General features: G+C 45.2%; 5 protein-coding genes, 1 long non-coding RNA gene and 1 pseudogene across 13 annotated transcripts; 5 read left to right on the forward strand and 2 right to left on the reverse strand.

The window, feature by feature from the left end:
- Nucleotides 1–58,393: 58,393 nt before the first annotated feature.
- LOC118912343 (toll-like receptor 12) lies at nt 58,394–58,984 on the forward strand. Its single transcript, XM_057499445.1, is given in 4 exon segments — nt 58,394–58,581; nt 58,583–58,606; nt 58,608–58,781; nt 58,783–58,984. Coding segments are annotated over 4 exon segments (588 nt in total).
- Nucleotides 58,985–58,986: 2 nt separating this feature from the next.
- On the forward strand, nt 58,987–61,331 carry LOC130678876 (toll-like receptor 12; annotated as a pseudogene).
- Nucleotides 61,332–64,250: 2,919 nt separating this feature from the next.
- On the forward strand, nt 64,251–84,871 carry ZSCAN20 (zinc finger and SCAN domain containing 20). 5 transcript variants are annotated; one of them, XM_036885248.2, is made up of 8 exons: nt 64,251–64,343; nt 70,238–70,763; nt 75,106–75,292; nt 75,716–75,792; nt 76,084–76,168; nt 77,665–78,351; nt 79,470–79,898; nt 80,500–84,870. In XM_036885248.2, exons 2-8 carry the CDS (start codon nt 70,347–70,349, stop codon nt 81,759–81,761), a joined length of 3,144 nt encoding a protein of 1,047 aa, XP_036741143.2. In that variant the 5' UTR covers nt 64,251–64,343; nt 70,238–70,346; the 3' UTR covers nt 81,762–84,870. The 5 variants fall into 5 exon arrangements, with proteins under 5 accessions (XP_036741143.2, XP_036741145.2, XP_057355959.1 ...); XM_036885250.2 differs by having other exon boundaries at nt 79,473–79,898; XM_036885249.2 differs by having other exon boundaries at nt 64,252–64,339.
- Nucleotides 84,872–98,676: 13,805 nt separating this feature from the next.
- Nucleotides 98,677–697,582, reverse strand: CSMD2 (CUB and Sushi multiple domains 2). Of its 4 annotated transcripts, none has more exons than XM_057499977.1 (71): nt 697,260–697,582; nt 626,556–626,772; nt 580,475–580,587; nt 481,121–481,315; nt 469,081–469,288; nt 402,478–402,590; nt 389,298–389,375; nt 384,086–384,173; nt 383,266–383,390; nt 374,205–374,326; nt 357,804–357,907; nt 354,591–354,703; nt 338,357–338,539; nt 312,977–313,303; nt 308,837–309,031; nt 296,724–296,862; nt 295,585–295,772; nt 294,655–294,843; nt 294,348–294,464; nt 286,174–286,389; nt 284,595–284,783; nt 278,951–279,120; nt 268,714–268,870; nt 266,735–266,926; nt 261,533–261,659; nt 240,582–240,784; nt 235,778–235,969; nt 230,771–230,909; nt 226,920–227,107; nt 219,393–219,587; nt 218,362–218,478; nt 215,477–215,590; nt 208,545–208,640; nt 207,138–207,341; nt 206,656–206,780; nt 205,630–205,726; nt 204,295–204,399; nt 200,023–200,141; nt 199,447–199,516; nt 197,386–197,502; nt 194,493–194,702; nt 189,370–189,558; nt 185,981–186,158; nt 184,479–184,624; nt 180,871–180,951; nt 180,282–180,395; nt 174,325–174,513; nt 171,833–171,979; nt 169,402–169,590; nt 164,744–164,929; nt 163,587–163,781; nt 161,767–161,940; nt 160,373–160,546; nt 156,356–156,529; nt 153,421–153,609; nt 140,235–140,408; nt 137,726–137,908; nt 129,970–130,146; nt 128,684–128,863; nt 128,103–128,276; nt 123,210–123,383; nt 122,815–122,888; nt 119,695–119,806; nt 118,964–119,143; nt 110,697–110,759; nt 109,322–109,483; nt 107,921–108,033; nt 106,037–106,124; nt 104,420–104,558; nt 104,005–104,221; nt 98,677–101,045 (listed from the first exon to the last, which is right to left on the reverse strand). In XM_057499977.1, the coding sequence occupies exons 1-70, from the start codon at nt 697,435–697,437 to the stop codon at nt 104,062–104,064; spliced, it is 10,812 nt and encodes a 3,603-aa protein (XP_057355960.1). In that variant the 5' UTR covers nt 697,438–697,582; the 3' UTR covers nt 98,677–101,045; nt 104,005–104,061. The 4 variants fall into 4 exon arrangements, with proteins under 4 accessions (XP_057355960.1, XP_036741114.2, XP_057355961.1 ...); XM_036885219.2 differs by having other exon boundaries at nt 110,697–110,762; XM_057499978.1 differs by lacking the exons at nt 338,357–338,539; nt 354,591–354,703; nt 357,804–357,907; ... (1 more) ...; nt 383,266–383,390; nt 384,086–384,173 and having other exon boundaries at nt 110,697–110,762.
- HMGB4 (high mobility group box 4) lies at nt 421,893–422,420 on the forward strand. Its single transcript, XM_036885179.2, has one exon. The coding sequence runs from the start codon at nt 421,893–421,895 to the stop codon at nt 422,418–422,420; it is 528 nt and encodes a 175-aa protein (XP_036741074.2).
- An 11,695-nt stretch (nt 697,583–709,277) lies between the features above and the next one.
- Nucleotides 709,278–743,647, forward strand: C4H1orf94 (chromosome 4 C1orf94 homolog). Its single transcript, XM_057499446.1, has 8 exons — nt 709,278–709,899; nt 710,346–710,673; nt 727,944–728,623; nt 731,541–731,801; nt 732,853–733,031; nt 737,376–737,453; nt 741,002–741,198; nt 743,267–743,647. Exons 1-8 carry the CDS (start codon nt 709,278–709,280, stop codon nt 743,340–743,342), a joined length of 2,421 nt encoding a protein of 806 aa, XP_057355429.1. The 3' UTR covers nt 743,343–743,647.
- A 199,113-nt stretch (nt 743,648–942,760) lies between these two features.
- Nucleotides 942,761–944,998, reverse strand: LOC118912338 (uncharacterized). Its single transcript, XR_005024771.2, has 3 exons — nt 944,231–944,998; nt 943,050–943,230; nt 942,761–942,831 (listed from the first exon to the last, which is right to left on the reverse strand). It is a non-coding gene; the product is annotated as an uncharacterized LOC118912338 (long non-coding RNA).
- Between the last annotated feature and the right edge of the window lie 208,435 nt (nt 944,999–1,153,433).

The following is a 1,153,433-nucleotide window of genomic DNA, read 5'->3' on the forward strand; positions in this document are numbered from 1 at the left end:
CTTTTATCTTTAGGAAGATCGTCAGAATTGCGAACACCGTTAGACCTTGTTAATAGTAACTACAACCTCAAACAAAAAGGTTTGTCTTTGAGCAAGAGGTGCTATGGTGTTGGGGGTGTAACTGTCTTTTTCAGTTAAATTGGCCTATATGGATAATAATATACTGTCCTCAGTATTGTTGTTTTGATCCACTGTATGTAAGTTAGGAATTTTGAATTATTTTTCTAATGAAAGACACTGTGATTATCTACCCAACTCTTGCAGTGCCTCTTGTGGTCCAGAGCACGAGTGTAAGATAAATGACCCAAAGCTGTATTTTATAGTTTATTGTCAACTGAATTATGGTGCTACTGAGGGTAATGAAGTATGGCATCAAGAGTGGGAACATGCAGTAGTGGAAAAACTTGAACAGGTCATTTGTATCTCTGGATCTCAGCTTTTTCATAGAATACCTAATATGTAATACCTAAAAACCATATTTATAGGGTTATTGTGAAGATTAAATGAGATGCCTGGCACATATAAGATGGTAAATAAATATGTGAGCATGTATACTTGCACATGTACTGTTTCTCTCACACATAAGAAATGTTACTAGTTGAAGCTGCATTACTGCCCGCCATAATCTGGCATAAAGATAGATTGTAATTGGCCTCAGTTGTTTTCCAGTGTGGCCAGAGAGATCACGAAGAAAAATATTAATTCTGGGGTCAGTCAGTAGTTGCTGGAAGATTCCACATTTTAAATACTATTAGCATTTTCTTTGTCTGGCTTTCTTACTGTAGTTCTGATCTTTATCTCAATGATCCTGAGTGTTTTACTCCTTGTTTGAATATTAGGATGAGACCTCAAACTAAACATTCAAACACCAAAAACCACTGACAAAGAAAGAATTTTAAAGAATAGTAGGGCAGTTAAAAGGCTTATAGCCAAAACTCAGAAACTGGTCACAGTTCTGTACAACCATGGAACCTCAGTAAATCACAGTCTAGGCAGCCTTAGCCTATTCTGAAATCCTTTTTGACCCCCTGCCAGTCTAGTAACTGAATTATCTCAAAATCTCCTAAATCCTATTTTGATTTATCAATGTATGACTTTGATACTTTTTAAATATTCAAGAGCCATAATGGAAGTGAGAGTTTCTTTAAAGAAAGTACATACTACCAATATGTAAGGTCCCTAGAGAAGATGTTAGAAACTTTCACTTACAAGTTGGAGAAACAGGGACCAGATTTACCCTCCTGCCTTAAACAACTAAATACATACAGCAAGTACATAAGAAAAAATACATAAAGCAATGCTTTTCAGAAGTTAATTGTCAGACAATGCAGGCCCATGATCTCTGAGAAGAGAGAAACAAGGTAAGCCCTATAATTGTACCAGTTTACTGCCTGGGGACAGTTCCCGGGGTGCAGTGCAGGGATGGGGAACCCAAACAGATCTCAGTCGTCTCTCACTCAGGAGACTGAGATTAGAGATCCAGGAGGGCAAAGTGACTAGAATTTGTGAGACAGAAAACTAGAGAGAAGGGTGCTGCCCAGAGGAAGGGTAAAGCAGGGGAGATGAAGCACACAGTCCACAGTTCAATCTACAGACAGGCCTCCTTAGAGTCTGGCTGAGTACAGATTTGCACATGCATAAAAGGGAACTACCCAAGACTACTGTAAAGGAATAAGCAGAACAATTCTCCGAGTTCACACAGGGCTGGTAATAGTTTGTGTTTACACCAGTCAGAGTAGAAAGATTTTGTAATACACAAGGAATTAGATAAAATCCACAGAAGGGTATGGCCATAGTAGTGTGGGCTAAATGAGTTCTAGAACAAAGGCTGCTTTAGGGTCCCTATAACAAAGAAACTTAAAAGCAACCCTGAAAGTCTCAAAGTAATTTCAGCTAATTTTACTACATTCCAAAGCAAAATATAGCAACAAAGAATATAAAATTAACAATGGCCAGTATCTCCCCACCCCCCCAAAAAATTATCAGGCATGCAAAGAAACTTGTTAACCAGGAGAAAAATATGAATAAAAACGTCCCCAGAAATGATAGGGAATGAAAGAACTAGCAAAGATATTAAAACACCTTCAACAAATGTATTACATGTATTCAAGAAGCAGAGGAAAACATAAACTTGAGGACAAAAGAAAGGAGATGTAAAAAACCCCTTAAACATCTAAAGATTAAAATATTTAAAATCTGAAATTAAAAATAACACTGAATTAGATTGACAATAGATTAGGAAATTTAGAAAAAGATCAATGAAGTTGAAGACACACAAATAGAAACTATCCAAAATGAAGCACAGAGGGAGAAGACAGAATAAAAATGAACAGAGCATGAATGACCTGGGGGACAATATCAAGCAACCTGACATTCATGAATTTGGAGTTCTTTAAGGAAAAGAGGAAAGGGACAGAAAAATACATTTGAAGAAATAATGGCTAAAACTTTTCCAAATTTGATGAAAACTATATACTCACACAACCAAGTTTCCCAGATCAGAGCAGACTAAATATAAAGAAAATAATCCCAAGGAACATGATAATCAAATTGTTGAAATGATAAAAAGAAAACCTTAAAAGCAGCCAGAGAAAAAAAGGACACATTTCAAGGGACCAAATATAAGAATTGCAGCAGATTTCCTATCATAAATTATTCAAGCCAGTAGGCAATGGATAGACATCCTTAAAGTACTAGAAGAAAAAAAAAATCTGTTAACCTAGAATTCTTTAAACAGTAAAAGTACCTCTCAAAAAGAGGGTAAAACAGAACTTTTCAAAACCGAAAAATATTGTAAGAATTAATTTAAGCATACCTGCAAAACCAAAAAATGTTAAAGGAAGTTCTTTGGGCCAAAAGGAAATTCATAAAAGATGGAAATGCAAAAGAATAAAAAGTGTCCAAACAGAAAATAAGTGGGTAAATATAAAAGTCAGGTTTTCTTATTTTAAATTATCACTTTAAAAGATAGTTGACTCTTTAAAACAAAAATAATATCATATTAAATAAAATATATGGTAATAGAATAAATGACAGGAGGGGAGAAATGAAGTGTACAGTTTTAAAGTTCTTATACTATTCACAAAGTGATACAATATTTGAATATAAACAAGAATAAATTAAAGATGTATATTATAAACATGAAAGCAGCTACTAAAAAAAGCTAGAACAAAGACATGTAGGCACTAAGCCAATAATGAACATAAAATGAAGTCATAAATAAACTCAAAGAATCCAAAATTGGCAAAAAAAAAAAAAAAAAGGAACATGAAGCAGTTGGAAAAAATAGAAAATAGCAAGATGATCCATTTAAACTCAACTGTATCAATAATTACAATAAATTGTTTAAACATCCCAATTAAAAGGTAGCAATTTTTATATTGGATTAAAATGCAAGACCCAACTATATACTTTCTATAAGAAACACACTTTAAAAATAAAGGTATACATAAGTTAAAAGTAAAGATGGAAAAGATACACTATACAAACAACAACTATAAGAAAGTTGTAGTGATTTTATCAATACTGAGCAAAGTAGAATTCTAAAAAAGGAATATTACCAGAGAAAAAGAAGACCATTTCATAGTGATAAAGGGGTCAGTTCATCAAGAGGACATACAATCCTAAATGTGTATGATTCTAGTCTCAGAGTTTCAAAACACACAAGCAAAATGGATAGAACTAAAAACAGGAAAAAACAAATTTACAATTAGAGTTAGAAATTTCAATTATTCTCTCTTAGTAATTGATATAAGAAACAGACAGAAATGACCATAGGTATCTGCACTCAGACCCTGCATATTTACCCTGCACTACACATTAGTGAAGAACTTCATTTCTGGAATGAGACAAGCCTGAGTTTGAGATCTAGCTTTATTATGTATTGGTATAACCTTATTAAATCATTTCACCCTGTTGAGCCTGTTTCTTCATCTGTAACATGACAGTAATAAGAGTACTTACCTCACAGAGTTGCTGTGAGGTTTAAATAAGAACTCACATCATGTTCTAAAATTGAAATTAGCTTATATAAATGATGAGTAAATTGTAATCACAATTTATTAGGTAATAAATACAATTTCCAGTAAAACCCTATCTTCTATTACAGTGGAAATATCAACTCATCAATTTCTCTATTTTCTGGGGTGGAGGAGATTTTCCTTTGAGGACTGTGACCTCATGGATAAAATGAATAGTATCACCACTAGAAAAAGCAAAGAAAATAATGCAGTCTGCAATTCTGGTATGCATGTCCTTGGGGAAACAAGAAAAGAAGAATGAAGAAAGTAAAGACTTTGTAAGCTAGTAAAGCTTACAAAAGCTAGCAGAAGTCTAAAAAAAGAGATGTAATGGAGTCATTCTCTATAGGGATTCACTAAATGATTATAACTTTGCCCTTTGGAGAGTAAAGTTGAGAGGAAAGCATTTTAACAGGGACAGTAAAATCATGAAGAATGCAAACAAGGTAAACACAAACTAGCTCATTTTTACATCCCGGAACGCCAGTACTGGGACTGAATGAAGCAGAAGATAGACAAGGAAAGCTGAAAACTCAAGGAAATAAAACACTGCAATTCCAAGATACGGAGAGTGTGTTGTTTTAGTATTTTCAGCAGTTAGCCTACTCCCCAGCACGCTATCAATTTAAATCTGGGTTGAATGAACAAATACACATATTTGATAGAAAAAACACTGGCAGTAGCTGAGAAGTCCAACTACAGCCACACTTCTACCAGCATGATTCTGGCTCCGGTCTCACTCCTGTCCAAACCACCCTTCCTTCACATTGCTGATTTGCTCCCCCTAATAGGCAGTTCTGCTGGTGTGGCTTCTGAGGTGCTTCAACAGCTCTCCATGGCTCCACCCTACAATCCAAATTCCTTAGCTTGGCAAAAAGAGCTTGTGTGCTTGATCCTGGCCTGCTTTTCAGCCTTGTTTCTGCCCCTACCCTACTTACATGTTATGCTCCAGTAATGGATGATTTAGCATTCTCCACATAGTCTGCACCCTCCCACACACAGACACCTCACCTCTGCACATAATGCTTTTCTGTGTGAGGTGCCCTGCCTGCCTCAGTCATCATCTCAAATGTCACTCTTTCCAGAAGGTGACATTTCTAAGCAGAATTAAGTGATCCCTCCTCTAAGCTTTCAAAACATCTTGTCCACACTTCTATTATGGCACTAAGTACAATACCATAATTAATGTTTCTATGTCCGCCTTCTTTTATAAGCTTCTGGAGTGCCAGTTTTGGGTTCTATTCATCTTTGCATCCCTAGCTACTAGCATGGGGGTGCAGAAGCTTTAAAAATGTTTGTTGAATAAATGAACAGATCTGAAAGACCAACAATAGAAATAAGGCTTAAATACTTGGGTGAATGAGACACAGCAGGATACTGAAAGACTGTTAGGGATGGCCCATCCCTATAATTAGATTTTGTCATGGATGGCAGCTAGAGTACTCCCCTCAGATTGCTCCTTGTTATCAGGATCAGAGACAGAATTTTGGGCTGGATATTGCAGGTCTGACCCAGTATGATGTTCCCTACCATATATTATTCCCTTTTTTTGCCTTTGAGAAAGCAATTTCATTCTCACATGCTTTAGTGTTACCATCTTTTGTGAAGTAACCCCTATTTTAAGATGCTCCAAAAGCCAAGTTCCTCTTTTTAACTCTATTTCTCATTTTCTCTCTGTCTTACTAATTAGAATGGAAAACTTCAGTGCTAAATTAAGGATGAAAATAATCTGAGCCCAAACTTAATGTGCAACTTTAGGGAAGTTATTATGCCTCTGTATATCTCAACAGTCTCTTCCTTCGAATGGGGGTTAACCCAACTCTCTAGGAGGTCACAGGAAACAATGAAAGGTAAACTTACGTAGTGTTTACTATGCACCTCACAGGTAATAATTTGCTTATTTCTATAATTCTCTGAGGTAGCTCATATTATCATCCTTACTGTGCATAAGACTAGAGGCACAGAGAGGGTGAAGACCTCAAGGCTGTGAAGGTCAATGAGTGGTTGAGCCAGGGCTGGAACCCAGCCTGGCTCTATTGTCCATGCTTTTAACCGATACCCTGTACTGCCTGTCTGCAAGCCAGTGAGAGGCACCACGCACAGGACAAAACTCCAGTACACTCAAGTATAAAAGGAGACACTGAACGGGAGGCCTCATATATGGGACAGTGTCAGATATTTCTATCCAAATGCATTTCATGGCCAAGAACTTTAGACCTCAAACTATCCACCATTTATAGGTAAAATATAAAGGGTCTCATGATTTTAGCCATTGGATTTGTCCTTCAATGTCAAACACTGTCACTGGACAAACACCCACCCTGGTGTGTGGCTTTATGCATCAGTAAGTTAGGTTTTCTTTAGGAGCGGTGGCCTAAGAATAGAAGTATAGCAGAAGACACACTTGTGTTATGCTTTTTCTACAGAAACAGAATTTTATTTTTTAAAAAAGCATTAAATATTTCTGTCCATATCACTCTCTACTCAGAAAATTTAGACAAACCTCAAGGAACATCCATGAGGTGTTATATAGTACCTTCAAATTGTTATCAATCTCTACAATCATATTTCCTTCTGGGCACTGGGCCATTTAGAAAGTGCTTAATAAATATGTGTTGAATAAATGAGTAATATTTCAGAGATGGATGCAGAGAAGCTCCACATTTCCAGATGTTTCCTCAGAAGAAATGGGTGCCTTATAATAGTCATATCTGACTTGGAGAACTCTACTACTCAGTCCCACTTCAAGAGGGAGACTTTTCTCCTTAAGTCTCTAGAAAAAACTAAGGCCACTTTTATCTGTACTCACAGTTTCTACATTGTTTTCTTTCCCTACCAGAAAGGGAACAGAGAAAGATCAAGTTACATTGCTTTCTTGGGCCCATATAAATTCCAGTGAGGTTCTCTCTTCTGTCAGGAAAAGTTTCCCTGGCAACCATATTTACACATTCACTTAATTCCCTTCCCTCCTTTGATTTGCTAGTTGGTACAAAAATTAATTTGCATTGGGTTTCTGAAGTTTGCAAGTTAATCAATTTAACAGATTCCCAAAATTTTAGAACTTGGTTTCTGGCCAAAACTTGCTTCTTAAGGGGGTTGTCCCCTTTTGAAATCTGAATGTAATTCCCTTCAGTTCAAATATTTTTAAACACAATTAATATGAACGCAGGATGCTTCTGGCTGTAGGTAGAGGACATAATCTCCTAAGAGTATCTGGCCAATAATTTTAGTTAGGAAGATCAAGAGAGGAAGAGGTATCTTAGTTTTGAGTAAGCAAGGGGTCAAATTCCCAAAGATCAGCTATGATAAGGAGCTGGAAGAGAAGAGTTAAGGACCAAGGCAAAAAAGTCTGGGCCACATGAAATGATGAATTCAGGCCTAAGATTCCAGATGATCAGAGCTCAGGACCTGGATAACAGGAATGGGACATAAGTATCAAGGATGGAGTGTCACTAATTCACTCACCAAGTATTTATTAAGCATCTAGTAGTGCTTGATCCTGGTAATATAGCAGTGTATAAGGCACACCCAGATTCTGTCTTCATAAAGTTTATAGTCAAATATTTAAATAGTGAACCAATGTTGGCTTTGTTATTGAACCAAGTATCTTTGGGCTAGGGGCTCATTAAATGATTTCCTACAAGGGCTAGAATTGTTTTCAGCGTACGGATGGAGCAGTGACTTATAGATAGAAACAAGTTTAAAAAGTCATCCCTGTAATGGGTGAGTTGGCAAGTCAAGAAGTCTTTGACATATACAATAGTTTTTCTTTACATTTTCAATAACAATGATATATGAGCCTCTAGACAGGGAGATGAGGAAGGGTATATTTATCATAGAGTACAAAGCTAGATACTTTGCAGTATGTTTTCTAAAGAAATAGCACAAAAAGTATATAAAGATACAAGCTATTCTTAAGCATATTCAACAACCATTTATTGAGCATCTACTATGTTCAAGGAATGGTTTTAGGAACTGAAGCTATGAATACAAAAATGACATAGTCCCTGGCAATTAAAACAATGTGGTAAATGCTATAATGAGATGCTAAAGTACAAAGAAAGATCGGAAAGGAAGGACACTAACTCATTAAAAGCAAGTTGGGAAATGCTTCTGAGATGTAATGCTTGAACTGAATCTTCAAAGATAGGGAAGTTCGTTGTTTTAAGCTGATACATTTGGGGGTAGGTAGAGCATTCCTGAGGGCATCTGGCCAATAGATAACTATTACAGTGCCTTATGAAGATCATACTACCAGCACAAATAGGGGAACATGGAGAACACCTGGGCATCTATGTTTTATTTCATAACATATATCATGGGCTATACTCTAAATACCTTCAAATTTTTAATCTCAGATATTCTTAGGCTCACCTGGTCCATATTTGGAGTAGGAAGTGAGAACAAGCACTCCGAGTGGGAATGACATAGATAATGAGAGGAAGCAACACAATCTTAGTCTTGTCTGATATCCCCCATGAAGGAATCTAGGTTGGCTGGTGAAAGAATGTGACCAAGTGGTCAGCTAGTATCAGCTGGTGTCAGGACTGGGTAGCTACCTGGTCAAATGATTACTCACTCAGAGAGACCTGGAGTAGAGGAGCAAGAAGATAAGATAATTTGTTTCTGAGAGACCAATAACCATGAAAACCAGAAAAACTTAATTTGTGGTCAGTTCCTAGTAGTGAATGTAAAGCTAAAAATGAGACAATATCACAAATTAAGTTTATCTGGTTTTCATGATTCATGTGGGTAAAATGAATGAATAGAGCAGGCAAGAAAGGCAAGAGTAGATGGAACATGAGCATTCAAGACTAATGTGCCACACAGGTGGGGCCACATGGTTCAAAGCTATAAGATACTCTGGGTTCAGGGCTGAAGGGGTGGCATCAGCCTGGCTAAAAAGGCATCAGATTAGGGCAGACAAGTTGTGTTATACTTGTTCAACCCCAATTTCTGTTTCAGTAGGTTGAAAACTGGTCTCCTTGGCTTCCTACAAGCAAATGGGAACATGTGACTACAAAAGGAATATAAATGAACTCGTTTCTTATTTGGATTGGGAATAAAACAGCATCAGGACTGTAACTCTCCCTGATCATACTCTCCAGATATGATGGATGACTTGCCAGAAGTCATTCTGGGTAAACAATTTCTTGCCTATTTATTCTCTATTCTCTTCATATTGACTATCTCCTTGAACTTCAAAATATCCCCCTTTTGCCCTTTCTACCAAGAGTCCAAGATGAGAAGACCACAGGAAAAGGTGATCACGCCCCATGACATAGCAAGGATTTTAGGCTATGCAACCAAAACAAAAAATGCTTTCTCATCTTCAAGAGGTAGTATTCAGGCAGACTGGCCCCATAATTTGTGGTGCCAGTGCAAAATAAAAATGCAGGTCTCTTGTTAAAAACTTAAGAATTTCAAGACGGCAACAGAGAGCATTATACAAGCATGGAGCCCTTCTAAACATAGGACCCTGGGAGAGTGCATATAGGCCACACATCCATGAAGCTGGCCCTGCCTTCAAGGATAGTATAGCACGGTCCTTTAGAAGAGTTTCAGTCAGAGCTGGGTCCCAATCCCATCTTTGCCACTCATTAATTATTTGATCTTAGAAAATTTACTTAGCCTCTCCATGCTTCCAAGAGGTTGTATGTTTGTAATCCAGTATTGTGAGGATTAAATGGGATAATGAATAGAATGTATATAAAGTGCTAAGCACACAGTAAGCACTCAATAAATTGTAGCTGTACTATTATTGTTCATGAAATGTACAGGTTATTATCAAAGCAATAAGTTTAAGAAATGAACTGCTGAACTGCTATTAAGGATATGAAAGGATGAGAATGACATTTTAGGACAACTAAAATACTGAAGCAGGTAGGGAAGATCAAATCTCTTGCTTGACTCTTCTGCCTTCTCTAACCACTTTCCTATTTCTCATCTCCCTTGTATTGACAAACATACAAAGGATGATCTACCTACAAAGGATGTCACCATTTCTTACCTGCATCTCATGCCACAATTCTCTTTAATCTGGTGTTTAATATCCCCATGGACATTCCCTACTGAACTGAAGCTATTATTTGAAAAGTTACTAATGACCCCATTTACTAAATATAATGGACAATTCCCACTTTTTTGTTAGAATCTCATACTGCTGACCAACTCTTGCAACTGGAAACCCTCTCTTCCCTTGAATTCCATGATACTACACCCTCAAGGTTAACAGCATGTCTAATCAGTCCTGTATCTATCAGGTACACAAATGGCTGTGAAGAGAATGCATTTGTTAGATGAATAAAGTAGATGTTCTTTTTTTGCTTTTCTGATATTCCTTATTTTCTACCATACTGACCCCATTTCCTCTTCCTATCTCTCTAAAGGTTGGCAATCCCCAAGTTTCAGCCCTTGGTCGTGTATACTTCTATTTCTATGCTGTTACCACTGGTGAACTAAGCCAATCATGCAGGTCCAATTATCACCTTCTCTTTGTAAGACTCCTTGACATCTCTTTTGAACATTAGCCCCCATGTCCAAATACTTATGGGACAGTCCACTTCTAAGTTCCAGTATCACCTCAAGATATCTAACACCTAGCTTTTCCTCTCTCCCCTAGACCAGCTTCATTTCTGTCTGTGTTATTGCTATTAATCTTGTCACCTATGTTCAAGGTTATATTTGATTTTTCCTATTTCTCGGACTCTTTATCCACTCAGCCACAAAGTCCTGGTCCCATTTCCTTACTTATTAAGCCCATCTCTTTTCATTTTCACTGCCATCACCCTAATTCAATTCCTTATCCCCTCACACCTAGACTACTTAAATAACTTACTAACTGGCTGTACAATTCCCTTTCTATCTCTACTAAAGTTTATTCTCCACATTGTTGCTGAGAATCTCCTTAAAATACGACTTTCATGACCCACACTTCCCTAACCAAACATCTCCAGAGCTTCCATCATACAGGATAAAGTCCTAACTCCTTAGTTTAGCATTCAATGCCTGTTAAAATCTGATTTCAGCCAACCTTTCCAATTTTACAACTTCTCTATTTAAACTTTCTGATCGTGCCAATTAGTCAATCTCACTGACTGACCCCAGAAAGCGCTCTTCCATATTCTGGTACTATGTTTTATAAACATTATTTTTCCTGTCTGGAAATCCCTTTCACTTTCCTTCAGTCTTTATAACAAAATACATCATGTTTCTGAAAAAAGTCTTCCTTGATAATCATAGTCCATAATGATATTTCTCTTTTTTCAACTCCTATAATACGACATTTTAGCACTTTGGAAATTGGCTTAATTACTGCTTCACATTTAATCCTCACAACTATATGAGGTAGGTGGCATTATGACAGATGAAGAAATGAAGTCAAATAACTTGCATAAGTCACACAGCTAGTTTACTGGTGGGACTGGGATCCATATCTTTGTTTAGCTGAGAATAATCCCCAGATGACACCACCTCTCTCATTTTCCAATCTCTTCCAAAGCATAAATATAGCACAGTATTTGCACACAAGCAGGTGCTCAGCAAACATGCTGATTGAGAAGATTGCTTAAACAGCACCCATGATGCTCTAGCACTTACAGAATTGTTGATCTTAGTGCACATTAGGCGTATCACCCAAGTGTCACCTTCTTTACATGGCTTGATCTATAATATAGTTCAAGACAGGGGATTTGCCAAAAAAATTCACCAAGTCCATTCTAAAAATAAATTTTGGTTTAAGCAAAGCCAAAGGGCCTTTATCTGATTCCAATATTAAGTGAGTTTGAGGAATGTGATCCACTTTACCACCTCTGGGCCCTTTCTTGCTCTATTTCCACATGATCAAGAAGTAAAAATAAGCTGGCTAGTTGATGGCTTATGAGGTAAAATGGACTATTCATAGTTTTAGAGGTGGATGCTAAGGCAGAACAGGATTTTCTCTGCTCTGGTAGCTAAGAACTCAGTAAAAGAAGCCAAGTAAAAATGAATCATGGGTGGAAACTGGGATCAGAAGAGAAGAGTAAGGAAGGAGAGAGTATAGAAAGAAGAAACTGTTGGAAATAGTCTGGCGAGATGATGCTGTCCTTTCCTGCACAGCTGCTGATAGCTGTCAGATTCAACCCTGTTCTACATGGCTGGCACCACCTAACAGTGGGCTCTATCATTTCTGCATGATTCATGGTCTCAGTCCTGGACTGCTTGTCCCACTTCACAGTCCAGATCCTCTCTCGCTCTAGGTCCTTCTAGCTTCCGATCTTACCACTCATTTCCCCAGGTCTCACAAATTTGACCTCACACATTTGACATTCGGCATTGCTTCCCTGGTTATGACCCCCATTTTCCTCTTATTGTATAGTTTTGATTTGCCCTCTCAGGATGATACCTCTAGTGCCACACATCATGCCCCGTTTTCAGGCCCTCTCTCTTGGCGCTACTGCAAACTATTCCTTTCCCACCTCTGTATCTTGGACCCTTACTTGGCAAGATATGAGTGACGAGGACAAGGAGTGAGGCTCAGAAAAAGTGATGAGGGGGAAAAGTAGGAGAGAAGAAAAGAAGAAAAATATCATTGGAAAAATGTGGTGGGAATTAGAAATACAGGTTACTTTTGAAATTGCACCATGGGTGCAACATCAAGCCACTGCCCAGAGATACCATATACTTTGACTGTGATCATTGTTCCCTCTGCTTTGGCTGCCCCTCCTGTCCTTCCCAATCTTCTCTGCAAGGTAGATGCCTCATCAGCCTTCAAGACCTAGCTTAAACATGTTCTCTGGAAAGCCTTCCCTCTCTCAGACAGCTAATTGTTCCCTCTGTGCTGCCACAGCTCTTCATGTACACATCTATTATGCTATTATCACTTTTACTGGCAATTTTATTTGTGTCTCCCACTACTTCTTTGAGGATGCGGACTAATTATCTTATCCATCTCTGCATCCCCAAGACACAGCAGAGTGCCTGGCATACGGCAAGTGTTTGCTGTTGTGTGATAAAAGACATCAAGAGCAACACGAAAGTGCAATTTGCACTCCACTTGCAAAACTTGGTTCCTGGTGCTTTTCATGTTGTAACTACGTTTGTCCTTGATTTAGAAGAAACTACTTAAGACTTAAGAAGGAAATTCTATTGATATCACTGGCACATTAGCCAGTTTTTCCCTGGTAGAAAAAAATTTCCCCCACACTTCCATGAAGCTTAATATCAAGCTTCCAGGGCAAGCTGAACATTAGTGGCACGTGGCCCATCCTACCACTTTTGTTGTAGTGAAAGCTAAATTACACGGTGAGCCTAAAGCTGCCACCAATCCTGGTGAATTGGGGGTGGAGGTGGGGGTGAGATAATTAAAAGAACACACTTCTGTAGCAGACCTAGGTGGAGGGTGAGGGAAGATGAATTTTAACCTTGCCTTTTAATAAATTTGTTAGAAAGTCACGCAAAATAGCCGCTTCCTCCGGACATGACAGACCCCATCCCGGTGTCCAGCAGTGACCTTTTCCCATGAGTGTCAGGTCTTCACCCAGCCCAAAAGACACGGGGCCAGTACCTTTCTTGGGCATCCCTCCTTCTCCAACCTGGCAGATCTCGGGGCCTGCCTTTCCCTTAGGGATTGTCTTTTCCTCCCAGCACCCACAACCCCGTTGCCTCGGTTGTCCCCCCAGCACCAATTTTGCCTTCTTTCCACAGGGGGACCCCAGCTTGACTCCGGGTCAACAGTGCCGGCGGCTGGGCTGTCCGGCAGCGGCTGAGGACGGGGCGCCGGGGTCAGGCCCGACCCCCAGGTCTCCCCGCACTCCGCGGAGCAGACGCAGGCCGCGCAAGGCCACTGGCGGTTGCGGCGCGGGCCTCTGCGCGGGAGGGGTTCGGCCCCCCGGGAAACCGCGCAAGTGCCGCTACTTCAGCCGGGTCCCCTCAGCCTTCCGCAAGCGTCGGCCCCGGAGCTGCCCCGCAGCCCTCGCCGCGGCTGGGTCCCGGCTGGCAGCGGCCCGTCGGTCCGCCGGCTGGGGCTGCCCAGTGGCCGCGCGGGCCCTACGCCGCGGATCCCGGGTCAGGCCGCCTGCCTGCCCGTGCCCACGGCAGTGCCCGCGCGCGCAGCCCGGCCCGGCCGCCGCGCCCCGGCCCGACCGTGACAGCTGGGTGACCAAAGGGTTAAGCCGGCAGCGCGGCCGCCCGCGTCCCCCGCGCGCAGCCGGTCCGCCGCGATCCGGCCTCAGCGCGCACGCGCCCGCCCGTTACCTGCGGTCGCGTTCGCGCTCCTCCTCCACCTGGCCGCTCTCTCCCGGGGGCCGCCCCTCAGCCCGCCCCCTCGGCTCGGCGCCGCGCACCCTGCTGGCTACTCGGACACGGCCCGGGGAGGAGGGGCGTGGGGGCGATTACCATATATTAGCATACCAGTGAGCATCACGTGGCACCTCCAGCCAATGGCCACTCTTGAAAGGCGGGGATTGGGTTGAACACGCCTAGGTGCTGCTCCGGGCCTGAACCGGTGGCCATGGCAACACAGGGAGGGCGGGGGACTGGGGAGGCAGGGGAGCCCAGTGGCCCCCCGGGGACATCTCCCCTACCTGAGCTCGATGCGGAAACCCTGCTCACTTTTCCCACGCCGTCGCCGTGTAAGGACAGGGGCTGAATTCGGCTCCTCTCAGAAGAATTTAGATTCCGCAAACATTTACTGAGCGCTTACCACACGCCTAACACTTTTCTGCAGAATAGGATTCTCGGGGTAACCCTGTGATGTCAGTAGTGTTAACCCCATTTGATAAAAGGGAAAGCGCAGCTCGGAGAGGTTAGGTTACTCACTCAAAGTCACACAGCCACACTAAATGGCAAAAGTAGAAATCTAAGCCCTTTTCTGAGTTCAGGCCCAGGACTCACCTCCCACACCCCCAGAGTTATTTTCTGCAGCAGGGGTCTCCCAGCACCTCCACACGATGCCAGGTACAGTACACCAAGCAGCTGAGAATCCTCATACAAACTTTGTACAGTGCTTTAGGGTTTGTTTACAATGACTTTGAGGTTAGTCGTTAGAACAGTTATGCCCATGCTGAAGATGAGGAGAAATTAGGCTCTGAGCGGTGATGTGACCTGTGTTTAGGTGTAACAACTATTTAGAGCTAGTGCTTAATTACTATGATTTATACTCATGTGCTCTATTTTCTAAACTTAACCTTCTCAATACTGGGTATTGCTATGACCATTTTACAGATCAAGAAACCGAGGCTTTGGAAAGTTAAATAAATTGCCTAAGGTCACAAAGCTAGTAAGTAGGAGATTTAGGGTTCAAATCTAGGTTTATATGGCTCCAAAGCTAGTCTCATGGAGTCTCATTGTACCAGGTTCATTTAATTTAGGCTTGGATTTTAGAACCCCTTATCTAATCAGAACTCCCCTCTCCTTTTAAGATATGACTATTTTTCTCTCTTAATTCAGCAAAGTATCACAAAAGTTAAATAGTAAGAGAATAGAGTTACCCCTGCAGATGGGTTAGGACACTTAATAATTCTCTGCCTCTTCATTTTTACCCTTATGGATTTGGCAGTTTACCTAAAGGCAGAGTAATTTAAAAGCATAAGCATCCATATATTGACTCCTGCTTCTTCCCTTAGTTTAGCTCAGTAGTTCTCTAATTATTGGACAAGGCCATGTCTGAAACCAAATATACTAAACTTTATAGGCATTTTAGGGGATTATCAAGGTAATTTTGAATATGTGTATTCCTTTTACCGGACTGACTTAAAAACCCAATATGCTCCTAAACTGTGACTAGTGTTCAAAAGAGCTAACTGGAGGCAGACCTACTTGGATTAAAATCCTGACTTGGCTACTCACTAATGTATGAGTTTGAGCAAGTTATTTAACCTCTGGGCCTCAATTTCCTCATGTGTATAATAGGATAGGAATGGTGTGACAATTAAATGAATTAACATATAAAAACATTCAGCACAAGCCCTGGCTCAGAGGTAAAACATCCAAAATGGCTAACCTGTTACTGACCCAGAAGCCTTCAAAGGAACAGATAATCCACATGCACAGAGTCTCTCAAGGTTTCCTAGCTGGCTTCGGAATTCTGAAGCTGCCGCCAACCTTCATGGCATATTAAACAGCCTGTTGTGCGGGTGAAGGCTTGTTATCTCTCCAATGACATCCTCTCTTCTTAGGATCATAAATAATTCCTGGACTCAAAGGAGCTGGTTTGTCCTGCACATATCCTAGCACCAAATTACCAGAGTGGCTCCATGTAGTGGGGGATCTTGACAAACAGTGGAGCCATAAGTCAGGCTCCTTGAAACACTTTTATGAGCACCGTAATGAGGGAGATGAGCTGTCATCAGGAACTCGTTCCGCCATTCCTGGCCACAGGAAATGAGTTCTTTGTGCTCAAAGGGTTTCCAAAGCTGAGGCGCAATGAGTTTTCAGGAAGTGGGCCAGTGATGAGAAGCTGTTGGCTCAGAGAATCCCAGGGCTAAACAGCCCCCATCCTGCCATTCACCTTATAGGGTCAAATTACTCATGGTCTTATTGCAGCAATAGCACCAAAGGGTGGCTTGTGTGGGGGGTGTAAATCTGCCTCCCCCATACAACCTTGAAGAGCCAACCCACCACCACCCCAAAAGATAATGCAGTATATAGAACAATGGTGAAGAGCATGGTCTTTGGAGCCAAAGAAGCAAGTGTGAGTCCTGCTTTACTATCTGTGAGGCTTTGGGCAAGTTGCTTAACCTCTCTGTGTCTCAATTTCCACATCTGCAAAATGGGAATAATACAGTGCCCACCTTATAGGCTCCTATGAGGGTAAATGAGTTACTAACATAAAGTGCTTAGAGCACCCTTATAGTAAGCACTAGAGATGTATTTGCTAACAAAATAAACATATAAGTCCAATGCAAATAACGTAGTTTCTATAGAGGCAACCACAGCCTTCAGCCAAGTACCCTAGGCTCTCTCCCAACCAAATGCTGACCCTCACTCTCCCTGACTGGCAATTAAATGTTGCCCAAGAATTGGAAGAATGTGTACTTGGGAGCTCTAGTTTAGATCCTGACTGCCACATCCTTGGGTGTGTGAACTTAGCCAAATTACTTTACATCCTCAAACCACAGTTACTTTATTTGTAAAATGAGACTGACTTCCTCCTGGAGTTGTTCTAAGCATTCAATCAGAGAGTGTGTGGCAAGAGGTGATGAGGGCCTGGACTAGACAGAGATCCTGCTTGGTCATATGATCATAATCACCTTGCTCTTTTACTGAGCTCTTTCTCATGAACATCTTTGCTCTCTGATAATGAAAATGACCAACATTTATTGAGCACTTACTCTGGCCCTGTGCTATATACACCATCTCATTTAATACTTACAATAAGATAAAGGCCCAGAGGGGTTAATAACTTGTCCTAGATCACAGTGGAAGTTAGTGGCAGAGCCAAGATTCAAGCCAGGACTGTCTGATTCCCAAGTCCATGCTAATAACCCATATGCCACAGGCCTTCAACTCCAGCTTGGCTTGTAGAACTCAGGAAATGTGTGTTACATTTCTTTAGCCTTCCTCCCATCTATACACATGATGCTCTCCCCAGCACCCTGCACTGCCCAGCACAGTAAGTGCTCCACGTATATTTACTGAATGAGTGAAAGTCAAAGACTGTGACATCCTCTTACAGTGATGTAAACCTTTTTTTTTCACCTTGGGCTGTCACCAGTGGGGAAGAAAAGCAGCTGGTAAACCTCTCCCCAACGCCCTAGTATCTTCTTCCAGCGAAATAATCATGTGGAAGGCCTTCTTCTTCCTCCCATGGGGGAGTCAGGCTTCTTGGTTTCAGAGATTCACAACAGGCAGAGTGATGATTCATCTTCAATGAACATTTGGAGATGTCAAGGCCACTGGAGCTTTTAGGGCTGTTATCATGCAACAGAGGGGTGATTTCTAAATAATGGCCTTGGATCTAAATAATAAAATATATTAATTTCCTAAGGCTGCCATAACAAAACACCACAAACACAGTGACTTTAAAAAAACCACAAAAATTATTCTCTCACATTCAGGAGGCCAGAAGTTCAAAATCAAGGTGTCAGCAGGGTTGGTTCCTTCTTAGGGGCCCAGAGGAAGAATCTATTCAATGCCTCTCTCCTAGCTTCTGGTGAATCCCAGCAATCCTTGGCATTCCTTGGCTTGTGGATGCATCACTCCAATTGCTGCCTGTATTATCACATGGCATTTTCCCTGTGTTCTGTGTCCAAATTTCCCTCTTCTTTTAAGGGCATCAGTCCTGTTGGAGTAGGGCTCTCCCGAATCCAATATGACCTCACCTTAACTTGGTTACATCTACAAAGACCCTATTTCCATATGTGGTCAGATTCACAAGTACCAGGGGTTAAGATTTGAACATATCTTTTCTGGGGGATACAAGTCAATCTACAACAGAATGTTTGGGGTAGAAGGGAGTGCACAGGAGATGGAAAATTAAGGAAGGGGATGAAGAGTAAGGAGAGGTGGTCCATTAGGTTCAGATCATACTTGCATAATGGAGTGTGACCCAGGTTTCCTCAACAGTGGGACTAAACGTTTTCTTCTTGGTCAATCCCATTCTTTCTAAAAAATATGTCTCCAGCTCACAGATTCATGCAGTCAGAGCTGGAAGGGACTTCAGAAGTTCATTCATTCATTTAACAAACATTTATCAAATACTCTTTGAGGAGCAAGATAGTCAGAGAGAAAATGGTCTGAGGACATGGAGGCCCAGAGAGGGAATGTGAATTGTTGGAGATTATACATCAGAGTATATAGCCAGGGACAGAATGGGGTATCCCAAGCACCAATCCTGAACCCTTTTGGAGCCTGTCAGGAAGGCTACCCACCCCCTGGACAGGAGCCTCTGGTGCACAGACAGATCTAGGTGTTTTAAAGGTGTTTGTGTTCTGAGATTCACTACCAGCTCCCCCAAGCTTCCATAGTCCAGACCGGTATTTGAGGAACTTTGGAACCTTGGAAAAAGCTAGAACCATCTCCTCTCTGACAGTGTAGTCCTGCAGCCTTTCTCCTCTTTGGTCCATTTCTTTGGCTAATCTTTGAAGCATCATCTTCTCTGGATGCCACAGCAGAACTGGGCACAAGGGAACTCCTTGGGACAGAGACTAGATCTTGTTCATTTCTTCTGCCCTCAGTGCTGAGAATCACCTCTCAATAACCATTCATTTAATGAATGAAAGAACATTGCTCCAGTTAGGACCAAGGGCTATTTATTTCTCATTGTTTTGACATCCACGCTCAGTGATGGTTACAGAGTGGTTTAAGATACCTCAGCTCCACTCTAAAAGTCACAATTCTTTTGACATGGATATTCCATATGTCATTGCATCGTTAGAAGGATGGTGTCTTGCTCCCATTTTGCTCCTATTATTCTAATAGCAATACTGTTCTGTCTGGAGCTGTCATCATGTGAGATATCATCCTGGAGCAGTGAGGCTGAAAACTGGGGCAGCCTGGGGTCAGAGATGGGGTCAACGCAGCAGGAGTTGTCAGATCAGAGCAGGGGTGAGGAGGAGGTCAGATGAGAGATCAAAGTCCAGGAACTAGGCAGGTACACAGTCCCGGCTCTCCCGAGGACGAGGACGGTGGCCTGCGACTGGAGCCCCTCGGAAAATGTCTCATAGGCAGCTCCCCTGAGCTGGCCTTCTGCCTACAGGTCCCCTGAGGGTTTTTTTGTAATTGATCTGGGTTACAGTCCCCTCCTCACAAAGGGGATACAATCAGTCAACATTATTTGGCAGGCTTTATGTTCATATGATCAGATAAACTTTAAAATCCTGGTAGCAGCCTTATTTGTTCTAATTACATGGCCCCAGGCTCACTGCTAATTTTCAGATTCACAGTTTTAGGGCTAATTCTGGTTGTGTGTCAGAATCATCTGTGAAACTTGCTCAAATACAGATTCCTGGGTCCCATCCTTGGAGATTCTAATTCTCTAAGGTCTGGTGTGAGTTGCTGACATCACATGAGGCTGTTTGGGGCAGTGGTTGAGTGTGGAGGTTCTGGAGCCAGGTTGCTTAGATTTGCAATGGTTCTGTCACTAACCCAGCGAACTTGGGTGAATTTCCTAGCCTTTTTGTGCCTCAGTATCTTACCTATAAAAGGGAATAATATTCAGCTCATTGATTTGCTCAATAAATGTTGCTCAGTATTGATATCTTTCTTTTTATACCAAGCTCTGCAAGTGATTTAGAAGCACAGTCCTTCCTCCCTTCCTCTCTTTCTTCCTTCCTTCCATCAATAAATAATTACCAACTGTGCCTACCTGCCAGGATCCATGCTAGACACATACAATCCTTTCCAGTTTATAGTCTAGCAGAGAAGCCAGGATTGGCAAGCACTGTTGTATTCACTGCCTTCAGATTTGAGCCCTCATTGGTGTCTGAGGCTCTGGCTTTACCTTTGGTGACCCTTGGGATAATGACCTTCATTTCATAACCCTCAAATGGAGCAAAATGGAAAGAACATAGGAGTCATTTGGACTTGGTTGCCATTTTTAGCTGAGTAACATTAGGTAAATCACATGAAGAAAGTACCTTCTGTCTACTGTTTGCCCAGTATCCCTGTTCTATGAATGGTTCTGCCCCTCTTGTATCCACAGGCCCTGAAGGACAGCCAAACATACCTCCGATTCTGCTCCTCACCCCAGGCTACAGGTACTAGTCAAGGCAGGCTGAGCCAATCACACCCCATCTCCAGAACCCTGGACTGGAGCTGAAGCCTTGTTGCCTGCCTCCAGTGCTTTCTTGAGTTGAGGTGCACACTTCCACCATGCATACCAGGTAAAAGAGCCAGTTGGTCTGCTCTGGGGAAGAAAACCAAAGCCAACCCTTGGATTTCTCAGGGCGCTGAGATTCCTGATGGCCTCCCTATCACCATCCCCAGCTTTGCTTTCTGTGACACATCCTCTATCCTTATAGTAAATTCCCCTTTGGGTTGAAGTCAGATGTAGGGCATCTCTTGTTTTTCCCTGGTGCCTGGAAGGCAGGCTGAACTCCTAACAGCTAGTTCTTGCATGCTCAAGGAGTCTATTTCCTAATGGTTGCTCAAGGGAGAAGCAAATTCAAGGGTCCTGATTAGGAGTCTTGAGATAAAAATTCCCTAGCCCAGGTCTGGAGTCTCTGCCCCTACTTTGAATCAGCTTTAGGGTCACAGAATTTTAGGAGCCCAGAGCCCAGGTCTTGAACACTAGTGGGAGCTTGGCCAGGCTTTTCATGGCAGGGATCTCTATTCCTGAATTAAGGAGGAATCTCTGGGAGAGCAACAGTCTCTCCTGCCATCTGGTCCTGTTCTGTTCTTTTACATTTGCAATTTCTCAGACACCAAAATCCTTTCCAAATTGAGCTGGATTTCCTGCACACCTGCAACAGGTTATTGGGACTTGTCTATCTTGGGAATGGAGCAGGAAGGTGAAGTGCAGCCGTTTCAGTCCTAGTACTTTCTAAGCTTCTGGTGTTTTCTTTTCTTAGGCTGGCCTCTCCTAGCATGTTATGGAATTGATTGATGCCATGTCCCCCAGCACCCCTTTTAATCAGCTAGGCATCAGTTCCTCCATTTTACAGACAGGGTTGACATTTAGCTGGTTTGCACCACTACAGCCTCAAATGTTGTTAATTAAGATAATTTTTTTTTTTTTTATTGATTGTTGCTCCAAGTCCCCTATGTGCCCTTCCAGCTCTCCTTCACCTCAGTTTCTCCCCTGGGGTCCTCTAGATCTCTGTACTCTGCAGCAACTAACAGGTTAATACCTGGCACAGCAGGGGCCTCCAGTATAGTCACTGCTTTAGAACATTGGCCTGAACACTTGGCATGTTTCCTGATTTGTTCCTGTCCCTCCTCATTAGTTAGATATTTTAATACCTTCCTGTTCACAGTTAAGGTTTAGAGATGTCAACTAAGTTAATTCATTTCTTTATTAATTAATTTATTTAACACATTCTTATTGAATGGCAGCTTTGGGCCAGGCCTGGGCTCAGTGCTGAGGATATACTGCTGAACAAAACAAACATGGGACATTCAGGGTAGTACAGGGACAGATGAAAAATTAGGAGGTAAGTAGATAAATATATAATAAAAACCTGAATAGTGCTACAAATAGGAAGACCAGGCTGTGAGAGAGACTCATGCAGAGAGCCAGTTTTAGGTGGGAGGGCTCTGAAGGACATAAGGCATTAATCAGACAAAGAGAGGGAAGAACTATTCAGGCACAGTGTTTCTGAAGAACATGGTGTAAGGTGAACTTGCCCCAAGTTGTTGAAGGACAGGGCTGGGGTCTGGGTTCTTTCTTTCCCCCTGGATTGTCCTGCTGGAAAGGTGCTCAGCCAGCTTCTTGCCTAGATCCTTGCGTGTGCACCTCAGGTCTTCTGCAAATCGCTGCCCTTGTGATACGGAGCACAGCCAGGCCTCAGTCAGAGGCCTCCTGCCACCTCAGCAAGTACATCTTTCACCACCTGGGCCATAAATAGCAAAAGGGAGATCAGAGATGTAGAAATGGACAATGGTGTTGGATGCACCGCATTATGAATGTATTTGATACACTTTATGGTACACTTATAAATGGCCAAGATGGTGAAGTTTATGTTATGTATATTTTATCACAGTAAAAAAAATTTTTTAAAGGAGTATTAGAGAAACTGCATAAGGAGAGTGTCCCACAAGCTGAACTCTGGGAAAGAGTTTTTACTCACCTGCACCCTGTGTCTGCCTCGGGTGCCAGTTGTGCCCACAGCCCCTCTGAAGGGAGCTTTGTGCCTGATCCCCAACCAGCTCCTCCACCCCGGACCCAGCTGAGCAGCCCCAGTGTAGGCACTCAGCCTCAGGGCAGACAACCCAGAGCATTTCTCGTGGAACAGAAGGTGAGGAAGCTGCTGAGGAGTGAGAGGAGAAGGCAGTAGGGACACCAGGAAAATGCGGCCCAACCATCGGACACTGCTAATAGCTTCCCAGTATCCATTACCCTTTGCACTGGCAAATATTAAACAACTGGCTCTCCAGCTGGTCAGGATGTGTGTGTGGGAGAAGTCTCGATTTGTAGTGCTTGCCAACTTCTGTGGTGTAAATGTTCCCATTGAGGCTGATTTCAAGTCATGTCAATGAACACAGACTTGGGGAAGAATACGTGTACTCAGCTCTCATGAGCCTATTGAGCCAGCTCCAGAACGCCACTGAATTGATTATCTTCCTTCTTTCACTAATTGGAAACCCCCTTTGTGTTACATGGTCACCTGGCTAGAAACTACTTTATCAGCTTCCTTGTATTAGCCAAGGCAATATAAACAAGATCTGGCCAATACACTGTGGGCAGAAGTGATGTGAGCCACTTTTCCGTACGTCCTTAAAAGGAGCACTGGTTGTCCCTCCTCTCTGTCTTTCCTCCTTCCTGCAGGCTGCAGTGTGGACATGGTGCAGAGAAGGATAACACGGAAGACAGCAGGGGCAGCAAGATGGAAGGAACCTGGACCTTTGGGCGATCTCATGGAGCTGAGCGGTCTAACATCCCTGGATCGGCCACTTACTTCTGTACTGTTTTATGAGAAAAGTAAATGTGTATCTCATTTAACATTTTATTTTGGATTCTCTTTATTATGGCAGCATACTCTGACCATTAACTAATACTTGGCTGTAGGATAGGACTTGATGCATCTTGTGGCTATCTTTACTATATACCCCATCCTGCTTTTTGAGAGGTCCCAAATGAGTCTGTCCATATTATAAGCAAAAAGTTATTAGTCAGCATTTGCTAGGCTATGCAGTAGAAACTACCCCGCAATCTCAGTGGTTGAATCAATGAAGGTTTATTTCTCACTTACGTTATGTGACTGCTGCATGTCATTTGAGGTTCTGTTCTTGTGTCTTCACATTCCATGTCTCAGGCTGTAGGAGTGGCTCGTGTATTAGTCTAGAGACAGAAGGAAAAATGCTATGGTTGAACCTTGCTATGGCTCTTAAAGCTTCTGTTGGGATGTGGCACATGACACTTCTATTCATGTTTCAGTGGCTGAAGGAAGCCAATTACCTAGACTGACACGAGGGGGGCAGTGAGGTATACTACCCCCACAGAGAGGCACTGAAGCCTCATTGCAATAGGCAGAGATGGGTACTTCTTTTACGGAGAGCCCAGTAGTTGGAAATAATAATACAACCTACCAGAATACCATAAAGTGAAAAACATGCACTATGTGAAGATAGGTGTCATTATCACTGCCACTCTGCAGATGAGGAAACTGAGGCTTAAGGAGGATAAGGGCCACACAGTCATACAATCTCACACTGCTCTTAGAACTGGAAGCTTATGAGACGCTCATCTCAGTTTTTTGCTATGGATCACGTTGTTGTTAATAAAACCTTGTGATAGTCTAGAGTACCCTCTGCCTTCCATAGTCTACTTTTGGAAGCCAAGCTTGGGGGAGTTTGCAAAGAGCTCAGTTAAGCTCAGCATGTAGAAAGAGAGGGAAGAGCTGCAAACTATAAATTTAGGAGGTTTGGGGGCTAGTCCAGGAGCTCTGCCATTAAATAACTGTTTCACTAAGTTATTTAACTTCTCTTGGGTCTCAGTCATCTGTACATGGAAGAGATCAGAGTTTTCAGTTAATAAGGTTAATCAGCTTCTAAGATGCTAATATCTAATTTCACTATTTCCAGTGGAATTTTAGAGGTCCCTCTTAAGAAGCCCTGTTCTTTAAAAACCACTTTGAAATATTCATCTGTGTTCACTCATTCTTTCACTCGTCCATCCACCCATCCATCCATCCATCCATCCATCCACTCATTCACTCATAAGGTTTATGGCATGTCCTCTGTTTCAAACTCTGTTCTAGGCACTGGGGATTCAGAGATGAATCAGACCCAGTCTTATGTCTGTAGGAGTTCACAGTCTATTGCAGGAAACAGAGATATAGATAATGGTAAGACCTGTGGTAAGCTGTCCTAATTACAAAACAGCGTAGTCACAGCTGTAAAGGAGGTGTACAAAGATGTGCACCAGGCCACGAAGGAAGCTGCTGCCTCAGCCAGCTGGAAGGAGCCAGCAGGGAAGTGAACATGATGAGTTAAGACAGGGCCTATGTGCCCAGCAAGCCACTGGATGTCTGGGTCTGAGGCTGGGGGTAACTGTAGGTTCAGGAGGTAGATTGGGAGTCATTTGCAAGTAGATAGTCACTGAAGCCATGGGAGTATAAGAGATTGTATTTCCCTTCAATACACTGTCCCTGAACTCCCAGAGGCCTGACCGCACAGGGTGGCCACACACACCAACCTTTCCCAGGAAGAGTCCTGCAGGGGACTGACCTAAGCTGGGCGCAGCAGTGTATAAGTCGGCCCCTGATAGGAACAAATGTGCAGCACCAATTCTGTTTTACAGCCTTGTCTGATGCTGGGACACGTAGAGAGGGCACCAGGTCATCCTCGGTGCAGCAGGAACATAAATCAGGCAGCACCCTGCTTCCTGAGGCCCCAGCCAAGGAAGACAGGGCCTGCCCAGCTCTAACTGGGATCAATTAGAGGCCATTCCTCTGCCTGCCTGAGCTTACTTCCACAAACTTGTGCAGGCCTGGCCCCAGGAAGCCCTGCAGAGAAGCAGCTCTTAGGTTGTGTCTGTGACAAGATGCAGAGCTTTGAACTGGACAGGGCAAAGGAGAGAGAGCTATTTGCCTAAGTGAAGAAGGCAATGGTGATGATAATGAACCAATATCTACTTTCATTGAATGTACTAGGCGAGGCCTATGCCAAGCACTTCACAAGCACCCTTTCCTTTTAACTTCACAATAACCTCTGAGTAGATTCTATTGCTGACCTCATTTTACAAATGAGGAAACTGAGGCTCAGTCTCAAGGCCACCCACTTAGGAAGTGGTAGAGCCCTGAATTCAAAGCCAAGTCTGTCTACCTCCTGAAGCTGAGCTCTAAAGCATGGCAAAGAAATGACAGCTGGCCTAAACAACCTGTCCTTTGGAGTCAAATAGGCTTAGATTAAAATTTTGGCTTTGTCCCTTATGAACTGTGTGATCTGAGGCAAGCTACTGAACTTCCGAAGACCTCAGTTTCCTCATTTGTAAGATGGGGCAAACAGAACCTACCCTGCAGCATTTTAGGAAGATTAAGAATAATGTATGTAAAATATATATAAATGCTCAGTAGGTGGTAGTGTTGTTATTAATTTTATCACTGCCATTCTCATCCTTGCCTCTTACCTTTGCTTACCACATGCAGGTAGATAGAAGAGTGTGTGCAAAGACCTGCAGGCATGCAAGAGGCTTACACATTTGGAGACCTGAGAATGATTTGAGATGGCTGAGAATGAAGGGAAGGGAAAAGTAATAGTATCGCAAAACATAGACAGAAGCTGGATCATGCAAGGTTGCCCTGTAAACCATAAAAAGGATTTCAAGCTTTGTTCTAAGGTCAGTTAGAAGCCACTGAAGAATCATAAGCAGGTAGAGTGGTGACATAGTTGATTTTGCTTCTCTGAGAGACACTTTAGGCAGCCCATCTTGTTTTCATAGTACTCCCATGCATACAACAGTTCCTGGGACACAGTGGGTATTCAAACAATATTTGTTGAACATTTGCCCAAAGTTACTGCTTTATCCAAGCCTGCTTGGTGTGCACTCTTGTCAGCCCAGGGAAAGATGGTGTCTATTAGGGATAATTATAGATGCTGTTATGGAAAGCCAAGAGCAGAGCCTGAAACTGGGAGATAATCCTGGATCCAGGTGGCTGCAGGTCCTCAGCAGTCACAACGCACAGGTCAGTTGTGCAATCATTGGTACAGTCTGCTTCCATCTCACATACCTGCTTCTCTACTACCTGCTGCTCACTCTCATTCTTAGTTTTGGCTTCCTGAGCACATCGGCTTGCGCATGGTCCACTGTGGCCTTGTTGGTTCCCTCTACGCTGTGAACTTTCCATCTTAGAGCCTTTTGATAAGTGGCTCATTATTTGTTTCTTAGTTCAAAATCTAAGAAAGAGAATCTGATTGGCCTAAGCTCTTTGCAGCATGAGTCTGAATGAGGATGGCATGAATACTTGAATCAAAAAGGATCCTGTGAGATAAAAAGAGGGGAGATAGTTGTTGGGAAGGCAATCAATATTGAGCACTACATCACAAAAATAATTACTTAATTATAAGCTGTGATAAGTGCTTTGAAGGAAAAGTACAGGGTGCTAGAAAAGAGTGTATCAGGATGATGATCTAAATTAGGTTGGGGGTGGGTTAGATTTTAAAAGGCCTATGGATTGATTGCTCTTGAGTCAATGCTCTGGTACTTGAGTATAGGCTAAGTGCTCTAACACATAGCCCCCAAAATACTGTAACTTAAATGAGACCTAAGTTTATTTTTCTCACAAGAAAAGTCCAGATATGAGTAGTCCATGGCTGACAGGGCCAGCTCTGTTCCAAAGAGTCATCTGGGACCCAGGTTGGTGGGTTGATGCATAAAACAAAGCTTCCTTAAAACAAAGCTTCCATTTCTGGGTCCACAATGTCAAGGGTAAGACCAAGAATTTATCACATCACTTATGCTTACATCCTATTGGCAAGAACTCATCATGCCATTCTTAGCTGCAGGGGAGGCTGGGGAACGTAGAGCCCAGCAGGGTAGCCATGTTCTCTGTTACAACTCTGAGCGTGTTAAAAAAAAAAAAAAAGAGGGAAAGGAGCCAACTGAGGGAAATTTAAAGGCTCTGCTGCAGGTACCCTGCCCTTTTGGGAGGAGATGGGAAAACAGTTGATACATGCAAACTGGGTAATTTGAGAAAAGTTTAATGAAGGGTCTTTACAAACATTTGAGCAGAGTTTAGGGAAACCACAAGAGGTAGTACAGAACCCAGGGCTGGGGACAGCAGAGCTGGTACTATTCCTATGGCCTGAAAGTCTGAGAGCAAAGAGCAGTTGCCTCAACCCAGAGGGGTCTGAACCTGACAGGAGCTGAAACTTCAGAGAGGGATGAAGCAGTCCAGGGCCGGAGTCAGGGGCAGGAGTCAGAAGGAAGCACGGCCTGCCTTCACTTCATCTGCTCTCCAGCCTCCTGGCAGACCTCCCATTGGCTGAATGGGATTATCCCTGGATATACACACATGCTCCATGGCCTCCCTCTCCTTGCCTGGATATCTCAGTTCTCTCTGTGATACTGAAAGGAGAGCCAGGGGCCTTACCCTGAGGGTGAGAGAGACTCCAAGAAGGGGAAATATTCCCATCCGATGTACAAAAGGGCCGAAGAGTAAGCTCTTAAGAACTTGACAAGGTCCATGAATGGAGTTCAGGTATGAACAAGTATGTTTGGCAAACTGGGACAGAAAGGGGGAGTGCCAGGGGGTAAATTACAGGAAAAGACTGCATCCTTCAGATAGAATCCATTCAACTAGATACTCAGTGTGGTCAGCAGAATAATGGCTCCCTGGAGATGTTCACATCTTTATCCCTGAAACCTGTGAATATATTACCTTCCTTATATAGCAAGAGGGACTTTGCAGATGTGATTAAGGCTTTTGAGATGGGGGAGACTGTTCTGGATTATCCAGGTGGGCCCATTGTAATCACAGGGGTCCTTGTGAGAAGGGGCAGGAGGGTCAGAGTCAGAGGAGGCATGTTGATGGAAGCTGAGGTTGGATAATGTGGGGCTGTAAGCTGAGGACTGCGGGTGGCCTCTAGGAGCTGGAAAAGGCATAGAAATGGATTTTCCAAGGGCCCCGGAAGGGTCTGCTGACCCATTTCAGACTTCTGATCTCTAACACTGTAAGATAAAAAGTTCATGTTGTTTTAAACCACTAAGATTGTGGGAACTTATAAAGTAGCAATAGGAAGTTAATACTCCAAGTTACTGTCATAGTCCCTTAAACACAGAGGTACTCGGTAAACAGTCGCTGAATGAATGAAGGAACCTGAAATGAAGAATGAGACTCAGCTCAGGGTCTGAGTGATAGAGATGGGTCCAGCTCTGGGTCCAGGGTCTGCATGTAGCTAGAGATATTAACAAAAACAAAACCAAACCCAACAATCTCTCTAAATAATGTGGCACCTGAGGAGCTAGAGCAGACCTGCTATGATTCCCCTCTCAGGGCAGAACACAGTATAGGGAAATCAGTTTCTCTTCCTGTTAGGAGTAAAAAGACAAGGCCCAGTAGGGGGACACAGGCACTGACAGGCAGTCCAGCAGAGTATTTAGAGGCAGTCGGAGGAAAACCTTGCAAGTGGTATCCAGGGGTGATGGCCAGGGCAGAGTGGAGGAGACAGCGTGAGCAGCGGCCTTGACCGCTGCAGAAGCATGCATGAAACAACTCTGGGACTCCCGAAGACTCTATGGGCAAAGTCACCCTGTGATGATTCTGAGCACTGCAGTTGCCCGAGTTAAGGATGGTGCAGTACTGAGCTAGTGAAATGTGAATCTCAGTAATATGATTACTGCAGAAGGCCTGTGGCCTGCAGGGTAGTGAGGCCCAAGGGTTTTAAGTCATCCCTGTAACAGAGGGAAGGAGCCATTCTCCCCTGTTCTGGGTCCTGTACTTACACATCATCTAGGGGGCTCAGAGAGCTGCTGGGCCTGGGGGGCCACATGGAGGTACACGCACCAGATCAAAATATAAGAAAATGTAGACAAACAATGCAATTGTAGTATCTGTTTATGCACCCAACAAATGGCAGCCTACTGTGCAGACCATGCCCAGTCATCAGGCAGGGGGTCAATGGCATTGTCCAGGCCCCCTGGCAGCATGGCTGTAGGTATGGCAGACAACAGCTGTGTCTGGATGGATCAGTGTGTAAATCAGGCTCAGAAGAATGGGTGAGCTCAGCAGGGGCATGTGAAGAAGGGCAAGGGTCAGCAAAATGGCAGGGCTGCTATGGAAGTGGACTCATTATTGAGCATAAGTGAGGTGTGCCTGGGAGCCAATAGAGTTTGGTGGAGACATTTTACAGGGAGCTGGAGACCATCTGATTACTCAAAATCATTGTCACAAACTCACACAGATTATCCCAACTCCTTCTCCTCTCTCCTCCCTCTAGGCTGGCAGCTGAGGTTCCCTGCAGCTGGTAGTGGCATCCTTACATCTGCTCTCCTATCCTCTAGGACTTTACTGATGAGAAGCACTGGGTCCTGTGTATTTCTGGGAGGTGGCCCTCAGACCTCAACAGGCAAGTGGGAAGAAGCTCTTCCCCAAGGGAGGTTTGGATCCTGCCTTGAATAAGATTGGATGAAGTCAGCCCTGAGTAGAGGGAAGGAAGCACCTTGGAGTCAAGGTTCCTGGGGCCCTGGGAGGAAAAGGTTGTTCAGACAGAGGAACAGCCTGAGGAAAAGCACGAACATCATTGCATATAGCATGTTCTGGGAGTGCTATGGGGCAGTAGTCAAGGAGGTCCCTGATAGAAGAGGGGGCACAAGAGGAGGCTGGGCCAGACTGGTTGTGAGGCATCCCACATTGTGCTCCCTGCTGCTGGAGGGAGTCAGAGCCTGGCCTGAGATGACACCTAGCGTAGAAGGACTTGTAACTGGAGTCAGGAGGTGAGTAGCTCAGGATGTCTACTGACTAATAACCCAATTTTGTACATGGTGTTACAGCACATGGAGGGCTTTCACCATCTCCTGTGGTGTAGCTCTCTGCTGCTGTGCAACATACCAACCCAAAGCACCAGCATTCATTTTGCTCCCAGACCCATCATTTGGGCAGGGCTTGGCAGGAACAGCTTGTCTCTGCTCTACACGGTGTCAGCTAGGACACCAGAATCATCTGAAGGCTCCGTCTCTCACATGTCTGCAGTGGGGCTGGGATGTCAGTGGAGGCTGTGAGTTGGAGCACCTACATGGCCTCTCCCTGTGGCCTGGGTTTTTTCACAGCATAGTGGCTGTATTCCAAGAGGGAGTGTCCCCAGAGTGAGCACCAAGGCAGAAGCTTTTCTAACGTAACCTTGGAACTCATATTGCATCACTTCTGCATTTGACTTGTTAGCAGCTGGGCACTAATGTCTGCTCATGTGCAAAGGGAGAGGAATTAGGCTCTGCCTTAGATTCAGAGTAGTGTCAAAAAATGTTTTTAAAGACCTGAGAAGTTGGCCTGATTAGGTCTACATCCCAGAGAAGCTGGACTTGCCAAGATCACGCAGCCACCAAGAGACAGAAGCAGGTTTAACCATCTCACACACACACACACACACACACACACACACACACACACACACACTGAGTACCTCCTGTACCTAGTACTTTGCATCACTTGACATCACCACTGGAATACAGAATAGCCATTTTAAATGAATGTTTCAAAAGTCAAACTCCTAATTTTCCTAAACCTGTTCTACAGTCCTGGTGTCATCCTTGACATCCCTTTCTCTTAAATCCCACCTCAAAACCATCAGCCAATGCTGTAAGTTCTGCCTTCAAAATACATCCCAAATCTAACCATGTCTTTTCCTCTTCCAAATCTACTGTCACGGTCCAAGCCAACATGATCTTGCACCTGAATCTTTGCAATAGCTCCTTGTTTGTCTCCATGTTTCTGTGCTCACATACCTACTGCCACCCTGAGCCATTCTGCTCTCATTATAGTAGCCTGATTCTTTTATAGCATAAATCAGATTGTATCACTCCTCTTCTGAAAACCCTCTAATGACCTTGCATCTCACTCAGAGTAGCCAAAGTCCTTACAATGACCTCATCTCCTGCAGCTCTTCTGGCTCCTCAGCCATCCTGGCCTCTGGGCTTTTCTTTGAACAGGCCAGGCATATTCCCACCTCAGGGCCTTTGAACTTGCTCTTTTTTCTGCCTTGAGTGTTCTTCTCAGAGAGCATCATGGCTTGCTCTCGCATTTTTCAGGCTTAAATGTCATCTCATTAGAGAGGCATTCTTGGACCACACTATTTACAATTGCAATTGCATTCCCAGCCCTGGTTCTCTCCAATCCCCTTCACTGCTTTATTTTTCCCCACAGAGCTTGTTATTATAATACATATTATATATTTACTTTTAAAATATTATTTTTTCTTTCTCATTAGAAGTAAGCTCCACAGATCAGAGATTTTATATGTTTGGTTCACTGCTTTCTTCCCTAGCACTTAGAATACTGCCTGGTACCTAGTAGGCTATCACCTGTTAGGTGAATAAGTGAAAGCTACCATTATGATCCTGTCAACTTCTCCTTATCTTTTTAAGGGTCATGATTTGTATGTTTCATTGCTCTAGTAATATAGCTTTTATTATTTCAATATGATCCTCTTTAATCTCACTTAATGTTTTGGTCTTAAATGCTGTTTCTTCTTCTTTTTCCTCCTCCTTTTCTTCCTCCATCTTCCCAAGTTATGACCTTGTTTTAATTGTTGGAAGGACTTCAAAGTGTTTTGTTTTGTCTTGTTCAAAGTCATGTTATCTGCTAAGAAAATAGGATGGGAGAATAGAATCTCCAATGGCCTAAAAGAATTGTTTAATCTTGCGTAAAAGCTTCCTAAAGTGGTGACCCATATGCAAAGCCATTTGTTTTATAGCAATAACTCATGATTAGTAAAAATATATACACACACACATATACCTCTAAGGCAGACTAAAGCTTACCAGGCAAAGGGAACAGCTATGGCAAAGGCCCTTGGTTGGAGGTGGGCCTGGCCCTTCGGATGAACAGAGAGAAGGTCAGACAGAGAGAGCTCTTGGATGGTATTCAGTGATGGCAGAGAGGTAGGCAGGGACTAGCTCTGGGAGGGCATTATAGATCAGAGTGAGAAATCAAGTTTTTATTATAAATGTGATGGGAAGCCACTGAAGGGCTTGAGCAGGAGAGTGATAGGATCTGGATTATGCTTTTAAAAGCTCGCTCTGGATTCTGTGTAGAAAATGGATCACAGAGGGCAGGAGTGAAAGCAGAGACAAGTCAGGTACCATTGCTGTCATCAGGGCAAGAGATGAAAAGAAGTGGGCAGATCCAGGATGGGTTCTGTTGCAGCATCAACAGGGCCAGCTGCTGTGGGAGAGCAAAGAGGAGAATGTGGAATGACTGGTTTGTGGGCTGTGCAACTAAATGGATAGTGTCATGCTATGTACTACAAGAGAACACTTGCTTTTCTTGCCAGGACTGGAGAGAAACCCACTCATCCCTGAGCAGGGCATCCCAGCAAGCTCCCAACAGAGACAGGAAACCATATGGAGAGGGATTTCGCAGAAGTCCCCAAGGAAGGAAGATGTGGGCTTCTCTTCCCTCAGAGCTCTCACAGTGATCCCTGGTGGGAGGGGGGAACATAAAAACCAACAGGGGGTGTGACCTTGAGCAGATGTGGGTGGTGGGAGTGGGCGGGAGGAGGTCAACAGGACTAGAGCAGTGTGGGCTGGGGCTTCTGGACCCCCTCCAAAGCTGGCCTTTGGCTTTAGTGCAGCTGGTGTTTCCTTGGGATGGGGTGGCCGTCCACAGCCATGAGGACATAACAGCAGAGGTGGCTGTTGTTCAGCAGGAGAGAATGTAAAGTTGAAGTAGAGATGAGAGGGAGAGAGAAGCTACTAGAAGGCCTCTGAATACTCCACTCCCTGGCTTTGGTCTTTCCTTAGGCCCAGCTGACTTAGGGTTCCGTGAGATACCCACATATACTTCCAGCAAACTGTGCCTGGGTAGTCTGAGCTGACTTCTGTTCCTGAACACATAAAGAACCTCAGCTGAGACCACAGAGTAGACCAGGACACTCTTGGCCAGCCTCTCTCACCGTTGCTGCTGTAGGGCCACAGATCTTCCCCAAAGTTCTGCCCAGATCCCTCCGGACGGCTTCCCATTTGTTCTGTGTATCAGTGAAAACATCTCCTCATTCTATAGCCTTTGTTTAGGCTTCCCTGTTCCTGTGATGTTTGAAATAACAGGAAACAAGGGCATCCTTTGCCTAGGGCTGCCTGAGAATCACACCTAAAAACACTAAAGCCACAAAGGCAGTAACAATGAAGGAACTCACAGTCAAACCCCAGTGGTCCCCAGAAACCCAAAAGGGGAAGTAGGAACCAGGACATTCTCCACTTTTACAGAGGAAGAAACTATCTACCCCATGGACCCTAGACTCCTGGACTTCCTTGGGACACAGTTCTTCACCTGGAGAATGTGGGGGGACAGCACACAAAAACTGGGTCACTAGGATGAAAAGAGAGCAGGGTATCTCTCTTGTATACTCTCATAGTATCTGACACACAGTTATCAACAGATGTTCGCTATTTTTATCATTGGAAGGAATTCTAGGAGGACAACAAAAGGGATATTATGGGGAATAAAACATTCCTGCGCCGGCATTGTTTAAAGTGCTTCCCAGGATGCCTGGCATATAAGAAGGTGTAAGAAATGGTGGTTAGGTGAAAAAGGTTTAATGTTGGGACAAGAACTGAAGTGAACTGGGGCGAGCAAAAGCTATTTGGTTTGGTGGTGCTGGAACTAGCAAATGTTTCTTTTTTTTATTTAGAATTCTAGTAATGTCATCTGCATGTGCTTCTGCAATGAAATGCTGAATTTGTTATGATTATAAATTATATTTGCTGACCGGTTAACAACTCACAGAGAAGGCAGCCACTTGGGTTTGTCAGAAATCTATCCTCTAGGAAGGGAGGAAAAGGAGGTGGTGGAGACAGGGCATCGATAGAAAGGGTAGGGAGAAGAGAACTGCTGAGCATGGAGGCAGAGGAGATGAGTGAATGGAGAGAGAAAGGAGAAAGGTACATTGGAAAGTGGAGAAAAGGCATCCTCTCTCCCCTCTTCTCCCCGTTCTCCCCTCCCCTCCCCTCCTCTCCTTTCCTTTCTATGTCCAGAGCTGGTTTCTCAGTTCTCTTTCTTCCCAGAGCAATTCTTTGGGCCGCCCTGGCCAGATCACCACCCCGTGAGAATTGGTCTGATTTCAGCCTCCTTCCATAAACTCCTAACAACACATCCCAAGAAGGCTCTGGTGAGACCGCTGTCTTCTGGATGGGTGTGAGGCACAGCGGGCCAGGAAGATGGCAGGAGGGGTCTTTTGGGCTCTAAGAGCTCACTTCATGGTCCATGGCCTGGAGTGGAGGCAGCTTCTTGTCACAACACTCCGTCCTCTCCCCCTCCCGCTAGCCTGGCCCTGACCCTCAGTTCTGATCCCAGCACTGCCACTTGCCTTCTGCTTAGCCCTGCAAAATCACTTTTTTCTCTCTGGGTCCGTTTCCCCAACTGCAAAGGAAGGTGTTGGACGAGGGGAACTAGAGGGCCTTTCTAGCTCAGGCAGTCTGTCAGTCTCTGAGATTTCTGGCCCGCTGGCGTAAGGAGAGACAGGAGCAGGAATCCCAGAGTTTCCCATCAATCACTGGCCCCCTTACCTTGGGGAATTGGAATAAACCAAGTTAATCTCCTGGTTACCGCAACAATGGGAAACTAAGGTCATCCCATTCTATTACACCCTTCCTTTCTACCTGACTGTTAATCCTACTCTTCCCACTTTCAAATTAGTGAAAGCCAGATGAGCAATCACCAAAAAGGTAAAGTCTATAGTTTTGAATTCTTCATCTAAATGCTCTGGATTATGTCTTAGGGAGTGACACAGTTGGACTTGGACCCAGGCGTCATGCTGTTATAATGATTTATTATGTATCTCTCTCCACTAGAACAAGAGCCCTGCAGGGCAGAGGCCATGTCACATTTAGTTGTGAGAGTAAATGAGAGAGTCAGGGGCTCCTTTTCCATCCCTGACCTGCGAACCAATTGAGAAATATGCCAAAGAATAAACTCTAACCTTTACTATTATAAAGCTGATATTGGAGACTTTGGCTTGGAGCTGCGGATCGGCTTTCTAATAGGACACCCTAAACTTTTTGTCCATCCAGCTATAGACAGTACAGGGAATAGGCCGAGCCCCCATGAGAGATCTGCTCTTACAACTTGGTGCATGAAGCAGATTAAAATGTACACCCCCAAAGGGAAAGGCAGGAGGAAGACACAGAGTCTGGCTCTCAAGCCTCTGAAGAGTCCATGAGTTACTCATCCTTCTTGTAAGTTCCTTGTCTGCTTTAATCAGCCACAGCCAGTTCTGTTGCACACAGTTAAACTCTGACAGATGCAGAAGTGGGTACAAAGAATGGTTGCTGACAACAGACCTTCAGAAAACAGGAGGAATCTGAGGATTGGACCTGTTGGGACCAAGAGGAGTGACAATCCGCTTTAAGCAATGGACTCTGGCAGATCAGACACGCAATGGTGAAACAGTCAATTAAATGAAAACTTGTAGTCACCTGGAATGGAGTGCCCATTGAAAGCAAGGCAGTAAGAAGCTGAGTGGTCATGCTGTAGAACAGTGTGAAGGGCACAGAGACTCTAAGCTCACGTCCTAATTACTCGAAGATCCACCTAAAAGCTAAGGACCTTTTATGACTGGGATCGAAGAACCTCAAATTTCTTGCAGAGGCAGGAACAAGGGAAAGAGGAAGGATTACTAGAGCCCAGGAAGCCGGAAATTGAGGCTGGAGATATGGCAGGCCTGCCTTGCAAGAGTTGGAACGGTGCAAGAATTACAGCTGCTGTTGAAGGTACTGCCAAAGTAGAGGAGGAGCAGAAAATATATCCTGGCTTCTTCCTTCCTCCTGATCTGATCTCTTACACACACAGAAAGCAGAAAATATAACTTGCAGGTATAGGCTCACCTGTGATATGGAGCAGAGGAGGAGAAGGAAAGATCCAAGAAGCAGGCCTGGAACTGGTACACACGGAAAGCCATCTTCTCCATAGTCTAGAAATGTGTAACTAGCATCAGATCCCAGTATGCCTAGAAGGCAATGACAAAATCAAACCCAAAAGGCAAGGAGAATAAGGGTAAAGTTTTACTATCATATTGGCAAAGTCTAAAGAGAACATGTGAAAATAAACCCTTGGTGCTAGACCAAGCAGGGAACATAATTTTAGATTTTAGATTATACTGAATGTATTGATGTAAGTGCATATACTAGAGATCTTTATTTTGATAGGCTAGTTTGAGTAGCCAGAAGTATTCTAATTGTTTGTTTGTTTGGTTGATTGAATCTTGGATTAAACGGTGGTCTACTAAAAAAGTTTAAGATGTCATAAATTCCTTGATGTAAAGTGGAAGATGGGAGATTAGAATATTGAGTTCATATCCATGTGCAACATGTTCCCCACTCATTAACTATATTTCTAGAATAGGCCCAGAAGATAATCCCTTTTTGAAAGCACTGATGAGTGCATTAGTAAGGGGACTACTGCCATCTTTGAAAAACACGGTCATGACTGTTCTCTGTAAGGCTGGGGATAGTCATAGGAAGCTGCAGCTCAAAATGGGCTCCCTGATTTCAGTAGGGCTACTAGGATCCTACAGTGGCAGACTCCAAGTAATACCACTTAACCACTGAGGCAAGGTGGGCATGGTTACCAAATAGGCATAGGAAGGGAATTAGATGCTAGATGAATACCAAGTGCCCAATACTGTCTACTCTTTGCCTGCACATTATGCCATATGCCCTTTTTCCAATACTTATGCTTCAGAGTAAAGCTTCCATCAACTATAATACAATCAGTTATCTTTTGAAAAACTGATAATGTATTCCTTCATCCCAAAGGAGTTAACCTAAATTTCACCAGTAATTATATCCAGCTGCAAGTCTATGATCTGTGGGATATGGTTAGTCAAATGATAACTTTCTTGTCTCAAAATTCTATAATCTCAGCAATAAATTATAAAATTAACTACCACCAACACACTAGTAAATAATAATGAGGGAAAGAAGAGAAAAATTAGTTTAAAATAGTTAAATTATTGCATTTCATTGACTCTAAGAATCAGTTGTAAAACAAACCATTGTTTTATGTACCATTAAGGAAAATGATTCAATTACTTACACAATGCTTTCTCATCACTTGTAACTTAGAGCTATTTTATACTTATTTATATATAGACAGACTTTTATTTTATGTAACTTCTATACATATAAAAATTCAATTTTAAGAAAACCTTCATATTTTAGTCCTGCTCTGAATTCCTCCATTATTTTCCAACAAAGACTATTTGCACACTTGTTTCTTTTCATGCTTTTTTGTACATACAATAACTTTTCATTTCAATGTTGAATTAAAGTACAACTTTTTAAAGACATTTTAAAGGACAACTAAAGTAAAATGGGTAGTATCAATGATATACATAACTCAATTAAAGTGGTAATAATATGAACAGCTATGACCAAATATGCTTACACACAGGCAATAGTAACTATACCATGAATGTTGCCTGGTTACCAGCAATAGCAAGGTGTTATTAATTGAAGGGTGCTGCCCTACCTTATTTCAAATATTTTCAAATTCCATTTTTCAAATTTGAAAAAATGAACATTACATAATTGATGAACTACAATAGCTAATATAAGATACACATGACACAAGGAAGAAAATACAGATTTGTGTCACAATTCTTTTATCTGATGGTATATTTTACTTCTGTTCTCCAATAATCTGTTTATACTCCATTGGGCTTAATCTAGCACCTCAACTGTTGTTGTTTGTTCAATTGCTCTTTATATCTAGCAGGCCAACCAGAATTTTCATTCTTGAGGGATCTGAGTCACCGATAGTTCTACCAACGTAAGATTACTGTCATGGTAATTCTTATCTTTTTTCCTGTTTATGTAATGGGTCATTTTCTTCTAGCTACTCTTAAGATGTTCTCTTTATCTTCAACTTTTTGATTATGACATTCCTTATTGGAGCTTTCTTTTTTGTGTTCATCCTCCTTAGGGTTTCTTGAAACTCTTGACTCTGTGGGTTTATAGTTTTCATTAAATTTGGAAAAAATTAGGCTATTATTTCTTCAGGCTCCCCTCTCTTTTTTTCCCTTGGGACACCAATTACACATATATTGGGCTGCTTGCTTTTATCCTACAGGTCACTGAAGTTTTGTTCATTTTTTCCTGACTATCATTCTGTACTTCATTTGGGACTGTTTCTACTTCTACGTTTTCAAGTTCACTGATTATTTTCTTCTGTAGTGTGTAATATGCTATTAATCATATTCAGTGAACTTTTCATTTCAGATATTGATTTTTGCAGTTTTACAACTTCAATTTAGTTTTTTTAAAATATTCCTTTTCTGAGGGCGGAGCCAACATGGCGGCATGAGTAGGACAGTGGGAATCTTCTCCCAGAAACATATATATTTTTGAAAATACAACAAATTCAACTAATCCTAAAAGAGAGACCAGAAGATACAGGACAACAGCCAGACTACATCCACACGTGCGAGAGCCCAGCGCCTGGTGAAAGGGGTAAGATACAACCCCTGGCCCGGGGGGACCCGAGCACACCTCCCCCCAGCTCCTGGCAGGAGGGAGAGGGAGCCCAGGACTGCTAAGCACCCAGCCCCAGCCACCCGCACCAGAGCGCAGACACAGTGCATGCGTGGAGGGCTGGAAACTAGGGAAATAAGGCAGCAAGACCTCTGAGTGGGTTCCGAAGCTGATGCCCCTGTGACAAAGAAAAGCGAATGCTTTTTGAAAGTCTTAAAGGGACAGGGACTTAACAGCTAGATGGAAACAACACAGGTCACAGCCCAGTGGCTGGAAATTACAGGGAAAACCGGGTGCACTAACCCCCTGGGCAACAGCTCTGAGACCCCTCATGGAAGTAAACAGCCAAACAGCACCCCCGTCCATTACCCCTCCGGGCACTGCGAAAGCAGAGAAACAGCCTAAGGCAAACCATGCCCACAGAAAGGGAGATCCCTCCATATCGGCCAGGCAAGACACAAAGACCCAGCCTACACGCAATTACCCAACACAAGCCACTAGGGGGTCGCAGTTGTCCCAGTAAAGAAAGGCCAGTACCAAGTGAAACGTTTGGCCCTCCCAGCTGACAGTCAATAGCACCTGTCAACATGAAAAGGCAAAAAAATATGATCCAGACAAGACTAACCCAGACAGCTTCGGAATCTGCTACATCTTCCCCTGAGAAGGAACCTGGGGAGATAGATTTAACCAGTCTACCTGAAAAAGAATTCAAAACAAAAGTCATAACCATGCTGATGGACTTGCAGAGAAATATGCAAGAACTAAGGAAGGAGAATACAGAAATAAAACAAGCTCTGGAAGGACTTCAAAACAGAATGGACAAGATGCAAGAGACCATTAATGGACTAGAAAACAGAGAACAGGAACGCAGAGAAGCTGATGCAGAGAGAGATAAAAGGACCTCCAGAAATGAAAGAATTTTAAGAGAGCTGAGAGACCAATTGAAACAGAACAATATCCGCATTATAGGGGTGCCAGAAGAAGAAGAGAGAGAAAAAGGGATAGAAAGTGTCTTTGAAGAAATAATTGCCGAAAACTTCCCCAAATTAGGGGAAGAAATGGCCTCTCAGACCACAGAGGTACACAGAACTCCCATGACAAGGGATCCAAGGAGGGCAACACCAAGACACATAATAATTAAAATGGCAAAGATCAAAGACAAGGACAAAGTATTAAAGGCAGCCAGAGAGAAAAAAAAGGTTACCTACAAAGGAAAACCCATCAGGCTATCATCAGACTTCTCAACAGAAACCCTACAGGCCAGAAGAGAATGGCATGATATACTTAATGCAATGAAACAGAAGGGCCTCGAACCAAGACTACTGTATCCAGCACGAATATCATTTAAATATGATGGAGGGATTAAACAATTCCCAGACAAGCAAAAGTTGAGGAAATTTGCCTCCCACAGATCACCTCTACAGGGCATCCTACAGGGACTGCTCTAGATGGTAGCACTCCTAAAAAGAGCACAGAACAAAACACGCAACATATGAAGAAGGGAGGAGGAGGAATAAGAAGGGAGAGAAATAAAGAATCATCAGACCGCGTTTATAATAGCTCAACAAGCGAGTTAAGTTAGACAGTAAGATAGTAAAGAAGCTAACCCTGAACCTTTGGTAACCACAAACTTAAAGCCTGCAATGGCAATAAGTTCATACCTTTCAATAATCACCCTAAATGTAAATGGACAGAATGCACCAATCAAAAGACACAGAGTAATAAATGGATAAAAAAGCAAGATCCATCCATATGCTGCTTATAAGAGACTCACCTCAAACCCAAAGACATGCACAGACTTAAAGTCAAGGGATGGAAAAAGATATTTCATGCAAAAAACAGAGAGAAGAAAGCAGGTGTTGCAATTCTGGTATCAGACAAAACAGACTTCAAAATAAAGAAAGTAACAAAAGACAAAGAAGGACATTACGTAATGATAAAGGGCCCAGTCCAACAAGAGGATATAACCATTATAAATATATATGCACCCAATACAGGAGCACCAACATACCTGAAACAAATACTAACAGAACTAAAGGAGGAAATAGAATGCAATGCATTCATTCTAGGAGAATTCAACACACCACTCACTCCAAAGGACAGATCCACCAGACAGAAAATAAGTAAGGACACAGAGGCACTGAACAACACACTAGAACAGATGGACATAATAGACATCTACAGAACTCTACATCCAAAAGCAACAGGATACACATTCTTCTCAAGTGCACATGGAACATTCTCCAGAATAGACCACATACTAGGCCACAAAAAGAGCCTCAGTAAATTCCAAAAGATTGAAATCCTACCAACCAACTTTTCAGAACACAAAGGCATAAAACTAGAAATAAACTGTACAAAGAAAGCAAAAAGGCTCACAAACACATGGAGGCTTAACAACACACTCCTAAATAATCAATGGATCAATGACCAAATCAAAATGGAGATCCAGCAATATATGGAAACAAATGACAACAACAACACTAAGCCCCAACTTCTGTGGGACGCAGCAAAAGCAGTCTTAAGAGGAAAGTATATAGCAATCCAAGCATATTTTAAAAAGGAAGAACAATCCCAAATGAAAGGTCTAATGTCACAATTATCGAAATTGGAAAAAGAAGAACAAATGAGGCCTAAGGTGAGCAGAAGGAGGGACATAATAAAGATCAGAGAAGAAATAAATAAAATTGAGAAGAATAAAACAATAGGAAAAATCAATGAAACCAAGAGCTGGTTCTTCAAGAAAATAAACAAAATAGACAAGCCTCTAGCCAGACTTATTAAGAGGAAAAGAGAGTCAACACAAATCAACAGTATCAGAAATGAGAAAGGAAAAATCACGACGGATCCCACAGAAATACAAAGAATTATTAGAGAATACTATGAAAACCTATATGCTAACTAGCTGGGAAACCTAGGAGAAATGGACAACTTCCTAGAAAAATACAACCTTCCAAGACTGACCAAGGAAGAAACAGAAAATCTAAAAAGACCAATTACCAGCAACGAAATTGAAGCGGTAATCAAAAAACTACCAAAGAACAAAACCCCCGGGCCAGATGGATTTAACTCGGAATTTTATCAGACATACAGGGAAGACATAATACCCATTCTCCTTAAAGTTTTCCAAAAAATAGAAGAGGAGGGGATACTCCCAAATTCATTCTATGAAGCTAACATCACCCTAATACCAAAACCAGGCAAAGACCCCACCAAAAAAGAAAACTACAGACCAATATCCCTAATGAACGTAGATGCAGAAATACTCAACAAAATATTAGCAAACCGAATTCAAAAATACATCAAAAGGATCATACGCCATGATCAAGTGGGATTCATTCCAGGGATGCAAGGATGGTACAACATTCGAAAGTCCATCAACATCATCCACCACATCAACAAAAAGAAAGACAAAAACTACATGATCATCTCCATAGATACTGAAAAAGCATTTGACAAAGCAGAACATCCATTCATGATAAAAACTCTCAGCAAAATGGGTATAGAGGGCAAGTACCTCAACATAATAAAGGCCATATACGATAAACCCACAGCCAACATTATACTGAACAAACAGCGAGAAGCTGAAAGCTTTTCCTCTAAGATCGGGAACAAGACAGGGATGCCCACTCTCCCTACTGTTATTTAACATAGTACTGGAGGCCCTAGCCACGGCAATCAGACAAAACAAAGAAATACAAGGAATGCAGATTGGTAATGAAGAAGTTAAACTGTCACTATTTGCAGATGACATGATACTGTACATAAAAAACCCTAAAGACTCCACCCCAAAACTACTACAACTGATATCGGAATACAGCAAAGTTGCAGGATACAAAATCAACACACAGAAATCTGTGGCTTTCCTATACACTAACAATGAACCAATAGAAAGAGAAATCAGGAAAACAACTCCATTCACAATTGCATCAAAAAGAATAAAATACCTAGGAATAAACCTAACCAAAGAAGTGAAAGACCTATACGCTGAAAACTACAGGTCACTCTGAAGAGAAATTAAAGGGGACACTAACAGATGGAAACGCATCCCATGCTCATGGCTAGGAAGAATTAATACCATCAAAATGGTCATCCTGCCCAAAGCAATATACAGATTTGATGCAATCCCTATGAAACTACCAGCAACATTCTTCAATGAACTGGAACAAATAATTCAAAAATTCATATGGAAACCCCAAAGACCCCAAATAGCCAAAGCAATCCTGAGAAAGAAGAATAAAGTAGGGGGGATCTCACTCCCCAACTTCAAGCTCTACTATAAAGCCATAGTAATCAAGACAGTTTGGTACTGGCACAAGAACAGAGCCACAGACCAATGGAACAGACTAGAGAATCCAGACATTAACCCAGACATATATGGTCAATTAATATTTGATAAAGGAGCCATGGACATACAATGGGGAAACGGCAGTCTCTTCAACAGATGGTGCTGGCAAAACTGGACAGCTACATGTAGGAGAATGAAACTGGACCATTGTCTAACCCCATATACAAAAGTAAACTCAAAATGGATCAAAGACCTGAATGTAAGTCATGAAACCATTAAACTCTTGGAAAAAAACATAGGCAAAAACCTCTTAGACATAAACATGAGTGACCTCTTCTTGAACATATCTCCCCGGGCAAGGAAAACAACAGCAAAAATGAACAAGTGGGACTATATTAAGCTGAAAAGCTTCTGTACACCAAAAGACACCATCAATAGAACAAAAAGGAACCCTACAGTATGGGAGAATATATTTGAAAATGACAGATCCGTTAAAGGCTTGATGTCCAGAATATATAAAGAGCTCACACGCCTCAACAAACAAAAAACAAATAACCCAATTAAAAAATGGGCAGAGGAACTGAACAGACAGTTCTCCAAAAAAGAAATACAGATGGCCAACAGACACATGAAAAGATGCTCCACAGCACTAGTCATCAGAGAAATGCAAATTAAAACCACAATGAGGTATCACCTCACACCAGTAAGGATGGCTGCCATCCAAAAGACAAACAACAACAAATGTTAGCGAGGCTGTGGAGAAAGGGGAACCCTCCTACACTGCTGGTGGGAATGTAAATTAGTTCAACCATTGTGGAAAGCAGTATGGAGGTACATCAAAATGCTCAAAACAGACTTACCATTTGACCCAGGAATTGCACTCCTAGGAATTTACCCTAAGAATGCAGCAATCAAGTTTGAGAAAGACCAATGCACCCTATGTTTATTGCAGCACTATTTACAATAGCCAAGAATTGGAAGCAACCTAAATGTCCATCGATAGATGAATGGATAAAGAAGATGTGGTACATATACACAATGGAATACTACTCAGCCATAAGAAAAGGGCAAATCCTACCATTTGCAGTAACATGGATGGAGCTGGAGGGTATTACGCTCAGTGAAACAAGCCAAGCAGAGAAAGAGAAATACCAAATGATTTCACTCATCTGTGGAGTATAAGAACAAAGGAAAAACTGAAGGAACAAAACAGCAGCAGAATCACAGAACTCAAGAATGGACTAACAGGTACCAAAGGGAAAGGGACAGGGGAGGGTGGGTGGGTAGGGAGGGATAAGGGCGGGGAGAAGAAGGGGGGTATTAAGATTAGCATGCATGGGGGGGTGGGAGAAAGGGGAGGGCTGTACAACACAGAGAAGACAAGTAGTGATTCTATAACATTTTGCTATGTTGATGGACAGTGACTGTAAAGCAGTTTATAGGGGGGACCTGGTATAGGGGAGAGCCTAGTATACATAATATTCATCATGTAAGTGTAGATTAATGATAACAACAACAACAACAAACAAAAGCAGTTCCTGTGTGGTGACCTCCAATGAGTTCTACACAATGGTATAAAGGGCATATAAAAGTGTAGGCAAAGGGTCTGTTTGTGTTTATACAGAGAATCAAAGCCTAATTTGGCTACCCCGAAAATGAACTAAGATACGATATGAAAAAGAACTTCCAACATCAGCACTCTCTGGAAGACTCATGCCAGAAGATGATCATCAAAAAACCCCAACAAAGATCCACGCACTGCTACAGGTGTAGATACACTCATCCCACTAGTTCCTGGACTTGCCATGAGAATGAAGAAGGAGATATCTAAGCTGGCCTGTGCATACAGTAAAACAACAAATTTGACTGGATCTATACTGTTGGAACTCAACCAAGAATTAGGAGAAGTGTAAATTGTAGCACTCCAAAATCTTACAACTACAGACTATTTACTGTTAAAAGAACATATGGGATGTGAACAGTCCCTAGGAATGGGTTGTTTTAATTTGCCTGATTTCTCTCAGACTGTTCAAGTTCAGTTGGACAATATCCACCATATCATAGATAAGTTTTCACAAATGCCTAAGGTGCCTAACTGGTTTTCTTGGTTTCACTGGAGATGGCTGGTAATTACAGGTATGCTTTGGTTATGTAACTCTACTCCTATTATGCTAATGTGTGTGCACAATTTAACTAGTAGTTTAAAACCTATACATGCTGAAGTTACTCTACAAGAAGATATGTCAAAGAAATAATCAATCTTCCCATGTTTTCTTCCGCCTGCTACTTCTATAGCTTTTCTTCTTCCTTCCTAATTACAATCCTTAAATAGAATTCGTGCCTCATATCAAATTTACTGAGTATCATAATTCTTCCAAGTGGTAAAGATACCTCAAGACAAATGCTGGGCATAGAAGTCACAGGGCATAAATCTGCAAAGAAGTAAAAAGCTAACCTTTTCAAACAATAAGGCTTCTCTCTCACTTACCAACTTTACATTTCCCTGTATGGCCCCGGAAGATGACTGGTTAGCCAGAGACGGGTAAGATTCCTCAAGGAAGGAACAACCTAAGACAGGCACAGTTGCAGGGGGGCCATCAGGTGAGAAATTGGGGATCAACAGAGGTGAGGCTTAGAACCTCACCCCCCCTGTTTTGAGAGAAATCTTCTGCAACCGTGGATGTTTTATTGCCCTTGTCTAGTTTGGATTAACACATAGTCTACAGGCACACACCTGATCATCTACATTTGCTCTCTTACAACACTAAACTCTGTTTTCTACCTTTATCTTGTATCTACCTACCACTTCAGCATTTTATTAAAAATAATAATAATAAAGAGAGAAATGTGGTATCCACATATAAATCAAGTATAAAAATCAAATGAATATTCATATTTGAACTGACTGTTTATAATTCATAATGCATGAGCAAAACCGAAAGTTTCTGTGATGACTGTGAAGTACTGTTCACCATGTAACTTATTCACTATGTAAGAATTTGTTCTCCATGTAAGAACTTGTTCATTATGCCTCAGAAGATTGGAGACTGACGAAAATTAGGCTTGGGGTGGATTGATGATTGTGCATTGAGCATTGACTCCCCTATACAGAATTTTATTGTTGTTAACAACCATTTGATCAATAAATATGAGAGATGCCCTCACACACACAAAAATAGTACACACTTCCAATTGTAAAATAAATAAGTAACCTGGATGTAATGCATAGCATAAGGAATATAGTCAAAATATTGTAACAACTTGGTATGGTGATAGCTGGTACCTAGAATTATCATGTATATAAATGTTGAATCACTGTGTTGTATACCTGAAACTAATGTAATACTGTGTGTCAACTACCCTTCAATAAAAAATAATTATCTACAAAAAACACACAAATGCTCCTTTTCTTTCCTTATTTCATTCATGCTGTGCTTTAAATCTGTGACCTTAATGAGTGTTTTTTCTTAAACATGAAATAAGTTTATTATTTTAAAAAGATCCACTTATGACTCTGTCCCAGATACAAAACAGACTGTCAGATTCACGAGCCCTAATTTATTAGGTATTCAGTCAGCAACCAAAAGCAGCGAAACCAACCATCTCCATTGCCTTTGCCATCATGGTGAGAGCAATGTTCAACACATAGATGTTCAATAAAATACCAGGTTAACTAATAGTGGTTCATAAGACTAACAGGATTTTAAGGCTTTTTTTTTTGAGAGGGCATCTCTCATATTTATTGATCAAATGGTTGTTAACAACAATAAAATTCTGTATAGGGAACTCAATGCACAATCATTAATCAACCCCAAGCCTAATTCTCAACAGTCTCCAATCTTCTGAAGCATAACGAACAAGTTCTTACATGGTGAACAAGTTCTTACATAGTGAATAAGTTCTTACATGGTGAACAGTGCAAGGGCAGTCATCACAGAAACTTTTGATTTTGATCACGCACTATGAACTATAAACAATCAGGTCAAATATGAATATTTGTTTGATTTTTATACTTGATTTATATGTGAATCCCACATTTCTCCCTTATTATTATTATTATTTTTAATAAAATGCTGAAGTGGTAGGTAGATGCAAGATAAAGGTAGAAAACAGAGTTTAGTGCTGTAAGAGGGCAAATGTGGATGATCAGGTATGTGCCTATAGACTAAGTATTAATCCAAGCTAGACAAGGGCAACAAAACATCCACGGTTGCAGAAGATTTCTCTTAGAACGGGGGGTGTGAGGTTCTAAGCCTCTCCTCTGTTGATCCCCAATTTCTCACCCGATGGCCCCCCTGCGACTATCCCTGTCTTAGGTTGTTCCTCCCTTGAGGAATCTTACCCGTCTCTGGCTAACCAGTCATCTTTCCAGGCCATACAGGGAAATGTAAAGTTGGTAAGTGAGAGAGAAGCCTTATTGTTTGAAAAGGTTAGCTTTTTACTTCTTTGCAGATTTATGCCCTGTGACTTCTATGCCCAGCATTTGTCTTGAGGTATCTTTACCACTTGGAAGAATTATGATACTCAGTAAATTCGATATGAGGCATGAATTCTATTTAAGGGTTGTAATTAGGAAGGAAGAAGAAAAGCTATAGAAGTAGCAGATGGAAGAAAACATGGGAAGATTGATTATTTCCTTGACATATCTTCTGTAGAGTAACATAAGCATGTATAGGTTTTAAACTACTAATTAAATTGCGTACACACATTAACATAATAGTAATACAGCTACATAACCAAAGCAGACCTACAATTGCCAGCCATCTCCAGTGAAACCAAAAAAACCAGTTAGGCACTCTAGGCATTTGTGAAAACTTATCAAAGATATGATGAATATTGTCTAACTGAATTTGAATAGTTTGAGAAAAATCAGACAAATTAAAACAACACATTCCTGGGAACTGTTCACATCCCTATGTTCTTTTAACAGTAGATAGTCTATAGTCACAAGATTTTGGAGTGCTGCAACTTGCACTTCTCCTAATTCTTGGTTGAGTTCCGTCAGTATAGATCCAGTCAAATTTGTTGTTTTACTGTATGCACAGGCCAGCTTAGATATCTCCTTCTTCATTCCAATGGCAAGTCCAGGAACCGGTGGGATGAATGCAGCTACAACTGTAACAGCGACAGGATCTTTGTTGAAGTTTTTTGATGATCATCTTCTGGCATGACTCTTCCAGAGAATGTTGATGTTGGAAGTTCTTCTTCATTTCATATCTTAATTCGTTTTCTGGGTAGCCAAATTAGGCTTTGATCCTCTGTATAAACACAAACATCCCTTTGCCCACACTTTGATATGCCCTTTATACCATTGTGAAGAACTTATTGGAGATCACCACACAGGAACTGCTTTTTTTATTTAAGAGAAAGGAATATTATCAGAAAAATGTATTTCCATAGCTGATCATCTGACACCCTTTAAATGATCAAAATTAAGGGTATTTAAAGCATGCATTAATTGTTGATTTACAGTTAGTTTTATCCTATCAGGGAGTAATCCCCCTTTTCTTCCTTTTTTTTGTTATCATTAATCTACAATTACATGAAGAATATTATGTTTACTAGGCTCTCCCCTACACCAAGTCCCCCCCACAAACCCCATTGCAGTCATTGTCCATCAGCATAGCAAAATGTTGTAGAATCACTACTTGTCTTCTCTGTGTTGCACAGCCCTCCCCTTTCTCCCACGCCCTCATTATGCATGCTAATCATAATACCCCCTTTTTTCTTCCCCTCCTTATCCCTCCCTACCCACTCATCCTCCCCAGTCCCTTTCCCTTTGGTACCTGTTAGTCCATTGTTGGGTTCTGTGTTTCTGCTGCTGCTTTGTTCCTTCAAGTTTTTCCTTTGTTCTTATACTCCACATATGAGTGAAATCATTTGATACTTGTCTTTCTCCACCTGGCTTATTTCACTGAGCATAATACCATCTTTCTCCATCCAGGTTGTTGCAAATGGTAGGATTTGTTTTCTTCTTATGGCTGAATAATATTCCATTGTGTATATGTACCACATTTTCTTTATCCATTCATCTACTGATGGACACTTAGGTTGCTTCCAATTCTTGCTATTGTAAATAGTGCTGTGATAAACATAGGGGTGCATCTGTCTTTTTCAAACTGGAGTGCTGCATTCTTAGGGTAAATTCCTAGGAGTGCAATTCCTGGGTCAAATGGTAAGTCTGTTTTGAGCATTTTGATGTACCTCCATACTGCTTTCCACAATGGTTGAACTAATTTACATTCCCACCAGCAGTGTAGGAGGGTTCCCCTTTCTCCACAGCCTCGCCAACATTTGTTGTTGTTTGTCTTTTGGATGGCAGCCATCCTTACTGGTGTGAGGTGATACCTCATTGTGGTTTTAATTTGCATTTCTCTGATGACTAGTGCTGTGGAGCATCTTTTCATGTGTCTGTTGGCCATCTGTATTTCTTTTTTGGAGAACTGTCTGTTCAGTTCCTCTGCCCATTTTTTAGTTGGATTATTTGTTTTCTGTTTGTTGAGGTGGGTGAGCTCTTTATATATTTTGGATGTCAAGCCTTTATCTGATCTGTCATTTACTAATATATTCTCCCATACTGTAGGCTACCTTTTTGTTCTATTGATGGTGTCTTTTGGTGTACAGAAGCTTTTCAGCTTAATATAGTCCCACTTGTTCATTTTTGTTTGTTTGTTCCCACTTGTTTGTTTTCCTTGCCCAGGGAGATATTTTCAAGAAGTGGTCTCTCATGTTTATGTCTAAGAGGTTTTTGCCTATGTTTTTTTCTAAGAGTTTTATGGTTTCATGACTTACATTCAGGTCTTTGATCCATTTTGAATTTACTTTTGTGTATGGGGTTAGACAATGGTTCAGTTTCATTCTCCTACATGTAGCTGTCCAGTTTTGCCAGCACCATCTGCTGAAGAGACTGTCATTTTCCCATTGTATGTCCATGGCTCCTTTATCAAATATTAATTGACCATATATGTTTGGGTTAATGTCTGGATTCTCTAGTCTGTTCCATTGGTCTGTGGCTCTGTTCTTGTGTCAGTACCAAATTGTCTTGATTACTATGGCTTTGTAATAGAGCTTGAAGTTAGGGAGTGAGATCCCCCCTACTTTATTCTTCTTTCTCAGGATTGCTTTGGCTATTTGGGGTCTTTGGGGTTTCCATATGAATTTTTGAACTATTTGTTCCAGTTCGTTGAAGAATGTTGCTGGTAGTTTCATAGGGATTGCATCAAATCTGTACATTGCTTTGGGCAGGACGGTCATTTTGATGATATTAATCCTTCCTAGCCACGAACATGGGATGAGTTTCCATCTGTTAGTGTCCCCTTTAATTTCTTTTAAGAGTGACTTGTAGTTTTCAGCATATAGGTCTTTCAGTTCTTTAGATAGGTTTATTCCTAGGTATTTTATTCTTTTTGATGCAATTGTGAATGGAGTTGTTTTCCTGATTTCTCTTTCTATTGGTTCATTGTTAGTATATAGGAAAGCCACAGATTTCTGTGTGTTAATTTTGTACCCTGCAACTTTGCTGTATTCCGATATCAGTTCTAGTAGTTTTGGAGTGGAGTCTTTGGGGTTTTTTATGTACAATATCATATCATCTGCAAATAGTGACAGTTTAACCTCTTCTTTACCAATCTGGATTCTTTGTATTTCTTTGTTTTGTCTGATTGCCGTGGCTAGGACCTCCAGTACTATGTTAAATAACAGTAGGGAGAGTGGGCATCCCTGTCTTGTTCCCGATCTTAGAGGAAAAGCTTTCAGCTTCTTGCTGTTCAGTATAATGTTGGCTGTGGGTTTATCGTATATGGCCTTTATTATGTTGAGGTACTTGCCCTCTATACCCATTCTGCTGAGAGTTTTTATCATGAATGGATCTTGAATTTTGTCAAATGCTTTTTCAGCATCTATGGAGATGATCATGTGGTTTTTGTCTTTATTTTTGTTGATGTGGTGGATGATGTTGATGGATTTTTGAATGTTTTACCATCCTTGCATCCCTGGGATGAATCCCACTTGGTCATGGTGTATGATCCTTTTGATATATTTTTGAATTCGGTTTGCTAATATTTTATTGAGTATTTTTGCATCTACGTTCATCAGGGATATTGGTCTGTAATTTTCTTTTTTGGTGGGGTCTTTGCCTGGTTTTGGTATTAGGGTGATTTTGGCTTCATAGAATGAGTTTGGGAGTATCCCCTCCTCTTCTATTTTTTGGAAAACTTTAAGGAGAATGGGTATTATGTCTTCTCTGTGTGTGTGATAAAATTCCAAGGTAAATCCATCTGGCCCGGGGGTTTTGTTCTTTGGTAGTTTTTTGATTACCGCTTCAATTTCTTTGCTCGTAATTGGTGTGTTTAACTTTTGTGTTTCTTCCTTGGTCAGTCTTGGAAGGTTGTATTTTTCTAGGAAGTTGTCCATTTCTTCTAGGTTTTCCAGCTTGTTGGCATATAGGTTTTCATAGTAGTCTTTAATAATTCTTTGTATTTCTGTGGAGTCTGTCGTGATTTTTCTGTTCTCATTTCTGATTCTGTTGATTTGTGTTGATTCTCTTTTTCTCTTAATGTTTGGCTAGAGGCTTATCTATTTTGTTTATTTTCTCAAAGATCCAGCTCTTGGTTTCATTGATTTTTGCTATTGTTTTATTCTTCTCAATTTTATTTATTTCTTCTCTGATCTTTATTATGTCCCTCCTTCTGCTGAGTTTAGGCCTCATTTGTTCTTCTTTTTCCAGTTTCGATAATTGTGATGTTAGACTATTCATTTGGGATTGTTCTTCCTTCTTCAAGTGTGCCTGGATCGCTATATACTTTCCTCTTAAGACTGCTTTCGCTGCGTCCCACAGAAGTTGGGGCTTTGTGTTGTTGTTGTCATTTGTTTCCATATATTCCTTGATCTCTATTTTAATTTGTTCGTTGATCCATTGATTATTTAGGAGCATGTTGTTAAGCCTCCATGTGTTTGTGAGCCTTTTTGTTTTCTTTGTAGAATTTATTTCTAGTTTTATACCTTTGTGGTCTGAAAAGTTGGTTGGTAGAATTTCAATATTTTGGAATTTACTGAGGCTCTTTTTGTGGGCTAGTATGTGATCTATTCTGGAGAATGTTCCATGTGCACTTGAGAAGAATGTATATCCTGTTGCTTTTGGATGTAGAGTTCTATAGATGTCTATTAGGTCCATCTGTTCTAGTGTGTTGTTCAGTGCCTCCGTGTCCTTACTTATTTTCTGCCCGGTGGATCTATCCTTTGGGGTGAGTGGCGTGTTGAAGTCTTCTAAAATGAATGCATTGCACTCTATTTCCCCCTTTAGTTCTGTTAGTATTTGTTTCACATATGCTGGTGCTCCTGTGTTGGGTGCATATATATTTATAATGGTTATATCCTCTTGTTGGACTGAGCCCTTTATCATTATGTAGTGTCCTTCTTTATCTCTTGTTACTTTCTTTGTTTTGAAGTCTATTTTGTCTGTTATTAGTACTGCAACCCCTGCTTTCTTCTCTCTGTTGTTTGCCTGAAATATGTTTTTCCATCCCTTGACTTTTAGTCTGTGCATGTCTTTGGGTTTGAGGTGAGTGTCTTGTAAGCAGCATATAGATGGGTCTTGCTTTTTTATCCATTCTATTACTCTGTGTCTTTTGATTGGTGCATTCAGTCCATTTACATTTAGGGTGACTATTGAAAGATATGTACTTATTGCCATTGCAGGTTTTAAATTCATGGTTACCAAAGGTTCAAGGTTAGCCTCTTTAGTATCTTACTGCCCAACTTAGCTCGCTTATTGAGCTGTTATATACACTGTCTGGAGATTCTTTTCTTCTCTCCCTTCTTTTTCCTCCTCCTCCGTTCTTCATATGTTGGGAGTTTTGTTCTGTGCTCATTTTAGGAGTGCTCCCATCTAGAGCAGTCCCTTTAAGATGCCCTGTAGAGGTGGTTTGTGGGAGGCAAATTCCCTCAACTTTTGCTTGTCTGGGAATTGTTTAATCCCTCCATCATATTTAAATGATAATCGTGCTGGATACAGTATCCTTGGTTCAAGGCCCTTCTGTTTCATTGCATTAAATATATCATGCCATTCTCTTCTGGCCTGTAAGGTTTCTGTCGAGAAGTCTGATGATAGCCTGATGGGTTTTCCTTTATAGGTGACCTTTTTCTCTCTAGCTGCCTTTAAAACTCTTTCCTTGTCTTTGTTCTTTGCCATTTGATTATTATGTGTCTTGGTGGTGTCCTCCTTGGGTCCTTTCTGTTGGGAGTTCTGTGTATTTCCGTGGTCTGTTCGATTATATCCTCCCCCAGTTTGGGGAAGTTTTCAGCAATTATTTCTTCAAAGATACTTTCTATCCCTTTTTCTCTCTCTTCTTCTTCTGGTACCCCTATAATATGGATATTGTTCCTTTTGGATTGGTCACACAGTTCTCTTAATATTGTTTCATTCCTGGAGATCCTTTTATCTCTGTCTATGTCAGCTTCTATGCGTTCCTGTTCTCTGGTTTTTATTCTATTAATGGCCTCTTGCATCTTATCCATTGTGCTTAGAAATCCTTCCAGAGTCTGTTTCACTTCTGTAATCTCCTTCCTGGCATCTGTGATCTCCCTCCAGACTTCATCCCTTAGCTCTTGCATATTTTTCTGCATCTCCGTCAGCATGTTTATGATTTTTATTTTGAATTATTTTTCAGGAAGACTGGTTAGGTCTGTCTCCTTCTCTGGTGTTGTCTCTGTGATCTTGGTTTGCCTGTAATTTTGCCTTTTCATGGTGATAGAAATAGTTTGCAGAGCTGGGACGAGTGATGGCTGGAAGAACTTCCCTTCTTGTTGGTTTGTGGCCCTCCTCTCCTGGGAGAACAGCGACCTCTAGTGGCTTGTGCTGCGCAGCTGCGCGCAGACAGGGTTTCTGCTTCCTGCCCGGCTGCTATGGAGTTAATCTCCGCTGTTGCTGTGGGCGTGACCTGGCTCGGGCTGCTCCTCCAAAATGGTGGAGTCGCGTTGGAGCAGGAGCTGCTGGGAGGCTATTTATCTCCGTGAGGGGCGTCTGTGCTCCCTGCTGCCCAGGGAGTTAGAGTGCCCAGAGATCCCCATATTCCCTGCCTCTGGACGAAGTGTCCTGGCATGCTTCTGTCTGGTTTTGGGGTCACTGTCCCTTTAAGACTTCCAAAAAGCACTCGCCAAAAAAAAAAAAAAAAAATTAAATAAATAATTAAAAAAAAAAAAGCCACTCACTTTTCTTGGTCCTAGGGCGCTGGCCTCAGGGACCCACTCACTGGTCTTGCTGCCCTATTTCCCTAGTATCCAGGGCCCCGTGCACGCACTGTGTGTCTGCGCTCTGGTGTGGATGGCTGGGGCTGGGTGTTTAGCATTCCTGGGCTCCCTCTCCCTCCCGGCTCCGATTCCTCTCTTCCCACCGCGAGCTGGGGGGAGGGGCGCTCGGGTCCCACCAGGCCGGGGCTTGTATCTTACCCCCTTTGCGAGGCACTGGGTTCTCGCAGGTGTGGATGTGGTCTGGATATTGTCCTGTGTCCTCTGGTCTTTATTCTAGGAAGAATTGTCTTTGTTATATTTTCATAAATACATGTGGTTTTGGGAGGAGATTTCCGCTGCTCTACTCACACTGCCATCTTGCTCCTAGGTCCTTAATGAGTGTTTTTATAATTACTTGTTTAACATCTCTGCTAATTCCATCATATTCATCATTTCTGGGCATATTGCTATTGATTTTTCTCTTCTAGGTATCTTCCTGCTTATTCACATATTTGTAATTTTGTTTTTATTAGATACTGGACATTGTGAATGTTACATTGTTGATGAGCTGGATTTTGTTTTTTTCCTTGAAAGAATGTTGAAGTTTGTTTGGGCAAGTAGTGGGTCACTTAGATAATTTCAAGACTTGCTTTTAAACCTATGTTCTGGGCTAGTTTAGCCTTATTGCTGAGGTGTGACCTGACGGGGTGCTCTACTGTCTACCCTGTGTCTTGAACAGGGTCCCTTGTATCTGGCTTGTCAGAATTTAAACATCTCCCAACTCTGTAAGAACTCTGGAAATTTTCATCTTACAGCTCTCCAATGGTTATTCTTTGCCCAACCCTGTGGAATTTCATCCTAAACATATTCAACTTAGTGCTCATCTAAAGACCCAAGGGGACCCCATCAGATTTCTGCAGTTCTTTCTCTGTGTAGCTCTCTTGTCTCCTATAGTCTGTCTCATAAACTGCAGTTGTCCTGACGTGTTTTCTCAGCTTACAAATACTGCTGTGCTTTCCTTGGGTTCGCCCCCCTCCCTATGCCACGGCTCAGTAAGTGCCTACTGGGAGAAAGGGCAACTGCAGAGTTTGCCTTCTTTGTTTCCCTTCTCTCAGGGATCAGCATCCTATACTGCCAGTTTGCCTAATGTCTGAAAAGAGTTGTTCCATGTATAGTCAGCCCGGTTCATGGTAGAGAGCAAGTCTGGTGGAAGTGAAGTTTTTAGAAAACTATTCCTTTTCTAATTTTTGGAGGTTATTGCCTCACTCACTGATTTTCAGCTTTTGCTGTTTGTTTTCTGACAAAAACATTTAAGGTTGTACATTTCTCCATAAATATTGCCTTAGCTTTATTCTACAAGTTTTGATATGTAATATTTTGTTATTGTTCAATTAAGATATTTGCTAATTTTCATTATGGTTCCTTCTTTGGTACATGGGTTATTGCAAGTAATATTTATGTTCCACAACTATGAATTTTTTAATGTATGTACTGCAAATAACTTCTCTTGGTTTATGGCTTATTTATTTTCTTAGTCATATCTTTTAATGAAAAGAATTTCTTAGCTTTAGTGAAATCTAAATTAAGAAAATACTTTATGTCTAGTTCTTTTTGTGACCTATTTAGGAAAAATTTGCTTATCCCAAGACCATGAAGATAGTCTCCTGTTTTCTTCTGAAAGATTTATTGTTTTACTTTTCACATTTAGGCCTGTGATGCAACTTGAGTTATTTTTTGTGAAGATACATGGAATGGTGTCTTTTTATAAATCAGCTGACTACATATGGTTAGACCTGCTTATGGACTCTATTCTGTTCCATCTATTTTTCCTTGTGCCTTATTATTAGTTTAAATCTTATTTTTACAAAGTACATTTTTGATTGTCTGTTGGTGGTCATGCTGCATTCCTTTGTCCCTCTGTATCTCCTTGCCCTTTTCCATCTCACTCTTTGTCGGGGAAGCTGACCTGAGGAGATTACATTAATGCCCCACCCCGTTCCAGTTTTCCAGGGTCAATGGAGTGTCCTGCTAAGAGTTCGGTGGAAGGGAGGAATGAAATAAGGGAAGTATACACCTGATTTTCTTCCTGTGACATCCCCTTAGGTTGATTTGTGACTTGACCAAATGTCATTGCTTTCCGCAAGGCAGCTGACCCTAGAGAACTCTCTCTCCTTCAGGTTCTGGTAACTTCTCCTGGTCCTTATCCCTTCAGTTCTAGGCGCAGTGACAGCTCCTATGCTTGCTGGCCCCAGTTCCTGTACTAACCCTTGTGGCACCCCTAAGTCCTGCTAGCGCTTCCGTGATTAGTCTCTTTGCATACAGTCCTCTTAGAAAAATCCTAATTTGTTTCCTGTTGGGACTCTTATTAATGTATCAGTATATTAGAATGTTTTTTGAAAAGTATCTAGTATCTAGCATCTTAACTAAGCACCCATCAGTTTTAGTAGTTTGTTTCTAGAAATTCTTGGAAATCCTGTGTAGACACTCATAGCATCTTATAAATCATGACCCTTTTGTTTCTTAAAATACTTATGATTTTATAATTTTAATTTCTGTTCTTTTTCTTTCTTATTCTCCTAAGACCTCCCTTTTAATGTTAAACAGAAGTAATTATAGTTGTCTCATTCCTGCCTTTAAAGCGAACATGATGGATGTTCAGTACTAAGAAGTATATTTCTTGTAGATTGGGGTAGATAGCCTTTTATAAGTTGAGGGATTTTTCTTGTTCATTATTTTTAAAAATCATGATCAGATAACTGAGTAGTTCACTGCATTGTTTGAGGTAATCATAACTTCTTCCTTTTTCACTTTCTGCTTCCCTGGGGTACTGGCTCCATCCTTGTAGTTCACATCAAGGTCAAGGCCAAACAGACTGTTCTTCCTAGCCTCAGCCTGCATGGACAGGAATGGAGCCCTGTAGTCCTCTTGGGTAAAACTTAGGTGCTTTGGAATCTTCCATGTGGAGCATTACAAAATGCCCATGAAAGCATCATTTCAATGTATTGTTTTGCTTATAAAACATCTGCTTTTTAAAAGTCCTGATTTACTCAAGACACCCTTTCTATTAAAGAGAGGAAGAGTAAAGGGAGTGTTGAGGAGAAAAACCCCATTCTGACACCCATATGTAATGTGCAGCAATTCTAGGAAGTGGTTATTAGTACGCTTAGTTCAAAGATGAGGAAACTGAAAGCCAGGGAGGGGAAGTGCCTTGACCAGGACAACAGCAGAGTGGGTTCCAGGACCTCTGGTCCCAAATCTTGTGCTCAGAAACACTGTTTGCTTGCTCCCAACAGAGAAGTGAGACTTGCATCCCATGGCCTTTTGCCTTTCCCTGATTTTGGATCCTCAGCTCAAAGCATCTCCCACCTGGTCCCACCCTCCTAGCAGTGCTACAGTTTGGAAGTATTGTGGACTTCCCATTTCTGCCTCCAGAGCCTCCTAGGTAGGGGGTTACTGGGGGTTGTGTAGCCTGCCAGTACTGTGAGTATTGTGTATCGATGTGTGCAGGGGGAGGAGTGGGTCTGGGTTCCTTTCTGGAAAAGGGAGGGGAGCAGGAAGTGGGGTTCTGATTCTGCTTTTCTGTAGGCCAGGCTGGGTGCTGAGATGAGTGGGCACTTGTTCCTGTCCCTTCCTCTGACCACAGGCTGGACCACTTCCAACTGTCTAGTGACTGAAGGCTCCTGGCTGCCTATGGTCTTCTGCTTCTTCCTGATCCCCCTGGACTCCAGCCTGCCCCTCCTTGCAGCCTGTTCCTCAGTGACCGACCGGGCACCAGTCTTGGAGGTTGTGCCACACTGTGGAGGGGCTCTGTCTTGCGGCTCCATTTCATTTTGCCCCTGGATGCCTTCTCCCACCTACCTGGGCTCAAGATCCTGGGGCTGAACCTGCATGACAGCCAGCTCCTGCCAGGAGTTCTCTGGGGCTTGGGGCAGCTGCAGCAGCTCCTTTTCATTGGCCACCACGTGGATTACCACTTCTTACCCCCTGATGCTTGACAACTGGAGCTCCCTCTGGTACCTTGTTTCCTCGGGCCCTTGCCTGGATGGGAACTTGGATGTCTGGTTGCCTCCTAGTCTATGGTGGTTGGTTATCAAGTATAGTTGCCTTCAGAATGTGGGGGGACTGGCTGACATCTTCCCAGACCTCATGTTTGGACCCTGGACATGTTGGACCTGTCACTCAACAACTGGCTGAAGATGGCCGGTTCAGAGTCTCAAGCTGGGGGCTCTGTGTCTGGACCACACAAAGGTGGAGGCAGTTGCAGTGGTGGACTGGGGCTGCAGACTGGATTTTGTTAGTGACAAACACTGACATGGCTGAGCTGCCTGCCAGGGCAGTTGCCCACTTTGTTCTGTAGGAGTTGACTTCAGGGTCTACTTTGACAGGACACATAGCTCTGGAGGCTCTGGCTTCCTGCCACAGGAGCTCAGGTTTGCTGGCTGCCATGCCCAGGCTTCAGAGACTGTCCTGAGTGACAACCAACTGCATAGTGCCATGAGACAGGGGCTATGTCAGGACTCTGGATGCTGGGTCTGCCCAACAGTGGACTACATACCCTGCACCCAGCCACCTTCTCTGTCTGCCCCACCTCCGGGAGCTGCTACCTCAGGGAAACCAGCTGGTTTGTCTGGAGGGCCAGGTATTAGGGCTTTAGGAGGCTGGAGTTGTTGGACTTGAGCAGGAATCACTGGTAGCCTTGGACGATGGCTGCTCTGCCCGCAGTGACCACCCTACAAACATGGTGCTGAGCCCAGCCTGGGACTTCTGGCCCTGAGAGTCTGTACAACCTGAGACTGCAGTTCCCCTCTGGCCCTTCTGGGGTAGCTTGTCCTAGCCCCTGAGGCTGACTAGCTTGGAGCTTCATGCAATCTCAGGCAGGAAGTGTTGGAAGCTGGCTTCTACTGTATTTCCAGTCTTGCAGACCCAGACTCTGAAAGGCTGAGCACCACAGCTGGGGACCCAGACTGTCACCAAGATCTTCCCTGCCCTTTGCTAGCTATTGGCGATAGCTTGGAGGCCCTGTGCTCCCAGGGCATCTCGAAGTCTTTCCCCCGGTGGCTCCCCAGGCTCCAGTATCTGAGGGAATGGGGGAAGGGTGGATGGGCACAGCCCCAGGCCTTGCTGCATCACAGGGCTGCCCAGCCTATGGGAGCTGAACCTGCAGACACTGAAGTCCCACGTTTGGCCCTGCCCAGTGTGGCTTGATTTGCCAGTGGGTGAGCTGCCCTGGGCTTTAGGGGCTGCCTCTGGTCAAAATAGGATTGGAGAGACAGTCTGCTGCTGCTTTGCAGGGCCTGGGCAGTCTCCAGGTCTTAGTGCTAGACTGGATGGCAGCCTCCAGGAGCACAGTTCCCTGATGTCCAGTCCCTGTGTATTCTGGAGGCATCCTTGGCTTGCCAGTGTGCCAATGCCTGGGTGGGGCCCTGTCTAGAGTGGTCCCCCAGAACATACATGCAAGCACTATTCCCCCAGTTGTGCCAGCCAGAAGTTAGGAGCCACCCCAAGAATCCCCTTTTCCCATTTCTCTGGAGCCACTGTCCCAAGACTTTGGGGTTGGAACTCTTTGGGCAGCTCTGCCTTGTTGCTTCTGCTGATCTGGCCCCTCCTACAGGAAGCCAAGAACTCCTGGATCCTTTATCTTGAGCCTCGTTCAGGGCTTGGCTTCAGGGTCTGAGGGGTCAAAGGGTGAGGGCAAGAGGTTCCTGTATGACACGTTTGTATCCCACTGCAGGCAAGACTAGGGCTGGGTGGTGTGGGTGCAGCTTGCTGTCTCCCTGAGCAGGATTTTAAGACAGGCAAAGATATGGCTGAGAATGTGACAGAAAGCATGGCAAGCGGCTGGGACATGCTCGCGTGCTGAGTCACCAGGCCCTGCACACCTCACGTTGCTGCCGGGAGCCCCCACTGGCCACCATCATCCTGCTGGCTGTCCCTCAACCACCAGTGCTGCTGCTGGTCTTCCTGGAGCCTGTCTTCAGCCACCAGCTCCCCTGCTACCTTAGACTGGCCTGGCTGGAAGAGACTGCTGCATGTGGCCCAAGAAAAATGAAAGAAAAGATAACTGCTGGGCTTGGCTGGGGAGCAGCTGGGGGCCTGTGTGTTGGAGGGTGGGATAGGAAAAGCAAGCCAGCCTGGCAAGGAGACAGTGGGTGTCAGGGGGTACATGAGACTCAGCTTCTGGTGGAAGGTGGGGGTCCTGCACATGTAGGGAGGATCAACTGGTGGCTTTGGGAACACAGGCTTTGGGAAGCCCCTGGAGGCTGAATGTGAAAATTTGTGGCTGGCAGGTGGCCATGTGTTATGTGATGCAATCTCAAGATCTTCAGATCCTCAGAAGATTTACTAAACCCACGAAATTCTTGGCTTCATTGGACTTTTGGTTTTTTGATGGAAATGCACATGAGGCAGAAGGTCAAGTGCCTGGGTTACGGAAACTGTAGCCCAGAGGAAATAAACTTGGGAATTCATGGAGTGTATGGGGGAGAAAGGAGGGAATGAACATCCCAAACTGTGGAATGGAGTGCAGGCCAAGTTCAACCAGATCTTCCAAGGGCAGAGGGACCCCTTTTGCCATCTGGGTTATAGAGGAGTTGGCAGCTGAGGACCAAGAAGCTGCGATGCTGCCCAGGGGGCAGCAGACTGATTGCCTGTCCCCTCAATAAAAACACGAGGCATGGTCCTATCCATCATCGCTGAGCCTCGTAGCATCACTGGGAGGAGGAACCTACCCTTCACTCTGCTCCAGCCATGCTAAACTATGTGTAGCTCTCGGAACACCATATGCTTTTGCCTCTGGGCCTTAGCACGTGCTGTTCCTTCACTCAGGGACAAACCTTCCCCCAGTTTCTTTCCTCTGGGGAAATACTACATATTCTTTAAGATTCAGCTCAGCCATCTCTTTCTGCAGCACTTCCCAGCAAGGGTGAGCTGTTGCCTCTGTGCTTCTAGCATTTCCTGTACTTTCCTTTACCAAAGCATTGGTGACTCTGTACTGGCCTCACAGCTCTGGGAGCCCCTGCAGCAGAGGTCTCCATAGAGGGGTATACAAGATGACCCACTAGGGTTTAAGAAAAAAAAAAATGTTAAAACTTCTTTTGCTATTTTAAAAAATCTCACTTTATTCTGAAGCTAGACTGTCTGCTTTTTAGCCACATAGCTTCGTTATGTTACTTAACCTCTGTACCTGTTTCCTCTTCTGCAATATGGGATACTATTAGACCCTCCCTCAGAAGGGTTTCATGAAGATTAAATGAGTTAATAAGTGTAAAGAACTCAGAGCAGGATCTAATAATGCATTATAAATGTTCAGTACAAGTTAGCTTTTCATTAATTATACATGTACTACGTGCATATCATAAGTAAATACGTGCATATCATAAGTAAATACACATATATTGGGAATATGTGTTCAAAATTTTTTACTAATAGGAAACTCAATTGGGAAAGTTTGCAGGTCAGGCCCTGGGGACAAGATTCAGGTTTGATTCATCTCTGTATCCTTAGAGCATAGTGTTGGACCGGTGCAGAGAGGGTCTTAATAGACAACTGTGGATGGCAAAAATCTTGGTAGATATTGAAGCAGAGAACAGGGGTCTGGTTCAGGCTCTGTTACTTATTTCTATATGACACTCACTTACCTTCTTGGAGCCTTCATTCTCCTCTTCTGTAGAATGCCAGGCTTTAGTAAGACAAAGGCTAATTCCAGGCTGGTTTTGGGGGCGAGGAGCGCCCTCTTGTGTCCTTATGGTGTTCTGGTCTCTGTGATCCTCACCATTCCTCCTCTACAGGACAGATGATCCTGAAATGGACGTTCTTACCTTACTCTGCAAAGCTGCTTTTCCAGCGTCAGATCCTGACACTCTCTCCAATGTCTCCAGCCCTCCCAGCACCACACACTGTCACACTCTCTCCCCACTCAACCTCCCCATCCCAGTTTTCCTTACGCAGTGTGGGGCTCAGAAGAAATCTTTGGAGTCACATGCCCAGTAGTTCAAGTTCTGGCACTTATTAGCTATGTGATCTTGAGCAGGCCACTTCATCTTCTAAACCCTGTCTTCCCCAATGAAAACTGGGGGTAGTAATACCAACCTCATAGGCCTGTTGTAAGACAGGTGTGCATTTAATAAGGTTGCTATTATCTTCACCTAGTAAAATCCCACGAGTTGTTACTATAGATAAGCTGGAACATGTTTCACAGAGAGGACTTTGAACTAGGTCTATTAAAACTAAGATATAGAATTCCCCTACTTTTAACAAGAGCCAACATGGATTGAGCACTTGCCATATGCCAGGTACTGTCAATTTCCCCAAAGTCTCATAACCATTAGTAAAAATAGTAATAGCTAATGATTACTAAACTCCTCTGTCATACCTGGGCCAAGCTCTTTACATACTCTTCCCCATTTATCCCTCTCACAAACCTTATCAGATAGATGCCATTATTGTAATTCCCGTTTCACAGAGGAGGAAACTGAGGCATAAAGAGGTTAGTAATTTGCCCAAGGTTTCACAACCAGTGAGGGCAAGGCCTACATTCTGCATTTTAATGTAAGAAGTTTCAGACACAGGCAGCTTAACTCCAGAGACCACCCTTAACCTGCATTATCTCATTTAATCTTCACAACACCTTTCAATGTAGGTTCTATTATCTTACCTGCATTTTACAGATTAAAAAAAAACAAAGACAAAAGAGATGCAGTAATTCATTGTTCAAGGCCACACAGCTAGGAGGTAGGTGGGGTGGGATTTGGATCTTTGACTGACTACAAAACCCACATTCTATACCCCTCAGTGGCATAAAGCAACTGCATTTATATTAACATTATTCTGATTATTATTATTCTAATAATGGTTAATGTTCTCCAACACCCACAAAGTGCCAAGCTCTGTATTAACAGATTTACATAACAATAGCTAATATTTGTTGTGTGTTATTAGGACCAGGCCCTGAGCTAATCGTCTTCGGTGTATTATCTTATTTAAGCCCACAAAAACCCTGAGACACAGATGCTATTATTACCCTAACTTTGCAGGGACAGAAAGAGAGGTTCACAATTGATCCAAAGGTATGCAGCTTAAACTGGAAAGCGAACCTACAATCGTCCACCTCTTTCCTGTGCAACCATCTGGTCACCTCTAGCTACCCCCTCTTCTTTTTTTTTTTTTCCCCCTTCTTATTTCTTACTATTTCTGCTTGGATCTCGCTCGGGCAGATGGCCCTGCCTTCTCACTAGCTCCGCCCGTTCGGCTTTAGTGCCAGCTTATTAGGTGGTGCCGCTATTCCGGAGCCTGTGGGAAGGAGCGGGCCCCGCCGGAACCTGTTCCGATTTGTTCCAGTGCCGGCGCCGGGAGAAGATGATCCATCTATTGGCTGACGACATCGGAAAGGCCCCAAACGATAGGGCCTCCCTCCGGCGCTCGCGCCACCCCTTCTGGGAGTTGTAGTCCCAGACGCTCCATTGCCGGGGTGGCGCCGGTTGGACTCCGCGTCCCAGCATTCCCTGCGCGAACCCTGGAGCACTTCCGCCCTGGTGTGAAGTGGGTGTCTCGGTGGGTGAGTCCGGGTGGCGGGTCGCGGGCAGCTGATCCTCAGGCTGTGGGCTGGAGACTTAGGAGGTGGTGGTGTCTCAGTGGGCCGGGGAAGGGGAGAGGGGAGATAGAAGCTTTTATGTGGGTGTGGGGGTGAGGGGCGGTCAGAGGATGAAGCGTCCGGAGATGGGAAGGGTCATAGAGGGGTCGGGGATAAGGAGGGAGAAAGAAGGCCCTGGGGGGTGAGGGTCTTAGAAAGGTCTGTAGGTGAGGAGACCGAGAGAGGTTCTGTAGCTGGGAGAGTCATGGAAGGGTCTGGAGATCACAGAGGAAAGGATAAAGGGTTCTGGGGCCCTGGCAAGAAGTGGGGGTAAGAGGGCCTGAGCTTGAAGCCTGACCTTAAAAATTAGTGTTCCAGACTCTACGTGCCCACCTAGAACAAACATAGCTAATGCGATACCCTGTTCGTGTTTCTGTCATGGCTGTGACCCAGGAACCCAGTGGGTGGGACTGGACATGTATTCCGCCCCAGACCTGCACCTCTTTCCTTACACCCATGGATTTGAATGGCACTGTCATCCACTTTACCCGTGCGCCCTCAGAGCCCTCTTGCATTCTACCACATCCATTTCCTTAATGTGTCTTGAATCTGCACCTTCCTTGTCAGGATTTTTGCCGAATCCTCCACCTTTTCACCTCCCCAGCCTGAGCAAACACTTTGTAGCTAGTGTGATCTATTTAACCCACAAATCTGATTATGCTTTATGCTTAAAAACCTTCATTGCTCCCCAGCATCTATAGAATTAAATCCAAACACCTTAGTCTGATATTCAAGACTTCATAAACGACCTTTGCAACCTAATCTTTATGCACCCTATACTCCAGGGCTGTCAAGATTTTCCCCATTCCTTGGGGAGTCTGTTTGGTTTTCCAATATTATACATGCTCTTCTCTGCTTGGAACCACTCCTCCCCCCTCAAGAGAACCATTTTTTCTTTGAAAACTAACTCAAATGTTACTTTGTTTAGTCCCCCCCACCCCTGCCAACAGACCTCTTTTACTGCATTTACCACGTTTGACCATAATTATCTGTGACTTTTTTGGTTCTTTTGGTCGCTTCTGGTAGACTGTGAGTGTTTCCAGGACAGAAATAGTTTGAGTCACCAGATCAGATTAGTTAAGTACTTGCTGTAAATCGAGCAAATCAGTAATACTTGATGAACGTGTGAATAAAGACCATCCAGAATGAGCTTTGCTACATTAGGTTTGAAGACTGCTATTGCAAGGACCATGAGCTTTAGTCTTCTGCTTGTTAGGACTTCTTTGCTAGAAGTTGATTGCCTATGGTAGTTTAAGCCAGGGATGGCAATACATGGAATGTGTGCTGCCACTTCACCTTCTTGTGTCTGGCAGTTCCAGCCAGTTGGTCACAGCACGTATTCACATAGGTTTCAGAGTCCTTAGCACAGTCACCTGAAGCTGGTGCTTTAAATGAAACGTATTTACAGTCCCTGGCGTAAGCGTTTTAGTATGAGGTCTGGTTGCTTTAAGCAATAATGGACCAATAGCCAAGTGAGCTGATGGGAACTTTGGGAACTCCCAGTTTCTTTCTTTGTGGAGGTCACAGACCAGCTTGGCCTTTCCCATGGGCCTAGGGCAGACCTTCTCTTCCTATTCCACCGTGTGGGCCCCTCACGTCCACATCTGCACTGGCTATCCCAGAAGCCAGCATGCCCCTCAGGTTCCCTGTGTTTGTAGAGGGATCCTGATTTGACAGCAGTCAACACCTGTCCCTCATTGCTTAGAGAAATCTGTACCCTCTTCAGGTCTCCCTGGATATTGGAAGAGACCTCTGAGATCATATAGCTGAAAAGTAGCAAAGTGACAGCTGACGCTGAATGAAGCCTACTGTCGTGCTCTATTTAATCCTCATGGAGTCTAAAACAATTTTGATTTGGTTGTCAACATTTCAAATCCAGAATTTTAGCTTCTCTTGGAAAAATCAGAAGGTTTGGGAACACTGGCCCTGTGTGCCCTCTGGTGCCCTGCAGTTAGCCACAGTGCCCTCTCCATGCATTTACCCACTTACATTGCCTGGCCCCTGTAGCCACTTAAATTTGTAGCTACTAATTCTAGCCTCACTGTCCCTTTGCTCTACTCCCTACATACTAACTTGGGAGCAGCTGCCGAACAGAGTCAGGCTATAAGCTGCAGGTAGATGCAGAGGCCACATGACCTGTCTAAAGTCACCCAATTGATAAATGGCAGGAGTGGAACTAGAACCCTGACGTACTTCCTCCTGCCTTAATGTTCTGTCCACTGTTTATCTTAGAAGTTTGGATGACTGGCAGACATAGAGGAGGCTGTATGGTGCGGTTAAGAAAAATGACTGGAAAAACCGAATCTGGGCTTAGATCCCAACTCTGCTCTTGCTAGTTGTGTAACCTTAAGGGAATCTTCTTCATAGTAGTTCAGTTCCCTATATATAAATTGAAGATATGGTAGAATCATACCTTACAGGATAACTATATTCTAAAGTCAGCAGTGAGATGAAAATCACATTTAGCCAAATATCTGGTCAGCTTGAAACCCTTTGGCAAGGAGCCATTTAAAAACCAACACGCTATCTTGAAATAAGCTAAATAGTGCAGCTGGGTTTTCTTGGTTGAATGTTAGATGGAAGAGTTAGCTTGTGTTTAGGGACCACATTGTATGAAAGATACTCTGCCCACACTCAGTGGCAAGAGGCTTGAGTGGGGCCCAGCGGTCATGGGTATCCTCACCACATGCTCACTCTGGAATAGACACAGTGAATGGAACTGGTTGCACGATTTAAATTATGTCCTTTCTTTCTCTTTCTGGTGTTTGCATGTACTTTAATATGTGTAAGTTACAGATCAGTGTAATGCCACTCAACATAGTACTTCACTTACTTGCCTAGAGGGTTCAGTGAGATTATGAATGTAAAGCACTTTGCGCTGGGCCACTGTATGGGCGCTCAGTAAATGGGTACTCTTTGGGGTTGCTGATCTTTGTGAGGCCCTGATATTCCTGATAGTCTCAGTGCTGAGGAATACCCACGTCTATTTCCCCGTCAGCTCTCTGTGAAATAAATCACTGTTGGCTGACTGTGTTGACCTCTGTCTGGATGGGCTGCTATTCATATGTACCTAAGAGAGTAGCAGAAAAGTCGTTCAGACTTTTATTTCAAACTAACCTTTGGGACATTGACGACTTCCCAGAAGAAAATACCTATTACCTGAGACTCTGGGCTTTGGAACTGGTGGGAATACTACTACCTGCCTATTTTGTAGTGTCTCTCCATACAGGAGCAAAAACTTCTTTGCTTGGTTCTTGACTCTCATTTGACTCTAGCTTTCATGAAGGTAGAGACTTTCTGTCCTAGTTACTATTGGCTCTCTAGCCCCCAGTAAAGTGCAGTGTACATAGTGGGACTATAGGTGACTGGTGAATTAGTCCTTGGGTGAGAGTGAACATAAATATGTTTGAACTAGTGTATAATTAAGGCTGTGGTTAAAAAAGAAATTTCATAAGAGCTTAATTCTTTAGCTTCTTATAAAGGCTTCCATAGCCTATTAGGCTTTTGATGTATCAGTTTTACCATTTTAATAAAGGGCAACAAAACTTTGAATATTCCTGCTATTTATCAGACACTGGTTGAAAACTGTGGATACAGAAATGAGTAAGACATAGTACTGGCCCTAGTAGTACAACCTAAAAGGGACTGTCAGATGTAGGAATCGGTGACTACAATAGCATAGGATAACACCCATTTTAGACGTATGTGCCAACAGCTTTGAGAACACAAGATTGAGGAAGCGGTTCTTGGAGAGTAGGGATGGGGGCAGACATGACAAGGGCATGTCAAGGGACTCTAACAGCTGAGGTGACGTGAGCTGGTAGGTGAAGGACAAGCAAGAAGTTGCCAAATGGTTGTGAGTTGTGTTCTTAGCCTTCCCCTAAGTATGTTGAGGACGTGCTTATGTTTTTTTAGGACATAAACATGTTATGTCTTGAGGATAGCCTTTATTTTTCATCACCCTTGCCTTTTTTCCTGACAGTTTGTCAGATGGCTTCAAATCAAAATACTTCCCTCCCTCCATGCTCAGTTCAGCTGTGTGTTTCCCACTGGGAAGCAGCTAATAGCCTCCTTTGAGCAGGCATTTTTTAAGTCATCTAGGTTTGTTGGGAATGAGACGAAGAGCTCATTTTTCTAGCTATTCCAGAATGAGTGTGGTCAACTTTCATCTTGTAAAAGAGACAACCCCATATGTTCCCTCAACAGGCATTTGCTGAGTTCCTCTCGTGTGTAGTGCACCATGTTTCTTGTAGGGGTCGGAGAGAGAAGGGGTATGAAGAAAAAGAGTAGGCTGTGTTCCTTGCCCTCAGTGAGGCTGTAATCTCTGGGGACACACAACCCTTTAATGCACTGTAGAAAGTGGCAGGTGTCACAGAGATAGAAATGAAGAGGAGAAAATAATTCCTGCTGGCATGAACAAGAAGGCCTTTTATTCCTTTTTTTCCTAGTGTGCTCAGGAAGGGATTAATTATAATCCGTGCTTCATGACACATCACCATCATTAGTAGACCATTATTTCACTGTTTATTGAATACTTCCTCTGTGTGCTGAGCTAGGTCCCTTAGTAAGCTTATGATCTAGTGGGGAAGATAATTGCAATAAAGTCTGATCCAAGTTTTGGTAGAGGAAAACATGAGGTAGCATGAAATCTTGTGGCTGAGGGCCGAGTCTTGTGTCGGCACTGGGAGGGCCTTTTGGAAAAAGTACGATTTAAGTTGAGACCAGCTAGGTGAAGAAAGGGAGGAGACTGTTGCCAAGGAGACCCCAGCACGGAGGGTTCAGAGGGCAGCACAATGTAGGGGCTGCAGGCTGTGCAGCTGAAATGTCCTGACCAGTGGGAGCTTGCTAAAGGGATGAGGTGGAGACTTGGGCAAAGTTTGCACTTTATCCTGAGAGAAATGGGAGGTCCCCAAAGTGTGCTTAGCAGGGAAGTGACATGACCAGAGTTTGATCTAGTCTGGTTGTTGTGCAAAGAATGGACCAGGGGTTGGGGTGAAGGGAGTGGAGGCAGGGACATGAGTTAGGGGGCTGATCAAGTGAAAAGCATGATGATTCTTGGGACCAGGGTGGTAGCACTGGGGATGTAGATGCTCAGAAGGCCAACTGGAGACAGCTTGGTGATGAATTAATTTGTGGGGGATCCTGGAGGAAGATGATGACCAGATTTCTGGCTTGGGTGACTTGATGGAAGTCGTGCCTTTGCTGAATGGAGAGCTCCAGAAGAGGGACAGGTTTGAAGCAGAAAATGATAAATTCAGTTTCTGGCCCATTGAGTTTGAGGTGCCTTATAGACAATGAAGTGGACATGTTCTGTAGATGGTTGGATTTGGGGGTCTGGAGGCAGGACCTGCCTGGAGTTTTGGGAGTCATCAGTTTAGAGACGGTGAAAATGCCAAATGGGTGGGATGAAGCATGGTGGAGTATAGCGTGAGATGGGTTTTGCAAGGAGAGCACCCTTAGAGGAAAGCTTAAGGCTCAGGAAGAACGGCCTTATGGAGGGGGTGACATTTGAAACCCCACTTAAGGGAAGGTAAGACTTTGGACACAGGTAGAAGGGGAGAGGCTATGCTGTGACCAGTTCATGGAAGCCCTGATGCCAGACTAAGGCGTTTAGGCATGTCGCAGAGGATTAAATACTGTGCTGTCTTCCTCTGAGGTGTGCTGGCTGCTGGTTTTGGTGCCAGATTGTGGTCTAACTTTCTGCATATGGGAAAGGGGTGTCTTTTAGCACCCCACCTCATGCAAAAGCATGAGGGAATGGGGGAAGTGAGGCTCCTGAGTCCTCTCGCTCACACTGTCCTTTGTGTTTCTGCCTTCAGAGCCTTGGGGAGCATTTCTTCTCCCAGAGCCCCTTGAAGGACTCACCGTAGATGCAGGAAGACGCTGGCTGAAGATGGCCCAGCTCAAGTGAGGTCTCCAGGATAGACCATGGCTGTCGCCCGGGAATCCCAGGCCCTGGCCTCTCCCCAACCAGGGCCTGAAGAGCTCCTGGTTGTGAAACTGGAGGAGGGCTCATGGAGATCAGAGTTCAAACCCTGGGAGAAGGGCAATGACCCTGTGCCTGGCCCTGAGGCCTTTCGTCAACGCTTCAGGCAGTTCCAGTACAGGGATGCAGCTGGGCCCCATGAGGCCTTCAGCCAGCTCTGGGCGCTCTGCTGTCGCTGGCTGAGGCCAGAGGCCCACCTCAAAGAGCAGATCCTGGAGCTGCTGGTGCTGGAGCAGTTCCTGGCTATCTTACCCAGGGAGGCCCAGGCCTGGGTGCAGGCACGCCACCCTGAAAGCGGCGAGGAGGCAGTGGCCCTGGTGGAGGATTGGCACCAAGAGGCCAGGCCTGCAGGGCAACCGGTGAGGCAAATCGCCTGTTCTCCAAGGAGTGGGTCAGGCAAGGCAGTGGGACTGTGACTGGGTTCATAATTGCTAAGATAATAGTAATAATAATTATTATTATTGAGCAACTGATATTCATTGAACATTACAACATACCAGGCACTTTCTAAGTGCTTTCCATGTATTTACTCATTTAATCCTGTCAATAATTTAATAATAGGTACTGTTAGTCTAATTTTACCAGTGAGGATACTGAGCAGAGAATAGATAGTTAATTGGCTCCAGATCCCATAGCTACTAGATGGTAGAGATAGGATTTGAATTCAGTTGGTCTGATTCTAAAGCCAGCTTTATAGCCCCTGGTGTGAACTGTCTCCCAATACTTTATTCACAGGATGGTTGATTAGTATTGTGTTTCATGCTTTAAATCTTTTTGCATATATGATCTTTTCGGATGCTTACAGCAGTAATGTAGGTAGACAGAAATAGCATTATTGTCCTCATTTTATACATTAAACTAAGGCCTAAAAAGTCAGGTGGCTCACAAAGCTGTCAGTATGAACCAGATCCTTAGGTTCCAAGTTGTTCTTTCCACTGCACGACAGATGCTTCATCTACAAACCATGGGAATTAATATACCTCTGAATTATGAGGCTCAAATGAGATATTAATTGACATGTACTGAGTATTCACTGTGTGTCAGACACTGTTCTAAGCTTTCTATATGTATTGCTTGTATAACAATACAGCAATCCAATAAGGTAGGTACTTCATTTTTGAAATGGGTAAACAGACTCTGAGAGGTAAGTAACTTGTCCAAATTTATATAACTAAGTGGTAGAGCTGAGATAAGGGAAGTGAATGGATTTTGGATTTAACATTCACAGTTTCAACAATTTGCAAGAGACTCTGAAGACCCAGTGATGTAATTTATAGTTTTGCTATGACACAAATTTTGAACCCTGCTTTGGAGCTGGCTTATGTAGAACAAAGCCTTTAGCTGGCTGTGGGTTGAGCCAGTCATGTCAACAACAACCTATTGCTTCCACTTGGTATATAGTCAGTAATTCTTGGGATATTAAACTTAATCACATTTTGTTGGGGGAAATGATAGGTTTGAGAGCACATCCCTTGCAAATGGCAGGGGTTTTCTGTAGTGAAACGTAAAGCTCTATATAGATGTGAGATTAGGTGGAGAAAGATTGAAGGTCTGTGGCTTTGGTTTTTGGATTCCTTTACAATCCATGTGAAAGCATAATATTTAAAGTTACAGAACTAAGTATGAGAGAGTGTACTTTATTTTGATATACCACTCCACCTTCCCATATTATTTCTTTCAAAGAAACCAGCTGTTCATCTTAGATTTGGCAGTGAAGAAAAATGGAAGTCTTAGAACTTCAGAGCTAGAAGATTAAGAACTTAAGACCCAGAGATGAGAACTGATGTAAATCGAGGTCTTTGTGATTCTTCATCTGTAAAATGAGAGGGTTGGACTAGACTAAAAGTTCTCAAATTATACCGCTTTGAGCAAAGCTTGAATTGCTCCCAAAACAGAAAAAAATAAGGTAATAGAATCTTCTCTATTATGTATTTTTTTCCCTGTGACTTTTATTTTTATTTTTAACTTTTCTTCCTGCTCTGGAGTGCTCACAAATGCCAAAACAAATGGATAAGGAGCAAGGGAGCTTGTTTTTTTTCCCAGAATCACATGTTGTAGTATGTGATCTTACATTGCAAGGCACACACCTTAGTTATATCTCTGTAATTGAAACTTTTCCATGTCTTAATAATGGAATGAAATATATTGCCTATGTTCCTCAGAGAGACCCACCACCTGAAAAAGGCTGATGGGTACTAGGCTAAATGGCCTCTAAGATGGTTTCCTTAGAGAGATCTTTTGTCTTTGCTAGTTCATGATTTTTAGCTTGCCCATTCAGTCAGCACTGTCTTGTAGAACCCTTCTCCCCATTAGGTGCATAGACATTTAAAAAAAAAAACGATCTTATTTTTTAAAGCAGTATTAGGTTCATAGCAAAACTGAGCAGAAAGCACAGAGAATTCTCATCTATTCTGTGCTCCCCTACCCCCAGCCTCTCCCACTATCAACATCCCTCACCAGAGTGGTACATTTGTTAAAGCCAATGAACCTACATTGATACATCATTGTCACCCAGAGTTCATAGTTAGCATTAGGATTCAGTCTTGGTCTTATATATTGTGAATTTTGACAAATGTATAATGGCATGAATCCATCATTATAGTGTCATACAAAACAGTTTCACTGCTCTAACAATCCCCTGTGCTCTGCATATTTATCCCTCCCTGCCCCTAGCTCCTGGCAGCCACTGATCTTTTTACTGTCTTCATAGCTTTGTCTTTCCTAGAATGTCATATAGTTGGAATCATATAGGATGTAGCCTTTTGAGATGGCTTCTTTCACTTACTTCATTTAAAATTCCTACATGTCTTTTCATGGCTTGCTTGCTCATTCTTTCCATTGTGTAGATGTACCACAGTTTATTCACCTACTGGAGGACATCTTGGATGCTTCCTGATCTTGTCAATTAATGAATAAAGCTGCTGTAAACACCCATGTGCAGGCTTTTGTGTGATGCACAGGTATTTTTGATGGATTCTTTATTCATCCCTACTCCAGCCCATACCCCAGTGGTATTCTACTACTGATTTTCTCTCCTTCATTGTCACTTGAATCTACTTCTTCCTGTCCACAATTACCATCCAGGGATTCAAAATCTTTGCTTAGGTGTGGCAGTAGTTGGAGGGGCTAGGTCTGGGAGCAGGGATTGGTATGGAGTCTAGTCACACAGTTTCTTTGTAGATTGTAAGATTATAACTGTAGCAAAGTGATTTTTTTTTTTTAACTATGTAAGAATGTTGATAAGCTGATGTTTTCTTTCTGTGAACTGTACAGGACCTTAGTGGCTCTCCTCATTTGGAATGGCTTTTTATGTTCATGACCTATTCCTATCTATCTTCTCAATGGTAAACATCCCTTTCTGTGAGCGTGGATTTGAGTTTTCAGATCAGCCAAAGATTTTTAGAGTTAAGTTTGGCAAACACAAGAACCTGATGAAGATGGATGTCACTATTTTGAGTCATAAAATAAGGTTCAGAGCAATGTATATAGTTGCTGCTTTTTGTGTAAAAATGGGGAAGAAATAATATGTATTTACAGTTGCTTGTATATAAAGAAGTTCTTGAATGATACAAAAGAACAGTGGTTTCCTGTTAACCATGTGGGGAGAAACTGGGCAGATGAGATGGGGGATGGGCAGGGATGGGATATGTTCACTGAATATATCCTTAGGTGTATATTGCAGCTGGTTATTATGTACCCACTTCAAAAATGAAGTACCTACCAAAAATATTATACATATACATCCTATACGTATAATATTTTGTATATAGAAAATATTTTTGAACCATATGAGTATTGAAAATAGTTATTGAAAAAAACTGAAATAAATTTTTTTAAGTTAAGTGTTTTCTATAAGGCAGAGATTGTTACATTGTTGGGGTTTTAGGGCCAGGAAATAACACCTTGGCCTCTACCTCTGAATTTGGAACCACTGAGAGAGAGAAAAAATTAGCCTTATGATTGATGATACTGAATTGGGTAATGTCCAGGCTTTTAACTGATTATTCCCTTTTTTTTTATATGTATTCTCTGTGTCTTGAGTACTTTTTTGCCTGAACTTCTACATTGACATTAAATTCGCCACTCTGTTTTCCTTTTGAACCTTTTGTCTTATCTTTGCTTTTCCTTCTGTTCTAAGAGTAGCTGTGCCTTTCTGAAGTAGCACATACTTACATGCCATTTAAAAAATCCATCTGTGATTCTTTTTCTTTTTTCCTACATAGTTATTTTTTAATTTTCTTTGCCTTTCAGCAGGAATACTTAGAGCTATTACAGTTAGAGTTATAGTTCTGTTTTATGCTTCCCTTTGCCTTTTAATGTGCACTTGGCTAACTTTGATCTTTTTTTTGATAACTTAAAAATTAACCTATTTTTTGATGTTGAGAGATTTTTTTTGATGACATGTAAGTTTTACATAATGTATCTCTTTATGATTCAAAAATTTTTTGAACACTGACAGCCTCATTGAGACACTTTGGATAGCCTCTGCGTTGAGCAAGACAGTAGCCCTTTGGCAGTATAAATGCTGGTCCGTTTACTGAAGTCAGTCTGATGCTTTGTTCTTATACTTCGAGTCATCTTTTGGTCTTAAAAAGAGCCCATTAACCTCTGGACCTAAGCTGTACTCAAGACAATATTTCCTGCCCTAGCTAATTGGTCTCACTGAGCCGACAGTTGGGAATTTTGACTATCTATATGTAGGAGCTGGAATTGTGTGCAGAAGAGACCAAGTCCTTAAAAGCAGTGCAGGAATCTCGAAGTTGTCAGCTGCAGCCAGCACGTCACTGGCCTGAGGGACCGTCCCGGAGGCAGTGGGTGAGGAATCCGTGCCTTGACCTTCCCAAGCATCTGGACACCACGATGGCACCACAGGCCTTGAAAGAGAGTGGTGAGTGGCAAGGATCAAGGAAGAGGGGCAAGGGGTGTGGGGATAAGAACGAGGGCACCGGGAGGAGGGATGTGCGGAAATCAAGGCAAAGGATCGAGCAGTGTGATGGGCACACGGAGGTAAGGCAAGTAAGCAGAGTAAAGGCGGAGCTGCCAGCAGAGTCAGTGTGCCCCACTTGGGCCGAGTGTGCAGCAGGCTCAGGCTGGGGCCGGGGCGACGTGGTGCTCACAGGAGTCCGAGGCTGCCATCTCTCACGTAGCGTTGTTCAAGGTGGCTAGATGCCCTGGAAAGGACGTAAAAGGGGAGGTTGGCTCTGGCTGCTGGGACAGTCTGTTTGATCCAAGCATGGCTTTTGGGCCCAAGACAGGGGGTGAGGTTTTGGGAGCCAGAGCTTGGGTTTCAGAGGCTTTTTCTTCTCCCCAGCTGTCCTCACTCCCCGAGCCCCTACTGTCCCAAAGATGGGGAGCATTGGAGATTGGGAGGTGACAGCTGAGTCCCAGGTGAGCTGCTGTTTGTTCTTCCTCTCCTAGCATTCCTTCTCCTGGGCTTTTGTTCTTGCGCTCTTCTCCTCTCCCTGGGGCCTGCCCCCAGCACAAGGGCATAAGGCGCAGGGTGGTAGCCTCTGCCCCTCGCCCTGAGCTGCTGGGCCTCTCCTTGGCCATGCTGCTGCTTGGCTGCTAGCCTCACCCATGGTCTCCCTGTGTTGTTACCTTTCCTGGGGGCTGGGAGGGTTCTCAGGCTGTTTTCGAGGATCAGTGACATTTGAGGTCCTTCTCTTGTACATCACACAGGAAGCCCTGGGCCCTGGCAGACACGCTGAGAAGGAGGTCTGCAAGGACCCCCCCGGAGGCAACTGGGGGAGTGGCGTGTCCCTGGGTAAGGAAACAGTGCCCTCTGAAGAAGATATTGTTGGGTTTCTGGCACACTCAGTCCCCAAGGAGCATTTCATTGCTCCCTTAAGACTCGTGGCTCTGTGAAGTCTATAGAATTTCAGACATAGGAAGACATGCCCTTTATGGCCAACACTGTGGCGGCAGGGACGGAGTGTGGGGAGTGGAGTCTGCCTGGATAGAGGCTGGCAGGCTGGGCTTCCGAGAGCCTGTGCTCTCGGGGCTCATTACCTTCATTCCCTCAGTGTGTTCCCACCGTTCTGCGGCTGGGCCCAGCCTGCTGTCTCAGAAATTCAGTCTTTTCAGCATCAAGCAGGGTCTCTGTCTCAGTGGCAGCCTCAAGTGCACTAAGTCCATGGGGCTGGTACACTAAACTACAATGAGGAATAAATATAACAGGGCTTGTAACCCTTGAAGTCCACAGACGAGCACACACCCTCTCTCTGTAGGCACATCTCCATGGAAAGCCAAATACAAGTGAGCCATTTCTTTCTGGAGCTTGGGGTCAGTGTGAGGGGAATTAGACATGAGAGTGGAATAGAGTAGAGGAGGAAATGATCGGTCTGACTCATGTCAGGTAGGATACTAGAAGCTTGTAGGCATCTTGCTTGACAGTATAGCCCCTTTTTTACACATGGTATTTGGGGAAAACGGTTCAAAGGAACAAACTGGGAAATGCTGGACTCGATAATCCTTACGCTTCTTTTAGCTCTGAACTTTTTCATCTAATTTTCTTTAAACATTTAATTAAAGGCTTCCTATTTTGCTAGGGCTGGGAGCTGTTGGGACAGCAGTCCTTTAATCATAGCTAATAAGTGTTTTAAAAATTCAGGAAGTTAATTTTCTCACATTATTGGCAGTCCGTGGAGGGCCTGCTTCACCCATAGTACCAAGTGGCTCAGCAATGTCACAGTGGACCTGCTTCGTTCTCTATGTTCTGCCACCCTCAGTGTCTAGTTATTGCAGCTATTTTGTATCATGGTCAAAAGACAGATGCCAATGGCAGTTGAGAGTGCAGGTTTCCCAGCAAGAGAGACTTACACACCACATGCAGACAGACACACTCATACACATGCACACACAGACTGAATGAGAGCAAGAGAGGGAGGGAGAAAGGGCGGGTGGGAGAGAGGGGAAAAATGGGGAGAAACTCTCCATCCATTAAATTCATTCCAATTGTGCCAGTTTAGGCCATGTGCCCATCTGTGCCCAACAATAGTCACTTTTTTCTATGATATATTTCCTAACAACAAAAAAGCAAAAGAACAAACAGGTCAACTGTTAGCAAACTAACATTCTGGTGAAGTGACACTGTTACTTCTAATTGCCTCTCCTTATCCCTACAGAGCTTTTGAGGCATTAGCATGGGTATTTCTCCGTAGTCTCTTGCAGGGAAATGGTACATTTCAGGGATATTTTGGATAAACACTGTTCAACATTAATCATTTCTACTCAGTCATTTCTCTTCTTCCTTTTATAAAGGAGTTCCTGTTTCAAAACCAAACATCAACTACCAGCAAGAGCAAGAGCCAGAATTTTGGAGGCCAGGCCTTGTAAATCCTGGAAAAAGGAACACTGCAGATTACAGCCTGGATAATGAGCAAAAAAAACCAATACAGGCATTGGCCTGGAGGGACTCCAGGGCCTGGGAGGAGCAATACCAGTGGGATGTGGAGGACATGAAGGTGTCAGGTGTGCACTGGGGCTATGAGGAGACCAAGACTTTCCTGGCAATTCTGAGTGAGTCTCCTTTCTCTGAAAAGCTCCGGACTTGTCACCAGAACCGCCAGGTATATCGGGCCATTGCAGAGCGACTGAGGGCACGGGGCTTCCTGCGAACGCTGGAGCAATGTCGCTATAGGGTCAAAAACCTCCTACGGAATTACCGGAAAGCTAAGAGCAGCCACCCACCAGGGACGTGCCCCTTCTATGAGGAGCTGGAGGCTCTGGTGAGGGCTCGGACGGCCATCAGAGCCACAGATGGCCCAGGAGAGCCTGTGGTACTCCCCAGGCTGGGGGATAGTGACACAGAGATTGATGAGCAAGAAGAAGGGGGCTGGGCACCTGAAGAAACAGCAGAAGACTGTAATGGTCATGACCTGGCTGCTGATGAGTCTGTCCAGGTGCCCAGGATTCCAGGGGTCCCTGCTCTGTTCCAGAGTCGCATTGGTAAGAACATGTGGGTTTAATCGGATCCAGATTCCATCCCTTCTACCAGCCCAACTTCTGCTCCCGCAGTTCAGGGCATAGACTGCAAGTCTGCATTAATGTTACTTGAGTAAAGTGCTAAGTTCCTTAGGTCGTCCTCGAACTTTTGCTATGATCTTCTATGATCAGTTTCCCTGTACAGGTTTTCCTAGTTACAAAAGCAAACTTAAAACCTTAAGGGACCTTAAAGGGGTAATTCAGTGTTTCCTAAAGTGTGTCCCTGGAGTATGGAGGTGGTCGTAGGTGCTACATGAATGAACTTTTAATTTTAATGCATATAAGCACATCAGCCTGTCACTTCACAGATAGTATTTAGGTAAAGAAAGACACAGAGTGAACTTTTTAACAGATAAGAGCAGAAATCTTGACAGTATATAGTTGAGCAATTCATTTTGGGAAATAACCCAGTTATTGTAAAAGTGGGCATTGAAGCCCAGAAGATGAAGTGTCTTACCTAAAGATACATAGTGAACACAGTGAGGTAGGGGCAGAGTCAGGACTGGAGCCCAGAGCTCGTTCCTCCAGTTCTATGTGGTTTTCTCTCCACATGCTGCCTCCCTGGGTTTCATCATTTATCTGCAGAAGAACTGAGAATAGAAAACCACCCTTTCATTCCTCCACAAAAGAGGAAAGGGTACCCTTAGTTGGACTATACTGCAAGATTATATGAAGTCCATTTATGTCTTTATGAATTCTTAGTTCCCATGTCTGTTAAAAGGAAAGTTCACAAAGTAAATGGAGGATTTGTAATGAATAGATAAAGAGAGAGTCTCTTGGCTCCCCATTACGGGCCTTTCCCTGAGCTGGTCAGCTGAAACCAGAGGAGTGAGATCACCTGGTATAACATGGCTATCTAAGTCCTCCCCTTTAGCAAAGACCCTTAAGAATGAGTTTCTTAGACAGGGATGAGGGGCAGGAAGCTCTGGCATGGCCCTGAGAAGCAAGGGTATATTCTCTGCTGGTGCTGCAGGGCCCCCGGACAGTTCCTGAGGTGCTTAGCAGGGCAGGTTACCCTGGTCTGTGATAACTTAGACAAGTTTCTTTACATCTCACAATTCTGAACTCTTCACTCCTGACAGCAGGTGTGCACTGGGGCTATGAGGAGACCAAGGCCTTCCTGACCATTCTCAGTGAGTCCCCATTCTCTGAAAAGCTTCGCACTTGTCACCAGAACAGCCAGGTGTACCGAGCCATTGCAGAGCGGCTGTGTGCACAGGGCTTTCTGCGGACACTGGAGCAGTGTCGCTACAGATTCAAAAATCTCCTTCGAAGCTACCGGAAAGCCAAGAGCAGCCACCCACCAGGGACGTGCCCCTTCTATGAGGAGCTGGATTCACTGATGAGGGCTCGGACTGCAGTCAGAGCCATGGGGACCTTCCGGAAGGCAGTGGGTCTCCCTAGGTGTGGGCAGAGCAGTACCGAGGCTGATGACCAGGAGGCCTGGGATGAAATGGCAGATGAAGATGCCATCAAGCCTCCAACCCCATGTCCTAAAATCCCAGACACTGGTAAGCCTGGAGTAATTGGATGTCCATAAAATCCACAAGCCTGCAGACAGATCGAGGGAACCAGGCCCATTATCTTTAATTTCTGAACTTATAGAATGGAATTGAATGGGAAAAGGATTTGTGTTTTGCTCATATTATCCAGTCTCTTGTTTAGTGGAATCCCTCAAATGAGATAAGCAGCTAGTTCCAGATTTTACTGGGATTCATCTGGGCAGTTCTAGAGTTTATTCAATCTCATATGACACAGGATATACTGAGTGCATTAGGAGAAGGAGGTCTTCGTTATTAGTAGTCGGGATAGGGGAATTGGCCAGGTAGAATGACTGGCTAGCTGCTTGGCCTGGGCCTCAGAGCTCCCCTGGTGTGGTCACAGGCTCTTGTTCCAGACTCTGTTCTTAGCTTTGCAGGTCAGAAATTCATGTATGTACCAAAACTTGATTTCATGTACTCAATTTCATGTACTCGCGTTTATGAGTCGCAGTATGTCAGATATAAGATACAAGATGCAAATTTACGTTAGCCAAATTCATAAGACATAAGGTAGGTATACAGATGCTAACTAATGAGTGGACAAAAACTTCATTTCTGTCAATTGTTTCAGGGTTTGAGATGAGGCATGGGAATGAAGACCAGACATCAGAGCAGGAGGACATTTTTGAGGATTTGCCTGGAGCCTTATCAAAATGTACTACAAAGGGAGTTTGTCACCCTCATGACTGGGGGGAAGAGAGTGAAAGTGAAAATGAAAGTGAAGGTGCAGGGCAATGGGGAAATCCCCCACAGGAACAGTGGGAAGAATGTTCTTCTGAAGAGGACTTGGAAAAACTTATTGACCATCAAGGCCTGTACCTTGCAGGGGAGCCCTATAAGTGTGACCAGTGTGATAAAAGCTTTAGTAGGAGCTCCCACTTCGTCGCCCACCAGCGGATCCACACAGGCGAGAAGCCCTACAAATGCCCTGAATGTGGGAAAAGCTTTAGTGACCGCTCCAACCTCAACACCCATCAGAGAATCCACACTGGAGAGAAGCCCTACAAATGCCCTGAATGTGGGAAAAGCTTTAGCGACCACTCCAATCTCGTCACCCACCAGAGAATCCACACGGGGGAAAAGCCCTATAAATGTGGGGAATGTTGGAAAAGCTTCAACCAGAGCTCAAACCTCCTGAAACATCAGAGAATTCACTTGGGTGGAAATCCTGACCGCTGTAGCGGTTTTCCTGGGGAAAACTTTGGGCAAAAACCATCCTTTTGTGCTCACTGGAGAGACTCTACAGAGGAGACAGCTGAACCTCAGAGTGCCAGGAAGAACTTGAATTTTGGACTGCACAGCGCCAACTCAGGGGAGAAACTTTATCAGTGTTCTGAATGTGGAAGAACCTTCTCTAAGAGCTCTGCCCTCATTAGTCACCAAAGAATCCATACAGGAGAGAAACCGTATGAATGCGCCGAATGTGGGAAAAGCTTCAGTAAGAGCTCCACACTGGCTAACCACCAGCGAACCCACACAGGGGAGAAGCCCTATAAATGTGCGGATTGTGGGAAGTGCTTCAGCGAGCGCTCTAAGCTCATCACACACCAGAGAGTGCACACGGGAGAGAAGCCCTACAAATGCCTTGGATGTGGAAAATTCTTCCGTGACCGTTCTAACCTCATTACTCACCAGAGGATTCACACGGGGGAGAAGCCTTACAAATGCAGAGAGTGTGGGAAATGCTTTAACCAGAGCTCCAGTCTTATTATTCACCAGAGAATCCACACCGGGGAGAAACCCTACAAGTGCACAGAGTGTGGCAAAGACTTCAACAACAGCTCCCACTTCAGTGCCCACAGGAGAACCCACGCAGGAAGGAAGGCACTGTAGGAGACACCTCCCCCGCAGCAAGGAGATAAATGTATATTTAAACCTCCCAAGATCCTAAGACGTATGCTAGAAACTTGCCCAGTTTTTAAGCTTGGTATATACCCAGGGAAGTTACTTTGGTATGATCCAGGTAATTTGGAAGTAAACTACAAATGCCAGGGATCCACTTAGAATTAGAAGCCACTTTTCTTAAGTGTAATTTGTCTTTTTTCTGTGAACTGCTCCCAGCCCAACCCTCAGGCTGTCCTTACCTTTGCTGTCATGTAAGAGCTTTGTCGGTGTCTGAGCCAAACTGGTAATTTAGGGGGTTAGCAGCCAATCAGTGGTCCTGAGCAGTGACCCTAAACCTCGCTGTGCCTTCACGCCCTCCGTGGTACACCTGCCCCGTTGGCATACATCAGCAACCTCATACAGGGCAGTTTTCAGTCGGGGAAGATGCTTGTGGGAGAAGTTGGGACTCTGGTAAGAGAGGGGCGTGACTGAGGATCTGTGGCCAAGAGTAGGCCACCATGACCTCAGCTAAGTGCAGTAAGCACAGTGACATCATTACTAAGTCATTATTAACAACAGCAAAAAACAAGCCAGTATTTCCTGAACATCTAATCTCGGCAGGCTCTGTGCCAAGCACTGTATCACATCATCTCACTTAACCCTCACAAGAGTCTCAGGAGGTCGGTACTAATATTGTCCCAATTTCCCAGGGGAGAAAACTGAGGGTTGGGAAAGTTAAGCGTTTGGGTCACACATGGCAAGGTGGCAGAGGCAGGATTCAACCAGATCTGTCTGTCTCCTGAGCCTGGGGTACTCTTGCCACTAAACGGAATCCCCTTTCACATTCGGGCAGGTAGCTCAGGTGCCAGGACCTCAGAGCACTTTGTGGACCTGTTAAAAGCCCTTCTGAATTCTTCCTGTTAAAATTCCTTTATGAATTCTCTTAACAAGTAAGGAAACCATATTTAATCCCTAAAGATTAAAGGATTTGGGATGTTCAGAATTAGTAATATGCTTTGAGCAAGCATGAGCTATTATTAACACGTGTTGTGAATTTCCATCTTTAATATGGGTGGGAGATAGGAAATATAGGTGGGTTGAGATTGGGAAAAATATGTAGCCAAAGTGACGTTTCTATCAATGAGATACTGCTTTGGCTAAGGAAATGGGGCTTAGGAATTTCCCTTTGCTCAGGGAGTCAGTCCTGCTTCGTGTTTGACAGTAAGGCTGAACCATAGGTTAAACCTTACAGAAACCTGGGTCTGCTTTTTTGTGGCCCTGGCTCTTCCCCTCTTGACATGGCAGAAGCTTTGTTCCTGATTCCCGTGCCAGGACTGAGGCGGAAGGGAGGTGGAAGGAGGTGGCGTGGTTTCCTCCTGAGAGGGCTTTGAACACTCTTGACTACTCCAGGGCCAAGGCACAGTTTTGCCCGTCCCGTCCCGGGCCTAGCCAGCGCTTTCTAAATGTTGGTGTTAAGACTCCTCCTCCCCCCCAATACACGAACTGAACTAAAAGGTTCATAGGATGATTTCCTAGCTTGCAGCACTTTGGCCTCCAGAGTTTCTCCTTAGGAGAACTTAAAAATGTTCACCAAGACTTTGGTTTCCAAAGGATTTTAAAGGAAATTCCTTCCCTGACATCTGCCTGTGACACTGGGATGCCATGCAAACCCTTGTCATTTGGTGGACTGAGGAAGTACCTGTCAGATAGTGGATGTGGTGGAGCCATGAAGAATGGAACTTCACTCACACGGGAGGGAGGAGTGCAGGGATTTGCACTCCCACAGAATGAGAGCACGCCTTAGCCCCTCCCTCTGCTCCCCGGGTGCCAGCTCACCTGGGATCAGTGCCTGTCACCTCTTTCCCAGTTTCTCTCTCCTGGCTCACGTGATCTCCCCTGGACTGGAACCAGCAGATGTCAGTAACTGCAATACTAAGATGAAATGTAAGGTGGTGTGTGAGCTGAGAGGAAGGATCCTGAAGGAGGGAAAGGGGTGTTTCCAGGGAAAGGCACAGAGCTGTGACATAGCATGGATTCAGGGTGCGGTGGCGAGTGCTGGGAACTGAGCTTGGGGGGAGAGTAGGGCAGGGTCATGGAGGAGTTTGTGTCTGAGTGGAGCCTGGAGAGCAGGCTGAGGGGGACATGGTCAGATGTGCATTGTTGAAGTCTAATGGAACTTGGATATGCTGCAGTTAGGCCAATCTGTTTTTTGGGACATTGCTGCAGTTTTCCAGTTAAAAGTGAGGGTCGAAATTTGCACAGTGGTGACATTGAGGAGGAGGGGCTGGCCTTGAGAGGTTTCAGAGGCAGAATTGAAGACAGCAGAGGAAAGCTAGAATACTCTGGGTGACAGGTAGAGCATGTCATCATTTGGAATCAGGAACACACGGAGGAGGTACAGGTAGCACGGGGGCACAAGGTTATGCTGAGTTTGGGACACTTTGAAGTTGAAGTGTATCGGGGACATCCAAGTGGCAATATGCAGCAGGCATTTGGCTACCTGGGCCTGAAGTAGGAGAGAGATTAGGACCCGAGAGTCATCTGTATGCCTGGGAGTTAGCCTCATGAGAAAGGGGGTACGTTCAAGTGGTAGACACACTGGGCCTTGGACAGAACTTGAGAAGCACCAAGCGTAGAGGAAGGTGCTCCTCAAGGGAGATCTAGACCACTGCCCACTCTTGCCACCTCCCACACACCTGCCACCTCTGGGACACTGCCTCCAATGCTGCCGACACCTGAATTATCAGGGTAGTTCTGCGTCTTCTAGAATCTTCACTGGTGGAAGCCAAGCAGGGCTTTGTGAAGACAGCCCTCTCCCCTTCGAGTGTCACCTGTTCCCCTGCTCTTGGAGTGTGCTAGTGTCTCAGGTTTCCAGTAAACAGATTTGATGTTTGTTGTCCGTCTCTCCTTTCTCATAACACTTGCCTGTATGTTCAGCCAGCAAAACAAGGGCAGCGCGGCCAGGAGAGAAAAGCAGCCTAGGTGTTACTTGAGTCTTCCTTTGGAAGCAGTTCTCTTGAAAGAACTGGTTTCTGTGTTTGGGTCCTGGCCCATCACTTCGCCAGGGAGCCCAAACGTGCTCCTGCAGGTCTTTGCTGCTGCAATAAACTGACATCCGGTTTTGCACATCCCAAGACTTTTTAATGTGACTCTGCTCTTGGGGAGTAGATTGACTTTGCAAAATGGGCCTCAGCCTGCGTGGCCACAGGTCAGCCCCTGGGTATGGGGAACCAAAGTGGTGAATGTTATCCGGGGGTTCCGTGAGCCCATCCCTTTACTTACTGGCTCCTCTGTGGTGACTGAAAGGCATGGGAAGGACTCACTGCAGACTCCTCGGGAGGCAGCAGAGCCAAAGGGAGAGGCGGGGCTGAGGCTGCTCTTAGGCCCCTGTTTTTTCCTTAGGCCTTGGCCCCCACAGCTGATCTCAGGTGGTAACCGCCTCAGCCTTGGTGTCCCCCCAGCCCCCTGCCCAGAGGCGGGTAAGGCAGCTGGGGACCTCCCATGCTGAAAAATGCAGCGTCAGGACCTCTGGGCACCCTGGGTTCTCCCTGCTTCATCCTGTCTGGAGCCCTGGTGGGACATCACTCTCTGCCTTCAGGCTGCAGAAGACTGTATTTACTCACTTGGTGGAGAAGAGTAACCCCCTTGGGGACGGGGGTGCAGACGTTTTAAAGTACTGAATGCAGTGATGCCAGAGTGGGTGTGGGGTCACAGATGGACTCACGTACCCCAGGCCGTCCTGGGCCTATACTCCATGTCTGTCCTGGGCCTGCTTTCTCCTGCTCCCTTCACTCTGTTGCCTTTGCATTTTTTCAGTAGTGTAGATGCTACTGTCCAGATCGGATCATCTCCTGCCCTGGGCTCTCCCCTGTTGCCTGCTGGCCAGCACTCCTGGGCCCATCCAGGCCCTTATGTCTGCTTGCAGCCATCTTTAGCCTCTTGGCCCACCTGTTAAGCACGTGCATTTAAACATACATGCTCAGTGGCTCACAAACAAGCTTCCTCCACACATCATCAGTGTGAGCACATTCACATATGCATTCAGACTTACCACAGACTCAGTGCCCCAGATATATTTGCCCTTCCAGGGGCATTTTCCAGTTGGACTGCAGGTACCCAGCTGCCTGGGAAGTCTTTCTGAATGGAGTGGTATCCACAGTCAGAACTATGTGAAACATCCCCTTACCTCAGTTTTGATCCTACCCTCCTTTTGGATGTGGCTGAGCCCCCTCCTCTTAGCAAATACCAATCTAATGCCCCTGCCACAGTCTGTTGGTGCTACTCCTAGGGGGAGGGCAGGCGAGGCTTTGCTGTGAGGGGCGGGGTGGGGTTGTCTTCCACAGCTCCTGGCTGTATCTCTTCCCACTCCCATCATCAGGATGATGCATATTTTCACCATTTTCCTCTCACTCTGATTCTAGGCAAATCTGGAATTAACCTTCAAATGTCTATTTTAAGGGGGTTAAGACACTGTCCACCCTCACCTTACTCCCGCCACCCCATGCTGAGCTGAATGGATGATCTCATTTCCCTTGGGTGCATCTCACCCAATGCCCTAGAAGGAGCCTGCACCCCAATGAGCCAGTCCTGGACTGCTCCTGGGAAGAGGCAGAGAGTTTAGGAGGCCCCTCTTCTCAGTGTGTAGCCAGCTCTCCCACTTCTCAAGGCTGACAGCGTTTTGTTCTAGGAGCCACTTGGTTAAGTCAAGAGCATCAGAACAGTGGAGAGCAGAATCCAATTAAACAATTTGCCTAAACACACTGTACAAGTAGAAGAGGGATCCACACAGATGTCAATTTTCTAGTCAGGGCGTGGTTAGTGATTCTCTTTGTATGTGAAGAGGATTCTGATCCTCTCTGCCACTACATAATGCTTTTTCTAAAGTCACATTTCCCCTCCACATTGTCATTAAAGGAAAATACCTCTAACTGCTTCACCTAGAGGTTGAGAGCCATGGGAGGGAAGAGTAAGTAAAGTTTATCTCTAAGGCTGCCCCTGGCTCAGCATAGGTTCACCGGAGGCCCAGCGGGAGAGGAGCCCTGGCAGGGGCCACAGAGCCGTTGTCACTGAAATCTGAGTCACTTCAGTGCCAGGTGACAAATGTGACACAGAGGGGAAAGGACTTCTCTCTCCTTCCACAGAGAACACAGCTTGTGGAGTTCAGTACTTTGGGGAATACATAGACCACAGAGTAGCTTCTGCATATTCAGAAGCAGCAGAGACCAGAAGAGGTGGGTCAGTGGGGTGTCCTGGAGGTGAGAAGCTTCTCTGAAATCCTCACTGTGGACTTGACCTGCGGGGCAGGGCAGGAGAGCGCCTCTACAGGCAGCCTCTGGTAAGCACAGGGCTTGTTCGTGACCACATATAGGGTCTCCAATCCAACCCCACTCCTGAAGCTTTCCAGAAATAGGAGGAGGAGGTGAAGCTAGCCGGGCTGGAGGTCAGGCTAAACGCATCTGCGTGTCCTGGGGAAACACAAAACAGGGACCTTCCTTGAGCAACTAATTTCTAAGGAAAACTAGTGATTGATTTTCATTCATTCTTAGTGACCATGTAATTAAAGTGGATTACATTTTGGCCACGAGGAGGCTCAGAGGCTTAAGGCCCAATTCTAGAGAAGAAACAGGCTCTTTTCATTTGCAGTTTGTGTCTCAATTCCCGGTTTCGTATTTATTTGGCTTTATTTTCATTCCTGTATCCTTTATTATTTTCATTTTCTTGTGATACTATGCACAACTCTTACAGTTAGTGAAATCTTATTCTGGGATAAAGTGACCTGATAAACGAATAAACTGTACTGATTAAACTACCAAAAAAATGGGGAGGGGAACTTGTTCTGGATTCTTCTGGGATCTTCCTGGTTTCACCAAAAGCCTGGAGGAAAGGAGGGGAAATGAGGGAGACCCAGTGGGGCTGCCAAGGAGGATGGAGGCCTAAGATCTCACACCCCCTGTACTGAGCTGCCATCTTTCCCTCACTGTTTCCTATGGGTCTTCAGACCTCAGAGGATGTACAAACCTGTAAGTCATTGCCTTTTGCCCACAACAGGTGGTTTCGTGGTCTGCCCGCCTTCTCCACATGCCTACTTTGCTATGTCCCCCGGGATCTCTGTGCTGGGAAATCTGAGGTATCTGGGACCCAATAACACAAGGACAGTTAACGGATGAAAAGAAAGGAAGGCCTTCCCGAAGGCTGAACTTGACTTGACTCTTCTGTACTTAACAAGCAGGGGAGAGCTGGAGGCTCTTCCTGGGGAGTCTTTCCCCTCCTTCCTCTGCCCTTTTCCTTCTAGTCCCTTCTGGTAATACCGAGAAGACTTTATAGTAAAGTCAAAGTGGAAGTTTCCTCATAAACTTTTACTTTTCATCCTTGTGAATGGGGTGTAAATGACTCTTTGCCTTTCAGACACTGTTATCCTTGAATTCTGATTGTGAATTGGTAGAGAGGGAGAAAGAGTGGGATTTCAGAGTTTGACATGGTTTTGATCAGAATCTACTAGAAACTTTCTTCCTGTAGGAGTCAGAATCGCAGTGCAGGTTGTAATAGTGGTTGCAATGCACGAGTGTTCTGCACACCTCGGGACAAAGATGAGATCTGGGAGAAAATGAGTCCTGGTCTCTCTGGAGGAGCAGTTCTGGCTTGTTGACATGTTTTCATGTGACTTCTTTCTAGCAGCTGCTCCAACAGTGGCCAGATCCACAAGGTTGGCCTTCCAGGGGGACAGGACAGGGGCACAGACAACTTGTTGCCATGCTCTTGCTATTAGCAGGGCCCAGAGGTCAGTTACAAATGTTGGGGTCCACTAAGTCTGACCAGCCAACCCACATAGGAACAAGAACTCGATTATCTAGAGAGCCAGGGAGCTGGCCAAGACCAGTATGACTGCGAATGTAATACAGGAGAAAAACTACCTGAGGGAGATGCCTTCTGGATTGGGGTTCGCTCTCCATTGGCTCCCGTCAACAGGCTGCTGGGTGCTCATGTCGCCAGAAGTTCTGAGCTGAACCAGGAATCTGCCGAGGCACCTAGTCCCCAGGTTGGCAGTAGGAATCACGAGGTGAGATCAGGGCATCCTTGGGGTCAAAGTCTGAAGCGAAGGCATAAGGACCTGAAAGCAACAGGGTCAGGTGACTTGGGGAAGGAGCTGGGTCAGGGCAGGGTCAACAGAAGGACTGAGAAGAGAGGAGCAAGTCGGAAAAGATGTGGGGGTGGGGGCAGAGCAGAGAAGAAAAGGGAAGAGAAACAGCAAAGGGACAGGCAGGGGGAAAGCCACCAAGATTGGGAGACAGCAAGGGTAGGAGGTAGAAATAGGGGTCAGCTGTGCTGGGTGTCCAGTGAGTGAGACAAGCCGGCAGCTGAGAGAGGTGAGGGTTGGGGCGGCAGGCCTCCCTCGCCTGCCGATTTTATTGCTCGCCCCCTCCGAATGCCCTGGGCTGCTGCTGCTTTGGTGAGTCAGCCTCTCCAGGCTCTTGCCCTCCTTTCCAAACCTGTCCATTGCCCTTTAAAAGTCCTGCTCCTCACTGACCAGCCCTAGGGCCTCCACCCTCACCTAACCCTTGCTGCGCCCCCCAGCCTGCCTCTCGCCAGAGGCCCCTGCCCCCAGCAGCCCTCTCAGACCCAGGCTGCTCACCTGCTCTCCGCCCAAATTCCTCTTGGTGGGAGGCAGGCTTGCTGGCTTCACTCTTTGCTGCTCCTTGCTGCCAGATCATTACTTCTTTTTGAATAAGGGAATTCATGTGCCCAATAATTGATGGCTAATAGCTATAAAAGCTCACATTTATTAACGACAGGCACCCTGCCAAAGCTGTGGATGACCTAACTTCAGCCTCTCCGCAGCTGTGTGGGGGCAGTGTCATCATCCCTGTTTGGGGCCACAGAGGCTGGAGTGCATACCTCGCTTTAGGTCACCCAGCTGGTTCAGTGGGAAGGTCCAATTCCGATTCGTAGTCTCACTCCGGAGCCTGCACGCTTGGCCGTGCTCCACGTGAGGTCCTGGAATGCTCCTACCATTCCCCTGTATCACTGGTGGGGGGGTCAGCCCCCACCTCCCGGACAAGCTCCTGCATTCGTCAAAGACTTTTGCCCCTGGCTGGCAGCTTTCCTCAGCCCCCCAGTTCTTGCCATCCCCCTCGGTGACTCAGACACCCACAGGAGGCCCATCTGGTCTGACTTCATGGGCCTCTGCCATGCCTGCCCAGCCACATTTTGTCCTTGAACCCACGCTTCTGACATCATTACCCCCCTAATCCAGCATTAATCTCTCGAGTTTTATATTTGCATGGCTGGTCACTTGGCGGCTGCTCTGGGACTCAGCGGGTCCATACTAGTCCCCCCTAAACTTGCTCCCCAGACTCCACAAGTCCAGAAAAGAGTATATGCATCCAGTTGTTCAAGCCAGACATCTGAGTCACCTTTGAATCTTCTCTCCCCTTTGCATCTACATCCAATCACAACTCATGTGGAGTAAATCTCCAAGAGATAGCATGACTCCACCGACGGCTCTCCATTCCCACTGCTATTGCCTTCATTCTGATTACCATCGCCCCCACCTGGTCAACTATTGCTGCCTCCTGATGATATTCCTACTTCTGCTTTTGGTCCTCTTTACTCCAAGCTCCAAAAGTTGCACGTTATTTTCTTACAATGTAAATCAGGTCTCATCACTCAGCTTCCCATTACAGGTGCAGGATTTTGCACTTGCTTTCTGTAACACACCGTTCCCGGCTTTACCTTCAGCCACTTTGGCCTCCTTTCAGTTTCTCCAAGTGAGCCCTTCCCCACCTTTGCACATGCGGTTACCATTTCATGGGTTCCTCTTCACTACATTCATCACCTGGCTAACTCCCCTGCATTTTGCAGGTCACAGATTAAAAGTCAAAACTCCTACCCCGTTTTTCCTCATGACACTCATCCCAGACTGTTTTTACATGTTCATTTCTCAGTGTCTATAGTGGACACTGCTGATTGCCTCTCTGCTTCTTAAGAACACTGCAGTTTTTGGTTAGGTAACTAGTTCCTTCCATGAAGCCCACATGCCTCAGGGTTTCCCCTACCCCACCTCCTGATTCCAGACATGGACCTGCTTTGTCCAAAGGTAATCCCATTCTCCTTGGCCTTTTCTCCATCTAGCAACGCAATCAGCTACTCAGTGATGACATTCCCATGATTGCAGGGATTGGACGATTTATGCCAATGAAATGAAATAGCAGGTTGCAGGGTGGGACTAGAAAATTAGTTTCTGAACTTCACTACCTTGAGAGAAGCCTGCTGGGAGCCACAGCCACCACCAAGCACAGCCCAGGGAATCCCAGAGAAATGGAGCGGGAGCTACTGGCAAAGCCAAAGCCCACCCAGCTGCCAAACTTTGTAATGGGAGCCAAGGTATTTTCTGGTTAAGTAAGTTTGAACTGGGGTTTCTCTTCCTTGCAGCCGAGAGAAGTACACCTAAGGAGCTTATGCCTCTAGTCCCCTCTTTCCTCATCCATCACCTCCTTCCCGTCTTCATATGCCTTCCTACCCAGCTTAGATGTCGTCGTTTAGAATTCCAGTCATTCTTACCAATATGATTGCATTCTTACTGCTCCTTCCTTACATCTCCCTGGCACAGTCCCAATCATTTAAGAACCTAGTAATGTAGTCTTTCTATTATCCGCATTCATGCTGTTGACTATGGTTGGAAGAAGAAAATTACAGAAGATTGGTACCTTGATAAATTCATGGTCAGTTAGCTCCTAAACAATGTCTAACAATCACCCTATGAGGTTGTTCATGGTAGCAATGTGATGACAAAACGTTTTATAATCAAAACGTCCAGTAATAGGGAATGTGATACAAATTATATACCAGCAGGCAGCAGAAAACTAAGCAGCCATTTAAAATGTGAAACAAAATACATAGACACAATTGCATGTAAAAATGCAGTTTTCACTCCAAGAGTAATATTACCAATGTGGATATGGGCCCCCAAACACTCTAAAACAATCTATAGCAAAGTGTTACCATGGTAACCTCAGGGTGCTGAAATTACAGATTTTGATGGTGTTGTTTTGTGATTATTTTAATATACTGCTCAGTATTAATTTATCATAAAATTTAACATTACTTACATTTGTATGAAATAAAAGCAAGAACCAGAAGTGACCTAGAGTCCTTGTCAGGCTTCTTCCCCCTCCTCCTTCTTCTTAAGGCCCAAATTGTCCCATATTCGTTCAGTGGGAGCCTTCTGAAGTTGGCTCTTGGGTTCCCTTGACATGACACGAATAGTCTTTGGCCGCTCCCTTGTTTTCTGGGATGACAAGATTTTCCATGTTCATCTTGTATATTTCCTGTCTCAGACCCAGAATTAGCTATTTCTACAAAGAGCTCTGGTTCTTTTAAATGGAAAATAATATCTAGAGACCCCAATCTGGAGATTAAGCATGTTCATAGCCACTGTACTGTTCACTGTTTCTAGGCTTTTTCAGTAGACAGAGCTAGGAAATATGTACAGACACACATATAGGTACACATATTTTAACAATAAAATATATCAGATCACAGTGATATTTCCTATTTAAAATCAAGACTACTGGGTTTTACTTAACTTTATCCATCTAACATATAAATCTTCTTTCTCCCCTGAAAAAAATCCTAGTTCCCAACTGCAGCAACAAAATCATTCATTTGCATTTTCCCACAATACACAAAACACTATTAAAAATATAATTTCTGAAAATAGTTCTTTTTTTTGGGCAGTTCTTTTTGTGGTTAGTTCTATTCTGCTAGGGATATATGGTTAAATTATTGTATTTTAAATATCATTTGAAATAGTTCCTCTCTTGATTTTTCAGACTGCATAAGATGTATTTATTTTATTTTGCTTTCAATTTATAAATTTAATCCCCTCCTTTATTATACAAGGAGTACCAAAATACACACTCTTCTGCACTTAGCCCTTTTCACGTAGTATTACATCTTGAGGACCATTCCATATTGATTTTTGGAAATCTTCCTCATTATTTAACAGCTGTGTCAGACTTTATCACATGGATGCATCCTGGTTTATGCAAGTCTCCTATCGATACACAGTGAGGTTGTTGCTAGTCTTGCTTTTATAAACGATGCAAATGTTTCTCCATACCTGAGGAAGCATTTCTTCAGAGAATTGCTGACAAGTGGGGTTGCTGGATCAAAGGATAGTTAATTATGAAATTTCGTTACATATTGTCAAGTTCTCTCTTTCATAAGAGTTGAACCAGCAGCACGACAGTGTCAGTTCCCCTGCATTTTCGTCAACAATATGTTTTCTAGCTTTTGGAGTTTCTGCCAATCTAAGGTGAGAAATGGCATCTTCAAAGAGTGAAGCTGAGCGCCTTTGCATATATGAGTCTTTGCATAGCCTTCTTTTCATAGTTGTTGACTATTTGCTTGTTGTACTTTTATTTTCTCAGTTTTTAATAGTTCTTTACATATGAAGGATGTTTAGATGAACGTATTGTGTGTGCTTCAACAGGAAGTGTATCCTCTAATACTGGATTGCGTAGTTTGACACATATTCAAAAATCTCCCTTATGATTATTGTGTTTAGGTCTTCTACAACCTTACCTTTTTTTGTTACCTTGGTCTATCTTGGCCTGACAGAGGTCAGTTAAAGTGTCTATCATTGGTGTGTTTCTATTTCTCTTTGCACCTCCTAGCTTCTGCTTTATGAAAGTGGCTTCTGCTTATTTAGTGGCTAGTTAATATCTGTAAAATATTCCTGGGTTCTTGAATATTTAATACTGTGCTTCATATTCTCAATGCTTAAAAACTATTGCATATATAATGCTTGGCTTGTACTTTCTTCCCTTCAATTTGTTGAAAATATTGCTCCACTCTTGTTTTGCTTGGTGTGTTGCTGTTAAGAAATCTGATGACAACCTGATTTTCTTCCCTTGCAACTGATTTATGTTTTTATCCTGGAGACCCAGAGAATGTTTTTTCTTTAAAGTATGATTTTACTGGGATATGTTTTAGAGTTGGCCATTCCAGACAATTTTTCCAGAAACATTGATGGACCTTTCAATGTATAATTTTTCTTTTAGTTCTAGTTCATGACTATAATTTTAAATATTAATTCTGTTCCATTTATTTTGGTTTCTTTTTTTAGGGAGTCCTATTGCACATAAATTATCTTTGCTAGTCTTCTGTATCACACTTTCTCATCCTTTTTACCTCTTCATTGGATTTTTGTTTTCTTAGATGTCTTAATTTTCTTCCTATATGCCCTTTGTTTATATTTTCTCTGTTGTCCCTTGGACACTTTGAAATTTGGTCTTAATTTCTAAGATATATTTGTCTTTTTTTGTAAGCTCTTATTTCACTTCTTCCTCTTGTGTGTTCAGTTGCATTCCATGTTTTTGAACTTCTGATTTCTGTTGTTCTTTAATATTTGCAATTGCTTATTTAACTGTATTTAGTTAATGTTGGAATGATTTTTTTAAAAAAAGTATTCCTCTCCTTTTATTTTTGGGGGGAGTAGTTGCATTAGCTAAATGTTTTACTACTTATTTTCTGTTTTATCCTTTGCCCCAGTTTTATTCAGATAAAATTGTTATTATAACATGTATTAGTTTAAGGTGTACAACATAATAACTTGATACATGTATATATTGTGAAGTGATTACCACAATAAGTTTAGGTGACATCTATCACCTAACATAGTTACACAATTTTTTTCTTGGGATGAGAACCTTTAAGATCTATTCTCTTATGAACTTTCAAATATATAATACAGTATTGTTAACTATAGTCACCGTGCTTTACATTACATCTCTAGAACTTGTAACTGTAAGTTTGTACCTTTTAACCATCTTCACCCATCAGTGAACACTTAGGTTGTTTCCATGTCTTGGTTATTGTAAATCATGCTGCAGTGAACATGGTAGTACAGATATCTCCTCAAGATAGTAATTTTGTTTCCTTTGGGTAAATATCCGAGAAGTGCAATTGCTAGATCATATGGTAGTTTTAATTTTTTTGAGGAACCGCCATACTGTTTTCCATAGTGGCTACACCTGTTTATATTCCAATGGTGCACAAGGGTTCCCTTTTCTCTACATCCTTACCAGAACTTGTTCTCTCTCATCTTTTTGATAGTAGCCATTTTAACAGGTGTGAGGTGATAGTTCATTGTGATTTTGACTTGCATTTCCCTGACTGTTAGTGATTTGAGCACCTTTTCATGTATCTATTGGCCATTTGTATATCTTTGGAAAAATGTCTATTCAGTTCCCCTGAAAAAGTATTTAATGAATATTTTTTTTTGTCCATTGAGTTCTTTATACATGTTGTAGTTTAACCTTTATCAGGTATATGATTTGCAAATATTTTCTCCCATTACATAGGTTGCTTTTCATTTTGTTGACAGTTTCCTTTGTTATTCAGAAGCTTTTCAGTTTGATTAGTCTCACTTGCTTATTTTTGCCTTTGCTTTTGGTGTTAAATCCAAAAAAATCATTTCTAGGACTAATGTCAAGAAGTTTACCCCTGCATTTTCTCCTAGGAGACTTACAGTCTCAGGTCTTATGTTCAAATCCTTTATCAACTTTGAATTGGTTTTTGTGTATGGTATAAGAAGGGGTTCAGTTTTAATTTTTTGCATATGGATACCCAGTTTTCCCAGCAGCATTTATTGAAGAGACTATCCTCTATCCTGTCCCCATTGTACATTCTTGACTCCTTTGTGAAAATTGGCCATATATGCACAGCTTTATTTCTGAGTCCTCTATATTTCATTGATTTACATGTATCTTTTTATGTCAATACCATAGTGTTTTCATTACTATAGCTTCATAATACAGCTTGAAACCAGGAAGTGTGATGTCTCCAGCTTTGTTCTTCCTCAAGATTGCCTTGGCTATTTAAAGTCTTTTTGTGGTTCCATATGAATTTTGGGATTGTTTTTTCTATTTCTGTGAAAAAAATGCCATTGGAATTTTGAAGGAGGTTGCATTGAATCTGTAGATTGATCTGGGTGGTATGGACATTTAAAGAAGATTAATTCTTCCAATCCATGAACATAGAATATCTTTCCATTTATTTGTGTCTTCTTCAATTTATTTCATCAGTGTACAGTGTAGGTTGTATTTATCCTAAGCATTTTGTTCCTTTTGATGCTGTTATTAATGGGATCATTTTCTTAATTTCTCTGGTAGTTCATTGTTTGTATATAGAAATGGGACTGATGTTTCGTATATTGATTTTGTATTCTACAACTTTACTGAATTATTAGTCTTAATAATTTTTTGGTGGCGTCTTTAGGGTTTTTCTCTATCATGTTATCTACAGATAGATACAGTTTTGCTGCTTCTTTTCTGTTTTGGATGCCTTTTATTTCATCTTCTTGTCTAATTGCTCTGGCTAAGAAATACAGTACCTTGTTGCATTATGTTTTATTCTCATAGAAACTTTGTAGATACATGAGTGCCATGATAAAATAAATGCATAGGACTCCCCTAGACCAGCAATAAGAGCTAATTCTTTTGGAGTGAGGGATGGAGTGATTTTGGTTGCCTATTTGATTTCTTAGTTCAAAGGTACTTTATTCTTTTGGTATAGGTTGATCTTACTGGGTTAGTGGAGCTGGTCTCACAAGCTTTGCAATTTGGGTCTTCCCCTTTAATTGATGCCCTTAGGCTTACGCAACTCTGTTCCCAGCATGATGTTTGTAAGTTGGAAGTGTTTCCCCACTCAAGGGGTTTCCAGTAATTGTCTGCAACTTTCTTGTAAATGTTTGTATGCTGGGGGAGCTTATTTTCTGAACTGAGACTTAGTATTTACTACCTTGCTTTCCCAGCTCCTAATCCAGCAGGAGCCTGTGTTCTACAGCAGTCTCATTCCTAATCCTGAATCCCAGCCAAGCTACCTGAGGTCCCTTATGGGAAGGCTGGGCCTACCAATTGGTTCCCTGTGACCAGGAGATAAATACCTTTGTCCCAGACAAAAATGCCTTTTTTTTTTATACTGGGGAAGTTTGTATAAATCAGGTTATTGAGGTGATTGAGGGACAACAGTAAACAAGGTGCGGTACAAAAGTGAAAGGTAGTGAGAGTTGGAAACCTGAAGATAGTCTGGATGAATTTTCCACATAAAATGATAACTCATATATATGTGAGTGTATACATATACACATTATATATGTATAATATAGTGTAGGTATATATATATACACACATACACATATACATGTATATCTATACACACACACACACACACACACACACGTATGATGTATTTAGAGAAGGAGACGCCAAGTTCTAGTTCTTGCTAGTCTTTCCTTTCCTTCCTTACCTCTCCTTTAGTGGCTCCCTTACCTGGATGATCCTCCTTGATTTGGCCTTTCTCTACTATAGATTTCCTGCTGCCTAAGCCACCGGCCCTGTAGCCTGTAATCCTTAGTGCCTGACCTCAATCCAGGTCAAACCCCATATCCAAAGGGGAACAGCTTCTCTGTCCTCAGGTTCCTGTCCTGAGCTGACCTATGCTCCACAATAATTAAAAAATATATTATTTAAAAATATTTTTGAAATATTGTTTTAAAAATAAAGAATCTAAATTGTGGAATACACATAATATGAAATTTACCATCTTAGTCATTTTAAAGAATAGTTCCATAGTGTTAAATATTGTGCAACAATTTTGTGCACAAAATTTGTATCTTATTGTGCAACCAATCTCCAGAAATTTTTCATCTTGTAAAACAACTGAAACACTGTATCCATTAAACAAAAATTCCTCCTTCTCCCTCCTTCTAGCCCTTAGCAACCACCGAGTTATTTTCTCTTTCTATAAGTCTATTTTAGATACATTATATAAGTGGAATCATACAGTATTTGTCTTGTAACTGGCTTATTTCACTTGCTATAAAGTTCTCAAGGTTCATTCATGTTGAAGCTATCAGAACTTCTTCCTTTTTAAGGCGAATAATATTCCATTGTGTGTGTGTGTGCTGATTTTGTTTATTCAATGGTCAGTTGACATTTGGGTTGCTCCCACCCCTAGGCTATTACAAATAATGCTGCTATGAAAATGGATGTACATACATCTCTTCATGACCCTACAATCAGTTCTTTTGGATATATGCTGAGAAGAAGAATTACTTTATCAAACATTAATTTTATTTAAAATTTTTTGAGGAAACCCCATACTGTTTCCCACAGTGGCTGTACCATTTTGCATTGCCATCAACACCGCAAAAAGATTCCAATTTCTCTACATCCTCACCAATACTTGTTTTCTGTGTTTTTGATAGTAGCTATTCCTGATGGGTGTGAGGTGGTATTTCTGTTTTTGATTTGCATTTCCCTAATGACTGCTGAAGTTTTTGCATCTTTTCATGTGCTTGTTGGACATTTGTTTGTATATCTTCTTTGGAGAAATGTCTGTTCAAGTTATTGGCTCATTTTAAAATCAGATTATTTTGTTTCTAAGTTGTAGGAATCCTTTATATATTTTGGATATTAATCCTTTATCAGAGGTGTGATTTGCCAATGTTTTTTCCCATTCCATGGTTTGATCATGTCCTTTGATACAGGTTTTAATTTTGATGAAGTCTAATTTACCTATTTTTTCTTTTGTTGCTTATACTTTTGGTGTCATATCCAAGACATCATTGCGAAGTCTAATGTCATGAAGCTTTCCCTCTATGCCTTTTTACAGGAATTTTACAGTTTTAGGCCTTGTGTTTAGGTATTTGATCCATGTTGAGTTAATTTTTGTATGTGGTTTATCCACTATCATTTTTTGCTTGAAATTTTCAAAATGTAGCAGAGGTAACACAAAACAATTTAAGAACAAGATTTCCATATTTCCACTCTAGGCTTTTAGCCTAATATATGTCTTTCATTTCCTTCTGCAACACTTGCCCCCTACCAAGAAAAAGTCCATAAAAATGTGAGAAAACCAATGCAAAAATTTATATTTTATTTGAATTCAAAAAATTTAAAATTGCTTTCAAATTCAGGAAAGTACCATAATGCAGGACCCCAGGGGGAAGCCTCATATACAGAGACAGATAAATTAAATGTATATACTGCAGACAAGCCAAGATTTGTGTAGATTACATATTTACAGCACTTGATGTTTTCTGAAAACCATATTTATACATTTTATTACATTTACAAAAAGGCTTCCACTACCATTTACCTACAATAATGAAAAAAAAGTTTACACCTTTTTTCCTTTCTTTTTTGGTACTGTACAAACTTTGTATAATAAAAATATATCTCTGTACAAAAGATTTTTTGTTTTTGTTTTTGTTTTACTTTTTTTTTTTTTTTCCTCACGGGATGGCGGTGGGTATGTGATGTGGATGGCAGGTGAAGGGCCTAGCCTGCCTGGCCCCTTCCACGCCTCTGGCGGCGGAGAGAAAATGCCAGCACCCCACCAGCATGTGATCCTTGGGCATCTCCTGGGACTTCACAGGGGACGTGGGTGAGGGCAGAGGCAGGGTGGAGGAGGAGTCCACCGGTTAGTCTGAGAGGAGTGTAAGAATGGAGAAGGGAGTGGCCAAGAACTTCCTGCATTTGTTTCCAGGGAAATAAAGAGAGGAGCGTGCGATTGTGTTTGTCTGGGTCCTCTCCTGCCAAGCTCAGGGATGCTGTAACCCGACGCCTTTCACTTTAGCCCACCTTAACATGAGTCAGATCGCGTCATCGTCCCAACCCAGAATTTGCTTAAGAACCAGGTGTCCCTGCCATTCCAATCCCCCACATTTCTATTTGTTTGTTCAATATGTGATATGAACATCTGAGGTCAGCATGTCACACATGCAACAGGTGCTGAAGCCCATGGGGACCTTCCCAACGACTGAGAAAGTGGCTCTAAATGCCAGTGTGATCCTAAACTCATTAGCTTCCCAACAATACTTACATGTAAGTCATTAATGACCCAAGCACAATGAGACTCAAAATTAATAAAATCTACTTGGAAGGAGCTGGAGAGAATGTGATTTTCATCACTCCATTCTTTTGATCCAGGAGCTCCCAGATCCTTTGTCTGCTATGGTGAGGGGCTGCTGGGAGCTAGAGGCCAACACCAGAGCGCCAGAGGTCCTTGGTCCTTGGCCTGATGCTGCCCAGGTGGAGAGAACAGAATGAACCCAGTAAGGACACACAGGTGTCCTGCCTGACCCAGCAGCTCTGCACAGTTCCTCTGTAGAGGTTTACCTACCCCTTCCCATCTTTGGTGCCCCTTTAGGCCTGGGTTTCTGGCAGCTGGTGTAGCGGACTTGGGAGTCAGACCCATCTGAGTTAGCATGCTGACTCCACAGTTACTGTGTGGCTTACATCTCTTCCTTTTCCGGGCTTCCGTTTTCTCATTTATAAAATGGGAATAATAATTCCTATGTTTTGGATTGTTGTAAGGTCTAGAAATGACGCGCCTAAAGTATCAGGCACAGAGAGGCTCCATACACGGCAGCCATTCTTTTTTGTACACTGGTGTGGACTTGCTCTCCTGTCTCCTCCACCACCTGCCCACTGCCTGCAGACCTGTCGTCCCTGTCTAGGCCAGAGTTTTGTTTCTGTTCTCTTTGTCAGTTGACAGCCAAACTTGACCCTGGGCTCATGGCCAGATTCTTGTTTGCCCCCCCTGACGTGCCCTTCTTTTCCAAGGCTGCTGGGACCCAGAATGACTTTTTAATTCACTGGGTTCAGAATGCAATACAATTCTTGTTGGAAAAAATAAACTGATTTCCAAACTATTTCTTAAGATGTTTTCCTGCCCTTGGGGTAATCCTTACTGTCAGTCTGCAGATGTGACTGTCCATTTGCAGACATCTGGTCTCTGCATACTGATCACCAGGCATACATCCTGCTAACACATTCACCAGGTCCTCACACATGGGGCAGGACAAGGTGTGTTGGTTTCAATGCTGACCATGCATCCTCCTCTTCACATCTTCTTTGCGTTTGTGGGAAGCAGGGCATGGGGCATCTTTCACACACATTTCTCTTAATTAAGCTTCTGTAGCCTCTTCCATAGGAGTCAAATGACGGACAGGTGTATGTGTTTGCATGTGCTCAGCCCACACACATGTGCTCATCCACACGATGCTTTGTTTTAAATCCATAAGCTTCCTTCCTCTGTCTGCAACTCCTCTTCCTCTGCTGCCCAAAGGCAGGACACAGTGGGAGTCCTCTTCAGTGTGGTGGGTGCAGATGGTGGCAGGGTGAAGGCCCAAGTCCCAGCAGTAGCAGACACAGGCGGAGAGACAGACGAAGATGGGCACTGGGCGCTGTGCGCAGGGGAGCTCACTTCCTGTCCCCTGGAGAACTGGCACAAACAGAGGACACCCAAGTTTGTAAAACACGAGAGGTGGGGGCAGGGGTGGGGAGTGGAACAGAGGAAGGCAAGAGAAAAGAGGCAAAGCAAAGAAGGAATAAAGGGGAAAAAGTAAAGAAGATCAGTTGCCTTGACCTTATATCTGATTTTTAATCTTCCCAAACAAGGGTGGGTGTAGGTAGGAAATACACAAAGAAGAACATATATTTCCTAATGTCATCTTTTTTGCTGGCATTACACACTTATCCATTAGGCACAGGAGACCAGGGCTGAGGGGCCACCATAGTTTTAGAGGCCCAGGAAAATGCTTTAATTTTCTTTCAAAATCAGAAGGGAAAATTGAATATAAAAATAATAGACATGTAATAATGAGTTTAGCCTGAATTATATCCATCTTTATAACAACACAAGTATCATGTTTAACTTTTTTTTTTATGGAGGAAGGGGTCCATGAGAGTCATAACACAGCCTTGCCTGCTTACCCCTGACTCACTGACCCCATAGGCCTCAACGACTTCCCTGTGTGGGGTTCTTGTTTAAATTTCAGCTGTTCTTGTTAGGCATCATTTGAATTTATCACCTAATGACTCACTTTAAATGTATGTTCTGGGTGATTTTTTAAATAAACCGTGTAAGCCAAGGAACCCTTTCTCAGTGCTCCAGCTCTGGGCAGGGCAAAGTGGGCAGAGGGGCCCCACAGGAGAGCTGTGGGCTGGGTGGAATGTTCCAAGGCTCTGGATGTTGGGGCGAGGAGTGGGAGGGGGGGCAACGCTGAGGGCTGCCTAGACTTGGAACTGTCAACCTCAGAGGTCCCAGAGGTGAAATAATGTGCACGTAGCAGAGCCAGGACACACAGCAGGGGTGGGGGCGGGGGCATGGAGGCCATGGGTCATTGTTTCCTTCTTATACTGTTCAATAATTCAGCAACCCAAAGTTCAGAGTCATTAATGATCACCCATAAGGCCTGATTTAGGTCATCAGAGGGATTTTACTTCTCTTTTGCTTTTTGTTTGTGAGTTGAGTAGGAAAAATGTAGGAAAAAGTAAAGTTGGAGCATAAAGATGAAACCTCAGAACTAATTTTGGCTTGTTAAAATGATCCCACTGGAATAACTGCTTTTTCTTTATATGTTTGTTTTGGAAAACATAAAAGGATGTGGAAAAACTCAACACATGAATTATTTGTATTCACTTGTTGCCTTATCATATTTTGAAAATAATTTTTATCTCTTTATGTTTCAATTATCTTAATACCTACAATTTTAAGCTCAGACTTAAGCAAGAGAAATGATCTAGAGGGTAAAAATTGAACTCAGGGGAGGGGTGACCAGGGTGCAGCATAGCAGGCGGTCGAAAATCAGGGACTTGTGGGCCACACGGCTGACTGGCTGAGTGATTTTGGACTCAAGCTGAAGCTGTGACAGTCTTCCTGGAGTTGTTGTGAGGGTGAAACGAAGTAACGCGAGTCAGGGACCAGGCAGTCCATGCTCGGCTACTCTCACTCTTTTAATCCCCTTGGTACTTATTGTTTCAGCCATTCCCATCAGCCCAACCCTGGCAGCCTCACTTACAGGAGCCTGTTTCCTCGATGACCTGTCAACGTGTCTGGCCAGATATACCCATCGCGTGCACTGCCATAAATAGGAGCTCAGGAAGGGAGAGCTGGCAGAAGCCTTAGGGTTTGGTTGCCGACCCACTAGGCTGGCTTTCCCTTGTCCTGTTGGAATCCCCATCTCTCTGGGCTCTGAGACCCTTCTCCCCAGAGACTTTCAGCCCCTCTAAGGCTGGAGGAGGTACCTGAAACGGGGCACCTGACTTCCCCAGAACATGGGATCTCACAGGGGCTGCAGCTTGAACATCCTATTGGGGCAATTCCCACAGGGTCCCTGCTCCCAGAGGAAGTGGGTATCAGCAAGGAGGGACACAATGCCTTCTCCACCTAACCAGCTCAAGGAGTGGCAATGCCTTCTAGATCTGTCAGCTCCTCCCTGGCGGGCCTGTCATATGCATGCGTGTGTGTGGGTGAGAGCGTCTTGGTGTCCATCCATGAGCCTCAGTGTGTGCATCTGCCCTTGGGTCCTCTCTTGTCCAGTGGCAGGCATTGTGTCAGCCCATTTATCATGCCTTAGGTGATGGTTAACTTTATATGTCAACTTGCCTACGCTCTGGCCAAACCAGTCTAGATGTTGCTGTGAATGGTTTTTTTTTTAGATGTGTTACTACTGAAATCAGTAGACTCTGAATAAAGCACATTCCCCACAGATGCGGTGGGCCTCACCCAATCAGTTGAAGGCCTTAAGGGAAAGACTGAGGTTCCTTGAAGAAGGAAATCTGCCCCCAGACTGCCTTTGGAGTTGAGAGTGCATCAACTCCTGGTGAACTCTCCAGCCTCAAGGCTTCCCCTGTGGACTTCAGACTTGCTAGCCCCACAATGGTGTGAGCCAATTCCCTAAAATAAATCTCTCCCTTTCTGTGTATTTATACAATCTATACACACACACACACACACACACACACACATACACACACACATACACACACACATATCTCTATAAGTATCTATTAGACATATATACATGGCTCTATATATAGATATGTCTATATAGAGGTGTCAATATATATGTTAGTATATATGTATATACACACATATATGTGTATGTGCATTTTATGAACGTATTGTGTATACATACATATGCCTTTGGAAAGCCCTGACCAATACACACTACTCGGATATTTTGCTGGGCCCAGGGGCTAAGAGCAGTCTGGAGGGGGCCTCCTGGGATTGGATTCCCACCCTGCTACTTATTAGCTGCGTGATCTCGGTCACGTTAATTCCTTTTCTGCACCTCAGTGGCCTGGGGCAATGCCCTGCCCACACCTGGCACACGTAGCCCTCTGCAGTCTTCCTGACTGGGCGTGTGAGCCTCGTGCGCCCGCGCCCACCCACTCACCGGCTGCGGGGCGGGGCTCTCGGTGGCGGCGGCGGCGGGGGCAGCCAGGACTGGGGGCTATACCGCTGTACACACCGTGCTGACCGTGAACTCCGCCTCGGTGGCCATGATGTCTGTGGGCTGGATGTTGCGGTCGTACATTGGGTTCTCAAAGGTGGCCCGGACATTTGTGTTCTCGTGGCCAGCATAGCCATTGAACGGAACTTTGGGTCTTCTCCTGGGATGGGGGAGAGAGAGAGTGACCACGACGTAAAAAGAGCGAGCCCCCGGGGTATGAGGGGGAGGGAGGCTCTACCTTCCTTCCAGGTTACAGCTCTCGCGGGCCAAGAGGGCTCTGGGTGGGTCGGGCTCAGGGATGGGGCCCGTCACTGGTCTGGTCACCCCCGGGGCCCTGCGCCTCCTCGCTTCGCCGTACCTGTGCTTGTAGAGATAGAGCACGAAGCCTGCAATGATGAGGGCGATGAAAGGCACCAGGATTGCGGCTGCGACTGAGCTGCTGTTGGAAGCAAAGTGGCGGCCGATGGACTCGGGGTCTGACTCCAGCAGCCTGAGGTCTGCAAAGTCCCAGAGCACAAACCTCAGGTCTCTGCGCCGTCTGAGGGGACGGCCCCCAGCGGACGCCGGCGGGGTCGCGGCTGCGGGTACCTGCCGCAGCCCAGCCGTGAGAGGCTCGGGTGCCCAGAGCCCACCCCCTCGGCCCACACTCGGACATTCCCCTGGAGAGGGCTCCCCGCGTGCTCGTCGGATGGTGGCCGAGGGCAGGGTTCCGAGCCGGGGCAGCCAGTCTGCGGGACAACCTGAATCCGTGCTCTGGAGTGAACTCTCACACGGATGCAGCCCTTGAGAAGTTTTGAAACTTCTTTGGCCACAGAAGCCTTTTATCAGACGACGCCTTACAAGGAAGCCAACACATAGAACAGGCGGAGGTGGAGCTGCTCTGTGGGCCTGGGGGAGGGACTGCTGGAGCTTCTGCCTCAGAGGGTTCCCCCCCCCCACATGACCGGGAGAGCCCAGAACAGGGAGGCACTGCTGCCCCCAGGAAGGGCTCCCCCTGACCAGGGGGCCGAGGCTCCGCGGGGGACAGGTCAGCCTCAGATCGGAGTCAGCGGGGAAGCCAGAGCAAGAACTCCGGTTTCCTGAGGCATCTCTAGTGAGTAAGGCTGAGGGGCCAGGGGAACTGTCTTCAAGTATTTGAAGGGCTGCTGTATGGGAGAGAGAGGTCTGACTCCATGCAGCTCAAGGGTAGAGCTAAGGGCTGAGGGAGGAGCAGGGTGGAGTGCGACGGTCAGGCGGTCAGGCCAGCAGATTCCTGCTTAAGACCAGAACTGAGAGAAAACACAGTGGATGGCCTTGGCAGGCCCAGGCCCTTGGGAGTGGGGGGCCAGTCTCCGGGGTACACAGCTGGCTCTGGAGCACCCATGTCTGCTTCCTGTCTCGCTTCCACGGTTTCCAGAAATCAGGGCCCCTTCCCCCATCAGAATTTGAGGCTCAGCACCCAGAGGTTCTGGGTCAAGGTCAGTTTTGGAAGAGAGAACATGAGACCCTGATGGCGTGCAGTGCACAGGGTAAAATGCCAGGGAAGAATGGGGGAAACCTCCTCCATGCTGTTTTCTCATCTGTAAAATGAGGACCGCAATACCAATCTTCTGGGACTATGCGGGGTGGAAATGACAACATGAGCTGCCGTGTCCCGAGAGCCCCACGTCTGACAGGACTGTCTGGGTAAAGCCCACGGGCTGGCCCGCCCCATGGTGTTGGGGAGGGGCTATAGCTGAGACCTAGTGTCCCTGAAGTTGGGGCTCTCAACTCAAGGGCTGAGCATGAAACTGGCGAAGGGTGAGAGTATCATGTATGCGTGCTTGTTTCTGGGGAGATATTCTGTAGCTTTTATCAGAATCTCAAAGGCATCCTTGATTAAACAATGGTTGAGAACCCTGGTCTTTGACTGTAGAACTCCACCAACCCTCTGCCCAAGGTGCAAGTTCCCCCTGCCCCCAAGAGCTCACACTGCCAGGAGACATATACTAGTTACCAAGTCTTTGAAAGCCGAACTGCCCAAAGCCTTGGCCCTTGACTGAGCCTTGGTAGATGAAGGTGCCTCCCGAGGACTCTGAAGAGACCTGGATGGTGGAGAGCAGAGAGAGTGAGATGGGAGGGCTGAGAAGGAGCCAGAACTCGTACTGGCCAGGCCAGGGACTTGCTCTCACAGGAACATGCCATCAGGCAATCTGATGTCACCCACCCACCCATCACCCAGGCAGAGGCAGAGCGAGACTGATGTGCGGGGGGTGTGGCCAGGGCACCCACTGCTTGTGGGAGGTAGGGAGACACTGTATTTTCTAGTGGTTGAAACAATCTATGCCTCAGTTTCTCATTTGTAATGGAATACTAGCACCATAGAGTGGCTGTTAGGATTATATGAGTTAATATAGATAAAGCACTTAGAAACTTAATAGGCCCTAGATAGATGTTAGCTATTATTACTGTGATGAAAAAATGACTTTTGGAGCCCCATGGAACAAACCAAACCATGACTAAAATGTACCTAGAGGATTTAACATACTTTGGAGAGCTCATCACAGCTCCGATAGCTATTAATTTTTTGTGGGGCGTATAGTTGGAAACATCAGTCCTACTGGCTCTCTCTGCCACTGTGCCCCCACAATGCACATGTGACAGGCGCAGTCACTGAAATGTGCAGCCCGTGGACTGCTCAGCCAAGGGTGTGCTTTGAGGAAGCTTTTGCTACTGGTGGACCTTCCAACTCATGCTCCCTCCCCGGGGTGGAGCCCTCTGTACCCCAAACATGCCGTGGATGGGCACAGTAGTGCCTGATGGTTGGCTATTGTCCTAGGCAGTCCTCCAGCTGTGCCTGGTCCTCTAGGACTCCATGCTCCTCTAGCCTCTGTCCTGTTCTCCGAGTGCCATCTCCTAACTTTGACCCTGTTCTCTCATCTCTGACAACCCTCCTTGGATGGTCGAGTCTGTTGTTCTTGCATAGCTTTGGACTCCTACCACCAAAGCCAGATGGCACTTGGATACCCAAGAAGGTCCACAGGATAGTCTCAAGAATACCAAAGAACTAAGTGTATGTGCCAGCCCATGGGGCAGCCATTTGCCTCTCCTTATATGTTTACAAAGCACGTCACTAAAGCCATAGTCTCCCAGCTGTCCTGTCTATGAGGGCTCACCCTGCCTCCTCACTCTCTACTACTCTGGCCATGAAGACTTCTCCCTTCTGTTTCTAGCTTCCACAATTTAAGACAGGGAAGCCAAGGATGTGAGAGGCGATACTATGCCCCACTCCCCATCCTGTGAAATTGGAAAGTATGGGCATCACTGTGGATGTTCCATGGAAGAGGAGCATCACTGTGGGCCTGGCTTCCACCTCAAGAATGCCCTAGAATGCAGTAAGTCTTTCCCACAAGGGAACGCAAGAAAGTCATATCCCTTCCACCATATCTTGGTTTCTCAAGCTGTCCTAAATCCCCCACAACCCACATCTTCAAATGTGAGCAGATGCTTGAGGCAGGCACCTGGGACTCACTACCTTCTCCCAGCCTCACCACCATGCCAGTACCTTCAGCTTGCATGAACTCACTCCGATACCGCTGGCCTCCAGTTCCTCGCGTTTGGCTCTAACGTCTGATCCCACTGCATCCATACCACTCCGATGTGCTGACCCTCTGAACTCTCAGCCTACTGGCCCCTTTCACCTTTTCTTGTGTCCACTTCACTAGCAGGTGAGGGCTCTCTTGCTCCTAGTCCTTGTCCCACAGAAAACCTCCCCTTTCCACGTTGGTCCTAGGAGTTTCCACTCTCTCTTCCCTCTTCCTCCCCGTCAGCGATCTAGGATTTGGGAATGGGGCAAGGGCACGGGGCGGTCAAAGACTGTGGGAGACTCTGCTGAACTTACATGCCCATCTAAGGCCCAGTGATCATCTTTGAACTTATTCACAAAGATTTCCACAGGCCCTGTGATCTGGTAAACCTGCAGTAGGAGATGGAAATCTTCTTTCTTGTAAATTCCTGGAAAAAGAATGTCCAGAGGGTACACCTGAAAGATCTGGGAAAATTTCAAAACCCAAATTTGTGGGTATGTGGGTGTCAGTAGCTGAGTGGAATTTCAGGTACAGATGTTGATAACAATTTTCCAGGTGTAACTGTCAGTAGGTAAACATATGTTACCCATGAGTTTGTGCAGACTGAATGAAAGTAAATGCAGGAAGGTGAATATGTGTGTTAATAAACAACAAGCCTGTGATTGTGACCCTGTTTGCACTTGCATGTTTGAGACTAAATTTAGTGACTGTGTTTTTGTACATGTTAATATGTCAGTAAATGCAAGGGTACGCTTACAATTCACAGGGTGCAGGAACGCATGAGGTGTGTATATGGGAGTATGTGAATGTCTCCATGGCTGTGTCTTAGACCCTTCAGTTGTGTTTGGGTATGCATGCGTGGGCTGTGTATTAATGTGTACACTCAGTCACTCCTGCGCATTCATTTATCTATCCATCTCATCAATAAACACTTGTTTTTCAAGACAGTAAGTTTTTCTGATAATTGAAAGATTGAAAATCAGGGAAATTTTAGAAAATGTAGAGATGCTGGAAGAATAAAAACCATTCCTGATCTTGCTACTAATAAATAGTCATTGTTAACATTTTGGTATTTCCAGTTTTTATGTAATACAAATGGCCCTGTAATGTGAACACCTTTAATTTATTTTCTACAGCTATTTCTTATGATAAAAGTTCTTAGAAGTATAATTAGTGGACCAATAATTTTCAAAGATCTTCATACAAATTGCCAAACTGTTTTCTAGGACTGCATTATTTTATGCTTTGACTGTATCAGTGCCTGCACTGGACCATAACCAGTACTGAAGTTTATCACTTAAAAAAAAAATCTTAGTGGGATACATGGAAAATTATACTTTGTGTCTACTTTTCATTTTGTAGAACATTGGTTAAAAATACTTTTTTTCTCTCATTTATTGACTATATTTTGGCTTCTGGGAATTCTCTGCCTCTGCTTTTAGTTCAGTTTTAGGGATGTCAGTCTCTTCTATTTATAAGAGTTCTTTGAGTGTTCAAGTTATTAATGTTTGTCCTCTAACCATTCTCTTTAGCTTCTGGTGATTTTATCATGCAAACAAAGATGAATAGACGTGTTCTCGCTGCCCTGCCCACCAGACAAGCCCAAGCCCGGCATGTGTGTACAATGTAGTGACAGTAGACTCTTTTTTGATCAGGGTGTGTGCCCATCCACCCCTACTACCCCCAGTCTCTCGTGGAGGTGGCCTGCTCCTCACCAGCCAAGTGCAGCTCCACACCGCTGTGGTCAATCATGGTGGCGTTGACTTTGCTGTTGACAACCTGGAAGCCAGTTACTCTGAGCATGGCTGGCTGCTTCTTCCCCTGGTATTCATAGGCCCCTTTCCATAGGGAATTCTTGGCAAAAACATCCCCAGGAACTAGAGGAATTGAGAACAGATGTGAGACAGACTTAAGTGTGTATTGGTAAGATTGAGGCCACTTGATGACTTGATCCCAGTTCACTCACACCTAATGCAGGGAGGGTGGCACTAATGCAGGCACTGGCCCTCTGTGTTCCCCTGTGTCTCAGAGTGTGCACGGGTGGAGGGAGAGAGAGAGAGGATGAATAAGGGAAAGGGAGAGAACAAGAAAGGGAGAAAGAGAGTGAACCAGAAAGAACAGACAAAAGGAGAAAGAAGAAAAGGAAAGATGGAGAAAAGGAAAAAGAGAGGAGAGAGTCAGCACGTCAGTACCGTGTGGTGGCCAGGAACGAGGGCTAATGAATAATGAATCAGGCCGATCTGGAGTCTCATCCTGGCTGCCACTTATCGGTGGTTGGGGCACGTGCAAGAGCCTCTGCTTGCTCACCTGGAGGTTACACCTGTGCTGCTGTAAATGGGGCCATCCACTTGCCTAATCAGAGTCACTGTAAGGGTTAAATGATCTCATGGTGCAAATTGTATGTCACAGGATGTTGGGCACATAAAAGCACCTAAAGAATGACAGCTCCTGAAAGTGTATTTAGCCTTATACAAATTCTCTATGGCAAGTATTATGATCCCCTATTTTACCAGAAGGTAAACTGAAGCCCATGGGGTTAAAGCTTATTTGCCCAAGGACACAGGTGGTCAGTGGCCAAAATGGAAATTGAACTGAGTATGATGCCAAATGAAGTCTTCTTTCTTGTATAACACACAGGCTAATGTATAAGTTTCAAAAAAGGATATGATGATCTATCATAATTTTGCATTGGTCAGGCCACGCCTGTAGGTCTGTGTCCAGTTCTGGACATCACACTTTGAGAGACACCTGTCTTAAAAATGTAACCATTTCCAGGAAACCTTCTAGGTCGGACCTGGGTCTATGTGTCTGTATGCCCACACACTGGCCATCCGGTGCCAGGAGGGGCTGTGGGCATCAGTGGCTCCAGATGTGTTTCTGGCTCTGTCTTCTGGATGTTGTTTCCCTTCCCTCAGGCTTACTTCCTCCTGAAGCCTGCCCGGGGTTGAGAAGTGGGTGGGGAAATCTATGTGGCTCTACAGACAGTCTCCATGCCCTTCCCTTGAGTACGCAGAAACCCATGTACTTCTGGGTAACCAGGTGAAGGAGGCCACACCAGTTTCTTCAGACAAGGATCTGGAGCACACATACCAGAGGCCTGGGTGAGCGGTGGCTCCCGGGCAGTGCTGATGGGTCTCCCGCTGGGCCGGACCTCTGCTGGGGAAAGAGAATGGAAGAAAACAGGTTCAACCTCTGGTCTACTCTCTATTGCAAGAATAACGGCCACCTCTCTGACATTACGTCGATGGGTTCTTTGAGATCTTGCTTCGGACTTATCCTCTTAGTCCAGGAGGTGGATTGTTTTGATGATCTGGTGATGCGATCTATGGACACCTCTCAGAATGATAAAATATGAGGAATTTAAAAAAAATCAATTTTATCAATTACAGCCATTGACATATTAAACAAAGAATTAGGATATAGTTATATATATGATTCTCTATTACTGCACTAAATAACAGGGTTTAGCAGTGGGTCCAGTAACTACCATAATCTTGGAGTCTTCAGGAACATAAATAATATTTCATGATATTGTTAAAAATTGTAACATAACAGGAAAATCTCTGCAGCTTCTATTGGTGACAAAGTCTGTTGCCACTATGGATTTTTGTCTACATTCTAAATTAAAGGAAACGCTACATTTCACTAAGAGGTAAAGGAATATAAAGATGTCTTTTTTCCCATCCTAGTATACAGACCTCCTGAATGTACCTATTGAGGACCCTGGGTTGAGAAGCCCTGTCCTGGACTCTGCTTTCTTCCCAGATGCCTGGCACGAAGCAAGACTATCCACCAATCAAAACTGAACGCCCTCAGCCCTGGTGGGTTTTCAGGGGACTGCTTCCTGCCCTTAGAGTGATGATAGTAAGACCGAGAAGCTCTCACAGGCAGAGGCAAAGACAAAAAGCTTTGGGCCTGAGCCAGCCAGCCTAGGTTGAGGTCCCAGCAAGTGCTACCTAATGACTATGGGACCTGGGCTAATCACCTCACCTCTCTGAGTTTTTGTCTCCTCCCATTTGAAACACGGGGAAGTTCTAGTACATACTTCACAGGTCTATGCTGAATAAGCAAGTTTATGAACATGAAAGTCACAGTCAATAAATGTTAATGTATTTCCTTCTTTTGCAGAGAAACAACATAAATATCTGGCTTGTTCATGTTCTTTTATTTATTCCTCTCAAAACTGTGAGGTAGATCATTGTCTCCATTTTACAGAAGAGGAACTTGTTCAGCAATGAAGAGGCCTGCTTAAGACCATATAGTAAGGAGTTGAGATTCAACTGCATCTAAAACATTTCATATTTTTAAATATGAGTATATAATACCATCCAAAAGAATAAAATGCTTAAGAACAAATGTAACCAATGAAGTGTAACATTTGTACACTTAAAAAACATAAACCATCATTGAAAGAAATTAAAGATTTAAGTAAGTAGAAAGACATCCCATATTCATAGATTGAAAGACTTAATATTGTTCACGGGGCAATACTGTCCAAAGTGACCTACAGATTCTAACAATCTCTATCAAAATCCCAGCCATCTGTTTTTTGCAGAAATTGACAGTGCAATCCTAAAATTCACATAGAAACAAAAGGGACCCAGCATAGCCAAAACAATCCTGAAAAAGAACAAAATAGAGAACTTATACTTCCCAATTTCAAAACTTACTACAAAACTATAGTAATAAGGACTGTGTGGTAATGGCACAGGGCAGTGACATATCAGCGGATAAAAATGAGGATCCAGATACAAGCTCACACATTTATGGTCAATGATCTTTGACAAGGGTGCCAAGACAATTCAGTGAGGAAAGAATAGCTAGTCTTTTCAGCAAATGGTGCTGGGATGATTGGATATCCACATGCAAAAGCATGAATTTGGACCCCAAACTAACATCATAAAGGAAAAAAAAGTCTCTCAAAATGAATCCAAAACCTAAATGTAAGAGCTAAAACTATAAAAGTTTTGGAAGAAAGCATAAGAATAAATCTTCATGACTGTGGATTAGGCAATGGTTTCTTAAATATGATAGCAAAATCACAAGCAAGCAAAATAGACAAAGTGGAGCTCATCAAACCCAAAAACTTTTGTACTTATAAGAACACCAAAAAGAAAGTGAAAAGGTCCAAACTCATCAAATCGTATACATTAGATATGTGCAGTTTCTGTATATCGATTGTATCTCTACAAGGGTGTAAAAAAAACCACATCTGAAGAAAAAAAGAAAAAAGTTTAACAGGACTAAAATGGAGCTTAAAATGTGACAGACTAATTTATTCTAGATCATGAGTGGCATAAAAGAGCTAGTACTGTAAATTTTTTAGAAAAGTAAAAAACAACCCACAAAATGGGAGAGAAGAGAATATTTACAAATCATGTATCTGATAAGGGTCTTATATTCTAGATGTATCAAGAATTCTTCTTGTAGACACTCTGGATAACCAAGATGGTGACACAGGTTTCTGAGCTTCCCTCATCCCACAGACACACTGAAACTACAGCTACACACACATCAGTTCCCTCTGAGAAAATCCAGAACTAGCTGAATGACTCCTACAGAAAGGCTAAGACACTCTTGCCATAAACCCCACCCCGGCACAGCACCCTGCAGTCAAGAGGGAACACTAACTCCCAGCTCCTCCCTGAAGAGTGAAGGGTTTGTACCACGCACCTAGCACCCTGCCTGAAGGCTGCTGTCCGATGGATGGATGCCATCATCTTGCTCTGAAGGCCAACGGGCTTGTATGCATGAGTCCCAGAGGATAGCAAACAAAGAAGCAGTTTTTAAATTGGTGTAGTAGTAACACCTGTGGCTATACATCTGGGCTCAGGCCAGAGGCAACAGCAAAAATGCTCATCTCCCAGTTTGTTTGAATGCTTTGGGAGTTCATAATTTTCTGTGTTTGTTTCAAAAATAAAGTTCAAAAGCATACTTTTCCAACTGCTGCCTGAGGGACCAGCTTCGAATCAGCCTGCATTTAGGGGCTGACTATGATCCTTCCTGTTGGGACACTGATGGGTCTTGGTACACCCTCAACTACTGAGAGCCACTAAGAACAAAGACTGTGGTTTGGACAATCACAAAATTTGAGGGGCAACCAGGAGTGGGCTGGGCTGATTGATCTATTGACATGAGATCAATTTGTCAAGATTGGGAGAGGTGTCTGTTTTATCTGTGGAGCAGAAATCTATACAGAGAGTCAAGGAAAAGGAAGAAATAGGCAAATTTTCCAAACTGAGGAATAAGATAAATCTCTTGAAACTGGTCTTAATGAAATGAAGGTAAGTGATTTACCTAACAATGAGTTCAAAATAATGGTCATAGAGATGCTCACTGAGGTCAGGAGAGCAAAGCACAAAGTGAGAATTTCAACAGAGATGGAAGAAAAAAGTACCAAATAGGAATCATAGAGCTGAAGACTATAATAGCTGAACTGAAAAACTCAATAGAAGGGTTCAATAGCAGGAGTTCACCTGGAAGAAAGATCTAATATAAAAACATATGAAAGTATACAACTTACTGGTAAAGATAAATATATGGTTAAATTCAGAATACTCTAATACTATAAGAGTGTGGGTAAATCACTTATAAGTCTAGTAACAAGGTTAAAAGACAAAAGTGTTAAAAATAACTGTAATTGACGCAACTTGCTAATGGATACACTATATTAAAAGACAGATGTGACATCAAAAACATAAAGATGTGGTGGGGGAATGTAAAAATGTAGACCTTTTAATGCATTCAAAGTTAAGTTGTTACCTGCTTAAAAAAGACTGTTATGTTTTATTTAAACCTCATGGTAAAACAAAGCAAAACCTATAGTAGATACACAAAAGATACAGAGAAAAGAATCGAAACATACCACTACAGAAAATCATCAAATTCTGAAAGAAAAGAGGAAGAGAGGAAGAGAGGAACTACAAAACAGCCAGAAAAAAATTAATTAAATGCCAATACTAAGTCCATATCTATCAATAATTACTTTAAATATATATGAATTAAGTACTCCATTCAAAAGAATGAATTACAAAGAAACAGACCCAAATATATGCTGCCTACAAGAGAATGTATTTCAGTTTTAAAGACACATAGACTGAAACTGAAAGGCTAGAAAAGATCTTCCATGCAAATGGAACTGAAAGAAAGCAGGGTAGCTATATTTATATCAGACAAAATAGACTGTAAACCAAAACCATAACAAGAGACAAATGATGTCATTACATAATGCTAAAGGGATCAATTCATCAAGAGAATATAACAACTACAAATATTTATGCACCCAATATCAGAGCACCTAAATATATAAAGCAAATACTAACAGATCTGATGGGAGACATTGACAGCAATACAATAATGATAGGGGATGTTAAAACCCACTTTCAACAATGGATAGATTATCCAGACAGAAAGTCAGTAAGGAAACAATGGACTTAAACTACACATTAGACTACTTGGACATAACACATGGAACATTCCATCCAATATCAGGAGAATGTTCATACTTCTCAAGTGCATATGGAACATTCTCTACAATAGATCATATGTTAGACCACAAAAAAAGTTTTAATAAATTTAGGAAGACTGAAATTGTATTAAGCATCTTGATGGTATGAAACTAGAAACCAATTACAAGAAGGAAACCAGAAAATCCATAAATATGTAGAGTTTAAACAACATGCTCCTGAGCAACCAAAGGGTGAAAGAAGAAATCAAAGGGAAAGGGAAAAATACATCGAGACAAATGACAATAGAAACGTAACATAACCAAAACTTATGTGATACAGCAAAAGCAGTTCTAAGAGGGAAATTTATAGCAATAAACATCTACATTAAGAAACAAGAAACATCTCAAATAAACAACCTACCTTTATGCCTCAAAGACTAGAAGAAAAAGTATAAACTAGACCAAAGGGGGAGGGATAGACTCTTTAATAAGTGGTGTTGGAAAACCTGGATATCCACATGCAAAAGAAGGAAACTGGACCCCTTGTGCCACATACAAAATCAAATAAAAATGCATTAGACTTGAAGGAAAGATCTGAAACCACAGAACTCCTAAGGGAAAACATGGGGTAAACTTCTTAATGTTGGTCTTGGCAATGATTTTTAAAATTTAATACCAAAAGCAAAGGCAAACAAAAGCAAAAATAAACAAGTGGGACTAATCAAACTGAAAAGCCTTTGCTCAGCTAAGGAAACCATCAACCAAGTGAAAAGGCAACCTATGGAATAGGAGAAAATATTTGTAAACTGCATATTTAATAAGGGCTTAGTGTCCAAGATATGTAAGGAACTCATACAACTCAATAGCAAAAAACCAAATAACCCAACTAAAAAATGTGCGAAGAATGTGATTAGACATTTTTGAAAGAAGACATGCAAATGGGCAACAGGTATGTGAAAAGGTACTCAACATCTCTAATAGTCAGGGAAATGCAAACCAAAGCCACAATGAGCTAGCACCTCACACCTGTTAGGCTGAATATCATGAAAGAGAAAAGAGATAATAAATGCTGGCAAAGATGTGGAGAGAAGGGGGCCGTTGTACACAGCTGGTGGGAATGTAAATTGGTGCTGTCACTATGGAAAACAGTATGGACGTTCCTCAAGAAATTAAAAATAGAACTACCATGTGATCTAGCAATCCCACTTCTGGGTATGTATCCAAAGGAAACAAAATTATCTATTGTAGGTGCTTCATAGCAGTGGAACCACACCATAGGTGTCCTTTTGTTTCTGGATTATTTCATTTAGCATAACGTTTGCAAGGCTCATCCATGTTGTGGGCTGTATGGGAATTTCCTTCCTTCTTAGGTGTGAATAATATTCTATCAGTGGATAAATTACACTTTGTTTATCCATTTATCCACTGATGAACATTTGGGTTGTTTCCACTTTGGGCTGTTGTAAGTAATGCTGCTATGAACATAAATGTACTTGTTATTGTATGGATATATGTTTTGTTTGGACATATCTTGAGGAGATATCTGTACGACCACACGGTACCATTTATATGTGGAATTGAAACATAAGAAAGTCAAACTCATGAAAACAGTAGAATGGTAGTTGCCAGGGGCTGGGGGTAGGGGGAAGGATAGTGAGAGGCTGGTAAAAGGATACAAACTTTCATTTATAAGATGTATAACATGGCAACTCTAGTAGATAATACTGCATTGTGTAACTGAAATGTGCTGGAGGGAAGAACTTACGGGTTCTCACACACTCACACAAAAGTAAATATGTGAGGTGATGGCTGTGTGAACTTGATGGTGAGAATCTTCACATTGTGTACACATATCGAATTATCATGGACACTTTAAGTATATAACAATTTTGTCAATTATGCCTCGATAAAACTGGAAAAGAAATTAAAAGGATTAAAAAAGGATTTTTACAACTCAACAATAAGGAGACAAACAGTCCAATTTAAAAAATGAGTGAAAGATTTGAACAGACACGTCTCCAAAGAATATATACACATAAAAAGATACTGAACATCATTAGTTATTAGGGAAATGTAAATGAAAACCACCGTGAGATACTGCTTTACACCCACTTAGGGTAGTTACAATAAAAAAGATAGACAATAACAAGGATTGGGGAGGACATAGAGAAATTGGAAACTTGCTGCATTGCTGGTGGGAATGTAAAGTGGTACAGGCACTTTGTGAAACGGTTAGTTCCTTAAAATGCTGAACATACAGTTATAATTCTACTCCTAGATATATACCCAAGAGAATTGAAAACATACATCTGTACAAAAACAGGTACATTTATGTTCATAGCAGCATTACTTACAACAGCCCAAAGTGGAAACAACCCAAATGTTCATCAGTGGATAAATGGATAAACAAAGTGTAATTTTATCCACTGATAGAATATTATTCACACCTAAGAAGGAAGGAAATTCCCATACAGGCCACAACATGGATGAGCCTTGCAAACATTATGCTAAATGAAATAATCCAGATACAAAAGGGCACATACCATGTGGTTCCACTGATAGGAAGTACCTACAATAGGCAAAGTGTAATAGAGGTTATTAGGCGCTGGAGGGCAAGGGGAATGGGAGTTACTGTTTAATGGTTCCAGAGTTTCTGTTTGGGACAATGAAAAAGTCCAAGAAATGGAGAGTGGTGATGGTTGCACAATATTGTGGATGAACTTAATGCCAGTGAATTGTATACTTAAAAATGATTAACAATGGTAAATTTTAAATTATGTATATTTTATCACAATAAAACTTAAATAAAGGTAACTTTAAATAAAACACCCTTGTATCACTACCATATGCAGAAAACAAATACTACTTTCAATAAGTAAAAGACATTTACAATTCAAACAATGAAAATACAACACTGTTATTAAATTCTAGCTCTGATAAATGCTCTGAACCTGAAGTCTTCTCAGAGGTGCAGGACAGCCAAGTACTTTAAAGCATGATTTTTAGTTAGACTTTCAAGGTTTCCCTTTATGAGCTGGTGACCTTGGGCATGTTGCTTAACCTCTCTGTGCCTCAGTGTTCTCCCTTATTAAGTAGGGATATGAATAACACCTGCCTCATAAGATGACTGCAAAGATTAAATGAGATAGTATTCACAAAGTACACAGAACAATGCCTGGCATATGGCGAGATCAGCTCCTGGAAGACAGAGTTTAACGCCATTTCAGCACCAAACTGATCCTTGCTGGACTCTTCACTTGACTGAACTCAGATCACCTTCTCCAGAAAGCCATCCTTGACTCCTCCCCTTTTCCCCTCAGGATGAATTAGTGCCTTTCCTCCTCATCCCCTCTGCATTCAGCGAGGCTCTACGCTCCCGAAGAGCGTATCTGGGATATCTGTTAAGGTCTGTCCTCTGCAGAACGGAACGTGAGCTCCGCTAGGGCAGGGTTTATCTTTCCCCTTCCCTCCCCCAGGAGCAGCACAGGCGTGCACAGCGATTATGCTCAATAAACAGAGAATGAATGACTTACAATGAGGGGGCGGGAGGTCTGGGGCATCTTGGTAACCCCAATGGATCTGTGGCTGGGTGGGTGGGTGCTGTTTTGTCAAGGTTATAACCGTGTTATTCCAGTTTGGTGGAGCAAAAAACTTTATCTGATGATTAGGTATAATCCTGAGAGTGTTTAAGCATAGGCAGAAAGTAGCAAAATAAAGTGGGATGGTTGCACTATGCATCAATTTAGACTGCTCTAGTTTTGTCTCCTAGAGACTCACCATCTCAGAAAACCAGAAGCAGGGTTCAGCTCCTGGAAATCACATTCTTCCTTCTCTTTCACCTTCTTTCACTCGAGCTCAGCTGCCCCCTTTGGCCTCCCACCCCGGAGAGGTCGCCGAGGGGCACACTCACCCAGGCAGATGGGCGGTTTGCCCGTCCAGCTGCCATCAGCTTTGCAGGTGCGGTGCTCGGAGCCACCCTTGAGGGAGAAGCCCTCCTGGCAGGAATAGATGAGTGTGTAGCCCATGGAGGGGAGGTCCAGGGCCCCGACGTTGGCATGGGTGGGTGTCTCTGGCTGCTTGCAGTGGTGGGCTGCAGGAGAGGAAAGACACTGCTGGACCTGGGGAGATCAGGGTCTTCAGGAGGCCCTTTGACGTCATCCTCATTCTTAGATGGACCATCCCCCTCCTTTCCCTTCTGGGCCCCTTTCATGCCCAGCAGCCCCTCCCCAAGCCTCTTCCACACCCCAGCCTTGATGTCTATATGAATGGCCAAGATGGAGATCATGTGGATATTGGCTTAATTAAACCCAGGGGAACCTAAGCCTGCAGCACTTCTCCTGAGAGAAGTGGAGTTAATTATGGTCAAAAGCCTGACATCTTTCCTCTGGAGGGCTGGCCTTGTCATTGTCTGCTGCCACTGGAAAGTTCTTTCATCTTTGCTAAGGCATAGGAATTGCCTTATCAGACAGGCTTCTGTGTGGAACTGTGTTCTGTGAGCTTTAGGATTACAAAGAGACCAGTGCTGGTCCCAGTGAGAGCGTGTAATCTCCCTGCCATTCAGAGCATGCAAGCGCCCAGCTGGGGGACACCATGTGCGGCCAACAGGAGCTGCGTTGGGATGCGGGCGGAGTGTGCACTCACGGACACAGTCGGGCGGGGTTCCGCTCCAGGTCAGGTTGGGCAAGCAGGTCCGGGTGGTGGGGCCCTGCAGCAGGTAACCTTTGTGACAACGGAAGAGCACTGTGCTTCCGACCTGTGGTGAGGACGGCAGGTCCTGTGATCGCCTTCCACCCGGCAATGCTTCCTAGCCGGTCACTTGCCTACTCAGTTTTCCATGCATGACCCACCACCTAACCATGCCATTGCCCCTGCCTGGCAACTCTTCTTCTGCTTCTCTGCCTGGTTAGATCTTACCGGTCATTAGAGGCAGCTTATATTATGCCTCTTCCACAAAGCCTCCCCCAGTCCCGAGAGCCAGACTGATGTTCTTACTGGACATGTCACACTCTGCTGTGGTGGACAGACAGACTGACTGGAATCAGAAGACCCTGACTGGAGCTTCTGTGTGGATTCACTGAATGACGGGCTGTGTGAAATTCTCCACACTTTTGCCTTCCTGTGTAGGTAGTGGGGATGGCCAGCCCTGCCCCAGTTACACTGGAATGTTGTGACACTCAAATGCAATGGTGGACTTGAAAGCATTTTAAAAAATATTTTTTATTTATCTATTTATTTATCTATCTATATCTATCTATCTATCTATCTATCTATCTATCTATCTATCTATCTATCTATCTATCTATTTATATTTTGGTGTTGTTAATGCACAATTACTTGAACAACATTATGGTTACTAGACTCCCCCTATTACGAAAGCATTTTATAAAATGTGAAGAATGGTGCAAAATAGAATTATTACTTGTCTCTTCTATGAATCTATAAATTCTTAAGGACAAGGGACTTGTCTTCCTTGCAGACATGTTCCCTATGGAGTCTGACACTGAGCTACAAATAGCTGTCGAGCAGAATTGCCACTCACCCTCCAACTCTCCCTCTGCTCCGCTGTTTTCCCCACCCTCAACCTCCACTAGTCCTCACTGAGCAACTGCACAGCCCTGCAGCCCCCAGATCCGTCTCTCCCTCTCCAATCCATGCAGCACAATGCTGCCAGACCAGCTTCCTAAACTGCATCTCAGATCACACTATTTCCCGGCACAAAACACTCACGTGTCTCTAGTAGCAGCAGGGGCAAATTCAAACACTAAGTTAAACTTAGTTTCCAATCCCTTCCTCTGTGCCCAGTCTGTTTGTGTTGTGTATTTCATCATTTCACTCAGCAAATGGCACCTTTATCCACCCAGTTGTGCAGATCAAAAACCTCAGGTCACCCTGATTTCCACCGACCCCTCAGTCGAATCCATCAAGTCCACTTGGTTCTACCTCCAAAGTACATCCTGACACTTTGACTTCTCACTGGGTCCACTGTCACTACTGCACCTTCTCCTGAGCCACTGCAATATGTCTGACTTGCCTTCCATTCTCTACCCCAACTATTCATTCTCTCCTCAGCATTCTGAGCAACAGTTTGAGTGACGGATCAGATTGAGTCACCCTCAAATAGTTCCCGTGACATTTAGAATAAAACCCAAAATGCTTATCGTGGCCTCCAGGCCCTTCATGATCCAGCCTATCCCTTTCTGTTTTTAAAAATCATGTGATATTTGATGCATACAAGAGAATATAAGGAGATATATAGAAATGAATTGTAATAAAAATAGAGTGGATGCTTTAAGTTTAACATCTAGAACCCTGTGACATGTAGTCGTAACTGCAAGAGTGCTCCTTGCCTGCCCTCAGGGGTGACCACTATATTGGGTTTTGTGTTTTTCATTCCCTTGCTTTGTTAAAAAAATAATTCTATCATGTGTGCCTACATATATCTCTAAACAATAGAACTTTTTCTTGGTTTTAGATAGAAATAGCATCACACCACCACCATCATTTAATACAATGTTTCTATGGTGGCTGTAGTTTGTCCATTTTCACTGCTGTGCAACATGCCATCCATGTAACTAACTATACCATGATTTTTCTTGTTTCTTGGAAACATGTGCAAGAGTGTCATTGGCGTTTTCTTTCTAGGAATGGGACTTCTGGGTCATGAAATGTGTGAATGCTTAACTTTACCAGACAGTGCCGGTTGTTCTCAGCTCTTTGGCTTCACCTCCCTCTCCTGTCTCACGATGCTCTGGACCTGCTTGCTGGTCTGCTTTCTGGTCCTTTATCTAACCTGCTAAGCACTTCCCACCTCATGGCTCCTTTGCACTGGCTGCTCCTCTGCCAGGAATGCCCACGCCACTCTGCACAGGGTGGGACCCTCTCATCACAGAGGCCACAGATCAAGTTTAGGAAGGCTCTTCCCTCACTCTTCCTAGAACAGCAACCCAGCCCGCATGCCTTGTATCACACCACGCGAAGTGCCTCTTGTTCTCAGAGGTCATCTTGTTTATTTATTGCCCCCAGCTGTGGGACTCCCTTGCAGTGAGCACCTAGCCTGTCTTGTTCCCACTGTATTCCTGGCACCTAGAATGGTTCCTGGCAGTAAAGAATGAACTGAGATTGAGTTGATAAATCACATCCTCAGCTAGATCCCAACCTGCCACTTCCTCTGGGCACATCTTGGGCTCCAGTTAGTTTTCCCACCTTGAACACACCCTGTACTTTCCTGCTTCCTGTTCTCTGGTCAGTGTCCCATCCCAGGTGGTCCAAATCTCCTTCTCCTGAGGCCCATTTTGAGATGTGTCCACAGAGCCTGTATCCTACCAGGACGGGTCCACTGGGCAGGGGCCTGCCTCCAGTTTGGCACTTGCTGGTTTCCACCACCTGTCTGAGCTGTGTGTCTGTGGGTAGCGTATGGGCGTCTTGAGAATGGAAAGTTGTCTGTCTCAATCATTTCTGTCCTTCCACAAACACCCTGCAACACCTACATGGGGCTGCTGGGAAGTGTTTGTGTCACTACATAAGAACATGATGTTTTTCCACATCGGATTCTTGGATTTGGGTAAACACCTTCCCATTTCAGAAAGATGCTCCTGGGCAGCACAGTTCAAAGGGGCAGAGCACTTCCTTTCTCTAGCTTCCAGTGTCTGCCCCACCGCCCCCCTCCTAGTGCTGTTCCAGGTAGGTCCTTAAGCTCTCCAGGGCTAACAGCAACAGGCAGGGCCTGGAGGCAGGAAGGCCCAATCTCGGCTGCCTCATTACCTGGTATCCCTGGGAATTGTTCTGTACCCCAAACTGCGGCACGCCGGGGTCTGCACACGTTGTCAGCGTGGGGTCTGGATTAAACACAAAGATACAGACCACATGGTCACTGAAGCTGCCACTGCCTGTATTCACTCTGAGAAGCAGATGTTGGAGAGAAATAGAGCCACCCAAATCCCCTGCCTTTTGACATCCCCACCTGAGTCATGCACTGGCTGACTACACAATTCCCTGCAGCGCTTTAACTCTGCCTGTTTCACATCTTACCCTCTGAAGCTCAGAGGAGGACTTGTTCCCCTTTGCAGATGAGACCCCTGAGGACAGGGAAGGAAACTCATCATCTCGGGCCCAAAAGAAAATGCCTGCCAGCTGGCATTTACCAGATCACCTCTCACCTATGCAGCTGGGCTGGGTGCCGCTCCATGTCCCATCTGACTGGCAAAACCTCCGTGGAGAGCCCACCAGCATGAGAGGGGGCTGGCAGGAGAAGGAGACAGATGACCTGTAGGAGAAGCCCCGGTCCTCTCTCCTGCCCCGGGGTGGGATGCCGGGATCTCCGCAGAACACAGCTGGGAAGATGAAGGGAGAGAAGCAGGTCCACATTACTTTCTAGAACCTCGTCTGCTACCCCACACCAGCCTTTGTCCTGCTTTCCAACCAGTTCCACTTGACCTCTGGAAACTGGGACAGTCCTGGATAAATGATACGCCTGTACTACACCCAAATGAGTCTTCAGACACTTAGTTAATGTGGTCTGCTGAATGAAAGGTCCCCATGTCAATCATATTCGGCTTTGGAGTTCCATTTATTAGAGCACTCTAAAATGAAAAATTAAAAGTTTTTCCCTATTCTTTTTTCTCATTTTAAAAGTTCTAGAGGTAGAATAACATGAGCTATAAATTTGAGTCAGCATTTTAGAGACGATTGTTTGGAGAAATGAGTGTTTTCAGACTATACTTTGCCTCCAGTTCACTGTGTCAGCTCCCTTCTCTGAGCCTCATTCTCCCCATTAGCCACATGAGAAGGGGTCTCTCCTGCCCATCTCCCAGGATTTCTTGTTGTAAGAATCAGATGTGATCATGTGTGTGGATCTCCCTTAAGGAGGGAGAACAAAGCACTGAAATGAAAAATATCTGCATGACTGTGCTGGGATGGATGAGCTGACAGGCTGTGACCTACCAGTGAATGAGTTCACATGCAGGCAATCAGCAAAACTAAAGGCCCAGGGGGACCCCTTTTCCTCATTCCTGTTTTGCTTTAAATTAAATTCACTTCCTTTTCCATTAACTTTCAAATAGCATTTATTAAACATTTTCCAGCTCCTGATTTTCTCCTGTTTCTGGCACCAAATAAGTCAGCAGACATGAGCCCTGCCTTCTGAGATCTCAGAATCTAAGTCAGACAACACAGGCAGGTGTAAAAGATGGAAGATACAGATAAACAACAGGGTCTAAACATCAGTAAAATTCATTGAAAGTACACAAGTTCATTAGGTACCCAGAAGAAGTTGTGGAAGTTACATATTTAGTAAGAGCAGGAGCTGGAGGAGAAGTCAATGAAGCTAATCTACGGAAGATAGGAGGCTGTCCAGCCAAACGGGAGGGGGTGTGGGAGGAGCTGGGAGGGGGCCTGGGGAAGCACATAGGAGGTGGGTGAGCTGTCACTGAAAATGAGCTTGATCCTGATCTGCTATAATGTGAGGACAAAAATCCCTGACCACACTGTTCAGGGAGTTTCATAAGAGGAGGAAGGGGTGCTATGAGGATGTCTGTAGTAATACAATAAGAAAATGACTCGTCTGGAAGAAGGTCTGCAGAGGAAGAGACCCTGTCTGGAGGAAGGATGGAGTTCCGAGAACTGCTGAAGGACCAAACGTAGAGTATGGAGAGTGATAATTCCACCGAAGAATCTGCTTAGAGCAGATCTCAGTGGCCAGCCATTCAGCCACTTATATATTTTGTGCAGCATAGTGGTTAGAAATAAACACATTGACTTCTTTACAGCAACCTAAAAAATAATTGACTATCAAAGGCAAAGTTCCCCCCAAAATCACGTCAAGCACGAAGAACATTCTTTATGCTGTGATGAAGGTGGTGTGAGAGTGTGTGTGTACATAGAGTCATGAGGTTCATAAGCATATGCAAAATAAAGTGGGTAGACCTGTAGCCTATGTCCTGGAAGCTGGGGGTCTAGACTAACCAATCAGAAATCAGTTAAAGGCTGAGCTGATCAGAAGTTACCATATCCAGGAAAAAGCATCTCGGCATGTGATGCCAATCTGAATAATGACGTATCTTTTTCAACTCCTAAGACTGGTTAATAGTAAAAAATTTATTGGCAAAATCCATTGTTAATGAGGTTATGAGTCAACAAATAGTCTCATAACTGGCTGGTAGGAGAGTAAATTGGGAAACTTTGTCCCAGACAGTTTGGCAAAATGTGTCAAGTTAGGCTGCATGTCCACTGGCCCAGCATTGTCACCCCTAGGACTTTACCACAGGGTAAAGACATGTTATTTTCAGGAACACTTACTGCAAAATTACTTCCATCATGAGCAAATGGGAGAAACCTAAATTCATCATCAGTAGATGTTGAAACAAGTTGTGGTATCCACAATAAGGAAATTCTTTAAAACATTAAAAATGAAGATGTGCAGATCAATATGTATCAAGAGAGAAAGGTGGTCATGGCCTGTCAATGAATACAAGTTATGAACTAGTATGTACAGCATGACTCAATGCCATTTACAGAAAACCGCATGATTATTGCTACATATGCAAAATGCATGGTGACTGATGGGACGCACAATCAAAAGCTTAACTGTAGCTATCTTGGGGAAGTGAGAGTTCAGGAGATTGTTACATTTTCCTTTGTGTTTTCAGATGTGGTGCAAATTTTTGAACAGAATTCAATGACCAAAATTCATTGTTAAAAAGCAATTCATAAACATCAAAAAACTTCAAAAAAGATCCTGGCACTGCTGCAGTTGTAGCTGCATTCCTCCCACCGGTTCCTGGACTTGCCATTGGAATGAAGAAGGAGATATCTAAGCTGGCCTGTGCATACAGTAAAACAACAAATTTGACTGGATCTATACTGTCAGAACTCAACCAAGAATTAGGAGAAGTGCAAGTTTCAGTGGTCCAAAATCGTGCGACTATAGACTATCTACTGTTAAAAGAACATATGGGATGTGAACAGTTCCCAGGAATGTGTTGTTTTAATTTGTCTGTTTTTTCTCAAACTATTCAAATTCAGTTAGATAATATCCATCATATCATTGATAAGTTTTCACAAATGCCTAGGGCACCTAACCGGTTTTCTTGGTTTCACTGGTTATGGCTGGTAATTGTAGGTCTGCTTTTGTTATGTAGCTGTATTCCTATTATGTTAATGTATGTGCGCAATTTAATTAGTAGTTTAAAACCTATACATGCTTATGTTACTCTACAGAAGATATGTCAAAGAAATAATCGATCTCCCCATGTTTTCTTCCGCATGCTACTTCTATAGCTTTTCTTCTTCCTTCCTAATTACAACCCTTTAGTAGAATTAGTGCCTCATATAGAAAATTACCGAGTATCATAATTCTTCCAAGTGGTAAAGATACCTCAAGACAAATGCTGGGCATAGAAGCCACAGGGCATAAATCTGCAAAGAAGTAAAAAGCTAACCTTTTCAAACAATAAGGCTTCCCTCTCACTTACCAACTTCACATTTCCCTGTATGGCCCCGGAAGATGACTGGTTAGCCAGAGACGGGTAAGATTCCTCAAGGGAGGAACAACCTAAGACAGGCACAGTCGCAGGGGGGCCATCAGGAGAGAAATTGGGGACCAACAGAGGGGAGGCTTAGAACCTCACCCCCCCTGTTTTGAGAGAAATCTTCTGCATCCGTGGATGTTTTGTTGCCCTTGTCTAGCTTAGAATAATACTTAGTCTATAGGCACAGACCTGAGCATCTACATTTGCCCTCTTACAGCACTGAATTAAGTTTTCTACCTTTATCTTGCATCTACCTACCACTTCAGCATTTTATTTAAAAAAATAATAATAATAATAAGGGAGAAATGTGGGATTCACATATAAATCATGTATAAAAATCAAACGAATAATCACATCTGACTTGACTGTTTATAGTTCATGATGCGTGATCAAAAACAAAAGTTTCTGTGATATGACTGCCCTTGCACTGTTCACCATGTAAGAACTTATTCACTATGTAAGAATTTGTTCACCATGTAAGAACTTGTTTGTTATGCTTCAGAAGATTGGAGACTGTTGAGATATAGGCTTGGGGTTGATTAATGACTGTGCATTGAGTCCCCTATACAGAATTTTATTGTTGTTAACAACCATTTGATCAATAAATATGAGAGATGCCCTCTCAAAAAAAAATAAAAATAAAAAAATAAAATAAAATAAAATAAAATAAAATAAAATAAAATAAAAAAGCAATTCAGTTATTTCTCACAAATAAAAGCAAGTTTCGGAGTCCAGACTCAGCCCTGAGACCTGCTACCTTCCTACCATTTCCCTGGGGACATGTGAAAGTCTGAGGGCTTAACCATGCATCAATGCTGCCTTTTCTGCATTTAATTCTAAGTCGCTGGCTCTAGTCTCTGCTGAAATTTCCCAAACTGAAGCAAATTTTCAGGGGCACCTAAATAATCATGAGTATATTGATGGTTTTCTGCAGAATTAGATAAGTGCCAAGTAGAAAGAAAAAAAAATAGGTCCTACTGTTTGTCCAAAGCATGGGCATCAAGAAAACCTCCCACAGCCCAGTTACGGGGTATGGCAAGAATGAGCAACTTAGAACTTGCTTCTCTGGGAGCCTTGGAGTGGGTCTGGAGCTCTTTGGGACACACCTGGGCCAGGGGGATAAGAAATACTCTTTTACCAGAAAGTCTCAAGTGCCCTGGGAGTCTTTTCTGTGTAGGGCATTTTCTATGAAAACAGGCATATTTCTAGCATGGCACCCCTCCCAGATCTTTGGATACTATGCCATCCAGTTAACAATCTTCCAGGTTCAGAAATACCTCTCTTATCTCTGGCTTGATTTCTTTCTGCTGTGACTCTACACAGTGGCTGTAGCCAGGGCTCCAGGAGAATATTCTCATTTTTTCCCCTTTAAACTTCCTTCCTTCTTGAATAGTGTCTGTCACAGTTCCTTCCTGATTTGGGGAAGGGGACTTACCTATCTTAGGTCTCCCAGCAGCAGGGCTGAAGAGGGAGGGGATGGAGCCAGCAGACCGGATGCACCCAAGGCCCTGGTGAGCAACTTACGGAAACACTGAGGCAGCTCTCCTGTCCAGGATCCGTTCCCCTCACAGGTGAGCACCGCAGGCAAGGACAGCTGGTACCCCTCCAGGCAGGCGTACGTCACACTTGAGCCCCACGTGAAGTCAGAGCCCACCACTTTCCCGTTGGGGATGAGCTGAGGCGGCTTGCATGTGATAGCTGGGGGGAGACCAAGGCTGAGCTCTGGTGCTGTCCTGAGAAACCAGGCGTCAGTCACCAGCTACCCTGTGCCTGCAGGAGTCGGGGCTACGCAGAAAGAATCGGGAATGACCCCTGTGAGTTTGGAGCTCTGGTCCTTTTGCCTTTTATGAAGGCTCCTCTCAAGAGTGATGACCTACTCCTCTCTCCATGGGGTCCACCCCTCAATGTTCTAAGCCCAGGCCTTACCTTGGTTCCTTTCAATCCCTCCTTCAGGAGTTCAAGGACCAGTCCTCATCTCACTCCCGATAAGACGTTATATAAGGGCTCTGCTTTGTCAGCCCCCTCCCTTCTCAATGTTCAAGGCCCATGGCTCACTTTTCTGTCTCCTTTGCCCCTCTGCTCACATGTGCAGCCCTCAGACACACCTTTGCAGACTGGTTTGGTGCCATTCCACGTCCGGTCTTTGGTGCAGCTCAGCACAGACACCCTGTGCGACTCCATCATGTAGCCAGGGACGCACTGGTATGTCACAGTTTTGTTGTATCTGAAGTCATTGCCCAGCCGGAGGCCGTTGGCTGGAATCCCAGGGTCGCCACAGTTTATGACTAGGATAAGAGAGACAGCATGCTTTACTCCTAGGCCAGAACCCTGGTCTCCCCAGCACTCTAATACCATCCTTGTCACTCCCGGCATACGTCCCAGAAGGAAAAGTGCCAGATCAGGGACACTCTGTCTCCCACAGGCTCCCACTGGGCACTGCCCATTCCAAAGTGCTTTCAGCCAAGTCTCCCTGCAAGGGTCCTCCAGTGTCCCCACCGTCCTTGTCCACACCATCCTTGTGCACCCCAGCTGCTTGGGCTATGAAGACCATCCTTCTTATTCAAAGCCCACTCCTCTGAGAGGAAGTACCCGGAGGGCTCAGTTCCTAAGCCTCGCAGGCCACTGCAGGCCCAGCGGTCTAGAGGCAGGGTCCTGTGACCTACGCAATGGCCATACCTATGCTGTGATATCAAGTGGGGGTAGGGCTCTGACCTCAGAACAGAGTGTACTTGACATGGAATTTCAGCTGGAGCCTGAATTCACAGACAGGACTTGGAAAGGACTTGAAGAAGCAGAATGTTGTCAGATTCCCTTATCCTATCACTTCCCTCTATCTGGGCCCCAGTGTGACTCACTTTCTAAGGAAAAGGGTCTGGGGCCGCCTTGAGAGGAAGAAGAAAGGGGAGCTGTGGGGCTACACCATGTTTGGGAGCCAGGGCAGGGTGGGGATGGGCCCCTGGTGAGAGGAATTAACAAAGGTGGGGGATGGTGGCAGCTTTGAAGTGGGGAGAGTCAGGCTGCATGCCAGGGGTCTCCCTGAAAGAGGAAAAAAGGCCCGCAGGACTGGCTAGAGCCTGAGAAATAGCAAATATATCTTTTCTCAGCCTCCCTGAGCCTCAGTCGCCTCATATGTAAAGTGGGCTAAGAGAAGCTATTCCATGGGCCTGTGCTGAGAATCAAATCATATAATGCCTATAAAATAAAGCACTTAGCTCAGAGGCTGTCACACAGCACATGCTCAATGAACAGATGCTATTTGTATGATTCCTATTCAAGGGCAAGTCCCACTACTCCAGCCGGCCCTCACAGTCTCCCACAGAGAGCCTTTGGTTGGAGAAGCTGGATCGCCTTGGCCACCAGCTGCCATGGCTCTGAGGGCCTGCTCTCTCACCTATGCACTCCGGGTCACCGCCTGTCCAGGTGCCATTGACTGAGCAGTGCCGGCTGAGCAGGCCTGTGGCATAGTAGCCTTCCCGACACTCATAGACGATGGAGCTGGAGAAAACCAGGCCATCACTGAACATGACTCGGGCATTGCTTGGAGTCCCCGGGTTCCCACAGGAGATCACTAGGAAGCAAAAGAGGGCATTATTCACCAGGACAAGGGCAGGCATCCCCCAGGTCCTGAGAACTGCCCAGTGTGGGAACCATGTGCTAATGAGGGCCCTGTGGATTGAAGTACCTCTCCCTTTGCTGTCATGTCTGACTGTCTCAACCTCAGAAGGCAAAGAAAACACCTGCATGAATTTTTTCTAATATCTAAAAAAATAAATGTTATATCTGTTTCATGATCACACCTAAAATTTTAAGCAATTCCTTAATATCAGCAAATACCCAATCAGTGCTTAATTTTCCTCAATTGTCTCTCTCTCTTTTTTTTTTTTACAGTTGATTTGTTTGAATCATGATCCAAATATGACATTTGGTTGGCATGTCTCTAAGACTGAATCTAGATATTCCCACTCCCTCTCCTAGAATTTATCTGTTACAAAAACCAGGGCATACCATTATAAATATATATGCACCCAACACAGGAGCACCAGCATATGTGAAACAAATACTAACAGAACTAAAGGAGGAAATAGAATGCAATGCATTCATTTTAGGAGACTTCAACACACCACTCACTCCAAAGGACAGATCCACCAGACAGAAAATAAGTAAGGACACAGAGGCACTGAACAACACACTAGAACAGATGGACATAATAGACATCTATAGAACTCTACATCCAAAAGCAGCAGAATACACATTCTTCTCAAGTGCACATGGAACATTTTCAAGAATAGATCATATACTAGGCCACAAAAAGAGCTTCAGTAAATTAAAAAAGATTGAAATTCTACCAACCAACTTTTCAGACCACAAAGGAATAAAACTAGAACTAAATTGTACAAAGAATGCAAAAAGGCCCACAAACACATGGAGGCTTAACAACATGCTTCTAAATAATCAATGGATCAATGACCAAATTAAAATAGAGATCAAGCAATATATGGAAACAAATGACAACAACAATACAAAGCTCCAACTTCTGTGGGACGCAGCAAAAGCAGTCTTAAAGGGAAAGTATATAGCAATCCAGGCATATTTAAAGAAGGAAGAACAATCCCAAACGAATAGTCTAATGTCACAATTATCGAAATTGGAAAAAGAAGAACAAATGAGGCCTAAATTCAGCAGAAGGAGGACATCATAAAGATCAGAGAAGAAATAAATAAAATTGAGAAGAATAAAACAATAGAAAAAATCAATGAAACCAAGAGCTGGTTCTTTGAGAAAATAAGCAAAATAGATAAGCCTCCAGCCAGACTTATTAAGAGAAAAAGAGAATCAACACACATCAACAGAATCAGAAACGAGAAAGGAAAAATCACGACAGACTCCACAGAAATACAAAGAATTATTAGAGACTACTATGAAAACCTATATGCTAACAAGCTGGAAAACCTAGGAGAAATGGACAACTTCCTAGAAAAATACAACCTTCCAAAACTGACCCAGAAAGAAACAGAAAATCTAAACAGACCAATTACCAGCAACGAAATTGAAGCGGTAATCAAAAGATCTTCTCTGATCTTTATGATGTCCTCCTTCTGCTGAATTTAGGCCTCATTTGTTCTTCTTTTTCCAATTTCGATAATTGTGACATTAGACTATTCGTTTGGGATTGTTCTTCCTTCTTTAAACAAAATCCCCAGGCCAGATGGATTTACCTCGGAATTTTATCAGACATACAGAGAAGACATAATACCCATTCTCCTTAAAGTTTTCCAAAAAATAGAAGAGGAGGGAATACTCCCAAACTCATTCTATGAAGCCAGCATCACCCTAATACCAAAACCAGGCAAAGACCCCACCAAAAAAGAAAATTACAGACCAATATCCCTGATGAACGTAGGTGCAAAAATACAGAACAAAATATTAGCAAACCGAATTCAAAAATACATCAAAAGGATCATACACCATGACCAAGTGGGATTCATCTCAGGGATGCAAGGATGGTACAACATTCTAAAATCCATTAACATCATCCACCACATCAACAAAAAGAAGGACAAAAACCACATACATGATCATCTCCATAGTTGCTGAAAATGCGTTCGGCAAAATTCAACATCCATTCATGATAAAAACTCTCAACAAAATGGGTATAGAGGGCAAGTACCTCAACATAATAAAGGCCTATATATGATAAACCCACAGCCAACATCATACTGAACAGCGAGAAGCTGAAAGCTTTTCCTCTGAGATCGGGAACAAGACAGGGATGCCCACTCTCCCCACCATTATTCAACATAGTACTGGAGGTCCAAGCCACGGCAATTAGACAAAACAAAGAAATACAAGGAATCCAGATTGCCAAAGACAAAGTCAAACAGTCACTATTTGCAGATGACATGATACTGTACATAAAAAACCCTAAATACTCCACTCCAAAATTACTAGAACTAATATCAGAATTCAGCAAAGTTTCAGGATACAAAATTAATACACAGAAATCTGTGGCTTTCCTATACACTAACAATGAACTAATAGAAAGAGAAATCAGGAAAACAATTCCATTCACAATTGCATCAAAAAGAATAAAATACCTAGGAATAAACCTAACCGAGGAAGTGAAAGACCTATACCCTGAAAACTATAAGACACTCTAAAGAGAAATTAAAGAGGACACTAGCAAATGGAAACTCACCCCATGCTCTTGACTAGGAAGAATTAATGTCGTCAAAATGGCCATCCTGCCCAAATCAATATACAGATTTGATGCAATCCCTATCAAATTGCCAACAACATTCTTCAATGAACTGGAACAAATAGTCCAAAAATTCATATGGAAACACCAAAGACCCCAAATAGCCAAAGCAATCCTGAGAAGGAAGAATAAAGTGGGAGGGATCTCGCTTCCCAACTTCAAGCTCTACTACAAAGCCACAGTAATCAAGACAATTTGGTACTGGCACAAGAACAGAACCACAGACCAGTGGAACAGAATAGAGACTCCAGACATTAACCCAAACATATATGGTCAATTATATATGATAAAGGAGCCATGGACATACAATGGGGAAATGACAGTCTCTTCAACAGATGGTGCTGGCAAAACTGGACAGCTACATGTAAGAGAATGAAACTGGATCACTGTCTAACCCCATACACAAAAGTAAATTCAAAATGGATCAAAGACCTGAATGTAAGTCATGAAACCATAAAACTCCTAGAAAAAAAACATAGGCAAAAATCTCTTGGACATAAACATGAGTGACTTCTTCATGAACATATCTCCCCAGGCAAGGGAAATAAAGGCAAAAATGAACAAGTGGGACTATATTAAGCTGAAAAGCTTCTGTACAGCAAAGGACACCATCAACAGAACAAAAAGGTACCCTACAGTATGGGAGAATATATTCCTAAATGACAGATCCAATAAAGGGTTGACATCCAAAATATGTAAAGAGCTCACACACCACAACAAACAAAAAGCAAATAATCCAATTAAAAAATGGGCAGAGGAACTGAACAGACAGTTCTCCAAAGAAGAAATTTAGATGGCCAACAGACACATGAAAAGATGCTCCACATCGCTAGTCATCAGAGAAATGCAAATTAAAACCATAATGAGATATCACTTCACACCAGTAAGGATTGCTACCATCCAAAAGACAAACAACAACAAATGTGGGTGAGGTTGCGGAGAAAGGGGAACCCTCCTACACTGCTGGTGGGAATGTAAATTAGTTCAACCATTGTGGAAAGCAGTATGGAGATTCCTGAAAAAGCTCAAAATAGACATACCATTTGACCCAGGAATTCCACTTCTAGGAATTTACCCTAAGAATGCAGCAGCCCAGTTTCAAAAAGACAGATGCACCCCTATGTTTATTGCAGCACTATTTACAACAGCCAAGAAATGGAAGCAACCTAAGTGTCCATCAGTAGATGAGTGGATAAAGAAGATGTGGTACATACACACAATAGAATATTATTCAGCCATAAGAAGAAAACAAATCCTACCATTTGCAACAACCTGGATGGAGCTAGAGGGTATTATGCTCAGTGAAATAAGCCAGGCAGAGAAAGACAAGTATCAAATGATTTCACTCATATGTGGAGTATAAGAACAAAGAAAAACTGAAGGAACAAAACAGCAGCAGAATCACAGAACCCAAGAATGGAGTAACAGTTACCAAAGGGAAAGGGACTGAGGAGGATGGGTGGGAAGGGAGGGAAAAGGGTGGGGAAAAAGAAAGGGGGCATTACGATTAGCATGTATAGGGTGGGGGGGGCATGGGAAGGGCTGTGCCACACAGTGAAGACAAGTAGTGATTCTACAGCATCTTACTACACTGATGGACAGTGACTGTAATGGGGTGTGTGTGGGGGACTTGGTGAAGGGGGGAGCCTAGTAAACATAATGTTCTTCATGTAATTGTAGATTAATGATAACAACAACAACAAAAAAAACCCAGGGCATTTATCTGGTAGAATTTTCCACTTTCTGGATTTTGCTAACTGCACCAATGAGGTATTGTTCAACATGTTCCTCTGTCCCTGGTAGGTGCTGTAATCAAGTCCTGCTGCTTGGCAAGGGCATTTCATAGGCGGTTTTGTGTCTTTCTTATTGCACCACAACGAGAAGCACAGCATGTCCATTTGTTCCTTGATGGTGATGTCAAGGCTGATCAATAGGTTGAGGTTTGCCCACCTAATCTGGCACCATAAAGTTCCCATTGATATTTTACTTAATGTTTTAGCAGCACTTGATGATTGTTGACTAGATTTGTTATTTTATTTGGGGACTGAAAATGGTGGTATTCTAATTCTATAGTTCTTTCTGCATTAGCTCAAGTTCTTTAATAGAGAACTTGCCATCATCAAATACTTCCTTATCCTGAAATACAATTCATAAAGGAAGGCTGGATAATGCTTGATTTTTTTATTTATCAGATGTCAGGGTAATGAGCTTATTTCCTAGGAAGCTCCAAAGGTGACTGACAATCATTTGAACTCATGAATTTAATCTTATTTACTATGTTGCCATCCCTTGCCACTCTTATTCTTATTGATGCTCAAATTATCCCATCTCTGGCTAGTGGGAATCTCTTCAAATTGGCTTCTAAGTTCCTTTGATGTGACCCTGCTTGTCTTTTGCAGGTTTCTTGCTGAAGTGATGAGATGTTCCATATTCACCTTGTATATTTCCCAAGTATTTCCTGGAATCAACCATTTCTCTAAATAGCTCTGGTTCCTTTCAATGGAGAATGGATTTAGAAAACACAGTCTGGGTATTAAGGGCACTCATTGTTACTGAGTTGGTCACTGATTCTAGACTTTTAGAGTGGATAGAGCTAGAAAAACAACTTTTTAAATTTCGAAAATGAGTTTATACTGGCATTATCAGTCCAAAATTAAGGAGTAAGAGTTTTTCCTTAACTTCCTTATTTTTATATTACATCTCTTATGCATTGAAAATCTTGGTTCTTAATGACAAGTAATTTAAATTTGTTTTATCCACACATACTACGGTATTACATATGTAAGAGTTTCAGAATAGCAATACCAGTATTATTTTAATAATATGATTGCTGAAAACAGTTTAAGATCTCTTTGCAGTTTGCTTTGTCCTCAGGATATATACCATAGTCCAATTCTATTTTTCAAATCAGTGGAAATAATTCTCTGGGTTACTAAATCACCACTCAATACACAGGTGCATTTGTTTTCATTCTGGATTTGATATTTAGAAAATGCTTGTTTCTTGTCTTTGATTTAATTTTATTTTGTTAAGTATGTAAACATCTACGTGGTCCCAAAGACAAATCTACAAAATGGTTCCTACACAAGCAGTATAACAGAGAGGCTCTCACAGCCAGTGATTCAACAGGTGTCTGTGCTGCCTACGTGCCATGCCCGATGCCTTCGAGGAGCTCAGTCTGTCTTAAGAACCTCCCTACAACCTGCTGAATTAAAATAGGAAGAATAAGTGTCATCCTTGAAGGAAAAAAAAGCACTAAGAAGGGAGCAGTTTATGGGACTGAAGATAGGAATTTGAGGAGAGCTTTGAAGGATAAATGGGAGTTTGCCAAGGGAAGTCACAAATTGCTGTGTGCATGTTACATACACACTCATTCAACAAACATTCCCTTCCATGTCCAAACTCCCAGCTGCTCACATTCTACTCCCTGAACACTCCTGCCGTGGGGACTGACTCCATTCTGAGACCTGAGTGGCATGAAAGGGGACCCAGTTGCAAGGGGACCCCGTCGCAGTGGCTGTTTGAGAATATACTAAATTCTCCCCTTGCCAATGCACTGTCTACCACAAAACTCTTACCACGCCTGCAAAATCCCATAGAAACTAACGTTGCAAATAGTAAAAGAAAGGCAGAACTTTAGGCAGACAAGTGAGAGGGCTCTGCCTCATTGGTATAATTTTCTGGCAGGAGTCCCTTGATCATGGGCCAGAACATCTCTTTTTCTCTGCAGAACTACTCCACAACCGCAATTTCAAGCAGCCACTCTCTACCCACCGCCTCTTATCTCTTTGGCTCACTCCCTCTGGGATTCATTCTCTGCTGATTTTTTTGGCCTGTTGGGACCTATAATCCATTGACCATACCACTTCTTCACTGCCTCTTACCCCACTCTGCCCCCTCCTCACCTAGCTTAGATGACAAGATCCATCATAATCAACACTTTGCATGTACCCTCATCTCCCTCGCCGCTTTCTGCCCATGTCTCAGTTGCTTGATAAAACCTCAGCCGTACACCTAATGCTTCACCCTCCCTGTACCTGCAACCACATAGCAGTATATGTTGAACAAAAAACACAGACCAATGCCGACTTCTCTCACTGTAAAGTAAGGGCCTCTTTCCTTCAGCTAGCCCTTGGTGCTGCCTGGCAATTACCATTTCCCCGTTCCACTCCCACGCCTCCCTACTAGATGATTATCTCATCGCCCCTTCCTCTTCCAGCACCTTCTCTGCTGGCCAAGCTTACTCTCAGCTGTTAAACTGCCTCTCACCTAGGAGAGTGCTACGCAGGCTGTATTTTAGAGAGAGAGAGAGACAGAGAGGTTTGGAGCAGCCACAAGAAGCTGGACTCTGTGGAGAGATGTTTTACTTTTTTTTTCAGAAATTTAGGGGTATATGGAGAAATGGAATTTCCCCACAGGAGTGACCTCAGGAAGCATCCTTAAGGGCTTACACCACTTTTAAGAGATTGTGAAGAAACTGGATTTGCATTTCTTTTGGCACTTTGGAAGCTGTTTAACACAGTCTCTTCACTTAAACTGTAAGCCCCGAGAGGACAAGGTGGGTCTGTCTTGATCACTGTCAGGCTCCCAGCACATACTACAGTATTTGGCGCATTATTGTCAAAACTATATGGGAAATAGATGAATAAACAGGCTAAGTTTCATCTCCTCTGGTCTCTTCTCTTCTTGGGTAAGGGTGGGGAATATGTTTGTCTTTGGATTACTAATAAGAATGAATGAGATCTATTAATGATACCCTCCACCTGGCTGAGGGTTCAAAGGGACCAGGGGTTTTCTCTGTGAGTGTGAGGGCAGGTGCTTGGGAGCAGGAAACAGGGAAGAGCACGTGGGGGCAGGCAAAGGGGAAAAGCAGAATGGTCACATACATTACCTCCACACTCAGGCTGCATGCCGCTCCACGAGCCGTTGGCTTGGCAGGTTCGCTCAGACGATCCCCGGAGTGTGTGGCCAGCTTCGCAGCTGAAGCGCATCAGACTACCTGGGGCAAAGCTGTCCCCCAGACGGATACCGTGGGCTGGGATCCCAGGATCACCACAAATTCCCATGCTGGTTCCTGTGGACCAGAGCCACACAAACTCTGTTGTTTTAACATGGAGCAAAAAAAGGAAGTGGGGGCCTGGGAGAGAGAATATTGGGCCATTGCTAAGAGGAGGCATGAGCGCCACAAATGAGAGGGGTGAAAGCTGACTGTGTGTCTAGCCCAAGTTATCTGGATGGGCTCCTGCCTCACTAGCCTGTGGTCAGAGAATACAAGGGTCTGAGGTCATGGGTGACTCTCTGGAACTACACAGCAAGGGAAGGGAGAAGGCAGAGGCCAAGTTCTGTGGTGGAATCATGCCTTCCATCTTTGGCCTTGCCTGTGTGGAATGTCAGAAGTCCAAGCTGGCCACATCCCCTCCTTCCTCCTTTTACCTCCTCTCCACCAATATTTCGCTGATTCTGCAACCTCTCCCTTCCTAGTTTCACTGTCTTAGCTCAGATGCTCAACCTGCTCTTGCCTGAACTATTGCAAGAGCCTCCTAACCAATGCCCCTTCCTCTTCAACTCTCCTTCTAATCCACCTTCCTCTTTACCCTCAAATCTTAACCATGGACAACCACCAAGCATCTGATCTTGTTTCCTTCCCACTGAAACATCTCCATTGGCTTCCCACTGCCAACGGGGTGAAGTCCAAACTCCTTAGCATAGATTCCTCTCACCTGCCTAGCTTGAATCTTGATCCTGGGCCTTTCATTGAGGAGCCCCTATTTGCAAATTCTGCAATACAGGCGAGCTCTTGATGAAATGTCTTAGACTCTTTCATTTTGTTCTTCCTTTATCCCCTGACTCCTGCTACATTTCTGCATTTATCTGTGTTCTGATATTTTATGAAGCCACCCAAGAGGGTGCTAAGGACCCAAGAGGTGGAGTAGGGTAGAGAACAGTGCCTGTGGGAGCCAGCACATCTCATCATATGGAGATGTATAGAAACACCATTCGATCAGATGAGGCCATGGTGAGCACAAGGAGGGAAGAGGACAATTAAGGAACAAATGGCAACTGCATGAGAAGAGAGTTTCCAACCGATGTGGAAGGTTTCCTCATAAAGCCACATGTGTGGGCATCAGATGATAACCTCTGAGGAACCAGATTTAGTTTACTGGAGTAAATAAGTGTTTAAGTGATGTGTACTCCACCATTCACCATTTCATTTATGTCTTTTCCTTTCAATCTTGGCATTATTTCCATGTCTAGTCTAGCCTCAGACTATGAGAATACTATATAACCCCATGTTCGCCATTCTGCTCCCCACCTTGGAAGGGGGATTCATTCAACCTTCAGCTCAAACATCACACTTGGCTAGGTTTCCTTGTCTTTTGGGGTTTTCCAGGATGTAGCCTATGCAATAGGCAGTACTGGCCCCCCTTGAAGGCTTCCCTGATGGTGAGTGCTTTAACTTCCACACCAGCTAGCTGACAGCTGGGCCAGCACTATCATATAATAGGTCTGAGGGCGGAGCTCTCCAGTCTTGGGGCTTATCTGACAGAATGGCCCTAACTGTAGTGTTTGGGCTCTGTTTCAACGGTGTAAGGGAGTCTGGGACAGAATATTGTACCATGGGGTCAGGTGGCAGCTACTGACTCTTTACTGAAGAGGAGTATCAGCAAAGTGATGGCATGGCAGAGGTGGGCAATGAACATCCCAAAGTATGTCTCAAATGCTAGAAATCTCTGCATGTCCTAATGGCCCAGGGACTTGATTTTGTTATGCATCATCTAGGTGCGCTGACTATACAGATAAGGCTCAGAATCTGACCCTGGAACTCCCAAATGCCTATTCTTTAGGACTGACATAAGTTGCTGTTGCAGCAGACTCAGAGATTAACAGTGAAACAAATTATTAATAGAAGTCTGGGAATGGTGTGTTAGGGCTGTAGTGAAGAACTCTACCCCACTAGGCAGCCACAGGAAAAGCTGGGGAGGCAGTGATAAGAAAGAAAGGGAAGGGGTTGGGGCCTACGAGGCCCAAGTGGGAAGGGAAAAACACAGGAGTAGGTCTGGACTGGGCCCAACACTAGGGAGGCTTGGGCTGTTCTCAGGAACTCCTGGAAACAAGTGTCTGAACAGGACTCTCACCATAGGGTGACCCCACAAACTTGTATCCTCCCTCGTTCACACCCCCTTGGCTGTAAGGGCTTGGCCAGAGCTGACCAAAGGGATGAAGCTGGGCTCAGACCATCAGAGGCTGAGGTCCATTTGGGTCCACAGCTGTGCTCTCTCAGGGAGGGGAGGAGGGTTCCTTCCTGTCCATCTGTCACACTCACACCTTGGGAGCTCGCCCACCTCCCATCAGCCAAGTGTTCCTCTGGGCCCGACTCCCCCACATTAAGCCCCATATACCTGAGCAGTGGGGAAGGGAGCCAGTCCAGTGTCCGTCCAGCCCACACATGCGGGTGGCATTTCCCACCAGAGTCCGCTTGCCGGTGCAGCTATAGCGCACGACTGCGCCCACGGTGTAGCTGTCCCCGGACGTCTGGGAATGGGGCGGGGAGCCCGGATGGCCGCAGGACAGCACTGTGGGGAGGAGCAGACATCTCAGCACCTCTGGCAGGGGTGGGGCATTGTCATGGGGCACACCAGGCTTTTTGCAGTGAAAGGTAGAGAATGAAATATTATTCAGCCATAAAAAGGAATCAAATCTTGCCATTTGTGACAACACAGATGGATCTTGAGGGCATTACGGTAAGTAAATAAGTTAGATGCAGAAATACAAATAATGTATGATCTCACTTATATATACATGGAATCTAAAAAAAAAAAAGAAAGAAAAAAACCAAGCTCTTAGATACAGAGAACGGATTGGGGGTTGGGGGTGAGGCAAATGGGTGAAGGGAGTCAAAAAGTACAAATTTCTAGTTATAAAATAAGTCATGTGCATGTAATGTACAGCATGGAGACTATAGTTAATAATACTGTATTGTATGTTTCAAAGTCACTAAGAGAGTAAGTCTGAAAAGTTCTCATCAGAAGAAAAAAAATCCTGTAACTACATATGATGATAGAAATTGTGATAACCAGTTTGCAATATATACAATATTGAATCATTACATTGTACACCTGAAACTAATATAACATTGTATGTCAATTATGCCTAAAAACAAGATCAGAACAAAATTGAGATGTACTGGCCAGGGCGGGGCAATGCCATCAATGTCACAGGTTTGCCTTCCCACTGATCTTGCCACCAGTTGATTCCAGGTTCTTTCATTTACTCAACATATATTTACTGAGTGCCTATTATGTACTAGGCACTCTTTTATGTGTTTGGGAGAATGAAGCCCATGCTTTCATGGGGCTTATAGTTTAGTGGAGAGAGACTATAAATATAAAAATACATAGGTAATTCTAGGGTGTTACTGAAAAATACATCTCCATCAGGAAAAAGGCATTTAGGGGAGGGATGAGGGTGCTATTTTTGAGTAGGGTGGTTGGGGAAATGTCTCTGAGGAGGTGACACCTGAGCAGTGATTTGAATGACGTGAAGAGTCCAGCTATGCAAGATCTGGGGAAAGAGTTTTTGAGGGAAGGAACATCAGGAGTAAAGGCCGAGAAGCTACAATGAGCTTGGCGTGTTTGAGGAACAGCAAGAAAGCCAGGACTGCTGGAACAGAATGAGCCAAGAAAGAATGGAGAAGGGATGGGTGGAGAGGTTGCCAGCAGCCAGATCACAGCACAGAATCTGGATTTTATTATAAGCATGATGGGACATCACTGGAGTGCTATGATCTGATTAACATTTTAACAGGATGATTCTAGCTACCGTGTGGAGGCCATTTCAGAGTTGGGTGAGAAAGAGGGAGATGTTGCAGGAGCTCAAGAAGAGAAGATAATGACTTAGAAAGACTCAACCTTGGGGTTTGGCAGGAGATCCTTGTAGTCATTGCTTGTACCCAAAAAAGGGCACAGGGCATGGTGACCAAAGGGAAAAATTATGAGTTGAGCCAACGTTGTCCCCAGTGTTGGCATTTTGATCGCAGGGATGGCACGAATGGGTCTTGGGTACCTCCACTTCTTATTGTGGTCTTAACATGTGTCAAACACTGTCCAAAGTGCTTGTGGTAGATTATCCACAGAGACTACTGCTAACAATGCTTCCATCAAGGCATGGAGCCTGTTTCTCTTCCTCTTGAATCTAGGCTGGCCCTACAACTTGCTTTGACCACTGGCATGTGGTGGAAATGACACTGGGCTGGTTGTGGACCAAGAAGCCCAGCAGTTTCTGCATTTATTTGCTTGGAATACTATTGCTACCACGTAAGCAAGTCAAGCCTAGACTACTGAATGATAAGAAAGCACGTGGAGACAGGGAGTATGTGGAGAACAATCATGATGCCCCAGGCAGCAGTCAGGACCATGTTTCCTGACGTGTGAGTGAGGCCATCCTGGATTTTTTTCCTAGTCTGGTCAATCCACAACAGCCACAGCACATGAAGCAGAGACACACTGTCCATTAAACCTTGCCTGAATTGCCTATCATAAGCAATTAAATGGTTGTTCCATTAAGCCATTATATATAAGTCACATTTGGGGTGACACATTACATAATAGATAATTGAGGCAAAATGGATATGTTTTTGGAGGTCTTGAGGGTAGGGGCTGTATATTGTATGTGTGAGGGATATAAACTGTGGTGGCAGAAAGCTGACTGATACACAGTCTGCAAAGATGGCCACCAACACTTTTTTTCCATCCCTCTACACATATCCCACCCCTGCTACTCCACTCTACTATTTCCCCTCCCCTTGAATCTGGGCTGGCCTTGTGAAATGTTCTGATCAACAGAATGTGGTAGAATGAGGTTTTGGGAATTCTGAGCTTTGGTTTTAAGAAAACTTTTGTTCTATGAACATTGCCTCCAAGTAAAGAAGACTAAGCCATCCTGCTAGAGAAATGAGCACAGAGAGAGACGCCACATGCCCGAGGACAGCCAGCACCAAGGCCCCACGTATGTGGGTGTGGCCCTCTTGGGTTCTCCGGCCCTAAAGGAACCACCTGGGGCATGGACAAGCCATCCCTGCTGGGGACTTTGTTCATTGTATGCGTCAGCTTGACTGGGCCACATGACGCTCAGATACTTGGTCAAACATTATTCTGTGAGGGCATTTCTGAATGAGATGAATATTTCACAATTAACATGAACATTTCTGAAAAAGGCATGTTGCCCTCTCTGGTGTGGGTGGGCCTCATCCAATCTCTTGAAGGCCTCAACAGAACACGAAGGCAGAGTAAGAACAGTTTTCTCTCTCTGTCCAAACGTCTGAGCGGGGACCTCAGTCTTCTCCTGTCTTTGGACTCAGAGTTGGACTGGCATTTACACGATTGACTCTTCTCCTTCCCAGGCTTTCAAACTCTGACTGGATTATACCATTGGCCCTTGTGGGTTTCCAGCTTGCTGACTGAAGATCTTGGGACTTCTTAGCTTCCATAACTGTGTGAAGCAATTCCTTATTATATATAGATATGGATATAAAATAGAGATAGAAATAAAAAAATATTTCTCCCCTCTGGGTTATTGGTTCTATTTCTCTGGAGAACCCAAACAAATATACCCGCTAAGCCCTGAATTCCTGAACTTTAGAACTGTGAGAAAAAACCAAAGCAGGGGTCATTTTAAGCCACTAAGTTTTGAGATGGTTTGAGAAAGGATAAAGCGAGTTTCAAGGATTATACTATTTATTCCTTAAGACATCCCTATGAGGTAACCACCACTTCTGTCTCCATTTACTAAGGAGGAAAATTAGGCATGGTGAAGAAAAGTAACTTATTCCAGGTCATAGACCTATTCAGTGGTAGAATTAGTTGTGGAAACCAGTCTGGCTGATTTCAGAGGTTACACTCTTAAGCACTATGACTGATTTTTTTCTGCAATACTGTTCTAATACTATCAAATAATTCTCTCGTTCTGAAAAATTTTTGGGCTTAGAAACTGTCCAATTTTAACTCTGTAATGACTTTTCAAGTAAACTCATCTGTAATGGACATATAACCTACATAGAGAAAAACATGGCAATTGTAGTGTAGAGCTTAATGAACTGCCACAGAGTGAATACGCTCATGTAACCACCGTCTGGATCAAGAAACAGTACGTCACCAGCTCCTTAGAAGCCCTTTGCGTCCTCTCCCTATCACTACCCCTTGCCCCTCCCAAAGTAAACCACTATCTTGATTTCATACACCATTAACTAGTTTGCCTGCTTTTGAATTTTACATACAAGGAATCATATAGTACATGTTCTTTTGTATTTGGCTTTTTTTGCTGCACGTTATGTCTGTGATGGTCACATATGCTGCGGGAAGCAGTCACTTGTTTGCCATTACTGGAATACACCAGCAGGTGGCGAACGTTTATGTAAGGGGCCAGATAGAAAATATTTTAGGTTTTGAGGGCTATATACAGTCTCTGTTGTATATTCTTCTTTGTTCCTTATGGGTTTTTTTTGGATGGGGAACAATACTTTAAAAATATATTTAAAAGACATTCTTAGTTCAAGGGCCATAGGCTGGATTTGGCCTATGAGTCAAAGTTGGCTGACCCCTGCTATATAATAATTATTTGCATTAGTTATCTATTGCTGTACAACACATTGTCCCAAAAGCTTAGACAGCAATAAACATTTATTAATGCTCATGGTTTCTGTGGGCCAGGAATTTAGGAGTGGCTTAGCTGGGTGGTTCTGGCTCACAATTCCTCACAAGGCTGCCAAACAGGATGATGGCTATGACTGTAATCGTCTGAAAGCTTGACTTTTTCCCATAGTGACTGACCAAGAGAGCAAGGTGGAGGTGGCAATGTCTTTTATGACCTATGCCACACACCACCAACGTCACAGACCAACCCTGGCATAATGTAGCAGGATACTATATGAAAGCATGAACGGCAGGAGGTGGGGACCACTGGGGCCATCTTCAAGGTTGACTGACACACCACTGTGTGAATAGACCACATTTTATTCCTCCATTTCCTGTTGATGGATGTTTGGATTGCTTCTAGTTGGGAGCTTTTATGAATAATACTGGTAAGGACATTTTTACGATTATTGGTGTACCTATATACACATACATGTTGGCTACCCTAATGATTTCTGTGATAACAGTTGGTTGTTCTTTCTGATGTTCTTATTTGATTTCAAAATATTTTCCTTTGGGGAACTTGAGGCTAGTGTTAAATTGTGGTAATATCTAATAATCTCTGAAAAAATATATGCAATGACTGACATTATTTTTTTCTTGTTACTAGCTTGATCTAGGCTTCTCGGGTATCCATAAAATTAGTGAACAGAATATACTCTATTTTATTCCCTTCCTGTGATTTGTTATATTAAAGAAGGAAGAAGTCAACAATAATAATATTTGTGACAAAAGACAAAACAATGAAAATATTATTTGGCTGCTATGGAGAAGGAAAAACAAGAAAAAGACATGATAACAATAAAGAGAAACACATTCAATGTATACTTGCATAAAAATCAAGGAGGTGAAGAACAAAGAGAACGTGAAGGGCTGTTGCTGAATTTCTCAATTGTCGATATAAAAGAATTTTAAAGTGTTTTTAATGTTTATGCCCATGTCCAAATGGGATCTCCAGATTCTGCAGTGGCTCTCTAACTTCTAACTGTAAATTAAGTTTAAATGTGTACATAAAAATAGGCAGGATAGATATTTAACACAGCTTATAATAGTAGACTTTCTTGTATTACACAAAATACACATATAACAGGAAAAGAGCATAAAATTGTAATCAAGCAAAAACAATAATACAAATCAGCAGTTCATGTTTGGGTGGACTATGCTGAGTCCCACAGTAAAAGGAAAAGGACCCCTACAGTGGTTCATAGGCCCCAAATATGCAAGTTGTATTAATGGCCAGCCAGCTTCCAGAGTTTCCGCTGTTCTGGAAAGTTCTTTATCAGGTAAATGGCATATAATAAAGACCCGGATCATGCATTTCCTGTGGTCCTTGCATATCCATACCAATTAAAGCATTTTGCATTCACCTGGAACAAACAGCTGACCTTCACCGACTTGGTTGACTAGGGGATATATAAATTATTTTACAATTTTCTGCAAGCCTATTCCTAGGGCTTGGCTCTTCCAGAAGTAGAAGTGCAGTTAGCCCCAAAGCAATGTCATAATAATTATGAAACATCAGTGAAAAGGGCTTCACTGGGTGTTACTGGGATCTACAGCCCTATAGCCAGTGAAAGTTCCTCGAGGTCTGGTGTTTTCAAAATATTCTCACCAAATCTACACACAAACCTCTATATTTTTCCAGTTAACGACTGAATAGACTAACTGGGTTCTGATGACAATATGTCCTCTTTCTGAGAATCTTGCTGAGGCACATTTTCAGACTATAATAAACATTTTTGTCTTTGAATGGGGCCTGCCCTAGGAAAATCAGCTTTTAAAAGAAGAATGGGTCTGCTTCTTGGTTTCTGTCCCTAGTAACAATAAATGATATGATGTGGTGGCCTCAGCAATTAGTGAAGGTAGAGTTTAGCACTTATAAATCCCAGTGAAAAAAGAGGTGACAGTTGGCTTTTTGGAGTAAAAAATACCAGCAACTGTTGAGCATTAGTCATTTTTTGGAGAAATAATGGCTAGTCTGTTTTTAGACTTTGGCTTCTACCAGACAGAGAACCTGATTTATGGTTCCCCCAGATTTAGGTCAGTCAAATGAGAGTTCACAATGTAAACATCATAAAACACATGAGAAACAAGTCACCATGAATGAGAATCAGCAGAAACAACAATAGCAGGATTAGACTTATAAAGACAATAATATTGGAAGTGTCAGACAGAGAATGCATAGTAAGTATGTTTAATATATTAAAGATATAAAAAATAATGATTTTACAGAGGAATAATATGCTATGGAACTAAATAAGTAAATTTGAAAAACAAGCAAATAGAACTTCTCAAATGCTAAACAAATAATTGGAAATAGAAACTCAGTGAACATTTAAACCTTAGCTTAGACATAGCTAAAATGATAATTAATGAATGCTAAGAGGGACAAACTACCTATGAGCAGTTTTTAAAGAACAGTTTTGTCTATGTAGCAAAATGGTGAGAAGATTTATAGGTAGAGGTGAAAAGCCTACCGAGCCTGGTGGTAGCTGGTTATCCAGAAGAGAATTTTAGTTCATTTTAAATTTACCTAAAAAAGTAATCATCATAATGTAAATTGTTAATGTTTAACAGACCTGGGGAAATTTGTCAGAGGTGGAAAATATGGAAGAGAGTTTCAGGTCCATAAAGAATAGCCAAGAAGGTCTAAAGTTGGAGTCTCAGAAATAGTGAAGAGAGAGAATGGGTGGGGGAGACAATATTTATGGAGATAATAGCTGAGAATTTCCCAGATGTAAAAAAATCCAGGAAGCCTAATGAAGCCTAAGAAGGATAAATGAAATATCTAAATACAGTGCAGCAAGGTTCAGAATGCCAACAAGAAAGAGGATCTTCAAGTCTATGAGGTAAAAATAAATAAATAAATAAATAAATAAATAAATAAAATAGACTACCTAAAAGGTAGAATAAATAGACTGCAAGCAGACTTCTCATTAATAATGATGCCAGCAGATAGTGCCAAGGGAAAATGTGTTAGCCTAGACTTCTGCTCCAGTGAAATTATCACTTAACAACCAGGGAAAATGTGGAATGCCAGAGACAGAAACAGACTTTTCAAAGGAGTCGAAGACTGGCAGCTTGCTTCTAATATCTTCTTTACCAAAAGAGGTCAGAAGATATTAGAAAGATTTCTTCAATGGGCTGAAAGAAAATAACTGCCAATGCTGATATTTAAACCTACCAAAAGTATTTTTCAAAAATGAGAGACAAATAAAGATATTATAGATAAACAAAAACTGAGAGTGTCTGTCATTGGCTGATCTTCATTAGAGAAAATCTAAAGGATGTCCTTCAAATAACAGGAAATTGATTCCATAAGGAAGGTCAAGATATAGGAAAGAATGAAGAGGAAAAAAAGTGGCAAACATGTGGATAAATCTAAGTGAACAATAACTGCATTGAAGAACAACAACTTTAATACATTGTGGGTTTAAAAAGCAAGGCAAAATTGAGATATAAGAAAAGAATAATGTAGAAGTCAGGAAGAAAGCAAATGGAGTTAAAGTGTTCTAATATTCTTCTATATAGGAAGAATAGAAAGACATTGATTAATTTTAGACTCTGATAAGTATTCCTATTGTAATTTCTAATGTACTCATTAAAAAGTAGAGTGTATAATTTCCTTAGTAGTGGAGACAAAAAAAAATTGAATTATAAAATTCAATCCAATAAAGAAAAAAAAAACCTAATGGGTAGAACAACCAGAAAACACAAAATAAGTAGATTTAAAACCTAAATGGGAGGCAGTGCATAGAGGCAGAGTACCAGGCCCAGGCCAGCTGGAAAAAGTAAAATTGCCTTAATCAGTTAAGTAACATTGTAACCAGGACAAGAGACAGACCTACTGAGTGTAAACGAACCTACCTCGGTAAAGAATGCTGAGATCCAGATCAACACAGTCACTTGAATAACCCTATTCTTAAGATAAAACTTCTAAGAAATTGTTGATTACCTGTATGCATCATGCATTACACTGACGCCTATCCAAAGGCTCTATAAATCCCCAAACCCTAAACCCTTAGGTAAGCCTCATTTCTGAGGTTATCCACACTCTTATCTGAGTGTGTACAGTCCCTTCAAATTGAAAAAAATTTTTTTTTAATTTGATATATTTAAAGTGATGAAAGAAAAATACTTTCAGCCAAGAATTCTATATCCAGAAAAACTATCCTTCAAACATGAAAGAGCAATTAAGACATTCCAAAGATAAACAAAAACTGAGAGGATATATTACTAGCAAACCTAGAAAGAAACCAAATTATAAGTCTTTTAGATTGAACAAAAGGACTTGAAGTCACATGAAGAAATAAAGAGCACTGGTAAAAGTGAAGTGTATTTTTTGTTTGTACCTTTTCTCCCTCCTATCTGAGAATCTGCATAAAGTGATAATTAGAAATCTGTGTTGATGGGTATACAGTTTTTAAAGATGTAATTTGTAAATCAACAAGAGCACAAAGTAAAAGGGAAGTAATGGAGGTATATAGGAGCAAAGGTTTTACATACAATTGAAATGAAGCTGGTGTTAATCCAAAGTGCATTGTTATAAATTAAGATGTTAGCTGTAATTCCTAGAGTAACCACTAAGAAAATAACTTAATGTAAATTGTTAAACAAATAATTGGAAATAAACACCAGGAAATAAACAACAAAGAAATTAAAATAGTACACTAGAAAAGATCTATTTAACACAAGAGTCGACAGTAACAGAAGAACAGAGGACATAAAAAGGACATAAGATAATTGAAAGGAAATAGCAAGTAATTGAAAAAGAAAAGCAAGGCGGATGTAAAACCTTCTCTATGATTAATTGTGTATTAGGCACATAAAAGGCAGATATTAGTAAAATGGATAAAAACATGATCCAACTATATGTTGTTTAAAAGAGACATACTTTAGATTCAAAGACATGGATGGACTGAGAATAAAATAAGAAAGAAGATATATCAGACATAAATTAGCCAAAAAATTGATGGAGTGGCTGTCCTAATATCAGTTAAAATAGACTTTAAGACAAAAAGTTGCTACTAGACACAAGAAGGATATTTTATAATGATAAAGGGATTAATTTGTCAAGAGGATATAACAATTATAAACATATATACATCAAGGAAGAGAACTCCCAAACATGAAACAAAAATTAGAACTGAAGGGAGAAATAGACAAATCAACAATTATAGTATGAGATTCAACATCCCACTTTAAATTATGGATAGAACAATGAGAAGATCAGCAAGGAAATTTTAGACTTTGGCTTGTAAATTTTTTATTTCTAAAAAGGAAATAAGTGAACGATACATTAAACCAACTAGACCTAACAATCATCTACAGAACACTCCACTTAGTAAGATCTCAAACTAACAACCTAACCTTCCACTTTACTAAACTAGAAAAACAAGAGGAAACCAAGCCCAAAGCAAACAGAAGAAAGGAAATAATAAAGATTAGACTACAGATAAATGAAACAGAGAAACAAAAGAGAAAATAAGCAAAACCAAAAGTTGGTTCTTTGAAAAGAGCAACAAAATTGACAAATGTGTAACTAGTCTGATGAGAGAGAGAGAGAGAGAGAGAGAGAGATGGGTATGAGTTCAATTACTAAATTCAGGAATGAAAGCCAGGACATAGGAGAATGTTATGAACATGAATGGTGTTTGCCAACAAATTGGATAACCTACATGAAACTGACAAATTCCTAGAAACAAACTACCAAAACTGACTCAAGAAGAAATGGAATATCTGAGTAGGATTATAATAAATAAATACAATCAGTCAATAGTTAAAAACTATTAATAAAGAAAAATTCAATGTCCAGATGACTTCACTGCTGAATTCTACAAGACTTTTAAAGAAGAAATAACACTAACTTTTCTCAAGCTATTCCTAAAAATAAAAGAGGGACACTTCCCAAGTCATTCCATGAAGCCAGTATTACCCTGAGGCCAAAGACACAAGGAAAGAAAACTATAGGCCAATAACCCACCCCCCACTTATGAGCACAGCTGCAAAAATCCTCAACAGAATACTAGCAAACAAAGTACAGCAGCATATTAAAAGGATTATACTGTGACCAAGTGTGATTTGTTCCTGGAACACAAGAGTGGTTCAACATATGAAAATCAATCAATGTAATACACCATATTAATAGAGTGAGAGAAAAAAAACATATAGTCATCTCAATGGATGCAAAACAGCATCTGACAAAATCCAACATCCTCTCATAGTAAAAATGTTCAATAAACTAGAAATAGAATTTAATCAATCTGATAAAAGGAATCTACAAAAACTCCACAGCTAACATCATACTTAATAGTGAGAAATTGTAAGCCTTACTCCAAAGACTGGAAACCAGACAAAAATGTATGTTCTGCCACTTCTATTCAACATTGTACTAGAAGTTCTAACTGGGGCAATTCAGTAAGAGAAAAAAATAAAAGGCACCCAGATTGGAAAGAAAGAAGTAAAACTATGTCTATTTACAGATGCCATAATCTTAGATTATTAAATGACATTGGATTAGGTAATGGTTTCTTAAATTTTCCACTAAAAGCACGAGCAACAAAAGAAAACATAGATAAACAGTATTTCATTAAAATTAAAAACTTTCATGCATGAAAGGACATTATCCAGAAGTGAGAAGATAATCTACAGAACGGGAGAAAACATTTGTACGGGTGTAGTATCCAGAATATATAAAGAATTATTAAAATTTAAAAATACAAAGACAAACAACCCAATTAAAAACTAGGTAAAGAACTTGAATAGACATTTCTCTAAAGAAGAAGTACAAATGACCAATAAGTACAAAAGAAGATGCTCAATATCATTAGCCATTAGGGAGATGAAATGCAAATAAAAATCATAGATACTACTTCACACCTACTAGAATGGCTATAGTGAAACAGATGGGCAATAACAAGTGTAGATTAGCATGTGGAGAAATTGGAACCCTTGTATGTGGCTGGTGGCCTTACTTCAGAAAACAGTTAACCTTAAGAAGTTAAACCCAGAGTTACCATATGACCCAGCGGTTCCATTCCTAGATATATGCTCCAAAGAACTGACAACATATGCCCACACAAAAACTTGTACATAAATGTTCACAGCAGCATTATTCGTAATGGCCAAAAAGTGGAAACAACTCAAATGTCCATCAACTGATGAATGGATAAACAAAATGTGGTATGTCTATATAATGGAATAATATTTGGCCATAAAAAGGAATGAAGTAATGATACATGCGACGCTGTGGATGAACTTTGAAAACCTTATGAAAGTGGAAGAAGCCAGGCACAAAAGACCACAGTGGGGAATGGGGAGTGCTGAAGGGCTGCCTTTCGGGGTATGAAAGTGATCTAGAATTAGATAGTGGTAATAGTTGTACAACTTTGTGAATATATTAAAATCACTGAATTATGTACTTTGAAAGAGTGAATTTTATAGTATGTGAACTGTATTTCAGTTAAAAAAAAAAAGAAAGAAAAATGCCCATATGGTAATTCCTCCCATTGAAAGGAAATCTTGTCAGACAGATTTTTAAAAATATCACAATTATATGCTTTTTACATACAGAGCAGTTAAAAGTCAAATGATAAAGAATACATCGTACAAATACTAAACAAAGGAAGCTAGTTATAAATCATGTCAATATAATGCCATTTTAATTACTTCAGTATCAATATTAACATCAGATAAAATAAGCTTTGGGGCAAAACATTAATATAGACAGGGTCATTTTGTTATGATAAAAGCTTTGTTTTACCAGAAGATACAACTTGCAGCCATGATGTGCTCGCAATCTCCGCTGGCACCACTTAGAACCCCAAACAAGTTGTCAGCCATAAATGGGCTGGATGGCCAGGCTGGGATGCTCAAGCAGGGGAACTATGGGCAGGGAGCAGCTATACCAGTCTCTTATCAAATCTAGAGGCACAAGGGCATAAGGAGATGGGAGGTATCTAGTCTCAGGGTTGCGGGGAGGCTACAAAATATGTTTGACCCCCTAAGGGTGAATGGGTGGGCTGCTGAATGGTCACAGCTCAATACTCACTCATCGTCCTGGACTGCATCTTCACCTCTCTGACTAGGAAGATGGGGAGAGAGCCATTGGGAACAAGGGGAGAGAGCAAGAGACCAGGGCACTGACTTTCTTATAAGGATGTGCGGAGCTAACAACCGGCTGTCAGGATTCTGAGCACCTCCCTTGCCCCCTTTCTTTGTACACTGTCCCCATATTTTTTCCCTAATAGTAATGAAGGCAGTTACTGGTGACTGAATAGCTATTATATATACTATATAAGGTACTTTTTATGGATTTTCTAATTTAATCCTCCAATAACCCTATGGAATAGGTATCACCATCATTTTTCAAGATGAAGAAATGGAGGCTCTGAGGGGTTAATGGACTTCTCTCAAACCACAAAGCTTGTTTGGTGGCAAAGCTAGAATTCAAATCCAGCCCCACTGCCTCTAAAGACTATGGCATTTCTGCCGCAGTCCTTCAAAAGGGGTTCATGTGCTGTCTTTCTGGAAAAGCTAGAAGGGGTCAAGTGGGAGACAGTGTCCTACTACAGCCAGTTCTGAATGAAGGGAACCCAGAAGGCTGAAGAGGTTGGTGACAGTACAAGAGAGGAAAGGGAACAGGTTTCTAGCCAGGAAGAGAGACCGCACAAATTGGTAGGGTAGCTCACCCGGCAGGGGCCCAAAAGGGTTCTGACACCTAAGGAGCAGCCAGAGTCACCATCAGCGTAATGTCACTCACACACACACACACACACACACACACACACACACACACACACACACACACACACACACACAGAGGAGGACTGTTCATTGACATGGACACCACCCATTGGTCTACCCAGGTGATCATTTTGAGTAGATGACATCTACTTACAGAGACACTGGGGGCGGGGACGGTCCCATGTGCCATCTCCCTGGCAGCTGAGCACCGGGGAGCCCAGGAGGTAGAAGCCGTGGTTGCACTGGTAAGACACAGTGGTGCCGTAGTTGAACCTGTGTGGGCTGTCCGTGTGGACTTGACGAATGCTATTTTCTTGGTGTCCAGGATCTGTACAGTTGATAACTATAATGGAATGGGACAATTAGATGCAGAAATCTGTATGCAAGGATTTTCTAAAGTTTTTAAATAAGCTTTCTTAAGTCCAAGCAGGCATGTATTCCCAGGACAGCAAAATTTCCAGACCAAAACAGGCAACACGAAGTGGATGCTGTCTGGGAGGGTGAGTTGGTCCTGAGGCTGCTGTATGTTTTCCCCACTTTGACCACTTGGTTAGGGGACTTATTCTTCCATGTCCAGCCAGACCACCTCTTTGGAGAAGCCTTCCCACCTCCTCCCAGGCTGGCGAAGCTCTCCCTTCTCAATGCTCCCTTGCACAAACTTTGATTGCTGACTTTCTGAGCTTACATTGTGATGTGTTGGACTACACGAGTCCCTTGAGGGCACAAACACCATGTCTCTGTGTGTCCGATGTGAGGCACCATGTGTCTCCCCCAGCAAAGCCCGTCAAGTGTGAAACTGATGCATCTGAGCTGACCTGAGCAGGGGTTGGGCCCTTTTGGGAACTGTTGTAATCACTTTTATGAGTATTTCAGGGAGAGATTAATATCCTGGGGGATAAATTATAGTTTTAAATGCTTAAGGGTTTCTGAAACAACTCAAAATCGGGCTGATATTTTAGGATAATGACGGTATCGCTCACAACTCACAACGTGTGCTTTTGCTTTCAAAACACTTCTCGTCCATTCTTACCTAGTCTGGTATGCATCAGGTGGGCACAGCCAGTATACTTGATCTTTGGTGAGCTTTTAAGGTATATGGTGTCTTTAAAGTTGATGATCCTCTCAGACTCAGAGAGGCTGGAGTCGTAAAACAAGTAGCATTTATTCATTCACAATATTTATTGGGATATACTGAGTGCCAAGCATTGTACTGGGCAGTAAAGATAACACAGAACTGACAGGCAAGAGCAGGGTTTCTCGCCCTCGGCCCTGCAGACACTGGCTGCTAACTCCTTGTTATGGGGATGGTCCTGTGCACTGTAGGGTATGTGGCAGTGTTCCTGCCCTCTACCCACTAGATGCTAATAGAAACCCTCCAGCTGTGACAAGGAAAAACATCTCCAGACATCTGCCCCCTCTTGGGGAAGGGGTGAGGGTAAAGTCATCTTCAGTTGAGAACTGCCAGTCTAGAGAAAAAAGGATACATCAGGGAATTATCTTGCTTGATAAGTGCTCTGGTAGGGGCAGCAGAGAATGCTCTAGAGCACGAGGCAGAGCATCTAGCCTCGTGCAGGGGGGTGGAGCAGGAAAGGCTTCCCAGACGTGACATTCAAGCTGGCTCTTGATTTTGGTTAAAAGTCACCCAAAGAGGGGGGGATTGAGGGGGTCACAGAGGAATGCATTTGAGGACACCACGGGAGAGCCCTGGAGTGCGTGGGCACAGGGCACGTGTGCGGAAATGGAAGAGGTTCAGTGTGGCTGGAGCCTGTGCTGACGGGAGGCTGGGCAGAGGAAGTGGAGAATGAGGCTGGCCAGGTCCCTTGGGCCCTGTAAACTGGCAAAGGGGAGCACAGTTCTGCCAAGGGCACTGGGAAGTCTGGGTTTTATACAGGGAGTGACTTGATCAGATTTGTACTTTAGACAGGTTGCTCTGCCAGGGCAGAGAATGGGCCAGTGGGGAGCGGGACATAGTGCAATGAGGCCATGACTTCTAAGGACCTTACTGCAGCCCTTTGATTTTAAGATACTCCTTGAGCACGTTTTCCTGGGAAGGGGCTGAGCTGAGGTTACAGGAGAATTTGCGTCCTGTGTTGAGGAGGTGGAGCTCATTTCTTGAGGAGAAGGGCACACGGGTTAGCAACACCCCAGAACAAGCAGCAGCTCTCAGTTTTTTCCTGCCTGAACAGAGGATCGAAGGAAAGCACAGCACAAGGTCATGGCAATTTTCCCTGTGTTTCCTGGAACCTTCTGTCACTCAAAATGTCATCTTGAAATGTTAAGAGAGGGAGGTCATTTTAAGGTTAGCTGTGAATGTATCTTGATTTATTTTTAAAAAATCAATTGAAAAATGTGGTCCTTTAATATGTTATAAATGACACGTGACACATTGCACAGCCAATCACAGTGCACCCCAAACAGTGCCATGAGGAGCCTCCGGCCCAGGAAGTGTCTGCTCTCGTGGCTCTGAGAACACCGTCAGCCTCTAGATCTGGGCTGGGCTCACTCCTGTTCAGCCCGCTTTGCTTCTCCACTCAAATGCCATTGAACCTGCCAGGCCACTCTTGGTAAGAGGCAGTGAGCTCCATTTGCCCTTTACTGCTGTCAACAGCCTTTCAAAGCTTTAGAAGCTATTTCCTGAGTGGCCCAGATGGGGCCAGAATATCCTGTACTCAGAAGCTGCCTCTTGCATCCTTGGTTTCTTCTCTTCCTTCTGCTAAAATCCCAACTGCTGCACACATTGCTGTTCATTTTTCATACTAACCCTGCTGCTTTTTCCTTTCATCAAGAATGGGGTTCTCTATGATAATGATGAATGATTTGTTCTGTGAAATGCAAATAAGATTGTTTTACATTTCTATTCTGAAAGACAAGATTCGTTTGCTTTCTTTATATAACCAGTGATGAAATTTTACACGGCCGTATCTGGGGTTGAGACATCCCTGTTTATGACCATTCTCTACCCTGAGTCTTCCCTATTTAAGTCAAACTAATGTCAGGACCAAATTTGCTGGTTTCTGCTCATGGATTACAGAACCACAGAGGGCAGAGGTGCTGGGGGTGGGGGCAGCGGGAGAAGAAGGTTGACTCACTTCTGCAGGTGGGCAGCACGTTGCTCCACTGCCCACTGGCCAGGCACTGGGACCTAGCAGCCCCTTCAGCCACATACCCAGGGTTGCAAACAAACTTGACCACATCATTAAGGTTAAACTGGGTGCCCTGAGTAAGGCCGTTGACTGGGTTGCCTGGGTGTCCACAGGTAATCGCTGTAACCAAAACAGAAGATAGGTAAGCCCTCCTGTTATCCCACACCCCAAAAGTTCATCCTCTTCCCACCTGGCATTTCTCATGAGTAAAGTTCAGCCTTAAGTCTAACTAGTTAATCTTCTGTTGCAAAACCTTTATTTCCTAAAATCATTGTGGGGACATGCTTTCTTCCTTAAAGGCATGTCTGTAGCTTGGACACCTTGAGAGCCCATTCTGTGAGTGCCCCTAGGGCGTTAGGCCTGGGTTGTGGTTCCCTGTCATCAGTCCTGCCTCCTTCCTCTGCCTCTATCCCCAGGGCTCCCCACCCCACTCTTCCCTGCCAGATACACTGACAGGCATCCCTCAGCCGATTCAGACCCAGCCGAGTTCCTGCACCGATCTCGACAGAGCCAGAAGCAATTCTAACCAAGCCTGAATGGAGGGATGGTCATCCTGCCACACCAGTGGCCCAGGCACACCGTGGGGACCCAGAGGTGCTAGGAGAGCACAGCCCCTGCCCCACTCCCTCCGTGTGAGGGGACTTCACTTGGGTAATTCCTGGCCTTGCTTGTGCTCTTTCACTGCCTCCACCCCAGGTGATGTGCGGTGGCCAATCTGTGCCATTTGGGAAGAATGAGCCCCTGGGCCTGGCTCAGCTTTGCGTCCTTCCTCTTGGGGCCTGGATGCCTGCAGGGAGCAAGTTCTCCCGCCTTCTTCAGAGGCAGGCTCTCCCCAGCAATGCAGGAATGTCTGCCCCAGGACAGTGGTGTCACTGACTGATGAAAATTCACCCCACTTGGGGTTAATTTAACAGATGCCATTTGGTTCACACACTAGGCTATGGTTTCCAACTTAGCCTTCATTAATAATAATGGTGATGTTGTGGTGTCTACCTGTGACTCTTGTTTTATCTTATAATCTGTTTACTCATGGCAGGGGAGAGGAGGAGGACCTGGTCTCAGAGGGCTCAGGCTCACCCCTCTGTCCCAGCTGCCCCTTTCCCCTCAGGGTGGTGTTCACTCCACTCAGTGGCATTGATCTCTGAGGTTTCTCGAACATACCATGCAGGTTCCTGTCCGAGGGCCTTTGCATTTGCTCTCCTCTCTGCCAGAACATCCCTTGGCTCCAGCCCCTATCCTCAGGTCTCCCCTCACATGTCACCATGACAGTGTAACACTCACAACCTGACAGACGACCCCCAGCGTGGCTCAGCCCTTGCCCTGCTCTGCTTTTCTCCACACCAGTTGGCACACTCTACGTGTATGTCTTCATTTGTTCATTGCTCTTCTCCCTCCACATAAACGTGGGCTCTACTGGGGCTGGAACTTTGGTTCCTTGTTATATCCTTGGGTTCTGTACTGTGCCTGACATAGACAGGAAGAACCTGATAAATTCTTGCTGAGGAAATGACTGAGTGAGGGCATGAATGGACGGATGCTCAGGCTTCTGCTGTGCTTCTTGGTCCTTAGCGGCTCCAGGGTCCTTGGCCCTGGTTGAACTCCCACTTGATGCTTTTTCCAGGCCTCTTCCTTGGCTCTGGATTTCAGTTGTGAGATGCTGAAGAACCATGAGGGATGCTCTCTTCACCCAGTGCTTGGATCCATGAAAACCCCACCTCAAAACCCAAATGGGTGGATGCAGGTTGGGGAGCAAGAGCAGGCAGGACCTAGTTTCTGCTGTGGCTGACTCTTGTATCTTTCTGGGTCAGTTCTCTTTAGTAAATCTCAACAGTAGTATCCCCACTCTAGTGGAGAGGGCTGGGCAGAGCGGGAGACATGCTGTTAGTGGACTATAGGGGTTTAAGACAGCCTGGTGTGGTGGGATGAGAATGGTCTATGGAGGCCAGCAAACCCATTTACAACCCTGCTCTGTCCATTCCTGACTTTGGAGCGGAATGCCATCTGAGCCAGGTCTTAAGGGTAAGTAGAACTTCACCAGGTCCCTGAGGTGGTGGGAGAGTGGAGACAAGCTTTATAAGATCCCTGAACACACTGAAATTATGTGCAAAATATTGGGTGCGTGCATTAGATTGGGTGAGGATCCACTGCTCTCACCAGATTCACAGAGCTTTGTGACTCCCTTCCCTAAAGGTTAAAAAATGACTCTTAGGAAGTGAGAAGAATATTAGGGCAAAGCCTTTGGGGGTACCAAAATAAAAAGGAGAAGCCAAATGAGGAAGAATTAAAATCAAAACCCTGCCTTACAAAAATTAAGAAAAGTGCACTTTACATAAAGGCACAACACTACATGAAGGTTCACTTTAGGGAACTTTAAAAAGTGAAAAATTTTCCAAATTACTTCCAAGAAATGGAGAATAATAATTGTGTTTATCCCCCCCCCAAAAAAAAGGAAAAGAGAAGAAAAGAAAAAGAACAAACAAACTAGAAGTCCCAGGCCTGTAGCATAGCTAGAAGCCAGAGAACACTATAAACTTTAAATTACATGCTAAGCCCAGGTAGAACTATTTCTCATGCTTCTGTTGCAAGCCTTTGTGGAGAGCAAGACTACATAGAAAGGAGAAGGGAGGAGCAGGAGGAGTCCCGGTATTGGGCTGAAGTCACTGCTAGAAAGGGAAAAGTCATCTTAGATGGGGACATATTGAGAAAAGACCCTGGTATGTCAGTGCACTGACTGCGGGAAAGGGGCATAAGTATACAAACTTTCCTAAATACAAAAAGAAATAAGAAAAGGAAAAGCAAAAACATCATTCAGAGAAAGAAATGCCATAGTATGGTATTTTATACATAGTAATTACATAATGATAGAATTAAGACCAAACATATGTCACAACAATATATGTGAATGAGTTTAACTAACCTATTAAAAGGAAAATATTTTCAAACTCACGGCAAGGCCCAACTCTACCCTATATACAAGAGACACACCTCATTTAACTGCTGCAGAAGGACTACAATAAAGGGAAGGTTAAAAGTATACCAGGGAAATGGAAAAAGATGAAAGTAGGGGTTGTAAGCCTAATATCAGGTACAGTATAATTCAAACTAAAAAATATTAAGAGTAACAAAAAGACATTTTTAAGGGCTAAATTCACAATTTGAAATATAGATATAATAGTTATGAGTATGTATGAGCCAAAGAACACAGCAACTACCTTTATGTAGCAGAAACGACAGGAAATGCAAGCAAAAATAGAAGCACACTAAGAATAGAAAGCTACAGGAAAACATAACATAATCAATAAGGCATATTTTATGATTATAGGTAGAATTTTATACCCTAATACCTTTTCTTCTCAAATGCACAGAGGCCATTCATTACAATAGATCAAATATTAGGCCACAGAGAAAACATCAGTAAATTCTATGAAGTAGAAATACATACAATGCAATACTATAGAAATGAATTAAAAAATCAAAAATAAAAAGGCCCTTCTACCTGGACATTAAAAAAATCCAAATGTCTTCTATTAAAAAACTTCTAGATGAAAGGGGAAATTAATACCAAAATTATGGAATTTCTAATAAATAATAAAACATTAATTATTACAACCTATGTGGTCTGATTAGAGTAGTAATCAGAAGAAATTTCATAATCTTAAACACATATCAATAATCACTAAAAATGAAAGAATGAAAATAAATGAATAAAATCTCCAACTTAAAAGCCAGAAAATAAACAAAAAGTTAACCAAAAGCAATCACAAGGAGGGCAACAGTAAAGGTGGACAATAATTAGTGATAATTATTGATGCAGAAAACTAAAAACAATAGAGTGATGACTGCAGCTTTGACAAAAATTAACAAAATATACGAAAACCTCCAGCTAACCTAATCAAGAGAACAAGGGAGAACGTCCATGTTGAATCTGAGACCGTGACTAGGGAGAGTGGGTAACATACTTACGCACACAGAACGGGGTCTTGCCCGACCAGTGATGATCCTGCTGGCAGATGCGCACAGACATGCCAAGCAGGCGGAAGCCGGCGTTGCACTGGTACACCACACTGCCCCGGTAGTTGTAGTTTTCCCCGTTGATGTGTCCGTTGACAATGGGCTCAGGGGTCCCACAGTGTCCAGCTTTGGTGGGAACAGGGAAAGAGCATAAATGGAAGAGGAACTTATAAAAAAGGAGGGGGGGCTTGGTTAGGGTTGGGGAGACAGGGATGGTGAGGAAAAGGACCAAGTACCCAACCACCCACTGTTTTTCCTACCTCCCCCTAAGATTAGCTGTCCACGAGTGGCTTAGGAATCTAATTTCAAATAGGAACAGTAATCTCAAATCCCAAGGCTGTCTCCTAAGTGGCCATCTATCTCCAAGCTTCAGGCTCTGTGTCTGTACGCCAGTTAGGAAGCATCACTGTTACTTCCCTGACTCTGGGATTATTCCCTCCCTTTTCCTCATCAACCAGTATTTACTGAGGGAGCTATTGTATGCTCAGTCTGCATTAAGGCAGACAAAGCCGAGTTGTGTTGAAAATAACTATGTAAAAACAGGTGGCTTGGCTAAACCCACCTTTCCTTCTCCTTGAATGGCAGGGAAGACAGTGTAAAACTAGGTGAGTTATTTTTATTAAATGAAGTTTGGGTGGAGTGTATTCTTAGCATTTCCACTAGCATCCTTGGGCTGTGTAGAAATAACTCATGACTGTGTCCCTAGAGGTCTGAGTTAGTGGGAGGGCAAAACTGTTCATTCTGGAATAGACCATCCGTCTATGCTGTTAGGTCTGGGAGCTTCTTTTGGATTTGAAGGGTCTAAGAAAGGAGGAAAGTGAGAACCTTAGAACCCAAGGTTTAGGTAGTAAATGGATTAGTCATAGGGGAAATGATAACTTTGTTCTCTGTAAGCCAGGTTATTCTTATGCTTAGGTCATTTGCTTATTTTATACATATAATATGTATTATATATATATAACAAATACACGTAAAACTTGCCAATATATAAAAGGTATTTTAGGTGTGTTACAGGAATATATTCCTGTAAGTTGCCCCCAAGGTGAAGACTGGGGCTTACCTGTTACACAAGGACCAATAAGAGGGGGGTTTATGTTTTTGATCAGAATGAGAAGCCCTCAAATGTTTGTCTCATTGGACTTGAATTTCTTCTCATTCTTCAGGGTGCCCCAAGGGAAGCTAGTTCAGTTTTAGTCATGGAGATGTCTAATAGCTGGTGTTGGGATTAAGCATTTTATAACAGTAAGTAAAATGATTCTGTTCAAAGACTGGGATCCAGCTTCGGAAATATCTAGCCTGTCCTGAGGAGGTAAAAGGGGCAGGATAGGTCTGGAAAGGTCACTTACCAAGGCAGCGGACTTCAGTGCCACTCCAGAGCCCATTGGCCATACACTCCCGCACCCTGGAGCCCACCAGTGTGTAGCCGGAATTGCAGGAGAAGATGGCCGTTGCCGCGTAGATGGACAATGTTCCGATGCGGTGCCCGTTGGGCGGGATGGGGAGCTCGCCACAGGAGATGACTAAATAAAGATCATAAAGTGTTCAGTAAGCTAGCCCAAAGTGGAGGGTCATGGCTGCTTCTGGGTAGTAAGAATAATGACAAAGATAAGATTTGTTTAACTTTACTGACTTTCAAGATCAGAATATGGGTTTTGACAGAGACTGTCATGATGTCACACTTGGGCAGTGATCCTGAACTGGAGGTATTGCCAGAGGCACCTGAGGAGCTTATAAAATGCCCAGGCTTCACTCCAGACCCACGATTCACAATTGGTAGAAATAGGGCCCAGGCATGTGCATTTAAAAACAATTCTTCAGGTGGTTCAGATATGCACCCTGGTTAGGAACCACTAACTGCAGTGTAGTGATGGTGATGCTGTGGTGTGCTCCTAGGTGTCCTAGCAGACGCTGCAACTGCTTCCTATCCTTTCTCCTGAGCCCAGCAGCAGTTTCACACTCCTTCTCAACAGAGCAGGTAGCGGCTGGCTGGCATATGAGATGAGGCCGAATGGCCAAGACCACACTGACATGTGAGTACCTTCGTTGTATTGAAGTTACATGCCCATGACTTCCACTCTGCCATATACACGGTTACGTTCCACTGTGAGTCTGCACTTTCATGAATAAAGACAACAGGGTCTTGGGTCATAGGTGTAGAGAAGAAGCCCCTGCTTCTCCTACCCAGGCTCAGACTTCCCACTGCTCAGTGACAAGCTATTTCCTACCACCCTTTTACAAACACATACTTCCTCTATCACATCTTTATTGATTAAGTAAATAATATGAGTATATCCCTATTGTAGAGGATGCTGGGATGAGCCACTCGGACCCCCATTTAGGATGGAAGGACGTTTCTCCCCAGCTGTTAGCTAACAACCCTCAGGGCTGGCCCTTGAAGACGGCCTTGGTTGAAGAGTTCTTCCATCTAAAATCATGCTCTTTCCTGGGGAAGCCTGGACCCAATATTTTTTGATCAAAGGCTCCTTACCCCAACCTGTAGCAGTTCTAGAGGGTCATACCAGCTTCTGAACCCCCCATGGGGTCAGCTGAGGCCTTCACTGATGCTGCATCAGAGCTCAGCCACTCCGTCTCCCCAGTCCTGCTGCCTTCCCTTCCCTTCCCCAGTGGGGGTGATCTCAAGAATACTCTCCAATAAACCTCAGAGTTGCTTCCTAGAGACCCTGGCTTTTAAAACATCTTGAAGAACCAGAGAAAATTAACAATAAAGGGAGAGGCAGACACACTTAGGTGGCCTGCTCTTGTGCTGTACCCATTCCTCCTATACGCACTCCCATTAGAGGCCATTCCACACCCCATGACCACTGCTTCTTATCTGTCTGCCCCTCCAGGGGACCATAAGCTTCTTGTGGGCAGGAACCACAAACTTGTATCTTAATACCTCTACAGTACCTGGCATGAATGTTGAATAAATGAATCAGTGGATGCTTGCATGGACAAAGGCAGCTTGTTAATAAGATGACAAGATTGTGAGAAGTGCTTCCTTAAAGGAGTAGGCATCTTCCCAGATCCTGATTCTAGGTGAGTGTTCAAAAAGAGGCACACCGCAGTCCCTGGCTATACCCTTCCTCTTCCCCTCCCTATGTACAGGATAGTTGGGGTTGGAGGCACTGTGCCAGATGTGCCCACCTTCTGCTCCTACACTTACTTTGGCAGGTGGGCATAGAGTTCCCAAGACTCCATTTGCCACTGGCCTGACAGCGGATGACTCTTTGGCCAGTGTAGTAGTAGCCAGGGTCACAGATGAGCATCAGCTGGGCCTGGAACTGGTACTGTGTTTCAAAGATGAGCCTCCATCGGCCATGCTCCACACTGACGCTGCTGACATCAGGGCAAGTCACAGCTGGACAGACAAGGAGCAGAAAGGAGGACTGATTATGGAAGTCACTGGCAGGAGTCCAGAGCTGGGGACTGGGAGACTGTAATGCAATAATGATGAATCCAAGAATCTTCAGTCCCCAGACTGATTTGGCAAATAAATGAAGTGGGCTGGGTGGCAAATGTGGCAAACTGGGGTGGGCAGACCTTACCTTCCACACCCACAAAAAAGGGACGTGGTACTCAGTCAATGCTGATCGTTGGATGTGAGGCTGTGAGTTCTATTTGGTCATATCTTCATTTTTCAAGGGAAACTAGCTATGGGGATGTTTACGTAAATGTTAAAATGCTGGGAAACAATTAAAGATTTTTATAAAGCACACCATAGGTCGAAGAAACATAATGAAGGAGAAATACAAGATGATCTTCACACAAGGGGGGATTTCCCTAGTAGGGTGGGCATAGAAGAAAGGAGTAGCAAATATTTTGAATATATTCTATTATAGATGTAAACTTCTAGTTACTTCTCATTAAAAAAAAAGAAAAGAAAAGAAAAGAAAAACACAAGATCCTGTATGTTTGGACTGGATATGGCTCATTAGGTTGCCAGCTTGCGACTTTGGACTTAAAGTTGAACTGTACCTCTGCCATTTTAGAGTTTTGTGATCAAAAGACACACATGTAGATGCTCTGATAGTTTTTCCTTCTAAAAGGAAGTGAATCAGGTAATTCCTAAGTTTTATGATGGTTTATGGGACCATCTCAGGGTGCAGTGGTCTAGCAATGCTTTGAGAGTAATTTCAAATAGGAACCCAAGCTGGTGGATGATTCCACCCAACCATTTCTGCTCCTTAAACCCTCAATCTCCATGTATGTGTTTTTTTTTTTTTTCCTCATTACTGGGTTTTTAGCTCATTCCTTGTAGGAATCTTTTCAGCTCCTTACCCAGCCCCTCCTCATACCCTTCTCCACTGCCCAGGGACTCACGGACACACTGTGGGGGGACGTTGTGGTTGCTCCATAGGCCTGTTTCCAGACACTCTGCTGTGGCCTCGGCACCAGCCCGTAGGTGGTAGCCTTCGCTGCAGCTGTACATAGCCTTGGTCCCCACTGTGTACTCTTTTCCAAACACCATTCCATTCTCGGGAGCCTCCGGAAGCCCACAGGAAAGAGCTAGCAAAGGGGAATAAAAGTCATGAGCTTACTTAATTCCAGATGATGTTCTGAGAATGCTCTTTTACATTTCCTCTCCCCCAAGGCCCTAGTAACATTATAGTAAAGACTAGCAAAAGGAAAACACCTCATAACAAAAAAGAAAATTTGAGGATCACCAGCAGAGGAGATTTCAAAAAAAACTTTGGAAGATGCAAGTGTGTTAATAGATTCAGTAGAGCAGGGAAAGCTGCAGACCAGAATACATGGAGGTAGCTATAGGGTGAGAACAGTTCTCCTTTTTTCCTTTCCCTTAAATATAGTGTAGAGGCCTTCAGGTATCTACTCTCCAAACAAAATAGAGAGGGTTTTCTTTTCCACTTGAGGAAACAAAGAAAAATAACTCCCTTGAGAGAATTTGGGCTGCTGAGGTATGAGTCAGCATCCCAGAGTACATTTCTTTCAGTTCTAAGATTTAAGGGCCCTCAGCCTAAAGACTGACACTCTCCGTGCTCATCTCTGCCACATATTCAATTGAGCTTCTTTTTCATGGGAGAGACCTAGTGGGCAAAGATATCTGTATATAATAACAACAAAGGTAACCCACATCTGCTACCTGGAAGAAAATTGATCTACCCTTTAACATATGAACAATGAAGGATCACTATACACATGAAGAAAACCAGAGGCATGAAAGACAAACACAAAGAAAAGATTAAAAACAGAAAAAAAATAGAAAAACAGAAAAAAGGTCTCCTCTAGGACAGAGCTAACTCAGGAAATAGAAGATACATAATCTTTAAACTTGTAATCAGCAGTATCCTGAGAAAGTCAAGGTACATATTGTATTCATAAAATGAGAAGAGTCTGCTTTGGAAAAGAAAAAGAACAAAGAAGAGCTCTTTTAAATAAAAAATATGATTGCCAAAATAAGCAATAGAAACAGCTGGCGATTAAAAGTAAAGGGAATTTCCCAGAATACAGACCAAAAAGATTGTATGACAGCAAAAGACTGAAAACACAGGAGGTCAACATCCAGTAGGTCCGATATTCAACTGGTCAGAGTCCCAGAAAGAGAGATGAAAGTGGAGGAATGGAATTATCACAGATAAAAATTTCCCAGAGCTGAAGAGAGGCACAAGTCTTCATATTGAATGGGAGCCAAAGGGTGTAAAGGGGATGATTCTTAAACACATCACTACGGAATTTCAGAAGACCAAAGACACAGTAGATCCTACAAGTTTTTAGAGGAAAAAAAAAATACGACATCTCTGTGAAGGAATGAGAATAAGACTGATATCAGACTTCCCATCAGTAACAATGGATGTTTGAAGATAATGGAACAATACCTTTAACTTTCTAAAGGAAGGGATTTGTTACCTACAATTTTATACCTAGTCAATCTACCAGGCATGTGTGAGGGCAAAAATAAAGATATTTAAAGACATTTAAAGAGTCAGATAATTTACCTCTCATGAACCCTTTTGAGGAATTTACTTGAGGCTATATTCCATTAAAAAGAGTATGGACACCAAGAAAGGGCAAGATATGTGATATAAAAAATGGTAACACTAACTCAGGAATACAGAGAGAAGGAAATCTCCAGGTGACAGCTCATGAGAAGAAGATATGCAGCAACATGGCCAGGGTCACTATTTTACAAGGAGTAGGGACTACACTATGCTTACTGGAGGAATACATGTTACTTAGGTAAGAGGAGCTTGTGTGGTCTTTGAAATAAATTAGTATTTGTAAGCCACGCTTGTCCTTTGATAGTTCAGGAGCTATTACAGATGAAGAGAGATTGATTAGAGTACCCATGATTATCCCTCATCTACTCCCACCTTTGTAACTAGTCTAGCGCTCAGACCTCCCTCACTCAAAGCCAGAATAAGCTCAAGCAGAGAAAAGTCCCATCCATGTTGGCTAACAATGATGCTGAATGCTACTGGCATGTATAGAAGAGGCATAGGGCTCGGGCTCCCTTAAGATATGGGGAAGGATGGACTATCCAGATGGGGAGGGGCTGGATACCAAGATGCAAGAAGGATTCAGATACTGGATATGGGACAAAAAGAGGAAGATTAGAAACACAGGGAATGAGGAAATAAGGAGCATTTGAATATGATACTCTTTTAATGCCTAAACAGTAAGACTTTAAGCAACTTTGTTGGTACTAGATTAGCCAAATTGTCATATGTGATCAACTAACTGCCCTACTTCTTTGAACCCTTTAGGATGAAATACTTAGATCCCCACTGACATTTTGCATAAGGAGTCAATCTGGAGACAGAGCTGAAGGAAGTGGGCAGCAGCCACTTCTCTCTGACCCTGTTCTGGCTCTTGTGGATAACTAACAAGACAGAAGATAAATTAGAGACCAGAAGCCTGTCTGCTGATCTCTATGCCAAAACAGAATCCTCCAAACCCTGAGGTAAGAGGGGTTCTTCCTACAGCTAGAAGAGCAGATGAAGAATCACTAGGTATTTGAAGCTGTGGCAGAATCAGACCTTTGAGGGAGGGAATATGTAGTGAGGAAATGGGCTGGGGAAGGAGGAGGAGGCGTTAGGAGTCATAGAATCTCTAATGACATACGGCCGTTGGAGAAGCTATGCTTTTGAAGCAGCAATAGGGGATTGGACAAATGCCAGGCCTTTCCTGGCCTTGGGTTATGTGGGAAATGGGGGTTAACACCCTTTACTTGAAAGGGCCACAGGATCTGCGCTCTTAGAGGAGAAACAGTCTCCTTGGAGGGAGGAAGTGAAGAGAGCCTCTGGCTTAATGACCAAGGGGGCATGCCTGTTGGCCATGGAACCAGGATTCCAGAGAGCTCAGAGGGAATGGCTGAGAGGAAGGATGTCAGTGGGAAGCTTGCGGTGGGGATGGGGAGAAACAGAGAACAGAGTAGTAAGGGGATGAGTGGGCAGAGGCCTAGTGGGGCTTATTTTGGAAAGTGACAGAAGAAAACAGAGATGTGGGGGGCCTGCCAGCTTCCACCTGGAGCTCTGGAAAAGAGACCTGCCTGTGCTGATACAGTCAAGAGACATGGAAACCAAAGCCAAATGATCTTTGCCATTCGTGGACAGTCAGTCATCTGGGACCTTTGCTTAGGGCATCAGGTATCATATTAAGGACACGTTTCTGTTCTTTGAGAATGCTCAGGCGCAGGCAAGAAGGTTCTGAGGGTCAGAGATGACAGATGTCATTAAGAAAGTACATCACCACACTGGGAGCCAAAGAACAAGGAATCAAACACCAATGTGATTTCCTTTTTATGTCTATATAATTGGCAAAGTTTTTCTTATCTCGTATGACTGAAGTACCTGATGTTGAGAATGTGGGAGAAAGGGCAACATTCACGTGCCGCTGGGGGAAGCGATAGCGAAGACAAGCTTTCCTGAGGCCAGTAAATACCCAAAGCTGTAGATTTTGCACGGGCTATGATTCAACCATCTCATTTCTGGGAATTTACTTCAAGAAATAAACTCGGGTGTTCATAATGATCTAACTTTAAGGATTTTAATAGCAGCACTGTTTATACTAGCAAAAAATATGGAGATTCAAATGACCCACAAGAGGACTATATTTGAATAAATAACAGTTTGTCTATAATACTATGCAACCATCAAAAACAATGAAGAGGATGAGCATTTAGCTGCATGATAGATGTTAAGAAATATTAAGTGCTTTGTGCACTGATGATGACATTTTTGTAAACAATATATAAAAGACCAAAGGAAATGTGCTGAAATGTTAACAGTGCTGATCTTGGTTGATGGGATTATAGGTTATTTAAAATGTTTTCTTTTGCATACCTATAGGTTTTTTCTTTTTCAGATTTTTAGTCTGAATGCATATCACTTTAAGGGAAAAAAAGCCCCATAAATTATGGGAGGCAGTGCATACAAATTGCCTGGTACACATCACAGGCTTGATTGTTGATAACTGAGTATTGTGATGGTGGCTGTTCTCTGCTTCCTTCTTCCCCTGTCCTCCTCTGACCTAGCACTTCAGCCAGCCCAGATAGCTCTGCATAGCTTGTGATCTCTCTCAAGTTTGCGGTTTTGCAAATGCTCTTGCCGTTGTCTAGAATGTTTCCCTTGCCAATGCCTGGCCTCCCACCCTACTCACTCGATGATCCTGTGCCCAAGTATCCCCTCTTCTGGGAGCCCTTCTGGCTGTCCAAAAGGAGGACTACTTACCTCTGGGCTCCCACAGCACTGTCTATATTCCTGAGAGAGCACTTCTTTCCTCTGCCATTTTGCATTTATGTGGCTACAAAATCCATCTCCCTCATTGCTCTGAGAACACTAGGACTGTGTTTTATAGATCCCTAGGGCTCAAGAAAGTGTGGATCTTCAATATAAGTTTGCTGAAAGAATGAACTAGCTATCAATGAGGAAACCCACTTTGAAAGTGGTTGGTCCTGGTACAAGCCCAAGATGTGAACAGGATCAGAACCCCCTGTTACCCCCGTTTCCTGTGCTTCTCACCTTGACAGAGAGGGATGGCCTCACTCCACAGGAAGTAGCCCTGGGGGTGCCGGGTACAAATGGCCATGCTGTGTCCCACCAACCGGTATCCGGCATTGCAGCCAAAGTGGATGGAGCCTCCAGGCTGGGTGCTGGTCTGGCCCAGAAGGAAACCATGCAGTGGAGCCCTGGGCAGGCTGCAGTAGGGAGCTGAAAAACAAGACCATGTTCAGGAGACCATGCACAAGTAGACAGACAGACATGCTCTTCCTGCACGTCCCACCCCCTCTTTTCTCCCCCATTTCCTTGTCTTCGCCACTCCCAGGTCCACTGCTATTTAGGAAGGCCTGAGGGGTGATATTGAAAATTGGCTACCCAGTTTAGAGAAGCCAAAGAAAAGAAGAAGGCAACACAGGAAGCACTGGGTCCTCTTTGCAGCCTGCAGGCAGCACTGGTTGTAGCTAAGGTCAGCCTCTCAAATCCCATCAGATCCCAAATAAATGTAGAAAACAGAATCCAGTGGGGTTGGTTCCAGAAAGGTGTGATCACAGTGGGTGGACTCAGGGGCCAGTTAGGCCTCTGCTCAAGTCCTGTTTTCTGACATTTCTAAGTCTGTGAGTTGGGACAATCCCAAAGCTCTTTGAGATTGGCTTTCCTCACCTGTGCCAGGGATCCTCCGGGGAAGTTCTGTGAGACTGGGAAAGGTATGGGCGGAGGGACATTCAGAACATGGCCCTTTGCTCGGAGTCCCTGGCTGGGGCTTCCGGGCAGGCGAGCGAGACTGCAGGACGGAGGGCCCAGGGCCCCAGAGCACCTCCCTGCAGTGCCTGCCTCTCACCTCTTATTCGTTGATCACATTCCTCTGCTGCGAAATGAGTGTTTTAAACTCCTCCCTCCCAAGCCAGGCATGTACTCCTGCCTTGCCACCTGTGTTCTGTGTACATCGAATCTGCATGTCTTCCTCAGTCAAGAATCTCAGATATAAAATATGCTTAGTCGCAGAGATAGGTGCATGTGCGAATTACACGCCTACTGTATTTTAATTAAGCCCTAATTGTTTCATTGTGTAATTAATTCACTTTCTATGTGGCATATATATTATAATTACAACCGACTCAGTACCTCCAAACATATGATTAGTGATTAAAAACATCAAGGAAAGGGCAACTTCTTAATGGCTTTTAGTTCCTAGTTGAGCAACTATCCTTGCAAAATGCCTCTGCACTGCTGTGCTTCCGGAATGCAGCCTTATCTCCCCAAGAGGTGCCTTAAATTTCTTTTTCGTCATGAAGAAGCTGCGGCCTGCGGAGGGGAAGTGACTTGTCTAATAATCACTCAGCTAGTTAGTGGCAGAGCTGATGAGTGACCCTGGGGGTGGTGAAGCCACCTTCTCTGTTGTGTGCGCGGGGGAAAGGAATTTAGGGTCAGCTTAGCAGAGAAAATGGATTGTGAGATAGTAAAGATCCTTCTCCACAGGCTCTCAGCTTCATCTGGATTTCTCTCCCTGAAGCCTTACCCGAGTTCTTTATGACTTCAAGGGGCCTGCTAAGCTCAGGCTGGCCTTGCAAGTAGGTGGCGCACGAGAAGAGATGGACCGGGACAAGGAGGAACTCAGGCAGGCTGTAACTGACATTGCCTCTAACTAGTACTTGTTAAAAACCTGCCCAGCATTTGTTGGAACTCAGGCCAACTGCAGCTGGGGGGAGAGTGCTGGAGGGAAACTGGCGCATGGCGCAAAGTCCCCATGGTCTTAAGTGATTCGCTCCAAGCTTGCAGAGCCCAGCCGGGAGCTCACGGGACCTACTCTGTCCCTTCAAAATGGGCATCAGGCAGCTTATCAAATTGTCTTTCCAACTGTAGCCAGTAATACACCCCCACGACGGGAGGTCAGATAAACTTGACTTTCTCCATCTCATTACATTTCCAGGGATGTTCCTATGCCCCTGGTAGACCATCGCCCTGGTCAGCTGGCTGGCTGGCTTGGCCCTTGGTCTGAGTCTGCCTGTGACAAATGGCTTGCAGAGCAGAAGAGAGGCTCTTGGATGTAAACGGCCTATCCTTTGCTGCCTGTTAACATTTGCCATCTGGAGACCCACATCTTAGGGTTTTTCAGTTTTAAGGAATTTTCATTTATGTGTGAAGGATAGTCTCACCTACAGGCATTATCAGATCACATATAATAAACTTATTCAAGAGACACAGGCTAGCAGTATATGCAGAAGAGAGGAAAGAGGTTAAAAGTGGGGAAAGGAGGAGAAGAGGGGGAGGTAGGAAAACGCCGAGGAGCCTTGTGCAGCTACGGGTGAGAGAGGTTTAGAGAGGAGGAAGCCTGTCAGTCCCGTGCCCGAGGAGGAACCCCTCCAACGATGAGGCTGTGGCCCATGGCTTCTCTGATTCCCTTAAGGGACTCAAGGGCGGAGGCCCTTGTCATGAGGCCTTTTGTTTTACTCACCTGAATATCGAATCTTAAAACCCTTCCGATTGTAGGCATGGTCAGACGACCAGCGCAGGTACACAGAGTTGCTTGAGCTGGTGACAATCAGGGGAGCCGAGTAATTCCCACTGAGGGCTTTCAGCAGAGGGCTCTGCCCTGAGGGACCTGGGGGCAAGAGTACAGGACACGGCGTTACAAACTGTCACAGATCAAAGATTCTCGATCTGATACCTTTAATGTGACCACCTCCTACCTTCCCCTCCTCACGGAGGATGCGAAGGCTCAGAACAGCCGGGTACCTTGTTCCTGGCCAGCGTGTGCTCATTCATCCTTCCCCTCCCCTCTCTGCAGCCACGGGCACATAGATTAGGTCTACTGTATCAGACCGGAACAAATCAGATCACGAGTACATAACTAAAAGGGTGAGTACAGTTAACCAAGTCAACCTTCAGGAGCTGGCAGCTGCGATGAAATCTATTTGCCATCTTGGGACTTGCCCAAGGTCAAGCAGCTGGTTAATGGAAGAAACTGGGTTTCAAAGGCTTCCCAGGATTCTCCTGGAAAGGCCCTCCTTTTCTTTTTTTCCTCCCTTCAATGCTTGTGAATACCTCCTGAGGGAGCTGGTTCAAGAAGGCAGGATATAAAGCTGGGTAATTCATAACACAGGATTTATTGCCCTGGAAGTAGCCAAATGATAGTTCTAACATGCTGCTGAGACAGCTCTGGGAAGCTTGGCAATAGTAATGGACCATATTAAGCAAAATAGAGCTGTCAAAACTGCCGTGACAAGATATGATGGCAGGGGGTAAAAGGGCCAGAGGAGTGGCGTGTCAGAGTAGGTCTACTGTATCAGACCAGAACACCCATTAGCTGGCCATGTTCCTCAGGAGGACCAGGGAATACACCAGTTCCTAAAGCAGTAAAATGTACTGGTGAGGCATCAGGGACAACCTCAGTAATGGCTGTCCTCAGCAGGCTGAAACTGATGGCAGGAGATGCTGTCACAGAACCGGGCTTCTGTATTGAAGGGGATGAGAAGATTCTAGAATACGGAGGCCTGGTGGGAGCACTTCACAATCAGAAGTGAGGTTAGTATAATCACTAACAAGGGAGGCAAGGTAGGAACGGCAGGTGGGAGATCCTAAGCTGCAGGATCTAAGGAGATGGCTCCCAGGATCCAGCATTCCAAAGGCAAGACAGATGGGCAGCCAAGAAACAGGAATAGATGAACAAATCAGATCACGAGTACATAACTAAAAGGGTGAGTACAGTTAACCACAGGGGAAAGCTACAATCCCTGACCCAATTTGGAGACTGAGCCAGGTTTCATTTCTTCCTCTAGAATATTTGGCTGAAGAAGAGGCTGGATCCCCATGAGAAAGGGGCCTACAAAGCGACACCAATTGTGTATAGTAGTGATCCCTCCATCCATCCCCCAAAAGACCTGCCACTAGTTCCTCAGGTAACTGAATATTGGAGAAAAAGGAATGTCCAGGTATTTTGAATGTTTTTTGGACATGGAGTGTGAATTGATGCTGATACCTGGGGACTATCTGAAATTTTTGTGTATTGAAAATTTCAATAGCAAAATTGAAAGCATTATCGTGGCTCCTCTGTTTGAGTAGCAGCGTCTTGAGAGTTGGGATTAGAATAAATGGAGTCCTGGCCCTGGTCCATCTCTCATACAAACTGAACCAAGTAGGAGCCTTAGTCGCAATAGCTGTGCCAGATGTAGTAATCTTCATTAGAGCAGATTAACAGAGCCTTGGTTCTATGGGATGCAGTGATGATGTAGCCATGTGTTCTTTTCCACATCCGTCAGAAAGGAGGATTGAAGCACCTTGCATTCACATGAGACAGGCAACAGTATACATGCATGGCCTTGCCCCAGAGTTATGTTAATTCTCCTGCTCTTTATCACAGTATTGTATGAGGAGATGTGGACCATCTGGACATCCTGCAGAATGTAACATACTGGTTCTCTCTATTGATGACATTGTATTAATGGGATCTGATAAGACAGAAGAGACATCTGGTGTAGATAGATGCCTTTGCAAGATATACGTGCTCCAAAGGGTAGGAGATAAAGCCTACAAAGAGTCAGGTGAAATTTGTAGGGTCCAGCGCTTTGGGACATGATGAAACATTTCCTTCAAATTGAAGAGCAAGTTATTGTACCACCAAGAAAGAAGCACAATGTTTGGCAGACTCCTCTGGGTTTTGGAGGCAGCATGCTCTTCCCTTGGGAATCCTGCTATGACCCATGTATTGGTTGACATTCAGGGTGCTAGCTTTGATTACGGCTAGAGTAAGAAAGTAATACAGCAGCCCTGCCCCTTGGGCTATGTAACCCATCAACTTCCATGGTACTGGGGTTTCTGTGATAGAGAAAGATCTTGTTGTTTGAAGCCTCTGGAAAGCTCTGATAAGGAGGCCAAGGTGTAAACTCCTAGGGTTCTAAAGCAAGTCCATGCCATCTGCAGCAGGGAAATATACAACACTGGACTTACCATCAAAGATCTCAAACTCATCATACTGCTTCTCACTGAGAAAGTACTCCACGGTGAGGCTGATGTTATATTCAGGTTCTACTCTCACCAGCCAGGAGCAGGTCTGGAACTGGGGATAGCTTCCAGGGTAGCTTTGACTCAGGATCACACCTGTGGAGTCTGTTAGAAGCTCATTCGTTGGGCAGTGCACTTGGAGAGAGAAAGAGAAATACTAGGTACGTGGGATGGAGGTGGCACTAGGGCCAACACATTTCCTTGGTGCAAAAGACAACCAGTGGAAAAATAGTATATTTGAGCATATTCAGAAAAGACCCCAACATTTATCATTATATTGCCCCATGGCATGAGGTGACCTCAGATTGTGTCAGCGTTACTATATTGCTGGGACTCAGGCCTGTCCAGTGTGTTGTAATCACTTAGCTCTGATATGGGCTTTGGGATAGGTGGGAATATGTACATACAGACAACAGTAAGGCATCCTCAAATCCAAGAGTTAATTCATTAAATAGGTTTGTTTTGTACAAAGAAAGTATAGAGTAGAGGAAAGAACATGAGATTCTGAGTCAAACACACCTAGATTTAGAGCCTACTTATGTCACTTACTACCTGTGTGGTCTGGAAGATATTATTTCCTCTCTGTGCAATGGCTTCTCCATCTCTTTTTTGTGGATATGGGTTTTCATTCCCTTGGATGAGTAACTAGGAATAAAAGTGCTGAGTAAAAGGGTAGGTGTATGTTTAACTTTGAAAGAAACTGCCTATCAGTTTTCCAAAATGACTGTACAATCTTACATTTTAACCAGCATACATGAGAGTTTCAGTTGCTTCACATCCTTGTCAATACTTAGCATTTTCAGTCTTAAATTTTAGCCATTCTAGTGGGTGCATAGTAGTATTTCATTATGTCTTTAATTTGCATTTTCTTGATGACTAATGATGTTGAGCACCTTTTCATATACTTACTGGTTATTCATATATCTTTTTTGGTAGAGTGTCTATTCAAGTCTCTTGTCTACATTTTTATCAGATTGTCTTATTGTGAGTTGTAAAAATTCTTTACATAGTCTAGACACAAGTTTAAAAAAATATATATGTATAGTGAGTATCTTCTCATTCTGTATTTGCCTTTACTTTCTCACATTGTTTTGTCAGTTTTTCCTTCATGTCTTTTGAAGCTCTCTTATCATCTGCATATACATTTACATATACTTTTTAATGGAATTAACACTTTTGTCAGTTATAAAATATCTCTATTTCTGGTAATACTCCTTGTTGACAATATTACCCCAAATTTCTTTATGTTCTTCTATTTACCGTTTTGCAAAGAATATCTTTTTCTCTCCTTTTACTTGCAATCTATCTGGTATTTATATTTAAAGGGTATCTTTTGTAGAAAATAAGTGATAACTGTTTAAATCCTCTACATTTTGACACGGTTTTTATGCAGCAAAACCTCACTAATTGATAGACCCATGTTATTTTAATGTTATAGTAACTCCTTGTTTTTGGTCTGTCACTGAAAGAGGTGTTAAAATCTCCAACTGTAATTGTGAATTTGTCCTTTTCTCCCTGTAATTCTGTCATTTTTTTCCCTTTATGTATTTCAGTACTATGTTATTAGGTACAAAGAAGTTTTTGACTATTCTATATGTTTGATAGATTTTCTTTCTTGGTATAAAATTTCTGTCTTTATTCCCTTTAATACTTTCTGTCTCAATATTATTTTTGCTATACCCAATCTTGGGGATTTTAGTATTTGCTTACTATTTTTTCAAAGTTTTGTTTCATACCAAGGATGAGTGACATCTTTCTACTGTGACTTTAGGGAGGCAGAAGATGAAGACATTCAAGTCTAAGTTTATGGAAAGCTTATAACTAGACTTTAATCTGAAAGTCTCTATCCCTTAATTAGCAGTTTTATTTAATTATATTTACTATGGTTACAAATACATTTGCACTTAGTTTTGCTACCTTATTTCTGTTTTTCTCCTTTAATGTTTTCTACTGTAGTAATTTTCTTTATTCTCTTTAGTCTTAGTTATGTATTTAGAGTTTACACATACTATGGCTATCCATAATTTAAATAAACTATCTCCAAAATTAGTATTATATCTAAATTTATATATTTTAAATAATGTACAGGGTTAATCAACATCTATGCTTCTCCTTAACAGGAAAGAGTCCTCAGGTCACTTTTCTTTCTTCTAAGTAGGTTTTCCAATGTCATTTATTTGTCCAGTTGTCTTTATATTTTTTACTTTCTATGATCAGTATTGTTTAGATTTACTACACGCTTACTGCTTTCTTGACTGATTACTTTTTTTGCATCTGAACCACTCTATTCATATTCATTTTTTTTCTTGATGAATGTGGCAGATATTTCCAGGCTTTACCAATATCAGATTGTCTTTTATTTCCTGATCATATGAAGAAGCTTCACTTTCCATCCATGTGTCTATTTCTGGCCAATGAAGTATGAGTAGAATAACATGTTTCACTTTGGGGCTGAGGAAGTGAAAAGCCCTTATGTGGATATGCTTTCTTTCTCTTACCCTACTGCCGTGTAGGATCAAGGGGGAGGCCTAGTTTTCAGAGAGGAACATAAGACTCAAGCACCCTGGATCATTAAAGTCACAGGCTCTGTTGAGTCACTGGACTATAGCAAATTTTGCCTGAAGAAGAAATAACACATTGTTGTATTAACCACTGAGATGTGGGAGCTGCTTGTTATTGTAACATATGCCTGTCCTATTCTGACTAATGTACTGAAACATAACCGCTAGTTATGCTTTGAGTAAGTCAGTAATTTTACCTAGTTTTTGTGCATCTGAAGATTTCAGTAATTCATTTTCACAATTATATGATAATCTGGCTGTGTTTAGAATTTCAGTTTACAATTATTTTTCCTCCTGCATTTTATTTTTTGGCTGATGCAAATTATGCTGAGTCTGATTTGTCCTTTCTTTATAATGGCTATAACATTTTTTACGTTGATGTTCTATAGTTACACTGTGATATTTTTAGATTTGAATTTCACCAAATTTTCTATATTGCCATTGTAAAAGACATGCTTATGGGACAATAGAAAATGTTTGGTTCTTGCCATAGGAGATTAGAACTTCATTGGACAGGGAATTAGCTGAGGTAGAAAGGAACAGAATAAAGCCAAAAGGTAAAATGAAGTTATATTGAAGAGACTATGAATGGAAAAACATTCTATGTTCCTGGACTAGAAGACTTACTATTACTAAGTTGGCAATACCACCCAGACTGATGTATGGATTCAACTTAACCTTTATAAAAATTCTAGCTGGCTTCTTTACAGATATTGATTGATCCAAAAATTCATATGGAAATTCAATAGATCTAGGATATCCAAAATAATCTTGAGAAAGAAGAACACAGATAGAGGACTCACACTTCCTGATTTTAAAACATACTACAAAGCTATAGTAATCAAGACAGTGTGGTACTAGCATAAGGATAGACTTATAGATCAAAAGAATAGAATTGAGGACCAAGAATCAAACTCCCAAATTTATAGTCAATTGATTTTTGATAGGGTGCCCCCCCCCAAGACAATTCACTGGGGAAAGAATAGTCTTTCAAATAAATGGTGCCAGGACAACTGGATAGCCACATACAATAGAATGAAGTCGGACCCCTACCTCATATCATGTATAAAAACTAAATCAAAACAGATGAAAGACCTAAATATAAGAGTTAAAACTACAAAGTCTTAGAAGAAAACAAAGATGTAAATCTTCTTAACCTTGGATCAGGCAATGGTTTCTTAGATACAACAGCAAAAGCACAAACAAACAAATGAAAAAAATATAAATTGGGTATCATCAAAATCAACTATTTTTTTTGTTTTAAAGAACACCATCAAGAAAATGAAAAGACAACCCACAGAGTGGGAAATTTTTTTTTCAAATCACATACATGATAAGGGACTTGTATCTAGAATACATAAAGAATTACAACTCAACAATAAGAAGAAAAATAACCTAGTTAAAATGGACAAAGGGTCTGAATAGACATATCTTTAAAGAAGATACACAAATGGACAATAAGCACATGAAAAAATGCTCAACATCATCGGCTATCAGGAAAATACGAATCGAAACCACAGTGGGGAGCCTTTTACATCCACTAGGATAGTTTTAATTAAAAAGACATAATTATAATAGAGGATATAGAGAATTTGGAACTGATGGTGGGCATGGAAAATGATTCAGCCACTGAGAGAAATAGTCTGGAAGTTCCTCAAAAGTTTAAACATAATGTTACCACATGACCCAGCAATTCTACTCCTAGATACATACCTAGAGAAATGAAAACATGTTTACACAAAAACTTGTACATGAATGTTCACGACAGCATTATTCATAATATCCAGAAGTAGAAACAACTTAAATATCATCAACTGATAAGTGGATAAACAAAATGTGGTATCTATACAATGTAACATTCTTTGGGAATAAAAAGGAATGAACTGTGTCCTATATTTGAAACCAACATAAGATTGTATGTCAACTATACTTCAAAAAAATATAAAGGGAATGAAGTACAGATACATGCTACAGTGTGGATGAACCTTGAAAACATTATGTTAAGTGAAAGAAGTCAGTCATAAAAGACCGCACATTGTAGGATTCCATTTATATGAAATATCCAGAATAGGCAAATTCATGGAGACACAAACTAGATTGTTGGTTGCCAGACCTGAGGAGGCTGGAAGGAAATTGGAACTGACTGTTGATGGGTACAGGGTTTCTTTTTGGGGTGATGAAAATGCTCTAAAACTGGTGTGGTAATGGTTGCATAATTGAATATACTACGAGCCTTTGAAGCATACACTTCAGGTGGGTTAGTTGCATGGCATATTGGGATAATTAATATATGAACGGTCACATCTTGAGAAGCCAAGTTCAACACTGAGTCCCAGAGGGAAGCATGAGGCTGAGGATGGGGAGTAAAGCTAAGAAGATTGGAGCCATGGAGACACAGAAACAGTCAGAGATGAGAAAGTAAGGCTGGAGCAAGTCATGGAAGTCCTGGAGCAGGATGAAGGCAAAAGTTCACTTTTACTGGGGGCTGGGTGTTTTGTATGTGGGTGGGTCAGCTCAAGTGAAATAATACCAAATTTCTCAATATATTGGGGGCAGCCTAATACTGGAGTTTGTGACCTCTCCCTTTCTCACTAATACTGCATATTGCAAATTCTCCCTACTCTTGCTTTCCAAAAGGTGAAGAAGTTGACCTGCTTATCCCTAGACCAAATATTTGTTGGCTATAGTACTAGAAGCTGTAGTAGTACTAGTAACAATAACAAGAGCCCACACCGAGCAGTTACTACGTGCCAGGCATAGTTCTAATGTGCTTTACATTATGAACCCATTTAATTCCTCATGATAAGGGCATGGCATCAGTGATATCAGTATCTTTCTTTTACAAATCAGAAAACCAAGGCACGGGACAGTTAGAATCTTGCCCTAGGTCAGATGCTGCATGAGTGGAGTGTGGTATTTCGGTTCTAGCTGGGATAACATGGTAAAGTGAATTCATCTTCTCTCAAGGCTTTGCACTGGGATGAAGACAAATGTGGCCTCCTGGTTACCTATTTCACATGCAGGAGCCTGAGCGCTTCTGCATGCCAGTGGGGCAAGCCCCACCCTGGGGCCCAGAACATCCTCCTCCCAGGATCAATATGTCATTTCCAGAGAATGCCAGTTAGAAAAAAGGAAGACAGAAATAAATGTGGTCATTATGGCCAATCTGTAGCCCCAGACCTAATGTCAGAGAATCTATCTAGAGCAAGCACTCATTCATCCAGACATTCATTAAGTGACCTTTTACTTTAAGGGCAGGGAATGGAGATACAAAAAGGAGTAAAACAGGGCTATGTTTTGGAGGAACTCTAGACCCATAAAGGCATGGCTCGGTGCTATTACCTTCACATATTGGGGGTGGCCCTTCAAACTGCAGGTAAGTTCCAAGTTTGCAAGTCAGGATTTCATTCCCCACCAAGGTAAAGCCAGGAAGGCACCTATAGCGCACGATGTCACCTGTCAGAGAGAGATCAATATGGGGATTCCCTGGAGAAGTCTGGGCAAGGCTGACTGGCCCCCCTTCCAGGCAGATAATCAGCAGTAGGTTGCATTCAGTTCAGGCTTAATTAACTAGTTCCACTCCAATCAAATGACCCGGACAGCTGTTGCCCCTTCTCAGAGCTCAACCTTGCTGAGCCTAGGAATGTTTCCACATTCCAGGAACTTTTTATACTGTCTTGCATGGATTTACTTCTCAAAAACAAACTGACTTGAGTCACAGAAGAAAACTGCCTTCCCAGCTCCTCTGCTTAGGTATGGCTAAAAGGAAAAAGATTGTATTTTGGGTGCAAATTCAGCTGACGGAATATCAACCCTCTTGTACCCGGCCTACTGTTTCTCTCCCTTGCAGGAAGAAAGGAGCCTCGTTGGCCAGCCCCGCCTCTACCCAGCTCCTCGCCAGCCCAGTTCTGGCTGCTTTGGGAGGGGGTACCTATGTTGAACTCTTCATTTTCTGTGACGACTTCGGCATTGGGGAGGATGGTGGGAGGAGGGCATTTGCTGAGTGGATAAGCTAAAAAGAAAAAAGCAGACGAGTGGTGTAAGAACATTATTCTCAGAGCATGTAGTCATTCATTTGCTCAATGCCTCCCTTTCTCATTCTTCATTCACTCACACAGCAGATATTAATGAATATTTATCTATATACAGGATAAGTTTAACCAAGCACTATTTTGCTTAACTACTGTCATTCTTTTTTTTTTTGATGCAAATACCAGCACCATATATTAGGACCAATCATAAAGGAGAGGGATCGAAGAAGCCAGTGACAGTCACTAGCACTGAAGCGAAGCGGAGAGAAGTATTTATTGAGTACCTTCTATATGTTAGGCACTTTCACACGCTGTCACCTTTAACTGTCACAAGAGCTGCTCACCCTGAGAGCTGTTCTTACTCTACTTATGAGGAAGCTGGGATTCAGTAGGGCTCAGTTACTTCTTCAAGATCATAGGGGAGGTAAGGGGCCCAGGCAGGATTTGAATCCAGGCCTGTCTGCTCTCAAGTCCTGTTTTCCTTCCATTCCTCAACATCTCAATACTGTGTGTGGCTTATCTGAGGGCCCACTGAGGTCAGCTTCTTTCCCTCTGACCTTTGGCCAAACACTTCTGGCTTCAGTGGATTTTCTACACTGGAAACCATCCTCAGGGCAGACACTGGACTATATGTGGATGGTATTACTGAGGCCAAGTTCACTGTGGGCTTCTAGGGTGGCTTTTATTCATTATCTATGAATTAATATAGTTAAGTGCTACTTAAGTGTTAGCTGCTGTGGCCATGGCTGCTGCTGCAATTATTGTCATTTTCAAAGTTACCACAACCCCTGCTATATTTTTTTGAAATAGCTTTCTTCTTTTTAAAAAAAATTATAAATCTAATACATCGTCATTAGAGAAAAATGAGATTTTATATGAAAACAGTAAGAGAAAAGTTAAATTCATCCATTACCCTCCCAGAGATAACCACTGTTTACCCTTTACTGAAGTTCTTAGAGCATATATGTTCTACACATATAAATATTTATCTTTTACAAAGTTTGCATATATAACAAAATCATGTTATATATGCTGTGTTGATCCCTGTGCACTTAATAACATACTACAAGAATTTTCCCATGTAATTAAATTTCTTCAAAAATGATTGAAATGACAATATAGGATTTAATTATATGACTTATAAGAACTGATTTAACAGATACTCTGTTATTAACCATTTAGGTTTCCAAAGTTTTGCAGTTTAAAATAAAACTGTGACAAACATTCTTTTATATGTGCATCTTTTAGGCAGTTTTTTTTTTCCTTTTTTTAAACTCGGAATGATGAAAGCGTATGGACTTTTTAAAGTACAGGCATCTCTTCCTGAATGTCAGTAATCCATTCCTGGAAATCAGATGTTCGGTGTAACAATGCTAACTAGGTGTGTATTCCCCATTACTTTAAATGGGAACAAATTACAATGTGTCAACCCCAGCCCCAAAAAGTATTTAAGACAATAAAATATTATATATTCATGCAAGAAACCATTGTGCTAGAAGTTAAATACATGAAACACGACTTCTTGATCACCCAACAATTAGCATGGATCTGTGTATTATCCCACACATACTTGCACACCTTCGTGCACCATGCAAACTTTCTCAGCTTAAGACATTGTCAAATCCTAGGCAAAACAGAGCAAAATACAGGAGACATGGGAATGTGTTTGGGGCAGCACTAGGAGGTACAGCATGGTTCATAATGAACGTCACACTGTGATCCCTCGTAGAACCAGCAAAACACGTGACACACATTGTTATAATGAATACAGCATTAAAAAACCTACAGAAAGTTTTCTATGGGCTTGTGCCCATCTCTGGAATAATTCTCCATGTTTACAGTTTGCAGAGCATTGCACATATTTGAACTGGAAATCAGGAAAGCTTGGCTTTCTGCCTGGCTCCACCTCCTCCTTGTATTATATTTTGATGTAACAGTCTTTTATTTCTATAGATGTGTTGACTGAAAAATGTACTGAGAGATACTGAAACTTTAGAAGTGTGGTCACTGAAACCAAGAGGCACTCTTGGGGTAACCAAGCAGGTCTAACCTTGATTTAAAATCAACCAGGGAGGACCATGCCTGATGTATCTGAGGCATAGGGTTTCCATGTATTATTTGATTTGGCTCTGTGAGGTTAGGTAGTGATATTATCCCCACTTTGTGGATAATGAAATTGAGGTGTGGAAATGACAGACATGACAGACCCAACATCACACAGCTTGTATGTGGCAGAGATTTGAACCCGAGTCTGTGTTGACTCTGAAGTCCACAGTCTCTCACTCTATAGGCAAGTCACATAGAGTCATAATGCCATAGCCTTAAAGCCTGGGTCCATTAGTGGGGTGGGAGGTATGCCCAATAAGAAGAGCCTGGGTATGGAGGCAGACTGACAGGTGGGGTCTCATCTCTACATCATGCTCCCTGGGAATGGAGGCCAGAGCTGCTTATGCTCTTAGTATTGATGTTTCTCTTTGTCTCTGTTTGTCTGTCACTACCTCTTTCAAGGGTATAAGTCTGAATGTCTTCAAGTTTCTATATGATGTAATAACAGTGCGCAGTCCCACAGAGCACACAATGTAGAACCAAAAGAAATGGATTCTGTTCCCAGTTCTGTTCAAGCAGTTTTGGGCAAGTCTTCCTTGGCTCTCATTTTCTCATCTCTAAAGGGAGGTAAAAATATTTGCCTTACTACATCAATAATTCTTAGAAGTCATAAACCCTAAGCCCCTAATTCTATAGGTGAAGAAACTGAGGTCTCAAGTGGGGTGACCTCCACAAGGTCACACACTTGGCCCGAGGTGCAGCCAGGCATAAAGCCAAGCTTTCCTGATTTCCAGTGCAAATATATACAATGCTCTGCAAACTATAAACATGGAGAATTATTCCAGAGATGGGCACAAGCCCACAGAAAACTTTCTGTAAGTTTTTCTATGTTGTATTCATTATAACAAGCATGAGGAAATACCCAGGTCCATCAATGGACACATAGAAGAAAACAGGCTGGTAAGGATCAACGCACCCTGAATCTTTCATGCTCCTCTGGTCTGAATTCTCTGTGACTTGTTCATGCACAGCACTTCCCATGAGGTCAGTAGAGGTCTTGGATTCCTTTGGATTGGAACAACCCTCTAGAAAGTGCTAAGGGGCAAGCTGGGGCACAGGCAAATGGATAACCCAGCCAGTTGATGTGAGCGAGTGGGATGAGAAGCCTCAACCTGCTGCCTCTAAGCTTGGGCTTGGCCCCAAGGGTTGGCGTCATGTGCCTCCCTGCCCTAGTAATAATGTTCAGGAGAAGGAAAACCAGCATTTATGGAACCCTGTGCGGGTGATTTCATGTAGGCTGACACATTTAATTCTTATAACTGTGTCCTCAGTTGAGGACACTGAGGCTGAGAAGCTCTATAACTTATTAAGAGTCACACGATGGGAATTGTGAGCCAGGGGTCAAGCTCAGCTCTGACTTGAGAGCCTGTTTCTTCCTGGCAGCCCAGGCCTCCATACTGACCGGAGAAGGCTATGGCAAAGATCCCAGCTGTGGCCACATCACGATGGAACTTGAGCAGGACCTGGTTGGACGAGCTGTGCAGTGTTTTCCTGGCTAAGTTTCGGGTGAAGACGCCAAGCTGTGGAGCTGTCTGCTGTGGCCCATCCCTGCAGGTAGGAAAGAAGGTCCTGGCATGCCAGTTACCTTGGCTGCCTGCTTCACCCGGTGCTACCAGCGGCCTTAAGAGACCCTGAGTGGGTGGCTGTGACCCTTCTTGCACCCAGTGCTGCCTTTTTTCAATGCCCTACACACCTCTCTCCAATCTCTCCCAACTCAGTCACCCAACAAAGGTGAGAGTCAGTGAAGCCCGCAGTGATTCCTCATTCACCTGATTGTTACCAGCCCAGTTTCCTTAATGGGCTCCTGGGGTACAGTCTCACCCACAGGAGGAGCCACTGAGCAGGCCTGTGGTTACGGCAGGCGCTGGCAGTCTGAGGCAGCGATAGGGCAGGGCTAAGGGAGAGGTGCGGGAAGCCCGTGCTGCCCTCCACCAGCCCCTTTACCTTGCTCCCCGAGGCAGGAGCCATGCCATGTTGCCTTTCTAGATACAGGATTTCTTCCCTGAAAATTATCTAGTCCCTCCCGTCTGTTCTTGGACATTGCCTGCGGATTGAGCTCGAAATCAATTCAGAACTGTCTCGTTACAGTTATCCAGCCCTGGGAATTTTGGGAAGAATTTTATTTCTGCTGATTCCCAGAATGGAGTAATCTCCAAAGGAATTTTTAAATGATGTCTTTGTCCAATGATCCAGTGGTCTGGAAAGAAATGTCTAGGAAACTACACTTATTAACTAATATACTGTATTCCCATTTTAAAATTAAATCAAGGTACTCTAACATTATTACTTAGAGCTGAGCTGTTAATTTGGTAACCACCGGCTACAGGTAGCTATTTACATTTAAACTAATTAAATTAAATAAAGTTTCAAATGCAGGTCTTCAGTCACTCTCATTACATTTGAGTACGCAACAGCCACCTGCAGCCAGTGGCTACCTTGTTGGACGGATCAGACACAGAACACTTCCATCCCTGCAGAAAGTTCTGTCGGATAGCACAGGTTCAGCATGAGATGACTGGGGTGACTTCATACAGCTCTACCCCAAAGCTCTTTCTTTAGTCTGTGTAGCTTATCTTGGGTAAATGCAGAATATTGGTTTGGACTTGAAATACTGAGCAAAGTCTGTGTATCTATGCTTGCTTACTCCCATTCACTCACCCACTGATACTCTGACCCTCAGCAGACTCCAGGGAAGGAGCCCCTGCCCTCCCACCTCTCCCTTCAAGGAGTCATGAGGGCTAATTGAAGCTAAGCCCTTATTCACTATGCTTATTTGAAAGCCAGGAGGCTGACAACCATTTAAACCCATTCGGCTTGTTTTTCTGAACAAATAGGTGGGGAATTCAGTTCAGAGCCCAGCTAACGCCCCTTTCTAATTGGCGGTCGACACAGCAGCTGGCCTACCAGACAGTGATGACGTCTCCGGAGGGCTCCGTCTGCAGCAGGCTGAGGTTGAGGCGGACGCCGTGACCAATGGGCACAGCGATCAGCCAGACACAGTCCTGGGAGCCGGAGTATGGAGTGGGGAAGCCAGGCGAGTATACAGTGCCGTTGGAGGAGGTGATGTTCCCACCGCAGGGGACTGCCAGGGAGGGGACACAAACAGATCAGTGCTGGAGATCACCCCCCAGCTGAGAATTCAGATGCCTTCCCACTGTGGTCCCAACTCCCAGCACAGATCACCCTGCTCAAGGAGTCAGGCGGGATGGGGGAGGAGACGGCTGAGGATGACCGTGCCTGGCTTTCCCCACCAGCCCCAACGCACTGCTCCCCAGCTGGCCCACGGTCTTCCATGCAGGGGCCTCTGTGGGCCCGCCTCAGCCCCCAGCTCCCTCTTTCCCTTTCTCGTGGATGACACCTGCCCACAAGCAAGGACACACTAAAGTTGCTCCTTCTCCCTTCCTAGGAATGGGCAGCTGTTAGAGTCAGGGCTGCAGTACTTTTGCTGCTAAGACCTAAGAAGCTATGAAGGTGTTTCTTTTTTTTTTCTGGGATTCTTAGAGTGGTACTTTTGGTTTTGACTTACGAGTTGAGGAAAACTGTGGTGAGGCTAAGGTGGGGTTTGAATCATGGCTATCCCACTTACTGACCAGGTAACCTTAGACAGTAGCTTAGTCTCTCTTTCTTCACCTGTAAAATGGGACTAAGTACCCCCATCACAGGATGGTGGTGGTTAGGTGAACTATGTAGGTGAGATGTTCAGCTTAGTTACATAGCTCACAGAAAAGGCATTTGCCGCGTAGGTATGGTCCTCTCTCCTTATCGTTCTGTCCCCCAAAAGTGATACCAATGTTAGACTCACTCTGGTCTAGGCGTTAGGTAGGTGGGTAAACAAGCCTTGACATTTCCATAGTGCTCACATTTAGTCACCAAGAAGAAAGAAAAAGGGATTCTAGGGATAACAAACAAAAAACCAAAACAAGTAAACAACAAAACCCTGGTCTAGACTACTGAGTGTATTTGGCTGGCATGGGCCATCAAGCAGACATCTGAATGGGGGCTGACCAGGCTGAGGAGAAAGAATCCTAATGCCTCCAAGCAGAGGACAGGGGTCCTGTGAATGCATATGCATCTCAGAAGCCTATGCAAGGACATCCCATCCTACATGTGGCTTGGGGAGACAACGGGGAGCAAAGCTATCATGGTGCATGGTTCTGTTCCAGGCACTTGCAACCCACTGGGCTACAGCTGGTATACTGGCTTCTACAGCCCTGGGTGGAGCAGCCATTAACGGGTCAACATGGAATGCTGCGGGAACACAGGACTCAGCTCTATTGGGTAGGGGAGGATTCCTGGTAGAATTCATATTTAGACCCAGACCTGATAGATGACAAGGGCTAAGCAGGCAAGGCAGAGAGGAGAGCAATGTTCTGTGAAGCAGGGGCAGCATGTGCTAAGAACCAGAGGCAAGAGAAGATGGCATGTTGGGAAACTGCAAGTATTTCAGCTTAGCTGGAGCATCGAATCTGAGTAGAGAATATTGGGAGGTAAGCAGCGACTAGGCCCAAGGTTTGGGATTTACCCCAAGGGAGAAGGGGAAGCCTTACTGGCTTCTGAGCAGGGGAGCATCTGGAGTGTACTGACTCTTTTGAAGGCATGCTCTTGCTACATTATGAAAAATGGATTGAGGAGTATAAGACTTAAGGTGGGGAGACCAGCCAGGAGCCTCGTCTAAGTGGTGGCCTGGATTAAGGTAGAGGCAGTGGACAGAGAGTGTGGAGGCATCAGTATATAGAATGAGGAGGACTTGGGGAATATGTCAGATAATGAAGACAGTGCCCAAATTAAGGACTGAGTAACTGGGTGACTAGAGGTGCCCTTCATTAGATGAGGATTTCAATTTAATGGCAGAAAGATGGTGAGTTAAGGTTCTAATATGTCAGGATTTAGATGCCTCTGGATAAGTCCAGATACTTAGTAAGGAATCAGATACATAAGCACAGATCTTGGGAATGCAAAGTTGCAGATAAAGATGGCCTTGGAGACATGGAAACAGATGATGGAAAGAAGAGAAGAGAGCCTTAGGAAGAAACTTCAAAGAGCAACACTTAATTGGCAGACAAAGAAAAAGATGATCCAACAGGTGGCACAGGCAGAAAGGTAACTGGAAAGAAAGAGACTATGGAGTCAAGGAAACCAAGGGAAGAACTTTCTGTGCGAAAGCACTGTTCTTTCCTCTCTCCTCTGATGCTGTAAGAAATCAAACAAGGAATAGAAAGGAATAGAAAGGAAAGGCTCACACAGCATGTGATCAAACAACAGCCCTAGAATGGTGGACTGGCTATGTACAGAGACAGTTCTGAAAATCCGGAAAACTAACTGGGGGTTTAATAGTTTTAGAAATTACCATCCTGTATTCCAATTCCAGAACAGCTCAGTTCTACAAACAAGATCTGTTTCTATGCAGAGTTCATACTGGGAGCTCACCATCTGTGAGCCAGTTTCTGTGCTGGGCATGTCACACGAGCCATCTCCAAGCTCTCCCAGCTTTCAAAAAGTGGACTGAGAAGTGCCATTGTACTTAGGAGGAAACTGAGGCTCAGAGAGGTTGAGGTGGTTCAGGGTTGGAGCCCAGGGTGACCTACCCCCAGAGCCGGGGTTCTTTCTCTGAAACTATACCATTTCCCTGCCAAACCTTCCCCTTTCAAGACAAATCCCAGCTTCTGCATAAAAATGCTGGGCTCCAAGAGGGAAAAGGGAAGGAAAGTAGAACTGAGGTGCGCAGACGGACACGGCAAGAGCACAGCCTCTCCTCTTCGTCCAGCCTGGTTCTGGTTAATGAAGACCCTGGAAAATGCCGCTCTAGCTCCGTTCCCTACTGTTATCAACAGATCTCTCTGGCCCATGTAGGAGAAAGAGGATAAAGGGGTGGGGGCAGGTGAAGAAGGGAACCATGCATTTCCCAGGAAGTGGCCTTGGTCCCCTCTCCCCGTGGGCAGGTGCCATGGTTAGCTCTCCCTCCCCTGCTGCGTACCACTGGCTCCTGCACCCTCACACGGGCCTCCCTTCGGGCGGGACACCTAGCTCAGCAGGTTGGATCTCCCCAAGGGCTGAGTATGCATTCCCTTCGCTGTGGCCCGCATCCCCTCTTGGTCCTTCCTAGCACTGGCCGAGAGCTCTGTCCCCAGGACCCTTCCCTGGATAGGCTGTGCCCCTTCCATAGGAAAACAGGATGGACAAGGATTGCCTGGGCCTCCGAGCATGGGCGACTCCAAGGAGCAGGCAGGCAAGCGTGGGAGTGCTCTGGATTAGTTCCCCTGGGAAGACTCGTCAAGGATGAGGGAGGGACATACCTTCACACCTGGGCAGGGGGTGGTCCCAGTTCCGGTTTGTGCCGTGTTGACATGTGAGGACGGGGTGGCCCATCAGTTGATATCCTGGGAGGCACTCGAAGGTCACTGACTGTCCGACGTTGTAGCCAGCTCCCCTCACCATGCCATTGGCAAAGGGCTCTGGGTCTGGGCACTCTTGAAGTTCATAGGCTGGAAAAGATCATGAGAGAAGCTTCCTTTATTCTCTCTGGGCATTTTCTCCCCAGCCAGAAAATAGACGTGGCACAGCTAGCATAGTGGTGAAGCACCAACACGCGGACTCAGATGGACCTCTGTCATTTACCAGTTGTTGGTTTGGGGCAGGTAACTGAACTTCTCTGTGCCACAGTTTCCTTATTTAGAAATTGGTTATTGGGAGGATTAAGTAGGAGAACATACACATAGCTCTTTGCACAGTACTGGCACTTGGTGAGAGCTCAATAAATATTATTATTATTGTTTCCATGGGAAGAGGAGGCTCCAGGAAGACAGGGCTAGGTTGAACCATTGTTCCTTGAGCATCTCTGGAGCTGGCATTGGCTTCAGTTCTTTCACGTTTTTTACCTCATTTAACCATGACGATGACCAAGATCATAAACACAGGAAGCCATCAGGTGAGAACTTGAGTGGGGTCTTTCTGACTCAGAAATTAGAACCTATCAGGAAGGAAGAACTTTGGTGGGTGGAGGCCAAACCTGTGGCAAGGAGAGAAACTTTTCAGAGGGAACAGCTGGATCAAAAGGAATGTCTGCCTGTCATACAAGGAAGTCCCTACGAAGAGCAAGAACGCTGCTGACCCGGAAGGACATGCCTCGGTGGAAGGAGCCGAGGCCCAGCCGGGGGGAGATGCTGCTGAGGGATGTGCACAGCCGGTGGTTAATCTGATCCACCGGACGGAGGACAGCCTTTGTGGCCGTGATCGGGCCCACCCTACACAGGAAATCAGCCGTGGGAGTAGCCTGAGGGTGCCTACGGCGGGAATTCTCAGTGGAAGTGACTGAGGCCAATGAGTGCAGCATGGAAGCCCCTGTGGTGCTGGGCCTCTTGACGGTCTAGGTGTCCTGGGCTGTCTGGGCCTCCTGGTAAGCTAGGCATCCTTGACTGTGGAACTGGGAACTGAGGAGGGCTTGGGGGCTGGTCAGGTGTCCGTCAGGCTGGCCCCTTTCCCCTGCTGATGTCTAGCTAACTGCCTACTCTCACATTCCCCCCTCAAGGACTCAGGACTCTGCAGTCTTTTAGGAGAAAGGCGAGGAGTCACTTCCGGACCTGATTCCTGCTGAGAAGGGGCGATGCTGTCTTGAGAGTCTGGAGCCCGTGCTGTCTGCCAGGAGTGCGAGGAGGGAGGCGCAGCTCCTGGCTTCAAAGAAAAAATAATGGCCAACCTCACCCTAACAGCGGGGCTGCTTCAGTTTCCAGACAGCCTGCTCTCCAATCTTGAGTGTACTTTCTGCTTTCACCCAATAAATTCCTTGCTGCTTTTTCTTGCTGTCTGGTTTCTTGACTGAATTCTTTCCTTTGAGAAGACAAGAATCGGGGAAACAACACGTTTCTCCGGTAACAGAAGTGCTTGCATTCATCACACATATTAATAGCAATGATCACGAAGCTGGCATTTTCTAAGCACTCCCTCTGTGATGGTGGCTGCTTTGGGGATTTTTATTCAGTGTCTTACTGGGGGTTCTCAGTGGGAAGAACTGGGCAGTTTTCACTGGTAAATCATCAGGATAATCTGTCTATCAGAAGATGGAGCACCTGGAGTGGGCGTGGTAGGCTGGCCAGCCCAAGGCGCCATGTGGCCCTGCCAGCGGCCGGGGGCCTGGGTCATCTGGCAAGCGAAAGCCTTAGTAGAAGCGGGAGCTTGTTGCCAAGTGAGGTGACTGGATGGACGGGTTGGGCCTTTAAAGAGAAGCCTCAGAGGCAACAGGGGGTCTCAGCGATGATGAGGAACCTGAAGGGAGTGGCCACGTGGTGGAAGCCGGGAGCAGCCTCGAGGAGAGAGGCCGGTCTGTCTGACAGGAATGCTCCATGTGGGAGCTGCGTTCTGCAGAAAGGGAGACACTTAAGTGAGAGTCCCTGGACTGCTTTCAAACTGAGGAGAATCTCAGGGCCTGTTCCACCTGAAGAAATGTCAAAGAGAGAGATTGGGCCTATAAGACAGAAATGAAGTGTAAGAGGCGGAAGGGTCCTCAGGGAGCGCAGCCGGGTCTGTCCCAAAGAGAGACGCTACAGCGGGAAGGGACAGAATTTCAGAAGAAGTGTCATAACTGAAATAATGATGATGGTGCCTCACAGTCAGAAGTTACACGTCTTCTCATTTTCTACATTCTTTTTAAACATGATCTCCTGAGAAGTTTTAATGAAACAAGTAAAATCTGTCAGACTGGGAGGCTTCAGCAGGAGTAGCTTATGTGTTACTAAAGAATTTATGGGAATAGTTCCAGAGAAAGGAAAGGAAAACCATAGCCTACGAAGTTCAGCATGTCCAATCAGAAGATTTTTGAGAAAAAGCCAGGAGTTGGATTTTCTCCAAAGGAATCTGAGGGACCGCAGAGAGTGAGGACAGGTGGCTCTTTTGGAAGCAGGTCTTTTCATAAAGGAAAAACCTGGGGTGGGTGGTCAGAGCATGTTTACAAGGTACAATTCCATGGGCTAAGGTATAGGTGAAAAATGTGGGCCTGCCAGGCAGGGAGAATTATTTGGGCCTGTCACGAATTGGGAGTCCTCAGAGGTGAAGGCTTGGAGAGTGTGGGAGGGGCTGGGCCTGAGACCAGGGCTCCGGGGGTGGGGTGGGCAGGTCTCTTCTGTGGGATCTGAGGGATACAGAGGGACAGCACCTGCCAGGACAAGTGGGCTGTCACACAGGGAACTCAGGGAGAGTGTCTGGTCCCATCACATGGCACATGGACTCGGCAGGCAGAGCCCGTCACAGGGGTGGGGGCACGGAGTGCGGGAGGCCCCCGGTCACAGTGTGGGGTCACTGGTTCACACATTACCCGCGAGGAGAAGCCTCAGGAGGAGCACCTGGGCCTGTGTGGGACTGTTCTGAGCTGACTTGTGTCCTCCCCAGTTCAGGCTGCAGTCCTAGCCCCCAACACCTCAGAATGGGACCTTATTTGGAGAGAGGGCCTTGACCTATCTACCTAATAGGTCATTAGGGTGGGCCCTGGTCCAGTATGTCTGGTGTCCTTACAGAAAGGGGAAATTTGGAGACAAGCCAGGGAATTCCAGGCAGCCAGCAGACTGCTGGAAGCAAGAACAGTACGGGATATACTCCCGCTCTGCCCTCAGAAGGAACCAATCCTGCTGACACCTTGACTTCCAGCCCCCGGAACCATGAGAGAACAAATGTCTGCCATTTAAGCCCCTGATCTGCGCTACTTTGTTACAGCAGCCTTACACACTGAGACACAGGGCAAGCTGACAGGCATGTGTCTGTCCAGAGGGCGACAACACTGACCACATACTTGGGCCTGAGTCTCCCTGTGCCAGACCCTGGCTGTCCGACTCATCATGACCCGTTTGACAGCCCGGCACTGCGTAATGAGGCTGTGTGCACTTAACGGGCACAGGCACCCTTAGTTAAGGTTGGCCTCTGTGACGCACAGCATCACTGCGTGTGGCAGCCCCATTACTACCAAGGAAGCCAGCCCTCTCTGGGGAGGAGGCTCAGCTGCTCCTCCTGGCGCTTCCCAGAGGGTGATGAGCCCACCACACTCACTGTAGTTCCTCTGAGGGGGCGGCGCCTGTACAGCTGGCCCACGTGTGCCTATCTGGTGGAACACCCCTTAAGGCTTCCCCTAAATGACAAGTCCAAATCCTCAGCCAGTATTCATCTCTGACAAGGGATGAAAAAGCCAAATATCAAAACATGTGAACAGAACATTCTGTTTATGTAGAAAACACAACCAGAAAAATTCATAGGACATTACCTATTTTTCACAGGTATATATAATATATGTATGTTAACCCAAGGAAAAAGATCTGGAAAGACCACATCAAAACAACAGTGGTTATTTCTGGGCAATAATCCTGGATTTGGAGGCTGTAGACAGAGAGCTTGGACTTGCCTCTAATGCTTCCATTTCTCCCTTCCTATCCTCCCTCCACCCGACCCTTTCTCTCTTGTTCTTTAAGAAGGTGAGTGCGTTTGTGAATTATTTGTGTAATTAAAAATTAACTTTAAAAAGGCAAATTGTGAAACAGTATCATATGATCAAATTTTAGTTAAAAATATAATATAGTTACAGCAATACATGTACAGAAAAAATGGTGAAATCAAACTGTTAAAAGTTGATATCTGCGCAAAGTGGGGTTGGAGATGGCATTTTGGAAGAATTTTGACTTTCTGTCATGCACTCAGAAAACCATCTGTAATTTTTAATTTTCTTCTAAACATGTATTAGCATTGGAAAAAATCTAAAAATGTGAAAAAAAAATTCACTGGAAGAATGTGGGAAAAGAGGTTAGAATAGATGGTTCAGTCAGTCACATGAGGGAAGCACCTGAGGGAGAAGTCAGGCCATCCAGGGCTGCCATGTACGGCTGCGCAGGTTGGGCATGGTCTGCAGAGCCACAGTAAGGCCCTCACACAGGGGAAGCCTGCATCAGAGCAGAAGAGGCTTGTTCCAGTGCCAGTGTGCCAGGAGGAGTGGGCACTGTCATGTAGTAAGGCTCAGTGGCCATTCCTGAATCCTCCATCATGTCATAGCTTTGACAAGTGTACCTGGGCCTGACATACAGGCAAGGAGCCAGAGAGAGTAAGCAAGCCTGTCAAGGCTGAGGGGAAGTCGCTGGCCGGACACTCAGGGATGCCTGAGAGGAAACTAATGGGTCGCTTCTTCAGGGGAAGCTGCTGGGCCTGGACAGAGGCAGAGCATCTGGGGATGCTGTTGGGTAGGCACCCTCGAAAAGGCTTGTCAGGTGGGGTTAGATGGCCTTGGTGGGGCCAGAAAGACGTGACTGAAAGGCAGCCCCCGTGGACAGGCCTGCCCTCCACTCCTCAGCCCTTCCTCTGTTCTTTCTTTCCCGAGGGGGAAGGCCGGGAAGATGGGGGTTGTGGGTAGATGGGATGGACAGAGGAGCAAACGGGGACTTCTTGTCCTTACCCTGATACTCCAGCTTGAATCCTGGCCGGTTCTGGGAGTGGTCACTGTGGAAATACACGGTGGTCTCGTGGGACGTGGAGAGCAGGGAGCTTGGAAGCTCACTTCCGCTGAATCTGCCCATGATGCGGCTGGTCTCATAGGGGCCATTCCGGATTTCTATGAAGTCGTGGTTGGGCTCGGTGGAGAAGTTCAGGAACTGGATGTGAGCTCCTGGGAGCAAGACAGAGGCAGACAGTGCTGGAAGCAATACAGTCCTGCTTCAAATGTGCTGCCTCATGAAAATACTCCTTGCCAGAGCGCGTGTCCTGGCTACTGACTCAGTTAGGATTCCCAGAACACACTCTGGGAGTTACTGGTCCAGTCCAGTCTCTTGTCTTCAGGCAGGACCAAACTTAAAAGTATATTATTCATTGAAAATGAAACGTATCAGTCATTTCTGAGCTCCGTCCAGACCAGAGTCCCTTTTAGTTTATTGAAAACAAAGTTCAGGGTTAACACCTGATTTAATTTGTGATTCATAGGCATGATATCAGTATAAAGAATAGTTTTGCTAAAATATACTTGTTACTTAAAAATAACTACACCCAATCAAAGGACATGAACTTCAATACTGGTATTTTCTAAAATACTCATGATAATTAAAAAATTAGTAGAGTACATTGTCCTATCTCTTATTTTAAGAAGCCAAGTGAAGTTTATATTTTGGGATCTTTTGGATTAATCAAAATCTCCTAACAACCCAACAAGCTAAATGGATCTAATTAAGCCCTTAGCTTACTTATATTATATTAATATAAGTATGTTAATATTATATTAACTTATATTAAAGTTTTTTGGAGAATGGAGGTGAGAATATGAATATTTGTTTATTGGTAAGATTTCTCCAAATTAGATTACTATTAAAAATGATATTGAAGAAATACATTTACTGAGCATAGGAAACTGCCCACAATGTTAATTGTGAGTCTGATTGCAAAGTGGTATGTAGTGTTTAACTCTAATGTTTGTATTAAAAACTAGAAGAATAGTCATTGATTCACTAACAATATTTATTGGGTATTTGCCTTGCATCAGGGCTTTGCTAGGCATTGCATAGGGATGAACAAGATTTACAAGCTCCTTGTCTTCATGGGGCTTACATGTTAACGGTGAAGACTAAGCTGTTAGTGATTACCTCTGCATGGCAGGATTATAGATGATTTTTAATTTTTATAATGTGCTCATCTGTACTTTCTACTTTGCTTAGAATGAGCACATAAGTGTGATTTTTTTTGCATCTGATTATTTAAATGAAATAAAAATTTGGTATATAATGTTGAAGGCCCTTCGTGTCCCCTGCTGTCCCCCACTCCTCTCCTTCTCTCAACAGAGGCAGTTATTGTCATGAATTTGGAGGATATCCTTCCTGTTCACATTTTTAGATTCTGAAGTACATATCTGGTATATTTGTTTTACACATTTATGTAAATGTTATTGTACTGTACATACAGCTTTGTAAACTTATTTTTTATTCAATATTATGTTTTTCAAGGTATACCTTTGTTGATAGTTCATTTGTACTACCTTTATACATAGTTCATTGGTTTAACTACCTATTAATTCCATTTTATTAATTATCCAACCGCATTATTCACTACCCTATTAATGAACATGTAGATTGCTTACAAATTAAGAATAATTTTGCTATAAGCACTTTTGTACCTATTATCTGTGGAACCTATGGTTTCCATTCCACCCCATCTGCCTCATCTCAATAGCTGCATGTCTATCAGTGGGATTCCAGGATTTTGGAATTGAACTGCCTTCAAAGAACTGGGTGTGACTACTGCCATCTAGTGGCAGCAGCTTGTAAAAACAGTAGTCTTTTATACACTGAAGGAACCACATTAGGGACCCTGCTGGAGTCCAACATTCACTTGAAAGCAAGGGATCCTGGTCTTCTGAGATTGGACCCTGCAGGAGGCTTATTCCTCAGAAGCTGAATAAGCACCCAGGACTTAGAGAGCTTTAGTGGCTGAACATCAGGACTTACAGAGAACAATGCTGTACATGCCATTTAATGGATGCTGCCCTCCCTCTGTCCCCATGTCATCTGAGGTTCTTGAGGTCCATGCCTGGATGCAGGGCTAGAGGGTCTCCTTGCTCCTCTTCCCTCAATGTCTCTAAAAATGGAGTTTCCCAAGGCTGCCAAAGGCCTGTTCAGGAGTGATCCCCTCTGGACGCTTGGTTCCTGGGGGAAGGGGAGTGACTCGGGCAAAGGACCCATCAGTTCCATGTCAACACAAATCCTTTACTCTTTAACAGACCTATTTGGGGTGAAGCTGTATTCTCAGAGCGCAATACACGAACTGTCAGCAATTAAATGTTGTACCCGGATCAATGTCCTCCACACCCCACCAACCCCCTTACCTGGTATACTCCATCTCCCCAAAAAGACCTCCCAATCTCTAAGGCAAGCCAGAATGTGAATATGAAGAATGTAAACTCAATTTCATAGTGACCTTGGCTCAATTTAATTAGGATGAGAAACTAGATACTAGAGTTAAAAGCACAACTTGAGCTCCAGCCTCTGTAAAATTATTATTTTTTTCCCCCTTTTTAAATCATCCCTGAGTAATTTCTCATTCCACGGTCCTGGATTTTAATTCACAACTCAAATAATGACGACGACGATGATGATGATGATGATGATGGCAGTCTGTAAGATTTTTTTCCTTATATTTTATGTCCCCTAAGTGTTCAACTCTACTATTCTTAATTGATCCTCATGATTGGAGGTCAGCAGATAAGGATATAGAGAAGTGGGAGAGCTAAACTGCCTTGGCCAAGGTTATGCTGAGTGATCACAGCAGACAGTTACTTTAAGTCCAGGGGCCTGTGTGTGAAGACTTACCAAAGCCTACAGGCAGTGCTATTTTCCAGGAGCAGTCCATGTTGCTGGGGTAGTTGCCTGGGAAGCCGGGGCTCAGGATTACCCCTTCCATCTCTTCCACCACTCCCCCACACTGCGCTGTCACAGTGAGACCAGACAAAGGGTTAGATAGCATGGAGGAGTTTATAGGGCATGCCAACATTTAGATGCTCCTTTAGAGCAGCCATATTTAACCATTCATAAACCAAGTCATAAAACCCTTAAGAATCCAAAGGAACCCATAGTTCGTCTCCCTAAATGTACACACTGGCAAAAGAGAGGACGTATGTGAATTCAGGAAGGGCTGCCCAGCATTCTAGGACTGCCTCACAGTCTATAAACCCAAGTTATGGACTCTTGACCTTCGTATTTCCTTTGCAGGTCAGTTCTCTTAACGAGGTCATGCAGCGAAAGTGGTCTGCATACTCCAAGAGAAGTATGACATTCTTACATTACCCCCCACCCCCAAATCTCCTCCTCCTCACTGTTTAATCAACTCTTCCAAGACTGAAGGAAAAGGATGAAGGGAGGGGGCTCGCATGCATTGAGCCCCCATTCCAGGCTCCTTACAAATGTATATTCCATGGGGTTGGGTGGTCAGCAGATGAGCCCCACTAGGAGCCCACCCTCAGACCGCAGACATGCGCTTTTAGCCAAAGCGACAGTGAATCTACGGGAAGCCAGCCCTGAGAGGCTGGGTCATCTAACACTCCAATTGAGGTGACTTCAGAGACATCTGAGGATGCGGGGCTGAGGCACGACCGCAGCCTGGTCAGTTGATATCAACTCTTTTCTTTCACATCTTATTAGGAAGAGGTTGATGGGCGCAGGAAGGGGTTAGTTGCTTATGGAAGCCCAGAGAAAGAAGCAGAGGGGAGGCATCTGCAGTGTTTGGGCAAATGCTGTCCAGGAGGTGGCGCTCTAGCATTGACTGCCTGGGCCACCATCCCAATGCTTGCACTTCCTGTGTGACTTCAGGCAAGCCCTAAACCCCTCCAAAACTCAGTTTTCCTACCTGTAAAATGGAGCTAACAACAGCGCCTATGTCACAGGGTTGTTACGACTTTACAACAGAAAGGACTGCACTTCTCCTGGAACACAGGCTGGTGCACATAGTAAATGCTCAATAGCTCCCCAATTAACAGTAGCTGCTGCTAATGGAGTGGTTTCCTAGGCAAGGACTCTGCCATAGGTTAGTGGGGCAAGTGTTTGGTCTGACCAGTCACATTTCTGACTGCTTGGCCCTGTACCCTGGTGAGATCACAGAAGGGAAATGCCCTTGTGCCCAACTGATACTCCCCTTTCTTCCTATAGGTCAGCTCCCAAGGTCAGCCTTGACTAGCAGTTTACAATTGGCTGGGCATCAGAGAAACTGAGATTCCCATCCTGACTCTGACACTTTCTTTTTGATCCTAAATGCCTAAGTTTGCCTATTTGCAAAAATGAGGATAATGACACCCTCCATGAAGAGCTGCTGTGAGGAGACACAGAGCATCAGGACTTGCACATTGTAGATGCTCAGTAAACATTAGTTTTCCCCTCCCCCAACTTGCCTAGGTACTTCTGAGGGTAGAGACCCTGTCTTTCCTTGTGTACACTGATTTTGGCATCATTGGCCCAGCCCAGGGTAAGACACTGAACCAAACTAAGTCCTAGCTTCACAAGTAACCCTCAGCATTTCCCTCTTAGCAGAAGACACATTTTATGTGTCTGTCTCATGAAAAGTCACTGGGGAAAGCCCAAAGGGTCCAGAGGTTCCATCTGGGGTTTGGTCGATCACCTAGAATCAGAATGGTTGCCATAATGTTTTCAAATAGGCAAGCCCCTGCAATTTTTTGTGTGGTGGGTGAAGGTTTCCAAAAGCCACAGCAACCTTGAGTGAGACTGAAAGCTTGGAAATCAGTCTAAAACTACTGCTTTTGGACAGCCCCAGAATACCACACTGTCTTTTGATTTGCACTTGATCCTGATGCTGCGTCACTGAGCTCAAATCTCTGGTACAAAATGGGTTTGAATGAACTGAAAAAGTTGGGGCTCCCTTACCGATGCAGAGTGGAGGAGGGTAGTTCCAGCGCCGCACGGTTCCGGGCATGCAGGAGATGTGGGCATGGCCCTGGAGGAGTTAGGAACAGAGGCTCTAGCTGCCCCCATGGGCATAACTGTTTGCACCACTCAGAACAGGGGGAGCTCGTTCAGGGGCCTTGTGATACGCAAAGATACACAGACCCACTGTGGGATAGGAGGAGGCAGAGGGAGAGCGATCCTGGGGAGGGATGCTTATTAACAGCCATTACTAAAGAATTCTCATTACTAAAGGTTCATTGTGAGACTCCTTTAATTACTAGATTCCCTCATGGCCTTCGAAGGAAAATTAAATTTTCCTAAAGTCTAATCAAACCAAAACTTTGTAGGAACACATTCGAGGCTGACTTGTGCCAAATCGCTAAAGTCAGCAAAGTTTGTCTTCTGCATGAACAGCTCCTGGAGGGGATAATGGTCTCCAGGGGAACTGAGGAGCTTCTCCCTGCTCTTTGGCAACTGTAGCTCTGCTGGTGCAAGGCTGGCCAAACACATCCCAGGACACACCTGTCTCCTGTCCTGGGTGTCAAAGGGAGGTACCTGGAGGGCATATCCTGGCTCACACTGGAAAGAGACCACATCATTCACCAAGTAGCGCTCGCCGGTCTTCACCCCATTGCTGGGCACAGCAGGTTCTGGACAACTGCTCAGGCCCACGGCTGGACAAGACAGAAGGTGGAAAAGAGAATGGGCAAGCCCAGTGGGTCAGTGCGGTAGGAGGAGAGGGTGATGTCAGCAGCAGCGAGAAGGGTGCCTCCGATTTGTGCTTTCCCTGCTCTAGGCCGGTGCTCCCAGCCCTGCTGCTCACAGCACACAGAGGAAATCAGAATATTTATATGGCCCAGAGGTTCAACAGATCAAAGCTCCTTGGGCAGGTGGGTGTCGTGCAGGAACTCTGGCTGCCTGCCTGCCCCCGGGGCTCTGCAGAGGGACTGTGGAGAAGGGGCGCTGCTCCAGCCTGTCCTGGCCCCCAGACCCCTCGGCACCAGCTCCTTCCACATCACTCTCACCTCTGACTCCAAGACTCCCAACTTCCCTCCATTTTTGTGCCCTAAGAAGACAACTCCTGCAGCTAAGAAACTGGAAGAGAAGTGAAGGGAAGACAAGGAAGGAAGGAGAGAAGTCAGGAGAGACGGCCTTTCAGGGCTGCTCAGGGCTCAGAAAGTCCTGCTCCGGGGAGAAAAGTTCACCAGTGGCTGAGACTCTCAGCTGCCTCATTGTTGCCGTTGTGTTTTTACTCAGGCCAGCTCCTTCCTGGGAGCACTGGGGGCTCCTCACACCTGGTCTCCATGCTCGGCTCTGGCCCTCACTCATCGCTGGACCCCTAACAGCCCCCCTCTCCTTCCCGCACCCTAAGCCATGAGCCACGGCTGTTCTGGTCTGTCCTGCACTCACAGGCAATTTGTATTTCTTAATACCTCTCCCTGAATCATGGACTTCCTTGCTCAGCAGTTTGAAGTGGGTCCCCGTTATGTATTGCTTGGAATCACATCTTCTCATCCTGACATTCCAGGACCTTCATGATCTAAGCCTGATCTCTTTTCAAGATCACTTCTATAGGCTCTCAAAAGCCACTTCACTCTCTCTTCTTGACTTTCCAAATTCTGTCTGGGTTCATTCAGTTCTTATTACACGCCCAGCATTGTGAGAGTGCTTTGCCAGGACACCTGTCTTCCTCTTCCCCTTCCTCCCTGCCTCCTCCTCGACCCCCTACCATCATCACTGGAGTAGCACTCACGGAGCACTTCCCCTGAGCAAGGCTGGGGCAGGTGTATCACATCATCTCATCCCCTTGAAGCAGGTTTCCACATTCCATTCCACAGGTGAGGATGCAGGCTGGAGATGTGCCCTTAGTGAGCCACAGAGCTGGGATTCAAACCAAGCCCGGTCTGACTCCAGGTCTGCCCAAGTGGAGGCCACACCTTGAGGCCACATGAGCTCATGCTGGGCCCTGGCCTTTCTCTCCCCACTTGCCCCCTGAAATCATCCTCATCCTGCTTTAAATTCCTTCCTGGATGACACTCACGGCAAGCAGGAGTGTAGCATCTCCTGATGGGTGGGCTTCATGCCTCTCCTGTGCCCTGCAGGAGCCTGTCTGCAGGTGCAGGAACTTAAGATGCACCAAATAAATCCCCGCATATTAACGGGTGGGACTGGGAATGCATGTCTCCAGGGACCAGGGCTCACAGGCTTGTGGTTGGGTCTGACCCTGGGCACCTGCGTGGCCCAGAGAATTTGGGAGAAGGCAACTTCAGCCTTCCTGTTTAATTCCTGGCAGATACGTGCTGGTAGACAGCCCTCCCGGTGAACCCTAGATCCCTTGGGAGATGCAGGCTTCCTGGGGAAGCCACAGGCTACAGGAAAGAAAATGTTTTTCAAATTGTTACAAATCTCAGAAAAATTTTCCAATATATTTACTGAACAAAAACTCCATGTATAAGTGGACCTGTACAGTTAAAATCATGTTCAAGGGTCAACTGTACTTCTTCCTGGCTGTCATCTTGTAGCTTTCTCCCGGCTCCTCCCGCACTCCAGGTAGAATGCAATCCAATATTTAGTGGGGTGATCGCTACTTAGTGACCGGAGACTCACTTACTGGAATGGCAGTGATAGACAGAAGGAGGAGGAGGGGCAGAGAGAAAAAGAGAGGAAACAACAACGAAAGAATGTGGTAGGAGAAAAAAAATGGAGTGGGGAGAAAAGCAAGGCCCACGAGTGAAAAAAGGAGGGAGATAGAGAAAAGTCCATTCTAATTTCTTTTACTCTGCACAGTTTGATTTTATTTAAGCCATGCTGACAACAAAGGGAGAATTATTTTTTTAGCATAGGCAATTTATTGCTTTTGAAAGCATAGGGTTCCATTTCCATTTCAATTAAATAAACATTAAATATGAGTCATAGCAGTAGATACGGCTTTTCAGCACCCTTCAAAACCATTTGCCTCTAAAACAAGTTAGTTCTCCCCTTTTGTACTCTCTTTGTATATTACCAAAAATTAACAGGATGGTAGATTAACAGAACAAAAATGTAACCACAGGGTCCTGGCTTGTAGTAGCCTCCAAATACTAGTGGGGAACCCGTTTTCCCCTGGCTTTCCCACCATTGAAGGGACAGTGCAGGATAAACATCAGCGACTGAGAAAACTGCCAGTCCCCTTGAAAACACACACACACACACAAATTGAGAAGAAGTGAATTTTTCCTGGGAATGAGGCAGTGGAATGACAAAGAGATTTAGGAAGGAAGTATATCTTTGGAAAAAGAAAGAAGAAAGAGAAGAAGATTCTAGGAAACATGTAGGGACTCAAAATATTGGAAAAGGAAACAAAATTGTATAGAATAGAGAAGAGAGGGTAAAGGGAAAATGTGAATTGTTCCAGAAACCCAGGATACTTGATTCTACTTGGTGAGTGAGGTCTTAGGGTTCTGCAGGGAGGCAGGTCTCAGAGGTGCTGTCCCCTCTCTACCCCTCAGGGTCTTTGCTTAAAGCTGCCCCGGGTGCATGCTCCAGCTCTGCCAGGCAGTGAGCGCTCTGGGATGTGGCCAACCCTCTCCCAACCCCCTGGATAAAGCTCACTGGTTTTGGAGACCATCTGGGTCTATCTGTGTACCCTATCAGACCTATAGCACCAGCTGGGGCCCCCATCTGCATAGGCCCATGTTGCCAAAGGTGGTCAAGCCAACCATACCTTCCCACATTTCTTACCCCTCATCCCAAACCTAGTCTGGGCATCCCTTGCTGGAAGGCCTCTCCTGGCCAGGTTTAGCTCCCTCCTTGGGTACTTCCTATAGTAGTATAGTACAGGAAGGCCCTATGGTATAGGTGACACAAAAATGACTGTTGCCATGTCCGTCTCTCTAGAGTTTGTGCTTTTGAGGACAAGGACCACGTCTTACTCATCTTTGTTCTGCGGGCACTGAGCACATGGATTGCCACACTGTAGGCACTCAATATTTCTTCATGACATTGACCTCTCCAAGTGCCCCAGGGCCATTCTTTCCCTTGAACCACTGTTCTACAATCTGGAAACATCCATGAGAGCACCTGTAATGCTGTAATGCACTTTCTGGCCATGCATCTGCCTCTCTCCAATGGAGGGCACTTATCCAGCTTGACCTTACCCAGTCCTAGTAAGATACAGCATAGCACCTGGCACATTGTAAACGCTCAGTAACTCTTTGCTGGATGAAGGTAAAACAAATACCTCTGCCTACCTATTCTTTCCTGTACCCAGTGGGGAAGGGGAATGGGCAGGGCTCCCAGGATGAAAGCAGTCTCCCCAGCAACTTCTTTGTTGCCCCACAAGGCTTTGTCTTTTAAGAGTTTTCAGTGGTGACCACTTAGGAGCACCAGAAGTCAGGTTATAAGGTTATGAGCAGGGAGGGGGTGAGTGATCGGCTGGAAGAGGAATTCCGACAAGGAGAAGAACTTCAAAGACATTGCAAGAACCAGGGGCTGGAGAGGTCAGTTTTTAGGATTGAAGAAAGACAGCATCTCCATTTTCTTACAGCGCAAATTATATACTGGGCCTGCATCAGTGACCGGGTCCCCTTCCCACTCCTGGAGTGAACAGAGGAAGCACACAGGCTTCAGAGCACAGGCACGTGGGTGAGAACCTGGCTCCACCACTTACTGGCTGTGCAGTCTTGAGGAGGCTTCAGACCTTTTCTGAGCTTCAGCATCCTCATCTAGGTCTGCGGTAAGGCTCAGGCAGGATGGAGAACGCACAGCCTCTGTATGACCCTGCTCATTGTGGGTACTTGGTGCCTGCCAGTCCCCACCCTAAACCCAGCTAAGACTCTGGATTCTTACTTTTGTACTCCAAGTGGAAGCCGGCTGCCGACACGCTGATGTCTGAGTAGAAGTGAAGGTAGAGCTGGTTGGAGGTGCTGTTTAGAAGGGCAGGCACAGTTGTTCCTAGGGCAGGGGAACAGGGGCCATTCAGGCTCAGCCTTACTCGGGTCCCTGAGCTCCTCCCCATTTCTCTTGCCTTTGCTACCTGCTGACATTCTGCTTCCAGGGTCCCCAAGTGCCCTCAGTGATCAAACTCGCTAAATGACAAATTAGCACCCCTCCAGAGTGCTGGGTCTCCAATGGCCGAGGGGGAAGGAAGGCCTCAAACAGCTTCCTGTAAAATGCACAGTGGCAGAGCCATATGACAGCAGCAGGGGGCGTTCCATGGGTGGCCTATGACTTTGTCCCCCCTCCTGCCATCTTCGATATGACTCTGACACGTATGATCCTCTGGGAAATGCAGGCAGTGTGGACAGTTTATATGGGGCACACGACTCTTTTTATATCTTGGCAATATGGAGTTCTAGGGCCTAAAGGACCCAGATAATTGCCCTGGCCACTGGGCAAAAACATATACCACACTCAGGTATCTACCAGCAGAATGGAAAATGGTGCACTTACTCGGGAAAACAGTTTGTCAGTTCCTCAAGGAAGTTAAATATAGAGTTATGACATGACCCAGAAATTGAAAACATTTTCCCATAGAAACCTGTATGTGACTGTTTATGGCAGCATTATTCACAATTAGCCAACAAGTAGAAATGAATGCCCATCAACTGGTGCATGGCCAAATGAAATGTGGCCCATCCATATGATGAGGTGCTAATGCAGCTTACAACATGGTGGGCTTTGAAAACATGCTGAGGGGAAGAAGCCAGACACAGGTCACATATTGTTAAGATTCCATTTATATGAAATGCGCAGAACAAACAAATCGATAAACATGCAGAGGAGCTTAGGGATTGCCAGAGATGGAGATGGGGTGATGGGGAGTGCATGCAAAACAAACCTGGCTTCTTTTTGGGGTGATGAAAAAGTTCTGGGATTAGACAGAGGTGATGGTTGCAGATCCTTATGAATATACTAAAAACCACTGAACTGTACATTTTTTTCACTTTAGCATTATTACTGAGATATAACATGTAACATTATATTACTTTTATGTGTACAACATAATGATTTGATATTTATATATTATAACATGAGCACCAAAATTAGTCTAGTTAACATCCAAGAATTGTACACTTTAAGGTGGTGAATTTTGCGGCAAGTGAATTATATCTGAATAATAATTGTAATAGCGAAGTCCACCATGGCCCTCCGAGTCGCGGTCCCTGGAGGCCCCTACCTCACCTGAGAAACTCCCCAGCATGGTTACGGTGTTGTCGGCACCGTCAAACACTTCCAGGGAGTCCCAGTTCTGCTCCGTGACAAAGCTGATGACTTGGATCTGGGAAGGCAGGGGGACTGAGCTGTTGGTCAGGCAGCCCGCGCCTCTCCCTCCCTCTCTTCCGCACCCTCTTCCCTTCACAGAGTTGATTCAGTGATTGAGTGCCTAGGCTGGGCCCGGCATTGTGTCAGGCTACAAGTAAGGTGGAGTCCCTAACCCTGAGGGGCTCACTGTCCAGCGGGGAGACAGATGTGAAACGAATGATTATACGATAGTGGGGTACTTTATAAGGCAGAGGATGGGAGTGAGGAAATTCCAGGAAGTGGGAATATTCCCATCAGACTTCCTCCTCATCTCTCAAACATTCCCTCGGGTTTCCCCCCTTTCCTGTCTCGATTACTGCAGAAGTCCTGCAGCAATGAGCTGGTTACCCATCTGCCCAGACATGTGCATCTCTGCTTGTGGCTCTGGTGGCCTTGCAGGCCCCAGACCCTCCTCCACGCACAGTTCTGGGGCCTCCTCTCCGGAGCTCTTACCACTGGGTACCTGTTACGGCCCCGATTCTGCTCCTATGGCTCCAGCTGCACATGTGCTACCATCGGTGGGTGCTTGGTGCCTCTCCATGCTTTTTCTGTGCTTGTGGGTTCCCCCCTTCCCCTCGCCTGCATGCTCCCTCTCCCCTCCCCCTCAATCTTAAGAAAAGAACCCTTCAAGCCATTTGAAAAACATCTCCCATGAATCTTCCCCAGCGTTTGCATCCCAGCTCCAGGCCCACTTCCTCTTTCGGGCCCCACTGATGGCCCCAGCCTGCCCGCCCCTCCTGCTTCCTAATTACCCAGCTCTCTCCTCACGCCTCCTGAAGCTCCTGGGCCTTGAGCTCTTGTGTTGTTCTGCTGTGGGCCTCACTCCACTCTTGGTTCAAGAGGGACGGCAGGGCTGCTATGTCTCCTCCCGACCACCTGCCTGACCCGGCGGCTGCCCGCCCATACCTGGATGCCAGCGCCTTCGGGGACCATGATCTTCCACACGCAGTTGAGGCTGTTGAGGTAGGGCTCCGGGAAGCCGGGGGACAGGATGGTGCCCCTGCGCTCCGTGAGGTTGCCTCCACATGGCACTGGGCAGGAGGCAGCTCTGGTCAGAGGCTCCTCCCACTTGTCTTTGTGGGACCCATGGGAGCCTCCCAAACAGACTCCTCCTGGGGCCCCCGGCCTCAGTGCGACTCCTCCCCCCAGGCGGCTTCTCCCACAACACCTCCCCAGCCACCTCTCCTTCAGCGACCTGGACCTGTGCCCCTTTCTTCATGGGCATCCCTCCCCCAGCAGCCCCAACTCCTTGCTGTCCCACACCCAACCCAAAGGACTAGTGATGTGGTCTGAATGGGGCCCCCTACTGAGGCTGTGCTGGCAGGCAGAGCAGCTGGTGGGTGTCGCTGGCCACCGCTGCCCCAGGTCCTGCTTGTCCAGGTACTCACCTACGCATGCTGGTGCTGAGACATTCCACTGGGCCAAGGCCCCAGGAACGGGGAGGCACTGGATTTCTGGGGACCCCTGCAGGGCATAGCCGGAGTTGCAATCGAAGCGGACGATGGCCCCGACAGAGAAGTCACTGCCCAGCCTCTTGCCGTAGCGGGGTTCCGGCACAGAGCTGCACTGCGTGGCGCTGGTTCGGGGCACCGCTGCAGGGGACAAGGGCACTGAGGGGCAGGCCTCACCCCTCGAGAAGCTGGCCCAGGGATGGTCAGACAACAGGACTGGAACTGAGACTGTGGATGGGACCCTGAGAGGCTCTGGGCACTTGCCCTTAGGGCAGGCTTAGGGCTTTCTAGGATGTCTATTTTACTGAAATATAGTTGGGTGCACAATGTTGCAACATAGCTTCTGGAAACCACTAGAGGCAGTGTGAGCCCCCTGTGTGTTCTGTGCCTTTCCAGGGATGCTCCTTGTCTATCAGGGTCCTGTGTACCCTAACAGAGAGACAGCCCTTCCTCTGCCCCTTATCCTGCCTCTGGCCTCTTGCCCTGTGTGCTTTAAGACCCTTCTCAGAGCTCTGCTCTCATGACCTGAATCTCCCCTCCCCCTCCACAATGGCAGAAAGGCCCCATTAACCCAGGCGCCAGAGATTTGTTCCCACAGGAGGATTAGCCCTGCAAGCCCAGTGTGGCTCAGCCTGGGCAGTGGGATGAATACAACCAGGCTTAGAGGGGCCCTGGGGAGGTGGGCATTCTCCTGCACCAGGAGAGGCTGGGGCCTGCAGGGGAAAGCCAGGTGCTCCAAGACTTGCCTTTCAGGGCCAGGAAGGCAGGGGACAGACATGGATTACTTTCTTAGTGCCAGCTCCTCGTGAACTCTCTTTTAATCCCATCAGTGAGATACCACGATCATCCTCACTTTATAGGCGAGCCAGCTGGGGCTCTAAGTGGTGGAGTAGCTGTGCCCACTTTCTGCCAGAAAGTGGCAGAGCTGGGATTCAAATCCGTATCCATCTATCTCACCCCCAAGCCTGTCTTTTCCCCACACCTTTACTGTGTCTTGCAGATGAAACCAAGTTCCATGGGCAGGAGCCTGGGTAGGAGGCCGGATGGTCTTCCCCATGTCATAGGGGCTGGGCTAGGCAAAGGAGGGTGGGGGTGGGATTGGGGTCCCGTGTCTGATTCCTCCCCTCATTCAACATGGAGTTTGGTCCAAAAATTGTCTTTTGCTTAAATGAATGTATAAATCCAACTGAATTTCAAGGAGCTGCCCCCACAAACCAGTAACTGCCCCCAAACATCCTGAGAATGAGGCTCTGACCGAGGGTCAAAGGTCCCCGTCCCTTCGGTTACCGAGTCCCTGAAGAAGCAGGACTGCTGTGGCACCTCCCGCATCCATGTCGTGCATACCTTGGTAGACAAAGTGGAAGCCTTTGGCTGGTGTTTGGCCTTTGGCACTGAACTTAATGAGAACTTGATTGGAGGTGGCCAAGGGCAGTGATTCTCCTGCGAGATAAGGAGCCAGAGGGGGAGGAAGACAGTGAAGCCAGCAGCTGGGCTGGGCAGACAAAATCCTGGCCAGGCAGGGGGGCTGCCCAAACCCCATGCGGCAGTTCCTTCCACATCCTAGGTCTTCCTGATATAAAACCCCACATATTTACTGCACTTAAGAGTTCAAGGTTTTACCGACTGCTTTTGCATCCATAGTCTTACCTTAACCCAGGGTCACTGCAAGGTTTGTATAAGCATTCAATACACTCAGTTAATAGATCAAGAAAGAGAGGTTCAGAAAGATTAAAGGACCTGCCCTGAAAGAAGAAACCTTCTAAAGTTGTGTTGACCCACAGGGATGGGGAAGATGGTCATTGCCAAACTGACTGGTGGTTTACTTGGAAAACTCACATTAATCTGACAAAAAAATGGCAGCAGCTTCTGGGAAGGAGGGTGATGTGGACATGTGAGAGTAACTGGCCTTTCCCAGATCCCCCGTCAGATGTCGGTAACCAGAGCAATCGTACAATTTATTATTCACACTAGGATACTTTTGAGAGTCAAAGGGCATGTTATTAATAATTACACTGGGACAACCAAAGAGAGCTGGGACCGTCCCAAGCAAAGCAAGACATATTGTCACTAGGTAACATACAAATTGGGAAAATCTTGGCACAGGATGCCCAGGGGGCCCAAGCGTATCTTTCTTTCAGAAGATACAGGTGTCTCTTCTGCTCAGTGTGGTGCAGATGGATCCAGGTAAAGACGGTGCCGCCTGGACCTGCAGCCATGAGGCACAGTCCTGCTCATCATCCTGTGGAAACTGAGGGCACAGAGGGTGGTGGGCAGTGGCCTAGCTACAGCACCTGAGAATGGCAGGTGACCCCGCCATCAGAAAGGAAGCAGGGGCTACAGAGAACCAGGCCACCTTTCCACTGCAGTGAGGGCTGGAGCTGGAAACAGCCAAGGAGCCACTGGGAGGCACATCTGGGATCCTCCAGTGCTTCCAAAAAGCTGTGTGATGCTACTGGCCATGCAGAGTGGAGAGTTTCTGCTCTGCACACTTAGAGTCACATACAACCCAGATGGTGGAGCCTGGCTAGGAGTCATTGCCCTGGCTGACTGCTGGCTGCCACAGCAAAAAGAAATTTGCGAAGGAAAAGCCTCTCTCTTTACCACTGCCACCTCTGGCTCCTCTTTTCAATGGGTGTGAGTAGAACAAAACTCAACTTTTGCATCCTCCCATCATCTGCTCTGATATATGTAGGTCAGGACCCTTGTAATCTCTCACAGACCCATTTCAACTTTCAGTCCTGGACATACACAGACCTCCCTCTCCACGGACAAACACATAGTAAAATCACTGGACAAAAGAAAAGATTCCTAAGTTTTAAAGGAGGTGACACACTGAGAAATCAAAGCAAATATTTTTCTGTGAATTACAAAGAATAGGCAAAAATCTCAGAAGATTTTCAACTGTGGTTGATATAAGATGACATCTACACTGCACCTGTGAAATCAGAGGCAGAGGAGCCAAAGGAAGGATCTGAGACCAATAAAGGCTTCAAAGGGATGAGTACATGGCAGCTGGATTCTGCAGGAACTGGACAGAGAAGTGGAGATTAAATTTGGGGAATTCTTTCAGAATCCATAGAAAATGATGAAAATAATGTGAAAAATATCAAGTGACATGGAAGATAGATGGGAAAAAACCCAGTATGCACAGATCAAGAATTCTAGAAAGAAAAGATGAGAGAAATTGAAGGGGAAGAAACAATTTAAGAATGAAGTTAACTTTCCTAAGCGTAAGAAAGGCCCGAGGTTCAGACTGAAATTGTTTGCAAAGCACCAGATCCAATTAATGAAAAGAGGTTTCCATTTCAATGCATCCTTTTAATTTTAAAAAATATGAAAGACTTTTTTTTTTTGAAAGACTTTTAAAGAGAACCTGCAAGGACCAAGAATCAGGTTGGACTCCACTGTCTGTAATATTAACTGGTGGAAACGAGTAGGACAACTGCTGCAGCTTTGAAAGAAGGTGTGGCCCATAATTCGATTTGCAATCAAGATGTCATTTACATGATATGTCATAGAAAAGGCATTCTCATACATGCAAGGTGACATTGAGCACTGCACTTATGAGCCCTACTAATAATAAATGAACAAGATGAACTAATAATCAGGAAATCAAAAGCTACGAGAGATAATGACAACTAGGAAAACATAGTTAAGCCCAAACGATTATTGTTAATGAGGTAGCAAAGCTAAATGCAAAGGTAAAAACTGCTCTTGGGGAGGAAGCCTATACTTTAAAAATAATTCATCACAACCTTAATATAAAAGTCCAAACAGATTTTTAAAAAAATATTGGAAATTAGAGATGGTTCAGATATGAACGGGAAAGCAAGGATGCAAAATCCAGACAAAACAAGCAAAACCCAGATGATGGATGTTAGACCCAATATTTCACTTATAAAATAAGTAAGTAAACTTCCTTTTAAGAGAAAAAAGATTAAAAGAAAAGGAGGAAAGACGTATCAGGCAAACAGGTGCAGGAAGAGTTAGAGACACAAGAAGATAACCACATGTCACAGTTGTGGTGGGGGGTGTTTGAGCACAATGTTCTCAGTTGATATATCAAAGACAGGACAAAATGAAGGTTGTTGAGTAGTGGTTCTCGGGCTTTTTTTTTTTTTCCCTCCACACACCTCAGGGACAGGGGCATACTTCACTCCCACCAACACGAGGGGCTCACCATCAGAGTTCCTCCAAATGAGGAATAAGAGACAATCTGAGAGTATTGATAGTGATACCTATGGGTCCTCTGTATGTATGTGTCTGTCTGTCTGTCTATCTATCTTTCTATTCCTATTCTTTCTATTTCCATTGGTCCTGTACATGTATATCTACACCTATATCTATATCTACCTTTACATCCACAGGCTCTAAATATATACCTCTTTCTCTACCTGTACCTATACTTCTGTATCTATAGCTAAATTTTCTCTCTCTCTCTCTCTCTCTCTCTCTCTCTCATCTCCTGTCTATCTAGATCAAGAGATTTTAATAAAGAGTCCTACCTCAATAGACCCTGACTTACACTCCAAGTTGGGTGTACATGTGTGGGGTGGTAATATCGAAAAATCATTTCATTGAGAAACACTGATGTAATGGATTTGAATTAAAAAAATTAAGAATTAAGACTGATCTACTGGCCGGCTATTATAGAGCTCACTGAATACTAGCAATAACTCTGGGAGGTAGAACTTTTTTATTCACTGCCATTTACAGAGGAGGAAATGGAAGCTCAGAATGGTCAAGTGTGCCCACAGGCACCTATGGTAAACCTGTGGGAGAGCTAACATTTGAGACCAGGCTTGTGGATGCAGGGCCTGAGCTTGCCCTTCACTCTCTACAACTGCTTGACCCTACAGAGTGAACACACAGACTTCTTCTCAGATACTTAGAAAATGTTTAAAAAATGTCCTTGGCTTATGGAATCAACCTAAGTGTCCATCAGTATATGAATGGATAAAGAAGATGTGGTACCTATACACAATGGAATATTATTCAGACATAAAAAGAAAACAAATCCTGCCATTTGTAACAGCATGGATGGAGCTAGAGGGTATTATGCTCAGTGAATTAAGCCAGGTGGAGAAAGATAAGAACCAAATGATTTTTCACTCATCTGTGGAGTATAACAGTAAAGCAAAACTGAAGGAACAAAACAGCAGCTTGACTCACAGTCTCCAAGAAGGGACTAGTGGTTACCAAAGGGAATGGGTGGGGAGGGATGGAGAAAGAGATTAAGGGGCATTATAGTTAACACTCACAATATAGGTAGGTCATGGGGAAGGAAGTATAGCAGGGAGAAGACAAGTAATGTCTCTATAGCATCTTACTATGCTGATGTACAGTGACTGCAATGGGCTGTGGGGGGTCTTGATAACATGGGTGAATGTTGCAACCACAATGTTGCTCATGTAAAACCTTCATAAGATTGTATATCAATAATACCTTAGTTAAAAAAATGTCCTTGGCTACTGAGAGGACTTCATTTAATACCCAAAACAGAAATGTACAGGCAATATTCTCAACCATATGGAAATAAAATTACAAACTAATATAAATGTTTAAATGTAACAAGAATAAGCTCCAGGTTCTTGGGGGAAAAGAGACATTCTTAAGCAACTCTTGAACAAAAAGAATAAAACACGATCACAGATTATTTAGAAAGTAATGAGGATGAAAATAGTATATATCAAAATTTATGGCATGAAGTCAGACCTATGTGTAGAGGTGAATATATGGCTGTAAACAGGCTCTTGGTAACACAGAGAAAATAATGAACAAAACTCTTCAATTCAAGAAGGTAGCACAAGAAGAAAACAATAATCTGAATAAAATAAGGAGAGACATTATGAAATACATGCAGAGGCTAATTAATTAAAAAATAACAAACTCCACAGAAGAATTGATAAGTAGAAGCAATAAAAACAAAACGAGCAACACAAAACCTGTGGTCCAGCTGAGAAAAAAAACTGGAACTGTGAACGCAGTATTCAGCATTGTAAATGTGGGTGATATAAGCACTGATGCAGAGGAGATTAAATGTCATCATCATATATTATATAAGCTAGGTTGCCAAATTTAAAATAATTACAAAATGGATTTTTCACTAAAACATAAAATATCAACATTGATAATTAAGGTAATATACCTGAATAGATCAGTAACCACGGAAGAAAATAAAGGAAAAAATACTGAAAGGGGAGAGGTAAAATAATGAGACAAATGTATTTGTAGATGATATTGCTTCTGGCCTAAAGGATGCAGGAGAATCAGTGGGAGGTATTAGCATTGTTGTGGATGGTTCAACGACTTTGCACAATGAATAGACCAAAAATACCAGTCTTCTAATATACTGGCAAAGACCAGACAGAAAACAATGGAAGGAGGGAAGAAGACTCATCTACAGTAGCAACGAAAACAACGATAAAAATCACCATGAAATATTTAGGAATAAAGTTGAGAAAAAATGATTCTGTTTAAATGAAAATTATAGCACCCTCCTGAAGGTTACAAAAGATAATGTAAGTGGAGAGATATACCATGTTCCTGGACGGGAGGAAGAATTACTATTGTAAGATGTGACTTCTCCTCCAGTTAATTATAAGCTAATGGGAATTCCAAAGAAAATTCCAGTGCATTTTTTTTTAACTTGACAACTTATTTCTAAAAGCTCTTTAGAATAAAGACTAAGCAAGGATAGCCAAGAAAAAATTCAGAACGACCCAAATGATTATGAGGACTTATAGTACCACCTACACGTTTAAAATTATTATAATATTAAACATTATCATAGCTACACTAATTAAAGCTTTTTGATACTGACATAAGAATAAACAGATACTTAGAAGAAATGGATAAAGAGTTTAGAAAGGTATGCTTAACTTCATAAAAATGTAATATATGTAAATCTGGCATTTTGAAAATTCTGTTAGGACAACTGATTAGCTAAATTTGAAAGAATATGGTTAGATTCCCTATCTCAAATAAAAAATCAAAATAAATTCCAAAGGTATTAAAGCAAAATGATGAAACTAAAAAGAAGTAAAAGAAAACACAGAGGAATATTTATTTAATCAGCATAAAAGTAAAGGAGAAACTACAAAAGAAAACACTGATAGATTTGATATCATGGGAAATTTGAATTTTCTGACATTAAAGCACATATTTCTGACATTAAATAGCAAATGACAAACAGTAGGGGAAGGCTTTTACAGCATATAATATAGACAAGAGGTTTTTATGGCATATAATATATACAGCTTATAATGATATGGAGCTCTACTAAACAAATAAAGTAAATTCTAATAGAAAAATCACCATGAGTTCACAATTCACAAATAAAAAATGCATGGGCTGATAATTACATTATAAAGAGGTTAACCTAGCTAGTAATTAAAGAAAGGCAAATTAAGAAAGGAGGTACCATTTTCACTTTTCAAACTGATGTTTCTGCTTTCTTAATTACCTAGTTTTTGTGAGAATAAAACATACCATCTTTTTTAATTGTTGGAAAGCTTTCTAGAGGGATATTTGAAAATCTGTATAAAAAGCCTTAAATATCATACATCGCCTTTAACTTAGTATCTCTAATTCCAGATATTCTAAGGCAATAGATACATATATAAAGACATATATGTAATACATTGATTTCGTAAGACTGAAAAATCAGCAATCTAAATGTCCAATAATATGGAATTTGTTACATACATTTTAAATAACTACATGATAGACTATTTTGCAGCATTTAAAAATCCTATTATTAGAAGAAAATGACAGTAATGAACATTTCAATAAAAATATGCATATTTGTATATTATTTTATTGAATATAAAATATGTAAAAAGATTAAGTCTCAGTTGATATGAAGAGTGGAAGGAAATATACTCCATCTTTTCAGTGGTTCTGTCTGTCTGGTTTTTGTTTTAATTCTCTGTATGATTATTTCATCTTGCCTCTAAGTTCCCTACAATGAAAATCCATTATCTTTATAATTAGAAAGACACGTTGAGTCTAAATATGAAACAACGGGAGTGCTACCAAGAGGGACACTTGGGGGTGGTATGGACACAGCTTGGGGTGAGGGCAGCTAATGAAAAGGCCTACTATGGGCGCTTCGGGGCTGACCCAGGTGCTGTAGGGTCAGCGCCAGTGCATGGCAAACACAAGCTGTGTGCTTCTGCTAGTGGCTGTGCTGAGCCAACAGGTCCTCTTCCCTTTCAGCTGAGCTGTGATGCCCCCAGCCCACCACCTCCCCAACCTGTCTGCACCCCAGGTACCTGTGTGGGAGCCCGAGAGGGAGCTGAGGAGCCGAGAGTGCTGGTTATGGCCATCGTGCACCTCCACCACATCGTTGAGGGCCGTGTGGAAGAAGGCGAACTGTCCAAACACGACTGTGGAGACACGGGTGTGGAGGTCTCAGCGTGGAAGGCTGGGCGGACATGCTGGGGGTAAGGACTGGTGGAATGGGGACCCTAGGCTGGAGCAGGGAAGCCTCAGAGGAAGGCGTTGGCTCCTGGAGCTAACTGCTCGCTGAGCCTTTCTACCGGCTGATTAGCGCATTGGCCAGATACCAGGCACAGGGACGCAGGGAAGTGAGAAGGGAGGGCTGGCATTAGACACTGAAGACTCCACGCAATGGTCAGGCTGGCGGAGACGGCACTAAGCTAACCCTAATCCTTGGCTAGATAGCAGAGGTAGCAGCTATGCAAGGATACAAAAGGGCTTTTGGTAATATCCCCCATTTTCCATGTGCTCTCAGGACCTTGTATTTTTCTTTAGTTTTTCCTCAAAGGTCCAGCTGGCCAGGGCAGCCCCCAGATACAGTTAAGAGGAATGAGGGTGAGCAGCAGCCTGCTCCCAGGGAATGAGCAACTGTATATTGAGTGGGTAAACCTATCGACCTCATTTCCCTCTGGCAAAGCCTAGGGAAGAAGCAAAGTGACATTTATTAAGCACAAGCTGTGTGCCAGGTACCATGCTTGCCACTGACATCATCTTTGACTGTGATTGGTCCATATACCCAATCTTACAGACAAAGAAACTGAAGCTCAGAAGTGAAAGAGAGTTCTCCAAGGCCACTCAGGTCACTCAAGGATGGGGAATGAAAAGCTGGTGGTCTTGATGAGTCCCTTATCAGATAAGGTCTAAGGGCCCCTCCAACTGATGGCTATTCAGGCCACCAGCTATGAATCACAGCTGTCCCCTCTGCCCGTCAATGCCCGAGGGGCTGGGACCCGCCCCCGCCCCACAGCAGGCTCAGCTCCTGTTCAGCTATCTGCTAGACCTCAGTTCCTTGTGCCTGTGCTGTTCCCAGATGGCCAGGTGCAGCTGAGGGCACGAACCAGGACAGACCCTTCTCTACTTTGGCTCAAGCATTGATCATATAGGAAATTGGATGTATGTGTGTGTGGGGGGGATCAGGCCATTGAGTTGAATGCTGGGAAAAAAATTGTTTGCAATGGTAAGTATACTAGTGAATGGAGTAAGAGACTTTTTAGCTCTCAGTTCATGGACAAAGGAGCAGGAGGGAGAGCACATGTCAGAACCCTAACAATGGGCATTGAGTTAGGACTGGTGGCAGGGGTATCTCCATGCTCTCCTCTACAGGGGTGTATGCGACAGGCACGTTTCCTGCTTTCACAAGGTATGCATTCTACTGAAAAGAGACTGTCAAGGAAAGGAAAAAACCACACTCAGGTAAATACATAAAGAAGATAATTTCAGACTACGTTAAGTTCTAGGGATAATGGGAAAAAGCTATAAGGTGAGGTAGGCCACATTAGATGGGGGATCAAAGAAAGATCTATGAGAAGAGGACTTTCGAGCTGAGACCTGGGCTGGGGGGTAAGTATTCCAGACCCAGAGGCAAAAACCTGCCCCTGATCCCTGGGCCCAGCATCAACGGCGAAGAGAAGATGCTGGGGACAGATGACCACCCTCCGGGAACCAGCTCTCCTCACGCAGGTTTTGGTTCAGAGAAACTGACCAGCCTTGGGGTTGGCTGAGCTCTTTATTCCTGTAGGAACTCAAGCGCAAACACATATGCCCATTTATCAAGGACTCTGCTGTGAGCTGCACGTCAAAACCTCCTGCCACATAAGTATGTTGAGGAGTGTGTGCACACACATGTGTGTGTGCAGGGGCTGGGGCAGGAGAGGAGCATGATGGCTGGAGTTGTGGATGAAGATGAGACTGGGAGTTTAGAGGGCAGGGACACTCATCCTGTGGCCCTAGAAGGCAGCAGAGGGCACGGTCCCTGATAGGTGCTCAGTAAATGTCTGGTGACTGTCATCAGGCCTAGCAGTGTCCTCCTTCCACCCTGTCTCCTGGAACGAAGCAACAGCTCTCTGTAGGCTGCCCAGTTTCTCTCCTAAATGGTCAGGATATGCTGATACCCTTTGACGCTCTGAACACCGACACTATTTAGAAATAGTTGTTACTTCTACAAAGAGGAGATCTAGGAAGATAGCAGTCAGGCTGGTCCCTTGATTGCCCAGCTATCACCCTCAGGAAACTCCTGAGTCCTCCAGAGATGGCAGAACGTTTAAAGGTCTCCACTGCCCAACAGGTGACAAGCCTGGCTCCTTTTACCTTGGTCTCTTGGAATCTGGAAGTTTCTCTGCCTTCTCAGGGCACTGGCTGCTTCTCATTTCTTTCCTCCTTGTCTACCAATGGCTGCCGGACCAGGCTCCTGGTCTCCGGTGGAACAGTGGCAGGCTGTGGCTCCCAGCCCCCTCCCCTGTAGGGTCAAGCTCGGGTCCATCCTGCTCCTTCCCTTCTTCCTGCCTCTTGGCCACCCTTCCCCGGTTCCTGACTGGCCTGGATCTGTCTCTACTCAGCCTTGGGCTGTGCTGGGGAGGCCCTGGTGCTGCCTCTCTTTCCCCTGTCCTGGGTGGTTCCTCCCCAAGTCCACCCCTGGGTCCAGCGGCCCCTCTAGTGCCCTTCCTCCCCACGTGTCAGGGTCGTACCCTACAGTCTGCTTCACGGCACCACACTCGGCTGTCCTACGAGGAGACTGTTTTGTCTGTTCCCACTGTGGAGTGGGTACAGTTCTGAGTTGCACTGGAATACAGTGGGGAAGGGCCTGAGGAGCTGAAAGGAGTCAGAAAATCTATAAACAAACAAATATGCAAAAATGCAAAACTAAAACCAAAACCCATACCATAGTCCTTGGGTACGGTGACAAAATACAGGCAGGTCTGTCCACTGGTGTAATTCTGGGGGTAGTTGGGGGACAAGACCACTCCATCTGAACCCACATACTGTCCCCCACAGGGGGCTGAAAAAGAAACCAGAGAGAGGGACGGGTGACCTTGCGGACCTCTCACCAGCTGCCCATGTTCCGGTATCCTCAAGCCTAGCTTTAGCTTCTGGCCCTGGTGGGGCTGCCTTGAGATGTGCAGCCACTAACGTGGAGAAGGGGGGCTCTGAGGTCGTTGCGTGCCCTGCCCAAGAACGCCCATCCCTGGCCTGAATGTGGTCTGAAACCCACCTGATGCTATCAAGGGGGTCCCATGTCAGTCCCTGCCCTCTAACTAGTAACAGAGTCATCAGTCCCTGGAGGCAGGGCTTGGGGGGCACTTCAGGAACCGCTTCTAGAAATGACCTGCATCCCCATGGCTGATGCACCTGGCACTCAGCATCTGCATGAGCTACTAGTCGTGCTACAGTGGCTGGCCCATGAGGCCCAGCCACCTTCTGTTCCCATCCATGGAGTCCAACCGCGAGGGGTGGATCCCAGAGCCAGCCTCTCTCATCTGGACAAAGGGGCCAACTTGTTTTTCAAGTGAGGTGGCTGTCATGCTTTTAAAGTTCTGACACTCTGTCCTATCCCATTGTCAGGACGTCATGGCTGAGCCAGATGCCCCCAGAGTTTTACACATCTGACCTCTCGGTGATTTTCTATAGGCCCAGGAACAAGTCTGGGGTCACTTTTAAACTCCATTCTCCCTGGTGTGAGCTGCTGGTGTGTCTGGGGACCACTGTTGAGGACACCTGTCGAGTGTGGGTGGGGACATGGTGTGGTCTGAGAGACGACACACTGCCAGGGGCCATTAGCCCTGGTGACCACCAGGCATTCTCATTCACAGTGAACCCAAGGGCTACCCTGTGCCATTCCCTCAGCTAACAGCCCCTTCGGGGTCTGGCCTGCCTTCCGCTCCCATCTGCCCCCCCACCCCCGGGTTCTCCCACCTGTGCACACCGGCCGGGCATTGTTCCATACGGGCTTCCCATCAGGCCCCAGGATGCAGCTGAGGGTCGAGGAGCCCTCCACCTCATAGCCCCCATGGCAGTAGTAGGTGATGGAGGAGCCCAGCTTCAGGTCAGACCCCACACGAGTGCCATTCTTGATGGAACCAGGGTCGAAACATGACTCCCGTGGGTTTTCTAGAAAAAAGAAAAATAAGCACACACACATGCACACAGAGCTCGTTAGGGGCCTGGTTCCAGGGCACAGCACCCATGAGGAGGCACAGGGAGTTGGGATTGCTGGTTCCATTCCCTTCAGGTCTGGAAACTTCTTTAAATTTGGTTAGAAACCCAGGGCTGGAAGTCATGGTGGAGACTGACATTTCCCCTCCTCTCCCTCCATTCTTGCCCTGACCCTCAAAGGAGGGAGTTGAGCCTAAATATTTGAGGCCCTCTCTTTCCCTTGACTCACTCCTCTCCAGGGAACCATGCGCTGTTCTGACTGGTGGGAGCCACCGGTCCCTGGATCGCGTCTCAGTGTGGACAGGGTCACCGTGCTTAATGTCAGTGCTCGGGCGCGGCCCACCCCTTTGCTCATCTTTGACTGCCTGCACTGGGCCTGGTGGGCCTTGTGGGCTTTCTGTCTGTGTGGCAAGCAGGGCGTGCTTTCAGAGACTGCTTTCTCTTCTCTTCCTCTGGCCTAAGGCCATGCTCCTGGCTGGGCAGGTGAGCTGGCATCGGCTTCTCATGCTGTCCTGTCCATACCTTGCTGGCATTTCTGAGTCCATGGGCACCAATACTTGGGTTTGGGAAGAAAGTAGGGAACCCCACTTCAACCTCTGGGGTAAGCCTAGGTCTCCAATATGGTTTTCCAGGCCTTTGCACTGGAGTATTGGGTGCTTGTTCATTTATTAAAAGGGCAGTTCTTTTCCATTTGATGATTGACGCTTGTCTGTCTTCCCAATCAGGCATCCATGGATGTGCCTAACAGGTATGCGCTCCGTCCCTCTGCCCCAGACGAGAGTGAACCTGGTGCTGCTAAGCATCTGAGGTACTAGCTGGGGCCCTGAATCTCCAGGGAAGGCACCCCACACCTCCCTCTCCACTGGCTGGGAATCCTGAGCAGCTCTTGGGAGCCAGCGTTCATTCCCATTCACGGCTGCTTTTCCTCATTCTCATGTTCAGAGACCACTGATGGTCACGAGGCCTGTCATCAAGGCTGGGCAGTCAGCACACAGTTGAGGCTGGTCAGTATCAGGGAAAAGCCACCGAACATCAGGGTTCCCCAGAATCCTGGAGGCTGTGCTGTAGGGAGGCAGAGGCTCGAGACAGGGGCTCACAAGAAGGAGCTGACAGCCCTCACAGAAGGACTCAGAGAGTCAAAGAGCAGATAAGGAGGGAAGAGTTGGAGCAGAAGGGACCAGAGTTCAGAGATGCAGGGCTCAGGAAGAATCTTGTCAAGGGTCCCTGTCACCTGAATATCTTTTAGACTATCCTTAAGGGTGTCGCCCAGCTGCCAATCAGCCCACTGACTGATGGGATGGGGCTCTGAGAGTCTATAATCCCATCAATCCAGCCACTCTTGCATTTGAGCCCTTATGAAGGTCGTGTTCTTTATCTTTGCCCATAGCCAGCATCCCAGATAAACTAGTGCGTTTAAACTCAAGTGGGAACCAGAAAATGTTCTCTCATTTAGCAGAGGATCCCTCAGTGGTTTCCTGTGTGTTCTGTGATATGTTACCTTGACCCCCTTCACCAAATCTCTCCTCTCCCCAAGCCCAGTGGCTCTGGTCAGAACACAACTGGTCACTGGGGGACCCATATGTGAATTGCAGAGATATAGGGAGCTTTCACTGTGTCTTATATTTCATCTGTCCTTTTTATAAATTCAAAGTGGGTCAAATGTTTTTTGAGTTCATAGAAATTTAATAACTTAGAACCAAGTTGACATAGCTTATCAGAGGCAGAATTAGCTATAGCACCCAATATCCATTCCCCACCTTCATCCTTAAACAAAGGAACCCAGATTTTATTCAGAGTATCAAGGCACCAGCTCAAATCTACACCTTCCAGTCTCCTGGGTGGCTGATTTGGACAAAGAGATGCAAACACAGGCCAGGCAATAGCCTCCCATCTTACTCAGAGTAAAAAGCCAAAATCCTCATCGGCCTATAAGGCCCTGTGCATTCTGTCTCCAACCCTCCCCTCTAAAACGTCAACTCCTATTGTCCCTTTGCTAACTTTGCTCTAACCACATTGGTCTCTGTGCACAGAATGTTCCTCCACCTGCATGGCTCCCTCTCTCGACTATTTCAGGACTTAACTCAATGTCTTCTTCTCAGTGATACTTTCCTGGCTAGCTATTTAAAATTGCTATATTCCTCTCCCTAACACTCCTGGTCACCTTTCTCTGCTTTATTTTTCTGTGCTGGGAGCAATATTATCTCATGCACTATTTATTTATCTTACTTTTTTCTTCCTCCTTCCACTAGAATTTAAGTTCTATAAGGGCAGCTTTCCAGTTTTGTTCACTGTTGAAGTCCACTGCCTGGCACATGGCAGGCACTCAATAAATATTTCTCAATATTCTGCTTAAGGGAAGGTGACTCAGCTTAGAGAATGGTCATTGGTCTTTGATTCTTTCCTCTTTCCCACAGTTGGAAACTCAGACATGATGGCTGGAACTCCAGTTGCCATCTTGGATTCTGAGATAACCTTGAGGATGAGAGCCACATACTAGCAGGTGGAGCAGAAGGATAAAGGGAGCCTGGGTGGAGCCACCTCATCAGCCCTGCAGGGCAATGTTCAGATTTCTTTACATGAAGGAGGATCAACTTCTACCTCATATAAACAAGTGCGTTTTTGGGTAACTGCTGCGTTCAGCTGGGTATGTCTGCACAGAACTTTATGCTATGTCTGAAAGTCCTTTCTTTCTTCCTCTGTATGGCAGTTTTCAATGCTATTCTTTCTTGAACAAGCTTCCTGAACTTTGCTTTCCTTTTGGCAGAATTTGTTTTTATTTTCTTAATTATGGCACATATAGCATCGTCTTGGAAGGTTGGGTAAGTGTATTTCTTTCCCGTGGGTTCTGAACTCCTAGAGGACAGGCACAGTCACCTATTCTTCTCATAACCCTGGCAACTAGCACAGAACTTGGCACAAGGACTGGCTCTATTTGGCACATAATAGAGGCTTAATAAATAGATGCTGATTGGATTGGCTGAACACCTCAGGACTTGGAAAACCAACAACCACATCAATGATTCCAACTACAGATTCTACAGTTACTCACATGTCGAGGGGAGAACAGCACATCATTCCAAGCACGATCACATTAATAACAATGACAAGGGGAATGATAATGATGATAGCCCCTTTCATAGGAATGTCAATTTCTAGTTTTCCAAGCACTTTTCCAATCTGTTATCTCATTTGTGTTTCCCAATAGTCTGTGCAGCAGGTAGGGCCAGGTGCATTCCTGTTCAGGTTATAGATGCGAATGTGGGGATCAGAGAGGCTGAATGAGTTCCCCAAGCCATTCCATGATTAGCAGGTAGAATTAAGACCAGAATCAGTTCTTCAGCTGGCCAAACAAGAACTCTGCTGTGAATGATAAAACTAAATGACTAAAACACCATTGTGATAATAACGAGTAAAATCCAAGCTCTCCAACACTAGGAAAATTAAGAGAACCAGTTTCTATTTGTTCTAACAGATAAGGGCCATTTCCAAACACTGTAACAGTAAAAAAAAACTGAAAACAACAACTTAAACACCCAATCAAGAAGGAGCTGGTTGAGGGATTGGATGAGAGCCACATACTGAAATAAAAGCAGCCTATGAAAAGAACAGCAGAAGTCACTGAATACTGACATGGACAGATGCCCAAGATCTGCTGGATATGGGCAGGGCTCCTGGTCTGTCTGCCTTTGGTCAGAGGAAGGGTTGACCTCAGCTGTTTTCACCGGGCTCAGCCCAGCTGAGTCCAGCAACACTTTTCCTGTGGCTCCCTTCACCTCCCAGAGCAGGACCCTTGAAGCCACAGCTCCCAGGAGACCCAGATCCTCCGCATTAGAAGAGCCCTGGCTCTCTAAAAGACAAGAAACTGCCTGTGGACAGAAGATGGCTCCTCGATGGATGAGGCCAAGTCTTCTTCCCTGAGGATCCAGACCTACTGTAATGGGCTCTTCTATGGTATTTTATGGACTTAACAGAACAGAGAGTGTCTAACTTCTTTGCCATGGACTGAAGAAGTATATAGGGCACACATACACACATATCACAAAAATTCATGTGATACATATTCCAAATGTACACATACATGTGTGCAAAACATCACACTCACTACTTTATTTTCAGGCAATGAAAAGAACATCTTACTGCACTAGTCACATGAAGAAGGGTCCTTCTCCCTTCCAAACATGGGAAGAGCAGATAAAATGTCCCTTACATAGGAAAAAAGACAATGGGATGGACCAGGTGGATCAAAGTATGTGCCAGACACCTACTGTCACTGGGGTCTGTCTGCTAGTAGGTGTCATGCCTATTTACCAATGTCTGCAACTCTTTCATGTAGCACCATTGTTCCTCTAGGTGATACTAAGAGAAGTTAAGCAACTTGTTTAAGGCCACGTGGTTAAGAAATGATGGAGGTCACCCCTACAGAGAGATTAAGCATGGGGAGAAATCATCACAGCCATGGAATCTGGTGTAGAGTAGATCCATTCCAGGAATCCAGGATCCTGGGATAGGGAGAAGAACACTAGGTAAGGCAGGGGTCTCTGGGTCCCACATATAGGCTACCTGTCCAGAGGCCTGTGGACATAGGAGGGTGACTAATATCAGTGGTGCAATACGAGGAGAAAGGAAGGCACTCCCACCCCAAACAGACACACTTATCTTGGTACTTGTACCACAGGTCCTAACAAGGTGGCGGAGCGTGCATGGGTGGACGGTGCCTCCCCTCTCTGCTCTCCCCAGGGACTGTCCTCCTTCAGCCACTTGTCTGACTCAGATGGCAGCTTGGGAGGCCCTCTTCTCTGGGCTGTGTTTTGGACACAAAGGCCTCTCTAGATGAAGCTTTGGGCCCATAGCTGTTAGTGGGAAGGACCTCTTTTGGAAAGTGGACCTGGACGTGTGGGTCAAGCACCTGAATTCAGTGGAGAAGACCAGCGAGGGGGTGGGTACAGCCAAACTGGTCATGAGCAAGGTGACTGCGGAAGAAGCTGAGGGAATTTCTACCCAGTAGTTTTCTGGGTCCAGGGATAATGAAATGAAGTCATCGTGCAAGGAGGCAGAAAGTGGTAACATTTGGGGTGAAATTTTGGTACCCTCACCGAGAAGACCCCAGGGGGGACAAGTCAGAGGTGGCTTAGATGGTTTCTAAGGCTCAGCTCTGGTTAAAGGACATCACCTGTGCTGGCTCCAAGTGCCATATTTGTGTGACTTTTCTGGCTGCACGCAGCCACTTGAGCATGGGTTTAACAAGGGTGCAGTTCTGTGAGGTTTATGCAAGAGAAGGACCAGGCAGCGGGAAAGTTGAGGGTATGATGAGAGTGTGATTAGAGAGATAAATAATAAGAAACATGATGATGGGGACACGGCGGTGGGGATGGCACTCATGGAGTGACGGGGGTCCTGGGCTGAGTCTAAGTCATGCCTTCTGTTAGAAACCCACAGTCTGTGGCCATGCTTGTTTTGATACCAGCATGTGCAGAAAGGTGTGGGTAGAGGAGGTTTCTCTAATGGCAGGCGTCTGAAGGAAGAAAGAATGACAAAATATCCATCTCTCAGGCTAGCCCCATGAGGAAAGAAGACTACAAGCAAGATGTTCTCTATTTTGGGCACCAAGTATCTTCTAGAACTCTATTGAGAAATAGCGGACAATCAGTAGCTACAAGGATCTGGATGACTTGATGGATGTAAAGTGCTGAGGACAGTGCCAGCAAGCTGGTAGACACGAAGGCACCTGTTCTGATGATTAATATTATTTGTGAGCTCATGTGAGGTATTCCCAGAAGTTGCCAGAAATATTTAATTAAGGGTCACTTTAAAGGTTGCTAAAGTCCCACATTATCCAAGCGGGGGACATGAGCCAGAAACTTTTTAATTTTAACTGGTCATATGACCCCATTTGTGCACACAGGCTGATGAGGCCCGGGGTGAACTTGGGTTACAGTAACAATAACAAAATTGATCATCTCTAGAGTATCTGTAGAGTATTTAGTACATGTTGGGCATTATACATATAATGTGTGTGCATAAAATATCTTTTAATTTTAACCTTCTGCAACATAATTACTATTATCACCGTTTATAGATGGAGAAATGGGTTCCAAGAGATAATAACTTGCCAAGCTCACAAATCAAGCACGGAATGGAGCTAGGATTGGGTAATGGTGTCTGCAATAACCAGGGAAGAAGAAAAGGTCAAAAGGAGGATAACAGAGAAGAGAAGGGCAGTGCCTGGAACCCCTCTTCCTCTGCCTCCTCCCACTATTTGACCATTGTGGAATGCTTGATAGGTGCCAGGCACGGCCCAGGGGCTTTGATGCATGGACTCACTGATCTTCACAACATTTCTAGGAGGCAGGGATTATTCTGCCATTTTACAGATGAAGAAATGGAGGGTTTGAGAGGTTTAATGACTTGCCCAAGGCCACGCAACTGCTGAGGAGTGCACGTGAGCTCTGAGCCAGTGACTCTGACAGCCTATGCTCCTGAGCACGCAGGGACCAAGGCCTGTTTCTGGAAGTAGATTTTTATTGGAACACAGCCTCGCCCATTCTTTCAGGTTTTGCCCTTGGCTACTTTAGTGCTAGCAGCATCCAGTAGCTGTGACAGAGACCATACGGCTCACTAGCCTAAAATAGTCTCTCATGTTCGGGTCTTTAAGAAAAACTTGGCCGACCCCTGCACTGTTCGGCTTGCCTTAATTAATTCAATAGTGCAGTGTCCATGAGAGAATGAGAGAGCTGGAAGGCTATGAAAATGTGATCAGGAAGTATCAGAAAGTGTCCAGGCAATGACATGGAGCCAGAGCATGATGGCTAAGGAACGTCCTTGGAACAGAGGTCAGGCACTGACGCTGGAGGCTGGTTGGGCTGTCCACATGGGCACGGGGTTTATCCAGGACCGTGGGAGGTTCTGGGCAGAGAGGAAGGTCGAGTCTTGTGTGCGAACCCTTGGGGACTGAGCAGGCAGAGATGAGCTGAAAGGCATGGGCTGACCTTATGAGTGTGAAGAGCCAGCAGTGAGTGTCAGAGGGAAAGGAGAGAAAAGGAGCAATGCTTTGGAGACAGAAGTGAGGCTCAAGGAGAAGGCTGGGACACATGGGTGGGGGAGGCTGAGACCCCGGGAAGGCTGGTGCTCTGTGCATGGCAGCAGTGTTAGGGGAAGAAGTGTTAGGGGCAGCAGTGTTAGGGGTGGTGGCGGTTCCCTGTGATCAGCCCAGTGCTTTCCTTGCTAGGCTTCCCTCCACCCAGGCTGGCTGGCCCTGGCCTCCCTAGTCTCTGCCACCAGGACCCTTACCTGTGTAGTCTATGACGAAGCCAGCATTGCTCACAGATGCGTCGCTGCGGAAGGCAAGGAACAGGCTATTGCTGCTGCTCTCGATGCGGCCTGGGAGCTGGGAGCCGTAGAAGCTTCCTATGAGAGGGCTGAGAGAGTCCCGTCCGTCGTAGATATGGAGGAAGTCATAGCCAGGCTCCAAGTTAAAGCTGGGGAACAAAAACATCCCACCCCCACCCCACTAAGGTCAAATAAAGGCTTGTCCCAGGCCTTAAGCCTCCCAGACAGCAAGCCCTCTATCCCACTGGCATCGCAGCCCCGAGAGTTCCTGGTGGGGAGGGAGAGGATGGAGCCCTGATAACCTCCCAGTCAGGCACAAAGATGCATAAGGCAGGCTCGGGGGCATGGGAGGCAGATTCCAGGATGAGAATCCAGAAAGTTGGACCTGAAAACACCCTCCTTTTTTCCAAAATCTAATACCCTCTTTTTTCCTAAAAATTTTTTAGTTGAAATACATTTGACATATAACATTGAGTAAATTTTAGGTGAACAACATGTTGGTTGGATACATGTATATATTGAAGTGACAATTAGCACCTTTATCACATGATCACATTATTATCATTTCTTTTTAGTGGCTGGAATAATTCATATCTGGTCTCTTAGCAAGTTTGATGATTATAATATAATGTTTTGTCTATATTCACTAGCCTGTGCACAGAAGGGACAACGAGTTGCCAACTCTACATGCTGAAAGGTCAGCCAGAGCAGAGCTAGACCCTGGCTCTTACCTGCTTCCAGCAGGCCTATACTCTTGCCATTGTGCACCTCCTTCTCCCGGAGGGACAGAGCCACCCGAGGAGCCATTCCCAGGCAGGAGGTCCTTCCCATGAAGGTCCCAGCCCCACACCTTTGTTCCTGAGCCAATTCTCAGCTTGCCTCAAGATGCACTACCACCCTGCTCCTGGCAACCCGGAGGGGAGCTCTTCCTTAGCTATCCCAACCCTAGTGGGGGAAAAAATCCATTTAAAAAAATGTCTTAGTTTAGCTAATTGAATATTGCAGCTCTTGAATGTAATTTATCCCACTGGAATGGCGAGGGTAAGGAAGATGGAAATATCAGGGACTGGCAAGAATGGGGCGCTGCTGGCGCTCTCACACCCTGCTGACAGGAGTACAAGTTGGTTCAGCTGCTTTGGAGAGCTGTTTCGCAAAAGCTACTCAGTCTGAACACATGAGTGCTCTGTGATGCAGCAATCCCACTCTTAGGCATATGTCCAACAAAGGCAATATGTACTCATCAGGTGGGCAAAGATGAAAACAACAGAATAAAAGTAAATGAGTTTGCAGAGAACAGATTTCTAATGCAAACTTGTTCCTAGCCCAGCCATGGGCTGGGATAGTCAGACTGCACTTGGCTGCACTGAGAATGAAATGGCAGTTCTACCCTTCAGTTAAGACACATGGTGGTGAGAGGGCACCATGACGTCTCTAGGACAAAGGAGGTAGAAGGGGAGAGAGATGGGATGGGGGTCTGGGGCTAGAGCCAGATGTGCCCTGGCTTCCTGCCTGGCACCCTCTCACACTGGTGTCAGCTCAGGGCACCCCACCACTGCTGGGTGGTATGGTCTTTTCACCCCCGTCATTCAGCTTCCACCCATCTAGTCTTTCAAAAGTCACAAATTTCTACTCCATCACCTCCTAACCGCCATCTATCTGTCCCTGTTTTCTTTCAATCATCACATTTTATCTGAGCATCCTCAATACGCCAGGCACTGAGTGAGGTGCCAGGTCACGGGTGCATGTCAGAGCTGACTCCTCCTCCAGGACGGTGACGGGGCTGGGGGAAGTGATGGCTGTGAAGACAAAGCAGAGCATGAAGTCTGTGCGGGCATATGGGATTGCAGCACACAGTTCCTCGGGGAAGAGGAAACGAAGCTTTCATGGAGGCCAAGCTGGAGCTGAGTCCTGGGAGATGAAAAGATCTCCAGTGGTAGGACCAGGAGGGGAAAGGAAGTCACTGTGAAGGGAGAGGCAGAGGCGAAGTCAAAGGGCAAGACAGAGTCTGGGAGACCCTCCACCACTGGTGGAGTTCAGATTCATGGGGGGGACTGATTGGGGGGATGGGCAGGGGCCAGACCCCTTGTCTTAGTTTAGCTAATTGAATATTGCAGCTCTTGAACGTAATTTATCCCACTGGAATGGCAAGGGTAAGGAAGTTCAGACTTTAATTTATAGGGAAAAGGGAGCCATTATAGCATTTCTTCCCTCTGTACTTTTTATTTTTTTTGCAGATGCCTTTATGTTTTATTTTTTAAAATATTTTGTACTGTATTACAATTGAATGATGTTATTATAATTATATAATTACATGTATTATACAATATGTTATAAATATGACACATAATATATATTACATGTTGTTATATAAGCATAATAATTAAAATTTTACTGTATTATATTAATTTCAGGTATACAACATGAAATAAAGGATCTGTTTGTTTTTAAATTGAGGTATGACTTAGACACCATGAAACGATCGGCTCTTAAGTGTACCCAGAACATTTCCACCGTTCCAAACATCTTCCCAGGTGCCTCTTCCCAGTCAATCTTCACCATCCCCAGAGGCCACCACAGAATGAATTTTTATCACCATAGACTAGTTTTGCTGATCCTAAAATTTCTTTGAGATGGAAAATGAGGTGGCTGTATTTTAGCATTTTTGCACGACAAGACCCCTCTTACAGCTAGCTAAAGAAATTGGCATGGCCAGCAATACGGAGTAAGAGGAACCAGTTAAGAGACAATGGCAGTAATTTAGATGGGAAATATTAAGGGCATCAACCAAGAGAGCAGCTGGGAGCAAAGAGAAGAAGAAATGTGAGGAGCTGTAAGGCGGTAGAGGCTCCAGGCCTTGGTCACTAAAGGCAGAAGCAGTGAAGATGGACAATGGTGGCCCTTCCCCGTGGTGGCACTCCTGCAGGCACCATGCAGAGACATCCAACAGCTGGACATGGGAGCTGAGGCTCCAAAGAGAGTCTGGGTGGGTGGCTCTGGTTTACAGGAGGGGAGTGCAGCCATCGGAGTGGATGAGCCTGTCCAGGAAGGGAGGATGAGAAGAGAAAAGGCCTGTGGGAGAGCCGGGCAAAGGAAGCAAGCATGAAAGGGAAATTGTAAAGAAGGAGAAAAACCAGAGGGCAGTACCTTCACCCCAGCCAAAAAGAAAAGGCAGGGTAAGGATGGAGGGAGCGATCGAGAAGTGCAGGAGGATGAAACACGGCAAGTTCCGTGCTGGTGTCTAATCAGAGGAGTCGTTAGTGGAATCATAGAGGCGGAAACCAGATTCAGTGGTTTGTGAGTGAACAGGAGGAAGGATACAAAAGCAGAGAGAATTCTTTTAAAGGGCTCGCCTCTAACAGGAATAAAGGAGATAGTGCAGGAGGCAGATCGGGGAGGACCCGAAGATATTCTGAGCCTGTTCTGTGCCAGGGAGCAGCTGGAAGGAGCCAGGCGAGAGCAGAGGAGGGAAGGACGACGGGGCAGGGGAGACGGGGGGCAGAAAGGCCTTACTTTCTGAATCTCAACACCTTCAGACATAAAAAGGAAACAATAACAGCGACTTCAGAAATTATCAATAGGATTAAATGAGGTAGTATGTGTGAACTCACTGGGCACAGTGCTGGGCACAGAGCATATATTCAATAAATGCTAGTTTCTCTCCTTTTTGAACTCCTTCGCCTCCCAGGGGATGGAGAGCTTTGCTCACAGCAGACCTGTGTGCACGCACCTGGAGATCTAGGGCTGGGACCTGACTCAGCTGTTCCGAGCCCTTCACCTCCCACCTGGGGGCGGGGGGAAGGGTACGTACGTACATGTTAAATACCAGGGCGATGACGTAGTCTGGCGAGACGGTCACTTTCCAGTCACACTCCTTGCCTGGTGGGTAGGGTTCTGGGTAGTTTGGCGACAGGATGACTCCTGAGGGTCCCGTCAGGTCTCCCCCACAGGGAGCTGAAGAGGCAGGAAAACAAGGGTTAGACTGTGCCCTTTGCCGGGTCACGTGTTAATGGGTAGTGGTAAGGCACAGTGGAGGACTGCATCTGACAGATCTAGGTTAAAATCTGGCTCTAGCAGCCAAGGGAGGGTGGAACGTAATGGGTGTAGTTGTATCTTGAAGTAATGGAAATATTCTGAAACAAGATAAAGGTGGTATTTGTATAACATTGTGAATGTATTAAATGCCACTGAATCATTCATTTAAAAATGGTTAATTTTATGCTTTGTGAATTTCACCCCAATAAATTATTGAAAAACAAAAATATTTACTGGAGGGCTCTGGGCGAGCAGCCAAAAAGTATTTACCTGGCTTTGCCACTTCCTGGCTGTGTGGCCTTTGGGAATTTACCTAACCTCTCTGGACCACACTAGCTCCTTCCTCTAGTGCAAAAAGAGATTATCTTCCTCAGCGGGTGACTGTAAAGAATTTGGAGATGCCTGTTAAAGCATTTGTCGTGCAGCAAATAGTAACATATGGAGCCATCATTTGCCTTTTAGACATGAAATGCATGGTCTCCTTCCACCCCTGTCTCACAACCAGTTTCCAGGAGAGCTCTGCGGGTATTTACCACCGAGTTCCAGTGCACTCAGTGTCAGGAGGGGTAGAAAACATAATCAGGTTCACCTGCCAAGCATGGCTGGCTTCCTACACTGCCAATGCTCTTGGCACCGGCTTGGGGCTGCAGATACCTTCCAATTTTCCAAAAGGCCTTGTTCAAGAGAGCATGTGTACATCAATTCTGTGGAGATATTACAAATCCCCGGTTAGCTCATGGTGGTCTCCTCCCTGGAGATGACAGGCCTCTCAAGTGGGCGCAGAGGAGGAATATGGCCGCCCAGAGCCCCCTGGGTCATTTCCCAGATCCTGAATCAGGTTTTTCCCTAAATGACTGGGTTATGGCCCTGTAGGAGGGTTTGACAAAGTGGAGGCTGGGAAGTATAAAAGATGGCCGAGACTGTAAATATGGCTTGGTCTGAAAACCACTAGGACACCACTGGAGGCTGGCAGTGCAGGAGGCAAACAGTGAACCCACAGGAGCATGGAGAGCCATTCGAGAAGAGGCCAGGAAACCGAGGCAGGACATGGAGCGGGGAACTGCGGGTGATTCCAAGACTGAACTTGAGAGCAGCTGCTTGGTCACAGAACTGAGCTTTATTGCCTCCTGCTGTAGCTTTTACTAAGGCGAGGCTTACAGGGCTGGATCAATCCCCAGTGGGGTCGCTTTAAACAATGGTAGGTCTTCAGGCCAGGCCATAAAAACCCTGAACATAAAATCTGAGTGGGCAAGAGTGGTGGGCTTTTTCCCATGGAAAATATATCTCAAGGACAAAGTTGAGTACTGGAAACACTCCAGTGGCCCCTATTAAATGTCAGACATGACATGGAGCACTTTAGATACATTATCTCATTTAAACTGAGGCTCAGAGAGGTTGAGTAACTTGCCCAGGGTCACTTGGGGACTCCAGCTCATGTCTGTCTGGCTCCAGAGCCCATCAGTTCCCCATTCTGTGCTGCCTCGGGGAGATGGTGCAGAAGGGGAGGGTTCCTCTCGCGTGCAGCAGGGGCAGGCCCAGCTGAACCGGTTTATGTGAGCGGCCAGAGCTCCTTGAATCAGTGTGTCTCCCTCACTTCCCCACTGAACCGTCTAGAGAAGGGGGTTAGATGGACAGGACAGACTGGCGGCCCATATGATCAGGATAAAACCTTGCATTTAACAAAGCAAGACCACACTGTCCAGTCCACAGAGAGTGGCCCTACCCCGGCTGGCCTAAAACACCGTCTGAGGCAGTCAGTGGAGCAGAGAAAGCCTGGGTCGTATCAGGAGTCCCAGCTCCCTGGGGGACCTCCCCAGGGTGAGGGCTACCAGACTCCAGATTCCCGTGCAGCTCAGGGGTTTCTTCCCATAAGTTTCCCACCCATGGGGTGGGTCTGAATGTTTCTGAAACTGCCCCATTATTTTCCATCAACCTCTGAGGTACTCGCAGTTTGTCTGGGTGCTAGGCCTCTGCCCTGGCAAGTCCCCTCCCAGATGGTTCCCTGGCACCTGCTTCCTGCTTGAGACCTGAGTATGGGCTTCACCACCCTCTGACAGCTGGGCCTCAAGGCCCTGGCTGGACTCCTGGGCTGCTTCACCAAGAGGGTGCTCCTGCTGCCTGGGGCTGGTTGAGGGGTACAAAGGGGAAGGAAGTCCCTTTTCCCTGACTAGGCCCAGGCACCAGCCAGCAGGACAGCCGAACTGCAGGAGACCAAAAGATACCTTGGCAACATCCCATGTTTCACAAGTACTCAGCTGGGACTAGAAAGCCGAGCTGGAACCAGAACCAGGTCTCATTTCCAATCCAGGGCTCTCGTCTCACACCCACGCTCATGCCCCGTCCACTCCCTGCTATGAGGTAGCGACAGAAGGCAGGCCCTGCCTTGTAGGCCCAGGCTTGAGCTTACAAATGACAGGGGCCCAGATGGGAGTGCAAACAGACTGCCGATCATCCCAGATGGCCAAGAAGTGTACTGAGGGATGAGAGTTGTAAAAACGGCCATGGATTTTGAAGTCACATAGCCCTGGGTTCAAATTCTGACTATGCCACTTACTAGCTGTGAGTTTAAGCAAGCTATTATCTCTCTGAGCCTCCATTTCTCATCTGTAAAATAAAAAATAATTATGATGACATAATGGTTTCTAACATACACCATGTTTACAGTATATGAGGTAGGGGCTGTTATTTTCCCTATTTAACAGCAAAGGAAAGTGAGGCACAGGGAGACTAAGTAGTTTGTCTAAGGCCACACAGCTCGTGGTGAACCAGACTCCAACCCAGGTAAGCTGGAATCCAGAACCTGAGCTCTAAACTCAGCACATGGTGATTCTATTTGCAATAAAAATGTAGCTAAAACATCCAGCCCTGTGCCTATCATGGGAATAACATTGAATAAAAACTTCTCCTTTGTTTGCTTCCTCCCTATAATGAAGGGATATCAAGGCCAGCCAGACCAGCCATGGCAGACTGCCAAGGGAGCTGGAAATTAGGGGATTGTTACTGGGATTTCTAGACTGTTTGAGAGAAGAAGCAAAGACATTCATTTTGTTGCCTGAGGAACATATCCCCAAGCCGAACGTAGAATGGGTAAGGAAAGCTGAATTAACCTCTTTGCCCTGCTTGTGGCCACAGACGGAACAGCTCAACGCAGGGCGGCCGCCCTCCCACCTGCAGCCGTGTTGTCCCGGGACCTGCCTGCCTGTGAGGTGAGTCTAGGGAAGCACTGCCGCATGGATGCTGAATTTGGAAGGGGCCTCAGACGTCATCTGATTCCCTCCCGGGCCTCAGAACTCCCTGGGCTGGATGGAATTCTGGTTCGGGAAAGGGAAGTGAGTCCAAATACTTGAAAGAAGGTAGACAGTGAAGGGGAGGAAGGGAAAGGAGGACGGAAATGAGGATTTCTTGAGATTTGGGTTAAGTTGTGTCCTCACCTCATAAAGCCGTGATGGATGTATATTTACTCTTACTTTACAGCATAGGAAACTGGGCCTCAGAGAGATGAAGCGATTTCTCAAGGCCATTGAACTAGGAAATGGCAGAGCCCGGAACTAAACCTGCATGTGTTTACTTCAATATCCCAGACTCCTTCTATGTACTGCACCATATAGTTGAGAGCTGAGCTGGTTCTGGAACCCACATCTCAACTTCCTGTCTGCTGTACACTCACCAAGCTTCTTCACACATACCCAGGTGACAGAATTTAGTGTCTCACTTTCAATGCCAGGCCTCAGGTGCCTGGACAGAGCCTCCTATTGGGCCTGCGAGGAAAGAGACACAGGGCATCACCAGCACAGAGGTTGCTGGGCTATGTCTCACGCAGACCCCTGCACCCATCTCTAGCATGGGAGTCAGGAGGCAGGAAAAAGGAAGGCTTTTCATTCAGATCAAAGTGGATGTGAATGTTGGCTCTGCCATATCCCTAGCTCTGTGATTTGGGCCAAGATATCCAAATCCGGTTAAGTTTCAGTTTACTCAACTGTAATGAGGGAATGGTGCCCATTTCAGGGAGCTGTAGGGAGAGTTAAATGAGATTGTATAAGAAAATGCCCAGTGTGGGGCTGGCATGCAGTAAGGACTCAACAACGACTGCATTTCTTCTAATATCCATCGCGGACGTGGGAGATAAATGTATTCGGGATTGTGCCTGAGAAGAAGAGCCACGCAGAAGTGAGCACCTGGCACGTTTGTTTCTGCTTCTCTTTCTTTCCAATCCTCTCTCCCTTCAAGTTCCTTCCTCCCAGTTTCAAGTAGCTAGGGAGCAGGATCATTCACCATCCAGCCCTTATAAACTACATGACCGCAGGCAAGTCTCAGAGCTTCCATGTCTTCATCTGTCAAATGGGGAGATTTTTAATACTAAGGACAGACGTAGAGAACCAACACCCAGGTGACCTCCTCCTTGAGAGGAGGAGGAGCAAATTCCCCTTCTGCTCACAGAAGGCTCATTGCAGAACTAGCTGACCTTTAACACACAAGGTGACGCATCACCCTCATACTGGGCGGGGAGAAAAGGGACAGATGCGCCTCACTTGGAAATCTTTGGGATCATTTTGGAGGGTGTAGAATCTATAGTATGTTGAGTGTGAGCCTGAGTGTGTGAATGTGAGTGAGTGTGTGTGTGTGTGCATATGTATATAGAGCAGGGTAAACTTTGGGTTTTCTGCAGCTTTCAGCTGCTTCAATTCTCCTGGCCAGGCTCTAGATGCACCTGCCGCTTATGTCGGGGCATCTGGAGCACACAAGTGGCAGGACGAGAGGGCAGGGTTCACTCTGCCGCTGCTTTGTACCAATGCATGTGGGTGGGCTGGGCTGCCAGAAGAATCTGTTCTCGATCTTCACACAGCTGATCTCTGCGCTTCCCTGCAGCGCATAGCCGGGGTCACACTGGAACACTGTGGAGTCTCCAGCTTCCCGACTGTCGCCACTCCGGCTCCCATTCTGTGGAACCCCAGGGTCGTTGCAGGATGTTGCTGTGGACACTGGGACAAGAAAACAGAAGAGAAAGTGGGGTTGCCTAGGTGTCTGCTGGACAAGGAGGCTCCCAGCCCATCGCCCTAAGTAACATCACCACGTTATCACAGTGCCACTATCTCTGTCACCTCACCCCAGGACCATCATCTGCAGCGTCAGAGCCACCATTCCCATTCTCACCCCCATTACTGTCACTACCTCCACCACCGCTTGTGAGCACCACCTGTCCTACCACCTTTGTCATCCACCTGCCATGAGATGATATGTGTGACTGACTGCTATGACGGCAGCACTGTACTCAGTTTGATTTAACAACACAAGCCTTGTTATGTAGATAAGCTTTGCAATTTAATGTTTATAGCTGGTGGCAAAGCAGAATTCAAAATAAACATAGGTAGCTGATGTGTATTAAAAATTGGAAAAAACTCAGAAATTTGGGAGATGTTCATAGTCTAATACTTAACTTACTGCAATACAGAGCAGATGTCTTAAAAGGGAACATGAAATTAATGATGGAAGGAAGGAATAAGTGAATGGAAGAATGAATGAGTGAAGGAATGAACAAATGCAGCATGAGAACATGCACTAAAGGAAGTGGTGTTAGAGGAAGTGCAGGGAAAGGATTTGGAGGCAGCTGGGTTGTTACAGGTATCAAAAATGTTCGTTTGCTGGGAGGGTCAGTTTTTCTCAAAAATTTTGGAAGAAACAACTTTTATATAAAACCAAATGAATTTGTTATGGAGTAGAGTGCAAAATTCCATTACATTTTAAGCAGAAACATGAAGCCACAAAGAGATTTTATGTTTCCAACATCCTCTAGACCTCTTGGAGATACGCATTCACTCTCTTCTGCTATTAAGAGGATTTCAGTAGAAAAGTTTAAGCAGCCCAGCCTTGAGCAACTGTACACACTAATATCACTAATTCTAAGTTGTAGAATTGTGTGGATGAGTCTAAAGTTATTGTATCTAATACGTTAAACCCAGTAACACCTAAGACAGTATATGACAAACTAGGGTCCACAGCCAAATCTGTCTCTGTGCCTTTCTTGTAAATAAAGTTTTATTGGAATACAGTCATGCTCATTTGTTTGCATATGTTATCCTATACTCCAGCCACATTTGTAAAATCTTCTAACACAGCAAGCTCAGTTCCCTTCTCCTTCCCCCCAGGGCCTTTGCACCTGCTGGTCCTTCTGCCTGGAATGATCTTGCTGCAGATCCTCCTACACCAGCTCCATCCTGTTAGTCAGCTCTCAGCACCAATACCACCTTCTCAGACAGGTCTCTTTGATTACTTTTCCTGGGTTCATTTCTTGACCCTCTTCCATCAATTTTTGTCACATTATTAATCTGCTTTGTTCTTTTCATAACACAATCTGTAAGAATCTTGTTAATTCATTTTTTGCCTCTTTATTGTGCATCTCTATGGGAACACAGACCTTGGCTGTTTTGCTTCCAACTGTATCCCCAGGGCCTAGAACAGTACCCAGCACACAGCAGTGCTCAGTAAATATTTGTTGAATGAATAAATACATGAGCAAATCATCACCATCTGACACTTACTGGATTTATTTATAAAGTCAAATAAGAATCAATCTTCTTCCTTCCCAATTAAAAACAGACTTAGCTTTCATCTCTAGCTTTACAGTGCACTGTACACATGTAAATGATTCCCTGGAAGAAAAACAGCTCACTGTTCTGACTATACTCAGAAAGGTTATTTATATGGGAGGCAATAGAGTGCAATGATTAAGGGCCTAGGATTGGGAGTCAGACATGGGGGTTTTGATCCAGGCTCGGTTACTTACTACCTGGATGGCTTCGTATGAGCTACTGCTCTGGGCCTCAGAGCGCATATCAGCAACATGGCTTAATAGTGGTGCCTCCTGTGGAAACTGCAAGAGTGTAGCATGGAGCTGGCTCAAAGGATGGCAGCGGTTGTGCTTCCCTCTCACCTTTTTTGGTTCCTACTTCCTCTCTTTAATGCTCCTGAATTTGAGCCGCAAAGCCCTAGGGGAACGGCTGGATCCACGTACAGACAGGATGTTAGATGTTACACAGTCATGTTTACTTAATAAAGCCAAGCCTGCACTAATCGTCCCTGGCATTTCTGTACAATCCCCTGTCAAACACACACTATAAAGTGTACATAGGGTGAGCCATTCTCTCTTCCCTAGAGTAGTGCTGGTATTTGCTAACCGATGACAGCAACAGGGAAGGTGACCTTTCTCGAACCTCGGTTATACTCAGAGCATCGGTCCAGGCTGTCACAGCTTTCCAGGACCCCAAGCTGGGTAGCTTTGACCAGTCCTCTGTCCGTGGGTCTAACAATTTTCAGGGTGGTTTGACCAAGGAAACCCTTGTGTTAGAGAAAACTACCCATTCATTTGCTAATGTCTTTGTGTGACTCTGTTCACTAAGCAGAGTGAGCATCTGCTGCATGCATACATTGTAGAGGGGTCTTGTTGGAACAATGTGGCCCTGACCTCAAAGAGCTTTCTGTGGGATGGAAGTAGGTGGCTAGCTCCAAGACAAGGCCGAGTGTCTGGAACTGACAATGTGCTGAAGAAATAGAAGCAAAGTGCTGGGGTGCTGTAAGCTACAGTAATTTATCCTGAATGGAGAGATTAGGAAGACGTGGCATCTGAGATGAACCTTGAAGGATGAATTGCACTCCTATGAGCTGGGCAATGCATGAGAAAGCAGCTGAAGCTGCTGGGCAAAGGCACGGCTCACGAGAGCGCCCAGGGACTCTGTCCTACGTGGCCACACTGAGGACGTGGTGGAGGTCACATAATGCAAATACGTGGGGGAATCTGTCAGTACAATTATGGGCCTTTTTTTAAAGCCCTACCCATCTGTTTGGGCACAGTCAGAGAAAATACATGTCTAATTTAATTATTCACAACACTCCTTTCCCCAGAGAGTGGACTGAGCTGTCTCTAGCATTCTACTCTCCTTACTGCTAGGAGATCTTTCACTGCTTATCCTAGCAAGCAATCTCCAAAGTTTATTCTGCGAAATGCTAGCCTCTGGAGAAGGCCTAAAAAAGTCACCCACAGTCACATATGTTTGGGAATTGTGCCCTACTAGATACCTTCTGAATTTATCCACATTAGCATACCAAAAGTTCTCAGAGGCCCCAAGCTACAGATTACCTCTTTCAGTCTGCCTCAACCTAAGCCCTGTCCCAACATTAGTTGGTCACGCAAACTTCTTTTTTCCTGCAAAACCAATTAATAGTCCATGGACCTCTAGATGTTGGGAAATACTTATCTACAATGACTCCCTTGTTGCCCCATGGTGGGACCCTAATCAGAGTTCAATGTTACTCAGTGGCCCCCCAGGGACTCTCCACGGGTGAATGGGTGCCAGGATTTCATGCAAGAAGACCCCCAGCAAACCCTGCAAGGAGCTATTCCTCACTAGGCTGGACGTCTGCATGAGTGTTAATTGGGGAAATTAAGGAGTATAAAGCAACAGGGTTCTGGAACCTATCCTTGGCCCCACACACTGCTAAACACTCATCTGCATGGAGATGAGGGATGCATGAAAGAGCTAGAAGTAGGGTTTGTAACCCCAGTACAGCCTAAATGATGCCGGAGACACACCATCACCCTTAGCTGAAACACCGACAGGCCGGGAGTGGCAAAGCCACAGTACAGGTGTCACGTAGGCTTGCTCCGGTGTCGCCATGGAAACCCCCCCATCTCTGACACAGTGGAGTAAGGAGATGGTAATGAGGACAGCTGCTGTTTAATCAGCACCGGCAAAGCTGAGGCAGAGTCACTTGTGCAGGGAGATGAGTGACGGAAGAGGTGTCACAGGGAGAGGCAGGACCACTATATAAATCAGCGAATGCTGGGACTGCATGTTTGAGCACTGCCTGTTTGGTGGCTCTTTGTCGTACTCCTCCCCAACTGGCTATGCAGCACATAATTAATTGAATTTAGGTTACTCATGTTTGGCTTCCAGTCTTTCCCAAGACCCACACTAAACTAAACACCAGAGTGTGTGACACATCAGATCTACTCTTCCATAACGGTGCCCAAACCGTCCACTTGTGCCGTCCCTGTATCCTGCTGTGCTCCACGCGTTTCAGCCACAAAGGACAACCCTCCACTTCTGGAACCTGTTATCCTGCCTCTGCACTTTTCACATGCTCATAACACCCAGGGTATCCTTTTCCTCTTTTTCATTTAACAGGGTCCACAAATGCTCCCAAGTCCAATTCCATGGCCACTCCACCTCCACATCTTAATTACTTCCTCCTCAAAACTCTCCTTTCTTCTGTAACTTCCATTCATGCCTGGCCATTACCTTTTCTGGAACATCTTCCCTGATGCTCCAAGTTGACCACTATAGTTTATACTTCTCCCTCCAGATAATTATCAACTTGTTAAGTGTCTATTAACCTGCCTGTCTTCCCCCGCAGAGGGAGTTCAGCACAGATATTTGAACACGTGCTAACTGTGTACCAGGCACATAGTGGATACTCAGTAAATATTTTTACATGAGTGGAGAGATAGAGAAAGCAGGGACTTGAGGGAGACGGAGGAGCAGTTGGTGCCATGAGGCACGGCAAACGGCAAGGAGGCCTCAGAAGGCGAGCACAGACCTGAGAACTGAATGGCAAACCCCTGTTTGCTGGTGAAGAAGTCGGTGCTGAACTGCAGGACGACCGAACTGAAGGTGCTGTGCAGGTCCTTGGGCAGGGTTGGGCCGCTGAGCTCCTTCAGCAGAACCCCACTCTCCACGGGCCCGTCCCAGATGCGCAGCACATCATGTACCTCCTCCGTGTCAAACACCAGGAAGTGGAGCCTGGGCGGAGAAAAGAGGCAGGCAGTCACACTGGGCTCAGCCCCTTCTTTCCCGGGGCTGCCGGTCAGGGAAGCTCATTAACCCAAGAAAGCCTTGCAGGAAGGAGAAAAAGAAGTGTGGAATCTCCTAGACTTTGATCCAGCCTGTCCCCTCCCATTGTGGGTTACTAGCAATGGGGGCAAAGGTGAGGGGGGTGTTGATTTTGTGCATCTTACTTATTATCATGAGCTTCATGTTGCCACTGTCAACCTCCACCCACCTCCTCAACCCTTCACGGGCCATCTCCAGACCTCACTCCTGAGTCCATTTCCACATCATTCTAGATTGTGAGGATATTGCTGAGAAGGCTGGGTCTCAGTGCGACAAAGGATACAGGTAGAAAACAATAGTCAAAATCCCCAAATCCACAAACCGATTCTAAAATTTATATGGAGAGGCAAAATGCCCAGAATAGCTACACGATAGTGAAGAAGATCCAAGCTGGAAGACTGATTCTACGCAATGTGAAGACTCACTATACAGCTACGGTAATCAGGACAGTGGAGTACTGGTGAAATGAGAGTCACACGGTTCAACGGAACAGAATAGAAAGCCCAGAAATGTGAGTATAAATAGCCAACTGACCTTTGACAAAGGAGCAAAGACAGTACAATAGGCAAAGATAGTCTTTTCAACAAATGGTGCTGGACCAATCGGACATTCACATACAAATAACGAATCTAGAGGTAGACATTAAATCCTTCATAAAAATTAACTCAAAATGGATCACAGACCTAAATGTAAACAGAAAAGTGTAAAATTCCCAGAAGATAACTTAGGAGGAAACCTACATGACCTTGGGTGTGATGATGACTTATATATAATATCAAAGCCATGACCCATGAAAAAAACAACTGATAAGCTGGACTTCATTAAAAGCAAAAATTTCTGTTCTGCAAAAGAATGTCAAGAGGATGAGCAGACAAATCACAGACTGAGAGAAACTGTTTTCAAAAGACACATCTGATAAAGGACTGTTATTAAAAAATATAGCAAGAACTCTTAAAACTCAATAATAAGAAAACAGCCTGATTTAAAAATGGGCTAAAGACCTTGCAAGGTGCCTCACCAAAGAAAATATACAGATGGAAAATAAGCATATGAAAAGATGTGCCACATCATATTTCATCAGGGAAATGCAAATGAAAACATCAAGGAGATACTGCTACATGTCTATCACATGGCCAAAATCCAGAACACTGACAACAGCAAACTGAGGAGATGGAGTAACAGGAACTCTCAGACATTGCTAGTGGGAATGCAAAATGGTGCAGCCACTTTGGAAGATAGCTTGCCAGTATCTTACAAAACCAAACATATGCCTACCATATGATTCAGCAGTCATGCTCCTTGGTATTTATTTACCCAAAGGAGTTGAAAACTTACATCCACACAAAAACCTGCATGCAGATGTTTGTAACAGCTTTCATTATAATTGCCAAAACTCGGAAGCAGCTGAGACATCCTTCAGGAAGTGAATGGATGAATAAACTGTGGTACATCCAGACAATGGAATATTTTCCGTGTTGAAAAGAAATGAGCTAATAAGCCAAGAAAAGACATGGAGGAATCCTAAATCCATATTAGTAAGTGAGAGAAGCATTTTGAAAAGGCTACGTACTATATGATTCCAGCTATATTCTGGAAACGGCAAAGCTATGGTGACAGTAAACAGGTCAGTGGGTGCCAGTAGGTGGATGGGTGGGAGGGATGAATAGGTGAAGCACAATGAATTTTTAAGGCTGTGGAAATACTCTTATGAAACTATAAAGGTGGATACATCTTATTATACATTTGTCCAAAATTATAAAATGTGTAACATTAAGGGTGAATTCTAACATAAACTTTGGGTGATAATGAGGCATCAATGTAGGTTTATCAATTTTAGAAAATGTACCACTCTGGTATAGTGGATGTGTGGGGCAGGGGACAAATGGAATATCTCCGTACCTTTGTGTCATTTTGTTGTGAACCTAAATCTGCTCTGAAAAACTAAGTCTTCAAGAAAGTCTTAAAGACTAAAAACTAAGTCTTAAAGAAAGGGGTGGGGTAGAAAGTTCAGGGGTTGTTTGGAGTCTCTGAGAAGCTGGCCAGCTGTGGTGAGGGCAGGGCTGAGCCTACATCCCAGTCTCCTAGGGCAGAATGCCGGATATTGGTTCCATACAGGCGAGGCTGAGACAATCCCTGCAAGCCTGCAGGGGCCGTGGGGAGTCTCCTTGTGTGGGGTGAATTCCCAAAGACCCCTGACTATCTCTCCCATTGGTAATGGTCTCACATTTCCCACGTACACTTGCCACAACTAAGAAACACTCCTTGGTGCATTACTATGAACTCAACTCCAGACTTTATGGCGTTCACCAGTTTTTCCACTGATGTCCTTTTTCCATTCCAGGATCCAATCCATTTATCACTATCTCCTTTTAAAAATATCTTTTTAAATTATAAAAAGAAGACATGCTCAAGGCAGAAAAAGGCACACAATATACAGATGTACTGAATTTTTAAAAAGTCTCTCTCACACAGACCAATCTGTTCTCCAGAGCTCTTCATTTGGTAATAGTTTTGGTACATATCCTTCCAGACTTGTTTTCAAAGTGCACGCATACAATTTTTTACCCCCAGTGGGACTGTGTTTTACAGTCTTATGTAACTTTCTTCACATAATACCAGATTATGGAGATATATATACTTAATTTTTTTTCCTATAGAAATGAACATTGTTGTATTTCACATTAGACCACAAGGAATACTCCCATCCTTATGGAGCTTTGCAAATTTCTGTTACTTTTTCAGTTGACTTATAGGGATAGGTTTTTGGAAGGATGGGTATATATTTTTAAAAATTTTGATAAGGGCTGCTAAATTATTCCCTTTAATTAGCAATTGTATCAATTTACATTACTACCAGAGAGTATTAATGTGACTCTTCTCTCTAAACTTCATCAACATAAGATATTACAATGTTGTAAATATAATCCATATTAAAATACTTGCCCATCTGCTAAGCCAAAATGAAATCTCACTGGTGTTTTAAGTTTTGATAATTTAGTAAGGTTGCATATGCTTGCATATATTTATTGGCCATTTTATATCTTTACATCCTTTGTATTGAGGTAGTTTTTAAAAATTCCGTTTACACATTAAAATTTTTATTGTTTTTACGTATTTTGATTCCTCTTCTATACCTTTGTTGCTACTATTCTCTGCTAGCATCTGATGTCTCTTTTCCCTTTATATTTTGTTTATGGTATCTATTTTGGTATAGTCAAATTTGTTAATCTCCTTTAAAAGATGTTGGATGTCATGTTATGCTTTTGCAAACCCTCTTTTTCCCAAAATGATTAAAAGGAAAACTTTCATATTTTCCCAGAACTTGTTCTTTTTTTTTTTTTTTGAGGTTTATAGGTTCATTATTTTTCTAATTGGCACTCGATTGTCCTACCACTTATCTAAAGTAGCTTCTTCCATATTTTGACTATCGAAAAGCTGTTTACTCCCTCCCTGGCATTTATTACAATCTGTACTTCGTTCATTCATTTACTACTTGTCTCCCCTAATGGAAGATAGTTCTCATGAGTGTGTGCCCAGGTCTTGTTCACTGCTGCAGCCTAGCAACCAGGATGCGCTCGACACTTTGGATGGTGCTCGTGGTGCCTGGGGCATGAAGACCCCTGACGTGAGGAATCCAGGCTCTCCCCACGGGCTTGAAATGCCGCCTGGTCATGGCTCTGATTCTAGACTCTCTCCCCGGGTCTGGGCTGCCTCTTTTCCCTATACTGGATTCTACTAGTAGCTATGCTACTCAGCTTTGGTTTTCATATTCTCACACTTTGATATTCTCACAGGGCAAATTCCCCTTCAGAGTTTTCCCCTAAAATTCAGCTAATTTCCCAAACTTAGCCTTTCAGATGACTTTACAGTTATCAAATTCCAAAAAATCCTATTGATATGGTGATTAGAATTGCCCATGTTTATTGATTAATTTGGGCAAGTTGGTATCTTTATGTTGCTTATTTGATCCAGCCAAGAACACTGTCGATATCTTATTGAGGGCTTACTTCATCTACTTTGGTAAAATCTTCTGGCTTTCTTCTTTGCATACTTATTAAATTCATGTTTTATTTTATTTTGCTCTGTTATGAATAAGATTTAATTTGACACATTTATTGCTGGATGTATGTATGTTTCTTATTTTCAGTAACTAGTTAGTTCTGATAAGATTCAAGTGACTTAGATTTCCTAGGCAGAGCCTTTTATATATATGGGTGGCAATTCCACCAGAAGCTATGTGGGTTTTTCTCAATGGCTGTGTTGACGCCCCCTGGCAGGCCTCCCCTCTGAGGCTTCTGACAGAGTGAAGCCAGATGGGCTTCTCTTCAAGGCATTCAGCAGGGAACAGACGGGCAGACTTGGGTCCCACACACGGTTGGAAAGGAGGAGGAGCCCCCCAGGACGCAGAGCAAACACGCATACTCACTGCTGTACCAAGCTGCCCCCTCTGCCTCTGCTTTCCCTGTCACCTCATGCTTGTGACCCACAGCCAGCCACGGCAGCAGACCACGAAATCAGCTGTGCGGTGCTCTGGACTTGTTCTCAGACAAGAGAAGGTTCTCATGGGCTGCACTTGTCAGGAAGGAAGGAACAAATGAGACTTGAAGTCTGGGTGGCATGAAAGGGAGTGTGTTCCCTTTGGATTAATAACATGAAGCAAGACGTGGAAGCAGAGGGGAGAGGCTAAGGGGCCTGGGAAGAAAGGTGTCACCCCGGTGGGGTTCAGGTGGTGTGAAGATGCTGCATGAAATAGTGCTGGACTGAGAGGGAAGATAATGGGGCCTCAGAATTAGCCAGGGGAGTTTGGTTTTATCCTCTTTTAGTTAGAGACTGATTGAAGTCCCTGAAGGTGAGTAATTGGATGAATGAGTGAACTGAAGAACAAATGAATGAAACCCCAGGAGGACCAGTCTGTTAGGAAGTTGTGAAGAGAGAGTAAGGAGACAAAGTGGAAATGAAAGAAAATGTTATAGAACCACCACTACTGTGTACAAAGCACTTCCCCATTACTCCATTCAGTCCTCACAGACATCCTTATTTTGTAGGTAGCAACATTTTCACCTTTATAAATTAGCATACCGAGGTTCAGAGAGGTTGAATGATTTGCCCAAGGTCAAGGGCTGGCTAGAGAGCAGGCCGGAATTACATTATATAATTATCACCCAGATCAGACTTTAACGCTCCCTCTCTCCCCTGATAAGCTGCCCACACCTCCAGAAGGAAGAGGCTGTGGCCCACAGCCAGGCATGTGCTGCAGAGGCCCTTTCAGTGATCAGCCATTAACATGTGAAAAGGACACAAGGTTCTAGGGCAGATACTCAAGGCTGTGAATTAAAAATGCCAGTTTGTTGCATTCAGCTTAGTTGATCTGATAATCAGACCAAGTCAAAGGTTTGGCATTAATGAAGTGAAGAGAAGTGGCAGGAGGGAGGTTGAGGTCCTTTGCCTGCAGAAACAATGTGACCTGGCAGTTGGCAGGCCCGAAGCTGAAGCCCCAGGCCTCTTCAATGCATTCATTTATTTAAACACCTCCTCTGTGCTGGGTGCTGGGAGATAATGGTGAAGATGACAGACAGGGTGTCATTTTCCAGTTGTGTCTGGAGATGGGCAATACTCTGCATACACAAATCCATTAAAAGATTATCAGCTATGGCAAATGTAGTGGAGGAGACAGCAGAGTGCCGAGGTGGAGTAACCACTTTAGACAGAGTGGCTGGGGAAGCCCTCTCTACGAAGGTGACATTTAAGCAAGAAGAGAGGCTCACAGGGAGCTGGCTAGGTGAGGAGCAGGGGAGACGAAGAGGTAGGGAGAGCTTTCTCTGTATAAAGGGCAGGATGTGCAAAAGCCCCAAGAAGGAACTGGACCGGATCATCTAAGCAATGCAAAGCCACTCTGGTCATCTCTGGGCCCAGCGTGGCCAGGCCAAGTGGGGGCCCTGTGGGCTGGGGAAAAGTTTGGATTTCATTCTATGGGCTAAGAGGTCATTGAAGGATTTTAAGTGGAGGCCTGACAGGATCTGATTTACATTTGAAGATCACTCCTGCTGCCAGATGAGAATATTGACAAGACTAAGTGGATGCAGGGAAGTTGGCGAGGGGGCAGTGGCTGTGGCAGTCTAGCAACCCTTTTGTTATACATCTTTGCTGATGACCAGGGAAGACTTGCTTTACCAAACTGACCACATTTATTATGGCTCTTACTGAAGACTTTCCTCATCTTATAGAAACCAAAGCCTGTAAAATGTCAGTTAGAAGTTCTGATCCATAGGGATAATTAGGGGTAAAACAGACTTTGGGGTTTGCCTGAGCAACTTTGCTGCAGGTGAACATCCAGTCTTCTTTTGGCTATTGAAATACTGAAAACAGCGTGCGGACCCTGCTCCCACCATGCCCCCTGAAGGGGTGGCACTGAGGGGAAGGAAAGAGGGGAAAGGTCCCCCTTCATAAGGATGCCTTGCTTATATGTGTGCTTTTGTGTTTGGGCCACAGACACCACACAGGCTGGGGCAGCAGTGGGCTGTGTGCCGAGTTCTGTGTTGAGAGCTGTGTAAAAGTGGACGCCGTGTCTTTTTCCTGGAGGCTACTGCTGCTGATTGAAGGAGAGATACGCTGTAAACATATTATGTTTAATAGGTGCTAAAGAGTGGGATAAAGAAAGTGCTGTTGAAATACCCAGAGGACGAAGAGAGCTAAACATCTGCAAATAATCTACGCACCAAGTGCTTTATGTATATTGTCTAATATCCTTATAACCCCCCTGCAGTTTAGAGTCTATTTTCACCATCTTGCAGAAGGGGGAACTGAAATCCCCAGGGCTTAATATAGGCAAGGGTTGGGGGGTGGTCATTGAACAGCTAGTAAGGGTTGCAGCCAGTGTCCACAACACTTCTGTCTCATACCAATGGCCTTTCACAGTGTCTTTTTCTACTTGAGAGAGGCAAGGAAAACTTCAAGGAGGAGGTGTCTTTGGAGCAGTTTTGAGGAAAGAAAAGCACGAGTAAATTTAGAGTGAGGAAGACTGCAAGACAGAACTGCACATACAGAGGCACGAGAGTGTAACTGGCCCTCCTGGATCAGTCCACCCTCCCCACCAGGGCCAGGTGAGCTTTCTGAACCACACACCTGTTCTTTCCCTACAGAATAGTCAGGCTTCCTGAGGTGCACCAAATCCTTCATGAGCCCCACCTGCCATCCCCCATGCCTCTCACCCTTCATGCTTTTCCTTCTTATTTTCTTGCTTTAGGGACTTCTCTCTGCCTGGAAGATTCCTACACCCACACACACCCTCCCACCTCCTGCAGTGGGTTGAACTGTCTCCACCAAAAAGGTATGCTCAAGTTCTAACCCCCTGATACTGTGACTGTGACCTTAATTGGAAAGAGGGTCTCTGCAGATGTGACCGAGTCAGGACGAGGTCCCGCGGGATTAGGGCAGGCCCTCAAGCCAGTGACCAACGTCTTTATAAGAGAAAGGAGAGGGATATTTGGACACAGAGGAGACCGTATAACGATCATATGAAGTTGGAGGCAGAAATTAGAGTGGAATGTCTATGAGCCAAGGGATGCCAAGGGTTGATGGCAAGTACCAGAAGCTGAGAGAGAGACATAAACAGATTGTTCCCTAGAGACTTTAGAGGGAACGTGGCCCTATGGGCACCTTGATTTTGGACTTTTAGGCTCTAGAACTGTGAGAAAAATAATTTCTGTTGTTTTAAGTCATTGCATTTATGACAGCAGCTCTAGTAAATGAATACATCGCCTGACTAATGTGTGCTGGTAGATACCCCACATCCAGTGGGGAGCTTCTCCACACATCCCTGTGGCCCTGATCTGATGAGATGCCCCTGCTGCATGCTCCTGCTTAGTCAGAGCCACCCACTGACTTGCCTGTCTTACTAAGTTTCTTAACTGCTGTGTTTGTGTCTCATTCATCTCTACATCTTTGGTACCCAGCACAAGCCCTACCCACATTAAGCTCTTGATTTGGGTGAACTGATGGATGAATGAATGACTGGCTCACCCATAGTTCAGCCAAACTCTCCCACTGTCTTTAACAGTACTGTGCCACTCGGCAGGAAGCAACTTAAATCCTGTGTGCTAAGGAAGATAGTTCCTATTTTGCTGGAAGTCCCGACATCTCTTTTTCATGCCCATGCCCAGTTCCTTGGATCTTACAACTGTATCTTGGTGCTTTATCACTACCAAAGAGATAGGACCTTGCCATGCAGACCCTGGGCCAGAGCTAGTTGCATAGTCTAAACCCAGAAGACATAGGTAGGCTGCACCTCAGTCTCAGTCTCTGTAAGCTCCGCTCTGTGGGTTCTCTGAGCCTATATAGATACTAATATGCACACATTCACTCAAGAGCTAGCAGATACTAGGGGCAGATCGCATGCCAGGCACTGGTGATACAGACAGGAATATGGCATATTTCTGCTCCTAAATGTGGTGTGGTAAGTCCTGTGGTAAAATATGTACAGAAAAGGACCCTACCTTGGGTTGAGAGGGTGAGGCAAGGCCCCCGAAGGAGGAACAACTATTCTGTTTCTTCAGAGAGGAAGAGGATAGGTTCAGATGAAGGGGGTGGTGAGCAGTGTGGGAGAAGGGAATGCCAGGCAAAGACGAGAGGCCACACGGGCACGGACGGGACAGAGCGCCAGGCACCCCCAGGAAAGGACAAGGTCTTCAGGAAGACAAGAGCAGCGAGTGAAGGTGGGAGAGGGCGAGGCCTGAAGCCATGGGCGTGGACAAGCCCCACAGATGAGCATGCAGTGTGAGAAGCACACAGAGAAGGCAGTTCTGGAGAACACTGGCATTAAGGATCAGCAGGGGAAGGGCAGCTCACGGAGACTAAGAATGAGGAGTCGAGAGGTAGGAGGAAGACCAGAAGAAGGCGCAGCCCTAGAAGGCAGGAGCGGACAGTCTCGGGGCATGGCGGTGATGCGCAAGCTTTAGAGAAGGTAAGGCAGGCGTGGCCCCTGGTTCCTGTGGTGCTGGGGCGGGGCTGGGGGCAGGGAGGGGGCAGCTCTGTTCTCCCCAGAGGCTTGGGTTGGCCCCAGTGTCCTAGGCCTGGTGTCTGGTTTGCCTGGGTGCCACCTGGGCACTCAAGAGGACCAACAGGTGTGCCAGCTCTGCTGAGCAGTCCCCTGGCCTCTGGGGGCTCTCCTGAACCTCTGCTTGCTCTCCCTCCAGCTGGGTCTTCATTTCATAGCTGGCTGCTGCCTGCTTCAACTGCAGGGTGCCCTGGATTGTGGGGCTGTCTCTTTTCGGGGGCTCTGCATACCTTTCCATCACAGTGTTTCCTCGGATCCCCCTTCCATCACAGTCTCCCACTGGCAGGCCCCCAGAGGAGGGCGCTCCTACACCTCTTCCCACCAGCCCACCACTGAGGCTCCCCAAGGGCTTTGCTGGTAAGTCCGGTAAGTTTCACAGCACTCAGCCTCAAGGACAGGAAGAGATATTCTACCAGCGTCTACAGCTAAAAAAGCTAGGATAGCATCAGATTCTCACTGCAGAAGCCTACCCCTCTCAATGCTGTCCACAGGCAAAACTTGCTTCTGGGATTTCCATTGCATGTTAGGAAGAAATGCAAAGAAGAGGAAAAAAACCTCCATAGCATCTTGACATGTTGATTTCACTTGCTTTCCGACTGGGCCCCAGAATATGAAAGGGCTTTGGGTACGCGCAAGCAACTGTCACCACTGCAGGAACACAATGGACGCTGTACTCATACAGGGCATTACGGGGGATCTTTATACATTGGGGAGTGCGGTGGGGGAATGGCATGCAAACGAACAGCTGCTGCAGGGAGAAGGGGGTCAGAAATCGCTCCTGTCCCCAAATGAGAATGCCACTTAAATTATCCTCACTGACACTAGAAATGACAATAAGAAAATAGCACTTGTTTTATAAAATGCCCCCCTCTGAGCCACGGAGCTGCAAACCAACAATTAAACCATGATCATAACAGCAGACAATAATAATTAAAGTGTCGTGCTATCCAAAGAGCACAAACTGAGCAGACAGACCAAAGCCCAAAGCAAGCATTGGTGTCTAGAGCAAAATTAGAGGCTCTTCTTTCCTGGGACCAGCTAGTATTCAATAGAAAGAAAAAGATTCTTTTGTTATTTCCATAAGTGAAAGAAGAAACCTGGGTTCAGGTCACTGAGGAAGCTGTGATGACTGGTGTTCTAGGCGGTAGGGGCACAAATGCGGGACCTGGGCTATTCCCTTGCATTGCACTCTTTCTTGCTGAGTGACCTTGGACCAGTTGCTCTTTTGTCATCACTGCTCTGTAAATAAAGGCTCCTTGACTGCCAATCATTAGCCAGAACCTGCCCTGGAGGTGTCAGGGACCCTGGGAGGGGCAGATATATCTTTATTCTTCTCCAAAGAAATGTTTTCCATAAAATGAAAGGCTCATGCCTCCTGAAGAGGCTATACAACGAAGTGTTAGGAACAGTGGCTGTGGAATCAAAGACCTGGGTTCAAATACCAGTTCTGTGACAGCTAACCAGGTGAGCTTGTGGAGGGTCAGTTTACTCTTCTATGAAAAGGCAGTGACATCATCTATCCAGCAGTGTTGCTAAGAGGATTGTCATAAATGAAATCACACATAAAGCACTGAGGACTGAGCCTGACACATAGATTTAAATCAATAAATGGTAACATCACCTAAAACAAACTCCATTTTGTTCTACAATTTTTCTTATTTGACTAAGAGAGATGTGTTAAGTCTCCCACAATACTAAATTTCTCCTTGTATTTCTGACAGATTTTGCTCTATGTTTTCTTGTTCAGGTTATATGGTGCTTAAAGATGCATGACAGCGTTACCGTGGACTCTGCATTCTATCACATGAAATAATTTCTTCTGTCCCTGGTGGCTGTTGGCATTCCTCATTCTAACCTCTGTGTCTGTCTATAAGATCTCCCTCTTAAAAGGATACATGTGGCTGCATTTAGAGCCCACCCAGATAATTCAGGATAATCTCATTTCAAAGATCCTTTTCCCAAGTAAGGTAACATGTACAGGCTCCAGTCACTAGAACCCGATCTATATCTTTGGGGGCCATCATTGCAATGTCATTGCAAGTTCATCACAAAGTCTGAGTAGCAATTTTCTGGAGCTTTTGTGCATATTATAGCCTAGCTGAATCAATGATTTTTGGGTCTCATAACACCACTGGCTTAGGCCTTTGCTTGTACAGAGAAGAAATTTTAGGAGGCTTGGACTAGTTGTGGTGGTAGTTTTTCATAAAGGACTGTTTTATTTGAAGAAGGCTGATCTTATGCTTACCTGTGAGTGTGTTTTGCCAAAAGCTTTTAGGGATTTTTTATCATCCTTGGAACTGTTTCATTTCTCATCAAGTTGCATCAAATTCATTTTGCCTGGAACTTAATGAGTCCTTTGAATTCACGAAAGACCAAGGATGTTTTAGCTCTGGTCCATCCTTCTACCTCTCTCCTCAGAGGAGTTTGCTAACATTTTGCATTTACTGTACCTTGTTTCTTTACTTGTTTTTCTTCTTCATTTATTCTGTCTGGATTGGTACTCTGTCTTCTACATTTGGCAACTTTTCTTTCATTACTTCCATACCTTCATGCTTTTTGCAGTCTCAGAGAGATTCTCCAGCCTGTCTCCTATTTTAAAGCTAGTATTTCTTACAAGGCAAATGTTGTTACTGTGCATTTTAATTGCTATTGTGTATTTGGTTTCTTTTCCATCTTTACTGACGTCTGTCACTGTCTTTCTATCTCAGGAGCTCCCCATCCCCATTCCATCATCCATTATCTACTTATCATCCCTATTCCTCATGTTTAAATGAGAATATTATCTATATATCCATTTAAATTTTCTTCTGTCTACTGTGGTCAAAACTTTTCAGAAAATATGTTTCTATTTCTTTAGGGAAAAAGGTTATCTTTTTTTAGGGATGGTATGTTTTAAGTGACAGTAAAATAAACACAAGTTTATTTTACTTATTTTTTGATTATTTGTTTACTTATTTTTTGATTATTTGATTACTTATTTTTTGGAAGGGAAAGATCTATACTAGTGTGTCTCTACCAACAAGTGTAACCAACCAACAGGGTCTGCATTTCTTCGGCCGAACTGTTTATTCCCCTCCTAAGAGATGTTGGAATTCATTTCTGGCATTGTAAACTGGCAGTCAAGTTGAGGTATTCCCACCAATTCGAGTGTTCAGTGTAGCTCAGCTGGATTATTATTCTTGGATAATTTGAAGTAATTTGTGTTTCTTTTTCTAGAAGTGATCCAAGAAATACTAAATTGCTAGAGAGCACTGCCACTCTTAGAGCTATTTACACCTACCAGGTTATCCAGGTTATCCACGTCTCCTTCAAAAAGAAGTTTTGAGCTCCTTTTGACTGTTCCCCGATTTGCTGAAACCTTAAATCTGACGAAGGAATGCCCCACTGTGTATTGCTCATATGTTCAGTTCCTTGAGGAGGTCAGCTTTTGCAGAGCAGATACATGGACGTTCTCTGTTTAAGGTTTAACTCACTGTCACTGCTCAAAAATAAACCTTCTGGAAGCTGCCTACCCTGTGGCCACAACTTCTGGCAAGAGCCTTGAACAGAAGCTTTGCTTCTGGTGCCTTCTGCCTCCTCTGGGCCAGCTGCCCACTTGCTGGTAAAAGGCAAGCAACACTGACCACAGTGGGGGAACTGCTGCCCTATGTCTGAAATGAAACTGCAGCGGGGGAATCGGCTCCAGACAGAGCCAGATGTTTTGTCCAGTCCAGCATCCTCCTAGGAAAACAAGCATCACTGGGCAGGGGTTCTGGTTAATCAGAACTGTGGTCCCCTCTCTTGGTAATCCTACTGCGTTCTGACCAACAGCCAAGAATGGAGTTTCCAGGTTGGCCTCTGCATTAATCAGTGAGAAACATCTCTATGGTTAAAAATTAAACTAGGATTATTAGTCAAATGTGAGCTTCATGACTAAATGAGCATTAGGAACAGAAATCAAAGCTTCCAGGAATAGTAAGTTCCATCCTCCTTAGGCCCCAGACCTCTTCAGGGAAAGCACATCTGCAAAGGGCTTAAAGGGCTGCCTCTTCTCCCTCCTCCTTTCCCTTCTGTGCAGCCAGCCACGCACAGCTCTGAACCTAGACAAATTTGTACTCAAGAAACAAAACTTAGTTCTTCTGAATATAACCAGACTCCTCAGTTACACTAGGCTCCTCACTAGTTTACCAGACAGTTTGTCCCCTGCATCGCCACCACTGATCTTCCTGAAGTGGAGATATCATCATGTCACACCAGACAACAGGCTCTTCCAGAGGCGGATGTGTACATTCACCCCTTTCTCTCTTTCAGCTCTTTAAGATGGAGGTCCTTACCTCCACCCTGCATGGTGAACTACTACTGTTCTTTAAAGTACAACTAGAATAGTACTTCTCTGCAACACCCTGCCCCCAACTGCCACCTGGAATTATGAATTGTCCTTGCAAATGCTTTTCTATTGTGTTGTGTATATTCTTCTACCATAGCATTTACCACACTGTGTTAGAACCTGTAGCAGACACTGTAGGTTGGCCTATTGGCACTCCCTTTCTGAAACTCTCATCTGTGTCTACAATTACAACTGCAAAAGCAAAACAAAATTGATTTCCCCTGAGCCAGGCATGACAAATTCCAACTAATGAAATACAGGGAGTTGTCTGTAAGGATGGTGTTTCCTCCTGAATAAATGCAAACCATCACTAGGGGAAAGCTCTGTGCCCTCTCCTCTTCCCTCTTCTTTTAGGCTGGAACACAGATGCAATGTCTGGAGCTGTAGCAGCTTAATAGGTAACCATGAGGATGAACGCCTGAGAATGGCAGAGCAAGGAGAAAGGTAATAGCATCCTGAGCCATTGCACCAGGTCTAGATGGGGCCTTCAGAGGCTTGTTCCAGGAGAAAAGTGAACCTCCCTCTGCTGAAGCCAGCTTTAGTCTGTTTTTCTACTTCTATTCTTGATAAAGTATCTATCTAAACTTTACATAGAAGGGAAAAGACTATCTTATTTATATTTATACACTCATTGCCTGGCAGAATGCTTGGAACTGAGTAAAGGCTCCAAGTTTTTCTAACAGAAGTGTCTTCAAAATATTCGAATGGCTCATCATTATACTGAGAATAATATCATCCTGGCACCCAGGGTCCCGCAGAGACCGCTCTTTACCCACACAACCCTATCTCCCTCTGCCCAGCCTTCAGTCTCCAGCCCACCAACCGAATGCTCTTTCAAGGACAGACCCTCTATTTCCCCACATTCATGCCTTCATCTCCTTCCCTCCTCTCGATAGGACTGTTCACCTCTGCACCTCCAGGCAGAACTTCTCTCTCTCTTCTCCACTACTGAATTTGGCTGGCACTTACTTCTAGTAGCTACCTTGTCTTGGAGGTACCTGTTTGGGTCTATTTCCCCATTAGAACGTAAGCTGCTGGAGGAGAAAGACTGGCTTTTGTCAGGCCTGTGTGCTCCCCCCTGCAAAGCATCACACAGTGCCTGGCACAAAGTGTTCAGTTAACGTTGTGTTAAATGGAACTAAACTAGGGTCGACATGACAGACTGGGAAGAGAAAGAGACTGGGGCTAGACAAAAACAGGCTTGAAACTCACATCACTGGTAACTGTGAGACATTCATCCTGTCTGGGCCTCGATGATCTCATCTATAAAACAGGGGCAATAATAACAGGTCCAGAACTTGCCATGCTGGAGGTGTTTGATAATGTTCAGTAGAGGGGTGGGACCAAAAGCAAAAGGCTTTGCCTCCTTTCATTCTCCAATTTTTGTCTGAGCTGGTCTTCTGATTATAGAAAGGAAAATTCTGGCCCAACATTGGAAACGGAGAAGAGATCCACCCCTATGGGATGGAACTTCCACGTTCTATGTACTGACAACACAGGAAAGAGTGACATGGAGGGTAGAGCCCACTGTCCACTCTCCTGCTGTTAGCTGCCATTCCTAGAAGGAGTTAACTGGCCAGCCTGTCTCATCATTGGCATCTAGGGAGAAACACTTGCCAAATGCTGCAGGTGGCCCCTGTGTTCAGGCACGATCTGACTGCCAGCCCATCTTGTCACGCACAGCTAGGAGGGCCCCATTCTCCTGTTTGGACCTTACCCTGGGCTGAGCCTGATCACTGATCCCGGCAGCCACCCCCCATCCCTCTTGGGCACTCCTAGAAAGGGGCTATCCTTGCCACGTTTGCTGGGGTGAGGCTGACCACAGATCCCTCTGGTCATCTCCAGTGCTTGGCTGGGGCTGGGACAGGGTGAGGAGAGGTGTCGGCAAGCCTTCCATGTCTGTGCTATTTGGAACAGTCTCACAGACTGGCCTATGAGCCACTTCACATTCTCCCCCACCTGGCACACCCCAGGGAAAGCCTGTTCCTACACACAGATGGCATCCACCACCTGTGACTCTAAAGGGTGATCTACAATCTGCTATGTTTAGGGGAAGCTCCATCTGGGTAAAAGGAACAACCACCTACCTACCTCCTGGAGGGGGTTCTCATTACTTGGGAATTATGTGCTAGGCACTCTTCTAAGTGTTTAGATGTGTTAATTCACTTAATCATCATAGCAGCCTTAGGTGATGAGTACTGTTTAAAATTCTACCATTTTACCCTCCTACATTGCTGGTGGGAATGTAAATTAGTTCAACCATTGTGGAAAGCAGTATGGAGATTCCTCAAAAAACTAAAAATAGAAATACCATTTGACCTAGGAATTCTACTCCTAGGAATTTACCCTAAGAAAACAGGATCACAGATTCAAAAAGACAAATGCACCCCTATGTTTATCGCAGCACTATTTACAATAGCCAAGAAATGGAAGCAACCTAAGTGTCCATCAGTAGATGAATGGATAAAGAAGAGGTGGTACATATACACAATGGAATATTATTCAGCTGTAAGAAAAAAACAAATCCTATCATTTGCAACAACATGGATGGAGCTAGAGGGTATTATGTTCCGAGAAATAAGCCAGGTGGAGAAAGACAAGTACCAAATGATTTCACTCATCTGTGGAGTATAACAACAAAGCAAAAACTGAAGGAACAAAACAGCAGCAGAATCACAGAACCCAAGAATGGACTAACAGTTAACAATGGGAAAGGGACTGGGGAGAGTGGGTGGGAAGGGAGGGATAAAGGGATTAAGGGGTATTATGATAAGTGCACATAATATAGGGGGAGCGTGGGGAAGGCAGTGTAGCACAGAGAAGACAAGTAGTGACTCTATAGCATCTTACTACGCTGATGGACAGGGACTGTAATGCGGTATGTAGTGGGGACTTGATAATAGTGGGGAATGTAGTAACCACAATGTTGCTCATGTGAAACCTGAGCACATGATTGTATATCAATGATAGTTTAATAATAATAACAAATTCTACCATTTTACAGATAAGAGAACTGAGGTACAGAGTCCTTGCTTAAAAGAACTTCCCAAGTTACAGAGCTAGTAAGAGAGGCAGGCAGACTGGTGCCAGAGCCCAGCTCTTAGCTACAACTTGATACTGAATGAAAAACAGAACTCCTGGGACATAAAGAGAATTAGTTCTTCAAAGGAATCCAGCTGAACAATCAGAGACCAAATGGCCCAACTGCAAAATGCAGTTTATGGGTTGGGGGAGGGGACTGACTAGAGATGTTGTGAAACAAAACATAAATAGTATTCTCAGGGAGATACAAGATGACAATACATCCATATAAACAAAAGAAGCCTTGTTAAAAGGGATCTGAAAGCAAAAAAATGCAGTTTCCTTGAAATAAACATGAAAACACCAACATTTCCAAAATAAAGGGGGATAAGTAACAAGATCAAAACTGTTGGAGACAGAATTACTGAAAAAACAGTGTCAATGGCAGAATAAAAATAAGAGAGAGAACTTTCAAATCACCAGAGGAAAAACAGAGCTAGTTAAATCAGATCAGCTAACAACGGGAAGTTAAAAACAAAGTGATAAAGAAGCGTGATACATTTCGTTTGAAAGAAAGCATAATACATTTGATGCAAAAGAAATATGTGAAACCCTACTCTTCTCACTTTCTCCAAATATACATAAAACATAAATAAGACAAAAATACTAAAAATAAAAAAGGTACAATGTAGTAAAAATAAAAATAATAAAAAAGATCACATGAAACATGTAGCCACTTATAACTTTTTAAAATTCTTAAATATCCAGGTTAAAAAGAAATCTAAGCTGAAATTATAGACTATTTAGAAAGCAAGCTGGTTGAACAGGCTGCATGAAAAAAAATTAACTCCCCAGAAGAAAAATATATGAAGAACTTGAAGGAACTAAGACAGTTAACTACCATTTTGTCCATCAAACTAGTGAACACTGACAGGGTTGGCAACATCTAGTGAAGCGTGTGGGGAAGCAGGCCTGCAGTGGATGAATGAATTGCTGGACTATCTAGAGAGAACTCGAGGTCATGTATCAAAATCTGCCTCCTAAGAATATATCCTAAGGAAATAATCGGACAACTGTTCAAAGATTCATGAATGAGGATGTTTACTGGAGTGAAAACCTGAAAACATTCACTTCATTAATAGGAGGGTAGTTAAATAAATGATGGTTGTGCACACAATAGAATTCTCGGTAGCCATCAGACAGGATGAGGCCGATCTATATATATTGACATAATAAGATGATGATATATGATTAAATGGTAAATCAAAATGCAAGTTACTGAGCCATGCAGAGAGATTACCTTGTTTGAGAAACTATATTTATTGCTTCTGCTTCTGTATATATTGACATAACAAAATAGCAAAAAGAATTAAGTAGAACAAACAGAAATCAACGGTTATCTTATGTGGGGTGTGTAGAGGAGAACAGAGCCAAATTATGGGGAGTGTTGATCTTTACTTTGTACATTTCTTTATTGGTTGCATATTGAATTTTAAAAAAAAGAGCATCTATCTTTTTATATAGAAACATTCAATGAAGATATTCTCATTTAAAAAATAATAACTAAACCTTTCTCTGAACAAGGGCTCCAACCCAAAAGGGGCTTTTCATGCTTGTCTTAATTCAATGTAATTATGGATCCCCTTAACTTTGCAGCTGGTTACCCAAATGGGGGTGTTGGGAGTGGGCAGTGAGGCATCACCTCACTGTGTGGGCATGCACATCTCCCCTTTGCAGGAATGCCTGGGTCTCATTCTTCTATGCAGTGCCAGCACCTCACACAGACGTTGCCATGTCTTAAACAGACAGGCAGTTGTTACACGAAGGAATGAAGGAATGAATGAGTGATGTTCCAAGGTAAGAAAGTGGGAAAACTGTCTCTTGATTTGCATACATGGGCACTAAAGTAAAAGAGTCATTATGCTCTTGATTTCACTCATTGTTCATGTAATATTTACTTAGGGACTATCATGGATCTGCTAGTCGTATAACTCCTGTTATTCTTGAGCCCTGCTTCATTCACTCATTCATTCATTCATCCATCACTTGATACTTGTTGAGCCCCTGCCAGGTGCTGGAGGGAGCAGCATGCTGACAGCCAGGAGCCCAGCAGAGACGTGTCAGGCAGAGACCACAGCTCAAGCGGGGAAGGTGAGGCAGGAGCATAAATAGAAGAGGAAAGCGGTCAGTGTCATAAAGGAAATACAGGCCACAGGCGATGGGAGTTCAGAAGAGGGAAAAATGACTCCTAGAAGGCCCCCAGGAGAGGGGATTGGGGACGGCCTCCTGGGTGGACTGACACATGCATTTAAGTTTGAGGGATGGGGAATTTTAGGCACAAGCCTTTGGAGGGAGCGTGGCATTCCAGGGAGGGCAAAGTGGAAACAAGGCACTGCAGGCAGGGAGCATGTGTTCAGGGGCCACCAGTAATTTAGCTTTGCTGGAATGTCATGGAAAAGAAGTGGGGAAAACACGGTAGGGGTGGTATGTTGAGGTCATGATGGCCTTGAAAACCAGGGTAAGATACTTAGCTTCTGTGAGCATGGTGCCACGGAAGGTTTCTGATCAGCGGGTGAGTGGATTAGGTGTGCTTCCTTTCAGGTCATTCCAGCAGAAGTGTGCAGGACGAATGTACATATTGAACTTGTCTTCCTAACAGTGCAAAAACCCTCAGAGCTCTGCTGACCTCATTTTGCAAAGGGCTTAGCTCAAAAACTTGCACCTAGCAAACACTTCATCTATTTCTTTAATTTCAGTTGAACCAAGTCTAAGGATGTGTGGACATCGGTGGATATATGAATGGGTATCTGTGTCTTTGCAGCAACACGCCATTCAGCCAGTTCCCCTTCACAGAAAACTCTCCAGGGCCGGGATCTCTTCCTAGCAACACTTCTGCTATTTGCCTTGGCTCCCACTGGCCCAAATCCTCACCACCGCACTCCTGGGTCATGGCTACAGACTCCTGCCTGGTTTTCTCCCCATGAGCTCTCTCCATTGTAAATAACCCTGCTGGGACAGTCCTGCTCAAGAACCTTCCATGGCTCCCTCTTGTTCAGCAGCATTTTAAGATCCTCCATGAGGGCCACACTCTAACCCTCTCTACCCACCATCCCTTGTCCGCAGGCATCCCCCATACCAGCCAGGCTGTTCCCTCTCCTGCCTCCTTGTTTGGCCCTCCTTCTATATCTTCTTTCATCCTGCCACCCAACCTGCTCTTTTCCTCACAGCTCATCTGAACCACAGCCCGAGGCCCAGCTTCTCCAGCAGCATGACATAGTAGTAGATTCAGAAAGACCTGGGCTCACATCCCGGCTTTCTGATTCACTGTGCGAACTTGAGGCACACTAGGTGCTCCCTTAGAATCTCAGTTTTCTCATCTGTAAAATGGATGAGTAATAATGTCTACTTTTTATTCGGGCTTACTATTCATATTGTGAAGAGTTAATGAGACAATATAGGTGCCAGGCCCTGTGCTCGATAAATGATGCTCCTTTCTTGCCTGACTCCTTGGAACTCCAATAAGTAGTTTCTGTTAGTCACGTGCTTGTATGGAAAGGAAGTTCTGTTTTGAGGGAGTATGTATGAAGTACCTGAACTGGTTTTTGTAATTATTCCCTCCACAACCCTAAAGCACAAGCATTTTTGTCCTTGTTTCATAGATGAGGAAACTCAGACCACAGAAGGGAAGCAATGGGGTCACACAGCTCTAAGCTGATGCTCACTACTGTGAAGGCTGTAACCACAGAGCCATTATTAAATATTTACTACGTTTCAAGTTCTATGCTGAGCACACTCCATGCAAGGTCTCATTGAAGTGCTTCATCCTGAAAGGCCAGTATTATAACTCAAATGCTACAGAAAGAGATAGACTCAGAGAGCATAGGGACTTATCCAGTCCTGCAAACAGCAAATGGGCCAGGATTCAAACTGGGGTCTGCATTACTTAAAGCCTATACTCTCAGTTAGTCTATTGTGACTGGGCCACGCAGGCCACAGAGTTGTCTGAACTTGCACTGAGGCCCCGTCAGGCTGAGACTGGCCTTCCCAGGTTTTTCATGGGCTCTACCTCAAGTATGGGGTCACAGCAAACACCGCTGAAAACCAGGGCTTCTAGGTGTGGTGGGCAGGGCCCGCCACTAGCTGAGTGGCCTGGTGATGACACGGGCGATGACCCCCCTGCACAACTGGCGGCTGTTAAACTGTCGGTCCTGACACTTACCCAATGGTGCAGCCGGCATCAGCCTCGATGGTCCAGATGCAGTTGAGGTTGTGTTCATAGGGGGCTGGATACCCGGGCGACAGCACCTGCCCCGACACCTCTCCTTCCACTGTCCCTCCACACTCAGCTGGAAGAAATCCCAAAAGAGTGAGCTTCGTGGGTGGCTTGTATTGCCAGTGCCTCGGGGGCTCCCCTTGTCTGTGTGCTTGAGCCCCTCCTGCTCCTTCCAGGTGACTGAGCGCAGCAAAGAGGAAGTAAACTGGATGAGACTTGTATCTTGAATCTGCAAAGAATTCCTACAACTCAACAATGAAAATAAACAACCCAATTAAAAAACGGGTAAGGCATCTGAATAGACATTTCTCCAAAGAAGGTGTACAAAGGGCCAATGAATGAGCACATGAAAAGTTGTTCACCCTCATTAGTCATTCGGGAAATGCAAACAAGAGCCACAAAGAGATACTACCTTACACCCGCGAGGATAGCTATATTCAAAAAGTCGGGCACTGGAAGTGTAGGTGAGGATGTGGAGAAACTGGAACCCTCGTACGATGCTGGTAGGGATGTAAAATGGTGCAGCGGCTCTGGAACACAGTTTTTAGTTCCTTGAAATGTTAAGCATAGTTACCATATGACCCTGGCAATTCCACTAGTAGGTATACACCCAAGAGAAATGAGAACATAACATTCACACAAAAACCTGTAAACAAACGATCACAGCAGCATTATTCATAATAGTCAGAAAAGGGAAACAACCCAAATGTCCCTCAACTGACGAGTGGACAACTAATGTGGCATATCCACATGATGGACTATTAGCTGATCACAAAAAGAAGAAGGAGGTATTGACATGAGACACAGGAACAAACTTTGAAAACATTATGCTAAGTTAAAGAAGCCAGACACAAAAGTCACTACTGTATGTTTCAATTTATATAAAATGTCTAGGACAGAAAGATCTGCACAGACAGGAAGTACATCAGTGGTTGCTAGGGCCTGGGGGAAGGGGCAGTGGGGAGTGACTGCTAATGGGTGCACGGTTCCTTCTGTGAGGGACAGTGTGTTTGAAAATTAGATGGTGGAGATGGTTGCACAACCCTGGGAATACACTAAAAAGCACTGAATTGTGCACTTTAAATGGGTGAACTAGAAGGTATGGGAGTTACACCTTGGCAAGGTTATTTCTAAAGGTCCCCAGGTGTAGGGCTGATGGCTACTCTGTGACCCAAATCCCTGAAGCCCCCAGGAAGTGTGCAGACATTTGAGCCTGTTCACTAATAGCACCACGGCCTGTGTTGGGTGCCAGGAGCACAGACGCAAGTAAGACACTGGGCCTTCCTCCAGAGAGTTTATTTCTAGAGGAGAAGACCGCCACAGTGTGAGCTGTGCGCCCTGAAAGAGGCATGGTCGTGACAAGCGGCAGCGCAGACCAGGAGTGACCTGCTGCCCCGGCAGTGGGCAGGGGATGCGGCGGTGGGGGCCCTGGCTTCAGGTGGAACTTGAAGGAGGTGTAGGAGTTGACCAGGTTGGTTGGGTGGCAGGAGTAGGAGTGGAGGGTGGACAGCAGGAAGAGGGTATTGTAGATAGAGAAGAGTATAAGCCAGCTTCCTGGAGGTGTGAAACAGCACGGCGGGCTGGTGATAAGGCAGAGATGGGGAGTTGGGGGGACAGGGCTGGAAAGCTGCATGGTGGACAGCGAGGGGCTGTGAATATGAGGCTGCCACACATTTGCTCTGTTATGGGGAAGAACTGTACTGTTTGCTTACACATTTGACTAAACTGGTCACTTTACACACTGGTGAGCTTCACACATTAGGAAGAGCACTCTGGTAGCAGTTTGAAGGACACAGAGGGGTGGAACTGGAGGCAGGGGCCCAGTGAAGAGGTCCACGTTCCCCATCAGAGCGGTCACCTAGGTCAGAGGCTGGCGACCCTCCTGGCTGTTTCCTTCCTCCCAGACTTCTGACCTTCCCCTGAGACCCAGTCCTTGAACCTCTGTGACACTTTACACATCTGACCCCACGCTGCTCCCATCGCTGGAGCCTTGGCTGAGGCCCTACCCATCTCTGGGCACCCTCAGCAGGGCCCCCAGAAGGGTCTTTCTCAAAGGAAAACTGACTATGTCTTTGATTGCTTTAAACTCTCCTTCCTGGAATGATGTTCAAAACTCTCAGGGGAGTTCCCTGAATTCCCCCAACCCCACCCCAGCACCCTTGGTCCAGCTGAGCCCAGTGAACTCTTTAAGTCCAGGAACACCAGGCCTCTGCAGGCCTCCTCTCGGACTGACAACCCAACACACATCCCCCCATGAAACCTTCCGTGACGCCCTCCCCTCCCTGAGTGCAGTTGGCACTGCCTGCCTTTGCGTCTCCACAGTAACGTGGATGGATTTCTGTCATAGCATGTGTCACATGTTAATGCAGCATAGACCTTGTCTTACCGCTCATACTTGCACACCAAGTGCCGAGAGTAGTGTTTGACACATTATAGATTCTTTAATACATGTTTATTGAATGAATAGGTAGATGGATGACCAAATGAATGAAGGAAGCTTGCTGTTCCCAGGCAAATGACTGTAGAGGTCTGAACTGAGGGACCATGCGTGAAAATGAAGAGGAGGAGATTTACTGTAAGGTTTTTCAGGAAAGGAAATGAGCGATTAAGCAAGATCCTAGAAAAAGACGAAGATGGAGTCAAGGTCACAAATGGAAGATTGACCCTCACCTGTTGCTACAACAGACCCATGAAGCATCCTATGGCTCCATGGCTTCACACAGGACACTAAGGGCAGGGCTCCAGGAGAGGCCCTCTGCTGACAAGCCTGCTCGCAAGACCAGGTCCTTTGCCCCAGCCCCCCTCTGAGTCCTCCCTGTCACTGCTGTTGGGGTGGGAAGTGCCAGGCTGCTTGGAAGATGCAGGGCTGGGTGGGTGTGGACAGGAGAGTGAGGCTGTCCCCAGGTTGCAGGGACGAAGCCTGTCTGGCCCCACAAATGGCAGAGGTGGCTGGAATGGTGGCAGGACATTACCACGTCTTGGCTAGAGCCTCCTTCCACGTTCCAGATGGAGAAGGCCCTCCTGCTTTTCCAGAAAGTGTGTGTTTGGAAGCAGCAGCCCTGGGAACACTTCCTCGTGGACACAACTGCTCCTTTCCTCGTGGGGCACTTTATCTGGGGACTGGCAGCTAGGCAGGGAGGGCCATGTGGCCAAAACGCAACAGCTTCACCAACAAGACCATAAGACTACTCTTCCTGAGCTTCCTTCTTGCCATCCTCGAGCCTGGGCTGCTTTCTTTGGGCTGTAGTGTCCACTCATCAATGAGGAAAACATTTGGATGGTTTTGGCTACGGTAGTCATTTCTGGTAGAGTGTGACTAGGCTGCCACAAGTCATTTCTGGTAGAGTGTGACATATGTAAAGATAAATATAACAGTGCGTAATCCTGAATACCCAGCCTTGTTCCCCTAAGTGGAGCCTGAGGGAGTCTTGGTGAGGAAGGCCTCCGAAATTCAAACTATAAACAGCCTTAGTAGCACCACTGGGCAGATCCTCTAATTTCAGTCTGACTGGCATGTTTGATACTCATTGTAAGGTTCTTACAGCGAATCCTTTCCCCAAAGCAAATGACTGTCTTGGTATGTGAATCAGCATCTCGCCTCCACATTCTACTTGCTCTGGCTTGCCTGTGGCTTTATACTGTTGTCTGTCTAAGCGTGTGTCTCCCTCACTGGCCTGTGATCTGCTCTTCTGTGTGTTCCTAGTGCCCAGCACAGGGGCTGGCACATGAACGAAAGAAGGGGATAAAAACAGGAATGAAAGGAGGAAGGAATGGGGCATGTTTTCAGACTGGGTCAATCTTAGGTGCAAAGGGGGAGGAAGACACTCGAGGCTGCTTGGAGGCCACTGTCCTGGTCTACTTGCAGGCTTCAAATCCTTGCCTTTAGACCCTCTGTTGTATAATGGTGTTGAAGATCCTTTTAAAATGAAATTGTCTAGGGGAAAAAATATTGGCCACTAACACTTGCCGCCATACTGGTTCACACCTTGAGCCCTCACACATGCTCAGGCTGGCAGTCCACTCCCCCTACCCACCATTAGTGAATTCTTGCCCATCCTTCAGGTCTGTACAAAATGTTCTTGTACCCCCCCAACACTGCACATAACCCTTTCAATAGAGTTTATCTTGTATTACAGCAATCTGTTTATGTGTCCATTCTCCATGCCAGGGTATGGGCTCCCCAGGGGCAGGGAAAAATGTTTTCTTCTTTCTTTTTTTATTTCTCTGCCTTCCCACCTACCCAAACATATATCTGTGCCAATTTTGGCATGTGGCACTGGGTGGGCACTTCAGTGTTTTCCCAGTGGATGTTTTGTTTTTATAAGATCAGCCAGTGCTAAACAGACATGTTGAAGTTGTGGACATGGGGACAGAGATGGAGAGAGGGCAAGGTCTGGTGTTGTGGAAGCCAGATGAATCAGTGTCGTGGGATCCCGATCAGCGTGCAGGTAACATGTGCAGTGAGGTGGGTGGAGAGAGATGAGAAGGCCAGACAGACAGAATGGCAGGTTTTACTTATCTTACACTTCTGCTTTGGGCCAGACTTGTCTTGTCCTGTGACACATGGATAAAGCTTCCAGAGAGCCTCTGCTCACCTTCTGGAAGCACCACAGGCCCAAGAAGATGCTAGTTCATCATTCTGTTCTTCCTTCAGAATGAGATGATGCTAGCTCTTACTTTCCTCTTTCTTTTAATAGTCCCCCAGGAAGGGGAGCATGAGGCCCATTTGCTTAGAGGGAAACTGAGGCCCAGAGTGAGTTGGAGGCTTGTATGAGTCTTGGTGTTGCAGGAACTTGAGGAACTAAGGCGAAGCTCTCCCTCGGCCTGTCTAATAGACTCTCCAGCTCTTCTCTGTCACCAGCATTGTAACACTGAGGGCATGACTTGGCTCTGGTCCTACTTGCTAAATACGTGACAATGACAAGCGGCGTGCCTGAGTGCGCTGCTGTAAGGGTGAAATGAGGTGCGGAAGCGAGGGAACAGAGAGGGGTGGGGCAGGGTGAGTGAGGACGCTCACGGACAGGAGGTTTCAGTCTGCACGGATGCCCCACAGACCTGGGGCACAGGGTCCAACGGGAGGCCCCTAGTGAGACCAGAGCTGGGAGTCTGGGGCTACGGGAGTCATCTCAAGAGCAAGAAGCCTCCTACCGACACAAGTAGGGAGAGGCCGGTCCCAGGTTCTACGCTCTCCACTCAGACACAGAAGCTCCTCACTGCCCCGCAGGCTGTATCCAGGGTCACAGCTGAAGGACACAGAGCTCCCTGCAAAATGGCCCCCATCATGAACCTTGTAGCCAAACTGGGGGGTTCCTGGGTCCTCACATTTGATGAGTTCAAAACCTGGTGAAGAGAGAAGAGATCAGGTGAGCAAGACCTATCATGGCAGAAGCCACACACCCTCTCCTCCCAGTTTGGAGCCCCTGACCTCAAAGAAGCCATCTGGCGTGTGCCTCCAGATTCCGGTGGACTCACTGCTGGGGGTGCTCTCACACTGCTGTGCTCCAGTGAGGCTGTATTATGGGGCATTCGTTCCCCTGTTGCAATATGTAAATACTTCCAGTTATTTCTCCCAGGACAGCTTTTAATAGTTTTCAGGCAGAGGGTCTGTAGTGCCTGTTTCTTTTGCTGGACCCCATAGCATTTCACTAGCAGGGGCTGCTCTTTCCATTTAGCTCACCAAGATATTCTGATTGGATAGCGTAATATGGAAAAGTCACTTTAAATGTATGTGTCAAAGCTCAAGTATGTCCTGCTTAAATACACTCTAGTGAAAAGGGCTGGAGAGGGAAAGCTTACGCACAGTGTTTATACAGAGCTGCTACTGTCCAGTGCTTCACACATGCTCCCTCTTGCTTGCTATGCAGAGGAGTCTTACAGGGAAGTGTCGTTACCTGCATTTTGCAACTGAGAGCATTGACTTGGGAAGGTTAAAAAAGCTGTTCCAGAGACATAGTCTCAGATGACAGAAATGGAATTTGAATGTGACTCTCCCTAATCCTCTTTCGTAGACCCCTGTGCCAGACTGCCAGACATGGCTGGGAGCCCAGGCAAGAGGAATCTTGAGTAGACCTCTTGGATTTGTTTTTTTTTCTAAGAGCTTTACTGAGACATAATTCACATAGTAAACATTTACCCATCTAAAGTGCACAATTCAGTGTCTTCTAGTATATTCACAGGTGTGTGACTATCATCATGATCAACTTCAGAATATTTTCATCAATCACAAGGAAGCCCTACACACATTTCCCCCCAACTCTCTTAGACCTAGGAAGCCATGGATTTTCTTTCTGTCTCTATGGATTTGCCTACTCTGGACAGTTCATATAAGTGGATCATACTTTACATGGCCTTTGGGACTGGTTTCTTACTTGGCATAATGTTTTCAAGGTTCATCCCTGGTATAGCGTGTACCAGAACGTCATCCTTGTTTATGGCCAAATGATATTTCATTATATAGGTGGATACATCGCATTTTGTTTATCCATTTCAGTTGATGGAGACTCACTGGATTTTAAAATAACCTATAAAAGCACGTTTCTTTTTATCTACTGGCCAAGCAGAAGCTCAAATAAATGAGTGAAATGGCTGTGAAGCCAAAGTAAGGAGATGTAATCCCAAGTTCTCCAGGGCTTTGTACAAATCTGGGTGCTTTTTGTTTTCAAAATCCCAGGAGTAAAGGAAAAAGTTAAAAGTGTGAAGAAAGGGAAAGAATCAAGTCTCAACTTTCTAAGGAGTAACAAAGAACATAATTATATATTACTGTTTACATATTTCACATCAGGGTGTAGCTGAACATTATTTTATAAATGTTATAGGGTTATATAGGCTATCTTTGATTGCTTTAATTAAGGGGCTCAGTGTTTCTTACTTTTAAAGTATTAGTGAGTACAAAGGCATGCTGTGACTCTCAGCTCAGTTAACCACAAGTTAAACTGTGGAGCTGTCAAATGGCAGCTTATCCAAATCACAGGCCTGCCGTCTTAGAGGAAGCCACCAGCTAAGTGTGAGCTGGCTGGAGAAAACCAAACCTACTAAATGATGGCCGATATCCCAGAGCCCAGCTTTCCTGTTTGTGGAACCAGAGAAAGCCTGACTTTGTTGTCCACTCAGATGCAAGAAGCACTTACTGGAAAACTGTAGCTCAAAGCCCTTGCTGGTGTTTTCTGCATCAGTGATGAAATCAAGCCACAGACTGCTGGACGTGCTGTTCAAAGTCACCCCCACCATCTCAGAGCGGCTGAACATCCCCAGCAAACGGGCCGAGTTGTTGTTACCGTCATAGACCTGGACACAGGAGACACCAACCCAATGGCATCAGCATGGCCCTATTTCAAACTACAGCTTCTCATCCCGTAGCCCACATCCCCAGAGTCCAGCACCACTATCAGGAGTTCGAGGGGCAGTGCACATCAGCAGATGCAAGGAAGGCGGCATCGGTCCCTCTTGGCTCCCCTTGTAGCCCAACGTGATGAATCCCATCTTAGAAACTTGTTGCCATTCTAACCTTTCCAGTGGAGATCTGCTCCTGTTCCTCCAACACACATATGGCACCAGTTTACTCTTCTGCAGCCTGGGGAGGCCAGGTTGGGGCCGCCTGACCGCCTAAGCCATCTGTTTTTGCAGACAGGCATGCTGAAAGCGCCTGATATCTCAGTATCACTCAACACACAGTCCTGTACTTCCCAGGAGATGAGACAACCGTGCTCCTGCCTGGCCCCAGCTGACGGTGGCAGTAGCTTCAGTCTTTACTTTGCTGGACATGCCGCCAGGATCCAGGCAGGATGGACTTAAAATGGCCGGCCTGTCATGTGCCTTTCCTTTCCAAGATCAGTCTCTGCCCCTTCCCTCCTAAAACGAAAGCTCTGGGAGGGCTTGCTGGTCTTGCCAGGGGCGGAATCGTGCAGGCATCTGGTCTCCCTGGCTCCCATCTGTCCCCCTGAACTTCTGAGCATCAGCGAAGACAACAATCATCAGAATAATGAACTGGCTCCGCAGGTTCCGAGGTTGCTGCTCCTTTCCAGATAATTGTGCAAATCACAACAGAAGTGGTGATTGAGTGGAGGACCCCCCTGGTGCTTTGGTAAATATCAAAGACGGGATCTATGGGTGGGTGATGAATGTTTGTGCCTGGCACAGGATGTGGGGCCAGCTGCCAGCAAATTGGAACAATATTTCCATTCTACTATTTATGAAGCAAAGCCTTCTAAAAGAAGCCATCCTTCAAGCTAACAGTGCTATATATTACAGAGATTTGTTGAGGCCCCCGGGAGCCTCAGGACTGTTTCCAGATCCTTTGCGCAATTGCTTTATATCACTGATAGACTGAAGAACTCTGGAATTGTGACGGATGTGGAGATGATACCAGTTCAAAGAGTTTAGCCCACTGCTACAACCAACTTGTAAAAATATTTTTACCATGAAAACATATGTTGGAATTAACTGATCAAGGCATTAATCATCAATATTTGCTAACACCACAGTAAGAAGGCCAAACAGGTATCCTGTGCTTCTTGATGAAAGATATACCATGACCTACAGATCAAGCCACTGGATCCAATTTCTAATTTACAGAAAACACAAAGGACAGAGGAATATATTAAATGATACTCTGGGAATATGGTCACAAAATGCAGAATGTGAAAAATTCTACTGGACAAATGACCTGATTTCCTCAACAAATAAATTACATGAGAGGAAGAAAAAAGAAATACAGGCAGAAATCTATAGATTAAAAAAACACATGAGGCAGCTAATCCAATGTGTGGACCTTATTTGGAAACTGATTCAAAGAAGCTATAAATTGTAAAAAATATTATGACACTTATGAGATAATTGCAAACTTGAATACTCACTGGATATGGGATGGTATTAAGAAATTGTTGTTAATTAATAAAAGTATAATAGGAACAGGAATTTTTTCCTTAATTTCAAAGTATAGCTCAACCTAATTCATTAACAACAATGTTCTTATGTGTCATTATGATAAAATATTCATTGCAGAAAACTTATAAAACAGAAAAGTAAAGAAGAAATAAAAACTTTCAGCACTCATAACGTTTTGGTAATTATCTTTTCAGGCTTTGTTCTATGCATACTTTCCTTATACATATCTATCTCTTTATTTTATAAAAAACATAACAAGATCAAACTATAGATACTATATGGTAACCTGGTTGCTCACTTAATATAATGTGCATATGCTTCAAATCATTAAATATTTCTCCCCAACAGTATTGAAATAGCTGCAATTTCCATCATAAAATTAACTCAATATGTAATTATTTACACATAATTGTCCAGAATGTGGACAGTAATTGTCCCTGACACATAAGAGACATTCAAAAATGTAATAAATGTACGATAAATCAATCAATGTTTTCTTCTAGTACTTTTGTCCTTAAATAAACCTGAAAGTCTGTTAGCATATGAAATAAGATTCTACCTTTTCTCTTTGGCTGATTATACATTTAATTAAACCCTGTGTGTAAATATTCCATCTACCATCAATTTTAAATCCACCTTTATCAAGTATATAGTTAGGTAAATTTGGTTTTATCAGTCAACTTTCTGTTCTATCACTTTCATCTATTTGCCTGTTCTTCTGCCTGACCCACACTGTTTTAGTTACTATAGCTTTATAATATATTTAAACATTTAGTAGGGCAAGCCCTCCCTTACTTATCCTCTTTCATTTAAAATATTTATCCTCCCATGTTTATTCTTGTAGATAAACTCAAGAAGAATGTTCTCAAATTAAAAAAAAGAACTACTTTTTCCCCTCAAAAGCCAAAACAAATTGTGAGATTCTGACTGATTAATATTAAATGTATGGATTGATAAGAGAAAACATGCATCTATATGATGTTATATCTTCCTATCCATATACACGGCATCTGGTTTCATCTAATCAAGTTGTCTTTTATGTCTCAGCAAAATTCTATACTTATTCCTGGGTATTTTTATATATTTTTTTATTACTACTGAGCTTCTGTATACATTTATTTCCTATTGTCTATGAGAAAATTGCCTTGATGGTAATCATTAAATACAGGTGATGGATTTCTTCCTGAGAATTCCTAGAAAATCTCTGCACAACCGTTACTCTAAACTTCCTTTTTTGCTCTATTAGATGATTTTATTTTTTTGGCTTTGTTGAGGTATAATTGACAAATAAAAATTGCACATCATTAAGGTGTGCAGCTTAGTGTTTTGATATACATATATCATTACATCTAATATGGCAGTTCAGCAAGGTGGCTGGCTTAAGAATAAATATACTAAATGGAAAGTTCTGTACAGTTGTAAACAATGTGAACATTTCTATGAGCACTGCTGCACGTCTGCTTGCACACGTGCTTGAGTTTCTCCATGGCGTATGTCTAGAATGGAAAAGCTGGCTGCAGGAAAGGCATATTTTTGACTTTTTTAGATACTGCCAGATTGCTCTCCGAAGAGTAGTATCAATTTAATCTGTCCCTAACAATGTATGATGGTTTTCATTGCTTAATGTTTTCACCAACACTTGGTATTTTCAAGCATTCTATTTTTTTCCAATTTGATGAGTGCAGAATGGTATCTTGTTTTAATTTGTCTGTCCCTGATATCACTGAGATTGAGCATCTTATTGCATAGTTATCAATTCCACTTTCCTCTCCTTTGAATTGTTTGTTTATATTCTTTGTTCATCCACGAACATGAAAACTCCCTGTACTTATTTTAGTTTTATGTCTTTCAAAATCAAGTTTTATAATTTATAATGCCTCCATTCCATTTTTTAATTGGGTGATCATGTTTTCATCTCTATTCAATCTTTCCTCATCTCAGATTGCTGTATTTTCATTACTGCCTATTTTTGTGTCATAAATATAGTATTCTCTCAAATCCTGTTAGGAATACAAATTAGGAGCTTTTAAAGTATTCTTTTTTTCTTTGTTGCTCACAGAGGGGCAATTAGCTCTGACTCCTCAGACAGGTCCCTTTCTTCTGATCTACTGAATATTTACACATATCCAGTTAGTACCCTGGTTGGCACACCATTACAGAGGGAGAATAAAAATGGAGACTGGAAATACCCAGCAGTCTCTAAGGGGCAGTAGAAGAGTTAAGCCAGAAAAGGCCACAGCAGGAGTTTCTCTGGTTCCTGGTGTAAAGTATATGTGTGTGTGTGTGTGTGTGTGTGTGTGTGTGTGTGTGTGTGTGAGAGAGAGAGAGAGAGTGTGTAACTGTGTGTGCACATGTGTGTGTGTGAGATAGATCATGGCAGCCGCTTCTCTAATGAGCCTGACCGCTCTTGTTAGGCACCAGTTAAGCGTGGCATTGCCCTGCTTAACTGGCTTGCCAACAAAAGCATATTTTTTCACCTTATTACTAGATATATTATATATTTTTTTCTATTATGAGAGATCTTTTTCTCTTGATGTTTTAATTGATTATAGGAACCCAAGCAGTTTTGCTGAATTGTCTTATTGGTTCTGATAGTTGATCAGCTGGTTCTTTAGTAGCTTCTACTTAAAAGAAACAGTTTTATATATTCCTTTCTAATTTTTATAGTTTCTTTGCTCTTTTTTTGATATAATTATAATGGCTTACATCTGTACTACAATGTTGAATAACTGTTGGTGACAATAGAACTACTGGTCTTGTTCCTGACTTTACTGGGAATCTTGAGGAAGTTTTGTCATTAATAATAATGTTATTTTAGATTTTTTTGAGAAAGAAGAAAGAATAATGTTTGCTGTAAGTATTGGTAGAAACTGTTTTACCAGGTTAAGAAAGTTATATTCATAGTTTTATAAGGTATTTTTGAAAATCATCAATGAGTTGAATTTTATCACATGAAGTTTGGGGCATTTTGGCAGGATCATATATATTTCTCTTCTAATCTGTTTATAGAATATTAGGTTGAACCACATGAATTGCCAGTATTCGGTTGGTTTTGACCTACAAAAATGGCAATTTTGTATGGTTTACCCAGTAAATAGCACTGTGAGCTCTTTTTTATTGACACATCCTCACATTCCTGGAATCAATGCCACTTGGTCATTTGTGTTTTAATACACAGTTCGACTAAATATGATATTGTATTTGAGATTTTTAGATCTATGATCATCAGTGAGACTGGCTTAATAGTTTCTGTTTCTATACTATCCTTGTTCAGTCTGATATCAATATTTCTACTTGCATCATTTAAATAAAATGAATTGAGAGATGAATGCTCATTTTTTCTTTTTTCTGAGGTTTGATTACTGCAATGATTAGTTGTTCTTTTAAGTTTTGTTAGCTTACCTGTAAACAGTCTAGGCCTGGGGACTTTGAGAGATGATATAGAGGAATTGTAATTTTTAAAAAAGGCTATTGGCTTATTCAGATTTTTATTTTCTTTTGATGTTAGTACATTTTATCTATAAAATTTCCATTTCATCTAAGCTTTCAGATTTCTTGGCTTATAGTTGTTCCTAAATATTTTCTCACTATTTTTATAATGTCTACCTTATCTGTGACTATGTTCCCTTCTTTGAGCCTAAAATAATATATTTGTGGCTTTTTTATTCCTTGATCTGTTGGCAAGGTTTGTCTATTTAATTACTTATTTTTAAAAAAACTGGTTAGTTTTGGTGATAATTGCTACTGTTTTTTAGTTTTCTTTTCTCAGTCATTTTTGCCTTCCTCTTTTAAATGATCTTTCTCCTACTTTCTGTGGATTTATTCTGTTCTGTTATTCAAGCTGCCTAAATCCTTATTCATTTTTAACCCAGGTGATATGTCAAAGACTAACAGAGGTTATTAAAATCTCCCACAATTGCTGTAACCTTACTAATTTTTTTTTACATTTTGACAGTTTTTATTTAATTTATTCATGCTATGTTATTTGGCACATAAAGTTTTATTGTGGGTTGATTGCACTTTTTATCAATGTAAAAGAACCTTTTTAATTTCATTTTGAGATGTGGGAGAAGTTCTCAAATTTATATTATAACAAACTGATTTCATTTTTCTGTGGTTTACCATCTTCTGTTCATTGCCTCCATTCCATTTTTTAATTGGGTGATCATGTTTTCATCTCTATTCAATCTTTCCTCATCTCAGATTGCTGTATTTTCATTACTGCCTATTTTTGTGTCATAAATATAGTATTCTCTCAAATCCTGTTAGGAATACAAATTAGGAGCTTTTAAAGTATTCTTTTTTTCTTTGTTGCTCACAGAGGGGCAATTAGCTCTGACTCCTCAGACAGGTCCCTTTCTTCTGATCTACTGAATATTTACACATATCCAGTTAGTACCCTGGTTGGCACACCATTACAGAGGGAGAATAAAAATGGAGACTGGAAATACCCAGCAGTCTCTAAGGGGCAGTAGAAGAGTTAAGCCAGAAAAGGCCACAGCAGGAGTTTCTCTGGTTCCTGGTGTAAAGTATATGTGTGTGTGTGTGTGTGTGTGTGTGTGTGTGTGTGTGTGTGAGAGAGAGAGAGAGAGAGTGTGTAACTGTGTGTGCACATGTGTGTGTGTGAGATAGATCATGGCAGCCGCTTCTCTAATGAGCCTGACCGCTCTTGTTAGGCACCAGTTAAGCGTGGCATTGCCCTGCTTAACTGGCTTGCCAACAAAAGCCAAAGGAAATCCAGAATGTCACGTGGAGACGGAATCGTGGCTGTGTGTGGTCTCCCAAACCTAGGGTACCTCCAGAGGGGCGAGTGCAATTGCTGTCTGGTCCCTGCCATGGTCCCATGGCATGTCCTTGGCTCCAGGCACTGATGTTCTGAGCTAAGTGGTCTTAGATGCCTTTTCCTTAAGCCTCCTAGCAGTTAATCCCCAGGCAAATTCACTTCACTTATGTGGATTACAGGTTGACCAGGCCTTTTCTCAGTCTGGACCCTTTTTTGGGTATTCCATTTGGCAAAAATTCCTTTAAGTTGTATGTGAAAAGCACCCTTGCCTAATTTCCAGAGCTGGGACCACATTTCTTTTTTTTTTTTCCGAACTCTCTATATAGTGCAATAATAGCTTATTGCCTAAAAGTGTAACATTCCTCTGTTTTTATGTACCTTTAGTCATTTACATTTAAACTGCATTTAAATCCTAATTCTAAGACCCCTTTTGTCTTGCTGATATCAGAGGCCAAAATCAAAGGAATCAGGAGGACACTGGGGCCCAAATGACCTCAGCTAGAGTTGAGGAAAGCTGGACAGTGCACAGCCTTAAGAAGGCTGTTGTCATCCCTGAAAAAACAGGCTGTTTTGAGATATACTTTAGAATTTTCAGATTTTTGAAAGGAGTGTGAGCAGTTCTGTGCATGTGACCTGCTGGGCCGAGCAGAAGGGGCTGCTTGGTTGCTGGAGGTCACACAGAACACAGCTGGTACCCAAGCTTCCTTGCTAGGGAGGTCTGGATTCAGAGTAGCACCTAAGACACGGTCCCCAGGTGCGCACACCCAACTGCACTGTAGCCCTTATTCATTTCAGTGGGAACTGGTAGAGGGTATAGCTGTTTACATGTGTCTCATTTACCACCTGAACTGGAAGTTGTCTTTCCACACTATTGCATTTAAAGGTCCTTCCTGCCGGAGGTCAAAATTTTGGTGGGGGCCAAAATGAAGGGGATCAGGTAGTTCTGGGAGAGAAACCGGAGCATGAATAGAAGGGACGTTTAAGAAATTTTCAGTTACTAAAGGTAAGGAACAGATCAAGGGGTCATAAATGCAAGAAACAGTCATATCATGGGTCAGAAATACAAGGCTTTATAGAAGGTTTGGAGGGTTGGCCTGATGCATGAAATATTGTATCTTGGGTGATAGATGATGTGTGGAGGAGGGGTCTCCTTTGTCGGTTCATGTGTGCAGTGGGGCTTCTTTGGAGGGCCAGGCAAGTCCTTAAGATTAGGAATACGCTAGTGTCCTGGCGGGTGGGCAAATTACACCAGGCTAAAGGCAAGGTTTCCTTGGACGTGACCCTGGTGCTTTGGCCCCCCTGCACACATCCTTGTCGAGGCAGCCCAGGACGCCAGGTCTGAACAGCAGGGCTTCCACTGCTGACAGGGGTTGCAATTCTAAATCTTACTTGGGAAACTATAGCTGTGAGTTTCTTTTAGTTCTAAAACAGTTCTGTTTGTGTGCAGATTCTTCCCCAGGAGGGCAAGGGGCCTTGAGGACAAGAGTTAAAACAGGAAGGGGTTAAGCAAAACCCCATGATCTCCCTGGGTGCCTTCTCCCCTCCCCCCGTCCTCATTCTATAGAAGTTCTGGGGGAACAGGGTCTTGAGAATGGCCTTTCGCCCTGGTCAGAGTGACCGCCTGACCTTCTGAGGAGGACACCCAAGAGGCTTAGCCTCTTTGGAGGAAGAGGCTTTTTGGCAGGAAGGTCGTGCCCAGTATTAGAAGGCTGGGGGACAGGGCCAGCTGGGCAGGAGGCTGCATGAAATCTGAAGTCTGGGAAGGTCCCCTCAGGAACAGGGGAATTCATTCATCTCTCCCTACAGCCCTGAAGGACTACCTGGGGTCCTGCGCGCTGCACGAGCCCTCCCCGACCTCTGACCTGGTTTTTATGCCCCATGTCCCCCTTTCTTATCATGAGTGCTTCAGAAAGTTTCCTCTGCCGCTTAAGCTGCTCACCTGAGCCTGAGGCAGAACTCGGACAGTGCAGTTGGGTGTGCACACCTGGGGACCGTGTCTTAGGTGCTACTCTGAATCTAGACCACCCTAGCAAGGAAGCTCAGGCAAAGCCATGCTCCACAGGACCTCCAGCAACTGAGGCACCCCTTCTGCTGGGCCTAGCAGGCCACATGCACAGAATTGCAAATGCACAGGCCACTGCTCATACTCTCTTCAAAATCTAAAAAATTATAAGGGATGCCTCAAAAACGTCTTTTTCGGCAGGGCTGAAAACAGCTTTCAGCGAGAAGGGGTCTGCATTTCGTCACTGAAGCGGGAAGTCACCTGGCCCTGCTGCCCCTGGTTGTAGCCTCTCAGGCTCTGTTGTTGATGATGAACAAGTGGATGGAGGGAGGTGAGGTCAAGGGGGATTCCCGAGGATGCAGCCCCTGGAAATTACAAAGTCTGTCTATCTAACATCATCTTACAGGGAGATGTACACTGTTTTTCTGTGTGTGGAGAACTCAGACATTGAGAAGTAGAGCTTAAGAAGCCAATGATAGGGCTCCAATCCCCACGGGGCCACTTTGCACATTTTGTTCTATTTCAGGCATACCCAGTCCCTACTGGTCATCTCATGTGTACATGCTCGCAGGTTCAAGAATACCTAAGTAAGATGGAACAATGCCATTCAAACGTACACAAGATGTGTGCAACCCCCCTGCCCCCCACCGGGTGGGTCGAGAGCATCACCTCTGCATGAAAAGCATTCATCATATCTAGAGAGTCGTAAGGAATGGGAATTATTTAATGGGTTTCCATTTGGATTTTCCAAAGTGACTTCTGATTATTTCTAATGTTAAAACTTCTCTGGCTATGGGGATTAAAATGACTAAACCTATATTAGAATAAGCTAAAAAAGTTTCCTGACTAGGATGAAAATGGGCACACTCTGTGTGAAATTTTCCTCATAACCCATTTTAATAAGGCAGCCCTTTGATTAATTCCCCAGAGTCAACTCTTTGATTACACACGTTATTGGAGATACACATTTAATCACATACACCCAATAAAATATAAACCATCTGTATGCTCAGTGTCTTAACAATTCCCTCTTTATAATCCAACTCCTATTTTGTCTTCTCTTACCCATGTCTTGAATCTACTTTCTTTAACCATTGCCACATAGAGCCCATCACCAGGGCACACTGAAGCTACTGAAATAGCCGACTAGTCTTCTGAAACATATGCTCAAAACACAAAATGCATACACAAAAATTATACTGAATCATGTATGCACAAACAAAGATCCCCCAGACCAAACAGGCACAGATGTACACACATCTGGAAGCATATGTTTAAAGCACATTTCTATATCCACAAACACATATGTACACACATGCACACATACATACACACATTCAATGAGCTCCTCATTATCCAGGTTGATGGTCAGCATCCAGAATGAAACTGATTCAGAAAACATGACCCAATGCCCACACTAATTGAATTTGTTATTATTATTATTATTCAGTCAACCCATGCTCTATCACATACGTATTTGTGAGCAGTCAGCTCTGAAGTAAATTCTAAAGCCACCTTCTTAGACATTCACATACCTTTCTTTTAGGTTGTCATTTCCTCCCAGATGAGTGAGAACCTTAGCTTGGGACTCAAGAGGGAAGAAGAAAGTCTGCGTCGTTCCCAGAGATAAATGAGTGAATGCTGAGCACACTTTTGCATAGTGCCACTTACAGACTCTATGAAATCTATGCTTTACCTTGAGGACATCTCCTGCAGACAGCTCAAATGTCTTGGCTTTAAGCTGAATTCCCTTCCCTGGCTGGGTCTGGATGGAGTAGATGCATTCGTGGTGGTTGTTGTAGTTTGCAGGGAAGTTGGGGGACAGTAAGGTGCCCTGAGTGCCTGTGACTGAATTCCCACACTCAGCTGGAAAGAGAATCACAATAATCACAAATTAACCCCTATTGGCTACGCCCAGAAAACAGCTTGCAGTGCTGGAGAATCTCAGAAAGATGACAAGTCATCTCTCTACCTGCCCAGATGCCTGTTTATGTGTCCATTTGTCTGCCTGTCTATAGGACTGCTTATCAAGTTTTTAAAAATGCCTGCCCACCTGTAGTTCTTCCTGGTTTATTTCCCTTGTTCTGTTTGTCTCTCTCTCCTCTGCAGAAATAGAAACTAACCCACCAGGCACCTTTTACATTACAGAGTTAGAAGCAGCCCCTCCCGACACCTGTTCACACAGTATCATAGCAACAGAAATGACCGAGGAGGATGTCGGGAGGATGCAGGCAGCCAAGGGAGGAGAGATGAAGCCTTTCAGCATCAGATAGAAACTAAGAGGGGACAAGATCGAATAATAATTGCTAGCATCTTCAGGGCTTTTTCAGTCATTAGTCACAACAACCAATCCTGTAAGGTAGGCACAATTATCACCCCTGTTTTAAACATAAAGAACCTGGTAGATCAAGTCTCTCAATTCATGAAGAGGAGGGGGCTGGAGAAAGTTTTAGCAGAGACCCATTGAAACCCTGTTACATTCTACACCTAATGAATCACACCTTTCCCTCAAAATCCGTTTCTCCTCCTCCAGAATTAGACATCCTGCCCCATTGTTTCCATACCTTTATTAATAGCAGTTGTCTCATTTTACTTTGTTAACATTCTCTGTCTTCCACTGTGGATCCTTTAGAGCTCGGCCATATTTCTTTACCTCCAACACCTGCTCAGGGCCTGTGCAAGGCAGGCTCAGCTGATGAAGGGGGAGGCAGCTCAGAGGCAGAGCATGCACTGCAGAACCTTGCACTTGGCTTTCTAGGTCTTTAATAATTGTGAAGCCTCTCCCTTGCTCCCCTATATTGGAGCATCTACCATATTGTACCCTGATTGTTACCTGCGTGCACCCCCACCCAAACTGTGAGTTCCTTGAGGGCTAGGGTCATGCTTAATGAATCTATGCATTTCCAATGCCCAGCTTGCCTGTAAAATAAATATTTGCTAAATGAATGAATGAATTTGGATACCAACCTTAGAAGATGTACAGTTCTAAAAATAATTAGGTTCTGGAAGGATGTAAATACAAGACCAGATGGCAGGCCCATTATTTGTCTGGACATATGGGGAGTCTGGAAAATGTCTTGAATATCTGAGGTTGATGGTAGCAAGTCTGCTTTCTCCAAACCATACCCCAGGGTCCCTATCCTAGGCTTAGTCTTTGGTTGGAAGGACCCTGAGGTCAACCCATGGGCCACATATTTAAAGTGATTTGCCCAAGGCCTGGAGTGTACTAGGCCAGGGCAGTGTAGATGGAGCATGTGAAACAGGAGAACTCAGAGCTGAGTCTTTCATGGGCTTAGTTACACCCTTGTGTCCTCCTGTCCCGAAGGCTGCACCCTAGAGCTGGATGACAGAGACCATGTCCCACCACCAAGTCCTTACTTCTTCAACAGGCCCTACTCCCTGCGCTCTTTCCAGTTCAGGGCCAGCTTCAGTCTCCTAGGGTCTTATGTAAGCCATTACTATGGGCTGAATGCTGGTGGCCCCACCCCACATTCATATATTGAACCTCTAATTCCTGAAGTGAACCGTCGGTATTTGGAGATGGGGACTTTGGGAGGTAATTAGGTTTAGATGAGGTAATGAGGGTAGAGGGCTCGTGGTGGAACTAGTGCCTTTTTTAACAGAAGAATTGACTAGAGCCCTCTCTCTCTCTTTCTGCCAGATGAAGGTACAGCAAGAAGGCTGCCAGGTGTGATCCAGAAAGACCGCCTTCAACAGACACGGAGTCTGCCAGCACCCTGATCTGGGGCTTCCCAGTGGAACTGTGAGAAATAAATGGTTATTGTTTAAGCCATCCAGTCTATGGTATTTTCTTATAGCAGTCTGATCTGACCAAGACACCCACCATTGGTCCTGGAGGAGAAATCTAGCCTTGCAGTACTTTAAACTCAGCGTGTTTGCAAAGTGTCCAAATATGCACAATGAAAATGCTGAGCTGGGGCATAAAGGGAGAGCGGTGGACAGCGGTGGATAGCTGCTGATGGTGTAGACAGATATGTTTCTACAGTGTGTACTTTCTGGGTGCCCTCAGATGAGGGTAGGGGTTTGGGGGTGTTGCTGAAGGCTATGCACATTTAGTCATTTGTTACTCAGGCGCATCACTTGGGGAGCACTCTGGAGCAGCTCTCCATTATCTCTGTAGTTACACCCTATCACCCTTCAACTAGGGAGAGACATGGTGCATAATGGGCATGGACTTTGGAGTCTGACAGACAGGTTATAGCAACACTCTGAACCTTAGTCTCTTCATCTAGATGGTAGCACCCTTATAAAACTATAGAGAGTAAATGCATGAGATTGGATGATAAAATAAGAGAGTGGTTAGTGCATAGCTGGCCCTCAACAAATGTTATTCCTCCTCTCTTTCTCCATCTGCCTTAGAGGAATCTATCTGCTTACCTGCTTTCATTCGGAGCCTTAGGCTGCCTGTGCTCTGGGACTGGCAGAAAGCCCAAGAATCTTCTTGAGAAGCATGTGTTAGCTGCCCAATGTTCACAGCACCCTCACCTTTTCTGATGTCTCTTGCCCCTGCCTAGTTCCTAAAAGTTGGCTTCCTTTAAACATGGGCTTTGGCATGTAATTGTACCCACTTCTGGACCCCAACTTCCTGCACAACAGCTATGTGATCATTTCTGCCAAGCATGACCCTCTCCTCTTTCCTACATGCCTGACATCTTTTTGAAGAGGGAAACAGGACCGATAGTTTCAGATGGGGCCAGTCCTAGGCCAGGTCCTGACTCCCTGCCAGGGCCTTTGTCTTGGGTACCAGGAAGGGTACTGGAGGGTAGTGGGACATGGCACTGCTTCTGGGAGAGTTTCCAAAGAAATAGGGGCAGTGAGCAGATGCACTGAAAAGCTAAACACAAGCATAAACTGAAACAAATAAATGTTCCAGAGAGACAGTCATATTCACAGGGAAGTGCTGCCTCTGAGTCAGGCAGCCTCTGTGGCTCCTGTTGTCCCTGTCAGAAGAAGTCTGATTAAGGGCAGTGGCTGTGTCTTATCCATCAGTTTGGGGCACCCAAGGCAGAGGGTTAGGGCTTCTCCATCACAATGGGGCTCCCAAGGACAGAGCCATGTCTCCTGCTATAGACTGGGTGTTCTGAGGTTAGTGCTTTCCCTTCCACATCAAGTTCAGGGGCCCCTGAGGTCAGGGGCTGTGTCACCCCATCACACCATGAGTTAAAGCCCAGGGCTATTCATCTCTGTCTCAGCTGGGAATGTTCCTGGTGACGCTGTGTAGGTTAAGTCATCCAATCTACAGCTACAGTGCAGGTGGCAACTGGGAGCATCCCTCTGGGGGTGCAGTCTCACGACACCCCCAGCCTGAGGCTCTGTTGCAGGGCTGGTGGTAATTAGAGGTGATTATAATTGCTCTGCATTATTAATAACATGAAAGAGAAGACAAATGTAGTAATGAAAATATTGTGAGGTGTCATGAACAAACAATAATTGCAATAGTAAGTTAAAGAATGAGTTTATATAATGAGGTCAGTGAGGCAAGAGCTTAGGAGTGTGTGCATCCATGGTCCTGGATAATCCCATTTAGGAAAAATTTCCCCCAGAACCACTTAGCTGAGGACGTTTTCCCAGACAGGAAATGAACCCTCTCCAGAGAGGTATGTACATGTCTGAATGAGTGCCTGATGGGTAGATAATCTGGGGGATGGTTACAGGAGAAAGGATAAACTTTGGAATTACGTAACTGGTCAAAAATGGAATTCTGCATCTATTTGTCTTAATGCTTCCCCTCGGAGAATGTGAAAGGTTATTGGTTATCAATAAATAGTAAACCGAGAATGATATATAGCAGCCCACTGGTTTATGTCATCTCATCTGGAATAAACCCTGTGGGTTGTGCGTTGTTATCTCTGGAATCATATCGAGGAAGCTGGGGCCGAGGGAGTTGGTGGCCTGCTTAAGATCTAACAGCTCGTGAGTGGCAGAGCAGCGAGCGGACCTCAGGCTCGTGTGACTGTGCAGCCTGAACCCAGGCCATTTGCCAGCCTGGTTGCAACTGTCCTCTGCAGAGCTGACCTCACGGGCCCTTAAGATGCAGGCCCCTGTTTCAATCAGGGCTGGTTTACCGAAAGCTCTTTGGTATACTGAGGTTTTATACAATATTTCACATTAAGCATGAATTCCATGGCTGACAGAGAACATGGTAAGTCCTCTGTTAACCCAGCCTGTGTTCCTTTCAGCCCCATGTATGAGTATTGAGCAAGCAGAGCCATCAACCTTGTAAGTGGAGGACAGCCAGCAACTGTCCCCACAGCTGGGATGTCCCCCTGCTTTTCCCCACCCTCTGGGCCTGGAGCCCTGAACAAGTATTTGGGCTCTGGCAAGAAGGTGGAGGGCTCAGAGGGTCCTCTTCCAGCTCGGACAGCTACTTGTCTAACCTCATCATCTGCTGTCCTTTCTGGCGCTTACTCCAGACTGGCCTCTGAACTGTTGCTCAAACATTGAGCATCCTTGTGGCTTGGGATCCTGGTACTCTGTTGTTTTTCCTTCAGATATCTGATGATTAGCTCCTTGAATTCCTTCAGGTCTCTGCCAAAATGTCAACTCATCAGAGAAGCCTGTCCTGACCACTCCTGATAAAAGAGCAGCCCTAACTACACTGAATCAGCTTTTCTCTATAACCCCCAACACTGCTTGATACACTACACATCTGTGTGTTCACAGACCATTCCCTCCCACCCCAGGAGTGAACCCCAGGAGTGGAGAGACTTTCTCTATTCTCTTCAGCTTTGCACCCCAGGTGCCTGGGAGTGTGCCTGACATGCAATGGGTGCTCTGTAAATGAGTCTGACTCTTGCTTCCCTCTCTCCTCCCCAGCTGAATGAAGTCTCGCCAGGGATTCTCAAAAGCTAGTACCTCCCATGGGACTAGTAAAAACATCCATCTACACCATCAAATTGGGACTCTCCATGGGCAAAGGTCATACTTCCTTCCTATAGGTCCACCCAGTTTCCCACCAGATTTCTCTGCAAGAGGCATCTGTAAGCCATGGGAATGTGTGTTGGGGTGTTGGGGTGTTGGGGAAAGAGTATGGAAGTTAATTTCATTTGCACCTACTATGGACCCTGTTTGCAAAGGTCAGTTTAGTTACAGAACAGCCCTTGAAGCAGGCACTGCCATCCCTATTTTACAAGTAAGGAGGCTGGAGCAGAAGGTTAGGCCACCCACCCAAGGTTCCATTGAGGTAAGTGGGTGCTAAGGCTGTCCTCAAACCCAGACCTGTTGGCTTCCTGGCCAATGTGTTCCACTACCTCACATCAATTCACTAAAGTTTGGCCCCCCCCATTAGTGAAGCAAAATGAAAGCACGTGACCACCTACCAACACACCTTGGCAGAGGCGAACTCCACAGGCGCCGTCTGCCCCCCAGGCACGTGATGCGGGCCGTGCCCTCCAGACGGTACCCGGGGAAGCAGGAGAAGGTCAAGGTGTCGCCTACACCAAACTGCAAGCCCTTCCGAATGCTGTAGGCTGGGACCTCAGGCTCCTCGCAGGGTTCCAAGTCATATTCTGGAAAGGCAGCAGGAGAACTGGGGTCAGAGAGAGAAGATGGGGACACACAGATAACAACCACAGGGAGAAAGGGCCAGAGAGGAAGACAGACAGAGGTACAGGTATGCACACACTGGCCCCCAGAAGCTGAAGAGGAGACAAGAGAAAGTCTGGGAGGAGCAGGGGCAGAGGCAGACAGTGGGCGGTGAGGTGAGGGATGGGCAGAGCTGCGTGCCAGGCGCTCTGAACGTCTCACCACTCTGAGCAGTGGGAGGGGGCACAGTACTTCTGGAAACATGCTTCTGGGAATATTTATGAGGTTCCTCACAACCTGACCCTTCCCTCCTCTGTCCGTTCATTTCCACGTTAACCCCAAGCCTCAGGCCTCTCCCTCTCCTGCCTCTTTCTCCCTAGGCACTGAACTGGATACATGCAACCAGCCTGGTTCTAGAGGGTCAGCCGAGGGCGACTTACACCGAGAAGAATCCAAATGCTTCACTGGAAGTTATGTTTGGGTAATGCTGGCCTTTGAGGCAGATGCAAGCAGGAAGGGGTGCCATTTATGTGCCAGGGATATGCTATGGCATAGGACTGACTATGTCTTTCTGTCTGCCAGGGTTCTGTGTGGTAAGGAGGAAGGTCTCTTTGAGATGGAATGAGGCACAGCAGTTGGATATGCCCCACAGGCCAGGCCCGCCCAGGCAGAAGGCAGGGAGCTCCTGCTGGAGGGACAGCATGGGGCTGAGCTGGGCCGTGTGCCAGTTCCTAGAGGCCAGATACCTCTCGCCCATCCTGGGAGTGGCATCTCTGCTCATGGCTAAGGTGGGGGCTTCTGAGAAGCAATGGGACAAAAGCAGTTGGGGGGACTTGTGCTAGAAGAGTGGAGGGTCCTCTTTTCTCCCTGAATGACAGATTAAAGAGCTTTCTTCCCAGGATTCTTAAGCACAGAGAGAACTATCTATCACTACTGAATTTGCATTCATGAAGAAGCCCCCAAAGGAGGCTCAAACACTCCAATATGTTGATTTCACACCCTTCTTCTTCTTCTCTTTGAATTGCTGGGGCTGTGAAATAGTGGAAGTGAAATTGCGAGAAGTATCTGGAATTACCAGTGCAGAAAGGGACTTCTTTGAGGGCCTCAAGTTCAACCAGTTGGGTAGGTCATGTTCACAGTGAACCCTAAACACCGTCTGAGAAGGAGAGTCCCCAGTAAGCCTTCCTTCCAAACCCACTAGTAGGCAGTGCACTCATGTGTCTCACCCAACTGCCTTTTGCTGCAGCAGTGAGGCCATCTTCCCAGACACTGGGAGGGGGTCAGTATCCAGCTGCTAGGAAGACCAGAGGCTGGGGGCAAAGGGAGAGACAGTCTCTGTGGTCTCTTCCCCCAAGGGGCCCCCACGGGCTTTACCTGAGAAGGTAATGTTGAATCCTTCATAGGACATGGAGAAATCAGAAATGAAGCGGACCTGGGCGGTGAAGTTGCCATAGAGACCAGCGCTGATGGGGGCTGGCAACCGCGAGCCAGTCAGCTGCCTCAGCGGCTGGGTGAAGCTGCCGTTCTCGGTGATGAGGAGGTAGTCGTGGCCACTCTCCAGATGGAAAGTGTGGAACGTGAAGAACACACCTGCCAAGAGACTGGAAAGGTCAGGTGACTGCAGCGAGATGGCCGGAGCAGCCCAGCTACAAGATGGGGTGTGTACAAGCATTTCCAATTTGTAAACTTCTGTCAGTGTGTGGGAGTGCAAGCACGCATTGTTAAATATACACAGACAGACCTGAATGGATTGGACCACACCACTGCCCACAGGTCCAGTCAGGGAGAAGGACACCACTTCATGGTTGCCAAAATTTGGAAGGGGGATTTATGGCTAGGTTGGTGAGAATGCTTCACAGCCATCCATTCAATCATTCATTCAACAAGTATTTGTGTATTTGATGAGTGCTTCCTGTGCTGGGACCCAGGGCCAGATAGGTGCAAGGGGACAGACAGACATTGAACAAACAGTGGCAGTGCATACAGAGGGATGATGCTGTAATGGATGCAGACCAGAGGGCACTGGGGCAGGTGGGAAGCAGTCTGCAGCAGGAGGAGGGGAGTGGGGCCTCACTGAGTGCACATTCGATTTGAGTCTTTAAAGGATGCATAGGAATTAACCTGGTAAGAAAGGAAAGGGTATTCCAGGCTGGGGAACAGCACATGTAAAGGGACAGAGCCACTGTGGATTCCAGAGCTCAGTGAGCCACACCGTGTGGCTGGACATACTCAGCAGGAAAAGTCTAGAACAGAGACAGGGGCTAGGCTGGAACAGAGGCAGAGCTAGGCTGCAACAGACCGGGTGGATATTTTTCTAGAGGTAATGAGAAGTCATCCTATCCACAGTGAATCAGATTTCAGACGTAGCAAGTTACTGACGGCTGTGAGGAGGACAAAGTGGGGGAGAGGAGGCAGAGGGAACAGCTAGAATGATGGTGGTGGCCACGTGCTGGGAGAGACAGGATGGAGGCTGCAGAGGGGACAAAAGCAGGAAATAGGCATGGGACCTCTGGGAAGGAGAGCAGGCAGGAACAGAGGCAACAGATGCAGAGAAGGAATGAAAGTACAACTGGGAATGCCTTGACCCGAAGGACAGTGGTGTCATTTGCTACCTGGGTAGAGCTATGCAATAAACCACTACATGATGTCACTTCCGAAGTGACATAAAGAGCTGGCAGTAAGAGTGGCCAGGTGATGAGGGAGGCTCTGATGAAGCCATTAATAACACTCAAGGCCGCTCTTGGCTTTGTCCGCATGGCAGGTGTGTGTGGGTGGGTGATTGTGTGAGTGCATGCCCACCCATAAGTGAGTGTGCCCATGGGAACGTATGCCCCGGATGTGTTGGATAGGCACTGGGGTGCTGGACCCACTTGCTGTTCACAGCCTATGGACACAGCTGCACGGGCACTTCGGGCAGCTTGTAGAAACACAGAGTCGCAGCCTCTCCTTTGAATCAGAACCTGCGTGCTAACAAGATCCCCAAGAGATCTGGAGACACATAAAAGTTTGAGAAATACTTCTCTAGATAATTACTGACAAGTTTTTGATAAATGATGGCTGGATCAAGCTCTTAATGCTAAAGCATTTTAGATGTTTTCATATTTTTGCTTCTCTGATGATAGAAGTTAGAGATCCTGAAGTATTTAGGGTTCTATTGGTGGGGGTTTAGGGAAACAAAATCTGGTGACGTGGCAAGACCAGGGATGCAGCTTGTAAATGCCCTGTGCCCAGGCAACCGAGCTGAATCTATTTACCTATTTGCCAAAAGAAACAGATCTTAAATGCCTACTAAGTGCCAGTCCTGTGCTAAGAAAGACTTTCAGTTTGGTGGAGGAGGCAGACACATTGATACTGAGAATTTTGATGGGGGGTGGTGCACGGAGGAAGAGTGGGCAACTATGTCTGGAAGCCTGGAAAGACTTCACAGCGGTCACAGTCTTTGACAAGGGCGTGTGAGCCTGCTCGGACACTCCCAGGTGTGTGTGACCACATGTATCTGAAAGTCCCCACACACACCCACATGTGCAAATGAGGAAACAGTTCTCAGTCTACAGAGCTTGGGAAAGGCTCAGTGGCATTTATTTCCTCCTTCCTGGCTGGAACACGGAGATGCGTGGAGAGCGGGCCAGACACAGCAACAGGTGGAAATGAAACAGATTAAGCACGACGCCTTGCACTCTGTCCTTCTAGTGTGCAAATATAGCTCCTCCAAAGGAGTAAACATTTGGCTGTGACTCTAAGAATGAGTAAACAACTGAGATGAAACCCTTGGGTTTCCCAGCTGTGCTGATTGCTGGGGGCTCTTTTGGCCATTGTGAGAAAATAAAGACATTGTCAAGGAAATAGAGAGGCCCCACCTTGGAGTCTGAATCCAGATGTGGTGTGACAGATGCACATGCAAATGAATACTTCACTGGAGCGAACCATGCAGAGTCATATGAAGGACATGGATACCAAAGGAGAGCAAAGACACAGGGCCGTTGGAAAGACATGGGCTTTGGAGGGAGACAGATTGGGCTCAAAAGCCCATCTAGCAGTGGAAAGGTCTGGGTCAAAGTTGCTCAGCTGTAAGATGTGGGTGATGATACCTCCCTCACAAGTGACATTTAATCCTCGGAGTGAGGAACAATGGGGACAGCATATGCAGAGCCCACAGTACAGTGCCTGGCATGTAGTAGGTATTCAGTCTGCTCAGCTCATCTAATTCCCAGACAGCCTTATAGGTTAAAAGATGTCAGTTCTGGGGTCTCAGCAAGGCACATTCTCTGGGATCCTGAATTAGCTGTTCCCTTGGGTTGGGTATGTGGCAAGTTGAACAATTCTAAATTTCACGGAGTTGTAAGTTTCCCAGTAGTCCTTCTGCCTGTTAGGGAGCAATCAGAGTCAGCAGCCTAACAGGTCTTTTAACCTGGGATATCCTTCCAAGCAGTGCTCTCTCAAGAAGGGTCTGGGTTCAGTTTAATTCAATCCTAAATATTTCTTGAGTTCCTCCTGTGCCAGGCATAGAGCCAGAACTAGGAAACTGCAGGAAGCAAGGCAGACAAGTCTCTCCAAGAGTTTAGAGTCTCGGGGGAGACAGATGATGAAGTTGCAAGTTCTGTACAGTGGGGTAAAGTCTGGATTAGGAAGGCACAGGATCACATGGGAGCCCATGGAGGGCAGCCCAACCCAGACCCAGGGCTGGGGAGAAGGAATCAGGAAGGCTCATTAGAGGAAGTGAGTTCAGAAGGATGAAGGGCTGGCCATGCAAAGAGAATGGTGGAGACGGTGCCAGGAGAGGACGCGTTCCAGATAGGAGAAAACTGTACTAATGTACAAAGCACTAGAAGACAAAGAAATCCTGGGAGGCTTTAGGTACTGGAAGAAGTTCAGTGTCGCTAGAACTTAAGTGTTTAGAGGACTTAGAAGGAAGCTGAGAAAGGTTAAGTGAGGCCTGTAGTGCCATGCTAGTTCTTTTACAATTTGAGGCTTTATGCTAAAGACAGAGCCTTTGGTTCTAAGGAAGAAGTGACCTGGTCATATACTAGTGATCCCCTGTGATTCTCTGTCTGGAACGTATTTCATTCTGGCTAACTCCTTTTCATCCCTGAAGTCTCAACTCCAGGACATAGGACACCCTTGGGCTGTTCTCCAGATGTTTCCCGATCCCTATCTGCTCTATCCCAGCACTGGCCATGGTAGTTTAAGCTATTTCTACCACCAAACTATAAACTTCTTGAAAGCAGGTAATGCCAGAGGACTTCTTACACCAGTATTTTCCCAGCACCCAGATAAGCACAAGTATCAAATGAGCATTTGTTAAGTATTTGTTGAACTGTATTGACTTCTAGGAAAGACATACATAGAAAGGCATGGAGAAACATATGCCCCTATAATTAGACATCCTGACACAGAGAAAATTAAGATTCTAGGTGGCCGTTCCTCTAGGGATTATGAGGGGATGCCTTTCTTTTGCTCTCCTAGCTTCTGGCTCCTGCAGTGGTCCACTCCAGGCCAGGCTTGGTGGAAACAGCTCTGTGGATTAACAAAGACACTGCTCCAATCCCTCCTTGACTCAGGAACAATATTGTGGGGAGAAGGGGACAATCCCAGCTTTGCCCTGACTGCCTAGAGTCCTGTCTTCCCCAAGAAGTTCCATGCTATCCTAATCCCGGCTAGGTCAAGCCTATTAAGGCCAAAAGCAAAAGCACTTAAGTACATGTGGGGGCTATAAATGACTTTTCTTTCAAATTTTCCTTTTTTTAATTCAAATATTATACCTTACATGTTATATATGTTTATTGCTCAAAATTAGAAAACAGTGAAAAGATGAAAATTAGAGACAACTAATACTAACATCTTGGGGTATATCTTTTCAGACTGTTTTCTATGCAGATATCCTTGTTTATTTTTATTAAGGTATCATTGATATATAATCTTATGAAGGTTTCACATGAGCAACATTGTGGCTACCACATTCACCCATATTATCAAGTTCCCCCACATACCCCATTGCAGTCACTGTCCATCAACGTAGTAAGATGCTATAGAGTCACTACTTGTCTTCTCTGTGCTATACTGCCTTCCCTGTGAACCCCCTACATTATGTGTGTTGATCATAATACCCCTTAATCCCCATCTTCCTCCCTCCCCACCCCCTTTCCCTTTGATAACTGCTAGTCCATCCTGGGAGTCTGTGATTCTGCTGCTGTTTTGTTTCTTCAGTTTTGCTTTGTTGTTATACTCCACAAATGAGTGAAATCATTTGGTACTTGTCTTTCTCTGCCTGGCTTAATTCACTGAGCATAATACCCTCTAGCTCCATCCCTGTTGTTGCAAATGGTAGGATTTGTTTTCTTCTTATGGCTGAATAATATTCCGTTGTGTATATGTACCACATGTTCTTTATCCATTCATCTACTGATGGACACTTAGGTTGCTTCCATTTCTTGGCTATTGTAAATAGTGCTGCGATAAACATAGGAGTGCATATGTCTTTTTCAAACTGGGCTGCTGCATTTTTGGGGTAAATTCCTAGGAGTGGAACTCCTGGGTCAAATGGTATTTCTATTTTGAATTTTTTGAGAAACCTCCGTACTGCTTTCCACAATGGTTGAACTGGTTTACATTCCCACCAGCAGTGTAGGAGGGTTCCCCTTTCTCCACATTCTTGCCAGCATTTGTTGTTGTTTGTCTTTTGGATGTTGGCCATCCTTACTGGTGTGAGGTGATATCTCATTGTGGTTTTAATTTGCATTTCTCTGATAACTAGCGATGTGGAGCATCTTTTCATGTGCCTGTTGGCCATCTGAATTTCTTCTTTGGATTGTTTATTTATTTATTTCTTTTTTCTTTTTCTTTTTTTTTTTTTTTGAGAGGGCATCTCTCATATTTATTGATCATATGGTTGTTAACAACAATAAAATTCTGTATAGGGGACTCAATGCACAATCATTAATCAACCCCAAGCCTAATTCTCAACAGTCTCCAATCTTCTGAAGCATAACGAACAAGTTTTTATGTGGTGAACAAATTCTTACATAGTGAATAAGTTCTTACATGGTGAACAGTGCAAGGGCAGTCATCACAGAAACTTTTGGTTTTGATCACGCATTATGAACTATAAACAATCAGGTCAATTATGATTATTTGTTTGATTTTTATACTTGATTTATATGTGAATCCCACATTTCTCCCTTATTATTATTATTATTTTTATTTTTAATAAAATGCTGAAGTGGAAGGTAGATGCAAGATAAAGGTAGAAAACATAGTTTAGTGCTATAAGAGGGCAAATGTAGATGATCAGGTGTGTGCCTATAGACTAAGTATTAATCCAAGCTAGACAAGGGCAACAAAGGATTGTTTATTTTTTATAAACTAAATATATTCTTTAGGCAAACTTCTTTTTTATTACCAATGTGTTGTAATCACCTTTGTAGGTCCTTAAATATTCTTTTATATTATTCTTTTTAGTAGCTTATAGTATTTCATTAGATGGCTGTACCTTGTGTTTATTTAACACTTCCTTATTGATGGACATTTGAATAGTTACTAATTTTTCAATTAATAAATACTTAGGAGACATCTTTATAGCTAAGTATCAATGTACTTATCATTGAGCACTCAAAGTACTCAATTTTACTTATCATCTTCAGATAAATTCCAAGAGGTGGAATTCCTAGGTCCAAAGGCACAAACATTTTTAAGGCTTTTGATTCATGTCTCTGACTCACTTTCTGAAAAGTTTTGATAATTTCACACTATGTCAGCATTAAAGAAGAGTACTTATGTCTCTACACTGTTTCCCATACTCTTACGATTTTTCTTGTTGATAAGGGGAATGGCATTTTATTACTAGTTGAATTCACATTTCTTTTATTATTAGTGAGGGCCATGTCTTCCCATTTGCATTTCCCCTATTATGAAGCATTGATAGATTTGTTCATTTTACAAGCCTGTAGAGCAGGCACTTTCTTAAAAGATTTTTAAGAGCAATTCATGCATCAGGTTGGTAATCATTTGTTGATTATATGTTGCAAATATTTTTGCCCATTTACTACCTGGATTTTTTTATTGCTCTTTTTTACATAAATGTATTCAAAGTTTTATTTAATCAAATCTAACAGTCTTTGCCTTTATGGATTCTGCTTTTAGTGTTACTCTTTAAAGTACCTCCTCACCTGAGGTTAGATTTTCATGTTCTTCTAGTACTGGAATTTCTATGGTGAAATATAAGAGGTATGATTTGTTTTTTTTATTTTTTTACCCCAAATGTTAAATCCACTGTTTAAAAACCATTTATTAAATAATACATCCTCTCTTGAATGGATTGGAAATGACACTCTAATTATATACTACAGACTTTCTCTCTCTCTCTCTCACACACACACACAGAGTAGAGTGCACAAACTCACACACACACACACACACACACACACACACACACACACACACAGGAATCTATTTCTGGATCCTTATTCTACCCCACTGACTTGTATGCCCACTCTCATACTCATACTGCATTGTTAAAATTATTTTAGCCAATAACAGTATCTTAAGATCTGGAAGGGTTAATTACTCTTTCTTTTAAGATTTTTTCTTGTCTTTCTACATGTTATTCTTCTAGATCAGGGGTTCTTATTTAAGGGCATGCTTCAGAATTACTAGTGGAGAGTTCGGAAAACACAGATGCCTGGTTTCCACTTCCCGCATAGAAAATCAAACCCTCTAGGGTGCAGTCTGTGCATTATTGTATTTGCCAAGGTGCAGAGGGGTTAAAGAACCATTAACTCCAGATGAACTTGAGAATAAGCTTCTGAGGGTAAAGGCCATATCTGCCTGGTCACTACTTATTCCCAGCTCCAGTGTCTGTCACGCAGGTGGCATTTAATCAATATTTGTTGAATGGAGAGAGCATGTTAACTAATGTTTATTTGCAACCAGCAGCCTTACTTTGAACTTGGACTTCCAAAGATTATTTATGTTAGGGAAGTTGAGGCAACAGTTCAGCCTGATGAGGAATATGAATACATGTCATTTGAGAAACAGCTGAGTTATACAAAAACAGGTTTGCTGTGTCCAATATCTCTGTGGTGGGTGTGAGAAGAGGGACATGTATCCTATGTGCCTCCAGAACACAGTAGAAGGAAAAGTTTCAGGGACACCTAATAGGCTATTAGAAGGGGTCAGATTTATCAAAAATGATAACAGGTGCCCACTTCTTGAATGGACTGGCCACTGCACACCACTGGAGGGCGTTTAGATAGAAGGTGTGTTTCCATCTTGTGGGGAGTGACTTAGAGAAGATTCCTGCATTAAGTAGGATGTGAGAACTGGTAATCTCTAAGACGTCTTATGGAGTGGAGATGTTAGACTGTTACAAAAAAAAAAAATTACTGAATGAGTCCTGTGATTCAAAGAGGTGGAACGGTCCTTGGAGTTTTCTTGTTGGTGAGAAAAATTCAGATTAAGCCATCTAGAGAGAGTGCCATGGAGGTCAGCTTGACCTGGGCAACTTGGGGCCAACCGTGTCCCAGGCCAGGACCTGTATGGGCCTAAACACTCACCCTTGCCATGCGATGTTTCGATAATCCAGGTACAGTTCAAATTGTTGGGGTAGAAGTCAGGGAACCCTGGTGACAAGATGGTCCCGCCAGAGCCCTGAATGAAGCCGCCACAGAGCGCTGCAAGAGCGAAGAGGGCGGTGAGCACCTGAGCGGCCCGGGAACTCCCCCAGCCCCGGTCCCTCGGGAGCATGTCCCCGTCTCCTCTCAGCCCCCAACCCCGACTGACAGGGGCAGTCAGCAACCCTTCCAGCTCTGGGTTCTTCCTGGAAAGAAGTCCACTCCTTTAGAGGAAGGCGGTGTGTCTTACCTTCACAGCTGGGCAGTGCCCGGCTCCACTGGAAGTTGGGCTCACACTCCAGGGGCTCCCCGTCACTCAGCGTGTAGCCTGAGTCGCAGCTGAAGCCCACCAGAGCTCCCACATAGAAGTCGTTGCCGTGGCGCTGCCCATTTACGGGGATCCCTGGGTCCAGACAGTGGTCTGACTGCAGCGTTATAGCTGGAAAAGATCCCACAGCTGGAACAGACAGCTCCCTAGCGCCACAGCGGGAGCGCGGCTGCCTCACAAGGGGACAGGCAGAGAGCTCTGATTCACTGAGGGCTGATGCCATCACTTCTCACTCATCAGATGTGGCTGTCACGCTTCTGAGGGCATTTGGAGGCCTATTTGTCACTGAAAACCAGTTGGGTCAATTGTTCATTCATTCATTCATTTAATAAGTGTAAGTCGAGTGTCTATGATGGCTCAGACTATGCTAAGCTCAGCGATACAACATGAGAAAGTAACCCTGCCTTCATGGTACCCACAGCCGTACCTTCCTATAATGGTCTACAAAGAGCCAAAGGGATACCAATCTCTCAATCAAGGCACAGGTGATAGACGCCGAAGGTGATAAGTGAAGGCGAAAGTGAGTAGGAGACACCACCGACTTCAGCCTCATCGCCTGTCAAACACTCGGCACCCAGCATGGCAGCCCCTGAATCCTCTGCCCAGGAACAGGTCTGCAGTGAGCACATGAGGACCTGGTGTGCTGGTCACCAGCTCCCGGTCTCCTAAAAGGGCACCTCTAAGTTCCTGGGAGCTCTGAGGGATGCTAAGAGCAAGGGGTGACTTGCTAACTGAGCCTAACTGAGAAAGCCATGAGGATGCGCCTCCGCGGGGGCCTGCTCTGGAGCCGAGCCTGGGGGCATCTCACCCAGCAGGGCCGACCCTGCTGTCTGCCTCCCTGCCAAGACTCACTCTCATAGCGGAGCTGGAAGCCGATGTCCGAGTGGCTCTTGTCGGTCGAGAAGAGGAGGTAGAGGTAGTTGCTGGTGCTGATGAGAAACTGAGGGACCTGGGTCCCATGGTAAACCCCAATCAAGGGCGCCGAGTATGTTCGTCCATCCCGCACTTCCAGAGTATCATAGTTGACCTCGGTTTTAAATCTGCCAAAGATGGGAATGCGGACTTCTTGAGAAACCTGTCTCATTAATTGGGCCCTGCCTGACCCAGGGCTTCAGGACAACCAGAGTTGGGCAGGCTGGGAGATTTTAATATAATTTGCACACACTCACCGGTGATGAGGAAGTACCCTTTCTACTGCATCTAGCCTGTCCTCTTCCTCCTTCCACAGTCGCATGCAGCTCTCTCAGGCCTCTCTGTGGCCGTGACCCATCTTCAGACCTAGAGGCTTAATAACTAGCCTCACAGGGTCCTGATTTCTAGGTCAGGAATCACTAAACTACAGACCAGTGCCAAATCTGGTCTATAGCCTGTCTGTATGGCCTAAGAGCTAAGAATGGTTTTTACATTTTAAAGGGGTATTTTTTATTTTAAAGCAAAGAATATGCAACAGATATTTGCAAGTGGCCTGCAAAACCTCAAAACATTTACTATCTGGCCCTTCACAGAAAAGTTTGTGGACTATGATTCTAGGTTATGAATGCTTTGTTTACAAGTGTGTGCTTATATTTGGGTGGTGATTTTTCTCTACCTAATGAGCATAACCAGGGTGGGAGTTAGAAGTGGGGCATATGAGCGGGCTGGGTCAGAGGTGGAAGGCCGCCACCCCATATTAGCAATTTCAGGGCTATGCTCCTCAAATGCTAATGCCTGCTTCAGCATCTCATGGTGTCCATCTGCCCGCCGTCCCTCTTCCAGGGTGTGGGGAGAGAAGGGCTCTGACATCCCAAGTATTGTCCCAGCCTTCTCCTCCTCCTCCAGTCTGAGTCCCCTAAACAGCACAGACCCCACTATGGGCAAGGCCAGTACGGTCTGTCCCCACACAGGACCATTTGCTCCAGCGTGCTCTGAACTTGCTGGCATCTCAACATCAGTGCTAACCCACACTTCCCCAAGCCCCCTCCTCCCTGCCCCGAGGCTGTGGTCATAACCACCTGTCGAAGGTGATTTTGATGGGGTAGCCTGGCTGGGCTTCAATCACCCAGGCACAGCTCAGGGCATCCTTGTAGAAGCCAGGCCAGCCCGGAGACAGGATGGTGCCACTGGGTGAAGTCAGATGACCACCGCAGGGAGCTGGGGAGACAGAAGGGAGAGAAGCAGCTTCTTGGGGGACAAATGAACGAACAAAGAACCTCTCTATCAAATGTGTCCACCAACAAGTATTGTTTTTATTTTTAGAGAAAATTATATAAACTATGAACAGAGAGTTCGTTGTGACCTTTATGGATATGTCCAGCTATATCATTTGAAGTTTTATTAAGGCCAGAGGGGAGAAGTGAAGAGAATCCTTTCATCAAAGTCCTTTGCCATTCTAGAATATCTGAAGTACAGTGAATATTTGAGTCTCACTGGTTTTTCCTCTGCTCCTCACTGGTCAGGCCTGCTGCAGGGGCACAGACTGGGCCTGCCTCCTCACACCTGGCACTGGAGAATGGGCACAGCCTGAGCTCACCTCGGGGGTACTGGCATGACTTGCCCCACCATGAGCCCTGTGAGGGCAGGGACCATATGATGTCTTACACAACTTGGAATCCCCTGCATCCATCTAGGAAGTCAGCATGGTTTTCCCTCTGTGCCAACAATCACGATTATTGCTTGAATGAATAAATGGGTGGACGGAAGGATGAATGAATGCAGTCCATGGCCAGGTGAGTCCATAAGACACTGGGTGGCCTGGATGTATCCCAGACCTCGCAAAGCTTGGTACCTCAGGCCCCAGGTCTCTGCCCATCCTTCCCATCCCCTAGCTTCCCATTGTCACCTGCACCTTTCCCATCACTCCTGCCTCCTCCTGCAGCCAGACCCTTGGCCCTGTGGGGGTCATTGGAGCTACAGCCAGTCCACCTCCTTCAGGGCACAAGGGTTTCGTTGTCCACCCTTTTTGAAGTTATGCCAGGTCATGTGACTGTTTTGACCAACCAAATATCAGCAAAAGTGATACCTTTCACATCCATGCAGAAACTTTAAGAGCCAGTGCATAATTTGCAAAGTTTCCTGCCTGGTGATCATGGAAGCAAGTGTCAAGATGGAATCCACCAGCCTTGGGCTTTAAGTGACGCTGAAGAGCAGAGCTCCTGACAACCCCCTAAACATGCAACTTGAGTAGTCTGTGTGACACATACACTCCTGTTTCAAAGCCACTGAGATTTTGGGGTTGTTTGTCAATACGGGCTAACCTAGGCCCCCCTAATACACCTCCCTACCCAAGATTGATAATGAGGACATCGATAACAACCTCCCTGCCATTGTCAAGCATTCTTAGTACAAAGTTCTATTAGAAAGTTCAATTAACAAAAACAATCACAAAATAATAATTGTAGAAACCCCCAACATGCCCTTTTTTGGTCATTAGGTAACAGCATCATTTAAGTAACAGTCATAAGTGATAATAAGTATGACAATGTCTTAAGGAAATGCATCAACACACAGGTGCAATCAATCTGTGGATAGTATAAGTTAACCAAATATTTGCTTTTTAAATATTTACTGTGTTTCCCCAGAATGATGAAGGAGATAATAGAAGAGTAGTGTCTGGACCTTGCTCACAAGTTGCTTTCAGCCTAATTGAGAAGTAAGATTTAAGTACTTTAAAATTAATTCCTATGGTACTGTATTTGACTGTAAACACAGTTAGTGTTGGGATAACAGCAAAATCCCAGCGGATGGAGTCAGATGAAACTGATCAATGTGAACTAGACCTTGTAAGGGGCACAATGACTAGTCCAACTGACATGGACACAGTTGAAAGAGGAGAAAGTTGAAGTAGGTTTAAATTGTTGCTCTTCTTACTGTTTTTATGTTTTTCGTCAGAGAAAGGAAACAAAATGGCGACAACCAAAGGCAGGATTTGGGTCCCCCCCTGGAGATTTCAGGCTAGGCTTTTGTTGATACATGTGCACCAAATGGCAGTAGATGAGCCAGGCAAGTGTGACTGTGACCTCTGTCTTTCTGGAAAGTAAGTGAGCGCATTGCAGTCCAGCATCCAAAGAGGCTGGACCTATGCAGAACTGGAGCCAAGAACAAGTCCCTATTTCTGTTATTTATTAAGAGGATCAGGCTTTGATAACATGTATGTCCATGGGAGATTCAAGAAAGTCATGAGATTACAGAAAATCATCTTTTTTTAGCTGAAATAGACATTGATGGTCACTTAGTCTTATCCTTTTTATAACAGTAAAAGTATGGGAAAACTAATTTTTTTAAGAAGGAAAGCATCATAAGTTAGTAATAAATAAAGCTTCACTTGAAAAAAAAAGGAACTCGAAATGATAACTTACAACGCTAACTGCTTTAATGTATTACCTCCTTCAAAGGCATACAACAATTATGAAGTGATTATCCCCATTTTACTAGAGGAGAAAACTAAGGCTACATAGGCTAACAAGCTAGATTGAGAGCTAATGAAGTTAGAGCTGAATTTTAACCTCAAGTCTGCTCTTTCCAAATCCCCCTGTAGCTCATGACAGCACTACCCCCATGCTGGCAGTAATGAGCTCACCGGTACTGAGAGCATACTACGTGTCAGAGATTAATGTGGATTATCCTGTGGCAACTGCAACACTCAAAGGCAGATACTATTATTATCCTCATTTTATAGGCAAGGGTTATCTCCCCATTTCTAGTAAGTTGAGGCTTGGAGAAACTAAGTACATAGCACCTATATTAAACACCGAGAGAGCAAACTGCATTCGGGCGCTGGTACTTCCTGGGTAACCCCTGTTTTAGAAATCCATCCATCCATCTCACTGAAACTATGCTTATGCTTTCCTCTGTTCTCCAATGGACACATGAGGCCTTGGAGGTGGGGAGGGGAGTGCCTACTGCTCTGTCCCTGGGTCCCCGTGCAGGTCCTGAGCCTCAGTAGAAATAGGGACTTGTTCTTGGCTGCAGTTCTGCACAGGTCCAGCCTCTTTGGATGCTGGACTGCGATCTGCTCGCTTACTTTCCGGGAAGACCGAGGTCACAGTCACACTTGCCTGGCTCATCTACTGCCATTTGGTGCATAAGTATCAACAAAAGCCTAGCCTGAAATCTCCAGAGGGGGACCCAAATCCTGCCTTTGGTTGTCGCCATTTTGTTTCCTTTCTCTGACGAATGGCATTACTGCCTTGGCTGGTCCGCCTTTTCTCCTGCCCTCTTCATGCCGCCCTGCCCTTGCTCTCCAGCTCATCTTCATATTCCAGGGCGGCAGCTGAGGCAGGGAGGAGGGGGGACTCCTAAGTGCAATGTCTCCTTAACATTTGAAAAGATGCTCACTCTCACTCTTACTAAGAAAATACATATTAAAACTACAACAAGAAATAATTTCTCATCCCATCAGATAGGCAAAACCCAAAGTCTGATGACATATGAGGTTGAGGGGAACCCAGGATTCTAGTACCTTGCTGCCAGAAATGCAAAATGGCACAAGGAAGGGAAATCTGATAATGCCCAGCAAAACTCACATGCATTTTCTCTCTGGCCTAGCAATTCTATTTCTAGATCTCCATTCCAAAGATATAGTGGCAAAAATATGAAAAAAAATGTATATAAACATGGCTAGACAAGGCACTGTTTGTAACAGAATGGAAACAGCCCAAATGATCAGCAATGGGGAGCTGACTGAATGAACTGGGGCAACCAACGAAATGGACTATTTGTGCAGCTATAAAATAAGAATGTAGAATATTCTATTATATTCTATAATGCCATGCAGTGATCTCTGGAATATATACGTATATTCTTTGCAGCCCCCACTGGGTAAATTTATTATGCAGCCCAAAATACATTATTAAGTGAATAAAAGCAAGGTAGAGAGGTAAAAATATGGGTATAATATGATTCCATTAATCTACAGGTGGGAGTAAGTAGACACATACAGATTAAAGAAGACTTGTTTATGAACAATCTACCAGCCAATCTAATGTATGAACCTAACTAGGATTCATTTTTCAAATGTGTGTGTGTGTGTGTGTGTGTGTGTGTGTGTGAGACACATGCACATACCTACTCATATTCACAATCCATGAAAGGGGGAGCTAAAAGCTCAAGATTACCTATGCAAAGAAGGAAAGAACAGGGTAGGGAGGACAGGGATAGAAGCTAGACTTTCTCAGAATATACCTTCTTTTAAAGATTTAACTGTGCAACTATGTATATATTTTATACAATTAAAAAGAAAGATTTAATTTGATAAGCAATGTCTCAAACCTCAAAAGCAGAATGAGATAAATGAAGACAATATTCTATCAGTTGGTGGCATAATCACATACAAAGAAACTGAAGAGATTTTGAAACACAGCAATTTGAGAGTCTATCCCAAGGAGGATATGGGGACAAGAAGAATCAAAAGAAAAAAAAAAAGTGAACTATTTTCAGGGATCATATTGCTGTTGGTAATTTGGGCATTACATTTCAGAGGTGTTTGGGTATCGTGGTATGGGATGGTAGTTCACACTGGGGTTGAGAAATGGGATTTTCAGGAAGAGTGAAGGGCAATACAGATACAACATCAAGGAAGTTAAGTAAAAGCAAAAATGTGTTGTTACATTTGAAATGAAATGAACCCATTGTATTGCATTTTATCTTTAAAAAACAGTTTTTTAGCTCTGGGCATGGAAAAGACTTATAAACAAGGACCTACTTGACACTAATCAGCTCCCCCAGGGCCCAGTTTCAAAATACCATTTTTCACTAAAAAAAGGAACCAGGGCTCCTTGAAGAAACAGCTGATTCCAGATTGGGGACAAAATAATGTAAAACGAGGTTGGACCAATTTCCAAAGGCTCCCACTGGTGTATGAGACCATCTGCACATTGGTTAGAGGGGTAAGTTCAGTGGATTTAAATACACAAAATATGTTTAAATCCATTGGACTGTAATGGTATTCAAAAACGTTCAACTTTGAAAGATGTTAGGGAATCATTTCATTAACATAAAAACTAGTAAATAAAGGAAAATGAGTATTTCTCCTGCCCTTTCATTATGAGCTGTACCACCGGGTAACCAAATAGTTGATGGGAACAAGTTTTCTTTAAGATTTCAGCTTATAAAAGAAGAAATGGTAGCATGGAATGTCCCCAAAAGACACACCAGATACTATGTGCCTCTGATGGAGGCACAGAGCCCTGCCTATAAAATATTCTGGCCAAAAGTGGAACGTAAATCTGATTATGTCTTACTCCCAATGACAAGAAACATAAGAGATAGAACTGTGTTAAATAACTCCACAGGGATGCAATCACCAAAATTCAGAATGCAGGAGACTCATCAGGATAAATGGAGCGGCTCCTCCAATAAAAAACTGTGAGGAGTGGGAATCGGTAGACACACTCAGGTTAAAGAAGACTAGGGACCTACCAGCCAATCTAATGTATGAATCTAATCAGGATTCTGAGTTTTAAAAAAATACGATAAAAGAAAATGTTAGATAATCATTGAATTTTGATTGTGTTAAGTAATCACTTTTTTAAAGATAATAGTATGTGGTTATGTTTTAAAGAGTTCTTTTTACCTGTTGGAGATACATACTAAAGTGTTGTGGTTGAAATGTTTTGCCTGAAATTTTCTTCACAATAATCCCAGAGTGGAGTGGAGTTGGGGGGAGTGCATGGGGGTATAAATGAAACAAAATAGGCCATGAGTTTATAATCGCTGAAGCTGGGTGGTGGGCACATGGGGGTTCATTGTACTATTCTCTTCTGTTTGAAATGTTCCATTGAAATGTTGGGGTGGAAAAAGGAAACCCACATATACACACACATGCTCACATATGCAAGGAGAAGAAAGAAAACGAGGGGCCGGTTCTGCCTTGAATAGGGAGAAAACTTGGCAATATGCAAAAGAGGGCCCCTGTGTCTAACCCAGTGCCTGGCACACAGTAGGTGCTCAATAAATATTTTGTTGAAGGAATGAAATACTGGTTGAAAGGTACAGATATTTGATGTTACGACTGACTTGTGCCCCCCATATTCATAGGTTGAAGTCTTGACTCCAGTGTGACTGTATTTGGACATAAGGCCTTTACACGTAATTAAGGTTAAATAAGATCATAAGGGGGGGGCCCTAATCCATCAGGACTGGTGTCCTTATAAGAAGAGGAAAAGGCATCAGGAATGCATGTGCCGAGTTAAAAGGACACAGCAAGGAGGCAGCCATCTGACAGCCAAGAAAAAACAGGCTTCCAGAGCAACCCAACCCGCGGGCACCCTGAACTTGGAATTCCAACATTCAGAACTGTGAGAAAACAAATTTCTGTTGTATAAGCGACCTAGTCTGTGGTGTGTTTGTTATGGCAGCGAGAGATGACTGATGCACCAGGCTTCTGCTGAGGGGCTGGTGTTCCCTGTGAGGGATGACCTGTCCCTCCTGACCTCTGATGCTGAAGGTATACGAGGCGGGGAGCAACTGGGAATGGTGCTGGACAGGATGATCACAGAAGTACTCACTGAGCCCTGAGGAGAGGCCAGATGCTGATTTATATGTGCTTTCTCTTTTCCTGCACATTCACCTTCATAACAACCTATGAGATAGGTAATGGCATTAGCCTCATTTCATAGTTGAGGAAGCAGGTACAGAGAGGTTAGGTAACTGGTCCAGAAACACACAGCGAGGAAGTGGCAGAGCCAGATTCAAAACCGTGGGGTCTGACTCCAGAGCCTCCATTTCTAACCACTCTAGGTGGACATAGGAATGCCCACCCTGATGGCTGCCCTCAAAGGGGTTTTAGTTGACTCGGTGTCCGGTGGGAATGACTTTCCTCTGGCCTTTTGCTCCACCACTTTGTCGGAGGATGAAAGGAGCATAAGCTTTGGCATCAGACACACTTTACTTGGTGATTAGAAGTGATGGTTCTGGTATCAGAATACTTGGATTTGAATCCTGACTCTCTTTTCACTTAGCTGTGTGATCTTGGGCCAGTTACTTAGCTACTCTGTGTGTCAGTTTCCTCATCTGTGAAATGAGGACAATAGCAGTACCTACCTCACAGGGCTGTCATGAGGATTCCATAGGACAATGTATATGAAGCACGTGGCCTAGTATTTAGCACATAGTAAGTGCTCAAAGATTAGTAGCTGGGTGACCTTGGGCAAGCCAATTCACCTCTCTGGCTCCCAGATTTCTCATGCATGGGCCATAATAGTATCTTTCTCACAAGGGTGACCAGGATATTAAATGAACTAATGTTAGAAACTCAGTAACTACTCATACTTCTCCCTTAAAGGACTGAATGAGCTACACTATCACTTAGATTCCTCTTGTGGGAATGGGAAGAACTGACCTTTTTTTATAGTACTTCTAAATTTTCTGGTTTCAAAAGTAGCATATTTGGTATACAGAAGAGAACACTAATATGTATGTGTTTACACCAAACTGTTAAACCATTTTTCCCCAGGGAGTGGGATCAGGAAATTAGTATTTTTACTTTGAACTTTACTACACTTGTGCACTGTTTAATTTTTTTGGCAACCACTGAGTATTAATTTAAAAATGAAAATACATACTCACTGGAGATAATTTATCGCTGTGTTTCCCTGTGTATTTCTTGGAAGCACTGTATTTTGTTAAATCCAGTGTGAGAGTCTTTGTCTTTTAATAGGGGGTTTAATCTCCTTTCTTGTCATAACTGATATGTCTGTCTTACGGCTGTCATTTTATTTCATGCTGTCAATTGCTGATGCTTCCATGAGGGGGTCCTGTCTTTTTTGTCTTTTGTGATAGGTGATGTTTCCATCTGTTTTAGTTTTCTACTGGGATATGGAAAGTACAAAACCTGCTTTTTGTCCCACTTATGGAAGCTTTAAGTCTTTCATAAACTTATTTGAAATTATATTCTCTCTAGAGATACAGCCCAATCAAAATGTAGTAACAGTGTAGCCAAGGTGGGTTTGAATTCTGGCTTCATCACTTATAAGCTCAGATGTTCCTGGGCAAGTGGCCCAGTGGGAACAGTAAACCACACCTCCTCCCTTGACTGTGCATGGCTGAATGGAGTGACCCTTGTAAAACCCTTTTCATTGTGGGGTATGATTCCTCGGTTCTGCCTTAAAAGAGGCCAGAGAGATGAATACGGGGAGACTCCCATGTAGGTGCCTCCACTATCTGGAAGACTTTTAGGAAATTCCTGATTTTAAACACATGGGTCCCTATATCCTCTGCTCTCCAGATAAGGGGTCAGCAGACTACGGCCTGAGAGACAAACCCAGCCCATTTGTTTATATTGTTTATATGCTGCTTCTCATAGTTGAGTAGAGACCTTATGGCCCACAAAAGCAAAAACACTTCCTAGCTGGCCCTTTAAGAAAAAGTTTGCCAACTTCTGCTTTAGATGAGCCAGATGATCATCCTTGTTTCTAAATTTAGGAGAAGCCATTTTCTCCCTTGTCCCATTATAGCCTCTCGAAAGCAAAGTGGCTCTTAGCATTTATTAAAAGATTTTTTAAAAGACCATTAGCTTTTGCATTTAATTGTCCACAAGGTGGGGATACTTAATCAAAAACAAAACTAGAAAAAAATGGAAAAGATGAAGATGTTGATTACAAAGCGGGGTTCTCCCAAGGCGGGGATACAAGGAGGGAAAGGGGCCACGGAGGGGCCAGATGCCCAGGGGCTTCTGTAAAACCTGCCCTATGGTTTTAAGTCTGGGATTAGCCACTCTAGGCAGGGTCCCTCACCCCTCTGACACACTGCTGCCCAGGTGCCCAAAAACCAGGTTGGCAGCAAATGCGCACCACTCTGAGAAAACTGAGCAGGCTGTCCCTGTGCCAGTTCAGGGTCTCTCCAGCATGCTGCCCCCTAGTTCTTGTTGCTCACTGGCCCCAGCCTCAGCATTTTGCCCTCCAGTGACAAAATGAATGAGACTGTTTTAATTGCAAAATTGGGACTTCGCCCATGAAATAATGAATAGTGTTAAGGTCCATTACCAAAGGTTGAATTCTCTCATGCATTCATACGTGGTCTAGAGCATTTCACTGCTCTGGCAGAACAATGGTCTAGGAGTACCCAACTCAGGAGAGGAGACGTGGATTCTGCAGTTACCACGTCCTGATGCCATTGGGACTACACCCCTGCAGGCTCAGGGGCACTGGGGGCCTGCACTCCTCCCCAGAACTGAGGAGAATCTTGGTTGGGGGTGGCGGACTAAGGCCCATGGGACTGGTAAGAAAAATGGAACAGTGGTGATACCACATGTCCAGTAGAGCGGGCCAGTGGTGGCTCCTGAAGAACAGAAGGAAGTAGGAGAACAGAGATCAGGTGAGCAAGAGACAGCAGGGAAGACGTCCTGGGTGAGACGGACCGACATGAGGAACATCACAGGAGCCAGAGGAGAGGGTCAGCGAGAGCGGGGGGCCAGCCTGAAGGCCACTCGCCAACTGTCCTCTAGGCACTGGGCATCTGCTTCACCCCAAAACAGCTCCATCGGACACACACAATTCTCCCCAGGTTGCTGCTGAGGGATTTTCCTAACCTACCAGTTCCCCAGCTGGGAGTGGGTGAAACTGAGTCTCACATTATTTCTCCAACTCTACAGCTTACACTATTGCCACAAGTGCTCACTCCGCTGGGGAGGAGCGGCAGATGAGGTGGTGTCTCACCATGGGACTTTGGAAGGCACAAAGTGGTCAGTTCCTGCCGGGTTTGGGCCAGGCACCCAGGAGGGCGGAAGCACATCCCTGGGAACCCTCCCGCACTGGTGATGGTGGGAATGTCGACTGGTACAGCCACTGGGGAAAGCAGTAGGGGTTTCACAAAAAACTAAAAATAGAAATACCATACGACCCTCTAACTCCACTTCAAGGAATTTACCCAAAAAAACAAAATCTCTGATTCAAAAAGATAGATGCAGCCCTATGTTTATTGCCACATTGTTTACAACAGCCAAGATATGGAGGCAACCAAAGCATCCATCAATAGATGTAGATAAAGAAGGTGTGGTACATACATACAATGGACTACTATTCAGCCACAAAAAAGGAAGGAATCCTGCCATTGCGACAAAATGGATAGAATAAAGAATATTATGTTAGGTAAAATAAACTCAGTGGAGAAAGACAAATTCACTTATTTGTGGAATCTAAAAATAAAACAAAATAAACAAAATAGCAGTAGACTCATAGGCACTGAGAAGTGACTGGAAGTTACCATGGGGGAGGGATAGGAGGTGGGGAAGGAGAGTGAGGGGGATAAAGAGGCACAAAATCTCATAATATAAGTTGGTCATGGGGATGGTAGGACAGCATGGAGAATACAGCCAGTGGCTCTGTAACATCTTCCTGTGTTGACAGATAGTAACTGCACTAGTTGGGGTGAGGATTTAATAATATGGGTAACTGTTGAAGCGCTGGGTTGGATACTTAAAACCAATATAAGATTCTCTGTCAACTACATTTCAATAAAAATAAAAGAAACACCCTTTGGTCCCCCTAAGTGAAGCAATACTCATCTGACTGGGCTGATGAAGAAATGGTTCATAAAAGGGGCACCACCCACACTCACTGAGTGCTGCCTCTTTGCCAGGCAGCCCCCTCCCCCTCCCCAAGAGCGGTGATGGCATGACAACCCCGTGAGGAGGCTCCTGTCATGAGCCACGCTTCACGGATGGGGCAGCTGAGGCACAGAGAGGTCAAGTCACTTCCTGAGGGTGGTTCAGCTGGTTAAGTTTCAGGGTGGAGACAAAAAGCAGTCTGGTGAGAGTTGGGGCTCTGAAGGCTGTTCGGGAGGCTATGACCTAGTGAAAGGTCATGCCTTCACTCGCTCAGTGACCCACCAAGCAGTACTGACTGAGCACCCAAGCGCCAAACAGCATGCGAGCTGTGAGGCTCTGAGGCCAAGAAAGACTCCCTCACCTCACAGAGCTTACAAAGAACCCTTTTCAGTGCTCGCTTCATGCCAGGAACTGCCCTTAACGTAGGCATCCCAGTATTATCCCGACTCCCTTTTTGCCAGTTGGAAAAAAACAGGTTCAGAGGGAAAAGGTGACTTGTCAAGATTGCCACCAAGGCCCCTCTGACTCGAAAGCCTGCCATGACCCCTGACCCTCTGCCACGTGCATTACGCTCCCAGCGGCCTCTCCTCTCCCCCCATCCAGCCTTCAGCTCTGGGGCAGGGCTTGCTCTACGGCACCTCCCCGCTTTGTTATCCTGTTCTTCCCACTTGCTGGTCAGGGTGCTTGGATTTGGGTTTGGGGACTGGGTATATAGAGGGGTCTCTTTAGGCCTCCTCCCTGTGTCTACATGGGAAATGAGAAGAATAACCTTTCTGGCTCCCAAAGGAGAGAGACCCGCAGCCCCCGCCTTCGTGGGCCCCGCCACTGTTGCCTCCCAGGGCTTGTGGGATACCATCGTCCCTCCTTCACGCTTGTTTAGTGAGGGTTGATTCTGTGCCAGGCACTGTGCTGGGCAGGACATGGTTCCTGCCCTCAAGAAGCTTAATCTGTGTTTTAAATGCCTACAGTTTGGGGGAAGAGTTGGCTAGTTGGGGTAGTGAGTCAAAACCCATCCTGCGTGGCAAGGCAGGGCTGAGGACACGCCATAGTAACCCTTGTGCTTGCTTCATGCTGATTTCTTCTGGCTGGTCTGCCCTTCGTCTCCTGCAGATTGACCACAAGCGTGTTAGGGCAGCACTTAACAGGGGCATGGAGGCCAAGCCGAGAGAGATCCCCGGGGACTGGGGAAATCAGCACATGGAGAAGGGAAGAGTGGCAGGCAGCTTGAAGGATATGATACCTCACGGCACTGCCGGCCGCTTCCGGCTGATGGGCCCCCAGGTGTGAGGGGCAGTGGGACTTCTCACGGCTGTAGCACTGGGGGGTCCCAGTTGCAAGGAGAGGTGTTTTTGATGCCTGCCAGTCTAGAACCAGCGTTTCTCAGTTTCACTTCTGGCTGCCATTCAAATACTATGCAACGTGGTCCCCTGCCATTCTGGCGGGTGGGGGTGAGAGGGTGGCCCCAGTCCCAGGAGAAGAGGAAGGGTGACACTAAAGTGGATCGCCATGGTCTGGGCCACCCTGTCCCTCTCCTCAGCCTCTCCAGCTGACAGCCACGGCCCCCAGCCCGAGGCGGGAACGTACCTTCACACCGCAGCACGGCGCTGTTCCAGACCACGCTGCCCTCCTTCAGGATGCAGGTGATCGTCTCTGAGCCCTGAGTCCCGAGGAAGCCTTCATCACAGAGGAAGGAGATAGAGCTTCCCAGCTGGAGGCTGTCACCAAACCGTTTGCCATTTACTGGAACCCCAGGATCCGGGCACTCGTTGTGTCGGAAGGCTGCATGGATGGGGGTCAAGGACGTGATTAGGCAGAGCTGGGGGACCCCCAGGGGGACCCCCAAAGAAAAGAAGATGCATTATGATGGTCAGTCCCAGACCTCCACCTCTTCCCCAGAACCCACTCTGCTGGCGGGAGAGCTAGATGCCCTCGAGCCAGGGACCAATGTGCCACGCTGGGCATAAGGCAGCACCTCATCCAATTTCATTCTCCTGAACATTTATAGATGAGGCAGCGGGATTAGATTTAGGTGAACTCATTTACTAAGCTCATATAATGATTCTGAGAAGTGGATATTATTGCCCCAGTGTACAAATGAGGAAACTGAGGCTCAACATGGCTAAGGAGAAGATTTGCCTTCTCAATGTCAAATCCATGCCATGCTTCCCTAATTTCAGATGGTGATGGGTCATTATGTTGCAGATGAGCTGGACTGGAAATCCTGTGACACTAATAGACATTAACCATCACCAGGCAGGTGCCCTGGAATCAACCCTGCCTGAAGCCCTTTCCTTCATTTCCTTGCCTGTTGTCAGACTGCCCCTCTCTCTGCTCAGGCAACTGGTGATGCAGTCAGGGCGGAGGGGGAAGAGTCAGTGCCCTTGCAGGTTTAGTTGAGCTCTTGTTAGTTATATGGTTCTGGGCAACTTATGTAATCTTCCTGAGCCTCCGTTTCCTGACCTATAAAATGGAGCTCATACTTCACTGGCAGGGTCATTCTAGGATATAAATAAAATGGAAGTTGATATGAATATGAAACTGGAGCATGTGTGGTACAGCACCTGACAGATGGTAAGTGCTCCGAAGTATGAGTTCCCTTCCCATTTCCCGCTCCCACTCCGTCTCCCCCAAGCATGTTCCCAGCCTTCCTCCATCGGGGGCCACAGTTCCTGCTCCTGAGTCTTGGAAGCCACACTCTATCTGCATCCCTGCTATTCCAAGGATGGTGGCTTTCCAGCAGAGACTAGGCTCCACAGCTGCAGAGGCATGTGCCACTTTAAAGAACTCAGTTTACAAGCATGTGAAATTCCCTAGTGATTGAAGCACTTGCATGATCAGAAACAGAAGTGGCCCCAGAGGCTGCTGGATCTTGCTGGAGGCAAGAAGCCTGCAGACTGGTGATCCTTCCTACTGGAGGTGAGCTGTGGGAGCATGCGACATGGAGGTGATGGTGATGACCCTTGCAGAGCCACGACGGAGTCCCCAACACCCAACCCCCTGAAATGCAAAGCCTAAGTTAGCGCACGCATCAGGTTCCCAACCATTCCTCTGTATGCACTCTGACTGTGAGGTTGCCCTGACATTCAGAAATATGGGGTGGGAAAAAAGTGGTGCTTAAGGCCCAGAAATCCAGGCATTTGTCTGATGTTTTTCACACAGACACACACACACACACACACACACACACACACACACACACACATACAACACACATGCAGGGGACAGGAAGCTATTCCCAATGTTTGGAGGTAAAAGCTCTAAGTCAAGCATTTAAGTACGTCCAGCTCTGCCTGTGTACCTTTGCAAACCTCAGTTCCCTGGTGGGTGAGAAGGGGTAGAGCTCAGCTAATGAAGTCGTCATTGCAGAGCCAGTGTGAAGACCACAGATGCTCACTCAGTAAACAGTAGCTACTATCATCATCGTCCAAAATGTGCCCTTTAGAAGGATTAGGCTTACTCTGAGGAGCTGCAGGGTGGACACAGGATCGCTGATAATCTTGTTGCAGGGACAGAGATTATTCCAAGTTATATGAAGGTAAGCCCTGGGTGCTCCCTCACTATGGAGAGAGCTACCTGGGAGGTGAGCTGGGTGACCTGGGCAAATTCAAGCTCAGTGGATGAACACTAGTTGGGACGTGGCTGAGAAACTTAATGTCCTGCAGGACCGACTAGGGTCATTCCAAAACACTTGTCCGTGGACTATTGTTTCGAATCAATATGCTATATCAGAGTCACCTCAGAAGCCTGTATAAAAGGTAGATCATGGGGCTTATCCCCTCAGAGATTCTGGTTTTGCAGGCCTAAGATGGAGCCCAGATTTTAAAAAATTATTTCTACTTATTCATCCAACTATCTGTATAAATGCATAGAACAATAATAGATGTCTGTAGCAGTGTTCACTGAATATTGGCCAGAATCATTTCTGAGTAGGGAGCTTGGGGTGGCAGTTAGAATTTCTTCTTTGACCTGCCCCCCTCTATTTTTTGAGTGTTTACAATGGCAGAGAGACCTTGGAGAGGAATGCTAGATAAGAACTTGAGCCTCCGGTCAAGGCTGCAGCCTTTCCGTTTCCTCCTAAGGGCCCAGCATCTGCTCCTTTCCTGGGAAGTGGGGACTTACTAGGATTGGTTCTCTTAGGAGATTGTGAGTATCTGTTTTTGCCCCAGGTCCTCCAACAGGGTCCATGTCTACTTTGAACCTGCAGAGTTCTCAGCCCTCACCATCCTGCATACCTGAGTTTCCCTGGGATACCTCCTACCCTTCTTCCCACTCCCACCATTGGGAAGAAAGGGCACTTAGTCATTCGTGGATCCTTCTATTCAGTAAACATTTACTGTTACTTATCATGCTCCAGACTCTGTGCTGAGGAGAGATTATAGAAAGGTAAGTAATACATAACCCCACCTCTCCAGAGCTCACGAACTCATGGAAAATAGAGGTGAGGATAAAAGAAGCTGGAAGTTAAAAGATAAAAGAAGTGCTGCAGCGCCAGTTGGGGAAGATTAGGGAAGACAGAACTGGTCTCTACTTTCTCCTCCTCACTGATGATGGGAACAGGATCTCCCTAAGACGGTCGACTGTGTCTAGCAAGTCTGGCATCCTAAAGAAGGTGCTGAGGGGAACATCAGGGAAGGGCTTTAGCTTGGGTGGTTCCCTGGAATGTGGGGTCCCCAGAGGCCCACCATTGGAACCTATTATCTTCCGCTCAATTAGACCCCAGGGATGGTTGGGATGAAGAAGCAAGACGTCTATGCCAAGGGTGGAGGTAGGGGCTGGGAGGAGATCAGTTTTGTCAGAAAGTAGCAGAGGGACTCGCTCTATGTGTGTGTGTGTCTGCATGGGGCAGAGCTTGAACTGGGGCCTTGCATTTCACCAGCAGCCTCTGGGAAAGGATCTGGCTAATTGCTCGGGCACACCAAGCTCCAGCCCCACTTGACTATGAGCCGTGGGCCAAGCTGACTGGGTCTGTAGCTTATGATGACCCGATAAGAGCTTCCTGCTCCCCTGGCAGCTTGTTGTTTCCAGTCTCCAAGCCTCTGCCCCCACCCCGACGTCTACTATAACCCATGAGGCGCAGCAATGAAGATAATCACCTCTGAGCTTCAGGTTGCTTCTTAGAGAAGGTGCCCAGGGCTGAAACTGGAGATAATCTTTGGACTATGGCCCTGATGATGAGAATATGCCTCCAAGAGTATGAATATGCCCCATGCTCTACTAAGCCTCAGAGCCAAACAGAAACACTGCTCCAGACCTCTGTTTCTGATTTGATTATGGAAATGGAAACTGGGCCAAGGTGAGCAGGCCCCCCAGGAAGACCTGAAGTCAAGGGGGGTAGGTATTTAAGGACTTGGGGTAGCACATCAGAGAGGGGTCAGTAGCTAATGAGAAGATGACAGAGGTTTGCTCTCCCTTGGGCCCTTCCTGGTTCTAGCTGGACCTTCTAGGAGTGGTGGTGGGAGAGGGAGAAATGAGGTCCCAGACTCCTCTTACATTACATGTCACACCTAGAGGTAATACATGCTCCAAAGAGAGTGACTCTACCCAAAAGAGCATCCTGCCCAGCAGCCAGAGCCAACTGCTTTTCCTGGTCATGCTGGAGCCTCTTGCAGCCCTGCAGTGCTCCGGAACTGCCCCACCCACATCAGCACTCTTCACACGAGCACCCTCGACCATCCTGACAGGCTAATACATAGATGGATGCTCAGTTGGGATGGGGAGACTCACTGGTGAAGGTGATGTTGAAGCCCCTCTTCCCTGTGGAGTGGTCAGTCTGGAACTCAAGACGGGCCACATGGCCGCTGCTTGTGATGGATGAGGGGAGCTGGTTTCCTGAGAAGGTGCCCAGGACCGGGGCCTCAGCAGTGGCCCCGTCCTTGATGACCAGGAAGTCAAACTGTGGCTCCACGTCGATGTCATTGAAGGCCAGGTGGATGCGGCTCTCAGGCCGGGCCAGGATGAGCCAGACACAGTGGAGGTGGTTGCCATAGTCCTCTGGGTAGTTAGGTGACAGGACGACCCCAGAGGGGCTGGTGAAGTTGAAGAAACAGGAAACTGCAAGAGATGAGCAGGGCAGGTCAGTAAGCAATCGCCAGCATTCTGCCTGGGCCACAGATGGCTGGCGGGGGAGCATTTTCTTAGTCTAAAGAGCAATAGAAAGAAAGGGTGGCACAGGGTTGGGCTGGACTGGCTGGGCTCTGAGCTCCAGGTGGGAGATAGACTGGGCTCCACGTGGGCAGGGCATGGGGCGTTCCCTCTGGCACAGTGCAGACGTGGCAGACATGGTCTTCCCTTGGCCCCTGCCCCCTTCAGTGTGTACCCCTGGCAGTGTCTGTATGCTCCTGGTCCCTTGTGTTGTGGAAAAACCGTCATTCAAGCTTGAATGTAGTCACAGTGCCTGGCTTCTCTGAGCTGGTGGTGACCCCTGGGTACAACCAGGGTGAAGATATTCCAAGTCTATTACTTTCCTTTAAATATTTTTGGTGGGGAAATGAGAGGTGTGCCTGGGGGATTCTGGCAACCTCAGAGCTATAAAACTATGCTGAGAAGATGCTGGGTAAGCACTATCCTTCAGAGACGAAGTTCTAGAAGGAACAGGAGGAGAGAGCTCACAGTCCCTCATCTCGGTGCCCTGCCCACTTCCTGGTCTCTCTCCTCCTTTAGCTTAAGGATCCACAGGATCTGCTCTTCTGAAAACTTTTCTTTTAAACCCTTTTCATGCCAGGAGACCCTGGAACAAGATGGAGGCAAGGGAAGTGCTATAAGTAGAAAAACAAGCACACACTAAAGCAAAATTAAAAAGAAAAAAAAAAAACAGAATGAAAAAAACTGCAACAGACATGCCAAAGGGCAAATATCAATATTGAATTGGAGCTTTTATAATTGTATAAGTACATCACCAAGACAAGCAAAATGTATGTTCAGAGGGTTTATATGAGAGAAAATAGAATTAGTATGAAAAGACAGTCCGTTTCACTAGCAAAAAAAAAAAATAACAACAAAAAACAAACAATCCAATATTGTTGAGTCTTCATGGAAACACATATGTATTTACTGCCAGTTGCAGTTGATATAATCCTTTCGGAAGGGAGTCTATGAATTCTTATCAACAGGCTCAAAACTATTCAAATATTATGACTCAGTAATCTCTAAAATTTAATTCAAAAGAAAAAGAGCCACATGGACAAAGATGTTTATAGTGACATAATTGTATTACAGGGCAAATGTGAACAACCCGAATGTCAGCCCAATAATGTGAGGTAAATTATAGCTTTTAATGTGATGCAGTCTGAACGCAATCATTAAAGTGATAAGTATGACCCTGTAGAAAGAAGAATGGTAAACATCACTGTATGTAAAACAGTAGATCATAAAATTATATGTATACTTTTGATTATAGCTATTAAACACTTATTTATATATGGATGAAGACCGGACATGAGTCCCCAAATAAAAATTGTATTGGAATAATAGGTTTTTGGGTGATATTTTTAAAAATGAAAATGCTATTTAATTTTTCTGACTGCAAAAATGATAGAGGCTCATTCTAAAATGTTTTAATGATAAAGGTATAAGGAAGGAAAAAATAATATGGACAAACATTTAAATCCCCTTGTAACACTTATATGGATGTTTAGTGTTAATATTGAAGTTTAAGTAAGTATAATATTTGACTTATGATAATGAAGATAAGGTGAAAAATAATAAGAAAAACATGTTTGCAAAAGAAAAAAAAATGACAAAGCAAAGGAATTGGTGACTCCTTATACTGAGTTCTTCCTTCTTCTCCCTGACTCTACCCATCTTCCCCTTTTCTGCATTATTTTCCAACTTGCTACTCAAAGCCCTCCCATTAAATTCAGCAAAGTGAACCTGCTCCCTAAGACACACTCAGTGTTATCTCTGTAATCTCTGTATTTTATAAGTATAGACAGAGTCTGACAAGGAGTGAGAAGCATCTGAGAAAGCTTTTAGGCAACACAAGACAAAGTTAATAGTCATTATTATTATATATGAGTAGGGGTTTACTAAGTGCAGGCACTGTTCTAAACCCTTTCATCAATTACTCAATTTAGTTGTCACAATAACAATCTGGGGTAGGTACTGTTATTAACCCATTTAAAGATGAAGACACTGAGTCAAACAGAGGTTAAGTAACCTGCCAGGGCCACATGCAGCCAGTAAATGGTAATAGCAAATTCAAATCCACACAAGTCCATGCAAATTCAAATGCATCTGACTCTAGGGCCCAAACACTTAGCCACTTCTCCACACCATCTCCCAGTGTAAGAACAGTACTGCCCACTGGCCCAAAGTCTAATGGTGGAGTCCTTGGGGGTGTTCTTAGATTCTGCCGTAGATCCATCTGTTGACCCTAACCATTAATACATCAGCACAGAACTGGGGGAATATGGGACGGACATGGATGCCCACACACAGCTAGTCATCTCCAGCTTTATGGGAGTCCAGCGAGGAGCCTAATGCAAACGATGAGAAAACCTAACCCAACAAGGCCAACTACCTTGAGGTCAGGGGAAGTCATGGCCTGCCCACCAGCAGAACAACACCATGGACGACTGAAGACAAAGAAAAGCACTACAATTCACAGGGAAGATCGTCAGGGGCACTGTAAGCATGTGAACAAATGCATTTGCTACAGAGAAGAATTTAATTAATATCACCCCAGTCCCTGCCCCGACTCCGTCACTCTACCACTTTCCTCTTTTTTCTTTATTCCCTTTTCCCTCGGTTGCCATGCTGTGAAACCCCAGGGCACCATTTTGGGCAGCTATACACAACAACTCTCCCTGTCACTCTCTGAAATTATCTTGTTCACTTGTCTGTCTATGGTCTGTCCCTCTCGCTCCCCAGCTCCATGACAGCACAAGTCTTGTCTGATTCCTCTGAATCTCTGATCGGTCCCACAATGCCTGACACATTGTAGGTGCTCAATCAATATTTGCCGAATGAATCAATGAGTACTTAATGGTTGATATCATCTGAAAAGATGGAGTCATGAATATGTGTGCCTCACATTCCTTTCCTCTTCTAAGCCCCAACCAACAGAATTGACTAAAGTCTGTAAAAACAGGTGGATACCTGTGTCAGCTCTGGAAACTAGAGAAAAATACTGTGCTGTGATCTTCAATGCATTTCTCTTAGACAGTACAGATCTGTCCTAAATAAATGAGAGTAGAGTATGACCCAGCCAAGTTGTTACAGCAAAGACAACAGAAACTGCTCCCAGTATCTCAGACCTCAAAAAATATTTTGTTCACATAGCACTCATAAAAAACACTTCTTGAATATGTTTTCTACCCAATCAAAAGATGAATCAAAGTGAAGACTCCAAGAATGGAAAAGTTCTGGTTAATAAAATTTTGTTCAAAAAGATTGGCAATAAACAAATAAACCATATAGTAACAAATTGAAATAATTGTTATAAATATTGTGAAAACAGGATGCAAATGTAACAGATATTCTCTGTAAGAGAAGATAAAAGACATCAGTCCTGCCCAAGCCCCAGGGTAAACTATGGCAGAGTATACTGATATGAAGAGCAAAGTTGGAACAAAGAGATATGCTAATTTCCTCATCTTGCAAGAAATTCTGTTATATAGTTTTTGTGGTTAATTAGAGAAATATAGGTTAAAGCATGTTTTTAAAGATGTTGAGTGTAATTAGTAATAAAGTAACTTATCTTCAGAATTACCAAAGGGGAAAAAGCAAAGCAGTTAATTTAGAAAAAAAAAACAGGTATTCAACGGAAACAAGGAAGCATAAAGAGGGGAAAGGTAAAGTAAAATGCTAAAAGAAGACCAAACATCATTTATGATAATATATGTATACAGGTTAATCAAGCCTAGTAAAATAAACTCTCTTTTTGGGACAAGACACACAGCTTAAACAAAGTGACTCAGAATTGTTAAAAATAAGGGAATGGGACAAGATAGCTCAGACTTCACGCTAGAACAGTGTTAACATTTACAGATGCCCAGGCCCCAAAGATTTCTATTTATTTGGCAGAGTGGGCCCAGGGCATCACAGGTTCCAGAAGCTCCCCAGGAGATCCTAATGTGCAACCAGGATTTGGGAAGTCCTGAGGCAGGCAAAAGCAAACCACAAAAAAACGAGTTTTAATATTAATATCAGACCCATGGATGGAAAAAATATCACACCAGACTCTTAGATCATCTTGTTTCAGGCCAGGAGTCCTCAGGACAGCTACCAACACACATTTCATCAGGCACGTGGGAACAGGTGGAGGTGACAAAGTGACACTAACAAAAACGTGGCCAAAGCTTGGTCTTCCATCCCTCTCCGATTTGTTACAACAAGGGCAGGAGGGAACGTGCACTGCCCTACAAAGGTCTAATCTTTCTGTCTCTGGAAAATTAGAATGCTTCTGTTGGAGAACAGAGTTTGCTTCTCAGTGACCCAAATGAGGAAAACAAAGTGTTGTAATTGGATTTCATCAGCATCCACCACCCAGGTTAACAGAGGGAGATGAGGTGCCTTTCCCCTTTGGAAGGAGTTTCCGGTTGTGCTCATGGATCTTGACCTTCAATAAAATTTTAAATCAGAGGGTTCTCACATGGCTCAGACTTTTGAAAAATAATGAAGGTGGAACATTCACTAACAGCTACATAATTATTGTGCATAATGTTGAATTATTACTTAATATGATCTTCAGGAGAAAACAAAAAGGGGCTTGTTGAAAAACCCTCTTTTACTGGCTCTTCTTTTGGTGTTGTCATTGCTAGGTACCCTGCTTTCAAAATGATAATTCAATTACCAGAGGGCTGACAAAGCAAAACAAAATCTAAAGATGATATTTAAAAAATGGATGATGTGCATATTCCAAAATGAAGACATTTATGCCCCAAAGCAGTGAAACAGACAAATAAGCTATTTTTAAAAATACAGGAGTTGGAGAAAAATAGTAATCTGAAGTCAAGAGTAAAGATGAAGAGGACCTATAAAATACTATGAGTCTGTATATATTACATAAAACTGTAATCTTCAAACAAGAAACACCACCTTCTTTACAAGTGCCCATGGAATATTACAGAAACAGACTAATATTAGGCTAAAACAAAGTTCCATACATTCCTCCACAAAGCAAAACTGTAACACATTTTCTATTCACAGTGCAAATAAACTAGAAATCAGTAACAAAAATAAAGCAAAATCCCAAATCACTTGAAAATTCATAAAACCCTTTCTTAAGTAAGTTCTTGAGTTCAAATAAGAAACAAAAGCTATCAATGCAGAGTACTTAAATAATGATGCTGATACTAGGCCAAAGCTGTGTTCCAGAGAAAATTCATAGCCTTATTCATTATTAAATAATACATAAATAAGTGAAATGAGAGTTTAAACTCAAAGAGTTACAAAGAAAAACTAAACAAGATTAAAGAGAGAAGGGAGAATAAACTTAGTAAAGACAAAAGCAGAAAAAATAATTGAAGAGACCAATAAAAAATTCTTATTGGTCTGCTCAAGAAATAAAAAGAGAGAAGATACATATACATAGAGATAGGATAATAAAATAGATAAGCCAAAGTCAAAAGAATAATATGTATAATGTTCCAACAGATTTGAAATGTTGACAAAATGGAGAATTTCCCAGGAAATTTTGAATTATCAAAATTGTGTGAAGGGAAAAAACCTGAGAAAAATGGAAGACACGTAAGGAGCAGGCAGCTTCATGGCCAGAGCTTTAAAATTTTAAACAACCTATAATAGCCATGCTGTTTAAGTTAATCTTGATACAAATACTCCCCCAAAATAGTATGTATACACTTATATACACCTATCTATGCACACAATGATACACCCACAGTGTTAAAAAAAATGCTATATGCAGAGTGCTAGCAAATGAAGTTCAGCCCTAAAACAATGAACAAGCATGACCTCCACATTGAAAACAACACTATTTTTTAAATGGGCAGAAAAGAAAAGTTAAAAATGAAAGACAAACTATTTTCTGGATGAAGAGTTCATATTGTTAAGATGACAGTTATTCTCTCATCTGTATAAATTTAACATTCTTCCAGGCAAGACCCACACTGATTTTTTTAAAAATTAAAACAATTGTAAGATCCATCTGATGGGATAAACATAGTAAAAGCAGCCCAGTTCTCCTTAGAAGGACAAGGATAATAGTGTATGGGATGCTAATTGGTATTCCCAGAGAATCACGTCTTAACTCATTAAACCTTCACAGCAACGTGCTGAGGTGGATACTATTATTGTTCCCATTTTACAGAGGCAGAAGCTGAGTCCAAGTGTTCAAGTAACTTGCCCACAGTCACACAGCATGTTAATGATGGGCTGGGATATGAACCCAGTCAAGCCAGTCCCAAACCTCAAGCTCTCAACCATGACACCTACTTTCTCCCAGTGGAAGGGGGCCTTGCCAGCTCAGATATTAAGATAATATTATAAAGCCACAATAGTAAAATCTGTACTATATTAGCTTCAAATGAGAGATCAATGGAACCAAACAGAAGGTTCAGAAACAGACACAGACAAAAATTCAGTATATGATTGGGCTTTCAAAATAGCAGGGTAAAGGTTGATTTATCAATAAATGGTGCTTGGATAAACAGCTAAGTTGTAGAAAAATTAGATTCACACATCACTGAATGCACCATAAAAGTACTAGAAGAAAATATAAGGAATATCTGCATAATCTCAGAGGTGGGGAAGGACTTTCTTAGTATCACCCCAAGGTTAGCACTCATAAGGGAAATGATATTTTTAACTACAGAAAGGAAAAACTTCTGGATTTCAAACATCACTATAAATAAAAGCTAAATAGTAAGGAACAAATATTAGAAAGGAAGGATTGGCAAGTTATTACAGTTAAATATTTACTATGTTTAATATATAAAGAACTAACAATTCAATAAAAAGATAAACACTTAGAATAGAAATATGGGACAAAGAAATTAAGAGGTAACTAACAAAATAATAAAATTGGTCAATGCATTGATGCTGGAAAATGTACAATATGAACAGAAAACAAAAACTTCAAACAACATGGCTACCAAGTCAGCAAAGAAAAAGCCAGCATGGAACTTTGTGAGAGAATGGAGAGAAGCCAGAGGGCAGACGGAGACGAGGCAGCTGAAAGGTAGAAGGAAAAACAGGAGAGTACCTTCCAGAAGGGAAGGTTTATCTGTTCTGAAATAACGCTGAGCATCTGGTTCAGATAAGGGCAGGTTTCAGCAATAAATAAGAGGCTGATTGGTGATGTCAGTGAGAGCAGTTTCCAGGTATGGTGGACACAGAGGTCAGAATGGATGGAGTGACAAGGGACTAAGAGGTGAGGAATGGACACAGCAAGGGAAGACACCCTGGTAAAGAAGTCTGGTTATAAAGGACAGTGTTAGGGAACAGGAAAGAAGGTGGGTGATGTGAAGAAAGGTCTTTACTTTTAAGATAAGAGAGATCTGAGACAACTTAAATTTTGATGGGAAGGACTTGGTAGAAAGTGACTGGCTGAAGAGACAGTGAAGGAGGATGAATTATATGAGGCATAAGGTTCCTGAGGAGGTGGGAGGCGAGGGAGAATCTATAGCAAAATTTCTGAAATGGTGGATTGCAGCCCATTAGTGACTGGTCATGAACGTGGAAGGTCACGAGTCGGATGCTGAAAGAAAAAAAAAGAAAAGGAAGGGAATGGAAAATATCTGAGTGCATTATAGGGAGTAAAGGTAAGTACTGTTTGCGAATGGTGTTTCAATTACATGCAAGTATGTAGGCCGGCATGTACTGCACTGCATTTTTGCTGTGAATTTAAAGGTGTTTGAAGGTCCCTGATCTAATGCTTTAATGGGAGGTATAATCTACAGGGGGATTGGTTTTTGATGGGAGGGAGGAGCAACCATCTCCATTATAAAAGGTGGAAAGGCCAGAGCAAGGATGGGGATGGGTATATCTACAGGCTGGGTGTCTTCGGGGTTTGGAAGCTGAGGACGTTGCCTGTGAGGGGGAGGCAAGATCTTTCTCTGCTGCAGGGCGAGGAGAGGGGCTGCTCATGGGTTGCAGTGTGTGGAGAAAGCTTGGGACAGCCTCCAGGCACTAGGAGAGAACAGAATGACTTGAGAAACACAGACGGATTGCTAGGGACTGCTGGAGGCTTGACTGTGATTGGTGACCGTGGATTTGTAGCAGCACTAGTTTTGCTAGGTTGGGTGATTTTCTCCAGTGGTGCTCACCCAAGCAGGAGAGGCCCCATCAGCTTGTTCGTGCTTCGTTGTGAGTCTTTGGACCAGTAAACTGAGGCAGCTCTGCGGATTCATGCTCTAGCTGAGCTGGAAGCAGCTTTACAAACCCACCCTTGAATTTCTTTTGCCTCTTTCTGTTCAGAAGTTCAGTGTATGCTAATTTTCACCTCAGTTATCTGAGTTACCATGACATCACCTTTGGCACTGGAGCTTGGTGAAAGTTATCATTTAGCTTCACTAGGCCCGAGGAGGCTGAGGCTCCCAAGGTCACATTCAGGAGGAATGAAATGGTCATTCGGCAGGGCTCATCTTCATCATAAACAGGATTAAGTTCAGGCTTGGTTCTCCTTGACAAGATTCTGAAGATGCCATCTAGGAACCCATACGTGTTCCAAAAGGAGCACCAGGGATAAAGGGACAATGCCGGCCATTATTTCCTGTGTGCACCGTGTGTCCTCCTAGATTCATACTTGATATAATCCAATCCAAAAGCCATGAATTGTACTCAAGGTTTTGCATTTTTTTCCAAGGACTTTTTTTTGTTTGGTGTGTATGTATCCAATCTCCACCTCCCAGGCAGGCATGATTTGGACACTGGTGTCCTGAGTTAGATTAGCAGGACATTCAACAGAGCTGAGCTGCCTCTCATTCCTGAAACATTTCCGAAATTCTCTCTTCCATCACAACCACTCCCAGGGTTTCCACCTCTAGCTCTGACCTCGCCTTTGCAGTCATTTTAAAGCTCTCCTCTTCTACCTGACTTCCACATTTTAGAACAGGATAGGATCTATTTCAAGGTCATCTTCTCACCTTTAACAATCTCTCTTAAGGCACCCCACCCCAAACATGGCTCTTAAATATTTACCTCCAGGACAGAGTTCTCTTTTGGGCTCCAGACCTGTACATCCAATGGTCTTTGACATCCAATGGTCTCTGAAATGAAGCAGCTGCCATGTGCCAAACACTGCACTAGGTACAGGTTGGCCACCAAGACAGGTAAGCAGGCCCTTAGCTCTCACAAAGCTTATGTTCTAACAGGAGACAAAGAACATTAAGACTGGGCCAAGGGAAAAAGAGTGAATGGAGGGGTGGTGGAGGTTTAGTTTCAACAAGGTCAAAGATGGCCTGTTTGAGCAGGTAACCTCTGAGATGTGGCCTGATGATAAGGAGCCAGCCATCTAAAGGGAAGATTACTCTAGGTGGGGAGAATTGTAGGTGCAAAGGCCCTGAGGTAGAAGTGAGGTGGGGGTATGTAAAGGAAAGAAGGGAGGCCAATGCGGCAGAAACAAGGTGAACCATGGAGCTAGGAACATGAGATGAGTGGAGAGGGTGGCCGAGGTCTTTTAGACCATGAGAAGGAGTCTGGGTTTTATCACAGCAAATTAAACTAAATATGTCCAACCTCAATTCCTAGTCCTCTTTCTCAAATCTGGTTCTCCTAGATTCTATAGATCTCTATTGTTCCCTGGCATCAACAAATGATCCTGTGCTGCCATCAGTCAGTTATGTACTTTTCCTTGGCTCTCTTCTCTCTTCCAACCATTCTTCCTTTCTGCTTTTGCCTCCCAAATAAATACTAGTAGCCCAGACCCTCCTGCACACTCCAGACTTGGTATGTGACCGTCTGATGCACACCTTTACTGGAGATTCCATTGCACCTGGATTGCATGTCCAAAATTGAACTCGTTATTTTCCTAAGCCTCCTTCATTCCTTATCTGCATGAATGACAGCACCCAGATGCCTATGCAAAATATCACAACTCCTTCTCCCTCACTCCCAGATCCCATCAGTAACTAACTTCTGTTGCTTCTATCTCTTCAGTATCTCTTGTACTTGTCACGTTCTCATCAAGGCCCTATGAAGGTCCTCTTCCTACTGCAGTAGTCAAACTGGTGTCCTAGCTTGAAATCTCACTCCTTTCAAGTCCATCCTCCACATGCTCCAGAGTGAATTTTGTAAATCACAAAGTCTCATGATGTGACATCCTTTCTTGGAACTCTTTAAAAACTTCCTATTGCATTGAGGATAAAATATAAGCTGCTCAAATGGCACAGAAGACCCTCAAAGATGTAAGGCTCTTGACAAACTCTTTAACCTTTATTTTTCTACCCTACCCCCCACTACACCTTATATTCCAGCCATATTAGACTCATTCTAGCCATATTAGATTCCTAGAGCCCTACAAATGTGCAAGGTGAGTCCTACAAATATGCAATGCAAACCCCATGTTTGGCCCAGACTCCTCTTTCTAGAATGTTCTCTCCTATTTACCTGGAAAACTCTGTTGAGCATCATTTCTGTTGAGTGGTGTGGGTCCCTCCCACCTTCCATTTATCCTTCCTTGCTGTAGTCCTAAAGTCTCTAATACCAGGCGCATTCCAATCAGAGCCTCTTGTGGTCTAAATATATGCATCCTTCAAAATTCACACGTTGAAATCCTAATCCCCAAAGGTGATGGTATTAGTAGGTGGGGACTTTTGGAGGTACTTGAGTTATGAAGTTGGAGCCCTTGTGATTGGAATTAAGTGTCTTATAAAAGAGGCTCCAGAGAGATCCCTAGTCCCTTTCTGCCACATGAGGATACAAGAAGTCTGTGACCCAGAAGAGGGTCCTCAGCTGGCTGTGCTGGCACCTTGATCTCAGACTTCCAGCCTCTGGAATGTGAGCAATAAGTTTCCACTGTTTATAACTATTTCTACCTATTTTGTTATAGCAGCCAGAATGGACTAAGGCAGAGCCTAAGCACCTTGGCTACAACTCCACCAACCTAAGGGCCATATAATGAAACCTCAAGTGTCTTCCAAAACAGAGCCTGTCCTACCCCAACTATGTTGGCTTTGTCTATATAATAACACCAGTATTAATATGATTAATAACTATAACAAAAATAGGAAACCAGTGCTAAGAATTTGCCATATGATTAGCAATGGAGATACAACAGTGAACAAGACATTTACAGTTCTGCCCTCAGGGAGTTTACAGTCTAGTGAGGGTACCAGGCAATCAACAATGAAAATAAGCACAGCTTACTGTGGTAGGTTGTATTATTTGTTCACAGTCATTTGTTCTCTCCCTGTTCTTGATATGCTGCCTGTAGACAGAGCCCTCTTGCGTATCCCATTGATTTTGGACTTGACCTTGTGACTATCTTTACCTGCGGAATATGAGCGGACATGACACAGGCAGTAGCTTTCAGTGGCTTGGGTGGTTTCTCATTCAATCCCTTCAAGGTTTTGCCTTCCGTCGTGAGAACAGAATGCCCTACATACTGGTCCCTCAGCCTGGGTCCCAGAATGAGACGCTCTGTAGAAGCTAGCTGAGCCCTGTAGAGCTGTAACTGACCTACATCCCTCATGGGATATGGATGAGAAATAAATGTGTGTTGATGGAATCCACTGAGATTTTTGAACTGTTGACACTACATCAAAAGTTGACTAATACACTTATGAAAAGGGATATGAAGAAATCAGAAAGTGAAGGATTGAGCTTATGGATAAGGTGGTTAGGAAAGGCCCCTCTGGGGAGGTGACAAACAAGGAGCAATGAGAAGGATCCAGCTTCCTGAGGAATATCCAACACGGTGAACTGCAAGTGCAAAGGCACTGAGGTAGGAAAGAGTTCAAAGCGTCTTGGGATCTGGAAGAGGACCAGTGAGTCTGGTGTCTATGGAATGAGAGAAGAAGTAGGAAGGGGTCAGGTACCTAGAGCCTCATAGACTTTTGGCTCAGCATACAAGACTTTTGGCCTTAGCAACCAAAGCATTCAGCTGAGGACCAATCCCCTTCTTGGCATAAAGTCTGTTGGGTCATGGCTACAGTGGTCACATAATATATTGCCCAAACTGGGACACTTTTGAGAATGAAAGATGGTAATATTTAATTATCTTAGGACAAAAGATGTAAACTGGGACTGTCCCAAGCAAATATGAATGCGTGGTCACCCCAGTCATGATCCTCGTATTTCCCTTTATCCTAAGGGAGTAGCTTCTAACTCAAGCTCCTCATGTACAACCCAATCCCTTTCTGGAACTGTACTCTTGACCTGAAGATCTCTGGTGGGTGTCTGATAAATGCTAAGTTCTTGCGTCCCAGGACTGGACCCTGCTCCCTGTACCCACTTAGAGGTTGGCTCGGCTCTTATCAGCACAATGCCACTCCTGTCCAACCTCTGGGAATTACTGACTGCCTGGAATTACCATGAAGTCATGATTGATTTTGCCAGACCTCTGGAATGATGCCCACCCAGACCATTTCTGTTGCTTGCCCTAGCCTTTACCTTTAGGCCCTCTTGAGATGCTCAGAATCCTTGCCAAGGCCAGGTTCTGAACTGGGATCTGTGTCCTCCTGAGCTACTGGCTGAGGCTGTCCTGTCACTGGCTCCCAGGACAATCTGGTTCCTTATGGAACAAAGCAAGAAAAGACCCGCTGTGCACTCCTGGGAAGAAACTGAGTTCACATTCCTAGGGCTCAGCTTTTGCCTGAAAACAGACTATAAATTCTTTGGAAAATATACCAAGCCACCTCCTAAAGTGGGAAGAAATGTGATTCCTGAAAAATTTGGATTTGCCTGTTGTTTTTCACTTCCTAGCAGTGCACCTATGTTTGGGTGTGGGGTGTACTGTACTTCATGGAATTTGTTTCCATATGTATAAAAATTGGACTAATAACTTCTAAATCACAGTTTTGTTGTGAAGATTCATTGTGATGAAGCTTCTGAAGGCTCTGAGTGCAGCACCATACTTAGGTACAAGGGAGGTATAAATCAATTTTTGTTGAATTTGAGACAAGAGGCATTTCTTTGCTGTTGATGGCTGAGTCTTCACACATGATTCAGGCTCTGTGTATCTTTGAGTCTCAACCAGCCTACTAAGGCTGCAAGAAAGGTCTCTCCCCCCTCTTCCCCAAGCATAGCCTATTCTTGACCAAGGAGACTCCACATCAAAAGGTTTGCTCTCTGATTCTCCATTCCTCTTCTCTTCAATGAATGAGTAGGTAACTCCAAGTCCAGAAGATTCTGACAAAATTCATCTGCATGAAAGACTTGCTTGCTAACTGTGACTTGGTCTCACCTTCTGTGGGAAGACCAGCTTATGAAAGGAGACATATTCTATACACTACAAGGAAGTTCCTGGTGCTGAAGAGTTCTCTGCTTGAGTGTTGGATATTCTGTCACTCTTGAGCTTTTTCTGGAATTCTGAGGAGCTGTGCCATGTAGGGTGAGTAATGGGTGCCCTGGTGACCTCACTTTTCTTGAGCACCAAGCAACGTCTCCTCAAAAGTGCCTCTCACTGTGACGCCCCACAGCTGCCCATGCCCAGCACCCAGGATCCCTCTCCTTGCCACAGGAGCAGGTCTAAGTCAGCTGTTGAGGTTAGCTTTGGCTGTTCTTATTAACTGGTTAGCCAGACACAGGTATCAGCTGAGGAGAAAGGCAGGTTGGTGTAATGTAGCCCCAGAGCCCAAGCCTCTCCATTAGCTCAGGGGAATTCAAGAAAGGGTGTAGACCGCATCTTCCAAGAGCCCAGATGGAGCTCCAGGACTGCAGGTCCAGGCCATGGGGTCTTGAAGGCCCTCACAGCCTGTTCTCCTCACCTGGGCCCCTGAACTCTGTCCGAGAGGCCTCACCATCTTTTCTGTTTCAGCAGAGCATTTTCGCTTGGGAGTCGAGAACCAGCCACGGTCCTGGCCATCCCAAGCCATACCTCGGACCACGAGCCACTGAAGTCTGAAGAAGAACACTTAGTGGCTGCTCACCAGGATCACAAGGAAACAGGTTTGGATTTTCCTCTAGGGGAATCCATGATAGGCCAGGGGAGTGTACAGTCCTCAAAGAGTTACCTACAAGCTCACAGGGGAGTGTTACCTGACTCCCAGACCAGGATGGGAGTCCATCGGGTAGCCTCGGGCAGCAGCCCCATTCCTGAGTCCATCTCTCCTAGAAAGCCACGCCCTGGAAAAACTGAGCGGTGCCTCCCCAGGAACCGCAGACCCAAGGACACCTGCAGCACCCAGGGCTCATGGCGATGTACAGAAGACCAAGTGAGATGACAAATTTACAGAATGGGTGAGGGTACCCATAGAGCTTTAAGCCCAGCTCCTGAGCCAGCCACTGGGAAAACAGAGCCTGAGAGGTGAAACTCTGTGCCCCCCGCTGGCTCTCTGAGTGAGCCATGGCGGAGCACAGCGGAGAAGCCACCACCTACGGTAAGGCCACAGGGACACATTTGGCATACACATCACTTGAAAATTTTACAGAGAGAAAAGAAACTGTTAGCTCTTATCCCAAAGCTGAAGTGAGAATGGCAGACAGATGCCATCCCCACAAGCACGGGTCACAGCCCAGGACTGGCATTCTGAAGCTTGGTCAGTATTTCCAACCCTCACCCAGGACTCTTAGCCACAGGAGTATAGCATTTGGACTGGGCCCTGTGTTTGCAGTTTGGTCCTGGACAGACTCCTGGTTGACCTGGGCTGAAATTCTGCCTGTGCTATGATCCACCGAGAATTCTTCTGGGAGTCTTTCCGTTGGGATAGAGTTTCCTTCCTCTGCATTCTGGTAGCACTTTGTGGCCACATCTGTTATTGCAATAATTCAAAGACCGTTTTATAATAAAAGCACATGCTTATCACACTCACTAAACTATGAGCCCTTGGAGGGCATCAGCCATGTTAGAATCATCCTTGTTACTCTCCCAGTGCCCAGAGCAGAGGGGCTCCCCTCCACATTTGCTGCATAATAATGAAATGAAAGGCAGGCAATGGCAACATCAAGTTGTAATGTCACAGTGCTGGACCGTGCATCCCATTCCTCGCTGGGATATCAACATGGAAGTCAACATTCCTGGACCACAGGACACTACCACCATCATAATGACAGAGTTATAACAGACTCATGGCAGGAGCATACATGCCACCACCTACATCATAGCCCCATGCCTCAAGAGGCTGCCATCTGGTCAGGGGGCCAAACCCTTCAGGAATGACCTAAAACTTCCCTGCAAACAACTGGCAGTAGGTATTTCACGTTAGTGGTTCATAGATATGGCCTAGCATTTAGATCTCCTATGAAAAATTCAGAACTGCAATTCCTGGGTCCCATCCCAGACCTGCTGAATCAGAATTTCTGGGGATGAAGCCAGGATTCTGTATTTTAAAAGCCTTTGGGTGAGTCTAATGATGCGCTGGGTTATGGTCCATCTTAGACTAGGTAGGGCCACCAAAGACACCTTAGTCCCCCATAAAATACCTGCCCATTTTAAAATTAAAGGCAAGAAGCAATGTTTATGAACACACTGGTCTGGCAGAAAAAGTACTGACTCTTCTTTCTTGGACATGCTGGCAGCCTGCTTTGCAAACCACCCCTCCATCCAGTCTTTGCCTGATCAGACCCTGCTTAGATAGGCTGAAGCCTTTATTCCATGGGCTCAGTTCTCGCAGCCAGATCCTGAGCCAGGCCAACAGAGCCTGAGAGTCGTGAGAAGGGCCATCCCCTTAAGCCAGCGTGGTAAGGCCAGTGTGCGGGTCCAGAGCGTCAGCTCTGGTGGACTGTGAGGAGCCCAGCACACCCATAGACCCGTGGAGTTTCAGGCCCCTCCTGTCCTGCCACCCCTGCCCCACATGTGTGCCCCAGCCCAGGGACTGGGTTGCTTGGTCCTTAGTTCTCTCTCCTGTCCCTGCTGCGAGTCAAACCCTTTCAGAAACAGCAGACTCTTGCTAGCACCGAGATGCCCCACAGGGGCAGACTCGATTCCCCCGGGTGAAGACCTGATTTCCCCAGAAGCTGCCATCCCCATGAAGGATCTGCCTATTTAAGGATAAAAGTAACAAGTGATGTCTGACCCACACTGGCCTGGTAGGATAAGTGTTGACTCTACTTCCTAGGACATACTGATTGGAAAGGCTAGCAGCCACGTTTGTGAGCCATCCCTCCATCCAGGGGCAGTTCTCCCAGCCCCAGCCTCCCTCAACTCCGGCTACCCTTCCCAGACTGCCCCTGTGGTACCGGCATGCTTCACAGCCATGACTACAGTGTCTGTCCCCCAGTGCAGGAGCAGACACTGGACCTCCCCACCTCCTGCCACTGTCAGGACTTTTCTGTTCAAGGAAATGGCCCCTTTGGCTCCCTGGGGGTCCTTCTGCAGAGCATCAGGTGCCCCCTGGCTGTGCACATCACTAGCACAGTGAGATCACAGGTCTTCAGTGCCCAGGTGCTTAAGGACTAGGTAACAAAGGAAGGGGGCTCTGGAACTGCACATGCTGGTTTTTAATTTCCAGGAATTGTCCTGACATACAAATTTGGACCAAAGCAATCCCCAGGTTCCTTGCTTCCCTCCTGGGGCCACCTCTGGGTTAGTGGGACCTTTAAAGATGCCTAGAGAAATGAGAATGTTACATCAGCAGAAGATGCTCACACAGCCCTCATTATGGCCCTTGCCCCCAGTCATGAGCTGTGCCCAGGAATATTATCCCCCTTACCGAGGCTGATGCTTTCAACCCTCAGCTGATCCCAATTTTGGCTCCAAACATTTGAAAAAAGAAATTTCCAAGGACTCCAGCTATTGCAAACATATTTTCTGGGCCAAAGGAAAGTTGTGCTGGTCCTGGATAATCTGGGAATATGTATTTAAAGGCAATGCCAGGGTTTGGCCACGGAGAGGAGGGAAAACAAGACCAGCTTCACCTGTGCACAGGGCACTGAGGGTGAGGTGGGAGGGGAGTGAAAGAGTACCTGCCTATTTAAAAATAAAGTGGCAAGTGATGTACGTGACCTATATGAAGACAGCCACAAAGCTGTTATATTTAGAAAAATGGAAGCAGATGAACAAAAAGAAGGATATGCCACGTTTCTGGATAGGAAGGCTGTATGTTATAAAAATGCCTGTATTTCTCAAGTTAATTTATGGTTTAATAGGAATACACATACAAAATCCCCACAGGATTTTTTTTTTAGCTCTGATAAGATGATTCTAAAATTAATCTGGAACAACAAACAGATGAGAATAACAATGAATGCTTCTGAAAGAAAAAATAATTAAAGGAGGAAGGAGTAGTTTCCAGCTCTGCCAGATATTAGAACATATTATAAAACAACAATTAAGATTATTCAATACCGGTGCTAAGATAGAAAGAGAGAGGCAGAACAAAGCGGTGACTCAAGAAATAGACTTAACTCCGTTTGAGGATTCAGTATGATAAAGCAGTTCATTTCCCTCAAATCAAAAGGGAAATGAATTACTTAATAAGTTATGTTGGAAAACTGCATAATAGTTTGGACACTATTATATAGTCATCCAAATAAACTCCAGATGGATTAACAATTGCTATTTTAAAAAAACTAAATTACTGATAACCCAAAAAAGAACAAACTGTTTCTCAGATCTGTGACAGAATGATAACTTTGTCAGCTTTGAAAAGAAATCACAAATATTGAGAGATTTGTCTATATAAAAATGTAAAACAACTGTAGAAGGCAAAATAACAAAAAATAAAAAGGGGAGGGGGGAAATGAGATTGGGAAAAAACGTGTATCAAATACCACAGAGTTTTTGCCCAAAATACAGAAAGAGCGCCTTGAAATTGGAAAGGAAAATACCATACAATGCTCTTGTAGCCACGCATCAGTACAGACCATTATAACACAGGGATTGCAAATAGCAAACGCTCCTCGTCCTTGCTAGACAGGCTGGACCTAAGCCTCTGGAGAAAAAGCCAGCCGGAGTCTCTGTCCAGGGTCCTGTGATGTAAGTCCTGACACCGCTTGCATACCTCCTGCCCCTCCAGGTCCATGCCTCTGGCCCATGGGTACTCAGCAGTCTCTCTCTAGACCCTAGGACCATGGACCCACCTCCCTTCTTTCACTCACATACATTCAGCAACAGCCAGCCCCTTTAGGAACCATTGCAAAGGAAGGACCAGAGTGGCAGTGCATGCGCGTATGCATGTGCGTGTGTACGTGTTTGTCAGTGTATCCACCGAGCATCCCCCTTTTGCACAGACCCAAAGCCCATGGTTTCTCTAGAACCCAGTGTGCTACTCTCCCCTTGTCCAACGCAGGCCGACCCTGTGCTCCCATCTTTCCGGCCCAGCTCTTCTAACTGATGATATAAGCTATGGTCTATGAGAAAAAGGGTTCTGGTCCCCCTGTTTGGCACTCACTATAATACCTGCCCCCTTCAAGGAATATACATCACACAGAAGAACAAATCTGCACCGGGTAGATCTGAATCGCATCTGTATCACCAACGCTTTCTGTTAAAACACTAAATTTTGAACCACAAGAGCCTACTCTAATTTACATAATTATGTCTATTTTCACATTAGAGTGAGCTCTTTGAGGTCAAGGACTAGGCCCAACTCATCTCTGTATTCGCAGTACTTACAACATTTGCCACTTCACAGAAGTCGACAAGGGTGTGCTGTAGGGACATATTCAACTTCTACCTATTAAATTAGCAATTTTTAAAAGGCCACACAAATACTTGAGGTTTAGTGATGCCGATAAAGGTTATAAGTGATGTATGTGACCTACATGAAGAAAACCACAAAATTGTTATATTTAGAAAAGTAAAAGGAGGTGAGCAGGGAAGGCTGCATGTTATGTGAACCTTATTCTTTACCATAAAGCTTTTGTTTTTCACATTATGAACTGACACAGCAGTTTGGGGAAGCAATGTAAGTGCATGTATCAAGAATTATAAAAATGTTCATGCCCTGGCCCATAAACCTCACTCCTGGAAAGTTATCCTAAGGAAATAATTTAAGAGAAGAAAAAAAAAAGTCATATGTATGAGGATGTTAATTACAGCATTGTATTAAATAACTGAAGATAACTGGCTAACTCATGGCCTATTCACTCTACAGAACGTTCCATAGATATTAAGAATTTTAACTATGAAAGACACATAGCAACATGGCAAGATGTGCAACATAATATGAACTTTAAGACACAGTGTGCAAGATGGTATGTTCACTTTGATTAAAGCCACAGGAAATATGTGTGTATATGGGTAAGAATCAGAAAAGAATGGCCAAAGTCGAAATTCATTTTGGTTGAAGGAGGTGAAATTAAGAGCACTTTATTTACTTAAGATTTTAAATTTAATTAAGATTTCACAATACTAGAATCCACGAAAATCCTGTGTTGCGTACTAACCCTCAAGCTCCAGATACTTCTTGAAAGAGTTATAGCACATTATATAGGATTTGGCACTAAGAGGTCACCCCTTCAACCTGAGCAAGATCATCACCAGAGGTCCTCTAGTTTAGAATTTGACCCAAAAAAGCCATACCCTCTCATGCAGCTGACTCTGTACATAGTAGGTGCTCAATAAATCAAAGCTGGATGGATAAACCGATACACAGAATGAGCAAAGTAAAGATCAGGTAAAGGCTTTGACCCTGGCATATTGCATACTGGCATAGTTCCAATAAGGGTCAACGATCCACCTTTCATGAATTTAATGCTTCTCAATCTCTGCTACTTCATGGGAGTAACTCAGCCAACAGTTTGCTTCTGCACTTTGGCCTAGTAATTTTGTCCAAGGCGTCTTTATCCTTCCAGCTGCTGTTTCCTGTCCTCCACCCACTAGATGCCAGTAGCACACACATGCCTCTCCCACTGCCAGTTGGGACAACCAAAAATGTCTCCAGACAGATGACCACCTGGATTCTGGAAATCCGGTGAAATGGAGACAGCAAAGGATTTGCAGTAGGAACCCACTCTGTCAATTAACACTTCAGATTCCAGCTCTTCCCTTAATGGTTCTATAACCTCTGAACTTAGTTACCTTGACTCCTTGAACTTTATTTTCTTTGATAAAATGAGAGAATAAATACCCCATAAAGTTGTAGAAAAGATTCCTATCTTCCCAGTGACATAAAGCATTGAATATCAGCGCTCTCCCTTGCTCCGTGCCTTCTCACTGTCCTGTTGCTGCAGACTTTAAGCACAGCCTCACTTAAAATGCAAATGCACAGATTTCTCCATATTTAGAATTTGACAAGATCAGGTTATCCTAGACTGGTGGTTCCTAGTCTTGGGTGGTTTGTCTACCAAGGGACGTTGGGCAATGTCTGGAGACATTTTTGGTTGTCACAACTGGCAGCAGGAGAGGCATGTGTGTGATACTGGCATCTAGTGGGTAGAGGACAGGGAATATTCTACAATGCACAGGACAGCCCCTGACAAAAGACTAATGTGGTCCAAGCTGTCAGTAGTCTGAGGTTGAGAATCCTGGTGATCCTATGAACCAATCCACTTCTTTGTCCAGAAACATGTGCATATGTATGTGTGTCCAGAGTGAGGTAGGTGGAGGTTTTGGGGAGGAGCTTGGGGGGAAGGGACAGGAGGGTGCTAGGAGAGGATCATTTCCCACAGCATCTCATGTGGCAGACCCTCCTTTATCTCCCAACGCTTCAAGGCCCAGCCCAAGCCCTGCATCCTTGGGGACATTTTCCTTGAGTTCCCAAGGACCCACTTCTCCCTCCCCTGGTCTCAGGGTTTGGCTGCTGATTTGTAACTTGCACTGTATACATCCCCGCAGGCCCTGCCTTCATATTTCACACATATGCCATATACATCAGGAACTGAACAATTAGGACTCACACCTTCTTCTGGGGGTTCACAAAGTGGGGCAGGGAAGCTTGCATTTGTGCCTTCCTGGCTTATCTCTGGAGAAGGCTGTTTTGAAATTTCTTTTGAAATGGGCTGCTAATGGACTGATAATTGGTTTCCAGGCTTCCTTATGAAGTGTGAAGTGTTCTGCTAGCCTGTCAACAAAGTATCAAGTATTGTGCAAACCACCACTGGAGTTATTTGTATCTTCTTTCCCTTTGTATCTCTAGTTGTGGATGAATAACTGGACATGGTCAGTCCTGTGGGAAAAGCGCTCTATTCTTTTGCAAGGAAGGAGGTGAAACAAGCAGAGCTTCTGGGAAGGTGAAGAATATTGCCTCCTGGCTGGACCTTTCTAACCAGGATACCAGATTGAGCACACTTCCTAAAGGCAGGGACTGAAGAGCTCTGAACCCAGGGCATGGTGCTTGGCACAGGGAAGACTTTAGAATGGATGGAAAGTGGCACTCCTTGTAAATGATTTTGAGCAGTGATCCCTGGAGATGTGAATTGAACCAAGGAGGGGCAGAGAGTAACAGGACAGAAGCTGGCTCCATCTTTCCTTTCAAAATGCTTTTCCCTGCGAGAAACAGCATCTTTAAAACCTAGATGTAAAAAGAGCATCTATTGAGCTTCTACCACTGTAAGGGCAGCTCAAAAGCCAACGAAATGATTCTGAAGTCCCTGCTTGCTACAGAAAATGTTTTGAAACATGAAGGAGTGTGTTTGTATAGTCTCGGCAGGGCAATTCCTCCATAAAGGGTTGTTTGAAGAAATTGTTTCAAGAAAAGAACAATGCGCCACTTTGCTCTTCTTTGGACAATTGTTCAGAGGAATTTGAGCCACCAAAATATTTCCCTTTTAAATCCTAAGAAGGAAAGAACAGTATTGTTTGCTAAATATTATATGAATATGTATGTGACTAATGTGTGATAAAATTTACACTGAGGCTGATTGTAGCCAGAGGAGCTTTTTCTATGTACATTTGTGACCACTTTATAAAACACAGAGATTGACTGTACTATTTTTACATTTTTATAGATGTTGCCCCCTTTTTTAATGATCACACACTATGATGTATCTGCTCTGGGGTCAGAAGCAAAACAGCAAAGTTTAATATTATTCTTCCATGAAAGTATGACCTGCTCTGAAAATGATCCGCTTTAAGGAAATGGGTTCTAAGCACTCATTGTGGAAAAGGTGAGGGAGTTCATGTCACAGTTGTTGTGTTCTGCAAATATGATCATAGAGCCTTGAATTTTGGGAGCCAGAATGGACTGCCACCCTACTGGATAGATTAGCAAACCAAAACCCAGAGACAAGAGGCCCTGGCCACAGTCAGGAAGCTGAGCTAGGACTAAGAAGCGAATCTCCAGATTTTGAATCCAAAGCTATTTCAGTGCGCCAGGACCTTCTTACTACCATTCTTACCCCGCCCCTCCCCGCTCCCCCCACCACCATTAGGCTGTGAGCTCCCCGAGGGCAAAGCCCGGAACCTATGGAAGCAGAGTTTAGGGGCCAGGTACTCAGCAGAGAGCTGACAGGGGGCTGTCCCTGGCCTTCCTGAAATAACAATGGGAGGAATTTAGCAAAGGAATTGCATATTGCTAGGTGTGCAAATGCATGGCTTTTTTTGCCAGCTGGCTCTCTCTGGGCTTCTCCACCGAATCCAGTATTCCTGAGACTCAGGCTGTGTTCTGTCACACCCAATGACCAGAAAAACCAGAGTTTGGTGGGAGTTGTCTTGGAGATGCCATTCTCTGTATCTCTGAATCATCCAGAAGAAATGCCATGCTGGCCCCCTGGAGCGCCTGCCTCACAGTTTTCTCATCAGTGGGCCATGGGCCTCGGGCTCCACTTCCTTATTGTAAGCCACAGAGAGAACCACTCCATACCTGCCGGATCAGCTCTGCCCTTGTCTCTTCTCAACTCCTGTAAGCAGCGCCCAGCTCACTGGAGGCTGCCAGCCTCGCTCCTAGAAACAAAGGGCCTACTGAGCAGTATTTCATGGCCCTCTGCCTTTACTGAAGGTTCTAGGAGGATTTCCTAAAACACCCTTAAGAACCAAAAGGGTCAAGTTCTTCGAGGTGTAGGGGCTAGGGCAGGCTGCCCCCAAATGTGCCATTCTGGCATGCGGATTGTTTCGAGCTGAAATCGAGCCAGAGGCCTAGGAAGAAACTTTGACCTTCATCCTAACTGTCTAAAAGGAATTTAGATAGAGGACCTGCACTCCAGGAAGAGGACTCACAACATAGATAACTACATCATAATATGTACTAGGAGTAGTAGCCAGGGAGGAATTTAGCAAAGTCTTAAAATTCCTCTCTGTGTGCCATTGCTCTGAAAGACCCAGCAAAGATTTGTTTACCAAACATTGACTCTTTCATAGTTCTGTGAATTATTTTCCTTCCCTTTGATGTCTCAGCCCCTTACCCTTTTCTCCTTAATTCAGGATGACATACATTTTGCCTGTCTCTGGAATGTCATGTCCATGTCAACGTACCATACTTACGAAATTAACTTTGATTTTCTCCTACTAATCTGTCTCATGTCAATTTAATTCTTAGACCAGCTACAAGAACCTTGAAGAGCAGAGGAAACTTTTGCTCCCCAACGAGGACTCACTGACAATCCCCCAGGTAGCATCCTGCTGCCAGCATCTCTCGGGTGGGAGGGCAGAGAACGTCACACTGTTCTATGTAGCTGGCTGGCTCTGCTACCCACTTCATTCCAACTAGCTCTCTGCCCCAGAGGCCTGACCCTCTTCCCGTTCTCCCTGCCTTCTTCCATCTAGATGAATTTCAGAGATGAAGTACCCATGGTACCTGGGCTTTGACAGTCTGTACCTCTGCCCTCGGAGGCCCTGCCTCTGATCTGCCCTGAAGAGCTCGACTGCATCTACCCACTCGAGCCTGGGTTTGGCCTCTACAACTGTCAGTCTCTTTATTCCTGCTTGCCCTGAGCTGCTGCCTACCAATCTTCCCTGCCTCTCCAGGTTCCACTGGCTCTCAGTGTTAGCTCTACAAGGCTAACACTGTCAGGCACTGTATTCTAACCATACCGGCCGCAGAGATGCCAGAGGAAATTTTCCTCTACTCTTCATGCAATTTAATTTTTTTCAAAAGGGTGATTTGTTTAATGTGTACCTAAGAGTGATTTGATCTTCAAACTTCTGTAAGAATTTTTTCATAAACTTACAAGTGATCAGAAGCGTTTTGCCAACCAAAGTGATTTTTTTGTTGTTGTTTGAAAAGTATGATCACCGTGATACAGCCAAACTCACCAACTCATATGCCAAACTCTCAGTCATCACTGATATTCCCTGATAGTCTCCCAGGCCATTCTCTCCCCCCAGCCCCAAGGGCCCACCATCTCTAGAAAGCAGCACTCAGAGGCCTTTAGAAGCCCATTGGGGTAGAAGGAAGGATCAGAGGGTCAGGCAGTCCACCCTTCCCCGAGAGAAGCAGATTGAAAGAGATGAAGGAGGTGTGGTGGCGAAGGTTAGGAAGAAAAGAGATAACAGCAGAGAAGCTGGATCTTTGATTTCTCAATGGAGACCAAGCCTCCCCCTGTGCTACACACAGCCCCCTCACACTTGCCAGTCCCGATGGGACCCAAAGTATTATTTGCACTGGAAAGTATGGTCATACCATCCCAGAGGAAGTAAAAAGGCCTTCCTTGTCATCACATACAACAGAGCCCTCAAATCCAACCCCTTCTTCTGAAAAGATCAACAATCCAAAGACAGCTTGATCTCCATCCCTCCCTAAATCCAATTCAAGACAAAGCAATTTGAGGAAACTTCTTAGATCCTGGCAAGGCCATGGTTTCCCACAGCACCCAGAGGCTGGTACAGGGTCTACAGTCTTATCAATTTGCCAGTCCCTTCCACCCTGGCTTGATGTGTATGGGGTCACTGGTGACAACAAGGGTGAAGAGGAAATGTCTGGGCCTGAGCCTGGTGGGCCAAGCCCCAGTGGCCTCGCCCTTGCTCTCCAAGGTCACCATGGAAGGTAAGACGGTATTGAAGAGGGCCCCCCACATGTCGAGAGCAATCGTTCTCAGTGCGATAGTCTATGTTACTGCCGGAAATGAGGACTGGGCCTGCAATGCTACAAGGAATAGAAGAAACCAACCAGAGTGAAGCTATTGTTATGACCTGTGGGGTTCCCAAGATGGGGCCCCTGGATCAGCTAGGAAGAGGGTCCCCTGCCTCATGGCAAATACGCTAAAGTGGCCTCCTCCCCGCTCACTTACACACGCAGCCTGGCTTCTTAGCCGACCACTGGTTATTCTTTTGGCACGTGATTGCCTTCTGCCCCACCAGTTCAAAGGCAGGCTGGCACTCAAACTTGAGTGTATCACCATGGTGGAACCGGGAGCCTTCCCTCCAGCCATAGGCAGGTATGCCCGGATCCCCGCAGCTGCCCTGCTCGATCTCTGAAAGACAGAAGAGAAGAGAACCGACAAAAGGTGACTTCGTACCTCTTTCAGAGCTGGAGGCCCATATCACATGCTCTGCTGTCCTTGCCACAAGTCAGTGCTCAGAGCGACACAGGTAGGGCCTTCCGCGAGAAATCCTGCAGTGTCCTGTTTAAACTGCATTCTAGGATGCTCGCCAGCAAACGCCTGAGATTCTGTCTCCACATAAGTTCTCTAGGTGCTCAGATATTTGCATTCAGGGAAGGTGGGTTTTTCTTGGTGAAATCCCTGTCCCAGGAGCAGACAAACCCCAAAGTTTGGAGACTTTGTTACTGAACCTGACTGTACATTCCCTGCTGATGTCAGCTGATAGATGCTAAGCGTAGTCCCGCTCCTTAGCAGCAAAGGCAAGCCCGACACGAGAAGGCAGCTGCTTTGCTGTCTGCCTTTCCCCAGAAAGGGCCTGAAAGTCAATTTAAGTGCCTGCCGAATAGGGAAGCACATGCACAGAGAGTTTTTAATTTGATTTCAAATGGTAGCAGGTAAAACGAAACAAATGACTCATTAAGTGTGCCTTTAAAGTTCCTTTGGTTCAACCCTGCTGAGTCATTCATGGGGTAGGTTCCCTGAGACAGACGGCTTGGGGGCCTGGACTCTGGCACAGCGGGCTGACTGTCTCTCAGCAGTCAGTTGGGACCCAGATGCTTCAGGAAGGAGTCCATCCTGGCCAACAGCCCCGTGTGCTGTGAGGGGAAGGGCAGGGGCGAGGGGAGGCGGGGGAGCTCTGTTCCAGGGCGGAAGGCCTCCTGCTGGGAAGACTGAGAATAATAAATGGAGTGACAGTGATGGCGGGACAGTGAGCAGGACAGTAGGGTCCTGTGACTTGGAAAAAAGGGGTCCAGAGTGATTAGGGAAGTGTTCTGGACACCTTCACAGACTGTCAGGCCAAAGGGACTCTGCCTTTGCTGCAGACACCATTATGGGCTGCCAGGAGGCACTCTCCCCAGACCTGCTGCTACCCTAACAGGGATAACTCAGCACGGCTTTCTTACCCCAGCTGTCGAGCTTCTGTGGGCTGAGCAGGCTAGCCCCCCGCACTGCCTTACAGGGGGGCTCTTGGCCATCTCACCTTCACAGTACTCCAGCAACCAGGGCCTTCAGCCTTCTGTGGAGAGCTGGTAGAACAAGGCATTCTTTGGCTGGGATTTTGGGTGTGTGTGTGTGAGACTTCAGTCAAACCTGCAAGGTCCTCAAGTGTGGGGGAAAGGCGGGGGTCTGCATGACCATGCACCAGGTCTGAGGACCCAGCAGGTCAGCTTACCCGCCTCTCATCTCTCTTTGGCCTCACCCTCCACACACACAGCTGAGAGCACAACTAACTCATCCTCTGAAGCTGGCTGTTCTCATGCCAGGGTTGCGGGAGGGGATGCACTGTGGCATTTCTGGGAAGGTGACCCCTATGCTCCAGGGTATCTGGGGGAAAGGAGGGACTCCCGTGACAAGTCAGTCTGGAGAAGCAAGCAGCGAGGCCCTCCTTCAAGGTGTCCCCAGATATGCTCTCTGGGATGCAAGGCCCTGGCAAGCATCGCCACTGCAGGCATTCGGAGACTTGAGGAAAGTTACCCAGCATTTGAAGACAGAGCTGATCCTACTACCCAGGGCAAGACCCAGATTTAAGGCTTCCTATTGAAGATCACCATGCTGTAGAAGATATATTGGGGTACAGCTGCCTATATTCCGGCCCACAGCAGCTAGTCTGAGGGTGAAATCAGCTCAAGAGAATGAGTGTCTCTAGTGGGAAGAAGGAATCAAGCCAGACTTCCCCATTGTGTAAGCATGGCCCTTCCTACATGCCTGCACCCATCCAGTTTCGCCTGACGTCAGTGTGATCAGAACATACAATGAGCACCTACTGTGTGCCAGTGCCTGCACTGGACACTTGAGGTCTGGGTCAGGGCTCTGTTCTTAAGGACTGAACAGTCTCATCATGATACAGGTATTTCTCACACAGGGTGATTTGTGCTAATAGAAGCCTCTTGAAGGAGCACCTAACACAAGCTTGGAGGGGGCCGTTGGAAAAAGGGTACAGGGGATGAGGCAGACACTTTTGGCAGAAAATTTTAGGGGACACCAGACACTCAGCCACCAAGACAAATAATATCTAAGTGCAATATCTTTTTAGAAATCAAAATTAATGCATATAAATCAAACCTAAAATGAAGGAAAAACACCAGAATATAAAGCAAAGACCAGATCTGACCCAGCATTTGCACATCTTGTCTCATTTGTCTCACTCTAGTCCTGGCCATCAGAGCCTGTCATTGTCATTTAAAATGTTGACTTTTTTATCATAGGTATTTTGAATTAATCTTGATTTAAAAAATGCATTAAAATAGCATATATCTTAATTATTAAATATTTTGACACCTCTCTTAAAACTGATACCTAAGGTAAGTACCTCTCTCTCCTCAGCCCAGTCCCAGACTTGGCATCAGAAAAGGCTTCCTGGAGGAGGTGATGTCTAAGCTGAGGCCTTAAGGAGCCAACAGGTGAAAGGAGTAAGTGGGATTCACTGCAGCATTATTTACAGCAGCCAAGACATAGAAGCAACATAAGTGTATGTTGATAGATACATGAATTAGAGACAATGTGGTTTACATATACAATGGAATATTATTTGGCCATCAAAAAGTCAGAAATCCTGCCATTTGTGGCAACATGGATGAACCGTGAAGGCATTACGTTAAGTAAATAAGTCACACTGAGAAAGACAAATGCCATATGATCTCACTTGTATGTGGAATCTACAGAAACAGAACAGAGAAAGTGGAGGAAATGGTGACATTTCAGTCAAAGGGTATGAAGTTCCAGTTATTATATGAGTAAGTCCTGGGGATGTAATGAACAGCATGGTGACTATAGTTAGCAATACTGTATTGTATATTTGAAAGGTGCTAAGAGAGCAGATCTTAGAAGTTCTCAACATACACATACAAACTGTAAGGAGAGGTGATGGGTGTGTCAACTAACCTTATGGTAGCAATCATTTCACAGTATATACAGATATCAAATCATCATGATGTCTTACACACTGTTATATGTCAATTACATTTCAATAAAGCTGGAAAAAAAGAGAAAGGAATAAGTGGGAGGAAGGGAGAGGAAGGGCCCTCTAGGTGGGGAAGATCCCATGCAAAGTTTCAGAGGAAAGACTATTTGTAGGACTGCAATGAGAGCAATGATCAAACTAAATGCTATTATTATAACAAACTATTTGTTATATAACTAATAACTCCAGTGCTGACTATGTGCTGGCAGCTACTGTGAGTACTTCATATACACCGACTCATTTTATCCTTATAGTAACCCAGTGAGCCAGGTATGACTATTAAAGTGAAGGAAACTGAGGCACAGAGAGATCATGCAACTATCCAAGGCCACAGGGCTAGGAAATGATGGATCTGAGATCCAGCCTTGGGTTGCATGGTCCCAGGGCTCTTACCTCCATGCCACATTGCTTTTCTACACATGCAAGTACTTTCTACAAGGTGATTGAGAGATGAGGCTAGAAACGGTATATGGGGCCATTCCATGGAAAGACACATGTACACTGCTAGCAAGATTTTAGCATTTCATATTGTGCATTTTAGAACATCATCCTGACTGCTGCCTGGAGAAGGATCTGGGGACAGCAGTTCTGGAGGCAGGGAGATGATTCGTGCATTCAGCAAACATCTGAATGTGAGTCACTGTCATGGGCACTGGGGTGCGATATAGAACAAAGCAGACACAAGCTCTGCCTCCATGGAGCTTCCACTCTGGTGGGAGGCTCACAGTAATCTGGGGTACGTTTTGATGGCATCCTGGACTAGGCGCAGGCAGAGGGGATTGAGAGAGGCAGAAAGACTGGGGAGGTCTAAAGAAGGAAGGAGCCACAGGCCATACTGAGAGTGAGGCTATAGGGCATAAAGGAAGGGGCGGGATCTACAATGGCTGCAGGGTTTGGCCTGGGCACCTCAGTGTGCTTTTACTGACACAAGGGAGCAGGGCAGATCTGGAGGGTCATCAGTAGGGCAGGCTGAGTTTGGAGGTGGCTGCGGCACCTTCAAATGAACATAGCTAGCAGAAAGTGGCTCCATGGGTCTTAAGGTCAGGAGAAAGTCTGGTCTAGAAATACAGAATTTGGGATTCAGCTCATCAATGGTAAAAGAAGCCTTAAGAAGGATGAGACTACCCAAGGAGAGTGAGAAGAGATGTTTGTCACTCCCGGACAAAACAATTAGGAACACCGTGGGGACCAGCACAGTGCTAGACCAAAATCCTGGGAGAGTGGGGTCATGGAAGTTTAGAGAAGGATGCATTTCAAGAGGGATATCAACAGCATCAAAAGTGTAGACAGGACTGAAAAGCAGGTTAGTAAAAGGAGGCCACTGTGTGTGGAATACACTGAGCGCCGTGATGGGTCAACAGCCAATGGGAGGAGAGGGAGATGATACAGGAAGAGTAGGGCTGTTCAAGGAGGCTTTCTTGGAAGTGAAGGAACAGAAGTTAGGGGGTAGCTCATGAGAACCATGGCCTTGATGGGGGCAGCCTGAACATATTTTTAAGGTCAGAGAAATTTGAGTATATTTAAATGCTAGGGGAGGAGGGAGGGAGAGATTGAATGGTGAACTGGAGAAATGGAGAAGAGAGAGATGTGGGATGAAAGCAGGAGCGAGAGAAGGCAGGAGGCGTGGGAGGCGGAGCGCCCTGGGGGACTAGCCTCAGAGACCAGAAGCTCTCCTCCCCTGGTCACAGGCAGGAAGAGAGAGGAGGTGATCCCAGTGAGCTTCCAGGTAGCATGGCAAAGGCTGAAGGAGCTCCTGCAATGACACAGGCTCCATTTTCCAAGGCTAGGAGGAGGTCATGGTCTTCGCTGAAGGTGAGGGACCAGTCACGGGCTAGAGGATTAGACACTGACAAGAATGTCTGAGGAGAGGAAGGAGAGGAAATCATGGCTAGACGTGTTGCCGTGCACCTGTGGGGTCCACAGAGGGTGGAGACGACTCATTTACAGGGGGCACCGCACAACAGGGCTGTGGGACTTGTTGCAGATGCCCTCTGTAACTTGGTTCATGCAGAAGTGGAGAAAGGGGCAGCAGGGTTGATTGAGGGGTGGGGCTGAGTTTGGAGAAATAGAAAGACAGTGGGGCAGAGGGAATAGTTAAATGGATGGCAAAAGTGTCCTCTTAGAGGCTTAGGCTAAAGGAGGAAAGAGCAGGAGGGCATGATGGAGGAATCGAGAGGTCAGGGGACGGATGATGAGTAGGAGAACTGGGAGCAGGGACTGGAAGAGCTCAGGGCACACAGGGCCCAGAGCAGGATGCGTGAAGGTAAGATGTCAGAGGTGCTGGAGAACAAGGTCAGCTGGAGCCAGCGTGGGGTGTGCTGTGAGGAAGGGAGGCAGGGCGATGGCAGGACTGGGAGCAGAGAGGAAGAGACGGATGCCATTGGTGGGGTGCGGTGGGGAAGTGGCAGAGGTGCACATAGCCCAAGGCCACAGGAGAAGGGGTTGGCACACAGTGGAATGGCACTGGAGAACGGGCACATGAGACCACCTCTCAAATGTGAAGTTCATGGGGACATGAGCTGCTAGCACTGGACTGGGCTACAAGGTAGTGGTGACCTCAAGGGGAAGTCAGGTTCAAGTGCACTTGACAAAGGGGTCCGAGGCGCTGGGAAGGGGATATGTAGAACACAGAACAAGAAGGGGTGGAGGGGAAAGGAAGAACAGTGCAGGGTGGTCTGAGGGTTCAGAAGCTTCCAGGAAGGCAGGGGGCGCCAGTAGCTGGCTCTGTCCCTTGGAAACCCTTGTGCTGCTCTGGGACTTCCCTCCAAGCCCAGTGCCAACCCCTGCTGGGGACACAGGGACCAGGGTGCCCTGCCTTCCTGCAGGGGGATCCCTGTGCTCCACTGCCCTGCCTGGAAGGCGCTTGACCTTGCCTCTACTGGCTGGGTGCTGACCAAGTCTGATGTCAGGGCCCAGAACTGTAAACTGATAAACCAAACTTTGACATGGGGAAAATCATGCATGCAATTTTCTGTTACCTGGCTTAATATAATTCCATTTATAAGGGTTTATCTCTCTCTTCTTTTGCCTGCCAAAAGCAAGTGGTTTAATATGAGAATGAGGGCTTCAAAGACGCCCCAGAACCATCCTGACTGCCGGGCCCTGCTGCTCAGTGTGCTTGCTTGACCCTGTCTTCTACGATCAGCCTCACCAACTTCTCCCAAGGTTTTCCAGTTTCTGATACCAAACTGGAATCCTCTTTTATGACAATGTCCACACAGAAGGAACTGCATCCTGCGTCTCTACATGTTTGCTGTCTGATGTGTGCTGAGAGGGGCAGTGCCTCTTAGAAGAACAGGGAGAGTCCAAGTGGGGCTGCAACCCGCTGTGTTTCCAGATGGGGGGGACTTCATCGGTTCCCTCCTTCAGTCCCTGTCCCCTCAGCCTGGGCTGCAGCTCCCTCTCCTCCTGCATCTCACACGGCCATGCCCTCACACTGCAGACTGTGGCTTAAGGGGTCACCGCCTCCAGGATGTTTTCCTTGACTGTGCATCTTAGATTTTTCTTGTGGCACTCTATTCTTGTCCTTCTTGGCACTCATTGCCCTTTGTAAGTATTCATCTATTCTATTCATTTTATTTAGTTACTGTTTTCCAGACACTGGGGGTAGAACAGTGGGAAAAAGGGGCAAAAATTTCTGCCTTCATGGGCTGCCTGTCTGTTGGGCATCAGGGACAGACGGATTCAGTGACTCAGCCCCCCTGCTCTGCACTGGCTGCCAGTTGGCCCTCCTTTTCTGTCTCCCCACACACCAGAATGTAAGCCCTAAGAAGGCAGGCATAGGCCATGCACAGTTGTTCACTGCCCAGCACCAGCACAGTGGTGGGAACACAGAGAGCACCCTGTCCGAGGCATGAATTCAGCTAAAATTTATTACGTGGAAACTGTGCCAAATGCCATGCTCAGCACTGAAGATACAGAGCTGCCCGGCCCGTGGCCCCTGCCCTTAGAAAGCTCATAGTTGAGTGGGTATAGAAATAATTACAACATAGATGATGGGGATGAGTGGAGAGCAGGTGCCTGAGCACACACCCTCTGCGAGAGCAGAGGCAGCAGTCAGCTTCAGGCTGGGAAGCTGGAGAGGCTTTGTGGAGGCTGCCCACGCCAGACCCCTGGGCATCATCCTGGATTCCGCCTTCCCCTCCTCGCCTGCAGCCCTCATTAACACCCCCGTGTTGACTCCTCCTCCCAAATGTCCCAGCACCCTCTGCTCCCCATCCCTTCTCTCACTGCCCTGGTCCACCCTTCGAGATCTCTCACCTGGGTGGTGGGGCATGAGGCAAGGGCAGGTCCCCTGCCTCTTCCTTCTGTACTCTGCAAGGCAGGGCAAGATCGCTCAGAAATAAAATCCAGTCCTTACCGTGCCCTGCTCATCAATTCTTTCACGGCTTCCTAAAATCCACAGATTAAAATCCTAACTCCTTGGCATGGCGGGATCTTTACCAACTCCGACTCCCACCCCTGCCCCGCCCCAGCCCACCACCAACCTTGTGATTTACATATCACAAAACTGGGTGGCCTGTGGGGGTGCAGAACGGTGTGAAAGCCTGTTGTCAGAAAGTCCTAGATCTAAATACTGGCTCTGAAAATAAGTCACAGACCTTGGGCGCACTTCTTTCTCACTCTGAGCCCTTGTTTTGTCATCTGTAAAGTGGAAATGGTAATAATAATAATAATATCCACAGTCCAAGGTTGTTTTGAGGATTTAGTGAGTTTCTGTAACAGACAATTGCCCAAGTGTCTGGCACGTGGCACAGGACCAGTAACCATGCGTTTCCTCACTGTCGTTCACTGTCCTGCTGGCAGCACGCAGCTGGCTCTCACAGGGCTCTAGCTTGGCACCTGCCGTCCTTCTGTCCTGATTGAACACCCACTGCTTGTCTGCCAAACAAATCAGCATCTTTAAGTGTCAGCTCAAGTGCATCCCAATCTGGGATCTTCCCTCGAATTGCCCAGGCAGACTGGGGCTCTTTCTCTCTTACTTTCAGCCCCTTTGGGCAATTTTCTGTTACGGCTGCAGTGCTGCAGTTTGGAGGCATCCTGTTACATGGGAAGTTTCTTGAGGACCAACACAGTGTTCTTGAAACATCTATATTCCCAGCTTCTAGTAGAGTGCAAGGCACAGAGGAGATACTCAGCAACTGCTCGAGGAAAGATGAGGGGCCAGTGGAGGGAAGGATGGAAGGGAAGATACAGGAAAGGAGAAACGGAGGAAGATGTACCGTCTGAGGAGCAGCTGGAAGTTCAACGAGGCAGGAAGTGGTGGTAAAGGGAGATGAGGGCTGAGAGATGGTCTGAGGGATGCCATGGAGAGCCTGGTTCAATGGCTGAGAAGTAGGGACATCTTTGGTGCTTAGAACCACCCCTGGGCTTTCCTTATAACCATTTCCCACTCCATTTTTCTGCTTCTGATGATGGGAGAAGCACGGGAGCTCTTAAGAGACATGGTGCATCTCTATGTCTGTCTCGGGGTTTTTGTGCCTCTCCCTCTGCACATGGTTTTCGCAAATGGGCTGTAGGTGCGGGAGGATGAAATGGGTGGCCTTCCTCCTTTTCCATGTCCTTCCCGTGCAGCACCATCACAGGGCTGTCACAGTCTGAGGGGGGCAGTGGGGAAACGGGAGTGAACACGGACATGCAGAACCCCTAGGTTGCCCCTGTGCTGTCTGTGTGAGCCCCAAACTGGAGCTTGCCATTTACAAAAGCCCATGTATTTACAGTGTATCTCACTGACAAATTACATCCTCCTGCCGAAAACATTTTTGTTCAGTACCGTGATGCCAGTTAATTGCAGGCTGATGCTGTGTTAGCAGCCTGCCAGATTTTAATGGTGCAGCATCCTCTGCTATTTGCCACCCCTGCCCCCAAGGGCCAGGACAGACTTAGGCATAGCGTCCTGCGCTTTCCCAGAGGGGGCAATGCTGCCTGTATCTAGGTACTCTCTAGCTCTCGGTGCCTGAGAAGGCTTTAAGGGTGCCATGGAAACTCAGTGAGTATCTTAGGAACATGCCTGGTATTATTTCTGGCTGAGGTTGGACAGTTTGGGCCCCTCAGCATATGAGGATAACACAAGAAGCAGACTTTAGCTGAAAATGGCCACGTGCTCAATATTCTGACAGGAGGGAAGGCACAGTCTGGAAAGGCAAGGGGTCAATGATGCTGGTTTTCTGCCCTTGGCCTTCTTTCTAGTCCAGCTCCAACACCGCTGCGTCCAGAAGGCTCACCTGTGTCCACCACCAGTTACATACTAGAGAAGCGGATGGAAGCTCTGCCAGCAGAGGGCTAGTCTTGGTCACCTTCCCCCGAACCTGCTCTCAGACTTTCTTTCTGTGCATGTGTTAGCTGCAACCATGTGCACATGTCAGCTTCTCCAGGTCAACCTGTTCTTTCTGTCAGGGATGTCTCACCAACTTCTTTTCATCCTTCATGCAAGTCTCAGTTTCAGACACTGACTCCTCCAGGAAGCCTGCCCTGATGCCCTCAAACAAGGTTAGTTGCTTCTCTTTAGTATTTCCCCATCTTTCTGCACTTTCTCAACTCTACAGTGATGACAGACTGTGACTTAGGACAAGGCAGAGACTGTCTTTTATCCTTGTAGCCCCAGTGTCCTGAACAGTATCTGCAACATGCAACTGGGATTTCAAGTATTGAATACACAGATGACTCCATTTCCAACATACATCCTCTGGACTGCTGGGCATCCCTTCTGCATAATCTCTACTTCCCTGCTCCTCCATACTTTCAGAGTCAGGGTCCCAGGTCCTTCCTCCTCTGGGCCAGCCTCCCAGATTTAGCATCAGGCTGCCAGATTCCAGGCTCTGAGTCAGGAAGCCAGGAGACTCCCAGATTGATACGAAAACTTGTTAGCAAGTTGTGTGTAATTTTATAATGTTTCTGGTAAGTGCTAATTGCCTGTTCCTTAAATATTTCTTATTCTACTGGGAAGCAAAGCAATTGGATCCGTGAATGCACTTCCTGCAGCTGGCTGTCCCCACGGAGGGGCCTGAGTTTCCAGGCTGCACAGCACTCAGATACTGATGGAGCCTGAGCCCCCTTCCCCACCCTGACCTGGGATTGTGACAAGCAGAACTGGAAGAGTTTCTGGAAAATAAATACCCCGATAGTCTCACCCAGGGGCTCACACTTTTTTAATGAGGGGGGAGGGGTGATACTGTGGTGCCATCTGCCTGCCCCAAGGAAGCTTCTCTCTCCCTGAACTGGGACAGAGGGGGCACTGATGATGGTGGGGCCAGGGATGCCAGGGAGGTCTCTGAGCTAACTGCCTCATGCCATCTGTGGGACATCGCATCCCAAGTGACCCTCCCATCACAGAGCCAAAAGGTCTATCCCGTACAGAATTCCCCGGGAGCCAGATAAAAGGAGGATAGGATGGGGATGGAGGTAATTCTGAAGCTTTGGGCCATTGGTGCAGGTGAGGAGGTGAGCTGCTTGCCTGAGGAAGCAGGTTGGGGTGCAGGCTTGTCCTGAGTGTTCACTAAATGCCAGGCCCTATGGTGGGGCTCTGCTACACTGAGTCCTCACAAGACCTCCGTGAGACAAACATTCATCAGTCCCTCTTCACAAATGAAAAAACACAGCTCAGAGATGTGGAGGGACAGGCTGAAGATCACATACAGGGTCCCTGGCAGAACTCGATTATAAATTGGGTTTGTTTGACCCCAAAGCCCATGGGGACAATGAGGCTTGCATGGGCTCTTGGCATCTGAGCATATGGAAGCAGTGCAATGGGCCCAGAGGGACCTGGGAGGTTGCTGAGGAGGGATGCTTGGCCATGCTGACATAAAAAGCCATTACAAGTTAATTCTGTAAGTTTTCCTAAGCACATATCATGTGCCAGGCACTGGGCAAGGCCCTGTAGGACCGGAGAGAGTCATACACTGAAATTCTGCCTAGAATGTTCCTAGGATTTGGTCTGGGAAGTTCTTAAATGGAGAGCTTTGGATGCCATGTGGATGACTGTGCTTTATCCTAAAAGCACTGAGAAGCTGACATGAAAGTTTTTACATAGGAGAGCACTGTGCCAGATTTGGATTCTGAGAAGATCACTGCCGAGTGGCAGATGGGTGGGATGCCGGGTAGCAGGACTGTGAAGGCCATGAGGGCCTCAGGCCTGGCAACAGCAGAGGAGCTGGGTGCCGCAGTGGGGAACCATCGGAACCTGGGCACCAAGTCGGAGGTGGGAGAGGGAGAAAGAGGAGGTGGAGATGAAGTTGAGTGATGGTGCAGCTGGTGGTGCTGCTCAGCAAGATGGGGACAGAGGAGCAGGAGTGTGGGGGTGCGGGTAGGGATGGTGAACTTGGTTTTGGATGGTGTTAATGGACTGAATGTTTGTGTTTTGCCCAAATTCATATGCTGGAGTCCTAACCTCCAGTGTGCTATATTTGGAGGTGGGGCCTCTAAGGAAGGAATAAAGGTTAAGCAAGGTCACAGGGGTGGGGCCCTGATCTAACAGGATCAGTGTCCTTCTGAGAAGTGACACTGGGGAGCTCATACTCTCTCTCTCTCTCTCTCTCCATGTGCACATGCCAAGGAAAAGCCATGTGTGGACAGAGTGAGAAGGCAGCTTCTGAAGCCAGCCCAGATGTGAAACTGAATCATGGACTTTTAGCCTTCAGAATTGTGAGAAAATAAATTTCTGTTTAAGCCCCCCATCTATGACATTTTCTTATGAACAGACTAACACAGGTGGGTTGGGTTTGAGAAGGGTGATGGGGAAGCTGTATGTGTCACAGGGAAACTGATATGCAAGTGGGGGACAGGTTTGGAAGTCAGTGTTTTGGCTGAGGTTGAAGCCAAGGGAGTAAATGCAGTGAATTGTGGAAAGTTCCAGAAAAAGAGGATGCAAAGCTGAGGACAGACCCTGAGAAGTGCCTGTCCTGCAGGAGTGTGACGGAGCAGCCAGAGAGGTGGAGGGGAACCAGGAGGCTGCCGGGCAGACAAGCCCAGAGTACAGGATGGGGAGGGACACAGGGGCCCCCTGGAAAGCCAGGGGGCTGAACCCACCCACCGTTGTTACTCCTCACCATGAAAATGTGAGACGGATGGGTTTCACCCCTCAAATAAAAGGTCAAGGGTAGAAGGGACAAGAAGGGTCAGGCGGGCACCCCCTGACACGGAATGGGTTCTTCTCCCCATTGGAAAAAGTCAAACTCTTCATGGACCTTGCTCTCATGCCTGCGCTGCCTTCTGCCACTTCTGCCTCCACGCTGTGCACCTGGCCACAGTGAACCATCTCTTTTCTCAGCCAGGCTGGAGCGGGAGGGCCCTCCGTGGGGAGTGCGGGTGGGAGGCGGGGACCCAGAACCAGGCCTATCTGAGCAAGCAGAGGCCACCTGGAGGACAAGCGAGGAGCCACGTGTTCCCAGCAGGAGAGGACACGCCGGGAGCGGAAAGCAGCGTGAATCAGGAAGGTGTGGTGGAGAGGAACTCCACTGGCCCCCGGGGGGAGGCACCCTTCTGTGCCAGGCATGCTGCGGGAGCTATCTGTGATCTCAGTCCACTTTCTTAACAATGCTAAAAGGTCATCATCATTATCCCCATTTTATGAGAGGGGAAACCGAGGCTCAGAGAGACCATATGACTTTCCCAAGGTCACACAGCTGGGACCAGGCCAGAATTCACCAGGTCTGTCTGATTCCAGAGTCTGTTCTATCTTCACAGAACCTGCTGCCTCTGTGAAAAGACCCTGTGTAGGTGCCGTGGGTTAGTGGTATATGTAAATGCCTGGACTCTCTTCCAAATTTGTCATGAGCCAAGGAGAAGTCCTGTTGACCAGGAGTCACACAGTATGTGTTTTTAGCCCATGTCTGTGTTGCTCACTATTGTAATTCCAGCACCTGCATAGGACCGTAGGACACATAGGAGGAACTTAGTCAACGCTGGCTGGGTGAAAGAACAATGAACTAATAGACAAAAACCCCAACCTCTAGTAACAAGGAAGTTGAGCTCATGATATCTGGCCATTTAGTTGGGGCAAAGCTTTGGTTTCTATGAAGATTTTATAAGGAATTGAAATTCTGTCACTTTGGTAGGCTCCTGGTGTAGGGTGGGAAGTCATGGGCTTTGAGGCCAGAGAGACATGGGGTCACATCTCGGCTCCCCCAGGTCCCAGACTTCTGTGTGACCTGGGCAGGTTCCTCATCTACAAAAGAGCAGCCATCAGGTGGCTGTTACAATGAACGAGATGAAGCAGTGTTTTGCAAACTAGTGTTCAGCTACAAATTCCCTCTTAAAAGAAGGCTTACAAGCAAAAGAAGAGAAGAAAGGAGAAGAAATGGAGGCAGGGACAGAGGTCTCCCTGCTAGGCATCTCCTTCCCCATCAGCTGGTCCTTGAGGGCACCCCAAGTGTTTGCATGGCACTGTTTGAAAACCCCAAGAAAATTAACATAAAGCTTCTAGCATATAACACGCTGTCAGCAAATATTAATGCCCCTTTCTTTTCCAGTGAAATCACACCGAACAAGTCTAATTCCTCTTTCCCACATGACAACCCTTCAAATATTTAGACACAGCTCTCAGGTCTCTCCTGAGTCCATTTTTCCCCCGGATAAACATTCAGGGGGTTGTTAACCTTTCTCACAGGGCTTGACTTAAGGCTTCTCCTTATCCATCTCAAGCTGGGGTCCCCACATCCAAGCTCCATTCTCTGATGCCTGATCAGAACAGAATAAGGCACACCAAACTCGCTGGGATTAATTCTAGTCACTAATATTTTTGAACCTTAACACAGGACTTGATATTTATCCCCACTTCACCTTCTCCGGTAAGGAAGCCCACGGCTCTACTCCATCGAGGCCTTTGTGTACACTCCTTGCTGACTGGTATACTGCCATCGCTTTCAAGCTCATGCTGTTTGTGCCTTATCCAAGCCATTGATAAGATTAAGGGCATGTGGATGACACAGGATCATCTTCCGCACTTCTGGAAATGTTCACGGCTGAACATCCATAGAATTTCAGAAATGGGAGAAACCTTTGAAATGCCGAGTCCAGATCCATTCCCGTTTTCAAAGTCATGAGTGTCAGAGCTTGGACCTGAGTTGGGTCTCCTGGTTTCCCATCTGGCGCTCCTTCCACCGTCCCACAGCCCTTGTGTGTGTGTAATGTTGTGTACCAGAAGAGCCCATTTAACTACCTGTGTTCTCACTCATACACTTACTCACTAATTGCTTTGCAATTTGCAACACTTCTTAGTTTCACATTCTTTATCTAAACTGAATCTTTACAGTATCCTGTGACCTAGGGCGTATTATTATCTCCATTTCACAGATGCTGACCCAGAGCCTGAGAGAGAATCCCTGACCTGCCATGGAGCTAGAGAGTGACCGACCCAGGATTTGAACTCAGCACTTGTCACCCCATGGGTGTTCTGGGTCTGCTGTGCCATCTCACCTAGACAGGTGCTTCCTATTCCTAGTGCAACTGTCATCCTTGCCCCATGGGGCCTCGTGGTATGAAGTGTTAGGGTAGGAAATGTGGGCTAGCCTCCTGCTATGGGTTAAATTATGTTCCCCCAAAAGATGCGCTCAGTCCTAACTCCTGGTGCCTGTGAATGTGACCTATTTTGCAGAAGTAATCAAGTTAAGATGAGGTCCTACTGGAGTGGGTGGACCCTTACTCCAATAGGATTGGTGTCCTCGCAAGAATGGGAAAGAGACACACAGGGGTGCGTGTGACCACAGAGGCAGGCACTGCAGTGGTGCAGGTACAAGCAAAGAGCGCCAGGGCTGGCAGCCCCCGCCGGAAGCTAGGGACGAGCGAGGAGGGCTTTCACCATCCTGGAGTGACCATGGCCCTCCTGATCCCTGAGTGTGGACTTCTAGAACTATGAGAATAAATTTCTGTTGTCTGAAGCTATCCAATTTCTTGTTCTTTGTCAGGGCAGCCCTAGAAACTAACACCCTTACTGGGTACCCAGTCTGGAGACAGACTATAGGTGCTGGCACAGGAAGACGCCCTGGGCTCACTGAGCAGAATAAGGTCCTTTGGAGTTGCTCCCCCTGAACTGTCCCATATAGAATGATCAGGTCTCTGAACGGGGGTGGGGAAAGGCATACCTTCTCCCCTCATCCCCCTGTGGGTGTCTATTAGCCACCTAATCCTTTCAAAGACAAAGGGCTCACTTTCTTGATAGAGCCTTTCCTGGTGCTGCAGAAAAGATGACTGACCTCCTGTGTGCTCCCCCAGCTGTCTGTCACAGCTCACTTGGTTTCTCTGGCTCACTACTAGAGATCTATCCCCCTGTAGCAAGGGCGTAGATCTCATGCCTCTGTTCCCCTATGCTCGGCTGGGGTCTGCTACCTGACAGGGCCTTACCAAATACTGGGGGTATGGTTTCTGCTCCCTTTTATTGTGGGGATTAGCAGAAACAGTCACTGGCCAACAGGAAGTGTGGAAGTGCACAGAAGGGTGGTGGTGGCACATCTTGTGGGCCCCGGGGTTTGCCGCTCCCTGAAGGCCTGTTCCCACCAAGAGAAGAAGGTCCCCCTCACCTGCATCCTCCTCTGGCCACCAATGGCCCTGTCTGTCTCTGGCCCTGTACACATTGTCACTCATTACTATGACACCCAAATAGGATAGCTAGGGAAGCTACTGTCTCCAGCCTAAAGATAAAAAAATAAGTGACACTCAGAAAGCTTATGGGGTCTTTTAAAGGTTTACACAGGCAGGTATGAATTGAGGATGGAACTGACGTAGGCACCTGGTGCTGTGTGCTCAGCATTTGAAGTGATTGATCCCAGATAATCCTCAGAACAACCCAGGAGACCCACTGGACAAATGAGGACTTCCCTGGGGCTCAGAGAAGTCAAATAATGTGGCTCCCAAGAGGACGCTGGTAAAGGGGGGAACCCAGATTTGAACCCAGGGCTTGCTGACTTCAAACCTAGACCCCAGTGCCCGGCTCCAGGGCAAGTTCATCAGCTCCCCAAGAGCAGTTACCTTCGTAAGAAGCCTTGAATCCCAGGGAGCTGCCACTGCTGTCGGTCTGGAAGAGGAGCCACATTTGATGGTTTGTGCTGACAATGAGATCTGGAACCGATGTTCCTGTCAGGCTGTCAGGAGAGAGAGGTTTAGTGGCATATACACTATCCCCACACCTTAACAGAATGACATCTAAGGGCGCATCTAGGAGCCAAGCTCGGTCAGGCAAATTCTGGGCCCCGCCGTGTTTCTGCCATCGGAGCACAGCAGCGTGGGCTCCACGTGTGAGGACACTCAGCACCTCTCCCCTGCAGCCGCAGGCAGGGCTGGAATCTCAACCGCAATTCCCTGGTCCAGAACCTAGGCTCACAAGATCTGTGTCCTTGTCTGCTTGGGGGACATGGATAGATGGAGCCAGATCTAAGCCAGGGGTGTCTACACTCCTGCAACCTTTGAGCTCTTGTGTGAACCGTGTGGCAGCCAAGACACAGACAGAAACCCATTTCCCCAGTCAGAACCCAGCCATTCCTTCTAATGAGATCTCGGTCCCTTTAGTATGAGAAGCGACGCTTAAAGCACAGCAGTCACTCCAGGGCCACGTTCTTTCGGAAGCATGGGGAGGTTTCTGATTCAACTCACATTTCCCAGGCACCGACCCAAGTCACACAGGTTTCCATCCATTCTCTCATTTACTGCCCCTGTCACCCAGTGAGGTCGGGGTTATGTTACCCCCACTGTACAGAGGAGAAGACAAAGGTGCAAATGGGCAATGGCTTTCTCCAGGTCAGCCTGTCAGAGAGTGGCAGGGCCAGTCTACTGCACAGACTCGGGTTTTCAGAGGAAACCTGCTTCCTCTTTCTGTTGAAACCAGATAAATCACCAGCACAGATGGGGTATGAGGGTGTCTGGACTAATGGGCCTTAACCTTTGCTCCACCCTGGGGTCTCAAAGCTTGGGGGCTGTGGAGTTGGCTGCAGAGAGACGCTCAGCACACCCTGAGGGCTGGCGGGGGTGTGGGAGAGCTGGGCTAAGCCACCTGGGATTCAGCAGCCTGGCCCACGTGAGCTCCCTGGGCTAGGGGCCCTGACATTCTGCATTGAGTAAGGCCAGGCTTGTGAGTCTGGTGTATAGGGTCGGTCTGACCCAGTTATGACAACAAAGGAGCCCAGCAATTCTGCACGTGTTTCCCAGTTTCGAGACTGACCTGGGCCCAGAGATCTGAGGGTGGTGGGACAGCCTCTGGGCCACAAGAGAACATGCTGGGCGCTCGAATTAGACTGGTCCAGAGACCTGGGTAGAAACCCTGGATCTGCCATTCATTAGCTGTGGTACCTTGGTAAGTGGTTGAGCCTCTCTGGGCTTTTTTATTCCATGTGAAATGAGGGGATTGGGTTATTTGGTCCCCAAGAGTCTTCTCAGCTCTGCTGTTCTAAGTCCTATGACAAAGCACACTGGAGCTGTGGGGGGAGTCGGAGCGGGGATCCTGGCCTCTTGGGTACTCTGAGCTGATGCACCACACAGGCCAGCAAACTAGGACAGGTGAGTGCTGGGGATGTGCCAAGAGGAGGGGACAGTGGTGTGATGGCTAATTTGATGTGTCAACTTGACTGGGCCCAGATATTTAGCTAAACATTATTCTGGGTGTTTCTGTGAGGGGTTTTTTGGATGAGGTTAACATTTAAATTGGTAGACAGAGTAAAACAGATTGCTGTTCCCAATATGGGTGGGCCTCACCCAATCAGTCGAAGGCCTGACTAGAACAAAGAGGCTGACCCTCTAAAAGAGAATTCTTCCTGCCTGCCTGCCTTCCAGCTGGGGCATTTTTTTTTTCCTGCCTTGGATTTGAACTCAAACATCAATTCTTCCTGAGTTTTCAGCCTGCTTTGCCTTTGTACTAGAACTACATCAGATCCCCTGCGTCTCCAGCTTGCTGGCTGACCCTGCAGACCTTGGGACTTGTCAGTCTCCATTACCATGTGAGCCAATTCCTTGTCAAATCCCTTTCTCTCTCTATACGTCCTGTTGGTTCTCTGGAGAGCCCTGAGTCATACAGGGAAGCAGGCAGGGAGTAAGATGACCTTCAGGTCCACATTCCATTGCTTTTGCCTGAGAGATCCCAAGTCCCAGCCATGTCACCTGACCTAGTAGGTAACATCATGAACTGTTTAATGGTCCTGATAGCATATTCTCCAGGTAGTTAGAGGGAAGGTGAGGGAAGCAACCAGAACAGACCAGCTCCTGGACAAGCCAGCTATTACTGAATGGCCATTTCTCATCCAGCATTAAACCCAGAGGTAACAGCCTAGAGCCAGCCTGATGGAGGGGGTGTGGCATGAGATGCAGTCCTTCACTGGAATCAAAAGACATGGACTCAAGTTGTTGGTTCTGCCATCAACCCAACCATCTTTGCAAAATTTGGGCCTCAGTTTTCCTACCTGTTAAAGGGGGATAATAACATATATCTCACAGGGCTGCTGTGGGAATTAAAAGAGATAACTGATATGGACACTTCAAAATGTGGGCACATAGTAGGTGTCTGATGGGGAGAATCCCTCCTCCACTTCTTGGCAGAAGAGATGGACAAATTTAGGCCTGCCTGTCTCTCTGAAGCTGAGTCACATGCCCTGAGCAGGAGCATTTTCTTGCTTTCATATCAGGCTAATAGTGGTGGGCAAAGGTGGACCTAAATGGCTCCCAAGAGCGAAGCCCAATTGAATGCTAGGGCAGCCTGGTTATTATTGTCTCTCTCGACTAGACCATGTTATACCAGCCTCTCTTGGCTCAGAAAATGTGGAGCACTATGTGCTCCTAATTCGCTGAAGCCATCCATTTCCCAGAGAGTCCTGAGCATGCAGAGAGGTTAGCAAAACACTTCCACCGTCTCTGTCTGAAGTCAGACAGCTACAGACATATGTGGCCTTGAAGAAAAACTAGTGGGTGGTGGGTCTGTATAAAAGCAGACAGCCAAGTGGAATAGTTTAGTTACACACACAAAACCACTATTTTCCCCACTCCCTGAGCGACTGCTCATTCTGTGCACCTTTCCTGCGAATTCCTAGTGGGAATCTGGCCCAGCGGTGTTCCCATCATTGCTGAAGGAGAGCTGTAGGACACCTGTCCTTGTCAGGGTGAGGTCTGGGGAACCAGGCAGGACGTGGCAAGCCCATCCCACCACCCCAGCCAAGGTACATGTGTTCCCACCCTCCTGACCATACACTCCGCTTCACTTACATGTAGAGAACTGTTTTCTGGTCCCCGTCCTGCCCACCGTCCCCGACAGTCAGGGTGTCATAGCCCCTCTCCAAGTCAAACTCCTCGAAGGCAAGCTTGATCACCTAGGGAGGGAGCACGGGATTAGGGAGCAGGCAGGGGCTGCTGGGAGAGACTCTCGCAGCCTTGTGGAGAGTAAGAAGCTTCCTCATTATGTCCTGATGCCCAGAGTTGCTGTGATACCACCCTACACAAACCCTTAATCCAAAGTGAGCATTTCCATGCCATCTCTTGGAGGGTGAACTACTTTTCTCCAGGCTATACAGTCTCTGGGGTCCCCTGATGTTTCCAAGATGTTCATGGCACAGCTGGCCGAGTCTGGGGGCTGTTATGGCAACACCAGGCACATCTGGCTGACTGTGAGATGATTAAATTCTCTTCATGCTTTAATGCCCAAAAATTCCCATGGGCTTGGTGGCAATTTTTCAGGCCACATATGGAATCTCAGCTATTTTGCCCCCAGGGACCTGTGGAAGTTTCTCTGAGCCTCTCCTCTGCCTATTTTTCTCCATTCTCTTTATTTGTTTGTTTGTTTGTGGAATAAATGAGTGTTCCAGGAAGGAGATTTCAATAAGATTCTTCTCCAACTTGTTTTAGTCCTGCCTTCCAGAAATATTTACTAAGCACTCACCATATGCTGGGCTAGGAGGTGGGGTTTCAACAGTGAGCCTGGTGGTCTCTGCCATCAGTAAACTGATAACCACACCACCAGGTGATGGCTGCCACAGAGGCCTGTGGGGGCACAGAGGGGCCTGTGGCTCACTGTGCCTGCATGGGGGAAGGCTGGGGGTGACTCCTGGTGGTGCTGTCTGAGAATCCCAAAGGCAATGGAAGGCCATCCTTTGGGGTTCTGGGAGAAGGAGGGGGACACCCTCAGGAGCCAGGTACACAAGGCCTGAGCTGTGGCAGAAATGGAACATTCCAGAACAAGTGTTTGGTATCTGTCAAAGGCAGGCCCACGAACGAGCACACATACTAGCTGCCTCCCTCTGGGAGACAATGTGGTTGGGCCTTCAGTGCAAAGTGATGACTCAAGAAGGTCCAGAACTCGACGAGTTTGCCTGGAGCTAGGTCCAAAGGGTCTCATAACTTCCCCTGCCCCAAAGAATTGGGTTTTATCCTGATGGAGGAGCAATAGAGGAGTTTTAAACAGTGGGGGACAGCGACATGTAGGTGTTTGAGAAAATCATCAGACCGGCTGCTTGTGCAGAAACTGACCGTGGAGTTGCAGGGCCAGAGGTGGGAGGCCAGTTTCAGGCCTTTGTGGGAATCCAGCTGGGTGCTGGAGGAGGGCTTGGGCAGCAAAGAGAGCTGGTTCTAGCAATATCCGGGCCCTTGTGAGTGGATGGATGTGGGGCTGGAGGGACAGAGAGGGATCCAGGATGAGCTGCAGGTTTTTAGCCTGGGAACTGAGCAGGTGGGTGGTGGTGCCGCTCATGAGGACCGGACACACAGTGGCACCACTACTCCTGTCTAATCTGGGTCTCTTTTCATTGGTTTCAAGATGATGACGATCTTAATTTTCTTAGTGGGGAAACTGAAGGTGCTCCTTTGTTTGTGAGTCTATGACCCCAGGAGTAGAGAACACCAGGGATAATTTTTCCCAGGTGTGCAGGCGTCCTCTGTCTCTACCCAGCACCCACATTCTGCTCAGGTGCCCACAGAGCCTCACCCCATGGTGCCTTCGGGCACATCAGAAGCCAACTGCTGCTGCCCTTATTCATGAGCCCGGGTGCCATTTATGCCAGGCCCCTCCGCACCAGGCATGGGATTCACAGAGAGGGGTGTCTCTGTATAAGAGCATCTGTGAGCATGACAGATGGGACAGAGGACCAGGTGAGAGCCTCCGGCTGGGAGAAAGGCTGGAGGAGGCTTCCTGGAGGGCACACAGCCAGGCAGAGCCTGGGAGATGACCTGGAGTTCAAGAGATGGATGGGGGAAGGAAAGCAGCCTGTGTAGAGGAATGAGCAGGTGAGTGGGCAAAGGCATGGAATGTGTGATTTTTCCAGAGACTCCTAGCTGAGCCGGAGTTGTTTCCCTGAGAGGGAAGCAGAGCCTAGGAAGCGAGAGGAGGAGGAGGAACCCCAGTAGGAAGGGCGGTCTGTCATGCCAAGGGTTTGGGCTCTGTCCTAAAGACAAGGGGGAGTTATGGGAAAGTGGTAAGCAAAGGTATAGTGTGCGATTTCTGTTTTAGAAGCAACAGCATGCAGGTACCGTGGAAAGCCCGGAGACCAACCTCTGGGCTGTGGCGACAGTGCAGGTGCGGAGGATGCAGCCTGCAGCTGCCAGTGGTTGTGTACGTTAGAGCAGAGGGACAGAATGTAACTGCCAAGAGCAAACGGGGCTGCCTTAGGCCCTCTGGTTCTCCCACGGAGCAGGCAAGCTGGCCTCCCGTGTTCCCTAAGGGCCAATGGCATCACCATGGGCTCGTCACTGTGGGATCACCACCGCGGAACCTCCTTCCTGTCGCTTACCCTTGCCAGTCCTGCCCCACAGAATCATGTCATCATTTCTTAGTCAGACACACAAGGAGGGACGCTAGGCATCTGTTCCCTGCTGCCCTCCCCACCGCCCAGCCTGTGTGGCTGCCTGAGCTCCCGGGCATCCCCTCAGGTCAGCAACTCCACGACTGCAGCTTGCACAGAGGCCTCCCTGCCCCTGCCCCCCAGCAATGTCTCCTCACCTTCGAGCCTCCTTTCCAAGTGCTTCCTGGTGACCCCTCCTCTCACCTCTGGGCTGGCAGTTACCTGCTATACTTGTGACTCATCTGTTTACCTGCTCCTTCACTACCCCATGAACTTCTGGAGGCCAGGGGCCAGGTCTCCCTGCCTCTGTACAGCCAGTGCCAGTCAGTGTGCCGGGCCCATGCCAGGGGCTGACAGTGTGGAGTGGGAGGGTCGAACCACTCCTGATTCTCCAGCACAGGCTGATGGCTAGGCTCGGGCCCCTCCCAGGAGTTATCATCTAGAACAGAGGTCAGCAAGCTGTTCCTGAAAAGGGCGAGTCTTTTCTCCTGTGCATATCATGTAATGTCTGTTCCAAGGACCCACCTCTGCTGCAGCAGCATGAACACAGCCACAGACAATATGCACATGATGGGCATGGCTATGTTCCAATAAAGCTATTTACAAAAACAAGCAACAAACTGGATTTGGCCCATAGGGGACAGTTTGCCAACCCCTGGTCTAGGAGATTCTTTGAGATACTCCATCAGTTTTGGAATATCCTCTCTTGTGAGATTTCTTCACTCCAAGAGCTGACACCTATAATGTGCTCGACTCTGTTTGGAGCACTTTACACATCAACTCCATTGGCTACTATGAATACCTCCATTTTGCAAATGGGAAAGCCCAGGCACAGAGACGTTAGGCAACTTGCTTAGTATCACACAGCTAAGTGGTAGGACTGGAACTCATCAGGCAGCCAGAGGCCAGCCTCTTTGCTGCCTTTCTTCAGGGGTCCCAGCGAGATCTCAGGTCTACAAGGTAAGGACCATAACTTATTCTCTCAAACTTTCCCTGAGCTCTTTTCTGGATCCCGGCAGCTCAGCAAGCACTCACTGCACATAAAATACTGCAAGGCAGGTAGTGTCCTTTGTAAGAAGAGCCAGTCCTCGTAGGGAGTAAGGGTCCTGGCTGCACATTCTTGCCACTATCACACCTTCCACCAGCCCTGGGGCAGAGGACACTGGCTCACTAAGCCACCTCCATAAAAGGGAGCATATGATTACTGTGTCTGTAATGGGAAAAAATTGCTTTGAAGGCCAGAACTCAGAGCCATAAAACGATTCACATCACTGGTTAGAGCAGCCATTGATGTGAATTGCATTTGAGAGCATCTGACCCTAGTGTAGGAGCTAATCATACAAGTAGACTGTACAACATACACTACATGCCAGTCTTGGGATGGGCCTCCAATGCACGATGTGCTGATGGTTTCCTTTTATTTCTTCTCTCTTTGGCCTTTGTTTAAAGATGGGATCCTACAATGACTCATTAACTAACAGGTGGATCGATCAAGCTCACAAAGTATCTTTCTAAGGCAGACAAGTGGCGGCACACGGAATAGGTGTGATCAAAGAGGCACATCTGTATAGAGCTCAGATACCCAATTTACACCCGTTAGATAAATGACAAATCAACCCATCATCCAAGACATAATTACTGAGCACCTGCCATGTGCCAAGCACTGAGCTAGCTGCCTCCCTGAAGTCACCTCACTTGCCTGACAATTTAGAGCAGAATCTAAACACTAAGGGCACAGTGCAGAGGGTATGTGCTGGGGGCTCATAAGGGGAGGGACGGAAGGTGGTCAGGCCAAGGAGGAGGCGGATGTGGGGAGCCCTGCAGGATGCAGAAGGGTGTGGGCTCTGTCCAGGAAGTGCTGTGAGCAGGGAAGAGGGGAACTAAGAGCAAGGAGGGCAGTGAGGCAGGGGAGGGCGGCCAGGGAAGAGCTGGCTGAGTCTGCAGCTGGCTTTTGCCTGGCAGGCCAGAGCAAGCAGTCTGGGTTTACTGGTGTCGATGAGAGGAAACTAGAATTCAGCATGAAGGGAGGGCTGGAGTCAGAGAGACCCACTAGGAGGCCTGTATAAGTCCAGAAGTGGGAGGGGGCTGTAGGGGCAGCTTGAGTCTGTGTTTATTGCAGAGGGTGGGAGTCGGGAGGGAGTCCTGGCGACCACAGTCCTTAGCACCCAGTTGTCATTCCTGAGAATCGTGGAGGATGGGAGTGGACGGAGGACGCCCCATCTCCGGGTCCTGGAGGACATTCCTTGCTTCCTAAGTATTGCCCAGGACAAGCTGCCCTGCCAGCCTGGGCCCAATATTTTGGTGAGGCTGCAGAGGACCTGATAGCTCAGGGGCATTTTTGGTAGCCGGAGTCCCAGGAGATGTAGATGGGACTGTTCTGTCCAATGACTGCATTTCTGTACCGGCCTCCAAGCCAGTTCCCTGCTCTCCTGCCCATTGTTCCCTCGGTACCAAAAGCCCTGTGCCCATGATCCTTCAGAGCACGGGCTGGATGGCTGTGGCCCGTTTGAGTTAGGAAGTCTTCTTATATTTTTAAAGTGTTAAAAAAAAAAAAGCACTACAAAGAAGATTGTGCAACCAAACCCTCACATGGGCCTCAAAGCCTAAAATATTAATTTTCTTGCTCTTTACCAAAAAAGTTTGCTGACCTCTGGCCTAGAGCAATGATTTTCAAACTGGGTTTCCAGGCATCCCAGGGTTCCATAAAGGTACTTCAGGGGGCCACCGACAAAGGTGGAGGAGCCAGAATGGGCAGGATCCTGCTCCAAACAAAGCAGTTCTTTTGATCTGGGTCATGTTTGGAGATTCTGTGACACACATAGGTAGTGCTTTACTCAATTACTCCCTCTATCTGCCTGATTTTGTCAAAAACAGAACCCTGATTTTGTTTGGAGTGTGGCAAAGTACCTAACTAACCTCAGTGCTAAGGATAGCTAAGTGACAGGAATCTGGGCAATGAGACACGAGCTGAGGAGACCTTAGGAAATTTTCCTGCCTTTCTTCTTGCTTTCCTGGAATACAGATGTAAGGACCAAGGTAAAGCAGCCTTCTTGTCATGAGGATGAGAGGCACTCAAAGAAAGGAAGAATGAAAACTAGAAGATATGGAGACACTGAGGGAAACACTAAACAAGCTCTGGACTCTCTACCTCTGGACCTTCAGTCTATGGGGAAATAAAACCTGTGTTTTGTTTAAGATTCTGTGGAGGAGTTTTCTCCAACTCACAGCCAATTGCAACGTAATGGCTACAGATTTTGAAGAGCAGCTCTCATCAGCACAGAAAAGTTTGACAACTCTTGACACTCAAGGATAAAGTTCAGCATCTTGACATGAAAACCTGAGGCTGCCTATGGCCTGCCCGGCCCCTTCCCAGCTAGTCTGACTCCCTCTACAATGCTCTGCTCCAGCCCGACTTCCCCTATTCCTCCTCACAGCACCTCTCTGAGCTCCTGAGGGCTGACCTTGGCCCACCAGCTTGAGTTTACTAATGTTGCGGTCAGTTTGACTATTAGCTCCATGAAGGGAAGGGAATTTCCTTTGCTGGACTATGGCCTGCACAGGGATTCCTGCCCAGGTCTTGCTGAGGGCCTAGAGCAGGCCTGGAGAACTGGCTCGTGCCGTGGAGAGAAGGGGAGGCTGGTGGGCAGGCTGCTCTCAACCCTCAGGAGTTCCAGCAGAGAAGGAGGTGGATTTGGAAAGAAAGCCCAGGGGCAGAGAGTGAGAACTTTTGGAGGTTCTAGAACTGTGGTCACTACCTTGGTTTAATTTAGGTGACTCTGAGAGTGGGAAACTCTTTCATCTATTCACTGACTCTTTCCCTCATCGATTCATGGGCTCATTTATTCACTTACTCATTCAACAGTTAATATGCACTTCTAACTGTTGGCTTTGGAGAGGCAACGGCCAGCAAGATAAACATGGCCACCGCCTTGAGAGACGGCTCAGTCTAGAGAAGACACCTAAGTAATTGGAAAACACGATACAGCATGATGAGTGTTGAAGTTAGGGAAGCATGGGATGCGGTAAATGTGAGGGGCATAAAATCCTGGCTGGAGGAGGGGGCCGGGCTTGTCTTTAAGAATAGAGGAGGGTGTGTGGAGACACCAAGGCCACAGCTGGCTCCAGGGGAAGAGGAATACCTGGATATGCTATGAAGTGAAGACAACTGTAGAAAGGAAGAGGATAAGGTCAGGACTTGGAGAAGAGCCGCCCAGTCAGGAGGAATGGCACCGCGGAGGCACTCTGATTGCCAGCCAGCATGTCGCACAGGGCCCAGCACAAAGAGGACTTGAGTAAATGTTTGCTGAGTGAATGAGTGAGTGAGTGAACAAATGGGCCCATAAATGTGCTCCTGACATTTGCACTAGTAAGTGATCACTTGCCCAGAGAGTTCTTTCTCAATTCTTTAGGTCTACAAAGGGAAGACTGACACTCAAAACCCCCAAGGAGTGAAAAATCAAAACGCTGTTATCTTTGGCTTTGAAGTTCTGGAAATGAGCTCCCTGGCCCCTCTCCCCTCCATGCCCCTCCTTCTCCTTTGCCTCCTCATCCCCTCCCCTCCCATCTTTCTCTCTCTCCTGCCTTGCATGTACTTCTTTTCCAGCAAAGCTGGATTAACATTCCAGATCAAAGGTAGCGAGGTTCTCATGCAAATTGGATCCTGTGTTTTGAGTTCGTATTGAGAATCGGTAATAAAAAAGCAGATGTGTGCAGGTAGGGAGCACTGACGCAGGTCTGGATTTCAGTCCTGACTGCAGAAATGTCACCAGCCATGTCTTCCAGGAGGCTGAGCTGAGAGGTCCTAATGGGAGGAGGCCCTGGGCCCCAACAGGGGCGGGGCTACACCTGAGGAGCTACCAGACACAGAGAGAGGCCTCCTCTGTCCATTTTAACTATTCAAACACCTGCTGAGCAACAGCTCCTTGCCCAGCACTGTTCTAACTACTGAAGAAATAAACAAAATGCCATCCCTGCTTTCAGGTGCTGATGAGCTATAGGGGACAAAGAGTGTAAACACAGTGCAACATGATAAGCATGCAAACAAAGGGTGCTGAGCAAGTGCTGTAGGAACCCTGAAGGACTAAGACTTGGTGGAGTTAGGAAGGCTTCCTGGAAGAGGAGGTATTTAGACTGTGTCTCAAAGGGGGATGGGAATTTGCCACACTGGGATGGATATGCCTGGATGGAGGTCTTAAAGGGTCAGGTGTCTAGGAATGAGGAGTTTGGTGTGGCTGAAGCCTGGGCTGCCTGAGGAGAGGGGCTAAGTGGGCCCTGTGTGCTTCTCTGGGAGGGAGGAGCTTGTTATTTATCACATAAGTGTGGCTGGTCAGAACCACCAAGAGTGCCCTTTAAGAATATAGGTGCCAGACACCCATCCCAGACCCACTGAATCAGATCTTTGGGGAAAGAGCTTTGGAATTTCTGTCTATAAAGTCTTTCCACTATGTTGTATACTTGGAACCAATATAATATTGTGTATCAACTATACTTCAATAAAAAAAATAGTAGTTTCTCCAGGTATTTCTGTTGATTAACCAAATTTGGGAAATATTATTGTGGGCAGAAAGACTATAAGGACTAAGATAGCCCAAATGGCCAAGGTGGGCTCAAATTTCTCCATGACATCCCAATCAAAGGAGAATGGGGTGCTGCATACGGAGTAGGCCAGCATCACTTGCTTTGAGTCTTCTTTTCTGTTTTCACTGAATCTTCCAAGCTTCTAAAAGATGGTCTGGGGTGTTTTTAATGGTTTTATTCTTAGTTTATTGAGTAGAAACATAGCCTTCACCTGCCTCCCCAGTAAGACGGCAAGTTCTTATGCCCCCAGTGTAGAGCTGCACAGGCTATGGGTGTTCAGTCAGTGCTGGTTCTGGTGTTCTTGGCCATTCCCACACCAGAGCCTTTTGTTTCTCTCTCTGGACCTCCTGATTGCCCATGGGGGGCCTTAGTCACTGGAATATTCCCTGCTGTCTTTCAAGCTCAGCCAGCAGAAATCCTACAAGGGGGATGGAATTTCAAGAAAGATTCTCATGTCCACACACATACAGGTGCCTGGATGCATAACTGTTCCATATTACGAGGACACCACGGGACGTGTGCTCTGTTCACTCCTGCAGGCAAACCTCTCAGCCCCTTCTAACAGCATTTTTCTTCACCTGCTCCTTGCAAAGGGAATCCTTCCATTCTCAGTCCCATTTGTCTCTCATTTCAGAATCTCTCCTCACGTCCATGCTTTTCTCCTATATCCTCACTCCCTCTTTGCTTGCTCTGCTTACCAACATACTCAAGTTTCCAATATCCTAAACAAACAACATCCTAGGCAGCCCCAAATTTTCTACCCTGCCTCCTTCACATGCCCCTTTCTCCATGAGTTCACCGTGAAGCTTGTCAAAAGGTCTGTCTATACTTCTGACCTCAAGAAGTCCCTCTCACCCATTCACTCCCCATCCCACAGCTGTTTCTGTCCTCAAAGCTCCACTGAAAGGGCTTTTTCCACAGCCAGAGCCAACGGTCTCTTCAGTCCTTCTCCAACAAGCTATTCTCATCATTGCCACAGGCAGATACATGCTGGCTGGAAATGCTTCCTGCTTTTGCAGTGTGAATCTCCTCCTACCTCTTAGACTGCTCTTTCTCTATTTGTTTCACTGGATCTCTTTCACCTAAAAGGATGGTGTTCCATGATCCACTGTGAATCTTCTTATTCTCTTTGCTCTTTCCAAGAAGTGTAATCTATTCCTTAGGCTCCTGTGCTTACCTATGTGCTTACTGAATGACACCGAAATTTCTCTCTTGGACCAGGTATATCCAGTTTCCAGCCAATATATCAAAATGTCATTGGATGAAAACATGGGAACTTCAAATGTACCATCTTTCTCTCACGACCTCTGCAAAGCATGTTCCTCCTCTTGTTTTTACTTTTAAAGTTTTCCATCGGGCCAAATCAGAAAGAAAGCATTGATTCATCATCCATTTGTTTACTGAATAAATGTTTACTGAGTGCCTACTGTATGCCAAGCAATTTGTTGTCACTTGGGATACAACATTGAATAAGACTCCTCCTTCTCCCTCCATCCTCACATCCAATCAGCTATCCCGTTCCATCCCATTCCCTGTATTTCCTTTAAAACTGTCTCCCCCTCCATGTTTCTAAAGGCTTGGTGGATGTCCTCATTTTTCTTAACCTGGGTAACTGCCTCAGCATCCAAACTGGTCACCCTCCCTGCAGTGTCCTTCTCTAATCCTCTCTACTGTTGCCAAACTGCTCTTCCAAAAACTCAGAACGTTCTACTATTTCTCTGGTTCAGAAGGAACAGTGACAGTCATCGTTCTCAAGGCTGATCCCAGTGCTGTCAACGCCACTCCCTCCCATCCAGTCTGAGATCTTGTTCTGTTTAGTAGCACAGCACAGCTACTTAAGTGTATGGGCAATGGAGCCAGAAAGACTGGGTTTCAATCCTTACTGTTTATGTGCTGTGGCTAAATTTTCTAACCTTCAACCTATCCATGATTCAGTTTCTTCATTTGTAAAAAGGGTAAATTAAAACCTAGTTAATTGTGCTACCAGAGAATGAAATAAAATTGTGTATATAGAAGGCTTAGCTCAGTGCTTGCACATGATAGGCATACAATAAGAGAGAGCTATTATTGGCACATGACAGCATGCAATAAGAGATACATTAAGAGACAGTCTATCACTTCTACCCTTAAAAAATCTGTTTCAGGATAAACAGCTTCTCTTCCAAGGATGGAGGTTCATCGTGATCTGGACCCTGTGACGGATCCATCCTCAGCTAGATCCAGGCATGTTGAATGACTTTCAGTTCTAAGAGGCTTTTCCAAACCTCAGTGCCTTTGCACATGTGTCTGCTCTGACATATTGATTTCCAAGCCTACTCATCCTTCAAGACCTTGCTCAAGTTCCTTGTGAAAAATAGCCTGACCTTCCAATCAATGGCTCCTTCCTTGATTTTCCCCTAGCTCTTTGGACATACCTCCAGTAGCACTTACCTGTACTTGAGTTTTTTGTTTACATGCATATCTTCTCTCCTATGTGCATGCTTCTCAAAGGGCAGGGATCGTATCTACAGCCAATGAATGAATGAAAGCTCATCTCAAAAAACACAGTGTAAACTTAGAGCAGCTGTGCATTTTGCTGAAGGAGATGTCTCCAAAAGTGACTGGACAGGCAGTCCTAGATGCACCTGTACCTGTCCTGTAGGCCAGCGAACAGGGTCAGGAACCCACTATCCATTTTTCCTGTCATCTGCAGGAAGGCAGCTCTAATTCTTTGGTCTCAGACTTTGAATTTCCAAACTTATACCCACCTTTCTTCATTGCAGGCTCCCTGGCTCTCCACCCATGTGGCGACAGGAAGGGACTCCCTTCAGCCTTCCTGGGCTCCCCCAGCACCACCTGAAGCCCACTAAGGGCTGATGGAAATGCTAGAAACACCCTTCTGCACAGCTTGACAGTGAGGGATTTCTTCAGAGGGGCTGGCTTCAGGAAATCTGGCTTGTGTGACCTCCTACAGGAAATGCTGGGGGGTGACAAATAAGGGGCCATGGACCTCCACACACAGGCCAAAGCTAGGCCTTCTCAGGGTGCATCAGATTTTTCTTAGAAAATTCTCAGCACTTACCTACACTTCCCCTTGCACCTTCAGGTTCAAAGATAAGCATCTTTAACAATGCCCAAGAAAGAGCCCTCTTGTCCACAACTTAATAACTTCACGGTAGTAAGTTCTTCTGGTCTAGCCTCCACCTTCACCCCATGTGGCTGAAGCATCCTTCCCCATTGACTAGATTCATCATCAGACAGTTTGATAAAATGTGAATCTGTCAAATGCCTTGCAGAGGAAATCTGTTTCCAGTGTTCCCAGCATTGTGGCCCTAGGCGCCTTGACAAAACAATTTTTTAAATGTTGAGTAAAATTTAAATAGAAAAAAAGCTCTTTAAAACTGAATATGTGTTATGAACTGAATTATATCCCCCTAACATTCATATATTGACACCCTAGCCACAGTGTGATGGTATTTGGAGATGAGGCAATTTAGGGAGGTAATTAAGGTTGAATGAGGTTATAAGGGAGGCCCTAATCCAATGGGATAGAAGTCCTTATAAAAGGAGGAGGAGGAGTCCCCAGAGAACCTCTCTCTGCGTGGGCACAGAGGCAAGGCCGCGTGAGGGCACAGTGAGACGGCGGCTGTCCGCAAGCTGGGAGGAGAATCCGCACCTGAAAGTCCTCAGCAAGTTTGCTCACACCTTGATCATGGACTTTTAGATTTTAGGATGGTGAGAAAATATGTCTCCTGTTAAAACCACCCAATCGGTTATGTTTTGTAATGGTAGTCTGAGCAGATTAATATAGTAAGAATGCTCAGGATCCCAAACCCAGCAAATGCAGGGAACCAAAATGGGACTCAGAGCATGAGGCTGGCTTTGGCATTTTTAAATACTGGTGAACTAGAGCTTTGGTTTGTGGAGCCGAATACGAAACTTGTAGAGAAGAGGGAATAGGAAACGAAGGTGAGGGCCCATCAGGCTGTGGGACTAACATGACACCCATGAATAAAGCTGGGCTAGTTAAAGCTGTGCCCTTAGTGTGAGGGTGAACTAGAAATGAATGAGCCTATCTTTGTTCTTGTATGCCACTGCTACCCTCTGGGTAGATCTGGGGGCTGATGGTTTATCTCAGACTTTGACACTGAGTGGACATCAAACAAGAAATGTCCCCTGAGACCCCATCACAGGTCCACCTTGCAGCCTTCAGATTAACTGGGTGGTTTGAAATCTTTATAACTGAGAGTTTAGTCTGAGGAGAGTTTCAGCTGGTAATACCCCCAGGTACTGGGCAAAAGCAAACATACACTCTCTCTGGAAGAAACCACCTTCTACCCAGATCTCAAAGAATTCCCACAAAGTTTATGATTCTAACCACATTTTGTCAAAAATGACAAAACAGAAGGAAACAACGGTCCTGGGGGCAAGAAGTGAAAAACAACAGACAACAGAATCGAACTTGCAAAGTTTTTAGCTACTGGGATCAATAGACGCAGAATATCAAATAAATATGTTCAATATAGTTAAAGAATTGAAGAAGGATCTAAATGTATGAGTAAGGAGCAAAAGGCTATAAAATATGACCAAGAATATTTGAAAAAGAACCAAATAGGACTTCATAAAATGAAAATGATAGTTGGAATTAAAATAAATCTTCAGTGAATGAATTTAACAGAGATTAGACATAGCTGAACAGAGAATTAGTGAAAACAATGTGATAGAAAATACGATAGAAGTTAAGAAACACAGAAGATAGAGTGAGAGGGATTAACATGTTTGTCAGACTTCCAGAAGCAGTAATGAGAGAGAATAAAGGAGAGGCAATAGTTGAAAAGATAATGGCTAAAAATTTTCCTAAATTGATGAAAGATGTATTCCACAGAGTCTAGAAACTTAATGAAATAAAGCAAGATAAATACCAAAATACCCATTAAGTAGAGACATGATAGTAAAACTGCAGAACACTAAAGGAAGACTGTAAAAGTTGCCAGAAGAATGTCATAGGAAGGAATGACAATAAACTTACAGCAACAGTGGAAGCTAGAAGACATTGGAATATTTCCATGCACAGAGGGAACATAATTATTTTATACACAATAGAATAAATGCAATCAACCAAAAATCAAATATCTAGTGAATACCAGTGTTCTTTCAAGAACAAAGGCAGAACAGACATTTTAAGACAAACAAGAACTAAGTAAGTTTGTCAGCAGCAGGGAAATAAATTCTAAAGCATGTACATTGGACAGTAAGAAAGTAACTCCAAAGAGGAAGATTGATATGCAAGAAGGAATAGTGAACAAATAGTGGCAAATAGGTGAGTATGTCTAAACGGACAATGGCTTTAGTAAATAGTAACAAGAATGACTTATGAACAAAAGTAAGACAACTTGAAAATACACTCGGTGGAGTGTGGACTGGGAGGGAGTAATTCAAGTCACAGTATACCAAGGCTTCCAATTTTTTAGGAAGAACATTGTATTACTACTTACATTAGACTTCACTAAATATGCATATTTGTATTTCTAGGATAAACTTAAAAGAGTGGAAATGACTGTATAATTTAAGTGGTCTAACTTCCATTTTATAATAGTCAGCATGGATTTTTAAAAATCCAGCTATACACAAGATATAAATCATAAGGGAGTAGAATGGTTGAAAGAGAAAAGACTCATTAAAAAAAAAAGCAAAAGAAAGCTGATGTAATAGCTGAGGAAAAAAAGCTACACAGCTGACATAATTGTTTTTTAGAAAATTCAATTCACCAGCAAAATAGGTAATTCTCGACTTGCATATTCTAATAACATAGTCTCAAAATTTATAAAGCAAAACTCAACAGAACTTCAAGGAATAATAGGTAAATCCACTATCATAGTGGAAGATTTTAATATGACTTCTGCATTTGGCTGATCAAGACAAAATCAATGAAGATATAAAAGATAAAAGCACAATCAACAAACATGATATAATGGACATATTAGAGCACAAAAACTGCAAAATACATAATTTGTTTTTTCAAGCACACACAAAGTACATATGAAAAATGACCATTTCTGTCCAAAAAGCACAAGTCAAAAAATTTCAAATGATTCAAATATAGACAATGTTCTATGACCATAAGCTTTAGAATTAGTAACAAAAGGACAGGTCAAAAAGTCTTCATCAGGAAATTAAGAAATATTTCTAAATAACTTATGGTTGAAAGATGAAAGAATAATGCCAACCAAAAAAATATTCAGAATGAAACTATAACAGAAATCCTACAGATAAAAACATGTGGGAATGTGGTTGAAATAGTCCTTAGAGCAAAATTTATAGCCTTAGATGATTAAATGAGATTGAAAAATAATGAGTTAAGCATCAAAATTAAGATGGTAGAAACATAATAAACCCAAATATAATAGAAGGAAGGAAATATAATAAAGATGATAGCAGAAATGGATGAAATAGAACATAAGTGTGTCAAAAGAAGTATTAAACAAACAAAAATTGGTTATTTGCGAAGAATAACAAAATGTGAAACCTCTGGCAATACTGATTTTTAAAAAAGACACAGAATTAGAAATGATTAGGGAATTAAATATGTAATAGATAGTATGTACAACTTCACAGTCAATAAATTAAAAAATTTACTAAAATGGACTCAAGAGAAAAAACAGGTAATCTCAGTAATCTCTTAGTCACTAAAGTATTAAATCTATAGTTTAGAATCTTCCAGAGAAGGAACAGCAGACCCAGGAAGTTTTGCTGAAAGTTTCACCAAACTTTCAAGGCAAAGGTTATTCCAGTCTTCCATAATGACCCATAGGACAGAAAGAGAAGAAACATTCTCCAAATCATTTTATGAGGCTTTCAATACTTTGACAAAAAATCTGGTTTAAGGGTAATATGGAAAAAAAGGCCAATCTCACTAACAAAATAGAAGCACATTACTAAACAAAATTGTAGCAAATTAAATATAGGCATGTATAAAAAGGAATGCAAGGTCAGCTTAATAGAAAAATCAACAAATGTAATTTCATTACACGAAGAAAATAAAGGAACAAATCATATGATTATATCAATAGATATACAAAGGTGCTTGATTAAACTCAACGCTCATTTACAGAAAAGCTCTTAGTAAACTAGGATTAGAAAGGACTATAATTAAAAAACAACAACGTAATGATGAAGTAAAAACATTCTGTTTAACATCAAAGAATGACAAGTGTGCCCACCATCACCACAATGACATGAGGTTATTCTCAAGGTTCTATCAGAACACTGGGGCAAGAAAAAGAATGAAAAAAAGGTATAAAGATTGGAAAGGAAGAAACTAAACCAACATTCTTTGCAGGTGATGACTGTCTCATGTAGAAAACCCCAAATAACTCACAGATAAGTTATTGTAAGAGAGTTGCTATACACAAAGATCAAAGAATAAAATTAACTGCATTTCTAAACATTGGCAAGAAAGAGGTACAAAGGAAATTTTCAGAGATATGACTTAAAACAGCAACAATATATAAGATATCTAAGAGTAAATAAATTAAGAAATGTACAAGATCTGTAATGTAAAAAAATTACATGAGTTTACTGAAAGCTATTAAAAAAAGCCTTAAGTAAACAGATATACCATCATCATGGACTGGATATCAGTTCTCCAACTGATCTGTATTTTTAGCATAATTAAAATTAAGATTCCAATAGGCTATTTAGTGGATCTTTGCAAGACACTTGTAAAATTTATGAGAGAACAAAGGGCATTTCACAGGAAAAAAAATTTTAATGTGAAATAAAAATATGAAAAGATGTATATAGCAGTGCACAACTGCACACAACATAGATAAATCTGAGGGACATAATTCTGAATGAAGTCAATAAGAATATATACAACATGATTACCTTTCTATGAAGTTCAAATGCTGGCTACTAAACAATGTATTTCTAAGGATACACATTTATGTATATAAAGAAAAGCAGAGGAATAATAAGCACACAATCAAGGAATGGTTACCCGAGGCTTAGGGAATGACATGGAATTGGTAACTGACTTTTTTTCCCCCTGAACCTGGGAGATGGCTACACAGGTGTTAGTTGTATTGATGTTCTTTATACCTTACTTATATTTTACAAACACACTTTTTATCTACTCAATATTTAATAAAAACAATTTTAAAGAATTGTCTGCAGAGAATCTACCATCACCATGTTCTGGGGTTTGAAACTCACTGCAGAGCAAGTGCCCTAAACCCAGCCCTGCCCGCAGTGCACTCCCCTTCTTCCCCGAGCGCCTTACCTTGGCGGGATTGAGTGCCGTGATGATCCACACACAGTGTGCATTGCTGTCATACTGGATGGGGAAATTGGGGGAGGTGATGATGCCCGAGGGGCCACGAAGGTGGGCATCACACATGCGGGCTGCAGAGGGGAGATGAAAGATAAGCCTTTTAGTTCAGACAAGAACCGGTTCCCATCCCCACCTCCCACTCCCAGCCCAGCAGAGACTGAAGACTGTACAGACCCACCCCAGACACAACCTTTTGCTCCCCATAGTTCTCAAGAGGCTCAAAGAGAAGCTACAGTTCCTGGAGCCCTGGAGTAGAGGTGAGCCCCACATGCCCTGGCCTGTTCTTCTGTAGGTGATGGTGAACTTCCACAGTCAAGCTCCCTACCCTGACTCCCTGGGGGTAGCTCATCTCCACCAAGAGGCTGTAGGCTAGTCTACTCATGTTGACCTAGAGTTAGGGGCACCCCAAGCACCTGTGGTCCTGCTAAGCTGCCCATTCCTTGTTCTGCTGACCATACGTATTTCCCCATTTACTCTAAGGCCTCCTGAAGTAGAATCTCAGGATGTCCTTGTCAAGGCCACCCCCTCAGGACCCAGAATGTCTGTACCCAAGGACTCAGCCCACTGCCAGGCACGGAGAGTGATTTCAGTGCCAATCAAGTACTTCCCAATTCCTTCCCCTCACTGAGCACACGCCTGAAACAGGCTTTGACTGGAAGCATAAAGATTCAAGGTGAATTAGAAGAAGTGCTCTACTCAAGTAGATATAAAGTGTTATCAATCACAGCTTAATCTAATTAAGCTCTTTAAAATAGCTTCTAAACTAATTAGATTAAGTAGTGATTGATAACAGTTAAGGTACTACATTGTGCCTAGGTGTTTGCCTTCTTTAAAAACGTGTTCTTTAGTTCTAGCCATGTCATCCTTCAACGTTAGTGCTCAGCTACTTTAATAAAGAGCTCTATGAGCCTGTTCTATTGCTGCCCACATGGCAGTTTATCCTAATTGTAGGCAAAGTGCCTAACAGTAAAAAAATAGTGAGCAAACTCAACAAGCCTAAGTATATAAAATGAAAGTGGTGTCAAACCTAGTTTCCTCTGATGGGGCAAAATACCCTACAAGCTCCTGTGTGTGTGTGAATGGGGCCATGATAAACCTTTCCCGGGAGCCCCTCACAGGAGGGTCTGGGAAGCAGTTACACAGCCCCTGGATGTAATTAATCTCTGCTCATTTCATGCGTTCATTCCCGCACTCACTCATTCCAACATTTATTGGGTGCATATTATGGGGCAGGCAGAGTGTGCATGGGAGAGAAACTTGTCTAAGACAGAAAGTTTCCTTTCTGAAGGGCCACCAGCAAGTGGTGGAAACGAGTGTGAAAACAGTCACCAATCAAGGACAGCAAGTGTTGTCAGAGAGGCTTATTTGTGAAAAGCCGTTGGGTCAGAATTGCTGCTTCTTCTCTACCAGCTCATCACCTTCAGTGAGGAAAGGTCTTCTGGTGGTTTGCCCCAGTCCTGCACCTGAAGGATCTTCTCCCTCATCCTGAGCTCAAATGTCAATGGAGTCATTTGAACAAAGCCTATGGGGAACTCTCTCCTACATTCCCCTCACATGCACCTGAATTGCTTCTGTAATTCTGTGCAGAGAAACACTTAGAGTCACAGATTGAACTTGACACAGCTGGGCCTGAAGGCAGGCCACCATGGTGAGAGAGCAGAGGCTGTGGGGTTTACCAGCTTAGCTTTCTGGGTTTTAAATCTGTTTGCTGGTTGTTTAAGCCTGGGTAAGTTAGAAAACCTCTCTGACTAGACTTCTGTAAAGCGGGGCTAGTGATATCTCCTCATTGAGGCACGGTAAGGATGAAATTACATGAGATAATGTGTGGGAAGGCTCACCCAGGACCTGGGACATCGGCAGTATTCAACAAAAAGTAGCTGGGACTGTCAGACTCCCAGTGCTGTGTTCATGCCATTTCTTTATGCCCAAGGAGGTTTCTACCAAAGCCTAAGACCTCTTTTTCTACCTTTTCTGAAGTCTCTTTAATAAATGGGATTTTTTTCTCTTGATCACACTTGAGACTGACATTACTTAACAAATTAGAATAAGGTCATCAAAACTAAAACCATGATCCCAGCCCACCTTTGCAGGGAGGACTTGTGGATTCGAACCCTAGCCCTGAAGGGAATCTTTACAAATGTTCACCAAGCACCATCTTATACCTCTTCTGGAAAGTCAGGTTTTGCTGCCTTAAAAGCCCTCAGCTTCAGACTCAATTTATCCTGCACTTGTTTACAAAAATTAGATAGTTTTTGTAGTCTGTTGAGACATGCGGAAGGTAATTAGAGAGAACAGGTCAAAAAGGCATTTACCACTTAAAGGGCTTAGAGGAGCTTAATTAAAATATTACAATCTGCAGACAGTTAGCAAAGAGCACCTTAAAATAGATTCAGAATGGAGCATAAGCTACTTTTTCCTGGGCTGTCTGGGTAGGGTCAGGTGGTGTGTGGACAGATAGACTTCCCCTGAGCAGCCAGCCCCTAGGATCCCACCAACAGATGGAGAACTCATCACTGCAACCCACACAGGCTGGCAAAATGGTAGGTGTGCAGACAACATCTGAATAAATTAATAAGCAATGTTTCTGTTTCTCTATTTGCTTTTTCCCATCAAAGGCTCTGCTGGAGAGATTTTTTTTTTTTTTTCAGGAGAGATTTCTCCAGGACCTTCCATGCCTGAAATCTGCAGCCCCTCCCACTCTTCCTTTGGATGTCACTAAGTCATATAATGGGGGACAGTGACCCAGGGGACTTTGGGAGACACCACCAGGACCCACAGCCAGTTCTGGCACTGAAACATCTTGGCACCAAAAAGGGAGCTGCTCTAGATGCAAGTGCCTCTGACCTTCTATCATCTCCTCAAATCTTATTCCCACCCAGTTCCATGCTGCCCTCTCCTGCTCCTCCTACAACTGACCTCCCTCCTCACCCCTTCCACAGTCCTCTGGAGCCACTAATTCTTTGCCCAACAAACCCTAACTTGTAGCTGGAACATCTTTCAGAACTTCGAGCTCCACCTCCTGCCTTGACTGAAGCCTGTCTCCCCCTTCCCAGGCCACTGCTTCCCCTACAGCCTTCCGGGGTGCAGAACTTTCTCCCACCCGCCAGTTTCCTTCCACAGATGTTGGCTGGACCCCCAGAGGAACTCTTCTTTGGCCTGCCTCAAGATCTCACTCCCCTGACACCAATGGATGTCACTCCGTTTTCTCTCTACCTGCCAGCTTGCTGTCTTCTCTTTTGTCCTTCCCCACCTTGGCTCCCATGGTCTACCATTATGATGATTTTCCTGCAAATCCACCCAAGCCTCTTGCTCCCTTTTCCTCAAAGCAGTTGCCTGGAAGACATCAACTGTGGATGAACCCCTCAACCTACATCCTCCAGACCTGTGCCCATACAGTCGGACTTTACTAAAGAAAAATCACATGAGTAGGAAGACTGACAACGATAAATCCATTATTATCCACCTCAAAAAATCCTAGATTTCATTCAGTGACTCTGCCATTTAGCTCTATCTCGTAAGCTCACTCTCCCACTCTGTTCAAAGACCCCTTCATGACTCCTGGATGCCCTTCAGACCTCTCACCCTTCCCCTCACTTCCCCTTACTCCCAGATGATGGCCTTGCTTCACTTTGTTGATAGAACAGAGGACATCTGGAAGGCACACCCTCTGTCCCATCCCCCAAATCTGTAATCCTGTCTGCTTATGTGCTCATCTTCTTTTCCCTTCATTTCCAACAAAGGGTGGCCCCTTCCCCTTTTGGAGGTCAGCCCCTACTCGTGAAATCTGGTGCCCCTGCCCAAGGTCAACCATGTCCATGCACACACCCAGGACCTGCTCTTCTGGGACCTGGGAGAGTTCATCTGTGAGATCTTAAAGTTCATCATTCCATTCTCTCCCCTGCTGCCCATGTGCCCAGCAGAGTGACCTTGGGCTTGATGGACTGGCTGTCCTAAATCACAGGTCCCTCCAGCCCTCTGGCTCCCTCATTTCTTTCCATCTATTGATTCCCTCCTGACCCTCTTTCACTACCCAGTCTGGATCCCCATTACCATTGCCAAGACCATTACCAACAGCCCCTCAGCACTCTCATATCTGCCTTTGATCAATTCTATCATCTACCCTCTCTATTCCTAATCCTGGACACAAAGAACCCCAGAGCCACTGCAGATTCACAGTTCCTGTTGTGATAAAATGCAGTCTTCTGCATTGTCTTTGTCCAGTTCCTTGACAACTCCTTACAGAGGCAACTTCAGACAGTCACCACTCAGTTGAACCACTTAACTCCACCGTTACTTCCTGGTTTCTGTTGCACTTGACCTCTTTGGGGGATCAGGTCCCCCTGACCTTCTCTCTGTGTGAGACTCACATTCACTTGCTTCCACCGTGCTTCCTGGCTCTTCTCCTACCTCTCTGACTAACTCCTCCTCAGCTGCCTTCTCATCCATTAAGTCCTTAGAAGTTGTTTTAATCTGGGCAAAGAGAACATAGTTCTTTGCACACTTCCTGCAAACTTTCTCTGAATTTATAATTAAATCAAAATAAAAGTTACCAAAATGTTGGGGAGAGGGAGTTGTCCTATGTGGTTCCATGCAGGACACTGACTCCAAAGGACGTCCAGGCACAATTTTCAAGTAGAAGTAGGATGCAGGCTTAAGAGTGAGGGTTTGAATCCCAGCTCTGATTAGCTTTGTGCCCTTGGGCAAGTTGGCTGACCACTCTAAGCTTGAGCTCGACATAAAATATGAATATTGCCACTCTTCTCATAAAGAAATTGTGAAAAAAGCCTACTGCAGTGCTTTATACCATATAAATAGCTTAATAAATGGGAGCTTTATCATTAATACATAGATACAGGTAAGGGACTCAGGAGCAATGGGGCATGTATTCTAGCACAGGCAATGCGTGGCCTAGAGACAAAGACGACAGAGGAAAGAAGAGGAGGGTAGGGGCAGAGGTGGAGGAGGGGTAAGGAAGGGGATGGGGAGAGGAAGAGCCAGGGGAGGGAGGGGAGAGGGATAGAAACAGAAGGAGGAACAGAATTAGTGTTTAAGACGTAGGCCCTGGCAGCTGATCCAGTGAAGGCCACCAAGAAGGAAGACAGCTACCTGTCATTTTCATGGCACTTTATTCAGCTGGTTTGTGCCATATTTCCAACATTTCACTCCCATTTTATGAGAAGGAGGGGGAAGATTCAGAGCATTCCAATAATTTGCCCTGTGCCATATGGTATGTTAACAGTAAGGCTGGAACTTCAACGAGGTCTCTGAGTCCTGAGTCGGTGTTCTATCCACCAAAAAGGCTTTTATTCTAAACAAATAAATATGCATAAACATGTAGGTGTACATGTATATAGTTATAGAGCAAAAAGTGGATTTCTCCATTAAGGAAGAAGAAAATGTATGGTTGTCTTATTGATTATCTACTATGTGACTCAGTAAGTATATCTCATCTTGGGCTTGGGACTCAGTTCCTATCCTCTGCCAACACCAATTTGCCGTCATAAGAAACCGGGTCTCCTGGTCTCCATGCTGTCAATTTCTCCTCTTCACTCTATCAGTGGTTTACAAACAGCGTATCTCAGAGCCTCAGGGGTTCCTTGGAGGTGACTTAGGGCTGCTGAGAGTGGTGAGGCAGGGGACAACCCCAAGTCCCCTGCTTCAATGAGAGATACTCCGCTTGTATCTGTTTTATTTACTGGGCTTCTTTAAAAGCTCATTTAAAAATATTGGGCTCCAAGTGTAAAGTAAGTCTGACAAGCCCTATGTTAACTACTCTGCCTCTATCTGGGGCATATTTCATGTTGCCCACCATCCCCTTTGTAGGATCAAAATTTTCTAGGAGTCAGATTAGAAGCTTATTTCTTTGGTGGGAGGGAAAAGAAAAGAAAGGCCTGTGAATATATAATTTCTAATTTCAAAATGCAGGCTTGGTCTCATATTGTTCATTCACCTCAATCAATGATTCATTCAGGCCATCCTCAAACATTTGTTGAGAACCTATTATTTGCCAGGCCCCATGTTTTAGTAGAATTAATTGTGTGGAAAATGAATATTTAAAATCAAATCATATTTTAAATACATTAGAGGAAAGATAATACCACAATGTATGGCAGTGAATCCAATTTAGAATGTGATCTTTTAGTAACCTGCTTATTAATGGAGCTATCCTGGAATTCAAGGAGTTTTATCCCTTTTTATTCTTTAAGTGGGGTTCACTTAATCTCTCCTAAAAAAAATCACAATTAAAACAGTAATGCCGAGTAATGAAAAACAAGAGATTTTAAGAGAAACTTTCAAAATTGCTGTAATAAAAGGACTCTTGAATCTAATATCTACCCCAGCCCTTAGCCTTCAGGGAAGCTCAGAACTGGTCATCCAAGGGCAAACCCAGGAGCCTTTGTTTTCCCTTTTCCTCCCTCACAGTGACCTATGGGACAGAAGAAATAAAGCAGAGAGTGGCAGGAAGGTTAACCTGTGCTGAGAATCCCCTCTCTACCACAGCGGGTGTCGGTCACATTCTATACAATGGCTTCCTTAAATTCCATGGTCACCAGACAGAGGAGGTTTTGTTTTCCTGGTTCACAAATGAGGACCCTGTGGCTAAAAAAAGATGAAGAAGCCCACCCAGGGCCAGCAAGCTAAACAGGTGGCAGAGTTGTGATCTGGATTAAAAGTCTGTGTTCTCCCAAGCCACGTGATTGCCAAGTGACTGGACAAGATGGAGAGGGAACAGGCTTGTAAAGGACCTGTGGCCAGCAGGGGCTGAGGGTGCGCTCCCAGGTTGGGGAGCTGCATCCACACAGTATTCAGCAGTTTAAACTAAATGTGCACATGCAAGCCGCACGGGCACACTGGGATCGTGTCTAAGTGAGCACCTTCAAGTCGGCTGCTTCATCCAGTCCTCACAGTAAATTTGTGAAGTCATGTTCTCTAAGCATTGCCTTTTAGCAGGAAAAAAGATTCAGAAAGGTGAAGAAACTGCCCTAAGGAATCAGCTAAAAAGTGGTGATGGTTGGGTTTGAATGCAGTTCGGCCTGTTTTTTTGTGATTTCCCCACTTGTCACAGTGGCACAGTGCGGAATAGGATGGGTGTGAAAAAGCTTGGCCCAATGCTTAGTTACCAGTGTAGCAGAGAATTCAGAGTCCAGTGGGTCACCTCACTGGAGGTGGCTTGGATGGGGCACGTGACATTGTGTAGAAAAAAAGATGAACAGATCCCTCGACCGTGAAGTTCCTTCTGAAACACCAGCCCTTCCTGCCTGGGCCACATTCACGGCAACCACCGCCATCACTCAGGGAGCACTCCTGCTCCATGAAAAGGCCTTGGGGAGGGATCCAGTCCCACTGCCACCTGAGTCATCATTATTCTGGCTCCTCACAAGGAATTCTGAAATCACAGATTGGCAAAGGACCTTGGTCTGCATACTTGATAACTCTATGCCTCTCTATACAGCTGGGTTCTTGGAGTATGGTGCTATTCAATTATTCATTTGTTCACCCATTCAACACATGTTATTGATCAACTACTATGTGCCAGGCCCTGTCTAGGCTGTGAACAAACTGAAGTCTTGCCCTATGGAGCTTATAGTCTAGCATGAGGATATCATTTTCTTGTGTAGGACCTCCCAATTTATAAAATGTTTCCATATGCACAAAATTTGATCTTCACATTAACACAAGATGGGTAAGACAGGTACCATTATCCACATGTATAGGTAACAAGCCCAGGGGAAAATAGGTGATTTATCAAATGGTCCATGGTCAGCTGGTGGTAAAGCTGAGAGTTATACCCAAGGATTCTTCTTCTGTTTGATTAAAAAAAAAAACATGTGCTAAGTGGAATCTTTGAAATAATATAGCTGAAATCAGTGGGATGCAATGTACATTATTAATTGTGGATCATGGTCCCACCTCCAAGTTAAGTGAGAATGAATAAACCTGAGGCTTATTTGAAAGGTATTTTCAGGACCCTCTTCCAGGTTACTTACCAACACATTAAGAAAAGGGAGTTGGTCTCAACTCTAACTTTGTCCCTTCCTCAATGTAGTCATGATCTAAGTTCTTTCTCATGGACCCCTTAACACTGCATGAATTTCACCTTGATGCACACGTTTGGAAAGAGGCAAAGAATCTCCTTCTTAAACTGGCAAGATCCAGAATGGAACTTTGTAGTGGGCAACATACCTTATCTTCCAAAGGGACACTAAAAAGAGCAACTGTTGGCTTTGTTTACCAACTCCGCGTGACTGCTTACCCCTGCACCAAGAACTAAGTCCTGGTCATAGGCATTAACAGTGGAAGAAGAGAGATGCACACAGACTGTAGGAAATTAAACGCCATCTAAGGGTGCCCTGGAGGATGAGGCCAGGGGCTTCTCTACTGTCAAAGCAGCTGCTGTCCTGTCCCAGTGAAGGCACACTCAGGTCTGTGATCTTAGTTGGGGGATGGGCATTAGGCCACCACAGCCTCGGTCCATGTGATCCTGAGGAATGGGGGTGGCAGGGCCCCGGAGAACAAGACAACGAGGGGTGGGGTTAAAAGAGCCCCAGAGAAGCCTTTTGATATCCTGGGAGTGACAGGTCTGTTTATTGCCGAGTATGTGGACAGGAAAAAGGACATTGAGATAGAGGGTTACGGATATATATGTGTTAATGGAGGAAATCAAGGTGACATTATACAGGATGACTTCCCTGCCTATCTAGGTGCAGTTTAGGTATCTGATGCAATGACCTAACAGCCTGCTTCACATGTGCCTCCCCCATTAGACTGTAAGGTCCATGCAAGGCAGGCGCCATGTCTCTCTTCCTCACCTCTGTACCTCCTGATCCTGGTAAGGGCCTTGATATAGAGAAGGAGCTAAATAAATATAAGTAAATTAGTAAATAAATGCACAACCTAAGGCCTGGGGGACAGTGAGAGTGAGGTGAGCCTCAGGGGCCAGGAGCTGGGCTCTGTCCTCCATGCCCAGTCCAGCTTTCTGGCCAGCCTCCCTTTCCCGGGACACCCTCACCTCGGCACACTGGCCTGTGGTCGCTCCAGGCCGCAAACATGTCGCTCACTTTCATACAGGTGATCCGCTTGGACCCTTGCAGGTCATAGCCCTCGTTGCAGGTGAACTGGACGCTGGATCCTAACCTGGGAGACAAGGTGTGTCCGTGAGCTCAATCCCTGGGCCTGCCAGGCCCACCCAGAGCCCTTCCTGCTTCCATAAAGAAGAACCACACCAAACTTCATTTCTCCTCTGGACCTTAATTTTTCCTCCACTGTTTTATCACTTCAAATCTCCACTGGAAGGAACACTGCTCTTCATCTTCTTTTTTGGACCATTTAATGATTTTAGGATTGAGTTAAAAGGTGACTTTGTGAGCAAAACAGCAATCCTCTGAGATAAGTAGAAATTAGGACAGCTAAGAGCGGGTGGATGATACCCATAAACTTTAATGAAAATGGAGGATTATGGGAAGATGTCTTGCAAGTTAGAAACTTTGCAAAATGCCTATCTTGGGGCCATAGGTCTCCTAGATTATCAGAGGCATAAACTGCTGCTGGCATATCATGACCGATGAGGGTGGTCCTTTGTTCCCCAGGTATGGACATGCTGGGTAACATTGGCAGTCTCCAGCCCAGCCCTCTCCCTTAAGGCTTGGGCACTATTCCCAGGGCTGGACCAGAAAAGAATGTCAAAGGCCATAGCTCTTCTCCTGACAGTGTCTGCTCCTGCATCCACACTGTCTTCTGCATTCTGCCCCTAGGAAGGCCAGCTCCTGTCTTCCCCCCAACCAGGCCATCCCACCCTTCTTGTAACCAGAAAGTTCCCAAACAGATCTTACCTGAAATCCGAGCCTAGTCTTTTGCCCCTTTCAGGTATGCCAGGGTCTGGACACATATTATGCCCTTGGGACACACCAACCTGAGTTACTACAAGGCAAAAAACAGCACATACAGAGATGGATAATCACAGGAAGGCACTAGGCAGGGCAGTGGTCCAGGGTGGGAGGCGGATACAGAGAAAGAAAGAGGCCCTGCTCTGTTGGGGTTGTGTGGGGTGGCTGGGATCTACTGGGCGAGGGTTTCCCAAGTATACACAGTGGGGAGCTGCTTTTGACAAATTCCTTTGCAAGCAAAGTCCATGTGGAATTCATCAAGAGCATGTGGCCTCAGAGGCAGGCACCCCAAACCAACGGCCACCTTGTTCCCTTGTCCCACACCAGCAGCCAGATGGGGATGGTCCACAGGCCCAAGTGACCTCCCTACCCTGCACTTCAAATCCAGGGGTGGCCACTCTAGATGAGATGAGGACCCCCCAACCTTACCCCCAAATGGAGAAATGACTCAAAGGAAGTTAAATAAAAGGTGGATGCATGATCAGAAACGGTAAAGAATGTAAGAGAAAGCTGTGGTTTGAAGTTCAAAGCAGGGACTTGAGCTCAAACACAGACATTACTGCTGAGAAACCTCTTCCCAGCAGACACTCCTCAAACTGGAGTGAGCAGCAGTCAGAGCGCCCCACCCACACCACGGCCCAAGGCACCCAGCAGAGATGGTGCCCGCAGAGGTTCTGGCAGCGGCCTGGTGCTCCCACACCTGCCAACAGCAGAGTCCTGTTCACAAAAACCCCATGCACAGTCATCTCAGCTATAGGAGAAGCTTGGTCAGGGGGCGGCGGATCCACTTCTGCCTCCAGTGGAGCGGGGGACACCCTTTGGCCCCTACCTCATTGTTCTTGAGATGCTTGTACTCCTGAGGCCAGAGCCCCTCACACCTCTGTATTCCTGGCTTTGGGGATAACCAGGAGCTGGGGCCAGGCAGACAGCTGGCCCAAGGAGTTGCATTCAAGGCCTCACCAACCCCATGATCCCAATAGCACCCTCAAGACAAGAGATGATAGGGAGTCTGCAGCAGTGTTCCCTGAGTTGGCCCATTGCCCTCCCACCCACTCACTGTCCCACAACCTGAGCAATGTGCATCAACACTCGCTCACTCAATCCGTTCATTCATTGCTGCATATGAGTACACAACAAGCATTAATTGAGCACCTACTGTGTACAAGATCCTATTTTGAATACCATGGTAGATGCCAATGTCAGATGTCAGATATAACCACTGTCCTCAAGAAGCACCCAATCGAGTGAAGACATGGAATATGGAAATAAACTGCAGAACCACAATGGGGTAGTAATAAAGATGTAGCTACAGGGAAATTCAGGGAGAGGACCTGCCTCATACTGCTCAGAAGCATGGAAGGCTGCCTGGAGAAGGTGGCGTTTAGTATGGCCCCTCTGAGATAGTAGGATTTGGACACATGGTGACAGAGGAATGGCAGTTCAGGCAGAGAAACGGGCACTGGGAATGAAGTGGAAACATGGAAACAAAACAGGGGGTTGCCCAGGGTGGCCCAAATGGGAGGAAGGGTGAGGGGTGACATGGAAGAGTGGAAGGTGAGTTTCAGAGGTCAGACTTCAAGGGCTTTGAGTCTGATCCTGAAGACGATGGGGAGCCGCTGCGGAGTCCTGAGTGGGGAAGGGCACGGTAGGAACTGGACTGCTCATGGGGAGGCTTGTTGCAGGGAGACAAGTTAGGAAGTTCTGTGATGGCCCAGGTCAAGAACAGAGCCTGGTAGTGGGAATGGATGCGGCAAAGAAGGAATGACCAGGGCTCATGGAAGACAAGGGTGTGCAGAAAGGGAGCAGGGCATTTCCTGGGCTGGGGACCTGTGAGGAGTTCTATTTTAGACTCACTTGAGTCTGATGCTCCAGTTCTAGTTAGAAGCTGGGTGTAGACCCTGTTCAAGCCTCCAGGTACCCCAAGTGTGGCTGGCCAAGGGAACCCGGGGATTTGGACAGTCTGCACAGTCAAACCAGACACCTGGTATCCTCTTGGTTAAGTAGCAATAAGTTGAAGGTCTCTTGGATATTTGAGGGTAGCCCTCCCTTCTCCAACATTCCACAGTGCCAGGGTAAAGACAGTCACTCCCACTGGACCCTTGTCCCCTTTCCCATCCCCTTCTTTGTGAAGCTTCCGCTTCCAATGCTTTCCTATCCTAAACTTAGCAACGTCACCATTCCCACCAGTCCAGGACCCTCCAGGCTAGGATAATAAGATGGGGTGTCATCTCCACAAGCAGAGCAAACTTCTGCCTGCTGGGGCCTCAGTATTTTGCAAACAACAGGAAGGAAGGAGATAACAGGGGCCTCTAGGATTCCCAGGGGACTGGGAAGGGGAGAGGAGGCTCTGTGCTAAGATGAGGATGTCAGTTCTGAGCCGTACTTGTGGTCCCTCTGTTGGTACGCCAGCCTCACCGTGATCCATCTGATCCTTACTGAGAACTTCTCAGCTAAGCACCCACCTTCCTTAGGACTTGCTAATCAACCCTGCCCACCAACCATAGCCACCCTGAAGCCCCTGCCGACCACCGCAAGGAGAGCCCCATGGCCCCTGGCAACACATTAACAACGTACAGCAGTTTCCAGCCCCCATTCAGTACTGTCACCACCTAGTAGGCCGACAGTGGGGAAGGCTGAGGATGAGGCTGTGGCCGGACCAGAGAGGAGAGATCGTGGCGAAGCCTGCGCCCCACCCCCACCCGAGCACAGCCCCACACGAGAAGCAAACCCCGCTGCCTCTCCTTTGATCAGCCAGCCCAAAACGAGTGGCCACTCCTCAGGAAGCTGCGAGCCCAGCAGGAAGCCACTCACACCCCACGGTGTCTTCCTGGGAGGTCGGAGCAGGTGACCAGAGTCGCATGTGGACTTCAAGCCTCCCCAGGAAACAAGCAAACTTAAGTCCCAGTCAAGAGTTCACTGTTTGAATTATGGAGACAAGAGGTTTCCCCCTCTTTCCGTAATTCCAGCTTCCCCTGCCTATTCAAAACCAGCTGCTTGCGTTTGTAGCATGCATTTCCTGTTGGCCACAGAGGGAAGGAAGAGGAGGGAAGGTGAGCCTTACCCACACCCTGAGAGGGCCCCTGTGGGGAGGAAGAGGCCGCTCCAGGCTAGAATGGCGATGCCTGCTAAACAAAGTGAAGGGAGGCATGGGTGTGCAGGTGGTCAGAACCAATGGCCAGGGGTGCATGGTACCCATGGGCTGTCTGGTGAAGGCAATAAGTAGGGTCCGAGATGTGTAAACGTGGCCCGCTCCTTCCCTGAAGTTCAAGACATCTGTCCACACGGAATCTGGCCAGAACACAAAGGGCCAGACACCGGCGGACATTTAATTACCTGCCTCCATGGCAGCTTGAGCCACACACTCATCCATCTCTGAAAAACATCTCAGAACAGAGACCAGTACCTTGTAGAGAGATGTATATTTTTCTCAAAGAGTTTTTGCATTATTTCATTAGAATACGGTTCTCATCTTTCTGAGGGAGTTTTAGGCACCTGTGAGCAGCTAATGGAACCATAGACTCTTTCCCCACCAAAATGCACCTACAACATCACATGTTTTTTTAGCAAGTTCATGAATCTCCTGAAGCCCTGGGTCATGAAGGCCAATCTTAGATCAAATAATACCCTTGGGAAGAAGGGACAGTAAGGTTTTGCATCCCCTTTCTACAGATGTGGAAGCTGAGACTTGAGTGCCGGGGGTAATGCAGTTACCTGAGGACACACTGCAATAAAAACTGGCTCTTCCACATCTGGACCATTTCTTTAAAGTTTGTCTGTGGCTTCCGGGAAAACTGAAATTAAAATCACCCCTGCCGCCATTCATCTGGTCTCCTCTGGCTACAGAAAGAATGAGCCCATGAGGACCAGAGTCACGGCCCGAGCCCTTCGGCAGACGCCTGGCCTCACCCTCAGCCACCCTTGCTCCCGGCGCCCCTGGCCAAGCACAGAGGCAGGGCCTCCCGCCTGCCCTCTGCCATGCACACCCTCGGGGTAGGACCTCCAGAGACTGGGGATCCCCACAGATGGGGAGTGAATTGGAGGACTTGTAGGACCAGAGGAAATCCCAGCCGAAGGCTTGAAATGCCCCTCCCCTGCCCCTCCCGGCCACACAGCAGAGCTCCGGAACCGGACAGCTGCTGTCACCATTCTCAGGAAGGACCGAGCCCTTCAGGAGAAGTAAGCACGTGGGGGTGAGATGGAAGGAGAGGGTCAGGAGGGCAGAGAACAGAGTGAGACTGAGGGGAAAGCAGAGAGGGTGGGGGAGAAGGAGGGAGAGGAAAGGGGAGGGAGAGAAGGACGTGGGAAGCAGGAGGACAAGTTGGGGGAGACCAGAAGGCCAGTCACCTGGGAGACGGAGGAGGGCCCCTTACATTCACCTCCAGAATGAAAACAGGGGAGCTGGAAAAATCTCCTGTGCTTTCAAGTCCAGCCTCCTGGGGTGGCCCAGAACCTTTCTGAATCCCGTCCTGTGGTAGCCAAAAGCCCCTCAGCAGAGGCTCCAATCAAGTGGTTCTGGGCAATATTCCAGCCCATTCCCCAGCATTGGTGTCCCCCTCTTTTAATCTTTCAAACACCAATAGCAGGACCATGTTCCCATAGACATAATCTTCCCCGCGCCCAAGCAGAGAACTCCCAGCACCGCCCCACTGGCTCAGGAGGCAGGACCCCCACCCTCCAGGCAGCCCTTTCCCCAGCCCAGTCCAGGAACCCTGGTGGAGGTTACTAGGCATTTCCATCTCTCCCTCTCCCAGGCTTGTCTTGGGAGCTGGAACTGAGGCCCTGCAGCCTCTAAGTCTCAGCTGGAGGTTACTGACTCCTAGAAGAGGAGCCAGAAAAAAGAACTATCTTAGCAGGTGGAAGTGATTCAAAAGAAAAAATAAAGAGAGAAATGTAGCAGTAATGACTCCCTGGACTGCAGTTAGAATGGGGAGTGAGGGAGAAAGGAGGACATTGGGAAATGGGAGGAGGACGGGGAGAGGAAAAAGGACAAGTCCCCGGGCTGCTCACTGGCCACCAGGTCAGTGTGTCCATGTGCAGAACCCGGGGAGGGAAGTGGGATTGAAGGGAAATCATTCCAGCGTCATCTGGCTTCCCTGTGGTCACAGTGCTGGCGGGTCTGAGCTCGAGTGAGAGGCCCGGCCGGCGGGCGGACACTTACACACAGATGTCTTCTGGCTGTTATCTTTGCTGGGCATCAGCTTCACGCCTCGAGACTTCAACTCCATTTGCTTCTTAACTAGAGAGGAGGTAAGAGGGAAATGGTTTAAGTTGTGATCTGTGACCAGGGATGGGGATCCCTCTAGAATGACCTCTCCCTGTAGAATGATCCCCTCTTCTACTTGGGACATTCCATGGTGGGTCAAAGCCAGATGCCCCCCTGCGCAAGGATATACCAAGGGTAGCATTCAAGTTCAACAGGGTCTCAGACCTGGAGAAAGAGCTGCTATCAAGGCTGGCCCCCTTGGGGAGGCAGAGAAGGTGATCTGGGAAACTGGGCAATCAGCCACATGTGAAGCCCTGCAGCCCACCTTCTGCAGTCCTGCTCCCCTATAGATCCAGCCCTGCCCAATTTCTGAGCCAGCCCTGGCCAGGATTGTTAGAGTGGATTACATATGGCCCCCAACTGACACCCTCCCTGTATCCACAGCCTTTGTAATGTGACCTTGTAGTTCTTCCCATTAAGGAGGTTGAGTTTCTTCAGCCCTTGACTCTGGATTTGGCCATTGGAAGTTTGGATGCCTCGATGTGTCCAAAGGCTCAAAAAGTTCCTGCCAGATTAGGCTTGCCCTCCTGCAGCTCTGCCATCACCAGGAGAAGATATGGCTGGTCCCGGGAGGATGAGGAGCATGTGGAGCAGAGCCAGTCCGTCTAGCCAGGCCCAGATTACACCACCTGACCTACTGTGGGCAGGAGAAGCTGAGTCCTGGAGGTCATGAGATGGTGCCTGGTTCAGGCAGCAGCTTGAGAGACTGACTGAGGTTGGGTCTCATCACTAAGCCCAGTCCACAACTCACAAGGACTTTGCCAAATTGTGCACAAAGGGCACTAGAGCCAGAACTCCACAACTCCAAAGGTCATTCCTGTGTCTGACTACCTCAGTTCCCCATGGAGTTCCGCTGGCCGCCGAGGGCTTCATCCTGTCTCCGGTCATGTGGCTTGGTGCATCTGTCCAGTCCTAGCCCCCCATGCCCTCTCGCAGCTGGCCCCTGCCAGGTGACTCAGCCCTGCTCAGACTGGTACCTAACTGGGACAGGTACTTCCCACGGGCCAGGCCCTGAGCTCAGTGCCTTACAAGTTCTTACCTATACCAGCATCTTTGACCCCTCTCTTTCCCTCACTCCCACATGGAATCCATCAGCAGATCCTTCCAAATATATCCCAATTGCAATGTCCACATCCATCACCTGGTCTACACCTCTGATCCTTCTCACCTTGTTGCCATGACCTCCCATCTCCCACCCTTGCCCCCTCTCGTCTGTTCTCAACACAAGAGCCAGAGGGATCCTTCTAAAGCATGAGTCAGACCATGTTAGGTCCCTGCTCCCAACTCTTCCATGGTAACCTATCTGTCCTGGAGTAAAAGCCAGAGTGTTCACAATGGCCTGTGCAGACCAATCTGCCCTCCGACCTCTCTACCCCCATCTCTGACCTCCACCGCTCTTCTCCAGCCAAAGAGGCCTCCCTGATGTCCCTACAATACGCAAGGCATGTTCCTGCTTCAGCCTGCCAGTTTCCTACAATGTTCTTCCCCCAGATATCTTCATGATTTACTCCCTTTATCCTCAAAACATTTGTGCAAGCACTGTATCCTCCATTTAAAACCACATTGCCCACCCCAGCTCTCACTACTCCCTTCCCTACTTTGTCTCCCTAACTCTCTAACATGCTATATATTTACTTAGTGATTTTTGTCACCTGCATTGTCCTGTAAGCTCCATGAAGGCAGGGATTTTGTCTGTTTTGTTCATTACTGTATCTTCAATGCCTAGAATAATGCCTGGCACATAGTGGGCCCTCAATCATCATTTCATTTAATCCTTATAGGTTCAATGACCTCTACTGGTCATTATGATACCTCCTTGATACATAATAAAATCAGGGGTCAAAGTAGTTTAAGTGATTTCCTGGGAGTCACAAAGCAGGAAGAGCTGTGCTCTGGAATGAACCTCAGCCATCTTTTCTTGTGACCTGCCCACAAAGCAATCCCAGTGGCACTGTTAACCTCCTCCAGCATCTGTCCACCGCCTCCTGCCCCCAACTCATGCTCACTCTGCCTTCGAGGTAACATGCTAATCCCAAGGCTAAAGCCCATGTAATCAGGTGTGCAAGGGGGTCTCCCAGGGCCCCCCAACCCTCCACTCTGTCTACACCAAAAAGCTTCCCCAACGGTTTGTCTCCCAGCAAGCTGCTGTCTAAGCTAAATGCCTGATAAAATCCAGTTACTACCACAGAGTCACTGCTTCTCAACGTGCATTCAAACCCTTTTTATAAATGTGCATTACTCTCCATGTGTATCCAGCAGGAAAATTCCCAATGAACACTAATGCGGACCTATTATTAAACAGAGGGTATTCGTATGGAGACACGCATTATTCAAGCCTAGCTTATGCACTGCAGCAGATGAAGAGATTCCTCTGATTCAGTCATCCCTAAGAGAACAGGACTGGTGAGAACAGTTCGAGCTCTTCTCCCTCAGGCCCCGCCTTCAGGGCAGGGGTTGGGGAGAGGGGTCTCTGTGACCCAGTATGGCCCATTTGAGGTCAGGTCTGTGGAGCTGGCTCAGGGCCTCTTTCCGAGGACATGAGTTGGAGTCCTCCTGATCCCCCTGCTGTAGGTTGGAGCATCCACTGGAGGGAGGAGGACCCAGAAGAATGTGCATGGATGCCCTCATAGGGCAAATGCTGCCTGGCTATCCTCGTAGCTGCTGCAGAGGGACTGGGAGATGCAGGCAGACTTAAGCGGGGGGCTAAGTGGGCCCTTCTGCCTCTCTTCTCAAGGCTACATTACAAAGAGGCCCCTGTTCCTCTCCACTCTTAAGGCCCCAGAAGGAACCCTTCCAATTTCTGTGTCCCCCCTTCTCTACTCAGTCCTCCCCAACAAGGACTGTCGAACCTGGCAGATCAGTGCTTAATATTCGTTGAGCCACTTTTAGTTGTGGAGGATGCCATCATGCCTCCTAAGTGGAAAGAAACTTCTGTTCTTCTTCTTTTCCCTCCTGTTATCCACCACAGGATGGAGCTGAACGAGAAGGAACCTGAAAAGCTCTGGGAGCGCCTTATAAACTTTGTGGCCATTCACTCCCCTGAGCTGGATCTGAGAGGCTGTGTCACCCATGGGGTCTGTGGGCACTACATGTCAACCTGGGCCACATGTTGCATGTTGCAGCTCCACGGGCCGGGGTTCTGCCTACCCACAACACAATCTCTAAAAGATCGTGTCTGGGCCGGGCTCTGAGGAGGTGGAGCCTACAGTGGGCCCACACCATGGCCAGAGCTGATCCTGGGCTGGCGGGTAAGGCCCTGGCAAAATCCATATCATCAGGGATATCAGCATCAAGAAACCAGCTCCATATGCTCAGTGTCGTGCAGTCTGGGGCCTCAGTTTTTGAGCAATCCCAGGGAAGTGGTCATGCCCTCAATTATATATGGCTAAATTATCTTCTAAACAGTTTGACCAAGTCGGTGGAGAGTGATCATGGAAAATGGAACCATGGGAAATCAGCCACAAAATGAGCTCGCTGAAGAACTAGCTTGACAAACCAGGGCAGATTGGGTGTGCAAGGCCAGAGGACAACGGCCCTTCTCCCTCTAGATCTCCGCAGCGCACTACTGACAGACCCAATCCGAAATGAAGGACTGACTAGCAAGGACCTAGACAATTTCTGGGATGTATTCATTCAGGTTGCTTATACATTCATCCATTCATTTGTGGAACGCCTACTAGCACAATGCCAATGGTACTATACTTAAGCACTGCCTCTAAAGAGGATTCTGCAACCACTGATATGGTGGAGATAAAATGGAGCCTGGGGCTGGCTCCAGGGTTCTGGCTACACGTGGGTGCACATACACATGCACATAAATCCATACATACATGCACATCTGTGTTTACAACAAGCAGACCCACAACACATGTGTGCACTTGTGTACATATGACTACAAATACTCACAAAATAGAATTTACACTTATACGTGCTTTTGTACTACACATGAACAAAGTCGGGACTCCCATGAGAAGAGTGCTGGCTTTAACTGGTTGATGGAAATCTTACTAGGTACATTCATCTCCTCCGAATGATAATGACTACAGGAGACTGCCAGGCTGCTCCATTCATCCTTTATATTCTGGTTAATTACAAGACATTTCCCCGCTGTTGTAAAGGTTAGCGGGACACATGGTACACATTTAGCTAGAAGAATCTGGCAATACAAATGCCTCTCTAGTCTGCAGCATGAGTTATCGGGCTGAGCTAGCAGGAGACAAGGACCTATTAGTGGAGGAGACGCAGGCCTGAACCTGTCTCCAAGGCTCTGGGGATCACGAAGTAGACGGAACCTACAGCTGCTTCTCATCCCAATGAATCTAGACTTCCATCCACAGTCACAAACCCCTGCACTAACTTTGATCACGCCCTTTTCCCCACCACGTGGCTGTCCTGCTGGTTGGACCATCCCTTCATCTTCCTGCATACCCATTCCTTCACCAAATCTAGTTCATTCAACCTTAAAAGATTTTTCCAGTATGTACCTTTCTGTCAATGCTCTAAGCCACTCCTGCTCTAAACTCAATCCTTTTTTGCTTGGATTTTGCTCACTGATTCACTCTAGCCCATCTTAAAAACTGTAGGGAAATCTGATCTTCCCTTTGAAAACTTGTTAGGTGTGCATCGGGCCGTCTGCCCCCTGCCTTGTTACTGAAGGCCTGCCTCCTGTCTGGCCACCAGCCCTGTAGAAATGCTTCCATTACTCACAGTCCTTTGCTAGACAAAGCAGTGTCTAGCACACTTTTAGCAGATGCTGAAGCCCTTACTATGTAGAACTGTGGGAAGAACAGTGATAATGGAACAGCTGGGGAAGCCTCAGAGTAACAAAAGATGAGGTGTCTGTTGCCAGGTTGATTTACTTAAAGGATAAATTTCAAACTACTGCAGCAGACTCGATCAGGATGCTGCCAGCACACAAATAAGGAGGCTGGCATGGAACCAGCAATGCTACTGTACTGGCATGCTTGGTGGCCATGAAAGGCTTTGAGATCAGCAAAGGTGTTGAGTGGAAATCAGGAAAGGTGAGTTGTAGCATGTGGCTGCTGCAACTGCTGAGCTCAGAAAGCAGCCTAAACCTGGGATAACTCTGAAGGGACTGCTCAGTTTGCCACAATTTCTGCAAATATAGACCAAGAAATCAGCAGGACCATTTGTGATATAACTGCAAAGGTTCAAAGGGTATCCTCACAATGTAGGACAGCAAAACACTGAATGACGAATTAGGAATCGAAGGCATGTAATTCGACTAAGATTACACAGCAGCTCCCTACTTGAGTAATATGTCAGAATTTCAGAAATGGGAATTCCAGGATACCGATGATACCCAGTGTCCAGTGATTTGTACCCACTTTTGAGATCATCAATGCCCAATGAGTCTTTGGTTATAATTGATAAAGATGATCTCAGGACATTCGTTTAGAGGAGGGTAAGAGTTGACTTTCAGGTTACAGCTGTCCAAGATATTGTGTCATCGAAAGAACCAGCAACTATTGATGACACAGTGTTTGAAAAAGAGAGCTGGACTCTGAATCTTTAACATTTCTCTTCATGACTTAGGAAAAGTTGGAGAAGCTATTCTGACCAAAGACGATTCCACATTCTTGCAAGGAAAAGGTTGACAAGACTCAAGTTGAGAAACATATCCAAGAAATCTTTGAGCAGTTAGAGTGTTACTTACTAGTGACCATGAAAAAGAAAAATGAAATGAACATCTGGAGGTGGAGCAGCTGGGCTGAAGCCTGCTGGGACATGTGACATGGGAGAGAATGAGAAGAAATAGTCACAGACTCACTGAAGGTGATAAGGGGCTGTTGTTGAAAAAGACATCAACTGGGTGATTTGCTTTGGTGCATTCCAGGCATGGATTCACCGCTCCAGCTAATGAAGAGCCAATAATTGGTATAGAAAAAATTAAAAGAACACTCAAAATTCTGGCAATGATTATATTGCTCAGAATGCAGGTGTTGAAGGAGTACTGAAAGTTGAGAAGATTATGCCAAGTTCCTCAGAAGCTGGTTATGCACCATGCTGGGTAATTTTTTGAATATGGCAGAAAAAGGAATCATCAACCCAACTGAGGTAGTAAGAAGCACCTGTTTGTATGCTACTGGTGCGGCTTCTCTGTTAACTACCGCAAAACTTGACATGGTGGAATTCCTAAAGGATTCCACCATGGAATTCCTAAACTTCTCAGTCACAAGCATGGAAGATGGGAGGCAGTGTGGAGGGTGGAATGTCCTAATTTCTAGAAGAGTGCTTTGCTGTTATTAATGAACTATGCAGTAATCTTCACAAATACTTTCTAAGAAGTCTGCTGGAGAGAATGACTAGAAGAAAGACTTGAAGGGAATTGCTATGGCCATCAGTTACTGGTTTTGGTTGCTTTTTCAAGGCTGTTTTCTCTAGCTGAGATGCCCTTTCTCTTCTTCTCTGTTTGGCAGCTTCTTGTGGGTCGTCTCACTTCAAGATAACTCATTTCTGTGGCTGTGTCTACATCTCAGAGAGAAGCCCCAACTTCATTCAGACCTCTGTTGAAACCCTCTTTATGTCATGTCTTGTTCTCCTATTTGCCCCAGGAGTTGCTTTTCTGTCCTGTGACTGACACAGAGCCAAGCACACAGAAGGTTCCCAGAAACAGTCTGATGAGTGAGTGGATGAGTGGCCAACTTTTAGAAGAATATAGGCTTTGAATTCATTTCCTGGAGAAAGGAATGGGTTACACCTGAAACCTGGTGAGGTAGGGGTGCCGTATTTTGTGTTCATGCTCACTTTTCAGCTTAGGCTCACTTTTGGTTGAGCTCAGAAGCTTGGCCTTGTGGGCCCCTGGCCTAGGCTCCTGAGCCTGGGAACAACGACCTGTGATTTGTGCAGAGGTTTCTGGAAGCCCAGAAACTGCCAAGGAGGCTGGCAAGGGTTTGGCAGCTCAGTAGGCCAACACACATAGGACAAAAGAGTCAGACCTTGGGCCACGGGATGCCTGAGGCACTTTCACTCTGGTCTGAGATTCAGTCACAAGCAAGAAGGCAACACGTTTGTGTGAAAAAGCTTCAGCTTGTTACCATAAAAAACTTCAATCATCTCACTAAATCAAAATTGTTTTCCAATGGAAAAGTTTATTCTGCCAACAACTGAGGCTCTGTGCAGGACTTCTAGAAGGCACAGGAACCAGTGGCTTTTACTATGGAAAATTTTCCACGTCAACCACATCAACCGGGGTTGACGTGACAAGATAGGCAGAGAGAGGCACAGCAGGGTCAGGCTAGGATTCAGCTGAAGGGAAGGACAGGCACTTGGTGATGGTCATGAGGTCAGAGCGGCAGGCAAAGAGCACACTGTGAGGAGGGGCCAGAGACACACATCTCTCACTGCACAAGGGTTTCCCCATTTAACAGGGACTCAAGGTGACTGGTGGGGCGTGGCGCCATTTCTTGGGCACCTGTCACAAGCCAGCTATTTTATTGGGACCTTCTTTAATTTCTGGTAGCTCTGTGGGGTTATTATTCCCCCTCTACATAACTCAAGGTGGGCAATAGTGAGGGGTGCTGCCCTCCCTGCCAGGGAAGCCCCACACCAGTTGTGATCACCAGCCACTGGGGGCATCTGAGAAAGGCTCTCCTCACTGTCATTCCTGGTAGGCTTGAAAACGAAAACAAGAAAGCAATGAACACTCTGAGAAGGACTGGAAATATTCCTCACCTGGAGGTAGAAGCCCTGATTACCTAACCTCCAAGGTCTTCCAGGACTGAAGGTAACCTTAAGGAACTTCAAGTCCCGTGGTTGCCAAACACTTCAAGTGCAGGGATCCATCATCATATTTGCTCTTTGGTGAATTCCTGCTGCAGAACTGGGATCAAAGAGGAACCGCCCTGGTTCAAGTCAGGGGGAATCCTGGAGTCCCACACTTAGCCCCTATCGAAGCAGCTGCCAGGAGAACCCTTGGCCTCCAAGGAGCCCACTTTGAGCTCCACTCTTTTGGTCCCTCCTCTCCTGTTATACACGGGGAGGTCTCCTGCCCTAAGAGGGGATCAGTGACCTCAGCCTCTACTTTGCCTTGAATCTTTCACATCTCTATGGTCCAGACCCTTCTCTGAGCTACAGTCAGACAGACTAGTCAACTACCTACCAGATAGTTCCCCAGCCCCTGCCACCCCAATCCTGCCCCTGAACCAGTGTGTCCCAAGCAAAATCCATCCCCCATCTGCTTCTGCTCAAGACCTTCTTGGTGAAAGGTATCTTTTTCTTCACCCACTTATTCAAGCTAGAAATCCAAGATTCATCCCCGCCTCCTTCACTTCCTGTCCCCCTTCCCTCCTCACTCTCAAATCTAACTAGTCACGAGTCCAGTGCGGTTTACGTGGAAAGATCCTCTCTGGTCTGTCTCCTCCTCTCCATCTTCACTGCTTCTGCTTAAACTCTGGATCCTTGTCATCTTCTAATGCTCAAAGACTCTTAACTGTCCCCCTATTTTCACTCCAGAGCAAAGATCTTCCTAAAATGGAAATGTGATCACATGTCCCCTCTTGTTTAAAACTTCTGATTACCTCTCATCACCCATGGGATCAAGCCCGGCTTTACGGCAGCTTTTCACGACAGGACCCCTACCTCAGTTCCTGGCTTCAGCACTCGCTGCCCCTCACTGCTTACCTTAGCCTTCACCCCAGGGTGGCAAATGTGTTCTGTCAAAGGCCTGGGAGTATATGGCATTAGGCTGTGGGCCATCTGTCTCAGTTACAAACTGCCTAACTCTGCCCTGGGAGCACTAAAGCAGCCATAGACAATTTGTACGTGAATGAGCATAGCTGTGTTCCAATAAACCTTTATTCAGGGATGCTGAAAGCGGAATTTCATACAGTTTTCATGTGTCATGAAACAGTCTTCTTTCGATTATTTTTCTTCAACCGTGTGAAATGTAAAACCCATCCTTAGCTTGAGGGCCATATCCGGCCTGTGGGCTGGAGTTTGCCCATTTCTGCTCCAGATACACACAGATATTTGTGGTTCCTCAGAATTAGCACTTTCAGGTTTTCCTGCCTTTATTCTACCTGGAATGTTTTTTATCATGTCTGGCATCTTTTTGATACCCATGCTGAAGTCATCGCCACTTATTTTTTTTGGGTGGGGGAAGCTTCCTTAAGTGCCTCCAGCAAAATTAATTGCTCTTTTATCTCTAGTCCTAGGACCCTTCATCAGGCCTCAACTGTAACTCTTTCTTATCTTGGTATACACAAATTATAGATTTATATCTGTCCTTCTCTTTAGAGCAGAGACCAGACTGGTCCTGTTCCTCTTCCTGTGCTGTCACATGGGAGTGTCGCACAGAAAATGCTTGTTGAACAAAACACAACTGCTCACTTTCCAACAGCCAGGGACAGGCAGGGTCACACTAGAATTGAGATCCTCGGATCCCCTATGGTGTCAGTTAAAACTGTGTCCAGCTGTGAATACCCGTAAATTTGGACTGGACTGAGACAGGAGTGCAATGTACCATGTATAGATAGTTTATTTAATTTATTTTTTGTTTTTCTGGGGAAAAGTGTCCATCAATACATTTAGGAGTTGGTAATTATTAGCTCTGAAGTGCCATCAATCACTTGAGACTCTAATACTATCAAGCTGAGTGCGGGTGAAACTGATCCTGTGCTGTTTCCCCAGGTCCATTCTTCAAACTTCTCTGCCCTGCTCTGTGTCCTGGGGACTGAAGCCTGGGGACTGCTGGAGCGAGGGAGCCCACTGGCAAAGCCACAGCCGGCCTCGGTTCCCGTGGTCCCAGCTCCTTTAGGGTTGGCAGACGGCGGCACAGCAGACACAAGGGAGGGAGGAGAGAAGATCAGGGCACCAAGTCCTGGACCCCTCCCCTTGCACTGGTGACTGATTCTGGGGGCTCCCTCCTCCTTCACTGGTGGCTGCGGCCAGGGGCTCCCCCTGCACTGTGGGTTGGCAGTGGTGAGGCTCCTCAGTTCTGCCAGGTGGCGCCTCTTCAATGGCCCCAGCTCAGTGCCCCTTGAGCCCTTTCCCTATGGGTGGCGAAGGCCTCCCTCCCGGGGAAGTCTCTCGGGGCCTCATTATCCCTGTGGGTTCCCTTAATCGCATTCTCACCTAAACCCTCTTCAGTTAAAGCCATGCTGTACACCTTCTGTTGCCTGCTAGTGCTGTGGCTGAAACCTACCTCTGCCTTGCTTTTTGGACTGTATTTGCAAGCAGCAAAACTGAAATTGTTTTAGTTATTGCAAAGTTTTCATTCCTCCAGAGGCAGTGGTTCTCAATCAGGGATGATTTTGCACACAGAGGACATATGGCAACATGTGAAGACTTTTTTTATCATGGCTATGTGTGTGTGTAGGGGTGCTAGTGGCATCTAGTATGTAGAGGCCAGGGATGCTGTTAAACATCCCTGGATGCACAGCACAGTCCCCTACAACAGAGATTATCCATGTCGCAATCACAATAGTGCTGAGGAGGAGGTTGCCAAACCTTGCTTTATAGAGTCACCAGTTGAGTTACTAAATGATGACCATATACCCTTATTCTGTGTACCCTCATTCTGGAAAGCACTAGAAAAAGAAGGTCCCAGGGGAGAATCACTTATTAACACAATCAGCACATACCACAGCATAGATCTAGATTAACACTGCTGGGGTTCAAACATGCTATGGATGAGACCTTGAGCCAGTTACATACCCCCTCCACAACTCACTCTTCCTCTGTAAAATGGGGCTAATGGTGGTACCTGCTTCACACAGTGCTGTGGGACTGAATATGTAATGAATGCTGAGTGCCTGGAACCCAGAAAGCCCTCCACAAACACTGGCACACAAGAATGGGCAAACCCTGTTCCTGGCTGTGTTAAGGAAGAAAGAGAGAGACTAAGATAAGGCCTGCTTTTGCGACATTCATAACTGAAAGGGTTTTTCAGACTGTGGGCTGTTCCCTGCTACAGACTTGTGAAATTAATTTAGAGGGTGCAACTTACATTAGAAATTGGAAAAGGAATTTTCAGGGTGCATCGCACTTAGTAAGGGTAAATACCAGTTGGTGACATTTTCCTTTTCATTCTACAGATAGATGTGTGTACTGGATTGTGACTGAAAATGTACTTTTTTACAGTGGGAGGAGATTAACAGAATAAAGTTTAAAAGCTCCAGTCAAATAGGAAAGGGCCTAACAGAAGGCCCTGTGATTTGGCAGAAATCTCACATGGGCCTGAGAATGAATTCAAGCTTCAGCACTTACAGGCTGGCAATAGGTGGTGTTGGCCTAGTGCTACAACCTCTCTGAGCCTCAGCTTCCTCATTGGAAAAATGGAAATTAAAAATTAAAATTGGAAATGGAAAAAAATTAAAATAAAAAATAGAAATGAAAATTGCACACCTACTGTGTGTTGAGCCCACTGCATTGTGAGGAGAACTAAATGGGACTATGCACATACTGTGCCTAGTCCAAGGACTGGCACACAGTAGGTGTGTAATCAATGTGTGCTCCCAGCTTTCTAGAGACTGCCCGGCCTAGGCTCTCATTGCCTGCTGTCTGGCATCAAACCTTATGATTATGACAAATGGGACCTCAGTAACTTGCAATATTGGAAACACCCGGCACCTATTTAATCAGATGAAATGATAATATTCATCTCTGCTTTTCTATTTTGTAAACACAATGGCAAGATCGAGACAGGTGCTTCACTCCCACAAAGGCCCAGCCTCAGCTGTGGAAAAAACATTTCCAGGAAAGCTCTTGGAGCCAGGCTTTGTGAGGCTCGGTAGGCCATGCTGGCTTCCTGTTTATTTTTTAAACATTTCAAAGGTGTCCTGGTACCCAAGCCTAAGGAAATAAGGCCATTTATAAAAGGTTCAGATTTTAAAGGTAATGATTCTGCTTTCAAAGCAGCTGTTATTCCAGTTTCCAGCCAGAAAGCCTGGCCCCAGGGGCCTGGTGGTGGGGGCGCCTCTCTGCCCGTGTGACCTCTGGGGGGCCTGGGAGGGATAGCTGCCCAGCTCTCCCCCACCCCGGATCAGTACTCACAGCACTCTCTCAGCAGCGAGGCAGTGGTTTACAGTTCTCGTCTGCTCTTTTCATCAGGGCCTCCAGTGGTATTGTTCTATACATGCCAACGTGCCTCTCCACTTGCAACAGAAGCACATGCCTCCTTTATCCCCCAGGGCCTCGTACAGGATGAGGTGTGCAATACAAGTTCACTCTCAAATCCATTAGAACCAACATCAACTTATAATTGGTGGTAGTTAAGCCTTAATGAACAAGTTATGAAGCTAACCCTTGGCGTTTATAAATTTTGTGTACTTCGAATAAACTCAAGGTTGAAAAGGAGTGTTGCCATCTGCCCCCATATATCCACTGGATTTTTGGATCTCCTCCAGTTGTGGGGAGCACCCTGCTTTGGGGTTAGGAGATTCTTCATGACTGGAACAGAAATCTTACCTGCAATTTCCATCTACCAAACTTGGTCTGAACTCCCATTAGCCAGCTCTTCACAGATTTAAGCATCTAAGCGCCCTACAGTTACCTCACCTGTGTTGGTAATACACTTGTGTTCTACATAAAATGAGAGTTCACATGTGGCCTGTCTCCCACTTTATACCAGGGTAGGCTAAACTCTGGTGGTTAAGAGGCTGGGCTCTGGACTCAGAAGGCCGGGGTTCAAATGGCCTTGGGAAACTGGCTCACTCTCTCTAGGCCTCAGCTTCCTTGTCTGTAAAATGGGGATGGTGACAGTATTTACTTCACAGAATAAGAATGAGAATTAAATGAGATGATGCTTATCAAGGGCCTAGCCCAGTGCCTGGCCCATAGAAGGCACTCGGTATTAACTATTATGATTAGTCTGGCCAAAGAAGGGCAGGGCAGCTTGGGTTGTACAGTTCAAGACGTTTCACTCTCTTGGGCACCTGACCACAGTGGCAGATGCAGAGAGCGGCAGATATGCAGACCTCTGGGGCTGCAAATACAGGACAATGGAGGCAAGTGCGCTGTGCAGCCACACCTGACGCAGTTCGGGGACAGGACGAGCCCCCGTGTCATCTCTGCTGCCTGCTGAGGATGCATGGCACTCCCAGGCCCTGCCTACCTTGGTACTGGGCGCTGAAGCCACGCTGCCGGTGGTTGCCATCCGACGTGAAGTGCAGCCGCAGCCAGTTCTTGCTGCTGATGACAGGGGCTGGGAGGCTGGCCCCAGTGAACCTGTGGGGACAGGAAGAGGCTGGGGTCAGGCACAACAGCTGGTTGTGACAGGGCACGAACATCCAGGGGTCTCCCCACTTCCTGTGCATGGTAGGGCCTCAGCCCAGGCCTGGAGCAAGAAGGGAGGGCTGTGCTGCCCTGGCTGCCCTCCAGTAACCTGGGGGCTGAGCAGCTCAGGGTGGCTGCTCCATGGACTCTGCCCACCACTGGGGTTCCCTGAGAGGCTGAGAGGAGTCAGGTCCTTGAAGCCCAGAGCGGAGGCCCATCCACCCAATAGAGATCTACCCGCTCCCCCAGAGGTCTGCATCCCTTCCAACAAGGAGAGAGGCCCAGCCCCTCAGCAGAGACCCACCCACCCCTGCAGAGATGCAGATCCCCTGCAAAGGCCCAGCCCCTGTGGAGGACCAGCCCCCGGCTCTTCAGCAGAGGCTCAGCACCCCCACTCCAGGCAGCGCTTCACCTACCCCTACAAGCCTCAGGCCCTGCAAGGAGTCAGAAGAAAGGGCTTGGGCAGCCACTTCAGGCAGTGTGGCCCTTCGCAGGGGCGAGAGCCCATTTTGGGGTCATGAACTAGGCCCTGGTTTTCTCTGGCTCCTCCCTCTGTCCTTGCTGCCTCTGTAAGAGGCCTCCCTATCCCTGATAGCTCTCCCCTCCTCTCTGACATTAGCCTGATCTGGGTTCCGGTGAGTGCGGCTCAGTGTGAGGGGCACCAGAGCATCCCCTGCTGTCACTGGTCACTGCCCAGCCTCCTGACCAACTGCCTTCCTGAGCCAACTTCCAGGTCAATGTCAATCAGATCTTTCCTCCTAGGGTTACTTAGAGATAAGAGCCTTCAGTGGCTCCCCAGTACCTACACAAGACTGACTTTCCAAACTTCCCACCCAGTCCCCTGTTCGAACGGGCCTCTGCTCAGCGCTGGCCCTCTCCACCATGCACAGGCCCGGGCGCCCCTTGTCCCTCTGCCCATCGGCCTGCATCGCAGGAATGCCCTCCATCTCTCTGCCCCGCTGCCTCCCTGCTGGCCCGATGCCTGTGTCTTCCCTCTCTTCCTCCCAGCAGTGAATCAGGTACTAAACCTCCCCATGCTTCCTGTGGCGCCATCACTCTTCACTCCTGTCTGCTTCTGCCCCCACAGGGACACCCCACTGCATCTCCTAAGCAGTCCACACGCTCACCTTTTCTGTGCCTTTGCCTTCTCTGCCTGGAATGTACCCACATGCCCCTCTCTCCTGCCCATGTCACCCCCCAACCCCCCACCTGAGCTGACTTTGGGAGGCCCTCGAACAGCACATCCCCAGTGGGATTCTTGCCTACTCTCCTCGGTTTTGAAGCCACCCTGATTTGGGTTCAGATCCAGACTTTGTCACTTACTACTAGTGTGACCTAGGGCCATTTACATAACTTTCCTGAAAACGACAATAAAAATACCAGCCTGAGGAGTTTGTGGAAAAAGATGACAGCCTTTCTGTGTGAAGAACTCAGCCCCACATCTGACACAGACAAGCTCAATAAATAAAAACTTCCTTTCCTCCCCTCTATGGTGCTACCACATTTTATTCAAATTGTAATTCGGTTATCTAGGTGTGTGTTTCCCTAAGAGAACACCTCAAAGAGGGCAGTGTAGCCTGGTGGGGAAGGAACATGGCCTCCAGAAGGACCCCCTGTGTTATCTTATGAAAATTACTTAAGTTCTCTATAACTTTATCTGTAACATGAGGGTGATAACCCCTCCTTCAAAGGGTTGCAAGGATTACATGAGATAATACACCAAAAAGACCGTAACAAGGTACCTGGCAAATAGAGAGCTCTTGGTAAACGGCAGCTGCTATTTTATTCTTCAGCATTTTTATTCATCTTTGTACCAAGCACCTAACATGGTGCTTGGTACAAAGTAGACGTGTCAGGATTCCAGCAGAAAACAGGTGGCACGGTCATGAGAATAATTCCAGTTTAATGAATGGACTCTTTACAAAGGAGAAACCCCAGGGATGGGGCAGTATTCTGGTAGAGGAGGTAGGGTTCATTACCACTCGCAAGCCTGGGAGGAAATGGCCATCCCTGAAAGAGAGGGCTGCACGGAAAGGGCCACCATACAGGACCCGGATCTTCAATGGGACTACAGCCAGCTTGTGCAAATTCTACCAGAAGGGAGCAAAGGACACTCTCCTCCCCCGTCCTCCAATCTCCTGCTGATGCATCTGTTCATCAGGCCAGAGGGTAAGGGAGCACACCGATGCAGCCCCACAGGTAAGACTTCCTAGGCATGGAAACAGGTTGGAGAAGAGGGGAAAGCATCTGGGGGGATAAATGGGAGCGATCCAGTCCCATGGGCCTCCATCACTATGCATTAAACAAAAGAACTAACCAATGAACTCCACGCCCTGCAAAACTGAGTTTTTACTATAATGAAAATGCTGACACACACCAAACTCCAGGATTATAACCCATACTGCTCTGGTAAGAGCTATTATAGAAACCAATTACTGTATTTCACCAGATCCCATTTAAAATAGTTTATTACAGGCTGAGTCATTTAAGTTTTCAAAGGAGCCACCAACAGTATTGTGAGCTTTTTTTTCCCCCAGGCCAAATTCAATTCTATCTCAGTGACAAAGCTTAGAAGTTATTTACATAAGGGAGGCAGAAATAGGGAGAATTCACCTGAATAATTCAGAACCAAAGGCTGTTTATTGCAGAATGGAATGAGGGGAGGGTGCTGGGGTCCCAAGAGCAGGAGGAGAGGAATGATCAAGATTGTAACTGGAAACCAGTGAGCCTTCTCCAGCCCTGGCATCTGCTTTAATCCCCAATTGCACAGCCTGGAGAAGCCCTAAGGGACACCTCCCACCTCCCATTTCTCCCTCACCTTTACCCACTCCTAGGAGATAGATCCCGTCTGTTCATTTCCAAGGCTTAAGCTTTCTGGGTCCCGTGCTGCCCAAGTATCTGCCTGCTCTGCTTCTGCCTCCTTGGACATTTGGAAGTTTTCTGGGCATCTATCAAAGGATTGGGGGCTTACATGATGGAATCATGACATCAAACTCTGCCACTGAGACGATGTCATGCCTCAAATCTCTCTAATGAAAGACAAGTTACTGACACGTGGAACAACACGGTTGACTCTTAAAAGGTTTATGCTGAGTAATAAAGAGTATACATTGTGTGATTCTGTTTATATGAGACAAAGCAGATTAGTGGGCCAGAGCTGGGGCCGAGGTCCCAGGGGCAACTGCCTGTTGGGGAACACAAGGCCACCTTCCGGCTGATGGAAATGTTCTCAACCTGGAATGAGGTGGCTGTGGTATGGGATGTGCATTTGTCAAAGCTCCGAGAATTGAACATTTAAAATTGGTTATTTTATTTTATGTAAATTATACCTTAATAAAGTTAATTAAAAACAAATCTTTAGTGGTTCCAGTTCTTAGAGTAAAATATTTTACTAGGGTCTGTACGCCTCAAAAAAGCCAGTGTGCTTACACCTCTTCTGTCTCCTCCTTTCCTTATCTCTTTATTCTTTGAGCTCCAGCCACAAGAATCTCCTTGCTATTCAAAACTGGCCAGGCAGGAGCATGGGTGTGTGTGTGCACACAACACACACACACACACACACACACACACACACACACACACACACACACACACACACACACACACACACACACAGTATTCTCCAGCCAAACAGAAGACCTTACATGTACTGGACACACACTGCTTTTTTGTGCATCTCTGCCTTTACCCTTGCTGCTTCTTATGCCTTTTCTTATTGTACCACCTGGCTGCACAGAGAGGTTAAGAAACTTGTTCAAGGCCACACAGCTATTAAATGACAGCAGTGGGATTCAAACCCAAACCATTCCATTCAGAGCCTATGTCCTCAGCCACTGGCTTTATACCGACACATACAGGCAAGCATGAAGGCAGGCAGTGGAGCAGTTCAGACTGAATTCCATTCTGTTCCTTTTCTTCTCCTCTCTCCTCCCCCCAGGATCCTCTTTAATTTTGCTCCCTCTTAGAATCATAATTAAAGAAGAGAAACACAAAGAGAGATTCTCCCCTTCAAACCTTTCTGTCCACATTAACTTCACTATGGGGGGCCTGGGGAATTCCAAGTTCACCCAGGAAATTGCTAGTGCAGTACAACATAAAATGTATTTAAGCAATTACACTCAATTTTTTTCTTTTTGGTAAATTGACTTCCATTAAATGGGGCTTCATTAATGGAATCTGGCTTGGGGAGAATAAAAAAAAACCACTCTCTTTAATGCATTAGTTGATTATGGGAAAAGTGGCTTTGAGCATCCCCCAATCATCAGAGCAGGCTTCGTGGAAAGCATTCTTCTTGAGAAGCTTCTTGAACCATCATGATGCTGGGGTGCTGAGAGACACCCCGCACAAGGTGACAACAGCGACCCTCTGCAAGGAATTGCTGCCTAAATGTAAACTGAAGGGAAGGAGCATTGGATCTTGGTTTAAATCTCAGCATTCCTGAAAACTGACATCCTCAGGAGAACATTCATTCATTTACTCCCCAAGCACATGCCGTGTAGGACGCACTGTGCTTGAAGCGGGTGCCACTTCTGTTGTTCCCTGGATTTGGGGAGTCTCTGTGAAGACTGAAGCCTACAAGAAGTAACTGCAGTGTTGCCCTCTCCGTGCAGCCTTGATCCTCCATCAGCTGCATCTGGCGTCTGTGCTACCAGAGCACCTCCTGTGGGCTTTATCTCTTACCTAACGTGGCTCATGTCTGGATCTGACTCAGGGCTGAAGAATCTCTGCATCCCAGGGCGAACCATAAGCCATCCCTCCATCCTCAAGGCTGGCAGGGGAGAATGTGTGATACACGAGGTGCTTGCTACCCTATTCCTACTCCCCCATCCCCTCTTGCCTTTCCACCTGCCAGTCTGCTCTCCTCCCTGTGGCGTGGAAAGGACACCATGAAGAAACCTGGGAAACCTTCTGGAAATGCCTTGGGGGTTGGCAAACGATGCCAAGGCAAAGGTGACCTCCATTCCTGCTTCCCCTGACCAGGCTACCTCTCATCCCTGAAGCAAGCCTTTGTTGACGCAGCCCTGACACCCAGTCTCGTCACAAATGATTTCCCTACCAGTTTTCCTTTAGCCAAATACCTAGGACTCTTGCTATGTCAAGATGTCAAGATAAACCCTTTACCCAAGACATCCTTGATGTTACACGGTTTCCAGGAACTGGGTAAATGCCTGGGAAGAACATGTCTCTTTTGGATATGGGCTGCTGGAATCTGCCAGGCTCTAGACTTATCCTTGGGAAGAAGCCCCTTGGCCTCTTAAAGTTCTGGTTCCCAGCAGTGCCTGCCCATCCCCATTGTTCATGCAGCGAGAAGCCTGAGCCGCCCTAGAAAGATTCAACTCTCAACTACCTACCTACATGCTGTTTTGAGGTTGTTTGCTATGCTCTGAACAAAGCAAAGCATCCCCCAATCATCCTGCTCCTAATGTTCTCTCTCCCCCCTAATCCACACCATCCTTCCATGCACACAAAATCCTTAACTCCTCCCATTCCTTCCCTCCTGTGGCCAAGTCTTCTCTGCCTCAATCTCATCCTTCCTCACCTGGACTAGAGAGACAGCCTCCAGATCTGCCCTCTATCTCCAGCGCATCTGCCATACTCTGTAGGGAGATTTGATGCAGTCCCTGCCTTGCTGGAAACTTAGCAGCAAAGGTCTACTGGTTCCAGGATAAAATCTAAACTTTTTAATGCCTCCCCACTCCAAAGGCACCCACTTGGAGCTCTGGCTACTATCTAGTCTCCATGCCTTTGCGTATGTTATTCCCTACCTGGAATGCCCTTTCCCATTGCTCTGACCACCCGGGAACATATCACCAATCCCAAGTGTCTCCTCTCCTCTCCCTGCCTTCACGGGAGAAGCAGTTCTCTCCACCGTGTTCCTGACCATCTCCCCACCTAGAAGGGGTGCTCCGTAAGAGCAGGGACAGGATTTTCTCTGTCTCAGTATGTCCAGCAATACAGCACAGGCCCTGGCACACAGAATAAATCAATTCCATAGAACAGGGATTGGCAAACTATAGCTTGTTGTCTGTTTTTGTAAATAAAGTTTTATTGGCTCGCAATCTATCCTCATTTGTTTACACATATTGTCTGCTTTCATACTTCAATGGCAGAAATGAACAGTTGTGACAGAAACTGTAACATGAGAGGTCAAATATATTTATCTTGCCCTTTGCAGAGCTTACTGACACCTACCACAGATGCCTTGCAGATGATTCAGCTGGTTGGTAAAAAATGACATCTAATGGACAGTGACTGTAATGGGGTGTGTGTGGGGGACTTGATAATGGGGGGAGTTCAGTAACCATAATATTGTTCAAGTAATTGTACATTAATGATATCAAAATAAAACAAATTAAAAAAAATGACATCTAAGTAGGAAATAACAAAAGAACACATATACAGCTTAAACATTTCATATAATGTAGAATAGTTAGATGTACGATTATTTGCCAATTTATTTAGTGCAGGACTGAGGTCTTTCCTCCGAGTTGTCTATCTTTCATAAATTATACCCTTACTGCATCATTCACCATGTCCGATTTTGCTCCACCTCATCCAGTCAACAACTGTTGGGCTGAAGAATCTCTGCATCCCAGGGCGAACCATAAGCCATCCCTCCATCCTCAAGGCTGGCAGGGGAGAATGTGTGATACACGAGGTGCTTGCTACCCTATTCTTACTCCCCCAACTCCTCTTGCCTTTCCACCTGCCAGTCTGCTCTCCTCCCTGTGGCGTGGAAAGGACACCATGAAGAAACCTGGGAAACCTTCTGGAAATGCCTTGGGGGTTGGCAAACGATGCCAAGGCAAAGGTGACCTCCACTCCTGCTTCCCCTGACCAGGCTACCTCTCATCCCTGAAGCAAGCCTTTGTTGACGCAGCCTTGACACCCAGTCTCGTCACAAATGATTTCCCTACCAGTTTTCCTTTAGCCAAATACCTAGGACTCTTGCTATGTCAAGATGTCAAGATAAACCCTTTACCCAAGACATCCTTGATGTTACACGGTTTCCAGGAACTGGGTAAATGCCTGGGAAGAACTTCCAACTGTTTACTGAGTTAGACACTGAGCCAGGCACCGGGGTGCAAGCATGAGCAGGACAGAGCTGGTCCCTGCCCCATGGGACTGACTCAGTGGGTACAGGTGTTTTGCTCACTCATACCTAATATTTAGGAAGAAATTCTTTTTAGTGATTCCCCTTCATGGAGTCATTCCAAAGCATTCAATTTAGTTTCCATAGATGCAACTCTATTTCCTTTCACACTCATATTTCATCAGTTTATGTGATGTTTAATTTAAATCACATAATTACAATAACAAGTGTGACTGGCACCGAGAGAACTGGCAACAAATCCATCTGATTCTCAGAAAGTGCAAGACTCAGCTGGTGGGAGCACAAGGCACAGAGACTCTGGGGGCTGAGGGGTGTGGGGGATGGCCTGCAGGTGGCCAGCGCTGAGAGTGCCCAGGGTATCGGGCAGGAAGATCTGTCAAGGCCACGGGGGTGTGGCTACTCCAGGGTGCTGCCTTGGTGGAGATGGTAAAGAGCACTTTCATCATACATGCTTTGTGAATGAATGAATGCATGCATGCATTAATGAATGAATAAATGAATGAATGAACGAATATCAGTCTCTTGCTTTCAATAGTGGGGCATCTTTCCTAATTACATTCCCTTTGCAATCAGGAGAGTGGGAACCAGCTAAAATTAAAATCTCCTTTGAGAAGGACCTCACAGGGCTTCCAGGTCCAGTGCCCAGCTATGTGTGAATCCTACTACAGCATCCCTAACAAGATCAGTCAGGATGTGTTTTGAATGTTTCCAAAGATCAAGAACTCACCTGCTGGCCAAATTCTCCCCTCCTCTTCAATCTCCCCACCATCTCTATAGCCACTTCCTGCTCATCCTTCAGATGGTGTGTTGCAGCCACTGCTCCAGGTAGCCAGGTGGGCTTCTCCGGTACCTCGTGACACCTGCACTTTCTCTATCACAGGGTTCATCTCACCAAAGTCCTTCAGGGGTCTGCCTCATGCACCAGATCGTGAGCTCCCTGAACATATGAGCTGTTTCTTTCCTGTTCAGTTCTTTCCTCAGCACCTTGCAGAGTGCCTGACACATGCAAAGGACTCAGTAAACTTGACTTGCTGGGAGAAGGAATGCTTGAATGAATGAACAGATGAATGAGAGCCTGCTGGTGAAAGCAGAGGGCATGTGTGGGAAAATCGAGGAAAAGGCAGGGAGCAGGCAAGTAGGGAGACAGCAGGGAGGGCCTTCAGGGCCGCCCTGGGTATCATCTTGGCTTCCCATGAAGACATGCTAGTTCTCCCCCTCGGGCCCTCGGGCCTTGCCGTGCTCCCCATTCACTTGGCAGCTGCCGGGACCTTTATGGGCACTCTTCTCACCCTGAGGTATCCCCAACACAGCAACAGTGGAGTATGGTAATCAATGTGGGCAAATGTTCCTTCCTCCCCAGAAGCAACTCAGGAAACTCAACCAGTATCGGGGCTCTTCCCGCTTGGCTAATGGTTAGCACCAGGGAACCCAAGGGAACACACGAGGCACATCCCGTGAACGCTTTTCCTCCCGATGCACTGCTCTCTGGACCGTATGTGTCCGAGTCTAGGAGTGCTGGGGGATTGGGCTCCTGGCTGTGTTTGCCATGGAGATGAGGCACCATCACGATGTCCTGGGGCTTGCGTAGTGGGGGTGGCACACGGAGAAGGTCTGGGAGTGGTTTGGGGTATCAGTTCTCCCCACACCTAGCTCAGCTGCTCACTGCTGGGTGAGGCATTTCCAGGGCCCATGATGCTCAAGAGAATGGAATGGGGCTGGGATGGACGTGGAACTGGTGCCAGGTGCTGAGCTCTGGGCAAGGGGGTGAGATGGATACCGGCAACCTTCCGGGAGATGCCAATTCTCCTTTTCTGTCTCCAGGTCCCAGTCAGACAGCTGACACTTTTCTGAGTGCTAGAAGCCTTTCAAGATCAGTCTCAACGCACAGCTTCAGAAACAGTCCCCCACCTGACCTCAGGCCACAGCTGTTGGGACCCAGGTGGCCAAGTGACCTAAGCGGGGCCAATCAGCTGAAGGCACTGTGTACTCACTCAGAGGAACAGAAGCCCCCACAGCCTGCCTTTCCCTCAGGGAGAGTGGGAAAGGGGTGTCCCAGCATGGTTTCTCCCCGCTCTGTTGCTACCCCCACAACCCCATCACCTTACGTGTTCTGTCCTGCACCTTGTATGTTGCCCTCCTGCGGGTCCTGCTCCCATCAGACCAGGACAGAACCTAAGAACAGCCTCGGCCCTGACCAGCTGTGGGCCCTCAGCTGCCCATTCCCGCCCCCAGCCCCAGTCTCTGTTAGGTTTGAGCTGAGATCCAGCCTGGAGACCTGAGGGTCCCCAAGGATGCTACCTAAGTCCTAAGATGTTAAAGCCTACCACCATCAGGCTCGGCCCAGGAACAGGGTGAAGGCCTTAGGAGCCTGGGGACCAAGGCATGCTCACACTCTACGTGGGCCCGGCCCCTTCCTGGTTCAGGTCTCTGCCCTGGTGGAGATGCCACCTGCCTGGTTCCCCTACATAGAGACAATAGGTTTAAGAAGATTAAAAGGTAAGGGCCAGACCTCTGGAATCAGACAAGCCCATATTTGAATCTAGGCTCCACTGTTTGTTAGCTGTGTAAATGTGGGCATGTGCTGTCACTTCTCTGAGCCTCGATTTTCTCATCTGTGCAATGGGATACCTGTGAACAGCCATGCTTGTGTATATAACGTGTTCATGACTATGCCTGACACACAGTAGGTGCTTCACAAATGTGAACTATTTTCCTCCCTTGCTTAGCTCTGAGCAGAGAGGGGATGGGATCTTATCAGTGCCTTGAACCCCACCCTCCAGAGTGCACAGGGATTACACATGCCCCAGTGGCCTGGCCTCGGTTTCCCTGGGGAGGTAACTGGGGACAAAACAGTGCAGGGAGGGAAGGACAGGGCACTCTGTGGCAGCCTGCGTATCTGGTACACCTGGCAGCCACCCTCCCTCTCTCCCTCGGTGGCCCTGGCCCCTGGTGACCCAGCCTTGCCCATCTTCCGCCTGGCACTGGCAGACACGACTCGGGGAAGGGCCTGCTCCTCCAGGGGAGGGGGCGATGTATGCCTCGCAGAGGCCTCGGGGGTTGCTTGGCTAATACTTCTCATCCAGAGGAAATGTTTGCAGACGGCTTATTGGGGAGCCTCCTCCCACACTGGCCTTGCCTGCCACTCGACTGCCACTCTGAGCTGGAGCCTCTCTGATGCCCCCACCCGCTCCAGGAGGCAGCTAGCCAGCCCTGCCTGGGAGCTCAGCAGCTCTGAAGCTCTGGCTGAGGGAGTGAGCCTCCCAGTAGGCCAGAGAATGGATGGGCTAAAACATCTCAGGGGTGCTAAGGTCAGGGGGTCAGATGCAGCTGGATTCTGATTCTGCCTCCACATCCACTGGCTGTGTGACCTTGGAGAGGTTGCTTTACCTCTCTGAAACTTTTTCGTCCCAGTGTGTATCTCAGTGCAATGTGACAGTTAAAGGTGATACAGTGATGCCCATCAACTCCAGCTAAGGCTGCAAGACACGGTGGCAACTAACCTTGGTCGTGTCTTATCTCTGCAGCAAGGCAGCCTCATGGGCTCAGGGACTCACAGTTGTGAACAGAAAGCAGTTTGGGGTAGAAATTAAGCACATGGGCTCTGGGAGGTGCCTAGGTTCAAGTCTCAATGCTAAACTTACCAGCTGTCTAACATTGGGCAAGTAACTGACCTGCTTGGTGCCTCAGTTTCCCCATTTATTTAATAAGAATAACAGCAGCACCCACCTTGTAGGGCTGTTATTGGGTATAAGGTTCTCAGTACAGTGCTTGGCATATAGCACGTGCTTAAAAAGCATTTGCTATAATTATCGAGGGCCCATGATGTACTGATGCTGTGCATATATATCTGAATAGCGAGCCAGAGGTCCAGTCATAAGTGGAGCCAGACCAAGTAAAGCAGGAGGAAGGAGGCAGGAAGGAGAGAACTGAAAAACAGGACAGGAGAGTTCCTGCCTTCTCACATCGCTCACCCCCATCACATCTGGGTTAATGCCTTACACTTTTGATGTCTAGTGGCAGAAATTCAAGTTAATCAGCCTGGAATAGAGAAGAAATTACTGGCTGCTCTAGCCAAACCCTAGCTGGCCCTGAGGATGACTAGACCCAGGAACTCAAATGACACAAGGCTCCTCTCTCTCTGCCCCATCTCTGTCATGTTCTGTGGCGGCTGACTTCATTCTATTGCAAATAGAAGGCTGCTTGAGGCTGGAACCATGGCCACCCTTAGGAGCTCTGATTCATCCTCTCACTTTCATCTGCAGACAGAAGACAGATTAGAGAAGGCTCAGCAGAGCGCTCTCATTAGCCCAGCTGCGGATGTGCCCACTCCTGGGGCCAAGGGCATAGGTCCTCCTAGAACCCTGTGACTGGTTGGAGGGACAGTTCTCCAAAAGAAGGGAGGGGTGGGAGCCAGGCAGACAAAATGAAAGATGTTCACTGTGGTTGAAAGAGGCTAGGAGTTGGACGGGAAGATCAGGGCCCACTTTTCCTACTCTGTGCTGTTAAGGGGCCCATGAGGGGTATCCACAGATCACCATGGCGATTATCTCCCGAAAGTTGGTCTTATTCTACATCTTGTCATCTCCCCCTTTGCTGCATCCTGCCAGCGGTAAGCTAGCATGCCTCACCTCCACTATGCGAATCCCATTCTTGTCCCTGATCCTCTGCCCCATTTCCCATCCACCTGTCCACCACTGGGCTGGGTGCTGGCACCTCACTTCACTTCAGCCAGCCTCTTCCCTCGGGAGTGATGAGGCTCCATGTGTTCTGTAAATGCTGGTGTGGTTCTGTGGGCCTCCAGGTCAGTCTACCTGTGGGACTCTGGGCATCCTATAAACTGGGGATAACTTGATAGATCCACCTGGAATGAGGATCAATCCAGATGAGAAAAATCTCCCCTAAATCCCTTAAGTGTTAAGATGTAGACACCGTATATTCCTTCCACCTGCCAACCTCCTGCAACACCTGACGTTGTTCCTCTCCAGTGTCGTCCTCTCCGTGGCCCCAGCCAAGGGAGTTCCAAGTGTACCTGTAGAGGCTTAACCCACAGACTCAGAGTCAGACCGACCTGAGTTTGAACCCCTGGCTCTGCCATTTGCTGTTGTATGGTCCTGGACAAATTAATCTCTTTCTCTAGGCTTCTGAAGATGATACACCTAAAGCATTATCATCGCTTTTATTACAATACCATGGTCACATATGATTAACAGTTCTTGGCATGAGGTCAGTGTCCAAGAGCCGCTGTCTGGTTGCTTATGACGCTGCCTTCCCCCATCAGCCTGGCTTCCAGGAGATTTCAGATGCCTCTACCCCACCTTCCTTCCTAAGGCAAATCCATTCCATCCTTCAAATACTGCTTATCAGCAGCCATCAAAGAAATAGTTAAATGCACCAGCAAATCACAGGTATTTATTGAGGGAGGGGGTCTGTGTGTGTGTGTGTGTGTGTGTGTGTTAGTTAAATGAGTGAATGAGCTGAAAGATTATGTGTGAATTAATTAGTAAGCAAACGAGTGAATTAGTGACCTAATGAGTCAGGGAGTGAGTGAAGAAGGCTGTATAAAATTGAGTCGATCATGCACCATGCTCCCTTAACTAATCCAATAAGCATCGGTGTAGATTATTCATCTTTATTAAGACATGCAGGAGTTAAGAATAGCACAGGAACATTATAGACCACCAGCTGGATGAGAAAGATACTATGTTCATATCCTAGTGCTGCTTTAAAAATTACTACAAATTTAATGGCTTGAAACAACACAGATCTATTATCTTTCAATGCTGGAGGTCAGAAGTCCAAAATGAGTATCATGGGGCCAAGGTGTCTGCAGAGCTGTGCTCCCTCTGGAGCTGTATACATTTGCTTGCCTTTTCCTGCTTCTAGTGGCCACCTTGTTTCTTGGCTTGTGGTCTCTTTCCCGATCGTCAGAGCCAGCAGCATAGCACCCTCAAATCTCTGACTCTGACCCTTAGCATCAGCCATCCCATGTCTGTCTCTAACTCTGACACTCCTGCCTTCCTCTTGTCCTCTTATGAGGACCCCTGTGATTACACCAGGCTTGCCTGGGTAACCCAGGATAATCTCATCTCAAAATCCTCAACATAATCACATTTGCAAAGTCTCTTTTGCCACCTAAGATGACATATTCCCAGGCTTTGAGTTAGGATGAGGACATCTTGTGGAGCCACTATTCTATCTACCACAGAGAGCCTGCTCCGAGGGCAGGTGCAGCCACTGGTGCCCACCCCACAGGAGCAGGGGCAGGAGCAGCATGGGGAAAGCATCCGAGCAGCCATCAAATGCCCATGCTAAGCGCTTTTGCTCTTCTTCTTGTTAAGAAGCCCTGGGATTTTTAAAAGCTGCTCAGGTGGTTCCAACCTGCCCCCAAACCCGAGGAACATGATAAACAGAAGATATGCCAAGAGCATATGCTGCTGCCCTGGAGGGTAAGTCTGCCCTTGACTCCTGGAGAAGGGTCAAGAGCACTGTGTCTCAACCCTGGATGCACTTTACTGTCAGCTGGGAGATTTTTTTTCTTTTTTTTTTGAAATCTGTCAAACTTTTTTATTGTGGCAATATACATACATAACATAAATTTGGCATTTTAAGCATTTTTAAGTGCATAGGTCAGTGGCTTTAAGTATATTCACATTTTTGTGCAACCATCCCCACCATTCATTCCCAGAACTTTTTCATTTTCCCACACTAAAACTCCATACTCATTAAATAATAACTCCCTACTGCCCCTTCTTCCTAGCTCCTGGTAATTACCATTCTGCTTCCTATCTCTGAATTTGACTATTCAAGGTCCCTCATATTAGTAAAACTATACATTTTTTTGTATCATTAATCTACAATTACATGAGCGACATTATGGTTACTAGACTCCCCCCATCATTAAGTCCCCACCACAAACCCCATTACAGTCACTCTTCATCAGTGTAGTAAGATGCTATAGAATCACTACTTGTCTTCTCTGTGTTGTACAGCCCTCCCCGTGCCCTCCACTTCCTACATTATGTCTGCTAATCGTAATGCCCTCTTTCCCCCCCTTGTCCCTCCCTTCCCACCCATCCTCCCCAATGCCTTTCCCTTTGGTAACTGTTAGTCCATTCTTGGGTTCTGTGAGTCTGCTGCTGTTTTGCTACTTCATTTTTTTTCTTTGTTCTTATACTCCACAGATGAGTGAAATCATTTGATACTTGTCTTTTTCCACCTGGCTTATTTCACTGAGCATAATACCCTCTAGCTCCATCCATGTTGTTGCAAATGGTAGGATTTGTTTTCTTCTTATGGCTGAATAATATTTCATTGTGTATATGTACCACATCTTCTTTATCCATTCATCTGCTGATGAACACTTAGGTTGCTTCTATTTCTTGGCTATTGTAAATAGTGCTGTGATAAACATAGGGGTGCATATGTCTTTTTCAAACTGGGCTGCATTCTTAGGGTAAATTCCTAGGAGTGGAATTCCTAGGTCAAATGGTATTTCTATTTTTAGTTTTTTGAGGAACCTCCATACTACTTTCCACAGTGGTTGAACTAATTTATGTTCCCACCAGCAGTGCAGGAGGGTTCCCCTTTCTCCACATCCTCGCCAACATTTGTTGTTGCTTGTCTTTTGGATGGTGACGATCCTTACTGGTGTGAGGTGATATCTCAGTGTGGTTTTAATTTGCATTTCTCTGATGATTAGTGATGTGGAGCATCTTTTCATTTGCCTGTTGGCCATCTGAATTTCTTCTTTGGAGAAGTGTCTGTTCAGTTCCTCTGCCTATTTTTTAAACTGGATTATTTGCTTTTTGTTTGTTGAGGTGTGTGAGCTCTTTATATAGTTTGGATGTCAATCTTTTATTGGACCTGTCATTTATGAATATATTCTCCCAAACAGTAGGATGTGTTTTTGTTCTATTGATGATGTCCTTTGCTGTACAGAAGCTTTTCAGCTTGATATAGTCCCACTTGTTCATCTTTGCTTTTGTTTCCCTTGCCCAGGGGGATATGTTCATGAAGAAGTTGCTCATGTTTATGTCCAAGAGATTTTTGCCTATCTTTTTTTCTAAGAGTGTTATGGTTTCATGACTTACATTCAGGTCTTTGATCCATTTCGAGTTTACTTTTGTGTATGGAGTTAGACAATAATCCAGTTTCATTCTCTTACATGTAGCTGTCTAGTTTTGCCAACACCAGCTGTTGAAGAGGCTGTCATTTCCCCATTGTATATCCATGGCTCCTTTATCGTATATTAATTGACCATATATGTTTGGATTAATGTCTGGACTCTCTATTCTGTTCCACTGGTCTGTGGCTCTGTTTTTGTGCCAGTACCAAATTGTCTTGATTACTGTGGCTTTGTAATAGAGTTTGAAGTTGGGAAGCAAGATACCCCCTGCTTTATTCTTCCTTCTCAGGATTGCTTTGGCTATTTGGGGTCTTTTGTGGTTCCATATGAATTTTAGAACTATTTGTTCCAGTTCGTTGAAGAATGCTGTTGGTATTTTGATAGGGATTGCATTGAATCTGTAGATTGTTTTAGGCAGGATGGCCATTTTGACGATATTAATTCTTCCTAGCCAAGAGCAAATGGGATGAATTTCCATTTGTTAGTGTCCTCTTTAATTTCTCTTAAGAGTGTCTTGTAATTTTCAGGGTATACGTCTTTCACTTCCTTGGTTAGGTTTATTCCTAGGTATTTTATTCTTTTTGAGGCAATTGTGAATGGAATTGTTTTCCTGATTTCTCTTTCTGCTAGCTCATCACTAGTGTATAGGAAAGCAACAGATTTCTGTGTATTAATTTTGTATCCTGCAACTTTGTTGTATTCCAATATTAGTTCTAGTAGTTTTGGCGTTGAGTCTTTAGGGTTTTTTATGTACAATATCATGTCATCTGCAAATAGTGACAGTTTGACTTCTTCTTTACAAATCTGGATTCCTTGTATTTCTTTGTTTTGTCTGATTGCCATGGCTAGGACCTCCGGTACTATGTTGAATAACAGTTGGGAGAGTGGGCATCCCTGTCTTGTTTCCAATCTTAGGTGAAAAGCTTTCAGCTTCTCGCTGTTAAGTATGATGTTGGCTGTGGGTTTGCCATATTTGGCCTTTATTATGTTGAGGTACTTGCCCTCTATACCAATTCTGTTGAGAGTTTTTATCACGGATGGATGTTGAATTTTGTCAAATGCTTTTTCAGCATCTATGGAGATGATGTGGTTTTTGTCCTTCTTTTTGTTGATGTGGTGGATGATGTTGATGGATTTTCGAATGTTGTACCACCCTTGCATGTGAAGTTTTACTGGGGCACAACCACACTTGTCTAATTACACATCGTCTGTGGCTGCTTTTGAGCTGCCATGGCAGAGCTGAGTATTTGCAGCAGAAACCATGTGGCCCATAAAGCCAAAATATTTACTCTCTGGCCCTCCAGACCAGTGCCCCTGCTTAGAGGTGATCTCATAATAAAGGGTTACTAGCTGTCTCTACCTCGGCCATGGGGCATTGTCCTGCCACTGTCCTGGCAGGCACACTTGCCCCTGCAAACCACTGGAAGCTCTGTGGAGCCCTGATATCCTTCTACCTTTCACTGATGCCCATACTTGTACATTTAACCCACCTTCATGGCTGATCATGATGGAGGGCTTGAAACATGGCACATCAATCAGGGTCCCAGCAGGAAACATATGGCCATTCAAATTAGAATAATTCAAGGAGTGTTTAATAAAGAGGCTATTTACAGAGGGAAGCGCAAGGTATAGGAAAGCCCCAAGGGACAGCAGAGTCCTCAGAGGCTAGTAAAAGCAGAGCCCTTACCACTCTTGGCAGGAGGGGACAAGGAGAGGGAGCAATTCCTGAACCTAGAAGGAGAGTTGTTTAGAGAGGATACTTTAAGAAGAGCTGAGACCTTCGGTCCAGGGATGGAGAGCCAGCTCCAGGTGACTCTGCGGAAGGGAGCCAGGAGAATAAATGCCTGACTTCATTTTCCTCTCTCCCTCATCTCCTGCTGGGGTCCCCATTGGTCAAACTGAAATGGAAGCCAGTGGCCATGCGATGCATTGATGTGGTCCATATGGGTCAGCTTCCAAGGTCAGAGAGCAAGGTTAGAAAGGAGATCTGGAAGGCAAACCTCAGATACCAGCACACACAGCACTGACTTAGAAAGCCAGGTGTACCTACCCTTTCTCAGCTCCCCCAAAGAATGCCCTCACTTCCTCCCTTCAAGTTGGGAATGTTGGCCCAAACACCAAAGTGTTGCCACAGCATCTCCCTTTTACTACCTTCCCTTCCTACATCTGCTACGTTCCAGATGGTTATCGTGGGGTTAATCTTCCTGGATCTTATCATCATAAGAGAGGCAGAAGGTCATGAACAGAGGCATAGATAAGATTCTCCAGCAGAATCGGATTAATATCAATAGCCATTAGCCAAGATCTTCCTCACAACCACCCCTTCCATCTCTGGCAGGAGTTATGTCTCATACAACTCTGTAACCCAGCTCAAATCCAACAAGCAGGTGGGCCAACTTCTGACCCCTGGGGAGAAAGAACCAGCGAAAACTGTTACTTAGGCTAGAAATATTCTCAAAGTAATGTATTCCCACTGGCCAGACCCGTCTGCCCCCACCACTAGCCCTGAATTCCTCAGCTGGAATCTGCTATCTTATAGGCCCCCAAAATCCAGCCCCAAAACTACAGCATGTCATCTAGTGGGTCGAGAAATCATGGAACTCATAAGCTAACAGGAATGCAGGGGCTAGCTTAGGTAGCCCTGCCACTTTATTGGAGAACAGAAGCTAGAATTCAGGATTGGGGACTCTAATCAATTTCCATCTTTCATAGAAGAAGGAAGCTGAAGTCAGTCTTGGAGCCCTAATAATGGACATGGGGTTGCCTTATGGACCCAAGTTTCCCTGTCAGGCTCAGTTGCTGAGGCCACATGCTGGGACCCTTGGCCCCTCAGGCAGCAGCTCTGTGGGGGCAGGCAGACTTGAGTCAGGCAAATGGGTCCGAATCCAGACTCCCACTTGTTAGTGGCTGTTTTACCTCCAACAGGTTAATTTTTATGTTAACAAGGCTCAGTTTCCTGGTCCTATAAATTTGGCACTATCACTAGACTGCTGAGCTATATTAACTCCAATACCACACAGACAAGACCTTGCTGTGTCCACAGGTCAACAGATGACACTTTCATTGTTTTTTATTTCCCTCCAGTTGGAAGACTGGTAGGAGATTTGTAACTGCCTTTACAAAAAAGGAGAAGCCACCTAGTCTGAGTGTAGTTGTTAGAACTCTGTGCTCTAACCCCAAGACACAGGGGCCCCTAAAATGACGGCAGGGAGGCCTCCTGATAGGCTATGGATTCAATCTCATTTGTCATGGACTCAGTGTAATTAGTAAAATCTCAAGGTTCTCATTTTTCCCCACACTCCTAAATTTCTTCAGAGAAATGAAGAGTTCAGACTTGTAGCCCAAGTGTTCTGGTTTTAAATTAGACAACTTTGTCTTGACAGGAAACGAGTCAGAGCCGTCATCCCAATTATTTTTGGAGTTACTACTAGACTCTTTGTATGGTATGAACTGCCCCCGTTCAAGGCAAACAGAAAGACTTCACATTTTATCATGACAACTCTGGAGCCATCCACCTCCTTGTGTTTGTTATTTCTAGCCTGTCTTTGGAAGATAGGAGGTGGCATCTTGACAATCTATAGTGAGGAAGGCAGACCCTGTGCCTTCACTACATCTGAGTGACTGAAACTTCCCCAAACTGAGCAAAACCCATTGCCTCCAGGAAGCCAATGAGGAATATTCCAGGGGAAGTAGCAGCTCCAGAGCCTTCTCTGGATGAACTGCCATCTTTCATGAGAAGCAGAAATGGACCATCGAGTGGCTGACCAGTAAGGGTACCTGTATGCAAATGCCACAGGCACTGGCTAGGAGTGGTAAGCTTGTGAGTGATGTCACAATGCCCTCTTCTGACCTAGTAATGCCACCACCCCTGAAAAGTCCCACCCCTGACGGCAGCTCTCACAGACAGAAAGATTCACTGCAAGTAGAGGACCTTCTACGTTGCTCCTGGAGCGTGGAGACAGAAGTCTCTGCTGTCCAAGTTACTGAATCCAGAAAAAAAAATAACCTTATGAACATGGGAAAAGAAGTTCAGCAGAGGCCCAAGGTAAATGTCTCTTCTTACATCCACTTTTTGCTGAATTACAGAAACAAGTTCAAGGAGCAGCAGCCAAACACCTCCCTTAGCTTTAAAGAATTCTCTAGAAACTGTTCGGAAAAATGGAGGTCCATCTCAAAGCACGAAAAGGCCCAATATGAAGCCCTAGCTGAGCTCGACAAAGCCCGATACCAGGAAGAGATGATGAATTACAGGGGCAAGAAGAAACAGAGAAAGCGGGACCCCAGGGCCCCTAGGCGGCCTCCATCATCCTTCCTGATCTTCTGCCAAGACCACTATGCCCAGCTGAAGAGGGAGAATCCAGACTGGTCGGTGGTGGAGGTGACAAAGGCCTCAGCGAAGATGTGGTCTATGAAGACAGAGGTCGACAAGCAGCCATACCAACAAAGAGCAGCTTTCCTGAGAGCTACGTACCAAGAGGAACTGGAAGTCTACCGTGAACAACAGAAAGCCAGGAAGAACCTCCACGGGTTGGCTGAGAACTAGCTCAGAGCAAAAACTGACTCCAACAAAGCAGATGGGTCCAATTAGAAATAAAATGCCATCTGACTGTATTGCCCGTCCCTGGTCTTGTGTGCGGTGTCAGAGCAGCCGGTGCTGGGGCTTTGGGGGAGTGGGGTGGCCAAGCTGAGATTGGAGTTTGGGAACTGATCCTGGGGAGGCGCTCCTGGGGAGGCACTGGCTTTGAAGGAAGAGGCAACAGTGTCCAAAGGGTGGTCACTGCCTCTGGGGCTTGGCTTGGGCAGGTGGGGAGAGAGTCTCTGGGTGGAGAGAAGCTAGAAGTCATGGAGGTAGGAGCATCCTGGTTCCCAGGGGTTACCCAAAGTGGAGAATCCTACTCAGAATCAAGTGCACCCACACCCTTCTCACCAGAAGGGCCAGAAGATTTGGATTTCAGGGAAGACTCCTGATTCAGGCCCCAGCAGAGGTTGTGAAACTGAAGTTCTGGGGCGCCTTTGGGGATTCTGTTGAGCCAGTAATTCCAGAACTGGTCTCCAGCAAGCCTTCGATACCACTCATGGGCCAGGATGAGAACTCCAGTGGTAGCCTCTGCTCTAGTCAGGATGAAGCTCAGGGCTGATTTTACACAGACAGGCATCTCACTCTGCCCCAAGTCCTATAGCTCGTAGAGAACCCCGTCATCATTTTGGGGGGCATCTACGAAACCATTTTTCTATGGTTATGACCATAACACACACAGAATGGACATTTGTTATCTGAATGACCACCAACACCCGTTCCTCCCCCAGACACCCATTCCTTTTCCTCTTGCTCATGGTACCCCAGCTCCATGCTGACCGAGGCTTGATCAGATGGAATCCTCCTGCCACAGCGACTGGGTCAGTGATGGGCATGTGTCCCAAGATGGTTCAATCAGAGGGGATCTCAGGACTCAGCAAGGAGTCTAGGGGAGGATGCAGCCCTGTGGCTGTTGCCAGCGACTTCCTCATTCTCAGGCCAAAATGTTAGTCCCTTTGGCATCAGAGCTAAGTCTGGGACTTTTTATTGAAGATGAGCCTGCACATTTCATTTTTTCTCTACAACAGTTTGAGTTAGGTTTTCTGCCACTTAAAATGAGTCAAAACTGGTAATTTGACGCAAATGGGATTGTTCTGTGTCTGTACTATATTTCTCAGGCCACAATATACTGTGGGTAATGTTTCATACCAATCAATGTAGATTGCTATGGACTATTTTGAAATGACTCTTGACTTCTTGACATCAAAGAGACTTGGCCAAAATGCAAAACTGCTTTTTTTGTCACCACGTTACGGATGGAACAGACTTTCCCTGATTGCACCTCTAATCCCTGTTCCACAATGGACTACACTTGGTACTCCGCTGCTGTTTAAACTTTTACTTTCAAAACAAAAGTAAAAATACACATATTTTTGGAAAGTCTTTTAGAACTGGGTGAGCCTTTAGGGAGTGGGAGGTAATATTGGGGAATGATTTAGAAATCCAGGGTCTGGTTCCAGACAGGTCATTTATGGAGGACTCCCACATGCCAGACCCTGTGCTAGGAACCAGGAGGCACACCATGGCCTCCTGTTAGGTTCCAGCCCGCCAAGAACTTTCCTTCTGATGACAGAGATGTGGCCATAAACCACAGCACTATAAGGCATGATGGCAGTGAAGCTATACCAAGCACTTGGGCAAGAGTGGGTGCCACCCACCAAGGAGACCGCTGAAGTCTTCACAGAGGAAGCAGCTTTATACTACTTGGCAACCTGTACTCACGTTGGCAAGATTCCCATTCCCCATTCCCTGTTCCTCTCAGCTGCTGTTCTAACTCGGCTCTGCTTCCCCTCCAGCCCAACCTCCACCCTCTCCGGAGACACCCTCAGTTTCTCTTGCACTGAGAAAATAGTGATCATCAGACGTAAGCGTTCTCAGTGTCTTTCCTTCTCAGCATGTAATGCCCACCCATCCCTTCCTCTTGGTCTCATGTCCCATGGAGAGCTACAACCCCCTTGCTGGGCTCAGGCCCTTGTTTCTCACTATAAAGGTGCTGGCCCTTCAACTCTGAGTTTGCACAGGTGAGCTTGCTGTCCTGATGTGAAGAGCTCTGATCTTAACATTGGCAGGACCTTGGGCCAGTTCTTATTCATCTGAGTCCCAGGTTTCTCATCTGTGTGGTGGGGATGATGCCTGCCTTACAGGTTGTTCAGGGATTAAATGATGTAACATATGCAAAAGTATTTGGCACAGTCCTTAACACACAATGGGTCCTGTGCTGGACACCCTCTAGGGGGGCTGCCCATGGCTCCTCCTTCCTTGCTGTTCACACCCTTGTACGATCCTCTCTCATTAAAGGTTGTCACAACCTTGCTTCTTACCAATAAGAAGCCTTCTTTATAACCAATAAAATAAGGCAAAGAAGACAGGATGTGACTTCTGTGAGTACGCAGTGATACATACAACTCCATCTTGCTGGCTGATTTGCTCTAAAGATTCTCCTTGCTGGCCTGATGAAGTAAGTGGCCAAGTGGGGAAGCGCACGTGGCGAGGAACCGTAAGAAATCTCTAGAAGCTGAAGGTGGCCTCAGAACAGCAGCCAGCAAAAAGCTCAAGTCCTTTGTCCTATGCCCACAAGGAGCAGAGCGCTACAGCAACCACGTGAGTGGGAAAGGGGATTCTTCCCCAGTTGAGCCCCCAGGTGAGAAGTCAGCCCTGCCTCATACCTTGATTCCACGAGACCTCAAGCGCTGGATCTAGCTAAGCTGTTGATCGATTCCTAACCCACAGAAACTGTGAGATAATGAATATGTGTTGTTTTAAGCCAACAAACTTGTGGTAATATGTTAAACAGCAACAGATAACTCATACAGTACTTAATAAATGCCAGCTTTCCTATAATTCTAGGAGACTGTCTAACCTTATTTCTGCCTCCAGCCTCTACCCTACCTGTTTGAGTTTCTTTGTTACCAACCTCTTGCAGGCAGAGGAGGCGTCCCCAGTGCTAACCAATCCAGACTTGTACAACTCTGTAGTGGTTCCGGGGGGCTGTCTTGTTTCCAACGTGATCTGTGGGGTCTTGTTGAGCAGCAGCTGTGGATTATACCACATTCCTCTCTGGGAAGAGGGCCACCACACAGCCAGGCCCCAGCCCTCATGCCACCTCTTTCTGGTTTCCTGTGTGATTAATGATGTGAATGTGGGTGGCCAAGGCAGAGTTTTGACAACAGTTTGCAGCGCCCCTGCTGAAAACTCACACTATTAACATTCCTCTATGAAAAAGACGACAGGAGGGTGTGAATCTGCTGGCTTCTAATGACTGTAATGTAATAACAGTGAAGGGGGAGGGAGGGAAGGATGACAAGAAAGAGAGCCTGAGCCTAAGATAATAGGACAAGAGGAAAAGCAGGCAGGAAATCTGGTGTGGTGTCAGCATCCCAGATCCACCTGGCTGGGCTCAGGTGCCCCTGCCCTTGGGAAAAGGCAGGCACAGGCTTTGAGCACAGCTCCATCTTGATTGAATTACTCTACTCTGATCCTTTTCTCCTAGAGCCTTTTCCTGTGTTTGTTTGTTCATTCATTTATTCATGTATTCAACAAATATTTATGTAAATCTTACGCCTGCAATATACCAGGAACTGTTCTGGTGCTAGGGATACAGCAAGGTCCCTGATCTCTTATATTCCAGAGAGGGAGGGACCATTTTTTGATAATAGTGTCACATGCTCCAAAGAAAATAAAGATAATGAAATAAACAGTGACAAGTGGGGTTGAGGGCACTTTAAATGATGGTCAGAGAAGATGGCATTTGAGTTGAGGCTTAAAGTGCAAGAAGGAGCCAGACATCCTGCGGTCTGACTGATGGAAAAATTCTTCAAGTAGCAGGACAGCAAGTACAAAGGTCCTGAGATAGGAACAAGCTTGACATATTAGAGGGACAGAAGGGAGCCAGAGTGACTAGAGGTGTGAGTGAGTGGATGAGATGTGGCTGGAGAGGGGCAGGTCTTGGCAAGGAGTATATTTTGAAATCTAAGAGCAATGGGGAGCCACAGACGGTATTCCGCAGGGGGAGCCATGTGTTTCCGTTTTGACTTTGGGTTTTTTGGTCATTCTAGAATCTTCAGAGACTATCAAGTGCCAACGAGGGGATGCTAGCCCTTCCAAGGTCTGCAAGAGAAAAAGGCCAGTCTAGCAAATCCTTAAACCCATGACGGTTTTCCCGTTTGGAGGAGAGAGAGTCAGAAACCTCTACTCGGTACTCCTTGGAGCCGCTTGTAAGCTAAAAATCAAATGTGGAAGCTGTGAAACCTCCCCACTGAGGTTCATTTTCCCATGGATAGAGGGAAGGGTGAATATGGGTGGCAGAATGTTCCAGCTAACGCTTCTTCCTAGTTCTCCTATTTGCATGTAGAAAAGCTTCCACTAGACCAGTGGTTCTCAACTCTGAGCCTGAATCATAATCACCTCCAAGCTTACTAAAACAGCCCTAGAGTTTGATTCAATTTCTCTGGGAGTTGGACCTAAGATTTACATTTCTAGAAGTTCCCAAGTGAAACTGATGCTTCTGGTCCCAGGGCCACTGAGAAATTCTTTTTCCTCATGCAGCCCCAACAGTCACTCCCAAGAGGTGGAGAGACTATCTGCCGAGTGAGTTTGAGAGGAGTTGATGACCATGCCCTTCTCTCTTCCCACCACCCCTTGGCAGCACTGTGTGTTCGGGTCTGCTGTCTAATCAGTTTACTGCTAATAAAGTTGACAGGTTGATCCTCATATATCTTTTCCCTGCACCTGGCAATTGATTCTGAACCTAACTGAAGAATAAGTATATTTATTTATTGGATTTCCCTTAAATCCCAACAGAGAAGTTGATCCCAGTTATGAAACAATTGATTAGCATCTGGAACACATGGCTGCCCTGGGATCTGTAGTTGATTTCAGCCTCCACTAAAGCATCAATTGTTTTAGAACAAAAATGGTCCAGTTTCTGGGCCTTTGAGACTGAGGATCAGGTCCATGAACAGGGTGGCATCATCAGGGGTAAGTCACATAGGCACTGACACCTTTTTGTCTTGTCATGCATCTCTACTCACACAGCCACAAATGATTCTTGCCCCACAGGCTTGCTGGAGAATAAACAGAATGTCTGGATACCATCATAAATGAAGTCTGGTGTAAGAAGTCCCTATGAAGGCAGGTGCCTGCCTTGGTCTCTAAAGGATGATGTAAAGGAGCAAGAACAACTTACAAAAAGGCAGTTGGAGCAGGAGAAATAGCTTGGCCAAAAGCCCAAAGGGGGCCATGTGGCCCTCCAGGCAGGCCTTGACCTCTGGGTTGGATTAGCAGTGACCCCACGAGCTCTCTCTCTGTGGCCACCCCCTTGTAAGTTTTCTTGCAGCAGCTCTCCCTACCCTTTGCTCCCTTCCCAATCCTTTCTCTGCTCTGGATAACTGAGCGATGTTTCAGGGGCTGCCCACCACCTAGGGGAATCTGACACGGCATGATCAAGCCGTTGTTGCCTTGCCAGTCGCACTGCCACCCACACTCAGCTTCTGACACAGCTCCCACGATCCCCACCTCCTGATATTCCCACCCTGTGTAATTCCTCCTCCTTTTGAGGGTGGGCTGAACCTAGTAACTTAGTTCTAATGAATAGAATCAGGCAAACATGATCAGATGTCACTTCTTCAGAAGTAACTAGGCTATAAAGGACTGTCTCTCCTGTCTCCTCCTTGCTGTTCAAAGCAAACTGGCATGCCGAGAGCTGCCCTGCAGAGAGGCTCATGTGGCAAGGCACTGAGGGTAGCTTTTGTCCAACACCCAGACAGGAACTGTGGCCCCCTGGCAAACAAGGAATTGAAAACTGTCAACAACACAAAGAAGCTTGGCAGTAGATCACCCTCTGCTCCAGCGGACACCCTTAGTGCAGCCTTGTGACAGGCCCCGCTAAGCCATACCTGATTCCTGACTCACAGAAACTAAGATAACAGATGTTGTTTCATGCCACTAAGGTTTTAGTTAATTTTTTACAAACCAAAATACAGATTTTGGTATCCAGAGAGGGACAGTGTCATGGAAAATATCTAAAAATGTGAGATTGCTTTGAAACCAGACAGTGGGTAGAGACTGGGAATATTTTGAGGAGCTTGTTAAAGAAATCTGGACTATGAGGATACTGCCAGTGTAGGCTCAAAAGGCAGTGAGGACACATTACTGGAAACTAGAGGAAGGGGGCCTTTGTTATGTAATAGCAGAAAGCTTAGCAACACTGTTGTCTGCAGTTATGAGGAAAGCAGAACATGTACTAATAAACTTAGTGATCTGGCTAAGATGATGTTCAAGCAAAGTACTAAAGGTATTGTCTGGTTTCTTCTTGCTGCTTATGTGAAAAGAGAGGCTTAAACTGAGAGAAAGATTGTTAAAAAGGGGCCGGACTTGATAGTTTTGAAATTTCTCAGATTCCCAAGACAGCAAAAGGTATTAAAATTAAGAAATGGCTTTTGAGCACCACTAGGAGAAGGTGGTTTGGAAATAAAGCTGAGGGTGTGACTCTGCAGCCTTTGGTTAAGATGTCAGGAAGATCAAAGGGTCAGAGTATTTTTTCAGTCACACAAAAGCCCTTTAAAGAGACTGGGGTGGGTCTCAGATCCTTTAGATCAAACAATAAGGCCTCTGGATAGCATAACAGCATTGTCTCTTGGCCATCTTAACAGAAGCCCAAAGTAGAGAAGGGTTTAGTTCAAAGAGTTTTGTGGGTGTGGCTTTTGTATTAAGAGTGAATTTCAGTGAGATTTATAGAAGACCCACAAAGTTTTTGAGAAAATTATTATCAGAAGAAACTGTTGGTTTTGGACTGAAAAAGACAGAGGAAGTACAAAATAAAAGGAAGTCACTGGACTCCCAAAATTTTCAGCAGGAAGCAGCGTGAGGAAAAGGCAGCTTCCAACATGCATTTTCTTTCATGAAAAAAGAATGACTCAGAGGGAGGAGCCAAGAGCTCAGACAGTGGACGAAGAGTCATGGTGAATTATTCTCAGATTTTGAAACTGAACAAGAAATGTCCAGTATTTTCCTGAATGGACTTCAGAATTGTTTGGCCCACCAACAACTTTAGGCCTCACATGTCTCCCTTTTTTGAGTAGGAATGTCTACAGCCATTACTCTACGCCTGTCCCACCACTGTATGTTGGGCATGTGGTGGCAGATAACTTGTCTGTCTAGCTTTGCAGATCCAGAGTAACAGTGTCCTAGAGCCCATACTCAAGGCACTACAACCAAGAGCCTCATCCACACCTGAACTGACTTCGATGATGAGATTCTGGACTTGGACCTGATGCTGTTGGGGGATGAGACTCCTGGGGACCTTGGGAAGGGGTAACTGTATTTTGCATGCGGAAGGGATGTGAATCACTGGGGCAAGAGGGCATCCTGTGGTTGGCAGCCTCAAAAATGACTAAAAATTATCTCCATCCCCTGGCATTCATACCTTTGTACAACCCCCTCCCCTTGTGTGCAGACTGGACCTAATAACTTGCTTCTAACAAACAAGACAGCAAAAATGATGGGGTGTCACTTGTGAGGTCAGGTTATAAAAGACTATGACTCCTGTCTTATTCTCTCTGTGACTTGCTCTATGCAGCCATGTTGAACACTGTGCTATGGAAAGGAACTGAGGCAGTCTCCGGTCAACAGCACTTAAATCAATTCCTCAAACCACCACAGGTTTGAGCTTGGAGGAGATCCTTTTCCCCGGCGGAGCTTTGAGATGACTGCAGCCCTGGCAGACACCTTGACTGCAGCCTGAGAAACCCTAAGCCAGAGAGCCCAGCTAAGACACCCAGCTTCCTAACACATGGAGATAATAAATAAATATGCTTCAAGCCATAAGTTTTGGGGCAATTTGTATATACGTACATAGCAATAGATATTTAATATATTCACCAGAAGGCCCTGTTCTGCAATGTTACCCCCAGAAACACAATACTCTCACACTCTCCTCAGTGCCTTTGTACATGCTATTCCAGGCTGGAATCATCCTTGATTATATTTTAGGTCTGATAAACTTCCACCTGTTAGACAAGATTCAGGTCAGGTGTCCCTTTCTCCAGGAAGTCCTCTTTGACCCTCCCACCCTCCCCTGTTCTCCAGTAATGCATCACCACCCCATGGCAAAACATATTCTAGCCATTGTTTGTTTTCCTGACTTGAGGAGGCAAGGGACTGACCTTTTTTATCCTGGTACCCTTAAAATCTAACACAATGCCTGACACACAGTATAATAACAACAGTAAACTTTTACGGAATGCATCTGCTGTACCAAGTACTGTTTGAGGCAATTTACATGCCATTATCTTATTTAATAATCAAGCCAGTCAGGCAGGAACTTCACACACACCCCTTCTGCAGAGGAGGAACTGAGACTCTGGGCTAGATGCTCAGTGCATGCTTGCCGGATAATGAACAACCAAATCCTGACAGGCACCCTATTCCTCCTGTCCTATGCCTGGCAGCGATCAGTCCCTCTTCTCTCAGGAACTCTGCAAACAGCAGAGCCGGACCAGGAGGCCTCCTGAATGCGCAGACACACACTTTGTACTTGACTGGTTACATAATTTGGTATTTCCAGGGTAATACCTGCATCTATCCCTTGGCACCTCCAAGGAAGGGCTTGGCTGGCATCCAGGGAATTTATTGGGCACGAGAAACCACACCTCCAGCTCTCTGCTCACAGCTGTGCCTCTGGCCTGCAGGCAGAAAAAGCATTTTTCTCCCCTCACACCCTGTCATTATAAACCATGTTCATTCCTCGATACTCATGTTGGAATGAACAGATGTGGCTCTGTATTTTTAATGCATTATCTGCAATTAGCAGCAGTGGGCATGGGAGAACTCGGCTGTCCCTGGGGCTGACCCTCGCGGATGCAGCTGTGAGTACATTTGTGCTGAAGAATCTGGCCAGGCTCCTCTGGCCCATGCAGCTCTAGCAAGTGGGTGAGGGGACTTCCATTTGCAGAGTATCTACTCTGCCAGGAAGCAGAAAGGGGGCTGAGGAAGCCTGATCATTACTCCATTGCCAACCTGGCCCCCTTCCACTCCTCTATGCTGTCTAAACATGCTGAGGGGATGTCCTCCAAGGGAGTCCCAAAGGGTGGACATCAGTCCCAAATGTCATGGGTGATAAAGGTTTTCATAGGCCTGGGGTCCACAGGTATGGAGCAAAGGTCGGTGAAATGCAAAAAGGGCATGCTGCAGTGCCCAGGGCAAACCTAACAGGGTATCTGCGTGGACTTCAGAAAACAGGGGCCTGGTTAGTGAGAGTTTATGGATGTACACCAGCTCTGTCCAAAGGAGGATGACATTTTTGGTAATAGAGTGCTTATAACCAGTGTGCGCTGGGCACTTTCTATGTACCAGGCCCTATTTATAAGTGCTCTCTAGGCAGCATCACATTTAATTCTGAAGTCAGTGTCAGTGACCACCCACCCCCTATGCCCAGACCAAAGACCACCAGGAATCTGCCTGCAGCTGAACAAAGGTGGGATTATTGGCTCATAGCAATGAGGGAGAATGCCTACCACTGGGAACTGTGGGGCATCTCAGCAAGAGGGTGTTGGAAAGAACATACTGTAGGATCCGGGCTTGTGTTAGGAGACTTGGGGGAGGGTTTAAGCAAGTGGAGCCTTGCTCTGGATGCTGTCAGGAAGCAGGTATAATTCTATGATTGGGTACTTAATAAATTTTATCCAGCAGGTGGGAGGAATAAAGCAAGACTAAATATAACTGATAAAGAAGTGGCTGTCGCTTGCGTCAGCCAAGATGTGGAGGGAGGGAGCGTTTGGTCATTTTTGTGTTTTGGTCAAGTTTTTGTGTATCCAAGCTCAGGTGGGACTATGACATGGGCTTATGTTGGTCTTAATCCATCACAGTCATGGAGTGGCCTAGTCTGGTGTTGATGTTTATGTTCAGCAGGAGAACACCAAGGTCTAGGTGGGACTGCTGGGCCAGGTCCCAGCAATGTGGTAGCCTAACTGGTGTGCCAGGTCAGTCCCCAGCCCCTGGGAGCTGCTGCTTCCTTGCAGCAGGCGCGATGACTGTGCCAGCTTACAGAGAGAAGAAATCAGGACGGGACGCAGAGAGCCGTCACCGTCAGGAAGTGGTGCTGTGATTCCAGGGTCACCGGGACTCGTGTGGGCACCAGGGAACACGGCCAATGGGACCGCAGGGGATGAGGTGTGATTACAGCAAGTCAGGCTGACCATTCAGGGGACTGGCCACAAGGGGGAGACAGAAAAAACATACAGGATTTGGGGTCAGAGAGCCCCACTTGAGAAATCTGTCCCTAACTCTAACTAGCTATGTGGCTCTGGGCAGTTTATTGAACATCAGAGATATTCTGCTTCCCAGGGTTATTGTGAGGATAAAATGAAAAGACACAGTATCAAGCACCTATGTGACACCTGGGAACAACAGATCCACTCTGAGCAGGTACTACATGACAGGTACCGTTCTAACTATCCCACAGGTATTGAGTTGCTTGATATGGCAACCCCATGAGGCAGATTCTATTATAATTTCTGGCTTCCAGGTGAGAAGATGGAGATACAGGGTGGTCAAGCAACTTCTCTGAGGTCACACAGCTATGAAGCAGCAGAACCCAGGCATTCTGGCTCCAGCACAGTCACCCTGACACCTCTCATGATAGCTGTTGGATCGCTACCCCTTCCCTTCCCTTGCTACAGGGCTTCAAGACTCTAGTCATATTTTGATAGCGATTAAAACCCTGGAACTCCCCAAATACCAGACTTTTGCTTGTGGAAGATTCTGAGCTGCTTGCTCTGGTCTGCCTTGCAGAGCTCTCATTCCCTTTTAGAAGGTCAAACCATGCTCGGCATGACAGCTAATGTAGATTCAGGTCACCATGGTCAACAGATCAAAACAAACAGAGTATTGCCTTCTTGGTATTTCCGTGGCTTTCTGTACCTACTGAAGACTGGAAAAAACACTGGGAAATGTGTAAGAGCTAAGGGGGTCGGGGAATGAGCCAACACTGTGGCAAAAGACCTCCTGAGGCAAGACTGATGTGTGGGCAGAAGGCAAAAGGCTGCCGGAGAGGAAATGAGCCAGACATGGCTGGTCTCCTTTGATCTCGTAACAGCAGAAAGCTGTTTAGAGTGGCCACAGCACCACGGTCCAAGGCTGATTCTGAGTGGCCGAGACCTAACCTGCTGAGTGGGTTTATAAGTTGTGTCACCGGTTCTGGGAGACTGGGAGGCAGGGACTTTTGGGCCTAGTGACTCCAGTAGCTGAGGCCCTTCAGGCCACTGACCCCCCATCCAGGCTGTGTCCCACCACCACTTGGGGGAGATGAAGTCTTAGGATGCACACCAACATTCTCTCTGCTGTTTCATACGACCCCGGATCACTGCCATCAACCTTCTTGAGGCTCATCTGTTCTTCATTATATCTCTAAATCCCCAAGCATTACAACTCTGAGAAAGTGGGAAGTTTAGCTGCTTAGAGGATTCCTAATAATCACAGTAATCCCCAGTATTTACAGAGCTTCCTTTGACAGACTGTGAAAGCCAGACAGACAACACTGCAGTTGAGAGGACGCCCTGAAATTGTTCTTAAGTTCTCTTCACAGAACGCCAGGCCCTCAGTCTGTCTTATTTTGTTCAGCCCAAGGAGTTAGAGTACTTTTCTCCATTACCTCCTGGGGGAGACCAAAGAGAAGGTGGAAAGGTTAAACCAGTGTAGAAGATACGCCCTGGGTGCCTTCCCAGCCCATGCCCTCTTCTCAGGACTTGCTCCTCTGACCCTTCAGCTCAGGGACACCTCAGGCAACTATGCTTGTGCCAGCTGAGCCCCTTCTAGTTATCAGCTGATTGGACAAGGAGTTGCCATCTGACTAATGAGCTGAGCCAACCGGATTCTGTCTCTTAATAATTTGAATTAAGAGATGCAGAAACTGAGAGTCGATCAGTTGGGTCCACAGAGCTAGAAGGCCGGGAGACTCAGGGAGGGCAGTGACCACCTGGGGACAGGTGTACTGACTAACAAGTAGAGAGAAGGGGGAAAGACCAGGCGGGACCCAAGAGAGTTGCTCTCTAACACTGTCTGTCCCATGTATTTGCTCAATAAGCCTTTGGATCCCTAAGCCAGGATCCTCCCATGAGGCCATTACTGCATGAAGGCGAGGCACTGGGAATCATCTGAAACTCCTGCTTTGTTTTCTTTGACACAACATGCTTCCCGTCAGCTTGTGGAAGACAAGGCCAGGCCCCATGGGCTCCATGTACACGAGATGGGAGAACTACAGTTGCCCTCTAATGGGACAGACCAGCCCATGGTCCCTTCCCAAACACCTGCTGACATTTATCAGAGGCCAACATAGGCTTCCCCAGAACTGCCGGGGTGTGGGGCACAGTTGCCCCTGACCTCTCCCAATTGAAGAAGAAGGACTGAGAAAAGTCCCTGCAGAGGAGCCATTGTTAAGATGTAGTACAGCCATCTGACCCTGCCCCCCCATTGTTGTGACAGTGCAGTAGGCGTGGAAGGCAGCAGACACAGAGGTCCTGGGAGCACAATTCGATGAACAGCCCTGACTGATCCATTTACCTGCCTGATGGCTGGCCAGACTCTCTACACTTAAAAGACACCCATGGAAGGTCAGAGGTGGAAGGGCACCTTAGGGAAGCCCCGGGATAGCCCCAGATTGTCACAAATGGGACAAGCCAGTTTTAAAGACACTACTGAGATGGGATCTTTCCAATTTCAATCAAGGGAGTCCAAATAGCTCTCACTGTTTACTGGGCAGCTTTGGGGGAAAAGATGGGTATTGTAGTACTTTGTAGCCCTATATTTCCCACAGGGAGGAAAGCAAAGAGAATATATACTTATATGCAGTCTGCAGGACTGAATTGTAAGCTCTTGGACTCAAAGAAAAAGTACATCCTTACCACGGAGGTAGCAATGTGTTGTCACTAATTCAGAAGCCCCATTACCCCGGCTCCATGGGACGCAGACCAGTACTATCACAGATTTCTCCCAGCTGGAGGTTCCAAATGCAGAGAGCGAGACAGTGGCTTCTGTCTTGCCAGCTTTTGTCCAGCCATTGTTTAGCCACATGTTCAGGTTCCACCTGCTCTATCTTGGTGCCAGTGAGTCTACAGCAAGTCATTCATCATGAGCCCCTTTCCCCTCTTGTCAGGTAGATTCTGGAAATAATCTGTTATGCCCTGACCCCACCCAAGGCACCATGTGCCCTGTGGGATCTAGTCCCGGAAGCCCCTGCAGCCTGTGTAGTTAACCACCCCGGCTAATGACGGCCCATCTGCCTGACTGCTCGGCTCCAGTCTCTGTTCTTGCTCCCTTGTGAGCAGGGAGTCTGGTGAACCTCTGGATGGCTGGGGTTTGGCCCCATTTTCCTGAGGGTTGGGATTCATCCTATCTTCATCAGCTTGCAGGAGTCTCTGACCTAAGAGTCACACAAGCACCCAGATCATGTACCTCCCCTTGAAATTTACCTTTTCAAAAATGCCAGCCCAGATGAGGGTAGAACTGGCCTTATGTCCTTAGTTCAACAACTAAGGAACAAAGCAAACAGTTGGTCTGCCTTTCAAATCTGCTCTAACCAGCATTATCATAATGCTGAGCATGGATTCAGAGAAAAAGGAACTGGCCCTGAATTTCTGTCCACACTGACTAACTGTATGAACTTGGCCAAGGTAAATAACTACATGTTTCTGAGCCTCATTTTCTTCACCTGTGAAACGGGGATATGAAAACCTATGCCACATGACTGGTGCAGAATAAATGAGAACATAAATGAGATAATGGATATAAACAATTTAGCATAATGTACCACACATAATACTAACATGTATGTAGCATTTATTGAGAGTTTACAATATGTCAAATTCTGTGCAAAGTGCTTTGCAAGCATTACCTTAGTTAATTTGCACAGTAATCTTACAAAATCCTATTATCCCAAATTTTAAATGAGAAATCTGAGGCTTGAAAGGCTAAGTAAATTGCTCAAGGTCAAGAACTGGTCAGTGTTTGAGCAAGCACTGATTGCGATCCCAAGGATTATGATTTATCTCAGTCAATGTCTTATTACAATGCCTAGTATATATTAAGCCATCAAAAAAATGTGTTGAATTAATGAATGGTTCCCAAGTCAGCGCTCCTTTGCATAACGAGGTTGAGAGCTCAGCCTTATCAATGTATTGTTTTTCTCTTTCATTCTCTCTCTCTCTTTTCCTTTCTCTTTTTGGCAGTGGGAGACACTAAGCTGTTCATCTGTGTTTTTATTTCTGCCAGAATCTGTGCTGTAGTATGGCTATTACTGGATATTTTAATACATTCAAACCTTCTATCTGAAAGGATACATCACTTCCATACCACCTACTCTTTAATCAGAGTACGCACAGATTCAGCACGTTGGACAGATCTAGGATTTTTGAGCTAATGTGTAGTCAGTATTGGATTTGCATTTTAAAGCTATTTACATTAAATGTGTGACCCACATATGATAAAATATTGCATTCCCCCTTCTAGCTCCGTGGTTTGGCTCTTTCTTCCTTCTCATAGTCTATGAGATGAGAAAAGATTGCCATAAAGATTTTATGAGTCCAAGACAAACATTACTCAAACAGGATTTATTTCAAAGGCGTCTTTCTGAAGCTGTGGCATGTTCTTTAAATGGGAAGTGGAGCTCATATTGGTGGAATGTTTATACTTAAATGAAGTCCAAATTTTACAGAAGATCCTCTTAATGCCTACCATGTGAGAAATGTCTTCAATTTGGTTCAGATGAGCAGATAATTTATAGAGTATTAACATAGTCTCTGGGCTTTTACTTGAAGCCAGTGGTAAGAGACAAGAATATGATCTTTTCTCCCCATTTGCACTAAGACAAGGAGAAAAGTAATTACTGGATTGGCACTTTCACACATTCATATTCTGAAACAAAAACAAAATGACACCCAGCATGTGTCAGACACCGCACTGAACGTTGTAAGGAAAAGAAGCCACATTTCCTGCCCTCAAGGACCTACTGACTAGTGGGGCAAAGTACACATACCACCATGCAGCATACTATGCAGTGTGACAAGGACTATGATAGAAATAGGTACAAGAGCTTGCCAGCTGGACACCTGTTCCAGGATTATGTGGGATGTCTATTGTCCTGTATCTATCTGACAGACACCTATTCATTCTTCAAGAACTCGATCAAATGTCCGCTCTTCTGTGAATCCTTTCCTTTCCTGACTCTTTTAAGACAGTTGGTCTTCCCTCCCTGGGGTTCTCAAAAGATTTTGAAGAAAGGGAAAGTGGGGATGACAGGCACTAAATAAGTAATGAGTAAGTGTATTTTAAAACTTCTACAGGGGCAATGAGCAAGAAATAATTAATTACCCAGGAAAGGGTGAAGATATTTGAACTGGTTCTTGAAAAATGTGTTTATAGAATGTAATTTATATACTTATTCATGCATTTATAGTATGTATTTGTAGAATGGCAGGAAACTTGGAGTGGCTAAAGCAAGGCACATGGGCATGGTGTGGGGAGCTCATAATGACAGGGAGAGTAGCAGAAGATGAAGTTGGGGTCAGATTATGGACATCTTCTGTTAAGCAGTTTGTTCTTCAACCTGTAGGTGGTGGGAGCTATCAAAATGTATTTCACTGATTTTTCTGCACCTAGAAGTAATATAGGCTTGTTGAACAACTTTAAGAAAATATAAAAGAAAGAGAAAATACACTAACACCTCATTCTGAGCTCATGGGGTTGCTTGTCTTTTTAAAAAATTACTGTTCTATATGGGTGTAAAAAATTTAGTTCATACTATATGTTCAGTTTTGCATCTTGATTCTTTGCACTTAATACCACATATTAGGCATTTTCTAATTTCTCTGAGTATTCTTTGAAATTAACTGTTACCTGTGTTATCAGCCACATGCACCACAGTTTATTGAAATATTAACGTTGGACATACAGTCTTTCCTTTCTCCTCTATAATAAATAACACTGTAATAGACATCCTCATTTATATCATTTTACACTAGCCTCTCACTGTTTCCTTGGAACAAATTCCTAAAAGCGGTATGCACCTTTTACATTTGAATTACTACTGTCAAACTATTTTCTGCAGAGATTATGCCAATTTATGATCCCACCAACAGAGCAAGAGGCTCAAAGATGTTAAATGACCTAACATTAAACCGCTTGTGAGTGGAAGGCTGAGAAAGAAATGTGGGTACCAGTATCCACAGGACTATGGCAGAACATTAGTGAGGAGGTGGGAAATGGGGTGGCCAGAGGTAATTGAGTCTGGAGGACTGAAAGTGACTCGGGTGAAGAAAGGTAGTCTAATGAGACAGCATCAAAAGACAGGCTATTCAACGGACAATGCTAGTAATCCCATACTCTCTTTAAAGCTGCTTATGTCATGACTGTTCTCACTTGAGAGTGTGCAGACTGAAACGTATCTACCTTTCTCTTGAGTGTTATCCCTTTGCAGATCTAGACCTTAAGCATTAGCAGAAATAGCACATGTGAAAACTTGCCTGATCCTCTGAAGTTTGATTCAAGGAGGATGCCTTGCTAATGCCCTGGTTTTACAGAACAAATCAACACCAGGCATGTGCTTCAATCAGCCATAGAGAAATCAGAGGCACCATCTCTCTGGGGCCACAACCTGTTTTCTCAGTTGTGGCATCATTAAGAAATGACTCAATGAGGGATAAAAGGTTCAGGATCCATAGCTCTCTTAATCCTCATTCCTTGAACTACTAGCTGACTTCCCCTCTCACCCCCTCCCTTCAGGGCCACAAATGCAATGATGTTAAGTCTCGGGCAAACATGAGGACCAGGCTCAGGGCCATCTCACTGAGATACCCAATTTTAGACGTCACAGGCTTGAAAGGGATTCAGAGTCACACTCCAGCCCACTCCACAATCCCCTCTACAACACCTCCAGCTAGTGTTTGTCCAGCACCTACTTAACACTTCAGTGGGTGTCCCTAGGAAGTGATTCTATTCTAACTATTGGATTTTGTGCTGAGTCAAAGTTTGGCTCTTGCCATTACCTATTGTTTTAGTTTCTGCCAACTATCTAAACTTTCTTCCATGTGATGGATATTTAACTGTCTGAAAACAGGTGCCATTTTCCTCTCAGCAGCTGATGTGTTAGAGTATAAATGTCTTAGGCTTTGGAGTCAGACAGCCCTGGGGGTGCAGTTCTGACTCTGCTAATACTGTGTGTCTTTGGGCAAGTCACTAAACATCTCTGAGTCTGAAATTACTTCCAGGACCACACATAATGATGCATTTACCTCCCTGGGGAGTAGTAAGGACTAAATGAGATGTCAACAGTAGGGCCAAAGGTGTGGTGGTTAAACGTAGGGCCCCCTCACAAGTGTCTTTCTCAAAGTGCTCCTGATGTGTTGTGTCATGATGGCCTAGGGAGGCTATTTAAAATGTAGATGACTGAGTCACAGCCCTGATCTATTGAGTCACGTTCTGTGGAAGTGGGATCTGGAAACTTCTATTTGTTTAGTTCAGAGCAGTATCCGTAGTGCCAGGAAGCTGGGAGGCCTCAACTCACTGGGGCCTCAACTCCACTCCAAAGCTTCTTGGGGATCCACAGTCAAGGACCCATGTGATCCTGGGTGAGACACCCTAAAGAGGACTCACACCTCTGACCCAGGAAACAAAGCCCCATTTTCAGGGTGTCCCACTTCTTTGCTCACTCTCAGAGCCCTTCCCTCTGCATTATGGGATTTGGAATGCAGATGTGAGAAGGGACTGGGAAAGATGCTGCCATGTAGATCAGGGCTTAAACTATTTCTATAATCTTCTTACAGCCAGAAGGAGAGGAGCAATTCTTGGGAGAGGGAGAAGCAGGGCAGGATAGGGGCTCATGGGCCAGCCATGCGGATTAATATTCAGGGCACACTCCAGGCCAAGCAGGGAGCTAGAGGGCCACTGTGGCCACAGCAGACACACTGAGGGCAATACAATGCACAGGCCTTTCCCCAACACACTGGATGCTAGTGCGACCACCCCAGACCACCGCCTGTGGAGCTGGGCCCTCAGGAGTCCTCACACTGCAACAGCTTCTTTGCCCTGGCATGCTCTTGTCTGTTCTCCAATCTCTTTTCGGCTGTCTCTCATGTCTAAGTTGTCTCCTTGCACCCAGTTTTGTGCTGATGGCCCCAAAAGTCTATTTAGAACCCACATCCCTCCCCTAAACCCCAGATCCTTGCATCCATCTATGTTAGATGTTCCACGGGCATCTGAAACTTATCATGCTGTCACTCCCTTCTCCACCTCCTACCATCTATCAGCCACTCAAGCCAAGGGCTGGGGGCCATTTTTCTCCTCTTCCTCCTTTGCTCAAGGTCACTGGATCACTAACCAAGTGATGCAGTGCTTTTGTCGTTCCAGTCTCTTAAATCCACCTCTCCACTCCGTCTCCACTGTTTCCGTCTGTGTTAATTGAGGCCTCACCATTTCTCACCTGAGCTACTATAACCATGAGCAGCTCGTGTCTGTGCCTGCGTCCATCCTTCCATCCTGCCCTCCAGCAGCAGCCAGAGTGGTCTTTCAAAAATGTAAAGCTGATCATGTCACTTTCCTGCTATAAACCTTCTAGTGACTCCCTGTTGCCCCCAGAATGAAATACAAATAATCTGGACTCCATCTACCTCTTTAGGCTCACCATCTCTCGATTTTCCACATCTTCCAGCTGCTTTTCCAGTCATGAAACCTGGGAAGTCCTCCTTCCAGGGCCCCTGGGCTGACATGAAGTCTGCCTGAAGACCATGCTTTTGATTACCTGCCTCTGCCCTTTCTTTACTGCCCCTGTCCTCAATGCACCTCACTACCCAGGTCAATGCCGAAGACATAGCGAGAAAAGGACGATGGTAATTATTGTCAAAACCTGCGATATCTTATTATATGTTGTGCATGGTAAGAGCTTTACATTCAATTTCTCATTTTAATCCCACAATATCCACATGGGACAGAGCAGACAAGAGGCTCACAGAGGTGACCCAACTTGCCCGAGCTCATGAAGCAGTATGAGAGGTACAGATGATTCTTAAGCCCAGACTGTCTGACTTCTGAGACCTATCAGGAAGCAACATCAAAGTACACACACAACTCAGATCTATTTCCAATGCTCTATGCAGGAAAAAGCTACGCTGCCCAAACAGAAACTCCTTAAGATACATTATCCTCAAATACCTACGTGCTTAACTTGGTTTATGGAGGAGGCAATGTTATCTACCACAAGATGCTTAGGACAACGATGAACTTAAATCCCAGCCACCACTGGAGAATATCTACTTCTGAGTTCAGTTTGGCTCAGTTTGATCCAATTCAATTCAGTGAAGTCATCAAGTGCCCACACTGCACCCTGTAGGCTGGCTATGGAAGGTCCAGAGAGAAAGGCAGAGACCCCTCTTGGGAAATCATAGCTAACCCAGACATAGGATTCCATGAGGAGGGAGGAACTGGGGTGCTGGCAGCAGGGCTTCAAGGCAGGAATCTTGTGGTCAGCCCTGGAGTACTTGGGAGGGAGAGAATTTGCCAAATTCTTGTGCCAGTCCCTGGTCAGTGGTAAATGTTGTAATTTTGCTAATTAGAATTGTGAATTCTATGCCCATATTGTTTACAAGGTGTGTGTATAGTGAATATACCACCAGGTGAGTCTTTTAGGAATTCTCAGGTGTAATGCATATGGAAGAAATTGGGACTGATGAGGGGTTGAGGGCACAGGTCCAGTAACAGAGCCACTTTGACAGCCTATGTTAACTTTCTGAGCCTCAGCTTCCTCATCTATAAAAGGGGAAAGAAAGTAATACCTGCCTCATATGGTTACTGAAAGGGCTAAGACAGATTATGAATATAAAGTGCTTAGTGCAGCAAGAAGTGCCTTAAAGGGTGCAGAGCGTAGCCAATACGATTCTTACTCTGCACTGGTTGGCCTGAAACAAATCATAATCATAACTCCAGTGCCTGGCCTGCTGCCTGATAATTAATAAGTGTCTCTTGAATAAACAAACCTTGAGTGGAATGAACAATTCAGAAGTGATGGCCAGCTGGAGAGCCCTGGATGCTAAGCTAAGAGTCTGAACTATCCTCTATGTGACAGCGACCACTGCAGGTTTTTAGCAGGAAGCAGCAAGGCCAGCTATGGGCTCTTAGAAGGATCACGCTGGCCAGAATAGCGGATGGATGGAAAGAAAAATGCTGGGAGGCTGTGTTCCAGGTGTGAGGGCACCTGAACAATGCCAAGGGTACCAGTGTTGGAGAGAAAGGGACAAATTGGAAAGATATTTAGGAGATAGAACTGGCAGGACTTGGCAACCAAGAGATGTGAGCAGGTGACAACTGCCCCTGCTCTGTGCAATGTCCATGTAAGAGAGAAGCCAGTTAGTGAGTCAGGGGGGAAGCAGTGGCCTCTCTGAAAGCCTTGGCCACTGGTTCCAGTGGGAATGCTGGCCTCACTGCCCTTTCATGTCCACACAGTGGGGCACAGCGGGCAACCCACAGGAAATTCGTCTATGTACCAGGCCTTCTATGTACTTGGCCAGCAGCCAGCAGTGGGGAAGGGTCTCTGCTTTTGGCAGACAGGTAAGGAGCCCACAGAAGTCATTCCTCATTGCAGCACATTTTTCAGGGGAGTCTCCAAGCCGGTTAGAAAAGAAAAACCTCTGAAAATAGTCCAAATAAAGGCAAGATGACTCTCATTTGCTTATAGCTACTTTGTGCCAATTGCCACCACCTATTTGTTCTCATTCAGCCTTCAGCATGACTGCAGAAAGAATTAGCTGCATATTTTATACAGATAGGGAAGCTGAGGCTCAGAGAACTTTTTTCTTTTTTCAACATGACCCAGTTTGTCAGTGGAGGAACCAGGATTCAAACCCAACTATCTGACTGACTCCAAAGTCCATTCTCTTTCCTCCATGACGTATTTCATAATATTTAATTTTAAAAGTACTGTTTCTTTAGACATTCACATACTGCCAGTGGCAGTGTAAAATGATCGAATGCTTTGAGAAAGCAATTTGGCACTAAGAATCAAGACTCTTAAAAAATACTCATTCTGGGAATCGCTCCTGAAGAAATAATCATAAATTCAAGAAAAAAAAGCTTTACACACAACAATGTTCTTCACAGCAATATTTATAACACGAACAACTAGAGATGATCTAAATGTCCATAGAAAGAACAATGGTTAAATAAATTGTGATATTTTGGGGCCCAGGATCTAATATCAATGGAAAATGCCAATGTTATAGTGCAAAATAATCAGATATAAAATTATACATAGCATCATCTAGTGATGTTATAACAGAGCTGCTTGAGGTTCCATTTTGGGGCACTTCCCTTTCCAATTTCCATTCTAAGTCACTCCAGATTTAAGAAAAAAAATAACGCTTTTTAATATGGACAGTACATGATTTCTCAGTCTTATATAGAGTGAGAATAAAAACACCTTTAGGAATATTCTATTTTTTATTGATCTGTAATACAGAATTTAGCAAAAACAATGCTTGCCTGCAAGTCTCTCCTCTGCAGAAATCATAGGACTGCCAAACTTATCACTTCTCTTTAATTCAGTTCCAGAGGCACTAGCCATGTAAGAAGCCAAAAGGAAAAAAAAAAAAAAAGCAGCATATGTATTGTAAAGGAAAAAATAAAATTGCATTACCTGCAGTTAATGCAATTGCCTAGCCTAAAATATCTAACATAATCAACTTTAAAACTATTAGAGCTAATATGAGAGTTCAATAATATGGTCAGTTACAAAAGAAATGTACAAAAATCAATAGCTTTCTTATTTACCAGCAATAAACAATTAGAAAATGCAATAGAAAAATGATACTATTCACAATAACAATAAAAACTATGAAACTGCCTAGGAATAAACGTAACAAGAAATTTACTAGGCCTAAATGATGAAAACTATAAAGTTTTATTAAGGACCATAAACAAAGATCTGAGAAATGAGAGGCACACCATGGTCCTGTATAGGAAGATGCACTATTATAAAAATGTCAGTTCTCTCCAAATTAACCTACAAATTCAGTGAAACCCTAACCAAAATCACAACGGAATTCCTTGAGGAAATCTGAAAACCCTACTCTAAAATTTATCTGGGAAAGTAAATGCACAAGAATTGCCAATAAATGTTTTAAAAATAATAATGAGGGAGGACTAAAAGCTATGGTAATTGAAACTATATGATTATGGAACAGAAGTAACAACAAATAAATGGATTGAAGAAAATATCCAGACATAGACCAACGAATAGATGTGAACTTAGTTTATCATAAAGGGGCTATTATTTCAAATCAGAGTACAGGTTTGGGGATAATTCTATTTTCTTTTGGAACCAAAAGTTAGATATGTATCTCATAGCTGGCACAAAATAAAATTCAGACAAATTAAAGAGCTAACCAAAATATGAAACTCTGAGAGTTCTAGAAGAAATGGAGAAGACTACTTTTGTAATCTCCAAGGGGGGAGGTTTTCCTAGCCAAGACACTAAACTCAGGGGTCACAGAGGAAAATATCAACTGATTTGATCACCTAAAAATGTAAAATGTCTTCTGTGAGGAAGACTAAGACAAGGGTAAAAGACGAGTTACTGATTGATGGAACAGTTTTACATTTAGGACAGACCAATGAACACTGAATGTTTATGTTGAAACCTAACCCTCAATGTGATGGTATGTGGAGGTGGGGCCTTTGAGAGGCGGTCAGGTCACAAGAGTGGAGTCCTCATGAATGCGACTAGTTGTAAAGGAAGCCCCAGAGAGCTCCCTTCTGCCCCATGGAAACACAGGAAAAAGACTGCCACCAGGAAGCAGGCCCTCACCCAATACTGAGTCTGCTGGCACCTTGACCTTGGACTTCTCAGCTTCCAGTATGGTGAGAAATAAATTTCTGTTGTTTATAAGCCACCCCATCTGTGATATTTTTGTTACAACAGCCTGAAGACACAGTCACAGTATTGATATTTGAAATACACAAAGAGCTCCTAAAAAATCAATAGGAAAAACCATATACAACCCAGTAGAAAAATGGGTAAAGGATATAAATAGGTAATTCAGAATATAAAATAAAAGTGACCATAAACACATGAAATGATTATCAACTTGGAGGAATGGAAACCAAAAGAAGAAAGAGGTGCTATTTTTCACCCATCAAGATGGATTAAAAACAGTGAAACTTTAATTTGGGAGGGATGTAGGAAAAGAGCCAGTCTCATACATGGCTGATGGAAACATGAAATTGGCACAGACTTTTCGGAGTAACTTGGGCAGAACCTAAATTTAAAAAAAGATAACACTTTGACCCAGAAATTCCCCTTTAAGGAAGCTATCTTCTAAGTGCTCCAGCGTGGCACTAAGATATATGCAGGCAGGTAACTGTTAACTGCACCATTGTTTGAAATAGTGAAAAAGGAAACATTAGGCAATTGTTTAAAAAAATCATGAGGCAGATATAGGTACAGACATGGAAAAATATCTGATATATACACGTAAGAGAATAAAAACAAGCTGTAGAACAATACGTTGATGTTTAACCCATACTATGTGTGTGTGCATGTGCGTGCATGTGCATGGAAACACATAGGGACAGGTCTACAAAACCATATACTGGCTTGTTAATAATGTTTGCCTCAGGGGAGAAAAGTGGAACTTGGGTAGGGCCTTGACAAACAGAAAACTTTTATATTTTGTTCTGAACTCTTGGGTATGTTTTGCTTTTCATAACGAAAAAGGATATATATGTATATATAAACTCCAAGAACACAGCTCTTTAAATTAAAAACAAAACAAAGCTATGCCCAGAAAAAATGGAAAGTGATACATCAAAATGTTCATGCATAAGTTTATTTATGTAGTCTTTCTTTTTTTTCTAAATTTTCTTTAATGACCATGTGTTTTACTTAAAATGGAAATAAAAAATGAATACCCCTATTCTTTTAAAATTGTTTACTTTTTGCAGGAAACCAATTCAGTGAAATAACTGTCCTTTCCCTTTTTGCCCCTGAAGCCGGTATTCAGGTATTAGGAAGCAGAAAGCAGGGGCTCGGAATCACTGGGCCCAGAGTGCAGACTTGAGAGCATTTGTAGGAGGTGGATGACCAAACGCAGAGGGGCGCAAGAGCACATGGGTCTGGTTATGTTACCTCCTTATAAGTGATGAAGGGCATGTTCCTAGGATAGTACTAGGGGTGCAGTAAGTTGGTGATGCTTTATTGTCATTAAAATGGATCCTCACACTATCCACCCAGCCACGCCCCACCTCAATAGAAACATCTGTGTCACATCCCTGCCTGGTACAACCTGGATGGCTGAGGGAGGAAGGGGCAGAAATAAAGTAGAGAGAGGAAATTATTTACAAGGAAGGAAGAGGGGAAAATAGCACTTACGAGCAACTAGTATGTTTCACATGTCTTCTGAGTGCCATTTTTTGGCACTATAATACCCACTTTGCAGATGGGAACACGAAGTGATTAGTCACTTGCCCAAGGCTGCCCAGGGGGACTCAATTTATCTCACTCCAATTCATCACCCTGTGCTCTCCTTCCTGGCCTGCCAGCCAGAGGTGGGGAGAGGAAAAAGGCTGTGGGAGTGAAGCCCGAAGGAGCTTTCTCCCACATACTTCAGAAAAGAAGAGTAAATGGGTCATGGATGGATTTGAACTCTCGGCCCTTTTCCTTTTCCCTAGGATAAGTTCTGAAACCTCTGCTGGTGGCTCCAGGAGGTGATGCCATGAATGCTGGGGTGTGTCTAAATAAAGCCCCCAAGTGGGTGTTGGCTGCTCAATTACGCATGAGTTCTGTGACTTCACCCCTGGTGCCTACAACTTGTGGGATAAGCACGACTATGTCCAAGGCACAGCCAAAAAAGAACAAAACTTTCCAAAAATATTTGAATGTTGACAGTACTTTCTTGCATTACAGTGAATAATTGGCTTGTGTAACTGTGTGGGAGAGAGAGAGAGAGAGAGAGAGAGAGAGAGAGAGAGAGAGAGAGAGAGTGTGTGTGTGTGTGTGTGACCTACATCCACAGACCTTACCATTCGGTGACTGTAAAATAGGTTTCAAGTCTGATTTTCCAAATCTCAGTGGCTACTTGTCAAACTAGCAGGCAGCCTAGCCTTTTCCCAGGCCCCTTGGGGGTGGTTGGTCCTGGTCCCTGAAGGGTCCTCCCACTTGCTGGCTGCAGCCTGCTGGAAGGTCAGGAGATCCAAGCACACCCTGATATCCTAGTCCATCGCTCCTCCAGTCCTGGGAGGTCTCCAGGCTCTTGTCTGATGAGGCGGTGAGCGAAGAGGTTTAGTGTCACAGCAGTGGGGCTACTTGGGCAATGGAGTCGCACTGTCCTCCGCACCTGCTCTCCAGAGCCACTCTCTCCTATGCAGGTCTCTGTGGACTTTCCAACTCTCAATGACTTCTCAAGGCTTATGGGAAGGTGCTCCTTCCCCAGGGTCACACACAGTGATCTGGGTCCCACCACAAAGCTGCCCAGGCCCCAGGCGTTACAGCTCTATGTGCTCACCCCCACACTGCCCTTTCACACATTTAAACCTGTAGCAGGTGGTGCTAGTGCCTGGCCTGTAATCCTGGACCATTCAGAGTGACTCAGCTGAGTGCCCACTGCCAGCATTTGTACCCCTGTGCCTGAGCGCATAATTTCCCCTTGGAAGGCCCCTTTGCCCAGGTGCGCAGCAGGCTGGAAGGGCCAGGCACTGCTAACCCTCCAGCAGCAGCCCTCATTCAATGGCTTTTGGGAATTGGTGTATCAATACCCCAGCTCCCTTGTTCCATGGGTGGGATAACTCTAAGACCTGGGTTCTGGAGATCTGAGTTTCCCTGTGGGATTATGCCCCAGCCCCCACTGTGGTAGCTGGGGTGATCAGGTACCCTTTACTGATTACTGTCCCTTCCCTGTATCATGGCCCCCTTCTCTACTGGTGTTACCTCATCTCTCAGTAAACTACTAGCCCTTGAACCCTTGTCTCAGGTCCATTTTTCAGAAAACCTAAACCAGGACAATACCCTAGTACTGGGTGGTAAGAATCCCAGCATGAGACCCGTGATGTGCTAAGCAGCAGCTCTTCTCTGCTAGGATCATCTTGTTGGGATGTCCAGGTCACTGACTGGGTCCCCATTTCCAGCAGGGCAGGTCTCATCTTGGGACTCCCATTTTCTCCAGGATCCCAAGAACCCTTTTTTCCAAGAGACTCCAGGGACTTTTGTAGAGAAGAGGTGCTACCTTCCCCCCCAAACCACATCCAACCTTAGCATCTTTGAGCTTCCATTTCTACATCAGAATATGGGAACAAAAAACATGCCTGCCTGCCTCAGTGGCTCTGAGAAGAGTAACAACAGCTACATTATCGAGTGTTGCCTACATGCTAGACAGGTTGCTTAGTCCTAGTATGATATTCACAACGGCCCTAAGCAGTACAAATTATTATTCCTGAGAACCCTATTTCAAAGTTAAATTAACAGAGGCTCAGACAGGTGAAATACCTTGCCCAAATCCTGGAGCTGAGGCTTGAACCCAGGTCTGACTCTGTAGAGCCTTCTAGGCAAACAGCCTCTCATGGAGTCAGTGGCCACAGTGCCCAGCAGGAGATCCTGTGGGGTGTGTGGGTGTGTATATGGGTTTGTGGGTCAGGGTTGGGGAGGCTGAGAGAGACAGGGGTGGCTCTACTGGGGGGTATGAGGCAGTAGTCTGAGTCCAAGGAAGCATGGACCCAAACTCCCCCAGTTTGGGCCCCCAGCAGAATCTGGTGGGGGATGCAGTGGGGATGTATGGTGGGCAAGGGGAATGGTAGGCACCTACATAGGACAAGACGTGATCAGCCGCTGGGCTGGGCTTGGCTAGGCTGTGGAAGGCAGCTTGAGGCTGCTGGTTGAGGGCTCCCTCTGGAGAGGTGTGGGAACGTGGCCCAAGGATCAGGTTTGCAGCCTTGGGCTGAAAGGTGGCCAGGCACACCGGCTGTCCCTCCAGAGAGGCTCGGAAGCGGGTGCGGCATCTCCACCCGGCTCCCAGACACGGGGTGTGGGCTACTCTCGCCCCTGCTAGTTTGTGGGGGTGTAAATGTTGTACAAATTGGCCTCCTGGGCTTTCTGGGTTTTGAGCTGGTGCAGCCGAAGAAGCTGCAGCGTTTGGCATCCCAGTGCCTGACCCTGAGCAGCCAATATCCTCTCAGCTGAGGGGCCTGCTGGCACCTTGTCCCAGTCCCTAATGAGCTCCTTGGACCAACCCTAACATGGCACCAGCAGCATCTCCCAGACTCCCCAGAAGTCCAGAGGCTGGGAGCTATGCAGGCCCCCCAAGACCAAGCTGGGTTTTCTCTTGTTAAGTCACAGGATAAAGCATTTTACATATTAATCAGGTTAGGAATCTGAGAGCACATATCAGGGGATTGAAATATGTAGATTTTGATGATGAGTTCACGCTCATCAGAAAACCAATGAATCATCCTAACTTCATTATCAGGAATTATTTGATGGGGGATTTGGCAGGGGGCGGGGTCGGGGGAGAGGACGGGGGAGCCAAGGGGGAGAGGCTTTCTTGGTTCTCAGCCCAGACTGTGCTCTCTTCCAGCATCACATTTTTGCAGCAGGACAATTTGTTTCCATCATGTGGGGCCTAAGCATGGCCATGCCCAGGTGGCCTCAGTGAGGCTCAAGGACATTGCCAGTGCAGCCAGACCCCAGGGTCCCTGGTAAACCGCACAGACAGACATGAAGGGCTGAGAACACAGCTACCTTCACAGTGGGTCTAAGATGATCCAGCACAGGCACTCCTGTGACACTAACTCCCTGGGTGACCTTAGGCAAGCCTGTGCCTGTTTCCCCACCTGGAGAATGAGAATGATGGCTGTTAAGCAACAGAGTTCCCTGGGATGGCACCACGGAGAAGGGTTCGAGCCTCTAAATTCCAGGCTCCTTATGTGCTAGGTACTCTTAAGTGTGGGGATCCAGCTGAGAAAAAGAGACATAAATGAACATTCTAAGGAGTGGAAAGAGGCACTTGTATTTTAAATACATGGTTAAAGGAGTCCTTGCTGACTGTGCAACCTTAGAGGTGACACTTGGAAGAGGTGAGGGAGTGAGTTATGTGGATACCTGGAAGGAGGCGTATTTCAGGTGGAGGGACAGCAAATGCAAAGGCCCTGAGGTAGAAAGAGCATGCTTGCTGTCTAAGGAACAGCAAGGAGGCCAGTGTGCTTGCAGAAGTGATGAGAACAAGGAGGAGGTATGGCTAAGGAAATAATAGGGGAGGGAGTGGGGACAGAGGCTGCAGGGGCTTTAAAAGAGGGTGTTGAAGCCAAAACCGTATTAAGGAAAGGGGAGAAGAGGATCCTGAAGATGAAGTGGCTCCTCTATCAAGTAAACTGAGGCACTAAGGCACAAGTAGTAGGGGAGTCAGGACAGGCAGATGGGAGAGAAACATGGTGTGAAGAAGGTTCGTATGAATACAGATCTCTCAGAGAACATGCTACGAAGTCACAGGACACTGCTGGGACCCTCTCATGTGAGGTCTGGCAAATGCTGGCCCAGTACTGGGCAGCCTGGAAACGTCAGTGGTGGTGGCAGTAGGTCTGAATTGGACCTGGAGAGCCTGTCCACTCGGGCTCTGTCCCACGCTTGCTGAGTGTTCTAGGACTCAGGGTCCTTATCTGTGGAACGAGGCACAGGGCAACCACACCCTTTCTACAGAACTTCGCAGTCACTCTCTCCAACAATGCAACTAAACATCTGCTGGATTGACACTGGGCGTGTTCACGTTCATGTGGACTTTGGGCATTGGGGTCCAGGCCACTGAGGTGGAGACATGACCCCTCCGCCTTCTTGTACTGCTTCCTTGGGAGCCAGGGAGGACACAGCACGTCAGCAGCGGAGCTTAACTAGGAGTTCAGAGCTGGGATTCCCAGTCCCAGCTGTACCTTAGCTCACCCGGGGAACTTAATACCCAGGCCCCAGCGAGGACAAAATGAGTTCAGTTCTCTTAGGGTGGGAAGCAGGGGTCCTCTCCAGGAACCCTCCCTGGGCTTCTCTGAGGGAAATATGAAATTCATTCAATCCTCCCAGAGCCTCAGAGAAGGATTTCCTTCCCACTGCGCAGATGAGGAAACCAAGGCTCAGTCAGGGAGGGTAACTGGCCGGGGCCTCAAGGCTCGTACCTTGGTTTAAAGCTATCACAGTCAGGAGCCCGGGCTCCTTGCCACTTTCTTATATTGCACCAATTTCCTCTTCATCCTCCCCACTGACCCTGGGAGGTAGAGTTAGAAAGGAGGAAAAGTGAGGCTCAGAGAGGGTAAGTGTCTTGTCCGAGGTCACATGGACAGTGCACGGCAGGGCCGAGATTTTCTGCCAGCCCATGGAATCCGGTTGCTAAAAAGTGCTCTTTCTCTATCCTAACCAAACATCCCATTCCCCAAATATCCATCTGGGCCTGTGGTTCTTGCTAAAGAAATATAACAGACACATTACCAGGCTATGAAGAGATAAAGCATTGCACATTCAATGAGAAAATCTATTTTCACGTCCTGATGAAGACATGACTGACACTGAAAGAGTGGATTGTTTTAGAGGAAAACATGGCCTCTGGTTTGCTCTTTTCTTTAAAACTCAGAATTATAGCTTCAGAGAAACAGGAGCAGCTGACTCTCACAGATAAAAATGCCCTTTTGCCTAATGGGATCTTTAATAAGGAATCCTAATTAATTCCCCTGAATAGAGAACTTTTACACTGGTGTTATCTCAGCCCTGCGCTGATGGGCCTGGTTATTTCCAGATACAGAATAATGAATCTTTTTCAGCCAGGCTAGGAGTCGCCAGAGACTTGTCAACTTCCCTGTGAAGGTAATTACCTGCCAAGGTACCAGGGAAGGTGGAGCTGGGGAGGGTAACTACAAGCAGAGGGATGGGGGTGGATTTTAAGGAGAGCTTAGGAGGGCATCCTTGGGGAAGGGTTGGGAGAAGATTGGTCATTGTGCAGAAACTACTGTTCAAAGGATGGAGGCCACTTTAGCATCCAAGATGTCATCCCCAGCTCAGAGCAAGGCCTAGGGGACACTTGCTTCTATGTGAAAAACGTCCCTTGATGGATCTTGACAGATTCTGATAACTGTGATTGCTGAATGGGCACCCAACTGAAGTCAGGAACAGACCTGCCTGTGTCTCTTCTTGGTTGGGGCAAAGGCTGGGCTGTCACTGCCCAGGGACCTTCATGGCATTCATAAGGACAACACTAAATGAAAAGGGTTATCTGGACAACTCAGGCCACAGACCAGCAACAAGAAGGATGTGGCTGAATGACATGGGCCATTTGTCTGCAGTGACGGGGCTCTCCAGCGGGGAAGGCTGCCGGCAGTCTGTCCCTTGCTAACGGGCATCTTCTAGGGAGCTGGCAGCATGTGGCAGATGAGGCCTTGGCTACCCGGGAAGCCTGCCCACAGCCCCAACCAGGCCCAGCCTGAAGGACAAAAGCAGCATGAGGTGGAAAGAGCAGGAACTGAGGCTGTAGGCCTGGCGGCACCCTTCCAGGACACCCCAAGTCTGAAATTCCTGCCCCCACCCAGGAAGGGAGAAGGGGCAAGAGGCCGAAAGACAAAGGGCTTGGCTTCAATTAGCAACTTCCTAGCTCTGTGACCTTGGTCACCTCACTGAGCCTGTTTCTTACAGTTACTTGAAGACACAAAGGAAATAATCAGTGTAAATGTCTAGCATGTAGTTGGCACTTAAAGGGTACTTGTCTTTTCTTCCTCAAACCCTTCCGGTTCCAGAAAAATTACCTTACGTGGTGGATCCCGCTGGAGGAGAATCTGTGGTATTATGTTTATACGGGAAAAATTAGGAAGCCTGTGCACTAAGCTGCATGTTCCCAGCAGTTTGGGGGGTAAGGGGGAATGGGGAGGTCCCACCACCTGCCTTATCAAGCTGGGGCAGCTGAAGTCCAGAAAGCTGAGCACCCCGTTTAGAGAGCTGAGTCAAAGCCATATTGTTCATCCGTACCTTTCCCTGTGTGCCCTTGAGGAGACTGCCAAAAGGCCCTGGCATTTTGAGAGCTGCCTGGCCCGGAGGGCCATGACAGCCCCCTGCTGTGGCCTCCCCAACTGATCAGCCGTGGAGGCCGAGACCCACAGCACCTGGAGCCTCTGAAGGGGGTGGTGTGCAGCCGTCTGCACAGAGCACATGCTGGGAGGCTCCTGCAATCGATGGGGCGGGAGGGACAGGGTGGACAGGGACCTTTTGGCAGCTGGGGAGGGCCTTCCAGGTGCTTCGGCCGAGCAAGGTCAGAGGAAGGACACAGCAGGATTTAAAAGCTGGGAAGCTGGGCCTGTCCAAAGTCATTCACACCAAATGTTCCTGTAACTCTCTAGGGCCCCAAGAAGGTAAGTTAACTGAGGTCACACCATTAGTTGGCAGCAGAGTCAGTACTTGAACTCAACAATGACTCCCATAGTCCTATTCTTTCCTTTACTCCACACTGTCTTCCTTCAGGTTCAGGGGTGAGCAGCGAGTCCTGAGGATCTTTCCCAGAATGCTGGAGGGGAGACCCGGACATGTGGTCCTCTCCACAAGGTCTGCAGAAGTGGGCTCAGCAATCAGAGATGGAGGTAGAGCAGGCTAAGCCCTTGGCACCTCCCCAATGAGACCAAGGACATGTGGAGCCATGTGCCACAGAGAAGGGCTATGGGCATCCAAGTAGGAGGATCAAGCCTAGTAGGCACCCAGCCCAGGGCTGGGGGTGGTCAGCAACCAGCTGGAGAGTTAGCAGCCCATGGCCCTCCAGGTGTTCCTGCCACAAACTTTCCCCAAGGAGTGTCACATCTCCTTCACAGGGCTGGCATAAGGAGTGCCACAAAGGAGAACTGCACAGAAACCACATTACCCCAACCCCCAACCTGAGAAGCAGCCTGCAAGTTTCAGGGGCTTGTCTTCTGGTGGTGGTGAGATGTGGCTGCGAGGAAGGAGCTGAGACTCTAAAATCTCAGAGGCTTTATTTATTCAAGAAATTGTCTGCAAATCTTTAAGTCTGCCTGTTGCCAGGACTTTGGCTGAGCACTGAGGATGCCGAGCTGATGGGATAAATTCATGCTCTCCAAGAGTTCATGTTGGGAGTAGGATGCTAGAGGAGCCAAGTGGCTTGGACCAGTGCAGCAGAAGCTCAGGGTGGGCGTGGAAAGCAGAGATGCCATTGTATTGCAAGGTTTCAGAAAGAAGACAGCCTTTGCATGGGCCTACACCAGATAGACAGGAGGTAAGTCAGACTTCAAAGCCAGAGGATTGACTCATAATCACAGAGCTTATCACAGAACCTGGTGCAGAGTAGGCAGGGCAAAAATATTTGTTAAATAAATTAATAGAGTCCATTTATTTGTTTAGGAGTCAGTGTGCTTCATTTTATGTAATAGATGGGCTTGCCCAGATCTGTACATAAACTGTAACCAAACACAGAAGTCAGATATAACCCTGGAATTCCCATGCCAAGAAATTCAATAACGGATCCATTCATAATAAGACGGATCATCTCATAATGGGCAAAAACCTACCCCATCCACAGAAGACTTCTGTTTAGGCCCAGTGGGGCTCCCTAAATTCAATCTGCTTTAGAACACCTGGGAGAATGATTGTTAAGTACTGAATTTGGGCTCAATCCTCAGACATTTCAGATTTAGTATGTAGGGTGAGATCCAGGAATCTGCATTCTACAACACCTTCTGGGCAAGTCTTTCAAAACAGGGACTGGGCAGCTCAAAATTTGAGCAGCAAGGGTTGAGTTCTAGAGGCCATTTTTTAAGGTGGGGATACAAATGAGATGATAAAAATGAAATTGGGGCTCCTGGAAGCTGCTGCCTCTGGCCCCTCTTCTCCATCACCCTGCCTGTCACAAGACACGCACATGTCCCTTCATTTCTAGAGAAGACAATCAACTCCTGAAAAGCTTGCTTTCTCTTTCATTCTTTGATGCCCTTCATAATCTTGCCCCAAAGCCTACCACACTCCCTCAGTTCAAGGCTCTCCACTTCCGTGCACACTGGGATCCCCTGGGAGCTTTAAACATACTGATGCCAGGGCCCCACGGGTGGGCATTCTGACTTAGTTGGTCTGGGGTGTTGACTTGCCATCCCCACTGCTCCTAACGGATGTCAGGGTTGCACTAACTGCCCTAAATCCTGCATCCCTGCACCTCTCCTCTGGCCCAGAGAGCAGTGTCAACAGACCCCTCTTCTGCTTTCTCTGAGCCCTATCTTCATCATATGAGGAAGCCAAATGGCTCTCATCAGCCACATTTCCACTGACCAGAAGAGGACTCGGCAGCAGAAAGGTGCAACCACATGCAGGCCAGCCTTTGAGGATGCAGGCTGCAGACTGAGGATTAAAAGGGGGTCCTGGAGGTCAGTGAGCTCACTCCTGGCAGTGGGAAGTCTGTTCGTCACCCTCTGATTGCCTTTTCTCCTATCTCCCTGGAAGCAAAGAGCACTAGAAGGACCCCTGGGTGGCGGGGGTGGGGGTGCAGGTTGCCAGCAAGTTGATTCCAGCTGGATGCTGGGGCAGACAAAGTGAGCAGAGCCCCTCAAATTTCACCTCCTTCCGGCCAGGCCCTGCGTGTTGCTGCTCAGAGCAGGTGAAGGAGGTAAGGCTGAAACCCACTGGGCGGCAGAGACTTGACACCAGGTGCCAGACAGGCATTTGCTTAACAAACTGGCTAATTTTAACCTCTGTCTCCCAGACCCAAACTCTTCTGAAGGGAAAAGAACAAGAAAGAGAGTGATATTTAACACATTTCTATTTCTGTGCTACACAGTCTCTCTCTGAGGTTGCAAGTTGGAGCCTAATTGATTTCTTCACCAAAAGGGAAAAAATAAGACCAAGAAGGAAAAACAAACAGCCGAGAAACCTTACCTCCCTCACATTGCAATCAAACCTCTCCAGTTCTGTTGACTGCTGAGCCTTTTATTTTTTAAGACTGGCCAAGTGACTTGCATAATTTAAGATCCTTTCTAGCACTGATCAGCCTGCTCTGGCCAAGCAGTTTGCTGATTAATTATTAATCAGACTGAGTTTAGGATGAGTAATCAGCAAGAGTCAGGGCTAATTTGCAAATGTCCCCCAGGAAGGTTATTACTTAAAATACTTGGTGGAGAGGCTGCATGTTAACCTTTGCAATTAGCCACAGGACATTGTTACTGGTGAGGCAGAAGCAGGTCTCTCCTCTAAACAAGCCAACCTTGGACACTTACCAAGTGCCAAGCCCTGCATTAGGGGCTTTTCACAATTCTGCAGGCAGTGGTAGGGGAGGGGAAAGACACAGAAAGAAGACAAACACATAGTACATAAATAAGCAAGAATCAGTATTGGCGAATGTCTCAAATAAAATAATAAAATTAAAATGTTGGAATGGCAAGTGAGGGATTACTTTAGACTGCCCGGACAGGGAAGGCTTTTCCAAGGAAGGGCAATTTACATTGAACTGCATTTTTAAAAAAGCCAGTGTGTGTTTGTTTTTTTCCTTAACTTTGAAGGAAGAGGATCTTAAGTCCTGGAAACAGCTAATGCTGAGATCCTCAGAGGAAACCTGCTTAGCGCATCAAGGGACAGGAGGAAGGCGAGTGTATCTGGACTGCAGTAAGTGGACTGGAGTGACAGGAGGGAAGTCAGAGAGGTGGGCAGTGACCTGACAGCGCAGAGCCTTGTGGGATTTTATCCTAAGTGTGATGGGAAGCCATTGGCAAGCCTTAAGTAGGGGAGACATGATCTGATGTGTAAACATCAGTCAGTTGTTCTATGGGGAATGAATTACAGAAGGGGTGCAAGCAGGGAGACAAGGCCATTGCGTAACCAGACCTACAAAGGGAATGGAATAAAGGGAAAAAAATAGTAAGTACTATGAAGCAGATGAACCTTGAAAACATTACACTAAGTAAAATAAGTCAAACACGAAAGAACAAATTCTACAGGATTCCACTTACAGGAGGTACCTAGAGTAGTCAGATTCATAGAGACAGATAGTGGGATAGAGGCCACCACAGGACAGAAGGGCAGGGGAGTTGGTGTTTAATGTACACAGTTTCATTTTGGGAAGGTGAAAAAAAGTCCTAGAGATGGCCTTAATGCCACTGAATTGTACACTTAAAAATGGTTAAAATGGTAATTTTATGTGATGTATATTTTACCACAATTTTAAAAGGTCTTTTTGGAAGTGTTTGAGATTCTTGTTCATATATACGGAGCTCAGAAAGTCCCTCAGGGCTGGACATTTAAATTGAGAGCCACTGGCATATAAATGATATTGAAAACTGGCCTGATTTGTTACCTGGGAAAGGGTAAATGGAAAAGAGGCCTCCCAGGGCCCCCCTGGGTAGTCCTCATACCCAGGCTGGGCAGAGTAGATGAGTGAAGGAGATGGCAAAGGAGACTGAGAAGGATGGCTACAGGTAGCTGGCTCTGTGGTTTCATATCAGCCAACAGGAGGAAATAGTTCAAGAAAGACAGAGGTCACACACAGCCACGAGGCCAAGTCAGATCACTATGGAGAAACAGCACTGGATTTGGTACCTAGGGGTCACTGGCAATCTTACCAAGGTCAGTGTTAGTGGTGGGTGGGGCAGATAATGAGGAAGGGAACCTGTCTCTAACTGGGGGTAGCTGAGTGCGGCTGAGTAATGGGGGAGTTCGCCCTGTGCTGTTTCTGTTTTGATTTCAGATGGTAGGTAGTAGTCTCTATGCTGTTATTAATGTTCAAGAGAGAAGAAAAAGATAGTAATGAATTCAAGAAAAAGGAGATGAACCTAGTGGGGAAACCTTTGGGGAAGATGAGATCTGGAGCATAAAGGGAGGAGCTGGCTTTTGGCAGGAGCCAGGACATCTTGTCTACTAAAACATGAGATGTGGCAGGGGTATTGGTCACCAGCAATTGCATCTGCTCATAGTGTTTCTGGGCTCCCTTACAGCTAGGCTGGACCACGTGACTATTTCTGGCCAATGAAATGTGAACTGGCAGTGATGAGTATCATATCTGGGCTGAGACAGTGAAAAGCCCCCTCTAGGTTTCCCAGTCTATTTCCCTGCCACGGCACTGGAGAAAGCCACGTATCCCAGGTGGTGCAGCTACAAGAGGGTGGAATCTCCTTGAGCCTGGATACCCACCTGCGTGACCATGTGGAGCACAGCCACTCCTGTTGACCCATGACAGATGGGAGCATGAGCAAGAAATACCTTTTTGGAGTTATACCAGAGTTTTAGGGTTAGTGAAGGTCAAACAAGAAGTGGCAAGGGATGAGGCTGGGGTGGAAGGCCAGGGCTGGATCAAGAAGAGCCTTGTCTACCCTATCAGGGGCTGGAATTTTATTCTGTAGACAATGGAAGATGACTGACAGTTTTTGCCTGGGGCTCAGCATGTCAGATCTGCATTTTAATTAAACAGTCTGTTAGCAGTGGGGAGGATGAATTGGAGAATGCGGAGAAGCTGGGACATCAGTAAGCAGGCTATTATAACCCACAAAGAAAAAGAGGTAATGGGCTGAACTGGAGGAGTGGTGGTAAGATGGAAAGTTATGTGATAGAGGCACATTGAGAGGACTTAGCGATTAACCGAATGTGGCAGTTGGGAGAAAAGAACTAAATAAGGGTGATTCCCAGATTTTTGGGTAACTAGGTAAAAACTATGGCACTATCAACAAAGAAAGGACAACTATTTTGGTAGTCAGTTATGAGTGCAACTGGGACATGCTGGACTGGAGATTTTAGGGGGCAGATCAAGGTGCAGATGTAGTTGGCTCTACAGTTCGATGCTCAGTGGGGAGGCCAGGCTAGGGAGCCAGATTTGGGAGATACGAACAAGCAGGTGGTATCTGAAATCACGAGAGCAGATGAGATTCCCAGGGAGAAGTGGAATGCGCAGAGCAAAGGCAAGAGCAGAATCGTGGAGACCGCAAGGAAAACAGAGAAGGAATAGTCAGGGAGGTCTGAGAAGAATCAGAGTAGCATGAAGGCAAAGAGAAAGAAAAGAGAGTTCCAGAAGAAGAAAGCAACAGTGTAAAGGGCTGCAGACGTGCCCAGTAAGGTGAGACCTGCAGACAGTCTTTTGGATTCGGCATTGGAAGTGGCAGTGTTTGGGGCTGGACGATGCTTCTCTGATGATGTCTTAATGTAAACAATTTCAGGGGAAGGCTGGGGTAAGACCCATGGGTGAAGGAGGTAAGGAATCAATGGGGATACAAGATATAGAAACGTAAAGGCAGCCAGTGTAGACCACTCTTCCAAGAACTTGGATGAGAAGTTCCCAGGATGTTCCATCTCCATCCCACAGATGGAGTTCTAGTCCTCCATGAAACCTATCCACTCTGTTCAGACTGACCCTGTCCTCCCCCTTCCCTAATGGCAACATCTGTTGAGTTCAACAGAGGTCATTTGCCATTTCGTGAGATTGTCAGATATTAGCTTTTCATATGAATCTTGCTTCCATGGTGAGTCCATGGGTGTCACACACCAGCCACCAGAGAAGGAGAAGCTGGGATTAAAAGGAGTATAGGCTTGCCTTGCTTAGAACCAAAGACTTAGGTCAGTCTCAGGATGCCAGAAGAGACTGCAGGGGCAAAAGATAGGCAAAACCAGGGTGAAACATGGGACATGTGAGTAGAACAAACACTGGTGAGCAAGCATGAAAATGGAGACCAGGACTGGGGCCTTAAACATTCTGAGTGAACTGACATCATTCTGGAAGGCACGTCTTGCCAGAATAAGGGTCCCAGGAAGGGCCCAGAACAGCTCCTTCCATCTGTCTTAGCAACACCATTAGGCATCTGGCAGCTCCTCAAGAGAGGTCGAGGAGAGCATCTTGCTGTCTGGTGCCTTTCCCAGTCCTGGCACAGGCCCCCATGCAGGAGATGTACTTAGTACAAACCTGTTGTATGCAGTTAGACCCAAGGGGGTGCAAGCCAGCTGTGCGACCTCAGCTTCCCACGCACAGAACTTGCCCAAATTGCAAGCTTGAGCAGAGCTGCTGTGCTAACGAGGACCACCCTGGCCCACTTTCTGCTCCTCCCAGCTGTGGCTTTTGTTCTCTTCCTGAGAGCAAGTTCTCACTGATGGAAGCAAGGAAATCACACTGATACTCCACGGAGAGTACAGGAGCCCTGGCCCTCGCTGGGCAGACATGTTCTGCCAGCGGCCTGCTAGGACACTAATCCTTTTCTACTGCCTGGCTGCGGAGCTCATAATGCTATTTCCAATGCCAAGAGATACGGGAGATGAGATTTTAAAGGGCTGGTTATTTATGGCCTAGCTCCTGATGGATACAACAGATGCAATTTCATGGGCTCCATCAGAAGGGAACAGCTTCTTGGGGTGGCTTAAAGCATTTGTGAAGTGGCAGGGATGGAGAGGCAAGCAAGGGCGTCACAAACCTATGAGAAGGCAGGAGGCTCTGCATATCAGCTGGCCCGGGCCCAGCCCCTTACCAGCTCACAGTGCCCGTGGGTCCAGCAGCCTCAGTCATGCACTGTCACAGCTGCTTCCTGAACATCTCTCCAGCTTGAGACCTTGACCCTGTCTTGCTTCTGACATTTAAACAGGATAAAGCCCCAGAGGACAGACATTAGGCCTATGCTATTTTCACATATGAAGTTCAAGGGCAAAACAGAGCATCGTGAATGGGACTTGACAGGTGTGGTTCCCTTTTCCTGGACTGATGATCCTCAAGTTCATTCCATGGTGCTTCCTTCTCAATAGGTCTCAGCTTAAATCCTACCCCCTCAGAGAGGCCTCCCTGGCCCCTTTATTTCAATAGAGTCTCCACTGTCATTATTCCCCTATTGTTCATTTCCTTCATGGCACTCATCACAAGTATATTTTACATTGTTTTGTGATTATTTTATTAGTGTTGATCTTCTCAAGTAGATCAGAAGTCCCACAAAGGTAGAGGCTTTATCTGTCTCGTCCACCATTGCATTCCTAGTGCCAAACCCAGTGTCAGACAATAGAAGGGCCTAACTCATTTGTTTGAATGAATGAATGATGATGGAAAGATGCTGATAAGGAAGACGGAGGTGATAAGGCTGAGTGTGATGATGAAGGAGACACCGCTAATCAAGATGGTGCTGGTGCTGACCCTGCAGGGTGTCGACCTGAACACTAAACCATTCAGGCAGAGCTACTGACTTCCTCTGACCATCCCCACTTGTCTTAGCCCAAAGACTGTGTGTCAACAACCAAGGACGCCTGTGTCCCTGTATCCAGGGACATCCCTCATCTCCTTCCCTTCTGTGGCTTTGACTTCCCTCTCTGTGGCCCTGTGTGCTAGGGAGGCCAGCACACATCACCAACCCTCACTCCGCCCCAGCCTGTTCCTTCTGCTCTTCCTCTGTTTGGTAAAGGATCTTACCCAAGTCATGGAGCCAGGAACGTGGGAATCACCCCAGACTCCTCTCCTGCCTTCATTCTACTCTTCTCACGAACCCCTGAAAGCAGCTGTTTCTGCACCCGAGAGATTTTTTGACGTGACCCCCTCCTCTCCATCCCTTCCCAGCTGCCACAATTCAAGGTGGGATTACCTCTTGCCTGAGTGGTCACAAAAACAGTTTCATACTGGTTTGTGAGCCTTCCAGTTGGACCCAATTAAAATTCAGATTGTGTTCCTTCTCTGCTTAAAACATTTCAATAGCTTTTCCAAGTCCATGAAATCCTCTGCTAGCTTGCAAGCATGGGACAAGGTTCCCAATGACTCTGACCTCATGCCCTATGTGTGCTCTCTTGCACACTGCCCGCCACATGCAATGCCTCAGGTACACCGGGGCTCTTTCCCATTCCGTGCCAGTGGTAAACTCTCCCTTTCTCTTCATTTCAACTCAAAAGTCACCTGCTCTGGGACTTGTTTATCTGGGTCTTCTCAGCAGCCCCTCCATCATTACAAGAAGACTGACCACTTTTTGGGAGAACATCCCTTATCTTTGTCTACCTAGTGACCCTGTTTTCCAGGTCAGATAGTCATGTAATCTGGGCCTGGCCATTGAGGACACCCTCTGGCTACACTGGTGTTGAGGGCTGGGCACAAGACTCAGTCTGGTCAAGGTTCATGTGATGGCTTTGTGGGAACCGTTAGGAAAGAGACACTTCCTTTCTGCTGGGATTGCTAAACCAGTGGGATGAAGGGAGCTGGTAGTGGTTACCTTTGCTACCTTATGGGGAAAGCATGCCTGAGGGTGAAGCCAACACACAGGAGAACAAAGCCATGGGAGGGAGAGAAACTGATTCTGGATGACATTATTTGCACCTTGATCCAGCAGTGCCTGAAGCTCACCCATGGACTTTTCAGTTACTGAAGCCGACCCATTACCTTTTCAGTGGAAACCTGAAGGTAGGTTTCCATTTCTTAAACCAAAAGAATCCTAGCTATTACATTTCTCTTTTCATTCCCTATAGGAACTTCTTTATACTTCTTAGAAAAGTGCCTACCACATGATATTGTAAAACATTTAATAATATTTTGCCTTTTTGCCCTGATGCAAGCTCCAGGGTCCAGCATGGTGCACAGCTACTACCTAAACATTTATGGAGGCCATAAACAATAACTCCTTGGGAATGGGATTGTATCTTTGTCTCCCTAGCCCCTAGGACAGCCTCATTCATAGAAGGCTCTGCATAATGATTACTGAAAATAAATAGTGGAAAAGTAACAAAGAATGTAAATAATCTAAAGCAACGGTTTGATAAAGTATATGTGAATGAATAAACAAGTAAATAGTTATTATTAACAAATCCCCATTGGCATGCTGTTCTCATTCTAATTATATCTGAATCTAATGACTCCTGAATGAAATATCTAGCTAAAAGTCGCTAAGATCAAATGGTTCTAGTTGGCTCAAATTCTGTGTGTAAATGCTTAATAATTAAAACAAAGTCTTTCAGGAGGAGAAAGTGTGTTGCTAGCAAAATTTTCCAAGTGAATGTTCATAGAGTAGATGGCGGTTTTTGTATCCCCACCCATAAAAACTAAAGCCAACAAGTGAAGCAAACAAAGTAAGAAAAACCCTCAAAGCTGGATCCAGAGAGTATGCGGAACCTGCTTTCCAGGGGCATTCTCTTTCCCAAAACAGGCAAATTCTATCGGGTGCCCGGTGGGCAGGGCCTGAGAAATCCAGACGGGAGGGCAGACTTTGTTCTATTCTTCTCCAGGTGCAGGGAGCCACCGAGGCTCAGAAGTGGAGCAGAGCCCCAGTGTGGTGGCCTGGCGGGGAGAATCCCCGGGCACTCCCTGCAGCCCTCCCTGGCCCCTCATCTCCCACAGCCAAAACGGCTCCCACCCTTCAGGGCCTGTCTCAGCTGCAGCCCCTGCCTTGAGGCCTTGGCCTCCTGCCCACGATACAATCCTCCTCTGCCGCTGGGGACAGGCTTTCCTTCCTTTTCCCACTTTAAAGGTTTGGCAGAGGCAAGTTTGTGACACAGAGGTCCATGCTGTGGGGACATAAAGAATGGGCAAGCAGATCCCGAACGATCAGAGAGAAACCAAAAGCGAAAATGGAAGTATTTGGAAGGGGGCAAGGAAGAGAGGCCAGGAATCACCAGCAGAGACCGGTCCATCGCAGTGACACCCGAGAAGATGGGGTGGTTCTAGGGTCGGCATGGAAATCCCACATGTAGGCAGCAGCTCTGAACTCCCTCTACCATATATATTCCCCAAAACACAGCCCTGTGTCTGGCACTTCTGCTGACCCCCAGGGAAGGGGTGGCTTCAACAGTCCTCCCAGCTACAGGAAGAGGTGGTTTGAGAGCAGGTTGTGGCTGGAGAGAAGCAGAGAAACAAAAAGCAAAGGAGAGGGGAAGGCCCCAGAACTCTGCAGCTTCGTGGATTGGAGGCAGGGGCAGGGTCCCAGGCAGAGGTGCCCCCCCCCGTCTCATACAGTGGCCCTCTGAATGTCTGTCCGCACTCTGCTCCTTCTCCCCGGCTCTGCAGGCCCCTCAGGGCCGGGTCGTGCCTGACGCCCCATGGAGAGCCCTAGCCCTGTCCAGAGCAGGCATCCGCGGCTGAATCAGTCAAATCCGCTTCTGCTTTTCCAACAAAGCAGCTGCCTGGCCCGTTGGGGACTGGTGCAGACAGAGGAGAGGTGGTGCTGCCCCCAGTGTGCCCACACAGCGCCGTGCTGGGGAGAGAGTCTCAACACAATCACCGGCCGCCCCCTGACCTCTGCGAGGGCATCGTCCAGTCAGAACCGGCCCAGCTTTCCTGGGTTTCCAGGCAATCCCCCTGGATGCAGATCAGCCGGAATGACCAGGTTGTGCCTTTCTGCCTGTGAGATGCCACCAGGCTGGGCAGGCTGGGAAGACAGCCTCAGGGGGGTCACCAAGAATGGAGCTGAGGAGGCTCAGCTGCTGGAGATGCTGCATCTTCCCCTCTTCCCCTCAGAGTGAGCCCCTGACTTGAGTCCCTGTCCCTATGAGCCAGGCAGCAGTTTACACATTCTGCCCTTTCAACATGCTTAGTGGGTTGTTTGATGAACCCCACTTTTCAGATGTGGAAACTGAAGCTTAGAGGGGTTAGTAAATACCCCACGATGACACGACTATTAACAGGTGGATCTGGGTTTAAGCCCAGGCCCGTCTGAACCCCAGTTTTGCTCTCTCCCCAGTTAGATGCCATGATACACCGATCAATCCCCTATTCTCGGAGGGCCCTCTGGCCTCCTCTCTTTGCTTGTAGCCCAGAGGAAGAACCTGGAGAGACTCAAATGGAGTGTCAGGGGTGAGGCAGACGCAGGAGAAGAGAGAGTCTTCATCTAGTAGCTTCTCGGTGGCCTTTAAGTCCCTGATTTTCTTCACAATGGAGAGGTTGGCTCTGTAATGGGCTCACAATCATGTCTACTCATTACAACATGATCCTGAAATGCTCCAGGGACGCAGAACCCTGAGTTTAGAGGATCTCCCTATTCTAGCTATCTGAAAAGTCCAGGGACCTTATGGGGACTTTAGCAAAAGTGAGAGTGTTTCCCTAGAATCTGTGTGACAGGATGAACCCATGAAGTTCATGGTTAGCTGACTGGGTCACAGCAGAACAAAGACCGCCACCCCTAAGAAGAATCCATGACAGGAAACCTGCCCCCCAAATAAAGTTCAGTGAACTGGAGATAGAAGTACATGTGTAAGGGGGGCTGACTTGGTGACGTGTGTACAACAGTGCCTTGGAGAGGTGTGTGTCGGGGTGCTTGGGCTGTGTCGGTGCATGTGTCTATGTATGTGTGTGTAGTGTGGGGGGTTAATACCAGACATACTGTCTGGATTGTAATTCTCCATCAAATCCAGTTTTTGCTTACGGTCAATCATGCACACACACAAAAGCAATTAACTTTAGAGAGAGTAAGTCTAAAATACTTGGGAATCTCTCAGCATGTCAGAGTTACAGGGTTCAGTGCTCACCATAGTAACAACCTTTTCCTGTTCAAAACGTGTACTTTCAGATTCCCATGGAATCTAGCAAATCACAGACCAGCAAAACGGGAAGTAACAGCCCACTGATTGATGTATACACCATGGGATGCTAAGGGTATGCGCACACACCACTATTTATGAGCTCCTCCCAAACTCATCTTTCATTATGTCAGTGCAAGGTTGCCAATTGATTATATCCTGCCACATTTTTGGCTTTGAATTGTCTTTTGTTTCATGAAATAATGGTCTGAGGAGTTGGCAGGTTTCTTCCTAAAATCCTTACTTGGCAAGATAAAAATTAGCAAGCCCATGTTTCTCTAATTGTTTGAGGATTTTACTAGTCTGCGAAACCCAAACAACTGAACCCCTAATTAAAACTCTCCTGTTTGTATCCTACATGGGGGAGGAGAAGAGTGCAGAAACCGAGTCAGGAACGTTCCAGTGGGAATCTGCTATCTGGTAAAGGAGGCAGTGGTTTTTTTCTCCATCTTCTCAACACGTAAAGGGCTGCCCAGTTGTTCAAATTCATCTTTTCCAACAGGCTGTTCAGTCTTTCTTGGCCTTGACGCGGAGCTCTAGAGAACATCCTGAAGCCTTAACGCACGGTGCTGAAAGCAGCCTCCCCATAAATGAGCAGGAACCCGGGGATCCATAAAGGAGAGGGCAGGGGAGAGAGGAAGCTCTTCGCAGATACGCCCTGAGCCTCCAAGTTTGTTTATGCATAATTGCTATGCAAGTATAAATTAGAACAACAAATGTGCCCTGCCTGGCAATGGTGACACCAGCCCTGTAAATAATTATAATTTAATCTAATAGCAAAGAATTCTGAATGACTCCCCTAACGATTTCCTCTGCTTAATTCCTTCCCCACTGAGTGACTTAATAGGAAAAGGGATACTCCTTCAGACTTGTTTCACTCCAGAAGTTTGGACAACGTGTAGAGGCACACCTGGGCGGGGGCGGAAGCTGTGGGAGACCATCTGGCCCGTGGATAAACAAGTGAGCGGCAGAGGCCTTGGGACTGGAAGAGAGGGTCCTGGCGAGGGTATTCATCTTGGTATCTGTTTACAGAAGTGAAAACTTGAGAACAACCTAACAAGATTTCTGAGGAGTGACTTATGTCAGTCTTACGGGGGGAAGGAATGCCACAACAATCCTTCACAAGGATAGCAGGACACAGTGCGCTGTCATGGCTCAGAAGATGGGCTTGAATCCCAGCTCTGCTCCTTACTGGCTGTGTGACTTCAAGAAAGTGACATAACCTCTCTGGGACTCAATTTCCTCATCTATAAAAGGAGGAAAATTATGTAACCTACTTCATCAAGTTTTTATAAAGATGAAATTACAGCTCCAAGAGCCCAGAACCAGTCCCACCACATACTGGTAATAAATTCTCAATAAATGATACCGTCATCATGCTCATGATATTTTGGAGGCATCTATGAGAAGGGGGAAAATTCCGTGATATGGTGCTAAGTTAAAAACATGTAACTACAGATATATTTTAAGATCCTAATTTTGTTATACTAAAGTATACATAAATTGCTAGTTAGTTTGAGCTAGGCAAAGCATAAAGACCAAGGGGGAATACATCAAAATTTTAATACATTTTGTATTAAAATTGAAATAATAAATCAATTTTATTCATTTCTCTATACCTTTGAATATTTTCCATGTTTTCTAAGGAGCATATGTATTACATTTACAATCAGAAAAAACAGTTTTACGAAAAGAAGAAAAAGGGACAGAGGCTGGGCAGGTCACTGGGATTCCGGTTCAGGGAAGTCAACTAGACCTTTACGCCAGCTCCTAGCTCCAAATGTCCAGCTGTGGCCCTTAGACTAGTTTACAGAATATTAAGCTCCACTCAGCAGTTTAAGTCTCTGGCCCATGTGTGCTTCTCTCAAGACTCCATACAGGGTAGTAAATGTCTCAGCCAAGTTCAGAAGCTTATGACACCAAGATTTTCTGACTCCAAGGTCAGCTTGCCTTCTACTGCGCCAGGAAATTTGAGTTCTCTGGGCTACAATGGTCCCCAAATCTCAGGGTCCATATTTGGCACCCATTCCCCTTTTATCCCTCTCAAATAGTCACACTTGGCTCCTACCATGGGTTTGTCCAATTTTCTCACTCTCAGAGGCCTATGTCTTATCAACTGGTGTTTCTATCACATAGTACAAAGCCTGGTATGAAAGAGGTATTCCATAACTGCGCCCCTGCCTCCTGTCTTCTTCCTCTCCCTCTTTCCCTCCCCTGTCCCTCCTGCGGACTGCCATGTCTCTTTCCCTGGCACCATCCTTCCCTGACTCCTGTAGCTACCACCTTTCTGCTTCATTCAGAGTCCTCAGTGACACCATCTCTGCCTGCATCCCCTAGCACTGGGCAGCAATAGGGGCTGCCAAGATGCCCCATCTCATCTGAAGCACATTCAGACACATCCTTTTCTCACCTCCTGACGTGATGACCCGGGTGCCCCCCAATGCCCCTTCCTGACAACACAGCCACAGGGAGAATATGAAAGGCCCTCCAAATGCCACACCAGCATTCACAAGGCTTGTCACCCAGACAGGAAGCTGGACCCTTCCTTAGGCCACCCTCATCCTGGCTTGTCCCGTGGGTCTAAGTCTGGGAGATGATGAGTGCCTAAGGCTGGTGAATCATTCTCTCCTCTTGAACCCGACAACATTGAGAGTCTCCGTAGTGGGTGGAGCACCCCGCAGAAAAGCAGGCACTTTTTAGTAAAGCCAGATGACAGGGAGAGGGTTAGGCCTTCCCTTCAGAAACTGAGACATTGTGCTTTCCCATCTCAGGGCCCTGGGAGTGGGAAAGCAATCACCACTTAAGGTTCTATTCCTTTGGTCAGATGCTACAGATATGTCTTCCACAAATTAGGCAATATTTCAAATGATTTCACAAAGACCCTGTCCGCATCCTGCGACCAGAGCATTTTTAGTCCTAATGCAAGGTACTCAACCAAAGCCCATCATGAAATTCTTCAGCAAGGATGTAGTTCAAATCAGATACCAAATCACCATAAAAATTTACCCCAGCTCTAACAATATGCAGTGATTTCTCATTACAATGGGAAGAAAAGCCTGGAACAGCAGGTGTAGGAAGTAGCAAAGCCTTTCCTCTGCAGGTCCTCGTGCTGAGACTGTGTCCCTGTGAGCCACATTTGCAGGGGACAGGGCTGGGTGTGCTTACCAGAGGGAGGAGCCTTCGGTCCCAGTGACTTCCAGAAAGTCGTAACCGTCCTCCAGCTGGAAGTCAATAAAGACCAGCGCGATGGTGTCTCCCAGTTCAGCCAGGATGGTCCACGTGCAGTCGGCATTGTTATGGTACTCGGAGGGGAAGTGGGGACTGGAGATGATGCCGCTCTGGCCCCGCAGGGTCCCGCCACAGGCATCGTCCGCTGCGGGCACAGAGACAAGAGGCTCCCGTCAGTTGGTCTGGTTCCCGAGCCTGGGCATTCATTGTGGGTGTCACCCAGGAGAGGCAGAGGCCCAGAACACGATGCACAGACAGGATGGGCCCAGATCCTAGTCTGAACTGGCCTACTACTAATGATGCCCAACACTTCCCTAGCACTCACCCTGTGCCAGGCCCAGTTCTGAGAAATTTAGATGTTCTCATTGACCAGATGAGGGAACCAAGGCACAGGGAGGTTAAGTACCTTGCCTGAGGTCACACAGTGGGGATTTGAACTCTGCCCTTCAGAGCACATTCTTAACTACTACTGCATCATGACTGGGAAGGAAGAAGAAATCAGCTGTCACATGTATTTCCATGGTCACGACTGTGGCGAATAGGATATTTCTTCGCAACAGGTTTTAGTAAACTTCAGACGTGATAAAACAGAACAACACTCACCACAAGTCCCTGGGGCAAAACTCAAAAGGTGCTGTAGTCCCCGCCCAGCCTGGAGGGTCCTCTGCAATCTTTCCTCCTGCCCCTTGTGCCCAGGCCAGCTCGGCTCTGGAACCGTGTCTGTTCAGACCTCCTGCCTTTTGCTCACATTGTCCCCTCTGCCAAATGCCCTTTGTCCAGAGAAACTCTTTCGTATGCTGAGACCCACTCCAGTGCCACCTCTTGGGAAAGTGTCATCTGCCTAGGCTTTTAGGAACTGCTCTCTCCTGTGTGCTCCACAGCAGGGTGTCTGACGTCAGGCACGGTCCTCTGTACTGTATGGATGACCTGTTTATATATGTCTGTCTTCCACTCCAGGCTGAATTCTGCCAGGAGTCCCCAAGGGCCAGGGTCACATTTTGCTCAACTCTGCCACACAACGTGGCAGAGTGTTGCCACTTTACCCCAAGTTCCAGCTGAGACTTGATATTCAGAAAAAATGCTTTGAGGAACATGCTGTGACATAGGATAGTTAACTGCACTGGCTTTGAATTCCTGCAGACCTGAGTTTGAATCCTTCCCCTGCTGCTTACTAGCCAGATGACTTAGGAGAGTTATCCAGACTTTTTAAGCTTGCCCTCTTGGGTCCTGTATGCAAGTAACTGATTACTGTGCACTTGGCATACGCTATACTGTGGATGCAGACTGAACTGTAAAGAAAAGAAAAATGCATTATCAGGGTTCAAATGAGTATCAGAGGCAGGATGGCAAGAACAATAAGAGTCATATTTATTGAGCACTTTCACTATGCCAGGTACTATTTTAACCACTATACATATTTCATTTAAACCTCACTATGACCCTATGAAGTATCATTTCCATTTTACAGGTAAGATAACCAAGACACAAAGAGATTCACTTATTTACCAAAGTGACACAGCTCATCATGACTAAAGGAGCTGAAAGTCTCAGTCCTTGAGTGTGACTCCAAGGACTGCACTCCCAGGAGTACGATTCACACGGTGAAGACATAGATAAAGCAGCAAATTACTTTCTTTGAGTGAGTCATTCTGGGAAGGCTTAATAGACAAGGTACCATCAGAGCTGGGTTTTGAAGGATAAACAGGAGTTCACTAGTTAGAGAAGAAAGGGAAGGGTGTTTAAGAGAAGAGAGAGCCAAATGTTATTAGTACAAAAGCACAAGACATGTCTGAAATAAGTAGCTCTAAATGGTTTATCATGGAGTAAACAGAGAAAAATGGTGGGTGATGGTCCTGGAAATGTAGAAGTCACCACATGACAGAGAACACAGGACCAGAAAGATCTGGAAGCAGCAGACTATATTGGAAAGAAAGTAGATTTTAGGGTCAGGAAAGTCTGGATTTGAATTTATGCTCCACAACTTTCCAGTGATGTGTCCTCAGTTGATTTTTTTCTTTAAACTTCCTTTTGCCTCTCAGTACAATGGTTTGTTGTGAGAACTGAATGGGAGAATCAGTATGACAGCACCTAGCACTAGGCAGTGATTGGCATGTGACAGATGCCTGCCAAATGCTACATTTTCCTTTTCCTTCCACTTCATTTGAGGATCAAAGGTGAGAAAGAAATACGGTTAAATATACACTTTAGAAAGATAATGGTGGCTGTGGCATAGAGGAGGTCTGAGCTGGGGGAGCAGGCAGGATGCTTTCGGTAGGACACAGACAGTCATGAGGCCAGGTGAGACCTAAGCTAAGACCATGGGAAGAGCACTGATTTAAGTGATACTTAGGAAGGAGAACCTACAGGACTTAGCAGTTGGGAGGGATGAATTCCAGGTTTCCAGTGTGAGCAGCTGGATGGATGAAAGGTGCCATTTCCCAGGAGCAGGGCTTCTGGTGGTGTGGAAGGCAACCACCATGAGTTCAATTTTGGACACAGGGCTGAAGGTTGTTGGGTGGGATGCCCATGTGGAGAGACTGAGCTGACAGTTGAGTATCAGAAGCAGAATGGAGATGAAAGTGAGCTTACTCAGTGGCTCTGAATGATTCTTACTAATGTCACTCTACAGGATCAGGGCCTCTTTCAAGAGAATGAGCCCATTTCTAAGAACCAACTCTCCAATATGTATGAGAGATCAGAGGGGTCAGAACAGGGGGAGCAAGGAAGAGAGTGGCAGGGGACAAGGCCCCATGGGAGACCTTGAGAGGCCAAGATGAGCAGCCTGTGGAGGGGTCTGAGCAGAGGACGACATGATCTGATTTGTGTACTCACAGGATCCCTCAAGCTGCCACATAGACGACAGACTAGAGAGCAAGAGGGCGGAAGCAGGGGGCTTGTAGAGGCTACCGCCACAGTCCAGCTGAGAGATGGCGGTGGCCTGGACTGGGTGGTACCAGTGGGATGTCTTCAGAGCCTGGCTTGGTTTGAACCCTGAGCTTGCAGGTCACACTTCAACTGAGAGTGGACTGCCTGGCAGGCCTCAGGAGAGAGGGTGTCCTGGGCAGAGGAAATGGCAAGACACAGCAGCCCAAGTGGTGAGTGGCACGTTAGGGACGTCCTGGTCAGGACTGTCTGAAGGCAAAGGGAAAGGCAGACACGGCAGACCTGGGTCTGGCAGGAAGGCAAGGGCTGCAAGCGAAGGGCCTTGGTGCCGAGTGAGGAGCTGCGGTTCCATTCTCTTCGCCCACCCACCCCCTTTCTCCTTTGCCCCCCACAGTGTAGGTGCCCAGGCCTAGGAAGGAGGGGGAGGGGAAGGGAAGGACGTAGGCTTGCCTTGCCTAGCTCTAGATCCAGTTTGCCAGTGCTGTTTGTTTATATATTGTATTAAGTTGCACAGCATTTCCACCCTGGGCATCTCTCTGGCAGGAGGCTGTGAAGTCTGACATCTGAGGCAGAGTTTGTCTTCCTCTGATATAAACAACTTCACTGTGACTCTTACCCAGGAGATGAGCTGCAGGAGCTAGTCAGCAAGCCCCTGTCAACGGCGTTCCCAGCAAGCACTGGCCCTGCCCGTCCCCAACAGCCCTGCACTGGCCCTCCTGCACGAGGTGCAACTGTCTACACTCACAGCCTCAATGGCTTCATCTTGGTTGCCCTGGAGGTTAGGAAGATCACGGTGAAAGGGACACAGCCTGGTCCTTGAAGGTGGAATAGGAGTGTGCTGGAGGGAAAAAAAGAAGGGGTTTCCAGTAGAGAAAAGAGGGCAGTTAAAGGCATGGACGCCTGCTGGGCACGCTGTGCTTGGCGAAGCCCAGCTCCACCACCAGGGAAGAGCACGAGGCATGAGGTGCGCTGTCAGGGCTGACAGGGGAAGGGAAGTAGCGAGGAGCTCAGAAAGGCCTTTATGGTCTTGCTGATTTTCAGATTCTCCCCTGTAGTTGTTGGGAGCCACTGTAGGGTTTCTGGCACAGTGTAAAAGCCCAGACCTGTTTCAGAAAGATGACTCTGGTCCCTGTGCGATGGATGGATGCTGTGGTCTGGGGGCTGGCGAGGGTGATGGGGGAGACCAGCAAAGAAGAGAGTGGAGAGGTTGTTCCAATCCTCAAGGCCTGCGCTAGAGGCAGTGGCAGCGAGAGGGCAGAGAAGGGACAGAAGAGATTCAAGAGTCAGGCTGGGGGACAGGTAAGAGGATGTGGCCTCCACCCGGGGGTGCCCAGGAAGGAGAAGAGGAGGGAGAGGACACGGCAGTCTCTAGCAGGGCCAGCTATAGTGCTCTCTGAGTAACAGGGACTGATCAGAGGCTGCTTTGTGGAACAGTGATGGCCGTGCCCCTGCCCTCCCCACCACCATGCTGAGCGTGAGTTCCTGAGGGATACATGGGCTGTGATACCCATCGTCAACCAGGAGTCTGGAGCCTGCAAGGCTCAAGAGGAAACTGGGTCCACAAGAGTGGGGAAGGCAGGACAGAGGTGACATTTCATGTGCAGCAGGCAGGAGAACAGGCACCTGAAAGGGGGCTAAGAGAACATGAGGGGAGGGCTGCTCCTCAGGTGGAAAAGGCAGGGGCACAGGGCCTCTGAGCCGGTGGGGTGTCAAGTCTCTAACCAGGCCCTCGGTGTACATGGAGGCTCATGTAATCAGGCCTGTGCAGCTAGATGGACAGCACAGCAGCAGGGAGTGCTGGGGGTGGGGCAGGAGATCTCGGGGGAAAGATAATGACTCCATGGCCTTTTGCCTAGGTCTGGTCTTAGAAACCCCACTGATGTCCCGTGTTGTTCTTGACCTCATCGACCACCACCGTCCTCATGCTCTGTCCCGCACACCTGGCCTTCTTCTGGATTCCTGTCTTGGAGAGCATCAGCGCTACTCACCCAGGGCCACATGCCAGAGGCTGGGGGACATCCTCAACCCCTTCCGTGCCCCATACCTGACCAGTGACCAAATCCTGTGCATCTCTCTGGGTGTCTCTTGACTCGGTCTCCTGTCTTCACTGTGTCTGCTCTACTCGAGGCCACGCTGGGGTCCAAGTCAACCCCTGCCAGGAAGCCTCTTGCTCCAGTGTGGTCACTCTTCACATAGAAGCCTGAGTGGCCAGGGACAGCACAGACCTGATGACACTATTCTGAGAGAACCTTCGGGAACTTCCACTGTCACTCAGGACAAAGCAGACTATCCTGTGGCTTACATGGACCTCACGAGTCCTTGCCTCTTACCAGTTTTTCCCCACCTACTTCCCATAACCACATTGGCTCCCTCCATCTCTTCTGATGCACCCAGCATCTCCCTGTTTGAGGACCTTTAAAAAGTGCTATTTTCTCTTTCTGTAAACTTCTTCCTTGCCTCACTGGGCCTGGCTGACCCCTCCTCAGCCTTTGTGTCCCAGTCTAAGCGTCACTTCTTCAAGGATCTTTCCAGAAACAAAATACCCCTTCCCCCCATCATATGCTTTTGGAGCACCACTTTGTTCCAAAATTAATTATTTCCCAAATTTAATCAATTACATCATTTTTTAATGTCTACATAGAAAACTCCATGTCTGTTCTGTCCCCAGCATCTACTACTCTTCCTGGTGTATATCAGGTACTCAATAAACATCTATTGAACAAAAAATGAAACAGGGAACCAAAGTTCAGAGAGGTTAAGCAACTTTCCTAAGGCCACGCAGTAGGCGGCTGAGTCAGGATTCCAGTTGAATCTCTCTGGTTTCGGGACTGTGGCCTCCTCCACTAATCACACATCCCTGACTGATAGCAGTTTGTAAGCCATGCTGAGATCATCAAAATTCCCAGTTTTAGTTAGTGACTTCTAAACTGTGCTGGAATGAACACTCAGGACCCTGTGGCCAGAGCTGCCAATCTCTGAAGATGGCACCTTTGCCATTCGAGTCATCCCCCCAAGGGTTTCTCTGACACTCTTGTTCCTGAACCATCCTGCGTTGATTGAAGATGCCGTAAAAGTTGTTTGGAGATTTTCTCACACTTTAAATAAGGCGTCATATTTCATGGTTACAACTTCAGAGTCATAAAATATAACCTTCAGCTGACACCACACTCCTAAAATATTAATTTGCACTTTCTATTTCTCTGGCAATGGGCACTGTGCACCACCATTAAGTCATGTATATTCTAAGGTGCGGGTGTGCTAGGCTGATAGTTGCCTTTCCAAGTTTATTACTTTATTTATGATCGGTTTTAAGTTCCACTGAAATTCCTTCAATTAGCTGTAATTTTGAAGAACGACCCCTGAGCCTCCATTGATGTCTGTGAACTCTCCAGTGGCTCACAAATTTCAGGTAGGGAAGGAGGATCTGCATCACTACCACCACCCTGCCCCACCCACCTTGGGCCAACCCCAGGGCACAATCCTGGATGCCTGGGAGTGTTGGGGTCCTTGGCATCGGGTGTGTGCCTGTATCCTCCCTCCCCAGGGCTACTCAGCTTCTGAGGAAGGGAAAATCCCAATAGGCCCTGGGGGAGAAGCCACCATCTGACAAGTGCTGAGAGACAGGGCGTGAGGACCCCAAAGCCACCGGGCTCCTCCAGTCCTGGTACCGTGTGGCTCAATGCCTGTGGCTGGGGCTCCAGGAATCCACTCAACCTCATCAGTCCCCTCTTCTCGGGGCTCAGGATTCTGCCCCTTTATCTTTGGCTTTATGAAGGGGCATCCCTTCTTAAATTTTCTGAAAAATTGCCAACTGCCTGAGAGCACTGCTGTTCCCACCAGCCCAGGCTCCTTCTGTAGGCACTGCTGCCTCAGGTGTCCTTCTGAGCTGATGACCATAGTCGGGCATTCCATTATACCATTTTTCTTCATTGAGCTTTCATTACAGGCCAGGCATTGTGCTAAATGCTTCACCAGCATTTTCTCGTTTAATCCTCAAACTGCTCAAAGGGATGGGTATTATGCAAAACACATTTTACAGATGAGGAAACTAAGGCTCAGTTTTTAAAATTTGCCCATGGTCACGTGGCTGGTGCATAGTTAGGCAATAAAAAGCTGTTGAGTTCCGACTGAATGAACGAGTAAGCAACCAACACTTTCAGGTGGCTACTTGCATCTCTCCTTTAAAACTCAGAGAGATTTGGCAGCATGCCCATGGCCCACAGCTCTGCACTAGCATGGCTAAGGTTGAACTTAAGGCCTGTCTGACTATGCTTTTTCTATGACCAATACACTGTTTCTGTCTCATATTCTGAAGGCTCCTCCGCTGGGGCCAGGACATTTGGAATGCCGTTTGGCACTTGCAGTCCAAGCTTCTGCAGGCCCAATGCCCATTTCCCCATGTTAGGAGGCAGCCTGCAGTGTTTGAACCTCAGAGGCCAAGCATTTCTTGCTTAGGCTGCTTTCTTTCCACCACCTACCTCTCAGCCCCCAGCACATCTGAATCAGGGTCAATGCCCCTCACAAGTCAGAGGCCAGTTGCTGAAATCCACATGGTCTTCTGTCTTGTGGATCAAAGAGGATACACAAAGTTCAGAGCCTCCCAAGGGCCACTGCCTTTGCAAAGGTGACCAGAGTGACACAAGTGAAAGGAGGCCACAGGTCCTGCTTCCTTCTCTCTGCTGGCTGAACCAAGCCTCAATAGGCCAGGAGCCTTGGGACTGACCTCCTTGGAGGTCAGCCTCACACCTGCTCTGGCCCCAGATCCCAGCTGGTCTCTGTTCCTCCTTAGTCTGGGCTGTGTCCCCACACCAAGCCCACCACCCTTCAGCCAGGCACATAGCTTTTCCTGTTTAAGGCAGAAACACCAGCCTACAACCTGCTCTGGGCTGCCTTGGACTCAAAGAGCTTGTGTCATTCAGAGATGCTGGCCAGCTTGGGTAACCCAGGCCAGTAACTTCCCTTCTAGCTTATATGCCTGTGTGATCCTGATGGAGAATTAGACCCATCCAGCTATCTGTTCATTCAGCAAACAGTTACGGACCACTGCCCAGTGGATGAGGTTTATCCACTCACAGATGCCAGCCCTTGAGAGTTCTACAAGAGAGGAAGAAAGGCCAGAGGCTCCAATCCTTCCTGCCTATGAGCCCGTTAACTCTGGCACGGTGCAGCTCCTGGCATGGTGCGGCACACGGCAAGCACAATTCTGCCCCTTTTAGCTTGGCCTCCTAAGGAAGAGCAGTTCGGAAACTCAGAAAATCATCGACATTGTTGAGGATGCTTCTCAGTCTGTTCTCATGGCTCGAGGTGAATGGGAAAAGAGGAACGGACCTGAAGCTCCAGGAATGGGGAGGCCCTGAGTGGGACGAGCCATTCTCTTCTCTCCTAACCTCACAGCAGGCCCCTCAGGCACCACGGAGTCTTCTGGCCTTGATGCCCTTCTGAAAGCACGATTTGACATCCTCAGCTGGCTTCCCTGGTGCACTCCGGAAGGGAGCATTCTCTGGGGTGGCTAAATTGGAAGCTATTTAGAGAGGACTTAGAAAGGTTGGCCTGGGACTCTTTCCGAGAGGGCTTGGGCTCCATGCGAAGGAATGTGAACCGGACCCTGTCAGTATTGATGAGAGCGCTGAGACCATCACCAGCCTGGGGACTCCTAAATAGCAGCAGAGGCACGAAGGGGAGGCCAGTGCAGAGGGAGATTCACCAGGACAGAGACTGATAATGCACAGAGCAAGGGGGTGAGGAGTGGGAGATGCCACTGGGGTGTCTGGCCTGGCCACCTTGGGTGGTGACGCTCTTCACTGAGCAGAGGAAGGCAGCAAAAAGAAAATAAAAAGAGTTGGAGTTTGGATGTGCTCTGTTAGAAGCACACCCAGGGAGCAGTTCAGTAAAGTTTAATGTCTACACAGTCCTGAAGCTTGGGACGGAGGGCAGGGCTGGAGGCAGAGACAGAAGAGTCACCACCAAGCAACAAGGAGAAGCCATGTAGTGATGAGAAATTCCAGGAGATGCAAGATGTTTCCACAGAAGAGGTCACACTGGGCCCCCCAGCATGTATAGGGAAGGAGCAGGAAAACCATCATCTGAGAGGCCTCAAGAGAATCAGGGAAGACCTGGGACAGCTCATGTTCCAAAGACACCCCATGCCCATGGATTACTGCTGTAATGTGACTGCTAGGAGAGCACCTCCACCCCAGACCCCCAGCTCACAGAAAGGCCTGCTCTCACTATTCCCTATGCCCGGACGTGCAGGCACCGGACCACAGGGCTGTGATCCCACCCGGCAAAGAAGATTCCATGAGGCAGCCCCCTCACTGACCTTTGACTAGTGGGTTAACAAAAGAGATTATTGCTACAACCAGCCCCAGAGTTTCTTCCAGGCGAAAGCTCCTTTTGTTCAGGAAAATACCACCCTAAACCTAAGTAGCTCAGGTGGGTCGGGAGACATTAGCCTGTAAGACGATGGCAAAGTAGGGGGGCAGTTGGGCTCTTGTGCCTAGGGAGTCAATACAAGCCCCAAAATGGGGCCACGGTTGCGAGGCAGCCAAGTGGAGGAGGCTGAAGAAAGAAGAGAGTTGCACACATCCCGAGGGAAGCTGGAGCCTGCCAGGACAGAAGCCAGGGAGAAACTCTGAGGGAGAAGAGGCCAAGACTCTGAGGCTCATGGTGCTCAGTTTCCCTTTAAGCCACTTACAACGCTGAGATGCCAGCTCTCTGCACCACCTCAGACCTTCCCTAAAGGCCCTGCCACATGCAGATACCTTTGTTAGTGGTTCAGTTTCTGTTTTTGCTTTTGTTTGTGGTATGAAGCAGGATCAAGGAAAATGGACCAAGTTCCTGGTTGGCAACACAGAACCTGGGAAAGTGAGGCATGGCAGTGAGTTCAAGGCTCAGAGAAGCTAAAAGTAGCAAAGGTTTTGGCAGATACCGGGAGGGATAGAGGATTTCCACCACAGGAGGATGGGACACTGATGTGCATTATACTTCACAGGACAAGGTGACAACCCCTCTGCCTCTGATATGTGGGCTACATTTGTTTTCAGTTTCCATGTTTTTTTTTAAGAGTATGATATTTATAGCACTGTAAGAAGAAAGAGAACTGAGGTTTTTGCTTCACAACCTAAATTCTTGATTTCACTTACTATCATGGTTCATGTGCTATTACCATGTCACAACTCTGACACCCCCTCCTTGGAAGGTCAGAGTATTAAACTGTGACATCTTCTGGGCAGGCAGTGAGTAGGGAAGCTATAAGGCAAGTGGATACATCAGCTTCGGCCATGGTTAGTCTGCTCAGGGCCACCATACACCTGTGTGTAGGGCCCAAGGTCTCGCCTGAATGGTCATTCCTGATGCCAATCACCATGCCCCAAGTTAGAAACTGGGCCTGTGAGGAGGGACTTAGGAAGGCAAGAAAGGACTCTCGTTCCCTTGGGCTCCACAAGAAGGACCAGAATGGCTGACGCCAGTACCATTAGCTGAGGAGGAATAAACAGATAGGGAGTCAAGTGGCAACTGAGATGAACTGATTGAGGCTCACCTGTTGGGAAGGAATTCACAGCTGTACCTGGACTCAAGCAGAGATGGTGCTGTGGTCAGTGAATGATGTCTGCCACGAGAGAGGGAAGAAGGGGAAGGGATATATGCGCCAAGCAGTTTCCATCCCTGGTGGAAACAGCACAAAGGGTGTGCACATATGGTGGGAGACGGGAGCTGCTTCTCCCTGGACTAGTCTTTTGATAGTAATTATGGAAAATCTTGAACCCAAGGAGAGCTATTTTCTTGATTCCTTGAAATGATCCTCCTAAATCTATACCTGGGTGTTCTGGGATCCACAGAATTTAAAGATGAGAGATTCAAGAAGACAGTGGCCTAGAGTGCAAGAGGCTGTTGAGAAGTCAAGGAACATGAGGGCCAAAACAATTCCCACCTGACTTGGCGACATGATGCAGAATATTGAGGGTAAAGACTGGCCTGCAGAGGAGTAAATGGGAGATGAGGTGGAGCTTTCAAGATGCTGGCATTGCTAGTGGCGTGGGGGAGACTCTACAGTGCCATGTCACAGCTTTTAAGAGGTGGTTAAAGATGACCTACATGCATTATCATCTCAATTACATACATATTCATAATACATACATATGTGCAAGAAGACGGGAAGGAAATACATGAAAATCATGGCTAAAAGAGATAAACCTGGAGCTCTCTTGTCCCCTCCTGGTATGAGCCAGGAGCTCTTTCCTCTCACTTTATTTCTAAATAAAAGCCTGAACCTTGCTCTCCTAAAAAAAAAAAAAAAAGAGAGATAAACCTTATGTCTTTCTTTTCTGTATTTCCTAAGATCATTTAAAAGTGATCATGTGTTATTTTTATTATCAGGTAAGAGGCATGGGAAGTTATTTTAGAAATAAGCTTGGTTATTATGCGTGAAGGGGGCAGTAAGAATTATGATGGAAAGAGGTTCCCAACTGTGCTGGGTTGCCTGGGCCTGAGGGCGGTGTTTCCAGGATACAGAACTTTCAGAACTAAAAACGAGAAAGCCCTGGGGAGACCAGGACAAGATGGCCACCCTAGCTGGGAGGCTACCCGATTAAACATTGAAGGGAGGTGGGGTTTTTTTGGCTGGGGGGCTGCTTTTGGGGTAAAGACGTTTTGAGTATATTTGGAGGCTGAGAAGAAGATACCATTAAATAGAGAGAGAGGTGGAATTTATAGGAAAGGAAGAGACTAATTGCCAGAGTCAGTGTTAAGGCAGCTGGGAGGGAGAGCTATGCTCAAGAGGAGAGAGAATCTCCAACGGGAAGAGACAAGTGCTACATCTAAGACAGGAGGGCAGGAGGCCAGGGCAGCCTGGCTAAAATTAAGTTTATTGATTTAGAGGAAGGAGATTGAGGGAGTGCATACCTGAGGGCTAGGAGGACAGGTGGGGCTGAGAAGGCCCTGGGGACCTGGAGGACCCTCAGGCGTCCCTCAGTGGGTCCCCCATGCCCTGCTGGAGTGGGTGATGTAGCTTCCCTACTGGAGACTGGGTCCCGCGGGAAGCTCCAACATCCCCGCCCAGTTACTGCCCCTGCCCCCACCCTCTCTGACCACCTACCTCTACAGGAGGGCAGGGGGAAGTCCCACGTGGCACTGTTCTCCGAGCCAGAGTGGCAGGTGAGCACGGCGTGGCCCTCCAGGAAGAAGCCGGGGTTGCAGCTGTAGCGGACCTTGTCGCCAAGGTTGAAGGTTGAGCCCTGCTGGACGCCGTTGGGCAGCCGCCCCGGGTTTCCACATGTGTGACTGGGGAGAACTGTGAGGGGAGAGAGAGACACAGCCCGTGAGCGGGGTTCCAGCCCTGACAGCCTGTTTGGAGCAGCACCTCCTAGCAAGTCACCTCCCTGGGTCTCACTTCCTCTACAGGTAGGCTTGACCTCCTCAAGACTGCCTAGTCCCTGAATACTCACAGATGTCACACGTTAAGGAGGCGCCACACCTGCAGTTGATAACTGGCAGCCAGGTGTGTTGCCTTTTCTCTTGAGTAATGCTGGGTTGGATCCATCCATCCCTTCACTCGGGATGCCCTGGGAAGTCACTTTAATCTCTCGGGTTTGGTTGCCCTGATTTCAGACTCCACACTCGTTCTCCTAGACACCAGGGAAGGGACACAGAGCACGGCCAGGAGTAGGTGCTCATCAAACCCAGTGTCCTTTCTTTCACTGTCTCTGTCCCGGCAGCCAGAGGGGTACTTTGGCCCAGCAGGGTTGGGGGGTTGAAGGGGTTGCTAGTGCTGGAACAGGTGTTGAGATGTGAAGACAGAACCTGAGCTCTAATCCGACTGACCTGTTGGATTTCCCAAAGGGGAAAACGGGGAGATGACAAACAGGATGTATAGCATGCAACCCAAGGCAAACCGGTCGTGGCCACCTGGGAGAGTGTTCTCGGTGAGGGTGTGAGAGCGTCATGACCTGCCAATTAGGAGGGAAGACGGCATAGCTCCTTGGTGCCTGAGTCACTTGTTCAACCTGGCCCAGCTTCCCCTCCTCTCTGCCTTTTTCCCTAGAGTTGGGATTGCCTGTTTACTGAAGGTCACACCTCCCACCATTCCAGGATATCCCCATCAGGTGGGCACAAGGGGGTCACAGCCAGGTCCAGACTGCTGTCCAAACATGTGACCAATAATTCACCCAGTGAAGATTCACTGAGGCTGCCCCTGAGAGGCCAAAAAATGGTGGTAGTGGTAGAGAGTACAGATGGGTTGACAGTTTACTATGTTGGGGACCTTGAGCAAGTCTCTTAACCTCTCTGTGCCTTAGTTTCCCCATTTGTAAGACAGGGATTACTACAGGACTTTCCTCCTTCTTGGCATATGTGTGAGTGTTAAATGAGTCAAGGTATGTAAAGGGCTGAGGACAAAGCCTGGCATACAGTGAGTACAACACAAGTGAATCTAAGCTCCCAGTCCAGTGGGAGATGTATACAATTAAAGGTGTGCTAAGTGCTCTGATGGAATAGGGACCAGACAAGGGACCAAACCCAGCCTGGGATGGCCAGAGACAGCTTCCTGGAAAGATGATGTCTATGCTGAACTCTGTGAGATTAATAAGGATTAGCTAGGCAAAAAAGCATGTGCAAAGGCCCTGAGGCCACAGATAACCTTTTTGCTCAGGGAGCCTGGAGTAAGACAGTAGGGGTGGCAATGTGGAGGAATAAAGTAGAGATAGCTAGCCTGGATTCTGGAGAGTTCCCTAGGCTGTGGCAAGTGCCTTTCTCCTGACAATGTTACTGTTTTCCAGGACCCTCTCCACCAGCCCTGATGATCTCAGATGCCTCAGAAAGAAGGCTTTCCCTTCCCCTCTCCTCTTCCCCTTCCTAGAGAGACAACATGGTGTAGTGGGAAACAGCAGACTTTAGAACAAGCCTGATCTGAATCTGAAACCAGAAACTATTTTGTCTTACTCTGTGGCCTTGAGTCATGTGACCTCTCTAAGTCTTAATTTCCTCAACTGAGAAAGGTGGACAATGCTATTTAGTGGTGGAAGGGGTTACTGATAATCGTGCATGGCTGCCACAGTGCCCAACACATAGTAGATGCTTAAAAATTGGCAGATGTTATCCTTCCATTGGCCATAGGGACATGAGGGCAGGGGCCTGGTCTAGTCCATGGGTGGATCCTGGGAGCCCAACACCATGCCTGGCACTTGTAGGGCCCTGTTTGTGCATTTGTTGATTAGTTGTTTGGGGGAGTTACTCATTCACATATTAATTCTTTCATGCAATGAAAATTTTATTGTCGGCCTACTGTGCTCAGTGCTGTGAATTCAGAAGTGAACTAGACAAAGCAGGTCCCTGCTCTCAAGGGGCTCATGTTTTAGTGAGAGAGTTCTTTCAAGGACTGAGGAGCTCCATGCTCATTGTCTTCCTCTGGCAAGTGAGATGACGCAGATGAAAGGCTTTACCTCCATCACCCTACCTATTAGCCCAGTTTAGCATTTCTTTCCCATGATCCTGCTGCTGGTTTCCTTGGCATTTCCCATGGTCCCACCTGCTGGTTTCCTTGGCATTTCCCACAACTCTACACTGCTGATTTTTTTGGCATTCCCCAAGATTCCACACTGCTGTTCTCCTTGGCATTTCCCATGATCCCACACTGCTGCCTCCTGGCATTTCCCATGAACCCACACTGCTAGCCTCCTTGGCATTTCCTTCCCACACTGCTAGCCTCCTTGGCATTTCCCTCCCACACTGATGGCCTCCTTGGCGTTTCCCATGATCCCACACTGCTGCCTCCTGGCATTTCCCATGATCCCGCACTGCTAGCTTCCTTGGCATTTCCCTCCCACACTACTGGCCTCCTTTGTGTTTCCCATGATCCCACACTGCTGCCTCCTTGGCGTTTCCCATGATCCCACACTGCTAGCCTCCTTGGCATTTCCTTCCCACACTGCTGCCTCCTTGGCGTTTCCCATGATCCCACACTGCTGCCTCCTGGCATTTCCCATGATCCCACACTGCTAGCCTCCTTGGCATTTCCTTCCCACACTGCTGGCCTCCTTGGCGTTTCCCGTGATCCTGCTGCTGGCTTGCAGGGGAGGCAGTGCTGTGATGTGAGCATGTTTTGAGCTCCAGCACTTACAAAGGAGTGGGAGGAGGTGGGTCAGGTAAACATTTGGAGGAGCAAGCAAGCTAAGGTGAGGGGAGGGAGCCAACCAGGGCAAATGGGCTGAAAACTGGTGTAACGTTTCATTTTCCGCAACTAGATGCAAAGACCCGATTTAATTAAATTACTAATGTCAAATTTTTAATGAACCTGCTTCTGCTTTGGGCTTTCTTCCTTTGAAATTAATGACTGGAATGTTACATAAATAAAAGTCTATTCTTTTTAAAAAGTCACTCTCAAACGCTCAGTGCTCTTTACTTCATGAGCTGTTCATAATCAGACCACTCTGACCTGGCACCTCCACTGGGACTTGGGTGTGATGAATGGGGGCTCATTCCCAACCCCACCTTCTTTTTTATCTTGAACTCTACTCCTGAGAGGCCACAGGGTGAACAGAGAGTAGGCAGGTACAGAGCTCAGAAAGGTGGGAATTCAGAACCCAGCTCAACCAACCTCTAGCTGAGCGATCTTAAGCCATAAACGTTTCCTCTTTTGTGCTTGAGTTCTTGGTCTGAAAATGAAGATACTTTTTCTTCCTACAATGGCATTATATGGCTTTCCTAAGGCTTCTGTAACCAAGTACCACAAACTGGGTGGCTTAAAACAACAGATACTTACTGTCTCACAGTTTTGGAGGCTAGAATTCTACAGTCAAAGTGTTGGCTGAGCCATGATCTCTGGGAGACTTGTAGGGGATCCCTTCCTTGTCTCTTCCTATCTTCTGGAGGTTTTCTAGCAGTCTTTGGTGTTCTTTAGCTTGAAGATGCATCACTCTCATCTTTCACCTTCACATGGCATTCTCCCTCTGTGTCCAAATCTCACCTTTTTTATAAGGACACCCACCATATTGGATTAGGACACACCCTAATGGCCTCATCTTAGTTTTATCATCTGCATAGATCCTATTTCTAAATAAGGTCCCAATGCACAGGTTCTGGGGCAGTGAGGACTTCAACATACCTTTTTTGAAAGGTAATTCAACCCATAACAGGGCTGTTGTGAAGATTAAATAAAGTAAGATTCATAATACCCACTGAGTTCCTGGCATGTTTCAGGCCCTGGGCTACAGGTTTATTTTACTTAATTCTCACAATAATCCTGTCCTGGGGGAACTCTATTATCCCTCATTTTGCAGAAGAAAAAACTGAGGCAGAGAGTTTAAGTAACTTCCCCAAGGCCATACAGCTAGAAAAGGGCAGAACTAGATTGTAAATCTGGGTCTTTCTGGCTCCATCATTCAACACTCTTAATTGGAATGAGATACAGTTTCTGACAGAGACAACACCCAGCACATGGTGGGTGGTTAGTAAACAAGAGTTCCCTTCCCCCGTTCGTCATTCCAGACACTGTGACAACATGGAGGGTGGTCACTTGACTGTCCGATATAGTAGTCCGATTTTTCTTCCAGTCTAATTTGCCAATCCTGTGTTTTTTCGTAATGTCAAGGGCAACATTTAAAAAAATGTGGTCTTTTGTAATGTGTCTGATACGCAACTTACTGGACAGACTGAGTAGATGGGAGATAAGCCACAAAGCAAGACTTTCTAAGATGCAGCGTTCTTTGATTTTTTGATTTTGCCCGTGTGGTTTTTGGCATGGATATTGTATCTGTTCATGCTCTTCTGTCCATAAAACTTCCCTTTGATTGCTTACAAAATGAAAAGTGGGATATTTACATCCAACGCAGCCCGGAACAATATTATTAAAGCTCTGCCTGACATTGAACGATTCCATTGTAGATTAGCTGTGGGGAATTTTGTCCCTTCTACAAAGCCTGGCTCTTGCCAATCAACATAATATTCTCAGTGATTGTATGACAATGAATCTCCTCTGTGGCTGAAGTGCAGCAAAAGCTACATCATGCTGTCTTTCATTTTTAATTTGAGACATTCCCGTATTATAACGAAGAGTCATTTATGCTCTCTGGACAAGCACCCTCCGTATGTTTTGATTTCTCATCTTCCATTGAGTAACTTGTTTCATCATCTCCTTGGCCATGTGGTTGATACAAAATGGCAGGGTGGCTAGGAAAAAGGATTCAGGGAGAAGGATTTTATTTACCCAATCCTCAACTAGAAAAGTAGAGATGGTATTGTGTGTCTCTGTGGAGTGTGTGTGTGATTGAGGGGTAGTGGGCACCGGGAGGGGAGGAAGGAATAAACACCACTATTTTCTGAGTCCTTCTCTGGAGTGCTAGGCAGTTCTCCATCACACATTATCTTAGTTAATCTTTATAACTCCCTTACTGTTATCTGTTTGGCATTGTAAATATAATTTATTGCATACTTACTATGTGCCATCCTCAGCATCAAGTGCTTTGTATATATTTCCATACCCAAAGAACTGTTTACATTTGCTGTCTCTGCTTCCTCTCCTTCTGATACATTCATTTGCTTACTTTTTGTCTCACCCTTCTCCAGAAAGACATTTTTTGTTCTATTTTGTTCATTTCTGCGTCCCAATTCCTACAACAGTGCCTAATGTACAATAATACCTTGATAAAAGGTTACTGAATGATTTAATGATCTTATTTAATCCTGCCAACAACCCATGGAGAGAAGTGCTATTGTTAGCCCTTGTCGAGATGAGCGTGATTGCCAGAGAGGTTGGGCCTGGCTTTCCACAGCAGTGCCTGGCTGCTCTGACCATCCCACATACAGTCCACGGCCACGGTGTACTTTGAAACATCCTCATGGTGGACTCACACTCATATCCTTGGGGGATGACTTGGGGTGGCAACCAGGCAAGTCAACCCCTAGACCTGTCAGTGAAAGGCAGGAGCTCAGGCCCTCAGATGGGGTGTGCCACCAATGAGTCCACAGGGTCCTTCCTGCCAGACCTCTCGCTGCCCAGTGCTGGGGCATAAGCTCTCCACTAGGAGCCTGTTCTCATGACTCATGTCTGCAATATTGCAACCTTCAGTATTAGGCTCACATGGGGAGTTTTATAAAGATACTAATGCCTGTATCCTGTCCCCAAATGTGTTCTGAACCAGAATTTCAGAGGCAGAACCTGGGCTCCTCTACACTGCAAAGCAGAGCTGAAAGTAAGAACCACTCACAATAACCTAGGTATGTAGATTATTCCATTAGTCCAGCTTCTTTCTAAGCTGTAAACTGTTCAATCTACAGGGCCTTTCTTATTGCTGGGTCTTAACTTCTGGGATCAGCAAGCCTGGCCTCTCCCCTGGACTTTGCTGCTGGCTCGCCCCCACCCCCACCCGTAAGTCACACCTGTCCTCTCTTCCCTTCATCTCAGGGTCCTCATCATCTCCCTCATGGACTTCTGCACCCAACTCTGATTTGTTGCCACTGGTCTTGACCCCTCTGGTGAGGACCAGAATACAGTCCCCATGGAGCTTTCTAGAATGGAAAATTCACCATGGCCCTGCCCTGTCCCCTCATCAGACCTCATCAGATGCACACAGGCCAAAAGTGGGTTCTTTACCACCAAAGTGCATGGGCATATGCAGGCTCTCTGGTCTTTTGTGTGATTAATGCAAGACAAAATAATAATTTGTAAAATTAATAAAAATAAATAAAAGGAAAGAAAAAGAAAGCCTTGAGAACCTTCCTTCTGCTGTCAGGATAAATCAAGTCTTAGGCTCGTGCAGCACTGGCCTTCTGTGCTCTGACCTCTGCTGATGTTTTCTGCCTTATCTCCTGCTCCCCCAATTTTGTCTCTTTCCAGCATTGCTATTCTACACCACAGGTTCCCCAAGCACACCTTGCTGTTCTCTCAAAATCTCCATCCTGCAAACTCCTGTTCATCTGTCAAGGCCACACTTGAATGTCACGTTCTCTGTGAAGCCCTCCTTGATACCCTTAGTGTTTTGTGTCAACTGTAAAATCCCAGGAGACCATATCCTGATAGAATGTAAATTTAGGCATAATGCCATTAGCAATTGGCTCCCAGAATCTTGGAACTCACATCCCATTAAGTACTCAGTTTCATTCAGGTCATTTTGTTAATTCTGTAATCTCACAATCCCTTATTTGACATGATTGGATTTTTTTGTACCCCACTTATGGAATTATGTTGGGGTTTTACTTGCATTTCAATTCCTGCCCTTGCCATACAACATTGCAATTCATTTGTTCATTAATTTATAACACCCTGGCTTCCAAGCAGGAGCTAAGCCTGCTTCTAATTGTTTGTTTAGGTTTCTATTTTCATCTCTGGACACCCCTATGGGGCAGGAATGACATTGTGTTCTTTATTTATCTAGTGTTTCATTTCATGCCTGGCAGGAAGAGAGTGTCCTGTTGAATGTGCTGAATGAATTTTATATGTGTATGTATATAAAATTTATATGGTGCATATAAAAATATGCATTATTTATTAATCATAAATATACACATAAAGCAATAAACAAAGGCAGGCGTGGCAAACTTCTAGAAAAGACCAGATGATAAATATCTTTGTCTCAATGATTAAACTTCTTCACCGTAGCACAAGAGCAGCCACAGACAATACATATTCCAATAAAACTTTACTTAGAGAATAGGCAGCCGGCCCATGGGCCATAGCTTGGCAACCTTGAACTGGTATTTATTGTTATGCACTTAGATCAGGTGGATGACTCAGATCTCAGGAACCTTCAGTCTCCCCATAACAGAGAAAACTGGGAAGAGACCCATTTTGCTGGTGTCAAGGATGGGAAGGGCTGCACAGGTGGGAGTCCTGGACAGAAGGTGACTGGCAGGATGGGGGTCAGGGCAAAGATAGGTAGTTGGCACCTGAGGACTGAGACCGAAGTCAAATTTCTTTTTCTCTCCAGTTTGGCCCTGGGGATAGAGGGCATTGTTCTGGCTGCCGGGGAGGGCATGTCTGGGTTTAGTTCCTGCTCTTTCCATCAAAATAGGATTTATTTTAGTTCTCATAGTTTTACTCTTTAGGTTGGTATTTATGAACCCCATTTTACCAAAAAGAGCTGAATTTTGAGAGCTTAAGGGTCACACAGCTAGTTGAAATAACAGTAAGAGTCACCTTTTGGGTGTTTACTATGAGCTGGGCATTCCACTTAGCACCTTGTCTGGTGTCTTCCATTTCAGCTTACCCTGACAGAGGTACTACGACTATCCCCTTTTTGCGGGCAGGGGAATGAGGAAGAGTGTGGCTAACCAGGACCCAGTGTCATATTACTGGTTGGGATCAGGGCTGGGTGGAAACTCAAGTCAGTCATTCGACTGCAATGCCGTGTCCTTTATCAGACTGTAACCTTGACCTCCACTTGACTCCCTCTCCTGGGGCCTGGATGCCCCAGGATACCCCACAGCCATCTTTCTTCCTAAGGCAAGAGATAGTTAACTTGCATCCCGAGGAATCAATGCAATATTCCCAAGTCGGGACCCCCTGGCTTCTAAGAAGAGATAGACAGAGGAGCCTGGAGAGGAACAACAGAGGCTTCCAGCCACCCTCATCTCCCTGTTTCTCATTCTGCAAAGATGGTGGATACAGTGACTACAAAAGGCCTTGATTAAAAGCTGCATCTGAGTCCCCATAGGATCTCTGTGAATCCTCCTCTCTCTTTTTTCATCATCAGCACCATGGCTTGCTGACCACTTCCGGGGACTAACTTTACACTCCTGTCTCATTTAATCCTCATAGCACTGTGAGGTGGGTATTATCCCCATTTTACAGGTGAGGAAACCGAGGCTCAGAGGAGGTGAGTAACTTGCTCACATTCATGCAATGAGGAACTGGGGGAGCTGGGATGTCCACCCAGTCAGCCTGACTTCTGCTCCTTCCTTTTTAGCTACTGTGTAAGGGTGACGTGGGGGAAGGGCTGCTGAGGCACAAGGCTACCAGCTGCCTGAGAAGTCAGCATCAAGAGAAGTCACCTGTCCCTTTTCCCACAGGTACCTGGTGAGAATTCTGCACCAGGAGAATCAGGAGCAGAGGGAAAGGCCCTGCCTCTTGTCCATTCGCTTTAAGCCCAAAGTCCAAAGGCTTCGTGGAGGCCCTGGTGCCAGGTGGTGTAGAGACGATCTGTCCAGACCCTCCAGGGTCAGGAGGCAGGGGGCAGACCTTCCTTGAGAGGAAGGACCCCACAATCTCTTCCATGAAACACAGGCACACCAGTGTAATTGCACACCCAATTATACAAATGCATCCATTCAAACACTCTCCTTTACATATGCACATACACACACCCACACACTCTTATACATTCTTGCACATACACATGCATATATAAAAAGACAAATCTAGAATGCATTGTATGTAACTCTTGCATTCACACATATGACAATAGACACAACACATTCTTCCATGCACACAAATAAATAACCTAATGTTTATGTATCAAAATAGCAATCCACTTCCACAGAGCCTGTTCGGGGTTAATAACCCTTACTCACAGACGTCTCCTTCATAGGACCCGAGCACTTCTTGGAAGCCGGTGTCACCATTTCCCCCACACCCAGGGCCTGCCTTGCACCTGTGTTTAAGCTCTTGTCATCCAGGCACAGACTGGAAGGCAGGGCGGGGGTGGGGATGCACATCTAACCATGGAGAGGCTTCAAGCAGCTGTTGGCCCAGCCCATGATCTGTGAGGGAGACAGAGAGGCTACTGGGTGATGGGGGCACAGAACATCAAGGCTCAGAGAACCGCTGTGGTCCCAGCGACCTGGATTTGAGTCCTGGCTGTGCCCCTCTGAGCTGTGGGCTGGCAGTTATTATATAGCAGGGCACACTGGTTATGAGAGTGGATGCTGGAGACAGATGGCCCGGGTTCCCGTCCCAACTCTGTCACTTAGTGAGCAAGTTACTTCGCCTCCCTGCACTTCAGTTTCCCTACCAATAAAACGGGGGTAATAACCACATCCAGCTCAAGGAGCTGTTGAGATAAAGCAGGCAAGTACTTATCTCAGTGTCTGGCACATAGTAAATGTTCAATAAACTTGGCATGTGATTACATATAAGTCTCTGGAGCTCCTGGGGAGAAGATGCCAGGCAGTGTGGATGAGGCCAGAGCTGAAACAAAGAGAACAAGCTGGGGAAAGTAGCTGGAGAAAGCAGATGGGCCCTGGGAGCTGGAACACGGGAAGCTGCCCCTGGCTCTGCCAGGCAGGTGGCATCACTTGGACCCACACTGCCTTTCCCAAGCCAAGCAGGGCCCTGCTTCCAGGCTGAAAGGCCTCCCCTAGATCCTCATAAGAAATCTGTGGATGGCCCCACCCAGCCCCAAAGCAGCTAGGGTAATGCAGACGACACTGAGGCCCAGGAGGGACTGACTGGCCCAGGACCCTGCCTCCTCTGCCCCTCTAGGCAGCTGCTCTGTGCTGCCCCGTGGTGACAGGAAGGAATAATTCAGGGAAGTTTCCTAGGAGAGGCATTTGGTCTTGGCAGGGAAGGGAGGGCATTTCAGGTAGAGGTGCTGGCATGTGGCCAGGAGCACACAGCCCCTGGCCTGTTGCACGTTCCTGTTTTCCAGACACCTGCCCTTGTGATTCCTAAACCTGTCTGCCATCAGAGTCCCAGGCTAGACCTCCCTACTCTAAGTCCAGACCCCAGGGGTTACTGCCTTCAGGCTTCTCCATGTGGAAGTCCTGCCGAGGCCTTGGGCCACACGTGCGTGGTCCAGCTGAGCTCCTGCCCTTGCCCCAGACCCGCCAGTCGCCTGGGCTCCTGCTGTCTGGGACTGGTCCATGGCCTTTCTAGCCACCCCAGCCAAAACCTCATCCACTCCCACTCCGTCTCTTGAGTCAGCTTCCTTTTATCGCCCTCACCCCCACTGCTCATGCCCCAGTCCCACCCCTGCCCACCTTCTTCTCAGGGAATTAGAGGGGTCCCTCCTCACTGTTCTGTCTTTAGACTTGCCCCAGTCCAACCCCCTCTCTAAACAGCTATACGACCATGTTGCTTTCCTCTTAAAGTCCCATGGTGGGTTCTTCTTGGACGGTCACTCAGGCCCTCTGAGTGCTGGCATCCCCCATGTCCCCCCAGCAGCCCTCACGGTTTTCCCTCACACCCAGAGTTCCAGCAACACTGAATGCCTTGTATTCCCTCCAATGCAGTGTGTGTGTGTGCATCTGTGTGTGTGCAGTGTGGTGTTAACATGCAAGTGGATATAGAGATACGAAATTTGTGTATATACATAATGTGTAGTATGTGCCGGAACATGGGAGTGTGCCCTATGTGTGTTTATGTGGGATGGGGACTGAGGGGCACAGAGTTGGGAAGACAGTGCTTGGCACACTTGTGCAAGAGCTGGTGTTCGCAGCAAAGCCAGGCTGTAGACAGCCCCAGCAGGGCTGCAGGGGAGGGGTTACCAGGCCCCACCCTCCCCACATGAAATCAAGGGAGCTGCACCCATCTCCAGCCCTGGCCCTCCGCCAGCCTGGGTGCAGCAGGGGTGAATGGAGACGAAGCCAGGCCCCCGGGTGGCTTCTCTCCCTCTCATGCAGAGAAGGGTGGGGGCAAGAGGCCCCAGAGAGCCTGTACCTCCCTCTATGTCTTCAAAGAGCCGCTGTGACCCAGTCATTTTATCACTGGGATTGCTCCCCAAAGACAGACAAGCTCTCAGTTCTGGCCCCTGACTGCTTGCAGCCCAGAGACACAGACAGCTCCACGCAGAAACTCAGGAGTGTTTCTAGACCACTGAGGACTCCTCTCTCTCCTGCCCCTTGTCCTGCATCTGAACTTGCCCCTCAGTGGTTCCTGCCTGCTGTGGGCTGGGTCTCTGGCCTCCCTCATTTCTCTAGGCCAGTCTGTTAGCAGCATCCCCGGGCTGGAGGAGGGCTCTGGAAGCAGGCCTACTCCCCTCTTCCCACCCTTGAGCAAAGTGCCAATGATCTGTCTAGACACTAGGGCCCCTGTCACTCCACACCCATCTGCTCAGGACGCCCGCAGGCGTGCAGGAGCTGCACATCCGTTCGTTCCCTCTTCCCGTCAATGTTCTCAGGCACCAGTGGTGTTCTGGGCTCCCCGCTGAGCACCCTCCCTGCCCTCACTAAGCTTATGCTCCAGAGATGCTGTGCTTTTATTTAAGAAACTACCACAACCCGTTCCAGACTGCTGCCCCCACAAGGAGGTGAGGTGATGGCATTTGAGGGCCCTCTGTGGTAGGCCTTAGGCCGAGCACCTTTTATTCCTGATTGCCAAGGAAAAAGAATCATCCCAGCCCTTCTCCCGACCCACCAGCCTCCACTGCAGGTCTCCGGCCCCTCTCTCCCTTGCCCAGTCCTCCAGCACTACTTCCACACTCACCAGTCCAGTCACCATCCTGACGCTTCCTGTGGCTACTTGAGGCCAGCAGAACCAGCCGCCCGCTTCTTAGCAAGGCTTTCAGGGCCCTTCACAGCCTACACACGGCCACTTGCTGTAATTTCCACCACTACCCACCCTCAACCACATGCACCCTTGCCCCTCTGGACTGGTCTCCTCTCCTTCCCCGCCCTCTGCACGAGGGCCTTGATGCCCCTGGACCTGTGTCTTTCCCGTCCCCTCCTCTGAAACATTCTCCTGTCCTTCCTCATCTGGCAGCATCACACTCAACCTTCTAAGACTCGGTTTGAATGTCACTCCTTCGCAGATGTCACTGCTGGGGAGCAGTCCCCTCCTCCTCTGTGGGTCGAGCAGTCCTGTGTGCTTTGCACCTCCCTCCATGAAGACACTCAGCTTAAGAGGCTTGTTGGGAGGCCTCGGCAGCAAAGGCGCAGAGAACAAAGAGAGCAGAGCCCCAGGAAACTTGCACAAATAGGAGTGGGTGGGCCAACAGGCCATGGGTGTCCAGAAGGACCTTGAGAGTGCCAGTGGCCAGCAGTGTGTGAAGTGCCACTGAGAAGGGGGATGGAGAGAGCCGCTGAATTTGGCGGTCCGGTCATAGAGCCGGTGGCACCGAACAGGGTACAAGGAATGGAGCACAGAGTTAGAGGTCTGCACGAGGATGATGGGAGCAGGAGCCGACCATCACACTCTCTTTCGCCCCTGGGCCTCTGCGTAGCCTTCCCTGGCCTGGAAGTGCTCTGGCTCCTGCTCTTTGCATGGCTCATTCGTGCTCATCTGTCAGATTCAACTCAAACGTCCCCTCCTTAAAGAAACCTACCCTGTGCTTTTCTGACCCCAACTATTCTCCTTCTCACCAGCCTTTATGTCATGTTCGGGGCATTGACTGCAACATGTGTCCATTTTACGTGTTCTTGATTGTTGTTGCCGTCTCCTCCCCCTACCAGTATGTCAGCCCCATGAAGACACTTCACCTGGCATTTTCCACTTTTGCATCCCTGCTCACAGCCCAGTGACCAGCTCAAAAACGATTGTGGAATGAATGACTACAGGAATAAATGGGTGAGCCACCGGGTGGGTAGATGGCAACCTTGATGTACTTAGTTTTCTGTGAGATTGCCTGCTGAATACTTATCATGAACCCCTCTTTATTGATCTCACTTCAGTGGGGTTCTGTTCCTTAGACATTTCCCGAGGCAGCAGACATCAGAAAATGTTTGTCAGATTGGCTGTATGTGGCAAAAATAAAAAGCTAGCTCTCCACCAAACTTTGGTCTTCCCTTTGGTCACATGGCTAGATGACATTTCCCAGATTTCCTTGCAGTTGGGTTCCTTCCAGGAGAATGTGGGCAAAAGTGATCTACGCCGTTTCCAGGCTTTGCCCATAAAATCCTCCATGCAGCCTCCCCCATGTTCTTCCATGTTGCCTGGATATAATTGGCCAGGCCCGAGGAGATGGCGGGTCTCCACAATGGAAGCCAGCTTCATCCCTTAATCTAATTAATTAAATTAAATTAATTTCCACGTGGACGAGATCTACCCCATCAAACCGAACACCTGCTCAGGGCTGATATATGAGCAGGAAATGAATTTCTATTTGCCAAGCCACAGAAATTTTGGAGTCTGAGTTTGCATGGCCTCGCCTACCATTCTCAGTGCTCTGAACTGGTTATCCTCACTGCCAGGACGAGCTTCTTTCATTTGACCCTGAGTCCTGGCTGGGTCTGTCTCTCCTGCAGCATGACGTGTGCTGGCTTGCCACATTTTCAACTGTCCCAGGAGCTTGCCCCTCTCTGAACTTTCAGTATAATACAACCTCTGCTGCTCACAAGACTTAGAGCCTTGAGCTCTTTCTGGGACCCATGGGCTTAGCAACCAAGTGCATCTTCATCATTTGGGGTCAGGGACCTTTTGAGAAATGATAAAACGCACAGACCTTCTTTCCAGGAAGACAGGATTCACAGATTCCCCAAGGTCAGACATGGATTCCTACTGCTTTTGCCCAGCACAGCAGATCTGTCAGCCCTGTCCCAAACAAGATCAAATGTCCAGGCTGAATAAGGGACTTGCCTGTTAAAGCCAACTCTGCTCCCCAGGGGAGAAGCACTGATTTCATCAACTCAGGACCCAGCTATGGCCATGTCCAAAATTTATCAGACCAGTCCCCATTTGCTGGGCACTGCAGGTAGGTCAGGCCCTAGGTCAGGTGCCTTTAATGCATGGAAGCAGAATAAGGCATTAGAGATGGGTGCCACCCAGCACTCAGAATCCCCGCATCACACTTACAGGTGAGGGATCTCCGGCAAGACCTTCAGTCTTGCCATTCAGGCAATGAGAGTCAGTTTTCTCAGCTTGAAAGCTGGCTACTCTATAGAAAAAGTTACATTAAAGGTACAGCTGCTTCTTAGGGTAGTTATGAGGGCCAAGGTGGATAATCTGTGCCAAACACTAGCATGATGCCTGACTTGGAACAAGGGCTAGTTTATCTCCTGCATCCATGCTCCTTAGCTGGGAAGTATGTGAAGACACTAAGACCACGGACATGAAATAACTTGCCTGAGGTCACAAACGTGGTAAGTGACACAGCCAGGATTCAAACTGCTACACTTGACTGCCTTTCTTAGGTGATTGACACAGGATAGCTGTGGAAACCTGCAGGGCCTGGGGTGAGATCTGGCAAGTGAGGGACATGTGGGGCTACTCTGCTGGGTGGCAGTACTGTGGGGGACACTGACTTAACCTGACCACCTGAATACCCTGATGATACACAATCATGGTCAAGCCACGGGTAGAGGAGAAGAGAGCATATTCACAGCTGTTTTATTCACATTGGCCAAAAGGTGGACACAACTCAAGTATCCATGCACAGATGAATGGATAAATAAAATGCTGCCTATGCATATAATGGGACACTGCTCAGCCTTAAAAAGGGAAGAAATTCTGACATATGCTACAACACGGATGCACCTTGAGGACATTCTGCTAAGTAAAAGAAGCCAGACAAAAAGACAAACATGGTATGATTCCACTTACAGGAGCAAATTCATGGAGACAGAAAGCAGAGCGGTGGCTACCTGGTGCTGGGGGAGGGAGGAATGGGAGTTAGTAATCTAATGGGTACAGAGTTTTGGTTGGGGAAGATGGAAAAGTTCTGGAAATGGATGGTGTCACTGTTTGCACAACAAGGTGAATGTACTTCGTACCAGTGAACTGTACACTTGAAAATGGTTAAGATGGTAAACTTTGTCGTATCTATTGCACCATGATTAAAAGTAATAATTAAAATCTAAAGAAGGAGGAGGCAAAGGTGCCCACCTACCCCCCAGGTGCCCTGCCCGCCTCACCGGCTGCCCCAGGAAGCAGAGAGGAAGCTCCCAAGTGGAACTGGTCGGCCGAGCTGCTCTACCCACATCTCCACCCGCCTCCCTCCTGCCTCATTTCCAATTCCAGAATTATTTATCATCAAGGAGCTGCCGGAGATGGAATGTGAATTAGGAGCTCAGCTGGATTTTGTTTTATCTAGTTTCCCCCCGGTGAGGTGGAGTGGGGGGTGGGGGCGGGGCGGGAGTGCGGTGAGCCTTGCTGTGACTTGTCACCAAGCAAAGGCAGTGTCAGCTTCCACACAGGAGGCTGAGTGTGCAGCGTCCGAGGGCCTGTGCAGAAGATGCTCATTCCAGGAAATAATCACTCTGTGTCCCTTCAAGTTGGCCCAAAAAATAAAACGCTGAGAAGCAGCACGGTTATACCTTCGTAATTAGTCTCCTCATTTAACCTGGGCCATTACTAGAAAGGCATCTGGAGCGAGCAGGCCGAGCTGTGAATTTTCGCTTTCGCTTCCTGGAGGGCCCTGGGTGAGTCTCTTAACGGCATTTAGCCTCAGTCTTCTCATCTGTAGAATGGGGATAATGAAGGTACCTACACTGTAGAGTGATGGTCAGGACTGGTAAAACGTTACGTGTAAAGGGCCCGGCACACATATGTCCACGTGTGGAGCTGCTGCTTCCATCATTTAGTTCTCATCTGCATCACCATCATCACCATCATTTCTAAAGGGCTGCTTTGTATATATCAACACTATTATTACACAAATTTAAGTACTGGGATTAGGCCTGCTTTCTGTAATCCCCTCTCCATTCACACGTCCCACAGCAGGTATCATATCAGCCACAGCTGGGGCTGGTGTCCTCCCCCGGTGCCTGTGCCAATGTAAGGCAGGGCTGGTCCTCCCCTCAGTCTAGGACCCGGGGTGAGCTCACATGCAGCCAGAGGTCCCGTGTTCCTGGAGGCAGGTGCCACACAAGTTAAATACACCAGTTCTGAAGTTTGCTGAGCCCAGTTCAAAACCTGGTGTGACCTCTTAGCAACTGTGTGATTGTGGGTCTGTTTGTTTTTTCTTTAGTGTGAAAAAATGCACATAAAATGTACCACTTTAACCATTTTTAAGTGTGCAATTCAGTGGCATTTAAGTACATTCCCATTTTGTGCCATCCTCACCACCTTCCATCCACAGAATTCTTTTCATCTTGCAAAACTGAAACTTCATTACCGTTAACCACTAACTCCCATGATCCCTCCCCTGGCCTGGAAAGCCCCATCCTCTCTGTCTCTATGGATTTGACTGCTTATTATCACTTAGCACAACGTCTTCAAGGTTCACCGGTATTGTAGCATACATCAGGCCACTGTGGGCCTGTTTTTTTAACTTAGGAAATGCAGATAACCATACACTTTAGAGTTATTATGAGGATGGAATCTCTATCTGTCCTGTTGCTCAGACCAAGAACGTAGGACAATTCCAGAATCCTCTGCCCAACCACTAGATCCAAACTACCAGCCAACTGTGCTAGCCACACCTGAGTCCACCTACTTCTCTTCTGCTGCAGTGCAGCCTCTGAGACCCAGGCCATCAGCGTCCTTCCCCTGGTCCCTGCAAGGGCCTACCGACTGGACTCCCCCATTCCACTCTTCACACAGCAGCCAAGTGATCCTTAAGAACACAAGTTAGAGCATGTATGTCCCCTGCTTTAAACACTTCAAAGGCTTCTCATGACTCTTTGCAAAAAATCCATATTCCTTGCCTGGACATATGAAGTCTACCTGGCCACCTGGGCTTGGACCCTCTATGCCTCATTTACCATGCTTACTCATCTACTTTCTGTCTGTTTCTCCAACTCCCCAAGCCAGTTCCTACCTCAGGGCCTTTGTGTTAGCTCTCTCTATTCCTGGCACAGCTTTTTATTCAGATATCTGTTTAACTATCTGTTGAACTACAGCCTCCTCAGAGAGGCTGCCTCTCACCCCACAAATCAAACAAGTCCTTCCCTCTCTATGACACTGTTCTATTTCCATTGTTTGCATGGCACTTACCACAGTTGGATGTATTTCCCCTTTCATTGTCTGTTCCCTTCACCGCAACTAGAATTTAAGCTCCATACAATCAGGAATCCTGTCTAATTGCTTCACTGGGATATACCCAGAACTTGGTACAGATTCACTGCTCAATAAATATGTATTGAGTGAATTGTCAAATGAACAATTAGATATAATGTATATGATGCACTTCATGTGGGGCCTGGTAAGAGGTCACACTAGATGGCAGTCATTCTGATCATCAGTGTCGTCATTATCCCTGGACCTCCTGCTTTATTGAGCTGCAGCCCAGGCCTAGTTTTAAGATTTGGGACAAGATCATTGAGCATCCAGGACTTTCTGTGTCATCATAGGACGTGGAACTCATCAAAGGGGCTTAAGAGAGAGAGTTTGGGGCCTTCCCAGGTCTGCTGTCCAGACTTGACTTCCATGATTTCTATATTGTCCTTGCTCTCTCCCAGGTTAGGCAAAGGTACCAAGACTGCTGCTACAAGATGGCCCCTCGAGACCATGGCAGGGCCAGGGCCAGGAGTGTAGGCCTGGTGGGAGGACAGGGGCAGTAACTAGGAGACAGTTCCCCCGAGCCCACAGCAACTGAAGACTGAGGGCCCTGCAACCATGTGAACCTGAACCCAGATCTGAGCTCCCTGCAGCAGGGACACTGACCAGGTTCTGATACTGCCAGTGAGCATATTCCTGTATCCATGGACCTTTCAGACCTCCTGCCATGTGTCCACCACTAGACCCATTAACTCAGCCACGGCGTAGGCTTGTGCTGGTGCAGCCGCTATGTGCCTGCAGACACCACCCTGAAAAAATAATCAGACAGCTCTTTAAGGGATGCTTCATGCAGGGTTTCCATGGTGACGCTTTATGAAACAGCAACGGGAACTTTGGTGGGCTCCCCTCCCCTCCTCCTTTCCTGGCTGTCACAGGGACCCTTGATTTGTCCAAGCACCAGCTCCTTCTACCTGTGGGACTTCGGGCTTATTACGTACCCCCTCTCTGTGCCTCATTTTGCTCATTTGTAAGATGGGGCCAATAACAGTATCCATCTCATAGGATTATTCTGGGAATAAAATGAGTTGGTGTGGGTAAAGCACTTTTTACGCAGCTGGTGTGGTAAGCAGAATTCTAAGATGGCCCCAGAAGTCCCACCTCTTGGTCCCACCCCTAACCCCCTACTCCCTGGGTGTGGGTGGGGCCCTTGAATATGATGAGATGTCACTCCCATGTCTAGATAAAGATACATAGCAAAGGTGAAGGGATTCTTTTCTCCATGTAACTAAAGCCTAAATCAGTTGACTATGACTTAGACAAGAAGGGAACTATCCCGAGCGGGCTTCACCAAATCACCTGAGCCCGAGACTGTGGTGGTCAGGGACCTGAAGCAGGAGAAATTCTTCTGCTAACTTTGAAGAAGCAAGTCATCAGGCTCCATAGCTGCGAGGAAATGAATTCTTCCAAGAGTCACCTGAGCTTAAGGGAGGACTCCGAGCCTCTGATAAGAACCCTGCTTTAGCTGACACTTTGATTATAGCTTTGTGAGACCCTGAATAGAGAAGCAGACTTCCGACCCAAGGAAACTGTGTGATAGTAAATGCGTTTTAAGCCGTTGTGTTTGTTCAATTTGTTACACAGTGATGGGAAACTGATACAGCTAGAGTTTAGTAGATGTTTGCTATTGCTGGCGTGACACCTCCCTGCCCATGTGGCTACCACCACCCTCCCTGTGCTGTGTTGTAACTGCCCCTTACGTGTGCCTCCCTGGCTGCCCTGTGACCTTCTGACTCAAGCGTGCAAAGCAAGCCTGTGTTCCATTTTTAGGTGGCCCAGGCTGCAACATAAGCTCAGACAACATACAATTCCCTCAGTGTCACAATGAAATGATGCCTTTGGAAATAGCATCCTGTTGTTCTGGACGAGGAAAAAACAAGTATCTGCTCTGAAAGCTGTTGAAGCTTTTCTTTGTTTTCCCTGAGCTTAGACAGAAAATGCAAAAGAGAAGGCATGTGGTGCCACCGTGCCACCGCTGGCTTAATGGCCTGTGTGAACGAACACCACATCGACACTCCATGAAGGCAGGACTCAGCACCTGACCCTCACTCACTGTCCAGCCCAGTGCCAGGCCCAGAGGAGGCACTCAGAGATATCTGTGAAACCTTCCACTGCCATCAAATGTAGAATAAAACCCAAACCCCTCACCACAGCCTCAGAAGTGGCCAGGCATGTTGCAGCCCTGCCTCCCTCTCTATTTCTCAATGACCAATTCAGTCCCAGTTTGCCTGGGATGTTTCCAGGGTTAGGATGGAAAGTTCCAGGTCCTGGGAAACCCTCAGTCAGGGCACAGAGCATGGTTGGTCTCCTGTCCCCTCTCTCCCGGTGTCCCTGACTCCTGCCCCATGGGTCTTCGGGCAGCTCCTCAGATGTGCCAAGCTCAGAGCCATCAAAGCAGACCTCGTTCGCACCCCTCAGGCGTCTGCTCAAATGTCAGCTCCTCAAAGAAGCCCTCGTGGATGGCTCTGTCCAAAATAATTCAACTCACCACTCTCTTCCTCTGGCCCTGCTTTTATTCCTCACACCACTTACCCCGATCTGAGATTAGATTATGTATGTACTTGCAGACTTGTCTCCACACTAGAAGTCAACCTCTCCAGAAAGGCAGTGACTTGTCTTGCTGCTGGATCCTAGCGCCGAGGACACATGTCAAATGAATGAATGGAGCTTTACCTTCTACCTTGACTTTCAGCCTATTGACAAATCCTAGTCCCCACATGACAGCAGCCCTCTCTCTGGATCTCGAGAGCTGGGGCTGCCCTGCTCCAGCCCACTTCTGGCGTCCCAGATGCTCTCAGCACCGTGCTGTCCTGTCCGCCTTCCTCCACATGAAGCTGTGCCCCGCCCCCCACCCCCTCCTCTCCTTAGGTCAGCCTCCCAGGGATCCCCAGAGGATGAGCCCCCCTACCCCAGGATGGGTCTCAACCTCACATCTACCTCCTCTGTATTGAAACTGTCTTTCATTTGTCAGGTTTGAGAAATCTCACATCTGTTCTGCCTCTGGCATACCTCACTCAATTATTCAACACACAAAATCCATGGGAGCCAGATTCACTCACACATCATCAGACCACTGACTTGGAACCCTGGTGCTCTCTGGCAGCCATTTCTTCCTAATTATTTATTCATTTATTTTATGACTCTATGGAGCAGCTTGTGCCAGGCAGGCATGGCGACAGGGACACAGATCAGACCCACCCTTCAGGGGTTCATGGACTTGTGGGGGAGCAGATGGGTAAGCAAATAATTCCAGGAAGACGAGGGGCTGCTGGAGCAGAAGCCTGCGCCAGGCGCTGTGGGAGCCGGGGGGTCACGATCACTTCCCGTGGAAACAGACTCTCTCTTGCCAACCTTTCTGAGAATCAGATGCTTCTTCCCCCAGCTAACAGGATGTCTCTCTGGAGGATGAGATTTGCAGTTCTTTCTCCATATTTTGCAGATGTCTACATGTATGACATGTTTAGGAGCACCCACTGTATGGGGACTAGTATGGTTTGAAAGTGACTCTGAAACTAGTAAGGTCCTGGGAGGCCATGCTCCGGAGTTTTTCTCATCCCTATGTTGGCCTTGGCAACCCTGAGTCAGAATTTCTCACCCTGACTCCTGTCCTTCTCTCCCAGATTCCAAGGCAGCACTGGACCTGGAATGAAATCAGTCCACCAGTGTGACAGAGGGCATCAGTCCCTACTCTGCCAACCCCTCACCAGCTGGCTGGAGTCCTAATATCAAAGGACAGAGCACCCCTCAGTGGGTGCAGTGTCTCCCTGCTTGGTCTCAACCCACTGTGTTAGGGCCCCTGCAGGTATTTTGGGGGAAATTTGGGGTCTGTAGCTATGTTGCTGGCACCCTCATTGGGATCTGCAGTCTGTCCACTTCCCCCATCTCAAGCCCAGCCTGCTCCCAAACCCCATCCTTCCCCCTAGCCTGCCACCAATGTCCCATCATGCTATGGAGGGCTGAGGGCTGTGCTCACTGGGAGAGGGGTCTCCTGGCCCAGCACACCTTGTCCCATTTGGAAGGCAGTGGACATCAGTATTTCAGTGACAGCTGGGAGAGGGTGGCAATGTCATGTAGTGGGTCCAAGCCCTGCTATGGAGTCAAGTGACCTGGACTCCTACTTCAACTGTGTGACTTGGAGAAATACATGCACTTCTCTGATCCTTCTGTGCCTTATCTGCATAATGGGAGCTATGAAGACTCAGAGTATTGAGAGGATTCAGTGAGAATGATCATGCAAGAAATCTATCACAGGTCCAGGTGCAGATTCAGTGCTCAGTAATTGGTATGACAGCTCTTTCGGCTGGCACAGAAATCACTCTGTCAAATTCACAGGGTTAGAGAGAGAACGTGCAGGCTCCTCTGTTGAGGAGTTCTGCCTGCAGGGCCCAGCGGCTCACTCTTACCACTGACATGCGTCCCTTCTTTACAGCCTCATCCCCTCTTTTAATGAAGGTGAGTGCATGTACCTGCAAGCAGTCCCCGGGAGGAGGACATGCCCTCTATGTGGGCCTCATGGCTCTTTGCAGGGCTTGCTCTGTCACCCAGGAAGGGTTGGGGGGTGAGTGTCACACAAAGATTTACTTTAGAAAACACTTCTGTTCTGCAAATGCCCCTGCTCTGTGGGGACTGGCCACCTCCAAGCCATCAGCCTGGGTTCTCGGAGGGGATTTTAAGCAGGATTCAGTTGACAAACATCTGATTTACAAACAACCCCATAGGAATCGATTTCTTACCACTTCTCAGCTCAAATGCTCCAGCAGCTTCCCCTCCCACCAGAGCAAACACCAGCCTTCAGGGTCTCACATAAACTCTTCTTTCTCTGCCCTATCCTCTCCCACTTTTCCTCTGCTCACTCCTGCCCCAGGGCCCTTGCACTTACAGTTCCCTCTGCTCCAAATGATCCTCCCTCCAAAGATCAGCAAAGTTCACTCCCTCACCTCAGTCAGGTGTTCCCTAAATGCCGGCCTCTCAGCGGACCTTCCCTGACCATTCTGTTTAGAATCTCAAGCCCCACCTCTCTTGTCTCCATTCCCTGCTTTTCATTTTTCCTGAATAGCATTTATAAGCATCTAACATGTTCCATAGTAATCAATCATGTTGTTTATATTCTCTAGAATGTAAGCTCCTCTGTGGGAAAGGGGTTTCTGTCTGCTTCGTCCCCTATCTTTAGAGCTCAGAGCAATGCTGGGCACATAGTTGGCCCCTCAGTAAATATCTGCTGAATAAGTGAATGAAGGAATGGGGAGCAAGTGCCACCTGCCTGAGAGCATGGATTCCTCTGTCAAAGGGCTGAGAGCCTAAATCCCATGCTCTTCTGCCTTCCTCCTAGTGGCTCCCAGGGTGGTCTCTTAAATGCAACCCTGACCCTATCACCTCCGTGAAGACCCTTATGGAGCCCCTCACCTAATAGCCTGCACAGAACCCAACCCTTCCCAGGATGGGGAGAGCCACATCTGAGGAAGGGTAGTGTCATTACTTGATGGACTTTCTCCCTCATCCTCAAGGGCACCCTCAAGATAAAGGCCCAACTCCTTGGCAGGGCCAGTGGCCTGCCTCTGCCATCTGGGCCTCTCCAGGCGTACGTGGGTGCACATGCTGCCTTACATGCTGGAGCTGCAGGCAGCGGACCAGCCTGACCTTCCTGCTCACAGACTGTTCTCTCCATCCTCTGCACCTTTGACCTTGGTGCTGCCCATTCTGCCTGGACCACCTTCTCTGGCCAACTCTACCCATTCTGTTCAGCCTTCAGAACACTGTCACTTGTGCATGACTCAGTTGTCACCTGGCTGAGACATTTTCCCCAATTGCCCAGGCTGGTTCCACGGCCCTGCTCTGAGCACACCTCTCCCAGAACACCTACCACCTCTTTATGCACCCATCTTCCCGCTGCATTGGTGCCTCTGTCCCTAGGCAGCCCATCAGAATCTCTGGAGAGCTTTAAAATGACTCACGTCTGAGTCCTACTTCCAAAGACTGATTTATCTGTTCTGAGGTAAGGTCTGAGCATGTTTTTTTTTTTTATGTGTGTGTGTGTGTGTTTTTTTTTTTTTAACAGCTTTGTTGAGGTATGCATTGACACACAATAACCTGCGCATATTTATAAAGTACACACTTTGGTCAACTGTAACCTGTGTATACGCCTGTTAAGTCATCACCACCATCAAAATAGTGAAGGTTACGGATGACCCTTGATAACTGGTTTCCTGGTGACCCACTGTAGTCTCTCTCCACACCCACTTCCATCTCCCATAACCCCCCAAGCAACCATTGATCTGCTTCCTTTCATTTGAAATCAGTTTACAATTTCTAGAATTTTATATAAATGGAACCTCACAGCATGCACTCTTTTTTTGTCCTTTTTTTCACTCAAAACAATTCATTTGAGATTCATAGTGAATGTTCCCTGAGGGCTTTGTATCTCTGAGTTATGTATCTCTGAGTAGTTCATTGTTTATTGCTGAATGGTATTCCATGGGGTGGCTATACCGTTTGTTTATCCATTCATCTGTTGACGGACATTTGTATTATTTTCAGGTTTCAGTTCTTACAAATAAAGCTGCTAAACATTTGGGCACAAGCCTTTGTGTGGGTATATGCTTTTGTTTTTCTTGGGGTATCAGCTGGGGGTGGAATGGCTGGGTCATATGGTAGACATACGTTTAACTTTCTAAGAAACTGCCAAACTCTATTTCCACAGTAGTTGTACCATTTAGTATTCTCACCAGCAGTGTATGAGAGTCTCAGGGAGCTCGGGGATTTTTAAAAATCTCCCTAAATGGTTCCAACGTGCAGTTGGGGTTTGGAACAACCCCAGATCAAAAAGATCTTTGAAGTTGAAGTGGTGCCAAGCTGTGACTGAGAAGGCTCTGGAGCAAGGCTGCCTGGGTTCAAATCCCAGCTTGGCCACTTACTAGGCATGGCACTTACCCTCTCTATGCCCCAATTTGTTCATTTTAAAATGGGGGTGATAATAACAGCACATGCCTCATAGGGTTATTGTGAAGATGTACATATAATGTGCTTAAATTAGACCCTGGGCCATGGTCAGCCCCTCATAAACATTTGCAATTATGTTTTAATCTCTGTACTTCTAGTGCTTAGTAAAGTCTGCCTGGCACATGATGGGCCCTTTGGAAATGATTGCTGGAAGGGCAAATAAGCAACTGGAGTGAGGCGATGACAAAGGTTCTAGAATACTCCTCAGATTTCAGGTTCCTGATGACTTTTGAGATAATTCTAGGATGCATCCCTCCCACTCTCATCAAGATTTCTGCCTTTCTGTTTGTATTCCTGATGACTGGGACCCAAAACCTCCACTCTTTTCTGGTCCTATGCAGGAGGACTGATGCAGGACCTGCTCCCCTCAAAAGACAGCCCCTCCTCCCAGACTCCCCGAGGCCACCGAGGCGGAGCAGGGGCTCCCTGGCCTCCAGGTACGGTGCACTGCGAGTTTAGGTTTCAGCCCCAGGTGTATCTGGGCTTACATCCTTGTTCTGCCCCTAACCAGCTGGGTGATCATGGACAGGTCATTGGATCTCTGTGATCAACTGCTTCATTTACGAAAAGGAATCATAACACCTCTCCCAGGTGCAGGATTGTGCAGGATCAAATGGGTGTAAGGCACTTAGCACTGTGACAAATGGCACATGGAAAGCCCTCAGGAGACATTCACTGTTATTCTTTACACCTCCGAGAGACAGAGGCAGAGGGCCACCTGGTCCCCACGCTGGCACTGCCTTTGTCCCTCTTGGTCACCTCTACCCAGCAGGCCTCCCGTTGGTAAACTTCTTGGAGCTTGAATTGAAGTCACCTAGGATGGAGTTAGAATTCTTCCCATCACTCAGCCTCTTCCCCTTGACCATGGAGCTAAGAACTCCCTATGTACCACTTCCCCCCAGAGGCCTCTTGGGACAAGGCCTGAGAAAAAGCTCTGGCTTACGGTGCTGTGTCCAGCCTGATTTGTGAGGCCTCATCAGAGCCTGTCATCCCTGGCTTTATCGCCGTCTGGCTTTGAAATCATACCAGAGGACAAACACCTCCCATGCTTAGTGTCGTAAACACACACAATCCTCAGAAGTCAGACTAGGGTTCTTGTTGAAGGGTCCTCTTGGGAGCAGGTAACCCTCTCCTGGTTTTCAACCTGCCCAAGGACAGGGGGTAAGGGTGATGGAAAGGGATGCCCACACCTATGTCGATGCTGGGTGCCATCAGAAAGTGCTGGGTAACTGTGGTCCTTGCCCAATGTGGCTGCACAGGCCATATGGCTACACAGCTGGCTCTGAATGCAGGCAGCCACACAAAGGCCCATCCTCTCCACAAACCATGGGACAACAGAATGAAGGCTGGGCTGAGGAAGACAAGTTCAGTCCTCGCCCTCAGGAGCTTGCAGTCTATGAGAGATGCAGACAGAAGAGAAGTCAGCAGGTAGATACAAGGCAGGGCGACAGGTCCAATGACTGCGGCGTGCCAGGGAGTGGCATGAACGTCAAGCAGACGGCTATCCTTCTGTGCAGAATTAAGAGAGAGGTCAGGGATGACTTCCAGGCAGAAATGATACAAGATCTGAATGTTTTAGGATTGAAAACATACAAGCTGCCTGAACTGCCTGGGCCATGGAGTTGGGCCTTGGACCTCTGGTCTTGATCCCAATTCCAGCCAGACTACTAGCAGTGAAGTCTTCAGACTGTAATTCTAGGCCAACCTTGGTCCCACCTGCACAAGCCAAACAGCAGCTGGGGAAGCCTTCTGCACATTAGGCTGCAAATCCTTGGAGGTCCAGTCCACATAAAGTGACCCTTTGGCCCAGGCCATAATTCCTAACTGTGCTGAGGCTTGGACTTGAATCTCATGTCCTGGGAGGCTGGCATGTGAAGGAGCTGCTAGTGAAGAAACGTAGCCGAGCACTTGACTGCTCTGGTGCTACGGGTTCTGTGCGTGGGCTTCTGCAGCGACTCCTGCGAAGTGATGAAAATCTTCATTTTATTGTGAAAAATCACTTCCCAAAATAGAGCCAACTGCCCTGGGTGGTAATGGAAGTGAAAAGCAAGTGAGGGAGTCTAGGGAAGTAATGGTTTTTAGCTAGAAAATAGAAGCTGTGGGTGAATTAAGAAGTGGATGTTGAATTTGATGGTGGCTCTGATTTGCGAGTGTTTGAAAACAAGAAAAAGATGATTTATAAAATCATTTCAGCAAGTGCTTCAGCCAGGGCAAAAATTGCTCACTGAGTGGGAATGAATACTTTGGTGACAGCTTAAAAGGCTGCTGAGAGAGTTGTGAGAATTTGCCCAGAGAATCCATGACTTTCCGTAGAAATGCTCAAGGAATACAGCCGGGAGCTCCGCACACATTTCCATGAAGTGCCAGGTGGTGGAGGGGACCGAGAGGTTCCAGACTGACCTTTAAGCACATGGAGAGGTTTAAACATTTTGCAAAGTGTTCTCACTTGCCACGGGAGATGTTCATAGGGGAGCGGCATTAGCATTCATTGTGAGCCCATCTCAGGTTAGCAGCTTTACTTAAATTCCACATGGATGTTAGTAGAGTAATAATATGAGGCAATGTAGAGGGGAATTTATTTTAGTAGAGAACTGATTTTAAGATTTTATAAACGGCTTTGGTCTTATATTTGCGGAGTCATTTAAGGTCAAAGAGGTCACCAAAACACTTTTTTCTCAAGTACACACTTTACTGGCTTTTTAATAGGGGAAATAGTCTGCAAAGATATTTGAAGATTTGGGAATGTCGAGTTCTCAAAATATACCCTAGTTAAATTTCAAGGCTGTGCACACACAAGCATACACACTCACCCAAGTGTGAGTGTACACAGGTGTACTCCTGCTTACTCACCCAGCACACCTGACTCTCAGGTGCCCTCAGGCCTGAATGTGCACATCCTACCTACACCCTATCTCTACCCACTTCTTTCTCTTTCTGTAGTGATTCTGCCTCCTCCTCTCTCTACTTCCCAGGTCAAATTCTAGCTAAAGGCCCATAAAAGTCACTCAACAGGGTGTTTCCCAAGGAAACTCAAGTAGAATATCCCAACTAGTAACTCAAATAGAGGGATCCCAAGGAAAAGGCCTAAATCCTGTTGTGTCCTCCCTCTGGCCCCCACCAGATGTCAGCCAGGAAGTCAGGGCTTCCATGTTGGGAAGAAACGCCCTGTAGGACCTGCACAATGAGATCAAGGCTGATTGGTTTGGACTAACCCAGGGCAGATGCCTCATTTGGGGTAATGGGGTCTCTCAGGTCACACTTTCTGCTTCACTACTGTTGTACTTTCAGAGCTCTGATCTGTGAAGAAGGATCCTGGGGAAGCAGGATAAACCTTGAGATACAGGAAGAAGGGCTGGTTTGAAGAGCTCCATCCTCTAGAATAACAGAAACTCAGAAGGACCTCAAGCCTTCCTTGGACAGTTTCCCACGAAGATGTCGGAAACCACAGGTGAAGACCATTCCTGTTGGAGCAGTCTTAGATGCTAAAAAAGTATGGGAACCACCCACAACCATTATCTTTTCAATGCCTGGCTAATTGTCATAAGCAAGGTAAATTTAATTGGATGTGTTCTTTGTGCACTGATGCTGATTCGGCATCTAGATGCTCTCCAGCTATTACATTTTGACAATCTTTGCTAAACTTTTCCCCAGGTTGACACACAAAAAATCAGAGCAGTTGCAACTGAGAGAGGTCGAGTTGCTCTGCATTCTCTCTTCCTTCTGTGGCCAGCATAAAAGACTGTGGAAGAAAGGACTAGATGGGGAACTGGAAAACTTAGGTTCAAGGTCCAGCCATGCAACACCTCAGCAAGGTCACTAGACCTCTCAAAGTTTTATCTTCCTCATTTCTAAAACAGATACTATGATCCCTACCCCAAAAGTTGAATGGATGTTTTTAAGATCCAGTGGATGAGTGGCCATGAAAGTATTCAGGAATCTACACATTCCAATACATGGGTGAAGGGTGGGCCTGACACTTCTTCCTGCTCAACATAACTGTAAATTCCTTTTATGTTTGTTGAGGACAGGTCCTTACCTCTCTTCTATAAAGGAGAGGATATTTCTGGCTTCTTCCCCTACCTCTTTGTTGCTCTTCATGAAGTGAAAAGTAGCACAAGTCATTACTGAGAACTTCGTATCCACTGGGCCATATTTTAAACAGTAAAGGGGCCAACTTTGGCATTTTGCTCCAATTCAATCTGCCTTCTGGGGGGAAGCACACAGTTCTCTCCTTCTGGCCAACCTTTTCTATGTGTGGTCAGGTGGGAAAATCTGTTCAGCCTTGCCCCATGGGCCTTGATGCCTTCTCTTGGGAGGAGGATGGGCAGCCTCACCTTATTCTCCAGTCTACTCCTATCAAAGTCCCACTCTTTGGGGAGCTTGCCCAGCAATGAATGAACTGATTCCTTGATGCCAAGTAGGTGAGTTATCTTTGCGTCTCTTCTTTCTTTGACTTAGAACTCAAATGGGAGAAGGAGTCTCTTAAGTCACTTGAACTCTTGTTATTCATCTTTATGGTGTTTTCACAAATCCCAGGTGGACGGACTCCAAGGTGAGCCCCCCAAAATTCCACTCTTTCTGATAGTCATACTTTTGTGTAATACCATACCCTTAGGTAGGGGTGGGACATGTGAATTTCTCCTACCAACAGAATATGACAAAGGTATTGAAATGTCACTCTCAAGATCATGCCACATTGTGTAAGACTCCATCTTAGTAGCCTGGGAATAGAGACTCCCCTTGCAGGCTTCACGCACTAAGAGGCCATGTTGGAGAAGCCCATGTGACCAGGACCTAGAAGTAGCCTCTAGGACCCATGGGCTTCCTCCAGAACCTGAGGAACCTGAGTGTGGCATCCAGTTGGCATCCAGCAGAAAGCTGGGGGACCTCAGTCATACAACTACAAGGAAACAAAGATTTCTTTGAAATCTTAGAAGGCATACTCCTCTTCAGTCAAACCTCCAAATGAGAACATGGCCCATTCAGCACTGGACTGCAGCCTGTGAGGCCCTGAGCAGAGGACCCAGTTAGCCCAAGCCCAGACTCCTGATCCATAAGACAGTTGTGCTAATATTATTAACTGTGAGGTAATAAATGTATATTGTCCTAGGCTGTTACTTGTGATGATTTATAATTGTGATAATCTCTACCTCCTCTGATACTTGACCACCCTGAGGCTACTTTCTTAGGCCTCTGTTAACCCTCACTCTTCTTGGGTTCATGTCCCTTCCGGCATGTTCTGGACACAGCCTGTCTGTTTCTTAGCTCCCTGGAGAAGGCCCTGTAATGCACTCCCATCATCATTCATTCAGAGGTGATAACTGAAACTGCGGGAGTCAGTGAGTTCACAGAAGGAAGAGCACGGTGCGAGAAGAACAGAACAGGGACCACAACCTGGGGAAGGCTCACATTTAGAAGACGCCCGCCCAAAGGAAATGTGCTGGATGGGTAAAATATGTGCCCAATTTCAGAGACTTCGTATGAAAGGAAGAATGTAAAATATCTCAATATACTTCATAATGACCACATGTTTGAATAATAATATTTTGGATGTGCTGGGTTAAATAAAATATATTATTAGATTTAATTCACCTGTTTCTTTTTACCCTTTTATGGTTACAAGATATTTAAAATTACATATATGGCTCACTTTCAGGGTTTACATTATGTTTTTATTAGAGCTATGGAAGGAAGGAAAGAAGGGAGGGGGGAAGGAAGGGAGGGAGGGAGGGAGGGATTGATTTTGGAATTACTAATTGAGCATTTACTGGTGCCAAGCACTATTCTAACTGATTTATGACACTATACCCTCTGATCCTCATTATAACCCTGTAAATTAGGTATTATTATTTCCATTTTCTAAATAAGAACATTGACATTCTGAGAGGTTAAGTAACTTTCCCAAGATTGCACTACAAATTCATAAAAAGGCAGAAATTCAAAGCCAGGTCCTTAGACTCAAAAATCCTGTGCTGGTAACTACTGTGCTCGACTGGCTTCTTGGGTGAATGAACAAGTGAATGAATGAAGAGTGAATGAGTGTGTATATTTCTAAGGGCAATAAAACGTGGAATGATTTCAGCTCTTGCCTCCAGGCTCTCTAGGAAAAGGCAAGCCGGGCTGTGGAGACAGCATCCCAGTGCTCCCTCCCTCCTACCTCCCTGGGTGAGACTGACACACACGGGTCCTCGGGAATCCCTGTGTCTACAGGCATTGATCCCTTCATCGTTCCAGATCTCTCCCTGGTCTCTGCTCCCATCAAGACAACATCCAGCAGCATCCAAGACGGAGCTAGGCCTGGCACTTGGGAGGAGACAGTTCCATAGAAGCTCTTTTCATACACTCCCACTCCTTGCCCTGCCTGGCAGGCAAGAGCAGGTGTCCACTTGGCAGAACAGCCCTGCCTGCCAGCCCACGGCCTCCCCAGGAAGGAGGTTTCCCCTCGGGCTCTCCTGTGCGCGCAGGCAGTCAGCTTACCTGCACAGAGCCGGACCCATGGGAGGACAGACCCACATGCCTAGGAGACTCGCCAGATCACTTAAATGCTAAGTGGCAAACTGAATTCTAATCCCGATCTGTTTAGCTCCAAAGGCATGTTCTTTCTTCCATAATTGCCTTTCACTTGAACCAACCATCTGCATCATTGCTTGCTTCTCTGAGCCTCAGTTTCCTTATCAATAAAATCAGGATGGTAATAATGGGGCTGGAGGGAGGACTGACTGAGATAATGTGGGTAAGGAGCTAAGCACAGCGCCTGGCATAGCATAAACACCTTGTAAATAAATGCAATTATCACTATCAGAATCATTCCTGCGGCCCTTGTGGTGTCTGTTTGGAAGGCACCGGCAGTTAAGAGGATCTCCTTCAATGCTGCTGGCATGGCCAGAGACACCTTCAAAGACAGAATGGCTTGAGATTAACATGCAGTGGATGAGCATCGGAGTTTGTCCTCCCCGGAGGCCCCACCAGGGCCCCACTGGCAGCGACCTCCCAAGTCCCCAGGGTCCTTGTGCGTGGGTGAGTCAGCACAGGTGGTCTCATGGACATGGATGCTCATGACCAATTTTCCTCCAGCTGACACAGCTCACAGCTGGGAAGGGCCACAGGGCCCCTGGAAGCAGCACCCTGATCTCCACCACTTCAGCTCTTGTATGATGCCAGGCATATCCTGGTGTCCCTTCTGCTGTGTGTATGGGCAAGAGCAGAGCCACCAACGTCCGAGCAACAACTGGAGATGCATCATGTGAAATGCGCCGAGCTGCGCTTTCCCCAGAGCTCAGTGTGAGGAGGCTGACTGCTCCTTCGCCTTTCCAGAAGCTTTGAGAGGGCCAGCAGGATGGAAGGGCCTCTACTCTGGGAGATGGGCGAGGGAGAGCCCAACTCTGACGGGCCTCGCCTTCCCACTCGGCCCCTCTGAGGGACCCGGGAGCCCTTGAGGTTGGTGGTAAGACCTGTTCCCGGAGGACTTCCAAAAAGGCAGAGCCTACTAATCACAGAGATGCCAAGGACCTTTTTCCAGAGGATTTGGGTGGGTGAGAGAGAGGCCGCCAACTGATGGAGTTGCAGCCTGATGCTTCTTCCAGCCTGGGAGGCAAATACTGATACTCTGTGTACTTGTCACGACACTCCCTAGGGAAGCCGGTCTGTATAGGACCGCATGCTGCCTAGGAGTAAAAACGTGTCAAGTTCCTGATGGCCATTCTTCTGGCTTGGTGACCCCTGATGGTTGCCCCCACCAGGGCCAGGGAAAAGGGAAATGCATGGGGCGTAGGTGACTGCAGAAAGGGACTCCCTGGGGACTTCTGGACAGCAGACGGGGCAGTGACAACTAACGGGACTTGAGATAAAGGGGGGAGTGTGCTTAAGCCCTCACTGTCCCCCAGGCCAAGCCAGGTCCCCATTACACCTCCCATAGCACAGTGTTGCTTTGTGGCACACAGTCACCTTAGCTCATAAGAATATGTTTGGTGATTGTTTGATTTGCAGTTTTATATTTTATCACACTGCAGTAGGCTGAACAAAGGCCCCCACCCCTACCCACAGATGCCTCTGCCCTAATTTCCAGGACCTGTGAAATGTTACCTGGCAGGGCAAAAGGAGCTTTAGATGGGATCATATTCAGGATCTTGAGCGGGGAGGGAATCTTGATTATCCAGGTGGACCCAATAAAAATCACAAAATGCAATGAGGCAGGAGGACGAGCAGAAGATACAACCATGGAAGTGAGACGCTGGAGTGATGTGGTGAGGGGGCCACAAAGCAAGCAACGTGAGCGGCCTGGAGGGGCTGAGAAAGTAAAGGAAACAGATTCTCCCCTCGCAGCTCCAGAAGAAGCCGGCACCGGCAACACTCTAACTGCAGCCCCGTGAGACTGATTCTGGGCTTCTGACCTCCAGAACTGTAGGGGAATAAATTTGTGTTGTTTCAAGCTACTCAATTTGTAGTAATTTGTCACAGTGGCAGTAGGAAGCCAATACACACACCATGTCCACTGATGTCTCGCGAAGGACCAGCACAAGGCTGCAGCTGGAAGACGAGCCCCACAGCTAGAAAATTAAGAGTCTCCATTCAGGCTTCTCCCTCACAGACTGAGAGAAAACTGAGATTCAGAGAGGGTAAGCTAGCCACCTGAGGTTGCACAGCTGTGAGCAATCTTGGCCTCTGACCTCAAGTCCCAGACCCCAGCCACTCATCTTGATCCAGAGCCTGTCTACCCCTAGCTCCCTCCTCAGTCAGATGCCAGGCCCTGCCCAGCCAGAATCTAGCCACACTGGGCCCCACCCCGGCCACACTATCTTCAGATGCTCTGGGCCTATTTCCTGGTGCTGTAGCATGACCCCAATCTTTATAGTCAAGGGTACCAGTGTGTCTCTGCAGAGGAAGAACTCTCAATGTCAGGCAGTAAGCAGACCCAGAAGAGGAAGTGGTCTTCCCACTTGGGAGGGTAGCTGAAGGGGCTTCCTGGCAAAGGAGGTGAGGTTGTGGGGAAGGGATGGGGAGAAGGGAGGTCAGTGAGGAGGCTGAAGGTGTGCCTCATTATTCAGTCATTCACTCTGTCCATAAAGTATCCCAGGTTCTGCAGGTCTGGACAGGATCCTGGGTTGAATGAGACAAGGCTCCTGCCCCTAGGGGCTCCCGGGTCAGTTAAGGAGGCAGCCAGTGTGAGAAATGGAGTGAGGAAGTGTGGTGCACAGGGCTGCCTGGAGACCTTCTCCTCTCCCCTCAGCCACAGCCCTTCCCTGCCTGCCTGTTGCATTCAGGAAGTTATGTTCAGGGCTCAAGGGGGCCTCGAGGAATGGCCATGCACCTGGCTGGGGACACAGGACTCCCCCATGGGCAGGAGCAGGATGCAGATGCTCCAGAAAGATGTATCCAGCAGATGATCCCCATTAGTTCGGGGAGGGAGAAGTGATCAGGACAGACCCAAAGGAAAAAGCTGGGTCTTTTATAAGAAAAACTAGAAAAGCTCAGAATAGCAAGGAGGGATGGCTCAGAAATATGGGCCGCTGTGGTTATAGCTTGGACCTGCCCCTTGCTTGTGCACGTGGCCACCCTGGCTGCTTCCCCTCCTCTGCCCCTGCCCCTGCAAGGAGCTGTGGAGCTGACAGCCCTGAGCAATGGTGGGGATGCAGCAAACACGCATCATTCATTTGCCTACCTTAAGGGTGGCTTGTAAGTCTTTCTTTGTGTGTGTTTTCATCAAGAAGTAATTTTTACAACGACAAAAAATGTCCAATAACATTTCTCTCCCTTGGCAAACATCCCCGTATATCAAAGACTCAAATATACAACGCAGAGGTTTGCAAGGACAGGTGTTGGTGATAGCTTTACAGCAGCCCATGAGAGCCACCTGAGGTCACATGTGCTCACACAAATCTCACGGGGCTCCAAAAACTGATAACTCAACATGAAGAAGGGAATCTTCCTGCAGTTTGTTCATTCCACCTTCCTTCTGGGCCAGGCACTGAGCCAGGCACTAGGGACACAGACATGAACAAGTCAGGCTGCTTGTCTCTGAGCAGCTACTTTTAACTGTGTGTTATTCCAAGTGCTTTGTAAGTTGTAACTCAGTTAAGCATAGCAAAAGCCTCAGAAGATACTCTGACTCTCTGCTTTGTATAGATGAGAAAACTGAGACCCAGGGAAGTTTAAGTAACTTGCTCAAGGCTGGTAAGTGGCAGGACCACTTGCTTGCACATTTCCGCCTTGGGACTGTGAGTGTCCTATGGCCAGGGCTGAGCACTGCTCATCTCAGCACAAGGCTCAGTACAAAGCAGCCCCCAGGAAACACCGGTGAATGTGTGAGCATCAGCTTGAGAGCCAGAAGGGCCCAAAAGCCCATCACAGAAGCCAAAGCCTGCACTGCACAGTGAAGCCACCAAGTCCAAGAGAGAGGAAGGAGCAGCTCTAGGGGGCAGCCTTCTGGCCCCTTCCACATGGCACACTTGGATATTTGTACACTTTTTATCTGTGAGTGATCCTAATAAGCCTAATAAAGGAAGAAGGCACTCCATAGACGGAGCAGCCATCGTGATTCAGACACGATGCCACATGCTTGATGTGTTCATCTAGCTCACCTCTCAAGGGAGGAGGTGGCTGCATCTACCCAACCTAGGAGACTCAAGCCAGGTGCTTTCCATTGCATGGGGCTCCACACTGCCATTCAGGAGCCTAGCACTGGGCTAGGTGCAGGAAGGAAGGAGGGAGAGGTGACTGTGTCTCTCCAGAGTCCATCCTCATCAGCAGAGGGCCTGGTTTCCGGAGGCTTCAGCTCACACCCAGACCTGTTCTGCAAGGTGCAGTAGGTCCAGGAGCAGCCTTCACATGGACTGGAATCGACTTCCTGACTATACCAAGGGCTCCTGATGTGTTTAGGGTCGTGCACCCTACAACACTACTATCTACCCCTCTCTGTGATCCTTGTTAAGCTTTATTCTTCATGGCAAACAGAACTATCAAACACAGTATTGATGTGTTTGCTCATGCATTCACCCTCTGTCTCCTGGATTAGAGGGTAAATAGACTTCGTTTTGTTCACTGCTAGATCCCTAGTGTCTAGAACAGAACCAGGTACATAGTAATTGCTCAACAAATTTTTAAAAAATGAATGAATGACCCTGTTGAGAATTTGATAACCTTCAAAATATCTTTGGATCCTTCTAAGTACACACACGCACACACACACACACACACACACACACACATGGCTACATAAATATCTGTGGTCCATGAGTTAGGGAATTCTACACAATGTCTGGTCAACCAGCTCCCTTCCCTGATAAATGCCTGTCAGCCAAAATCAGGTTTGCTCTAAGCAGAGACAGTGCCACACAGGTTCTACTTCTAAAGAGCCACCTGTGGGTCTCCCCTCCCCAGGGGGCCAAGGACATTTTGAAGCCATCTGGATTTCCTCTCAATGCTCCCCTAAAACTCCCATGGATGCTTTCTCCGTGCCTGGCCACAGCCCTGCCTGGGGGATGCTGAAGTGAATCCGAGCTCTGCTTCCCACCTGACAGGAAGGAAGCCGGCTGGTGGAACCGATTCATTCCCCAGTCCCTCTGCCGCTGCCTCTAAGCATGGCTAATGAGTATGCTTGACCTCACACGCTCACCCCAGCAGCTCCACAAATGTCACTCAAGATCCCTCTTGACATCCCAATGCAGAGGGCACAGTATTCTAAATTAAAAGTTATATCCTCACACGTTTCATTTCTCTACTCTTTCAAAAGCAACTTGCTGATAATTTCGAGCTCTCTGATGCTGAGTCACAGGAGCAGGGCCGCCTTCTTACCAGAGTAGAATGTACCGACTTGACTTTCGGGGGAAGTTCAGGATGTGGGGGCCCAGGGTTTCCATCAGCCCTGGTGAGGCCCAGGACAAAAGCAGGTCCGTGTGGCCGAGGGCTGGGACTGGGGCGTGGAGACATGCACAGGGGCAGGGGGCATGAGAGGACCGGGGACACGGTGACAGATCCAAATGGAGGGGCTGATGAAAGGGGGGCCTCAGGAACCCCCAGGGGATCCCCAGCATACGGTATGGCCTTACCCCTGTGATAGTCTCTGGGGACATGGCCTGGGGGCTCATTTCTACTCTGGCTGCAACACCACCATGTCAGCTCTGCCTGAGCTGGACACTCGCCCTGCCTGCCTGGGGCACTGTCTGACCCAGGGGTTGGAGGAGTCCACCTACTCCAGGCTTGGAGAAAGGCTGCATCAGGCATTCTGACCCAAGGCAGAGGGAAGAAGTGTCGCTGCTGGGGCGTGATGTGGGTGGTCCAGGAGGGTCTCCTTGCTCCCAAATCTCCCTCCCACTGCCCCACCATCAAGCCTGAAGTTTCATCACTACAGGCCCTGTCCTTTGATGAGGCCTGTGGCTCTGCTATAATGTGACATTCAGCAGCTGTGAACTGCTCTGACCCTCATTTACAAGATGGGGACACTAGTATCAACCTCCTTAGACTGACTTAAAAATCAGATGAAGTAATCCATGTCAAGTTCCTAGCACAGTTCTTGGCATATAAAATGTGTTCAGTTGACATTGGCTGTTATATTAACCCCTCCCTTTACCTTCTTCAAGTGCCGCTGAGTTGAGAGCATTTCCAGCAAAGAGTTGGCAGGTGATGGGACAGCAGGGAGAGGGCAAGGAAACAGAAGAGAATTCAGCTCATAGCCCTAGCCATTACTCGAGAGGAGAGGTAGGGAGGAAGGGAGGTAGGCAAGGAGGTGGGTTCTGAGTTAGACGTAAAGGAGTCAGAAGTTAGAAGGAATGGAGGAAGGGAAGAGGCAAGACGCAGCCCAGGCCAGGCGCTGTCCAGGGTGCTGGGAAAAGGCCCGGCAGCAATGAGCCTGCCCTAGAAGTCCCAGTCTGGTAAGAGGCGGGTGGGGAGTGGGCAGCCTAGCAAACAGGCCTATTTAGTGTGTGCTGGTGAGCGATGGCGGGGGAAACAAGAGACCCAAGCCAGGAGTGCTCAGACAGCCTCATTCATCACCCAGTTTCATCATATCTCTCAGGATCCCTTCATCAGACGACTGCTCCGGAGTCTCCCCTACTCAGCCCTCAGCAGCACGCTGTAGTCCTCAGGCCAAACCCTCACCATGACCCCCATACACACCCTGACCAAGTCCTTGTCAACCCGTCGGCCTCCTCTCCTGCTCCCCCTGGGCCCACAGGACCACTGAGCGGCCGGACTCCCATTCACCCACTTCCCAGCCTCCAGGCCCGCGCTCCTCCTGCCTCTTGTGCCTCTTACACTCCTCCCCAACTCAACCCTCTACACAGCTGACCCTACAGAGGAAGAACTCAAGAAATAGAACCTATTACTGTGGTGCTGAAGTCTCAACTAAGACATTCTTCCTCTCAGACTGGGGTTTGGGGCTTGTCCTTCTGTTGTCTCTTTTGCTGTGCCCCACCCCCAGAATCCTGATCTCCTGCCATTTATCACCAGACAGGTAACTTTCTGGTCCATCTTCCCAGCCATGTCTACTGATCACTGTACCCACTGTATCTAGCTCGATGCCTAGTGGTGCACAGTGGGGGCTCAAGAAAAGTCTGTTCATAATGAGCACTGGCGAGGCTCTGGGGCAAGTGAAGTGGATATGGGTCCTGCAGTCCAGTGGGAAGACAGACTTTAATCAAATAAAAATACTAATTAATCATTACAAGTAATGATAAAGCTGATGGAGAACAGATTCTGGGAACCATGAGAATGAGCAGCAGGGAGACTGTGTGTAGTTTTGGGAGTCTCTTGAGGATATCCCTGAGAATGTGACTTTTGGGCTCCCTGCAGGATGAGAAGAGGTTAAAGAGTAGGGAGCAGCAGAGGAACAGCATTCCAGGAGGAGGGAACAGCACTGCTGAGGCCCTGAGGAAGCACAGTGCAGTCCAGTAACTCGAGGAAGGCCGGTATGGCTGGACTCAGACAGCAGAGAGCTGTGGCTGCACGGACCCAGCCTGCAGGACCTTGTTGACCACGTCTAGCTTTTGGTCTTGAGGCTGAGTCCCAGCTCCATGGACCTGCCCTGGAGGCATGCTGGGGCCTTCACGGGAGCTACGGCTGCCTTCAGGGATGACCTGAGTAGGCATTCATGCTGGGGTTTGGGTGATTTAGAATGGGGAGGTTGCCAGATGGGAAGCCGGCCCAGCTAGCACCTCAGAGCTGGAGAGCAGCCCCTAGGGAAGAGGCTGGTGAGAGCTTACAGGATGTTAGGACCCAGGCAAGTAGGCAGAAGTTTGAAGGAGACCATCAGCCCCGGCCAGAAACCAGGAGATGAGTCAATTAGCCCAGAAACGAAGACTGAGATCACATGCATGGTCATGGGACAGGGAAAGGTGTGGCCTGGCTTCCCTGCCACACACAGACCAGCTTTATTCACACAGCATCCATCTGAGAGCAACCCGGCCAGTCCATGATCTGGTGGATTTGAGACTGCTTAGCCAGACAGGGATGTACTGAGCAGGGCTTTCCAGGCCCAGAGAGGAGGGACTGGGGACTGAGCCACATCAGGAATTGCAAGCCCAGCCACCCGGATGGGGACTGGCAAAGCTTGTCCTACTGACCAGGGCTCAGTTGAGATCCTGTACTGTCCTAACCAAGATGGCTTTCATTTCTCTCTTTTTTGAGCTTTATACTATTTCTTTGTTGTTGCCTAGGACATAAAAAGATATCAACATTAAATTAGGAAACACTAAAGCAGCTTCCACAGACCACTAAAACAGTCAACAGAAGAATGCAAGGTGCCAGCATGGGGCAGGCACAATGCCCAATGTGGGCAGGGCAGGCGCTGCATGGGGCATCCGGAGCTCATTCCGGGCCAGCCTTGTCCTAAGTAATTCAAGTGTGTTTGTTTGTTCATCCTCCCAACAGCTCTCATTATTCCCATTTTGTGGATGAGGAGCTTGAGAAAGAGTACGGTTGAGGGACTTCCCCAAGGTCACCCACCTACTGAGGAAGGACACGGGGTTAAAACAAGGAAGTCTGAGTCCAGAGCCTGTGCTCTTGACCACATTATATGCAGCATTTCCGAGTGTCTTCAAGTTGCTAAGAGGGGGAGCCACATTTGGCCTCCCAGAAGCACTCAGGTCTGATGGGACCAGATTTTAACACCTGACATATGAGTAGTTCTTTCATTTATCCCCAAAATATTTATTTAGCATCCAGTGTAGGAATTAATTTGGAGAAGAATTGGGGAAGAGCGCTCTAGGTGGAGGGAACAGCATATGCAAAGGCCAAGAGAGGGCAGCATGTCCAGGGAACTGAAGAAACTCAGGTGGCTAGAGTGCCACAAGGATGCTTGAGAACCAGCCCCGCCCTGGCACAGTCCCTTCCATCTCTCCTCTCCAGCTGCATCCTCTGTGTGTATCACCACTAATCAGAGTTAGCATCTACCACATGCTTAGGACATGCCAGGCACTGGACTAAGCTCTTAGCAGGATGAGCTCATTAAATCCTCTCAACAACCCTAAGATGGCTAGTGCTATCTCTATTTAACAGAAAAGGGAACCGAAGCACAGAGATAAGTAAGTTTCCCAAAGCCATGAAGCCACTAAGTAGTGGAATCAGGGCCAACAGCAGTCATCTCCACCTCCCATCTTCAATGTCTGCACCATTGTTGCAGGTACATGACTTTTCTAGAAGCTCCTAGACTTCATCCCCCTATTTCCATTGCCCTATGCACCTGTCTGCAACTCTCCTATCTGTCCTGCTGATTTGCTCTGCTGCTTCTCAGTTCTGCTGAGGTTCCCCGTGCCCACCTCATGTCCTGTCCTATGCAGGTGAGATGCCCAGGTTGGTTGTGCCCCGCTGGCCCCCTTACAGCTCCTTGGGTTCCCTTCTTTGCTGTCAGATGCAGGGTGGAGGAGGGATGGCTGTTGGTACAGAGTACCAGCAGGCCTGCTTTGTTTTTTTCCTAACAGGTTTCTATGGCATTCTTGAGTTAATGGGACAGAGATAAAGGAGGCATTTCGGCTACCATCCAATGCAGCTGTCAAGCCAGGCCAGGGACCCGCTGCGAAGTAACCCCGCCCCTTCCCCCACCGTGAGTACCAGTATCCAAGGCACCGGCAGGATCCGTGCTACCTGAGCCTCATTTCCAGCCCAGCCGGCAGAGACTGGGAATGCCAATCCATCTGAGAGAGAAAGCTACTGGTAATGAGAGACTCCTCTGGCTGCGTGTGGAGCTTTAAGCTAGCAGAGCCTAAGAGTACTTAAGCAGGAGAAAGACGAAGAGGACAGAAGCCATTTCGTTGGCTTCTCTGAAACAGCCCATGTGTGTACATTTGTGGGCCTGAGTGTCTGATGATGGGTGTGTCTGAGTGTCAGACTATGATGCAGGGGTCAGAGCAAGAGCTCTGGAGCCCACTTGCCCTGGTCCAAAACCCAGCTCTGTCACTTACTAGGCTGTGTGACCTTGGCCAAGTTTCTTAACCGACCTGAGCTTTAGTTTAGAGCATCTAGCCAGTGCTTTAAAGATTGACTCTTATGGTTTAGGGTCTCTGAGTGGTTTTATGTGCCTGTGTGAGTCTGGGTTCTGTGCCTGCTTTATGGATCTGCAACTCAATGGGTGGAACATGTGACCCTGAGCCAGGGAAGAGCTTTTAGTCTGGACCCTTTCCTGGCCAAGGCAGTGGCCGGTGGTGGTCAGACCCCTTCACGCTGGTCTGGGGGTTGATATTCTTAGGAAAGCCCACTGGTTCTAGAATGAAAACATAAGGCACTCCCTGAGAAAGGGGTCCCAGACTCAGACTGTCACACCTGGCACAGTCCCCAGGAATCACCCGGCAGTGCTCTCTCAGAAGGGGGGAGTGGGGGCCGAGAGCTGGCAGTGCCTCCCTTGCTGTGTTGGAAGCAGCATGCAGGGTGGGTGGCTGTCAGAGAGGAGCACAGCTGGGCCTCTTTTGTTCTCTCCTCACAGATGTCCTTGAAGGCTGATTCCCGCAGTGAAGCAGTGGCTGAGCCATGTTGGTAATGAGGCCTTCTGACTCCTTGGGGAACCACACAGTGGGCTACTCAGACACATCCCAGCACCAGCTAGAGGGGGACAACTTATCCCAGGGCCAGGTAAACAGTGGGCACTCAATAAATGATTATTTATTTTCTGTGCCCTGCATTCAAGAAACTCTTCACCCGCTCTCAGCCACTGTTTCAGTTCTCCCATCCATCCTTGCACCATCTCACATTTATGAGCACCTACTGTGTGCCAGGCCCGGGGCTAGGGGCCAAGCATACAGAGTGAGTGTAGTCATGGCCTCTGCTCTCTAGAAGCTTCCGGCATAGTAGAGGAAGATGGACATCAATCAGAAAACCATCCAAGTATCTGCAAATAGAAGAGCAATTGTTATTCTTATTGAGAAAGAAGAACTGGAGGAAGATGAAGAAATGGAATCCAATCCAGTCCTTCTGAGAAAGTGATACTGGAACTCAGATCTCAAGGATGGTGTGGGGCTTCCAGGAGAAGTGATTAGCATGTGCAAAGACCAAGTGGACAGAGGAAGCACGACGCATTTGGGGAACAGAGGGAAGGCGGCATGCCTGGGGCACAGAAGTGGAAAGAAGTCATCCAGGTGATCCAACACAGCCAGTGGGCCAGATCTATTTGTGGGCTGACTAGGGATACCCCTGGGGTCTCCCTGGCACACTGTGTGTTACAAGGGGGCATTGTGCAGGGGCCAGGGTCTGCACTGACCACAGGTCTGGGGCTGGTTTGGAAAGCAGGTTGTCCTGCGTGCATGTGTTCCTGTCCACATGCTGTTCTGCTCCCCAGTGATTTGCAGCCTCCACTCCAGGTGTTTGCAGCCCTTACTCCCAGTTGTTTGCAGTTCAGCACTCCAGCTATTTGCAGTCACTACCCACTATTTGCACACCTTGTCCTCAGGAGTGTATAATCACCATCCCAGCTGTTTGCACTGTCATCCCCTTCAGATATTTGTAGTCTCCACCCCAGCTGTTCAGTCACCTTCTCAGCTGTTGGCAGCTCCCACTCCCAGCTCTTCATAATCCCTCTCCAGCTGTTGTCATCACCACCCCAGTTATTTGCCATTTCCGTTCCCCTTTGGGCATCAGGTAAGGCTTGCTCAAGATTAATTCTAACAACAGCAATTACTATTAGCTAATAAGTGAGGGTCCATTCTATACCAGGGACTGGACCACATGCTTTTATATACAGTTTCTGATTAGATCTTACAGAAACCCCTTCATTTGTTCACCAAATTACTCCTAGCACACCTACTATGTTTGGGCACTGCCAGTGCGAGATACACAGTAAAGACCAGAACTAGACATGCCAGCACTCCCTGGAGCCTTTAGTGTCATTAGGAGACCAGTGTTAATAAAGTAACAACCCCAGTAAGTGTTTGGTTGTAAAGTGACAGTTCCACGAAGAAAGCAAAGGTATTAGAGCTGGACAGGTGATCAGAGGAGGTCCCCTGGAGTGATGAATCCTGAGCTGAGAGCTGAAGAATAGGCACAGTTAGATTTGGCCGGAGTAGGGCTGGGGGTGGGGCTGGGGGTGAGGGATAAGAGCCTCCAGGCAGATGTGACATATGCGCAGATGCTCAGGGGGAGGTCTGACAAATGGCCTGGTGGCAGGAGCACAGACAGTGAGGGTAGCACACGAGCCAATGGGAGCCAGGCTGGGATGACTCGGTCAGAGAGGCTGCAAGTCCATTGGCTTCAGAGAAGAATATTAGAGGGGGACAGTTCAGACTACTACAGTGGTCCAAGTGAGAGACAGGGGGACCCTGGACTAGGACGTGACACGGGACTGGAGAGAATGGACTGCTGTGAGAGACATTAGGAGGCAGACAGAAAGACAGAGAAGGCAGAGGCCAAGACAGCTCCCAGGTTTCTGATCTGGGCTACTTGGAGGTTCCAGGCTCTGAGCTGGGAGCACCAGAAGAGGACCAGTGCCTCAGCAGGGGGGAAGCAGAAGGCCTGGGAAATGAGGAGATGGATGACACTGAGGTCTCTGCAACAGGCCGTGCAGCGGCACAGGGCCTAAGCCTGGGGCTCCGAGTCAGATGCTGCATTCAAATCCTAGCCCTCCTCCTAGAATTCTAGCTTTTTCTCCCTTCAGTCATTTAGCTAGTCTGTGCCTCAGCCTCCGCATCGGTAACATACAGGGGGAGGGGAGAGATGCTCCTGAAGCTTATGGTCTGTGAGTACTTTAAATTAGTTGACTGCAGTTTATACCCCAGACTCTAGCTTAGTATATGGCACATGGTAGGAACTTACTGAATTCGTGTTCATCACTGAGTGAATGATGGACCAGTGAGGTGGCTTTGGGGATGAGTTGCAGGAGATCGGCCACAGGTGGATGAAAGGGGGTCCCCAGCAGAGGGAGCTGCAGGTGCGCAGGCAGAAAGGTCAGGCGGAAAGGGGGCACTCAGAGCACTGGACGCAATGCAGCACTGGCCTGCCTTAGAGCATAAGGCACATGGAAGGACAAAGACTGAGGCTGAAAGGCAGGCAGGGTATAGGTCACAGGGCCCTCTTAGTCCTGCTGAGGCATCTGGACCAGACCCTGAGGGTCCGGGGGAGCCACAGGACCCAGAGCCAGGAATGGCAGAGGCGGCCCTACAACGGATGAAATAAAGCAGGGACACTGGATGCAGGGGGCCTGTGGGAACATTCCAGCAACAATCCACGTGGGCATGGTCTTTGGTCTTTTATACATATACATAAAATTACATGTTTATATGTATTATATGTATTTATTTAAACATTTATTTTATACACACCCTCACACACAATGACTGTTTGGAGCACCGAGCAGGGGCCAAGTGGGTATTCAGGGCCTCACCCTCCAGGATGTGCAGAATCCAGCCGGTCTGATCACCTGGGTTCCCTGTCCCTGTCACCTCTCTTGCACCATATCTTCCTTGGCAGCACTTTTCCCTGTGGGAAGGTCTGGCAGGCAGGAAGCAGAGAGAAGAGCTGGCTTCAGCTCCTTGGTGAGTGGTTATATGGGAAGCAATACAGACGAGTCTGCAGATCTTGTCTGGGACACAGCTGCCTCCTCCTGGGGACACACCTGGTCCCTAGAGTGTCCACTGTCTTAGTCCTTCTCTCCCTGCACCAGCAGGATGTCTCCACGGTCAAGGCCAAAGGGAAAACTTGTGAAGCTTGGGTCACAAGACTCCCCCACCCCCACCCTTAGGAGATACAAGAGTCTCAGCCTCCTCGGCTGAGCATGTGGAGGCTGGTGCCCATCTCACTGGGGTCAGGGCCTCGGGTGGAGAGTCTCTGGAAAGGAGAGAAGGTTTCACAGGAAAGTCTGTTTCTATGCAGCATTCACCAGCCTGCCTCCTGGATGCTGCTGGCACAGCATGAACGTTACCACCTCTGAGGGAAGATGAAAGACTTTGCACCATCATCAGGGTGCTACAAAACACACAGATTGTTGCTGGCCTTCCCGAAGTCCTGATTCAACCTCATCTCATGGAGAAGGCCAGGGAGGCTGCCTTTGACAAGCTCCCCAGAGACTGACTAAGGCAATGCTCCACAAACAGCAGAGGAATTACCTGTGGATCTGACAAAGCACAGGCTGTGATTTGCTCTGATCCACTTGGTCTGGGATGTGGCCTGAGATTCTCCATTTCAACTAGCTCCCAGTCAATGCCCGTGCTCCTGTCCCTGAGCCATGCTCCAAGCAGCAGAGGACTACAGGCTGAAGCTTCTGATTTCCAAACGTTTTTTTTTTTTAAGGAAACAAACCCCTCTCAAAAGAAATCTTGCACAGAACCCCAGGGTAGGAAACAGATGACATTAATATAAAAGTAGCGTGCACATACAAATGTGTAATAATGCCTGCTTATTATGAAACCTGTCAATGAAAACAGAAGCTTTGATGGAGACAGGAGTTCGATGTTAAAGATTTCCATAGCTATCTCAGACGGACCTCGGCGTCCATCATGTGCAAACCAAATGTGTGCTGCAGCCTCAGTGCCACAGCGTCCAGGCTGCACCTGCGGGGGACAGAGGACGGCTTCCCCTCTCTTGGTGAGGAGACCCAATGCTCCAGACTTCACCTTCTCTCCCTTCTCCAGCCACAGGCCCCTCCCTGCCAAGTAGCTGCTGCTAAATATAGCCTGAGGCCAGGCTTTCCAGGGGAGGTGCTGGTGAAAAGGAAGCTGTGAGGGACAGTCGCTAGCCCGTGCTGGAGTCCACCCTGCCAGGCCTGCTCGTTAGTGGTTCAGCAGCCGGGGAGGACAGGAGGGACTGCAGAGGGCCAGGCCCCACGGCTGCCCAGGCTCCTCTGGAGGAAGGCAGGACCCAGCATCGTCAGAACTTCGCAGGGACAGGGGAGTGATTCACCTGTAGGGAAGGCATGTGGGCTGGCAGGAGGGGGCATGGGAGAAAGATCAGGCCACCGGAGCTGGAAGGACCCTGGTGGGAACCTGGGCGGTAACACTCCCTCACTGTGTAGCTCTGAGTGAGCTGTTTGGCCTCTCTGGGCCTCAGATAAAAAAAGGTCATGCTGTCCATTTGTGGGGTTTCAGTGGGATACTGTTTGTCAAAGGCCCGGCTCCCCAGTAGACCTTGCGCCCTGTTTTTCCCCAGCTGAAGGTCAAGGTTCTCAGGGCAGGGCACTGCCTAGCTTAGTCCTGCTGGTACAAGCCTGTACTCCCTTTCCAGCACCCAGCCTATCCAGCCTCTCTAATGCCCCACCCTTAGGGAGGACAAGGGGCCTCAGCGCACCCGGAGACTGCCAGGTCACAGCCATCAGTGCTCTTGCAGAAGGACCAGATGGAAGCAATCACCCTCTTACCTGAGACCTGTGTCCCTGATCCACCCCCTGATTATCACTTAAGAGAGAGATGGAGAGCATGAGGTGGCACCTCATTCACCTTGGCACCACCCACAGCTGGGGAGTCTGGCACCAGCCAGGATTTCTAGAGTGACAGAAGCCAGTTCCTTCCCTCTTTCTATACAAATGCCCACTAATCCCTCCTCCTAGAGAGCTTCACACGACTAAATTCCTGGGCTGCAAGCTCATACCACTGCAGTAATACAGTCCTCCCTCTCTTCTCCCGGTCCACGTCCTTCCTTGTCTCCCACACGCTGCAGAAGTCTGCCCTCCCTGGGGAGGCAGGGACAAAGGAAGGAAAGTAAACATGTAATTCCCTTGGTACCACACAGAGTTCTTGCAACCCTGGAAGAGATGTACCAATGTCATATTCATTTTACAGTTGAGGAAACCGAGGCTTGCGGATTCAGGGCATCTTGATACACCAGGCAAGTAGAGCCAGGCTTAGAGCCCAGGACTGCTCCCTCTCAGTGCCCTCCCTTGGCTGGCTGTCTTCCTGCATCCCCACCGGCCATGACTCAGTCCCCCCCTGACCCCAACCCTGGCTCCCATCAGCACTGCCAGCCTCTATCTGTGCTTTATTTACTAATAGCCTCAAGTCTCTCCAAATCTGCTCTGCTGGCATCAACCTCAGGCCACCACACTCTTTTAGCCAGGGCTCCTGACTAGCTCTCTTTTCCAAATGGGGCATCTGGAGCATAAAGCAGGCACCCCGTGCCCACCAGCAGATAATGGACTTCCATCAGCACTGACTCAAAGTCTCCTCTCTCCCTCTGCCCTGAGACTGAGGTAGGGGACATACAGCACCTGACTCAGACACGGCACAGTAGGTACAAGAAGAACATCATGCCACGAAATACCAAAGGTTGTCCAGGGCAGTGTGCATGAAATTCCCAAGTGAACAGGCCAGGCCATCAGAGCCGAGGGCTCCCGGGCAGTGGGGTGATCAGGAATGGCTTCCTGGGAGAGGTGGGAGGATCCGGGTCCTGAAGACCAGGGGGCAGGAGGTGGTCAGAAGGGCAGGTCCTACTCATGCATAAGGCCTGCAGGCTGGTCTGCGGGATCTTCTGGCTCCAGGCGGGGGTGGGAAGAAGCTAGTGATGGCTGATGGCACAGCAGTGATGAGAGCTCAGCCAAGTGTCAGAAATCCTCTGCCCAGAAATCCTCTTCCCGGCTAAGCAGATCAAGAAGCCAACGAATGCTCAGGCCTTTTGCCTCCATGGGAGACAGCCCTGCAGAGTAGGCTCTGGGGACACGCAGGCCTGGCTTCAGTTGTGGTTCTTCCATTAGGACTCCATGACCCTGGGCACGGACATGTCAGCCTCTCAAGTCCCCTATCTGTAAAATGGGTTGTGCTAATCCTGAATTTACCAATGTGCTGTAAGAATGAAGGGACATTATAATTAACTAACATTTACTGGCCACAAAATAAAACATGATTCTAAGTGCTCTAACATGTTCTAAATAATTTAATCCTCATAAACACCCATCCCAAGGTTAATTTATTATTATCACCACTTTGTAGACAAAGAAGCAGAGAAATAATGAGGTGAAGTGACTGCCTAGTTAAGTGAGAACACTGAGACTTGAACCCGGAGAGTTGAGCCCAATGTCAGAACGATGATACTATAAATTTAGCAAGGTGCTGGGCACAGATGCACACAGTATTTGTTTAGATACCTCCTGGGAATACCTCATCTACCTCTGGCCTCAACCCTGATCTCTCTGTGGATGACTCCGAAGGCATGACCTCCAGCCTAGATCTCCCTCATGGGCTTCAGACCTGCAAGTGCAATTAAGTCCTAGACAGTTCTACCCAGCACACCTCACTCCCAACATGCCCCCAAATGAAATCACCATCATCCCACATACCTACCCAAAACGATTCCAAACTGCTGCCCCTCCTATCTCCCCTAAGACAATGGCATCACCAGTCCCTTTGTTCAAGACAGAAACCTGGAGTCACCTGAGAGTCTTTCTAAGTCTCCCGCTTCCGATCTCCACGGCTTTAATAATCTTACCTGCAGCATGTCCTGCCTGGCCTATTGCTACACCTCACAGGCTCAGTCCTACTTGTCTCCCATCTTCTTCCAGCCCCCTGAAGAGCAAAAGCCAGTAGCTTCACAACAGCAAGAGCAGTCCCTGCCTCAGCCACTCCATGGAGCTCCCCTGCCTGCAGAGAACAGACGGAGTATACTCGGTGCATTTAAATCTCCTCTTGGACTGACTCCCATGGAAGCAGTAACTCAGGCCTATTCCCCAACCCTCTCCCCTTTATTTGTTCACCCCTGTCTCCCCCAGGATACCACAGCACCCAGCACACTCAGTGTGCTTAATATATAGCCTTTGATTGAAGAAATGAATGAAGGAGTGAAGTCTGCCAAGGTCATTCCCAGCAGACTTGCAGGAAAACCACAACTGTAAGATGCAGCCCTGCGGGTGGCAGCTGGGGCAGCCAGGGAGAGGCCGGACGTGACATGTCACAGGACTCGGGATGCTGCAGAGGGACTCTGCCACCACAACGGACCCTAAGGGGGTTTCTGAGAAGCTGAGCTGGCAAGGGGGATGTTTGGGATGAGGCTTTTCCATTACAACACATGACGCATAGCAGGAACTCAACAAAGATTTGTTGCTGGTGAGAAAAAAAGGGAGAAAAAAAACAAAAGGTCTGAGAAGGGTCAATCACACAGCATCTTAATCAAAATATGATTTAATATTTCTCAACCAATGGTTCTGGAACAACTGCATATTCATATGGGAAAAAATGAAGCTTGACTCTCTGTCCCCCACCCTCTGTGTGTGTGTATATATATATATATATATAAATGCAAACATACTTGACTATGTCTGTCTATGTTTGACTACATATAGACAAATCTTATAACTCATTTATAAGAAGACAAACAATTCAATAACTCAATTTAAAAATGATCCTAGTCCCTTGTATAGACAATATCCAAATGGTCAATAAACACATGAAAAGATGCTTATCATCATTGGCCATGAGGGAAATGCAGAACAACAGCAAGGAGATACTACATGATACACTTAACTAGAATGGTCAAAAATTCAGGACTGAGGATACCAGGTTTTAGCAAAGGTATATCGACCATACCTTGCTGATGGGAATGTAAAATGGTACAGCCACTTTGGAAACAGTCGAGCAACATTTTATGAAGTTAGTCATACTCCTAGCACATGATCTAGCAATTTCATTCCTAGGTATCGACCCAAGAAAAATGAAAGCATATGTCCACACACAGACTTATATATGAATGTTCATTCATGGCAACTTATTTACAATGGCCCCAAACTTGAAACAACCAAATTTCCATCAGCAGGTGAATGCATAAATGAATTATGGTACAGTAATACAACAGAATATTATTCAGCAGTAAAAACAAATGAGCTATTGATACACAGAACAACATGAATGAATCTCAAAATCATTACACTGAGAGAAACCAGACATAGAAGAGCATATGCTGTGTGATTATAAAGCATGATTCTACTATATGAGACTCTAGGAAAGAGAAGTCTAATCTGAAGTGACAGAAGGCAGATCATTTAGCTGGTTGGGGGAGGAGAGGAATGACTAAGAAGGGATACAAAGAAACTTTCTGGGGTGTTGGAAATGCTGACATCTTGATACATATAACTTGATTGTCAAGTTAGATAGGTGCACACATTTGTCAAAACTGCCAACTGAATGCTAAAGATTGGTGTGTTTTATCCTATGTTAATTACATCTCAATAAAGGTGATTAAAAAAATTTTAGAATAGGTATCAAAAAAAAATAATGTGACACACGTAGAGAGCAGAGGCCCAAAGATGCATACATGGGCTGTGAACTCACTCCTGGAAATAGAGTTAGAGCCAATTAAATAGTTATTAATTTGAATTAATGTGGATTCACTCCATTTAAGGTGATGAGAATCTTGCAGAAAACACACTTTACTCTTTGTCCACGGGTCCCCTTACCCTGTGCTTGTCCATATGGAAAGCACACGGTATAACAGGCGTATCTCCTCACTGCTGTTGCTGGTCCTGGATCTTCTTTTCCCAGCATGGTGAGGAGCCACAAAGGGGAGAGTTGGCCTCCCCAAATTCAGGGTCCACAGGAAAAATGATGGGCTCTTCTCTCAGAAACCGCTTGATCCAGATCCCAGCTCTGCCAAGCCACCTGACCTCTTCGTACCTTCCATTTCTAAATCTAAAAATCTAAGACACTGGGTGTCACTCTTTGGTTGAGGCTAGAGGGTGGGGAGCGGATCCTGAGCCCACCCAGCTGGCCCAACCTTTCCCACCTCCTCCAGGTTGCCAGACAGAACACATGACCTCAGTTAAGAGTGATTTTAGGAGATTGGATTGAAGATGGCTGCGTGAGAGGAGAGACAGAGGCTTTCTCCTAAAACTGGATACAATTAGAAAATTTAATTGGCGCAACTAATCCTGAGAGAGCAACAGGAAAGAGGATGGAGTCAGACTGCACACACCTGGAGAAAAGAGCAGACCTCAGCGAACGGGGGTAACGTCCCAGAGCTGTGGCTCCACGGGACCCGAGCCCCTCCCCCACCCCAGCTCACCGGCGGGAGGAAGACAAACGGAGCAGGGAGGGAGGGGAAGGCTTGGGACTGCTGAATACCTAGCTCTGGAGATCTGCACTGGGAGCACAAACCTACATTTCATGGTGCTTTCATGAGACTCGCATGACTACTGGGTTGGAAAGTTAATACAGGCAGAGTTCCTGGGGAGACTGGGATTCCAGCTGCTTGTAGAAAGCAGGGATCCATATCCGGCTGCTCTGTGACAAAAACTTATACCTGTGTGACCGGCCCACTGGCTCAGGCAGTGGAGACAGGCACAGGAGCCGGGAGGCGGGGAACAGCTCTTTCCTCCCCCCAGGCACCAGTACTGCTCCCCTGCGACCCCCGACATTGCTTCAGGGGCTGAGCAGCTCCAGAGACTACAGCTTCTGGACACTAGAGGGCGCCATATACAAACATGAAAAGCCAAAGGAACCTTGTCCAGAGTAAAATTATTAATACAACTCCTGAGAAAGATTTAAATGATATGGACCTTGTGACTCTTCCTTAAAGGGAGTTCAAAATAAAAATCATCAACATTCTAATGGAGGTAGGGAAAGACATCCAAGAACTCAGGAATGAATTCAGGTCAGAGATCCAATCGTTGAAGAGCACGATGGAGGGTATTAAAAGCAGGTTGGATACAGTGAAGGAGACAATAAATGAAATAGAAACTAGAGAAGATGAATACAAAGAAGCTGAGGCACAGAGAGAAAAAAGGATCTCTAAGAATGAAAGAATATTGAGAGAACTGTGTGACCAATCCAAACAGAACAATATTCACATTATAGGGTTGCCAGAGGAAGCAGGGAGAGAGAAAGGGATAGAAAGTGTCTTTGAGGAGGTAGTTGCTGAAAACTTCCCCAATCTGGGGAAGGAGATAGTCTCTCGGGCCATGGAGATCCACAGATCCCCCAACACAAGGGACCTAAGGAAGACAACACCAAGACACATAGTAATTAAAACGGGAAAGATCAAGGATAAGGACAGACAGTTAAAAGCATCCAGAGAGAGAAATAAGATCACATACAAAGGAAAGCCCATTAGGCTAACATCAGACTTCTCAGCAGAAACCTTATAGGCCAGAAGGGAGTGGCATGATGTATTTAATGCCATGAAGCAGAACAGCCTGGAACCAAGATTACTTTATCTGGCAAGATTATCATTTAAATTTGAAGGAGGGATTAAACAACTTCCAGATAAGCAAAAGCTGAGAGAATTTACCTCCCACAAACTATCTCTACAGTCTATTTTGGAGGGACTCCTATAGATGGAAGGGTTCCTAAGGTTGAATAGCTGTCACCAGAGGTAATAACTACAGGAAAGAAAGTAGAACAGCTAATTACAAAGCAAACGCAAAATTAAATTAACTATCCTCAAAGTCAATCAAGGGATAGACAAAAAGTACAGAATTTGATACCTAATATCTAAAGAATGAAGGAGGAAGAAAAAGGAGGAGAAATAGAAAGGAATCTTTAGATTGTGTTTGTAACAGCATACTAAGTGAGTTAAGTTAGACCCTTAGATAGTAAGGAAAGCAACCTGGAACCTTTGGTAACCATGAATCTAAAGCCTGAAATGGCAATAAGTACATACCTATCGATAATCACCCTAAATGTAAATGGACTGAATGCACCAATCAAAAGACATAGAGTCACTGAATGGATAAAAAAACAAGACCCATCTATATGCTGCTTACAAGAGACTCACCTCAAACCCAAAGACATGCACAGACTAAAAGTCAAGGGATGGAAAAAGATATTTCATGCAAACAATAGGGAGAAAAAAGCAGGTGTTGCAGTACTAGTATCAGACAAAACAGATTTCAAAACAAAGAAAGTAACAAGAGATAAAGAAGGACATTACATAATGATAAAGGGTTTAGTCCAACAAGAGGATATGACCATTATAAATATATATGCACCCAACACAGGAGTACCAGCATATGTGAAACAAATACTAACAGAACTAAAGGAGGAAATAGAATGCAATGCATTCATTTTAGGAGACTTCAACACACCATTCACTCCAAAGGACAAATCCACCAGACAGAAAATAAGTAAGGACACTATCTGTGTTGTGAACAACACAATAGAACAGATGGACCTAATAGACATCTATAGAACTCTACACCCAAAAGCAACAGGATACACATTCTTCTCAAGTGCACATGGAACATTCTCCAGAATTGACCGCATACTAGGCCACAAAAAGAGCCTCAGTAAATTAAAAAACATTGAAATTCTACCAACCAACTTTTCAGACCACAAAGGTATAAAACTAGAAATAAATTGTACAAAGAAAGCAAAAAGGCTCACAAACACATGGAGGCTTAACAACACGCTTCTAAATAGTCAATGGATCAACGACCAAATTAAAATGGAGATCCAGCAATATATGGAAATAAATGACAACAACAACACAAAGCCCCAACTTCTGTGGGATGCAGCGAAAGCAGTCTTAAGAGGAAAATACATAGCAATCCAGGCATATTTAAAGAAGGAAGAACAAACCCAAATGAAAAGTCTAATGTCACAATTATCAAAATTGGAAAAAGAAGGACAAATGAGGCCTCAAGTCAGCAGGAGGAGGGACATAATAAAGATCAGAGAAGAAATAAATAAAATTGAGAAGAATAAAACAATAGAAAAAATGAATGAAACCAAGAGCTGGTTCTTTGAGAAAACAAACAAAATAGATAAGCCTCTGGTCAGACTTATTAAGAGAAAAAGAGAATCAACACACATCAACAGAATCAGAAATGAGAAAGGAAACATCACGACGGACCCAACAGAAATACAAAGAATTATTAGAGAATACTATGAAAACCTATGTGCTAAGAAGCTGGAAAACCTAGAAGAAATGGACAACTTCCTAGAAAAATACAACCTTCCAAGATTGACCAAGGAAGAAACACAAAATCTAAACAAACCAATTACCAGCAAAAAAATTGAAGCGGTAATCAAAAAACTACCCAAGAAGTAAACCCCCGGGCCAGATGGATTTACCTCGGAATTTTATCAGACATATAGAGAAGATATAATTCCCATTCTCCTTAAAGTTTTCCAAAAAATAGAAGAGGAGGGGATACTCCCAAACTCATTCTATGAAGCCAACATCACCCTAATACCAAAACCAGGCAAAGACCCCACCAAAAAAGAAAATTACAGACCAATATCCCTGATGAACATAGATGCAAAAATACTCAACAAAATATTAGCAAACCGAATTCAAAAATATATCAAAAGGATCATACACCATGACCGAGTGGGATTCATACCAGGGATGCAAGGATGGCACAGCATCCGAAAATCCGTCAACATCATCCACCACATAAACAAAAAGGACAAAAACCACATGATCATCTCCAGAGATGCTGAAAAAGCATTCGACAAAATTCAACATCCATTCATGATAAAAACTCTCAGCAAAATGGGTATAGACGGCAAGTACCTCAACATAATAAAGGCCATATATGATAAACCCACAGCCAACATCATACTGAATAGTGAAAAGCTGAAAGCTTTTCTTCTGAGATTGGGAACAAGACAGGGATGCCCACTCTCCCCACTGTTATTCAACATACTACTGGAGGTCCTAGCCACAGCAACTAGACAAAACAAAGAAATACAAGGAATCCAGATTGGTAAAGAAGAAGTCAAACTGTCACTATTTGCAGATGACAAGATATTGTACATAAAAAATCCTAAAAACTCTACTCCAAAACTACTAGAACTGATATCGGAATACAGCAAAGTTGCAGGATACAAAATTAACACACAGAAATCTGTGGCTTTCCTATACACTAACAATGAACTAACAGAAAGAGAAATCAGGGAAACAATTCCATTCACAATTGCATCAAAAAGAATAAAATACTTAGGAATAAACCTAACCAAGGAAGTGAAAGACCTATACCCTGAAAACTATAAGACACTCTTAAGAGAAATTAATGAGGACACTAACAAATGGAAACTCATCCCATGCTCTTGGCTAGGAAGAATTAATATTGTCAAAATGGCCATCCTTCCCAAAGCAATATACAGATTTAATGCAATCCCTATCAAATTACGAACAACTTTCTTCAACAAACTGGAAGAAATAGTTCAAAAATACATATGGAAACACCAAAGACCCCAAATAGCCTAAGCAATCCTGAGAAGGAAGAATAAAGCAGGGGGTATCTTGCTCCCCAACTTCAAGCTGTACTACAAAGCCACAGTAATCAAGACAGTTTGGTACTGGCACAAGAACAGAGCCACAGACCAGTGGAACAGAATAGAGACCCCAGATATTAACCCAAACATTTATGGTCAATTAATACATGGATTAATATGGATTAATATGGTCAATTAATACATGGTAATTAATACAATTAATACAATTAATAAAGGAGCCATGGACATACAATGTGGAAATGACAGTCTCTTCAACAGATGGTGCTGGCAAAACTGGACAGCTACATGTAAGAGAATGAAACTGGATCATTGTCTAACCCCATACACAAAAGTAAATTCGAAATGGATCAAAGACCTGAATGTAAATCATGAAATCATAAAACTCTTAGAAAAAAACATAGGCAAAAATCTCTTGGACATAAACATGAGTGACTTCTTCATGAACATATCTCCCCGGGCAAGGGAAACAAAAGCAAAAATGAACAAGTGGGACTATATTAAGCTGAAAAGCTTCTGTACAGCAAAGGGCACCATCAATAGAACAAAAAGGTACCCTACAGTATGGGAGAATATATTCATAAATGACAGATCCAATAAAGGGTTGACATCCAGAATATATAAAGAGCTCATGCACCTCAACAAACAAAAAGCAAATAATCCAATTAAAAAATGGGCAGAGGAGCTGAACAGACAGTTCCCCAAAGAAGAAATTCATATGGCCAACAGACACATGAAAAGATGCTCCACATCACTTGTCATCAGAGAAATCCAAATTAAAACCACAATGAGATATCACCTCACACCAGTAAGGATCGCCACCATCCAAAAGACAAACAACAACAAATGTTGGCGAGGCTGTGGAGAAAGGGGAACCCTCCTACACTGTTGGTGTGAATGCAAATTAGTTCAACCATTGTGGAAAGCAGTATGGAGGTTCCTCAAAAAGCTCAAAATAGAAATACCATTTGACCCAGGAATTCCACTTCTAGGAATTTACCCTAAGAATGCAGCACTCCAGTTTGAAAAAGACAGGTGCACCCCTATGTTTATCACAGCACTATTTACAATAGCCAAGATATGGAAGCAACCTAATGTCCATCAGTAGATGAATGGATAAAGAAGATGTGGTACATATACACAATGGAATATTACTCAGCCATAAGACAAAAACAGATCCTACCATTTGTAACAACATGGATGGAGCTAGAAGGTATTATGCTCAGTGAAATTAGCCAGGCAGAAAAAGACAAGTATCAAATGATAATCAATGATTATCAAATGTGGAGTATAAGAACAAAGAAAAACTGAAGGAACAAAACAGCAGAAGAATCACAGAACCCAAGAATGGACTAATGGTTACCAAAGGGAAAGGGACTGGGGAGGATGGGTGGGAAGGCAGGAAAAAAGAAAGGGGGCCTTATGATTAACATGTATAATGTGGGGGGGGGCATAGGGAGGGCTGTACAACACAGAGAAGACAAGTAGTGAGTCCACAGCATCTTACTATGCTGATGGACAGTGACTGTAATGGGGTTTGAGTGGTGGGGACTTGGTGAAGGGGGGTGTCTAGTAACCATAATGTTCTAAAGAGTGATTTTAGATAAACACTGAATCATTGTGAGTATAGGTAAATATTGCATGGGGCATACTTATACTAAAATATGAATTTGTTGTTTATCTGACATTCAAGCTGAACTGGGTATCCTATCATTTTTACCTGTGGAGTTCAGCAACCTTATTCCAGATGGCCCCAGTACCCTGCCCTAGGACCTTTAGGGCTCCAGTGAACACAGTTCAAAACCTTGTTGCCAGCAGCAGGTACTCAGCCAGCATGAGCTGTGGGCTGGAAGTCTTAAAATTCTTCCACTGGAATAAAGAAGGGAGATGGAGGAGGGGGCAGAACTGGGCAAGAGCTGCCACCCTGGGCCTCCCTGCCTCATCCAGCCCTGCAGCTTGATAAAACATTGGCTCACTCCTCAGTGTGCATTCAATTTTACAACACCCCCAACTCCCAGCGCCCCACCACTGAGTGGGAGGCCAGTGGAGGGAGGACACAGCCTTGCTGTTCTGCAGAGGAACCCTTGGTCTTGTGGAACTAGCACTGGGAGTCAGAAAACAGCTCTGGACAAGTCATTTAAAAAAACTTTTGGACTCATCTTTCATCATCTGTAAAATGGGCCTCGGAACAAAGCTAAAATACAAGTTACGGAAAAGTAGGAGACAAAGGTCACAGTGTGTGTAATGGACAAAACAGTGATGGCCCAGAATATATTAAGAACTCCAAGTCAGTAGGAAAAAGGCAAATGAGCCAACAGGTAGAAAAAAAAAAATAGGCAGTTGATATGAACAGGTAAGGCACTGGAGAAAAAATGCAAATGGAGGATAAGTGCCTGAAAGGAGGCATTTCATTAATAATCAGGAAAATGCAAATCCAAACAATGAGATAACATTCCTCGACAATTAGATTGGCAGAAATGAAAAATACTGATAAAATCTAGTGCTGGGAGAGGGTCGGGAAATCAGCTGAGGCTGTTGGTAATTTAAATGAGTATGGCATGAGTACAGCTGTGGGGAAGGACAATTAACATTATAGAAATTATAGCCTGCGTACTCTTTGACCTGGCAGACCCACTTCTAGCTTTCCATTCGATAGCCTTTCTTAACTTTTACTCACAAACATGGATGGACAGTGGCTCTCACTGCAACATTGCTGCTTTTAACAGAGATCATTTGAAGCCACTTCAACGTCCATCAATAAATTGGATAACTCGTGACACAGAAATCCTTAGAGCTACTGAAAAGAATGGGTATGGTTATAGAAAGAGCTCTCAAAACACATGACATTTTTAAAAAACAAAGTTTCGGAATAGTACCTTTTGAATTCTCATTTGTATAAAAAAGTACACCTACATCTCTGTATGTGTATGTGTATATATATGTATGTGTGTGTGTGTGTGTGTGTGTCTGTTTATGTATGTATCTCTATTATAGGTACAAAGGTATAAATGTATATAGAAAAGATCTAAAAGATTACACACCAGACTGTGAACCCTGAGTATCTCTGAAAGGCAGATGTGGGGAGAGGGCTGGTAAAGGGGGACACTGTTTTTACTTTGGAAACTTCTGCTCTGTTTGAAAAATCTACAGTAAAATATAATATTCACATATTTACTTTTATCATTGAAAAGCCTGGTTTGCAGGATTGTGATGGCATCACTGGGCTCCCTCCCTCACTTCTCCTCTCTCCGGCTCAGAGTCCCATAAGGTCCCTGACATCTGCTTGCCCCCTCTCTCAGAAGGCCTCCCTCCTTCTGTCCCTGGTGAACCTCTGGGCTCGGCTCTCCAGTCCCTGGGGTCACGGCCTCCCCCTCTGTGCCTCTGGGCCCTTGTCCAGCAGTAAGCCACTCCGCTGGCCCCCTCAGGCCCTGCCCACCCCCTCCCCCACTCGGCCCTCCACCACAGCCTCTAGCTGCCACCTCGGCTCCTCTTGAGAGAGGACTTCATCCTTTGCCTACGGCTCTCCTGACTCATAATCCGTGTTACCCAGTTCTTATCAGCATTTACAAAATTAAAGAACCACCGTCTGCACGTTCCCCTAAACTGCCTTCTGTCCTGAACCCCTCGGCCATATCTGATACCACTCTTGTTGGCAATGGCCTCCTCCCTCCTCCCCAACCCCTTACATCCAAATTCTATCCATTCTTCCAGGAGCAGCTCAAAGGCTATGCCCTTCAGGAATCCCAACCTCTTCTCCTGATAAGTCCCAGGTCCTCATGATGAGCTTATAGCCACCTTTCCAGGGTTAACAGAATAAGGAATATGTTCGGTTAAGAAGGCTATTGCCAATGGATGGAGGCAAATCCCTGACTCCAGGATTAGTGAAGGGAGATGCTGGAGGGCAGTACATCAGTGAAGGGCTCCTTAGAGGAATCTGGGGGAGAGAGAAAGACAGCAATAGAGGCAGAGACAGTGGGGGTGGATGAAAAATGCAGGTTAGATCCCAGGGACTTTGAGGAGGCAGAATAAATAGGATGTAGTGACCAACGGGATACACGAGGTGCGCCCTGGGCTAAGGGGGTCAGGCTGATGAGCAGGAGGGAGAGGAAATGTGATGGCGGGGCAGGGTTCACCAAGCTGGAATGCCTGTCCTGCTCCCCAGGGAACCCCTTCTCCCTGCGGCTCCAGGCTCAGTGATTGCCTCACCTCCCTCAAGGCCAGTTCTCCAGATTCTGCTTCCAGCACTGTGGGCTGTGCCTCAGTGACCCTTTCCACAATTGTGAAAACATGTGTTTATGCATTCCTTGCTTAATGTCTTCTTTCAGATCCATGAAGGGAAGGGTTGCACCTGTCTTTGTTTTTCATTTTATATCCAGAGCCCAACCCAGTACCCAACACATGACAGATATTGCATATTCCTCAAAAGAAAGAATTTAGTTAGTTGTAAGTTAAAACTCCTTAGTTAGGTTTAAACCCTGCAGCCACTTCCCCAAAGCCACTTGCACTTGGTGCATCCAGGAATCTCACCTCATTGGCCGGATACATCAACCAGCTGGTGTACGCAGTTAAGGACTGTTCCCATGAGCGCCCATTGGTCCCAGACATGAGGGATGCTGGGTAAATGTGTTTCTTGATGATGATGAGAAAAGAAATGTTCTCTAAGACTCTAGGTTCTCACCATGGGTCCAGGTAGACTTTGCAAAAGTTCGTGCCTGTACCATCCATGCTATTGATTTCTCACAGAACTGCCCCAAGACGTATACACAGGAGGGGCCTTTGGCTCAACCACTGTTGGAATCACCCATTTCAAACCCCCAATTGCAGGGCTGCTATATGGTCACCTTCAGAGGTTGCCGAATGGCTGAGCAAGCAGGGCTGGCACATCAGGGCTGTGGTCTGTGACATCAGCCCTAGTCCCTTTGGACACCGCTTCTTTACCAGCCTGGCAATCCAGCACCAAAGCCACTGCTTGAATTTCATGAAACAGAGAGACATGGCGGTGGTGTCACCAGGACCTGGATTATTTTCTAACGATTATACTCAGTTCCCAGCAATCATAGGACTGTGAGAGTTTGTTGTGTCTCTGTGCTCTTTTCACCTGGGAAATAAACTGACTGCAAATAGGAAAAGCGATGCTTTAAAAATTCTAAGTCCGGTTGTGCTATCATCCAGTAACCCGGAGCAGCGGTTCATTTAGACTTTGATGCACACCCAAGAGTTCTTCCCAGGTGTGACCCCAACTCCCAGTAACTGTGCACGTGGCGCTGATGCCTGCATACTGAGGTCAGCTGGGGTGATATGCATGGGGAAAAACACAACTGACAAAGTAAAGACAAGCAGCCAACTGTAAGAAAATACGCAGAACAAGCAAAGAATGAGAGCCCGAGTATTATTAAGAGCTCCTGCAAATTGTTGAAAAAAGGAAAAGAAAGCCAAAATACCCAACAAAAAGGCAAAAGGAAAGCACAGAAAATTCACAGCAAAGGAAACACAAATGGCCAATAAACATGGAAAGATGCTCAAAATCACTGTTTGTCAAAGCACTAGGCAGTGACCACAGGCTCTGGCTATTTCGCCCCTCTTCTCTCCTGCCCCCACATTCAGGACACACACTGCCTGCTAAAACAGAAGTCAGCGCAGAGAGATGAAAGAGTGTAGAAGGATAATGAGAAGCCGCACTCTGTCCAGCTTTGAGTTCCTCTCTCCTAGCTTGTGGCTTTCCCACAGAAATCTCTGCCCAGCCCACAGATCCTGGCAAGGTATGTGGATTCTGTGCATATCAGCTGTCAGGGCACAGCATGCAGCGAGCAAAGAGAATGTCTTGGCAGCAGGTCCTGATTGTCTGGGGGCAACTGAGAACCAGGCAGACAAGAGGGCTGAGCCAAGTCCCCCCAAGAAGGGAGATGGGAGAGCTTGCAAAGACTGGGAGGAACAGAGTGTCTACCCTGCGGGCTGCCTAGGGCCGGCAGCTGGAGTTTCCTAAGGGTGCCATCTCCGGGTGGGATGGGTTTGTGCGTCTCTCCTGGAGGATCAAATTAGAGAAATCATGGGTGGATTTTATGGATCAGCTTAGAGAAAACTGGAACTGATTCCTTGAATCAGGAAAGAAAAGAGAAAGGGAGGGAGGGAGGAGGGAAGGAGGGAGGAAGGGAGGGAAGGAGGAAAGGAGGGAAGAAAGGATGGACAGAAGGAAATCATAGCTAGTATCTATTGCAACTGGCATGGTGTTTTGCATGCATTACCTCATTTGATCCACAGACCACCCCTTGGAGGAGCCATCATGAACACCTGCAGCAATGGAAGTTCAGAGAGCTCAAGGTCTGAATTTCCCAGGGTCATGCAGCAGGTCAGTAACAGCACTAGTTCATCAGACTCTGGGTTTTGTGCTCTGAACAGTAAGATCACACTGCATCTCTCTGAAGGCTGGCCTGCGTGCAGGGCTCAGCTCCCAACAACAGGGAGGCAGTGAAGAAACTGGAGTTGGATTGGAAGCTGCCTGAGCAGGCTGGGCCCAACAGAAGGACCTGGACGGCTGGTGAGGCAGGGACTGCTTGATGGGTTTGAACCCGGCTGGATGGCTGGGTGAGAAAACCAGGTCATGACCCATCACCCAAAGATATTTCCAGTCCAAGTGCAGTTCCTGTGAGTCCCTCTGAGTGCCTGTGTGTCCTTAGTAACAGAATTATTATTCTCCTCTTTCTGCGTCTGGTCTGATTAATTTAATTTGCACATGTGAACGAGAAGCTGCTCTGATCCATTTAATATGTTGGGCCCGCATCCCAGCCCATTTGCATGGTGGGTCTGGCCAACAGAGGCATCTCCTCTTCCCTGCCTGCCTCCCTTCCCTCATCCCGCCCTCCCACCAGGCAAATTCTTGCTGAGCAGGCAAATGGTGATCCGTGCTGTTGCTTTTAAGTCTTAAAACCCATTAGGAGTGTATTAGCAGACATGCTGAGAGCTCATTTGAGTAATAAAAATCTTTTTTTGTGCAGCTAATAAAACAGAAGAAAGAAAAGAGATTGAAAGAGACTTGGACAGGAGAAGGGAGGCTGTCTTCCAGCCACTGGTAGGTAAGAATGCTAGGATCTGTCTGCACAATGATTGGAACTGGGCACCTTCACTTTATTGATGCTATTGGTAATGGGAGAAAAACAGAGTGAAAACTTAATGAACCCCTTTTCTAGCAGCCTCCATCAGCAGGCTGCAGTCTGGGAAGGCTGGATGGGCACATTGTCTGCCCTTGAGGTGCAGCCCTGAGACCCCCAGTGGCTGGTCTTTACAGTATGACCTCTTATGGCTGCAAGCCCAGAGGACAGTCGCCTTGTTCAGGTATTCCTCTGTGTGCAAGACTGCATTCGTCTTGATGATGCTCTCACGCCAGGCTGCCTGGACTGTAGCCTGCAGAACTGGAAGACTTGCAGCCTGGCAGCTCTCAGATGCAGCTCTCTGCTTTTCCCTATAATGGCCTCAGCTAGTCCAGGTGAAAGAGCTCAGTCCTACATCTGGCACCCAAAGGACCAGCTGTATAACCAGCACCCAGTGAAATGCAGGACCCCTTTGTTCAAACATGGTTAAGAATTTAAAGAGGGCAACAGTTGAGTATCAAACCAAGCTCAGACCCTTCCAAGTGCAAGGCATTGGGCAATGGACAGGTTTGCATGCCTATGAAGCAAGCTCTGGATACATGTTACATACTCAATTATCTGCCATTTGTGAGTGAATATCCCCAAAGAGTCGATCCTCAATTTAAGAAAATCCAAATATCTGGGTCACATTAACAGCCTAGATTCTTGGAGTCTGCCTTTCAAGAGGACATTGAAGAAGAGGCCTTGGATGGCACTCCCAGGCATGTCTCAGCCTCCCTGACACCTTCCTGATTAGAGCTGGCCCCACATGCTCCAGTTTCCCCTAATGGCCCATTAAGGCCTCATAAGCCAAGACTTATCTAGGTCCTTTTGTGTGAATCCAGGAGGAAAGCCGCCCAGAAATCCTCTTATAGTTAATCCCTCTGAGAACAGGGGCTACATATACAAGACTATAGAGCTAGAGGAGAGGCAGTAAAAATCAAGAGGACAGGCAGAGGTAATGGTCTTTGCTGGGATGAACAGAGATGCAGGCTGCAGCAGGCAAGACAACTGTGAAATGGTTTCCAGGTCTACTAGTAAGTAGATTCTTAACCTTGGGCAAACCCCTTGCCCTCTCTGAGGCTTTCCCCTAGTTCCTTTAAATGAGGGTGAGGGTAACTAGACAAACACCCAAGGATATTAATCACAGAATTGTTTATATTTTTTAAAAAAAGGAAACATAAGTATCCTTCAACAGATTTAGTGAATGAAATGCTGCTAACTGGTACAGTGGCACCCTATGCAATGATGCCATGGAAGACTTCTTTTTAAAGATGTCAAATGAAGGCATTTATACTTTTTATTTCTCTTGAAATCCACTAACAAAAACAGCATGAACAAAAATATAGGCGAGTAAAAGCTGCATCTTCAGTGAAACAAGGAAATGGTCCAAACCACAAGCCATTAAGTATATTCACTAAATACTGCAGAATTCGGATGTAAACAAGGAATAATAAGGAAAGCATCCTCAGACCTTCAGAAAAAAGCAGGCTTTCCTGAAACAAAGTATCTCAGCACCCAGAAGGCTTCAGTGAATTTTGATGAGAGTGCCAGGATGTTGGAATGTGAGCCAATCATGGGAGAACTGGGAGAGTCCTGCAGATACCCTACCAGCATGAGAGGCAGGAAAGGAGGTGAGGAGGCCGAAGGAAAGGCCATGCTGCCTTTCACCTGAACGATCTATGGCTGCTGCCTCTGTCCTAGGGAAGCTGCAGAGTAAGGCATGGACGAGTGAGACGTCCATCTCCAAGCCACCATACAGAGACCTAATGGCACAGAGTAAACAGAAATACTAGATTACCAAGAAGATATCTGAGCTACAAAATCTGACCAGCAATGAGAACTGCTCAGTTCAAAATCTCTCATTGCCCACACCCCAGAGCTCTGCACACTCTTCTTTAGCAAATATTTTGTCTGATTTGAAAAACAGAGGTAATTAGTAGGGAACTAGCCAGAGAAATACAAGCAGAACAAGGAGAAATCACAAGTTAAGAAAGGAAGAAATTAATAAAGTGAAAGGCTATGGAAAACATATATCTCAGAAGGAAATATCAAAGGAGACCATGAGTTTAGAAAAACATGGTTCTCTAGTTTCAAAGAAATTACAGATTTAAAACAAAAAAAAGGAATTCAAGGAAGAGTTTCAAGGATCTAAAAGGAAAACTGTAAGATAAACAAAATACATGAAAGGTAAGTTTGCAGAGAAGGAGAAAGAAAAAGAAAGAGCACACTGAAAGCAATTGAGAAGAGGAAGGAGGAGGAGGAGAAATAAATTATGTCTGAAAACCCAAATCAGGAACTTGGCAGACAGGTTTGAGAAAAATAACTAAAGAAATGAAAAACATCAAATCTATAAACATGATTATAGAGAAGAACATAGATATGGGATACTGACAAGAGACCCAATATATCCATAGAGAAAAAATATACAAAGATACAATCAATGAAAATGCCCTGAAATAGAGAAAGCGGAATGCAAAGATCAAAAAGATACATGATGTCTCCAAAACTTTTCTATATAGCAATTACCTCTAAGACAGTCTGGTGAAGTTACTAGATTTCAAGGAAAAAGGATGAATCATAAGGGCATCTAGGCAGGAAAACCCAGGGAAACAATAGAGAAATAAGTCTGGTTAGCCTTGGGTCAATCTAATCGAACTCCAAGAAGAATTACAGCTTAAGAATTGCATACCCAGTGAAGCTGTCTTTTAAGTATTTAAAGAACAGACAGACACACTTGAGCATGTAGGAATTTAGAGAACACAACAGCCATGAGCCCTTCCTGCAAACGTATATGACAGTGAGATTGAGCAAACCAAGAGATCAATCAAAATGAAGAACTCTGAAATATAAAATACATGGTAAGAAGATTGGTAGTGAGTGTTAAACCCTTTTATACATATGGAGCCTTGATAACACAACTGTGAGAGTAACTGCACAGAATAGAATATAAATGTAATAGACCTTGCCAGGTACAAAAATAAAAAATATTTCAACTAGGAAAAAGGGGTTGAAAAAATGAGAATATATATATAAATGTACTAACCTCCTCATCTTTCAAGGCAGGGTGTTAATAAATTTTGCAAAGACAGTAATAATAAAAATTAATAATAATGACTGCAACTTCTCTGTGTGTTCTTTAATCTTTGTTCTTAGCTTTAGAGAAATAGTTTAGGAACTAATGTCTATTTATCTGAAGTTTAACAATTCCCCCCATTTTTAATTTTTTTCTATCTGCTGAGTGCAAGTAAAATTTTCCAAAAGTAAAAATAAAATGGTGAGTATGCAGCAATCCATTTTCTTCTAAAATTCTTTCTTGCCAGAAGTCTCATTAGCTTATCATCTCCCTAGGTAGCAAGGTCTGGAGTGATGGTCTCAAAATGTTAACAATGATTTACTTTTGTATTGGTGGAATCTTTTGAGATTACAAAATGTTTTGTACTTATGATCCTACTATGTTTCTTTAATGTTTATAACAGACATGAATCATTTAAAAAGAATAAAATCATGATTCCTTTTTACATGCTGATAGGGTGACTCCATACCAGGTCCCATCTTATGATAATAGTCTGAAATCAGACTATCTGGATTCTATGCTCCCCCAGTCTATTAAGTCTCTCAGTGCCTCGGTTTCCTCACCTGTAAAATGGGGACAGTAAGAGTTAATAGCACCTATGCCAGAGAATAGTTTGGAGGAGTGAGACAATGATCATAAAGTGCCAGGCAATGTAAGTACTTAATAAATGGTATATTCAGAATGCACACAAAATCTTACTGCCTACTAATAAGAAGTGATTTGTATGTTCCTTTCGATTCTCTGCATAAATTTTAAATGTCCCCATGTTCTTTGGGGAACAGTGGCTGATTGCTGTCTTTAGGTCTTCAACTGTCACTAAGCAGAGCTGTTATTAAACAAATAATTAGCAAAGGACCTACTCTCATGCATGGGGGCTCTGTGGCCACTCTGAATTTTTATATGAGTATTGCCACATAAATATGTTCTTGCTATCTCTGTTAACTGAAAATATAAACTTGTAAAAATGTTTATAAGTAGTTCTAAAACAGTATGCCACTCAGTGGCAATGGGTAATTGGCCACCATTTTGTAAAATGGGTCCTGGGTCAGCAGTGGGCAACAGTGAGGCAGCTGAGGGAAGGGGTGGCTGAGGAGGGAGTGGAAGGGAAGCGGGGGTGGAAGGGAAGGGGGGGTGGAAGGGAAGGAGGGGGCGGGCCAGCCTTCCCCGGCCAACAGAAGGGGATTCATGTAAACATCACCTCTGGGTCTTTGCCCTGAGCCTGTAAAGGCGGAAGGTTGGGGGTGAGGCCTGAGTGAGTCCCAAGGGGATTCTGCCTCTTCACACCAACTCCTCCTCCTTTCTCCGTCTCCCATTCCTTCCACACACACACACCCCACACACAACCATGACTGGGTACTTAGGGATACAAGGGGAATTATCCTAAAAGCAGCATTGAGATCTGTGGGAATTACTTCTCCTTCCCCTTGAGGTCTTAACAGAAGAATTGGATTTAATCTCTGAGAACAAGTGCTCTTGTTTCCTAGTGGAAAAATAGAAGCTTTTGATTTCCATGAGATAAGATCCCTCTGTGGTAACATAGTTCTGTGCCTTTCTGTCATTGCTTTTTACAAGGTGACTAATAAGTAATCCCCATTACACAAACACAGCCTGCATCTATCATGCCTAGACTGCAGGCACTGAGGGATGATCCCTAATGGGTAATAATAAAAGCTACCATTTATTGATTGGGCGCCGGGTGCCAGGCATTGGGCTAAGCATCACATGCATTATTTTCACAGAGGATGCAGTCTCTCCTCTGCCTCTTCCTTCCTGTCCATAGGCTCAAAGTCTGCCCTAAGGCTCTCCAGCTATTTTGCTCCTTCTCTGCAGACACTCATGTCCCCCCTGTGGAAATGTGCCCAGAGGCTGCCCCACCGTGGGAGGGACACTGCTGTACTGCCCAGGCACTAGGACAGTGCCACCCTCTGCCTCTTCCTCTCTTTGTCCTCTGTCACCCTGATGGACTATTCCAGACTGGCCTTTCCTCCAACAGAAATAGTAAGAGTCAAGTTCTCGAATTGAAATTTGGGTGGAAGAACTCTGGTTCTAGGCCCTTCATGCGGACCCAAGATTAGACAGCTGTAGCTTTTATCTGCCCAGCATTTCTCTCTTCCCATTGGAGCACTGCCCTGCTTCCATCCTATTTGGTTCTGTACAGACTGTCAGTCACACCACAATGCCCTACCTGTCTTCCAGCTCATCAGTGTGGCACCTCATCTCCAGCCCACTGTGATTTCTCTTGGGGGTGGTGCATGACCCAAGCATGGCCAATAACATTTTTCCCATATGGATTCCATATGGATGTTGGGAAAAATAGCATCTCTCTCTTTCTCTAGGATCATAAAGGTCAAAGACCCCTGAAACCATTTTGTTGCCGTATAAAAGTGATAAAGCAGGGAGGGGCGGAAGATGGCGGCGTGAGTAGAGCAGCGGAAATCTCCTCCCAAAACAACATATATCTATGAAAATATAACAAAGACAACCCTTCCTAGAATAAAGACCAGAGGACACAGGACAATATCCAGACCACATCCACACCTGAGAGAACCCAGCGCCTCGCGAAGGGGGTAAGATACAAGCCCCGGCCCCGCGGGAGCCGAGCGCCCCTCCCCCCAGCTCCCGGCGGGAGAGGAGCGGGCAGAGCGGGAGGGAGACGGAGCCCAGGGCTGCCGAACACCCAGCCCCAGCCATCCGGGCCAGAGTGCAGGGCCCTCGATACTGGGAAAACAGGGCAGCAAGAACAGTGAGCAGGCACTGGAGGCTGGGCGACAGAGGACATAAGAAAAGCGCGCGACCATTTTTTTTTTTTTTTTTTTTTTTTTTTGCTTTTTTGCTGCTTTGTTTTGGCGAGCGCTTTTTGGAAGTCTTAAAGGGACAGGGACACCAATATTAGGGAAACAGGGCAGAAAGACCGGTGAGCAGAGGCCTGAGGCTGGCACCGGAGAATAAAGAAAAACGAATGACCACCCTTTTTTTTTAATTAAAAAAATTTTTTTTCTTGTTTTTTTTTTGTGGTCGTTGTTTTGTTTTGGCGGGTGCTTTTTGGAAGTCTTAAAGGGGCAGGGCGGGCCACTTAATCCAGAGGTAGGGAATCCGGGATCTCTGGGCACCCTAACCCCTGGGCTGCAGGGAGCAGGGAGGCCCCTTACGGAGATAAATAGCCTCCCAGCAGCTCCTGCTCCAACGCGACTCCACCATTTTGGAGTAGCTGCCCGAGCCAGGCCACGCCCACAGCAACAGCGGAGATTAACTCCATAGCAGCTGGGCAGGAAGCAGAAACCCTGTCTGCGCGCAGCTGCGCAGCACAAGCCACTAGAGGCCGCTGTTCTCCCAGGAGAGGAGGGCCACAAACCAACAAGAAAGGAAGTCCTTCCAGCCGTCACTCGTCCCAGTTCTGCAGACTATTCCTATCACCATGAAAAGGCAAAGCTACAGGCAGACAAAGATCACAGAGACAACACCAGAAAAGGAGACAGACCTAACCAGTCTTCCTGACAAAGAATTCAAAATAAGAATCATAAACATGCTGACAGAGATGCAGAGAAACACGCAAGAAAAATGGGATGAAGTCCGGAAAGAGATCACAGATGCCAGAAAGGAGATCGCAGAAATGAAACAAACTCTGGAAGGGTTTATAAGCAGAATGGATAGAATGCAAGAGGCCATTGATGGAATTGAAATCAGAGAACAGGAACGCATAGAAGCTGACATAGAGAGAGACAAAAGGATCTCCAGGAATGAAACAATATTAAGAGAACTGTGTGACCAATCTAAAAGGAGCAATATCCGTATTATAGGGGTCCCAGAAGAAGAAGAGAGAGGCAAAGAGATGGAAAGTATCTTAGAAGAAATAATTGCTGAAAACTTCCCCACACTGGGGGAGGAAGTAATCAAACAGACCACGGAAATACACAGAACCCCCAACAGAAAGGATCCAAGAAGGGCAACACCAAGACACATAATAATTAAAATGGCAAAGATCAAGGACAAGGAAAGAGTGTTAAAGGCAGCTAGAGAGAAAAAGGTCACCTATAAAGGGAAACCCATCAGGCTAACGTCAGATTTCTCAACAGAAACCCTACAGGCCAGAAGAGAATGGCATGATATATTTAATACAATGAAACAGAAGGGCCTTGAACCAAGGATACTGTATCCAGCACGACTATCATTCAAATATGACGGTGGGATTAAACAATTCCCAGACAAACAAAAGCTGAGGGAATTTGCTTTCCACAAACCACCTCTACAGAACATCTTACAGGGACTGCTCTAGATGGGAGCACTCCTAGAAAGAGCACAGCACAAAACACCCAACATATGAAGAATCGAGGAGGAGGAACAAGAAGGGAGAGAAGAAAAGAATCTCCAGACAGTGTATATAACAGCTCAATAAGCGAGCTAAGTTAGGCAGTAAGATACTAAAGAGGCTAACCTTGAACCTTTGGTAACCACGAATTTAAAGCCTGCAATGGCAATAAGTACATATCTTTCAATAGTCACCCTAAATGTTAATGGGTTGAATGCACCAATCAAAAGACACAGAGTAACAGAATGGATAAAAAAGCAAGACCCATCTATATGCTGCTTACAAGAAACTCACCTCAAACCCAAAGACATGTACAGACTAAAAGTCAAGGGATGGAAAAACATATTTCAAGCAAACAACAGTGAGAAGAAAGCAGGGGTTGCAGTACTAATATCAGACAAAATAGACTTCAAAACAAAGAAAGTAACAAGAGATAAAGAAGGACACTACATAATGATAAAGGGCTCAGTCAAACAAGAGGATATAACCATTCTAAATATATATGCACCCAACACAGGAGCACCAGCATATGTGAAACAAATATTAACAGAACTAAAGGGGGATATAGACTGCAATGCATTCATTCTAGGAGACTTCAACACACCACTCACCCCAAAGGATAGATCCACTGGGCAGAAAATAAGTAAGGACACGGAAGCACTGAACAACACAGTAGAGCAGATGGACCTAATAGACATCTATAGAACTCTACATCCAAAAGCAGCGGGATATACATTCTTCTCAAGTGCACATGGAACATTCTCCAGAATAGACCACATACTAGGCCACAAAAAGAGCCTCAGAAAATTCCAAAAGATTGAAATCCTACCAACCAACTTTTCAGACCACAAAGGCATAAAACTAGAAATAAACTGTACAAAGAAAGCAAAGAGGCTCACGAACACATGGAGACTTAACAACACGCTCCTAAATAATCAATGGATCAATGACCAAATCAAAATGGAGATCCAGCAATATATGGAAACAAATGACAACAACAACACTAAGCCCCAACTTCTGTGGGACACAGCAAAAGCAGTCTTAAGAGGAAAGTATATAGCAATCCAAGCATATTTAAAAAAGGAAGAGCAATCCCAAATGAATGGTCTAATGTCACAATTATCGAAATTGGAAAAAGAAGAACAGATGAGGCCTAAGGTCAGCAGAAGGAGGGACATAATAAAGATCAGAGAAGAAATAAATAAAATTGAGAAGAATAAAACAATAGCAAAAATCAATGAAACCAAGAGCTGGTTCTTCGAGAAAATAAACAAAATAGATAAGCCTCTAGCCAGACTTATTAAGAAGAAAAGAGAGTCAACACAAATCAACAGTATCAGAAACGAGAAAGGAAAAATCACGACGGACCCCACGGAAATGCAAAGAATTATTGGAGAATACTATGAAAACCTATATGCTAACAAGCTGGGAAACCTAGGAGAAATGGACAACTTCCTAGAAAAATATAACCTTCCAAGATTGACCCAGGAAGAAACAGAAAATCTAAACAGACCAATTACCAGCAACGAAATTGAAGAGGTAATCAAAAAACTACCAAAGAACAAAACCCCCGGGCCAGATGGATTTACCTCGGAATTTTATCAGACATACAGGGAAGACATAATACCCATTCTCCTTAAAGTTTTCCAAAAAATAGAGGAGGAGGGGATACTCCCAAACTCATTCTATGAAGCTAACATCACCCTAATACCAAAACCAGGCAAAGACCCCACCAAAAAAGAAAACTACAGACCAATATCCCTGATGAACGTAGATGCAAAAATACTCAACAAAATATTAGCAAACCGAATTCAAAAATACATCAAAAGGATCATACACCATGACCAAGTGGGATTCATTCCAGGGATGCAAGGATGGTACAACATTCGAAAGTCCATCAACATCATCCACCACATCAACAAAAAGAAAGACAAAAACCACATGATCATCTCCATAGATGCTGAAAAAGCATTTGACAAAGTTCAACATCCATTCATGTTAAAAACTCTCAGCAAAATGGGAATAGAGGGCAAGTACCTCAACATAATAAAGGCCATCTATGATAAACCCACAGCCAACATTATATTGAACAGCGAGAAGCTGAAAGCATTTCCTCTGAGATCGGGAACTAGACAGGGATGCCCACTCTCTCCACTGTTATTTAACATAGTACTGGAGGTCCTAGCCACGGCAATCAGACAAAATAAAGAAATACAAGGAATCCAGATTGGTAAAGAAGAAGTTAAACTGTCACTATTTGCAGATGACATGATACTGTACATAAAAAACCCTAAAGACTCCACCCCAAAACTACTAGAACTGATATCGGAATACAGCAAAGTTGCAGGATACAAAATCAACACACAGAAATCTGTGGCTTTCCTATATACTAACAATGAACCAACAGAGAGAGAAATCAGGAAAACAACTCCATTCACAATTGCATCAAAAAAAATAAAATACCTAGGAATAAACCTAACCAAAGAAGTGAAAGACTTATACTCTGAAAACTACAAGTCACTCTTAAGAGAAATTAAAGGGGACACTAACAGATGGAAACTCATCCCATGCTCATGGCTAGGAAGAATTAATATCGTTAAAATGGCCATCCTGCCCAAAGCAATATACAGATTTGATGCAATCCCTATGAAACTACCAGCAACATTCTTCAATGAACTGGAACAAATAATTCAAAAATTCATATGGAAACACCAAAGACCCCGAATAGCCAAAGCAATCCTGAGAAAGAAGAATAAAGTAGGGGGGATCTCACTCCCCAACTTCAAGCTCTACTATAAAGCCATAGTAATCAAGACAATTTGGTACTGGCACAAGAGCAGAGCCACAGACCAATGGAACAGACTAGAGAATCCAGACATTAACCCAGACATATATGGTCAATTAATATTTGATAAAGGAGCCATGGACATACAATGGCCAAATGACAGTCTCTTCAACAGGTGGTGCTGGCAAAACTGGACAGCTACATGTAGGAGAATGAAACTGGACCATTGTCTAACCCCATATACAAAAGTAAACTCAAAATGGATCAAAGACCTGAATGTAAGCCATGAAACCATTAAACTCTTGGAAGAAAACATAGGCGAAAACCTCTTAGACATAAACATGAGTGACCTCTTCTTGAACATATCTCCCCGGGCAAGGAAAACAACAGCAAAAATGAGTAAGTGGGACTATATTAAGCTGAAAAGCTTCTGTACAGCAAAAGACACCATCAATAGAACAAGAAGGATCCCTACAGTATGGGAGAATATATTTGAAAATGACACATCCGATAAAGGCTTGACGTCCAGAATATATAAGGAGCTCTCACGCCTCAACAAACAAAAAACAAATAACCCAATTAAAAAATGGGCAGAGGAACTGAACAGACAGTTCTCCAAAAAAGAAATACAGATGGCCAACAGACACATGAAAAGATGCTCCACATCACTAATTATCAGAGAAATGCAAATTAAAACTACAATGAGGTATCACCTCACACCAGTAAGGATGGCTGCCATCCAAAAGACAAACAACAACAAATGTTGGCGAGGCTGTGGAGAAAGGGGAACCCTCCTACACTGCTGGTGGGAATGTAAGTTAGTTCAACCATTGTGGAAAGCAGTATGGAGGTACATCAAAATGCTCAAAACAGACTTACCATTTGACCCAGGAATTGCACTCCTAGGAATTTACCCTAAGAATGCAGCAATCAAGTTTGAGAAAGACAGATGCACCCCTATGTTTATTGCAGCACTATTTACAATAGCCAAGAATTGGAAGCAACCTAAATGTCCATCAATAGATGAATGGATAAAGAAGATGTGGTACATATACACAATGGAATACTACTCAGCTATAAGAAAAGGGCAAATCCAATCATTTGCAGCAACATGGATGGAGCTGGAGGGTATTATGCTCAGTGAAACAAGCCAAGCGGAGAAAGAGAAATACCAAATGATTTCACTTATCTGTGGAATATAAGAACAAAGGAAAAACTGAAGGAACAAAACAGCAGCAGAATCACAGAACTCAAGAATGGACTAACAGGTACCAAAGGGAAAGGGACTGGGGAGGATGGGTGGGTAGGGAGGGATAAGGGGGGGAGAAGTAGGGGGGTATTAAGATTAGCATGCATGGTGGGGTAGGAGAAAAGGGAGGGCTGTACAACACAGAGAAGGCAAGTAGTGATTCTACAACATTTTGCTATGCTGATGGACAGTGACTGTAAAGGGGTTTATAGGGGAGACCTGGTATAGGGGAGAGCCTAGTAAACATAATATTCGTCATGTAAGTGTAGATTAGTGATAGCAAAAAAAAAAAAAAAAAAAAAAAAAAAAGGGCAGTTCCTGTGTGGTAACCTCCAACGAGTTCTACACAAGGGTATAAAGGGCATATAAAAGTGTAGGCAAAGGGTCTGTTTGTGTTTATACAGAGGATCAAAGCCTAATTGGGCTACCCCGAAAATGAACTAAGATACGATATGAAAAAGAACTTCCAACATCTGCACCCTCTGGAAGACTCATGCCAGAAGATGATCATCAAAAAACCCCAACAAAGATCCACGCACTGCTACAGCTGTAGATGCACTCATCCCACCAGTTCCTGGACCTGCCATGGGAATGAGGAAGGAGATATCTAAGCTGGCCTGTGCATACAGTAAAACAACAAAATTGGACTGGATCTATACTGTTGGAACTCAACCAAGAATTTGGAGAAGTGCAAATTGTAGCGCTCCAAAGTCTTACAACTACAAACTATTTATTGTTAAAAGAACATATGGCATGTGAACAGTCCCCAGGAATGGGTTGTTTTAATTTGTCTGATTTCTCTCAGACTGTTCAAGTTCATTTGGACAATATCCACCATATCATAGATAAGTTTTCACAAATGCCTAAGGTGCCTAACTGGTTTTCTTGGTTACACTGCAGATGGCTGGTAATTACAGATATGCTTTGGTTATGTAACTATACTCCTATTATGTTAATGTGTGTGTGCAATTTAAGTAGTAGCTTAAAACCTATACATGCTGAAGTTACTCTACAAGAAGATATATCAAAGAAATAATCAATCTTCCCATGTTTTCTTCCGCCTGCTACTTCTATAGCTTTTCTTCTTCCTTCCTAATTACAACCCTTAAATAGAATTCGTGCCTCATATCAAATTTACCGAGTATCATAATTCTTCCAAGTGGTAAAGATACCTCAAGACAAATGCTGGGCATAGAAGCCACAGGGCATAAATATGCAAAGAAGTAAAAAGCTAACCTTTTCAAACAATAAGGCTTCTCTCTCACTTACCAACTTCACATTTCCCTGTATGGCCCCGGAAGATGACTGGTTAGCCAGAGACGGGTAAGATTCCTCAAGGGAGGAACAACCTAAGACAGGCACAGTCGCAGGGGGGCCATCAGGTGAGAAATTGGGGATCAACAGAGGTGAGGCTTAGAACCTCACCCCCCCGTTCTGAGAGAAATCTTCTGCATACGTGGATGTTTTATTGCCCTGGTCTAGCTTGGATTAACACATAGTCTACAGGCACACACCTGATCATCTACATGTGCTCTCTTACAACACTAAACTATGTTTTCTACCTTTATCTTGTATCTACCTACCACTTCAGCATTTTATTAAAAATAATAATAATAAAGAGAGAAATGTGGTATCCACATATAAATCAAGTATAAAAACCAAATGAGTATTCATATTTAAACTGACTGTTTATAGTTCATAATGCATGAGCAAAACCGAAAGTTTCTGTGATGACTGCCCTTGTACTGTTCACTATGTAACTTATTCATTATGTAAGAATTTGTTCTACATGTAAAAACTTGTTTGTTATGCCTCAGAAGATTGGAGACTGACAAAAATTAGGCTTGGGGTGGAATAATGATTGTGCATTGAGCATTGACTCCCCTATACAGAATTTTATTGTCGTTAACAACCATTTGATCAATAAATATGAGAGATGCCCTCACAAAAAAAAAAAAAAAAAAAAGGACAGACTTCCAATGGTAAAATAAATTAGTAACCGGGATGTAATGTATAGCATAAGGAATATAGTCAAGATATTGTAACAGCCTGGTAGGGTGATAGCTGGAACCTAGAATTATGTATATAAATGTTCTACCACTGTGTTGTACACTTGAAACTCATGTAATGTAATACTGTGTGTCAACTACCCTTCAATAAAAAATAATTATTAAAAAAAAAAAAAAAAAAAAAAAAAAAAAAAGTGATAAAGCAGAGCAGAAAGATGAAGAAAGGACCAGTTATACTCCATCCAGCTGTTCCTGAAGCATCCACCCTTTGGGCTTCCCTGGAACCTAAGCCAATAAATGCCCTTTTGTGTTCAAGTTTCTTTGAGTTTACTTTCTCTCACGAACCACCAAAAGAATAATGGAAGTAGGCCAGTTAAAGACATTTTCATTGGAATCCAGCCGGCTCAAAAGAGCATTTGGAGCCACAGCTTTATCGAGTGTTCAAGGGTTCCTTTGCCAGCCTCATTCTTTGTATATATACTGTATTTCCTTGATTCAAGCATGCCATCAGTAATGACATGTGCTGTCAATGTAATTAGAGTTCTTTTTGGAAAAAGAAAAAGGAAAATGAAGCATGGACTGCGTTTAGTAATTGTTTTAGACTTTGTCTTGGTTTCAGAAGGTTTAAACTATCGGGTAGGAAGGCAGGGATTACACCTTAGAATCAAGGAGACATGGAGCTTCCTAGGGGGCTTTTCAGGAAGGGATGGTCTGAGGAAGGGTCATATTCCTGTGGCCTTGGCAATCCCCATCGTGATTCCATTCAATTCTATTATTTCCAACTCTCTTCCACACCCGGGTGCTTGATGTCGTTCTGAAAGAGGGTTCCCTTTCTGGCTCTGGACTCTCGGGTCCTCACTCTCCCTCCCTCTTCCCCCAGAAAATACTTCGGCCTCAGTCCTTGCTGGGCTGGTGGCCCAGGTCCTGCTGCTATTGGTCATTTGCCAATTACCACTGAAGAGAGTGCACGTGAAAGGCTGCAGCAGGCACACAATCTCCTACCACTTTCTGTCAACGGCTCTTCCTACTGACATGGGCAACTCATGAGCTGAGTCCCCATTTAGGGAAAATGATCTCTCAGTAGGGAAGCTAATCAGATCTGAGATTGAGAAATCTCCCTAGAGAAACACAACAAGCCCAGACAGAAGCACTTTCAGGTAGGGATGCCCTCTCTGCCTTGGCCAAGAGGCAGAGGGAGGGCGGGGGTCGACTGCCTAGACAGTGTGGAATCGTGTGCTCATTTCTGGCTTGGGCATTTTATGGGGCCACCTCTGAGGATAGACATCCACACAGGGGAGGATTTCACAAGGAAAGAAAAGGAGGCTTCTAAATACTCCTAAAAACTCATTTGCCAGGAATCCCCCTACTTCTGCTATATATGGCTGACCTATGACATGTTCATGTTTATGATGAGCCCTGTAGGCTCTGTCTTGCCCAGACCCTGATTTGGTCCTGAATAGGGTAGGGAGGTCATTAGAATGCAGAGTCCAAGTTAGCTATGTGGCCTCACATCCAGTATCGCTGAGCCAAGGGAAGCCCATTGAGCTGTAGTCTCCCTTGTGCTCACCAGGTTGGCCTGATGTATATGACTGGACTCCTGCCTCAGTTTCCTTGACTGGTGTTATAGTTTCCTTAAGACTGGAAACTTATCTAAATCTGTTCACCAAGGCTTGGGGCCCTGATGCTCTGCTATTTCTTCCATGCATGCCTCCTGCTCCTCCGGCACCTCAGATTCACATTCCAATGGGGTGTATGCAGCCCCTCCCCATGGACAAGCATAAATTGGGCACGTCATCATGCTGCTGTCCTTTCTGCCATCTGGCAATACCTTCTGTGATGCCTGAGATCAGGAATGACAAAAAGAGCAAACATGCCACCACCCTTCCCACTCGCTCCCATGCAGACCTCACTAACTGATCTCTGCATGCTTCTCAGTGAATCCAGATGTGGCCTCAACAGATGGTCCTTGGTGGCCACAACCAATGGACTGATGCTAGCATTCAAGATGAGACCAATATGCCCTGTTTGCTAGATCCCTGTCTTTTAGCCTCTAACCCATCTTGGTTTATCGTGAACCACTAAGCCCATCTTGATTCCCAGCCAAATCAGACCCCTTTGGGGCAGAACTCCCAGGCCTCACCGGATTCCCTTGGCCACTAACTTGGAGGCTGATATCATGCCCCCCCAGGAGAATACTGCACAGTACGCCTGGAGAATGCTATGGTCTCTGGACCCTACTCACAGCTGCTCTTAGTATTCCAAGAGCTTCTACCAGGTCAACTGCTCACATCCCACCCACTCCAACCCAATTCTCATTATCTGACTCCAGTTCACCATCCTACACTGCTTCCAGAGGAAATTTTTCTAAAATGCAAATAACAGAGGAAGACAGGTGAGCAACCCAGGCTTCCAGAGTCTCTGAAAGAAACTGTCCCAGGGCTTATCCTTCACCTCCTTGCTTGTCATTGCTGGCTTACGGGCTTGTCAGTCTTACTTGGTTGTGAGCTCCTACAGGGCACCAAGGGACCTGGCCCTGTTTGGCTTCACTTTTGTTCATCTTCTGCAGCACGATGCAAGACAGGATAAATAAGTGAATGTGCCACAGTTCATTCTTGGGAACCAACACAGGAAATTTATGCTCTCCACCTCTTCTTCTCCCATGGCCCTCCAGCCATGTCCAGGGTGGAGACATGACCACTCCTAGGAACAGGGCACTGGCCAAGGTTTAGGAGAGCAGAACCCCCCAAGGAGGAACAAGGAAGCACTGATCAGGAGAAGGGTGGGCACCTCCAGGCAGCCAGCTGACCAGATGGTCTCAAGCATAGACACTCTGAAAGCTGCCAGCTCATCGCCTCCAGAAGGTCCTCATCTAGTCCAGGAAGGGGCAGACCCCGTGAACAACAGAGCATTCTGAGTATGGGTGGAGCCGAAAAGAGAGACTCTGAGCCCAGAACACATCCCAGATGATGTGCAGGGGACTGGCTTCCTCCACCTGAAATGCTCTCCCTCTCTTTTCAGGACTCAGACACCCCTGAGCATCGTTACCCCATCAGGCCTGACCTCGGGCTCCTGGCAGTGCCCCACTCTGGGGCAAGCACACAGAGGCACTCAGTCCTCAGTGGATGACGGGCGGGCCTGGGCAGTAGCTGTGGAACATGAAGCTCTTGAGAAACAGGATTTCTACTGCAATTCCTGTAGCTGCTGGGATACAGGCAAACCCTCAGGACTGGCCTCCTCTGACCCCTCTTGGTGAACCATCTGTCATCTGTCAAACTGGTGAACCATTGTTTAAAAATGTTAATATTTAGCACTGAGGAGAGTATGAGGAAATGGGTATACATTACTGGCAAGAATATAAATCTTTCTGGAAAGCAATTTTAAAGTACCTACCAAAAGTCTTTGAAATGGTTATGCCCTTTTGGATTTATTCTAAGGAAATAATCAGATGCATCCAATGATTTATGTATAGGAATTTTTCATTGCAGCATTATCTATCATAGGGGAAAGTGAAAATCATTTAAATTTTAAACACAGAAAATTGGTTAAATAATTATAGCAATATAAATATTATACATATTAAAATTCCAATTTTATGCACACATATACCAACATATGCTTGGGAGGATGAACACCAACATATTAATTGTGGTCATGTCTAGAAGGTAAGGTCTCAGTCAATCACAATTTTTGTCTCTGTGCTTTTGGGCACTTCCCCCTTTTTCCTCCATGAATGTGTAATATTTTTATAATCTGTATGAGCAAGACGTGTGGTCTTGAAAAAAAAGTCAAACGTTTCTAAGTCGGGCTGTCAAACTGCAGTTTCAGTATAAGTTGTTTGACTCTGAAAAAGCCTAGAGATCTCACTTAAACCAACAAATGATTACGCTTTATAAAGCACGCAAAACCAAATCAGGATTCTGAAATGCGCTGCCAGTTCTCTGCTTCCATCCGTCAGGGGCTCTAACTCCAACTGGGCACAGGTGAGACATGAAAACTGCAGGTGTGCTCAGCATGCTCCATTTTACTACCATCTTCCCATGTTTCCCCATTTAACCTTCCTAAGTCCCGTGTGAAGCAAGCAGGGCAGACAACATCACCAGTCCATTTTTATAGAGGAGGAAATGCACGTTGCAAAAGGTAAAATGTCCCATTCAAACTTGTCCCTCTAGTGAGAAGCCAGGCCGGGACTCTAATGCAGGCTTCCCGACCACAGCTCCCTCTTCTCCTTCCGCTGTGCCGCGCTGCTCTGCTGGTCATCTGGAGCACTGGGGATGGGTGGAAGTTGCTGTGAGTCGGGACGGAGCAGTGCCAGGCCCAGTACTAGGAAAATAACCTAGAAGAAGTCCATCCGAACACAGTCCCTGGTGGTCTGCCACAGGGCTCTATTACGGTCCCGTTTTGTTCAACTAAGCAGAACAACAGGTTTCGGTACCAAAACTCTTTCTCAGCCAACCACATAGGACTATCCTTTGCTCTCCTTTCCATCCCTTGCTCTCCTTTCCAGCAAGCTCCTTAGCAGTTTTTAAACCAGCCTTGTCTCTCCTTCACTAAAAACAAACCCAGAACCTCACTTGGCCCCACATCTCTCTTTATCATTCAAACATCTCTAAAGAAGGGTCTAGGTACTCATCTCTCCTTTCTCATCTCCTGTTCACGCCCAGCTGCACTGGGGGGTGAGGGGGCCCTCCGTGGCTAATTCCACTCACCCTGGGGCAGAATCCAGCAGACGCTGAGCAGCCTTGGTCTTCCTGGACACTCGGCTGCATTGACCGCTGCCACTCCCCCTTCTCCTGGAGGCTCTGACGGTTTGGAATGTGTACACTTTACTCCCAGTTCCCCCAGGGCCTCAGGGAAGGTCTGTCATGGAGGCCTCTTCCTCTGCCTACCCTGGGTGACTCCCAGGGACGCAGCCTCACTGAATTCCCCACCATGACTGCCTCTCCCTGGCTGACACACGCCTTCTGATGGTGCTATCACACTGTGATGGTTCATGTTATGTGCCAACTTGACAGGCCATGGAGTGCCCAGATTGAATGTTATTTCTGGGTTTGTCCCTGTGGGTATTTCTGGATGAGGTCAGCATTTATTTGACTTGGTGGACTCAGGAAAGCAGATGGCCCTTGCCAGCGTGGGTGGGCATCACCCAGTCCATTGAGAGCCTGCATAGAATTAAAAGGTGGAGGGAAGAATTTGCCCCTTTTTTCCTGCCTTGCCACTTGAGCTGGCACACCTCATCTCATCTCCTCCTGCCCTCAGACTGGGATTCACACCATCAGCACCCCTGGTTGTCAGGCCTTGGGCCTCAGACAGAATCACACCACTGGCTCCCCCGCGTCTCCAGGGTGCCGATGGCAGACGGTGGGATTTCTCAGGCCCCATAATTACGTGACCAATTTCCTCATAGTAAATATTCATCTATCTCCTGTTGGTTCTGTGACTCTCGGGAACCCTGACTAATAAAAATATTTAAGCTACAAACCGCTCAATTTTTCCCTAAAGTCTTTCCTAAAACTGCTTGACCTCCTGGGACATTTTGGCCACTCCTTTTCTTTCACTGCCTCCCCTACCGCCAAGTTTAATAAAAGATTAAGTCCTGCTGACCTCACTGCTCTGCAACTCAGCCAAGCCTCCGGTCACCGTCACCATGCCCACTGCTGTCGTCCCAGCTCAGGCATCATAATCCTGCACCTGGACCTGTGCACTGTTCTCCTCGGTGGGCCCCTGCGATCCATCCTCTCCTCAGCCACCAGAGCGGTCTTTTGAAATGCCACTTCCTTGCTTCTGGGAGCCCTTCAGCGGCTCCCCATTGTCCACAGACAACATTCAGATCCTTAACACTCATGCAAGCCTCTATGCTCTAGATCCTGACTACTTTTACAGTGTCATTTTATCCCTTTACCTACTAATTAATTATTAATACTGAACCACACCAAGTCTTTACATACCCCATGCTGGCCTTTGCCCCCAGCCTTGGCTCAAGCTGCCCCTTCTGCCTGGAATGCCTTCCTCTCCACTTCCTCATTCTTCCCTGGGCTCACTGGCCTTCCTCCCTCAAGCCCCAGCCATGGTGGCACCACCTCCAGGAAGCAGAGCCCAGGCAGGGAGTTACAGTTCACAGCACCCTACCATGCTGGATTATAATGATGATATATCTCATCTGCTAAGCATTTATAATGGGCTAAAAGTTTACCTGCATTCTCCTATCTTACCCTCTCTATGGCTCTATAAGGTAAGGCCTATTGTTATCCCCATCCTGTAAATGAGGAAAGTGAAGCTTAGGGAGGTTCAATGACTTCCCCAAGGTCACAAAGGTCATCACCAATGAGCTAGAGCTGAATATGGCTGACAATTGCCAGAGCCTGCCACCTCTCGATGATCTGTTTATAAGTCTCCCTCTGCAAAAGGCCTGGGAGTGTCCTTCTCATCCTTCAGGTCTCTGCTTCCTCCAGACCACCTTCTCTAACATGCCCACCTTAAGTCTTGTTCAGATACCAGCCTCTGCACTCCTGCCAGCCCCATCACAGCCCTGGTCACCATGCCGTGACTACTGGCATGTTACCCAGCTGTGCTGGGAGCTCCACGAGGGCTCAGGCAAAGGCTGCTTTTGATTGCTGGGGATTCCCCACTGCCTCACACTATGCCAGTAATTCCCGATCTAAGTACTACATGCTTCACTTCTTTTCCCACTGGAGGCTCAGCCCTCATCCAATAACTCTGTCTAATAACTTCTAGATGTAGAGGTGGACAAACGTCAAAACTGTCAAAAGTCCAGAAATCAGCTTGGGAAACTGGGCAATAAAAGTCCCAATTTCCACTTGCTCTGGGGTGAAGTTTTTAACTGCTTTTATCAAGATGGGAAATGAAAACAAAGAGCATCTACGAGCATCTTCTCATGGGAGTCCATCTTTGGTCCACCCTAGATCTCTGGGCTTCTCCATCAGTTTTGTTTGTCATTTCCAGCAGTGAGTGAAATGTTTATAAACATGTTCTGAATGACTAAATGAGTTGAATGAAAAGGAATCATCTGGATGTCTGGGGACCCAAGTGTTAGAACCAGCTATTGACAGTAAGACTACAGAAAACAGCACTGCCTGGCTGGGGGCAGTGTTCTCATCAGAAAAACTGAGAATGTAGGCTGAATGGTTCCAAGTTTTCTTTCAGTTGTAAAGCAATCAGGGCCTATGTCATCTGGCCCTGTGGCCTCTCTGATTCCACCTCCCCTTCATCTCACCCCCACTCATCCCCTCCAGCCACCCTTGACTCTTTGTTGGTCCCTGAACATGTCAAGCCCACCTCAAGGCCTTTGCACTAGCTATTCCTACTGCCTGCAGCACTCTTCCCCCAGACATCCTCCTGACTCACTCTTTCCCCTCTTTCAGGCCTTCACATAAACAGCATCTTCTTAAGGAGGCTTCCCTTGTTACCCAATCTAAAATTGCACCCTCCCCACCCTGGACCTGTCCAATCCCCTTTCCCTGCTTCTTAGTTTGCTTTGTAGTCACAATCGTCTATATATACTATATATTTTACTCATATGTTTTGTCTATTGTCTGCTCCATGGACTACAGTGCAGGCTCCATAAGGGTATTTATTCTGTTCACTGCTTTAAGCCTGAAATTTCAAATTGTTCCTGGCACATGGTAGGTGTTCAATAAGTATTTGTTGAATGAATGAATGAATGAATGATTCTCCATCAAAGACACACGGTCCCCAAAAGGAAGCTAGTGAAATACAGCAGACCCTTGAACAAATGGGTTTGAACTGCAGGGGTCCACTTATATATGGAATTTTTTTCAATAAATATATTGAAAAATGTTTTAGACATTTTTGACAATTTAAAAAACATTTTCTTTCATCTAGCCTGCTTTATTGTAAGAATATAGTATGTAATACATATATCATACAAAATATATGTTAATCAACTATTTATGTTATCGGGAAGGCTTGGAGCCAAAGCCCGTGGAGCTATCCTTGATTTCTAACACCCCACTTCCAATCTGTCAGTCAACAGGAGGCTGTCAGAAGTTTTGGGGGAGGAAAAAAGTTATACACAGATTTTGGAATGCACAGTGGGGGGTCTGCACCCCTAATGCCTGCTTTGTTCCAAGGGTCAGCTGTATTGCCAGATCCTAAGCTCTTCCTAATTATAGCTGTCAGGGCTTGGGGACAAAGGTGACACATCTGCATCTCCCCAAGTGTGCCTGCACTGCACGGTAACCAGGAGCAGCCGTTGCTTTCCTGGGGCCCCCACCTGTGACCTGTTCCCAAGGCTTCCCGTATACCAATCATCAGCCTTTAGAAAGAAGCCCAACTCCAAGCTGAAGCCACAGTTTTGCTAATTGTTCCCCGCATGCTAACACCAGCAAGGCAGCAAAGTGTTCACGGACATCTCCAAAGGGACAGCTATGGAACTGAGCTCAGAGTGGCATTCCCAAGGACGTTGCTTTGAAAGCAGACGTCTCCAATTTCCTTTCAAGTATTATCACTCACTGTCATGCCCATTATGGATTTTTCAATCCATAGTTCCCTGGGCTGGAGGTGCCTGCCAGGCACACATGTGCTTCTGCTCCCCATGCGGCAGGCGCTTTGTCTGTGCTGCGCCCCAGCTCCCCAGCCCCCACCTGTGCACAGGCACTGTCCTGCTCCTCAGATGTGCGCCTTCTCAGCAACACAGGCTTCTCTTGTTTCTCTCTGGACCTGGGGAAGAACCCATAAATTCTCCCCGCCTCCTGAGAGCCTGCATCCCTCTGCTCAGCCAGCTCTTCCCAAGCTCCTGCTGGGTCCTGGGCACCTTCAGGAGGGTAGGAAGGGAGCCAGTAAGCCCCTGGGCAGAGACCAGCTCTCCTTTGCCATGGCCTGCACTGTCCTTGCAGGCTGGCCTGCCTTCTCCTTGACCTCTGGAAGGAACTGAAGGGATGGTCACTGCATGGATTTGAGAACAGACACAACTGGTTCCTAGGGGCACCCCTGGGAAAAAGGGGCAACAGGCCCTCTCTAAGTGCTTCAGACAAAAGCAGTTTTTGGGAGTAAAGAGAATCCCTCTTTTCTATCTCTATGCCCCTCCAAGTTACCCCCACCTAACCTCATGGCTTTAAGCACTGTCTGCATTCTGAGCAGGCTCCCACATATCTGCGGACAGACTCTCTCCATCCAACTGAGCGCCGGATCTCCGTACCCCCAAGCCCGCTCTCCCCAAGGGCTTCCCTGTTTCGGTTAACAGCAGCTCCGGGCTGCCAATTGCTCTAATCAAAACCCTTGGAACTATCCTTGATTTCTAACACCCCACTTCCAATCTACTGGCCAATTCTCTTAGCTCCACCTGCAAAATCTATCTGCACTAGACCCACTTCTCAGCCCCTCCACTGCCACCACACTTGTCTGAGCTCCACTGCCTCTCACCTGCAATGCTGCTGTAGGCTTTTGCCAGTCTCCCTGCTCCACCCCTGCCCCACTCTAATGTAAGCAGCTGTTTACAGGGGGGTCCAATCAGGCCATCCATCCTCTGCTCAGACCCCACTAATGGGCTCCAATGCGTTCAGAGTAAAAACCGCATCCCTCCCACAGTGTGCTTGACCTGGTCCCTCCTTCCCTCTCTGACTTTATCACCTCCTTTCAGTCTCCCCCCACTCACTCTATTCCGACCGCACTGGCTCATCTCTCTTCTTCCAATGTCCAGGCAAATCTCACCCTGTGGGGCTGGAGGTGCTGCTGACTCAGAGCCTAGAAAATCGCCAGTAGGTGGCGGTGTGGAACTCTAAGTCCATCCAGGGAGCCCTTTTCCTTGAGCCTAAGTGACCACTGTGCCCCAAGCCCTCATCTCTCAACCCCTGCATCACCAAACGCTGCACCAGGGCTGCTGGATTCCTCATGCGTCTCCCCCACTAGATCACGACTGGCCACGGTCAGGGACTGGGTCTTACCCATCTGTGTTTTCCGTGGCCCTGTTCAAAGGTAGGTATTCAAAGAACGTTCATGGCTGGGTGGATGAATGAACAAAATGTTAGGTTTTCATAACAGTTACAGTGCTTGGGATATTGGATAGCAAGAAACAACGGAATAAACCCCGTGTCCACGAAGCCCTCACCAGAAGCCAGCCAGGGCACATACTTCCTCTCAGCTGTTCTCCAAGACACAGGAGAGAGAACATTCTCCCATCCTGTGAGATGGAGCTGCTAAAACCACAGCGTTCCAGACATTTCCCAAGAAAGGAAGGGAAGCTTCCCACATCTTAGCCTTCATTTGAGATAGACACGGGAGCTTCAGAAGAGCCCCATGTGGTGCCAGAGCAAGAAGGAATCTTGGAGGATGCAGCAAACTCAACCGCCCTGGGCATGGCTACAGATGAGCAGAGCTGTTGCCTCATGTGGTCACGATCAGCTCCACTTTACAGCTGAGAAAACTGAGGCACAGAGATACCATAGCACATTTTTCAGATAACACAGTGAGTGGCAGATTAACCCAAGAATGACTGGATCTAAAATGCAAGCTCATTGTACTGTCCTGGCTGCTTCTTGCTTTCCCCCCGCCTTCAGAAAAGGGTGGGAGACTAGCTAGGTGACGGGCCTAAGGGGACACTGAGGGCCCTGGGTCTAGGCTTCCCTATGCCTGAGGAAGGCTAACAGCCCAGGTCAGGCTACCAGGCTTTCTCAGGCCCTCCGCAGCTTGCTGGGTCACTGAAGCCTGCAGAGATTCTAGAGCATGCTGGAATGCAGGCCACGTGGAGAGCTGCGGGGTGGGGGACTTGCCATGTGACTGTCTTCCTGCAGCCCCAGCGTTAGTGGGGCTTGATTGGCAGGGCCAAGGCCAATATCAGAGATTAGAAAACAGTTTGGAATCAAAGTCAATTGAATTAATGGACCGGGAGTTGCTTTAAAGTAGTCGGTTACAGAATCACAGAGCTTTGAATTAGTGACTCTTAGATCTGTTATGAATTTTAGAAGGCATCTAGGGAAACCCCTAACCGGCTTGACCCATCTTCTCACCAAAGAAACCCTCAGCAGGAGAAGAATGTGTGTGTGTTCACCTGGTGTGTGAGCTCAAGCTAGTGTGGCCAGCCACCAGCAGGATGTCTCTGAAGTACCCTGCTTTGTCCTTTCAAAAAACGTCCATTTGCATACGACTCATCTCTCTCTCTCTCTCTCCCCTCCCCCTCCACCGCCCATTGTGTATGTGGGCATGTTTGTGTTTGTGTATATATTTGTGTGTGTGTGTGTGTGTGTATAATACCGCTTTAATACTGCTACGCCTGATGAGACTGGAAGAAGATGCCTCATGTTCAGCCTATAGATTTGGGCACCTCAAAATACACCATGTATCCCCCAGGGCTATAATCAGGCTATTTCACTGATTTTTTTTTTCATATTTAACATTTAAACAGCTCAGAAATTGGGATGAGTTCTACAATCAAGAGTGTGTCATAGCTTAATTGGCAGTGTTTTTTCTTTCTTAGTGGTGCATAAAATAATGGTGCATCTTACAATCGATGGAATGTTAAATTGATGAAATCCAGTACATACACCAATTTGAGAAGTATGCTAATGGGATCTCTGGCAGGGCTTGATCAATCAAACCCTTGCTTAAGTATCTCTAGAGATGGGGATCTCATTACCTTGATAATTAAAGCTACATAGCATTTCTTCTTGATTCTTGGCTGAAATTCACTTTTCTCTAACATATTATACATTGGACATTAGTTTGCTGTCTGGAGCAATCCAGAATAAGCATTTATTTGTCTTCTATGTGACAAATCCTCATTACTTCCAGTTTTTTTTAGCTCTTCTTTGCAAGACTATTATTTTTCTCATTCATTCCTTCCAAACAACTACTCTGTGCTGGAGATACAGTCCATGACCCTCAAAAACACCTCACTACTTATCATTGCTTTTTAATGTGGGTTTTCTTCCTCTGAATATACCTGCCTCCCAAGATCTGGAGTCTATATGTTCATTAATAGAGCCATTATATTCACAAACAACTAAACTTCTATGTAGTTTTCACATAAGCTTGGACTTCACTGCTGTTGATTTTAGTTTACTCTTTGACTCTGGATTTTCTCCTATCAGCTCTTTATCACACAGTCAACACTAGAGTAGCCATAAAGAGCAACATTTTAAGGAAATCAACCACAATCTCACTGTCCTCCCATATCAATTATTTCCTTTTTTATTTCCATCCAGTTCCTGTCCATAAAGACCTACTTTTCATGGTTGTAATAAATACAGGGAAATAATTTTGCATTCTGCTTTTTTCACTGAAAATATCATAAACATCTTTCTATACTACTAAATAATGCTATTATAATTTTAAATGGCTGCATAAATCCATTAGGTAGATATCCCATAATTTTCCCTATTGTTGGACATGTTTATAGTTTACAATTTTTCGTCATTATAAATAATGCTGAAATCAACACTTTCATGCATATAACTTTCTTCTTCTGTTGAATTATTTCTGTAGGATATATTCCCAGGAGGCAAATTACTAGGTCAAATGACATGAGCATTTTATGATTCTTGATACATGTTGTCAGATTGGATTCCCAAAGGACTAATTTACATCGCCACCAGCAATGTATGAGTGTGCCCATTTCTCTAAAACTGCCCCAGCATGACTGCATCCTCTTAAGACTCTCCCAGCTACTTTACTAGGGATAAAGTATCCTTTGGTTGTTTTAATCACATTAGTCTAATTACTTAGCAAGACCAAGTAGCTTTCCCATGTATTCACTTGATGACTCTATTTCCTCTGGTGTGAACTCCAGATATCTTTCTTACCACTTTGTATGGGCTTGTTGTGTAGTATGGAGATTAACCCTTTCCTACTATGCTTGGCATATCATTCAATAGTCATTTTTCTTTCCCTTTTGGATGGTTTTTATTATATAGGATTTTTACATATCCTATTATATATCCTATTTTAAATATCCTATTATATAGGATAGTTAGACTGAATGTCTTTTCCTTTTGTCAGACCCTTTAAAGTCCATAACTTGGCACAGCTCTCTATTGTAGTGGAATTTTTACTTTGATGTAATAGTCCCACCTGTGTGAAATATTTTTATTCTCTTTTGCAGGCTCAAGTTAAAATGCCTGGGTTTGAACCCACATTCTACCTCTTAGTAGCTGTGTGACCTCAAGGAAGTTACCTAACCTCTCTGTGCCTCATTGGTAAAATGAAGATAATAATAGTGCTACCTCATGGGATTGTTGTAAGGATTGAATGTTAAAATGTAAGGCATTTAGAAGAGTATCTGGTACCTGGTAAGAGCTGGAGCAATGTTAGCTTTCATTATCATCCTTACAATCATCATTGCCCAGTGTATTTGCTCTTCCTCCCTGCTCTGAATCCTCTACAGAATTTCCAAGTATGATTTCTAGGGCTTCATCCACCTTACTTATAACTGGAGACCCCAGCACTTGAACATTCATGTATGGGACTCTTAAGGTGAGCTTGTTCAATCAGTTAGTCACATTAGGAATGTCTGTCTGTAGAACAGATGCAAATATCATAAATATTTTTGTTTAAGCCACTGTGAAAGGCTTAAACAGTGTTCCATGTGTGGGGCATTCCTTCTGCTCCAGCAGCTTAGCTACCCACCCACAGGGAAGGCCAGTGTGGTGTGAGCCCCAAGCTAGGGCTTCCCTTGTGATGGCACCCTTCCCCATATAGAAGAAGGGCCAGGCACACTGTGTGCTGGACAATGGTCCCCACCTACGACTGGCCCCCTGGCCTTCACATTGCCTTCTGCCCTCCACATCACCGAGATAAGGCACAAATCTTCTCTATCACTTCCCTGCCAAAGACCCTTCAGTGATTGCCTCTCTCTGCAGACAAAGCCCAAGCTCCTTCCCATGATCTCCCAAGCCCCCGACCCTCATCCAGCTCAGCACCTTCTCCTTCCCCTCCTCATCTTACACCCCCACCCTGCAGGGTTTCTTGCAGGTGTTCAAATACACATGCTTTCTCTTTCTTCTGGCCTTTAATTTCATTCATTCATTTACCAAATATTTACTGAGCACCTAACATGTGTCAGGACCTGTTGTAGGAGGTGAGGATTCAGCAGAGAACAACAATAATAATGAAAAAAAGACATAGGCCCTCAGCCCAGGACACTTACATTCTGCTAGGGGAGACAGACAATAAGCAAATACACGAATCATCTGCCATACATCAGGGAGTGGCAGGAGTGATGTGGTGGGAGGGACTGGGTTCCGTAGTGTGGTCAGGAAAGGCCTCTCTGATACGGGATGTCTGAGCAGAAACCTGAATGAGATGAGACGGGGTCCCCAGGACAGGGCAGTAGAAGCAAAGGGAACACAATGTACAGGGGCCCTGAGGCTGACACAGGCTTGGCTTGCACATTCCTCTGTCCCCTCAACGTCACAGGACTACTCCCAGCAATTTAATTCATTACCAAGCCCCATCTGTGTGAATCCCAAAATACGGCTGGATAAAGGTCTTAAGAGAGCGGCAAGAAACAAAGAGCTGGAAGGAAATGTTGACAGGCAGGGAAGCAAAGCCATCACCCCTAAAAAAGAGTCCCAGGCAGCAGCAGTCTCCTCATCAAGGCCAGGTCTGGGGAGCACAGGCCCTGGGAGATGTGTAGGGTCATGTGCTGGCCCATCTGACTCCGGGTACCTCTGCTCTCCTGTGGGGTCAGGAGAGGTGGGAAGGGTGGGCTCAGAGAACTGTGTGGGACTGACTTTGGGAGGCAGCACAGAGTGGAGAGAGATGCGCTTTGGAACCAAACAGATTTTCAAACTATGTGTGACTCTTACATGCTATATAACCTCAGGCAAGGTAACTACCCTCTCTGGGCCTCGACTTCCTTATCTGTAAAATGGGGACCTAAGGCCTTGCTTGCAAGGCGGGGATGTGTCAGTGTCTGCAAAGCTCCCCTCACATTGCTGGGCATGTCCAAGGTGCTCAACAAGTGATGATTCTTTTATTTACTTCATCTCAGAGGCCCTGGGCTTATGGACCCTGCAGCTTGGACAGATGCAGGACCGTGAAACAACTCCTATCAATGGGATAGAAAGGGGAAGGAGAGAGATGTAATCTGTCCACCTCCAAATCTCCAAATCAGAAGCTCCCACCTAATGCAGTAAGTGCTTTTCTCTCCTGCTGTTAAAATGAAATGTCAATGGGTTCAACCCTCAATTATCCACACTAATGAGGGGAAGGGCTGAAACACTGGCTAATCACCACCTCCCCCACCCCTCCCAATCCCTCTTCCATGGGAAGAGATGGAATTGGAATATTCAATCTGATGCTGCTATTTGGAAATGTTATCTCCTGGCTCAGCTCAGGGGTTGGGAGATCACCCCTTTAGGAAGAGACAGTAGAAAGGCATGTGTCCCCTGAACCTCCAGAGCGGGGATCACTGGAGGAAGCTCTGACGGGGTCCCCTGACCTGGATCCACAGTGGGAGAGAGATGTGTGTGTCCAGCCCTGGTTGCTGCCAGGCTGGCTCTCCCACCTCCCACCCAAATGGTCCACTCAGGTCCTCCCTGAATGTCCACCACATTCAGATCCCCTCCCGGTGGTGTTCTCAGCACCTTGGGAGCCATACGGGAGGGGCTGGCAGTGGCCTTGAGCCAGCCACATTTGGGTTCTAGGGGCTCCCCTGCCTTGGGCACAGACACAGGAGGGAGGGCCAAGACTGGGCATCCTGCTGTCTCCCACTCAAAGGGCATTTATCAGCTGAAGACCTGTGCTAATAGGTGTTAAATAGAGTTCAATGCAGAAAATTGGGAAGTAATGAGACTTGGAGCCAAGAGAACAAATGAAGAGGTGATCACATGGCTGACAAGAACCACCACCTGAATGCTAAGAAGGAGAAGCTCTGGCGTCAGAGAGCCCCGGGTCGGAGAAGAGGTCAGAATAACGAGGCCACCCCCAAATGAGGCTCCGGGGTGGTCAAAAGCAATTAAGCAGTTACCATATTTCATCAGTCCCAGGGTACATGCTTTCCCATATTTTACTATCACTGAAATTGGAATGTGTCTTATAATCAATGGCATGTCATACTTTAATTGGCAGCATTTTTTCTTTCTTAATGGTATATCAGGGAAAGCTGCATCTTACAACTGAGGGCATCTTAGGTTTGATGGAATAAGGTCTACCATGTTCAAGCACCTTGAGCAATTCTCTCTCCTTGTCTGTTTGGGTGAGATGATCACTCATACTCCCACTGATTTGAGCTGAGCATCATTTCCTAAGCATCCACCACATGTCAGACACTGGGCAAGGTACAACTGTGGCAGTGAGCACAATAGGCCTTATGCCTGCTTTTTGAGTGTTTATTCCATGCAAGGCTCTGTTAGGAAGTCCTGACATGTGTGGCTTCATTGTTCCCTATGACAGGGGAGGTCAGAAGAGGTTAAGTGACCTGCTCAAAGTCCCACAATGGCTACAAACTGGCTGAGTAGGGAGTCAATTCTTCCGCCAGACCCTGAGCTTGTAATCTCGTTGCTCTATTGCATGTTTCAGATGTCTGGAATCACACATGGGAAGCAAAGAAGGCAAATGTGGAATAGGAAATGCACAAGTGATGCACAGGATGGGAAGAGACCTGCATGGAGCTGAGAAAGAATGTAAAGGGGGCACTGTGCACCAGGGGCAGCCTCTGGAGTTAGTTTAAGCAGAGACTGGAAGGACAAAAAGAGAAAAGAGAGGAGTGGCGGAGTCATGGAAGGAAGGTTCAGGAGAGGGGACTCAGTGTGTCTGAGGAATGAGTCAGGAGACAGTATAGTGCGCAGACCGGACCAAGGTCAGTGTGGCTGGAGGAGGAAATGGGGTGGGGGTGCTGATGCTCAGGGCTCTGATGGCCAGGTAAGGAGTTTGTACTCCATCCTGGAAGCAATTAGAGGGTTTTAAATGAAAGCTCACTGAGATCCTTGCATCTAAGCATCTAATGATTCTCTGAATCTTTTGTTGGGACAATGAGTGACTGTGGACTCCTAAGAGGAAGCAGCCTCTGAAGTGAGGCGCATGTGCAGTAGTTCGGGTTGAGCACTGCATAAGGATGCCCAGGCAGAGGGGGTGAAGAGAATTAAAACCCAGACTACACACTAGCCACTAAGCCATAAGCTCACAGGCTGGTGATCCCTGAAGGTGGCTGCTTCTGCTAATTTGCACAAAAGCCCTACCTGGCCTAGCAGGGATCCAGGTTAGGAGAGGCAAGCACTAGTCATTACTGTAGTGTCCCTACTGTGAACCAAGCCCTGGACTAAAGTGTCATGGTGACAGAAGAAACACAAAATAGGTGATACTCCTTGCTCTTGGAGAGCTACAAGGTTTGACCAAAGATTCTGTCATGGGAAAGATATTTTTTCACTCCCACAAAACACACCAGGCCCGATTAAAACAGTTTCCTTTTACTGGGTGCCTATCATGTACCAAATCTCATGCCAGGTGTTTTTTATACCTTTACACTAACGCTCACTCTCCCTGAAGGGAAGAGAAGATTATCCCATTTTCCATAGGAGGGCGTTAACCTCGTGCCTTGACCAAGGTCACACAGTGGGGACATGGCAGCATTCAAACTTGACCTCCAGCGACCCAGCCAGGCAGGAGAGTGCTGGAGGAATTAGTATTTACGTAATAGAGACTAAGCCGGCATTTGCCATGCACTATATCTTTTAGTGCTCACTGCAACTTATTGAGGTGGACATTACAGTTTCTTTTTTTGCAAAAATAAATCAGCTCAGGAAGACTGAGAGGCTTGCTAAGTTCTAATAGCTAGCCAGGGTTGGAACCCACCTCTTTCTGACCTGTGTTCCTCTGCTCTCATTCACCCCTTCCAACAATTTTAGTTCTCAAGAGCTCCTTGCAAGTAGAGGCCACTCCTTATTCATTCATATTCCTCTACCTTGGACCCTGGCATAGAGCAGGTGTGCAGTAAATACCTGTTAAATGAATGAATAAACAGAGACAGAGAAGTCAAGTGGATGTACCCCTTACCTGCAGGCAACCCGGCCACCTGCAAATGCCCCTTCCCCTTCACCACCATGTCTTCTGACGTCCTGACATGAGGACGGTCAGGGCACTAGAGGTTTTTGGTATGATATCATCTTTAAGTTATGTTAATATTCTTCCCCAAAGGGGGAAAATATTCCTGCACATGATGAACTGTTTGTGGGATTACTGAGGATGTGATATGAAATTCATCCTGATTCCCCACTCATTGAGAAGTGCTACCCAATTTGTCTCAAATGTCACATCTCTATGTATTAATTTGCTACTCCACAGTGCTGATTAAAAGGAATGTTCTCCAACTCCCAAGACAGAGCCATCAGAAATGGAGCAAGTTCACTCAGGAGGCACATACCATCCCTCCTGGGCAGAGGAATGGACATTCATCCCTTCCCACCCTAGAGGGGGCCTCGCCAGGCCTGCTGTTCTGGCCCAGAGTGGCCTGAATGGTGTAAACTGCATATTCAGTGTATATATATATATATATATATATATATATATATATACACATCAGGGAGAGACACACCAGGAGTAAATTGGGAAAGAAGGAAGCTTCTACACACTCAAAGAGAGACAGAAGGACACACAGTGAGTGTTAGAGTCAGAGACAGACACCAAAAGCAAGATAAACACCTGAATTCCAGAGGGATTTAAAGTGAAATATAGAAATAATACTCTAAAAGGATGAAATGAACATTTATCTGATCTTGGCATGAAAAGGTCCTTTCCAAGCATGACACCAAAGGTGGATCATAAGAGAAAAATATTTTAAAGTGAGTGGCATAAAAATGAAAACCACTGCACATCAAAAGGAATCCATGTTAACATCCTTAATATGCAAAGACTGCTTGCAAGAAAAGACAAATACTAACACCCCTAAAAAAAACTGGGCAGAGACAAGGACAGGCAACTTGCAAAATGATCTACAAGAGGCCAGCAGGTGAAGACAGGTGCTTGACCTTCCCTATCATCAAAGAGGTGTAAATTTTCACACATAAGATTGCATTTTTTACCCATTTTAATCAATGAAACTGATTTGAAACTCACCAACAGGCAAGGTGGGTAAAGTGTGGGGAAGAAGGATGGGCCCTCCTAAGCACTGTCCGTGCAGGTATGCCTCAGTACCTTTGTGAAGACATGTGGAATTACGCATTAAAATGTAAAAGCTACTCAGTCTTTGACTTAGCAACTGCACTTCCAAGAATTTGTTCCACGATGATAATTGGATGAGGGTTTACATTGTACTACAAGGCTGTTTGGCACATCAGTGTCCACAGACGATGACTGGGTAAGTAACTTGGGTACATGCAAACCACAACGGCTCCCTCACTGATGTTCATTAGGATGGACAAGCAAAGCAGGGCTCCTTCTCTTAACACAGGAAAATGCCATCCTCATTAACAGGATTACAGAAATGCACATATGGCACGACCCTCCCACCCTGGGCATGCGATCTGCACCTGCATGCATGTGCACGCGTGCGTGTGCAGAGAGCAATGGCAGAGGACGGGCAGATCCGCAAGTCAGGAGTGAGGCCCCAGGGGGATTCAGTGCTGAGAAGGCCATTGCCAGACCTAGCAAACAGATATACAGGCTGCTGCATTAAATTAGAACCACAAGTGAACAATGGGTAATTTCTTAGTATAAGTATAGCCCATGAAATTTTGAGGATATACTTTTACTTTAAAAATTATTCAAATGTTCAAAATTGAATAATTTAAAATTCAGATTAACTGGGCACCCTGTATTTTATGTGGCAGCCCTGGCTGAGAAGCTCTGGACACCTCTTGTCACCTCCCTGGGAGGGCGCACACCAGCCTGCGGGGGCGATGAAGCCTGTATCCTCCCCTGTGTCTGACTTAGCTCCAGTTTACCTGCCCGTGCAATGGAGCCATTTATCTCTGCCTTACTCTCAGGGTTTTGCAGAGAGTGCAGTGCAGAAGAGCACAGTCTTTAGTGACAGAAAACCCACAATAAAACTCCTGGCCATCAAGTAGCCTAAAGCTGGATACAAAATTCCCAAGTCCCGGCTGGTACGACGTCTGTAAGATGGAGATAGTAACATCTGTCCACAGGCTGTCGCGGGGATTAAATGAACTAACGTATGTAAAGAACCTGGCATACAGTCAGTGCTTCATGCAGGTTGATCCTGTCCCTTCCGTCCTTGGCCTCAGCCCAGCTCTTGCCCCCAGGGATTATAACTCAGGCACCGCCTGTCATCTCAGGGCTTGACGCTGATCAGCCTTTGTGATCTTTGCCTTGATGCAGCAGCAACTGTGAGCTCACACTCTTGACCTGACTTCACCTTTCTCCAAAATCCCTAGATTTTGGTTCAGATTTTGGTTCAGCGGCTCAATTCCTTATCTACACTCTTCACCCTCCCGATGAGGGTGGAGGATCAAACTCGCTTTGATAGCAGACTTTCAGGGGTGTCAGCCAAGGGGAGCAACCCAGAGCAGGCCCTGCTGTCATTTTGAAATGGGGAGGGCAGCATCCTGAACAGAGAAGCAGGGAGGCAGCCCAGGCTGGCAGTGGGCCTTGTCCTCCGGAGCCCGTCTGCTTGCTGTCCAGCACAAATGACTAAGGCAGACCCTGCAATGGGGCGGTGTGGGGGGCGGGGGCGGACTCTCCCTGAGAGCCAAATTTTCACAGTCTTTTTAACGAATGATCTCCCTCTTCCCACCAATGAGGCCTGGAGAGTTTAAATAAATCTGCCCAAGGTCAGTTAGTCAGTGATAGGCCTAAGAAGCTCAGTAAATCCCCAAACACAGAGTCATCTGGTGTTTTCTGATAAGTCCAGCGATTGGTCCCAGGCTACCACTGTGGATGTGTGTGTCCCATGGTTTGTCCCCAGCAGCGGGGGAACTGGTTCCTCCCTACGGGTTCCTCCCACCTTCCCGCCTTGTCCCTCTGCTGTGTGTTCAAAAGTCAGTGCGACTCACACTTTTCCAGATGCACAGAGTGCCCCTAGTCTGGTCCTAAGTCAGACCAGCGATGTTTGGTGATTGCTCCAGCCTTGGCTTCTCTGTGCCTGACTCCCTTGTCCATACTTACATCTGTGGGCCACTCTGCCAGCAGCCACACAGGCTGCAGAGCTGACAGAAAGCCTCGAGGTGACTGCACAGGACTGACTTACAGCCACCTGTTAGCACTGGTCCAGGGTTTGCCGAGGCTGTCTTCTTAACACAATGACCTAGAGACCTGACCCATTATGTGGCTGAGGTGGGACGGGCCCTTCCTTCTGCCCTGTGGTCCTGCTGCAGAATACTGAGCATTCTTATATCTGGGCTGCCTCCAGTGTGGCCAGGTGGAAGGAGGGACCCATTGGCCTCTACTCTATTCTGATATTTTGTAACCTCTTCTGAACCACAGACTCTTTGTGAACCGGATGGAAGCCCTGTACTGAATCAAGTATGGCCCTGTCCAGCAGAATTTTCTGCAACAACTGAAATGTTCACTATCTGTGCTGTCCAATACAGTAGTCACGTATGGCTACTAATCGCTTGATCTGAGACTAGTGCAACTGAGAAACTGAATTTTAAATTTTGTTTAATTTTCATTCATTTAAATATAAATATTCATATGTGGTTAACGGCTACTGTATTGAATAACACAGCTCCACTGTAGGGCTCAGCAAACTTTTTCTATAAGGGGCCAGAGTGTAAATATTTTAGATTTTGCAGACCATAGGATCTCTGTGGTAATAATTCAACCCCAAAGTTGTAATGCAGGCAAAAATTCATAGACAATTTATCAACAAATGAACGTGAGTGAATTCTACATTTACAACTTCATTTACAAAAAAGCAAGCCAAGGGCTGGATTTAGCCAGGGGGGGCATCATTTATTGATCCCTATTCTAGATTCCTCCTAAGAAAAAAAGAATATATATATATATCCATATATTCAAAATTCTGCCTCTGATTTCAAGAGGTTTGCAGACCTTTGACATCCAACTGTAGTCCCTGCCCATGAACTCCAGGCCAGAAACTCGGACTGAAAGGACTCTGTGAATGCACCGTCAGATCTGCACTGCTTAGTGGAGGAGTGCTTGGCGTCGTTCCCCAGAGAGGATGGTGTGATCATGGATCAATAGGACACTTTTCTCCTAAAACCCCATGAAAGTCCAGGCCTCAGACAAATATCTACAAGGATTGCTTAATGAGGCTGCCACAAGGGCCTGGCCACGGCCCCTGTGTGTCAGCGCCTCCAGGATCTCTGCAGGTGCCAACCCTAGTGTCACTGACTCCCTCCTCCCACCGTCCCCAAACACAGCCACTCTCCCCAAGGTCAACATGCTGTAGGAGAACATGGCCAGAGAGACGCGGACGAGGCCTCGCTTAGCGAGGAGGTGGTAGCTCCAGGTTGGAGAGAACTGGTTCGGTTTCAGGGCTGAATGTTCAGGGTGAACACAAGCCAGGCTGACCAAGATCACAGATGTGGTACTGGGGGACCTGAGCAATTTTTGGGTGGGCTATCTTAGGAGAGATATCTCACGTCAGAGACAGGGCTTTGTCAGGAGCCCTCAGTTAAAGCAATTTGGAGCTCACAGTTAAAGGCATATGGAACTTGCTCTGCAGCCGTCTCAGAAACCTTTAGTTAAAAATGACTGAGACCGTCTCAGGAGCCCTCAATTACTCAAGCCCAGGGTGGAGGTAGGACTTGCCCTCTTTCCATGGTGTATTCATAGCCAAGATAAAGGTGGTATCCATTTCTATATTGCTATAGCTTCATTCAAGAAGGCATCACTTTTTCCTTAAGTTCTCAGAGGTAGAAGAAAAAAAAGCTGACTGGCACGCTTTACTACGGTGTTATGCCAGTGCTGTTATTATCATTAACAGTCTTAAAATATGCCTATTAACAATCTCAACACAAAATAGCAGTGCGGGTCTTAGCCAAGAGCATAATTACCTATTAATGAGATGTAAATTTCCCAGGGAAATGACAGAGATCTTAAAGTACCACCTTCTGAACTAACATTATAAAGTTAATAATAACAGTAGTGTATAATCTAAAGATATCAGTGTTAACCTGAATGCTAACACCATATTTAAACAGGCTGAGAAAAGTGGAAATTATTTGCATAACTCAAACCAAAAAATCCTACTCTGGGCTATTAAGGAAAAAGTGCTTGTTGTTCTCTGAATGATATAAAACCGACTCTCTGCAGTCACTATATTGAGCAGAAATTATTTTCAGATACTAATTTTATTTCTTTCACTTAGGGTTCATATCTCTCTTATTTCCAAAAAACCACACTGAGGTACCTTATACAATGAAGCCCAACAGAAAACAGAATTAAAAAGATAAAAACACAACAAAACCTATTTAGGGGCACAGACAAGTAGATGTTCCCAGGCCCTCAGGAGAAGCTACTGCAGCTGAGCTCCAATTACAATTCTCAGTGTCCTGGAAAAGCAGCCTGGACAGTTGAAGTAACTGAGTTTCTGGTTAGTAACCAGCCTTGTTACGACAGGTGCAAGCTCTGAATCTAAAACAGCCCTTCCCTGCAGCTATTACAACCTCCCTTGTCAGGCCCCGGTGGCCGTGGCCGAGAGGGGTGGCACCTACCTTCATAGCTGGCATGGAAGCCCTGAGCACTGACCGCATAGTCACTGATGAGGCGCAGAGAGAGGGTGGTGGCTGCGCTGACGATGGTGGCTGGTAGCTGAAAGCCTGTGAGCCTGAAAGACAAAGAAGCATGATTTAGGGAGAATGGCGCCCTTGGGGACTGCACATCCATAAGCATTTATTGAGCCCCTGCTGAATGCACAATAGGGGGCTACTCCCCCAAAGCCATGCGCTGTCCCTGACCTGGAGGCCTGCCTTACTTTGCGTCTCTTCTCTTTTCCCTCCTTGGGCACCTCTCTAGTCTCTCCGCTTTCTGGCTGAGAGCCTTTGAGGCTCTGGATAGACTTTACCACCAATTTACAACTAATAATTGCCAATAGATAATATTTATTCACATACTGTGGAAAACATATCTAACCCTATGTAGCAGAATGTGGATGCTTCTTACCATAGACTTGATTCTTTAAAAGGAGTAAGTCTATTGCTTTCATGAAAAATGATAAGTGCTTATTATTTTTAAAAAGATGAAACCAAAAAATAGCAACCCAATGCAATCTAGAAATAATCATTCTTGACAGCTGACATAGAAAGAGACAGAAGGATCAATAGATGGGATCATCTTCAATGAAATAATTTTATGCAAATGGGATCATACTGTACATGATTTTAAAATTAAAATGCTCAAATCTTTTTTCCTGCAAGTTAAGTGAAGAAAAAGAAACCAGGGTGAAATGGAAGGAATTGTTGAAGCTGAGATAATATGTTTTTAATACAAGAGAGTCATTTTTAAAAGATTCTTCTAATGTTCAAAAGAGAAAATAATGAAGCTTTCATTGAACACTTGGGAATGTATTTTAGGAAAGAAGTTGTCCACTGCTGGGCACCCATACATGGTGGCCCCCACAGGTGACCTGACTGTGCACACAGTCTCCTGTCCCCCTTTGTCCTTTATCCCCTATCTGAGGCTCACCCTGCCTCCCCTCCACCCTCACCAGGGCTCTAGGAGGGATTTCAGGTTTACATTTACCCCCATATCTCTCCTGAGGGGTCTGCCCCTGGGAAAGTTCACTCTGGATTTGATGAGACTGAGTAACAACAGCAGAACATTAGGGGTAAAAGGGTTTATACCAAACTCTGTTCTCACGGTGGAAGGTTGAGTGCTGGAGTCACGTCTGCCTCTGGAGCATTCTCAATCCATCTCTGTCTCCTCTGGGCAGAGCTCTTTATATAGAGACACTGACAGTGATAATGGCTCATTGCCAATGGGTGTGTAAGCATTAGCCTTGCAGTAGGCCAATCACATCACCAAGTGATTTATGGTCAGGTGAGGATCCTGGCCATAGGAACTTCCATTTTCCATACACCCCATTATAAAGTAGTCTGGGATACTGTGGTGCTCCTGGATCCCTTGCTATACCCTGCACTGCTGTATCACATCTGGATGCTCAGATGTCCCCTGCAGAGCATGGGCATTGAGTTCAGACAAATTAAATCAGCTATTTGTTAATGCCCACCATGAAAAGCCCTGTGCTAGATGAAGCCCTTGTGCTTCCCACCATCCTACTCTTATAGGATTTGTGTTAACTCAGGATAAACTCAGACCAAAAAAAGTGATCAAACCTAGAAATGGATGACCATGTACGTTTCAAGGTCATCTTCTCTTCAGGTATAAAAACTCCCAGCAAAGGATCCCTACGTGACCCCATATTCTCTCCCTGTCCCTGCCCTGTCTCTCTGTCTCCCTCTCCCTCATTTTCTCACATGGGTCAAAAACTTGTATATAAAATAATGAAACTTGTATATAAAATACATATTAGAAGGAAGCACATAACTTTTTGTTTATCATATTAACTCGGGAAGGCCTCTCTAAATGTGATGTGATCAGAGGATTCCCTTGGCTTCTACCTGCCCATCTTCTTGCAGGCAGCTGCCACTGCATGGGGTTCTGACAGGTGCCCCACCTGGTCACCAGCCACAACTGGGCACATGGCCAATCACGGCATTTCCCTCATCTTTATGGGCTGGTCCGAGGCATGGGGATGAGGGAAGAGCACCCAGAACGCAGGCGGCAGGTTCACTCTGAGTCCTTCCACAGGATACGATATACAGATTCTGAGTCTATTATTTTTGGATTTCTAAAGCATTAGAATGCCAGCTTGGGACTGCCAACAGCCTTTTTTTTACCATTACACAGGGCCTATCTGCTTTGGAGAAAATGATATTCCACATAGATATAGACAAAACTGAAGAGTGAGAAGAGAAGAGAGATGGAGCCCCAATAATATGTTGTTGAGATCCTTGATCCACCAGGTGGAGAAATCTATTTCTGCAGGGCCGGGTTACAGGAACCAACGTTCTCCTTTGCTTCCTTCCCTGCCATTCTACCTTCCTGCCTTCCCTCCCTCCCTCCCTCATTCCTTCTTTCCTTTCTTGTTTTTTTTTCTTTGCTCAAGCTAGTTTGATTTGGATTCTCTCTCTTGAAATTGATTGAGTACCGATACATACAGCATGAAACCCCAGAGACCTTAAAGGAAAATACTGCTTGATTTAATTTTGTGAAAATAAAAGCATGTATGCACAGCAAAAGATACTGTAAAAAAAGAAAAAAGGGGGCGAGAGAGAAATGCAAACTGGGAAGCTTATGCATAATATGTATGACTCGGAGAGAGTATTTATAATCTATAAAGAACACATACAAATCAATATGTAAAGATAGACAGGAAAAGAGAAAAAAGGGCAAAGGACACAAACAAAAGGATGTTCCATGTAATTAATACCAAAAATACAAAACTACATTCACAAGACTCATTTTTCACCTATTGGCAAATATCCAGAGTTGGCAAAAGTTGAGGAACACAGATCCTGTAGTCATCAAAAGGAAAACAAGGAAATACTACAAGTCACACAAACACATATTTAACAAACTAGATGAAATGGACCTGCTCCTTGACAAGCACAAACTACCATAACCTTCACAATGTGAAGGAGATCATTTGAATAGCCTTACAGCTATGAAGGAAACTGAATTTGTAATTTAAAAAATCCCCAAAAAAGAAATAGACAGATCCAGATGGTTTCACTAGAGAATTCTACTAAACATATACAGAAAAATTAACACCAACTCTACACAATCTCTTCCAGAACAGAGAAGAAGAAGGAACACTCCCAAACTCATTTTGTGAGATCACTATTACCCTGATACCAAAGCAAAAGACAGTACAAACACAGAAAACTAAATACCAATATCCCACATGAATATAAACATAGAAATCCTTAACAAAATATTAGCAAAGAGAATTCAGCAACACATAAAAATAATTATACACGATAACCAACTGGGGTTTGTTCCAAGGATACAAGGCTGCTTCGATAATTGAAAATCAGTCCATGCAATTCATCATATTAATGGGCCAATATTAGACATGATCATATAAATTGATGTCAAAAAAGCACTTGATAAAATTCAACACTCATTAGTGATTAGAAAAGAAAACTTTCAGAAGACTAAGAACAAAAGGTGACTTCCTCAACTTGATGAACAGCAGCAACAAAAATCCCACCGCTAACATCACTTAATGGTAAAAGACTGAGTGTTTTTCCCTTAAGGTTGACAGTGAGACAAGGATCTAACGATCCAATTAGAAAACCAGCAAAAGACACAAGGAGACATTTTACTAAAGAAGATATAAGGACGGCAAATAAGTGGATGAGAAAACGTTCAAAGTCATTAGCCATTAGGGAAATGCAAAAACCATGATGAGATATTGGTACATATCACTAAAAACACTGGCAACAGCAAATGCCAGCAGTGTAGGGCAACTGGATTTCTCATCCAATGCATACATATGTAAAACAGGACAGACACTCCAGAAAACCATTAGGTGGTTTCTTTAAAACAAAAGTCTACATGTACACTAATCATACAACCCATCGATCACACTCCTGGGCATTTATCCCTGAGAAATGAAAAGTGGTGACCACACAAAAACCTGTACATGATTGTTCATAGCAGGGTTGGGTTTTTCTTTTTTGGGCAGGGTGTTGGGGGTTAATAGCAAAACCTAGAGATGCCCAAAATGTCCTACAACAGGTGAATGAGCAAACTTCAGTACCACACCATGGAAAACTACTCAGTAATAAAAAGGAACATGTAACAACTTTGATGGATCTCAGAGGTATCATCCGAAAGAAAACAAAGACGACATACCAGATGATTCCATTTATATGGCCTTCTTGAAGTGACAACATTAAAGAAATGGAAACAACCCCCCCAGTTTAGGGGTTGCAGGGTTTAGGGATGCAAGAAAGGGGAGTGGGTGTGACTACAGAGGACCAGCATGAGATCTTTGTGGCAATGAAACAGTTCTGGATCTTGATTGCAGTGGTGACATGAATGCACACATGTAATAAAATGATATAGAAGTATGCACACATACTGCACCGAGGTCGACGTCCTGGTTCTGATACTGCACTATAGTTACATTACATGTACCCAAAGCAGGGAACAGGGAAGGGTACCTGAGAGCTGTATTATCCCTGCAACTTCCTATGAACTTAAATTATTTCAAAATGAAAAGTTTTTAAAAACTATACATGTGGCTCACACTCACACTCTGCTTCTATTGGACAGCACCTCAGTCCTCCGTGAGATTTGACCTAACCTCGGTCCACCCGGATTGAGCCTTGAGCTCCTCCTTGGCCCTTTCAGGCCCCTCCCTTCAGTTGCCTCCTGTTCATTCCAACCCTTACAGTGCTCACAGACACACGCACCCCCTGCGGCACTGGCTGGGCCCTTGCTGGAAATGGACTGATCACCGGAACCATAACCCCGGTGCCAAGGCCACCACTCGCCTGTCCCTTGGCTTCCTGCTGACTTGCCCATGCACTGGAAAGCCTTCCTCCACCCCAGATATTCACGTGTGTTGATGACAGATGGCAGCCCCCGAAGGACCCTGGTATTTATTAAAATACCGAATTGTCCCCAGTGGGGCCAGACCTATCTGGATCTGATCTCCAGGCCCCATCTCAGCTGGCCCTGATTGTCTCTACCTCCAAATGGGCCCAATTCACAGCAGCCGCAATGTGCCCCTCACCCATGTCCGCCAGAATTATGCCCTTGAGTGCCCTTCCCAGCCACTTACTCTGAGGAGAGCCTTTTTCTTCAATGGCCTACAACTCCATGGGGGAATCTCACACCTCACCAAGGCTTCTCCCATGAAGTTGTCTCTGGGAATGGCATTCTTCCCACTGAGTGGAACTGGATTTTATTCCCCTAGTTAGTTCCATGACATTTTTGAGCTTCCATTAAAGATTCCCAGACCCTAGTTTCTTGGTAGTATATTGACGCAAGCTATGTGAATTGCTAATGTACACTGTCAACAAACAATTACAGTTTTATCACTGGTAATATATGGAATTGCAGCATACTAGGCATTTTTTCGAATCATATTTACCACTGCTCGGCTATTTCCCTGGCTCGGTAGATAAATCCTAGCCTGGTGCTAAAGCTGGAGGGGTGTGGAAGTTTGAATCTCCCCATCTGGACACTTGAGCCATCATTCCCTGGCCCCAGTTCTCCCTCACCCACTCCTTACCCCTGAATCAGTTTCAGACAAGCCGATGGCCTCATAGGAGGAGCTATCGTGCTGTATGTTGGAAAGAGCAAATAAAACTTGCTCATCTTTTATCTGTTAAGTATATAAATACCATACTGAAAGAAGTGAGGTATCCTTCAATAGTGGATCCAGAGTTACTGAAATGGGGTAAAATGATGGGAAGAAAGTTGCGAGCCCTCTGCCCCCACTGTTGTGGGTTATCTGCCCGTTGACTCTGTGCAGAGAACAGCTTTTGTGAACTGGAAGCATGGCCATCGATATAAGCTACTAATGCATAACTCATCTTCTGCTTTATCAATGCTTATTGTCTTTCCCACTTCCTGGAGAACATTCTTTTTGCTTCTCTTTCCCTGCCCAGAGTAATCCAAGGTGTTGGAAATTGGTGATGTCCATGACCCCAAACTTCTCACTCTCTCAGTTCAGAATCCATCAATGGCTTCCCACTGTTCTTAGGATCAAGGCCAGAATGCCTAGTGAGTTCACAAAGCCTGTATGACTCGGCCCCTGCCAGATTCTCCACCCTGTATCCTGCCTGGCTGTGGGGGCTGCTCCAGTGTTCTTGGTCAAGGGCAGGGGCATAGGCAATATGCGGTGCATTTCCTGTGGAGAATTTGTAAACAATAATAAAACGGACTTGAAAAGTCCACTTATTGTCACCATGCATCTGCACTCCAGTGTCAGTGATAAAATACTGTTCCCCGCCTTTCTCCCCGCCCTCCCCTTCACACTGCTGGCTGGCTTCACTTCCTTTAATTTGTCACAGCCCCCGCCCCCGTCCTCAGGGTCTACGCACACACTGTTTCCTTTTCTGAACACTTTCTCACATGCCTCCACCTGTTTGTCTAGTTAACTCCCTGTCATCGTTCAAATCTCACTGCAAATGTCTCAACATTATTTTCAAAAGGACGTGTTCTTGGCCTCCCAGACTAGTCTATCTATTTTGCATTCTTGGAAGTCCCTGTGGAAGTCACTGGGCCTTTTCATCATGAATCTCTGGCTTTCCGTGCAGACCCGTGGTAGAGTGGCACCTCCCCATCCTTGCTGAGGTCAGCCGGGCTGTGGCACTGATGCCAGGGAAATGCAGGCAGCAGCCGAGTGCGCTCTTCCAGGAGGACGGAGCTGCAGGAGCTGTGGCCCTTCTGCTGAATTCCCCTTCCCTTCCCGCTGCCTCAGCCATCCTGGGTCTCTGTCAGCTGGGGTCTCTGAATGACTCCACCCAGCACAGAGGCCCTGCAAACCATTTTGGAACATCAAGTACGGCAAGAAATAAACTTCTGGCAAGCTAAAGTAATCGAGTTTTGAGGGTCGTTGGTTACCATGGTATTGTAGAATGTAGATTTTATTCTTATTCGGGTAGGGTAAGGCCAACCTATCAGGAGTCAATTGCCATGGAAAAGACAGTTCCAATTCCCAAGACTAGAGGGCATGCCATGCCACACGGGGCCACACAGGGAAGCACCAGGGTGGTCAGGAGGTGGGAGGAGCAGGAAGAAAACAGGGGTAAGAATCTTCACTGGGGTTTTAGGGGTTGGGGAAACAATGGGTGAGGCAGGGTAAGCAGGCTCTGCAAATTAATGACTGGCTGGTTGGACTAACTTCAGGGGGCTCCAGGGTGTAGGGACTGGCCTCGGTTATCTGACACTCTGCCCTGGTTTGATTAAGGCAGGGGATGGAGGCCCACTAGATAACACTTCCTCAAAGGAGGTAGGCGGGCTCTGGATTGGCTTGCCTATGAAAGGCTCCCTCCCAGAGGAAGAGTTTGCCCTCTCTCTGGGAATTAGCCCACCCTGGGAGGGGCTGTCTCCTCGTAGGCCAGGTCACTAGCTGTCAAAGCATCAGAAAAGACAGAAGATAAAAACATGATTAATATACACAGCACAACATGATCCATCCTGACTAATGTCCCTTTTTCTCTTCCTTTTCTAGCATTCATCACAGGTCCTAATTAGAGGTCCTTGGGGTCAATATTTTTATTATTTTGTGATTATTTTATGATGGTCTCCCTGACTAGACTGCAGGCTCCACAAAAGCAGTGGCTGTGTTTGTTTTGCTCATCCTTGTCCAATCCCTTGCTTATTATTTTGGAATGAATGAAGAGCTGATCATCTGGCATTTCCAGGGGCAGCCACACAGTGTCACAGTACATACATCCTGATGCTGGCAGTATGGACAACAGAAGGGAGAGACATGTAGACATACTCTTAACACTTACCAACTCTGGCAAGTTCCCTACATACCCAGAATAGGAAGTGAGATACAAGGAAAAAGCAGACTGTTTTGGACACCTCCTTTCCCTCCCAATCGCTGCAGGAAGAAGAGGGCCTTTTTAAGGGGCTATCAGGAGGAGGAAATGCTTGGATGGTAGAGGACAAGCAATGCGCCTGGGTTGGAAGGTGAGGTGGCCCACCTCCTTGGTGGAGGCTGGGAGGGTAGCCGGACCCACCTGGCAAGGCGGGACTATACACCCAAAGGCTCCCACCCCAAGCACAAGGGCTTGCGCTCTCCTACCCATGCCTCTTGCCACTCATCCAACTGAGCTGGTGCTGCCCACCTTCCAGTAACACTGAGGCTTGGAGCACATGGGCAGGTGCCAGTGTGCACTGAAGGCCAGGGGGTCCTCCTGAAATGCTGGGGTCTGGACAAGGCCTTGTTTGGGGGAACCCCAACAATGGTGAAATGGAATTTATTCATGAATGGGGGGGGCCTAGGTCACATTTTTTTAAATGCAGCGGGATGACAATTTTTCCACGCAAGTGAAGTGTTTGTAAAGCCCTGCCTGTAAAAATAAAAGCTTGTTTTCTTACTCCAGGAGATAATACCTCTGTTTGAGAACTCCAGGGCTCTAGGTTGACTGACTACCAACTTTCTGGGCTAGGGCAGCTTGGTTTTGAGGCACCAGGCTTGGGGTAAAGAGATCTCCAAGGAACCTCGTTGGGTGGGGGACAGTTGAAGACAGTGGGCATGTAAAACAAAAGGGAACTGCTCAAAATGAGAACTCTCTTCAAATCCCTGAAGGGTCACACCTGACACGTCAGTGTCCTCGTGAAACGCTTAGCAATGAACAGGGACCACAGGGTGGGGGCTCCGAGGAGTCAGACCTGGGTCCACGTACAGAAGAACTTTGGCAGTCACACCTGCTTGGGGAGGAAATGGGCCACTTCTCAAGTTCAGTCAAATTTTAATTATTTATTGAGTGCCCATGGGTCTCAGAGGCAGGTAGGAACAAACCAGGTTTTCCTCATCTGAGCCTTGGGCCAAGTTCCCTAGGACATGGCTTTGCTTCCACCAGTCAGAGGACCAACAGAAAAGACCAGAATGAAACTCTTTATCTCAACCAACTCCAGTCTGGAACCTTGGAGTCCGTTAGCTCATTGGAGTGACCCCATTACTAAGTGTGTGTAAATCTTGATTCCTGCTGGGTAGAGAAACACAGGAGGGAGAGACTGAATATTAAGGCTTCATCCAAATGTCCTCCAAGCACATGGGGACCTTTTGAGGATGGGGACTAAACACAGTAAATATTGCTGTGGTTGGTGCTCTAGGCCTCAAGGGAAACCAGAGATCTGGTCAGCTCCAAAGGCATGACTGGGAATGATGGAGACATAATGCCCCTTCAATGTGGGTGATGTGGCTCAAGTGCCCCTGCACTACTCTGCCTGCCTTTCTTTCTGTCTCAGGTTGCATCTTTCTTCCCTTTGCTCTCTCCTTCAGCCACACTGGCCTTTACACTTCCCTTGAATCTCTAGTGTTTCTTTCTACCCCAGGGCCTTTGCATGTGCTACTCCTAGGGCTGTATGCACTGCTCTCCCCCTTAGCCACCCAGGCTGCCCCCACCTTACCTACCATCCCCACTAGCTTCTCAGGTCTCAATTTGAATGTTATTTCCTCTGGAAAAGGCTTTAGGCATCCCTGATAAACATTCTCAGAGAACAGAGTACTTCTCCTTCATAATATTCATTCCAACTATAATGAACTGATTTTCTTATTGAATTACTTGTGGGTTATCTGTCTTTCCTTCTTGAAGGTAAGTCCCTTGAAGGCAAGACTATGTTAAAATTTTTCTCTTCATCACTAGTACATAGCACACATATCAGGTGCAATATTGTTACAGACTGAATGTGTCCCCCCAAAATTCATATGTTGAAACCCAACTCACCCCATGTGGTGTGAAGGTATTGTGAGGTAAGGCCTTTGGGAAGCAATTAGGATTCAGTGGGGTTGTGAGGGTGGAGCCCTCTTGAACGGGATTCCTACCCTTGTCAGAGTGACAAGAAAGCCTGCTTCCTCTCCCTGCCCCCACCACTGAGGATGCGGTAAGAAGCTGACAGTCTGTGGCTCAGAAGACCACTCTCATCGTATCCTCACTAGGCTGGCATCCTGATCTTGGACTTCCGTTATCCACAACTATGGGACATAAATCTCTGTTATGATAAGCTACCCAGTCTATGGAACTTCCGTTACAGCAACCTGAGCTAAGATAAATATAGAATGAAGGAATGAATATTCAGCTAACAGACTGGACAGAAAAGGCCTACTGTCCTTGGAGAAGGCCAGCTTACAAGGTCGGCCCCTGGCGGGCATCTGGGAATGTGGTTTCGGGAGGGTCCCTACCATTCCCAGAATTGATAAGAGTCACCTGAACTATCTGTACGAACATTTTGGTTTTACACCGAACACCTGCTTTCTCTCTAGGAGTCTGGAATGTTGGTACATGGCAGGCAGAGGGAGCCTATGCAATCTGCCTCCAGGAAAAACTGGGCACTGAGTCTCCAATGAGCTTCCCTGGGGTGGCAGCATTTCACATGTGTGGTCACAGTTCATCGCTAGGGGCATTAAGCATATTCCGTGTGACTCCACCAGGAGGGAACTTCAGGAAGTCTATGCCTGGTTTATCCCAGACTTTAACACATCATGGCGTGGCTTTGCTGTTTTGCTCTGTTATGCCATACTAAGTCACAGCCGTGAGTGCAACTATACACTGGATCCTTGAGTCCTCCTAGCAAATCATTGAAACTGAGAGTGACAAATGAACACAACATGATTCTTCTGGAAAGTACAAATATTAGATTTTTCTCCAAAGGATACTCTTCAGTGTTCATAATTGGGAAATGCTGGGTTAAACTAAAGGAAGCAAGGACTTTTCAGAAAATAAAACAAACAACAAAGGGCTTGCAGGGGCTTATAATAAGCTAACAGCAAACTTCCAAGGCAGGAAAAGATTACGTAACAACTCTCAACCCATTTGATTGTAGACCCTTCTATTCTTAGAGCAGCACTATGGGGTGGGGTTCTGTGCAAGCCTCTCTGGGAAATGATATGCCCAGGAAGGCAGGGCAGGAGGCTCAGGCTGTTGCTACAATGGCCAGGAGGCTACTGATGCTCCTGGTCTCAGAAGCCCTGATACCTATAGTGATCAAAAGACTGAAGAGATGGTTCTTGGGCTGCCCCAACTGGAGATTGTTGTAAAAAATCCCATTTCTGAGGGTGATCCACGCATGTCTCATCCTTGCAATCTTAAAGAGCCCAACTAATATAGAATTATCCAGGAATAAACAGTAATATAGCAAATTGGGCCTTTATTGAATGGCTCTAATTTAAGGCTCTTAGCACATCAAACAGTGATATAAAAAAAGACATGTCAATTGACCTTGGGAATAAAAGAGTAAATGTAAGCAACATTTGTCACACTGACAGGCTTGGCAAATAGTGTTTTGATTTGCCGGCAGCCCTACTCCAGACAGCAGCCACTAGTTAGATACATAAACCATTAAGCTAAAAACAGAACTATCATTACAGGCATCATCTAGTAATTTGCAGGTAATTGATGGACATTAGTCATAATCACACACAATACACAGACACACACATACACCCCTACAGACACATGTTCTCTCTGGTAATTTCCATTTGTATTTCATCAAGAGCTTGTAAAACTGAGAACCTTGGGAAAACTGGGATTTCTGTGGTTTAAGTATATATGTCGTAAACCCTTTTTTTCTTCAGAGCATCCTGTGGGCTGGGGTTCTATGGAACCTTCTCTGGGAAATGAAATGCCCAGAGCAGCCAGATCACGGAGCTCATTGGTCATGAACCACAGACACTCCTTGTCTCAGAAGCCCTGAAACCAATAGTAACTAAAAATCTATAGCCATGGTTCTTGTGCTGCCCCAAGATCTGGGGATCCTTGTAATAAAACCCCATTTCTGAGGATGACCTGGTATTGGCCAGATATCTGCTGAAAAACCCCAGCGTCAGTCCAAGTGAAGCCCAGCTTAACTCTAATAAAATGTTCTAGTCATCCAGAAAACATCCACTGGCTGTACACACCTCTGCATTCAGCTGCATGTGGATATTTATTTTCTGGAGGCCAGTTTCCCTCTCCTATGTATGGTTGGGTGGGAGCAATGCTAGGCCTCCAAATCGCGATACACACTTTCTAGGATGCGCACAGGCTTTAGAAGCAAAGTCTGGAGTCATAACAGGCCCACCTGCTGAGGTCTAAAAATAGGGAAGCAGCGCCTGTATGTTCAGAATGCAAATCCTCTAAACACATTCACTCTGTCAACACCCAGGAGTATTTGCCATAGAACCGCAGCTTCTACTGCTGCAGCAAGGAGTCCTGGATATTCTCTTCATGTGCTACTGTGCCTGCAGTTCCCAAAACACGTTCCATGGAATACTATCCAGTGTTATGTTAATAGATTTGCCTGAGAAAACCCACAAATAATTTTTGGGAAATGTCACATACAAAGTAGCACTGTAGTTCCCAAACTGTGTGCCAGGGTACCCTAGGGTGCTACAGGGAATTCACAAGAGCATGCAAGAACACTTAAAATTTTCAGTATCTGTTGGACATGCAAAGTATTAGCCTGAGATAATAACAGCTTCACTGTGAAGCTATGTTCCACTAGATGACTTCCTAGCTTTGCAAAGCTGGATATTGGCATTTGGTGTGATATAAAGTAGGCACTGTGGGAAAATCAGTTTGGGGCAGGATATAAGGGTGGTGGTATTCAATTGCATTCCAAGGTTTCAGAAGCTGTGCACAGCCCAAGCACCCACATTATGTGAGTAAGAAACTGAGGTTTTTTTAAGGATGAAATAGAAAAATGACTTTTTTCTTTCCATTGATACTCATTTTTCCCCGCAAATAGCTATAAAGTTGTTAGGGTGTAAATAACCTATTCAGTTATTCAGACCTAACTACTTAATAAATGGAAATGCTAGGTTTTTCTTTACCCAGGGAGCACCATGGAAAAATTACTGAAGCACCTAACAGCACCTCAAACTAAGAAAGGTTGGAAACCTGTGCATTAGTGTATTAAAGGCTCTGAGAAGTCCTGCAGCAAGAAAAATACACACACACACAGTTGAAGCCAGCATGCTCCACACTTCCAGGTTCAGCACACCCATGAACAGCCTTCTTTCTGACATGAGCTGAAGAAGAGGAGGAAACCAGCGAGACACATGTTGGGGAAGAGATGGAATAACTGGGGAAAGTGCAAGGGACAGCAAGTGTCAAGGTAAAATCTAGGTGGATGTTCCCTAGGATTTGCTCTATGATCTGATAGGTTCAAAGAGGATGATTTATTCCTATTATTAACATTTAAAAATGATTTCTCATCAGCCATTCAACAAATATTAATTATGTGTCCTATTAAACATTATGTACTATGGTTGGTTCTGAAGATAAAAATTTTAAAGATATGGATCTGGCCTTCAGGGAGTTCTCCCTCAAAGGGAGGCATTTATATTACTTAACCTGGAATTTCAGCCGCTTCTCATCACTTTCATTACTACCACCCTGCAGGCCACCTCCATCTCTTGCCTCAGTTATTGTATAACCTCCTAACTGGTCTCCCTTCTTACGTGTGCGCCCCATACAGACCATTCGCAATACAGCAGCTGGCACCATCATTTTAAGTCAGATCATGTCCTTTTCCTGCTTAGAACCCTTCAAAAAGTCCCACTTGATTTGGGAAAAAGCCAAAGTCTCCATAATGACCTAAAGACCCTGAGCAATTCTCTGCCATCACTACCCACTCCCACTCCAGTTACATCTCCCTTTATCACCAACTAGCCTTCCCCTGCTCACTCATTCCACCCATAATGACCTCTGCTGGGCCTTGACCTCACACCTGCTAAGTTTCTGCCTCAGGGCCTTTGCACTTGCTGTTGCTGTCCCTTTCCCCAGTTATCCCATCTCTTCCCCAACATGTGCCTGGCTGGTTGCCTCATCTTCTTCAGGTTTTTGCTCACATTATCGCCTTTACGCCAAGGCTTCCTATGACTGCTCTACAGTTGCAATCCCCCCAAACCCCACTTCTTGGCTCCTCATGTCTCTGTCCTGCATTTTCTCTATAACACTATGGGCATCTGGCATACTTCATGTTTAATTAATCCTTATTTATTAAACCCTCCTTTCCCCACATAGCATATGGATTCTATGAGGGCAAGGGATTTTTATCCATTTGGTTCCCTGGTCTATGCCAAGCATTAGAGAATGGTGCCAGGCAAACAGCAGGAGTTAATAACTAATTTTATCACTGCTAAAGACACAGTGAAAAATACAACAGTTAAGTGCAGTGATAGAGATGTGCCCAGGGAATTCGACATCACCATCGGGAGCTGATCTAAAAGGATAAACTGTTAGCCAACCACCCAAAGGGCAGGGAAGGTAGAGGGAGGTCAGGGAGGTCATTTCAAGCAAAGGGGATGGCATGAGCGGAGGAAAGACAAAATTCAACTCTACGTGTAATTTATGAAATTATTCTCCAACCAATGACAGGAAAACAAATGGATACAACCAGCTGTTCATCCTCCAGGTGTTTGCCATGACTGCTTAATTACCAGTCTCCCCAAGAGAGGGGATTTTTCTGGAGGCTGCTCAGCCTTCTGGCAGATGCAGACTTTATTTCCACAGGATCCTGGAAAACCCTGACCCAGCTTGGTCTTCCATGACAGAGGCTGAAGCCTTCAGCTCTGAAGGTCAAGGGCAGGGTTGGGAGGATGTGGAGAGGGGGCTTTGAGGAAGAGGGGCCATCATGCTCTGGAAGACTGCTGCCTCTGCATCCACCTCCCCTAAATCGGGCTCAACGACATGCCTTCTTTGGGAATGGGAGAAACTCTCCTTTCACCAAGGTTGCCCTAAGTCTGGATTTCCTCAAAGGGCTTCATGGAGCAGCTGGGGCCTGCCTAGGCCCTCAGATGGCACCATTTTAGGATTGGCACTACCTGGAAGAGCTTTGCGTTTTCTGTTCTTCACGTACCAGGGGGACACAAACAGCAGTTGTCCCAATGTCAGTGAGTGGTGTCATCCCCTGGAGATGTTCCATTCTGAAGACACACCCAACTAGCCTGACAGCTTCAGAGGCACCCTGGGAAGGGAGCAGGTGCAGCCTCGGAGAGCTCCAGGAGGTTCGAGATGCTGGAAATGGGTGGGAAGGTGCAAGAGGGCTGGAGGCTGTATGGAGAGAATGGGGTAGCCCACTCCACCTGCTCCTGTACCATGACGCTCTTCCTGTTGGCCACTAGAGCCTGTCCTAAGCATGCTACCTGGGCCAACAAGACTGGGTCCCCATGTCAGAGATGGCACTTTGCAGCGTGTCACTGGCAGCACCTGTGCCAGGGGAATGACAATCATGGTCACTGCCAGCTGCCACACACCCAGCTCTGGCAGGTTTGGGCATGAAGCAGAGGAGCCCAGGCACTATCCTTGTGGACTGGATAGAAATGCTTCCTGGACCCTGTTGGAGGGCAGGACCAGGCACAGAATACAGAGGATGCCATGTCCACTGTCTTCCCGTGCTCCAGTGAACGCCAGTGAAGAGAAGCCTCCAGAACCAAGGCCTCAGGGAGGAACTGCGCAGATTCCCTTCTGAGAAAGGAGAGTGCAGGGGGGCCTCTGCTCAGGTCGGGTTTCCAGGGCCAGGATGGGCTGTGGGAACAGGTCAAGCTGGGCCCACAGCTATGTAGTATGAAGCAAGGCAAGGCCACAGGTGACTAGTGATGGTTGTGCGAACAGCAGAGGATTGACTGACCTGAATCATCACATCCAAACAAGAGATATGTGCAGTCGATAGGCAAGAGCCCTTCCCCCGGCTCTCACCTGGAGACCCGAGAGAGGGAGCCAAAGGGCAAGGAGACAGTGCGGTCACTTGGGGCTTTCTGCAAGGGACTGGGGGACTCTCTTGGCCTTTATTTCCCAGGGTCTGTCAGAATCTCTAACTCTGGTCTGGCTTCCAGATTTTTCTGGGCCACCATGATGCAGAGCTCTGAGGGGGTGCTATTCCTATGATAGTTGACAGCACTGGATTCAAAACATTACCTTATCCCTGAGTTCTGTCCCTCTGCCTGAAGCCTCAGAATTACACACCACTCAGCCTGAATTTGGAACTGGGTTTTAGCCCCTCAGGTGACATCTTTCCAGTCATCTTAGGTGCCACACTCTGCCAAGCAGGGACTGATATGGCACAATCCCGTAATCACCAAGAGCCTGCCCACATCTGTGGAGAGTGAAGTGACACAAAGGAAGACACAGAAGCCTGTAGACAGGGGCAGCATTTAAGGGACTGACATCTGAAAGCATTGAGGGTCCCACGTTCAGAGAGGTCCCACCGACCACACCTCCTAATGTTATGCTGTCATAGTCCATCGGTCACTCAGCTTTATTCCCCTCATAGAGCTAAATGGCTTAGGTAGATGTATTTATTTGTTAATTACTTAATTTCCTCTGCTTGGATATAAGCTCCATGTAGAGCAAGGACTTTATCTGTCTTGGATACCTTCATGCTTTCAGTGCCTAGCACAGGGCCTGGCATACAATAGGTACTCAACAAATAGGTATGAAATGGAATGAATGAGTGAGGAATTGGTGGTGTCAGAGAAGCTAGAAAAAAGAAGTATTTCACAAAGAATAAAGTCAACAGCAGCAAATGCTTCCAAGGGGAAAGGTAAAGAAAGTTAAGAGGGCCAGTGGCTTTTTCCAGAGCAGTACTGGTAGAGTGCTAAGACTGAAACTGGGTGACAGAGGGCTCATAGGAAGGGAGAAGGTGGAGACACTGAGCCTAGACAGCTCTCTCAAGAAGTGGCTTTGAAAGGAAGGGGGGCAATAGAAACCTACTTTAAAATAAAAGCCATTTTTGCCTCTATTCAGAAAATGCTCCTTTCTACCTTTCTCTCCTGCCTGTCCCTTCCTGTGGCTTCTCTCAGGGCACACACCATTAATCATCCCTCATTACTTTATTTTTTAATAGAATAAGCAAGTTCATGGGCATTTGTTTCAGTCTGATATTCATTCTCTTGGCAGGATAATAATTGATACTGTAAGTGACCTCATTAATCAACATGGACAATTAGAACAATGTAAGTGGAAGACAATTTGCCAGGTTGCCTGTGTAGGACAGGCTGAAAGGTCCCCACTGTCTCTAGGTCAGAATGAGACACTTCCATGGGTGACTGGCTCCTCATTAGTCCACCTTCTTGGTCGCTCCAAGCAAAGTAGAGACAAGAAATCTCCAAGGAAGGTTAAAATTTAGTGGCACACATGGGGTCAAGATGGGTCCATTTTCATTGCTGGGCTCTGCCATCCTTGAAGCCCTCTTCCTGTCTTTCCTCCTTGGGGAAAACAGGTCTGCCTGCTCTAGAGATTTCCAAAAAGGCAAGTAAAAATGCAACTTGAGTAGATGAACTTTGTAAAATGTAGTAAGAAAGCATGCCATTTTAGGGCAACACCTCTGGTGAATCATTGATCAAGTAGAATGCTTTCTGTAAGGTGAATTATCACCACCTTCATTCCCTTTCAAAATGAGGTACCAGGTGGGAAAACCATGCAAATTGACAGGTATGGAATATCCGGGTTTCAACACAGCATTTATAAACACACAAGAAGAGGAAAGATGGGCTAGACATTATCACACTAAGAAATTCTTAAGTGACTTAATGACCATGTAAGACATCAACCAGAAATAGGGCTTTGTGACAGGTCCCTGTCCTCAGTCCTGCCCTGTCCACCATAATTGTTAAGTAAATTCTTTATTTTGGAATAATCTGAGATTTATAGAAAAGTTGCAAAGAAAGTACAGAGAGTTCCTATATGTGTTTCATGTAAATTCTCCAAATATTAACATCTTCCCTAACCATGGTAAATGGTCAAAGCAAAGAGCTGAACATTGGCATTTCACTATTAACTGAACTACCAGCCTTTATTTGGATTTCACCAGTTTTTCCACAAATGCCCTTTTTCTGTTCCAAGATCCAATCCAGGATATATTTAGCACCACAGTTGCTAATATTCTTTAATGGAACACAGATGGCACACTGGTCAATTTATGACCGAGACCCCAAATCCACAAGGTTCCCTCAGGTTTAATCTAGTGGACTTATCCTGAGGACAGATAAGAGTAAACTTTCGTCCTTGGGTTCCAGACCCAAACTGTCAGAGTAGTTGCCAAACATTCCTGGAGCTCGAGGCTGACTCTGATTGTGTGATCTGATGCCAAGAAAGCTTAGGAGACCTTGCAAACCTTCCCAGGACTGGAGTGTCCATAGGGAGAGGGCAATGATTCTGGTCTATCCATGTGGGTTTATTTACCCGCTTTTATTATTCTAAATAATTTTTAAAAATAAGAATCTTTCAGAAACACAAGAAAAGCTAGGGAAGAATATAAAGGGCACCCATGCAATAAACACCTGCTAAAGAAATGAAACACTCAAACACAGCCAGGAGCAATGATGGGGAGAAATAACCACCCTTGGCACAGTGACAAGTCCTTCACAATCTGGTCTCCACCTCTTCTCCCATCAGTCACTGCCTGCTCCCACCCCAAACAACAATAACAATAAACAATCAAAAAGTCAACTCCCTCTCCTAGATCCCTCAACCTCATCTTTCCAGCCAGGCAGGATGTCTGGCGATTCCCTGAATATAGCCGTGGCATAAACACTTTAGCCCCTGTGCATCCACTGTTCGCCCTGTCTAGACTCTTCCTGCCCCACTGCCATCTTGAAATTCCAGTTTCTTCTTTAAAACTTCGTTCATGCGGCAGTTCCTTTGTAGTGCCTTCCCGGATTCCTCCTGGTGCTCTGCCTCTAACCCCTCCTTGCTCTAGACACATCTCCCAAACTGCACTGACTTGTGCATTTCCTTTTTTTTTCTTTTCTGCCTGGACACCACAAGCTCTCCAAAGTTAGGGCCCGTATCTGGTTCAACTCTGGATCCCAAGGTCTAAGCATAGGGACTGGAATGAAGTGGGGTTTGGCGGGGGGGTGGGGGTGGGGGGTCTTTGAAAGGCCTACAGCCAAGTGTGTTGGTTGAGAAAACAGCTCTAAAACTAGAGGTGCTCGGGTTTGCGTCCTGGCTCTGATGCTTACTAGCTGTGTAACCTTAATCAGGTATTTTAATGTCTCTGTGCCTCATTTTTCCCTTTGTCAAATGGGGGGTTAATAATGGTATCTCCCTCGTGGAGTGTGGACATGATTCGAGTTAATATAGGTAAAGTGTTTAGAAGGGTGCTCGGCACATAGCAAGTGCTCAATAGCTATTATTGTTTTTATCAAAGTGTATAGCACCTGTTGTCTACAGTCACCTGGGTTGGATTTCTACAAAAACAGGACCTGTGTTAAAGAAGGATTTGAGTATAAGTGAGTTTACTTACAAATTGACGTCAGAAAGCAGTGTGGGAGAGGGGAAGTGAGACAGGAAAGTGGAGGCAACCCCTCATGGGGTCCTCGTCACATAAGGTGCCACAGTGAGTGCATGGAGTTAAGTCCCACTGTGGGGATGCTGGGAGTAGGTATAGACATGCAACGCAGTTATCCTCTTGAAGGGAGATGAGGCTACAGTATTTATCTACCAGCTGTCTTGTTTTGTAGATCGTTGGTTGCTCCTAGGAACATCTGCTTCAGCCAGTGGGCTACAGTTATTAGAGCGTCTACAGGTGTGCCTCTGCCAGCTCTCCCCCACTCCATGATCTGGGTGGAGAATGTGGGGCAAATGCACAGCATGACGTCTGGCTGTGCCTCAGGATTCCTGGCTCCCTGCTCTCAGCAAGTCCCTTCAGTGCTGTTGGCCTCCTGACCCAGCTCTCTCCGTGACTCCATCCTGATCCCAGCGCTGAAAACTGATTGGGGTAACCGGCCGGAGAGCCACACCACCCTCAGCCCCAGGCTGGCGGCTGGCAGGAAGCTTCCCTTCCCCCTCTCCTAGACCCCCTCAACCCCAAGCCTCCCCTGCAGTTCCATTCTGACATTTTTTCTGCAGTCTTAGTAGCCGGAGGCTCCTGGCAGGAGCGATGCCCTGGCACACTGGCAGGACCATGGCAACACGGAGGGCCCGTGGCAGTGACTTGTGGCCGGGTCCCGCCCCCTCCCAGCGGGCAGCTCAGAGGCTGGGCCAGGGAGAGGTGGGCGGGGAGAGGATCCGGCTGCCGCTGCCGCCCTCCGCCCCCTTCGCCGCCTCCTGTGGCTGCGGCTTCTCATTACTCGCTTCCACAACCCCCTCGCCTGTTTGTCCCTGGTGCCTGGTAATTAGGCTGTGTTTATTAAACCATGGGCTCTGGCTCTGCTCACCCGGACTCTGCTTACCGTAGATTTTCCTGCGAGGACTGCAGAGATCATAAAAACAACAACCCACCTTGTCTCTCTGGCTTATTTACTAACATGGCCATAAATAATCAGGGCGATTTACATATTACTACTTGGCTTTTTATAGCACCACACATCTGAGCGCTGGCAAGCAAGGTGGGGGCTGGGGCAAGGAGGCCAGTCGTGCTCTAGGCTGGCAGCGGCATTGGCCAGTGGGGTTTCTGACCCTCCTTTAACCTGAAGTATGGCAGGTTTGGCCTCTCCTGGCCTGAAAGCGGAGAGAAAACCAGTGTGGGGAGTGAGATGGGGTAGGAGCGACAACCAGACAGCTGCCTGGCCCGGGGCAGAGGTGATGACTCCAAGATGTCTCTTTGCAAAGGATGGCCTTCGTGCTGGAGAACAGAGAGACCCCCCTTCCCTAGGGCTCTGCATCCCAGAGAAGCTGGTCCCTGCAGACCACTCACACATGGGCTCTCCATTTAATCCCTCTCTCTGATCATTTCTTTACCTGCGAAAGGGAGAGAAGGTGAGTACCTACCTCAGAAGACCCTTGTGATGAGCCAGGGAATTAATACAGGGAATTTGCTAAGCATGATGCTGGCTTCAATACAAGCAGCTGGTATGACGAGGATGATATAAAAACAAATCCTCTGCCTTCCTGCAGCTATCCAACAACATGGTGATGAAAAGTAAACCAAGAGTCATTCCAAGGAAAGAGAAGGAATGAGCTGTGAGGCCACAGTTTGCAAGGCTGTGGGATCCGAATGGAACTATGTGAAGGACCCACAACAGCAGAGGGCCCCTGTACCCCCCGAGGCCAATGGGACAGGGAGCAGGCAGGGTTAGACCTAGAGCTGCCACCTAGGCCTGCTGTACGGGCACCGGCAGGTATCAGGGTGTCAGCCATGGGGTCCCACACACGCCCACAGGGCCACCCCGCCCTGGTTCCCAGTGTGCACACCCGGCCTGTACCCTGCTCAGCCTGCCTCACTGAGCTCCAGCCAGTCCCCTCCCCAGCAAGACTGGACTCTGCCTGCTGCCTGCACCTCAGCCCAAATTACTTTCTTACTCCACCCCTGCCAGGCATGAAGCATTTTTACAAGCTGGAAGAGTCCTGGATGCTGCATTCTTAGATCCCAATTTGCTTTCAGCCTTGGCGAGGACCCAGCCTGAACCAGCTTTCGAACCTCTGCCTCTTGGGCATTTGCCAGTGAATGTCCAGGGCAATGAAACCCAGCCCTGGCCCTCCTGCTTCCACCCCATCCCGTAGTAGTCAAGGTCCCTGCAAATCTGGTGACTGGGCCCCTTGCTATGTGCCATGGGACAGAAGTATGAAGGGTCGTGGCAAGAGAAAAAGGGGATGAGCAGTGACCACAGTAACGAGCCTGACTGGAACCTGCCTGCGTCATGAGGGCTCGAGTACTCAGCGACACAAAAGTCACTGCTACACTTGAAAAAGGATGAGCCATGAACGGCACCAGGAGTCCAGGTGCTTCCCAGGGGCTGCGATGGGTCCGCTAGCACTCCTTCTAGTGCCTTGAGAAGGCCACCCACCTTCTCAGCTCAGGGCCTTTGGCCAGGTGTGCCTCTGCCAGGTACCTACTGCCCCCATTCGGCCCTCCCCATCCTTCAGGTCCTGGGGGTCCTTCTGTGAACACTCATGCCAGCATCCTGGTGTCTCTCTTCCAGTACCCCATTTATTCCCGGCAGAAGTCTTATTGAAAGCTGTTATCAATTTGTTTGTTGTTTGTTTCTTTGTTTACTTGTCCATCTCTCCTACTAGAGGCTAAATTTGGGAGAGATGGGAATTTGTACACTTTATTCCCCCACTGTTTGCCCAATGCCTGGTTCACTCCTGCAGAGTGACCACACAGCTGGCCAAGTGTAATTAACACACTATCCGGTGACCCTCAGTGCCTGCTCCCTGCAGGTGCACAGGGACAACTTGGGGAACACATGAGTGAATGAGCAAGGCAGGCAGCAGGAGCCGCTGTTGTGGTGAGTGCTGCCATCCCTGCCCCAGGGGGTGCCTCCTGCTGTCCTAAGCCCCTTGCTACAGATCCTGAGTTCTGAATTCTCATCAACCACCATCCTTGGGACTCTTACGTGGCTGGTCCCATGTCATGTGTCAAATGCCCACCCCTCCATCCCCACCATGCTGGACCACTGAGTCCTATGCCCAGAGCCACCTCTGGACTGCCAGAAGCCACGTTTGACACCTTGAATTTCACCACATCTGTGAGACAGAAGAGAGGGAAAGAAGAAAGGCAGGAAAGCAAAGGGTGCCAGGAGCTGCCAAGACCAGGACAGGAAGGCCCACCAGACACGACGCCTCAGAGGGCAAGGAGCGGGAGGCTAGGGAAAGGCTCCTGGGTCAGGTGTGTGAGCGTCCTAAAAGAGGATTTTCAGGAAGGCAGGCGGGGATAGGAGGGGGAGGGCACTGCTTGGAAATCAGACTTCAAAGGATGACAGGGGTATCAACAAAGAGAGCAGAAATGGGGAGCTGTTTGGAAGTGGAGGGAGGAGTGTCTGCAGTTGGGCGAGAAGGGCACGTAGGTGTAGCAGGCTAACTTTTTAATTTGCTTTTGAAGAATTATTAAAGTAACCAAGTCCATGTGCAGGCTGAAGTGAGGGGGTAGGAAGAGGGCGAAGACACGGGAGGGGTGCAAAGAATCCCTGGGGAGCAATCTAAGTAGGGATGAACCTGAGCGCCAGGGAGAAGGGTGGCCTGAAAGGAAGGAGCACAGCTGGAAACCTGGCAGGTCTCTAATGCAGAAGAAGCCTCTATGAAGACCTCAATAAAATGAAAAGTGAGTCCTTCTCCTGAGTGTAGGACCAGCCACATAATGTGTGGTTCCCCATGCAAAATGACAATACAGGACCCTCGTTAAAAAATTATTAGGAATTTCTCAAGACAGAGACAGCAGAATCAACTGTGGGCCCTTTGCAAGCACAGGTCACACACCCACAAAGCTGGCCCTGGCTGTGCATGAAGATGAGAAGGATGAATGGTGTCAGGAGATCAAAGAAGGTTTGGAGAGGCCAGCAAAGGTGTGTGGTCCCGGAGGCAGGAGGGAGGGAACCAGAGGGCTCTGGACCACAAGGAGGACCAAGGATAGCCTGTGGAAGACTGGAAGTGGAGCTGCCCAGCACAAGTGTGCAGCTCCAAGGCCCCCGAAGGCAGGTGGGGGGAGTTATCCAGGAACTGCCCTGATCAAGGCTTTCTATGGCTCTCCAGTGCCTGCAGGAAAACCCAATTCCTCCATGAGCTGGTTAAACCAACCGCCTTTCCAACCAACATTTGTCTCACATAAGCTCCAAACCTCACTTCTCAAGATCCCCCCCAAACATGCCTGGGATGGCCCCTCCTCCCAGCCACTGCTCACCTGCACCCCTCCTGTGGACACTCAGTGGGGTGAGGGGGTGCTCCTGGCCTCATCCCTGCTGCCCCTGTGATACCGAGCACCATGCAGGCTCATGCAGGTGTTTCATGACTGGCAGAATGAGCGGTAGGGGGACCCCAGAAAGGCTGGATTCCTCCCATTGGTCTAGGACAAATTAAATGGGGTAAAGCAGTTATACAACAGGATGTTCTGTATTCAGTTTTGTTCACCTCAGTGTGTAAGTGTGCAGGGGGTGGGGTCATCAGTGGTTCTTTGTGGTGCCAACATTGCAGCTGAGTTTTTAAAAAATTCTCCTTTAGAACTGCCTGTATTTCCCAAGTTTTCTATAATTAGAATTAAAATGTATTTATACAGTGAAAGCATTCGTATCAAAGGAAGGGAAGGAGAAGGGATAAGAGGCTGAGGAGGGAGGCTCTGGGGGAGGAGAGGCGGGGGACCAGCCTGGAGAGAGTTCTGAAAGGGGGTGCCTCTCCCCTGCTCCCCAGGGCAACCCTCCCCCAGGCAGCCTGGAATTTCTTCTCATAGGAAGCCAGGCTGCTCAGCTCCTGGGCAGTGAATGTACGGTTTGTGCAAGTCATGGGGCTCCCTGTTTCTATTTTTTTCCCCTCTCTTCCAGTTTGTATCTTGTAAGACTTAAATTTTAAACTCTCCTGATGCCGTATTTTTTATCTTTCCAGTTGATTCTTTGTGGAAATAGAGTAACAGAAGTGACACGTATCATGTTAATTGCACAGGACATAATGACCGTGAAGGCTAGGAGAGCAGTCACTCTCCAGTCCCCATCCCAGCCAGGCCTCACCTTCATGTCCCCCACCGACCCCCATCCCTGCTCCCGCCAGGAAGCTGAGATGTGCAAAGGCTCCACCCACCTGTAACCCGAGTGGCCAGAAAAGCCAGCTTTTTGCTGCAACTGGAGGCACCTAATCGCACAAGGGACCTCAACCTGTACGTACGGGGAGACTCTGGGATGGAGGAAAACTCACGTTTCCTGAGCCTACAGCATGGTCTCGGCCAGGGGAAATTCTGCCCCACTCCAGGGGCCTTTAGCAATGTCTGAAGGAGTGCTACTTGCAGGCAGGGTGGCTGCTAAATATCCTTCAGTGTGGAGGACGGCTCCCTACAGCAAAGAATTCCCCAGATGCCAGCGGAGCCACGATGGAGAAAGCCTGCCGGGCTCTGTGCAGGCTGCTCCCGTGCTCGCTGTCATCAGGGCAGCAAAGCTGCCTGCACCTGTGACCCGTGCTGGGCTTACCCGGCACCATCGAGGCTCTCGCTGCGGAAGATGGCACCCTGGCTTCTCCTCGGCACTGAGGGCCACTGCTCAAGGCTTCTGCGCCACCTCACTGTTAAAAGGCCTCACCAGCCCAAGTGCCCGAAGGCAATCCCTAGAACTGCCACTTGTGGGTCACTTAACCTACCCGGCCCTCAGCTTTCTTTTCTGTAAAATGGGGACACCTTTTTCATGGGGTTGTTTTAAGACCTGAAAGAGTCCATACCTGCAGAGCACTTAAGGCAGTGCCTAGCACATACTAAGTGATCAATAAATAGGAGCTGTTAATACCACCGAGCTGAGTGAAATGGATTACTGGGCTCCAAAACTTACCAAAACCATGAGGCAGCCGCTCCCCACTACACACGAAGACACTCTCTTTGGCTCTGGCCCCCACGGCCTGTCTGAGACTTTGCAGCCTGGTACTATTACTGCCATCCATGTGCAGAGCCGCAGAGGTCAGAAGTATTATCTCTATTCTCCCAATGAGGAGATTGTTGGTTTAGCTGGGAAAAGGGAACTTCTTCATGCCTCTGCGTATCTGGGCATGTGATCTGGGTATGGGATCCCCACGGCCAGACATCAGGAGGAGACAAGACCCCTGGTGGGGAATTTGCTGGGCTCCAGTCGGGAGTCATGCAAGACAGATGTAGCTCTTAGGACCCTCAAATCCTGCCCTTGCAAAATCGGAAATCACCAGAGCATCTTCTAGCTTTGATAGCCTTTGACTTTATCAGGACACAGGAGGGGCACTAGCTCAGGACAAGACCCAGGAAGCACCAACCAGGCCCTCTGAGACTCACCAGGGGCATTTTGAGGCAGCAACATTTAGAATTATTTGACCAAAAATAAACCATAAGTTTTCAGCTATTTATATTACCAAGTAATACATGTCACTGGCATCTATCCAGGGTGTTCCTGGCACACAGGTCTGGTAACAAAAATAGTGGCCTGTACATTCTGACACTGTCACTTTAATGTGTCTGTGTTACAATGGCCAAGCCAGGAGGTCCTGCTGGGGCCATGTTTCAGGATATACATCTGAGCTGGCCCTGCTGCAGACAGGGGATGCGGAGGACCAGGAAGGTGACAGAGAGGGAAGAGGGAGGGGCTGGCAGGGGCAGACCAGGAGCATGACAAGAGAAAATGAGGACCCATCCTACAGGGTGGGGCAGCCCCCGCAAGGGAGGACAGCCAAAGGCGGCTTCCAAGCCTCTGCCTCTGGATCTGGCTCCCTGTGGCCTGTCCTGCAGGAGGGTCCCAGCCCCACCCTTGCTTCTGTTGGTCTTTAAGACCTTATTCTCCGGCTCCACAGCTGAGCCCCTGGAGAAAGCAAAGCAGCCAAGCTGGCTGCAGAAACCAAGGCCCACACCAGACTCTACAAGAGGGTGCTCCTGAAACCCACCCCTGTCCCATGGGTCTCCCTCTCTCCCTCCCTTCCTCTCGGCGTTCTCTTTCCTCTGAGTGTGTCTTCTGGGCTTCCTGGACACATCTTCCTCCTCTCTCCCATGCCCAAGTCTGCCTTGGGGACCCCCAATCCTTTCTTCTGTCCCTCTGTCTTCCTGCTTTTAAAGGTGGGGTGGACTCTGCTGGGTGTGCACAGAACCTATGATGCCAAACAGCAGGCTCCATCAGGACTGGGTGGGGTCAAAATCTCCAAGAAACACCCATGAGAAGCCATCCCCAGCACCTCTCTTTCTCTCCTTTGGGTCAAGGTCAACCTAGATACAAGAGCACCACCCGGCCCTCAGCAGGGTGGCTGCAGAGCATACAGGGTATAGGCTTTGGAGTCGGCAGACCTGGGTTTACATCCATCTCTACTTTAAATCATTGAGCCTGGTATGGTGACTTGACCACTCTAAACCTCAGTTGTCTTATCTGCATAATGGGGCTGACAAATTCCTCCAGGACTGTGGTAAGGAGTAAACGAGATCATAAACAGAAAGCCTTTAGCACTGTGCCCAGGACATAGTAAATGCTCAGCAAAGTGTAAATTTCTGTTATTACTAAGCCATCCACATGCACAAACTCCAAAGCAGAAGTTCTGAACCTGGGGCTCCAAGATGGTCCCACAGGGTTTATTCATCCATTTGTGGAAATTAAATGCACATTGTTAAGTGAGGGTGTGTGTATTTGGCAGGGAGCAAGTAGTCCGTGGCTGTCGTCAGAAGTTCAGAGGGGTCCATAGTTCCCACCCTGCCAAAGTTAGGAAGTTGGGACAAAATTGCATAGTGGTGAAGACTGTGAGCTCTGAAGTCTGACCACTTGGGTCCAAATCCTGGCTCTGCCACTTACTAGCTATGTGAGCCTGGCAAATAACTTCACATCAGTCTCTATCCATAATATGGGGGTAATAATACCTACAATCAGGGGGCCGTTTAGAATACGAATTGAGATGTTGCATAGCAAACTTAGAAGAATGCCAGGCACATATATATGATGTGTGTGTATTTTATACAAAATCACACATACACATATATATTATATATAAGTAATTTTATATATACATAATTGTATGTGTCATTTTTTATTGTCAGGAATCACTCTCCCAAAGCCTGCTTTTGAGTCAGTCCTCCCTCCCCCTGCTCGTCCCCTCCTGCTTGCCTCTGTCTGCCTTAGAACGGCCTCTCCCACAGCATTCCCTGCTCCGCTGGCATCGTGAAACACCCTCTTAGAGGATGGAAGGTAGGGGGAAGAATCAAAGTTTGGGCTTCAGCAGTCAGCCTGGTGAAGTAGGGAAGCTAGAGGCTCAAGGCCTGAGAGACGGCGAGGCCCTGGGGACCTTGTCTGCCTTGGGACTCAGGGGCAGAGTCTAGCTGCTGGGAGAAGATGGCTAGTGAAGAGTCCAGTGGAATCTAGGAGCAGGGCTTGGTGCACGCTGAGACCCAGCAGGGCGTGGATGGGGCCGGGCACACTGCAGCTCCGCAGGCCCCTGAGTGTCCAGGGCCCAGGATGCAAAGCCCTGAGTCACCCTCTGGTAGGGCTGGGTGGGGCAGGGTGGGCTTGGGGCTGGGAGGAGCACTATTTGCAGCTGAGCAGCAATGGGGATGGGGAGAGTGATACTGAATAATCAACCAGAAACATCATGAATTCCTGGAAATGAGAGGGAAGTGACTCTGCTCTGCAGGGCCCAGCAATCGATGGTATTGACAGGCCCATCAAGTCAATGCAGATTCATGGGGAAGATTGTGCTGCAACGAAGGCACATCAAAGGATGAATAGGCTCACAGTGGGCAGCCAGAGGAGGCTGGCACGAGGGGGTGGACTCCAGAAATGACCCTGCTCCCTCACACGGTTTCTTTCAATGACTCACAGCCCTGGGTAGTGATTAGAGGGACAAATATTCAGAAATATATGTTTACTCAAATTTTATGCTTGATCAGAATGAACCACACATCATTAGCCATAAAAGTAGGATTAAGACAACAGACTATTATTTGCAAATGATCCACAGTCATTGATCAACAGTCATTATATGTGCACAGATATAAACATACGTGGAGGATGTAAATCTGAGCAATGAATGCCTAGTTGTATTGCTGCTAAAGCACAGTTCTTAAATCCTGTCTGGATTCACATACGCCTGGGTTTTCACTCTTACTTGGTCCCTCGCTGTTTAACAGACTCTACAAAGGATGAACTATGGACTTGTATGTAGCAACCAATGTCCTGCCATTCTAGGGAGCCAAGGCCCCAGGAGCTGCATGCAAGGGCTTCAGAGATCGTCTTGAGTAGGGCATGAAGCCACTGTACCAGTACCACCTGGAAGCCCACTGGGAGTCACACTCCTGGGCCCCACCCTCGACCTGCACAATTGGAACTGGTGCTTTCACAAACTCCCCAGGTGACTGCATGCCCAGGAGTGTTTGGAAGGGCCCATCCAGGCCACTGTCAGTCTTTTAAAATCATGGGACCCCTTGTGATCCACCTAAAATGATCACTTCCTTCTCTAATGAGGTTTAAAATTTCAAAATAAAGTGTACACGAACACATCCAAGCCATGGTCATTCTGAAGACACTTTTTAAATGGCATGTGTACCATCCCTCAGGCTCCTACCTAGAATATTTGATGGGACAGCACTGCCCCCACTCCAGGGGTCAGGGTTGGGGGGAAGAATCACTGACCTGTAGAGCGACGGCCCCACTGGGCAGGTGGGTGTCTGTGGCCCAGAGGGGGCAGCCCTAGAAGCCTCAACCTCTGTACAAAACCTTCCAGGGGCAGGAAGTCTGGAACCTCCTGAGGCAGGGATCCCCCAGCTCTAGACACACATATGTGTTAGAAATGACTTGAGGTTGGCTTCCCTGCCACTTCCATTTCACAGCCTGAGGCCACCATCTGATGTCAGCTCTTAAGTCCTTTCCCCAGGCCTTTGACAGCAGCCATCATTTCCCCTAAGAGTCTTCTTTCTCCAAGTAAACACCCTGAAGTCCACCGGCTTCCATCTTGCAACATGTACTAAATCCCTCCTTATCCTGGTCATTCTCCTTTGGAAGAACTTCAGTTTGTCAATGTCCCTCTGTGGGTATGGGTGGGGAGTAATATATTTAAGCTGTTTCCTTTTCTTTTACATTTAACTTTGTATTAACTAAAAATGCATTTTGTAAAAATATTACAAGGAGATGACAAAAATATTTTTAAATAAAGAGATTAAAAAAATGTCTAATCAAGCAATTCTTATATCTATATTATCAAACACACTGCTGTATTTCCCTCCAGTCTTTCTCACCTGAGTGTATGTTCCTACACAGTGACTTACATAATGCACAGGCAATCTTATAGCCTGCTTTGTTTTAATTCATTTTTCCATGCTGCAACATTCTTAATGATCATCCTTGGCAAAAAGTGTATAGTTGAGATTCAGTCTCCTGGGGTTGTTTGACCCATTCAGAAGAAACAGGTTCTCCTACCAAAATTTTTTCAAACGGCAGACCCCACCACACTGTTCTTACTACACCAATGGGAACCAAGGCCCTTCAGGGTTTCATGAATGGAGCCACCTCTTCCACCCTGTACCGGTGTTACCTGCTTCTGGAGGGGACCTGGCAGGCTATTCATTCATTCACTCATTCACTAGACAAATACATGTTGAGACCTGCTACATACCAAGCAGTACACCCGGCTATTTTATAATGGTAAACACGATGGCCTCAGAGCCATGGCCTCAGGAGCTCATGGAGTTTTCATGGTGATGGTGACGTCAACAAGGCAATGGAGCAGAGGGAGGGGAAAGAATAGAGACATTCAGTGGGAACTCATCCCAGGATGGACACTTAATATACACACATCAGCTCACTGGACCCTCTCAACATCTCTCCCTCTTTGCAGAGGAAAAAGATATTTTCCCAAGGTCACAGAGCTAGTAATGCCCAAGGTCACAGACCAAGGCAGGATTCAAACCCAGAACTGCCTGACTTCAAAACTCCTGAGTTTCCTGAACTCACACTGCACTTGTGTGTGAGAGGCTTTCCCTCCTGACCCTCCATGGGCTCTAGCGATTTTTGAAGTCCAGTAATGTGCTTCAATTATTTCACAACAGAAAGACAAAAATAACAGAATACCACCTGGCATTGGGGTGTGACTATATTTGAAGAAAGGAGGGAAGAGGGAAACTTCCTACAGAAGCACATCAGCCAGGAGAACCATTTAGACAAAAGTGTAATTTAGATACTTTCTTTTTCATTTGATCAGCTAACAAACATGCAATTTAAAACTTTTAAGAATCCACTCTGACAGCCAAATATCCAGGGGTTGACTAGGTCTGCTTCTGATCGCCACCAGACTTTGAAAACTCCACCTCCCCCTTCATGAGTACTCTAGGCAATCAGCGCCAACTGATCCATCAAACAAAGAAAATTGCAGGTTTGAAGCTTTAATTAAATCTATCCAGCACTATCTAATTAAAGAAAATCTTTACTCTTCTACATACTCCAAAATAGAAGGAACCCACTCCTTCGGGGTTCTACAAATAATTTGCCATGTCAAGGTCTTCACCTAGCTTACGCCGGAGGAAGCGCACAGCAGAGAGAGGACGGTTATTCCATTCTTCTCTCTTTTTGCCCAAGTTCAGATAAATTTCAAAAAGGTTGACCCTTGAACAACATGGGGATTAGGGGCACTGACCACCCCCTGCATGATGTCAAAAATCCCATGTTTAATTTTTGATTCCCCAAAATCTAACTACTACTAGCCTACTGTTGACCTGAAGCCTTTCTGATAACATAAACGGTTGATGAGCACATATTTTGTATGTTGTATACACTACACACTGTATTCTTACAACATAAGCTAGAGAAAAGAAAATGTTTTTTCAAATTGTTGCAAATCTCCAAAAATTTTCCAAAAGCATCCATATATAAGTGGACCTGTGCACAGTTCACACTCATGTTGTTCAAGGGTCAGGTGTCTTGGTGGGGGTGCTGTGGGGGAGGAACCATACCTCTGGTGGGTGCCCTCTCAGCCATGCCCTAGAGGATCCATGGCTCCTCGCTGAGGCCGCCTTTCTCCTGGCTTCCACTGGATCTGCAGGGCCAGGGGGGGCAGAGCTGGAATAAAAGTCCTGACAACATAGCTGCCTTTTATTAGCATTGTGTGTATCCACCATTCTGAACCTCAGCTTTCTCCTTGGCAAAATGGCACAAAAAAGACACTTAATGGATTTTTGAGAGAAGAAAATGATACAATGTGTCTGGAAAGCTTTACCCATCAAATAGAACTGGAAGGAGAATTACTGAGCACTTGAAGGGTGGAGGCTTGCAATTGGTAGAAGTTTCCAAACCTGCCTCAGTCGGCAAGAGCTCTCCTGTCCTTCTTCCCCCACCTACAAGGGCTTTGATGGCTTTCTTGTTTTCTGGGTTTATCCATAGACAGTGATGAGTTTCTGTTACAACTGATTCAGAGCTAGACTATCAGAGCGGGAATGTGCCACCTTCCCCCTTTGCTTTGTAGGGTTTATACAAGTTCAAGATCCGCCTTGTCTGATGTGTGACTGCAGGATTTTGGAGAAGACAGAGGTTGGATGGCCTCTACTGATTGGCCAGAGCATCACAAAAGCCTCCAGAACCCTAGTTGAGAGCTCTTAGGGATAAAATCACCAAAATTGGGAAGGTGGAGCCAAAGATACAGGCTTCCTTCCTTAAGAAGGCTGCCAGCGCTTATTAGGGGATGAAAGAGGCATGGGTGATGGGGGCGGAATGAATCAGGAGGGGTGGTGATTGAATGAATCTTGCCGGGTACAGAGGAGCTCACCCACAGAAACCTGTGAAAACATTTTCTCCTTGGGGCAGGATTGAAGACACTGCGTTGCCAGCCTCCAAGAAACTCAGGGGCATCGTGAGGTCAGAAATCACTTCTATAACATCACCAGCCAGACTAGTCTACGTGTCTCCACTGCCTCCATCACACTGCCCTGGGTCCCTGAGTCAGCTGTGGCTCCTGGGGACAGGTGGCATAACACGTGCCTGAGTGTCTATCATGTCACCTGAAATTGACACCTATGAATATATATTTCCCTCTCACTGAAATTCCCCTAATAAAACCTGCTGGGACCTGAGAAAGGCACCACACGTAAGACACACAACCCATCATGACAGGTGCCCCCAGAGCCACCCGAATTTAGGTGGAGACACCAAACTCACTGTCTCAGGTTTTTTTTTTTGCTATCATTAATATACAATCACATGAGCAACGCTGTGGTTACTAGATTCCCCCATTATCAAGTCCCCACCACATACCCCATTACAGTCACTGTCCATCAGCATAGTAAGATGCTACAGAGTCACTACTTGTCTTCTCTGTGCTATACTGCCTTCCCTGTGTCCCCCTCCATGTTATGTGTGCTAATTGTAATGTCCCTTTTCCCCCTTATCCCTCCCTTCCCACCCATCCTCCCCAGTCCCTTTCCTTTTGGCAACTGTTATTCTATTCTTGGGTTCTGTGATTCTGCTGCTGTTTTGTTCCTTCAGTTTTTGCTTTGTTGTTATACTCCACAAATGAGTGAAATCATTTGGTACTTGTCTTTCTCCACCTGACTTATTTTACTGAGCATAATACCCTCTAGCTCCATCCATGTTGTTGCAAAGGTAGGATTTGTTCTTTTTTATGGCTGAATAATATTCCATTGTGTATATGTACCACCTCTTCTTTATCCATTCATCTACTGATGGACACTTAGGTTGCTTCCATTTCTTGGTTATTGTAAATAGTGCTGCAATAAACATAGGGGTGCATATGTCTTTCTGAAACTGCGATCCTGCATTCTGAGGGTAAATTCCTAGGAGTGGAATTCCTGGGTCAAATGGTATTTCTATTTTTAGTTTTTTGAGGAACCTCCATACTGCTTTCCACAATGGTTGAACTAGTTTACATTCCCACCAGCAGGTTCCCCTTTCTCTGCATCCTCACCAGTATTTGTTGTTCCTAGTCTTTCTCAGGTTTTTTCTCAACAGTGACCCTCCTAGTGACAGTGTCCTTGCCCACCCTATTAAAATCTCACCTCTTACATACACTTCACAGCTCTTGCCTGAGGTACATTTTCTTCACAGGCTTCTCTAAGTAACTTACAACAGGAATGGGATCTGTAAGACTCAAAGCAAAAAGGAAGTGAACATAATTGCTATACTCTAGTTGAAAAAGCTGTTTCCCACGGCAGTGTGGGCTAACAATTCTGGTACCACTACGCATGTATTCTGGGACTGAACAGTGAGGTAAACGGATAGCAGATGGCAGGAGCCAGGTTTCTCACTGTTGGGGTGGGAGGTTCCAGATAAGCGAGAAGAGGCCACAGTGATATATGTGCTAATGGATTACAGGTGGAGACTTCCATACGCACTCATGTTTAGTAGATACAGATGGATTCGTGAAATAATATTTATAGATGTGTGTATATACATGGGTTAGCATACACACATATATTTCCTGGCTCTGTGAGCTCAGAAGGCCTAGAAGCAATGATATTCCAATAGGAATGAGTACACACAGCACCTGATCTTGGTTTCTAATATAATTTCCAATTAAAGAAACTAAAATGCATTTCTCCAAGGAGCTTTGGTGAAACAATAGCTACAACAACATGAATAACAAAAACTGACAGTGACAGGGCCATGTCAAAGGGAACAGGAGGAGCCGGCCAAACGGGTTCCCAAGGGCCAAAGCTGGAACCACCTGAGCAACATAATAAATGAGCTAGCTTTGGATTATAACCCAAAGCATAAAATAAATATCCATGAGTATGAATCCATACTCATATGAATAATCAATATATGGAGAAGAATAGACAGACCTCTCTTGCAGATAAATTTAAAATAATTTATGTAGACACTCTACCCTCAAGATAAAGCACAACTCTCCACTCTGTAGGTGTGGCTGCACACAGTGACTTCCTTCCAAAGAGGACAGTATGGAGGAGGGAGTGACTTTATAGTGAAGAAGCTTGACATATATAATAACCTCAGCCACATGATCAATGATCAAGGTCAACATCTTCGGGGATAAGTCCTGTTGATAGTATACCTCCTTGATGGGATGCAAGGAATGTGGCCTTTCTTCCAAAAACACATTATTCCAGTCTAACGATGAGAAAACATCAGAGAAATCCCAACTGAAGGACATTCTACACGATACCTGACCAGTGCTCCTCAAAACTGTCCAACACCAGACACAAGGGAGGTCTGAGAAACTGTCACAGCCACAAGGAGCCGTAGGAGATGTAAGGATGAAACCTAACGGGGTGTCCTGGATGGGATCCCAGACAAGAAAGAGGACAGTAGGCAAAAACTAAGGAAATCTGAACAAAATACAGACTTTAGTTAATATAATAAATCAGTATTGGTTCATTAATTGTGATGAATTTGTACTATATAAATGTTAATATGTTAATAATAAGGGGCTCTGGGTGAGAGGTATATAGGAACTCTGAAACATCTTCACAGCTTTTTTTGTGGATCTATAGCTATTTCTAATTATTTTAATTAAAGGATTATTCTTTAAAAGTGTACAAAGTAGACTTCTCTACCTCTGGTATTAAGGACAGACTGAAGGTGACAGAAGCAATAACAGCAGGGAGACCAGGTAGGAGGCCATTAGAATAACCAAGGCAACAGGTGTTGGTGGCAGTGGACTTCGTTGGAAGAAGGGAGCTTTGGATGGGACAATCATGACAAGATGAACATTAATGGAGTGCTGACCACATGATCAACATCTTCTACATACTTCAAGCCTTATAGGGTTGCTGGATCTTCCCAGCTTCCCTACAAGATAAGTACAGCTATAATCCCAACTTTGTGGATGTAGACACTGAGGCTCAGGAGAAGTGACTTCCTCAAACTTGCACAGCCAGTAAGCGTCAGAGCAAGGACTTGAACTAAGACAGGCCGGCTCCAGAGTCCCTCTCCAAACCACCACACCATACTGTGTGCTCAGCTGGGGCCGCAGATCGGACAGGGGTAGACAACAACCAGAACATTTTGGTGCCAAGAAGAATCTACCAGAAGTCAGGAAAAGAAAAAATGACTTAAAAAATAATCACACTTTTTAGTCAATGGCCTAATATTTAGACCGTCCAGGAGTTCCATTTCCCCAAAAGCAAACAAGACCGCATCAATTCTGGAAGGCTAACGAACTCTGCTATCTAGAGTCCTCATCTACCTCTAGATTTGAAAATAAATTCCTAAATGCCAAGACTCAGAGCTTGCATAAGCTAAGGAAACACTAGCTACAGTGACAGATCAACCGTGGACTCCCAGAGGCCTAAGTTTGTATACAAGTTTATTTCTCACTTATGTGAACATCAGCCAATCAGCAGCAGTTGGGGGAGGGGATGGGTTCTACTTCATACAGACACCCAGGCATCCAGGCTTCTTACAACTCCTGTCTTCCGGAAGAGAGAAAGAGCAGAAGACCATAGAGGAGCTTTTCTGGGCCAGGCTTGGGAGGGCTGCACATTACTTCTGTCAACTCTCTACTGATCACTAAGCCACATGGCTATCTAAACGCAAGGGAGGCTGGGAAACAACGTCCTTGGCTGGGCAGCTCCTCCCCCAGGAGAGGAGTAAAAATGATGGTAGAGAGTTAGCCTCCTCTGCCACATTGCTTAACAGACCATTGGAACCTGATGCCAAAGACAAATGGTGGAATTCGTGAAGGAGCCGAGAGCTTTATCTGAGTAACGCAGAAATCTTCTGAGAAGACGAGGAGTATTTTATACCCCTTCTACATACATCACTGGCATCAGTCAATCACACAGTTTCTGAGCTAGAAGAAGCTCTGAAGTTCTTCCGGATTTAGGTACTCAATTTATAAGTCAGGAAAATGCATTTGGCCCTGAGAAGGGACAAGGCTTGGCGAAGATCCCACGTGAACCAGCGACCAAGCTGGGAGGGAACCAGATCTCCTTGCCCCGCCTGGCTCTGGGCACCATATCTTGGGGCAGCTCAGACCCCCCTCAAGGAAGCAATTAGCCCACCTTTGTTCACTTAAAAGTTGAGAATTGGTTTCCTTTTATGTTTATTTTAATTCCAAGGGAGCAAGGAACTCAATGCTTGGATAGCATTTACTGGGGTATCATTTCTCCTGGCAAACTGAGCACAGGCTAGAATTACACGTACAAACACACCTCTGTGCGGACGACGTCATCCCTGAACTACCAGGATTACATGCACAGCAATTGCTGTTGCCCCAAAGGTTCAGGGAATGAGAGTTGAGGGTAAAGCAGGGGACAGTTTCCTATCTTAGTACCACCACTGTCAGCCACTATTTGCAAGAAAGAAAGGAGCAGATGAGGGGCAAGGGGTGGCCAACTCCATTCTGGGGCAATGTTGCATCTTTGACCAACACCTGGTGACACTGGAGGCAGGACCAACCATGCGGAGGCGTGCAGGCAGCACAGCCTTTTGGCCTAAGACTTGGGCTCCACAGAGCCTTAAATTTTGGCTGCTATTAAATAGCAGGCTTGGCAAAGGAGCTTTGCCACAAAAATGACTTTGACCTTGAACCACAGAGTCCTACTGTGAATGGAGAGACGGCTCAGGACCCCGACATTGCTGCCCACCTGGCTTTGTGTTATCGCCTGCTGCCAAGCCCTGCTCCCATCACGTGCACCCAAACCCGCCCTTTGGCATTAGGTAATGGAGCACATGGCTGCCCCATAGGTCACTGCACTTGGTTTCCTGAGCACCAAGCCAAGCAGACCCTGCTTCCTGCCCTTCTGTAACCCTCTTCAGCCCTGAAGTGGAGTGCGGACCTGTGTGAACTCGGGTGTCAAGCAGCTCTGCGAGTCTGAATACAGCTGCCCCAAGGCATAGAGCCTCTCTGAGACTCAGTTTCCTTAGCAATAAAAATGGAGGTAGCAATTCTTACCTTTAGGTAAACTGTGAAGGTAAAATGAGATACAGTACAGGAAGCACGTGACACACACAGGTAAATGTTTATCCCAAACCCCCTGGCTCTCCTCTAAGTCCATCTAAGTCAGCACAGACCATAGTTCAAGGGGATAAGGAGAATGGTTCTGCCAAAGTCTTGCCGTGTTTCTTGGCCCAGATGCTCTGAGCCCACAGTGGGGGTCAAAGATCTCACTAGGGACCTCAGGGGTTGACCCAGAGACTGCCTGGTAAATAAATGATGGTTAATTCATTGATTCATGAATAAAGATGACAGCAGTAACCCAGAGAGCCAGGCTGTGCCCTGTCCCAGGCAGCCCTGTCTAGCAACATCCAGCAGGCTTTGGCCTCTACACACTTCAGCTGACTCCTTATTAATCATAGATAACTTTCCTGATTAAACACAAAGCTCCTGACAACAGGTTTGCCTCCGGTTGGCGAATTTGCCAACATTTAGGGTGAATCAAACATATTTACTTTTCAGATGTTAGGGGTTTGATAAAATCCATAATGCCTTTGGCCTCAAGCCCTCTTCCTATTAATTATTAAACCCTTGTGTGTTTCGAGGGTAATTGAATCCATGTTTCTAATTAGTTTACACTTAATTCATCAGAACAATTTTTAAAGGGCTGATGGATGTCCCAATAAGCCTCATGGGCAGTTTAATGAATCTTTATTTAAAAAGAAATTGGACACATACCAAACTGTTAACAGCGGTCACCTCCGGGGAGCGGGACTGGGATGAAGGCTTGGGGAAGGAGGCACTTGCATTTTTTTAACTCCGTACACTGCTGCACTGCTCGACTTTATCAAGTAGTGAGTTCCTATACCTTCACTATTTTAAAGAGATTTCTTAAAAAGGAAAATGGAATGAATTTTTAAAAAGGAAAGAGAATGAATACAATGAATAAAAAGCAGCAAGAAGGCATCTTGGTGTTAGGAGAAAAGCCCTGCTTCTGGGCCTGGAGACCCATGGTCCCTCCTCCTCTGGCCACTTAGCAGGTTAGGGACCTTAGAAGCTAGCTTAGCCTCTGCAAAGAGGTAACACTGCCCATTTTATGGGGGTGTTGTCGGATTATCAGATAACACATGTAATGACTGTTTAATGCTTCTCGGTGCATCCGCACTTCCATTAGGATGTGTGACAAGCTCCCTGGCACGGCAGACAGGGCTGCTGGTGATCAAGTCCAGCCACACCCTTGGCTCCGCACCCATGGTGAAGCCCCTGCCATTCTGCACCTCACCTTTCTCTTGATTTTGCCTGGACCTGTGCAAATACTGTTCTCTTAGCTTGAACCCTCTCCCCATCCCCACACCCGATGTTCTACCAGGGATCCCTTCCTCCAGACAGCATTCATCCATTTGCCCCATAAATATCTGCTGAGTGCCTTCTATGGGCCAGCTATGGAGATAGAGTGAAGAGTAAAACAGAAGCAGTCTCTAAAGTCAAGGAGCTTACAGACTTCGGAGAGATGGGTGTAAATCAAACAATCACACACACGCACACATAAAACCATGAACAACGGATGTGTGGTGATCTGAGGGGCGCACCACGGAGGGTTTGACCAAGTTAAGAAGTGGGGGTGTGTCAGGGGAATCCCAGGGTGAGGAAGTGACAAGTGAGTTGAGATAGGAAGAATGAGTAAGTGATAACTGAGCCAAGAGGCAGATGCCAGAGGGCATCTGAGACCCACAGACCAGCACCTACCAGGGTCTCCCTCCAGAAGGGTCAGCTTCCCCACATAGTGCGCAGCATCCTACACTGTCTTTGCCCTCTTATTTATCTGTCTCCCTAAAAAGACTACAAGTTCCCTGCAAGCAGAGGCTGCCTAGTTAACTATTGTATCCCCAACACTTGGCGCTCCTGACAGACATTCTATAAATGTTGAATAAATGACAATGAACAAATGAATGTGTCTAGCACAGCGGCTGGCCCATAATACATGTTCAGTGTCATCATTTCTTCTTTTCCCTTTCCAGCATCTGCCCTCTATTTCAGTCCTAAACAAAGAATTCTCCCTCATCCCCATGGGTCCTACTAGCCACCTCCTGCCCCCAAGTGCACATTCTCAAGGTGCTCTGATGAGATGACCCTCCAAAGATAACATCCTATTGACGTGCAAGGCACACTTTATAAGGAAGCCACAGAGAGGTCCTTTAGGGACCTCTGCTGTGATACATATTCATAAGAAGATAGTAAATCCGGCAAATTTGTGTATTTTTTACAACTTCCAAACAGGTGTCTAATGCCAGTTGAGTGAAATCTGCAAACAACTCCAAACGACTAAAACTGCATCCCCCTCAGGCTGATGACAGCATGCTGTCTTGCCAGTAATTGAGGGAACAAGTCATAGTGTTTCCCATAACTTGAACCCAAAAGTCTAAATTAGGGGATGCTTAGCTGTGCTTAACTGGTGCAGTCATCGCCAGTGCCCTATAAACCCTGCAATTCACAGTGATGCCATTTATTAGCAGCGTCTCCATAGATCACGTTTGTCCATGTTCCATTAGAAAACTTCATTCCACATTAAACTGCAAGGCAATAGGATGTTTGCCAGCACCTAAAGGCCATCTAACTGCAAAAGCAGAGATGTGGGGATCGTTTCGGTAATTCATCCAGGCGGAGCTGACACCGCATTATCTGGAAGGCTCTTTGTTCTTTTCTTGCTAATTTCCAAACTCCTACAGGCTCCCGAGCCTTCAAGACCAGTTCGTACTCTCATTTCCCACCCTGATCCATTATAAGAAGAATCTGATCAGCTTCTATTGTAAATTTAATTTGAAGCAGCCAGACGCTGCCTTCTGGCACCCTGGGATGGTGCTGCTTGTGAATAGCTCTAGATGAAATGTGAGATGCTTTCAAGAAGATGGCTATGCACTCCTGGTAGAGGAAGGGAGTCTTTGGGAGATGAATAGCATCTGCATTTGGAACAAGCTGTGCGCAGTGTGCCTCGTGGCACCTCGTCATTAATGATGCCAGGTGCAACTGCCAGTACAGCGCATCCCTGAGAGTTTCCATTTTGAAGAACAGGAAACTGAGGCTCAGATGGGCTGACTCACTTGCCCAAGGTCACTGATACAGAAAATGGATTAGAACCCAGCTGTGTCTGATGCTAAAGGCTTAACTCCTCAATCACCTATCTCAGGATTTCTCGGCCTCAGCACTGCTGGCACTGGTGGTGGGCGCTGTCCTATGCATGACTGCTAAATGCCGTAGCACCCCCCCACCCAGTTGTGACACCCAAAGATGTCTCCAGACATTGCCAAATGCTCCTCCCAGGGGGAAAAATCACCTTCAGCAAAGAACCACTGCTCTGCCTTGTGACTCAGACATTTATTGGGTCTTTTGTGTGTCTTTTTGCTTAATTATGTTTTCTAATGTTTTTCTACAACTGCACAAGTATTCCTTCTGTTTATGTCTCATCACAATTCAAAGCAATTTACACACATCATTTAATTTAATCCTCACCAACTAACCTTTTGGTAGATATTAATATGCCCACTTCACAGATAAGGATGCTTAGCCTAAGAGTCAAACGAACTTCCCAATGCCAAGCAGGGAGGGAGGAGCTAGAACTCAAACTCCTGTCATCCACAAGCAAAATGTACATTTCACTGCATGGCTCTGCTACAGCAAAACATGGGAGAAGGCGGAGCTCCCAGCCTCATGGAGCTTAGAATCAATCCAGGAGGAAGCTCGTTGCTCACAGCACAACCCATGAGCAAGCAGCAGGAGAAAGGCTGAGTTTTTAGGAGGTTGGGGATAGGGATGGGAGACTTGTTAGCCTTTTGCTTGAATGCATCCATACATAAAATGCACAAGATCAGTGTTGGAAGTAAGGGAAGAAAAGAGAAATGCATTAATAATGCACAGAATTGCAAAACTTAGACCTATCAAGTTTTAGGCAATAAATACAGAAAGCCCCAAGACATGCAAGCAGAGAGAAACCTGGGACAGGCTCCCTGGCAGTTCTGCCCCACTGTTGGGCTACCATGAGATCCCCAGTGCCACCCACAGTGAATGCCTCCCCACGAGCCCAATCCCTTCTTCAGTGTCTCCCCACCTGCAGTCCCTTGATCTAAAAGGTCTAATGAGTGGGCCACAGATGAAGTGGCAGGACAGGCACCAAAGCCTTCTAGAATAGTCCAAGTCCCTAGGTCCTAGGAAGACAAGGGCAGTGAAGGAGGCAAATAATATTTATAGAGCACTAATGGATCTGCAGCAGGTGGCTCACGTACAACCCTGTAAGTTGGGTCCATGTCACTTGCATTTTATAGATGAGCTCAGAGAAGCCAGACCTTGCACAGGTCACAGCATTAAGAAATGTAGAACCTAGCTGGGTATAAATCCACTGCACCATACTATCTCACAGGATAACACTGAGAGGAGATAACCTACCTGTTCTGCCAGACCAAGAATAATGTCAACACAACAAATTCCCTGGGATGCTGTGAGAACATATTTTACTGGAGTTTGACTGGAATTCACCACATGGTGATATGGCATGCTTTCTGCTTCCTAAGCCAGAAGCTGTAGAGTCATCTCCATCCCTTCCTTTTTCATATTGCCACATCATAGTCCCTATAAATCCATCCTTAACTTCAGGGACAAGATTTTCTATAATATCATACAAACCAACATCATATTCTTTCTTCATTGTTCTAGTTCAGGCTACCACTGCCTCTTGCTTGGACTGGCAGTCGCTGGTCTGGGCCCCACCCCAGTGCATATTCCACACTGCAGCCAGATCATGCCAGAATCCATCTACCAAACACCTACAGCTAATATCCTACTTAATAGAGAAAGACTGAATGTTTTAAAATCAGGAATGAGACAAAGATGTCCACTCTCACCACTTCTGTTCAGTGCTGTACTGGAGATTCCATCCAGTGCAATAAGTCATAAAAAAGAAATAAAAGACATCTAGATTGGAAAGGAAAACTAAACATTTTTTTCACAGATATTAAAAACCTATTACAACAATTAATAACGAGTTCAACAAGGTCATGGACACAAGATCAACAGAAAAAAACTGTATTTCTATTCTCAATGAATAATGCAAAACTAATATACAAAATAATTCTATTCACAATAGCTTCAGAAAGAATAAAAATCTTCAGAGAAATTTCAAGGTCAAGATAGAAAGCCAAGACAGCATGTTAAATTCCCCTTTAACCTTACCCTCTAAATTCTCATGGAAATAACCTAAAGTGTATAAAAGCAGTGAATATATATGTCCTTTGTGGAAACTAGGGAAAAAAAAAAGACACCTTCAAGCTTCAAACACTAAGAGATTTCTGTAAGATGCAGTGCCAGTAAGACCTGATTAAGAAAAAGACTTGTAGAGAAGAGTTTGACAAAGAAATACAGCTTAAAATGTGTTCTGAAGAAGTAACATTAACCACTAGCACAATAACAATTACAGAAAAGGCCAAGAAAACTTGCACTTGAAGATACAGAAAATAAAATAATAGTATAGAAACTTAAAAACAAAAAGCATCAAATATTATAGTACAGCAAACATATCAGTTATCACCAAAAAACTTGAGGGGATAAGCTTCCCTGTTAAAGATCAAAGACTCTCAGTAAAGGTTTTAAAATAAAAATCCAGCTATATGCTGTGTAAGAGATACACCTAAAACAATGACATAGAAATATTAAAAACTGAGTAATTGGCAAAATGGACCCAATAAACACAAACCTAAGAGAAAATGAAGTGGCTATATTAGTATCAAAGCAGAATTTAAGATAAAAAAAGACATTTAGGGATAAAGGTAACTTTTATACTAAAAAAATATAAAATTCCCTCTGATGAGCTAATATTTAACAATACATGCTGAAAAGTACAGCATCAAAATATATAAAGCAAAAACTTACAAATAAAAGGAGAAATGGACAAGAACAATAGTGAAAATGTGAAAACAACTCATTGCTTATCCTTGATAAACATCACTTAGACAATAAATAAGAAATCAGGAAAACTGAATAATATTAATACCATGAATTTTTCAGCCTTCAACCACTGAATATATGTTCTTTTCAAATATTTATAGAACATTTACCAAAAAATGATCTTATACTGTGGGGAAAAAGCCAACAAATTCTCCAAAGCAGAAATCATAATCCAATCATAATACAACACAACTAGATAATAATTTTTTAAGTATAAAAACTATTACTGGAAAATTTGAGGGAAAAAAAAATCCTAGAGTCAAGAAAGGAACAAAACTGCAATTAGAGACTATTTCTAAAATAATGACTATCCATCAAAATCTATGGGATGTGGTGAAAGTTGTACTCAGGGGAAAATGCCTCTTAACGTCTTTATTATCCAAACAAGAAATAATGAAACTAATTCAATTCATGAAATCAGCAGAAGAGCAACATCAGCCTAAGGTAAGTGAGAGGAAAGAATGAATAAAGATAAAAGCAGAAATCAATAAATTAGGTAATAGGGAAAGAATAAAATTAATAGCCCTAGAGTTGAAACTTTAAAAAGACCAATAAAATAGGCAAACTCTGGCAAGACTAATTGAGTAAAAAGAAAGAAAATACAAATGCACAGGAACAGATGTGAGAAAAGGGAGGCAAGCCCAGATACTTTGGAGACGGAATGCTGCATGGGAAAACGGTGTGCAATTTCAGGCTGATACCTTGACACCTAGGAAATCATCCATAAAATGATTGATTTCCTAGACAAACATACATACCGAAACGGATTCATGAAAACAAAAACACCTGAGTAGACTAATAACTAGGCAAGAACATGAAAAAATTCACAAGGACCCAAGGGTCCCCAACAAACCCCAGTTGCTATCTTCCCTATGCCCCCAAAGGAGTGCATTCCAAAGCCTTCAAGGAGCTGTTTGGGCTGCCCTCCGGGGTCATTTCCCCTCTGGTGTCCTCCAGGGCGCAGGATCCTCTGGTCCCAGGGGTGCTAAGAGGCAGAGCACTCTCTCCAGCCCTTCCCCCTCTGCGGAGCCTGCGTGCTCTTGGCTATTCCTGAAATGGACTGAAATGAGCAGATCAGGAAGATAACAGGGAGGAGGAACCTGAGCAGGGATGCAGGGATGACCTAGTGAAGGCAGACGCTGGGGGCCTCCTCCTCACACATGGCTGGGTGGCCGTGGGGGCTATGCCATGGCCGGGAGCACACCCAGTCAGGGCAGGCCCTCCCTACCTGGACCTCCTCCCTCAGTCATGGAAATCCCTTCCTTCCAGGCCAGAGCAATCCCCACTCCTGGTGGGTTTTTTGCACTTCACTCTCAGAGCCGCAAATGCCCATGTCAGAAAACAGAGCTTTGACCACATACATGTGCACCCTGCCCCGAGAGCAAGCAGTGCTGGAAAAACTCCATGGGCTTAGCAGGAGAGTTTGCCTCTAGCCGTCCACACCCCAGCCAAGCACCCTACCAGCCTGTCTTTCTTTTTGTCTTTCAACATCCATTAAACATTCATCAAAAGTCTACACACATGTGCATGGATGGTGTCACCTCACCTCAACATCTGATGGTGAGGACTTGTGACCTCTTCTAGTCTCATGATTTGAAGTGCCACTGAATCCCAGTCTCCTGATTTTCTCTCTCTTGCTCCGATGTCCTTAAACTCCAAACTCACATATTCACAGCCCATGCCTGTCTGCCCCAGTAGCTGGTATCTTCCATGAAGGCAGTGGCATTCTTTTGCTCACGGTTGTATCCCAGCACCCAAGCCAGTGTCCAGAACATATTAGGTGCTCATGAAATACTTGGGGGATGAATAAGTGAAGTGAACTCCAGTCCTTTCACCCAGTTTTAGGAAAAGAACACCAACTGTGTTCTTTTATTCAATGTCAAGGTAGGGTTAAGCACCGTCGTGTCTATAGGAGAAACTACCAGCTCAGGAGGTCCCAGATGCGCCCACCCCTGCCACAGGCTTGGCAGACTCACCTCAGCACTGCCCTGAGAGGGCAGAGAGGGGGAGAGAAGAGGGCTGGCGCTGTCCTGTAAATGTCGTCTGTGACCCAAGCCCAGGAGCTTGCAAGCCAAGGGCTCAGGGGCATCTTACAGGAAGTCTTGAGGGTTAAGCACCTGGCAAGGGACCACACCACACATTGTCCGCCACTGATTAGCACCCTCGGCTCTCCAAGTCCTAGCTGGTCAGCCAGTAAGTCTTTGGCTCCTTGGAGAGCCCAAAACCTGGCTGGCAGGACCAGGACAAGGCTTGTGATCAAGTAAGGCACCCAGCCACTGGGTCAGCAAAACCTGGAGAGCTATGATGCTGGGGCCTTGGCCTGTGCCCAGACAAGCCTGCCCTTTCTGCAGAAGGGGTAGCCTCCCTCCCTGTCTCCCTCCTCCCTGTGAGCACTCCCCTCCTTTCCACAGCCTTCTTTTCCCTCAGCTGGGATGGGGTTTGAGAGAACAGGAATTCCCCCAAATTCCACCCCTTGCCAAGGCCACATGAACACTAGGAAAATTCCAACAAAGTACTGATGGATAGAAGACATGGTTGCTATTGGCCTTAAGTCATACCTGCTGAGTTGAAACATACTTTCTCCAAGGGGAGAAAGAGATAATCCTATGTGTGCTCAGAATATACATACATATGCATGCAAAATAGGTTTCAGTAGAAAGACTTCGATTTCTCTTTAACATTTCTGTGTCTTCTATCAGGTCTTCCCAAACGTCCCACTCATCAGTCCTGCCCATTGGGCATGTCTAAGCAGGAGAAAGGGATTGGGAAATGTAAAGAGAGCACAGAAGTTGAGGGCAGGCCTCAGGAAAACAGAGGTCCTTGTTGGTTAGCAAGCCTGCCTCAGGGCCCAGCTGTTGGCTGTGGGGAGAAGGGGAGGTGGTACCTGGTTCGCAGGTGCTCTGGCCGGGGTGGGCCATCAAACACCGACAGGACGTCAAAGTCCTCCTCCAGAGCAAAGGACTGGAACACAAGCTGGATCCTGTGCTGGTCCTCCGCGGTGATGGTCCACGTGCAGTCGGCGTAATTGGGGTAGCCATAAGGAAATCCTGGGCTCTCGACTGTCCCATTGGGACCCTGCAGTTGGAATGTGCAGTTCTGGCCTAGGAGAGAGAAAGGGGTGGTTCAGTACAACGGGAAGAATGATCACAAGCTTCCAGGGAGATGGGCGTGTTGTGTCCGAGAACCATTACCCCTCTCTTCAATTGCTTCTTCAGGGCCAGTGGGAGGAAAGACGGGTGACCGACACTGAGTGCGAGCTCACTAGTGCCGTGTGCCATCCTGGTGATAAAATGTGTGATGTTATACTGAAGCCTTGCAACAACTTGTGAGATAGGAGACCAAGGCTCAGAGGGTTTGAACCAAGCGGCAACCAGACCAGGTGGGACTTGGGCTTCCCCTTTACAACATTAAATGCCGGAACGACAATTTCTAACTTGCTCCATTTTCCACAGCCTCCTTACTCTGCAGGCCCCTCCGCTCAGCCACTACCTCCCCTCCCACTCTCCACAGAAACCAGAGCCACCAGGAGGAATCCCCTTGTCTTCCCAGTCCAGACCAGTCTAGCTGACCCCATGTTGCCTTCCTTCTTCCAACAGAGAAGCCACCAGTCCTTCTATCTAAATATATTCCTCCCGTGTGCCCTCTGGATCCCATTCCTCTCTAATCTTCAAGAACCTTCTGTTTCTCTCTTATACTCGTTACATACGTTCAATCGTTTCCTTTCCACAGGAACCTTCCCATTTGACATGTGCTCAAGACTTTATCATTAAGAAAACAATTCCTACTCCACTCCTCATCTCCCTGCAGCCCCGTCTCCCTCTTTCCCTTTGCAGCCAAATTTCTAGAAAACACAATCTGTCTATACTTTCTGTCTCCATTTCCTGACTTCCCACTCACTCTCCCGCCCTGTCGCTTCTGCCTTCTGGCCCTGTTGATCCAATCCACCCAAACAGGTCTGCTGAGGTCACTGATGGTCCTGTGGGCATTCCTCCAGTCTTCACTCTAACAGACCTCTCTCTCAGCTGCCTCTAACGGCGTTGCCCACACACACTCTCCCTCTGGAAACACTCCTCCCAGGCATGAGCTTTGCAGACTTCACTGAGTGCAGGGATTGCCTGGGGATCTGGATGAAAGGTTTATGCTGATGTCCTGCTGGACAGCATCTATGGGGAGCTGGAGAGCTGCTTACCTAGCTCTGCACGCTACCTGCTGACGCAATGGAGCTGCTGCTCGGGGACCACGCTTGCAGTGGGTGGTATCAAGCTCTCTCCCACACCACTTCTTTCCACCCACTGCTCCTTCTCTGGCTCCTTTCCAGGCTCAGTGTTGGAGCCTCTCCTCCTCTCTGTCTAGTCTAGAGGACCTTCCTGCTTACACACCGATGACTCACAACTTCACATACCAGGCCAGACCTCCCTCGGAGCTCCAGACCCAATGTCTCCTAAGGGATGCTTAGGTTTTTAATGTCCCCCATCCTCTCCTGACACCTTCTTCTCCTTCACAACCCTTGTCTGTCTCCACTTGCTCCGACCCCACACCAATCTCTCCCCTGGACTGCCATAGAAACCTCCTGACTGGTCAACCATGTTTACTCTTGTCCTTGCTAACGCTGTTAAGTAGGGGCATCTTTTCAAAACAGAAATCTAGTTGGGTCACCTCTGCTTCTCCCCACCTATACCAAGCCTTCCGTGGCCACTCATTGCTCTCCCATAAGGAAAAATCACTTGTAGACCTATGAGGGTCTCTGCATGGTCTGGCCCTTAGTGACCCCCTTAGCCTCAAGTCCACTAGCTTTCCAGTCAAATCCCAGCCTTCTCAGTCCTTTGTACTGGACACAGTCTCTTACTGCACTGCCGCCAGACCTTTGCATATACTGTGTTCACCTCCTAGAATACTATTCTCTCCCATATTGGCATATTTATCTTTCAGATCTCAGTCAAGTGTCTCTCCCTGACTAGATCAAACCCCCTATTGGTGTCCTCTCATGACATCATAACCTCTCCTTGGTAGCACTTACCAAAAAAGCACATTTCCATGCTTCCATGTGATTATTTCATATGTATCTGTCTTCTTGCAGGCTGTAAGCTCCATGAGAAGACAGGCCATATGTGAATTTTCCCATCTCTGAATCTACACCCCAAGTTCAGCACCAGGCACGTGATAAATTTCTCAGTGATTTAATATAGTGCTTGTATTTAGTGAGTGTTTGGTTACACTCTTGTAAGAACTTTACATACATTGACTTGTTTAATCCTCACAACATCCCTTAAGATGGAAACTATCAATATCATGTCCATTTCACAAATGAAGAACTAAGGCAAAGAGATACTCAGGAATAGAGCCCAAGTCACACCATTATTCAGAGACGGGATACACATATAAGCAGTCCACCTCAGATCCACCTTCTGAACTAGGATGCAGAAAAATTGACTCAACACTAATTATTTTGCAAGCCCACTTTAGGAATTAACTGATAAAGGACAGCTAGTCTCTAAAATTACTTTAATATTGAGAAATCTCTTAACACAGAGTGTCCCACAAAAGGAGGAAAAAAATTAAGTTCTGAATAAATACTAAGTGGACATTTAATGAAGTTAGACATGTAATCCTGATTAAAAGCTACATTTGGAACTGGGAAAAGAATATTTCCTTGCCATGACAGAGCACCCATTTTAGAACAATGACCTACATCATGCTTGTGAAACACCACGATTAATATCGGGAATGAGACAGAAACGATACTATCACCTCTGAGATTTCATGACTTATTGGAGGAGCTAACTCATGCAAAACAAGAAAAATAAATGAGAAAAGAGCCAGCAAAAATATGGTTTGCAGATGATATTTTAATATACCCAGAAACCCCAGAAGAATCAATTACAAAGCTTTTTGAGCTAATCAGAAATTTCAGTAAAGTAGCCAAATGCAAAATATATGAAATCAACATCTCCATATGCCAGGGACAGATAAAAATATAAAGAGAAAAGGTCTTATGTATGATAACCACAAAACGCATATAAAAAATAGAAATAAATTTAGTATGCAATGTGCAGGCACTGTATAAAAATAACTTTTAGAGAGGAATAAAACAATTTGAATAATTGGAGAGACATAAAGTAATCTTGAGAGGAAAAACTAACTACTGAAAGGTTAATTTAGAATATTAACCTTTTGAAAAGTTATTGAAAGTTAATTTATAAGCTTAATGCAATTCTGACTAAAAGCCCAGTGACCTGTTTTAAATTTAGGAAAATAATACCTAAGTTTAACTGGAAAAATAGGCAGTCACAGACAATGAATATTTTTGGAAAAGGCATCAATGTAGAACTGTCATTCTACAAGACACTAAACAGAATCATCAAATGAGATATATGAAAACAGGATGGAGGTGATCCAGGAGTGGACAGGCAGAACATGAAACTGTATTGCAGGAATATCCTTGACACATGTAAGAAGTGAAATATGTGTAAGACAGCAGTAAAAAAAATCAATGAGAAAAGAAAAATATTTTTGCACAGTGAACTAATTAACTGTTTGGGATAAGAAGTTATCTCCTCAACTCACACCATACACTCAAATTAATTCCTGATAGAATAAAGAGTTTGAATTAAGAAAAAAGCCAAAGAAGAATTAGAAGAAAATATAGGCAAATAATTATCTGATTTTCTGAACACAAAAGCTGTGGACATACTACAAGATTTTAGTTACAATGATACAAAAAGTATGTATCTGACAAAAATAGAAAGAAAAAGGCATACAAAAATGTTAGGTAGAAAAGTAATGTAGCTATTACTAATCAACTATTCAAGAACAAAAAAGCACTATAATTGCAAAATTAGAAGGGTATTGAACGAGTTAGTTCTCAAAAGATGACATCTGTCCCAGAAACCAGAAAAACATTCAACTACAATAATAATGAAGTAAAGCTTCTATCTCTGTAACTTTCAAAGAAGCCTGCCAGTTCACTTCCCTAAACCTCCCCTTACTGGCACAACTACCAGATCTACATGGGCTCATATCACCTGCCTGGTGATGTCATTTTAACATGCTTTTTCATTCATTCATCTCTCTAGGTTAGACTGTGTGATGGGTCATGCAGCCTGGATCACAGACAACACATGAACAAATGCACCCAACTGGCATTTGTTTATACTAAAGGGGTGACACTCAGAGTGAGTCCAGAGTGCTGACCCCACAGGGGCCATACCTAAGGGCCACCCCAACTTGTTCACATTCTGGACAACCACTGACACCAACATTTACCACCATGCCTTGCATCCCAGACTGCTCCTCAGCTCAGACCTGCACAGTTTCTGGCTCAGAATCTGGGTATGAACCGTATCTCCTGCTGTGAAGGAAGAAGTGAAGAGAGGTCAGAATAGAGCCCCTGGGAACTCTTGCCATGTATGGGGACAGGAAAAGGAACAGAGTAGGGAACAGGGAGGCAGGAGGAATGGTGGGAGGAGAAACAGAGGGCAGTTCCGTACAGGAGAAGGTGACTCAATGTGTTGAGCACCACAAAGAGGCTATATGAGGGTCTTGGATGAGGTCACTTGGCTGATCTAGATGGTCCCTTTGGAAGTAAGAATGCTGAAGAGTGGGAACTTTGTCCTAGTTCCTGCTGCATCCCCAGTGCCTAAAATTCAATAAATGTGTTCAAAATGGATACTTGAATTTCAGCAAAGGCAAGTGGTGGGTGGCAAGGTAGACAGAGGCCAGGTTGTAATAACTAAAGACAAGACCGACTGGGAGAAGGTGGAGGCCATTAGATTTCACAAGTTTTGTTCAAATTTTGTAGAAGATTTGGAAAATATAGGCAAGAATAAAAAAAAAGAGGCACATTATAATCTCAACTTCCTTCCAGAGGCAACTGCCGTTTATATTTTCACTTTTCTATATTTTTCCATGTACATTTCACATTACTGAGATAAAACTGTATATATAATAACATCATTTGCTCTTTTTTCAGTAAATTATTCTTTGGTCTTAAATTACAAAAGGTAATGTGCACCTGTAATATTTATAGATATGCATGTATGCAACACAGAGATATATAAAGAAAAACTGACCTCCAGTCTTTCTCCCTTGCAGCCAATCCGAAGTTACCAAAGTTAATAGGCAGGTATGTGTCCCTCTCCAATCCTGTCCTCTTCATGCAAACAAATGGACATGTTCCAGTAGAACTTTTATTTTGTTTTAAAAATGAGATTGTAGCTTAGCTCATTTCTCTGCAACTGCTTTCTCACTTAACAATACATCAGGGACACCTTCTAGGTCAGTAGATACACATCTAACTTATTTTTTATATAAATGTATAATATTCCAAGGCCTGCATGTATCTCAATTTGTTCAACCACTCCCCTGCTGATGGTCATTCAGGTCATTTCTCGGTTTTCTTTTGCAACAATTCAGTAAACATTGTAACATGAGCTTTTCCCCAAGATACTGAATCTGTTCATAAATGGCATTTTAAATGGATACCCAACATTCCAGTAGATGGTTATACTAGCATTTACTCAACCATTCTCCTATTGTCAACCATTTAAATTGTCTCTGGATTTCTTTTTTTCTGTTATAAATAAGACCTGAACTCTTAGTAAGGTCTGGTGTCAGAATGCTGGTCAGTGCAGTGGAAAATGCTTTTCCATGGCCAGAGTCCCAGAATGAATGCTCACTTATATGGTGAATGTGACCAGCTTTGGTTTCTGGGGTGGATATTGTCCATATGAGGCTGGCTGACCTCTGTGGCAGGCACTGTTGGAGATGGTTAGATAGGGCTATAAGCCTAACTCCTTTGGAAGTCTCCTTGAAATCAAATGTTTATTAGTGAATTGAGAAAGTCATAACCCAGAGTGGTCACTCCAGATTGAAATGCTAATAGAGTGGGAGTCCATGCCAAAGAGCTAAATGCCCTTTCAGGCCTATGAAATGCTGAATTTCTTCCAAGAAAAGGGCTACCTGTTCTTCAGTTCCAGTGCCCAGCTTGCTGCCCTGTAGACAGGAATGCTGCTATGGACTTTCATGCAAGGTGTGCATTGCTTTCTCAGGATGGGCTGCCTTCTCTCACCCATGCCTCTCCCTAGTCAACGCAGCTACCAAACCTGGTCAAAACCAGTCCTCAAGAACTAGATCTCAGCTTGTTGTTCATGCCTTTATTTTTGGGTGATTTCCCTACGATAGACTTCCAAAAGTGCATGTTACTGGGTCAAAGGGTATGAACATTACTGAGGCCCTGGCTCTGGATTGCCCCAGTTCTTTTGAGAAAATGGCCACCAATTACATTTTCAACAGGAATGCCTGTCTCAAGGCATCTTCACCAACAGTGTGTATTATATTACTGAGAAGCTTTTGACTACCTGATAGGTGCAAAAAATGTTATCTTGTTTAATTTAGCATCTATTTGTGACTCAGACTCAACATTTTTTCAGCTTTTCCTAGTAATTTTAATCCCTCCCTTCAGGAACTATCTGATGAAATCTTTAGCTCATTTTCCATCATTGTGTTTCTTTATTTTTTCTTAGTGATGTACACATTTATATCCTCTATGCATCATATGCACTAAATATATGTTTATGGTAGTTTAGGCCTTCTAATTTTATTTCTGATATACATAGGTTTCTAAATTTCATGTACTTACATCTTCTATAAGGTCTTACTACTTTTCTTATTAATTCATACTAACTCTTTATAGAATCAGGATTTTCCTCTTCTGTCATATTTGTTGCTAATGTTGTTTTCTATCTGGCTGTGTGCTTTTCTTTACCTGTCTTTTTCTCGGTAATATTAGAAAGATTTCTCTCTGCTAAAGACAGGGTGGCTTCTCATCTCATTCAACATAAAAGCCAAAGTCTTTGCCATGCCTCAAAAGCCCTACCTGAGTGGACACCGGCCACCTCTTGACCTCTACTGTCTCTCCTCCGCTCTTGCCTCATCAGCCATGCTGCCTCCTGGCTGTTCCCTAATCCCATCCCTCACCTACCTTGGGATTCTTATATTTGCTCAACCTTTAGCCCAGAAACCTCCCTCCCCAATAGCTGTGTGACCCACTCCACACCCCCTCCTCCCAGTCTGGAGTCAAATTATCACTTCCGCAGGAACCACGTAAATGAAATCCAAGCCTTCCTGCTCTCAAAACAGGTGCTCCAGTTTCCTGCCTTATTTTTTTCCACAGCACTTAGCACCCTCTGACACATATGTCTCTGTTTGGTGACTTTGTGCCCTCTGCCCTTAGAATGCAATCTCCACAAAAGCAGGGGTGCTCTTCTGTCCTCTGCTCTCTCTCCAGCCCCCAGACCAGTATCTGGCACCTGGCAGATGCTCACAGAAGGCTTGTTGGTTAAATGAATGTAATTCTTGAATATTAATTGCCCACCCAGCTCTCTGTGCTTGGAATGCTGCTCTAGGTCCCTCCCACTGCCGATTCCAGGTGCTTTAAGACTCATTGCCTTCCCCAGGGAGCCTCCTTGGAACCCACAAGACAATGGCAGGTACTCTACTTTGCTCGCTCATCATTCTCTGTGAATATCATTGCCTTCACCAATGGTGATATAAGGATGTGTTTATATGGCTTCTCCATCAGGAGACCCATTTAGGGTCTCCTGCACCTAGCTCAGTACTTGCCCATAATAGACACTCCGTACATATTTTGGGGCTGGATGGATGAGTGAAAGTTTGGGTTTCAGAGGTAAAAAATCCTTGCATTCAAATTTCAGTATTAACACTTAATACTTTTTGGGCACTTTATGTAAACTCTCTGCACCTTAGTTTCAACATCCTTAAAATTAACACCCACTTCCAGGATGGTTATATATATTCATAATACCTGCAAAATTGCTAAATGTCAGCCAGTACCTGATAAACTGTAAGTAATCAATAAATACCAGCTAGTCTTTCAGTAAAATTTGTACTTTTCTTTTATATAGGTCCCCATCACATCTTTTTTTTTTATTAAGGTATCATTGATATACACTCTCATGAAGGTTTCACATGAAAAATATTGTGGTTACTACATTCACCCTTATTATCAAGTCCCCCCATACCCCATTGCAGTCACTGTCCATCAGTGTACTAAGATGCCACAGTCACTACTTGTCTTCTCTGTGCTACATTGTCTTTCCCGTGACTCCCCCCAACACCATGTGTAATAATCATAATACCCCTCAGTCCCCTTCTCCCTCCCTCCCCACCCGCCATCTACCACCCCTCCTCTCTGGTAACTGCTAGTTGCTTCTTGGAGTCTGTGAATCTGCTGCTGATTTGTTCCTTCAGTTTTGCTTCATTGTTATACTCCACAAATGACGGAAATCATTTGGTACTTTTCTTTCTCCACCAGGTTTATTTCACTGAGTGTAATACCCTCTAGCTCCATCCATGTTATTGCAAACGGTAGGATTTGTTTTCTTCTCATGGCTGAATAGTGTTTCATTGTGTATATGAACCACCTCTTCTTTATCCACTCATCTACTGATGGACACTTAGGTTACTTCTGTATCTTTGCTATTGTAAATAGTGCTGTGATAAAACATAGGGGTGCATAGATTTTTTGGAATCTGAGAAGTTGTTTTCTTTGGGTAAATTCCTAGGAGTGAAATTTCCAGGTGAAATGGTATTTCTTTTTTTAGTTTTATGAGGAACCTCCATATTGCTTTCCGCAATGGTTTAACTAGCTTACATTCCCACCAGCAGTGTAGGAGGGTTCCCCTTTCTCCACATCCTCGCCAGCATTTGTTGTTCCTAGTTTTTTCTATGTTGGCCATCTTGTATGACGTGATATCTCATTGTGGTTTTAAATCGTATTTGCCTGATAATTAGCGATTTGGACCATCTTTTCACATGCCTATTGGACATCTGAATTTCTTCTTTGGAGAATTGTCTGTTCATATCCTCTGCCCAATTTTTAATAGGGGTATTTGCTTTTTGGGTGTTGAGGTGTGTGAGTTATTTATATATTTTGGATGTTAGCCCCTTGTTGGATATGTTGTTTACAAATATATTCTACCATACTGTAAGATGTCTTTTTGTTCTGCTGATGGTGTCCTAGGCTGTACAGAAGCTTTTTCACTTGATGTAGTCCAATTTGTTCATTTTTGCTTTTTTTTCCCTTGTCCAAGGAGATGCGTTCAGGAAAAAGTTGCTCATGTTTACATTCAAGAGATTTTTGCCTATGTTTTCTTCTAAGAGTTTTATGGTTTCATGACTTACATTCAGGTCTTTGATCCATTTCAAGTTTCCTTTGCGTATGGAGTTAGACAATAATCCAGTTTCATTCTCTTCCATGTAGCTGTCCAGTTTTGCCAACACCAGTTGTTGAAGAGGCTGTCATTTTCCCATTGTACATCATGGCACCTTTATCATATATTAATTGACCATATATGCTTGGGTTTATCTTTGGGATCTCTATTCTGTTCCATTGATTTATGAGTCTGTTCTTGTGCCAGTACCAAATTGTCTTGATTACTGTGGCTTTATAGTAGAGCTTGAAGTCAGGGAGCAAAATACCCCCAGCTTTATTCTTCCTTCTCAGGATTGCTTTGTCTATTCAGGGTCTTTTGTGGTTCCATATGAATTTTAGAACTATTTGCTCTAGTTTGTTGAAGAATGCTGTTGGTATTTTGATAGAGATTGCAATGCATCAGTAGATTGCTTTAGGCAGGAAGGCCATTTTGACAATATTAATTCTTCCTATCCATGAGCATGGAATGTATTTCCATTTATTGGTATCTTCTTTAATTTCTCTCATGAGTGTCTTGTAGTTTTCAGAGTATAGGTCTTTCACTTCCTTGGTTAGGTTTTTCCTAGGTATTTTATTCTTTTTGATGCAATTGTGAATGGAATTGTTTTCCTGATTTCTCTTTCTGCTTGTTCATCATTAGTATATAGGAATGCAACAGACTTCTGTGTATTCATTTTGTATCTTGCAACTTTGCTGAATTCAGTTATTAGTTCTAATAGTTTTGGAGTAGATTCTTTAGGGTTTTTTATGCACAATATCATGTCATCTGCAAACAGAGACAATTTAACTTCTCCCTAACCAATCTGGATGCCATTTATTTCTTTGTATTGTCTGATTGCTGTGGCTAGGACCTCTAGAACTATGTGGAATAAAAGTGGGGAAAGTGGGCATCCTTGTCTTATTCCTGATCTTAAGGGAAAGGTTTTCAGCTTCTCACTGTTAAGTATGATGTTGGCCATAGGTTTGTCATATATGGTCTTTATTATGTTGAGGTACTTGTCCTCTGTACCCATTTTGTTGAAAGTTTTTATCATGAATGGATGTTGAATTTTGTCAAATGTTTTTTCAGCATCTATGGAAATGATCATATAGTTTTTGTCCTTTTTGTTGATGTGGTGGATGATGCTGATGAATTTTTTAATATTGTACCATCCTTGCATCTCTGGAATAAATCCTACTTGATCATGATGGATGATGTTTTTGATGTATTTTTTAATTCAATTTGCTAATATTTGTTGAGTATTTTTGCATCTATGTTCATCAGGGATATTGGTCTGTAATTTTCTTTTTTTGGGGTGTCTTTGTCTGGTTTTGGTATTAGAGTGATGCTGGCCTCATAGAATGAGTTTGGAAGTACTCCATCCTCTTACACTTTTTGGAAAACTAAGGACGATGGGTATTAGGTCTTCACTAAATGTTTGATAAAATTCAGCGGTGAAGCCATCTGATCCAAGGGTTTTGTTCTTAGGTAGTTTTTTTTACTACCAATTCAATTTTGTTGCTGGTAATTGGTCTGTTTAGATTTTCTGTTTCTTCCTTGGTCAGCCTTGGAAGGTTGTATTTTTCTAGAAAGTTGTCCATTTCTTCTAGGTTATCCAGTTTGTTAGCTTATAATTTTTCATGGTATTCCCTAATAATTCTTTGCATTTCTGCCATATCCATAGTGATTTTTCCTGTATCATTTCTAATTCTTTTTATGTTTGTAGACTCTGGGGTTTTTATGAGTCTGGCTAGGGGTTTATCTATTTTGTTTATTTTATTGAAGAACCAGCTCCTGATTTCATTGATTCTTTTTATTGTTTTATTCTTCTTAATGTTATTTATTTCTGCTCTAATCTTTATTATGTCCCTCCTTCTACTGACTTTGGACCTCATTTGTTCTTCTTTTTCTTGTTTCATTAATTGTGACTTTAGACTGCTTAAATGGGATTGTTCTTCTTTCATGAGGTAAGCCTGTATTGTAGTATACTCCCCTCTGAGCATGGCCTTTGCCGTGTCCCACAGATTTTGCAGTGTTGAGTTACTCTTGTCATTTGTCTCCATATATTGCTTGATCTCTGTTTTCATTTGGTCACAGATCCATTGATTATTTAGGAGCATGTTATTAAGCCTCCATGTGTTTGTGGGCTTTTTTGTTTTTTCTGTATAATTTATGTCTAGTTTCATACCTTTGTGGTCTGAGAGCTGGTTGGTACAATTGCAATCTTTTTTAATTTACTGAGGCTCTTTTTGTGGCCTAGAATATGATCTATTCTTGAAAATGTTCCATGTGCACTTGAGAAGAATGTGTATTCTGCTGCTTTGGGGTGTAGAGTTCTGTAGATGTCTGTTAGGTCCATCTGTTCTAATGTGTTGTTCAGTGCCTCTGTCTCCTAACTTATTTTCTGTCTGGTTGATCTGTCCTTTTGAGTGAGTGGTGTGTTGAAGTCTCCTAAAATGAATGCATTGCATTCTATTTCCCTCTTTAATTATGTTGGTATTTGTTTCACATATGTAGGTGCTCCTGTGTTGGGTGCACAGATATTTATAATGGTTATATCCTCTTGTTGGACTGACCCCTTTATCATTATGTAATGTCCTTATTTGTTACTTGTGACTTTCTTTGTTTTGAATTCCATTTTGTCAGATACAAGTACTGCAACTCCTGCTTTTTACTCTCTATTAGTTGCATATCTTTTTCCATCCCCTCCCTTTTAGTCTGTTTATATCTTTGGGTTTGAAGTGAGTCTCTTGTAGGCAGCATATAGCGGGTCTTATTTTTTATCCATTCAGTGACTCTATGTCTTTTGATTGTTGCATTCAGACCATTTACATTTAGGGTGATTATCGATTCGTGGTTACCAAAGGTTCAAGGGTACCTTCCTTACTATCTGACAGTCTGATTTAACTCATTTACTATGCTATTAAAAATACAATCTGAAGGCTTTTTTAATCCTCCTTTTTCTTCCTCCTCCATTCTTCATACATAAGGTATCATATTCTGTACTCTTTGTCTATCCCTTGACTAACTTTGGGGGTAGTTGATTGGATTTTGCATCTACTTAGTGATTAATTGGTCTACTTTCTTTACTGTGGTTTTATTTCCTCTGGTGACAGCTATTTAGCCTTAGGAACATTTCCATCTAGAGCAGTCCCTCCAAAATACACTATAGAGATAGTTTGTGGGAAGTAAATTCTCTTACCTTTTGCTTATCTGGAAATTGTTTAATCCCTCCTTCAAATTTAAATGATAATCCTCTGCTGGTGGGACTGTAAGCTAGTTCAACCATTGTGGAAAGCAATATGGAGGTTCCTCAAAAAAATTAAAATTAAAATACCATTTGACCTGGGTATCCCACTCCTTGGAATTTACCCAAAGAATACAACTTCTCAGACTCAAAAAGACACATGCACCCCTCTGTTTATTGCAGCACTATTTACAATAAGATATGGAAGGAATCTAAGTGTCCATCAGTAGACAAATGGATAAAGAAGAGGTGGTACATATATACAATGGAATACTACTCAGCCATGAGAAAGAAACAAATCCTACCACTTGCAACAACATGGATGGAGCTGGAGGATATTATAGTCAGTGAAATATACCAGGTGGAGAAAGACAAGTGCCAAATGATTTCCCTCATTTGTGGAGTATAGCAATGAAGCAAAACTGAAGGAACAAAATAGCAGCAGACTCACAGACTCCAATAAGGGTCTAGCGGTTACCAAAGGGGAGGGGCATGGGAGGGCGGGTTGGGATGGAGGAAGATGGAGATTGAGGGGTATTATGTTTAGTACACATGGTGTTGTGGGTCATGGGGCAAACAGTGTACCACCGAGAAGGCAAACAGTGAATCTGTGGCATCTTACTACACTGATGGACAGTGACTGCATTGGAGTATGGGTGGGACTTGATAATATGGGTAAATGTAGTAAGTACATTGGTTTTTCATGTGAAACCTTCATAAAAGTGTATATCAATAATACCTTAATAAAAATTTTTTTTATTTAAGTGATAATCTTGCTGGTTAGAGTATTCTTGGTTTGAGGCCCTTCTGCTTCATTGCATTAAATATTTCATGCCACTCCCTTCTGGCCGGTAAGATTTCTGTTGAGAAGTCTGATGATAGCCTGATGGGTTTTCCTTTCTATGTGATCTTTTTCTCTCTCTGTCTGCTTTTAATACTCTGTTCTTATCCTTGATCTTTGCGATTTTAATTATTGTATGTCTTGGTGTTGTCTTCCTTGGGTCCCTTGTGTTGGGAGGTCTGTGTACCTCCATAGCCTGAGAGACTATCTCCTCCCCCAGATAGGGGAAGTTTTCAGCAATTACCTCCTCAAAGACACTTTCTATCCCCTTTTCTCTCTTCTTCTTCTTCTGGTATCCCTATAATGCAAATATTGTTCCATTTTGATTGGTCACACAGTTCTCTCAATATTCTTTCATTCCTAGAGATCCTTTTTTCTCTGTGCCTCAGCTTCTCTGTATTCCTGTTCTCTAGTTTCTATTTCATTTTACTGTCTCCTCTACCTTATCTAATCTGCTTTTCAAACCCTCCATTGTATTCTGAAATGATTGATCTCCATCCTAAGTTCATTCCTGAAATCTTGAATATATTTCTTTAGCTCTGTGAGCATGTTTATTTTTATTTTGAATCTCTTTCAGGAAAATTGATGAGTTCAGTTTCACTTGGTCCCCTTTCTGGTGTTTGTAGGATTCTGGTTTGAACCAGGTTCCTTTGATGTTTCATATTTGTAGGTAGTGCCCTGTAGTACCCAGAAGCTCTACTCTCTGGAGCGGCTCATCCCCTGGATTGATGGCAGGGATCACAGGCAAGCGACATTGGTGCCTTCAGGAGGATAAAGCTCTTTCCTGCTTCCTGGCTGCAGCGCCTGCCTCCACTGCCAGGGCCAGTGGGCCAAGTGCACAGGAAAAAGCCTCTGTGCTTTGCACTTGTAGCTGCCATAGGTGGGGCGGCCCTCTGGCTGGCCTGGTGCAGTGGCAAGTGCAGCTGGTTTGCGAGCTGGTGCCAGCTGGGAGGAAGGTGTAGCAGGCTGTTTGTTGCAGTAGGGGGCCTTGTAGCTGGGTAGCTAGCCAGGGGGATGGAGCACCTGAGGCTCCTGAATATTTCCACCCTGCTGGGCAGAGTGCACCCAGGCAATTTTTCTACCTGTCCTTTCTCCTGAGCAGCAAGCTCTGTGCAATCCTTGCCCCTTTAGCAGCCCTCTCACTGTTAGGAAGTCTCTCAGACTACCCACCTTTCTGTTGTTCAGAGTGGCCAGCTGTGGATATGTGTTTTTCACAACCAGTTGGAATATCAATCTCTCCAAGTATTCCTCCTGCTTTAGTTTTCCAATGCCACTAATCTCCAGAGCACCATGTAATGTAGGTTAATGCTCCCAGAGCACATCTCTAGGGCTGCATGTTCAGCAATGATAGGCCTTCACCCTGTTCCCCTTCTGGTTAGCTGGGGTGGGGGATGGGCTTGGGTCCCTCCAGATCATGGCTTTGGTACTTTACCCTTTTCCTTGAGGTTTGCTGTTTTCCCCAGGTGTAGGCCATGCCACGGCCTTCTTTCCTGTTGCTCTTTCAGGATTAGATGTGTTTTCTGTATTTTCATATTATATGTGGTTCGGAGAGGAGGTTTCTGTCTCATCTCTCATGCCGCCATCTTTAAGCCTCTGCCCCATCACATCTTGTTAAGGTTGTTCCTGGACAGTTGATGCACTTTTTGTTGCTCTTGTGAATGACATTTTTCCCCTTTTTTTTTCTACCTGGTTATTGCCGATGTACAGAAAACCTATTGATTTTTATGTATTCACCTTGCATCCAACTGGGTTTCTGAACTCTCATTAATTCTAAAGATTTCTCAGTTGATTCCCTTGGGTGTTTTAGGTACACAATCATGTTGTCTACATATAATGATAATTTTGAGGAGATAACTCTTTTGAGAAGTTTGGCAGGAAAATTCAATTCAATTCTACAAATATTTATTGACTGATAAGGTACAATTTTGGACAAATTTAGTTAGAGAAGCCAGTGGGACATCCAAATGGAGATGGCCAGAAGGCAATTAGGACTGTAGACTGGAATTTTGGAGTGCACTCTGGGCTAGAGACATGGATTTGTTGAAGCCATGCAATTAATGAAACTACCCTAAGAGGAAACACCAAAGAGAGCAGCAGATGTGAGGTAAATCATCATGCACACTGAAGATGTCTCACATGCCACATGGAGAGCTGACTGTACACCTCAAGTCTCCAGTTGGACTCTGGCCCAGCTTTATGTATGCCTTCTGGCAGGGGCAACTTGTTGGACAGATGGAAGAAAAAAAACCAGTATCTTTGGCCCTCTGCAATCAGCCTTTAGGAACTGATCAGAGACTGTGGTCATAGAGATGTTGGCACTGAACCTCACCTTAGCCCTTGTCTCCTGCATATCACATCCTGCACATCATACCAAATAACCAATCATCTACAAATACCCCAGGCCCTTTCAGGCCTTTATAATGCTTGGCCCTTTGCCTAGAGTGCCCTTCCCATGGTTTCTCAATCTAGCAAACTTTACTCACTATTCCAGATTCAGTTCACATAGCACCTCCTCCGAGGCACCTTCCCAGGTTTCATGGGCAGTAACTCTGTGTTCATTCTCTCTCTCTCTCTTTCTCTTCCCCTCTCTGTCTCACTGCAGCAGCCATTCACTAAATTCCAAGGCTCATCCCTCCCAATCTGTGCCTTTCAGAAAAACGAAAAAATCCTGCTACTCTTGCTTAAAATCCTTCAATGGTGCCTTTGGATAAAGCCTGAAATCCTAAACATGGCACACAAGACTTCCCCATAATGTGCCCCTGCTCCTCCCCCAGGTTTCACTTCTTGCTACTCTTTCCCTTAAATGACACTCCAATCCAAGCCAGACTCCATTTGGTTCCTTTGATGCTCCACACTCTTTTGCTCATCCTGAGTCTTCAGACTTGCTGTTCCCTCTAACTGAAACATCCTTTCCCATCCTCTGGTCTGGCCAACTCCTATTTATCTTTTAGGATACAGCTTAAACATCAGCACCCCCAGGAGACCATACTGACCACTCCACTAAGATATATTGTTCTCACCCCAACACACACCTAAGCACACACCCTACTGTGTGCCCTCACAATACCTTGCATCTCCATCATCACCTGTGACACACATCACGGCTGTTTGGTATCCGTCTCCCCTGAGACATGTGGATTCCCTGGGGTAGAGACCATGTTGCCACATTCACACGGATTCCCAACACCCAGTATAATGGTATAATGCCTGGACAGCAGGTGCCCAGGAGAAATGTGCATAATGGCTACACCCTATATGCAAATCTACTAGGTCACACATCCTACTGAAGTGCAAACCCAGAGCTCCTCCAGGGTCATACTCCCCTCTATAATCCTAGTGCCCAATGCCTACTACATACTGCAGATGTGCACTCAGGGCTGGATGAGAGAATTATCACAGGTGTTTTGAAAAAGTTGTGCATTGATTTTTTTTTCCCTAGAGGTCATTACAGTCAGAGAGATTTCCATTAACGTGACAGTTCAGTCAAGGGCTTCTCACCTTCGCACTCCTAACAATTTGGGCAGGATAATTTTTTGCTGTGGAGGCTGCCCTGTGTACATAGGATGTTTAGCAGCATATCTGGCCTCTCGTCAGTGGATGCCAAGGAGTACTCCCAGTTGTGACACCCAAAAACATCTCCTGACATTGCCAAATGTTGTCTAAGAGAGTAAAATCACCCCTAATTGCGAGTCACTGTTCTAATTCTTAAGCATTTTGGAGTTCCTAATGAGAGCTAGAAATACTCTCACTAGAATAACATGCATAGGAATCTAACATTCCACCTTTTTCATTCATTTCAGAGGATTCAAAGACCAAAGAAGCCCTTGTTGGACCTCCTAGACAAGGGATTCTTCACCTTTATTGTGCATGGTCCCCTTTAGCAGCCTGATGAGGCCTTTACAAATGATATTTTAAAAAGCGTAAAACAAAATATATCAAATTACAAACAAAACCAATTATATTGAAATATTGTTTTCAAAATATTTTGAAAGTGTGTCTTATAGTAATATAAGTACTCCTTTCTTAATGCATATTAACAAGATCTGGCAATGGTTCTGATGAACACTGCAATTCAAAGCATAAATGCTATTTCTTGACAGTTGCAGCAACCGTATTTCCAGGTAATGAAAATACCTGTGATCTTATCAGTGACAAAGTCACAAGTACCATTACACTGCTGTGCTTTGTTGCCTATATTCATGATTGGTAAAAATGCTAAGTTTCAATAGATTAGTGAAAATAAAGATGCAATTTCCTCATCCAAGTTGGAGACCCCAAGATTCTCTCAAGAAACCCAGAGGTCCAAGCCAAACTCAGTCTTTCATTCAGCAATTCCAGAAGGGGCTGTTTGGCTCCAGGCTATATGTGTGTGGGGGTGAGCAGACAGGAAGGGCAGCTTTCATATCATACAGTCCATGCCCTCAAGGAGTTCATAGTGCAATACAGAGACAGACAAACATGACCCATCCTATTGTCTCCACTTGAGTGGTTCAGGGAGACCTCGCTGGATCCAGGGAAACACATACAAGCAAACCCAGAAAGACTGAAGCTTTGGTGCCCATCTGAGAAGGGCACCAACATTTACCAGCATGCTTCACTAACATCGTCTCCCTAACATTCACACTGACCCTTTGAAGTGGGTTTTACACCCCCAGCACCCCTACCACTTTACAGGTGAAGAAACTGAAGCTTCTCAAGGTTTAAGAACATGCACAAGGTCAAACAGGTAGCAATAGAAAAGCTGTGATTCAAATCCACATCTGTGTGAAAACAAAGCTCAGGCTCCTCCCTCTTCCAGGCTGCAATGATTCCACACTCCACCTGGGGCACAGTTCCAAAGCTACATTCTTGTTTCCACTCTGCACCCAGCACTGGGGCAAAGCCTGGGATTTGTTGAAAAGAATTTAGTGCCATTGCTGTACCTCAGGGACATGAAAACAAAACAGGTCCCCTTCCTCTCAAGACAGTGAGGCATGCAGCAAGGCACAAAACAGTGCATGGCAGACAAGGTGAGGCAGCAAGCCTTTGCCTGTAGCACATCCAGTTGCTCTGGGGGAACGATCTCAGGCTGCTCAGCTTCCTCATTAACTCCAGGCTCTCAGATTCTCCTGGACATACCTAACATAGAAGCCACCACTGTGCTCCAAATATGATTTTCCCTGCCTGGCGATACAGATGCAGCTTGTTCGTTTGTCATCATTTTGAGCCAACAGCAGTCAGGGATTGTTTATTATGTTGACGGGGAATCCTGGACCAGCAGAAGTATCTCTGCATTGCTGATGGCAGAGCCTCACACTCATTGGGTTGTGCCACATCCGTAGGTCAGCACTGAGAGAAGCGGCCGGGTGTGTCTGGGGTGGATGCCTCTGCCACGCTGGTCTTGCTCCTGGCTTCCAGAGCAAACCACTGAGGTCTCCTCAGCTGAGAAGACATTTGAGCTGTGGCTTTGGCTCAGGGGACAGTAGCAGAGCACAGGGGCCAACACACAAAAATTCAGGTCTTAGAAAATGCGTGATTCACTTATTCACTCATTTAAAAAATTGGGTTGAGTACCCACTGTGCCCAAGGCACTATCCCTGCCCTCAGGGAGCTTTAGTATAATAATAATAATAATAAATAATCATTTTTCCTATGCCAAGTGCTGCCTCATGCACTTTACATCTAATAATTCAGTCCTCCCTCACAACTTTATTAGATAGGTACTACTATGATTCCCATTTTACAAACAAGGAAACTGAGGCCCAATGTTATGTAACCTGCTCAAGGCCAGGCAACTGATAAATGGTGGTAACAGGATTCAACTCCAGGCAATCTGGTGCCAGATTCTATTGTTTTGATCATTACTCCATGGATGGATGGATGGATGGATGGATGGATGAATGGATGGATGGATGGATGGATTGAGGGTTGAGAAGGTGTAGCTAGATGCCTATTTTAGCCAATGCAATGAGCCACACCTCTTTCTAGAGCCCTTCCATAGGCAAAGAATACTGCTTGCCTTGGGGATCCCTTTCCTCACATGTCAATCATCTTAGCTTGAGCTCCTAGGCTTCTGCTCTAATTCTTGCTTTATGGGGCTGAGCGCACTTCAGTGAGGCTTAGCAGGGCACCAGAAGGGAGACCACATGAGAACTTGGTGCGCAATGGACTTACCAGAAGGAAAAAAGAAAAGTAAAAACTTTTGTCAAAAGTATGTGAAACCAAGTTTATATCTTTGTCTCAACCACCCGCCTAAGAGCCCCATGATGGCAAGATCCATGTCTGATTCACTATTAAATCCCCAGCACGGGGTCGGCATTTCAGGCATTCAGTTAATATTTGTTGAGTAAATAGATTAATATGTCCTGTTGTCATCTGTGCCTTTTTTTTTTTTTTTGGCTTTTCATTTGTTTCTTTACCCAACTAAAAGCTCATGGCTGCTGTTTTACCAAATACACACACCCATAGTGAAGCTGCCCTCTGCCCTCAGGGACACTGCAACTTCAAACCCTGTCATCATCCATATTTCAAAATTATTAAAAACACAGGGGGAGGGGCTAATATGATGCATCATGAAGCACTAGAAAGCCTGTGTTCTTAACTCTGCTTTGCCAGTCACAGCAGGGGATATGGCCAAGTCCCTTAGCCACATTAGGCTCCTGCCCCTCCATCTTAAAATGGGGCTTTCAAGGCCACCTTCATATAGATGGCCTGAGTCAGGTGATCCAAGCCAATCTGGTGCTACCTAGAGCAAAAAGGATCTGTCCGTGGTGCTGAACCTTAAAGCCCTCAGGGACCACTGTTTCTCCAGACCATAGATCACTTTGGATGCATGTCCAACCTCTCCCAGGATTTCTGCACCAGGTGAGAAAGGGAAAAGGGACTAGTAAGATGAAGAAGCAGAGGAGAGAAAGATAGCTGGAGGATGGGGCTGAGAGGGCAGAGATGAGAGCAGAAAGCACCAGAGCCCCACTCAGGGTCCACGTGCCTGAGACAATGGCCTCCAGCCATAGGCCAGACAGAACCAGAGGCCACACTGGCAATGGTTTGCCACAGGAGGCCTGGGGTGAGGGAGAGTAGGGAGGCCCCTTAGGATTGTATTCCTGGGATGTTCCCAGCACTCAATCCTCAGCAGCCAGTGAGAAGTAGAATAAATAGGAGACTAGCTCTCTGGAGATGAGGAGTTGGGAGACTTGAGATATAGCATAAGACACAAAATCAAACATTCTGAAGGCCAAAGTAAGGGAGGATATGGCAGGTGGTCACCAGCAGTAGGGTGTAGCCCTCCTTCCTCCACAGATGGCCCCCCTTTATCCACCACAGCTTCAGGCTGCACATCTGCTGGGTATCCAATTGCTCACTCATGGCGACTTTCCCAGTAGCTACAGGGAAAGCTCAGTATGGACCTTTCTTCAAATTAGATATTCAAAGTTCACCAGTAATTTCACTTTGTTTTTCTTACCCTTCAGCAGATGTGCTGCACTTTTTACATGCCCAGGAAAGAGTGTTTTGATGCCCCTAACTGCACACCTGAATTTTATATGAGCTCTGTTGGTGATTTGACAATTGTTCCCATCAAAAAGGAGGGCTTCAATCAGCTTGCCCTGTTCAAACAAATTAGTGATGAGGTCAGTACTGGCCTGGCTGGGCTTAGACAGGCCTAGATGCCGGCAAGGATTCGTTCATTTAACCAGTGCTCACTGTACTTCTACCACCTGCTAGGCACAGAATAGATAAAACCTCTGCTCTCTGGGAGCTTCCCTCTCTTGCCGACCCCTCCCCAGCCATGCTTCCCTCCATCCTTTTCCTCCCACAAGCTGGCTGTGCTCTTGTCTCACAAACTTGACACCTGCCTTCCCCTCTTCTTCAAAAGTTCTTTCCCCCAGATAAGACAAACCCTTTCTCCTCCCTAAAGTCTTGGCTCAACAGTCCTTTCTCAATGAGGCCTACCCTTTATGAAATCACAACCCACCCCCCACTCTATCCCCAGGGCCTCCAATCTTCCTTACCTTTTCTATGTTTCCTTTCCCCCACAGCATGTGTCACTCTAAAGCACCCTACATAATTAACTTATATATTGTCTTTAATTGTCTGTTTCCTCCTGCCAGAACATTCACTTCACAGGAGCAAGGTCTCCATTTAATTCACTGGTGCATCCGAAGTGCCTAGTCAGGCACATAGTATGCACTCAGTAAATATCTGTACCATGTATGAATGAGCTACAACACAGTTCACTCACAAATGCACAACTCATGTAGACTCAACTCCCAAGAAGCGTAGGAAGCCAAGTCAACTGGTGTGGGTGTCTGAAAGTAGTTTGGGATGGAAAAGCCCACAGTGGAATTGAATTAGAGCTGAGAGACGTGATTCCATGTGCCACTGCCCATTGCTTCCATGGCCATCTCCCCACCTGCCTGAGCTCTGTGAGGGCAGAGAGTATTGTTTGCCTTTTTCACCAATACATTTTAGAGTGCCCAGCACAAGGCTGGCAAAGGAAGCAAAGGTCAGTAAGCATAAGGCTGAAGGAATTTCAGCCATCATTGATCAAGCACTGACTATGTTCCCTACACAATGCTGAGCTACTTACATTATTTCTTCCAAATCTCACAATATCCCGAAGTGGCAGGTATTATTTTTGACCCTGTTTAACAAATGAGGTTTAGGCTAAGTAACTTGCCCAAGTTCACACATAAAATAACAAATGGCAAAGCTGAGGTTCAAACACAGATTTGTCTTACTCCTGAGACTGAGATCTGAAATTTTATGCTCTTATTTCTGCACTGAGATGACAGAGGGAGAGGAGGGGATGGAAGGAGGGAAGGAAGAAGGGAGAGGGAAAGGTGATGGGGCAGACCAAATATCAGATGTAGCATGGAGGTCTAAATGAGCTGAGCAGAGCTAAGGAGCTTTTCCTCCTGGCTGGACATGACTCCATTACCACCCTGCCCCCACTCCCCACCCCAGAGGAAGCAGGGATGGCACATCTTGTCTTAGAAGAAACTTTTCTTTTAATTAATCCTTTTATATCTCCCCCTACCCTGCCCCCATGTCCCGAGCTTCAATGAACTGAGGGAAAAATGTATCTGAGTGGGTGGATCATCTAAAAATTGTGTCCAGGAGTAGTGGAGAAATATACTTCCTCTTAGAGTTTCTATAAAAAGAAATAATCAGAGCTGCATCAATGCACCTCACCCATATACATGATTGGGCTGGGCATGTGGAAACGTTGATTCAGAACCTGCCCCGGTGACCTCAGATGTCTGATAAAAAGTTATTCCCATTGCCATTTTCCCAGATACCTTGTGCTGGCACTTACCCTGGGCCTCCTTCCAACCTGTTCAGCCACAGTCCTTGCTTATACACTTGTCTGCTGTCCCAGTAGCCTTCTCACTCCAGCTGAAAACCCCATCTAGAAGCACTCAGCCTATGAGGTCACTCAAAGGTCTTCTCAGAGGACTTCTTTACAGGATTATATGGATGAGAGTCCTGGAGACCCTCAGGGCCTCCAGAAATCTTGCCAATTCTGGCTCCCTTCTCCTGTAGGCACATCAAAATGGTGTCCTCTTGCCAGAGATTAGGGCATGAATTCCCAGGACCATCTGCTAGGTGGCCTTGAGAAAAACAAAAGTGTATGTTGAATGAATGAATGAATGAGCCTTCTAGTGGTAAATTCTGAAAGGGGCCTCTAGAATCTTGTTGGGTCCCAATCCTGGGGATTTCTGGCAGGAAACACACTGGCTTGAGGAATAGCATGGGACTATGGAAAGAACAGAACTCAAGCCAAGTTAATGGATATTTACTAGATAGAGCCTTCTACAAGATAGTCTGACTGCTTCCCTGACAATGCTCTTGGTTGAGTGGCATGGCAAACATGTATAATAGGAAAGGGCAGGAAATTTATAGAAAGGAGAAAAAGAGGGACAGGGGGGAGAGGTGGGGCCTCTGGCTGGGCCACTTCTTGGCTCAGATCTCTTAGCATAGTCTGGGGAACCTGTTCTGTCTCTGTTTATTTATACCCTCCTGGTGATAATTCCCACATGGATTCTTAGGATCTAGAGGTATCTGTTTCCTTGTGCCTCCCAAGAGAGAAGTGTGGCCCTGATCATGCATAACTAGAGAAAAACCAGAGATGTCACATCTACTGGGGTGGTGCAGCTGGTACTCAGGACCTTGGGCCCCAGTTGCAACATTCTCTCAAAACACATCTGACCCTAAAATGGCTAAGATCATATGTTCACCTGCAGTAGGGAAACCATGTAGGTTGCACTTGGTCAAACAAAGGAGAAGCACACACTCAACAATAACATGGTCTATGGTCACTTGTTGGAGAGAAAAGAGTTTGTTATGGTCCCACAAGGTCATTACAGATGTAAGGCCCTGGTGTCCCACCTTTTACAGTCCAGAGGCCTCTGGTAAGGGACAGTAAGGAAGGGTGTCTAGAAGAGATGTCACTAAAAAGAGGGCTTGAAAAGCGATAACCACCAAGATAGCAAAATATCACCCCAGACTTCATTCCCCCACTGAGATATCAACTTAACAAAGATAGTCTAAAAAATCTTTATGAGAACTCCAAACACTTGTTAAGAAGTCACAATATCCCAGGCAAGCTCAAAGTTAAGACAGTCACATTGAAACAGGTGAGAAAAGCCATTTCACAACAACTACAATAGCCTTTCCCCAAAGTCAGCATAGCTCAGCATGACTGAGAAGAGCCCAAGTGTCAGCTTCTCCACTGGGAAGGAAAGAGAAGGGTAGAATATAAGTCCAATGTTCCAGCTTTTCAGGGAACTGCCCAAGGGAGTTGCTTCTGTCTCACCTGACTTGAAGTACAAACAAGGAACCAACATATTTTGGATCCTGGGAGCCACAGAGAACAAAAGACAGCTCAGCACTTATTGCAGCACCAGAGAACCCACAATGACACAGACAGACACAAGAGGGACAAAGAAATTATAAGCTCCTGAAAAGGAAATAGCAAACTTCTCTATTGGGAAACCATATGCACAAGCCCAGAGAAGACATATCCCTGGAAAAAGCCTCCAGAAGCTCTAGCCAGGCTAAAGGAAGGTCTTTCAGTCTATGAAGCCAGCCCATAAAGATAAGGACAGGCAGCTGTTTACAAATGCACAAATCACACAAAAATTGCTAGGCACATGGAGAAACAGGGAAACATAGTTCCGTCAAAGGAACAAAATAAATCTCCAGAAACCAACTTAAAGAAAAGAAGATTCATGAATTACCAACAAATAATTCAAAATAATCATCATAAAGAAGGTCAGTGCACTACAATGCACTTTAAAGTTCTGTGGGTCCCAGGCATTCAAAGTATGCTGGTAACATATCAGGAAAACAATGCATGAATAAAAATAAAACCATAAACATAGAGACAGAAATTATCTTAAAACAACCAAACAAAGAATTGAACAAAAGTCACTAGAGGTGTCCAACAGCAGACTTGATCAAGCAGAAGAAAGAATCTGCAAACTTGGAGACAGGTCATTTGAGATTGAGTCAGAGGGAGATAAAAAGAGAGCAAATAAATTGAAGAAAGCCAAAGGGACTTAAAGGACATCAAAAAATGGGCCAATAGGCACATTGTAGGAATCCCAGAAAGAGAAGACAGAAGGGAGTCAAAGAGCTTGTCTGAAGAAATAATGGACAAAAACTTCCAATATTTGAGAAAGGAAATGGACATCCAAATTCAAGAAACTCAAAAGACACTAACTAGGATGAACCCAAAAAGGCCCACAATGAAACACATTAAAATCAAACCGTCAAAAATCAAAAGCAAAGAATCTTGAAAGCAACAAGAGAAAAAACAACTTGTTACATACAATGGAGTGCTCATAAAATTACCAGTTGATTTGTCAGCAGAAACCTTGCAGGCCAGAAGGGAATGGGAAAACATATTCAAAGTGCTGAAAGCAAGAAAAAGAAATTGCCAACCAGGATTACTATATCCAGCAGAACTATCCTTCAAAAAGGAAGGGGAAATTCGGACTTCCCCAGATAAACAAAAGCTGAATGAGCTCATCAACATTAGACCTGCCTTACAAGAATTGCTAATGGAAGTCCTTCAAGTTGAAATGAAAAGACACTATACAGCAACAGAAAAATATATGAAAATATAAAGCTCTGTGGTAAAAGATATACATATAGAAAATAAAGAATCCTGTATTATTGTAATGGTGGCACAAAAATCACTTTTATTGCTGGTATAGAACTTATAAGATAAATGCATAAAAATAACTCTAACTATAAAACTATATTAGTGGATACAAAATGTAAATAGATGTAATTTGTGACACTGATGACATAAAGTTGGGGAGACAGAGTAAAGAAGTAGAGTTTTTGTATATAGTTTAAGTTGTTATCAGTTTAAAATAGACTATTAACTTTAAGATATTATGTAATAATCCCCATTGTGACTATCTGTATAAGATTCACAAAAGAAAATGTAGAAGAAATGAAAGCATGTCACTACAAAAAAAATCAACAAAACACAAGGGAAGGCAGCAAGAGAAGAAAAGAGGAACAAAATAACAAGTCATATAGAAAACAATTGACAAAATGACAAAAGCAAATCCTTCTCTATCAGCAATTACTTTAAATGTAAATGGAGTACATGATTTCACTTATTTGTGGAGTATAAAAACAAAGCAAAACAGAAGGAACAAAATAGCAGTAGGCTCATAGACACCAAGAAGGGACTAGTGGTGACCAAGGGAGATGGGTTGGGGAGAATGGGGGGAAGGGATAAAGGGGGACAATAATTTGCAATCACAAAATAAGTTGGTCATGGGGACAGTAGTATGACAGAGAATACAATTAATGATTCTGTAACCTCTTACTATGTTGATAGATAGTAACCACACTAGAGGGGGGTGAGGATTCAAAAATATAGGTAACTAATGAACCACTGTGTTGTGTATTTGAAACCAACATAAGATTGTATATCAACAATACTTTAATTTAAAAAAAGAGTAAACTTTGAGGTTCTTGATACATACATGGCTAAAAGACAGTAACCTGGGGTCATTAAGTGAATGGAAATGATTGCTCCCTTCTTATTAGCAGCTGTTACGAAGGGGAGAGAAAAGTTTTCTATGGGTCACTCACAGTGGCAGATTGATTCCTGGGGCCAGGAATGGGACTTCATCAGGAGGAAATCATGTGGTTTGGGTTCAGACCATTTTCTGGGGATTCTTACAGGGAATATAAGTACAGATGGTGTTTAGGAACCTTGTGCTGATTGATAGACAGTCATGGAGTACAGTCCTACATACATCCTAAAAAAAATTAATAAAAATGTAAGCGGATTAAACTCCCCAGTCAAACAATACAGAATGGCTGAATAGATAAAACAAGATCCAACTATATGCAGTCTAGGAGGCTCCTTTCAGATATAAAGACATACATACACTGAAAGTGAAAGGATGGAAAAACATATTCCATGCAAATGGTCACCAAAATAGAGGTGACCTTATGCATATCAGATAAAATAAACTTTAAGTCGAAAACTGTCACAAGACACAACAAAAAAAGGACATTATATAATGACAAAAAGGTTAATTCACCAGGAAGCTATAAGAGTTACAAGTATATATGCATCTGAAAGCAAGGTACCCAAATATAAGAAGCAAACATTGACAGAACTGAAGGGAGAAATAGACCATAATACAATAATAGTACAAGATTTCAATACCTCACTATCAATGACAGATTGATCAACCAGAGAGAAATCTAGAAAAGAAAAGTAGACTTGAACACGATAGACCAATTAGACCTAACAACCATGTACAGAACACTCACTCAACAACTGCAGAATAAATACATTTTCCTCTCAAGCACATGCAGAACATTCAACAGGATAGACCACATTTTAGGCCAGAAAAAGTCTTTAAAATTTTAAGAAAATTGGAGGATTCAAGATGGCAGTGTGAGAGGTGAGACAGAATTCCTCCCAAAACCACATATAGTGTGAAAATGTAGTTATTATAACTAGCCCTAAAACAGCAACAGGAAAGAAGGCTGAACCAGACTGCATACAGACCTCACAAACAGAGCAGACCTCACGGAACAGGGTAATGTATGAAAGCCTTGATTGGGCAGGACCCAAGCCCTTGCCCCACCCCAGCTCACTGGCAGGAGGAAGAGAAATGAAATGGGGAGGGAGTGGAAGCCTGGGACTGCTGAACACCCAAGCCATGGAGATCTGCTTTGAGAGCACAAACCTACATTGTGTGGTGCTCTGGATGTTGGTGGGGTTGGGGAGCTGGGACAGGTGGAGTGCTTGAGAGACTGAGATTCCAGCCAATTGTGGAGGATGAGATCCACATCCAGCTGTTCTGGGACGAAGGAAAGGCAGACAGTCTGAGAGGCTTCCTAGCAGTGAGAGAGCTGCTCAAAGGGGCAGGGTTTGCACTGAGCTTGCAGTGCGGGAGAAGGGATAGATGGACAAGGTTGTCTGGGTGTGCTCTGCCCAGCAGGTTGGGAACTTTGAGGAGCTTCAGCCACTCCATCCCCCTTCTGGCTACTCAGCTCCAAGGCACCCCACTGTGACATGCAGCCTGCTGCACCTTCCTCCCGGCTGACAGGCACTGGCTTGCAAACCGGCAGACACTATGCTGGAGTCAGGCCAGCCAGAGGGAGGTCCTGCTTACAACAGATTGAGATGCAAAGCACAGAGGATTACACCTGTGTGCTTGGCCCACTGGCTCTGATACTGGAGACAGGCACTGCAGCAGGGAATCAGGAAACAGCTCTTTCCTCCCCACAGGCACCAGTGCTACTCCACTCTGACGCCCAACTTCACTCTAGGGGCTGAGCAGCTCCAGAGCTTCTGGGCACTAGAGGGCATCACATAGATATATGAAATGTCAAAAGAGCCTGGTTCAGACCAAAATCTCACAAATCCCAGTAAAAGGACCAAATGAAACTGAACTCACCAATCTTCCTGAAAGAGAGTTCAAAATAAAAATCATAAACATGCTTATGGAGGTACATAAAAATATTCAAGAACTCAGGAATGAATTTAAGATGGAGATTCAATCATAAAGAAATTCCATATCTGAAATGAAACATATAATGGAGAGATTTAAAAGCAGATTGGATGTAGTAGAAGAGATGATAAATGGAATAGAAATTATAGAAGAGGAATACAGAGAAGCTGAGGCACAGAGAGAAAAAAGGATCTCTAAGAATGAAAGAATATTGAGAGAACTGTGTGACCAATCCAAACGGAACAATATTTGCATTAAAGGGATACCAGAAGAAGAAGAGAGAGAACAAGGGATAGAAAGTGTCATTGAGGAGGTAATTGGGGAAAACATTCCCAATCTGGGAAAGGAGATAGTCCCTCAAGCCATGGAGGTGCACAGATCTCCCAACACAAGGGACCCAAGGAAGGCAACATCAACACATATAATAATTAAAATGGCAAAGATCAAGGATAAAGACAGACTTTTAAAAGCAACTAGAGAGAGACAAAAGATCACATACAAAGGAAAACCTATCAGGCTATCATCAGGTTTCTCAACAGAAACCTTATAGGCCAGAAGGGAGTGGCATAATATAGTGAATGCAATGAAGCAGAAGGGCCTTGAACCAAGAATTCTTTAACTGGCAAGATTATCATTTAAATTTGAAGGAGGGATTAAACAATTTTCAGATAAGCAAAAGCTGAGAGAATTTAACTTTCACAAAACACCTCTACAGTGCATTTTGGAAGGACTGCTATAGGTGGAAGTATTCCTAAGACTAAATAGATATCACCAGGAGAAATAAAACCACAGCAAAGTAGAACAGTTAATTACTAAGCAGATGCAAAACCAAATCAACTACCCCCAACGTTATTCAAGGGATAGAAAAAGAGTACAGAATATGATACCTAACATACAAAGAATGGAGGAGGAAGAAAAAGGAGGAAAAAATTACTTAATTAATTAATTAAAGAAACTTTAGGTTGTGTTTGTAATAGCATATGAAGTGATTTATAATAAACTGTTAGTAAGGAAGTTACCCTTGAACTTTTGGTAACCACGAATCTAAAGCCTACAGTGGCAATAAGTACATACCTATCGATAATCACCCTAAATGTAAATGGTCTGAATGCAACAATCAAAAGACATAGAGTCACTGAATGGATAAAAAAACAAGACCCGACTGTATGCTGCCTACAAGAGACTCACTTTAAACCCAAAGACATAAACAGACTGAAAGGAGTTTTAGTACTTGTATCAGACAAAATAGATTTCAAAACCCAGAAAGTAACAAGACACAAATAAGGACATTACATAATGATAAAGGAGTCAGTCCAACAAGAGGATATAACCATTATAAATATCTATGCACCCAACACAGGATCACCTGCATATGTGAAACAAATACTAACAGAATTAAAGGGGGAAATAGAATGCAATGCATTCATTTTAGGAGACTTCAACACACCACTCACTCCAAAGGACAGATCAACAAGACAGAAAATAAACAAAGAGAAAGAGGCATTGAACAATGCATTAGAACAAATTAAACTAACGGACATCTACAGAACACTCCATCCAAAAGCAACAGGATACACATTCTTCTCAAATGCACATGGAACATTTTCAAGAATAGACCATATACTAGGCCACAAAAAGAACCTCAGTAAATTTAAAAAGACTGAAATTGTACCAACCAGCTTCTCAGATCACAAAGGTATGAAACTAGAAATAAATTACACAAAGAAAATGAAAAAGCACACAAACACATGGATGCTTAATAACATGCTCTAAATAATCTATGGATCAATGACCAAATAAAAACAGAGATCAAGCAATATATGGAGACAAATGACAACAATAGTTCAACACTGCAAAATTTGTGGGACACAACAAAGGCCATGTTAAGAGGGAAGTATATTGCAACACAGGCCTACCTCAGGAAAGAAGAAAAATCCCAAATCAACAGTCTAAACTCAGAATTAATGAAACTAGAAAAGGAAGAACAAATGAGGCCCGACATCAGTAGTAGGAGGGGCATAATAAAGATTAGAGCATAAATAAATAAACTCGAGAAGAATAAAACAATAGAGAGAATCAATGAAAGCAGGAGTTGGTTCTTCGAGAAAATAAACAAAATAGATAAACCCCTAGCCACACTTATAAAGAAAAAAAGAGAGTCTACGCACATAAACAAAATCAGAAATGAGAAAGGAAAAATTACTATGGACACCACAGAAATACAAAGAATTATGAGAGAATACTATGAAAAATTATATGGCAACAAACTGGATAACCTCCAAGAAATGGACAACTTTCTAGAAAAATACAACCTTCCAAGACTGACCCAGGAAGAAACAGAAAATCTGAATAGACCAATTGCCAGCAAGGAAATTGAATTGGTAATCAAAATCTACCCAAGAAAAAAAAACCCCAAGCCAGATAGTTTCACTGCTGAATTTTATCAAACATTTAGTGAAGACCTAATATCCATCCTCCTTAGTTTCCCAAAAAGTAGAACAGGAGGGAATACTCCCAAACTCATTCTACCAGGCCAATATCACTCTAATACCAAAACCAGGCAAAGACACTACAAAAAAAGAAAATTATAGACCAATATCCCTGATGAACATAGATGCAAAAATACTCAACAAAATATTAGCAAACAGAATTCAAAAATACATCAAAAAGATCATCCATCATGATCAAGTGGGATTCATCCCAGGGATGCAAAGATGGTATAACATTCGAAAATCCATCAACATCATCCACTACTACAACAAAAAGAAGGACAAAAACCACATGATCATCTCCATAGATGCTGAAAAATCATTTGACAAAATTCAACATCCATTCATGATAAAAACTCTCAACAAAATGGGAATAGAGGGCAAGTATCTCAAAATAATAAAGGCCATATATGACAACCCTACAGCCAACATCATACTTAACAGCAAGAAGCTGAAAGCTTTTTCTTTAAGATCGGGAACAAGGCAAGGATGCCCACTTTCCCCACTTTTATTCAACATAGTTCTAGAGGTCCTAGCCACAGCAATCAGACAATACAAAGAAATAAAAAGCATCCAGATTGGTAAGGAAGAAGTCAAACTGTCCTTGTTTGCAGATGACATGATATTGTATATAAAAAACCCTAAAGAATCCACTCCAAAACTACTAGATCTAATATCTGAATTCAGCAAAGTTGCAGGATACAAAATTAATACACAGAAATCTGGCATTCCTATACACTAATGATGAACTAGCAGAAAGAGAAATCAGGAAAACAATTCCATTCACAATTGCATCAAAAAGAATAAAATACCTAGGAATAAACCTAACCAAGGAAGGGAAAGACCTATACTCTGAAAAGTACAAGATACTCATAAGAGAAATTAAAGAAGATAACAATAAATGGAAACACATCTTGTGCTCATGGATAGGAAGAATTAATAGTCAAAATGGCCATCCTGCCTAAAGCAATCTACATATTCAATGCAATTCCTATAAAAATACCAACAGCATTCTTCAATGAACTAGAGCAAATTGTTTTAATATTCATATGGAACCACAAAAGACCCTGAATAGCCAAAGTAATCCTGAGAAGGAAGAATAAAGCAGGGGGGATTATGTTCCCAGACTTTAAGCTTTACTACAAAGCCACAGTAATCAAGACAATTTGGTACTGGCACAAGAACAGACCCATTGACCATTGAAACAGACTAGAGAGCCCAGATATAAACCCAAGCATATATGGTCAATTAATATACAATAAAGGAGCGATGGATATACAATGGGGAAATGACAGCCTCTTCAACAGCTGGTGTTGGCAAAACTGGACAGCTACATGTAAGAGAATGAAACTGGATCACTGTCTAACCCCATACACAAATGTAAACTCAAAATGGATCAAAGACCTGAATGTAAGTCATGAAACCATAAAACTCTTAGAAAAAAACATAGGCAAATATCTCTTGGACATAAACATGAGCAACTTCTTCATGAGTATATCGCCCTGGGCAAGGAAAACAAAAGCAAAAATGAACAGGTGGGACCATATCAAACTAAAAAGCTTCTATATAGCAAAGGGCACCATCAGTAGAACAAAAAGACATCCTACAGTATGGGAGAATATATTCATAAATGACATAGCCGATAAGGGGTTGACATCCAAATTATATAAAGAGTTCATGTACCTCAACAAACAAAAAGCAAATAAGCCAATTAAAAAATGGGCAAAGTTGCTGAATAGACACTTCTCCAAAGAAGAAATTCAGATGGCCAACAGGCACATGAAAAGATGCTTCACATCACTAATCATCAGAGAAATGCAAATTAAAACCACAATGATTTATCACCTCACACCAGTTAGGATGGCCAACATCCAAAAGACAAATAACAACAAATGTTGGCGAGGTTGTGGAGAAAGGGGAACCCTCCTACACTGCTGGTGGGAATGTAAATTAGTTCAACCATTGTGGAAAGCAGTATGGAGGTCCCTCAAAAAACTGAAAATAGAAATACCATTTGACCCAGGAATTCCACTCCTAGGAATTTACCCTAAGAATGCAGCAGCCCAGTTTGAATAAGACATGTGCACCCCTATGTTTATCACTGCACTATTTACAATAGCCAAGAAATGTAAACAACCTAAGTGTCCATCAGTAGATGAATGGATAAAGAAGATGTGGTACATATACAGAATGGAATACTATTAAGCCATAAGAAGAAAACAAATCCTACCATTTGCAACAACATGGATGGAGCTAGAGGGTATTATGCTCAGTGAAATGAGTCAGGCAGAGAAAGACAAATGTCAAATGATTTCACTCATCTGTGGAGTATAAGAACAAAGCAAAAACTGAAGGAACAAAACAGCAGCAGACTCACAGACCCAAGAATGGACCAACAATTACCAAAGGGATAGGGACTGGGGAGGATGGGTGGGAAGGGAGGGATAATGGGGAAAAGGGGGCATCACGATTAGCACGTATAATGTGAGGGAGGGACACAAGGAAGGCAGTATGATACAAGGCAGTATAACACAGAGAAGACAAGTAGTGATTCTATAAGATCTTACTACGCTGATGGACAGTGACTGTAATGGGATATGTGGTGGGGACTTGATAATAGGGGGGAGTCTAGTAGCCATACTGTTGTTCATGTAATTGTATGTTAATGATAGCAAAGAAAAGATATATATAAAAAATATTTAAGAAAACTGATTATCATACCAAGTATCTTCTTACCACAATGGAATGAAACTAGAAATCAATAGCCAAAAAGGAAAATTCACAAATATATAGCAATTAAACAACATACCATTGAACAACCAATGGATACAAGATGAAATCACAAGGTAGATAACATCTTAAAACAAATAAAAATGAAACACAACATACTAAAACTATGGGATACAGCAAAAGCAGTACTTAGAGGGAAGTCTATAAAACTAAGTGCCTACATTAAAAAAGAAAAATGTCAAATCAACAACCAAACTTTATATGCCAAGGAAATAGAAAAATAACAAACTCAACCCAAAGTTAGCAGAAGGAAGGAATTAAAAAGATTAGAACAGAAATAAATGAAATAGAGAATAGGAAAATAATAGAAAAAAATCAACAAAACTATTTGCTTTTTTGAAAAAGTCAACATTGATAGACCCTTAGCTAGACTAGGAACAACAAAGTCAAATAACAAAAATCAGAAATGAAAGAGAAGGCACTACAACTGATAACACAAAAATAAAAAATATCATAAGAAATTACTATTAACCAATATATGCCAGCAAATTGGAAAACTTACTAACAAATGGAAAAATTTCAAGGCATACAACTACCAAGACTGAATTGCAAAGAAGTGAAAACTTTCAACCTATAATGAGTCAGGAGATTGAATCAGTAATCAAAAACTTCCCAACAAAGAAAATTCCAGGACCAGGTTTCACTGGAAAATTCTTCCAAAGATTTAAGTAAGAATTAACAGCAATCCTTCTCAAATTCTTCCAAATAATTGAAGAAGAAGGAAAATACTTCCAAAACTCATTTTATGAGGCCAGCATTATGATTTTTATCTGATATAAAAATCAAAGATACTACAAGAAAACTACAGATCAATATCCCTGTTGAATATTGATGCAAAAATGTTCAACAAAATACCGGCAAACTGCATTCAATAACACATTAAAAAGCTCATACACCATGACCAAATGGGATTTATTCTTAGAAAGCAAAGATAGTTTAACATACAAAAATACATCACATAAACAGAATGAAGGTTAAAAATCCCACATGATCATCTTGATGTAGAAAAAACATTTGAAAAAATTAATAAGCTTTCACGATAAAAAATCACACAACTAACTAGGAATATAAGGAAATTACATCAGCATAATAAAAGCCATATAGGAAAAGCCCACAACTAATGTTATACTCAATGGTGAAAAACTGAAAGCTTTCCTTCTGAGGTCAGGACACAAGGCAAGGATGTCCTCTCTCACAACTTCCATTCAACACTATGCTACAATGGAAGTCCTAGCCAGAGCAATTAGGCAAGAAAATTAAATGCAAGGCATCCAAATTGGAAAGGGAAGAACAAAATTATCTGTGTTCACAGATAACATGATCTATGTCACAAATCCTAGACTTTACACACACACACACACACACACACACACACACACAAACTGTTAGAACTAATAAGTTCAGCAAAGTTTCAAGATACAAGAACACATAAAAATCAGTGTGTTTCTATACACTAACAATAAAAATTCAAACAGGATGTTAAAAAAACAATCTCATTTACAATAGCATCAGAAAGAATAAAATACTTAGGAATACACTTAACCAAGGAGGCAAAAGACTTACACACTGAAACCTATACAGCATTACTGAAAGAAATTAAAGAAGACACAGTAAAAGGAAGGACATCCTATGTTTATAGATTGGAAGACTTAATATTATTAAAATGTCCACACTACTCAAAGTGATCTACAGATTCAATACAATCCTTATCAAAATCTCAGTGTTATTTTTTGCAAAAGTAGTAAAACAACCATCCTAAAAGTCATATGGTATCTCAAAGGACCCCAAATAGAAAAAAAAATAAAATAAAACTGAGAAATAAAAATAAAAATGGAAGCCTAACATTTCCAAAACATATTATAAAGCTATACTAATCAAAACAGTATGGTACTAGTATAAGGACAGACAAGCACACCAATGGAACATAATAAAGAGCCCAGAAATAAACCCTCTTGTTTACAGTCAAATTATTTTCAACAAGGGTGCCAAGGCCACATAATGGGGAATAAATGGTGCTAGGAAAACTGGATATCTTCATGCAAAAGAATGAACTTAGACCCTTACCTTATACCATATACAAAAATTAACTCAATATGGATTAACTCTAAATGTAAGACCTGAAAGTTTAAACCTCCTAGAAGAAAACAGGGGGAAAGCTTCACAACACTGGATTTAGCAATGTCTTTTTCGGATGACACCAAAGACACAGTCAACAAAAGCAGAAGTAGACAAACAGGATACATCAGACATTAAAACTTCTGCACAACAAAGGAAACAATCAACAGAGTGAAAATGTAACCTACAGAATGGGAGAAAATATTTGTAAAGCATTTATCCAGTAAGGGGTTAATATCCAGAATAGATAAAGAACCCCTACAAACTTAACCAGAAACCAAATAATCTCATAATAAAAAAATGAGCAAAAGACTGGAATAGCCATTTCTCTAAAGAAAATATACAAAGAACCAAGGGTATGAAAAGATTCTCAACACCACTTATCATCAGGGAAATGCAAATCACAACCACAATGAGATAGCACCTCACACCCATCAGGATGGCCACTAGGGGATAAAAACCCAAAAAGATAACAAGTGTTGGTAAGAATGTGAAGAAATCAGAGAAACTCTTGCACAGTACTGGTAAGAATGTAAATTGGTGCAGCTATAAATATGGAAAACAGCATTGAATTTCCTCAAATAATTAAAAATAGAATTACCATATGATCCAGCAATCCACTTTAAGGTATATACAAAAGAATTAAAAACTGGATCTCAAAGATACATTTGCCACTTATGTTCACTGGAGCATTTTTTCACAATAACCAAAACGTAGAAGCAACCTAAACGTCCATCACCAGATGACTGGATAAAGAAAATGTGCTATAGACAGGCAGTGAAATGTTATTCAGCGTTAAAAATGAAGAAATATGTGTGATAGGCTACAACAGGAATGAGCCTTGAAGCTATCATGCTGAGTGAAACAAGTCAGTTACAAAAAGATAAATATTGTATGATTTCACTTACATGAGGGATCTAAGTAGCCAAACTCTTAGTAACAGAATCGTAGGACGGTAGTTGCCAGGTGCTGGGGGAGGGGAGAAAGAGGAGTGGTGGCTCCATGGGTATTGAGTTTCTGTTTTGCCAGATGAACAAGTTCTAGAGGTCTGTTGCACAAGATACTTATGAGTTAACTCTAACTGTACTGGTCACTTTTTAAATGGTTAGGATGGTAAGTTTTATGGTTTATGTTTTTTACCACAATAAAGAAAAGGGGGCATGGGGTTGGGAGTCTGGGTATAAACAGATAAGGAAATCGCATACTTCCTTATCTGCAAATAACCAGACATGCAAGCTCCCTAAGGGCAGGGAATTTTTTTTTTTTTTTTTGGCTTTCTTGTTTATTAGTGAATTCTCAGAGTCTAGAAGAGTGTGTGGCCTCTAGTGGATGCACAATGGATATTTGATGAGCGAACAAATGAATGAATGCAGAGGTGGGGAAAGCCAGGACAGGACATCTAAAGCCTGGGGTTTCTGTCTTGCATTTGTCAGTCTTCTTGGTAAAGAGAAAACAGGAGGAAGAGAGGCTAAGTAAGTTACCCAAGGTTCCATGGCTAAAAAGTAGTTCAGTAAGGATGTGAACCCAGGGACTTTGGGTCCAGAGCCCGTGGGTATAAGCACTACACACTATATGGTCCCCACTTTGACAACATCCCAAGCAGGCTTGAATATTACAGATGGAAACCAGCTTTTCCAAAGGCAAAATAACCTTCCAAAATCATTCAGCCAGTGAACAGTGGACCTTAGATTCAAATCTAAGATAGACTCAAGAGTCCATGCTCAGGTCCAGGAAGGAAATGACAGGCCATAAGGAATGAACCATTTATTCATTTAGCTAATCATCCACTCTCTCACTCATCATATACTCAGCATACATGCATTGATGCTCCTCAAGGTCACGTGTTGTGCACTAAAGATCCAGAGGGAATTCAGCCATGACCCCTCTGTTGACATCAACTTTTAGAGACATGCTGCAGGCTGGTGGGTGGATTGGGGAGGAAGGAGAGGGCACAAAAGGGCAGGGAGTCATTTTAGACTTGTCCTCTAGGAGACATGCAACTGTGGGGAGAAGGTCTGGGAGACCCCAGAGGGCTCTGCTCATGTCCTCAGGTGCTCACCTGGTCAGATGGCCCAGGTGATGCCCCTTCCTCTGGCACACACTCACTGCACACATTTGCGTTGCCTTATTTTTTCCCCATTTGTCCTCCCCCAGCTTGCTAAGAACTCCAAATTCATCAGCACAGTATAGGGAGGAACCCAAAGGGGCTATGTGCTCCCTCAAATGGATCAGTGCAAGACTGGCATCCCAACTTATCATCTTGAGGTCCCAGAGAGAAACCAAATTGTAACTGTCAGGAACACGACAGAACTGTCAAAAGCAGACAAAGTCAGCCATGTAAATTGTGAAACTGAAGTCACAGTTCTATTTGTTCTGCAAGAGTGAACATCTCACATTTTTGGGTCAAGATGGAAAATAAAAACAAAGACGACTAGGGGCCTTGCAAGCATTCCCTATTTGTGGAGAAACCCACCACCCCCAAGTCTCAGTTTGTAGTGATGCCCACCCCCTATAAATCTATATCCACTACATTCAGTAAACACTCAGCACATCTTACAGGAGTGCATATGGGTGCACCACCAGAAACAGGTACAGCCTAGTCCTTTCTTTTAAAGAAATTATGGTCTATCGGTCAAAGACAATCCTGTCTCTAGCTAACAAAATCAGAATACAGTACCAGACAAGACTGAACAAAGCAGGCGAACAACTCAGAGAATGACTATTTCTGCTATGGCAGAATCAGAGAGGGCTTCTTGAAAGAGGTTACATCTGCACTGGGCCTTGAAGGATGAATAAAATTTCACCCGGTGGAAAAGGAAAGGAGGAAACTCCCAGGACAGGAAGGCAGATACAAATGCACAGAGGCCTGCGGCAGGATGGGGAGAGGGACACAGGATCAAGAGATCGTTTGGAAGTCAAGTCTCCATTCTGTGCGACAATCGGGCTGGGAAGAGGAATTCCTGCCAGGGTTGCTGGGCCATCAGGCATCTAGCACTCCCAGCTTGGGGAGGGGCCACAGCCTGTGTACTTGTGGGCATATGCAATTCGGCAGTGCACACTTTGCATCAGCCCTGGTGGTGCACAAGTGTCCGTGTGTGTGGGCAGCAAGCTGGCAGGCCGTTCTGCAGAAGCCCTACGGCACCACTCCTCACCAAAATAGCATCCAGCCATGTAGGTCACGAAGGAAGGACTGTGTTATTATTACTAGTTCCTGGTGAAGTTATTTAATAAGAATGTCACATCCAATTGAGACCATAGTGGGAACTGTCAGCAGGAAGAACGTAATTACACTAACTGGCAGCACTCCAGGCCCCCGCCGTCTGCACACCTCCACAGAGCCACACAGAGATGGACTCTCTCCCAGCCCCACTGCCATTTCCTTAGGTGGGGCCACCATGCCAGGCCCCAGAACACCCAGAACTATCCTGCTCCTGTCCGGGACCCAGGAGAGTCTCTCAAGGAGACACCTCCAAGACCCACTGGGACCCCAGGATTAAGATCACACCACCCATGACCAGACACCCCAATGAAAGGCAGAAAAACAGACAATGGCAGAGAAAAAACCAGGGACTCAAAGGAAAAACAGGCAGAAGAGAGATGGGCAGAGAAAAAAACACACAAAAGAGGCAGACAGGAGAGGAGAGGAGAAAAGGGGACAGAAGTGACAGTGCAGGGCGAGACCAAATCGGGGCAGAAAAGGCAACAATAAAGAGAGGCACAGATGTGAAGGGAGGAACTAGTCCCCGGCAGCCTCAGGACAGAGGCTGTCAGCATCGCCTAACACAGAGGCCCCACTCGAGTTCACTGGGAAGAAAGGGGGACCTCGTGCAGACCACTGGGAGCAGCTCGCCTTCAAATGGAAGAACAGGGTAGTAGCCAGGAGTGCAGGACCCCAAGAGGGTCTCCTTTTTATTTAAACATATTAAAAATTTTAAATGTCAAGTTGATAGAAAAGAAAAATAAAATGGGAAGGGTGGACGGGAGAGAAGAGACAAATTTCAGAGGTGAGAGAGGAAAGAATGGGTCCAGAGGTCTGCAGGGAGGACCCCACCTCTTCCTGGGCAGTGGGGGAGGGGAGGAGAGCCGCAGGTGCAGGAACCTGGCAGGAAGGCGGGTGGGATATGGGAGAAGGAGCCTCCACTCTCGCCATCTGCATGTTCTCAGTGGGGGACTGACCAGGGCACCCTGTGGTGGCCCCAGGAATCTGTGTCTTGGAAAGGCCACTCTCAGGAAGACAGAGAGCCGACCAGGCAGCCACTCAAAAGAGGGCTAAGTTGTTCTGGGCTGAGAGTCCAGCAGCGGCAGGAGTCCCAGCCCAGGAGCCACGCAGAGCTGACGTGGGAACAGAGCCAGGGTGAGTGTCAGGAGCAGGCACACAGAGGCTAAAGGCTGAAGTCATTCAGGGGATTGGCCAGTGGAGATGGGCCTTGGGGCTGAGGAGGTGGCAGAAGCTGCTTGGGGGAGTGGAGCAGCTTCGGAGCTGGAGAGCTCCAGCTTTTAATGAGGACTTGCCTGGCCGCTGTCATTCCACCCACCTCCTGTGCCTTCTGGTTCCCGGGCTCTCCTCTGCCCGGCCCCAGCTGGCCACGACCTCAGTTCGCCCGTGCCTGCGGGTGGCTCATCCATCTGGGGCAGTGGCATGCGCCTCCACCCTCTCAGCAGTCAGCCTCAGCTGCTGCTTGCTTCCCCCTGGGCTCACCACCGGGGCTGTGGCTACCCTTTCTCCCACATTCTCTTTGGACTCTGAGCTCGGTCTAGACTGCTTTGAGGGCTTCTCTGCTCTAGACTCAGGGAATATGACTCAGAGGAGATAAATAAAGCCCAGGCTGCAGACCTCTGGCCCACCCACCCTGGAAGCTTCCAAGGTCCTCCTCAGAGCCCTTGAAGGATTGAGTGTGAAGAGACTGCAGCAGAAAACTCTCGGGCTTCCAGAAACTTTGGGGACTCCTATCTCCTCTAAAGACTGCACCCACAGGGTCTGACGGTGTGTCCCCCACTACCAAGTCAGCAAGTTTTCAAAAAGGCAGTGGCTACACAGACAGAGACATCCCAGGTGCTCAAGGAGGCCGAAGTTCAGGCAGGAGTGCAGACCCCATCCTGCTGAGCTCTGAGCACCAGGTCGGCACCTCCCCGAAGGGCCCGCATGGCCCAGCAGGCTGTGCGCAGCCGTGGGCACCCGGCTTGGCCCTGGCTGTTGTCAGGCATGGTTGCCAAGCACAGACTCACATCCTGGGTCTTTGCAAAGCTACCTGGAGAAGGGAAAACAGCCCTTGAGTATGGTCTTGGGGCCTAGCCTGTAAGCTCTGCCAGCTCAGAAGGACAATGACTGGGAGAGGGGGATCTTCAAGGTCAAGGTCCAATCCACCCTGAAGCTGAGAGCTGGGAGCCGGGACCCAGGCTAGGTAAGATCCTCCTGACACACAGAATTCACACATATATGCACATTGGCATCTCTGGACACAAATGTCCACTACATACATGCATACATGCCTTACACGCACAGTTCTAACACATGCACACGGCTCTTCAATACACAATCCACACTCCTGTGCTGTTGCTCTGCTATCCCACACGGAGGGCTCAGAGGGCCCTGCTGCTGCTCTCCTCCCTCCACCAGGACCCCAGCGGCCTTCTGGAAGAATCTGTGCCCTCCGGGTGTCTCTTCCACCTGTGCTGTGTTTCTGAGTGGTAGAGTGGTGTGCGTGCCTGGTGAACACACATGTGAGTATAAGCCTGTGCACATATGCTTACACACCCAGGTTAAAATACATGGAAGGCTACAAGTATGAGGGGATTTAAAAAGAGCCCACAACAGCTATAATTTCACCTGCACTGCCCCCCACTCCTGCAGACATGCACACATGCCAGGGCATCAGCTACTCTGGCCTGCTCACTGCTCCCAGCCCACACAACCACAGAGCGATGGCACAGCAGAGATGGCATCAGACAGACCTCACTCCCCAGCCCTGTTCCACCACTTGCTGGCTGTGTGACCTTGGGCACCCTGCTCACCCTCTCTGAGCCTCAGCTCCCCCATCTGTAAGGGAAAGATAATAATAGGTCCCTCACAGGCATGCTGGGAAGATTAAATGAGATTATGGATGGGGAAGCCTGGCACAGAGAACTCAATAAACATTAATTACCAGTCATTCTCTCCCTTCCACCCACCCTTGTGTCTTTCATTCACACAGTTGAGAAGTATTTATTGAGTGCTGTGTGTCAAGCCTGCTGTAGGCACTGGAGGTGCAAATCCCCTGTGCTCATCTCCACATAGCTTGTTTTCTAGTGGGGGAGACAGATGGTAAGCAAGTAGGTAATAAGCAAATACTACAAGAAGCGTGACCAGAATGAAGACGGTGGTGTGGCGCCACAGTGGTCCGCCTCTGAAGGGGTCACCCTGCAGCAAAGACCTGAAGGCGGAGTAAGAGTGAGGTGGAAGATCTGGGAGGAGAGCATTCGAGGCTGAGAAAAGAGCAGACGTAAATGCCTGGAGATGGGGAAAAGCTTGTCTGCAAGGTAACAGCAAAGAGGTCAGCACTCCTGGGGTAGAGAGAATGCAGCAGGAGAGGAGGGAGATGAGACAGGGCAGACCGCAGTCAGGGCCACCTCAAATCCGGAAGGTGCGTGATGTGGGAGGAGGGCTGGGCTAGTCTGAGCCCTTGTCTTAGGATCTCTCTGACTTCTGTGTGAAGAATGAGCCCAGGTGAGCACAAAGGAAGCAGGCAGCCCACCCAGGGAGCTACTGTCCCCAGGGAGAGGCAAAGAGGGCTTAAAGGACTCACCTGGGCCACCCCCACTCTCAGCACCCTCTGCTTCCCCACCATCTCCCACTCCCCCACCTGTCCTCCGGCTCCTCTCTCTGGATGTCTTCTCTGGTGACTCCAGGCTACAAAGGCCACTTTCCAAGTTCTTCTGAGCACATTGTTCAAAGGCCACCTTCCCACAAGACCCTCCCTGGCCCCTACCTCTGCATATCCATAGCACTTGGTCCCCAGTTTAAGGGACAAATCAATGCCATTGTACCTAAGACTCGAGAACAGACATAGCAACTGCTTCTCCTTTGTGGACCTGCCCACCAGATGCTCAGTACATGCTCAGTTGCAACAGGGCACCTACTCTTCTTTCCTGCCCAGGGCTTTGCACCCCTCCCCAGTGTCCCCCCACCTCTTACCTCACCAACTGATGCTTCATTTTTGCTAACAAACATTATGAAGTACCTGTCATGTGCTCAGTTTTTTCAAGCACATGTTCTCATTTCACCTTCCCAACCATCCTGAGACAGGGGCTATTATAACCCCACTTTCCAGATGAGGAAACTGAGGTACAGAGAGATTAAACAACTTACTCTGGGTGGCACTGGCAGCCAGTGGTGACATAACCAGATGAGAAACAAGTTATGCTCGACCCAGAGTCAAAGTTCTTCTCCTGCTCCATTGTGGGTGGGAGGTAATGTCTTAACTTTTTAAAAATATACAAACGGTTGAATATATCTTGCAGGTCATTTGCACAGGCCGGCCTGGCCTAGGGCTTTCTCTGTCCTGCACTCTCCAGGAGTGTGCATAGACTAGACTTAGCCCTGCCATCCTACACCTTCTTCCTGAGCCCTGTCCCCAGCATGCAGCTTGAAAGGGGTTTGCCCCTCATAGGAGAAAGTGGTGGGCAAGCTGGAGCTTCAGACCCACACTGCTCCCCAGGCAGAGTTATGTGCTCCCTCCTCTCTCCCCACAAACTCATTCATTCTATCACCAAATATTGGTTGGGCCCCTAACAGTCAGGTTCTGTGCTAGATCCTAAGAGAGAATGATGGAAAAGTCATGGTCCCTGCCCTTATACAATCTAGCACTTTCTATTAGCACCTCTCTCCCTTTTTGAAAAATATCACTTGTTACCATCTCTAGCTGTCCACTAAACTGCCAGCTTCCTCCAAGGCCCATACAATGGCTCGTTAAGGATGCTGCCCCTAAGCATCTAGGACCCTGTTCCAGGGCCCTGAACATGAAGTTATCTGAATAATAGGGAAAGCAAGCCTTTCAAAATCATGATGGTTCCATTAATTCAGTCAGCTTGTGTTGATTGATGCGTACATTGTTACAGGTTGTACAAAAGGCTGTGTTTCCTAATTCCCATTTCTGGCCCTCTCTGCCGATGGAAAGCCATGCAGCTTAGTGAAAGAGAGCTTGCCCAGGAATGGGCAGTGTGCAGATGAAAGCCTGGGTGGGTCTGGCAGCCACACGGGCAGGATGGGAGGAGCTTTTGTTTGCTATGCTGCCTCATCCTTGTGACTTCCATGGTTCTCTCTGTGTCACTTTAGAAACATCTGTTTGTCTGAAAATGGTCTACCTACTCTGCCCTTAAACTTCAAACTTTTTTTTTTTAAGTCTCAACTCATCACAGAGATACCTGAAGAGGGGAAAATCATCAGATGTGACTTTCTTTTCTCTCTTACTCAAGGGATAAAGAGGCTGAAAAGATCCCTTCAGGTTAATTCAGAAATGTGAACACTTCACATTTTCATTTTCAATTAAGTAATTACTACATTGTCATAGTAACCCTTGCTGCCCTACTTTAGATTAGAAGTAAAAAAACAAGCATTAACACACATTCATTGTTAATTTTTATAGAAGCTTAGAGTGAGAAACACTTTTCCTTAAGTATAATATAAAAATGGAAAGCCAAAACACTGACAAATTTGATTGCCTAAAAATGTAGAACCTCCATATGTAGAAAGGAAGGCAGGCAAGAAGGAAGAAAGGGGAAAAGAAGGAAGAGAGAGAGGGAGGGAGAGAGGATGGAAGGAACCACAGAATCTAAAGACAAGTTCCAAACTGGGAAAAATATTTTCCACATGGCTACAGATAGAGCCAGTGTCCTTCATATGTAAAAAGTTCTTACAAATCAATAAGAAAAATATGAACAATGCCATAGAAAAGCAAAGTACACAAACAGACATTTTTCAGGAAATGAGATAAAGATGACTAAGAAATAAGAAAAGGTGCTAAATTTCATTTCAAGAAATGCTATGTAAAATACCAGATACATATCAGATTGGCATGGTTTTTGGAAAGTTGTTGGAAAGATGCAGAGTACATCAGCATCACATGAGAACTTGTTAGAAATGCAAATTCTTAATCCTGTACCAGACCTACTTCACCTCAGATCTACTGAGTCAGAATTTCTTGGACCCAGAAATGTGTACTTTGACAAGCTCTCTTGGTGATTCTGATGCACCCTAAGATGCAAACAAGAACTCTCAAATATCATTGGCAATGTTTAAATTAATATCATATGGCAATTTTATCAGCATAAATGCATATACCCTTTGAGGTAATAAATCTACAGAAATCTCTCTCTCTCTCTCTCACACACACACACACATGCACCTACTTTATTCTGGTATTATTTAGAGTAACAAAAAACTAAGAAAAGCCTAAATAATAAAGGACTGATTGAGTCATGAGTCATTTATGGTAACTTATGGAATACTATGTACATAAATAAGAATGTGAGGAATCAATATACAGTAGTTCCCCCTTATCCATGTGGAATACATCCCAAGACCTCCATTGAATGTTTGAAACCAGAGACGGCATTGAACTGCATATAAATATTATGTTCTTTTCCTATACATACATACCTGTGATAGTTTAATTCATAAATTAGGCATAGTAAGACATTAACAATAATAACTAATAATGACATATAATTACAATATGCCATAATAAAAGCTGTGTGAATGTGGTGTCTTTCTCTCTCAGAAAACATCTTATTGTACTGTACTCACCCTTGTTCTTGTGATGATGTGAAAATGACAAAATGCCTAGGTTTTGAGATGAAGTGAGGTGAATGACACAGGCATTGAGATGCAGCGTTAAGCTACTACTGACCTTGTGATGACATGTGGGAAGGAGTATCATCTGCTTCCAGATCACAGTTGACCATGGGTAACTGCAACTGGAAACTGAAATGCAAACAAGGACTACTGTATGCCTATGCGGAAAGAAGGAGCAGAGACATTGCCAAGAGAGAAAAGCATATTACAGAATAACATATTTGATGTGTTCCAGCATGACCCCATTTGTGTGAGATAAAAAGTTTGTGTCACATTTCTACTTTCTTATGCGTGTTGAAAATTTCCAGAGTAATTCAGAATAAACTATTAATAAGTGGAACTGGGGACCTGTAGTGGGGAGAATGTCTTTGCTCATCACATGCCCTTCTGTGTTGTTTGAATTTTTGCCCTCAGTATATATTACTTCTATAGTAATTGAAAAGTAACAATAACTAATTAACTTAAAAGGAAGAAAAAAGCAAGAGCAAGGAGCACAGCTGGGAGAAGAGGAAATGAGATCATTTAGGTAACTGTATCCTGGAGACTACTCGGGCCCTGACTGAGAACTTCAGAGATCTCGTCTGTGCTTTATCTTCAGCCACCTAAGTTGCTTTGATAAAGAGCAACTGAAAACTCTCTTTCACTGAACTCCTGGTTTTCAAAATAAATACTTCTTTAACAAAAGGATAAAACCCCCGCATCCATTAAAGAAGACCAGGGCCCCTGAACCACCGGATAACCCTTCCTGTTGGCCCATCCCCCCCAAGTGGGTGTCCTGTGGATTGTTAGCCATTGAATCTCGTTTGGTTTACAGCAGAGTATAAACAGGTCTCCATTACAAATTACATGTGAATGTGAATGCCCGTGTGGACACCTCTCATATTTGCATGTCAGAGTCAATAAAGACTATGTTTGTGCACTAGAAGAGACCCAGTCTGTTTTCACAGAGGTATATGAACCTGGTCTGTAGCGGTGCTCTAGTCCTGTTATACCAAGACTCTTCACGAAGGACATCACGGGAATGGAGAAGAGAATGACGCAGAGGAGTCCAGGTTCCTATCACCAAGCAGTTCCTCTAAGAAGTCAATATATTTTATTCTCCCACTCAGCCTTCATCTCCACTTTTAACCAGCCAGCCTCCAAGTGGGTTTGCTTGAACAATAAATTATGAAAACACCAACCCATCCATTATCCAATCATACTTCCATTCACTCATCTTTGGGTCCTTTCTGTTCTCTATACACCTATCCAAATGCTCTTAAATCTACCCATACCCATAAATGTACTCATTATCCATTCCCTCAATCCTTTCTTTCAACCATCCCATTTCATCTGTATAATCTATCAAGTCAATCCTTCCGTCTATCCACTAATCCCTCTATTCATCTTTCCATTTATTCATCCAATCCCTTCACCCATCCTATCTATCCTATATATCCTTTCATTTCACCAGCTTATTTTTCCATCCTAGCCATCCATGCATTCATCCATCCCCCCTAAAAATAGCTCATGCCTCTATTTATCCATCCCGAATGCCCATCAATCCCATCTAGCTATCCATCCCTCCATCACCTACTGTCTACCCTTCCATCCATCCACTCATCCATCCTTTCATCCATTCATCAGCTGCAATTCTTCAAACCACCCCATAATCTGGACCTGGTTATGCTTCCGGAGGTGAGGAAACTGGGGCCACAAAGGTCAAGTGACTTTATAAGGAAGAAAAAAAAATTGACTGAAGCCCTTCCCTGAGGCCCACTAAGGTCTTTCTCACCCAGAGCTTATCGGAGGACCCGCAACAAGTCTTTATCCGAATTTCACTCTCCTCCTCTTCCTTTCATGCCCAGATTCCCCCACTGCTCTCTGATCAGCTAAGACTTCTATGTACCAACAACAGCAAAAGTATCATCAGGCTCAAAATATGCCTGTACCTTGTAGCACCCATCCGGGACCCAGTGAACCCCGTGTTCCTTTCCTTCCACCCCACCCACCACTTTGAACTCTAGCCTGGGGTAAAGCCCCAGCCATGATGTTTGTGCCCCTGACCCAGTTCACGTCCTGGTCTTGCCTGGTCCAATGTGGCCTAAAACCCCTCACAATCCAGTGCCACTCAGCAAGGCTTCAAATGAAGAATGTTCCTTTCAATTGGGAAGGCAAGTGCCCTAATATTTAATAAACACCTACTACAAGGCAGGAACTATGTTAGTAGGTACTTTCTAGTTGACGACTGACTTCATCTCCACTGCAGTTCTCTGAGAGGTCAGGTAATTTGTCTGCAACCACACAGCTGCTGAGAGGCAATACTAGAATTCAAATCCAAAGGGACTCCAAAGATTTGGCTCTTTTCACTCTTACAAGCTGCTACGAAAAGGGCCATTTCCAAGCAAACCCAGAGAGAAGAAATCAGAATAAGGGAAAAAAAGACCTACTTCCTAACTGTTTCTCAAAGGAAGAAAAGAGTGATCATGTGGATTATAAGTTTTAGTCTATAACTTATAGACTGAGTACTAACTCTGTGTCAGGTGCTGGCTGAAGGCTTTCTATATGTTATTTCCTTAAAAAGAAAGTAAAGCCACTTTGATGATCCTTCTGGGGTTCCCTCCACACACAATGGTTGAGCAGGTCCAGATCAAGGTTTCAAGGGTGTGAGGCATGAGCTCTGCAAGGACTTAAATGACTGATATTCACCCTATTCACAAGTCTATCCAAAAGGAGGGATTCTCATGTTTTTGCAAATACATAGGGATGCAAATCCTGCTATGACCAGCTTGCTTTACTTCCTTGGACCTCTGTTTTCTCCATCTGCAAAATGGGAATGATAGGAGTAATCATGTCTGCAGGACTGCCCTGGGACTGCAATTTGTTTCTTGATATAACTGTTTAACCTTCCTCTTATTGTTGGCTATTTAGTGCACTTCCATTTTTTCCCTCTTAAAAATAATGCTATGCATCTTGCACATAAATAGATGACTGCAACACTGGTTATTTCTTCAGGGTAAAGTCTCTGAAGTGCAATACTGAGACCACATGTATGAATACTTTTAAGGCTGTTGATAATGTATTGCCAACTTGCTTTCCAGAAAGTTTGTAATAATTTACACTCCTACAGGCAGTTTATGGAAGTGCCCATCACACTGCACCCTTGCCAGCATATAGTGCTTTTCTTCTGGAACAATTTTTGTATTTCTTTTTGCATACACATTCACATATAATCTTGCATGAATACATAAGTATGATCTTATTATGCATATTGGGTTTCTAGTGTGATTTTACTTTTTACTTCTCCTTTCTTCACTTGGCTTTCTCTCCCTCCCTCCCACCCTCACCCACCCATACTACCGACTGCCCCACACACACTGCTAGGTAACCTATATTAACATTCTCATTTTCATCTTTCCATGTTTTCATTCTTGCTCATAAAACCATATACAAACCTAAACTTACATACTCCCATGTACACATTTACATATATACTAGAGGCTTGCCATTGTTTATCTTTTTTAAATTGGATCATATTATACACATTTCTCAGCATCTTGCTTTTCTCACTCAATAATAATGACGTTTCAATTAAATGAAGTAATGTCTACAGAGTACTTAGCATAGCGACTAGAGCACTGAGTATGTGTTATTTATTATGGCCGTTGTTATGAATTTAAAAAACTGGCATCCCTCTTAATGCTGCGAGGCTCACGGACAAGGGCCTCCCTCAGACTTGTTCGGGAAAGAACAAGAACACACAAGATCACTATGGTTGCACACGTCACTTGCATCTTCCCTGCATCACCCTTCATATTAATGGAGAACCCACTATTGCCCAGGGACTGTCTGTGGTCCAGAGATAAGAATATCAAGCAAAGTGGCACACAGCCCCTGCCCTCCTGAGGCTTACAGCCTGTAAGGGACAGCAATAATTATAAATTAATGACTCTGAGCAATGTATAATGATCGACTCGGATAAGCTACCCAAGGACAAGGCACACAATTCTGTAAGAATGAATTAGACTGTTGGTCCAGGAGGGCTTCTCTGAGGAAGTGACGTGAATAGAGATGGGATAGATGGGCCATGGCGGAAGGAGTCAAGGACACTCCAGACAGAGGAATCAGCACATGTGAAGGCCCAGAGGCAGGAGGGAGCATGGCCTTCTGAGGATCTAGTGGAAGGAGCAGGCTTGAGTGCAGGGTCTCTGAGCAAGGGCCTGGCTGCTCGCAGGCAAGTGCCCAGTAAATGCCTAGAGAACACCTGCAGCCCTGCCAGGGGCCTAAAGAGCAAGTTTCTCCCAGAGCTGCTTATCGCATCGGATTCAGCAGGCCCTGTCGCCTTGGCAACAGTGATCAAGTACCAGGCCAGGCCTAGGAAAGTGCTTCAGGTACAACAAGTCCTGCATTGTTACAAAGGCTTTATGAATTAGGGATTGCTGTTCTCCTTTTAAAGATGAAAAACTGAGGCCAAAGAGATTATCAAGTCTCTCATGAGACTAATACGCAGCAGGGCCAGGATTTAAGCCCAGGTATCTCTGAAGCTCCCACCTATGCTTCTGAGAATGTCCCAAAGCTGTTCTCTGGGCTCCTAAGTGATGATGTAATGGCCACCTCAAATGGTGACCCCGAGATTTCCCTGCAGGGCTGGGATAGGAACCAAATGGCTGGCTCCAGGGTCCAGGCTTGCAATCCCTTTACTGGAAGTCGCTACTCCTCCCCAGCCTCTCCAAGCTTGTTCCTCAAGGTGCAGGCTCACTACATGGGACTTCTCTGCTCCCATCAACAGCTGGCCTTCTGAGGTCTGGGGGCTCTTCATGGGGTCAGCTCCCTCCCTCTCTGCCCCTGAAAATTGCCTGCTCCTCCTATACGTCCCACCTCACATTCACCTCCCGCAACACTGACCCCAACCTGCCCACACACTGGAGCTGCCTGCTCTATCCTCTGTGCTTCCAGAGTCAGCGTTCTATCTATCCATTCATTCACCACCCAGCAAACAGTCCCTGAGCCCCTGCAATGTGTAGGACACTCCTCTAGGGATGAACATACCACAGAGAACACAACATACAGATGAACTCCTCATCTCGTGGAATTCACTTGAAGCGACAATAAATGGGGAGAAAGTGCACGTGCAACATCTTGGGCGGCTAAAAGGACCGTGAGGAGACCTAACACAGAACAAGGTCCCCACCCCCCCAAAGATGGGAGGTGAAAGGGCCTCTCCAAGGAGGTGACATCTGAGCAGGAGTTGCCACCTGGAAGCTGAGCCCACGACCTGGTTGAGAGTCCCACAGAGGTGTGCCTGAGGAACCGCAGGGCAGCCCCTGGCTTGGAGCAGAGTAAGCCGAGTCAGCCGGCAGGTCTCCAGGGAGGTGGGTCAGGAAAGAAACCAGGGGCAAGAAGGTGGATAAGACCTTGACTTATTTCTGAGTGTGCCAGGAGCCACAGGAGGGCCCCCGAGCAGGGAAATGAAGGCTCCCACTGACGCTGTTCAAAGCTCTCCAGGTGCTGGGCTGGCCAGAGTGGAAGGAAGGAAGGAAGGAAACTTCAAGGGAGCATCTGCAGGAGTCCAGGCAAAGGGGATGCTGGCTTGGGCTCCAGGGTTGCGATGGAGGCCCAGGAGGGGCTGGATCCTGGATATATTTTCAAGGCAGAGCCAACAGGGTTTGCTTGAGGCTTGATGGGGGAGGAAAGGAAGGATGGCTGCCAGATTTCTCCATGCCCACGTGTGCCCTCCCCCATGGGAACATGAGCTCCTCAAAGCAGGATAGCGTGTGTCCACCCTGCCCAGAGCCAGGCCCAGTAATGTTTACTGAGGGTACGAGTCATGAAGGGTCCCTGAGCAGCTGCTCTGCACCTTAATTTTGCAGCTGTGGCCTTCAGGGAAGAGACAGAGGTCATTCCGTCCCAGCTGTCCCCTCAGCCTCCAAAGAGGTCCTATCCTTTCACATCTGATGGTCGGGAGTGAATGGCATGTGCATCCATAAACAGCCTGTCCCTGGAGCCGAGTCCACGGTGGCTCCTCTCAGACACCCAGCCCTCAGGAGACAAGAGCCCTGAAGTTCAGCTGCCGGTCCCCTACAAGCCCAACGGCATCCAGACTTTGCAAGGCCCTGTCAAGACAGGCAGGATTGACTGACCCTTTGTACAGATGAGGAAACCGGCCTGGAAAGGGGCAGGAACGTGTGCAGGGAGAGGAGAATGGCCCCTTCTCTCCATTTGCTTGTGCAAAATTAGAGAGGAGGAAGGAAGCAATATTCTGCTCTGTAGCATGAGTTTGAGGGCACGCAGCCCTGGACTCTAATTGTGCTCTGACATACACCGAATGTGTGTGACATCACGAGCCTCAGTCTGCCCACCTGCTAATGCCAGCTAGCTTAAGGACTTGGAAGACTTACATTAGATGGTATACACAGAATGCTTGGTGCAGTGGCTCAAAGGAGGACTGCAGACATGAAGATGTTATCACTGTTACTATAGAACTAGCTTGTGATCAGCGCCAATGCTGGACTCTGTCTGGGATCCCGGGTTGTGTGCTGTGGTGGAAACAGCCGTACAAACTCTATCAAGAAACTCCACGTGGGTGGTGTCCCAGCTCCATCCCTTACCTGCTGTAGGGTCTTTGGGCAAGCCATCTTATTCATTCAAACCTCAGTTTCTATTCCTATAAAACAGGTATATAACTATACAACCTATGTCAACAGGGTCTTGTGGCCCAGCTCCTGGGGACAGTGATGTGCTCAATGTAGTCAGAATCAGAATCGGACAGGCACCCACCCAGACAACATATGTTCATCCCAGAGAAGCAGCCTCCTGGGCCATTATTACCAACAACAGCCACTAGGTGACGAAGCTGTGGTTTACTCTTCTGTCTTCCGCAGACTGACTTCTGCTGGGCCCTGTTGACTCTACCTTCAAATTACATCCAGACGTCATCCCCGAATGCCCCTGGCTCGATTCCTTCCCTGTGATCCCATAACCTGCGTCCCAGTCCCATGCTAAACTCTATTGTGATACTCACACTGCATTTATGTTATCTGTTTAATTATCTCTCTACCCCAGAGGTGATACATTAGACAGAATGAAAGCTTAGGGAGTGGGGTGGGGGTATAGATATCATGCATGTCATCAACCCTATACCCCACAACCCCACAGAGCGACCAGCACAGTGGGAACTCAATACAACTGGGTTGGATGGATGCATGGAAGGAAGGAAAGAAGGATGGGAGGGAAGGAAGGAGGGCGGAGAAAAGGAATAAATCTTGGCACTGCTGCTGCCTTACACTAGTAACTTTCTCTGTCATCCCTCACCTGCTCCTCTTCCACTCAATTTTGGTGCCTCATCTACAAAGCAAATGTACGGTGCCCAGCCCTAATCTGACATCAGTTTCTATCAAGAAGTTAACCAAGGAGAATCAAGTCTGACTCCAGGGCAGATGCATTTTAAACAGCAGTCCCATAGCCTAACAATTCACCGGGATGAAGCACATTCTCCATTTACTCTTCCAGGGGATAATGAAGGGAAAAGAAAAATGGACAATTTATTTTCCTATTTAAATATGTCACAGAGATAAGCGGCCAGATGATCAACATCTTAGTCAACACCTCCTCGCAGTCTGGGAAAAGGATCTGAGAAACCTTCCAGGTTGGGTTGCATACACAGCTGCACCCAAGGTGCCTGGGGCTCCCACCATTCCACCCCGCAGGGGTGGGGCAGGTCACAGCTGCCCCAGACACCCTCAGCTGCAGGTGATGCCGACCTGCCGAGGCCCAGATCCACTGCAGCCATGTAGGGGAGCACTGTGCCCCACTCCTGTCTCCACAGAGGGGGAGAGCTCCCATTGCATGCCCCAGAGCGCACAGTCCTGCAGGCACACGTGTTCCCAGTCTCTGACCCCTCACTCTCCCCTCATGCTGGGGGGTTAGGGAGGATATGACTTGTCTAAAGAATGAGTTTGGGGGAAGAACTTGGCACATTCGGCTCAGCCCCACCCCACCCCAGCCTGGCACCTCCTGTCCAGTGGGCTTGGCCCCTATGAGGGAGGCCTGAGGTTATCCCCTCGTGCCTGTGAATGGATGGCTAAGTCTCTCCCATTCAAGAATGATGTATTACCAAGCCAATTTGGCCACATATCCAAAGCCACCTTCTCCAATCAGTTTTCTTAGTAATGAAGCTGACACTGGCCTCTCCATGGACTCCTCTTGTGTTTCTCACTCAGTTGGTTCCAAACTTGAGCAGGGAAGAAAGGCATAGTGGGGAGGATGCAGAAGAGGGACTGGATAAGATCAGTGTTCCCTACCCTATGGGTCTTCCAAGGCAGTAATGCGAATTTGTGAGCTATTTCAATATTTCAAAGAGCCTTACAGAAACTGCCTTTATCCACGATCAAAATGCACAAGACCAAATAAATGCCAAGTGTCTGCTCCAGGCTGGAACGACTCCCGGTCAGTGAGGTCACACGGCCCTTTGTCCATTCTGATGGATGGGACAAAGCTGTGGCCCTCCAGGGACTCCACAAGCTTGACAATTAAGGGATGTTGGTTTCCACAGCCCCTTGTTTACTGCATGAGAAAACTTTAGCCCCTTGGCAGGGCTTTCTGTTGCTTTGAAAGGGGAAACTGCAGTGAAGTGAAGTGCCTCTGGAGGAACAAATGGAGGTAGTCTCAGCCTTAGACCCAGGAAAGAAGAATGAGTCCCAGGAAAATGCCTTTTCCCAGGGCCAAAGATCAGAACCACCCCATTAGGAAAGTGAACATCTTACAGCCTCACCTCAGACAGTACCTGGGGGATAAAGGAAGGCCAAGGCCCCAAGAAGGAGGAAGGGGGCTGGGGCTCTGGAGCAGAAAGGCCGAAAGGTAGAAAGGAGCGGCTGCCTACGTGCTTCCACACGCTGGGGTGGCTTTGCCCTTCTCAGTCTGGGGCAGATCTGGAGAAGGGAGCAACTCCAGTGAATGCATTTAGGCCCCCTGGCAGAGTCCCCCTCTCACTGTTGTGGGGTGGGAGGGATTTGGGGAGAGAACTGAGCAGCGCCAACAGATCCGAAAACATTTGGCGGTTACATAGGACTTTTAGGAATAAAAATGGGGAAAAGGATCCACGTGCCTCTTAATAAACGCAGTCTGGTGGAAAGAGTTCTTTGAAATACAGGTTTCCTGGGAGGAACTCAGAGAACAGGAGGACACGGCCATAACAAAGTTGGGCTGTTGAGGGAGGGAGAGACCCTCGGGGGGCTTGCTGCCCCCTGCCTGCCATGGCAGTCTGCACCCAGAGCATGGCAACCTCCCTAACCCCATGCAAGGGATGGCTCAGAGGGCAGTTTTGCCACCTGTGCCCTCCTTCCTTACCCTTCACTGAGCTATGTTTTACCCATGGGCAGGATCACAGCACTGAAAAGCAAAGCGTGTGCATCAGATGCCCCATCCTACCTAGAACTCGTGGGGTAGGTAGAGCAAGCCCATCATTCTCATGCCAAGAGCTGGTTGGGAAAGGGGACCCCGAGTGTGCTCTGCAGACCCCACCCCAGCCCTAATTCTGCAGATGCTCCTGAGTGCTCAGTTCCCACTATTTATGCTCATGGTGGGAGGTGGAAAGCCCCACGGGGCTCCGGCCTGAGCCATGTTCCCCACTATGATGTGCCAAAAGGCCTGTGGCTTGACGGGTATCAGACACATGCCCCGCTATTAATAAATGATTCAGTACTTTCCCTTCCACTCAAGCAGCATTCTTTGTCCTTACACCCCCACCAATCAGAACCCCAGAAGGGAGGGGGTGTTAGGGATAGGTGTTAGTGGCATATCAGCTGAAACCCCTCCCAAAGTTCAGTCTTACCCTAAGAGCTCCTGGGTCTTTGCCCTTCCCTTCTCCTTGTCTTGTCCTTCCCTCCCATCCCAGAGAGTAAAGCCACTCCCCTGTGTCTCTCTGACCCACACCTGCACCACCAACTGGAAAATGGTAAGACCGGAGGTGGGAAACCAGTGTCGCCATTGCTATCGCCAGAGCGCTGGGTCCCACATGCCCTGGAGCAAAGGGCAAGGCCTGGGCCAGGGCAGCACCAGTAGGATATGGGAAGGCCTGCAAGCTGTTTGCAAGGTACAGTCCTCAAGATCTGACCAGTGAGAGGGAATGGAATTCTAGGATGAGTCCCAGACTTCCAGCTTGGTTAGATGAAAGGCTAGTGAGGCAGCTCAGGAAGCGGGGACACAGAAGAGCTTGGGATGGGAAGACGGATGGCGGTGGGGACATGATATAGGTGACAATGGAAAGGAAGAATTTAGTTTGTGGCATGCTCAGTGTGGGGCCACGGATCATCTGGGTGGTGTGTGTACATCAGTTCAGGGGCAAGGTCTGCACTGGAGACCTAAGCGGGGGACATGGATTATCAGCATTTGGAGAGTGTCCTTAAAGCCACACGATGGAATGAAATGGAGAATAAAAAAAGAGGAGGGCTAAGGCCGAAGACCTGGGGGCACCAATATGAAAGCCAGCTTTAAGTGGGAGGGACTAATGAGCAGGGCCAGATGCTGGAGAGGGAGAAGGACAGATGGAAGGTCAAGAGGCAGGCTGTGGCCAGACTGAGAAAGGTCTAGAAGCCAAGAGAGATGCTTAGATTGGAAAATAGGAAGTCCTGCGGCGCCCTGGGCTGGAGCCCTTCCTGCGGTGTGGGAGGGAGCCAGCCAGGTGACAGGCGCTGAGAAATGAGCTGGCAGACAGCCTACCAGGAAGCATGGATGGGAGGGGAAGGAGACAGACGGGTGACAGCCAAAAGGGGGTGCAGAGGCAAGGAAGGGGTGTTGCTTAGTGTGTTTTAGGATGAAAGCAAAGTGTGTTTAGGGGCTAAAAAAGGGAAGGAAACAAGGGGTGGCGGGGTTTGGGAAAAGGGGACCAGGGCATAGCATCCTCAGTGCCCCTCTACCCAAATTCAGAAGCAGGGTCCATGCTCCTTCTCCTTTAGTGCCCATCTTCACGTGATGCAGGAAACAAGGTCGTTCAGGAGAGTGAGTGGCTGAGGCTGCCCCAGAGATGAGAATGGTCCCAAGACGGAGCCTGTGGTTAGAGTGGCACAGAGCCAGGGCCAGGGTACGCCAGGGATTGAGCTGAGTAGGAGAGGCTAAGAGGGGCTGGATGAAGAGGACAGAGAGGAGCAAAGTGGGGTCAGATTAACTTCTGGGTTCAAAGTCTGAGGCCTGTGCACATTGAGTGGGTCCAGATACTCACAAATCTACCCTTTATCACCCTACCTGACCCTCATCTCTCCAGACTGACCAGCTCCTTTTTCACTAAAGTGCTCATGCCTAACACCTCTCAAAATACTTTAACAATAGCTCCCAATTCAAAGATTCCAGCAACAAGAAAATCTTCTGAAACATAGGCTGACACAGAGCAGCTCTTTCCTCTGTATCAAAAATTTCAACCGCCCCCTTGCCCCAGCCTCTCAGCAATCCTTCCCCTTGGGAAATCTGCCATAATCTGGTACAGCAACAGGCAAGGTTCACTGTGTCTCTGCTGCTCCAGAAAGCAGCTTCCAGGGTGTCCAATCTAACCCGACAATCACTTGATGAGCATTCATTCACTCAACAAATGCAAAGTGAGCATCTACCACACTCCAGGCACAGTCTTAGGTGTTAGGGACACGGGGGGGGGGGGGGGGGGGGGTAAACAGAAGACCTCAAGGCCTTGTCAATGGGGCACTGACTTATGTAGAAAAGGGGGCCAGAGAGCTGTATGCTCAGAGCCAGGCACTTTGCACACATGGATCCTTACATGCACAACTGTGAAGTCAGGCATCTTACCTCATTTTACTAATGTTGCAGCTGAGGCCCAGAGTGAACTCAAGCCAGGATCTGCCCTGGGTTGGCCCGACTCCAAAATCTGTGCTGAAAACATGCATCCCCTAGTGCTTCTTAGACTCTCTCAGGCACAGGAGTCACCTGGGATCTTGCTAAAATGCAGATTCTGATTCAACAGGTGCAGCCTAAGAGGCTGCATCTCTGAGAAGTTTCCAGGCAGGCCCTTGGACCAGGCATTAGAAACCAAGGGCCTAGTGTTTCTCATATTCATCTCATCACCAAAATCTTCTCCCCCAGGGCACTCACTTATAGTCCATACTTCACTTTCTGCAACCCAATAAATGTTTGGCTGAATGAATGAATGAATAAATGCCATCCCTGGCCCTCCTAGTTTCTCTACTTCCTGCCTTAGCCTCATTTGCGTAACTGGTCTTTTGCTCGGTTTCCCTATTGAGCCCCTGGCTCCTCACAGGGACTACAGACTCTAAATGTCCCTCCCCTGGGCTAGGGCCCCTCTCCTGGGGGCTGCTTCTGGTTCCAGCCAAGAAAACGCAGGGGCTGGAACCTGGACTCCTTGTTCGGCCCCGCCCACAGGAGCTCCAGGCTGCCCTGACCCCACCTGGCTGACCCTGCCTTAACCTGCCTTCAGTACCTGTGCTAAAACGCAGCTACCTCCCCCCAACAGTCCTGAGGAAAATGGCACTTTGGCGCTTTGTGTCTGCTCTTCAGCAGGTATTAAATCTAGAATAATGGGAATTAGTACACGGAGGAAGTTGAGGATAAGACTCCCCTGAGCGCCCTGATTTCTCATCTAACAAATGAGGGGCTGCTGGAAGGACTTAGTGATTCAGGAGCTCCAAGCTGTCAAGCCAGCCCTTACCAGCAGACCTTTGTTAAGTGCTAAGCAGTTTAGAAATGCTAATGCCTGCCTGCAGGGCTAGCGCGCTTCCCATATCTGTTCTGGGGGGTACCTAATCTCAAGTTCATACATCTGATCACCTCTGGGGTGCTGCCGCCTCTGGAAACAGGTCCTGGGCTCCAACACGAGGGGCTGAGATATAGGAGTGGGCGGAGGGAGCAGAAAGCCCTCCTTCTGTTCATTCTTGGATGCTGTCAAGACCGAGGTCAGAACAAGGTGAGCTCCTTAGAGCTCCACCCTCAGATCTGTGCACCCAAAAGGTTCCCAGACGGACTTAATGTGCATAAAAATAATAATAATGACAGGAACTTGTTAGAGATGCAGATGGCACACCCTGCTCCTAGATACTCAGATTCAACAGATTGGGGAGGGCCTGGGAACCTACATTTGTAACTGGGAAACCTGAGTACAGCAGCTGTTAAGACTACGCGCCCTAGAATCAGACTAGGTTTACATTCAGCCTCTCTCTCCCCTCCCTGTGTGGTCTTGGGCAAGTAACTTAATCTCCTTAAATCTCAGTTCCCTCAACCACAAAATAACTGATTTCTTAGGCACATGCTCCTTAGAGTGTAGGAAGGTTTAAGGAGAGGAATGCATGACGCTCAGCGCAGGCCCAGAGTTCCATAAAGGACAGCTTCCAGCTTCCACAACTAAGATAATGGTGCTGATCTGTGCACGTGTTGGGTGGGGTGGGGATGCAACCTTGACACCCCCAAAAGCAGCTTGCCGCTTTAAACTTTTGTCTAGGGCCTCTTACCCCCAACAGAGGCCTGCTCACTCTTGGACAGCCTGCTTGCACCTCTGGGTAAAGCCTGCCCTGCCAGCCACACCCTTCCTCTATTATCTTAGAGTTCCCTGGACCTTTGCGAGCTTATAACTGTCCTTGGGAGATGGTGCCTGGTTTGAAATGGTATTTGTACCCGTGACCCCCAGCTGGGACCACTGCCCCTGGGACTCACTGAAAGTTCAAATGATCCAGCCTACTGGTCCTAAGCAGATGGGAGCTGCCAGAGGCCTTAAACACCCTCCTATTGACAACGCTGCTGGGCTGAAGCATGGCTAAGTGAGAGGCCATAGAGAGGGCAGATCCTAGGTGAGGTGGGGGTGGAGACAACAAGGTCAAAGGGCAGGAAGAGGCTGAAATTGGGGGTAAGTCCAGGGGTGGGGAGGAGGATGATTCCACAATGCAGCTGGAGAGCCCTGGTGTCAGGGAAGTAGCAGGACTGGGGAAGAGGAGGGAGCAGAAAAGGAATGGGGAGAGGGACAAGCAGGGAAGGAGGAGGAGAAGGAGAGAGACAGAGAGACCAGCATGTTGAGGGCACACAGGATGGGGACACCGTAGAACAGAACAAGTCTCCCCACCCGATGGCATCTGAGATGGTCTTCTGCGTCATTCCTGAGTAGGTAGATTTCCTATTTTTATTTTCTTTCTGATGAAAGTTGCATGATGTTCTCACTGAAGCAGGATTAGCAGAACTGTGACTAACATCCACAACTTATGGCCTGGGTTTCATGGACGTCTGACAGTCCCATCAGAGGCTGACCCTCTGGGAAGGTGGGAACAGCAGAGAAGAAACTCAAGGAAAAGGATTCCCTCACTCCCTCCTTGCCAACCCCTCCTGGGGCTCCAAGTCCCACACCAACATTGCCTTCCCCCGGGGGTGCCCGGGCCCATACCCAGCCCTCACCATGACCTCAGTCCTTCAGAGAGCTGCACCAGCCCACCCACCCACTTGGGCCACAGCCTTGCTCCCCACCCTCCAGACTTATCACCCTTGTTCCGTTAGAGACCTTCATGTCACACTGAACTTCTTCCAGACCTTGACCTTGCTTTCCTTCCACTCAACCAGGAGCCTATGCAGATCCTTTCCACTGCTGGAATACAGCCCTCCTGCCCTCTTGACGTGTTCTTTGCTATCTATCCTCCAAGTCTCTGCTGAAACATCACTTGCTCTAGGAACCTTCTCTGACCCCTAGATCAGGATAACTATCCCCTTTTTTTCCTAACTGTGGCAAAATATATAGAACATAAAGTTTATCACGTTAACCATTGTTAGGGTACAGTTCAGTGGCGTTAGGTACATCCACACTATTGTGCTACCATCCCCGCCATCCATCTCCAGAACTCTTCTATCTAGCAAAACTAAAACTGTACCCATGAAACAATAACAGGTACATCCGCCCCCTCTCCCCCAGCCCTGGCAACCCCCATTCTACTTTCTGTCTCTGTATTGGTCTACTCCAGGTAACTCATATAACTGGAATCATACAATATTTGTCCTTCTGTGACTGGTGTATTTCACTTAGCATAATGTCTTCAAAGTTCATCCATGTTATAGCATGTAGCATTTCCTTTCTTTTTAAGGTTCAATAATATTCCATGGTAGGTCTATGCCTATATATACATACATTCATCCATCAATGGACACTTGGGTTGCTTTCATCTTCTGGATATTATGAATAATGCTGCTGTGAATGTGGGTGTAGTTGCCTCTCTTATGTACCCTTGTCTACGAAACTTATTTATGTCCCCAGTACATCTGAGAGCTCAGGCACAGTACATATCCACAATCAGTGCCTTGCTGAAGGACTGAGTAATCCTTCACATTCTCTAAGAGTGGCACCCATCTAGAAATTAATTTGTACTTTAACAGATAACACAGGTCCTTGAGCCAAAACACAGACCTCCTGTAGGATTTAGGAGCCCCATATGGGCAGGAAGTCTCTGGAACTCCTCAAAACCTTTCATACAGGGAGCAAGCCCTGCAAGAGGGTAGACCCAGGTGGACCTGGGAACCTGCCCTGCCCCTAGCTCATCAATACCCCCATATGTCTCAACTTCTGTTCTTTTGCAAAACATTGAGGGATCAGACTACATGAAAACGAAGCATCTCTTTCCAAAGAAAGGCACCATAAACAAAATATAAGGAAGATTGGGACAAGTTAACTTGCAACCTCTAAAACTGACCAAGGGCAATATCTGGAATATAAAAGGAACTTCTGCAAATCCAAAAACTTTTCTAAATTAAGACTGGAAGTCCAATTTAAAAACAGGCAAAGAATATGAACAGGTAATTCACAAAAAGAGAAGCTCAAACTGCTAACAAGTACATAAGAGACATATTCAAACTTACTACTAATCAGAGAAATGCAAATTCAGACAATGAGATGACACTTTAAACTCATCAGAATGGCAAAAATTAGAAAGATGGATAATATTAAGTGTGGGTGATAATAGGAGGAGATAGAAACTCTTGTCCACTCTTGGTGGAAATGTGTCTTGGCTCAACTCTTCTGGTAAATATTATGGCAGAACACTGGCAATTAACATATTAACTCAAGGATCCCAGTCTTCCTATATAAGGCCCAGAGTTATTCTCACACAGGTTCCCAAGCGAGCATGGACAAGGATGTTCTTCATAACTTTATGTGTGGCTGTGGGGAGATACAGACAAGCCAGGGGTCTATGCCCAGCGAATGGGTACATAGAATGTGATAGATGCACAACTCATAAAGCAATACAGCAGTTAGAAACCAGGGACTGGAAATACACAAGGAGCAGGGCTAGATCTTTTAAATGCAAGGTTGAGTAAATAAAGTAAAAAACTGGATGAAATGTATAGTTCACTGTCATTTATATAAATTAAGAATACATATACACACAAAACAATCCTACTTTATAAGGATCCATGCATATTTCAAGACAAATATCAACTGTATCAGAGGAATACATTACTGCTGGAAGAAGGCAAGAATGCCTTGGGATTAGGGATAAAAGGAGGAAAAAATTTCAAATGAAACAAGAGAAGAGCCTTGCATAGACACATGATCATAAAGCGTTATGGTCTGAGGGCAGAATCAACTCAATGTTATGCACCTGGGCTCAAAAAAAAAAAAGAAAAGAACTGTGTCCTCCACATGACTCAGGGTAACTAACCTTGTAAGACTGCCCTCTTGCCATGTTTCTTAGAACAAAACGTCACAGTAGACCTGAGTTCCAGTGGTTCCTGAACATAGAGAATTTCATCTTGCTAGAGTTCAAAGGCCTCAGTGCTGGTCTTGTTCCCTAGGTGGATGTGTAGTCAGAGTGAAGCCTGAGCAGTCACCTCTCCCAGACTGAGCTCACAGTGACACTGCCCAGGGTAGGTGGTGGTGTTGGGAGGAAGTGGTGACAGATGTCTGATGGGCAGAAATGGGATTCGGGTGTGTCCTCCCTTTCAAGTTCTCAGGAGTAGCCATCAGGCCATAAAATGGATAAAATAGATCAGGGGTAAAAATGGATCAGGACCAGGATGCTCAGCAAGTCTAGCTGCCTTCACTCACTACCCTGCACCTTAAAGCATAGCCAGGCAAGGCTGCCTGCAGAAGTAGTGAGCTCCACGTCCCTGGAAAGCCAAGCCAGCCTGGCCACTGGGCAGGATCTCCCACTGGATGGGGCTTTGATGAGCAACCTACTCTAATATCTCTGGATCCTTTCCATTTTGTGGATTAGAGAGCTTTCAAGCCCAGCATTACATAGACATAGTGAGTAACATCATTTCCATTTTAAGATAAGGAAATGGAGGCCCAGGAAGATGAAATCTCTCCCTCATAGTCACATACATCGTAGTGATACAACCTAGGCTGGAAGACTAGTTTCCTGACTCTCAAGCCGAATTTCAAGACATGTATCAAATATATCAGAAAGTCTTTCTCCCAGCCATGGAGCTGCTACGGGTCAACCCTTCTGGGGCTACACAAATGACAAGAGCCAGGAGGGCAGGGCCGCACCAGTCCCTGGGAGGAGGGCGTGCCATTTTTGAGGTGACTGTTTTCATGCTAGGAACATTTTCACACAGAAGGAAAATAAATTGTTAAATTTTCACTATGTCCTCTGCACCAAGCAGTGTGTCAGAAGCCCAAACTTGCCCAACCTTCACCCAATCTCTCGGCCTTTCTCCATACCTGATCCCCACCCCTGAAATAATGATGGAGGAAACAAACAGAGTCAGTAGGTGGTCAGTGAGATCCAGGCTGGGGTGGAAAGCCAGGCAGTAACCCACAGACAAAGCTCCCGAGGCCCGAGTCGACAATACCACACTTGCCCATCCCAGAAAAGGCCATCAATCACTCCGCACAAAATGCCTGTGTATTCTCTGATAATACACTTGTATCTCAAATGGGCTGAATTTCAAAGTCTCCACTTTCTCCCTTTAAAGCTACAACCATCACACTCATTTACTTTGATTCAATAAATAGATGTAGCCACTTAATAATGGAGTTTTCTCTATTTCCTATTTGAAAACCTCCAAGATGGATACATCATTTTCTTTTTAGGTTTCTGGATTATAATTGTACTTAATTGAGTATAAATTAGACATTAGCAGGGAGGGAGGCTATTTGTGCCAGAATATGAGCTGTATTTTCTGCTCTAGACCATATGGGAGATTCTCAAATAAATTTCTAAGTTATCTTGGTGCTTTCAGTAATTTAACTATCCATACATTATTTCTAGCATCACAAGAGTTCTTTATAATGATGACCTTCAAGGATAGGACTGACATCCTCTTAGAGATCAATTCCATTTAAGATTTTCTGGCAATACAGAAACAAATAGGTAGAAAGGAAAAGGCAATTTCCAGTGGGTAGACTCCCCAAAAGAGGAGGGCCACAGAAGCGAACCCCTACACCATCTAGGACTTGGCTTTCTGTGGGCACAGCCACCCTGCTAGCTCCAGCATGGACATGCTGGGCTTGACGCAGGCTGCACTAGTGCTCCTGGCATATTTGTCTGAGAGGGTTCATGGTGATGGCCCCACAGGATCCCCAGTCTGTGCCTGAAGAATGATCCTTGACAGCAGGCAGTGGAGCCTGCATCGTGTCGGGATCCGTGCCAGTGTGGAGGCGAGGGCTGACGGGGGGACTTTCTATCTGTTGGAAATTCACAGTTCAAGCAACTTAGAAACTGTTCCAGGGAGAAGAGGAGAATGCTACAATAATGCAAAGCAGATTAAGTTGTTTCTGGTGCCTTCCCTCATTTCCCATTTCCCCAGAGTGCCCACTCAATTGGCTACATAATCCCACCACATCTCCCAGGGTCCTATTCCCAATTCATCAAAGCCAAAGCACCCCAACACATCCTGACTCATACTGTCTCACCCCATCCCACCATGATCTGTTCACCTCCACCATACCCCAGTTGTCCCAGTCCACCTGAACTCCACCATCCCATCCTACCTCCTCCCATCCCAATCCATTCTAACTCATTTCTTCCCTACCCACACAATCCTATCCCAGTCAATCCCCTAAACACTCTATCGTCCACCCTCTCAATTTCACCCCAAACCACCATATTTCACTCAATCCTCTTGCATTCTATTCTATCATCCATCCCAATACTTCCCATCCCAATGCATCCCAATCCACTCTTGATCCCACCCCAACTCACTCCTTCCTACTTGATCTCAGTCTATCTCAAATTACCCTATTTCTCCAATTGCACCCCATCATATTCCATTTACATTTCTTCCCCTCTCATTCCCTGCTTGGCTCAAGTTCACATTTGTCATTGTACACAGAGGCATGGCCATTCTTCATGTTACATGAAGCTACATGAGAAAGCCAGAGGGTCTCACCCTCCCCCAAAGATTTAAGAGCTAAGTGTGTATTTGAGTGGGAGAAGAGAAGATACAGAATCTCATCTTTAAAGACAGTCCAGTCCAGGGGGTTGAACTCTCAAGAGTCCATAAAGAAAATAAATATGAGTTTTCTTTGTTTCTCTTGACTTGTAAGAGCCAAGAAAAAGATCTAAGAACCACACCATCATTTTCAAGTTGAGAAACTTCCACATTGCACAGCCTACCCTATGCATTCTGGAGATCCAATGGAGAGCCAAGTTCTATTCAAAGCCAGTGCATCCTGAGACAGTGCCTCTGTGAGGCAGAGGACTCTAAAATAATCCACTTGTGAGTTCACCCAGATGTTCCTGTTGTCCTGGAAAACCTCTGCAGCAGGCAGAGAGGAGAGTTGGGAGGCCATATCCCAATGTCAGTGGCATTCTCCATCCCCAAGGGAAACTAGAGGGCCCTCCCTCTCTATACCCCTAGGAAGAGAAGTGGCCACATGGGTTGATGGGTTGGGTGAGTTGGCCATGTTCTAAGAGGTGTGCCTTCAGGGGGAGCAGCAAAATAGAAAGACTTTTGCTGAAGTATATAATGGTACCTTAGTGGCATCGTGTTACCCTGTTTCTCTTGTATTCTGAGAAGCTGGTGCAGAAAGCAGCAGTCGTAGCATCTAACATATACTGAATGCTGACGGCTCCAGCACTATGACAAATGCTTTCCATGAATTCAGAGGTTGAGCCCTGGAGTCAGGTAGCCCTGAGTTTCAGTCTTGCCTCCTTTACCTATCTGCTCAAAAACCTTGGCAAAATTGCTTAATTTCTGAACTCATTCTCTTCCCATACAATATTCTAGTGCCTGGATTGCTGTGAGAATTGAACATCAATGTCTGTAAGACATTAAACCAGCACTTAATAAAGATGAGCCATCATTATTAGTATGCAGAAGAGCCTGGGCTGCCTCTCACTTGGGGACACCCCTCCACCTCTTCCCACACCTCCAACCTGGTGCTTTGGGAATGTCCAAAAGGGCAGCCTGAGGGGAAAGGAGACTTGGCTTCCAGAGACCCTGTCTGTGATCCTCTCAACAGGTGTTTATTGAGTGTCTGGTAGGTGCTGTGATCTGAGCTACAATTCTGTCTTTAGGGAATAAACACAGACATCACCTCATCAAATAAGACATTCCAGTATGTCCTGATGAGTTTCACCACAGGAACCGAGGGAGTTGTGGGAGCCCACAGCACAGAGTTCAGTCAACCTGGGTGTCTGGGACTAGAAGGAAACCAAGGATGACTTTGTGGTTGCCCCTGACCCCAGGAGCGGTGGGGGAGGTGGACGAACTGTGGCTGCTTGAGTGGTTGGAAGTTTGAGCCTCAGGCCTCAAGAGCCAAAAGCAGCACAGTATTACGAAGGGGACAGCCCAGTGGCAAGGGCAAGCAGCAGGGAAGAAGGATTCTGGGGGCGCAGCACCAGCTGGCTCTCCTCAAAAGTTAGAGAATAGTGTGGTATGAGTAAGGGATTTGGAGTCAGGCAAACTAGGTTTAAACCCTGTCTTGGCCATTGATTTGTTATGTGGATAAGTTGTGTGTTCTCTCTGAACCTATTTCTTTGTGCATAAAACAGGGATATAACATTGCCAAACGCACCGGGATGCCATGAGGGTTAATATGTACAAGGGCTGGGGACAGTGCCAGCACATGGTGGGGACTCAGTAAACATCTGCTATTAGTGTTCCGTTGGGTACCCAGACGGCTTTCTGAGTACGGTGGGTGGGAGAGGAAATGGAGAGGGCACACAGACCTCCTGGCTGAGTCCTCGGTCCTCAGTGCACCTGTTTCTGCCCCACTTAATGGGCACATTTGATGAGGTGGGTATGTGCTGGGCCTGATTCCTCTAACCTCTGATTTCTATTCCTTCCCACATTGCAGGAATGACTTGTCCCTTTGCAGGTGGGGAACCCTGAGCCTTACAGAGGTCTGAAGGTCAACAAGGAATACCTGGCTCTGTTGAGCAACTGGATTCCCCTAATGCTGCTATCGTGACAGTGATGTGCAAATAGAAGTAGATCAGACACGAGTCAACGTGATGCTGCCCACGCCACTTGCTGGACTCTTCTGGACAAACCCAAACCTTGCATTGTCCCATCTGGTTCTCCAGTGCCGTTGCACATGATTCTAGTCTCACCTTCAACAAAGCCACACACTCACCAGCCCAAGATATGGTCAACACGGGGTGCTCTAGTCAACTTACTTTTTTTTAAACCATAAACCCACAGCTCAACTGCAAATGGAAAATTCGAATCCATACATTGTTGACTAAACAATTAAATGCCCTTCCTTTGGGAAGTGGAGGAAACTGTAAATTAAGGGCTCATGTTGCCAATCTGTGACACTTAGTTCTGGGGGAAAAGCAACTGGGACCAGGTGTCTTTGTTATCTCAGGATTCCTTGACCCCTAAAACTCTTGATTTAGCCTTATCAGTCCTTAGAAAACTGTCCAAGGAGAAAAAAAAATTAAAAATCATCCTCTGATTTAGCAACCATCTACCAGGCACCATTTCTAATGCCAGGTCCTGAGCTGGGTGCCAGGGATAGGAAGAGAAGTAAAGCACTATCCCTGCCTTCAGAAAGCTCACTGTTCAACACATGAGGCAGAGAAATAAATACTTTGAATACAATTCAATTAGTATTGTCATCAAACGCTGGGTATGGTCAGGGCTCCAGACAACAAGAGGCCTCTGAAAATAAGCACTTAGGAAGCAAGCAAAGCAGGGACAATTTAAAATAATTTGTTATTTGGTTTTTTTAAAGCAAAGAAGTGGGTTTGGTTTTTTTAAAGCAACAAAGTGGTTGACATGGGGAAAATCAGAACTTTCTTGGAATTCCTTATAGTTGAATACTGGTTTTACTCTGAATTACTTATTAGGGGATGAGAGACATTATGCCTTTTCAGTGCTCAGGGCCTCTGAATCCGGACAAAAGTAGCTAGATTCCAGAACAACTGAGGGTGTGAAACTGACAGCCTGATGGCCTCCTGATAAGGAAGGAGTTGAGGATGATGCTAAGGTCTCTAGGCTGGGTAACTGGGAGGCTGCACGTACCACCAGCCTGCACAGGGAATCCTGAGGGAAAGCACAGGAATAGAGAGCACTGCAGGGGATAAGTGTTGCCATGAAAGACTGAGAAGGAACAGCCAAGAGATAATAGAACACAGCAAAACATAGTGTCCCGGAAGCCCAAAGAGGAGAAACTTTAGCAAGAGTATTCCAAAGTGTTCAAAGTCATAAGCAGTAAAGGAAGATCAACAGAGTAAGTATAATGGATTTGTCAGTTAGGGTGGTCATTGGTGATCCTTCCTGGAGAGTTCCAGTCCTGGGGACAGAGTGCAGCGAATGAATGGTGGCAGAAAAAACTGAAGGCTCCTATGAAGGGAGCTGACTTGTAAAAGAAAAAGAGAGAAGGGACGGTAGCCAAAAGGTCAACTGGTCCAAGAAATCTGGTTAGCTTGTATTATGTTGAAGATTAAGCTGTTTATAGGCCAAGGGAAACATAAAAGACAGTGATTGATCCATAGTAAAGAGAGGAGGTAACAGATGGGAGGCTGGGGGGGTGGAGGGGAGTGTGAGGCAGGGCACACTTCAAAGGCAAAGGTAGCTGACCAGGCTTCCTCCCTTTCCAATCCTTATATTCATTTTATCCAGCCATTACCGGGCCAAGAAAGGAGACTTTCAGTCCTGAGCATCTTTTAAAGCCAACCGTGTGAAGATAACTGAAAATGTATGTGCTTCCCCCTCTAATGCGCCAAATCTGCGATCATCTGTCACCAAGTCCATTTCCAAATCTCCGCTGCTTGCAAGGCCAAACAGCACATCCAAACGTGGGAAAGGCTTATAAAGAAATGCACTGGTCGCTCTGGAAGCCAGAGCGGCCCTGCCAGAGAGCAGTACCCCTCTGCCAGATCTTGTGCCACCACCACCCCAACTTCTCTCCTGACTGAAGAGCAGAAGGCCAGTGGCTCTCTGCAAGGCAGGATTCCAGCCCCGCTAAGCGGCAGCAAGCTCCGGTGAGTGGGCCTTTTTCCTTCCCCAGCGGCATGACAAGCCCAGGGGGCGGGGACAAATCTGGCCAAAAAAACAGTTGGGAAATCTCCCCAGACCACAACAGGGGCCACACCTGAGCAAACGTCCAAAGGCCCGACAGCTGGTTACAGAGGTTCCTCCACCTCCCATGTGGCAAGTCTGGGCGACCAGCGGCGTCGTTGAACAGCGCAGCCACCCAGTGGGTGTGGGAGTGCTCGAGGCCGGAGCTCCAGGGCGCGCGCACCGCGGGCGCCCCTCTCTGGGTGTCGGTGGCTATGACTCTCAGGAAGACCTGAGGAAGTCCGGGCAAGAAGGGATTGGAGAGCTGGGGCTGGCTCGGTTCGCCCTCCCTAACGTTCCCGACTAAGGAGCTGGCGACACGGTCTGCGGGAACAGGCTCACAGGATGCTGGATCCCAGAGCGGGCCAGAGAGCGCGCCAGCGAAGAGGCGCACTTACCAAGAAGGAAGCCCTGGGATGCTGGAGAAGCCGAAACCAAGCCTTTAGAGGCTCAATCGGTGGTTTAGGAAAAAAAGAAAGCAACACGGCTGCAGGCCTGAGGTGTACTCAGTCCAGGCCTGGATAGAGGGTGTTTCAGGTTTTCTCCCCCAGTGGGTGTCAGCCTCCAGGCTAACTGAAAATGCGGCCCCAGGCATCGCCCGTGCGACCCGTCTCCACCTCGGCACACGGAACTTCCTAGGCTGTGGCTAGAGCTGAGCCTCAGAGGGGTGGATAAAGTGGGAGGGCACGAGTCGAGTGCTCCCCGTCGGGGACTAGGTTCTCTCGAAGGTCCGCGAGCCTTCCTCAGTCTGTAAACTGCAACCAGACACCCGCGAAGTTCGGGACCCGCCGAACCCTCCCCGTCTGTCCCTCTCCCCGACTCAGACGCCGATAGCAGATCCCGCCGTCCGCGCCGCCGCTGCCGCAGCCCCGGCGCTCGGCTGCAGCAGGGCGCGGGAAAGGGCACTTTGGCGCGGAGTGGGAACCGAGGGGAATGTGGCGGCGCGGAGCCTGGCGACGACACTCCCTTCACCGCCCCCGGACCCAACCCCCGCCCCCGCCCCCGCCCCCGCCTTCCAGTCTCTCAGCATCCTCTAGCCCCCACACCCGAGCCTTCCTGCAAAGCGAGCGCGGGACCCCCGCCCTGGGCGCGCGCCCACCTGACCCGCCTCCTAGCCCAGAGAGCAGAAGGAGGCGGACACTTGGGGAGGGGTGGCGGCCGCAGTCTCCGGGCGGCTCCGGCGGGGGCGCGGGCTTCAGTCGCGAGGAAATGGGCGGGGGCAGGGAAGGGCAGACCTTGCAGACGCGGAAGTGGGGAGGGGGCGCGCCATTTCTCCCCAGCGCCCCGGACGGGTGTGCCAACCAGAACAGGGGGCGGGGGAAGCTCCAGGAAAGTTTATCGGGGAAAAGCCTGGTACCTTGGGGGCTGAGAGGCTGGAAAGACTGAAGCCACGGTCCGGGAGCCCCGAAACCCCGGGCGGGGATGCCTGTATCCCAAACCCCCATACCCGCTGGATCCGGCCAAGTTGCGGCTGAGGTTGGGGGTATTAGGGGATGGAGGTGAGGGCACGGTTGAGGTGGGGGGAGGATGGGGGGCAGGCTGAGGCGAGCACGAGCAGGAGGGTGGGCGACTGGGAGGGTGGAAGGTTAAGGGGGAGGACGGGGGAAGGGACAGGGACCGGGTCGGGGATGGATGGGCTCGGGTGGGGCGCGGCCGGACTTACCCGCGGCGGCCGAGGCGCTGAGCAGCCCCCAGCCCAGCAGCCACAGCAGCGGCGGCGGCGGCGGGCGGCCCCAGCGGCTCCCAGTGCCCGGCACGAGCGCCGAATTCCCGGCTTCACCGCGAGCCCTCCTCGCGGGGCAGCCGCAGCGCCCCTGCTCCTGTGCCCGCGAGCGCGGCATGGCGCGGCCGGCAGCGCCGAGGGAGAGGCTCCGCTCGCCGCCGAGGAGAAAGGAGGTCAGGAGAGCTCTGGAGCTTTTTTCTGCTCGGAAAAAAAATCCCGGTACGCGGGAGCCCGAGCTTCTGCGGCTGGAATGAACCAAGTGTCCGCCCGGCCGGGGAGAGGCGCGCTGCGCTCTCGGAAATGACTCGCTCCAATCCCGCTTCGCGGGGTTCGCGCCGGGGGGTGGGGAGGGGGGTGAATTATCCCCGGATTAATCACTCCGGAGCAGCTTCTCCGCCGCTCCAAATGCTGCGGGTGGAGGCGCAGCAAAGGAAAAAATATTGGGGTGTGGGGGTTCCTCTTCAGCGCCACCTCCACCTCCAGATAAACCACAAATTAAAGCTAAAGGGTTGTTTATTCTTGTTTGTTTTACAATTGACCAGTTTCTTTTAAGTTCAGTCCTCTCGTTTCCATTTATAAGATCATGCGTTAATCCACCCTCCATACACACACGCGTGCACTAACACACGGTGGTACAGGCAGACACGCACTCACATAGGCACACACACACGCCTCTTCCACGTTTGGAAACTGGAATACTGTCGGGGAAAAGGTAACCAAAGAAGGACGCGGTTCCCCAAGTCAAGGCTCTGACGACCAGATCTTGGGTGGTGGCTTTAAACTTGGAACCTAGAGCCAGGGACGATGCTTAGAAGCCCCAGTCGCAATAACCTTCTGCCGTCCGAGGTGAAGGGTGTCTGTGTAGACCCAGTGTTAAGAATGAAGGGTGGGGGGGTCATCTGGCCCTGTACTGTCCTACCCCTGCCCTAAGACAAAATCTCAGGATGGAGGGAAGAGTACCTGTGGACGCTGGGAGCTGGAGCGTTGGGGGTGGGAGGTTTAAGGAGGTGCAGGAGAGATTGGGTAGGAGGACCCTGCAAGAGTTACTGTACAATTTATCTTCAAAATAACCGGACCTCCCCCTCCCAAACAGGGTGAATTTCTCCCAGTGCCGTGAACCGCTCCCCCGCCTCCCCTGTCTGCGTTGCTGCCAGGCCCCAGGGACTCAGCGTCGGAACCTACCCGAACCCCCACCCCCATTCGGTCGCTGTCTCTGTCTGGTCTCCCCTAGGCTCCTCAGGCAGACGCGATGGCTCCTTCGCAGTCTATGGCCAAACTCTCTGCGAGAGGGAAGAGATGTGTGGCGGGGAGGCCAGAAGCGTCCGGGAGGAGCAAGGAGAACTGGGGGGGACAGCGGCAGGGGGCAGGGGTGTGGGCAGCTGGCGCGCCCCGCGGAAAGATATTTGCCCATTGAGCATCTCATCCCACTCTGCCAGAGGCACCCGAGAGAGGCTGCCCTGGGGGCTTAGGGGGTTTGGTCAAGCCGGAGCTCTGATATTTGTAAGACCAGGGACAGTGTCCTGCAGTCGGCGGAGCCTGGGAATGTCCCGGAAAAAGCATGGAAAGAGCTGTGGGGCTGCCTGACCTCGGGTGGGGAAGCTGGCTGCAGGCCCAGTGCTGTGGTTGGTTGTCCTTGCTCCCCAAGAAAAACTTGCTCCCCAAAGCCACGATCTCCTTGATGCCTGCCTCCGTCCCCTACTCCAGGTTGTTCCGGTCTCCCTGCATGAGCTCATCCCACAGCTGGGGGCCAGCCCGGTGGCCCTGGACTGGCGAGCTTCCTCGGAATCATTGACCCCATCCCCACCCCCAACACGCTTGCTTTCTTGCCCCTCCCGATGCTGCCTCTCTGGGTGCCAAGAACCAAATGAAGCAGCCAGAACTCCACAGTGAAAGGCCTGCTTTATGTCCCCACAGCAGCCGGGAGGGGGCTTTTCACTTCTCATTGTCCAAGCCCAGCCCCCAAAAGGGCTCAGCCGGCCACGACTGCCCTAGGCCTTCCACCAACCCTGGAGAGAAGGGGGGGACTGGCTGTGCAAAGAGTAGGTGGTGGCCTTGGCAGGGGGAGGGGAGCTGAGGTGAGGCTTTCCCTGGGGTGGACTCATGACTCCTAAGCTTGGACCTTTCCCCTCTCCTGCTGACTGGTTCTACAGAGACAGGGGCTGGCAGAGATGCTCAGCCCTTCCCTGGAGCCCACAAAAAGAGAGTCTGCACTGCTCTGCAATTCTGGGGCTCCAAGCTATCAGACTTCCCCATCCTCTTCTCAGCCCCAGTACTTTGCTCTGTGACTGCAACCTGAAGCTGAGGTTTACCCCCAAACCCTTCCTGGCAAAAGGAACGTTTGTCAGGCTCTATAGGGGCTGTGGAGGGCATGGGCACCCTTTTTATCCCTGTAAATAGCCTATTTACTCATTTCATCCAACATCCGTCCCTCTCTCTGACTTATCTGGGTCCACATACAGTTACTGAGCCCTCCTGGACTCTGGGCCCTGGGCCAGCCTGTGCTATGGGCAGTGCTGAGATGCACCGTGTGTGGTCCATCTGGGGAGGATGGAAGCCCACACACGCCCCATACAGTCAGGCAGTGGTAATCACCACTACAGAAGGGGCATGTTATGGAGGCACATCAAGACAGTGAGCTTTTCTTGGACTGGGGGATGGAATGGCTGATTTAAGGAGGGAAGTAGGATTTTAGCTGGATCCTGAGGCCTGGGTAGAGACTTGACAAGGTGAAGATTTACTCAACAAATACTGATTGAGCATCGTTACACACTGAACATTGTGGTAGATAATGAACATACACCCAAGTGAACAGTCCCTGGCTTGATGAAGACAGGCAATAAACACAATAAATTTATATAAAGTCATTAATTAAGGATGCTATAAAAGAAAAGGTCTTGGAGTTATGAGAAAGAATACGGATGGGGGAAGCATACAATAGGTGGTCTGGGAGGGCCTCTCTGAGGTGGTGACCTTCGAAGGTGGGACCTAAAATTAAGCAAGGTAGCCATGCAGTTGGGAAAAGGGCCTTGGTACAGAGAGCATGGGCAAAGCCCTGTGAAAGGGAAGGGGACCTGGAAGAGGGTGGGGCTGGATCAAGGTGAGCAACAGGGGACACCAGGAGATGAGGGAGGGGATGAGGCAGGAGCCAGATCATGCAGGGTCTCATGAGGGCTGCTGTCATAACAAAATACCACACACTGTGTGGCTTCAACAACAGACACATAATGTCTCATAGTTTTAGAGGTTAGAAGTTCAAGATCAAGGTGTGGCCAGGGTTGGCTCCTTCTGAGCCCTCTCTCTTGACATTAATGTCATCTTCTCCCTACGGTCTTAATTGTCTCCCTTCTGTACATCTGTGTCTAAATCTCTTCTTGCAAGGACACCAGTCATACTGGATTAGGGCCCACCCTACTCTGATTTAACCTGATTACCTCTTTAAACCCCTGCCTTGAAATGTAGTCACATTCTGAGGTACTGGGGGTTAGGACTTCAATATACAAATTTTGGAGGAACACAGTTCAGCCCATAACAGGTAGGGAAGACTTCTCAGGTGGATGGAGGAAAACAAGCAAATGCATAACAAAATGTGTATATTTGGAGAGATCTCTGTTAGGGCTGTGTATAGCATGGCTGCTTAAGTGGAGATGCTCTGGAAAGGTGGACAGCTTAATACCAGACAGGTAGATTTGAATTTCTAGGAATTAGATGTCAACTGGCATGGCCTGGCATGTACCCTGACTTCTCTGTGGGTAATAGATAGGAAGGGAAGGAGCAAAGGAAAATCACTTGGGAGGTTACTGGAATAGTCTGAGTTGGACGTGGTGTTAGCAAAGGCAGACATGGGGCCATGGGACAACCGCAGGGCAAGAAAGAGGCAGGAGTCCAAGAGATAGTACAGCCCTGCCCCATCTAGCCTGAGTGAGTGGCTCTCAGGCCTGGCTCCCCACTGCCCCTTCCATTCTCCTCAGGAGCAATAGGCAGGCACGAGTAAGGGTCTCGTCACAATATTATTCTTCAAAAAAGCCCAATAAGGTATAGTGACTTGCCGAGATAAGCTTAATATCCAGATAAAATCAGAGTTCGTTTTAGAGAGAAAACAAGGCCTGATGCTCTGGAGAACTTGGCCTGATTCAAGTCAAGAGGCTGTAGACTGAAAGTGATGCCCTGAAATTTTCTTTCTGACTCAAGAAGAAAATTAAAAAAGAGCCTTCTGAAGCCAAGAAAGAGCAAATTTGAGGCTCTAGCAGTGAGGGTGGAAATAGAGGATGAGGGGCAAGCAGGACTGTAGAGAAAGGCTGCAGAGCAAAGGTGAGGGCTCGGAGGAAGAGCCTGGGGTCTGAGTGGAGGGTAAGGATTTTAAATCATGAGCATGATCAGACAGAAGCTGGCATTTCGCAAGAGGGACGCCGTCACGGTAGAGATGGTAATGATCTGATTCCCAAGGAAAGATAACAGAAGAGGTTTTGAAAGAAAAGAACAAACTGCAGTGGGGCCTTGGGCCTCCACAGCCAGTAGGGTGAAGGGTCCATTGTCCAGACCATTCCTCCAGTGCTGTCAAATGCTGGGGCCACTGATTCTCACATTTATTGCAAGAAATTCTCCATTTGTGAATCAAGGAAAGGAATAAAGCTCACATCAGTGGCAAAAGAGGTCAAATTTTTCCTCTGCTTGTCAGAGGCCATAATCCACAGGAGAGGGGCTATTCCAGGCTATCATCTCTACTTGAAGTTCTTCCAATCAGCTGTGCTACCATGCCTCCGTGCCTTTACTCATGCTGTTTCCTCTGACTGTAATACCATTCCCTCTCTCACTGTGTGGAGTAAATGATTCCTAATGATCATTCTTCTCAGCGTCACCGCTCCCAGGTAGCCTTTCCTAACCACCTTCCCTGCCTGCCCCCCTTGCACACACACACATACCCCTTACTGGGTCAGATGTCCTTGCAGTGTGGACAGGTCGCTGGACATCAAAAATGGATGCTTCCCCTTCCCTAATATAAAACAATGGCTTTTAACCAGAGGCAATTTTGCCCCCCAGGGGACATTTGACAATGTCTCCAGACATTTTAGGTTGTCACAACCACAGAGTGGTACTGACACCCAGCAGATAAAGGCCAAGGATGCTGTCACAACATCCTACTGTGTGCAGGGAAGCTTCCTTCCTGCCCAAAGAATTATTTGGCCAAAAATGTCAGTATTGCTGAAGTGTCACTGAGAAGTGAATGCCCAGCCAGAAGTACATTTTCTAGTCCCCTTTGTAGTGGGTGAAGTCATGGACAAAGTTCTAGTTAAAAGAATAGGTAAGCAGAAGTGGTGTGTGTCACATCGAGGCTTATCCCATAAAATCCTGTCATCCTTACTCCATCTGCTGGCGTGCTATAGAGCATTTGGGTTCCTAGAGGATGGCCATGCCACGAGACGGAAGCTTGAATCCCAAATCACTGTGAGGAAGAAACCAACCAGGGACAGACCTTTAACAGAATGAAGCCCCTGAAGTATTGGGGTGTTACAGCAGCTACCAATGCCCTTATACACCCCTCTGTGTTTTTTTCTATAGTATCCTGTGAGTCATTCGCTTACTCCTCACTTACTCATTCATTAGTTCCTGCCACAAAACATTGATCTGCATGCCAGGTTCCCTGCTGGTGTTGAGGATGCAGATAAAAAGAAAAATATGATATTCCCAGCAGCCCCTGCCCACAGGAGGTTGATCTTTTGTTGAGAAGAGAGTTAAACAGTAAAATCTGATTAATTACTCCAAGAAAAATACAGGATATGATGGAAATGAGAAGGGCTCGTAGCTCAGCCTGGGAAGAGAAGCAGGTGAAAAATGGGACTTTCCCCAAAGGAAGTGGTGGGCAGGTGCAGGAGGGTAGACACAGCGTGAAGAATCTGCAGTGCCCATAGCAGCCCGGGATGCGCCTGTGGGAGGAAGGCACTACACACTCCTTATACGCTGTTAGATGGTATACAGCAGGCCTACTGTACTGTACATACTATTCTGCGACTCTCCAATCTCTGTAATTGTCGGTTTTCTCATCTGTCCCTCTTCCCACCCACCAGCGGACTGGGAGTTCCCTGTGGCAAAAACCTTCTCCTGAAGGTCTCCTGAGTCCCTAGAGCCTGTAGTATGTCCAGTATTCTCTCCTCTTGGACGTCCTACAGGACCCTCTGCCCAGTCTGCTCACAACCGAACTTACCCACTTCCAAACCATCACCACAAGTCACGTCTGCTTCATCCCTCATCTCAGGAAGCAGTCAGTCTTCATGTCCACCCAGTCCTGAGCCAGAAACCTGGAAAATCATCCTGGGCTGCACTCTCACTCAGCCCTGACATCCAGGCGGTTCCTGAGTCCTCTAAATTCTGCATTCGTAACATCTCCCAGATCCTAGCTAAGACCCCATTGTCCTCCTTCTGGGCTTCTTACAGCAGCCACATGTGAGCACCTCACCTCTGCTTGTTCCCTAGTCAATGGATCTTCTTCTTCACCGCCAGTTAACTTTTAACTGATTTCACAGCTCCCCTACCTTCCCACAACGTTTCCCCATGGCCTGCAGAGTGAAATCCAAACTCCCTGCTAGACCCTCCATACAAGAGTCTCTGTTACCTTCCCCTGCCTGCTCCCTAGCCTCCTGTCTCCCCGCTCCCCACCTCTTATGCTCCAGCCACCCCAATGAGTCCCTTGCACTCCCGAAATGAGTGTGCTTTTTCTCTCCCTTCCCACTGGGTCCTTGTACATGCTGCTCCCTCTGCCTGGAATGTTTTTCTACTCCTTCTGTGTCTGGTGTTTTCCTGTTTGTCCTCCAAAACTCTGTCCAGGTGTCAGCTCTTACAAGCAATCTTCACCAGTGCCATTCAGAGTGCCTGGTACATGGTGGGCTTTCAGTAGAGCTTTGCTGGATGGATGCATGCATGCATGAGCAGGTGCTCAGTAATGTCTGTGGAATGGGCCCAAAGGTGTCTCTCCAAGACTTCATTATCCGAGTTCTTTAAAGAAATGCCTTCTCTGAGTTATGATTTAATGTTATGCTTGCTTTCTGTCATCAGAGAACCCTGATGTGAGAAACCGACCAACTTAATGGCATTTCTATCTTTATGAAAACAGAATTGAATATATTGCCCACTATGTCACTCAGTGTCCTTTATACAAGGACTCATGATAAATTCATGCTTGGGGTTATTTCCAGGAAACATTTTGTCTCTGCAGATGAAGATGTGTATTTTCTGCTGTCAGAAAATAAAAATTCTGCCTTCCAACATGTTTCCATTTTTGCTTTCTCTGACAAATAGGGTTACCCAGTTTTATTACCTCATTACCTCTTTGCATTCTGACCAATTCAGGTACCTGAAAGTAGCAACTCTTTCTGCTTTCTTTCTTTAAATGGAGTCAGTTCTTGTGTTATTCTTCGATGCCGTAATTTTTACTTTGTAATCCAAAAGCTGCCTCAAATCATCTCAGCAGTCAGCTAGTATAAATCTTACATGAATGTATATTGGTGACCAGTGTCCTGACGTGGAAGATATGGAAGAAAGAGCAGAACACCAAGCTTCTAGTTGAGAGGGATTCTACTGAGCCTCTCCGGGAATTCCTGGGGCACCTGTCATGACAGGGGTCTGACAGAAAGGCCAAAGCAGGAAGCAGAAGGTCAACCACATTCTGATTTTGTTGACACCATACTGAGTCACCACTGCCAAGTCGTATCCTTTTCCTCCACCACCTACAGGCTTCCTTTCCCCTAATTTTAAATGCCAATCTCAGAGCTACCATGTTCACATTAATAACTAGTAATAACAATAAGTGATATCTTTTATTGTGGGAACACCCTGCGCCAGACACTGTGCTGAGAACTTTATGTGCAATTCCCTGTTTAAAGCTCTTCCACTCTGAACCTATTGTTTTTACCACTCTGCAGATAATGAAATGCCAGAGACGTTAAGCGTGTGCAAAGCCATCCTTTAGTAAGTAGCACAGCAGGAATTCAAATTCAAGTGTGTCAGCTGCCACCACCCAAGCTCTTAGCAATCTCCTTACATGTGGGCAAGGACTAGAGGCAATAATAAGGAATGGAATCCCCTGGGAAATGGCAGGAGTGCTGATGGTGACGCCAGGGACGCCAGGAGAGAGAAGCCACAGAGTCACAGCTTTGCTTCTACACACCTTGGTGTCCTTTTCAGAGTCCTGGAGGTGACTGGCCACTCTGTGGCCAGGTTCATTTGCTGGGACAACATCCAGGGGAGGCCCACTGTAGTGTCACATACCTACACCCTCCTCATCCTCCAGTTCTGATGGTTGGCCCCTTAAGAAATTTACCTGGCATCTCCCTATGCATGGGCCCACCTCTGGGCATTGCAGTCCGTTGGATATCATTGGCATAGTAATGAGGCGTCTCTATGGTTTCTTAGGGGCTTACAAAAAAGTTTGAGGCCTAAAAGTGTTTTTATTAGCTCCACCATACAAAGAAGAAAACTGCAATATTTTAATCAGTAAATATTTAATTAAATGCAAAGCACGACATTATGTCAACTTCATTAACTGTTGAATTCAGTAGTCATAAAAATTTCATTACATTTGATAACAATTTCTATGTTGGAGTTGTTTTCTCACTATGCTAGATTTCCCAGGTAGGCACCAAGATTGGTGAGAAATCATAGTTAATCGTAAATTAAATAAAATCACTCATGGCCAAAAATTTTCAAAGGCAAAATGGAAAAAAATTTTTTTTCAATTTTCTTTTATAGCCAAAAAGTTATATTTATGGGGACAGGTGGGTGACTATGTTAGATGGGGAATAGGGCCTACAAGTATAAGCTGGCTTAGGGTCCATGAAGATCTTAAAAGAGCACAGGCCATGCATCCCTTTCTGAGTCCTGCCTCCTGGCTATTTATGTCTGTGATGATGGCCAGGTGAACAGAGGCTTTAGCTGGAGAGCAGGTTGGGAGAGTTGCCTCCTTCTGAGTCTCTCCTGGTTCCAATTAGAAAAGGAAGAATCCCAGAATCCTACATAATGCTAACATTTGCTGGGCACATAGCATATGCCATACTAACTATCCCAAGCATTGTACAGGGATCAATCTCAGTTGTCACAAAGCAACTCTATCCCTATTTCACAGAGAAGCAAACAGAGGTATGAAGAGGTTAAACAACCTTCCCAGGGTCATAGGGGTAGTAATGGGTGACTTAAGAACCTGGCCAAACAATTTGAACCCACTGTTCAAGGTGTTAAAGACAGAATAGTGAAGAAGACAGCCTGGTCCCTGTCTTATTTTAGAGCCTGAAATGAAGCATTCGAGATCATGGACACCATTTCACGTGCTGGACACATGCATACATATATGCTGGAGGAACGTAACTGCATGTTGAGCTGAGACTGGAATAAGCTCAGTTTTCCCCATCCCTGCTGTGTCCCAGGCACTTATGGAATGCTCTGCCCCCTTCACTAGCCTGTGATCTGTAAGTTAGAGGTCTTACTCATCTTCTAGCCCTGCACCTTGCACAGTCTTGGCATATGGTAGCTGCTCAGAAATGAACAAAACCTATAAAGGTTTAATTAATGATCTGAGTCTATTCTTCCATCACAGGGTGATTTCCCCAGGACATCTCAAGTTCTCCCTCCCTACACACAGCACAAAAGCTGTTATTCAGAAACTCCAGGGGCACACATTGCAATGTTATCAACAAGGAAACTAACAGAGAGCATTTTGATGTGTCTTTTATGTGCCAAGTGTCCTTCTAAGGACTGTCCATGTGTTAAGTAATTACTTAGTAATAAAACATATACAGCAATGCTAAGAAGCAGTCATTCTTTATTATCATCCCATTTTAAGGATGAGGAGACCAGGTGTTCGGAGCCAAATGGTGCCCTTCCAAATTTGCATGTTGACGTCCTGTCTCTTAGTACCTCAGAATATGACTGTATTTAGAGACAGGAGCTTTAAAGTGCAGTAAAGGCTCATTAGGACGGGTCCTAACCCGGTATGACTGGTGTCCTTATAAGTGGAGGAGGTTAGGACACAGATATGCACAGAGGGCAGACCCTATGAGACATAGGGGAGAGATAGCTGTGTATAAGCCGAGAGAGGCCGTAGAAGAAATCAACCCTCCCGACATCTTATCCTGGATTTCTAGCCTCCAGAACTGTGAAAAAATTAATTTCTGTTGTGTAAGCCACTCAGCTGGGCACTTTGTTATGGCAGCTCTAGCAAACTAATACACCAAGGCCCAGGTAACGTGTGTAAGCTCACATTGCCAGAAAACATGAACTCAGAATTTGAACCCAGGTAGTCTGGTTCCAGAGTCTATGTGTTTTGACATAATGAAACTGTTTTCTGTGCTGTCTGCAATGACAGCCACAAGTCACATGTGGCCCTTGAAATGTGGCTAATGTAACTAACTAACTGACATTTTAATCTAATTTCCATTAAAATAGCCCCATGTGGCTAGCAGCTACCCTATTGGATGTAGTTCTATACTGTTTCTAAGTACTACAGTTTTTTGCAGAATCTTCTAGAAACTTTGGGTGTGTGCTCCAGGAGACATGTGCCTATTTTTGTTCCCTAGCCCTACTGCAATCTTTTCTAATTTACTCCTGTTGCCTTGCCTCCTCCTAAAGGGGAGAGAGGACAGGAGAAGGAGGGAGTGAGCTGGCTAACTTTCCAGAATCCCACGGCCTGGACAGTGCAGGGCCGTTGGCGTTCTGCTCTAAGCATAGGTGTTAGCCAGCCAAATGCCAAGCAGCACAAACACTGAGTGACATTTTCAGAACTATTAATATTTCATCAGAATGATCACTTTCCCTTTAAATACAGTATCTTAAAAGGTTTTCTCCTTTCTTAACTATCATTTTATTCACTCTTGGTCCTCAGAATTTTCCCCGAAGGAACACATCTTCAATTTTATAATGGAAATCAAAGGGGAATGAAGCTCGGATTTCAAAATTTAGAGTCAACATTTCCAGGAACTCAGGCACTCTGTAAAGAGCAAGGTTGTGTATTGGGCACCTACAGTATGCCCAGCAGTTTACCTGCAGTATGTCATTAATTCATGTAACACAGATTGATTGAGAGCCTTCTATGTGCCAGAAATGTGATCTTGGTAATAATTAACATCATTTACAGAAAAGGGTTCCTTCTCTTCCTTGTGTTTCATATCAAATGGTACCTTACCTCCAAAAAGAGGCCTGCCTGGATGCCACCTATGACTGCCTCTACTCCCCTCCCCATCTCTTCCTTTCTTTGGTTAGTTTCTATCTTATTTCATCTGTAATTATTGCTCATCTACTGGCCTTGCTAGCTTGTGATCTATCACCCTCCACTAGAATACAGGTTCCAGGAGTGCAGGGACCAAGCCAGTTTAGTTCACCTTCATGCTTCCTCCGTTTCTGGGAAGTCACCTGGCGCAGAGCAGGGCTCAATCAATATTTGGGGAATGAATGAATGAACAAGGGTCAGAGGAGTCAAGAAAGTTTTAGGGTCACAAAGCTAGGAAGTGGCAGCGTCAGGGTTCAACTCCAATCTCTGTATTTGCTACGTTCTTCTTTCCCATCCCCTCCATCTTCCTTGTCAGGGAAACACTGGAGAACAACCCCTGACTGCTGGGGCGGGAAAGGGCCCGGCAGGCGTGGATGCAGTGTCAGCTTCGAGTTTAATGGAGCAGCTCCAGAGAGGTGGAGCCCACTGGGCAGCAAACAGCTAACGTCCCCCCTCTCTCCACCTCAGTCCCTGACCTCCACTCCTGCCCACCTGCCAGCCCGGTACCCCGGTCTCGCGGAACCCGGCACAGGACAGAGAGGTGTAGCTCAGTGGCTGAGAGCGAGGGGTCTGGCTGGGTGCCTGGGTGTGGATCCCAGCCCCCCTTCCTAGTGAGCCTTGGACACACTCTATAACTGAGACTCGGTTTCCTCAAATACAGAACGATAATAATCAGTGGTACTGACTTCCTGAGTTTGTTAGGATCGAGCATGATACCTAAAGCCCAGGGCTTTGCACAGGGTAAGAGCCCAATAAAATGTCAGGCAGGACCCTGGCAGGCGCTGAGGTTTCTGCAGAGTAGCGAAGGCGCGGTGCCCTTGATTTCTAACCGGGCAGAGGGCTCTGGGATTCGCCGGAGAGGGGCCCCACCGGGCCCCACCCCCACCCCGCGGGAGGGCCTAGGGCACCGAACCCCCCCGCGCACCGAGCCGTTGCGTTTGAAACCCACTGCGGAGTTTCAGCTCTGGACAGGAAGGTGTGGGCGCCACCGGCCCCGGCCCGCCAAGGCAGCGCCCTTTGAAAGCGGTGGGACCCGTGCTGAGGCCGACTGCAGCCCCACGCAGAAGCGCGGCAGGTGTCTGCTGGGGGGCGCTGGGGCGCCGCCGGCGGGCAGCGGGCGGCTGACGCGCTCGGGCGTTTGGCTGCGGGCGGCAGAGGGGCGCTGTAGAGGGGGCAGCAGCCGGGAGCAGGGCGAGCGAGGCGGGGCTCAGCGGGCCGGGGCCGGCGCTGGGGCCTGGCCGTTGGCCCTCGGCGGGCGTGGGGTCCATGGGAAGGGCCGGGAGAGAACGTCAAGGCGGGCTCCTGCCCCCGCCGGGCCTGGCACGGTGCCAGGTCCCCATCCCGGCCATCCGCGAGGCCTAGAGGGCAGGCGTGGACTGAGCCCCAGCCGCAGCAAGGTGTCACGAGCGGCCTGTGGCAACGGGGAAGTGCCGGGGACTGCAAGGAGAGCCGGCCCTCCGCCTCCAGCTGTTCCCAGATGTCATTCGGCCCGCCTAGGCGGCTGGTTCCTGAGCTCAGGGGGATTCCACGGTTACTAAGCTACTGGTTTTTGTTGACTTTTAAATATTTTCTTCTAAGGGAGAGGGGGAGGGCAAAAGTCAGGGAAGAGAAAGTTTTAAAAAATCAAAATAAGTTGCCCCTTCCCAAAAGAAAACTGTCTTCCATTCCCAACTCACATACAGATGGAAGGCCTCTGAATATAGCCACCTTGCTGGAGCAACAGCCACACAGAACCAGCCTGCTTCTGCCCACCCTCGTCTCCCTTTCTGGTGAATGAGGGGTGGCGGTGGACGGTCGGTCCCCCTGTCTTCGAGCCCCGAGTGGACAAAGGGAGTTCCGGAAAGAGAGGAGGAAAATGGCCAGTGGGAGTGGGTTCCCTTGGTCCTTGGCCCTTGTGGCCAAGCACCCCTCCGCCCTGGGCCCATTCCCCAGATACATCTGGATCCACCAGGACACACCCCAAGACAGCCTAGACAAGACTTGCCATGAAATCTGGAAGAGGGTTCAGGGCCTGCCTGAGGCCCTGCAGCCCAGGCCCTCCAAGGAACAGCTCTCTGCCACCATGGCTGGAACTCCAAGAGACAAAGGGAACAGCTTCCAAGAAGAGTGAGTGTCCCCCTTTTGGGATGGTCCCAAGGGGTGAGGGAGGAGACCAGGTCTGACCTCCTGGGGGCATGTTTCTGGCCCGTTGTTCATTCCGGTTAAGCCCTAAAGGCTGCATACTTTTCCTCCACCTCCCGGGGTCCTTTGTCCATTCTTTCCAGGGGAGTTAACTGGGGTCCTGAAGTTACCTGGGGCAAAGGGCCAGATCAGAGCTGCATTTCTGCTGCCTCTTTCCGAGCCCTCTAAGGGCCCCTTTCTCATCCTAAAGGCATAGGTAACCCAGATGTAGATCTGAGGACCTTGAAAAACCACCATAGCCAGGGATGAGGGTTAGGTGCCATGGCCTTGCCCTGAGACAACTAGAAGATCCTTCCCCCTTCCCACACCCACAGACTAGACACTGGCACAGATGAGTCTGGTGGTTTTAAACCACATCTGGAATTCCCTAATACAGGGAGCAGCTGTCCCATTCAGCCTCCAGAGAAAGCTGCTGCAAGAGCACACATCAAAATATTTACTGGGAAGGCATTGACATATTCAGAGGACATAATAGAAAATTAGAGTGCGGGAAGATGGCTGTAAATAGCCCTTTTCCTGGATGGGAAATCCTGTGTCTGGGAAACACAGAGCTAAATGTTTCTCCACCAGGGTAGAGTTGGGCAGATATGGGGATGGGTATTCATAGGGAAAGGAAGGAGGGACCTCTTTAGGAAAAGCAAGTGAATCTGCCATGGTTATTAATGCCACCATTGAGCACTTGTTCAGTGCTTTGCATCTTCAAACTGGGCTTCAAACATTAATCTTCCCAGAGTCTCTATGAGGCAGGTATTAGTGTCCCCATTTTACAGATGGATTAAGTGTTAATAATTAAGTGTAAATTAAGTGATAATTAAGTGTTGCCTGTTCCAACACATGCTCCAGTTCAGTTCAGAGATGCTCTAGGGTTGGGGAACCATTCAGGCAATTATCAGCTGCGTCTGGTTTCAGAGATTTCTGTGCAAGAGCTAAGAAGAAAGTCAAAGTGTAACTGCTACCCAGGTCTGCACTCCCTGCTGTCCCTTTTTGGGCTGCAGATGAAGGTGGGAGGCACTTTGGCTGTTACGGCTTCCCCTGCCCTGTGCTCCGCACAACATGGTTGGGATGGGAATGGCCTGTCTACTGCCCAAATCCTACTGTCCAGACCTCCAGTGGCACCGAGCCCCTCTCCCCTGCCCATTGCCATCTGCTCTGGGACAGGCTCTTGGCAGCGGGCCTGTGGGCTGTACTCAGCTCTCAATGGCCAGCCAGCTGATTGTCCACTTTATAGACCGAGGGTCAGTGGCAATTTCCAGTAGATGGCACCCTCTCTGCCAGGTCACACTGAATTAATGGAGACAGGCTCTACTTCCAGTCTGCACTTGGCTGAAAAGTGAACTGGCGCACCTTTGGCCAGTGACTAAACTCCATTTGGCCTTGATTTGCTCATCTGCAAATTGAGGATGATGTGCCCTGCCTCGTCCACCTCAGAGTTGATAATGAGGATCAGCCGTGATGGGAGAGAGGAAACCAAAAGCTGCCTTATGCAAATGAGGCTGTCCTTAAATGGAACTCTCAGGGTCTGGGGTTTAGTTGTTGGTTTTCACACTATGCTCAGACCTTCAGGTGTTTCAGGGGCCGCCCTGGAGTCAAATGGCCTGGTTGCTGGGCCCCAATCCCACTTCAGCCAGAGCTGTTCAGACACAGCTTAGTTTCCTCATCTGCCAAATGGGATTTGCTTAACTGGAGCTCTGAGGAAAGGTTACTGTTTGAAGAGAGGGTTCTGCTACTGAGTAACGAGCTGGAAAACCACTGCCCTAGATGAATAAATGAGATCACCGCTATGTAGGTGTCAGCCAGGTAGATCACAATGATTCTGGAAATAAAGGCCTCTGTGTTGGTGGAGTCAGACAACTGTTCTCAGGTCACATTTCAGCCCTGGGCCAGCTGCTTCAGGATTTGTTTCATTTATGTGAGCTTTAGTTTCCTCATCTGCCAAATGGGGGTGATTACTGTGCATTTTGTAGTGTTGCTGGGATAATTAAATGGGATATTTAAATATTCCTGGTAATAACTACAATGTGTAAAAATCCCTTGTAATAATGATGATGATGATGGTGATAATTTCTTTAGGACCTACAATTATCACATGAGGTAGGTAACATTTTAAACACCCCTCTCTTTTATGCAAATATTCACATGCATAAAATAAAGTAGCATAGTGAATGTCTGAGTGACTATTAGTGAGTTTCATTAAGTATCAAATTTGTGCCATTCTTGTTTCAGTTCCTTCATCTCCTGTTTTTAAATGAAATCCTTTTTACTAATGAGGTGACAGATTGGGAGGGGTTAACTTTGCTGCCCAAGACCTTACAATTAGGAAGTGGTAGTTTCTGCAGGCCAACCCAGGACCATGTCAGCCACTACTTGAGACTGTGGGCTACCTTCCCCTGGGAATGAAGCCTGTTTTTGGATAGTTAAAATATTTGGCAGTCCCATGTTCTGAATTGTCACAGATAGATAACAAATTTCAAATCCAGAGAGCTGTCTAGCATGTTCTGGGAAAGCTTTGGGCCCACCAGTCACTTCTCAGCTAATTTTTCCACTGCTTAATTTGTAGACCTGATTTGGGTGATTTTTCTCATATTAGGGTGGCTACAGAAGTAAGTTCTAGAACTCTCATTAGCCAAATATTTTCTTGACTCTATTCCTATATATTATAGAAATCCAGACATGTCAAGATTGAAGGGGATCTTTGAAGCTTTCTCCTGCTGCATACATCTCTTCCTCAAGGTCCTTACCAAGTGATTATCCACTTATACTCTTCCTTAGATGGGGAGCTCACCACTTCCTAAGGTAGCTCCCTTCCTTGCTGTGCACCCTGTCAAAAGACCATCTTCTTCCTATGCTGAAGCTGTCTCTATCAAACTAATGCCCATTGCTCTGGATTCTGTCATTAGGGCTCTAAACCAATAGCTCTTTCTGTCACTCAGTAGCTCTTTGCATATTAAAAGATGGCAACAGTATTTCTCCTAGCATTTCTTGTTTCTACAGCTGAATGCCTCTGGTTTTCTAAGTTTCCCCTCACATGCCAACTCGGTCAGTTTCCTGCCCACACTGCTCATCCTTGTGGCCATGCAACAACCAGAACCAAGTACAGTAATGCAGGTGTGGTCTAATCTGTTCGGACTGGATCGTCCCATTTACACCGAGTATCTTCATGCAGGCAACAAGTGTTTATTGAGCATCTACCATGTGCCTGGCATGTGCTAAGAGCTAGATAAGGCTCTGCCTTCCTAGAGCTTCTGTTCAAGTAGGGGAGAGAAACTAAAAACAAGTAAATAAAAACCTGATGGCTTCAGAATGTGACAAGAACCAGTTTCAGTTGGAGGAAATCACTAATAAACACATAAAAATAAACCAGGTAATTTCAGATAGTGATGAATGCTCTGATGGAAATAAAACTGAGTAAAGTAGTAGGGAGTGTGTCTTTGGATGGGATGGTCAGGGAAGGGCTCTTTGAAGAGAGGTGGTCGTTTGACCTGAGACCTGGACACTATGAAGGAACCAGTGAGATGAAGATGTAGGGAAGGACATCCAGGCAGCAGGAAGAGCAATTGTAAAGACCCTGAGGCGGCAGTGTGTGTAGAGAGGGACAGTGTGACTGGGGTGCCATGAGGGATGGGACATGAGATGAGGTGATAACAAAAGCAGGCTGGCAGGATCTTAGAAGTGTTGGAGGATCACTGTACAGAGTTCAGATTTGATTCTCCATGTTAGGGGACACCTGTGGAGGCTTTTTAGGAAGAGGGTGTAACATGGATGGATTCACTAGTTTTTAAACATCTTTCCAGCTGCTGTAGAGAGGAATCACAGGCACATGAGAGAGGAAGTGGGGACACCCTGGGAAGGTGCCACAGTAGTCAAGGGGGGCATGAAGTTGGTGGTGGCTGGATCAGAGTGTATGTAGCAGAGATGGAAACAGTGGGGGATTCAGTGTATATTTTGAGAGGAGCCCAAATATGCATGTACCCATGCTGATGGCTTGGGGCACACAAACAGAAACAGCAAATCTGAACTAAGATTTTTTAGCTGAAGCCCCTGGTTGGATAGTGGTGCCATTTCTGAGGTTGGGAAGAAACAGGGAGACATGGGCTTTTGGGGAGAAATCAATAGCTCTGCCTAGTGTCAATTAAACTGCAGAATTTTGCTCAGTTATCTTTTAATTACTCTTAAATTTGGGCTTAGAGAATTGTGGCAAGCCACTTCCTGACTCATATTCTAGGATTACTTTTGATGCATTCCCCTCATTGCTAAAACTTCTCATCCTCAGGATGAGAATTTGGGGTTTGCCATTGATTCCATTGCCCTGACTGGGAAGCGGCATTTGTTCATTCCTTCATTTATCGATTCATTCAACAAACACATTTGCCTTCTTGGTGCCAGGCCCTGTGCTGGGTCCCAGAGATAAGCAGGACAGAGCCCTTCTCTCAAAAAGTTCCTAGTCTAGTGAGTGGAATGGACACACATACCTCTGACAGCACAGACATTCAACAAATATTCATTGTGTACCTGCTGCATGCCTGACAAAGTATGAAAACAATACAGTGGTGGCAAAGATGGGACAGTCTTTGACCTCCTTGTGGCCATTCAGTATCTTAAGAAAGGCAGATCACAGCATATGAAGATAATGTTCTGATGAAGTATCAATGCCATCAGAGCCCATTGAGGGGTCACATGGCCTGGGCTTGGGGTTCAGGGAAGGCTTCCTGGAGGAGGCTGGAAGAGGCAAGATGGAAGTTCAAGAGTCGAGATCCCAGCCCTGTGAGTGTGATGGAAGGCGAGGCTACAGCCCTCTGGAAGCACAGGCTGGCAAGGTTATTTATCGCCACAACGGGCTCCATGGCGGTGTCTCCTGAGCTGGGACTTGAGAGGAGAGTAGAAGCAGCCTACAGAGAAAGTCCTCCAGGCACAGGCAAGGAGGGGAGGCTCCCCAGGACAGGCACAACGCACACAGGGTAGATGATGGTGCAGAGGCAGCCGGAGCTTGCTGGGTGTGGTCAGCTTCTCTGACTGCTTCCAGGCCCTCAGGCAGCACCTTAGAACTTCCCCACCTCCCCAAGTCAGACAGAACTCGGTCTGCAGTGTTAAAAGGCCTTGTGGCCCTCATCCCAAGCCAGACCCAAGTGGGAAGGTAACTCTACAGAAAGATGGGAAACCCATTTAAGCACATCAGTGGTTTCCTGATTGGCAGCCTTCTGAGGTATCTGCCATTGAGAGGAAAGAGGGCTCTTTAGTACTCTCTAAATCTTTCCCGTTTGGGTCCACCAGCCAGTCCTCCAGGCCGGTGGAGCCACTGGGGCCTCGACCCCAAGGTAGGGCCTCATTTGAACTGGTCTCCCAACAGTCCCATCCTTTGTGCTACTGTTATTTAAACAGTTGGATGAATCCTGCTTTTCTGGAAAAGTTGCTGGGAAGATAACCCCAATTCTATTTATTACTATTTTTCAAAAGCTGGAGACCTGGTGATGGGAGTGCTAAGGGCACGACTCACGCCCTTACTCTGGCTGATGTCTCAGAGCAGAAGCCACCTCTGAAGGCTTTGGGTTTTAATGCTGCAGGCTAGTATTTTCTCCCCTTTGAGGGGTCAGATGCCTCTGAGAATCCGAGGAAGCTGCCACACACCGTTTTGTCTGAAACACATCCTCACATTTCTCGACATTTTGTGAACGTTAGAGACCCCCTGGGCCCCAGGTTGGAATCCATTTCACCTGGACATTTAGGTTCTGCCTAAAGCTTCCCAGGGCTGGGTCTTAGCTGCTGCTGTGAACCCCAATCACAGCGACATCGATGCACCCCCCCATCCCGGTTATCAAGGGAATTAGTGCACGAAATGGTGCTGGCAGACAGACAGTCAAGCCCGGTGCCCCCAGCCCTTCCCTCCTCCAGTCTCCTCACACACCCTGCCAGTTACCTTCATGACGGTCTTTATGTCCTTGCCTCCCTGCTGGCCTCTCTCCTGCTGTTTCCAGAACAAGGATCTCATCTCCCTGCGTTTGCTTCCCTTCCCTCCTGCATGTCCTTCACCCTTTGCTGACTTCATCTTCCTGAAACACATCAACAGTGCAGCTCAGGCACCTTCTGTGGCTCCCTTACTGTCTTCTGAACCCCTTGACCTGGGCTCCAAGGGTCTCTGTAGTTGGCCTCATCTATATCTCTAGATGCGTCTCGCTGCTCTTCTCCAAACTCTATAAACCAAGATGACCACCAGCAGGGGGACATGGCCTTGCCTTTGCTCGGGTTATTCCACTAAAGAGTGCCTTTCTTCCACACCTGTCTGTTGAAATCCTACCCTTAAAGACCTAGTATAAGTATGTGTGTCATCCTCTGAATTTTTCACACTCACCCCATCCAACACCTTTTTTTCTTCCTCCCTCTTCCATGTTCCTCTTTTTAATTTAAGTAAGTAATGATATCCCCTCCCTTTCCTCAAGGTTAAAGGTGGCTTAGGTAACAATAAAATAACGAGAAGGGTGGATTCGAATCCCAGCACACTTCTCTGCTGTCACCAAGTTGCTCACATTATCTGTGCCCCATTTTCCTCGTTGGAAAAATGGAAAAAGTTAGAGTGACCACCGGAAAGGGTAATTGTGAACGGTAATGAAAGAATGTATGCAGAATTCACACAGCACCTGCCATAAATAATGATTCCGAGTTCGTCATCATCCCTGGAGGAAAAATCTTCCTCTACCCTTCCAGGCTCTTCTAGCTGGGAAATTGGCATGAGACAGATTAACAAGAGAACATACAATTTAATTTCATGTGTATGGGGAATCTGTATAGACGTGAGATCCCAAAGCAGATTAGGCCAAATGTGGTATATATATCATCCTGAACTAAGGCGAAGGGGGTAGGGGACTGGGGCTTCAAAGGGAAAGGTAGCAATTCACAGGAAAATGAAAAAAGACTAAGTATTTGGTAAACGAATGTTTGCTGGGCAATTCAGAAACAATAGCATGCAGAGAGGGATTTTAACGAACAGACTTTGCCAAATTCCTCCCTGTCTACCACTCCTAGTACATATTATGATGTAGTTATCTATGTTGTGAGCTGTCTTCCTGGAGCAGGCCCTCTATCTAAGCTCTTTGTAGGCAGTTAGGGGGAAGTCAAAGTTTCTGGCTGAGTTTTTGGGGCCTTGATTGTTTTCAGATCAAAATAATCTGCATGCCAAAGTGGTACATTTGGGGTCAGCCTGCCCTTGGCCCCCACATCATCATCATCATCATCACCATTATTATTATTATTAAGGATAAGATGGGTGGGTGGGGTGCTAATAAAGAATGGAATGTGGAGAGGAGACTTATATGCCAGAAAACCTAAGCTAAGAAAACTACTCAGTTGAGGCCAGCATTTTGCTTTGAGATTCTCTGCAATTAAGGCAGAAAGTGGAAGCCTAGCAGGCAGTTTCTGTAATTTAGGCCCTCCAATCAGAGCAAGCAGGAGAGGTCCTCTGGAGAGACAGATGCCTCCCTAGGTGCAATAGGGGTCTTCCTATGAGACGGATGGCATGGAAGAGTCGGTTTAGAACCAGCTCTCATGTGGCCAGTTGGCCGGAGGGGAGGAGGACACAGTGTCCGATCCGCTCTGTGGCTCAGTTCTGGCACGGGAGCTCTGATGAGGTGCTCCTCTGGCACGTATTGTGGGCTCGGGCAGCAATCACTCCTCCCCCCCTTGACATGGCTCCTTAAGGGCAAGGGCTGTGTCTTACTCATCTTTGTCTCCCCAGCGCCCAGCTGAGTTCCTGGCACTCAGTGGCTATGCAGTGGGTATGAATGAATGAGGAAGTAAGTGAATGATGGATGAACTATAAAAATGCCTCTGCAAGGAGGTTGAGGCCCAGAGGTGGCCAGGATCCAAGCACGAGGTCACAGTCATCAGAGGAAGCACTGAGTGACACAGGGACAGAATATCAATAAGTCAAGACATTGCAGGGCTTTTTGCCTCCTCTGCCGCAAGCTGCAGAGAAGGGAGCTGACATTTTCTTGAGCACCTGATGTATGCCAGTGTCTATAATTTTATTTCCTATTTATTTAATTGTCTTACCAATCCTTCCCTGTAAATGGTTCATACTACTCCCATTTTGCAGGTGAGGAAGTCAAAGCTAGGGAAGTTAGGCAACTTGCCCAGAGCTCGGAGAGATCAGAACAAGGATAGAAGAGCCTGGTGGGGCTTCAAGGCCTCAGCTCTTTCCGGGACACCAGGAGCCCTTCAGGCCAGCCTTCCCTGTCTGCTTAGCCCCGGGAGCCAGGAGTGGTGAAGGGAAGATGAATCATGATTAACATCCCATGTCCTGTGTCCCCCTTTTTAATTTAATTTTATGGTTTGGGAGCTGTGTTGCAGGTTGTGGGAGCCTGCAGAGATGGGCCACCAGTGGTTTGGTTTAATCCCCTTTTTAATATCTTTGTTGCAACGTTCTTTCCAATTCAGCTCCCAAGTCACATTAAAAAAATACCTCTTCCTTAGGGTAAGCCTTCTCTTATTAAACAGATTCAAATGAAAAGTTTTAAAGATAATTTGAACAATAAGAATCACTCTGTAGCTCCCAGCCGAAGCTCCTTTACTGCTGTATTTATTCCCCAGTACTTCCTGTCTCATTCCCCAGCTCACTGAATCCCTCATCACCCCCCACCCTTTCCAGTCCTAGGCCCATTTTGCACCTGCCTTTGGTTTCTCGGCTTTTCCTTTCCCTACACGAGATGCAGGGTCAGGGAAGGGGTAGTAGGGTAAGAGGTGTCTCGTGCCTTGGGCGGGTCTGCCTTCCAGGGCTGTCCCACCTGCCCTGAGGGGCAGTCAGGACAGAGCTGCAAAGTGTTTGGAGGAAAATTCGCACCAGGCTGGGTGTCTCCAGGAGCACTTTTTATGTCAAAACCATGAGGGTGGAGTGGAGGGCAGATCCCTGGGCCCCATTCTGGACCACTTGAATTTCCATTTCCCCAAGAATGCCCAGGAAACTGCATTTGAACCAAGCGCCCCATGTGACTCCTATGAGTAGGTATAGCAAGTTCTCTGATACTTTGAACCTCAAGCTCAAGAGGGACAGAGCTTTGCAGAGGGGGTGTCCCACAGAAGAGAGTGAAGAAGTAGGCTGCTCTTCACTGAGTTCCAAATGTAAGCCAGGGACATTGTGAAAAATGGACTGTATTCTGTATGAAGGTCTTTGCTAAGAAATGAGACAGCTGGAAGTCTGAAGTCCAGGCTCGGCATCTGGGCAGCTGAGGGATTTCACAGCATGACCTCCTGTAGCCCTGGGTGGTGTCGCCATCCCCACGGTACAGACGGCAGGACCAGGGCTTGGGCAACTGGCCCCGCTGTCCGCCCCAGCCAGCCCAGGCCCTGGGCTGTGAAGGGTCGTGGGCTCCCAGCCTGCAGCGGCCTGGCTCCCGCACCCTGCCGCCTGTCAGGCGGAGCTGCTAACATTTGCATAGCGCTTGTCACAGTTTACCAAGTGCTCTCACATTCATCATCTCACTTAATCCTCACTGCAGCCCGAAGAGTGGAGTCCGGAGGAGGGGGGCAGGGAGGCTGGAGCTCGTTGAAAGCCCTCTGCCCTCCCTCAGCCCCCACCAGAGAGGGGCCAGCAGACAGGGCTCAGTGGGCCTTCAGGTACCTTTGGGACAAGCTACCCAGGCCCTGGAATCTGCAGCTTCCCTCAGCTGCCCCTCCTGCCCCCAAACTGAGAAAAGCAGTCCAGGCTCCACCCTGGTTCCTTTCCTTCCTGCTGGTTTTCCATACTTCTGCTGGGGTGGTGGGTGTGTGTGCATGGGGGTATGTGTAAGGCTGTGGGGTGTGTCCATGGCTGTGTGTGTGCGTGGATGTGGTCTATGTGTGTACATGTGCTGTGTCTGTATGGGTGTCGAGTGTGTATATATGAGTGTGCATGTGTGTGTGGCTGTGGTGTATATGAGCATATGGGCGTGTGCACGGCTGTGGTCTATGTGTGCATATGGGTGTGTGTGTGTGTGTGTGTGCAGGGCTGTGGAGTGTATATGGAGACCCAGGGCAGTTCCGTGAGCCCTGGATGTGGAGGAGGGAAAATGGGGGAGGACACAAAGTTGCTTTAAGCGAGGTGGCTGTGTCCCTTCCCTCCACAATGGGCAGAGGCCACCCTAGGTGCTGTGACACATGGACTGGGGAAATAGAAGATGGTTCTCAGCTCCCCATGCAGACAGGAAGACCCAGAAATGTCCACCAGCCTCAGTCAATCAAGGGTGGGAGCCCCCAGGGGATGGTGCCAGGCTGAAAGCTGGAGCCTCTGCTCCCTGATGAAGGCGTCTCCTTGTCTGTGGCCCTTTGGTGCCTCCTCCCCACCCCCACCTACAGCCACAGCTCCTGCAAGTTGTGAGTTGGAAACCTGCTTGCCTATCAAGTTCTGCCTTCTACCTCCTCATCCTCCTAGTTCCTCCTGGCTCCTGGCTGCTGGCCTCTCTTGATTGAGGCTCAGAGAAAGGAAGTGAATTGTAGAAGGCCACCGCAGCAGGAAGGTCAGAGCTGGAGTTTGAATGCATGTCTCCTGATTGCAATGGCCTAGCTTTCTCCCATTTCCACTATTTTGGGAAGTATAAGGTAGTGGCTATGAGTAAAGCTTCTGAACCATGTGGACTTGGGATCCAATCCTGCTCCAAGCTTACTCACTTGGGTGAACGTGAATTTGTCTTTCAAACTTCCTGAGCCTTAGTTTCCTCTTTCTAAATTGGGAATGAAGATGCTACCTATCCCTTGGGGTTGTTGTGGGGGCAAGGGCTCTGTACAATAGCTGGCACCTAGTAGACACAGTAGAGATTCTGGCTCTGGCCTCTGCCCCTCCTGTCACTCGTCTAGGCTGATCCCTGGGAGAAATACCTCCCATCCACGGAAACCAGAGCCTGACACTTCCCTGCCAAAATCTTTGCCAGAATCTTCCCTGCTCCTTTAGATATTAATATTTTTATTAAAAAAAATAAAACCCTTTAGCTTCACCTCAAGGCCTGGCAGGTTCTGACTCGTGCCTTTCTCTCTAACCTCACCTCAAACGACCCCTTGCCCCACACCCACCTGACCCTGCCACCCATTAATGTGCCCATCCACTTGAGCATCAGTCCCGCCATTGCACCAACCTCTTTCCTACCTCATGACCTCTGCAGGTGCCATGCCCTGGCCTGAAAAGCTCATCCTTGCATTCCTTACCAGGCTGTATGCTTATTACCCTTTGGGCCCCAACTTGTGACACCTCCTCCAAGAGGCCTTCCTCGCTCTCCTCACTTAGGTGTGTATCCCTAGTATTCTCTCATTTCTCAGTCCACTCTTGGTCTTCAGAGCAGTATAGCCTAGTGGGAAGAGAGCGGCATCTGAACAAGATTGCCTCAGCTCACCTACTTGATCACTTCTTCATTCTGTGACCTTGGGAGAAATCCCTAACTTCTTCATCGTTTGGCTTCTTTAGTTTCAAAACTGGGATATTTGTATCTCTGTGTATCAGTTAGCTTTTGATATGCAGCAAACCACCCCAAACTTAGTGGCTCAGAACCACAACTATCTCCTTAGCTCCCATTTCTGTAGCCTAGTGATTTGGGCTGGGTTCAGCTGGGTGGTTCTTCTGGTAGGCTGGGCTCGACGGGACAGGACTCGTGCTCTCCCACACAGTCCTCTGGGTCTGGCCGAGGACCTTGGGGTTTTCCTCTGGGGGATCCCCTAGCAGGCTCTCCTGGATTCATCACACGAGGTGGCGAGTCCCAAGAGAAACAAGAGGTAAAGCCCTAATGCCCAAGCATTTTCCAAGTCTCTGCTATTTACTGAATCAAGATGGGTGGGGACTACCAAAGGGCTCCAGGACCTGAAGCTTAGAGACATTGGGCAGCTTGCTTAAGGTCTGGCCTCCCTTAGGTGGTGTGGACTAGAATCCAGTTTCTGTCCTTCCAGGGACTACACTCTTGGCCACTGTGCTCTGCTACCACCTTCACAGACAGGTAGAGAAGTCAGAATCCCACCCACAGTTGTGAGGCCAGCCTGTGGGTGGACCACCACTCACTCCCAGGTCTGTGCCGGACCAGAGCCCTTCACTCATTTCCCTCTCCAATCAGCCATGTGACCCGGGCACTGGGCCTGGCAACCAGGTTTGCTGTTGGTCTGAAATGCCACAGTGGGAAGAAAATATTTGTTTTGGTGTCCTCTTCCAGCACTAACAATTTTCTGCTTGCATTTTTCTGTTGTTTGGCTTAGATGAATAGCAGTTTTCATCTTTGCTCTGTGTTATCGTGTACACAGAACTGCTGTTGGGGAGCTACCAGCATGCTTGCTTAGTCATTATTCTGGAAAGGGGTGCCAGCCAGTCAGTAGCCTTTATTTTTATGACTCTGTACACTGCAAATGCAGAAATAATGCACAGCACCCGCAGGCAGAGCCACCACCAGACACCTGTCATTTCTGGAGGTGGGCAAAGAAAACAGGGGTGGTGGCAGCAGCCAGAGCCACAGCCCCAATTCTCACTTGCTTCCTTTGTCAGCACCCAGGAGCTGGGTTAACCTCCCTGCATGATTCACTGAGATAGAGTCTGTGGCAGATTATATGGTTTTTACTAACTCAAAAGGAAAGCAAATAGCACAGGAGAGGTGCCAGCCTCGGCAAAACTTCTTAGGAAGAAAGAAAAGCATAGACTCCAGGAAGTACAGCTGAGCAAGCTCGATGCTGAGCCCTGCAAAGTTGTGAGGAGAATGAGAAATCTTTCTGTGAGCTCCCAGGTGGCAGCTCAGAGTCAGGTGATCTCTACATGGGGCCTGTTGTGGGAATGCCTTGCTCGGGTTGGGGCTTCTTCGGCCTGGGCTAAGCAGGGTGATCAGCGTCATCTGAGCAGCGCACAGGGATGCCAGGCTAGAGATGGGGCATGAGATGGGAGGCCAGGAAATGGAATCAAGGCCAGGCAGTTTGCAACCAGAGCAAGAAGTTGGGCAGTCTTTGGCACCAGAGCTCTTGACTTCCAGAGTGCCAAAAGATGGACAAGAGGGTGAAGACAGCTCACTGGCTGATTCATTCATTATTCAACAAATACTTGCTGAGCTGGAGTAATATGCCAAGCACTGCTTTAGGCCCCAAGGCCTCTGCAGAGAACAAGGTACAGTCCCTGCCCTCAGGGTGTATATTATTGTGGGGAGTAAGGCATACAAAAGATGCTGTGGGATGGTGGTAAATAGTATGAAGAAAAGAAACAGACTGATGGAGCAGAGAGTGCCTAGTCAGTGGTGGAGGGGGACACTTTTAGAAAATGGGCAGGAAAGGCTACGTTGAGAATATGAAACTGAACTGAGGCTTGAGTGATGAGAAAAAGGCAGTCAAGGCATGAGCTAGCATTCCACAGGAGAAGCAAAGGCCCAGGGGCTGGAATGGACTTGGCATGTCACAGAACATCAAAGGCCACAGAGCAGCTGGAAGAAGGGGGAGTCAAAGCAGGTGGAGGTGACAGGGTCAGAAAGAAGTTTGGATTTTATCCTATGTGTAAATCGGAATTCTGAGAATATCCTCTCTGTGGGCATGCAGTTTGCTAGAACAAATAAAAGCAAATGAATCTGGTTTTCTTGGGTGTGGAGGGGACCAGTAAGGAGGAGGCCCTTGATCAGGGACTCGTGATGGTGTGTGAATCACGTATGGCGAGGTGTTTGATGAAGGCTGCCTTGGAGGAGTGGAGATGGGGGGATAGTGACTGGATGGATTCATTTCCCCTGAAGTGTTGATCCAGGATTACTGTCAGACTTGGTGGGCGGCGGGAACTCTCAGCAGTGCCTCCAAGGTTCAGCCCTGATCTCTCTGCCATTCAACATTTCTATCCATAAATTAGCGGAAGACCCGGAAGTTGTGCTCATCAGATATGCAGCTCACATGGTGCTGTCAGGGACAGCTAATGCCACGGATGACGGGCTCAGGATTCACCATGGTGATCCTCCCTGTGAGGCTGGTGTGATGGGATGAACCAGCCAAACCCTTGGTTGCATTGGAACTGGGGAACAAAGCCTCGGCACGGAGCAGGGAGACCTCGCTGGGTGACTGTCCCGGGAAAGGAAGCTGGATTCTACCCGTCCACATCCCCACACTGGCCTTTTCATTAATCAAGACTCTTTGCAGGCTCGTTTTTTCCATCTGTGAAGTGGGGATGAAGCTGTCTATTACCCAGGGGTGTGGAGAGGACTCACTGTGGGTGCTTTGCTCCCTGTCTGGCCTGTAGAGGATTTAGGACAGATGCCAAGGAAATAGGAGTTTGCAGAGGTTGTCCTGGAGAAGGCTGGGTACTCTGGGGCAGCCTTCAGAGGCACACAGAGGCCCCCCTCTGTTCTTAGCCCTGCACACCCTCATTCTGGGAATGCCAGTTTCCTTAGAGTCCCATTGACTGCTTGATGTGTCCAGCGGAGAGTGACCCAGGACTATGAGTAGGGATTCATGCCCAGGTCTTGCTGGGTTCCTCCCTCATCCTGACTGGGTTTGGGAGGAGTAGGAGTGTCCTCAAAGGTGCTGAGAAAGGACCCCCCCATGGGCTGGTTTTTGGTGCATGGATTCTGGGGCCCTGTGGGTCTTTTACAATCCACTCTGACTTCTCCTGGCAGCTGGTACTTTAAAGGATTTAGTGATGAGACTTTTCTATGTGCATCTATTGCATAACATTTTTATTTAACAAAACAAAACAGAAACTAAACACAGACAAAAGCAGAGCAAAGAGTGTGTGATGAACCCACGTACCTCTTGCCCAGCCCTAGTGATGATCAACATGTGGCCCACCTTGTTTCCTCTGTTAAACCTCCATCTTTTCCCTTGTCCTGCTAGATTAAGTTTAAAGCAAATCCTAGACATAACTTTATCTGTGAATACTTTACTAAGTATCTCTAAGAGACAGGGACTGTTTTTTGTGGTTATTGTTAAAGTATAACCATGATACCATCATCACAAATTTTAAAAATTACCGTAACTATAGGAAGTCTTTATAATTCAGAAAATTTATTGGTATCTAACTTGCTTTGCAAGGTTTTGTGGGGAGAAGAGGCAAACACTACAAATGTTTGGTTTCTCTGACTTGAGACTCACCTGTTCCCTTTGAGGAGGAGGATGAAGAGGAAGAGAGGGTGGGGATCTAAAACTTGGGACCCTGGGCTGGCAGCCTCTTTATTCCGATTGTTTGCAGGGATGTGGCAGTGAAAGTGGGGCCTATTTATAGACTAAGTCTAGACATGGGGAGGAGGAAAGGAAGGGAGAGGAGAGTGGGCAGGCGGGAGGGGAAGGAAAGAGAGCATGGAGGAGAGGGAAAAGCAAGAGGAGAGGCTGGCCTTGTCTGCACACAGGCTTGCTGGCCCACCAGGAGCTTCCAGGGCTCTCAGCCAACTTGTGGGAGAGCTTCCTGGGTGCATGGCACTGTCCTGAGCTCGCACGTGGCTGACCTCACCAAGTTCCCACACCCCCCACAAGGTGGGTGCCATCAGTGCCATACCCATGTTACAGGGGAGGTCCCTGAGGTCCCTGGGGCTGACATGAAACAGGCAGGAGAGCCTGACTGAGACCCAGGCCCCTTTGGTGGAAGATATTTTCCTCTGCTCTGCTCTCTGCCTCTCAGCAAGGCTGCGCGGGGGGCTGGTGCTCAGGAGGCCGAGCTGTCATGCTTGTTAGAATAGTGACACACTCCCAAACATCTTTAGCTCTTCCCCGTGCACCCCAAGTGCCCTGGCCACCAGCCCCTTCCCCGGGAACCTCTGTGTCTTATCAGGACCCAGCAACTAAGGGATTAGTGCTCAGCATGGCAGGAAGCCTCTGGAACCATAGCCTGTGCCCATTCTGATGGGTTGTCAATGCAGTGACCCTTCCCCTGGCCCTGTGTGTGGTGACATCTGAGTCATTTGGTGCCTCTGTGTGTGTGCACGTGCTCATACAGAAAGAGCATTACCGGGAAGACACGTTCTTACTGGGGGCATTCTGTGATCACCATTCTGGGGACCACTGGGCCCTTAGGATGGGTTGTTAGAGCTGGAGTGTGCCAGGCCCTCCCCAAATGCAGAGGTCTGCTCATGGGGTGCTTTAGCTTTTCCTGCTGCCTCATCTTCACCATCTTCACTACCTTCTCCTAGAGGCAGAGCACTGAGCAGTTTCCAGAATGTTCTGTGTAGACCACAACCTCTACCCCTCACAAGACCCCATCGAGTAGGGATAGCAGATGGCTTTAAGCTAGGTAGCCATGGTTCTCCTGGGAGTTCCAGGGAGGACAGGGTCCCCTTGCCAAGGAGGCCGGTGGGGCAGGCTGAGTCACAAGCCAGTCTGGAAGGATTGCCATCCTCTCCTACACCTGGAGAGAGCCATCAACCAGGAGCTTACAACCCACAGAACCATAAGGCCCTATCAGGCTGGCGCAGGCCATCAAGAGTCCAGCTAGAGGCCCAGGGTCTGAGATTCAGTTAAAGGCCAGTGTTTAGATATAGGGAGATGCTTGTGAATAGGTACAGGGACCAACCAAGGGCTCCCAGGAAGCGGGGCTCAGTCAGAAGCCAAGGTTTGGTCAGAGGGCCATACCAGCCAGGGTGAACACAGTATCCATGGGGCCACAGTGTGGAATCCAGGATCCAGGGGCCCAGCCAGGCTGACACGAATGTGGACATACTGGCTGACATTTGTGTTGCCCTCAGTCTGTGTCAGGCACTGTCCAAAGTGCTTTGCACCTGTGATATTCCTGTAAATTTGATGAAGAGACAGGGGTGCTGAGATGCTGAGCAACCCTGGCCAGGGCCATGAATTCCGTGAGCTCTAGCTCTTCCCTCCACTGCCCTTCTGCCACTGCCATGCTGCAGTGAAACTGGGGGCTTCCTCCGGCTCAGCCTCAGTGCTCTGGACTCCGTGCTCGGAGCTGCTGGCTCACTCCTCGCCCCCTGCCACTGGGTGTTTTATTGCTTCAGGCCCTGGGCACAACTAAACCAGGAAGAATGGACTGAAGTTAAGGCTCAGCTCATTCATCAAGACATGCTATTGGGAGAGGACCCAGGTGTCCCGATTCCCAGAATTGTGCTCTTGGTTCTGCACCCCCTAGCGTGGCTTAGGAACTTCTTGGGAAACCACTGCCTGCCCATATCCTCTCTTGAGAAAAACAGGTTTCTCTTACCTAGAAATACGTTTTCTCCATTCCTTTTCCTTGGGGCCTGGGCCCTGATGCAGTCACCCCCAGTGAGCTGGCACTAAAACCGTCTGTCTTTCTGACCTGTTAGCAGAGCTCTGGAGCTCAACCATGGCAAAGATGATATCTCCCGGTTGGTGGAGCAGGAGTTCTTGAGCCTCACCAAAGAGTACCTCGTCTTGGTCACAGAGAGCTCAGGAGACCTGGAGGCACCCGGAGGCTCTCCAGAGGGGCCTAGACAGCCAGCTCCCTCCCTTCTCATGCCTCCTCTGGTGGCAGGCAGCAGTGGATGCTCACAGGCTCCCGTTATTACCAGTGACAAGTTTCTGGAGCCAAAGGTGGCCGTGTCTGATATCGGCAGTAGGCAAGACTGCAATTCTGCCATGCCTGCGGTCACGGGCAACCTGTGTGCTGCCAAGATCAACTGTGCCAAGGGGACAGAGGATGGGGGTCACAGCCTGGGTGCCTCCAACTCGGAGATCAGCAAACTGCTGGCCCAGTTCCCACTGAAGTCCACCGAAGCATCCAAGGCCGCAGACAACAAGAAGGTGCAGGAGGAGATGAGGCTCATCAAGGACTTCCTGCAGAACAGCATGTTCAGTGGCCCCGGACCCAGGGAGCCTTCGGGGCTGGGTCCATGCCTGCTCCTGCCACCCCTCCCTCCTCCCACAGGCCCGGATAAGCTCCCTATTCTGAGGAGGCAGCTCCCAGTGTTTGCCAAGATCTGCTCCAAGCCCAAGGCAGACTGTGCCGTGGAGAGGCATCACTTGATGGGTGAGTGGGGCTGAGAGCACAGGGGCCTACAGGGAGGAGAAACTTACCAGAAAGCCATTCATGGTGGTAGCAAACACGTGAGGCATCTTTGTACAGAGTAGAATCAAGAGGCCTCTGGTGGGTGCAGCTCCCAGGTACCAGCTGCTTCTAGCGCCCACAGGCCTCTGCTGGATGCCTGAGACTAGAGTACCACTTGTGTAAGCAAGCGTGTGGCCTCGATCCCAGCATGCTTTGAGAATAGGGTCATCAGGGACTTCCTGCAGAACAGCATGTATAGGCAGGTTTGGTAACTGGCTTGGTTTTTGAGTCCAGCAGGCACCCAGGGTACATTGAAGGCGCTGTCCTAGCTGAGTCCCGGGTGAACCTCCCTGCGGCATGGGGAGTTTAAGCTGGATAGGAGAGAAAGCAGACTGGCAGCTCCAGTCATTTGGCTTCCAGGGAAGATGCCCTTTCTGACCACAAATGAGCCTGGTCCTGTCTCTGGGGCAGGTGGGTGAATGTATAAATGCTCCAGGTGCAGTCCAGACTGTTGGCGCTGGGATTTGTGCCCTGGGGCCCCAGGGCCTTAGAAAAGTACATTTCCATCCCTAATCGAGGAGTTCACAGCCTTCCCAGGAGATCCAGCCAGCCACCTCCCATGTCTCCCCCTCCTGACTCCCAGTTCCGCATTTTGTGCCTATTCGGATCCAGTCACTCAGACTTGGGGGTTCCAAGAAGACAGACTGGTGGCAGCCGCCCCGTGAACAGTCAGCAGTCACTAGGAGAGTGGACCATGTTCATGTCCACCAAAAGAAAAATTTCCCCCAGCCTGTCAGCAGGGATGGATAACTGAGAGATGCCTGTCTTGGGGGGCCCCATATCCATCTCCCTGCGAAAATAGGAACCAGTCACCCTAGAGGATGTGCTGTGTTCTGGAGTACTATAGGAAGGCCAAGGAGTCAGAGATGTGGGCAGCAAGCCGACTCTGGGCCTGGGAGGGCCTCTAGGAGCCAGAGGGCTCTTTGGGGACACAGGCCATATGGCTGAGAGGAATGAGGCCCTGGAGGGAGGGGACCTTCCTCTCTGCTTCTCCAGGGTGCAGAGGTGGCTTCTGGGTTGGAGGTAGTGTCCCAACCACTCTCCCCACCATTTGTGTGCCTGTGTGTACACATGTGTGGGCAGAGGTGTGTCAAAGGGAGTTTCAAAGGTGTAAGTGTATTTGTCAGAGAAAATGCAGATGGGAGTATGTCTGTGTGTGCCTGTGTGTCTGCATTTGTGTGTGCGTCCACCTTGTGTGAAGTAGTTGTGCACATGCAAATAAGTCAGAGGAGTGACAGGCAGGAATGTGCGTGTCTGTGTGCACAGACGTAGGATGAGGGAGCTTTGGAGACGAGCACACGGCAAGCGTGTTTAAGGTGACTGGAGGTGTGAGAGACTGCAGGTGTGTGGGTCTCTGGGGAAAGGGCTATTATTAGTGGGTACTGTTATTTTTGCACAGTGGCTGGGGGCTAAACTTGGCAACCAAAGAAACTCATGGAAGAAACTCTAGGGACATGTTTTGCTAAAAATGTCATTTTCTCCTAAATTGGCTCAGGCTAGAGCAGCTCTTTCCTTTGCTGGGCTGGCACTGGGAGGGCAGGCCCAGGTCTGTCCAGACCCGCTGGAAGGTCCCTGGGCTTGGGGGAGGCAAGAGCTGGTGGGATCAGATCTGCCCCCAGCTAGTAAACTGGGCACCCGTCCTTCTGGAATGATCCAGGGGGCCTGCTGTGTGTCCCAGCCCAGCAACATAGGTGCCTGCAAGTTCCTGGACTGGGGAAGGAGTAAGAGTGCTGGGGGAGCAAGGCCTTCCCTGCTTCAGGGGGAAACCCCTTACAAAACAGACAAACACATTTATGTATAATCCCCCCACACTTAATTTGGTTTGAAGAAAGAGTTCCACTGCTAAAAAGGATGTGGGTGAAAACCATTGCTGTGAAGGGGCCCGTGACAGTCAGATGGTATCCTCACATGGGAGGACCCTTGTGCTCTCTGGAGAGGCACCTGAACCCAGCACTGGCCATATCTAGTGACACACTATGTGTCTGATGGCCCTGCACTTGGCCTGCAGCCACCCTCGCCTGCCGTGCGCCCTCCCCCACCCCTGTGTCCCTAATGGAAGGCCTCCCTGAAAGCCCACTTACTTCTGGAAGGGCTATGACCCTCTCAGACAGAAGCTGTGGCAGCCACCCTCTTCTCCCACTGTGTCCCTCTGTCACCTCGTGGTCCCCATCTGCCTTGTCCTGGAGCTATTTCTGGGTCTGTCTCTCTCTTCCTCCTTGTTGTGCGCTCCTGCAGGGCTGAGTCTGGCTGTGACTCATCACAGTGTCCCTGCCACTCGGGTCAGGGCCTGGTGCTGCCAACGGAGCTGAATCACCTGTGAGGAGTGGGGTGCATGGGGAGGGGCCCGCCCGCGGCTCAGGTCACAGGCTCTGCAGGAACATGCATTTCCCCGCTAAGCCCGGTGCTCCGTGAAGGCAAGGACTGTGTCCAAGTCAGCTTTGTGTCCTGAGCCTGGCACTCTGCATGGTTGGAAAGAAGGAAGGGAGGGAAAAATGAGGGAGAGATGAAAGAAAAAAGGTAGAAAGGAAGGAGAGGAGGGGCAAGGGAGAGGGGGAAGAAAAGATGAAAAGGAAGGTGTTTGGGTGGGAAGAAGAAAGGAATGATGGAAGGAAGAAGGACTGGGCAGATGGATGGATAGATGGATGGATGAGAGGGGCAGGTCAGGATGGGCAGCGGTCAGCGACGTCTCCAGGGAACAGACTGGGCTTGTGTTTGGCTAGGAGAGAGACCCCAGAGGTGCATGCTATGGAGGACCCCTCCCTTAGTCCACAGAAAGGTGTATCTGGCAGCCAGCACTTGGCCTTTCAGAGCCATTGACTCAGTTTCCTTCCTGCTGTAGAACAGAACCCTGGCACCAAGGAGCCGACCAAGGGCCGAGAGAGCCTCCTTCCCAACCAGCAGTCCCAGAGCAAGAAGGACTCCTCTGGCAAGGAGGGTTGCAGCGAGCCAGTGGGCCCCATATCCATGGCCCTGGCAGTCAAGAAGCCTGCGTGTCCAGCTGAGAAGACCCTGGGCTATGAGTTTCTTGGGACCATCAAGAACCCAAGTGGGCAGCTGAAGCTTCGCAGCAAAGTGGAGGTGGATAGGCTGGATCCGAAAAGTGAGCTGCCCCTGCCTCGGGGAGTCTGTGGAGGATGGGACCCAGCAGCCCTCAGAGGCCCCAGAGTGGCCCTGCCGACACATGGTTTCATCCATGGGCAGGTCACGGGTTTCTTCTGGGTGTCCGTTTTTGAACCCGGAAAATGGGGGAAATGACCTTCTCCCTATGTCCCTTATTGGGAATATAATTGCTATAGAAATGCAGTTGGCTTTCAGGGGTCACATGGGCGTTTTTAGTGGTCAGTCTGAATACAGTCCTGACCCAGCATATGTCATCCCTTCAGGTTGCTCACACCAAACAAAAATCCATCCTTGAGGTTGTTTCTCCATCAAGATTGTCTGTGTCCCTGCTTTCTCTCCCTTGCCCTCCTACAACTGTTTCTGTCAAAACTCCTTCCCCAAAAAAGATGACAATAAGGGAAACTGAGGTCCCATCTCTGATTCTGTAAGCCCCCAAGACATACCTCTGAGGTGAGAATCCAGGATTCATATCCTGAAACAACCAAATCTCAATCAACCTAATTTGGGTTACACCAAACATATTATATAGTGTTTTAAGTACTTTAAAGAATGATCCCAATATAGATACACCAACCTGTGCACCGTCCTCAGTGTTGCAGAGCACATGTGCTCAGGAGGTTGCTTTAATAATTTCATAAGAATGAGTTCCGATGGCACAGCAATTGTTTATATAAAACTGGATTTTTCTACAGCACTTGAAAGAATTTGGTTTTGTACGTCGGTGACGTTCAGCCCTCACTGTCTGGTCTGGTGCATTCTATCGCTAAATTGCCTCCTTTGGTAGGGAATAATGATGAGAGAAGCTCCACGCCAGGCCATGCTGGGGCTGTCACCCCTTCCAAACTGGCCAGGTGTGAACTAATGATGTTTTCCTCTAGTTGGAAATTCACCTGAACTGTGAAGGGCCCTCTTGGAGCTCAAAGGACATGGCCTCCGAAAACATGAACCCTGGGGCCCTTCAGGGTGCTGCAGGCATCCTGGCTGCTCCTGCCTCAAGCCCTGAAATGCTCTCCCTCTCCTGTGACTTACAGCTAACACGCCTGTGACGGTGGCTGCCAAGAACAACCTCAAGCACACGGGGAAGGTTTTCACCCAACACTGTGCCACAGCCTTGCCCTCTGCCACACCCCTGACCCAGCCGCTCTGGCTCAGCCTGAACTATGCGCCACCTCCTGTGTTCACCAATCACTCCACCTTCCCGCAGTATCAGGTGAGTAAGCAGGTCCTGGCCTGGCGCTCCGGGTGCCATCCCTGTGCGCTCCAGCCATGGGGAAGCCGTGGCTTACAGGGAGCCTCATTCACAAACAGCCCTTAGACTTGTTAGTTACTTTCTTCATTGTGGCCACATCAGACCAACTACTTGGCAACACACACGCATGCATGTGCCTACATATCTCTAGTTTTCTGTTGTCTAAGTTCCAGTTCACTCTATACTGTGTGTTCCAGAGCTGCTTTGCTAGTTTTCTCCAGTTAAGTGCTTAGGCCCCCAGGATAGGATGACGGCTAGTCCTTGTTCCCACCCATCTCCTATGTCTTCCTTAACCCTTGGATGACATGCATCCTCGGGTACTTGGGACAGTCCCCATTTAGGTCTTTAGTTCCAGCTTAATTATTAATCACCCCCTCTTCCATGCACTAGTGTCCCGGTATGGGTGATAAATCACATGGCCACCTTATTTAAACCACATCTGGGCAGCCTTAGTTTGCACCAACTGAAGTGGCTTGGTGCCCATTCTTGGTCTTGGGCTCATAGCTAAAAAAGAATTAGTAGCCAGACAGAAAGGGATGGTGTAGCACTTGTAGCAGGACTGGATATTTTACTCACAGAACTTATTTATGGAGGGAAAGTGTAGTTTCTATCGTTTGTCTATTTAACTTAAACTTCCACTGGGCAGAAGGAGGGAGAAAAATCATAAATGTCCACTCTGGTTTAAGCCTTAGTTCAATTCAGTAGCCCAGATAGTCCATTTAGGTAATGTTCAGTTTCTCCAGGAACGTTGAATGTTCACTGTCTAAAATTTCTCAGGCTCCTGTTCTCCTCCCTGGCTCCTCTCCAAGACAACATGTAGGCATAGGGGGAGTCAGGAATGCACCCCAACTTGTGGGGCCTTCCTAGGGGGTTGGCTGTTCCAGCCTGGCCCAGCAAACATGCAGAGGGCAAACGGAGAAGAATACACACCTGAAAATCTTCTTGCCCTGTCTCTGTGGCCCTTCCCCTCCCACTACCCCGTGGGTCCCTGAGTCATCTCCTCCTTTACAGCTCAGCATAAGCCTTATCACTTAGATGTCCAGGGCAGAAGGCGGGTCTTCTCTACTCCATGGAAAGCCTCTCTGAGCTGTTCCAACAGGCTTAGCTCCAGAAGCTTCAGTAGGAGCTAAGGGAGTTTAACAAAGTCTCTTTATTTTTCTCTCAAAGTTTTGTTTTTAAATCTTTTTTTTGTTTGCTCAAGAGAGCACATGCACATCCTCTCCTCTCATGGGACAGAAAGCCTCCCGCCCACCACTGAGGAGAGGTTGTAATGAAGTGTGCTCTAAGGGGTATCAAAGTGGGTCAGTTCTGCATCTATAATACACTGTCCTTGCACAGGTCTTGAGAGAAATGCCCTGTTCATATACTCATTGATTCACCAACTCCACCAATATTCCTCTACCAGTGCATTTTTCTGTTTGCTCATTCACTATTCATTTATTTACCTACTCACCCATATATTTATTTACTCATTTTTCTTACACAATTTTAGAAATGTTAACTTTGCACTGACTACAGACTACGCACTAACTAGATGAGGGATTCAGAGATGACTAAGGAGCTCAAGTTCCATACAAGTCAGGAACAAATCAATGGCCAGCACTGTGCACCCCCCACCCTGCCCCGCCCCTAAAAGAGAAACAAGTGCATAATAGTATTTAGTGTAAACTGGGGTCACTCTAAAATCCTCTGACAGGGTTCACCATGTAGAGCAGATTTGTAATGGGTTGCTTTATAAAAAAGGGGATGATATCTCTTTGCTCTGTTAACTTCCTCTGACTTGACTTTGAAGTGGGTGAGATTTGGACGTATTTCCTGAGCATGAAGGTGCTTTGTTTTCAGAGATGCTGGTGTTTGCGATGCAGGACTGACTTGGGGATGCCCTGGCCTCTGGGTAAAAGCAGTTGAGAGCCCTGGCTGGTGGGGCTTCCAGGTCTGTGGGCACTGCACGGGCCCAGCTAAAGTCGGCAATAGAAACTGACCCTCCCAGGTAGTAAAGAAGAACAGCATAGTTCACCTCCTCCCACCTTCTCATGATCCCACAGTGCTCTCCGGTTTTAAGCCAGCTGTTCAAAGGGCAGAAAAAGAAGGCAGGTTTTGGAATTGGCAAAGTTGGGTTTAAAGGAAGTCTACTGCTTCCAAGTAGAGTGGCCTTGGGCAAGTTAGCTAAGTGCTCTGAGACCTAGTTTCCTCACTTGGAAAGGGGCTCATGATAATTACAGTGGGAGCATATACTTGATTTGGTGACAAGGTTGATCGAGTCCATGGGTGGAAAAGGGTTTTGTAAGACTGATGCAATATGATACAGATGTTGATTTTTATTGTTATTCAGCCCTGATCTTCCTAGGAAACACGGTCAGGGAGTTCTGCAGACCTTGAGGAGACAGAGAGGAGAAACGGGGGACAGTCTATCCTCATCTCTTCTCCTGCTTGGTGTTAGGAATAAAGATGAAGTCCCAAATCCCGTTTACTCAGAGCTCCACTGTGGAGGGACACAGAGCTGTGGAAGACCAAGCCCCCAGCCCCAAGGAGCTCCGGAGGCTCCCAGGCTGCTTGGCATGAAGGAACTCTGCTCCCAGCCCAGGAGGGAGGGTGCTTGGAAAGAAGCCGTGGCCTCAAGTAGAGAAGAATGAATGTTTGTTTGCTCTTGTTTACGATTTTACAGAATTGCAATTTGAGCAGCTAGAAATGTCCTTAAAGTCCTATAGTGTCTCTCTCACTGATGAATATGGCACCGTCTCCTGAAATCCGCCCCAGGACCAAGCAGGGCCTGGTAGCTGCTGGTCTTCGGCAGATCTCGGGGAGGCTTGGCCCAGGCAGGTGCGGGGAGGATGGCGGCCTAGGGGAGTTGACTGTGCAAAGCAGAGCTGAGCAAAACAGTGGACACAGAGCAGGGACACTTGGAACCTGGCCTTGGAGCACACTGTGGGCTGGGGACAAGCAGGCCAGCCCCATCCCTCTGACTCCCTGCGCAGGTTCAGGCCAGGCTGTGGTCGTAAGTGGGGCAGGGCCTGGAAAAAAGGGGGCAGGGGCACAGGTTCCAGGTGAAGGGGCTGGTGGAGGTGGGAGGGATTGAGCACGGTCAGTGTCAGGCGGATGGGGCCAGAGAGCGAGGGGAGGCTTGAGAGGACGCACACTCTCGGGGACCTGCAGACGGGGCAGTAGAGCAGCTGGGATGCTTCTCCTCAGAGCCCCTATCAGGGGTTCCAGGGCCTTTCATGAGGAGGCCATGGGCTCTGAGGAAGTCATCAAGGGCACAACATCCCCCATCAACACTTTGGTAATTAGGACAAGCTGAGTCCAGAATGGAGGCAGCATCTTGGGGTTCAGAGTGTTCCGGAAGGACATACTGGTCTAAGGGATGCTTAAAGCTCTGAGCTGCATCTTATGAGGTAACTCTGGATTGGCAGGTAGAGGAAGCTGAGAGTAGAAGGGTCATGGGCTGACCCTCCCCACAGCACAGTTCTGCTGCGTGTGTGTGTGTGTGTCCTCATGGACACCTAAGGCCACCCTGGACAGATTTATGAGTAAATTTTCTACTTCCTATTTTGCTGAGCTGCCAGAGAGCCTCTTTGAGTGGTGGGGGGAGTGGGGGATAGTAAGAGGTGCTAAAAATACCTAATGTTTATAGAATCCTTACTATGTGCTAGACACATAGTTCTAAGATGCATTAGCCTATTTGTCTTCATAACAACCTTCATCATAAGGTACAGACACAAGAGTATGTGTGAGCATATAGATACACAGCAGCAGAGACCCACACTGAAGTGCATGAGCAGATGTGCTTAAAGAAACATGGATGCTGACACACACACACACACAGTCGTGGACACCTCATGTCTCAGGGCAGGAATAAGATTTGGGGAAAGGCAGTTAGAAAAGGAGTGTACACAGCAACAAAGGTAATCTGGCTACCTTCCTAGGCTTTACAGGCTGGAATACACATAATTTTACAGACAAGGGGAAAGAGGCTCAAAGAGGTGAAGTGACATGCCCAAGGTCCACTGCCACTAAGGGGCAGATCTGGGATGCAAGAGGCAATCAGGTTCCTGAAGCTCTTACTGTAAATACCCACCCAAAGGGCTGTGAATCCTGCTGAACATGGGCTTCCTGTATGGTGTAAGCAGTGCTTGCTCCACCTGGTTCCCACTGGGCTGGGCACCAGGTGGGTCCGGCTGGTAGTGCCAGGGTCAGACTTGGCCGTTTCTGGAGGTCCAGGCATGTGAGCGGGAAGCTGAGGAGCAGCTGCCGTTCTGTGGCTGGGAGCCCTTTGCCTCAGGCACTGAGCCTCTCCCTTCTCTCCAGGGCCTGTACCCTCAGTGGGCAGCCAGGATGCCCTGTCAGCAGACCCTGCACCCCCCGCTGGGGTGCTACTCCCAGCAGGTGAGTAGACAGCCTCCTCCCCTCTGTCCCAGCTCCACAAAGGCCTTCAGGTCAGACAGACATCTGCTCCCTTTTCTTTGTCGGTCACCAGCCGGCCACCAGCCCTACTTTCTGGCCTGCCCTTGGCCCCAGAGAACAGACACAAAAATACCTTGTGTGTGGGAACAAGCCAGCATTTCTAGGTGTTACCCGCAGCTGGCATTTCCCGAGCCCTTGCTGTGTTCCAGGCCTTTTCTAGGGCTTTGCCTGCATTAACAAATTTAACTTTACAACGACCCTATGAGGTAAGTTACAGGTGAGGAATCTGAGGCACAGGGAGATTAAATCACTTGACCAACGTTAGAAAGTTAACATAAAAGTAAGCTTATGCCTCAGGAACAGAGAGCCTCCATTTCTCAGGGGCTTTCAACAATACATCTTTATTTCTCTCTCACGGGTCTGCGGTTGGCTGAGCTGGGTTGGGGTCGGGTTCAGGCCTTTTCCACATGCCCTCCTTTTGGGCCCATGCTGAATATACAGTAGTTTTTGCTCCTGCCATGCTAGATGGCAGGAGTGTGTGTGTGTGTGTGTGTGTGTGTATGTGTGTCGGAGCCTCAGCTCGGACCTAGTGCATGTAATGTGCGTCTGCCTTCCACCTGCCAAAGCAAATCCTGTGGCTTTGCCCAGCATCAGTGGGGCTGGGGAGTCATAGTCCTCCCGTGGCAGTTTGTCAGTTAAAATACAAGACACCCAGTTAAATGTAAATTTCAGGTCAGTGGTGAATAAAGTTTTAGTATAGGTATGTCCCAAATATTACATGGACCATACTTATATTCAAGAAGTATTTGCTGTTGATCTGAAATTTCAAATTTAACTGAATGGCCTGTATTTTTGTTCACTAAATCTCGCACTCTTACTCCCCTGGGTAGGTGGGGGATGAATATCTGCGTGACAATAACACAGCAGCAGAATTGGGTTTCAGGGTCCGTGCTCCCAGGCACCATGGTTTCCTGGCTCTTGCACACACACACACACACACACACACACACACACACACACACACACACACAAATACAGTGCCACATAAAACAGCAGAGACAAAAATTCTAACACAGACACAAATAGTTACATACATGCCACCAAGCTGTGTGCACACACAAACACACACATTCAGAGCTCCTGAGTGTCTCGGGGCATGAGGAGAGCTGCCGAGAGCCTGGAATATCCTCAGGGTAGCCTTGCACCTCACACACAGGTGGGCAGACCCCACACTCAGACTCAGACTCCCAGGCCTCTGCTCTCTCCCCGGAGAGCCCCATCTTTTCTCTGCAAGCTGCGCCTCTGATGTGAAGTATGTCAGAATGTTCCAGAGGGTAGAAAAATGCCTGTAGGTATAGGTTACTTTATCAGGTGGGCCAGAATTGCTTTTTCAGCGGTAGGAGTTTTGCATCCTGAGATGAAATAGAGATGAGAGGCAGACTGACTCACAGATTCCCAGCCACATCACCTCCAACACATCACCAGTGGTACAGTCCACCTAGTTCCAAAGATGATGCTTTCAGACAGAGCTACGTATGTGCATATATTTGAAAAGTAAAATAAGAACATGGCACAAAATAAAAATATCTTAGAGGCAATCACTGTTACTGGTTTTCTTAGATATCTTTGCATAGTATCTAGTCATGCAAACCTTTTTGTACAAATGGGGCATTCTGTGCGCATTGTTCTACCAATGCTTTTGCCAGCAAAGAGTCTATCTTGGAGCTGTTTTCAGAGCAGTGCACACAGCTCTATTTTACAGTTGTTATCAGTTTTTCATGTAGTTGGGCTATATTTTTGAGTAAAGCTTGGAAACGTGCTAGGACATGCATCTTCTCTTTCCTGTCACTCTCCTCCCAGGGATCCCCCAACTGCAAAAACCAGAGTATTTTCTGCCATGCTGACCCACAGGTGTCTGTCCTGGGTGGTGCCTTTCTGGGCTCTCCCTGTGAGCTCTCCTGTTTCTGAACTTTAGCTCATCATCTTGGGGTTTGGGTGCCCACATCTAGCCTCACCAGGTCCTACCTGTCCACTGGGGGAAGTGTAGTAGAGGGACGGGGTGGAGGGGCACAGGCTTTCAGAGGGAGCGGGCAGAAAGGTGAAGTGCAAGGTCACAGGCTCCCGGCTTACTGCCCGGGGGTTCTGACCACAACTCAGACACTTTGAAACACTTACTAAGCAAATTGCTTAACTTCTCTGAACCTCAGTTTCCTCTTCTCTAAAATGGGTATTTTAATGGTCCTGCCTCACAGGGCTGTTTGGCGTTTAATGAGAGGATCCATATGAGAGGGTTGGCATATTGCAAGTGCCAGCCTCTGTGGTTTTTTTAACTAGGTAAGGATATGCAGAGTGAGATAAGGATGTCAGCGTGCCGAATCCCTCCACAGCTGGGACCCCAGATTCTTGCTCTTAAAGTGGAAGTCCAGAAGTTTCCCCTGTTTTTACTAAAACTCCCCTCAGAAGGATAGATATCAGCTCTATGCTGGCGATTTTTCTGACATGTGGAGCTGTCAGGGGTGGAATACAGTGCTCGTGATGTAATTAGCTCCCTGTCATTTTAGGTATTCAAACAGCCACTCTCTTCTTTCTTTCTTCCTCTTCCTCTCTCTTTCTTTCATTCATTCATTCATTCATTCATTCATTCATTTAACATGTGTATTGAGCACCTGCTGGGCAAGGCACAGTCTTAGGGCTGATAATATATCAGCAAATAAGATAAATAGGTCCCTGTCTTGTCAGGGGCAAGATAGTGATCCTCCTGGTTCTGGGTGGGTGTCTGATCCAGGTCATTTCTGAAATCCCACTGAGCTCCTATTTTTTTCTAGGGTTTGAGCTGAATCTCATTGCCCTCTTTTGCTGTTTCCTCTGGACTCACACTGTCAGTGCCATCACTATTAGCCATGCATGGCAATTCAAGTTTAAATCTATTAAGTAAAATTGAAAACCCAGTTTCTTAGTCACACTAACCACAGTTCAGGTGCTCGGTAACCACCTGGGGCTGGTAGCTCCCATATGGCGCAGTGTGGATATGAAGCATTTCCATCGTCCATCACAGGAATTTCCACTGGGCAAGGCTGTCTTAGACTTGGAATCTCTTGAGATCCTGAGAGAGAAGCCAGGAATGTATTAATCTCAACAGCATTTTTTGAGATAGTAAGACTTAAAAATGACCAAGGGGTGTTGTGGATTGTTTTTGATAGAGGGAAAGATGGGGAGACAGGGAAGAGAGTAGAAATGACACTTACTTGCTATTTATCCTGTGCCATTCTCTTTACTTAAGCAACTGACTCAATCCCTGTACAGTGGAGATAGTGTCTGCCTGTTTTACAGATGAGGAAGCTGAGGCTCAGATATATTAAGTAACTCTCCTGCTTCACATACAGAAGCTGAGCCCTGTGCCATTTTCATTTCAATGTGTTGCCTTGAAGGGTGGGTGCGGGAGTCAGGGTGAGGGGCACAGCTGGGGAACTGTGATGTGTGGAAGCAGTGGGCTCTGTGGACCTAGCCCCTCTCCCCTCTCTGACTTGCAGGTGATGCCATATAACCTACAGCAGATGGGACAGCAGATTTTCCACTCTTCCTACAACCCCCTGCTGAGCTACATCTCCTTCGTCCAGCCCAACTATCAGTACCCTCAGGGGACACCCCCGAAACTCTCCACCAATCCCCGAGACCCTTCCCTCATGGCAAGTGATGGGCCGCAGTACCTCATCCCCCAGGCATATGGGTGAGTCCTCGGAACACTCTGAAAGTCCAGCTTGTTTCCAGAAAGCTTCAGGAGAGAGGGAGGCAAGCGTACTGGGCCTCTCTGGTGCTTTCTGGGTACTTGCATTCCATGTCTGTGGGGTGGGGAGGGCCCTGTACCTGTGTCTGGAGGCTGTGTGGGTCCTGGATGGACCTGATGTGCAGGTGGGCCTGGGTCTGGGGGCTGGGGGGCCCCTTTTGTAGGCCCTTTTTTGGGCTGGGGACCCTACAGTCTGGTTGCAGAAATGAGCAGCATAGCGTTAATGGATACCCGCACCCCCCCATCCCAATAGCAGGTGGTAGTGGAGCATAACGCATCCACCTTTGCCCCTTTGCTTGGTTCTCTGTGGGACATGGCCAGGTTATCTACGAACTCTCTGCCCCAAATTGCTGCATCCTGAGCTCCTTCCTAGGCTAATCTGAACATCCCGTTGGCTTTGCGACAGGCCCTGCTGAAGGGCCCTTCTCTGCTGACCCGGACCTCATGCTTTCCCACCAAAGTACACCAAGCAGCAGAAAGGGGCTTAGCTGCAAACAGCCAACACACACTCAATGTTTTAGCTGAAAATTCCACATAACGTCTTCAACTAACATTGATGCTCCAAGAGGCAGGCTGTGCCATGTCATCTCTGAGAATCTGAATCTCCTGGGCACACCCTGGGGAGCATGTGCCCTGATTTGAGAAACTCAGTGTATAGGATTAGGGCCAAATCTCCCAATTTGATACTGATTCTCTTCCTTCCCACCTCCCTTGTTTATTCCCTTGTCATCTCTCCTCCCACTGGAATGAGAGAAGGAATCACTTTGTCTTGTTCACTCCAGTAACCAGTGCCTGGAACATCACTTTCAATAATTTCTTTTCCAATATGATTTTTGAAAGAGAGAAAAAGAGATGGGGTTAATGCCAGCATAACTGCTTATCAGATGCCTACCTCTTGCCAGATCCCGGGCTGGATGCTGGGTACAGAATGGTGAGCAGCCCAGATAATGTCCCAGCTCTCATGGAATTTAACTTAATGAGAAGGGAATCAAACTAACCTAAAGCTTCGCCCTGGACACTCAGAGTGAGGGACAGATACTGACAGCAGCTGAGGCATTACAAATTAATGGGGACCTGTTCCCATCGCTTCTTAACCCCCTTTCCCCCACCCTTTTTGTTTCATCAATTCACGGGGGGGGGGGGGTGTGCCGTGAATGTGAACGTCTTTTGTAATATGCATCTGCCCAGCTGAAAAGTGACAAAGAATCCCTGGATTAAACTAAATCTACCACTTGTGGTTTGCACTGAGCACTGTTTCCATGCATTTAAAGTATTCTGGCAGATAGGGGAAGAAATTGCAATAGGACCCTGGATGTGTGAGTAAGTGTTTCCATCTGGAAAGGTCAGAGAGGAGGTCACAGGGGAGATGGCTTTTGAACTCTCTTTCAAAGTATGAAGAGGAATGTGCCAGGGAGAGAAAGCAGAAGTGTGTGTATTTCTACCCTTGGAGGCTGAGACTCAGATCTTCCTGGGTCTTCCTTCCCTGAAGGTCTAGCAAAGTCCCAGGCCCTGAATGATGTCTCAGTGCTTACTTCTCAGACTGGTTTTGGCATGGAGGACTTGATTCAGCTTGGTGCTAATAAGAGGAGAAAGATTACCCAGACTCCAAGATCTCACACTGACTCTGAGTTCTCTGACGTTGTGGAATTTCCTGAGGGACACACCTGGTGCTCCAAGGCAGGTAGAGTGGCTGCAGGGCCACAGGGAAGGTGCTCAGACCCAGAGAGGCCCCCTGCTCTGGACGTCCTGATGTGGTCCCGGTCACGGAGAGAGCATAGGCCCACAGAAATAATCCCTCAGGCTGCCAGGGGCTTCCTGACCTAAGTAGCAGAAGCAGCTCTTTATTGTATCATTTAAAAAATTTTATTTTCCCAGAGCAAAAGCTTTTAGCCTCCAGGGCTGTCAGGATCTTCCCTGTCTTGGACAGCCACAAAATTCACTTATTACTTCTCCTAATATCTCTGCTACCATCAGGAATTTCATCATGACATCCATCATCTTTTTCTTCCAGGTTCGGCTCAACATCTGGTGGGGCCCTGAGGAATAGCCCTTATTTTTCCTCCAGTGGGAATGGCAAAAATTTTTAGACCTCCTCCTCTTCTCCCTTAGCCCTAGGATCAGGGCTAAGGGCTCTGGATTTCTGGGTTCTGCAAACAGCTTGGCATGAAGTTTGGAAAGCGAATGCTCCGACCAGGTCTGAGACAGAAAACAGCAAGACCAGACTCATCTATTGACCAACACCACACACACACACATGCACACGCGCGCACACACACACACACACACACACAGAGCCCAAGCCACATATACCCTCATCTTCATGCTCACTTGCCCAACTGCATAAGCACCTGTATTTAGCTAACATGAGTGATTTTTGTTTTTGTTGTTCAAATAAAAGACACTTAACTTTAGAAAGTGTGTATTTTATGATAAAAGTATGAGCTGCTTGAAGTGGAGCGTGTCTGTTTATTTTTGTGTCTTGGAGGGATGTGCTTGCTCATGTTCAGTGTCATCCTCACTGCTCTCCCCCCCACGGGACTCAGCACTTATTCGGGATGTGAAAAGAGACCATGGGCTGGAGTCCTCCAACTGGTGCTGTCTAAACTCAGGATCCCCAGGGATCATACATGTGAGGGCTTTCTCTTCTCTTCTGTGTGATCCATTCACTTCTCAATATTCTGGTTTATGCATCTTAAGAATGGACCTAAAAGCACAACCTCCTCTGTCATATCCAGGTGGCGGTTTTGCAGAGAACGTCTCTCTGGGACACCAGATGGGAAGATGTGTCCTGGAAATCAATTTCACAAATAGCTCTAAGTGTGACAGGCTATATCCAGTGATTGTGTATTAATGCCAAGCTCCAGGCCAGTCTCAAAACTGTACCTTAGGCATCTAATAGCAACGTCCTTGGGTCTGTCTGGATCGACTTTTGCCAATGACTTAAGTAAGGACATTGAGAACATCCTGATCACGTTCCTGGAGGGCACAAATCTGGGAAGAGGAGGTGGACTCAACTGGTGATAACATGCACTTACTCCCGTTCTACACCCACGGGAGGCAGCGCACCCCGCTGTTCACCTGAGCTTGGGCAAAGCTACAGAATTATTGTCCCGGTGGTAGCCCAGGCAGACATCCCTGATCAAGGAGAGTCTGTGAATGAAAACCACGTGTCATCCTTTAGCAAACTCCAATAAGTTGAAGTTGGACAGAGTTAATGTAAGGACCCTTGGGTCAAAAAAGTGAACCACGCACATGCACACGCAGGATGGACCATCACTGTCAGTTCTAAGCTGCTCTATCGCCAACCCTATTACTCACCTGAAAGTTCAAAGCAATGACTGTTGGGGCCCAGGATTTCCTAGGTTCCCACAATACTGTTGAGAAATCTGATGCCATTCTGGTTCTTGGACATTTGTATGTGAGTGGGTTTTTTCTGGAAATCTTAGAATCTTGCCTTTATCCCTGATATCCTGAAATCTTGCAGACATAAGCCTTGATGTAGACCTTTTTCATTCATTTTGCTGAGCACTGGTTTGGGCCATTCATTCTGGGAAATTTTCTTGTGTTTTCCTGCTAATACTGCCCCTGCCCCACCCCCTTTATTTTTACTGTTTTGCCTAAATGCCTGTTAGCCAGATATTTAGTCTCTGGACTGAGCCTCTCATCTTCTTATCTTTTATCTCCTATAATCCATTCCTGAATCTTTTTTAGTTCTTTGCATGAGATCTGATGTTAGCATCCAACCCTTTTCTCTTAAAACATTAGATCAGCCATCACTGTTTTAATTTCAAAAGCACTTTCTAGTTCTGATTTTTAGAAATAAACATATAGCATATTGTCCTTTTTCAAAAAATGTACTATCTTCTCTGATCTCCCAGAGAGTATTTTGGTCTCTCTTTTCTTAGTTCCTCCTTACCTTTGTTTTGATCTGTTTCTTTCTTGTTGGAGATTGTCGATTACTATTGAGCATCAGGTTGTGAAAAGTTGATTGGAATCTCTGTGAAAGGGCAAGTCATAGGGCAATTTTCACTGGTACCTCCAAGTACCTTTGGGGCAATTCTGTTTCTCCAGAGGACCTTCCAAACTCCTGCTTGGTTGAAACTTAGCAAGAGACATTGGATGTGAATGTGTATCACTTAATCCCATCTGGGCCCTCAACTCTATAATCCTAATGGATGTTCTCTAATCTGTATGGATGCCTTCTGTCTCTTACAGAATGGTCCTAGGCCCCTGGCTTTGAGGAGCCAGGATAGGAGCTACCTCTTACATAAACCCCTCCACTGCATCTCTGTCCTGCCCCACCTTCCACAGTGTCCAGCATCCAGCATCTCCTGAGACCTCCAAGGCTCTGCAGGAGAAGCTGGTTCACTTCTAGTTGATGTGTCTCCTTTGACAGGTGTTTCAGTGTGATCTTCCCCTGTTCTTCTAAAGCATTTACTATTCCTCCATCCCATTTCTGCCTTTTATATGGCAGATGGGATTGCCAGCTTCTCCTAGTTTCACTGAGAATGAAATCTGTAAAGGTTTTCTTGCTCTCTTTTTTATTTGGGAATAGATTTCAAGAGAAGAGGGACAGAAACATCTTTCCCATCTTAAAACCACAAGTCTGCCTTAAGTAGGCATTAAGTCTACATCCTCTTTTAATCCTCACAACTATTAACATTGCCATTAATTGAGCTGAAGTTCAGAAAGGTTAAGTTCTCTTTCCAAGGTCAGAGTTGGAAAGAGACTAAGAACTCGTGTCTGGCCAAGGGCAAATCCATGCTCTTTCTCTTACCCTCTCCTGACTCCATACAGTCTGATATCAAGAGAATGTGGTAGACTGTGGTCCGGCCTGGGTTCATACCTGGAGGTACAATGTGAGGGAGAGGGTTCCTGCAGTTCTGAGAACTTCCAGGTGACTGACATTTCTCAGAGTCTTTGGGGAATCTAGACTGTTAACTAAGAATATCAACAGGAGACATGATTTACTAGAAGTAGGGTTCAGCCTTGTGGAAAGGGGCTGAATGATTCAACAGGGAGCCTAGACTTAGACCACAGAGAAAAGGAGAAGGCATAAGTCCTAAGAGAACTTGGAGGATAAGTTGGTTTCTAAAAGACACACACACAAAAAGGCCAGTGAGGCCAATGGTGTCACCTTGTGAAGGCAAGAGAAACGCTCTTGTGGGCACTGGGCTTAAGCCTATCTGGGGACAGTGGTGACTTCAAGAGCCTAACCCCTCCTTGCTATCAACTTTTGAAATTAAAACAGTGATAGCTGATTTAATGTTTCAAGGGAAAAGGGTTGGATGCCAACATCAGATCTCATGCAAAGAACTAAAAAAATTCAGGAATAGATGATAGGAGATAAAAGGTCAGAACATGAGAGGCTCAGTCCAGAGACCTCGTTAGCAGAAGTTCTAGGCAGAACAGTAAAAATAAAGGTGGGGGGAGATATTAGTGGAAAAACACAAGACAATTTCCCAGATTGAGCTGTCCAGACCAGGGCTCAGCTGAATGAAGCAGTTCTACACTCAGGTCTATCTCTGCAAGATTTTGGGATATCAGGGATAAAGGCAAGATTCTAAGATTTTCAGAAAAACCTGCTCACATACAAATGTCCAAGAATCAGAAAGGAATCAGAGTTCTCAGCAGTACGTGGGAACATGAAGATCCTGGGATAAAGCTGTCAACACTTTGAACAGACACGATGCTCAACCAAGAATTCTAAAGCTAAACTACTATCTGTGCAGGTAGAATGGAGGTGTTTTCAGATATGCAGAGTCTCAAGAAAGTTACCTCTTTGTTTGGAAGCTAAGAGAGGATGTGTTGTCCACCAAGATGAGGGGGTGACCAGAAAAAGGGGATCTAGGAAACAGGTGTCCAGGGGAACCTGAGCAGGAGTGAGGCTGAGGGTACTCATGGGGATGGAAGAGGATGGTCTCAACTCAAGAACCATGAAGCAGAGCCTGGACAGCCACTGCCATCCACCCGGATTGGGGCAGGAAGTTGGGGACCTCCAGAGAGGAGGTGTGTTGGTGGAGGGCCAGGAGGGACTGGAGAAAAAGAAAATGCAGGATCATTCTGACTGGAGTCGGCTTTTCGGATAATTGTACTGAGAGATGTTTTATGACTGCTGGTGGAAGTGGGAAGACTTAGTAATGAATTCGAATAAAAAATGAAACAACTGTTATTAACTCGGCAGTGAACAACATTTACATGGTCATAATAACAAAACCCCCAAAGTCGGATTTTCCCAAAAATCGTGTTATAACTACAGTGGGATGATGGAGGTGAAAAGGGGGCAGTGAAGGGGGCTGAATCCTCATTTATCACAAAAGGAAGTCAGTAGATATCTAAAATGGAATCCCCATTATTATCTAGAAATCTGGAGGTAAACCCCAGAATGAAGAACAAAGAGAGTTGGAGGAGGTGCCAGAGAAGCAGGATGGGTTTGTGAGGGGCAGTGGTGCAGGGATCCAGGCCTGCGCTTGTGAAACTTAGAGCAGGATTTGGCATTTGAACCATGTGCATGCATGGCTTCGATTAAGATAAGTGTTCATTTTAAAGAGAAATTGCATGCAGAACACCATCTAGTGTGGGATGTGCTTGACATGTGCTTGGCACATGGTGGGTGTCAAAAATGCTTGTTGAATTGTGTTGAAGCTGCCTTCTGCTTTCTGACGGCTGGAGCCCACTGCCCAAGCCCCCAGTGGTCCTGGGATGTCTGAAAATCAGATTTTCAGAAGCCTCTAAAAAATTCTTTAGGAGGAAATTTAATTAAGGGAGGGCTGGAGCCAATGCCCAGTGCCTGCCTTTCCAACATCTTGCACTCCCTGACTCTGCTAACTTCTCAAGGAATTCTGTAAACAGTTGGGGAAGAGTGGGAGCTTGTCCTGATTCAGGAGCTTGAAGTCTGGGGAGGGATCGAAAACTTCCAGCTCTTCTGTGTGTTCTTTGCAACCAGCTCTCCACCCTATTCATTCAGCATATAGTCACTGAAACTTATTCTTAGGGATACAGCAATGAGCAAGACACAGCTCCTGCTCCCCTGCATTTGAAGCTTAGACATTAAATCATAGTTATTATGAATGGAGAGATTATTAAAGGCAAATGTGAAAGCACACAGTAGGACACCCACCCCAGTTCAGGTGGTCAGATCAGCAATGTCTGTTCTTTTAACATTCCTGGACCCTGCATCTAACTCTTACTTGATAGGTTTTCAAGTCACAACCCTCCAGTCTCCTATTTCAGAACATACTTTATTTGCAAATCTTAAAACTAATGATGGTCATGTGTGGTTTCAGCAACAAAGTCAAGGAGTAACATGTTTTTGTGAGTTCCAGAAATACTTAATAAAATAATAACAGCTGCTCATCAATCACTTACACATTACCTTTATTATCTAATGTAATGTTTATAATAACCCTGTGCTACATATGGATATATATGTTGCTTATTCAGAAACTAAGGTTCAGAGTGAGATAGTATCTTATTTAAGGTCGCATGGTAAGTGACTTAAAGTCAATATTCTTATCCACTTTTCTCTTTACTCCCTCTTTCTAGTAACACAGCACAGAGTGAATGAACTTGGAATGAACTTTTTGAGAACTTATATTCTATGATTAATGACTATTATGTTATCAGACATAAGGCCTCTAAGTCATCTTCCACTGTTAAGCCACTGTCATTAGAAGTGGGGGGCAGGGGCAGAGGACTGGGAGGCAAGCAGCCCTCGGGAAAGGAAGGGGTCACCTGGAGCAAGGAAATCAACTCTCAGAACTGCCCCTTGCAGGACTTCAAATCCTCCACCAAGGCCCCCTCCTTTGGGGGAGCTTCCTCAGTTCTGTGCTATTTGTTCCCTGGGATTTCTAGGTGCCACCAAATTTGCATGCCCTACTTTTCCCTTAGCACAGGAGCTCCACTTTTCAGATTGGCACATGACCTCCAAGAACTTAGTTCTAGCCAAATGGGATGTAGGCAGAAGCTTTTTGTGTGTGATTTCTGGAGACTGAAGCTACTTATGAAGTTGGTAGAGCAGAAGATGGAAGGAACTGAGCCTCTGATACTGGAGGTGCCAGCCAGCTCTGGAGGGCCTGTCCCTGGGCATTGTTTATGAGAGATGAAAGTGAACTCCTGAAAGCCCTGTTATTTAGGTTTTTTTCACACATAGCCAAACCTAATCCAAATTATCATGCTCAAAAATGAACGAACACCATTCTTTCAAGAAGGCTTTCTTCTTCCCACTACTAAGTTTTCTCGAGGTCAGATAACATCACCCATCCTTCCATCAGCCTATTCTTATCCATCCATTACTCATCTATCCTCCATCTTTCTATTGATTCATTCATTACTTAGTAGACATTTATTGAATGCCTTCCTTGTGCCAGGCATTGGGCTAGGTGCTGAGTTATATTGTTAGACAATCATATTTTCTGTCCTCATTAAGTGAACTATCAATACAAAAATTAACTTTTCAACAAGGAAGGTTTTCCTTGCCACAACCATAGAGCCCAGCTATTCTCAAAAGGAGAAGGAGAAAACTGGCTTAGTGGGGTCAGTCTTATACACGAAACATATTTACCAGTTGCTTCACTCTACAAAGAGAGAAACAGGCCTAGAGAATGCCAAAGTAGCCCATCTACATTTTGGGGGAGTGTATCTTTCTGTCAAATGAATGGGGCCAAGTCCCTAGTATCAGTCGGGGCCCAGGCAGGAGACAGCTATTTCAGTTATTTTAACAAAATTTAATATAAATAATTAATTGTTAAGGCTATATTGAAAAACTGAAAGGCAGAAAAAGAATTCCAAGACTAACACAGAAGTAGCAACTGCAGAAAGCAGAGACCATCCAAAGAGAAGAGAGTGGAGTTATTAAAACTTAGGAGTCCAGAGGAAGAGACTGGAGGGGCTGGAACTCAGACATCTGGATCCGGGGAGTAGATTGACTAGGGCTGGTGTTTCTGGCCTCAGAGAAGGAGTTCCTTGGGGTAGGAATTCAGACCCCTAAGAGGCATCAGCCTACTGGTGTTGGTGTTTGAAGAAGACATGATGAAGCGGGTTCTACAAGTGTTAGACAAATGGCAAACTGGGAACAGCTGTTGTTATTGGGAAACACTGGCATTACTAGGGTGATGCTCACCAGAATTGGAGCCAGAAAAGAATGAGTTACTCTTCCTCCTTCAGCTTGGGTCTCCCTGTAATGCCCTTTTTTGACACACCCTGCCAGAGACTCTGCAGGCAAAACAGAAGAGTGGTTTGCACAGTTTCAGGATCATTAAGAGTGAGTGTGAAGCCAAGTAATGAAGGCTTAAAACTGGAACAGCCGCTGTTATGGATTGGATGTTTGTGTAACCACCAAATTCATATGTTGAAGCCCTAGTTCTGATGCGATGATATTTGTGGATGAAACCTTTAAGAGGTGATTAGGGTCAGATGAGGCCGTGAGGGTGGGGCCCTTGTGATGGGATTAGTGCCCTTATAAGAAGAGACACCATACAGCTTGCTCTCTTTCTCCACATGCCCACAAAGAGCACATAGTAAGATAGCAACTGCCTACAAGCCAAGAAGGGAGACCTTGGAATGAAAGCTATCTAGCTAGTGCCTTGACATTGGACTTTGGGCCCCCAGAACTGTGGAAAATAAATTTCTATTGTTTAAGCAACCAGTCTACAGTATTTCTTTTCGGCGCCTCAAGGAAACTGAGACACTCCACAGTGACCTTGACTTGGAAAATTTTCAAAGTTGGGAAATGCTCTGAAGTTGTTAAACATGGATGTGACCACCTTGGGAGTTATCTTCTGAGACCCACCTCAACAAGTTCACTAGCATCCTGAGTCTTAGAGAAGAGTATTAAACTTCCTTGGACAAGACATTTTTGCACATTGTTTCTCCAAATATTCCCTCCTCAGAAATCACCCGTTGTCCTTCAGGAAGCACCCTAGGAAGCTGGTGGGGGGGCGTTGGGGAGGGATGATCAGAAATGATCAATCAACAGACAAGTCATCTTCTCGCTGCATCATAAAGTCTCAAGGCTTAGCTTCAGCAGTTTATTAAATTACCAGAACACCAAGAAAAATAGCTTTAATAACACATTTCTGCCTATCTATTATTTTTTTATAACCCAGAGTAGAGAATTAAAAGGCTCCCTACCATTTAAAATAGCATTTTTTAAATTAAAATGAACATGTTACAGGGATCTCTTTTTTTAAACTCAAAAAAGAAGTCATTGATTCAGGATGTGATTACTCTAAGCTGAAATTTTATGGCTAAATCTTTGTTTGGTGTAAAGGAAGGAGGGGAAGTGGTTTTCCTCAGGAGGTTTAAAAGTATATTAATTAGAACAGGTGGGTGGGCAAGTCCCTTTGCCCTCTCATGTGGTTTAGTGTTACAAACACTAGTTTCAAGAAGTATGACACCGAGAAAGCTGATACAGAGATGCTGTCTGGGGCCCAGCTGGCCTCCCAGATGGGTCCTCACAGGGAGCCAGGGCCCTGGTGAAATGTTCACAGTTCAGGCTCTGCTTCTGAACTTACAGATTTGAGAACATTATCAGAGCCCCAGATCTGACCATATTCATTGGTTGATGTATAAATCCAGCCACAAATTGTATCTAATGTGGGACTCCTTGATAATTTCTGACAATCACTTATTGAGCTCCAAATATGAGACAGTCACGGTGCTATGAAGCACAGATGAAATGGCAAGGAAGCTACAGTCTGTGCCCAAAAGGAGCCTACAGTGTGGGTGGTGGGGAGGGTGGAAGATCTACATAGATGTAACTAACACAAAATGTTTCTAAAATAGTAGAATATAGCTATAGAGAAAAGAGGATGGTAGTATTAGCTTTCTACTGCTGTATGTATAGTAAATTACTCCAAAGTGTAGTGGCTCAAAACAGCACTATCTCACAGCCTCTGTGGGTCAGGAACTTTGGCGCGTGACTTAGCTGGGTCCTCTTCCTCAGGGCCTCTCATGGGCTGCAAGCCGAGTGTCTGCTGGGGCTGCTGTCTCATCAGAAGGCTCTGCTGGGGAGGATCCACTTCCAAAGTGAGCACTCCTGCGTTTACTGGCAAGATTCAGTTCCTTGTGGTCTAGTGGCTGGAGGCTTTCCTTCATTCCTTGCTGCTTGGGCCTCTCCAGAGAGACTCTCACAGCATGACAGCAAGCAAAGAGGCAAGCAAGAACAAGTGTGGGAGTCCACCGGCAAGATGGAAATCAATCTTTTTCTAACCTAACCACCAAAGTGGCATCCCATCACTTCTACTGCAGTTTATTCTTTAGAAGTGAGTCCCAAGGTACAGCCCACACTCAAGAGGAGGGGAGTACACAAAGGCAGGGGGTCTTCCTGGAACAGTGGAGTCAGTAGAGCAGAGAAGTTTGTAGTAGTTCTAGGATCATTTTGCCTGGATTCCAAACCTACAATCTTTCCTAAGTCTCATCTCTAAAATGGAGGTGCTTCATTCAACACAGCTTTATTGAGTACCTACTATGTGCCGAGTACTGCTAAAGGAGATGAGGATCAGCAATGAACAAAACAAAGTTCTTGCTCTTATGGAGGCAGTCTAACAAGGAAAGAAATTAGCATTGTTACTCTTATTGTGACATTAGAGTGGAGACCAGAATGAAAAGACCTGGGAAAGAGCATTCCAGGCAAAGGGAAATATAAAGGCAAAGAATAAAAACAGTACAAAATACATGCTGAAACCAGTGCTGACAGGGGCCATGTAGAAAGTAAAGCAGAGTACCAGATGAAGAGGGATAGTGAGATATTCTTTCCTTTCTTTTGGTAAATTTTGTTTTGAAATCATTTCAACTATACAGAAAAGTTGCAAGAATAGTAGCAGGGAGCTCCAATATGCCTGTCACTCAGTCCCCTCAATGTTAACATTTTACGATGTTTGCTTCATCATTCTTTATTTTATTATTTCTTCTTAGAACCATTTGACAGTAAGTTGCAGATATGATGCCCCTTTCACCCCCAAAAACTTCAATGTATATTTTCTAAGAGCAAGGACATTATCTTTACACAGCCACAGTACAATGATCAAAATCAGGAAATGAGCTTAATACTGTTATCTATTGTGCAAACCTTATTAAAATTTTAACAGTTGTACCAATAATGTCTTTTATAGCTAAAAAAAAAAGAAAAGCTTCTCTTTTCTGGTCCAGGATTCAATCTAGGATCACATGTTCCACTTAGTTGTCATGTCTCTTTAATCTCCTTTAGTCAGGAATAGTTGCTTAGTTTTGCCTTGACATTTTTGAAGAGTGCAAGCTAGTTATTTTGTAGCATGATCCCTCAATTTGGACAGATCTGGTAAGACAGGGAAATCATGGAGGTGATGTGTCCTCAAGGCATCACACTGCGGGCCACACAAGGTAGCTTTATTCCATTACTGGAGATATTTCTCCATCAGAAAGTCACTCCTTTTTTCCTTCATGATTAATAAGTATTTTGTGGAGAGATGCTTTGAGCCTATATAATTATCCTGTTCCTCATCAAACTTTTGCCCACTAGTTTTAGCATCCACGGATGGTTCTTGCCTGAATCAGCTACTAAATAATGGCTGCCAAATGGTGATTTTTCTAATTCCATCATTTCTTCTGCATTTATTTGTTGGTGTCTACTTTCTACTCTGAGCTATTTTGGATAGGGTCATGAGGGAAGACTTCTCGGAGGAGGCGACATTTGAGTGGAAACCAGAAAGGCATGAAGATGTGAACGTGAAGATTATCTGGAGGACTGTTAGGCAGAGGGAATTCTAAGTGCAAAGAATAAAAAATTATACCTGTTTCATATGGCTGTTGTGACAAGTAAATACCATACTGTATGTCAAGTGTGGTACAGGCTTTTAGAGAACTAGTTAAAAGTAAACTACTATTGTTATTAAACAGTGACATCTAAGCTGAGGTCTGAAAGGCCAGAGGGCTGGGATAGTGATGTGAGAGGGGAGCTGGGGGAGGCGGGGGAGTCAAGGTGGTAGGCAGAATCCTTAGATGATCCCCAAGGACCCCCCACCCCAGTACCCACTCTATCTTGAGGTGGGAGGAACCTGCGATGATAATGGGCTATTGCTTCTATGATGAGGTTATGCTGTACGGCACAGTTGACTAAGAAAGGGAGAGTATCCTCAGTGAGCCCTTCTAAGGGACAGGGCCCTTCCTGGAGGAAGAGATCAAAGTCAGAGAGATTCAAGGCATCAGGGGGATTCGATGTATAAGATGTTCTCCCCTGCTGGCTTTGAAGATGGAGCTGCCTGGGTGACAAGGACAGAAGAGTGGCCTCTCGGAGCTGAGTGCCATCCTCCACCAGGGGACAGCCAGCAAGGAAATGAAATCTAACAACCTAAATGAGCTTGGAAAAAGACCCCCAAGGTTCCTATGAGAATGTGGTCAGCTGACACCTTGATTTCAGACTCATGGGAACCTGAGCAGAGAGCACAGCACAGTATTCCTGAATTTCTAAGCTATAGAAATCGTGAGATAGTAAGTGGGTGTTCTTCTAAGTTTCTGTGTTTGTAATAGTCGGTTATGCATCAGTAGAAAGCTACCACATCCAGGGAACAGTATTCAGAAAGGTTTTGAAGAGAAAGATGGCGTGAGGACATTGGGGAAGCAAAATAGCTGAGCACAGCTGAAGCACTGCAGTGGATAAAGGGGTGTGGCTGCAGAGATCGGCGGCATGTTTACCCAGCCTGGGCATCCAGATCATTCCAGGATGTACTGAGGAACTTGGTGCCAGGCCACAGGCTGAGACACAGGCTAGAGACCCAGAGATAAATAAGATGCAGTTTCAACTCTCAAAGGGCTCATGGTCTGGTGGAGAAAATCCACTTTTGTTCACTTATGTATCCCAAGTGCACAGAACAGTGCCTTGCGCATAGCCAGTGATCATAACCATTTATTGAATGGAATGGAATTGCAGTGATATTTTATTTCAAACAGGGCCCATGTCTGCGGACATATTTGGTTGCCCCAGTTAGGGAGGTGCTCCCGGCATCCAATGGGTAGAAGCCAAGGCTGCTACCTACCATTCTGCAGTGCACAGGGCAGGCCCCTCAACTAAGAATTAGCTGGTCCAAAATAGGGCCAGGGTTGAGAGAGCCAGATGGAGACAATAGTGAGAGCTGATGAAACTGTTCTCCCCAGCAGAAAACGGTTCTCTAATGCTTGTTCCTCTCGGTCTCCGTGTGTCCTCTTACGCGGGCCGGATTGGATAAACAGTGAAATTCCTCTCTCCTGGGTCTTCTAGGACTTTGGGAAGTTCAGCCTCCCCTGGCATTTCTTTCTGCAGTACTATCACTGGCATTGATTAGAACCCAGTGACTTCTTATGCTCGGTCCCCTGCTTTGGTTTAAGAAGTACCAAGTGGTGTGCTGGTCAATGTTTAACAACCAGCTCTCCGAAAGATATCTGTATACTGTACACATGTATATAAATGTGTTAAAATTCTCCCAATATAAAGGGCATGTAGTATACAATATACAAATAATCTAATGTTCAACACCATTGATTGTAAATTCCCTGTAACCAATTGATTCTTCCAGAATGCTTTTATTGATTTTTGCCAAACACTTCTATCTATAGCCAACCTGAGACAGCAACTGGTGAATGGTCGTAGCTCTTACAAGAATGTTGGCTGCTAACTTCTTTTACATTAACAAGTAAGATGGAAGTGAAACAAGTCATGCCAGAACTCCATTGGTTCATCAGTGATGTGGGTGACTGCTTTGCTGGACTAGATAATCGTTTTCAAATACTGGAAGAACATTTCCTTAATTTTTGTGCCATTCACAATGCACCATTTACAGACACGACAGGCTTTTAACTTCAATTTGCATTATTAACATTGTCTCAATCACTTTCTTAAATCTAGACAATCAACAAAACAATAAATCAAGTCCTGGTTTGTAGCATTTTCTGGTTTCCACAGTATAAATACTCCCACCTTGGTCAATTTTAAGCCACCAAGTGATGTTGCTGAATGTTTGGGAAGAGACAGTTGTCATACCACCATTATGTAGTATTTCTACCATACAGATAAAATCGAAATAATAAGAGTCATTCAAGAATGTGGATCATAGTAAAATTTCAAATAATTAGGAAGTATAAGTTCTGAGTAATTGTATCTTTGTTCTTAATAAGATTTACATAATTGTCAGTTTGGAGAATTTACTAACTAATACTAATGTCTGTGTTTAACAACCAGTTCACGGAATTCCAGAAAATTTAACAATTGACTTTTAATTGAAGTATAGGTGACACACAATATTACATTGGTTTCAGGTATACAATATAGTGATTCAACAATTATATACATTACAAAATGCTCACCATAAGTGTAGTCACTAGCTGTCATCATACAAAGATACCACAATATTATTGTCTATATTCCCTGTGCTGTATTTTTCATCCCCATGATTTATTTATTTTACAACTACAAGTTTGTCCCTCTTTATCCCCTTCACCTATTTTTTCCAGCCCACCCCACTCCTCTATGGCAACCACCAGTTTGTTCTCTGTGTTTGTGAGTCTTTCTCTACTTTGTTTGTTTGCTTGTTTAATAATGGACTTTTGAAAGCTGGTATGATTTGGCCCCAACCACCTCTGATTTACCTAATTAGGTAAAAATTCTGATGATCAAACTTATTCTCTCATTAGCATTTTTGAGAGGTACACTCACAAAGAGTTCTCTTACTTCTAAGTACTGGGGATGGTACTTTGACTACACACACACAGTGTGAAGGTACTGATCCCATAGGAGCCCATCCTGTCTACGTTTCATGTCTGCTTGCCCTACTGGCCTTATTAGCATAATAGGAAGAAGAGAGCTGACTTTGAATATCTGGTGGAGACTATTGACTTCTCCTTGCCCTGCTCCCTGTGGGGTTCCTTCCAAACAGTAGCATTGGTGAGCAGGACAGTGGGGGAAATGTGGCTTCCCAAGGTCCTAATTTATTAATTCTGGCTGCCACATGCTTGCAGGAGAGACACATGGGAAGGTAACTCACTCAAGATGTTTTCAAGCATGCAGGCTCAATATAGTCTTTTATTAATCACCCTTCAGCGTCACCTCCATGTGATGCCATGTTTCAACCTCTACCCAAACCCCTCCTACTTCCCCCCAGTCCTCTCTGAGGTGCAGCTAGCTTGACTTCAATTTGTACCAGCCCCATTTGCCAGTGGATTTTCCATTTCTGGTGTAATTAGCAGGAGGAGCAGGGCAACGGGAGTAGAAGCCATAGAGCTGAGATTTTGCAGGGCCCTCTTTTCTCCTTATTTGAAATCCAAGCATGTGCATGGCTTGGCTCACTCCTTTGGTCTCAAGGAAGTGAACGATTAGCGTCCTCTGCCTGTCTGTCCAGTGTTTTAATGAATTCTTCATGTCTTCCTGAATTTCCCAACCCAACAGATTTTTAAAAATTTCCACCAACTAAACACAACACAGATGAGCCCTAAACTTATTTAGACACATAATTATACCTTATCCACAACCAAACCTCTCACCAAACACATTTAATACAGTCAATGCTTAACCTACAGATTTTCCCTTTCTAATGCAATGCATTTCCCTCTTAGCCAATTTTAGACATTAAGGACATGATTTGCTTTATGGGGAGTATTTATTTATGCTTTTTGACAAACATGAATGACTGCCAGGCTCTCAGCTAATGGTCAGGGATGTATCAGTGAATAAGAAAGACAGACCGGTTCCCTCCTTCTATGGAGCTTTTAGGCTGATGGAGGGGAATGACATTAAACAAACACATATACAAATGTGTGTGTAGTTAAAATGGTGAAAAGTGCTATCAAGGGGAAGAATAGAGTCCTAGATGAGGGAATATACTTTGTACTGGGGGAGGGGTGACATTACTGAAGGCTGAGAAGAAATGAGTCAGAGGAGCAGGGACAGAGTACGGGGAGATGGCTCTAAGGACAGGGAGCCAGGACCCTAGGAAGAAGAGCAATGAGAGGTCTCCAGGGCAGGCATGGGGTTGGTGGGTGGAATGAGGTGAGGCGTGAGATGGAGGCGGGTCCAGACGACACCGTCAGGCAGACCTTACTATAGCTTTTATTCTAACCTCAATATGCCATCGAAGTCTCAGTGCAGGGGAGTGAGTGTTCCAATTCATTTTCTAGAAGGATCACTCTGGATGATAGGTGGAAAGTGGACTGGGGAATTAGGGCAGAAGGGGGAGCAGAATGATAGGACTCAGCTGCAGCCGTCTAGAAGGGAGAGGCTGCTGATGGGACTGCAGCGGAGAGGAGCAGGGATGCACAGATTTGAGGAAATATTTAGAAGGTAGACATGGTGGAGTAAACTGGGGAAACTGTCGCGGGGAAGGGGATGAGTGGATCGGAGGTCTCGAGGATGGAAGCCAGGGTTCTGGCTGGGCAGAGGAGGGGTCATCCATGGGGAAGGCTGTGCAGGCCCCAGCGGAGAAGAGCAGCGTCTCACACAGAGGAGGGGCAGCTCAACAGGAAGAAAGGAGGGAAACAAGCTGACTTGAACTAATTCCTTTCATGTTTTATCAGAAAGGACCAATTAGACAAAGAGGTAATTTCCTACTGATAAAATGTGCTGGCTATTTTGCTACCCACCCTAATGACCAACTAGTCCTCAGACTCACTGTCTTGGGCCATTCATTCAACAATTTTGACCAGGTTCAAGCACTCCAAGACACTGTTCCTTAGGATGCCAGGCAGATAGCACTAGTGGTGTACCAGATGATCGTAAGTGGCATGGAAAATGACTTGTGGATGCAATATGGATATGGCCTCCCATCACATTGAATCACATAGTGAGAAAGTAATTTCCTCCTCAATTCTTTCTTAGGCTTTCCGATTACATCAGGGAGAAAGGCTCAGTTCGGTGTTAGCATGTCTTTACACCTCTCTAACACTTGATAATCTCTCTTTTTAACAAAGGGAGAACAAGGCCACAGTCTTGGAGCATTTTTAGCAGGCCACAGTCTCTGTCTGGAATTGAGTAACTTTGTTTTGTTTTCACTAGTAAAAAAGTGGATTACCTCCTATTTATGGCATGGAACATTTGGTTTTCATTTACAGCAGTGATATAAATAATTACACTTTAAAGTAAAGCTCTAAGTACAAACAGGAAGTGGTGAAAATGCTAATTAAATAATGGTGTACGTGATACAGAATAAGGCGAGTATCCTAGAGGACAGCACAATGGTCACAGTCTGGAAAACGTGGCGTGACAGTGAAGTGGACGTTTGTTATTCCTGCACCTGCTTTGCCTTCTTGGGGCAACATTCTCGGATCTGCTTCGGTGAATCATCTCTCTTCCAAATCTAGTCCACTCACTCCTGTGAAGTTGATGTCATTCCTGGGTCCCTAGGAGGCAGCACTGTGTATTTCATTGCCTTGACCTGGAATTGGCTTATCAATGGACACCTGATCCAGATCAGGCCAATCAAGCCCAGAGCTGGAATTTGAACCCAGATAGTTTGGAGGTAAAGGCCATGCTAGAAACCACTGCACAACCACCACTGCCACCGCCTCCCCACCCTGCACTGTGTCCTGTGTGTATACTATGGTTTGTGAACTGAAATCTGAAGGATGAATAGCAGTTACGTTAGATGGAGGAGGAGGGGTGATGGAGCGAGGCTGTAGCAGTCAGGGACCAGACCACAGGGAGCCTTGTTGACCGTAGTAAGGATTCCACTTTGAACTCCAGCCTAAGAGCAGTGGGAAATCCCACAGCAGTTTTAGCAGGAGGGTGACAGGCCTAGATTTGTATTTTTAAAGACCACTGTGGTTTTGATAAAGCACTTAGCGTGGAGAATGGCACCTAGTAAATATAAGTATTAAATTGGAGAAAGCCTAGTATTTGCAGGGTAGAGAACTGGGGCTCAGTAAATTGCATCCCCCATCCCTCCCCCTCTGCTTGCTCCTGTGACTGCTTCTGTCACAAAGAGCCTCCGGGGAAAGTAGAGTCTTAAGTAGGACGTAGCCTTGCTCAGGGGCACTGAAGTTTGGAGGGAGCCTGTTAGCTGAGGCCAAAGGCAGGAAGCAAAGGTTGGTGCTCCCCATACTTTTAAACTTTTAAACTTTGGTAGTCACTGCATTTCCACAGTTAAAAAAAAAAAAAGAGTTGGGCCCTGGAGTGAAAGTTAAGGAGGCAAATAGAAATTTAAAAAAAAAGAAAAGGGAAAGCGAAACCAGTGATGGACAGTTAAGGGAGAAGTGTGACTTAATACAGGTTACTTGACTCAGAAGATCACTCCTTTCTGGGTCATGGCCAATAAGCAGACAAGCTGAACCTACAGGAAACAAGGCCTGTTTGCTTACAGTCCCTGTTTGCATGTGGGAATGAATGCACAGCTCCAGGAGGAAGACAGGAGTGTAATTTGAAGATAGAAGTAGTCAAAGGAATTCAACTGAGAAATAACATCCTGGCACAAACTTAAGACATAAAAAGGAAATCAATTTCACAAGATGCAGAAAGCCTGATTCTTGTAAAGAGTCCTCACAGAATCTCAACATTCTTCTGCACCCTCAGTCTCCTAACCCCTCCCACCAACGTGCCTTTGCCTCTAGCCCAGTGGAAATTTGCAGGGTCTCACTTCTTCACTTGCCTTTTCCTAGAGTGGGCGGCACCCTCAGTCTTGCTGCTGATCCCCTGCCCATCTCAGGTTCCCTGGATCCAGGGGCCCACACAGACCCACCTCACTGAGCAAAGGTGCCCCCTGGTGTCACCCCACTCTTCCCGGCCTCTCACTGCCCTGAACTTGGACTGACTTTGCCCAGACTCCCTTCTGTGTCGGGGCAGAACGGCTCAGTAGTTAAGCACAATGTCTCAATCAGTCTCTGGAGCTGGACAGACAGACTCGTGGTATTGAATAGTGGCCAAGACAGCAAGCTTTGATGCTGGCTTGCTGGGATCTAATTCCTAGCTTCTCCCACCTACCACATGTGCTATCTGGGGCCTCCGAGGGCCTCAGTTTTCTCATCTGTAAAATGTGAGTAATAATAATAATAATACCTACTTCTCAGGGGTAGGAGTTAATTAAATTAATTCATACCTGTTCAGAACTGAGGACAGTTTTTGACACTTCATAGGTGCTCTGTAAATTAGTTAGATGTTATTGTTTGAATGCTCTCCTTAACATTTACGAGCCGTGAAACCTGGTGCACATGATTTAATCTAAGCTCCGGCCTCCAAGCTGCCCTCTTCCTCATCCTGCAGCAGCGCATTCAGTTCCATGAGCAAACAAGAGCAGCTACCAGAGAAACCCTGTCCCCTCTGGGCGGAGGATGTTGACTGTGTGTTCGGCCATGTGCCAAATAATGACTACTCACCTTGTTTAGTAACTTGTAACCATTCAGTCTCTTCTCTCCCTTAAGGATTAGTCAGTACCTACACCTTCTTACTTCATAATTTTTGCCTCCTTGTGTACACTTGGTCAAGGTTTCATGCTTTTTTTTTCAATGCAAAATTTAGTGATTTCCAAATGCAAAGCTCAGGACATCTCAAGAATGAGGTAAACAGGATTACAGGAGCTATTGCAGATGGCCTTGATGAATGGCCTCAGCAACCATCAGAGCTGGAAACCTGGGGCCATCCTGGATTCCTGCGTCTCCTTTACCCCCCACATCCAGTTGGTCACTAAGTTCTATCAATTCTGACTTTCTTTCACTTATTATTTTTTAAAGACTTAATTTTTAAGGGCAGTTTTAGGTTCACAACAAAATTGAGAGGAAGGCACAGAGACCGCCCATATCCCCTCAGCACCCCGTCCCAACCCCATGCACAGCCTCCCCCACTATCAATGCCCCCACCAGAGTGGTACATTTGTTACAGCTGATGAACCTAAACTGAGAAATCATAATTACCCCAAGTCCATAGTCTGCATTAGGGCTCACTCTTGGTGATGTACATTCTATGGCTTTGGACTGATGAATAATGATTTGTATTCATCATTATAATATAATAAAGAGCATTTTCACTTCCCTGAAAATCCTCTGTGTTCTGCCTATTCATCCTCCCCCCACCCCATGCACAATTCTGACTTTGTAATGCCTTCTGAATTACATCTGTCTGGCTCAAAAACAGACCACCCATACTTCCCATTTCCATCACTGCAAGAGCCCCCAAACTCCAGTGGGGGCTCCCCTCTGTGATTCATCCTACCTCCTTTCCTGTGATCTTTCCAACACAGAAACCTCTGTGCTTCCCCTTGAAACTGTCTGATTTCTCTTATTGCCTCGAGATTGCCCAGACTTCAGTTAGGAGGAGCACCACCCCCACCTGTATCATGACAGCTTCTCTAGGCTCATCCCCACACCTCAAGCCATGCCAGCATCTGTACTTTTAGTAACTGTCAATTGGAAAAATGCACAATGCCCCCCAAATACTATGACTTTTAAATGCATCTGAATTTAAAAATCCCCGAAATAGTTATCTTTAAAAATAGTAGCATATATATTTACAGTATTTATTCATTCAACAGGCAATGCTCAGTGCATATAAGAATTTGTGGACCTCTTCTACATAACTTCATGACTCCCCAAGGTCTTTGGGGGCTCTGAGGCTGAAAATAACTGGACTAGAACTTAAATTGTTAATTTCTTGCTCTTCTCCAGCTCTCCTAAATTGCCTCTGTATGCACTACCTGCCCAGTATATCTGAGCTCTAGCCATGGGGATCTCCTTTTCTTTCTCCAGAACATACCAGAACCTTCCACAGCTTCTCAGAGGGTCTCTGCTCCCACCTTTCTCTCTGGCAAATTCCTACCTTTTTTTTAAGTGGTATGTCAAATGACATCTCCTCTGATGAGCCCAGTAGTTTGTTACTTTTTCTTTAATGCTAAGCTTAATGTGTTGCAGTTATATGCTAATACATTTTTTCTCCCTTTATAAACTCCCTATGCAAAGATATCTTGCCTGCTTCATTACCTTTACACCCCACCCACTAAGGCTCCTGCAATTGGTAGGAGCTCAATAAATGTTGGACTAATGACAGAATGAAGGAATAGTCTCTGAAAAGATTTGATCTCATCAGTGCATGTTATGCTAATAGGAGAGGACTAGAAGACTGTCCAAGATAAGGAATGTGCATTTTAATATAGTCCTGGGGGAGTATCGATGATGGGCCTCTCCTGCCAACTAGGAGGGTTGGTGGCACGCAGAGGCAATCTTTTCCAGGGAGCCTCACGAGTCCAGTCTTTGCAGTTTTCCACCCTGCCTATGATTAGGGAAGGGAGCTCAGTGGACTGCTCCCCATCGCATGCACAGTTTCCCCTGAGGTCCCAACTGCTCCAGAATAGTGTGAACATCTGGTGGTAGCCAGCACCCTCCTTGTCTATTACTTTCCTTGTCCTGGGGATCTAATCTGTGTAGGATCTAATCTGCTGCCCATTGTCCTACTAATCAGAGGTGATATATGATGGAGAGAAGAGACGGATGATACCAACTATACCCACAGGTGATGGAGGTAGCAGGGCAAAGTCTGTTTCTTTAGCCACCTGTGGCTCCACCTGCCTCCCCAAAATCCAGCTTCAACTTGGAAACAGGGTGGTAACATCTGCTCCCTCCCATGTTCAGGGTCCACAGATTCAGGTGCCTTGGTGGTCAAGTCCCAGTTCCATGATTGACATACCATGTGATTTAACATTCCTAAACATAAAATATTATACAAAAATAATAATTTGAATGTCCGCTTTTAAAGAAGAATAAAAGCCTGTGTTACCACCATTCAGCATAAGAGATAGAACATTGCTGATACTTTTGACTTTTTCTTTATGCTTCACTGCAAACTTTCCTAACCCTCCTAGAGATGACCACCATATTGCATTTTATGTTTGCCTTTCTCTTGCTTTTCTTTGTAATTCTCCCTCATATATAAGCACAGAAATGACATGCATGTGCATTTTATACATAGACTTCATTCTGTATGCATTATTTGGTGATGTGGTTTTTTTTCAATCAGCATTATGTTTTATAAGATTCATTAATGCTGATATGATTAACATGTATTAATTTTCACTGCTGTATAATATGCTATTGTAGGGATGTACTATGTTTTTCCTGAAGTTATGTTGTTTCTGATTAATGGCTATTATAAAGAAAGCTGCTATAAACACATTTAAGTACACGTCTTTGTATGGACAAATATATTCGTGTCTCTTAGGTAAATATCTGGAAGTAGAATTTCTGGGTTGTGGTAAGTTTAGATTTATCATAAGAAACTTCCAAAGTGGTTAGACCATTTTACATTCCCACTAGGAATCTATGAGTTTCAGTTGTTCCATATCCTTGTCAATACTTTGTTTTATCAGTCTTGTTAGCTTTGGCTACTCTAATGAGTGTCTAGTATCATTAGATACCTCGTTGTGATTTTCATCTTCCTAAGTACTAATGATGTCCATCATCTTTTCATGTACTTATTTCCCATTCAAATATCTTCTTTAGAGAAGTGTCCAAATCTTTTGTCCACTTACCAAAATGAGTTTTTGTATTTCTATTACTGAGTTATAAGAATTCTTTATATACTCTGTGTACAAATCCTTTGTCTGATACATACATGTGACTATTTTTTCCTAGTCTGGGACTTGTTTTTATTTTTTTAGTAGCATGTTTCAAATGATTTTAATATGAATGCAGACCAGTTTGCCAATTTTTCTTTTGTAGTTTGTGTCCTAATGAATCTTTACCTTCCTTTAGATTATAAAGGAAGTTTTCTTCTGAAGTTTTATAGTTTCAGTTTTTATGTTCATAGATATAACCTTTATCAAGATAATATTTATGGATGGGCTAAGATAATGGCCAAGGTTCATTTTTTTCCATGTGGATATCCAGTTGTACCAGCACCATATGTTGGAAAGGCTACCCTTTCTCCATGGAATTCCTTTGGCATCTGTGGTAGATAGAATAATGTCTCTTTCAAAAGATGTCCATGTCCTGACCCAACATATGAATATGTTAGGTGATAAGGCAAAAGGGAAGAATTAAGGTTACAGGTGGAATTAAATTTGCTAATTGAGTTATTTTAAAATAAGATCATCCTTGGTTGCCTGGGTTGTCTCAGTAATCACAGAGGTCCTTAACATGAAAGAAAAAAGCAGAATAGAAATTAAGAGTGATGCAGTGTGGAAAGTACTTGACCCACCATTGCTGAATTTGAAGATGAAGAAAGGGAAGCAGATGCCAAGGACTGAGGGAACCCTCTAGAAGCTTGAAAAAACAAGGCAACAGAGATTCTTCCCTAGGACCTCTAGCAGAAACAAAGCTTTGCTGATGCCTTGACTTTAACTCAGTGAACTCTTTGTTGGACTTGTCATTTTCAGAATTGTAAAATGATAAATTTGTGTTGTTTTAAGCCACCAAATTTGTAGTAATTTGTTATAGCAGCAGTGGAAAATGAATGCAGCACCATCAATTGACCGTATATATGTGGATCTTTTTCCACATTGTTCCTTTGATTTATGTGTCTGCCCTTATACCAATGCCACATTATCTTGCTTCCTGCACCTTTACATTTAGCTTAATAGTAAATCTTCAAGTCAGATAGTGTAAGTCCTCCATTTTTAAAATATCCATTGTTATTCCAGTTTCTTTGCATGTTCATTTACATTTTTGAACTACCTTTTCAATTTCTATATAAAAACCTCCTAAGGGTTTGGATTGGGATTGCATTGAATCTATGGATCAGTTTGGAGAAAACTGGCAGACATCATAACAACAGTGAGTCCTTGTCCATGCACATAATGCTTCTTTTCATTATTTAGTCTTCGCTTTCTGTCTTGTTTGTAGTTTTTAATGTATAGGTCTGAACATATTTCATTACATTTACCCCTAATAATTTAATATTTTGTGATGTTATTATAAATAGGATGGCTTTGTTATATTTTTCCCATTATTTTCACTGTCAAGGACTGCCAGTACAATGTTAAGTAGAAGTGGTGAGAGAAGGCATCGTTTTCTTGTTCCCAGTTTAGTAGTTAAAGCAGTTAGTCTTTCAGTACTAAGTATGATGCTAGCTGTAGGGTTTTGTATAGATGTCCTTTATCATGTCAAGAAAGTTCCCTTGTAGTCCTAGTTTGCTGAGAAATTGAATTCAATCATGATTAGGTTTTGAAGTTTTCAAATGCTTTTTCTCTACTTACTGAAGTGATAATAGAGTTTCTCCTGTTATTCTGTTAATATGGTGAATCACATTGATTTTGAAATGTTAAGCAATGTTGCCTTCTTGGAATGAACCCCAATGAATCAAGATGTATTATCTTTTTGTACATTGCTGAATTGAATTTGCTAATACTTTGTTAAGGCAATGGGTATTAGCCTATAGTTTACTTTTCTGTAATATCTTTCTCTCTTTAAGACTACTAATTTTCCTAGGATGATTTAAGGAATGGACCTTCCTTTCCCCTTTTATCTGCAATGCTAGTTCTTATATATCAAGTTTCCAAATATTTTTGGGTCTGTACCTGGGCTTTCCAATTTGTTCCATTGACTTGTTCCATTTTTTATCCCTACAACAAAAGAGCACTGTCATAATTTTTATACTTTTATAACACATTTTTTATCTGGTACAATAAGATCTCTAATATTCCATTTCAGTTCTTTACTCTTTATATAATTTTAGAGTCAACTTGTCAAGTTCCACAAGAAACCCTATTGGGATTGCAATAAGAATTGTACTGCATTAATATTGTTATAGTTCTGAGTCCTTATATCCATGAATAAGGTATATTTCTCTATTTATTTAGATCTTATTTAGATGAATTATTTTAGCTCTCCCTTTAATATCGTTTAATACAGTTGTATAATTTTCTCTCATGTCTTGCATATCTTTTGTTAAATTTACTTTTTCTTTACAATTGAATTTAGTGTATAGAAATGAAGTTGTCAATTTACATATTGATTTTGTACCCAGCAACTTTATTTAATGATCTTAGTTAGAATAATCTGCAGATCCCTTTGGGTATTCTTCATAGATTATCATTTCACTCATGAATAATAATAGTTTTGCTTACTCCTTTCCAATCTTTATGAATTTTATTTTTCTATTCTTGTATCATTCAACTGATTAGGACTAGAGTATAACATTGAATTGAAGTACTGAAAGCAAAAATTCTTGACTTGTCCCTAATTTTAAGGAGAACTTTTAAAAATTTAAGCTATTCAGCATGCTGCTTGCTATAAGGTTATTGTGGATTCCCTATAGCAGTGTTAAGGACATTTCCTTCTATTCTTAGCTTATAATACTGTATTTTCCAAAAAAAACCAGTGTATGTTGAATTTTATTGAATGCTTTCTGCATCTTGTGAGATATTCATACGCTATTTCTCCTTTAATCTGTCAATGAAAAAAATTACATCGATCGATATATTTCATATATTTGTTATTATATAATATTTGTTTTTATATATGGATTGATATATACTTTTAAAAGTATTGATTTAAACATCAATATTTTGTTTACATTTTGTACCTATGTTTACGAGTGAGATTGGATTGTGATTTCCTTTTCTTTTGTTGACCTTGTTATGTTTAGGAGCAAGGTGTTTTAGCCCCATAACATGAGTTGAGAAGTGTTCCCTCTCTTCATAGTCTCTGAAATAATTTGTGTATTTTTGAAACAATCTGTTTATTACGTGTTTGGCAGAACTCATGAGTGTACCTTTCTGAGGCCTGTATTTTCTATTTGGGACAATTGAAAACTATAGTTCCTCTAACTGTTACAGAAATGTTTATGTTATCTTTTATGCTTTTGGTAACCCTCGGCATTTTTTTCTAAGTATTTCTTCATTTTATCTACATTTTCAAGTTTACTATAAAGTTGCTCATACTAGTTTCTTATTACCTTTTTATTCTGTGTCATAATTGTATTGTATCCCATTTTATATACCTAATATTTTTAATTTCTTTAAGAATCTTAACAGATAATTGATAATTATTTTAGTCTTTTGAGGTACTTTCTTTTTTGACTTTGTTGATTGTTGTTATTGTACATATACCTAACTTTAATAATTTTGCTCTTCTTATTATATCCTTCATTTTATTATCTTTGGGTCTATTCTGCTATATTCTGTTTCTAATGAATTAAGTTGGAATAAGCTTAATTCATTACTTTTTAATCTCCATGAATATAAGCATTTCACTGTACACATTTTCCTATACTGTTTTAGCTGCATCCCACACATTTAAATATGTAGAATTTTCACAATTGTTTTGTTCTCATTATTTTCAAATGTCCATTTTGATCTCTTCCTTGACATGTGAGTGATTTAGAAGTGTGCTTTTTGATTTTCAAGTGGATTTTATCTAGTTGTTCATTTTTTATTGTTAGCTAACTTAACTGCATTAAGGTCATTAAACAAGATCTATGTAATTCCTCTTTTATTTTCCTTATTTACACAGGGAAAGGTTGTTATTCTCCAACTATTGCTGCATAGTTCAATTAGATCAAGCTTTTAAATTTTGGTCTTATCTTTTCTATCTTTTCTGCCTTTTTTTCTTACTTAGTCAATTTGTTACTCCACTGTGTGAACATTTAAAAATTTTTCATCCTGCAGGTAGATCAATCAGTTCTCCTTGTGGTTCTATCTGTTCTTATTTAATTTATTTTGGAACAATATCATTATGTGCATGCAGTTCGCAGCTGTTAAACCTTCCTGATGACTTGAACTTATATCAACATGAAGTGACTCTTCTTACCCCTAGTAATGCTTTTTGCTTTAAAATATATTTAATCAGTTAATACTAATAGAGATATGTCAGCTTTCTTTTGTTTAATATTTAGATGATGTATCTTTTCTCATCTTTGTATTTTAATCTCTCTGTTCACTTCTCTACTTTCTTTCTTACATACAATACAGAAACAAATTGCTTTTACTCTGATAACCTTTCTGTTTTAACTGGGAAATCTGGTTACTTTATATTTATTGGGAATCCCTGGTAGCTTTGGATTTCACCATTTTATTTTGTGCTTCCCATTGGTCTTGCCCTTTACTTTAATTTTTCCCCCACTCCATTCCACTTTTTAATACTCTTTCAGATTGATTTTCCCCCAGACTTTCCATTATATCTCAAGTAGTAAGGAAGTTACTCATCCTATTTTTGTTCTTTCAGTGTTACCTCAGAAATTTTATTATGTATATTTAATAGATTAAGTGAAATACATATGCTTTCCATCCAAGCAATTCAAGGAATTTAGGACTCTAACTATAATTACTCTCCTTCTGACTAAAAGCTATTGTTTAGTATTGTTAAGATCCCAAATCAGACATTATTATTATAATTGTTGCTTTTGTTGTTACTTGTACAGCCAATATTTATTTGGATTTACCCACATGTTAAAATGTTACTTTATCAATTCTAGAAAATTCCAAGTCACTGTCATTTTGATTATTGCCTCTCCTCCATTCTATCCATTAAGAAAAATGAGCAGAGGGCAGGAAAAATCACAGAAACAGGTGCATTATTCAATGTAGGGTCCTCCACCTGGTCTCCTATTTCCAGGATCAGGGCAAGAACCTTAGAATCCAGGAAAGGTTCAACATTGAGCTGTGAAAAATTGGTAAGTTAAAAGGACATGGGGTAAACCAGGCTGGTGGTCACACAGGGCCAACTGCAAGGTGAGTAATCAGAGAGAAAAAAAGATGAGAGAGAATGTGAGGCTGTTGAGAGAAAACAGTCTGGGTAACTGACTTTCCAGTTTCTGTTCCTGCGAGGCTCAGCTGTGTTCTGGTGTCAGTCCTGCGTGTTCACCGGATTGCCCAACTGGAGCTAGCCTTACTAGCCTTTGGCTTTTGCAACCAAGAGTCCTGGTCAGAACACTTTCTGTAGACTTACTTTCTGCATCTGTCAGATAGGACAACATCAGCCCAACCAATTTCATAAAACAAAATGCAATGGTTAGAAATAAAACCACAAACAAACAATAAAGAAGAAAACACCTTCACAGCCTCAAACAGAACTAGCCTGCCCACAGGGAGCCATGGTCATGGTGTGCATGAACCATAGCACACTCCTTTCCTTAAACAGGAATCTACCTAGTTTTCATTATCCCTGTGAGAGATTACTCCCACTCATAACTGTTAGCTAACTTTCTCTTGGTATAATTATTGCATGTTTCAGGTATCATATTTTGTGAGGCTGTAACTGAGTAAGATTTTGAAAGGAGCTAACGTTTATTTAATTTTTTATCATGTGTTGCCTGTGTTTTACATACATGATCTCATTTATTCCATCCTCATATGAACCCAGCAAGATTGATTTTAGCCACCCATTTTGCAAATAAGAAACTCAGGCTCAGAGAATTGATGCACCTTGGAACTGGAATTTGAGTATAGGTCCATTTAGCAAAAATCCCATGTTCTTTCAACTTAATCGCCATCCCAGATGTGAACAATGAGGGTTAATATGGATGAGTCATTAGGGAATGCTCTAGAGGTGGATGGAATCAATGGCCTAAACAAGACCATTCACTGGGCTTTAGGGGTACCAGTTTCTCTGGCCCCAAAGTCATTGTGAGACCCTCTCAGCAGAACACCGAATTGAATGGGAAGTTTGGAAAGGAAGGGCCAGTCTTTTGCATTGATCTTGGAGAAGGTCACTGAACAAGAAGAATAAGTAGCTTCTAGAATTGTACATAGTAGGTACTTAATACGTAAGGAGCTGAAAACTACAAGAGTACACAGGGGTCAGACAGGTTCCAAAAATGAATGGAGGAGTCTAGATTATATAGTAGGTACGCATTTGACGTTGGGAGAGTGGTACGTTCACGTGGAGACCAGAGCTCATGTCCCAGTTAATGGGGCCGGCCATGGCTCAGTTGTACCATTACTAAATACTAAACAACTATTGCTATGTGGGAAGGCAGGCTAACCTGGACTTCCCTTCCAATTTTTCTAGGATCCAAAAATCTGGATTTTTGAGTGGTATCTCCAAATATTTTTCATGTTGCCTGTCAGTAGTTGGAGTCTAGTTTGTAAATAGGCATTAGTCCCTTTCTGACTTTCTTCTCCTTCCTGTCTCTTTGGTGCACCAAAATGGTGCCCAGATGCTACATGGGCCACAAATAGGGCACTGAGGGAAGAGGGAAATTCAGGCCCATATTCCTGAACAAACACATTATCTCTCAGTTGGGGGGTATAGTGAACAGGTGCCAGCTCAGTACAGCTCTTTCTTCTATCACCTGATATTTGGGAGCTCATAATTGTGGAACTGGGAAGAAAATTGAGCTTATGTTCTATGTGCTTCCTATGGTTATTTCTATAAGCATTGTATTTTGAGGACATGATTCCTAGAGGAGGAAGAAAATTTATGATTCCTTGAAACGTGATAGGACTGCCAAAAAGGCATGAAATTGCTTACGGAAGATGTGAAACTTAAGTCATGGTGTTACTTGTGCAGCGATGGTGTAAACATTGCAAATTTTCATCAGGATGGAAGATAAACACAGCTTTTTCAGAAAGGTGTCCTGATGATTCTTCACCACCAGCCTCCCCCTCTGCATGTGGATCCCTCCCCCTCCCCAATCTCTAAGGTTCAATCTAGGGAGGGGGTAAGCTAGAGGGCAGGTACAGAGGGAAGATGGGCTGCTTTGGAGTCACACGGTTCTTGCGTGGTAAACTGTTTCATTCTACTCAACGGCTCTCTGAAGGAAGATGTATCTCCCCACTCCACTGACTCTGGGCTTTGCTGGGTCACTTGCCTTGGCCAATGTAATGTGAGAGAACTTGACATTCACTAGGTCTGAGCAAAAGCTTTCAAGGTGTGATTTGTGCCGGCCTCTAGCTCCTTCCCCTGCGCCCTGAGAACAGGAGTGTCCCAAACAGCGGCTGCTTTTTCTGCCAAGGTCCCAGAACGAGAAGATACACAGAGCAGAGCTGAACACAACCTCAGCGGTCCTGCAGCTTCCAACACGCAACAGGAGCACAAAGTAAATGTATGTTGTTTGAAGCCTTGAGATTGGAAATTGTTACACTTCAAAGCTGACTAATATACCAGACTTTGCCCCTTCTGTGTGATCTTCACAAAGTTGCTTTATTTATTCAACTCCAACATTCACTGTCGCTCCTATGTGATAGGTCCTGTTTTAGACACTGGTGATCAAAGAGGAACGAGATAAGTTCCCGCCATGGGGAGCTCTTGGGGTAGTAGGGCTAGCGAGTGAAGGGCTGTGTTAGGGGTCAGCACAAGGTCTGGAGAAGGACCCTTGACTCAGTTAGTGAGCTCATGAGACACTTCCTGCAAGTACCATGCAAAATCTTGAGGGACAAATAGGCCAAACAAAGACACAACAACAACAGAAAAAGGAGGGGCAAAGTTTTCTTGCAGAAGAAAACATCACGGGCAGACATGACCTCTGAGATCCTGCTCCCCCTTCCTCTATCTCACCCACACACTGAGCCTCGCTAAGAAAGTGGACTGTCGCACCAGTCAGCAGTAGTCCCTGGTTTGCACCTCAGGCTATGTCTAGACACCTAAATGACTATCACAAATTTCTGCACTTTGGGAACTGACCTAGGAGGAAAGTGGCAGCTCTCAGGACTGAGTGATGTCGGAGGAGCTGCCCTGTCATCAGTCCCAGGCACAGGGGCAGGAGGTGGCTGAGGCTCTCTCCCAAGCTACTGCATCTCACTCTGGCTGACAAAGAGTGATGGATTCTGAGTGAATAATTTACTTGTGTTTCCACATTCATTGGACCAAATGAAGACTTCCCTTACCTGAACAAAATGGATCGGCCAAGTTAATCCCAGGGACTGTCTGGGGGAAGTGAAGCATGGTAGAAAAGTAACATGGCAGCTTTGCTGCTGGGAAATATATTGAGTCCCAACAGGAAAGAGGTGAGAAAGGAACCAAATAACAACCCAGCAGAACAAGGTTCCTGAGGGCCACATCCTGTAGCTAACTCCCAAATGGGTTCAAGATAGTTCACTACAGTCCTGATCCTACTCGGTTACACTTCCCTTCCTTTCTTCTTTTTCAGTCATAACCAAGCAAAGGATTCCAGCTGTGTTAACCCAGACTAATTTGTCTAGTTCCTGTCTCTCTCATTCTTCACTAACAACACGCAAGAACACTTGGCTTCTACTGATGAGTTCACCTTGAATCTTGAGTGCCTGCTATGCTCTAGACACCAGGCAGACAGCAGTGATAAATAACACAAGGTCTCTGCTCCACGAAGCTTGCATTTTTCTAGAGAGTTTTTGCACGTTCTCCTCTAAAGTGACGCTGGGGAACATGCCCACCTAGGAAGCACCCTAAAAACCTACCCCTGCCCCCAAGTTTCTGGAGGTTTATGTGTGTTAGCTGCATGTGTATTCTCTCATTTGATCTTGACAATAACCACGAGGTAGCTCTTACTGATTCCAACTCAGCAAGGACACTGAAACTCACAGGCAAGGGACTCGCAGGAGTGAAGGACATAAAAGGCCTACCAGGGACCACCACTGCTCTGGGCTTTTGTGCCTCACACATCCTCACTTGTCTAACTCCTTGTACTCTTGGTTGTGAGGCAAAGTCTATGCGGGTCCCTTGCATACTTCAAAATGAGTCCCTTCTCCAGTCCTGTCATAAGTGATGACACAGACAACCTGGAGGACATTACTTACGCTGAGTGAAATAAGCCAGTTACAGAAAGACAAATGCAACATGAGTCCACCTATACGATGTGTCCAAAATAGTCAGACTCATAGAAGCAGAGAGTAGAATGGTGGTTGCTAGGGGCTGGGGGGAAGGAGAAATAGGAGTTGCTGTTCAACAGGTATGAAGTGTCAGTTCTGCAAGGTAAGTTCTAAGAGATGCTGCATGGCATTGTGCTCATAGCTATCAGCACTGCACTGTGAGCTTAGACAGTCACACACAAAGAGCCCTTTCTTTTCTCCTGTGAGCCAGAAACGTGGGCCAAGTAATTAAGACTAGAGTCGTGAGTGAGTGGGGAGAAGGAGGAGAGGAGGTCCACTGGATGCCCCCCCCCAAACTTGTATGGGGTGCGGTTGCTCATTCAATCAAACTATTTCCTGAATGTAGACCCAGTGCCAGGTATTCACAGAGACATTAGCAGAGCAGACAGACAAGATTTCTGTCTTCCTGGAGATTAGATTCTAGTGGGGAAAACAACAATAAGCAAGGAAATAAATATCCAAAATGACCATTTCAGACTAAGACCAGGACAGTGAAGGAAATAGATGGGGTGGAAGGATAATATTCTATCCACACCCTGGGACTGGGTTTTAGATATGCTGGCCTCTCTGAACCAGTTGCATTTGAACTGAGACCTGAGGGGTGAGTATTAGCCAAAACTGTTTGCAAAAAGGAGCAAGAACATTCTAGATAGAGGGAATGGCAAGTGTAAAGGTCTGGAGGTTAGAGAGGGCTCGTTCTATCCCAAGAACAGAAGGGAGACAAGTGGAAGGAGCATTGTAAGTAGAGTGTTGTAGGATGCATTCGGAGAAATGGGCAGGGTCAGCTTATGCCAGGCCTCGTCTGCCACAGGAGTGCTCTGGGTTTTATTCTAAGAGCAATGGGAAGCCGAGGGAAGATTTTGAGCAGGGGTTTGAAGGACAAAGTATGAGCCCCCATTGTTCTCTTTTAAAAATATCACTCCAACTGATGAATGGGGAGTGGACTCTGTGGGGTTGCAGGAGAAGCAAAAAGAGCCCTTTGGAAGCTATCACAAGGGATGGTGACTGGCTTGAGCTCTGGAAGTGGCAGTGGGGTAGGAGGCCACTGAAAAGATTTGAGATAAATTTTGGAGGTGGAACTGATTAAACTTACTGATGGATTGGATGTATGAGCTAAAGGAGAACGAGGATACCTCACATTTAGGTTTGAGCCATTGAGTAATTAAAGGTGACATTTTAATGATAGAGAAAGAACAGGTCTGGGGCCCATGGGGAGGGGAAATCAAGACATGTCAGTTGGACACCCAAGTGGAGATTGTTGTGTGCGTGTACCTGGGGCTCAGGGACAGAGGCTTTGAAGCCAGACAGTATGGCATGTCCTGGAGAAACGATCGGTATAGAAGTGGTTGGTTAGAATTCTACTCTTCTGTGAGCAAGAGGATTTATTTAAGGGTAGGTGGAGTCAAGAAGTAGGTTTCTTATTTTCACAGATGGTGTTTTCTTTTCTTGCAACAGCCGCTGTCTCTCCTCACCTCAGGAAGCTGTTTTTCGCCTGTAGGCAGGGGAGCTGGTGGAAGAGGCAGGACTCTGAAGCCAGGCTCCCTGTCATCCCTATGTCTCCTCACTAGCAGGCCATTCCTGGGATCCAGGAGCCCCAAAGGACATCAGGCCACAAAGTGGGAGAAAGTTACATTAGCTGGAGACTGATGCTATTGCTTCCCCGAGCGAATCGCTCCACTATCATTACCTCTGCTTGTGTGTAGGAAAGGCATTCAAGGAACTGTGGGCACACTATCCTTGAAATGCATGTGGACATGTTACCATCAGGCTGGGGAACCTGATGGACCAGCCAAGGGTCAGCCAACTGCAGCCTGTTTTTGTAAGTGAAGTTATATTGGCACCCGTTCTCTTATACTCATCCGTGACTGATTTCCAGCCACGAGAGCAGAGTTGAGTCATTGTGACAATGTTTGCTTGGCCCCCACAGCTGAAAATATTTACTACATGGCCCTCTCAGAAGAAGTTTGCTGACTCTTAGCCCACCCAATGGGACCCGGAAGTATACCTGCAGACCTTGTTGCCCACTTCCTTCCATGGCTGCTTTGACTGCCTGTCCTAGACCAGCTCCTTGAGCACAACTTCTTGTCTTCCCAGCAGACCCCAGGCTATAGGAATGACCCTAGGAAGCACCCCCAAACAAGGACCAGCCTCACAGCCTTGGCAGTGGAAGTTCGCTTGGGAACCAGAAGATCCTCCAGGGTCCAACACTGCTTAAGGCATTGACTCGCCTATCTGCCTCCAGAAGCAAAAGCGTGTCCAGCGCTCCACCTTGATGGTGACTGGGAGATGCTCTCTCAGCTTCTCCCTGAGTGTCTTCCCACTTCCATTCCTGCCCAGTCTCTGAGAGTGGGACTGGTCTTGTGAGATGACATGTCCTTTGAGTAGAGCTCGCCGGCTAGACCAAGGCAGAGATCACTGGCAAGCCCGTGGCTTGTCTTCCCCTTGGCTCAGGTGCTCCCTGGTGGCATCACTAGCTGGGGTCTCAGTGGGGACAGTTGCATAATACTAGCATGACAACTTTTGTAGACGAGAGGGACTCCATTGCAAGGAAGTGGTGAGCATGCCTGTGTGGAAGGGCTTCATCAACTCTGCATGTTGATGAATATTGACCCAGGTGTCACTTCCTTCGGTTGGGCTAAGACAGTCTTCAGAGCTTCCTACATTCAGGGGTAGGAGCTCTGCAGGACCCGGCTAGACCAATCCTTCCCCACAAACCCCAACATCCATCACCAGCTAAATGTCCATTCCCCTGTGACCGTGTCGCCCCCAGGGCCTGAGGTAGAGGTGGCTGCACCGGGAAACGTCATTCCTCTGCTTTGCTTGGGAAATGGTCTCTGCTCCCTCCCATGCTTTTCCTCAGCAGGGCATTGCTGTCCACAGCATTTCTACCTAAGTCAGCTTCTCCATGAAGCTCCCAAGCTATTCAGAGAGATCTGCCCCCCTATTCCCCAAATCTTCAGTGAAGCAGGAAAAATCCAGTCACTTGGCTCATTCAGGCTTCCCAGATGTCTGATGTTGGGCAAGAGATTCATGCTGCTGATGGCTGGCACTTTCTACCTTCCACCCACATGCTTGACATCATGCAGATGTAGACATTCGAAAAAGATTGATTTGTTTTATTAATGAGAAAATGATAAAGTAACACCAGAGAAACTTTTGACACATCACGCAGTCCCACCTTGGCGTATTTCCTTCCCGGTTTGGCTCATCTCGCACATATATAAATACAGTCACAAGTGCAATGTTCCCACCCTTTGGTAATCTGCTTTTTTACACATATTGTTTCATCGTATATACTCCATTTTCCCTCTGTTTCTACATTATCTTCAAAATTATTGATCTTAATGATTTCATAATAGTCCCTTAGAGTGGATGTACCATTTCCATAGTGTAATGACTAAGAGCCTGGTCTACAGAATAGCCTGCCTCATTCAAAACCTGGCTCTGTGACCTTGGACAAGTGAGTAATTTAATCTCCCTGAGTTTTAGTTTCTACGTCTATAAAATGGAATCAATATGCATCACTCAGGGACATTGTTAAAATGAGATAATATTGTGTATGTATCAGGCAGCATAGCCTGTCATGTTGTGTTAACACACAACCCCCAAATCTCAGTATATTGCCAATGGGCTTCAGCCCCGGGCATGTTCGCTATGGATTCAGTGTGACCAAAGGAATGACAGTAGAATGTTGGGGTGAAAGGGTTATACACAGCTTTATTTCTATGGTGACAGGTCAATCGCTAAAATCTGGTTTACTCAGAACGAGTCTGCATGCAGCAAGCCGGTCTCTGCCTCTGGGCCTCTGTCCTCGGCGCTGCCACCACTCCAGCCTCTGCTCTGCTCTCCTGCAGCCTTGCAGCCCTGCCACCATGTCGCACAGAGCACTGGGCAGAGCTCTTTATATAGAGTCAATAGCAACGTATAGCCCACATGTGTGTAGTGAGCTAGCCGACCAGGGCCAGGTGAGAATCCTGGCCACAGGTAGTTTCATTTTATGCACACTCAGTTAAAAAAACAAAAGCTTATTCTTTCCCTGTGTTACATGTGCATGTTCCCTGGGTTAACTGGTACTGGGAAGGGGCTGGCTGTGCTGTGGCTCTGCTCACTGCAGTTACATAGGGGCTCAGACTGACAGAGCAACCATGTGTTGCTTGTTTACAACTATCTTGATGGAATTACTTGGTTCCACCCACACAGGGGACCAGAAGTAAAATCTTACCTTGTGTCTTAGAAAGGGAGAACTAGAAGTACTTGCTAATTTCCACAACACACTGTTATGGAATTACATGTTATTATGCTTATTTCCACAACATATCATTAAAATGGGATAATACACATAATGTTCTTAGCAGAGTGTCTCAGGAACATAGGGAGCATTCAGCAAGGATAGACACTGTCATTACTGATATTATTTTTTGTTATTATAGCTTTTTTCAACTTTCTGTGTGTAATTATAGGTAGTGCTTCGATGAACATCCTTATGCATAAATTGTTTGTTTCTGCTGAATTATTCCCTAAGGATTAATCCTCAAAAGTAGTATTAAGTAGCTAATTTTTGAGATTAGGAAGAGGAGGACTCAAATGCTGGCTCTGAAACTTAATAGCTAAGGCATCGAGGGTAGAAAGCAATATAAAATCCAGGAGAACCAAATCACTCTCTGGGTTTCCTTGCAACATCTGATTTAGATTTCTTACCTTTAACACAATACTTTACACCTGTGATGATTAAAATTGTCTAATTTATCTTCTTAGGTACTAGCCAGAGGTGATGAATCTTCTTTGTTTTGTATCGTAGGTCACACCCTCCACAGCTAGTTTCACCTCCGCCTTGTGTTCCTAGTGTAGACAGACTACTTTGTGTGCGAGGGGCGTGCCATCTTGGCCTTGCTGGATTCCCATTGGTTGAATGTGCCTGAAGTCTGTCGGCTGGTGATGTCGTTCACAAGCGCGGAGGCAGAGTTTAAGGAAAAGCTTTAGTGGAGGCGGCAGCGGTGTGCATATTTCACACAGCATGTGGTGTCATGCTTGGCTCCAGACCCAGGGTCTAGCCAGGGGCCTCAGGTTACAGCTTGTGTAGTTGGCTTGCATTCTTTGGTCCTGACTTTGGACTAGCTACATAACAAGTAAGTGCCTTCTTTATTCCTTGGCAAAACAGACACAATAACATCTTGCATTAAAAAGATACGGCATGAACTTGATTTCCCTTCTCTCGCACGGAGGTAAAATGTCTTCACAGCTTTTACTAAGCACAGTCCTATTAGAGAGAGGATGTTTGTGGATTTGTCTGTTAAATATTTAGATCAGTGGTTCACAGCCTTCACCATGTATCAGTATCACCTGGAGGAACTTAAAAACACTGATGTCTGGATCCCACCCTGAGAGATTCTGATTAAATCAGGCTGGAGTGTGGCCTGGCCATTGGGATTTTTAAAAGCTCCCCAGGGGATTCTAATACTCAGCAAAGTTTGAGGACTGTTGACTAGATCAGTGGTTCTCAAACTTGAATGCACTGCAGAATTCCCTGGAGGGCTTGTTAAAACCCAGATTGCAGAGACCCGCCTCCAGAGTTTCTGATTCAGTGTTTAGCAGGTGTGGGGTGGAGCCTGGGAATTGGCTGTTCTAACAATTTCCCGGATGATCCTGGTACCGCTGGTCTGGGGTCACATGCTGAGGGCCACTGACAGACAATACTATTGGCTCCCTCCTGGAAAGGGCTCTGAAAGGGGAAACTGGGGCAGACCTTCCGCAGGGAAGAAGGGATAGAATGTCCTCTCCGCATCTTCCCCAGGCCGGAGAACAGTGGGGGTCTTTCCTGAGATTCCCGCTACAGGCAGCCTGGTCCACAGCATTTTTCTTGTAGGAGCGAGCAGCCGGCTGAGGCGTTCTGGCAGGGCTTGCTTAGCGAGCTGGTGCCACCAGCCCTCCTGTGAACTGAAGACATCAGTCTCTCTCCTTCCATTACCTCCATTAGCACAGTTATTTGTGGCAATCCCTCTTCCTCACAGCTTGGGATATAAAGTGCTGACTGTGGAGCCACACTGGACGGCTGAAACTTCCAGGACAGAAAGGAGGAACATAAAGGTCTTGGATCCAGGAGACCAGAGCGGCATAAGGCAGGGCCAGAGGAACATGACGGGGTAACAGCCCGGGGTGGGGGTGGGGGTGGGGGTGCATGCAGGGGAGGAGCCCGGCCCCAGTCACTCAGGGCCAAGTATCCCCAAATGAACTCGCCTTAAGAAACCTGAGCAATTTGAGGACAAAGCAAGGGATTTCTCTAGTATCATCTAGATAAATGTAGTTATGAGGAGGTGGGGGAGTGGGAGCAGGGGGAAGAGGGGAAAATGGTGGCAAAAGGATATAGAAATATCATATTTCTGCATATTATCTGAATGAGTGGTGTATACATTCTGTGGCAGAGCTAGGAGATAACTCAGTCATCCGGAGTTCATGGAGGGAAGAGTTTGCGAAGGTCCTGTAGACCTTCTGCTTTGGAGAACAAAAGCATCTGAGAAGGAACAAAGAAAGCAAGAGTCGCAGCTCACGATGGTGCTGACCCTGCGCCAGGCCCTGGGTAAGCGCCTCACCTGTAGTAACTCCTTTCGCCCTCCCATCAGCCCTCAAAGTAGGGACTATTACTCTCCCCATTGCATAGATGAGGACACGGAGGCACGGCAAGGTTTAGTGAGTCGCTCAAGGTCGGGCCGCTAATAAGGATTTGAAGCCAGGCACCTTGGTCCCAGATGCACGCTCTAGTCCCGCAGAGGCTGCTTGTGAGGGATTCTGGTGCCTGCTCAAGACGTGCTTTCCGAATTCTTCTGGTATTTGTAGTCAGGTTCTGTGGCTGAGAGCAAGGACGCAGCTCCTTCCTGGCCCAGCCATTATTAGATCTGCCTGAACCTCACTCCCTCTAGGGCTGTTTTTCTTCCGGGAGGTTCCTCATGCACAGTGGGGCCTGGTCTGCCCTAGGCGAGAGGACAGAACTTTGATGCGAGTTAGGCAGAGTGCACGTCCTTACCTTCCCATGTGGGTCTGTCCTCTCCACCCTGTGGGTGTCCTCATGGTGCCCAAAGCCCCTGTCATCATCCTTTCCCGGGCCTGCCTCCCTCACCTCTCCTCCCCACTTCAGGAACCCCATTAATGCCCTCAGATGAATCCAATGGGTGCATCACTAGAGGGAGAAAACAGCACATTAATGTTTAACTTAAGCTTCCAACCGCCCCAGGCACAAACCCACTCTCCCTTCCGCCTACCACGTTTACTTCCTCCCTCTGTCCTGTAGTCATTGCTCCTTTCTACTTGGAGGATACAGGGGGAAAATGGACCAGGAGTTGGTCAAGTCAAGGTCTGGTCCAGCTCTGACACTTAACCATGAAATGGTTGGCAAATCCCCAGGGTTGTTAGTGATCATGAGCAATGACCATGACATCAGGCAGACCTGGGTTCAAGTCCTGGCCCTGCCATTTTTTGGACTTGGGCAAGTGACTGAATCTCTCCATATCCTTTGTCTATACAGTGGGGACAATAATTCTGATCTTGCAGGGTTACTGGGGGGACCAAATGACTCTATACCCGTAAAGTGCTCAGTACAGCTCCTGGCACAGAGAGCAACCTTTCAACTAATGGTAATTATAATAGTAGTTATTACGATTACTCCCTTCCCTGGCCTCAGTGTCCTTGAGGTTGGACTGCTTGATTTTCCAGGGCCCTCCCAGCTCTGACATCCTCTGACTCATTGGCATCCTTGTTTCAGGTTTTTTATTAGATTTCTACCACTGACTCATCTCTCTCCCTTATCATCACCTCCTGTGAGAAATGAGCCTTCCTTTCCTTTGTACTTGGGCCATTGCCCCATTATGTCTGCCCAGGACAGTGGGGGAGGGGTTGACTAATCTAAGCCAGGAGCCCCACCCCCCACCCCCCACCCCCCACCCCCCATACACCACCACAGCTTTGAGTCAGATTCTGTTGGATTTATAAGGCACTGGAGGAGTAGGTAGTCGATATGAATAACCATTACACTGGGGAGGGCTTTTTCTTCTCCCTCTGACTGATGACAGCTAAATTACTGCTAAATATAGGTCCTGAATTTGCATGAATCTGCAGCTTGCCACAGCCAGGCTGGGGGTTTTATTGACAGCTGAGGCACTGGAGGCAGGCAGGCACCTGCTCCCATACACCTCTTCCAGAGGAAGTGTGGAGTCAGGCAAAGCATACCCCTCCCTCACCAGCTCTCCAAGACTCCAAGCCTGTTGGTTTCAAGGGAAGAGCCTGGGCTTTGGGTTTGAATCACAGATATGCCATCTGGCTGTGTGATCCTGAGCAAATTACTTAACCACTCCCACCCCTTCCCCAGCCTCAGTTTCCTTATTGGTACAATGGGTTAATAATAGCATAGAAAGGCTATACATTACCTTGCATAAGGAAACATTTGGAAATAGGTTGTGCCAGGTTTCTGTCTTGACATACCAGAATATTTTCTTTCTGTCTTCAGCTACTTGTTTCAAAATCTCACAATGGTGGCTCCAGGTATTGTATCAAATCATATCACAGTCAAATTCAAAGCAGAAAGAAGAGAGCAGTCTTCTTTCACCTCCCTTTTTATCAAGGAGCATAATCTTGCATAGAAGCACCCAGGAGATTCACCTGTTACAGCTCATGGCAACAATAACAATATTAATAATCACAACAACAACAGTAACATTTATGGAGTACTTAGTACCTGACAGGCATCTTCTAAATACTTACATAGGTTAACTCACTTAATACAACAATCCCAAGAAAGAGGTGCTATTTCTAAGGTGCAGGAGAAGTTAAAAGAAACTTTTCCAAAGCTGCTCATCAGATAATTGTCAGAGGTGAGATTTAAACCCAGAGAATTTGTCTATAGAGCTCATGTTCTGCCACTGGAGTTGAATGAAGGTCATGTTCACTTGTTCAGCTATAGACTCATACTGGTGAAAGCTGAGATGCTGGGACTGGAGAAGGGCGCTACTTTCCCAAGTGCATTAGACTTGCCTAAGACAGAGGCCAACCTGGGGCTCTGTAAACTAAGGAAGAATGGAGACTGGATTGTGGTGGAAGCCAGAGGTGTGTGTCCTAGTACCTTACACAGTTGTTAGAGAGGTAGAAGATGGAATGCCCCTTTCCTAGGCTGCTCAGGCTGCCATCACATAATACCACAGACTGGGAGGCTTAAACACAGATATTTATTTCTCATGGTTCTGGAGGCTGGAAGTCCAAGGTCAAAATGCCAGCAAGATAAATCATTTTGTGGCCTCTCCTATTGGGAGGTAGTCAACTGCCATCTCGCTGTGTGATCTCATGACCTCTTTGTGTGCATGTGGAGAGAGAGAGAGCGAGCAAGATGTTTCTTTTTGTAAAGGGCACTAATCCCATCATGAGGACCCCACCCTTATGAACTCATCTAACCCTAATCACCTCCCATAAGCCCCATCTCCAAATACTATCACACTGGAGTTTAGGGAATTCAACATATGAATTTAGGAGGGGACACTTCAGTCCATGGCAGTCCCTTAGTGCCTTTTTCAAAGTAGGCGTCCAGTAAATGAGAGCTCCCCTCTCCTCCTCCTCAATTATTGATTCACCTTGTTATTTTGAAAGCATAGTATGAGACTAATTTAAGACACTCCAATCTAGCTGAGGAAAGAAGACAAGAAATAGTTAAGTCACAACTCACAAGGGTATTTGTTTAAGGGCCAAATGCCTGGGCTTGTTCAGAGATGTCAGATGGAGCAGCAGGTCCAGCTTCTTCTGTCAATCACAGCGGCCAATCTGCTCAACTTCCAGATCTATCCTGGGCTGAGATGCAATAGCACCGTCCTTAGTTAACTTAGAGACAGATTTTTGGACATCCTGGGCTAGACCATTTGAGGATAGAACATCTCAGCTGGCAGAACAAGTTTTGGAAAAAGATGATCTACTAAATGTGGATGAGGCTTAGGCTTAAAGCCTGTGACATTATCAGAAGATATTTAGGGAGAGATCATAGCAAGTGGGAGACAAAGTGGACGGCATCAGGTCCAGCCAGCAGCCTCCAGTGCTTCAGCTGGCAGAGCTGTGGGTGGGCTGCCACTCAAGTGAGGATTAGGCAAAGCAATAGTGCTGCTGTGAAGCTTGGGAACAATATCACCAAAGGGGGAGCACTGGCATTAAGGATCAGTGGCGTGGAGGTGCCAGTTGCCATGCGGAGGAAGCCAGCGTGGGGTGTGCCAGCTGCCTGAAGCTAATGCTGCCATCTGGGGGAGAAAACCAGAGAGATGACCGACCAGAAGCAGAGTCCAGCTCCTCACCAAGAAGGAGTGTGGCTGTTGTGGTTATCAGAATGCCGAAGTATGAAAGGCCATGAAACAAGACGCCCCTGTGGCATGTCTGGAGGAGCCGGGTTGGGACAGGTGACAAGGGGGCAGGGTCACCGAGTGGTGCTGCTTCCAGACCAACTGGGTCTACATCGCAGCTGTACTATCATGAACTTGTCATCTTAGGCAATTACTGAAACCCTCTGAATCTCAGTATTTTCTTTTACCACCTAGCTCATAAAAACAATGATGGCTGTTGAGGATTATAGGAGGCGTGTGTGCGAGGGGCCAGAAGTGTCTGGCATGTCTTAGGAGGGAGATGTGGGCTCTGTCTTTTTAAAGTTAACGGAGATGTGGATAGAGACAGGCCGCCTCTGTCCTATGGGCCTTTCTGGCAATGAAAACAGCTCCCCCAGGCTTTCATGATGAAAGACCCGTGTTGGGAACAATGTCACCCCAGGAGAAGCTCTTTGAACCCCTTCTTGAGGGAAAATGAATAAATGGCCAGCTTCATCTCAGAGGCAGGTCTTCTAATCCCAACTTTTCATCTAGTTTTCTGCCATCACCAAGGCCTCTTAAGGGGAGGTCCCAGCCCCTTTGTTCTCCAGGACTGACCCTGAGAAGGCTGCTTTGAGCCCCTAGCCCAGCTGCCCACATGACCCGACTGACCCTGGGGTGTGGACTCGAGGGGAGTCCCTGAGGGTTTGTGGCCATGCTCTCCTGTTCAGGTTCCCTGCCTCTGGGCATGTCCAGTGTGCAGCCCTCCCCAGCCTCCCACAGAGCCCACAGCAAGAGATTTTGTCCTGGAAACAGCAGTGGGTTAGAAATAGTTTTGATTGCTCTTTGTAGAGCAAAGGCAGAGAAATCCCTGTGGGAGATTGGGGTGCTGCCTGGCTCTCCTCTGGCCAGATCCCCTCCATCTAATCCTTCAAGGGACTGGCAGGGGACTGAGGGGGCCCTGCTTTCTGCCTAGGTCTCCAAACCCCTCCATCCCAAAGGAGCTCAGTTTGATTTTCCTTCTGGAATTCTAGGAAAGACCTGGGTCTGAGGCTTACTGTCCCTCAGTCCCTACCTTGTACTTCAGAAACATTTTCCCCTTCTCATCCTGCCAGAAACAGTCATTTCTCCTGGACCCTGCAATGATGGAGTAAGTCTTCCCATCCCTCTCAGAGCTTGGGCTCTGTCACCACAGCAGGCTTCCCTTGACATTAGTTCAGCCCACAGTTGCCCTGCATCCGTGCTAGCTCCCTGTGCTTGCCCCTGGATGTGTCTGCCGTCTTCCCAGCATGAAAGGCAGCCAGCCAGTCCCTGCTCAGCTGTGTATGGAAATGCATATGCTGGCAGCATGGCTTTTTGGACACCATTTCTCATTCCCCTGTGGATTTCAAATTTGGGTATGAAATATTGTGTAGGTGCTCATACCCAAAGCTTTCTTCAAGTGGTGCCTCAGGACTCACCAAAATTACAGCGCCGTGAATGAGAGTCCTTAATGTCCCTGATACCTCAATACACCTTTGTAGTCAAAGGTAGAACTGTGCCTTGCTTGGTTTGGTACAATTGTTCCTAACCTCATGTCTCACACCTAGTAAATGCTCCTTAAATATTCACTGAGGGAATAAATGATCAGCGAATGAATGGACTAAGATACGGTGCATTCTGAACTCATGGGGGGAAAGAAGGAACTTCCTCTCCAAGGCCCCTGAAGGTGTACGTGCATCTCTGCAAAGATATTTTCAGTCATGGGGAGCTCCCTCTGCCATAAGATAAACTCACTACACTGCAGCTCCTGCACGGAGCCGAGATGCTTCCTTCAACTTCTACCCTTGGTTCGTGCTTTGGCTGGGACACTGCTCAGGATTCATCCCACCTCTTGGGTCCTTTGAGGGACCAGCAGAGGTGCAGGCCTCGCTTGCTCAGTGTCTGCCATGCCAATGACATTTGCTGTACCCAGCCAGGCCCTTCCCAAGACAAGCAGAGGGATAATCCCCACCCTCTGGGAGATGCTGTTCCGGGATGGATCAATCCATGATAAGTGTTAGTTCCCAGAATGGACCATAATTCTCTTGACACAACAAAGAGTGTCAGAACAAAAGAGAGCTTTGGAGCTCATATCAAGGGATCACCTTAATTTACAGACAAGAAAACTGATATCCAGAGAGAGGAAATGATGCTCCGCATGTGGCATATCTGGAACCAGAACCCAGCCCCATGGCCCCCAGCCCTGTACCCCTTCTTCTGTGCTCTGTGGCCTCTTTCCTACAGCTCTCAGAGCAACATATGGGGGTGACTGGTGGCCTGAACCTCCTGACAGTTTCCAAATCTATGCTCCTGTCAGATTGTTGGATTTTCCTGGATCTCCCAGGGTCTGGGCTCCTTCTTGTTTTGCTGAAGCATAGGAGGGCCTGGGGGTCAACCTTTAACCCTCTGTGGATGTGCACTGGGTTTCCAACTTCAGACACAGTTTAGGATAGTGCTTAAGACATGGCTTCTGGTGCCAGATTGTCTGGGGTTCCATCCTGGTTCTGCCACTTCCTATCTATGTGATCTTGGGCAAATGACTTGTCTGTGCCTCAGCTTCATCATCTATGACATGGAACACAATAGTGCCTAGTGCAAGAGTACCTCAGAGGGCCAACAAGGATGAAGTGTTTGACTCAGGGCTGGGTAAGTGTTGGCTGCTGTGAATGCTAACCATCATCCATCCTGATTTCTCTGCAATCTCTGGAGCCTGCTGACCTACATCCAGGACTGTCCTGACAGCGACCTCAGCCAGGTAATCTATGACACAAGGAAGGGACCCCAGCATACCTAAAGGGGTGCTCTGCAGGATTGTCGAAGAAACCTGTTGTCCAGTGATGCTTCTAAGAAACCCATCTGAGGAGGCTGCTTTACTGGGCAATGCAGTGCAGTAGTCAGACTCAAAATGGCCTCTGGGCCCAACTGTGTGGGTTCACATTTCAGCCTACCACTTTCCAGACAGACCTGGACAAGTTACCTTGCTTCTCTTTGATTCAGTATTTTTATCAACAAAGGGAAATGATAATACCTGCCTCTGAGCACTGTGAGAATTAAATAAGCACATGTGAAGGGCGACATCTGATGTTCAGTACATCATTGTAAGTAGTGATATTAGCTAATATTTATTGAGCACTGAGGTGTGTGTCAGGCATCATTTTAAGTGCTTTTAGATATATTAATGCATTTAATCTTCACAATAGGCCTGTGAAATAGATCCAGTTGTATCTTCTTTTGCCAATAAGAAAACCAAGGCATGAAAAGGCTAAGCAGCTTGCTTGTGGCTGAAATCTGAAGCCAGTTGTCTGGCTTTGGTACCCCACACTTAGTTACCAGTGGGCACGATGGGGCTGTCACACACAAGAGCCATGGCTGCAGAGCTTTCTGATTGGTATTGTAATTTGTGATGTATCTCAAGCGGGCGGGGGACCCCTGGAACCATCTCTCTCTAGATAGGCTGGGTCAGCACTGGGGATACAGATCAGTGTGGGGAAGGAGTGGGAGAGAAAGTGACTCCTGGCAGAGATTGCTACTAATTTACCATGTACTAACCATTGACTAGGAGCCCAGGGGCACATCAGCTGCTCATGACATCTCCCAGGGAGCACCTGGCAAAATCTGCTTTTGTGACTTGGAGTGGTTTCATTACAACTGCGGGCTTAACTGTTGGAGGTGGGCTGGGCAGTTTAGGGGCCAAGAGAGGAGAAAGACAAGGTCTTGGGTTCTGAGGCATAGCCTGGGCTCCCTTGATCTAGCTTCTGACCTGTAGGACACGCATGGATTTCCCTGATCCACCTGGAGACTAACTTGGCACATGTTGAACTCCAATCTATCAGCATTCACAACCAATCTCAGATCTTCTGGCCTCTCTTGAAATGAAGTCAATCCATCTTTCTAGCCCTCAGCTTTCTGGGAGCTTGGCCAACTAAGAGCTGTATCCTGGCTGCTGAACTTACTCAGAGCAGCTCAGAAAACTGCCAGACCACCCTGCATGCATCTAAGCAAGACCTGGGACAAGGAAGCAGGTCCATCTTTTGCTATTACCACCAATTCTACAAGACTTCTATCATGCCCAGCACACAGTAGGTGTCCAAGTTACCATGTGCCTAGCTCACTTTAGGTGTCAAGGTACCACTGTACCCAGCACAGTGTTTAATATATATGTTACTACTGTTGTAAGATAGGGCTATCCTGGGGGTAGATGCTGAGCAGAAGTCATTTGGCAGGAAGAAAACAAACGTGGTCTGAAACAGTAGTGGCTCACGATGAGATGTTAGGGGTGGGGTGGGGACCATTCCCAGTTCACCAGACACAGTGCTCCCATCTCGGAGACAGAGCTCAAAACTCTTGGCACATTTGGCCCCAGAGCCCATGCATCTAGTACTCAGCACACAGGGCCCTGCTCAGGTCCCTGGCAGCAAGTCCTCAAGACGAACTGTCCTGAACTCCAGGCAAGCCACGCTCTGTGCTCCAGACGGACATCCATCAGCAGTCGAGCCAGAGCACTCAGGATCCAGAAGGCAGCACTGAGGATGAGGCATCTGTTGGGCTGACGGCTCTGGGGTGGTACCTGGTGTTCTGAGGGCAGGGCCCAGCACTCCAGTAAGTGGTGCCTGAGACTCCAGGTGGAGCTGTAAATGCTCCAGGAGGCAGTGTTCATGCAGGAGGTATGACTAAGGACTGCAGGAGAGGATGCTGGGTAGTCCATGAAGAGTGTACTCCACACATCGGGGGCAATTAATAATGGAGACATGTATTCTGGGATAGTTTCTGCCTCCAGGCTGTGAGTTAGGGGTCTGACCAGAAGAGAGTGGCCCCACACATCTTTGCTGGGAACCTGGTCCATCAAGCAGATTTTGGATGATGAACCTAAACAAGAGCCCAATTCTATGCCCTGGACTGCTGGGTTAGGAGAAGGGCCACACCTGAAGATCCTTACTTTTCAGGGAATATATATTCCTCCTTTAGAGTTCAGGTGGCACTGGCCTGCCTGGAGTGTGACAGAGTGATCCTTTTTATTATATACTTTTTGTACTGACAATTTTTATTCTAGAAATATTCTGCATATAGGTAATTCTTTTTTTGCATCATTGATGGAACAGTCAGGGCTTTGCTTCTTAAAAACTTAATAGATCTTGGCAGCATCTATACTAGGTTGCTCATCCTTTTTCATGATTGCCTAATTTTCTGTTGCATGATGTCCTATCATTTCCCTAACTTGTTCTCTGTTGACATGTAAATTACTTCCTGTCTTTTGCTATTATTACAAATCCTGTAATTGCACAAGTCTTTAGCACATGTGTGAGCATATCTGCAAGACAAATTCCTAAAAGATAGATTGCTGGGCTAAAATGCACATACTGTTTTAATATTTCTTTGGAGAGAGGGGTATAAGATTCCTTTGTGGAAAGAATAGTGAAAGTATTCAAAGAAAACATGGTAGATGTGTTGGTATAGACAAGTTCAAAGTAACCCAAGGATGCATGTACTGTAGTGGGAAGCCACCCCATGGTTGTTAGGAAGCCAGCTTGGGTCTTCTCATTCTCATTGTGTCCCAGGATGTGCTTGTCAAAAAGATACTCCAGCGTGCTAGACTCCTGAACCAGCCACATAGTGTGGAAGTTAGTTCCATGGTCACCCCATTCTTTGAAGGATTATACCTACTCATCAGTTAATGGGTCTCAGAGAATTCACAAAGTGGGGATTGTTTGGGTCAACAGACAGTTCGTGCAATTTCTGTTAACAACAAATTCACACCCTTGTCCAAGTGTAATGCACACTTTACTGCATTCATTCCCCTTCCCATTTGCCAGGGGCTGCTTTCTTGGGGTTCTGAAAGAAGTTTGGCCACCTCTTCAGATGCTTCAGCGCCATAGTTTCTCAGCATGTTCCCTTTCTCTTAATGGGATTTGAGAAGATAACACTTGGCAGAGTTCTCCAAAGCTGCTTCATCCCCGACACGGGGGAAAGACACGGCCGGTGGATGTAGGAGGCACAGGGCTGCAGGCTGGTCTGTCTGAGGGAGGTCTCCTGCCCTGCTCAGCAGGGGTGAGGGGTCCTGGCAGGTGGCTGAGTAGAAGTGGCCTTGGGGCCCCCGAGTGGCTGTCCAGGGCTCAGCCCAGCACTGCTGAAGCAGGAATGTGCATCCGCTGAGCAGCTGGCCCACTCTTCATTTTGATAGAGAAGTCGCAAAATTCCCCAGCAAAAAAGCCTGCACCAATTTATGTTTCCACCAACAGGCATGAGAGTGCCTCTCTCCCTTCCCCATACTACCACTGGGTCTTACAAAGTGAATTTTCCTCAACTGAAAAATGAAAAATAATTTCTCATTTTAAATGTTCATTCCATTAATTATAAGAAGTGCTTTAAATACATTATGCACCTTCAGGTCTTTTTCTGAGTTATCTGTGGTTTTGTTTTCTTTTGGTTTTTGCCCGTTTTTTTTTTTCTGCTGGGTTGTCATTTTCTTATTGATCTATAAGAGCTTTTGATACATTACCTAAACCAGGCCTTTGTTTGTCATATGAGTTGCACATATATTTTTCTCAGTTTGTTGGCTGACTTCTGAGTTTACTTAGAGTGCTTTTTGAAGTTCTGAAATTTTTAATTTGTCTACTCAAATGAATCAGATCCTTCCTTTTTCAGTTTAGAGTTTGTGTCTTGCTTAGAAAGGCCGTCTCCCCTCCATGATCATAAAAGTCTTCCATGTTCCTTTCTAGTATTTTCATGGGTTTATTTTTTTATGTCGAAACCCTCGTTCCATCTGGAATTTGCTTTGATGTGAGAAGTGAAGACAAGATCCAGCTTCACTTTTTTCCAGATGGCAAGCTGCTAGTCTTAACACCCCTTTTTGGAGAATCCTTTTTGCTTGATTTGAAATACCATATTCATTATACACTGACTCCTGTGTGTTGCTGTATCTCTGTCTGGAGTCTATTTTTCTTGTCTCACTTAGTACCAGACAGTTTTAAGTGTTACAGATGTTTATTGTGTTTTAATATCTGGCATGACTTGTCATGTTTTCTTGTTTATTTTTTAAGGTTCAGAATGTTTCTGGCTGGTATCATGTGTTTGTTTTTCCATGTAGACTTTAAATCAGCTTGTCCGAGTGTAGCTCAGAGAAGACAAATAGTGGCTCTGTGGCATCTTACTACACTGATGGGCAATGACTTCAGTGGGGTATTGGGGGGGACTCAATAATAAGGGTGAATGTAATAATCACATTGTTGTTCTTGTGAAACCTTCATAAGAGTGTATATTAATGATACCCTAATAAAAAATAAATAAAATAAAAAAAATTAATCAGCTTGTCTCTTCCTCCACACCCCCAAATCCTATAGGTTCCTCCACAATGCCCTCCCCCTCAACAAATACAATCATTGGATTATATTGCCTTATGAGTATCTCTCTTTCCCCAGGAAGATAAATTTTTTTGGGCTAACCAGCCCTTTGGATGTAGAGGTCTATACTCAAACCTGCCTTAGGGGGAAACGTCAGCCCAGTTTGTTGGCAGAGACCCCTCCACCTTTTCCCAAATTTGATGTTCTCAGGTGCTATAGGGCGAAGGGTTTAATGGTTAAATAAGTCTGGAAAATCTTGGGTTAAATAAAGTCAAACAATTTTTTCTTGATCATCCATTTAGCAGGTATTAATGGGCACCTTCCATGAACCAAGTTCTGGGCCCAGAACTAAGAATACCATAGGGAAGAAATTGGACGCACTCCTGCCTCTCATGGAGCTTATGGTCTTGCTGAGGAGAAAGACTTCAGACAACAAACTCCAGGACTGGGATTATAAATGCTCGGGGAGGGAAGCCCAGGGAAGTCACTGTGAGAAGGATGGCTGGGGTAAGAACCTGACCTTCCCTGACACTAGGGCAGGTCTTGCTGAGCAAGTGACATTTAAGTGGGTTTCTTAGAGCTTTTACCATGCCTGCCTGCTAGCAGAGAGAACCTTGAGTGTTTCCCAACTTTCTGGTAATAGAGCTCTATTCAGGTGGCCTTTCTGGACTCATTTCTGCAGGTGCTCTTTGGAAGATGTTAACCTTACACTCTACCTCTGGGTCTGTAACCCAGATCTGTCTCATTGGTGCCAGGTGTTTTTAGAGAGGTTGCTCACCCTCTCTGAGGCTCATTTTTCTCATCTATGAAATGATGTAATAGGGCTGCTGTATAAATTACCACAAACTTATAATAAATATTTATGTTCTCATGATTCTGGAAGTCAGAAGTATACACTCAAGGCTGTACCCCTCTGAAGGTTCTGGAGGAGCTCCTGCCTGGCCTTCCAGCTTCTGACGGCTCCGGGTGTTCCGTGGCCCGTGGAGCATCACTCCCTCCCGCCTTCACCTTCACAGTGAGGCAGGCGTCAGGGAGTAGCCACAAGACCTTCTCCACTATGTCGGTGTCCTCTCCCCTGCTTCCTGTAAGGACACTGGGCCCTGGATGTCAGGCCCGCCTGATGATAATCCAGGATGATCTCATCTCAAGATCCTTAACTTAATTACATCTGCAAAGACCCTGTCCCCAAATAACATCACCATGACAGGTGCCAGGACAGATGTTTTGGGGGAGCACATTTCAACCCACTGTGGACGGGAATCGTAGAACTTGTTTCAGGCAGCTGTTGTAAGGCTTTGATGAGACAAGGCGTGTGAAGCTACCTACCTTGGAGTGGGGTGGGTGTTAAATGATAGTTTTCTCCCCACTTCTGCCCCTGCAGTGGTCTCTGTCCTCAAGAGGGTTCAGCATGACTGATTCACAGTAACTCAGGAGGGGCCAAGGGGTTTCTTCTCCCACCCCACTTCCGTCGGAGGGAATTTTCTTTTTATGAGAAGTCAGGAGGAGGAAATTGCTCTTCCTTTTTTTCTCACAACTTCTCCTTTCTGAGTTCTGGGCCCCAGCAGAAGTCATTTACTATCTTTCCTCCCAGAGGGTCCTAGCCAGCTGCTCCTCTGCAGTGGGCATCATCTCCAACCTGGGTCTATCCTTACCAAGGCATCTATCCTTATCAAGGCATCAGCCCAGATGTTTCTGGGAGCGGAGGGTCAGGGAGCTGGCAAACCCTAACGGAACCATTTCCCACTCCTCTGACAGCTCCCAGGAGATGCCCATCTTCAAAGACTGCCTTGATGCTTTTCCTTATCATCTCCTGGGTTTTGCTGCAAAACAAAGACAACCTCTGACCTCTTCTCTTTTCTGATTTGTCTGGTTGAGATGCACTTGTCAAGCCGGTGTTGAGAGGCATGAGCTAAATATTGTTCAAGGGAAAGGAAACAAACACATCAGGAGACAATTTAAAGGCACCCATGCCTCTGGAGTGTGCTAATGGTCTCATCGAATTCTTCTAGGGACCCTGACTTTTCCAAGCTCCCTGCTTGCACAGACGGAGTCCCTGTGCTTCTTGGTCCCTGGGTCTCTGTCCCTCAGCTCTTCTGCACCTCTGACCCTTGTCTCCATACCCCCATCATAATGACAAATCGATGGTAATTGCTTAAGTGAGGCTGCTCAGTCGTGGACTGTTGAGAGAGAACTTAATGTTAAATGAAATCCCCAAGGAGCCCCATGCCCCTTGAATTATGTAAAGGTGAGCAAAGAAGGGTGACTTTCATATGCAGAAACTCTTTTTGGCATTAAAGTTTCACTGGAAAAAATTGAACCCTTGGGCTCATATTTCTATTCCAAGCTTATCTTCTTTCATTCAGCACACATTTATTGGACTCTTATTAAGTACAAGACCACAGTCTAGGTGCTATAAGATTAATCAGTCTCAGATCTTTCCTGTAGGCTCCCTTCCCCTACATGTATACACCTGGGAACCCACAAGCTAGTCTGAGATAAAACTATACCTAGCTGGGTGTCATATCATATCATACCATCCATCCATCCATCCATCCATCCATCCATCCATCCTCCCACCTATCTCCCAGCCAGTATTTATTGAGTGTCTGCTATGAACCAGGTTCTGTGATGGGCAATGGAATTCCTGGTGCAGGCTGAGACATCTGCTGAAAGGGAAAAGTAATGAAAGTGTGTAAGGATGGTCCTCTAAAGGAGATGCTTTTTAAGCTTGAAAGTAGAGGATCTTGAAAGGGCAAGCACAATTTGGGCAGAATGTTTATGGGCATGTATATAAATACAAGCAAGGTTAAGCTTTCCAATCCATTTCTTTTCCCCCCCAGAACTTATGTGCATTCCCAAGGTCAATTCCATCTCCTTCAGGAAGCTCAGCCCCACAAGGTCTTCCTTCCTGGGGCTACCCTTTCTCTCTTCTTCACATTGCCCCCCACGTGGTATTAACTTCTTGTTCTTGATTTCCACAGAGTCACCAAAACAAAGCATTTGTGTGTGTGCAGCAGTGGGTTCCTCGGTACTTTCTTGCCGGTCCCACCCACAACCCATCTTGCAAATCTAAAGAGAGGTAGGCTCTGTTAAACAGTGCCGTCTCACCCTCATCCCGTGTATGTCTCAGCAAGAGAGCAGTACAGAGATCCGCCTTCCCATTGATAGAAATGTAAGCTCCACAAGGATGGGGAGTTTACCTCTTTTGCTGATATTACCAGGACCTAGGTTGAGGACTAGAACTGTGCCTGGAACATGGTAAGGACTCAAGATATACTTGTTGAAACTGTTGAAAGCATTAGGTCCCCTAAAAACATTTAACCTGGAAACAAAGGGGGGCATAACTGTGGCAGCAGGAATGGCTGTGGCACAAGGCTCTCCAGCATTATCCCGTCACATTTAGAATAAAACCCAAAGTTCTGGCATGCTGTTCCAGCCAGACTGGCCATCTTGTGGCTCTGTCAATCATGCCAAGTACATTGCTGCTCTAGGACCTGTTGCAGAGGCTGTTTCTCTGCCCAAATTGCACTTTTCTACCACAGCCCCACAAGGCCCACACCTTCACCTCTTTCAGGTGTCTCCTCAAAAGTCACCTCCTGCCTTACTTTCCTTAATATGCATATATTGCCTACCATTATCTTAAACATTATTTGTGGATTGTCTCTTCCTCTTGAGGATGGTAGCTCCAGAAGGCTGGCTTTGTCTGTTTTTCTTCATTGCTGTGTTCTCAATGCCTGGTACACAGCACACAGCATAAATATTTGCTGTTGAATGAATGAATGGTAATGAATGAACCTGGACCCTACCACAAAGCTATTGATGGGGGTGGACTGAGGAGAGGCCTAAAAAAAGGACTCAAAGAGGTCATTATCAGAATGAGGAGGAGGCAAACTATAGAGGAAGAGCTTGGCAATTCGATCAAACCCTGCAGTGGCAGATCAATTAGACCATGAGCAATGTCATCACCTAGACCATCAGTGATGGTGGGAAGATACCATGTGCATTCCCAAGGTTTGGGATAAATAAAAGCTTATAATAAATAAATAAAGCTTCTGATGGTCTATAAGGAATCCTTGAGTAAATGAGAGACATGATGCCCCACCCTCTAGGTGGATATAGCCTGGTGCAGGGGGCGCTGTGTGGTGAGTGGAGCACAGCTTTATTTCAGCTGATACCCTACACCCATGGATGGTTGACTTTGTACAGGGTCATCTTAGGTTATTGCATAGTCCTGACAGTGTCAGGACCTTGGTCAGTCAACATCTTGTTAGGGGCAAATCTCAGTGCCCACCATGGCATGTCTTTGTGGCTGAAGTTTGGAAGGGTTGGAGGTGGGGGAAAGGGCCACCCTGAGTTTCAGCTTGGGGCAGAGACTTACCCGAAGTCATGTGGCAGCGGAAGGGCAGACCCAGGATCTGGGCTCCTTCTAATCAGGAGACTCGGTGTGTGGACGTGCATCATTCTCTAAGTACTCAAAGTGTAGCCCACGGACCCACTACATTGGCATCACCTGGAAGTTTTAAAGATATGCAGAATTTCAGGCTCTGCCCCAGACCTATGGACTTAGAATATGCATTTTGACAAACCCACCAGGGGATTTTTATACACATTGAAGTTGAAATATATACACTGTACTGCTCTTGGATTTCATGCTGTTCTCTCTGTTACTTTTCCGCTCAACTTGAGGCTGGTCACCTCTACTTTATTCATCTGGCCTGTCATTAAGTGTGGTCCCCAGGGCCAGCAAGCTTGGGGTTCTAGAAAGAGCCCTGGACATTTAGTTGTGTTTCAGTGGCTGTGTGGCGTTGGGAAATCTTTCATCCCTAAGAACATAGGCTTACTAATCTGGAAAAAAGAAATGAATAATGATCCAGCACTTTTGTGGGGCTCAAATGATAGGATGGATATGAAAGTGCCTTGTCAATTGTAACATTCTATCCAAACACAAAGGATTATTGCTCCCACATAGTGCAATATGAAGGCTCCTGACAGAGACCACTTATCTCTAAAATGGTACTTCAACAAATTAGAAGGGGGGAGAAAATGAATGGTCTGGGGTCAGTAGACTCCAATTAGCAGACTGGAATAGACACAGGAATCCACCTGACACCTGGGGCTTTCAAATAGGGCTTTGATCATGGGTTTAGATCTAGTCTGGGGAAATTCTGAAGGGAGAAGGCAGGTAAAAGTTAGATGGGGCATTTTCCAAGCAGGGACACTTGTAGGAGTGCAGTGTGTAGTGAATTAGAGAGGGGAAGAAGGCCCTTGCTGACAAACTGCCTGCCTGCCTGCGTGGGTAGGAATGCCTTGTCCTTTCCATGTCAACCTCTGCTTGGCTGTCACACATTTTATGCGGTGTCCAGATGCTCTGTGTCCTGTAGAGACAGTCAGTAGCACTGGAACCACTTGGCTGGTCATGAGCTTGGGGAGAGCCATTTGTTGGGGAAAAATAGCTCAGACCACAGCGGTATTCTTGGGACTTCAGCAGAGATTCTTGAGGGAGGTACTGGCTGGGTTCTACTGACGTCACTGCTCACCCCTAACAAAAGGATGGACACAAGTGAGTGTTCAGTAAATTCTCAAAGGATGAATGTGAGTGAGTGAATGAATGAAAATATTTCCCTTTAAGAAGTTGTCTGTGTCACAGTTAAGAACTACCCTAACCATCCTGTTTTAAAGTTAAGCTCACCATCTCCTGCTCTCAAGCCCTTTTAGCCTACTCTATCTTCTTCTTCTTTGGTTTTACTAGAGCATTTCATCTTTCCTAACATACTATATAATTTACTTATTTGTCACTCATTATGTGTTTCCCCCACTCCCGAGAATGGAAATTCACCCAAGCGTAGATTTTTCTTCCTTTTAATCCGCTGATACTTCCCTAACACAGTACTTGGCACATAGTAGATGCTCGACAAATATTTGTTGAATCAAATTGAATTACATGAATCAAAGAGATTGGCAGTGTCAGACTTCACTTGTCAAATCATTGGGTGACCAGGGTGCCTGCCTTCTCTTTTCTGTGGCTCAGTTTCCACGTCTGTAAAATGAAGAGATTGGATATATCTTTAAGGACACCTTCAGCTCTAACTCTGTGACTCTGCCTCTGTGATAGTTGCCTTTTAGAATGGCTTTGGAAGAATTTTGCGCAGAGTAGTGAAGAGACCCATAAAGGAGATGAACAGACTTTGGTGGGAATTCTCACTCTGACACTTGTTAAGTTCTGAGACTTTGGGTGAGACATTTGACTCCTATCCCATATATGACACTCCTAACACAGCTCCTGGTTTGTCTAGGAATTAACCAAATGTCAGCTTCTCCCTTCTTCTCCCCATCTGGACCTAGATGCCCTGTTGCCAAATGAGCCTCAGCCCACCTGATAATGTAGCAGTGGGATGAAAGGGCTTTGCAAACTGTAAAGTATTCCTTGAATGTAAAGGATTATTATGGTTACACACATACCTAGTCCCTGGCCTCTCTCCACAAAGATGAGATTGAGACCATAGTTGCTATTTATACCAAAACCATCTCATGATTCACTGGACTTGCTGCTTGTCAGAAATGTTGCACCTGACAAGACCAAATTCACACTGGGTTTATCAAAGTCTAATTTAAACTTGATCATCGTATCTAACATGTTGCCTTATTATTTTGGCTTAATTAGGGTGATGAGAGGAGGCTGAAAGCAGCAATTCCAGCAGTGCTGTGATACAACATCTGGAGAGGAATGGGGCTTAGCCAGATGAGCAATTAAGTTGAACTGTACATATAATGAGGATCTTTGCATCTGACAGCTGCCTGGCCAGCCCCTCTGCAATCCAGGGTTTGGGAAAGCCAGACCAGTGTGCTCTTCTCCACCTTCTGAAGTATCAGGAACTGGTCCCACCCTTCAGAGAACATGGTGGCAGAACCACCATTGTGGGGAAATTCCCACTGTTGTGATTTTTAGATGCTGGAGGAAAGAAAGAGGGAACATCTGGCAGCAAGAAGAAACTAATTCTCCACATGATCTTGGATTTGGGCAGATGTGGTCACGATGCTGACATGAATCATACTGAGAAAATGCAGTCCTCTTTGAAATGCCAGCACTCATCTCTTCAGTTATGAATAACCCAAAATTGGGCGCTCTGCCTCTGCTCCAGGGCTAGGCAGGATGCATGGGGTAAAAATGTCCAAACAACCATCAAAACTCCCACTAACACCAAAGCTTTAAACTGCTCCATTAGGCTTAGTATAATCGTTAGGTTAGACTAGCTGCTGTAACAAACAGACCCTGTAGTAAGAAGCCTCTGAAATGGATTTCAATGATCCCTGTCTCCTGCTTTTCACACTCTTGTGTAATTCCCTCCCTTGGAGTATGGGCTGGACCTGGTGACTTCCATCTCAATGAATAAATTTGGCAAAAAGATGGCTGTTGTCAGGCAACAGCCCATAAAGACTAAATCCTGCCGACAATCACATGAGTGAGCTTGGGAGCAGATACTTTCTTCCCCAGTCGAGGCTTGAGATGACTGTAACCCTGGTTGACACCCTGATTTCAGCCAGTGAGGGACTCTGAGGTAGCGTATCCAGATGAGCTTCATCTAGATTCCTGACCCACAGAAACTGTGAGATAATAAATGTTGTTTGGAGCCACTACAATTTGGGACAATTTGTTACACAGCAATAGGTAATTAATGCAGACCTAGATATGTATAATGGCTCAAATACAACAGAATTTTTTTCTAGTACTTGTAACCATGCTTATAGAGACTCTATCATGTTCAACATTTTCAGTGGCTTCCAGGATTGCCCTAAACTTGTCTCCATTTCAGCTACTTGGAAAGGAATAAGAGTGTGACGGAGCATGTGTGGAAACTTTAAAAACTTCATTAGAAAAATTAAATTGTGCTAAAATATACATAACATAAAAATTTACCATTTGAAGTGTAAAGTTCAGCAGCATTAAGTACATTCCAGTTGCACAACCATCACTATCCTCCATCTCTAGAGCTGCTTAATCTTGCAGAACTGTGTAGAGGAATTCTGAAGAGCCCAGCCGAGAAGTGGAACCTGTCACTTCCTGTCATATTTCTATGGCTATAACTTAGCCTTACGGTCACACCTGCAAGGGAGACTTGGAAATGTGGTCTAGCTGTGTTTCCAAGAAGAAGGAAACCTGGATGTTTGGTGAGAAGCTTTTAGTCTTTCTCGCATTTATGGACAACAGTATCTACATTTCAAAATACAGTGCAAACATCACTAACTGGGGGACAAACTAATCCCAGGTGCCACATGATTAGGCTGGCTCCACTTTTAAGACAAAGCTCTATAAAGGTAGATGGCTAAGGATTCTCTGGTGTTTCTTGGAGAAACTTTGCAAAATGTATCCTAGATGTTATATTGCCATATCAGTGTTCACTCCCTACATACTTTGTAATGGTGTGTAATTGCTTGGAACACTTACTAGACCCAAGATTCTGTTCCCTAAATACTTCCCTTCCTTGAAGACAGCTTTTTCATCACTGTCTCATCACATCAAAGATGGCTGAAGCGGAACTGATGGCCCGGTACCATATGACACCTCCCCATCCCCGGCTGGATGACAGTAGCTCCTGGGATAGGAGGCTCTGGGGAAGCCCCTCCCAACCTAGAGAGGCTCTGCTTTCATTGTCAAAAGCAAAGTGCCCTTTGGGGGGCATTTGAATCTTGCACTGCCTGAGCTATGGCCCCAAAGGATGACCGGTTCCATTCCTTAAATCTTTCATTTCCAGCAACTTTCAGAGTGTGTTTTCATGAGAAAGTACCTACTGATGAATACAGAATAGCAAGAACCCTGTAATATCTTGAAGTTTCTCTTGCCACCTATTAGAGTTTGGGGTGAACGGCTTTACAAATTCTGCCTGTGAAACGTTCATTTTAAAACCCATTGACTTAGAAATTGCCAAATGAACTGAAATTTCCATTACTATGTGAATAGCTGGCATTTTGATCAGTTTTAGGTATTTCGGCTCTACTGACCCGACTCTGGGCTCTGCCGTGGTGATAAATGAGCAACCATTCCTTTGGTGAATATTGGATCATGGTGCCTGGCTGGGTGAAGTGAATCTAGCACCCACTGGCCCACTTCCTGGGGTTCACAGTCCCTGTCCTCAAGGGGTTCACAGTCTAGGGAGAGAGACCACTTCACTATGACACCATGCAGTGAGATTAGATAGAAGTAGGCAGGGAATGCTGTGGTGCAGAGAGGAGGGCCATGTAATCCAGAGGCGGATGGAGGGGGAGTCAGAGAAGCTTCTTAAGGAAGTAACATCCAAGCAGAGTTGCAACAGATGAGTAGGAGTTGCCAGGAAGAACAGAAGAATAGAACATGTCAGAAAGAAAAGTCAATGTGAGTAAATTTAAAGACATGAGAATGCGGTTAAGTACTTGGAACTGCCAGTAGTCGGCGAAGGCAGTGTAGGAGAGTCTGACCTATATTCAAATCCTAGATTTACCAAATTTCTGCTATGTGACTATGGGCATGGCATTAACTTCTGACTTATTTTTTCATTATCTTCTCTTTGTCTCGGTTATTTCATCTGTAAGATGGGGTAATGGGAAAATCCACCACCTAGGATGGTTGAGAGGATGAGGAGAAATGTGTGTGTATAGTATTGCATCAGGACCATGTAAAAACCGGATAATCTTATTGGCTAGTAGGCAAGGAAAAACGTTAGTCTGGCCTTAGGAAGGTAGACGTGGGCTAGAGATGTGGGCTAGGAAATTAGCAACATGAAAATGAACATGAGGACAGGAAAGGCATCAGTTAGTTTTTGTTGCATCTCAAAACTTTGTAGCTTAAAACAACCATATATTACTGTTCATGAGTTTGTAAGTTTTGTGGTCTGGGCCAGGCTCAGCTAATCTCAGGTGGGCATGCTCATGTGTGTATGGCCTGCTGGAAGGCTGGCTGAGGGTGGCTGGCCTCAGCTGGTCTTACTCACCAGCTGCTTGGCTGGTCACTGGCTGAGGCATCTGGGCCACAGGACCCTCATCATCTAGGAGGCTAGCCCAAGTCTGCTCAAACGGTAGTGAGGTCCCGGCTTGGAAATGGCACAACATTGCTTTGCCATAGTCTACTGGTCGAAGTAAGTCAAGTCCATTCTAGACTCAAGAAGTGGATAAATAAACTCTACTTCTTGGTAGAAGGAATTGCAGTTACATTACAAGGAGCATAGCTATAAGGAGGAACAAAAAATTTGGACCATTTTTTGCAGAAAATCTATCACAGAATGCATCTAAGGTTAAGGTATAGAAGGAGAAGAAAAAAGTCCAGCACCTAACTGTCATTCAAGGTCAAGAGAGGAAGACTTAATATTAGTCTAAGAGTTCATGGGAAAACCAGGAGAGCGTGGTCCATAGAAACCAAGGGGAAGGGAGAGTTTCTAGAGGGGAGAAGTGGCTAACGGCATCAAGGCTGCTGAGAATCCAAGGGGCATCGTGACTGAAAGGTGGCCTGAGGATTCCAAATGGAGGTCGTTGGTGACACTAGGAGGGCAGGTTCATGGTGAAAGGCAAGTCTAGAGGGGCATGTGGGGAGAGAGGGAAGTAAGAACCAGAGACAAAAACAGTGTTGACAATATTTTCAAAATTTTAATGAGAAGAAAGAAGAGAGATTTGGTAAGTAACTAGTTAGGGGTAGAGAGAAGAATATGTTCTTTAAAAATATTTATTTAAGATGGAGGGAACCCTGAGCAAGTTTCAGTGCAGTTGAGAAGGAGCAGGTAAAGGAGTGATTAAACCATACAGGGAAGAGGGGATACATAAAGAAGATTCCTGGGAGGTGGAAGGAAATGAGATCCAACCTCAAGTATTACTTTTAGACAGAAGAGGCATGTCACCAGAGAGAGATAAGAAACGATTGTTTTAGACCTTGAGTAAGGATAGAGGTTGATGGAGAAGATTGAAGTGGTTCTCCTTTCTGACAGCATCTATGTTCTCTGTGAGGCAGGAATGAACTCATCTGCTCGAAGGGAAAGGGAAGTAGGGATTAAGAAAGGGTTAAGCCTGCAATAGCCACTGTGGAGAATGAGAGAGAGCTGACCAAGGGAAATAGAGAAGGATTGCCAGGCAGCACTGAGGGTCCATTTGATGTCGGAGACCGTGAATTTAGAGTGACACCAGTGATTTATAGTGACACCAATCTGTGTGGATTTCCAGCAGTGCTTAGCAACCAGAGAAGATGAGTGATAATTGGATTCATCTGAATTTGGTGTTTTGCCAGCAGTTGAATTGGGGGAACACTGGGGCAAGGGTATTGGTAAGAAGGAGGTTGAAGTGATAAGGAATAGGATCTAAGCTGGATAGGGAAAGAAGGAAAGGCAAGAGAGGGCTGATAGAATGAATAGTGGTGTCCTGGGCCAGCAAGGTAACATATCAGGTTCATCTCTAAGGAATGGATTTCACAATGCTTTACACTGGCCATGCTGTTCAACCTGCTCCATACTTGGGCATCTTTCAGTTTTCTCCTAATCAATCAAGAACTCCATGCCCCAATTTCCCTAACAACTCACAGCTCATAAAGAGCTGGAAAGGGCAGGCAATCAGTAGAGGTAGGACTATGAGCCTCCATATCTGTCCCTTTTATAGGCTTCTAGTAAATCAATGCAGCACCCGTTCAGTTGCCCAAGTCAGAATCTTGGGAGTCATCCTCAATACCCCCATTTCCCTCACTCTCTTACCAAATCCATGGCCAAGTTCTGTTGGTTCTGGTTTCTAATATATCTCGTCTATTTACTTCTCTCTATCTGCACTGCTATTAAATGGGCCCAAACCACCATTATTCTTACCTGCTTCTCAGAATTGACCCCAGCCCCCACCACTGGCCTCTTTGCTTCATCCTTTGCCCCCTCAAATTTACTTCACATGGTAGCCAGGGTGCTCTTTTAGGAATATAGGCCAGATCATATGCAGTTACTCCTCTGCTTAAAAATCCTTCAGAGACTTCCCATTGCTATTAAAATGAAATCAAATTCCTTACCATTGAATTTAGGCCAAGGAATCATGTTAAAGTTCTTGGGACAGGAAGGAGCAGAGCAAATATGGAGCACTGCAAGGCCAGCGTGGGCTGCAGAGGGAGGTGTGAGGGAATGAGGGGTGTTCCGTGAGGCAGGGAGCCAGGCAGAGCCTGGACCAGTGGGGTCTGGCGAGTGGTGGTGGTGAGAATTCGGGCAGAGTCATATTTGGAAAAGACCCCTCTGGCTGCAGTGCAGAGACCAGACAGAGGGGAGGTAAGAGAGATCACAGTTAGACCAGTTATGAGGACATTATGATATTCAGACAGGAGTTGATGGCAGATCAGAGTAGCTGGTATTGGGGATAGAGAAAAGCAAATGGCTTTGAGAGAGATTTTAGGAGAAAAAATGAAAGGCTACTCCTTGCTCCTCTATTTTCTGGGTAATGCCTACTCATTATTCTGAGGTCAACTTCCACCTTCTCGGGGAGTCTTTCCCTGACATTCCAGATGAGGCTATACAGAAGCCCGATGTCTGCAGAACTGACATGACAGAATATTCTTGTGAAGACGAAAGAGACTTCAGCATGTATATGAACTAAGAGAAAAGATCTGATAGGCAGGGAGAGAGTGAAGACATCAAATTGACGAGCTAATCAGTGGGGTGAGGTTTCCAAGGAGGAGGGGGCATGGAATCCAGAACCCAGTGGAGAGTCAGCCTTGGACCAGAAGAAACACTTTGTTCTGCACCCCTACTGGGCTGGGATTACACTGGGAAATGGTGGTCCTGTGCCAATGACCAGACCTGTGTTTACCAGCTTTTCCTAGTTTGAAGCCCCTTTTTTAGCTTCAAAATACTTCCTGGACTTCTGGATGTAGCTATACTTTTTAATATCCATTGATTGAGAACATACATATTGGCAAGAAGCTCCATGAGTTCAGAAAAGCTTTTACATGAATTTTCTTTTTGTTAATCACAACCTTATCCACTTTCCTTTAAAAAAGCACACATACATGTGAAATAGGTTTTTTCCCCTAGAAAATGCCTGTTGCAATAAAACTATGAATCTGGATACCCTCTGTCCAAGGCTCCTGAGTCTATGGGCTGGGACTCTGGATCTAGTCTAGACCATCTTCTAATGGGAATTGATACCATCTGTGGCTGTCGGTCTTCCTGCAGACTGGGAGATCCTTAGGGAGAGGAGTTTATCCCTTTTCTTATATCCCCAGCATCCAGGACAGGACACAAGACAAAACAGGTTTTAAAAAATTCTGGTTGAATGAATAAAAATAGATTTATGTACATGATGATTTTATCATTATTTCAAGTGAGATGCCTAGGTAGTCTCACATATTCAATTAAAAAAAAAAAAAGTCCTGACTTCTTTCCTCCTAGGGATTTTGGTAATTCAAATTCAACCCATTTCCTTAAGGTCCTCATTTTGGATTCCTGTCTATTTAAGCTGAGGGAGGCTGCCCTGGCTCAGGTTCATTTTCCTGTTTCTAGACAATCTTCAGTAATGCATCATCTTAGAAAAGTGCTGGGCTCATTCCACAGAGCAAAATGTGCCGAACGTGCAAGCACATCCCGTCCTTCAGATGTTCCAGCTCAAAACTCAAATTTCTGCATTTGCACATGCTTATTTGGCTAAATGTATCTTGTAGGATTAGCTTAAGCCACTGCACATTGCTGACTTCTTATTCTGAACATTCATGTACAAATCTGAAGGGAGGAATCACCTGGCCTTCCACGAATGAAATAAAGAGGCATTTCAGCCCTTCGCACTTTAATTGGATCCTTTTGGTGGGAGAGGCCAGCGGAGACACCAAATCCCAGAGTGGGATTCTCTAACTTTAGGCTGTCCTTGGAGTAATGGAGAGAAAGCTGACTGTGTGAGCTCTTGGGGCACTACTCGCTAGGAACAAATTGACAAATGGATTTGAAAGTTCAACTGGAGAGTCAGCTGTCATTTCACAGGGGGCCCAATCTCACCATTGAGTAACTGTGGTTCTTTTAGCCACCAATTTTAAGTGGTGAGAATGCCCCACATGGGCACCAGACAATGAGAGTGATTGCTCCGGAGATGGGAAAAGCTGAATGAATGGTGGCCTTGAAACAGATGGAACGTGAGCACACACACACACGTGAACACACACGGACACTGAAGGGCTGGGGTTCAGACACTACTGATGTAACGGCTGCTCTGATTGGCAAATGCTCCTGTGTCCTCAGCCTCTTCTCCCAACATCCAGGCCACCTCCTGCCTTGTAAAAACATGCTGTTGCCCAAGGACATCACGGCTCAGGTGGCCCGCTTTTCAGGTTTGTATTTCCAAATGCCTTGGGACCAGGGAGGGAGAGGCCTGGTTGTTCTCTGTGCTCCTCATGGCTGCTTCCAGACGGCCTCTTTTCCTTTTTGGGAAAAAAGCTGCCTCTCCTCTGAGATTCATGCAGAATATACCGGGCTCCCCTTACCCACCCACTGCCGTTGCTGCCACCACTGGCCTGGTCATTTCCCCTCATTCACTGAAGGTTTAGCTCCTGGCTCTTGTCTCCCTCCATGTCCTGTTGCTAAGTTCCCTAAGGTCCATGGAAATGACTCTTCTAATCTCTGTTGCTATGGGCTGAATGGTGTCCCTGCCCCCAGATTGACGTGTTGAAGTCCTAACCCCCAGTGCTTCAGATGGCGGCTGTATTTGGTAGATTGTTAAAGAGAAGAATTATTCACGACACTTGTTAAAGAGTGCTAAGGTAGACTTTAATTCAGGGGAACTATCATGATAGTTGTAGCTGGGGTTTTGTAGTGAGAGAGACTGGACTCAACTCTGAATACATCAAGGAAGAGTGGAAATTTTAGACCCAAGGAGGCAGGTAGGGGGAGTCGGAGGATGGAAACTTCCTGAGATAAAGCATCAGGGGTAAGGAGGAATTCTGGCTAAACCAGCCTAACAAGATTCTCTCTGAAGGCAGGCAGGGTACTCTGACGTCACCTGGTGGATGGTGGCGGGTGAGGAACCTGATCATATATCCGTGGTGATCAAATACCGAAGGTGGAAGATTCTGCTTAGTGACTAGCAGGATTCCTACTAACATTGGACAATGCAGAGATATATATGCAAGCCCCAGATCAGGACTTATTTGAGAAGAGAGTTCAGAAGAATAGCGTTTGGTCAAAGAGAGAATGTTTGTCAACACAGGGCCTCTCAAGAGATAATTAAGGTGAAATGAAGTCATATGGTTGGGCCCTGACCCAATGTGACTGGTGTCCTTATAAGAAGAGATTAGGACCCCCATAAACACGGAGACTGAGGGACGCTGCTGTGAGGACACAGTTAGGACAGCTTATCTGCAGAGAGGCCTTAGAGGAAACCAAACTTGTCAACACCTTTGCCTTGGACTCCAAGCCTCCAGAATGCTGAGAAAATTAATTCTGCTCTTTAAGTCTTGCAGTCTGGTATTTTGTTATGGCAGCCCTAGGAAACGAATAGACCCGTATTTTGGGGTTTTGTACCTCTTCTCCAATGACACTTTCTTCCACTCTAAACCTGATGCCTGAGGCCTCCCACTTGACTCTAAAATATCACCCCAACTGGTACTGCTATGTCCAAAACTATGATTCCAGCACCCTCTCCTCTGACTGCAACCTGCCATCATATTCACTTTCTTAGGTGCTAATCATTCTGAAACCCAGTTATTGATTCCTCCCTCCTCCAACACACATATGCTTTCCCACCCTCCATGGTTCCCCTTTGTCACCACTTCCCTTTCACCCCTGACATCTGTGGTCTGTTGCATAATCACTTCTTTGCAAAGATCCTCCACTCCCTGGCTCAGGCTCATCTCTTCATTTACCATACTCTTCTGAAAAACTCCAACTGTGGATGAACTCAACCATTTGTCTTCTCCATGTCTGCATCCAAGCAGGTTAAATAAACACACATCCACACTGACCAGCTTCTCTTTGTTTCATTTTATAATTTCACTGAGATTTACATCAAAAAGTAGCACACTGATCCCACATGAAAACCAGCCTGTCTTTAGGAAAACCCTAATTGGTGGCCAAGAACTCCACAGTGCTGCCACCTCAGTTCCCACTCCCTGAGAAGCCTACTTCATGCTTTCCCTCTTGCAAACCTCCTGTGCCCCAATTCTCTTGGCTCCCTTCCTAGCAAAGATTCTAGAAAGAGATGACAGCATATACTCTTATACTTGCTCATTATCCAGTTACCTTCACTCAGTACACTCAGAATTCCACCTATTCTTTCCTTCTCAAAACACTCTCCATGACATCAGTGTCTTCTGTTTTTCTCTTACTCCTCTGGCTGCTTCTCAGGTTTCCCTCCTCAGCCCTGTTGTGTGTCAGACTTCTGTGTGGTCTTCCCTGCGTCCACCGGGACTCACCAGGGACCTTTGCTCTCTCTTCACTCTCACCCATTTCCAGAGCTTGCAATCACATCGTCTACTGGTGATTCCCTAATTTATATCCCCAGACCAAATTCTCCTCTGACTTCTACACATGTGTATCCAACTACCTCATTCCCCTCTCCACTTATTCTCAGATATAACATGTCCAAACATGCATAGGCTCCTCTCCCTCCCCACATCCAAACCTCTTGGTCTTTCCCACCTTTACAAATGGCTCCACCTTCTACTCAATTTCCCAAGTCCTTGCTGCTTCGCCTTCTCTTCCAATCCATTCCCCCATATCCAATCCACTATCAAGTTCAGTTATTTCCATCGGTCTAAAGATGCCCTGAAACAACAGGCTTTCCCCGCTCTGCTGCAGCTACCCAGTAGCTTTCCAAGTAATTTACCCTTCCTACCAAGACAAGTGAACTGGCCTCTTCTTGTTTCCCTGCTTTGACTCTTCGCTTCTCCAATTTCTTCCTTACACAGCTGTGAGAGTAAGCTTTTAAAACAACATAAATGGAAGTATGACATTTCCCTGCTTAAAACCTCCCCTCATTTCCAATTACACTTTAGATTACATGAGCACTCCTTATCTTGGCCTCACTGGGCCTATATGATCTGGACCATACCTAACTCAAGGATTTTCTCATTCCATTCTTTCCTCATCAGCTCTATTCCACTCTCACTGATGTTTTACCTTCTCAAACAGAACAAGCATTTTGTTACAACAAGGCTGTACAGTTGCTGTTCTATCTACTTTCGGCCCTCCCTCCCTTATTAGGCATGGCTGGCTCCTTATTGTTTTGTGTGTTATTTATATTTTAAAAAATAGTTATATTTAAAATATAATTATATATATTGAAATGAATAAATGTAATCTGTATAGTTTTGACAAATGTATATATTTGAGTTATCCACACCCCTACCAAAAAAGTTCCCTCATATCTTCTTTCAGTCAATTCCCACCACCAGCCCAGAGGAAAATCCCTATTCTGATTTTTTTCACCTTTGTTTTTTGTTTTTGTTTTTTCTGTTTTTACAGCTTTATATACATGAGCTAATATAACGTGAAAACTTTTGTGTCTGGCTTCTTTTGCTCAGTATAATATCTATAGTATTTATCCATGTTGCACGTAACAATGGCATACATTTTTACAGAGGATTAGTATACCATGGTATGAATATATCACACATTTTAAAGCCCATCCTCATACAGACGTACATTTGGGTTGGTTTTGGGTTTTGGTTATTAGGAGTAAACTTGTACTAACAGCTTTTTGAGAGGACATCTGCTTTTATTTCTCTTGGGTAAACACCTGGAACTGGAACTAGTGGGTCATGGGGGTATTTCTATGCCAAATTTTATAAGAAACTACCAGAATTTCTTCCAAAGTAGGGTACTGTTTTATATGCCCACTAGCAATATGGGAGAGTTCTGGTTGCTCTATGTCTTTGTAATATTTTGTTGTTAATCCTTTGAATTTTGGCTAAAGAGTATGTTGTAGCATGTATCGGGTGTTAGACATTCTGTTATTGTCCCACAGGTCCCTGAGGCTCTGTTCATTTTTTTAAAAACTTTCTCTAAATTTTTCAGATTGTTTGGATTAGATAATTTTATTGATTTATCCTCAAATCCCCTCTTTCCTCTGTCATCTCTGTTCTACCATTGAGCCCATGCATTGAGTTTTTCTTATTATGTTTTTAAGTTCAAAATTTCTTTGCTGAAACTTTATATTTTTCCATTGTTTCAAGAGTGTTTACATTGCTTGTTGGAGCACTTTTATAAGAGCTACATTCAGTCTTTGTCAGATCATTTCAACATCTGTGCCATCTTGATTTTGACATCTATTGATTGACTTTTACCATGAGAACTGAAATTTTCCTGCTTCTTTATATGGTGAGTAATTTTTGGAAAGTATTCTGAACATTTTGAATATCATGTTATGAGACTTTGAGTCTTATTTAAATCCTATGCCTATATTCGTATTATTTTTTTAGCAGGCAATCAGCTTGGTTAGCATCAGTCTTCAACTCCAGGCCCTCTGTGGACTGTTGTTCAATGTAATTCAAAGCATTTGCAGTGCTTTTTTCTTTTTTCCTCCTTGGTAAATTTTTGCAGTGCTTTTAAAAATCTTCTCCCCATGTATGCCACTTAGAGGCTTGTCTGGAACCCAGATGTTGGTCTATCTGTTAGTTGAATTCTGAAATTCTTTGGTTCTTTGGCATTTATTTTTTTCCTGATTTGTATTGGATTCACACATGTGCAGCTTGAGGGTGAGCACAGGAGTTCAAAACAACTTTATGGCATTGCTTTCTTGAGCTCCTCCCTCTTTATGATTTGGGTCACTCTTTTTTGATTCTCTGGCTGGCAAGGTGGAGCTTCAGTTACCCCACTCTGCCGCATGGTTCTGTGACTGTACCAGAATCCAAGGCCAGGCTACATGAACACAAAGATAGATAGATGATAGGTAGGTAGTAGGTAGATGATAGATAGATAGATAGATAGATAGATAGATAGATAGATAGATAGATAGAAAGATAGATAATAGGTAGGTAGTAGGTAGATACATAGATGATAGATAGATAGATAGATAGATAGATAGATAGATAGATAGATAGATAGATAGATAATAGGTAGGTAGTAGGTAGATAGATACATAGATGATAGATAGATAGATAGATAGATAGATAGATAGATAGATAGATAGATAGATAGATATAGATAGATGATAGATAGATAGATATAGATGATAGATAGATAGATAGATAGATAGATAGATAGATAGATAGATAGAAAGATAGATAATAGGTAGGTAGTAGGTAGATACATAGATGATAGATAGATAGATAGATAGATAGATAGATAGATAGATAGATAGATAGATAATAGGTAGGTAGTAGGTAGATAGATACATAGATGATAGATAGATAGATAGATAGATAGATAGATAGATAGATAGATAGATAGATAGATAGATAGATAGATGATAGATAGATAGATATAGATGATAGATAGATAGATAGATAGATAGATAGATAGATAGATAGATAGATATAGATAGATGATGGATAGATAGATAGATAGATAGATAGATGATAGATAGATAGATAGATAGATATAGATAGATGATAGATAGATAGATAGATAGATAGATAGATGATAGATAGATAGATAGATAGATAGATAGATAGATAGATAGATAGATAGATAGATAGATAGATAGATATAGATAGATGATAGATAGATAGATAGATAGATAGATAGATAGATAGATAGATAGATAGATAGATAGATAGATAGATAGATAGATAGGTGATAGATAATAGATAGAGAGAAAGCAATGGGATTTTACCCCACCCTCCTGAGGACTTTCTGTGCTTACTCTGAGTACTAAAAGTTCCTCTCCTACTCTTTGAGCCATAACTATATGATTCTGTTGGAGCTCTTTTTCCACATCCCATTGCTCACTTAGGGGTTTGGGGACTGCATTGAGATTAGGGCAGGGGATACTTTAAGAGAAAAAAAGTCTGGTCAACGCACCACCACTTCAGTGGTGCTCCACATTCTTGTTTTATTCTCCAGTCTGCTTGCTACTATTTTCCTCTCAGAGTCCTCAAATAGCTGCTCCATATATTCTGTTCAGATTTTATAGCTGCAGTCAGTGGGAGAGGCAAGATGTAGGTGCTAGCTAACTCCATCTTACCCCAAACTGCTATCCTTTTTAAGGTGTTAAGTTTAAGTAATTGATTTTTTTACCCTTCTCATATAAGCACTTAAAACTATAGATTTCCCTCTAAGTACTGTTTTGGTGCATGCTACAAATTTTGATATGTTATGCTTTCATTATCATTCATTGCAAACTAGTTTCTAATTTTCCTTATGATTTATTCTTGGATACATAGGCAATTTTAATGTGTATTATTTAATTTGGAAATATTTTTGGCTTTTGTAAATATCTTATTATTTGTTATTTCTAATTTTGGTTAGAGAATATTCTTGGTAAGATTTCAAAACTTTATAGAGACTTATTTTATAAAATACAATGTATGTGCCCTAAAAATCATGTTGTCAGTATCATGTAGTTCCTTTAAAATCTTACAGATTACATATATAATAACCATATATATGTTATAGAACCATATATATTATGTTATATGGTATTATATGTTATACATATTATGTTATATACAATATATATCATTTATATATATATCAGTTCCTGAGGAAGAAATATGATGTGTAATTTCTTATTTCTCCCATTAATTTTATCAGTTTTTGTTTCCTGTATAGTGAAACTCTATTATTAAGTGAATATATATATTTTGCATGTTATATTTTCCTAAAATAGTGACACTTTAAATTAACCATATAAAATGTTTTTCTTTATCTCTGGTAGTACTCCTTGTCTTAAAGTCTATTTTGTCTGATATTTATGATGTCACTTTACTTTTAAAAATACGTTTATGCATGGAAAATTAAAATATAATTTAATTAAAACATATTTAAAATCTGTTTATGCATGGGAAATTAAAATTTCCTTTAAAAAAACTTTTAAACAATTTGTGTCTTTGTATTTAAAGTGTGTATCCTCCAGACAGCATAAGATTAGGCCATGATTTTATTTAATCCCTTCTGAAAACATCTGCCTTTTAACTGAAATGATTGATCCATGTATATTTAATATAATTATTGATAAATTTGGGTTTAGGACTGTGATTTGCTAATTCATTTTGTAATACAAATTTTTTTGAGTTCATTATAGATTCACATGCAGTTGTAAGAAATAATATGGAGATAATCCTTTGCATTTTTTGCCCAGTTTTCCCTTATGGTAGTATTTTGTAAAATTATAGTACAATATCACAACCAGGATAGTGACATTGATTCAATCCATCAATATTATTCAGATTTCCCTAGTTGTTCTTGTTCTTGTGTGTATGTGTATTAACTTCCATATACTTTATCATCTTATAGATTCCTGCATCTAACACTATAGTCAAGATACCAAACAATTCCAATACCACAAAATCTGTCATGTTGCCCTTTTGTAACTATAGCCACCTCCCTCTCATTCTCTTCCTAGGCCCTGGCCACCGCAAAGTTGTCTTCCATTTTTAAAACTTAGTCATTTCAAAAATGTTACATAAATGGTATCATATAGTATTGAACCTTTTGTGATGGGCTTACTTAACTCAGTATAATTCTCTGGAGATTCATCCAAGTTGTTGTATGTCTTAATAGTTTGTTACTTTTCAATACCAAGTAGTATTTCATGGTGTATGTAGCACAATTTATTTAACCATTCACCTGTTGAAGAACATATGGGCTGATTCCAATTTTTGTCTATTACATATAAAGGTGTTATCAACATTTATGTACAGGTTTTGTGTGAACATAATATTTCATTTCTCTGGGATAAATGCCCAAGACTGAAGCAGCTGGGTTTTATGGTAATTGCCTGTTTAATTTTTAAAGAAACTGCCAGACTCTTTTCCAGAGTGGCTGCACCATTTTACATTCTCTCTACCAGTGTATAAGTTATCATTTCTCTGCTTCCTTGCCAGCATTTGGTATTACCAATATTTTTTTTTATTTTAGCCATTCTGATAGGTGTACAGTGATAGGTCATGTGTTTTAATTTGCATTTACCTGATGGCTAATGATGTTCAACATGCTTTTGCCTGTTGGCAACATTCCATGGTGAAATATCTGTTTTTGTGTTTTGTTCATTTTCTAATTGGATTTTTTTTAGCTGTTGAGTTTTGAGAATTCTTTTTTTTGTACATAATTATTTTTTATTGAAGGGTAGTTGACACACAGTATTACATTAGTTTCAGGTGTACAACACAGTGATTCAACATTTATATACATGATAATTCTAGGTACCAGCTATCACCATACCAAGTTGTTACAATATTTTGACTATATTCCTTATGCTACACATTACATCCCGGTTACTTATTTATTTTACAATCGGAAGTGTGTACTTTTTTTTTTTGTGAGGGCATCTCTCATATTTATTGATCAAATGGTTGTTAACAACAATAAAATTCTGTATAGGGGAGTCAATGCTCAATGCACAATCATTAATCCACCCCAAGCCTAATTTTCGTCAGTCTCCAAACTTCTGAAGCATAACGAACAAGTTCTTACATGGAGAACAAATTCTTACATAGTGAATAAGTTACATGGTGAACAGTAGAAGGGCAGTCATCACAGAAACTTTTGGTTTTGCTCATGCATTATGAACTATAAACAGTCAGTTCAAATATGAATACTCATTTGGTTTTTATACTTGATTTATATGTGGATACCACATTTCTGTCTTTATTATTATTATTATTTTTAATAAAATGCTGAAGTGGTAGGTAGATACAAGATAAAGGTAGAAAACAGAGTTTAGTGTTGTAAGAGAGCAAATGTAGATGATCAGGTGTGTGCCTGTAGACTATGTGTTAATCCAAGCTAGACAAGGGCAATAAAACATCCACGTATGCAGAAGATTTCTCTCAGAACAGGGGGGGTGAGGTTCTAAGCCTCACCTCTGTTGATCTCCAATTTCTCACCTGATGGCCCCCCTGCGACTGTGCCTGTCTTAGGTTGTTCCTCCCTTGAGGAATCTTACCTGTCTCTGGCTAACCAGTCATCTTCCGGGGCCATACAGGGAAATGTAAAGTTGGTAAGTGAGAGGGAAGCCTTATTGTTTGAAAAGGTTAGCTTTTTACTTCTTTGCATATTTATGCCCTGTGGCTTCTATGCCCAGCATTTGTCTTGAGGTATCTTTACCACTTGGAAGAATTATGATACTCGGTAAATTTGACATGAGGCACGAATTCTATTTAAGGGTTGTAATTAGGAAGGAAGAAGAAAAGCTATAGAAGTAGCAGGCGGAAGAAAACATGGGAAGATTGATTATTTCTTTGACATATCTTCTTGTAGAGTAACTTCAGCATGTATAGGTTTTAAGCTACTACTTAAATTGCGCACACACATTAACATAATAGGAGTATAGTTACATAACCAAAGCATACCTGTAATACCAGCCATCTCCAGTGAAACCAAGAAAACCAGTTAGGCACCTTAGGCATTTGTGAAAACTTATCTATGATATGGTGGATATTGTCCAACTGAACTTGAACAGTCTGAGAGAAATCAGACAAATTAAAACAACCCATTCCTGGGGAATGTTCACATCCCTTATGTTCTTTTAACAGTAAATAGTCTGTAGTTGTAAGATTTTGGAGCGCTACAATTTGCACTTCTCCTAATTCTTGATTGAGTTCCAACAGTATAGATCCAGTCAAATTTGTTGTTTTACTGTATGCACAGGCCAGCTTACATATCTCCTTCATTCCCATGGCAAGTCCAGGAGCTGGTGGGATGAGTGCATTTACACCTGTAGCAGTGTGTGAATCTTTGTTAGGGTTTTTTGATGATCATCTTCTGGCATGACTCTTCCAGAGAGTGCTGATGTTGGAAGTTCTTTTTCATATCGTATCTTAGTTCATTTTCGGGGTAGCCAAATTAGGCTTTGATCCTCTGTATAAACACAAACAGACCATTTGCCTACACTTTTATATGCCCTTTATACCCTTGTGTAGAACTCATTAGAGGTCACCACACAGGAACTGCCTTCTTTTTTTATTTTTTTTTGTTATCATTAATCTACACTTACATGACGAATATCATGTTTACTAGGCTCTCCCCTATACCAGGTCCCCCCTATAAACCCCTTTACAGTCACTGTCCATCAGCATAGCAAAATGTTGTAGAATCACTACTTGTCTTCTCTGTGTTGTACAGCCCTCCCCTTTCTCCCACCCCCCATTATGCATGCTAATCTTAATACCCCCCTACTTCTCCCCAACCTTATCCCTCCCTACCCACCCTTCCTCCCCAGTCCCTTTCCCTTTGGTACCTGTTAGTCCATTCTTGAGTTCTGTGATTCTGCTGCTGTTTCGTTCCTTCAGTTTTTCCTTTGTTCTTATACTCCACAGATGAGTGAGATCATTTGGTATTTCTCTTTCTCCGCTTGGCTTGTTTCACTGAGCATAATACCCTCCAGCTCCATCATGTTGCTGCAAATGGTTGGATTTGCCCTTTTCTTATGGCTGAGTAGTATTCCATTGTGTATATGTACCACATCTTCTTTATCCATTCATCTATAGATGGACGTTTAGGTTGCTTCCAATTCTTGGCTATTGTAAATAGTGCTGCGATAAACATAGGGGTGCACTGATCTTTCTCATACTTGATTGCTGCATTCTTAGGGTAAATTCCTAGGAGTGCAATTCCTGGGTCAAATGGTAGGTCTGTTTTGAGCATTTTGATGTACCTCCATACTGCTTTCCACAAAGGTTGAACTAACTTACATTCCCACCAGCAGTGTAGGAGGGTTCCCCTTTCTCCACAGCCTTGCCAACATTTGTTGTTGTTTGTCTTTTGGATGGCAGCCATCCTTACTGGTGTGAGGTGATACCTCATTGTAGTTTTAATTTGCATTTCTCTGATAATTAGCGATGTGGAGCATCTTTTCATGTGTCTGTTGGCCATCTGTATTTCTTTTTTGGAGAACTGTCTGTTCAGTTCCTCTGCCCATTTTTAAATTGGGTTATTTGTTTTTTGTTTGTTGAGGCATGTGAGCTCTTTATATATTCTGGACGTCAAGCCTTTATCAGATGTGTCATTTTCAAATATATTCTCCCATACTGTAGGATTCCTTTTTGTTCTATTGATGGTGTCTTTTGCTGTACAGAAGCTTTTCAGCCTAATATAGTCCCACTTGTTCATTTTTGCTGTTGTTTTCCTTGCCCAGGGAGATATGTTCAAGAAAGAGGTCACTCATGTTTATGTCTAAGAGGTTTTTGCCTATGTTTTCTTCCAAGAGTTTAATGGTTTCATGACTTACATTCAGGTCTTTGATCCATTTTGAGTTTACTTTTGTATATGGGGTTAGACAATGGTCCAGTTTCATTCTCCTACATGTAGCTGTTCAGTTTTGCCAGCTCCATCTGTTGAAGAGACTGTCATTTTGCCATTGTATGTCCATGGCTCCTTTATCAAATATTAATTGACCATATATGTCTGGGTTAATGTCTGGATTCTCTAGTCTGTTCCATTGGTCTGTGGCTCTGTTCTTGTGCCAGTACCAAATTGTCTTGATTACTATGGCTTTATAGTAGAGCTTGAAGTTGGGGAGTGAGATCCCCCTACTTTATTCTTCTTTCTCAGTATTGCTTTGGCTATTCGGGGTCTTTGGTGTTTCCATATGAATTTTTGAATTATTTTTTCCAGTTCATTGAAGAATGTTGCTGGTAATTTGATAGGGATTGCATCAAATCTCGATATTGCTTTGGGCAGGATGGCCATTTTGACGATATTAATTCTTCCTAGCCACGAGCATGGGATGAGTTTCCATCTGTTAGTGTCCCCTTTAATTTCTCTTAAGAGTGACTTGTAGTTTTCAGAGTATAAGTCTTTCACTTCTTTGGTTAGGTTTATTCCTAGGTATTTTATTTTTTTTGATGCAATTGTGAATGGAGTTGTTTTCCTGATTTCTCTTTCTGTTGGTTCATTGTTAGTGTATAGGAAAGCCACAGATTTCTGTGTGTTGATTTTGTATCCTGCAACTTTGCTGTATTCCGTTATCAGTTCTAGTAGTTTTGGGGTGGAGTCTTTAGGGTTTTTAATGTACACTTTCATGTCGTCTGCAAATAGTGACAGTTTAACTTCTTCTTTACCAATCTGGATTCCTTGTATTTCTTTGTTTTGTCTGATTGCCATGGCTAGGACCTCCAGTACTATGTTAAATAACAGTGGGGAGAGTGGGCATCCCTGTCTAGTTCCCGATCTCAGAGGAAATGCTTTCAGCTTCTCGCTGTTCAATATAATGTTGGCTGTGGGTTTATCATAGATGGCCTTTATTATGTTGAGGTACTTGCCCTCTATTCCCATTTTGCTGAGAGTTTTTAACATGAATGGATGTTGAACTTTGTCAAATGCTTTTTCAGCATCTATGGAGATGATCATGTGGTTTTTGTCTTTCTTTTTGTTGATGTGGTGGATGATGTTGATGGACTTTCGAATGTTGTACCATCCTTGCATCCCTGGGATGAATCCCACTTGGTCATGGTGTATGATCCTTTTGATGTATTTTTTAATTCGGTTTGCTAATATTGTGTTGAGTATTTTCGCATATATGTTCATCAGGGATATTGGTCTGTAGTTTTCCTTTTTGGTGGGGTCTTTGCCTGGTTTTGGTATTAGGGTGATGTTAGCTTCATAGAACGAGTTTGGAGGTATTCCCCCTCTTCTATTTTTTGGAAAACTTTAAGGAAAATGGGTATTATGTCTTTCCTGTATGTCTGATAAAATTCTGAGGTAAATCCATCTGGTCCGGGGGTTTTGTTCTTTGGTAATTTTTTGATTACCACTTCAAATTCGTTATTTGAATACCGTTCAATTGGTCTGTTTAGATTTTCTGTTTCTTTCTGGGTCAGTCTTGGAAGGTTGTATTTTTCTAGGAAGTTGTCCATTTCTCCTAGGTTTCCCAGCTTGTTAGCATATAGGTTTTCATAGTATTCTCTAATAATTCTTTGTATTTCTGTGGGGTCCGTCGTGATTTTTCCTTTCTCGTTTCTGATACTGTTGGTTTGTGTTGACTCTCTTTTCCTCTTAATAAGTCTGGCTAGAGGCTTATCTATTTGGTTTATTTTCTCGAAGAACAAGCTCTTGGTTTCATTGATTTTTGCTATTGTTTTATTCTTCTCAATTTTATTTATTTCTTCTCTGATCTTTATTATGTCCCTCCTTCTGCTGACCTTAGGCCTCATTTGTTCTTCTTTTTCCAATTTCGATAATTGTGACATTAGACCATTCATTTCGGATTGTTCTTAATTTTTAAAATATGCTTGGATTGCTATATACTTTCCTCTTAAGACTGCTTTTGCTGTGTCCCACAGAAGTTGGGGCTTAGTGTTGTTGTTGTCATTTGTTTCCATATATTGCTGGATCTCTATTTTGATTTGATCATTGGTCCATTGATTATTTAGGAGCGTGTTGTTAAGCCTCCATGTGTTTGTGAGCCTTTTTGCTTTCTTTGTACAGTTTATTTCTAGTTTTATGCCTTTGTGGTCTGAAAAGTTGATTGGTAGGATTTCAATCTTTTGGAATTTACTGAGGCTCTTTTTGTGGCCTAGTATGTGGTCTATTCTGGAGAATGTTCCATGTGCACTTGAGAAGAATGTGTATCCTGTTGCTTTTGGATGTAGAGTTCTGTAGATGTCTATTAGGTCCATCTGCTCTACTGTGCTGTTCAGTGCTTCCATGTCCTTACTTATTTTCTGCCCGGTGGATCTATCCTTTGGGGTGAGTGGTGTGTTGAAGTCTCCTAGAATGAATGTATTGCAGTCTATTTCCCCTTTTAGTTCTGTTAGTATTTGTTTCACATATGCTGGTGCTCCTGTGTTGGGTGCATATATATTTAGAATCTTTATATCCTCTTGTTGGACTGAGCCCTTTGTCATTATGTAGTGTCCTTCTTTATCTCTTGTTACGTTCTTTGTTTTGAAGTCTATTTTGTCTGATATTAGTACTGCAACCCCTGCTTTCTTCTCGCTGTTGTTTGCCTGAAATATGTTTTTCCATCACTTGACTTTTAGTTTGTACATGTCTTTGGGTTTGAGGTGAGTTTCTTGTAAGCAGCATATAGATGGGTCTTGCTTTTTTATCCATTCTATTACTCTGTGTCTTTTGATTGGTGCATTTAGTCCATTAACATTTAGGGTGACTATTGAAAGATATGTACTTATTGCCATTGCAGGCTTTAAATTCGTGGTTACCAAAGGTTCAAGGTTAGCCTCTTTAGTATCTTACTGCCTAACTTAGCTCGCTTATTGAGCTGTTATATACACTGTCTGGAGATTCTTTTCTTCTCTCCCTTCTTGTTCCTCCTCCTCCATTCTTCATATGTTGGGTGTTTTGTTCTGTGCTCTTTCTAGGAGTGCTCCCATCTAGAGCAGTCCCTGTAAGATGTCCTGTAGAGGTGGTTTGTGGGAAAAAATTCCTTCAGCTTTTGTTTGTCTGGGAATTGTTTAATCCCACCATCATATTTGAATGATAGTCATGCTGGATACAGTATCCTTGGTTCAAGGCCCTTCTGTTTCATTGCATTAAATATATCATGTCATTCTCTTCTGGCCTGTAGGGTTTCTGTTGAGAAGTCTGATGTTAGCCTGATGGGTTTTCCTTTATAGGTGACCTTTTTCTCTCTAGCTGCCTTTAAAACTCTTTCCTTGTCCTTGATCTTTGCCATTTTAATTATTATGTGTCTTGGTGTTGTACTCCTTGGATCCTTTCTGTTGGGGGTTCTGTGTATTTCTGTGGTCTGTTCGATTATTTCCTCCCCCAGTTTGGGGAAGTTTTCAGCAATTATTTCTTCCAAGATACTTTCCATCCCTTTTCCTCTCTCTTCTTCTTCTGGTACCCCTATAATATGGATATTGTTCCTTTTGGATTGGTCACACAGTTGTCTTAATATTGTTTCATTCCTGTAGATCCTTTTGTCTCTCTCTATGTCAGCTTCTATGCATTCCTGTTCTCTGGTTTCAATTCCATCAATGGCCTCTTGCATCCTATCCATTCTGCTTATAAACCCTTCCAGAGTTTGTTTCATTTCTGTAATCTCCTTTCTGGCATCTATGATCTCCCTCTGGACTTCATCCCATCTCTCTTGCGTATTTCTCTGCATCTCTGTCAGCATGTTTATGATTTTTATTTTGAATTCTTCGTCAGGAAGACTGGTTAGGTCTGTCTCCTTCTCTGGTGTTGTCTCTGTGATCTTTGTCTGCCTGTAGCTTTGCCTTTTCATGGTGATAGTAATAGTTTGCAGAGCTGGAACGAGTGACGGCTGGAAGAACTTCCCTTCTTGTTGGTTTGTGGCCCTCCTCTCCTGGGAGAACAGCGACCTCTAGTGGCTTGTGCTGGGTAGCTGTGCACAGACAGGGCTTCTGCTTCCTGCCTGGCTGCTATGGAGTTAATCTCCGCTGTTGCTGTGGGCGTGGCCTGGCTCAGGCTGCTGCTCCAAAGTGGTGGAGTCGCATTGAAGGGGGAGCAGCCGGGAGAGTATTTGTCTCAGTAAGGGGCCTCCGTGCTCCCTGCAGCCCAGGGGATTAGGGTGCCCAGACATCCCCGGATTCCCTACCTCTGGATTAAGTGTCCCGCCCTGCCCCTTTAAGACTTCCAAAAAGCACCCGCCAAAACAAAACAATGACCACACACACACAAAAAAAATTTTTAATTAAAAAATAAATAAATAAATAAAAAATGGCCGCTTGTTTTTCTTTATTCTCTGACGCCATCTGCTCACCGGTCTTGCTGCCCTGTTTCCCTAGTATTGGGGTCCCTATCCCTTTAAGACTTCCAAAAAGCGCTCGCCAAAACAAAACAGAAAAAAAAAAAAAATGGCCACTCGCTTTTCTTATGTCCTCTGGCGCCAGGCCTCTGGTACCCTCTCACTGTTCTTACTGCTCTGTTTCCCTATTATCCAGGGCCCCCCGCGCACGCACTGTGTCTGCGCTCTGACCCGGATGGCTGGGGCTGGGTGTTTGGCAGTCCTGGGCTCCGTGTCCCTCCCGCTCTGCCTACTCTTCTCCTGCCGGGAGCTGGGGGGAGGGGCGCTCGGCTCCCGCCGGGCCGGGGCTTGTATCTTACCCCCTTTACAAGGCACTGGGTTCTCGCAGGTGTGGATGTGGTCTGGATGTTGTCCTGTGTCCTCTGGTCTTTTTTCTAGGAAGAGTTGTCTTTGTTATATTTTCATAGATGTATGTGGTTTTGGGAGGAGATTTCCGCTGCTCTACTCATGCCGCCATCTTGGCTCCTCCCTATCCACGAGAATTCTTTATATATTCCAGATATGAGTCCTTTGCTGAAAATGTGTTTTGCAAATATTTTTTGTAAAATATTCCAGTCTTGTAATTTCATCTTTTTACATGACCTCTCACACAGCAAAATTTTTAAATTTTGATGAGATTCAATTCATCAAGTTTTTCTTTTTAGAAACAAGCTTTTGGTGTCAAGCATAAGAACTCTTTGCTTTCCTTAGCTCCTGAATATTTCCTCATTTTTTTCCATGCATGGATCCAATAAATTTTATTTGGCTAATTATCTCCTGTGTATTTAGATTGTTTTAAAATAATTTCCTTTCATAAATAGTTAAATATGAGTGCAGACAACCTTTTCTGTTTCCTTTGAACAAATTCCTAGATATAGAATTGATAGGTTAAACAAGAATTTTTCCGCCAGTTTTATTGAGAAGCAATTGACATAGACAGTGTATAAGTTTAAGCAATACAGCATGATGGTTTGCATTTTAGCCTCATTTTTTTTTTGCTTAAAGTGGTATATTTTATTTTTTGTTTAAATAATTTTTTAAAATTATTAATTAATTATTGTTTGAATTAATTTTTGTTTAAAGTGTGAGACTTAGGTTGAAGTTCATTTTCCTGCCTAGGCATGTCCAATGGCTCCAGCATCATTTGTTGAAAATGCTATTTTCCTTCTTTGGATTGCTTTTACACCTTTGTCAAAAATTAGCTAAGCATATTTGTGTGGCTGCATTTCTGGATCCTCTATTATTTTCCATTGATCTAGTTGTCCATGCTTTCACCAATACCACAGTTTTGGTTACTGTAGCTGTTATTATATACTGCAGCTTATACTATATTATATTAAGCTATACTGTTGCTTAATATTGGGTAATTTCTCCCACCTTGCTCTTCTTTGTCAAAATTGTTTTAGCTATTCTAGGACTTGTGTCTTTCCATATAAATTTCAGAATAAGCTTGATTATGTTTACAAAACTCCCATAGATGAGTCTGGGGAGAATTCAAAGTTTTCTTATGTTGAGTCTTCCAATCCATGAGTATGGTATGTCTCTCCATTTGTTTAGGTTTTTCATTTCTTTCAGCAGCATTTCATATTTTTCAGCATGCAGGTTCTGTACACATCTTGTTAATTTGATACCTAATTATTTTATTTCATTTGGGGCAAAGATTAAAAAAATTTTTTTTGTGCATGTCCATAGCTGTATATGCTACTGTGTAGAAATACAAATGCTTTTTGTGTGTTGATTCCTTTTTGATTATTTATAGTGCTTGTAAGTGTTTCTCTTTACATAGTTGTCTTAGTGGTTCCTCTGTATATTATAATATATGAATGTGACTTAGTCTAGTGGTGTGAACATTTAGCACTTGGAATAAAGGGTGTAAATCTTGCTTCCATTTATGTCACTTATCTTCCTCATTTTTACATATTTTTATCTTCAGTATAAGGTGATGTTATACTTTTTGTTTTAATAATCAGATATATCTTATACAACACACGAGGAAAAGAATAATCTATTGTATGTGCCCATTATTCTGCTCTCTCTCTTGTTCCTTCTTCCTTCCTGGTGCTACAAGATTCTTTCTTTTAATATTTCATTTTTGCTTGGTGAATTTTGTTTTCCAATCTGTAAGAGTAGATCTATTAGTACAAAATTATTTTAATTTTCCATCTGAAAATGTTTTCATTTCTCCCTTTATTCATTCCTAAAGGATAGTTTTTTTGGATATGGAATTCACAATTGATGGTTCTTTTTCTTTTATCACTTGAAAAATATTGTGCTGCTGCCTTTTGGACTCCATGGTTTCTGAGGAGGACCCTGCTGTCATTTGAAGGTGTTTTGTTAATAGTTAATGTGTCCTTTTTCTCTGGCTGCTTCCAAGGCTTGTTCAAGTTTTCAAAAGTGTAATTATAATGTGCCTTGGCATGGATTTCTTTGGGTTTATCCCATTTGGGGTTCGCACAGCTTCTTGGGTATGTAGGTTTGTGTATTTAATCAAATTTGGGAAGTTTTCAGTCAATATTTCTTCAAATACTCTTAACACCACAATCTTCTCTCCTTCTGTGGCTCTGATGACACAGATGTTAAACTTTTTCTTGTTGTCTGACAGATGCCTAAGCTTCTGCTTATTTATTCCTCTAGTCTACTTTCCCTCTGTTGTACAGATGGGATGAATTCTATTGGTCTCCTCTCAAGTTCACGATTCTGGCCTCTGCCATCACTATACTATTGAGTCTACACAGCAAGTTTTTCTTTTTTTATTGTATCTTTTAGTGTTATAATTTTCATTTGGTTATTTTTATAATTTCCATTGCTTTGCTGAGATTTATATTTTTTCATTTGTTTCAGGAAAATTGTAATTAATTATTAAACATTTTATGATGGCTACTTAAACATCTTTGACATATAATTCCAATATCTGATTCATCTCACTGTTGGCATCAGTTCTCTTTTCTTATTCAAGTTGTGGTTTTCTTGGTTTTTGTTTTAATTGGTGTTTTTCTTTTTTATCCTGGACATTTTTCCATTTATTAGGATTTTGTTCCATTTTTTTTCCATCTGTTCAATCCTTTCTAAATCTCTTATTTTTACCAGGTAATCACCTTGTTAAGGTTTAGCATGTGAGCCTTGGCCTATTTTGTAGACCATGTTTCCACTGGCAATTTAATTGACAGAGCTTTTGAGTGGTGCTTTGTTCTGCTTGGCTTGTTTGGTACCACTGGGCCTCCTGCTGCTGCCTACTCATGCTGTTTGATGGGAAGGAAGGTATTTCCCCAGGTCACAAGGCTGGGTGTTTTTTGGTGGAGAAAGGATGTGGTAGGGTCCTTCTACAGGTGTCCCCCAACTTTCTGGCTTCTCTGGGAAAGTGAAAAGAGTTTTGGGCCTGTGTGGACAAGACTTCCTGGACCATGACACTCACCATGACCAAGTCCCTTTCTCTAGTGTTGCCTACCCTGGAAAAGGAGAGTCTCCAACCCACAGGGTAAACAGGCTTCCACCCTGGTGTATCTTGGTCTGTCCTCCAGGTTCCACCCACCAGCACCAGTATCTTTTGGTGGAAAAGGGGATTTTCAGACCCATCATGGAAGGAGACTTCCTCCCCTGGACAATCCATCTTCCTTGTTAGAAATGTTGGATTCATCTGACTTTGCTCAAGGAACTTCTTTCAATCCAGGGGAGGAATGAGCCTACTTGGAATGCCTTCTTTTATTAATTTGTGAGGGGTGAGGGGTGGTCAGGAAATGCTTGATAGATCACCTTCTTTTGTTGGGTGAGGGGACACAAGATGCCCTGCCACTATGATGTTCCTCCAGTCCTGGTGCAGCACTCTAGTTTGCTTTCTTCTTATTATTCCTTTTACTATAGACCTCTTTTGGTTATCTCTTGCTCCATTTCCAGTGTTTATAGTTGTACTTAGAGGGGAGGAGCAGTAACAAAATGGGTCTGTGGTATCTATGTGAATTGGAAGTCCTAATAATTGTTTTATTAGTCTAACTTTTGTTATTCCTCTGTTACTCTTTCTGTCTTCTTTTGGGTTAATTATCTTCAATGTTCCATTTTGATTACTCTCTTGACTTTATATTCTTTGTCTCCTTGTGTTTTTTAGAGGTTGCCTTGGAGATTATAATAAAAATCTTTTACTTATTATAATCTCTTATGCTTTATTCTAAGAGTTTTATAGATTTGGGTTTTATATTAAGGTCTATGATCTATTTTGAGTTAATTTTTGTGAAAGGTATAAGGTCTGTCTTTGTCTAGATTCATTTTTTTTTTTTAGTGTGGATGTTCATTTGTTCTGGCACCATTTTGTTGAAAAGACTATCCTGTTTCTATTATGTTACCTTTGCTTCCTTATCAAAGATCAGTTGACTGCATTTGTATACGTCCATTTCTGGTTTTTATTCTATCTGTTCATTCTTCCACCAGTTTTACACTTTTTTTGTAGCTTTACAGTTAGTCTTGAAGTCAGGTAGTGTCAGTCCTCTGACTTTGTTCCTTTCCCTCAATATTGTGTTAGCTTTTCTCAGTCTTTTGCTTCTCCATACAAGCTTTAGAATCAGTTTGTATATATACACAAAGTAACTTGTAGGGATTTTGAATGGCACTGAATTGAATCTATATATCAGGTTGTGAGGAACTGACATCTTGACAATATTGAGTCTTCCTATCCACATACATGGATTGTCTCTACATTTACTGAGATCTTGCATGTCTTTTACTAGAGTTTTGCAATTTTTCCCATATATCTTATACACATTTTGTTAGATTTTTACTAAAGTATTTAATTGTTTTAGTGCTAATATAAATGATAGTGTTTTAGAATTCAAATTTCAATTGTTCATTGCTTGTTCATATAAAAGCAATTGACTTGTATATATTAACCTTGTAGCCTGAAACTTTTCTGTAAACACTTACTAGCTCCTGGAGTTTTTTATTATTGATTCACTGACTTTCTATATAGACAATCGTGTCATCTCTGAATAACCATATTTTTATATCTTACTTCTTAATCTGTATATATTTTATTTTCTCCTTCTGTTTTATTGCATTAGATAGAACTTCCAGCATAAAGTTGAAAATCAGTGGTGAGAGGGGACATCTCTGCCTTGTTCCCGATCTTATAGCAGGAAAGCATCTAGTTTCTTATCATTAAGAATGATATTACCCATTTATTTTTTTTGTAGGTGTTCATTGTCAAGTTGAGGAAGTTCCTTTCTAATCAGAGTATTTATCACAAATGTTTATCAGAGTATTTATCATGAATGTTGGCTGGATTTTGTCAAATACTTTTTCTGCATCTATTGATATGATCATATGATTTGCTTCTTTAACCAGTTGATACAATGAATTATATTAATGTAGTTTCATCTAGTTTTTAATAGTGCTTACCACTAATTATGTATACACATACAATTTTTCATTATATGTTATGAACTTAACAAATATTAGTTGAATGAATGAACTATGACCCGCTTATATTTATTTGTATCTATTTAGATGCTGTGAGAGGAGGATGGCAATTTAATGGGAATCCAGGTACATGACAGAGATGGAAGAAACTGAGAGAAGAGATATGCCATGATATCTGTTCCTCCCTAATTCCAGCTGCCAGGTTTAAATCTCAGCGGATACAGGGCTAAAGCCAGTAGTTGATTGAGTTGTTTTGTTGCCGTCATGGACTCAGGGGATAAGCAGAACTGCTTTGAGCCTAGGTGACAGAGTGTGAGAGAGTTGTAGAGAAAACTGTGATCCTGTTTTATAAATGTTGTAATCCAGCAGTGGGGAGCTTGGAGCTATGGTAATTTGAGCATTGAATGTGACCTTTGTATCTGCAGGTTGCATTTGAGGTATAGGCAATGTACAAAAGAAATTAGAGCTCTGCTTGACATGCCTTATAAAATACGTCTAGATTTTTTAAAAATCCAACCTGTTTCTGATTTCAGTGCAGCTTATCTTTACTCTGAGACCTAGTCCCTGGAAACACCAATTCCATTTGAATGGTTTTGTAGTTTTGGGTGTTTTGTCTAACAGTATCCAACCTGGGCTGGCTTATCCCTCTTCTGGATACCACGTCCAGAAGATCTGAACTCCTATGACTCCAGATCCTCCAGTCCAGAAAGAGTTCTCCAAGAAGCCTGTTTCCTTCATCTCTAGCCATGATTTGGCTTTTCTTACTAATATTCATGGTCCCGACCTTTGCTGCTTGCAACAACTTTAACTCTCTGTTTTCAGAAAATCTTGGACTTTCAGACTGGAAGGTTTCTAATTTTTGTCCCATATTTCATATTTCTATCCATAGCTGCCTGTAATGAACACCCATGGGTTTGTTTGTTTCCCCGCACCTTCCATGGACCCATTTTCTGGTTTCAAAGAAAGAATCTTGAATTTCCTTTGGGGAGTTAGTTTCCTGTGGTTTGGGTGGGGTTGATCCCTGCCAGCTACCAGGATAGGTGCTAACCAGCCTAAGCCAATCAGCAATTGGCATAATTAAGGCACTGGGATTGGTGCAAGTATGATCACATGCCTAATTGGACCAATAAGAGTCAGACCCAGGACGCTGCGAACACTGCTGAGAGGGAGAGAGACTCTCCCTTGCTACCGGTAAACATTGTAAAGGGTGAAAGATCTGGTGCAGCTTTAGCTCTCTGATGCCCATAAAGGAGGAACCTGTCAAAAACAGCACATCAGGGAGAGCAGGGCCAAATCAAGAGATAGACAAAACTGGGTCTGGGTGACATTGTTTTGATCACTGCATGAAGCCATGCCTGAAAACAGTTCTACCCCCGAACCTCTCAGCTTTGTGATACACTAAATTCCCTTTCAGATGAAGTAATTTGGGTTGGATTTTCTGTGATTTGCAGCCAGAAAAACTCTGAACAGTACACTATTCATCTTGTCTTTAAACATTTCCAGCAAAGGGTTCCCTACTTGTTTTATCCGCTGCTGTGTGCTGGCATTGTGTGTGGCAGACCATGGGTACGTGGTCTTAGACTGATTTATGGCTCTCTGCTGGGCATGATTTTAGTGTTTTCTCATGGAAATGCCTGATCCGGATGCTAAAACCCCACAGTCTATCTCCTGAGTCACCAGCATTGTCTTAAACTAGGCTCAAGATTTTGGTTTCTAACCTCCCTAGGTTCCATTTCAGGCACAAATTTTAATCAAATTATTAGAACTCATTCAGAACTGTCCACAGGAATAACTTTACCCCACTTGCCATTTATATGTATTTCTGTGTTGTTAGAATGAGGAAAAGAGCTCCAAATAACCTTCTCTTTAAGCATGGTGGACAAATGTTTTTGCTTGTCCAGAACCTTTCAATGGACCTGGGAAACCAATCTCACTTCACAAATCAAGTTTTATTAACCCCCAGTTGGAACAAGGAGAAATGAAATAGAGGACCAGGGTGTATATTCCAATAGGATGCTTACAATTCTTTTAGGGGAAGTGATGGAGACTGTCTGAGAATCACATTCATCAGTTCTATCCCAACTTCTAATATTAGCTGAAAATCTGTGTTTTCACATATGTTGATAAAACCCAGTGAATTATCACAAAGCCAGCATCTCAGGGTGTCTGTTCCTTCTGCACAGACACTCAAATTCTTAAAAGTGTCTGGAAGCAGAGGTGCCACCAAGGAAATAGCACTTCATCCGTTTGGATTATCCTGCAAGACAGAAAGAATCGTGAATTATCTTTTCTTGCTATACAGATGAAAGTGGCAGAGACTGAGAATCATGGGACCTCAGAATGTGTGTCAAAGCCTGAAAAGTCTAAAATTAGCTTAACTTGCTCTTTCAATTTATAAAGTAATCAAGATCCAGAGATGTCAAGTTACTTGCCCAAAGTCACACAGTCAGTTGTTTACAGAGTCAGGATGAAGATCTCAGTTACCTTGCTTCCCAAGTAGTGCTCTTTGACCATAACCCTCTGGGACCTTATAATCAGCAGTGGAATTGCTTCAGGGTCTTACATGGACATATTACTTTCTGTAAATGTTCAGTTTTCATTCTTCATATAAGGAAATATATCTATTAGCTATTTTAAGGTAACAAACTACCCCCAAACTTTATGACTTTAAATAACAACCATTCTTACTACTTACAAGTCTACTGATTGGCTAGACAACATATTTGGGCTGGGCTGGGCTGGGCCAGGACTCTTAGAGCAGCAGCAGCACTCATGTGCCTTCTATCTGATGGGACTGACTTGTCAAGAAGGGGCTCAGCTAGGATGGCTCATCTCCACCCTGGGTGGTCTTACATCATCCATCAGGAAAGTCTGGCAAAGAACAAGGGCAAGACTGACCAAGGCTGGGGTGTGTGGGAGCAGAACATTCCAGGCTCATAGTGCCTGAGAGGAGGCACATGGCAGCTGGCAAGTTCTACAGGAGAGCATGGCAGTGTTCAAAAAAACTTGTGAGATGTAGGCAAGGAACTGGTGAAACCTCACTCCTGTCACTCTCTGTTGACTAAAGTAGTTCATAAGGTCAGATCAGATTCAAAGGGTGAGGAACTAGATTCTACTTGTAGGTAAGAAAGGTACAAAGTCACATGTCAAGAGGCATGGACAGAAAAAGGGAAGTAATTGTGGATTTGCAACACTTGGCCTCTTGTTTTACAAGGGCCTAAACCAGCAGAAAGACACAGGAAGCATCTGGAGGCGATGGACGCATTTATCATTTTGATTGTGGTTAAGGTAACATGGGCTCATGCACATGTCCAAATTCATCAAATTGTATACATTTAATATGTGCAGTTTTTTTGCATATCAATTATATCTTAATAAAGCTGTAAAATGGAAAAAAAGGGCCTAAACCATTCTAGTTTATGGCATAAATACAGCAGTTAATGCATACATAGCAAGTGAGTTTTGCCATTTGCTAATCATGAGAGTACATGTGGATGTGTTTATGATTGCGTGTCTCAAAGGTGTGTGTGTGCATGCCTGCACTTGTGAATTTGTGTTCTCTTATGTATTCTGAAATTCAGGCTTCTCATAGCAAAGGACACATAGTAAAGACAAGACATTTCTGGCCCAAGGAGAGCAGCCTAACCCCAGTGTGTAGTTGATGTCAGGCCCCGACCTGAGCCCATCTCAAGACTCTAAATTAGACGCTGTCCCTGCTAGCAATAGGACCCGGGCTGACACAGTTTTCATTTTCTGATATCAGAAAACAATCAAATTCATCTGCACAGAAAAAAACATTTCCTGAAAAACCATCTCAAAAGAAACACACTAGTAATGAGAGATCTGCTTCATACACAGCCACGTTTGAGGGTCTCCACCTCAGGAACAAAACCCTTCAGCCCCCAGACCCCCAGGTTCTTAGCTGAGGGGTCATGGCCCCCACCACACCCGACACTCCAGTACCTTCTAACCTACCCTTGCTTTGCGGCCACAGAGCGAACCAAGTCCGTATCCTTTAGTGCAGCTGAACCTTCAGACGGCAGCAGCCCTGGGTGGCATCTGACTGCAGTCATATGAGGGTCCCCATGCAGATCCGCCTAGCCTTGCTTTTCTCCACTTCCTGACCCGCTAAGTCATGAGCAGTTGTTCTAAACTGACACATTTTGGGATAGTTTGTTGTAAAGCAAGAGTAACCAGAACAATAGGTATTGTTATTGGCCCTGTTTTACAGATGAGGAATCTGGGGCCCAAACTGAGTAAACCCCTTGCTCAGGGTCAAAGAGGTAATACTAGTAGGACTGGGATCTTAGGTCTTTCATGTCACAGGCCTGTGCTGTTAGCCTGTATGCTGTCACTGTCCATCTCTTAGGCAATATTCTGTGCAAACAGCTAGGGAATGATGCAAGGGTCTCAGCTTGCAGACCCCCCATTCAGGAACAGAGCCTAGGACGAGAGCTCCTGTCCTAGGTTCATATCGGGGATTAACTTCAAGAATAGCTCTCTGACCTCCAAGACAGATCCACATGCCATGGACGGTCTGTGCACCATGCCCATCCTCTCCTAGTTAGCAAGGGCATTACCTTCTCCTTCAGACAGCAGCATAAACTGCCAGTTAAGAACATGGATAGGGCTCTGCTGCTTAGTGGACGTATGACTTTGGAGAAAGAGAAGACTCCACCTCTCTGAGCCTCAGGTTTCTCAGCTAGAAAATGAGATGATAATAATAGAACCTAATTCATAAGTTTGTTTGGGATAGTAAATGAAATAAAGTATATGAAGTACTTGTCACATTTCCTGGCAGGTAATATGTTCCGTTTAATGGTCCCTTTGGTGCAGTGAGTCTGGTGAAAACAAGCCTTTGCCCACTCCTATTACTCCGTGGAGCCAGGACTTAATTCACCAGGTTGTCCTCACATGAAATCATGAAAACAGTGATTAAAGGTAGAACACCTTCCTGGGTTGGTGAGAAAACACACCCAGAGTGAGAGGAAGCTGTCCTAACACAGGGTCCATCTCCTTATTGCTCCATCTGAAGACAGGATTGCCATAGCAGAGTGATTAAGGATTTGGGTACCTAACTTTCCTGTCTCTCAGTCTTCTCATATGAAAAATGGAAATGATATTGATCACGATGAATGTGAGCAGTTGATGAGAGCATGAATGTCTGGCACCTGGAAGACAAAACTTAGAGAAGAATAGCAGTTCTTCCTCCCTCTCTGCTCTTCTCTGGGCCACTCTCCAAGGGACCTCCTCTTATCGTTGCCAGAGATGTCTAGGCTTGTAGCAAGGGCTCTCGAGGGGTTGAATTACAGAAACTCAAGCAAAGCGGGGGCCACCCTCCTGCTCCAGCCTCTCTCGGATATTCAGAAGTGCCCCTCTGGCCCACAGAAGACAGGAAGATCAGAGTTTGGAGTTTCAACAGGGCTCTGTGCTGTCGTAAGGACTTTGGCAAACCCATGAGGAAGCAAAAGGCTGGTAGCAGCTTGGGGTCATGGGAAGAGTACTGGATCTGAGAATCAGAAGACCTGAGTATTAGACTCATAGGTCTTATCTTTTCCTTTTTATCCACCTCTCCTTGACAAAAGCACTGAGTGCCAGTATCTTCATCTATAAAAACGGGGACAATGGCATACCTGTCTTACTAGTATTATAAGCTTATTGTGAGGCTTGGAGAGGATAAGTCGGTATGACAGTCTCTGCTGATGCCCATCATTGCAGCTAATCTGGGGCAGGAATCTAGTCTACTTACAAAACACTAAGACGGCATTAGGAGCAGGCTCCAGAAAGAAGGGGAGGGCAGAGCTTAGTTCTGTACACTCGGTACCATTTCCATTCTCCTGGTGGGGAGTAAACTTTTCACAATAGTCTCATAGTTCTTGCCCTGGGAATGGCAGCATCCTAGCGAGCTCTGGAGAAGCACGTCTACACTCACCCTCTAGATACTGTCTATATCCAATCATTACCAGATCTAAGGGATTAAATGAGAATAATCAATAATTATAGAGCATTTGCAATGTACCAGGGATGGTTCAAGTGCTTTACAAGGATCATTTCATTTCATTCATTGAATAACTGGCATGAGGCAACTGCTTTTATTAGCTTTAGTTCACAGATGATAAAAGTCAGGTGCAGAGAAGTTTACATGCCCAAGATCACACAGCTGGTCGGGGACGCAGGCAGGCTTTGAATTCTGGAGATTGTCTCCAGAGCTTTTGCACAGAAGCAGGGCACCGATACTCTCCCACTGCACCTGCCACCATCATCTCTTGCTGAGATTTCTGCAGCAAGCTATCCTCCTAGCTATCCTAACTGCCCCTGGTCTGTAAACTGACCCCTACACAATTACCAAAAGACAGCTCTGATCACATCATTCTCTAGTCAAAGCCTTTCAAGGGCTCCCCGATTTTCTGGATGATGATGTCCAGGCTCCTCCAACTGACCCATAATTCCCTGCACAGTCTGGCTCCTGCCTGCCTCTCTCCAGCCTGTTTCCCACTGAACCCTGTCCCTCTTACACTCAGGGACACTGCAGGGTTCTATGCTTTTGCATTCTGCTGCATCTTGGTGTGTTCAAGACCTTATTCCTCCTGAAGTGCCTCTTCATCACCCAAAAACTCCTACTCATCTAGTTCAAATATGAAGCCCATCCTGGCCGGCCCAGGCCCTTCACTTCTGCTTCCTGAGCATCCTGGACTTGTTTCCATTACACTGCTCATCACCTTGGAATTCAACAATTTTTCTGCAGACATATCTGTCCCAACAGGCCATGAGTTCCTGGAGGCAGGGTCCTTCCTAGCGCCCAACACCTCCTTCAAGGCCAGCACAATAGAGGGTTAACAAACAAGTGTAAAAAATACTTTTGGGTGTGAAGAATTGTTACTGTTATTATGATGACACATACAGGTAACGGTGCCCTCAGGACTTCCAACTATCACCTTGGATTCCTACAGGAATGCAGCCTCAGCGACTCTGCCCATGTCCTTCTGGTCCCCCAGGTAATACCAAAACCCAGCAGTGCGAGGGTTTCAGCATCTAGACACACTCTCTCTTCATCTGTCTTTCTCTTCTCACTATCCCGGCCCCCAGGCTCTCTCAGACACAAAGAGAGCTCGCTGCTTCCATCACCAACCCAGACCAGGCGGGGTCCACTCCTGGTCCACCTCTTGGAGCTCCTGCTTTCTCACGAAGGCTTAGTTAAGACAAGGCACAGACTTTTCAACAGATGTGTTTATTAGGCAACCAGGGAAAGCAAAGAAGAAAGAGGTGGCGTGTGAAATTATGGACCCCAGGTTTCTGCTTGTGTCTGCTTTCCATGCTAGGCTGTGAGCTTCTCCAGGGCATCTTAGGCCATTGGGAGTGTTTGTAGAATAAACGAATGAATGAATGAATGACTTGTTGAGTCGCTCACACTGGCAGATTATTTGGCTCAATTCTTTCATGAGGACCTTGCTAAGAGAAGCACTGCTGGGTCACGTGTATAAAGGTCCCTGGGAAACCCTTGGCACTGCCAGCTTGCTCAGGGGTTTGGGAAACTTGTTCCTTCGGGACTTCTCAGGATACAGGACGCCTCAGGGCTGAGTTCCAGTCAGTGGGAGGAGAAGCAGGAGAAAGAAACATTTGCCTGTGGCCAAGACTGGAATTTCAATTCTCCACTTGAAAGGGAGACCATCATCCAGCCTGCCTCCGCTCCAGCCCTCAGGGTAGGCCTTCCAAAGGCTGCCGGGGAATCACTAGGTGTTTTATTTTTTGCACTGGTGTGTAAATGACATCTAGCTGCCTTTCTGACCAAGGGGAGGTTTCTGCTTAATTCAGGCCCTGGAGAGATCTCTGGCAACTTGCAGCCCCAGTGAGGTTTATCTGATTGTACATGCAGGCCCACCTCCCTGTTCTGCTTCAGGAGGCTTGGCTATTTATTGTTTGCCCCACAATGCACGAGCTGTCACCTCTTCTGTGAAGCCTTCCCAGCCACGTGGCTCACCGCACCCACCCCACTGGCAGCCCCCCCTCCCAGACTGCATCACCCACACACAACTGAAGCAGGTCCCCTTTAGCTTTTGCTGCACGACAACCACAACTTGTGGGCTTAAAACAGTGCCATGCGCTCACGGCTGGGGAGGCGGTTGTGCTGGGCGTGCTTTTGGCTTTCCTCCTGCACCTTCAGTCACCTGCCAGTCAGCTGGGTTTGTCCCCTGGGAAGCGGAGTCCCCAAACCACGTATCTCCCACCCTTTAGCAGGTTAGCCTGAGCTGGTTCCCACGGCAGACGCAGGTTCCCAGACGAGGGCAGAAGCCGTGGGGCCTCTTGAGGCCTCAATCTGGAGCCGGCACAACGTCCGGTCTGCCCCATTCTCCTAATGAAAGCAGACCTCAAAGGCACGGCTGACCGCAGTCAGGGAGGCAGGGCCAGGGCTGCAGCGAGAAGCTCCTAACTCCATTGCAAAGAGGGGTGCATGGAGGGCAGGCGTAAACCTCCCACACGGGGTCTGTGATGGCTGTTTCACTTCATCAGCTGGAACCTGACAGAGAGTGAGTCTGAGGTTGAACTCCAGGAACACAGGCTCTGAGTAACTGTCAAGAGGGAGTCTAGTGTTTGGCCTTGAGCTTGTCCTTGAAACCCTTCAGACCTCGGTTTGACTTCCGTCTCTGTGACGTCCTCTTTGTAGTAACCTTCCTCCTTTTCGAGCTTCCATTTCTTCTTCTGCAAAATAGGGATATGAATCATTCCAGTCTCACGAGGTTGTAAGGATTAAATGACATGTGGGTGTAAAGCCATGAGTACAGAGCCTGGCACGAAGTAAATGCTTAATGCAAGTGGCTTTCATTATCATCATCATTTATTTATATCATTACCATTATTTGTTTATCATTATTAAAAACAACACTTACTATTTCATGTGCCATAAACTAAGGCAATGAAATCCCATTCCTAAATTCTTATACTGCAAGTTCCTCCAGGACACAAACTGCATGTATGAAAATATTCACCACAGCTCTGTTTAGTATAGCGAAAAAATTGGAAAGCATCAATATCCAACAATAGAGGGTTGGTTAAATGAACTTCAGTATATTTACCCAAAGGATTGCAGTATAGAGCTATGTGTGCTGACATTAAAGGCTGAACACGATATATTATAATGTGGAAAAGAAGGTCACAAAATAATACATACAGTACAAAGTCATCTGTGTAACATATATCTATGTGTAGATACCAGATAGAAGTCTTGCTGTAAAGATATAAAAATGTTAACATGTCTTTCTTCATGTGTTGAGATTATAGGATTTTTTTTCCTTTTATCCTAGCTTTTCTAATTTCTTTATAACAAAATGTATTATTTAACTAAAATTTTAAAAACCGCAATCGGATTGCTGCTCTGGGTCACTATGAAGGCAGGCAGGCTTCAGGACCACTGCCATGTGCCAGGCCTTGACCTCGGCATTAAGTTTTTGAGTGTGTTGATATCAGGTCCTGCACAGGCTGCCTGGTTTGATGAAACTGGCTCTTCCATGAGGCTCTGGGAGTGCCCACCAGAGGCCATAGCATTTCCCTCCTGACCCCCACACTGCTGCTTATTTTCTCTGAAGACACCTCCCCCTGCTTCCTCCTCTCCATCCCATGTCACTCCAGTAGCCCCCATGACATTGGTGTTGGGGGAGAAATGGGGCATCTGTCCTCAGGGGCTGCCCCAGTCCCCAACCGAGCAGCCTGGGAAATGGAGGGAGGACGGGCCTTTGGTGCCCATGCTTGCAGCCCAGGCCATGGTGGTGGATGGAGGCTGGTGAATGGGGGCTGGAGAGTCTCGAACATGTGGGCATTAGACCCCAGCCTCCCGTCCTGCCTACACTGACAGTGCTAAGGGGGGGTGTGAGTCAATGACAGTACCACTAGAGGGACAGAGACCTAAAAGAAAAGGAGACAGCACTGCACACCTTATTTTGAAGGGCTGAGCTATTTAAAAATCGAGAATGTACATTAGCCAGATTTTAATCCAGGACGTCCGTTATGCCTTCAAGGAAATGAATGGTCCACTCCAGGCAGCCTCTCTCTCCCCATCTCACCTAAATCCCCAGCTGACTTCGCTCCAGGGTTCCGAGGACCGCCATAGGCCCTGAAACAATTCCATGAGGTCCCTCCTTTCCAAACTGACTTCGTTCCTCCCGTAGGAGCCTTGTGGGTCAGTTGATCCTCTTAAGAGTTTTCAGAAAGCAAATTAAGATTTGATGCTTTTTACCAAAAAAGGTATTTGTCACATCAGGAGCAAACACACACAGGTAAAGGTGGGTCACCTCCGTGAAGCGTGATGGCTGCATCTGGAAAGCCCGGAAAGGCCGGGAGAAGCTGCTGAAATGGAAAACTGATTGGGGGCTCAAGGGATATGGGAACCAGGGACTTGGCGATAATTGAAGAAAATAGAGTTTAGAGGAACTATATACTGATTTTTTTATTATTCAAAAGGAGGCATTTCCTTAATATTTCCGGGTAGATCAAAAAGGCCATTTCCCTTGTAACTTACAAAGAGGCATTGTAGGTAAAGCATTTGCCCTTGGAATGCCAAAATGCAAGCGTTTGTGTGTGTATATGGCTGTGATGTTGAGTCACAATATTGTTAATTATGAGGAAGTTTAGGAACTGAGGCAAATTTTCTCCTACCCCCATTTGCTGACAATTAAAGGCAGGCTGGCTGTGAATTACCCGTACCAACTCTCGTAATTGGGTTGGAATGCCACCGTTAAACAAGCATGCCTCCAGAACTTGAGCTAAGTTAGAACCCTTTATAAATTAGGCGATAAATTGGAATATGTTTCCCCCATCTGGTATCCAAATTTAGGAAATCTGCGATTTTACACGAGGCACCAAGACATACAGCAAAGCCCAGGATAATGTGGTATTTATGGGCGCTTGGAAGGCATATGGTAATGGTAGAACCTCTGGGCTTTGTAGTAACTGGCAAGATGCCACTTCCAACTCTGCCATTTATTACCTGTGCAGCCTTGAACAAGTATCATAATCTGTCTGCGTGTCTCAGTGTTTTCATCAGCAAAATGGGAATGATAAGAGCACCTGCCTTACAAGGCTGTGATGAAGTTTAGTAAGATAATCCATGGCAAGTGTTTAGAATGCCATCTGGCAGAGAGGAACTCAGTAAATTTTAACACCTACTCCTACAATTAAAGTTCATAAAATTCCAAGAGCACAAAGGCATCCCCATATAAAAGACCTTCTGAACAACACTAGGCAAATGTGGCATCGGTGAGCTCTGTCTCAGGCAAGGTGGCCTCCCTGGTCATAGTTGTCTGCCTTAACCCAGCTCAGGGTAAACCCAATACCCTGTCCAGCTTCAGGCCTGCACGCTTCAAGCTGGATGGGGCTGGAAGAAAATATATAACCATGCTGATTGCTCTCCTTCTCCATTTATGCCCACCAACTTCAAACAGGCCCTGAGTGCAACCTGGTAATTATCCTACATGCTTCTGGCTCACGTCTCTCCCCTTCGCCTAGAAAATGATTTCACATTTCCTTCCTCCTCCTCCTCCTCCTCACTCTCAGCTGTAACCTTGCTTTCTAGTTCCTTGAGGAAATGGAAATGCTCAGAGAATCGCTTTCACGGGTTTCTAGCACCTCAACCAATATCCTGATGGATACCTGCATCCTTGCCCATAAGTGCTACCCTCCTGTTGGCCTGTGCTGGCTTCTGTCCTAGGCCACCTCCCACCACTTGTGTGTCCTTGGTCCCATCCCTTCTTGACTCAAAGAGATGTCTGTCAACCTGAAAATATCTCCTCTATTTTCCTCACATCGATTTTCTTTCTTTTTTAGATCTTTCTCATAAATATCCAAACATTAAAAGAAAAAAACCTCTGACTACACCCCTCTCCCCCAAGATGATGCCCCTTTATGGGAAAGCCTTTCAGAAGCATTGTCTGTACTTGCCCTGTCTATATCGTCCTGCCCTTTCCTCTTGAACCCACTCGACCAGCTCCCAATCCTACCGCTCCACCAAATAGCTCTTGTCATGGTTGCCAGAAATGTCCTGCTGCTTGATCCTAGGTGTGTTCTCTGGCCTCACTCCTCCCAGCCTTTCAGCAGCAGTCAACACAACTGATCATTCCCTTCCTCCTGAAACACTTTCCTCTCTCGGTTTCTGATCCTCCTCTTGCGTCATTGGGCAAGAAGTCTTCTCAGCCTCCTTTGCTGGCTCCTTCCTGTCTCCCTTGCCTTTCAACATTGGAGGGCAGTTGTGCTCAGTCTCAGACTTTCTCTCTTCTCTGTCTGAACTGGGTTGTCTTATCTGGTCTTGTAAATTTAAATACCATGTCTAGGCTGATGACCTCCAATTGTGTGTTTCACCCAGACATTACTTACTGAAAATCTCCACTTGCATACCAAATGGACATCTCCAACCAAAAGTATCCAGAATTGAATCCTCATAGCTATCCTCACACTAGCAACTCCTGAAGTCTTTCCTATCTCAGGAAATGGCAACTTTATTCTTCCAGTTGCTCAGGCTCCAAGTCTTAGAATTGACTCTGCTCTTTCTGCCGTCCAATTTGTCAGCAAATCTTGTTGGCTCTTCTTTCAAAATTGATCCAGAACAAGACTGCTTATCAGCACCACTGACGCTACCACCCCGGCCAAAGACATCATTTCTCACCTGGGTTATTTCAATAGCCTTTGCTAGAGACTGAACATTGTGTCCCTACAAAATACTTATATTGAAAACTAATCTTCAATGTGATGATAGTAAGAGGTGGGGCCTTTTGTTTTTCTGGCTTTTTGAAAATACAAAGTATAATTAATATGTGATATTATATTGGTTTCAGGTATACAACATAGTAATTTGATTACAAGAGGTTCGCCATGGTAACTAGAGTTACCAATGGTCACCATGCAAAGGTAATACAATATTACTGACTATATTCCTTATGCTGTACTTTCCATCCATATGACTTGTTTATTTTATAATGGGAAGTCTGTCCCTCTTTATTCTCTTCACCTATTTCACCCATCCTTCCATCTTACTCCCCTAAGGAAACCACCAGTTTGTTCTCTGTGTTGATGAGTCTATTTCTGTTTTGTTTGTTTATTTGTTCATTTCTTTTATTTTTTAGATTCTACATGTAAGTAAAATCATATGGTATTTGTCTTTCTGTCTGACTTATTTCACTTTGTGTAATAACCTCTAAGTCCATCCATGTTGTTGCAAATGTTAAGCATTTATTCTTTTCTATGGCTGAGTAACATTCCATTGTATATATGTACCACCTTTTACTTATCCATTCAACAATTGATGAACACTTAGATTGCTTTGAATTTTTGGTTATTGCTAATAATGCTGCAGTAAACACATATTGCATGTTTCTTTTTTTATTAGTGATTTTGTTTCTTCGGGTAGATGCTCAGAAGTGAAGTTACTAGGTTGTATGGTATTTCTATTCTTAGTTTTTTGAGGAAACTCCATATTGTTTTTCATAGTGGCTGCAGGAAGTGGGGCTTTTGGGAGGTGATTAGGGCATGAGGGTGATTAGGGTCAAGAGGGCAGAGTCCTCATGAATGGGATTAGTACCCTTACCAAAGAGGCCCCACAGAACTCCTTTACCCCTTCCATCATGTGAGGACATAGTGAGAAGACAGCTGTCTATGAACCAGGAGTGGGCCCTCATCAGTCAACAAATCTGCTGGTGACCTTGAACTTTCCAACCTCCAAAACTGCAAGAAATAAATTTTTGCAGTTTATAAGCCATCCAGTTTATAGTGTTTTTGTTATAGCAGTCCAAACTGATTAAGAAAGCCTTTTAATTGGTCCTCTAACTTCCACCATAGCACTCCTACACCACTTTTCAACACAAGATGGATTTTTATCCTTTAAAAATAAACATCAGAGCATATCATTTTCTGCTACAAAATCTCCCTTAGCTTTCTATTTCTTCTTAGGAAGGAGTCGGCCCAAGATGGTGGCATAGGAAGATCCTGAACTCACATCCTATGGACATAACAAATCCATGGCTACATATGAAATAATTCCCTGTGGAAGACCTGAAAGTTAGCTGCGCAGCTCCTCCATGACAAATGATAAAAACATTACATCCAGACAGGTAGAGATGCAATCTTGCCAAAACGCCACCTGGGGCATGGTGACTCACAATCGGGAAGGTTAACACAAATACAGAATCTCTCCCTGAGGAACAAGGGGTTTGTGCCCCACATCAGGCAGCTCAACCCTTGGAACCTGCACAGAGACAGAAGCCTCCAGAATGTCTGCCTTTGAAAACCAATGGGGCTACATTTGGGAGAATCATACAGCTGTAGGGAACAGACGTTCTGGTCCTAAAGGGTGTGTGCGCAGACTCATCACTCTGGGATCCTGCACAAAAACAGCAGTTTGAAAAAAGCCTCAGACATGAAGAAGATTTATTTGCTAATCTGTAAGTGTCTACTTGAGGGGCAGGGGCCTGTTAGGACTTTCTCTGGGGACAGAGGTGCTGGTGGACACCATTTTTGCACTCTTTTCACTCCACCTGTCACCTCCATGGCCCTACCAGAACTGGGTGAGTGAGCACCCCATCACCATGTTGCCCTGCACTCCTGCCAAAGCTGGCAGTGAACACAGCCCACACATAGGAAACCCCTGGGCACCTGGCACTTGTGGCCAAGGATGAGTGTGTTTCTGGGCCCCATGGGTCTGAAACAATTGGAAAGACAGTTCTTGGCAGGCTACCACCTCCACAACACTGCACAGACAGCAGACCCCAGCCTTCCCAAGAAAAAGGCCTTGTTGCTTGGCTTGGAGCTTTAGCCTGAGGGGCACACTTTAGGATTACCACACATTTAGAGGGTATAGAAATACTCTGAGGGAATAAGAGCTGGAGGATGCCATCTTTGCACCCTTTCTTAGCCTCACTACAGATCACCAGTACCTCCCAGACAGGAGCTCATACACTGGCCTGGAGCCCCAATTTTTGCAGCTGATGCCAAGGGGACACCCATAGATTGCTTGGTCTGGAGGGCAGCAGGGCTTACAACTGCAATCCCACAGGTCTTTTAAAAATGTATTTGCATACCTTAAAGGCTGCTGCCTAAAGATCTCACTTCCAATCAGCCTGAAACCAGGGGCTGAGATCCTTTCCTCTGGAACACACACAGGAATTGGAACTCCCTCAACAACTGAAGCCAATCAAGAATAAATAAGACTGCTTAGAAAATCACAAAGGTTCAAGAGACAACCGAGAGCTAGAGCTAGGATAAACAATAAAGTTCATCTCCTCCACTAGGTCACTTCTTCAAGACTGAGATAGGTGTTTTTACCTAATCCATAGAAACAGAGAGTCAAGCAAAAAATGAGGAGACAGAGGAATGTGTACCAAATGAGAGAACAAGATAAAGCCCCAGAAATAAAAGAACCTCAATGAAACAGAGATAAGTAATTTACTAATAGAGTTCAAAGTAATGGTCATAAAGATGCTCACCAAACTCAGGAGAAGAGTGGATGAGCACAGCAAGAACTTCAACAAAGATATAGAAAATATAAGAAAATAGTAAACAGAAGGCACAAAGGTGAATAATACAATAACCAAGGTGTTCAATACTAGATGGATTCAATAGTAGACTAGATGAAACAAAAGAAAGAATCAGTGATCTTTCAGCTCAGTGGAACCTACCAAAACAGAGCAGCAAAAAGAAAAATCAATTTAGAAAAGTGAAGATGGCTTAGGGGATCCATGAAACAACACCAGAGTAATATTTACATTATAGGGGGTCCCACAGGATAAGAGAGAGAGAAAGGGACAGGAGCTTATGTGAAGAAATAGTGGCTTAAAAATTCCTTAACCTGGAGAAGGAAACAGACATCCAGACCCAGGAAGCCAAGAGAGTTCCAAACAGGATGAACCCACATTAAGACACATTATCATTAAATATGCAGCATTAATGATAAAGAGAGAATCTTAAAAGTAACAAGAGAAAAACAACTTATTACATACAAGGTAACCCCCATGAGACCCTCAGCAGATTTCTCAGCAGAAACTTTGCGGACCAGAAGGGGGTGGCATGATATAGTCAGAGTGCTGGAGGGAAACTTCCAACCAAGAGTACTCTACCTGGCAAGGTTGTCATTCAGGATTTCAGAAAAGATAAAGATCTTGCCAGACAATCAAGAGCAAAAGGAGTTCATTACCATTAAACCATCCTACAAGAAATATTAAAGGGACATCTTAAAGCTGAAAATAAAAGGCACTAATTAGTAAGAAGAAAACATATGAGAATAAAAAATATCGCTGGTAATTTATAAAATAAATAAATTATAGTAAATATACAGTAAAGATAGTGGATTAATCACTTATATGCCTAGTATGAAAGTTAAGAAACAAAAGCAGTGAAAATAACTTACTAAAAAAATTAAGGAATACACAAAATCAAAAAATATAAAACGTGGGGCAGGGAGAGTAAAAATTTAGAGTTTTAGAATGCATTCAAATTTAAGCTTTTAAAATAGGTTATCATATATATATATATATATACAGACTGCTAAATGTGAGGCCCATGGTAATCACAAATCAAAAACCTATAGTAGAAACACAAAAGATAATGAGAAAGGAATCTAAGCATAATACTACAGAAAGTCATCAAGCCAAAAAGAATGAAAGTAAAAGAAGAAGAAAGGAATAGAGGAACTACAAAACAGCCAGAAAACAAGATGGCAATTCATACTGATCAATGATTATTTTAAATGCAAAGAGACTAAATTCTCCAAATGAAAGGTATAGAGCAGCTGAATGGATTAAAAACAAGACCCATCTATAAATTGCCTACAAGGGATTCACTTCAAATGTAAGGACACACAAGGCCTGAAAGGAAATGGATGGAAAAAATATATTTCATACAAATGGAAACTAAAAGAAAGCTGGGGTAGCTATACATATATCAGACAAGATAAACTTTAAAACAAAGACTGTAATAAAAGACAAGATGTGCATTACATAATGATAAAGAAGTCAATCAAGCAAGAAGATACAACATTCGTAAATATTCATGCATCCAATGTAGGAGGACCTAAATATATAAAGCAAATATTAACAGACCTAAAGGGAGAAATTGATAGCGATGTAATAGTAGAGGGGACTTTAATAACCCACCTACATCAATGGGTAGATCATCCAGACAGAAAATCAGTAAGAACAATCACACATAAGGCCAGATGGACTTCATAGATGTATAGAGATCATTCCATCCAAAAACAGCAGAATATACATACATCTTCTCAAGGGCACATGGAGCATTCTCCAGGAGAGATCATATGTTAGGCAAAACAAGTTCTCAATAATTTAATAATAATTTTAACCTTCTATCAAGCATCTTTTCCAACCGCAATGATAGGAAACTAGAAGTCAATTACAAGAAGAAAACTCAAAAAAAGCACCTTGATAAAAAGCCCCAACCTTACAATGGCCTTTTATATAAAGGCCAAAGGCCCCTACTGCCTTCAGGACATCAGTTCCTATTATTCTTGCCAGCATTGATCTGTTCTAGCCATATCGGCTTCCTTGTTGTCCCTCGATTGTGTCAAACAAGCACCCACCTCTGAACCTTTGCAATTACTGTTCTCTCCCTAGAAAACTCTTCCTTGAGATGTCCACATAATTTACCTCATTCAAGTCTTTGTGCAAATATTGTCTCCTTTGAGGATACTACTCTGACCATTTCACCACTGTTGCTGTGTAACTCCCTTACTCTGCTTCACTGCTCTGCACATTACTTCCCCAGTAGGAGGTCTTCTCATCTGTTTTGTTCATTGTTAGAGCTCCAGGACCTACCACTTGGACCTACCACTTGGTCGTTCTCAATGAACCTTTGCTTAATGAATGGATAAATGAACCTACCTCCAGACCCCTTGTCATGGGTGTGCAGAGGTTACAGTACTGGGCTGGCAGTGGGATGGGGTCAGCGTGAAGGATCTGGGAGATGGATACAATGTTATAGCTTACAAATTATTTATGAAAATCTCTCCCACAAAGTAAAGTTTGGCCTGAGGCATGAAGACAATCAAGTCCTCTAAGGTTCTGCAATTCTGACATTTCTGTCTTAACTTACACAACTCCGGGGGCTACCACTGCTGAGGCAGAAGGGGATCCATTTATGGTCAACCTTGTGCCGTAGGTCTCCAGATAGAAGACCACTATGGAATCTCACTCCACGGGCATCTTATTTAAAGCCTCCTGTGGGCAGAGAGGGATCTTTCACTTTTTCCCTTCTCTCCCCAGAACCCTGTGGTTGTAAGATAAGTTGGGCACATAGTAAAGGCTTATTGATAAATTGACAGCTTCAAAATGTAAGAACCATGAAGGGCGGGGGGACGTACTGCAATGGGGTTGCCACCTGACTCTATGAGCAGCACTTTGACTGATTTATTGCCCTTTGCAATATAGTGAATTACCTGAGTTCTTGTCCCAGCAGAGATGTGTCAGTGCCAGCTATAACCTCCAAATTTCAGCATTTAACAACATAAAAGCTTAGTTTTCATGAAGAAGTCCAGTCAGGTGTTTGGAAGGTGGCCCTTCCGTGAAAGAATTTTGTGACCCAGATCCATTCATCTTATGGGCCTGCTTAGGGTCTTGGAGTCCTGTTAGATACCCTGCTGGCAGACAGGGAAAGAGAGCAAGTATCACAGATTGGAGGATTGCATGAGCCAGGCTTGGAGGTTGTAAACAGGCCCCTCTCATTCCAGTGGTCAGAATTTGATCACATGATCACACCTAGCTGCAAAGGAAGCTGGGAGCTACCATCTAGCCATGTGCCCTGGAGGAAAATAAAATGGTCTTGATGAAAAATAGTTTAGTTGCTGCCACAAAAGAGAAATTGAAGGTCAACATTAGCCTGCCCTAGGCTAAATGATGACAAATTATGTTTCTTGGGTAGCCTTAGATAAATTAAAATCACTATCACTCAATTTTGTCTCCTCTTCCCCAATTCCCTTTTCTCCCAGTCACGTTATAGCATCCATAAGGGTGAAGAGAGTTTAAGATTTATTTGCCTACTACTTGGCTGGTTTTCACTTTTTAAGGTTCTACTGACTGGCCTATTTCACAACCCATGCTGATATTTGAGTTTTGCTGAATAGAGGCTTGGAGGAAATGTCTACCTTGTTGCAATACTATTATTAGTTATTGAGAGTGTCCCAGACAGAGGACCCAAAATATGCAAAGGCCTTCAGGCAGGAAAGAGCCCAGGGTGGCTGAAGAGTATCTACAGCCTGGAGACTCCGTAGGAAGGCTCTGGTATCAGGCTCTTTGATCAGCCTCTTGAGTTCGCCTCTGATCGCTTGTGTGCGCTTAGATAGGTTATGTGATGGCCAGGACTATTTGCATTTCTATAAACTAGGATAATAGAGGCATTGATCTCATAAGTGTATTATGAGGACTGAATGAGATAACACATCTAGAGCCCTTAAAACTGTGTCAGGCACATTAGCTGTTATTATTGTTGTTACATCACCACTATTTTATTATAATGATCAGCCATCCTTTCCCTAGGTCCGTAGTTCAGAGAGCTTTTCCTTCCAGGCAGTCTCCACCTTTCTAATCCAGTGCCCAAATGGCACAATGACTGCCCCCTGGGCAGATGGCCTTTTTCTTATAGATGCTGCAGCTCAGTTGAAACCCAAGCTTTGGCCTTGAGACCCAGTGTTTCAGATGGCATTTCTTTTGAGCCTTTGAACTTTGATTAGCATCAGATTCATCCGTCCACTCTTGCCCTGGTATCCCATAATTGCACTTGCTTTGTAAGGCCTCAGTTACATTTGCTGGTTTGGGCATTCTGGAAATCCTTACTCTGCCAGGAGTTTCCTGTTCACCCATCCTGCATTTGTCTTTAAATTTCAGCTCAGAGTCAGAGTCAGAGTCTCTCTGAAATCTGTCAGAATCAAAACCTGTGAATAAGAAGAGCTTGGCCAGGCACTCTGATGCTCCCTGACAGCCTTCCTCCCCCGGGGCAGAGAGGCATCTGTCTCTGCTCCTCAGGGACTTACTCCAGACAGCCAGAGGTCAGTTAGATGGCCAGAAGGCCTGCCAGGTCAGGCCCTCTGGAAACAGGAAATCTGTACAACCAAAGGACTCTCTAGTGCCCTATCTGATGGCCTTTCATTCCAGGAAACATGCATCAAACAGACATTCTAATAGGACAAAGGGATTCTGACAGCTTGTGGAGTTCATCACTGTAGAGATACGAGCTGAACAGAGCTGGTTTTCTGCTGACATCCCTCCACAGCATTCACCACACACAAAAAAGAAATAAGGTTTAACCCTTTGCAGAGCCTGTCTTCAATTTAGCCCTAATTATTCATTCATTTAATCACTCAATCTAGAGGAATTTAATAAGCACTTATTATGTTGCAAGTACTAAAATCAACATTAGACACACCAGTGTAAGTACAGCTGCTTCTTTCCTTGAGGAGTCCATGGTCTAAACACACAACAGATTACATAGTAGTGTACAGAATGCTGTGGCAGAAGTGAGCGTTAAGTATTATGAGGACACAGAACATCAAGGGGGGAAGTTTTGCCTACCAGGGGATGGTAAATCAGAGAGGGCTTCACAGAAAAAGGGACGGAGCAGTTTTGAAGAAACAGAGAATCAAGAGTGTGTTAATGAAGTTATTTTGGTTGCAAGTAATGAAAACAGACTAGTTAGTTTAAATAAAAAGGAGTCATTGTAAGGGTCCTGGTTTTTTCAAGGAGCCCAAGGAAAAGATGAACAAGAATATCTCAGGAATGGCAAACCCCAAGAAGTCTGGGATACCTTGCTAGCAGGAACCTATGGTATTCCTTTCTAGAGGGCATACATGGACCTAACTATCCCCCAGCAACTCATCTCTGAGTGTCTCTGCTCAAAGTTCCAGATTATTAGAAGAACCTGATTGACTCATCTTAAATCAGAGGTTCATTCATAGTTTATTAAGCTGTACCTGAAGATCCAGCTTAGATAGTTCAGACCTAACTACTGAATCCAGGACAGTTCTCAAGAAAGAGGGGTCATCATGAGCTTGATGTCCACCTTAAGAGATGGCTCCTGCAAGGAGATGAGGTGTCTGCTTGGAGAGAACAACACTGGCAAACACATTGAGGCCAGGAGGCAAATGGTGCATGAATGATTCTGGCAATTGCTGTGACATTACATGTACACTGAATATTCATTAATTGTGTCATGGTTGGTATGCACAAAGGAACCTGTTATTTAAGTTTGTTGCCTAACAAACAAACAAAAAGGGCATTTTTAGAAACCTGTGTGGGGCATGGGAATCACAAATTGAAAGGATGGTGAAAAAAAATCACACTTGGAATTGGCAAGACCTGGACACCTCCAGGAAATCTGCAGGTGCAGACACTTTTCACCTCCTCTGGTCACCACTGCTGGAATGGATGGAGGTGAACAGTGTAGAGTACATGGAATAAGGTTTCCAGTGAGTCGATGAAATGAGGTCTTGTCATAACTAAGAGGATGAACATTAAAGTGTGAATCATATGTCTCCTTATGTCGTTGACACAATTCTTTCTTTGCTGCCCAGCATTCATTTCCCTTTCTTAACACCTTCTCAGTTTCCTTTTGGAGAATTATCACCTTCTGGGGGATCTTCCTGTTCAGTGCCCTGGTACAGTCAAACCCATGAATAAAACTATCACCTCAGACTCTGTCTCCCTGAACTCTGAATAGTGAGCAGGGGCACAAGATGGAACACATTGCTTGTAGTGAGATGTTGACTCTAGATGCCGGCTTCCCATCACAGAAGCTGGACTCACTGGGAGATGCTCCTATGGCCAGTCTTCCTCTCCCGGCCCTGGTTCAGCCAAGGGCATTCTGAGACTGAGACTTGGTGATTTAAATTTAAAGAGTGCCTCCCTCTGCATCTTCACTGGCTACCTATGCTAGGGAAAAGGGGAGGCAGAAAATCACCCTCACTCAGCAAAGTAGTTCTCTGTCCTTATTGACTAATCTAAAGAAATTTATTAGAGCATTTTGGAGTTTCTGTAGTAAAGAGAAAAGCACAATTGTCTAGGGGTTCATGCTAGCCAGCCACCATTCATAAAACTACTCTAAGTGTTATAGTGAGAACCCAGGGTATCGCTTTGTAGGTTGATTCAGGCAGGCATCCATTCTTATTGGATAGTGGATCTTACAGGACCACTCTGATTGGTCCGTACAACATGCTCCTCATTGGTTGGCATTAATGCCATATCACCTGGTAAATAGTTTGGGTCTCATCTGTATTTACTATGTGCAAGGCACTCTGCTGAGTACTTTACAAACATCATCTCTTCGAGTCTTTACAGACTCCATTAAACACATATTTATTAGGTGTGGGTCTGTTTATTTATCCCTACTTCACAGACAGGGAAATGGGGATCCAGAGAGGCTGGCTCCCTTTCCCTTAGGAGTTCAACTAGTACAACTAGTGAGTGGTGGATTCAGGATTTGAATCCAGAACACACACTCTTCACTGCTACATTGCCCAAGATTATTTATCGCTGCAAAACAGTCCTCACGCTGAATTTATGGTTCTTTGAGCTGTCTTGAAGTATTATTTTTATCTTGATTTTGACTTACTGGGTTGGCAGATGCAGGTGCAGATGGAATCTGAGAGTCCTAGAGAAACTATCCTTGTCTGGAGAGTTAACCAAGGAGGGTGAACAACAGTAAGGATTTTCCACCTTTATTCTTAACCAGCAGAGCCCTTTGTCCAAACACAATCTTATACGGAAGCTCAGTGCTTAAAGTACAGGGGCTCTGGCTGAAGAGGGGGCTCTGTGGATCACAGTGTGCAAAACACTTGTCTGAAAGACCATTGCCCTTCTGGCTGTGATGCTTAATGAGGTGAGGTCAGCTGGGGTGGTGTGTGTCCGCATTTGCCTCGCACACACTGGGCTGGTATCTGGTACCACAGACACTTAGTGTTCCCCAGCCCTGCACACCCAGACCCCAGTTACAAGGTCCCTGGGCATCTCAGTCCCTTGGAGGTATGGCCTGGAATTCGTCTTCTTTCTGGAGAGCTGGCAACACCATGTGAATCCAGGTTCTCTCAGTTATTTGCAGAGGCACTCCAGTACCTGCGGTGCTGTCTCTGTCGCTTCTTCCTCCATTCCTTCTTTCTCCCACAGCTATCACTGAGCTGGGAGCCTTAGAGTAAGTCCCAGCCTCTTTGGCTGAGCCCCATCGCACTGCTCAGGACTTTCCGGGACCCACTCTACCCTTCTGAGCAGCCTACCTGAATCATACCACAGTGTCACAGGATGCAAAGTTGGGTTCCCCAAGAAGCAGACCTTGAAGATTCATGTAAAAGTGACTTTGCTGTGAAGTGTTTCCAGGAAAATCCACCACAGGAGTGCGGAAGTGGGACCAGTGAAGGAAGAAGCCAGGCAAGGTGTGTTCTCAAGCAAAATCCCACAGAGGCTAACTTGGGCTTACTTCCATAGGGGGGCTCTGAAGACAACCTGTGTCACACCTCAGCTCTGCCCTAATCAGGGACGAGGGAGCTGTAGAGTCCGTTCCCCTCTGGCGTCCTCTAGGCACAGGCAAAGTGAGCTCCCGGACCCCACCGACCTCCAACAATGAGATGCAGGCGCTGGGGAGGGTGTGAAAGCGCGCCAGGAGCTGGGGGCTCACAGACAGCTCAGGGGCGTGGGGAGGCGGGCACAGCTGCACAGGTAGGTGTGCCTCACACACTGGACTTGGGGCAGGGCTCCTCTGCGACAGTCCACACTCCCAGGGGTTGACGTTTTGGGATGTGAAGGTGGGTCTTGGGTGTGAAAGCAGGTTTTTTTGTCTACTCAATATCCATTCTTTTTCTTCCTTGCCCACTGAGTCCCGATTTTGGTCAGAACAGCAACATGCTGAGTCCTGGGAGGTGGGCCACCTTAGCCTCTAATCCAAACATGGCAATATGAGTCCCGACATTTCTGGCAATCAGGACTGGTCTGGGGCATTTGGGGGCTGTGAAATTATAGAAAAAATATATATACCAGTCAGCATCCCTGCTTCCTGATACACAGCTCCTAAATCCCTCGGAATTTTCTGGGTGACAAGAGTGTCTTTTGTTCTAATGAGGCAACTCTTGGTGTACTCCTGGCTGTCTTCAGGATAAGGGCTGGTCGCCAGAGAGACCAAGTCATGCTTAGAAGCTGGGGATTTGGGCCCCACCTCTATCCTCTGGGAAGGGGAGGGCAGATGGGCTGCAGATTAAATTAATCATTGATAATCCCTTGTGATGAAGCCTCCATAAAACCTTCGAAAGTGTGGGATTTGGAGAGGTTTCAGGTAGGCGAACACCCCCAGGCATTGGGAGGATGGTGCACTCCAACTCCATGGAGATAAAAGTTCCTGTTCTCAGGACCCTCCTGGACCTTACCCAGTGTGTCCCTTCATCTGGTTGTTCTTCTACATCCTCTGTCATAACCTTTATTATATAAAGCAGTGAATGTTTCCCTGAGTTCTGTGAGCCATTATAGCATATTATTGAGCCTAAGGAGGGAGTCATGGATGCCCTGATACAGCAGGTTGGTCAGAAGTTCAGATAACAACCTGGGACATGCAATAAGCATCTGAAGTGAGGGGAGTGTAGTCTCGTGGGACCAAGTCCCTTAACCATGGGATCATGCTGTCTCCACATGGTGTCAAAATTAAGTTAAATTACAGGACACCCAGCTGGTGTTGGAGAATTGCTTGTGTGTGGAAAGAGCCTCCCTGCACATTTGGTGTGGTGTGTGTGAAGTAAAGTATGGTAATAATGTGAGAGTAAAGGAGAAACACAGGAATGAGTTTTTCCTACACATTGGCCAATTGTACCTGCATGGAAGTCTTCTGAGTAGTTCTGGTAAGACTTCTACTTTCCTGATAAAAGGCTGGGTTAGAGAAGTCTGTCCCCTTCCCCCTTTCTCCTTCTTCCTCCCTGTCCAGAGCTGTAGCAACCATCTCACAACCATGGAGCAAAAATTTCCTTCATGAATACCAAGAGCATCTCTAAGTCCAAGAGCACCTCTGACATCATTCAGCTGCTGAGCCATTTCCAGAAGCCTCTTTCTTCTGGGCTTCTTTTCTTGTCGAGGGAGGGCTCTTTAGGAAAACCTGTAAACTGTGTGAGAAAAGAAACTCCTATTTGTTTAAACCACTTTTCTGTTACTTGTGGCTGAATTCAGGAGCAATACAGGAGTCTGTGGGAGCCCAGCCCAACCTCTCCATGCCTCTGTGAGTACTACATAAAGGATGGATGGTCTTCTTTCTGTGAGGCCAACCCCAGAGCACAGCCACCTGCTCAATCCTGGTCTCATACGATTCTGTCTCCTTCTTATTCTGGGTGGATCATAAAAATGCAAATCTCTTGTGATGAGTCATAAACGAGGAACAGACAAGGTGGACCAGTGGAGTTAGGAAACAGAGCTTGAGAAGATTCTGAGAGGAATATGTAGACAGAAACCTTTTTATGGGGTGTTTGATTTTAAGCCCACAGGCAAAGAGAGAACCAGTATAGACATTCCTGAATTATGGTGATAATATTGATTTAAAAATAAAACCATAAGTGCAACTGCCATTTATTGAGCAGCCACTGTATGCTTTGAGTTTCATACAAATTCCCTCATTTGCACAACCACTCAGTGATGTAATTACTATCACATCCATGTTTCAGACGAGAGTTCTGAGGCTCAGAGAGGTGATGGAACTCACCTAAGGTCACTCAATTAGGAAGAGGCAGAGCTTGAAGACATGCCCAGTCTGTTTAACTCCATTGCCCATGGAGTTAATCTCCACAGAGGGCATCAGGAGGTGTGAGATGCTCCAGTGAGGTAAAATATGGGCAGAGGACAGGGAAGGCAGTACCCAACCTTGTCTGCAATCCACTGCACACATTCCCAGGCCCCACTGCGTCCCTGGTCCTCCTACAGCTCTGAAGGGCCAGTGTTGATGATGGCTGATCAGATGCCCCCCGTTAGCACCAGTCTTTAGTCTTGGTTCTCAGAACAGCAACTCTCCACAAAACAAGCATTCCTTAAACAAGCTAGGCCTTGGCAAGCTGTTTACTTGAAGAAGTCTGAGTTCTTCCACCCACTGGCATTCTTGCTGTTCTTCTGTGAGGCAAGGTTCCTAGGAATGAGTGAACCTGCACCCCCCGACCCCGCCCTTATGTCTGGCTTGCATGTCTCTGGAGGCATCCTTATTAGGTTGCTCCCAGTGTCCCCTGAAGGCACAGCCACTCTGCACCTCATAAGACCAGGACCATGGCTTCCTGGCTTGTGGTACTTTCAGATTTCCTGGATCCCGTCACCTGTCCACGCACCTCCCTGTGAGAGTGCTTGAGTGCTGTAGCTAATGGCTTTGATGATGACTTTCTCTGGAGATCCTCCCCTTGGCCAATAAGACCTGCCTGGCCTGAAGGAGAAGGCAGGTCACACCCCCTCCCCTAGGAGCGTCCAGTGACTGGCTGACACGAGGGCACAAACACTTGGCCCCTCGTCTCACTGAATGACCACTCTGTGGTGCAGCGTTCCTGAGCTCCCTTTGGGTCAGGCAAGGCTAGGCTTTACCTGAGGTCACAGGCTGTCTTGGCTCTTTCTGCCTCCCCATCCTGCTCCTCTTCTTCCATTGCAGGTTTTCCTAAAGAGCCTTCCCTCAACAAATCATATGCATCCACAGTTTCCAGGGAATCAGACCTAAGCCAAACTCTGTTTTGCAAATGTCATTACCCTTTGGATGCCATTCAGGGACTGGCACCTGAGATCCATTTGAACCATGTAGCCAGACAACCCCCAGCCTCTCGGCCTTGCCCTCATGGCTGTTTACCTTGTATATATGAAAGACCCTGTCCCACCTCCAGACTCCATCTTCTCCTGTGCTCTCATCCCTACACTGCTTTTCCTCCTTCATCCCTGATCCAACCTCGCAGTTCCCACCCTCCCAGTCCTTCCCAGTCATTTGCCAAACAGACTTACCTACATGCTTTTCAGAATATTCCTTGCACCTCCCATCTTAACTGAGAACGAGACTCCCCAGAGGATCCTGCCGCCTCTGCGGTCTTCTCAAGTCAAGGCTGCTCATTCTGCTGAGGTAGAAAAGCTCAAGTCAGCATTCTGCTTGCACCTCGTGACCACTTCCAAGCCATTACGCCTCCACCCTCATATTAAAATGCATCACTTTTGCTTCTCATGCCATCTGGCTATATCATTAAAACCAACCAGTTGCATATCCTTTGACACAGCAATTTTCCTTCATTACAAAAATATTAGTGCAAGGTGAAAGGATATATATAAGAACATTTGTAATGGCATTGCTTGAAACAGTAAAAAGAAAAATTGAAATAATCTACATACCCATCGACAGGAAGCTGACAAATATAAATTGTAGGGCAGTTGCACAGTGGGGCACCATACCCCTACTAGAAAGAAGTGGTAGATTTTTTTTGTGCTGATGTGGGGAGACATACATGATATATAACAGTGCATGGAGCAGAAAAACTGATTATAGGCAAATATGATCTTATTTTGATAAAGGAAAAAATTAAAAATATGCATATGTCTATAAGATTAAGAGGATTATTCTAGAATAATAGAATAGAATGACCCTTGCTAGAATAGTCCCATTCTAGAATAGAATGACCCTTGCTAAGCAATGTCCCTGAAGTTGCTGCTATGGTTATGGCCAAAGAAGTGCTCAGAAGAACCACACACTCTCTAAAGTCCATGGAATGAGACCAGAAACCATCTAGCTCTTCATATGAGATACTGATGCTTGCTTTGACCTCCTAGCTGGGGTCCAATAAGTAGTGGTGAGATTCAGTGGCTCAGAAAGCCCCAGTCATGAAGCTCTTTTAAATACACTCCTCAAAATTGCATAGATGATGGACTCCCCATCTCATCCCTACAGACAGGAAGAATTTAGGCAGGACATCTACTCTGAGGACACTGGTGAAAGCATGTGGGGCAGACACCCACAGAGAAGATGGAGATTGGGGGTGGCCAAGGAAATTTGACTTTGCATTGATTGCTTTTGAAATGTTTGAATTTGCTACTAGAGTGTGTATTATCTCTGTAATAACAAATAAAGGTTAAAAATGAATTTTAAAAATACTACTTGCCCCATCATGTCCTCAGTACACATACCTGAAGCCCTGGTAAAGAGGGTCCCATCAAGGGCAGTGGCTAGTAACAGAGACTCTAGAACTACATTTCCTGGGTTCCAGGCCCACCCTTTATAAGCTTTGCAACCTCAGGTAAGCTCCTTCACCTCTCTGCAGGCTGACTGCAGTTTGTGCCCTACACAGTCCAGGGGACACCTCCGCTTATTCAAGCACCCTTGGAGTTCTGTGATACAGAGGCACAGGGAAGCCCTGTCTTTCTGTGTCTCCAGCTTCCTCATCTGTAAAATGAGGATAGTAACGGTACCTACCTTCTAGGCTTATTCTGGGTGTTTGGTAACTTAATCCATGTGAAATTCATAACACTGTGCCTGGTATATTGTATATATACGATAAATATTCGCTATCACTATTATTCCTACCTCTCCATCACCACCATTGCCATTATCATCATCATGAAGATAAATCCAGAAGGGAGTCTGTGTCCTTAGATCTCAATCAATCTCTTGAGGACAAACTCCAAGCCAAGCTCAAACTCTCTCCAGAGGAAAGAATTTTACCTTTCCTCAGGAATGAAAGCTTCATTGTATAAGGTCTCTGCTAGAGAACTCTGCTCCAGAGAGGCTGATGGCCTGAAGGCAGTGGTGCCTCCAGGAGATGGGCAGATCTGGAAAGCTCCCTGAAATTGCCACAGGCCAGCCAGGAAGGAACTCTCCATGGTCCTGGTCTTATGACGTCTTAAGCACACTGCTCTTTCTACCCTTTAGCGTTTTGACTATGGCTTTGCCACGGGCAACCTCATCAAGAAATTCCTCCTTTTAAGACTTTGCCTGAACTCTGATACTGTGTTACCCATATTAGAAATATTTGCTCTTTAAAGGATTCTTAGTACAAATTAAAATAAAATATATCTGATGGTGGAATTTATAGATCTTTAACAGACAAAAGGGAGTATTTGGACTGAAGAAGCTTCCAAAAAGTCCATGCAACAGGTGGCTAACTCCAGCTAACTCTAAGCATGTCCCTGTTATTCTTGCAAAGTCTTCCTCATGGTCTAATAAATATGTCACCTTGAATCAAATACCCAAGAGCAGAGAGGAAGGAGATGTGCACATATAGCGGAACCTGTGCAGAGCTGCTGCTGTTACCAGATCACACTCCAGGGACTTCTCTCACTGCAGCAGGGCCCAGAGTGCTGCTAATGGGAATGAGAGACACGATCCTAGCTCTATCCCCCAAAATGATATGGGGGAGGGAGTGGTATCTTGTGGGGAAACTTGTAATTGCCCAGCCCAAGACTTATCTCTGGCCCATTGATTCCAGGTCTGGTTGTTACAAAAGAGACTTAGAGGGAATACAAAAATTAAATATCTTTTAATTCCAAGCCAAAGTTGCATGTAGTTCTTGAATCTCAGGCCAGGAACTGTATATTCAATTTGGATTATGTTGGACCTGGTTGGGGGGGGTGGAGCTATGGGAGAAGGAGAAAGCTGTCCCATACACATAGCAGGCCCCAGCCCTGCCACAGCTTTAAGCCGTATAGAGTCTGAGATCCGTCCCCCTGGGGATGAGCTGGAATGCTTCACAGCACCTTCCTCATTCACTCACTCATTCCTTTCCTCATTTCTCCAACCTCCCCCAGCGCCTGCAAATTCATTCAACACACCTCTTCTATCCTATACTCCAGCTATCAGACTCCTGGGTCACCACCCACCCCTCCCACATACCTTCTTAGTACCAGTAGCAACTAAACAGACACATTCTGGTCATTCTCTGGAGACTTTATCATATTCCATAACCTTGTTGTGCCTGGAATTATTCCCTGCCTTCCATAGGTGCTGTGTCTAATCTTCATAGCAAGCCAATGAAAGACCTTCTGTACCCATTTTAAGGCTAAAGAAATTGAAAGGTAATTCTCTTCATTTGTAAAATGGGGAGAATAAGACCTACCTTGTTTGACTGCTCTGAGGTTTGAAAATAATGTAAATGATGCACATAGTATAGGACAAGGCACTCCACACACCCTGTCACAGCACTATAACCAATTTCCTTTCTAGAACATAAGTTCCTCAGGCTCTGGAACAATGCATTTCTTAATTTTAAACTCACACTATGTAAGAGAGGTTTTGCTCCTGAATAGGTCCCCTAGTGACCTATGGCAAGGCGTCAACAATTCATAGAATAAGTCACTTTAGAGATAACTCCTTATTATGGTCACCTACATCAATGTGTGCCAATGTATCGGGTTGGAATGATAATCATAAATTATCACCATCATCATAATTATTATTTATTGAGTATCAACTACAGGCCCAGGACTGCACTGTGCATTTTGCAAGCATGATGATATTTAATTCAAGTGATGTTGGAGACAGCCCAAGTTCAAGGTTGCAGAATAAAGAAAGGAAGTTGCAAACACATACCCCTAGCCTCCTCCTAATACTCACTTATCGACCCTTACCTCCAGGCCCCATTACTCTTGAGATGGATGCCTGAAATATTCTCACCATTTTGGCTTTCTGGGCAGCTTAATTGCCCAGAAACTTATTTGAAGACTGCAGAAAACTCAGATCCCCAAGTGCCTCTGCTTCCCCCTCCCTCCTCTCCTAGCATCTGTAACACTGAGTCTGAAACACACTATCAAACTCTTAATTAGATATTGACATCCAGAAATCTGTAATAATAGTAATAGCAGTTACTGTCTATTGATCCCTTATTAACTTCCTGAGTTCATTTGGCACCACAACCATTCTGAGTTAGTGCTGTTGTAATTCCCATTGTACAGATGTGCAAACTGGAGGTTTTTATTCAATCAAGGAAATAAATTATTACCCAAGTAATAAATGGCAGTTGACAGTTGAACCTATGTGTGTCTCAACTTTATTTACTGAGCTCTTTACTACTGCACTTGAACCATTCTATCTTGAATGTATATCTCAGTATTGCGCCAACAGGAGCAGAAATGCTTCAAGGACATAGGTTTTGCCTACAGAAGTTGTCTAATGCAAAGGAAACGATGAGAGTTTTCCTCTGGAAGACAGTCATGAACTTGAGTCATGGTTTACCGGCTGTGGCTAAGAAGTATGTCTGGTGAGGACAGAGCTATGCATTGTGAATTAAGATTGCAATATAGGAATAGGATGAGATATAAGAAGTTGGCCTATGATGAATTGAAAATTTGGGGTCACAGATAAGAATGTAAATAAATCCTCTGTTCAGAGGCTGGACCAATTGTGGTAGATAGTACTAGAATTTATGAAAGTCTTTTTCTTCAGAATAGAAAGCCCACAAATAAACCTGCACATATATGGTCAGTTAAAACATGACAAAAGAGGCAAAAATATACAATGGGGAAATGACAGTTTCTTTCACAAATGGCATTAGGAAAACTGGACAGCTACATGCAAGAGAATGAAACTGGATCACTGCCTAACTCCATACACAAAAGTAAATTCAAAATGGAATAAAGACCTAAATACATGACATGAAACCATAAACCTCTTAGAAGAAAACATAGGCAAAAATCTCTTGAACATAAGCATGAGTAATTTTCTTCTAGTCACATCTCCCTGGGCAAGGGAAACAAAAGGAAAAATCAACAAGTGGGATTACATCAAACTAAAAAGCTTCTGTGCAGCAAAAGACACCATCAGCAGAACAAAAAGGCAACCTACAGTATGGGAAAATATACTCATAAATGACTCATCTGATAAGGGGTTAACATCCAAAATATGTAAAGAACTCATACTACTCAACACCAAAAAAAAAATACCACGAATAACCCAATTAAAAAATGGGCAGAGGACCTGAAGAGACATTTTCCAAAGAAGACATATAGATGGCCAGCAGGCACATGAAAAGATACTACACATCACTAATCATCAGGGAAATGCAAATTAAACCCACAGTAAGGTAACACCTCACACCAGTCAGAATGGCCACTATCCAAAATATAAGAAATAACAAGTGTTGGCAAGGATGTGGAGAAAAGGGAACCCTCCTACACTGTTGGTAGGAATGTAAATTGGTGCAGCCACTGTGGAAAGCAGTATGGAGTTTACTCCAAAAACTAAAACTAAAAATACCATATGATTCAGTAACTTCACTTCTGGGAATTTACCAGAAGAAAACAAAATCTCTGATTAGAAAAGATACATGCACCTTTATGTCTATTGTCGCATTATTTACAATAGCCAAGATGGGGAAACAACCAAAGTGTCTGTCAATAGATGAATGGATAAAGATGATGTGGTAGATATACATGATGGAATATTATTCAGCCATGAAAAGAAAAGAAATCCCACCATTAACAACAACATGTTTGGATTTAAAGGGTATTATGCTCAGTGAAATAAGCCAGGTGGAGAAAGACAAATGCCATATGATTTCATTTATATGTGGAATTTAAAAACAAAACAAAACAAAATGAACAGAACAGCAAAAGACTCAGAAGTCTGCAAAAGTCTGAGAAGAGACTGGTGGCTACCGTGGGGGAGGGGTTGGGGTGGTGGGAGAAACAGGTGAAGGAGACAAAGGGGCACAAAATCGCAGTCATAATATATATTAGTCATATTATATATATTAGCCAATCATAATATATATTAGTCAATGGGGATAAAAGTACAACATAGAGAATATAATCAATAGGTCTATAACATCTTTCTATGTTGACAGATGGTAGCCACACTAGTTGGGGTGAGCATTTAATCATGTATATAACTGCTAAATCACTATGTTGTGTACTTGAAAGCAACATGTATTGTATATCAACTACATACTTCAATAAAAATATACAAAAAAAAGAAGAAAGTCTGGTTCTTTTCTCCTTCCTAGGAAGTTTTGAAGTTAGGTGGAGCCACGTGACTAATTCTGGTTTAAGATTATAAGCAGAAATAACGTGTGTCACTTTAGGAAAAATGCAGTGAAAAACCCTTAAGTGACTCTCCAGCTCTATCCCCTGCCACAGCAAATGTGTTAAAATATCAGAGTCACAGGCGGAAGTCCATCAGACCCCTAACCTGCTGCTTAGGAAACTGCTGGAGAGCGACTGAAGCTGCTGTGTCTTTGCATGAGTGAGAAACAAACTTGTTACATTAAGCTACTGATATTGTGGGATTACTTGTTATTGCAGCATAACCTAGTCTCTCCTAACACCCCTGTATACCTCGTTCACTCACCTGGCCTGATGATTAAAGAATTGAGGGAAGAATAACCAAGTGAAGGCCAGTTATTGGAAATGGGCTGAGCAGGAAAGATTAGGTGTAGGCAGATTTCAAGAATGGGAAATAAGTAGTCTTAAATGCCTCTTGAGCAAAGAATGAGTAGTCAGGGGTGAATACGAAAAGCAAGCTCCAGGTTTATCCAAAGTGCTAAACCAGAGGTGGATCACAAAGGAAGAAGGTTGGTTTTGCATGCACCCCACCTCCCACCAGAGTCCTATATAAGTAGGTGCAATTGCTGCAGCATCTGGCTTCTCCACAATGTGCTGAGCTCCTGGGAGAAAGGCACCAAGTCTTGTCCAGGTTGGAGGTGCCCTTCAGTACTTTTCTCTCTTCCTTGTACATCTTGAGTTGAGGGAAATGAAAAGCTTGCTGAGTTAACAAAGGGGAAGTTGAGTCTTGCTTGAACTAATTCTGATTTCCTCGCTGCATTTCCTTCCTATGGTTTTTGAGGTTGACCTAAACATTTTCCATAGCACCAATTATTTATCTATGAGATTATTTGACTAATATGTCTGCCCATTTCACAGTTAACTTCACAAGGGCAGGACCCCTTTCCTGAATATTTCTAGATAGTACCAAGGGGTCTGGTCCATGGTAGTTCCTCAATAAGGTGTTGAATGAATGAACGAACTCCTGATGTGTGAATTCTAGGTGGAATATTTATTTCTGCTTATTTCCAGGTGGGTCTGTCTTCTGGGCCTTTCTTTTCCAGGTTTGCATGTTGCCAAGTCTTCAAAAGGGGTTACCTCATTCTGACCCTATTTGTCCCCAGTCTGCTGACCTAGCTGACTTCTGAAGAAACCTCTTCATTTGAAACTTCTTTGGCTACTCACAACAAGAGCAGAGAGCAATGGGCCCTTCATTTAGATGATTGAACCAACAAAAGAGAAGTTTGAGACTGAAAATGAATATAGATCCAGCTGCAGCAATTAGAGGGGAAATCGATAGGACATCAGCAGCCTCAGACCCGTGTAAGGCGGTGTCTCCAGGGACTGACAGAGCAGTGCTGTTGTTTGCCTAACTTAATCCCCAGCAAGGGAAGAGGGATGGGTGTGGTGGATGGGGCAGGGCTGGGGGGAGAAGACAGGCAGGACTCCTTCTGGGCACCCCACTGCCGCTGTCCATGGTGGGCAAGTCCACGATGAGAAGTCTAGTCCCTCACACAGCATCAGTATGAGATTCAGACGGGCCTGGGTTTGAATCATGAACCACGGTGTGCTAGTATTAAGTAGTGTCTGGAGAGGCCACTGAGCCTCACTGAGCCATGTGTTACTCATCTGTGAATTGGAGATGGGGAGGGCTGCTCCACATGGTCTTCTTGAGGAGTAAAGAAAAATGTATGCAGAGCTCTGATAGCAGAGTGCTGCTGGCCATAGTGATGCTGATTTCTCTAATGCTCCCTTGCCCTGCATTTTGACCCTCTCAAGGTTGTTTTCCACTTTTTCAGTGTCTTTTTGTGGGAAGGATCTTAGCCTTTGTTGGGCCACAGCATCTTTGAGATTTTAATAATAAAATGTAGAGGTTAAAAGCGTGGATTTGGGATTCACATAGATCTGGATTAAAAAACCAGTTTTAATTTTTTCTGGCTGTGTGATCTTTGGGGTATGTCTCAACCTTTCTGTGTCTTGGTTTCTTCATGAATAAAATGAGGGTAACTATAGTACCTATCTTGTAAAGTGTAAAAAGGATTAAGTCATTTAACATATGTAAAAGCAGTAGTACTTAGAAGAGTGTCTGGCACACAGGAAGTTTGAGTAAATGTTTATTAACAAAAGCAATGTGAACATCTCTAGTAAACACACATGTACATGCAATCTTGTGAAACTGATTCCCTATACTTGCTCAGTGCTTCTTGCAGGGTAGAGTCCAGACTGTAGCCTGGCATTTACTACTGTGTGTTACTGTCTGCCAGTCTATAGAATCGGATCTTTAGGTTTATGGAGGCGCCACCTGCCCCACTGTAACAGGGCATCTCCAGACTCTCCCACTAGAAATCAATTCCACGGCTTTCAGCTCTGTCCACCTGAAAGCCCAGATGAGGATTCTGCCAGGCAGCAATTTAGGGCACAGACTCTCCTCAGGCTCGGGAGTGGGGCCAGTAGGCCCAACTCCAAAGTTCAAGGAGCCCAGTGGACTTCGCTCTGGGCTGAGGTTGACACTGAAAGGGTTTTCCCCAGCATCATGAAGAAGGCAGCTGTAGACAGTCCTCATCATCTCAGGCTGAGAATGTATTATAAGGGCCTGTGTGACCCAGACAGTGGCTAAAAGCATGGGTATCAAGGACAGCCTGGAGAAAGGCAAGGAGGGACCTTAGGGGTGGGAGGCAAAGCCCAGTCAACAAAGCTGCTATGATCCTATTCTACAGTTAGGGGGCAAAAGGGAAAACCAGGGGCTGAGCCACAAGCCTGTCAGTAGGGGCAGAGCACACACCCAGGACAGGGCAACTGTGGCCTGAGACTTATAGGACCTCTCGCCAGCCTGTATGGCAGGCATGACCCCTTTTTTACTAGTGGGCCCGGAGCCTGTGACTCCAAAGGGCCCCAGGCCCACAGCACAACTGACCCAAAGGGTGAACCCACTGTCTCCAGAAGCCCTGGAGTCGCTGCTTAGGTTTGCTGCTCCTCTGAGCCAGAGAAAGTTGGGAAAGGATGTGACAGTCCATGGGTCAGAAGGACTCAGCATGCACTTGGCCCATCAAAGGCAGCTGGGAAACTGGTTGACGAGCTGGACAAATCAGGCTCAGCTGGACAGAGCTGTCATTCTCTTCCTCCATGACAGGCAGGCAAAGCAGCTGCCCTGGTGGGCCACCCATGGGGGATTCACACTGGGTTTGTTATATCCAGGGGCACCATGGAGAAGCAGGTGATGCCAGTGGAGTCTGGGAGGCCCGGCCCACTATTGACACCCAGTGATGTAGTTCCTGGATGAAGTAGAGTCATGCACCTTATTAACCACAGATTCCATCTCTCTGTGGAGATAGTGGAGTAGATTGGGAAGAGAATAGGACTTAAGCATCAGTTAGGCCTGGGATTGAATCCCAGCTCTGCCACTCTCTAGCTGTGTGACTTTGGACAAATGACTTCTCTGGGCCTCAGTTTTTTCATCTGTAAAATGGAGTACAATCATACATATTCTAACAAGGATCCCAGCTTGAGTCTAAATGAAATTCAGATATACGAGGAGAGGGCTCACCAGAAACTAGCTGGCATAAGAATTAATGCAGCACTTAATCCATCCATCCAACCATCCGGCATATCTCCATTGAATGCCTACTATCAGCCAGTTAGGAAAAATTCTCCTGAGAAAGGGGAATAAGGCAGAGAGGACCTGACCCAGTAAACAGTCTTGGGGTGTGTTCATGGGGTGGAGGGGGGAAGAAGGAGAAAGGGAAAAGGGGAAGGGGAAGGGGAAGCAGAGCAGCGTGGTTCTTGAGCACAGCAAGGTTTCTGTCACTTGTATATGTCTCCCAGCCCAGTCCCTGCGGGTCTCATGCCAGTGACCAGGGCTAAGGTGTGTGTGATGGGGACAGGGTGCCGATGGAGCCATTTCAGTAACTGTACAAGGGAACCAACAGAACTGCTTTAGGGCCCCACTAACAGAATGTGGCATAGAGTAGAGGGGAGGACAAACACATCTTCCCCAAATTTGTCACCATGCAGAGTGGCACAGTGCAGGCTTCAGCGCAGTGGAAAGGACATAGGGCCTGGTGGCTCAGTCACAGGGACCCGGATGCTGTTGAGCAGCAGCAGTGGAGACCACAGGGCCTGGCAGAGCCTATGAGCCCATATTAGATGAAAACTATTTATAGGGGGCTAGAGATTATGCCTGAGCATTTGGGGGCAACACATCTGTGAAATTTGAGTAGTTATTAAGAATGTGATCCCATCTGTACCTAGAGGTGGGCAAAGCCTGCAGTGCTCTCAGTTACACAACCTTGCAAAGTTCTTGTACAGACATATGATGATATGTTTAAAGGGCTTGATACATTATAGACCCTTAAAACGGGGGTTGTAATAACAGGGACTCTGGTTGTTACTAGTGTGATAATTATTATTACACAGATCTGGGAAGGCATGTCGGTTGCCACCCATTCTGGCTGGCTGAGCAAAATGCTTGCTAGCAAGAAGAGGGAGAAACCCCAAACACAGTTATCTAAGTTTCCATCGGTTTCAAACACTTCATACCAGAGCTCCGGAATGAGGAGAGGTGGGACAGCCTGCTGACAATAGCCTATGGCTTAGGCATGAAGGGATGAGGGCTTCCAGGAAGGCAGCAGAAGAAATGGGCTGGGGATGCTGGTGGGTGACCCTCCTGGATACAGAGTCCTAGCTGGGCCTGGAGAAGTCCTGGAGGGCTTCTATGACAAGTTCATGCTGTGTTCTCTGTTTGGATAGGGTTGTGGAACTAGCCCATATGGATGCTGTGTACAGGTGGTGGGATCTGGTGCTGAAGAAGACATGGTCTCTGGTGGGCAGCTGTTTCTTTGTGCAAATCAGTGTCCTTACTTCGGGTAAGATACTCAGTTTCTCTCTGGCCAATCAGCCTGTTCCTAGTCTAGGCTTAAACCAATCAGAGAGTTCTGCCATCACCTGGCCACATTGTTTGGATCAGGGATGAGTATGAGGTCCAGTCAGAACCTGTAGATGCCATAAGTCTTTTCTCGGGGATTCTGGGATGTTTCCTTGGCTGGGCTTGAAGCAGAGAGGAATGTGATTGCTGAAGCTGCTGCAACCCTCTTGTTACTGTGAGGAAATACCTGCCTGAGAATAGAGCCGACCTGAAATAAAAAAGGAGAGAGGTGGAGAAAGAAACCAGGTCATCCGTGATGAAGTAAGTTGAGTCCCTGAATCAAACTTTACCTGAAACTGGTACTACTCCCTGTATCTTAACAATTAAAAGAGCCATAAGTTCCGTTTTACTCAAGCTGATTTGTTTGGGATTTCTACAACTTGAAAACTAACTGAAATGAAAATCACTGCCTTCAAAGGATTCAGTCTAGAAGGGGAGGCAGAGAAGTACATAGATAGCTGTGACAGACAGTGGTAGCTTCTCCATGGGTATAAATGAGGGCTGTGAGGGCTCCCAGTTATTTGTGGGTGAGGGTCACCCAGACCTGAAGAGAGGGACGGGCTGACACATGGAAACTGGGGCAGGTGAGAACAGACAGAGAACACCTCTGTCCTCACCAGTCAATGTTCCCAGTCACTTCCAGACTTACCCAACTTTCCAATTTCTAGTACCTTTCCTACCCCCTGCTTTTAGATAAGACTGACCTAATATCCATCCGTCCACCCATCCGCCCAAGCTTAGCTACAGCTTCATCATCGGTTCCAGTAGTAAAGCTGAAATCAGCACAGTCTGTATCTGGGGCCCTTAGGAGCCTCCTGCAGCTGTGCCTGGGGTCCAAGGTTAATACAAGATGTCTTTGTGAAAAGCGGCCAACTCTCTGCTGTGAGACTGACAGAAATCCCTGGAGAAAGAATGAGGCAAGAGCAGGAGGGAAGGAGAGGCACAGGAAAGAGAACTGAGGTGGAAGGTGGCCTCTGCAGGGCCACAACCACTACTCAAAATCAGGTCGTGGTGAGAAGAGCCTCCTGCTGGCTCCTGTAGGAGTGGGGCTCTCCTTTTGACATGCAGTAAACTTCGAACAAGAAGGGAGGGGTAGAAGGCAGGGTAAATAACTATGCCACTCATTCACACCTTCATTCAATTCATCGTCAGTCCTGTTCTGCTCACAGAGATGCTTGGGACTCAACTCTGCCCTCAAAACACAAGCGGCCTTATACCACCCATTGCGTCATACGGGCAACTTCTGTAGAGCTCAGGTGGGCTCCTCTCTGTTAGCCCTCAACTTCAAAAGTGAGACATGTCCAAGTCTGACTCACCTTGGAGTTAGAGGTGCATTCCTGATACTGATAATACTGACAATGGCATTATTTTGGCTAATTCTACCAAATTCATTTATTTTGTTCATGCCATTTTATTTTCTAAATACCAAAATTGTTCTTGACTAATACACAAAAACTGGACAGCACATGGGAAAACACAAAGGGAATAAAAATCAGTAATCCACCACCAAATGAAAAGTAAATATTTGGAAAATACATGTTTCTAGGTACACACTCTTATGATGTTATCCATATTGTTTTGTAGCCTGCTTTTTTCAGTCAGCAATATGTTACAAACATGTCGGTAAATATTCTTCTCTAACTTCATTTTAATGGCTCCATAGTACCCCATAGTATGGATATTCCATAATTTGTGTAACCAACTGCCTCTGGTTGGATATGCACATTAGTTCCAGGCTTCATTAACATAAATAATTCTTCATCGAATATATGCATACATAAATAATTGCACATATATTTCCTTTGGTCATTGAGATAGGTTCCTAGAAGAAAAACTGCTGAGTCAAAGATCTGTATGCACATTTTTAAGGCTTTTGATAGATATTGCTAAATTGTCCTCTAAAAAGGTTGCACCAATTTGTGCTCCTTCCAGCAGGATACAAGAACGCCCCATTTCCCACACTCAGTGTGGATTTAATTTGCATATCTTTTGTTTCCAGTGAAGCTGAAAGTTTCTCATACGTTTATTGTCTATTTGTAATTTTTCTTTAGTGATTGCCTCCTTATGTCAATTGCCCATTTTATAAGAGTATTTAGCTTTTCCTTCTTGACTTCTGAGAGCTCCTCATATAGATCAACTTTTTGTCTATTATGTATGTTTATTATATTTCCCCCAGTGTGTCATTTGCCTTTTAATTTTGCTTATGGTATTTTTTTGACCCAGTGAAGATTTTATTTTTAAGTAATCAAATTCACCAATCTTTTCCTTTATTGTTGTTGCTTAGAGATGCTTGACTGCTTGGTACTACTTACAAAGGCCTAATCACCCCACGTTTATATAAACATTCCTCTGGAATGTTTCTCTAATTCTTTTATGGTTTCGATACTTTTCTATTTAACTCTTTAACCACCTGAGTTTTATTTTGTTATATGCTATGTGATAATACCGTAACTTTAACTTTTTCTCCAAGTCATTAACAAACCCTTCCAAGACTGTGCTATCCTTTCTTCCCCTCTCTGAAGCAGATCTATGCAATTTAAACAATATCTGACAGCTCTAGAGATAAGGGTGATTTCTCTGAATGGGGTAGGAGAATGCAGAGAGGATGTGAATGGGATGTTTTCCTCTTTGCCTCACTTGGGTCCTGCTTGTTCTTCATTATTTATCCAACAACATTTAGGAAGTGCCTCCAACATGCATTCTGGGAGGTGCTGAGAATGCAGGCGGACTAAGAGAGCATTTCTGCTTTTAGCACTTTGCAATATCTACATCAGCTGTTTAGCTGACATGCCGCCCAGAGCCCCTCCCTGCAGAACTAAGGCATTTACTTCCCAAGTGGTCAGGAATGTTGGCTGCTGATGCTCCCCAATTCCCTCTTTGGGAGCTGAATCTTCCCTCAAAGGGTGCTGCCTAGCCCAAGGTTATATGCCTTCCCCAGCAGCGGCCAATACCCCACAAGCAGCGTCCAAGGCCTAACCCCTTTGCGGTAATTCCGTACAGCTCTGAAGGGCCAACCCAGTTCCAGGGCTTCCTGTAAGATCTGCTGAGAGTTCAGGCACAACACCTACATCCCAGCTCACCCTCTCCTCTGCCTGTCCTGTGGGCCTCATTCATTTCCGTCAGGTGGTCCTGAGAGCACCCCCACCTTGCCCCAGCTCCTGCACAATAACTTCCTGTATGCCAACTCTATCTTGTGATACAAGTGTAAGGTCCTGGCTTCTGCCCGGCTGAAGATGATCAATGGATACAAGGCTGGCGTGGGCAAGGCTCAACGTGGCAGGCTTAGCACCACCTTTTCCATCTTCCTTGTAAGAACATACATCAGACACTGTTTACCTCTTTACTTACATAATGAGCTCTGAACAGGAGAAGGACCATTTAGCATCAAAATTATAAGTTTTAGCAACAGAAATATGGTCCCCAAAGTCCTTTTCTAGACAAACTTGCACCAATTAGGCCCTAAGCCCAAGGACAAGATACTAATAAGTGTCACAATTTAATTGGCTTGTTCTCACCCAATCCCACCTAATGGTGCTTCATTTCCCTGATCTGAACAACACTAAAGCTCTTGTACTTTAGGCTTTAAACATAACTAGACTTTTCTGGTAAGACTATTCACATAATTGTTTCCATTTCTTGGCTGATGTTGGCACGTGCATCTGTGTGAGGGCCTGTGAAGCATATGTGTGAGCTTACGGGAGGCATAAACTTGATACTGAGAGCTGCATTTCTCTTCCAATCAATCACAACAGAGATGGAGACACCACAGTTCCTCTGAGATGTCTATATCTAATCACACGCTTTGCTTTTTCACTTTTAGCTGCAGCGAACTCAACTCAATAGCTCCAGACATTAAGATTGATTATCACGTATTATAACCAGTCCAGAGATAGGGCAGCTTCTGGGCTGATTAATTCAGTGGCCCATAGATGTCATCAAAAGGACTCAGGCTCCTTTTATATTTTCTCTCTGTCACTTGAAATAGCTTGGCTTTGTCTTAAGTCTGGTGTTCCCCCTAACTGCAGCCATTTCCAGGCATCACATCTAGATCTCTTGACATTGAGAGAAAGACAGTTTCTTCTTTTCAAAGGGTCTACTTCCAAGAGCAAGTAAATCTCTCCCAGAAGCTCACTTCACACTTTACTGCCCAGAACTGATTCCTGGCAGGGAGAAAGGGGATAACTAAGACTGGCTTAGACTCATCAGGAAGCACCAGCACAGTGTGCCCACTTCTCCCCAGGTACAAGGCAAGCTGAAGAAGGTGGATATCCAACAAAACAGAGAGTCCATTGAGAAGGACAAAGGCAGGGGTGGGAATGGATATTGGGGGTAGGCAACCACCATGTCTGCCACATTTACCGGCTCACATGGCCACAGGGGAGCAGAATGTTTTGCTTCAAAGCAGTGCAGTGAAGATGGGCAGGGCAGGATGGAAAGGTGGGAGGAGAGGAGGAGCCTCTCTCTTCACAGGTGTGCAGGCACCTGGATGCCCTTGTCCCCAGTGAGCAGCACCCACTGCTCGTCTGCTCCTCACCAGCTGGGTTCCAAGACTTGGTCAATTTGAAATCAAATCTTGAGCACGTTCTCCACCGCCTCCATTCTTAAAGATTCTCCTATAGTTGAGTTATCACAGGAGAAAGGGCTGTCAGGAAACAAGATAAAGAGAGCCCTACACAGCAGGGCTCTCTCTGAGCTGCCCACAGATCTTCAAAAGCCTTGGGGCTATCATACACCACCCCCAATCCTTCGGACAGATCTTTAGCATAATCTTTAGACTGTAAAGGCTAGAGCAAATATTAGTAGGGATAAAAGATATCCAAAAGAGAAGGAAGAGGTCACTGCAATCCAACACTGAGCTACCACATTTGTCCCTTGTCTCTTGGCCCAGACAAATGATGTGCTAGGGTATTTAGAAACACCTGCAGAGGCTATTGCCCAACCATGATTTGTTGATTTTTGAGGAATCATGCAAGTCTGATAGTAGCTGCAAGTCTGGAAACAGGCAGATGTTACTCATATTTTCAAGGCCTTGAAGAGAACGAACTCTGTCTAAGCCATTGTCTGCACCCAGGAGCTCATACCTAGTGTCTGGAGGGGCTGAATGCCCAGAGGAGGACTCAAGGCTCACGGTCAGGCTGCACAGGCACATTTAGAACAAGTCATATCAGACTGACCTAATTTCGTTCTTTGGCAGGGACGTCCAAGGAGGGGAGCAGGGACATGTGGGAGACACAAGGTTAGGCCCTGCCTAGCTCCATGAAATGGCAAGTCTCAATCCCTCCAGCCAGTCTTGCTCAATCTGAGCAATAAATTAGGCGCTGCAGAGGTGTCTGTCTGGTTCATCAATATGCCTCTGCTGGGATATCCCAGCACTGTTCCCTGAGGACTCCAAACAACCAACAGCGCTTCCAAACTCAGTTCTTACCCTGTCATTCACTCATTCACCTGCTCATTCACTAGTTCATACATTTCTTTGCTAGATATTTATGAGTGATCACTATGTGACAGGAACGATGCCAAATGCTAAGGAAAGAGTGGAGTGAAACAGACACAGTCCCTGCTAGCAGGACACTGACAGCTACTGCATCGGAGGGGCACTGAACGCACTGTCCAGCATTTCGCAAGAAGAGTGAGTTTCGAACTTCGATATGCATAGAAACCCCATGAGGATCTTATAAAAATGCAGATTCTGACTGAATAATCTGGGATGGACCTGAGATTCTACATATCCGATAAACTTCCAGGGGAAGCTTATGCTATTCATCCTTGGACACACTTTAAGTAGCAAGAAACTATAGCACCTCATGTGGCAGGATGCCAATTCTCTTTCCTAAGAAGAGGAAACCCCAGCCATCTTGGCAACAGTTTTGCATCAGATGAGCTCCTTATATGTCCAGGACCTCTTCCTATCACTGACCTCATTGCAGTCAACTCAGTGCCAGTTTCCTGAACGTTTCTTTGCACATATGTAGAATCTCTGAGCTCCAAGGATAATGGGGAAAGATGATCTAGGAATAATCAATTCCACCAATTCCCATCTCTCCTCCCCTTTGAAGCCATCATTGTCACCACTGCCTCTATCAATCATCCTCACAATGGCAAATACTTACACTACACTCACAGTAAGCTAGGCCTTGTACTTAGCGTATCACACATTTAAATCTCACAAACAAGCCTATGAGGGAGATACTGCTACTAGGTAAGGCATATTAATACTCCCATTTTGCTGAGTGGGAGGTTAGGCACAGAGAGGTTAAGGAGCTTGCTTGAGTTCACATAGCTTGTTCAAAATCCAGGTCTCCTGGCTCCAGAGCCCTGCTCCCAGACATTTCACTCTCATTATATGAGAAATGCCAAAGATTTCACATTCCTCTCTTGTTAATTCCAGTTGAAAGTGCCAAAGCTGAATGGTGGGGGGCCTCTGATCCCTCTGACAGGTCTCTGCTATGGTGCAGCTGGGAGGAGGACGAGGAAGAGGAGGCCGAAGACAGGCAGAGGAAAGGATGCATCAACTGGATGGCTTTGAAATCTTGGTAAGGCTAGACTGCCTGTTAAATTGCCTATAACTTGTGGGTGGATTTGGGGACCTGAGGGGAGGTGGAGGTGTGGAGGTGGGTTGTGGCTGTTTTTGCATAAAGAACAGGCACCAAAGGAGACCATTTTCAGGCTCTCACTGCATAAGCTGGGAAGTGACAGCCTGGGTATGTGGACTGTGGACACCTGGTGGTTCTGAGTCCAGATGGGATGTTCCCTTCCCTGCTCAGTGTGGGAACCGCTCTCTAGGGGCACCCTGTGGGCTGGTCTGACTGAAGAAGCACCCCAGGGAAGCCAGCCACAACATCGCTTTGTTCTCCAGCCCATCCCCTCCCTGCCAAACCTTTCTTGGCATAAGAATGATGCCCTGAAGGTGGAGAGGGGACAGGAGATGAGAGCCCATGAAAATAAAATGAGTTCATTTAAAATGTATTAAAGAGCAAGCTTGTTTACATTATTATTGTCCTCAAACAGTTTCATAAGTTTAAACTGACTTTTAAATTTAGCTTTGGGTTTTCCAAACCAATTTTGATCCATTGGAATCTCTGACAATTATAGGGAAACCAACTTCACTTTAAATGCACTGCTCCTAGCTGAAGCCTGGCTGATAAAAGACCCATTCAACCATCCAGGCCTCAGGCTACTGCCGGGGGCCAGATGAACTCAGTGGGATAGGCCAGGTGAGCCCTGGCTATTACTGTTTTGCGTGATTTGGAGTGAGCCCAGCACAGCCCCCCAGCTTCTTTCCCAGTATCCAGCTCTTGCTTATTCTGTAGGTAGGATCTACATCAGGGACAAAGACAACTTCAGAGATAAAGGATCCGTGATGTTCCCCTCTTCTTTTAATTTCCCATGTAACCCAAATATTGTGACTTCATAATTCTGGAACTCCCTTTTCCGCTTCTGCAAAATGGAAAAACAAAATTCTACCTTGGAGAAAAGTGAAAAGAATCTTGAACGGTCAAGAGACCCAGACTGTCCTAGTTAAGCCATGCTATGCCAGGTGAATTTAGACCATTAAGGGTCCCTCTCTGGGTCCTAGTGTCCTAATCTATAAAACAAGGGAGATAGGCTAGTCAGTCTCTAAAAACTCTCACCTGCAGTGAATTACAGAGTATACCCAATGGCAAGAACTTAGGATGGAGGTGCTAAGAGATGGGGCTGGAGAGGTGGAGATGGATGAAACAATGACGTAGTTTGGGCTGCTGGGATAGGGACAGTGCAGCCATACTGGAGGGCAACGCTGTGGAACTTAGTCAGCCAAGGAATTATATGCCCCATGGCCCCACAATTCCCAGAGCAATTCTCATACCAATCCACAGGGGAATATGCACAGAAATACACATGATAGCACAGTTTGTGGGAGAGGGAGTCAGAGGTGATCTAGTGTTCTCCCAAAGCAGCAGAAACAACAGAACTAGATGCATGTACAACAAGTTAACACAGTGCTGAGGGAAAAGATAAGAAATATGACAAGATCTTTAGCACAGGACCATTTCTGTACATGAAAACAATCCTTATTTTGCAATAATATAAGGGAATTCAAGAATCACAGCAAACACATTTGTGTGGTTGCTTATAATGAGAGAAAAAGTGAGAAAGGAGCATACACATAAATACATTAAATCAGAGGGGCTCTTGCAGGGATCATGACTTTACTATCCCACAGAGCAAGGAGTGTGATGACTTGACCCTTTGTACCTGAGATACACAAAGGATCCCCAAACAAAACAAAACAAAACTCCCACGCTAACAATAATAACTATTCCTTGCTTTATCCTATAGGTAAACCAAAAATTTTTAATAGAAAACAAAAAAACTTTGTTGTTTGTTCTTTGTTTTTGATTTTTTAAAAAAACAGTAGTGTGATAAACTTTCATTTATGTTTTAGAGTGGTTTTTCAGGTGGCTCTGCATGGGCTAGCGAGACCAGTGAGGAACCTGTGGCCAAGTCTAGGGGTAAATGGCAAGGCTTGAATGAAGGTCATGGCTGGGCGGGTTGAAGATGGGGAGGGGCAGGTGAGACTTTGAGGAAGGGATGGATGGGCTTCTGTGCTGGTGGATCCCCTGATGGATCACAGAGGAGGCTAGCTCTGCTGTAAGGAGCAGCCTAGACTCTTTGGGAGAACTCGCTGGGGACCCCAGGGCCCAGAGGTAAAGCTTAGAAATGCCCTCTATCAGGGGACTTAGAGCTGAGAAGTAGGACTAGGTGTGGCATGTAAGGAGAAGACACTGGTATGCTGAAGCCTGCTCATACTGGCTCAGGAATTTTGCAAACCACTGGCTGCTTGAAATTGGCCATGGTGGGAGTATTTGTACCACAGAAAGTGGCACATGGTACCAATCAGAGTTCTTTCTTTTTCTGCAGAGAAATGGTTAACCAGCACACCACTGGGGGGTGACAAGAGAGAAGCTGACCCCAGACTAGTTCCCCCAGAGGCCCAGTGTCCTTTACCCACACGTGGCAGCCTTGGAGCCTGCCTCCACTCCTGAGGCTACCGGAAACAATGTGGCTATGAACATGGGGATGCAGATATCTTCTCGAGTTAGTGTTTTTGTTTCCTTTTAGTATGTTCCCAGAAGTGGAATTGCTGGATCATATGGTAGTTCCGTTTTTAATTTTTTGAGGATTCTCCATACTCTTTTCCATAGTGACTACACCAATTTACAATCCCACCAAGAGTGTGCAGGTATTCCTTTTCTCTACATCCACACTACTATTTGTTATCATCTCTTGTCTTTCTAATGACGACCATTCTAACAAGCATAAGGTAATATCTCATTGTGGTTTTATTTTGCATTTCCCTAGTGACTATGATGTTGAGCATATTTTGATGTGCCTATGCCCTTTTGTATATCTTCTTTGGAGAAATGTCTATTTAGCTCTCTTGCCCATTTTTAAACTGGGTTATTAGGGGAGTTTTGCTATTGAATTCTATGAGCTTCTAAAATGTATTGTGGGTATTAACCCCTTATCAGATACATGTTTTGCAAGTGTTTTTCCCATTCCATAGGTTTTTTTCACCTTGTTGATTGTTTCTTTTATTGCGCAAAAGCTTTTTAGTTTGATGTAGTCCCACTTGTTTACTTTTTTGTTGCTTGTGTTTTAGGTGTCATATCCAATAAAATCATTACCAGGACCCATATCAAGGGGCTTTATTTCTATGTTTCCTTCCAGGAGTCTTATGGATTCATGTCTTACATTTAAAGTCTTTAGTGCAGTTTGAGTAAATTCTTTTGAGTGTAAGATCTGGGTCCAGTTACACTCTTTCACATGTGAATATCCAATTATTCCAGCACCATTTATTGAAAAGGCTGTCTTTTCTTCATTGAGTAGTCTTGGCTCCCTTGTCAAATATTAGTTGATCATATGTGCTTGGGTTTATTTCTGGGCTCTTGATTCTGTTCCACTGGTCTATTTTTTTGTTTTTATGCCAGTACCATACTGTTTTGATGACTATAGTTTTGTAGTGCAGCTTAAAATAAGAAGTGTGATGCTTCCTGCTTTGTTCTTCTTCCTCAGGATTTCTCTGGCATTCCAGTGTCCTTCATAGTTTCATATAAATTTAAGAGTGCTTTTTCTACTGTAAAAGATGTCATTGGAATCTTGATAGGGATTGCACTGAATCTATACATGGCTTTCAGTAATATTGACTTTTTAACAAATCAATACTTCCAATCCATGAACACAGGGTAACTTTCCATTTATTTGTGTCTTCAGAGTCCTTCTTCAATGTCTTACAGTTTTCAGTGTAGAGATCTTTCACTTCCTTAAATTTATTCCTAAGTATTTGCATTGTTTTTGATGCTATGATAAATTTTCTTTATTTCTTTTTATGAAAGTTCATTGTTAGTATATAGAAATATTACTGAATTTGCATGTTAATTTTGTATCCGGCAACTTTACTGAATTCATTGATTAGATCTAATAGGTTTTGGTTGAGTCTTTAGGATTTTGTATATAATATCATGATATTTGCAAATAGAGACAATTTTACTTCTTCCTTTTCAATTCTCATACCTTTTATTTCTTTTTCCTGCATAATTTCTCTAGCTAGGACTATATTGAATAGAAGTGATGAGAGTGGTCACCCTGGTATTGTTCCTGATTTTAGAGGAAAAGCTTTCAAACTTTCACCATTGAGTAAGATACTAGCTGAGGACTTGTCTAATATGACCTTCATTATATTGAGATGTGTTCCTTTTCTGTCTGTTTGTTGAGTTTTTAATCATTATGGATGTTGAGTCTTGTTAAATGTTTTTTCTCCACCATTGAGACGAATGTATGGTTCTTTCATTCTATTAATGTGATACATATCACATGATTGATTTTTATATGTTGAACCATCTTTGCATCCCAGGGGTAAATCCCACTTGATCAACAGTGAATGATCCTTTTCATGTACTTTTAAAGTACTGCTGAATTCAGTTTGCTAGTATTTATTGAGAAATTTTGCATTTATATTCATCAGGGATATTGACCTATAGTTTTCTTTTCTAGTAGCATTTTTTTCTGGATTTGGTATCAGGATAAATTCTGGCTTTGTAAAATGAATTTGAGAGTGTTCCCTCCTCTTCAACTTTTTGGAAGAGTTTGAGAAGAATTGGTGTTAATTGTCTTTTAACTGTTTGGTAAAATTCACCAGCCAAGCTATCTGGTCCTGGGATTTTCTTTGGGAGATTTTTGATTACTGGTTTAATCCCTTTACTAGTAACTGGTCTATTTAGATTTTTTATTTCTTCCTGATTCAATTTTGGTATCTAAGAAATTTTCCATTTCTTTGAGATTGTCCAGTTTTTAGTATATAGCTGTTCATAATAGCTCCTTATGATTTTTTCGATTTCTGTGTTATGTGTTGTAATCTGCTTTTTCACTTATGATTTTTTTGATTAGGGTCCTTTTTGGGTTTTTTTGTTGGTTAATCTAGGTAAGAGTTTGTCAATTTTTTTTTATCTTTACAAAGAACCAACTCTTAGGTTGGTTACTCTTTTTCTATTGTTTTTCTGTGCTCTATTTTACTGATGTGCTATAATCTTTATTATCTCCTTCTTCTGCTAACTTTGGGCTTAGTTTGTTCTTCTTTTTCCAGTTCCTTAAGATGTAGAGTTAGGTTGTTTATTTGGGATCTTGCTTCTTAATGTAGGCATTTATTGCTATGGACTTCCCTCTTAGAACTACTTTTGCTGCATCCCGTAAGTTCTGGTACGCTGTGTTTCCATTTTCATTTGCCTCAGAAATGCTTCATGCCTGGTACTGGCTTTTCTCTGGGAGTGATCAGCTCTGCTTGTCCATCTCTCAGCTTGAGCGCTGCTGAGCCACCCAGCTTCCAGGAGTTGTTGCCAGCCCTTCTTGTTGGATGGGGCTGGATGACACTCTCCACAGCAGGGGTTCTGTGGTTCAGCTCCTTGCCTGGGTGTAGGCAAACTGTGCTCTAGGGTCAGCAAAACTCTTTGTTTGAGGGGCCAAATCAGGTAGATCTGCACTCCGCCAAGTTCCCTGGTCAGAGTGTGCCCAGACTTGGTTCTGCAGATGGGCAAAGCCACTGGTTAAGATAATTACTTGGGCACAGCAGGTATGAACTCAGTCTGCCAAAATCTGTGTGCCAGTTGCTGCAAGCCCCTCCACATTTCTCTCTCAGTCAGATACCCAGCAGCTGAGCCCTCCAGATTCTTTTGCAATCCCTCTGGTGCAAGATCAGAGTTGGGGCTCCTGCAAAGCTAACCACAGTTCTGGCGGTGGAGGCTGGTTATCTCTCCAGGCTGTCTTTTCCTACTGGAGGAACTGAGGGTTCAGAAGAGATCTCTCCAGGTGTTGCTGTGCTAGCCTGAGGGAAGGACCAATGGAGTCAACGTGTAGTTACTTCTCTTACCATCCAATGCCATCTTTCTCGGTCTCTGTGGTACAGGGAGATGCTTTAGACTCACCCTTATTTTCTAGAATTCTTATTCTTATTCAAGAGCAAGAATAGTTGTTAGTTTTTCTTATGAGAGGGAGCAAATTTTGGAACAACCTATTCTTGCCATCTTGGTGACATCAGTCTCTACCTTGTTGGAATTACTATTCTCACTATGCTTCTTATTTTATAGGAAATCAAATGAAGTTCAGAGGGGTTAAGTAACCTGACTAGGGTCACACAGCAAGGAAAGGGCAGAACTAAAACGAATTTTCTCAGCTTGCTCTTAACCTTTACATTCTATCAGCCTCTTTTCCAGATGCCTCTCATACTGGGAGCAAGGCAAAAGTCTTTTTCAGACCAGCATACATTCTCCTATTTCTCCTACAATTCCTTCTTTCCAGCCCTGAAATTATCCTTCTTTCCTTATTCCTTAGATTTAAAAAACAAAGTCCAGGCTGCAGGCTCCCAATGGCTTCTGGGAAAAGACAGTGTTATTACCTGAGCAGTATAGGAAGTCTAGATTTTGGCCTCACCCACAAACATTTATGTGTCTAACCCAGGGACTGGCAAACAGTTTATATAAAAGGCCAGATAGTAAATACTTTCAGCTTTGCTGACCATATTGTCTTTGTTGCAATGAATCAACTCTGTATCATGAAAGCAGACATAGACAGTATGCTAACAAATGGGCATGGCTGTGTTCTAATAAGATTCTATTTGCAAAAATAGGCATTGGGCCATATTTGGTCCATGGGTCCCAGTTGCCTTAGGAAATCAGTGAAAGAGCCCAGCACTGCTGAAGGAGCTGTGGATGACAAGCCCGGAGCAGGTCAGCTTTGGCCACACTTGTCATAGATTTCAGGCAGCCAGGAATCCAGCAGAGGACCCAGGTGTCTGAGGCAGGGGAATGAGATTTCAATTTGATTATTTAGTCATTTGCCTGTTTCATATTCTTCTTCTGACTCAGCCTATTTATCAAGCCCTATGTGACAGGACTTTCAATCCATTATCCCATGTCATTCTCATGCCATCCTTGCATGGTTAGAGTCACAGAGGTCAACACTGATCCTGGGCTTTTAAGCCAGATTTGCCCACTTCAAACATGGACAGATACACTTGGCATTCCAGATCCTGTACTACATGCCTCTCCCAGCTTTTCATCTTGTTCCACTCCCTTCTTACTCTGTACCCACCTTCACCCTTCCTACCCTGCTTGCTCGTTGAAATCTATCCTGGGACATGCTCGCTTTTCTGTTGTGACATGTTCCTATTATCCGGCTCATCCCTACCCTGTCTACTTACCTCTAATCTTCAAGACCTCACACTGCTGCCTCCTGGAGGTTATCTGGCAACTGTCGGTCAGGCAGGTGAATCAGCTTACCCAAGGCCACACAGCCAGGGCAGCTGGGTTGAACCCAGGTGCAGCTAGGCCAACTCAGTGCCTTGGACACCAGCTGGGCTATGGGGAAAGGGCAAGGGATGGCTCAAGTTCAGGATGCTGATCTCCAAGAACTGGTGTTTGCGGTCTGCCAGGAGCCTGGGCCACTGGGAATAGAGTTCAGAGGAAATGAGTTTGTGCAGTAGACAATCCTCAAAGTTGATTTCCCAGGAGGAATCCAACAAGGACCTTGAAACGTAGACATCAAGGAAGAAAATCAATCGTCTTTTAAGTCTTCACCTTGATGATTGAACCGCTGCTGTCAGCCCCTTTCATCTCTCTCTCAAGCCTCTGGATGTGGCCTCTCTCTCACTTCCGTATTTTTCCCCTCTCATCTTTAAAGTGTGAGGTTTCCTGGTTCTGATCTGAAACCAGAATACATTGATTTATGCCAACTGACCAGGCATCGATCACATGCTTCTAGACTTTTTATTTTTCAGAAGGAAGAGGCCCTAGTTAACCTACTGGAAGATAAAGGAACAAAACTAGTATTTGTGAGTACCTGCTATATGCTGGGCCCTCTTACAAGTATTGCTAGAGTTAATTCTATGCCCAATCCTGTCCAGATAGATTTAATGGTCTCATATCTCAGATGAGGAAACTGGATTCAGGGCAGAGAAATAACTTTCCTGATGCCAAACATGGTTTGCAGGTGGTAATTCAGAGCCAAAATGGAAACTCTGCTGCTCTGCCTCCTTTCTACCAGGATGGGAATGAGCATCCCAAGAGGAATGGACACCCCAACTGGGCAACATTAGAACTTCTCTTAACCTTGACTACAAAGAGACTAAAGTCTCTAGGATACCACTCTTGAGTAGTATAGGGTCTGCTGGGTGCCATTCATTCATTCAGGGTTTACTGGGTGCTACCTACTACCCCAGGTCCTGTGCTAGGCACCAAGGGCAGAGATTTGAAACAATAGAGACACACTCTCTTCTTCTCTGGAAGTTACAGCACATAGGGAAACAGACCACTAAGAAATCATGACAAAGGGTGATAAGAAAGGTAATACAATAAGTTCAGGGTGCTTAAGGTCATATGCCAAGGACCTGCAATCTCATCCAAGGTGTGGTTGGAGACAGCTTCTCAAAGAAGAGACTGACAGTCTGAGATCATTACTTGTCTAGATTGGGAAGTTAGTCTGGCAAAGTGGGTCTCAGTGAGGGTGAGGTGGGCATGCCCAACTGGGTGGGGAATAACAGTGAACCTTCAGTATATGCCAGCGTGGGCCAGGACAGTCCCTTATAACTGTTCTGAGCACTTTCTGTTTGTTATTTCATTTAACTTCACAGGAGCAAGTACAAAAGAAGAAAGGAGGGACCAACAGGGTTTAATAGGTCTGAGGGTAGATACTTAGTAAGAATGGAAACTGCAGACTAAGGCAGGTCCAGAGGTAGAAGGCTTTGCAAACAGAGTTGCCAGATAAAATTCAAGATACTCAATCTGAATTTCAGGTAAATAACAAGTTAATTTTTAGTATAAGTAGGTCCCAAATATTGCATGGGACATACTTACACCAAGAACATTACTTGTCATTTGTCTGAAATTCAAGTATAACTGGGTGTCCTATTTTGTTAAATATGGCACATAGAAAGGTTCAGATTTAAACCTCAGAGCAATGGGGGCGCTTGGAAGGTTTTAAGAAAGGGGAGTGACACTGCCAGCTGTGTGCTGGAGAAAAGTGCTCTGGCTGCATTTTGGAGACAAGCCCAGAGGTAAGGAGGCAGCTTCGAGGGCACACTTCCAAGCCGAGGGTGATCCCCATCACCCAGGAGGCCCCCACCAGCCAGCTAAGCTGCTACCTGTCCCACCCCAACCCAAGCAGCCCAGTTGCTCGTCAAGTAGGCACTGAACACCTGCAATGTGTCAGGCGCTGTCTGGGAATAAAAAACCACACCTTGGATGACGTTGGGGGTCCTTGGTATATGACCTTAAGCACCCTGTATTACTGCATTACCTGCCCTTCTCAAGTTTCCAGATTTGCTCTTGGACCTGGACAGAGCAGTGGTGGGATAGTGTGGCAGGTAGGAGCTCAGACCTTAGGCAAAGAGTGGGGAAGACCAAGGGAGCCCTGAGCAGGTGAGGCTGCCTGGGTTTTCAAGGATGCATCAGGAGTTTGGGGCTCTCTGTGATAGTAGTTAAACTTGACCCTACTAATACCTCTTAGACTCATCCCGCTTCTGAATCCCCTGCTGTGTGTGATTAGTTGTATCTTTTACTTTATATTGAAGGAACTCATTTCCTTTTCCAGTGACTGTTGGCAGCTTTCCATCAATCCTATCACTGTCACCTTGAGACAGTCACTCCCCAGGGATTTAGGGAGGGCATGCAAGCCTTGGAAAGCATGTGCATTGGTGTGAGGCAGCAGGATGCCTTTGGGGACTACGGACACTTCCTAGATTGGGCAGGGGGGAACTGGCAGAGCTGGCAGCAGCCAGATCATGAAGTGCCTTGTTCTTTCAGCTAAAAAAATGAGAACTTTCACTAAATACTTACAGAGAGCCACTGAAGGATTGTAAGCATGGGGCTGACATGATCCATTAAGATGTTCTAAAGAACAGCTGGGATGACAGCTCTGGTACGTTTTGGAGGGTGGTTTGAAAAGAGTCTAGTGCTGCTGAGAGGACATGGGGTTGGTGGGTCTTGGAAGGAACAGGCAACAGATCAGACGGAGGAAGCCTTTCTCCCGGCAGGCCCTGGGGCCCACTCCTTCTATCTTTGAGGAAAGAGTGATATCAAGAGTTAGAGGACCCCAGAGGAAGGCTGTGCATATTCACAGGTCTAAAGTCAGACCCGGTGGATCTGAAGGACCTTGAGAGATGCTGTAGGGCCCAAGAGGCACTTCTTATATATTGAACAGACTTTTGCTGAACTAAGGCTACATAAAACCCACCCCCAAATATAAGAACTTAAAACAGCAGCCATTTATTTTCAAGCCTGCAGGTCTGTAGGGCAGCTGGGGTGTTCCTGCTTCACCCTGTGGGCTAGCTGGAAAAGCCCTGCTCCAGGTGTTTCCTTCTAGAGCCCGGAATGTTCTTCTCCCAGTGTGAGCTGGAAGTTCCCAGGGGCCGAGCAGAAGAACGGGATGACTCCTAAGGCATCTTGTCTTAAGCCTTGGACCTCTCATATTGGTACTTCGACCCAAGTTCCACTGGCGAAGCAAGTCACACGGCCAACCTTAACATCGATGGGGCTCGGAGTTAGACTCCTCTCATGAAGGCGAGGTGGCAGGGAGAAGTTGCTGCGGAACGGATATCTAACTGTCATAGCTACTGCCTAGGAGCACCCACTGACCCAAGGGCAAACTTGCCTGGTCACAGCCCACGGTCGTGCTCTTTTCTGGGCTGTGAGAGTCCAGCTGCCTAACCATCTCCCAGTCTTTTCAGGAAGGCTGCTTGGAGGAGGGTCAGGAATGAGGCAGAGATCACATGGTTTTCACAGGGACAGAGTACAGTAGGACTTGTGGCCTCATCATGAATGGTATTCACCCGGGCGTTGAAGCAGGGCCCCAAACTGCTGGGGCTGGTCCACCAGGGGTCTGCTTCCATGGGAGACAGAGGAGCCTGTGGGGACGTGAGTGACCCAGGAAGAGCGGGTGGAGGTGCGTCATGTGGCAAGGGGTGGGGGTGGGATAGCAGAGGAGGGAGAGCCTAGCAGAGCCTTCATCTGCTACTCGGTGTCACTCAGCTGCCGCAGACTCCCCTCTGGGTTCAGGGTGAAAGGACTTCCATGGACAGTGAGACAATCCTCAGAGATCTGCTGCTGCACGGTTTCCGGAAGCTTTGAAATCTGTACTTTCTATAGCAACTGGTGGTGTCAGCATAAAGTTTGACTACATATAACGTAAAGACCCGGGTAAATCAGACAGGGAAAGACAGATACTGTATTCCTCATTTATATTTGGACTCTTAAAGAAAAAAAACAACCATGAACTTATAGATACAGAGAACAGACTGGTGGTTGCCAGAAGAGGGGGGCAAGGGGTAGAGGAAATGGGTGAAGAGCATCAATAGGTGCAAACACCAGTTGTAAAATAAACAAGTCCCAGGGATGTAATGTACAGCATGGTAACTATAGTTAGCAATACTGTATTGTATATTTGAAAGCTGCTAAGAGAGTGGATCTTAAAAGGTTCTCATCAGAAGAAAAAACATTGTAATGATATGTGATGACAAATCCACTTATTATGGTGATCATTTTGCAATATATACAATATCAAAAAATTGTTTGAAGAGGGGGCGGAAGATGGCGGCGTGAGTAGAGCAGCGGAAATCTCCTCCCAAAACAACATATATCTATGAAAATATAACAAAGACAACCCTTCCTAGAATAAAGACCAGAGGACACAGGACAATATCCAGACCACATCCGCACCTGAGAGAACTCAGCGCCTCGCGAAGGGGGTAAGATACAAGCCCCGGCCCCGCGGGAGCCGAGCGCCCCTCCCCCCAGCTCCCGGCGGGAGAAGAGCAGGCAAAGCCGGAGGGAGACGGAGCCCAGGACTGCCGAACACCCAGCCCCAGCCATCCGGGCCAGAGTGCAGGGCCCTCGATACTAGGAAAACAGGGCAGCAAGAACAGTGAGCAGGCACTGGAGGCTGGGCGACAGAGGACATAAGAAAAGCGCGCGACCATTTTTTTTTTGCTTTTTTGCTGTTTTGTTTTGGCGAGCGCTTTTTGGAAGTCTTAAAGGGATAGGGACCCCAATACTAGGGAAACAGGGCAGAAAGACCGATGAGCAGAGGCCTGAGGCTGGCACCGGAGAATAAACAAAAACGAACGACCACCTTTTTTTTTTTTTTTTTTTTTTTTAATTAAAAACTTTTTTTTTTTAATTAAAAAATTTTTTTTTCTTTTTTTTTTTGGTGGGCGTTGTTTTGTTTGGCGGGTGCTTTTTGGAAGTCTTAAAGGGGCAGGGCGGGTCACTTAATCCAGAGGTAGGGAACCCGGGATCTCTGGGCACCCTAACCCCTGGGCTGCAGGGAGCAGGGAGGCCCCTTACGGAGATAAATAGCCTCCCAGCAGCTCCTGCTCCAACGCGACTCCACCATTTTGGAGTAGCTGCCCGAGCCAGGCCACACCCACAGCAACAGCGGAGATTAACTCCATAGCAGCCGGGCAGAAAGCAGAAACCCTGTCTGCACGCAGCTGTGCAGCACAAGCCACTAGAGGTCGCTGTTCTCAAAGGAGAGGAGGGCCACAAACCAACAAGAAAGGACCTGAAGTCCTTGCAACCATCACTCGTCCCAGCTCTGCAAACTATTCCTATCACCATGAAAAGGCAAAGCTACAGGCAGACAAAGATCACAGAGACAACACCAGAGAAGGAGACAGACCTAACCAGTCTCCCTGAAAAAGAATTCAAAATAAGAATCATAAACATGCTGACAGAGATGCAGAGAAATACGCAAGAGAAATGGGATGAAGTCCAGAAGGAGATCACAGATGCCAGAAAGGAGATTGCAGAAATGAAACAAACTCTGGAAGGGTTTATAAGCAGAATGGATAGAATGCAAGAGGCCATTGATGGAATTGAAATCAGAGAACAGGAACGCATAGAAGCTGACAGAGAGAGAGACAAAAGGATCTCCAGGAATGAAACAATATTAAGAGAACTGTGTGACCAATCCAAAAGGAAAAATATCCGTATTATAGGGGTCCCAGAAGAAGAAGAGAGAGGAAAAGAGATGGAAAGTATCTTAGAAGAAATAATTGCTGAAAACTTCCCCACACTGGGGGAGGAAGTAATCGAACAGACCACGGAAATACACAGAACCCCCAACAGAAAGGATCCAAGAAGGGCAACACCAAGACACATAATAATTAAAATGGCAAAGATCAAGGACAAGGAAAGAGTATTAAAGGCAGCTAGAGAGAAAAAGGTCACCTATAAAGGGAAACCCATCAGGCTAACATCAGATTTCTCAACAGAAACCCTACAGGCCAGAAGAGAATGGCATGATATATTTAATACAATGAAACAGAACGGCCTTGAACCAAGGATACTGTATCCAGCACGACTATCATTCAAATATGACGGTGGGATTAAACAATTCCCAGACAAACAAAAGCTGAGGGAATTTGCTTTCCACAAACCACCTCTACAGAACATCTTACAGGGACTGCTCTAGATGGGAGCACTCCTAGAAAGAGCACAGCACAAAACACCCAACATATGAAGAATCGAGGAGGAGGAACAAGAAGGGAGAGAAGGAAAGAATCTCCAGATAGTGTATATAACAGCTCAATAAGCGAGCTAAGTTAGGCAGTAAGATACTAAAGAGGCTAACCTTGAACCTTTGGTAACCACGAATTTAAAGCCTGCAATGGCAATAAGTACATATCTTTCAATAGTCACCCTAAATGTTAATGGGTTGAATGCACCAATCAAAAGACACAGAGTAACAGAATGGATAAAAAAGCAAGACCCATCTATATGCTGCTTACAAGAAACTCACCTCAAACCCAAAGACATGTACAGACTAAAAGTCAAGGGATGGAAAAACATATTTCAAGCAAACAACAGTGAGAAGAAAGCAGGGGTTGCAGTACTAATATCAGACAAAATAGACTTCAAAACAAAGAACGTAACAAGAGATAAAGAAGGACACTACATAATGATAAAGGGCTCAGTCAAACAAGAGGACATAACCATTCTAAATATATATGCACCCAACACAGGAGCACCAGCATATGTGAAACAAATACTAACAGAACTAAAGGGGGATATAGACTGCAATGCATTCATTCTAGGAGACTTCAACACACCACTCACCCCAAAGGATAGATCCACTGGGCAGAAAATAAGTAAGGACATGGAAGCACTGAACAACACAGTAGAGCAGATGGACCTAATAGACATCTATAGAACTCTACATCCAAAAGCAGCGGGATATACATTCTTCTCAAGTGCACATGGAACATTCTCCAGAATAGACCACATACTAGGCCACAAAAAGAGCCTCAGAAAATTCCAAAAGACTGAAATCCTACCAACCAACTTTTCAGACCACAAAGGCATAAAACTAGAAATAAACTGTACAAAGAAAGCAAAGAGGCTCACGAACACATGGAGGCTTAACAACACGCTCCTAAATAATCAATGGATCAATGACCAAATCAAAATGGAGATCCAGCAATATATGGAAACAAATGACAACAACAACACTAAGCCCCAACTTCTGTGGGACACAGCAAAAGCAGTCTTAAGAGGAAAGTATATAGCAATCCAAGCATATTTTAAAAATTAAGAACAATCCGAAATGAATGGTCTAATGTCACAATTATCGAAATTGGAAAAAGAAGAACAAATGAGGCCTAAGGTCAGCAGAAGGAGGGACATAATAAAGATCAGAGAAGAAATAAATAAAATTGAGAAGAATAAAACAATAGCAAAAAATCAATGAAACCAAGAGCTGGTTCTTTGAGAAAATAAACAAAATAGATAAGCCTCTAGCCAGACTTATTAAGAAGAAAAGAGAGTCAACACAAATCAACAGTATCAGAAACGAGAAAGGAAAAATCACGATGGACCCCACGGAAATGCAAAGAATTATTGGAGAATACTATGAAAACCTATATGCTAACAAGCTGGGAAACCTAGGAGAAATGGACAACTTCCTAGAAAAATATAACCTTCCAAGATTGACCCAGGAAGAAACAGAAAATCTAAACAGACCAATTACCAGCAACGAAATTGAAGCGGTAATCAAAAAACTACCAAAGAACAAAACCCCCGGGCCAGATGGATTTACCTCGGAATTTTATCAGACATACAGGGAAGACATAATACCCATTCTCCTTAAAGTTTTCCAAAAAATAAAGGAGGAGGGGATACTCCCAAACTCATTCTATGAAGCTAACATCACCCTAATACCAAAACCAGGCAAAGACCCCACCAAAAAAGAAAACTACAGACCAATATCCCTGATGAACGTAGATGCAAAAATACTCAACAAAATATTAGCAAACCGAATTCAAAAATACATCAAAAGGATCATACACCATGACCAAGTGGGATTCATCCCAGGGATGCAAGGATGGTACAACATTCGAAAGTCCATCAACATCATCCACCACATCAACAAAAAGAAAGACAAAAACCACATGATCATCTCCATAGATGCTGAAAAAGCATTTGACAAAGTTCAACACCCATTCATGTTAAAAACTCTCAGCAAAATGGGAATAGAGGGCAAGTACCTCAACATAATAAAGGCCATCTATGATAAACCCACAGCCAACATTATATTGAACAGCGAGAAGCTGAAAGCATTTCCTCTGAGATCGGGAACTAGACAGGGATGCCCACTCTCTCCACTGTTATTTAACATAGTACTGGAGGTCCTAGCCACGGCAATCAGACAAAATAAAGAAATACAAGGAATCCAGATTGGTAAAGAAGAAGTTAAACTGTCACTATTTGCAGATGACATGATACTGTACATAAAAAACCCTAAAGACTCCACCCCAAAACTACTAGAACTGATATCGGAATACAGCAAAGTTGCAGGATACAAAATCAACACACAGAAATCTGTGGCTTTCCTATATACTAACAATGAACCAACAGAAAGAGAAATCAGGAAAACAACTCCATTCACAATTGCATCAAAAAAAATAAAATACCTAGGAATAAACCTAACCAAAGAAGTGAAAGACTTATACTCTGAAAACTACAAGTCACTCTTAAGAGAAATTAAAGGGGACACTAACAGATGGAAACTCATCCCATGCTCGTGGCTAGGAAGAATTAATATTGTTAAAATGGCCATCCTGCCCAAAGCAATATACAGATTTGATGCAATCCCTATGAAACTACCAGCAACATTCTTCAATGAACTGGAACAAATAATTCAAAAATTCATATGGAAACACCAAAGACCCCGAATAGCCAAAGCAATCCTGAGAAAGAAGAATAAAGTAGGGGGGATCTCACTCCCCAACTTCAAGCTCTACTATAAAGCCATAGTAATCAAGACAATTTGGTACTGGCACAAGAGCAGAGCCACAGACCAATGGAACAGACTAGAGAATCCAGACATTAACCCAGACATATATGGTCAATTAATATTTGATAAAGGAGCCATGGACATACAATGGCGAAATGACAGTCTCTTCAACAGGTGGTGCTGGCAAAACTGGACAGCTACATGTAGGAGAATGAAACTGGACCATTGTCTAACCCCATATACAAAAGTAAACTCAAAATGGATCAAAGACCTGAATGTAAGCCATGAAACCATTAAACTCTTGGAAGAAAACATAGGCGAAAACCTCTTAGACATAAACATGAGTGACCTCTTCTTGAACATATCTCCCCGGGCAAGGAAAACAACAGCAAAAATGAACAAGTGGGACTATATTAAGCCGAAAAGCTTCTGTACAGCAAAAGACACCATCAATAGAACAAGAAGGATCCCTACAGTATGGGAGAATATATTTGAAAATGACACATCCGATAAAGGCTTGACGTCCAGAATATATAAGGAGCTCACACGCCTCAACAAACAAAAAACAAATAACCCAATTAAAAAATGGGCAGAGGAACTGAACAGACAGTTCTCCAAAAAAGAAATACAGATGGCCAACAGACACATGAAAAGATGCTCCACATCGCTAATTATCAGAGAGATGCAAATTAAAACTACAATGAGGTATCACCTCACACCAGTAAGGATGGCTGCCATCCAAAAGACAAACAACAACAAATGTTGGCGAGGCTGTGGAGAAAGGGGAACCCTCCTACACTGCTGGTGGGAATGTAAGTTAGTTCAACCATTGTGGAAAGCAGTATGGAGGTACATCAAAATGCTCAAAACAGACTTACCATTTGACCCAGGAATTCCACTCCTAGGAATTTACCCTAAGAATGCAGCAATCAAGTTTGAGAAAGACAGATGCACCCCTATGTTTATTGCAGCACTATTTACAATAGCCAAGAATTGGAAGCAACCTAAATGTCCATCAATAGATGAATGGATAAAGAAGATGTGGTAAATATACACAATGGAATACTACTCAGCCATAAGAAAAGGGCAAATCCAATCATTTGCAGCAACATGGATGGAGCTGGAGGGTATTATGCTCAGTGAAACAAGCCAAGCGGAGAAAGAGAAATACCAAATGATTTCACTTATCTGTGGAATATAAGAACAAAGGAAAAACTGAAGGAACAAAACAGCAGCAGAATCACAGAACTCAAGAATGGACTAACAGGTACCAAAGGGAAAGGGACTGGGGAGGATGGGTGGGTAGGGAGGGATAAGGGGGGGAGAAGTAGGGGGGTATTAAGATTAACATGCATGTGGGGGTAGGAGAAAAGGGAGGGCTGTAAAACACAGAGAAGGCAAGTAGTGATTCTACAACATTTTGCTATGCTGATGGACAGTGACTGTAAAGGGGTTTATAGGGGAGACCTGGTATAGGGGAGAGCCTAGTTAACATAATATTCATCATGTAAGTGTAGATTAGTGATACCAAAAACAAAGCAAATAAAAAAAAAAAGGGCAGTTCCTGTGTGGTAACCTCCAAGGAGTTCTACACAAGGGTATAAAGGGCATATAAAAGTGTAGGCAAAGGGTCTGTTTGTGTTTATATAAAGGATCAAAGCCTAATTGGGCTACCCCGAAAATGAACTAAGATACGATATGAAAAAGAACTTCCACTCTCTGGAAGACTCATGCCAGAAGATGATCATCAAAAAACACCAACAAAGATCCACACACTGCTACAGCTGTAGATGCACCCATCCCACCAGTTCCTGGACTTGCCATGGGAATGAGGAAGGAGATATCTAAGCTGGCCTGTGCATACAGTAAAACAACAAATTTGACTGGATCTATACTGTTGGAACTCAACCAAGAATTTGGAGAAGTGCAAATTGTAGCGCTCCAAACTCTTACAACTACAGACTATTTACTGTTAAAAGAACATATGGCATGTGAACAGTCCCCAGGAATGGGTTGTTTTAATTTGTCTGATTTCTCTCAGACTGTTCAAGTTCAGTTGGACAATATCCACCATATCATAGATAAGTTTTCACAAATGCCTAAGGTGCCTTAATGGTTTTCTTGGTTTCACTGGAGATGGCTGGTAATTACAGATATGCTTTGGTTATGTAACTATACTCCTATTATGTTAATGTGTATGCGCAATTTAAGTAGTAGCTTAAAACCTATATAGGCTGAAGTTACTCTACAAGAAGATATGTCAAAGAAATAATCAATCTTCCCATGTTTTCTTCCGCCTGCTACTTCTATAGCTTTTCTTCTTCCTTCCTAATTACAACCCTTAAATAGAATTCGTGCCTCATATCAAATTTACCGAGTATCATAACTCCTCCAAGTGGTAAAGATACCTCAAGACAAATGCTGGGCATAGAAGCCACAGGGCATAAATATGCAAAGAAGTAAAAAGCTAACCTTTTCAAACAATAAGGCTTCCCTCTCACTTACCAACTTCACATTTCCCTGTATGGCCCCGGAAGATGACTGGTTAGCCAGAGACGGGTAAGATTCCTCAAGGGAGGAACAACCTAAGACAGGCACAGTCGCAGGGGGGGCCATCAGGTGAGAAATTGGGGATCAACAGAGGTGAGGCTTAGAACCTCACCCCCCCTGTTCTGAGAGAAATCTTCTGCATACGTGGATGTTTTATTGCCCTGGTCTAGCTTGGATTAACACATAGTCTACAGGCACACACCTGATCATCTACATTTGCTCTCTTACAACACTAAACTATGTTTTCTACCTTTATCTTGTATCTACCTACCACTTCAGCATTTTATTAAAAATCATAATAATAAAGAGAGAAATGTGGTATCCACATATAAATCAAGTATAAAAACCAAATGAGTATTCATATTTGAACTGACTGTTTATAGTTCATAATGCATGAGCAAAACCAAAAGTTTCTGTGATGACTGCCCTTGTACTGTTCACTATGTAACTTATTCATTATGTAAGAATTTGTTCTACATGTAAGAACTTGTTTGTTATGCCTCAGAAGATTGGAGACTGACGAAAATTAGGCTTGGGGTGGATTAATGATTGTGCATTGAGCATAGACTCCCCTATACAGAATTTTATTGTCGTTAACAACCATTTGATCAATAAATATGAGAGATGCCCTCACAAAAAAAAAAAAAAAAAAAAAGGACAGACTTCCAATGGTAAAATAAATAAGTAACTGGGATGTAATGTATAGCATAAGGAATATAGTCAAGATATTGTAACAGCTTGGTAGGGTGATAGCTGGAACCTAGAATTATGTATATAAATGTTCTAGCACTGTGTTGTACACTTGAAACTAATGTAATGTAATACTGTGCGTCAACTACCCTTCAATAAAAAATAATTATTTAAAAAAAAAAATTGTGCTATACACCTAAAACTAACACAATGTTGCATGTCAATTATATCTCAATTAAAAAAATGAAGGTGATGTTTATGAATTATAGTAAATAATGCCTGTTTGTGTTTTCTAAGAACTTCTTTAATAAATATAAGAAAATTAGCCTGGCTTTTATTTAAATAAATACATAAATAAATGGGTAAAAGCCAAAATAAAAGTGGCTTAACAAGCTGGTATGGTGACTCCACAGTGTCACTAGGGAGAAAGACTCCATCAGGCTTAGCATGTGGCTTCCTTTCTTAAGGCCATCTTGTGGTCTCAGATGGTTGGTACAACTCCAGCTGTCACACCTGCTACACCCTCTGTAAAGTACAGAGGAAGAGAAAGGGTGTACTTTCATACCTTCATCATTTTGAGGAGATATCTCTGGAGTCTCACACATCATTTCTGCTTCAGTTTTATTGGTCAGAACTTACTTTCACAGTTTCATGTAGCCGCAAGGAGACTAGCAGACTTAGACTTTTCTCTGGATGGCAATATATCTAGCTAAAAGTTGAAATTCTTTTACTAAGGAAAGAGAATATAATAGTTATTGGGGACCACAGGCATTCTCTTCCTCGAGGAAGAAACAGCAGGGTAGACACCCTTGATCCCGGGCATCATCAACCTTGACCCTGAATTGGCAGTTGCTCTGGTAGCAGTTGCAGTATTGGTGTCTTCAACATCACTATAACAATGGACACATTTGCTATTGCTGGTGGCAGAAGTCATTTCCACAGTGACCTAGAGTGGACAGGAGGAAGATGATAGGCATCCATGTTTGCTGAGAAAAATAATATCTGTAGCATACATGGACCCTGGTAGGAGACTTTCAGAGAATCTGTTTAGACCAAAAGAGGGAAATACTGTACGACTAAAAACTGTGAACTACCCCCTATCCCAGGTAGAACGATCCAAGAGACAAAGCCTTTGCCTTATCCGGTAGTTGCTTTCCTTGGCCGCCGACCATCCCACACCCTTTGCCTGCCTCCCTTCACCATAGCTCTCCCCCAGCTTCTTGGCTGCCTGTGTTACTGAACTCTGGAAATTGTGTTTGGATCCACAGGGACTTAAAGCTAAGAGTTGCTTGTGGACCTGAAATTGTCCTCACAGTGATTTCATTCAAAGTAATAATAGCATCTGATGCTATAGAAATCTCATCCTCATGATCATAAGCATTTATAATAGCCCATCATCGAGCAAGTGCTTACATTGAAGAGGAATTTCCATAGAGAAAGTCAATCTTTTCAAAAATGTTAATTTTTTTGTGTGTGAGGAAATCAAATGAGATGCCAAGCTGTCTCGGTCATTATGTTGCCTTTCCTCCTGAGCACTTACTGCTCTGATCAGTGTGACATTTTCATATGCAGAAGGGTAGATGGGGAAATTTACCTCCTGATGGAGACTCCTCATTTGCCCATTCGTCAGCTCTGTCTAAGCATCCATCTCCTGCTCTGGTTTTACAGCAGGCAGAGCATAGGGGCAGAGTTAGAGACCTCCAGGCCTCGAAGGATGGCCACGCTTTGGGAGGGAAATGGGGAGACTCTCCTTATAACAACAAATAAAGTCAAGCCTCTGAGATACAGTCTTAGAATATGTGGATGAGGAATTTGGAGACACTCAAGTGCTGACCAGTCTTGTTCCCATCATAAGATGCCAGCCCTGGGCTATGTGCCTGGTCTCATTAGCTGGGACCCTGGTCCCACTTTATGATCCATTCCAGTTCCAAACACTGTTTTGCTGCATTAGACCACCTTGGGAAATACCCACTAAGGGGACCCTGGTGAGCTTCCTTCCCAGGCACACCCCAACTTCCCCACCCACTCACCTCAGTAGTGAGCCTAGGCAGTGACGGGGACGTGGGCCGGGACAGCGGGAAACTGGGACAGGGCTCTTTTCCCACTGGGAACTCTGGTAATCATCCTGAGGAAATGTAAGCTTCTCAAAGCCTTAAGAAAAATACAAAGTCTGAGAAAGACAACAGTTGGCCTCAATATACAAAGAGAAAGCAGTAAGATTGAAATTTATAAGTGTTTATTTAAATGTCTGTGATATGCTGCATTAGGTCACATGCATTGTTAAATTTGATATTCATGAAAATGTCATTACACTTACAAACTATTTGCAGGTTAGACTGTCTCACTTTGTGAGAATTCCTGAGGATGCATAATGATTGCTGAGAAATTGTAGTCAACCATAAATTAAATAAACTACTCAGAGCCAAATCATTTCAAAAGCAAAATCATACAAATCCTTTCCATTTTTACAAAAAAAGAATTACATCTGATGTGGAATGTGGGTGTTTTTAAATATGTTTGATATGATGGGTTGGAGAGTTGTGCCTGGAACTGTGATTGGCTCATCAGCTGGGGAGAGAGAGGACAGTACTTGGGTCAGAAAGCTCATGGATCCCGTGAAGGCCAAGGTACAGATGACCTTCTCCCAAGGTCCACACCGGGATTGGAGGCTGGAGGAGCAGTGCAGCCCAGTGGCCAAGAGCATGGCCTCTGCAGTCAGACTGCCTGCATTTTGATGCCTATGCAGTCATGACCGGTGTGAATGTGGGCAAGCCGATTTGCTTAGTTCCATCTCAGTTTCCCTATTCATAAGATGGCAAGACTTATAGTAGCTATTTCTAAGTCTATAAGAACTTTTTCCTGAAGGGAAAAACTACATAGAATTGTGCCTGGTCCATAGTACTCATAATATAATGGTTTGCTATGACAGTAGGGGAGAAATACTGTTTTTCACAATTATTGTTTTTATTTAAAGGTTATATTTGTATATCTATTTATATATATATATTCCAAAAAGTATATGGGGAAAAGTCTTTCTTTAAACTACCCTAATCTATAAATTCTTTTCCCTAGAGGCAAACTCTGTTACTAGTTTCTTATGTGTCCTTCCAGAGATACTCCATGCACCTACAAACTTGTATATGTGCCTCACTGTCATCCGTCCATCCATCCATCACCTATTTGTCACCAAATTATAGCATTCCACATACTCTTTTGCTTTCTGGACTTTGTTTTTATTCAGTTAAAGAATCAATTCAGAAAGGGCTCCAGCAAACATGCAGGTCTTTGTTATCCTTTCAGGGCTGAAAAGGTGTATAGCCGCTGCAGGGCGCTGTGACACCCACCTGATGGTCCACAGAACCCCTCTTAGCATGGCCTCTCACTTCGCAGTCCTCTCTTCTCTGGAGATTTCATGTAACTATGACAGCAGTTCTCATGCTTTCCGCACGCATAGGAATCACTTGAGAGGTTCTTAATCCAGGTTCCAGGGACCCGTTCCCTAGGGATTCTGAGGCAGTGTGTCCAAGGTGGGCCCAGGAACATGCAAGTTATTCTGATGCAGGTCATTTGCAGAAACTGCACTGAAAAACCTCATAGTGCCATGAGAATTCCAAGCCCAGAGGAAAGCAGCTTGTTTGAGGCTTCTGTGCTCCACGCACTCTTCAGTGCAGGGCTGAGGCCCAACACACAGCCCCGGCCTTTGAAAACATGTGGTCCCATTGCGGTGGCAAAACTCACTTAGGGAAAGTACAGGCAAGGAGAGGTGAGCAGTGTGGACGGCCTGTGCTGAGATTTCAGGAAAGGGCACCATGGGTTTGGGTAGCAGGAGAACTTGCTGGAAGAAGGGGGATTTGAGAGTGACCTTGAAGGAGAGAGGAGAAATAGGTGGTTGAAGAGAATATTGACTGACTTAGGATACAAAGATGTGCTGGGAAAGATCACACTTTAGGGGAGACCTGGGCCTCAGCAAGCTGTAGGGCACCTTTGTACAAATGAGAGAAAGGTACCTGCTCTGAGGAAAGGCAGCTATGGTGCAGGGATGGTCAAGGATATGGTAGCTCTGGGTGAAGCAAATGCACCCTATTCTTTGGGGGGCATCCACCGTCATCCCAAATTGGCTGGATGACTGAGGGTATGGTGTAGTTTCAGCTTCCACTCAATCTGTTGGCCTTTGTTCAGTGCACAAACCGCCCGCCACATCCGGTGACCCTGCCAGAGACAGATCCTTAAAGAAAGAAATGCTGAGATGTTGCTGAAACAGGAAACATAGGAAGAGGAGCAAGCTTGAGGGGGAGAAAAATAATGAATTCAGCTCTGGGTGTAAAGAGTACAGAGCACTTGCAGTGATTCAGGTAAGTCTGCTCAGTGGGCAGCTGTATTTGGGAATCTGGGCCGACACCCAGGGAGAACTCAGACTGCTCAGCTGTAGACTGACCATCAGGATGGACCTCTAGCTTACCCACAGACCCTGGAGCTTAGTGGAGGGGTGGGCAGTGCACATACATTGTGCATACACATGCGTGGATACACAGCATACACATCATTGGGAGAACTGTGTAATGGTGTGTATATGTGGCACAGTCTGGGAGAACCCCAACAGCATGAGTTGAGAACTCCAGGGATTTCCTGGAAGAGGTAGGTGTGATGGACAGGTATGGCCAGTTAAGGAAAATAAGGAAGCCCTTGAAGAGTCCTGACTAAAGAGTCTGGGCATAAGCTACTCCATTTTTTTAATGACTTCATTTTGTGAGAAACAGGTCACGCCCGCTCTGTGCACAGCCTGCTTTGCACACGGCCCATTTTGCACACAGCCCGGTCTGCACACGGCCCGCTCGCTCTAGTATAAAAGAAGAATAAACTTGTACTTTGGGGTCTCCACCTGCGCGTGCAAGACCCCAGCATGCTGGCTACCCAATAAAAGCTCTTGCTTTTGCATCCACACATCTCCCGGTTATTTGGAGGTCGATTACACAGACCCAAGATTTGGGGGCTCGTCCGGGATCGTGCTCCCATAACTGGCGACCGTGTGGAGCGTGCGGGTAAGTGTAAGTGTGACTGCAGTGTTTGATTGCCTGTTTATGTGCGGTGTGTCCTTGTATTTGTGCTGTTTGTCGACGGAAACCTGATCTGGTGGTCCGGGGATTAGGTGGATGCACTATTTTTCCCCGCACCTTGGTGAGCACGGAGACGTCCCTCGCTCACTTCTGTTTTTTGGACTTTATTTTTCAGTCTGGTGGGAGAAGGGAGGTCTCTCCCTGATGGAGCCCTTTTACGGGAGAGGCCATCCTCCCACACCTGGTTTCTGTTTCTTTTTGGAGAGCATGACAGAGCCCTTTTACGGGAGAGGCCGTCCCTCTTCATCTGGTTTCTTTTTGGAAAGAGGCGCCCTTACATTGTGTTCTCTGTTTGTATACTCATATTTGTCTTATGTTCTTGTTTCTCTTCGGCATGGGCCAGTCGCACTCTACTCCCTCTACTCCCCTGTCTATCTTCATATCTCGCTTCAGTGACTTTCGAACCCAGGCTAAAAATCTTGGTTTTACTGTCAGAAAGGGTAAACTTTCTATCTTTTGCAGGAACGAATGGCCTAAGTTCGGGGTTGGGTGGCCTGAGGAGGGCACGTTTGACCTTCCCACCATTTTCAGGGTCAAGGACTTTGTATATGGTCATCCTGGGCACCCCGACCAGGTTCCTTGGCAGACTCTAGTGGAAAGTCGACCTAAATGGCTGGCTCCCCTTCTTCCGCCTTTAAAGGTGACCCTCGTGGCCACTGCCTCCTCTAAAGCTCCACACTCCTCTAAGGCACCCTGCAAGTCAAATCCCAATCCCTCGGTTCCTTCAGCTCCATCTCTTTATCCTGTCTTCCCCCTGTCAGACCCCCTTTCAGAAGGTCCATCCTTTCCCCATCCGCCGTCATATGAATCCACCCCTCCTCCCAATCCTCCTGAACCTTCACCTATGGAAGAGGAACCTGACCCGGAGGACCCACCCATGAGTCCTCCCCATACTCACTCTTGAGACCGACAAGCTCCCAAGAACACCCCAGGCACAGTGGCCCTACCTTTGTAGGTGGCGGGCCCACCAGGCCCTGATGGCCAACAGTTCTTAGTTCATTGGCCTTTCTCCACCAGTGACTTGTATAATTGGAAAATGCAGAACCCCCCCTTCTCTGAGAAACCCAGTAAACTTATAAACTTGTTAGATTCAGTCCTTTTTACCCACCAGCCCACCTGGGATGACTGCCATCAGCTTTTACAGGTTCTCTTCACCACTGAAGAAAGAGAGAGAGAGAGTCCTGACGGAAGACGGAAACTAGTCCCAGGAGTTGATGGGAGACCAACCACGGATTTAGAGATTATAAACATCAGGTTCCCCTCGAGTAGGCCCGGCTGGGACTTCAATACAGATGAAGGTAAGGAGAGGCTCACTGTCTACCGCTGGAATCTGATGGGGGGTCTCCGGGTGGTGGCACGCCGTCCCACCAATTTGTCTAAAGTAAGTCAGGTGAAACAGGAGCCCACAGAATCTCCTGGAGCTTTCCTTGAGAGACTGCTGGAAGCCTCCAGGACCTATACTCCCCTGGACCCAGAAGCTGCTGAAAACTGGTCTGCACCGCCTTGAGTCAACCACTATTTGCTTTTGAATGGAGAGACCCAGAGGATGGATTGAATGGTCAACTGACCTGGACCAGGTTGCCTCAGGGATTCAAGAACTCACTGACCATCTTTGACAAGGCCCTCCATGAAGATCTGAGTGAGTACTGGCGTTTCCACCCAGAAGTGAGCCTGCTTCAATATGTAGATGATTTACTCATAGCTGCCCAGACAGAAATAGAATGTCAGGCAGCCACTAAAGATTTACTTATGACACTGGGAAAACAAGAGTACTGAGCATCTGCTAAAAAAGCTCAACTCTGTTTAGAAGAAGTCACCTACTTGGGATATAAACTCAAGGGGGGACGCCAATGGCTATCCCAGGCCAGAAAAGAGACTATTTTCCAGCTACCAAGGCCAGACTGTAGACGGGCTGTCAGGGAGCTCTTGGGGACAGCAGGGTTCTGCCGCCTCTGGATTCCTGGCTTTGCTGAACTAGCCAAGCCCTTATATGAAGCCACCCGAGGACAGGAACCCTCCTTAGCGTGGACGCCGGAGATGGAAGAAGCTTTTGTCAAAACCAGAGAGGCTCTCCTGCAGGCCCCAGCCCCAGCCCCCCAGACGTCTCCAAGCCCTTCCTCCTGGATGGAGACGAACGGAGGGGAGTGGCAAAAGGAGTTCCCGCCCAGAAGCTGGGCTCCTGGGGGAGACCAGTGGCTTATCTAGCAAAGAAACTAGACCCAGTGGCCAGCGGCTGGCCACCATGTCTCCGCATCATAGCCGCCACTGCACTTCTTGCTAAAGATGCAGACAAGCTGACGCTGGGCCAGACTCTTGTGGTCACGACACCCACGCCATTGAGGGAATTTTAAAGTGCCCTCCCGACCGATGGCTGTCAAATTCGCGTGTCACCCACTATCAAGTTCTGCTCCTTAATCTGCCTCGTATCCGCTTTGCTGCTAGCAAAGCATTGAATCCAGCCACCTTGCTACCAGGTCCAAATCTAGATTCACCCTCGCACGAGTGCAAGGAGATCCTCAGCCACCTCCAGGGAACATGGCCGGATCTGGGAGACGTTCCTTTGTTGGATCCCGATACTACTCGGTTCGTGGATGGAAGCAGCTTCATCAAAGATGGGGTGAGACATGCAGGGGCAGCAGTGACTACAGAGACGGAAGTCGTCTGGGCATCCCCCCTACCCTCAGGAGCATCAGCTCAGACAAGACACCTTTTCCGGATGGGTAGAAGCCTTTCCAACCAAAAGAGAAACTGCTGTAGTAGTTGCCAAGAAATTCCTGGAAGACAGTATTCCAAGGTATGGCCTTCCTGCTTTTATTGGGTCAGACAACAGACCAGCTTTCGTCTCTCAGGTAACACAAGGGCTGAGCCATATATTGGGGACTAATTGGAAGCTACACTGTGCATATCATCCCCAAAGCTCAGGTCAAGTAGAAAGGATGAATCGAACCTTTAAGGAGACTTTAACCAAATTAACCCTAGAAACTGGCAGTGACTGGGTGACTCTCCTCCCCTTCGTTCTGTTCAAAGTCAGGAACACTCCCTATAGACTAGGCATGACCCCGTTTGAAATTCTATTTGGCAGGCCTCCCCCGATTCTTCCCAACCTGTGAGCTGATCCGTTAGCTGAGCAAAAAGATAAAAACTTTCTTTCCTCCTTACAAGCTTTGTTTCAGGTCCAAGAAGCCTTACGTCAGAACTTACAGGTGGTGTACTACAACTACAAGCCTCCCCTGGAGCCCCACAGTTTCCAACCTGGAGACTTGGTACTGATCAAAAGGCATCAAAAAGAAACCTTAGAGCAGCGTTGGAAAGGACCTCACACAATCATCCTAGCAACTCCCATGGCGATCAAAGTTGACGGAATAGCAGCATGGATCCATCACACTCAGGTCGAGGCCGCTCCTAGAGATCAAGAGTCTACATGGACAATTTGAGCCCATCCAACTGACCCTCTGAGAGTAAAAATTACCCAACATGTGGCTGCTTCTAGTTCTCCAGGCTTTAACCCTGGAACTAATGGTGGCAGCAGTGGCCGGAAGTCCCACTTCCCAAGGAGACTTGAGTGGATCATCATCAAGTCCGAGACTGGAGACATTATCAACTCTGTAGAACAAGAACGACACCCTAAGTCATGGTTCCCCGATCTGTACTTCGATGTTTGTAAATTGTTTGGGACAAACTGGAGCTTAAGAGGGGACCCCAAGTATCCATGCCCAACCCAAGGAATAGGGTGTAGGACCCCAGGGTACCGAGACCTGACACGTCAACACAATTTCTATGTCTGTCCCGGACATAGCCGAAGTCAGTCTCAGCAGGCTAAATGTGGGGGCCCAGAACACTTCTTCTGTGCTGTCTGGGGCTGTGAGTCTACGGGAAAGATAGATTAGAAACGCTCTGTACAAGGTGATTGGATAGAACTTAGCCAATCTAAAGGGCCTACCTGCTTGAGTAACCCAGACTGTAACCCGATCTGCATTCACTTCACCGCCATAGGAAAAACTAAGTGGGAAGAGTGGAAATCAGGGAGGATGTGGGGCCTTCGCTTTTATGCAGAGGGAGCAGACCCTGGAGCTCTTTTTACAATTATGCTCAGGGAGGACCCACTCTTACATAAACCACCAGTCATTTAGGGACCAAACCCAGTGCCTCCTCCTCCACTCCCGGAGGAACTTCAGAAATCTACTGCAGGACCTACCTCCCTTTTGCCTAGGACAGATCCACGGTCAGTTTCAAAGCTACACCACTTAACCTCCTCCCCATCCCTAACCGGACCCAGTCTCTTCCACCTAGTAGAGGCCACTTATCAGGTATTAAATATCTCCAAACAGAAGTAACCCGATCCTGCTGACTTTGCCTAGACTCTAGACCCCCTTTCTATGATAGCATTGCTCTAGTAGCCAATTTCTCTACTGAGACCGACTCCTCCAAATGCCGGTGGTCCCAAGGGAATTTTGAGCATGCTCCTAGAGTTACCCTACAGGCCCTCACAGGGCAAGGACTTTGTGTTGCCACCAACTGACTGCCTCCTTACCCTCGTTTATGTAGCCAGACCCTAAATGTTAATTCTGAGATCCAATCATACTTAGTAGCCCCTCCCAATACTTGGTGGGCCTGTAAAACAGGAATAACTACTTGTATCCATGCTGACACCCTTAGAACTCATGATGATGTCTGCATTCTCGTGCAACTCATCCCCCGGATAGTAGTGCATGGTGAAGAAGAAATAATTGATAGCTATTCCCTAAGTCAAAGGAATCTAAGCAGGCAAAAACGAGAAATTATTTCCACCATAGTAGTCTCTGTCATTTTGGGGGCTGGGCTGGCCGGTGCTGGTACAGGCATAGCATCTCTAGTCCTCCAAGATAAAAATTACAAAGCCCTCAGTGATGCTATCGACCACGATTTCCAAACAGTAGAACTTACTCTAGCCCAGCTAGAAGAGTCTTTGTCCTCCCTAGCTGAAGTTGTACTACAAAATAGAAGGGGACTTGACTTACTGCTCTTGCAACAAGGAGGCCTATGTGTAGCCTTAGGAGAACAGTGTTGCTTCTGTATCAACCACTCAGGTGTTATTCAAAATTCTTTGACTAAACTAAAAACTAGAATTCAAAACCGGCAGAGAAATAGAGCAGCCACCCAAAACTGGTATGAAAGCCTTTTCAGTTGGTCCCCTTGGATAACAACTTTATTATGAGCAGTAGCAGGCCCCCTCTTACTTCTGATACTAGTTCTTACATGTGGCCCCTGCCTTATCAATGCCCTCCTCAAATTTGTACAGAAACAGATCTCCACCATCCAGCTCATGGTCCTTAGATCTCAGTACAGGCCCTCGAATAAGGAAGACTCTATTCCGTTACTTCAAAGATTTGAAATAGAACAAAAGTCAAGGGGGGAATGAAGAGTCCTGACTAAAGAGACTGGGCATAAGCTACTCCATTTTTTTAATGACTTTGTTTTGTGAGAAACAGGTCACGCCCGCTCTGTGCACGGCCCACTCTGTGCATGGCCTGTGTCTGCACATGGCCCATTTTGTGCACGGCCCGGTCTGCGCACGGCCCACTCTAGTATAAAAGAAGAATAAACTTGTACTTTGGGGTCTCCACCTGCGCGTGCGAGACCCCAGCATGCTGGCTACCCAATAAATGCTCTTGCTTTTGCATCCACGCGTCTCCTGGTTATTCAGAGGTCGATTACACGGACCCAACACCTTGTGCCATTTAGAGTGGCAGGTCTCTCCTATTCATTCATAGCCCACTGTCACCTGGCATGACCTTCCATGACCGCTTTAGAAACATCATCCCCCAGTCCCTATCCTGTTTTGTTTTCTTCTGAGCACTTGCCCTTATGTGAAATTATCTTATCATTTGATTGCTGACTTTTTTTGTTCATATGTTCACGTTCATTATGCGTCTAATTCCATCAGGATGTGAGCTCCCACTGCTGTGGGGGATTTTATCCATTTTGCTCATCCCTAAGTCCCCAGTGTCTGGCACGTTTCAAATATTCAATAGATGTTTTTTGAATGAATGAATGAGTGGATAAGAAGATCAACTAGAAACATGCAGAGCCAGCAGGAGACTTTTCCATGCTCTTTTGCCTTTTTATGGGAGAGGAAGTCTTATTTCCCTGACCTGGAAACCCACCCCCTGTAAGACTTCTGAAGCTCTGCCCTTCTGGAAGGAGCCCTCCCGCCCGTGGGCCTTGGGCAGAGCTGTGACTCACCCACTGGTGGTCATCATTCTGGCGGCATCCTCCAAGGCAGCCAGACTTGGCAGATTCGCTCACCCCCCTTCTATACTTACACCCTCTCTCAGCAGCACAAATCTCCCAGCTGCAATGACTTGAGCAGGGACTCAGGAATTTTTTCCTTTCTGTGAAAATCTTAGTCTGTGGAATTCAGGAGACAATGCAATGGGATTTGTCACTTCATCCGGGCCAGCATGGCACTGGAAGCATTCAGACATATCAGTGTGCAAGCACAAACATTAGGACATATATATTTAGCTGGAAAATTCACAGGGGCTTCAGCCTCAGAACAAAACCCTTAGCCAGAGGGAGGACTTAGCGATCTAAAGAATGTCTTTTAAGCCAGAATCTCTCTGGATGAAAGGGTGGAATTATTCCAAGGTAAATAAATCACTCTGTTCTTCTAGGATCAGGAAGCTTTGAGAACTTGAGCGACCCCAGCAACCTTGGATAAACTGTTAGGGTTCAGCTATAAATCTGAAAACAATCCTTCTCTATTAAAAAGAACTTTGAAATGACTGATTATTCTCCTACCTGCAAATACAATTCTATTTTATTCTAAAAGTGTGTGTTCACTGAAGAAAATTTGAAGACAAAGGATGATAAAAAGAAGAAAGGTAAGATTACCACGATTCTATAACCTAGATAGAGAAAACCATTATTAGCAGCTCTCTCTCTCCTACCTTCTTTCTTTCACTTGTATCCTTCTTTTCCTAAGGAGATACACATGTTCTATTCTACATATGTTTTTGCCCAAAATCATGTGGCCACATGTTTATTAACCTACTCACACATACACATACACACACAAATGTACTGTGAGCATTTAGTGATGTCTTACATCCTCTGATGAATATGGTTTTGCATGGCTTTACTACATTCATATTATTTTTTTCCATGATATAGGTAACATTCCTCTTTTGCCAGGCATTGGAGTTGTTTCAATCCTGTCTCCTTATCTGAAAAATGTAGATAACAATAGGATGGACTTCACCTATTTGAAGATAAAATGAGATAATGCTTGTAAAGAGCTTAGCAGAGTACCTGGCCATTTTATGTGCTCATTAAATATTAGACTTCATGATCAGTTCTGACCTGCTTAAAAAATGCTGTAAAGACCATCTGTGTAGTTAAATCTCAGTGTAAATCCTTGAATGTTTCCCTGGAATAAATTCCTAGGAATGGAATATCTATAAGCAAGACTGAACATTTTTAAATATTTTGATGTTTATTGTTCTACCCATTGGAGTAAAGCATGCCTGTTTATTGGGCCTCTTCCAGCACTCAGTAATTTTACCTTTTTAATCTTTTTCAATTTGTTCGACATGTTGTTTGATTTTGAATATCTTAGTTTACTAATAAGGTCGAACTTTTTGCATCTTGATTGGCTACTTGGGTTTCTTCATTTGTAATTCATCAGTTTGTGTATCTTGCTCAGTTAGGTGCTTCCTGTTAGGTGCTTATTTTTTTCTAACTGATACTAATTTCTGTAGAGTCAGGGCATTAACCTTGTATATGTGTGTGTGTGTGTGTGTGTGTGTGTATGTGAGAGAGAGAGAGAGAGAGAGAGAGAGATCAGTTTCCAGTTTTTGTTTATTTGCCTTTAAACTTGATTTATAGACTTTTTGAAAAAGAGAAGTTATTGTTTTATTATTTTAATATTTATATAGTGAAGTTCTACATTTCTTCTATTGTGCTTTTTCCTTTTTTGCTTTTTGTTCTAGAAATCCCTTCTCTGCGCAGAGATCAAACAAATATTTATCCTTGTCTTACCTTCACTTAGGTATGTGCTATGATATAGGGATCAAATTTTATTAATTTCTAAGTAACTAGCAAGTAACTTCACCACAGTGTATTGAATACTGCTTTATGTGGGTCTATTCTGGGAATTCCTAGTGTACTGCAGAGATATCATCATTTTTTATATCAATACCACATTCTTAATGTAACTTCTAAATGTTTTAATATAAAAAATAAGTTCTCCTTTATTCTGCTTCGATTTTTTTTATTTCTCCCATGTTTATTCTTCTAGACTAACTTAACCATTTTGCCAAGTTTCAAAAAATTCTGTTTGAATGTTTATTAGAATTGTACTTTATTTATGAATTAATTAGAAATAAATTTATCTTTAAAATGTTGGGACTTCTTACAAGGAGCATGGTATATTTTGTCAATTAATTCACTTTCTTTTATGTCCTAGAGCAGGGTTTTAACTTTCCTGTGATATAAATTGGATGGATTTCCATTCATCGTTAATTGAGAGGTTTCTAATTTTAACAAGGGAAATTAGCCCATTCATGTCTGTTTTCACAATAAAAAAATAGGTCTTATTTTATTTTAAGCTTCATTCTGCTGCTTCAGTTTTTTTATTTTGATTTCTCCCATGTTTATTCTTCTAGAATAACTTAGGCTTCTTTATTATTTTCTTTGTGTTGCTCTGTCTCTGGAAAAGCATTTCTCTGTTCTTGCTGTCTGATGAATTTGAAGTTTACATCCTAAAAAGTTGTTTTTAAGTGTTAAAAATGGCCAGCTTCTTCCTACTTCATGTCAAAAAAAGAAATCTTAGTCAATATTTCTTTGTAAAAGAGGAGCAATCTAATAAATCTTGGTTTCTCTCCTGTCACCCCCATTTCTCAGTTATAAAAAGAGAATCTGTTAGATTGGATACTATCAAAAAGACAAGAAATAACAAGTGCTGGTGAGGATATGGAGAAAAGGGAACACTTGTGCATTATTGATGGGAATGTGAATTGGTGCAGCCACTATGGAAAACAGTCGGGAGTTTCCTCAAAAAAATTAAAAATAGAACTACCATATGATCCTGCAATTCCATTTCTTATTTATCCAAAGGAAACACACTAACAAAAGGATATAGGCACCCCATGTATGTATATGTATATGTGTGTGTGTGTATGCATACCCATATATTTAATGGAATATTATTCTGCCATAAAGAAGGAAATCCTACCATTTCTGACAACATGGATGGACCTAGAAGGTATCATACTAAGTGAAATAAGTCAGACACAGAGGGATAAATACCATATGATCTCACTTTACCAAAACAAGCTTGTAAATACAGAGAACAGATTGGCATTTGCCAGAGGAGGTGAGTAAAGGGTGAGTGAAATGGGTGAAGGGGGTCTGTAAGTACAAACATATAGTTACAAAATAAATAAGTCATAGGGATGTAACATATAGCATGGTGACTAGAGTTAATACCAGTGCATATTTGAAAATTGCTAAGAGGGTTGATCTTAAAAGTTCTCATCATGAGAAAAACAAATTTGTAGCTATCTATAGTGATGGATGTTAACTAGACTTTTTGTGGTGATCATTCCACAATATATACAAATACCGAATCATTATATTAGCACCCCTGAAACTAACATAGTATTGTACGTCAATTGTACCTCGATAAAATTTTTTTAAAAAAGAAATGCAGGCCATTATATCTGGGTTAGTATAAACTTATTTTAAGGTTTATCCTTTTATATTTGTATTTGGTGAAACTCCATTAAAGATAATCATTTAGCTTTAGCTCCATCTCATAGTTTGTTCTTTTCTTTAAATTATGTCATCTGCCATCTTAAATTCTATATTTAATTCATTTCTTAAGCACTCAGCCATATCTTCAAGTCATTTTTTTCATCACAGTCCCATGGGAAGTGCACTTCTGAGCCCTTTCATGTATGAGAAAATTTTCCTGCTGCCCTCACAGGAACGATAACCTGGGGTGACAATCAGATTCTCGGTCCTGCTCTTCCTCTCCTGTCATTCCTCCGCATTTGGCGTTTGGTTTTGTGGAGAGATCTAAAGCAAGCCTGATTTTCTTCCTTTGTAATACATGTCATTTGTTTCCCCTTACATTTGGCAAGTCTTTTTCCTTATGCCTGCAATTCCAGATTTTCACCAACATGTTTCTATGTTTTTAGTCTGTTTTCCTTTCCTGTTGCTCAGTCAGTGCTTTTCAATTTGCAGAAAATGTTTTCCTGTTTTATAAAAATAAGTAATGCAGCTTCATTTGCTCCATTTTCACTGCTTAACTTCCTACACCTGTCTTGAATTTAACTTCCAATACCTGCCCCTGTGACTTAGGACTCTTTTTTAAAAATATATGTATATATATTATTTCATTTCTTATTTCTTTTGAAAGCAGGAAGAATTACCCAAACTTGACTCCCACTTTGCTCTTGGTTCCTTGAAAGAATTTTCCTGCTGTTCTTTGCCTTCATTGTGGTCTCAGAATTAGGCAGGCGCCTCCCACGTTCATATAATTTCTCAAGAAGAAGAATGTGTGTTGGGGGCTTCTCAAGTTCCTGGCACTGTGCTAACTGCTGATCATACATAGGTATCTTGTTTAAGCCACTCCATGCTCTAGGAAGAAACAATATTTTTAGTTCCTTTTTAGTAGGACACTGATGAGCTCCAGAACTAGCCTGGGACCTCAGAGCCACAGAGTGTGGAGCCAATATTTAGCTGTGGCTCATTCACCCTCACTCTGCATGGTCTTTTAGTCGAGTTTGTCCTAATTTGTCCTTTCATGCTTTCATGGCTGAGCTTCTGCTTTAGATTCATAGATGCAATGACATTTTGAATCTTGTTGAGAGGAGTATTAAAAGTTGTCTAAAATTGTCTTTTGCTTCTTCCCATAATTTTACTATTTAGGAAGACACGTAATCTGGTGTCTCAGATGGACCCCTTCCTTTGCCCTTTAGCTTCTTTCTCTGCGTCTGGTTATCTTCTGTCCCTTTACCCTCCCCGGGCAAGTTTGGATGGCTTAATATTGAGAGGTGCAATTAGTTCTGGCTGAGATGGTCACGGCGCTCTAACTTGTTGGGGTCAGACAAAAGGAAGAGAAGATTACGCTTATTGTAAGTGTACTGGACAATCAGAGACCCAGCAGTTTGGGGAGGAGCGTGGGAGAGAAAGAGGCATGTGTTTCAGGACTCTACCTAGGCACCAAGAGGTGGCCTGGCTCTTCCTGGTAAGGTGTCCCAACACAGTGGGGCAGTGGCTTTTGTTCCCCCTGACACAGTCAGGAACTAATGTCACCTGTGACTCCCAGGGCAATGAGACCCTGTGCCACCAGCATGCTTCCTGAGTCTTGGCTGGATCCATATGTGCCCTTGATGTGCCCACAGTCCACCAGCACCTCTGGGCCTTCCCTTTGCAATGGAGGGTGAGGGGAAGAGGCTGATAATAGTGAAGCTCTGCCAGGATCTCTTTTTTTTAACTTAAGAGGGCACCCAAATCCATTCTCCATAAACTGGGTGCTTTAAAAAATATATAAAACAGCTTGTTATTCTGCTTAAACCCTTCAATGTCTCCCCATCACTCTTAAAACAAGATCCAGATTTCTCCCCATGGCCTGCAGGGCCCTTCCGGATGTGCCCTGCTTGCCTTCCTGGCCTCCTTTTGCACTATGTCACCCTCCCTGGCCATACTCTCACCACTTTGTCCTTCCTCCTATTCCTCTAGCATGCCGGGCTGCTCCCATCTCAGAGCCTGTCAGGAATATTCTCCCTGTGTTGTTCTCACGACTGGCTCCTTATCATCATTCAGGTCTTAGCTCACCTCCCCTGAAAGGCTTTCCTAATCACCTGCAGAGAGTACCTGCCGCCCCCTGCCCATCCATGCCCACTCTCCATTAGGTCTCACAGCAGTTCTTACTTGGAAATATCCTGTTTAGATCTTTGTTTATTAGTTTTCTGTCTCCCCATCCTGGAACGTAATCTTCATGAGAACAGGGACTGTGTCTTTCCCGTTCTTGCCTTTGTGTTCTCAGTACCCAGAGCAGTGCTTGGCACATAGTAAGTGATTGCTGGATGCATGGGTAGATGCAGCCCATTGCTTTATAGGGAGAACCAGCCCTCCTCCCATCTGGGCCAGCCTGCCTTCTATCGTTCAAAAATCCCGTACGTTTCCATCCGCTTTGCCTACTTCACAGCACAGTGTATGCTCTCCCTTGCTTTTATATTCCACTGGTAATTTTAACCTGACCAGGAGTGTAGGAAGGGAGGTGGGGCAGGTGGAATCTCTAATGAGAGCTCTGACTTTCCTGCAAGTTCAAACTGAATCTAAATCAAAACCTTTCTCTCTTCGTCCGACTGCAGGGGTCACATTCAAGAAGTTGGTGAGATCTTTGGGGAACTGAATGAAGCGCAAGTTCTGCCTAGAGTGACACCTGGCGGGCCAAGTGACATCTAAGGAGGGCCGTGCACACTGGGACCCCCTGTCACCATTCTCAGGCAAGAGGTTCCCAGGTGGCTTGGAGGAAACCAACTGTCAACACAGCGGGGCATGCTGACAAATGTCCCTGGCGAGTAAGCCACCAGTGAGAAGTTGGTGCCCCCTCACTCAGTACTCCTTCCAAATTAGATGCCCCCATCCATTCCCTGAAGCCATGGGAGACCCATCTTTTAAGCAAGGACTCAAGGGAGACTTGAGGGCAGGTGCAAGGCTTATGCTCTGCCCAGCAGGTACAGGGTGGAGCTGGGCACATATCCAAGGAGGCTGACCCCCAAAGCCTTTGATAAATAAACTCTGCACTGGAGGGGAAGGGCCCACCTTGCCTGGCACCCTTACTTTGTAGATGAGGCAGCTCCAGACAAGAGCAGGACGGAGACCCCACCACAAGGTCATATGCTAAGAAATGGCAGAACCACTACTTCATCCCTAGTCTCCTGATTCCACTCTAAGACATGCTCACTCAACAGTGCCTCAGTTTTCCCAAGGATGCAGAATTCCAATTTAGTAAAAACAGAAAGCATCAAGTGCTTTGCTACCTACATTTCAGCCTTGCCGCCCAGGGAAATCATTCCCCAGGAAACAGGGAGGCCACAAGACCCCTGGTGGAAGCCTGCCCAGGCAGTGCAGGATGCAGCCAGGCAGGGCATCGGTCAGCATCTAAGCAGATGCAGCCTAAAGCCTGCTGTTAGGGGCCCCGCCCGGGCCTGCTACTGTGAGAGGCTGACTCACAAAAGGCAGCATGCTTTGGACTCGACTCTGAGCAGAGCGTGATTAGCTCAGTGTTCTGACTCATGCAGTGATGTCAGGATAATTCCAGGGCACACAAACAGGTGCTCTGTAGAAGAAAAATGGCCACATTACCAATCAGAAAGGAATATTTCAAACACCTTAAATCCATAAGGCTTAAGATTTGGGGCTGTTTCTCCTTCTTTCTCAAAGCAGAAACTGTTCATGGAAAACCCAATGCTATAAAGTGCACTCTACACTTAGCAGGAGCAAGCCCAATAAATAGGATGTCTGGAGATGAGCCCTGGGAGGAGCTCCTGCAATAGGAAGCCTTGAATTTTAAGTGGGGTCTGACTTCCCACCCTGTGGTTGGCAGGGCCCATTCAAGGAGAGCAAGCTACCCTTCAGTCTCCATCACAACATTTCATTTGAGGGTGTGCTAAAGAAAACCACCTGATTGGCAAAGAGTAAACTCACTTAATAGGCTCTCTCCCTGCCAGACACAGATTAAAAGTGATTTTTTTTTTTGCCTAAATTACATTTTATTTTCTCACCAGCTGCTAACTCTCTGAGACAGATTGGGAGATAAATTATCACAGCAGTGAATGAATCTAATTTTTCAATATAATTCACGGTAATTCTATATTTTCCACACAAGATGAAAATAGCACTGGCTCTTTGCCAAGAGCCAAACTTTCAAAAAAAACACAATATCCTGGACTCCCAGAAGTCTATGAGTTTGGAAGGTACAGACCAAGAAGCTGACAGAGAGACATCCTGTAGGCTTGGGCAAGCGAGGAGTACAAGGACAGGGGGAGGGGGTCGAGAAAGGATGCAGAAAAGAGCAGATCTGGAGACAGCATGTACTTATATGCCCTCACCCTTCCTCCAGTTCACGACAGCCCAGCCCCACAGGCCTCCCTTTAGCCTCCACATTGCCAGCTTGTCTTTTCTTTCTGGAATGTTCTTCCCCCAGTGCTTCACATAGATGATTCCTGTACATCATTCAAGTTAAGTCTCAAATGTTACATCCCCAGAGAGGTCATCTGGGACCACTCAATGGGACAGAGTTCCTCCAGTCCCCTCCTATTACATTAGAAAATGTTGTTTCTTTTAGTGACAGTTCCTACTGTCTGAAATGGTGAGTTTAATTTTCTTTGTTTGGGTCTGTGTTCCTCCATGGAGCATAAGTATCACATGCAGAAGGTCCTTCCCAGTCTTGTTCACTATATGCCTTGTACAAGGTGGGTCCTCCGTAAATATCTGTGGACTCGATGAAATAAGAAAAAGAAAGGAAAGAAGAGGTGTCGAGTTTATTGCAAATACCTCATCAGGTGCTTAGTCCCAACAGCACGGTGAGGGTGTCATGCATCAGTTTGTTATTGTTAGTGGGTTATTGAGAGAAATTTGGGAGAGGGACTGAATAGAGCAACCCTTGGTAGCAGCTTGGCTTGGCTGTGAGCATGGCTGCACTTTGTGTCAGTGAATAATCTCTCAAGGTTCATTTTTCTTCTGCAGCCTTCTTCTGTCAATATGCCAGGAGAAAGTAAAAATGGTAACTCTTAGGAAGGTTGTTTACTAACAAGTCTTTCCCAGTCAGAATCAGACCGAACATAGCTGGGGCCAGCCTGGTGCTGCCTGACCTGCCTTCCCGGTGCCCCTGGTGACCTGAGGCACAGGCCAGAGTACCTGTCTGGGTGGCTGGACTGCAACATTGGGCCCAAATGAGCTTAAATAATTGAAAGAAGCAGCAGCTGCCGAAGGGGAGGAATGTGGCCATGCTGTTTGCTTTGAAGAGGCTGCGACCAGATCTGGCTTGGATCTGTAGGGAATATAAATGATGCAATTAATTCCCTGTAATTTACAAGTCATCATTTGCACAGAGCTCTGCAAGGAAGGGTTTGGAAACTATATACTGAATGCCATGGGCTCTGGGGTGTCATCATCATTCTCTCTACCTATGGAAAACCATCTCAATCTTGAGGGTTCAGTTCAAGGGCTGCCCCTGCAGAGCCTTCCAAGAGTGTCCCTTCCCCTCACCCCCCACTTATCTCCTCTCCCTGGGTCATTTCACCTGCATTTAGTCCTCACTTCAGTTGTACTTTGAACTATGGTTTTGTTTCTGTCTTTTTCAGTGAAAACTGACTGAAGGGTGAGACCATGTCTAAAACATGTTGGAGTCTCCTGCCTTCCTCTCCAGCAGCATTGCTATTTCTTTGCCTGTTGTAAGAAATCAATAAATACGTCCTGCATGGCGTTGCACTGAAGACGAGGCTGGTTAGTCCCTCTCTGTTTGCATCCAGCCAAGGGCCATACTTATTAGAAAAGGAGTCCTTAATAAATGTTGGGAACCTGATGGGGTGGAAAGAGAGGGAAAGGTTACTTGCTTTGTGGTGGAAGTTTCCCACTTTTGCCCCAAAGTAGCTCAGTTGAGGCTCCCCATTTTACTCCTTTCAGTCTATTTCAGATGAGGTTGACCTCTAGCCAAAGGGGAAGAAGACACAACCTAGATCCAAATCAACAAAAGCCCCACACTCCCCAGGCTTGGCTCAGGGTTGGCGGCTCAGCCCTCAGAACCAATGGGAGGCCAGAGGCTTCTGGAGTGACTTCTCAGCAAGGACAGGTGATTCTGTCAAGCTGGACTCGACACTGAGAGGACCAAGCTCTGGAGTGGCTGCCCCACAGAGGTACCACAGAGAACCTGAGTCCAGGAAAGACAACACCGTGGAAACCAGAACTGAAGACAACAGTGAGACACAAAGCCCAGAAAACTTCCTTTGAGCCCCGAGTCCAGTTAGACCTGAATATGGCTTTTCTACCCTGGACTTCTCAAGTCTGTGAGTTGGGGTGCCTGCCACTTGCAATAGAAATGCTCCGACCCCCTCAACTAGTATGTCCTCCGTGCTAGCACAGGTGAACTGTGACTGGAGTAATGACTAGGCAAGAGACGATCCACGTAGTCAAGGAAATGTTCAACCTCACTTGTAGTGAAAAAAGAGCCACTTAAAACAATGAGACAACATTGTTTGCCTGGACGAAACACAATGGTAATCATTCTGTGTTGACTTCTAAGGCTGGCATGGAAAGGTATTCATAAACTGCTGGTAGGAGGATATCTGGAGGGTGCTTAACAAATGCATATTAAAATTCTTAAGAACATGTAAACCCTTCACCTGCACAAAGGAAAGTATCCTCAAGAAATAGATAAGAATATGTGTATTTAGCTAATAGATGTGTATAATATATGTATTAGTTAAACATGAGGGTTGGTGTTTATTAAACAGTGAAAAATTGAAAATAACCTGAATGTCCAACAATAGAAGATTACAGGTAGAGTCGATTCTGGTGCATCCCATAATGAAATATTATTTAGTTATTAAAATTGCTTTAGAAAACTTTTATGTGGAAAAATTTTTGTAATAAGTGATAAAGTAGCCAATAAAATATTAGATATATGTAAAAAAAAGAGTTATCATTTTGAATAAAGAGATTAGTAGTATTTTCTAATTTTCCTCTTTTCTGTTTTTCCAGCTGGTTCAACTTTCCAAACATACCATATTTGCACACTACTCCCCAGCCCAGTGGCTACCGGCCTCATCAAGCCGCCATCAGCTCTGGAGATGACTGCAGTAGCTTCTAACTGGTGTCCCCGCTTCCCCTGTGCCCCTGCAGTCTGCTCTGCACACAGCAGCTGGGGTATTCCTCTCGACACGTTTGTGAGGTCATGTTTCTTGTCTGTTCCAGACTCTCAGTGGCTTTCCATCCCATTTATAATAAAACCCAAAGGCTGAAGTTCCCTACACTTCTGCTTAAACTTTTCTTCCTCACAAAGGCTTTTCTTAATCTTTCAGTTGCAAATAGCATGGCCCCATCCACCTCATCTCCATCATGTTATTCTGCTTTAGGGCACTTATCAATATCCTGACATTATAATTTAAATAAATGTAATTCCATTCATGATGTACCTCTCCCACTTAAGTGTTAGTTCTCTGAGAAGATGGTTTGTTTAATTCATCACTATATCCCCAGTGCCTGGAACAATGTATGGAACCCAGTAGATACTCAAGACTTATTGACTAAATGAATGAATCAGAATTAATTTTATCTATTTAAAAATTGGTTTATTTCAATATTCATAGGCTGCATACATATTAATTTAAATCACTTAAGCATAATTTTATAAGGCAATCCAGGGACTTCCATTTTTCCCTTCAACAGGTAAAGAATGTGGAAGTAAACACTCCCATCCTCACAACAAGAAAAATGCTGAAAAAACTGAAAATCAACGACTCTTCTTAGATCCATCAGAGAATTAAGATTGCAGGGTAAACTGATACCCAGGAAATAGACGCGAATACAGAGAATCACAGCCTACGAGGGAGTGGAAACTGCGGGAGCTGAAAGGGCAGTAAGGTTTCAACTGCAACTGATGCACTGCTAGAGGCTCAGTGGGGTCTCGTTTTAAAGGTAAAACCTCCTGGGGGGTTAGTCTTAAGAAACCCACACACAGTTGTGAGTTTCAAATCTAGAAGCCCCACAAGATTCTTACTGTGAGGATCATAGAAAAATCTCCTTCTGCTTCCAGAAAGTGGTGGGCACAAGTGACTGTTTTGAAATATGCCCAGAGCTTTCTGTTTCCCAACTGCCCATAAGCAAATCTATGTTAATAAAGCCTCACCTAACTGGAGACAGGGAAATACCCAAATTCAGCCCCTCTACCCTTCCTGTCTTGACTAAGAATGGGGGCATTCAGAAAGCACTTGTGAGAGTCACAGTCCTAGGACACAGGCCACGAATATTCTGTGACCTAATCACAGGATTATAGAATGCTTCCCATTCCCCATACCTCACCACCTGCAACTCCTGTATAACAGAGAGTTGTAGCAGAAAGAACTGCAAGCTACAAACAGTACTTAAGAAGTTTCTAGGGAAACACAAAGACAACAGTGGAGATAAAAACAAGGACACTAGAAGAAATCAAAGCCCCATCATTATAGCTACAACACACAGTAAACACCTAGCTAGGTAGACATAAACCTTCCCACTAAAGGTCTATTTATCTCAGTTCCTGTACCAATACATCATGGCAGGCATCCAGCCAAAAAATTATAAGTTGTGCTAAATGGCAAGAAGAAAAACAGTCTAAAGACATAAAGCAAGAATCAATACCAGACTCAAATATGACAGAAATTTTTGAATCATCAGACCAAGACTTTAAAATAACTAAGAATAAGCTAAAGTCTCTCATGGAAAAAGCAGACATCATGCAGGAACAGGTGGGTAATATAAGCAGATAGTTGGAGATTCTAAGAAAGAGTCTAAAGGAAATGTCAAAAATCAAAAATGCCATAACAGAAATGAAGAATGCTTTTGATAGGCTCATCAATAGACTGGACATAGCTGAGGAGAGAATCAGTGATCCTGAAGAGAGATCAACAGAAACTCCTAAAATTAAAATGAAAAGAGGAGAAAGAGGAAACAGACTTAACAAAATACCAAGAACTGTGGGGCAATTACAGAAGGTGAAATATGCAGGTATTGGGAATATAAGGAGAGAAAGGAGCAGAAGAAATATTTGAAGTTGTAATAACTGAGAATTTTCTAGAATTACTGACAGACACCAAGCCACAGGTCCAGGAAATTCAGAGAATATCAGACAGGATAAATACCAAAAAAGTCTGCACATAGGTACAGCATATTCAAACTGCAGAGAATCAAAGAAAAAAAGAAAGTCTTGAAAGAAGCCAGGGAAAAAAGTGTAAAGGAAAAAGAAAGCTATTCCATGCTAACATGAATCAAAAGCAAGCTGAAGTAGCTACATTAACTTCAGGCTAGTAGACTTCAAAACAAGGTAAATTATCAGAGATAGATGGGGGCATTATTTAATGATAAAGAGGTGACTCCTCCAAGAAGACATAACAATATTTAATGAATGTGTGCCTTATAACAAAGTATTAAAATACGTAAGGCAAAACTGACAGAAGTGCAAGAAGAAATAGACAAAGATACTATTATAGTTGGAGACTTAAATACACCTCTAACAGAAATTGACAGATTCTGTGGGAGGAAAAATCAGTTAAAAATAGTTAAACCAAACAGAATCATCAACCAACTGATTTGAATTGACATTTACAGAATTCTCCACCAAACAATAGCAGAATACATATTCTTCTCTAATTTATATGGAACATGCACCAAGACAGAAAACATTCCGGACCATAAAACACACCTCAATATACTTAAATTGAAATGCAAGACCAAAAAAAAGTATGCTCTCAGATCACAATGGAATTTAACTAGAAATCAATGCCAGAAAGATAACTAGAAAATCCTAAAATGTTTGGAAACTAGGCACACAAATTTAAAGAACGCATGGGTCAAAAAAGAAATCTCAAGAGAACAATCTAAAATGTGAACTAAATGATGCTGAAAATAAACATCAGAACTTGTGGAATACAGCAAAAACCATGCTTAGAGGGAAATTTAGAGCATTGTACACATATATTAGACAAGAATAAATATCTAAAATCAATCACTTAAGCTTCCACCTCAGGAAAGTAGAGAAAGAGAGCAATATGACCCAAAACAAGCAGAAAAATACATAATTGTTAGAGTAGGAAATCCATGAAAGTGAAAAAAGGAAAACAATAGAAAAAAATTTTTAAAAAACCAAAAGCTGATTCTTTGAAAAGAAACCTCTAGCCAGGCTAGCCAAGGAAAAAAGAGAGGACACAAATTACTAATATTAGAAATGAAAAGGGGGCCATCAATACTGATGACAAGAGCATTAAAAGAATAATAACATTATTAAAGAATTTAAAAAATTACCAAAGAATATTATGAAAACTCTATGCCCACAAATTTGATCACTTAGATGAACTGGAACAATTTCCTGAAAGATGTGCTCTACCAAAACTCACACAAGAAGAAATAGATGATCTTAGTAGATCTATTAAAGAAATTTAATGAATTATTATAACCTTCAAAATAGAAATCATCAGACCCAGATGGTTTCACTAGTAAATTTCATCAAACATTTAAGGAAGAAATGACACCAATTCTCTACAATCTCTTCCAGGAAACACAAGCAGAGCATATATTTCCTAACTCATTCTATGAGGCCAGCATTACCCTAAAACTAAAACCAGATAAAAACTAGAGACCAATATATCTCAGGAACATAGATGCAAAAATCCTCAACGAAACACTAGCAAGTCAAATCCAACAACATATAAAAAGAATTGCACACCATGAGCAACTGGGATTTATTCCAGGTATGCAAGTCTGGTTCAGCATTTGAAAAATCAAGTAATATAATCTGTCACATCAACAGGCTAAAGAATAAAAATTAGTTGATCACATAGATAGATGCAGATAAAGCATATGACAAAATCCAATGCTCATTCAAGAAAAAAAGACCCCCAAAAACTAGGAATAAAGTAGAATTTCCTCAACTTGATAAATAACATCTACAAAAAACCTACAGTTAACATTATACTTAATGATGAGAAGACTAGAAAAACTAGATGATGTCCCCAGGATCGTAAGCAAGGCAAAGATTTCCCCTCTCATCTCTCCTATCAACATCATACTGGAAGTCACAGTAATGAAATAAAACAATAAAAGGAAATAAAATGTATACAGATTGGAAAGGAAAAAATAGAACTGCCATTATTCACAGATGACATGATTGTCTATGTAGAAAATCCCAAAAAGTCAACAGAAGCTGGAACTAATAAGCAATTTAGAAACCTTGTAAGGTACAAGGTTAACATACTTAGTCAATTGCTTTCATATATGTAAGCAATGAGCAATTAGAATTTGAAATTTAAAATATAATACCATTTACATAGCATCTCCCCCAAAATGAGATACTTAGGAACAATTTAACAAAATATGTACAAGAACTGTATGAGGAAAACTACGAAACTCTGATAGAAGAGATCAATAAGATCTAAATAAATGGAAAGATACCCCACGTTCGTGGATAGGAAGACTCAGTATTGCCAACATGTCAGTTCTTCCCAACTTGATCAAGAAATTCATTGCAATTCCATTCAAAAATCCCAGCATGTTATCTTGCACACATCAGCAAACTGAGTCTACAGCTTATATGAAAAGGCAAAAGAGCTAGAATAGTCAAATTAGAGAACTGATATTACTTTAAAGCTACAATAATCAACACAGTATGATATTGGCAAAAGAGCAGAGAAATAGATCAATTTATCAGAGTAGAGAGCCCAGAAGCAGACTCACATAAATATATCCAACTGATCTTTGGGAACACAGGCAATTCAACAGAGGAAGAATAATCTTTTCAAAATATGGTGCTGGAACAACAGATCATCCATGTCCACAAGAAAAGAAAAAAAATCAAGATAGACATGGCTTTTATATCTTTTATCAAAATAATTCAAATGGAACATAGATCTAAATGTAAAACACAAGCTATGCAATTTCTAGAGGGTAATATAGGAGAAAATATAGTTGGCCTTAGGTTTGGCAATGAGTTTTAGATACAACACCAAAATTACAGCCCACGAAAGAAAAAATTAGTAAATTAGACTCCATTAAAATTAAAAACTCTGCTCTGGGAAATATACTATAAAGAGAATGGAAAGATAAGCCACCAACTGGAAGAAAATTTACAAAGTGTTACAAAACATATTTGGATAACAGACTGCCATCCAAAATATACAAAGAACTTTTAAAACTCAACAATAAGAAACAAACAACCCACTTAAAAAATAACAAAAGATCTACACAGATATGTCACTAAAGAAGGTACACAGATGGCAAATAAGCATAGGAAATTAGGACACAGCAAATTAAAACAACAATGAGATACTATTACACATCTATTAGCATGGCTAAAAAAAGACAGTATCAAATGATGGCAATAATATGAAGTAACAGGAATTTTCATTCATTGCTCATGGGAATGTAAAATGGCACAGCCAGTATGAAGACATTTTCACAGTTTCTCACAAAGCTAGACATAGTCTTACCACTGCTTCATCAATCATACTCCTCGATATTTACTCAAGTGACTTGAAAATAGGTCCACATAAAAAACTGCACACACAGAAATCATAAAAAGACACGCAGGAAACTTAAAATGCATATTGCTTAGTGAAAAAAAGCCAGTCTGAAAGTCTACATACTGTATGATTCCAACATATGAAATTCTGAAAAGGCAAAAACATGGAAAGAGTAAAAAGGGCAGTGATTGCCAGAGGTTCCAGTAGCAGAGAAAAGGAGATGAACAGTTCAGTGGCACATGGGGGATGGTTATTAGAGTGCAAGCATTCAGTATGATACTGTAATGGTGGATACATGTTATTTCACATTTGTCAAAACCTACAGAACTCTACAACAGAGAGTGTACCCTAATGTAAACAACTATGGGCTTTAGTTAGTAATAATATATCAATATTAGTTCATCAACTGTAACAAATGCACCTCATTAATGCAAGATGTCAATAAGGGAAACTAAATAGGGGAAAGAGGTGTATGGGGACTCTGTACAGCTGCTCAATTTTCTATAACCCTGCAACTACTCTAAAATAGAAAGCCTATTTTTTGAAGTAACGTAAGGGAATACAATGGCCTCTAGCTGTGCAACAGGCTCTTAGTCTCTCTGAGTACCCTGTAAATGTACTGTGTAGGTTAGCAGCAGAAGCAGGATGAAATTGTAGAGAAAGGTTTCTCGACCTTTGCACTACTGGCATTCTGAGCTGGTCAGTTTTGACCAGGGTCTGTCCTGCATATTGTAAGATATTTAGTAGCATCTCTGGCCTTTACACACTTGATGTCAGTAGTTCCCCCAATTTGTGACAACTCAAATTGTGAGTACCCCAATGTCCACTGAGGGAGAAGATCTCCTCCAGTTAAGATAATACTGTCATAAAAAATGACACTAGAGATAATCCCTCCCTCCTTAGAGTTGTAGCCCTACTCTCAAGAAGCGATCTGGACGGAGGAGTGAGGGAAAATTTCCAGAAACCCAAGGACTTTTTGGCAACCACCGCAGTGAAAAATGAAGATCTAGCATATCCTCAATTCTGCTCGGAATGTTTATATCCTACCATATGGATAGATTAGTGTAAATCTCCATCTGACCTGAACTTCAGCTGTAGATCTCTTGAGAATGCTCTGCAAATAATGATGTGGTTGGTTTAGGCTAAAGATAATCCTTGCATATGGCTGCTTCCCAGCTCCACATCCAGAAAGCATATTCTGCCAAAAACCTAGTATCTAGAATGAATTTTACAATCTATTAATGTATCATAGGGAAGTAGATACAAATATCTTCTTAACTCAAGCAGTTCTTTCTACTATGAACCGTCTACACAACCATTATTATTTTTGCCTATTCTATACCATATTCACTCTTGACACTTCTAAAAGACCCAGTTAAACCATGCCCAGACTTCTGATCCATGGAAACCATGAGATAATAAACGTGGTTTGTGTGAAACCTTTGTTTGTGGTGTTTATTACACATCAAAGAAAACAAAGACAATCCTGGTGTGTTATTTATTTTATACATTGCTGGATTTCATTTGCTAATAATTTGTTGATGATTTTGTGTCCTACATTCATAAGGGGCATTTGTAGATCATTTACCTTTAATGTAATTATTGATAAGATTTGATTTACTATTTGCTATTTGTTTTCTATATGTCTCATGACTTTTTCCCCATTCTGTCCCTTCACTGCTACCTTCTTTTGAGGTAATAAATTCTTTATAGTGTGCATTCTAATTCCTGTGTAGATTTTCTGCTATATTTTTGAGTTATCTTCTTGGTGGTTATGCATTACAATATGAATTTTAACTTTATCACAGTCTACTTCAGATTAATATTAACCTAATTCTGGTAAAAATAGAAACTTTCCTCCAATGTAACTCCATTTTTCTGCCCCCGACTTTGTGCCATCCTTGTCACATGTATTATATCCATATATATCGTAACTCAGTGATTCAGTGTCATAATTTTTTATAAAATCTTATTTCTTTAAAAGCAATTAAGAGAAATGAGGAAAGAATATTATAGATCCTATTATATTAACTAGCATATACACAATTTCTGCTGCTCTTTTTCTTCCTGCATTTTACTGATATAATTTCCTTTAATTTTGAGGATTTTCTTATACTATATTTTGTTTATATAAGAATATGTTTAGTTCACCTTCATTTCTGAAGAATAATTTTGAAAGATATAGAATTCTTAATTGGCAATATTTTTTTTCTTTCAGCACTTAATGTCATTCCACTACCTCCTGTCCTTTATTATTTTAGATGAGAAGCATGTCGCTAATCATATCAATGTTCTCCTGCATACAATGAATCATTTTCTCTTGCTGCTTTCAAGATTTTCTCTTGGCTTTGGATTTCAACAGTTTGACTACAATGGCTTGCTATGGATCTCTTTGTATTTATCTTACTGGGATTTGTTGAACCTTTGAAACTGTGGCTTTTTTTCTTTTTCTTTTTTTTTTTTGCTACATATGGGGATTTTTTTGTCATTATTTCTTGAAAAAATTTTTTCCCCTTTTCTCTCTCTCTTCTCCTTCCAGGGCTCTCATTGAAGATATGTTGAAATGTTTTATGTTATTGCAAATATATTGGATTACATTGATTTATTTTTGAATACTGATTTAACATTGCATCCCTGGAATAAACTCCACCTGGTCATGCTGTATAATGCTTTTTAGATATTGCTGAATGCTATTTGCTATTTTGTTAAAGATTTCTATGTCTATATTCATGGGGTATGTTGGTCTGCAGTTTTCCTTTTTATACTATCTTACTCTGATTTTCTTTACTAGGGTAATACCAGCTTCATAAAATGAATTGAGAAGTATTATCTTCTTGTTGTGTTTTCTGGAAGAGATTGTGTAGAATTGATATTAAATCTTCTTTAAATGTTTAGTAAGATTCTCCAGTGAATCTAGTTCTGAAGATTTCTTTTGGGGGGAGTTTTAAAATTAAGAATGCAATTTCCTTAGTAGCTATAGGCCTATTCAAATTATCTATCTCATTTTGGATGAGTTGCAGTAATTTTTGTTTTTCAAGGAATTTGTCCATTTTATCTAAATTGCCAACATTTCATACATAGTACTTATGGTAGTGTTCATAGTATTCTCTTATTATGCTTTTGGTGTCTTCAGGGTATACAGTGATATTCTGTTTTCATTCTTGATGTTAATACTCTATGTCTTTGCTCTTTTTAAATTTGTCATTCTTGCTAGAGGCTTAACAATTTTATTGATATTTTCAAAGAAGCAGCTTTTTCTTCCATTAATTTTTTCTATTAATTTTCTCCTTTTAATTTCATTGATTTCTGCTTTTTATTATTTCCTTCTTTCTGCTTGACTTGGGTTCATTTTCCTCTCTAGTTTGTTGAGGGAAGAGTTTAGAATATTTGAAACTTCCTCTTTGCTAATGTGTGAATTCAATGCTATAAATTTTCCTCACATCACTGCTTTCTCTGTGACCCACAGATTTTGATATGCTACATATTTATTTTCATTTTCATTCAGTTTAATACTTTTTTTTCCTGGACACTTTCTCTTTCAACTCTGGATTATTTTGAAGTACGTTGTTCAATTTCAAATGTTTGGGATTTTCCTCTTATCTTTTCTGTTAAGGATTTCTAGTTCATTTCTATTGTGTTGGAGAACATATTCTATATAATTTCAATTCTTTTAAATTTGTCAAAATTTGTTTTATGGCCCAGGATATGGTTTATCTCAGTGTTATTCTGTAAACACTTGAAAAGAAAGGTATTCTGTTGTTGTTGGATGGAGTGCTCTATAATTAATGTTCATTAGTATTATTAGTACTTATAATTAATATTTAATAGTATTGTTGAGTTTCTCTTTATTGTTCTATCAATTATTGAGAGAGGGATGTTGAAGATTCACTCATAATTGTGGATTTGTCTATTTCTCCTTTTAGGCAAATTGATTTTGGCTTCATATATTTCACAGTTCTGTTGTTTTGTGTGTATACATTCAGGATTTGTTATGACTTCTTAGCGGATTGTCACTTTTATCATTATATAAGTCCCTCTCTATCTTGGGTGATTTTCTTTGTCCTAAGTCTGCTTTATCTGATATTAATATAACAACTCCAGCTCTCCTTTGATTAGTTTACATAATGTATACTTTTTCTCTCTTTTACTTTCAACCTGTTTACATTGTTTGCATTTGAATTTATTTTTTTGTAGACAGCACATAGTTGGGTCAAACTTTTTAATACATTCTGCCAATCTCACTCTCTTTTAATTGGTATATTTAGATCATTTACATTTAATGATTTGTTAGGGCTTAGGTCTGCCATTTTATTTTTTGCTTTGTGCTTGCCTCGGTTTTTCTGCTTTCTTTTTTCCACCTTTCTGTTTCTCTGTTGGTTATTTTAACATTTTTCAGAATTTCATTTTGACTTATTTATGATGTTTTCAAGCACATCTCTTTGAGTAGCCTTCTTAGTTGTTGCTCTAGGTATTACATTATATACACATAACTTATATTCTGCTGGTGTCATCATTTTATGCATTTAAGTGAAGCACAGAAACCATATCTCCATTTATGTCCCTTTCCCTCTCTATGGTATAATATAAATTCTCTTAACTATTTCTTCTACATACATTTATAACCATATCTGACAGTGTTATAACTTCTTGCTTCAACCATCAAACATAATTTTGGAAGTTTACAAAGAAAGGGAAAGTCTGTCATATTTACCCATATTTTTCCTACCCTATTTATTCTTCCTTCTAGATGTTTCAAAGTTCCTTCTTTTATCATTCCTTTCCTATTTAGAGAACTCTCTTTAGTCATTCTTAAAGGGTAGGTCTCCTGGTGATAAATTCTTATGCTTTTCTTTCATCTGAATATTTCTTGATTCCTCGTTCATTCTTCGAGTTAGCTTCACTGGATATTCTGGGTTGACAGTTCTTTTTCTTCAGCAGTTTAAAAATGCTATGCCACTTCTTTCTGGCTTCCCTGGTTTCTGCTGAGAAATACACTGTCATTTGAATTACCTTCATCCTACACATAAGTTGTTATATCTTTCTCAATGCTTTCAAATTTTTTTCTTAGTCTTCATGTATTTTTTTAGTTTATCCTGTTTCAAATTTGCTCGACTTCTTGAGCCTAGGTTTGTCTTTTGTCAGATTTGGGGTTTTTGGTCTCGCCCTCTTTCTCTTCTTCCAGGACTTCAATGACATGGTCATAATTCTACAGGTCCCTGAGGTTTTGCTCATTTATTTTTAATTTATTTTCCTCTGATGTTCAGATTGGGTAATTCCTGTTTTTCTATCTTCCCATTCACTGATTCCTTTCTCTATGCCCCTCATTCTGCTGTTAAGACCATTCATGAACTTTTGACTTTGAGTATTATATTTTATGGTTTCAAAATCTCCATTTGATTCTATTTTAGATCTTCTATTTTGCAGAAACTTTCTATTTTTCATGTTTGAAGTGTGTTCATAATCCCTTGTTGAAGCATTTTTTATGATGGTTGCATTTGTGTCAGGTGACTCTAACCTCTGTCAGTGTGAGCATCTATTGATTGTCTTTTTTCATTTAGTTTGTGCTTTCCTGGTTCTTGCTATGACAAGTAATTTTCTATTGAAACCTGGACAGCTTGGGTAATATATTACAAATCTTATTTAAATCTTCTCTTTTAGCTGGCTTCCTCTGACAGGGGCCTGCCAGGGAAAGGGGAAAGGGGTGACCTCATTACTGTCAGGTGGAGGTAAAAGTCCAGGTTTCCAAGTCAGCCTCCGCTGACACCTGAGGGAGGTGGTGTCTTTCATCATTGCCTTGAGGGGTTAGAAGCTCTGGCTCCCCACTTGGCCTTCACTAACATCTGCCTTGGTAGGAGGGGTAGGAATGCCCACTACAACTCTGAAAAGTTGCAAGTCTAGGCTCCCCAGTTGGTGTTCACTGGTGTGGGTGTGGGTCACCACTTTTTCTATATTCTGGGCTATGAGTCAAAGATAAATTTTAAAAAGCAAGGAACTCAGCATTGAGCTGCTCCTTAGGTCCTGAAGTCTCCAGCCAGCCTGACTTCTCTCCACCTTTCAGAGTTTTGTTTATGTCTGTTTTATATATAACATACACAGTTTATAGTTGTGCTTAATGAAGGGACAGAGAAAAGTACATGTACTCCATCTGCCCAAAGTGGAAGTCCTGGAGCTTTCTGATACATAAAACAAATCATGTCACTTCCATGCTAAAAATGCTCCCATGGCTTCCTATCAAGCCTAAACCCAAATCCACACACCTTCCCTGGTCTGCACCTTCACAAGCTGTCCTGTGCCCACTTCTCTGGGCCCATCTCTTACTGTACTTCAACAGAAGTGGCCTCTTTGTCTTCCTCAAATACCCACTCTCATTCTGCAATAGAACCTTTGTACCAGTGCCCTTGCTGCCTGAAGTGATTTCTCCAGCTCCATGAGAACAGGTTTTTTGTATCTTATTCCCATTTGTACCCCTGAACTTTAGAATAGTGCCAGGCATGCTGGAAGCTCCATGCAAATAATTGTTGAAAACAATGAATGAGCAAATATACCTACATCAATCATTTATGTTCTACCAGTGCCTGGGAAAGATAGGTCAGAGCTAGTTAAGAAAGCAGCAATAACAAGTGTTGTGAACCTATTTCCTCCAAGTCTCGTGGTTAGGTAAATAATGCTCTGTTAGTAATGTAAGTTAGAAGAGACAAAACACTTCTAAAACTTGTAAGTGCAAAAAGCCTTTGCAAAATTGCATTTAGGTTAAATAATAGCAAATGTAGAAATCAATGATAATAAAAACACTGTATTTTAAAACCTCTACAGTACCACAAGTCAGACTCAGAGAAAATTAATTGTTCATTTTTTAGCATCATATAATTACATTTATCTGATTATAAAATAATGTACTGTCAATGTTTGCATAAAATAGGAAGGAAGAAACAAAAATAGATAAACTGTGGATAAACACTGGTAACATTTCAGTCTATTTTTTTTTTCCCTATGGAGATTTAGATATATGTTCACAGGGGTATGGATTTTATTTTTGCCTAATTTGATCTGTAATTCAGAGAGGGAGGAAATGAGAATCTGGTATCTTATCTATTTGGTAGAAACTTAAAACAACCATTATGAGAATAAATTGTTCTGGTATTGGCTCCTAGGCATACGGGAAAATGGGCAAAGCAAAATTACCAAAGAGTCAGGGAGTCTAAATGATTCTGGATAATTAGTGCAAAAAATAATGAATTTGTATCATGTTAGCCTTTTAATTATTTTTAAATTCTTCTATTATTTAAAAAAGTCAAATAAGTCAAGTAAGCATTAAGTTTAAAAACATAAGGACATATCTTAAGACGTGTTTGGTTGTATGAAACACAAACTCTAGCTTAAGAATAAAGGGAATTTATCTAAAGATAGAGAAGGATTGTCATGAAAATACAAGGTGAGGAAGTAGAGCCAGACCTCACAGAACTGGAAGAACAAAAGGAAGCTAGATTCTTGTCTTCCTTTCCCTGGGGTTCTGTGGTCACTGGCCTCTGCTTCTTTCTCCACATTTATGTTTTTTCCTCCTACCAGCTTTCACAGCTCAAGCTGGTATCCTTTTGTCTCTTAATTTCAACCTGCATGTGGCTTTGTTGGTGACAATATTGATTCATACTCACTCTGACATTGCAGTTTAGCTCTCTGCAGTTAACAATTATAGTCTGTGGGTTTCTTAATTACATTTCTTGTGCATAACAATATAATGGTTATTCCTGCCTTTTGGAAGACCTGTGTTTGCATCAACCAAACATCTGTAGCTAAGAAAAGGAGGTGGAATCATATGGACAAGGGAGACTATCAGCAATAGTAATAGCAACAGAAACCCAAAGGAAGTAAGAAAGAAAAAAAAGTAAATGACAAAATAAAGGAGGCTAAACTAGTAAAGATAATCAAAATCAAATTCAAATTAGCAATATTAAAGTCAGAGAGCACACATAATAACCAATATAAAATAACTTTCTTAAATTATGAAGGTGTATTGGCTGAATTAGCAGGTAATTTGAAACTTCAATAAAATAGGAAAAAAATGTCTTTAAAAATATGGTATTCAAAACTTGATGCAAGGAGAAATGGAAAGCAGTGTTAGGCTTAAATAGAATATTATTCACAGGTGTCATAGAGGTACGCCATTAAGTATTACTAATGCAAGTGATTTCTGTGTGCTATAAACTGTTCCAAAAAAAAAAAAAAGAATTTCATGGTACCCATATTAGTCTATGAGATCACTGTGTTACAAGCCTGAAATCTGATAAAGATACTATGACAAAGAATCTACACCAATGCAATATTTGAATACAGACATAAGGTATTGAAATAAAATATCAGTAAATAAAATCAGCCCTACATTAAAAGAATAATATATCAGGAGCATTATATGATTTATTCCAGCAAAATAGAGGTGGTTTATAATGAGAAAAATCTATTCATATCAGCCATTCTTGGCATAACATATGCTGTTGTAGAAGTTCTTAATAGTTACTAATATTGCCTACTTTAATATTTATGTACATACATTCAATTGTACACACAATTAACAATCATATTCCTACAAGATGCAACACTTAATAAGTCCTGGAAAAAATCCTTGAGAGAATCATGCAGTATTGCTTGTGACTAAAAACAGACATCCAGTGACATAAGCAGATTCTGTCGTAAGTCTGTCCTTGTAACAGCAACAGAACCACATATAAGAAATCCTTTCAATTTCAAAATAGGTGAAATATTTAACATTACCCATTGTAGAAATGTTAAGATTAATTTTCACATATTCAGTAAATAAGCACCCAAAATACATTTAATTCTTTTAACTAGTCACCTGTTGCTAGTCATCTATCAATGTCAATGTTTAAAAGTTAATAGGAGTGGCTTTAATGTCATCACTTGGCCCTCGTCCATTCACTCACTGGAATGAACATTTAAATGCTCATATAAACTTACCTACCACTCAATGTATGTATAATATAAAGAAACCTAACCCAATAAATCTAATTAAGAACAGATACATATCACTTCAATAGTTAAGCAAGGAAAGACACAAACCATTTCAATGGCTGATAGAAAGTATTTAGTCTTCTAAAGTTAAATAGAAAGTTAGAAAGTATCAGACTTTGTAAACTGATACAATTTAAGAACTATTAGTCATGTTAAGAATTTTAAAGGAAGAAAAATGTCTCCTTTTTTATAAACAATAATTCTCATTGTACACAAAAATCCCCAACTCACACTCTTAATGGTATTCCTAAAAACATATCAACGTAAAATAATGATGTCAAATAACCTTACAGTTATTTATTATTGTTGTGGGAGTTTTAGATGAAGTAATAGGACATGAAATTGAATTACTTGAAAGGATTGGTTCTCAGACTTTGGCAAAGACCAAATATTTTGAAGAAGAATAAAACTGACAATATAAAAATGACAAAATCTAAGACTGTAGTACTCACTAATTTAATTGTCATGAAAAAAACCTATGAGCTAGGATTACTATCATCCTCATTTTAGAGCTGAAGAAGCTAGCACAGAGAGGTTAAGTAACTTCTCAAGGGCTATATTGTTAGGAAGAGGGGAAACTAGGATTGTAAGCCAGGAAGTCTGGGTCCAAAATCTACACTCTCTACCAGTCCCGTGATGTACCAGGCACTGGGCTAAGCACCACATGACCATGCAATCCTCTCAACAACTCTGAGAAATGGATATTATTCTCTATTATCGGTTGTGGCAGCTGTGCAATGAAATATAGTACATAAACTCAATAGGCTTTTGTGCAACTCTTAAAATTATAATTAAAAAGATGTAGCTATATAGAAAGATTTTGATAATAAAATTTTAAATAAAAAGATGTCAAATAGTCTGTCTTATATAATTATAAATAAGAAAAAAATACATCAGTTTGGACAAAGACTAAAAGGATTGTACTAAAATGAAGAGAGTTTTTGGGGTAGGGGAAGGGAAGTATAGTTGATATTTTTTTCTTTCCTAAATACCCACAGTGAACATTCACATATAATCTGAGATTGCAAAAAATTTTATGGAAATTATGAAAACAGAAAACATTGTGGGGATTTGTGTTGAAACATCTATTAATGAATTAACTCAGAGTAAGGAGGTTTTTAATTATGCAATTCTAAGTATAAATCATTATATAGTTAGGATTGATGTTATAGAGGATGGGAAAAGAGACAGAAATAATTCCGCAAGCAACTGCTTCCCCTGTCACTCCAGGGGCTGCCTTTCTTTGCTCAAAGCAATCTCATTAAATGCCCAGCTCCCTAACCCAAGGCAGGACTGCACTCGAAGCACACCAGATGGGCTGGGAGCTCTCTGGCCCCCCAGCATTCAGAGTCCACTTCCTTCCTAGCAGCCAAGCTATTGGCCACCAGTGTTTACACTGAATCGCTCTCTACACATATTAAACTTAAGTGAATTCAATTCTATCCACTAGACAGAAAGAAAAAGTTGGAAGGATGGGGGTAAAAGCATATTTTAAGATACTTGTTTCATAAAATAAGGTCCCTAAATATTAGTCTTCATCAGAAATTCAACCAAAGACACAGCCTTATTTCAATGCTGAAAGAAAACACCACTTCATTGGATTTACAGAGAGTATTAAGCTGTATTTTGAATATTAATCATTCTTACCTCATGCCCTAACTTTGGAAGTTAAACCCAATTTAAGATGAATTCCACTGTATAGTCAAGAGTAAAGTATAGATAGAGGAATTATCCAGTTTAAAATCCATGCAGTCAGAACCAAGTCTTCTTCCCCCAAATAATTTTAATCCTGACTTACTTTGTTGAAGTTGCATTCACTGGCACATCAGCATTCAGATTTCAGGACGGGAAAAACAGAGTCACATCCAGGAAATATAGCTTGTCTCCAGTAGGAGATGACCTGGATGACCATTTCTGCTCACATTTCATTGCCCTCTGCAAAGTCACATCTATCTGCACAAGAGGTTGGAGAAGTAGTCTCTGAGTGCATGTGTGCTCAGGAAGGAGTGAATTGGGGGGACAGAGCAATGGAGTTTATGGGAAGAGGACAGTAGATTTGGGGAACATTACTAACAATCTGCCCTTTTGGCAATCTGAGTTGCCATTTAAGCCCATTTCCTACTTGATTAGAGATGAGATATTTTCCTGGCTTACTAAACTGCCATTGCCAGGAAAATGTAGTGGGCACTGTAGCCTCCTGGTTCATGCGCAGGCCACTCTTGTCTCCAGCCTTATTAACAGATCAAAGACTGCAGTGATCTCCATACTTGAGACCTTTGGCTGAGCCCAGCCATCATACAGGGGCTCACATAGGAGGTAAGCACTCACATATATTCATGCACAAGCACATACACACACAAACACACATTTAACAACATGTTGAAAGCAACCCATCAGAGTTTGCTTACAGATATCCTCTGACAGCTGCTTTGATAGGTAAGAGGCAAACCAGAGGATTATCATCAGCAGATTAAAGAAGGAAAAGTTTGCAGGGGAATCAAAGGAGGAGTTGCTCCATCTTCTACAGTCACTACTGTATTTGTTTGGGAATTTCCTATCAACATGCCTTAGTAATAATAGGTACACATTCTTTTTTCTGCAAACACAACAGATAAACACAGAACACAGGTATCTCTGGGATTTGAGGGGATGAAATTCATGGTGGACTTGTGGCAGTGACAGAAGCAGGGAAAAAGATTAGAGCTGAGTACTGCAAAGAGAAATGCTTGACGGCTGTTTTCTCAGGAAGTTGTCATAAAAGAAGCAGAGACTTTGAGATCACCCGAATTTCAGTTACAAATCTTTACTCTATGACATGCTAGTTTTGGGGGTGTTATACAAGTCACTTAGCCTTCCTTGATTTCCTCCTCAGCAAGAAGGAGACAACCATGCCCAGCTGTGTGGTTAAACCAATTCTTTGACTTTTTGAATGGAGCCTGGAGCCAATAATAAGGTCTCCACAATAAGTAGTTGTATTACTACTACTATTATTATTACCTTCCTGACATGTAGTAACTGTGATTCTCTGGGGTCAGACTTTCTCACATTAGCATCTGTATTAAGACAGTTCTCCTTTAATAGAACCTGAGGGTACATCTGAAGGTCAGCAGTGGGGATGGACTAAAAATGGGAAGAAGGACCGAGGAGGGGGAAGACATTTGTTAAGTGTCTACTCCAAGTCAGGCACTGTAGTGAGTTGTGGGGTCACTAGAGACCAGGTTTGCCTCCTCAATTTTATTCCCATTTGGCCTTGCTTATTTGTTTCCTAATGTTGCTATAACGAATTACCACAAACTTGGTAGTTTAAAACAACACAAATTTATTATCTTATGTTTCTGGAGATTAGAAGTCTAAAATAGGTCAGCAGAGCTGTGTGCCTTCTGAAAGCTCTGGGGGAGAACCTGTTCCTTTGCCCTTTTTTGGCTTCTAGAGGCTGCCTGCATTCCTTGGCTCATGGCTCCTTTCATTCCCCCCTCCAATCTCCTTCTTTGACTCTGACCCTCCTGCCTCACCCTTGTAAGGATCCTTGGGATTACACTGGGCTCACCTGGATGATCCAGGAAAATGAGTGTTCCCATCTCAAGATCCTTAACTTAATCACCTGCAAAGTCCTTTTTGCCAAATAAGGTAACATAAGCACAAAAATTCCAGAGATTAGAACATGATCATCTTTGGGAGACCATTATTCTTTCTATCACATTTATTCATATAATCTTTGCACACAAAGATTCCATGAATCTCAGGACTGATCAGGATGGATGAAGGCCAAGAACAACATTTATGTCCTACAACACATCTATACAATGTATATAGGATAAGTAAAATCCAAGGAACCTTTGAGACCTGTAGAGCTGAAGATGTGCACACCCTACAACTCAACAATTCCACTCCTAGATCAATTCATTAGAAACTCCCATATGTGTTCTCTAGAACACAGGCTCATAGGTCTTCAGGTGGCATCCTTTCTACTTGTGAGAAATTGGAATGTGTTTCTCCATGAAAATAGATTTAGAAATTCCCACAATGGAACAACGTCCTGAAGACACAAAACTACCTTAAAAAGCCTAGAGGATTCTGAGGAGCATAACAAAGAAAAGAAGTCAACAGAGAACACATACAATATTATCTCTTTTTATATAAGTGCATATAATAGATTCAAAGAAATATTATATATTGTTTAGGAATACATGAATGGGTGATCTAATACAAAAACTATGCATTGGAAGGTAAACACAAAACTTAGGAGACTAGTTGCTCTTGGAGGAGAAGAAGGTGATTTTGGGGAAGGGGACATATTTATTAAGCTGGAGGGTAAGTACATGAAGGTGTCATTATGTCACTCATTTGTAGGTCTGAAATATTTCAGAACAAAAAAATTTAAATAGTGACCTTGACGTTTCTAAGCAAAATTGAAAAAGCTTTCATGTATTTTATGTTTAAGACTCAAGGAGCTGGGATTCTTACAGAGGCCCAGGGGTGGGCAGAACACTATTTCTCAAAAAGTGCCAAACAAGGTGGCAGAAGGAGCAGCTGTTAAAGCCCAAGAGGAAATCTTCAAGGTTGAGGAGAGACACGGAGGGGACATCTGGGGGAGGAACGAAAAGGTGGCATTGTTTTGAAAGCTATCAGTTAAGATTCTTCCAATTTCAAATCACAGGAAAACCAACTCAAACAGACTCAAAAAATAAAGGGAACACGTTGACTCATGTAACTGAGAAGTCCAGATATAGTCTTGGCTTTCGACCAGGCTGTCTCAACTGACTACTGACAAGCATTCCAGTCATGTTAGGCCAGATGAATCTCTGTTGTGGGTGGCCTGCCCTTTGCATTTTAGGGTGTTGAGCAGCATCCCTGGCCTCTACCCTTAGATGCTTGTAGTAACCTCCAAGTTGTGACAACCAAAAATGCCCCCAGACATTGCCAAATGTCCCCTGGGAGGCAAATTGCCACCCTCATCCTCTCACTGAGAACCACTGCTGTAAGGAAAGCTGACCTAGTGACTCAAATGACTTCACCAAGATCTGGTCTCTCATGATCAAGTCATATGCCTTCTGCAGTCCTGATTACTCACGCGGTAGTCCCCTGGCAGCTCCACGCTCTCAGCCATTCCAGAATGGCTGCCACAGTTGCAGACTCATGGCCTCATATCCCACTCTCCAAGCAGAGAGGTGGTTTCTTCTGGTCATTCACACAGATCCGAGACCATGCCTTCTGTTGCAGAATCCCCAGTTTACGTCTCCTATCCTTTCCCTGCTGTGATGGTCCAGGTGCTGAGCTGAGCTAGTCCTTCTGATGAGGGACAAAATAAACTGACTGACTTTAGTCCACTGCTGGAGCTGGGAATAAGTCAACTGCCACCAAGACACATAGCTAAGGAGGGAGGTATGGTGGCACCCCCCAAATGTCTGTGTGTCACCATTCCCCAAGCAGAACATGCTGGCCTGGCACCATCCAAATTCTGCCAAGGGACTATCTAGAACCAGGCAAAGGGGCTGCAGTGAGTTGATGCTGTGCGCAGAGGCTGCGGCTGCAAAACCAGAGACTGAGGGGTGTGCATGAGAATGTGGACCTGCCTTGACAACCCATGCCCTTCTCCCAGGCCCACCTTGCCCTGAGCCAAACCCTGCCAGAGCCAGACACCTCAGCAGCTCCCGGTTCAACTGGGTGAGAAGGAGAGGCGGGGGAAGCTGGCATGAAAATAAATTCAGAATTTTTATTATCTAGGACTGGACCATTTTAATTACTGAGTTGAGACTGTATTTGTGGTATAAAGTGACCAGGGATCTTTTTATTACTGAAAAGCCAGGAGAAAATTATGAGACCAGCCTGAGATAAGAGATTTCATCCTCAGGCAAGGGAGAAATGCTCCTCATGGAATAAATTTTAAAGAGGGAATGGGAGCCAAAATCAAACCGTGCTTCAGTCGTATCCTTGGGTCCATGCTCACTCGGCACACAGGTTCCATGGCCTTTCACGGAGCCCAGAAAAGAGGTTCCAGCAGGATCATGGACACACAGGGCAGGGCCCGGGAAGCAGGCAATCCGCACACACACCCCCACAACAGGGAGCTGGTCGGACCCAAGGATCTGCAGAACCCATAGACAGAGGCTGCAGCGGTGATCAGAGAAGCAATGAGTTTGGGGGCAACCCCAATGGCAGCCCCAAGGTCAGGGAGGGGCAGGCAAATGCCATGCAGCAGAGAACAGTGGTGCCAGCAGAGGTGCTGCCCTGGGACCTGCCAGGGAACTGTGATTGCCTGTTTTCCCCCAGGGCCTCACCTAGATTAATAAGCTGACACTGTTATTATTTATCATCTGCCCTGATTTTCTTGCCTTTTTCCCCAAAGCACTGTGACCCTGAAAGCCAAGTTTACAAAAAGTCCTGAAGGATCCTGGGCTGGGGACCTCAGTTCCCCTTGATCCAGGCAAAAGGGCACCTGAGAGCATTTCATTCGTCTCTCCTCCAGGAAGACTTTCATGGGCCATCCCATGCTGCTCACAACATACATGCGGCAAGGCTCCCCCACTGACTTCCAGTTTATTGTACTGGTTTGGCCATTAATGGGCCAAAAAGCAAATGGAATTGCAGAAATCAGCCCAGTCTTAATAAAACCGAGGCAACATGGGGCTCACTGAACCGTCTCCCTTTTTGACAAGTGTATGCTAATTGCATTCTGTCTCTTTGCAAATTACAGCTATTCCTCGGGTTTTAAGAAATTTGACATTTCATTTCAATTGCAGCAGCTTCTTGCTTCCTGTAGCCCTGGGAAAGGGGAGGGGGTGGGATGCTGAAGGCAGGCACTGACCAAATGGCCTGGGCACAAATGCTGCTCGCAACAAGCTTGAATCTAGGTGTTACGTGGGGCCCTTCTGCTCCTGGCAGATTTACAGATTGGTCCAAACCCCCAAATTTCACAGCTCACGTGGATCCAGGGCCCTCCCTGTCATTTCTACAAATTCCTGAGCATACTTCTTCTTGGGTTGCTCTAATTTTGTTCCTCTGGGTGAACCATTCTAACTTGTCTTCTCATCAGCTGATATCACAGCTCAAGAAATCCAATCATAGTTATAATTCCATCATTTGGTGTCTTGAAGAGTTACAGCAGGAATTCCATTATGTGCAACAGTCTGTGGGTCACTAGTTCAGAGATTCTCAAAGTGAGGCCCAGGGACCCATGGGGGTCCTGAGACCTTTCCAGGGTATCTGCAAGATCAAAATTCTTCAAAACCATGCTAAGATGCTATTTGCCTTCCCATGTGCATGCCTCCGAGGTGCACAGGGGAGTTCTCCTGCCCGGCATCTACACAATGTCTGATGATGCCACAGCCGTGAGGGCTGATAGAATGCGTACTGTGTATTCTGGTGTCTTAAAATGTTCTCAGTTTGAATTTCTAATATACTAAATATGAATAAATATAATGCACATAAACAAAAGTTCTTCAGGATCGTCCATAATTTTAAGACCACCAAACTGCTCCAGTGTACCCCCTGAAGCCCTGCTTTCATTCAAAGCTGCTCCTCCTGCCAAGAGACCCTCACCCCTACATGCAGTCCCCTGGGAGATGGGGTCCTATTAGTCCTGTTCCAATTGCCTCCTGAACCAAGAACAGTGTGAGGCTGATGTACCTTCCACAGCCCCCTGGAAGTCTGGGGAGTAACTGTTTCTCCAACACAGTGCAAAGCACTCTGAAATTCAACAAAACAAGTTAACATGATTCATGACCTTCATAGAAAGGAAGGGAGGTCATCCCACATTCTTGAGATCATACCTAAGTCCTCCTTCATGCAGAGTTGAGAGTGGGGGGATGTTTGTTACTGCTCATTTTGCAGGAGGCAAAACTGACACCCTGGAGACAAGTGGAGATGTGATTACAACCCATTAACCTGTGATGGTTGGTTTGAACAGTCAAGCCACTGAGCCTCCCTCTTGAAGTTTGTTTTGAAATATTGTTTCCTTCTTCCTGCTGGTTTTGCAATTTTCTCCTCTCTCCTTCCTTGTGGTCCTATCTCCTTCCACCCATTGCTTCTCCTTCCCTCATTTTCCTCCTCCAAGCTATTCAAAGTGGTGCTGCTTGTGTCTTTGTCATTCTTTCCCTTGAAATGACAGTGAATTTCAACAATACAAATGGCAGAGAAGCCGGAGGATACTTGAGCAGATTCTGGAAAGAATCAGAGTCCTGACATGTAGACTCCAGCCCTTCATACCCCCGGCTGTCAGCCAAAGCAGCCTGCCACTCCCCATGCAGCCCCTCTAATCCCCCTGACTCTCCCCATCGGCCTGTTTCCATCCTGGTCCGAAGAAGGGATTTTCCAACTGGTGGAAACAGATCTACTCACTGTTTCATTACTTCCTTTGAGTCAGGATCTGAGGAGAGGAAGGTGAGTATCTCTGCCCTAAAGGAGTTCACAGACCATTGAAGAGACAGAGACACCATCACACAGAGACAGTGCAGTGGAATAAATGAGGGAATAGAATTCTGGGCCAGGTGTACAGGGCACATGGACTTGGCAGGAGGAATCACTAGTATTCTGTGGCTCTTGGGGGGCTGATGGGGGTTGGGAGTGGGGGCTCAGATGGGAGAACAGAACAGAAGATAAGGCCACTGGCTGAGAGGTCTCAGCAGGCTCAGACCACAAACTCCAAACTAGCAGTGATATCCTAGGAGCCCGAGTGTATGAGTGTGTGTGTGTGTGTGTGTGTGTGTGTGTGTGTGTGTTAGGGGGTAGCAGGTGGCAAAGAGTGAAACAGAAAAAGGAACATCCAGGCTATTTTAATGGAGGCAATGTAGGGTTGTGGTTAAGGGCACTGGCTGTGGAGTGATGAACTTAACTGTCACCAATCCGCACGACTTTGGACAAGTCCTTAAAGCTCAGTTTTATCATCTATATAATGAGATAATAATAGTACCTATTTGAAGATTTATTATGTGGATTACATAAATTAATATGTGGCAAGTGTTTAGAAAAGTGTCTGGAATACGGAAAGTGATAGATACATACGTAAATGTCAGCTGCTACAGTCTGTATCAAAGACTAACTGAAATGATCCAAGTTAAACACTCAGGACGGTACCTGAAACATGGTGCACCACCCACAGGAGCTCCACGTTGCAGTGGGCACCCGAGACTCAGTTCCTCAGGGGCAACAGACATGAGGTGCAGGGGGAACAAGTTCCCAGATCACCTTCACCAAAGGGAGTGAGGCTTCAAACACACCGACAGGCAGGAACGTGGACGTCATGATGGCTGGAGGTGAGTAGTAGGTGGGGGCGGCCAAGGCTCGTAGCAAGCAGCTGAGTCTGTGTCTAGGCAACAGTCATCAGTGGTCAACTTGGAAGAAGCACAGAACCAGGTCTGGGGAGATGAGGGCAGTCCTCACCAAGGAGGTGGCATTTCAGTTAGATGTGAGAAGATAAGTGGGCGTTTTCCAGGATTATGTACAAAACGAGTCACATAAATGTCATTTCTACCACACTTCTTAAAATAGCTTTATGTAACTTTTTGGAATACTGGTTCATGCTTTTTAAAGTTGAGCTTTGTTATTATGTTGTTAGAATTGAGTACATTAACGCAACAACAGGTGACTGGTAGCAGATGAGGAATACCAGTCTTATCAGTGAAGACATTTAGAGCCGGAGGCTGGTCCTTATCCATTGTCTTATAGTCTATATGAGAAAGAAACGAATACATCTGGGTGGTGCACTGCAGCTCACAAGTCATCGCCAGCTCATCTAAGCCTCAAAAGACCCTCTGAAGGATTATGATTCCCCAGAGACAACACGGGAGCTCAGTTCTTCGGGGCTTCTGCCTGCAGGCTATGTAAATCCTTCTTTGGACCTCTGAGTAGATTAGTAACAAACCATCTGTGCTCCCTCAGCCAAGCTCCTCCTTACCTCAGGGGTCCATTGATAAAAAGCCAGTTCTGGAGATTGTTCTGCCATCATGGCCACAAAGAAAGCAAAGCCAAAGGCTTGTGGGCCCTTCTGTAATGAGTCCTTGATATATCAGAGTCTCTAGTATAAGGAAAATTGAGAAAGCCCTTTGGGATGGTCAGTTTCATATGTCAGTTTGGCTAGGCTACAGTCCCCAGTTATTCAGTCAAACTCTAATCTAGGTGTTGCTGTGAAGGTATTTTGCAGATGTAATTCAAGTCCACGCTCAGTTGACTAGAAGTAGGGAGAGATGATCCCATATAATCTGGGTGAGCCTGACTTAATCAGTGAAACCTTAAGAGTAGTCGAGGTTTCCCTGAGGAAGAAGAAAGTCTACCTGTGGGCAGCAGATTCACCCCATGCCTGAGATCTCCAGCTGGTCCTTCCCGGCGGTCTGTGCTGAAGGTTTTGATCTTGCCTAGACAGCCCCCACCATCATGTAGGCCAATTCTTTACAATGCATGTCTTCATACGTACCTCCTGCTAGGTCTGTTTTCTTGTTGAACGCTGACTCACACACTTCTTTCAGGCATCACCTCTGACTAGGATGAGCTCCATAGTCTTCTACCTGGTCCCCCATCTCCAAACCCCCTCTTCCAACCCACCCTTCAAAGCCTGCCTGTTCAAAGGTCTGTTCTAAAACACAAATCCGATGTTTCTTGTTTTCAGTCCTGAGCCTCTTACCATTATCATGGTCAGAGGGCACTAAGCCAATGCAGAGAAGACAGACCCTGTGAGTTGTAGGCTTTAGGAAACTTGTTAATGCTGCATGCTACTGATCACAAGCGCTGATCACACATTCCTCCACAGTCTGAAGTCTAGGAAAAGGACACATGATTGAAAAATGGGAACCAATTATTAGCTTTATTTGGGACTTTCTAGTGGCAGCAACATTGGGGAAAATGGCTTGGACCTGAGGCCAAAATGGAACGTCCAATTCCCTATCCCATGCGTTGAAGATAGCCAGGTCCACATCATAGGACCAATCTGACTTCTCCATCGGGCTGCAGGATGAAAGATGGCATTCCTTGAGAGGAAGACCTGCTGTGGTGAGTGGATGGCACTGAGGATGAGGAGAGGGCCTGGCTCTTCCTCCTTATTGTGGCAGGCTGTGCCTGTGGGAGAGATCATGGAATAAAAGAGAGAACGATGCTGTTGTGCAATCCAGTAGCCCTGCTCCCTAGTAAGTGCGGCCAGTGGGTGTCCAGCTCACCGACAGAAAGGATAGAGTTCCCAGGGGGAGCATGGTGATGCAGGGAAGAGAGACACAGAGAATGTTTTCTACAACACTTAGCCCTGCTGGGAACCAGGAATGAAGTCCGCTCCTCTGTATGCGAGCCGGAGACGGGGGAGGTGAAATGTCCCCCCACCAGGGGGCGCCATCTGCCAACACGCCTTCGTTTCACTGCAAAGCCTCAAACGTGCCTCCCAGGAATCCACTTGGACAAAGGTATTTTAGGCTAAGCCCTTCCACATTGCGACTTCCATCCTGTCCAGCCTCCTCCCTTTATGTCGGTGAAGGGGGGTGGATTATCCAGAGAGATGGGAGATGGTAGCTTGAAAAGGCAGCTGTATATCCTCTTCAGAGACGTGTCCTCAGAAGTCTCGTTGCAGTCATATTGCCCTCTCCTGTCTTGTGGTGACTTGCGATGTTCAACCCTAACTGGGACCCTGGGAACGACCTGATACATCCGGGAGTTCCCACACTCTTGGCATCAATGATATGATTCATATACATTGTCTCCAAAGCCCAACAAAAAACACGATTTCATTCACCCTAAGAATCCCAGCTAAGACAATTTAACTGCACCCCAGTCACAGCAGCAGGTTTTAAAAATCTTTAAAATAAGAGCACGTGTTGGGTATTACAGAGTTATAAAAAGCATTATCTAGGGAAACAAAAACAATGAAGGCTGAGGCCAGCTGCCTGCAGGCCTCTGACTGGGAAGCTGAGTGCCCAGTATAGCTCTCCCCAAATCCTCCTGGGTATTTTTCCCTTTTAAGCATCCCCAGCACCGTGCTGCTGAAAGATTCCAGCTGCCTGTACACTGCAGGAAGATCAACTCCCAATTCCCAAGCAAGACTCCCAAGAAGCTTCATAGTGAGGCCACCTTACCCTCCATTCCCTCCATGACCCACACACACCCTGGGATCCAACTTCGCTGTGTTCCCAGAGTTCCTGGAGTATGCCTCTTATTTTTATACCTCCATGAAGCCTACAAGCCTGGAATGTCCTCCCCTATTCTCTGCCTCATTGCCTACTTCTTCCAGCCCCATCTCAAGATTCTTCTCCTCTGTGAAATATTCCCAACATCCTCTGGCAGTCATGAGTGCCATTCATCAAATATTTCATTTTTCCTACATGCCAGGCATATGATAAGGTTGTATTTCTGGGCCTCTTGTGTTTGCAGCTACATGACCAGTTCTGGCCAAAGGGTTATGAGCAGAAGTGACATGGGCCCATCCTGGGGCCTGAGCACCCGCTTGCCATCTGAGACTCTCTAGCATCTTCTCCCTGTAGCATGGTAGCCAGCAACACTCCAGTTAGCAGCTGCTCTGTTAACCTGATTCCAGCATACGCATGATGATGTGGAGCAGAGAGCTCTGCCAACCCACAATGGAGAAGGAAACCTTTGTTCAAAACCAGTAAAATATGGGAGATCGGTTGTTACTGCAGCATAACCTAGCTTATGCTGGCAGACACATATCAATTAGATGAGGACTAGTTCAGGGACCACACCTCGTGTATTTCTGTATCCAATTATTTGGCCCAGGGCCTGCCATGTAGTGGGTATTAATGCACAATCAGTGTGTTGTTACTGGCTCAATTTTTTCTCCTCTTCCCTATTGTGCAGGTGAGAAAATAACCTTGACAGTTTCCCATTCCCCTTGCAGGCTTTCTCCTGCTGCTCAGGTTACCAGAATTGATTTCACTTCTCCTGTTGCCAGTTCAATGGGGGTTCAGGGAGTCACACTTGTTCTGGGTCATACATCCTTATCACCCATAAAAGTCCCGAGGATCTGGCACTTGAGCAGTTGTTGTAAGTGAGGGATAGGGCCCTGGAGACCACCAACAGCTCTGCAGCAGCATTAACTGTGCGGCAGCCCAGACTGTACCCATCCTCCCAGAAGGTGGGAGAAGGGAAGATGGGAGAGGAAGCTCTTGCTGGGTGCCCAGTCTTCTGCAGCACCTACCTGTCCCAGGCCCATTGAAGAACAATGATAAAAATACATGCCCACATGCACACATTTTTGAAAGCTCCATCCCATGGCCTGGGCCAGTGGGATCCAGGCCTGGAAGGAAACCAGGAGCTGCCCCATTCCTTAAGCTGGGTCGGCAAAGTTTCAGGTGTTTGTGAGAGCATGGAGCTAGGACCTTTGTTGCTGCTCTTCCCTGCCCTGAGACTGCCCTTCTGTCGTGGGCCTGGAGCCTGGCTCTCATGCCAATGCCCTGGCGGACTTGGGCCTGAAGCTAACTCCTAGCTTGAACAGCCAGATTCTGACCCATGGGGCTACTTCATGCCAGTCCCTCCTCCTTGCTTGAGAAGTCTGCTGTTGGTATCTCTCACATTGGCCTGTATGGGCCTCCCTGTCTGGCATTCCAGCTGGTGCTGAGAACACCCTTCCCTGGAAGCCCTGCTACTGTGCCCACTAATGCCACCTCTGTAGACGTCTTGCTGAAGGCAGCCCTAGCTGGAAGCATAGTCTCCCTCTCATGTGGCAATTTGGGCAAGTTGCTAGGGACAACTCTCCTTCCTGGGTCATTTCTCCCAGGCTGGCCAAAGGCAACACTTTCTCTTTACAGGAGTCCAGGATGTCTTCTGCCACAAGAAAGATGCAAAGGAGAAGCAGAGCTGGTCACCTAAAGTCTGTCCCGAAGTCTCATTTCAACTGGGAATTATTTGGTTTTAAGGGGAAAAAAACACTCAAATAAGCTAAAGTAAAGGAAGTACAATCAGGCCTCACAGGAACTGAAAGTTCTGATGGCGGACTGCATTAACAGCTCCAAATCATCACTCTCCCTAGTAGCCATGCCCTTTGCCATGTGACTTGTTCTGGCCATTGAATTCATGATGCACAAAATGTGACCAAAGCTTTGGAAAGCAAGTGCATGACTGGACCTGTTCTGTTGGGCTTTGCCATTGCCGTGAGGGCAGCAGGTCTGGGCTAGCCCATGAGTCCCAGGAGGAAAGTGAGGGACATGCAGAACTGAGCCACCACCAACCAGGCCCAGCCTAGATCAGCCAGTCCTAGCTGATCAAAGGATGCATAAACTAAATGAACACTTGTCATATGACACTGAGATTTTGTGGTTGTTTGTTACACAGCATTTTGGGGCAATAGTTAACCAATGTAGTCAAGCAGCAATTCTCCCAATTTCTGTTTCTGTTCGCAGAGTCCTCATGTTTTTTGTCTCTGCTGTTCTCTGCTCTTCTGCTTCATTCATTCTTTTTTCTAAAGATCAGCTTCTCTTCTTTCTTTTTATCTTATATAGGATTCCCTCACAGATGCCTGAGTTGGTTCTCAGGAATCTACTATTAGCACTAAAGTATCTCTTGGCATTAGACCACTTCCTTTGTCAAATTCTGAGACACAGAGGCCTTATCCCACATCTCTATTCCACAATGGAGCTTTTTGGACAATCAAGAAGAAACCCAACCTTAGAAACACAATGGAGTGTTCCATGCTTCTCAGGTGTGGGATGGAGGGTGAGGAACACTGATACTTCCTATGAGGCTCCCCCTTTCACCAGGGAAATTTAGGACCATGTCTTGCTACAGCAGTGAGAAAACAAAAACAAGTTCTCTGTAGGTTACTCTTCTACTCCTGCAAATAATCACTTGTCATAGGGAGGGTTGCATGCTGGGATTTCTACCTAGGTAGGTTGGTTTGTGTGTCAAGGGTAGGAGTTGCTGTGGTTGAGAGAACAGCTAGGAAAACAGCAGTAGGTCTTGCCCTGAAGGACTGGCACTAGAAATGAAGATGGAGCCCAGCCACATTTAGAGACAGTTTAGCAAGGGATAAGAGGAAGACTGTCATGGTGGGCACATCCCCAGACACAAGAACACCAGAAAGCACAACTCTGAGTTTCTACCCATGATGGTGGTTGACTGATTCAACGGGGTTAGACAAATCAGGACAGACAGAGAAAGAGGGGTGTCCACAGATACTGTAGGCAGGAAGGGGAAGTGCATGGACACTTCTTGAGGCCAACAGCCAAGGAGTTGTTGTCATCCTGAGAAAGGGGACTAGCTCAGCCCTGTGGTCTCAGAATCCCATCCTTTGAATGCCAACCAATCTCAAGAAAGTTACAGTTAGAAGGGTGGATAAAACCAGGTGCTGGAGAAAAAAAATAGAGACGGACCCTTGTTAGTGACCACATAGAATGGTAGAGACATTCTGGAAAGTTATATAGGAATACTTAGTGAAACTAAGTTTGTGTAAAGTCTATAACCCAGGAGTCGTCTCCTGCATGTAGAGCCTGAGATATTCCTGAACAGATTCATGGGGCATGTACACCAGAATGATCATCTAGGTGCCGTTTCTGGTTAGCTGAAGCCTGGCAGAATGGATAAGAGAAAGGTGGTGGACACATCTGAAGCGATGAACCAGCTAGGTACAGAGCAACAGGACTAGCTCTTAGAAACATAGTGCAGAGAAAAAAGTAACAAACAGGACAAGATTTATAGCACAATACCATTAGTATAAATTAAAAACACATACATACCACAAAACATTAGATTTTAACAAGGATCCATGAGTATATTCAGCCATACATCAAACACTTTAGAGTGAATACCTGGAGGAAGAAAAGAATAGAAGTAAAGACTGAGGAAAAGTTGGGGAAAAAAACCATGAAACAAGAGAAGGTCTTGCACAGACCTTTTATGATTGTAGGCATGACACAAGGAATATGATTAGCATAATTTCTGTATCAGAAATCCATTTCTGTTTTGCTTTTTTTTTTATTTCAAGTGAGCCTCCTGTGGGGCTGATGTTGGTGCAGGACCATCTTACCTCTGGCTATTGAGGTCACGGGGGGACAAGGTGCCACAAAGACCCCTGAGGGAGACAGCCACAGGCAGGGAATGGAAGGATCCTCAGCACCGGCAGACAGGGTTCCGATTTTGACTTTGTCACACTGTTTGTGTAACCCTGGGCAAGTTGTGTGACTGTGGTGCACTCACTTCTCCTCCTCCTATAAACACAGATAATAATACTTAGGTTGTGGAGATCAAATGAGATGATGCCTACAAAGCACCTAGCACAGCGCCTGGCCTCATAAAGAGCGACTATCGTTCTCCTAGGGTCTTCACCCAGTGTCCCAAATTCCACTAATTCTCAGAATCTAACATGTCACTGCATTTCCATGTTTCTTGGTCAGGTGCTTTCTGTTGAGAGATGTACTGGATCAGCTGCTGCTGGGGCAACTGGTGAGATGGGAGTGAGAGCCTGTGCCAGGCCGAGAGGCCTGGGAAGCATCCCAGGAGCTGGGCAGACCTAGAGGCTACAGTCAAGAGGCAGACAGTCCAGGCCAGCTGGGGCCAGGTGCGACATGGAAATCACCAGTCCAGAACATGGGGGAACAGGTGTGGGTGGGCAGTGGTGGGGGGTTGGGAGGATGACCTGAGCTCAAGACCAGAGAAAGATCAGGTGGGATGGAGGCCCAGCGTCCCTTCTGAACGCTTGCCACAACCCCCTCCCAGCCCTGCTTGCCCATGCAGAATTTCCTGCCCCCAGCCCTAGTCTTAAAGGTAGTGCCCTGGATAGGACCATTCCCCTTTTAAGCTTTCTTCCTCAGATAATGTCACAATCTGTGGTTTCTCCATGTTGATGGAAGCCTGACTAGTTTCTTTGAAGACAGACAGGTCCCGTGTCCTCTGGGCATTTCGCTTCTCACTATGTAAATGCTGTGTGTGTTTGACATCAAAGTCTAAAACATCGATGTGAATTCCTTATGTGGGGGAACCCTCCCTGTTGGTGTAGGCTCCCCTGGGAGGGGTGCTCTATCCTCTCTGGCCTCGAGGGCAGCCTGAGATCCTTGTCTGTCCCTCTCCTCCATCCCCATGTCCCTTCTATCATGTGGCCTTATTGATTCTTCTCCATAAATATCTCCATCCACTTCTCTCATTTCCTATGCCCTGACCACAGTCTAAGCCAACATCTTCTTTACCTTAGGCCATGACAGGATTTCTCACCTGTCACCCAGCCCCTGGGCTGCCCCTCTCCCGTCAATTCTCCATGTAGCCACAGAGCAATATTTCTATAATATGAAGATGACCATGTCAGTATCTTGCATAAAAGTTTTCAGTCTTCCCATTACCCTCAGGATAGAATCCAAACCCCTTAAGATGTAATGCAGGGCCGTGTGCCACCCAGCCCGTGTTTAATTGCATCCATGTCACTCTTACTTTCCCCAGCCAGACTTAGTGCCGTTTATAGCCTCACACATACTATGACTTCACACATACTTGTCCCTCCTCATTCTTTCGGAAGCAAGTCCACTCCTCCTTGCTTCCAAAGATCGATTTCACTTCCTCCAGGAAGCCTGCCCTGACGGTCCAAGTCCATATTAAAGGCCCTGTTCTGAGTTGAATTGTGATCCCCAAATGATATGTTTAAGTCAGAGAATCCCCGGAACCAGTGAATGTGACCTTATGTGGACATAGAGTCTTTGTAGATAGAATCATGACGAACTCATCTTGGAGTGGGATGGGTCCTAATGCAGTGAGCAGTGTCCTTATCAGAAGAGGGAAATTGGACACAGACCATGATCTCCACTCTTCCGACACCAAATGCAGTGATGTATTTCTCCCCTACATGTATGGAGAACAGTAACAATATTATACACAGCAGTAATAGTAGTGTAACTCCATTAGGGTTCCCAGACCTGATTCCAGTGGGTGTGAGGATGTGTGGGAGGGGGTCCTCCCACACATACTTACACCAAGCAGTTCTCTAACACCAGCGGGGTGTTGGAGAACTCGGCTCAATCGCACCAGTTTCCCAGGTTACAGGCTCTGTCCTACAAGCCTGCCCTCTACCCCCCACCCCCCACCCCATTCCAGACAGGGTCACAAGCGCCAGGCAGTTACCTGTCCTTCTGACCTACTGGCTACAAACTGGAGGTTCCCACGACCTCCCCCAAGGTTCAATTAATTTGCTGGAGTGGCTCACAGAACTCAGGAAAACACTAAACGTTTACCAGTTTAAGAAAGGATACTGTAAAGGATACAAGTTAACAGCCACATGGAGAGAGACACAGGGCAAGTTCCCAAATAAAGGAGCTTCTGTCCCGTGGGCTTGGGGCCTGGCTCAGCGGCATGGAGGAGGCGTTCTGGTTCCCCAGCATAGAAGCTCTTTCCGACCAAGAAGCAGGATCCAACGGAGCCGCAGAGCAGAGCAGAACACAGAGGGAGAGAGAGTGAGCTCTTCTCACGGGTTTTTGTGAGGGCTTCAGGGCATAGTCATGACTGACTAAATCATTGGCCATTGGCTGATTCAGCCTCCAGCCCCTGCCCTTGGGTGGGGTCCAAAAATCTCTCATTAACATGACAAAACACCCATTCACCTTTAAGACTGCAGTGTTTTCAGGAACTGGATGAAGACCAAATATACCTGGGAAATGTATATTTGGTCATACGAATGACAAAATTTGTATTTCTTATAACTCATTATATCACATAACAGAGGCAGAGATGCAGCTAAGGGTCCAGGGGCACCGAGGATCACCAGCCACCACCAGAAACTAAGAAGACTCAAGAAAGGATCCTCCCCTTGAGCCTTCCAAGGGCACAGCCTGCCAGCACCTTGATTTGGGGCTTCTGGCCTCCAGAACTATGAGACAATAAACTTCTGTTGCTTTCACCCCTCTGATTGTGGTAACTGGTTACAGCAGCCTAGGAAGCTAATGCAGGCCCCGGCTAGGGGCTCCCAGAGCACCCCTTTCCCTTTCTCCTCAGAGTGTATAACTTTCATGCTTTTATTGGTTTACTTACTGGCTCCAAATTAGCCCAAGCTACTTGAGGGCCAGGACTTTATGTGGCGTGCTCACTGTTGTAGCCCCAGCAGGTAGTTAGAATCTATGTGCTGCGTTGGTTGAGCGAATAGGTGATGAATGAGCCTGCAGGAGGGAAACAGGCTGGGGCAATAAAATCAAGGATGTAGTGGGATAGCAGGGGGCTCAGGCAGTCCTCGCAGATCTCCAGGGAGTTCTGGGCCCAGAAGAGCCTTCAGGGGCCAGTAGAGTCTCTAGGCTTCCTGCCGATGGGAGGGCAGGGCCCCAGCAGGAGCGCCTCAGGGCAGCGCACAGCAGGCCAGTGGTGTGGTCCTTGATGCAGGAGAGAAAGCCCCTCTACAGGGCCTTCAGGGATGTCTCCCTCTGACACCTTGGAGAGGCAAAAGCTTAGGCCAAGGGAGTTGGAAGCAGGGTTGTATTTCAGCATTTCACAAGGGTCTGGAAAGTGGGGGAGGTGAGGGCCCCACTCGGAATGAAGGAGTTGCTCCATCACCGCTAGGCCCAGCTTCACTCCTTGGGGCCCTAACACTACTGCACGCTTGAAAAAGCTCCCCAGTAAACCAGACCCCAGTAAGCCCTGCTTTGGTGGGCAGAGCGAGCCGGGGTGCTCAGCTCCCCGCCACGGCTCTTCTCCGGGGTGCCGCCCTCCTCCCAGGAAGCCACTCCAGGTCCAGGTGCAGCCCTCCTATGGCTGCTTTCCACCTCCACTTGGGCTTCTTCCCTCCCTGGTACATCTACCCCACATTGCTGTTCAGCAAACCCACGCTCAGTGTTAATTTGGCACGTTCTGTCTGCCAGCCCCCAGCCCTACCCTCTTATCCGCATGTCCTCACTCCTGGCTTGCCCCACTCCCCACCCCGAAGATGATGCAGGGGCTTTTGAGTACAAGTGCCAGGGCATGCAAGTGGGGGAGACCCCTGAGGTTTGAAGCCCCTTCCTGACTGGCACGGGTGACCCACCCCTAGCTGGGGGCAGGTGGGGGTTTGGTGGGAGTTGTGGAGTGAGACTGAAGGACTGCGTGGGGTCCTGCCCAGCTGCTCAGGGCTCAGGGAAACCTTCTAAGGCAGGACTGGGTTTTTGAGGAGAGTGAAGATGGCTATGATCTTTCTGATTATATGTTCAAGAACATGGGGCAAGCTCAAGTTCAGACTTGGTTTTTAAGGAAGCTGGTCCAAAGGGGCAGGTTTAGGGTGAGGAGTGGTCTCCAGACTTCTGGGCAGTGTTTGAGCTCACTGCAGGCTAGGAGACCATCTTCACTTTTTAAGCATGTCCTGGGAGATATGGGAAGGCCTGAAAGCAGAGTCCAGCTCTAGCTGAAGGGCCACCAGGATCCAGAAGAGGGCCAGCATCCCAGTCTTCTCTGGGTAAGACAGAGAGAGGGGAGGGGCAGGGACCCAGTCCTGTGGGAGGCAGGACCCCGGGCTGGCCAGGAGGCCCGATTCCTAGACCAGCCACACTGAGTCTAGCAGACTACGACTTAACAGCTCATGGTCTCAACTGCAGACACTTGGATGATCCAGAGACTGCTTGCTAGAGAGGAAGAAGCTTCAGCTGTCCTATCGGGTGGACTAGACAGGACTGTGCCTGGTTGTGGCAGGCAGCAGGGGCTGGACCGGACATCCACAGCCACGCAGATATGGGAGCAGAGTAAGTCTGAAAGCTCCTTTCCCAGATTGCCCATTGTGGATAAGATGAGAGTTCCTGTGGCCAGGATTCTCACCTGGCCCTGGTTGACTAGCTCACTGCACACCTATGGGCACTACATGGCTGTTGACTCTATAAAAAGAGTTCCCCCAGTGCTCTGGGCAGGACATGGTGGCAGGGCTGCAAGGCTGCAGGAGCACAGAGCAGAGGCTGGAGTAGTGGCAGTGCCAAGGACAGAGGCCCAGAGGACAGCCATGTGGGACGACTGTGCAGAGAGGCCCAGAGGACAGCTGTGCAGACAGAAGGGCCCAGAGGCAGAGACTGGCTTGCTGCATGCAGACTTGCTCTGAGTGAACAGGATTTTAGTGACTGAGCTGCCACCTGGAAATAAAGTTGGGTATAACCCTTTCACCCCAAGAATGTATTGCTGTAATTTTCTTTGGTTATATTGAATCCATAGGGAACTTGCCCGGGGCTGAAACCCATTGGCAAGACACCCATCAAGGGCCCTTTCCTCTACCTGGCCTGCTCTCAAGAGAAGGCCAGCCCCCACTTCCATCACTTAGCTGTGGAGAGGATGTGTGGCCACTTACTGCTGACATCTTCCATGAGCTAGGTTTTTAACATATCTTGGCAAGTAAGACTGGTCCAGGTTCCAGTGGATAGAGCCCTACATGCTATTCTGAACGTCAGCAAGAGGATCTGGAGTGTGGGAGGCAATATCCCAAACCCAGACCATAAGACAGGGACAGGAGAGAGGGGGCAGTTATGGCAGGATTAGCACTCCCAGTGCTGGGGAACCTCCCTGGCAGGGAGGTTCTACAGCAGCCGTTGCATCTCTGGGATCTCAGGTGGGGCGTGTGTCCTTTTAAAAACTGCTTCAATCTGTACAGCCTGAGCAAGGCCTGCGCAGAGCCAAATGTGACCCGAAAAGGTGCATTGCATGTTTGCATGTATACTCATTGATTTATTTCACTAGTGCTTCAGGTCCCTTTAGGTCAGGAAGCAAATCAAATTCTGCAGATTCTTGCCTAGGGCCAGAGGGCAGGCAGCCTAGGGACAAGATTTTGGATAAACCCCTGGTACCAGAAACAGCATCAAAGGTTCTCTGTTGATTAAGTCTGGTGTGTTGTAGGCACTCAGTAAATATTAGTAAAGTGCATGGCTATCCTTCTCGTGCAGACATTTGCCAACTCTGGCATCTGGGCTGACCCCTACTGGGTATTGAAATAAATATTTAGAATGAGGGTGGAGGAGCTGTATTTGGCAAACAGGCCAATCCCCAAAAGGCCCTAATCTGCTGTGCTATGCTTATGCCCTTGTTAGACACCCCACCTGGTTGACAGATGGGAAGACTCCCACAGGAGAGCCAAAATGTGGAGCAGGGGACCTGGGAGCTTGGACTGAACCTGTGGGTCCCCACCCACCTTCCCCCAGCTGAGGTGGGAATCTCTGTTGATTCCCTCTCCTCATCCTCAAAGCTGGGGTTTGTTAGGCCGAGAAGTGAAAAGAAATGTTAGATCCCTTCCCAAATGCTGGAACTACCTATAACCTGATTCTGCTTCACTTTGCCCATGAGTTAGTGATTCTGGGAAGACGCCTTGAAGATGGAAGGTTCAGAGCAACCAAGGGATCCCCCTTTACTCACAACAGCCTCGTGGCTTTGGCACACTTGTCCCAAAAGTCATGCTGACTCCCGCTTTAACCCGGCCTTGTCTTGCTGGTCTCTATACCCAATCTGGGGCAGGGCAGAGTAGTGGGCATAGCATAGATTTAGTGGTTCAAAAGAGTTGGAAGCATGGGTACACCATTTACTCTTTGACTAGGGCCTGAACCTGAACCTCCCTGAGCTTCAGTTTCCTCACCTGTATAATGGGTACTATTGTACCTACAGTACATATTGACCTCTACCCTCCAGGGTTTCTGTGAGCAGTAAAGGAAGAAAAGCATGTAACACTCCAAGCACAGTGCCAGGCCCATAATAAGGGCTCAGTGTATTCTAGCTACCGTTGCTGCTATTTTCTAGATGAGAAACCAAACCTCACTGAGTGACTTCTGCCCAGCCGGACCCTTTTCATCACAGGTGATAGAAACTAACCCAACACAGGTTTAGCAAAACTGCTTGTTTGTTATCTAACTGGAAGTCTGGGGACTCCAGGCATCAACAAATGACACTGTCATCATCATAGTCATTCTCCTCTTCATCTTCCCCATTCTCTCGATATCTCTCTCCCTCCTAGAATATTTGCTTCCCTGTTGCCCTAGGCAATCGAGCTTCTGTGATGGGTGACTTGGAGCTGCACTCCGGCTGTAGATAGCTTTAGGCTCACATCACAACAGGAAAGAGGGGAGATGGTTTCTTGTATTGTCCATGTATTAGATCCCAAGGAAGGAGTCTGGGTGACTCAACTTGGTATAGAATGCAATAGATGCAGTGCTGTTTTACTGCCGAAGCTGGGCGTAAAAATTCTGCAACTTCTGCTTTCATGCTCTTGGGACGCTCCCTCCTAGAACTGAGCCACCGTACTGTGATAAGCCTAAGCCACGTAGAGAGGCCATGAGGAGGAGCACTGAGGTGCTTGGCTCAGCAGCCCCTGTGAGCCTCCAGCCGCTGGGCAGACCAACTCCTAGCGGGCGAGTGAGCACTTTAGACATCCCAGCCCAGACAAGCCTCAGATGACTGAAGCCCAGCTGATACCAGGAGGGGAAGAAGAGCCATCCAGCTGAGCCCAGTCAACCCACAGACTCATCAGAGGTAATAAAAAATGATTGCTTTAAGCCACTCAATTTTGAGCAGATTTGTTATACAGCAATTGACAAGTGGAAAGATGTGGTTATTACAAGGAGGTAGAAAGGAATGCTCATAGATGTCCATTACATTTGGTAAAGAACATTACATTCTGTTGGGAGCATCTGAGCAGTTCCTACCTTGCGGTGAATGCAAGAGGAAATGGAGTCTCTTACCTGAGACCCCAGAGGATGTTAAAACCAAACACTGTACAGAGCCAGAAACAAAGCAAAAGCTGAATTCTGAAACACCAAGAGAGAGATGGGAGAAGCCACCTAACTGCAGGGCCCAGAGCAGGCATGAGTGCTGGTGGCCACAGACCAGGGCCTGAGATCAAAGGGCTGAAAGCACAATACGGGTGGTTCCAGTCTGTGGGCACATGGACAACATGTCCCTGCTGCCGTGCTGACACGGCATCCTCCCAGGTGTAACACCAGCAGCCATGGGGGCTGGGGGGCTGGGGGTGGGGGTTGAGGGAGGCTACACAGGAGTTAGGCACATGTGCTCAGGCTGAGCATCTGACTCCAAAGACACAAAATCAATTTCTTATGAGACCTCATAGCTTAGAAAGATGAAGTGCTTGCATCAGGCTGGTGATTGTCATATTGAGTTAAATTTGATCACACTAGTAAAAGGATTTGTATTTTTGTACCAGAAAATGGACACCTCCAGAATTAGAAAACAAAAAGATGACTGGAAATAAATTCAACCAACGCCGTCTGTCAAGCTATAAGCAGGAAGGAGTCTGGGATGACTCTTTGGTGTCTTGAAGATATGACATGATGTAAGTGTTGGCAAATGCTGGGATGGGAGGAGATGCTGACACTAGCTAAAGTCCTGATTGTGGTGCACAGGGTCACACTTTATAATCAGCAGGCAGGCCTGCTGTCTGTCATCTCCTGCCCACTGCCTTCCTGTTTATCTTTAGACTCAGCTAACCCTGCAGGCTTTGATCACTCAAGCCCCGAGCCCATCCTGAGCCAACCCAGACTGAGTGGGAACCCCACAAGCAGGTGCATGCAGGTAGCCACGCTGTCGTCAGCGTGTCATCAGGATCCTGAGTGCCTGCAATGGACTTTAAAGCCCAGCACCCCTGCTACCTGCTCAGAATGTAACTCCCCATGTTGGGGCTCGACATGGGCACACAGAAGCCCCCTGATAATGCGTGCCCCTCCATCATCCTAAATGGAAAATTATTCTGTGCTGGGCACTAGTCTAGCCACATTGGGGCATGCAAAGGACGCTACTGAGACACAAGGTGCAGGGCAGGCAATGGGCTGAGGCGCAGGGAAGGTGAAGCCCACGGGTGCATGGGCAAGCGCTGCATACCAGGCCCAGGAACACAGACTGGGTCTAGGCCCCTCCAGCTGGTGGACCTCACTCAGGACCAGATGGGTCAGCGTGGGCCCAGGGTTGGCATGGACACCGTCTGCTGGGGGCAGGTTACCAGAGCTTGACGTCAGAGAAGGGGGCAGTAGAAGCCAACAGGAACCTCTGCCCATGGAGGGGTGGCCCAGTGACCCCCAGCAGGGACTTCAGTCTCAGCCAGCCCTCTCCAGCTGTTTGCTGACATGCCTTTGCTGTCAGAGCGGAGACTCCTTCCCCCTGATCAGATTGAAAAGGTTTTTTTATCCAGTATTCCCTCCATGTGTTCTCACCAATGCTGTTTATTGTGTAGCACAAAGATGGAAATCTATTTACTAATCTGTTCAATTTTAACTCAGTGCTGCCATCATCCTGGGAGGGGCAGGGAAGGCTGGAACTGACTGGAAACCTGCGGGATGCACCGTGAGATCCCAGCTGAGTCACCTTCGGAAGTAACTTTAACTCAATAGGTTTGGGTTTGTTTTTTTTAAAGCAACTGAAGTATAGAAGGAAGGACTTTTTAAAGGGAAGGTGCCAATTGCATTTTCCCCATCTCAGTGGCTACATTGTGGGACTTTTGCCTGAATAGTCTGGGTAATTGCTTCAATTCTCTGCTTTCCTCAGGCTGGGTGAGGAGGGGGCCTCCTGCTGGGTCTTCAAGGAGCCAAAGGAGGGGAGGGATCTCATCACATCACAGGCTATGTACAGTAGGTAGACACATGACAAGCCAGCCAACAGCCACCCCTTTACACGTCTCTTGCCGCGGACTTTCCCAAAACCACCAGCTGCGTGGGTGTGAGTCTATCAGAACATGCTGCCTAGCCACCGGCCGGCATGAGATGTCAGTCATCTGGGTTCATGATTTGACAACCAAGGCAAGAAATGTGCTGAAACTGAGGCCACCCAAGAGCTGGAGCATACTGACTGCCAGCCGGGCCCAGAGAGTGAGCCTCTGAGCATCCCTGGGTCGCCAGTCCTTCACCAGGGCCCACAACTCACAATACTCAGCCTACACGGTGCATGTGGTCCTCACTGCCCTGCTGCCCCTCGGCCAGGGCCCCGTGAGTGGTCTGACCTCCAGGCTGCATCCTGATCTCCATCAGGAGGAGTCTAGGGGCCTCAGCTCAGGGGCTTGTGGGCCTCCTCCTCCAGCCTGTGTGGCCACCATGCCCACCCTGACCTGTGTCCAAGGCAGTGGTCAGGTGTTTGCCCCACCTAATGCTACGGGCATACAGGGGCTGGGGATGGGCTTGTCCCGTGTCCAGGTGCAGAGCCCCCTCTGGTACCTTTGCCCACTCTTCCTTATTTCAGCTCCTTCCCTCTGCTCCTGACATCCACCCCCAGCACCTTTGCTTGGTGACTCATTTTGGACCCCTGTCTCGAGCCTTGCCCTGTCTCCTGGGGACAGCATTCTGGCATTCACCCCCAGGCTCCACAGCTGTGCCTAAGAGGCAGTCCTTCTCCGGCCTGCCTTAAGGACTGACCAGCGGGGCCTGTTTCTACCTGCTTCCCCACTGGGAAAGAAGGCTCAACCTTCTTTCCACAGAACTGTCCCTTACCCTACTCCTGGGTGACCCAACAGTAGCGCCACCTATTTTTTGCATTGAGCAAATGAAGTCCCACTGACGTTACCAGTGGGTTGCTCCTGACTGCCTGCTCTTTGGTCCAAATGGGAATGTCTTTGAAAGTACTGAGTTCGCCATTCACCCAAGACATCAGGCTGTCATGGTAAGTGTGGAGGAGGCAGCAGAGATGAGAAGGTGCTTGACTCCCGTGGAGGGGTGGGAGGGGCCCGTGGGAGGGGCCCACACTGGGATACACACACTCCACAGGTGTGTGCTGAGCAGTCCATTTACAGAGCTTGTGGATGCCCTACTGGAAATACTTCTTATTTCAATCACAGATCACATCCACATCAGAGAAAAGCAGCTTGCTAAGTTGGGCTCCCTGCACCAGCCTGATGTGTGCCCTGGCATATAAAATCAGTCACTGAAGGGCAAATCAGTGAGCCAAATGAGGTTTCCAGGCTCAGGAATTAAGCTCACTGCCTCTGCCTCAATTGTTCAGATTCCAATTCAACTAATATTTATTGAGCAGGTATATTTGGCAGGCAATGACCTCAGTACCTCCACATATGCTATTTTACGAACAGTTGTAAAGGCTCTGCAAGGGAGTAATATTATGGCCACAGTAAAGATGAAGCTAAGTGACAGCCTCAAGGTCACCCGGCTGTCAGTGGCAGAGCGGGAGTTTTCCCATCATTTTGTGGACACCCCAGACTGGTTTCAGGGATGGAGTGTGAGCTTCTCCATGGGCCCATGGCTTCTGCTGGTGCCTCAGCTCTGGAGTGAAAAGTATACAATGCAGTCCAGCTTCTAACACCAGCCTGTCCACACTCACCGGGGAAATGCGACCAGATGGCCGACTGACCACAAGGAGGAACCTGGCTCCTTGGAAAGAACACAGCTTCGGAGACAGGCCAGGACACTAAGCCAGAGCTGCTGCTGTGCTGGTGACTCAAGTCCTCCCAGTGTGAGTGGAGGCCTCATGCACATCACACCAGGGGACACTGGACGATCAGACGACAACCCTTTCAGGCAAACAGGCCTGCTCTAATGTGGGCTTCATGAGGGCAGAGAACTTGCCTGTCCTGTTCATTGCTGTAGCCCTAGGACGGCACATTCCACAATGGTTTGGAATACTCCTTGCGCCCAAGATGCGTGAGGCTCGGCTCAAGGTCTTATGGGATGTTTATACTCACCACTGAGAACAGCCACTCACGTGCAGCAGCCCGTGATCACCTCATTTCCTTTCCCTCAGTGTCACCCCCCATTGAAACTGCAGTGAAACCCAGTGAAACTGCAGGAGCCCAAAGCCCTCTGCCTTCCAAATCAGAGTTTTAAAATAGGATGACTTACAATGTTTTTAATTTGGGCAAGCAAGGATATTTTTAAGAAGTCTACTATTGCAATCATTTCATGAAAAAAAGGACATTTTAACAGCAAAACTTAGGAGATATACTATCAGAATAAACAACAGTCCTTTTTAAGGACAAAACAGCTGGCAAACTTAGATTAACATATCCACAAAAAAGGGTTTGGACTTCCAATTTTCTGGAATGCAGAAAAATGACAATATAGAGTTTGATTTTATGATGTCACCTGGCAATTTTTTTCTTGACATAAACTTGCCAATATGAGGCTCTATATTCAGAACATAGTGACAATAATAACAGAAAACATGCAATGAATACCAACTGTGCTCAGCAATTTTCACTTAATATCCTTAAGCTACAACCTGTGCTGTGGAAACATCAGCCCCAGTACACAGATGGGAGAACTGAGGCTCCTGCCTCCCTGATGAGGCTGCCTGCATACAGCCTCCTGGGAGCTACAAGAAGGGACCACCCCCGCCTTGTTTACTCCAGATCAGCCAACCCAGAACAGTCAGAAATGTACCAGGAAAGGAATGCCCAGCCTGACAAGAATCTACAGATGGCACGTGGGCCTCACTGCTTTAAACCGTCCACCAACAACCCCAGAAACCCAACAGCTCTTTCAGAGCCTTCTGAAGAGGGTAAATCAAGGCCCAAGATTCTTACAACATCAAAGTGCTACTCCAAGGAATCCTGAGGTAAAAGCTAACATTTATTAAGGAAAAACTGATCTAATCTCTAGTAAAGGCATCACAATGGGTTTATTGATTTTTTAAAAGAGAAGTTACATTTTAAAAAGAAAAACACCAATTTCACAAGCCACCTCCAGCCAGATTCCGGGCCCCTGGGATAGCTCACAGCAATTCTGGTTAAAAAAAAAGAAGAAAAGAAGAGGAAAAGAAAAATCTTGAAAAAGGAGCTTCTCATATGGACATACAAGAAAGTAAATAAAATCGATTGAAAATATGAACAGAGAGCCATTCATTTTGCTAAGTGTTGTAAAATGCCAAAAAGTACATCCTTCCTCCCAGGCACTAGGCCTTAGGCTTTTCCCTTTTCTGAAAACTGACATTTATCGGGAGGAAAAGAGAAACTAAGAGAAAGAGAAAAATGATGAACACCATTTTTTTTTTTGAAGGCCCTGAATGATCACAGGATGGCAGAGATGTAATGTCATTAATTATGCACCCAGGGTCTAATTTTCTTGCCATCTCAGGTCCTAGGGTACAGGAGTTTAATCTCTATGTAGAGAATCTTCTGGAAGAAACAGTGTCCTCATTGGGACTCAAGACTATATCCTGTGACTAAGGTTCTCAACCAGTCAAAATGCCTGGGCTCTGTGCACCTGTCAGGGTCCCGGCAAAACTTGGGGGTGTACTCAGCTCGAGTAAGTGAGGAGGGCAGTTTATAAAGGGGTGGACAGGGTGTAGGGACAGGACACCATCAAGGATGGTGCAGGACCCTGGCCCCGAAGGAGCAAGTGGAGAGGACACATCCCGCAATCTGGAGACAGAGAGATAGTTTTTTGTTGTTTTTTATCACAGTCAGCCAGCTCATGACAACCTCACAAGGAGAGAAACAGGGGAAAATAGCAGCTGCCCTCACTCTCCCCCTTCCCTGGGCTCTCCTCGGGGTGTTCCCCATTGGTCAAACCCATTTGGAAGCCAGAAGGCAAAACCCCTCGTGATCCATGCAGGTCATCCACCCCGCACAGAGCTGGGACTTAGGACAGAGTATCATTATTCGCGGGGGCTTTGACTTAATAACTAGACCTAGAAATGTGTATCTGCAAATAAATGTGTGATTTCCATCTAAATAGGAATTTATTTAAGATTTAGCTATTCCTGGCTAAGTTTGGAGAGGGTAGTTTGGATCTGGAGCAGTACCACACAGACTGTCTTCAAACCCAGCCCTGGATGGGATTTCCCCATGTTCCTGAAGAAAAGGGCCACTCCAGACCTATAAGTTGAAGTTCGGTAGAAAGGTTGGAACATAAGGGGCACTCCCACCACTGAAAGCAAGGTGGGCATCCTTGTAGCACTCAGAGATGAGTACCAGAGCCTGATGACTGGGCTGAGGCCAGGAGGGGTCCAGTGTCACTTAAACCCAGAGGCGGCAGTGGGAAAAGCTCCACGGCCATTAGGAGAATGCATGGGTCACCAGGAACTCGGTGGGGACAGGAGGGATATGGGGGTTTAGGGAACCACATAATCCATGGGTGGGAGCTCAGGGCCAGGCTCACATTTTCCCTTTCCTCCAACACTCACACACACACACACACACACACACACGCACACCGATGCCACCCTATTGATTTGACCTTGCAAGCAACTGAAGGGTGAGAAATCTGAGTGGCTTTACCATGTCCTGCCATTGCGACTTCAGGGAAATCCTACTGCAGTCAAGGGGCCTTTGACGTTCGTCTCTACTTCACAGCCCTCCTCACTCAGTCCTCAAGCCCACCCAACCCAGGTGACTGAGAACTCCCATGGTGACCTCCAGAACAAACTGCCCACCTTGCTTAACCGTCTCAGACACAGCCGAACACACAAACTCTGTGCCAGATATACCCACAGTCTTACATCCAACAGTGCTTTAAGGCAGGTCCTATTCCCTGGTTGAAGATGGGAAAACAGACTCAGAGTAAGTGAGCAAATCTGGTTCCCAGTGCGATTCCTTCTTTATTATTCCACAGCTCCCATTAAAATCAGAAGAGGAAGACTGACTCCTACTCCTTGGGCTTTGTCATTCTGAGTCCCAGTCAAATTATATAGAAAGGCGGCACGCTGTTGCCAAACCGCTGAACGGCAGAGCAAACTTGTGCCCTCATCCTTACACATCTTTCACGGACCACCTCAGTCAAATGTGAACTGGTATTTCTAAGAGACAAGTGAAGAAGGGGACATTTCTGCATCTGTCTTTTGAAGAGTAAAGCTGCAGCTCTCTCTGACAGCACAATGTTCCATTATTCCTGTCAACGCAGGGACAGAGCAGAGAGGCCCCCAGGGACAGCGCCTCCTTCATCCTTCCTCACCCCGAAGGTGCTCCGGGAAGGAAGGAGGCCAGCTCCCATGGGTGCCACCCAAAGAGTTCTGACAGGCCCAATGAAGAGCCAGCGGATGGGGCTGGGTTCCCCCAGACCCAGCCACTGAGACAGGAATTTGAAAGCAAGTGGTTAACATGGGAGGTGACTCCAGGAAAAAGAGTGGGGAGTAATGCAGGGCAGGGAAGGAAGCCAGGGCATTTTCCTGTGTGGGCAGTTGGGCCCCAGTGCCTCAGGGAACCTCTGGGACACTGTGTAGATCATGTCTCCGAGTTGTCACACCTGAGGGTAAGAGCTGGGATTTTTCTACTAATCCTTTCCAGGGGTTGGTTGACTGCTGTTTCCTGGGGTGTCCTGCCCTCTGGCCCAGCAGGCTCCAACTAAAGAAAGCCTTCAGGTAGAGGGGCCAGGGGGGTGCAGTGGAAAACCGTTGCCAGGGAAGAGAATGGTGACTGCGAGGGGGTAGGAGGGGGGCATCAACCATCTGCCACCGCAAGGTGGTTCCATTCCAGCATCAGTAGCTCCAGGTCTGGGCAAGTGAGGAGAGAGAGAGAGAGAGAGAGAGATTATGAGGAACGTGGTGGGACTTCCAGTCCATTTGGGCAGGAAATTATTTTCCTTGCCATCTCTGCACCTCTTTGCTCAACTGTGAAGTGCAGACAATCACATTCCCTATCCCATGAGGCTGGTGTGAAATCACATGAGTTAGTATGTGAGTTAGCAAAATCATGAACTAGCAAAGCACTCAAATGGTGCTTGGTACACAGCAAGTGCTTACTAAACGATTTAGCTCTGCCTGGCCCATAGGGTTAAGAATATACTGGAAGCCTTATCCCCACTCATGATATAAAGATTGGAATCACTCTTCATGCCTTAATCCCAGGGCACAAGAACCCTGGGAGGCTCCTGCCTCACCAAACTGGACAGACGTCAAGCCTTTGGATGGGCCTCACCTCCTAGAAGCCTCTGAGTCACTTCCCTTCCTTAAGCACCACTCCTGCCGAGCAGTCCTAGGACAAGCTCCTGCCCTGCTGTCCTGCCCAGGTTCATACCCGTCCCCTGAGGCTGGAGCCTTGGCCTGCTCCCCTCCCCCAGGGCCTACTGGCAGGACCTTGAGTTCTACCCGTCCCTGCACTGGGGGTGGACATTAAATCCTGCTCCCAGGCTGTGTGCGGGCCCTGCTCCCAGGAGACAGCACCAGTCTGCTTCAGGACCCCCTTAACAGTGGCTCTCTTGCTCCCATCACCCTACCGAAGTCCCTCTCACCCAGGACTCAGGAGGTATGGAAGACGGATGGGCTGAATTCAGCATGAGCATAATTAACAAGGATCCACAAGAGCTTCTACACTTAAGAGCATGTAAGCAGATGGGAGAGACAGAAATGGCCTATGGCTTGGCAAAGACAGGGCTGGATGGCATGAGAAGTCCAGGGTGAGGAAACTGGCTGACTCAGTCCTGTGCTGATCCTGTGTAGCCAGCTTCGCCCACCTCACAGAGCCACAGGGAGCAGAGCAGCCAGAAAGGCTGAGACCACCGTCCACACCACTCTGGATGCCAGCACTGGGCTTTGGGAAGCTACACTCTTAGCTACCCTTTGCCGGGTTGAGACCCCAAGGATGAATTCTCTTCATCCTACCATTCTGGAAAAACCACTCTTCTTGACATCTTTGTGCAAATTTTCCATACCAAGGGATCAAGGTCCTAAGGCGCTGGGGACAGTGCTAGGGTACACCTTCCTGAGCCACCCACTCAAAGGAGCTGAGGGAGGTCCAGCCTGAGCATCTGAGTGCCATTGGCCCTGTCCTCTGATTCCATGACGGGAGTCCCCAGCGACACAGAGATCACCTGGGCTCTGTTTCTAATGCCTCAGGTCCGCAAGCCCTCCAGTAGCGCCAGACGTTTCCTCCAACCTCCGGTGAGTCATGTCTGACAGGGCCCAGCTCTGTTCTGGGCATATGCACACCTCCACTATACCTCCCGTGTTGCCGCAGCCTGAGTCTGTCTGAGTTAGGCTTCTCTGGAGTTGGTCCTCTCCTGTAGGGTTGGTGGCCACCAGCAGCAGCTCTTCTCAAGACAGAGGTGGCAGATTGTGGGGCAGGGAAGCTTAGGGCACCCCCAGAGAATACTGCTTCCATCTTATTGGCACTTTTCCTAATAAGAATTTAGAATACATGTTTGCTGATGCTAGTCCTCTCTGAAAATGCATTCACATTTGCTGGGACATGATAATGGACTAAAATTAGCTGCGAAGTTGACTGTTGGGGAAATGTAAAGGGTGATGGATTCTCTTAAGGGCACGTGGCCCGTGAGAGGCAGCACACATACCCGCTGCACTTGGCATCTTTATTAAGGATCCGGTTGAAGAAACATGAACAGTGGGTTTCATCTTTTTTTTTTAATGCTAAATATTTCACAAATAATACATATTTATTATAGAAAAAGCATATAGGCCAAAGGAAAATTAAGAAAAAAATCACTCTTCATCCTACTATTCTGGAAAAACCACTCTTCTTGACATCTTTGTGCAAATTTTCCATACCTAAATGCACATGTATGAATAAATGTCTACCTGAAATTCTGCACCTAAGGTTTTCTTTTATACCTGAATGGTTAAAGCTTTGATATAAACAGTTTTTGTTTTGAAAATGATAAGAGACTAGCATTGACCTTAGGAGTAAACTGGTTATTTTGGGAAAACCCTTTGAATGGGCTTTTTGTTACAAAACATTAAGCAAACACCTCCCTCCTGCAGCTCTGGGGAAAGGAACTAATATTGAACTATTGTACTCGATGCCACTGTCCCCTGGAGGCCATAGACAGGACCCGCCCAGTTCACTGAAGGAGAAATGAGCATCTGGATCATCAGCCACTACTAGGAAAGAATGATCCCAAGATAGCAAGCAAGGCCTAGGCAGGTGAACCTCAGAGGGGGAAGAGGAATACTGGCTTTCCTCTTATAGGTCCATGGCAATTTTGCCAGATTTTGGAGTCCCAGACATCTCAGAAGACTACTGGTAGTGAAGGGGTTGGCCTCCAGCTCTGTAGAGGTGGCAGCATGGCACAGAGGGCCCCTATGGTATCTCCAAGGATGGGCTTGGGCCTGGAGACTCCAAAAGCAGAGAGAAGAAAGCTGCTCCATGGCCCTCAGAGAGTTCAGAACTTGGAGGCACTAAATTCCCTGGAAGGCAGAGGTGAAATCAAGGTCACAAACAGATTCAAGTCGATAAGTGGGTGACTAAACTTTCTAGTGGACTGTGTGGATTGTCCACACACATTTTAGTTCTATCCATCTCTCCTTTCTAACAAAATCCTGCCTTGTTAAGAGTATCAACCCCTCTTCTACATAGCTGGGGAAGACCTGATCTCCAGATCTAGCAATTGCAACCTGATTGTCTAAGCCAGTCAGCACATGACAATATACATGGGTTGTAGGGGTGGGCTCATGTCTCATGGTGACCCAATCAGATGGAAGAAAAGTACTAGGACAGAGATTTTCTCTCACTTACTTCAGTTAAATATGGATACAGAAGTGTGGAACCCAGTGTTTCTCAAACTTTCATGTGCATATGAATCACTTGGGGATCTTATTAGAAATGCGTATTCTGATCAGTAGTTCTGGGAGAGGGCTTGGGATTCTGTATTCATGACAAGCTTTTGAGTAATACTAATGCTGTTGGTCCAAATACCACACTTTGAGTAGCACAGGCATAGCTTATTTCCTAGTGGCACAATTTTATGGTTGTGAAGGAAACCAGCCCCTTTGAATCAGATGTTGAGGGCAGTAAAGCAAAACTGTAAATCCTGGGTGTTATCATTGAAACACTGATCCTATCACTCCTGGAGTGCTCCCTACCTTCAAACTTCCAGTTATATAGGATAATATTTTGCTTAGGCCAGTTAAAGTCAAGACTCTTGTTACAGCCATATCTTGGAGGTGGTCAGGATTACTTTCTAGGAAAGGAAAATGGGAGAGGATCAGGATTCAGGGACATCAGGTACAAGGGAGACTGGGACCAAGTACAAGCCTGAAAATAGGAATTAATAGTCTGCACATGACTGAGGCATGAAGGGACTTTCAGGGTGGTTGAATATAAAACTTTATCAAACGTACAGTTAAGATTTCTGCATTTTACTCTCCGTAAGTGTGGGTTAAATTGCAACATTTCCAGAATTTCTTGTCTGGCCTTAGTGCATCTCCATATCAATAGGTGTTTCCAAGGGATGGAGAGAAGTAGGCCATCTCCATATTAATAGGTAATTACAGGGAGGAGGAGGGCATATCTAGACCAGAGTGGTTGGGTGGGGTCTCTTTTCCTGCAGCTGGGTCATGAGAGACACTGGCAAGCAGAAGTAGATGAATGCTTGTAAGAAATAAATGGGTTTCTCCCCTTTATTTCTCCCATTGACTGATTTTGGTTTCAAAGCTATTTTGCACCAGGATTTTCTCTCCTGAGTTATACCTGGCAGTAGTCAGCAGGACCTCTGAACCTGAAACCTGTCTACGTGGGTATGATCCTTGGGCAAGCTGCCTCTAGAGATGGTGGGGAGATACCTGGAACCCCCCTGTGGATGCGATGGTGGGGAGGCCCTAGTGGCTGCAGTGGTAGAGAGTACAGTTTCAGCCTGGAGCCCCCTATCTGTGGGGCTTCCAATTGGGGAGCCCCTAGTGGGGTATTGGTCTAGGGTAAAGCACCTCCTAGAGGTGTGGGGCCTTCGCTAGAATTGGGGAAGGGCGGAGACACCGGAATCTGTGGAATTAGCCCTCCATGAGACAGAAGACTGAGTAGAGGCTCTGAGCAGCCATGTAGCAGCCAGGATTGTGGGATGTCTGTTTATTGAGACAGTAGAAAGGGTTTTTGAGAAGAGAAACACTTTGGCATCACCTGGAAGAGCTGGGCAAAGACCTATGGGATGCCCTTAAGAAAGAGAGACAGTTATTGAGAAGACAGGTTGCACTCCTGGAAGATAGCAGAAGTTAGCAGCAAGGGAGGAGGCAGGAGAATCCACATTGCAGGAGGCCATGGAGGAGGGGGAGGAAGGAGCGGTGCCTTCAGCCCTGGAGATGGTAGAGGAGATGTCGAGAGAGGATGAGGGGATGGGGCTGAGGGCCAATCTGTTGCCGAGGCCATCCCCCAAGGTACCAGCCTCTCCCATATTAAAGGTCAGCCCGGTTGTAATTAAGAAAATAGAAATACAACAACCTCAGTCTCCTCAGGGGAATAGCCGCCCCCTCCCCAGACTGTGGAGACTCCATGCTCCGCCCCTATACCCAGGATGAGCTGGTGGACACGAGCATCCAGTTTCGGCAAAAGCCTTTGGAACCTCTGCCTACATGGCTTTTGCATCTCTGGGATATGGGATTGGAAAACATTGTTACGTCAGGTTCTGAAATGGGTTGACTGGCTTCCCTGATGACTCACCCTTCCTTCCGGTATTGGTTGCAAAGTGCCCATCTTACCTCAGGGAATCAGGCACTTCTGGATTGGCTGACAGCAGCCATCAGGGTAGTTTGGCCTAATCAGGGTGATTTATCATACTCACTCACTAGTTGGAAAATGTATGCAGAGCTCTAGCAGGTGTTGTGGGAGCTGGGCATGAAAAATATTATCTATAATATGAACTCCCAGGGCTCCAATGAGCAGTTGTTCACCGTAGGAATGAGAAATCTGGTGCTCCGTACAGCTCCCCCATCTCTCTTTGGGTCCCCAGTGATTATTCTTGTCCCCTACATAAGGCAACCCATAAGTAAGGCTACTCATACTTCAGCAGATCTGGGGGAGTTTGAAACAATAAGAGCCTGGAAGGAAGTACGGGCTACGACTGGAAGGAGAGGTGCAAAGTCCCCGTGAAGGTCTTGAGGACCCAGATGTGTGCTGATTTGATAAAGGCTGGAAAAGTGAAGGACAAACTTTATAGGCAGCCCAATAGGATCTTGTTAGAACTGTGACACCAATTAAAGCCAGAGCAGCAGTTCCAGCTGCTGAGGTCCAGGACACGGAAGCTGGAGGCAAAGCCTCATGTCTGGCCTGTGTCCCTGCAAGACTTCCTGGGGGACAGTACTCAGGATCTGCCTGGGCCCTCACCCCCACAGGACGATGATTGGGCATTGCAGTTTGACTTAGGGGGGTGTCAAGACCCCCACCTTGGGGGACATGGTGAGGACCAGAGGCCACATGTAGAATTAGTAATTCACTGGTCCCCTGTGAATAGACAATGTGTCCTGGTGCTGGTGGACACAGGAGCTGTATGTTCTCTGATTCATGGCAACCCTGAGCATTTTCCTGGGACTGCTGCTGTGATAGATGACTATGGGGTAAGGTAATTAGAGTGAAGAAAGTCCAAATCCCACTGGGGATAGGGCGTTTACCCCCAAAGGAATATACTGTGTATATTTCTCCCATCCCTGAATATATTTTGGGGGTAGATGTCCTGCAGGGCCTGTGGTTACAGACCACTGCAGGTAAGTTCAGACTGGGGGTACATGTAGTAAAGGCAGTTCTGAGGGGACATGCTCAGCACTCACCTGTAGCTCTACCTATACCTTGGTGGGTGACAAATACTAAGCAGTATAAATTGCCTGAGGGACACAAGGAAAATGGAGAAACTCTACAGGAGTAGGAGAAGGTGGGTATCATAAACCCCACTCATAGTCCTTTTAATTCCCTGGTGTGGCCAGTGAAAAAGCCGGACGGTTCTTGGTGTATGATGTGGATTACAGGGAACTGAATAAAGTCACACCTATTTTGCATGCTGCTGTTCCCTCTGTAGCAGTCCTTACGGACACCGTCAGTCATGAACTAGGGATGTATCATTATGTTGTGGACCTTGCTAATGCTTTCTTCTCTTTTAACATATCACAGGAAAGTCAGGAACAGTTTGCCTTCATGTGGGAAGGCTGGCAGTGGACATTCATTGTTCTTCCATGGGGATATTTCCAAAGTCCCACCATTTGTCACGAACTTGTAGCCCAGGACTAGGCTACATGGAAGAAACTGCAAACAGTGTGGCTGTATCACTACATGGATGATATCATGCTTACATCTGATTCTCTTGCAGATTAGGAAGGGGCAATTCCTAGACTTCTGCAACATCTACAGGAGAAAGGAATGGCTGTGAATAGCACCAAGGTTCAGGGACCTGGTTTTTCTGTAAAATTCTTGGGGGTTGTCTGGTCAGGTAAAACTAAAAGTATCCCAGAAGCAGTCATAGACAAGGTCCAGTCTTTCCCTACCCCTACCACTGTAGCAGTATTACAAGAGTTTTGGGGTCTTTGGGGCTACTGGAGAGTATTTATCCTGCACATGGCACAAATACTGAAGCCCTTATACTGATTGGTATGAAAGGGCATCAGGTGGAACTGGAATAAAACATATACAGTTGCTTTTACTGCTGCTAAGTGAGCAGTCAAGGCCGTACAGGCCTTGAGTGTAATTCACTCATCAAGGCCCTGTGAGCTTGAAGTTCATGTAACTGAAGATGGTTATGGATGGAGCCTTTGGCAGAGGCTTGAATGGACACGCCAACCTGTTGGATTCTGGTCACAACTATGGAAAGGAGCAGAGATCTGGTACATCTTGATAGAGAAGCAACTGGTTGCTGTGTACCAGAAGCTTCCTGGCTACAGAGCCCATCACTGGAAAATCTCCAACTAGGGTAGTAACCACCTATCCCATTGCGGGGTAGGTGCAGGACTGGACCCAAAGGCCACAGAGTGGTGTGGTACAGATGCATACCACTGGCCAAATGGGGCACATACTTACACCAGTGTAGCTCCCTCTCCAATAGCCCCTTAAGTGGAGAACTCTAACACTTACTGGGGCCAGTGACATTTAACAGTGGAAAGCAGGAAGAACTTGCTTTTGAGCCATTGCTTTTGAGCCGAGAGCCCTTATCAGGAAGGAAAAGCCCCTATACCTAAAGATGCTTAGTATAGAGATGGCTCTAGTCATGGGAAGCCCCTGAAGTGGAGGGCTGTGGCTTTCCATCCTAAAACTGAGACAATATGGTTGGAGGACAGAGAGGGGAAAAGCAGTCAGTGCGCTGAGTTGTGGGCAGTGTGGCTTGTGATCACCCAGGAGCCCTTCCGCATAGTTGTCTGCACTGACAGCTGGGCTATCTATTAGGACTTGACTCTGTGGCTAATGACATGGTACCATGCTAACTGGATGGATGGTCACTCACCCCTTTGGGGGCAAGAGTTGTGGCAAGACCTATGGGCCTCTGGTCAGACTAAGACAGCTACTGTATATCATGTGACTGGCCATTTGCCTTTGGCATGCCCAGGGAATGATGAAGCAGATACACTGGCCCAGGTACATTGGCTAGAAAGAAAGCCTGTCTCTGATGTAGCCTAATAACTACACCAGCATTTGTTGCATGCAGGGCAAAGGACAATGTGGGCTGTAGCCTGTCGGTGGAGCTTGCCGTTGACCCTTAGAGAAGTCAGCAGAGCCTGGAAGGAGTGCCTTGTGTGTTCTAAGAGGGACTTATACCAAGTCCCACAGCAACAAGGGACAATAGTAAGGGAGCCAATACCCCTTGTCAGGAAGCAGATAGACTATATTGGGCCCCTGCCCATATCAGAAGGATATCAGTATGCTATGACATGTGTGGACACAGCTACTGGACTGTTGAGTGCTTTTCCTGCACATTGTGCAGATCAGCAAACACCAAAAGGGGCCTAGAGCATCTCTTTGCAGCCTGTGGCCAGCTTCAGAGGATTGAGAGAAATCAAGGCACCCACTTTATTGCACTTGCATTACAAGAATGGGTGCAGCTATTAGGAATAAAGTGGAAATTTCAGGTACCATATAACCCTACTGGTGCAGGCATGATAGAGAGGTACAATGGTTTGTTGAAGTCTGGCCTGAATTTGGACACCAATAATCTATGGGGCTGGTCAGTTTGCTTATGGACCATGCTTTGGCATTTGATTGAGAAGCCCCAAAAGGGAGCTTTGAGCCCTGTGGTTGTGCTAACACACATTGCTGCCTCTCCTATACAACTGTATGTATAAACCAAGGAGGAGTCATTGAAGCCAGGATATGGCCAGCAGAGCAACATCCTGCTGCCAGCCCCAACTGCATTAAACCCTGGAGACTCTGTTGAGTGGTCATGGCCCTGGACATTTTGACACACAGACCAGTGATGGCTGGCCCTTCTAGCACCTTGGGGGAAAAGCCTGGAAGCTGGCCTCCTGTGTGTTCCTGGAGTAACAGCAGAGTGGCCCCCAAAGATCATGGTAATATACATAAAATATCCATGAGGTAAGAGCATCTTATGAGGAAGTTTTGTTTTATCTTTATGGCCAGTGCATGTACCTCTCATAGCCCTATATACTGACCCATCTGTAACTCCCACAGGGAAGGGGGTGAAAGTCTGGTACACTAGACCAGGATGAGATCCCATTCCTGCTACTGTTCTATCACAGACCACTCTCTTGCATGCATCCTACCTAACAGACAAGATCTGCCTATGCTGGTGTCATTGAAACATGTATCTTATCACCCTTAAGGTTATTTTCTTTTACAGTCCCTGTGGTCTGGGCCCACCCCTGGCTGCAGCTGCTGTGTGATGATTATTCTGAACTCCCTACACATTCAGCTACTGACCACCTGTGGGATTGGCGAGCTATGGACTAAATCTGCATAGGACTTTGAATTTAGCCGAATCCTCTGGCTTGAGGATTATCATGATTTTATTGCTGTTGTTATTGTGTATTATTAGTCTGATTACAGTGTTACAGTTTTCTCAAACAGGGGCCATTGCAGAAGTTGGGGAACAAGTAAATTGTGAGGCGAGATTTCTGGAGGAGTGGGCTGTGGGTAAAATTGCAACATTTCCAGAATCTCTTGCCTGGCCTTAGTGTATCGTCATATCAATAGGTGTGTCCAAGGGATGGAGAGAGGTAGTCTATCTCCATATCAATAGGTAATTCAAGAGGGATTGAGGGCATATCTGAACTGGAGAGGTTGGGTGGAGCTCCTTTATCTGCAGCTGGGTCATGAGAGACACAGGCAGGCAGAAGTGGATGACTGCTTGTAAGCAATAAACAGATATCTTCCACTTTATTTCTCCCTTTGACTGATTTCGGTTTCAAAGGTATTTTGCCCCAGGATGTTCCCCCTGGATTTACAATAAGTTATACTACAAGAAAAAATACTTTTTAAAGCTGCACATGGAGAGGGATACTCCCTGGCCCCTTCCCATGACCCACTTCCAATTCTTTAGAAACCAGGATTATGTCGACCAGACAAGAGATTGAAAGGTTCTTTTCTGGGTAAATGGAATGGCCCCAAAGAGAAGACTCACACATTGTCATCTGAGACTCTCTAAAAGAGACAGGATGTCTGATCCCCCTATAGTGAAAACCTACCAGTTGATAATCATTCTGCCCCAACCAGCCACCCACAAAGATTTCAATAATCTGTTTAGTATCTGTTTCATGAATGGGTAACCAGGATTACTAGACACTTGAGAAAAATATGCCAAAAGAACATAGAAAGAATAACATCAACTAAATAAAACAATACCAATATTAAAACAGGAAAAAAAGAACCAAAGAAAATAGAGATAATGCAGGACTCAGAAGAAAACTTAAAAATAATATAGAATTAGTTCACTCAGAGCCATAAGAGGAGGTATTGCTTTCATTGAAGAAGAAAAGGGTTATTTAGAGAGGACCAGTTAGGGAACAACAAAGGGCTATTAGAAATTAAAAAGGAAAAAGAAAATAATTCAATAAAAGGTTTGGAGGATGAAGATAATGAAATCGATTAGAAAGCAGAAGGAAAAGACAGAGATGGAAAACAGAAGAAACCACAAGGGCCTTAGATAACCAATCAAGAAATCCAGTATCTTATTAATAGGAGAAATAGAAAGAACAGAGAAAAAAGGAGAAATTGCCAGAGAACTGAGCTAAGAATATTTCCTGGAGCTTGACTACATCTTCTATATCAGGGCTTATATAAATTTTCAGAACACCAGGGATGAACAATAGATCCTAAAAGATTTCGAAGAGAAAAACAATATTATATGCAAAAACATAATCAGAATGCCATTTAACTTCCCAAGAACAGCCCTGCAAGTTAGAAGACAGTGGAGCAATGAATGCTAAAGCAATCTGAAATAAAATTTGCAGCCTTGAATTTTAAATTCAACCAAATTAGAAAATGTAGGATAAAATTAAGATATTTTTGAACATAAAAGACTCAGAAAAAATTATTTTTTCATGCACCCTTCCTTAGGAAGCTATGGGAGTGCATGCTCCAGCCAAGTTGGAGGAAGAGGAAGAAATCCAAGAAAGAGGAAGACAGGAGCAAGCAACGATGGATCTAGCCCAACAGGGCGCAAAGAAGTCCCTGGAAGATAGCACTGCAGGAGGCCTAAAAATTAACAGGTACTACTGGAAGTGAGAGGAAAGACTTCCTTCCTGAGGTTTCCAAGAATAAACAAGGAGAAAATGATAAAATATGTGATACAACAGAATTTTTGTAAAAGTGGATGGTAGATGTGATTGAATTTTTTCAACTTTAAAGACGTGCATATAATTAAAATAAATCAAATAACAAAAGGCTTATCCCAAAAAACAGCAGTCCCTGACATGCCCCACCATCCCCCCAAAAGAGATCATTTGAAATTCTTGTACATCGTTTTTTAATATTAACTTTAATTGTGTATCTCTACATTTGGGGCCTGTACTTCTCTTTCTTGATCTGTGGAACAAGAGGACGTAGCTTTCTTACGGCAGCTGTCCGCACCTCACCCTCAGTCCCATCATCCCATTCAGGCCTATCATCATTCTCACTTAAATAAGAGATCAGAGTTTACTGCAATTACGTTTCCCTTCTTGCACAGGTTTTGCTTTTCCTTAGAGTTAACAATTGCTTGGTTATTTCACTTGCATATTTCCCTACAAATGTATCTTTAAGTTTTTTCAGAAGTTAAGATAAAAAAATATTTTTCAAGCTGATGAATGAATGAAAAGAGGAGATCACCAGGCCATGTGTTAGAATCTGAGTTCTGTGTTGGTCCCACCACTAACCAGCTGGATAGCCATCGCCAGGCACTGAATCTCTGGGGTCCACCACAAGGCAGAAGCTCTCTAAGCTTTCTTCTGGGTCTCAGTGACCTGAAGGCCCACTGGAGTCAGACAGGCCTGGACTCCAGACCTGGTCCCATCCTGAGTCACCTTAACAAATGACCTCTCTTCTCCCTTTCCCAGCCTCTGCTTCTGCAAAATGGAGGCAGCAGTACCATCTTCAAAGAGGGGTCACATGTGGGGGCTGTGCCCACATTAGGACCTTCTAAGTGCTCAGTAGATTTCAAAGGTTGAACCACGTGGCATGGAAGGAAATCAGATCAAACCCAGCAAGACAGGGTCAGGTTTCGCAGAGTGGGGATGCCTGGCCAAATAGAAGTCAGGTGTTCGCTGCTTGTGACACCTCTAACTGCTCCTCCTCCTTCCCTTCTGGGGTCTTCTCTGCAACAGTGACCAGGCTCAAGAACCCCCTCCTGAGTGATCAGAACAGAGAAGGGGCCTGATGGCATGGCATCCCTTGGGCCGGACATACTTAAGCCCATCTTGCCTGCAGTTTGTGCCCAGAACTGCCTTAATTTCGAGGATGTTCCCTTCCCTCCTCATTTCCATAATCAGCATTTGCTTAACATGGACAGGAAGATTTTTCTTTCTGAAAAGTTCAGTCTGTGATTTCCATGCCCCCAGTGGCCTCTGGAATCCCATTCTGTTCAGGCAAGAGCTCTCTTTTCAAGCTGTCAGGAGGGGCAAGATGACAAGGCTTTAATGAAGTCAAGTCATCATTTTTTCATGGTGTGTGAGGCTGCAGGCCTGTGGCTCAGCGGGGCAGGGAATATGGAGATGGTTTCTTTTGCCTTGGTCTCCTCCCTGACCGTTGCCCCCCTACCTCCTTCCCCCAGCACTGCTCCAGAGCACCTTCACATAAAAAAGCCCAGGGCTGCAGGGCTCCCTGAAGCCACTGGCTGGACCGCTAAAGAGGGCACTGAGGTCTGATGCCATTCATCACCCAGACATGCCCTTGCAGATTCTTGGCTCAGCTGGGAGCTCCCTCTCCTCCCTGCCCCCAGGAGAATGCATCTGCTGATTTTCTCCCTGCGATTCAACCAGCAGCTAATATTAACAGGGTTTAAATCATCGAGGCTCCCAGAAGTCAAATTTTTGCTGGCTTTCCTGCAAACGAGCCACCAAATTTAACAAGAAATGCTCTCTATTTAAATAAAGACTACGCATCCATTTGGAAAAATATATTTCAAGGTCTAGTTAATATCTGATCCCCTGAACTCCTCCTACAGTCCTGTATAATTCAAAAGCCCCCCTGAAAGGAGATACTCACCTGCTGATAAGAATTCACATCCCTGAAAGGGGAAAAAAGGCTCCTTTCATACCGAAGATTGCTTAGACACAGCTGTGAACATCTTTGGAAAAGCTGCCATGTGTGTGGCATGGGGAGAAAATGCAGAGGATCAGGCTGTGACCCCAGTCTTCTGAGGGGACCCCAATAATATCCCAGTTGGTGGTCTAGGCCAGTTGTCTTGAACTTCAGCCTGTGTCAGAAGCACTTACAGGGCTTCTTAAAACGCAGATTGCTGGGTCCCAGCTCCAGAGTTGCTGAGTCAGGAGGTGTAGGGTGAGGCTGGAGAATTATGTTGGTAACAAATCCCCAAGGGATGCTGAAGCTAGTCTGGGGACCACTCCTGAGGAGCAGACTTTCATGAATGGTCACACCCAGGAGTTTGCTCCAAGGGGACTTTGCAGCCAATTTGCCTCCTCCCCACCTGCCCCTGCTCAGCCATTTGCAGCAGCCTCCTCTGAGTGGGTCCTGAGCTTAGCCGGGCACCCATGAAGAACCTCAGGCATGGCCCCTCCCTTGTAGGCCAAGCTTGGTGTTGAACTTGGCCCAATACTGGGGGAGCCTGGTGGCCTTAGATCTACCTGCCCCGTAAGTCACAGCTTTTCAGGTCCCTACAGAGCAGTTCATCCCCAAATGCTGGGTTCAACCTTGGTTTGCTGGCCTAGCCCCTCAGTTCCCTTGTCCCTGGAGCCCTGTTCCCAATCCCATAACACTTGACTGAGGCCCTGACACCCCCCACCCCACTGTTGCCTACTCCTCCCCTTATCATGGGCTTGGACCTAGTGTCTTGCCCCCTCCTCCCTTCAGGCAGGGGCTGGACAATGCCCATACCGCCTGACCCTCCCCTCGCCCCGGATGAGAAACACTGTGCCTGTGTGACTTGAAAGGCTGCAGTCACACATGGCGGGCTCTCCCAGGGGATGACAGCTTTAACACCGGCTTGGTCACACTGAGATGTCCACTGAGATTTTAATGCCTGGCAGCCTTTGGAGAAGCAGCAGACTCCAGATCAGCACCTCTGCTTCAGCCCCACTCCGCCTGGCACCCCAGCTACCTCTGCTCCCCAGGCCCACCCAACTCCCATCCACTGCACCCTGCCTTGCAACACCTTGATTGGGAATCCTGTAACTCCTCCTCCTCCTTCCCTTCAGGGCCTAACCTGTGACAGTGGCCATGCCGAAGGACCCACCGCTAAGTGCTCTCGGTCAGGACTCCGTGATTGCATAGCCTAGCCTTGTAGAGGTGCCCAATTTCCTCACCATCTTTGCTGTGGCTGATACTGAGTTGAAGCTGCAAGTCTCACAGACTGGTGGTGAAGAATGTGAGTTCAGGTTCTTTAGCAGAGCTTTGAGTTCCTGCTCTTTTACTTACTAGTTCTGTGACCTTGAACAAGCCACTCAACACCTCTGTTTACTTATCTATAAACAGAGATTGTTGGTACCTACTTCATAGGATGGATGAAGATTAAATGAGCTAAGGTATATAAGGAGCTGCATTTGTTTCCTGTTGCTATTGTCACTAATTCCCCAAACTTAGTGTCTTAAAAACAACAGAAATTTACTCTGAGAGTTCGGGAGGCCAGAAGCCTGAAATGAGTCTTATGGGGCTAAAATCAATGGTTCAGCAGGACTGGTTTTTCCTAAAGGCTACAGAGGAGAATCCACTCCTTGTCTGTTCCAGCTCCTGGTGGCTGCTGGCATTCCTTGGCTTGTGACCACATCATTTCAGCCTGTGCTTCTGTTGTCACATTCCTTCTCTTCTGTGCCAAATTTCCCTCTGCCTTCCTACACTGTGATTACATTTAGGGCTCGTTCAGACAATCCAGGATAATCTACCCATGTCAAGGTCCTTAATTTAGTCACATTTGCAAAGTCCCTTTTGCCATATAATGTGATGTTCACAGAAATTAGGACCTGGATATTTTGAGGAAACATGATTCAGCCTGCCTCAGGTGCTAACAAAGTGCCTGGCATATAGAAGGTCCATAAATTACCGTTACTATTCTAATTATGATTATCATTATCTTACAATGTTTGTTCCCTAATTCTGCCTGAATATTGTTCCTATGATCACCACCCATTCAGTATAGGGTTGGGTTTTTATAGGTCCAAAGAGCACAATTATGTGAGGCTTGAATAATGAATGCTCAGAACATTAAGCAATTTATCCATCTATAAAATTCTTCCCTCCCAATACATACTCCTAGAAGGAGGCAGGAATTCTTTCTGCGATGCAATAAAGCCCCTCCAGGTTAACTTTTGACTAGCAACTTATCAAAGCAAGGTGATATTCTAATAAGCCCTCTGAACCTTCCAGATGCATCCCTGAGCTCTGCTTCCTCTGGCCATTACACCTGAGATTCCTTTCAGGGATATGGATGAGCTCTGCTATCCTCCCAGCTGGCAACAGCTGGGCAAGACGCCCAAGGCTCTTATCTAGAGCAGCTATGAATGAAAAGGTCGTCATCCTCGCACCTGCCCACAGAGCACAATCAAAGATGTGTCTTACTGGATTGAACTTTACCTGAGCTCCTCTTAGAGCCCCACAGCATGTGTGTCTTTGGACACTGAACACTGATAGGAAGTGAGGTTTAAGTGAAAAGAATGTGCAAAGCCACGGCCAGTGTTGTTCGGGCCCAGACCAAGAAGTGGCCAATTCTGAACCAGATTCAGCTCATGATTCCAGAAACAGGGCCATCGAGCCACCAAGACCAGTGAGAGGAAACCATCAGAGAAAGAGAGAGACCAAGAGGGGTACCAGTCAAGGCCAGGAGCCAGGGTCCATTCTTGGAGAAAGAGCCAAGACAGAAAGAGACCACAGTGGGGCATGGGAGGAGGGGCTGTGATTATCTGACTAATTCTGGATGTTTCTTACCAGTGTCTCTTCGAAGGGTTAGTTCTTGCTCTGAAGGGTTTAAATATCCTGACTACTTCACCTTTAGCACCCTAAGCGTTCAGTTTCAAAATGCCTGGACTCTTTTCCTGAGGAAACCTAGGCCTACGTGGTTCCCTGAAGCTGGAGGTGCCCAGTGGTCAACTGTGCAAAGACAAACATTCCCTCAGTGTCTCCACCATTAATGCCCCTAAGGGCACATTCTTGGGGGTCTCTCTCATGAACTAAGAGTCCCTTGTCTTAGCTCTGGCTGATATAACAAATACCATGGACTGGGTGGCTTAAACAATAAATATGTATTTCTTTGAGTTCTGAAGTTGAAGTCCAAGATCAAGGTTCAGCTCTGGTGAGTGCCCTCTTCCTGTCTGCAGATACTGACTTCTCATTGTATCTTCACATAGTGAGAAAGATCATCCTTCTCATCCTTCTTATAAGTGCACTAATCCCTTATGGGGAAGGCTCAGTCCTCGTGACCTAACTGGGAATTAGGACTTCAACACAGGAGGGGGGTGTGGGTGTCACAAACATTCAGTTCACAGCAGGTCTCTTCTTGGTGGGGAGCCCCTGTTATCCACCAGATGCTCTCAAAGCTAACACGGGGCCTCCAGGAGGCTCACGAGCTCTTGGTGTCTGTGACTCAGGGCCACATGAGCTCAGGCCCAGGCCGTCATCCCAGCCGAGCTCTGGGCTGAGGCCCTTGAAGGGAGCTTCCATCTGTAATAGGGCAGCTCCAGCTGGGTCGGCCTCACTGCCCACTCTTCTTTTGGCCCCTTAGCCCTGCTCACACTTCCTGGGATAGGTTTCCATGTCTCTTTCATTCTTGATGCCTTACCACCTCTGTCCCCCATAGCCTGCCTCCCCACCCCACACTCACCTGCACCAGATTCTCTCGCCTCCACCTTCAAGCAAACATCGAGGCCACTCCCTGAGAACTTGCTTCCCTCGGCACACCATGCTCTCTTTTTGAAAGAAAAGGGCAGTGAGTGGAACATGGGTCAAGGGCTGGGCTCTGGAGTCAGTCCATCAGGGTCAAGAGCAGGTTCTGCCTCTTACTGGCTATGTGACCTTAGATGATTCACTTCATGTGCAAAACAGATAACAGGAGTACCTTCCACCCCACAGAGCTGCTGAGGAGCACAGGAGAAGTTAGCATAGATAAAAAGCGAAGTGTCTAGCATAGGATATGTACTGAGTATTGTAAGCAGTGATTATTATTTTTATGTAAAAAGCACATCATGTAAACAAATACAGAGTAGTGTTGGGAACATGAACTCTGAAGTCCTGGCTGTGTCGTTTTTTTCAGCTCTGGGACCTTAAGGAAGTCACTTAACCTCCTTGATCTTCAGATTTTTCATCTGGAAAATGAGGACATGACAGTGCCTGTCTGAGGCATGAAAGAACATAGTCCGTGTGAAGTTTCTCAGCATGATGTCTGGGGCATGGCAAGCCCTCCATAAATAAGGCTTCTTATCAAAGTGGCGGCCCTCCTTCCCTTCCCCTCCCTGGGGCTGGCCTGCAGCGCACGCAGGCCGGGCCCCAGCCCCCTCCTGAGGAAGCCCGTGCATTGACCAACACCCCACCCCACCCCCCACCCCAAGTCATGCATCTTCAGCGTGTCGCCCTCTCCTCTGGCTCCCGACCCTGTCTCCAGACAAGCTCAGGTCTCCCCAGACAACGAAATTCTTTATCAATCTGTTTTTAAACCACCCCCCTATTCTCCTCTTTCCACTAAGGAACTTCTAGAAAGAGCAGTCTACCCGAGACTGCAGGCTTCACTTGCTGGCAGTGGGATAGCAGGCTTTCCCGGTTTCCCACCACGTCTGCTATATCTGAGGGGCCCTTCAGGCCAATGAAGTCTTCGAGTGTCCGTGAGCTCTCAGTTGAGATGCTTGCTTCCTATGCACTGAGCTTATTTGGGTGGTCCAATAACCCAGATCTTTTCCACAAGTGGAGGTAGCAATTTACTGCTCAAATAAGTGAATGAATGAAGTGTTCTGTGCTCAAATAAGTGAATGATCAGTGTGTTTGATATAACAGCTAACATTTATAGAGTACTTAATATGCACTAGATTTCTCTGTAGCATTTTACATGTATTGACTCATTCTATTCTCTTACAAGCCCTGCGAGTAGGCACTATTATAATCCCCATTTTACAGATGAGGAAAGCAAGCCCCAGAGAAGTTCATCACCTTGCCTTAGGGTATCCAACTAGAAAATGGCAGAGCCAGGGTCTAGCTCGGGAAGCTGGGCTGTTAACTAGTACATTAACTGCTCCTTAAATATTTAAAGCAAGCTTTTTCACTGGGATTGCCAAAGGCACCTGTTAGCAGATTAGCAGAATACGTTAGATGTTGAGGAGATGGGATTCTTGTCTGAAATGGCTTATTATGCAGGAAGGCCCTGGGGGTCTGCTGGGAAGCTGCCGTGAGGAGGGGAGGACAGGGATGGGGGAGATGGTTTCGGAGTGACAGAGGGCCAGGGGACACGGCAGAGGGCTCGGCCCAGGCGAGCAGAGAGGGGGTAGGAGCTGCTCATCAGACCCTTCCAGGCCCAGAGGGAGACTCATGAAAGAGACTGAAGATGAGGAAAGGAGATATCCTGACTTACGCAGGCTCCATGCCCAGGGAGGCTGATATCTCAGTACAAGATTGAGGAAAGGGGAGAAGCCAGACCTCGCTGGTATCTTGGGTAACTAAGTTGGCAGGGAAAGGGTGACGAATGGCTGGTCCCAATGCCAGTATCTGAAGGGGTAAGGCAGACTTGGGCTGGAGGTGTTAACGTGACGGATCCAACATGGTGCATAGAGGGAAGTGACAGGAGCCTTGGGGCATTGTGATTCCAGAGGGTCCAGCCTGCACCCTGACTTACAGGCACAAGGCTCAACCCCTGAGAGAGGCAGCTGGAAAGAGCCAGGCAGGGTGGTAGAGTCCTAGGAAAGCATGTGGTGATTCAAGGCAAGTTCCAATCCATGCAGGGGACTGGTGGGGAACTGGGGAACTGGGGCAGGCATGCAGCCATACAGAGAGGGCTCGGCGGTGGGAGGGAGGCACAGCGGGTAAGGGCGCAGCAGCTCAGTCTTCATGGGGACTCAGGCCAGCCATGCTACCTCCAGACAACTGCACTGAGAGCAGCAGCGCTCACCCCAGATCCCGCTGCTGGGTGACTGGGCCCCTCACACGCAGTCTGTCTGGGCAGGAGGTTGCGTGTTAGAGACATTAGTGCTGCACCGAGCAGGCCTGGGGCCAGCAGGGACAGGCAGAGGAGGAGGGAGTATCTCACTCATTCAGTCACCCTTCCACCCACCCATCCATCCTTCCAACATCTACTGAAATCTAAGCATCAGGCACTCTGCGGATATTGCAGAAATTAAGATTTTTAAGGTCCATTTAGTGCCTTCCTGGAGCACCCAAGCAGCAGACTCCTGACACTGAGTGAAACTGACAATGTGCAGCAAAGCTTGAGGACGTGTATGGACAGCGCTGAGGAGATGCGGCTGTGACAATGATGTGTGTGACCAACAGGAGACGTGTAGCGGTGCCATCTGCGTGGGTGTTCAATGCAAGTAGTATAAAGATTAGGCTGATGGCTGCTTTCTCAAATAAGCTGCATGTCAGGCCCCTTCACCTGCTCGCTCTGTGAATGAGTTCAGTAAAGTGGCTCAAAAGGACATTTTTCTTTACAGAGTGAATATCAGATGGTCTGTGGCCAGACCAAGCCATACTGCCATGACCAGGGCTGCAGCATACCAAAGAACCAAGCACCCCTTAATCTGGAGGGGACCGAGTGGCTCTCCAAGGGGAGGAGAGTTGTTTTTTGGGGGCTGAGGAGTGGGGAGTGATAGCTGCTAATCCCAAGTCTAGGCTTGCCCCCAAAACCTGTCCTGCTCCCAAAAACCAAGGCTGCTGCCCACTGACCAGGTGTGAACATCAAGGCCATCAAGTCATGGATGCCCACACTGCCTGCTCCCTGACCCAAAGCCCTTTCCAAAACTCTGACTACATTCTAAGCCAAGTCCTCCCTCATTGTGGGCCACAAAGGAACAGCTGACCAAATTCACGCATTTTTAAATGTACTAGCTATTGTCTGTCTCTTCCTCTTGAATTTAAGCTCCATGAGAGCAGCCACCTGCTCGGCCTTGCTCACTGCTGTATCACTCACTCAGAAGAGTGCCGTAACGTAAAAGATGCTTAATGTATTTTGTTGTTAAATATATTTATTATGTATAAGTGAATGAATGAATATTTTAAGACCATAATTGGCATGGGTTCCAATCCCAGCTCAACTACTTAGTAACTCTATGCATCATGTTGTGTCAGTTAACTAGCCTCAGTTTCCTCATCTGTAAAATGGGGGAGGTAATAGGGCCTTGCTTACAGGATAGTTGGGAGGATGTGGTAAGATCATGTGTGTAAGGCACTCGGCACCATGCTCGGCTCATAGTAAGGAAGAGCGTGATCATGATCAACGTTGTGGTTGAAGTTACCTAAGTGCCTCCTTCCTGCACCCTGGATCCTCATGTGACAAGAACAACAACAAAAAAAATCATGCTAACGCATGAGTTGGGGGAGAAGCAGCCTAAGGCAGTGGTTCTCAAAGTGGATCCTGGACTAGCAGCTTCGGCATCACTTGGGAACTGGTCAGAAATGCAAATTCTCAGGATTACTCCAGACCTACTGAATCAGAAACTCTGGAGTTGAGGCCAGGGATCTGTATTTTATTTTCAGAAGGCTTCCAGGTGAGTCTGATGCACACAAATCTGAGAATTCTGGGCCTAGAGCAAGGGGCAGATGGATAAGGCCGGATCCCTGGTTGGACTGCCGATGGCTTCCTCTGACACACAGAGAAAGGCAGAGAAAGAATCTGGGCAGTTCCAGGTCCAATGCCAGCTTGGACTCTCCCCCATTTTGCAGCCATCAGCCTGGGCTTGCCCTCTCCGTTGCTAGCAAAGTTTGGCCTCCATCCACCGCAAGGAAAGTAGTGTTGGCTGCAGGAAGAGCAGCATTTGCCTAAACACTACCATGGGGCCCACTCTCTGACCAGCATCCTGGGCACCCATACAGCTGGGTTGCACCAGGGCAAAGGTGCAAAGGTGCAGCAGGTAGTACAGTTGAAGCAACAGGCAAAATACCATATGTGCCTTGCCTGAGGGTTTCAGCCCTGGACAAGTTCACTATGGATTCAGTGAGACCAAGAAATGACAATGGAACATTCTTGGGGTAAAAGTGTTTATACTTAGCTTTATTCTCTCAGTACTAGAATCACATCTGCATCCAGCAGTCTGCAGGTCCATAATCCTCCTCCGTCTCTGACTCCACCCAGAGCACTGGTCAGAGCTCTTTATATAGTGACTCAGTCAGTAACAGCTCACTGCCTAAGGCTGTGGAAGCATTAGCCTAGCAGTAGGCCAATTACATCCTCAAATAGTTTAGGGTCAGGTGAGGACCTGGCCAAAGGAACTTCCATTTTCCCCACACCATGAGACAAGTTTTCCAGAGCATCTGTGAAGCACTGGAGACCCTGGGGCAGGGGTGGGAAGACTTCTGTTTGATCAGCAATGAGAACATGAGAAGAGTTAGAAGAAATGGAATAGCAGTAGCCACAGGCAACTGCACTTGCCTGCTTAGTAAACAACCCTCAGCTGCTAGTGGAATTTCCAGACTGTCTGTGGGAAGGAAATTTTGGAGCTGTACCTGGTAACAAGTGATGTCAGAGAGAAGTTTACTGCAGACAAATTAGGACAGGGGGACTGCTAAGACTTCCCATGGATGCTTAAGTATATGTGAGCCTTTGCATGTTAAAAGGTGGGGGCTACCTTCCAAGAGAAGTGCTGCCTGTTATAATCACCAGAGAAATTAAAAAATTACCATTGCCTGAACTCTAATCCAGTAGTTCTGATTCAGTTTGTCTGAAGTGGGACCAGGCATCAGTACACATTTATAAATCTTCTTGGGTGATTCTAATGCTCAGCCAGGATTAAGGACTGCTTTTCTAACCACTTCCCTTCCACTAAGGAGAGTGGATTAGCACTTCATCTATGTCCCCATTCTTGTGTCTCTGAGCATCTGTCCATGTCTCTGTCTTTTCTATCAGTGGAAATGTCTGGTGTTGGAACCAGGGAATTTTAATTTTGAAGGCAACTGAAAAATAAGACCCAGGAGGCAGAAGACTGTGATCAGAATGTCAACTGTAAAGGCAAAGTCAAGTGGAGAATGTAGCTGTAGATCTAGATTAGCCAAACTCACTCCTGTGGCTGTTGGACTGAGGGCCTTGTACCCAGCCAACTATTGACCAGAGGCCACCTCAGTTCCTTCCCAGATGAGCTTCTCCAGTTGGGAGCTCACATATGTAGTTGGTTTCCATCAGAACAAGTGAGAGAGTAAGAGGAGGTAAGTGAAATGAAAGTCACAGTGTCTTACACGCTAATCTCAAAGTGACATCCTATCAGTTTTATCCTATCTTCTATTAGAAGCAAATAACTAGGACCAACCCACACTTAAGAGGGGTATGCAAGGATCTGAATGCCTCAGACAAGGATCACTGGGCCATCCCAGGGGCTGCCCACCACATGCAATAAGCCACTTTATCTTCACAGCAACACTGTTTGGGAGGCATCATTAATACCCCCCCTTTGCCATTCTTCAGATGAGGAAACTGGACATGGAGACTTTCCTAAGGTCATATAACTGGTGTATGAAGAAGCCTGGAAGCAACACACAGAGCCTGTGCTCTTAACCACTAAACATGAGTTGTTGGGATGATCACACGTAACAGTGTAAATGAAGACACCATGGTCCTCAGGACTGCAAGTTCCTTTCCCCAGCTTCTCCCTCCAGCTCCACCTCTCAGTGTCTTGTCCTGGAAGAATGACTATACGCTCCCAGCCAAGTGTACATCTTTTCATAAACTCTGAAAGTTTGCTCTCAGCCTAACCACACCCTCCCTCATCTCTGGTTAGTCACCATGCTTTACTTCTAACTTCTGATTTGCTACAGAAAAAACTAGCATCCAAGATGAGATGGGAGCATGGGAGGGAACATCTGGTTCTGCACATGCATTCAAGTCTCCTGACTATGGGCTCCACCCCAGGAGGTGACAAGTATATGTAGATGAACTCACCCAAACACAGGTGAACTTGTTCAGTTGGAAATGGGTGAAGTCTGGGGTTAGGATTTGGGATGCAGTTAGGATGTTCCCCATCTGGATTTGGCAGCAAGAGAGCAGCCATTTATAGCAAATGGCCTAGAGATGCTGTGCCTTCTGACTCAATGATGGTCCCTTCTAGAAAATATCGGTCCCATTTTATTGGTCACTAGAGCTCTTCTTCCTTTATCCCCACCTCCTGCTGTCCCATGATCCTAAACAGAAATGGTTTCCCTCTTAGAGGAGGTGGGAAGAAGGGAAGATGGCTCCATCTTTCCTTCCATCCTTTATTCCCTTCTTCACGTGGGTGGAGAAGAGGTTGGCATGATTTTTAAGATGGCAATAGGCTAACACCCATTGGTCCATGTTTCTCTATGGTGTAAACATCCCTTACAGGTGTGGCCTCTCTTCTGGCCACAATTCCCCATTCATACAGCTAAACGTCAGCTGTAAGACCCATAACTACCCTCCAGTAGACTGCAGGGTCCAAATGTGAAGGGAAGAATCAAGAAAGCCACTTCAGTTTCAGGTCCAAGCTGTTCTTGAATTCAGCTTTGCCCGTTATAAAAAGTCATTGTTTTCATCCCCATCAAACTCCTATGTATAATTCTAAATTGGTCCAGAACTTGGAGGAGAAAGGGGTGTGACTGATTATGGCTCTTACAAACTCCAACACTAAGAGGCAATAAAAGACTTGCTGGGGTCACCTGTCTTGCACACAACAGAGTCAGGATGCCTGGTAGACTGTCTACCAGGCTGTCCGTGCACATTACATTTTTTTACACCCTTCCTTCAGCACTGCTGCGGTGAACATAAGGCAGCACAGAGGTGTCAGAGGGAGCTTCACTTCTTTAATGCTCAGCTCCAGTGTTATCATCTGCCACACACAGAGACACAATTCCTAAGAGTATGGAGTTACCTAACCAGGCACCTAAATCAGGCACATGACTACAAGCCCTCTCTGGTATAGCAAATGTTATTCATCAAATGTTGGCTCTCTTACTCTTGACTTCCATGAAAGAAATGCATTTTCCCATTCCCACAGATTTTGGCCTTGGTCGTGAAACTTGTTTTAGCCAGTGGAACATGAATGGAAGTAACAACACATGAGTCAAAGCCTAGGCTTCAAGAGTAAACCCATCCTGAAGAATGTGCCCAAGGTAGGCTCCTGGCACCAGAAGAATGAGAGACATGTGAAGCAGATCTGAACCAAGCCCACAGCCTACAACAAAGCCCAGTCTAGATGAACCAAACCCCAGCTGACAGGTGAGCATGAGATGCTGCAGGTCATACATGCTTCTTATTTGCCGTTGAGATTTTGTGGGGGTGGGAGTTATTAGCAGTTATTACGCAGCATAATTATGATAATAGCTAACTAATACACTCTGCAAGATGATTGTAGAAGAGAAAAGTTAATGATATCTAGGAGGTCAAGGAACATTTCAGACAGAAAAGATTGCAATGAGTCCTAAATAGTGGGCCGGACATGGAGGTTAGGGGCTTTATAACTGTGCCTCTGCCACTCACACTTGTGGGCATGTCGGCAGGCGCTTCGTATTGTTGCACATTCACAGACATGTCAGTGTGGAGTGTGGCACAGAAGAAATTCCCCTCTGCAAGTCGTGAGTGTTGACTTCTCTTTACACTGAGGACACTTTTTCTCTCTATTTTTCCCCAAAGAATTAATCTTTTTGTATTATTATTATGTTAGGTTTATCTTGAGTGAAACGTGGATATGAATTTTATCTATGGCTTAAGACATAATGACAGAATGAAAAATTCAAACACCCAAGGAAAACATTGCTATCAGCACTGCCTTGCTGGGGGGTGAAGCAGTGCAGCCAGGCACACAGCGCTTCCTCCAGCTTTTTCTCCTCCTGCGAGCTTATCACCTTCGCCATTCGGATGGGGTTATTTGCCCAGTTTAGGAAATCATTACAAATTGGCCAAGTGGGGCTCTACTGTCACTGAGCTCTATGGCGCACTCACTGGATCACAGGGTGAGAAGGAACACAGAGGGCATATTCCAGGCCGACCTTCTATAGCAGTTTCCTCCTTGTGTTCAGTGGAAGAACAATTCCATGGAACATTAACAAATGTTCCTTGAAACACGTTTGCTAGTCAGATAAACATGGGAAACACTGGATTCCAGAAAGTCAATGGCTCCTGTTGCAGAACTTCTCTGAATAGTGTTTGACAGGCTAATGTGTGTAGTGAATCTTCAAGAGGGAATATGGGATGTAACTTCTCAAATTATTTGATATCACACTTCTCCATCTCCCCCATACTTTTTTTTTTCAGGGATATGGTAGGTCTAGAGTTTCCTGGAACACAATTTTTCATAGTTATTCAATAAAATCCATTTATTCCATTGTGGACCACTTTCATGTTTGGAACGTCCAGCAGCTCACAGCTCTTCCCATTTACTGGAGTTCTGCAACAAGACTGCTCCTTCTACTCACATCCAACTTTTAGGCATTCAAAGGGATTCTGCATTCTCATGTCCAATTGCCTTGATTTTAATTTCTAGTCTGCAGTTTAAGTACTATCATTAGAGGAGTAAAGAAGGGAAGTGGGAAAAAATGTGCATTCATTTGACTCCACTATGTATTCAGTTGTTTGATCTCAAGCAAGTGACTTCTCTGAGGCCTCAAGTTCCCTCCTCTGTAAAGCAGGGACGAGAGGTAACACATGCATGGGCCTGGCTCAGGGGCTGGCACACAGAGGCTCCCGTGACATGCTGTCTTATTGGTGTTACTCTGGAATCCCTATCTTCTAGTCCCTGCCCCTCAGTGTAGCACACTGTGTCATACCTACTCTGTGTCAGGCCCTGGCCAGGCTCTCGGAACACACTGATGAGTAAAATAGGATAATTATCCTCAAAGCTCTCACAGCCAGGCAGAGGACAAGCAAGGGAACCTCAGCTCAAAGTTCTTGGGGAAATCGGGTCCAGGGTAACCCTGGTCTCAGGTTAGGAGGAACAGAGGGGTCTGAGCTTGCAAGGGTGATTCAAGAGCATAGATGCCTATATATCTGCATTCCCTGCTATAATACTATCTCTACAGCCAGTGTTTTTGTCTGGAAATGGTGTGTCTCAAACACCCTCTACCATTTCTAAGATGCTGTGTGCTATTCCCTGGTGGCTGAGCTGCCTGGGAGGGCAGAATTAGCAGTCTGCATTTCCAATCATCCCAGGAAGGGGACACGGAAGTAGAGGCCAAGGACTCAGTTTGGAGAGCCTCCCATTTCCCTCCCCTTCCCTCCTGCTCTTGATCCTGGGTGAAAAAGGACAAAATTCTGAAAGTACAATATCATGTTTAAGAGCCAGAGGACATTTCCAAGCTGGATCAGAACTATGCCCCTGCCACCCTCCTCCCCCTCGACCTTTCTCCTTAAATATACATGAGCAGCATTTGTCTTCCTGGATCATACTTGCTTGGCTCTCAAGGGCTGCCTCTTGAAGCCATGATTACCATATTTCTTAAAGTGCCATTCTTCTGTTGACTGGGCCCCGAAGCCAGAAGCCAGCGTGGTCTTACACATTCAGCAGGTTATTTTTTCAGAGGACACTGAGAGTCTGTTCCCAATCACTCATCTTCCCCAGGGAATTAAAGTCACACAACAGAAGCAGAGTTCAGCGTCTGATATCTCAAAGAGCTTTGCCAGTGTCAAGGGTGTGAAATCCATTAATGTGCGCCCAGCTGAGATCATTCATTCATTCAGTCAGTGTTTATTGAGCATCTACTGTGTGCCTGGCACTGGGCTCAGTACTAGGAATGCAATGACAAGAGCACAGTGGAGGAGCTGACTCTTCCTGAGTGCTCACCACGTGCCCAGCACACACTGAACCCTTTAATCCGCTCAACTTGTGAGACAGAAACTTATTTTTCACTTTTTATGCATAAAGAAATGGAATCACAGAGCTGTAAAATGACTCACCCAAGGTCACCCAGCTAGTAAGTGGCAGAGCTGGGATTGGGGCCCTGCAGTCCGGCTGCAAAGCCATTGTTCTTAACCACCACCCTGCTCCATCTCTCCATGAGAACTAAGACAGATTTTTCCCCTGAGCCACCCACAGACTCCGCAAGTAAATGGCAATGATGACAGAGGGCGGTAGATGCTGCCTGGAGGGCACCATCTCAAGGGAATGCCGGAAACTCGCCTGTCTGATTCCTCCTTCCCTCTGAGGTGCTGCAGTTCAGGGCTTTGCCAAGACTTAATGTCCACACAGTCACTTGGGCAATCTTGGTTAAAATGCAGATTCTGACTCAGTAGGTCTGGAATGGAGCCTGAGAATCTGCATTTCTGAAAAAAGACCACCATTTCAAATAGTCAGTGAAGTAGGACTCTAGGACAGGGACAGCAAACTGTTTTGTTTGCCACTAGGACATTCTAATGAGGACAGCTGGTCTCTCCTCTCCCAATGCCATGCCTAGATAATAATATTTTAGAATGATGTCCTGGCTGCTGCTCTGCCCACTATATATCCGATTGTACCACATGTGACGTTCAGAGATTACTAACTTGGCTAAACCCAGAGAGAGCTTACTATAAGCCAGGTGCTGCCCTAAATGCTCATAGGACACTAGGAGAGAGGTGCTACTATTATCAGCCCCATTTTACAGGTGAGGAATCTGAGGCCTAGAGATTAAGTGATTTAGTGACTTACCCACGCTGATATCACCAGTAAATGGCAGAGCAAGGGTTTGAACTCTGCCAGTCTTTGAAGCATGGATGCACAGGGCTCTTTCTGGCAGGTTGCCTCCTGGATCTCATTTAATCTCGCATTTCCCTAATAAAAAGCCTGAAGGTCGGAGAGGTTGAGTTATTTAGGCAAGGCCGCTCAGCTAGTGAGGGACAAAACCAGGATTCAGACAAAGGTGGGCCTGACCCCATGTTCATTCTTTTAATGGCCCTATAGCAGAACAGGAATTTGAATTTTCACTTTGACCCCCAAGTAGTCATTCTTGGGCTTGGAATTAAGGATCCATTTGTGAACACAAAATAAAGTTAACAGACCCATTAAGGATTTAAACCACAATCTGGGCCCCAAGCTTCTGCAGGGGGTTATGTTCCCTTCACCCTTTAGCTTTCCCATTTCAAATACATGAATGGGATTTTTGTTCTTTCTAATGAGAATACATCCATTTTTCTGTATCTGTCCTAGGAAAGAGAATAAGGAATCTTTCTAGAAACACCACCCTGGTGCAGACACTGGGGGAAATTGAGTTCCCCTTGAGGCCATGACTGCCAGTGACGCAGGGGTGATACCGGGGCAGCCCTCCAGGCCCACCTCACTCACCAGTCCCCTGTCCAGCTTCCCACCCTGGCAGACCCACAGGCCTCTGCTCTCTCTGCCTCCCGGAATAGAATACGGTTCCTTAGTGTTCGGCGGCCTCCTTCTCAGCTCAGCAGAGGGCTGCTGGGGAGCCGACCCCTCCTACTCACCCCCAGGCCTCTTGCCCTCAGCACTCCTGTCAGAGCACTGATTGCTAATAAAAGCAGTACAGTTGTTGATTGGGAATAAGAAATAAAAATAAAGCACTCGAGCTGACCAGCCACTGTGTCAGGCCATGTGTCAAGACTGTCATCTTGATGCCAGGAGAACAGGAAAATTTCTTGTCAGCTCCAATGGGCTCCCACATCAATGGCCCCAGCTCCCCAAGCCAGCATCCATACCCTCTTTGCAAAAGCATTTCTTTCCATTGCATCCCCCTGTGCTCACCTAGATGCTCAGACCCCACCACCGCCTCAGCGCCTCCCAGGAAAGTCATACCTGTGGCCACCCCCACCACTACGGGGAAGCGGGAATGTGTTTGTCCACGATGAGATACTACAGAGCCTGGGGTAGGGTGGGGAGTCTGGAACCACAAGTGGTAGGGTGCAGAGATAGGGGAGGGGAGAGAATTCAGCAAGTCAGAGCCCAGCAAGGTCCTGTCATGCTTCAAGTGCCAGCATGGATCAGAAGCACTGGGGGTGCTGACATGCAGGCAGGTGCTCAGTCCATGTGCAGCAAGCACGTGGTGCAGTTCAGGATCAGGGCCTCAGGCAGGGCCAGGCCTCAGGCTTCTCAGGGTCTGGGGAACTAGGATACCCCCTAGAAATATATTTCAAAGAGGCTCCAAGCCAAAGCCTAGTTGTACCCCACAGTAGTGGGGAGTGGCATTAACTGCTGCTGGGACCTTTGGGTCTCCAGAGGAAGTGATCTGTGACTCTGGAGGTAACATTTCAGGGGCTCTGAGGGATCTCTGGGTCCCTAAGTCAAACTAGAAGGTGGCCTAGAGTGATGAGTGGTCATTGCTCCTCACCCCATATCCACAACAGGACTGAGGAGTGAGGCTTCTCAAATATGCCCTGCTTTGGCTCAGCCCGGCATGGGATCTTTGGGAGAGATGAAGACTGGCTTGGCTGTCAGGAGAGCCAGGAGGCAGGGGCAGACGCACAGAGGGAGGAAGGCAAATAACCCAGATCGCTCTTTCCTGTTAGGTTTGCAAGACTCACATTGTTTCTCCATGAACTCATTGCTCTCCATTCGAGTAAAAACAGTACCACTGACATTTTTCACATCTTTCCTTTAGAGAGTGTGTCATATACTTATAATATTCACTCTTATTACACGTATGAGTTTTTTGAACAAATTCTTGGGATTTTCTCCTATTGGACCAATTGGGTTCACATGCCATCCCTGAATAAATAGCTGTGACTGGAAGAATGTGATGTGCAAATGTGATTAAGATCATGTCATCAGCTTCAGCCAATTAGGGCCCACCCCTGAGCCAAGCGTGGGTTAAATCCACCCCAAACTGACAAGTAGGAGATGCAAGGTTGTTTTAAGAAGAATGGTGAAATAGATGGGGAGGCATCTATTTAAGAAAATAGAGGGGAAATGGCTGGAGAGGCAGCCAGCAAAGGCTACAAAGGCTGCCAGATATAGAGGCCCTACTATGTGTCAAGAACTGTATGCTTCATGTAAACTCTCTCCTTGAGTTATTAGCTTTAAAATAGACTTTATAGATGATTTGCCCCAATGATTCTCACCACTTCAGCTCTCCACTTTAAGGGGGATGCATTAGAATCTCTAGGGGACTGTGCGAGGTATCCACATCTAACAGAAAGAGGCAGTGGATTTTTAGAGACTAGGAAACATGGCCCAATTATATCGTGATCAATTTCCAAAATTTTGATAGGCAGTCTGTCACAGTATCAAAAGGTTTGAGCCTCTGAGGACAGACAGACTTGAGTTTTAGAGATCCTAGTTGTGTTACAGACTTCTGACTGCCATGTTTGTGTGCCCCCAAATTCATATTTGAAGCCTACTCCCCAGTGTGATAGTATCTGGAGGTGGGGCCCTGGGAAGGCAATTAGGTCATGAGGGTGAATGGAATTAACGCCCTTATAAAAGAGACATGAGAGAAAGGATCTCTCTCCCCAGTCTGAGGATACAGGAGAAGAGGGGCAGGCAGTCTGTGCAAACCAGGATCTGGATTGCAAACACTGATCACCAGACACTGGATCTGCCCCCGCCTTGATCTTAGACTTGCAAGAGAAATAAATGTTTGTTGTTTAAACCATCCAGTCTATAGATACTCTGTTACAGCAGCTGAACTAAGACAGACCTTGACCTATTTAATTTACCAAAGTCTCAGGCTACTCATCTGTAAAATGGAGATAATAATAGAACCTCTTTCCAAAGGTTGCTGCGATCATTAAATGAGGTAAGGTGCAAAGTACTCTCAGCCCAACAGGCCTGGAACAAAAAAGTGTTCAACAATAAGTAATCTCTGATTATTATTATGTGAGTGTTGAGAACTTGTGTCACATGTGCCACTGGGAAGAAAGCAAAGACAGCCACCAGCATGGTCCAACACCCTCATTTTATAGATGAGAACACGGAGCTCAAGCTGGAGAATGGTGTACCTAAAGCCCCGCGGTGGATGGGTGGTCGAACCAGCACAAGAGCATAATCCAGTTCAAGACATGATCCTGACCCCCAGGCCAGGGCTCCCACCTCTCATCAGGGAGTGTCTTATCCTTCAATCACACGCACCCCTCTTCTCCCCACCATGAACCCTGCATTATATCTGGCACATAACAGAAGCCTGCTGCCCCTCTGGGGTATACACCTGGTTGGAGGCAAGGAGATGGATTTCATTACTAATCAAAGACCCTTCCAGGAAAAAGGATTTCCCAGAATTCAGCATGGACATCTGACCACCTTCCGTTCACTCTTCTGAGCCGGGTTCTATTCCCAACTTATTAACGGCTTTGGGCAGCAGGGAAACTGCTGAAATACCACTCAGCTTCTGAAAGCAGTTGCTGCAGCAGCAAAGGCAGACAGGAACTGATTCTCTCTGCGCTGGCTAAGCGACTTCAGCTGGGTGGTCCTCTTACTAGGGGATGGGACTTCCTTGGTGAGCATCCCTCTACCGGCATCCTAATTGTGTTTTCAGACACATAGCAAATGCACCTTTAAAGACCTTTGCATCTGCCCTCCCCTTTCCACCACATGCGTGTGTACAAACACACACACACACATACAGCTTCCTTGCGTGTTTCCTTTCAAGGTGATTCTCTCAGCCTGGTGGACAGACAATCCTTCCTTGATATACCACCACTGGCCCCAGATAGCGCTGTTATGCAAGTCCCTGCCACGTTGACTGTGACATCTCTATGCACACTTCAGACCCTCCCGATCTCACCTGTCTCTGATTCCAGCCCTGCTCCTGCAACGAGATAGGCACAGGCTTTGGCCAACTTTATGCAGGTACAAAATGACAGGGTCTTGATCAGGCCACACTGTGCACCTCTCATCTGCCTCCCTTGAGCTTCTCAGTGACACCTTGGTGTGGCAGACCGTGGGAAACTGCTCAACGTACCACCCATGCACAACCTGAAGGTTCAGGGAAATTAATACCCCTTGAGGTAAATCTTTGATCAATGGGTGACAGAAACCAGTAGATAAATGTTCTCCTTCCAGCCCTAGGGGCACTGTCTGAGACACATTTCAGAGGCTTTCTGGTTGAGCTTGTGGGATTGAACAACCAGTTGTTCATGGCTGTAGCCAAGACAATGCATCCTTGCACTGGCTCACACTTCCACCCAGCTCTCCTTCCCTCACCTCCCTGTCCTTCACTTCTGCTCCCTGGGACTGTGTTCTCCACAAAGTGCTATGGATAAGCCTTCATCTCAGGCTCTGATTTCAGGCGTCCCAGGCTAACATGGTTGTTTTGCACAGTGACCTGGAGCACAGGCCCTCAGGATGGGATTTTAGTGCTGAATCATTCGCGGTCACACGGCAATAAGGATCCTTTGCTAAGTGGAGGAATGATGACCCCTGACATTCAGTGGCCTCACAATAACCAAGACCTCCATCTCTGGCTTCTAGAGATGAAAAGCCAAAGTCCAAAGGTGAGTATGGGTTCCAGTGGCGATGGCACTTGAATATACAGACAATAATGAGGACACAGATTAAAAAGGAATGTGGCCTTTGGTTAACTGCATCAAACACCTTGAAATAAAAGAATAAAAAGTTCAACATACCCAACTGTAGGTTCAAGCCATGCAGTGAAACTCAGAAGGCCTCTATGGAAACTTTGTAGAAGCTTTCATTTCCAGGGGCCATGAGACAGACTGGGCCACAGGTTAGGGCCTAACTAAAAGGGCGACAGTATTGCAAAGGAATGCACAGCCTTGACTGGGCTCCTATGTCAAAGCTGAGGGCCCTGATGGAAAAGGATGGCATCTTGAGATGTGGGATGGGGACTTCTGAGTGGACAAACTTGAGAACCTTAAGCCCCCAGATTCCCCTGAACCTTCAGCAGACAGAAATGACCCCCATGACCCAAGCACACACAGTCTGGAGATGCTGCAATAACTTCCCCTGAGTTAAGTGCTTGCAAAATAAAGCTTGTGTTTCTCAAGATCTTCCTCTTAACACCCCTCATAGCCTCTAAACTAGTAACAAGGGTCAGGTCTCAGCACAACTTCTGTGAGTAAGGACAATTCTGCTCCTAGAGGAAATATCAGGGTCCAGATTATATGTATACACAGGAATTTGGGAACATGTGCACAACTGGATCTGAAAGATGTTAGAGGGGAGGGGATTTGGTATATAAAGCACAATAGGGGAGAATTTATTGACATGGCAGAAGTCACCTGTGACTTGGGATTCAAGATTCTAGAAGGAAACAAGGAACCAGTCCTAATAGTCTACTGGGATGACATGACCATAGCCTACAATAAGTGAGAAGGAAATTCTGGAATTGCCTTGGCAAAATATCAGAGAGGGGTCAGAAGGCTTGGAAATGAGAATGTTAGAATTATGTGCCAAATAAGAACCTCCCATTGGCCCCAGGATGAGCCAGAGGGCACTCTTTCCAGGAGAGCAAAAGAAATGCTTAGGTCAAGGGTAGCATTGTCATCATGCGGCTACTATGGGTTTCCTCTTTAGGCCTGAGTGGACAGTGAGAGATTATGCCATAGAATTTGGATCCCTAGGATTAATAAGGATGATAAAATCCCAGCACATTAGAGGCCAGGAATCAATCATCAGAGGCAAGACAAATGTAATTCCGTTATGAGCAGTGAGGCTAGAGTGGCAATTAGTGTGCCTTAACCCAGAGGGAGCTCTGCTGATGCCTAAAATATCAAGGAGATTTTAGGAGCAAGGTAAATGGACAAGAAGCTAATGTATGCCTTCATTTGTACAATTTTTTAAAAATTAAAAACTTATGAGCAGCAAGCTGATATCAGCTGCTGCCTTGCAAAAATCAAGTTTTTAACTCAGTTTCCAAATCTAAGTTAGTTCATGGATGCAGGACCTATTGACTCAAGGAGAAACTGGGTCCTCTTGAGAAAAGATGGTGCAACAGCTTTGAACATACATACAGGAAATACATCTCCGCTCCTTTCCCAAAGGACTTATGGCTATTTGTCAGGGTAACTATGCACCAAGAGAAAGGGAAATACCTATACCTTTAGATGACTGTTTGGGTATGGAGACTGAGATGATATTATCACATGATCTGAAACTCTGGCCCTCCAGTTAATGTGGGGAATTCTATAAGTTAGGTTATCAATGGAGTTCTGATCTCTCTCTCTCTCTCGTAGAGGGCCTTATATGCATTTCATATAGTTTGTTGATGATCTTGGAGGATCAGAAACTAGTCAACCATGGTGACAGTCAACTTAATAATGCATCCTTATATTGACACTCTTTCCTTCCCTGCTTCCCTTTCTCTATCCTTCCTTTCTGCTCTCTGGGATCCCATTCCTCAAGAAAGTACTCATGTACATAAGCCTATGTGTCAAACTCTGCTCTCTGGATAACCCAGACTGGGTCACTGACATCTCTGAAACAGAATTATAAAGGAGACAGCCTTCTGTTCCCTGATCTTGGCTCTCTTATTTTAGGATGGAAGCCAGGGAATCCTGGAATTGGGAGATCCAACACCACTAGAGGATTCAAAGAATGACCAGCTCATTCTAGCAGAAAGAATTTAGATAAAGGTACTTCTCTTTAGGAAGGAAGAAGCAATCTTTACTTCGGAGGTTCCATGAAAAGCAATAGTTATAAGTAACTAGGGGTACACATCAGCAGGTTTGTCTGATCTACAAGTGATCATCTCTCTATAGTGCAATTTAAAGGGTGAGAAGCCCCTTTTCTTACTGGTGGCCCAAATGCCCCAATTAGTAGTTTTCTTTCTTGGATTAAGCTCTGCCACTTTCCAAATGCACACCTCTTTTAAGGAGACATCACCAACTAAAGTGCCCACTGAGGCTGGACAGGTGCTCAAATGAGGAGGGCACTGGGCTGAACTGGAGCATGCACACCGCAGCCACAAGGAGCTCTAGCTTGCCAACTCCAGCTGATGCTGCCAGATAAGAATATGGACCCAGTAGCTGGGTCTTCTGATTTTTTAAGAGAAGTTGGAAGTTCAGCTAATAATATAATATATCCAAATTTTTTTAAGTTAGCAGTTAATAAAAAAACTTTTGAGATCATCATAAAGGCAAAGAAAACATATCCATGAGCCCAGGGCAACTTCTCTGTTTTGAAAGACTTGATCTCAGAAATTCCCAAACTCTCTTTGTTTCCTGACATCCAATCAATCCTGTCAAATTCTACATTGTTCATTCAGAAGTATTGATAGAGTATCTGCTAGGCATCAGAAATAAAAGCCAAGCATCAGCTCCCTGCCTTCTAGTGGCTACTAACAGTGGACAGAGTAGCACAAAAACAAATAAAGAGATGATTGCAAGACAATGGGAGAAGAGTTATACTATAGAAATGACTGATATTGTGGGAGCACAGATCAGAGGCACTCGAGCCAGTCCCAGAAAGTCAGGGAAGGCTTCCTGGAGTAACTGAGAGGAAATGAGTTTTGATGGGTGAATAGAACATACCTGGCTTGGGCAGGCAGGGCTCTTGGGGAAGGCCTGTTCCGAATCTGGTCCTTCTCCCGTCCCAAGTTCTCAGCCTGAGTTCAGACCATTATCTTGCCCCAGAGTTATATCAAAGCAATTTTATCCTTGGTCTCTCTGAGTCTAATCATTCTCTACTCGGCTGCCAGACTCACCTCTCTAAAATACAAACATGTCCGTGTCACTCTCATATGTTAATTTCCCTTTAGATGTCCCAATTGTGTATAGAAGCTTCCGAATTTCATGATCAACATCCCATCGGTAAAATCTTTTAGACAAGCCTGCTTCACCATAAATATATTTAGTTATTTGATTACAAATTATACACCTGTAGTGTGCTGATGTATGGTGGAAATTTTGCACAAGCAGAAAATTTTCAAGGATAAAATATGTAAAATTGGAAATTATAAAATATACTTGATACATAAAAATGTTGTACCACTAAATAAAATAATGAGAATGATGTAATTTGTTCATTGTAAATGCTTCATTTCTTTTAAAAATCTTAGTTCAGTACTTTTTGATGTAATCATTTTAAGGTCAAGTTGAAATATGTTTATTCTGTATATAGTTTCAGTGACTTGATTGGTTGAAAGAAACACATCGCAAAGACGTGGACATTGAAGTGGAAGAAGTACATCACCTGCTGCACTTTCTCTATGTCAGACCCATTTTGCAATCCCACCGACCAATTTATACAGAGGATGTGGTGAGTATTTGGCTGGTAGATTTCCATATTCCACATGTCAATCAGTTGTTGTTCCAAACAAATCAGAAGGTGTTACATTTTTGTATTTTCAACAACTGTGTTCAAAATCCTCTAGCACTCTTTTTGGAATTTTTTTAACACTTCAGAAAATTTTAAGTTTTCACAGAGTGCAGCTATGACAGTTTTTGTAAGCGACACACTGACAACATTTTAGGCAATAAGATCACATAATGGCGGAAACACTTCAAACATCCATTTTAAAATGTTCTTTCATGTAAACCTCTTTCAAAACACACTTTCTTTCTCAGTCATTGTTAAAAATGTCGTCTTTACCTTGAAAGGGCAGATTACAGATGTTTACTTTTTGAAAATCTCTAATAGCAACAGCTACCTGTCAGCCCTGGAAAGGTCAGCCAATTTGGAAAACTTGTCTTTTTGTAAAAGAAAATTGTATCTCTCGTTGTGAAGCTCAATGTGCTAGCAAGAGACCCTCTGGGTGGCACAGGAGCACTCCCCTTTTCATTACTTAAAGTATTATACTCTGCCAGCCCATGTCAACTGCTATATGGCTCACCAAGCTGAAGTGAGTGAGAGGGCTGCCTCTGCAGCCTCAGCATGGGGAAACGCCAACTCGTTCCTTAGGAGGCCTCACGCGCTCTAGGAGGCACATGAATGGGGAAGGGAGGGTAAAGATGTCACTCTATTTAGTAAATACTACTGAACCTTCATTTCTTTGTCATTTTCAAGATGAGAACCAAAAGCAAGGAAAGGTTCTGGTCTTCTCTCCCCACACCCCAGTGGACCCCTGGTGCTCTGGAGACCACCTGCCTATAGGGATTGAGTCCTGACTATTACCTGGCCTCCCTTCGCCCTCCTTCTCTCCCACCCACTGCTCTGTCCACGATAATGAGAACTAACATTTAATGAACACTTACTATGTGCCAGGTACTGATCCACATCTTTAACATGGATTAATTTGTTCAATCTCCATTCTATGGATCAATCCTGTTGTCATATCTTGCCACTGTTGAGGAAACTGAGATGGAAAGGGTTGAACAACTAATTAACTCAAAGTTTCAAACTTAGTAAGTGGCTGAGGCAGGATTCCAAACCCAGGCAGCTTGATTTCAGAGTCTATACTCTTAAGCACTGTGCTACGGCAGATCTAATATAGAGATATGCAAAATTCTGCACATCTGCCATGATATTTAATTCTCTCAGGACTTAACGAAAACTATTCCTTTTGCCTGGACCAGTCCTTCAAGGTTTAATGCTGATGGCAAGACCACCAACAGTCCTCCCTCGTCCTGCAGGAGGCATCAGTTGCTATTTTCTCTCTTCATTTGTGGTGGCTGCCTTGATGACAATGATGGCCTTTCCTCTGATAACTGCTCCAGTATGTATGGGAGAAAACCTGGGCCAACCTGGGCCATTTAGATTCCTTCTCCTGGGATTTGGAATTTTAACTGAGTGATACATGGACTGGGCGGAGGGAGCTAGAAGGCAGGCATGTCATTGGAAGAGAATCTGTAAATTGCAGTTCTCCAGAGAAAAGTTCTTAACTCCTTCTGTTGACTTCCCCAGAGCCAGTCTGTCCTGTAAGCTGAATGATCAAGGTCTTCCTTAAGCCCTAAAAGATAGCCCAATGTCTTTTATTGAGTCTATCCAGAATCCATTTTCATATCCTTCAATGAACAAAACCAACTTAGCCAGCACCCTGAGCTCCTGTGGCACTTGTCCCACACCTCCATTAGTGCGTTTATCAGCTTGCTGTGTGGTCTTTTGTGTATTCACAGGTCTGACTGCCCCGGGAAGTCTGGGTGCCTGGAACATACAGGCTGCTCCCACACCTCTGGACTTCCGGTGCCCAGCACTGCATGTGACCAAGAGCATCGTCAGCAAGTGCGTGCCGAGTGAATATGTGGATGGGTGTGTTTCCCCAGGATAATGCAGACACATCTGGGTGCCTCCCCTGGCTGTGATCCATTCTCTGTCCACTGATATTCACAGCCAGAGCCTTGAAAATACTCTCTCTGGAAAGAAAATCCAGGTTGGAATCATTAAAAGCATTAAAAAAAAATGACCTTTATCTGCTGAAAGCATAATCCATTAATAATGTACCTTGTACTAGAGAGATAATGGGAGTCTCCCACAGGGGGATTACAGAATGATGGGAACTGAGGATCCATACTCCTTGTCCAAAATTGCTTTGCCCTCTGAAGTGCAAACAGCAGGGTACATGCCAGCTCTCCTGAGGCTGAAGCTGGGAGGAGAAGCTCCAGATAGTGGGAAGGACTTAAGTCAGGAAGGAGGCCCCATCCATGCCCCTCTGGGTACCATCCTGCTTGTGACGGTCCTGTAGGAGGCTCTGGCCTGTCCCACGTGGCTCCGACCCACAGCTGGGAGTTGTCTAGTCTCCTCCTGAGGGTACCGCTACCAGTTACTGACAAAAATAAAGGCAGGGGTGGGGGGAAGCTGACTCTAGACTTTTGGGTTGCACCTATGCGAGACACGGCTGGAACACAAGCTCCAGACACCGCCACGTCCCTGACCCTCCCAGGGACTGAAGGAGGCGCTGTCACTCCTGATTCATGGAGTCAATGAGTCCCCGAGTTGGAGAGACCTTAAAGGTCATCTTACGCTTGAGCACCTTTTGTGACAGGAGATTTACCACCTCCAGAGGCAGGCTACTCCGTCTTGGAGAGCTCTGACAGCTGGAACGCTCTTCCTGACGCTGAGCCCAAGCTGAGCTCAGCTCTTTCATCAGGGCTCCCTCTAATCAGAGGACATCAAGGGCCGTGGGGGTGGGGAGCAGTGTGCCCCCTGCCAGGTACAGACAGGAAGAGGGAACACTGTCTATAGAGAACCTAATAACAATAATAAAACTGACTGAAAGTGGGTCTGCTTTTTATGACCACCATTCACTGGCAATCCTAAACAACACCTGTGGTAAAATATTCCTTGACAAAAGCTTTTGTTGGTCAATCTCTAAATAATTGTTAGAGTTACTGTTGGGTTTTAATAATAATGATTTATAGGTAATTAGCTTCCATTTAGCACATTTTTATTACTTTTCCTTTAATAAACATTGTGATCTACATGGACACTCATTTGGAGAAATCTCAGTTACAAAACTGGCCCCCAGCACACACAGACTCAACGACTTGTGCTCACTTCAAGAGTAAATTCTTAAGGTTTGGTCTCATTTCAACTTACTTCAAGCACAGTTCATGTTTCCAACCCCTGACTACATATTCCTGTGTTTAAATGGTACAATTTTACAAACAAGCACAATGATGGTAAAGACAAAAAAAAAGAAAAGAAAAGTGAGCTACTTCGATTCTGACATTCTACATGACCATTTGAAATTGTATTTGCATTTAAAATTTAAAACAGTGAATCCAAGTGAAAAGTGCAAGGTACAATATTTATTGTTTGCTAAGTGCAATTTTTAGTTCATCTGTATTGGATTTGAATAATGTCTTTAAAATTGAAATTCATCCTTCTCTTTTATTTAATTGTTTTTGAACTAAAGAATTAATTGGGAAAATAAAACTGTAATGTTATTTATTACTGCAACAGCCTATGTATGTATGTGTTTTCTCTTTTCACAAAAGCTACACCGACATAATAAAAAATATCAATACATTACTTTTTTCCTTTTTTATTCTGTAATATGCATCTGTTGTATTTTTTACCAGTCTGATTATATATATATGAAGTTTAATAAAAGTAAATGTTCATTCTCTGCATTTCCTTTGTGATCGTTATTATTTGTTTCATTTTATGCTTATTACTGAAAATAATTTTGTTGTGTGGAAGAGAGGGTTGTTAAAAAGTGATCCTTTCTGGATGTCATCTATACCAGGCACTCCACTGATTCTAATCCTTGCCTCTGAGCACAGTCCCAGTATTTAAGATCCCTACCATGCTCACCTTGACTTTTCTAGGCTGATCATTCCAGTCCTCCCCAACATTTCTAATAGAAACAGTTTTGAGTCATTCTACCATCCCCACTAGAGTGGCTATCATTTATCAAACACTTACTGAGGGCCAGATACTGTGTATGACCTTGTTTGACCCTCACTACAACTCTGTGAAGTTGATATAGCTTCTTCCCATTTCATAGCTGAGAATACTGAGGCTCGAGGAATGAAGGAACTTGTCCAGGTTCACACAGTCGCTGTGCAGTGGAGCTGAAGAGGAATGTACTTGTGACAGTGAAGCCCATCAGCATCAAGATTCAGCAAGGAGAGTCACCTCCTTCATTCCAGAAGCTGCACTTATACTAATGCTGCCTCTGAACTCATTGGTTTCATGGCAGCTACAGCAGACAAAAAGGGATCCAGAACAAGGTTGACTGGAGCCTTGGGGGTCTGGCGTGCAGTATCTAGAATCCATCAGGTCTGAAGTGGGGGAAAGAGCTCGTGCTGAAATGAAAGAGGGGTTCCTCTGTGCTGTCCCAGTGAAGGGGTACAAATGCCCAAGCCCCAAGGAAAGGTTCACCCACAAGTCCTCAATGGCAAACAAGTTTAGTGTGTGAAGAGCCCTGATCCAGAGTGGAAACCGGGATCAGAGCCCTGCCTCTGCAGGCAGGTCTGAATGAATCGACGCAGGGCCTGCAGAAAGGCTGGGCAGCCCTGGGAGAAGGGTTCCTGGTGGGCTAGGAACACTTGGTGGGTTTACACCATGGAGTCAGAGGATCAGGCTGAAGACCTCCATATGCCCATGCCACACCCAATACCCAGCCCAGGGAGATCCCACCTTCAGGCCTTTGACTCCCTTAAAACCTCACCTTTATAAAAAACTAGCTAAAAGTGTCTTCGCAGTACCACTTACTGAAGGACAGAGAGCTCTGGACAGCCTGCTAGACAGAGTCATATGCTATCATCCCTGATGTGAGGCAGGCGGAGCTTGGAGCTGGCAGATCCCTTCCAAGCAGCTGGATGGACTCGGGTCTGAATCAGCTTGTTCTCTCATCCTGGCCTCAGACTGACCTCTGATCCGACCTGTCTTTTGACTCTGAGTCATCTCATCTTAATCATGAGCATTTGGCCTCAGCACAAGATATGACATGAGTTCTTGTTCAAGGTCATTTCACTCAGCCCAGCCATGATCCAGGTTGTCAAGGCATTTAAGGTCCCAAATAAGTGGTGCTCATGCAGACAGTGGGATACTGAGAATCAGCCGGCTTCTCCAGCTTCAGGTAATACCAAAGTGTGGACAGATACTGTCTCTTCAGGGCTGCACTCCGTCCCACCGCCAGGAGCAGGGAACTGGGTCCATTTCCCAGGGAAAGAAACTAGCAGAACCAGGTAGGGGGAAGGGTCCTTGACAACCAGTCTGGGAATGAGAGGCTTGAAGGGGCTCCAGCCCTCGAAGAGGATTAGAGCCCTGGCCAAGTCTCCAGGCAGAAGCCAGTCCTATGTTCTGCTCCAGTAAGGGGGGAGGAGCGAGATAGTTCATGGACAGGTAGTAACTCGGTGACTTGTGGACACCCAGGCCCCCACCTCCAGTCCCACAGCCTAGGCCATGGGACTAGACCGACTTAGGTTAGTGGAGACGGGCTTCTGACATGCAAACCTGGGCAGGGACTGGGGGACTGAGCCTAGGCCTCAGTGCCCTTGGTATTCTGGCTGAGAAAGGACAGGAAGGGATTGGGAGTTGTGTGGACACTCCTAAGCACCCTTCAGTTCAGGAAATCAGCGTCCCCTCTACGGAGTCTAGTATAATGCATCAGCCAAGCTCCAACTCCCCTGGCCTGACTTTGCATCTTGCTGGTCGTGTCCCTGCCATTTCCTTTAGATAAATGTGGAAAAATGAGAGCATGATGATAAACACTGATTAACTGTAGCCCTTTCAGGAGAGATAAGTTTCTCTTTCCTATCTCACTCTTCCTCCCTCCCTTCCTCTTTCTTCTCTCTCTCCCTCTGAAGAAGCACTGCTCTTTGTCCTAACCTATGGAACGGTGGGTTAATTGGCTTATAGAGCTGCTGAATATGGAACAGAGCCCTAATGGAGATTTAATCAAAGGAGACAGTTGTGTCGAGTGAGGTGTAAAAGCCACTGAAGATGAATGGAGATGGATACAATTTTCCTCCCAGAGTTATTCAGAGCAATTTTAATAAAGTGCAAGTTTAACTATAGAATGGACTGTGTGACTAAGTGTCATTTTGCTGTAGGGCACAACAGGGCAAGCAAGAGAAGGGAAACTTGGAAAGTCACTTCAAGAAGATAGAGCCTCTCTCTGCCTCAGACAATGGGTGTAGGGCCAAAGTTCAAGGCTCCCATCCAAATCTACCTGTTGCCTATGGTCTACGTATGGGACCCATTTCAAGGATGTTTTCTGCATCTTCTGAAGCATATTCCCAGTGATCTTAGGGGTTAGAGCGGAGGTCTAGGTCATGGCTATGATTTGAGGCCCATAAAGCCAACCATTTCCTGGACACCTCCACTTGGATATCTGCATCTTCCCTGCCAACCCCTCTACTCCTTCCATTCCCAGCTTAGTTGTCACTCTATTTGGGAAGGCTTCCTTAGGTCCCTTAGATGCTCCTCCCTGTGACCCATATACCATACAATTTCATAATTTGCTTTTTGTATGTGTCTATCATTCTCATTAGACTGTGAGCTCCTCAAGCATATATATAGAGAGATATGAAATCCATTTTCCAGGGTATCTTAGACAAGCTGTTGTGTAAATTACTTCTTTACTCATCAATATGATGTGGACATCTTTCCATATCAATGCATGTGGCTCTGTAACAAGCTCTTTAACAGCTGCACTGCATTCCTTTGTATGGATGTCACATAAATTATTTAACAAATCCTACCTATTTTTCTGCTATCAGAAACATCAGTGAAAGGAGCATTCTCTTATGTACATGTTTTTGAAAATTTTCTAATTAACTCCTCATAATTCCTAGAAGGGAAATTGTTGAGGTAAAATTTTTAATATGCATTATCAAGCTGCCCTCCAAAAAAGTAAAAAGGTGTGCTAATATACATTCCCACAAACACTAAGAGTATCTGTTTCCCTACACATTTTCTAAGCATTGTCAATCATGTTCATTTTGGACAGTCTTTTGGGTAAAACTTGATGTCTCATTCTTGCTCAAACTGACAATTTAATCATCCAAGAAGGGCCCCATTTTAGGAGATGATATAACTATATGTCTTGGCGGAGCCATGAGGAATTCCAAAAGCCCCTGGGGCAGACAGAAAAGCTTGCAGATACTTTTCTTGGAGAAATCACCCAAGACAAGAGAGCTGGCTCCCTGAAGAAAGAGGTTAGCAGCCCAAACCCTTAAATCCAGGAGGTACAGTCAGATGTAAGCTGGTTCATGTAATATAACCAAGGGATCTGGGTGGGTTTTCTAGTTGGCAACATTTTCTGGCATCTGACAGGAATCTAAGTTGTTGATGTGAGAGGGCCACCTGAGTAAGTGTGATGGGTGACAGGAGAAACACATAGGCCAGAGAGATGGTGTGTATTAAACATGAGATACAAGGTACATAAGATACAAACATAAGAGGTCTGAACGCCGCCACAGGGTAAAATCAGGAACCAGGGAGCTGGACAGAGGGCAGTTAGACTCAAGGTACAGAATGGCAAGCCCGCAGTCTGATGCTCTCTTGAGCACCCAGTGCACCAGGTGTCTAAGGGCAACTGGCGATTTAAGTCCTACAGACTTGCGGGAAGAGGCTCCTGGTGGCTTTCCAGGCTGGGTTCTCACTGGCTTAAGGGCTAGACAGGTGGGGGTGCAGGAGCAGGTATGGACTAACCTTTTCACAAATGGGTATACTGAGCAAGGAGCACGGACATACCTTCCCCAGAAAAGATGTACATGATTCCTTCTGAACAAGTCCTGTTTTCAGTCTGGAGGTGGGAGTGAAGATAGACAGCAGCGCTCTCCTCTGAGATCAAAGATGAGGAGTCTGGAATATGAAACAAACAAATTTAACCTAGTGCTGTTCCCACCTTGACTGACATGAAGCACACACAGGCCCTGTTCCCCAGGTTATCAATGACCCAGAAGAGACCTTGGTGAAATCCAAGGAGGGTACCTGACTCAGGGTGGAACAGCATTTGGCCCACAAGGATTCAAGGCCAGCCCAGCGGCTCTGGCCAAGCAAGCTGATGCTTGGGCCTAAATCCAGAAGGTGATTCCAAAACCACATCCATGAATCAAATCAAATAAAACCCCAAGCAGCCTTCACCTCTTAAATGTGGGGTTTGAGAGTTGAAGTGAAGGAACCAGGGGCTGAGTAGACACAGATGCAGAACAAAAAGCAAAAGACAATTCATGAATTGATGACAGTGAGTTAAGAGCTTTGCTGTCAACAAGACTGGGATAACCAGAGTACAACAAATGACCCTATAAAAGGTCCCAAGGGGCATGGGAGTGTGGGCTAGGCTACACTAGTTAAGGTCCAGTTAGAGGCCCTGACTCAGGTAGATGTTTGCTGCCATTCTTATCAGTTGCTGGGACTGTGAGTTGGTGGTAAGCTTTTGGTGTAATGGGAGAAGATGATGGGTAACTCTACTGGCTGCAGTGTTGCCTGCAATGTTACCAGCTCTCTCCTTTGCTACAGATATTGAAGATGAATCACTTGGGATGTCAATGTTCTCACCTGTGTGGGAAAGGCAGTGTGAGTGCTTCCCAGAGAAGTTTCCATCCTACCACCTTCATATGCAAGGTGGACAGAATAATCACAGTATGGCCAGACATTGGAATCTCATAGACCTGCCTTCCAAAGAGAAGCTGGTGTAACTAAATAGCAAGGCTGAGAGCTTCTGAATGGAGGAGAATCAAAGAGTGACTATCCACGCCAGAAGTCCACTCGCCTCCCATCTGAGACCATACTCCACTTGAATAGACTAGGGACTGTCCCATAGATTCAGCATCTTGCTCTTGTCCCAAGTAGCTCCTTTATTTTATGTCCAAATAGATTTGAATCCCAGGTTATTCCCCAAATGTTCTTTTAGTACAAAACACTAGAATTAGCATCATATCCACAATTAAAAGCTTTTTACCACCTCTGTCTGGCCACTGGCCACCAACTAAGCTAAGAGACATCATGGAACAATAGTTAAGAGCATTTCAGCTGAGGTGCCTGTATTCAAATGCCGCTCTGCCATTAGTGAGCTGTGTGACTGTGGACAAACCATCTGTCTAGCTTCCTTCTATCTGCTCTGTGCCTCAGTGCTATCACCTGAAAGACGTGGATAATAGTGGAAATAGTAAAGTCCTGGCAAAAGGCTAACTCTGGTCTGGGATTGTTTAGACATTGCTCCTATTCTTTGTTTATAACTGTCCCCTCCCTGTCCTTGTCATATGTCCCCATAGGCAGCCCTTCTTCCTGCCCCTTTGACTTGAGGCTGAGCTATGTGACATGTCTACTGGTGTACCACTAGATCTGACTTACCCCACACCTGAGCAGAACATTTTGAAGGACTTGCTGGTTTACATCCTTTTCCCTTGAGCTTCTGCCCTCTACCAGGAGAACAGCATGCTGCAGATGGGGGCTGCCCCTTCAACCAGGGTCCCAGAATAAGAGAAGACCCATGGAACTGAGCCAAGACCAGAAGAGCTGAAAGAAGCCAGCATCACAACTGCTGACCGGCAGCCTTTGCACAATGTGAGCAGGAAGTAAACGCTTGCTCTAGTAAGCCACTGAGATTTGGCAGGAGGCAGTGGAGATTGTTGCCACAGCAAAAGCTGGCTAACACGGACAGTCCCCGGGGCGAGGGAATAGACCAGGTAAGCTCCATTTTGATGGAACAGGCAAAGGAGAGGATAATCCAAGCTCTCTGCTTTGCAAAATAGTAATCCATGTGGTTGTAAAGATGGGCTTTATACCAGTCTGCTGCATTTTTGCACATAATTGGTGATTTTAAAATGTTCTCTTAATTAAAACGAAAATAATGAAGCCACAGAGGACTCAAGGGTGAGAGGAAGGAAAGGGAAAGTGCCCTAGGTCCTCTGAGCTTGCATTCCATGGTGAGAAAGATGGAGGATGGCTCAGCGGACGAGAGAACATGCCCAAGCTGAAACTGTTTGCCTGGAGGGGAGCGAGGCCGCAGAAAGGGCATCCTGCAGGGAGGCTGGAGGAGAAGCCAGGAGAGCCCGCCTGGCCCTGTGGACTTGGCTCCAGGTGTCCTGGAGGATCCTAGGATAAACAGGACCTCTCCATGTGACAGGTGCAGGGTGAAGTTCTTGGTCACCCAGCAAGAACGGATACCAAGCATAGATCCCCTAAATTATGGCCACAACTGGACACTTAGCTGGTGGCTGGCACAAGTCAGCTTTGTGGAGCCCCCCGTGCATAATTGGGTGCGAGAGGTGACACTTTCTGTGCTGTATTGTACCCGAAGGTGCTTGGTAGAGTCTTCTGAGGGTGGGGTGGATGGTGCTCGTGAAGGTCACGGCTGCCCAAACCGACGCCCAGGACTGCCCTTGAGCTCTTGGTGACCCCTCAGGTTTCTGCCCCTAGCATTTCCAGGGGCAGCTGGCTCAGGCCTTTGGAGAGGACAGGAGGGTTGGGGGATCCCTGTGAGGAGGGGAGGAAGGAAATTCGGGGCCACTCCATCAGGTCTCCCTTGTTGATGCCAGACCAGCTGAGAGCCAGGAAAAGGCTGCAACACTGGCGGAGGTGTTTCCATGGTAACAGCAGGCAGCTCTGCTCTTTAGGCGCCAGCCAGTTAGAGGAGGAGGGGAATGGGGGTGGCGTGGGGAGGGGATGGAGCAGGGCGGTGGCCAGGGAGTCGGAAGGGAGAGAGAGGGAGGAGGGGCAAGAGGAGCAGGGCAGGAGAATGGACGAGGGAGAGAAGGAGAACTGCTTCCGGGGCCCACGGAACGCCCCGGAAACGAGGGTGCCCACTGTCCGGGACACCACGAGCCGCGGCCCCGCCCACCCGGCAGGACGTGTGTCGGAGGACAGAACGCAGCCCGGAAGCCCTGGGCTTGCGCTCAGCTTTACCTCTGGGAGCTGTGAGGTGAGGCGGGACAGCAAGAAGTTTCCGGAACAAGTTTTAGCGTCTGGCCACATGAGCTTGGGCAAAATCACCTAACTTCTCTCAGCTTCAGTCTTCACACCTGAAGAAAAACAAGGGAAAGGAGATAATAGCTGCCCCATTCAGTTGTGAAAATTAAATAAGATAACACATGTAAAGGCCTTAGTATGGTGCTTGGCACATGGGAAGCACTTAAATAAGTTTCATTACCTTGTACGTGTGACTTGGTTGTCATTTCACATCTTTGTACCTCCATTTCCTCATCTGTAAAATAAAGATAATCCCCACCTCAGAGCGCTTTTTAAGTAAGTACTCAATAAATGTTGGCTATTAAAATTATCTTCTTAATAACACGAGTAAACATTATGTAATTTCTGGTCCTTTTTGCAAAGCACTCACTCCACTGTCACTTCATTTAACACTTGAAACGGCTGTGTGCAGTAGACGGAGCAGTATTATTGTCCTTACTGTACCTGCGGTTTCGCTGTAAGCACTCTACTGAGTGCTTTACATCCATCACCTCATCGGGTTCTAAAAACAGCCCTTCAACATAAGTATCATCTTCATTTTACAGTTGAGAAAACAAGGCACCAAGAGGTAAAGGAATTTGCCTGCCACTTGCGAGTAGGTGTTAGAACTTGGACTTAAAGACAGAATGGCAGGTGGAGGTAAAACAGCTACTTGGAAACAAATTCATTTAACTCAGCTTTCATGACCCAGACCAACACGTCCAGTCTGTGCCTGAATCTACAGAACAGAGTAGAGGTAAGAAGTCTGAGGTCTTCAGGGAATCTCACCCATGTGAGGTAACTGGTAGCATGGGCCCCACAAGCCCTGGCCACTGGGCAGATTCCTTTGGGACCTCTGCCAGCTTGATCCAGAGCCTGGAATGGAGTGATACTAAAAAAATCATAAACTGAAATTGCCAGGCAAGGCCTTTTTCTACTGATCCTCAGAGGACCTCACCCAGAGCCACAAGAAGAGGGAGCAAAACAATTTAGCAAAATAATTCTGCCTTGTTTTGCATTTTTTTAAGTTGGCAGATTGAAGATATGTCACCTCCCCTCTAATAAAATTTAAAATACTTTTGTGGGTTTTTTTTAAAAGAAATTGTGTGTATGGGTCTGTATACGATTGAGAAAGAGTAGGGAAAAGAAGGGGAGGGGAGGGGAAGGGAAAGGAGAGAAACTGGGTAAGAGAGGGAAGAACAGAAATACAGAGATGAATAAACTACAGAAAGAGACATAAAGACAGAAGCCAAAAGACATGTGAGGAAAGAAGAACAATGCCAAAGAAAGAGAAGCAGAAAAGGAGTGACAGGCAGATAAACAGACCGTGACCAAAAATCACCCAAAAGAGATGGGCAGGGAAGCAGAGACACACAGAGGTAAAAAAGCAGAGACGCCAAAGGAAAGAGAGCAAACCAGGACAGAAACCTGCCTTTCCTTCCTGTCAAGGGGAAACACACATGCTCCATGAATGAAGACATACTTATGGTTATGAAAATACAGTAGAGTTTTCAAAGCTAGGAAAGAGCATCCCCCATCGCCACCCCTTCTCTCTCATCTACTCCTCTCTGGGAGGGAAGGCTGAATCAGCTCTCTACATTCTAAAAAGGCTATGCTCAGCCAGAATTTGTGATAAAGGTGTTCTAAATCAGAACTAAAATTTGGCAGCACAAATGTTCTTGAAATCCTCATCCCATTGTGAAAAATAAAGAAACTTAAATTTCATATTCTAAGAATTAGAATCATCCCATCTCATCTTTCAATGAGATAGGTTTTTTGTCACAAATTATTCTCATTGCTACTAACCTGTAAAAATATTGGTATAGTGTTACCATGATAGTCCTGCTTCAGTTGAGGTGGATTGTTTGTTCAATAGGTATTTATTACATACCTACTATGTGCAGGACCTGGGCTGAGCTGGCTGGATGCTCTGGGTAAATAGTAGGTCTTGTCTTAGCTACAGGCTATGGAACTGTAACCCAGACAAGTGTTGAATCAATGCCCCACTGCTTCCAGATAATTCACACCAAGGTGACCTGCTTGTGTTCCCCATCTGTCCCCAAGTTCAGCCTGAGAGATGAGCTGCCCCAGGGTAGACTGGAGCTTGGTCTCAGGCCACTTTATCTGCTCACCTCTCCTGATGCCTTTGGCCCTGGTAGAAGCAGGCTACTCTGAAGGCCTGGCATATATTCTGTAATTGTGCCCACTTCTGAGGGACCAATAAAGCTGTGGGAGACCAGGAGAAGGGCTGAATTTCTGGAAATTTGAAGCTCCAGGAATGACCCTCAAACAATGAGGCTTAGGAGTTGGTGAATAAACAACCCAGCTTCAAAACCCCTTAGTCAGAAGATTCCAAAGTATGTGCTACATAGTTTCTCAGTGTCCCCAGCAGACTGAGCCCTAGATACCCCCAGGGGTCCTTCCCTCAAACACTCACCCTGTACTGGTTTTACTCCCTCCATTGTCTCATTCTCCCACTCCTTCACTGTCCTCACTGGTATCAACAGCCAAATAAACTTCTTATCTAAATCCTTTTTGAGGGGAGGTCTAAGTGAAGATACCCTTACATTAGCACATTTAGGCCTCACAACAACCCTGCAGAGACAATGTCATTACTCAGAGGATTAGAATTCATCTCTCACACACCTACTCTGTGCTAGCCATACATGGTCCCTGCCCTCATGGAGCTCCTATTATAGACTGAAAAAAAGTGCTAAACAAATAAGCACAAATAGAAATATAAAGCTATTGTGGCAAGTGCTGTAAGTGAGAGGTATCTGGGTTCTAAGAATGTAAAATAGGCATATTTGACCTAGTCAAGGAAGTCTTCCCTGTGGAGTGACCTTTCAGCTGAGATCAGAAGGAAGAGTAGACTCTAAGTAGGTAAGAAGAAAAATATTTAGATCAATAAGAACAACTTGTAAATGATGACACTGAGGCAAGCAGAGGTTAAGATCACACGCATGAAGTGGTTGGAAGAGGGTTTGATTTCAGACCTGTCTGATTCCATTGTCCAAGCCCTTTATGTTATGCTCAACAGCTGGGATGGAGATGGATATATGGGAGTGAAAGGCAACTTGTTACTCTCATTATTCATTCATGTTATGAAAGGATTAACTACAAGCTTCCTCTAAATAGAAAACCCCCAAAGGGCATTTAACAATTAACTCAATCACAAAAGAGGGAATTACAAATTTATGTAAATGTATCCGTTGGGTATAAAAAAGTAGCTGAAAGTGTACAAAGTGGATGCTCTAAAATTACTGAGAAGTTGGGCACATTCCCGAGCCTATTTCATAGCATCTAGCTCCACGGTAGCAGCAGCCTCCCCCTGGGGAGGGGTGTGGGGTTTTACTGAGTGACTGACAGATGGGAAGGAAGTGATCTCTGAGTGTCCAGAGTCACAGGCCCTCCTTCATCCCAGAGCAGAAACCCAAAGAGCAGACTTCCAAGGGAAAATAACACTCTGGAATGGAGAGAGTGGGAAGTCATTTTTATTTCCAGTTAGTATGTAAATGTACATAAAAAAACCTCTAATTCCCATTGCAACAAAAAGGAAAAAACAAACAAAAACTAAACTATGAAACTGTCAAAGAGCAGTAGATATAAGGAAGCCTTGATAAACTGAATTCCAGAGAATAATGAGCCCTTCCTTCATAAGTGAGCAGAAAGTAATGGTGACTTCCCTACCTGAAGGCAGAGACATTGCCTTAATGTAAATGGATAGAGAATCATGTCTGCCAGAGACAGAGAAAATGAACAGAAATCAACCAAGTGTAATAAGGCAGAAAATACTGTGAATCTGGGAAAATCCCCACACATAAAGACAAATCACTTGTCCCATTTTGGAATTTTGCTAAGTGGCAAAGAAAATGCAGCTGGAAAGTAAAGAAGTTCATGTAATCTGTGGTTTCGGGGATTTGGAGCTTTGCTGGATTTAATTCAGAAGCGATCCAAGTCTGTTTGAAGTTACAACCCAACTCAATAGTCCAGTGAAATTCTGCAATATAATAGAGATCAGCCCCTTGGAGGACAGGATTCAGATGAAAGGCCAAAAGATGTATCCTTGGCCCCATTTGAAACAAAAAGTAAACAATCTAATTAAATTGTGTCCTAGCCCTAGATCAATTCAATTCTCAGTAAAATCTGAATTTTATCTGACAGAAAGACATTTTCTCTCTGCAATACATACATACATACATACGAAAAATTATACTTCAGTATCCACTCTTTTATATGCAATATCTGGCACACATAAAAAAAATTACAGACATGAAAAAGCAGGAAAATGTAATACATAATCAAGGTAAAAACAGTCAGTAGAAGTAGACATGCAGAAGACCAATATATTGGAATTGGCTATTTAAATTTTACTGTTATACTGGATTTAAAAATAACTGTTATAAACACAGTAGGGAATTTACAGGAAAAAAATAAATAGAATACACAAAGAAGTATAATATCAGGAAAGAAATGGAAATTCTAAAAAAAATTGAAAAGAAAAAGTACAAATTGTGGATCTTAAAATTTATTTATTTGAGATAAAAAGTTAATCTTATGAGCTTAATAATAGATTGGCTACAACAGAAGAAGGAAAAAGTAAAACTGAAAATGAAATCAGTAGAAATTACACAAAATGAAATGCAGAGAGAAAAGGACTCATACCTGTAGGCTACTATAAAAAATGATCTAACATTCATGTAAGTAGAATCCCAGAAGGTGAAGAGAGAACAGATGCTTTTAAATATGCAAATACATGATAGCTAAATTATTTTTCAAATTAGATTTTTAAAAAATCAACCCAGAAATCCAAGAAGCTCAGCAAACCCTTAAAAGAACAAATACAAAGAAAATCACACACCTAAGTACATCATAGTGAGATCCACAAAGAAAAATAAAATCTTTAAAGCAGCCAGAGAAAAGACAGACAGATGCACAGACACACAGGACTTTCACTTCAGACAATCTGATATATTTTAAATTACCCATATGTGCCAGCTTCCCCACCAAGCCTTTGAACATGCTGCCTTCTATGTTTAACATGCCCTATCAAAACCTTTTAAGTCTGACACACCTCTAAACTTCCTGCAAAACTTAGCCAAAGAGTCACACTGTAACGGACATGTGTCATTATTTGGGCTGACTAGATCTTTGGACACCTTTCCTATGTGTAGAGAGTTACTCATCTTTCACATCACCCAAGAGAAGCCATATTTTTCCCAGCCATCTTTACAGCTAGGACACAGGGATGTAGGACTGGTGGACCCAGGCTCCACCCCTCACACACATCTTCACTTGGCTTTGAACAAGAAGTTAGTGACTTGTGATCCAGGCACGGTGTGGAGTGCAGTGACTGCAGCAACAGCCAGCTGCCAGAGGCCTCAGCAGTGGGGAGTCTCATGGCAGTGCCCACTGCCCAGCATCAGTGGAGCTGGTCACGGGTTGCCATGGCCATGCCCAGTCAGGCAGCCATTATGTCTCTACTGAACTCATTCTGCAGTATGTTTTTGGATGGTGCTCCTAAATACGTGGTCTCTAGGCTCTCCAAGAAGTTCTCCAAACTTTCAAATATCCTCTCTTTGATCTCTTTTCTGATTGACTAGTCAGAACTGGTTTATGTTGTTTGCAACTGAGAGCTCTGACTGATACACCTGCCCTCCCCCGAAATCTCCAGAACTTCTCCTCCTGCTCTCTCCCACCTACCATGCACTCTGTACACAACTGGAGAGTCATTCCCAATTCTTGGCTCCCTCAGCACCCTGTGCTGCCTTCTCTCCCAGAGACATTGTAGTCTCCGATAGTTGCTTAGTTATGTGTCCCACCCCCCTCCAGATTATGACCTACTTTAGGGAAAGGTCATAGCCTCATTTCTATCTCCTTACTGGGTGCCTCGCAGAGTGCCTGGGCTGGGATAGAGGAGAGGCTCAAAAGGAGTTGGTTGATCACATGTGCAGCAAAGGCGGTGTCACCATGTACACAACATAGAAAATGTAGAACCACTTTTTCTTAAGATTCTCATAAAGACAAGTCCAACAGGACCAATCTCCTCTCTTTCTAAGAGGAGGTCTTAAAGCTGGCACAACAAATGGATGCTGAGACAGTTGTAGATCTAACTCTCAAGGCACGTGGCAAGGTCACTGATGTTGTGGTTAGGAATGTGCTGGATGAGGACTGTACATCCATAAGTAGCTGGGTGAATATCCTACTGAACTCAGTGCCTCTGTCTTGCTCAATACTTCTGGCTGGGCCCAGATGGCATTATGAATCCATTTATGCAAGACAGAAATTAGAACCATCTTAAAGATAACTGTGCACTGGTATACTGGTAAATGTTTAACAACTGGCTTTTCAAGAGGAAAAAAGCCCATGTTTGTGGTACTTGCCAATTTCCATGGTGTAAATATTCCCAGTATGGCTCATTTCAAGGTGCTAGTGTAATGGCTATGAATGTGGAGTTGGCAAAAGACATACAATGGCTCACAATTATATGATATTTCCATCCAAAAGATATAATAGCCATATATATAAGAGCATTGATAATAGTAAAACATGCTAAATATGTTAAATAGAATTAGAAAAATCATTAGAAATAAATAGAAATTGTTGAGTTCTTAGTATTTATTACCTTTGTTTATAAATAAAACTGTAAATCATATAATTTAATATTTTAATGGCTCTGTGTTATACCCAGCTAACAGAATTCCTGAAAATTTAACAATAGGCTCTTGTGAGCTGGTTGAGCTGGCTCAGCATACCATAGACTTATCTGGCCTTGATTCACTGGGAAAGGTTTTTCTCAGCCTGTACTAAAGAAAGGAAACCAGAGGCTCTAAGTAGATGTGGGACTTGTCCAAGATCATCCTGTTAATTTCTGACAACACGAGAACAAATAAAAATAATGGCTAAAATTTGGGGATGCCTACCACCTGTTGGACACTGTAATAAGCATTTTACATAATTCATTGAGTTTTCACCACAACTCTATCAACCCTATGAAATAGGCTCTATAATTATCCCTCCTTTGTAGATTAAAATAATAATAACTCTAGAGAAGTTAAGTGATTTGTAAGGGCACCCAACCAAGCATACTGGAGCCAGGGTCCAAACCAAAGGCCATGCTCTTGACCATTATCTCTAGTGCTTTGCACCATGCTATTACCTCCTTCATTTTTTGAACTGAGACAAAATACCTGCTTACAGTGTTCAACTGCACTCTGCATACTAGAACATCCATGCCTTTTGCCCCAAACCCATTAATACCAGACATTTTTAGTTTACCAACAGGGAGGAGAATTTGTCCCCAAGTCATCATAATCCCTTAGTAACCAAAGGCCTCCACTTTCAAAGAGATCAGAACTGGGATCCAGAACAGAATCCAGAGCCATAAGTTCCTTGCTTCTTGGACCTGGACTCTATAACACATGATACTTATTCACTATCAGCTACCCTTAATTTATTTATTCACTCATTAAATATTTATGAGGAGCCCATTGTGTGCCAGGCACAGTGTAATGTTCCCAAGGTTGTGCAATCTTTAGTCACCACAAAAGCAGTTTCCAGGACCCATGAGCTTTCCAAGGGTTCATGGAAATATTAGAGACCTGAAAATAATTAATATCATCTCCATACTACAAAGACTGCAAAATTAAATCAACAAGCATCTACTTGAAAGCTTCCAAAATATAACTTTATGTCAACCTGTCAACTGCCTTTCAACACAATGCTTATATGGTTATATAAAAATTACATTTAATGGGACAGTGGCATTATAATATATTTGATTTTAAATAAGGCAGGCCTCAAAAACTAATAACACCTTAAGCCTATGAAGGTCATAAAACAACCTAGAGGTGCTAAGGCAACAAAGATGCATAAGACCTAATCTCTGGCTTCAAGGGAGCCTAATCTTATGTTTTGTTTATTTACTTGTCTATTTTTATGTTCTAATCATGAGTTCCCAGAAGGCAAGGATTTTTGTCCTGTGTTTTCTTGTTAAGCTTAATATTCCCCATACCTAGAGCAGGGCTGTGTTTAGAATAGTATCCACCCTGTTGACTAGTCAAACACAAACTGTGCTGGGATCTGTACTCTAAATTTTGTCCCATCCACAAAGACATGGAAGTCATTTTTCTTGCATCCCCTTGCATGTGTGTGTGCAGAAATACACACACATACACACACAAATGCATACACACCCACACACATCCTCCATTCCTCTACCCACTAAACTCCACAATGGATGGAAGAAAACAAGGAAATCAACATTACTGAGTAGCTACAAAGCACCATCTACCCTGCTGGGTACTTTCCAAACATCAAATATGCAACATGTAAGTATCCCCCATGCCCGCTACCTTGCCATGGGCACTGCCACGACTAGAATTTGCAGTCACTTTTTTCTTGAGCTGTCTGTGCTTTTCTTAACTTGTGTTTGTGTTATCCTCTTGCAAGCCAAGTGCAAGATGCATGACTGTAAAGGGGAGTGACAATTTTAGGTGGATTATAAAACAAGCAGAAAGTAGTCATCCAAAGAGGGGGTAAATCTCTTGAAAAGTTTCTCTCTCCCACACCTATCATCAGTTCATTCGGATTCCTGGACCAATCTTGTCACTCCAAGCAGCTTTAATGGTTTACATTTATGTGAGCTCAAGGTTGCCACTTTCGAACAGGTTGCCCACCACCAGGCCCCCTACTTCATTCTCACAGAGCCAGAACATTTCCATGGTCCAGAGAAATCACACTGTGGGAAGCTGCATTACTCTCGTGTCAGCACTCCATGGACTGAAAGTGATTATTTCACAGGGATGGACTTAAAGCTGCTCATAGCTCAGGAAAAGATAAAGAGGAGTGTGAAGGTCTCAGGAAAATGGTTTAAGACCTAGAGTCCATCTGCACCACTTGAGATTTGACCTACACAACACTACAAGATTAGTTTGAGTAATATGGTTTTAAGAAACAGTCTCTTAGCATTATATAAATATGAATTTAAGTCTACTATTGAGGGCTTTTCCTTCCTTAACTTGAAGGTTAATTTCTTAAATTTAACATTCATTGGCATTAATTACGTTGCCATGCACTGTATTGAGAGATTTCTATTCATTACCTTGGCTGAGCCCGTCAACAGACCTATGCGGTATGTATGAATATTTTCATTTACAAATTGGGAAACTAAGGCTCAGAAAAGTGAGGCAACTTTCCCAAAGTCATACATCTTGTAAATACCTTGAGCTGGCTAAAAACCAGTTGTCTTTCTCCAAAGAATTGCTTTTAACCCTTTACAGATAGTATTGAGCCCCTTTGTAGTGCCAGAGGGAATGACAGACATGTCAACTCCTAAGTTCTAGGTAATGTGTTAAAGTGCAATAGAAGGGATCTAAACAGGGCTCTGTGGGAGAAGGAGAGGGGTGCAGGAGGGACTGGAGGGAAGGGACAGGAAGGCTTCAGAGAGGAGGTGGCAGCTGCGCTGGGCTTCATGCTGCGGTTTGAGTTTGCCAGGTGAAGAAAAGAGGGAATGATGGCCCTGGAGGTAGAGGGAGGATCACGTGCATGTGGGGGATCACTGCATGTGGGGAAAGAATCTGGAATGTTTGGAGACTGGATGAGGGGCCACAGGAGCACCTGGCACCCAGGGTAAGTGAGAGGATCTCGTAAGATGGGAGGCTGAAGTGGTAAACCAGAGTTAGAGTTTGGAAATCACGGCGATTCAGCAAAAGCAGACGTGGTGGAGGAGGGGACTGCAGTTGGCAAAAGGAGGCAAGAGGCCGTGAGGAGGCTGAAGAGGGAGAACCAGGATGCTGGCACCAGGAGGAGGCGTGGTGGGTCCTGAGCCAAGGCAGCTGCCCTGGAGACGGGACGGAGGGCATAGCTTTGGAAAGTGGCTCTTAAATGTCAATGTATATTTTTTTTAATTGCTGGGAAATACAAAATTGAGGATTCTGAGACCTACCCCAAGATACCAGAATTCCCTACATCTGGAATAGGACCCTAAAACCTGCACTTCAACAAGCACACCCAGGAGAGTCTGATGCAGTTTTTGTGCAAATAACTCCTGGAGAGATGATTTCCAGGACAGCCAAGTTGGTAATGGATTGGGCGTGAGGGTGAGGCAGAAGGGTGAGATGAGTTTATGTGCCCCTTCCCCGACATTGCTCCCCGTTTCTTCTGATAACTGCCTGCTTTTCTTCCTTTTTTTTCCCCACGCCCAGTCCAGGTGATTTGTGGAGAGCCCCATGTGACCAGGGCTAAGCTAATCAGTCCCTCACTCCTCATTCACTTACGGATGGGCAGATGACTCAATCAGGCCAGTTCTGAGACTCCTGAGAAAAGAAGCAAGTAAGCTTCCTTGTTGGCCTTGAACCTCACAGGCTAAGATGCTGCAGCTGCTTCTCCCAGGTAGACTGAGAATAAAGCCAAGAGAAGGCAGGTGGGAGACGTGGAAAAAATCAAAATCCTCTTGTCATTATTTGGGTCCTGAATTCAGCCCTGAATCTAAAGCCAGTATACCCTAAACTTTTCATTACCTGTGCCTCTAACTTGTTTGTTTGCTGTTTTACCCCATTCTATGTTGGGTTCTCTATCACTGACAAAAGAAAAACTCTGCTGATCACTTTAAGAAGATCTGATATATGAAAATCTTACCTTACAAATCAGATAAATGAAGAGTTGATTACTTCTATTAAAAAGGGATTCACTCACAGCTTCCTTTGAACAGAGTGCCTCCCGAAGGTATGAAGTGTAGAATTTGATTTATTAAATTTGAATTACACATGACCTTTTCAGGAGGACAATCTTAAATGCAGAGTGAGAGCTGCTCTGCCAGAATAATTGCTCTTAAAGCCAGTCCAGTGTGACTTTCAGGGGCTAGCCAGGATTACTCCCCCAAACACCAGCTTCCCTGCCCTACCTTTTGGGGTCTAAATTTTATTTCACAGCTCCATGGTCCCCATAACTGTAAAATTCCATCTACCTGCCGCAGGACCTGACCTATAGTTGTTATACAAGTCCCATCTAATGTACAAGTTGCCCCAACTCTAAACTGATGCTATTTGTATTGTTCTTCTTAGACTCCTAATAGAAAACAAGCTCAAAATGTGATTTCTTAATGCATTAATTAATATATTCATTATTCTTAATCAGTAGCACAGATGGAAAGGCTTCCAATTAAGGCATGTGTTTCTCTGAGTTGACAGTGAATGCATCAGTGGAGTTTCTAATTCCATAGGTAGATGATCCTCTGCTGTCACTGTGAAAATAAATTCTGCACAGCCCCAGTTCAGTGTTCAGGGCAAAGCAAAGGATGCTTTCAGCATCTAAATAGGCCCCAGTTGAAGCCAGGGACTTGCCTCACTCTTCCCTGTATACCCATTGCCTAGCATATGATAAAGGCTCATCACATGGATCTTGGTCAGATGCTTCAGTAATTAGATCATGATCTGTAGAAATCTGAAAAAATGAACCTCAGTCGATGATGGAAGAACATAATTTTTGTTTTAGAAACTCCTTTGTTCTGAAGTTCACTGTATTAGGAGAAACAGAGTCCATCCTTCTTCTGGGGCAGCGGCATCCTTGGGTCTCAAACATAAAACTCTTCCCAGGTCTAGAAGTGCAATTTCTCAGCTCCAGTCTTCAAACTGTTCCACCTCTACCTCAGGGATTTTGTACATGCCTTTATTTCCCACCTAGCAAGCCTCTTTCATTTCCTTCCCCAAACCATTATAGGGAGCAATAAAGCCAGATTTTTCTTTCCAGCCCAGGGCAGTTTCCTGGTTTTCTTCCTGGTTCTTGAGGTCTCCATCTGCTCTCTAGCATCTCCTCCTGACCCTACTTGTAAACCAGCCAGGGCTCGCTCCCCCCACCTCCCCTGCTCTCTTGTTCTTCCTTCGGAAGGAGCAGAGGGCTAAGCTGATCACATGCCTCAGTTCACAGCACATACCATCAGCATCTGCCTGTTTAAGGTTCTGCTCTTGTTAGATGTTATTTCATTATTTTTCCCCTTCATCCCCACTCCCCCCAGCTGCATTTCCCATAAGCATTTACTATATTGTTTTGGTAAATGCCCTTGGATGTGAATGTCTCCATGAAAAACCTGTAATACCACTTTGTGAACGAATTTGTTTTAAATGTACCTAAGCACAGTGTGCTATAGATGCCATGCTGTTTCCTTTCTTCTTTCATCCCTCTTCTTTTACAGTCCTGGCCATGTTGCTGTATATGCACCCATTTTTGTTGTTCTAACCTCTACACTATATTACATAAATGCATCTGCCACATTTTTCTTATCAAATTTTTTTAGTGACAAGTATCTCAGCTGTTAAAACTTCTTGCCATCACCCATAGGGCTGCTATGTACATCTCTGTCCTTGTTCTAAGATGAACCTATATCTGAAGCATTCTGTGTATAGACCCAAAAATGAGATGGGCAGGTCACAAGATGTGCACATTGGATTTCACTAAATGAGCCCTAGAATGGCTGGGCCAGAATTAAGATCCTTTCTTTTTTTCTCAAGGTGCTTCCAACCATATATTAGTGCTACATGTTTTCCTTTGAAATTCTCAAATTTCACATTATTTTGTTTAACTTTTGTGGTAAACTTTCTGAGATAAATGGGCCGCTGGTATCCCCACTGTGCATTTAGGGAAGATGAAGTTGCCTTGCTGGGCTTGGCAATGCCTATGCTGAAAATCAATAAGCTAGAAATTGGGTTCAGTCTATGTCCCAACAGAACCACAAGCAGGAAGTTGCAATCAACTAGTTGCAAAGCCACAAGATACAAAGGTCCATCCCTAGACCAGTGGTTCTCAACCCTGGCTGCAAATTAGAACTACCTGGGGAGTGTTTAAGAAATACTGATGCTCATGCCTTGCCCAAGACCAATTAAATCACATCCTCTGGGGTGATGCTTTGCACAGGCATTTTAAGAGCTCCTGTGGTGATTTAAATATGCAGCCAGGACTGAGAATCTTGCCCTGGACTAAGGGGCTGGACTAGGCAGGAGGAGCATCTGACATTTATCATGAGTACATTGGTGTGATGATTTAGACACCTGATGGCATAAAGGAAGTCCTGGAGATAAAGTACAGAGAGAAATGAGAAAGATGACTGTAGCTGCTATTATCCACCGTTCACTAAAAGGATAACCCGACTGGAACCGGCACCACTAGTTCAAGGCCTGGAGGGAACTGAATTACAGAGGATATTTTAATTTGTGCCTAATAATTAGAAACTCAAAACTTCCAAATGATTGAATAATTACAGAAATATGTGAAACCCTAAGGCCATTAACAAGACTGCATGGATCATTACCCAGGCCTGGTGAGTGCCCAGCTGACAACACTGGGACTCTGCTGCCCTGTCCAAGGTGCTGACACCTGATTCCTTGCTGCTGGCTCTCCTCTGTAGCTGTGGAACCAATTCCCAGGGCTACCAGGCGCTGAACCAGCTGGCCCCCTGCAGAGTCAATCTCTTTCTGCAGTCTAGGTAAATCTCTTACCACACTGATGTTCTCAGACCACCGAGAAAGTTTCATCTGTAAATTGGTAGCATTGGTGCTGACTCTGAAAATGACTTCCCCTTCCAAGCTTGGTTCTGTTTTCCTTCCTGTTATGTTTAAAAATAATCATAAATTCCAATGGTAAAATGGCCTCTTTTACAGGGAGGAAAGGATATTAGAGGGGAAATTACTATTATTAGCTGAGCATCTACTATCAGCCAGGCAAGGTGCTGAGCAGCTTACACTTTTTATTTTGCTTAAACTTTACAAAAAGCTCTGATAATCCCTTTTTTTTATATATATAGTAGCAGAAGCTTGGAGAGGTTAAGCAACTTATCCAAGACAAATTATCTTTTAAAAAGGAGGCAGAAAAAGTATACAAACTATGTTCTCTCTGATTCCAAAACCCAAACTTAGCATACACCAAGGAAAATCTAACTTGTTTCAAATTATCGCCCAGACAGGAGATGCATGCCGTGACTTCTCTTGTGTCCGTTGAGTGCATTCTAAATTTTCACTATTAGTAGATTCATCTCGGTACCTAATCTAAATTCTTCCCTGAATAATTTCAACTTCCTGGGAAAATGGGGATGATCTGATGAGTGTTACATCTATGAACTGGCTCATTAAATTGAGAAGGGGAAATCTCTTCTGTGTAGACTGATCATAACCTCAAATTCCACTGTTTTTAGCTATAAAAACCTATCCTCTGAAGGAAGGCATCTGCAGGAAAAATGTCTGGGGATAGACCAAGTTGAAGCTCTAGGTCCCACGGGCAAAGGAGGCACGGTTATTCTCAGTGGTCCCTCTTGGGCCTCATGCCACTGCCTGCATCTCATTAATGAAGGAAGTGCAGGGGAAGACCCTTCGGTGATTCTTTAAAGCAGTGTTCCTAGGCCAGCAGCATCAGTATCATCTGGGAATTTGCTTTAACTTTGCAGATTCCCAGGCCCCATCTCAGTCCTACTGAACTGAAAACTCTGGGAGTAGATCCCATTCATGCTAAAGTGTACATTTGTTTTGACTGTGGGAATTCAGGAAAACAGTCCCCTGGTCTGATCAGAGCCATCTAAAGACAAATAGAAAACCTGCCACCATTGCATTATGTATCCACTTAAAACCTGTAAATGGTTACCTACTGCCCACTTTACTTAACCTGAATACCTTAGCCTGGCTTTCCAGGAAACGTGTGCCTGACTGCTCACCATCCATTCAGTTTTAACCCCTTTTCCTTCCCCTCAGACATTATGTGCTCTGGATTCAGATGTTGAAGATTTGAGTGGGGAGGGGATTGACAGAGAAAACTGAAACAAAATATTATTTTTCTAAAGATTTTTTGTTTGTCAAGAAATAACACATTTCCCCCAATTTTTTGCTTCTTTATAAGCTCTTACATCCCTAAATATACAAAACATGATCATTTTCTGAGCAGACCAAGTCATACATAATGCATTTTTATTGGCACCTTGAATAAAGATATGGCAGACATGAATATCAAATGTGCAGATGAAAAAGCTGAGAGAAGAACTCACAATGGGTGAACAGGGAGCAAGAGAGCACCTGGCTGCTCTTGCAAAGCCAAAAAAGATTCTGTTAGAGGAATTGCACCCCACAGTCCTGGGAAGACTTGCAGATGCAGTCACTAAACAACTGTTAGTTTTCTATGAGGTGTCAAGGAAAATGGGTGAGATGCTGATGGATGCAGGTGGAGAAAGGTTGTTAACTTAGAAAAGAAAAAAACAGTGGATTCTTCAAACTATAAACTAGTGAGAATGAATACTTTGAGATACTGCAAAAAAAAAAAAAGCCTGGGGATCACTGTGGATTTACCAAACACAGAGCTTTATTTAAGGAACCAGGGATGTTGGACTTGAAAGGGACTTTATATATGTATGTAGGTCTTCATGTATCTGTAGATGTATTATATGAAGAAAAATTTTATGCTGTGTGGCTACCCAGGGCAGAAAGTAGTGAAGATACAGTGACCTTGAAGATCATCAAGTCTTTTCTTTCACTCATAGGTAGACATCAAAGCTGAGAGGGGTAATGTGGCTTCAAAGTTGAGATTAGTGCTTCTGATCCCCAGTCCCTTTTCATCATATTGAGCAACTCATAAAGTAAAGGTCATGAAAGAAGAAACTCATTTCCTAGTTCACCAGGATCCCTAAACTGGCGGAAAGCTCTATACCCTGTAAAGTTCTATATAGATACAAGTTGTTATTTTTATCATTCATAATATCAGGTTCAGTTCTTGACCCCTTCTCACTCAACGTCTTTATGAAATGTCTGAGGAAGGGCATTGATTTTCTGATAATAAGCAGTTGCGAGCAGACAGTGAATATATTTGGATGACTTGAAAACTGATGCAAATCTAACATGATGAAATCCAACCAAACCAATATTAAGTCAGGCACTTAATGCACAAAGCTAAGGTACTAGTATCAGAACCTATGACAGAGTGGGTTAATTTGTCTTAGAAGTTAATCTGAGTGAATAGCTACTAGAGCATTAGTCCCCCATTGTATTATTATGCAAATAAAATCCGCAGAAGAAGTAAGGCAATAATCCCTCTGCTCTGGCCCATGCCCACCATATCTCACTCTGCCATTAGTTCTGTTCTAGTCGTTACCCTTCTTCTAATGGGTATTTCTACTCTAATGAGGAGCAGTAGAAGAAACTAGAGACAGTTCACTTGAAGTTTATAAAGAGCTTTCACCATTACCTGGGGTGTACAGTTCAGGCTGCCGTAACTAAATACCACAGACTGGATGGCTTACACAACAGAAACTTATTTTCTCATGGTTCTGGTGGCTGGAAGTACAAGATCAAGATGCTAGCAGGTTTGGCCTCTCCTGAGGCCCCTCCCCTGGGTCTTCAGATGGCCACATCCTTGCAGTGTCCTCTCATGGCTTTTTCTCTGTGCTTGCCTTCCTGGCATCTCTTTCTCCTCTTATAAGGACACCAACCCTATCTGATTAGGGCCCCACCCTCATGATCTTATTTAACCTTAACAACCTCCTTAAAAGCCCTAATCAGCTGGGAGGGGATGTAATTCAGTCCATTCGGGACTATCAGATGGGAGACTGTTTTAGATTCATTCTGTGATATTTCAGAGGGCAAAACAAGGACCATTAAATAGCGAAGTCAGGGCAATATGTGCTCAATATGAGGAATATATTTCTAATAATCAGTCTTCTAAAATTTAAAGGGCTTTCCTTGTATGAGAATGAGTTCTCTATCATTTAGTATTTTAGAAGAGACCTTTCACTTTGATGGTAGAGGGCATTCCTGCCCAGGGTAAAAAGAGTAATGAAATGGGATCTTGGGTCCCCTGAATCTATAAAATTTTATGATGCCTTAAGAAATAAATAATAAGTTGTTTTATATTTTTTAGAGGCTGTTAAAAGAAATCAAGTATTGCACATGGCTTGGTTTCACCCCACATTCCTAAATCCTATACCCAAAGCTTTTAGAAATTGACTGTGTTTCCAGGTATTTCAGATGTCTTCTCATTCTCTTTCTCACTCACAGAAATGCTCTACTTTCCCCATTATCATATCTTTGTCAGCACTCTTCCCTTGCATCTATCTTTCCTCTTCCTATCATGGCCCAGCTACGGTCCATGGAAACTGCAAGCTAGGCTATGTTTTCCTTTCTTTAATTATACACTGCACTTCTAACACATTAATGTTGTCAATGCTAACAAAGGTGAATACAGTCATGGAGGCAGTCAAGGACTGGGATATGAGGACAAGGAACCAGGATCTCTAAACCTTACTGACTCTGCCAGATGTTCACTGAGATGAGGCCCCCAAATCATCCACAGGGCCCTCTACTGCGCCATAGGTCCGTTAGGGAAGCAAATGTCAGAGATCACAAAAACTGTGTTCTTTATTAATGGCTCTGGACCTCATTATGTTATTCTGACGACTTAAGCTGGACCAAGAGTTGCTGTGAGAAATGCTTTTGCCCAGGTAGGGCACACTTGGGCAACCTGTCCTAAAACAAATGAATGGTTTAATATCATTAGTTCTAACTAATGTTAGTTCTAAACAAATGTACTAATTTCTTTAATACATTCAGTAGGCGTTTATTGTGCCACAAGCAATTCTAAGCACTGAAGTTACAGCAGTGAGTGAAACAGATAATGTCCTTACTCTCAAACTTACAATCTAGTGGGAAGAAGAAGAGAGACAGAAAAAAAAACTAGCAAGATCAATATCAGACAGTAAAAAGACTCTATGTAGAAAGGCAAAATAGAGTGATGGCATAGAAACCAGATGTCTAATTTATATTTGATGTGTCTCTCTAAGTTATTAGACTAGTCTTAGACTTAGTCTTTAGACAAAGATAAGAAAGATGGAACCTGTCATGATAAGATTGGGGAAGAAATCATTGCAGGCAGAGGGAAGAGCTAGTAAAAATGGCCCAAAGTGTGAACCAGTTTGGCAAGTTTGAGGAATAAAAATCAGACTAGTATGGTGACAACACAGTGGAAAAGGAGAGAAGAAAGTTGAGGTTCACTCAGAAAGGTAAGCATGGTTCAAATCATATGAAACTTTGAAAACTAGGATAAAATGTCAAAGTTATCTTCATGTTATGGGAAGACAAAGAAGAATTTTAAAAAGAGTAACAGACATGATCATATGTGTGCTTTAAAAATCTAATTCTGGCTACCAAGAAGACCAGTTATGAAACCATTGAAGTATCCAGGCAAGAAATGAAACAGGCTTGATCTATGGGAGATATTAGAGATGTAGAGAAATAGATAAAGGTAGAGTCTGCAGAATTGTCATATTTGTTGGATTTGGGAGATGAAAGAAAGGAGTTAAGGATAACACTTCAATTTAGAGCATGAACAGCTGGGGGATATGCTGCCATTTTCTGAGATGGGAAGAAAGAGGGAGGGCTTGAGGAGCAAAATAAAAGTTTTATTTGGACCATTTTTAGTTTGAAATGCTTTTATTAGACATCCATTTGGATATGCAGGCAACTGGATATAGGAGTTTGGATTGCAATGGAAAGGACAGGACTACAAGTAAAGATTTGTGGGTTGTCAGCATATAGATAAAATTTAAACCTATGGAACTGGATGAGGTCACCTAGGGAGAGTATGTAAATAAATAAATAAATGAAAAAGCTTAACTCTGGGATGTTCTAACACTTAAAGGAAAGATAATGAGGAACAAGTCAAGGAGATGGAAGGTGGTGGAAGGAAGTGATCAGAAGAAGAGAAGATTAACTGTGTTAAATTTGCTTAGAGGACAAGTTAGAAAGAATGAATAGCGACCATTCAATTTTACTGATGACCCTAACAACAGCCAAAAGTTGAGTGGTGGAGGCAAAATGCTGGTGGATGAAGGTTGAAAGGAAGGGAAAATGAGGATTTAGAAGTAGTGATCAAAATCAACTCCTTCAAGAAGCTTGCTGTAAAAGGAAGCAGACAGAGTAGTAATTGGGAGAGATTGGGTCAAAAGATGGCTTTGTAAATAGGACATATGAGATAGTAAGGGAGAAACCAATCATTCCGGGAAGGGACAGACTCCAAAAAATTATCTCACATCCTATATTTTGACCCCAATTCTGACTGTGGTCCTCACAGTCTTACCACTCAGATGACCTAAAGGAAAGAAAGATTTCTTCCCAAATCCTAGAGCAAAAGAAACTTTCCTAAGAAGGGCACATCTTTCTAGCAGGAAACAGCTCCAGGCTCATCTTAGTGCACCAGTTCCATAGGAGATAAATACTCAAGATGTAAGCCAAAAGAGACCATATATTCAGATGGTATGCCATTTGGAAGCAACAGGTTTTAATCTTGATTTACTCTCATGAAATCTTCCTGTATGCCCGCCTCCCAAAGGCTCCCAAGCATCCTACCCCAATAAATATCTGCGCCTTCTATCCTGGCCTTTCTTTGGATGAGGTGGAAGGACTATAAAAGGAGCCTTGAGTTCCACCTAGAGGTCAGACAATGATATGTCATCTTATATAGTTGACATCCATTCACTTTAACACTCCTTTGGAGCTCAATAAATGTCAGTCATTGTGAAATGGGCTCGGGATACAGCTGTGAGCAAGAAAAATAGCAACTCTGAGTATCCTGTGCATTTTTCACTCTATTGGGGACTACAATCTGGAAACAAATGATTATGCAAATGCACATTTACTACAATTGAGATAAACTATAGTAACAAGTACCAGATGTTGTAAAAGTGTATAATATGTGAAAAACAAACTAAACTCGGGGGTAGGAAAAGATTGATAAATATAATTTATCGTTGTTCAGTCTAGACAGCTTACAAAGGGCTTTCTCATTCATGAAATCATTAAACTTAAGAACAAACCAGAGAGATGTATAATAACATATCCCAATTTTACAGATAGGAAAACTAAGTTTCTAAGAAGTAAAACTTTAAATGTTTACCAACTTTTGAATATATATTTCCCTCTGTCTATTGACAAACCCTATCAACCAAGACTCTAAATTCCAAGGGACAGAAACCCAAATCCAAACTGATGAACATAACCGAAAAGACCAGGAGTAACAGCAACATACAGGTCCCCCTTCCTCCACAGTAACACAATCATAGCTGGGCACATGGCCACTCAGCTAGACTTCCTTACTCAGCCCTCCTTATAACTAGGTGTTGTTCGATAACTAAATTCTGACAATAAAATGTTAGTAAAAGTAAAATGAGTAGCTTAAGAGTCTTGCCCTTAAATGTTTTCCCCTGGAGGAATTTTGCTTCTTTTGTTCAGCAATTAATTGCCTTTTCACCATAAACAATTGGAAAAATATATGACAACCTTTACAATACATTGGACAACAGACACCACAGGACTGTGATCCCTGAGAGAAGGGAAATAAGCAAAGTTAGCACATGGTGGCATTGCTTACTGTCTGGAAACAGTTTCCAGGATATGGCATAGGGAGGAGCAATCAAACCAGAGCCCAGTGGTCTTGCTGACTGATGAGACAGACCAGAGATCGGGGAAGCTGAGGTAGTTAGAATTTGTCAGGTACAATACCAGAAAAGAAGAAGCTGCACTCTGAGAGAGCTCCAGACATCTGCAAAAGGGCCCTTTTAAGTCATTGTGAATCCACAGGGTAAACCTCCTCAAGGCCAGAAAAAGAGTCAGTAGTAATCAGCTGGCCAGAACATGGTCAGATCTCATATAAGGATGGGAATAGTTCATAGTCACAAAAGCTGGAGCGAAGAGGTCCTAGGTAGAATCCTCAGAAGGTTCAACCCTTCATTATGAGCTTAAATTAGTCCTGGAGTAAAAGTGCCCTGGACTTTTAATAATAAAGCTTGAAAGCAAGCCTCAAAATGATCAAAATGATCCTCAATAATTTGAATGCATAAGAAAAAGCCAAAACTCTTCAAAGGAAAATAACAAAATCTAACACTCAAGAATTTAATGTACCTAAAATTCAGAAACAAGAAAAAAGTATCAGGCATTTAAATAACAAATAAATATAACTCACAACCAGAAGAAAAATAAATCAACTGAAAGACCCAGAAATGACGACATATTTTGGATTTTGGAGGGGACCTTAAAATAGTTATTATAAATCTTATAAATATGCTCAGAGATATAAAGGGAGAAATGCACATGAAAAGAGAAATGGGAGATATAAAAAAAAGACTCAACTGGAACTTCCGCAGATGAAAAATACATCTAAATATCTTAAATAAAAAGTAAACCAGATAGGATTAACAAAAAAACAGACTGCAGGAGAAAAAAAATCAGTGAACTTGAAGACATACCAATAAAATCTCTCAAATAAAGCACAGAAAGAAAAAAAAAGACTGGAAATAAAGCCAGAACTTGGTGATATACAACACAATAGTGAACAGTCTAACATTCTGTTCTCACCAAAAAAGAGTAGGGTTTGAGGGGATGGACAGGAAAATATATGAAGAAATTATAGCCGATTTTTTTCTAAACTTGATGAAAAATCCTTAGATCAACAAGTTCAAAGAACATGAAGAAATATGAAAAAAATCATGCCAAAGAGCTTAGTCATCAAATTGTCTAAAACCTGTGAGAAAAAGAAAATCTTAAAATCAACCAAAGAGAGAAAAAGATATTATGTACATAGGAACAAAGATAAGGATGACAGTAGACTTGTCAACAAAAAAATTCAAGCTCTACAACAGTGGAACAACATCTTTAACATATTGAAACAAATATTGTCCCTATACCCAGTGGACACATCTTTCAAAAAAGAAGGTAAAATAAACTTCTTTTTCAGACATACAACAGTATAAAATATTCATCACCAACTAATAAACAGTATAAGAAATGTTAAAGAAAACCGTTTAGGTAGAAGGAAAACAACAGAAATAAATCTGGATTTGCACAAAAGGATGAAGATCCCCAGAAAATATAAATACAGAGGTACATTAAAAAGACATTTTTATTATTTAGTATTTATTTATTTATCTTATTTTAAAAATAACTTTAAAAGATAATTGTGACCATTTAAAGCAAAAACTATAAAAATGAATTTGTGGTTTATATCATACATAAAAGTAAAATGTATGACAAGTGCAGCAAGCGGAAAGACCAAGAGTTCTTATATTACATGTGAAGTGATATCACTTAAAGGTAGACTGTGATAGGTGAATCTGTACACTCTTAAAGTAATCAGTAAAACAAAATAAAACAGATATGTGTTAATAAGCCAAGATTGGGAATAAAATGGGATAATAAAAAATATTTGATCTAAAAACAGGAAGGAAAAGAATTAAAGGGAATACAGGACAAATGGAACATACAGAAAACAAATAAAAAATGGCAGACTTAAATCTAACCATACTGACAATTTCATTAAATTTAAATGGACTAAACACTCCAATTAAAAGGCAGAAATTGTCAGCCTTTAAAAAAAAAAAGCAAGACCTGATGATATGCTGCCTAAAACAAATTCACTCTGATTGTAAGGACACAGATGGAAATTCAAAGATGGGAAATTAAAATTTTAAAGATGGGAAAATTAGATCATGAGAACTTTAATCAAAGGAAAGCTCGAGTGGCTATATTAATATCAGATAAAGAATGTTTCATAACAATGAATATCCCCTAGACAAAAAGTGAGAATTCATAATGATAAAGGGTTCAATTCATTAAGGCAATATAATAATACTGAATGTTCATGTACCAATTGCTAGTGCTTCAAAATGCATGAAGCAAAACCGATATAACTAAAAGGAAAAGAAGACAAATCCACAATTACAGTTAGAGAATCTGACACACCATTCTGAGTTAACTGAAAGAATAAGTAAACCACAGAAAAGCAGCAAGGTTTCAACCTCACTTAAAAATTTGATTTAGCTGACATTCATTGAACACTCCTTTCCACAGCTGAATACACATTCCTCTCAAGTGAACAATGAATTTTCACAAATATCAACCATATTGTGCCATAACAATCAGTAATAAAATTAAAAGGGTTAGAATCTGACCATGCTGAAATTAAAAGTCATTAACAGAAAGATATCTCTAAATCCTCACCTACTTGGAAATTTAAACAACACATCTAAGTAACACATGGGTCAAAGAGTAAATCACAAGGGATATTAGAAATTATTTTGAAATTAGTTAAAATGAAAACACAATATGTAAAAATGTGTGGGATGCATATAAAGTAGTGCACAGAGAAAAATGTACATTAAAATGTTTACATTCAAAAAGAAGAAAGGTCTAAAATTAACAATCCAAACTTCTTCCTCAAGTTACTAGAAAAATAACACAGAAGATGAGAGACAAAACCAGTGAAAAATAAAACAGAAAAAATAAAGAAAAATGAGTGAAACTAAAATGTGTTTGGTTAAAAGATCAATACAATTAATAAACTCTGACTATACTAAGGAAAAAGTAGTGGATAAGTAAATTACCAATATAAAGAATGAGAGGTTATTACTACAGTTACTAGAGACATTAAAAGCACAAGAGAATATGATGGACAACTTTATGCCAATAGACCAACAAATTAGATGAAAGGACAAATTCTTTGAAAGACACAAACCACAAAAGCCCACTCAAGAGAAAATGATTGTTCTTAAAAGCCCTGTATCCATTAAAGAATTTTCATTTGTAGTTTAAGGCTTAACCACAGAGACCTGCAGTACTAAATAGTTTCACTGTTGATTCTACTAAACATATAATAAAGAAATAATACCAATCCTACACTAACTTACCCTTCAGAAACTACAAAAGAGGGAAACTCATTCTATGAGACCAACATTATCCCAATAACAAAATCTTACAAAGATATTACAAGAAAATTATAGAATATCCCTCAACATTACAAATATCCTTAACAATATGTTAACAAACCTAATCCAGCAATATATAAAAGGATAATACATTATGACCAAGTGAAGTTTATCTCAGAAATGCAAGATTGTAGTTCATCATATCAACAGACTAAAGAGGAAACACTGACCATCTCAACAGATTCAGAACAACATTTAACAAAAGTTCATCATTCCAAACGAAAACTGTTCAGGAAACTAGGAATTAAAGAGAACTTCCTCAACTTGCCATTAAAAACCAAAAACTAAATCACACTTAATACAAAAAGATTGAATCTTTGCCTCTTCATTAGAGACAAAGCACAGATAGCCATTATCACAATTTCTATTCAACACCATGCCAATATAATAAGGCAAAATAAACAAGCAAACAAAGAAGAGAAATAATAATTAGAGAGGAAGAAATAAAACTATCTGTATATGGAAAATTATTTACCCAGAAAATCCCAAAAAGTTTCACCATAAAAAAGCTATCAGAACTAAGAGGCAGGTTTACCAAGGTCACAAGACATAAAGAAAATATGCAAAAATCAGTCATATTTCTGTATATCCAGTAACTAATAATGGAAATTACATTTTAAAATTCAATAGCACCATAAAATCTAAAATACTTAAATACAAATCTAACAAAATGTGCAAAACCTGAATGCAGAAAGCCATAAAAGATTAATGAAAAAAATCAAGAAAGATCTAAAAATGGAGAGAGATATATCATGTTGATGAATTAGAAGATTCAATATTCCTAAGACCTTCCAAATTGATCAGCAGAGTCAACACAATTTCAATTACAATTTCAGCATAATTTTTGTAGAAATCCATAAATTGTTTCTAAAATTTACATGGGAAAACAAAGGAAATAGAACAGCTAAATAATATTGAAAAGGAAACACAAAGTTAGAGGATTCACATTACCTGATTTCAAGACTTAGTATAAAGTTACATTAATCAAGAACTGTGTTTGATTGTAATAAACACAAAGATCAATGAAACACAAGTCCAGAAATAGACCTGTATGTGGTCAGTTTACTTTCAACAAAAGTGCCAAGGAAATCCAATGGAGACAAGATAATCTTTTCAACAGAAAGTGTAGGACTAACTAAAAATCACATGAACTACTTGAGTTGTTATATATGATATGAATTATGGATAAAGCTTTATTTTTGTATATGGCAAAAATATTTGAATACCAAAATATATGGTTAGCCCATAAAAACATGAAAATATACTCAAGTGGTTTAATTTTAGAGAAACTAAAATCAAAATCACAATGAGACACCACTACATACCATATTAGAATGGCTAAAAGTAATCATAATAGTTTTTAAAACCTGAAAATACCAAGTGCTGACAAAAATGTGGAACGATTGGAACTCTTATATATTGATGATGGAAATGCAAAACTGTAGAAGCACTTTGGAAAATAGTATGACTGTGCCCTACAAAGTGAAATATACACTTAACTTACGACCAAATGATTCCAATCCTACATATTTATCCGAGAGAAATGAAAGCAAATATCCACAGAAAGACTTCTACTCAAGTGTTCATAACAGCTTAATTCATAACAGATAGAACCTGGAAATGACCCAAATGATCATCAACTGGTGAACTGAAAAATAACTGATGGTAGACCTATACAACGGACCGTTTCTCAGCAATAAAAAAAGACAAACAATAAATGACACATGCAACAATAGGGCTGAATTTTGAAAAGCATTATGTTAAGTCAAAGAGGCCAGACAAAATAATTCATATTGTATAACTCCACTTATATGAAATCCTGGAAAACGCATAACTGTGTCTGGGGTTGGAGTAGGGGACTGACTGCAAAAGAGGAAATGTTCTATATCTTGATTGTAGTGGTGGTTACACATCAGTAAATATTTGTCAAAAGACACAGGGCTTTATGAATAAAACAGGTTTAATTTTTTTATATTCATACAGTGGAGTATTTATTCAGTCATAAAAAGGGAATGAAGTATTGATACCTGTTACAACATGGGTGAAAAAACAGGTTAATTTTATTGGATGTAAATTATACTTCAATAAAGCCGATCAAAAATTAAAAATACTGCTGCTTTCCTACCTCCAACCAAGAAGAAAAGAAGTACTGGAGCAGCTGCCTTGGACCTAGAGATAGAGGCCATTAATTGAAGAGGTGAAGCCATCCTGTCATCCCTGGACCACGTACCTCTGGGTTATTACCCGAGACAGAAATGTATTTTGTTTACACCATTGAGAATGTCAGTCTCTTTATCATGGCAGCTTGGTCTGCACGCTAATTAAACGCCAGCCTCAGATTTAGCTTAACTATTTTCAGAGACCCAGACAATGCCCCCAGAACCTGAGCTCTGTCTCCAGTCTGCCTCTGGCCCTCCTTAATGCTGGTTCCTCTCTTGGGCTCCATCTGGAGACAACCTGCTCATGTTTGCCCTAAGTTGCCATTCTCTCTCAGCACATGTCCAGTCAGAAATCAAGTACCCCTTCCGACAGTTCCAGACAAAGCCGCCTGCATCTCACTGGCCCTGCCTGGGCCACATGCTCATCCTTGTGCCGGTCACTGTGGCCAGGTGATTACAATGCTGTGATTAGCCAGGCCTGCCTCCAATGCTGTACCTAGAGTAAAGGGGGATAAAGCACCACAGAGAGAACCACACGGGGAGAGAGGAGTGAGCCCCCAAGTAAATCTGTGGTACTGTTATGAAGGGTAACCACTGGACAGCCAAAGTATCGGATGGCCCCCTTAGGGAGTGGGCAAATGAAGAAATGACTCACTCACTGTCACCTAGCAAGAAAGAGACAGGTATTTGAGACTTGCCTTCTGCAGCAGATCATAAACAAAGGCCACCGTTTCATTTCTCTTCTTGATCACCCCGTAATTCCCGGCACAGAGCGGGCCTACGGCAGCTATTCCCTCAATAGCTCCTAGCAACTTTTGTCTTGATTTGGAGGCACAAGTTCCATGGTTAAGGAGAGGTTACCAAGGAAAAGATAAGACAGAAGGAAAAGACCAGGGCTTGAGTGTGGATGATTCTGTGGAGGGAAAACATGGAGACATGAAAAGTTACCCTGACTTTTCACAAGCTGCTTACTTCAGTTCTAGCTCCAGCAGTTTACAATTATGGGACCTTGGGACAAGTCACCTAAGGGACAAGTCACAAGGGGTTCCTCTGACTCCCAGATTTGTCACCTATAAAATGTGAATACTACCACCCAGGATTGTTATGAGAATAAAGTCTGATGGTGTCTGTGAAAGCACTGTGTGAGATATAATCACAGCTTGAAGGACAGTCGCCACCTAGCTGCCCCCACGAGCACAGAGCACTTGCCCCTTTCCGTCTCCTTCAACTCCACCCTCTCTGCCTGGGATCTCTCCAACTCACCCTCAGCTTCAATCTCCAACTGCCCTTCCGATCAATAGGACAGAGAAAATACCCCCCTCTGGAAAAGGCAACCTGTTTACCATGCCCAACCTGTTGGTAACATACTAAAATGGGAACGATTATCCAGGTCAAAGCTTTGACCCCTTCTGAGTGTCCCTGTGCCCCTTTCCCATCTTCTCCTCTCCAACTGGAGGAACTTAGGAAGAATGGGGCATGCTGTTTTAGTATAATGCAAAAGGTGCAGGACAAGAGAGTGAATTTGCAGGGACTGGACCCAGGCCCCCAGATGTGGTGATCAAATCCACAGGGAATTTATATTGACTCTGTTCCCTTGTTTGCTGGAAGGCAGCAGCTGAGATGTGCAGTCTTCGTGGATCTGGCATACGCAGCAGGTGCCCAGGCCACAAGGCTCTGGGGAGGACTACTGAGAACATTCTGGCTAAGTGAAGGGCCTAAATTCAGCAGCACAACTGTGGGGCTAGGATATAAGAAACTTATGGCCCATCTGTCAGGATCTTTCGTGGAACGGCCTTGTTGTTGGGCATCATGGAAATTGTGCCCAGGAGGCTTGGTCGTAAAACACCAGACCCTGCAAACAAGAGCTGAAGATGCAACCTTGAGTCTGTTTAGCCAGGAGTGTGTGCTGAGATGCTAAACACGCACACACTCACTCACACCATCCCACACTCCACACACGCATAAGCTCACACTCAGCATGTATGGTCACATAAACACCCCCACTGTTCACACATGTAGGTGCTCTCACTCCCAGATGCACATGCCTTTACTCTACCTTCCTATTCACACATAATTCACATTCATCTGCATTCATGACATGCCCAGCACACATTCATGCATGCCCATACACACACTCATATTCTAAAACCATGCACACACTCACAGTTTCACCATAATCCCCAGACTTTACTCATCTCACAATTCACAAGCAATTGTGCAATTCACATATGGCCATACAATCAGATATATTCCAGCATGCACAGTCAAGCATGCACTACACACACTTAGACACACACATACACTGGAAGTTCTATGTTGGAAGACTAAAGGCTCTTCTGTGTATATCCCAGCCTTCAGTTATTTGCTGAATTATGTTTTCATTCAAAATCTTGGTTCAAAATGGGTTCCCACTGAGCATGTAATCTGAGAGTTCCCAGCCATATGCTTGCTACAAAAATTCTGCCCATGTGTCAGATTCTGGCTTGCATGAAATGTAGCCCGCACATGTGCATACATTGCAATAAGAGCCAGAATGTAGTTCTCACTGTGGGATAGATGGGAACCTCAGAGAGACCTGGCACCTGGCCACTCTGCTTAGGCATAGCCTCCAGACAGCTCTCCTCAGGCTGACCTCTGTGTTCTGCCCACTCAGAGGTCCAGTGTCACAGCACAGCTGGACTTCCTTCTACTACATGCAAGTTGGGCACAGCTGGGACCTCTGGGAACTGAGCCCAGCTTCAGGGAAAGGCCCCAGAGCTGAGATTCCTCCAGTCAAAGAAGAGATTAGAAAGGAGTACAGGGCTCCTCAGAGGAGGTCAAGGCTTTGACTTGGACAATTTTGCCCCAGCAACAGGCAGAGCTTTGCTGATGCAACAGCCACAAGGAAGGGTTGAAGCTTTGCTAAAAATAGAGAAGGGGAAGACAGGTGAAATGTGCAGAAGCAATCTTAGTAGGATGAAGAGTGAATCCACACTTGTGAGTCAAAGCTCAGAGCCAGACATCAAATCCAGGCTCTGACACATGCTGACTGTATGACCTTGGACAAGTGACTCTACCTCTCTGTGCCTTCATTTCCTCATTTGTAAAAAAAAAAAAAATAAAGGAGGGCCTAATAATAGTGCTCACATGATAGTGATGTTGTGAGGATTAACTGAGTGAACAGTAAAACAGGTAACTTGTGTTTGTAGAGGAAAGGTACTTAGAACAGAGCCTGGCACCTAGCAATCACTGGGATTAGTTTCTGATGGCTGCTGTAACAAATGATCTTACTTTATGGCTTAAAACAACAAATTCTTCTCTCACAGTTCTGGACGTTTGAAATACGAAATGAGTTTTACAGGGCTGCAATCAAGGTGTCAGCAGGGCTCTTCCATCCTGGAGGCTACAGGGGGGAATCCATTCCATTCCTCATCCAGCTTCTAAAAACTGCTTGCATTCCATGCCTCATGGCCACCCCAGTCTCTGTATTCTGTTGTCACATCATCTTCTCCTTTCTTCGATCCTCCTGCCCTCTTCTTATAAGGGCCTTTGTGATTAAACTGAGCCCACCTGGATAGTTTCCCCATGTCACTATTCTTAATCACATCTGCCAAGTCCCATTTTCAATGTAAAGTAACATATTCACAGTTTCTGGGGATTGGGACATGGACATCTTTTGGGGAAGGAGGGGACATTATTTAGTCAACCACAGAGCTCTATAAATGTTAGTGATTATTATACAGTCCTCCCAGCTACCTTTCCCAAAGTCACGTAAATGTGTACACAGAGTACCAGTGTACACGGGGCAGTGAGCCCAGATCTCCTTGACCCCAAAGCCCTTGTCCTTCTCATGAAGGCAATGGGCTTCAAACTTGAACAGCATCAGAATCACCCAGAAGACTTGTTAAAGCACAGGTTGCTGGGCCCACCCTCACAGTTTCTGGTTCTGATTCTGGGTTGGAGCCTGAGAATTTGTTACTTCTAACAAGTTTGCAGGCTATGCTGAAGCTGCCGCTGTGGGCACCGTACGTGGAGGACCATCGCACCACACCGTGCTGCCTGCTGGGAGGAGCGAGTTCCTGTCCTTGAAAAGTGTTCAAGCCACATTCATAGAGGTGGTAGAAGGATGGGCTAAACAATACACTTTACAGTACCTTCCCGTCAAGAGACTCCCACATCTGGGAACAAGGTGGGAAGGGTGCCCAGGACCTTATGTGGACAGGTGGGCTCTGCTCAGTGTATTGGCTAAATGCTCTTAGGGCTCAGGTCTCCTTACCCTGTTTGGAGGCAACCAGATGCCGTAAAAGCGCATGGACTGGGGTCTGACAGCCCTGGTTCCAGATCCCTCACTCACAACAAAATCACTCAGCCTTCCAGAACCTGAGTTTGCTCCTTTGTAGGATGGAGAGGCCAATGCCTACCTCCCAGGGCTGCTTTGTGGATTAGAAAAACAGTGCTCTCATGTGACTTGCACAGTATCTGGTACATGGTATGAGCCCCAAAAATGTTAGGTCTCTGCTCTTGAAAGAAAGAAATGGTATGTCTGGGCACATCACAGTGAACAAGACCCACAGGCAGCAGGGCAGGTATATAGAACAGGATAAAACACAGGATGTGGCGAGGCTGACAGAAGGGATGCAGACGGTAAAAGTCCAAGAACTAGGATGCAGAGTGCACTAGCCTGGGAGGGCAGGGTGGTCAAAAGCAGAGGAGATGGAGTTTGTGTGGGAGGGATCCCACTTGCCTTCACCGGCACCTTCAAATCCTTTCCAGTGGGCACAGTCGAGGGGCCAGATCTAACTAACCAAAGGCTTCCCCCGTGGGTTTCTCCTCCTTCCTCTCCTGAAAAAGCATCACTGGTTTCACCTTCAGCCTTGGGATAGGAGGAAAGATATGGGAGTCTTATTTGTCAAGGGCCTGCTGTGTGCCAGGCTCTGTGCTAGATGCTGTATATGTGTTACCGTTACCTCACATAAACCTCCCCCCAAACTGCGAAGCAGGCACTTGTATGGATGGGGAAACAGAGGCTCAGAGAGCCTCCTCTCCCTACCCTTCCTGTTCCAGGTATGCCTGCTCATCCCAGCGGCCACTTCAGCCTTCCAGCTGCAGGACCCCCGGGACAAGGCCCCTCAGCTCCCTTCCTTTGCACCAGGCTCTCCTGTGCTGTAGTTCTTACTGGGATTGGCTGCGGGGAAGCTGGGTGTGTATTTGGCTGGGGAGTGGGGAGGTAGGTGTTGTAATTGAGTCTATAGCCGTTCATCAACCACCTTCAGAAGCTGTCTCCCCTTTTTGCTGTTCATTATGATGATACCTTTCCAGGCTGCATTGCCTCCAACTCCAGAGGGCCACATCAGCTGCCACTGACTTTTATTCCTGCAAATAAAAATGTAAGCTCCACAACGAGGAAACCACGGGCTAAAGAGACAAAGCCCATAAACTGGAATGTTTAATGTGGAAAGACGATACCAGAAATTCTCTGGGTGCTGTCTTCCCCACCCCCTCCGCACCCATTGCACTGTGCAGGCTCTCCTCCAGAAAGAGTCCCTCTGAGCTGAGAAGGGGCCCCAAGCAGGTGACTGGGAAGGGTGACAAATTGGGAAGAATTAGGATGAGCCTTCCGGGGTCTGCGCAGCCCCTCCAACCAACGTACGCAGACTTAGGTAAACCTCCTTTGGGTACAAAAAAAAGTCAAATAAAAACCATTATGCTGTCTGGATATTATGTCTTTGAGTGTTTTCTGTGTGTACGGACATTTCCAATAAATTTCCTATTTATTGGCCTCAGTGGGGAGTCTGATCCCTTCCTAAAGCAGGCTGAGCTCCTCTGGTGCCAGAGGCAGGAGCAGCTGTCGGGCTGGGACTAGGGGCTGAAGGGGCAGAGACTGCCACCAGGCAGGGGCACTGCCCCTGAACAGCCTCCCTCTGCACCCCCTAGTCCCCATTCTAGCTCCTCCCATTACCCAATTTTATCCTCACTGTAGCATTTATCACCAGGAAAGTATCTTGCTAATGCCTGTCTCCTCTGCTAGAGTATGCACTCCAGAAGGACAGAGATTTAGCGTGGCTTATGTACTCAGATGTTCCTAGCACATAGCAGGCACTATGTAAGTATTGTTATTACATACACCATGTCCCTAGCACCTAGGACACTGCCTGCCTGTGATGGTTCCTGAATAAATACTACTAGAACAATTGAATAAGTCGAGAAGGAAGGCCCCTGAGGTTTGGACGAGGAGGTGGTTGGGCACAGGGATCTTTCTAGGGCTGCGGGATAAACCCAGACAACCTAGGGGAACAGGAGTAGCACATTGACTCCACCTTTCAGCATGAGAGCACCCAAGTCTCTTTCAAAATCTCCTTCCTGAGCTAGAGAGATGGTGATGTAGAAACTGGGAGGACCTACAAGCATCAGGGAATCAAACCTCCCACCCAGCTTAACACCCCCCCATGCGTCCTGAATCACGGCTGTCTAATCTCTGCTTGCAGTTTTCCAGAATGGGAGTTCTGCCTCCCAGTGGACAGCCCCATCATCTATTCAAGGCCCTATTTCCAATGCTGAAGGCTGGGCTAGCTCAGGGGACACAGAGGTGAAATTGACCACCTTGTCATTTCTGGCCCCGCTCTGCAAACCAGCCCCACCCCACCACTGGAACAAGGAAATGGACAGCTCTGTAGAAGCAGCCCTCTCAAGCCCTGAAGTATTTCTTCTGTCCAGCTTAAATATTTTCAGTCCCTACATTTTTCCCCCCATAGGACCCAGTATTGAGTTTCTTGCTACCCTGGTTATGACCCTTGAACACACACAAATCTTTCAATACTCCTCTAAAAATATGAAGCCCAGAAACAAGAGTATTTCCATCAGTGAGGTAAATACCATCAGAGCAGGAATATCACCTTCCTTTCTCTGTTCACTTGGTTTATAGTAACATAGCTCTGAGCCTGATTGAAATTACCAAAGGTGAGTGTGAGATGAAGAAAAGAAAAGGGCAAAGCCTGTCATTATGGGATGGGCTAACACAGAGGGCCAGCGAAGGAACTGATAGGAGGTAGCCAGAGAGGTGGGTGGAGAGCAGGAGAGCACACTTACGCAGATACGAGAAGGCTGGGAGGACAGCCCAGAGCTGCAGGCACTTAATGTTCACACAGACCATGCAGAGAGGCCAAGAGAATGTGGTGAAACCATGAACTTGGTCTAATGATCCAGTTCATCATGGCTCTCAAGGAAGGTTTTCTATGACATGGAAGGATCAGAAGTTGGTCCTCAAGGTGCAGAGGAGGAAATGAAGAGTGGAGAGGCAGAGGCAGGGAGTGTGGACATCATAGCCAAGATCCAGGTGCAGGACATGTTGCTGGGAGCTGGGGTGCACCAGGGGCTGAGGCAAGAGTTTTGGCACCATGGTGAGCATCATGGTTTGTATATCCAGGCAGTTCTTTCTTCACATCCCTCCCCAACCTCAACCATTTAGTTTTAGTGGGACCTAGATCCAGAAGAGGCCATGAGTCTATGCTAGGCCAGTCAGACCCCTTCTCTGGGATTTCTCAAATTAGAAGCAAGGGAAGAGAGTGAGTATTTACGGTTCTTGTGATAAAACCTGGGATGTGTGAGTCCAGGAGTAGCCAATGGCTGTGGTCCCCCAGCCTGGTGGAGAAAGCCCATGCAGGAGAATTCAGCTGACATTCAGAGAAACAGAAGTCCTATCCCGGCAGCATTTGAATATGTGATGCTCAGCTCTGCCCCTGCCTGGCCCGAGATTTGGTAACTTGAGTCAATAGAGCCCCTTGGAGCCTAAACTAAATCAAATTGGGTTTCTGTCACTCAACCAAAAGAACTCTAGTATCAGAACTGTAGGTTAAAGGCAGGCTTCACAGGGAGTCTGGTACCCAAGATGGTTGACGCTCCAACCAGGGCGGCCGTCAGCGACCTCTTGTCCCTCTTGAATCTGATGCCTCTATCTGCTGACCAGAGCTAGTTGCACCCAGCATCATCCACTGCTGTGACCACAGAGCTGGCCTGGCTGCTGTATGGAGAAGGTTATTTATTTGCTTCATAAGCAGGAGGGCCTGAGGCACATCATGGCAGTGCTTGAGCTTGCCTTCCTTTCTGATTTCACATTATATTTCATCCTGGCAAGACTGATTCTTCTTGGCTAGGAAATTGATTTTAATTCACCCTTCTTGCTGCTGACAGCCCCATGCAACACTCCCTTTCTGGGGCCTTGGCCCTCTCTCCCTTTCTGCAAAGTCTTCCTCCCACCTTCCAGCATCCCCTCCAGACACACACACACACACACACACACACACACACACACACACACACACACACACACAGATCTCCATACTGGGGATTTTATCTCCCCCAGTCCCATTTATTGATGCACTTTTATAACCAACTCCATGTGTGGCACTGAAACCAGTCTGGAGTGATGGGGCCTTGGGAGAGGAAGGTAGCTGGAGGAGATGTGGTTAATTATTGGCACCTGCCTGGAGGGAACAAGCTGGCACCAGACAAGAAGAGGTTGACCAGTTGTTCCAGGAGGAACTTGAGGGGATGGAGACTCAGAAGCTGAGGCCCGTGACGTCTGTTGCGTCAGCTACAACACCAGACACGTGGTGGGGAGGAGAAAACATGGAGAGGTGGGTAGGGAAGAATAGCAATGCGGCTGATGGACCCGCGGGGGCCCGTCCTTGCCCCTTCCACGTTTATGTTGCCTCTGTGTCTGCAGGGGAAATGCCTTGGAATTGGTGCACAGGCTTCAGGGTCTGCAAGGTTTTGTCCCTCCCCCAGCTCTGCCACTTCCTAGCTGTATGGGCTTATCCGATGGGGGTCTGCCAGCCTTTTCTTAAAGAACCAGATGGTAAATATTTTAGGCTTTGCAAGCCAGAAGGTCCTGCCATTGTCGAACCAGAGCAGCTATAAATAATATGTAAATGAATGGGCATGGCTGTGTCCCAATAAAACTTTATTTTTATTGGCATGGCTCTTTACAAAAACAGGTAGCCTGCCCTTAGGGCATAATGGGCCCCTCCTCACCTTGGTTTCCTCATTCATGCGCAACTCTCAAAATTCTGATTACAGCCTCAGGAACTCAGCCCAGTTGCTCAAAGGAAATTGCAAAATTTCCAGAAAGCAATTCACTATTCACTTAACTCACGTAGTACAGCCTGGTGGTCAAGGACTCGGCTAGGTTCAAGCCTGTCTTTGTCACCTACAAGCTCTGTAACCTTGGAAGTTACTCGACTGCTCTAGCTTCAGTCTCATATGTGAAAATGAAGGTGCTGAACAGAGGATGGGTATGAGGATTTGATTAGTCATTTTACATGCTAGTGTTTGGCAGGTAGTCTGAGCCTTGTTATTAAGGAGTCTGATAAGATTGTGAGATGTAATAGAAGGAGGCTTCCATGCAATGCCTACTAATTTAGCCTTAGGAGGGCTTCCCAGAGGAGGCAACACTGGAGCTGAGGCATTGACAATGACTAGGAGCCACCCAGGGAAAGAAGATGGAAGCATGTTTGAGCATCTTATTGAAGGCAAGAGAAAGCAAGTGTTATTTAAGGACTCACAAGGGGGCTTGGCATTCCCAGGGCTTGTTACAGAGAAACCAGTGAGAGACCAGGCTGGAGAGAGAAGCAGGGGCCAGATCAGGCAAGACTGCATGTACCACACAGTAGAACACGATTTTATTTTCATGACAATGGGGGCCATAGAAAGTTTTAACTGGAGGAGTGGCATACCTAGATGTGTGCTTACTCTGGCTGTTGTCGAGAAGACAGTTTAGAGGGGATAAGAGTGGAGGCAGTGGGACCACCAGGAAGCCTTTGCATCGACTAGGGCAATGCCTTCAGCTAGTAGCTGCTCTAAAGCAGGGGCCCTGGGAGGAAAGAAGAGGCATGAGCAGGAGGTGTTAAAGAGAAAGAAGGGTCAAGACACAGAATCCTATTGGACACAGGAAATGCAAATGAGGGGAGAGTCAAGAGTGACTCCCAGGTTTTGGTCTCAGTGAAGTAATGACCAGCAGGATCAGTTAACATCACCACGTCCCTTCACATTTCTAAGACAGCAGAACATTACCACAGACTGGTCTGGGGCCATAACTCAAAAACCATCATGCAGACATCTCTTTGAGAGTCCAGTTTCAATTCTTTTGAACACATACCCAGAAGTGAAATCGTTGGATCATATGGTAGTTCTGTTTTTTAGTTTTTTTAGGAACTTCCATACTGTTTTCCATAGCAACTGCACCATTTTGCATTCCCACCAACAGTGCACAAGGGTTCCAGTTTCTCTACAACCTCACCAACACTTGTTATATTTCGATTTTTTTAAATAATTGCCATCCTTAGGTGATTATCTCACTGTGGTTTTGATTTACATTTCTCTGCTGATGTAGTGACATTTAGCACCTCTTCATATGCATGACAGTTATTTGCATGTCTTCTTTGCATCCCCATATTCATTGCAGCATTATACACAACAGCCAATATATGGAAACAACCCAAATGTCCATCAGCAGACAAGAGGATAAAGAAAGTGTAGTACATACATACAGTGGAATATTACCTAGCCTTAATAAAGAAGGGAATCCTCATCTGTGACAACATGGGGAACCTGGAAGACACTGTGCTAAGTGGAATAAACCAATAACAGAAGGATAAATATTACATGACTCCACTGGTGTGAGGAATCTAAAACAGTTCACCTTACAGAAGCAGAATATAGATTGGTGGTTGTCAGAGGAAGGGGAAGGGACATACGAGAAGTTGTTCAATGGGTATAAAATTTCAGTTGTACCAGTTGAATAGGTTCTAGAGAACTGCTGTACATCCTAATGCCTATGGTTAACAATATGGTGTTGTACACTTAAAAAATTGTTAAGAAATTAGATCTCATGTTAAGTGTTTTTACCACACACACACACAAAAAAAATCAGAGCAAGGAAACTTTCAGAGGTGATGGATGTGTTTATTACCTTGGTTGTGGTCACGGTATCACAGGTGTATGCATATGTCCAGACTTATCAAATTATGTACCTTAAATATGTATAGGGGTTTTGTATATCAATTATACCTCATAAAGCTATAAAAAATTATCATGAAATCCAAACCTATGACCTGTCAAAGGTCATTTCATCCATCCCTCTTCCTCTGGACATGTCTGCCTTCTATCCATCGGAACAGTCAGCCATGGGGGCAGTGAAAGACAAAGGCTCCATGTGTACACCGGTCAGCTGTGCTCTCAGAAGGAAACTGCCCCAACGTGGAGGTGTAAGTCTCCAGGCCCTGGAGAGTCAAAGCTTTTAGCTGTTAAGTAGACTGGACCCCCTGATTCCTTTTTTCTTTTTAAAATTAGCCATCAGGGTCAGTTTCCTTGCTTCAGGTGGAGGGAGGATCTGGCAGAAAGCCACCCCAACCACATCACAGTTAACGCTCCAAGCCCCAGCCACGACAGATGCAATTTATCTACAGCCAAGGGGAAGACGCAAAGAAATGCTGTTTTTTCCCTTCTTCGCTGTGAGGGGCCATTTATCACCCTCGTTATTTTTATAGCAGTGTGGAGCACTCAGCTAATTTTGCTGCCCCCCAGGAAATGTGAACAAATGAGGAATCCAGGACGCATGCTATCAAAGAAGGCATCGAAGCACGAAGGGGTGATTAAGAATAGGATGTCAAATTCCACTCCACTTGCCCACCCTACTTATTTTAACTCCCTCTCATGCCCCAGAATTCCCCAGATAGGACCTGAGACTTTATCTAAGTTGTAGACCAGGATGGAAGATTTCTAAAACACCTGGAGTATCAGTGGACTTTACAAAGGGAAATTATTGTAATGCTCATGCCGTGTGACCTCTGATTTAAGCCAGCAAAGTGAACAACACAGTGACTCAATGATAAAGTTGGTGTGAGGCCTGTAGGACTTAAAGTTTGGCTGAAAAGATGGAAAGGTGGAAATGAGAAAATATAACCCATGCTTATTTGGTGAATGTTTTGCTCAACTCAAAGCATAAGTGAGAGCTTTAAAGCACTGAACAATTCTGTTTGCCCTGCTACCATGGGGAAGATGTGCTGTGTAGCAGAGCTTTGGTATTCTATGAACCTGAGTTTGAATCTTGACTTCTCCATTACCAAAATAATTTATAAACTGGGGATAATTATATCCACCACATAGGGTTGTTGTAAAAACATTTTTTAATTTGTGTATATATTTTAGTCTCTGGTTTAAAATCCAATACCGCATTATTTTTTTGCTGCTCAAATTATTCCAACTTGAGCCAGCAGGAGCCCCAACATGTTGATTCCTGTCTTCTTTCAACAAGCCTCCAGATGTTCCAAGCTCATCTTGTATTTTCCATTCCTCACTCCTGGAATCAACCACTTCTTCTAGGAATCAACCACTTCTTGTGGGAACCCTGGTTCCTTTTAATGGAGAATGGTGTTTAGAGATCAAGGTCTGAGCATCATGTGTGCTCATTGTTACTGAGGTGTCAATGTGTCTGGGCTCTTTCATCAGACAAAGCTAGGAATATATGTACATTCACCAACCCATGCATATATGCATATCTGTATTTCTGTATCTATCTATTATATTGTGGTTTTGCAAGATGAAATCTAGGTGAGAAATATAAGAAATTTTTATCTTATTTTTGCAACTTTTCTGCTGGCTCTAAATCAAACATTATTCCAAAGTATAAAGAATCTAGAATGTAATAAGTATGCAATAGTTGCACATTCCTTTTCCATCCTTCCACTTCATGAACTTGATTGCTATATCTACCTCAAGAATTTATAAATCAGATAATATCTACCCCATAGAGTTGTTGCAAAACATGCTGGGTGCATTTCAGGATATGAACTTTAAATGTACCCTCTAGCAGCAAATTAGTGGCAGGAACTACTCTGGCTAAGCTCTGCAAGCAATTAGCCAACTCTATCCAATGTTTGAAGCAGTCTTTTGTAATATGGGATGGGATGTGGTGTGCATTCCCCTAGATGCAGACCCTGAGACAGAATTCAAGTACTAATAATTTATTGGGGGAGGAGGAGAGGGCACTGGAAACTACAGAGGAGTGGGAAGTAATCCAGGGAAAGGAAAGCAGCCAAAATGTGTTGGAGAGAGTGCAGCATATTAATATGAGGAATCTCTGGGAAATGCTATAAAACACATGCCTCACACCCCCAGCTACTTTGCTGGGGGATTTTATATACAAACCCCCATTAATCATCAGTTGAGGGCTCCTCCCAGGGCTTGTTGCACTCCCATTACATGCAGAGTGGCCTCCTCTGGTTTGAGGAAAGCCCCAGGGCCAGAGCTGCTGATACTGCAAGGGGGTCTTAGCTCTTTGCCCCAGACACCAGTGACAATGCTATGCTTGAGTTCAGTCAACCTGACTCTGTTTTCTGAGCTTCCTTAAGAGGACCATGTAATGGAAAGAGAATTATGGTGTCTTCTGAGCTTTTGGCTTGAGAGAAGAAAATTTGTCAAGGATGAGCCAGTTTCATCTAACCCAATATTCATTAATCTGTGACAAGGTAGCCAGGTCTACAAATTTCCTCAAAGTGATTTTAAAATGTATTTATAGAGAGAGCTAGGTGGCATTTCTCTATATATGAATATGTAAATGTCTGGGGTTTTAAGTATCTGTGGTTGAGAATGAGAATGAGACAGTGAGTACAGAGCCATGAATTCATAAAATGTTTTAAAGCAACTCTCTCCAGCCTTTTGGTATGTTATGTTCTTAAGGTACAGTAGACTTGCAAAGTATGCTGTAAATCTAAAAGTTTAATGCATCATTTGCTGAAGTTTCCACCGAGTTTGCTCTAAGAAAGGGCAGTGAGGAGAAAGGGATGTCATCTCAACCTTTCCCCTTGAGAAGAGCTGTATCGTTGGCTTCCCCAGCCGGAGCTGCCATCCCATCCTGCAGCCTGAAGACCCAAAGTTTCTTGCAGGAGCAGGGCCACCATGTGAGGATGCAGGTTGTGCCCAGTGCAAAAGCCCCAGCCTAGGGCTGGTGGGGGCACTGGACTCTCTCCCATGCTCCTCTCACCAAGCCAAGTACCCCCATGCAGGACTGTATCTGCCTAGGAAAAAGAGACATCTTTTCTTAATTTGCATAAAAGCACCACAGGGTCAGTAGCATCCATATAGGCAATGTGCATTATGTGAAAACACCAAAGACAAGGAGTTATCATCACTTCAAGCAGTGGAAGACCAGAACAGAGGGAAGGGAAAGATTTGTCCAGGGCATATTCATTTGCTATAGCTGCCATAACAGGGTACTGCAGACAGGGTAGTTTTAACAACAGAAATTTATTTTCTCACAGTTCTGGAAGCTGGAAGTCCAAGATCAAGGTGTCAGCAGGGTTGACTGGCTTGCAGATGGCCACCTTCTGTCTATTTTCTCACATGGTTGTCCTTTTGTATGTGTCTGTGTATAAGGACACCAGTCATGTTGGATTAGGGCCCACCCTTATGACCTCATTTCAACTTAATTACCTCCTTAAAGATCCTGCCTCCAAACACAGTCACATTCTCAGGTACTGGGAGTTAGGACTTCAACATATGAATTGGGGAATGGATGCAATTCAGCCCATAACACAGAGCAACACAGAAAGTCATTTATGACTCAAGAACTAGAACTTGGTATTTTTTGACTTCCCATCTATGAAACTCTGGGGCTTATTCCAGAGTCATCGTGTCCCTGTCAACCCTTGTTTTTGACAGAGGTGCAAATGGAATTGCAGATGATATGAAGAAAAAAAGCAGTTCACTGCTGTTCCTGCTTAGCAAGTCACGCTGCCATCCCCAAATGGAGCCAGGATCTCCTGTGACACCCACAGAACACTGGCGACTTCGGTAGAAGAAGGGAGTGTCACACTAGAGCCAAGAGCTCCAGATGCCAGTTAGACCCCACCTCCCACCTGATTCAGTAAGTGATGGCCTTCCCCAAACTCAGCTTCCAGACTTTTGGGCCATTTCTGCACAACGGAAGGTCACTACAGTGAGGCCCCATCCACATCCAATGTCTGCAAAGACGAGGCTGGGCTCACCTACCTCCACTCAGGGCTCTGAATGGTGTATGCAACTGGAAATTCCTAAAATAGAACAGTGCACAACCAGAAAAACTGCATAGGGAGGCCCAACTGCAGAATCCACACCCCACACTCCGCAAGTTCTTTCTATCTGTTCCCTCCTTTCGCCTCCTCTCAAACCCCTTCCCCTTCCTAGGTCTATGCTATATTAAAACTGCTTCTCCTTTGCAGTCAATCAATCGACAGGCAGTGCGGTAGCCAGTCTCCCAGAGTGCTCCCGACGACCACCACCTCCTGGTATTCACACCCTTGTAGAGTCACCTCCCACGGCACCAGGGTGAGAGGACACTGGAGAAGTGATGGCTTGCCACTGTGGCTTCTGTCTTCACCAGTTCCTCTCCTTCTCAGATCACTCACACTGGAGGAAGCCATGTCGTGAGAGACCCTATGGTAAGATCCACCTAGCAAGGAACTGAGGTTTCCTGCCAGCAGACACATGACTGGGCTCAGAAACAGACCCTTCAGACCCAGGCAATCTTCAGATGACGGCAGCCCCGGCAACCCACAGCTCAGATGCTCCTGGATTTTCTGATCCACAGGAACAGTGAGATAATAAATGTTTGTTGTTTTAAGCCAATAAGTTTGGGGTCACTTGCTATGTAGCAGTGGATGACTAATGCAGGCAGACTACATGTTGAGTTGGATCCGGTCAGCCCATCACAGAATCCCCTACACTGAGCTTTGTTTGGATGTTTTGCCCCAAGTTTTATCAGAGGCAGTTACAGGAAACAGCCGTGTAAAATGTGCCACCAATTTTGCTGTATATCTGCTGTTAAGCATATTGTTTACTGCTTCATTAACTTTGTGGCTTTCTTTGTAAGGGGCCATGTGAAGAATACTTTAAGAGTTTAGTACAGGGCTTGCCTTATTCAAGTATTCATTATCTGAGCTCCTCCAGTTATGAGTTCACTTAGGGAAGCAAGTCTTCAGTCATAATATTAGTCCTCTCCCTTCACATTCCTCCTACATTCACACTATTCCTTCCTGCCCCATCATCTTCCTTGCTCTGCCTCTCACTGGTTCACAGATGATCAATACAATGGGAGTACAGTGCAAACTGATTGCAAAGCATAATTGCAAATATTGCAGAGAAAGAGGACAAGATTTCATAAATCTAACAGAATTAAAGTTGAAGAACTGCTAGCATTGTGTGCAAAGGTTTTGACAAATACATATTTGGGAGCATTAGAGCAGTTAACAACTGAAGAGGAGAAGACAGCAAAGATGATGATACCACGAAGACTTTGAAAGAGATTGGTTTGAATATCAAAGGTATAAGAGCCGTTCTTGAGAAAATTGATAAAGTGCTCAAAGAGTTTTTGCAAAAAGTAACCCTTTTTATGATCATGCTGCAAAAATCAAACATGAATTTGAGAATGTTACTTCATTGTATCATACACTTTTTGTTAGGAAAATTCCACTAAAAAAGTCAACCCGTGGTTCACTCTGTTCATTCAAAGAGCAGGTGAATAGCTGTATGTGCAAATTCAATTTTGTTAAGGGTACAATAAAACAGACTTATTTTAATAATTTTTGTTTTCATTTTTCAAAATGTAGTCTAACAAAGCTCTTTTAAAAATATTCACTGTGAAATTTTTGTCCCACCTTTAAAGGCAACTTAAAGTAGCCTTTTTCTACTTCCCAGTGTATCAAGGTATCAAAGGTCAATGCTAGCAGAGGACAAAAAAAGTATTTGTCCTGAGGAACTGGACTTGTGGCCTCCTTTCTGATTATATGAGCTTTGTAACTGCCATATTTGACTTTTTGCCTAGATTCCAAGAAGCTAAGTATGGCTCTGCTCCCAATTCCAGCACGTGGGATTTTTCCCACACCACCAAGCAGTTCTCAGACAATCCAACTCAATTCTGACACTATCTACTAGGTGATAGTATCAAATCCCACAGGCTAAAGGCTCAGTCCTACAAGTCTTCCCCCACCCTCCCCAACTCAGATGCCAGTCACAAGTCCAAGTCGTCACCTACGCTTCTGACTGACTATAGATTGCAAGTTCCAGTGACCTGCTCCCTGGGTTCATTTGCTAGAGCAGCTCACAGAACTCAGAGAAACAATTTACTTAGTTACTACATTACCAGTTTATTATAAAAAAGGATATATATATATAACTTAGGAACAGCCGATGGAAAAGATGCATAGGGCAAGGTACTAGCGAAGGGCTGTGGAGTTTCCATGCCCTCTCTGGGCACAAAACTCTCCCAGACTCATTTGCTCACCAACCTGGAAGCTCTCCAAGTCCTGTCCTTTAGGGATTTTATGAAGTCTTCATTAAAAGGGCATGATTGATTATGTCATTGGCCGTTGGTGACTGATTCAGCCTCCAGCCCCTCTTTCTCAGCAGGTTGGGGGTGGAACTACAAGTTGGTTGGCATTCCTGCAACCAGCCCCCATCCTTAGGTGCAGTCCAGAAGTCACCTTATGAGCACAACAAAAGGCACCCTTGCCCAGTAAACATGTCTAACCTCTAGATCAGAGACTCCCTTGGCCCACACTGGCCCACCACTAACTAGGTCCTTTTCTAATAACAGTCACCCAGATTGGGAATGACACTTCTGCAATTCTACCAAGTTCCACTTTCCCTTTTAACTATGTAATTAGATTTTTTTAAATCTATGGCTGCTTGCTAATCAGCTTCCTGCCTTGGCATATGCCCACAGAGCTTATAAGCACTCCAAAGCACTGGGTTAGGTTAGGCCTTCACACAAATGCAATTGCACTTTTATTGCTGCCATAATTTTGAGTTGCTGAGTAATGAGATTGATTTCTCAGAGAAGTGAAAGGCAAATATGCAGTCACTCAGCAGCTGACCCTTATTTCTTTATAAGTTGGTGCTGCTAAGGACTATGTCTTGCTTTTCCTCATTTCTGGTCATGGCAACCTCAACAGTCAAGAATTTCTGAGTGGTGTTCATCCTAAACAAGGAACCCCTAGCCCTATTTATTCTTTAAAAATTTGCATAGAGGGGCAGGACTTCCTAGAAGGTGTAGAAGAGCTTGTCAGACTCTCTCTCCAGCAATACAACTATTTAATTGATGGAAATTATTTTTTAACTAATTTAAAGTCTTTAGTAACTGTCCTAAGGGCATACAGCAAAGCAAAGGGAGAAACATTGATTCAAAAAAATTAAATCTACTAAATCTTGATAAAAACAGTCAGAGTCCATGGCATTTGAACCACAACTCACTCTCTTACCCCTTACCCCCAGCTCTATATTACAGAAGCTCTATCCCAGTAAGTGTGGCCAATAAGATGGCTCCCTGTCCCCCCAGCTTCCAATCTGAAGCTTTCTTCAGCTCAAGATTGTAGAAGTTCTACTCTGGTTGATACAGCAGTCTCCCTCCCCTCACTCAGCCCCCACTCATAAGGCAGAAGCTCTCCTCTAGGCACAGCAAGCCAAGACTACTGGGGGCCAAATTGCTTCATCCCCAAATCACTTGTAGGGAAGAGGTTCCAGGTTACTAGAGATAATAAGGAACATTTTATAATGGAAAAAATTCAATCCATCAAAAAATATAACAATTATACATATATATGCATCTAACAACAGAGACCCAAAACACATGAAACAAAAGTTGAATGAATTGGAGGGGAAAATAGACAATTCAACAGTAATAGTTGGAGACCTCAATACTCTTCTTTCAATAATGGATAGAATAACTAAGAAGAAGCTCAGTAAGAAAACAGAAAACTTGAACAACACTATAAACCAGTAGACCTAAGAGACATCTACAGAACACTCCACATAATAACAGAAGAATACACATTCTCCTCACACACACATGAAACATTCTCTAGGGTATCCCTATGCTAGACCACAAACCAAGCCTGAATAAGAAATTAAATAAAAAAATCAATAACAGAAATAAACCTGGGGACTTTAGAAATATATGGAAATCAACACACTCCTAAATAACTAATGGGGCAAGGAGGAAACCGCAAAGAAAATTAGAAAATAATTTGAGATGAAGGAAAATTAATACAAGCATGTCAAAATTTGCAGAAGGTAACTACAGTACTGCTCAGAGGGAAGTTCATAGCTGTAAACACCTATATCAAAAACTATAAGAACTTAAATCAATAAGGTAGTCTTCCAACTTAAGAAAACTGGAAAAATAAGAGTGAAGTAAACCCAAAGCAAGCAGAAGGAGGGAAATAATTAAGACTAGAGTGGGAAAAAATGAAATAGAGAAAAGATACACAATAGAAAATATCTAAAATCCAAACTTTGGTTCTTTGAGAAGATTAACAAAACCAACCAACTGTCAGCTAGACCAAACAAGAAAAAAAGAGCACAGAGAAGATTTAATACTAAAATCAGGAATGAAAGTGGGGACATCACTATGGAACTAACAGAAAACTATTTAAAAATTATAAAGCAATACTATGAATAACTGTATGCCAACAGGCTAAATAAGTTACATGAAATGGGAAATTCCTAGAAAGACACAAATTACCAAAGCTGACCCAGGAAGAAACAGACAATCTGAATATACCTATAAGAAGTAAAAGATTGAATTATTAATTTTAAAGTTCCCTACAAAGGAAAGGCTATTCCCTGATGGCCTCACTGGTGAATTCTACCAAACATTCAGAGTCCATACCGATCCTTCATGGAATCTTCTGAAAAACAGAAGAAACAGAAAACCTCCAAGCTCATGTTATGAGGTCAGTATTACCCTAATATTAAAACAAAACAAAGACATTGTGAAAAAAAAAAAGCTACAGACCAATATCCCTTATGAATATACTTGTACAAATCCTTAAAAATAAGCTGATTCCATTCAATATGGACAGTGACTACCATGGGGTGTGGAGGAGGACTCAATAATATGGATCAATGTTGTAACCACAATGTTGCTCATGTGAACCTTCAGAAGATTGTATATCAATGATACCTTAATAAAAAAACTGATTCCAGCAACATATGAAATGGACTATACACTATGACTAAATGAGGTTTAACCCAGGAATATTAGTTGTTTTAATATCTGAAGATCAATTCATGCAACATACCATATTGATAGAATAAAGGACAAAAACATGATTATTTCAAAAGATGCAGAAAAAGTATTTGGTAGAATCCAACACCCTTCCATAGTAAAAATACTCAAGAAATTATGAATGGAAGGAAACTTCTTCAACTTTATAAAGGACATCTAAGAAAAACCCACAACTAGCACACACTTGATGGTGAAGGTCTGAGTGTTTTTCTTCTAATATCAGACAAGGATGCCCACTCTTGCTATTTCTGTTCAGTATTGCTTTGGGGGTTCTAAGGCTTTAGCCAGTATAATTAGGCAATAAAGGGAAATAAAAGTCATCCACACTTGAAAGGAAGAAATCAAACTATCTCTATTTTGGATGATGTGTTTTTATATCTAGACAATCCTAAGGAATCCACTAAAAAAAACTATCAGAATTAATAAATGAGTTCAGCAAGGACGCAGGATACATGGTCAATTTATAAAAAGAAGTTGTACTTATATATGTTGGCAATAAACATTATGAAAGATGAACTTCAGGAAACAACTCAATTTGCAATAGCTTGAAAAAGAATAAAATACTTAGGAAGAAATACAACAAAAGAAGTACAAAACATATACACAGAAACCACAAAATATTGTTGAAAGAAATTAAGATCTAAATAAATGGAAAGACATCCCATGTTAATGGATTTGAAGGCTTAATATTGTTAAGATGGCAAGACTCACCAAATTTATCTACAGATTTAACACAATTCCTATCAAAATTCCAACTTCTTTTTTTGCAGAAATAGAAAAGCTGATCTTCAAATTTATGTGGAAATTCAAGGGATCCAGAATAACCAAAATATCTTTTAAAAAATGGATTTGGAACACTCACACTTAACCAATTTCAAAACTTGCTACAAAATTACACTGTAATCAAGACCATATGGTACTAGCATAAAGATAGACATATAGGTCAATGGAATTGAATTGAGAATCTAGAAATAAACCCTTACATTTACGGTCAATTGATTTTCAGCAAGAGTACCAAAGCAATTCAATGGAGAAAGAACAATCATTCAACAAATAGAGCTAGGACAGCGGGATATCCTCATGAATGAATCTGGAGCTCTACCCCAATTATATAAAAAATTAATTCAAAATGAATCAGAGACTTAAATATAATGCTAAATTATAAAATTCTTAGACAAAAACACAGGAATAAATCTGTGACTTAGGGTTAAGTAATGGTTTCTAAATACTATACCAAAGCACAGGCAACAAAAGAAACAAAAAATAAGTTGGACTATATCAAACAAAAAACTTTTGTGCTGCAAATGATACGGTCAAGAAAGTGAAAAGATAACCCACAGAATAAGTTAAGATTATTTGCAAATCATATATCTAATAAGAGACTTGTATCCAGAATCTTTTTCTTAAACTTTTCAACTCAACAGCAAAAATACAATGAACACATTTTTAAAATAAGGAAAGGATCTGAATAGACATTTCTCCAAAGAAGATATACAAAATGGCCTGTAAATCCATAAAAATGTGTTCAATGTCACTAGTCGTTAGGGAAATGCAAATCAAAACCACAATGAGATACCACTTCTTAACCACTACAATAGCTATGTTTTTTAAAACCAGTGAGGAGGAATTGGAAGTTCCATATATTGCTGGTAGGACTTTAAAATGGGTCAGCCACTTTGGAAAACAGTTTAGCAGCTCCTCAAATGTTAAATATAAGGTTACCATGTGACTCAGCAATTCTACTCCAAGACATATACCCAAGAGAAATGAAAACATACATCCACACAAACATTTTACACAAATGTTCATGGCAGCATTATTCATAATAGCCAAAAATGGAAATAATCCCAATATCTATCAATTGATGAATGGATAAATCAAATCTGGTATTATCTTTACAATGGACTATTATTCCAAAATAAGGACAATAGTATGCTGATACATATTACTGCATATATGAACCTTGAAAATATCATGCAAAAAAAGAAGTCACAGAGATCACATACTGTATTTATATGAAATATCAATTTATACAAAATGTCCAGAAATTTCCAGAATAGGAAAATCTATATCAAAAGAAAGGATATTAGTAGAAACCTAGGGCTAGAATTGGGGGTGGGAGGACACAGGGAGTGACTACTAATGGGCTTGAAGTTTATTGGGGGAGGCAAAAAATTTCTCACATTAGATAATGGTCATAGTTATACAAACCTGTAAATATGCTAAAAAAAAGACTGGATTCTACACTTTAAATGAGTTAATTGTGGTATATGATTGTGGTATATTATATAACTGTGGTAAATGAGTAATTTTGGTATATAAATTTTGACTCAATAAAGCTGTTTAAAAATTATTATGGTTCATGGATAGGAACACTCAATATTGTTAAGATGTCAGTTCTTCTCCCCTTAATTTATAGATTCAACACAATCCCAGTCAAAATTCAAACAAGTTATTTTGTGGATATCAACAAACTGATTCTAAAGTTTATATGGAGAAGCAAAAGACCAAGGATAGCCAACACAATATCAAAGGAGAACAGAGGATGTCACTACCTGACTTAAAGACTTGTTATAAAGCTACAGTAATCAAGACAATGTGGTATTTGTGGGAGAATAGACAAATAGGCTAAAGGAACAAAACAGAGAACCCAGAAGCAGATTCACACAAATATAGTCAACCGATTTTTGACAAAGGAGCAAAGGCAATTCAATGGAGAAAAAAATAGCCTTATCAGCAAATGGTGCTGGAAAAATTGGACATCCACATGCAAAAAAAAAATGAATTTAGGCACAAACTTTACATGTTCTGCAAAAATTAACTCAAAATGGATCATAGACACAAACGCAAAGCATGAAACTATAAAACTCCTAGAATAAAACACTGGAAAAAATTCAGATGTCCTTGGCCTTGGAGGTGATGCCTCAGATTCATGGTTATGAAATAGGGACAATAATAATATACTCTCGTGATATCTAGAGAGGATAAAATAAGTCAATACATAAAAGGTTTAAAATAGTAAGTCCTCAGTAAAGGTTAGCTATCTGTTTGGCTTATAGGATATATGTATGGATTCTTCATTGAATATGCACCCAAGACCCAGCCTGTCTTCACTTAAGCACGAGTACACACTGCCGAGATGGGGCTGCAAGTTCTCCTTTGCTATGCCTATTTGCAGGAACTCTTATTTTTCTGAAGGTATGGGGACTAGTTGAGGAACTAACCTCCCACTGACAAGACGTGATTTATTAAAGTCTGTCTAAACTCTGTGCAATGTCCAGGGGGCTACCATGTCAAGAACTTGGTGAGTTCTCTCTGAAGACATATATGTTGCAAAGAGGGAGTTCAACCTTCAGTTTTCCTGACTTACAAACACAGTCTTTGTAACTTATTTTGGGTTATATCTACCATTCCTCTGGGCATCTCTACATCATCTCAGACCAAACATGACAAAAGGAATACACAGGGATCAGAGTGAGGACATACGGAAGTTAAACAAGATACAGAGATGTGTATTACCAAACCTTAGTGATTTGCTTATTTTCCAGTCATTGATTTATGCCTCCTGCATGCTAGGCTCTGTGCTAGTGCATGGGGCTCAACACCAAATGTGTTCAGGGGCTTTGGTTAGGAGTCGAGAGTTCATAAAGAGCCCTCACTTAAGTGCAGGAACGTTCTGGAGTCCTCCTATCTGTTTAAGTTAACCATTCTTTCTTTTCCCAGGACTGGGTTCTGTTACTCCATTTTCCTGTATTTCCTCCTCTGTTAAACTGGTATTCCTGGAAATGCAACCTCCTTTAGAGCTGTGCTTCCAGACTAGCCTGATGGTATGAATGACATGGGTGCTTACCAAGTACAGATTCCCAGGCCTCACTCCAGACCTCTTGAATCCAGATCCCCTGGATATGAGTCTAGGATCTATTTTTAACAAGCACCTCCAGATAATTCTTAATCATGAGCCAAGTCTGGGAAGCACTGCCTTAGAACATTTTACTTTCATCTTTCCCCTGGTTCTGGGCTGGTGAATAACTGCCCATGGCAGACACCACCAATTGATTACAGGGACTCTTTCATACTGAACCTGATTAAGGCCTCAGAACCCTTAACAAGCACTTCAGGCAGCCACTACCTATCAGGTGGAATTACACTGGAGATGAAATGTACTCACCATCCCTGCACTAGTTACTATGTATGCATGTGATGCTGACATTTTTCCTGATCTGTTCATAATGGATATGCAAGATGTCCAGGTGTAAAGATTCTGGAAGAACCCAACTCCATCTGGGACTTCATGTTCACAATTGACCAACACTTCCACAGACAGACGTCTTCAGAGAGAGAGCTCAAAGATCCTTATGATGGACCTTTCCTCCTATTTCTCCAGATAATAGGTCCATCGTGGCTGTAGGGTATGGTAGATAAATGGTGATATGACTGTGCCTGCTGGCCATCTGAGAGACTAGAAAAACGTGGGGTAGGAGAAGGTTTTGTAGGCTTTTAAAAGTGTTTATAAGTCTTATCAAAAAGTGACCCTTAAAGCTGGTCTTGGATGCCTGCAATCGTAACAGGTCCATAAAACTTCCTTGATTTCTGGGAACCATCATGCCTGTTTTCTCTATATTATCCTCAAGATGCTGAGGTGTCACTATCGCTAAAGATACTGGCCAGACCAGACCAGGTAATTGATTAAGAGAGCTTCTGCCTTCAAAAGGCATTGAAGTTAATGGGGGCCACAAACAAGCAGGAAATCATGATACTGCTGAGTGGGGTGCCACTGAGAGCCACAGGGAACCATGAGGGCAGACATCAGGGAGAGGCCAATGGTCCTAGAGAAGGGAGCAGGGCAAAAAGTGTGGAGAAAAAAGAAGTGACTCTAACAGACCCTATTAGGGAAGTAAGAGTTTGCTCCATGGAAATGTTAGGGAAGGAGAAAACACATTCCAGCCAAATACCCACACAGAGACCTATAACTGCTCACTTCTGGGGATCAGTGAGGAGAGGCAGCATGGCTGGAGGGCAGCCTGTGTGCTTGGGTAGGGGAAAGGGTGGGGAGAGTAGGGTATGGCTGGCCATGCGTCTGGAGAGGGCAGCAACTGACAGATACAAGAGACGAGACCTTATGGTATGAGTTCCTCCTTGAACACCTGGGTCCTGCCCCACCATCCTAGAGGAACTCACCAGTCTATTAACCTGCACATATGGAACTTCCATTGAACATTTTGGTGTGTCCTTCTTAAATATGGAGGGCAATCAAGGTTCACCAGATGGCTGAGGAACCACTCTACTGTGGAAGGAAAAGCTAACATAAAAAAATAGGAAAAAGAAATCAGAGGAAAGAGCAACAATATAGGAAGGGGAAAAAACCCTATCACTAATATCCTCAGAGATACATGTGGAAATATTTTATTCTTCAACAAGGATTAATCTTATTTCTTCTTAATAATATATTACTGCATTATCAATATATTATCTTCTTAATATTATTTCTTGTTTAATTTTGAAGAAGAAATATTTAAAAGAGGTCCTAAAAATTAAAAATATTAGAAAAGGAAAAGACAACTCAATAGAATGGCTGTAAGAATAAGTTAAGGGAACCTCCAAAGAGATGAAAATGGGAGAAAGCATAAGAAGATTATAACACTATTGAAGACAGCCAACATTTAAATAGTAAAAGAAGCCAGAGAGGGAAATTACTGAAACAAATAAAGACATGAGTTTCTAGAATCTAATGAGTTTCTAGATTCCACCAAGGGCAAGAATAAAGGATGGAAAGTGTCCCCCACTCACTGATATTCAAAAAATCAGGAATAAGAATAGCATCAGACTTCTCAACATCAACATTGCAGGCTCAAAACAATGGAGAAATACCTCCAGAATCCTGAAAGGTAAAGAGAGGGATGATTTCCATTCTAGAATTTATATTCAGCCAAACTATAAAGTGTGAGGATATAATAGAAAATCATCTCACACAAGATCTAAAAAATGTTGCCTCTTCTGAACACTTACTCAGAAAGTTACTAAAGGATGTTCACCACCAAGACAAAGGAGCAAGTCAAGAAAAGGAAGCCCAGAATCCAGGAAAGAAAGAATTTAATGTAGCGATCAGTTTAATACAAAGGAATTCTCAATTTGATGATGAAGGGAAATTCCAGGATGAGATGAGTGACAGACTAAGTTGGAGCAGGAGGACCAAGAAAAGAATTAAACCAATACATAATACATGTCAACATATGTTAAGAAAACTATAATTCTGCCAGGGAGCTCAAGGATGAAATAGTAATAGGTACATAGAAAAACAAGTAAATGACAAATCAGTGCAATTATAACTCAAGGAAAATGACAAAGTTGTACAAGAAGGAAATATAATCATAGTCCACTGTGTAACTCAAGCTGAGAATAATATTACAGTAACATAAATGCTGAATACTAATATCACCAAAATGATGTTATAATCATATTGGGAGGATAGGAGGAAATGTGTTTGTGGGAGATAAGAGAGCTAAATCCTCTTCTTATATAAAGAAGAAATTAATAAATGATAAATAAATTTTAAAAGACATATTTTAAGCATGTTATTTAGGAATATAGAGTTAATCCTGAAAGAAAACAGCTAAAGATGTTGGAAATGGTTGCCTTGGAGGAGAAAGAACCAGGAAAAAGGAAAAGGGTTGAATTTCCCTTCAGTGCCTTATATAGATATTTATTCTTTTAAACTAAGTATATGAAATGTAAATATGGACTGCATATTAGATGATAGCATAAATTGAATTAATGTTAAATTCCTAAGTAATGATAATGGTATTATGGTTATATAGGAGAGTATCTTTAATTCTTAGGAAATATATGATAGAGTATTTAGGGGTAAAGCAATACAATGTCTATAATATACTTTCAAATAACCCAGAGAAAAGATAGATGATAGATGATGTAGAGAAATAGATGACAGATGGGAAAATGAGGAAATGTGATGAAATGGAATTGGTGATTCTAGATAAAGGGTATATAAATGTTCATTGTACTTTTCCTTCAACTTTCCTGTCACTTTTTAAATTTTTCAAAATAAAATGTTTGGGGAAAAACTAAGTATGTGTATTACTCTGATAAAAATTAAAAATGAAACACTTGGCCCAACACCTGACATACAGAGGCATGCTGTCATTTGTATTTTTATCATCATCATCATTTCTCACCAAGTGATCCAATTTAATAGGTAAGACAATGATGAACCACTAATCGTTACACCTGGATAATGATAAGAAAAAAATATTAAAGATAATTTTCCCTCCACCATTCTACCCCCCACCACCCACCTATTCCGGGCTTGGACCTGATGTAAAGCCCTGGAGACATAACCAAATATGCTCCTCCCTCCTATATGACACAAATGACAAGCTCTAGTCAGCTCTGGTTTGAGATGGTGCAGAGAACGGCCAGGGGCCTGCTTAAAGAAATATAAAATAAATAAAAGCACAGATCTTGAAAGGGAAGGCAGTGTTCAGTTTGGTGGCTCTGGGTGAGTGACGGACGCTGCTCGGATCAAGACGGCCACCCTGCCCTTTGCAGCACCAACCACCAGAGCTGTCCGAGGGTCTCCACTGGCTTCCCACCCCGGGGTCATCCCAAGACCTGGAAACTGTTGTTTTTATAGTTAATTCATTTCTAAATGTGCTACATTCACACACACATCATGTTATAGTTTTCTGTCCACTCAAGAGTTGTAAGGTCTTCACAGAGTCTACGCTAACTTAATGACTCACCTCCTAACAAGCTCAATAGAACTGCAGATTAAGAAACAACCCTGTGCACCTCCCACCCTGGGTCACTCACAGATGCTTAAAGAAACCCTCACAGAGGCAATCTCAGAGGGGCTCATCTTCAGATGTCTCTGTTCTAAAGTACCAGGTTATTTCTAATCAGTGTTTTCTGCCTCTAGGTTGAACCCCTTGCCTCAGGGTTACATATCATTTGTGTGTGTGTGTGTGTGTGTGTGTGTGTGTGTGTGTGTGCACGTGCATAGACATACATGCCTACAGACTATATATACATACACACATAGGCTATCATTATTCAGATCCCACATCTGTGAATTAGCCTGCTTGATAAAATTTATTTGTTACCCCTGAAGTCAATACGCACGAGGCTTTCACAGTCATTTATGAGCAAGCCCAGAGCAGCAAATAAACTGGGACTCCTGATGCGCACGTTCCAGCTGAGGTCGAAAAAGGTGACATGCTGCCTTCTGGTTTCAGCTCTTATACTGTAAACAAATGTCCCATTCGCAGCCATTTTTTTTTTTCATCTTTGTGCTTTTCATTGGTAATTTTGCTCTTTAAACTGGCCTCCAAACATAGCACTGGAGTGCTGACTAGTGTTTCTAAGTGCAGGAAAGCAGTGATGTGCCTCAGGGAGAAAATATATGGTTAGATGAGCTTAGTTCAGGCATGAGTTAGAGTGGTGCTGGCTATGAGTTCAATGTTAGTGAATCAACAATATATATATTGGATAAGGTGTCTTTAAAGAGAAACAAGCATAACACAAAGTTATGTATTGATCTGTTGACAGAAATGTCATGACCTGAGGCTCCAGGAATCTAACCCTGTATTCCCCTAGAAGCAACGATTCAGTGTTCATTAATTCAGTGTTTGTGGTGACTTTGCAGAGCCCAAGTACCACGAATAATGAGCCTCAACCGTGTATGTGTGTTTGTGTGTGTCTGTATGTATGTATGCATCTTCCTGATGGCTTTCTGAAGAGTAATATGAACAAGTCCTCCTTTGTTGATTTTTTCAAAACAACCATCAAATGCACTTCCCCCAAAGCAACATGGTAAAATTCTAGGATGTGGCTTAAAGGGGCAGGAATAATGTAGAAGAAGTGTGAAAATGATCAATCTGACTGCCTAGGTAAGTCGGGGAATCACCTGCCTTTGCAGAACTGTTCAAGTCTCTGAAGCTGTGAGCTGTGCCTCTCACACCCAGCACCTAGAAAAACCCAGTGGCGCTTGTCTGCAGTCACTACGCATACTATGGCCTCTCATGGCTGCTCCTGAACTGACCCAGCTCTGGAGACTGGGCCCTAACGATTGGATGTAAAAATTATTTCCCAGGAGAAGAAAGGATGTAGGCAAGAACTTTGCCAACCCTCTGGCCTCAGCCGTGGTGTACTCGTAGAATGTCACAAATACACAAATAACTCCAGGTACTTTATCTTGACCTCTGGCTGCCTATTTTAAGTATGGTTATTTATACAATGTCTGTCTGACACACAGCAAGCATTCATCAAATATGAATAATCATCATAAGATAAATAGTCATTCTTTCCCTTGAAAATATGATTCTGAAAGATCTGGTCCATTCCTAACAATGGTTTCATTGTTCTTAAGGACATTTTCTTTCCTTCACATCAGACAAACACATCTTTAATTCTGCAATAAAAGTTGCTGGGTAAAGATGATTTGATTTAGTGACCGTGATTTATTGAAATTGCTTGAGGAGAACATCAGTGCCTCAAACAGAAGCACATGCAGCAAGCAGCTGAGACAGATCCAGTCTCAATTTGGCCCATGCTGGCACCCCTATTCTCACAGGTGGCTGGCACTAGGTTCACACAGTTAGCTAGCATCCAGTCCATACAGCTAGAACCTAGTTTACACAGCTGGCTGGTAATAGAGTCCCCACCTGGCTGGCACCCCAATGCACACAGCTGGCACTTGGATCCATACACCTGGCCCTTCCATCTCACAGTTGGCTAGTAATACAGTCCACACAGCGGGCATCCCAGCCTATGCAGATGGTGACCCAGTCCACACAGCCGGCCGGAATCCAGATCCTCAGAGTTGGCACCCACTCCACACAGCTGGAGCCCCAGAATGGGCTGAACCAGCTGGGAAGCTTCTTCACACTGTTCCTTGCACTTTAATGTGGAGTCTGTGCTGGCCTCTGAACACACATCAAATGGCATTCTGTCCTCACTAAACAAAACAGGCTTCAGTTATACTGAAAGAGAGTTGGGTAAGATACTAGAAGAGCTTCCTAGTCAGAAGAGTTTAGGATGTGTCCACATGAAATCTCTTTCCTCGAGGATGCCCAGAAAGGAAAGCCCTTATGGGTTCCTCAGATTGCATGGGTGCTTCTACTCAGAGGCTTCTTGGGGCTTCTATGACCTGTGCTGAGAAGGCGGTGCATTCCCTCAAGGCGTCAATGCTAACCCAGGCACAGCAAAGTCAAAAGCATGGCCCAGGTCTACATCAAGCAGAAGGGACTTGAGGTCAGGCTCTTACCCTCATGAAGAGACAGTGACAGTGGTGTGGGGATGCTACATTGTCCAAACACGCACACTAGGCAAGCCCACCTAGGAAAGATGAACACTAGGGTTATTGCAGGTGGAGAGGAGCATCATGGAAGTCTGGGATGTTGTAACAGACAATGCACAGTGGGTCCTGCAGAATGTCAGGAACAGTGTTCTTTTGGGATGGAACCCACTTTGAAGGACACACCCGTTTATCTTTAAGTTTGTCTCTGATGATCTTGTAAGGCACAGTGGCCCTGGCAGTCATTATCTGTGTCACCTTGGACATGCATCTTCCCCTCTGTCAACCTTGGTTTGCTCATCTTGAAAATGGGGATGATGATGCTCATCTCTCAGAAGTTCCCTCTACTGTTGCCTCAGTCTGAGCTCTTCCAATATGACTCTCCAGGGCATTTGAAAGTGAGATGGAGAGATCATATAAGTTCCCCATGGGTATTCCCCATTTTCCCCTTCAGATCTACTCTCCATCCTTCTCTTCCCGGTTCTGTGTCCTGGGAGGCTGACTTCAATCTATGTACTGCATTGACTGGGCTCTCTGACCTCCTGGATTCTAGTCCTACTTAGCCAACATGAGGCACTAGCAGGAGATGGAAGAGGAGAAGGAAAGGGAGGCAGGGCTCCCTCCCTTCCAGGCTGTGGTCTGGCAGAGGCTGAATTCCCCCACCTAAGGCTATGACTCCCATCAGACAGCCCTTCTCCCATTGCTGCAACCCTTGCCAGGTTCAGTAACACCACCCTGTCCCCTTGCCCATTCTGATCTACCAGAAGGATTAGTTTCGAGCACTGCCAGTCCCAGGGAGCTTCAGAGAGCCTTCCTGGCTTCCTTGAACCCTGCCTTGGTAAATAATCCTTTCCTTAAGCTCTCTCTGACCACCCCTTTCAATCAGGCCATCTGTGTCCTGCTGAACCCCTAACAGTATAGGCAACCAAGCTTGCAAAGCCCAAAGCTGTAACGACTTGAGGCCACAACTTGGGGACAGTTATGATGGCCCCTGTAGAAACCTCACCATGTAACTGTAGAGAGCATCAGAGGGGTGGGGTAGCTACCTGATGACTTCAGGACCCTGGTGGCCTGCCCTACAGGTGCATCACACCCTAGAGTCCATGAGTTCCCTTGGCTGATCTTGCTTCAGGGGGCTCCTGAGCCGTGCACTCACTGACCCCTGATTGAAATGCAGGCCTACCTTTATCCCCCTCCAGGAGGACAACTGACTGGATATCTTCTGGGGAAAGGATCTGTCTCAGCTTAGGCACCAAGTGCAGAGTGGGCAAGTTCTGCGTCCATCTTGAGGACATTGTTTCCTCAGTGCCCAGCTTAGCATCTGGGTAGAGTGGGCACTCAATACATCATATTGAATGAATCAAAGAAAATAATCTCCAAACGAATGATTTTGTCGACTGCACAGGCATGAGATCATTAAACAGAAGATGCTCATTTGGGAAGAACTACTGGGCATTTTGCTAACCAGCTGAATACACACCAGAATCCACTTTTCCCTTCCATCCAAACTCCCTTTGATCTACCAGTGCTCTGAGAAGCCAGCTGCCCTTGGCTGACCAGAAATTCCTTCCTGAGTTGAACGGGTCACAAAAGGAGAAGGAACTTGCCTCTGGGTAAATGAAATCTAAGCATTTTGCTTTCTGGTTTTCAAATGCAAAGAGCAACAATAAAAGGTTGTAGAAAGAAATTTTGGCTAGCTGTAGAGAATAAATATTCCTAGAACTGTAGCTTCTCAGAATTGGAAGGAATGTTCAAGGTTGGAAAGTCCAATCTCCCACAAATGGTAAAACAGCCCTCTGTAAAGCCTGGGGACCCTTCTTGGCCAGCTCAGAGGGGTTCTGGACCTCAGAATTCTCCTTCTCCACCAAAGGCCTGGCACTCTGAAGGAGGCAGGCAAGTGGGTGTCCAAGTAGGTGTCCGACGCTCACCCACAGATGTGGATGATGTAGTGATGGTGTCTTCGCTGCGGGTTCTACAGGATGCAGGCAGCACATTGAAGAGGTGGGGATAGGATCGGGATGGGTGGCCATGTTTATACCCTGCTCACACCTCCATGAGCCTGGGGTCTCAGCAGGGCCCTTGGCCAAGCAAGCCCAGTCATGGGTCCTGCCTCTGGCAGGGTCCTCCTCACAGGACCCAAATGCCCACCAAGCATTGCCACATCTCTGTCTCTTGGCTTGCAGTAGGTGGGTACAGCCTCCTCTGCCCTCTGGAACCTGAACTGGAGCTGCTGCTTCCAAGAACACACCACCTCTAGCAGCATGACCAGCTGCAGGGACATCAAGTCTACAGGGCCAGGTCCACCATGCAGAAGACTGCTACTGCTCACAACTGCTCTCCCAGAAGTACATTACATTACATTGCATTACGTTACATTACCCGTGTTGTACAGATAAATGGAGGCCCAGAGGAGCTTAGTCTTTTGCCAATGGCTAGGAGTAGGGGAAGCAAAGTTGTGAATCACAGTTGGGCTTAAAAGCACATAATGCTTCAGGAAACTTGATGAAGAGTGAAAGGGAAGAGGGTGAATGGAGAGATCAAATTTGCCTGGAACCTGGGCCGAGGCTTCAGGATTAGGCAGAGGTTGTCCTGGTGTCAGGGAAAAGGCATTCTAGTGTGGAGCACAGAGCACACCAGTTCAGATATCAGGTATCCTGCTGGCTCAGGAAGTGCTGTCACCCAATAAATTCTGGACTTACCATAGTAGCACCCACTCTGCTCAGGACCCTGTGCCAGGTACTCTAAATTCATTCAACAAATGGTTATCAAGTACCTCCTAGGCACCAGAGCCCATTCTAGAAATTGGGAATACATCCTTCAACAAGATAGGCAGAATTCCCTGCCCTGGGAGAGCTTACACTCTAGTGAGGAAGACAGATGATAACAAAGGAAAATTATTTACTCTACAGTGTGCTTGGTGATAAATGTTTTTCAGAAAAATAAAGCAGGGAGAGGGAATCAGACAGGGAGTTATAGAAGAAAAAGATGGCCACAGAAGGCTTCATGAGAATATTTGAGCAAATATTTGAAGGAGTGAGATAGAGAAAGAGCCATTCAGATATGTAGGGAGGCACATTCTAGGCAGAGGAAACAGCAAGTGTAAAGACCCTGAGGCCGTGACATTCTGGGTGTTTGAAGAGCAGCAAAGAGCCAGTAAAGGGAGTGGGGAAAAAGTACTGGATTGAATGAACTCTAGGGTCACCTTATTGGGGACCTTTCTGTGCTCTGTCCTCCTCATCTGTATGTGGGAGATGCTGTCCCCGGGCACCAGGGACCAGGAAGCCCCATGTCCCTGGTTTCCACCACTCTGTCCCCTAGGGTCTGAGTCTTGTTCTGTCTCAGTAAAAGGGATCTCAAGTAAAATCCAAGGGGCATCTGGCTGTGAAGCCAGAGCAGGATGGCACAGGGAAGGGGGCAGGAGAGACAGGGTAGTGAGAGGTTGGGGTACAGTCTGGGGAGAGAGGAGCAGCAGACAGTTCCTATGGTCCCTGGACAAACCTGTGGGCCAGGAGGAAGGAGTGGAGAAGAGTGTAGGGTCTGCTTCCTCAGTCCCTGAGATGCCATCTTGTCTGGGGCAGGAGCCCTGCTAGGGAAGCCAGTGTGAGGGGAGGGCCTCACTCCCAGAAAGTGAGCACTCCTCCTCTCCCGGCCAACCCAGAAGGAGGGGGCACAGGTCCAAAGAAGTCTCTCAGAGACTCCAGCTGAGCCCCAAACTCTGCGACTGCACCCTGCCTTTGGTCTGCCCAGGTCTGCCCCAGGCCCCTCCCTGCCTGTCCACAGGGGCTGCTGCTTCTCAAGCGCCCACACACACCCACTCCTGGCAGGCGGCTTGACCCTCTGGCTTTTAGAAGTGTCCCAAGGGATGGAGAATTTCTAAGAAAGGAGGATATCCAAAAAAAAAGTGGAGCTACATGGTTTAAATTATGCTCCCTCTGCTCCCCTCCTTCCCTGTCACCTTGCAGAGTTATTATGATATTATTGACTTTATTCCCTATGCTGTGCTTTTCATCCCCGTGACTTATGCTGTAACTGGAAGATTGTTCCTCTTAATCCTCTTCACCTTCTTTGTCTATCTCCCCAGCCCCCTCCCCTCTGGCAACCACCAGTTTGTTCTCAGTATTTATGGTTCTGTTTCTGTTTGTTTTGTGTTTTAGATTCCACATATAAGTGAAATTATATGGTATTTGTCTTTCTCTGCCTGACTTTCTTCGCTTTGCATAATACCCTCTAGGTCCATCCTTGTTGTCATGAATGCCAAGATTTCATTCATTCTTTTTTAATGGTTGAGTAATATTCCGTTGTGTATACATATCACATTTTCTTCATCTATTCTTCTGTAATGGACATTTAGATTGCTCCCATATCCTGGCTATTGTAAATAATGCTGCAAAAAACATAGGAGTGCATATGTCTTTCTGAATTAGTGTTTTTGTTTTCTTTGGGTAAATACCCAAAAGTGGAATAAAATTTTTAAAACAGTGGAAAGGAATGCCAACTGCAAGCCTTATCTTCTATTTGGAAAGCTCCCATGTAAACTATCTTCCTGAATTTGGATAATATCTCTAAGATTGAAGTGAATTCTTCTTTTTTAACTGTTGCTTATTTTAAAACTAAAGAACAAATCAAGAATATAGAAATTGTAATGTTATCATTTGTAACTGCAACAGACCAATAAGTAAGTGTAAGTTATTCCCCTTTTTTTCAAAACATGCATTAATATAATGAAAAAGTATTGATCCATTACTTTTTTAACTTTTTTATACTGCAATATTTATTTTACTTTTTCACTGGCATGAGGGCACATATGAAGTTCAATACAAAATAACTTCTTTTGAGTTTTTTTTCTAGCCATTATTATTATTGGTTTCATTTCATGATTAGTACAGAAAATAATTTATTGAATAGAGGAAGAAGCTTGATCCATTCCAGATGTCAAAATGCACCACTGCCCACCCAAACTTCAGTGGACCGGGCTGGCCCCCACCACGTGCCTCATTCCCGCATCCTTTCTCCTCTTAGATGCCCCCTCCACTTCATAGGAGAAATGAGACCCGCTCTGCTCCAGGTCATGTTCTCTCATGACCCCTGGGGTCCAGGACAGAGGAGTAGGCAGCACGGCTGGGGCTTTCCACCCCTGTCACCTCAGTGAGGAGGCTCAGCACTCGCCCTCCTCACTGCTGCGCCCCTGACCTCACAGTCGCACCACCATCGCCCTGCTCTGCCTCGGCCAGGCCGTCTTCACGGTCCGTGTGGGCTCAACAATCCCATGCCTTTCCTGTAACTTGACAGCCTCCAATCCAGTGAGGGTCTGCCTTCCATGCAGTGTGTCTCAGTTAAAAGCACCCCTATTCACCCAAATGCTCAAGAAAAAACCCATATTCACTCCCACACTTAACTCAGAAACAAGTCCTGGCAGCTCTACCTTCAAATGCACCTCGAAGCCAGCCTGTCTACTCCAGACCACCCCCACCCCCACGGCCTGGTCACCACCACCTCTCACCTGAGCTCTACAGTACCTACACCCCTGCCTCCCGACTGGAGGTTGGCTCCTCTTCCCCTCTTGCCCCTTCCAGTCTATTCTCCACATGGCAGTGACGGTGACCTTTAAAAATGTTCATCAGATGAGGTCACCCCCCCTGCTTAAAACCCACCAATGGTTTCTCATTACATTTAGACCAATTTCCAAGTTGCAAACATTGGCAAAAAAAGGCCAACCTGACCTCCTCTAAGCTCCCTTCTGCAGGTCTCCCTGCCACTCACTTCATTTCTGCCACATCGGCCTTCCTGCTCTTCCTTCAGCTCACCTTTCCCACCTCAGGGCCCTCACACTCTGTTTCCTCTGCCTAGAACACTCTTCCTGTGGATTTCTGTGTGGTTGGCTTCTTCTCATCTTACAGGTCTTCATTCAAAGGCTACCTTCAGAAACCCTATCCTGACCATCCTGCCTAAAACAAACACCTTCCTCCACTTCACTCTTTATCCCTCTGCTTTGCTATTATTCTTCATACTATCTGCAGTTACAGGTTTTTAAAAATCTGTGCAATAGTTGAATATGAATCCCCTAGTTGAGGGTAAGAGCTTTGTTTTGTAAACTAGACCCAGAGCCCATAATAGTCCTTGAAACATAGTAGATACTCGGTAGGTAATTTTTGCGTGAGTGAACCCACCAAATCCCAAGGTTCTCCCTGGACATGGCCCTCCTCCAGATACTAGTTCATGCTAATGGCTCAGGGTCTGGCCACAGTCTAAATTTTCCAACTCTTCCCCATCCTCTCCTGACCTTACACACACTCCTCCAAAGTTCCATGTTTAGCCAATTAGTTTCAAAAGTCAGAAACCTGGGACAGCTGGTTGACCTCTCCTCCCTTTCACCGCCCCACATCCAAATCTATTTCCATGTCCTGTGCTGATTCCACTTCATACATATCATTTGAATTCATCTACTTCTCCCCACCTCCCCCTTCACCACCCAAGCCCAAGGCATCATCATCTCCAGGCTGCAAAACAAGAGCCTCCTTGCAATGGTCTCCATGCCTCCACATTCACCTACCCCCCCACAACCTATTCTTCCCATGGAATCCAGAAAGATCTTCTCAAATGGGTAAAGTCCATAGCATAACCTCCATACTGCCCTACAATGCCCTGGCCCTCACCTACCAGTCTCACATTTTCTCTTGCCATTCTCTCTCTTGCTCATTAAAATCCAGCCACACTGGCCTCCTTTCCATTCCTAGATGTATGTTGCTCTCTTAAATGTAATCATTTAATATATATTTATTGAGGCAAACTACATATGGGACACTGTATACTGGTGCACACTGGTGAGCAAAAGAGACAAAACTGCGAGGCTTATGCTCTAGTGAGGGAAGACAGATCATAAACAAACACTACATAATACAAAGCAGAGGTGAATAAGGCCCACAAAGAAACATTAGGAAGGAAAGTCTTTCCTTTTGACTTGTTACCTGACCACCAAGTCAAGCTATGTGACATGAAGATTGGAATAATAAAAAAGGGACAATTTGAGATTTAACAAACGTTCCTGTTTATCAGCCAATATTATCCCTTTGTCCTGACCTCTACACTGCTTTAGGTATGAAAGGTCCTTAACTAAATAAACCTTTAAAGAAAAAAAAAGAAACATTAGGAAGGGAAAGGGGATCATGAATACCCAAGGGTGCCATGCTACTCAAAGTGCCATGGAATGCCTCTCTGAAGAAGAGACCTTTGAGCAAGGAGTGAGCCATCCAATTATCTGGAAGGCATTCTAGGTAAAGGGAACAGCACATGCAAAGACCTGTGGCAAGGAAGTGATGAGCACAGGTATCTGAAGGACAGCAAGAGATCCCAGGGCATTTGCAAGAGTCTAGAACACTTCCCCCACCCCTAGTTTTTCCTCCTTAAATTCCCAAATGGCCTTCAGACGTCGAAACAAAGGTCATTTCCTCAAGCAGCCTTCTCTGACCCCCTAGCCTAGATGAAACTCACTGTTCTAAACATTCGTGGTTCCCAGTTCTCTTCCTTAATAGCTTCAAGCACCATTTAGCTTGTGTGCATGGAAAATTATTTAATTAATGTCTGTCTACTAGATTATCTGGCTCACACTCAACATCACTTCACCCTATGCACTGGTCTCTCTTCCCTGGCCAGGGCAGAAGAGATACTGACATTTCTTGCTCTTTGATTGCCGCTTGCTATCTCATCACTGTTAGTTAAAACATACTCTTCAAACAGGGGTCAATATAATTGATCCAGTTACATTTTCTTCACCATAATTGTATGTCCCTGGGACGACTGCTTCATGCCCTTGATTGGGCTTGTATGTCTTGTCTTTGCTCAAGATGGGTCTCTACCTTCTCAAGATGTTGATTTATTCCATCCAATGTTGGGTATTTATGGTTTCACTCTGAGATTGTTCTGAATTTAGCAGTATCCTTATTGCCCACCCCCCACCCATGCCTCCTTCTAAAGGAAATTACTTCCAGATCCCAGCTCTCCACCTTCCATGTTTTATTTTACCAGACAATTTTCTTGATCTGCCATATTTAAGTGGGTCAGAGGGTAGACATCTGACCAAAAACCAGAACCACCTTAGATCCAAAAACAGTCACTGCTTCCAAGTATAGTAGAACCCAGTCCACTGTCCTTTCCTTATCTTGCCTTGAGAGTTCCCATCTTTCTACGTTCATTTGTAAAATTCATGGGCTAGGCAGAAACCAGTGACTTGACTTTTTTAAAAATGCTGAATCAATTTAATCATCTTTCTTGAGAACATGACCAAAAAAAAAAGAAGAAAGAGAGTTTTCCAGTTTATAGCTAAGGAAGGATTTGAAAGGATACCTTGAATTGGGACAATGGCAAACCAAGGCCAAATGTGATGGAAAATGATAAGAGAGGAAGCAGACATCATGTGGAGGTAGTTGGTACATATTATGGCAAAGCAGGAGGGGATTCTGTTGCTAGGAGAAGAACCCAGAACCATGTTAAATCCAAAGGCAGCCACTGTGCCCCACCCTTATGGAGCCCAGCTCAGCTGCTCCCCCTGCTCTCGGCGTGTCTGGAGAGTGCCCATCTCTCCATGTGCATTCTTAAAATAGCCACATCTGCTTGAATCAACCTAAGGGGGTTCTTGTTCATTCATTCAACAATATTTATTGAACATCTGCTACATGCAAGACATTGTTTTAGGCACTAGGGATATAGCAACGAGCAAACCAGCCAAAATTCCGGTTCTTATGGGATTTGCATTTTAGGGAGGAAAGACATAAAATGAATAAGCAAGAAAACAAGAAACAGATACATATGTTAGGTGGTTATTAAGTGCTATAAAGATAAAAGTGGGTAAAGGGGACAAGATAGTGAAAAGATGCTTCCACTTCTGAAACTAAGACCGACAAGATACTCTGAGGGATTCTTCTCCTCAAAAACAATTTTAAACACAATAATACTGCACAACACATCGTTATGGACACTTTATTGAGCTCTCAGGAGATGAGATATATTTCCAAGGGCCTGGAAGAAAAAAGCCAAGAACTACGAGCATCAGTGAGGCGAGGGGTTGCAGTGAGAGACGCAGCAGGAGAGCCGAGCCTGAGGCTCAGATTGAGCCAGGAATCCCGAAGGGGCCTAAACAGGAGTTGGTGGGGCTTTAAAGCCGACTGAGTGAAGGGAGAGATGCAGCCAAAGAGCCGAGACAGGCACAGGGGCCAGACCGAGACAGGCTTGTGGATGAAGACAGGGACTCCACAGTGTGTTCCGAGGCAGGGACCGCTGGAGGATGTGAGCAGAGGAGTGACGTGATGGAATTTTTGTTTGAAAAAAAATCATACTTGCTGCCCCTTGATAAATAGAAAGTAGAGGCAAAGAGACCAGTTGAGGCTTTAATCGTCATGCTGGCAAGAGATAAGAGAAGCTTAAACAAGGACAGCAGATTTGGTGATGGTGAGAAATGAAAAGTTCGGTATGTACTTTTTAAATAGTGACAAGATGTCATTGGTTGATTAAAAGTGGTGGGGTGAGGGGTGAGCTAAGGCAAAGAAAGAATCAAGGACAACTTCAAGATATTCGGCCTGAATAAGTTGAAAAACAAAGTTGCTATTAAATGAGATAGGGAGAAAAATAAAACAGAAGAAAGAGTAAGTTTGACAAGAAAAAAAATCAAGAGTTTGGCATGTGTGAGTTAAAACTGAGGTGTTCACAAGACATTGACATGGAGAGGTCAAGTAGAGAGGCCAACCTGTGGGTCTGGGGCTCCAAGGACAAGGTCAGGATGAAGATATGAAGCCATCCTTCTGGGTGAGACCCTGAGGGTTTAAGCTGAGGAAGAGATGAGAGAAGTTTTTGAGATCCTGAGGCAAGATGAACCTGGAAGAAACAGAAAAGGTGAAGCCAACAAAGAAGAAAGAAAAACAAAAGAGATTGATGGCCCAGAAGCCGCGTGCAGAAAGCCCTTCAGGAGAGAGGGAGGGGTCGGCAGAGTCAAATGCTGCTGACAGGTCATGCAAAATGGTTCCCAAGAAGCACTGGTTTCTGAGACTGACCGTTGGATGCAGCAACATGCAGGTCACCAGTGACCTGGACCAAATCAGTTCCAGTAGAGGGACAGCCTGACTGCACTGAGCCCAAGGGGATGACAGAAGTACAGAGAATATGAGGAGCTGTGCTGTGAAAAGAAGCAGGAAAATGGGATGGAAATATGGATGGAGATGTGAAGGTCAGGGTTGGCTCTGGCATCCAAGAGGGGACTTGACTTGAGCAGGAGGGTAATTGATCTCCAAACCACAATGCTTTGTGGCTCACCAGCCTCCACACAGACTGTGAGCCCTCATCAGCTTGTTGCCAACTCTGGGGACTGGGTGGAATATGAACGCCAAGGCAATGGGAAGCAACCTTGTCCCAATCTCACCACTCCTAGCAGGGCCCCGAGAACCTCAGCACTGCTGAAGTGACTTGAAAATATGACTGCAGGAAGGCTCTGCAGTTACAATTACAGCCAGAGCAGGCCTTACCCCTCATTACCCTTTGTGATCGGGGCAGGGAAAGCTCTGCTCAGAAGACATGTGTAATTAATAAAGTGATGTAATGCACGGGGATAGCTATCTGGGGAGAGAAATAATTTTATTATTTCATATCTCTATTGGCAGCCCATTATGAAGCAGGGGGCAGGGGTAGAAACACAATCTAAAGTGCTACCTGAAGGATGAGCAGAGCAAAACACCAGCCTAGAAAATTTTCAGCAAACATTTGCAGCTGGGGAAAGCATCTGGCAATTGCTCTTACACAGATCTAGGAAGAGGGACACTAAAGCAGACCCGGGTGTGGGCATCTCATAAATACTGAACTGTTGGTCACCACTGTGCGAGATACTCTGTACACATGTTGGCATTTAATTCTCACCACCACCACCCCCAAACCCTACAGAAGGGTGTAATTATCCTTATCGTACAGATGTGGCTCATAAGTGAAGGGAGGTCACTAACAGGTAACAGTTACTGAGAACTTAAACCATGCAAATACTGAGCTAATGCACTGGAAGTTCATTAATCCACACAGCAATTATGTTAGTTAAGTGTCATTCTCTCTATTTTACAGATGAGGACATGGAGGCACAAAGAGGTGTGCCCAATTTCAGACAGGGAGAGAACATAACTTGATAGCACAAACCGTCCATGTTTCCTGTTTCCTGAAGAGCAGAGCCCAGAGAGTTCTGACTCTGAAACTCACGTCCTTTCACCACGTTGAGCCACCTCTTGCCATTTGGCCCTGCTCATCCGTGTTTTCTGCAACCTGACCCCACATGGTATTAACCCACATGATGACTATGTGAGCCAGGGACCATCAGAGCTCTTGGCCTCTGCGTCCTGCAGTCCTGGATTCCACCTCCTGTGGGGCTGCAGGAGGTGTGAGAGGTCGTGCCATCCCAAGGAGCTAGAGAAAGCTCACCCTGCCAGTGTGCCAGCAACGGGTGCCCTGCGCCTCTGCACTTGCCCTTGTCTTAACACCACCGTGTGTTCCCCGGGCAGCACCCAGGACCCAGGATGACTCTCCTAGGCAAGAGAAGATTTTCTGTTAAGGGTTCAGGAAATGACCAAGCAGAATGAACTTGACTTGCAGCCCCTAACTAAGGGAGGGCGGGGGGGAATCACAGTTGCTCTGCTCACTCGGCATTCTAGAATAAACTGCCTCATCTCTGAGTGTAGCTTTACCCTAAAATGAGGATAACAGTCCCTGTCTCCTAGATGCTCAGAGTGATTAGGTTAAGGCCAGCCTCCAGCTCTGCACCTGGAATATAGAAGGGACTCCACAATGTCAGTTGTCCCCCTCTGTCTCACTCCTCTCTAACATGACAATCATTTTTTGCATGCCTTAGAAGGCTGCCATGAGCATGAAATGACATAAACCAGCCTAGCAAATTGTAGGCACTCGGTAAGTGTTAATTAAAATCAATTATCTACAGTGTTTGACTTCATGTTGTCACCGTGAGGCCTCGGCCTCTGCACAGTGAGCTGGAGTGACTGGAAGGAGAGTCTGACCCATCTTGTATGGCCGAGCCTGGTGCAGGCTGTGACCTGGGGTCCTAGCTGGGCTTTGCTCTTTCATCCTAGAGTCTCTGCAAAGGCCCCAGCTCTCAGGGAAGGACCCGCATGCACAGAGCAGCCAGAGTGATCGGTATGAAGGCAAAACTAAAAGGGCCTCTCCTCCAAGCTAAAAATCCTTCAGTGGCTCCCTGTGGCCCTCAGGGTTATGCTCAGTTCCTTGATGGTATCTTACAAACCCGTCGTGATCTGGCCCGTCTCCATTTCCAGCTTCATCTTCTGTTGCTCTCTCCCTCCTTCTCTACAATTCCAAACAGGACCTCAAAGGGTTTATACCCTTATCATATACTCCTGGAGCATCCCATGTGTCCCCTTTTATGACACATATCACTGTACCACGCCTATTTCATGTCTGTCTACACCATAAAATACAAGCTGCATTATGAGGACAGAGGCTTGAGCCCACAGCCGCTTTGCTCGTTGTTATATTCCCAGTGCCTTGCACAGAGCCTGGCACACAGTAATGATTGGAGCATATTACTTTTATAAGCAGAAGAATATGTTTCTATTCAAGTGAGTGAGAAATGTCACTTTCTCTATGTATCCCACCATTGTGCTCAATCTGGTCAGCCAAGGCAGGGTTCTGAGCCCCACTTCTGCAAACAGAGCGATTCTGATCCGAGCAGAGCTTCATGGCATGGGGAGGTGAAGGGTGGAAGATAAATACAGACTATGTGTCAATGAGGCTTAGAAAACAGATGCCTCCAGTGCAAGAGAGTGTATGTTCATGCCCATGAACACACATGCATGTGTGAGCACACAGATTCAGTTACAGGCAACCGGATAACTTCATGCCTGTATGTGAGGTGCACATGTAACATGTGACATCTCTAATAAAAGGGTGTGTGTCTGTGTATGTAGATTTATATGAGCAGCCCACTGCTCTTTTTAAGCCCCTCTTAAATGCTTCCATCTTTTCCCCAAAGTCTCTTCCCTCTTGGGTCACCAGTGGCTCTTTCTTCTCTTCCCTAGCCCCATTTATATCCCTCTCCCCTACCACTCAGGGTAGTTCAGCTCTGTTCCCAGACTCACACACACTTCACTCAATCTCTGCTCAGCAAGACAAAAGTCCTGCAATTAATCGGACCTACCCCCTTTAGAAGGCAGTTTAGCTCTAGTCTGTTTCACTTAAGGATAATCCCGGAAGTCTCACCCAATCCCCAACCCAAACCATTTATCAAAGCAGCTCTTCAAGTACATCTATCATTTGGTCCAAGAATCTTTCATTCCAGCTGCTTAAAGGATAACATGAAAGACATCACTACCTCTTTAGAGTTGCAAACCCATACACAGGATCGGAGCCGGGCCCTCCCTCACCCAGCAGTGCTGTAGGTGATGCGGTCTGCGGGGGTCTGGGCATTAGAAGAGGAAGGAAATTCACGCTGGGTGAGCACCTATGTCTGCCCAGCTGATTCCTTGACGATTTACAACACTGTCTAATTTCATTCTCACAACATTATTCCTAGGCTTAGATAAAGAGACAGAGGGTCAAAAAGGGCAAGTAACTTGTCCAAGGTCCAGTGAGTGAGGGGAAGAACCAGAACTTGAACACAGGTCTGACTCCTGGGTCCATATTTTTTCCACTACACCAGAGTGCTTCTTCTTGGCTTATAGAAATGCATATGTTGTGAGGTGAACATTGTAATGAGGGCTCTTTAATGTATATAAAATATGTAAGTCATATTTGGAGAGAGAGAGAAAAAAAGATAAAGAGAAGGAAGGTTATAGGATGTAATCAAGAAGGAAGCACAGATCACAGTATGTTGGAGCTGGGTAGGGCCTCAGATTATCTTGTCAAATCACCACATCTCATAGACAGGGAAATTGAGATCCAGAGAAGAAAAGTGACTTGCCCATGCTCAGACGCAAAACTCACGCCAATTCAGACTTGGTCTCAGGTCCAGTGACAGCTTAGCTGAACTCTGTCAACTATTTCCCCATGCTGTTCTGCAAATAATTTACTTCTTATCCTGATGTTGACTTGCATAAAAGTCCCCAGCGTCTTCCAGTACTTGGGATCAAAAATGCCATCCCAACCAAGAAAAACCACTGAAAGAGCTCTTCCCTGGCAGCCCCCTCATTTCCTGACTCCTGAGCTCATCACGCAAGGACTGGAGGCCCCACCTGCACAGTCACACCCACCATAGCCTGTGGACGTCCAGGAGCTCAGGGTCATGGCTGATGCTATGGGTGCTAAGTCCTGGTTAACATCCTGTCTAGTGATGTAGGTACCACTCTGAATTCCAGTGAATAAGGCTGGTGTGTTTCCCATCCCAGCAGTCGAATCTTTCCCACCTTCTTGGGGCAGATCTAAGGCTGCACCTGGGAGGGCCAGTGAAGGAATGGAGGTTTCTACTCCTGCAGACCACCTCCGGAGCCAGCCCAGACCTCTTCATCTCTGGTGCAGTGCAGCACTCCTGCAAACCCAAGCCTGAGCGCAAAAAGATAGGCCCTTGGCTCAATATGTAAAAACTCTCCAGCAATAAATTTAAGCAATTCCATCTGGGGCTCTTACAATTTCCTCCACTCAGACAAACTGCTTTTTATTTCAAACATTCCTGAAGGAAATTGGCCAATTGCTTACTCCAACTATCGATGCCATTATGCTGAGCCTGGCAGCAGACACAAATACAACCTGGGGATCTCCGAGTTGGATCCTCACAAAACTGGCCCCTTGAACAGGGGTCCACGTCAGAGGGTCTGTGGCTGGTGACCCCCAGGAACTCCTCAGAGCTCCCACAAGAAGGAACAAAGGTGGCTAGGGCCTGAGTAGGGCTCTGGAGAACCAGGAGCAAGGGAACGCAACATCCAGCTTGCCCTTCAGATAGACAACCATGTCCCAAATCTAAGCAGGCCAGGTGACAACCCGCTCCCCTGGAATGGCACCAGCAGTCAAGGAGACCAACTGGAGGAGGAAGGAGGTGGCATTATGGCTGAGCAGTCTGATATTAACAATAGTAGCTCCACTTGTTGTGCACATCCACACACCAGGTACTGCGCTAGACATTTACATGTACATCTGCAGTAAATCCAAACTCCTTACCATGTTCTCTGGAACAGTGCCTGCTATTGGTAAGTGCAATACAAGTGTTAGCAAATATTGTGGTTGTTAATAAGGAGCTCCTAATGAACTCCCAAGCCAGCCCTTACTGTCTTGGAAGAGACCAGCTGTTCCTACAAGTTCCTAAGTTACCTAGTATCAGAGATGGACTTGACGGAAGGCCCTGATCTGTTGAACCATCCTAGCTTGGACCAGGACATGACTGGTCAGCTGTGTGACCCTGCAGCTCCCTGCCCCTGACGGGTGATGCATTCTGAGCATAACTTCCCCTGGGAGCTCACACAGGCTGGCTCAGAAATGGTGCACGTCTGGTCACCAGCCCCGGTAGGGGTGCTCCCCCCACCCGCACCCCACAGCAGGAAGGCTTTCACCTGACACTTCAGGAAAAAGGAAAGAGGAATTTACCTTTTACAGTCAAAGCAGAATTGTGGTGAATGATTCCTGATTGCCATGAGTCAATGGCATTGCCATGGCAACACCTGGAAGACTTCCTGGCTCAGAGCTGAGGTCTGTCGAGCTGAGTGGCTACATCAGGTGAACGGGCCTGGGAAGGCTTCTCCAGACTAAGGAGAAGGTGGCAAGCAGTGGCTTCAGACGTTAACCACTCCCTCTTCACAGGGCTGCTCTGGGGACACAGAGGGCTAGGAGCAGGTCTCCTGGTGACCAATCCCTTTTGAAACGTGCCCATTAAACTTCCGAGCTCCACTCCCCCTTGCCTCCCCGAGAGCCCCTGCTGCTGCCTGTCCTCCACAGCCTCCCATCCTTCTCCATGTGTCTTGGGCTGTTAACTGACCCTCCCAATACCAGAGTTAGTTAGTAGTCACAAGAATACGCTGAGCACCTATTTCCTGGCACTAGGCCAAACACTAGGGATACAGTGATTTAAAAACTGGGGAGGCCATGCTGGGCTCCCCAGAACACAGAGCTCAAGGCCAAAACAAACACCAGAAACTCCATCAATGTAAATGTCTAAGGAAAGAGGAGAGGAGAATATGTGAAAAAGGTGTCAGCTAATCGAACCGAGGCCAGCACGGCCGAGACAGGGAGACGTTGTTAGCTAGGCAGTGATGGGGAGGAGACCATATTCACAGAACTCCTCTCAGGGACAACACTCTGCATGGAGAGGATTTTGATATGCCAATTGTGGGGTAAAGCCTCAAAGCACACGATTAAGAAATAATGAGCGCATTCTGCCTCCTAAGGGAGCTGGAGCTGGTTACTGCAGACGTTTGTATAGTGCTGAGTGGGGTGGGGTTTGGGCTGCGCTGCTCAGACAGGAGAGGAGGGTGAGAACCACTCATCCCACCACAACCCTCCTCCCTATAGATGCTGAACAAACAGGTAGAGTGTTAATTTGAAAGGTGCCAAATCTTCATCCCACCTGGGGTGCCCACAGTCTGACCCCATCGTGGGGAGCCACACCAGAGCTGAGAGACAAAGTCGCTATAAGGCAGGTAGGTGAAGGGTGGCCAGCTGTCCGTGTTACAGCACCCTGAGGAGTGAGGTGGCCTGGAGCTTAATGGGGCTGGCAACGCTTCAGACTTTAGAGGGGCCCTCACCCAGGAGCTAGGCAGGCAGGGTCTTCTCTGGGCCAAGGAGACACTGAAGGAACCAAGAGAGACCAGAGGTGCTGGACTGTCCAGCAAGGTGGCCTGCAGTTCAGCTCATGAAGCAGGTGATGCTACTTCTCCATCCAAGGCCCATGGAAAGAAAAGACCCTCAGCCCTTGAGTTGCTCATAATGATGGCGGGGGTCACAGCTTTGCAGGCAGAAATTTAACACCACCATTAAGGCTCTGGTCACATTGTATTTGGTGCTACCAGAGAAGCCCTTCCTGGAAGGACAGGGAAGCTCAGATACAGCTTCTCAGAGGAGGGAAGCCATGATGGAGGGAAGGGGGCAAGAAAGGAAAGGGATGAAGAGGATGAGTGAGGGTAAAGCAGACCCAAACGAAAGGAATGGGATGAGCAAGGGAGCACAGGCGTGGGACCCCATAATGCCTCCGGGGAACAAGTCGTTCAGCATGTTAGACCGGGAAGCCCATGCTGAGGTGGGAAAGAAGATTCTGCAAAGGGAGGAAAGGAGATTGCGAAGGGTCTTGGGAGCCACACGACACCTGGAGCTCTGTGTTGGTGGATGGCAGAGGCCGCTGAAGGATTTTCATCCCCAGCACTCTTAAATTCTTGATGCTCTTTCAATGCCCTATTTCATTCTTTCCACCTGCCTGCACCCTGGATAGTCTTCAGGGCTTCCCTGAAACCCGCCTTCCCCAACAAGTCCTCAGGACTCACACAGGTGACCTGTCACTCAGTTTCAGGGGACCCATTTCTGGATCTGGGCCCCTCACTAGCTCATGGGACCCTAAAAGACAGGGCCTTGTCATAGTCATTCCTATGCTCTGGTTCCTTGTGCTGCCTGGAGAAGACACTCTGAAACGCAAGGCATTGCGTAACGCCTACTTCTGCCACCACTATTAAGACAACTATTGATATTATCAGTGTTATTTGCATTATTGAAGTACTTTCAATACCGAGCATGTAATCCCTTAATTGTGGGGACCTGAATTTTGGCCAGTGAACCCCCACTGAAGGTGATTAACCTGAGTGGAAAGAGTTTAGGACTTGTAATTAGAGGAGGTGGATTAAAATCCTGGTTTACCACTAACCAAATGAGGAGACCCCAAATCACAAAAGGTCTGTTGATGGAGACCAAGAGGGTTAAGAAGGCTCTGTGGACCTGATTCCCCAGTAACACCTGGTAAAACCCTGGCCTCTTATTCCAACTGACCAACGAGATGTTTACCCATCTGAGGTGCCTTTGGGCAACAAGCCTGCAACCCCAGCTCAGTGGGACACACTCGATCCCCCAGCATGTTACAATTGAAGCCAGGAGTCTGCCCCACTGTCCCCCTTTAGAAGCCTCCACATGTGTAAAATGCGGACTGTGACAGCCCAGCTGTGAGCTCCCCTAGAGTGGGCAGGATAGTGCACCACATGGTCAGGAGGGTCCAGGAGTCAAGGAATCCCCATGACCTATATGTTCTGCAGCCGCCCAGAGACCATGTGCCTGGGAAACCAAGACAGAGCAGTGGAAGTCTTGAAGCCCCATATGAGCCGGTGCAAGCGTGCTGACCAGTCCTGCCTGCAGCTTCTGATCATCATCTAAGGGCAGACCCACCCCCCTGGAGCTCGTGGTTTCTGCAGGAGACAAAGCAACCCCAGTTTGGGTGGAAATGTCAACAAACAGCAACCCTGTGAAAGGCCATCTGGCCACAGCCTGTATCCTCCTCCACTGATCCCCAAGTTGGACACAGCTGAGCTGGCTGGCCCACTGGTGACCTGTCCTCTCTGTCTCTCCTAAAGCTGTTGACCTGTCAGAATCTGTGGCTTTCTCTGATAGCAAAGAGGGCCCTTACTCCATGGGAATAAAAATAAGTTCATGTAATGTGGACTGCGGGGAGGGAGGCACAGTAAGAGATGGAGGAGTGATGGCCATTCACACAACTCAGGGCCACTACAAGAACATCCCTTCCTGGCTCTGCTCCCACCTCTCCACCATCTGCAGGCCTCCTATGAACACTGGCTTGATGACAATGGGCCCTATCAGACTGCCTAGGAATTTGAGCATCATTCACATTTAATCTTTGAGGTTTTTTTTCCCACAAAGGGTCCCAGGAAAAGTCAAATTTCTTTTCTGATTTGGAGTGGTCCTGATTTGGTGCCTGAATCTCATACCTTCCCTTGCCTGGTCTGTATGTTTGGGCTTGAGGCTGGCGCAATGACCCAACTGCACAGGGACCTGGTGGACTGATCAGTGTGGGCCTGGAGAGAGACGATTACAGGCCGGTATGTGGAACATCTTGCTAAGCATCAGAACTGCCTAAACAAAGGGCGTGCTGACCTCACAGGTGGTGAGCTCCCAGTCACTGGAAAGGTTCAAGAAGAAGCTGAATAACTACCTGGTCAAGAAATTTCAGGGAAAAAGCATGAGTGTGTAAAGGTCATTCCCAGCCCTGAACTCACAATTTTGGGTCTCTTACGGCTTCTCCACTTAGGAAGGGCACCTCCTGCTGAAGTTTGGGGTGCCCTTGCCTCTCTGAAGATCTGTCTCTTTGGCAGAAAAGACTGTGCCAAATGGCCTTGGAAGTCTGCTTTCTCTGTGTTCCTGTGCATGATTGCTCCCCAGTGGCAAGCAGCACCTCCCTTGTTCTTCCTGCTCTCAACACAACTAGGGTTTAGTCCAAGAAGAGAGATTTGTTTTTCAAAAAAGCTTATTATCCTCCAAGAAATAAGTGAAGATGAAGTGAGTAAGCAGAAGAGGCAGAGAACCAGATAATCTACAGCTGTGTCCCAGGACCTTATTTCCTAGGGAGATGCCCAGAGTGATCACAATAGGCTGTTCCTAGACCCACTGAGAGCAGTGGACCCCTGTGTCTCTGCCCTGTAACAAAGGCTGGCCTCTCTGCTTAGGAAGAGAGGGAAGCAAGGGTACAGCCCTGTTGGCAGCTACCCAGCTACCAACTCAGAAGAGAGCCCAGAGTCACTGACTACACCCCACCTTCAGGGATTCAGACAATTGCAGAATGTATGCAACTTCTCAAAGTAGATTTATTATCTCCTCCAAGTTCCTGACCAGGATTAGCAGTAAAACCATTAAAATATAAATGCCCTACTTGTCTAAAGGAACTGGCAGAAAATGTCCCACTTGAAGGCCAGTTTTACTGGGGAGAATACCAAGGGACAGAGTGGCAGCCCCAAAGTCAAATGCTACAGAATGAACTGCAAAGCTCAAGACTCAGATTCATGGCTGCAAGTGGAATCACCGATACCCTCTGATGCATCGACCGGGTCCTTCTTACCTTTGAATGGTTCCATGGTCAGAGGGGCCCTCAGACAGCTGTGTCTGTACTATGTGGCTCCACTCCCAACCATAAATGACTGGACTAGAGAGGACATGTGACCAAGATGGGGCAATCCATGTATTTCCCACTCAAAAACTTGAGCTGAGACTTAAGAGTTGAGTCAGTTGTGCTCTTGGCCAACCAAGTGGCAGCATCTCCTAGGAACAAAATGTAAACTCTTGCCAGGGGTGGGACCCAAGAAGTCTACCGGGTGAATTTAAGACTAAAATTAAAGAAGCTTTGCCCTATGGAGAAGGAAGGCCAAGAACTCAACTAGGTTGTTCAACGTTTCTTTGAATTCTGTGAGACACTCAAATATATTTCCAGTAAATCAAATGCATTTTCCTTAATGCTGCTTCAAATTCGTTTCTATTACTTGCCACCGAGAAAACCTTAACTAATACAGCTGGTTGAGCCTGAGATCATGGAAGACAACCCTGAATCCCTCAAGTCATCACCGTCACCCACCAATGGCCCTCAAAGGAAGGTACCCCCTTCCCAGGCTACCTCCTGCTCTTGCAGTGGAAATCACCCGAAACCCTCCTCCCTCCCCTTTCCCACCCATATTTCCTTGAATTTGCCCTTCTATTAACTTGTTTTTTTCAGTTCTCTTTCTTCCCCTGGTCCTTTATTTATGATCTCAACCTAGAATCTGATGTGTTACTATAACACCTTGATTTCCCCTCCTTTAGTCAATGTTATAAAGGCTCCTCCCAGTTGACCCCTCTGTTCCCCAAAGCAGAGGCATCCCTCACTTTTTCCCAGGAATGCATTTCCTTCAGGGAGCTGGAGCCTCACACAGTAACACCCAGGGTCATACAATTAGTAAGGGATACATTTAGACACCAAACCAAGTCTGCCTGACTGAAAAACTCACATTCATTCCACTGTATCACTGCTTCTCATCTGCGAAGCATCTCCTTAGTCCTCCCTCCTTCCCCTGAGTGCAGAGCAGTGGCTGAACTGAGAGCCTCTCCATCCCTTCCCCAACCTGAAGATTGTGATCTGCAAAGCAACAGATTCTGCTCTTCTATTCTCCACTTCTTTTGCTTCTTTTGTGTGTGTGTGTGTGTGTACGAGAGAGAGAGAGAGAGAGAGAGAGGGAGAGAGAGGCCACATGTTCACATGTGGGCATATGTGTGTTAAGAATAAATTTAGTTCCAAACAGCCATTTGTAGGTCCATTTGTTTGCAAGCCAAAAGAACCCAGTGAAGATTAAGTTTATAATCCCCAGGTACAAATAGAAGAAGAGTAAGGTGATGCTTCACACAATCTTCTCCTTGGCTCTGATATGTGTTCTTTTTCCAAATTATCCCTAGCTCTCCCCCTTTGAAAATCTGTTGATGCAGGCAATCCTCTCCTTCAAGATTTGTACAAGAGAAGTCCTTAGCAGCCATAGTATCAACCTCACTTTGGCCTCATATAGTTGTTAGATACCCTGACCCTGGGGATCATTCACAGCCCACAACCTCAGTACCATTTCACCATGGCCAAGTTCTCAGGTGGACTCCTAGGCATCTCCTGAACTCACATTAGGCTAATGAGTCTCCATCGATGCTGCTTCTCTCTGGCAAGATACTCAAAAGCTTTTTACTTTTTAAATTTTTTTCAATCACTTCTCATCTTATTTTGCTGATTATTGTCAATGGCATGGACACAGCACTTTTTATATGCTGATTCGCTGACTGATTCACTCTTGGTCCTTTACAATCATGCCACTGTCACAAAATGTGTCCCATTTTCACTTGCAACATCCATTTTCTCACCACTTTCAATTTCTGAAATTATTATTCCGCTTTGGTTTCCATCGTAACCATATGTCTCTCCTAACTAGCATTTTCAACGCGCTCACACACTGCTTCTCTGCTTATTGGTTATGATCATAACAACGTTTGTAAAATACATTTAGTCTAAGCACAAACACAGCAGACATGTCCTAACAAATCAAGTGACTACCAACACAACGGCTGTTGCCATCTGTTGGTGGCAGGAAGAGCTGACATGCCTTTGCTATATAAACAAGTATTTTTAAGCTTTGTTTTTGTAAATAAAGTTTTATTGAAACACAACCGTGCTTATTCACTTATTATCGTCCATGTCAGCTTCCAAGCTACAACGGCAGACTTGAATAGTTGCGAGAGAAACCATATGGTCCTTAAAGCCTGAAGTATTCATGAGTGGGCCCTTTACAGAAAAAGTACACCAACCCCTACTCTGGAGCATTTATAGAAACAAATAAATTTAAAGCTTGTAAGTAGAGAAATAATACAGCTTGAGTCCCTGCATGTCTCAGATAGCTGGCCCTCCTGAAGCTCCTTTGCATGGGAGCCTTTTAGTGAATTCATCCTAAGAAGGAACCGAAGTCAAATAACCCGACCCAGTCAGAAAGTTTTAGTCAATGCACAAAAGAAAACTTCTCAGGTAGAGGCTGTAACCCCAACCCATCCTTAGCTAATTTTCGTAGACGCATGTCTGAATCTTGTAGGAAAGGTTTACGTCAGCCATCTGCAGTCTAAATATTGCTGCATAACGAACCATCTCAAAACTCAGTGGCACACACAGCTGTAGCATCTGCGGACTAGGGAGGGTCTGCCTCAAGCCACAGGTTTGCTCTCTCTGGCTCTGTCCCCCATGCCTCTCTTTCTTCCAGAGCAGTAGTGTGTCCCGGAGAGTTTGTTCTCTTATCAACAGCAAAAGCCCAAGAAGGCAAGTTCAACTTCACAAGCACATTCCAAGCCTTTGCTTGTTTTACATCTGCTAACATCCCATTGGCCAAAGCCAGTCACATGGCCAAGCCCAACATTAATGACTGAGAAACAGAAGTCTTTCACAGATTCCTGGAGAAGGAAATGAATATTTGCTGAACAGTGAGACACCTAAGTAAAGGAAGGTCTGTTTCATCAGACTCTATAGAGTTCTGGGATGTCTCCAGGATAGTGCAGCACAAAAGACAGAAAAAGGCTTTTCCGTTTTCTCTTTACCTTCATCGCAGACCACACCATTCAGCTTTGGGGCTCAGAACTGTGTCCCTTGAGAGATGGCAGGAGTAACAGAGCCCAGGGAAGCAACAAGGTGGCAATGGTGGTGCCCGGTGGACACTGCCGGGCCTGGCAGAACAGCAGCAGAGCTCAGTAGGTTGCCCAGGAGTGCAGAGCGAGAGGCTGCAGCACCCAGCAGAGCAGCCACAGTGCTCAAAGGTGCGAGCAGCCATGGTATCTGCAGGGTCAGCCATGCCCAGTGGAGCAGCAGCGCCCCCTGGAGGGGAACGTGGTACTCAGTGAAACAGCAGCGTACTTGTCCAGAGCGCCAGAGGCACCCCTGGGGGCTTCTCAGGACACCCTGAGATTTTACACAGGGGCCTCACGTGGGTATGAAAGGCAGTGAAACCGGAGTCAATTCAATGATACTCACGGATGACGAATCCAGAAGAAATTTAGATTATACAAATTGGGATATCTCTTACCAGGAATCCCAGGCCCCTCAGAGCACAGAACAGGTTCCCTTACACACACACACACACACACACACACACACACACACACACACACACCACAAACACCCTTAGGTTCCACCCCTTAGAAAGAAGCAGGAGAGTTAGCCTTTCACAGCATTTCCTTCCTTCCTTCCTTCCACAGACTCATGCAACATAGATTCCTACCAATTCTAACCAGGACAGGGCAGTGCACTGAAACTAATCCTGCACCCAGAGAAAAATCAGCCTCATTCTGGAGTCTCCGGAGAAGTGCTCTGGAATGCCTCTTAGTGGGGAAAGCTCCTCCCTGCTTTCCATCTGTCCAGCCCCACCAAGCTCTGTAGGTGGTGATCATTAGGTAGTAAGTGCAGTCCTAATGGTGGCTAATGGTGGGCTTAAGTACCCGTTACCCAAAGGAACTGCTGGGGTTGGCTCACTTACATGTATTGAGTGGTCCTGCAGACCCATGAAACAGCTCTTCCTAATGAGAAGATTGACTAAATACTGAATCCAAGCCCAGGAAATGGCTGGGAAGAAGAAGGGAACCCTGCCAAGGCTTTGTGGAGGGGCCCAGGGTGGGAGCACAGGCTTCCTTGCTGTTCTCTGGGGCTCCAGTTGCAAAGGCCACCTTGTAGGGGTTAAATAGTTAAGATGCTGTTAGGGGTTAATAGTTAATAGGTAAGGCTGCCTCAACCTTCACTCCTGCTCCAACTTGCCATCCCCATGACAATACCCAGAGTTCATGTTCACCCAGAAGTGCCTTGCATCAGAAACCGTTCTGCTCAGATCACGTGTCCTCCAGCCCTCCCCCACCTGCCTCCCAATGCCCCTGCCTTCCCATCAACATTGTTTCCTTCTACATGCTTCTCCCAAGTGTTCAAGCCAGAAACCTAGTAGTCATTCTAAATATCATCCCCTCCCTCGATCCCCTGTGTCAATCCATCACCAAGTCCTATGATTCTTCAAAATGTCTCTTCAACCTGTCCCCCCTATTCCTTGTCCAACTTCCCATATCTCTTGCTTAGACCAGTTTGGTGGACCCAATGACAGGGACACTGTTGTATCCACCTCTGTATCTCAAATGACACACCCACGTCTGGCACAAGATAAGAACTTAGGAAACTGAATGAAAGAGGAGGGATGGAAGGAAGGGGGAAGCATGTTCATGAGTTAATTGTTCTCAACTTGGCCCCCACTTCCCCAGTACTCGTTGAATGCCCTTGGTCTAGTCACTTCTCCATTCTGAGTCTCTTTCCACACTTGTTAAACAGAGATAATCCAAATTAGGTAGGGTTGTTATAAAGATGTAAGGATCTAATACTAAAGGAATTGTGTTCTGCTGAGAAACAATGACCTAAGTCAAGTGAGATTTTTCTTTATTTTCCGTTAAAAAGCTTAAAAGAGACTATTGTTAAAACTAGCCCAGAGGCTCAGGGATACCTAGACCAAGACCTCAGTTATATTCTTGGCCTTTTCCTTATGATTAACTCATGGTAACAAAAGGGTGGCTGTACCTCCAACATCAGCCCACATTCGAAATAAAAAGAAAAGAAAATGCCAAGGGCAAAGAGCCAAAGAGCTACATGGCAACTGAGCTGGCTTCTTTCAAAGAGTTCCACAAACTTCCAATTTGGTTCAAAAGTAAAGCTTTGGACCAGACACCAAACATCTGCTTGAACAGCTGTTTCAGTCAGCATTCTTGGTTGCAAGCATTGGAAATAACTCTGGCTATATTAATTTTCTTTGATAATTTCCCAGAATGATATTGACCAAATTATTTGGAAGTGTCAGTATTGGAAAATAAGGAAGAACCAAGGGCTTCCCCAAGGGTCAAGGACACCCCTGACACTAGCCACAAGTGCTGTTACCACAAGACACCACCATGGCTGCCACAAGTGAATTCCCAACCATCGTTCTTTTTTTTTTTTTTTTTGCATAATTTGATCCAGATTCAAAGTTCTGAACAGTAAAACAGATTGTCCAAGCCCAGTATATCAGTAAGGGTCTTGACAGTGATTGGGTGACTTACGAGTTTAGTAAAGGGGTTATTTATAAGGGGAATTCGAGGAGTACTTATAAAGAAAACCACAGGAATAGTCAGCAATCTGGGATTTGTAACAGCAAGCTGCCACAATAGACCTGAAAAGTCAAGGAAAGGGAGTGGTTACTGAAACTCAGAAGAAAGAGTATTGCAGAGAGAGCGGGCCATCTACAAGAGTGCTGACCTTGGAGAGAGGGACACATTCAGCCAGCCCATGGTGATCCAACAGAGAGAGATATAGGAAACTAAATATTCTGACTTTACTGTCTCTTATCTCTCTACTTTCCTACAACACTCTTCACTGGACCACACTCAACTGGAACCCAGAGGGCACTGGGACCACTGATGTAGTCGATGAAGATCAGACTCTGGGATCACAGCACAGAGGAGAGAAGGGTGGCAAAGGAATCTGAGGAAGCAAATACAAGCTTCACAGCACAAGCCATCCTTTTAGCCCTTGGCATCCACTTTTGCCATTCTTCCTCTGGGTAAAAAGTTCACATCTTCAATACAGAGAACTCACCAAAGTGCATCTGCCCCTGTATCATTACAGGGTGATGTCAGTTCAAGCTCCCTACTGAAGTCTAAAGTTTAGCCACCATCAATGTTCTTCATACAATGTAGTAGAAGATGAGGAAAAGGGAAAAAACTGACATAAAACTTAACCACTACTTCCCACAAACCATCTCTACAGTGTATTTTGGAGGGACTGCTATAGATAGAGATGTTCCTAAGGCTAAATAGTTGTCACCAGAGGAAATAAAACCACAGTAAAGGAAGTAGACCAACTGATTATAAAGGAAATGCAAAATTAAATCAACTACCCACAAAGTCAGTCAAAGGAAACACAAAAGAATACAGAATAAAACACCTAATATATAAAGAATAGATGAGGAAGAAAAAGAAGGGAGGAGAAAAAAAGAACCTTTAGATTGTGTTTGAAATAGCACAATAAGTTAGTTAAGTTAGACTGTTAGACAGTAAAGAAGCTGCCCTTGAACATTTGGTAAGCACGAATCTAAAGCTTGCAGTGACAATAAGTACATATCTATCAATAATCACCCTAAATGTGAATGGACTGAATGCACCAATCAAAACACACAGAGTTACAGAATGGATAAAATAAAAGACCCATCTATATGCTGCCTACAAGAGACTCACTTCATACCCAGAGACCTACACAGACTAAAAGTGAAGGGATGAAAAGAGAGATTTCATGCAAATAACAGGGAGAAAAAAGCAGGAGTTGCAGTACTTTTATCAGACAAAATAGAATTCAAAACAAAGACAGTAAAAAGAGACAAAGAAGTACATTACATAATGATAAAAGAGTCAGTCCAACAAGAGGATATAACCATTATAAATATCTACACACCCAATATAGAAACAACTGCATATGTGAAACAAATACTAGCAGAATGAAAGGGGAAATAGAATGCAATGCATTCATTTTAGGAGACTTCAACACACCACTCACTCCAAAGGATAGATCAACCAGACAGAAAATAAGTAAGGAGACAGAGGCACTGAACAACACATTGCAACAGATGGACCTAATGAACATCTACAGAACACTCCACCCAAAAGCATCATGATACACATTCTTCTCAAGTGCACATGGAACATTTCCCAGATACTCTGCCATAAAAAGAGCCTCAGTAAATTCATAAAGATTGAAATCGTACCAACCAGCTTCTCAGACCACAAAGGTATGAAACTAGAAATAAATTATGCAAAGAAAACAAAAAGCCCACAAACACGCAGAGGCTTAACAACATTATCCTAAATAATCAATGGATCAATGACCAAATAAAAATGGAATTCAAGCAATATATGTAGACAAGTAAAAAAAATAACTCAACACCACAAAATCTGTGGGACACAGTGAAAGCCATGCTAAGAGGGAAGTCTATAGCAATACAGGCTTACCTTAAGAAAGAACAATCCCAAATGAAAAGTCTAACTCACAATTAATGAAACTAGAAAAAGAGGAACAAATGAGACCCAAAGTCAGTAGAAAGAGGGACATAATAAAGATTAGAGTAGAAATAAATAAAATAGAGAAGAATAAAACAATAGAAAGAATCAATGAAACCAGGAGCTGGTTCTTTGAAAAAATAAAATAGATAAACCCCTAGCCAGACATACCAAGAAAAAAAGCGAGTCTACACACATAAACAGAACCAGCAATGAGAAAGGAAAAATCATGACAGACCCCACAAAAATACGAAGAATTATTGGAGAATACTATGAAAAATTATATGCTAACAAATTGGGTTACCTAGAAGAAATGGACAACTTTCTAGAAAAATACAACCTTCCAAGGCTGACCCAGGAAAAAACAGAAAATCTGAACATACCAATTATCAGCAATGAAATTGAATTAGTAATCAAAAAACTACCTAAGAAAAAAATGCCTGTACCAGATGGCTTTACTGCTGAATTTTATCAAACATTTAGAGTAGACCTAATATCTATCCTCCTTAAAGTTTTCCAGAAAGTAGAAGAGGAGGGAATACTTCCAAACTCATTCTATGAGGCTAGCATCACTCTAATATCAAAACCAGGCAAAGACACCACAAAAAAAGAAAGTTACAGACCAATATCCATGATGAACATAGATGCAAAAATCCTCAAAAAAATATTAGCAAATCAGACAAAGAAACATCAAATACATCATCCATCATGATCAAGTAGGATTTATTCCAGGGATGCAAGGATGTTACAACATTCAAAAATCCATCAACATCATACACTACATCAACAAAAAGAAGGACAAAATCATCTCCACAGATGCTGGAAAAGCATTTGACAAAATTCAATATCCATTCATGATAAAAACTCTCAACAAAATGGGTATAGAGGGCAAGTACCTCAACATAATAAAGGCCATATATGATAAACCCACAGCCAACATCATACTTAACAGCGAGAGGCTGAAAGCTTTTTCTTTAAGATCAGGCACAAGACAAAGATTCCTACTTTCCCCACTTTTATTCAACATAGTTCTGGAGGTCATAGCCACAGCAATCAGACAATACAAAGAAATAAAAGGCATCCAGATTGGTAAGGAAGAAGTCAAACTGTCCCTGTTTGCAGATGACATGATATTGCATATAAAAAACCCTAAAGAATCCACTCCAAAACTACTAGATCTGATATCTGAATTCAGCAAAGTTGCAGGATACAAAAATAATACACAGAAATTTGTGGCATCCTATATATTAACAATGAACTCGCAGAAAGAGAAATCAGGAGAACAATTCCATTCACAATCGCATCAAAAAGAATAAAATACCTAGGAATAAACCTAACCAGAGAGGTGAAAGACCTATAACCTGAAAACTACAAGACACTCATGAGAGAAATTTAAGAAGACACCAATAAATGGAAATACATCCTCTTCATGTATAGAAGAATTAATATTGTCAAAATGACCATCCTGCCTAAAGCAATCTACAGATTCAATGCAATTCCTATCAAAATACCAAAAACATTCTTCAACAAACTAGAACAAATAGTTCTAAAATTCATATGGAACCACAAAAGACCTGAATTGCCAAAGCAATCCTGAGAAGGAAGAATAAAGTGGGGGGCGGGGATTAAGCTCCCTGACTTCAAGCTCCATTACATAGCCACAGCAATCAAGAAAATTTGGTACTGGCACAAGAACAGAACCATAGACCAATGGAACAGACTAGAGAGCCCAGATACAAACCCAAGCATATATGGTCAATTAATGTATTATAAAGGAGCTATGGACATACAATGGAGAAATGATGGCCTCTTCAAAAAGCTGGTGTTGGCAAAACTGGACAGCTACATGTAAGAGAATGAAACTGGATTATTGTCTAATTCCATAAACAAAAGTAAACTCAAAATGGATCAATGACCTGAATGTAAGTCATGAAACCATAAAACTCTTAGAAGAAAACATAGATAAAAATCTCTTGAATATAAACTTGAGCAACTTTTTCATGAACATATCTCCTTGGGCAAGAGAAACAAAAGCAAAAATGAACAAGTGGGACTACATCAAACTAAAAAGCTGTACAGCAAAAGATACCATGAGGAAAACAAAAAGCCATCCTACAGTATGGGAGAATATATTCATAATGACATATCCAATAAGGGGTTAACATCCAAAATACATAAAGAACTCACATGCCTCAACGCCCAAAAAGCAGATAACCTGATTAAAAAATGGGCAGAGGATCTGGACACTTCTCCAAAGAAGAATTCAGATGGTCAAGAGGCACATGAAAAGATGCTCCATATCGCTAATTATCAGGGAAATGCAAATTAAAAGCACAATTAGATTTCAGCTCACACCAGTTAAGATGGCCAACATCCAAAAGACAAAGAACAACAAATGCTGGTGAGGATGCAGAGAAAGGGGAACGCTCCTACACTGCTGGTGGGAATGTAAACTAACTCAACCATTGTGGAAAGCCATATGGAGGTTCCTCAAAAACCTAAAAATAGAAATATCATTTGACCCAGGAATTCCACTCCAAGGAATTTACCCAAAGAAAACAAGATCCCTGATTTGAAAAGACATATGCATATGCACCCCTATGGTTATTGCAGCACTATTTACAATAGTCAAGGTATGGAAGCAACCTAAGTGTCCATCAGTAGATGAATGGATAAAGAAGATGTGGTATATACACAGTGGAATATTATTCAGCCAAAAGAAGAAAACAAATTCTGCCATTTGCAACAACATGGATGGAGCTGGAGGGTATTATGTTCAGTGAAATAAGCCAGTTGGAGAAAGGCAAATATCAAATGATTTCCCTCATTTGTGGCAAAGCAAAACCAAAGAAACAAAACAGCAGCAGACTCATAGACTCGAAGAAGAGACTAGCGGTTACCAAAAAGAGGGTAGGGAAGGACGGTGGGAGGTGAGGGAGAAGGGGATTAAGGGGCATTATGATTAGCTTACATAATGTAGGGAGTCACGGGCAAGGCAGTATAGCACAGAGAAGACAATAGTGACTCTGTAGCATCTTACTTTACTGATGGACAGTGACTGCAGTGGGGAGGGGGGCTTGATAATATGGGCGAATGTAATAACTACAATGTTGCTCATGTGAAACCTTTATAAGATTGTATATCAATGATACCTTAATAAAAAAATTTAACCACTACTGTCCACAATTTATAGCTGGACACAATTCCTAAAATGGTAATCATAGTGGCGTCCTTCCACTTACCCAATTCACCTTCCCCTTGGCCTCTAGAAACACCCTTCGCTGGATAGGGTGTCCCAATCCTTCACTCCTGCAAGACCTGAGTCCTTGGTGGTCCCATCTTTATTGGGTTGTGACCATTTTCCATTGATCAGAACTATTAAGACATGTCCTTGTGACCCTGGGGTTCCAAACAGGGTCTGTCCTGTCCCCATTGTGTGGCAGAAAACCAATTTCCCCAATAGCCAGGATTTAACAGATGTCCTTTTCAGCCTGTTGGTTCAGCAGTGCAAGGGACCCAGACTGGCCAAGGAACTCTCTCAGCTTCTCATTCCCAGTGAAGCCCAAGGCCAAGGAGACAGCAAGCAAAAAATCTTCAGGCAGATTCGTGGGTGTGATGCTGAAAGAACCGCTTCTGCCTCTACCTTGGTGCCCAGATCCCTGAACTCTGGCTACAGGACAGGCGGCACCAGACATTGCCTGCTGATTTAAGGCATCTTCTACACCCTGTGGAGCCCCACCCCAATTTCCATTTCACATCTCGTTCACAGATGCTGTGCCCGGTTCATGTTGTGACTGAAACTTCCACAGGCCTTTCCACCTACTCCTGAGTGATGGGCCACGTGCTAAGACCAGTGATTTCCATGGGCTTTCCATTGTCTTACTTCTTGGCTTAAAAAAATATCCCCTGACTGGAGGCATTATTGTATGAGATACCAAGGGGACAGATAAGGAATTGTCTAAGTCCAGAAGGATGGTTCTGGAAGAAGTGCTATGGATGGAAAAGGGCAAGTCCATTCTTGAGGTGCAACCTGTTCACCATGCTGAGTAAAATACCACGGGAGGGTTTTGGTTTCACCAAAGAATTAGGAAATGCATTGGCCAGAGGGCACCGAGTTCATGGAAGCCAGTGGGCTTATCATTTGCCCCACCTCCCAGAAGCAACTGCCCAGATAGGAAGGTGAAACAGCTTGAAGAAGTTCAGAGCAAATCTCTTTCCTTGTGGGTTATTAGGGAACTCTGCCGCTTCAGCACCACCATCCAGTCTCAACAATGCTGGGATCCCACTATTTGCACTGAGATCAAGGGTCCCAGTTTCATTTTCCAGCTTACATAAACTAACCCATTATGGAACTCTTTAAGGCTTTGGGTGCCCATTGTCAATGCATTTCTTAATATCTTGATGAAAGGAGTATGTCCAGGCCCTCCTACTTACGTGGTTGGTGCAGGTGGGTGAGCAGGTTGCAGGTCAATGAGCATTTTTTCCACTTCCATCTTCTCCCCAATCTTCCTCAACAGCAGCAATTTCCAGCCCCCCACCCACCCCATCCCCAGGAGACATTTGGACATGTCAGGAGTCATTTTTGGCTGTGACACCTGGGAAGTACTGCTAGAACCTGGAGGCTAGGGATGCAGCTCAATATCCGACAGTGCACAGGAGGGGCCCCCAGCAAATGCCAGACGGGTTCTGGCTTCCTGACCTCATTAACTGTAGTCCATCCAGTCCAGCTCTCCCTTATTCAACCCAGTGCACCTGTGCCTCTCAAAGTGCAGTCCCTGGAGCTGCAGCATCGACAACACCTGTGCACTTGTTAGAGATGCAAATTCTCGAGCTCCACCCCAGACCTTCTGAATCTAAAACCTTGAGGGTGGGGTCCAGCAATACAAAAAGCCTCTCCAAGCTTGAGAACCTTTCCAGTAGACAAAGGTTGGCAAACTTTGTCTGTAAAGCACCAGATGGTAAATATTTTAGGCTTTGGAGGCCATGCATGTTCTATTTTAGCTACTCAACTCTGCCCTTATAGGGTGAAAACAGCTCTAGACAATATGGAACAAGCCTAGCTGTGTTCCAGTAAAACTTTACTTATGGACACTGCAATCTAAATTTCATATAATTTTCATATATCACAAAATATTCTTCTTTTGAATTTTTTTCAACCATTTAAGAATGTAAACACCTTTCTCAGCACCAGGGTCCTACACAAACACAGTGGGCTGGATATAACCCATAGGTGTAGTTTGTTGATCCCTGAAGTAGACTATTAACAACACCTTCCCCCACCAGTGTTCAAGCTGGCACATTCAATCCTGAATCCTAGGAGAGCACACCCATGTGAATTCATTGTGCCTGAAGAAACTGCAAACCTCATCCTCCTGTCTCTCTCTAATCTCCTGTCAGTGGTCCCCAGTGGCTGACACAGAGCAGGGTAGAGAAGGGTGGAGAGTAGATCTAGTAAGCAAAGGAGGTGACATGTGGAAGATTCCATCACACTCAAATCAGAGGCAGGAGGAGGGGCACCTCTCTCCTTCAGCCACCTAGGAGGAGTACTGCCTCCCTAAAAAGAAGGGAATGGGGTATTGTAAAAATTTAAGATGTCAAATATCTGCTATGATAGCATATTTTCATCAAACATCAATTGCCTTCATATCATGTTGCTATTTGTTGTATTTCACACAGACTGATGGATCTACAAGTGCCGGCTGCCACTGCAGAGTTAAGATAGATAGCCCCCCAGGTGCCCAGGGAGGGGTGGCAGAATTCTCATGTCCCTGCAGAACTCCCAGACCATCAGCGCCCCTGGTTAGGCAGACTTCAGATGCGGTCATTGCCAAGGATATGCACATGTGTGCGTGCAAGTCTTACTATGTCCCACCTCAGCCCCAGGGGCAGTGCAGGGTTCAGCACAAGCCAGAACACCATCGACACGCCGTGTCAGCTGGACACCATTCACTCTCCCTGGACACTCAGCAAAGCCACAGTCCTGGAATCAGTGACTGTGCTCCCACACCTAAGGGGGCTCCTTGACAGCAATTCACTTGGAACGTTAACCAGCCCTCCGGGCTACCGTTAGGCCAAGGCTACCACCGGGAGAGCTGGCTGTCAACAACACTGTACACACATACGTCACACAACCACCATTGTCACACCTGCGCAAGTCAGAGAGGTCCCCCAAGCAGCACACCACACACACTTGTACACAAATACAGACACATGTACCTTTCTTTCAAATAGAATTGTGCCACAGAATACACTTTATGCTACCTACTGAGAAAGCCCAGAGGCCCTGTGTGGGAGGCAGGTCAGGGGTTGGGTGATTGGAGGAATCTTGAAACCAGATATAAATGGAGTGGAGGCAGGCAGACTTATCCTAAAGTTGTTTTATGCTGCTCACAATGGCTATTGACATCTCAGAAGTTAGGAAGTAGAGAAGCTAGCCTCTTATACTATCTACTTCGCTGAATGGCTCTCTGGAACTGAGTTCCTCAAAAGAGAGAGAGAAAGGGGCGGAGGAGTCATTTGTCCTCAGAGATGGACTAAGAAGGCTCTCTCTGTAATGAAGACAGCTCCTTACTAGAGACACCCAGACCTGAGTTTCACGTGCACTGATTAGCTGTGCGACCTTAGGCAAGCTACCTCACCTCTCTGAGCTGTTTCCCAGGTTTATAAATAGGCTCACTGTGACAGTTCAATCAGATAACCCATAGGAAGTACCTGGCACCATGCCTGGCAGAGAGCAGGCATTTGACAAAGAGTATTTCTCCTTTCATCCACCTTCCCATGGAGGGAAAGAAAGGGACATGAAACCCCTTCTCCAGGAAATAATGAGTCTTCTCTCCGCACTCAGTCACCACATCCTGCCAGTCTATCATAATTTCATTTCTGTTCCTGAGTTGATTCATCCTGAGATATTGGATCTGCTTTTGCCCCTGGTATTTTAGGTCCCGTCTAATTTTGGGCTTCATCACTAGAATTTTATGTCTCCTCCTGTGAGCCCTTTTTACTGACCCTGCTTCCTGACTTACTTCCATCCTGCATTTTTCCAGTATTTCTCCCTCCTTCCTTCCTTCTTTCTCTCCCATCTGTGGTAGCTGTAGAGAATCTGTAATGATGTCCGGTGCTGTGCTGGGCATGCAGCCTAACGGGTCATCCCAGAAACAAGACAAATTTGTTCTCTGCTCTCAAGGGCCTTCAGTCAGGTAGGAGAGACAGACAGTGAACAGATACAGAACAGGATATTTAAATGGAAGTGTTCACCAGGGCACCAAGAGACAGCAGCCCTCAGATTTCAAAGAAGACACTAGACCATACGCAGAATTTACAACGGAGGTTGTCAAAGCCAATTGCACATCAGGTGTGCATGCAGGTCCAAGTTGGATTTGGGGGAAATATTTCAGCAAAGAATGACTTGGGATGAGCAGTGCTGTGAGTCACAGCCCCCGCCCTGCAGAGGAATGGAGACCGTGGTAGTGACTGCACTAATCCCACCTACTAGTATTTGGTTCTCCTCTGCTTCTGGGCTCTAGAGATGTACCCCATCCACCCACCAGGAATTTAGGGAAAGCCACTTAATTTCCTAACTCTATGGCTTTGCACAGCCCTTCAGCCCCTTCTCCCCTGTCTGTGGCAATCGAAGAAGCATTTTTTCCTTATTGTTTATTCTATTAAAATCATTCAACCCATCAATATTTATGCCAAGTGCTAAAAATACCTGTAACATCTGAATGAACATCTAGCACCTAGTTAATGTAAAAATTATTTTCTCATATGAAGCAAAAGTCAAGCTCACTAAAAATAACATTTCCCATGCAACATTTTTTTGTATGTTGTATACATAACATAAAAAGTTACCATTTTAACGATTTGTAAGTGTACAGTTCAATGGCAGCCAGGGCATTCATGTTGCTGGACAGCCATCACCACCATCCTCTCCAAAACTTTTCGGTGGAAGCTCATTTGATGTGGGGATCCATAGATCAACTGACCTGGAATACGCAGTCAACACCAGGACCCAGCAACGTGGCCAGGAACGACTGTCTAGATCCGTGGGGGACTGAGAGGCCAGGTGAACTTGTGAGGTATTAAGCCACTTTGTTAGGACACCGTTAACTCAGCATAGCCCAGCCAAGCTGATGAATGCACTGATGCTGCCTTCTACCCCCAGGGTGACGAGAGAGTGGCTTTGGGAGACCACTTGGAAAACTGAAATGGGGCCCCTATAGTTTCACTTGAGAAATGTCCAAAGGTCAAGAGGCAGCTGCAGCAGCCTGGAGAGCAGAGGAGAGGGCTACGGTGTGGAGAGCTGCTCACTGCCAGAGCTGGGCTGAGCAAAGGAACAACAACGGTTAACCAGAATCTGATTTAAGTCAAGTGCGTGAGCAAGCCCACATGGAGGTCATCTTAGGCCCTGTCAAAGAGAGAAAATGGTGCTGTTAGGTTCCCAGAAGAGATCAAATACACAAAATAGAGATGCACATGTTCTAGACCAGCAACTGTAGGGGAAGGACCCCCAGTGATGAGGTGGGCGTCTCCAGCACCCCACAAAACCACCCAGGAGGGAAGGAGTTCACGGTGAATATCTGCCCAGTCTAGGGAGTGCCGAAGCTGGTCACCGCTATAGAAATGGTCAGATGGACCCCCTGCTCCCCTTCCCTCTACCAGTGCTCTGCTGTCCCATCCTGGAGGTGTTCGGAAGCAAGATAGGAGAGGAGCAGAAGTACCAGGTGAAGAGGGAGAAAGCGCCGAGCACGCATGGCCCTTCCCCAGCGGCTTCCAGGCTGCCCCGGCCTCAGTGGAGAGGGGAGGAAGCCACACCCTTAAGACAAGAACGCAGAGCTGCATATTTTAATTCATAAGGTAGAAATGGAGTTAAAACTTAAAGAACACATTGGACTCTTTATCACCTAATAACAGCCATAGATGTCAAGGGCCCAGCTGAGTTTTTATCCAGAGGCAGAAGAACTAGCCCCACAGAATGGACTTAAACTGGGTCAGTGGGAGACAAAAATAAAGTTAACATTATGATTACATCCCACAAGTCATGCTTATTCAACATAATGATACAAATACATCTACACATATTTCCTGAGATCAGCAAGTCAGGTAAAAGATTTGATGGGAGTGTTATGGCTAAAAAAAAACTAATGGTGAATAAAAATAGGAACTGGTCAGTCACAGGCACAGACAAGAGAACCACTGGAGTGTCCATCCCAGCCCTGAGGGTTTAGGTCACTGTGTTCCCTGACCTTGAGCCTTGCCATTCCAGTGTCATATTTATAGCAAATGCAGAGGTTGATTCTTTAGGATGTCTAAGCTTCACATTATTCAGCTTTCAAATCATCATATTTAAACCCCATTAATCTAATTTCACATGTGCCAGGTATGATGGAAATGGCCAATTGGCTGTTTGTATCCATTCCCATCTCCTCCTACTGGGCATTCCTGGACTGGAAAAGCTGAAAATATCTTTTTTAACCTATGTTTCCCAGACTTCCTTCAAGATTGGGTTCTGGGTGAGAAATAGTTTTCACCAATTAGGTGCACTTCGGTGAGGTATTTACATGAAAGTGAAGCACATACCAGCTTCCTGCTGACAAACGAGGGACAGAAACACCAGCAGGCATTTGTCAGCCTATCTTTCAGGGTCCGGGATATGGTGGTGGCTGCAACAGCAGATTCCTGAGTCCTGGATCATGTAACGGTATACAGCTGGGCCTCGGTGATTTCAAGGTCAGCTCCCTAGGCTCACACAGCCCAGTTAATGTCAAGGGCAACAGTTCTCCTGATGGATCCCTTCTCCTAGGAGTAATACCCAAGTTCCAACTTCAAACCTTCCAACAATTTTGGAAGCACCTAATTCCTCTTTCTTCTTAAAATATCCAGTTTCTGTTTCCAGCATGGAACCCTGACTTAGGCACAAAAGCACTGTACGATTGGAACCTAACGTCTCATTTGGCATGACCACAGGGAGAGAATTCTCTGGTCAGAACACATGAGTAGCCATTCCCCTGAGTGGTAACGTTTCTCAATGAGGTCTACTGCCCAACATCAAACTATTATGAAGTTCATTGACATAAGGCAGTATTCCTGTGTTCAAGTAATCCTGTGTCAGGGACTAAACTGTGTTTCTATATATAAGACTTGGCCTAAGTGAGGACATGGGTGAATTCACCAAGGAACATGCCACCTTGCAAGGCCTTGGCAGAACAGGACACTTAGCTTTCTCTGGCAGCACCTCAACTTTGTACAAACGTCACCACTCAAACACTGCATACATAACTGCTTGGCTCCTTCCATGTCTCTCTTTCATTGCCACTCTACTCCTGGAAAGCCCAGCTCTTTAAAGACCAGTAAGATCAGGCTTTACTGCCCTTGTAGCAGATCTGGACAGCCTGACTGTGTTCTCCACCCCTCCTCTGCCTCCTCTTCTTCCTGCTTCTCTCTCCTAGGACAAAATCACCATACAGCACGATGGCCCAGTTAGCAGCTCATCAGGAAACCCTGCAATTTCAGCTGGAAAAGCCCTTGAGGTATTCCCACCCCTGCATATCACACCCAAGAAACAAGACAAGTTGTGCATCCCTCAGCCTCAGCAGGGATTCATGCACCAGAGTCAGTGAGTTAGCAGAGACCACCTCCACAATTTGCCCTTCAGCCTTCCTTGGCTGTCTTCCATTTGAGCTTGTTTCTTCCATTTGAAGACAGTAACTGCCCTATTTGTCCTTATATTCCCAACACCCAGCTCTACACCATGCAGAGAGTAGATGCTGAGTGACAGTTTGTTGAATGAATGAAGGACACCTCTATTTTTCTGCTTTTATTCTTCCCGCTCTCCTCTGTGCTTTACACACCAGCCACACAAGGTAGCTTTCACTCCATGCTCTTTCTCACCCTCTGCCTTCATAGATTCTTTTCACACTGTACTACACACACATCCACCTTTTCAAGTCTTCACTTACACCCCTGGTCAGAGCACATGAGGAAACTTCCCTTGCTCCTTAGACTACTTGTCCCATTAGACAATCCCAGCTCCCTGTCCTTCCTCCCTCATAGCACTCATCACCCCTGAGGGTAACTACTTGTCCAAGAGTCTGTCTTACCCACTACAGGGTAAACTGCAAGAAGGAAGTGGACTACAAACTCTTAAATATCTTTTTGAATGGATAAGAAATTTCTCTTTCAAATGCATACATTAAGAGTTAGAGGCTTCATCCCAAGAACTCTCAGCCAGATTCTCTAACCACAGAACATGGAAAGAGACTCTAATCTACATCTCTACCCTTCCAGAAGATAGGCCACCTTGTCCCTGACCTGCCACCAGGTTTGTTTTTCTTACCTCCACCACCAGATCCCACTGGTCTCTTGAGGGTTGATATTTGTATTATCATTTATGTTGTGTTTACTACAGTTTGATTTTGCTCTTTAATATTTCCCTTGTATTGTGCCATTTTTAGCCCATTTCACCCCTTTTTAGTATGCTTTCTCTCACTTTATTACTATTTAAAAAGATATTACATTGGAAGAAGGTACAGCTATAAACAGCTGACTTGTCCTAAATCAGGTATATTAAGTGTCATTTGCCATCTCCTCCCATCTCTACCCACCAGCTAGCACAATAGAGCCATTCCTTGTGTCCAAAGGAGAACTTCTGGACCAGTGCTGGGAGAGTCCCTAGACTATAAAGACTTTTCAGTAGGATAGTGAAAAGTTTCCCACCAAAGGGAAGCTACATCTGATCACAAAGTAAAACCAAAAGGCCAGGATTCCCTGGCCCCAGATAGTAAGTCCAGCCTCTGAATTCAGCCCTACTGACCATGCATCCACCTGTGTTTCCCCAGCGCCTGGCTCAGTAGCTGTCATCTCTGAAGCAGATAAATTAAAATGACTGAGAGAATTAATGGTTGGATGGATGGATGATGAACGGTAGGTGGATGAACCAATGAACAATTAAATAAATAAGAGGAATGAATCAGTGATTGAATCAATGAGTAAATAAATGGCTAAATAGTTGGATAAGATGGGTGGATGAGTGAATGAATGAATGAATGAATGAGATACTGAATAAGTGAATTAGTAGATAAGTGACTAAATGAGTGGATAGATGAGTGAAGAAATAAATGAATGAATAATAAACGGGTTTGAAAGAGATCGATAACTCAGACATAAACCAGGGCTGAGTCCCTAGCAGGAACCATAAACCAGGCAGTTCCAGAAAACGGATCTGGATACTAAAAATACAGAAAAGAAATTAAATACAAGAACCAGTAACAATACAGCACACAGTGATCACTGTCTCATTGATTCTCCTGGACAAGTCTTCTGCATGGCATCTCAGCCCCACCCACTGACTGTCCCTGCAGCTGTGGACATTCTGAAAAGGCAGACTAAGTGAGAGGCAGTGTGTGATATTGAGAGGTTGTCTGCTTGGCCAGCACAGGGTTTCTTTACCCTAGCTGTGCCTGTGGAATCACCTGGGGACCTTTCCAAAAATGATAATGCCTGGCCCCACCCCCCAAAGATTTTGGTTTACCCAGATTGGGGGCAGAAGAAAAGGGGAGGCAGACAGTGTTTAATTTGTTTTTCTTTCTTTGGTTTTTTAATGTTCCCACAGGATTCTAACGTACAGCCAGGGTTGAGAACCACTGATCCTGTGGCAAAGGAAATTTGTATGTGAGTACCTGGACTCGCTCATTTAGATAACAGTGACATCAGCTTGTGACCAGACAAAAAATTAGCCTCTCTGCTGTTTTTTTAACAGGTAATATGTAAACCTTACATCTCCACTCTACACGACTTACCTCACTGCCTACTCTACCCGCACCCTCTGGGAGGGCAGACTCCCTGCATGACTATTACTCAGTGGTGGACAGTTGGGTTAGAGCCCCGATTGAATAAGACTCAGGAATGGAGCACAAATCCAAAAAGGAGGGAGACACAGGGGCAGAGAAGCTCGAAGGTGTCCAAAGCACACACTACCTGGTCATTAGAAATATTTTTCTTGTACTTTGCTATAGCCACTTTGATGCGGTAGCATTTGATCAACACAAAATGTCTCCTCTGTCAAAATGTCTTGCTTAGGAGACCAGAGAGCAGAAGAGCCGTAACACTGCAGAGAAACAAGATCGCTGGCAGCCACGTGGCCAGAGATGGGCAGGAAATCGAGTGGAGAGGAAGCGAACCCCTTGGTGACAGTCATCTTTGGTGTCTGGGAACCAGAGGCCAGGGGACGTGCTTCCCTGCTTCAAAGAAGGAGCTTAAGCTTCAGCCACTGGACAATTTCAACACTGTATCTGCTGCTTCTTTCCTGTCTGGGTTGCCTTCATTTCCAGGAAGATTCTTTCTGGAAAGCCATTCTACTATCTCCACCATGTCAAAGGGATGAAAGGGAAGATTTGGAAGAAAATGAAAACAGAGAAAATCTCCAGATTCCTTGGGATGAACAATAGGACCAATGCAGGGTAGGGCTGGGACACAGGAAATTGCTCATCTCTCCCCGGGTACTTGTTCCAGGGGAAGATAAAGGAATGGGGCATGGAGGAATGTTAGAACTTGACATTTGAAGGGGGTAAATTCAGGATCAATAAAAGGAGGTACTCCTTCATACAGCAGGGAGCAGGCTTACAGAACTCATCATCCTAAGAAGAGATGCGGCTGAAAATATAAATAAGATCCCCAAGTTTGCAGATACATAGTGGATTATTGAAAGAAGAGGGTGGCTTGATATCTAGGGGAATTATCCTGTTTTCCCCTAATTTGCTCTTTTGCACCCTGGACTAAGACAAGATCCTGGAGATGATCTAGTGTGGTGACCCTATGATCTCATGTTTGATCTGGGGTTGACAATTGCCTAGGAAACTAACTTCCTTCCTTCTTGCTGCCTTCATAAAAGCACCAGTGACAGATTCCATCCATTAAACACTTTCTATTTTCCAAACACTATTACTTTACACCCACTGTTTAATTTAAATCAAGCCTCCAAGAGCCCTTATTGAATACTTTTTGTATTCACCACTCTAACCCGAGGTTCTCTGGGAAGCAGAGAATTAAAAGACTCCATCTAGGTCTTTAAGGAGACTATGATACATTTGAAGAGGCAGAATAAATATGCATAATTTGTTAAAGAGTTGACTGATAAAGGAAACCACTAGAAACAATTGATAGATACCAGAAACCACTTTGTGTTTGAGGCGTGTAGGATAAGGGACCACCAGTGCAAGGATTTAGCAACTGTGTGTTGAACGCAGTTAATAGCAAAGTGGTTTCGAGTAAGGTCCTGGTTCTAGACTGCCTGATTTCAACTCCCACCTGTTCCATTTACGAGCTGTGAGATTTGGGTAAATTACTCAATCTCTCTGAACTTAGTTTCTTCTTCTGTGAGATGTGGATGACAACAATATCCTCGTGGAGTTGTTGAAGGATTAAATGAATCAATGCATCCGAAGCACTTAGAGCAATGCCGGGAACGTAGTAAGTGCTCAGTAAATGTTCTTTATCACCATTTCATCTCCTGCCTTCTCCCTTACTCATTGTGCTCTAGACACCCTGCCCTTCTCTCTTCTCTGTTCTGGGAGCACAACGATGAGTTTTTCCCCACCGCAGAGTTTCACACGCCACTTCCTCCCGCCAGAGCACCACTCCTCCCCCATTCCTCACTTGGCTGGCTCCCTCCCATCCCGCAAGTCTAGCTTAAATGTCACTTCCTCACAAAGGCCTTCTGATGCCATCTGTATCTGTCAGGATCCTGGCGGGAAACAATGGCATGCTCACAAGAGGATAATTCAAGGAGGTTTGATAAAAGGACTATTTATAAAGGCGCCTAGCAAGACAAAGGGAGACCGCAGGGAGGGCGAGAAACCACCCAGGCAAGGAGGGATGGAGGAGCAGAACGCAGGCTGCAGCCAGCCCAGGGTGATCCTACAGAGAAGGCAAGAGAAGAGACACCACAACCGCAGCCTCCTCTCTGACCTCCTGCCGGAGATTTCCCTACGGTCAAACCGACTAGAGGCCAGAGGGCGAGAGATCCCACTGAGGCCAGCCCTGGGCGCCACCCTGCCGGAGCACAGACTGCAGTGAGGACGGGTGGAGGGAGGACCTAGGGGAGCAAAGGGAAGGTGCTTCCCACACCTGCCAACCTGCAGCAGGTCCCCTTGTTACCCTCACAGCTAGACCTTTAACCTTTTTTTAAAATCATAGTTAGAACAATTTTCACTTATTTATTTTATGCTCAATTTAGAGCAGGCCAAACTGAAGAGGCTTAGTTTCTCCCTAGGACCCCAATCCACCCCTCTGTATCTCAGTGGAGTCTGCCTGGTAGGGACAGAGGAGAAGACACAGTCTCTATCCAGGTACCCTAGGAATGAATCCTGGCTGCCTGGCTTTTCCCTTTTTCCTCTCACACGTCCCCGGCAAATTTTCTCAGAAAAATAATGGTTGGGCTTTGAGTGGGCCATTGGCAAGTTGTCAGATTCATGTTGCAGAGGGACATGGACAAAGGTCTCGACTTACATTTATTTAAGATCCATCTTTCATAATTGCTGTGAGCTCTTGAGCTGCATCGGCTCTGCTTACTGCGGGCATCCGCTGGGACAGTGCTGGGGACCTAGTGTGTGACTGTACATGTTTGAGACAAGTGAATGAGTGAATAAAATTGCTGCTACTGAAGAAGTGATAGCAAAAGGTCCAAACTATATTGTCCAAAGATGTGGGGCCATTGCAAGCTTAGACCAGACTAGTAGTCAAGAATATCAGTAAGCAAGAGTCCCAGTCGAGCGAACAGGGATCCTTTATAGGTAGACACCACATCTGGAGCGGCAGGATTCTAGTTTCAGCTCACTTGTCCATTTTGAACAGGATCTGAGTCAACAGCTGAAAATGAGACAGAGTCCAGACCCCAGGAAGGGAACAGGCAAGAACCAGGCAGGGCAGCACAGCCTCAACTGGGGGTCAAGCCCAGGTAGAAACTGGGATACTTAGGAAAGGAAGTGAGACAGACTCCATCATGCAGATTGACAAACCAGCCTCCTTCTATTCTCCATGTGGCAGCCAGTATGATTTTTCTAAATTATCAATCTGAGCATGCCATTCCCCCACTGAAACACTCCCACTCCATTCTCAACAAACGTTTGTTGTATGCCTGTGATGTGCAGGCCCAGTCTTCCTAACACAGTGTAGAAATCCTTGCCTAACCTGGCCCCTGCCTGCCCCTCCAGCCTTATCTCACACTCACACTTCCAGCACACACACACACACACACACACACTCTCTCTTTCTCTCTACCCAGGTTTCTAATACACACCATTCCCTCTTTCCCCTCTGTGTCTTTTCATGTACAGTTCCCTCAACTGAAACATTCTTCATCTGTAATTCCCTTTCAACTGGCTAAATTTTGCTCATTCTTTAGGTCTCAGCATAGACCTTGCTTCCTCTGGGAAGTCATCCCTGGTCTTCAAGGTTGAGTTAAGAACTTCTCCTTTGGGCTTTTGGGTTATCTTAGCACCCTGTGCTTTCCTTACCAGCACACTTGCCAGTCTGTATCCTGGCTGCCTGTGTAAGTGTCTGTCTTCCATCTGCACAATGACTTTGTGAAGGTGGGGCAGAGGGTGTCTCTTCTAGCCCAGTGCACCCAACACCTAGCACAGAGCCTGGTTCTGTGGTGGATGGATATATGGATGGATGGGTTGGTGGATGGATGGTACATGACTGACGTTAAAAGAAAGCTTGGGTTCGGGCCAGTTCAGCAGAACCTCATCAACACATATTGAATACTGGGTCAAAGAAAGGTAGAAAGCACTAATCATTCCAGACCCACCCATGAGGTAAGACACCCTGAAAGTACTCTGATGACATTCACCAGGTGAGGCTTTATCGCCTGTGAATGAGCAGGGTTGGGAGGGCCAAGTTGATGTTACTTAGGAAAGACTTCTTGAAATAAGTGAATAGTGGTGCTCCAAGAAAGTGATGCAAGGGGTAATAACCCACATTATGGAACACTTACTTTTTGTCAGGTTCTGTGCTAAGAGCTTTATATATTTTATTTCATGTAAGTGACCAAGGCAGGATGTGAACCCAAGGAGTCTGCTTCAAGGGCTGCACATTTAATGAATATACGACAAAGTCTCTCAAGGCTTGGGTGGACAGGAAACAGGAAGATGTCCCAAGAGGGATAAAGACAAAGGTGGCAATAAATGAGTCTTCGACAAGATCTGGCAGAGTAACAGCCCGGGCAGGTGCAGAAAGGCAGAGGGCAGAAGGCAAGGGAAAGACTCATGCATAAAACTGAATATCAGGCTAATGACTTTAGAGTTGAACCCACAGACAATAGGATGTTGGATGGAATCATGATCACCCCATGCTTGAGATAGAACTTCCCGTGGGTGATATACAGGATGAGGGAAAGAAAGACAGAGGACCACTTGGGAAACTTCAGGGTGACCCAGGTGACAGGCGACAAGTAACTGAACTTGGAAGGTTGCCTGGGGAGAAAAAAAGGAGTCCTGGCAAAAGAACACAGGCTAGTATGTAGGGTCGTGAGAGGCAGTGGGCTGCCCTGTTCAGCCCTGTAATGCTGTTTTTACTCTCAATGCAAACTGAAATATTGACTTGGTTCTAGCTCTTGGCGTGGACCCAAAAGCTGCTTCTGTTTCATTCGTCAATGTAAGTGGAACGAAAGTCACCAGCATTGGCTCATTGCCTTGCTGCTGCGTGGAAGGGCCCATGGATCGCAAAGTCATTAGGCAGGTCTACTTCTGGAGTCACTGACCTCCAGTCTCTCCAGGATACAGAGGGGGAACCTTGATTTAATTGACCTGATTAAAAAACAATTTCTGTGGTGATTTTCATAGACATAGGTCACTAGCATTGAGATCTTGGTGACAAATAAAATAGTAGTCAACAGGTCCACCACTGCTGAGCCTGATTTCCTGGCTCAGCTGGCTCCCAAGAGTGCTAAATCTTCTCCCAACTGCGTCCCCTTGACCAAGTGGGGAGAGCCCACCCAGTAAGGGAGTGACCTTGGAATTAGCGATGAGGGCAAAGCTTGATGGAGATACATGGCAATACAAGAGAGAAGACCCAACCCTTCCCCGGTGCCCCCTGTTGGTGTGGAGGGAACCAGCCTACTCCAGTGCACAAGCTAGAAACCTGGGGCTCCTCCGTCTTCCTCGCCCATCACAGCCCATGGATCACCAGGCCCTATCTATTCTAACTTCTTGACGTCTCTCAGGGCACACACTTTTCTCCATCTGTACTATCACATCTCTCTTAATTACTACAAAACAGCTTCGTACCCATATAATCTTAATTCTTGCTTTCAGCCATGATGAATGGCTTTCAGGACACACTTCAGGCTCTATCATTGCACCGGGGGCAGGAGGCCAAACTTCACTGGGCATCACAGCAACAGGGCAGATGGAGCAGCAGCAAGCTTCAGTGACTCACACTTAACTTGGGGGTCCTTTATTCAGCCTGTGGTAACAAATTACCATACTCTTGTGAGCGTAAAACAATAGAAACTTATTCTCTTACAGTTCTGGAGGCCAGAGTACAAAATCAAGGTGTTAGCAAGGCCACAGACCTCCCAAAGTCTGAAGGGGAGAAACCTCCTCTGCCCCTTCCAGCTTTGGGGAGGGGTCAGCACTCCTCGGCTTGGGGCCACATCACTCTAGTCTCTGCCTCCATCTTCTCACAGCCTTCTCCCCTTCTCTCCCCATGTCTTCTCTTCTTCTGCATCATATAAGGACACTTGTTCATAGGATTTATGGCCCATCTAGATAATCGGGGATGATCTCTTCTCAAGATCCTGAACTTAGTTACATCTATGAAGATCCTTTTTCCAAATAAAGTCACGTTCATGGTTTCTGGGATGAGAACATGAGCATATCTTTTGGGACCTGATCAGAGAAGGGTGTGTTGGGGGTAATTCTTCAGAAGCATGGCTATAGACTGAATGTTTGTATCATCCCAAATTCACAGGTTGAAATCTAATCCCCAGTGTGAATGATATTTGGATCTGGGGCTCTTGGGAGGTGAGTAGGTCCCCTCACGGATGGGACTAGGTCCTTATAAAAGAGGCCACAGAGAGCTCTCTTGCCCCTTCTGCCATGTAAGGACACAGTGAAAAAAGCATAATCCATGAACCAGGAAGTGTGTCCTAACCAGACACCAAATCTGCTGGTGACTTAATCTTGGACTTTCCAGCCTCCAGAACTATGAAAAATAAATTTCTGTTGTTTATAAGCCATAACACAGAGAGTTATATGATAGTATATGTGTTATGCATTTTTATATAATATTTAATTAACATGAATATGTATGTATATATAATTTATAATTGTGTATATTTAGATAATTAAATATAACATGTATTATAATCTGTTATAACAGCCCAAACAGACTAAGGCAAGGCCATTTCTGGAAATATAAGTAGCAGCTGAGGTGTGGCAATATGACCCAGGGAGACGACAGGAAGGGCAAAGGTGTCAGCCAATTTGTCCTTGAAAACGTACCTCCGTTTTGCACTGAAGTCCTGACCCCAAGGAACCCTGGAAAGGACTAGAAGTAGACCAGAGCCTAAGGCCTGAGCCTGTCCATGCTTCCTCTGGAATTGCCACCCATGCCACAGCCTGCCCATCATCGGCCCTTGTCCTAAATGCTCTGAGACCACAGCCCCTCCATCCACAAGCCGACTTTATGAGCTTAAGGAAAGGAGCTGATAGAGGGGAGAGCCTATAAACCTGGGATCAGCAGGCTGGGTGTGAAGCCTGGCTCTGCAGCTTCCTATTTGCTTCGGTTTCCTTTGCCATAAAAGAGCATAATGAGAGCTACTCTCAGGGCTGCTAGGGCACATGTAGTATGCATACTGTGCCTGGTACATAGTTGGGGTCCTAAAAAACAGTCAGTCTCCCCATCACCTTCAAAGGTCACCCATTCCTTCCATCACTATCCGGGAAGGATGGTCCCACACCTCCCTCATCCTACAGGCATTCAGTCTGATGGGGAGGCTTAACAAGATAGATAATCGATGAGAAGAGGGGAGCTATAATAGACTCTCCACTTAGGCAGCACCAGGCAAGCTGGGACGAAAACCCCTCCTTCTTTGTTCTTTAGGACCTGGCAATTCTTCAGCCCTGCCATCCTGCATTAAGCAATGTTTCAACTCACTGTCTTTCTTTATCTAATAAACAGGGCCACTGGGTGAAAGCCTGCACTCCCTTAGTACCTTAGCTTGCTTTTCACTTTCCTCCTGGCTATTACATAGGATATGATTTCATTCGTCCAATTTACTGTTGCTGGACGGAGAAGGGGTCACACCTCTTGTGTCAAAAAATCCTAGCAAAGCTCATACCCTTCAGGTATGACCGGTACCAGAGACCCCAAGATCCCATAAGACACTTGTGAGAAAAGAGACAGAAGGGGATCAGTGAGAACAAACATCACCAAACCGGGGATGAAAGTCCTCTGACATCTCACTACAGTGACCCCCCACCCCTATTCACCACTGTGTATTGGGAAATGCCTCAGGGTAGGAAGATGGCAGAGATTAGGAGACAGCGAACAATGCTTTGGTAGTGACTACAAAATATTGCCAGGGGCAGGGGTTTCCTGCATCCCATATAAGTCTCGGGGAGGATCACCCTTCTTTAGAGTCAGGGCTTCACATTGCCTGCCTCCATGCAACAGCTCTTGGGCTCCACCCGGATAATACAATTTCACAAGTCACTGTAAGCCAGAGAGCCTTTGTCATCATGAAGCTACCCTAGTGCCCCAGGGGCCACAGTGCCTGAGAGGCGTCCTGGTCCAGCTGGCACCATGCACCTTTATTGAAGGAAACTTGGTCTGGACCAGTGGTTCTCAAGTACGGGCAATTTTGCTCTTCCCATCCCACCCACCCCAGGGTATATTTGATAATATCTGGAGATATCTTTTGGTTTTCACAACTGGGGAAGTGCTTCTGGCCTCTAGCAGGTAGAGGCCAAGGATGCTGCTAACCAGCCTATACACAGGACAGCACCCCCACCACACTTGGGGACACATCCATCTCCAAATGTCCCATAACCTGAGAGATTGAGGAATTCTCGTCTAGACCCTTCACCAAGAACAACGTAGAAAATCTCCTCTGAGGGGGACTCAAATGCCCCCAGCAGCACGGGTCATGCCCTGGCCATACAAGCTTGTTGGGGGAGCTGTTTTTGCCTCCCAGGCCCGAGCCCACCCCACTCACCCCTCCCCAGGCCCGCCCCCTTGGGGACAACACTCACGTGGCTAAGATGAAAGACTGGTGCCGCAGGCCCCCATGCCAACTCGCCACTTGATTGCTTTTAATTAATTCTGCTTGATTACAGCACATGGGAGTTACATCGGAGAGATAAGACAGGCTCTTTATATTCCATCTTCATTAAAAAGTTTGGATCTGGAAGCTTTTTCAAAGAACTATGTGTCTCCTTTACTTTTGTGTCATTTTTAATTGAGGAGGGCACAGGGAGATGTGTCGAGCTGCGCTGAGCAGAGACTTTGCATATGAAAGATGAAATGTCTAAGGCCCCTGTTGGGGAAAGAGCAGTGAGGATTGGAATCTGGGTGAGATAGCCAGGCCCGAGACAGTCCACAGTGGTTGAAAGAGGCATTGGGGATAGAAGCATTTCTTTGGGTCCATTACCAATAGTGCATTAGCCCAGATCTATGGAACAACATGGCTCGACTGCAAGGTGCAAAGGACTCTAGGGGAGGAGCTGGGAGACTGTGCAGTGGTGATAAGAGGCAAGGGGAGGGAGGATGGATCACCACCAAGGATCTGTACCCACCTCCTCCAACGAGAGGACTGTCCCTGCTCGAGGAGACCTTGCCCAGCTTGTCCATGCAGATCTCATCACTCCTGCCTCTGTACTCCTACAATACAAGCTTCCTCTCTCCAGCAAAGCATCACGCTGTATTAGTTATCTATTGCTATGTAACAAATTACCCCAAAATGCAGTGGCTTAAAATAGCAAACATGTATTATCTCACAGTTTCTGTGCATCAGGAGCCTGGAGGTGGCTTAGCTCAGTGCACCTGGCTCAGTCAAGAGGGGCAGGAGCCACTTCCAAGCTCATTCATGCGGCTGTGGCAGGACTTAGGTCCTCACTGGCTGCTGGCCAGAGATATCAGCTCCTTGCCACGTAAGCCTGTCCACGGAGGAGCTCACATGGCAGCTGGTTTCCCTCAGAGCAAGTGAGCATGAGTGAGAGCAGACAGTCCAAGACAGAATCACAGCCTTTCTGTAAGTGAATCACAGACATGACACCCCATCACTTTTCTTGTATTTACTGATTCACTAGGTCCAGCTCACACTCCAAGAGAAGGGAGTACACCAGGGCATGGACACCAGGAGGCAGGGACCATGGGGGCCTCTCAGACGCTGCCTGTCATCCCTGTTGCGTTGTAATAATCTGCCTCTTCTTCTAGAACAGCTGCTCCTTGAAGCTGGGACTCCTGCTCATTTCCCTTGGAATTCCAACACCTAGCCAAGTATCTGGGATGTTCTGGGCACTCAAGGGGTGTGTGGTAGAATGAACAAATGCATAAATGCATGCATGCATGAATAGATGGATGGATGCACAAATAAAGGAAATCATCATTTCTCAAACCATATGTATACTCATCAAATTAGTCCTTGACAAAGAAAATTTGTCTCCAAAACTGCTGTGGCAGCAGCAGATATAGCCAGATCATCTAAAGTCTCAGGTCACTTAAATACAAATTTGAAATAACAGAGTGCAATCATACTTTATTCCATTTTAAATGGGGCCTTTACTGTCCTCTCCCATCATGGTTTGTCTGAGTCCACTTTTAAATATTTTCTCTTTGTGAACTAATGACTGATAGTAAATCAATAATGCTGAAAAAAAAGAAAGCTTTTTATTACTTTAAGCTGCTGTCTGGATGGTGCTAAACAGGTTGGCAATGAGCAGGAGTGAAGAGGTGTGTCTGGACCTAGTTATTCTTAATTCAAGATCGATCAGCAGAAGAGCGGAAACTCAGGAGCAGAGATTGAGTGGGACCAGGAAAAGCTGGGGCCTGAAGACCCAGCACCCAGCTGGGATGAGGCCATAGCTAGGAAGTGAGCCCAGCTGGAGCTGATTGAAATAAGTCAGCCCATGCCACTGGTGCCCCAGAATCTAGAGAAGTGCTGGCAAGAAATCAGCACATGAGCAGTTTTCCAAGCAAGTTCAACCACAAGGAGGTTTAGGAGACACTAAGCGCTTCAACAGGTGAGTAAACATGCAAATGCAAAGGACCTGGCAGGGAGAGAGGAAGACTAAGGTTCCAGGGCCGTGGGCTCAGAGACACAAAGTCCCAAACACACAAGGATGGTCTGAGCTAGGGGAGGCCACAGGGTTAGTAGGACTGGGATGCAAGGCCAGAACATAAGATGAGGAGGGAGGGATGTGCAAAATAAGCCCTGGATTCTAGGGCTACAACAAAGGGCATTGGTTTCAGGATTAAGCAGAAAGCTTCTCTCCAAGACTGGACTGAGTCTTTGAGATAGTAAACCCTAAATGAGAGCCCCTTAAATTTCCCTTTCCTTAGAATTGAACTGGGCCCAGGGACTGGAGGTGATAGGGAGGGAGATGCTGCATTCTAGGGAGAGATCAAAGAACCTGCTCCGTCCTATCCACCTGCTTTCGAGCCTCCTGGTGGAGGAGAGCCACTCTGCGGTACTCAGATTCAAGGCCAGCATATTGGGCCACAGTGCCGCTGAATGGGGCTTCAAAGGGGTCAAGCAAGCATAGGTGTGGCCATTTTGTAGATGTTCTCTCTTCTCCCGTAAAGAGGAGCTCAAGTTTTGGTGGGTTTTTAGGCAAGCTCAGCTCAAAACATTGAGGTAAATCCTCTCTCTTCTCATTCCACTCACTGACATTTAAGCTTTAGACTAATCTCTCCTCCCACTGAAATGATAAGAGCTAACACCAGAGTCCAAAATTTAGTGTGGAAGAAAATTAACCCAACCAAGCATCGTAGTCCACTGATGCCAACATGGCTACAGTGAAGGCGGCCCCTCACAGCCAAGGCCAGCTGACTTGTGCACCACACTGGGTTTGCAGCCAAGGTCCCCACTGATTAAAGTGTTCCTGTGCACAGAACGCCCTTGGGATGTCCTGGGTTCCTAGCCAATGATCATCACACTATCGTATCTCAGGCACAACCTAATATTACTTCCAGGAGTCAATGAGACCAAATCTCACACCCAGAAATCAAGCTGGAAGACAAGGGGGGCTCTTGGGTACAGTCAAATCAGATATTAGAATTCAGATGGAGAGACCAGCGCAGGCAGCTAATGGAGAAGACCAGTGGCGTAGAACCTGGAATGACCATAATTTGGTATAATAAAGGCAAAGTCTTTGAGAAGATGGGAGAAGCCACACGTCGAATCCATCCTGAGGGAACTACTTCCAAGGAGTTATTTATTTATTTATTAACAACCCTTTATTGATGCCTGCCTAAGATGTGGCAAGCACTGTGGGGAATATAAACATGCCCCAGGGACAGTCTCTGACCTCAAAGGAGCTTATAATCTGGTGGGGGGGAAATAGATGCCTACACAGTTAACACAAGAGAGGAAGAAAGTAAGGGAAGGGGGTGAGTGTACAACTGATGAGCCTCCCAATTCCAGTTAGAACCCTTGGGCTCAGATGCCTGGGACCAACTTAGAATTCCAATTCAGTGGCAGAGTTGGTGAGACAAAGCCCTCCCAGGTCTGGGGGGAGGGGAACATCCTGATTTACAAAGAGCTCAAAGGCAAAGTGCCAAGTGGCTCCAGTCTGAATCTGATCATTCCTAGCAGATTTCTAAGTCATGCTGCCTGATTTTGTATAGTGCAGCTAAGCTTCACTTTAGACAAAAGATGTTGTGAGTATCTGTAATCACTGAGCTGCCTTAAACACTTGGTATGGGGTAGGTATGCAGGAATAGGGGGCACAGAAAAGGATATTCATTCTTTCAAAGATCATTTCTTATTTTGTAATATGAAAAAAAGTTCCAGATATGGATGGTGGTGATGGTCACACAACAATATGAATGCATTTAATACCACTGATCTACTCACTGAAAAATGGTTAAGATGATTAATTCTTTCGTGTGTATTTTACCAAAATAAAAACATTTTTGAAAAACAATCCAGAGTTAATTAATATATAACAAGCGCAATGTTATATGCTGACCCAGATAAAAACATGGACGACACAGAATCCCTGCCCTTAGGAAACTCATAATCTGAGGGGGAAAGGCAAGAAACAAGTAAATCTCAGCTCAGACATCACCTCTCCCAGGAAGCCTTCCCCTGATCCTCCCATCCTGGGTTAGGTTTGATTCCAGTTCTCCCTCAAGAGTTTGTTTTGTAATTATCTTCATTTATTCAGCTAACATTTATTAAGTTAAGTATTAGGGATATAAAACCAAATGAGGCTTTCAATGTAAAGAAAGAAACAAACATGAAGATAAATAAGTGCAAAAAAACCCCCACATTATTGAATCTCTCTTACCCATAGACTGAGCTTCTGAAGGTTGTGTTCAGTAAATGGATGGATGGATGGACAGATGGACGGACGGACAGACAGACGGAAGGATGGATGGATGGATGGATGGATGGATAAATGAGTATCTGCAGTGTGGAGGAGTAAGTCACAAGCTATGGGCCCATGAAAGTGAACAGGGCTCACATACACTGGGCTTCAAAGGGTGAACAGAGTCTGCCTAGAGAAAGAGAAGAAAGGACATGGACAAGGACATGGATGTGGAAGAAGCCTGCAAGTTTGGGAAACACTGGAGAGTCTGGTGCTGGGGGATCTGGGAGAAGAGCAGAGGGAGCCTGATCGGCAAGGCCCACGTGGACCATTCTTAGCAGTTTGCAGTTTGTTGTGTTGATAATCAGAGGCTATGAGAGATGTTTTTAAGCAAAAGAACGTGGCTTTTTTATTTCTACTGGTCATCCTGCCATGGGTTAGAGGAAGTAAAAGTGAGTCTACAGTGGTTGGTACAAGGGACCAAGGGATAATAAGAGATGATCTCTACTTATGTGGTAGAAATATCAATAGAGAATGGTACCTGAATTAAGAAATGTTTAGGTAGTTAATATAGAAAATGAATTTGGCAATAAGTTGGACTGGAAGATTAATTCATTTATTCAGCAAATATTTATGAAACACCTGCTATGGAGTAGGAACTATTATAGACACTGGGAACTTAACACTGAACAAGAGAGTCAATGACTTACCTCCACGAAATTTATGTTATGGCAGAGTGACAAAAGTAATAATAAGATTAAGTAGCAAACAAAAAATAAACACGATAAAGATATGTGAGCTTGGGCAAGTCACTTAATTTCTCTGTGCCTCAGTTTCTCATCTGCAAAATGAGGATATTAATAGTAGGGTGGATGCAAGGATGTAATGAATACAGGTAAAGGCTTGGAACTGTGCCTGGCCCATGGTATGCACTATGTATTTGTTATTATAATTAATAAAAATAACACAGGCTAATGCATTAGAGAAGGACTTTAGTGGTAGAGGGAAAAAAAGATTATTTTGGTTAACAAGGTAAAAAAGGTTTGCTAACTCTTGAGCTGAGACCTAAAAGATGGGTGAAGAAGCCAAAACTGCCACATTTTATGGAAGAGTGCTACAGACAGGGAGAAAGATCGAGGCTGGAATCAGCTAGGAGCACCCAAGAAATAGAGAGAAGGCCAGTGTGGCCAGAGCAGAGTGAACAAAGGGCAGGGGAGAGAGATTAAGAGAGGCTGGCAGGGGCCAGATCGTGAAGGCCGGCAGGGTCACAGATTTTTTATATCAGTAACAATGGGAAGGAAGCCATCAGATGATTTTACAGGAAAAATGATACCCTCTGATTCCTGCTTTGAAAACATCACTCTGGCTGCTTGTAATATAGGTTGCAAAATATGGCTGTAATTTCCTCCAATCCCTGTGTGCACATCCCTTTGCTGTGTGATATTGCTAATTGCCCATGAAGAGGATGAGGCTATTTCTCCAGCCACTTGCATCTGAGCTGGCCTATGACCTACTTTGATGGAGAGAATGCAGTGGAGTTCCAAAGCAAAACTCAACAAAGACACCATATAGCTTCCACTCTCACCCTCTTGCCACCCTGTGTATTAAACACATTTTTTATTTTCTGTATTTGATGATGCTTTGGCATCTTTGGAGGACCTTGATAACTGAGGAGAGACTGCCTTCCCAGGGTTGGCTAATTCCTAGAGACAGTAAAGAACTTGTTGGTAAGCCTACCTCTTATATATAATAGATAATGTATATAAACCAGCCAATCATGACCCCATACCCCCAACTACCTCCTTTATCTAACTCTCACACACTACGCCAATATTTCCTCTGCCCAAGCATACAAAGTACCAGACAACTAGGGGCAGGCCCTCTGTCTCAAAGCTCACCAGATTTATTCAAACTAGCCAATCCTAAACTGTTGGCCCTGCCCTGCCTTGCTTCCCACAGAAACCCCAGTGAAAGCTGTGACCTGTGCCTTCCCTCATTCCTTTTTGCCTCCTGCCTGACACTGGTGCTTCCCCCTGCGGCCCTACCTGGAGTACTGTGGCTGTCTATTCTAAAGGACCTGTAAATAACATTAAATTTTTCTTTCCATGTCCTCACCCAGTCACCTTTATAAACTAGGACCCAGGCACAAACCACCCTGCCACGTGCAGAAACCCACTAGAGGATGAGACCAAGTAGAGGAGAAACAATCTGTCCCAGCTGAGGGTCCCGAGACCAACCAGCCCCTGATGATCTGTCAGCCGATTGCAGCAGAATGAGTGACCCCAAGGGAGAGCAGCAGAAAAAAACTCCCAGCTGAGTTTGGCCCAGATAGCTAACCCACAGAACTGTGAGCAAATAAAACAGTTATTTAGCTTGGGGGTGACTTTTTACCAGAAATAGATAACTGATACACTGCTCTATGGAGAAAGAGCTCTGTAGGAGTAAGAGGAGATGTTAATGTTAGAAGGCATTGGTCCAGCCAAGAACTGAAATGACTTGGCCTAGAATGGTAGTGAAGATGGAGAAAAGTGGCTGGAATCAAAATATGGCTTTGGAGGCAATTGACAATACTCGCTGTTTCGGTGTGGGTGTGAGAAGAGGGGAGAACTCAAGAAAGATGCCACATTTTTAGCCTCACTAATTGGACAAGCAATAGTGGCATTTACTGGGGTGTGAAAAACTTGGGGAGGAGTGGATTTGGGTAAGGTGTGGAGGGGGATTAGCAATTCACTTTTAGGTGGATTTAGATAGAAATGTCTCTTAGCTATCCAAGTGGAAATGCTGAATTCCAAGTTGGACATTCACATTGGAACTGGGCGGGTGGGGGGAGATCTAGGCTGGAGATATAAATGCATGAGTCATATAAGTACCACAGATGGTACTTAAAGCCACAGTGTTTAAAGCCAAGTCTTATGAGATCACCTAAAGAGAGGGTAGAAAGAGGAGAACAAGAGGGCGCAGAGTCCCTAGGGTCTTGATGTCGAGCAGAGGAGAGAGCATGGCAGAGTGAGAAGGAGCAGCGAGTGGGTAGGAAGACAGCCGGGTCAGCGAGAATAAAGTGCTTCAAGGAGAAAGCGGTCAACAGTGGTCTAAGCCGCTGAGCGTTTGGGTAAGATGAGAAAAGAGAAAGAACCATTGGATTAGGCAACATGTAGGCTGGTGGCTGTACTAAAAGTCCTTTCAGTAGCTTAGTGAGGCCAAGTTCAAGTATATGAAGAAGAGAATGAGGGCATGGAAATGAAGAAACTAGAGCATATATGTGCTGTTTGAAGGAAGTTTCCTTTTCCTTTTTTTTTTAAGATGAGAGTACTACAGCATTTTGTATACTAGTGGAAACCATCCAGTTGAGAGGGCAGAAACTGATGATGCAGGAAATAATGAGGATATTTAGAGGAGAAAGTCTTTGAGAAGGTGAGAGAACGGGATCCAGGACTAAGGGGAGGGCTGGCCTCTGTTAGGAGTAGGGACAGGTCTTCCATTGTGATAGCAGGAGGTTTGTCAGTTTAGGGATGGGAAAACACAAGACACAGAAGATCATGTCTGACTGCTTCTATGCCTCCATGAGCATAAGGCAGGGCCATCAGCTGACAGTGGGGAGCTGAGGGGAAGGGCTGAGGTTTGGAGCAGGCAGGCTGCCGTCTCAGACGGGGAAGGGAGCATAGGCAGGAAGTGTCATGGCTTTGGAGGGCAATTCCGTCTGAGGTTTGAGGTCACAGATCCAAAGTGAGACCGGTCAGCAGGGTCCCAAGAGTTTGCTCTGCAACGCTCAGAGGCATGTGTGCCGATTCAGGGAGAACCAACGAGTGGGTGAGGGTTTTGCGAGGAAGGCAGTTAAGGACATTTATAAGGAAATGATTGTAATACTTCTTGGGCCGGCTAAGGAGAGGGGCAAGGGAGACTGAGGGGGACTCCCAGTTTTCTGCAATGTACCTGCAGGGAGGTGCCATTTGCCAAGATGCCATCTAGGAGGAAGCATGGTTTGGGGAAAGGGGGACCCTGAGTGGAGACACTGGCAGTTGTGTCTGGGGAATGCAGGTGGACAGGACGCCGCCTCCCTTCACTGACCCCCCTTGCCTGCGCTTGGGCCCTCGCTAGGAAGGTGGGAACAACCCAGTGGCCCCAGTCCCTGCTGCCCTGCACAGCCGGCTGCAGCTTCCCTCCTTTTTTAGGAACCTGTCAGGGCCTGTTTGCTGGTCTTTTCAGTTTAATACATTTTAATCAGAAAATTAATCAGGAAACACCAGTTCAGTAGATAATTGAACAATGAGAAGACACGATAATTGCTGTTTAGTCTAATTAATTTTGTTAAGTCTTTATTGGTAACAGAGACTTCCTGAGTGAAACTTATTAAATGGTCTTCACTGGAAAACTCAATTCCTATTCAGAGGAAAAGCTGTTGGTTCTGTCTTTGTCTGCGTTATTTCTAGAAAAAGGACATTAGCCCCGCAGCAGTTGTGTGGGCAAAAGAGACCCGTCAGTCTTTGGGCTCTGCCTGGCTTCCTTCTCCCGGGAATCGCAGCATCCCAGATCAGAGGGGCAGGGCTTGCTGCCGCCACCAGTTGTGAGAACCACTCCTCTAGGCTCTCTCCAAGCCACAGGACTTGCCCCCCATTAGTCCTGTTCTCCTATGCCTATGCTTTCAGGATATTCTTATAAAGACCGCCCAGAGTCACGGGGAGACCACTAAGCCCCTCCCAGGGGTAGGAGCTACCTGTGAAAATCACCTATGGATATGGGCTGGCATACATTATGCACCAACAGGCATCTGGCTCCAGGTTGTGCGAACACAGGATGTGGGCGTGAATTATTCAAATAAAGTGCTTCATCCACACATACCCTTTGCAAAGGAGATGGTGCCTTCAGGGGCTCCAGAGGTGTGCAGGGGGTTGGTTCATGCCCTAAGTATTTTTTCTCCTAGGTGTCTCTTCTTGCTCTTTCCTCTGTGATCATTTCTTATGTAGGTCCTCTGAGAGGGGACTTGCTTCTAATCTGCTGTCTCGTTACACACAGCTCATTCCCAAGAGCAGCTCCCATTTCCCCCCCAGAGAATGATCCTAGTACCAGCACCAGGAGACACAGTCCAGGCATCTAGCTTGTGGAAGCCCCAGAGATTTTACTGAATGACCCATCATGGGAACTAGAAAATAGGCGTTACATTACCTGCGAGGCCCAACAGTGACGATCCAACATGGGCTCGGGTAAGGAAGAGAAAGCCTTCCTCTCCCGCTGCAACCCTGCTCCACTGCCTTCAGTTTCAACCCCCTCTCGCTACGAGGCCAACACTGACCAGGAGGGCCACATGCCTCCATGACCTGGCCCTGACCTCAGGGATGCTCCTCCCCGGACTTCTCCCTCTCCTCTCCTGGTGAACTCTTGGCATCTGTGACCTTCAGCACCTGTTCATACGGACTGAAGGGTTAGGGTTGTTCTAGACAGCCTGTCACAGTGGTATTATTTGAATGCTTTCTGTCATGTCCAACATCAATAGGCCAGACTGGCAGTAAATTTACTTACATCCTGCGTGTCAACCAGGGGAAAGGTGACAGTGAACTATGCTAAGACAAAAGGAAGCATAGATCATTGCCAGGTGGATTTATATAACAGGCAAAGAAATGAAGGGTGACAGGGGGTTGTTTTTGCCCAATCCAGGAGAACATCCCCTAACTGCTAGAAATTAACCCCTCAGCCTGTCCTCCAGCTGTTTGTGAGTTTCCCAAGGTCCAGAAGGAGCTTCTGCCACAATCCCCAGAGAGGTCGTGAGGCTGCTGGGCACGCCAACCTCTCCTGATCTGCCAGAGGACCCCCTTGGAGGCCCTTGTTTGGGATTTGGCTGCTGCTTCTGCACCACGGGTCATCTCCCCCTGCCAGGCCCCCGCACCGATCGCCTACCTCGCTGTAGCAGACAGGCTAGGATCTCATCAGGATTCTGCTGAAGACTTGGGAGTAGGAAAGGGAATGACACCACAAGGATAACTGAAGATACTACTAGACGTGGCCACTCTTAGAACATTCAGACCCAAACCTGACTCCAAAACCTCTTACTGGACTGGCTTCCTGCTTGGCTGCTAGCCAGCCTTCCCTCTTAACAGAGATCTACCTCCAAGTCATCAAATCTTATCCCAAATGGTGCACAGTGAGGCTCCACACTGAAACTGACCCCCACCCACCCACAGGGGAGCAGTCTGGCATCAGATCCCCAGCAAGACAACCCCCAGCACATTTCCCAAAGTCTGGGCCTCTGGTACAGCCAGGCTGTGCTGGCGGAGACCAGACCAGCCCCTCTCCTGGTCTTTCCCCAGCAAAGAGCCTAAGATCAGACCCACATCCCTTCTGTGTTCCCAGCCTCTCCCATTCCACCTTTGCTTCTGACAATGGTTCAAAAAAAAAAAATCTCACAATCTTGGTACAAATGCAACAATTTACAGGCACAGGGCAGTCTGGATCCAGAATTAGAAAGGAAACATTTCTCTAAAGGAAACATAATTTGCAGAGACATGGTTCTGCTAAAATACCCTCCTGATTTACATTACTAAGCAGTATACCTAACGTCTCAGTCCCAAGCAATTGCATTTAGGTCTTCTCCAAGAGCCAGCAAAAAGCAGGAGCTTCTCATTTACATAACCACAAGAGCCCATTCAAGAGGTTCTGCCAAGAACAGAGGGACAGTCTGCCCTAAAGGTAAATTCCAGTCTCCACCCTTAAAGAAAGAAACTGTGCATAATTTTTAAAATAATTGTAAGGTCCCATCTACCAGGTGCCCCATTATATAAGGAAGGGAAGGAGGATGTGAAGACAGGGATGATGTCATCTTTAACTCTAGACAAGCTAATGCTGAGCTCAAGACTGCTCACAAAATAGGGTCCCACTAAATTGTAGTTAAATGAATCAACAAAGACAGGGGAAGGTATGAGATCCAGGTCTGGGACAGCATGGAGAGAAAAGACTAGACAGACACGACACAGGTATCTATGCAAACCAGAAGTAGTCAGAGGCATTTTTCTCAGGCAGGAAGATGCTATAGGTTTAGAGAAGCCAAGTTCTGGCCAGGGCTTAGTACTGGGCCCTTTGGCACTGATTACACCCCCAGCTGAGAGCACAGGGCTCTAGGTCCATGGGATTTAGCTCTCTGGGGCTGGTGTAATAATACTAATAGCCGTGTAACAATAATACTAAAAGCCAATGCAGCATCATATGTATCAGCTTATTTAATAATCACAAAAATCCCCTCATATTAGAAGGAAGGTGCCATGGGGAAAGTATTGTTACCATTCTGATTGATAAATGGGAAAGCGAGGCACAGAGAGGTTAAGATATTTGGCTTTTTCCGTAACAGGCCAGATAGTAAGTGCTTCCAGCTTCACGGGCCATACAGTCTCAACTGCAAGTATGCAGCTCTGCATTTGTAGCGTAGAAGCAGCCATACCCAATCCATAAATGAGTGAGTATGGCTGTGTCCCAACAAAAGTTATTTACAAAATGAGGCCATGAGCCAGTAATGGCCTACAGGCTATAGTTCGCAGTAATTGGATATTATGGTCCAGGTTCTTAACCATTACCTTCTCTAGAGGCTGAGGTGAGCAAGTCCCAGAATATGAACCATCAAAGATGCAGGAAGCAGGCTTCACTTATGAGCCAGGACTTAGGCTCAGACCAGCAGCCTGGACCTGGGGTCCACACACCCAGTGATCCCAACCTTTGTCATACCATTCACCAGGGATCCTTTTTTGTCTAAGGGATGGCAATTAAATCTACAAGTCAAGAAAGACAAGACATAGAGATTGAGGGAAATGAATAGGATAGGGAGCATTGAGGAAAAGGCTGGATATCAAAGCTAAAACTTATAGTATGAGATGGGGCTGGAGGTTAGGGATTATAACTGTGACAATGATGATGATTTGTTGCATGCTTTCTCTGTGTCTCATCTAAGCATTTTGCATATAACATCTCTGCTATGAGTTGAACTGTGTACCTGTCCCCCAAAATCCACAGTTGAAGTCCTAACCCCGAGTACTTCAGAACATGATATTAGTTGGAAGTAGGGTCTTTACAGAGGTAATAAAATTAAAAGGAGGTCAGTAGGGTGGGGCCCTAATCCAGTATGTCATGTGTCCTTATAAAAAGGGGAAATTTGGAGATAGACACACATGCAGGGAGAACTTCACGTGGACATGGACGTGAGGGTTCATGTGGAGCTCTTCATCCCAAAAAGATATCTGTCTACAAGTCAAGGAGAGAGGCTAGGACAGACCCTCCCTCACAGCCCTCAGGGGGCATCAGCTCTGCCAACACATTTATTTCAGACTTCCAGCCTCCAGAAGTGGGAGACAATAATTCTGTCTTGCTTAAGGCACCCCAGTTTGGCACTTTGTTATGGCAGCCCCAGTAAATGAATACAATCTCATCAAACCATTGCTACCATTCTGAGAGGTCAATTCTGTTATTATCCCCATTTTACATAAACTTGTCTTTATAGGGGTTGAGTAACTTGCCTACAGTCACACAGGAGGAAGTGGAATTAGAATTGGAACCAAGGTTTGCTATGCCTCTTTCGCCTAAGGTTTATTTGAGTCAAAGGCAATTGAAAAGAAGGAGATACAAGCAAAGCTCTCTGCCCTCCCCCATTTGCCTAAAAGCAGAACAAAATTTTACAAAGGTGTTTTTCCTCCCCTGTCTACCAGGAAGGACAAAGTTAATCCCCAAAGAGAAGGGGGCACCACCTTAAATCTGCATAGTAAAGTGTACTCTTGTTTACTGTTTACTGTGCTTTGCCTGGTCACCCCCCCCCCCACCCATCCCCACTCCTAGAACTGGCCTCCCCACACCTTTCTTTCATTTGCCTTTAGCTGAAGATTTAAGCCTGAGTTCCAAGACACCTGTCTGAGTTACTCATTTTCCCCTGGGGATCTCTGATGTAGACATGATCTATACATGTTCATACTCTTCTGTTTGTTGTTCTCTTGTTAATCTATCTTTTATTACAAGAGTTTCAGCCTAGAATGCACAAGAGTAGAGGGAAAATAATATTTCCTTCCCTACACATATATTAACACTAATCAACGCCACAATGTCTGGGGTACCAGGATGGAGGAGAGGGTTGAGTGACTCTTACCACCTCACACACATCTACTACTTGCACCCCCTACCCTTGAAGGGCAGACCCTGATCTTTCACACCTCTTGAGGGCCCCACTCTTGCCCCTCAATCCAGACTATCCATTCTCTGTCTTAGGGGAAGGCTCAGCTCTGAACTCAGCAGAGCTGGCTCCAGGGAGTAGGGAGCTTAGTGACTGCAGTGTGCTCGGTCTCCTCAGGAGGAAGGTAATTTCCCGTCCAGCACTAATAAATCAATGGGGCTGTCAGCCTGCCCAGGGAAGGACCCACCTGGTCGCCATGGACACCATCCCTCCTGCCCAGCAGATACTGTGGTTGGCCTGTCTCTTCTCACTAGGCCTGAGGGGACCGGAAGCAGCGTGGCCAGTGGCTTGCTGCAGCACCTTCTGCCTTGAGGCTTGTGTTGTGCTATGGAGATGCTGTGGCTGCCAGCCCCAAGTCACCTTGTCTGCTCTAGGAGCCTTAGCCTCCCTGGTTAATTATCCCAGGACTGGTACTGTCCAGAGGTCTTCTGCACGGAGGTGGCCACATGCCTGGCCTCCCATGGACAGGAGGGGCCTGCTGAGGCTGTTTTAAGAAAGCAGAATTGTCAGAGTTCAAGAGATAATTAGTATTTAAGAGGCACAAATTAGCAAGGTTAAAAGCTGAGAAATAAACACATACCCACTCACCCCCCCCACACACACACACATACACCCTCTCCCATACAATTTCAGATGATTCTTAAAGACTAAACAGATATATGGCCCCTGCCTAGGAAGCCATTAAAGCAAACTAGGATTTCATACCAAAGAAGACTACGGCCCTGGCAGGCATCGCTGCCTAGCACAGCTCAGCTGGGCACCTTCAGGCTAAGGAGTCCTCATCTTTCCCTAAAACCTCTACCCTCCTTGTCTCTGTCAGCCACTCCACCATCCTGCCAACACACAAGGACGTCCTCAGAATCCCCCACCCCGGTGCACGCTCACTCCCCCATACAGGGACTCACCCTTGACAGTAAAGCTTACCTCCCGTCCCCCTTCTCCAAGCCTGTGGACTGCCCTCACTCCTGCCTCATCCCTGGCCTGGACCACTGTCACTTCTCCTGTCAGGCCACTCCACCTCTCAGACCATCCTCGGTAAAGAGTCTGATTGGGTTATCCTCCCATTTCAAATCCTTCCATGCTACCCCACTGCCAACATGCCCCGTGGGACAGCGTGTTTGCCCTTGACTTTCAGCACTGGGTTTGACCTACAGCTCTACCTTGCTTCCATGTGGCCTTGGACAAATTACTAAATCTCTCCAAACTCGCTTCCTCATCTGTAAAATGGGGATTATTTTACTTCCCTCAAAGGAACATTGTGAGTGATTGAAGTGATCAGCACCTTGAAGATGTTAATGACTCAAAAAAGTGTGGCTTTTATGATTATCAATCCAGAAGGAGAAGGGGCTTGTGCAAGGTTATCTGGCTGATTAGTACCAAGTCCAGGCCTTCTGACTCCCATGACACTCCAGAGCTTTGCATGGCAGGCTCTCAAACACTACTTGTTGGATGAATGATCATCAGTCAGTCAGTCAGTCAGTCAATCAGTCAGTCAGTCAATCCAGCCTCCTGTGCTACCCTCTAGGGATTAAGTTCCATGAATGTATTAAAATCCACACAAAACAAAGGTAAGAAAACCCTATGTCCTTTTTTGGCCCACGCTGACCTTTCCCAAGACTCAAGAGGGCCCTCTGGTGCTCACATCTGGGATTGTGCGAACAAGCCCTGTCCTGGTTCAGTAGGCTCTTCACCCTGAGAAGGTGCTGCCCTGGTCTCCACAGAAGGGTGCCTTTCTCTGCACTTCAGCCCAGCAAAGATTTCCTCAACTCCTGCAGCTGACACAGGTGGGACTTCAGGTGGCCCGACAGTTGGTTCAGAGTTGCTGTGTGTAACAGAATATATTCTCCCTGTTGGAGATGACACTGGGCAGAGCCACTGAGCGGTTGAATGCATGCAGTATCATAAACTCAGAGGACTTTTTTAAGATTTGTGGAACACCTAGAGCCTGTAGGAACCAGGCCCCCCCACCCTGCCACTGTGAATTAGTTTGGACCCCACCACAGTCCTGCTTAAAGTCTCAGCCCTTTGCTGGCCAGGCTAGAAACCCTATCATCCTCCGTGACACCTTTCTCCACATGCCTCACCAGCCCTGCACATCCTATCTTCCACTTATCTCTCACACCACTGCCTCCATCCTATTCCAAGCCATACTCATTTTTCTCCTGGACTGTTGCAACAGCCTTCTTCCGGGTCTCCCTGCTTCCAGCCTCACCCCTTGTTACATCTGAAATGATCTTGCTAAAACACAAATCCTACCTCATCACTCCCCTGCTGAAAATCTTGTAAATGGCACCTGGGAGAAAGCCCAAAATTCTTAAGTGGGTCAACAACATCTTAACCACCTACCCCTTTTGCCTTTGAGCCAATCTGACCAGACCCTTGACATGCCTCCTTTGAGAGTGTCAGATTCCTTCTCCCCCACTGGGCCTGGTCATGTGTTATTCCCTCTGCCTGCAATGCCTTAGCCCCATTCTTCACTTATTGAGACACTCAAATAATCGCAGAGGTATAAATTTTTAAACTGAGATCAGTGCAATGGAAGAGAATGACACAGAGACCTAACCATACAATCTGGGAAGCCTTCCCCAATCTTTACATTGAAAGGTGGGCTGTTCTGGAACTAGAAGGCTAGGAACCTGGGGCTGTGAGTGGCTCCATTACCTACTAAATGGAAAAGGCCCACCTGCCATAAACGAAGCAAGCAGGTAAGAGGAAAGGACTGTCCTCAAGATCAGTGTATCCCTGGGTCTGGGCCTGAGGCTTCTGTCTTTTCTTTTCAAGGCGCCCTCATCTTTCTTTCATAGGCTAGTAACGAGCGAATCCTGACCAACAAAATGATGAGTCCACAAGGATACTTGCAGGCCCTTAGGGCTCAAGGACTTAGGCTCAAATCCTGCACCTTCCACTCTGCATTGTGTGTGCCCTTTGCAGGGGTCTTGTGAGGGTGAAATGCGATGGAAGGCATGTCCGTTCTATAATGAGCTGTAAAGGAATTTATAACCTTGTGCAATCTGGCATCTGAGTGGGGGTAATAGGTGAGGATGGCCCTCATGATCTGGCCCAGGATCTAGACATGAAAGCACGGTGGCTCAAAGGGGCAAAACTAAAGAGCTCAAACTTCTTACCATGGAGAAAAGTCAGCAATATCATTTAAATTATTAATGTATCTCATTACATTTGGTGAACTTTCTGGTGGAGAAAAGTATAACTGAATTCCTCCGTCACTCAATATTAAGGAGCTTCCCGGATTCCTTTCCCCCACTCCCACCCCTCCAACTACAAAGGAAAAGCAGATTGAACTAAAAAGGTCTGCTCCTAGGCACTTGGCCCTCCCTCCAAACTGAGAAACACATGACTCTGGGCCAGAAAGTGGAGAAAAGGAGGATGGCTAATAAGGCCTTGCACAGCCTGGCCCCTTCCCACAGGGCCCACACCTGTCTCTTATCCTGCCTGGATATAGAACTTAAGGAGTCCAGTGGATGGAGGTCACAGCAGCTGTATTATGGAAGGTGCACTGCTGAGGGCTGTGGCTCAGGTGGCAAAACAGGGCTTCCTAAGTCCACCCTCAGCATAAGTAGCCTCACACTTCCAGCCACACAGAGCAGGGCTGCAGGCCTCACCCAGCAGCGGCAGAAGTTCCTGAAGATGACAAAGTGGGTGTCTGAATGCACATACTCAGCCCCTTGTCCCAGTCTCCTTAGTCAGAATAATCACTTGTCCTCTCTGACAGGAGAGCAGAAAGGGATAGAGAGAGGTCAGGAAGCAACAGGAGTGGGAAATAAGCACAGCCCCCTAATACCATTCACCCCATTCTATGTCCTATCTACACTGGTCTTCCTTTCGGCTCTGCAAAAATGCTGTGCTTATTCCCACCCCAGGGTCTTTGCACATGATTTTTTTTTTTTAAACTCTCTTCTCCAATTGTCTGGTGGCCCCTCACTCATCTTTCAGTTTTTAGCTTAAACATCATTTCCAAAGGAAACCCTTCCTGATCTCCCCACACAGGGTCACATTCCCCTATTATACGATCTCCTAGCTTCTGTATTTCCTTTTTGCAGCATTTGTCAAAATATTTTAAGAACACAATTATTTATATGATTATCTGACTCATGCCTGCTTTCTCAAGAAGACTAAGTGTACTAAAGGCAGAGGCTATGTTTGCAAGGATGTTCACTCTATCCCCAGCTACAGTTCCAGCATTGGCCCATGGTCGGTGCTCAGACTGTTGTTTTTACTATTTATTTTTTTTAATGATACTTTCATATTGTTTTGAGTTTTATTTCCTTTTTAACAGCTTTATTGAGGTATGACCAATATACACATATTGCAAATAATTAATACATGCAATGTAATGAGTTTGGGCATGTGCATACACCCCTGAAACCATCACTACAATTAAAGTATTAATGTGTCCATCACCTCCGAAAGGTTCCTCTTACCCCTTTGTGGGGTTTTTTAAAATCTTTTTAGGGGCTTTTTTTGTTTTTGTGATAAGAATTATTGAAATGGTCTTTACCCACTTAACAAAGTTTTAAGTGTACAATACAGTATTGTCAACTATAGGCATTATGTTTTACAGAAGCAGTCTAAAAGTGATTCACCTTGCTGACTGAAACTTTATTCCCATTGAACAGAGAAACCCCCTTTCCCTCTCCCCAGTCCCTGGCAACACCATCGTACCCTCTGCTTCTGTGAACTGGACTGTTTTATACACCTCATATTAGTGGGATCATGTAGTATTTGGCCTTCTGTGACTGGCTTATTTCAGTTAGGATAATGTCCTCCAGGTTCATCCATTATGTAACATATTTCAAGATTTCCTTCTTCCCTAAAGCTGAATAGTATCTCTTTGTGTATATATGCTACATTTTCTTCACCCATTCATCCATCAATGAACATTTAGGTTGTTTCCATGCATTAACTATTGTGAATAATGCCGCAATGAAATGGGGGTGCAGATATCTCTTAGAGATCCTAATTTCCATTTTTTTTAATAAATATCCAGAAGTGGGATTTCTGGATCATATAGTAGTTCTGTTTTTAATTCGTTGAGAAACCTCCGTACTGTTTTCCATAGCAGCGGCACCATTTTACATTCTGTGAGTGCTCCAAATAGTAACGAAGAAGTAATGGTATTAACACACAGTCACTTGAAGCACTTTACACATATTAGCTCCTTTAAGGTTTATAATAACCCTGAGGGGGATACTCCCAGCACCTCCGCTTTATAAGTAGGGAAGCCAAGGCAGAGCAAGGTTAGATAAACTTACTCAAGGTCACACAGCCCACAGGCAGAGCTGGGGTCAGAAGGCAGGCAGGTGGACTCCCTGGCATGGTGCTCACCTCAGCACTACATTGCACCTTGAAGGATGGGGATGTGAAAGGGTGTCCTAGGAATAGAGAGGGGGAGGAGGGCTGTGGGATGCAGGCCTTTCTTGCACAAGAGAGCACCATCCAGAGGAAAACAAAGTCTCTGAGAAAAGATAGACAAGAACATCCCAGCCACCTTATTGAGAGGATGAGTCAGGGACACCTATGATTTGGGGGTGTAGCGTAGGGGCATAGTGAGCCCCAGCGCTCACTTCTGGACAAGGACTGCCATCCTAGGAGTAGGTACAAGGGTATGGCTCACCAGATGCCATCGCAACTGGCTCTCCTGGCCACTCAGGGCAGTCCACCTGTGGGGACCTCTGCTCCTCGGGACTTTCTCACTGCATCTGAAGGATATCTGCCTCATACCAGTACTCATGAGATGATACACACAAAAGAGTCAGCACAGCACCTAATACAGTGAAAGTCTGATAAATGTTTGTAAAACCTTTCAGAAAGGCTGACACGGGAGGCACAGCCTTGGGGTGCCTCTCCCTGGGGAACATCCCCCTGGGGGCTAATCTTCCATTAACTCAGCCAATGAAGTCCTATAGAGATGAAATGCCACCACCTCCACATGCCCACACCTGCGTGGTCAGTGTCTGGCAGGCTCATTGTTTTAAGTGATGAACAATTGTCATTTTCTGTCACCTCCATGATAAATCACTTTAAGAACTCCCTTCTCTCGACAGCATAAGTAATTACAGCTCTGGTGTCTGGGGCCCTGGCACCGATTAGGAGGGAAGCAAACTACGCTGGAGCCGAAGCTGATTCATTTCTCTTGTTTCGCAAGGGCCTAGAGACCACAGGGTCAGACCCAGCTGGCTGGGCCCTTCCTGGGCTGAAAGGTGACCCCGCACACACACCCCTTAGCACCACCAGAGCTGAAGCCTGGAGACGGAGCCCTCCACTTTCCACCCAGAAAAACCCCTCACTCCCTTTTCCCTGTCTTCAATACATAGTCCTCAAATGGACCAGTGATTAGGAGGAAAAGGCATTGTAGGGAGAAATAATTAGGCTAGATAATAAAAAGGGAAGTGTCCCTTTTAGAGGTTCTGCATGTGGTAACACATGCCTGGGAATATTTACTCTGTTATGCTTTCTTGGTAAACACGGAATGTGTTGAATAGGTAGAATTCCCAAACATCTTGGTCAGCAAGAAGAACACATCTCAGTCAGTAAGAATCATTCTGGTGACCCAGAAATGACAGTGGGGAAAAGACTGGATGATCCTGACATTCTTGTAACCTGAGATGGAGATCCTGGGGCAGAACTTGGGAAATATTTGTGCATTGGATAGAGAACAAACACACGGGGGCAGGCCTGAGTGCTGTAAAGGGTACAGGAAACCTGAACGCTTAAGAAGGTCTTGGGCACAGTGCCCGCTGTCACTTCTACCATCAGCTTGCTACCAGCATAAATATACCCAGAGAGCCCCCGTCAAGCACCTGCGTGCCTACCCGGGCCAAGAGTGGGGGAAGGTCATTCTCCTCGCAGCTTCTGTGATTCCCCTCGGATGCTAACTATCATGACAGCCTCCAGGCTTGATTACTCTCCCAGCCCCTTAGCAACAGCCATGAGGCATGAGCTTTCCCAGACGTGAGTAGCTAGAGAGTCAGAAGATAGTTCTGGGCAATGAAACCAAAAATGCAAGTCTGGAGAGATATACATGTTTAAACAAATTTGGGAAATGCTGCATACTGTAACCTGCCCTGCGAAAGTCACAATGCACATTAGCATTTTTAAAGCTCTGAGAAGTCCTGTTGTAAATAACCTGTTTGGTTTTGTTTTCTCAAACCGTTTTGATTCAGAGACCGTTTTCCTTGATATCTACGAGCATTCCACAGAACCCTCTGAGAAAATGTTTCTTGGCATAGCTAAGACTTTTGATTGCAGGTAAGAGGAAGGATTGGAGCCCGATTCAACCCCGCAATACAGTGAGCTGACCGGAGAGGAGAGGCTGAAGTCAGCAGCTCGCATTTCCTGGGCACACACTTCAAGCTAATGGGTCTCCAGGTGCAGAAGCTGAGGCTTAGGGGAATCAAAAGTAACATACCCAGTGTATAGAGGAGGTGCTCAAGCCAGGACTGAAGCTAGGCCTTCCTGACCTGGGTATGTCACATAAACCCTCAGGGCTTTAATTTCTTTATTTATAATATAAGGGAAATGATCATTGTACCTACCCTTATAAAGTGGTGAGGATTAATGAGATAATATAGGGCTTAATGCAGGGCTTAGCACACAGCAAGCTCCTAAGAAGTGTTATCAGCACAACAGACTCTATACAAGGCTGTGCTTACTGCGGTGACAGGGAGCTCATTATCTTACAAAGCCTTTAACACTTTGGGCAATTCTAGCTACTAGAATAGCCACCCTGCAATTGAGCCAAAACCCGGTCTCCCCTTCCCCCTAAGTCCTAACTGTGCCCTGGAAGCAGCTCCTGACCCTCCTCCCCTTGCAGCTCAGAGACCACAGACCAGGACGGCCTCCCCGAGTCTGAGCCTTCCTGCCCACACATCCCCGCTCCTCCGGGTGTCGAGCTTGGAAGACAGGGCACTTTGCCATCAGGTTGGGACCTCTGAGGCTTTCTTTCTCCTTCACCTCTCCTCTGGGAAAGACCCTGGCTTCTCTGCCTGGCGAGGCCAGCATCTGCCTCACAGCACTCAGCCCAGGGAAGCTGCAGGAAGGCAAGGACATCCTGCCAGCCAGCCCCTGTCACCTGGGTGATCAGGCAGGGGACGGGTCAGCCTCACACCTTCCTCAGCTCCCTGAGGAGAACAAAGAGCAGGAGAAGGGACATGCTGGCCAGCCCCCCTTACACATTTTGTTTCAGGCTGACTGAGCCCCACTCACCATTACCAAGGCCCAGAAGGAAGGCCCAGCCTGCTGCTGGACTGGGAGTCTCAGGGAGGGTGAGAGCAGGACAAGGCGCGCATGCCCAGCAGCATCCCAAAGGTGGGAGGCCCCGGGCCGCACAGAGGATGCAGGGAGAGGTCGGCATGACGGTGGCTTAGCACTTAGCACACTCAGCGCTGTCATACACATTTCACCTATAGATGAGCTCATTGATTCTCACAGTTATCCTCTCACTTATCTGCTCCCATTTGAGAGGTGAGCAAATCGGCCAAACAGAGGCTAAGGAACTTGCCGGAGTCCACGCAGCAAAGAAGCGAAGCAATACAGCCAGTGTCTGCACCCAGGCCGACTGGCTCCCAAGCCTGTGCCCTTCACCTCAGAACTAGGCTGGCTTCCCAAGTCTATACCACCTGGAACAGGCCGGGGAAGAAAGGACCAGAGAAAGGGAGGTTAGAACAGAGACTAAAAGGGAACGGAGATTTCAGAAAGTTGGAGACAGAAAGAAAGGCCATCGTCCAGGGGAACCGTATGGAGAACAGCACAGAAACCAGCCAAGGGCATCAGCCAGAGGAAGCAGAGGCCACGGCAGGGTAAAGGGTTGATTTCAACCTCACGAGGAGACAAGGCAGGGTGGCTGTAAGGCAGAGGCCCACCTAATGCCTTGTCTGGGACAGAGACACAGAGATGAGTAAAATCAGGTCCCCACCCCATGGAGCCCACGGTGTTGTGAGCAAAGGCCGCTGCAGTGGCCATAGCAACAGGCCGGGCTGGCAAGGGCGCCTTCCACAGGCCTGGTCCCAGTGACCCTGAAAGACAGCATCTCCCCAGGAAGAGGGTTTGGTAGCTGCTCAGCGGCATCCATAAAGCAAGTCAGCCTCCAGTGGGAAAGCTTCTGGAGTCCCATTAGCGCTGAAACGGCCCGATGCCGCCTCCCTCCACCCTTGCAATGAATTACCTCTGTGACGGAGATGGAGGAGATGCCAAAGCCCCCCAGTGTCTTCCCTAACCTTGGGACAAATTAAATCAAATTCCACCGCACGGCCCGAAGGCATAAACTTCGTTAGCTGTACCAATATATTCTGCCAGGCAGGCAGGCTCCCAGGTACTAATTACTTTATTCAGCAAGTTAAACAAATGATATGATATCTAAATTCCAGGGAGAGGCACCCAAGAGTTATGAGCACATACCACTGGGACTTGCCGATGAACAAAGCAAAAGGAATTGCTAAGCTCACAGCTCAAAGTATTTACTGTGCATCCTTCAAGAGTGAGCTCAAGGCCTCTGCTCATCCCTCCTCCTGGAAGCCCTCCCTCTTGACTCGATCTCCATGGACCTCTTCTTTCCAGAAGGCTGTGCAGCCTGCCTGTTAGAAGCATGGTTTCGGTCTTGGCTAGATGGGGTTCTACGATGAAGTCGTTGTGTGACTTGGCACATTGCTGAACACCCAAGTCCCTCAAAGCTTCAGTTTTTTTAACTGTACAGTGGAGATAACAATAGCTCCCACTTCCTCAGGTTGTTGCCAGGGTTTCTAGCTAAGCCATGCAAGGGTGTTAGCACATAGTAAAATGCCCATAAACAGGAACTATTTCTACTGTTGTTGTTGTTACTATTTATGGTTTTAGTAACCATTGCAATGTTGAGGTATCCCAAGGGTTCCCCATAAATAACAGCTCTCTTCTTGGCTTGGTCCTGAAAACTTTTTTTAGATAAAACAAATAGATGGAGCTCAAAATAGTGGCATTATTACTGACAGACGCTGAGTTAGAAAATGTCACTTAATGTGGGAGAGGCTGGGCCAGAGAATGAATCCTGGGTGTCAGCATCCTGGCAATGCTGACCAGGAGGACTTCTGTGAGGGAGGCTAGCAGATGGGGGTAGAGCCCTCGGGTTCCCCTCCAGGCCAGGTCACCCCCAAGAAAGAGGTACTGCACAGGCACACCTGATATTCTTCCTATATTTTCCAGGTAGTAAGAGCCATTCCTTACCCCCAGGGTAACAAAAATACATGGGGTAAAAAAGGGACCCAGAGTTATACTGATTGAACTCCCTTCACAGGAAGAACCTTCCAGAGTTGGGAGGGAGCCTTTCCCAATAACACATAGGAGACCATGAGATGCGGTGGCTTTGGAGGCCACAGAACGGATTTGAATGGATTCTCTCTTCACTGCCATGTTCTGTGATTTGGGGAGAGACACTTACTCTCTTTGATTAAGGCCCCAGTAAAATCTGGTTTACCAGCACACAGATCATTCTGAAGAAATCTCCTGCCCTGTCCTCAGCTTGATCCTTGGTTCTTTGTTCCCAGAATAACAGTTACTTTGATAGCTCCTGAGCCTGGCGTTGCCTGTGGACTTCGGCTTTCTGGTGTTTTTCCACTCACGTCCTCATTGCTGACCCTGCTACCCTGCTATCCACTTCTAGCACTTCTAGAGCAAAGACAAAACTCACACGTACCCAACAGAACCACGACCAGCCCAGCCACCCCAGATAATATCTCCTTGCTCCTAGTGAAAATGCAGTCTAACATATGCCCTGTACTGGAAGACCCAGCCCCAATCACTCCTTCAGCTACAGGCTGTCTCCCTCAGCAGGGAGCCTCAGGTCCCAGAGAAGAAGTATATACAGAGTAATAATTTGCCTGTGGTGCTATAGATTTGACAAAGAACTTCCACATATGTTAGCTCCTTTCACTTTTACTTGTAAGTAGGAATTGTCATCCACTATCCAGAAGAGAAAACTGAGTCTGGGAGTAGTAGACCCTTTCGGAGGATTCTAAGACCCTTCTGGATACCCATGATGGCTGGCCATGGCAGCATTAACTGTAGCACATGGCGTCCCCCTTCTGGTTACAGTCGATTGGGTAGTAGTGAGCATGTGACTCAAGCTGAGCCAATCAAATTCTCCTCCCAATAATGTGTGCAATTCATAATCCGTACAGCTGGAGTAACTGGAAACTGTGGGGCAAGCATCTGGCACCATGTGTCAAAAAGATAGCTCAAACTGAAGCAGAGAGGAAGATCGAGAAAGTGAAGCACAATCCCAGAGAAATGCAAAGTTGAAAGACCCTCTGGCTCCAGAGAGAGCCAGACACACAGACAAGGTGACTGCTGTGGCTTTTGATGGCTTCGTGCTACAAAACCTCTGCATCTCTGCAAAAATTACCTATTTTTGTTTAAGCCAAGTCGGTCTTGCTCATGGAAGAATCTTAAGTGAAGGACGATTGCCAGTCAAGCTATTGAGGCCAGCACACACAGCAGTCTCTCCTAACTCAAAATTCCACCTCCTTGGCTGGCTATGGGGAAGGTGGGTTCTGGTGGCTATGCGCCTCCCCACTGCCAGCCAGGAGGGAGGAGCAAAGTCCTGAAGGCAAAGCAACCGCGGAGATGCGCAGACTCAAAGCCTCCTCTCCGTGTCCCAGACCCATCACCATCCAGAATCCCAAACTGGGGCACAATTCCCATTCCGTGACTCCTGCTGTGCAATTCTCCACTAGGGGGGATGGTGATCTCAACTCTCCTGGGGAATTTTCTTCTAACTGGTTTTGTTGGGGTTTTACCAAGACAGACACAATTGTGAACTTTTCAGTGGAATGCCTGGGACAATCCAGCACTCATGCACACACCGCTCATGGATCTGAAGGCCTTCTCATTAATATACCAGAAAAAAGAAAGTCATCTTTTCCTTGACTGAGTGTGGCATCCAACAGCCTGGCAGTCTGGGTGCTTCCACTGAGAAGGCAACGGGGCCATTCCTGTTGGAAGTCACCTGTTCCCCACATGTATACCAAGGAGTAGATTTGGGGAGAGCGCAGGAGGGGGTCGTCAGAATTGTTAATGGGATAAGTCAGAGACCATGGGAAAATTCTGCCCCTGGCCAGTGCGCCCAGGATTCCTGATCAAGCCCTGGCACATGTTCCCCTGTTTGATCAACGAATTAATCCCATCAGTTACTCAGGCCCTCATCCCCACCACCAACCTCCATTAGCTCAATCCCATCTGTATTCACTCCCTAAATGTCCTTCAGACCCAGTCTTGCTTCTATGGAACTGCTCTGCTCTCAATCCTCCCAGAGACTAGCAAAAAAATAATTCTCTGGACTTCCCATCAACCCTCTTTTTCTGCCCCAATCTAGCTCCCACACCAGAGGCTGCCTGGTGTTCTCCCTAAAAAGACCCTATCATGCCCTGGCCTACAGTTCTGACCTGGGTCCCCTGAGACCTGCCCCTGCCTGTCTCTCAAGCCCCATCTCTTACCTTCCCCCTTGCACGGCAGGGGTACTGAACTGTTGGCCTCGTGATGCTCTTTCTAGACCCCATGGCTTTGCAGGCAGTCCCCTCTGCATGGAGAGCCTCAGTTCCTCTCTCCTTCACCTGTCTCACTTCCAACTCCACTAGCCCACACACCTCACCTGTGGCACACATCCTCTGGGAAGCTTTTCCGACCCCACTCTCCTGTTTCCACCCATGGGCCCGCGTTCATCCTCCCTGGTCCTCTCTCCAGCACTGCCCACCTCATAAGGCAACTGGTAGTTTACTTGCCTGTACCCGCCACCCAGCCAGGAGGTCCTTGAGGGCAAGGAGGCATCTTACTCATCTTTGACGTCAAGAAGAAACAATGACTGTTATTCAAAGTAAGGACTGACTGTAGCTGCTTTTACATCCTAGAGGAATGGCAAAATCCCTATCAGAATTAGGAGATGACTTTTTATTTAGGAAAATATGTAGAGTGAAATGGATGCTCCCCAAGGTATGGTCTAAAAGGAAGCCAAATTGTTTAACAAGGTGAAGGAATATTCAAGTTCCCCTGGACAGTCCCAGAGACAAGGCACCAGCTCTGGAGAAAACACAGGGGAGGGGACAGGGGTGTGAAAAGGGGTAAAGGGAAAAGTGGAGCCGGTGAGCAGGCTGAGGGCCTGAAGAGGAAATGTGGACAGTGGACATCTCTGGAGCAGTGTGAGCTGAGGGACTTGGCAAAAAAGCTGTCGAATGTTCAGGTTTCAATGGTTTCTGGTACTAGGCTGTCCTGAGCTGTAACCCCTCCCCCATTACTCCAAACCGTCAGGAAAAGTCTGTTGTGACAGCAGCCACATGGTGATGGTGCTTTGAGAACAATGAAGGGAAAGAGACATTGTCCAGCATGGGGAAAGCCAATATGCAGAGTGACAGCTAAGGAGGGGAGCTGACAAGTGCCTGACTGAGAAGTCAGGGGAAGCAAAACGTCGGAAGTGAAAGGTAAGCTCGAGAAGAGCAAAACCACCACCAGGAATTTGCAGAAAGCTTGGGGAAGGCATTGAAGGAAGGAGAGGGCTTGTCATCTTCATTCAATATTAAAGGTTTACTGCTCAAGGCATGCTCAAATGGACTGAATCGAAATTCTGGTCAGTTTGGGGACCTCTGCATGCATTTGGGTCAGCTCTCTTTCTTCCATCAAACAGGGAGAAAAGAGGACTGTCAAAACTGTGTAGCAAAGAGTATTTTATAGTTGTAAGAGAGGGTGTGAGAGGCAGGAGGCTTTTGAGAGAGGTCACTGACGAGGTTTTCCTTAAAAAGGCTACTGAGAGCATCCAAGGAAAGAGAACCTTCAAAAGCCTGAACAAGAAAGACGCTTAGGTAACATCTGGTCCTCGGACGGTAAACACAAGGGCTAACTGGCCGACTGGAAGCAGCTGGCCCGGGCACTGCCTTCAGAAGAAGTCTAAGGCTCCAGCCAGGCAGCAAGAAAGAAATCAATGATCGCTTAATACTGTCTGCCAAGGGTGCAGGAAGGGGAGTGATGGCATGTGTGCCATATATTTGCCATCTCTAATCTGGCCCAATTTCTCTTTTTATAGGCAGACAAAAGGAGGAACATATCCAAAGTCACATAGTTAGTGGCTAGAGTCAAGTCTAGTGTTGAATTCTGGGCTCTTCTTTACACTGTGCTACCCCCCTACACACGAACACAAGATGGGGAAGTGGTACGGTTAATATCTTGACTAGCTGGTCAAACTAACCAGTGCAGGAACACAGACTGTACCAGAGCAAGGTGGAAAGGAAACTGTATTTGGTTTACATCAGGAACAGGTATCAACCAATCTCTTTGTTCATTTTGAGGACATATAGCTTCAGGATGTGTCAGAAAAGCTAGTTTGGGTTAACACACCAGTGTGACCAGAACTCAAGCTCCAGGGATAGGGACAGAAATTCCCATGCCAGGGAAGGAAGACAGGTTGACCTTGGTGGTCCCAGCCAGTATCTTTATAGTCCTATTCACTTATTCAACAGATTATATTTCGAGCTCCTTTGAGCACATTACTGAAGTAGGAGCTGAGCCTGCTGTTCTTGAGGTATTTACATCAAGGAGAGGGCGGAGACAGGCATGGAACAGCTAATTACGCAATTAGTTATTTAATTATAAACGGAGATAAATGCCACGAAGAGGTTCAGGGAGCTCTGACAGCAAACACCCGGGATCTGATGTAATCTGGAGATGGAGGGAATGCTTTGCTGAGGAAGTGACATTTAAGCTGAGACTGAAGGATTAGAACAGGAGTTAGTGATGGATTGGGGCAGAGAGAAGCAACAAGAGGAAGAAAAACAGAAAAAGGGCAGATGGAAGAACCTGTTTAAAGGGTCAAAGGAGGGAAGAAACATGACATATTTGAGGAATTGAAAGACCAAAAGGCCAGAAGGGCTAGAAAACAAAATATGCAATTTTTTTTCAGGTGGCTATTGTCAGGGAAAAAGAGTTGAACCAACAAAGAAGAAAGCTGTGACAAAGGGACTCAAGAAAGGCACACTCACCCCACACTCTCCCACTCCCACCTGCAGGCTTCGTGTGAGTTTTTCAAAGGCACCCCTTCTGGACTGACAGCTCGGGCACACAGCTGGCAAATCAGCTTCAGCCCTCACTTGCCCCCCACCGCCAGCACCAGGCACCTTTGTGCAGTGCATAACCCGCACAGCTGTATGCAGCAGTCTGTCCCCACCTCCCTCATCCCAGCCCTGGACAAGTATTATAGAACGGGGTGTGTGTGTGTGTGTGTGTGTGTGTGTGTTGTATTTCTAATGCATTCCCTGTTACTGTGGCTGCTGCCCACTTGAATAGCAAAGGACTAGCAGATAAGCTATACAGGCCTGATCATTAGCATCTAGAGCAATCTGGGCAGAAAAAAAAGACATGCATGGAAAATGATTCATTTGACTAAATGAAATCCTTTTGGATTATTTCCCACTGTCTGCCAGGCCTTTTCATACTGGAGACAAGCAAACATGGTATAGCTTTTGTCCATGGGAGAAGGTGCCAGAACCTAGATGCATACACACAACACCAGGGCAAGAGGTAATCGATCCCATGAAAAGAGCTGTGGAGCCCAGAGGAACAACTAGGGCTAATGCAGAAAATCAGGGAAGACTTCTCAGGAGAGGTGACATTTGCAGAATGAACAGGAGGAAGGTGGGAAAAGGTAAGCAAAAGAACCCAGGTATACCTCTACTAATCAACCAATCAATGGGTAAAGAGAAGACAATTTTTAAAATAAAAAGAACCAAGATGTGAAGAGGCATGCAGATCCCAAGCATATGGCCCTTTGAGATTCGTGAGGAGGGAGGAGTGGTAGGAGGCAGAGCTAGAAGATTCAGCCAATGCCAGATGATTCTGGGCCTTGAATGTCAGGCAAAGAGAAGAGAAATTTATGAGATTTGTATGATTTTACTAAAAATGAAAAAGTGAAGCCCCGCCAGGCAGAGTCTGGGGCCAACTCCATGAGCTCCTGTTCTGGGAGGTCCCCATCAGGGTACCCAGGACAGACAAGCCCCGTGCAGCTTGTGGAGGCAGGATCAATACAGGTAAGTTCTCCAGTGTGTTGTCAACACAATAAGGTCAGGACAACAATGCCAGAGGGCAAACATCAAACTCCACCTGTGGGGAAAGCAACTGGAGAGAAAAGATTTTCAGCCACAGAAAACACAACCTCTGGAAAGGACTCACTGAAGAGGTTTAGAAGATAAAGCCCGAACCCCTCAAAAAGAAACCTGTGAAGTTGTGTTTACAAGACTGAACCTGATGAAGAGAAATGCATGGTCGGGGAGAGAGGAGCCTTCAAAAGGCTGTAGGAAATAAACGAGCTAGCACAAGAACGGATGCCCTCCCCAGCTCCCTGCCCCCACCAGAACCTCCCCCTCATTCCCCACGCCGTGGCTGAGTCCCGTAGCTCACACCTGCCACTCCTGCCAACCCTGGGCCCCAAACGCCAGGCCTGCTCCGACTCTGCTTTATGCCCACTGCTGCCAGTGGCCTCAGACGTACCCTGGAGATGAACTCTCTACCTTCTGTTCTAGACAGCTGGACTTGAGTCCCAGCACAGTAACCTGCCGAGGTCTCCCCAGGTGGAGACACCACAAACCTGTCCTTCCCTGTGGGAACCCTTGCCCCAAACCTCAGGGCTCCCATTATCCACGGTTACTCCTCTTGGCCTGATGAGTGACAACAATGACCTGAGCCGTCTGACCCAGTCCTCCAGAGGCCACGAGAACCAGACAAGACTCAAGGCTAGAGCCGGAGGCATGTGGCCTGCTGGTTTTCCTGCCTGCCCACATCCTTGGGTGTTTCTTCACCTGTTCCTCAGATACTCATAAGTGTTCACTCAGAGTCAGACTTCAAGCTGAGGGTTCAGAGGTGGTGCAGGTGTGTAATAACATGAACGTAACAGTCTCCCAGGCTCCTGACTCCAGGCATATCCTTCTCTGCTTTCCAAGCAGCACCCTCTGCAGGGAACACTCTCTCTCAGAGCTGCAGCCAGGATGCAGCATGGCTCCTGGTAGGTGGCAGTGCCAGCCCAGTGGCCCACCCCTGCCATGAGGCTGCAGGGTGAGGGACTGAGGGAGAATCGGTGAGTGGATGACCTGCTACAGTTAGCTCTGTGCAGGAGGCGTTCTCTGCCCCAACTCCTGCTGAGTCACTAACAATCTCTTATTTGTTCACTGCAACATGTGAGGTGAGCAACCCCAGCAGCAGACGCACTCCCAGACACCCTCTCCCATACAGGGAGGCCAAGTGTCAAGCCCTCAAGTCAGGTCTCAGGACCCGCTCACAGATGTCACCATTGCTCCTCCCAGAGTCCCAACAGGGGTATAAGGACCCCCATGCCATTCATAGCCACAGTCGTTTCTAGCAGTTCAAACTGCATGGCCTGGCAGTCTCTCTCCTGGCAGGACAAACTGCAGCCTCTCTCCTGGGCACTTGCACTGTGGCTGGTTCATACCACAACTGCTAAGATGTGGATATGGAAAGGAGGGAGGCTGGAATGCACCCTGAAGTGTTGGAGGTCTCAGGGTGACCCCCAAAGTTTGTAATATATAGATAGATACAAATATGGAAGAGGATAGAGAAGTGTTTATATACTTATACATGCACACGTATAAGGATTTGTATATAAAAACACTTACCTCCATCTCCTAGCTCTGCCCACTGAGAGGGCCTAGAAGCAAAGAAACCCCCTAACAACTAGCACACCATGTCCCTGGATCTTGGTTCCTAAATACCAATCTCTATGAGAAGAAACCAGCTTTCTTTAAAGAAATGGCAGATCCCAGAACTTGGACAGGAAAGACACAAGCTGAGCCTGGAACGCCTTGACTTTGCCTGGGCTGCCCCCTCTTCCTGGGCTGCCCTCCCACCAGTCCCCCTCACTCCCTCCTGTGACACCCCATCAGACAAAGAGCACCCCCTGTGTGCCTGTGAGCCTCAATCCTCAGCTGCTGATTAAAGTCCTGGCAAATCCCTGGGGTCCAGCGCAGTGCCTTTGGAAATCCAACAAACCTGGGTGCAAACCAGGCTCTGTCCAGTAGTAACTTAACCCATCGGAGCCTCAGTTTCTTCCTCTGTAACATGGGAACACTGGTACCTACCTCCTAGGGTGCTGCAGATGCTCAGGTAGGTGATCCATGCTGAGCCACTAGGCTTGGTGCCTACCTAGCAAACACTAAATGGTGGCATTTTAATCATCATGATGTATTCACCTGCCCTGTGAGATCCTGGGCTCTGTGTCATCTACTCTTCCCATCCCCCAACACCCAGCGCCATGCCTGGCACCCCAAGAGTGATCTGTTTTTTGGATTGTTTAATTGAATTGCTAGCTGATATTTACTGACTGACTTTTATTGACTGGAATGTACTGACTGATGCCTTCCAGTTGACACTTGGCATGTATCCATGCTTACTGCTTGAGTTTTTCTTACCAACACCCTCTGACTGACATTTACTTGGGACTGTATCTTATAGCAACTGCCAGGACCCCCCAACCTGCAGGGTAAAAGCCAACAAGAAGAAAGGCCTCCTGAGTCTCCCTCCACCTGCCTCTTTCTTGTAGTTTCTCAGACACTTTCATTTCTCTGAGCCTCCAACCCTCCTCACTGCTGCCCCTGCCCCTGGCCAGCATCACCATGTCTGGCCTTCTTCGTGTCTCTTTGACCTTGTTCTGTCACTGGGTCCCTGCCTGCCTTTGCAGGTCCCATCTCTGTGGCTTTTCTCCCTGCTACCTTTTCATCCTACAGAAAAGCCACCACCTCCCCTTGCCAATGGCCCTCATTGTCCACACTCAAGGACAAGGCACTCAGTACATAAGTGAATATGTATTGTTACCTCTTTATTGTCCTCCTGGTGACAGACTGTCTTTCCTTCCCTATTCTTTGGGGATTAGATGCAGATGGCTTTCTCTAACTGCTCCATCTGGGATGCCTGCTCTCCCCCTCCCACGCTCTTCCCCTAGAACCCCCAGCAGAGGTATCATCTAGAGATCAGGGGAGGAAGCTCAAGATCTGGGCAGGAAAGGACAGGCCTAAGAGAGAACTGTAGGAAGCAGCCTGAGGGTTCCCCAGCTAGTGGATGCGGAGAGGGAAGGATGGGGTCACATTTGCCACACACAGAGAGAAACACATGCTCAGACTCCAGAGTCATCCGGACAGTTCCCACATCGTGCATCCAGGCCATTTATTTGAAGGCACAAGGGGCCCAGCCTGTGCCGGGCATACACAGGTGCTGTGTGTGTTGGAGGACATGGATTTGAGGGCATGAATGTGAATGTTGTAAAGGAGCATGTGCACAGTATTCTGTCCTTTGTTCTGATGAAACCAATTAGCAACGTTTGCCACACCTGAATAAAAGCTTCTAACGCTACCACATTGTTCTGCCTTTGTTCTTTTCCTCTGCCTAAGCACCACAAGCCCCAGGTAGGGGCTGCTCCTTCAACCTAGCTGCCAGAATAAAGAAGACATGCAGAGCAGAGATATGACAACTGACGTGCAGATGATAGGTAAAGGAAGGGGAACATAAATACATGTTTATGAACTAATGAAATGTAGGGGTTGTTACTGCAGCATAACCTGATGAAAGCTGACTGAAGCACCTTGTACAGTCCCATGACTTTAAATACCATTCATACACTGATGGCTCTCATGTGTATATCACCAGGCAGGCCACCTGTTCCGGGCTTCAGACCCATATATCAAACTGCATATTCCAGTCTCCGTGTGGGTATCTGACAGGCATGGCAAACATCACATCCACAATGTAACTAAACAAAAATTTGAGAACCACTGCTCCTCCACTTACTGCCATACACAGCAAATCCTGTGCCATCGCTTAAAACATACTATGTGACATTACAGATGTCTGCTGTCAACTTTGTATCAGTCCCACATACATCATGCCGCATGCCATTGTATGAAAGCCGAACTGTATTTCCAGTTTATTTTCAGTTTTTTATGGGATGATTTTCAAATTACAAGAGCAAAGCATGCTTGTTGTAACAACTGAAATGTACAACAGGAAGGTTATAAGTTACATGTTTCCCAGTTCCCACTCTACTACCTATCCTGATATAACCAACGTTAACATCCTGTTATGTAACCTTCAAGCAAATGTTTATTATGAACAATTTCAGCTGTCCCTAAAATCATTAATGCAAAAGCCTACCCTCTCTAATGGCAATGGGTATGAGCCAGGCAAGGTATGAAAAGACATTCCTTATTTTCATCCACGAGTTAGCGAATCCCCAAGTGTTGCTTGCAGGAAAGAGCACTGGAGCCAGCTGGTGGCCGTGCAGTTTAAGTGGACCAGCAAACAGCAGACACTGCCTCTTAACAGGGACAGTTAACTTGGGGACTACAATTCTGGGATAGAGCAAGGTTTGCATGTATGAGGTTGCAAATAGAGTTCAAGTGCCTGCATCTCCGGTTATGCTCAGAAATGGAGGGATCTGATGACCAAGGTCACACATGAGGCGGACCTGAGTCGGAATCCCACCTTGCCATTTTCATGTACCCTTGGGCCGTTCACCTCTCTAAACCTCAGTTTACTCACCTGAGAAACAGAAATTAGTGTAACACCTGTATCAGTCAGGATCCAATCAAAAACACAGATCACTCTCTATTTCCTAGTAGAAAGGGCTTTCATGAAGGGAAGTAGGATTTTCCACAACAGTTGGAAGGGCTGGGTAAACAGGTGGGAAAGCCACATCGAGGATCTCAGCCACATCCCTATAGCAGGTATTTCCCTGGGAAGTGCACACTGACTTATTCAGCCTGCAGGAATGGAGCAGGTGAATCTAAGGAAGCTCATCCGAAGATGCTTCAAACCTCTTGTCTGTATATCTGCATGCAACTATGGCTGGAGAATAATGGCCTCTCATTCTCCACTTTCCAAATCTCTCATAAGCATCTGTCTGCACTAACTCAAACCAGGAACCATATGGGGAAGGGCTTTCTGGGCAAAATAGGTCCCAGGTTCTCCTCTACAATGCCGAAGACACCTGACTACAGGTGGCAGGGACGCCAGGCAGACAATCGGCAACCCAGTACAACGTGCCACCTAGGACTCTTAGGAGATTAAATGAAATAATGCAGATAAATTCTTAGTAGAGCACTTGGCACACAGCTAATGCTCAGTAAGTTATTATTTTTATAATTTTGATCCTGGAACTGGTGCCTTTCCACCCAGCCCAGCACTCCCACTGCACTTCACATTACAGAAAACCCTAGGCATTTGGGTTGCTGTCAAAAGATACATTCCCCATCGCCTCACATCACTCAGCAGGCTCTATTATTCCTTTTTCAGATCCGATTATAATGGCAACATTTGTAAACTGCTGATCCTTTAATTCCCCATAAGCACACATTCTGACTAAATGTATTCAAATCAATTACACTGAGAGACATGAACTAAATTCTCTACTTCTGTGTCTCCCAGTTTTGTACTCCATGGCAATTATACCCCAAACCACTACACACAAAAAGCGTATAATGCTACAGGTGTATCATCTCCATCATCCATCCATCGAGGCACGAGCAAATCCAATAATAACCCCATTCATGAGCAAGCAGTTCTGTCTCTTGATTGCTATCACCAAACAAATACATTTCAGAATAATGAAATGTTTCCAATCAAAATTAATTTTAAAAAATCCAAGCTGCATGCAGACTTACTTCCATGAAACTTAAATTCAAACCATTCCACGGCTAACAAAATTATACTTGTAAAGAACTCTGATGGATTGGACCTCAAAATTCAAAATTCAATTGCAGAGAATAAAATCAGTTATAAACCGCAAGGGCCTTTGCCAAGCCATCCCCTGCTCTGAAGCGCAATCCAAACATCACATGGTCACAGGTCAGTGCTTCCTGCAAAGAAATCCATTTTACAAACAAACCTAGGGTAATAGCACCCAGATCTGTAATACCTTTTCCTGATTAATGATGGGCCCCCCCACGGTCCTGTCCATGGTGACCAAGAATAAAGCTAACATTCTTAGGAAAGCATTACCCTTAAAATTGCAATAATCTCCAGGGGAAATGACCCAATTTAAACTTATTCTCTCTTTCGTTTGAATTTGTTTAGCTCTTTTATTAAACTTGTTCTATGCTGTTACCTGTGTCCTTCAAAGACATGCCCCTTGTTACTCTGTATTAAACTCCCCTCTTCTGTCAGAAGTCTTCAATGATTTCAAAAGCATTTTAACCTCCAGTTTACCATGATATTATTAAAGGGCAAGCTAATGTCCCAAACTAATCTTAGGACATCCACTTCCAACTGGCTTTAGGAAAAAAAAAACCTAAACTCATATGCACAAGTATCCACTCAGTCTGTCAATCCATGTCTAGGTGCTGGGATAAATGAGGCAGGAGAAGTCCCTGACCTCAGTGAGCTTATACTCCAGTCAGGAGAGAGGAATGAGTCAACAAACCAGATCACTTCAGATCATGTAAGTGCTGGTCTAAGAGTCTCTTCACCTCACTTGTCTGGGCTGAGGTGGGGCCAAATCTATGAAAAGCCAGAGGTTACAGCAAGTGCAAAGGCCCTGTGGCAGGGAAGCATTTGCTAGGCTTGGGAGATGGAAACACATCTCCAAACAGAAACACACACAACACATACACCAACACACACCGAAGACTTCTGAAAATGTGTTATTAGACCTAGTAGATACAAAAAATATTTATAGAATATGTCTACCATATAAAGAATAACAATAAAAGGATCACAGAGGTACCCATTCCATTTATGAAATAACACGTGACATTAGGTTTGAAATCCCTGCATGCTCCTCTTTGATCTCATTTTCTTTCCACCTACCCAGAGGAACTCTAATCTGAATTTTGTGTTTATTTTTCCCATGTTCTTTTTCTCTATAACTTTACAATTTCAAATATTCCCAAACAATATGTTAATATAGTTTTGATCTTTGAAACTAGAATCATGCAGTGATTTATGTTTCTAAGGCTTCCTTTTTTTATATATAGCCACTTCAAAGTTACAATTTTTTTTATTTGGGGGTAGGAATTAAATTCTAAATAGAAATTTTTATTATAATTATTGAAGACTCACATGCAGTTGTAAAAAATAATGGAGACAGAGTCTATGTAGCCTTGACCCAGTTTCCCCCAATGGAAACATTTTCAAAACTAAAGTACATTACATCCAGGATATTGACATGATGCAATTCACAGTCTTACTCAGACTTCTCTGGTCTAACTGTACTCATTTGTGCATACGTGCATGCACAGGCATATGCATGTGTGTATATTTAATTCTATAATTGTATCACATGTGTAGGTCTTTATATCTACCACCACCAAAACACTGCACAGTTTCATTATCTCAAGGATCTCTCTGTTGCCCTTTTATAACCACACCCATCTCCCTCCCACCCAACCCCATCCCTAACCCCCAACAATCACTAATCTATTCTCCACTTCTAAATTTGTCATTTTTTAAATGTTGTAAAAATGGAATCATACAGTATGTAACCTTCTGGGATTGACATTTTTTCATTCATAATTCCCTAGAGCTTCATCCAAGTTGTGGATATCAGTAGTTTGCTGCATTTTATTGCTGAGTAGTATTTTGCAGTATGGGTATACACCACCTTTTGTTTAACCATTCATCTGGTAAAAAGGCATTTGGGCTGATTCCAGTTTTTGACTAATGCAAATAAAGCTGCTATGAATATTTGGCTATTACAAACTAAACTCCCCAGGTTTTGTGTGGACTTAAGTTTTTATTTCTCTGGGATAAATGCCTGAGAGTGTAATTGCTGGGTCATATGCATGCTCAGTGTTTTAAGAAGCTTCTAGACTACCATTTCACATCCCATCAGACATTTATGAGTGACCCAGTTCTCCACATCCTTGCCAACATTTGGCATTGTTACTATTTTTTTATTTTAGCAATGCTGATAAATATAGTGTTATATCACCATGATTTTAATTTGCATTTCTCTAATGGCTAACGATGTTGAACATCTTTTCATGTGCTTATTTGCCATCTGAATAGGCTTTTTGGTGAAATATCTGCTCATGTCTTTTGCCCATTGTTTGGGGCTTTTACTGTTGAGTTTTGAGAGTTCTTCATACTAGTCCTTTGTCAGATATGTGGTTTGAAAATATCTTCTCCCACTGTAAAGGATTTTATGGCTTGCCTTTGCACTCAGAATTGTGTTCAGTTTCATCCATGCTGATGGATTTCTTTTTATTTTCGTTACTGCATCATAGTCCATTAGATTAGCTGGATCTAAATGTATTTATCCATTCTACTATTGATGGGCATTGTTCAGTGTTTTGCTTTTGCAAGCAGTGTTACTATGTGCTTTCTTGATGTGTTTCCTGGTGCACCTACATAAGAGTTTCTCTTAGGGATAGACTAGAAGTAAAATGTCTGGGTCATTGGATATGTGTATTATTAACTTTACTAGATAATGCTCAATTTATTTCAAAGTGATTGTAACACTTTACACTCCCACCAGCAATGTAAAACTTCCTGTTATTCCACACCCTTGTCAACACTTGATTTTATCAGATGTTCCCCCCATTTTTGGCAGGATGGTGGGCATATAATAGTATCTTATTTGCACTTTTTGATTACTAGTGAGGCTGAGCATTAAGTTTGGACATTCGGGTCTCAATTTTTTATTAAATGCCTGTTTAACTTCTTTGGCCCATTTTTCTGTTGGGTTGTTTGTCATTTTGATTGATTTGTAGGAGTTTTTTCACATATTCTCAATACTAATCTTTTGTCACTTATGTATGCTGCAAATCACTTCTTCCAATTTGTAGCTTGTATTTTTATTTGCGTTAGAATGTCTTTTGATGAACAAAAGTTCTTAATATAAATGTTAGTCAAAATTTTCCATCTTTTTGTTATGGTAGAAAATTTGTGGTTTTAAGAATCCCTCCCCACCCTGAAGTCATAAAGACATTCTCCTATACTGCCTCCATAGTCCCAGTACTTAAGGACATGGCCTCCCAAGCCAGTCTGCCTTGGTTCAAATTCTAGCAATGCAACCTTGAGCAAGTTGCTTAACCTCTTTGTGCCTCAACATACTCCTCTGCAAAGTGGAAATGATATCAGTACCTACATTATGTAGCTGTTCTGTGGACTAAATAAGTTAATCTGCATAAAGCATAGAACACTGTCTGGCACATAGTAAGTTTTATGTGTCAGCTATCATTAACATCACCAAGAAGTTTTATAATACTGCCTTTAATATTTAAACCTTTAATCAAACTGAAATTATTTTTTGTATATGGTGTGAGGTATTGGTCCAACTTTTCTGATATGAATAATCAGTTTACTCATCACAATTTTTTAACTGAGCATTTCCTCACTGAATTCTCATGTCAATTCTGTCATAAATCAAGTTTCCATTTGTGTGTGGGGTCTGTTCTGAGATTTCTATTCTCTTCCATTGGTCTGTGTGTCTGTTCTTAACCCAATGCCACTCTGAATTATTACAGTGTTATAACGATATCCGAAGCAACTACTTCTCCACCCTATTTTTCTCTGACAGGATTTTGGCTATTCTTGACCCTTTATTCTTCCATAAATACTTTAGAATCAGTTTGTCAGGATCCTTGAAAAGGAAACCTATTGGGTTTTTAATGGAATTTCATTGAATCTACAGATCAATTTGAGAGAACTGACATTTTTACCCTATTGTCTCCCGATCCATGGCTGTAATATATTATTATTTAATCATGTTTAATTCTCTCAATAGTTTTCTAGTTTTCTGAATAAAGTTCCGACATATTTGTTTTTAGATTTATTCCTAGGTATTTCATTTTATAAATGGTGTCTATTTTTAAGTACAATTTTTACTGTTCATTGTTGATGCAGAAAATGCAATTAACTTTTTGTACTAGTTTGTATCCAGCAATCTTAATAAAGTCTTTTATTTAATTCTGATAATGTATCTGCATCTTCTTTGGGGGTTTGTAGACTTATAACTACATCATCTCAAAATAATAACAGTACGATTTTTCTTCACAATCCTTATTTATTTCTTATTTTTTTTAATATTTGTTTGCCTTGTTTCATTGGCTAGGGCCTTTGGTATGTTGTTGAAAAGGAGACGTGGTAATAGCATGCTGGTCTTGTTTCTCATCTTAAAGGGAATGCTTTCAAAGCTTCAGCTTTAAATACATTTGGTGTAATTTTTTTGTAGTTCCCTTTTTTTATCAGGTGAGGACATTTCATTCTATTTCTGGTTTGCAAAGACTTTTTTAAAAAATCACAAATACATGTTGCATTTTATTAAAGTTTCATGTCTATTAAAATGATATTACTTTTCTTCTTTATTCTGTTAATGTAGGAAATCACATTAATTTTTTATGCTTTAATATTTACCCAATCTTACATACCTTGTGTAAACTAGGTCATCACATATTATGGTTTTTCTACATTGCAGGATTTGTTTACCAACATTTGGTTTAGAATTCTGTATCTATGTACTTGAGTGAGATCAGCCTATGATATTTCCTTTCTCATACTGTCTTATGAGATACTTGTCAAGATATAGTATTGAGATTATGCCAGTCTTACAAAACAGGATGGAGCATTTTTCCTCTTTCTCTACATTATGAAATAGTTTGTGTAAAATTGAAAACATCTACTGCTTGAATATTTGATAGACCTCAACAGTAAAATTATTTGGGAGGTTCTGGTATTTTGGTACATTTTTAAACCAATAATTCAATTTACTTAATAACTGTAGAATTAGTCAAGTTTTATATTTCTTCTTGAGCCAGTTTTTGTACTTGACATTTCTCTAGAAATGTTTGCATTTCATCTAAGTTTTCCGAAGTATTGTTATAAAGTTGTTCATTACATCTTCTCTTTTAAATCTCTGCGGCGCCTATAAATATGTTCCCTTTTTCATTCCTCACATTGCTGTCTGTCTTCTTTGCTTTTTCCTTGATCAGTCTCACCAGAGATTTTTCCATTGTATTAGTTTTCTCAAAGAAAAACCTTTTGGCTGAGTTGGGTTTATGATTTCCAGCTCATAAACGTTTGCTCTTGTTTTTAATATTTCCTACCTTCTGCTTTTTTGGATAATTCTTGTGTTACTCATTTTCAAATTCTTCAGTTGGATATTGAGTACAGGGCTTCTCAACCAGGCTCAATTTCGCCCTGTAGAGGACATTCAGCAATATCTAGAGATGTTTTTTGGTTGATACAACTGGGGAGAAGATGATAGTGGCATCTAGTGGGTAGAGACCAGGGGTGCTGCTAAATATCTTAGAACGCACAGAACAGCCCCCACAAAGAATCCCCACCCCAAAACATCAGCATTAATGAGGCTGAGAAAACCTGCTCTAGCTTATTAATCCTCAGCCTTTCTTCTTTTCTAATAAGAGCAAAATTTCCTGCTGAGTACTGCTTTAGCTGTATCCCGTAAATATTCTTTTACATTTAAATACAGTGAAACTGACTTCTTATTCATGTTTATCAATTCAAATTTATCAGTTTGTTCTTTCATAGAAGTGTTTTTGGTGTCTTATCTTTGCCTCATCCAAGGTCACAAAAAATTTTCACATTTACCTGCAGAGCATTAGTGCCTGGTCTGGCACACAGCAGACCTTAATGACAACTTTGCCAATCTTTGAGCCTGCCGCCTAGGGGCTAAAGTGGGGAATGCAGGCTACTTGTCAAAACCCCTCCAAGACAAAACGGTCTCAAAGCGTCATACTTGAATAGACCAAGAAAGATCCAAGGCTTAACTCCTCACAGGTTACTACTATGAGCTTCAACATGGGTATAGATTCATGCAACTATCACCACACTCAGAACACAAAATAGTTCCATCACCCGGAAAATGCCCTCATGTTGCCTCTTCTTAGCCAAAATCTCCCCTTACTGTTGACAACCACTGATCCACTCTCTGCATGTACAGTTTTTCCAGGAAGTCATATAAATAGCATCATACGGTACATAACTTGTTGAAAAGCACTTCTTTCACCCAGCATAATGCCGTTGAGATGTATCTACACTATTGTATAAATCCATAGTTCATTCATGTTTATTGCTGAGTAGTATTCTATTGTACAGATGAACTAGTCTTTTTACCCACTCAGACATTTAAGGACTTTAGCATTGCTGCCATTCCTTCGACAATTATGAATAAAGCTGCTATTTAGGTACATATTTTTATGTGAACAGAAATTTTCATTTTTTTATACACTCAGGAATGGGATAATTCGATTACGTGGTATTTTTAATCTTAGCCACTCTGGTATGTATGGTAACTCACTGTGGTTTTAATTTATATTTTCCTGATGATTAACGATGCTCTGTACTTTTCGTATGCTTATTTGCCATCCATATATCTTCCTTGGTGAAGTGCCTGTTTAAATCTTTTATCTATTTTTAATTGGGCTGTTTTCTTATTATTAAGTTCTGAGAGCTTTTTACTTTTCTGGACACAAGCCTTTTATCAGATATATGCTATGCAAATATTCTCCCCCAGCATGTGATTTGTCTCTCCATTCATTTCACTGTCTTTTGAAGAGCATAAGTTTTTTGTTTTGATGAAGTCCAATTTATCAATCTATTCTTTCATAGAAGTGTTTTTGGTGTCTTATCTTTGCCTCATCCAAGGTCACAAAAAATTTTCTCCTGTTTTTTTTTTTTCTTGTAGAAATTCTATAGCTTGTGATGTTACATTTACTTCAGGGATCATTCCTGAGCCAATTTTTTATATGGTGTGAGATATAGACCAACATTTGTTTATTTTTCTGTTTTGGGGGGTTTTATCAGTTTGTTTTTGGCTGATGCATGATCAATTGTTCCAACACCCTGTTGAAAAGAATAACCTTTTTCCATTTGATCTTCAGTGTCCCTACGTGTAAAATGGCAACATGAACACTTGTTTTTTCCTACTGCACCTGGTTTGGACGGGGATAAAATGTTGTCGTGGTGTTCATTAGATTAAAAGCTCTCTAAGGGGAACGTCTGAGGCACAGTACATAGCTGTCAAAAGGGTAGGCCCTTGGGTGGGTCAGACCTGGTTCCAATTCTGGCTTCAGTCACACTGCCTGAGTCTGAATCTTGCTCTATTTACTCATATTTTCAGATCTTGGGGAAGTTATTAAGTCTTTCTGTACATTAGGTTTCTCATCTGAGAAATGGGCCTAATTATTGGAAGACTGAATGTGATAATGTATATAAAGAGCTGAGCACAGTGTTTGGAATATGCAAAGTATAAATAATAGCAGGCACACGAATTTCTCACTGTTGTGCCCTCACTGCCTACTGCTGCTCGATACATGTGATTCAAATAATAAACAAAATCTGTCTATGAAAGCATCTGTAACATGTAAACCCCCTCACAGGCCAGGACTGCCGTTGCTGGGTTCTTGTTATGTTTACACTGTAACTCTTACCACACTCCGTGCTCCCCGCTCTCA

Source organism: Manis pentadactyla, chromosome 4 (assembly GCF_030020395.1).
Source record: "Manis pentadactyla isolate mManPen7 chromosome 4, mManPen7.hap1, whole genome shotgun sequence".
In the NCBI taxonomy this organism is placed as follows: Eukaryota; Metazoa; Chordata; class Mammalia; order Pholidota; family Manidae; genus Manis; species Manis pentadactyla.

Excerpts from the sequence above, each read along its gene's own strand:
- ZSCAN20 (XM_036885248.2), top strand. The coding sequence starts at position 70,347 with ATGGCTGTCGCCCGGGAATCCCAGGCCCTGGCCTCTCCCCAACCAGGG. Across the intron at positions 75,793-76,083 it reads AGGTGACAGCTGAGTCCCAG|GAAGCCCTGGGCCCTGGCAG; the intron begins GTGAGCTGCTGT and ends TACATCACACAG. Across the intron at positions 78,352-79,469 it reads TCTGTTCCAGAGTCGCATTG|CAGGTGTGCACTGGGGCTAT; the intron begins GTAAGAACATGT and ends CACTCCTGACAG.
- HMGB4 (XM_036885179.2), top strand. The coding sequence starts at position 421,893 with ATGGGAAAAGAAGTTCAGCAGAGGCCCAAGGTAAATGTCTCTTCTTAC.
- CSMD2 (XM_036885219.2), bottom strand. The coding sequence starts at position 697,437 with ATGCCGCGCTCGCGGGCACAGGAGCAGGGGCGCTGCGGCTGCCCCGCG. Across the intron at positions 268,871-278,950 it reads CTGCAGGAGATGTCCTCAAG|GTCTATGACGGTAACAACAA; the intron begins GTAAAGCATAGA and ends TCCTGTGTCCAG. Across the intron at positions 200,142-204,294 it reads CTTCCACTTGGAGTACAAAA|CCGTGGGCCTGAGCAGTTGT; the intron begins GTAAGAATCCAG and ends TGTCTTGTCCAG.
- C4H1orf94 (XM_057499446.1), top strand. The coding sequence starts at position 709,278 with ATGATACCTAAAGCCCAGGGCTTTGCACAGGGTAAGAGCCCAATAAAA. Across the intron at positions 710,674-727,943 it reads GGGAACAGCTTCCAAGAAGA|AGCTCTGGAGCTCAACCATG; the intron begins GTGAGTGTCCCC and ends ACCTGTTAGCAG. Across the intron at positions 741,199-743,266 it reads CTCATCCCCCAGGCATATGG|GTTCGGCTCAACATCTGGTG; the intron begins GTGAGTCCTCGG and ends TTTTTCTTCCAG.